Source organism: Tachyglossus aculeatus, chromosome 3, assembly GCF_015852505.1.
Source record: "Tachyglossus aculeatus isolate mTacAcu1 chromosome 3, mTacAcu1.pri, whole genome shotgun sequence".
Classification (NCBI taxonomy): Eukaryota; Metazoa; Chordata; class Mammalia; order Monotremata; family Tachyglossidae; genus Tachyglossus; species Tachyglossus aculeatus.
In genome coordinates this window covers 65,817,073-66,868,850 of record NC_052068.1, presented here as the reverse complement: position 1 = coordinate 66,868,850, position 1,051,778 = coordinate 65,817,073, and the positions used below count along the sequence as shown (strand labels likewise).

The 1,051,778-nt window shown below is 45.0% G+C and overlaps 10 protein-coding genes, 3 non-coding genes and 2 pseudogenes across 29 annotated transcripts; 11 read left to right on the top strand and 4 right to left on the bottom strand.

Moving 5' to 3' along the window:
• Positions 1-112,567: 112,567 nt before the first annotated feature.
• Positions 112,568-112,671, top strand: LOC119926407. Its single transcript, XR_005450285.1, has one exon. It is a non-coding gene; the product is annotated as a U6 spliceosomal RNA (small nuclear RNA).
• Positions 112,672-135,590: 22,919 nt separating this feature from the next.
• DNAJC9 (DnaJ heat shock protein family (Hsp40) member C9) lies at positions 135,591-143,575 on the top strand. The gene is made up of 5 exons (XM_038744230.1): positions 135,591-135,770; positions 138,125-138,265; positions 141,250-141,504; positions 142,612-142,698; positions 142,796-143,575. Exons 1-5 carry the CDS (start codon positions 135,591-135,593, stop codon positions 142,913-142,915), a joined length of 783 nt encoding a protein of 260 aa, XP_038600158.1. The 3' UTR covers positions 142,916-143,575.
• Positions 143,576-144,950: 1,375 nt separating this feature from the next.
• FAM149B1 (family with sequence similarity 149 member B1) lies at positions 144,951-188,927 on the bottom strand. Of its 4 annotated transcripts, none has more exons than XM_038744388.1 (15): positions 188,813-188,927; positions 180,396-180,500; positions 179,090-179,219; positions 176,184-176,326; positions 175,001-175,117; positions 173,007-173,177; positions 172,473-172,660; positions 166,043-166,176; positions 164,047-164,156; positions 160,273-160,497; positions 156,308-156,431; positions 153,783-153,908; positions 148,963-149,044; positions 146,990-147,124; positions 144,951-145,274 (listed from the first exon to the last, which is right to left on the bottom strand). In XM_038744388.1, exons 1-15 carry the CDS (start codon positions 188,857-188,859, stop codon positions 145,201-145,203), a joined length of 1,911 nt encoding a protein of 636 aa, XP_038600316.1. In that variant the 5' UTR covers positions 188,860-188,927; the 3' UTR covers positions 144,951-145,200. The 4 variants fall into 4 exon arrangements, with proteins under 4 accessions (XP_038600316.1, XP_038600317.1, XP_038600318.1 ...); XM_038744389.1 differs by having other exon boundaries at positions 160,273-160,389; XM_038744390.1 differs by lacking the exon at positions 153,783-153,908.
• Positions 188,928-189,139: 212 nt separating this feature from the next.
• On the top strand, positions 189,140-212,077 carry ECD (ecdysoneless cell cycle regulator). Its single transcript, XM_038744292.1, has 14 exons — positions 189,140-189,214; positions 192,764-192,994; positions 193,964-194,081; positions 197,535-197,622; positions 197,735-197,913; positions 199,324-199,516; positions 200,061-200,189; positions 201,973-202,098; positions 204,246-204,331; positions 207,626-207,732; positions 208,416-208,599; positions 209,062-209,129; positions 209,873-210,090; positions 211,101-212,077. The coding sequence occupies exons 2-14, from the start codon at positions 192,790-192,792 to the stop codon at positions 211,341-211,343; spliced, it is 1,944 nt and encodes a 647-aa protein (XP_038600220.1). The 5' UTR covers positions 189,140-189,214; positions 192,764-192,789; the 3' UTR covers positions 211,344-212,077.
• Positions 212,078-221,229: 9,152 nt separating this feature from the next.
• On the bottom strand, positions 221,230-255,169 carry NUDT13 (nudix hydrolase 13). 4 transcript variants are annotated; one of them, XM_038744081.1, is made up of 9 exons: positions 255,102-255,169; positions 243,030-243,133; positions 236,525-236,664; positions 231,845-231,964; positions 231,462-231,568; positions 229,374-229,499; positions 229,016-229,127; positions 226,516-226,670; positions 222,377-222,577 (listed from the first exon to the last, which is right to left on the bottom strand). In XM_038744081.1, exons 2-9 carry the CDS (start codon positions 243,122-243,124, stop codon positions 222,377-222,379), a joined length of 1,056 nt encoding a protein of 351 aa, XP_038600009.1. In that variant the 5' UTR covers positions 243,125-243,133; positions 255,102-255,169. The 4 variants fall into 4 exon arrangements, with proteins under 4 accessions (XP_038600010.1, XP_038600009.1, XP_038600008.1 ...); XM_038744080.1 differs by having other exon boundaries at positions 243,030-243,152; positions 255,102-255,140; XM_038744083.1 differs by having other exon boundaries at positions 236,525-236,586; positions 243,030-243,152; positions 255,102-255,140.
• A 3,634-nt stretch (positions 255,170-258,803) lies between these two features.
• On the top strand, positions 258,804-258,941 carry LOC119926299. Its single transcript, XR_005450186.1, has one exon. It is a non-coding gene; the product is annotated as a small nucleolar RNA SNORA7 (small nucleolar RNA).
• Positions 258,942-280,412: 21,471 nt separating this feature from the next.
• On the top strand, positions 280,413-354,264 carry P4HA1 (prolyl 4-hydroxylase subunit alpha 1). 4 transcript variants are annotated; one of them, XM_038743578.1, is made up of 15 exons: positions 280,413-280,509; positions 306,659-306,768; positions 307,827-307,923; positions 311,668-311,819; positions 319,497-319,634; positions 322,798-323,037; positions 326,747-326,952; positions 332,779-332,955; positions 335,651-335,721; positions 344,077-344,176; positions 345,933-345,986; positions 348,888-348,953; positions 350,893-350,961; positions 352,048-352,144; positions 352,677-354,264. In XM_038743578.1, exons 2-15 carry the CDS (start codon positions 306,663-306,665, stop codon positions 352,745-352,747), a joined length of 1,644 nt encoding a protein of 547 aa, XP_038599506.1. In that variant the 5' UTR covers positions 280,413-280,509; positions 306,659-306,662; the 3' UTR covers positions 352,748-354,264. The 4 variants fall into 4 exon arrangements, with proteins under 4 accessions (XP_038599506.1, XP_038599503.1, XP_038599505.1 ...); XM_038743575.1 differs by lacking the exon at positions 345,933-345,986 and adding an exon at positions 345,819-345,872 and having other exon boundaries at positions 280,416-280,509; XM_038743577.1 differs by lacking the exons at positions 335,651-335,721; positions 345,933-345,986 and adding exons at positions 334,467-334,537; positions 345,819-345,872 and having other exon boundaries at positions 280,416-280,509.
• Positions 354,265-364,148: 9,884 nt separating this feature from the next.
• PLA2G12B (phospholipase A2 group XIIB) lies at positions 364,149-428,243 on the top strand. The gene is made up of 7 exons (XM_038744358.1): positions 364,149-364,671; positions 392,323-392,411; positions 396,765-396,930; positions 400,698-401,643; positions 404,356-404,432; positions 417,718-417,823; positions 428,033-428,243. Exons 1-4 carry the CDS (start codon positions 364,374-364,376, stop codon positions 400,814-400,816), a joined length of 672 nt encoding a protein of 223 aa, XP_038600286.1. The 5' UTR covers positions 364,149-364,373; the 3' UTR covers positions 400,817-401,643; positions 404,356-404,432; positions 417,718-417,823; positions 428,033-428,243.
• On the bottom strand, positions 403,635-427,171 carry OIT3 (oncoprotein induced transcript 3). Its single transcript, XM_038744357.1, has 9 exons — positions 426,965-427,171; positions 421,526-421,900; positions 420,407-420,517; positions 417,978-418,100; positions 413,093-413,215; positions 409,705-409,865; positions 408,550-408,965; positions 404,806-404,905; positions 403,635-404,022 (listed from the first exon to the last, which is right to left on the bottom strand). The coding sequence occupies exons 1-9, from the start codon at positions 427,026-427,028 to the stop codon at positions 403,849-403,851; spliced, it is 1,647 nt and encodes a 548-aa protein (XP_038600285.1). The 5' UTR covers positions 427,029-427,171; the 3' UTR covers positions 403,635-403,848.
• A 4,321-nt stretch (positions 428,244-432,564) lies between the features above and the next one.
• Positions 432,565-644,372, bottom strand: MCU (mitochondrial calcium uniporter). The gene is made up of 9 exons (XM_038743404.1): positions 643,932-644,372; positions 643,787-643,849; positions 484,315-484,384; positions 462,936-463,106; positions 457,708-457,812; positions 449,786-449,946; positions 447,197-447,400; positions 439,168-439,284; positions 432,565-434,420 (listed from the first exon to the last, which is right to left on the bottom strand). The coding sequence occupies exons 1-9, from the start codon at positions 644,370-644,372 to the stop codon at positions 434,343-434,345; spliced, it is 1,410 nt and encodes a 469-aa protein (XP_038599332.1). The 3' UTR covers positions 432,565-434,342.
• On the top strand, positions 546,833-547,068 carry LOC119926118 (annotated as a pseudogene).
• Positions 644,373-675,027: 30,655 nt separating the features above from the next.
• On the top strand, positions 675,028-675,165 carry LOC119926015. Its single transcript, XR_005449934.1, has one exon. It is a non-coding gene; the product is annotated as a small nucleolar RNA SNORA7 (small nucleolar RNA).
• An 81,248-nt stretch (positions 675,166-756,413) lies between these two features.
• MICU1 (mitochondrial calcium uptake 1) lies at positions 756,414-1,007,165 on the top strand. Of its 6 annotated transcripts, none has more exons than XM_038743818.1 (14): positions 756,414-756,461; positions 808,658-808,819; positions 837,712-837,895; positions 848,513-848,675; positions 865,326-865,369; positions 872,177-872,188; positions 884,426-884,431; positions 886,603-886,714; positions 921,312-921,394; positions 928,746-928,943; positions 967,131-967,268; positions 976,920-977,028; positions 1,000,334-1,000,423; positions 1,006,058-1,007,165. In XM_038743818.1, exons 2-14 carry the CDS (start codon positions 808,659-808,661, stop codon positions 1,006,216-1,006,218), a joined length of 1,461 nt encoding a protein of 486 aa, XP_038599746.1. In that variant the 5' UTR covers positions 756,414-756,461; position 808,658; the 3' UTR covers positions 1,006,219-1,007,165. The 6 variants fall into 6 exon arrangements, with proteins under 6 accessions (XP_038599746.1, XP_038599744.1, XP_038599748.1 ...); XM_038743816.1 differs by having other exon boundaries at positions 886,600-886,714; XM_038743820.1 differs by lacking the exon at positions 872,177-872,188.
• A 12,860-nt stretch (positions 1,007,166-1,020,025) lies between these two features.
• On the top strand, positions 1,020,026-1,038,938 carry DNAJB12 (DnaJ heat shock protein family (Hsp40) member B12). Of its 3 annotated transcripts, none has more exons than XM_038744115.1 (9): positions 1,020,026-1,020,183; positions 1,030,118-1,030,295; positions 1,031,488-1,031,633; positions 1,033,854-1,034,039; positions 1,034,196-1,034,275; positions 1,035,939-1,036,048; positions 1,036,567-1,036,739; positions 1,037,507-1,037,604; positions 1,038,822-1,038,938. In XM_038744115.1, exons 1-9 carry the CDS (start codon positions 1,020,051-1,020,053, stop codon positions 1,038,849-1,038,851), a joined length of 1,134 nt encoding a protein of 377 aa, XP_038600043.1. In that variant the 5' UTR covers positions 1,020,026-1,020,050; the 3' UTR covers positions 1,038,852-1,038,938. The 3 variants fall into 3 exon arrangements, with proteins under 3 accessions (XP_038600043.1, XP_038600045.1, XP_038600044.1); XM_038744117.1 differs by having other exon boundaries at positions 1,037,507-1,037,653; XM_038744116.1 differs by having other exon boundaries at positions 1,037,507-1,037,658.
• Positions 1,023,033-1,023,151, top strand: LOC119926171 (annotated as a pseudogene).
• Positions 1,038,939-1,051,778: the final 12,840 nt, after the last annotated feature.

The following is a 1,051,778-nucleotide window of genomic DNA, read 5'->3' as shown; positions in this document are numbered from 1 at the left end:
CCACTGTTGGGTAGGGACCGTCTCTATATGTTGCCAACTTGTACTTCCCAAGCACTTAGTACAGTGCTCTGCACACAGTCAGCGCTCAATAAATACGATTGATTGATTGATTGATTGATGGAATGAATTGATTAATGAGACCAGTTTCCTGAGGCAACCCATCCTCTTCTCTCCCCCAGGTGGGGTCATCCCAAAGTGACATTTTGGACCGGCCCTCCAAATAACAAGAAGACCCAACCAAAAAACAAGTTCACGACACAAGAGGCCTGGGCATCTATCTGGCCAGCTCTAGGCGGGGCACGGGTTCGGCCTGCTGCGATACTCCCAGGGCTGAGTCAGCCCCCGGAGCAGGAGGAAGGAGGATAAGAGGATCCGATTTCCTTTCCCCTCCCTTTCCCCGGCTCCTTCACCCACATTCCAAGAGGACTGGACCTTGGGAATCCCAACACAAGTCCACCTCCTCCACCCTGCTGGGTGACGTTGGGTGGCAAAGTTCCTTCCCCTAAGCAGCAGCACTTAATATTTATTCATTCAGTCACTCATTCAATCCTATTTAGGACTCTGCTTCCAGACCTACAATTGTCCTGTGACTTATTTCTGAAATTTTACGTAGCTGGAGCTTTATGGCCCGGTTTCCTGAGAGAACCAAAAATGCCTGCTTTCATAGTTCCACATTTTCATTCATTCATTCATTCAATCGTATTTATTATAATAATAATAATGATGATGCCATTTATTAAGCACTGACTATGTGAGTGCTTACTGTGTGCAGGGCACTGTACTAAGCACTTGGGAAGTACAAGTCGGCAACATCTAGAGACGGTCCCTACCCAACAGCGGGCTCACAGGCTAGAAGGGGGAGACGGACAACAAAACAAAACATATTAACAAAATAAAATAAATAGAATAAATATGTACCAATAAAATAAATAAATAAATAGAGTAATAAATACGTACAAACATATATACATATATACAGGTGCTGTGGGGAGGGAAAGGAGGTAGCGACCCGCAATGTGGTAGGGCCCAGATAGAAGGGGGAGACGGACAACAGAACAGAACATATTAACAAAATAAAATAAATAGAATAAATATGTACAAATAAAATAAATAAATAAATAGACTAATAAATACATACAAGCATATATACATATATACAGGTGCTGTGGGGAGGGGAAGGAGGTAGCGACCCGCAATGTGGTAGGGCCCAGATACTGTTCAACCAAACCACCATTCTTAGGGCCCAGAATGAAAAGAAGGCAGTGCCTGGCAGTCGTGGCAGAAAATGCCCCAAATTCTAGTGTTTTTTTTTTCTTTTTATGGTATTTGTTAAGCACTTAGTATGTGCCAGGCTCCGTACTAAGCCCTGGGGTACGTAACAGCTAATCAGGTTGGATGCAGTCCACGTCCACATGGGGTTCACAGAATTAATCCCCATTGTACAGATGAGGTGAACAGGCACAGAGAAGTTAAGTCATTTGCCCAAGGCCACACAGTAGACAAATGGCTGAGCTGAGATCAGAACCCAGGTCCTCTGACTCCTAGGCCCACGGGCTTTCCACCAGGCCCTTCTGCTTCCCGTATGACCCCTTGCTTTCCAAGTATTCGGTCAATGATCTTAAGCTGTGCTTTTTAGGGGTAGAGGTGATGACTCAGCTGGAAATGTGTCCAAGACTGATGACTCAATATGTCCAAGACTGAACTCCTTATCGTCCCTCCCAAACCCTGCCCTCTCCTTGATTTTCATCATCATCATCATCATCAATCGCATTTATTGAGCGCTTACTATGTGCAGAGCACTGTACTAAGCGCTTGGGAAGTACAAATTGGTAACATATAGAGACAGTCCCTACCCAACAGTGGGCTCACAGTCTAAAAGGGGGAGACAGAGACCAAACATACTAACAAAATAAAATAAATAGAATAGATATGTACAAATAAATTAAATAAATAGAGTAAAAAAATATGTACAAACATATGTACATATATACAGGTGCTGTGGGGAAGGGAGGGAGGTAAGATGGGGGGATGGAGAGGGGGACGAGGGGGAGAGGAAGGAAGGGGCTCAGTCTGGGAAGGCCTCCTGGAGGAGGTGAGCTCTCAGCAGGGCCTTGAAGGGAGGAAGAGAGCTAGCTTGGCGGATGGGCACAGGGAGGGCATTCCAGGCCCGGGGGATGACGTGGGCCGGGGGTTTTTCCCATCCCTGTAGACGGCACTACCATCCTTCCCGTCTCACAAGCCCGCAACCTCAGTGTCATCCTCGACTCTGCTCTCTCGTTCACCCCTCACATCCAATCTGTCACCAAAACCTGCCGATCTCACCTCCACAACATCGTCAAGAACTGCCCTTTCCTCTCCATCCAAACCGCTACCCTGCTGGTTCAATCTCTCATCCTATCCCACCTGGATTACTGCATCAGCCTCCTCTCTGATCTCTCATCCTCCTGTCTCTCCCAGCTTCAGTCTATACTTCACGCTGCTGCCCGGATCATCTTTGTGCAGAAACGTTCTAGGCATGTTACTCCCCTCCTCAAAAATCTCCAGTGGCTACCAGTCAACCTACTCATCAAGCAAAAACTCCTCACCCTGGGCTTCAAGGCTGTGCATCCCCTCGCCCCCTCCTACCTCACCTCCCTTCTCTCCTTCTCCAGCCCAGCCCGCACCCTCCGCTCCTCTGCCGCTAATCTCCTCACAGTACCTCGTTCTCGCCTGTCCCGCCGTCGACCCCCGGCCCACGTCCTCCCCCTGGCCTGGAATGCCCTCCCTCCGCCCATCTGCCAAGCTCGCTCTCTTCCTCCCTTCAAAGCCCTACTGAGAGGTCACCTCCTCCAGGAGGCCTTCCCACACTGAGCCCCCTCCTTCCTCTCCCCCTCCTCTTCCTCCCCATCCCTCCCGCCCTACCTCCTTCCCTTCCCCACAGCACCTGTATATGTTTGTACAGATTTATTATTCTATTTATTTTACTTGTACAAATTTACTATTCTATTTATTTTGTTAATGATGTGCATCTAGCTTTATTTCTACTTATTCTGATGACTTGACAACTGTCCGCATTTTTTGTTTTGTTGTCTGTCTCCCCCTTCTAGACTGTGAGCCCATTGTTGGGTAGGGACCGTCCCTAGATGTTGCCAACTTGTACATCCCAAGCGCTTAGTACAGTGCTCTGCACACAGTAAGCGCTCAATAAATACGATTGAATAAATGAATGAAAATGTGGAACTATGAAAGCAGGCATTTTTTGTTCTCTCAGGAAACTGGGCCATAAAGCTCCAGCTACATGAAATTTCAGAAATAAGTCACAGGACAATTGTAGGTCTGGAAGCAGAGTCCTAAAGGCTCCTTGCTCCTGTCATGTGCCTAACCGTTATCAAACTTGCCCCCTTTTAATTTGGAAAGTATCCCTTTAAAATGAACTCTTTTGAGTTTCCAATAATTCTTCTAGCTCCGAGGGCAGGACTAGTGGGAAGAATGGAAATTGACAGTTAGCCTGCATGTTGTCTCTTGCCCTGGAAATTGCAACTCTTTCCCAACTTTTACCATTAGGTTTATGATGTCTCGTGTTGTTTCGTGGGGCTTCATGACAGCAACATAATTTAAAAGCTGGAAACTACTCGGGTTACAGAAAACATGTGTTTCAAGGTCTTGTAAATAGCTTGTATGTTCTTCAGAGTGCTTTTCACCTGGAGGAATGGGTGAATCACTGGGGGCACTTCACAGCACACCAGGTGGAACTGAGCTCAAGCCTCTAAAATAAACAACTGTACTGTTTGTATTAAGAAAAATTAAGATACTGTAATCAGTTTACTTGTTTGGTTTAGATAACTGTACAGTCTCTTAAATGTTAAAGATAAGTGAGAGAAGCCCAAAGTTTGCCCCTTCCCCTATGCTGCCTGCCTTCTTTCCTTGACCTTTCAATTGAAAGAAAAGGTGGGGGAAGTACATTAATTCAATTATCAAATTCCCTCTCTTCTATTGATTGGGGCCTCCTTTTTTAACTTGTGGGCCCTGGTTTTAAACATGCTACTGTGTAAAAAGGTCATTTATGAAAAAGGTTTGCTATACCCTTTAAAGTGATGTAGCATTAGTTCTCTATCTCTGTTCCCCCCAACCCCTGATACTTCTCCAATGAAAGAGAAAGGGCCGGGGACTCAAAATTAGTGTCTGAGCTGAGATGGAAGGAGCAGGGAAGGAAAATCAACAGCAAGAGAGCCGGTAGGAAGCTGCTAAGCTTTCAATTACTGGTACAGGATGTGGCCAAGTAGCGCTTATCATAGCAAGAAGTGCCATCCTTGCACTGACGTAGAAAGGAGCACATTTCACAGACAATTTGGTGCTCTAGAATTTCCTCAGTTCCCGGTAGACAGATTTAAAAGTGGATTTGGGTTCCTGTTCTGGTGCAGATATTTATTTCCACTAGGGCCCTAGAGAATGAGGATTTTCATTCTCAACACCTTAGCTGAGAAGCCAACAAGGAACTTGAAAGCAGATGTTTAAATAAACTCTGGAGTTCTGGGAAACACATCCAAACTCAATAAGCTAGGATAAAAATGAAAAGCCTTAGAGTCAATCATCTAGGAGCAGGTCTATACTAATGATCCCACAAAAAGACATGCAAAGGACTGAGTCACTTTGTAGAAGGAGTGAATTTCCACAGGTTTGCAAGTAGAATTGCACTGCCTGAAACCAAGGTTAAGTATCAGCCTACACCAGGGTGAGCCTACAGCAGGGTAATCCTCTTCTCAGAGGAGATTTCTATCAGGCTTATATCAATCAATCAATCAATCAATCGTATTTATTGAGCACTTACGGTGTGCACAGCACTGTACTAAGCGCTTGGGAAGTAGAAGTTGGCAACATATAGAGACAGTCCCTACCCAACAGTGGGCTCACAGTCTAAAAGGGGGAGACAGAGAACAAAACCAAACGTACTAACAAAATAAAATAAATAGAATAGATATGTACAGGTAAAATAAATAAATAAATAGAGTAATAAACATGTACAAACATATATACATATATACAGGTGCTGTGGGGAAGGGAAGGAGGTAAGATGGGGGGATGGAGAGGGGGACGAGGGGGAGAGGAAGGAAGGGGCTCAGTCTGGGAAGGCCTTCTGGAGGAGGTGAGCTCTCAGTAGGGCCTTGAAGGGAAAAATGGGGATTTTTCTACATTTTATAGAGCTGAGAGTTATTACTAGATTCTGCTGTGTGGGCTGTATGGTCTAGTACTGAGCATGTAACACAGTCCAGAGGGTGTGGAAATTGAAGTGACTCAACTGTGCCCTGATAAATTCCATGTGGATCAGAGCCGGCAGCCTCCGTGCCCTGAACTGTTTGGTTTCAGTGACTGAAGCATACCACCTGCCTGCACCCCAGTGTCAGATCCGGGACAAATCGCTTGTTGACAAGTGCTGCGTTATGGTCAGTCTTTAAAATATCCAACTGAAGGCTAACTGGGGCATTGTTGGAAAGAAAGGGCGGGAAAACAATCTTCCCAGGAAACGAAAGCGCTTGACTCTTGACTTTTGGCGGGAGGGTCTTTAAACGCTTAGTACAGCGCTCTGCACACAGTAAGTGCTCCATAAATACGATTGAATTGAATGAATGAATGAATGAGGGTCATTCTAGGTGGAGCCGTATGTCCCTTGCCTTGTTTAGAAACCGAGAAAGATTTCTGCTCTTTTCCCTTCTGATGCTGAGTGAATGAGGAGCCTCCTCAGAGCTGATTCCACTTGATTAAACTGATAGGAAGGTAGACCAGGTTAGGGGAAGTTGATCTATTTAGGGTTTTCCTAATGTAGCTCTGAGTTTGTGTGGTACCTTTCTATTTACGTTCCAAATTAAATCCTGTTGGTTTATCCTGCCTATTTGTGGAGGCAGCTCACTCGTCGTTAATCTTGATGATTCATGATTCATCTTGATGAATGGAACCGGGGAGGAATTTAATGATAATAATAATGATGGTATTTGTTAAGTGCTTACTATGTGCCAAGCACTGTTCTAATCAGTCAATCAATCATATTTATTGTGCACTTACTGTGTGCAGAGCACTGTACTAAGCGCTTGGGAAGTCCAAGTTGGCAACATATAGAGACAGTCCCTACCCAACAGTGGGCTCACAGTCTAAGAGGGGGAGGCAGAGAACAAAACCAAACATACTAACAAAATAAAATAAATAGATTAGATATGTACAAGTAAAATAAATAAATAAATAGATACAGGGTAATCAGGTTGCCCCATGTGGGGCTCACACTTTTAATCCCCATTTTACAAATGAGGTAACTGAGGCACACAACAGACAAGTGACGGAGCCGGGGCTAGAACTCATGTCCTCTGCCCCCCAAGCCCGTGCTCTTTCCACTAAGCCACACTGCTTCTATGCCCTCCTTTAATCCTAAGAAATATAGAATAGCTGGAATTGATGCTGATTTATGAGTGAAGCAGAAAAGCAACCCCAAATCCAGTCCGAATTCTGCCCTGGACTCTAACATGGTCACAATAGTAGTAGTAGTGGTGATGGCATTTATTAAGCGCTTACTATGTGCAAAGCACTATTCTAAGCAGTGAGGAGGTTACAAGGTGATCAGGTTGTCCCACGGGGGGCTCACTGTCTTCATCCCCATTTTACAGATGAGGTAACTGAGGCCCGGAGAAGTGAAGTGACTTCCCCAAGGTCACACAGCTGACAATTGGCAGAGCCGGGGTTTGAACCCATGACCTCTGACTCCAAAGCCCGGGCTCTTCCCACTGAGCCACGCTGCTTCTCAAGAATGGACAGAGGAAAAAGAAGAGGCAGTTGGGCAGCGTGGCTCAGTGGAAAGAGCCTGGGCTTTGGAGTCAGAGGTCATGGGTTCAAATCCCGCTCCACCGCCTGTCAGCTGTGTGACTTTGGGCAAGTCACTTAACTTCTCTGTGCCTCAGTTCCCACATCTGTAAAATGGGGATTGACTGTGAGCCCCTCGTGGGACAACCTGATCACCTTGTAACCTTCCCAGCGCTTAGAACAGTGCTTTGCACAGAGTAAGCGCTTAATAAATGCCAAAAAAAACCCATCTCCTCCACCAGCCTGCTTTTTGTGTACCTGCTGCTTCCGCTAGACTGCCCCCATCATCCCGACTGAAAGCAGAAAACTCGCGGGAACTCCGGGAGACTTTTCGGGTATAGGGATGGAAACCCTATTGTGGGACATCTACCAACTTATGCAAGGGCTGCAAATGGTATCTTTTATATGTGCATAAAGCTCATTGTGGGCAGGGAGTGTGACTGTTATTGTTGTAATGTTCTCTTCCAAGCGCTTAGGATAGTGCTCTGCACAATGTAAGCGCTCAATAAATATAATTGAATGAATGAATGAATGAAGGGACTGTCAATCACACCGAATATTCATCCACATACATGGTAAAAATTCAGCACTAATAGTATTATCTTTGAACATATAAGAAAAGCTATGAACGTGTTGTTCTCTTGGTGTTCACATTTACTAGATTCCTTAAAAAAATTATTTTAAATGGTAGAAACCAAAATATGGAGTTCTTTTCCTCCCTGTAAAACCCAGGAGGAGATCACTTTTCCTAAAGCATAAGTCAAAACCAGAAGATGAGTTGAACACCTGTTCCATAAGCACCATCAGTAAGAGTATTAGTGTTCTATCAGAATCTATCATAGTTATTATTATGCTTCATTATTGTATTTATGAGCTGACTATGTGTCAAGTACTGTTCTAAGGGTTGGGGTAGACATAAATTAATCAGGTTGGACATAGTCCCAGTCCCACTTGAAGTTCAAATTCTAAGTAGGAGGAAGAACAGGTATTTAATCCCCATTTTACAGTTGAGGAAACTGAGGCATAGAGTAGTTAAGTGACTTTCCCAGGGTCACACAGCAAGAAGGTGACAGAGTGGGATTAGAACCCATGTCCTCTGATTCCCAGGCCTGTGCTCTTTCCATTAGGCCGTGCTACTTCTTATAGTTAAAAATAGAACTATGCTTTATAGAGGATCGGTAGCTAAACCTTGTCTTCTCTAGAAATCCAATCTGCACCTTGAATTTTGCTAAATAGTAATTGCTGTCGAGGGTAAATTATGATGCCTAATAATCACTTCTCTCAGTAAAACCTGTCTTCTATCAGCAATTTAATGGTTTACAAACTCTGAGAGTAGTAAGATTTGGGGGTTCAAAGTTCAGTCTTAATAGGCCCACATTGGCAGCATGTGTTTGTGCTACAGTTTGGTTATGGTAAAGAAAGATAAACTGGGTTTTTATTAATTCCAGTATGCTGTGAAGTAATACCCTTTTGCTGGTTCATGAATGACTTTCACCAATAATAACCGTGATACTTGTTAAGCCCTGATTATGTGCCAAACACTGTATTACATGCTAGGCTAGATACAATATAAGCGGATTGGACACAGTCCCACAGTCTAGGCAGGAGAGAGAACAGGTATCGTATTCCCACTTTTTTTTACAGAAGAGAAAACTGAGGCACAGAGAAATTATGTGAATTGCCCAGAGCATCAGAGCTGGCAAGTAATGGAGCTGGGATTAGAACCCAGTTCTCCCAACTCCAAGGACAACGCTCTTTCCATTAGTCACACTGTTTCTCTTTCACATTTTACTTGGAAACTGGTGCTGGCTACCAGACGTAACCACGCGGCATAAAAATTAGACCAAGGACGTCTTTATTTACCCTAAATTTGTGATTGCCGATCTTTTATCAATCTTGAACCCCTTCGTAAATTCTAAATAGGTGTTCGTAAGCACTGAACGGCAATTAGGCTTCCCATTAAGGAGAAGTGAGATGCGGTGGGCCGAAAATGGGGTAAGATAACTTTGGTAGTTTTCCAGGCTCCTGAGTGATGGGGAAGCATGGTCCAATGGAGAGAGCGTGGGATGTGGAGTTAGGACACCTGAGGAGTCTTAATTCATTCATTCAATCATATTTATTGAGCGCTTACTCTGTGCAGAGCGCTGTACTAAGTGCTTGCACTGTAATCCCAGCTCTGCCACTGTAAGACATTGGGCAAGGCACTTAACCTCCCTGAGCCTCAGTTTCCTCATCTGTAAAGTGAAGATAAAAAAGTGAAGGCCTCCCTCCTAGGCTGTGAGAGACAGGAATTGTGTCTGATCTATCAATCAGTGGTATTGATTGAGTGCTTACTGTGTTCAGAGGCCTGTACTCTTGTGCTTGAGAGAATACAACTGACTTGGTAAATATGATACCTGCCCACAAGGATCTTACAATCTAGGGAGGCAGACATTAAAAAAAATTACAGATAGGGGAAGCGGCCCAATATAAGGATATCATCATCGTCATTAATTGTATTTATTGAGTGCTTACCGTGTGCAGAGCACTGTACTAAGCGCTTGGGAAGTACAAGTTGGCAACATATAGAGACAGTCCCTATACATAAGGGCTGGGGGGGTTGGAAGTGGGAGGAATAACAGCGTCTTTAAGGGGTAAAGTCTGAAATGCATAGCTGATGCCCTAGGGAGGGAGAATAGGTCGGGGAAAAGAGGTTAGTCAAGAAAGGCTTCTTTTAGACTGTGAGCCCACTGTTGGGTAGGGACTGTCTCTATATGTTGCCAATTTGTACTTCCCAAGCGCTTAGTACGGTGCTCTGCACATAGTAAGCACTCAATAAATACGATTGATGATGATGATGATGATGGAGGGTTGATTTTAGTAGGGTTTTGGGGTGGGAGTGAGTTGAGGTCTGTCAGATAGAAATGGGGAGAGAGTACCAAACCAGACAGAGGACATGAAGAAGGCATCGGGATCTGATTATATTGTTATCTGTTGGTCTATTTAGCACTATGAAGCAGCATGGCGTAGTGGATAGAGCACAGGCCTGGGAATCAGAAGGTCGAGGGTTCTAATCCCCAATCCGCCCCTTGTCTGCTGTGTGACCTTGGGCAAGTCACTTCACTTCTCTGGGCCTGCGTTGCCTCATCTGTAAAATGCGGATTGAGACTTTGCGCCCCAGCCCTTCTAGACTGTGAGCCCACCGCTGGGTAGGGACCGTCTCTATATGTTGCCAACTTGGACTTCCCAAGCGCTTAGTACAGTGCTCTGCACACAGTAAGCGCTCAATAAATACGATTGAATGAATGAATGAATGTGGAACAGGGACTGTGTCCAACCCAATCTGCTTGTAATAATAATGGCATTTGTTAAGCGCTTACTATGTGCCAAGCACTGTTCTAAGCACTGGGGGAGACACAAGGTAATCAGGTTGTCCCATGTGGGGCTCACATTCTTAATCCCCATTTTACAGATGAGGGAACTGAGGCACGAAGAAGTTAAGTGACTTGCCCAAGGTCACACAGCAGACACGTGGGGGAGCCGGGATTAGAACCCATGACCTCTGACTCCCAAGGCCGTGCTCTTTCCACTGAGCCACGCTGCTTCTCTGCTTCTCACTGTACCCACCCCAGTGCTTAGTACAGTGCCTGGCACATAGTAAGCACTTAACAAATACCATAATAATAATTATTATATGCCACGGTGATAATTATTATGCCTTAATGTGGTTCGATGGCTGAGTTTATATACCACAGAGGAAATATTCATTTATCTATCTGCTATATACCCTACTCAAGGGTTCAGTCCTTTAGAGAAGCAGCCTGGCTCAGTGGAAAGAGCCCGGGCTTTGGAGTCAGAGGTCATGGGTTCGAATCCTGGCTCCACCACGTCTGCTGTGTGACCTTGGGCAAGTCACTTCACTTCTCTGAGCCTCAGTTACCTCATCTGTAAAAATGGGGATTAAGACTGTGAGCCCCACGGGGGACAACTTGATCACATTGTATCCCCCCCAGCGCTTAGAACAGGGCTTTGCACATAGTAAGCGCTTAACAAATGCCATCATTATTATTATTAGTGTAGTTTCGGTCTCTTTTGCCTCTTCGGAACAAATCAAAATACAATATGAGGTAAAAAAAAAAGCCAAGACCAACGTAAGGGTTTTCTTTAGGGGCATGAGTTCCGAGGGATATTGGAGGGCCTGCGAAGTTATTTTTGTCATCACGAAGGTCTGGGGCTGGGCCAGAGAGGTCTCCGTCCTGGCCCGAGAGTGGAGGGAGGTTGTACATATCTATCCTATTTATTTTATTTTGTTGGTATGTTTGGTTTTGTTCTCTGTCTCCCCCTTTTAGACTGTGAGCCCACTGTTGGGTAGGGACTGTCTCTATGTGCTGCCAATTTGTACTTCCCAAGCGCTTAGTCCAGTGCTCTGCACATAGTAAGCGCTCAATAAATACGATTGATGATGATGATGATGATGAGGGAGACCAAGCGGTCTGCCCAGTTCACACATCCGCCTCCCGTGTCGGGCAGCCTGAGGATGCTCAGGGGGTTAAGGTGGGGTCCAGACCAGCTGCCTCGGCTGTGTAATGAACCCCACGGGGCCTCAGGATCCAGCCGCTGCACTATTTTCTGACCCAGAGCCCCCAGCCCCTACCCCAGCTCCTGCCCTCTTCCTCAGCGTGGCTCAGCGGAAAGAGCCCGGGCTTTGGAGTCAGAGGTCATGGGTTCAAATCCCGGCTCTGCCACTTGTCGGCTGCGTGGCTTTGGACGTCACTTCACTTCTCTGCGCCTCAGTTCCCTCATCTGGAAAATGGGGATTAAGACTGTGAGCCCCCTGTGGGACAACCTGATTACTTTGGATCCTCCCCAGCGCTTAGAACAGTGCTTCGCACATAGTAAGCGCTTAATAAATGCCATTATTATTATTACTGAGAGCTCACCTCCTCCAGGACGTCTTCCCAGACTGAGCCCCCTTTTTCCTCTCCTCCTCCCCATCCCCCCACCCCACCTCCTTCCCCTCCCCACAGCACCTGTATATATGTTTGTACAGATTTATTACTCTATTTATTTTACTTGTACTTATTTACTATTCCATTTATTTTGTTAATGATGTGTATCTAGCTTTATTTTTACTTATTCTGGTGACTTGACACCTGTCCACATGTTTTGTTTTGTTGTCTGTCTCCCCCTTCTAGACTGTGAGCCCGTTGTTGGGTAGGGACTGTCTCTATGTGCTGCCAACTTGTACTTCCCAAGCACTTAGTACAGTGCTCTGCACACAGTAAGCGCTCAATAAATACCATTGAATGAATGAATGAATGAATGAATGAATGAATGAATGCCCTGGAACAGAGACAGCAACTACCTCTGGCTCCCCTGCACCATCCTAGACCATCCAGCTCCTCAGTCACAGGCTGATGAAAGCAGCAGCAGTAGCATCTGAGGTGGCAGAGGAGAAGGAGTTCACACAATAGCAAGAGTACCTTCTTTCTTTCCTCTTCTCTCTTTTCCAGCGCTTAGAACAGTGCTTATCACATAGTAAGTGCTTAATAAATACCATCATCATTATTATTATTATTTCCCTTTCCTCACTTTCCCCTTTGTCACCACTCCCTTATCCTCTGCTTCCCTCAGCCTTTTCATTCATTCATTCAATCGTATTTATTGAGCGCTGACTGTGTGCAGAGCACTCGACTAAGCGCTTGGGAAGTACAAGTTGGCAACATATAGAGACGGTCCCTACCCAATAGTGGGCTCACAGTCTAGAAGGGGGAGACGGACAACAAAACAAATGGTCAAATCAAGTCGTCAGAACAAATAGCATTAAAGCTAAATACACATCATTGACAAAATAAATAGAATAGTAAATATGTACAAGTAAAATACATAGAGTAATAAATCTGTACAAACATATATACAGGTGCCGTGGGGAGGGGAAGGAGGTAGGGTGGGGGGGATGGGAAGGAGGAGAGGAAAAAGGGGTCTTCTCCTTACCCTCCATCTCTTTTCCCCATTCCTCCTCTTCTTTCCCTCTTTCTCTACTTCCATCTCCTCCACCCCTTTCCCCCTTCCTCTCCTCATTCTCCCTACCCTCATCTTCTTCCTGCCCCCCCCACCTTTTCCTCTTCCCCTCTTTTCCTTTTCCTCCCCATTTATCCTGCTCCCTTAAAGCCCCACCCCAGTACCCTGCCTACAGCACTCTGCCCCCAAGGGAAGAGCCAAACAAGTCAGAAAATTATTAATGGAAAATCAGTCCAGTAAAATTTTGGTAACAAATTTTTAAACGGGAGAACGGTGAAAATGAATGTCCTACCACCAACAGAACATTCATTCATTCATTCAATTCATTCTATCGTATTTATTGAGCATGTGCCCAATTTGGTCTAACAGTAGTGGTGATAGTTGGCATAAAACCATCCACACTCTCTCGTTTGATGCTCCTGTGCCCAATGGGCATATGCACTGTGAGATGGCTGCAGTCTATTATTTCTGTGACTCTTGGTTTCGGCCTTTTGGAGCCTAAATTTTGCTGCTCCTTTCAGATTTGTCATTGCTTATCTTCTCTGAAGCACCTTGCTACTCACCCCAGCCCCCCAACACTTATACAAGGATTCTGAAAATTTCTCCAATCTGTAATTTATTTCAATATCTGTCTCCCCATGCATATTGTAAGCTCCTTGAGGGCAGGGACCCGGTGTACCTATTTTATTGTATTGTACTCTCCCAAGAGCTTAGGACAGTGCTCACAGTATGCTCTCAATAAATACCAACCGATCAATCAATGGTATTTATTGAGTTCCTACTCTGTGCAGAGTACTGTACTAATTGCTTGGGAGAGTATAATGCAACCGTGTTGGTAGACACATTCCCTGCTCATTTAATTTAATGTAATGATGATGGTGCTTGTTAAGTGCTTACTCTGTTCCAGACACCTTTCTAAGCGCTGGGGTAGAAGTAAGTCAATCAGGTTGGACACAGTCCCTGTCCTACATGGGGCTCACAGTCTTAATTCCCATTTTATAGACGAGGTAACTGAGGCCCAGAGAACTGAAGTGACTTGCCCAAGGTCACATAGTAGACATGTGGCAGAGTTGAGATTAGAACCCAGGTCCTTCTTCGTCCCAGGCCCGGGCTCTACCCACCAAGCCACATGGGGGTAGAGCTCGGGTACATGTGGGTACTTGGGAAAGCGGCGTGGCTCAGTGGAAAGAGTCCGGGCTTTGGAGTCAGAGGTCATGGGTTCAAATCCCGGCTGAGCCACTTGTCAGCAGTGTGACTTTGGGCAAGTCTCTTCACTTCTCTGGGCCTCAGTGACCTTGTCTGTAAAATGGGGATTAAGACTGCGCGCCCCATGTGGGACAACCTGATCACCTCGTAAACTCCCCAGCGCTTAGAACGGTGCTTTGCACATAGTTAGCACTTAATAAATGCCATTATTATTTTTATTATTATTATGTACCCGAGGACTACCTTGACCCAGTTGTTCTGACCCCTTATCTTCTCTCCTGGGAAGTGGCTCAAGGATGGTTTTAACCATCCCACAAACTCTGGTCCAGGAGCAAAATTCCAGACATGTCTCTGTGGCCCATTATAACTGTAGTCCTTGTTAATAATAATAATAATAATGGTATTTGTTAAGCGCTTACTACGTGCAAAGCACTGTTCTAAGCGCTGGGGGGATACAAGGTGATCTGGTTGTCCCATGTGGGGCTCACAATCTTAATCCCCATTTTACAGATGAGGTAACTGAAGCACAGAGAAGTTAAGTGACTTGCCCAAAGTCACACAGCTGACAATTGGCGGAGCCGGGATTTGAACCCATGACCTCTGACTCCAAAGCCCGGGCTCTTTCCGCTGAGCCATGCTGCTTCTCTGTTAAGTGCTTACTATGTACCAGGCACTGCTCTAAGCGCTGAGACAGATACAAGTCAATCAGGTTGGACACAGTCCCTGTCCCACATGGGGCTCACACTCTTAATCTCCATTTTACAGATGAAGTAACTGAGGCCCAGAGAAGCGAAGTGACTTGCCCAAGGTCACACAGCGGACGTGCAGCCTAGAGAGGGAGGCAGATAATAATATAAATAAATAAGTGTACATAAGTGCTGTGAGGCTAATGGTGGGGTGAATATCAAGTACTTATAGGGAACAGATCCAAATGCATAGGAGAATACCACTGATTGATTGATTGATTGATTGTTTAACTCAAATTCCTTTTTCTGCAAGACTAAAATATTCTCCTCCTGTTCCTTCTAGGTGGAAATGAAGATAGCAGGCTGGTTTCATTACAGAAAACCTAAGAAATTTGTTTCAATAGGAATATTTTTGCAAATGAATTAAAGGTGCAATTGATTATTATAATAATATGCCATGAGGCAAAAGCATCCTTCATTAAATCTAACTCCTTTTAAATGATTTTAATCAAGCTGCTGCCTCACCCTACCTGAATTAGAAATTCAATTTGTTGATAATGTTATAAATCATTTTTAACCTAGGGGGAAGAATATGAGTTGGGGATTATTCTAGCCCAGGAATGGTCTCTTTTGAAAGAGGATTCCAAAAAGCTCCTGGAACAAATACTGGGATGTTTTCGGAAAGTGGTGATTCATGGGAATTCTTTTTTTTGGAAGCTCAAATCATTTAGGAATAATGTTATCCTAAGATTTCAAAGTCCCCAAACACTTCATTGTTTACAATCAACTGTACCCATCTCATTTACAATGTAGAAGCTGGAAGGAGCACTTTTAAATTAAAGTAGTTTAGAGATGGACTTTTATCGATCAGGACAGAAGTTAAAGTGACCTTCTACGAAGCCAAGCAAAATTACATTGCTAAAATAAGCACTTTTGAAAGCATTGTCGATGAACTGCAAATCTATAACAGCACTGTATTTTTTCCACATTCCAGCATAATTCAGTAGAAGTCCTTTCGCAGATGTTATGGGTCACCTTGTCTCAGATAGAGAAACTCTCCTTCCTTTCTCTGTTTCAGCAACACCTATTTGCTGAATAATTATCAGTATCCAAAATTCTTTAACACTAAACCATGCAAGAGAGTTTTAACAAAATTGATAAAATTCCTGATTTTAAATGACTTGGTACCTAATATCCTTTCTATTCTGAATTAAAAAAAAAACATAATTGCAAAGACAGTGCACATTAACTCTGGGCCATTTGGTAGTAACTCCGGAGATACCAGACCAGTTCAAATCCAATAGTTCAACTTCAGGTCTTCCTATCTGATTTCAATCTGTGTAGCCAAATGAATTCAATTTGGAGTTGAACCACGATATTTTTGACCAAGGATCTACTGAGTACAAACCACCTGCTTAATAGGAGGAAAACGATCTCAGGAGGTAGGATGCCTTCATGGACCAATCTTCAGCCGATCACTACCCTCCCATCCAAGGCCCGCCTCAAAACCCATTTTTGCATGCTGAACATCCCACCTTTGCAATGGTAATATCTGGAAAGGGAGTCAATCAATTAAACAATCAATCATATTTATTGAGTACTGACGGTACTAAGCACTTGAGAGAGTACAATATAATAGAGTTGGGAGACGTGTCCCCTTGCCCACAGTGGGTTTGCAGTCTAGGAGGGGGAGACAGACATCAATAGAAATAAATAAGTTACAGAAAAGTACACAGGTGCTATGGGGCTGAGGGAGGGGTCAGTAAAGGGGGCAAATCCAAGTGCAAGGGAGAAACAGAAGGGAGTGGGAGAAGGGGAGATGAGGCTTAGTTGGATAAGGCCTCTTGGAGGAGAAGTACTTTTATTAAGACTTTGAAGGCGGGGAGAGTGATGGTCTGTCAGATCAATCAATCAATCAATCAATCGTATTTATTGAGCGCTTACTGTGTGCAGAGCACTGGACTGAGCACTTGGGAAGTACAAGTTGGCAACATATAAAGACAGTCCCTACCCAACAGTGGGCTCACAGTCTAAAAGGGGGAGACAGAGAACAAAACCAAACATAGTAACGAAATAAAATAGAATAGATATGTACAAGTAAAATAAATAAATAGAGTAATAACATACAAGAGAGAATTCCAGGTCAAAGGTAGGGCAAGGGCGAGGGGTCAATGGCGAGATGAGATGACGGCGTTTGTTAAGCACTTCCTATGTGCCAAGCACTGTGCCAAGCACTGGGGTAAACACAAAATAATCACATCACAGTCACTATCCCACATGGGGCTCGCTGCCAAAGAGGGAGGGAGAGACAGATGGACCGAGTCTCATCAAACACACAAGTTTAACTACACCCTGGTTAGCAATCTCATTGTTTCAGTGAAAACTGAATGTAAAGTGCAAGAATATAACCTAGGTCCCCAAGATTCAAAAAAAGATCAAAACAAGATAAATATATTTTAAAGTGATAAAGACCACAATGATTACATGTTCAAATAGTAATGGAAATATGTACCAATAATAAAATACTTCGAATTTGATCATTTATGTCTGCATGTATAAATACTTAATTTTCAAGCTGCTACCTTTCACGTACTATTCAGCCAAAAGGCAATTTTTGCTAATACATTCGAGCTCCTTCCTGATCTTTGCTAAATAAATCTATACTAATTAATGGTAAGTTGAAATGGATTCTACTCATTCTATTCAAAGACTGAGAATGGAAAGAAGCTTTGCAAGGTAGGTTTAATGTTAAAACATTATTTCCAAGCGAGAGAAAGAACACTATAAGAGGAATCAGCATAACCAGTCATGCATTCATTCAATCGTATTTATTGAGCACTTACTGTGTGCAGAGCACTGTACTAAGCACTTGGGAAGTACAAATCAGCAATATATAGAGATGATCCCTACCCAACAACGGGCTCACAGTCTAGAAGGGGGAGACAGACAACAAAACAAAACAAGTAGACAGGTGTCAATACCATCAGAATAAATAGAATTGTAGCTATGTACACATCATTAATAAAATAAATGGAGTAATAAATATGTACAAATATACACAAGTGCTGTGGGGAGGGGAAGGGGGTAGGGCAGAAGGAGGGAGCGAGGTAATGGGGAGGGGAGGAGGAGGAGGAGAGGAAAAGGGGGTGCTTAGTCTGGGAAGGCCTCCTGGAGGAGGTGAGCTCTCAGTAGGGCTTTGAAGGGAGGAAAAGTGCTAGTTTGGTGGATGTGCAGAGGGAAGGCATTCCAGGCCCGGGGGATGACGTGGGCCAGGGGTCGATGGTGGGACAGGCAAGAACGAGGCACAGTGAGGAGGTTAGCGGCAGCTGAGGAGTGTAGTGTGTGGGCTGGGCTGGAGAAGGAGAGAAGGGAGGTGAGATAGGAGGGGGCGAGGGGATGGAGAGCTTTGAAGCCGAGAGTGAGGAGTTTTTGCTTGATTCAAAGGTTGATAGACAACCACTGGAAATTTTTGAGGAGGGGGAAGACATGCCCAGAGCACTTCTGCAGAAAGACAATCCGGGCAGCAGAGTGAAGTATAGAGTGAAGTGGGGAGAGACAGGAGGATGGGAGATCAGAGAGGAGGCTGATGCAGTAATCCAGTCGGGATAGGATGAGAAATTGATCCAGGAAGGTAGCGGTTTGGATGGAGAGGAAAGGGCAGGTCTTGGCGATGTTGTGGAGGTGAGACCGGCAGGTTTTGGTTACGCTCATTGGCTGAGCGGAGTCAAGGATGACACCAAGATTGCGGACTTGAGAGACAGGAAGGATGGTAGTGCCATCCACAGTGATGGGAAAGTCAGGGAGCAGACGGGGTTTGGGAGGGAAGATAAGGAGCTCAATCTTGGACATGTTGAGTTTTAAATGGCGGGCAGACATCCAGATGGAGATGTCCTGAAGGCAGGAGGAGATACGAGCCTGGAGGGAGGGAGAGAGAACAGGGGTGGAGATGTAGATTTGGGTATCATCAGCGTAGAGATGATAGTTGAAGCCATAGGAGCTTTCCAGAAACAGCATTTAAAGAGCATTTCAACAGTTAATGTCTAGTTCCCTATTCTCCCTCCAGCCCTCTATTTCATAAATTCACAGATTCTATTCTAGAGGGTCAGGACAAATGCAAAGTCTCTTGGGAGTTCATTACTGTGAGTTATTACAAAAAAAAAAAACCCTTTCTTTTGGAAGATGGATGTGTATTGAGAACTATTAGATTATTGCTATCTGGCTTATTTCACCTTGAATTCAATGCAGGGCAGGTCTCTCAGTGCGTCACACAAGTACATTTAACACCAAAATTGAACACTTTCCTGTAGGACATGAGAATGTTCTTTTAAGTCCCAGCTGGGATGCTGATGTATAAAGGTTCAGAGAAGGATGTGCTGCTCCTCTCTCCTCTCCTACCTTGGCAAGGAAAAAGTGAACTTCGTCTAACAGTTGTTCTGTCTCCTTTTCTGCTATAAATAATATTGAGTTTTCCTTGACTTCCCACAAATATTGGGAAATCAGCAGAATACTGCTGGATAAAGATCAAACATCACAATTCTCATAGTTTCCATTTCTGCTCTTGCTTAGCTCTTTTGCATACTTGCTTTCTTCACTCTCTGGATGCTGCGATGATTAGGGGGTCAGACTATTTTATTTAAGTCACACAAGAGCTCTTCATTCTTCAAACTTCATTTAAATTTGCATAAACCAAGAAGCCCAAAGTGTCTGCAGTATTTCTACCAGCTCAGGTGAAAATAGACTCCAACTTGACTTTCCTATATGGAATTCTATTTTGTTATTAACAAAAACATACTAGGTCTGTTGAGATCACTCATTTGCCAGGCTTTACATACTGTGAGTGGTTGGGAATCAAGCAAACAGTGGGGAATATATTCAGCTGTGCAAAAGAATTCATGCCTCAATCTCTAATAAACATCACTTGGAAAATTCCCCTAGTGTATCTCCTTCCTTCCCCAGAGGCCTTTTAAAATGTAATTTTGCGCAGACTTCATTTGGAAATTCAGTAATAAAGACTGTAATAGCTTTACTTTCAAAGATTGGCTGAAAAACTGAAGCAAATAGGTGAAATTGAAGTTTATAATATCCTTAGAAGAAGAAAGACAGGAATTCATAGTTGTGCAAATATCCTCTGAGGTGCAAAATATGGCAATAGGGAGAGGATCCCCAGACATGTAATAATAACATACAACCTTGATGAGGATCAGTCAAAAATCTCACCATGAGGGATATTTAAATTTCATAGCTTTAATATTTAACCACAGATTTTTACAATTTAACCATTCTTCTTATTTTATGAAGAAAAAGGGAATTGGCTGTTGGGCTGCTCTTTCATTTTTATCTCTTCCCTGAAAGTAGCAGAGATGTAGCATGGTTTTGAATATCGAGAGTAGTTTTGAGACCCATAAGGGCAGGTTACAATAAAAGTACCTGAACCACCTTCAACAGTCCAAATGATAATAACTGTGGTATTTGTTAAGTGGTCGCTATGTGTCAAGCACTGTACTAAGCACTTGGGTAGATTCCAGATAATCAGGTTGGATACAGATCCCACTACCACATGGGACTCACAGTCTATGTAGGAGGAAGAACAACACTTAGTACAGTACCTGGCACATAGTAAGCACTTAATAAATACCATTAAAAAAAAACAAGCATCGAATCCCCATTTGCAGAAGAAGGACCTGAGGAGTTAATTGAGTTGCCCGAAGTCACACAGCAGAGAAGTGGCAGAGCTGAGATTAGAACACAGGTCCTTTGACTCTCAGCCCATGCTCTCTAATATCAATAATAATAATGATGGCCTTTGTTAAGCACTTACTATGTGTGAAGCACTGTTCTAAGCGCCGGGGGGGATACAAGGTGATGAGGTTGTCCCACGTGGGGCTCAGAGTCTTAATCCCCATTTTACAGATGAGGTAACTGAGGCTCAGAGAAGTTAAGTGACTTGCCCAAGGTCACACAGCAGACATGTGGCGGAGCTGGGATTAGAACCCACAACCTTTGACTACCAGCCCATGCTCTTTCCACTAGGCCATGCTGCTTTCCTCACATATTTAACCTCTACTTTAGGGGATTTGATTTTCCTACTTTTGATTATTCTTTTAGCTCAGAACAAGAAAAAGGTTAAGGTGGGAAATAGGTATTCTGTGTTTGTTTTTATATTTCAGGGTAGTGGGTCAAAGTATGATGATGATGATGATGATGATGATGATGGTATTTGTTAAGCGCTTACTACATGCCAAGCACTGTTCTAAGCGCTGGGGAGGTTACAGGGTGATCAGGTTGTCCCACTGGGGGCTCACAGTCTTAATCCCCATTTTACAGATGAGGTAACTGAGGCATAGAGAAGTGAAGTGACTTGCCCAAGGTCACACAGCTGACAAGTAGCAAAGCTGGGATTAGAACCCATGACCTCTGACTCCCAAGCCCAGAATCTTTCCACTAAGCCACACTGCTTCTCATAGCCACTCTGCTTCTCTGCCTGGTAGACCCGTTAGCACAGGTGGATCTTCACGTTTACTTTAGTTCCCCCTTCCTTTTGATAAAAGGAAATGTTGTGATGATGATAATGATAATAATTATTATTATTATTATATTTATTAAGCACTTACTCTATGTCAACACTATTCTAAGGTAGGTAAAATTTAATCAGGTCAGACAGTCTCTGTCCCACATGGGGCTCACAGTCTAAAGGTATTTATCCCCATTTTACAGATGAGGAAACTGAGGCACAGAGAAGTTAAGGTCACACTACAGACCAGCGGCGGAGCCGGGGTTAGAACCCAAGTCCTCTGAACTCCCAGATCCAGGCTCTTTTCACTAGGCCACGCCTGCAGAATTCAAGATTTCGTGCTTTGTTCTGTCTACATTCAGACTGTAATTTGTCACCCTGGGAATCTTTGACATCAGTTGCATTAGTAATTGATACTGTTTAAAGTGTAGATGGTCATCTGTTTCCTGTGGGATTGGCTGTGGCTCACTTGCCTTGATCACCATGAAGGCCCCTTTCAAACATCCCCATTCTCCCCAGTTCCCAAAGCCTTTTTCTCTTCCCTCTCCCTCCCTCTCCTGCCGGGATTTCCCATTGCCTTTTCCTTCCCTAGGCGGCTGGAGCTGTCTCTAAATCTCCTGGGTTGAGACTGTCTGGCAGTGGTTTAGCCATTGTAGTAGAAAAGCCAAAAGAGAGTGGTTGGAAGAAAAGAAGGAGAAGACTTTGAGAGAAAATAGTGTGAACTTTCACCCCTCCACTCACCCCAAGCAATAGCTCTGTCTCCCCCTTTTAGACTGTGAGCCCACTGTTGGGTAGGGACTGTCTCTATATGTTGCCAACTTGTACTTCCCAAGCGCTTAGTACAGTGCTCTGCACACAGTAAGCGCTCAATAAATACGATTGATGATCTCTCCCAGGCTGCCAGGACCTTGGAGCTACTCTGAGATGACCCAGAGTGGCCAAGGTGTCACGGCAGAGAGAGGTGGGAACCAAGAAGATGTTCTGATGCCCCAGGAAGATCTGGAGGTAGGGCTAGAAATTAGCCACTCCAAAAATGAGGGTTTAATCTGCATATCGTCAGAGGGTTTAGTCTGCATAGGACGTAAAAATGGAATTGCCTCCTGAAAAATGTTCTTCAAAAGCCACCTGGCCCAGATCAACCCAGCCAAAGTCAATCCTTTATCTTCACTCATACAACTCCGGCTTGACAACTTCAGGACCTTCTATCGACCTTTTTTTCTTTTTTTAATGATAGTTGTTAAGTGCTTACTATATCCTTCTTTTCTTTTTTTAATGATAGTTGTTAAGTGCTTACTATATGCCAGGCACTTTACTAAGTGCTGGAATAGATTCAGTCTAATCAGGTTAGACACAGTCCAGGTCCAACATAGGGCCCAGAGTCTTATTCCCCATTTTTACAGATGAACGAACAGGTAACTGAGGCACAGAGAAGGTAAACGACTTGCCCAAGGTCATACAGCAGACAAGTGGTGGAGCTGGGATTAGGACCCAGGTCCTCTGACTCCAAAAGCCCATGCTTTTTCCACTAGGTCACGCTGCTTCTCAGTTCCCTCTTCCCTATCCACTTTCATCTCCTAATAATAATATTAATAATGGTATTTGCGGTAAGTGTCAAGCACTCTACTAAACACTAGGGTAGATACAAGGTCTTCAGGCCCCACAAGGGTCTCACAATCTAAACAGGAGGGAGAGCAGGTATTGAATCCCCACTTTTGCAGATGAGGGAACTGAGGCACAGAGAAGTTAAGTGACTTGCCCAGATCACACAGCAGACAGGATGCAGAGACAGGCTTAGTACCCAGGTCATCATCATCATCATCAATCGTATTTATTGAGCGCTTACTATGTGCAGAGCACTGTACTAAGCGCTTGGGAAGTACAAATTGGCAACATATAGAGACAGTCCCTACCCAACAGTGGGATCACAGTCTAAAAGGGGGAGACAGAGAACAAAACCAAACGTACTAACAAAATAAAATAAATAGAATAGATATGTACAAGTAAAATAAATAAATAAATAAATAGAGTAATAAATATGTACAAACATATATACATATATACACGTGCTGTGGGGAAGGGAAGGAGGTAAGATGGGGGGAATGGAGAGGTCCTCTTACTCCTAGTCTCATGCTCTTTCCACTGGGCCACGCTGCTTCTCTAAGTACTCTACAGCTCATGCTCTTCACTCTTCCCAAGAAAACCTCTTTCACGCTTGACTCTCTTAGACATTTCCCTCTGCTGAGGCCCATGCCCCTTAGCTTCAACAAACCATGTCCTTCCTCTCCTTCAAAGCACTCCAAAAAAGTTTCCAGGGAATCCCATTTCTTCCCCAGTCATTCCACACCCTCATCTACTTCAGCGCTCGTGCACACATCTGTTTACGTGTTGGTGATTAATTGACCCACTTGTGCTTATTATTTAAATCTATTCTTACATGTGAACAATATCCTATTAATTTGTGTGTTATCATCTTCCCCCGTAGACTGGTGATTCCTCAAAGGCAAGTGTCGTATATTTTATATTTTGGGTATGTCTTCCTTCTGCCCAGTTGAGTGCTTTGCACATAGGCACTCAACCAATACTGGTTGAAGCAACATAGCCTTACTGGATAAAGCCCAGGCCTGGGAGTTGGAAGGACTTGGTTCTAATCCTGGCTCCATCACTAGTCTCCTGTGTGACCCTGGGCGAGCCACTTAATTTCTCTTCAGCTACCTCACCTGTAAAATGGGTATTAATACTGTGAGTGCCATGTGGGACATGGACTGGGTTCAATTTGATTAGCTTCTATCACCCCATGCTTATAACAGTGCCTGTAACATAGGGCTTAAAAAATACCATGAAAATAAAAATACTCAATGACATCATCGTTGTTATCAGAATATTTTTTTAAGTACCTTAAAACCTTCATTCATTCATTCAGTTGTACTTATTGAGTGCTTACTGTGTGCAGAGCACTATATTAAGCACTTGGGAAGTACAAGTTGGCAATATATAGAGACAGTCCCTACCCAACACACGGGCTCAGGGTCTAGAAGGGGGAGAACTTGTAGGCAGAACTTTAAGCTAAACATTTGGGAAAGGCCTTTTAAAAATTTGGTTCTGCCCTCAAAGAGTTTACAATCTAGTATTATTGACAGTGATGTTGAGGATGATGGTGGAGATGTTGGTGAGCCTAATGAAAAAACAAGTTTCTGAAAATATCCATATACACGGAAGATCCATATCCGAGTGACCTTGGGCAAGTCATTTAACTTCTCTGGGCCTCAGTTCCCTCATCTGTAAAATGGGGATGAAAACTGTGAGCCCCATGTGGGATAACCTGATTACCTTGTATCTATCCCAGTGTTTAGAACAGTGCTTGGCACATAGTAAGCGCTTAACAAAACCAACATTATTATTATTATTATTATTTTATGCAGCTCAGTGGTGATTATTCTCTGCCTTTTGAACTCCACCTAAAATAATTAGATTAATGCATCTATCTCCAGGGTGGTCAATGAGTTTGGAGGGGGAAAATAGAGTTCTGGGTTGTTGGTTTCTTAGGTTCTGTTGAAAAGTACTGGATTAGCAGAACTGAAGCACCTAAAAATAGCTCTGAAAACTCCCGACATCAAGCCAGAGCCTACCAGTTGAATCACTGAACGCCCATCAAATGGAACAGTTTTCCCAGCCACCCCCAACCTGCTGGGGATTCAAACCAGTAGTCATGGAGATGAAGGAGGTCACGTCCTTCTAACCAATCGTTAAAATCTGAGACCTGTCTTTATGTCATCTTTTCGAGGATTATGGTTTGCCTCCAGATGCCTGACTGATTTAGTGACCCAGGGGAATCAAAGTGATGAGATCAGTTCTTAACATTTGACTCCGATTTTATATTCTCAAAATGGCCATGACTGCACGGGACAAATCTTATAGTGGTTGAAAAAAAAATCATAAAATCCCTATGCACCCTAATAGCTTAATAGGTTTAATGACATCCGGCTCATTAGCCATCTAATATTAAAGCCCCAGAATGTTCTTTCCCTCAGCTTTGCCAAACCACATCCCTCTTTTCCTTCAAAGCCCATCCTCTTGGGGCTTGCCATAACTATCTCATAGTCAGGTGGATTGTGGAGAAAGTAGCTGAGATGGCCTCTCTGTCCTCCATTCCCTTACTGGGTTTAATTTTACTTGTAGGGGCGGACTCAGCACTCAGAGCAATGCAGAGGGAAAATTGCAAATGGGATTTTTCACATTCTACTGATGGGGAAATCCTGGTATCCTGGAACTCAACCTTAGCAGACCTAAGACTAGAATTCAGGTCCTTTAGTAATCAGTTAATCAATTGTACTTATTGAGTGTTTACTCTTTGCAGAGTACTGTATTAACGGCTTGGGGCAGTAGTAGAGTTAGTAGACGTGGTCCTTGTCCTCAAGGATATTAAATCTAGTGAAGGAGACAGACACTATAATAAATTACAGGTAGGGGGAAATGACAGGGTTTATAGTTAAGTGCTATCTATCAGGAGTGTGCTATCGGAGGCAGTTATCCCCTTAAGGTGCTAAAGGTGCTGAAGGAGGGGGAACTCAAGTGCATAGGTGGTGTGGAAGTATTGAAAAGTCATTAGAGGGGGGAAGTAGAGAGGGAAGATGAGAGATTCATCAGGGAAGGCCTCCTGGAGAAGATCTATTTTAGAAGAGATTTGAAGAAGCCGTGAGTAGTGAACTGCTGGATGAAAAGGGGAAGGGAGTTCCAGCAGGAGGGAAAGTATGAGCAAGAGAAAGAAGTACAGTGAATAGGTTGTCTTCTGCGTTACAGTGGGAGGAGGGGGGTTAGGTAGGGGCAGAGAGATCTTTTCATTCATTCAACCAATTGTATTTACGGAGTACCTACTATTTGCAAAGCATTGCAGTAGGCATTTGGGAGAATAGATTGAAAGTAAAATGTAGTCCCTGCCATCAAGGAACTGACAATCTAATAGGTTCTACATCCTCACTATGTTCATTGGAAGGTGAGGTCAGGCCAAGGGAAGTTCATTCAGTCAACTGGTTCATTTGAACCAGGCCCCATGACCAATAGTAACCAGACCAATTCCCCCTCCCCTGCCCAACCTCAATTAATGGTGGCAAAGTCATGCTTTCTCTGCTTCACATGTGTCTGGGATACAGGGTCATCCTTAAATGCTGTGATATCAATCAATCAATCAATCAACAATACTTATTAGGTGCCTACTTCAATGTGCAGAGAACTGTACTAAGCATGGGAGAATAAAACAGAGACAATAGATGTGGTCTCTTCCCTCTACAATCAAATGGGCCGGGGGCAAATTGGAGGTGTGGGGCTGGCATTGTGAGTGGGAGGGAATTTAAGGAGTGAAGTGCCTTACCAGAACAAGGGGCCAGGCAGAAACAGCCGAATTACGGCCCCTTGCAATGCTAAGAGGCATTGCCTCTTTCCTTCTCCCTCCCCTGACCCAGCAAATGAGCCATTAGCTCCTGAGGCTGAGGTGGTCCTACACGCCGATTTCTCCTGGCTAGTTGTGCTCTGCCACTCGCTCATGGGGGGAGGAGAGAAACCCTCTACTGTATTGACTCCGGGTCAACTGCCTTCATTTGCTCAGCCCCAGGGATGGCCCTGCTGGGATATTTAAGTTCTAGTGATGCTGTCTACTTCTCAAGTTTTGTTTCTAGTTTTGCAAGTTCCAGAAACACTTGGGTCAGAGGAATCAGCTCATCTTCCATTCTCACCTCCCACTGGGTCCCGCATCCAGTGCTTAGAACAGTGCTCTGCACATAGTAAGCGCTTAACAATGCCATCATTATTATTATTATTATCCCCTCACCCCTCCTTCTTTTTACCATATTTGTTAAGTGCTTACTATGTACCAGGCACTCTACTCCCCTTCCAGTCCCTTTCCTCCAGCCCCTTCACCTCTAGGCCCCCATCGCTAGGGCAAGCAGAGCACGATCTTCCAAAATGGCATTAAAGAGTACTAATCTGGCTCTGAGGAACAAAAATGTGGATTTCTGAGGTGGCAGAAAATGCATTTAGGAAGTGCTCTGAGCGCTCTTGATTCAACATGTACATACAAATTAGTTTGGAAATCTAATTTGTGCCTTCAGGCACACTTTAAGATACTTTAAAATTGTAATGCCGAAGAGTTTGCATCAATATAAAAATATATTTCCAGCATAATGTCTTTACTGCCTCGGAACACTGTCTTCTGGCTCTTAATATAACCTCTAAAGAAACAATCGGATAAAGTAAAATACAATGCATAATGAGAAAAAATAGGATTAAATAAAGGAAAACTGTAATTCAGGTAGACCACAAACATGCTATCCAGGCATTTTAAGTCAAAACTCTTGGGGTGTATATGAGCTTCTCAACATACAAGTACATACGGCAACTACCCCTACAAGTAATATGGAATCTTCTGCCACACTCTCTGCTCCCAAATGAGCTTGTCCGACCTGAAACCAGAGCTCAGAGGAAAACAAGTATTCCAGAGAGAGGGGGATTCACTATGTCTGGCTGAGAAGGCAGAAGAGAGCTCCCAGGCGTCCTGAAGGTCAAGAAGAGGTTTTCCCTGAGGGACTGAGAAAGCTGACACTTAGAAAGAAAAAGCGGTCCAAAGACAAAGAGAGATGCAGATGGTCAGGGAGAGACAAGGAGTGAAAGCTGAGAGCGCATCTCCCAGTATACTTCTTGTGTGTTTCAGCTAACGGACACTGAAAATGAAATCCCCGTCCCTCTCCTGACAACTGAGGGGGTACAATTCCTTCAACTACTTTTGTTCCGTCCAAAATTGTCCCCAAACGGGGATCTGTGACTACACATCTTCCAAATGCACACCTTGTGTCACGGTTGTCACAGCAAAGGGCAGTGAGAGAGGGAGGGATAACTTCAACCATCAATCAATTAAAAGGATTTACTGTGTACTTAGTGTGTGCTCACAGTATGCAGGGTGCAATACTAGATGCTTGAAAGAATATAATGGAGTTAGTAGACAGGATTGCCGCCCTCAAGGAGTTTGCAACCTCGCAGGTTTGTTGGCTTTACGACTCTTGCCTCTGAATAAATTCTTAAGGATTTAAGAAATCTTTTCTGTCACAAAGCACTGTAATGAGATCCTAAATCTAAATTTTGAAAAATGGAGTTAGTCCTGCTCTTCTATTAGGGGTGTGGCTAAACGCTGATTTATCAAATACATGTATATACCTGTGCATATACATATACAAATACATACACAGAGAAGCAGTGTGGCTTAGTGGAAAGAGCCCGGGTTTGGGAGTCGGAGGTCGTGGGTTCTAATCCCAGCTCTGTCACGGCTGCTGTGTGACCTTGGGCAAGCCACTTAACTTCTCTGTGCCTCAGTTACCTCATCTGTAAAATGGGGATGAAGACTGTGAGCCCCATGTGGGACAACCTGATTACCTTGTATCTCCCCCAGTGCTTAGAACAGTGCTTGGCACATAGTAAGCACTTAACAAATATGATTGTTACCATTATTATTATTACTATTATTGTTATATTAACAAACCCAACACTGACTCTAGTCCCTCTTGCCTGGATAATTAAAAAAGAAGGAAAAAACTTTCATTTATTAGGGACTATGGTTCCCTATCGTGACAGGTTAAGCCAACATGTTCTAAAAATACATATCAAATGCTCAAGGATTTACTTTATTCCCTCTCAAAACTATAGCAGTCAACACTTCAGTGTTCTGAAGTCACCTCATAAACCAAGGTTGTTTTCCAGGTTAAAGAAAAGGGGAGATCTATTCCCAGATCCCTCATTAGACTGTAAGCTTGTTGTGGGCAAGGAATGAGTCTACCAGCTCTACACACAGTGACCGCTCAGTAAATATGATTAACTGATTGATTGCTTGATCAATTGATTGATTCCCTCTGGTGACATAAATTAAGCATACACTGTGGGGCAACTGTAATTCTTAAAGATAAAACGGTCCGTGAAATTGTACCATTTCATGAACAGCCATATAAGGGCATTACAAATTTTAGACAACAGGTCCATTTAAAAAAAAAACACGAAACTTTCCTCTTTTAATTCAGATCACTTGAACCAAGAAAACAGACTATAACTCCTGTTTTCATTTACAGAAATTGGAACAAACAGGATGACCCATCACATATAAAGAACAAAATGAAAATGTCTTTTCTCAATCATTAGGAGACTGAGAATTCTCTTGGGTAAAACAGTGCTGAGAGAGGTCCAGAATGAAGAACTGGAGCACACGGGTGAGACTGGGCCATCTTCCAGGTGTGCCCAGCAATTATGGGCGTTACCATGAACAAATTTATAGTGCAGAATTATCATTATTTTCGTTGTTTCATGTTGTTTATATTATTGCATTTACTGAATACTTCCTAACTACCGAGGGCTGTGCTTAAGTGTTGGGGTTGATGCAAAAAAAGAAAACAATAATTAAGAAACAGCTTCGAGTCCACAAGGAGCTCACAATCCCAATAGACTGTAAACTGATTGTGGGCCGGGAATGTGTCCGTTTATCGTTGTATTGTACTCTTCCAAGTGATTGGTATAGTGCTCTGCACACAGTAAGTGCTCAATAAATACGGTTGAATGAATGAATTAATCTGAGAGAGGGAGAACAGACACACAGAACAGTGCTTAGTACAGAACATTGCACCCATTGCATTCAGTAAATACCATAACTACTATTAAGAATAAACTATGTTATAATAAATTATAAACGGTAGGGCAAATTAGAGGTAAAACAGAACTGGGATTAGAACCTAGGTCCTCTGATTCCCAGGCTCATGCTCTTTGCAATAATAGGCCACACTGCTTCTATTCTAACAGTAGCCTAATGGTCAAACAGGTTTCACTCCCACATTGTCAAGAGGGATGAGGGAAACTGCTCTAGCCAACTGTCAGCAGTTCCACGTTGGAGACGGCAATGGAAACAATTTCCTCTACTGTGTGGAAAGAACAGTAATCAAGTAGGGCTTTCCTTCTGAATTTCATCAACGGGGAAACATCTCTATAATTGAGGATCTAAGGTAATTCTTTCAAGATATTAAGGAAAAAGAGAAGTTGGCACAATAGAGAAAATGAACAGTAGTAAATCATTGGCGTTGGGCGTAAGTAAGAAAGGCCGCGTGGAAAGAGCCAATAAGCAATTAATTATTCACCGTAATTTGTACTAGTCAGGCCCAATTGCAAGCCTGTGTCCAGTCTTTATCACTGCACATTAAAGGGGATGTGGAGAAACTAGAGTTGGGTCAGCGACAGGCATCAGCTCTCCATCCCCCTCATCTTACCTCCTTCCCTTCCCCACAGCACCTATATATATGTATATATGTTTGTACATATTTATTACTCTATTTATTTTACTTGTACATATCTATTCTATTTATTTTATTTTGTTAGCATGTTTGGTTTTGTTCTCTGACTCCCCCTTTTAGACTGTGAGCCCACTGTTGGGTAGGGACTGTTTCTATATGTTGCCAACTTGTACTTCCCAAGCGCTTAGTACAGTGCTCTGCACACAGTAAGTGCTCAATAAATATGATTGATTGATTGACTGATTGATGAAAGGGTTTTATGAGGAGAGGGAAGGTGAGGGGGTGTTTTAGTCTGAAGAAGAAGGGCTCTTTTCAGTGTGAGCTGTGTTTTGAGGGTGATCAGGGTTATGGAGTATCGCATTAAAGGGAATGGACTTAAAGTGTAAAAAAGACTGATGCTGGATATAAAGATGCTACGTCACTAGAAGCAGCTACTGAGAGATCATGTAGTCTTCGTCCCTAAAATCTGGGGCCTCACAGGAGGTGACCTAATGGTCTTGGCGCCTTCATCTTAAACTCACTGAGGGCAGGGAATGTGTCTACCAACTCTGTTGTATGTACTTTCCCATGTGTTTAGTATAGTGCTCTGCACACAGTAGACACTCAATAAATACCATTAATCATAATCCTGTTGTCTGACACTATGGCATATGAGCCCCACTCCTACAAGAATTTAGAGCAGACCATGGACAATCTTTAGGACCAGCTAATCGATAATATTTACTGGGACCCTACTGGGAGCAGGAGCATTCTACTAAACCCTTAGTAAAGTATCTTTATGGGTAGAGCATGGTGATGGTTATAGGATTCTTTCTCTAAGGGAGGTTTGGCTAAGCAGTGAAGTTCCGGAAGCCTGTTCTCTCCAAAACAGGGTTTAACAGACACTGTAAATTATCATCATCATCATCAATCGTATTTATTGAGCGCTTACTATGTGCAGAGCACTGTACTAAGCGCTTGGGAAGTACAAATTGGCAACATATAGAGACAGTCCCTACCCAACAGTGGGCTCACAGTCTAAAAGGGGGAGACAGAGAACAAAACCAAACATACTAACAAAATAAAATAAATAGAATAGCTATGTACAAGTAAAATAAATAAATAAATAAATAGAGTAATAAATATGTACAAACATATATACATATATACAGGTGCTGTGGGGAAGGGAAGGAGGTAAGATGGGAGGATGGAGAGGGGGACGAGGGGGAGAGGAAGGAAGGGGCTCAGTCTGGGAAGGCCTCCTGGAGGAGGTGAGCTCTCAGCAGGGCCTTGAAGGGAGGAACAGAGCTAGCTTGGAGGATGGGCAGAGGGAGGGCATTCCAGGCCCGGGGGAAGCAGCAAAATTACTGCTGATAATTTTGATTTCTGCACACAGCAAGCACTCAGTACCAAGCACTGATTGACTGATGATTGTATTTTATCTGTGTTTCATTATGGCATGAATTACAGTCTTACTCTTCTCTGGGTCTGTCCCCTCCAGTTAGATTATTGAGTTCCTTGTAGAATTTTCAAGTAGTTAACCCAATGCTTTTGAGAAGCAGTATGGCTTCGTGGAAAGGGCACGGGCTTGGGAATCAGAGGTTCTGATCCCGACTCCGCCACTTGTCATCTATGTGACTTTGGGCAAGTCACTTAACTTCTCTGTGCCTCAGTTACCTCATCTGTAAAATGGGGATTAAGACTGTGAGCCCCAAGTGGGACAACCTGATAACCTTGTATCCCCCTCCCAGCGCTTAGAGCAGTGCTTGGCACATAGTAAGCACTTAACAAATACCGTCATTATTATTATTACTCTGCTTATTGCATTTAATAAATCTTAGTAAAAATAATTGCTATTAAATCTTATTTAAAAAATAAAAGCAATTTAGAAAAGTAGCATGGTCTAGAGGCAAGAATACAGAAGCTGGGAGTCCAGAGACCTTGGTTCTAGTCCATGCTCCAAAATTTGCCTGCCATATGAACTTGTCTTAGTTTCCTCATCTGTAAAATAGTAATGAAACCTATTATTTCTATCCTTTAGACTGTGAAGCACTTAGTGCAGTGCTCTGCACACAGTAAGCATTCAATAAATACGATTGATTGAATGAATGAATGAATGAACCCCAGGTGGGACAAGGAATGTGTCTGATTTGATTATATTGTTTCTGCCCCTACATTTGGCTCAGTGCTCAGCACAGAGTAAACACTAAACAAATACCAGTATCATTATCATTATAGTCCTGTTGTTCTATGAGTCTTCCCCCAATCAGTTAGATTTTTGAGTACCTTATAGGATTTTCATGTAATTAGCCCAGTTTTTTGAACAATGCTTCGTATATTTGTAAACATATAATGAATATCAGTAAATGTCATTAATCGCTTGCATGGAGAGATGACTAGATGTTTGACCTCTTGAAGAGCTTTGTTTTTATGATTCTTGAATTCCATTCTTACATCTAAGGGAGGAGGTTCTCTAAACACGGTAAGCGCTCAGTAAAAGCTATTGAAGGGAAATGAAGGGCAACCAGAAGTAAAGATGGAAATCAACAGAGCAAAAACAGCATTGCTCCCTCACCGCTTTGGGCAACTCAAAATCCACATCCAGGGCTGGATTCATTCAGGTGCCAAGGAGCCACTGCCCAGGACCACCATCTCTAGAGCCACTATAGCTAGATTGGACAATCAGTCAATCAATCGCGCTTATTGAGCACTTACTGTTTGCAGAGAGCACTGTACTAAGATCTTGGGAGGGTAATAATAATAATTGTGGTATCTGTTAAGTGCTTACTGTTTGCCACGCACTGTACTAAGCGCAGGGGTAGATACAAGCAAATCGGGTTGGACATGGTCTCTGTCCCACATGGGGCTCACCAAGTCTTAATCCCCATTTTACAAATGAGGGAACTGAGGCACAGAGAAGTAAAGCGACTTCTGCACACAGTAAGCGCTCAATAAATACGACTGATGACTTGCTCAAGGCCTCAGAGCAGACAAGTGGCAGAGCTGGGATTAGAATCTATGACCTTCCAAGTCCCAGACCCGTGCTCTATCCACTCTGCCATGCTGCTTCTCCTATTTAAGAGAGTTGATAGATACATTCCCTGCCCAGAATGAGCTTACAGTCTAGAGGAGGAGACAGACATTAATCTAAATAAATTACAGTTATGTACATCAGTGCCATGGGGCTGAAGGTGGGGTGAATAAAGGGAGCAAATCCAAGTACAAGGGTGGCCCAGAAGGGATGGGAGAAGGGGAAATGAGGACCTAGCTGGGGAAGGCTTCACTGCTGCCAATTTGTTGCCAATTATGTTGCCAATTTGTACTTCCCAAGCACTTAGTACAGTGCTCTGCACATAGTAAGCGCTCAATAAATACGATTGATGATGATGCTGGAGTGAGCCAGTTTGGACTGGCTTTGGACCGTCATTCCCAGACCTTCTCTCACTGCTTCTGCTCCACTCTCCCTCCTGGCTCCGAGTGGCTCCTTGTCTTAAAGCAACTTTCAGTAGTGCCAGAAGGTGAAGAATCTCTGCCCACATCACTTCTCACAGCAGTTCTCCTCACCTCCCCTGCTCCCTTCAAGGAGTTCAGCCCCATAAAAAAGGCAGAGAAGCAACTAGGAAGGGTTGGTTAGGGGAAGGGGCTGAGCAATGCCGTAGCTTCTTTCAAGCAATCAACTGTATTTATTGAGCATCTACTGCGTGCAGAGCACTGTATTAAGTGCTTGGGTGAGAATATCGGAAGCACAGTGTGCAGTCCCGCCTTCAAGGGGTTTACGGTCTAATGGGGGGATATAGGAAGGCAGACTTTTTTAAAAAATAAAGGGAGCAGGAGGAAGAACAAGCAATTAAAAAAAGGTCTGATGATGGTATTTGTTAAGTGCTTATTCATTCATTCATTCAATCGCATTTATTGAGCGCTTACTGTGTGCAGAGCACTGTACTTAGCGCTTGGAAAGTACAAATCGGCAACATACAGAGATGGTCCCTAGGCAATAACGAGCTCCCAGTCTAGAAGGGGGAGACAGACAACAAAACAAAACAAGTAGACAGGTGTCGATACCATCAGAATAAATAGAATTATAGCTATATACACATCATTAAACACACATGCTTACTATGTGTGCAGCACTGTACTAAGTGCTTGGGTAGATACAAGTTAACCAGGTTGGACACAGTCCCCATTCCTCATGGAGCTCATAGTCTACATTGTAAGCTCCTGGTGGGAAGATGATTTGTCTGGTATATTGTTATAGTGTACCCTCCCAAGTGCTTAGTACAGTGTTCTGCACACAGTAAAGCACTCAATAAATACAACTGACTGACTCACTCACTGACTGACCAAGGGGCACGAGAACAGGCACTGACATTTTCACGCAACAAGGATGCATAGGTATCAGTATGAAATACCCAAATAAATAGATTGCACAACTGAATATATACCTATATGTAAGTGTTGAGGTTGGGTGTAAATACATAAGTACCAAATACAATTTCCCTCTAAGTTTCTAGCTTTATTGTAAAAAAAAAAAAAAAGATGAAAAATCCTGCTTTTTTCAAAGCCCTCTTGGAAGGCTTCCCTCCTCAACTGTCCCTACCTGGGATGTATTATTAGTCCAGTTATAGATTAAATAAATTCAAGACAGCTTTCCCAAACTATCCCGGGGTGAAACACATTCAGGATCAAAACGTTTTCACTTGAGCCCCTGTCCAGATAGAAGAGGTAGCACCGTCTTCCCAGAAGGGTGATTGTGTCATCCCAACCACCCATTGTATTTTCTCTATGGAACCCAGGGCAGTTCAATCAGTCCGTCAATCAGAAGTCTTTATTGCATGCTTACTTTGTGCAGAGCACTGTACTAAGCACTTAGGAGAGAACAACAGATGAGGTAGACAAGTTTAGAGCAGCTGGTCGACATGATGTTATTCACCTCCGTGAAACCTCCCTGAGAAGGGACAGAGGACAAGGCTGGCATTGCCTGTCAGCAGTGGAGTGGGATTTGAGATCCAAATGCTTCACCTCATTCCCTGATGCCCCATAGGAATATTCCATATCCCAGCCACACTGTCAGGGGAGTTGGGGCTGCCCAGAGCGGTGAGGGAGCCTGTATTTCTCTAAGCCACAGAAAGCGGCTGGATTTACAGGCAACAAACCTTAAGGAACTATCCCAGGGTGCGAAGTTGGCCCAAATCAATCAATCATTAAAAACATTTGGCTTAAACGTTATTAATCCAAGAAAAATATTTTCGATTCCTGAGGGCAGCCAGCTCAGAAAGAAAGAAAAAAAAAAGAAACCCAACCTGCAGAGAACGTGTTTACAGAGCAAGTCACATACCAACCGAGCAGATCTAACGGATCTAGGGGTTTCAGCCATGATCGTATTACCAATAGATTTAGACATTAGCACTTAAGGAGAAAAAAGAACACATTACACCGGACGAGAACTAAACAGACACAAGAATAGAGCAAGATGGAGCTCTTGGCCTCTTTCCATCCGCAGTGGTCCCTACAGGATACACTGTGTCTTCAGTTTGGAGCTATTAGTTTCCCACAGTCCATTATAATCCCCCTTACTGTTACCCAGCTACAATGCTCAGCTTTCAGGAACTAAGGACAGAGAGTGTACACAGTCAAGGGAAAGAGAAAGAGCATTTCAGAGAAACAGCTGCCATGTTCAACCATGAAATGTATACGTAGAGCGACAGCGGGGGTGGGCTGGTACGCTTCCCCCTCCCCAACCCGTACTTCAATAGGAACGGCGTGGATAGTAAGAGATTAGGGAATCTATGTTCCCAGATGTCCTTACTGGCTTCTTCATCATCATCAATCGTATTTATTGAGCGCTTACTATGTGCAGAGCACTGTACTAAGCGCTTGGGAAGTACAAATTGGCAACATATAGAGACAGTCCCTACCCAACAGTAGGCTTCTTGCTTTTCAATCCTTCTAAGACTTGGCTGGGAAATTGTTTTCTATAGTACAGGGCTCTACACAGTTAGCGCTTAATAATTATTACTAATAATAATGGCATTTATTAAGCACTTACTACGTGCAAAGCACTGTTCTAAGCGCTGGGGAGGTTACAAGGTGATCAGGTTGTCCCACCGGGGGGCTCACAGTCTTCATCCCCATTTGACAGATGAGGGAACTGAGGCCCAGAGATGTGAAGTGACCTGCCCAAAGTCACAGCTGACAACTGGCGGAGCTGGAATTTGAACCCGTGACCTCTGATCCAAAGCCCGTGCGCTTTCCACTGAGCCACGCTGCTTCGCTAGTATTTGCCCTGGTGCCACTGGCCTTAGCTAACGTGAGGTTGGAATGAGGTGCAAAGAAGGGGGAGGAAAGTCAGGGTCAGGCTGGCCTGCCCTGGGTCAGCGGGACTAAGTAAGTTTCGAGAAAGACCGCAAAGAGATCCAAGGCATTGCCCGACCCAGGAGGTTCACGATTTACCATGTGATGATCCTTTTCCCTCAGCTGAGTTCCTCAGCAGTCCCTCTCTGTCCTACTCTCTTGGCTAGACCCAGCACGTGCGCCCAGCTGTAATAAGCAACTCCAAACCTAACTACTGTAGTGCATCACCTCCAAAATATCATCACAACAATAATCATTAATTCATAACCACCCCGCCAGACACGGGAGAGACAGGCGCTCCTTTTAATTGCCTCAGAGCAGCAATGACGCAGCCAAAGAGGGGGAGGTGGGAGTGCCTTCAATCCATCCGAGGTCACCGTTGGACCAGGACTGGGGTGACTGGTTCCGCCCAGCTGAGTCAGGTGAGGAGTGTCACCTGGTGACAGTGACATATTTGGGCACCCGAGATTTCAAAACCAGTACAACCAGCATTGCAGTGTCTCCCTTGGGGGTAACCACGAGATGCCACTTCTCTCCTCGGACCCTCTAGTGAACATCAGGAAATGAGAAGGTAGACCGCAAGCTTGTGGTGGGCAGGGAATGTCTGTTTATTGCTGCATTGTGCTCTCCCAAACGCTTAGCTCAGTGCTCTGCACACAGTAAGTGCTCAGTAAATACGACTGAATGAATAAATGAATGAATGAGCGACTGACTATGACCCATCTCTAGCCTAGACTGTTGATTATTCACCAAACGATGAGCCCTAGACTAGGCATGTCAGTTCATTGAATGGTAAAGCGACCAAGGCAGGGTGACATCCAAGCGCTTAGTACAGTGCTCTGCACACAGTAAGCGCTCAATAAATACGATTGATTGATTGATTGACATCTAGACATGCTGAGCTCTCCTGAAGCTCTCAGGACAGGGTGGGGAAAGTTGGTCCTCACTGATGAATCTCCAGCCATCTAATTCATTCATTCAATCGTATTTATTGAGCGCTTACCGTGTGCAGAGCACTGTACTAAGCGCTTGGGAAGTACAAGTTGGCAACATAGAGAGACGGTCCCTACCCAACAGCGGGCTCACAGATCTAATCTGCCACTGAAGCTAGTGGGACAGTAGCAGCATGAAACTGACAGAAAGGAATCTTTACACAAGTCATTTATAGGTCATTTATAGGGAGAGTGGCCAGCTAAGGAACCCAATAAGATGCCAAAGTAGTTCTTCAAGATGTCACTCGCCAAACATATCCCGGAAACTTCATTCAACAGACCCTCTTCTAGGAGGCAATTTGACACAAGTTCCAGCCCAGAGTGTTGACCTAATGCGGGATTAAATAATTGGGGAGCAGTGAGGGAAAGTCAGATGTCTCCAACCCCTTGCGTCTCTCCTGACTGGTAGAATCCACTGTGTGACCTTCAGAAGTCATTTACCTTCTCTATGCCTCAGTTACCTCATCTATAAAATGGGGATAAAGACTGTCGGCCCCCAGGTGGGACTGTGTCCGACCTGATTAGATTGCATCTACCCCAGCGCTTACAACAGTGCTTGACACATAGTAAGGGCTTAACACATGGTACTATTATTATTATTGTGTTTTTCTTTCTGGGGAAGAGTTTTCCTCCCACAACAGAACATTGCCATGACAAAGAGACTTTCTTTACTCCTGCCCTTTAAAGGGGTGTCTCAAACTCAGCAGATGCACAAACCTTCAAGTGCAACAATGTAATACATAGAAAACTCATTTCATCTTTCTTAGATGGGAGCACTGTCTTTTTTAACGCAGTATGGGCAGCTTAATTTAAAAGCGATCTAATTGCAAATACCGATCCTCTACGACGTGCAGTGCACAAACAAGGAAGCTATTGCAGACTTTGACACACTGCCACTTCAGGACCCTCATAATAGTGTGCATGCACCTGTTCTGGGGGGACAGATGTTTCAGCAAGAGCACAGCCCTGCAGTTGTGTGTCTGCTCATGTAGCTGCGCATCAATCTGGCCCGCCTTTCCCTGCTATGTCTTAATTACAAAATCATCACACCACATGAAAAGCCCTGAACAACTTATTTGAAGGACAGACCTCCCACTGCCAAGTCAGCTGATCTTTTGTGCCCCCAAACGTGGCGTGTTCTGAGTCAACTAAATTGTCCTCCCCTGGCCGATCAGTCCATAAACTAAATGGACAGCTGCAGTGCAGAACAGACGTTTTAATAGCTGAGTGATTTAGGCGTGGAAAGCCGCCAAGGAACACATTGTTAAAGGAGGTAGCGTAAAATGAAAAATTAAGATTTTGGCACAAAACCCATCAGTAAAAATGAAGGGTCAGCACAGGACGTTACAGTAATCCAGGGTGGGTTTTCTTTTTTTAGGTTTTTGTTTTAAAACTAGATTGGATTTCGGGCAACCAGAACCACCAGGCTTCCAAGAAATGGGCCTGTTGCCCCGGAGATGGGGAGGAAGACACAGAGCGAAACCGAAAAGCTCCCGACAGTGGCCGTCCCAGCAAAGACCCACCATCAATTTGCTCCCTGTGCTTCCCAGTTGTTTCTGGGCATGATCTCCTATTAATAACCATGGTTGGGTTCTCCCACGAGGCTGCCTGTCCCTTGGGATCTAGACCCATGCCTCCGCCCATCCAGATGGTGACAGAAGGATGACTCATCGGGAAGCCGGGGAGTTGGATTCCTCTGGAAAATATCCTCCCCGTCACTATGGTTACAAATCACCGTGTTAGGATGCACCAGGGAGACGTCACTGAAGAGTCCGGGAGGGGCCTGGAGGAGAGGAGCCATCTCCATAACTTCAAGGTAACCCACAGGACCGCGGCCCTCTTCCTCGGGGTCAGAACCAGTCATGGCTCCTCTGGAGGATATTCCAAGGATGTTTTTAGGTGGGCGAAGGGAAAAACCAATCCAAGAGGCTCCCAGAGCAGGACAATCTGGGCGAAAAGCAGAGGGGAGGCAATATGGCCTAATGGGAAGCACATAGTCTAGGAGTCAAGATATCTAGTCCAAGATCTGCCACTGGTCTGCTGAGTAATGTTAGGCAAGCCGCACAGCATTTCTGAACCTCGGTCTCCTCACCTGTAAAAGAGGGGTACTAGCTAAACCAAGAATGAGAACACACTTGAAAAAAAAGTTATAAAAACTCAAGGTATGAGAAGAGTTTGGGAGTGGAGAAATATGCCATTCAAGAGCTTTGACTACTGCCCCGGCCATTGAACCTTCCATCATCATCATCAATCATATTTATTGAGCGCTTACTGTGTGCAGAGCACTGTACTAAGCGCTTGGGAAGTACAAGTTGGCAACATATAGAGACAGTCCCTACTCAACAGTGGGCTCACAGTCTAAAAGTCTTCCAGCTCCTGATGAGTTATCTCATTTTTTTTAACAGTCTTTGGTAAGTGCTTTCTGTGTGCCAGACGCTGTACTAAAGTGCTGGGGTAGATACGAAGTAATCAGGTTGAACACAGTCCATGTTCCACATGGGCCTCAGAGTCTTAATCCCCATTTTACAGATGAGGTGACTGAGGCACAGAAAAGTTAAGTAATGCTAATAATAATAATAATGACATTTATTAAGCACTTACTATGTGCAAAGCACTGTTCTAAGTGCTGGGGAGGTTACAAGATCACACAGCAGACAAGTGGCAGAGCTGAGATTAGAACCCAGGCCCTCTGACTTTCAGGTCCCTGCTCTCTCCACAAGGCCACACTGCTTCTCTTCGGACCGAATCTCATTTCCCAGAATTAGGATCACTCCAGCCAAGCGGAGACGGTATGTCACCCTCACAGAGTTTGATCATCATCATCATCATCAATCGCATTTATTGAGCGCTTACTGTGTGCAGAGCACTGGACTAAGCGCTTGGGAAGTACAAGTTGGCAACATACAGAGACGGTCCCTACCCAACAGTGGGCTCACAGTCTAAAAGGGGGAGACAGAGAACAAAACCAAACATACCAACAAAATAAAATAAATAGAATAGATATGTACAAGTAAAATAAATAGAGTAATAAATATGTACAAACATATATACATATTATATACATATACATCACTTCTCTGGGCCTCAGTTCCCTCATCTGTCAAATGGGGATGAAGACCAAGCGCTTAGTACAGTGCTCTGCACCCAGTAAGCGCTCAACAAATACGATTGAAATACGACTGAATGATGACTGGGAGCCCCCCCTGGGACAACCTGATCGCCTTGTATCCTCCCCAGCGCTTAGAACGGTGCGTTACACATAGTGAGCGCTTAATAAATGCCATCATTATTGCGTTGCACATAGTGAGCGCTTAATAAATGCCATCATCATTATTATTATTGCGTTGCACATAGTGAGTGCTTAATAAATGCCATAAAGGCCCTATTTTCCCACAAGACTTAGTTGTGTCCCTTCCTGCAGCCATAGATGGCATTAGGGGGTGAGAGAGAAAAGCTCTTCATTAAACCTCAGCCCTCCCAAGGTGGCAGAGGAAGAATGTGGCATTAGGCCTCGGATTTTAAGTGCCACAATCGATACATTCTACATCTGTCGGTTGCTGCTTCTGGCTAATATGAGCTATTATTATCCATCAAGCACAACACCGAGGCCCTACTCTTTAGGCACTTGGGAGTAAATCAGTCATCATTATCATCATCATCAATCAAATTTATTGAGCGCTTACTATGTGCAGAGCACTGTACTAAGCGCTTGGGAAGTACAAATTGGCAACATATAGAGACAGTCCCTACCCAACAGTGGGCTCACAGTCTAAAAGGGGGAGACAGAGAACAAAACCAAACATACTAACAAAATAAAATAAATAGAATAGATATGTACAAGTAAAATAAATAAATAATAATAATAATAATAATAATTAATAATAATAAAGAGTAATAAATATGTACAAACATATATACATATATACAGGGGCTGTGGGGAAGGGAAGGAGGTAAGATGGGGGGATGGAGAGGGGGATAAGGGGGAGAGGAAGGAAGGGGCTCAGCCTGGGAAGGCCTCCTGGAGGAGGTGAGCTCTCAGTAGGGCCTTGAAGGGAGGAAGAGAGCTAGCTTGGCAACAGGAGAGCATTCAGAAACAATGCTGCTTCATTCAGTTGCACACGGAGACGAAGCCCTTCGCTGAAACTAAAGCAGAGCGGACACCCCCAGGAATACCAAGTCACATATGATGTCCCACCTGGGAGAAGCCGCAACCCTTCTGCGTCGGTCGGCCTCTTCTACTTGACTCCACTGACTTGAAAGCACTCAGTCAGCTCTCCCCTTTTTACCTAATCTCCCTGGTCTCCCACTACAACCCAGCTTTCCCACTTTATCCCTCCAATACCAACCTCAATCTTGTCTTTCTCTCTCTCTACCCCTTGCTCGTGATCTCCTTCTAGCCTGGAAGCCCCGTCCCCTTCATATAATAATAATGATGGCATTGATTAAGCACTTACTATGGGCAAAGCACCGCTCTAAGCACTGGGGAGGTTACCACGGGGGTCTCACAATCAATCCCAATTTTACAGATGAGGTCACTGAGGCACAGAGAAGTTAAAGTGACTTGCCCCAAGTCACACAGTTGATAATTGGCGGAGATGGGATTTGAACCCCATCACCACTCTCCCCATATTCAAAGCCTTACTTAAATCACCTCTCTTCCGAGAAGCCCTCCCTGACTAACTCCTCATTTCCCCACCTATTGCTCTGTCTTCTGCATTGCTTATGCATTTGGGTCTCTACCCCTTAAACACTTCGTAGGGATTGTCTCTATCTGTTGCTGAATTGTACTTTCCAAGCGCTTAGTACAGTGCTCTGCACACAGTAAGCTCTCAATAAACACGATTGAATGATTGAATTCTCACCCCATAGCAGCCCCACAGCACTTATGTGCAAATCCTTATATTCTACCCTTTCCCCTGTCTATAATTTATTTTGTCTGTCTCCCTCTAGAATACAGGCTCCTTGTAGGCAGGGATCAATCAATCAATCAATCAATCGTATTTATTGAGCGCTTACTGTGTGCAGAGCACTGTACTAAGCGCTTGGGAAGTACAAGAGGGCAACATATAGAGACGGTCCCTACCCAACAGTGGGCTCACAGTCTAAAAGTGGGAGACAGAGAACAAAACCAAACATACTAACAAAATAAAATAAATAGAATAGATATGTACAAGTAAAATAAATAGAGTAATAAATATGTACAGACATATATACATATATACAGGTGCTGTGGGGAAGGGAAGGAGGTAAGATGGGGGGGATGGAGAGGCGGGCGAGGGGGAGAGGAAGGAAGGGGATTATATCTACCAACTCTCCCAAGCACTCAGTACAGTGCTCTGCACATGGTAAGTGCTCAGTATATGCAATTGATTGACAGATTCTCACACCTACCGGCAACACACACCCATTTGCCACAACACACCCTCCCTCCCCGAAAACCAACACATGTATTCACCCCTTCCTTAGTCCTCCTCTAACCAGGCCCCTAGAGTTCTGGTCTCCGGGATTTGGGGTGTGGGCCAGAAACTCAAGGAAAAACAAAGTACTTGTTAAGCACTTATTCTGTGTCAAGCATTCTTCTAAGCATTGGGTAGATGCAAGTTAATTAGGTTGGACACAGTCCCTGTCCCACGTGGGGTTCACAGTCTTTATCTTCATTTTGCACATGAGGTAATTGAGGCCCAGAGAAGTTTAGCGACTTGCTCAGGGTCACAAAGCAGATATATATGGCAGAATCCATGTCCTTCTGACTCCCAGGACTGTGCTCTACCCACTAAGTCACGCTGCTTAGTTGTGTATTCTATCCCTAGTTGCGTCACAACTTTGTGGTTCTTCATGGTTAGCTCATTGGATGAAGAATGCTGGAGGTGATGGTGGACTTGGAGACTTTGACAGTGGAAAAGATCTTTCAGTAGAAATGCTATTCATTCATTCAATCGTATTTATTGAGCACTTACTGTGTGCAGAGCACTGGACTACACGCTTGGGAAGTCCAAGTTGGCAGCATATAGAGACGGTCCCTACCCAACAGTGGATTCACAGTCTAGAAGCGGGGGACAGAGAACAAAACACATTAACAAAATAAAATAAATAGAATAAATATGTACAAGTAAAATAAATAAATAGAGTGATAAATAACAAATCTAAGTGCAAGGGTGACGCTTGCAAGATGGCTGTTGAGAGAAAAAGGGAGGGGGTAAGTGTTTTGAGAAGGTGCGAAGGAATGGAGTTAGATGCATAGGTGGAGGGGGTGGATTTTAAGAATGGTAATGATCAGTATAACTACAATCAATCAACCAATCAGTGGTATTTATTGAGTGCTTACTATGTGCAGAGCACTGTAGTAAGCGCTTGGGAGGGTACAATCAACAGAATTAGCAGACGTGTTCCCTGCTAATAATAATAATAATAATAATAATAATAATAATAATAATAATGGCATTTATTAAGCACTTCGTATGTGCAAAACACTGTTCTAAGCGCTGGGGAGGTTACAAGATAACCTCTTAATCTTAATGTCTTAATCCCTATTTTACAGATGAGGGAACTGAGGCCCAGAGAAGTGAAGTGGCTTGCCCGAAGTCACACAGCTGACAATTGGTGGAGTCGGGATTTGAACCCATGATCTTTGACTCCAAAGCCCGTGCTCTTTCCACTGAGCCACACTGCTTCTCTAACAAACTGCACTGCCAGATGAACTATTCAGATCACTCAGAAGGTCGTAGCGTTCTAATCCCAACTCTGCTACTTGACTGCTGTGTGACCTTAGACAAATCACTTAACTTTTCTGTGCCTCATTACCTCATCTGTAAAATGGGGATTAAGACTGTGAGCCCTATGTGGAAGAGGGACTGAATCCCACCTGATTAACTTATATCTGCCACAGCACTTAGCACGGTGCCTGAGCGCTTAAATACTACAAAAAACACACACATACATACTGTGTGCGGAGCACTAAACTGAGTCCTGAGCCCTGAAGGAGTGTCTGTTATGTGCAGAGCACTGAATTGAACTCTTATTGTGTACAGAGCACTGTACTGAGCATTTTCTGGGTGCCGAGCACTGAATTTAATATTTACTATGTGTAGAGCCCTGCTTTGGACACTTGAGTAATATGGAATAGGAGAAAAAGGCATGGCCTCAACCCATATTATCTAGGAGAAGCTACAGAAAAAGTAATTGGGTGTCTCTTCCCTCATCTATTATTTATGGCAGTCGGAGCCTGGTACGAGGAAATTATGTCTACTGGCTTTTGCATCAATGGCAGATTTTCCAAAAGACTGCAGTTTTTTGTATCTTCTGAGCCTCAATGGCATCTTTTCATCCATTCAATCGTATTTACTGAGCACTTACTGTGTGCAGAGCATTGCATCTGCCTCTTCGCTGCTGACCTCTCGGCCTCCTGTCTCCCTCCACTCCAAACGCATACCTCACTTGGATCATTCCTCGTCTCCCCGCTCCTCAAGAACCTCCAACGGCTGGCCGCCCGCTGCCGCATCACACATTCATTCGTTCAGTCGTATTTATTGAGCGCTTACTGTGTGCAGAGCACTATACTGAGCGCTTGGAAAGTACAATTCAGCAACAGAGACAGAAACTCCTTACTAACACCTTTAAAGCAGTCAATCAGCTTGCCCTTTACTACCTCGCCTCACTCATCTTTTATTACAGCCTAGCCCATGCACTCCATTTCTTAAGCACCAGCCCCGATCTCATCTACCTCACCGCCAACCCCTTTCCCACGTCCTCCCCCTAGCCTGGAACACCCGCCCGTTAATATTACAATATCATTAATAATACTTAATAATAGTAATCGTAAAACACCTACTATGTGCCAAGCACTGTTCCAAACACTGGGATAGCTACAACTTAATCAGGTCGAACACAGCCCCCGCCCTACATGAGGCTCACACTCTTAATCCCCCTTTTTTTGTAGATAAGGTAACTGAGACACAGAGACGCACACCACCACACTCTCTACCTTTAAACCATTGTTGAGGTCACATTTCCTCCAAGAGGCCTTTCCGGGTGAAGTCTTCTTTTCCCTGGCTCTCTCTCCCTTCTGCATTATCCACGCGCTTGGATTTGTGACCTTTGGACATTTGATATTTGCCCCACCACCACGGCACTTACATACATATCTGGAAATTATACATTATAAAGTACTTAGTCATATTAATGTCAGTCTCCTCCTCTAGAATGTAAACTCGCTGTGGGCGGGGAACATATCTGCTAATTCTGGTGTATTGTATTATCTCAGGTGCTTAGTGCAGTGCTCTCAATAAATGCCACCCATTGACTGGCTGAGCTTCTGTTAAATGGGAATGGCACCTGCCAGCCAATAACATTGATGTCCCTCTCTCAGTCCAGGGAAAAATTTCATTTGATAAAACACCGAAGAGTTTGGGGTTACCACCGGGCCCGATCACTACCTGAAACCCCAGCTTGAGAGTCTTGTGGCCAAGCCAGGACCCCCGTCAACTCAAGGCTGCTTGCAGCCGCACTGGGTGTCATCGGTTTCCCCAAGACCCAGCCCCGATGAGCAGTAAATAGAGCATGAGCCCTGGGAGTCAGAAAGTCATGAGTTCTAATCTACTTGGCTGCTGTGTGACCTTGGGTAAGTCACCTCGCTTCTCTGGGCCTCAGTTCCCTCATCTGTAAAATGGAGATTGAGACTGTGACCCCCACCTGGGACAGGGACTAACCCGATTTGCTTATATCCACCCAAGTGCTTAATACAGTGCTTGGCACATAGTAAGTGCTTAACAAATGCCGTAATTATCATTATTATTATTATTACTCCCAAAGACACTCCTCTTCACTCCTGCCCCCGAGGCTGTGATCTCTGAAAAGAGCACAGTCCATTGCTTTGCTCATATTATGCTCTTTGGAGTTTGGAGAGCAGGAACATTTGGTTGGACGGGGGGAGGTGGAAGATGGGAATTTCTCTTGCTTTATTGCCTGCTTCAAGACTTTTCAACCTATTTATTGAGCACTTATTGTGTGTAGAGCCCTATACTAAGCATTCGAGAGTGCAATGCAACAAGCAGACATTCTCTGCCCACAATGAGCTTAGAGTCTAGAGGGGGAAACACACTAACATAAGTTAGTTTCCTTGGGTGGCAGTGCTCCCAGTGCTTAGAACAGTGCTTTGCACATGGTAAGCGCTTAATAAATGCCATTATTATTATTATTATTAACACACCAGGCAGCGCTACTTTACCGGGAAACTGTTTGGTTTGAGAAGGGTGCATTGCTGACCTCTAAGCCCAGATAGCGTTGATCCATTCTATTTATTTTATTTTGTTAATATGTTTTGTTTTGTTGTCTGTCTCCCCCTTCTAGACTGTGAGCCCGCTATTGGGTAGGGACCGTCTCTATATGTTGCCAACTTGTACTTCCCAAGCGCTTAGTACAGTGCTCTGCACACAGTAAGTGCTCAATAAATGCGATTGACTGACTCAATGAATGAATGAATGATCATATAAATCCAGTCTATAGGCAAGTGAGGTGAGGGAGACTGCCTGCCCCATCTCTGGCAGTGGAGCATCAGCTGGTTTCAAAGAATCAATATCAAGGGTATTTACTGAGTGCTTATGGTATGCAGAATACTATACTTAGTGGTTGGGAAATGGTCCCAAATGCTTAGAACTGTGTGCTGGGCACATTCCCAACCGCTCAGCACAGTGCCCTGCACAGAGTAGCGCTCAGTAAGTACGACCTCAAGGCCCTACTGAGAGCTCACCTCCTCCAGGAGGCCTTCCCAGACTGAGCCCCTTCCCTCCTCTCCCCCCTCCATCCCCCCCATCTTACTTCCTTCCCTTCCCCACAGCACCTGTATATATGTATGTACATATTTATCACTGTATTTATTTATTTTACTTGTACATATCTATTCTATTTATTTTATTTTGTTAGTATGTTTGGTTTTGTTCTCTGTCTCCCCCTTCTAGACTGTGAGCCTGCTGTTGGGTAGGGACTGTCTCTATATGTTGCCAACTTGTACTTCCCAAGCGCTTAGTACAGTGCTCTGCACACAGTAAGCACTCAATAAATACGATTGATTGATTGATTAGGTGCCCAATAAATATGCCTAAGTGATTGAAACCATTTCATCTCTCAAAATATACCTGGCCCAGAATGTGTTTCCCCTTAACAGAGTTCAACTGGGACCACTGACCTCCTAACAAAGAGCTTAATTCCTCTCATCCCTTTCCCCTTCTTTCCATTTACTTCTCTCTGCTCCTTTCATAAGGTGCTGTTTCATCTGTCTTCAAATCACCTAGAAGTACAGCTAGGATCAGAATTCAATTCTAAGTTAAATTGACAGTGCTTTGGACTCTTTGGAGTGAGCTGGGATGAGAATGTTATGAATATCTGAGTGAATTCAAAGAAATATCACCCCAAAATGTTCCTGTTCCTCTCGTCCCTCCCGGGAAGGAAGGGATTCTGCTAATAAAATGAATGTGAGTCACTTTTTCCAATAGTTGTTTGGCACAGAACATTACTTTCTCAGTAAGGGGCTTGGAGATCTCCAAGTGAGAGAGGACTTGGAAATAACAATTTATTATGGTCAATATTATTATTGTTTATATTCTAGGGCCTCACTATCACCTATTGAATTGAGCTCCGTTCTAAGGATCAGAACTCTGGGTTTGTCACAGAACCCCATTCTTGACCAATATGGGGCCTAAAATGAGTCACTTCATCCCTGCCTTTGTCTTAATTCTTCTCAGTCTGAAAGTAGAGGTTATGCCCTGTTTCCTTCCTATCTCTGAGGACGCTTGAGAATAAATGAATCACAGTTTTAGAGTGTTTTTTTTTGGAACGCCTGAGAAATAATAACAACCCCGTTGATAATAATCGAGTCAAAAGCAGCGGCCTCACCAGAAAGAACTTCGTGAAAGTAACCACCTTCAGACATCAAAGAGCTGGGGTTGGGGAAGGAGAAGGATGAGCGGGAGGCGTTCCCTCATATTTGAGTTTAAGAAACTTCCTGCCAGAGCTTGCTAAGAAAATCTGATAGTTTGATAGCTTCTCAGCCTCAAAATTCAGTAAACGTATCCCGTGTGACATGCAAAGGGCTCCTGAAGAACTCTTCTTATTTCCCAGTTATTGTCCATTAGGCTTCGTGAGGAGATTCCCCTTCCCTATGGTTTCATAATTGTTTTAACATTTTCAGAGCTTAGCAAGACTGCCCCACCACAAGGCTCTTTTTTTTTGTAAGTTACTACCACTGTCACCTGTGAGAGATAGGGAAATAAGGACCGTGGTGGATACAGGATGACCATCGATAGCCTTTGTGAGTATTATTACCTGTATATATGTTTGTACATATTTACTACTCTATTTATTTTTTTATTTATTTTACTTGTACATATCTATTCTATTTTATTTTGTTAGTATGTTTGGTTTTGTTCTCCGTCTCCCCCTTTTAGACTGTGAGCCCACTGTTGGGTAGGGACTGTCTCTATATGTTGCCAACTTGTACTTCCCAAGAGCTTAGTACAGTGCTCTGCACACAGTAAGCACTCAATAAATATGATTGATTGATTGATTGATATTAGACACACATGGCATCACACGCACCATAGGGAATATGTCTACAAACTCTGTTGCAATGTACTCTTCCAAGCACTGTTAGTACAGAGCTCTGCAAACAGTAAGCACTCAATAGTTTGAAGCAGTACGGCCTAATGGAAAGAGCACAGGCCTGGGAGCCAGAGGACCTGGGTTCTAAACCCAGTTCTGCCACTTGTCGGCTGTGTGACCTTGGGCAAGTCACTTAACTTCTCTGTGCTTCCGTTCCCTCATACGCCAAAATGGATATTCAATATCCGTTCTCCCTCCTACTTAGACTGTAAGCTCCATGTTGGACCTTATTATCTTGCTTTTAGACTGTGAGCCCACTGTTGGGTAGGGACTGTCTCTATATGTTGCCAACTTGTACTTCCCAAGCGCTTAGTACAGTGCTCTGCACACAGGAAGCGCTCAATAAATAAATGCGATTGATGATCCCAGCACTTAGTGGAGGGTTAGCACATAGTAAGCACTTAACAAATGTCAGAGCTAGACTGTAAGCTCACCGTGGGTAGGAAATGTGTCTGTTTATTGTTATATTGTACTCTCCCAAGAGCTTAATACAGTGCTCTGCACAGAGTAAGTGCTCGATAAATTACAATTGAATGAATGAATGATTAATTATAATAATGATGATATTATCATTATTTGAGAACTGAAAGACAGCAAGAAGTCCAGCATGACCCTTAGGAAAGATGATGGTTTTTACTGACAGGGATGGAAAAGTTAGGAGGAGGAATATGTTTAGGAGAGAAGACGAGTAGTTCTGTTTTAGACATACTGAGTTTGAGGAGTTGGTAGGACCAGCCAGGTGGAAATGTCCCAGAGGCAAGAAAGTGGAGGGAATCTGTAGAACAGATTAGAAGTCAGAGCTAGAGAGGGAGATTTGGAACTTGTCCACTTAAGAGATGGTAACTGAATTTTAATGCCAATATGTCTTATAGCATTTTCTCACTACAAAATAACTCTCTGGCTTTACAACCAGTTTACCTTGGCTCAAGCATCTCATTATGTATTTTTCCCTTCTTGAAGCATTATCTCACTACAAAATAACTCTCTGGCTTTACAACCAGTTTACCTTGGTTCAAGCATCTCATTATGTATTTTTCCGTTCCCCTTCATCTTTTGATAATAATAATAATAATAATGATATTTGTTAAGCGCTTACTATGTGCAAAGCACAGTTCTAAGCGCAGAGGGGGAAACAAGGTGATCAGGTTGTCCCATGGGGGGCTCACAGTCTTAATCCCCATTTTACAGATGAGGGAACTGAGGCTCAGAGAAGTTAAGTGACTGGCCCAAGGTCACACAGCAGACATGTGGACTCTTCTGTCACAATTTGTGTTTTCAATTTTTGTTTTGGCTAGAAAATGATTTAGGGAATTTGGAAAACTCCTGACCAATACAAGCCTAGCTGGGCTCTCCATGCAACATTACCAAAAAAACAGCTCATGTATATAGACATAGTGTTAGAACAGGTGAGTGCTACAACATGCCATTAGGCCATGCTGCTTCACTACAATCAATCAATCAATCAATCGTATTTATTGAGTGCTTACTATGTGCAGAGCACTGTACTAAGCGCTTGGGAGGTACAAATTGGCAACACTACAACACTACAAGGTTTCACAAGAAGGCACCCTTCATGTTATAGGTGATCTGTGTATACTCTGGACTGCCTCGAATTATTTATCTATTTACTTATTTATTTATATTAATGTCTGGCTCCCCCTCTAGACTCTGAGCTCACTGTGGGCAGGGAATGTGTTTGATGTTATATTGTTCTCTCCCAAGGGCTTAGTAAAGTGCTTTGCACACAGCAAGTGCTCAATAAATACAATTGAGTAAAGGAATGAATGAATAGAAAGATTAGCCCTCTCAAACAGTTCTTTGTTTTTGGGCAATGAATGAAGCGAGATCTCTAGCTTATTAGTACAAGGTGCCTTTTGCTGAATAGGATAGGAGAGCAGTACTTTGAAAATTAATATGCACCCATAAAAGAACTAAATCATAGTATCATATTATTGGTACATATTTACATTGACATAATCATGATATTATGTATCAATTGTATTATGTATTCAATTGTAATTTACATAATCATGATATTTGTTAAGGACTTACTCTGTACCAAGCACTGTAGTAGATAGATAAGCAGGTCGGACATGGTCCCTTTTCCACATGTGGCTCGCAGTCTAAAGTGGGGGAAGAACGGGTTTCTCATCCCCATTTTACAGAGGAGGAAAGTGAGGCATAGAGAAGTTAAAACAGTTGCCCGAAGTCACATGGCGGGCAAGAGGCAGAGGAACCCAGGTCCCCTGATTTTCAGGTCCATGTTCTTTCCACTAGGTCATATTGCTTCCCATCACATAACTACACTTAGTGTGGAGTTTTTTATCACCATTTTTAGTCAGATGGTTTTGATTATTTTTTTACCTTGATAACTCATAAATGCACTTGAAATTTTTCCCTTGGGAAACTATACCTGGCATAGCACTTGTATGCATACACAGCACCCTATTTTCATGGAACCTGTCTGCTTGTTTTGTTTTGTTGTCTGTCTCCCACTTCTAGACCATGAGCCTGTTGTTGGGTAGGGACCGTCTCTATATGTTGCGATTTGTACTTCCCAAGTGCTTAGTACAGTGCTCTGCGCACAGTAAGCGCTCAATAAATACAATTGAATGAATGAATGAAATTGAGTGCTAAACAGGGTTGAATAACAATAAGAAGAATAGTATTTGTTAAGCGCTTACTATGTGCAAAGCACCGTTTGAAGTGCTGGGGAGGTTACAAGGTGATCAGGTTGTCCCACGGGGGGCTCACAGTTTTAATCCCCATTTTACAGATGAGGTAACTGAGGCACAGAGAAGTGACTTGCCCAAAGTCACACAGCCGATGGAGCCGGGATTTGAACCCATGACCTCTGACTCCAAAGCCTGTGCTCTTTCCACTGAGCCATGCTGCTTTTCCTTGAATCAGTACATCCCAGAAAAGAAAGGGAAAAGGGCACTTGGGAGACATAGGTGCCCAATCCCTGGGGATACTGGGGGCCATCACCCATAACTTTTGGAGGTGGACTTGTAGTTTTGGTCAACCAGGTCTCTGACAAAACTTGAAAATGTCCAGTTGGCGATGAAAAGATCCAAAATGATGCCTTCATTGCCTAATAGGTCTTTAAAGCTTGTCTTCTCTCAGTACGCTGTAGTCCTCTCCCTCCCTGCAGTCTCACATTTCCTCCTGCCTTCAAGACCTCTCTGTTTGGATGTCCTCCTGTCACCTCAAACTAAGTATATCTAAAACAGAACTTCTATTCTTCCCACCCAAACCCTGTCCTCCCCCTGATTTTTCCATCACCATCCTTCTGTCTCACAAGCCCATAACCTTGGCATTATCCTTGACTCCTCTCTCTCATTCAGTCCATTTATTCAAACCCATCACTAAATCTTGTCGGTTCCGCCTTCACAACACTGCTACAATTCACCTTTTTCGCTCCATCCAATCTGCTACCACATTAATCCAATCACTTATCCTATCCCACCTTGATTATTGTATTGGCCTCCTTGCCTCCTGCCTCTCCTCACTCCAGGCCATACTTGGATCACTTTTCTACAAAAATATTCAGGACATGCTTCCCTTCTCCTCAAGAAACTCCAGTGGTTGCCCATCCACTTCTGCATCAAACAGAAACTCCTCACCATTGGCTTTAAAGCACTCAATCACCTGGCCCCCGTCCTGCTCACCTCACTACTCTCCTACTACAACCCAGCTCACGCATTTCACTCCTCTAATGCTAACCTTCTCACTGTACTTTGATCTCACCTATCTCACTGCAGACCTCTTGCCCACATCCTGCCCTCTCTCCTCATATCCAACAAACGATAACTCTCCTCCATTTCAAAGCCTTATTTAAGGCACATCTCCTCCAAGAGGCCTTCCCCAACTAAGCACCCCTTTCCCCTTCTACTTCCTTCTGAGTTACCCTGACTGACTCCCTTTATTCATCTCCCTTCCCAGCCCCACAGCACTTATGTACCTATCTGTAATTTACTTATTTATATTAATGTCTATCTCCCCCTCTAGCCTGTAAGCTCGTTGTGGGCAGGGAATGTGTCTGTTTATCATTGTATTGTACTCCCCCAAGTACAGTGCTGTGCACATAGTAGGCACTCAGTAAATATAACTGACTGACTATTCATCCCCACTAAAATCCCTGCTCCACTTTCACTCTCGTGTACAAAACGAAAAGTCAGCACCTCTGATTAGAGAGATGAGGAAAGGTGAAGACCCTCTGAGGCGGACTTTGTGTGTGTGTTTTCACAGGCTTTGAATTTCTCTAACTGACTGCAAGGCTCCACAGAGGAACTTTATCAGACCTTGTCGCTTGGGATAAAATATCAGCTCCGACCCTGTCTTCACCCAGCACACTGGGGTTCTTTAATTGATCTTTTTATTATTTACCTCATCATTTTTCAGTTGTGAGGGTCCCACCATTCTCTTGTGGCCTAAAGAGTGCATGAAGTACAGGTTGGGCTTAGGATGCCAAAGGTCACTTGGCACATAGGGAAAAGAGGCTTTCTCTATTCCCTCTCCCCACCCTCTTTCTCTCTCTCTCATTAGCTCTTCCTTTTTCTCCCATTTCCTTATTGAATTGATTCAGATTGCTTCTAAACTATTCTGGATTGATATTCCTACATAAAACAAGAACCAGGAGGGGATGGCTTCGGTTGGGGGTGTGGAGGGAGAATTTAAAAGGCACCCAAAGGGAAACAGATCGCCATATCTATCCCTGTGTTAAGAATCACAAAAATACAACGAATCCTTCCCGAACAGCTTTTACAGGTTCTTTGTCCAGTTCTTCATTGAAGGAGACAGAAATGCAAAGCCTAGACCTGTCCGGCCCCAGCTGCAGTGCATGAAATGGACTCTCTGTTTGGGTTCGGGCTCTTCTAGGCAGGGCTCCAGATGGGACTGACTTTATATTCTTGAGCAGCTCCACACAGCCCCCAAAATAAATTTTTAAAAAAGGCCAAATGGTGAAGAATAATAAAGAGGAAAGGGAAGCAAGGAGGTAAGCACTACCAATCCATAAACAACCAAGTCAGAGACAGTGCAAAGAGGATTTATAAACTCAATTTCAGTCATTCGCCCAGTCATACATTCTTAAATGCTTCTTCAGGGAGATTGAAAGGAGAACAGTATCCTTGATGCTTAGAATTCCATTTGCCCAACTTTGAGTTGGGGGAGGACTTTTTCAGGGAGAGAGGAATGCTGAGAATACAAAGAGTGTTTTTAATTTTTTTTTAAGTATGTAATAAAGTCTGGACACATTTCCAGATACTAGTGATTTTACACTCTCAAACTTCTAAATCATTTTCAACAGAAAAAGAAACTCCCCCCTCCAACAATCAAATCATGAGTAGTTTTGTAATGAAGAATATTGAACCATAAAAAAAAAACCTGGGGATTTCTACATGGTTCATTTTTTCTGGCCCCAATCTGGTGACGGTTTGAGCCCCAAGGAAAATATACCTCCTCCCAAATTTAATGTCCTAAGGGGAAATAGACACATGTTCCATTAATACCCGAGGGTCAGGCTTATCGCGGAATAAAAAATAGAATTAAAAAGGAAAAAGAGGGGGCTCCTTTTCCAGTCAAAGAGTGGCAAATCCCCCGTCTTTGCCAGCTGGCTAAGCAGCACGGCAGCACCTAGGGAGACGAAGGAAATCCAGAGGCAGAGTCTCCCTCCAACATTTTGACAGCCACTCACACGTTTTCATAAAAGCAATTGAAACCATCTGGAAGGGGGCCTGCAAGAGCTAATGTAAGATTTAATGTACTTTCATATTTGGTTACATTTCCTCCGGACCCCATGGGGCTGATCTCGAGGATCGCTAATGACATTTTCTCTCGTACTTGACTTTACATCCTCTCCCGCTCCGACAGAGAATTCCCCAGGCTGATTTGCTTCTTTGTTCAAAGATTAGTAAAACCAGTGTACCAATGAGTCTCTCTTCTGAAAGCCACTGGCAGGCTACATCCTGAGATGACTGAGGGCGTTAGGATGAATTCACCGCGATGTACCTGCGCCTCTTGGATCATCATCATCAATCGTATTTATTGAGCGCTTACTATGTGCAGAGCACTGTACTGAGCGCTTGGGAAGTACAAATTGGCAACATATAGAGACAGTCCCTACCCAACAGATGGCTCACAGTCTAAAAGGGGACTCTTGGATGCAGTTGATATGTTGCTAGGCTGGACAGTCGGTAGGGATATGGCCGGTAGGCTGAAGCACAGCTGTCCATTCCTAACCAGCTATTGTTATTTGTAACAACAATAACGATAATTGTTAAATAATTACTATGCGCCAAACACTGTATGAAACAATGAGATGGATACAAGATAATCAGGTCAGTCCCAGACCCTGTCTCTTATGGGGCTCACAGTCTAAGTAGGAGGGAGAACAGGTATTGAATCTCCATTCTGCAGCTGAGGAAGCTGAGGCACAGAGAATTTAATAATAATGATGGCATTTGTTAAGCGCTTACTATGTGCTATTCTATTCTATTCTATTCTATTCTAAGCACTGGGGTAGATATAAGGTAAACAGGTTGTCCCACATGGGGCTCACAGTCTTAATCCCCATTTTCCAGATGAGGTAACTGAGGCACAGAGAAGTTAAGTGACCTGCACAAGGATGCACAGCAGACAAGTGGCAGCTTAGGGATTAGAACCCAGGTCCTCTGGCTTCCAGAGCTGTGGCCTTTTACACTAGGCCAAGCTGCTTCAGGCAAGCCCCTTTCCCCCAGATGGATCAGGGTTAAAAAACTATACCAAAGTCATTGGTGCTCCATAATGTTTCAGCCGGCCGGGACTCAGCTAACATTTCTCTCTGAGGTTGAATGGGTCCATCAGTAGTGTTAATTGAGTGCCAACTGTGTGTAGGGCACAAAGCCAACACTTGGGAGAGTACACTTGAATAGGAGACTGGGTTCCTGTTCCCCAGGAGCTTACAATCTAAAGGAGAAGACTGATAGACCCAAGTCATTCACCATCATCATCCCTATAACTGAGTGCCTATTGTGACTGCCCGAAAAACCAACCAGTGGGTTTGGGAGCAAATTAAACCAAAGTGGTCTCTGGAAAGCCAGATGACTCCACTTGGATTAACGGATTTTGGATACAAAAGCAGGGGGACTAATTCTCTGGAGATGACACGAATGCTAGGAAAAGTCCAGGGAAAACGTGGAAGAGGCAGACTGGCAGCTAGATGGATAGAAATCATAACAGCGATAATGGAAGAAGCATTAGAAAGGCTGCGGATGATGGCAGAGGACAGGACGTTCTGGAGAAAGTATTTCCATGGAGTCGTCACGAATAGGAAATTCATTCCTTCATTCAATCGTATTTATTGAGCACTTACTGTGTGCAGAGCACTGTACTAAGCGTTTGGGAAGTACAAGGTGGTATCATATAGAGATGATCCTTACCCAACAGTGAGCTCACAGTCTAGAAGGTGGAGACAGAGAACAAAACAAAACATATTAACAAAATAAAATAAATAGAATAAATATGTACAAATAAAATAGAGTAATAGATACGTACAAACATATATACATATATACAGGTGCTGTGGGGAGGGGAAGGAGGTAAGGTGGGGGGAGGGGGAGGGGGAGGAGGGGGAAGGAGGGAGGGGGCTCAGTCTGGGAAGGCCTCCTGGAGGAGGTTGGCACACTGCAAACGAGAAAGGAATGACTTCTCAAGCAGCAGCTTCAACAGGGTTCTGAGTCAAAAGGAAATAGTCTTCCAGACTGTAAGCCCGTTGTTGGATAGGGATTGTCTCTGTTGCTGAATTGTACTTTCCAAGCGCTGAGTAATAGTAATAATAATAATGATGATGACATTTATTAAGTGCTTACTATGTGCAAAGCACTGTTCTAAGCACTGGGGAGGTTACAAGGTCATCAGGTTGTCCCAAATAGGGTTCACAGTCTTCATCCCCATTTGACAGATGAGGTAACTGGAGCCCAGAGAAGTGAAGTGACTCGACGGCCCTTAATAATAAATTGTGCACAGAGCACTGTACCCAGCTCCGCCACTTGTCTGCTGCATGACCTTGGGCAAGCCACTTAACCTCTCTGGGCCTCTCTTACCTCATCTGTAAAATGGGGATTAAGACTGTCAGTCCCACGTGGGACAACCTGATTATGCTATATGTACCCCAGTGCTTAGAACAGTGCTTGGCACATAGCAAGCGTTTAACAAATGCCACAATTATTATCATTATTATTACTGGTTGCCTGTTGTGGGCAGAGCAGCATAGCGGATGCTTGGGGGTACATAAGAAAAGTAGAAGGTACAGTTCTTTTTTTGAGCAGCTTTATTTTCTCAGTGGTATATGTTACACTTTTAGACTGTGAGCCCACTGTTGGGTAGGGACTGTTTCTATATGTTGCCAACTTGTACTTCCCAAGTGCTTAGTACAGTGCTCTGCACACAGTAAGCACTCAATAAATACGATTGATTGATTGATTGATTGATTGATTAACCATTTTCTATGTGCCCGGCACTGTCCTAAGCTCTCGGTTAGATACAACCCTGTATATATGTGTATATGTTTGTACATATTTATTACTCTATTTATTTATTTTACTAGTACATATTTATTCTACTTATTTTATTTTGTTAATATGTTTTGTTTTGTTGCCTGTCTCCCCCTCCTAGACTGTGAGCCCGCTGTTGGGTAGGGACCGTCTCTATATGTTGCCAACTTGTACTTCCCGAGCGCTTAGTACAGTGCTCTGCACCCGGTAAGCGCTCAATAAATACGATTGAATGAAAGAATGAATACAAGATAACCAGGTTGGATACAGTCCCTATCCCACATAAGCCTCACAGTCTAAGTAGAAAGGAATAGAATTTAATTTCCATTTTAAGCACAACAGATAAGTGGCAGAGCGGGGACTAGAAACCAGATCCTCTAATCCCCAGACCCACGAATTTTCAGTCAGTCAGTCAATCATATTTATTGAGCGCTTACTATGTGCAGAGCACCGTACTAAGCGCTTGGGAGAGCACAGTGCAATGATAAACAGACACACTCCCTGCCCACAACGAGCTTAGAGTCTAGGCCACTAGGCCATGCTGCTTGTAATCTAATAGTGACCCATCGACTTCTGGCAGACAGCGCCATATATTTCATCTCAGAAGAAATGATGGCCAGGACGCAGGACCACCCATTACTTCAGATATTGTCAGAGAGCACTGTCCAGGCACAAGATGCATTCCTTCAGTTGGTGCTGATCATTCTTTGGTGTTGTGAATCAATCAATCAATCAATCGTATTTATTGAGCACTTACTATGTGCAGAGCACTGTACTAAGCGCTTGGGAAGTACAAATTGGCAACACGTAGAGACAGTCCCTACCCAACAGTGGGCTCACAGTCTAAAAGACCGTGAATGAATGAAACCAAATGAGGTGAATGAACCAAATGAGGTGGACATCATATGCGAACAGAGCTGCTGACCTCATGCAACCTTCTGAACGCCCTCCCCGCCGTGCCAAAACCAAAGAGTGGACAAGAGAGTACAGTTATGGAACTTCCACCATTTAACGATGACGAAGGTTTTGTTATTTGTACCAGCTCACCTCCTCCGGGAGGCCTTTCCAGACTGAGCCCCGCTTTTCCTCTGCTCCACCTCCCCTCCCCATCGCCCTTACTCCTTCTCTCTGCTCTACCCCCCCTCCCCGCCCCACAGCACTGGTGTATCTATATGTACGGACTTATTATTCTAGTTATTTATATTAATTCATTCAATCATATTTATTGAGCGCTTACTGTGTGCAGAGTACTGTACTAAGCGCTTTGGAAGTACAAGTCAGCAACATATAGAGACGGTCCCTACCCAATAACGGGCTCACAGTCTAGAAGGGAGAGACAGACAACAAAACAAAACATGTAGACGGGTGTCAAAACCATCAGAATAAATATAATGATAGCCATATGCACATCATTAGGAAAATAAATAGCACAGTAAATATATACAAGTAAATTAAATAGAGTAATAAATATATACAAATATATACAAGTGCTGTGGGGAGGGGAAGGAGGTAGGGCAGGGAGGGGAGCGATGGAGAGGAAAAAGAGTGCCTGACATATAGTAAATGCTCAACAAGTACAGCTATTATGATTATCATCATCATCATCATCAATCGTATTTATTGAGTGCTTGATGTGTATCTATCTATAATTCTATTTACTTATATTGATGCTATTGATGCCTATCTACTTAATGATAATAATAATAATAATGGTGGCATTTATTAAGCACTTACTATGTGCAAAGCACTGTTCTAAGAGCTGTGGAGATTACAAGGTGATCAGGTTGTCCCACAGCGGGGGCTCACAGTCTTAATCTCCATTTTACAGAGGAGGGAACTGAGGCACAGAAAAGTCAAGTGACTTGCCCAAAGTCACACAGCTGATAATTGGCGGAGTCGGGATTTGAACCCATAATAATAATAATGGCATTTATTAAGCGCTTATTATGTGCAAAGCACTGTTCTAAGCGCTGGGGGGGGCTACAAGGTGATCAGGTTGTCCCACGTGGGGCTCACAGTCTTAATCCCCATTTTACAGACGAGGTAACTGAGGCACAGAGAAGTTAAGTGACTTGCCCAAAGTCACACAGCTGACAATTGGTGGAGCCAGGATTTGAACCCATGAACCTCTGACTCCAAAGCCCGTGCTCTTTTCCACTGAGCCACGCTGCTTCTCTATTTGTTCTGTTTTGTTGCCTGTCTCCCCCTTCTAGACTGTGTGCCCATTGTTGGATAGGGATTGTCTCTCTCTGTTGCCGAATTGTTCTTTCCAAGCGCTTAGTACAGTGCTCTGCACACAGTAAGTGCTCAATAAATACGATTGAATGAATGGATGAATGAATGAATGAATGAAGAGCAAAGCTGTGAAAGGCTCTGTCCATTTGTACTGCTTGCCGACGTATGGAAGCGTGTTTCTAACAATACTTGATTTATCAGATGCAATTTTCATTGGCTTTCTTGTCATTTTGTTTCCCTCGTGAGGATTTATGGAAATTCATTAAACGGCTTCATTCGGATAGCAGATAAATCACAGGGTAGAAGATAGAACTGGGTGCATTAATAAAGTATTAATATTTCCTAATGAAGATCAAGCAGGGGGAAGGGCCAGTCGTTTTAAAGCCACAGATTAGAATCAGGGCCCCAAGCCACGGGTGACTCACCATTTTCTAGAATGTTTTAGGGAAACGACTTCTGGAAAGTGAGTTGGTGACCCCCAGAGGATAAGTATTTGTAGCATCAAGCAGCCACGCTTTGGGAAGTTTTGTGGAGGAAACTTTATCATCAATCGCATTTATTGAACGCTTACTGCGTGCAGAATGGACTGGGCTGAATAATTCCAGAAGCTATTTCAATGGCACCACCCTCCCTGACTATGCACTGGCCAGTTCATCTGTTAAGCGTTGACTCTGGATGGGTCAAAGCCTCGATGAACCATTGGTTTCACCCAGTAATGGTGTTGATCTTTGACTACTGGAAAGGAGGAAGTTGCTTGCCCCTCACCCAAGCCTGAATCAATCAATCGATCGTATTTATTGAGCGCTTACTGTGTGCGGAGCACTGTACTAAGCGCTTGGGAAGTACAAGTTGGCAACATATAGAGACGGTCCCTACTCAACAGTGAGCTCACAGTCTAGAATGATCTTGTTCCCCTCAGGAGATGCAAAAAAGATTGGGACCTGAGGAGGTTCAGATGTAAAATGCAGCAGGGTTCTACTCCCATCTATCAATCAATCAATCAATCGTATTTATTGAGCGCTTACTGTGTGCGGAGCACTGTACTAAGCGCTTGGGAAGTACAAGTTGGCAACATACAGAGACGGTCCCTACCCAACAGTGGGCTCACAGTCTAGAATGATCTTGTTCCCCTCAGGAGATGCAAAAAAGATTGGGACCTGAGGAGGTTCAGATGTAAAATGCAGCAGGGTTCTACTCCCATCTATCAATCAATCAATCAATCGTATTTATTGAGCGCTTACTGTGCGCAGAGCACTGTACTAAGCGCTTGGGAAGTACAAGTTGGCAACATATAGAGACAGTCCCTACCCAACAGTGGGCTCACAGTCTAAAAGGGGGAGACAGAGAACAAAACCAAACATACTAACAAAATAAAATAAATAGAATAGATATGTACAAGTAAAATAAATAAATAAATAGAGTAATAAATATGTACAAACATATATACATATATACAGGGGCTGTGGGGAAGGGAAGGAGGTAAGATGGGGGGATGGAGAGGGGGAGGAGGGGGAAAGGAAGGAAGGGGCTCAGTCTGGGAAGGCCTCCTGGAGGAGGTGAGCTCTCAGTAGGGCCTTGAAGGGAGGAAGAGAGCTAGCTTCTGCCCCTGCCCCTGTGTGACCTTCAGCAAGTCACTTACCTTCTCTGGGCCTCAGTTTTCCCCATCTGTAAAATGAGGGTCAATCATTTATTGAGCACTGGCTGCATAAAGAGCACTGCACTAAGTGCTTAGGAGAGTATCACACAACAACATAACAGAGTTTGTAGAGTTGAATCTCCCACTTGCTTACATTGTGAGCCCTGTGTCAAATTTGATCCTTTTATATCTACCCCAATGTTCAGTGCAGCGCTTGGCATATAGTAAGTGTTTGTCAGTCAGTCAATCATAGTTATTGAGCACTTCCTGTGGGCACAGCACTGTACTAAGCACTTGGGAGAGTATAATAATAATAATAATGTTGGTATTTGTTAAGCATTTACTATGTGCCAAGCACTGTTCTAAGCACTGGGGTAGATACAAGGTAATCAAATTGTCCCACATGGGGCTTACAGTCTTCAGCCCCATTTTACAGATGAGGGAACTGAGGCCCAGAGAAGTGAAGTGACTTGGCCAAGGTCACACAGCAGACATGTGGTGGAGCCGGAATTCGAACTCATGACCTCTGACTCCAAAGCCCGTGCTCTTTCCACTGAGCCACGATGCTTCCCTATATGATATAACAGACATCTATAATGAGCTTACAGTCTAGAGGGGGAAATAGACATTTATACAGATAAATAAAATTTCAGATATGTACAGAAGTGCTGTGAGACTAGGAGCAGGGATGAATAACTCCCCCATCATGATTATCACTATGATGATTATTATTAGAGCTTGGAGTAGATCAGTTGCCCAATGGCGACTGCTCAGTGTCGACTGCTCAGTGTCACTGCATGGGAAACTCAGATTGGAGTTTCCCATGCAACTCCATTGAACCCCACTGAAGCAGCGTGGCTCAGTGGAAAGAGCACGGCCTTTGGAGTCAGAGGTCATGAGTTCAAATCCAGGCTCTGCCATTGTCAGCTGTGTGACTTTGGGCAAGTCACTTAACTTCTCTGTGCCTCAGTTCCCTCATCTGTAAAATGGGGATTAAGACTGTGAGCCCCCCGTGGGACAACCTGATCACCTTGTAACCTCCCCAGTGCTTAAAACGGTGCTTTGCACATAGTAAGCACCTAATAAATGCCATTATTATTATTATTATTGGAGCCAGAACTTCACCAAGGTTTCTGAAACAGAAATCAAGCAGATCGGTTGCTGAGGATGCACTCTGAGCCCCCAGAGCCCCAAACAACTCAATATCAATCAATCCTTACCGGAATGTTTCAGCCCTTACGACGCATGCAGCCCTGTACCAAGTGCTGGGAAGAATTCGTGGAAGTCCATTCTGAGAGTCACTGGTCCACTGGGGGCTTCTAATCTAAAGGGGAGGGGCAGGGGAAGATACATCTATGAGGAAAGAGACAAAAGGGAAATACGAGCAAATCAATAATAACATATTTTGGTCTCCATATGTATTTTTCTTTTCTGCTCTCTCTTTTCTCCCTTGCATTTCTCTCCTAGTCTCCTCTCTTTTTTCTCTCTCCCTTATGAAGGTCTACATCATCCTTTTCTCTTGCTTCCCCCACCCTAGGAAGCTGCTCTCTTCTCAGCAACCTCAAGCAGATGGAGCCTTTGGTACTCGGATCTGCAGGGCCCTCGATTCTCTGCTCCTGGGGGTGCTTGGCCTTTATTTTATTTTGTTAGTATGTTTGGTTTTGTTCTCTGTCTCCCCCTTTTAGACTGTGAGCCCACTGTTGGGTAGGGACTGTCTCTATATGTTGCCAATTTGTACTTCCCAAGCGCTTAGTACAGTGCTCTGCACATAGTAAGCGCTCAATAAATACGATTTATGATGATGATGATGTCCTTACCTGCCAACCCACCTCTTGCCCTCCCCGAAATCCACACTCGGCAAACACACATACAATCAGTGTTTCTCTAGATAGCAGTATTATTATCCATTAAGTGTCTATTGTTTGCCTAACACTTTATTTAACAGTTGGTGGAATACAATTGGAATTAGAAGACATCATTCTTTCCCTCAGGGGTCAGAACAGGGGGGGGGCGAGGCACTGGTTAATTTAGGGTTAAGAATAAGGAGCAGAAATGTTTATGTACATGAATCAGTGCTTTTTGAGATGTACAGAAGTGCTGGCCGTAGTATGGAGTACACCAGTGCTCATCTAATGCAGAAGTGGTGAAGTAGTAATAATAATAATAATGGTATTTATTAAGCGCTTACTATGTGCAAAACACTGTTCTAAGCACTGGGGAGGTTACAAGGTGATCAGGTTGTCCCAAGGGGGGCTCATAGTCTTAATCCCCATTTTACAGATGAGATAATTGAGGTCCAGAGAATAATACTAATGATGGCTTTTGTTAAGCGCTTACTATGTGCAAAGCACTGTTCTAAGCGCTGGGGAGGATACAAGGTGATCAGGTTGTCCCACGTGGAGCTCACAGTCTTAATCCCCATTTTACAGATGAGGTAACTAAGGCACAGAGAAGTTAAATGACTTGCCCAAAGTCACACAGCTGACAATTGGCAGAGCCGGGATTTGAACCCATGACCTCTGACTCCAGAACCCGTGCTCTTTCCACTGAGCCACGCTGCTTCCCCTGTTGAAGGGGTGTAACCCGGTGGGGAAGGAAAATTAATTGGGGGAGATCTCTTGGAGGAGATGAGAGACAGTGAGTTTCTCTAGACTGTAAGCTTATTGTGGGCAGAGAACATATCTATCAACTCTGGGTTTTTTGTTCCCTCCCAAGCACTTAGTACAGTGCTCTGCCCAGTAAGCACTCAATAAATATGATTGATTGATTGATTCTCGCTGGAGTTTGTCTTCCTACAGGTTCCTCAGCATCAACAAACAGCACCATTTTCCCTATTGTTAAGAGTCAGGCCCCTTCTGGGTGAGCTAATAATAGTAGTAATAATAATAGCAATAATATTTGTTAAGCATTCATTCATTCAATTCATTCAAACATTTATTGAGTGCTTACTGTGTGCAGAGCCCTGTACTAAGTGCTTAGGAGAGTACAATACAACAGTAAGCAGACACATTCAATGCCCACAACAAGTTTACAGTCTGGACAGGGGGAGATAGACATCAATGCAAAGAAATAAAACTATAGTTATGTACATAAGTGCTGTGGGGCTGGGAAGTGGGAAGATCAAAGGGTTTTAGATGGCAGGCAGACATCCAGATGGAGATGTCCTGAAGGCAGGAGGAGACACGAGCCTGAAGGGAGGGAGAGAGAGCAGGGGCAGAGATGTAGATTTGGGTGTCATCAGCGTAGAGATGATAGTTGAAGCCATAGGAGTGAATGAGTTCACCAAGGGAGTGAGTGTAGATAGAGAATAGAAGGGGACCAAGAACTGACCCTTGAGGAATCCCTACAGTAAGGGGATGTGAGGGGGAGGAGGAGCCCACAAAGGAGACTGAGAATGAGAAAGGGAGCAAGTCAGAGCAACACAGAAGGGAGTGGGAGATGAGGAAAAGTGGGGTTTAGTTTTGGAAGGCCTCTTGGAGGAGATGGCCTTCAATAAGGCTTTGAAGCAGGAGAGAGTGGTTGTCTGTCGGATTAGAAGGAGGGAGGGGGGTCCAGGCTAGAGGCAGGACAAGGGCTAGGAGTCAGCGGCAAGACAGGTGAGATCAAGGCACAGTGAGAAGGTTAGCACTAGAGGAGTGAAGTGTGTGTGCTGGGTTGTAGGAGGAGAGAAGTGAGGTGGTAGGAGGCGGCAAGGTGATAGAGGGCTTTTAAGCCAATGGAAAGGAGGTTTTTTTGATGCAGAGGCGAACGGACAACCACTGGATTTTTTTGAGGAGTTGGGTGATGTGTCCAGAATGTTTTTGTGGAAAAATGATCCAGTCAGCAGAGTGGACTGGAGTGGGGAGAGACAGGAGGCGGGGAGGTTAGCAAGGAAGCTGATGCAGTAATCCAGGCAGGTTAGGATGAGCAATTGTATTAACGTGGTGGCCCAATTTGGATGGAGAGGAAAGGGTGGATTTTAACAATGTTGTGAAGGTGGAACCAACAGGAGTTAGTGATGGATTGAATATGTGAGTTGAATGAGAGAGAGGAGTCTGGGATAATGCCAAAGTTATGGGTTTAATAATAATAATAATAATAATGGCATTTATTAGGTGCTTACTATGTGCAAAGCACCGTTTTAAGCACTGGGGAGGTTACAAGGTGATCAGGTTATCCCACGGGGGGCTCACAGTCTTAATCCCCATTTTACAGATGAGGGAACTGAGGCACAGAGAAGTGAAGTGACTTGCCCAAAGTCACATAGCTGACAGTTGGCGGAGCCGGGATTTAAACCCATGGTCTCTGACTTCAAAGCCCGGGCTCCTTCCACTGGGCCACGCTGAAGGATGGTGGTGCTGCTCAAAGTGACAGGAAAGTCAGGAGGAGGACAGAGGTGGGAAGATAAGGATCGCTGTTTCGGACATGTTTAGTTTGAAGTGTTCATGGGACATCCAAGTAGAGATGTCTTGAAGACAGGAGGAGATACGAGACTGGAGAGAGGGAGAGAAATCAGGGCTGGAGATATAGATTTGGGTATCATAAGCATAGAGATGGCAGTTGAAGCCATGAGAGTGAATGAGGTATCCAAACTAGTGTGTATAGTTGGAGAATAGAAGGGGATCCAGAAATGAACCTTGAGGGAACCCCCACAGTTAGGGGGTGGGAGGCAGAGGAGGAGCCCTTGAAGGAGATTGAGAATGAACGACCAGAGAGATAGGCGGAGAACCAGGAGAGGATGGAGTCAGTGAAGCCAAGGTTGGAGAACGTTTCCAGGAGAAGGAGATAGTCCATAGTGTCGAAGGCAGCTTAGGATGGAGTAGAGGCCACTGGACTTGGCAAGAAGGAGATCACTGGGGACCTTTGAGAGGATGGTTTCTGTGGAGTGAATGGGACAGAAGCCAGATTGGAGGAGGTCAAGGAGAGAATTGGAGGAGAGGAATCTGAGACAGCAGGTGTAGATAACTCGCTCAAGGAGTTTGGAGAGGAGAGGAATGGTAGGAAGGAGATGAGACAACTGGAAGGAGCTCTGGGGTCAAGGGAGGGTTTTGTTAGGATAGGGGAAACATGGGCATGTTTGAAAGCAGTGGGGAAGAAGCCATTGGAGAGTGAACGGTTGAAGATGGTTTTTAGGGAGGGACGAAGGGAGGGGGCGAGAGTTTTGATAAGGTGCGAAGGAATGGGGTCAGATGCGCAGGTGGAGGGGGTGTCTTTGGAGAGGAGGCAGGAGATCTCCTCTAGAGATAGTGCTGGGAAGGATGGGAAAATTAAAGAGGGGGCTGGAAGGGGGGGACTGAGGAGGGACAGGGGTGATTTTAGGGAGCTTACACCTGAGGGTGTCAATTTTCTTTAAAAAGTGGATGTCCAGGTTATTCATTCATTCATTCATTCATTCAATCATATTTATTGAGCGCCTACTGTGTGCAGAGCACTGTACTAAGTGCTTGGGAAGTACAAGTTGGTAACATATAGAGATGGTCCCTACCCAATAGCGGGCTAACAGTCTAGAGGTTATTGGGGGGCAAGGGATGGGGGAGACGGGGCGGGCAGGGGACATGTTTGGAACACTGGCAAGGGCGCTGGGCATGGGTGTCGATGAGGGTAGAGAAATAGTTTTGCCGGGAAAAGGAGAAGGTGGAGCTGAAGCATGCAAGGATAAACTTGAAGCGTACAAAGTCGACCTGATATTTAGATTTCCACCAGCAGTACTCTGCAGCTTGAGCACAAGAGCCAAGGAGGCGAACTGTGGAGGACTAAGTGCCAAGTATTCTACTAAGCACTGGAGTGGATTCAAGATAATCAGGTAGGACACAATCACTGTCCCACATCGGGCTCATAAGCTAAGAGGAAGGGAGAACTGGTATTGAATCTCCGTTTGACAGATGAGGGAACTGAGGCACGGAGAACTTACATAAACAGGCCTTCCCAGCCTGAGCCCCCTCCTTCCTCTCCCCCTCCCCATCCCCCCGCCCTACCTCCTTCCCATCCCCTCAGCACCTGTATAGATGTTTGTACAGATTTATTACTCTATTTATTTTACTTGTATATATTTACTATTCTATTTATTTTATTTTGTTAATATGTTTTGTTTTGTTGTCTGTCTCCCCCTTCCAGACTGTGAGCCCGTTGTTGGGTAGGGACATTGTTGGGCAGGGATGTTGTTGGGTAGGGAAGTGCATGTTGCCAACTTGTACTTCCCAAGCGCTTAGTATAGTGCTCTGCACACAGTAAGCGCTCAATAAATATGACAATGATTGAATGATTGTGCTCAATAAATACGACTGAATGACTGAACTTGTCCAAGTTTCCAAGTTCCCGAGCAGGCAAGTGACATAGCCAGGATTAAAGCCCAGGTCCTCCGACTCCCAAGCCAGCAGTGTTTCAGCTCACGCACTTGGACCCAGAGGCAAAAGGATGATTTCAGGAAGCAGAGGAAAATGACAAGTTGAATTTCTCAGGGAAGCCTCAGGGCTCTCTTAACTCAGAAAAATGGCCCTCTGAGAAGGAAGTGCAGAGAAATGGAGAGAGGAGGCCCTCTAGCTACAGGCTGAGAATCCAGTGAACGGGAGACGTAACCTTGACAAAAATAACTCAGACAGAAGCAATTTTGCTGAACAGAAGGCCCTTCGAGGTAATATTCAGATGAAGGTTAAATCCGGCCGGCCCCTTGGCTGGATTCAGACTACGAGAAGCAGCGCGGCTCAGTGGAAAGAGCCTGGGCTCTGGAGTAAGAGGTCATGGGTTCAAATCCCGGCTCCGCCAGTTGTCAGCTGTGTGACTTTGGGCAAGTCACTTCGCTTCTCTGTGCCTCAGTTACCTCATCTGGAAAATGGGGATGAAGACTGTGAGTCCCGCATGGGACAACCTGATCACCTTGTATCCTCCCCAGCGCAGAGAACTGTGCTTTGCACATAGTAAGCGCTTAACAAATGCCATTATCATTATTTACTATTATGCCACGGCTTCAGGGATGGGGGCCGCTGAGATTATCGTCTACGTCTGTAAGCTCGTTGTGGGCAGGGAATGTGTTTGTTGATTGTTGTCCCAAGCGCTTTTTACAGGGTTTTGCACACAGTAAGCGATCAGTGACTATGGAGGAAGGTCTTAAAATACCTCTGGGCCTACAGCCTGAATCCTCCCTGCTATTCATTCATTCATTCATTCATTCATTCAATCGTATTTATTGAGCTATCCGCTCCCAGTTTTCTTGGGGAGATTTGGAAGGCAGAAGAAGGGAATGTCTTTGACTGTTCTTGTCGCATCTTCACACTTCCTTCTAGGAACTAATCAACTTCGAACTGCCTGCCTTGGAAGCAGCATGGCATAGTGGATAGAGCACAGGCCCGGGAGACAGAAGGTCGTGGGTTCTAATTCTGGCTCTGCCACATGTTGGCCGTGTGATCCTGGGCAAGTCACTTCACTTCTCTGTACCTCAGTTACCTCACCTGTAAAATGGGGATTGAGACTGTGAGCCCCAAGGGGGATGGGGACTGTGTCCAACCTGATTTACTTGTATCCACCCCAGTGCTTAGTACAGTGTCAGGCACAAAGTAAACACTTAAATACCACAGGTACTATTATTATTAAATATTGTTTTCATAGCTCGATCCATGCCATCTTGAACTTGCTGAAAGTTTGGCTACACAGCTTCCCTGACCTCACTTCCTGCTGGGTAAAGAAATGATTACTTCTGTGGCTTAGTGGAAAGAGTAATAATAATAATAATAAAGGCAGTTATTAAGCGCAAAGCACTGTTCTAAGCGCTGGAAAGGTTACAAGGTGATCAGGTTGTCCCACGGGGGGCTCACAGTCTTAACCCCCATTTTACAGATGAGATAGCTGAGGCACAGGGAAGTGAAGTGACTTGCCCAAAGTCACACAGCTGACAATTGGCAGAGCTGGGATTTGAACCCAGGACCTCTGACTCCAAAGCCCAGGCTCTTTCCACTTAGCCACGCTGCTTCTCAGCCTGGGAGTACAGACTTGGGAGTACTGAGTACAGGCTTGGGAGTCAGAGGACCTGGTTTCTAAACTCTAATCCACCCCTTTCCCTGCTGTGTTACGTTGGGCAAGTCACTTAACTTCTCTGTGCCTCAGTTTCCTCAGCAGTCAAACAGGGATTCAAAATGTGTTCTCCCTCTTAGAATGTGAGCCCCACGTGGGACAGGGACTGTGGCTGACCTGATTATCTTGTTTAATATAATGCTTGCCTCATAGTAAGTGCTTAACAAATACCACAGTTTATTGTTATTCACTGGGTGCCCCTTGATCCTGGTAGCGTGAAATCCGAGTGAACGATAATTCTGTGTTTGTCCTGTCTGCCCCCATCCCATTTATGATTTCTTAAGCTCCAATCTTGTCCCCTCTCAGTCTGCATCCCTCCAGACTGAAGAATCGCCCTCCTTCTAGACTGTGAGCCCGTTGTTGGGCAGGGACTGTTTCTATATGTTGCCGATTTGTACTTCCCAAGCGCTTAGCACAGTGCTCCGCACACAGTGAGCACTCAATAAATACGACTGAATGAATGAATGGACCATCCAGGTATATCTTGACCAGAAATCCCTAGAGATAAAAGAAAGAAAAGAAAATCCGTGCGGATATTCTCCGGCCCTCAATTTCTAACCTAACTAGCAGAGGATAAGTAAACTGGTAATGTCACCGGAAAGGGAATAAACTGAAAGAGAGGAGGAAGATCGCAACGCGGGATACTTCCCATGTAGATTTTTTCAGCATCTCAGGTGAGGCTGGACTATAGGGAAAGATCCTTGTTCCAGGGAGCAGATGGAGGAAATAGGCTGCTTTTAAGGTGACAAAAATGCACCAAGAGAAAGAGAGCATGTCTCTTCAGAGGGACAAGCTGATTGCCACTGTTTGGCCCTTGATGCTTTAATAGATGCACTGATTCAGCTGAGCTGGCTTAATAATAGACATAGTATTTGTTAAGCACTTACTATATGTCAGTCACTGTACTAAGAGCTGGGGCAGATACAAGGTCATCAGGTTGGACGCAGTCCCTGTCCTACATGGAGCTCACGGTCTTAATTCCCGTTCTAGACTGTGAGCCCACTGTTGGGTAGGGACCATCTCTATATGTTCCTAACTTGTACTTCCCAAGCGCTTAGTACAGTGCTCTTCACACAGTAAGCGCTCAATAAATACGATTGAATGAATGAATTTTACAGATGAGGTAACTGAAGCACAGAGAAGTTAAGTGACTTGCCCAAGGCATACAGCAGACAAGTGGCGGAGGCGAGATCAGAACCCAGATCCTTCTGATTCCCAGGCCCACGCTCTATCCACTAGGCCAGGCTGCTTTCCCAAAGACTGTAAGCTCCTTGTGGGTCGCAACTACCAATACTGTTGTATTGTACTGTCCCAAGCCCTTAATACTGTGCTCTGAACACAGTAAATGCTCACTACATACCAATGACCAATTGATTGATAGATGGTAAGTAAATTAAGCAAATGCCCTGCCTGATGGTGAGGGTTACAGGGAGCAGGCAGTCAATCGATCGTATTTATTGAGCACTCACTATGTGCACAGCACTTTACTAGGCTACTTGGGAGAGTACGATATAACACTATAACAGAGTTGGTAGACATGTTCCCTGCCCACAATGAGCCAGGCAGTGATGTGTAGCTATTGGGGAACATGTTGGAAGTGGTTGTGAATAGGGATCTTGGCTCCCAAGAAATGCCCTGGGTTTGGATGTTTACAAAACTTTAATGTGACACGGATGTCCTATGTGAGCACACCGGGTGTTAAAATGATACAGGAGGGGTTGGCAAATTTTCCTGGGCCTCAGGAAGGCGAGTTAAAGTCTCTGCTCTTCCTCTCCCGGTTCCTGCACCTGCTGATGGGGGGCTGTGTTTCAGACAATCTGTGATTAGGCTAAGGGTAAATGCTGGGCTTTAAGGGGGTGTAAATGACTCCATGAGTCAGCAGCTAGAAAGATTAGATGCTTAATGTCACACACATCCCTGCTGGCAGAAGCAGAGAGGATTTAAGGAGGTTCGGAGCTGGAGCTGGATCCTGTAACTTTTTATTTTAATGGCATTTGTTAAGCCCTCACTATGTGCCAGGCACAGTACTAAGTGCTGAGGTAGATAATAATAATAATAATGGCATTTATTAAGCACTTACTATGTGCAAAGCACTGTTCTAAGCACTGGAGAGGTTACAAAGTGATCAGGTTGTCCCACGAGGGGCTCACAGTCTTAATCCCCATTTTACAGATGAGGTAGCTGAGGCCCAGAGAAGTGAAGTGACTTGCCCAAAGTCACACAGCTGACAGGTGGTGGAGCCGGGCTTTGAACTCGTGACCTCTGACTCCAAAGTCCATGCTCACAAGCTAATCAGGTTGAATACATCCCTGTCCCGCTTGGGGATCACAGTCTTAATCCCCATTTTACGGATGAGGAAACTGAGGTACAGAGAAATTAAGGGACTTGCCCTAGGTCTCACAGCAAATCAGGATTAGAACCCAGGTCCTTCAGACTCCCAGGACCATGCTCTGTCCATCAGGACCAATTCAGGAATTGGTCAGGAATTCAGGAATTCAGGCTTTGCACACAGTAAGTGTTCAATAAATAAATAAATAAATAAACAAATAAATGAATAAATAAATAAATAAATTCAGGAAGGGAGGGAATATGTGCAAATCAGACAGCAGCTCCCAAGTGCACTCTGCTTGCAGTTGTGTCCTCGATCCTCTAGACTCCTACCTTGTTGTGGGCAGGGAATGTGTCTGTTTGTTGTTGTACTCTCCCCAGTGCTTAGTAATAATAATGATGTTGGCATTTATTAAGCACTTACTATGTGCAAAGCACTGTTCTAAGCGCTGGGGAAGTGACAAGGCGATCAGATTGTCCCACGGGGGGCTCACGGTCTTAATCCCCATTTGACAGCTGAGGTAACTGAGGCCCAGAGAAATTAAGTGACTTGCCCAAAGTCACACGGCTGACAATTGGCGGAGCAGGGATTTGAACCCATGACCTCTGACTCCAAAGCCCGGGCTCTTTTTCCACTGGGCCACGCTGCCTCCCACGGTGCTTTGCACTTGGTACTGTGAGCTTTGCACACAGTAAGTGTTCAATCAATCAATCAATCAATCGAATTTATTGATAATATTTATTTATTTATTTATATTTATTTTACTCGTACCTATCTATTCTATTTCATTTTGTTAGCATGTTTGGTTTTGTTCTCTGTCTCCCCCTTCTAGACCGCGAGCCCGCTGTTGGGTAGGGACCGTCTCTATACGTTACCAGCTTGTACTTCCCAAGCGCAGTGCTCTGCACACAGTAAGCGCTCAATAAATACGACTGATTGATTGATTGAAAAGTGGATCTTTGTTCTGAGGTAACACCCCCCAATCCAGACACAGGGCAAGCTCTCAGGGTGACCCATCTTCACCTCTTCTCTGTGCGCATCCCCACTTGGAGACACCGGTTGCTTAGTAACCGGAGATGTAGTGCCAACCGACTAGGTGATCAGCGGGGGAAGTGATGCGCCAGGGCTGCGATGGGCAAACTCTGCGGAGCTCTGAAATGTCGGGTGGGCAGACGTGGCTGGAAAAAGAGGCCGGGCGAACACTTGTGGAGAGAGAAAAGCAGCAAGGAGCACCTAACACTCAGATGGGCACTGTGGCTCTCCATGAACTTAGAGCATACATAGACTAGAATACATATCTATTCTATTTATTTGATTTTGTTAGTATGTTTGGTTTCCCTCCCTGTCTCCCCCTTTTAGACTGTGAGCCCACTGTTGGGTAGGGACCGTCTCTATACGTTGCCAACTTGGACTTCCCAAGCGCTTGGTACAGTGCTCAGCACACAGTAAGCGCTCAATAAATTCGATTGATTGATTGATTGATTGATTGAACACTTACCGTGTGCGAAGCTCACAGTACTAAGTGCAAAGCACCGTGGGAGGCAGCGTGGCCCAGTGGAAAAAGAGCCCGGGCTTTGGAGTCAGAGGTCATGGGTTCAAATCCCTGCTCCGCCAATTGTCAGCCGTGTGACTTCGGGCAAGTCACTTAATTTCTCTGGGCCTCAGTTACCTCAGCTGTCAAATGGGGATTAAGACTGTGAGCCCCCCGTGGGACAACCTGATCGCCTTGTCACTTCCCCAGCGCTTAGAACAGTGTTCTGCACATAGTAAGCGCTTAATAAATGCCATCATCATTATTATTACTAAGCAGTGGGGAGAGTACAACAACAAACAGACACATTCCCTGCCCACAACAAGGTAGGAGTCTAGAGGATCGAGGACACAACTGCAAGCAGAGTGCACTTGGGAGCTGCTGTCTGATTTGCACATATTCCCTCCCTTCCTGAATTTATTTATTTATTTATTTATTTATTTGTTGAACACTTACTGCGTGCAAAGCCTGAATTCCTGAATTCCTGACCAATTCCTGAATTGGCCCTGATGGACAGAGCATGGTCCTGGGAGTCTGAAGGACCTGGGTTCTAATCCTGCTTTGCTGTGAGACCTAGGGCAAGTCCCTTAATTTCTCTGTACCTCAGTTACCTCACCTGTAAAATGGGGATTAAGACTGTGATCCCCAAGTGGGACAGGGATGTATTCAACCTGATTAGCTTGTGAGCACGGGCTTTGGAGTCAGAGGTCACGAGCTCAAAGCCCGGCTCCGCCACCTGTCAGCTGTGTGACTTTGGGCAAGTCACTTCACTTCTCTGGGCCTCAGTTACCTCATCTGTAAAATGGGGATTAAGACTGTGAGCCCACTGTTGGGTAGGGACTGTCTCTATAGGTTGCCAACTTGGACTTCCCAAGCGCTTAGTACAGTGCTCTGCACACAGTAAGCGCTCAATAAATATGATTGATTGATGGATTGATTAGAGCGGAGACACCTGTATCCATTTCTGAATCAGGGAGAGGAGGACAATTCCCCCCGCCAAACAAATAAACCGTGCGGGTGTCAGGACCTTGAATGGGAACTGGAATGGTTAGCGTGCAAGCTTCTCAAGAGTCATGTCTTTTACTTCAGTTGCACACTCCCCAAATTCATTCATTCTTTCAATCGTATGTCTTGAGCGCTTACTGTGTGCAGAGCACTGGACTAATAATAATAATAATAATTGGCATTTGTTAAGCGCTTACTATGTGCAAAGCACTGTTCTAAAGCGCTGGGGAGGATACAGGGTAATCAGGTTGTCCCACGAGGGGCTCACAGTCTTAATCCCCATTTTACAGGTGAGGGAACTGAGGCCCAGAGAAGTGAAGTGACTTGCCCAAGATCACACAGCAGACATGTGGCGGAGTCGGGATTCGAACCCATGACCTCGGACTCCAAAGCCCGGGCTCTTTCCACTGAGCCACGCTGCTTCCACGCTACTAAGCACTTGGGAAGTCCAAGTTGGCAACATCTAGAGACGGTCCCTACCCAACAGCGGGCTCACGGTCTAGAAGGGGGAGACAGACAACGAAACAAAACATAGTAACAAAATAAAATAAATAGAATAAATACGTACAAGTAAAATAAATAAATAGAGTAATAAATATGTACCAACATATATACAGGTGCTGTGGGGAGGGGAAGGAGGGGGAAAAGCCAAATGCCAAATGCAGTGCTCTGCACAATGCTCTGTACACAACAGAGCCCCAGGGCATTGCTCTTTACATAGGAGGAACTCAGCACATAGTGCTGAGGATGATGCCAATGGAAGCTGACATTGCTTGGAATCCTCCCTCCTTCCCGCTGTGTGACCCTGGGCAAGTTGCTTCACTTCTCTGTGCCTCAGTTACCTCATCTGTAAAATGGGGCTTAAGACTGTGAGCCACCTGCGGGACAGGGACTGTGTCCAACCTGATCAGCTTGGATCTACCCCGGCACGTAGTACGGTGTCTGGCTCATGGTAAGCACTTCACAAAATCACAACGTGGCTCAGTGGAAAGAGCCCGGGCTTGGGAGTCAGAGGTCATGGGTTCTAATCCCGGCTCTGCCACATGTCTGCTGTGTGACTTTGGGCAAGTCATGTCACTTCTCTGAGCCTCAGTGACCTCATCTGTAAAATGGGGATTGAGACTGTGAGCCCCACGTGGGACAGCCTGGTCATCTTGATCATCTGATCATCTTTTTATATATAAATAATGGCATTTATTAAGCATTTACTATGTGCAAAGCACTGTTCTAAGTGCTGGGGAGGTTACAACGTGATCAGGTTGTCCCATGGGGGGCTCACAGTCTTCACCCCCATTTTACAGATGAGGTAACTGAGGCACAGAGAAGTGAAGTGATTTGCCCAAAGTCACACAGCCTGACAAGTGGCAGAGCTGGGATTTGAACCCTTGACCTCTGACTCCAAAGCCCGGGCTCTTTCCACTGGGCCACACTGCTTCTCTTAGATGATGATCTTGATGATCATCTGATCATCAGTGCTTAGAACAGTCCTCAGTGTTTAGAACAGTGCTTTGCACATAGTAAGCGCTTAACAAATGCCATTATTATTATTACATTAATATAGAAGCAGCGTGACTCAGTGGAAAGAGCCCGGGCTTTGGAGTCAGAGGTCAGGGGTTCGAATCCCGGCTCCGCCAATTGTCAGCTGTGTGACTTTGGGCAAGTCACTTCACTTCTCTGGGCCTCAGTTCCCTCATCTGGAAAATGGGGATTAAGATTGTGAGCTCTCCGTGGGACAACTTGATCACTTTGTAACCTCCCCAGCGCTTAGAACAGTGCTTGGCACATAGTAAGCGCTTAATAAATACCATCATTATTATACTGCTGAAGAGGCGGCTGATGAAAGCCGATGTCACTTGGAATCCTCCCACTTGGGGAGTGGGTTTCCTTACCTGGTTTAAGTCAGCGGATCAGGGGGAGCACGATTCCTTGTGGGCACAAAGCTGGCGCAGGAGAATTGAAGTAATTTAGGCTAGAGAGCCAAAGGTCTGGGAAAACCATGAAAAGCCTCAGTCTCCTGAGAAAACGGCAGTTCATTGACCCAAAGCAGTCCGATCACAAGGACTGGATCCAGGGCTGGAGAGCAGGGGACTTTGTTATCATCATCATCATCAATCGTATTTATTGAGTGCTTACTGTGTGCAGAGCACTGTCCTAAGCGCTTGGGAAGTGCAAATTGGCAACATATAGAGACAGTCCCTACCCAACAGTGGGCTCACAGTCTAAATGGGGGAGACAGAGAACAAAACCAAACATACTAACACAATAAAGTAAATAGAATAGATATGTACAAGTAAAATAAATAAATAAATAAATAGAGTAATAAATATGTACAAACATATATACAGGTGCTGTGGGGAAGGGAAGGAGGTAAGATGGGGGGGATGGAGAGGGAGACGAGGGGGAGAGGAATGAAGAGGCTCAATCTGGGAAGGCCTCCTGGAAGAGGTGAGCTCTCAGTAGGGCTTTGACGGGAGGAAGAGAGCTAGCTTGGCGGATGGGCAGAGGGAGGGCATTCCAGGCCCGGGGGAGGACGTGGGCCGGGGGTTGATGGCGGGACAGGCGAGAATGAGGTACGGTGAGGAGATTAGCGGTGGAGGAGCGGAGGGTGCGGGCTGGGCTGGAGAAGGAGAGAAGGGAGGGGAGGTAGGAGGGGGTGAGGTGATGGATGGACAGCCTTGAAGCCCAAGGTGAGGAGTTTCTGCCTGATGCGCAGATTGATTGGTAGCCACTGGAGATTTTTGAGGAGAACAAAGCCTCTTTGGTGGTAGGAAAAAACATCAAACCTTCACTGAGCTGAGATTCCCCCCAGGAAAGTAGCCACCAAGAATGGAAGAAAATTCTCCGTCTTTTCAGAAGGAAGCTCAGTCCACGGTAATCAGTGATGATTATCAAGAAGAGAAGCAGCATGAACTACAAGGAAAAGCATGGGCCTGGGAATCAGAAGACCTGGGTTCTAATCCCGGCTCCTCCACGTACCTGCTGTGTGACCCTGGGCAAATCACCTCTCTGGGCTTCAGTTCCCTCATCTGCTGAGAAATGGAAATTCAGTACCTGGTCTTTCTCCTACTTAGAATAATAATAATAATACTAATGGCATTTATTAAGCGCTTACTATGTACAAATCACTGTTCTAAGCGCTGGGGGGGTTACAAGGTGATCAGGTTGTCCCACGGTGGGCTCCCAGTCTTCATCCCCATTTTCCAGGTGAGGGAACTGAAGCCCAGAGAATAATAATAATGATGGCATTTGTTAAGCACTTACTATTTGCAAAGCACTGTTCTAAGCCCTGGGGGGTTACAAGGTGATCAGGTTGGCCCACGGGGGGTTCACAGTCTTAATCCCCCATTTTACAGATGAGGTAACTGAGGCCCAGAGAATAATAATAATGATGGCATTTGTTAAGCGCTTACTATGTGCAAGGCACTGTTCTAAGCCCTGGGGGGTTACAAGGTGATCAGGTTGGCCCACGGGGGGTTCACAGTCTTAATCCCCATTTTACAGATGAGGGAACTGAGGCCCAGAGAAGTGAAGTGACTTGCCCAAAGTCACACAGCTGACAATTGGCAGAGCTGGGATTTGAACCCCTGACCTCTGACTCCAAAGCCCGGGCTCTTTTCCCCTGAGCCACGCTGCTTCTCTAGAATGTGAGCCGGTCGTGAGATCTGCTTACGTTGTCTCTATATGGAACATCTTAGCGCTTAGTACAGTGCTCTGCACACAGTAAGCGCTCAATAAATACGATTGAATGAACGAATGAATGAATCTACCCCAAAACTTAGAACAGTTAGTGAAGCACAGTTAAAGAAGCACACACAGTTGCTTGACCACAGTTAGAGAAGCAGCATGGCTCAGTAGAAAGAGCCCGGGCTTGGGAGGCAGAGGTCGTGGGTTCTAATCCCGGCTCCGCCACCGGTCAGCTGTGTGACTTTGGGCAAGTCACTTCACTTCTCTGGGCCTCAGTTCCCTCATCTGTAAAATGGGGACTAAGACTGTGAGCCCCACGTGGGACAACCTGATTACCTCGTATCCCCCGCAGCGCTTAGAAGAGTGCTTCACCCATTGTAAACACTTAATCAATCAAGCATATTTATTGAGAGCTTACTGTGTGCAGAGCACTGTACTAAGCGCTTGGGAAGTACAAGTTGGCAACATATAGAGACAGTCCCTACCCAACTGTGGGCTCACAGTCTTAACAAATGGTAGTAGTAGTAGTAGTAGTAGTAGTAGTAGTAGTAGTAGTAGTAGTAGTAGTAGCTAACAAGAAGCAGTATGCGCTAATGGATAGAGCATGGACTTGGAAGTCAGAAGGACCTGGGGTCGAATCCCAGGTCTGCCACTGTCTGCTGTGTGACCTCGGGCAAGTCATTTAACTTCTCCGTGCCTCGGTTACCTCATCTGTAAAATGGGAGTTAAAACCGTGAGCCCCGTGTGGGACACGGACTGCGTCCACCTGATCAACTTGTATCCACAACACTTCATCATCATCATCAATCGTATTTATTGAGCGCTTACTGTGTGTAGAGCACTGTACTAAGCGCTTGGGAAGTACAAATTGGCAACATGTAGAGACAGTCCCTACCCAACAGTGGGCTCACAGTCTGAAAGAACTTAGAACAGTGCCTGGCCTATATAGTAAGTACTCAACAAATACCATAAAATAATAATAATGATTATTATTGTTGTTGTTGTTGTTCCTGCCTTTACCACAGGGCCGGTAGCCTTCCGGGCCGAAACCCGCAATAAAGTGGGAGGCAGCGTGGCCTAGTGGAAAGAGCCTACACCTGGAAGTCAGAGGATGTGGGTTCGAATTCCCGCTCCCCCACGTGTCTGCTATGTGGCCTTGGGCAAGTCACTTCACTTCCCTGGGCCTCAGTTTCCTCACCTGGAAAGTGGCCGTGAGCCCCATGCGGGGCAGGGACTGTGTCCGACCTGATTACCTGGTATCTACCCCCGCGTTTCGAACGGTGCTTGGCACATAGTGAAGCAGCATGGCTCAGTGGAAAGAGCCCGGGCTTTGGAGTCAGAGGTTATGGGTTCAAATCCCGGCTCTGCCACTTGTCAGCTGTGTGACTTCGGGTAAGTCACTTAACTTTTCTGTGCCTCATCTGTAAAATAGGGGTTAAGGCTGTGAGCCCCCCGTGGGACAACTGGATGATTTTGTAACCTTCCCAGTGCTTGGAACAGTGCTTTGCACATAGTAAGCACTTAACAAATACCATCAGCAGCACCCCTGTGGGTCGACCAACAAGTCACTGGGCTGAACTCAGCAGGCCCAGGCCCTGAACTCTGACAGCCTCTACGCCACAGAGTGCCAGGGCGCTCACCTCAACTTTGTTTTTGATTGGGTTTTTCAGTTTTCTCATTCTTCATCATCTTTGCCCATTTCTCTTTTTCGAGAGAGTCGAGGGAGGAGAGGAGGGACTGAACCCCCGTTCATTCAGCTTTAATTAGGGAGGTGGCATTGAGAGAAAGGGATAGGGTCCACTGTCTGGCAGGCCTAGAAGTGGAGATTGAACAGTAAACTGCCTTCTTCACTCTGGGCTCTGAACTTCCGAACTCTGAGGCTGCGAGCATCATCATCATCATCAATCGTATTTATTGAGCGCTTACTGTGTGCAGAGCACTGTACTAAGCGCTTGGGAAGTACAAATTGGCAACATATAGAGACAGTCCCTACCCAACAGAGGGCTCACAGTCTAAAAGGGGGAGACAAAACCAAACATACTACAAAATAAAATAGAATAGATATGTACAAGTAAAATAAATAAATAGAGTAATAAATATGTACAAACATATATACATATATACAGGTGCTGTGGGGAAGGGAAGGAGGTAAGATGGCGGGGATGGAGAGGGGGACGAGGGGGAGATGATCTGGGCTTGGGCCCTGCCCAAAAAGGAATCAAAGGGAAGTAGAGGGAGGGTCCAAAAAGCCCAACAAAATCTGCAAAATCCCAGTCCTCTACGCCAATAATTATAATAATAATAATAATAATAGTATTTGTTAAATCAATCAATCAATCAATCGTATTTATTGAGCGCTTACTGTGTGCAGAGCACTGTACTAAGCGCTTGGGAAGTACAAGTTGGCAACATACAGAGACAGTCCCTACCCAACAGTGGGCTCACAGTCTAAAAGGGGGAGACAGAGAACAAAACCAAACATACTAACAAAATAAAATAAATAGAATAGATATGTACAGAAGCACAGGTGACTGTTCACCATTGAACTAGCACTGGGGTAGATACATGATAATCAGGTCAGACACATTCCCCATGGAACTCAGAGTCTTAAGTTAGAGGAAGGACAGGTATTTAATCCCCATTTTACAAATGAGAAAACTGAAACATAAAGAAGTGAATTGCCCATGGTCCCCCAGTAAGCAGGTGGCAAAGCTGGAATTAGAACTCAAGCCCCCCGTCTCCCAGGCTGTGCTCTTTCCACTAAGCCATACCGCTTCTCACCCAACCCTGTACCTTCTCCCCATTCAAAGTTGGACTGGGGCCTGGGGTTGATTCTCCCGGTGAAACTTCCCCAGCCCAGCACCGTGGGGATGGCAGAGGTCGAACCTGTTGTCATTGAAAACGTCCCACTGGCCATTGGCAATGGGAAGGTGAGGCAGGGTGTGCCCGGCCATGAGTGGAGAGCTGAATACGGTCATATCCACATAATGCTATGCCAAATATTCCCCCTGGGATGGGGGAAGAGAGGCTGCGACCCAAGCACGTACCCTAAGGCAAGGTGCTATTTACAGCAACACACTGGCTCACAGGCAAAGCAGTGTCTTGGCCTCCAAAAAACAACTTTTTTCAATCGTATTTGTTAAGTGATTACTATGTGCCAGGCACCGTAATCTAAAAGTCTAAAAGGGGGAGACAAAACCAAACATACTACAAAATAAAATAGAATAGATATGTACAAGTAAAATAAATAAATAATAGAGTAATAAATATGTACAAACATATATACATCTATACAGGTGCTGTGGGGAAGGGAAGGAGGTAAGATGGGGGGGATGGAGCGGGGGTAGATACAATCGAATCAGGTTGGACACAGTCCCTATTCCTCATGAGGCTCACAGTCATTCATTCATTCAAATTGTATTTATTGAGCGCTTACTGTGTCCAGACAGTCTTAATCCCCATTTTACAAATAATAATAATAATAATAATAACAATAATGATGGCGTTTGTTAAGCACTTACTATGTGAAAAAGCACTGTTCTAAGCTCTGTGGGGGATACAAGGTGATCAGGTTGTCCCACGTGGGGCTCACAGTCTTCATCCCCATTTTACAGATGAGGGAACTGAGGCTCAGAGAAGTGAAGTGACTTGCCCAAGGTCACACAGCAGACACGTGGTGGAGCCGGGATTTGAACCCAGGACCTCTGACTCCAAAGCCTGGGCTCTTTCCAGTGAGCCACACTGCTTCTCTAAGATGAGGTCACTGAGGCGCAGAAAAGTTAAGTGACTTGCCCTAGGACACATAACAGACAAATGGCGGAGCCACCCTCAGAAAGAGCACAGAAAGTATAACATACACCTATTCTCTATCTCAGTCTTGTCTATCTCGCCTCTGACACCTCGCCCACATCCTTCCTCAGCTCTGAAACTCCCTCCCCTTCATATCCAACAAGAGACCGTCACTCTCCCCGTCTTCAAAGCCTTATAAAAATCATATCCCCCCCCAACAGGCCTTCCCCCTTCCTCCCTTCAAGGCCCTGCTGAGAGCTCACCTCCTCCAAGAGGCCTTCCCAGACTGAGCCCCTTCCTTCCTCTCCCCCTTGTCCCCCTCTCCATCCTCCCCTTCTTACCTCCTTCCTTTCCCCACAGCACCTGTATATATGTATATATGTTTGTACATATTTATTACTCTATTTTATTTGTACATATCTATTCTATTTATTTTATTTTGTTGGTATGTTTGGTTTTGTTCTCTGTCTCCCCCTTTTAGACTGTGAGCCCACTGTTGGGTAGGGACTGTCTCTATATGTTGCCAATTTGTGCTTCCCAACTGCTTAGTACAGTGCTCTGCACATAGTAAGTGCTCAATAAATACAATTGATTGATTGATTGATTCCCCGACTAAGCCATCATTTTCCTTATTCCCTCACCGTTCTCTTTACCTCTGCACTTGGCCCTGTACTCCTAAAGCACTTTGATCCTCACTTGAGTCCCACTCAGGTAAATATCCTTATACTCGAATATTTTGCCTCTCTGTCATTTATTATAATATCTGTCTCCCCCATAGGCCGTAAGCTCCTTTTGGGCGGGGAACGTGTTTAGCAACTCTGTTGTACTGCACTCTCCCAAGCACTTAGTACAAAGCACACAGTAAGTGCTCAGTAAATACAGCTGACTGACTTTTTACTTCCTTCAAGGCCCTACTGAGAGCTCACCTCCTCCAGGACGCCTTCCCAGACTGAGACCCTTCCTTCCTCTCCCCCTCGCCCCCCTCTCCATCTCCCTCATCTTACCTCCTTCCCTTCCCCACAGCACCTGCATATATGTATATATGTTTGTACATATTTATTACTCTAGTTATTTTACTTGTACATATCTATTCTATTTATTTTATTTTGTTAGTATGTTTGGTTTTGTTCTCTGTCTCCCCCTTTTAGACTGTGAGCCCACTGTTGGGTAGGGACTGTCTATATCTGTTGCCAACTTGTACTTCCCAAGCCCTTAGTACAGTGCTCTGCACACAGTAAGTGCTCAATAAATACAACTGATTGATTGATTGATTGATTGACTTTTCAAGACTGGTGTTGGCATTTTGATCTTTCAACCTCTCCTGAGATTCTCCAGCTCTTAGGGTAAGTGGCACAAACTTGAAACTGGCTCTACTACTTCCTTCCCTTATTCCTAAAGCCATATGCGGTGTATTATTAGAGGAGGGTAGTACGGCCTTGAGCATTTTATTCCCAGAGAGCTGCAGGCTCCCTGATCTCACCCACGCTTTCTCCATTTTCATACTTACTTTCCATAGTAAGCGCTTAATAAATGCTATTATTATTATTTTCAAAGCTCCCCAGTCCAGAGGCTTTTCACCTCATTCTGTTGTTCCCATCACACACCAGCTAAGCCACTGAATATATCCCCCACTGCTCAATACAGGCTCTCCTGGTGGACATAATACCCTAAATTGGTAGGAAGCTTTTGTTTTCCCAGGGCACTTAAACATCAGCGATCTCTTATTTCAACCTCTCGGCAATTTTGGGAGCTAGGGGGAAGCAAATAGTATTTTCCCTATCGCACAGATGAGGAAACTGAGGCCCAGAGAGGCGAAGCGACTAGTCCAAGGTCACCCAGTAGGCCAGTGGAAGAGTTGAGACTAAAATCCAAATCTCCCGCCTCCCAGATTCATGATTCTCCGTTAGACAGGAGTCTGGCGATATAAATGAGAAGAGCCCCTACTCCGGGGCAGGGGAAACCGATAATATTTTATGGAATCATAGCCTCCTTTTCCCCGAGTCCCTCAGATAAAGAATAATGATCTCTTTGCCATATGTGTTCTTCTTATTTGAAAACAGTACTACTGTCAGTGAGAGTCTAGCCGTCTTATATTGAGGAAAGGATCCTATCCTTTTCGACCCACTTCCTACCCCTCATTTTGCAATGTGGGCCTCAGGGCACAGGAGGAACGTGGATGATTCAGCTCCAACTATCCCCACTTTTTGGAAAACAAGTCAAAGAGAGGATTTACATTCTCCCTCTTCACCATTAGTGGCTGACCAGTGCTCACCCCAAATGCAAAGGGACCGGAAAGGCGCACTACTGCATTTGCATAATCAAACTAGAAATAATGAGGGCATTTGTTTAGCGCTTACTGTGTGCCAGGGACTGTTCTAAGCGCTGGGGTAGATACGAGGTAATCAGGTTGTCCCACGTGGGGCTCACAGCCTTAGTCCCCATTTTACAGATGAGGTAACTGAGGCCCAGAGAATGATGATGATGATGATGATGATGCTGCTGATGATGATGATGGCATCCCCCTTCTAGACTGTGAGCCCACTGTTGGGTAGGGACTGTCTCTATATGTTGCCAACTTGTAGTACAGTGCTCTGCACACAGTAAGCACTCAATAAATATGATTGATTGATTGATTAAGCGCTTACTATGTGCCAAGCACTGTTCTAAGCACTGGGGAGGATACAAGGTGATCAGATTGTCCCACGGGGGCCTCACGGTGTTCATCCCCGTTTTCCAGACGAGGTAACCGAGGCCCAGAGAAGTGAAGTGACTTGCCCAAAGCCACGCAGATGACAAGCGGCAGAGCCAGGATTAGAACCCATGACCTCTGACTCCCAAGACAAGGCTCTTTCCACTAAGCCACGCTGCTTCTCATAATCTTATCGTAACTAATAATCGCACATGGGCAAGGGATTCTCAGTGTGACACTCAGATCCGCCACCTGTCTTCCGTGTGACCTTGGGCGAGTCGCTTAACTTCTCTGTGCCTCAGTGCTCTCCTCTGCAAATGGGGATTCAAAGTCTGTTCTCCCTCCCATTTAGACTGTGAGCCCCATATGGGACCTGATGACCTTGTCTCTACCCCAGTGCTTAGTACAATCCTTGGCACATAATAAGTGATTAACAAAAGCCACAGTTATCATTATTATCCATGGATACAATCCCACCTCCAGCAGCTGCATCTTCAAACCAAAGGACACCTCTACTGACCCTGGGTGTAGATGTAGCTGGAAAAACCAGTGTAAAACTGATAACCCTTTCCATATTGTTGGCACGTAAAGACAGATCCTTGCTGAAGTGATGGGTTTGCCCCAAATAAGGCGTGACTTTGACTTGAGCACGTCTTTTGGTGCTCTAATTTCAACTTCTAATTCAACCCCTCTCCTATTTGTCGGCCGTCAGGCCGGCGTGTCTGTCCGTTTGCTACAGTGGTCTCCCAACACTAAACCAGTGCGCAGACCTGAGAGTCGTAGGACCTGGGATCTAATCTTGGATCTTCTGCTGTGTGACCTCGGGCAAAATGCTTAGCTTCTCTGTACCTCAGTCACCTCAACTGTAAGATGGGGATCCTCCCTCCAATTTAGACTGCGAGCCCCAGGTGGGACAGGGACTGTGCTCAACTTCATTATTTTGAATTTTCCTGGCACATAGTAAGCACTTAACAAATGCCATTAAGAAAAATTTCCACTGCTATGTAGAGTGCCTTGCATGCAGTAGGTGCTCAGTACACTGTTCTGTACAGAGTGTTCAGTCTAATGACCCACGTTCATAGTAATAATGGTGATAATAATAGTACCTTAGAGAAGCAGCGTGGCTCCGTGGAAAGAGCCCGGGCTTTGGAGTCAGAGGTCATGGGTTCAAATCCCGGCTCGGCCAATTGTCAGCTGTGTGATTTTGGGCCAGTCACTTCACTTCTCTGGGCCTCAGTTCCCTCATCTGTCAAATGGGGATGAAGACTGTGAGCCCCACATGGGACAACCTGATCACCTTGTAACCCCCCCCCCCAGCGCTTAGAACAGTGCTTTACACATAGCAAGCGCTTAATAAATGCCATCATTATTATTATTATTATTATTATTATTATTATTATTATTATTAAAGAGCCAGCAGACCTAGTGGATAAATAGAGCATGGGCCTGGGAGACAAAAGGATCTGGGTTCTAATCCCAGATCCACTATTTGTCTACTGTGTGACCATAGGCAAGTCACTTCACTTCTCTGTGCCTCAGTTACCTCAACTGTAAAATGGGGATTAAGACTGTGAATGGACTGTGTCCAACCTGATTAGCTTGTATCTACCCCAGTGCTTAGTACAGTGCCTGACACATAGTAAGCGCTTAACAAATACCACAAAAAGGAGCCTAGGGGCCCCCCTAAGCTGTCTAATGCTGGTGCTAGCTCTCTGCCTCTCTCTACTTACAGTCAGACAACTCTTGGGCAGCTCCCGCCTTCTTTCTAGTCATTTAGGGAAGATTTGGGACAGGGGACTTTCTTCTGTCCCTTCACCTCCGAAAGGGAGAGGGAATTCCCCTTCCCAAAATGAAGAAGATGGATCCATAGAGATGGCCTTTTGGGTTGGTCCGTGGATACGCAATCCACATTAAGGTCTTGAAGGGAGTCGGGAATGGAAAGAGGAATTAGGGGGGTGAAATGGTCTGTTGGTCAGGTTGGAGGTTTTTACTCAACTGTGTTTGCTTCCCCTGGTGAACATTAAAGCTGGAGGAGAAGAGCGAGGAGGCAGGAGAGGTATTGGGGGCAAAATGCGTGTCATCGGAGAAGCGGCACAAACACGTGGTATGGAATTGAAAGGGCACACGTAAGGCAAGGAGCCAGCTGTCCGGGAGCTTCTAGGCCCATGAAAATTTGGAGTGGGGAAAGCAAGAGTGAAGAAACTTCCCAGCATCTAGCAGAATGGAAAAGAATTCTGGGGCTGGAGCCTTTATGACCTAAAGAAGGGAAAACCCATGAGTCTCTGTTGGAGTGTATGGTGTCTGCCCGCCCCAAAGCGGAATTTCCCTGCTGTTGTTTCCTCCCATCACTTTCATTCATTCATTCTTTCAATTGTATTTATTGAGCACTTACTGTGTGCACAGCACTGTACTAAGCATTTGGGAAGTACAAGTCGGCAACATAGAGAGACGGTCCCTACCCAACAACGGGCTCACAGTCTAGAAGGGGGAGACAGACAACAAAACAAAACATGTGGACAGGTGTCAAGTCATCAGAATAAATAGAGGTAAAGCTAGAAGCACATCATTAACAAAATAAATATTCATTCATTCATTCATTCAATCGCATTTATTGAGCGCTTACTGTGTGCGGAGCACTGTACTAAGCGCTTGGTAAGTACAAGTTGGCAACATATAGAGACGGTCCCTACCCAACAGTGGGGAATAGTAAATATGTACAAGTAAAATAGAGTAATCATCATCATCATCAATTGTATTTATTGAGCACTTACTATGTGCAGAGCACTGTACTAAGCACTTGGGAAGTACAAATTGGCAACATATAGAGACAGTCCCTACCCAACAGTGGGCTCACAGTCTAAAGTAATAAAGTAATAGTAAAATAAATAGAGTAATAAATCTGTACAAAATTCCCCATCGAGATCCCTGTGAATTGCCATGAACAGCATCGAGGCTACTTTCCAGAGGTAAAAAGTCCCACCACCAGCAAAAGGAGCGAAGCCATTAGGCCTGTCCCTAAGTGGCTGGGAAGCAAACAAAACACATTCATACGCATGATTCATTAGCGGCGCTAATTCCATTAAAACTCTATTACCAATCATAAATTTCCCCATGCCGCAGCCTGCCTCGATAACTTACAATTAACCTACAGATCAGCAGTTTTAATCATTCCGTTTCGCGTCTCCTGTCCCTCTCATTAGCCGAAACGAAGGTGTTTTTTTTGTTGTTGTTGGAATGGTTAGGTTCAGACAGATATGGGGGTGGGGAGAAATGGGGGTGGCGGGGGCGCAGCGAGAAAAACTGGGTAGACTGGATGGAGTAGGGGGAGAGTTTTTCCGAACGGTAAAGCAGGCGCCGTCTGCCCTCTTCTGTCTAGATCCACGGCCACATTTCAACCCACTGCAGCACACTGAGTCACGGGAAGGCAGGAAGGGACGAGGCGAGGTAAGCAGCGGAGGCCGAGATGACCTTTTTAACAAAAAAAAAACCCCTGCATTTTACCAGCAGGCCCAGAGCGGCGAGGAAATGGCAGCTGGCATGTCCATCAATCAATCAATCAATCAATCGTATTTATTGAGCGCTTACTGTGTGCAGAGCACTGTACCAAGCACTTGGGAAGTGCAAGTTGGCAACATATAGAAAATGTCCTGCTCAGATCTTGCCAATGCTGAAAATCGCATTGTGGAACTGGAGCGGCGGCGGCTAAGGCAACCGCCTTGGAGCCAAATCATCATCATCATCGATCGCATTTATTGAGCGCTTACTGTGTGCAGGGCACTGTACTAAGCGCTTGGGAAGGACAAGTTGGCAACAGATAGAGACAGTCCCTACCCAGCAGTGGGCTCACAGTCTTAAAGGGGGAGACAGAGAACAAAACCAAACATACTAACAAAATAAAATAAATAGAACAAATATGTACAAGTAAAATAGAGTAATAAATATGTACAAACATATATACAGGTGCTGTGGGGAAGTGAAGTGACTCGCCCAAAGTCATACAGCTGACAATTGGAGGAGCCGGGATTTGAACCCGTGACCTCTGACTCCAAAGCCCGGGCTCTTTCCACTGAGCCACGCTGCTTCTCTAAGCGCTTGGGAAGTCCAAGTTGGCAACATCTAGAGATGGTACCTACCCAACAACGGGCTCACAGTCTAGAAGGGGGAGACAGACGACAAAACAAAACATGTGAACGGGTGTCAAGTCGTGAGAACAAATAGAATTAAAGCTAAATGCCCATTATTAATAAAATAAATAGAATAGTGAATATGTACAAGTAAAATAGAGGAATAAATCTGTACCAACATATAGACAGGTGCTGTGGGGAGGGGAAGGAGGTAGGGTGGGGAGGGGGATGGCATCCCCCCCAGGAGCCCCGACCCGCACCTGTCAGCGTCTGGAAACAATGCAGCTTGAACGTGTCCGTCTCCAGATACCGGAGCTGCCCTGCTCCGGGGACTGCTGGGAGCCAATGGCGAACACTAGCTTGCTGTGTGACCTTGGGAAAATCATTTAACCTCTCTGGGCCTCTTTAAAATGAGGGTAATTTTACCTGCCTCCCTTTGCCTCAAGGGGATCTTAAAAGAACAAAATGAGATAGAGCACGTGCTTTGGAGTCAGAGGTCATGGGTTCAGAATCCCGGCTCCGCCACATGTCTGCTGTGTGACCTTGGGCAAGTCACTTAACTTCTCTGAGCCTCAGTTACCTCATCTGTAAAATGGGGATTAAGACTGCGAGCCCCGCGTGGGGCAACCTGATCACCTTGTATTCCCCCCCCCAGCGCTGCCTCAAAGGGATCTTAAAAGAACAAAATGAGATAGAGCCCGGGCTTTGGAGTCAGAGGTCATGGGTTCGAATCCCGGCTCCGCCACATGTCTGCTGTGTGACCTCGGGCAAGTCACTTAACTTCTCTGAGCCTCAGTTACCTCATCTGTAAAATGGGGATGAAGACTGTGAGCCCCACGTGGGGCAACCTGATCACCTTGTATTCCCCCCAGCGCTTAGAACAGTGCTTTGCACATAGTAAGCGCTTAATACCATCATCATCATAAGAAATTTTCCCTTTGCAAATTTAAGGCTTCCTCTCAGTTCATTCAGTGGCATCCAGCGAGTGCTTCCTGTATGCAAAGCGCCGCATTAAGTGCTCAGGAGAAGCTCGTGGGGTTTCTAGACTGTGAGCCCACTGTTGGGTAGGGACCGTCTCTATATGTTGCCAACTTGTACTTCCCAAGCGCTTAGGACAGTGCTCTGCACACAGTAAGCGCTCAATAAATACGATTGATTGATTGATTGATTGGCCTGGGAGTCAGAAGGTCACGGTTTCTAATCCAAGCTCCACCACTTGTCTGTTGTGTGACCTTGGGCAAGTCACATCACTAATCGGTGCCTCAGGTTACTTCATCTGTAAACTGGGGATTGAGACTGTGAGCCCTACCTGGGATAGGGACTATGTCCAACCCAACTTGCTTGTATCCACCCCAGCACTTAATACAGTGCCTGGCAAATAGTAAGTGCTTAACAAATGCCATCATTATTTTTATTATTATTATGGCATTTAAGTGCTTACTATGTGTAAAGCACTGTTCTAAGCGCTGGGAGGGATACGAGGTGATCAGGTTGTCCCACGTGGGGCTCACCATCTTAATCCCCATTTTACAGATGAGGTCACTGAGGCTCAGAGAAGTGAAGTGACTTGCCCAAGGTCATACAGCAGACATGTGGCAGAGCCGGGATTCAAACCCATGACCTCTGACTCCCAAGCCTGGGCTCTGTCCACTGAGCCACCTGCTTCTCAATAATTATTACAATATAACAATAAACATACTCCCTACCCCTAATGAGCGTACAGTCTAGAGGGAGAGAAAGACATTAATGTAAATCAATCAATCAATAAATTCCAGATATATCCAGTGCTTAGAACAGTGCTTTGCACATAGTAAGAGCTTAATAAATGCCATCATCATTATTATTATTATTATACATATCTGAACGGTGGACTCCACCCAATCCTTCCAGACTCAGGTTAGAGTCTGCTGTTTGACCTTGGGCAAGTCACATCCCTTCTCAGTGCCTCAGGTTACTTCATCTGTAAACTGGGGATTGAGACTGTGAGCCCTACCTGGGATAGGGACTATGTCCAACCCAATTTGCTTGTATCAACCCCAGCACTTAATACAGTGCCTGGCAAATAGTAAGTAGTTAACAAATGCCATTATTATTATTATTATTAATTATTATTATTATGGCATTTGTTAAGCGCTTACTACGTGCAAAGCACTGTTCTTAGCGCTGGGGGGATACAAGGTGATCAGGTTGTCCCACGTGGGGCTCACCATCTTAATCCCCATTTTACAGATGAGGTCACCGAGGCTCAGAGAAGTGGACTTGACCAAGGTCATACAGCAGACATGTGGCAGAGCCGGGATTCGAACCCATGACCTCTGACTCCCAAGCCCGGGCTCTTTCCACTGAGCCACACTGCTTCTCAATTATTATTACAATATAACAATAAGCACATTCCCTATCCCCAATGAGCTTACAGTCTAGAGGGAGAGAAAGACATTAATGTAAATCCATCAATAAATAAATTCCAGATATATCCAGCACTCCAAGAACTTAATAAATGACATCATTATTATGATTATTATACCATCATCAATCATCAATTGTATTTATTGAGCGCTTACTGTGTGCAGAGCACTGTACTAAGTGCTTGGGAAGTACAAGTTGGCAACATATAGAGACAGTCCCTATCCAACAGTGGGCTCACAGTCTAAAAGGGGGAGACAGAGAACAAAACCAAACATACTAACAAAATTAAATAAATAGAATAGATATGTACAAGTAAAATAAATAAATAGAGTAACAAATATGTACAAACATCATCATCATCAATCGTATTTATTGAGCGCTTACTAAGCGCTTGGGAAGTACAAGTTGGCAACATATAGAGACAGTCCCTACCCAACAGTGGGCTCACAGTCTAAAAGGGGGAGACAGAGAACAAAACCAAACATAGTAACAAAATAAAATAAATAGAATAGATATGGACAAGTAAAAAAAATAAATAAATAAATAGAGTAATAAATATGTACAAACATATATACATATATACAGGCGCTGTGGGGACGGGAAGGAGGTAAGATGGGGGGATGGAGAGGGGGACGAGGGGGAGAGGAAGGAAGGGGATTATACATATCTGAACGGTGGACTCCACCCAATCGCTTAATAAATGCCATCATTATTATGATTATTATACATATCTGAACGGTGGACTCCACCCAATCCCTCCAGACTCAGGTTAGAGTTAGGATTAGGGTCCCTAGAGCCAGTATCTCTAATCGGCCCAGCCAGGGTCACCCAGCCATAACTCTGAAGCTACATTTATACAATACGAATCGTCCTCATGAGGTGTTTTTTTCTGTTCGAAAATCCCTTTCCAATTCAAAGAAGCTTTGCTTTTTCCCCTTGGCTTAGAGCCATGAAATGCCCTAAAATATAGGAGAATCTGGAGCCTTGAGGGAGTATTACAGCAGCCTGAGATGCCCTTGAGGATTAACTACTAATGTCATGCAGCTGAACAGAGGAAACCCGGAAGGATTTAGATCTCAGTAGGGCTGAGGGGCTGCTGTGATGCCAGGGTTTCGGCAACGCGGACGAAGCAAACCTAAAGAACAGAGGACGCAGCATTCAAGACCTTATGGCTTTTGGTTTGTTTCCACTGGAACCCAGGACTGGCCCCACAGCACTTCCGTACATATCTGTAATTTATTTACAGACTATAATGGCTGTAAAATCTGTAAAATGGGGATTGAGACTGTGAGCCCCACATGGGATGGGGACCGTATCCAACCCCATTTGCCTGTCTGTCCCCCCATCTATTAATGTCTGTCTCCCCATCTACCTTGCTGTGGGCAAGGAATGTGTTTATTGTTGTATTGCACTCTCCCAAGCACTAGTACTTGCACTAGTATTAGCACAGAGAAGCAGCGTGGCTCGATGGAAAGAGCCCGGGCTTTGGAGTCAGAGGTCATGGGTTCAAATCCCAGCTCTGCCAATTGTCAGCTGTGTGAATTTGGGCAAGTCACAACTTCTCTGGGACTCAGTTACCTCATCTGGAAAATGGGGATTAAGACTGTGAGCCCCCAGTGGGACAACCTGATCACCCTGTAACCTTGATTGTCAGCTGTGTGACTTTGGGCAAGTCACTTCACTTCTCTGGGCCTCAGTTACCTCATCTGGAAAATGGGGATTAAGACTGTGAGTCCCCAGTGGGACAGCCTGATCACCCTGTAACCTCCCCGGCGCTTAGAACAGTGCTTTGCACATAGTAAGCGCTTAATAAATGCCATCATTGTTATTATTAGTAGTACAAGGCTCCGCACACAGTAAATGCTCAATAAATATAATTCACTGACACTGTCTGGGGACACCTGTCTATATGTTTTGTATGGTTGCCTGTCTCCCCCTTCTAGACTGTGAGCCTGTTGTTGGGTAGGGGCCGTCTCTATATGTTGCCGACTTGTACTTCCCAAGCACTTAGTACAGTGCTCTGCACACAGTAAGCGCTCAATAAATACAAATGAATGAACTAATCAATCAACAGTATTTACAGAGCACTGCATTATGTGCTTGGAAGGGTTCAGTAGCAGAAGACGGCATTATCCTTGTCCGCAACCTAACAGGGGAGAGAATCAGAATAAATTACAGACAGCAGAAAGACTCAATCAACCCCTGGCATTTATTGAGAGCTTCCTAATCTTGGCTCTGCCGCTCGTCTGCTGTGTGACCTTGGGCAAGTCACTTACCTTCTCTGTGCCTCAGTTCCTTCATTTGTAAAATGAAGGAACTTTGTAAATTTGAAAAAGGGGTTTAAGACTGTGAGCTCAATTGCCTTGAACTACCCCAGCGCTTAGAACAGTGCCTGGCACATAGTAAGCACTTAAATACCGTCATTGTTATTTTTACTGTACTAAACTGTACTAAAACTCTTAGAAAGTACAATACAACAATACAACAATTGTACTAAAACTCTTAGGAAAGTACAACAGACTCGGTCAATGCAATCCCAGCCCACAAGGAGCTTAATGGAAAGAAGAATTGTAGGTGAGGAAGTGCTTAAATTGATAGAGTGTGTAAATTGATAGCCAAGGGGGGGGATGCTTAAGTGTGGAGGCTATGACCTGAGGGAGAAGGAGACCTGAAGGAGATGAGATTTCAGAAGGGGTGGGAAATGGGGAGAGCAGTGGCGCGGCCATTTTAAGATGGACACTTCCTTTCGAAAAAGCCATTTCCAGGTTAATCCGTGGGAGCCTCGCTCTTGAACACTCGGGTCTGGAAGAAGGAGGGCAGACTGGAGAACCGGGGCTGATAACACCACGGGGGCTACCAGTGAATAACACCGAGAGCAAGATGTATCGCGGTTCCGGGACCCATCCGTCAGCCTCTTGGCCACCCTGGGCCCTGTGGGATGGGCAGCGGCGCTGACAAACAGCAACCCAAGTTACCGAGTCGTGTGAGTTACCGACTCGTTATCAGGAACCGGCCCTTCGCCCCCAGCCAGTGCTCACCATCCCCTGATGGAGTTATCAACCGCCGGACTGACAAACAGCCCTGTCCCGTCGGTGGGTTGGCGGAGAGGGAGATGAAATTCCGGGCAAGGCTTCTCCCCTGACAGATCTGCATTTCACCTGAGACTGCCTTAGTCCCTCAGTCTCCACATCCTCATCTGTGTCCGGGTGATCTTAATCCTCAGCCGCTTGCTTCTCCCCTTGGGACTCTTCAAGTCAGCACTCAATCAATCAATTAATCAATGGTATTAATTGAGCGCTATGTGCAGAGCACTGTGCTAAGAGCTTGAGAGAGCACAATACAGCAGAATTATCAGACACTTTCCCTGACCATAAGGAGCCTAGAGTCTAGAGGGAGGGGGAGAGCAGATATAAATATGAGTAAATGTTATTTATAATATATAATAATAATGGCATCTGTTAAGCGCTTAAGTGCTGTGGGGCTGGGGGTGGAGAGAATATCAAATGTCCAAAGGTCATAGATCCAAGTGCATAGTCCCTCCCAAACCTTGCCCTCTCCCTGACTTTCCCATCTCTGTTGACGGCACTACCATCCTTCCCGTCTCACAAGCCCGCAACCTTGGTGTCATCCTCGACTCCGCTCTCTCATTCACCCCTCACATCCAAGCCGTCACCAAAACCTGCCGGTCTCAGCTCCGCAACATTGCCAAGATCCGCCCTTTCCTCTCCATCCCAACCGCTACCCTGCTCATTCAAGCTCTCATCCTATCCCGTCTGGACTACTGCACCAGCCTTCTCTCTGATCTCCCATCCTCGTGTCTCTCTCCACTTCAATCCATACTTCATGCTGCTGCCCGGATTATCTTTGTCCAGAAACGCTCTGGGCATATCACTCCCCTCCTCAAAAATCTCCAGTGGCTACCAATCAATCTGCGCATCAGGCAGAAACTCCTCACCCTGGGCTTCAAGGCTCTCCATCACCTCGCCCCCTCCTACCTCACCTCCCTTCTCTCCTTCTACTGCCCAGCCCGCACCCTCTGCTCCTCCGCTGCTAATCTCCTCACCATGCCTCGTTCTCGCCTGTCCCACCGTCAACCCCTGGTCCACGTCATCCCCTGGGCCTGGAATGCCCTCCCTCTGCCCATCCGCCAAGCTAGCTTTCTTCCTTCCTTCAAGGCCCTGCTGAGAGCTCACCTCCTCCAGGAGGCCTTCCCAGACTGAGCCCCTTCCTTCCTCTCCCCCTCGTCCCCCTCTCCACCCCCCCCATCTTACCTCCTTCCCTTCCCCACAGCACCTGTATATATGTATATATGTTTGTACATATTTATTACTCTATTTATTTATTATTTATTTTATTTGTACATATCTATTCTATTTATTTTATTTTGTTAGTATGTTTGGTTTTGTTCTCTGTCTCCCCCTTTTAGACTGTGAGCCCACTATTGGGTAGGGACTGTCTCTATATGTTGCCAATTTGTACTTCCCAAGCGCTTAGTACAGTGCTCTGCACATAGTAAGCGCTCAATAAATACGATTGATGATGATGATGATGATGATAGATGACGCAGAAGGGGAAGGGAGCCGGGGCAAAGGGGGCTTACTCGAGAAAGGCCTCTTGGTAGAGATGTGACCTTAATAATGGTTTGAAGATGGAGAGAGTGGTGGTCTGGCCCATAGAGAGTGGGAGGGAGTTCCGGGTTAGGGGGAGGATGTGGGAAAGGGATCAGCAGCAAGATAGATGAGATTGGCACACGGGTTGGAAGCTGGCACTAAAGGAGCAGAACACGCGGGCTGAGCTGTAATAGGAGATCAGTGAGGTAAAGTATGATGGGGCGAGCCAAGTAAGTGCTTTAAAGTCAATGGTGAGGAGTTTCTCTTTGATGTGGAAGTGGTCTATTTTATTTTGTTAATATGTTTTGTTTTGTTCTCTGTCTCTCCCCTTCTAGACTGTGAGCCCGCTGTTGGGTAGGGACCGTCTCTATATGTTGCCAACTTGGGCTTCCCAAGCGCTTAGTACAGTGCTCTGCACACAGTAAGCGCTCAATAAATACGATTGAATGAATGAATGAATGAATATGTTTGGACAGATTTATTTCTCTATTTTACTTGGACATATTTACTATTCTATTTATTTTATTTTGTTAATATGTATTGTTTTGTTGTCTGTCTCCCCCTTTTAGACTGTGAGCCCGCTGTTGGGTAGGGACCGTCTCTCTATGTTGCCCACTTGTGCTTCCCAAGCGCTTAGTACAGTGCTCTGCACACAGTAAGCGCTCAATAAATACGATTGAATGAATGAATGAATGATGGGCAGCCATTGGTGGTTCTTGAGGAGCCGGGAGATGTGCGGTGAATGGTTCCGAAGAAAAATGATCCTTGCAGCAGTGTAAAGTAGGGACTGGTGTCGGGAGAGACAGGAGGCCCGGAGATCAGTGAGGAGGCAGACGCAGTCATCAATCAATCAATCAATCAATCAATCGTACTTATTGAGCGCTTACTATGTGCAGAGCACTGTACTAAGCGCTTGGGAAGTACAAATTGGCAACACACAGAGACAGTCCCTACCCAACAGTGGGCTCACAGTCTAAAAGGGGGAGACAGAGAACAGAACCAAACATACCAACAAAATAAAATAAATAGGATAGAAATGTACAAGTAAAATAAATAAATAAATAAATAAATAGAGTAATAAATATGTACAACCATATATACATATATACAGGTGCTGTGGGGAAGGGAAGGAGGTAAGATGGGGGGGATGGAGAGGGGGGACGAGGGGGAGAGGAAGGAAGGGGTTCAGTCTGGGAAGGCCTCCTGGAGGAGGTGAGCTCTCAGCAGGGCCTTGAAGGGAGGAAGAGAGCTAGCTTGGCGGATGGGCAGAGGGAGGGCATTCCAGGCCCGGGGGATGACGTGGGCCGGGGGTCGATGGCGGGACAGGCGAGAACGAGGTACAGTGAGGTACATCAAGTCAGGGTGCGACAAGTGCTTGGATCAGCATGGTTTCCGTAGGGAGTGGTTTGAACTAGGGATAAAGTGATCGAAGACCAGCCCACAGGCATCAATAACAAGCCCTTCTGAAATCCCACCTCCTCCAGGTCTCCTTCTCCTTCACTACCTAGGGCATGAAAAAGCATGGTCCCTACCCTCACTGAGTTTACAATCTAATAGGGAAGGCAAATGGACACAGAGCCATATACACAACTGGTAAAAGGGTAAAAGCAAAGCTATGGATGATAAAAAAAGTTACACAATTACATAAATGGATGAATGAATAGATTCACATACACATGAATCTCCCTCAAACTTATTGCTTGATTCACAAAGTCAGTCCAACATAGGGAAGCAGCATGGCCTAGTGGGGAAAACACTAGTGGGTAGAGAAGCAGCGTGGCTCAGTGGAAAGAGCACGGGCTTTGGAGTCAGAGGTCATGGGTTCGAATTCCAGCTCCACCACGTGTCTGCTGTGTGACCTTGGGCACGTCACTTAACTTCTCTGTGCCTCTGTTACCTCATCTGTAAAATGGGGATTAAGACTGTGAGCCCCACGTGGGACAACCTGATCACCTTGTAACCTCCCCAGCGCTTAGAACAGTGCTTTGCACATAGTAAGTGCTTAATAAATGCCATCATTATTATTATTATAAAACACAGGTCCGGGAGCCAGAGGACCTGGGTTCTAATCCCAGCTCTGCCTCTTGTCTGCTGTGCAACCTTGGGCACTTCACAACTTCTCTGTGCCTCAGTTTTCTCAACTGCAAAATGGGGATTCAATACCTCTTCTCCCTAAACTGTGAGCTGCATATGGGATTAACTTGTATCTACCCTAGCACCTAGAACAGTGCTTGCCATATAGTAAGCGCTTAGCAAATACCATTTAAAAAATCATGTGGAGTTTATTTCTGAGTGAAGCTAGCCCAGCATAGAATGCAGACCGCTGCCTCCCAGATAATAATAATAACGTAATAATGTTGGTATGTGTTAAGCGCTTAATATGTGCCAACCACTGTTCTAAGCGCTGGGGGGTGGGGGGGCGGGGGATACAAGGTAATCAAGGATGTCCCACGTGGGGCTCACAGTCTTAATCCCCATTTTACAGAGGAGGGAACTGAGGTCCAGAGAAGTGAAGTACTTGCCCAAAGTCACACAGCTGACCCGTGGCGGAGCTGGGATTAGAACCCATGACCTCTGATTCCCAAGCCAGGGCTCTTTCCACTGAGCCACGCTGCTTCTCTGAAGCCTCCGTCAAAATCTAGGCCCAGGACTGACCACACGTGGTTCACTAAAATCCTCCTCAGAAATTCTGCCGAACTCCCTTGGGAAGCACAGCTTCGGGGAGGTGGCATGGCCTAGTGGATACAGCACGGGCCCGAGAGACAGAGGACCTGGGTTCTAATTCTGGCTCAGCCACACGCTGGCTATGTGACCTTGGGCAAGTCACTTAACTTCTCTGTGCTTCATTTTTCTTAACTGCAAATGGGGATTCAATATCTGTTCCCCTTCCTACTTAGACTATGAGCCCCTTAGATTGTCCCTAGCCCATGTGGGACAGGGGCTGTGTCCGACACTATTAGCTTTGTACCTACCCCAGCACTTAGAATAGTACTTAACACATAGTAAGCACTTAACAAATACCATTTAAAAAAGGCAACAGGTAACCCACCAGCTTTGGTCTAGGGGACCTCAGTCTCCTGTCTATAAAATGGGGAAAATAACAATCACAATCCACCTTCTCTGGATGGCCTGAGTAGAAAGATGAAAGAGGGGAATGCCTGAAGAAAGGACTCAATAGTCATACTAAAGCTAACAATGTGAATTTGGACAGCGCTTTAACTCTTCCACAGCTTTTATTTTTCTTAATGGCATTTAATAACAATGGTGGCATTTGTTAAGGGCTTACTATGAGCTAAGGCACTCTACTAAGCGCTACATGTTAAATGCTTCTTATGTGCCAGACACTCTACTAAGCCCTGGACTAGATACAAAATAATCAGGTTGGGCTCACAAAATTAAGCCCCATTTTACAGATGAGGTAACTGAGGCACAGAGAAGTTAATCACTTCCTCTTACCCTTATGAAAATCCCCCAGAGGGAGAGGCAAGCAGCTACTATTATCCTCATTGTGCAGAACAGGAAACTGAGTCCCAGAGAGTTTAAGTGACTTGCCCAAGGTCACCTAGCAGCCCGGTAAAAGTTGAGACTAGAACCCAGGTTTCTACTCAGCTCCTAGACCCATGTCTTTTCCACTATTTAACATCATCAATATTGAGTCCTGCTTGGGAAAAACATTACCTAGGGCATGAAAAAGCATGGTCCCTACCCTCACTGAGTTTACAATCTAGTAGGGAAGGCAAATGGACACAGAGTTGGTAAAACTGGTAAAAGAGTAAAAGCAAAGCTATGGGTGATTAAAAAAAAAGAAAGTTACACGATTACATAAATGGATGAATGAATGGATTCATATACACACGAATCCTAAGGGTGAACACTGCTGGGCTGGGGATGAAATGAATCAGGGAAGGCCTTCTGGAGGCCCACTGCCTCCCCTCTCAATCAATCAATGATATTTATTCAAAGCGTATTATATACAGAGAACTGTACCGAGTGTGTGGGAGAGTGCAATACACTGAGAGGGTTAACAGGTTCCCTGCCGAAAAGGAACTTACACTCTAGAGAGGGAGACACATAATAAAATAATTTACAGCTATATACGTAAGTGCTGTGGGGTGGAGGGTGAGGTGAATATCAAGTGCTTAAAGAATACAGATCCAAGTACACAGGCAATGTAGAAGAGAGAGGGAGTAGGAGTATTGAGAACTTAGTCAGGGAAGGCATCTTGGAAAAGATGTGATTTTAGGAAGACTTTGAAGGTGGGGAGAGTGGGGAGATATGAAGGGGGATATTAATATAATAATAATGGTATTTGTTGAGCGCTATGTGCCAGGTACTGTACTAAGCACTGGGATAGATACAAGTAAATTGGGTTGGCCACAGTCCCTGTTCAATGTGGGGCTCACAGTCTCAATCCTCAGTTTACAGATGAGGAAACTGAGGCACTGAGAAGTGAAGTGACTTGCCCAAGGTCACCCAGGAGACCGGGATTAGAACCAATGCCCATGCCCTAACCGCTATACCACGCCAGAGGAAGGACATGGGTTAGGGGTCATGGGTGAGATAGACGAGATTGAGGTTCAGAAAGTAGGCTGGAGTGAAGTGTGTGGGCTGGACTGTAGTAGGAAATCTCTCTTCTTTCTCCCTCATTTCCTTTGTCCCTGGATAATTCTCTAGTGTTGGACAGTTTTCAGCTTGGAGGCCTTTTAAAAAAAACAACAAACAGATCTCAGTCTCCTTTAACTGTGGCATTTCCTTTCTACCTTGCCTCAGATGAGGAGATGATGAAAGCGGAAATCAAGAGCCAAATCACCCAGCCCTCCTAGGATAGAAAAAAAAAAAGGAAAGCTCTCTTCTTTCTCCCTCATTTCCTTTGCCCCTGGATAATTCTCTAGTGTTGGATGGTTTTCAGCTTGGAGGCCTTTTAAAAAAAAAAACAAAAGAGATCCCAGTCTCCTTGAACTGTGGCATTTCCTCTCTACCTTGCCTCAGATGAGTAGATGATGAAAGCAGAAATCAAGAGCCAAATCACCCACCCTCCTAGGATAGAAAAAGAAAATTGTTGCCACTCTCAACCGCTGTGGCCCAGCACGAGGCCGGGCAGCTGAGCCGTATGGTCAGCGCGGCAACGGTGTACCTGGATTCCTGTCACGTGGCGTGGCTGGGATTGAAAAAGCAAGGCGGCATCATCATCATCATCAATCGTATTTATGGAGCGCTTACTATGTGCAGAGCACTGTACTAAGCGCTTGAGAAATAAAAATTGGCAACACATAGAGACAGTCCCTACCCAACAATGGGCTCACGGTATAAAAGGGATATGTACAAGTAAAATAAATAAATAAATAAATAGAGTAACAAATATGTACAAACATATATACATATATACAGGTATACACATATACAGGTAGACATGGATGTGGAGAGGGAGGGCATTTAGCTTTCATCCACAGGGGATAAAGAGAGAATGTATATTGATGCACCGTGAATCACCGGTTAAATATGACGTCCCATTAGGTTGTAAGGATGGAATAACAATTTGTATTGAACACAAACATTTTTCATAATTATGTTGCCTGCAAGGGTTATCACCTGCCCTAATTTGATCTGATTAAGGTAGAATGCAACTGTTCTCTAGGCAACGAATAATTACCACGGCTCCCGCTGCCACAGAACGAATACACGATTCCTCTCTGACCTGTCTCCCCCCAAAAGGTCATTGCAGCCGCTCGAGGGACCTCAATCTAGCAGGGTTGGGGGCTCTAAATCTATCCACGCTGTCCTGGAGAAAAGGAAGATAAAAGCAAGTAGCCTGGAGATGATGGTTGGTGCTCACCCGGTGAGCTGTAACTCACGCGAGGCCTGGCAGTGTTCAATATTTACGACGGCATTTGATGACAGCAGTGTCGCTTTATTGCATGTAAGGTTAACTAAGGCTCTGAAACTACAACAATCAAACCTCCACACTTGGCCTGTGTGCGTATGCATTCGTAAGAGGAGGGGAGGAAAGGAGGAAACCAGTGGGAGGAGGAGACAAAAAAAAAAGATTTGGGCAGCAGATCAAATAGCGGTAACTTAGCAAAGCACCTTTCTTCATCTTCCACCCTTCTGTCCCCACCACCGGCCTGAGTGAGCCCAGAAAAATGAAAGGATTGGGTAAGCAAATGGGACTGGATTTCATCTGATCTAACCATTTGGTCCCATATGTAGCTCCCAATCTGTTTAGGACATTCAAGTTCCTGGGTTTTACCCTGCGGGCCAACAGCGATGGTGGGGAGGCATTGTGGGCAGTTCCTGGAACAGATGGGCTGTTGGCAGAGACTTTACAGATATGTTCTTAAAAGGGAAAGACAGAAGGGAGGAACTAGGACAGTGTTTAACTCATTCCCTGTCAGTTTTGCTGAGGAAAGGAAATCAAAAGAATTCTCCCTCCTCCACTTCAATTCATCCCCATAGCCAATGGGTTCGTGTGTAGGTGTCGGTTTTTATTTTTATGGTATTTGTTAAGCGCTTACTATGTTCCAGGCACTCTACTAAATGCTGGGGTAGATACAAGCAAATTAGATTGGAAAAGTCCACGTCCCTCATGGGACACACAGTCTTAATCCCCATTTTCCAGATGAGGTAACTCAGGCACAGAGAAGTTAAGCCCGCTGTGGGCAGGGTTGTCTCTCTTTATTGCTGTATCGTACTTTCCAAGCACTTTGTAAGCGCTCTGCATACAGTAAGCGCCCAATAAATATGACTGAAGTGACTTGACCAAGGTCACACAGCAGACAAATGGCGGAGCCAGTAGTAGAGCCCAGATTCTTCTAATTCCCAGACCCACGCTTTATCCGCTAGACAACACTGCTTCTCTAGTTGTAGTTTGTCCTTGCTGTGTTCACTGTGGCACTGGAAATCTCTTGCGATCAGGACTTGTGTCTATCTTTTCCCAGGTCCCCTTCCTCTCTTAATAATAACAATAATAATAATAATAATGGCCTTTATTAAGCGCTTACTATGTGCCAAGCACTATTCTAAGCACTGGGGAGGTTACAAGGCGATCAAGTTGCCAATCAATCATATTTATTGAGAGCTTACTGTGTGCAAAGCACTGTACTAAGCGCTTGGGAAGTACAAGTTGGCAACATATAGAGACAGTCCGTACCCAACAGTGGGCTCACAGTCTAAAAGGGGGAGACAGAGAACAAAACCAAACATACTAACAAAATAAAATAAATAGAATAGATATGAACAAGTAAAATAAATAAATAGAGTAATAAATCTGTACAAACATATATACATATATACAGGTGCTGTGGGGAAGGGAAGGAGGTAAGATGGGGGGGATGGAGAGGGGGACGAGGGGGAGACGGGGGGGCTCCCAGTCTTCATCCCCGTTTTACAGATGAGGGAACTGAGGCACAGAGAAGTGAAGTGACTTGCCCAAAGTCACACAGCATCCCCTTCCCACCCTCCACACAGATAGTATAAGGCTGAGCCCCCTGAGGGAGCTTGTGTTGACAGTCTTCTTTCGGTGAGGAACTTGTTCATTTCCTTCTCAATATATTGAGAAGCAGCTTGGCCTCATCTGTAAAGTGGGGATGAAGACCATGAGCTCCAAAGAGGACAGGGACTACGTCCAACCTGATTAGCTTGTATCTGCTCCAGCACTTAGTACAGTGCCTGGCACATACTAAGCACTTAACGAGTGCCATAAAAAATGGTTAAGGTGCTGGGGACAGAGAGAGACAGGAGCAGGGATCATATGAGAGTCCATAGAGATTCAGTGACTGGCCTAGGGTCATCAAGGGAAGCAGTGGGGCCTAATAAAACGACCACTGGCCTGGAAGTCAAAGGACCTGGATTCTAATCGTGGCTCCACCACATATAAGCTTTATGACCTCGTGCAATTCACTTAAGTGCTCTGTGTCTCAGTTTCCTCATCTGTAAAAAGGGGATTCAATGCCAGTTCCCCCCTCCTGCTTAGATGTGAGGCCCATCTCACATGGGGCGGGGACTGAGTCTGACCTAATGTTCTTCTATCTGCCTCAGCGCTTACTACAAAGCTTGGCATCAACTAAGTGCTTAACTTCTGGATTATTTGTTATTATGGTGGTTGTGATTATTATCATTAGCTTCTGAGTGATCAGGTTGCTAACACAACAGAGTGGTTGATGGACGGTGTGATGTTTCCATCCCTGGAGATTGTCAGGAAAGAAAAGGCAGCCACCTGACTTGGATCAAATAATCTCTACAAGTCCCTGCTAGCTCAGGGGATTGCCCTTTGGTCAGCCCTCACCCAAGAACAGCTTTTTCAAACCTGGGCAAGACAGACAGACAGATACACACTCCCTCTCTCTCTCTCATGAAAATATCACCTACAGTGGAAATTCACCTAGAGAAGAAACAAGGCCTAGTGGAAAGAGCATGGTCCTGGGTGTCAGAAGGACCTGGGTTCTAATCCAGACTCCAGCACTTGTCTTCTGTGTGACCTTGGCAAGTCACTTCACTTCTCTGGGCCTCAGCCACCTCATCTGGAAAATGGGGATTAAGACGGCAAACTCCTTGTGTACAGGGAACGTGTCTACCAATTCTGTTGTGTCTCCCAAGCCCTTAGTATATCATCAATCGTATTTATTGAGCGCTTACTGTGTGCAGAGCAGTACTCTGCGACCAGTCAGCGCTCAATAAATACCATTGATTTTCCGGAGTACTCGGTGCTGTTTTGGCTTTTGTCTCTTTGTCTCTTGATCCATAAGAAACTTTGGTTCAAAAAGAGCCACTCCTTTCTTGATTGCAATACGTTATACGGGTCTAGCCTCGGAGGTCGATGCCCGTATTTCACCTGGGATGAAGTCCTGTTTGAGGTTGGTTTTACTTAATCCTGAAAACCGTCCTCTGTCCTCCATCCTTGAGGTTTCCCAATTTCACCGCACTATACAGTAGTCATTTGGGTATCCCTGCTGCTATCTGTTCACCTGGTCTCATGCAGAACAACTGTCTTGAGGTGAGCATTGCTTCGGTGATAGGAAATGGCAGGAAATCAATCAATCATATTTGCTGAGCACTATGTGCAGAGGACTGTACTAGGCACTTGGGAGAGTACAACAGAGTACTTTATTCTAGACTTTAAACTGTAAATTCTAGACTGTAATAATAATAATAATGTCAGTATTTGTTAAGCGCCGTGTGCCAAGCACTGTTCTAAGCGCTGGGGTAGATACAAGGTAATCAGGTTGTCCCAACTGTGTGGGCTCACAGTCTTAATCCCCATTTTACAGATGAGGTAACTGAGGCACAGAGAAGTGAAGTGACTTGCCCAAGGTCACACTGCTGACAAGTGGAGGAGCAGAGATTTGAACCCACGACCTCTGACTCCAAAATCTGTGCTCTTTCCACTAAGCCACGCTGACTGTAGATTCTCTTCTGTAAGCTCCGTGTGGGCAGGGAATGTGTCTGTTATAGTGTTCTCTCCCAAGCACTTAGCATAGTGGTCTGCACACCGTAAGCGCTCAATAAATACAATTGACTGGCTGAAGGAGAGGTATGCCTGGTATCTATTTTCAGCTCCGGAAGGATTTTAAGGCTGACTACCAGACTAAGCAGTAGAAGCCAGCCATGGCTGTTTGTAGAGCCCCGAGTTGCCAGGTTTAGGCTGAAATTATCCACAGATTATACTCAAGACAGAATTAACCACACTACTTTTTTAGTCCAGATATAGTTTAAGGAGAGAGAAATGGCTTACCACAGGCTAGTTGTTCTGGTTGGGTCTCCGGATTCAAGAGTCAAAGTCTACCTCTCCCTAGTCCTTGTTAGATTGTGAGCCCAGGGATTGTCTCTATTTGTTGCTAAATTGTACTTTCCAAGTGCTTAGTAAAATGTGCTGCCCACAGTAAGCGCTCAATAAATACGATTGAATGAACGAATAAGGAATGTGTCCAGCTCCCAACCTTCCGCAAAACTATCTCTCTTTCTCCCTTCAAAGCCCTACTGAGAGCTCACCTCCTCCAGGAGGCCTTCCCACACTGAGCCCCTTTTTTCCTCTCCTCCTCCCCTCCCCATCACCCCCCGGCCCTACCTCCTTCCCCTCCCCACAACACTTGTAAATATCTGTACATATTTATTACTCTATTTTACTTGTACATATTTACTACTCCATTTTATTAATGATGTGCATATAGCTATAATTCTATTTATTCTGACAGTTTTGACACCTGTCTCCATGTTTTGTTTTGTTGTCTGTCTCCCCCTTCTAGACTGTGAGCCCGCTGTTGGGGAGGGACCGTCTCTAGATGTTGCCGACTTGAACTTCCAAAGCACTTAGTCCAGTGCTCTGCACACAGTAGGTGCTCAATAAATACGATTGAATGAATGAATGAATGAATGAATGAATGGCAGACAGGTGGCAGAGCTAGGATTAGAACCCAAATCCTTCTGACTTCTAGGCCTGTGCTCTATTCACTAGGCCACGCTGCTTTTACATGAACTAAATTCTGAAGAACAAACGGCACTCCTGAGAACCACTACCCTGTGTGAAACCGGGGATCATTTTCCAGAAATGACTCCCAAACAGGCTTTCATTTCAGAGACTTCCCGATGCTTCTGTCTTTTAACTACCTGTCGCCATAGCACTATAACATAGCACCATGCAGCTTTAAAATATGAATTTAACCCACTCCACTCGGCAATAAAATGCAGTTTAGTCTTCGGGATAACGTAAGTCTTTGCTTCAGTGTCCTTGTCCAAACTCTAAGGCTCCTGGCCCCTGGCTGTTACATACTGTCTCTATATGTTGCCAACTTGTACTTCCCAAGCGCTTAGTACAGTGCTCTGCACACAGTAAGCGCTCAATAAATACGATTGATGATGATGATGATATCCCCTCTGCTGATGTTTAATTTGGGCCAAATGCTTAGCACTGATAAGGAAACAAAAGACTGGAGCACGGTGTTAATCAGGGGATTTTGGAAGGACCGTACAAAACTCAGGGGGCAGGCTTTGCCTTGTTAAATCAGAATTAGGCTTGGCTTTCGAGTACCCTACATTTAAAGCGTGACAAAAATAGCCTTTTATCACCTTCAGAAATAGCCAGGTATGTGAGAATGCAACTGGGTGCATATGCGGAATGCTCACCGCAGGAATCAATTTGTTAGGGGGCGGGGGAGATCTGCTGCTTTTTGGAAAAATAATCTCTAACAGTGTTATTTACAGCCACCAATGATGCTGTTTCGTAGCTCACCTCTTGCTGGGACTGAATTAGTAGAAGAAACAACGTAATCCAATGGAAAGAACGCCGGCCCTGGAGCCAGAAGACCTGGGTTCTAATCTCGGGTCTGCCACTTACTTGCTGTGAGACCCTGGGCAAGTCACTTATTTGTGCTTCCGTTTCCTCAACTGTAAAAATGTGGATTCAAAGCCCGTTCTCCCTCCTACCTAGTCTGTGTGCCCCATGTGGGGCAGGGACTGTGTCTTACCAGTTTAACTTGAATTGATCCCAGTGCTTGGAGCAGGGCTCAACACATATTAAATGCTGAACAAATACCATAATTAAGAAATGAGCCCAGCATCAATACCCTAGAGGGGCCTCCTCCTTTTAGACTGTGAGCCCACTGTTGGGTAGGGACTGTCTCTATATGTTGCCAATTTGTACCTCCCAAGCACTTAGTACAGTGCTCTGCACACAGTAAGCGCTCAATAAATACGATTGATGATGACGATGATGATAAGGGACCCTTTCTGCAGATGCCGAAGCATACTGCTGCACCCTGATCAGAAAAGCAGCGTGGTGCCTCAGTGGAAAGTGCACGGGTTTGGGAGTCAGAGGTCATGGGTTCTAATCCCGGCTCCGCCACTCGTCAGCTGTGTGACTTTGGGCAAGTCACTTCACTTCTCTGTGCCTGTTACCTCATCTGGAAAATGGGGATTAAGACTGTGAGCCCCATGTGGGACAACCTGATTACCTTGTAGCCCCTCCAGTGCTTAGAACAGTGCTTGGCACATAGTAAGCGCTTAACAAATGCCATCATTATTGTTATTAATAAAGGCCCTATCGCCCCCACATCCCGACACTATATACATATAGCTTGAGTCTTCATTCAGGGACTGTCTCTATATGTTGCCAACTTGTACTTCCCAAGCGCTTAGTACAGTGCTCTGCACACAGTAAGCGCTCAATAAATACGATTGATTGATTGATCCCCCAATGTAATTATCTCCCCCAACCCCCCAGCGTTTTTCTGTTGTGTTTGTCCACGTCAATATCATTAGCGGCAAGTCCTAAAACTGAACAGGTGTTCAGCAGAGCATTCAACACTGCAACCCTCACACGCAGGAGTGCTTAATGAACACTATGAAAATGGAGGGGAAGATAAAAGTACAGCAGAATAAACATATCAGGGGGTTGAAACATCCAGAGGTGATTTTGCCAAACATCATCATCACAACGATTGACTGAGCAGGCCTGGGGACACTCTATGGTCCAGGAGAAAATTCCATGAAAATTATCACAGACTCTGCCTTTAGCGATCTCACAATTTAACGGGAAATGACACCCACAATGAGAGAAATATCCTCCTCTCATAAACTATAAAAAAAAAAACCACCACAAGAGCTGAGCAATAACAAAATAAGAAAAGGAACAAAGTGTTCAGATTAACCATTAACAACCCCTCCAGGACTAACTGCAATTCAATGGGTAGTGACACACACAGTGAGAAATATCCACCTCTCGTAAACTATCGGAAAAAAAAACCCACCATAAGAGCAGGGCAAGAACAAAATAAATATGTACAATTTGTCCCTCTGCCCATCCGCCAAGCTAGCTCTCTTCCTCCCTTCAAGGCCCTGCTGAGAGCTCACCTCCTCCAGGAGGCCTTCCCAGACTGAGCCCCTTCCTTCCTCTCCCCCTCCTCCCCCTCTCCATCCCCCCAATCTTACCTCCTTCCCTTCCCCACAGCACCTGTATATATGTGTATATGTTTGTACATTTTTTTTTACTCTATTTATTTACTTATTTATTTTATTTGTGCATATCTATTCTATTTATTTTATTTTGTTAGTATGTTTGGTTTTGTTCTCCGTCTCCCCCTTTCAGACTGTGAGCCCACTGTTGGGTAGGGACTGTCTCTATATGTTGCCAATTTGTACTTCCCAAGCGCTTAGTACAGTGCTCTGCACATAGTAAGCGCTCAATAAATACGATTGATGATGAAAATAAGAAAGAGTTAACAGCTCCTCCAGGACTAACCAGAAGGTCAGAGGACTAACTTTAGAGCCACAAAGGGTTCCAGGTCTTCAGCATATTCTTCATTTCAGTGCCCCCTATAGCCGTGGGCCCACTGTTGGGGAGGGACTGTCTCTATATGTTGCCAACTTGTACTGCCCAAGCGCTTAGTACAGTGCTCTGCACACAGTAAGCGCTCAATAAATACGATTGATTGATTGATTGATTGTGGGACACCCTTTTTCTTTCCCAGGGAATGTAGACAAGGGTGGGGACAAGGCCTCACCCCCACAAACCCCAGGACAGCTGTTGGGGGGGAAGAACACGGCAGCCTCACGTTCCCAACAGTTTCAGGGATAAGCCCTGCTCTCCCTAAAAAGAGGGTGTCTTACCCTCACTGAATTCAGAGAGGTCCCAAGACTTTCCAAAGATCTTCTCGCCCCTCCTGGGCCAGGCAACAATCTATACCTTTATTTTGCCTTAATAATTAACCCATAAGTGACCAAGACCAAGGCCAAATGTCCAGCCATTTGAAATGACAGTGCAGCTTTTGACTTTCCCATGAACGGGATAGAGAATGTGGAAAAGATCTCCTCCCCAAAACTCTGGAGGCAGGCGAGAAGCCCCAAATCTCAACTACTGGCCTCAATTCTATTCATCATCATCATCATCATCATCATCAATCGTATTTATTGAGCGCTTACTGTGTGCAGAGCACTGTACTAAGTGCTTGGGAAGTACAAGTTGGCAACATATAGAGACAGTCCCTACCCCCTCTTCTAGTGGTCATATACTCGGGAACTTCAAAGCCAATTGAGTCTTTCAGTCTTCATTCTTTCACCTGTATGGTACAGGGGTTGGCCCAGGTATTTCACATTTCTATATCCGCCATCCGCTACTTTAAATTGGTGGACCACTTTCCTTACAAAGGTATTCACTGTTGGCCCAGGTATTTCACATTTCTATATCCGCCATCCGATACTTTGAATTGGTGGACCACTTTCCTTACAAAGGTATTCACTGTTGGCCCAGGTATTTCACATTTCTATATCCGCCATCCAATGCTTTAAATTGGTGGACCGCTTTCCTTACAGAGGTATTCACTGCTCTAGTTTAACTCACATTCTCCTTAGTGAACTGGAGAAATTGGTGTTCTACCCATTTTATAGCCGGGGAAACTGAGGCAGCCAGAGCCAAAGGTGAGACAGAGGCCAATTATTAAGTTCCTACTGTGTATCACAGTTCTTACTGTACATCTGTTGCCAAATTGTACCTTCCAAGTGCTTAGTACAGTGCTCTGCACACAGTAAGTGCTCAATAAATACGATGGAATGAATGAATGAATATCAAGCACTGGAGTAGGTACAAGATAATAAGGTTGGACACATATCCTGTCCCACATGGGGCTCACAATCTAAGTAGGAATGAGCAAGATTTAATCTGCTTTTTTCAGATGTCAGGCACAGAGAAGTTAAGTGACTTGCCTGAGGTCACCCAGCAGACTAGTGGGGAAACTGGGATTAGAACCCAGGTCCTCTGATTCTCAGGCCAATGTTCTTTCCACTAGGCCACACTGCTTATCCGGACTCCCCAGGTAAAATCCATTAAGCCTTACTGTCTATTCTAGGGGGCTGTTTGCTCCTCTCTCCATTTGTTCTCTCTTATAGCTGGGTAACCAGAAGTAAAATTAGTAAAACCAAATAAACACCACTTGTGCGGGATCAATTTCCCTACTAGGAGCCTGGGATTGATTCCCGTCTAAGGAAAAACATATTTGTGCTTGCAAACCCACAGTGTCAACAAGACAAAGCCCATTAAGTAGGTTGGCAAGGTATCGCCTTAGCTGCTAACTCAGGAAACTCAAAGCAAAACTGGGGGAGGCAGACATTCCTGGGATTTTCCTAAACCCCACAGAGAATTTGGGGTTTGGGAAAGTTGCCAGCCAGCCCTGGAAACAGATCTCCAGAGAAGTAGTGTGGCTTAGTGGAAAGAGCCCGGGCTTGGGAGTCGGAGGTCGTGGGTTCTAATCCCGGCTCGGCCAATTGTCAGCTGTGTGACTTCGGGCAAGTCACTTCACTTCTCTGAGCCTCAGTTACATCATCTGGAAAATGGGGATGAAGACTGTATCTACCCCAGTGCTTAGAACAGTGCTTGGCACACAATAAGCACTTAAATACCATAATTATTACTTTTTTTCTTTTGGATCCTGCCCCTGCGTCAACTTAGCAACACCCTATTTGGGGCAATTTTTCCATCATGACCAAATATGATTGACTGATATGACCATCAGAGATCTGACTGTAAAAGGGCTGAATAAGATGGTTTGAAAATAAATAAACATTTCCAAGAGGATGTCTAGGGTGTGCAGTAAGAGGAAGGCATGGTCTTTATTGAGTGGCACCTGGGTGCATATTAAGATACTTGAGGTTCTTAAAGACTGGGCCAGGATGCCATATCTAGTTCATTTTGAGCAATCTTCTTGAGGGCAAAGACCATAGCTATGCAAATATGAAGAGTAACACCTGGAATCTGAGCACAATTACTGAGAAAGCCGCTCTGAATCTTGGAATGTTGGATGTTATCACAGTTGGGTGGGGCTAAGGTTTGGAATCCCTGATGGATGATGCTGAGCTCTGACGGAAAACTAACCTTGCCTATTGCTTCCGTCAATCTCCTGGATTAACAAACCACACCCAGTTAATTAAATCCTGATTTGATTTGATTTCAAACCCTGAGGGCCACTTTGTCCCAACTGGCAGAGGATCCCAGTCAACAGCAGAGAATTCCCCTCCCTGGTTACTCAATCAATCAATCAATCAATCGTATTTATTGAGCGCTTACTGTGTGCAGAGCACTGTACTAAGCGCTTGGGAAGTACAAGTTGGCAACATATAGAGACAGTCCCTACCCAACAGTGGGCTCACAGTCTAAAAGGGGGAGACAGAGAACAAAACCAAACGTACTAACAAAATAAAATAAATAGAATAGATATGTACAAGTAAAATAAATAGAGTAATAAATATGTACAAACATATATACATATATACAGGTGCTGTGGGGAAGGGAAGGAGGTAGATGGGGGGGGATGGAGAGGGGGACGAGGGGGAGAGGAAGGAAGGGGCTCAGTCTGGGAATATACCCAAGCCCAAGGGGGATATTATGTAAACTGGGGGCAGAGCCTCTCATCTCACTAGTTTCCTTCCTTCTTCCAGACTTCTTCCAAGTTTTGATCCTGCCTAGGATGGACCCTTGTGCACGTATACTAAAAATGGAACGACACAGAGAAGATTGGCATGGCCCCTGAGCAAGGATGACGCGCAAATTTGGGAAGCGTTCCATTTTTTGGAAGGGTTCCACGTGGCTTAGTGGATAGAGCACGGGCCTGGGAATCAGAAGGACCTGGGTTCCAATCCTAGCTCCACTACTTGTCTGTTGTGTGAACTTGGGCAAGTCACTTCACTTCTCTGGGCCTAAATTCCCTCATCTGTAAAATGGGGATTAAGACTGTGAGCCCCACGTGGGACAGCCTGATGACCTTGTACCTACCCAGTGCTTAGAACAGTGCTTGGCACAGAGTAAGTGCTTAACAAGTACCATCATTATTATTACTTAGAATGGTGTTTGGCACATAGTAAGCACTTAACAAGTATCATTATTATTATGGACAGGCTGGAACTGATATGGCACCTCCTTGTCCATTTTATTTATTCTAGAGCCCAGCTTTCCCTCAGCATAACTCCTCCCACTGAGTTCCACGGGTTGGAAGCGATGTACTTCAGTCTCGTCTATCTCACCCTGATCTCTTGTCCACATGCTCGCTCTGACCTGGAATTCCTTCCCCCCTTCATATACCACAGACCACCATTCTCCCCTCATGGCCCTAGGAGGGGAATGAAACGGCTTGGAGCAAGTGGAAGGTCAGGAGTCTCCCCAGGGGCACACTTTGGGCTTGGTTTACTTAGTATTATAATAATAATGGCATTTATTAAGCGCTTACTATGTGCAAAGCACTGTTCTAAGCGCTGGGGAGGTTACAAGGTGATCAGGTTGTCCCAGGGGGGGCTCACAGTCTTAATCCCCATTTTACAGATGAGGTAACTGAGGCCTAGAGAAGTGAAGTGACTTACCCAAAGTCACACAGCTGACAATTGGCAGAGCGGGGATTTCAACCCATGACCTCTGACTCCAAAGCCCGTGCACTTTCCACTGAGCCACGATATCCAGTGATAGACTTTTATAAAATAGTTCATATAGTGTCAGTACGTTAAGCTGCGTATCGGCATAACACGTGATGTCATGCGTGTTCCTTGTCCGGTACCCACAAGGACCACCAGTAGCCTCCTTAATCTTGGAAAGCCATCTCCATGAAGGCTAGCCCCGCACTGTTCAATCAATCAATCAATGGCATTTATTGAGCACAAATTTACTGGGTGCAGAGCAGTGAACCAAGTGCTTGGGAGAATACAGTAGACACATTCCCTGCCCACAGTCTACAGGGAGAGACAGACATTAATAAAAATAAATAAATTATGGATATTTACGTAAGTGCTATGGGATTGAGGCGGGGTGAACATCAAGTACTTAAAGGGAACTGGGCCAAGCTCATAAGCAATGAACAAAGGAGAAGGAGTAGGGGAAATGAGGGCTTAGTTGGGAAAGGCCTCTTGGAGGAGGAGGGATTTTAATAAGGCTTTCAAGGTGGGGAGAATAGTGGTATTTTGGATGTGAAGGGGAAGGGCGATCCAGGTGAGAGGAAGCACGTGGAGAAGGGGTCAATGGTGAGATAGATGAGATTAAAGTACATTGAGTAAATTGGTGTTGGAGGAGCGAAGTGTGTGGACTGAGTTGTAGTAGGAGATTAGAGTGGTAAAATAGTGGGGAGAGAGCTGATTGAGAGCCTTAAAGCCTACGGCAAGGAGCTTCTGTTTGATTCAGAGGTTGATGGGCAACTTCTGGAGGAGTGGAGAGGTCTGAAGTTAATTTTTAAAAGAGTCCAATGAAGAAAAGCAGAGAGCCTGACTACCAAAAAGCCTTCTTCCAGGGAACCTATCTGATGAAACAGTTCAGACAATAATGAGGTCCAAAATGACATCAAAGTGAACAAACCATTGGAATATGCATTCAAGAGTTCAGACACCCCATCGCTCTCACCCTCCTTATTTCTCTTTTTCCAGAAGAACAATGCACTGCAGCATCATGAATTCTCTCCACAGGTGAAGGCCCTTCACAGGTCTAGGTCCTCGATTGCTTCTCACGCTGGGTAGGATCATGTATTTCCTTCCAGAGAGACAATCTGACGTTGCTTCATCCTCCACATAACCATAATGACAGGGGGAAGCCCGATCAGGGTGCTCATGATGATGATGGTCATGAGGATCAGGGCAACAATCTCCCATGCTTCCAGGACAAGCTCTGCCATGGCTTCTTCCCCTTCCTCCTTCACGCCTGGGTTTCCAGGGCAGACACACCTGGAAAACTCAAAGAGGAGAGGGCTGCCTGGTGTTAATCATCAGAGAAAATGATTCACCTTGAGCCTCAGAGTGAGAGCTAAGGACAGGCCCCAGGCCCCCTCATCCTCCATCCAGTTTCTAGAATTCATTAGTACCCACCCTATCAGGCCTAAAACCAGTTTCCTTCCTCTTACCCTCAAAACTCAGCTGCAAGACCTAGAAGTCTTATGCACCCATTTCCCCTTGAGATGAAGTGGGGACTCAGGGACTGATTTATGGGAGGTGTAAATAATAATAATAATAATAATAATGACGGTATTTGTTAAGCGTTTACTATGTGCCAAGCACTGTTCTAAGCGCTGGGATAGATACAAGGTAATCAGATTATCCCACGTGGGGCTCACAGTCTTCATCCCCATTTTACAGGTGAGGGAACTGAGGCCCAGAGAATTTAAGTGACTTGCCCAAGGTCACACAGCTAAGTGGCACAGCCGAGATTAGAACCCACGACCTCTCCTGGTTCTCCTCTTATCTCTCCAGCCATTCATTCTCAGTCTCCTTTGCGGGCTCCTCCTCCCTCTCCCATCCCCTTACTGTAGGGGTTCCTCAAGGGTCAGTTCTTGGTCCCTTTCTGTTCTTTACCTACACTCACTCCCTTGGTGAACTCATTTGCTCCCATGGCTTCAACTATCATCTCGACGTGGATGACACCCAAATCTACATCTCTGCCCTGCTCTCTCTTCCTCCCTTCAGGCTCGTGTCTCCTCCTGCCTTCAGGACATCTCCATCTGGATGTCTGCCCGCCATCTAAAACTCAATATGTCCAAGACTGAACTCCTTATCTTCCCTCCCAAACCCTGCCCTCTCCCTCACTTTCCCATCACTGTAGACGGCACTACCATCCTTCCCGTCTCACAAACCCGCAACCTTGGTGTCATCCTCGACTCCGCTCTCTCGTTCACCCCTCACATCCAATCCGTCACCAAAACCTGCCGGTCTCACCTCCGCAACATCACCAAGATCCGCCCTCTCCTCTCCATCCAAACCGCTACCCTGCTGGTTCAATCTCTCATCCTATCCCGACTGGATTACTGCATCAGCCTCCTCTCTGATCTCTTATCCTCCTGTCTCTCCCCATTTCAGTCTATACTTCACGCTGCTGCCCAGATCGTCTCTGTGCGGAAACGCTCTGGGCATGTTACTCCCCTCCTCGAAAATCTCCAGTGGCTACCAGTCAACCTACGCATCAAGAAAAAACTCCTCACTCTCGGCTTCAAGGCTGTCCATCCCCTCGCCCCCTCCTACCTCACTTCCCTTCTTTCCTTCTACAGCCCAGCCCGCACTCTCCGCTCTTCTGCCGCCGCTAACCTCCTCACTGTACCTCATTCTCACCTGTGCCACCGTCGACCCCCGGCCCACGTCCTCCCCCGGGCCTGGAATGCCCTCCCTCTGCCCATCCGCCAAGCTAGCTCTCTTCCTCCCTTCAAAGCCCTACTGAGAGCTCACTCCTCCAGGAGGCCTTCCCAGACTGAGCCCCCTCCTTCCTCTCCCCCTCCCCATCTCCCCCACCCTACTTCCTTCCCCTCCCCACAGCACTTGTATATATGTTTGTACAGATTTATTACTCTATTTATTTTACTTGTACATATTTACTATTCTATTTATTTTGTTAATGATGTGCATCTAGCTTTATTTCTATTTATTCTGATGACTTGACACCTGTCCACATGTTTTGTTTTGTTGTCTGTCTCCCCCCTTCTAGACTGTGAGCCCGTTGTTGGGTAGGGACCGTCTCTATATGTTGCCAACTTGTACTTCCCAAGCGCTTAGTACAGTGCTCTGCACACAGTAAGCGCTCAATAAATACGATTGAATGAATGAATGAATGACCTCTGGCTCCCCAGCTCGGTCTCTTTCCACTCAGCCACGCTTCAACCTGCCGCATATAATAATACTACTACTAATAATAATGTGAAGTGCTTATGTGCCAAGCACTGTTCTAAGTGCTGGGGTAGATATAAGTCCCTGTCCCCCATGGGGCTCACAGTCTTAATCCCCATTTTACAGAAGAGGTAACTGAGGCACAGAGAAGTGAAGTGACACAGTAAGCGCTCAGTAAATACGATTGAATGAATGAATGACTTGCCCAAAGTCACAAAGCAGACATGTGGCAGAGTCAGGATTAGAACCCATGTCCTCTGACTCGCAGGTCTGTGCTCTTTCCACTAGACCATGCTTTTATACAGCACGGGAGGTGTCGGTCACATTTAATAAATGAAGAGTCCCCTTGGAGATGCCCTGCCAGCCCAGTCCAAGATGGTTCTGACCTGCTTACTGCTAGAACCCAAAATAATAATAATTACGGTACTTGTTGAGCGCTTACTATGTGCCAAGCACTGTTCTAAGCACTGGGGTGGTAATCAGGTTGTCCCACGTGGGGTTCACAGTCTTAATCCCCATTTTACAGATGAGGCAACTGAGGCACAGAGAAGTTAAGTAGCTTGCCCCAGGTCACACAGTAGACGTGGCGGAACCGGGATTAGAACCCGCATCCTCTGACTCCCAAGCCCAGGCTCTTTCCACTAAGCCAAGCTGCTTCTGTGATAAGAAAAAGAAAGGGATCAGTACTTCAAGTAGAGGGGAATCCAGGCAGTGAAAACCACGTGCCCAGAGTTACTTAATCAATCAATCAATCGTATTTATTGAGCGCTTACTGGGTGCAGAGCACTGTACTAAGCGCTTGGGAAGTACAAGTTGGCAACATATAGAGACGGTCCCTACCCAACAGTGGGCTCACAGTCTAAAAGGGGGAGACAGGGAACAAAACCAAACATACTAACAAAATAAAATAAATAGAATAGATATGTACAAGTAAAATAAATAAATAAATAAATGAGCAATAAATATGTACAAACATATATACATATACTCTTGCAAGATGAATAATAACTGTGGTGCTTGTTAAGCACTTACTACATTCCAGGCTCTGTACTGAGCGCTGGGGAAGATGCAAGCAAATCAGGTTGGGCACAATCCTTGTCCCACCTGGGGCTCACCGTCTTAACCCCCGTTTTACAGATGAGGAAACTGAGGCCCAGAGAAGTACAGTGACTTGTCCAAGGTCACACAGCAGACACGTGGCAGAGCTGGGCCTGGAACCCGGGTCCCTCTGGCCCCGGCTCTATTCACTGGGCCATGCTGCTCCTCATGAAGAAAGACCACTGAGGGAGAGTAATGTGAAAGTGGGTGAGGAGAGCAGGCTGTTCATTCATTTCATTCATTCAATCGTATTTATTGAGCGCTTACTGTGTGCAGAGCACTGTACTAAGCGCTTGGGATGTACAAGTCAGCAACATATAGAGATGGTCCCTACTCAACAGCGGGCTCACAGTCTAGAAGGGGGAGACAGACAACAAAACAAAACATACTAACAAAATAAAATAAATCGAATAAATATGTACAAATAAAATAGAGTAATAAATACGTACAAACATATATACATATATACAGACAGATAATTGCTCTCCCCTGTTGACCACATGGGCCTGACAAGACACAAACAAATAGCAAATACTTAAAATCGGGTTCAGGCTTCTCCAAACTACTTTAGAATGGCGCTTTGCACATAGTAAGCGCTTCACAAAAGCCATTATTTATTTTCTTGATTTAACTGCAGCCTGACGGGTTACCTGCAGTCTTTTTTTTCTTTTCTTTCCACAGGGTGCTCATTCCTGGTGTTTAATGATCCCAGGTGCACCACTCCTGCTCACAAACATTTTGTGGCTTTCTGTTGTTTAGAAAGCACCAGGTGTTCCCCACGGAGCATCTGACCAGTTTGTCTCCCAGCCTGCTCTCCCCACTGCCAACAAAAACAATGCCGAATTCACAACCCTAACTCCTAGATCTGAAATCCTGCCCGCCCTAAGAGATGCCTTTAACCCATCCGAACCCCAGTCCGGTTGCAGGAGGCCAGGAGCATCTGAAACAATCAATCAATGGCATTTATTGAGCTATTATTTGATATTAATATAATTAATTATTGTTATTAATAGTATTTAACAGCTCTTATGTGCAGAGCACTGTACTAAGTGATTGGGAGAGAGTACGATACAGTAGAATTAGTAGTCACATTCACTGCCCATTGTGAGTTTACAGTCTGATTGTCATTTTTGCTATTCTCTTGGGAGCCAGTTTCCTGGGGAAAACTATCCCTAATCAATGGCATTTATTGAGCTATTATTTAATATTAATATAATTAATTATTATTATTAATACTATTTAACAGCTCTTATGTGCAGAGCACTGTACTAAGTGCTTGGGAGAGAGTGCGATACAGTAGAATTAGCAGTCACATTCACTGCCCATTGTGAGTTTACAGTCTAGGGGATTGTCATTATTGCTATTCTCTTGGGAGCCAGTTCCCTGGGGAAAACTATCCCTAATCAATGGCATTTCTTGAGCTATTATTTAATATTAATATAATTAATGATTGTTATTAATATTATTTAACAGCTCTTATGGGCAGAGCACTGTACTAAGTGCTTGGGAGAGAGTGCGATACAGTAGAATTAGCAGTCACATTCACTGCCCATTGTGAGTTTACAGTCTAGGGGATTGTCATTATTGCTATTCTCTTGGGAGCCAGTTCCCTGGGGAAAACTATCCCTAATCAATGGCATTTCTTGAGCTATTATTTAATATTAATATAATTAATGATTGTTATTAATATTATTTAACAGCTCATGTGCAGAGCACCGTACTAAGTGCTTGGGAGAGAGTACAATACAGTAGACTTAGCAGTCACATTCTCTGCCCATTGTGAGTTTATAGTCTAGGGGATTGTCATTATTACTATTCTCTTGGGGAAAACTATCCCTAATCAATGGCATTTATTGAGCTATTATTTAATATTAATATAATTAATGATTGTTAAGTGCTTGGGAGAGAGTACAATACAGTAGAATTAGCAGTCACATTCACTGCCCATTGTGAGTTTACAGTCAAGGGGATTGTCATTATTGCTATTCTCTTGGGAGCCAGTTCCCTGGGGAAAACTATCCCTAATCAATGGCATTTATTGAGCTATTATTTAATAGTAATATAATTAATGATTGTTATTAATAGTATTTAACAGCTCTTATGTGCAGAGCACTGTACTAAGTGCTTGGGAGAGAGTACAATACGGTAGAAGTAGCAGTCACATTCCTGCCCATTGTGAGTTTACAGTCTAGGGGATTGTCATTATTGCTATTCTCTTGGGGAAAACTATCCCTAATCAATGGCATTTATTGAGCTATTATTTAATATTAATATAATTAATGATTGTTAAGTGCTTGGGAGAGAGTACAATACAGTAGAATTAGCAGTCACATTCACTGCCCATTGTGAGTTTACAGTCAAGGGGATTGTCATTATTGCTATTCTCTTGGGAGCCAGTTCCCTGGGGAAAACTATCCCTAATCAATGGCATTTATTGAGCTATTATTTAATAGTAATATAATTAATGATTGTTATTAATATTATTTAACAGCTCGTGTGCAGAGCACTGTACTAAGTGCTTGGGAGAGAATACAAAACAGTAGAATTAGCAGTCACATTCTCGGCCCATTGTGAGTTTATAGTCTAGGGGATTGTCATTATTGCTATTCTGTTGGGAGCCAGTTCCCTGCGGAAAACTATCCCTAGGGGTTTCCAGTTGTTTCTGTTCAAACAATTAGTGATATTTATTGAGCCACTTACCCTGGGCAGCCCACAGTTTTAAGCCCTTGAGAAGCAGCGTGGCTTAGTGGAAAGAACATGGGCTTGGCAGTCAGAGGTTGTGGGTTCTAATTCTAGTCCTGCCGTTTGTCAGCTGTGTGATTTTGGGCAGTTTCCCTCCCTTGTTGGGGGGGTGGGGGTGTCTGGGTTATGCCTGCAGTTGTAAGGGAAGGTTTAAGTAATAAAAATTGTGATTATTACTTCTAATAATAATCATGGCATTTCATACAGTGCTAAGCGCTTAGTACAGTGTTCTGCACAAAGTAAGTGCTCAATAAATACGATTGAATGAATGAATGTTAGGCGCTTCCTATGGGCCTGGTGCTCTAATATGTATGTCACCTGTATATATGCTTATACATATTTATTACTCTATTTTACTTGTACATATTTATTCTATTTATTTTATTTTGTTAATATGTTTCGTAGTCCGTCTCCCCCTTCTAGACTGCGAGCCCGCTGTTGGGTAGGGACCGTCCCTAGATGTTGCCAACTTGGACTTCTCAAGCGCTTAGTACAGTGCTCTGCACACAGTAAGCGCTCAATAAATACGATTGAATGAATGAAGGAAGGAAGTCACTTCTCTGGGTCTCAGTTACCTCATCTGGAAAATGGGGATTAGGACTGTGAGCCCCACGTGGGACAACCTGATTACCTTGCATCCACCTCAGCACTTAGAACAGTGCTTGGCACATAGTAAGTGCTTAACAAATACCATTATTACTATTACAATAGAGTTCCTACAGCTGTTTGTGCCGGACTTCTAGCCCCACACCCTCCTGCTCTTCAGCTACCTACGCGCAAGGAAGAATAAACCTGAAATCAGGTTTTCCCAACCCATTAGAATCAATCAATCGTATTTATTGAGCGCTTACTGTGTGCAGAGCACCGTACTAAGCGCTTAGGAAGTACAAGTTGGCAACATATAGAGACAGTCCCTACCCAACAGTGGGCTCACAGTCTTAAAAGAGTGCTTTGCACATAGTAAGTGCTTAACAAATCCCTCATTATTAACAAATACCATCATTAGGTTTCTGCACTTGGGCCTGTGACTTGGGTAGCTGATATTCACCCCACCCTGAACTCCACAGCATTCACATGCATGGCCTAGTGGGCAGTGCTCTGCACACAGTAAGCGCTCAATAAATACGATTGAAAGAATAGAGCGCCGGCCTGTGAGTCAGAAGGACCTGGGTTCTAATCCCAGCTCCACCGCTTCTCTGCTGTGTGACCCTGGAGATGTTACTCAATTTCTCTGTGCCTCAGTTACTTCATCTGTAAAATGGGGATTAAGACTCTGAGCCCCATGTGGGACAGGGACAGGGTCCAACCTGATTAGTTTATATCAGTTTATATTAGTTTATACAGCACCTGTATATATGTATATATGTTTGTACATATTTATTACTCTATTTATTTATTTTACTTGTACCTATTCTATTTATTTTATTGTGTTAGTATGTTTGGTTTTGTTCTCTGTCTCATCATCATCATCATCATCATCAATTGTATTTATTGAGCGCTTACTATGTGCAGAGCACTGTACTAAGCGCTTGGGAAGTACAAATTGGCAACATATACAGTCCCTACCCAACAGTGGGCTCACAGTCTAAAAGGGGGAGACAGAGAACAAAACCAAACATACTAACAAAATAAAATAAATAGGATAGATATGTACAAGTAAAATAAATAAATACATATGAGCCCACTGTTGGGTAGGGACTGTCTATATGTTGCCAGCTTGTACTTCCCAAGAGCTTAGTACAGTGCTCTGCACACAGTAAGCGCTCAATAAATACGATTGATTGATTGATTGATTGATTTATATCTACCCCAGTTCTTAAAACAGTGCTTGACACATAGTAAGCACTCAACAGCGTGGCTCAGCACGGCCTTTGGAGTCAGAGTTCATGGGTTCAGATCCCGGCTCCGCCGAATGTCAGTTGTGTGACTTTGGGCAAGTCCCTTCACTTCTCTGGGCCTCAGTTACCTCATCTGTACAATGGGGATGAAGACTGTGAACTCCCTGTGGGACAACCTGATCACTTTGTAACCTCCCCAATGCTTAGAACAGTGCTTTGCACATAGTAAGGGCTTAATGAATACCATTATTATTATTAACAAATACCATCATCATCTGTAAATCATATATTATAAATTATTTATTTATATTAATGTCTGTCTCCCCCTTTAGATATAAGCTCATTATGTGCAGGGAATGTGTCTGTTTGTTGTTGTACTGCACTCTCCCGAGTGCTTAGTAAGCACTTAGTAATACAGTAAGCACTCAATAAATGTGATTCGCCCACTGTTGGGTAGGGACTGTCTCTATATGTTGCCAACTTGTACTTCCCAAGCGCTTAGTACAGTGCTCTGCACGCAGTAAGCGCTCAATAAATACAATTGATTGATTGATTGATTCAATGAATGAACTCTCTTTTATTGTTCTCCCTACAGTGCTCTGCCGGCACTGACTGATTGCACTAGGACATCTGGTCACCTAAGCCTCAACCTCACTGATTCAGAAAGCTGAAATCAATCAATCAATCATATTTATTGAGCGCTTACTGTGTGCAGAGCACTGTACTAAGCGCTTGGGAAGTACAAGACGGAAGTCAATAGTCAATCCACCGTATAAAAAAAGTCCTCTTAATAGCTGTGAGGAGATGATGAGATTGAGGTTACAGGTCAGGTCCATCATCATCATCAATCGTATTTACTGAGCGCTTACTATGTGCAGAGCACTGTACTAAGCGCTTGGGAAGTACAAATTGGCAACATATAGAGACAGTCCCTACCCAACAGTGGGCTCACAGTCTAAAAGGGGGAGACAGAGAACAAAACCAAACATACTAACAAAATAAAATAAATAGGATAGATATGTACAAGTAAAATAAATAGAGTAAGTGTTAGAGGAGTTTATGTCTGACTTTTAAAAGCCCAGGTTCTCTCATGCATCTGAATATATATTTATGGCAATGGATGGGGGTTTTAGAAACCAGAGTTCCTAGCAGGGATCTGACGTTGCATCCCAAAGCTTCCAGGACCCAAACACTGCTGAAAAGATCAATTCCCCACCTCTTCTTAATCTTGCAGATTAAATGGGATGATTTGAATAGCGGATAGAAGACGGGCCTGGGAGACGGAAAGACCCGTCTTCTAATCCCGGCTCCTCCCCTTGTCTGCTGGGTGACCTTGGACAATTCACTTAATTCTCGGGGCCTCAGTTACCTCATCTGTAAAATGGGGATTAAGACTGTGAGCCCCCCCGTGGGTCTTGGACTGTGTCCAACCTGATTAACTTGGACCTACCCCAGTGCTTAGTACAGTGCTTGGCGCACAGTAAGCGCTTAACAAATACTGTAAAAAAAAAATTAGCAATGCTCTGAGCAAAGTTAAAAGGGCAGAGGCAGCTGTTAGAGGAATCTTTGATATATACCTGTTAATAATGCTATCTTCTAAGCACTTGATACGTACCGAGCGATCGGTCGTGGTATTTGAGTGCTTACTGTGTGCAAAAAACTGTACTAAGCACCAGGATAAGTACAAAATAATCAGATCAAACACATCCCTGCCCTACACAGGGATCAGAACCTAAGAAGTAGGGAGGACAGATATTATAGTCCCCTCATATTTATTATGGTATTTGTTCGGCACTTATTGTGTTTCAACTTGTACTTCCCAAGCGCTTAGTACAGTGCTGTGCACACAGTAAGCGCTCAATAAATACGATTGATTGATTGATTGATTTCAAGCACTATTCTAAGCATTGGGGTAGATATAAGGTAATCAGGTTAGACGCAGACCCTGTCCCACATGGGGCTCCCAGTTTAAGTAGGGGGGAGAACAGGTATTGAATCCTCATTTCACAGTTGAGGAAACTGAGGCGCAAAGAAGCAAAGTGACTTGCCCAAGATCGCACCGCAGAAAACTGGCAGAGTTGGAATTAGAACCCAGGACCTCTTATTCCCAGGCTCATGCTCTGTCTTCTTGTCTTTTACATGATAAAACTAGCTCGACTGTGGGCAGGGAATGTGTCTGTTTAGTGCTGTATTGTATTCTCCCAAGTGCTTAGTCCAGTGCTCTGCATACAATAAGCACTCAAGAAATACCACTGACTAGAACACAGAGAGAGGGTAAGTGACTTTTCCATAGTCACACAGCAAGCCAATAATAATTATTAATTGATTATGGTACGTATTAAGTGCTACGTGCCAAACACTGTTTTAATCACTGGGGAAGATCCAAGTTAATCAGGTTGACATAATAGACCATGTCCCACATGGGGCTCACATTCTTCAGCCCCATTTTTTATAGATGAGGTAATCAGGGCTCAGAGAATTAAGTGACTTGCCCAAGGTCATACAGCAGACATGCGGTGGTGCCGGGATTAGAACCCAGGTCCTTCTGACTCCATGGACCATGCTCTATTCACTTAGCCAGGCTGCTTCTCCAGCAGCAGGGCTAGGATGAGAACCCAGGTCTTCTGATTCCCAGCCCCATGCTCTTCTCACTACCCCCACTCCCAATACATTTGGGCCTCATCATCATCAATCGTATTTATTGAGCGCTTACTGTGTGCAGAGCACTGTACTAAGCGCTTGGGAAGTCCAAGTTGGCAACATACAGAGACAGTCCCTACCCAACAGTGGTAGGGTAGTCTAAAAGAGTGCCTAAACCCCTGGTGCTCAGCAGTCAATTTAGGGCCACGCTGGGCAGCGGGCTAATATTGAAAGACATTTCTTCATGCCTAAAGTCAGGAAACACAGCTCTTCAAAACCGCAGAAACACAAGTAGAAGCAGCTCAAGAGATCTGGACTACTTTCTCCTTTATAAAAAAAAAAAAATCACCTCAAAATGGTGCCCAGAGGGGTAAATGACCTGACAGGATAAGTAAAGTCTGGTACTCCTGAATCAATCAATCAATCAATCATATTTATTGAGCGCTTACTGTGTGCAGAGCACTGTACTAAGCGCTTGGGAAGTCCAAGTTGGCAACATATAGAGACAGTCCCTACCCAACAGTGGGCTCACGGTCTAAAAGGGGGAGACAGAGAACAAAACCAAACATATTAACAAAATCAGATAAATAGAATAGATATGTGCAAGTAAAATAAATAGAGTAATCAATCCGTACAAACATATATACAGGTGCTGTGGGGAAGGGAAGCCCAACAACGGGCTCACAGGCTGGAAGGGGGAGACGGACAACAAAACAGAACATCAAGTCATCAGAATCACCTTGTAATCAATCAATCCATCAATCGTATTTATTGAGGGCTTACTGTGTGCAGAGCACTGTACTAAGCGCTTGGGAAGTACAAGTTGGCAATCAATCAATCAATCTCGTATTTATTGAGCGCTTACTGTGTGCAGAGCACTGTACTAAGTGCTTAGGAAGTACAAGTACTCCTGAAGAATGAGAGAATCCACTCCTCAACACCTGGCTCTAATATCCTTCAGTGAAGGATGTTTCTAAGAAGGCTGAAGAACAAAGATTCTGAGTCCGAAGTGTTTTTTCTAATGCCATTGGTTCATTCATTCAATCATATTTATTGAGCGCTTACTGTGTGCACTGTACTAAGCGCTTGGGAAGTACAAATTGGCAACATATAGAGACGGTCCCTACCCAACAATGGGCTCACAGTCTAGAATTGGTTAATTGCTTACTATGTTACAGACACTGTATTAAGTGTTGGGGTAGATACAAGCTAATCAGGTTGGACACAGTCCCTGTCCCAAAGGGGGCTCCCAGCCTTAATCCCCATTTCACAGCTGAGGTAACTGAGGCCCAGAGGAGTGAAGAGACTTGCCCAAGGTCACAGAGCAAGCAAGGGATTCACTATTTCTTAGCTAGTACCGAATGCACTGTTTTGTTCTATGCTAAGTTAGCATTAGTGACAAAGCTGCCTCTGTCGTAACAAATATATGTCTATACGTTTGTACATATTACTCTATTTTACTTGTACGTAGTTATTCTATTTATTTTATTTTGTTAATATGTTTTGTTATCTGTCTCCCCCTTCTAGACTGTGAGCCCGCTGTTGGGTAGGGACCGGCTCTAGATGTTGCCAACTTGTACTTCCCAAGCGCTTAGTCCAGTGCTCTGCACACAGTAAGCGCTCAATAAATACAATTGAATGAATGAATGAATGAAATACTAGACCTGTGAGATGGATAAGCGGAACTGGTTTTCAATCCAGGTTTGAACTCCAGGAAAGTCTGTGTATATATGTATATATGTTTGTACATATTTTTTTACTCTATTTATTTATTTATTTATTTTATTTGTACATATCTATTCTATTTATTTTATTTCGTTAGTATGTTTGGTTTTGTTCTCTGTCTCCCCCTTTTAGACTGTGAGCCCACTGTTGGGTAGGGACTGTCTCTATATGTTGCCAATTTGTACTTCCCAAGCGCTTAGTACAGTGCTCTGCACATAGTAAGCGCTCAATAAATACGATTGATGATGATGATGATGATGAAAGTCAGCCTCAAACACTCCAGGATGCCAACTACCAGCTGGGCAATAAAGCCCCAACTAAGCCAACAGTTTCAACTCCTTATGCCACCTCTCTCATTAACAGCTGGCATCAGTGGATGGGAAGGATCTGAGCTAGGAACGTGATGGAAATATATGGAAAGGTCCAGTTATCTCAGCTGAAACCAGGTGAGAAATATAGGGACCTTCACAAATAAAGGTTCACAGACAAACATTTTCAACTCCTTTCGGGAGAAGGTCCCTCTCTCTAGAAGCTATTCATCATTCAAGTGGAAAAAGGACCTGCAATGTAGAAAAATAATCCTTTTTAGTATTTACCCTAGAGATAACTTTGACATTCATCATACCTGAAAGTAGAAGCTTCAGGCCTCATGTCCTCAAGGAGTTTACCTGGGAGGAGTTTACATGCTATTCTATCACTTGTGAACCTTTTTACCCCCTTATTTTTGAAAAAATGGTGTTTGTTAACACTTACTATGTGCCAGACACTCTGCTAAGCACTGGAGTTGGGACAAGCTAATCAGGCTGGACACTGTCCATGTCCCACATGGAGCTAACAATCTTAATCCCCATTTTACAGATGAGGGAACTGAGGTACAGAGAGGCCCTTTTGCCTCTCTGTTCCTCCCTTCTCCATTTCCAGAAACTCAGACCATGGCTAGCAAAGCCGACTTTCAGCCTATTCCCCGCATTCTGACAGTCACTTGGGTCATGTCAAGGATGGGCTATCAGCTCCTAAAGAAAAAAAAAATCTGTCTTAAAACAAAATGTTCTGTGTAAGAGAAACAGCATCATGAGCCCGTACCTGGGAACCAAAAGGTCATGGGTTTGAATCCCAGCTCTGCCACTTGCGTGCTGTGTGATGTTGGGCAAGTCACTTAACTTCTCTGTGCTTCAGTTACCTCAGCTGTAAAATGGAGATTGAGACTGTGAACCCCATGTGGGACGGGGGCTGTGTCCAGCCTGCTCTGCTTGTATCCACCCTTTTCGCTTAGAACAGTGCGCGGCACATAGGAAGTGCTTAACAAACGCCGCAGTTATTATTATTACTGCTGTATGAGGAGGGATGGACTGTTGGATTCTGGAAGAAAGACAAAAGGAAAATTCAGTTTTATTTAAGGGGGAAGTCCCTGTGAGCTGAATGGAAAGGTACAGGATGTTTTTCCAGGGGACCTGAGTGACTACAATACTTAGGGGAAACCTCCCCTTAGAGGTATTCCAAATAGAGGTGGTGTTAGCCCTTCCTTAATTCCTAACCACAATTTTCAAATTAAAACCAGAAAGTGAGGCATTAACTCCTTTCTGTCCAGATTAATGAACAGTATTCCCTAGTTCCCTCTGAGGATCGAAGTCTGTGAAATCAAAGGCGTATCAGCGCCAGGAATAATTTTTTCTCTTTAATTCAATCAGCTATTCATTTGGTGCAAAATTGTCTTAATTGTCAAAGGAGCATTTAGATCGGGAACAGATACTGGACTAGAAAACGGGGGTTTGCAGGGTAAGATTCAAGTATTCTGCTACACCTGCTTGCAGACCTGGATAGAATATTGTATTAATTTTTTTTAGTAAGAAAGAAGGAGGTAAGTCTAGACCTGAGGTTTCGTTTGTGCACCAAAGAGCTTTTGAAGGACACAATCATAATACCATCACTTTGCCCTTCCCCATATTTCTAAAAAAACATTTCTCTTCTGCCTTCCAAAGCCTGACGAATACAACTGGCTTATAGCTAATCAACTTGAGGAAGTTGATTTCTCTGGAAGGTGAGAGTTCCTGATGCTGCAAATAAATGAACAGAATTCATTCGCAGCCGCCTAATCGGTTAGCTTGGGTCGGGTGAAATAAGGTAGAAATGATGTCAGCTCCCAAGTCGGATCAGTGGACTTATTCATGAAAAGTTCTCGAGTCTCTTGAATAAATGGTTCTGGAACTATCGTGGTTGTTATTTAGCTAGCAGACTTATTGAGCAGCTGGTGATTTGCAAAGTTGGTTCACACATTTTCACAGTATAAATTAATCACGGCAGCCTGAAGAGAGGGAGGGGAGGCAGGGCCTGGAAGGGATCGGTATCCTGATGATTTAAAAAGTCCCTTTTCAATCAATCAATTGTATTTATTAAGAGCTGAGCACTGTACTGTTTGGGAGAATACAATCCTCCAGCTTCTTAGTTCCTGGGAAGAATAAAATACAAAAGTATCCTGGGTTGGCAAAGTGCAGTTCTAAGATCATACATATTTTCTGCAAAGTGACCTATGTGCTTTACTGTCCACCCACCCTCAGATCAACACTATTTTGATTGATAATTTCGATCATCAGCTACTGAAATGTGCAGTGCATAGGAAAAGATGCCTTCCCATCTTTGTAAATGGATGCACCAGGCTAGGAAGGATAGTACCATTAAAACTGGTTTAAAAAAAATAAAGTTCAAGGAAGCAGGGTTGCAGGGAAAACCCACTTTTGCAGCAAGAAAGGCTTACCTCTTCCTGAATTAAATCATCCCACACCGCGGGTACCATTTGAAGAGGCCACAGTGTTCCTCCTCCTCTAGAACTTCAGGGTGTATTTAACACGGGAAAGTTGCAGTCTTTTCTTCTGATGAAATGTTTTTTTCTGGCTTCTAGGAAAAGGTTTGTGATTTTCTTGCACGTCAGTCAACTTAGAAGTTTCCCGGGGCCCAGACGTGGCTCGGCATTGAACTCTGGACCAAAGACTGATTCGGACAGGGGAAAGGGGGATAGTGTATGAGACAGTGAGGTCTGTAACACTTCCCATTTACTCAAGCCCGGACCACTTAAAGGGCCAGTGCTGAATGCTGGCAGGTAGCCCTCTGGAAAATTGCCCCATCTTCTTCAGCAACGCCCGGTTAAAACTCAGCATTCATTCAATCATATTTATTGAGCGCTTACTGTGCACAGAACACCGTATTGAGGAGAAGCAGCCAGGCTCAGTGGAAAGAGCCCGGGTTTGGGAGTCAGAGGTCATGGGTTCTAATCCCCCTCCAACACATGTCCGCTGTGTGACCTTGGGCAAGTCACTTAATTTCTCTGAGCCTCAGTTACCTCATCTGTAAAATGGGGATTAAGACTGGGAGCCCCACGTGGAACAACCTGATCTCCTTGTATCTCCCCCAAGTTCTTAGAACGGTGCCTTGCACATAGTAAGCGCTTAACAAATGCTACCATTATTATTATTACTAAGCACTTGGAAAGTACAATTCAGCAACAAATAGAGACAATCCCGACCCAACAACAGGCTCACAGTCTAGAAGGGGGGGAGACAGACAACGAAACAAAACAGGTAGATGGGCATCAATAGCAGCAATATAAATAGAATTATAGCTATATACTCATAAATAAATAGAATAATAAATAAGTACATATATACATAAGTGCTGTGGGGTGGGGAGGGGGGTAGAGCAGCGGCAAGATGACTGGAAAAGGCAAGGCTGTCCTTTCTCTGCAGCTCTTTTAGCAAGTAAATGGAAATCAATACCCCGTCTCTAAAATGAAAGCACAGAGACAGATACCCCTTTTAGACTGTGAGCCCACTGTTGGGTAGGGACTGTCTCTATATGTTGCCAATTTGTACTTTCCAAGCGCTTAGTACAGTGCTCTGCACATAGTAAGCGCTCAATAAATACGATTGATGATGATGATGATACAGACCCAAGCAACTGGCACTGCCAACCGAGCAGTTTCTGGTTATCTTTCCGGGAATCCCATTTTGCCTCAGCCACGAGCTGACTTCGATGGTGGTATCTATTAAGCACTTACTCTGTGCCAGGCACTGGAGAGAAGCAGTGTGGCTTCATGAAACATGAAAAGAGCCCGGGCTTGGGAGTCAAAGGTGATGGGTTCTAATCCCACCACTGCCGCTTGTCAGCTGTGTGACTTTGGGCAAGCCACTTAACTTCTCTTGGCCTCAGTTGCCTTATCTGTAAAATGGGGATTAAGACTGTGAGCCCCACGTGGGACAACCTGATAACCCCAGCGCTTAGAACATTGCGTGGCACATAATAAGCGCTTAACAAATACCGTCATTATTATTATTACAAAGCGCTGGGGTGGATAACAAACAAATCGGGTTGGACGCCATCCCTGTCCCACAGGGGGCTCATAGGCTTTATCCCCATTTTAAAGAGGAGGCAACTGAGGTGCAGTGAATTGAAAAGACTTGCCCAAGGAGCAAGTGGCAGAGATGGGATTAGACCCCAGGTTTTTCTGCCCCCTAGGCCATAGCGCTTCTCTTTCCGACGCCTTGCAAAGCAGCCTCACGTTTCTCCCTCACTCCACTCCACAGGCACTTTGGTCTGAGGGGAAATGGGGCAGGAGCCCAGGAGGGAAATCATCATCATCATCATCATCATCAATCGTATTTATTGAGCGCTTACTCTGTGCAGAGCACTGTACTAAGCACTTGGGAAGTACAAATTGGCAACATATACAGTCCCTACCCAACAGTGGGCTCACAGTCTAAAAGGGGGAGACAGAGAACAAAACCAAACATACTAACAAAATAAAATAAATAGAATAGATATGTACAAATAAAATAAATAGAGTAAAAAAATATGTACAAACATATATACATATATACAGGTGCTGTGGGGAAGGGAAGGAGGTTAGATGGGGGGGATGGAGAGGGGGACGAGGGGGAGAGGAAGGAAGGGGCTCAGTCTGGGAAGGCCTCCTGGAGGAGGTGAGCTCTCAGCAGGGCCTTGAAGGGAGGAAGAGAGCTACCTTGGCGGATGGGCAGAGGGAGGGGAAATGAAGCCAAGAAGATGGACGGGGGCAGTCGATTCGTGGAGGAGCTGAACCACCTCTGTAGTTTTACTCTTAAAAGCCAGCTGAACGCCAGTCGCAAGGAGAGAGCAAAATTTCCACAGAGTGGCCCAGTCCTTGGGTATCCTCCGGGTGGAGTTGAGGGGTTTTAGGGTCACAGGGAGAGAGGGGGGAGCGTTGAGTCACTGAGCTGAAACTACTGTCGCTGAGCCGAACCCTCTCAGAAGCTGGATGGAAGAGGCAAGGGATGCTCTCTCTAGCCTTTTTTTTCTGGAACTCAGAGAATCAATCAATCAATGGTATTTATTGAGCATCTGTTGTGTGCTGAGCACCGCACTGAGCACTCGGGAGAGCACAGTACTGTGAGCCCGTTGTTGGGTAGGGACCGTCTCTATACGTTGCCAACTTGTACTTCCCAAGCGCTTAGCACAGTGCTCTCCACATAGTAAGCACTCAGTAAATACGATTGAATGAATGGAGTTAGTAGACCACCATCATCATCATCATCATCATCAATCGTATTTATTGAGCGCTTACTATGTGCAGAGCACTGTACTAGGTGCTTGGGAAGTACAAGTTGGCAACACATAGAGACGGTCCCTACCCAACAGTGGGCTCACAGTCTAAAAGGGGGAGACGGAGAACAAAACCAAACATACCAACAAAATAAAATAAATAGGATAGATATGTACAAGTAAAGTAAATAAATAAATAAATAGAGTAATAAATATGTACAACCATATGTACAGGTGCTGTGGGGAAGGGAAGGAGGTAAGATGGGGGGGATGGAGAGGGGGACGAGGGGTCTTTCTACTCAGCCATGCTGCTTCTCATTGAATGAATGAAAGAATGAATGAATGAATGAATGAATGAATGAATGAGGCGGGTCAGCCTCCCCCGGCTTCTTGTTAAGGCTGCCGTAAAGCTTCCGATTTTATGGCTTCTCGTTGAATGAATGAATGAATGAATGAATGAATGAGGCGGGTATACCTTGCCCCGGCTTAAGGCTGCCATAAAGCTTCTGATGTACTTCCCAAGCGCTTAGTACAGTGCTCTGCACACAGTAAGTGCTCAATAAATACGATTGAATGAATGATTTTATGGATTCTCGTTGAATGAATGAATGAGGCGGGTCGGCCTCCACCGGCTTAATAAAAATAATAATAATGGCATTTATTAAGCGCTTACTATGTGCTGAGCACTGTTCTAACCCTGGAGGGGTTACAAGGGGATCAGGTTGTCCCACGTGGGGCTCACAGTCTTCATCCCCATTTTACAGATGAGGGAACTGAGGCCCGGAGAAGTGAAGTGACTGGCCCAAAGTCACACAGCTGACAAGTGGAGGAGCGGGATTTGAACCCATGACCTCTGACTCCAAAGCCCGGGCTCTTTAAGGCTACCGTAAAGCTTTTGATTTTACGGCTTCTCTTGGAGTGAATGAATGAATGAATGAATGAATGAATGAAGGGGGTCGGCCTCACCCCAGCTTCTTAAGGCTGCCGTAAAGCTTCCGATTTTACGGCTTCTCAATGAATGAATGAGTGAGTGAATAAATGAGGCGGGTCAGTCTCGCCCCGGCTTCTTGCTAAGGCTGCCGTAAAGCTTTCGATTTTACGGCTTCAAGAACGAATGAATGAATGATTGAGTGAATGATTGAATGAATGATTGAGTGAGTGAATGAATAAGGCGGGTCGGCCTCGCCCCGGCTTCTTCATTCATTCGTTCAGTCGTATTTATTGAGCGCTTACTGTGTGCAGAGCACTGGACTAAGCGCTTGGGAAGTACAAGTTGGCAACCTAAGTTGGCTTCTTGTTAAGGCTGCCGTAAAACTTTCGATTTTACGGCTTCTCGTTGAATGAATGGACGAATGGATGAATGAACAAATGGGGCGGGTGGGCCTCTTGTTAGGGCTGCCGTAAAGCTTTCGATTTTACGGCTTCTCATTTGAATGAATGAATGAATGAATGAATGAATGAATGAATGAATGGGGCGGGTGGGCCTCTTCTTAGGGCTGCCGTAAAGCTTTCGATTTTACGGCTTCTTATTTGAATGAATGAATCATCATCAATCGTATTTATTGATTGCTTACTGTGTGCAGAGCACTGTACTAAGCGCTTGGGAAGTACAAGTTGGCAACACATAGAGACAGTCCCTACCCAACAGCAGGCTCACAGTCTAGAAGGGGGAGACAGAGAACAAAACCAAACCTACTAACAAAATAAAATAAATAGAATAGATATGTACAAGTAAAATAAATAGAGTAATAAATATGTACAAACATATATACAGGTGCTGTGGGGAAGGGAAGGAGATAAGATGGGGGGATGGAGAGGGGGAATGAATGAATGGGGCGAGTGGGCGTCCTATTAGGGCTGCCGTAAAGCTTTCGATTTTACAGCTTCAAGAACGAATGAATGAATGATTGAGTGAATGATTGAATGAATGATTGAGTGAGTGAATGAATAAGGCAGGTCGGCCTCGCCCCGGCTTCTTCATTCATTCGTTCAATCGCATTTATTGAGCGCTTACTGTGTGCAGAGCACTGTACTAAGAGCTTGGGAAGTACAAGTTGGCAACCTAAGTTGGCTTCTTGTTAAGGCTGTCGTTGAATGAGTGGACGAATGGATGAATGAATGAATGGGGCGGGTGGGCCTCTTGTTAGGGCTGCCGTAAAGCTTTCGATTTTACGGCTTCTCATTTGAATGAATGAATGAATGAATGAATGAATGAATGGGGCGGGTGGGCCTCAGGGCTGCCGTAAAGCTTTCGATTTTACGGCTTCTCATTTGAATGAATGAATCATCATCAATCGTATTTATTGATTGCTTACTGTGTGCAGAGCACTGGACTAAGCGCTTGGGAAGTACAAGTTGGCAACATATAGAGACAGTCCCTACCCAACAGTGGGCTCACAGTCTAAAAGGGGGAGACAGAGAACAAAACCAAACATCCTAACAAAATAAGTAGAATAGGTATGTATAAGTAAAATAAATAAATAGAGTAATAAATATGTACAAACATATATACAGGTGCTGTGGGGAAGGGAAGGAGGTAAGATGGGGGGGATGGAGGGGGGGTATGAATAAATGAATGGGGCGGGTGGGCCTCTTGCTAGGGCTGCTGTAAAGCTTTCGATTTTACGGCTTCTCATTGAATGAATGGATGAATGAATGAATGGGGCGGGTGGGCCTCTTGTTAGGGCTGCCGTAAAGCTTTCGATTTTACGGCTTCTCATTGGGTGGATGAATGAATGGGGCGGGCGGGCCTCTTGTTAGGGCTGCCGTAAAGCTTTCGATTTTACGGCTTCTCGTTGGGTGGATGAATGAAGGAATGGGGCGGGCGGGCCTCTTGTTAGGGCTGCCGTAAAGCTTTCGATTTTACGGCTTCTCATTGAATGAATGGATGAATGAATGAATGGGGCGGGTGGGCCTCTGGTTAGGGCTGCCGTAAAGCTTTCGATTTTACGGCTTCTCAGTGGGTGGATGAATGAAGGAACGGGGCGGGTGGGCCTGTTGTTAGGGCTGCCGTAAAGCTTTCGATTTTACGGCTCCTCATTGGGTGGATGGATGAATGAATGGGGCGGGCGGGCTGCCGTAAAGCTTCCGATTTTAGGGTTGTCGAAAAGGTCGCTCCGCGGCTGCCGTAAAGCGCGGCGGTTGGGAGGCGCGCGCGCGCGGGAGAAAGAGAGCGGCGGAGCGAAGAGGGAGGGATCCCCTCAGCCGGCCGCCCGCGCGTCCGTCCGCCCGCCCTCCCTCCCTCCGTCCCTCCCGTCCGGCCATGGGCCTGCTGGGGCGGTGCGAGTCCGAGTTCGGCACGTCGGACCTGTACGGCGTGCTGGGCGTGCGGCGGGAGGCCTCGGACGCCGAGCTGAGGCGCGGCTACCGCAAGCTGGCCCTGCGCCTGCACCCCGACCGCGCAGGCGCCGACCGCCAGACGGACGCCACCCGACGTTTCCAGGTGAGTCCCGGGCCGTGCGTGCGTGCGTGCGCGCCCCCGACCGCCCGCGCGACTCCCCAAGGGGGGGACCGCCGGGGGCGCGCACAGCGCCACCTACAGGCCGCCGCCGCCGCCGCCGGCCCCTCACGCCCACCGGGCCCAACTTCTCGTAGTCGTTCATCCAGTCAGTCGTATTGATTATTAATAATAATAACAATAACGGCATTTATTAAGCGCTTACTATGTGCAAAGCACTGTTCTAAGCGCTGGGGAGGGTACAAGGGGATCAGGTTGTCCCGCGGGGGGCTCACAGTCTTCACCCCCGTTTTACAGATGAGGTAACTGAGGCCCAGAGAATAATTATAATAATAATAATGATGGCATTTGTTAAGCGCTTACTATGTGCAAAGCACTGTTTTAAGCGCTGGGGAGGTTACGAGGGGATCAGGTTGTCCCACGGGGGGCTCACAGTCTTCACTCCCATTTTACAGGTGAGGGAACTGAGGCCCAGAGAATAATAATAATGATAATAGTGCACATAGTAAGCGCTTAATAAGTGCCATTATTATTATTATTATTATAGAATTTATTCAGCGCTTACTATGTGCACTGTTCTAAGCACTGGGGAGGTTACAAGGGGATCAGGTTGGCCCACGGGGGGCTCACAGCCTTCATCCCCATTTACAGATGAGGTCACTGAGGCCCAGAGAATAAGAATAATAATAATAATGATAGAATTAAGCACTTACTATGTGCACTGTTCTAAGCGCTGGGGAGGTTACAAGGGGATCAGGTTGTCCCACGGGGGGCTCACAGTCTTCATTCCCATTTTACAGGTGAGGGAACTGAGGCACAGAGAATAATAATGATAGCATTTATTAAGCGCTTACTGTGTGCAAAGCACTGTTCTAAGCACTGGGGAGGTTACGAGGGGATCAGGCTGTCCCACGGCGGGCTCACAGTCTTCACCCCCATTTTACAGATGAGGGAACTGAGGCCCAGAGAATAAGAATAATAATAATAATAGCATTTATTAAGTGCTTACCATGTGCAAAGCACTGTTGTAAACGCTGGGGAGGTTACAAGGGGATCAGGTTGTCCCACGGGGGGCTCACAGTCTTCCCATTTTACAGATGATGTCACTGAGGCCCAGAGAATAATAATAATAATGATGGCATTTGTTAAGCGCTTACTATGGGCAAAGCACTGTTCTAAGCGCAGGGGAGGTTTCAAGGGGATCGGGTTGTCCCACGGGGGGCTCACAGTCTTCAGCCCCATTTTACAGAGGAGGGAACTGAGGCACAGAGAATAATAATAATAATGAGCGCTGGGGAGATTACAAGGTGATCAGGTTGTCCCACGGGGGACTCACAGTCTTCATCCCCATTTTACAGATGAGGGAACTGAGGCCCAGAGAATAACAGTGATAATGAGCGCTGGGGAGGTTACAAGGTGATCAGGTTGTCCCACGGGGGACTCAAAGTCTTCACCCCCATTTTACAGATGAGGGAACTGAGGCACCGAGAACAATAATAATCAGTCAGTCAGTCAGTCGTATTTATTGAGCGCTTACTGTGTGCAGAGCACTGTACTAAGCGCTTGGGAAGTACAAGTTGGCAACCTAGAGAGACAGTCCCTACCCAACAGTGGGCTCACAGTCTAGAAGGGGGAGACAGACAACAAAACCAAACATACTAACAAAATAAAATAAATAGATATGTACAAGTAAAATAAATAGAGTAATAAATATGTACAAACATATATACAGGTGCTGTGGGGAAGGGAAGGAGGTAAGATGGGGGGGATGAGAGGGGGACGAGGGGGAGAAGATGTGCCTTCACTGAGGATTTGAAGATGGGGAGGGATTTCCAGGCCAGAGGTAGGACACGGGTGAGCGGTCGGTGGAGAGATAGAGGAGATCGAGGCAAAGTGAGTAGGTTGGCATTTCAGGAGCAAGGGGTTGTAATAGGAAATCAGGGAGGTGAGGTAGGAGGGGCAAGGTGGTTGAGTGCTTAAATGCCGACGGTAAGGGTTTCTGTTTGATATGGAGGGTGATGGGCAGCCACTGGAGGTTCTTGAGGGCGAAACTTGGACTGGACAGTTTTGTAGAAAAACGATCCGGGTGGCAGAGTGAAGTACGGACTGGGTTAGGGAGAGACAGGAGGCAGAGAGGTCAGCAAGGAGGCTAATACAGGAATACAGGCGGGATACGATCAACAAAAATCTCAGCCGGAGTCAACCCAGCTTTCCCCAGGGCCCGCAGGAGCTCGGCCCCCCCAGCTCCCGGAATGGGTCCGGGAAGGTTGCCGGGGAGGAGATGCCTGGAGTGGTCGCACGAGCGAGCGGGCGGGCGGCCTGTGCTTTCCCCTCCCCAGCTCCTGGGCCAAGTGTACGCCGTCCTCAGCGACAAGGAGCAGCGAGCCGTGTACGACGAGCAGGGCACGGTGGATGAAGAGTCGGGGGTGCTGAGCCAGGACCGCGACTGGGCTGCGTACTGGAGGCTGCTCTTTAAGAAGGTGAGAGCGGTCAAAGGGGGCCGGGGCTTAGCCTTGCTTTCGGAGCCTGGCACGAAGCTGATCGGATACGGGAGGGCCTGGTCTCAGGAACAACGGCTTTGCTGTGGGATAGCCAGAATTGCACGTTACCTCTACCCTCACATCATCATCAATCGTATTTATTGAGCGCTTACTATGTGCAGAGCACTGTAGTAAGCGCTTGGGAGGTACAAGTTGGCAACATATAGTACAAACTGGCAACATAGGAAGGCAGGTAATTGAAGTGTGAGCAACTTGGTCCTCCACCCTCCCTAAAGACTTCCCCTACTGCCCAACTATCCGTAGTCGTCACGATGCCATATTTCCAGTTTACAAAGATTACGACTCTCATATACACAATTACCCTACTTGCTCCGTTCTCTACACCGCCAAAAGAAGCTCAGCATTATGGTGGGTGTTTTTTTTATCATCATCATCATCATCAATCGTATTCATTGAGCGCTTCCTATGTGCAGAGCACTGGACTAAGCGCTTGGGAAGTACAAATCGGCAACATATAGAGACAGTCCCTACCCAACGGTGGGCTCACAGTCTAAAAGTATTGTATTATGATATTGAATGGTATTGAAGTGCTTACTACATGCCGGGCACTGTACTAAGCACTGGTTATTGGTGTGTGGATGTGTGTGGGTGGGGAGAAGGACACAACCCACGGTCCCAGCCACGTTGTGCACACAAAAAAGCCGTCCCTTGAGGGGATGTTAGGTTTACTGTTTGCAGTACCCGGCACTGTTTTCTTTCCCCTGTGCGCGTCTCGGTCTTTGCAAAATCTTTACAGAAAAAGAGCCACGCTTCCCGATAGCAGTCCACCGCGCTGGTGTGTTCTTGGCAGTGGACTCCCAGTTTTCAGCTGCGACGCAGCCTTCTCCGAGCCTTTGGTTTCCTGGGTCCTTAAAGGGTTTCCAGCGGCTCTCCTTGCTCTGTTTCACCTCCTTACAGCAGGTGTTTGGGTAAATCGCGGTCCTTCGTTCTCCTCGTGTGCCCCACCCAGCCTGGCCGGGGTACGGCGAATTTAGTTTTGTAGCTAGGAGACTGACTCCATTGCAGGCCTACATTAACAGTGAGGTGGTCCTTGTAATCAATCAGTGATATTCACTGAGCACTTACTGTGTACTAAGTGCTTGGGGGATATAACGGAGTTGGTAAACGGGGTCCCTGCCCTCCAGGAGCCTACAGCCTAGCAGTAGGCCATTTGTGCAGTCCTTATCACAGGTAATCAGGACTGACTCCTCTTGGATGGACCGTTGCGACCGTCTCCCTGCCTCCAGCCTCTCCCCTCTAGACTGTAAGCTCATTTTGGGCAGGGAGTGCTTCTGTCTACTCCACTGTACTCTCCCAAGCACTGGTACAGTGCTCGGCACATAGTGAGCGCTCAATGAGGACATCACCGATGTCCTTCCCGGGTGGCTAGTTCAGCGCTGTGCACGTAGAGTCGTTCACTCCGTAAATATCGCTACTGGTAGTTGATGGTGCAGCAGTAGGGAATAATAATTATTATAATAATTATTATAACACTAATAATAATAATGTTGGTATTTGTTAAGCGCTTACTGTTCTATGCGCTGGGGGGAACACAAGGAGATAAGGTGGTCCCATGTGGGGCTCAGTCTTAATCCCCCTTTTGCAGATGAGGGAACTGAGGCCCAGAGATGATGATAATAATGTTGGCATTTGTTAAGCGCTTACTGTTCTATGTGCTGGGGGGAACACAAGGAGATGAGGTGGTCCCATGTGGGGCTCAGTCTTAATCCCCCTTTTGCAGATGAGGGAACTGAGGCCCAGAGATGATAATAATAATGTTGGCATTTGTTAAGCGCTTACTGTTCTATGCGCTGGGGGGAACACAAGGAGATGAGGTGGTCCCATGTGGGGCTCACAGTCTTAATCCCCATTTTACAGATGAGGGAACTGAGGCCCAGTGATGTGACTTGCCCAAGGTCACACAGCAGACATGTGGGGGAGGTGGGAGAGAATTAAGAGCTTTTATTGAGTGCCTGCTATAAGCAGAGCGTCGTTCTTGAAGAGCAGGGGCCTGGGTATCAGACAACCTGGGCTCTACCCTGGCTCTGCCACTTGTCTGCGGCGTGACCTTGGGCAGGTCATTCAACTTTTCTGGGCCTGAGTTGTAAAGTGGGGATAAAATACGTCTTCTCCCTCCCTCTTCAACTGTGTGTCCTGTATTGGATAGGGACTGTGCCTGACCTGCTTATATTGTTTCTACCCAACACTTAGCTTGGCACATAGTAAGCGCTCAACAAATACCACAGGTAACCTTGAAGGTAAAAGGCATGATCCAGCACGTATCTAAGGAGTAGATAGCGCTTAGTACAGTGCTCTGCACATAGTAAGCGCTCAATAAATACGATTGATGATGAGTACCCAATCCTCACCATAAAAAAATGTAGTCAGTGTAATGGCTCCTTTGCAACTTCGCCGTCGGCCACTTTTTGGAAGCGGCCGCAGTGTTTCATTCTAATAATAATAATGACGTTTATTAAGCGCTTACTATGTGCAAAGCACTGTTCTAAGCGCTGGGGAGGTTGCAAGGTGATCAGGCTGTCCCACGGGGGGCTCACAGTCTTCATCCCCATTTTACAGAGGAGGGAACTGAGGCCCAGAGAAGTGAAGTGACTCGCCCAAAGTCACACAGCTGACAGTTGGCGGAGCCGGGATTTGAACCCACGACCTCTGACTCCAAAGCTCGGGCTCCTTTCCGCTGAGCCACGCTGATTCTACTGACCGGGCAGCTTCCAACAGCGCCCGTCTGCCCCGAACGGGTAGTTGAGGGCTCTGAAGGGATTTATCCCTTTTCTCATTTATCCATTTATCCATTTTGTCATTCTGGGAGAGCAGAGTTCTCAAAGTATCAGTTTTTAGGCTAGCAAGATCGGACGCCTCTAAAACCATCCAATTTATGAACTTGGAGCTTTTGCTTTCTTCTTTAGATCACCGTAGAAGACATTGAGGCCTTTGAAGAGAAATACAAAGGATCTGAGGAAGAGCTGACTGACATTAAACAAGCCTACCTGGACTTCAAAGGGGATATGGATCAAATCATGGAGTCCGTGTTGTGTGTTCAGTACACAGATGAGCCCAGGATAAGGAAGATTATACAACAGGCTGTTGACTCGGGAGAAGTCCCACCTTTTAAGGCGTTCACCAAGGAGACAAAGCAAAAGACTCATGCAAGGAAAAGAAGGGTAGGCCGTTTTTAGGGCCGAGAAAACAACGCCCGCCAAACTCATTTTTCTTAGAATGCCATTTAATTTTAGCACTTGGGAAGAATTGGCTTTAATTGTACAAGCATATCACCATCATCAGTCGTATTTATTGAGCGCTTACTATGTGCAGAGCACTGTACTAAGCGCTTGGGAAGTACAAATTGGCAACATATAGAGACAGTCCCTACCCAACAGTGGGCTCACAATCTAAAAGCATATGTACTGTTGGCTGCTGAATGGATCTGTGCCTTTTTATCGTACCTTCACAATTGTTTTAACCAGGGTAACGCAGTCCAACTCGGAGCGTACTGCTTGCTCTGTTTAAAATTGTCATCTCTTGTGGCCTTTGCTCCCAGCTCCTCCGCTTGGTGGACTTCCCAAGCGCTTAGTACAGTGCTCTGCACACAGTAAGCGCTCCATAAATACGATTGAATGGATGAGTGAATTCAAGCATTGGACGTTTATCAAATGGAGGCCTGTTGCTCTCTAACTCCTGAAGATAAAAACAAAATAAAATGGGCCAAGATGGATCCGTCAGACGTAAGAAAGGACTTCTAGCGTATCACTTATTTAGGTCCTAAGTTAAGGGAAAACAAATAGAATATCTTTCTTGACTTCCGATCTAGAGTAGGGGGTGTGACTAGAAGTGTAGATTTAGAAAGGAGAGGGAGCGGTCGAAGTATAGGTTTAGAAAGGAGAGGGAGCGGTCCAAAGGGAACGTTTAACCAGCCTTGAGACCCGTTGCTTAACTTAACACTTTTTTAGGCGTCTCCAAAGCCAATACCCAAATCGTAGGCTGATCTTTGTAGGAGCGATGGCTTCAAGGGTGCCATTTTGCCCTCCCTGTCGCTCATTTTGGAACTGGGTATCTACCAGTACCCAAGTAGAGGGGAGGAGGCAAGGCAGCCGGGGACACAGGGAGGGGAAGTGGGTTGTTGCCCTGTGAGCTAGCGTTTTGATCCGTGGCAACGGCTAGCCCCAGTCCTCTTCACCAGTCTCCCCCCGCCCATCCAATTTTGAGGATGAGGACTAGGCCGGAAAACCATCCCTGCCGGTCACAAGTTTCACGGGCGTTTGTGTTTTCAGGCTCAGGCGGAGGCTAAAGAGGCGGAAAAATGCAGAGCGGAGTTGGGGCTCGGCGGCGAGGTAGATGACCTGAAAGCATTGATTCAGGTAAGCTCAGGGGGGGCTGGGAAGGAGTTATGCGGTCATCGCCGGTTCTTAGTTTCGTTCTTACGCGTTCATTTCGCATCTGATCCCCCTCCAACAGAGCAGACAGACCGATCGGAAGAGAGAGATGGATGATCTGCTGGCTCACATGGAAGCAAAATACTGCAGCTCTTCTAAAAAAGGAGGGAAGAAGACAACCTCCAAGACCGGAAAGAAATAACGAAACCCAGTGGCTGCTTTGGTCGGGCCTGAATGGCTATAGCGGAAATTAAAGGCCGTTGTAAACCCAGATTTGGACAGCATCTGCTTGAGACTTTCTGACCTGATTTTTATCCAGGCTGACTGATTATCCGGATACTTGCTCCACTCTGCCAGGCTGACTTGATTACCCAGATACTTGCTCTTCTCTGCACTTCTGTGGGTCTGTGTGGACTGCTTGAGTCTTTTCATTGAGTGAGGGGGTGACTTCAGTTCCGAGTATTTTTGGCAGAGGGTTCAGATGTGCTAAGATGGCGTTAGGGAACGACAGTTCTTCAGAAACTACGTAACTGCCTCCTAAAGGATGGCCTGGTTGCCTTTTTCGTTGTCATTTAACATACAACTCAGATTGCAACGTTTCGGGGCGGGAGGCCAGCTACGGGCACTTAATGTGGAAAGTAGACATAGACAGCCAAAAGATACCAACTCAGCTGCGTAACTCAGCTAATGAAGAGTTTTTGTTTTTCTGATGCTTCCTTGGCCTTTTTTATTCCCTGTCAGTGGGTGCCCCCTGTTCTTGAGCGTGGTTTTTGGAGCCTGCCCTTTTAGAGATAGGTGTTGACCTTCACATTTTGTAAGATACATTTATCTAATACTGATTAAAGTAATTCAATTTGCATGAGGGGCGTCTCTGCTGATCCTTAATTTAAAGCATCTCAATGCGAATAGGGATGTGGGGAGACATTCTCAGGCTAAGAAATGTTGATGAGGGGCAGGGACATTATGCAGGCATTAATTAGGAGGTGAAACTGTAACCCTAGGAACCGAAAGTATCAAATTGAGTCAGATCCTAAAAAGTTTTAAGGAAAAGCAAATCTTATTAAATCATTTCATCAGCTTACAGAAATGAGAGCAAAAACCTATCATCTACATGACCCTGTTACATTCAACCTCTGGTGTAGCACTTCACTACTAGCTTTTTGAAGACAAGTCCTGTCTGTTGCAATGCCCTAGGTTCCCTGCATAGTGTTACTCCCTGTCATATATTAAATTCTGATGGTCCGACTACAGTACAAAACCTTCTTTTCAAGGCCTTAATTTATGACCTAAACCCGATTGCATATATCTTACGTGGGTTAAGATCCTGGGGGTGGGAGGAAAGTCACATTCAGGAGCTTTTCATCAGCTGACTCTTCTGATCATCCGAACTGTCATGGAGGAAAAATTTCTCCAAGTGAATTTATTTTAAAAGTCAAGCAAACTCAATTCCCCGTGGTCCACTGTGCCACTTTTTCATTTGACAGGGTAGCATTAGAAAATTTAAATGACATACCCCTTCCCTCGCGACGTCCACTTGCGTGATGACAATGAGACCTGAAACTAATAAAGGCGTCAAACTTTATAGCAAATTAAATTGCATTATAAATTAAACAGTTCTTGGTAAGCTACATTTGTGACCACTGCAACTCCATTTATGTTCATCAATGCCATTAAAAACCCTTCTGGGTAGTAGGAAAAAAACTCCCACTCAAATCACTTATAACTTTACAATTTTAAGTTACAGGTTCAGCCCCTACAGCTAGAGGGGCTGATGTAGTTTTTCCACAAGAAAATAACTGATCCTTTAAGCGCTCAATGCTTCAAGGAAAACCTGGCAAAATGAGAGCCTCGTTTTACAGAGCCTAGCTGATGAAAGGATATTTTATATATAAAATAGAACCCTTTTTATTTAGAAGAAATAGAACTAGAAGAGCATTGCTTTTAAATGAGACTGGTTACTCGATACCAATGCTTTTGCTCTCCTCTGTTTTAAGGATGAATATTTCCTGAAGAGAGAGGTCTGGGAATGATACGCTAGATATTGCTAATTAAAATCCAGTTACTTCCCAGAAGCTTTGATGTATTTAACGGTTCCCTAGAGGCTGATAGCTTTTAGGCGACAAAGAAAAATCATTGCTGCTTTTAGTTCATCTCTCGCAATAATGGAAATACTGAGGTAACTGATAATTTTGTTTAAAGGCGAAAGTGAGCAGTGATTTTGAGATAACGGATATTGCTTCTCTGGGTCAAAAGTGGTTAAGCTTTATTGTCCAATAGAGCACGTTAAAGTCTGGAGGAAGACAACTGGAGGGGCTTAGAGAGTCTTTGGCAGATACTGTGTGTTCTTCGCGGTAAGTTGTAGAAAAGTAACTTTATAAAGATCGTTTCAGTCTTGTAAACAAGTTCAGCACCACCGTGATGACCCAGCACGTTCCTGAGGAATTAATCTGCTTAATCCAAGATGACAACAGATTCTTCCCGTTAATCCTAGAGGCCCTGCCGGGTTCGAGTGATTGATCCATCCTGGTTGTGAGATCTCACGGAACTATGTGATTGAAGACCTACGGAAAGGAAAATGACAGACCCCAATGTTGACTGTAATTGCAGAGCCTGAAATAAGTACCAAATGATACATTAGTGAAGACTGTGCAATATTTGAACTTGAGGTAACACTGATCATTAATAATAATAATAATGGCATTTCTTAAGCGCTTACTATGTGCAAAGCACTGTTCTAAGCGCAAGGGAGGTTACAAGGTGATCAGGTTGTCCCACGGGGGGGGCTCACAGTCTTCATCCCCATTTTACAGATGCGGGAACTGAGGCACGGAGAAGTGAAGTGACCTGCCCAAAGTCACAGAGGTGACAATTGGCGGAGTCGGGATTTGAACCCATGACCTCTGACTCCAAAGCCTGGGCTCGTTCCACTGAGCCACGCTGCTAATTGAGTTCCCTGTACAAACAAAACCAAATCACATGGGGAAGCGAGACCGTGGTCATATCTTTTAAAGGCTGCTGAATCAGTTAGTATTGGCCAACTACTTCAGACCTACTGCCAGGCTCACTAATCAAAAATAGAAAACCAGGGAGAGGTGGTTGTTTTTTTTTAAAATTTTCTTCTAAAATTACATTGGGTTCCAACCTGTAAATGCGTAACTGGTTTTCCAAGTCCTTATTTAGAATCAAGGTAGGCGTGCCTGGCCTCATCCAATTCCTGATGGTATTTTGGGGGGAGAGGGGGTGGTATCTGTTAAGCGCTTACTATGTGCCAGGCACTGTACTAAGCACTGGGGTAGATACAAGATAATTAGGTTGGGCATAGTCCATGTCCCACATGGGGGACACAGTCTTAATCGCCATTATACAGATGCAGTAAAAGGCACGGAGCCATTAAATGACTTGCCCAAGGTCACACGGCAGCCAAGTGGCAGACCTGGATTAGAACTCATGCTCTTTCCAATAGGCCTTGCTGCTCTCAACTATTTTGTGTATTATTCTGTTTCTGTGTTATCATGATTCTTGTTAAATGTTTACTATATACTAAGCACTGGGGTAATAATATTAATAATAATGGCATTTGTTAAGCGCTTACTATGTGCAAAGCACTGTTCTAAGCGCTGGCGGGGGATACAAGGTGATCAGGTTGTCCCACGTGGGGCTCACAGTCTTCATCCCCATTTTATAGAGGAGGTAACTGAGGCACAGAGAAGTGAAGTGACTTGCCCAAGGTCGCACAGCAGACATGCGGCGGAGCTGGGATTCGAACCCATGACCTCTGACTCCAAAGCCCATGCTCTTTCATACAAGATAATCAGGGGACTCACAGTCTAAACGGAACCTTAAATTACCGGTGCTGTTTAATGGCCACAACTCAATTCTAGGAATTAAGCCAGGAAAGAATTCTCACTTTTAACAGGCCACGGAACAGTAAACGTATTTCAGTTTGAGGAAACAAAATCTACTTTTGATGGGAGGAGAAATCTGGCCTACCAACCCATTTGTGGAAAAGCAGTTGGAGATCCTACTTGACTCCCGCCTGCTGCTGTTTTCCGAGTTGCTGTTCCTTGGGCAGCATCCACAGGCTGGATTTGTCAATAAACTCAGAAACTGACTTGGAAATAAGAGTTCCTGTGGGCGTATTTGCAGTTTAAACCCAGCTCCCGTCTCCCCTCACGCCCGTTATCTCACGAGCACTTGGGAGGAGGGATGCACGTTCCTTCCCCAGGCCCTCCGGACTTCATAATTGCTCACTCCCCCCTGCTCTCTGATGTCTTACCCAGGGAGTGCTGATCTTTTTTGTCTTCCTCAGCTTTTTCTGGAGAATGACCGCGGCTGTTGTGATGAAGAGAGCCAATGTATGAGGAACTAGGTACCCCTAAGCTGAGTCCTGCCATTCCGGCATTAATGGAATCTGGGAAGAACGCAAAAATACGGTTTAAACAAGATGGCCCAGTTAGTTGTAGTCTTGCTCTCCATATCTCTATCTGGTCCACTTACAAATCTTATCAAGCTTTATCAAAACTGACTGGATCTGTTTGGCAAACCCCAGTGCTCTGCTGTTATTTGCACATCTGGAATATTATGAAGCCTGTTTCTTTGCCTCCCTCCATTTAGAAAGGAGCCACCCCTAGTAAAAAGAATCAGAAGACATTGCTCCCTTCGTATCACTCAAATTTAAATTGTTGGAAAACAGAAAAAGCACCATAATATTCCTAGGCTGAGATTCAAATGCTGGGAATTGGCCACTTTATGTAATGTAAGAAAGCAGCAGACTTTCTGGCAGCAGCTCTTCTAAGTGCGATGTCGTTATGATCATCACACTTGGGAAAATCATTGCTATCTCCTAAATTTTTACCTCCAGGTGTGTCTATGCGCCCTTCCCTCCCCTCTGTGAATTTAACACCACAAAATCCGAATCACCCATCTTACATCCAAGTGTTCCCATCACCATTTAACGGCGTCCCTGCTCTTGGAGTCATTTTTGATGTTTCTCAGTTGCTTCCGTGTGCAATCCAGCCCCAACTCTTGCAAATCCTTCCTCAAATTTTCAAACACAATCATGGTACAGAGCTTTGAACCCATCGGGATCCCCTCACTTACCTACCTTCCCACTTCTGCTCTATCCCTGCTCGTCCTTCTCCCTATGCAACGTAGCTCATTGACCCCGGTTTCTGACCGTTTCTCCTCCAAATCGATGCACACACAGCATCATTCCCTCTTTTTGAATCCTCTCTCTGCCTCCTGGGTCTAAATACACTGTCTCTCCCCTCTTTCACAGCACTATTTAAACCTACCTCCTCGTTAGGACCTTCCCACACTAATCCCTTCTACCCCAACCCTGGCTTCAAGCACTTCATCTCTTTAGGGAATGGGTCCATTAATTCGGTTGTACACTCCCAAGGACTTAGCTCAATAAATACCACTGATTGATGGACTGATTTAGACTTAGGTAATGTCCATGGCACTTGATTCTCACTTATTTTGAAGTGTAAGTTTGTTGATTTGGGTCTCTGAAGGGCAGAGGGTTAAAAAACAACAACCCACAAGATGGTGATTTCTGTGATTTTATCACATATTGTTCCTAAATGATATCCCAAAGAGCTAAATGCTCATGCTGTCCAAAACATGAAAGAATAAAGTACATTAATTTCACTTTTCAGTTTTATGTGGTGCACAGTTCCAGTTTGCCTAATTCTTTGAGTACGTGTGTTAGCCTTTTCTCCCCACACATGCCAATAATAATAATAACTGCAGGTATTTAAGTGATTGCTAGCACTGAGGTAGTCATTAAAATCCCTTCCCTGACTAAACCCTCATTTCCTCTACTCCTTCCTTCTGCATCACCTGTAAACCTGGATTATTTTTTCAGACCTGCAGCATTTTTGTATATATCCATAATTTATTTATATTCATGTCTGTCTCCCCATCTAGACTATAAACCCATCGTGGGCAGGGAATGTGTCTACCAATTCTGTTACACTGTACTCTCCCCAGCGCTGAGTAGAGTGCTCTGCCCACAATAAGCACTCAATAAATATGATTGATTGGGATAGATGTAAGATAAAAAGCTCCTAGAGAACACAGATCATGTATTCTTTTATGTTCATCTCAATGCATAAAACAGTACTCTTCCCACTCTTCCCAAAGTGTGTACTACATAAATATTCTGGAATAATTATCTGGCCTACTGCCAAGATATAATGCCTTAATGGTATAATTATAATGGTATAATTAAATTTCTGGGCTTACCTGTCCCTGCAGCTCCTCTAGTAGCACGAGACTGGCAAGAATGATCCATAATTGTGCAAGATCGACGATATTGTGTATCCGGCTAAAGAGAAAGAATGGACAGCTTTCAAATATGACTTTCTCCTTAGGAAGAATTCCAGCTTAAGACTTAATCTTTTGGTTCCTCTAGCAAAGGTGTAGGAATCAGTGCATTTTTCATCTCCTTTCCCAAATTTCTAAAAAACGATCATTCGGAAAGATGATGTGGGCGGCACAGTGAAGTATGGGCTGGGGCGGGAAGAGGCTGGAGGCAGGGAGGGCAGCGAGGAGGCTGATGCAGTAGGCGAGACGGTCTATGCCAAGGTTGCCAGCTTATAAGACAGGGATGATAGTGCTGTTAATAAAAACAATAATATTCATTCATGTCAATCTATTGAGCGCTTACTTTGTTCAGAGCGCTGTGTACTACGTGCTTGGAAAGTACAATTCGGCAACAAATAGAGACAATCCCTACCCAATGGGCTCACAGTCTAGAAGCGGGGAGGCAGACAACCAAACGAAGCAAGTGGACAGGCATCAACTGCATCAGTGCAAATAAATAGGAATCTAGATATATTCACGTCATTAATAAAAGAGAGTAATATGTACAAATATACACAAGTGCTATGGGGCAGGGAGGGAGGGGAGGAGGAGGAAAGGAAAAGGGAGGACTCAGTCTGTGAAGGCCTCCTGGAGGAGGTGAGCGCTCACTAGGGCTTTGAAGGGAGAAAGAGAGCTAGTTTGGCGGATGTGTGGAGGGAGGGCATTCCAGGCCAGGGGGAGGACGTGGGCCGGGGGTCGATGGCGGGGCAGGCGAGAACGAGGCCCGGTGAGGAGGTGAGCGGTGGCAGAGGAGCGGAGGGCGCGGGCTGGGCTGGAGAAGGAGAGAAGAGAAGTGAGGTAGGAGGGGGCGAGGTGATGGACAGCCTTGAAGCCGAGAATGAGGACATTTTGCTTGATTCGAAGGTTGACACAACCGTTTTTTGAGGAGAGGGGTGACATGCCCAGAGCATTTCTGTAGTGTAGACTGAAGTGGGGAAAGACAGGAGGTTAATAATAATTGTATTTTACTTTTACAGTCAAGTTGGACACAGTCTCTGTCAAACATGGGGCTCATAATCTCAGGAAGGAGAACAGCCAGAGGATACTTCCTCCCTTCAAGGCCCTGCTGAGAGCTCACCTCCTCCAGGAGGCCTTCCCAGACTGAGCCCCTTCCTTCCTCTCCCCCTCGTCCCCCTCTCCATCCCCCACATCTTACCTCCTTCCCTTCCCCACAGCACCTGTATATATGTATATATGTTTGTACATATTTTTTACTCATTTATTTATTTATTTTATTTGTACATATCTATTCTATTTATTTTATTTTGTTAGTATGTTTGGTTTTGTTCTCTGTCTCCCCCTTTTAGACTGTGAGCCCACTGTTGGGTAGGGACTGCCTCTATATGTTGCCAATTTGTACTTCCCAAGCACTTAGTACAGTGCTCTGCACATAGTAAGCGCTCAATAAATACGATTGATGATGACGATGATGATACTTCAGCACAGGGAAGTGACCATGGTCTCACAGCAAGAAAGTAACAGATCTGGGAGCAGAACCCGGGTCCTCCAACTCCCAGGCCCAAACTCTTTCCATGAGGCAACTGTTCAAGGAGTACAATGCTCCGCACACAGAAAGCACTCAACGAATACTCTGAGCCCTCATTTCCTTTTCTTCCGCTGTTCCCAACAGTGACGAGACGGTCATGGAGAGCAGGGGGTTTGGCAGGGAAGATGAGGAGGTTCAGTTGTGGACATGTTGCGATGGAAGGGCTGGCAGGAAATTTAAGTAGAGATGTCACGAAAGCAGAAGGAAATGCACAGTTGCTGGGAAGCAGAGCTAAAAGTTGGATTCGGAAATCAAGGAGACCAGAAGGGGATCCAGAACTGAGCCTTGAGCAATCTCACGGCAGGGGGTGGGAGGTAGAGGAGGAACTGGCAAAAAAGGAAAAAAAGACTGAGGAGCGGCCAGAGAGAGGGGAGGAGAACCAGGAGAGGACATTGTCAGAGAAGTCAAAGTTCGTGTTTCCAGCCAAAAGGGTTGGGTCTCAAAGGTTGCTGAGATATCAAGGAGAATTCAGATGGAATCGACCTGGCAAGCAGAAGGTTGGTAGACACCTCGGAGAGAGAACTGGAGGCAGCAGGGGTAATCAATCAATGGAATCAATCAATGGAGCGCTCACCGTGTGCAGAGCACTGTACGAAACACTTGGGAGAGTACAACACAACGATGTAACAAACACATTCCCTGCCCACAACGAGCTTACAGTCTAGAGGGGGAGACAGACATTAACGTAAATCAATAAATTACATATATTCATTCATTCAATCGTATTGAGTGCTTACTGTGTGAGGAGCACTGTACTAAGCGTTTACTGTATATGAGTGTATATATGTATTTATTACTCTATTTATTTTACTTGTACATATCTATTCTATTTATCTTACTTTGTTAGTGTGTTTGGTTTTGTTCTCTGTCTCCCCCTTTTAGACTGTGAGCCCACTGTTGGGTAGGGACTGTCTCTATATGTTGCCAACTTGTACTTCCCAAGCGCTTAGTACAGTGCTCTGCACACAGTAAGCGCTCAATAAATACAATTGATTGATTGATTGATTGGTAAGTGTTGTGGGGCTGAAGAGGGGTGATTAAGAGGAGCAAGTCAGGGCTACATAGGAGGGAGTAGGAGAAAAGGAAATGAGGGCCTAGGGTATTTGTCGAGTGCTTTCTGTGTGCGGAGCATTATACTCCTTGAACAACTCTTTCAAGGAATTTGGACAGGAGCAGTAGGAAGGAGATGAGGCAATGGTATTTTTTAGGCTAGGAGACAAGTGGATGTGTTTGAAAACTGGGAGGAAGGAGCCACTGCAGAAGGAGCAGAGAAAAACAGTAGGCAGGGAATGAAGGAGGATGGGCACAAATGTTTTAATAAGGTACAAAAAGGTGGGGTTGGAGGCACGGGAAAAGGGTGAATATTTCCAAAGCGGGTGGAAAATCTCTTGAGAGAAGGCCGGAAAGGATGAGAGAGTCAAGGGGGAGGGGAGGGAAGGGCTGGGACTGGGAAGGAGACAAGGCCCAATGGGGCTTCAGTTTTGTCGATAAAGTAGGTGGCAAGGTCACCAAGGGCAGAAGAAACACAAGGCTAGACCATCAGAAATAGATGATCCAGGCAATGGGCATGGGAGTCAGTAAGGAAGAAGTAGTAGTACTGATGCGCAGAGGACAGAGCAGAGTTCTACCAAGTGAGGATAAGCTTGAGATGGACAAGATCGGACTGATGCCTGGATTTCCACCAACAGCGCTCCATGGTGTGTGCGAGAGCGCCAGGAATGGAGGACGTGTCCTATGGAGGTGATCCAGTACTATAGGATGTTCTCCGCCCCAACGTTTCACTGTAATTCATTAGGATAAAGACACCAACCACGGAAACATCCTGCCTCAGGTGATAGAAAGTAGGACCTTGGGAGTTGGCAGTCAAGAGCGTAGTGGCCAATACTCATTCTTTAGGAATACTACGCTGAGGTTCTACAGAGACATTACCTCAGAGTTCAGAAGTTCCTTCATTTGTTTTACACGATTCTAAACATAAACAGTAGAAAGGCTTATTTCTGTAAAGGACAAGTGATATTTCCCAGACTGAATTTCATTCCCAAGTTCTCTAAAAAAATTTCCTGGACGTCCAGTTTTATGGAAGAAGTGGATCTGAATCACAGTAAGAACATCCATTGGGAAGCAGCGTGGCTCAGTGGAAAGAGCCCAGGCTTTGGAGTCAGAGGTCAGGGGTTCAAATCCCGACTCTGCCAATTGTCAGCTGTGTGACTTTGGGCAAGTCACTTAACTTCTCGGGGCCTCAGTTACCTCATCTGTAAAATGGGGATTAAAACTGTGAGCCCCCCGTGGGCCAACCTGATCACCTTGTAACCTCCCCAGCGCTTAGAACAGTGCTTTGCACATAATAAGTGCTTAACAAATACCATCATCATCATCCAGTTTTATGGAATAAGTGAATTTGAATCACGGTAAAATAATGTCCAATCAAATCCTAGCGACCCCAAACTGCCCTCCCTGAAGGCCATCCAGTTACATTTTGTAGAAATTTCTAAACAAATATTTTTAACACTCACAGTGGGAACTCTAAGAAACAGAGAAATGACTTTCCTCCTCTTTCTTTCTCTTTTTATCGTGTTCAGAGGATATTAAGTCTAGCCCAGCAACATAAGTATTTCAAGCTTAAATACACCAAATGGAATATTGCTTTCAAAATGTTGGCTTCACACACCATAATATGCCTTATTCTGGCTAAAATTCACACCCTGGCCTACTCTTTAAAGGACCAAAAAAAACCCCAAGTGAGCAGAGTGTTTGCAACTCTGTTCACAAGTTGTTGAAACTTTCCACTGCTCGTGCTCAGGAACACAATTCTGAGATAACTGGGTTTTTGCAATGTCTGATTACTCAATATCTCCACAAGGTGTTTTATTACAATTTACTTTTTAAAGAGTTAAGTGAAGGGTATCTTCATCCCAGTCGGGCTAAATGAATCGCCCTTAACCCACGGAGACGGGACAGAGTCTGAAATCCAACTGCTGAGACCCGATCTTCCAAGACAGTTTCTCAAGTTTGCTTCTGCCCCATGACCTTCTTAATTAGAACCTCCTGAGTCTCCCGCAGCGAGAAATCTGTAGCTCTGCTCACGACTGCACTGGTTTCCTGCTCGGCTACCACCTTGGGTCCCCAAAACATAGGCTACATGTTCGTTCTTTACCAAAAATGACTGTGTAGTGCTGGGTCTGAAGAAAAAGTCGGTTAAGAGCAGTCTCTCCTGAGGGCTTTGGTCATCTGCCTCGTCTACCACCGCACTCCGAGCTCGGCTGGAGTAAGTCCGGGATTTCTGGGAAAAGGCAAGGGGTAAGGGGTCAATCCTATTTTGTCACGGACATTCATTTCTCTAGACTGTAAGCTCTTTGCGGGCAGGGAATATGTCTACAAACTCGGTTATACTGTACTCTCCCAAGTGCTTAGTGTAGTGTTCTGCATACAGTAACCGCTATATACCGCTGACTGATTGATTTGTTACCTATGAACTTGCTGATGAGTATAAGAAATCTTAACGAAAAGCAGATCCAAACTTGGTTTCCTTTACTCCAGGAAGTTTAGAGAACAACAATATTGCTGGGACTTTGATTTCAATAGGAATGCTTGACAGAATTTCCTATGCAGTGAGGATAAAACTGTTTTCACATGGGCATTAGCTAAGTCGGAGGTAATGAAAGAGCTAGATAAATTTAAAGAAGCCATGCCTGAGGGAGAAATTCCCACAGGAAGACTGAGATGGACCTTCAAAGTGAAGAAATTGGAAGGAAAAGATGCAGGAAGAAATGAGTAAAGGCATCCACGGCCAGATGGAAGGGAAAGAAATGGGTCACTAATTCCCAGGATTCCAAGTTAGGGAATTACTTCAATTCACTGGCCAAAGGCGGCACAGGGACAACCTACAGTCCAGTTAAAAAACTTTCACAAAATCTAGATGACTTAGCCACACTAGCAATGGCTGACGTGCTTTTTCATACTAGTCCTCCTTGTCATAACTCAAGATTCAAGGGTTCATTCATTCATTCATTCATTCATTCACTCAGTTGTATTTATTGAGCGCTTACTGGGTCCCTTCCCCACTGCACCTGTATATATGTATATATGTTTGTACATATTTGTTACTCATTTATTTATTTATTTATTTTACTTGTACATATCATCATCATCATCAATCGTATTTACTGAGCGCTTACTGTGTGCAGAGCACTGTACCAAGTGCTTGGGAAGTACAAGTTGGTAACATATAGAGACAGTCCCTACCCAGCAGTGGGCTCACAGTCTAAATATCTATTCTATTTATTTTATTTTGTTAGTATGTTTGGTTTTGTTCTCTGTCTCCCCCTTTTAGACTGTGAGCCCACTGTTGGGTAGGGACTGTCTCTATATTTTGCCAACTTGTACTTCCCAAGCGCTTAGTACAGTGCTCTGCACACAGTAAGCGCTCAATAAATACGACTGATGATGATGATGATGATGATGCAGAGCACTATACTAAGCGCTTGGGAAGTACAAATCGTCAACCTATAGAGATGGTCCCTACCCAACAACGGGCTCACACTCTAGAAAGGGGAGACAGACAACAGAAGAAAACAAGTAGACAGGCAAAAAACATTCCGCGCATTGGCCGGGAAATGAACCCGGGCTTCCCGTATGGCAGGTGAGAATTCTACCAGTTTGAAACCATCGGTTAAACTGAAAATTTTTGCTGTGAGAGGTATCCGAATCTATGTTCTCAGACAGGCCTGAGTACCCTCCTGATTGATAGAGGCTGCCTAGGGTACTGGCAGCTCTTCATTTCCCACTCTCAACCATCCTGCTTTCAGTTTGGATTCTGATGCCAGGAAGACCCCAGACAGAGCCCATCATCTCTGGCCCTAGACCTAACAGATTGGAAACCACCTCCCTCTGCTTGGAAGGGTCTCCTGTCTCCACGAATGGGGGCTCTCCACCGGACAGAAGGCATCCAAACAGAGCTGGGAATCGGGAAAAGTCAAAAATGCAATCTATCCGTCAAATGGATGGGATGAAGTTCACTCATGCATCCATTCAATCGTATTTATTGAGCGCTGACTGTGTGCAGAGCACTGGACTAAGCGCTTGGGAAGTACAAATCGGTAACGTATAGGGACGGTCCCTACCCAACAATGGGCTCACAGTCTAGAAGGGGGAGACAGACAACAAAACAAGTCGACGGGTGTCAATACCGTCAGAATAAATAGAAGTATAGCTATATGCGCATCATTAATAAAATACATAGAGTAATAAATATGTACAGATATACATAGAATTATAGCTATATGCGCATCATTAATAAAATACAGAGTAATAAATATGTACAGATATACATAGAATTATAGCTATATGCGCATCATTAATAAAATACATAGAGAAATATGTACAGATATACATAGAATTATAGCTATATGCGCATCATTAATAAAATACATAGAGTAATAAATATGTACAGATATACATAGAATTATAGCTATATGCGCATCATTAATAAAATACATAGAGTAATAAATATGTACAGATATACACAACTGCTGTGGGGAGGGGAAGTGATGTGCGGCTTCAGATTAGACTTCTCGGTACAATCCCCAGCTAAAATCAGGCAGATCGTCCACCGTAAACTTTACTCCATGTAGATTCAAGCACCTTGATATTGGCCGGACACGGTCATCGAGAAGTGCTTACCATCTGCCTCTGTGATCCCATGATACTCCAGTGTTCCACGTCAGCCGTGCCGATGGGTGGAAGCAGGTTGTTTCGACTAAGAGGCTTCGGAGAGGTGGCGGGAAGGGAGTCGGCGGCAGTTGGGCTGCAATTACCACCAACGCGCACCAGAATGGAAGGAAGAAAAGTTAAAACAAAATATTAGAAGACCAACCTCAACTAAAGTAACTTCAGCAACTTCTAAGAGTAACGTATTCGCACAGCTTGGCCTCACGGACAGAGCAAGGGCCTCAAAGTCAGTAGGATCTACGCTCTAATCCCTGCTCTCGCACCGTGGCTCAGTGGAAAGAGCCCGGGCTTGGGAGTCAGAGATCATGGGTTCTAATCCCGCCTCCACCACTTATCAGCCGTGTGAGCTTGTTTGGGCAAGTCACTTCACTCCTCTGTGTCTCAGTTCCCTCATCTGGAAAATGGAGATTAAGACTGTGAGCCCCCCGTGGGACAACCTAATCACCTTGTAATCTCCTCAGTGCTTAGAACAGTGCTTTGCACATAGTAAGCGCTTAACAAATATCATCATCATTATTATTATTATTCTCTGTGTCTCAGCTACCTCATCTGTAAAATGGAGATTAAGACTGAGAGCCCCACGTGGGACAACCTGATCACCTTGTATACCCCCCACCCCAGTGCTTAGAACAGTGCTTGGCACACAGTAAGCGCTTAACGAATGCCATTATTATTATTACTATTATTGTCTTCAGTGTCACCCTGGGAAAGTCACTTCACTTCTCTGTGCCTCAGTTACCTCATCTGTAAAATGGGGATTAGACCGTGAGCCCCAAGCAGGTCAGGAACTGTTCCAATCTGACAACTAATCCAGCGCTTAGTACAGTGCCTGGCACAAAGTAAGAACTTAACAAATACCATTTAAAAAACCCCAAATGTACTCAGAGTTGTACTTGAAGCTACTTCTGCTACCATCCAAGTTCATTCAATTGTATTTATTGAGCACTTACTGTGTGCAGAGCACTGTACTAAGCGCTTGGGAAGTACAAATCGGCAACATACAGAGACGGTCCCTACCCAACGATGGGCTCACAGTCTAGAAGGGGGAGACAAAGAAACAGAAGCAGATTTCCTACTCTGTATTTTTAAATGGAGTTATACTGGACAGTTTTCTTTTGAAAGTTGGTGCTGGGAAACTTTTACAACTTGGCTTCACTTCTCTTCTAATCCTGGACTGCTAATGTAACTTTACAGACAGCATTACTAGTAATCGACTAATTAGGAATTTATTAAATTTAGCTTTATCAATGGTATTTATTGAGCGCTCACTATATGGCGACCACTGTACTGAGTGCTTGGAAAACCAGGGCCCCACGCAACTCCTTCCCCTTCTTTCTGTCTGAGCAGGTATCTGATCTCCATTCTGCGAACGGGGCTGAGTTCGTTGGCTGGGTCCCCCTGCAGAACGAGGGCAAGAGACCCTGACTGAAACTCAGGTTCTCACTGTGTGACTTTGGGCAAGTCACTTCACTTCTCTGTGCCTCAGTGACCTCATCTGTAAAATGGGGATTAAGACTGTGAGCCCCCCGTGGGACAACCTGATCACCTTGCAACCTCCCCGGCACTTAAAACAGTGCTTTGCACATAGTAGGCGCTTAATAAATGCCATCATTATTATTATAGGCGCGGTGGGCATGAGGACCACCCAGAGGGTTTATCACTTGGTTGGTCACTTCCTTCTCCACCCAAACCATCCTACTGTGCTGACTTGGTATGTTCTGACATGTTCCGTACACTTAGCGTGACCATTCAAATGTGTTTCTGTGTTAGAGAAGCAGCGTGGCTCAGTGGAAAGAGCCCGGGCTTTGGAGTCAGAGGTCATGGGTTCAAATCTCGGCTCCGCCAATTGTCAGCTGTGTGACTTTGGGCCAGTCACTTAACTTCTCTGGGCCTCAGTTATCTCATGTGTAAAATGGGGATTAAGACTGTGAGAACCCCGTGGGACAACCTGATCACCTTGTAACCTCCCCAGTGCTTAAAACAGTGCAATGCACATAGTAACCGCTTAATAAATGCCATCATTATTATTATTATTTCTGGCTAGGTACAAATCATCATCTTTGCCACTTCCCACTTCTTGGTGGCCGTAGCCAGGGCACAGATTGGCTTTTTCCCTATCTCAGCGGGCCTTCTGGCCAATTTCTTTTTGGCACCAGCAACTGTTTTTCAGTATTGCCTCAGAATACCCCCATCCCTTAACACACGATTCTCCTGTTATCTTAGGGACCAGGTTCCCTTAGAAAGGGTCACCTGTAAGGGGTGTCTCAAAATTAATCCTTTCTCTCTCCCTCCCCACCTCCTTCAGCATATTCCAGTGCAAAACACAGGTTCCCTGCCCTCAAAGAGCTTCTTAACGGCATAATGCGGGAGACAAACAAAATAATTTACAGAGAAGAGGAAGAAGAGAAAGAAAAGATGGATGGGTGAATAAGTGCTAAGATAGTAGAGTCAGCAACTTGATTGCGTACAAAAGCACGTGATACGGGTGTGTAAGTGTTGAGGTGGTAGTTTGGGATGGTGCGATCTGGAGAAAGGAAAAATGAACTGGGAAAATCTTCCCAGAGGAAATAGAATCCAGGTAGCGAAGTGAAGGGTGAACTAGAGAAGAGAGAGTCTGGAGGCAGGGAGATTAGTGAGGGGACTCTTAGAGAAGTCTGGCCATAATTTGATGAATGCCTGGACCAGAGGGTTGCCATTCGGGTAAAGAGGAAGGATCAGACAGAAAATGTTGTGGAGGAAAAATGAACAGGATTAAACGACAAACTGAATGTGACACTTGAAAGAAAGACAGGAATTAAGGATAATATCAAGGGTTTCGGAGATAGGCCCAATGAACAGTTGTTCTCAGGTGGAATGGGAAAGATGAGTTCAGCTTTAGGCATATTTAGCTTAAGGTGCTGGTGGGGCATCCAGAGGAGGTAAGAGAAAATTTGGGTCTGCAGAGCAGGTGAGAGACTAGAGTTAGTGAGATAGATTGGGGAGTCATCCACATAGAGGTCGGAGTTAATGCCATGGGAGCAGATAAGCCCCCTCGACCAAGGTAACGAGTGTACGGTAGGAAGAGAGGGGTACCCAGAAAACAGCTTGAGGGATACCCCGTTAGGGGGTGAGAGACAGAAAAGAAAGCAGAGAAAGACACTGAGAGGCCAGAACAATCAGAGAATCAGCAGGATTGTGTTGGATAATGTTTCCAGGAGAAGGGAGTGTCAACAGTGTCAAAGAAGTCAGGGAGGACTAGAATAAAGAAACCATTTTAATAAATTTCTAGAAGGTGGGGGATTTCTATTATTAATCAATCAATCCATCGTATTTATTGAGCGCTTACTGTGTGCAGAGCACTGTACTAAGCGCTTGGGAAGTACAAATTGGCAACACATAGAGACAGTCCCTACCCAACAGTGGGCTCACAGTCTAAAAGGGGGAGACAGAGAACAAAACCAAACATACCAACAAAATAAAATAAATAGGATAGAAATGTACAAGTAAAATAAATAAATAGAGTAATAAATATGTGCAACCATATATACATATATACAGGTGCTGTGGGGAAGGGAAGGAGGTAAGATGGGGGGATGGAGCTGAGCTTGTGACCTACAGAAAAGAGCCAGGGACTGAGTTCTGGTCCTGGCTCTGCCTAACACGTGCCCCTGGACACGTCACAACTTCTCTGTGCCTCCGTTTCCTCGTCTGTAAAATGGGGATTAAATATCTGTTCTTTCTCCCTCGGACCGCGAGCTCCTGTGAGCCAGGGACTGCGTCCGTCTTTTCTCTACCCACACTCAGCACAGTGCTTGGCCCACAGTAAGCACCTAACAAACACCGCTGTATTATTGGCATCTTCTCTCCCTTTCCGAACATCAAACAACCCCCTGACCCCTAACTTCTACCCTCACCCAATTTACGATACGTAAACGTACAGTCGCGTTCCCCTGACGACATCATCCACGGGTCTCGGTGTCCCTGAGTGAGAATGGCTGACGCTGATCGGGTGCAGGGTGCGAGGCGGAGGGTTGCGCCTCCTGGCAGATTGCGCGCTGTAAAACGGAGAGGACGTACTGAACTCCGGGGGGCGGTTTGGCCAACTTGGCTTCGAAAGAACGGTGCTAGACCGAGGCCTGGCGGGGAGCCTGTCGTCCAGATCGCTAGCGGCAGAACAGAAACGAAACAGAATTCATACATCACGGCGTGTGAACGGAACTCCTCCGAGTTTCACAGGTTCTTAGATCCCTTTTAAAAGGCCTTCACCTATGACGGGGAAACTAAGCTCCAAGGGTAGATTCACCAAGGCTCGTAAACGAAGCAAACTGATTTTAGACCTGGCCGGAGTGTTGGCTGGTACCAGGAGAGACTGGCCGTCCTATCTCTGCATCCTTCTGGGCCTCCTCAATAGCTGGGACGATGATACACACCCTGTAGTGGCTTCATAAATACGTGCTGACTTACTCAGCCGGGCCTGGTGCATAGAGCACGGGCCCGGGGCCGAAAGGACCTGTACCGGTCATGTCACCTTGGGTGAGTCATTTAAATTCTCTTAATCCACATCTGGAAAATGCGGATTAAGACTGCGAGCCCCACGTGGGACAGGGACTGTATCCAACCCACTTTGCTTGTATCCCCTCCAGCGCTCAGGGCGGGTCTGGCACATAATTAGCCCTTAACACCTGAATTATTAAAATGATTATTATTATTTCAGAAGCCTGTTCAGCCTTCTTGTGGCCCAACGATTCCTGTGCCTCCCAACAGAGACAACCAGGGTGTAACGACTAGCCATCACGGCGAGGAATTCAGTGATAAATATTTGCCCTTTGCCCTTTGTGAACCCCGGCTCCGCCAACTGTCAGCTGTGTGACTTTGGGCAAGTCACTTAACTTCTCTGGGCCTCAGTTACCTCATCTGTAAAATGGGAATTGAGACTGTGAGCCCCACGTGGGACAACCTGATCACCTTGTAACCTCCCCAGCGCTTAGAACAGTGCTTTGCACATAGTAAGCGCTTAATAAATGCCATAAAAAAAAATAACTAAATTCAGGTAGCTTGGAGGTTAGGGCACTTCTGCGGGACCAGCAAGAGTTTTGTTTGGGGGGCGGGGGGATTCGAGGTGACGCTCTAATTTTCATCAACCTGATATCAAGGGGATAACAGCTGATTGTTATGGGATCACTACTGGGCAACACAGCCCAACGCAGGGACAAGGAATATCTAACGTGTTAAATATTAGAACACGCCAAGTCCAGATTTAATTGCTGCATATTACAAATTATATGTACTAGAACTGGGGTTTGCTTGTTAAATTGGTTCAGATGGTCTTTAATATCAAATCTCCCTTTTCCAGGGTTGACAACGCAAGTTCTGCATGTTGTCTCTGCTACAGCCTAGCTAATGGGCAAAAAGCAGTTGTATGTTATTTGGTATCAAACATATGTACAGATCTGGATGTCTAGATCTGCCCTTTGGATCCCCAAAGGGCTAGGGATTTCAAACAGCTTTTCCAGTGTGATTTTCAAATCGCTTCACTGTCTGAGCCTCCATTTCCCCATCTAAAAATGGAAGAAATAACTCCTTCCCCTCCGTCCATCTCTGGAACGGTATGAGGATAACCGAAGACAAATGGGTTTTGTCAGAAAGATACAATTTAATTTCAAGGTGGCCCAGTGAAAAGACCATGGGGCTGGGAGTCAGAGGGCCTGGGTTCTAATCCCGCCTTGGCCATGTACCTGAGTGTGACCTTGGGCAAGTCAACTTAACTGTTCTGTGTCTCAGTTCCCTCATCCGCAAAGAGCAAGGGCTTGGGGGTCAGAGGTGGTGGGTTCTAATCCCGGCTCCGCCACTTGTCCGCTGTGTGACCATGGGCACCTCATTCATTCGTTCAATCAGATTTATTGAGCTGTGTGCAGAGCACTGGACTAATCAATCAATCAATCGTATTTCTGAGCGCTTACTGTGTGCAGAGCACTGGACTAATCAATCAATCGTATTTATTGAGCGCTTACTGCGTGCACAGCACTGTACTAAGCGCTTGGGAAGTACAAGTTGGCAACATATAGAGACAGTCCCTACCCAACAGTGGGCTCACAGTCTAAAAGACTAAGTGCTTGGGAAGTACAAATCGGCAACAGATAGAGACAGTCCCTACCCAACAATGGGCTCACAGTTCAGAAGGGGGAGACAGACAACAAAACATGTAGACAGGTATCAAAGCTGTCAGAATAAATAGAATTATAGCTATATGCACATCGTTAATAAAAGCATAACAAATATGTACAAATAAAATAGAGTAATAAATATGTACAAATATGTACAAGTGCTGTGGGGAGGGGAAGGGGAAAGGGCAGAGGGAGGGAGGGGGTGACAGGGGAGGAGGAGGAGAGGAAGAAGGGGCGGCTCAGTCTAGGAAGGCCTCATGGAGGAGGTGAGCTCTCAGTAGGGCTTTGAAGAGGGGAAGAGAGCTATTTTGGCGGATGTTTGGAGGGAGGGCATTCCAGGCCAGAGGTAGGACGTGGGCCAGGGGTCGACGGCGGGAAAGGCAAGAACGAGGCCCAGTGAGGAGGTCAGCGGCAGCAGAGGAGCGGAGGGTGCGGGCTGGGCTGGAGAGGGAGAGAAGGGAGGTGAGGTAGGAGGGGGCGAGGGGATGGGCAGCCTGGAAGCCCAGGGTGAGGAGTTTTTGCTTGATTCGAAGGTTGATAGGCAACCACTGGAGATTTTTGAGGAGGGGAGTGACATGCCCAGAGCGTTTCTGTACAAAGGTAATCCGGGCAGCAGAGTGTAGTATAGACTGAAGTGGGGAGAGACAGGAGGATGGGAGATCAGAGAGGAGGCTGATGCAGTAATCCAGTTGGCATAGGATGAGAGATTGAACCAGCAAGGTAGCGGTCTGGATGGAGAGGAAAGGGCGGATCTTGGCGATGTTCTGGAGGTGAGACCGGCAGGTTTTGGTGACGGATTGGATGCGTGGGGTGAATGAGAGAGCGGAGCTGAGGATGACACCAAGCGTCACTTCCCTGAGCCTCAGTTCCCTCATCTGTAAAATGGGGATTGAGACTGTGAGCCCCACGTGGGACAACCCGATTACCTTGTATCTACTCCAATGCTTAGAATGGTGCTTGGCACATAGTAAGCGCTTAACAAATACCAGAATTATTATTATTATACTTAGTGAGCCCCATGTGGGATCTGATTATCTTTTATCTACCCCACGCTTAGTAAAGTGCTTGGCACATCGTAAGTGCTTAACAGATACCAAAATTATAATTATTGTTATAATTAGATACTCTTCTCATACAGGAGAAGGTTAATCAGACCATACTGAATGCTACTGACCCACAAGGGAAGCCATAAATGGAAGAGCAGGAGTACTCTGAACAAGAGCTTTGGCTGAATTTGATACGGTACCTGTACTGTTCTTAGATGGAGATTTAGCTGTTAAAAAAATATTCACTGCTTGCTTCTCAGTGATTGAGTTTCTTAGCACTGATGAAATAGTTTCTTTAAAGTCTTCTCCACAAAGAAGATGGAATATGTGTATAAAAAGTCTCCATAAAGAATACTTGAGAAATACAAGAAATCTAGAACCACAAAATATTGGATACAAGAGGTATTGAGCCATCACCCAAGATGCCTGAATTTTTTTCATTCTCTAAAGAACCCACTGAATTCCAGTCAATACAGATTTTTTAAAAAATGATTTTCCTTACAAGATTCTGTCCATTAGAGAGAGGTTTCTCGGATGTAATGGCATCCCGTGAATCAGCAAGCCATTCAGATTTTGCTGAGGACTTCCACTTGCTCCTTGACAGAGACCCATCTATAAGCCAAAACAAACCATTACAGAATCCTTCATTTAACTCCACCCCAGCTGGGAAGTGTCGCCCTTGACAAATATTAATTTAATAAAAGCCAAGGGCTTCCAAACTAGGAACAGTCTCATGAGTGGATCTCTTCTCTCAAGCAAGTAGCTAAGCGGGCACCGTGTTAAACTTCATCATGAAATAACTGGATTTCCTAATTTTATTTTAAAATTATGGCTCCAATGCTTCAACTGCGCAGCTAAGCGGCCCAAGAGAAAGTGTTGGGTTAATATGACCTACTTTCCGAGCAATATCTACATCTCTTCTGTGTGCACGGCAAAACTGGAAAAATCTCTGAAACTCAGATTGCTGGCCAAGAAGGGAAAGAACATCATCTACCAGAATGGCATTAAGCACATCTTTCGTTTCTCCAACTTGCATACTTGAAGTACTTTTCCCCTTATTCTTGGTTTGGCCGCCACATCTGGGTTATGAGCACTTACACAAACGCGACGGACGATGCAAGAACAACAGAGAGGATGATAGAAGAAAAGCAGGGAACAGAATGGTAAGACAGAGAAGAAGGTTCACGGAGAAGCAGGGAGGAAATTAAAAGTTAAAAACTGGTAGTTATCCCTGTTTGTGGTTTGTTCTTGTTCTCATCTTTTTAGGAACGTCTAATCTTAAAGCATGTGAAGAGCTGATGAGAAAATCATCCCCTGATATTAAAAATTCTCCTGACAGAATCTGGTTGATGGCTATCTTTTCTCACAGAGTGAAAAGCAGTTACTCACTGACTGAACTACTCTTTGATCCGATTTGCATCATTTGCTCCATTACACCTATAAATGAAGAGCGCCCACATTTCAATTAACAACTTAGGCACTAGAGGTGATTTGAAAACCAGAAATACAACTAATACTTGAACGCCGAAACATAAGCGAAAGAATAGCAATGACAGATGCCACCCGAGTGGCAGAAAAGCAGGGGGGGCCTAGTGGGAAGAGCAGAGGACTAGGAGTCAGAGAACCTGGGTCCTGCTCCCAGTTCCACCCTTGCCTGCTGTGTGACTTGGGGCAAGTCACGTAACTTCTCTGTGCCTCCAATCCTCTTCTGTAAAATGAGGAGTCGGTCACTACCTGTTCTCTCTCCCTCCCTCTTAGACTGTGAGCCCCACGCTGGATAGGGACTGTGTCTGATCTGATTGCACTGTATCTATCCCAGTGCTTAATATAGTGCTTGGCACATATAAGTGTTTAATAAATCCCACTATTAGAATTATTACTGTTATAATTATTACTCCACCAACACCTAATACAATGCTCTACAGTGGACACTTAACCAATCCTGCTGACTGATTAATGGGTACTATTTCCTAGCGGGGAAGCAGGATCTAACCCCATCTTACCTCCTTCCCTTCCCCACAGCACCTGTATATATGTTTGTACATATTTATTTATTTATTTTACTTGTACATATCTATTTATTTTATTTTGTTAGTATGTTTGGTTTTGTTCCCTGTCTCCCCCTTTTAGACTGTGAGCCCACTGCTGGGTAGGGACTGTCTCTATATGTTGCCAATTTGTACTTCCCAAGCGCTTAATACAGTGCTCTGCACGTAGTAAGCACTCAATAAATACGATTGATGATGATGATAAACTCACTGTGGGCAGGGAAGGTGTCTGTTTATTGTTATATTGTACAATCCCAGGTGTTTAGTACAGTGCTCTGCACACAGAGTCCCAAGCGCTTAGTACAGCGCTCGGCACACAAGAACAGCTTAATAAATACAGCTGACTGACTACTCCTGGCCTTCCCAAAGGACTTGCCTGGACTCCCTTAAAGGCGTATCCCCAAGTCTGAGGAGTTAGAGGATTGCCTGGGCCGCTCAATGTAGGCTTACCGGGTTTGAGGTGATGGAGAACACCTTCGACTGCGGCACTCGAGGTAACACCAGAGGCTGCGGCTCACAAGAAACACAAGGACTGCCGGTGTCAGACCTGGCTGTCTCTAGGGTCAGCACGTTGCTCTCGTCATCTGTGGAGGGGGACAAAACCCGCGTGGGGGAAACGCGTTAGTAGTCGCAGCTGCTTCAAAATGTCGTCTTCTCCCTAGCTTTTCAATGGATTCGCCGCACCCTGACTGATCGAAGAGGGAAATCGCACGCAGGCCGGAGCGGAAACGAAGCCCTGGACTTGTTGTTTCCTTACTTGGAAGGCTGAATAGACCTCCGCTCCACGAAATCATGCTTGGCCATGATTTGGGGATTAAAATGTAAATCACCACAGTCTTCTATCTTCTGACAACTCTGCTCCATACATACGGGCAATTTGTGAGGTAGACAGCCAGAGAGTTTTCCTTCCCACTGAAAGGAGATGCCACTGAAGGTGAAATTCACTTATTCATTCAATCGCAATCGCTTAGTACGGTGCTCTGCACACAGTAAGTGCTCAATAAATACGATTGATTGATTTATTGAACGCTTACGGTGCACTTATAGGTGACTGAGAAGCCCCATCTGGCCTCTGCACTGCACACACACAAGCACTGTCCCTTGCTCCGTTTCTGCCCTTGTTTGGAGCAGTTGATACTGTTTCCACTTGCCTCCTGGTCCCACATCCCCGTCGGAGCTTCAGCTTGAAAGGAGCTCCTCCTTTCTCGATTCCAGCGCACCACGCCGGCTGACCTATCGGCGGCAACTTGATTTCAGATTCCCAGCTGCGACGCAGCGTTGTCTGAGACTTTATTTTTTACTGTGGGCAGGTTTCCTCTGCCTCCTTGTTTCCTATTAGCCAGTTTCATCTTTCCACCCTGTAGCTGCTTGGATATGCTGTTGTTCTTCCATTCTCCTCACTTGTCCACCAAGTGCCGTGGCGTTATAAAGACTTCATTTTTTGCCCAACCCGTCTTTCCATCCATCCGTCCCCGCCGCTGGCCCCCATCAGCTCCCTTCCATCCAACCCCTCCCAACCCCTCGGTGGCGTCTCCTCCACCATCCCCCGCCTCACTGCCTCGGCTAAGCTCGGCCTGTGGAAGCCCTGATCCATCGTGGGAAATCTTCCCTTCAACCTCGACCTGTTCTTGCTGCAGTCACTGCTCCTCCCCACCATTACCGATACCTGACTCTCCCCAGGTGATACTGTCTTCCCTGCTGCTCTTTCCAGAGGGGGCTTCATCTGTTCCTACTCCCCAAGACTCAGTGGGTAAGGCTCCCTTCTTGCTCCCCTGCGCCACTTTGGCATCATTCCCCCTCCCTTCCTTTGAAGCCCACATCATCCACCTCTACCACAATAATAATAATGGCATTTGTTAAGCGCTTACTATGTGTAAGAAGAAGCGGCATAGCTCAGTGGAAAGAGCCCGGGCTTTGGAGTCAGAGGTCATGGGTCCAGATCCCGGCTCCGCCAGTTGTCAGCGGTGTGACTTTGGGCAGGTCACTTAACTTCTCTGCGCCTCAGTGACCTCATCTGTAAAATGGGGATGAAGACTGTGAGCCCCCTGTGGGACAACCTGATCACCCTGTGCCCTCCCCAGCGCTTAGAACAGTGCTTTGCACATAGTAAGCGCTTAATAAATGCCATTATTATCATTATTATGTGTAAAGCACTGTTCTAAGTGCTGGATCGACGCCAGATACTAGTCTCGGACATCTCCCGCCCCCCAGGTCCCTCCTCCTTCAACTTTCTGAACCACTTTGGTCGCTATTTCATATTCCTTCTCTCTTTCTCCATCCCAACACTGATCCTTAGAAGTTCAATATAATAATAATAATAATGGTATTTGTTAAGCGCTTACTATGTGCCAAGCACTGTTCTAAGCGCTGGGGGGGATATAAGGTAATCAGGTTGTCCCACGTGGGGCTCACAGTCTTCATCCCCATTTTATAGATGATGTCACTGAGGCTCAGAGAAGTTAAGCGACTTGCCCAAAGTCACACAGCCGACAATTTTCGAGGCCAGGATTAGAACCCATGACCTCTGACTCCCAAGCCTGCGCTCTTTCCACTGAGCCGTGTTGCTTCTCTTTAACTCCCAATATCCAAGTGGGAGTCCCCTACGACCCTTCCACAGACCGTTTCCTCTCACTTCTCAACTCCACTGGCTTTCTACTCCAACCCACTCACCAATTTGGACACACACTCAATCTCATCAACTCTAATCCTTGTACAATCTCTACTCTCATCAACTCTGAAATTCCTCTTTCTGACCGTAATCTCCTCACCTATTTTCTCTCCCACACACACAATTCCCTGCAAATCTGTTCTGCTTCCCAGAGACCCCATCCAGTTTTCTAGAGTTTTCCTACCTCATTTGGTCTCTATACCCAAACTACCTTCTCTTGAAGCACAAATCGACCCTCTCAACACCACCCGTCCTCTGAACTCGATTCTCTCACTCCTTCCCTTCCACCAACCTCGTACCACTGCCCTTGAGCGAATTATCTACACCTGCTGCCCTCATCTTTTCTCCTCCAATTCTCTCCTTGACCCCCTCCAATCTGCCTCCCGCCCCCTCCACTCTATGGAAACCGCCCTCTCTAAAATGACCAATGACCTCCTCTTGCCAAATCCAATGGCCTCTACTCCATCCTAATCCTCCTCAACTTCTCAGCTGCCTTCGACGCTGTGGACCACCCCTTTCTCCTGGAAACATCAGCTAACCTTGGCTTCACTATCCATGGTCCTCTCCCTCCTACCTCTCTGGCTGCTGCTTCTCAGTCTCCTTCAAGGCACCTCTTCTACCTCTCAACCTCTAACCGCAAGAGTCCCTCAAGGCTCCGTTCTAAATCACTTTCTAGTTTCCATCTACACCCAATCCCTCCCTCAGCTTCAACTACTATTCCCAAATCTACCTATCCAGCCCTGATCTTTCTCCTTCTTTGCAGTCTTGCAATTCCTCCCTTCCTTCAGGGCATCTCGACTTGGATGCCCCGCCAACACCTCAAACTTAACGTGTCCTAAACGAGTCCTCATCTTCCCACCCAAATCCTGTCCTCCCCATCGCTGTGGAGAACATCACCATCCTCCCTATCTCACAAGCTTCTAACCTTGGCATTATTCTCGACTCATCCCTCATTCGACCCACATAATTATTAATTATTATTATTGTTGTTGTTAGGGAGGGAGACAGATATTAATAGAAATAAATACATTACGGATATGTACATGAGTATTGTGGGGCTGGGAAGCGGTATGAATAAAGGGAGCAAGTCGGTGAAATGCAGAAGGGAGTGGGAGAAGAGGAAAGGAGGGCTTAGTCAGGGAAGGCCTCTTGCAGATGGAGATCAATAAGGCTTTGAAGTGGGGTTGAGATCAGTAGTAGAGGAGTGAAGTGTGTGCGCTGGGTGGTAGTAGGAAAGTAGAGGGGCAAGGCAGTAAGCGCTTAACAAATGCCAATTATTATTATTATTATTACTTTAAAGGCAATGGTGAGGAATTTTGGCAGAGCACACGAACCAAGGTTCTAGGGTAATCGACTAATTCTCTTCCAAACCTCTCACTGAGGAAAAGGGTCCCTCTGCTCTCTCATGGGGAGGAAGAGGAAGTGGTGTGCCTTCAACCTTGGCAAATGGAGGAGCTGGGAAATAGGAAAATTGTTTTATTTGCCAATCCTTCAAACACCTTCTACTGTGTGCGGTGGGGAGTGAAAAGATTCGAAAGTGCTAGAGGACAAGGAAAACAGAGTTTGAAGTGGGAGGTGCTATAAAATAAAGCCAGGCAATGGGTGCTAAATAAGAGGATAATTTAGGAGGATGTGAATCCAATACTACCTGGCTTTTTTTCTTAATACTATTACTAATAATAAAAAAGCCAGATAGTGTTGGATTCCATTCTCCTAAATAATAACAGTAACAATAATATTTGTTAAGCACTTCCTATGTGTCTAGCACGGTTCTAAGCACTAGGGTAAAACAAGCCTTTCAGGTTGGACACAGTCCCTGTCCCACATAGGGCTCACAGTCTTAATCCCCGTTTTATAGATGAGGTAACTAAGGCCCAGAGAAGTAAAGTGGCTTGACCAAGGTCACACAGCAGACTAGTGGCAGAGCCAGAACTAGAACCCAGGCCCTTCTGAAACACTTAAGAAAATCTTAAGACCGGGTTGACCGCTACCATCCAATGCCCGGGAAGCCAATCAATCAATCGTCTATATATCACTAGGAATGCCAGGCTAGACTGTGAGTCTGTTCATTCATTCACTCAATCGTATTTATTGAGCGCTTACTGTGTGCAGAGCACTGGACTAAGCGCTTGGGAAGTACAAGTCGGCAACAGATAGAGACGGTCCCTACCCAACAATGGGCTCACAGTCTAGAAGGGGGAGACAGACAACAAAACAAAACATGTAGATTGGTGTCAAAACTGTCAGAACAAACAGAATTATAGCTATATGCACACATGTTGTTGGGTAGGGACCACCTCTATATGTTGCCAATTTGTACTTTCCGAGTGCTTAGTACAGTGCTCTGCACACAGTAAGCGCTCAATAAATACGATTGAATGAATGAATGCCAGGGCAACGAGATGCAGTTTTGTAATGGATGGCTTCACTTGACTCAGTCACTCTGAAGAGGAGGCCTTCCCAGACTGAGCCCCCTCCTTCCTCTCCCCCTCTCCATCCCCTCCACCTTACCTCCTTCCCTTCCCCACAGCACCTGTATATATGTATATATGTTTGTACGTATTTATTACTCTATTTATTTATTTATCTTACTTGTACATATCTATTCTATTTATTTTATTTTGTTAAAATGTTTTGTTTTGTTCTCTGTCTCCCCCTTCTAGACTGTGAGCCCACAGTTGGGTAGGGACCGTCTCTATATGTCGCCAACTTGTACTTCGCAAGCGCTTAGTACAGTGTTCTGCACACAGTAAGCGCTCAATAAATATGATTGAATGAATGAATGCCAGGGCAATGAGACGCAGTTTTGTAATGGATGGCTTCACTTGACTCAGTCACGCTGAAGAGGAGGCCTTCCCAGACTGAGCCCCCTCCTTCCTCTCCCCCTCCTCCACCTCTCCTTCCCCACAGCACCTGTATATATGTATATATGTTTGTACGTATTTATTACTCTATTATTTATTTTACTTGTACATATCTATTCTATTTATTTTATTTTGTTAATATGTTTCGTTTTGTTCTCTGTCTCCCCCTTCTAGACTGTGAGCCCACAGTTGGGTAGGGACCGTCTCTATATGTCACCGACTTGTACTTCCCAAGCGCTTAGTACAGTGCTCTGCACACAGTAAGCGCTCAATAAATACAACTGATTGATTGATTGATTGAATGGCAAGTGTCGAAACTCTGTCCAAATCTCCCACTAACACCAGGGTTTTATATCCTAAAGCCCTTCTATTACGCCACACGACTTGTGTCTGCAAGTGGAGTCCTCTAGGATGTGACCTCTACAGTGTTTGTTTGCACTCGATCAATCAATCAGTGGTATTTATTGAGCGCTTACTGTGTGCAGAGCACACTAAACACTTGGGAGAGAACACTACAACTGAATTCAACAAACACAACTCCCAAGGTGACAAGAGTGAGAGCAGCAATAATAACTTCACGATCCATAAAATATCAGGATGAGAACATCAAATTCCCACTCAATATGTCCGATGGTAAAGGGAAAGCACAAAGATTATGTTTCCTAATGACTCATGAGAAGCAGCGTGGCTCAGTGGGAAGAGCCCGGGCTTTGGAGTCAGAGGTCACGGGTTCGAATCCCAGCTCCACCACAAGTCTGCTGTGTGACCTTGGGCAAGTCACTTCACTTCTCTGAGCCTCAGTTACCTCATCTGTAAAAATGGGGATTAAGACTGTGAGCCCCACGTGGGACAACTTGATCACATTGTATCCCCCCACCCAGCGCTTAGAACAGTGCTTTGAACATAGTAAGCGCTTAACAAATGCCATTATTATTACAATTATTATTATTATGAAGTATTACCAAAAGTTAAATACGCCCAGTTCTTGTAGAACGGAAAGGTTGCACTGAGGGAAACTTGGGGTGACACACTCCATCTATTCTGACACCACCTGCATGTACAAGCAATTTCTTGTTGTTGGAAGTTCCCAAATTTCCTTATCACATTTTCGCAAAAATCCATATTGAAAATGCACAATGGCAGAATTGAGGGTTAACTAAATAGATAGTAACACGCATAAAATGAATTGGGTGGAAACCCCCTAAAAAATCTAGCTCTACAAAGTGGTAGTCGCTAAGTTTAATAGGTTAAAGTTGAAAGGTCCCCCCTCCCCGGCCAGCCGAGGGTAATCAATTAGATTATAAGATTATTGTCCATTTTTCCATTAAACTTTCACTCTGATCCTCACCTGATGCCGATCCCTCCCAGTATTTGCGGATCAGCTCCTCCATTCGGTCAAGGACTTTGCTCCACACGTGGTCAAACACACAAGCCAGCACTGCCTCCTTCATGCAGTAGAACGGAGAAATGGGCGGGTAACCTGATTTCCGTCTCTCTGAAGACACTCTTAATTTCTTTTCATGCAGCACTTCTTCCCTATGAACGAGACAGAGGGAGGGAAGTGAGGAAAAGCAGAGGATGAGTGGGGAAGAGACTCGTGCTGCGTGTTCAACAAACTCATCTTTGCGTGAAGCCGCCTTTAAAAGTCCAAAGGGCTCAAAGCAGAGAACAGTCGTAGGGAGATGAGCCTCAATCAAAAACTTCATGTTATCGAAAAACTACTTTCTGAAGCTTAGGCTAACAAAAAAGATTTAACATCAAAACACAGAAATGGAGGTCAAGCTAATTAATTACGGTTGAGATTTGCGATCCGGAGTGAAAATTAGACATAAAAGACACCAACAGGGAAAGGGGGTAAAATCTTAAAATACAAAACATCTACATGTCTCTGCAGTCGAATGCTAAGTATTCCTCGATTATTCCTTCTGAGACGATCACGCTCTCTTCCTCTTCTTCGCTTTCGGTAGAATACAGACTCGGAGATTGAGGGATAGAAGTGGATTTATGGAGGTGAGAAACCGAGAGAGGTAACTTCTTGCCCCTTATTCCAAACCTAGGAAAGAGAAAAACGGCCTTTTTCAGAAACAGGAGGCAAGAGCGCAAAATTGAGAATACTGGGCCACTGCCTATCCAAATCTTTCTCCACTGGCACACTTAGGAGGCACCTTTAGTCTAGAATCCAAGAAAACACTCCCTTTAGGTACTCGCTTTCTTTGGCACCATGCCAAATTCATACCGAATATTAACAAAAATTCCTCACCATTGGCTTTAAAGTACTCAATCACCTTGCCCCTCCAACCTTACCTCACTACTCTCCTACCACAACCCAGCCCGCCGCACACTTCACTCGTCCGTGGCTCAGTGGAAAGAGCGCGTGCTTGGGAGTCAGAGGTCATGGGTTCTAATCCCAGCTCTGCCACTTGTCAGCTGTGTGATTTTGGGCAAGTCACTTCACTTCTCTGGGCCTCAGGTACCTCATCTGGAAAATGGGGATTAAGACTGTGGGCCCTATGTGGGACAACCTGATTACCTTGTATCTCCCCCAGTGCTTAGAACAGTGCTTGGCACACAGTAGGTGCTTAATAAATACCAAAATTATCATTATTATAAGTAATACTGATCTTCTCACCCCCACTTCAAAGCCTTATTGAGGGCAAATCTCTATCTCCAAGAGGCCTTCCCTGATTAAGCCCTCCTTTCCTCTTCTCCCACTCCCTTCTGCATTGCACCGACTTGCTCCCTTTATTCATCTCCCTTCCCAGCCCCACAGCACTTACACACACATCCGTAATTTATTTATTTCTGTAAATTATTTATTACTGAGAGCTCACCTCCTCCAGGAGGCCTTCCCAGACTGAGCCCCTTCCTTCCTCTCCCACTCGTCCCCTCTCCATCCCCATCTTACCTCCTTCCCTTCCCCACAGCACCTGTATATATGTATATATGTTTGTACATATTTATTACTCTATTTATTTTACTTGTACATATCTATTCTATTTTATTTTGTTAGTATGTTCGGTTTTGTTCTCTGTCTCCCCCTTTTAGACTGTGAGCCCACTGTTGGGTAGGGACTGTCTCTAGATGTTGCCAACATGTCCTTCCCAAGCGTTTAGTACAGTGCTCTGCACACAGTAAGCGCTCAATAAATACGATTGATGATGATGATGATGATTTCTATTAATATCTGTCTCCCTCTCTAACAACAATAATAATAATTAATAATTATGGCATTTGTTAAATGTTTACTATGTGCCAAGCACTGTTCTAAGCGCTGGGGTAGATACAAGGTAATCAGGTTGTCCCACGTGGGGCTCACGTTCTTAATCCCCATTTGACAGATGAGGTAACTGAGGCCCAGAGAAGTTTAGTGGCTTGCCCAAAGTCACACAGCAAACAAGTGGCAGAGCCAGGATTAGAACCCATGTCCTCTGGCTCCCAAGCCCGGGCTCTTTCCACTAAGCCACGCTTAGTGGAGTCACCGGGAAAGAGGCTGAGGAACACTCTTCTCCTTGGCTGATTCCTCAGTTTGGTACTGTCCAAAAGCTCATTGAGGGCAGGGAATGTGTCTGTTTAATTTTATATTGTACTCTCCCAAGCACTTAGTGCAGTGCTCTGTACATGGTAAGTGTGCAATAAATACAAATGAATGAATTCAACCAAGCTTGTACCTTGTTTCCTTCCTCCCAAAATAACAGCAAACACGACCTTATCATGACCTTATTGTCCTCTTATCACAGGGAACAATATGCCGGTGCATTTATATTATTATTCAAAATCATTTTCATTGTCTAACTTGAATTTCCCAAATGGCTGGCCCATGGGAAAGAGAAGCGAGACCGAGCTCTGGAGGTTCAAACAAGATGATCTAAAACTTACACAGTAGAATCTCTTTCTTGGGGAAAGTTGATCTCCTGGGAAGTTGAAGTAACAGAAGGGGATCCGGGATATAATCCATAACCTTCACACGGAGTGACTATCTGCTTGCCCAGAATCCTTCACATGAGAGAAGCAAAGTAATACGCTCAAAAGTCTTACAATCAAAAAAACCAACATTTGACAAGCAGGTTCACTACTGAAAGCTTTAAGACTAAATGTCAATATGCTACATAGAAGTCACAATCTAATACTAAGAGTGATCAAAAACGGGGAGAGCGGGGAAGAGAGTGCAGCAGATACTTTTCAACGCATATTTTTTTAAGCTTGGGTAGGTCAGCCAAAGGAGTCTTTAGTTTCTTCTTATCGTCAAAAATATGAAGTCAGGAGGACATAGAGAGGAGAGGGCTTTTCCAAATTTGGCTGCTTTAGAAAAGTGCTGCCTTTCTCTTATTAAAGCAGACTGTTGTTGGTCCTGAGCCAGTAGAAAGAGCTTTCTGGAAGTCAGAGAAAAAGCTCATAAAATGCGCACTCAAATTTACAAACACATTTCAGTTCCACACAGGTCCAAGTCCTGTCCCGGGATAAGCTAAGAACTGAAACCATCTTCTGTGTCTCGCTTCCAGAACATTCAGTCAGACTAAGCCACCTGGACCTTAAAATTTTTGTTTATGGGGAGAGGTGCCTAATTTGCCCAAAAGAGTCACCGGGAAAGAGGCTGAGGAACACTCTCCCCCCTTGGCTGACTTCTCAATTTGGTATTGTCCAAAAGAAGTTAATAAGTAAACAGTGACGAAAAAAACAACCCATGAGTTATGAAAACTGGAGACCAAGATATCTGAAAAAAGTAAAATCCCACATTTGGCAGTAGTTTTTAACAGAATGGAGGCCTTCCAATGACTGGGCCTGGATACTTCCAAGTAGAAGCCTTTGGGAACAGGCGATTTCCTGGGAAGCTGAAGGAACTGAAGGGAATCTGGGATATAATTCAGAACCGTCACACGGAGTGAGTATCAGCTTACCCAGAATCCTTCATTGAGAGAAGCAAAGTAATACAATCAAAACTATTACGATCAAAAACACCAAAATTCGACATGCATGTTCACTACTGAAACACCACCTTTGGGAAACACCCACTTATAATCATCCGATCATAAATTTATAAGCCTCTCCACCCCCTGGATACCTGAGATGAGGAAAGCTGGAGGTCCATTGTTGGCACTCTTCCTGGAGTCCCTTCGCATGCGTGCTTAGTTTCTGCTCGTACAAGAGCTCATCAATATCCCTGAACATCAACTGGACTCGTTCAGTGGCATTTCTATCCAGCTCCTAAGAAAGAAAATTATCCAGAAAACAAGAGTGGGAGGTTGGAGAACTCTGTTTAAAGGCCCCAGGTTTTGGAAAAAAACCATTTTAAAATCATGCAATGAATCTAAAATTCTGACATATTTCCTTCGGCGATAGTGCACGCCCAAATTCCTCAGACTGCCTCTCTTCTGGTGAGAAATAAGTAAAAATATTCACAATGCCTTAATCAGCTAAGATGCGTCTTCCAGCTGAAGACGATTCACTTGTAGAAAATAAGACTGTCGAACTTCAAAAATAACAATAGTGGAAAAAAACGATTCTAAACCTATCAGGTTTCCTAATGGGAGCCTTCTTTCAACCCTGACTGGATTCGTGAGTTCTACTGGAAATAGAAAACAACTTGATAATGGCCGCATTTCAGTTCTCTCTTCCGGAGCAAGCTTCGCGCTATTCAACAGTCAACTATTTATCTGGCTCCGGTGACAAGAGAGAAATGGAATTTATTAGTCTGAATCTCATTTGAAGAGGAGAGGGGAAACAGAGGAAATTCTGCCATTGCCTGGAGTTACCTCGGCCAAGTCCCTAAGCAACTGCAGCTTAATTTCCCTAACAATAAATCAAGAAAGAGTCTAATTGACCTGGTGACCTATAAAGACTGAGAAAGAAATACAGCACTCGAGATCTGCGGATTCACTTCAAACATCATCATCATCATCATCATCAATCGTATTTATTGAGCGCTTACTATGTGCAGAGCACTGTACTAAGCGCTTGAACATAACAAAGTAACCAAGCTATCCAGTCTCTGCCTTGCCGGGCCCCATCTCCCGCTGCTGCTTCTCTGCCCAGTGCAGTTTCAGCCAGTGTCCTTACTCCCACGCAATCTGGCACTGAAGGGATAGGGCCGAGTCTAACCATCATCAATCGTATTTATTGAGCGCTTACTGCGTGCAGAGCACTGGACTAAGCGCTTGGGAAGAACAAGTTGGCAACATATGGAGACGGTCCCTACCCAACAGTGGGTTCACAGTCTAAAAGGGGGAGACAGAGAACAAAACCAAACATACTAACCACCTTCACACTCTTTCCCAGCACTTAGTACAGTGCTCAACACTCAATGAGTGCTCATTAAAAAGTATTATTACTACTACTCCCAAGGGGCCAACTCTTCAACTCTTTTCAAGCCCGCCTATACCGAGGATTTCAGCTTCTCATGCTCCACCTCTCCTGCCTCCTCTGCTCCTTCCTCTTCTTCCCCATTGTGGGCAAGGTGCAGGTCTACCAAATCTATTATTTATCATTATTATTGGAGAAGTAGCATGACCTAGTGGATAGAGCACGGGCCTGGATGGCAGGAGGTCATGGGTTCTAATCCCGGCTCTGCCGCTTGTCTTACCTCTCATTTTATCCCGACTGGACTACTGCATCAGCCTCCTCTCTGATCTCCCCTCCGCCTGTCTCTCCCCACTTCAGTCTATACTTCACGTTGCTGCCGGGATCATCCTTGTGCAGAAACGCTCTGGGCCTGTTACTCCCCTCCTCAAAAATCTCTAGTGGCTGCCTGTCAACCTATGCATCAAGCAAAAACTCCTCACCCTGGGCTTCAAGGCTGTCCATCACCTCGCCCCCTTCTACCTCACCTCCCTTCTCTCCTTCTCCAGCCCAGCCCGCACCCTCCGCTCCTCTGCCGCTAACCTCCTCACTGTACCTCGTTCTCGCCTGTCCCGCCGTCGACCCCCGGCCCACATCCTCCCCATGGCCTGGAATGCCCTCCCTCTGCCCATCCGCCAAGCTAGCTCTCTTCCTCCCTTCAAAGCCCTACTGAGAGCTCACCTCCTCCAAGAGGCCTTCCCAGACTGAGCCCCCTTTTTCCTCTCCTCCTCGCCATCCCCCCGCCCTACCTACTTCCCCTCCCCACAGCACTTGTATATATATTTGTACAGACTTATTACTCTGTTTATTATATCTACTATTCTATTTATTTTGTTAATGATGTGCATATAGCTTTAATTCTATTTGTTCTGAGGACTTTGATACCTGTCTACACGTTTTGTTTTGTTGTCTGTCTCGCCCTTCTAGACCGTGACCCCACTGTTGGGTAGGGGCCGTCTCTATATGTTGCCAACTTGTACTTTCCAAGCGCTTAGCACAGTGCTCTGCACACAGTAAGCGCTCAATAAATACGACTGAATGAATGAATGACTGCTGTGTGACCTTAGGCAAGTCACTTAACTTCGCTGGGCCTCAGTTCCCTCATCTGTAAAATGGGGATTAAGACAGTGAGGCCTATGTGGGACGGGGACTGTGTCCAACCCGATTACCTTGCCTCTATTCCGGTGCATAGAACAGTGCATGGCATATAGTAAGTGCTTAACAAATACCTTAGTTATTATTATTGTCCTTTCCCAAGCACTTAATACAGTGCTCTGCACACAGTAAGCACTCAATAAATATAATTGATTGCACTGCCTTCTCTCTTCCCCTTGCTCCTACTCTGGCTTCTGCTCATCCCATGGCCCATCCCTCCCAAACAATCTTTGCCAGGAACTACCTTGGCACCAATCAGAGAACTCAGAGGTGGTGACCTGGATGCAGGTACATTCCTCTGTAAATATTCTAATCACGACTATGGCTACAGATTCCTTCTGTTTCAGGTAATTTGGGCATTTACAAGAAAATGGAAAGACGGATTTTGTTTTTAAGGTTCAGTTTGGTGAATCCTGCTTCCCGGTGGTAAACTGTAAACTTTAAATCACCCCGACAAATCGTCTCTGTTCGACTCACACCATATCCCCAGGAGAAGTCCGAGCTGCCTTCGGTGGAGATCCCCGTGCCCGTATGACTCTGAATGGCAGACCTCAAATTCCCAGCGTCGGCTGACGTAAAAGGCGATTCTTGCGTGATTTCAAACTCGCTAAACGAATAATTAGGATGGGGAGGGAGGAAACTTGATCAGATTTTCTCAGACGGAATTGTGTCCATGTTTCTACGAACTGTAGTCCACTTTTCTATTACGCACGATGGAAGTACCCACTCTGGATTACTACCAGACAGCAATATTCTGTCCCTCCAACCTTCTCACAATCTTTGACACCCACAATCTACCACGAGGGTCCCCTCTAGGCTTATCCACCCGGGGCTGCCTCTTCCTGGAGATGAGAATTCCCCCAGGACTGCCTCTCCCACAGCCCATATGAGGCCAAGCCTTATTTTTACTTACCGGATACTTCAAAGTATCTTTGCCATTTCTTCCTTCTTTTAGATCAGATCACTGAGAACTAAGATGTTTACTGAATGTAAGCAATGTGTATTGTACTCTCGTAATACTCTTTCTGCTACCCGGGAATCAAGAGACCCAGGTTCCAGTCCCAGCTTGGCCAATGGCCTGCTGTGTTCATTCAATCGTATTTATTGAGCGCTTACTGTGGGCAGAGCACTGTACTAAGCGCGGCAAGTCACAAACTCTTTTGGCCTCAGTTACCTCATCTGTTAGATGGGGAATATATATCTGCTCTCCCTACCTCTTTGATCAGAGAAGCAGCGTGGCTCAGTGGAAAGAGCACGGGCTTTGGAGTCAGAGGTCATGGGTTCGAATCCCAGCTCCACCACGTCTGCTGTGTGACCTTGGGCAAGTCACTTAACTTCTCTGAGCCTCAGTTACCTCATCTATAAAATGGGGACTGACTGTGAGCCCCACGTGGGACAACCTGATCATCTTGTATCCCCTCCAGCGCTTAGAACAGTGCTTTGCACATAGTAAGCGCTTAACAAATGCGCTCATTATTATTATTATTATCTGGAGTCCCACATGGGGCAGGGAAAGTGTCTGACCTGATTCCCTTGTATCTACCCAAAACACTTAACACCGTGCTTGGCCCACAGTAAGCGCTTAACAAACACCATTTTTATTTTCAAGGGTGAAGAGTGTAAATACGATAGCATTAGAAACTATTGGAAATTTGAGAATAACTTAATTTAGAGACAACGTCACAAGAACAAGGCACTTAAATAGGGCAGCACATAGAAAACTCAGAATTTTAATATCGACACAACCAAAGTAGAACCTTTACCATTAATTCTAAGCACAAACCTCTGATAACTTGAGTCTTTTCCATCGCTGTCACTGACAGGGGAAATTTCCTCCAGGTGATCTGGAAGAGGGTGACGTTCTAGAGCATTTTTGGTTAGTCCTTGCCTAGGGGAAATAAGACACGACACGTGGTTGGTGGAAATCACTCTGAACCGTTTTGAGTCTTCCCTGACTTAAATCCTCATTTCCTCACCCTACTCTCCACTCGGTGTCATCTATGCACTGGGTGTGCACCCAGAAAGCGCTTAAATACATATCCTTATTCTCTGCCATTTCCCCTATCTGTAATTTATTCTAATGTCTGTCTCCCCAGATAGACTGTAAGCTCCTTGGAGGCAGGTATTGTGTCTGACACCTCTATTGTACTTTACTCTCTTAGACTGTGAGCACCTTGAAAGACAGGGCCCGTGTGTAATTCCCACCTACATATTAACTCCCAAGAGTTTAGAACAATGCTCTACACACCGTAAGCACTTAAATACTTTTAGGATTACTATCTTTCCAATCAGTCAGTCGTATTTATTGATTGCTTACCAAGTGCAGACCACTGTACTTTAAACTCGGGAGAGTACAATGCAACAGAGTTGGTAGACACAATCCCTGCCCACGAGGAGCTCACAGTCTTAAATGAATTATGAGTATGCATGTAAATACTGTGGGATTGAGGATGGGGTGAATATCAAGTATCTAAATTGTACGGCTCCAAGTGCAGAGGTAATATAGAAAGGGTGGAGGGGAGGGATGTGTGATTTGAATGGGCCTTTGAAGGTAAGGGGAGTTACTGTCTGTGAGATATAATGCGAAAGGGAGCTCCAGGAAGGAAACGGGCAAGGGGACAGCAGGGAGATAAATGAGATGGGGGTACAGTGAGCATGTTCGTGTTATAGGAGCCGAGGGTGTGGACTGGGATGTTCTCATCTGCAAAATGGGGATTGAGACTGGAAGCCCCATGTGGGACAGGGACTGTGTATCCACTCCTGCGCTGAGTACAGTGCCTGGTGTATAGTAAGCCCTGGACGAATATTATTAATTCACAGCCGATGGCAAGGAGTTTCTATTTGATACCGAGCCATTGGAGATTCTTGAGGATGGAGGAGGCGTGGATGGAATGGGTTTTTGGAAAAATGTCCCGGGTAGCAGAGTGAAATGAAGACTGGAATGGAGAGCTAGGAGGCAGGGAGGTCAGCGTAGGGGCTAATGCAGTAACCAAGGCAGGATATAAGTGCTTGGATCGGGGTTACAACAGTTTGGATGGACAGGAAAGGGTAGATTTTGGCAATGTTGTGAAATGCTTAGCGCAGCGCTCCGCATACAGTAAGGGCTCAGTAAATACCACAGATTGATTGGTACCTATGGTACGGAGAAGCAGCGTGGCTCCGCGGAAAGAGCGCGGGCTTGGGAGTCAGAGGCTATGGGTTCGAATCCCGCCTCCCCTACATGTCTGCTGTGTGACCTTGGGCAAGTCACTTCACTTCTCTGTGCCTCAGTTCCCTCATCTGTAAAATGGGGATTAAGACTGTAAACCCCACATGGGACAACCTCATCTCCTTGTATTCCCCCCAGCGCTTAGAACAGTGCTTTGCACATAGTAAGCGCTTAACAAATACGAACATTATTATTACCTCCCTACAGCTTCCCAACAAATCGGATTCTTCACATTTTTAAAACCTGTTCCTCAAAGATACGGTCTATTTCGATCTGCACTGAAAACAGTACGGTTGAGGCTTGTCAGGTGCAGGTTGGGAGAAAGGGGCCTGCTGAGAGTGTGACAAATGAAAAGCCAAAAACAACAACCTGAGCTTTCCACGAGACTCAAGGACCAATTTCCCTAGAAAAAAACCCGCTCAGGGGCCATTTTTAGTGTCCAGGCTCATTGAGCGCTTACTGTGTACAGAGCACTGTACTAATCACTGGGAGAGTACAATAAGACAGAGCTGATAGACACGTTCCCTACCCACAAAAAATCTTATCAGTCTAGACTCACATGATTCATTCACTCATTCCTAATTATTGAGCACTTTGTACAGAGCATTGTACTAAGCACTAAGGACAGTACAATACAATTTATTCATTCATATTTATTAAGCAGTTACTGTGCACAGAGCACTGTACTAAGGGCTAGGAAGAGTGCAATACAGTTCATGCGTTCGTTTATATGTATTAAGTGCTTACTGCGTGCAGAGCACTGTACTAAGCGCTAGGGAGAGTGCAATACAATTCATGTGTTCGTTCATATGTATTAAGTGCTTACTGCGTGCAGAGCACTGTACTAAGCCCTAGGGAGAGTGCAATACAACAACTCATTCATTCGATAGTATGTATTCAGCGCTTACTGTGTGCCGAACACCGTACTGCTCAATAAATACGGCTGAATGAATGGTTGTGTTGCACTCTCTCTAGCGCTTAGTACAGTGCTCCGCACCCAGTAAGCAGCAGCATGACTTAGTGGAAAGAGCACGGGCTTGGGACCCAGAGGTCGTGGGTTCTAATCCCAACTCCGCTACTTGTCAGCTGTCTGACTTTGGGCATGTCACTTCTCTGGCCTCAGTTGTGTCACCTGTGAACTGGGGATGAAGACTGTGAGCCCCACGAAGGACAACCTGATTACCTTGCATCTACCCCAGCGTTCAGAATAGTGCTTGGCACATGATAAGCGCTTAACAAATACTATTATTATTATTATTATTATTAATAATAATAATATTATTACTAAGTGCCGAATAAATACAATTGGCTGAACGGCTGAATAAAGGGTAGTGGGGCAGGGGTGGGGTGTGGACAATGGGGCCAGGCCTTCCCAGAGTGAGCCCCCCTTTTCCTCTGCTCCTCCTCCCCTCTCTACTTCTGCCCTACCCCCTTCCCCTCCCCACAGCACCTGTGCATATTTGCACATATTTATTACTCTATTTTATTAATGATGCATACATATCTATAATTCTATTTATTATATTGATGCTATTGATGCCTGTCTACTTGTTTTGCTGTCTCTCTCCCCCTTCTAGACCGTGAGCCTGTTGTGGGCAGGGATGGCCTCTCTTTGGCCCTGAATTCACTCATTCATTCATTCAATCGTATTTACTGAGCGCTTACTGGGTGCAGAGCACTGTACTAAGCGCTTGGGAAGGACAAGTCGGAAACATATAGAGACGGTCCCTACCCAACAACGGGCTCACAGTCTAGAAGGGAGAGACGGACGACAAAACAAAACATGTGGACAGGTGTCAGGTCACCAGAATAAATAGAAATAAAGCTAGATGCACATCATTAACAAAATAAATAGAATAGTAAACACGTACAGGTAAAATAAATATTTTATATATATATACCTTATATATATGTTTGTATGCCTGTATATGTGTATATATGTGTATATATGTTTGTACAGACTTATTACTCTTTTTATTTATTTATTTTACTTGTCCGTATCTATTCTATTTATTTTCTTTTGTTAATATGTTTGGTTTTGTTCTCCGCCTCCCCCTTTTAGACTGTGAGCCCACTGTTGGGTAGGGACCGTCTCTATATGTTGCCAATTTGTACTTCCCAAGCGCTTAGTACAGTTCTCTGCACATAGTAAGCACTCAACAAATACGATTGATGATGATGATATATGTTATATACCTGTATATACCTTATATATATGTTTGTATACCTGTATATATGTATATATATATGTTTGTACAGATTTATTACTCTTTTTATTTATTTATTTTACTTGTCCATATCTATTCTATTCTATTTTCTTTTGTTAGTATGTTTTGTTGTCCGTCTCCCCCTTCTAGACTGTGAGCCCACTGTTGGGTAGGGACCGTCTCTATATGTTGCCAATTTGTACTTCCCAAGCGCTTAGTACAGTGCTCTGCACATAGTAAGCGCTCAATAAATACGATTGATGATGATGATGATAAATAGAGTAATAAATCTGTACAAACATCTATACAGGTGCTGTGGGGAGGGGGAAGGAGGTAGGGCGGGGGGGATAGGGAGGAGGAGAGGAGAAAGGGGGCTCCCAAGCACTTAGGACAGTGCTCCGCACACAGTAAGCGCTCAATAAATATGAGTGAGCCCGTTGTGGGCAGAGAGCGACTCTCTTTGGCGCTGAATTGTCCTCTCCCAAGCGCTTAGCCCAGTGCTCCGCACACAGTAAGCGCTCAATAAATGTGAATGAATGAATGAATGAGGCCGTTGTTGGGTCGGGACCGTCTCTATCTGTTGCCGATTTGTCCTTCCCAAGCGCTTAGTCCGGTGCTCCGCACACAGTAAGCGCTCAATAAATGTGAATGAATGAATGAATGAGGCCGTTGTTGAGTCGGGACCGTCTCTATCTGTTGCCGATTTGTCCTTCCCAAGCGCTTAGTCCGGTGCTCTGCACACAGTAAGCGCTCAATAAACACAATTGAATCATGGGTTCAAATCCCGGCTCCGCCCCCTGTCAGCAGGGTGACTTTGGGCAAGTCACTTCTCTTCTTAGAGAGGCAGCATGGCTCAGTGGAAAGAGTAACGGCTTGGGAGTCAGAGGTCGTGGGTTCTAATCCTGGTTCCGCCACTTGCCAGCTGTGTGACTTTGGGCAAGTCGCTTCACTTCTCTGGGCCTCAATTACCTCCTCTGTAAAATGGGATTAAGACTGTGAGCCCCAGGCGGGACAACCTGATTACCACGTAACCCCTCCAGGGTTAGAACAGTGCTCGGCACGTGGTAAGTGCTTAACAAATGTCATCGTTATTATTATTCTCTGGGCCTCAGTGACCTCATCTGTAAAATGGGGATGAAGACTGTGAGCCACATGTGATACAGCCTGACTACCTTGTATCTACCCCAGCGCTTAGAAGAGTGCTTGGTAATAATAATAATAATGGCATTTGTTAAGCACTTACTATGTGCAAAGCACTGCTCTAACCGCTGCGGGGGGATACAAGGTGATCAGGTTGTCCCACAGGGGGCTCACAGTCTCCATCCCCATTTTACAGATGAGGAAACTGAGGCTCAGAGAAGTGAAGTGAGTTGCCCAAGGTCACACAGCAGACATGCCTTCTAAACTGTGAGCCTGTTGTTGGGTAGGGACCGTCTCTGTATGCTGCCCACCTGTACTTCCCAAGCGTTTAGTCCAGTGCTCTGCACACAACGCTCAAAACCTACGACTGAATGAATGAATGAGCCGGGATTAGAACCCATGACCTCTGACTCCCAAGCCCAGGCTCTTGGTCCATGAGAAGCAGCGTGGCTCAGCGGAAAGAGCCCGGGCTTGGGAGTCAGAGGTCGTGGGTTCGAATCCCGGCTCCGCCACTTGTCTGCTGTGTGACCTTGGGCAAGTCACTTCACTTCTCTGTGCCTCAGTTCCCCCATCTGTAAAATGGAGATGAAGACTGTGAGCCCCACGTGGGGCGACCTGATTGCCTTGTATCTACCCCAACACTTAGAACAGTGCTTGGCACATAGTAAGTGCTTAACAAATACCATCATTATTACTATTATTGAATGAATGAATGAATGCAGAGAAGCAGTGTGGCTCAGTGGAAAGAGCCCGGGCTTTGGAGTCAGAGGTCATGGGTTCGAATCCCAGCTCCACCACTTGTCAGTTGTGTGACCTTGGGCAAGTCATTTCACTTCTCTGTGCTTCAGTGACCTCGTCTGTCAAATGGGGATGAAGGCTGTGAGCCTCACGTGGGACAACCTGATTGCCTTGTATCTACCCCAGCACTTAGAAAAGTGTTTGGCACATAGTAAGCGCTTAACAAATACCATCATTATTAATATCATTATTAACAATTTCCATCATTATTATTATTATTGAATGAATGACCACCTGTCTACATGTTTTGTCACCTGTCTACATGTTTTGTGTTGTTGTGTGTCTCCCCCTTCTAGACTGTGAGCCCGCTGTTGGGTAGGGACCGTCTCTATATATTGCCGACTTGGACTTCCCAAGCGCTTAGTCCAGTAGAAGCAGCGTGGCTCAGTGGAAAGAGCCTGGGTTTTGGAGTCAGAGGTCCTGGGTTCGAATCCCGGCTCCACCAATTGTAAGCTGTGCGACTTTGGGCGAGTCACTTCACTTCTCTGGGCCTCAGTGACCTCGTCTGTAAAAATGGGGATGAAGACTGTGAGTCCCCCGTGGGACAACCTGATCACCTTGTAACCTCCCCAGCGCTTAGCACCGTGCTTTGCACATAGTAAGCGATTAATAAATGCCATTATTATTATTATTATTGCTCTGCATGCAGTCAGCGCTCAATAAATCCGACTGTACTTGTACTTCCAACTTGGACTTGTACTATCCAACTTGGACTTCCCAAGCACTTAGTACAGTACTGTATAGTGCTCTGTTCCTCCCCCGCCTCAACCCACCGTCCTACCTCCTTCCCCTCCCCACAGCATCTGTATATATGTTTGTACATATTTATTACTCTATTTTACTTGTACATATTTACTATTCTATTTATTTTATTTTGTTAATATGTTTTGTTTTGTTGTCCGTCTCCCCCTTCTTGACCGTGAGCCCGCTGTTGGGTAGGGACCGTCTTTAGATGTTGCCAACTTGTACTTCCCAAGCGCTTAGTACAGTGCTCTGCCCACAGTAAGTGCTCAATAAATTCATTCATTCATTCAATCATATTTATTCATTCATTCATTCAATTGCATTTATTGAGCACTTACTGTGTGCAGAGCTAGAGACGGTCCCTACCCAACAGCGGGCTCACAGTCTAGAAGGGGGAGATAGACAACAAAACATATTAACAAAATAAAATAAATATAATAAATATGTACAAGTAAAATAAATAGAGTAATAAAACTGTACAAACATATATACACATATGCAGGTGCTGTGGGGAGGGGAAGGAGGTAAGGCAGGGGGATGGGGAGGGGGAAAGGAAGGGAGGGGGCTCAGTCTGGGAAGGCCTCCTGGAGGAGGTATTCAATAAATATGATTGAATGAATGAATTGAATGAATGACTGACTGCTTTGACTGACTCCTCTCCCCACGGCACCTGTATATATGTATATATGTTTGTTCACATTTATTACTCTATTTATTTATTTATTTTGCTTGTACATATCTATTCTATTTATTTTATTTTGTTAATACGTTTTGTTTTGTTCTCTGTTTCCCCCTTCTAGACTGTGAGCCCACTGTTGGGTAGGGACCATCTCTAGATGTTGCCAACTTGTACTTCCCAAGCGCTTAGTCCAGTGCTCTGCACACAGTAAGTGCTCAATAAATATGATTGAATGAGTGAATGAATGAATGAGGGGGCTCAGTCTGGGAAGGCCTCCTGGAGGAGGTATTCAATAAATACGATTGAATGAATGAATTGAATGAATGACTGACTGCTTTGACTGACTCCTCTCCCCACAGCACCTGTATATATGTTTGTACATATTTATTACTCCATTTATTTGTCCATATTTATTCTATTTATTTTGTTTTATTAATATGTTTTGTTGTCTGTCTCCCCCTTCTAGACTGTGAGCCCGCTGTTGGGTAGGGACCGTCTCTAGATGTTGCCAACTTGTCCTTCCCAAGCGCTTAGTCCAGTGTTCTGCACACAGTAAGTGCTCAATAAATACAATTGAATGAATGAATGAGGGGGCTCAGTCTGGGAAGGCCTCCTGGAGGAGGTGGTTCAATAAGTACGATTGAAGGAATGAATGGAATGACTGACTACTTTGACTGACTCCTCTCCCCACAGCAGCAGTATATATGCATATATGTTTGTACATATTTATTACTCTATTTTATTTGTACATATTTATTCTATTTATTTTATTTTGTTAACGTGTTTTGTTGTCTGTCTCCCCCTTCTAACCTGTGAGCCTGCTGTTGGGTAGGGACCGGCTCTAGATGTTGCCGACTTGTTCTTCCCAAGCTCTTGGTCCAGTGCTCTGCACACAGTAAGTGCTCAATAAATACGATTGAATGAATGAATGAATGAGGGGGCTCAGTCTGGGAAGGCCTCCTGGAGGAGGTATTCAATAAATACGATTGAATGAATGACTGCTTTGACTGACTCCTATCCCCACAGCACTGGTATATATGCATATATGTTTGTACATATTTATTACTCTATTTATTTATTTAATTTGTACGTATTTATTCTATTTATTTTATTATGTTAATGTGTTTTGTTGTCTGTCTCCCCCTTCTAACCTGTGAGCCCGCTGTTGGGTAGGGACCGGCTCTAGATGTTGCCCACTTGTCCTTCCCAAGCGCTTAGTCCGGTGTTCTGCACACAGTAAGTGCTCAATAAATACAACTGAATGAATGAATGAATGAATGAGGGGGCTCAGTCTGGGAAGGCCTCGTGGAGGAGGTGTTCAATAAATACGTCATTCAATGAGTGACTGAGTGACTGACTGAAGGAAGGCTGACTGACAGGATGACGGGCCATGTCGGGCCCCCGGTGGGCCAGGCCGGACTCACAGCTCCAGGCAAGGGGGGGCCGCCTTCCGGTTGTATCTGGGGACCATCTTCTTCTTCTTCTTCTTCTTCTTCTTTTTCTTCCTCCTCCTCCTCCTCCTCCCCGTCTCCTTGACTCCCAGCGCCGCCTATCCCCTCCGAAGGCCTTCCGGTTCCCCGCCGGAAGTGACGACACCCGGGGGCGCGCGAGCGGGGTGGGGACGGGCGCGTGCGCGGGGCCCGCCGCGGTGATGGAGGGCGTCGGTGGCGCATGCGCGGGGCCCGCCGTGGTGCTGGAGGGGGGTCGGTGGCGCATGCGCGGTGTGCGGTGAGGCGGCCGGCGTGGCGCGGCTTGGCGTGGCGGCGCGGAGGGTGTCGGGAGTTTGGCCCTCCTGAGGGGCGAGGCCGACCTGAGGGGCCCGGCAGGTCAGAACAGTGATAATAATAATAATAGCATTTATTAAGCTTTTACTATGTGCAAAGCACTGTTCTAAGCGCTGGGGAGGTTACAAGGTGATCAGGTGGGCCCACGGGGGGCCCAGTCTTCATCCCCATTTTACAGATGAGGTCACTGAGGCCCAGAGAAGCGAAGATGACTTGCCCAAAGTCACACAGCTGACAACTGGCGGAGCCGGGATTCGAACCCACGACCTCTGACCCCTTTTAGACTGTGAGCCCACTGTTGGGTAGGGACTGTCTCTGTATGTTGTCAACTTGTACTTCCCAAGCGCTTAGTACAGTGCTGCGCACACAGTAAGCGCTCACTAAATATGATTGATTGATTCCAAAGCCCGGGCTCTTTTCCACTGAGCCTCGCTGTATGTATGTTTGTACAGATTTATTATTCTATTTTAGTTGTACATATTTACTGTTTATTTTATTTTGTTAATATGATTTGTTTTGTTGTGTGTCTCCCCCTTCTAGACTGCGAGCCCGCTGTTGGGTAGGGACCGTCTCTTTATGTTGCCGACTTGTACTTCCCAAGCGCCTAGTACAGTGCTTTGTACACAGTAAGCGCTCAATAAATACGGTTGAATGAATGAATATGTTGCCGACTTGTACTTCCCAAGCGCCTAGTACAGTGCTCTGCACACAATGAACGCTCAATACGATTGAACGAATGAATGAAAGTGGCAGAGGCGGGATTTGAACTCATGACCTCTGACTCCAAAGCCCGGGCCCTTTTCCACTGAGCCACGCTGTATATATGTTTGTGCAGATTTATTACTGTATTTCAGTTGTACATATTTACTGTTTATTTTATTTTGTTAATATGTTTTGTTTTGTTGTGTGTCTCCCCCTTGTAGACTGTGAGCCCGCTGTTGGGTAGGGACCGTCTCTATATGTTGCCGACTTGTACTTCCCAAGCGCCTAGTATAGTGCTCTGTACACAGTAAGCGCTCAATAAATACGGTTGAATGAATGAATATGTTGCCGACTTGTACTCCCCAAGCGCCTAGCACAGTGCTCTGCACACAATAAACGCTCAATACGATTGAATGAATGAATGAAAGTGGCGGAGGTGGGATTTGAACCCATGACCTCTGACTCCAAAGCACGGGCTCTTTTCCATTGAGCCACGCTGTATATATGTGCAGATTTATTTCTCTATTTCAGTTGCACATATTTACTATTTATTTTATTTTGTTAATATGTTTTGTATTGTTGTGTGTCTCCCCCTTCTAGACTGTGAGACCGCTGTTGGGTAGGGACCGTCTCTGTGTTGCCGACTTGTACTTCCCAAGCGCCTAGTACAGTGCTCTGCACACAGTAAGCGCTCAATATGAATGAATGAAAGTGGCGGAGCCGGGATTTGAACCCATGACCTCTGACTCCAAAGCCCGGTCTCTTTCCACTGAGCCACGCTGCCTCCCAGTGATGCCATTTCATTCATTCAATTGTATTTAGCCCTTACTGCGTGCAGAGCACTGTACTAAGTGCTTGGGAAGTACAAGTTGGCAACATATAGAGACGGTCCCTACCCAACAGCAGGCTCAAAGTCTAGAATGCCATTTATTAAGCGCTTACTATGTGCAAAGCACTGTTCTAAGCGCTGGGGAGGTTACAAGATGATCAGGTTGTCCCATGGGGGGCCCATAGTCTTGTTGCCGCCTTGTAATAATAATAATAGCATTTATCAAGCGCTTACTATGTGCAAAGCACCGTCCTAAGCACTGAGGAGGTTACAGGGTGAACAGGTTGTCCCATGGGTGGGCTCACAGTCTTCACCCCCATTTGACAGGTGAGGTCACTGAGGCCCAGAGAAGTGAAGTGACTGGCCCAAAGTCCCACAGCTGACAGTTGGCGGAGCCGGGTTTTGAACCTGTGACCTCTGACTCCAAAGCCCGGGCTCCTTCCACTGAGCCACACTGCTCCAAGCTTCTTATTAAGCGCTTGCTATGGGCCAAGCACTGTTCTAAGCGCTGGCGGGGGGGGGGGGGGGGGGGTCATCAGCATGGCTCATTGGAAAGAGCCTGGGCTTGAGAGTCAGAGGTCATGGGTTCTAATCCCGGCACTGCCACTTGTCAGCTCTGTGGCTTGGGGCAAGTCACTTCTCAGGGCCTCAGTTCCCCCATCCATAAAATAGGGATAAAGACTGTGAGCCCCACGTGGGACAACCTGATCACCTCTTATCCCCGCCCCCCCCGAGTGCTTAGAACAGTGCTTCGCACATAGTAAGCACTTAACAAATGCCATCATTATGGTTATTATTATTATCAGGTTGTCCCATGTGGGGCTCACAGTCTTCATTCTCATTTTACAGATGAGGTAACTGAGGCCCAATAATCACTGGGGCTGAACCCAGGGTATAGGATGAACACGTGCTCTGGAATGGTTCCTTTAAAAAAAATCATTGTCATATTTATTGAGCGCTTACTGTGTGCAGAGCACTGTACTAAGCGCTTGGGAAGTACAAGTCGGCAACATATAAAGATGGTCCCTACCCAGCAACGGGCTCACAGTCTAGAAGGGGGAGACAGACAACAAAACAAAGCATGTAGACAGGTGGAGGTACCCATTTTAATGACTCCAGGATCAGTTTACATTTTTCATCCATTTACAGTTTGTATGTATGTATTTCATGTTTGAAAGATCTGGGGAATTATTGATTCTTCTGGGTTGGGACAGTGAGATATTTTTAATAAAAATAGAGCTTTTACCCTAATGAATTTTAGACCAAAGACATTCTTTGCCTTATGATGTTGGAATTCCCTCACTGTAAATAAAAGACAGAACTTCAGACCCAAGAACTTGGCTTAAGGAGTTGATTTAGTTTGTACATCTCCACTTACACTATCAGCCCTAAGAGTCAATTAATCAATCAATCGTATTTATTGAGCACTTACTGTGTGCAGAGCACTGTACTAAGCGCTTGGGAAGTACAAGTCATTGACCCCTGCATCAGTGAGGGCCCTAAAAGCCTCCCAGGACAATGTGAAGTACTCACAGTTATTTTGTTGTAGCTTAAAGATGGGGTGCCATTGCTTGGGGTATTTGAATATTGTTTAGTGAGTTGCTCTCAGGTCCCAGTATGCAGGTGCCAAAAAATTATTCTTGGATTTATTTTTGCAGCGAGATTCTTGAAAGTACGTAGCCACGTGGTCTAGTGGAAAGAGCCGGGCTTGGGAGTTAGGGGTTGTGGGTTCCAATCCTAGCCCTGCCACCTGTCTGCCTTCTGACAGTCACTTTATTTCTTTGTGCCTCAGTTGCCTCACCTGCAAAATGGGGATTAAAACTACAAGCCCCATGTGGGACAGGAACTGTGTCCAACCTAATTATCTTGTATCTACCCCAGTGCTTAGAACAGCGCTTGGTACATAATAGGCGCTTAACAAATATCACAGTTATTAGGTTTGGAAGGATGAGGGCTAGTAATCTCAGAACCATACTCAGAAAGGAGTGTAGAAAAATGTGATCAAAAACACTTGAGATGTACATTTTAGGGTTACTGGGTATTTGTGATTTATGTTACAGAAATTGTTAAAGCGCTTAAGATCAAGATGGAGGAAGCATTGAAGTTCGCAGCTGTGGAAGATGCAGTGCGGTATCAACTGTTTTTGATAAACTCTGAATCAGGTGACCAAGAAAAATGCACAGGCATTCTTCAGCAGTATATCGAGAAGATAATGACCCAGTTTGCCCCTATATTGGTCTCCTATATCTGGCAAAATCAACCTTTTAATCTCAAATGCCAACCAGGAAAAGGTAAGGCTATTACTTTTTTTTTTTTTACCCCCATATTGATTCATGTGTGATTTTCACACATCATTCTGAGAGCAGTGCTGGAGAAGAGCACATGACGTTTTCATTCTTCACAATAGATGGACAGGGTACAAACTAGCAAGCAGCCTTTTATGATGATCACATTTGTGAGCTTGCTTGCTTTATGTGCTGTTCATTTTCAGTGACACCTCAGTTCACGAAAAGAGGGATTTCACTAGCTAGAGCAAATAGCACCAGCTCCTGGCATATTTGCCAGAGGCAAGCCATTCTGACTGCATTGTCAGCTTCTGACTATATCCCAACATCGCTTCAGAATGGCAGCGACACTTCCTGAATCATCAGTCAATCAGTGGTATTTACTGAGCGCTGATTGTGTGCAGAATACTGTACTAAGTACGTCTTGGAGATGCATGTAAGCGGCCAGGCTCTTCTAATCCCTCCATAAATGGCAGACAGCAAAAGCAAGTGTATCTTGAGCTAAAACCGCAGGGACACAGATGTAGAAACAGCCTCACCACTGCACCATAATTCCAACTCCCATCCAAACATTGCAGATCTTTAGAGTAACCAATATCCAGAGTGGCCTGGTAGATAAGAGTAAATGCCTGGGAGTCAGAAGGACCTGGGTTCTAATCCCGATTGTGCTACTTGTCTCCTGTGAGACCTTGGAAAAGCCGCTTCACTTCTCCGTGCCTCAGTTACCTCATCTGTAAAATAGGGATTAAGATTGTGAGCCCATGTAGGAAAGGGACCGTGTCCAACCCAATTAGCCTGTATCCACCCCAGTGCTTAGTACAGTGCCTAGTACATAATAACCGCTTTACAAATACCATTATTACTGTTATTATTTGTTAGGACTGACACCATCTGTAAGTACAGGACAGTACGGTTGTGAACGAAGGTGAATTGATTTTACTGCTGATTAACTGCTGCTCTTCTCTTGACTTGCAGGTGATGTTCCTGCACATATTGCCGGTGTGACCAAGTTTGGAGATAACATTGAGGATGAGTGGTTTATCGTTTACCTCATACAGCAAATTACGAAACAGTTCCCCGAGTTAGTGGCAAGGTACTGGAGTTGAAATACTTTGAGCGCTTCACGTAGAGGCATTGAAGAAGTTCTTGCAAATGTGTTTTTAGCTGTCAAAAGTGTACTACTGTAGTCTGTTCCTATTGCAAATTTTATTCCAAAACCACTGCAAACATGCTCTTCGGATATTTTGCTTTTGCCTTAAAATATTGTACAACTTTAGATTTTCGGGATATCTGTTGAACTGATGCTTTCCAATATTCACTGGGAACAGAAGCCAACATGAGGACTGTTTCAGTTACTTCTTTAAAGATAGAAGTTGGGTTTCAGTATTGTTCCTAGTAGTTCCATTCTGGTAGGTCATGTCTGTTTTCCCATGCTTGTGGAGTTCCCAGTGATTGCAAAGAAAGGATCAATCAATCAATCATTTATTGAGCACTTACTGTGTGCAGAGCACTGTACTAAGCACTTGGGAAGTACAAGTTGGCAACATATAGAGACAGTCCCTACCCAACAGTGGGCTCACAGTCTGAAAGGATCAATCAATCAATCAATCAATCAATCAATCGTATTTATTGAGCACTTACTATGTGCAGAGCACTGTACTAAGCGCTTGGGAAGTACAGATTGGCATCACATAGAGACAGTCCCTACCCAACAGTGGGCTCACAGTCTAAAAGGGGGAGACAGAGAACAGAACCAAACATACCAACAAAATAAAATAAGTAGGATAGAAATGTACAAGTAAAATAAATAAATAAATAAATAGAGTGATAAATATGTACACCCATATATACATATATACAGGTGCTGTGGGGAAGGGAAGGAGGTAAGACGGGGGGATGGAGAGGGGGACGAGGGGGAGAGGAAAGAAGGGGCTCAGTCTGGGAAGGCCTCCTGGAGGAGGTGAGCTCTCAGCAGGGCCTTGAAGGGAGGAAGAGAGCTAGCTTGGCGGATGGGCAGAGGGAGGGCATTCCAGGCCCGGGGGAGAACGTGGGCCGGGGGTCGATGGCGGGACAGGCGAGAGCGAGGTACAGTGAGGAGATTAGTGGTGGAGGAGCGGAGGGTGCGGGCTGGGCAGTAGAAGGAGAGAAGGGAGGGGAGGTAGGAGGGGGCGAGGGGATGGATGGACAGCCTTGATGCCGAGGGTGAGGAGTTTCTGCCTGATGCGCAGATTGATCGGTAGCCATTGGAGGTTTTTGAGGAGGGGAGTAATATGTCCAGAGCGTTTCTGGACAAAGATAATCCGGGCAGCAGCATGAAGTATGGATTGAAGTGGAGAGAGACACGAGGATGGGAGATCAGAGAGAAGGCTGGTGCAGTAGTCCAGACGGGATAGGATGAGAGCTTGAATGAGCATGGTAGCGGTTTGGATGGAGAGGAAAGGGCGGATCTTGGCAATGTTGCGGAGCTGAGACCAGCAGGTTTTGGTGACAGCTTGGATGTGAGGGGTGAATGAGAGAGCGGAGTCGAGGATGACACCAAGGTTGCGGGCTTGTGAGATGGGAAGGATGTTTGTGCCGTCAACAGAGATGGGAAAGTCAGGGAGAGGACAAGGTTTGGGAGGGAAGACAAGGAGCTCAGTCTTCGACATGTTGAGCTTTAGGTGGCGGGCGGACATCCAGATGGAGATGTCCTGAAGGCAGGAGGAGATGCGAGCCTGGAGGGAGGGGGAGAGAGCAGGGGCAGAGATGTAGACCTGGGTGTCATCGGCGTAGAGATGATAGTTGAAGCCGTGGGAGCGAATGAGGTCACCAAGGGAGTGAGTGTATATTGAGAACAGAAGGGGACCAAGCACTGAACCTTGGGGAACCCCCACAGTAAGAGGATGGGAGTGGGAGGAGGAGCCTGCAAAAGAGACTGAGAAAGAACGACCGGAGAGGTAAGAGGAGAACCAGGAGAGGACGGAGTCTGTGAAGCCAAGGTCAGATAACGTGTTGAGGAGAAGGGGGTGGTCCACAGTGTCAAAGGCAGCTGAGAGGTCGAGGAGGATTAGGACAGAGTATGAGCCGTTGGATTTGGCAAGCAGGAGGTCATTGGTGACCTTTGAGAGCGCAGTTTCCGTGGAATGAAGGGGACGGAAGCCAGACTGGAGGGGGTCGAGGAGAGAGTTGTTGTTGAGGAATTCTAGGCAGCGCGTGTAGACAACTCGTTCAAGGAGTTTGGAAAGGAATGGTAGGAGGGATATGGGACGATAACTAGAAGGTGAGGTGGGGTCAAGAGAGGGTTTTTTTAGGATGGGAGAGACATGGGCATGTTTGAAGGCAGAGGGGAAGGAACCAGTGGAGAGTGAGCGGTTGAAGATGGAAGTTAAGGAGGGGAGAAGGGATGGAGCGAGAGATTTCATAAGATGAGAGGGAATGGGGTCAGAAGCACAGGTGGCCGGAGTAGCACTTGAGAGGAGGGAGGAGAGTTCCTCTGAGGATACCGCTGGGAAGGATGGGAGAGTAGCAGAGAGTGTTGAGAGCCGGGGGGGTTGGAGAAAGGGGGGAAGAGACTTTGGGGAGGCCGGACCTGATGGATTTAATTTTGTTAATGAAGTAGGAGGCCAGATCGTTGGGGGTGAGGGAAGGAGGAGGGGGAGGAACCAGGGGCCTGAGAAGGGAGTTGAATGTACGGAAGAGCTGGCGGGGGTGATGGGCATGGGATCAATAACTAGGTTCTATTTAAAATGTGTTCGTTCTTAAGACTTTCTGCCCCCCCCCCCAAAACCCTTAATTAGGCAAAAGTTCTTAAAACTGTCATTGTATTTTAAAAGCCTTTTCTTCTCTGAACTCTTTTCTTTAGGGATAGTTGGAATGAAAGGTAATTTTGATCAATTCTCTTCTAAAGTCAAGCGAGGGTAAAACCAGAAATGCCTGAAGGTATCTTAACGCCTATTTAGTTGAATTAGTATTTGCTGAGCACCTTCTCGAAGCAGCACACAATTCAAAGCATGTAGGTAGTTCAAAACAAAGTAGAAATGCCACATTTCCAGTCCAGGAGGAACTAACACCTTAATGAGGAAGACAGACAAAGAACACATTTACGGATGGAGTAGTCAGGATAGACCATTCATTCATTCATTCAGTCGTATTTATTGAGCGCTTAGTGTGTGCAGAGCACTGTACTAAGCGCTTGGAAAGTACAAGTTGGCAACATATAGAGACGGTCACAATTGAATGTGTGGTTGAAAAAAGTACATGCAAAAGTGCCAAGGATTGGTCTATAAGAGCTAGGACAGTTGTTATCTGGCCTTTAATTGTGTTTTTTAAAAAAACTATATCAGGAGGAACTTGAGGAGAAAGTGATGCTATGGCCCAGAGAGAACCAAAAAAATTAAAAATGTTCCATCCAGAATCATAGGTCAAAGGATCCTGGTTCAAAATTCTAACATTTCTGACATTTACAACTTCAAGACGTGCCAGCAAGGGAAGCTTTTCAATTGCTTCGTGTCCTCGAGCCTTAAGCCCTGATAAATCATGACGAAAACTAATACTGTTTTTGGATTAGGATTGACGATAATGATGGTGAATTTCTGCTAATAGAAGCAGCCGACTTTCTCCCCAAGTGGTTGAATCCTGAAAATAGCACCAACCGGGTAAGTAGCCCTGGGTTGGGAGAAGGCAGTAGAGGCCAAGAAGGGATGCAACGTAGTTTTGCATAGTTTGAGAGTATCCAGTCTAATGACACAACTCTCCCACTTTTATTAGGTGTTTCTTCACCGTGGGGAACTCTGCATCATTCCAATTCCACAGCACCCTGGAGAGGTATCCTGGCTACCTGCTACCAATCCCACAGTCACCCAAGCTCTGCAGCTGATCTCCACCCACTCGGAGAAAATCCTGGCGGGCAAATCTGTACAGGCAGCGGTAAACAAGCGCATCAGTGGGTGAGAGAAATTTGGATTCTGCTGTCTTTCGTGGTCACGGTAATAATTGTGGTATTGGTTAAGCACTAAGCACCTGGGGTAGATACAGAATAATCGCGTCAGTCACGGCTGTGTCAATTTGAAGCAGTCACTTCCGTTTTCTATTATAATAATAAGCACTTACTGTGCTCAGGGCTATACGGAGCCCTGGGAAATAATGCACGGGTGAGAATTAGAGAAATGGAGAAGCAGTGTGGCCTAGTGGATAGAGCATGGGCCTGGGAATCAAAGACTTGGGTTCTCATCCCAGGTATGCCACCTTGGGCAAGGCATTTAACTTCTCTGTGCCTCAGTTACCTCATCTGTTAAATGGGGAATAAGACTATTAACCCCCTTGTGGCACAGGGATTCTGTCACAAACATGATAAGCTCATATCTACCCCAGTGCTTAGAGCGGTGCCTGACATAGCAAGTGCCTAACAAATACCATTTAAAAAAATTTAAGCACAGTGGCTGTCCTTCAGGGGATTCACAATCTAAAAATAAAAGAGGGAAAACAGATCGATACATCAGGAGAGATGAAAACAAAGCACTAAGACAACATCAAGACCAAAAGAAAGATCCGTAGGGGGCTGTAGCAGGGGGAGCAGAAATTCCATCTCCTTGCAGCTCAGAGCCCATAATCATCTTGCCCGTTACTAGGTTGTTTGAGTTTTTCATACCTACCTTCCCTTTCTTGGCTTTTCTGGATATAGTAGGAGGCTACTCAAGGGTCCCGGGAGGGTGAATACAAAAGGCAATGCCATGTTTTAGTTTATCCGGGGGTGGCCATCCCCCGTTTCTCACAAGGAACATTGCTGCTTCCCATCCCTCTCACTCCGTTAAAGAAAAGGATGTGGGGTTTCCTATTAAAGTGAAAAACCTATCCAACAGTCATCAACCTCTCAGTCGGTGCCTAAGGAAGCACCTGCAGAAGGACCAGAGACCCTTCCTCTTTTCAGAAATTTGTGTAGACTAAATACAAGGTTAGCAATAACTGGTAGAGTTCTGCTGCACTCTGTGGGCACTTAGTAAATCTTGTAGATTACGGAGGCCGCTTTCCGGGTAATGGGTAACAGAGGCTGAGTGATTCCTGGGATTAATTGGAGCAGCTGGCCCCGAGACCCACTCTTACTGGAAGGAGACCCCTTGAAGTCCTGTATCCCTGCAGCCAGAATGTCTTGGAGCGTGCTCAGTACAATCAATCAGTCAGTGTTATTTTTATCCAGCCCAGTTTGAAGGTTTCTAGAAAATTGGCTCGTCTACCTTTCCGTTGCAGGGGGAGGAGGCCTGTCTCAGCAACATTCTTTCTCTTCCGACGGGCGTGGCTCTATCCTTATCTCTTTGCCCTTTTCGCTTTTGAAAACCTGCAAGCGTCTTTGTGTGCAATAGGTACCCCGAAAAAATCCAAGACTTCCTTCATCGAGCCCACTGCTACCTCCCGGCCGGCATCGTGGCCGTGCTGAAACAGCGTCCTAGGCTGCTAGCGGCTGCCGTGCAGGCCTTTTACCTGCGAGACCCGGTCGACTTACGAGCCTGCCGCACCTTCAAGACGTTCTTGCCAGAGACACGCGTAATGGCTTCGGTAAGATGCCGCTTCGATCGATCGGTTGCCATTTGCTCAGCAAGTAGGGTTTATTTTGCTTAATTAGAGACACCCGGGGAATAGCTGATTCACATTGTAGGCATCATCACGTTTCAGGGGTGAATCAAGAAACGACCTTTACATTTAAATTCCTCCTGGATTTATGTTCCCCCGTTGGAACATCCCTTTGCCCCTTCTCTTCCGCCTTTCCAGTTTCTTTCTAGAATATTTTCACGGATTTCCTGTTCACGTATTTCCCCATTTGAGTAATTCTGTCATTTCCCTGTTCACCATAAAATTCCTTTATCTCTTCCATTGGATTAAGCAGTTCTTCCCCAAGATGATCACATTGCTTGTCCGGTATGAAGCACTATATCGGAGAGAAGAATTTCACCCGAATAGATTAGTCTTAAGTCTCAAGCTTGGGTTTATATGTTGATGTTTTCAATTTGGGGAGGCTGTAAACCTTTTTTTAAAAGAAAAAAAAATGTAAATACTCCTGTAATTAAGTTGTGTGTGTGTTTTTTTTTCTCGTTACGTCCAGGTCACGTTCACTAAGTGTTTATATGCACAGTTGGTTCAACAAACGTTCATGCCAGATCGGCGTAGTGGATACGCTCTCCCTCCCCGCTCCCATCCCCAGTACCGAGCACATGAATTGGGCATGAAATTGGTAATGTTAAAGGATCTTTATCGCGTATCTTTCTTTTCTACCTTTACGGGGAAATCGCCCCCATTTCCCTTAATCCAATTATGTTTGACCTTGCCAAATGATAATCACCAACTTTAGTCTTCCAACATCTTTTTGCAGAGGAGTACGAGAGGGAGGCTGGCTATTTTCAGGTGGAAGAATCCCCTCTTATTTCCTTGTTTTTATTGTAGTCTCCCAAGCACCCGTTGCAGTATTCTGTACACTCAGTAGGCATTTGACTGGCTGCATGAATTCAGGAGTGAATACAATACCCTTTCCTATCCTTCTCTGCTTTCAGCATCCAGGTTGCTGTAGCATATACTAAGAAAGATACAATCTAAGCCTCGGTAACTTCAGTAATTCAAGGGAAAGTGCTCCACCCTAAATGATGTTTTAAAATTCCAGAACTCCTGGAAAAATTTTAAGACCGGATGGCTGGGTTCTAATCCTCCTATGTCTGTGCACAACTGATTTTGCTATTGTAGAGCTCCACTCTCATTCCTGTCTCTCTATTGTTTTTATTATTTGAGTGGAATAAGTGGAAACTTTGCTCTTCCCTAGTCAGCTCTAATTCTGCTGAACTTACCTTATTTACTTGCATAGCTCCCGCTAAATAATCTTCCCCTCACCTCCCCCAGCCTGTTTTTGAGGAAGTGAAACATTATTTTTGTACGCAGTGGTAGCAGAGCCCTGGGGTGGGAAAAGGAGAAAACCCTAACACCGCAGAGATAGGCTCACTCGTGGAAGGGAGTTTCTTTGGTGAGAAGCGCAAACTTGAGGATAGGAAGAGAAGAGGGAATCGGAGATCCTTTTGTATTCAGAACTTGGAAAAGAGCAATGGAAGTAAGAAAGCTGTCTCAAGTACCCCCTTACCTTTCTTTCTCTTCCCTCTCCCTTCCTTTTCTACTCCTTTTCTTACTTTTTTTTCTCCTGCTCTCTCTTTTGCTAGACTTAATTCTTATATGACTGGGTGTAAAAGCTTCTCCCCAGTCTTGGGCTTGTAAAAAAAAAAAAGGGACAATTATGCAGGTAAATCCAGTAACATGCCTAAGGTAAAAAAAAAATGTGTGGCCCTGTTAACATCCTGGTGGTTGCCCCTTTTCAAAATGAGAAAAATATTGCAAAATTAACAGAAATCCATGGAACATTCACAGCAGCTTGAAATACACTCCAGGTCTCTCCTAGGACCCGTGTCACTGTTTGTTTCTGCCTGTGTTTCCCTGGCTGTACCTGTTGTACAGTCACCTCAGAGGGTGTCAGCCACGGGCAGGGCTGCTTGTGCTATTTCATGATATTTTTAAGTCCACATCATCATCATCATCAATCGTATTTATTGAGCGCTTACTATGTGCAGAGCACTGATTGGCAACATATAGAGCCAGTCCCTACCCAACAGTGGGCTCACAGTCTAAAAGGGGGAGACAGAGAACAAAACCAAACATACTAACAAAATAAAATAAATAGAAGAGATATGTACAAGTAAAATAAATAAATAGAGTAATAAATATGTACATACATATATACAGGTGCTGTGGGGAAGGGAAGGAGGTAAGATGGGGGGATGGAGAGGGGGACGAGGGGGAGAGGAAGGAAGGGGCTCAGTCTGGGAAGGCCTCCTGGAGGAGGTGAGCTCTCAGCAGATTGACTGCACAACCCTGTGTCTGCACACAGTAAGCGCTCAATGTATACCTCCGATGGAGTTCCCGGAGCCCAGGCTGACAGTCTGCCGTCTCCCCTGTTTTTGATTCCCCCGTCTGTTCCTCAGGCTCACGGCTTTGAAATCTTGTGCTCCAAATGCGGCCCGTCGTCCTCTGGCTCCAGAAGGCCTTCGACAGGCACCCCGCTCTGGGCAGGCTTCCTTGACAGTCTCAAAAGGAATGATTATTTTAAGGTAGGAGACTGGAGGCTTTGACAGCCTTTAAGATGGAAACTAATCGCCTCGCTTTCATCCTGCCAACCGCGATGCGTTTGTGGCATTTTGTGAGGAGGTCAGCAAGGTCCCCCCCCCAGGCTCCCTGGCGAGCCCCTTTGCCACCTGTAGCCTTTCCATTCCTGGCACTCGCCAGTCGCAGGGTCTCTGCTGCCGATATTGCTGCCTCTCACAGAATGGGCGAGAGAGTCCTCCGCTGAAATAGCAAAGCTCTGGGGGTCAGGGAAGCGGTGTGGACTATTGCAAGCAAAGTGGCTTAATGGCAAGAGTCAGAGGACGTTGGTTCTAATCCCGGCTCCGCCACTTGTCTGCTTTGTGACCCTGGGCAAGTCACTTTACTAGAAGCAGCGTGGCTTAGTGGCAAGAGAGAGGACGTGGGTTCTAATCCCGGCTCCATCACATGTCTGCTGTGTGACCTTGGACAAGTCACTTAACTTCTCTGAGCCTCAGTTACCTCTTCTGTAAAATGGAGATGAAGACTGTGAGCCCCATGTGGGACAACCTGATCACCTTCTATCCCCCCCAGTGCTTAGAACAGTGCTTTGCACATAGTAAGCGCTTAACAAATGCCATCATTAATTAATTAATTATCAGCTGGGTGACTTTGGGCAACTCACTTCTCTGAGCCTCAGTTACCTCTTCTGTAAAATGGGGATGAAGACTGTGAGCCCCACGTGGGATAACCTGATCACCTTCTATCCCCCCCCCCAGTGCTTAGAACAGTGCTTTGCACATAGTAAGCGCTTAACAGATGCCATCATTAATTAATTAATTGTCAGCTGGGTGACTTTGGGCAACTCACTTAACTTCTCTGGGCCTCAGTTCCCTCATTTGTAAAATGGGGATGAAGTCTGTGAGCCCCACATGGGACAACCTGATTACCTTGTATCTCCCCCAGAGCTTAGAACAGTGCTTGGCACATAATAAGTGCTTAACAAATGCCATCATTAATTAATTATGAGCTGGGTGATTTTGGGCAACTCACTTAACTTCTCTGGGCCTCAGTTCACTCATTTGTAAAATGGGGATGAAGTCTGTGAGCCCCACATGGGACAACCTGATTACCTTGTATCTCCCCCAGTGCTTAGAACAGTGCTTGGCACATAGTAAGCGTTTAACAAATGCCATCATTATTATTATTATTATTCTCTGCACCTCAGTTACCTCATCTGGAAAATGGGGATGAAGACTGTGAGCCCCACGTGGGATAACCTGATTACCTTGTGTGTACCCCAGCGCTTGGAACAGTATTTGGCACATAGCAACGCTTAACAAATAGCATCTTTATTCATAAAATTATTAAGAAATTATTAATTCTATCATTATTAAATTATTAAGAGAGTGGATCTGTGAACAAGGAGACCTGAGTTCTAGCCCCAGCTCTGCGTGACGCCACACAAGTCCCTTAACGCCTCAGTACTGTAGTTTCTTTATTTGTAAAATGGGGGATAAAGGTCTCTTGTCTCCCCCTACCTAATAATAATAATGATAATAATAATAATAATAATGATGGCATTTGTTAAGCGCTTACTATGTGCAAAGCACTGTTCTAAGCGCTGGGGGATACAGGTTGATCAGGTTGTCCCGCGTGGGGCTCACAGTCATCCTCCCCATTTTACAGATGAGGTCACTGAGGCCCAGAGAGGTTAAGTGACTTGCCCAACATCACACAGCAGACATGTGGCGGAGCCGGGATTCGAACCCATGCCCTCTGACTCCAAAGCCCGGGCTCTTTCCACTGAGCCACGCTGCTTCTCTTAATGATGGTACTTGTTAGGAGCTTACTATGTGCCAAGCACTGAGGTAGATTCAAGTGTAATAAGGTTGAACACAGTCCCTGTCCCACTTAAACTCTCAATCCCCACTTTACAGATGAGATAACTGAGGCCCGGAGAAGTTAAAAGACTTGTCCAAGGTCACACAGCAGATGTGTGGCGGAGTCGGGATTAGAACCTAGGTCCTTCCGACACCCAGGCCCCATGCTCTGTCCGCTAGACCGCAGTGCTCTGCCTCGCGGGGATGTCGAGACAAAATGAAATTTTGGAAAAAGCTAAATCTCTCTCCGGATTCTTGGTGCGGTGATTAATTAATGGTCTGGTCTTTGAAAGGGGGAGATGGAAGGATCGGCTAAATACGTGGAAAGACTCTGTTTGGCGGAGAGCTATTTCCAGCAGTCTGTGAACAGGCCCGACAGGTAAGAGGGCCGCTGCCCATCGCCACTGGGTTGCTGCTTTTATTTGGATCAACTCATCTCGAAAACTTGGCGTCTCATAACTGGGGGGCTTACAGTATGTGGAGCATATCTCGTGTCCGGCACCGAGTACAGTGCTCTTTATTCAGTGGGTGTTCGAGGACTGATTGTGATGGATGATATTGTTGGACTTTACATTGGTAAAGCTGTCCACAGAACTGGACATTTGCAAGTACGGAGAGTAAAGAAGTGAAAAGTAAGGGAATCTCTGCAGGGAGGCGCTCCTCAAGTAGCTTGGTCCTCCAGCAGGTGGAAGAACCTAGATTTGCAGTTGAGCTTACTGGACCTAATTTTCTGGCCTGCGACATCTACAGGAACACCCCGTCGGAGTCGCAGAAGGAAAAGCAACTTGGTTGTGTTACCATCTTATTTCTCCCAAGACAGGAGGGTCATTGCCTCCTTGAGAAGCATTTATTTGTTTATTCATTCAGTCATATTTATTGAGCGCTTACTGTGTGCAAAGCACTGTACTAAGTGTTTGAGAGAATATATTAGAACAACAGACACATTCCCTGCCCACAAGGAGGGGGAGACAGACGTTACATAAATAAATAATAGATGTACAGATAGATACGTATGTGCTGTAGAGTTGGAAGGGAGGACGAAGGAATGGAGCAAGTCAGGGCGACACAGAAGGGAGTGGGAGAAGAAGAGAGGAGGGCTTAGTCAGGGAAGGCTTCTCGGAGGAGGTGTGCCTTCAATAAGGCTTTGAAGTGGGGGAGAGCAATTATCTGTCATGAGGAGGGAGGGCATTCCAGGCCAGAAGTAGGATGCGGGCAAGAGGTTGGCGGCGAGAAGCAGCGTGGCCTAGTGAAAAGATAGAGATAAATACGTGTGTGCTGGGGGGCTGGGGGTGGGGGGGCGTGTGAACAATGGGAGAGAGTCAGGGCAGTGCAGAAGGGAGTGGAAGAAGAGGAAAGGAGGGCTTAGGGAAGGCTTCTCGGAGGAGATGTGCCTTCAATACGGCTTCTGGGGGAAGAGTGTCCGATTTGAGGAGGGAGGGCCTTCCAGGCCAGAAGCAGGACGCGGGCGAGGGCTTGGCAGTGAGATAGAAGAGATCGAGGCACAGCGAGAAAGGTAGCATTAGAGGAGCAAAGTGTGCAGGCTGGGTTGTAGTAGGAGAGTGGTGAGGTGAGGGGGGAGGGGGGAAAGGGGATTGAAGGCTTTAAAGACGAAGGTGAGGAGTTTTTGTGTGATGCGGAGGTGGATGGGCAACCGCTGGAGTTTCTTGAGGAGTGGGGAAACATGTCCTGAGCGTTTCTGTAGAAAAATGACCCGGGCAGCAGAGTGAAGTACGGACTGGAGCGGGGAGAGACAGGAGGCTGGGAGGTCAGCATGGAGGCCGATACAGTAATCAAGGCAGGACAGGATGAGTGATTGTATTAACGTGGGAGCAGTTTGGATGAAGCAGAACGAGCGGAACTCATCTGGCTTCATTCTCTCTCAAACTGACTGTCAGAAGCACAGGGGAGACCACCTGCATCTAGGGTCCTGGATCTAAGGTCAGTTCAGTCAGTCGTATTTTTGAGCGCTTACTGTGTGCAGAGCACTGTACTAAGCTCTTGGGAGAGTACAGTATAACAGAGTTGGTAGACACGTTCCCTGCCCATAATAAGCTTGCAGTCTAAAGGGGGTGACAGACATTAATATAAATAAATAAATACACGTGTTCATAAGTGCCGTGGGGCTGGCAGGCGGGGCGCGGATGAATAAAGGGAACAGTTCAGGGCAACACAAAAGGGAGAAGAAGAAAGGAGGACTTAGGGAGGGCCTCTTGGAGGAGGTGTACCTTCAGTAAGGCTTTTAAAGTGGGGGAGAGTAATCGTCTATTCGTTTTGAAGAAGGAGGGCTTTCCAGGACAGAGCAGGACGCAGGGACAGTTCTAGTCAGATTAGCTGTATAGATCACTGCATTCTGACTCTGAAGGTGTTCTTCAGGACCATTTGAAGTCTTGCTTTATTAATCAGTCAATCAATCAATCATATTTATTGAACGCTTACTGTGTGCAGAGCACTGTACTAAGCGCTTGGGAAGTACAAGTCGGCAACACATAGAGACAGTCCCTACCCAACAACGGGCTCACAGTCTAGAAGGGGGAGTCAGACAACAAAACAAAACACGTGGACAGGTGTCAAGTCACCAGAATAAATAAAAATAAAGCTAGATACACATCATTAACAAAATAAATAGAATAGTAAATGTGTACAAGTAAAATAGAGTAATAAATCTGTCCAGACATATATACAGGTGCTGTGGGGAGGGGAAGGAGGTAGGGCGGGGGGGTTGGGGAGGAGGAGAGGAAAAAGGGGGCTCAGCCTGGGAATCCTGCTCTACTGAAAGTGCTACATCCAGCAAAATCACGCTAGTGTCTCATGAATCCAATCTCAAAACCTGCTTCCTGAAAAAGCATTCTTCTTGCAGCTTCTTCTTGTAACCATCTTAAGAGCCTCAATACAATGCTCTCCATGCAGTAAGCACTCAATAAATATGACTGAATTACTGAACGATTAACCATGTTACAGTATCTTCTTGGTAGTCAGATACTATTGTGACTTATCACATCAAAGAAAATTTTGGCTGTTCTGCCAAGGGGCTACCAACTGAACTTCAGTTTATCCAAAAACGTCTTTATATCAATTTTGCATTGATTTTAATTGCTTTCACCATTTTTTTTTTACAGTTTTTGAAGTGGAACAGCACTTAAGATGTACATACCCCTATCTATAATTCATTTTATAGACTGTATAATTCATTCTTGTAGACTGTGAGCCTGCTGTTGGGTAGGGACCATCTCTATATGTTGCCAACTTGTACTTCCCAAGCGCTTAGTATAGTGCTCTGCACACAGTAAGCACTCAATAAATACGATCGAATGAATGAATGAATTTTATATCTGCTTCCCCACTAGATTGTGGCTTAGTGGTTATATCTACTCCATCGCTTAGGACAATGCTTGGCAACTAGTAAGCGCTTAACAATAAACTTGTTATGGGCAGGTAATGTGTCTGTTAATTCTGTTCTCCCAAGTGCTTAGTACAGTGCTCTGCCCACAGTAAGTGCTACAATAAATGCCCCTGATTGATTGGCCCCCAGAAGTGTTGCTCATAACGTAGAGGGTGGTGTCCCCATAATCATATTTAAAGTAAAAAGGTGTGTGTGTGTGTGTGTGTGTGTGTGTGTGTTTCTGCCCACTTTCGAGTTGGAAAAGTCATTTGTCACTTTATTTCATTTTTGTAGCTCTGTGGCCCTTAGCCCGGGTGAAGAAATCTTGTCTTTACTGCAGACAGCGCCTTTAAATCTAGAAGAACTTAAAAGAGAAGAAACGTGTCTCCCTCCAGAAGATGGTCAGTGAATAAGGGTAGGGGGAGAGAGAGAATATTCAAATCTGGCAAGATTTCAGTGGGTTTCTCTGCTCTGCTCTCACATGATTTGTGAAAGGACTTGGGATGTTGATTGAATAAGCTGCAATTGCTTTTCAAACTAGTTTCGTTGAGCATTTCTGGATATTGTACTTCGTCTAGCGTATCTGTTTATTCTCTGCCAGGTGGACACGTTCTCATTAATGAAATCCCTTGAGAGGGCAGTGGTAATCTGGACACTTGAGGCTGGGGTGATGCACCGGGTGGCTCGCAGTATACCAATTGGCAGGATTGAAGGAGCTGCTGCTTTTTTTGCAGCTGCGGGGCTCTACACAACTTCTTAACACCCCTCCTCTCAGGCGCCAGATGCCATCCTGGATTCCTTGCCATTCTTCCCATCCCAGTGCCTCTGCTCTGGAGACATAGGCGTATTCAGCAGGGGTGTTGGTCAATTCGTGGATGAGAGGTCCGTGATGGGTTACCAAAGGGAAAGCTAGGGGTGATGAGAAGTCCCTCCCAACCCTTGTTTGTCCAGGCGGACAACCAACACACTGGTTCCTCTGAGTATTCTGCTGTCGGAGATCGAATGCCAGGATACCGGTCACGGTCTTCCATTTGCCAACCAGCCCCTGGAATTGTTTCGATAGCCGTGCTTTCTGATCTTTCAGATGACCGCTGGTTGGAGATCTCCCCAGAGACATTGGATCAGCTCCTACAGGAAGCAGCGGGTCCTAAAGGACCCCCACCCACTTCGAAAACAGAGGAGCAGAAATGTGATTTAAGCGAAGTCACCGAAAGCATGAAGGCGTTCATAGGCAAAGTCTCAACCCACGAAGGAGCAGAAATACCTCGGTTGGTGAACTCTGGCCGAAGCCGTGTGGAAATAAAAGAGAAGTTGGCGTTGTGGGGGTTACTCTCCTCAGGTGGCTACTGGTTAGGATGGCTGGGCCATGCAAGGGGAAGGAGCAGGGCGGAGAAGAAACTGGAATGGCAGGTGGGCCAGGGCCTGAGTGTCTTCAGAACAGGAGACAAGGGCCAGCAGAATTGGTCCCTGGGTGGCGGGGGAGGCGAAGGGGTGTAGCGAATGACACAAGACCACTAACTTGGGCAAATCACTTAAGTTCTCCGTCCCTCAGTTACCTCATCTCTAAAATGGGGATTAAGACTGTGAGCCCCACATGGGACATGGACTGTGTCCAACCTGATGAGCTTGTATCTACCCCATTGCTTAGTACAGGGCCTGGGACATATCATTAAAAAAAAACCCTACGATGAGGACTGAATATTAATTTTTTGTTTTCCTTAAACTTGCAGGAGACCTTCTGAAGATCAGGTGACCTTTGATGTGGAGTCCTTCACGAGGGCCCTAGAGAAATTTTTAGGTAGGCAGCAATGTGGAAATCTTCCATTTTCAGAAAAAAAGGCAACGGGGCCTGAAGGTAGAACATTAAAATGGGAATCGGGTAGCCTGGTTCTCTGCCTTATTATTGAGCCTAGAAGAATCGTCACCATCGTCATCAGTCTCCGGGCACCTACTTTGGGGGAGTTTCACAGAAATATTAAGTCAGTGTTTTTGTCTGTGTGTGTGTGAGAGAGAGAGAATGGGGGTGTGTGTGGGTGTGGTGAGGAGGTGCATTTGAAGGAAGCAGTTTGTCCCTTTGTCTATAAAGAAGAGGGTTAAAAAAACCTTCGATAAGTTCCATTCTGGAGCCTTCCCAGTTAACTGATAAAGGCATACAGGTACTGTGGTGACTGAGAGGGCAGCATGACTGGAAGGTTGGAGATTCATCTGAAAGTGACCAAGTTAATAGTTGCCCACATCATTTGATAATGTAGAGGCATATGTAGTAGAGGAGGTCCATATTTTTATCCCAGACTCCTTAGCCTGCCCCACCTGATCTCTTGCTCTTTGACTTAGAGCAGAATTACTTGGTGTTTTTTCCCCCCAAGTTAGTCATGGCTTTATGTGTCAGCATTTATTGTTATAAATAAATTGTCAAGCACTTTCTATGTGCCACCCACCGTCTGGACTAACTACAATATAAGTAGATCCAGGAGAAGGTTTAAAAAATGCTGTTACTTCCTATCGAACATGCCCTGACTCTTTGGTGTGTTTTGTTTCTAGGGCCAGGTCCCCAAGAACCGGATTCTGATGATCCGGATGAAGAGGATGAATTTGAGTCCTTGACAAGTGACGAAGACTTGGATCCTGAAACTCAGGGTCAGCGAGCAAAACAATCACCAGGAGAAACTCTGGACAGTCTCAGGTCATACATGGCAGAAATGGACCGGGAACTGGCATCCACCAACGTTGGAAAAAGCTTCATTACTCACAAGAAAACGGTATGTGTGTGTTCGTGTGGGTGTGTTTTTAATTTGCTTCCCCTGTCATTCAGATCAAGGAGAGGTGCTGATAGAGTCTCCAGGACAGGGAAGTTTCAAAAATTTATTTGGTCCACATTGGACTTTTTTTTTATGGTATTTGTAAAGCACTTCCTATGTGCCAGGGGCTGTACTAAGTGCTGGGGTAGTTGGGTTGGACACAGTCCATGACCCACCAGGGGCCCAGAGTCTTAATTCCCATTTTACAGATGAAGTAACTGAGGCACAGAGAAGTGCGGTGACTTGCCCAGGGCTACCCAGCAGACAAATGGCAGAGCGAGGATTAGAGCCCGGGTCCTTCTGACACATAGAACCCATGATCTATTCGTGCTGCTTCTCTTGACTTCCACTGGAAATACTATGCCAGAGCCAAGAAAATAACTGTTTCTACCTCACAAAATGTTTCTTTAAAATGATCGTCTCCACCTTAGTGGTTCAGCCACTGAGTGAACGTGACTTTCACAAGCTTCAGGAGACTCCAAACTCTGCAGGCATCCAACCCAGGCCTGCCTGCCTTTCAGCTTCCTCCAGAAGGAGGAAACTCGTTGGGTTTTTTTTGAGAGGTAAGCTTCCAGAGGGCAGAGTTGAACTGGTTTTTTTTTGGTTTTTTTTTTTTTTTCGTATTTATTGAGCGCTTACTATGTGCAGAGCACTGTACTAAGCGCTTGGGAAGTACAGATTGGCAACGTATAGAGACAGTCCAGTGCTCTGCACCCAGTAGGCTCTCTGTAAATATAATTGACCCGTTGACCGCTGCTTATAATGGAGTTCTCCAGTTTCAAAGCCCGGTTCACCAACTTTCGAGGGTGGCGGTTCCCCTCGGGATATGACCGAAAAAGTGGTTTCCCATTGCATTTCCAAGCCCAGATTGCTGCGGTGTGACCAGCAGGATCTCCGGGTAAATATTCCAGCGAGTATTTCATCCTCTGAATCTCCTGGGTTTTTTTTTCCCCTCTCTCCTCCAAACGTAGGGCAGCTCAGCGAGGGTGCCGCTAGCCCAAAACCCGGACGTCGATTCGGATGACAGCAGTTCCGGCGTGGAAGAGTCGGGGCTGACGGCCGTGGATGTAGACGTGAACCTGGTTTCCAACATCTTGGAATCCTACCATTCCCAAGCCGGGCTGGCGGGCCCCGCCTCAAACCTTTTACAGAGCATGGGAGTGCAGCTGCCTGATAATGCAGATCAGGGACCCTCTCAGATTAGCCAGTTCTGAGGATCTGGGCAAAAGCCAACTGGTGTTCAGTTTTCTCATCCTCTAGCCCACGTCTCGGTCTTACTGTGTGTAAATTCCACGTGCAAAATCGGTTTTTCTCTGGAAATTCTGGTGAGCGATCCCATCTCGGATTGCGGGAGGGCCCTCAGTTAGAAACCAGTGATCCTCCCTCTGGTCTCCCCACCGAGCAAAGGATGAACTGGAGTTAAGAAGAGTATGGAGGCAGCTGATTTTTAGATACACAGTCACTGGACTGGGATTCTTCTGACAAGAAGGAACAGGGCAGACTCCTGTTGACCTCTCTGATTCCTGCAGTGATTGGATCCCCATATTCAAGACATTCGGGGATATAAAGAAAGGTATCCGTCTGTTGCCCTGAAAGAATGTGGATGGGTTATTTTCTGGCTTCGGGAGCGTTTATTTTTTTTAGAAAGACTCGTTAATTTATTTGAGTCTTTGAAAGCCTGATTGGAATTTTTCTCGGTTTCTTCTTTGGACCTGGTTGCACAGAAAAATTTGGGTGTTTGCAAGAAGGGAAGCTGGTTTCATCACAGCAAATGAGCCCTTTTTTCAAAACCTAAATATTTCATAGCTAGCTGCTGTAGACTTCGTTTAAAAAGAAACCCTTTGAATCTGGTTTATACTCAATTTTATCTGGTTGGACACTACTAAAAAATTGCCTTTTTTTAGCATTTTGTACTTTGTCTGCTTTTGTCATTTTTATTTTACACCACCTTTGATCTAATTAAAACCAAGGCTAATGAAACCTTTCTGCAAAAGCTGAAGCGCAGAAGAAATTCCAAATTGGAAATAAATCTTCTGAGAAATGTAAAATTAATTTTAGAAGAGAAAATGCCTCCCATTTATATCCAGTTTTCAGGTGTTTTGTGTGTCTCCACCTGAACTTAAGAAATGGAAAGATCTCGCACGTTCCACTTTTCCTACTAGGCGTAGAGCTGTGATCTGGGAGGGGGATGGAAATCTTTTGTGTCAGAAAGGGGGCTTCGAGGTCCATTCACGAGGGTATAAAACCACCTGCTCCGGGCGTAATAATAATAAGTATTATTATTATTTGCCTGGATCAGCCCTGCCTGACACGCTTGCCTGATGTGTTCATGATGTTTGCACCCCAGGAGAACACCCGGCCCTGGGGTTTCCTCCGCTTCTCACCGGAAAGGCGGGCAGGACCCCCAAGGAGACGGAGGGCTGCTTAGGTTTGTCAGAGGGTGGGGAAGTTCCTGAGGAGGGGCTGCCCTTGGAGTTCAGATGGGCCAGCTTTTTTTTGCCGTGGGGTTGGGGGAGAGGTGTCTAAAGTTGCACGCAGGCATCCCTGAGTTTCAGAACCTAAGCCTGTCCAGGTGGGTGAACGCTCATCCCCGGAACATGACTGATACGTTCGTCCTGGACTTGAGTGAGACTCCAGAACGGGGAAAGCGAACACCACTTTCTGCAGTCCGTCTTCACTGCTGCAGCCCTGGAGGCACTCGAGGTATCCGGGACCCTGAGGGGAGTGTGGGGGTGAACATGTGGGGAACAGAGGGGAAGGTGAAGGGTTGGGGAGAGGGAGAGGATTGGAGGCTGTGTATTTGTGGGGGCAGCAGGGAAAGACAGTGAGGTCATTGAATCCCTCCGCATAGGCACTGCTTTGGAAGCCTGGAATGGGAAAGAGCCCCCAAACCACACGCCACACAGACCACCTTCCCGGGATCAGCCACGCCAGTAGCTCCGTCAAGTTTTGATGGGAGATTGGCGATTGTTCACGGATGCGAAGCCGGGAGAAGCAGCACGGCATAGTGGATAGAGCGCGGACCCGGGAATCAGGAAGACCTGGGTTCTGATCCCAGCTCCGCCACTTGTTCCCCTAGCCGCATGTCTGCCCTCTCCAGTCTGTGTGTATGTCTGTGTTTCCCCTTCCCTGGCCCTAGGTATAATTATGATAATAGTAATAATTATGGTATTTGTTAAGTGCTTATGTGTCAGGCACTTTGCTTAGCACTGGGGTAGTTACAGGCCGTGGCCCACATGGGACTCACGTTAGGCAAGAGGACAGGCATTGAATCCCCAATTTCCAGATGGGGAAACAGGCACTGAGAGGTTAAGTGATTTGCCCAAGGTCACACAGCAGACAGATGGCAGAGCCGGAGTGAGAACACGTCACTGACTCGGGAGTCCATGCTCTTTCCACGCTCTGTGTCCCATTTCCTCCAAGCCTCCCTACCCAGTTCCCACCCTGGGCAGAAATGAAGAGTTGGCCCTCTTTCTGGCTGCACTTGGCCTGAGCGGCAGCAGAGACCCTAACTCCTGTTGCCTAGGCAACAGCCAGGGACCACAATGGGTTGAATCTGTGCCCCACCCGCTCTCTCGCTCTCTGATCCCGTCCATCTCTCCTCCTCTGTCTCTTCCCCCTAACCCCCAGCCCAATCTCCCCAACAATTCCTGCTTTTGAGGTCCATCCCCTGTGGGTCTTACCCCTACCTGACCTGTGAGCCCACTTTTAGACTGTGAGCCCACTGTTGGGTAGGGACCGTCTCTATATGTTGCCAACTTGTACTTCCCAGGCGCTTAGTACAGTGCTCTGCACACAGTAAGCGCTCAATAAGTACAATTGATGATGATGATGATGATGAGTCCTCCATCTCCCCACTAGACCAGCCAGTGACTTGAGTCCCTTGAAGCTGGGATGCTGGGAGGGGACATCCCAGCCGGGGCCTCGGTTGGCCCCATTTTCCCTTCATAGGGAAGCTCAGCAATTCTCATTTGCAGTTCCATTCTTCCCTTGAAATCTGTTCCACTCCCTAGCTCTCCTAGGGCAACCATTATTCATCCAATCAGTCAATTAATGGTATTTATTGAGTGAATGTCTGCGGAGCACTGTACTAAGTGCTTGGGGAGAGCAGTGGTAATTCATTGTATTTATTAAGTGCTTAACTGTGTGCAGAGCACTGTACTAAGTGCTGGGGAAGATACAAGGTCAGCAGGTTGTCCCACGTGGGGCTCAGTCTTCATCCCCATTTTACAGATGAGGTAACTGAGGCCCAGAGAAGCGAAGTGACTTGCCCCAAGTCACACAGCCCATGAGTGGCGGAGCTGGGATTAGAACCCATGACCTCTGACTCCCAAGCCCGGGCTCTTTCCTCTAAACCTCGCTGGTAGATGTGGTAGTGCCCTCCAGGAATATATGCTGTAGCAGGGGAGATGAAATAATATAATAATTACAGTTAGGGGAAGTGGCAAAGTTACCTCATCTGTAAAGTGGGGATTAAGATTGTGAGCCCCACATGGGACAACCTGATCACCTTGTATCCTCCCCAGCGCTTAGAACAGTGCTTTGCACATAGTAAGCGCTTAACAAATACCAAAATTATTATTATTATTATTATTATTATTATTATTATTATTATTATTACAAAGATGTGTTCCTAAGTGTTGTGGGGCTGGGGGTTGGGTGAGGGGGGTACAGACCCAACTGAACAAGTTAACAAGAAGGTGAGGAAATGAGGGCTAAATCAGGGAAGGCCCCTTGGAGGAGATGGGATTTTAGTAGAGCCTTGAAGATGGGAAGTAGTCATAATAATTAGAATTGTAGTATTTGTTAAGCGTATGCTATGTGCCAGGCCCTGTACTAAGCGCTGAGGTAGATACAAGGTAATAGGGTTGGACGCAGGCCATGGGGCTCACTATCTTAATCCCCATTTACAGATGAGGTCCCTGAGGCACAGAGAATAATAATAATGATGGCATTTGTTAGGCGCTTACTATGTGCGAAGCACTGTTCTAAGTGCTGGGGGGATACAAGGTGATCAGGTTGTCCCACATGGGGCTCACAGTTTTAATCCCCATTTTACAGATGAGGTCACTGACGCACAGAGAATAATGATGGCCAACTTGTTGCCAACTTGTACATATGTTGCCAACTTGTACTTCCCAAGCGCTTAATACAGTGCTCTGCACACAGTAAGCGCTCAATAAATACGATTGATGATGATGATGATGATGGCATTTATTAAGCGCTTACTATGTGCAAAACACTGTTCTAACAAAGTGCCGGGGAGGCTACAAGGTGATCAGGTTGTCCTACGGGGGGCTCACAATCAATCCCCATTTTACAGATGAGGTAACTGAGGCACAGAGAAGTTGAGTGACTTGCCCCAAATCGCACAGCTGACAATTGGCGGGTCTGGGATTTGAACCCATGACCATTGGCGTCAAAGCCCACGCTCTTTCCACTGAGCCACAAGTGAAGTGACTTGCCCAAGGCCACACAACAGACGAGTGGCGGGGTCAGGATTAGAACCCAGGCCCGCGCTCTATCCACTAGGCCACGCTGCCCTGTTGGATATGAAGGGGGAGTTCCAGGCTAGAGGGAGGATGGGGGTAAAGGGTCAGCGGTGACACCGGTGACACTGGGGAACCGTGAACCAGTTGGGTGCTGGAGGGTCAAAATGTAGGGGTTGGGTTGCAGGAAGAAGTCAGTGAGAAGCAGTGTGGCTCAGTGGAAAGAGCCCGGGCTTGGGAGTCAGAGGTCATGGGTTCGAATCCCGGCTCCGCCACTTATCGGCTGTGTGACTTTGGGCAAGTCACTTCTCTGGGCCTCAGTTGCCTCATCTGGAAAATGGGGATTAAGACTGTGAGCCCCATGTGGGACAACCTGATCACCTTGTAGCCCCCCAGCGCTTAGAGCAGTGCTCTGCACATAGTAAGAGCTTAACAAATACCATTATTATTATTATTAAGGTGAAGGCAGATATCCACCCCAGCCCCAAGGTGTAGGCCCCCACCACTCCCTATGCTTAGAACGGCGCTTGGCCCGTAGTAAGCGCTTAACAAATACCATCGTTATTATTACAGGGAAAAGCCGGAATTCAGCGAGATGGCTACTCCCTTTGGCTGCCCTCGCCGTCTGCCGCGGAGTTAACGCGTGTCCTCCGGGAAACAAAAGGCGCCGAAGGGCGCCAGCCGTTTCTTCCTTCCGTTGCCTCTCCGCCGTAAGCCGGCTGTGGGCAGGGAACGGGCCCGTTGGCCGTTCTCGTCCTGTCCCGAGCCCTTAGCCCGTCGCTCTGCAAACGGCAAGCGCTCAGTAGATACAAGGGGCAGACCCCAGGCCGAGCCGGAGAAACCCTTGGCCGGGATTTCCGCAGGCCACCCCAGCCTTCTCCCCCACTCTCTATCTGTGCTTCCAGCCTGGTAGGTGGGTCTGTGTACACACCCCCACGGGACCACAGAGAGATACAAAGGATCGGGAGAGATTTACGCACATGGACCCTGAACTGTTTTCTTCTAGTGGCGGGATGTGAAGAAATCGAGGGACCTCTCTTTCCAGGGAGCATTTCCCATCCGCCCGCTTGTGTCAGCCAAGGTGAAGGCAAGCTGCCAACTTCTCGTCAAGGTCAGTCGAGCCCCGGACCAAATTCCCTCTAACCCCGGGATAGCCTGTCGCCGGCGGATCTCCTCGGAACCACGCAACGGGAGCTGGGACGGCCCGGGATTCTGTCGACACCGGGAGGCTCGGAGATGTGACTGTGATTCCCGGCGTCCATCCTGACGGCCCTCCTTTCCCTTCGTTCATTCGCTCATATTTATTGAGCGCTGACTGTGTGCGGAGCACTGTGCTAAGCGCTTGGGAAGTACAGGTTGGCAACGTAGAGAGACGGTCCCTACCCAACAACGGGCTCACAGTCTGGAAGGCCGTGCACACCTTCCGCATACCTGATTTCCTCTCTCGTAACCCAGTAGGGACCACTTGGCCTTAAATGTATCCAAACCCCCCTTGATCTGGTTGTTTCAATCTGCGCAACTTCCTTTGGGAATGGAATTCCATGTTCTCGCCAAGCATAAGGGGAAGGGGAGCAGCGCAAGCACGAGAAGCAGCGGAAAGAGCCCGGGCTTTGGAGTCAGAGGTCATGGGTTCAAACCCCGCTCCGCCACCTGTCTGCTGTGTGACCTTGGGCAAGTCACTTCTCTGAGCCTCAGTTCCCTCATCTGGAAAATGGGGATGAAGACTGGGAGCCCCCCGTGGGACAACCTGATCCCCTTGTATCCTCCCCAGCGCTTAGAACAGTGCTTTGCACATAGTAAGCGCTTAACAAATGCCATCATCATCATCAAGAGGAGTTTTAGCTAGGAACCAGTCGCCTTCAAGCTTCAGCAGGTGCCCCCCGTTCTGGTGATCTGGGATATGATAAAGAACAAACCCCCTATACACCCTGTCGAACTCTTTATTCTATTTATTTTATTTTGTTAATATGTTCGGTTTTGTTCTCTGTCTCCCCCTTCTAGACTGTGAGCCCACCGTTGGGTCGGGACTGTCTCTATCTGTTGCCAACTTGTCCTTCCCAAGCGCTTAGTACAGTGCTCTGCACACAGTAAGTGCTCAATAAATATGATTGATTTATAATTCTGTAAACTCCATTGATTGCGCTGCTCAGCCTGAGTTCATTCAACCGTATTTATTGAGCGCTTACTGTGTGCAGAGCACTATACTAAGCGCTTGATTCTTTCCAGGCTGCAGACCTAATCTGTTCACACTAGCCAAATGCAAAAACTTCTCCATTCCCGGATCACCTCGGTTGGCTTTCTTTATGCCATCTTTTTTTCTGTGATTTCTACCACCGCCACCAGAACTGCAGCCGGTATTCTAGGTGGGCAAACCGTGATTTTCGAGCGTCAAACTTTCTAGGTAATGCAGACAGTAAAGACCCTTGGAGAAATAAAGTAAGCGCTCAATAAATACGATTGATTTATAATTCTGTAAACTCCATTGATTGCGCTGCTCAGCCTGAGTTCATTCAACCGTATTTATTGAGCGCTTACTGTGTGCAGAGCACTATACTAAGCGCTTGATTCTTTCCAGGCTGCAGACCTAATCTGTTCACACTAGCCAAATGCAAAAACTTCTCCATTCCCGGATCACCTCGGTTGGCTTTCTTTATGCCATCTTTTTTTCTGTGATTTCTACCACCGCCACCAGAACTGCAGCCGGTATTCTAGGTGGGCAAACCGTGATTTTCGAGCGTCAAACTTTCTAGGTAATGCAGACAGTAAAGACCCTTGGAGAAATAAAGTAAGCGCTCAATAAATACGATTGATTTATAATTCTGTAAACTCCATTGATTGCGCTGCTCAGCCTGAGTTCATTCAACCGTATTTATTGAGCGCTTACTGTGTGCAGAGCACTGTACTAAGCGCTTGATTCTTTCCAGGCTGCAGACCTAATCTGTTCACACTAGCCAAATGCAAAAACTTCTCCATTCCCCGATCACCTTGGTTGGCTTTCTTTATGCCATCTTTTTTTCTGTGATTTCTACCACCACCACCAGAACTGCAGCCGGTATTCTAGGTGGGCAAACCATGATTTTCGAGCGTCAAACTTTCTAGGTAATGCAGACAGTAAAGACCCTTGGAGAAATAAAGTAAGCGCTCAATAAATACGATTGATTGATTTATAATTCTGTAAACTCCATTGATTGCGCTGCTCAGCCTGAGTTCATTCAACCGTAGTTATTGAGTGCTTACTGTGTGCAGAGCACTGGACTAAGCACTTAAATCTTTCCAGGCTACAGACCTCATCTGTTCACACTAGCCAAATGCAAAAACTTCTCCATCCCCGGATCACCTCGGTTGTCTTTCTTTGTGCCATCTTCTTTTCTGTGATTTCTACCACCACCACCAGAACTGCAGCCGGTATTCTAGGTGGGCAAACCGTGATTTTCGAGCGTCAACCTTTCTAGGTAATGCAGACAGTAAAGACCCTTGGAGAAATAAACAGGAAGAAGAGCAATGCTTCCGTCATCCCGATTTCCTCTTGTTCGGTCAGGAAGCTGTTCTTACAAGATCTCTGGGAAAGGTTTCCTCCTAAAATCTTTCCACTCTGTAGGTCCGATTCCCCTGTACAAGTTGCTTTCCACCGGGAACTGGTGGATTTTTTTCAGAGCTTGCGTTTTTACACCGGTGAGATCTACAGATCAGTCACCAACTATGAAATACAGGCAAACTGGGGAGTAGGTATTTTGCTACGAACGACGACTTAAAATGCTGTTTTTCCCTTCTCTCTGAAAACCCTAATCTGTATCTTTGTTCCCGGGGGGAAAAAAACCCGCTGACCTCACTCGGTCTTATCCAGGATCATCAGTAGGTCATAGCATTTTGCTGATTCTGCAAAATAGTGCATTACATTTACATAATCTTCTGTGCAGCGTCGTCAGCAGCACACCACAGCTCCCGAATGGCGGATTCTCCTATTCACCATGACTCTTTTAAGACTCCTAAAGTCTGCTGGGTTTAAAGAATCCCCCCTGTAGATGGTAAGGATATTATAGTGCCAGTTTTCAATTGTTTTGTCGAATCCTAATCCGTTACTATGAGGCTGAGTGAGACCGGGAAAGCTTTTCCCAGTTTTTGTTATGAAAGACGAGGGATCTTCAATTTTGACAGAACTGGCCATCGGTCACAGACTTTTCTTGCGTGAGCCCGTTGTTGGGTAGGGGCCGTCTCTATATGTTGCCAACTTGTACTTCCCAAGCGCTTAGTACAGTGCTCTGCACACAGTAAGCGCTCAATAAATACGATTGAATGAATGAATGAATCTGTTAAGCGCTAGGGTAGCTATAAGGTAATCAGGTTGGGCACCGTCCATGTCCCACATGGGGCTCAGACTCTTCGTCCCCATTTTACAGGTGAGGTACCTGAGGCACAGGGAATTTAAGTGACTTGCCTAAGGTCACCAAGCAGACAAGTGGCAGAGTCAAGATTAGAACTCAGGCCCTCTGACTCCCAAGCCGGTGGTCTTTCCACTAGGCCACGCGGTTTCCCCAGTTGGCGTTCGAGTATTTTCAACTCTGACGGGGAAACTTCCAGTTGTGGCCGAGCCCTGGGGTGACTGAAGCTGTGAGCCTAATTCCTAGAGCTGTGGAAATCATCAGAGAATCAGTCAATCAATCGATCGTATTTATTGACCGCTTACTGTGTGCAGAGCACTGTACTAAGCGCTTGGGAAGTACAAGAGAAGCAGCATGGCCTAGTAGATAGAGTCTTGGCCTCAGAGTCAGAAGGATCTGAGTTCTTAGCTCTGCCACATGTCTGCTGTATGAGTTTGGGCCTCAGTTCTCTCGTCTGGAAAATGGGGAGCCTGCAAGCCCCTTGTGGGACGGGGACTGTGTCCAACCCATTTTGACTGTATCTATCCCAGCGCTTAGCACAGTGCCTGGCACATAGGAAGCACTTAACAAATACCACAATTAGTAGTAGTAGTAGTAGGATTAATAATAATATTATCATCACCCCTGTACCCCCATGGAATCGGCACTTACGTTTAGCGTGTCAGAAGTCAAATGAGGTTCTTTTAATGTTGTGATACCCACTCTACATCTTGCGAGCTTCCAGGCCACAGGCACCATCCTTCTTTCCGGTGCTATTTTCAGCCCAAAGTGCCCCATGTCCCAGGACACGACGTTCAACTTTCTTTAATCAGAAAACTCTCTGTCCCCTTTCACACCTGAAAGTGAAGCCCGCCAGTCGTGGGCCCGCGGGGCGCCTGGCAGTTTTTCAGGATCCTTTTTCTAACCTCTCTCCCTTTCGGGACGAGCAGTGCGTTTTGAGCAGCCCACTTAACCTGGGATCAGGCATCCACCAGAGCGTGGACGGTGTCTGACCTGATTACCTTATAGCCACCCTAGTGCTTAACAAATACCATAAAAAACATCACAGTGCCTTTCTCTATGAAGCCTGTCCCTCACCAATCCCTCCACCCCTCAATTCTCTGCCCCTCAACTCAAAATGGCTCATCTGATACTAGGTGCACTTCTGGAGAGCGTGGCTCACCCGGAGATATTTTGTTCCTGGAACTCCCCGGCTTGGGGTGTCAGGAAAAACGAGGATGAACAGAGGTTTTTAACATGTCTGCTTTATTTTTTTCCCAAAATATCTCCCTTGGGCCCCAGAGCTGGGTACGTGAGAACGGAGGTGCTAAATTTTACCTGTCCCAAACTGCCTAAACGTCTCATTTGGTGTTTCGGGTGTCTGGTGATTTTTGCCTGCCTTGAGAGCCAAGTTTACGATGCCTCTTTCCCCGGGGAGTTAGAGCTGGGGAAAAAAACAAATTTGGGGGTTGCGCCCAGCGGGCCCCAGGAGAACCTCATTCGGTGGTTAAGATGAGATCTGGCCTGGCCTCTCTTGCTCTGAGGCCGTGGAGGGAGGTCAGGGGACACTTTGACTACAGAAGCCTCCCTGGCAAATTCCCAAGGGAAACACTTTCCTTATCCTTCCAAAGGAAGCGATTATCGAGACCTAGTGGAAAGCCGCATCAGGGAGCCAGGTTCCCGCCCCTGGTCTGCCACGGGCCTAATGAAGGCAACTTTCTCGACCTTTCTAGACCATAATTTCCTCGTTTATAAAATACGGCCACTAATCTCCGCCTCTCCTTACCCCCCAGGGATGCTCTGAGGATGAAACGAGGTAACTGATGTGAGAGTGCTTTGGAAAAAAAAAATCCACGTGCTGATCATAAGCTCCCTTTGGGCAAGGATCGTGTCTTCTTCTGTTGTACTTTCCCAAGCATTTAGCAAAGTCCTCCGCCCGCAGGAGCCGTACATTAATACTATTAACGGATCAGTGTGCAATTTAAAATACTGTTGGCGTGATTTGAATTTTAAGAATTTGTAAATTATAAACTCTGACGAGAACTGCCCCCAGACAGGTTTTACCGGACGTCGCACCTGAAGTAGACATTGAGGCTCCAGGTAAACTGACGTTCAGAGGGCCTGAAAGCCGAACGACGGTTTCAGGGTTTTGAAGGAAACCGGAACGGGATCGGGGGCTGGGGGAGTGGGATAAGTCAGGGGGAGAATGAGGGTAGCCCACGCTCTCCATCCCTCCTTGACTTTTGCTGGCTGAGGTCTCCGAGGAGGTGGGGAGGGTACGGGGGGCTCTGTTTTTCTTCCCTGCCACGCTGGATCGTTCTGGGGAGAGGTGGTGTCCCGGCCCTCTTCCTGCCCCTCTCTCCCCGCCAACCCAACCACCTTTCCAGTGATGCGGTTGACTTAAGCGGCAATGGAGGAGGTTTGCTGCTTCCGCACCCACTCACAAATCAGCCGGTGGGCGATAGCCGTTTTGGGGGGCACCCAGAGAGGGATGCTACCGCCTTGCTCCCTGGCGCCGGGGGGCTTCCTTCCCAGGGCCGCGGTCAGCTCTTCCCGACTGAACCAACGAGCCGCCTCAAGCTCGTGTGTGTTCACGTGTACCTGAAAGGAACAAGCGGACGGACCACCTGAGCCGCCGGGAGGAGAAGCGGCCCGAAAATCCAACGTGAGTTTATTCCGCGCGCCGATCCGTCCGGTACAGTCAGTCAAGACCACCGCGGTCGTTTATGGACGCGGTAAAAAAAATCTCTCGGTTAAAGGACAGGTTACCCGGAAGCACCACCACCTGGGCTGATGTCACAGTCAAATGAATCTCCAGTTCCCTGAAATATTTAACTTGTGCAGGTGGAGCCAGCTGGTCTCTTGACGTACTTTTGCCTCCTTATGTTTCTGCTGTTCCCGCCTGACCCACGGACTTATCTTCTCTGTAAATGCTTCTGGGATGTTATTGATTAGGAAGCCGGCGGTCACAATAAGCCTCTCTGCTGATTGACGGAGGTTATCAAACAACAGCCTGTTGACCGGGATTTACTGGCCGTTTAATCACGGCTTTACCCTAGCGCCTAAAAACAGCTTTTCCCAACAGACTCGGGGAAACGGCCCATCCGCGAGAAGCAGCGTGGCTTAGTGGAAAGAGCCCGGGCTTGGGAGTCCGAGGCGGGGGGTTCTAATCCCGCTTCTGCCACTTGTCAGCTGTGTGACTTGGGGCAAGTCACTTCACTTCTCTGGGCCTCAGGTCCCTCATCTGTGTAAAACGGGGATGATGTCTGCGAGCCCTATGTGGGACCCCCCTGATCGCCTCGTATCTACCCCGGCGCTTAGAAGGGTGCTTTGCACATAGTAAGCGCTTAACAAATTACAGTGCTCTGCACATAGTAAGCGCTCAATAAATACAATTGATTGATTGATTGATTAACAAATGCCATCATTATTATTATTATCATCACTGGAGCACCAACAGCCGGTGTGTTATAATCCTCAGCAACCTACCAGGGCCCTCCACACTTTGAAACTGTAGGCTCTTTGAGGGCAGGGAATGTGTCTGCTAACTGTTGTACCCTCCCAAGTGCTTATTACAGTGCTCTGCACATAGTAAGCGCTCAATAAATACAATTGATTGATCGATTGATTAACAAATGCCATCATTATTATTATTATCATCACCGGAGCACCAACAGCCGGTGTGTTATAATCCTCAGCAACCTACCAGGGCCCTCCAAACTTTGAAACTGTAGGCTCTTTGAGGGCAGGGAATGTGTCTGCTAACTGTTGTACCCTCCCAAGTGCTTATTACAGTGCTCTTGCACGTAGTAAGCATTCAGTAAATCCACTGACTGTCCGACTGTCACCTACCATCAACGATGTTTCCCCTCATCTTGCATTTACAATGATGCTGGGTGCCAATGAAGATTCTAAATCACCAACGTAACACTTTAGGCTCATTTGCTTGTATCCACCCCAGTGCTTGGCTCATAGTTCGCGCTTAACAAATACCGTCATTACTATCAAACGGCAAACCTTCTTCAGCCTTGTGTTAATTAGGTATCGTTATAACTTTCATTACTTTAATCGGGGAAAGGATAGGGAGAGACTCGCCTGTCCCTGCCACAACAGAACGGTCTCCGAAAGGTTTAGCAGGAAACAGCCAGTGAATCAAGAAAGCAGAGAGGCAAAGAAACCACACACGCAGGTAGGAATTTTAGAGTGCAAACAGCATCTGGAGGAAAGTTCTAATTGGGAAGTTAGCATCTTCCCTCCATTAATAATAATAATAATAATGGCATTTGTTAAGCACTTACTACGTGCCAAGCACTGTTCTAAGCACTGAGGGGGATACAAGGTGATCAGGTCATCCCACGGGGAGCTCACAGTCTTAATCCCCATTTTACAGATGAATTAGCTGAGGCACAGCGAAGTTAAGTGCCCAAAGTCCCACAGCTGACAAGTGGTGGAGCCAGGATTAGAACCCATGACCTTTAATCCAAATAGCCACAGGAGGATTTGGGAAGATCAAGTGTCATTCATCCCGGAGTCAGGGGCGGTGGGACTGTCCCAAATTCCCAACTGAGCCCAGAATAAATACCAGAACTCCTCTGAGTTTGGGGGAATAAGCCACATATATGTATATATGTTTGTACATATTTATTTATTTATTTTATTTGTACATATCTATTCTATTTATTTTATTTTGTTAGTATGTTTGGTTTTGTTCTCTGTCTCCCCCTTTTAGACTGTGAGCCCACTGTTGGGTAGGGACTGTCTCTATATGTTGCCAATTTGTACTTCCCAAGCGCTTAGTACAGTGCTCTGCACACAGTAAGCGCTCAATAAATACGATTGATGATGATGATAAGAGCTCAAGCCACAGGAGCCCTGGGTCCACCCAGCAATAGACATGTCTCCCCAGTTAGTTTCACTGGGGGCAGGGAATGTGACTGTTATAGTGTAATCATAATAAATTATGGTATTTGTTAAGCGCTTACTCTGTGCCAAGCACTGTTCTAAGCACTGGGGTAGATACAAGGTAATCAGCTTGTCAATCACCATCATCATCATCAATCGTATTTATTGAGCGCTTACTGTGTGCAGAGCACTGTACTAAGCGCTTGGGAAGCCCAAGTTGGCAACATAGAGAGACGGTCCCTACCCAACAGTCTAAAAGGGGGCTCAAGTGGGGCCAAGTCTTCATCCCCATTTTACAGACGAGGTAACCGAGGCCCAGAGAAGTGAAGTGGCCTGCCCAGGGTCACACAGGAGACAAGTGGAGGAGCCGGGATTAGAACCCCCGTCCTCTGACTCCCAAGCCTGTGCTCTTTCTTTGTTCATTTTGTGTGTTTCCTGGCCTTTAGATTGGAAGCTCCCCGAGAGCAGGCACCAGGTGTTGGTCTTCCTTTGCACCTCCCCCCAGCTGTGTCCCCCACTGGCTCCTCAATGAAAGCTGGGGCCAGAGGGACAGCCACCACAGCCAAGTGGGGGATCTATCAATCAATCAATCAATCAATCAATCGTATTTATTGAGCGCTTACTATGTGCAGAGCACTGGACTAAGCGCTTGGGAAGTACAAATTGGCAACACATAGAGACAGTCCCTACCCAACAACGGGCTCACAGTCTAAAAGGGGGAGACAGAGAACAGAACCAATCATACCAACAAAATAAGATAAATGGGATAGAAATGTACAAGTAAAATAAATAAATAAATAAATAGAGTAATAATAATAATAATAAATAATAATAAATAATAATAATAATAATAATAATAAATAATAATAAATAGAGATCTACGGCTCAGTCGGTCAATTGTACTTACTGAGCGCTCTGTGCACAGCTCTGTACTAAGAGCTTGAGAGAGAGAGAGTATGCGAAGCGGCATGAACAAACAGAAAACCGTGAAAGACCCCTACCTACAAACAGATCAAAAGGCAAGTAAAAGACAAATCAATGAACACACTATACTGAACAAACTTGGAAATGCGTATTACACAGGGAGGGTTGCGCACGTATTGAAGAGAATGGAAAATTAAGGCCAAGTGGGGTTAAGCTTGGTTAAGAGAAGCAGCGTGGCTCAGTGGAAAGAGCAAGGGCTTTGGAGTCAGAAGTCATGGGTTCAAATCATTCATTCATTCAGTCGTATTTATTGAGCGCTTACTGTGTGCAGAGCGCTGCTCTAAGCGCTTGGGAAGGACAGGTCGGCAACATACAGAGACGGTCCCTACCCAACAGTGGGCCCACAGTCTAGAAGAAATCATGACTGCCGCTTGTCAGCTGTGGGACTTTGGACAAGCCACTTAACCGCTCTGTGCCTCAGGTCCCTCATCTGGAAAATGGGGATGAAGACTGTGAGCCCCCGGTGGGACAACCTGATCACCTTGTAACCGCCCCAGCGCTCAGTGCACATAGTAAGCGCTTAATAAATGCCATCGTTTTATTATTATTATTATTATTATTATTATTATTATTATCATTATTATTATTGTTCAGCTGGGAGGGCTTCCGGGAAGAGGCGAGTCTGTTAGCCCCGTGGGAGCAGCAGCACTCACCTCCGTCTGGCCCGGATTTACGGTCACGTGACAGGCCATCATGAGGGAGCTGTTGGGGAAGGGCCAGTGCTGGGACGCTGAGTACCGCAGGCTCCGCACCTCCAAGCCCACTTCCTCGGCCACCTCCCGCCGGACCGTCTCCTCCAGCGTCTCCCCTAGAAAGGCCCCAGTTAGTCTGGAGGGGGCGGCCCCAAGCGCTTAGCACAGCGCTCCGCACACAGTAAGCGCTCAATGAATACGACCGAACGAATGCCGGGCGGAAAGGCGGGGCGCGCCACGATTACCGCAGACGGCGTCGGCTGCCAGACCAAGGCAGCGGTCGGGGTCGTTTCTGGGGGAGGCCTAACGGATAGGGCCTGGGCCTGAGAGTCGGAAGGACCTGGGTTCTAATCCTGCCTCCTCCGCTTGTCTGCTGGGTGACCTGGGGCAATTCGCTTCACTTCTCCGTGCCTCAGATCCCTCACCTGGAAAATGGGGATTAAGAACGTGAGCCCCACGTAGTCCGGGGACTGTGTCCAACCTGATTTGCTTGAATCTAGCCCGGTGCTTACTACAGTACCTGGCACACGGTAGGCGCTTAGCAAATACGATCATCCTCCTCCTCCTCCTCGTTTCTGCAGCACGTGGGAGGTCCAGCGGATGCCAGGTAGGAGGTACGTGATGAGGAGGCAGGGCCGCAGGTGGAAAGAGCATGGGGGGACCTGGATTCTGATCCCCGCTCTACCACTTACTTGCTGGACGACCCTAGCCAAGTCATCTATTAACTTCTCCGGGCCTCAGTTTCCTCATCTGTAAAATGGGGATTCGATACCTGTTCCCCCTTTTTCTTAGACTGTGAGCCCCCTTGGGGGCTACCCCAGCACTCGGTACAGAGCTCGGCACCTGCTAAGCGCTTAAAACATATCCCATTCATTGTGGATGTTTATATCACTTGCTGTTGCTAATTATCTTGGGGTGAAACTGCACTCACTTGCTCAGTAGGAGTCAAATAGTCAGTACGAGTCAATATAAGTGATCGCTCTGGTCTTTCTTTCAAGCCTTCCCACTGTGAGCCCGCTGTTGGGTAGGGACTGTCTCTCTATGTTGCCAACTTGTTCTTCCCAAGCGCTTAGTACAGTGCTCTGCACACAGTAAGCGCTCAATAAATACGATTGATTGATTGATTGATTCTACCACTAAGCATGGGGTGCGCCCTCATTCCAAAATAATAATAATGATGGTATTTATTAAGTGCTTACTACATGCCAAGCACTGTTCTAAGTGCTGGACATGAATGATAATAATAATAATCATTGTACTTAAGTGCTTACTATGTGCCAAGCACTGTTCTAAGTGCCGGACATGAATGATAATCAATCAATCAATCGTATTTATTGAGCGCTTACTGTGTGCAGAGCACTGTACTAAGCGCTTGGGAAGTACAAGTTGGCAACATCTAGAGACAGTCCCTACCCAACAGTGGGCTCACAGTCTAATAATAATAATCATTGTACTTAAGTGCTGACTATGTGCCAAGCACTGTTCTACACACGCTGGGGGAGATGCAAAGTAATCAGCTTGGCCACGGTCCCTGTCCCACAGTCTTAATCCCCATTTTACGGATCATCATCAATCGTATTTATTGAGCGCTTACTATGTGCAGAACACTATACTAAGCGCTTGGGAAGTACAAATTGGCAACATATAGAGACAGTCCCTACCCAACAGTGGGCTCCCAGTCTAAAAGAAAACAATAAAGACACCGTCGTAACGGAGCCGTTGAGAAGTTTAGTGACTTGCCCAAGGTCACCCAGCCGACGCGAGGCGGGATTAGAACCCAGGACCTCTGTCTCCCAGGCCCGTGTTCTTTCCACTGGGCCACACTGCTTCTTAATGATGACCATCAGGCCTAGGTGGAGGGTTTTCCATTTCAGCCGGGCTCGGCCACTGTTGCGCTTGGCTGTCCTGGGAAGAAGGGGCCTGCCGGCAAAGACCCATCATCATCATCATCAATCGTATTTATCGAGCGCTTACTATGTGCAGAGCACTGTACTAAGCGCTTGGGAAGTACAAATTGGCAACATATAGAGACAGTCCCTGTCCAACAGTGGGCTCACAGTCTAGAAGGGGGAGACAGAGAACAAAACCAAACATACTAACAAAATAAAATAAATAGAATAGATATGTACAAGTAAAATAAATAGAGTAATAAATACGTACAAACATATATACATATATACAGGTGCTGTGGGGAAGGGAAGGAGGTAAGATGGGGGGATGGAGAGGGGGACGAGGGGGAGAGGAAGGAAGGGGCTCAGTGTGGGAAGGCCTCCTGGAGGAGGTGAGCTCTCAGCAGGGCCTTGAAGGGAGGAAGAGAGCTAGCTTGGCGGATGGGCGGAGGGATTGGGGGCATTCCAGGCCCGGGGTGGATGGCGGGACAGGCGAGAACGACCCAGAAATGCCAACTCCAGCCCCTCCACCCCGGCCCAAACGTCGGGCGCCTGCACCCTGGACTCCTTACCCACGTCGCAGAATCCTGCCAGAGCGCTGTACAGCCCCTTCGGGAATGAGCTCTGGCGAACGAGCAGGCACCGGGCCCCGTCCGACACCAGCGTGATGACCACGGGAGACACCTGTGACGGCGAGAGCGCGGCAGGCCCCGTCCGAAGGTCAGCCACCCCCGGGGACGCCCCGACACGCTCAAGGAAGCCCCGGATCTCGGAGCCTTCCTCTCGGTCCGTCAGTCGAGCGCTTGGGAGAGTACAATGCAACAAAAGACACATTCCCTGCCCACAATGAGCTTACGGTCCGGAGGGGGAGAAGGCATTCATAGGAATAAGGGGTATGATAGCCCCTGCCCGCTCTTGCCCGATGTTCACCTGAGGGTAATAGATAATGCCGTTGGACGGGCACACCCTCTTGCTGCCGGCCACGTTCTTCTTGGTGGGCTGCCCGCTTCGGCTACAGAACTGATGGTTGTCGTGCCAGCGGAGGAGAGAAAAAGCCTGGGGCCAAAAGATAGTTTTAGTCTTCTAGGCGAAGGAGAATGCAGGGCTTGAGCCTAATCCTCCTGTCCCAACACCAATTTTTTTTTTGATAACTGTTAAATCCCGGCTCTGCCACTTTTTTTTTTGAATTGACATTTATTAAGCGCTTACTATGTGCAAAGCACTGTTCTAAGCGCTGGGGAGGTTACAAGGTGATCAGGTTGGCCCACGGGGGGCTCGCAGTCTTAATGCCCATTTTACAGATGAGGTAACTGAGGCCCAGAGAGGTGAAGGGACTTGCCCCAAGTCACCCGGCTGACAACTGGTGAAGCTGGGGTTTGAACCCACAACCCCTGACTCCAAAGCCCGGGCTCTTTCCACTGAGCCACGCTGCTTCTCACTTGTCTGCTGTATGGCCTCGGGCACGTCGCTTAACTTCCCCGTGCCTCGGTTAACTCACCTGTAAAACGGGGGTTTAAGACTGTGAGCCCCATGTGGGACGGGGATATCCAACCCAATTACCCTCCATCTACCCCAGCACTTAGTACAGCGCCTGGTACAGAGTAAGTGCGTAGCAAACACCATTAAAAGGATGCTTACTCTGTGCCAGGCACTGTGCTAAACGCTGATTACGGGGTTGGACGTATGGGGCTCCCGGTCTAACATCTGGCCGAGTTCATTCAACTCCCACAGAGTCTTGTGCCATTCCCCATTTGGACTGGGTTAGGGTGGACGGCACGGATTGTGGGGGGGTGAGGACCATGGGGTGGGTAGGGCCCCGTTTCCCACGTACAGCGACTTTCTGGAGGGCCGCTGGTAGACTGGAAGTTGTGACACCTCCAAGTGGGGAGAGGAGAGGCCCGGCATCTTCTCTATAATAATAATAATGGCATTTATTAAGCGCTTACTATGTGCAAAGCACTGTTCTAAGCGCTGGGGAGGTTACAAAGTGATCAGGTTGTCCCACGGGGGGCTCACAGTCTTCATTCCCATTTTCCAGATGAGGGAACTGAGGCCCGGAGAAGTGAAGCGACTTGCCCAAAGTCACACAGCTGACAACTGGCGGAGCCGGGATTTGAACCCATGACCTCTGACTCCAAAGCCCGGGCTCTTTCCCTTGAGCCACGCTGCTTCTCCGACTTCACTTCCTCACGGCCTCAGTTTCTTCATTTGTAAAATGGGGATTATGACTGTGAGCCCCACGTGGGACAGGGACTGTGCCCAACCTGATTACCTTGAATCTACCCCGGTGCTCACTACAGTGTGGGGCACATAGTAAGCGCTTAACAAATGCCTATTATTTATACCTTATCTGTAAAATGGGGATTAAGAAAGACTGTGAGCCCCATGTGGGACGGCCACTGTGTCCAACCTGATTAACCTGTGTCCACCCCAGTGCTTAGAACAGTCCGTGGCACACAGTAAGCGTTCACCAAGTACCGCGGTTATTATTTTTTTATATATTTATACTATTTAATAGTATATATTATTATACTATAGTATAATATATACAGTATATATAGTACTATTTATACTATATATAGTATAAATATATATTATTTATATATTTATAAATATTTATTAAATATTTATAATATTTATAAATATTTATAAGCAGCGTGGCTCATTGGAAAGAGCACGGGCTTTGGAGTCAGAGGTCATGGGTTCGAATCCCGGCTCCGCCACATGTCTGCTGTGTGACCTTGGGCAAGTCACTTAACTTCTCTGAGCCTCAGTTCCCCCATCCGTAAAATGGGGATCAATACTGTGAGCCCCACGTGGGACAACTTGATCACCTTGTATCCCCCCCAGCGCTTAGAACAGTGCTCTGCACATAGGAAGCGCTTAACAAATGCCATCATTATTATTATTATTATTATTATTACTATTTATATACAGTCCGAGAAATGGGCCGGTCACCTCCTGCCCTGATAAATACCATTAAAAAAAGAATAAACAAGGAAAGAAAGGAGGGTCTACCGTAGACAGCAAGGTGACATCCTTCTCTTCCAGCTGGAAGAGGGCCTTCCGCAGTTCGGTGAACGAGCCCTGGAGTTCCGCTTCAACCGCAGATCTCTCCAAAGAGCCTGGAAGGAGGAGTGGGAACGGGACAGAGCTTGACCCCCATCCTACTTCCCGCGATCCCCTCGGAGTCAGCGGGAGTACCGGTGTCCTGCCGCGCCCCCGGGAATCAGCATGGCGCGCCCACCCGTCCCTCCAGCCTCTTTTAGGCCGCCGCTCTCCTGAGACGGCGGAAGCCTCGGTCAGGCAGGAATCTGGGGAGGGGCCGCTCCTTCCCTCTGCACGGAAGACCGTCAGAGAATTCCCAAGGAACGGACAAGGACAAGGAAGCCCAAGGTTACCTTCGCTCCAACCCAGATCCAGCGCGAACTGGGCCTCCCGTCGGTCCGAGCAGCCAATCAGCACCGAGTCTTCGATCCTCTGGAGGTTTTGGGAAAACTTGCCCAGCAGTCTTTCCAGCTCTAGGGAACCACGGGAGGGAAAGGGAAGAGGTGGGTAGGGAACTCTAGGGGTGGAAGGGGAACGTATGGACTGATGACCGTTCGCACTTGTGCAAGCTCAATACGTTACCACAGGAACCTGTTCTAGTTCCAAGGGGTACTGTGCAGTGAGCCACGCCGTGGCTTAGCTTAGCGCTTAGTACAGTGCTCTGCACACAGTAAGCGCTCAATAAATACGATTGATGATGATGATGATGAAAGAGCACGGGCTTGGGAGTTAGAGGCCACGGGTTCAAATCCCTCAGCTGGGTGACTTTGGTCAAGTCACTTCACTTCTCTGTGCCTCAGTCCCCTCATTGGGAAAATGGGGATTAAAGTTGCGAGCCCTACATGGGACACCGTGATCACCTTGTATGCTCCCCAGCGCTTAGAACAGTGCTTTGCACACAGTAAGCGCTTAACAAACACCAAAATTATTATTATATTAGAGTATTTGTTAAGCGCTTACTATGTGCCAAGCACTGGGGTAGATACAAGGTAATCCGGTTGGACACGGTCCCCGACCTACATGGGGCTCGCAGCCTTAACCCCCGTTTTCCAGATCATCATCATCAATCGTATTTATTGAGCGCTTACTATGTGCAGAGCACTGTACTAAGCGCTTGGGAAGTACAAATTGGCAACACATAGAGACAGTCCCTACCCAACAGTGGGCTCACAGTCTAAATGAGGTACCTGAGGCCCAGAGAAGTGAAGTAACTTGTCCAGGGTCACACGGCAGAGCCAGGATTAGAACCCACAACTTCCTGACTCCGAGGCCTGTGCTCTATCCACTACGCCACGCTGCTTCTCCAAGAGAGGTAGCCGCCGACCCTCCCTTCTGACTGAGACTAAAGGGACAAAACGACCTAGGATGCGGGTGGCAGGATTACCGGGTATACGTGTATTTAATGGTTGCGGTATCTGTTAAGCACTTACTATTTGCCAAGCACCGTACTAAGCGCTGGGGTCGATGCAAAATCATCGGATCCCACATGGGGCTCACAGCTAAGTAGGAGGGAGAACAGGGTACTGAATCCCCGTTTGGCAGATGAGGAAACTGAGGCACAGAGAAATGAAGTGATTTGTCTACCATTCCAAACAGGCACGTTCCCTGCCTATAGGACAAGTGGCGGAGCCGGGATTAGACCCCTAGATCCTTTCGCTCCCAGGCCCGTGCTCTTTCTCTGTATTTCTGGAGCAGCTTTCCAAAAGAGTTTGGATCAACCTCTAGCAATATCATCTCCTGAAGCCTCCCACGTACCCCACTGTTGGGTCGGGACCGTCTCTAGATGTTGCCAACTTGTACTTCCCAAGCGCTTAGTCCAGCGCTCTGCACGCAGTGAGCGCTCAAGAAATACGACTGAATGAATGAATGAATCATCATCATCAATCGCATTTATTGAGCGCTTACTATGTGCAGAGCACTGTACTACGCGCGTGGGAAGTACAAATTATGAATGAATACCCGGAGGAACGACTCATTCATTCATTCACTCTCATTTATTCAGCGCTTACTGTGTGCAAAGCACTAGACTAACCATTGGGGAAGAGTACAGTATTACAACGGAGTGACACATTCCCGCCCACCACGAGCTCACGGTCTTGAGGGGGAGACGGACATTAATATAAATAAATAGATAAATAAATTAATGACAGATATAGCCATATGTGCTGTGGGGATGGGAGGGAGGATTCGTTCATTCATTCTATCGTATTTATTGAGCGCTTACTGCGTGCAGAGCACTGGACTAAGCGCTTGGGAAGTAGAAGTTGGCGACATATCGAGACGGTCCCTACCCAACAGCGGGTTCACAGTCTTAGAAGGGGGAGACAGAGAACAAAACAAAACATATTAACAAAATAAAATACATAGAATAAATAGGTACAAGTGAAATAGAGTAATAAATATGTACAAACATATACATATGTATATATGTATATAAGAGGGGGAGAGGAAGGAGGATGAATGAAGGAGCAAGTAGGAGCGGCGCAGAAGGGTGTGGGAGAAGAGGAGAGGAGGGCTCAGTCAGGAAGAGGAAGAGGAACGAAGGAAGACTCAAGGAATGGCAGCCGCAAATGGAAGAAGGAACAAGGTCTCCTGTCTCCCTACCTAGTCCTAAGCTATCGTATTTATTGAGCGCTTACTGTGTACAGAGCACTGTACTAAGCGCTTGGGAAGTAGAAGTTGGCGACATATCGAGACAGTCCCTACCCAACAGCGGGTTCACAGTCTTAGAAGGGGGAGACAGAGAACAAAACAAAACATATTAACAAAATAAAATACATAGAATAAATGGGTACAAGTGAAATAGAGTAATAAATATGTACAAACATATACATATGTATATATGTATATAAGAGGGGGAGAGGAAGGAGGATGAATGAAGGAGCAAGTAGGAGCGGCGCAGAAGGGTGTGGGAGAAGAGGAGAGGAGGGCTCAGTCAGGAAGAGGAAGAGGAACGAAGGAAGACTCAAGGAATGGCAGCCGCAAATGGAAGAAGGAACAAGGTCTCCTGTCTCCCTACCTAGTCCTAAGCTATCGTATTTATTGAGCGCTTATTGTGTGCAGAGCACTGTACTAAGCGCTTGGGAAGTCCAAGTTGGCAACATCTAGAGACGGTCCCTACCCAACAGTGGGCTCACAGTATATCCTCTAACCAATGAAACCATTCGAGACCGACCGTGGATCGAGAGCAGAGGGCACGAGAGCACCGCGGGGCCAAGGGAGGGCAGCTCACTCCCAAAGGCAAGCGCTTAGTACAGTGCTCTGCACACAGTAAGCGCTCAGTAAATACGATTGATGAAAGGCACAGGGGATCCAAACACTCCCGCACCCCTAAACTAATAATGACGGTGGCATTTGTTAAACGCTTACTATACGAGAAGCACTTAACTAAGCACTGGGGTGGATACAAGCAAATCGGGTTGGACACAGTCCCTGTACCACATGGGGCTCACAGTCTTAATCCCCACTGTACAGATGAGGAAACTGAGGCACGGAGAAGTGAAGTGACTAGCCCTGCTGAATCCCAGGGCAGGGTGCACAAACTCTTTCGCCTGATCCCCAAGGAGCCTCAAAGATTCCTTTCCACCAGCAGGCCTAGGCCGCTGTTGGGTAGGGACCGTCTCTATGTGTTGCCGACTTGTGCTTCCCAAGCGCTTAGTACAGTGCTCTGCACACAGTAAGTGCTCAATAAATATGATTGATTGATTGATTAATTTCTCTGACACTCTACCATTCCCAACAGACCCACCCAAGAGTCGGGGTTTTTTTCTAACTATGCTTGTCAAGCGCTTATTCTGTGCCAGTCACTGTATTAAGCAATGGGGTAATCAATCAATCGATGGTATTTATTGAATGCTTCTTATGTCTGGAGCACTGTACTAAGCGCTTGGGAGAATACTAGACAACAGAATTAGCGGACACGTTCCCTGCCTACAACGAGTTTACAGCCTAGAAGGTAGATACAAATTCATGTTACAAATCTCAACCAGGTGCCTTGACGGCTGAATCTATGTGTCATGATCATTAATATTTATCTGGGGCGTATCGCCTGATAATAATGATAGCATTTGTTAAGCGCTTCCTATGCGCAAAGCACTGTTCTAAGCGCTGGGGGGGGATACAAGGTGATCAGATTGTCCCGCATGGGGCTCACAGTTATCATCCCCATTTTACAGATGAGGTAACTGAGGCTCCGAGAAGTTAACTGACTTGCCCAAGGTCACACAGCAGACACGTGGTAGAGCCGGGGTTCGAACCCATGACCTGTGGCTCCAAAGCCCGGGCTCTTTCCACTGAGCCACGCTGATAAGTATCAGGAGAAGTGGGGTGGCCTAGTGGAAAGAGTATAAGTCTGGGAGTAGGAAGACCTGGGTTCTAATCCCGGCTCTACCACTTGTCCGCTGTGTGACTTTGGTCAAGTTACTCAATGGCTAGAGAAGCAGCGTGGCTCAACGGAAAGAGCCCGGGCTTTGGAGCCAGAGGTCATGGGTTCGGATCCCGGCTCCGCCGCACGCCTGCTGTGCGACCTTGGGCCAGTCACTTCACTTCTCTGAGCCTCAGTTACCTCATCTGTACAATGAAGGCTGTGAGCCCCACGTGGGACAACCTGATCACCTTGTATCCGCCCAGCACTTAGAACAGTGCTTTGCACATAGTAAGCGCTTAACAAATGCCATTATTATTATTATTATTATTATTACTTGTGCCTGAGTTTCCTCATCTCGAAAATGAGGCTCAAAACCCGTTCTCCCTCCCACTTCGATTGTGAGCCCCACGTGGGACAGGGACCATTTCTGACCTGATTACCTTACTTCTACCTTACCTTATTACCTTATTTCTTATTTCTATTTAGTATTGTGCATGGCCCAGATAGACCACAAATACCACAGTTCTTCTTCTTCTTGGGGATTCAGACGTAACCGCGCAGGCTCGGGATCTGGAGGCATCAAGAATCCCAGAATTCCGCTTTTAGGCAACTTGCCTGGCCCTTTTGGCGGTGGCGGGGAAGGAGAGGAGAAAGGGAACACACTTACCCGACACAGTGAACGTCGGAGGCACAAACCTATTCCCGGATTTCAGCAGCAAAGGAGTCAGGCTGTGAAAGAGGTAGAAGGTTCCTGAGTTCAGGGCTTGCCTACAAGCGTGGTCATCTTCTTTTAAGTCAAACAGGTACCTGTTGTTGAAACAGAAAGCCCATTGCGACGCTTCACTTGGGTTCTGGGCGAAGGGGAACAGCATCATCACTTTGGTTGGGTAATAATAATAATAATAACGGCAATTATTAAGCGCTTGCTACATGCAAAGCACTGTTCTAAGGCTGGGGAGGTTACAAGGCGATCAGGTTGTCCCTCGGGGGGCTCACAGTCTTAATCCCCATTTTACAGATGAGGCAGCTGAGGCCCAGAGAAGTTAAGTGGCTGCCCAAGGTCAAGCTGACAAGTGGCAGAGCCGGGATTCGAACCCATGACCTCTGACTCCCAAGCCTGTGCTCTTCTCACTGAGCCACGCTGCTTCTCTAATGACAACGGTGTTCGGTAAGCACTGCCCTAAGCACTGGGGCGGAGACAAGCTAATCAGATGGACCAATTACGGAGTGTTCTCTCCTCAAAAAGTACTAATGGCTGTCTGTCCACTGTTAGTCAAACAGAGACTCCTGACCATTGGCTTTAAGGCACTCGATCAGCTCTCCCCCTCCTACCGTACCACGCCGATTTCCCACTTAAATGCAGCCCCCACATGTCATTTCTCTAATCCTGATCTGCTTACTCTGCCTCAAGCTCCTCTCTCCATCAAGCTTTTGTTCACTCCCTTCCTCCTGGAATTCCCTCCCGCTTCCTATCCAAAAGACCACCACTCTCCCCGTCGTCGAAGTCCTACTAAAATCATACCTAGCGCTGAGAACAGTGCTTTGCACATAGTAAGTGCTTAACAAATGCCATCATCATCATTATTATTATTATTATATCTCTTCCCTGACTAACCTCTTATCTCCCAACCCATTTCCTCCCTTCTACACTTTGGTCTGTACCCCCTGAACATTTTGAAACTCACTCTGCCCCCGCAGTACTTATGTAGACATTCATATTTTCTGTTATTTCCCCTACTTGCAATTTATTTTAATGTGTCTTCCCCACTAGATTGTATATGTTTGTACATATTTATTACTCTTTATTTATTTTACTTGTACATATCTATTCTATTTATTTTATTTTGTTAGTATGTTTGGTTTTGTTCTCTGTCTCCCCCTTTTAGACTGTGAGCCCACTGTTGGGTAGGGACCGTCTCTATACGTTGCCAACTTGGACTTCCCAAGCGCTTAGTCCAGTGCTCTGCACACAGTAAGCGCTCAATAAATATGAATGATTGATTGATACAATGCTCTGCGCAGAGTAAGCGCTTAATAAATACCATAGGAAAAAAAAAGTGGCTTAGTACAATGCTCTGCACACAGTAAGCGCTCAATAAATACCATCGATGATGACAATCTATTTATTTTATTTTGTTAGTATGTTTGGTTTTGTTCTCTGTCTCCCCCTTTTAGACTGTGAGCCCGCTGTTGGGTAGGGCCCGTCTCTATATGTTGCCAACTTGGACTTCCCAAGTGCTTAGTACAGTGCTCTGCACACAGTGAGCGCTCAATACGACTGATTGATTGATTGATTGATTGACACAGTCCCTGTGTCCAACATGGGGCTCACGGTCAATAAGGGAGACCCAATCAAGCATATTTATTGAGCGCCCACTGTGCTCAATAACACATGCCATCATTAATATTATAATTATTATTATTCTCTGTGCCTGTGCCCTTGTGGGCAGAGAACTATACTGAGCGCTTCGGAGAGCACAATATAACGGGGCGGTAGACACGTCCTCTGCCTACAGGGAGCTTACAGTCTAGACCTAAATGATAAAACTTCAGATGGGAGCACTTTTCAGAGAAGGGTGACGGGTAGGTTCACCAGGGCACCACTCAGGGAGCCAACCTTGCAAGTCAAAGGCTCTCGTCCTTTCTTCAGCCAAGGAAAAATAAGTCCGTTTTCAGCCTCAACCCGTGCCTGAATTTGGGCCTGCGATCAGAGCTATGTTGCCGATTTGTACTTATGTTGCCAATCTGTACTTCCCAAGCGCTTAGTACAGTGCTCTGCACACAGTAAGCGCTCAATAAATACGATTGATGATGATGATGATGACTGTGTAGCGAGCCAAGGACCCGTCCTGTCTTATGCTGTCATTTCCGACGCACAGCGACTCCACGGACGCATCTCTCCCGGGACGCCCCACCTCCGCCCGCGATCGTTCTGGCAGCGTATCCAGAGTTTTCTATGGAAGTGGTTTATCGTCGCCTTCTTCTTAAACTTGAGTGTCCGCCTTCGACCCCCTCCCATGCCTCTGCTGCCCAGCACAGGTGAGTTTTGCCTCGTGGCAGGTTGCCTTCCGCTCGCTGGCCAGTCCCTTTCCTCTGTTGCCAACTTGTACTTCCCAAGCGCTTAGTACAGTGCTCTGCACATAGTAAGCGCTCAATAAATACGATTGATTGATTGCCCAAGCTAAACACGGAATGGTTAGGCCTCCGCTCGACTCTCCCTCCCGTAGCCGAGACTGGTAGAGGACTGGAAACCGTCCGGCGATCCCGAGAGGGGTAAGGATTTAGCAGCGGGCTAAAACTCACGTGAGAGAGTGGAGAGGATCGGGAGGGGGGGTCTCTTAAGTACCCACTTAGCCATCCACACGGGCAGACGTTCTAGGAGTTAGCATAAAGGAGCGAGGCTAGTCCCGTAAGAAGGGAATTTCCCGGGAAGCTGCTCTCCTTCCCGTATTCCTGTCCCTCTCTTCCTAAGCCAAGGAGGCCAGGCATTAAAGCCAACCGTAAGATCGGAACTTACGATTCACTGACCTGTAGGAAATCAATCAATCGTATTTATGGAGCGCTTACTGTGTGCAGAGCACCGTACTAAGCGCTTGGGAAGTACAAGTTGGCAACAGAGGAAAGGGACTGGCCAAACCCCGCCACTCGGATGGCCAGTGCAGCCCAGCGAAGCTGACGCGGCTACGCTTCGAGATCCTAAGGCCAAAGAGAAATGCGGCCAACGCCCCTTCGGGGAGCCTACCGGTGCGCTGGAACTGTTTGTTGCCCCAATCAATCAGTCGTATTTATTGAGCGCTTACTGTGTGCAGAGCACTGGACTAAGCGCGTGGGAAGTACAAATTGGCAACATCTAGAGACAGTCCCTACCCAACAGTGGGCTCACAGTCTAAAAGGGGGAGACAGAGAACAAAACCAAACATACTAACATAGAACGCGGGACTGAGAGTCAGAAGGTCATGGGTTCTAATTCCACCTCTGCCACTGGTCAGTTGTGTGTTCTTCAAGGCCCTACTGAGAGCTTGTCCTTCCCAAGCACTTAGTACAGTGCTCTGCCCACAGTAAGCGCTCAATAAATACGATTGATGGATGGAGAGCTCACCTCCTCCAGGAGGCCTTCCCAAACTGCCCTCTTTCCTCTCCCCCTCCCCATCCCCCCGCTTTACCTCCTTCCCCTCCCCACAGCACCTGTATAGATGTTTGTACAGATTTATTACTCTATTTATTGATTTATTTTATTTGTACATATTTATTCTATTTATTTTATTTTGTTAATATGTTTTGTTGTCCGTCTCCCCCTTCTAGACTGTGAGCCCGCTGTTGGGTAGGGACCGTCTCTAGATGTTGCCAACTTGGACTTCCCAAGCGCTTAGTACAGTGCTCTGCACACACAGTAAGCGCTCAATAAATACCACTGAAGGAATGAATGAATGAATGTCCTTGGACAAGTCACTTTACTTCTCTGGGCCTCAGGTACCTCCTCTGTAAAATGGGGATTGAGACTGTGAACCCCACGTTGGACAGGGACTGTGTCCAACCTGCCTTGCTTGTATCTAGCCCAGTGCTTAGTACAGTGCCTGGCACACAGTAGGTGCTTAACAAATACCATTATTATTATTATTATTCTCTGGGCCTCAGTTTTTTCATCTGTAAAATGGAGATTCAATGCTTGTTCTCCCTCCTACTCACACAATGAGCCCCATGTGGGACCTGATGATCTTGTGTCTACCCCAGTGTTTAGTACAGAGAAGTGCTGAGAAGCAGCCTGGCTGAGTGGCCAGAGCCCGGGCTTCGGAGTCAGAGGTCATGGGTTCGAATCCCAGCTCCCCCACGTGTCTGCTGTGTGACCTTGGGCAAGTCACTTCACTTCTCTGAGCCTCAGTTACCTCATCTGGAAAATGGGGACTAAGACTGGGAGCCCCACGTGGGACAACCTGATTACCTTATATCCCCCCAGCGCTTAGAACAGTGCTTGGCACATAGTAAGCGCTTAACAAATGCCATCATTATTATTATTATTTACAGTGCTTGACACAAAGTAAATGCTTAACAAATAGCACAATTATCATTTCTGTACTCTCCCAATCGCTTAGTAAGGTGCTTTGCACACATTAAGCGCTCAATAAATACCACTGATGATGCCGAATCAGTACTCGGCACAGAGTAAGCACCGAAAACCACAATTAGCCTGGCCTAGTGGCCAGAGCACAGGCTTGGAACTCAGAGGTTGTGGGTTCTAATCCCGGGTTCGCCACTTGTCTGCTGTGTGACCTTGGGCAAGCCACTTAACTTCTCTGGGCCTCAGTTACCTCATCTGCAAAATGGGGAGCGAGACTGTGAGCCCCACGGGGGACAATCTGATTACCTTGTATTCTCCCCAGGGCTTAGAACAGTGCTTTGCACATAGTAAGCGCTTAACAAATGCCATCATCACTATCATCTGTGCCTCAACTGCCTCATCTGTAAAATGGGGATCGAGACTGTGAGCCCCATGTGGGACAATCTGATTGCCCTGCATTTACCCTAGCGCTTAGAACAGTCTTGGCACATAGTAAGTGCTTAACAAATACTGTAATTATTATTATTGTGCTCTCCCAAGTGCTTAGTACAGTGCTCTGCACATATTAAGCATTCATCATCATCATCAATCGTATTTATTGAGCGCTTACTGTGTGCAGAGCACTGTACTAAGCGCTTGGGAAGTACAAGTTGGCAACATATAGAGACAGTCCCTACCCAACAGTGGGTTCACGGTCTAAAAGGGGGAGAATCATTCAGTGAATGAATGAATGAACGATGGCATTTGTTAAGCGCTTACTATGTGCAAAGCACCGTTCTAAGCGCTGGGGAGGTTACAAGGTGATCAGGTTGTCCCACGGGGGGCTCACAGCCTTCATCCCCATTTTCCAGATGAGGGAACCGAGGCTCAGAGAAGTGAAGTGACTTGCCCCAGGTCACACAGCAGACGTGTGGCGGAGCCGGCATTCGAACCCATGACCTCGGACTCCAAAGCCCGGGCTCTTTCCACTGAGCCAAGCTGCTTCTCTTCAATAAATACTTCAATAAATACCATCGATGATGACAATACAGTGCTTGGCACCTAACAAATACCACAGCTGTTATTCTCGTACTCTCTCAAGTGGCTTAGTACCGTAAAAATTTCACCCATAAAATGGGGATTAAAAACTGTGAGCCCTCCGTGGGACAACCTGATCATCTTACAACCTCCCCGGGCGCTTAGAACAGTGCTTTGCACATAGTAAGCGCTTAATAAATACCATAGGAAAAAAAGAAGTAGCCCCTTTAAGACTGTGAGCCCACCGTTGGGTAGGGACTGTCTCTATATGTTGCCAACTTGGACTTCCCAAGCGCTTAGTCCAGTGCTCTGCACACAGTAAGCGCTCAATAAATACGATTGATTGATTGATTAGTACAATGCTCTGCGCATAGTAAGCGCTTAATAAATACCATAGGGAAAAAAAAGTGGCTTAGTACAATGCTCTGAACACAGTAAGGGCTCAATAAATACTATCACTGATGACAGTCTATTTTATTTTGTTAGTATGTTTGGTTTTGTTGTCTGTCTCCCCCATTTAGACTGTGAGCCCACTGTTGGGTAGGGACTGTCTCTATATGTTGCCAACTTGGACTTCCCAAGCACTTAGTCCAGTGCTCTGCACACAGTAAGTGCTCAATAAATACGATTGATTGATTGATTAGTACAATGCTCTGCGCGTAGTAAGCGCTTAATAAATACCATAGGAAAAAAAAAGTGGCTTAGTGTGATAGTAAGCACTTAATAAAGACCATAGGGAAAAAAAGTGGCTTAGTACAATGCTCTGCACACAATAAGTGCTCAATAAATACTATCGATGATGACAATAGGTGCTTGCTATAATGAATACCACAATTATTATCCCCCCGGGCTGCCCGCCCCCGCTTCTGTTTGAGGTCACCCCCGGCATCATCATCAATCATATTTATTGAGCACTTACTATGTGTACTTCCCACCAAGCCACGTGCACTGTACTAAATCCGTCAATCAATCAGTCGTATTTATTGAGCGCTTACTGTGTGCAGAGCACTGTACTAAGCGCTTGGGAAGGACAAATTGGCAACATCCTGCCGGCACCCCAAGTTGAAAAGCCGGAAGCCCCGGCGGGGCGGAAGCTCACCGCATTTTGGAGACGTAGGTGGAGAGCGGCGGCCCGCTGGGCAGAGACCACGTCCTCCCGCACGCCGCCCTTGTCGCTCCGCGGATCAGAGCCATCCTCGGGACCTTCCGGGGGAGACGGGAGCTGGAATGGACGTCACAGCACGGAAAGGCAACGTTCCCACCGTCCGCCCGTCCCTTTGGCCAAGGCGTGGGGTCTCTAGTCCGGAAACTCCTCTTGGGCCTATCGACTCCGCTCTAGCGTACTCTCCCCAGCACTCAGTATGCGTTTGGCGTTTATGTTGCCAACTTGTACTTCCCAAGCGCTTAGTACAGCGCTCTGCACACCGTAAGCGCTCAATAAATACGACTGATTGATTGACGGATTTAGTACAGTGCACGTGGCTCGGTGGAAAGAGCCCGGGCTTTGGAGTCAGAGGTCATCGGTTCAAATCCCGGCTCCGCCACTTGTCAGCTGTGTGACTTTGGGCAAGTCACTTCACTGGGCCTCAGTTCCCTCATCTGGAAAATGGGGATTAAGACTGTGAGCCCCCCCCGTGGGACAACCTGATCACCTTGTAACCTCCCCAGCGCTTAGAACAGTGCTTTGCACATAGTAAGCGCTTAATAAATGCCATTATTATTATTATTATTATTATTACAGTGCTCTGCATGCAGTAAGCATGCGATAGATGCCACTGATTGATCTGAAATGTTCACTGAATGGTCATTGATCTGAAATGTTCACAGTTCTTTTAGACTGTGAGCCCACTGTTGGGTAGGGACTGTCTCTATATGTTGCAAATTTGTACTTCCCAAGCGCTCAGTACAGTGCTCTGCACACAGTAAGCGCTCAATAAATACGATTGATTGATTTAGTACTGTGCTCTGCACGCAGTAAGCTTGCAATAGATACCACTGATTGATCTGAAATGTTCACTGAATGGTCACTGATCTGAAATGTTCACAGTTCTTTTAGACTGTGAGCCCACTGTTGCGTAGGGACTGTCTCTCTATGTTGCCAACTTGTACTTCCCAAGCACTTAGTACAGTGCTCTGCACACAGTAAGCGCTCAATAAATACGATTGATTGATTCACGGGCTAGTGGGAAAAGCACCACACTGGGAATCTGGAGACCTGGCTTCTAATCTAATCCATTACTCTATTTATTTATTACTCTATTTATTTTACTTGTACATATCTATTCTATTTATTTTATTTTGTTAGTATGTTTGGTTTTGTTCTCTGTCTCCCCCTTTTAGACTGTGAGCCCACTGTTGGGTAGGGACCGTCTCCATATGTTGCCAACTTGGACTTCCCAAGCGCTTAGTACAGTGCTCTGCACACAGTAAGCGCTCAATAAATACAATTGATTGATTCACGGGCTAGTGGGAAAAGCACCACACTGGGAATCTGGAGACCTGGCTTCTAATCTAATCCATTACTCTATTTATTTATTACTCTATTTATTTTACTTGTACATATCTATTCTATTTATTTTATTTTGTTAGTATGTTTGGTTTTGTTCTCTGTCTCCCCCTTTTAGACTGTGAGCCCACTGTTGGGTAGGGACCGTCTCCATATGTTGCCAACTTGGACTTCCCAAGCGCTTAGTACAGTGCTCTGCACACAGTAAGCGCTCAATAAATACGATTGATTGATTCACGGGCTAGTGGGAAAAGCCCCACACTGGGAATCTGGAGACCTGGCTTCTAATCTAATCTATTACTCTATTTATTTATTACTCTATTTATTTATTATTACTCTATTTATTTATTTTACTTGTACATATCTATTCTATTTTATTTTGTTAGTATGCTTGGTTTTGTTCTCTGTCTCCCCCTTTTAGACTGTGAGCCCGCTGTTGGGTAGGGACCGTCTCTAGATGTTGCCAACTTGGACTTCCCAAGCGCTTAGTACACTGCTCTGCACATAGTAAGCGCTCAATAAATACGATTGATTGATTGATTGATGGATTGATTGATAATCCTTAATCTGCCACTTGCCTGCTGGGTGACCTGGGGCACGTCAACTAGATTCTCTGTGTCTCAGTTTCCTCATCTGTAAAATGGGGATGAAAGTCCTGCTTTCCCGCCGCCTTGGAATGCGAGCCCCAATAGAGCAGGGCCCTTGGAGTCAGGAAGATCTGAGTTCTCATCCTGGCTCTGTCACTTATCCGCTGTGTGACCCTGAGAAAGTCGTCCCATAGCTCCAGGCCTCAGTTTACCTCATCTCTAAAATGGGGGTTAATACTGTGAGCCCTATGTGAGATACGGACCGTGTCCAACCTGATTATTTTGTAGCTACCCCAGTGCTTATTACAGTAACTGGCACATAGTAAGTGCTTAACAAATACCTTTTAAAGAAATAAAAAGGGCCAGTGCGACAATCTGATAACCCCATACCTACCCCGCATAGGAAGTGCTCAACGGACACCGCAATTACGACGATTTTTTCCATTGCGGGAAGTTCCTGCGCTGACAAGTCCTAGCCCAGCATTATCATCAATCATATTTATCAAGCGCTTACTATGTGCAGAGCACTGGACTAAGCGCTTGGGAAGTACAAGTTGGCAACATATAGAGACAGTCCCTACCCAACAGTGGGCTCACAGTCTAAAAGACAGCACAAAGACTGTAAACTCTTGGAAGGCAAGGATCACAGGGAAGCAGCGTGGCTTAGTGGAAAGAGCCCGGCCTTGGGAGTCAGAGGTCATGAGTTCGAATCCTTACCCCGCCAAATATCAGCTGTGTGACTTTGGGCGAGTCACTTGACTTCTCTGCACCCCACTTCCCTCATCTGTAAAACGGGGGATTAAGTTTGTAAGTCCCACGTGGGACAACCTGATATCCTTGTATCTACCTACCCCAGTGCTTGGCACATAGTAAGTGCTTAATGAATACCGTCAGTTTTATTATTATATCTTGTCATTTCACTGCACCCTCCCAAGTGCCTAGTACATAGCTCTGCACTTAGGAAGTCCTTAACAAATACTATTGAATGAATGAAAAGAATGGGCAGACTTACACGCAAGTTCGGCTCTCCTGAAAGCTCCACAAAGTCACAGCACCTGTATATATGTATATATGTTTGTACATATTTATTACTCTATTTATTTATTTTACCTGTACATATCTATTCTATTTATTTTATTTTGTTAGTATGTTTGGTTTTGTTCTCTGTCTCCCCCTTTTAGACTGTGAGCCCACTGTTGGGTAGGGACTGTCTCTAGATGTTGCCAACTTGTACTTCCCAAGCGCTTAGTACAGTGCTCTGCACACAGTAAGTGCTCAATAAATACGACTGATGATGATGATGATCCATTGGGTCCTCGGGCCTCACCTCTGTATTCCCAAGGCCGCCAACATGCACTGAGAAAACCTGGCCGATTCTCTAAGCACTTACTATGTGTCAAGCACTATCCTGTATATATGTATATCCTGTATATATGTTTGTACATATTTATTACTCCTTTTATTCATTCATTTTACTTGTCCATATCTATTCTATTTATTTTATTTTGTTAGTATGTTTGGTTTTGTTCTCTGTCTCCCCCTTTTAGACTGTGAGCCCACTGTTGGGTAGGGACTGTCTCTAGATGTTGCCAATTTCTACTTCCCAAGCACTTAGTACAGTGCTCTGCACATAGTAAGCGCTCAATAAATACGATTGATGATGATGATGATCCATTGGGTCCTCGGGCCTCATCTCTGTATTCCAAGGCCGCCAACGTGCGCTGAGAAAACCTGGCCGATTCTCTCAGCACTTACTATGTGTCCAGCACTATCCTGTATATATGTATATCCTGTATATATGTTTGTACATATTTATTACTCTTTTTATTTATTTATTTTACTTGTCCATATCTGTTCTATTTATTTTATTTTGTTAGTATGTTTGGTTTTGTTCTCTGTCTCCCCCTTTTAGACTGTGAGCCCACTGTTGGGTCGGGGCTGTCTCTATAGGTTGCCAACTTGGACTTCCCAAGCGCTTAGTACAGTGCTCTGCACCTAGTAAGTGCTCAATAAATACGACTGATGATGATGATGATCCATTGGGTCCTCGGGCCTCATCTCTGTATTCCCAAGGCCGCCAACGTGCGCTGAGAAAACCTGGCCGATTCTCTAAGCACTTACTATGTGTCAAGCACTATCCTGTATATATGCATATCCTGTATATATGTTTGTACATATATATTACCCTTTTTATTTATTTATTATACTTGTACATATCTATTCTATTTATTTTATTTTGTTAGTATGGTTGGTTTCGTTCTCTGTCTCCCCCTTTTAGACTGTAAGCCCACTGTTGGGTCGGGGCTGTCTCTATAGGTTGCCAACTTGGACTTCCCAAGCGCTTAGTCCAGTGCTCTGCACACAGTAAGCGCTCAATAAATACGATTGATGATGATGATCCTACGCGACGGGCTGAGTACAAATCAGTTGGGTCGGACACAGTCCCCCGTCCCCCCCCGCGGGGCTCACGGTCTAATAAGGAGGGAGAACAGGTACTCAATGTCCATTTTTCTTACACAGAAAAGTTAAGTGACTGGTTCAAGGTCCTACAAGATGTTACGTGGTGGAGCCGGAGTTAGAACTCGAACTCCTGACTTCCAGCCCCAGGCTCTTTCTACTAGGCCACGCTGTTTCATTCCTTCCTTCATTCAATCAATCGTATTTATTGAGCGCTTACTGTGTACACAGCACTGTCCTAAGCGCTTGGGAAGTACAGTAATAATAATAATAATGGCATTTATTAAGTGCTTACTATGTGCACTGTTCCAAGGGCTGGGGAGAATACAAGAGAAGCAGCGTGGCTCAGTAGGAAAGAGCCCGGGCTTTGGAGGCAGAAGTCATGGGTTCAAATCCCCACTCCGCCAATTGTCAGCTGTGTGACTTTGGGCAAGTCACTTCACTTCTCTGGGCCTCAGTTACCTCATCTGTAAAATGGGGATTGAGACTGTGTGCCCCATGAGGGACAACCTGATAATCTTGTAGCCTCCCCAGTGCTTAGAACATCATCATCATCAATCGTATTTATTGAGCGCTTACTATGTGCAGAGCACTGTACTAAGTGCTTGGGAAGTACAAATTGGCAACATATAGAGACAGTCCCTAGCCAACAGTGGGCTCATAGTCTAAAAGGGGGAACAGTGCTTTGCACATAGTAAGCGCTTAATAAATGCCATTATTATTATTATTATTATTACAAGGAGCTCAGGTTGTCCCATGTGGGGCTCACAATCTTAATCCCCATTTTACAGATAAGGTAACTGAGGCATCATCATCATCAATCATATTTATTGAGCGCTTACTGTGTGCAGAGCACTGTACTAAGCGCTTGGGAAGTGCAAGTTGGCAACATATAGAGACAGTCCCTACCCAACAGTGGGCTCACAGTCTAAAAGAGGCAGAAGTTAAGTGACTTGCCTAAAGTCACACAGCTGACAAGTGGAGACAAGTCGACAACATATAGAGACAGTCCCTACCCAGAATGTTTCCCATTCTGTGGCCCATCTCGATTTTTGTTTGTTACGGCATTTAGTACTTTTTAACTTGGAAAGGGAGAGCGAGTTCTTACCATATTTTCACGACTCTCCCATTCAGGGGGCAAGGAGGAATTTCCCAACAGTTCCTCCCTGAGGAGGAAGAAGGTTTGGGGAAGGGAGAGCTTTTTGAGTTCTGTAAATCCTCCCTCTTTCATCCTCCCCTTACCCCTGTTCCTGGCTATGTTTGTGTGTGTTTTTTTTAACATAGCGGGGTAAAAAAAAGCTCAGTCCGGTATTAAGAATCTCAAGGAAATGACAAGAACAAATTAAGTGGGACTCTTGGAGTAAATAAAATAAATAAAATAAAATAAAATAGAGTAATAATTGTAGGCAACACTCTGAATCACCCTTAGAGACACAAAAGAGCAACAAATCAAATCTGTCTGCCTAATCTCTGTGGAATGCCCAAGGAGTAGGGTAGAGCCACTAAACGACACACCTTGGTTAAATACTTCATTTCTATGATTCACGCTAGTTCATTTCTTGCAGCAATTTCATGTCATCACAAAGCAGAATCTACACCAGCAGGTAAAAGGTGTGGTTTCCATTTCAGAAGCCCCAGGGCCTCCCAAGATAGAGATTTTTCTGCTTAGCAATTTGACACTAAATGAACATTGGCCTGGGCTGCGGACGTTTTAAGGCTAATGAGGTCTGAGTTAGTTATAACTTGAAGGAGCCGGGAAACCAGCAAAGCTGTCATTGTGACTTTGAAACTCAAAAGTCCCAGAAAAATATGATTTTTTTGAGCATTCTCATTCAATCGTATTCATTGAGCGCTTACTGTGTGCAGAGCACTGTACTAAGCGCTTGGGAAGTACAAATCGGCAACATACAGAGATGGTCACTACCCAATGACGGGCTCACAGTCTAGAAGGGGGAGACAGACAGCAAAACAAAACAGGTAGACAGGTGTCAATACCGTCAGACTAAATAGAATTATAGCTATATACACATCATTAATAAAATAGAGTAGTAAATACGTACAAATAAAATAGAGTAATAAATATGTGCAAATATAGACAAGCGCTGTGGGGAGGTGAAGAGGGTAGGGCAGAGGGGGAGGCGATGGGGAGGGGAGAGGAGAGGAAAAAGGCAGGGAAGCTTCTCAAACTTGGAAGAATGACTAAGAGAAAGCAATAAATTCCTCAAATTTATTTGCTGCTCCGTTTAGACTAGCTCTGTTTAGGAAAATAAATAGTACATCTATTTCACTTTCTATAACACAGCTGTCCAGACTAAACCTTCAGTGTCTGCCTTGCCACTGCGTAGCAGTAATAATTACTGAGCAGCCACTGGGTACAATGCATATCTGGGGTTGCTTTGAAGATAAAGGTGATGATCCCTATCCCACTCTATCGTTTCGAGATTTAATTGGGAAGAAGCAGAAGGGTTGTCTCTTTGCCGGTAGAAATCATTGCTTGCATAGTTTTCAGTGCTCTGTGCACAGTAAGCGCTCGATAAATACGATTGAATGAATCTCCTCCCTGGGATTCTAGATTTGAAGATAAAGGGTTCAGTGAAGTTGTCTGGCACAGTAAACCAGATTTTAGTGGAATTGGTAAACACTTCAGAATAATACTCCCATCGACCCGCTCAAACACTGCGTTATAAACAGGACTTGGGTTTTTGTTTGTTCTGGCAATCGCGGCCTGATGCGGTATTTTAGGCCTGACGGTTTACGGGAGTTGAAGGTTCGTCTGTTATCCAAAGAACTTCTAAATCCTGCCAACTCTCCCTACGCAACCTTTCCAAGATCCACCCCTTCCTTGCCTCCACCCTGTACGCTCCTGGTGGGTAGGGATCGTCTCTACCACCTCTATTGTACTCTCAATAAATCCCACTTGGAGATTGATTTCCACTCACCCTCCCGGTTTCAGCTCATTATATCACGGTAAGACTTCTATATCAGCCACCGTATAGCTATATCAGAGACAGAGAAGCAGCGTGGCTCAGTGGAAAGAGCCCGGGCTTTGGAGTCGGAGGTCACAGGTTTGAATCCCGACTCCGCCACATGTCTGCTGTGTGACCTTGGGCAAGGCACTTCACTTCTCTGAGCCTCAGTTCCCTCATCTGTAAAATGGGGATTCCCCCTTTTAGACTGTGAGCCCACTGTTGGGTAGGGACTGTCTCTATATGTTGCCAATTTGTGCTTCCCAAGTGCTTAGTACAGTGCTCTGCACATAGTAAGCGCTCAATAAATACGATTGATGATGATGATGATTAAGACTGTGAGCTCCACGTGGGACAACTTGATCACCTTGTATCCCCCCAGCGCTTAGAACAGTGCTCTGCACATAGTAAGCGCTTAATAAATGCCATTATTATTATTATTATTATTTTTATTTTTATTATCAGCCTCCTCAGACATCTCCCTTCCACCGGTCTCTCACCCCTCCAACCTCTACTTGCTTGTACAACCACTGCTTCACAGATCATCTTCTTAAAAGTGCTGCTTGGTACACATCTCTTTTCTCCTAAAAACCTCCAATAACGTCCCATTTCCCTCCACATCAAGCAACAATTCCCCCCAGCTGGCTTCCATTAAGCTCAACATAGGCAGGGAACTTGGCTACCAACTCTGCTGTAATTGTACTCGCCCAAGTGTACTCCAGTGCTCCGCACAGCGTAAGAGTTCAATAAATACCGCTGATTGATGGATTAACTGAAAGTTCTCCCCAACTCTCCCCATCCTACATATGGACTCCTTTTACCCCCGACTTCCCGGCTTAAACTCTCCATTTCTCCAAAGCTCCTCTTCTAATTGTACTTCACCAGTCCTATTCCCCCCAGTTCTGACCGACCACTGCTCTCCCCATCTTCAAAATCCTCCTGAAGACCCAGCTCCCACAGGGAACCTTCCTGAATAATTCACCACACCCTCACTGGGTCAACACAATAGCCATTAGCTATTTTATTTTATTTTATTTCCTATTTTATTTTATTTCCTATTTTATTTTATTTCCTATTTTATTTTATTTCCTATTTTATTCACTAGTATTTATTTATTTTACTTGTACATTTCTATCCTATTTATTTTATCTTGTTGGTATGTTTGGTTTTGTTCTCTGTCTCCCCCTTTTAGACTGTGAGCCCACTGTTGGGTAGGGACTGTCTCTATGTGTTGCCAATTTGTACTTCCCAAGCGCTTAGTACAGTGCTCTGCACATAGTAAGCGCTCAATAAATACGATTGATTGATTGATTGATTCCATTTTATTTCCTATCCTCAGTACATATGTACGGATCAATGAATGGTATTTATTGACTTCTGGTGCACAGCGTTGCTTGGGAGAGTACAATATAACAAGAGTTGCTACACGTGTTCCCTTAGTCGTATTTATTGAGCACTTACTGTGTGCACAGCACTGTTCTAAGCGCTTGGGAGAGTACAATACAACAATAGAGACACATTCCCTGCCCAGAATGAGCTTAAACAGTCTAGAGACTGTGTGTATGGTTATATATATTTACATTTTCAACATCTACTCAATTACTTATTTGGCTACTTTACCCTGATAGCCATACACTAACCATTTGCAGGTTTTTATTTTTCATCTGGCTTCGTCATGGGAGCTTGGAAATAGGTGTCTTGTTTGAGATGTATTCATCAAGACCTTAGTAGGAACTTAATAAATACCACTGATTGATTGGGGGGAAAAGAAGGCACCAATCCAATTTTCCATGTGCATTTGCAGGCCTCGTCTTTGGATTCCTCCATCTTAGCCTTTTTGGCAAATGCTTCCTTACGTTCACTGCCCAATCCCACCTTCAACAAACCACTCCACCTCAATTCAGCAGGACCATGACATGAGAAGCAACGACTGTATATGTGTATATATGTTTGTACATATTTATTACTCTATTTATTGATTTTACTTGTACATATCTATTCTATTTATTTTATTTTGTTAATATGTTTGGTTTTGTTCTCTGTCTCCCCCTTCTAGACTGTGAGCCCGCTGTTGGGTAGGGACTGTCTCTATATGTTGCCAACCTGTACTTCCCAAGCGCTTAGTACAGTGCTCTGCACACAGTAAGCGCTCAATAAATACGATTGATTGATTGATTGACAGGCTTTTGAGGAGCTGTGTGGGTAAACTTTATATTGGCCTTGACTTTGAAACGAAAGGCTTCTGCATCATATAGGAGGAGGGGGCATCATCATTACTGATATTTATTAAGCACCTTCAAGATGATGTGAGTTACCTTAGACATCTGAAAACCCCCTGGGGTTCGTTCATTCAATCAATTATTGAGCGCTTACTGTGTGCAGAGCACTGTTCTAAGCGCTTGGGAGAGTACAAGTTGGCAACATAGAGAGACAGTCCCTACCCAACAGTGGGCTCACAGTCTAAAAGGGGGAGACAGAGAACAAAACCAAACATACTAACAAAATAAAATAAATAGAATAGATATGTACAAGTAAAATAAATAAAGTAATAAATATGTACAAACATTTATACATATATACAGGTGCTGTGGGGAAGGGAAGGAGGTAAGATGGGGGGATGGAGAGGGGGGCGAGGGGGACAGGAAGGAAGGGGCTTCCCAAGCGCTTAGAACAGTGCTCCGCACCCGGACAGCGCTCGGTGAATACGATTGAATGAAGGACTGGATGAATCCCACCTCCACCGCTTGTCAGCTGTGTGACTTTGGGCAAGTCACTTGACTTCTCTGGGCCTCAGTTCCCTCATCTGTCAAATGGGGAGGAAGACTGTGAGCCCTGCATGGGACAACCTGATCACCTTGTATCCTCCCCAGCGCTTAGAACAGTGCTTTGCACATAGTAAGTGCTTAATAAATACCAAAATTATTATTATTATGAATAACTGACTCTTAGGCCCGGGCTTTATAGCCATCGAGAAGCGGTGTGGCTCAGTGGAAAGAGCGTGGGCTTTGGAGTCAGAGGTCATGGGTTCAAACCCCGCCTCCGCCAATTGTCAGCTGGGTGACTTTGGGCAAGTCACTTCACTTCTTGTATATATGTTTGTACATATTTATTACTCTATTTATTTATTCTACTTGTACATATCTATTCTACTTATTTTATTTTGTTAGTATGTTTGGTTTTGTTCTCTGTCTCCCCCTTCTAGACTGTGAGCCCGCTGTTGGGTAGGGACTGTCTCTAGATGTTGCCAACTTGGACTTCCCAAGCGCTTAGTACAGTGCTCTGCACACAGTAAGCGCTCAATAAATATGATTGATTGATTCTCTGGGCCTCGGTGACCTCATCTGTCAAACGGGGATGAAGACCGGGAGCCCCCAGTGGGACATCCTGATCGCCTTGTAACCTCCCCTGCGCTTAGAACAGTGCTTTGCACATAGTAAGCGCTTCATAAATACCAAAATTATTATTATTATGAATAACTGACTCCTAGGCCTGGGCTCTATAGCCATCGAGAAGCGGTGTGGCTCAGTGGAAAGAGCGTGGGCTTTGGAGTCAGAGGTCACGGGTTCAAACCCCACCTCCGCCAATTGTCAGCTGGGTGACTTTGGGCAAGTCACTTCACTTCTTGTATATATGTTTGTACATATTTATTACTCTATTTTACTTGTACATATCTATTCTACTTATTTTATTTTGTTAGTATGTTTTGTTTTGTTGTCTGTCTCCCCCTTATAGACTGTGAGCCCGCTGTTGGGTAGGGACCGTCTCTATATGTTGCCAACTTGTACTTCCCAAGCGCTTAGTACAGTGCTCTGCACACAGTCAGCGCTCAATAAATACGATTGATTGATTCTCTGGGCCTCGGTGACCTCATCTGTCAAACGGGGATGAAGACTGGGAGCCCCCAGTGGGACATCCTGATCGTCTTGTAACCTCCCCTGCACTTAGAACAGTGCTTTGCACATAGTAAGTGCTTCATAAATACCAAAAGTATTATTATTATGAATAACTGACTCCTAGGCCTGGGCTCTATAGCCATCGCGAAGCGGTGTGGCTCAGTGGAAAGAGCGTGGGCTTTGGAGGCAGAGGTCACGGGTTCAAACTGCGCCTCCGCCAATTGTCAGCTGGGTGACTTTGGGCAAGTCACTTCACTTCTTGTATATATGTTTCTGCATATTTATTACTCTATTTATTTATTTATTTTACTTGTACATATCTATCCTACTTATTTTATTTTGTTAGTATGTTTGGTTTTGTTCTCTGTCTCCCTTTTCCAGACTGTGAGCCCACTGTTGGGTAGGGACTGTCTCTATATGTTGCCAACTTGGACTTCCCAAGTGCTCAGTACAGTGCTCTGCACATCTCTATATGTTGCCAACTTGTACTTCCCAAGCGCTCAGTACAGAGCTCTGCACACAGTCAGCGCTCAATAAATACGATTGATTGATTCTCTGGGCCTCGGTGACCTCATCTGTCAAACGGGGATGAAGACTGGGAGCCCCCAGTGGGACATCCTGATCGCCTTGTAACCTCCCCAGCGCTTAGAACAGTGCTTTGCACATAGTAAGGGCTTAATAAATGCTATTATTATTATTATTATTGTTATCCCGGGAGGTCGGTCTGTCGGTCGGGGTGGAAGCCGGCTGGGTGGTACTCACGGTTGGCACGGGTGGCACCAGGGAAGCGGCTGCCACAGTCCCCCGGGGCCTCAGGCCTCAGAAGCCCAGGGCGGCCGCCGACTACATTTCCCAGGGGGCCGCGCGGGGACAACTACATTTCCCAGGGGGCCGCGCGAGGGCAACTGCCCTTCCCAGTGTACGGGGCCCGGCGCCAGGGAGTCTGGGAAATGTAGTCCGGCCCGCCCCCCCCCCCCCCCCCCCCCCCCAGGCTCGGGCCTGCTGCAGGCCTCCAATTAATAATAATAATGATGATGGGATTTGTTATGTTGCCAACTTGTACTTCCCAAGCGCTTAGTACAGTGCTCTGCACACAGTAAGCAATCAATAAATACGATTGATTGATTGATTAAGCGCTTACTATGTGCAAAGCACTGTTCTAAGCGCTGGGGAGGTTACGAGGTGATCAGGTTGTCCCACGGGGGGTTCACGGTTTTAATCCCCATTTTACAGATGAGGGAACTGAGGCCCAGAGAATCAATCAATCAGGTTGGATACTGTCCCTCTCCCACACAGGGCTCACTGTCTTCTCCCCATTTTACAGATGAGGTAACGGAGGCACAGAGAAGTGAGGTGACTTGCCCAAGGTCACACAGCAGGCATGTAGCAGAGCTGGGGTTATAACCCAGGTCCTTCTGATTCCCAGGCCAGGCCTTTACCCCTAAACCACGCGGTTTTTCCTATAGCAATGATGGTATTTGTTAAGCACTTACTAGGTGCCAAGCACTGTTCTAAGCACTGGGGTAGATGCAAGGTAATCAGGTTGTCCCACGTGGGCTCACAGTCTTCATCCCCATTTTACAGATGAGGGAACTGAGGCCCAGAGAAGTCAAGTGACTTGCCCAAAATCACACAGCCGACAAGTGGCGGAGCCGGGATTAGAACTCACGACCTCTGACTCTGCTCTTTCTACCACGTCACGCTGCTTCTCTTATTAAGTGCTTACTGTGTGCAGAGCACTGTACTAAGCGCTTGGGAAAGTACAATACAACAATAAAACAATCTCTGCCCAGAACGAGCTCACAGTCTAGAGGGGGGGAATCGGACATCAATATGAATAAACAGACATCAATATATATTTTTAAAATGACATATATATATATATATATATATATATATATATATATATATATATATATATATATATATATATATATAGGTGCTGTGGGGCAAGGGTGGCGGGGGAGAGCAAAGGGAGCACATAGAACAGTGCTTGGCACATAGTAAGTGCTTAACAAATACCATCATCATCATCATCAAAGGGAGTGAGTCTGGGTGACACAGAAGGGCATGGGAGATGCAGGCTCACAGAGAATAAAGGTCTAAGCGATACTGCTTCAACTAATAACGGTGATAGTATCATCATTGATCAATCAATCAATCAACCGTATTTTTTGAGCACTTACTGTGTGCAGAGCACTGTACTAAGTGTATGGGAAGTACAAGTTGGCAACATATAGAGACGGTCCCTACCCAACAGTGGGCTCACATATTGATGATGATAATGATGATGATGATATATTATTATATTGATGATGATATATTGATGATGATAATGAAGATGACATATTATTATATTGATGATGATAATGATGATGATATTATATTGATGATAATGATGATGATGATATAATATTATTATATTGATGATGATGATGATGATATTATTATCATCAATGCTGATACTATCAACGTTATTAGTTGAAGCAGTATCGCTTAGACCTTTATTCTCTGTGGGCCTGCATCTCCCACGCCCTTCTGCATTATTATTATTATCTTTATAACAAGATAATATTATTAGATTATTTTAATTATATTTATAGTTAAATACAATTAATTATAAAATATAATTCCAGCTCTACCAATAATAAAATTAATGATATAATAATTTACACTAATAATTTATGATAAATATAATTAATGTTTATAAATAGAAATAATATAATAAATTAATAGGTGATAATATAATAAAGTGTAAATTAATTATATTTATAATATAATTATATTTATAACAAGCAGCATGCTGTAGTGGACAGAGCACAGGCCTGCAAGTCATAAGGTCCTGGGTTCTAATGCCGGTTCCACCCCTTGCCTGTTGTGTGAACTGGGGCAAGTCACTTCACTAAGAACGCGGGCTTGGGAGTCAGAAGTCGTGGGATCTAATCCCGGCTCGGCCACTTAATAATGACGGTGTTTGCTAAGCACTTACTATGTTCAAAGCACCGTTGTAAGCGCTGGGGGGGATACAGGGTGGTCAGGTTGCCCCACGGGGGGCTCACGGTCTTAATCCCCATTTTCCAGATGAGGGAACTGAGGCCCAGAGAAGTGGACTTGACCAAAGTCACGCAGCTGACAAGTGGCAGAGCCGGGATTAGAGCCCATGACCTCTGACTCCCGAGCCCGGGCTCTTTCCTCTGAGCCACGCTGCTTCTCTGTCAGCCACTTGTCAGCTGTGTGACTTGGGCAAGTCACTTCACTCCTCTGGGCCTCAGTTACGTCATCTGTAAAATGGGGATTAAGACTGTGAGCCCCATATGGGTCAACCTGATTACCTTGTATCTCCCCCAGGACTTAGAACAGTGCTTGGCACATAGTAAGCGCTTAAAAAATACCATTATTATTATTATTATTCTCTGGGCCTCAATTACCTCATCTGTAAAATGGGGATTGAGACTGTGAGCCCTACGTGGGACAGGGACTGTGTCCAATCTGATTTGCTTCTAACCGCCCCCCCCCAGTGCTTAGTTCTATGCCTGGCACGTAGTAAACGCCTAACAGATACCATAATTATTGTTATTCTGTTTGTTAAGTTCTTACTATGTGTCAAGCTCTGTTCTAAATGCTGGGGTAGAAACAAGTTAATCAGTCAATAGTATTTACAGTCCAGTGCTCTGCATACAGTAAGCGCTCAATAAATACGATTGATGATTTACTGAGCGCTTATCGAGTGCAGAACACTCTGCTAAGCACTTGGGAGAGCACAACACAATAGACTGTGAGCCCACTGTTGGGTAGGGACTGTATATGTTGCCAACTTGTACTTCCCAAGTGCTTAGTACAGTGCTCTGCACACAGTAAGCGCTCAATAAATACGATTGATTGATTGATTGATTAAAGTTGGTAGACATGTTGTTCCCTGATCACCAGGAGTTTACAGTCTTGAGGAGGAGAATCAGGTCAGACATAATCCCTGTCCCACATGGGGCTCACAGTCTAATTAGGAAGAGGGACAGGGTTTGAAGCCCCATTTTAAAGACAGGGAAACTGAGGAATAGAGAAGTTAAGTGACTTGCCCGAGGTTACAGAGCTGGAATTAGAAGCCAGGCCCTCTGCCTTCCAGGACCAAGCTCTCTGTGCTTGGCCACCCCGCTTCTCTAAAGCACACGAGGTCTCGGGACAGTGCAGTGTGGACTTACCCCATCCAACGTGGGTTTGCCTCACCGTGTGGCTCTGGCGACAGGCTCTGGTGGTGACGTGAAGGGGAAAAATGGAAGGGCTCAGAGCCCTCCCAGAAAAGAAATTTCATTCCTTTCCCCAAATATCAGCACGGCGAGCCTTACTCTAATCAGGGTGCCGCCTGTGTATTTTTGCTCCTATTGCCCGACGACCTAGTGGCTTCTTTCGCCTGTGGCAACTTGGCCTGTAATTTTCCAATTTGTTTTAGTGTTTAGTACAATGTTTAGTCCCCTCTCAAGGTCTCACCTGGAAAGTTTCCAGTACTCTACCAGTCTCAGCTACGGGAGGGAGGGTCAGGCAGAGGCTTACCCATTTCGTTCCTAGCTTGGCCAGTGGCTAGCGAGCGGAAGGCAATCTGCTACAAGTCAAAACTCCCCCGTGCTGGGCAGCAGCGGCAGGGGAGGGCGTCGAGGGCGGAGGCTCAAGTTTACTGCTCGGAAGGAGGCAATGATAAACCGCTTCTCTATTTTTACCAAGAAAACTCTCTGGAGAACGATTGCAGATGGAGAGTGGGCAGTTCTGGGAGAGATGTGTCCATGGCATCACTATGGGTCGGAAACAACTCGACGGTATAAGACAAGACAGTTTTTAGTACATTACTTGACAGATACTGCTTAAAAAATATTATCATTATTATTATTTAGGAGAATTTGCTGGAGTGCATGACCACCTCTCTTCTACAACTCCCTCCTGTCTTCCCCGACTTCATCATCATTATCAGAAGCATTGGTAGAGCACCCCGGTGTGCTTAGATACTTGGGAATATACAATAGAAGTAAAGTGGTTTAGACTGTGAGCCCACTGTTGGGTAGGGACTGTCTCTATATGTTGCCAACTTGTACTTCCCAAGCGCTTAGTACAGTGCTCTGCACATAGTAAGCGCTCAATAAATATGATTGATGATGATGATGATGATATCCTTCCCCTGGCCTGGAATGCCCTCCCTCCACATATCCGCCAAGCTAGCTCTCTTCCTCCCTTCAAAGCCCTACTGAGAGCTCACCTCCTCCAAGAGGCCTTTCCAGACTGAGCCCCCTTTTTCCTCTCCTCCTCCCCATCCCCGCTGCCCTACCTCCTTCCTCTCCCCACAGCACTTGTATATATTTGTACAGATTTATTACTCTATTTTACTTGCACATATTTACTATTCTATTTTGTTAATGATGTGCATATAGCTTTGACACCTGTCTCCATGTTTTGTTTTGTTGTCTGTCTCCCCCTTCTAGACTTTGAGCCCGTTGTTGGGTAGGGACCGCCTCTATATCTTTCCCCAGCCCCTTTTCACACCCCCAGTCCCCTCTTTCCCCAGCCCCTTTTCACACCCCCAGTCCCCTCTTTCCCCAGCCCCTTTTCACACCCCCAGTCCCCTCTTTCCCCAGCCCCTTTTCACACCCCCAGCCCCCTCTTTCCCCAGCCCCTTTTCACACCCCCAGCCCCCTCTTTCCCCAGCCCCTTTTCACACCCCCAGCCCCCTCTTTCCCCAGCCCCTTTTCACACCCCCAGTCCCCTCTTTCCCCAGCCCCTTTTCACACCCCCAGTCCCCTCTTTCCCCAGCCCCTTTTCACACCCCCAGGCCCCTCTTTCCCCAGCCCCTTTTCACACCCCCAGGCCCCTCTTTCCCCAGCCCCTTTTCACACCCCCTGTCCCCAGTCCCCTCTTTCCCCAGCCCCTTTTCACACCCCCATTCCCCAGCCCCTTTTCACACCCCCATTCCCCTCTCCCCCAGCTCCTTTCCACACCCCTCTCTTCCCCTCTCCTCAGCCCCTTTTCACACCCCCATTCCCCTCTCCCCCAGCTCCTTTTCACACCCTCGTCTCCTCAGTTTTTTTTACACCCCATTATTCTTTCACACACCCCTTTCTCCTCTCCCAGACCTTCTTTACCCCCTTCCTCCCACCCCTTTTTCACACCCCCATTCTCCTCCCCTCATCCCTCTAGACTGTGAGCCCGTTGTTGGGTAGGGGCCGTCTCTATACGTGGTCAACTTGTCCTTCCCAAGCACTTAGTACAGTGCTCTGCACACAGTCAGCGCTCAATAAATACGATTGAATGAATGAATGAATACTGCCCCATTATTCGTTCACACACCCCTTTCTCCTCTCCCAGACCTTCTTTACCCCCTTCCTCCCACCCCTTTTTCACACCCCCATTCTCCTCCCCTCATCCCTCTAGCCTGGGAGCCCGTTGTTGGGTAGGGGCCGTCTCTATATGTCGTCGACTTGTCCTTCCCAAGCACTTAGTACAGTGCTCTGCACACAGTCAGCACTCAATAAATACGATTGAATTAATGTTGCCGACTTGTACTTCCCAAGCGCTTGGTACAGTGCTCTGCGCACAGTAAGCGCTCAATAAATACGATTGAATGAAGTAAGCACTCAATACATACAACTGATTGATCAAAGCAAAAGAGGCGCTCTCATGATGACCGTTGAGGACCCCCAAGCAGAGAACAGTGGGCAGTGCCCCCGAGGGCAGAGAACCTGGAGTACCCGACTCCAGTTATGCAGTCCGTTTCTCGGTGGACTGAATCGAAGCAAAAACGCGGATTGTCCAGCTCTCTTCATTAGCTAGCTATCGAAGCAGTGCGGGTTGGCGCTGATAAGAGAATAAGGTGGCCGTTTCATCAAGTGCGGATGTCAGCGTTGTTTCATTAGTCCCAGTGCTTAGAACAGTGCTTGGCACATAGTAAGCGCTTAACAAATGCCATCGTTATTATTATTATTTAAATAGCAAAAAAGGACACTGCTAGCAATCGACAGATCAATGGCACGCTTACTACTGAACACTTACTACGCGCAGAGCACTGTACTAAGTGCTTGGGAGCGTATAACACTCTAGAATGTGAGCTCGTTGTGGGCAGGGAGTGTCACCGTTTATTGTTGCGTTGTACTTTCCCAAGCGCTTAGTACACTGCTCTGCACAAAGTAAGCGCTCAATAAATATGATTGAATATAACAGAATTAGCAGACATGACCTCTGGCCATAACAGGTTTACGGTCCAGAGGTGTAGAATAGTAACTGTGGTATTTGTTAAGTGCTTACTAGTGCACTGTACTAAACCCTGAGGTGGATGCAAGCTAATCAGGTTGGACACACTCACAGTTTTAATCTTCATTTTACAGATGAGGGAACTGGGGCACAGAGAAGTGAGGCAATTTGCCCAGGGTTACATAGCAGATGATTGGCAGAGTCAGAATTAGAACCCAGGTCCTTCTAACTCCCAGGCCCAGGCTCTATCATCATCATCAATCGTATTTATTGAGCGCTTACTATGTGCAGAGCATTGTACTAAGCGCTTGGGAAGTACAAATTGGCAACATATAGAGACAGTCCCTACCCAACAGTGGGCTCACAGTCTAACTAGGCCATCCACTTTCTTCACTTCCTGGGGACCAGATCTAGAGGGCTGTCCCTAAACTACATTCAATCAATCAATCAATCAATCCATGGTATTTATTGAGCACTTACTGTGTGCAGAGCACTATACTACGTGCTTGGGAGTGCACATTCCTGCTCTAACCTTGCCACCAGGCTACTTTCAATGCCACTGAACCAAAGGCTTGGCAGCATCCATTCCATCCTTCAATTGCATTTACTGAGAGCTTACTGCCTGCAGATCACTGTACTAAGCACTTGGGAGAGTACAATACAACAATAAACAGACACATTCCCTTCCCACAAAGAGCTTACAGTCTAGAGAAGCAGACTTGGAGAAGCAGCGTGGCTCAGTGGAAAGAGCCCGGGCTTTGGAGTCAGAGGTCTTGGGTTCAAATCCCAGCTCTGCCAACTGTCAGCTGTGTGGCTTTGGGCAAGTCACTTTTAACTTCTCTGTGCCTCAGTTACCTCATCTGTAAAATGGGGATTAAAACTGTGAGCCCCCCGTGGGACAACCTGATCACCTTGTAATCTCCCCAGCGCTTAGAACAGTGCTTTGCACATGGTAAGCGCTTAACAAATACCATTATTATTATTATTATTATTATTATTATTATTATTATTAGAGGACCAATGTACAGGGGGAGGGAGGGCTGATCTCCAATTACCACCCAACCCCTATTCACTCTGCTCCTCTAATGCCAACCTATTCTCTGTACCTCGATCTTAATAATAATAATTATTGTATGTGTTAAGCTCTTACTACGGGACAAGCACTGTTCTAAGCGCTGGGGGAGATAGTCAGTCAGTCGTATTTATTGAGATACAAGGGTAATCAGGCTGGACACAGTCCCTGTCCCACATGGGGCTCACTTTCTTAATCCCCGTTTTACAGATGAGGTAGCTGAGGCCCAGAGAAGTGAAGTGACTTGCCCAAGGTCTCACGGCAGGCAACAGGCATAGCAAGGATTAGAATCCACATCCTCTGAGTCTCCAGCTCGTGCTCTTGCAACTAGGCCCTGCTACTTCCTGATCTTGCCTACTTTCACCAATTCCTTGCCCATGTTCTCCCCTGGCCTGGAAGTCCCTCCCCTCCTCATATCTGCCTCTTGCTTCCCCACCCCGAAGCAGCACGGTATAATTCTCGTAATCATGGCGGTGGAAATAATAATAATGGTATTTATTAGGCACTTACTATGTGCGAAGCACTGTTCTAAGCGCTGGGGGGATGCGAGGTGATCAGGTTGTCCCACGTGGGGCTCGCGGTTTTCATCCCCATTTTGCAGATGAGGGAACTGAGGCCCAGAGGAGTGAAGTGAGCCCACTGTTGGGTAGGGACCGTCTAGATGTTGCCAACTTGGAATTCCCAAGCGCTTAGTACAGCGCTCTGCACACAGTGAGCGCTCAATAAATACGATTGAATGAATGAATGAATGAGAGTACGGTGCAACCATAACTGTACAACTTGATACCCGTCCACATGTTTCGTTTTGTTGTCTGTCTCCCCCTTCTAGACTGTGAGCCCGCTGTTGGGTAGGGACCGTCTCTAGATGTTGCCAACTTGGACTTCCCAAGCGCTTAGGACAGTGCTCTGCACACAGTAAGCGCTCAATAAATACAATTGAATGAATGAATGAATGAATATCTGACACTCACCTCCTCCAGGAGGCCTTCCCAGACTGAGCCCCCCCTTTTCCTCTCCCCCCTCCATCCCCCGCCCTACCTCCTTCCCCTCCCCATAGCACCTGTATATATGCATGTACACATTTATTACTCTGTTTATTCTACTTGTACATATTTACTATTCTATTTATTTTGTCAATGATGTGCATCTAGCTTTACTTCTATTTATTCTGATGACTTGGCACCTGACCACATGTTTTGTTTTGTTGTCTGTCTCCCCCTTCTTGACTGTGAGCCCGCTGTTGGGTAGGGACCGTCTCTATACGTTCCCAACTCGTACTTCCCAAGCACTCAGTACAGTGCTCTGCACACAGTAAGCACTCAATAAATATGACTGAATGAATGAATGACAGTCCACTGTTCTCCCCACCTTCAAAACCCTCTTAAAATCACATCTCCTCCAAGAAGTCTTCCCAGATTAAGCCCTGTAGCTCCTTTATCCTCCCTCCCTCGTGCATTGACTATGCCCTTGCCTCTCAGGCACCTCGATACTCACCCTAGCTCCACCGTACTTATGTAAATATTCTTATGCTCTACTATTTGCCTTTCACTAATCTATTTTAATGTCCGCCTCTCCCTATAAGTGCCCTTTAGACTGTGAGCCCACTGTTAGGTAGGGACTGTCTCTATATGTTGCCAACTTGTACTTCCCAAGCGCTTAGTACAGTGCTCTGCACACAGTAAGCGCTCAATAAATATGATTGATTATAGGGGGGGGATCGCTTCTACCAACTCTGTTGCACTGCACTTTCCCAGGTGTTTATTACAGTGCTCTGCACAGGGTAAACAATCAAGAAATACCACTGATTGATTGACAGATTGGGGCTGCTTTGGTGGAACTAACTGCTCTAGGCCTGGGTTTTGGGGGCCCTAGCTGAGAGCTTGTGAAATTTTGCCCATCTGAAGCTCTTTGATCCCGTACGAAGAAAACCATCTACCTTCTGCAGATCCTTCCGTAGTCAACAAAAGATGGAAAATCGCCAACTCGGGAAATCCAGATATTTTCCTACGTTATGTGGTTTGGAGCTGGACGGTTTGACCTAAATCGTCTGAATTCTTTGATTCCAGAGTTGGATGAATTCCTCCCTGTCTTCAAAGAAATAAGAAGGTGATGTGGTTCGCTCCCGTCCAAAGATCCACCCATCTCGCTACCCCTATCCTCACGGCCGTGGATGGGGCAACCGAATAAGGAGAGGCAGTGTGGCCTAGGGGAGAGCGCATGGACAGGGACTGTCTCTATATGTTGCCAACTTGTACTTCCCAAGCGCTTAGTACAGTGCTCTGCACACGGTAAGCGCTCAATAAACACGATTGATGATGATGATGGACATGGGAGTCAGAAGGACCTGTGTTCTAATCCCAGTTCTGCCAGCTGGTTGCTGTATTGGGCACATCACTTCTCTGTGCCTCGGTTTCCTCGACTGTAAAATGGGGATACCCGTTCTCCCTCCTACTTAAACTGTGAGCCCCACGCGGGACAGGGACGCTGTCTGATCCAATTAACTTGTACCTACCGCAGCGTTTGGCGCAGTAAGCGCTTAACAAATATCATAAAAACGGAGCAGCGTCATCAGCTCCACCATCTCAATCTCTACTGCCCATCCAACTGGGAGAAGGGAAAGGGGGTGAGGGGACTATAAATTTGGGATTGACACCGGGATTACCCATTGTCTTTCCCAATACTGCTGGGCTGTCCTTATCAGGAAAAGCAGTGGCATGTGGAGGGGAGGAAGGTCAGGGGAAGGGAATTATTAATAATCATAATGATGGCATTTGTTAAGCGCTTACTATGCGCAGAGCACTGTTCTAAGCACTGGGGTAGATACAAGGTGAACAGGTTGTCCCACATGGGGCTCACAGTCTTAATCCCCATTTTACAGATGAGGTAACTGAGGCACAGAGAAGTTAACACAGCTGACAGTTGGCAGAGCCGGAATTTGAACCCATGACCCCTGACTCCAAAGCCTGGGCTCTTTCCACGGAGCCATGCTGCTTAATAATAAAATAATGGTATTGATATTATAATAATATTAATAAATAAATGGTATTTGTTAAGCACTTACTGGGTGCCAGGCACTGTAATAATGATGGCATTTGTTAAGCGCTTACTATGTGTAAGGCACCGTTCTAAGTGCTGGGGAGGTTACAAGGTGATCAGGTTGTCCCACGTGAGGCTCACAGTCTTAATCCCCATTTTACAGATGAGGTAACTGAGGCACAGAGAAGTTGTGACTTGCTTTAAGTCATAGAGCTGACAGTTGGCAGAGCCGGGATTTGAACCCATGACCCCTGACTCCAAAGCCTGGGCTCTTTCCACTGAGCCACGCTGCTTAATAATAATATAATGGTATTAATATTATAATAATATTAATATATTAATGGTATTTGTTAAGCTCTTACTGGGTGCCAGGCACTGTAATAATGATGGCATTTGTTAAGCGCTTACTATGTGCAAAGCACTGTTCTAAGCACTGGGGAGGTTACAAGGTGATCAGGTTGTCCCACGGGGGGGGCTCACCGTCTTCATCCCCATTTTACAGGTGAGGTAACCGAGGTCCAGAGAAGTGAAGCGACTCGCCCAAAGTCACACAGCTGACAGTTGGCAGGGCCGGAATTTGAACCCATGACCTCTGACTCCCAAGCCCACGCTCTTTCCACTGAGCCACGCTGCTTCTCTGTACTAAGCGCTGGAGGGTGGATACAAGCAAATCTTCATCCCTATTTTATAGATGAGGTAACTGAGGCTCAATCACTCAATCGCATTTATTGAGCGCTTACTGTGTGCAGAGCACCGTACTAAGCGCTTGGGAAGTGCAAGTCGGCAACACACAGAGACGGTCCCTACCCAACAGTGGGCTCACAGTCTAGAAGGGGGCTCAGAGAAGTGAAGTGACTTACCCAAGGCCACATAGCAGACAAGTGGCGGAGTCGGAATTAGAACCCATGACTTCCTGATTCCCAGGCTCGTGCTCTATCCCCCATGCCATGGAAATGCCCAAGCCTATCTTTGCAGGTAATTACGTTGGCCCGGGAGCCCCTCAAATCATCATCATCGTCATCAATTGTATTTATTGAGCGCTTACTATGGGCAGAGCACTGTACTAAGCACTTGGGACGTACAAGTCGGCAACATATAGAGACGGTCCCTACCCAACAGCGGGCTCACACCTCCTCCAGGAGGCCTTCCCAGACTGAGCCCCTTCCTTCCTCTCCCCCTCGTCCCCCCTCCATCCCCCCATCTTACCTCCTTCCCTTCCCCACAGCACCTGTATATATGTATATATGTTTGTACAGATTTATTACTCTATTTATTATTTTACTTGTACATATCTATTCTATTTATTTTATTTTGTTAGCATTTTTGGTTTTTTTCTCTGTCTCCCCCTTTTAGACTGTGAGCCCACTGTTGGGTAGGGACTGTCTCTATATGTTGCCAACTTGGACTTCCCAAGCGCTTAGTCCAGTGCTCTGCACACAGTAAGCGCTCAATAAATACGATTGATTGATTGATTGATTGATTGATAGAAGGGGGAGATAGGGATGGGGACCATCTCTATAAGTTGCCAACCCGTACCAGATGAGTAGCCAGGCCTGGCTACTGGTGAAACAAGGCGTGGAGTCCAATCTACTCCCGGTTCTGCAAAGACTGGGAGGTTATTGCGTACCTCTCCAGGAGCGGAGTACAATAGACGTTTCTTCCAAACATGGAGAGCCACATACCTGAGGTAAGGGGGCAAGGCAAGAGCCGCAATTCAACATTCATTCATTCAGTCGTATTTATTGAGCGCTTACTGTGTGCACAGCACTGTACTAAGCGCTTGGAAAGTACAAGGTACAAGGACAAGCACGAGAACACTGCTTTGCACATAGCAAGCACTTAATAAATGCCATTATTATTATTTGTTAAGTGCTTACTCTGTGCTAAGTAGTAGTTTATAATAATAATAATAATAATTGGCATTTGTTAAGTGCTTACTATGTGCAAAGCACTGTTCTAAGCACCGGGGAGGATACAGGGTGATCAGGTTGTCCCACGTGGGGCTCACAGCCTTCATCCCCATTTTACAGATGAGGGAACTGAGGCACAGAGAGGTTAAGTGACTTGCCCAAGATCACACAGCAGACATGTGGTGGAGTCGGGATTCGAACCCATGACCGCTGACTCCGAAGCCCGGGCTCTTTCCACTGAGCCACGCTGCTTCTCTGTAATATATATATAGTTTATAATATAAACTATAAATATATAGTTTATAGTTAAGTAGTTTATAAATGACAACAGGGAATTTATCAATCGATCAATCGTATTTACTGAGCGCTTACTGTGTGCAGAGCACTGTACTAAGCGCTTGGGAAGTACAAGTTGGCATAAGTACGACTTATGGCAGAGGGAGAAACAGTATGGCCTAGTGGATAGAGCCGGGCCTGGGAATCAGAAGGTCCTGGGTTCTAATCCCGGCTCTGCCACTTGTCTGCTGTGTGACTTTGGGCAAGTCACTGCATTGCTCTGTGCGTCAGTTACCTCCTCTGTAAAATGGGGATTAAGACTGTGAGCCCCATGTGGGACACGGACTGTGTCCAACCCGATTAGCTTGTAAACTCCCCAGCGCTTAGAACAGTGCTTTGCACATAGTAAGCGCTTAACAAATACCTTAAAAAAAGGCATCACTGGATCAGACAGTTTGGATGCATTTGTTAGAGAAGCAGCGTGGCTCAGTGGAAAGAGCCCGGGCTTTGGAGTCAGAGGTCATGGGTTCAAATCCCAGCTCCGCCATTTGTCAGCTGTGTGACTTTGGGCAAGTCACTTCACTTCTCTGGGCCTCAGTTACCTCATCTATAAAATGGGGATTAAGACTGTGAGCCCCCCATGGGCCATCCTGATTACCTTGTAACCTCCCCAGCGCTTAGAACAGTGCTTTGCACATAGTAAGCGCTTAACAAAATACCTTTAAAAAAAGGCATCACTGGATCAAACTGTTTGGATGCATTTGTTAGAGAAGCAGCGTGGCTCAGTGGAAAGAGCCCGGGCTTTGGAGTCAGAGGTCATGGGTTCAAATCCCAGCTCTGCCATTTGTCAGCTGTGTGACTTTGGGCAAGTCACTTCACTTCTCTGGGCCTCAGTTACCTCATCTATAAAATGGGGATTAAGACTGTGAGCCCCCCGTGGGCCATCCTGATTACCTTGTAACCTCCCCAGCGCTTAGAACAGTGCTTTGCACATAGTAAGCGCTTAACAAATACCTTTAAAAAAAGGCATCACTTTGGATGCATTTGTTAGAGAAGCAGCGTGGCTCAGTGGAAAGAGCACAGGCTTTGGAGTCAGAGGTCATGGGTTCAAATCCCAGCTCCGCCATATGTCAGCTGTGTGACTTTGGGCAAGTCACTTCACTTCTCTGTGCCTCAGTTACCTCATCTATAAAATGGGGATTAAGACTGTGAGCCCCCCGTGGGCCACCCTGATTACCTTGTAACCTCCCCAGCGCTTAGAGCAGTGCTTTGCACATAGTAAGCGCACAATAAATGCCATTATTATTATTATTATTATTATTTGTTTCTTGTTAATAGTCACAGCAGCATAAGGAATAGAGCTTGGGCCTGGGAGCCAGAAGGTCATGGGTTCTGATCCCGGCTCTGCGCCTCATCTGCTGTGTGACCTTGGGCAAGTCACTTCACTTCTCTGGGCCTCAGTAACGTCATCTGTAAAATGGGGATCGAGACTGTGAGCCCCACATGAGACAAGGACTGTGTCCAACCCAATTTGCCTGTAACCACCCCACAGCTTAGTACAGTACCTGGCACACAGTAAGTGCTTAATAAATACCACAGTTATTATTATTATTATTAAATTGTTATTAACAACTCTTGATTATTCGGGGATGGATGGTCCAGTTGGGAGATTGTGCTTCCCTTCTTCTATCTCTCTGATCCCTGCCTTTTGGGCATTTCACTGCACATTAACATTTGCAACAGGGGTGGAAGGATAAAGAGATGGAATTTTAAAGTCGGAAAGAGAATTTTAAAGTCGGGTTTTGTTACTTAGCAGCCACTCTGACAAATGCTACGGTGGGAGGCACGGAGGGATAACCATCTGGGAAGCAACATGGCCTGGTGGAGAGAGCAAGGGACTGGAAATCAGAAGGACCAAGGTCCTAATCCTGGCTCTGCTGCTTGCCAGGCTGTGTGACCTCGGGCAAATCACTTCACTTCTCTGTGCCAGGGATCGTGACCAACCTGATTAGCTTGTACCTACCCCAGCGCTTAGTACAGTGCCTGACACATCCTCATCATCAATCGTATTTATTGAGACACATAAGACACATAAGAGACACATAAGAAGCGCTTAACACAGACCATTAAAAAATAAAAAAGTTACGTCTTGAATGCCCAGACGACAGCTCTGTAATTTATTTATATTAATGTCTGTCTCCCCTCTCTCTACTCTGAAAGCTCATTGTGGACAGGGAATGTGTCTGTTTATTGTTGTATTGTACTCTCCCAAGCGCTTAGTACATAGTAGGTGCTCAATAAATACGACCGAATGAATGAATGCTCAAAATTCTTCCAAATCTATGATTCCATGACCTCGACTGAGAACCAGAGATATCCACCTCATCACCACCAACAGGATTTTATCCATCACCTTTCTACTCAAGTCCCTATGTTAGGGACTGTACAAAATGGAGAATCAATCAATCAATCGTATTTATTGAGCGCTTACTGTGTGCAGAGCACTGTACTAAGCGCTTGGGAAGTACAAGTTGGCAACACATAGAGACAGTCCCTACCCAACAGTGGGTTCACAGTCTAAAAGGGAGAGACAGAGAACAAAACCAAACATACTAACAAAATAAAATAAATAGAATAGATATGTACAAGTAAAATAAATAAATAAATAGAGTAATAAATATGTGCAAACATATATACGTAGAAGCAGCGTGGCTCTTTGGAAAGAGCCCGGGCTTTGGAGTCAGAGGTCAAGGGTTCAAACCCCGGATCCGCCAATTGTCAGCTGTGTGACTTTGGGCAAGTCACTTCACTTCTCTGTGCCTCAGTTACCTCATCTGCAAAATGGGGATTAAGACTGTGAGCCCCCCGTGATCACCTTGTAACCTCCCCAGCACTTAGAACAGTGCTTTGCACATAGTAAGTGCTTAATAAATGCCATTTTAAAAAAATGAACTAAACAGGCACATTCATTGTCCCCCTAGAACAGTGTTGACAGGAACAAGCAGAATAAAGGACAGACACATCTGCCATCTCTACGGTATTGTTCTTTTCCCAGCGTTCATTACAGTGCTTGGTACAGAGTGAGTGCTCAATAAATACCATCGATAGATCAGTACAGACAATTGAACGAAGAAAATGCTACTCTCATTCTGCGGGGGAGGCCAGTCGAAGCAAAGTTGTCGGTTAAGACACGGTGGGATCAAAAGAATTGACCATGTCTCATTCAGTGGGTCAGGAAATATTTCAACTCCCCAGTCAATTGCTCAGAGGATTCTGATTTTTAGGATGTGGGAGTATTAGTGATCTCAATTCTGTTCCTTATTACCAATCCTCTGAGCCCCAGCAAGAACTGAAGTGATGATTGGTAACTCGGTCAGAACTAAAGGTGGAAGTGGCAATACAACTGAATTTCTGGGACCTGAAGAAAAATGTTATTTTTTTCCCCAAAGAAGCTACCCATCTGTAAAAGCTTGGTGTAAGAATAATCTTCCAGCGCAGTCTTTGACTCTACAGTGGTTTAACTTTATCTGAGGTGTGGAAGTGGACCCCAGGTGAAAAGAAAAGCTTAACTCACGGCCAGAGGCAGTAAACTAGAGACAGACGGTAAAATCTAATACTCTCAATAAATAATGATGGCATTTATAAAGTGCTTACTGTATGCAAACCACTAAGTGCTGATAATGATTAAATACTTTTACAATTACAGGTCCACGAAACTTGGGGCTTCTTTGTTTCACTGCATTAAAACTGACATTTCTGAAGTCCTCTCTTGGCTGTTAAACGCTTTTGAAAAGTTCCCTCGGGTGGAGGAATGTGTGCTCTGACCAAGCTATGCAAGTCTTTTACGCTGCCAGAAAAAGTGCCGTTTGTTCACAGGAGGAGGCCGTTTCCTGAAAATGGCCTTGCTGGTTTCTAGAAGAGTGTTGCTTTCTTCCAGAAGTTCTTGAGAATATCCAATTATGAAATAATGGAGAGCATCGATTGGAGCAGAGTGGCCTAGTAGAAAGAACACAGTCCTGGTAGTCAGAGAACCCAGGTTCCAATCCTAGCTCTGCCAGTTGCGTGACCTTGGGCAAGTCACTTAACTTCTCTGCGCCTCAGTTTCCTCAACTGTAAAAAAAGGGATTCATTGTCTGCTCTACCCCCTTCTTAGACTGTGAGTCCCATGTGGGACAGGAACTGTGTCTCTCCTGATGAACTTGCATTTACCTTAGCTCTCGGGACGGTGTTTGACTCACAGTAAGTGCTTAACAAATGCAGTAATGGTGCAGGGTAGGGTACCACTTGAGCTCTTCAAGGGATTTTAAAAAGCAGAAGATGCTGACCTAAAATATTTCCTATTATCAGAACATGGAAGAGAGCTGGAGGGCTGGAGAGGAGGAGAGGTCAGTGAAGGAGTAGGAGCAATCACGTGGTCCTCTATCAATCAATCAATCGTATTTATTGAGCGCTTACTGTGTGCAGAGCACTGGACTAAGCGCTTGGGAAGTACAAGTTGGCAACATATAGAAACGGTCCCAACCCAACAGTGGGTTCACAGTCTAAAAGGGGGAGACAGAGAACAAAACCATACTAACAAAATAAAATAAATAGAATAGATATGTACAGGTGAAATAAATAAATAAATCTCCTGAAAAAATGGAGACGGCTTTCATTTCTAAGAGTTTCTCCACTCAATAAGTGAGGTTTAGGTGTGACAGAAGAAGCCCGTCCCTTCTTCTTTTTCTAAGTTATTTATTTATATTAGTGCCTGTCTTCCTTTCTAAACTGTAAGCTCACTGTGGAGGGACTGTGTCTACCAACCCCACAGTACTGAATTCTCCCAAGGTCACGGTAAGTACTCAGTAAATACCATTGGTAATGATTACGCCTCCTACTACTGCCTGTGGCGAACACTTTGGTGCAATTCTTGTATTTTTATTGGTCTCGTGATGGTTTTACTTATTAAGAGACAGCGGGATCACTTGGCAGGACCCTTGGTGTGTAAGCCACCAAGTTTTAAGAATGTAATATTCTCTCTGAAAGGCAATGCCCTACTCTATTTTCATGGGTACAGTGTGGGACAGCTACACACATGGGTGGCTATTCATTGTCTGCAGTATCATCAAAGGACAGCAAGGGAGATCTATGTGACCAGCCTTAGCCCTAATGAAATGACATTTCATTTGCAATGAATAGGGATGGGATAAATTTCCTCCACCCTATGAATAGGGTTTTGCCCTGCCTGCAAGAGAAGTCATCTTCGATAAAATTATCTCTGTTGGTATGTCTTGGGCTGCTGGATAGGGAACAGCTTCTTCTTGTTAACTCCAGGACTTTGGGTGCCCCTAGGAAGCTATATGCTGGAAATGCCACTTCCAGGGACAAGAATTTGACTTGTAAGTAGCACCTATTTTTGCGTTGGGATAATAAGAATAGTGTTTTTTGTTATACGCTTACTATTTGCCAAGCCCTGAGGCAGATACAAGATCATCAGGTCCCACATGGGGCTCACAGTCTAAGTAGGAGGAAGAACAGATACTGAATCGCCATTTTGCAAATGAGGAAACTGAGGCACAGATAATTATAATGACAGTAATCGTGGTATTTAAGCACTCACTCTGTGCCAGGCATCATCATCATCATCAATCGTATTTATTGAGTGCTTACTATGTGCAGAGCACTGTACTAAGCGCTTGGGAAGTACAAATTGGCAACATATACAGTCCCTACCCAACAGTGGGCTCACAGTCTAAAAGGGGGAGACAGAGAACAAAACCGAACATACTAACAAAATAAAATAAATAGTATAGGCACTATACTAAGAGCTGGGGTGGATACAAGCAAATCAGTTGGACACAGTCCCTGTCCCGCATGGGGCTCACGGTCTCAATCCCCATTTTACAGATGAGGCAACTGAGAAGTAAACTGACCCGCCCAAGGTCACACAGGAGACAAGTGGCAGAGCCGGGATTAGAATCCATGACCTTCTGATTCCCAGGCCCGTGCTCTATCCACTAAACCATGCTGCTTCTCACAGAGTGAAGTGATTTGCCCAAGGTCACACAGAAAGCAAGTGGTGGAGCCGTGATTACGCCTGATTCCCAGACCCGTTCTCTTTCCACCAGGCCATGCTGCTTCCCATGCTGAGGTAGGTTGTTCAGATCCAGGGAAGTGGAGGAAGGCTTAGCAAGGAGAGACTTCTAAATGCAGAAAGAATAACATGGGGAACTGCACTTTATTCTAATCAGAAGAAAGAACTGCATATAGGCATTAGGGAATTGGTTTATCTTAGATGGTAAAAGTTGCTTTCAAAGAAGACTAATTACAGCCCATTAGCAAATGAGATACAGCCCTCATTAATGATTTGCCTATGATAGGCCTTCATTTCTTCCTAATAAAAAGTTACTAGTGATAGATGAATAGGGTGATTTTTTTTTTAAAAGAGCCAACTTCTAAACTCAAAAAGACCTGCAATCCTATTTATTTATATTGATGCTACTGATGCCTGTTTACTTGTTTTGATGTGTCTCCCCGCTTCTAGACTGTGAGCCCGTTATGGGCAGGGATTGTGTCTCTTTGTTGCTGAATTGTACTTTCCAAGTGCTCTGCACACAGTAAGCGCTCAATAAATACGATTGAATGAATGAATGAAAAAGACTTGATTTTACTGTCAGGTGGATCCCATCTTCTATGTTCTTAATTACTTCCAATATGCCACATTGTGGGTACTTAAGACTGCGAGCCCCCATGTGGGACAGGGACTGTATCCAACCTGATTATCTTGTATCTACTCCAGCTCTTTGAACAGTGCTTGACAATGTAGTAAGCGCTTAACTATTATTATTATCACTCACTGGATGCTACTTTAAACGATTTGGGCAACAGAATTTTGAATGGCAAGGTGGTAAATCTGAGCTTTTTTATTTGCGATTCGGGCAGGCAATCCTGTGGTAGCAGAAAGGAGGAGGGAAGTAATAATGATAATAATAATTGCGGTATTTGTTAAGCGCTTACTTAAGCGCTGAGGTGGTTATAAGCAAATTGGGTTGGACTCAGTCCCTGTCCTACCTGGGGCTCACAGTCTCAATCCCCATTTTACAGGTGAGGTAATTGAGGCACAGAGGAGTGAGGTGACTTGCCTAAGGTCACACAGCAGACAAGTGGCAGAGCCGGGATTAGAACCTATGACCTTTTGAGTCCCAGGCCCATGCTCTATCTACTAGGCCATGCTGCTTCTAAGTACCCACCCTATTATCTGAAGGCAACCTAAGGACGGACAGCATGGGCATTGCCTTTGACAATCTGTAATACATCCAGAAGTCAGGGTTTCTAACGAATTCAAGGGTGCTGCAAGTCATCATCATTAAATACTACTAAATACCACTAAATACTGAATGCCTCCTCTGTGCAAAGCATCCTGGGGGATTACAAAGGAAAAATAAAGATAAGGTAGTAAAAGCTCACCTTCCTTTATCAGGATTTTTCCGGAGTGCAAAAATGAGTAGTTAACAACTGTCCCAAATAACAGACAACACAAATCAATCAATAATAATAATAATGATGGTACTTGTTAAGTGCTTACTATGTGCAAAGCACTGTTCTAAGCGCTGGGGAGGTTACAAGGTGATCAGGTTGTCCCACGGGGGGCTCACAGTTTAAATCCCCATTTTACAGATGAGGTAACTGAAGCACAGAGAAGTTAGGTGATTTGCCCAAAGTCACACAGCTGACAGTTGGCGGAGCCGGGATTTGAACCCATGACTTCTGACTCCAAAGCCCGGGCTCTTTCCACTGAGCCATGCTGCTTCTCATAATCAATCAATCAATAATAATGATGATGGTATTTGTTCAGCGCTTACTATGTGCCAAGCACCATTCTAAGCGCTGGAACCCATGATTACCTTGTATCTACCCCAGTGCTTAGTACAACGCTTGACACAATGCTTAACAAATACCATTATTATGATTATTATTACTGGGTGCAGAGCGCTGTACTAAGCAGTTGGAAGAGAAAAATGAAGACGATTGAATGAATGAACATTGTAGAAGCAGACTGTGAGCTTGCTGTGGGCAGGGAAGGTGTCTATTATTATATTGCACTCTCCCAAGTGCTTAGTACAGTGCTTTGCCCCCAGTAAGCACTCAATAAATACAATTAAATGAATGAGCAGTGTGGCCTTGTGGATATAACATGCGCCTGGGAGCCAGAAGGACCTGGGTTCTAATCTCAGCTCCACCACTTGTCTGCTGTGGGACCTTGGGCACATCACTTAACTTGCCTCAATTCCCTCATCTGTAAAATGGGGATTAAGAATGTGAGCCCCACGTGGGATCGGGACTGTGTCCAATCTGATTAACTTGTGTCTGCCCCAATGCTTAGTGTAGTGCCTGGCACATAATAAGGGCTTAACAATCAATCAATCGTATTTATTGAGCGCTTCCTGTGTGCAGAGCACTGTACTAAGCGCTTGGGAAGTACAAATTGGCAACATCTAGAGACAGTCCCTACCCAACAGTGGGCTCACAGTCTAAAAGGGGGAGACAGAGAACAAAACCAAACATACTAACAAAATAAAATAGAATAGATATGTACAGGTAAAATAAATAAACAGAGTAATAAATATGTACAAACATATATACATATATACAGGTGCTGTGGGGAAGGGAAGGAGGTAAGATAGTACTTAATGTACAGTTGTTCATACTGAAATTTTTACACTCATGATATTTTAGTTTGGGGCATCTTTTCTCTACAGTATATTTGGACAACTGTATTAAAGGAAATATGTATTAAATGTGACAGATTTGAAAGAGATGCTTGAGGTTATTCCTCCCTTCCACTTCTCTAGACAACTTAAGCCATATTATTATTATTACTTTAATAATAATAATATCTGCTAAGTGATCCCTCTGCCAAGTAGTGCCAAGCACCACTAAGTGCTGGGATAGATAATTAAGTTGGACTTGATCCCTGTTCCACATTGGGCTGGCTGACTAAAAAGGAAGGAGAAGTTTAACAAATACCTTAAACTTGTAGAGAGAAAGCCATAGAGCTGTGAGGAATTATTCCGGGGGTAATTGGGATTCCCAGGCCTGTGTCTGTTACTGTCACCTCCCACCAAGCTGGTTCCAGTCCAATGGTTCAACCTATGTTAGGTCAAGAGGATGCAGTGAACCTAGTCGAGAAGGGAGGACATTAGAGCGTGGCAGCAGCTCCTGCCCTCCTCCTGCTATTTCCTTGGGAAAGAATGATGGTGGAATCAGAAAGGACAGATGATAAGAATAACCGTGGTATCTGTTAAGTACTTACTATGTGCCAGGCACTGTATTCATTCATTCATTCAATCGTATTTATTGAGTGCTTACTGTGTGCTGAGCACTGTACTAAGCGCTTGGGCTACCCAACAAGGGTCTCACTGTCTAGAAGGGACTGTACTAAGAGTCTATACTAACCACTGGGGCCGATAAAAAATAATCAGATCAGACACAGTCCCTGCCGCACGTGGGGTTCCTAATCTAGAGGGAAGGGAGACCATGCACTGCATCTCCATTTTAGAAATGAAGCAATCGAGGCACAGAGAAGCGTCTTGCCCCAGCTCAACCCAGCGGGAGAGTGGCAGAGGCGGAATTAGAACTCAGGCCCCCTGCCTTCCAGTCCTGCTTTTTCCAGTAGGCACAAGCCTCTGTCCTGTGATTTCAAGATCAAGAACGTACGTGGAGGGATTGACTCCAGTGCTGGTGGCTTGCTTGGCATCCTTCACATTCTTCTGTCCCTGTGAGTCATGGTTCCCTTGGGGGCATATATAAGGAACTAGTCTGTAGGCAAGGATGTGGCATGTTGTGAAGTGCATGTGTTTGCCTGTGCCTATGTTAGCAAGCTAAAGGCAAAACCAGGACTAAATAATAATAGTAATAATAGTGGCACTTGTTAAGCACTTACTATGTGCCAAGCACTGTTCCAAGCACCGGTGTAGATACAAGTTAATCAAGTTGGACGCTCACATGGGGCTCAGACTCTTAATCCCCATTTTACAGATGAGGTAGTGGGCCCAGAGAAATAAAGTCACTTGCTCAAGGTTACACAGCAGACATGCAGTGGATCCAGGATTAGAACCCAGCTCCTTTTGACTCCCAGATCGGTGCTCTATCCACTAAATCAAGCCACGTTAGAAACCAGGTGTCCTAATTCCCAGAGGAGGACTCTTTCCCCTGGTCCAACCGCAGGGCTCCAGGAAGGATTAAAGAGCGAGGAGAAGAAGGGAGGTGGAAGAAGACAGGAAGAGTTTGAGGGAATGGCTCCGGAGCCAAACCTCAGCCCGGTCGGTGGGAAGGCCGGATTCTGGATGAGACGGTTTGCGGAAAGAGGTGCTGCGGGGTCCAGGCTGCCGTTCTCTGACCTGCGTACGGGAGCTAATAGTGGCATGATAATAATGGTATTTGTTAAGCACTTACTATGTGCCAGGCACTGTACTAAGAGCTGGGGTGGATACAAGCAAATCGGGTTAGACACAGCCCCTATCCTGCATGGGGCTCACAGTCTTAATCCCCATTTTACAGATAAGAAGTGAGGTGACTTGCCCAAGGCTGCACAGCAGACAAGAGGCGGAGCTGGGGTTAGAACCCATGACCTTCTGACTCTCGGGTCTGTGGCCATGCATGGCCCTGGAGCCAGAGAGAAGTAGCCCCGGGTCTGCCGATGGCTACTTCTTCCCCTCTGGAGTGAGGGGAAGGGAGAAATGGACAAGCCCACAGCCTACGGGAAGTGGGTAGAAGAGGAATGGGAAGGGAGGGTTGTAGTAGTAGTGGTGGTAATATTTTTTCAATTAATCCATTTACTGTATTTATTGAGAGTGCTTACCGTGTGCAGAGCACTGTACTAGGCACTTGGAAGAGTACGATGTAACAGTTGGTAAAGGTGTTCCTTGCCCACAGAGGGGGAAGCATTTATTACATGGGTACTGCTTGCAGAGCTCTGTCCTAAGCGCTGGGAGAGAACACAGTGTGGGAATTAGACACAGTCTTTGACCCTAGCGGGGGTCACAATCTATGAACGAGGGGGCCTCGCTTGGGATGGGACAATTTGGTCCTTTTAGACATCTTTCCTTGGATGTCCTCCTGTTACCTCAAGCTTTAACTTGTCCAAAACAGAACCCCTCATCTTCTCATCTAAACCCTGTCCTCCCCGCTCACTTTCCCATCCCTGTAAATGGCACCACCATCTTTCCCATCTCACAAGCCCGTAATCTTGGCGTTATCCTTGAATTCTCTCTCGTTCAACCCAAATAATCAATCCGTCAACTAAATCCTGCCGGTTCCACCTTGACAACATCACTAAAGTCCGCCCTTTCCTCTCCATCCAAACTGCTAACGCACGAGTCCAAGCACTTATCCTATCCCACCTTGATTACTGTATCGGCCTCCTTGCTGACTTCCCAGCCTCCTGTCTCTCCCCACTCCAGTCCATACTTCACTCTGCTGCCCGGATCATGTTTCCACAAAAAAGTTTAGGACATGTTTCCCCACTCCTCAAGAAACTCCGGCGGTTTCCCATCCACCTCCACATCAAACAAAAACTCCTCACCATTGGCTTCAAAGCATTCAACCACCTTGCCCCCTCCCACCTCGCCTCACTACTCCCCTACTACAACCCAGCCCGCACACTTTGTTCCTCTAATGCTAACCTTCTCACTGTATCTTGGTCTCATTTATCTTGCTGTCGACCTCTGGCCTGGAACACCCTCCCTCCTCATATCGGAGAGACAATTACTCTCCTCCCCTTCAAAGCCTTATTAAAGGCACATCTCCAAGAGGCCTTCCCTGAATAAGCCCTCCTTTCCTCTTCTCCCACTCCCTTCTGCATCACACTGACTTGCTCCCTTTATTCATCCCCCATCCCTGCCCTACAGCACTTCTGTCCATATTTGTAATTTATTTAAAATAATAATAATTGTGGCATTTGTTAAGCCCTTACTATGCGCCAGGCATTGTACTAAGTGCTGGAGTGGATGGTTTGGACACAATCTCTGTCCAATGTGGGGCTCTCCAATCCCCATTTTCCAGATGAGGTAACTGAGGCACAGAGAAGTGAAGTGATTTGCCCAAGGCTACACAACAGAGCCATGGCAGATCTGGGATTAGAACCCATGACCTTCTCACTCCCAGGCCCATGCTCTATCCACTACATCACACAGGTTCCCCACTATGCCAAATGTTTGACTCCCCCTCTAGACTGTAAACTCGTTGTGGGCGGGGAATGTGTCTGTTTATTATTCTGTCCTCTCCCGAGCGCTTAGTACAGTGTTCTGCACACAATAAGCTCTCAATAAATGCGACTGAGTGAATAAAGGAAATGGATTTCTACTAGACCTTTAAAGGAGGGGAAGGGCCTGATGTGGCGAAACGGAAGTACGGAGTATTTTGTTTTTCTAAGATTTGCATCCATTTGGGTTGTGAAACAGAAGCGGACTTGATAACCAGGTAGTGATTGTGTACTTGGAAGAGTGCGGGATCAGAGCAGGGAATGCAAAGAACTAAGGTTCCTAGAAGCTGGATTCGGAGTTTGTGGCTGACGGCTGCCATCCCGCTTCCTTAAATAGAGCAGTTTCTCTTCTAGGTCCAACCTTAGCCTGAGACCCCATGCCGACTCGTTCTTTGGGTGTGGATCTGGACGGTAAGGACTGCAACGTGGGGGCCTCTCTTTTTCACTGGGGGGGGGAGGAGGGGTGATGAGATGTGGTGACTTGGGAGGACAGGTCAGTGGCCAGATTTCCAGACTGAAAAACCAGATGCTCAATTTTCCAGGGGAGAGAAGGGGCTGATGATTCATCAGCAACCTCTTAACTCTCTCTCTCCTTTCCACCTCATGGCCATTCCCATCCCTCCTTCGTGTCCCCAGTGGGGATCCGGCCACACCTGATTTGTTCCACTTTCCACCTGGTCCCCACCGAAGTCACTAAGAACAAAAGAGGGAGAATGACCACAAATCTAAAAGTAGGGCTGAGGAGATGCTCCTTAGGAGGGAAGGAGAGGGCATGAGTACTTCCGGAAAGGGTCAGATCATTTTTAGGCATTTTTCGACAAACTATTAAAGCCACTACAGAGGAGGTGGCCAGGGAAGAGGAAAGGGGTAAAGAGAGGAGTGAAGAGGGTCGTAATAACAATAATTATAATCGTAATATTTGTTGAACACTGTATCGGTCAATCAATTGTATTTATTGAGCGCTTACTGTGTGCTCTGTACTAAGCGCTTGGGTGAGTACAATATAAAAAGAAACAGACACATTCCCTGCAAACGAGCTTACAGTCTAGAGGGGGAGACAGACTTTAATATAAATACATAAAATAAAGATAGGAACATGGGGTGTGGGGATGGGGGGGGGGATGAATAAAGGGAGCAAGTCAGGGCAACACAGAAAGGAGTTGAAGAAGAGGAAAAGTGGGCGCTTCGTCAGGGATGGCCTGCTGCAGGAGATGTGCCTTCAATAAGGCTTTGAAGGGAGGGAGGGAGAGTAACTGTCTATGTGCCAACCACTGGATCAACTACAGGAGTAGATACAAGATATTCGGATTGACACAGTCCCTGTCCCATATGTGACTCTTAGTCTAAGTGGGAGAGAGAACAGGGTTTTTTGGTCCTCATTGTACAGATGAAGAAACTGAGGCACAGAAAAAGTTAAGTGACTTACCCGAGGACACACTGCAGGCAAGCCATGACGCTGGGATCAGATCCCAAGTCCCCCACTACCTAAGCCCACTCTCTTTCTGTTAGGTAGGGAAATGGATAAGGGAAGAAAGAGAAGGAAGGGGAGAGGAGGTGGGGAAAAGTGGGGAGGAGTAACGGAGAGGAAGGCAGAGGCCGGGAGAGAAGTTGGGGAGAAAAGAAGGGGAGATGAAAGGAGGGGAAGGGTTGAGGGAAAGAAAAAGTTCATTCATTCATTCATTCAATCGTATTTATTGAGCACTGTGTGCAGAGTACTGTACTAAGCGCTTGGGAAGTACAAGTCGGCAACATATGGAGACGGTCCCTACCCAAGTTGAGGGAGGAAGGAAAGGGAAAGACTGGGGGAAAGAAAAGAAAGTTGAAGGAGGAAGGAAGGGGGAAAATTGAGGGAAAGGAAAGAAAGGTGAGGGAGGAAGGGAGGGGGAAAATGGAGGGAAAGGAAAGAAAGGTGAGGGCAGAAGGAAGGGGGAAAATTGAAGGAAAGAAAAGAAAGTTGAGGGAGGAAGGAAGGGGAAAGATTGAGGGAACGAAAAGAAGGTTGAGGGAAGAAGGAAGGGGAAAGAAAAGAGAGTTGAGGGAGGAAGGAAGGGGGAAAACTAAGGGAAAGAAAAGAAAGGTGAGGGGGAAGGAAGGGGGGAAATTGAGGGAAAGGAAAGAAAGGTGAGGGAGGAAGGAAGGGGGAAAGTTGAGGGAAAGGAAAGAAAGTTGAGGGAGGAAGGAAGGAGGAAAATTGAGGGAAAGGAAAGAAAGGTGAGGGAGGAAGGGAGGGGGAAAATTGAGGCAAAGGAAAGAAAGTTGAGGGAGGAAGGAAGGAGGAAAATTGAGGGAAAGGAAAGAAAGGTGAGGGAGGAAGGGAGGGGGAAAATTGAGGGAAAGGAAAGAAAGTTGAGGGAAGAAGGAAGGGGAAAGAAAGGAAAGTTGAGGGAGGAAGGAAGGGAAACACTGAGGGAAAGAAAAGAAAGTTGAGGGAGAAAGGAAGGGGGAAAATTGAGGGAAAGAAAAGAAAGTTGAGGGAGGAAGGAAGGGGAACACTGAGGGAAAGAAAAGAAAGTTGGGGGGGAGGAAGGGGGAAAATTGAGGGAAAGGAAAGAAAGTTGAGGGAAGAAGGAAGGGGAAAGAAAAGAAAGTTGAGGGAGGAAGGAAGGGGAACACTGAGGGAAAGAAAAGAAAGTTGAGAGGGGAAGGAAGGGGGAAAATTGAGGGAAAAAAAAGAAAGTTGGGGGAGAAAGGAAGGGGGAAAATTGAGGGACAGAAAAGAAAGTTGAGGAAGGGGAAAGATTGAGGGAAAGAAAGTTGAGGGAGGAAAGGGGGAAAAGAAAAGAAAGTTGAGGGAGGAAAGGAGGGGAAAGAATCTTAAGGGTAAGAGGCACGAATGGGGAGGGGAGGGGAGGGAGCAGCGGAGGTGGTGGGGAAAGGCGAAGGGGCAGGAAAGCGGGCGGCGGTGGCCTGAGGGGGGGCAGGCGAAGGCGGCCCAGGAGGCGGGGCGGCGCGCGCACACAGGCGCGCGCACGACGGGAAAGCCTCCGGCCCGCCTCGCCTCCCTCCCCTCGCTGGGAGGGGGGGGCGCATGCGCGGTGTCCCCGGGGCCTGCTCCCGTCGGGCGGGGTGGGAGGGGCCGAAAAGGGGCGGGGCGAGTCCGGAAGGCCACGCCCACCGCCCCCTCGGGCCTATAAAAGGCGGGCGGAGGCGGGCAGGCTCTCAGTGGGGTCGGCGCCGGCTGGGGGTGTGGTTGTGGGTGCGTGGCGTCAGCGAGCGAGCGAGCGGCGGCGGCGGCGGCAGCAGCAGCAGCGGTCCGCTTGTGCCCGTCACTCAGGTGAGGAGTTTGGGACTTCGGCCCCCTCGGAGTTTCCCTTCCCTCCCTCTCCCTCCTTCCCTTCCACCACCCCCGCCATGATGAGGGGCCGCCGCCCTGCCCAGCAGCGCCTCCAATAGTACTACGCGTGGCTCAGTGGAAACAGCCCGGGCTTTGGAGTCAGAAGTCATGGGTTCGAATCCCGCCCCCCGCCAACGGTCAGCTCTGTGACTTTGGGCAAGTCACTTCACTGCTCTGGACCTCAGTTTTCCCATCTGTAAAATGGGGACTAAAACTGTGAGCCCACCCCGTGGGGCAACTTGATACCGCCTCTGCCACTTAGCTGTGTGACTTTGGGCAAATCACTTCACTTCTCTGGGCCTCAGTTTTCCCATCTGTAAAATGGGGACTAAAACTCTGAGCCCCACCCCCTGTGGGGCAACCTGATCCCGCCTCTGCCACTTAGCTGTGTGACTTTGGGCAAATCACTTCGCTTCTCTGGGCCTCAGTTCCCTTATCTGCAAAATGGGGATGAAGACTGTGAGCCCCACGTGGGACAACCTGATCACCTTGTATAATAATGATGGCATTTATTAAGCACTTACTATGTGCAAAGCACTGTTCTAAGTGCTGGGGGGATACAAAGTGATCAGGTTGTCCCGCGTGGGGCTCACAGTCATCATCCCCATTTTACAGATGAGGTAACTGAGGCTCCGAGAAGTTAAGTGACTTGCCCAAGGTCACACAGCAGACATGTGGCGGAGTCGGGATTCGAACCCATGACCTCTGACTCCAAAGCCCGTGCTCTTTCCACTGAGCCACGCTGATCACCTTGTATCATCCCCAGCGCTTAGAACAGTGCTTTGAAATCAATCAATCAGTCGTATTTAGAACAGTGCTTTGCACATAGTAAGCGCTTAATAAATGCCATTATTATTATTATTATTTATTGAGCAATTGCTGTGTGCAAAGTACTGTACTAAGCACTTGCGAAGCGCAAGTTGACAATAGTACTATCTACTTTGCACATAGTAAGCGCTTAATAAATGCCATTATTATTATTATTATTTATTGAGCAATTGCTGTGTGCAAAGTACTGTACTAAGCACTTGCGAAGCACAAGTTGACAATAGTACTATGTACTTTGCACATAGTAAGCGCTTAATAAATGCCATTATTATTATTATTATTTATTGAGCAATTGCTGTGTGCAAAGTACTGTACTAAGCGCTTGGGAAGTACAAGTTGGCAATAATACTATGTACTTTGCACATAGTAAGCGCTTAAATACCAAAATTATTATTGTTATTGTAACCTCCCCAGCGCTTAGAACAGTGCTTTGCACATAGTAAGCGCTTAACAAATAGCTTCATTATTATTCCCGCTGTTGGGTAGGGACCGTCTCTATATGTTGCCAACTTGTACTTCCCAAGCGCTTAGTACAGTGCTCTGCACACAGTAAGCGCTCAACAAATACGATTGAATGAATTATAACGATGGAAGGAAGGGGGGAAACTGAGGGAAAGAAAAGAAAATTGAAGGAGGAAGGAAGGGAAAAGATTGAGGGAAAGAAAGTTAATAATGATGGGATTTGTTAAGCGCTTACTATGTGCCGAGCACTGTAGAGGGGCGTCTCTCACCTCCCGACCCCCCGGGACCCTCCTCTGCCTGCCGCCCTCAACTTTCATTCATTCAATCGTATTTATTGAGCGCTTACTGTGTGCAGAGCACTGGACTAAGCGCTTGGGAAGTACCCACCACCTCCACTGCTCCCTCCTTTCCTCTCCCTTCCCCTCCCCATTCGTACCGCTTACCCTTAAGGTAATTTTCCCTCCTTTCCGCCCTCAACTTGTACTTCCCAAGCGCTTAGTCCAGTGCTCAGCACACAGTAAGCGCTCAATAAATACGACTGAATGAATAAACTTTCTTTTCTTTGCCCCTCCTTTCCTCCCTCAACTTTCTTTTCTTTCCCTCAATCTTTCCCGTTCTTCCTCAGCTTTCTTTTCTTTCCCCTTTCCTCCCTCAACTTTCTTTCCCTCAATCCTTCCCCTTCCTTCCTCCCTCAATGTTCCCCCTTCCTCCCCCCTCAATTTTTTCTTTCCCTCAATTTTCCCCCTTCCTTCCCCCATTTTCTTTTCTTTCCCTCAATTTTCCCCCTTCCTTCCCCCCCTCAATTTTCTTTTCTTTCCCTCAATTTTCCCCCTTCCTCCCCCCCTTAATTTTCTTTTCTTTCCCTCAATTTTCCCCCTTCCTCCCCCCCTTAATTTTCTTTTCTTTCCCTCATTTTTCCCCCCTTCTTTCCTCCCAAGGCACCGCCCCCCCGCTGTGGGAAGATGAAGGGGCGTGTACTGGACGTGTACATTGGGTGTGAGGGGGGTGTACACGCCGGCCGGGTGGACGTGCACCCCTGCACTCAGGATGCGGAGGGACAGAGGGCGGGAGAAATGAAGATTTATTTCCCCCCACCCTGCCTCAGAAGACGTCGAATCTCGGCCCGTAAAAACGCCTTCTTAATAATAATAATAATAATAATAATAATAATGATAGTTGTAAAGCACTTACTATGTGCAAAGCACTGTTCCAAGCGCTGGGGGGATACAAGGTGATCAGGTTGTCCCACGTGTCCCATTTTACAGATGAGGGAACAGAGAAGTGAAGTGACTTACCCAAGATCACACAGCAAACATGTGGGGGAGCCGGGATTAGAACCCACGACCTCTGACTCCCAAACCCGGGCTCTTTCCACCGAGCCACTTGTCGCTCCTTCGCGTCCCCAACTTCACACGCCGAACTCATCTGTGCGCCCGCTGTTGGGTAGGGACTGTCCCTATGTGTTGCCGACTTGTACTTCCCAAGCGCTTAGTACAGTGCTCTGCACACAGTAAGCGCTCAATAAATACGATTGATCTGTTGATCCCGGCGAAGTCCGTCCCCCTTTAGAACGAAATCCCTCTCCCTTCCATTCAATCGCATTGATTGAGCGCTGGCCGTGTGCGTTCATTCAATCGATCGTATTGATCGAGCGCTGCCTGTGTGCAGAGCACTGGACTAAGCGCTTGGGAAAGTAAAGTAGAGAAGCAATGTGGCTCAGTGGAAAGAGCACGGGCTTTGGAGTCAGAGGTCATGGGTTCTAATACCGCTCCACCAGCTGTCAGCCGTGTGACTTTGGGTAAGTCACTTCTCTGGGCCTCAGTTCCCTCATCTGTAAAATGGGGATGAAGACTGTGAGGCCCCCCCCCGTGGGACAACCTGATCATCTTGTAACCTCCCCGGCGCTTAGAACAGTGCTTCGCACATAGTAAGTGTGTAATAAATGTCATTATTATTATTATTATTTTAATTATTATTATTACAAGTCGACACTGGATAGAGACGGTCCCTACCCAACAACGGGCTCACAGCCTAGAAGGGACTCTAGATTTATCTCCTTTATATCGTTTACAACAGTGCTTGGCACCTTGGAAGCGCTTAACAAATGTCATTATTATTATTATTATTATAACGCCCCGTTCAGAGCTTTGAAACTGGAGGCCATCCGCCGCCGCCGGTCCAACCCAAGTTTGGAAGAAGCCGGTCCTGCCTCTTCCCCCCCCCCCCCCCCCCTTCCTCCCGCTCCACCTTCTGGCTCTTTCCAGAAAGAAAAAAAAAAAGGTTATATTAGGTTTTTGTTACGCTGATTGGAAAGATTAAACGCCCCAGTTTTGGGTTCTTTAGGGTGTGAGTGAATATTTCATCAGTTAAATTCCTTCCTGGGGGTGACTGAACTTTTTTTTCCCCCCTATATACTGTGGCTCCAACGTTAGCGGAAAAGGCATGTACTTAAATATTAAGAAGTGAGAAAGTTCATCTCTTAAACCGCGGAAATGCGTCGCCAGCTCTGGAGAAGTACTTAAAATCTAGCTCAAATGCAACTCTTGCGAACTAGTAATTGGAGCAATGTGTAGCACTCAAGATTTTTTCTTTAAAAAAAAAAAAAGGCACTGTAAACTGATCCAATTAGTTGTCTTGGGACTACAAAAAGGGACTCTTGGGCTCTTTTGAAAGGTGAAAAGCCGGAGTGTCCGGTAGTCTCGGTTAAGTTTCTAGTATCTTCAAGAACTGTGGTTCTTGGAAATTCCTCTTGGAGCTTTGGAAGGATGAAATGTCTGTTACGTGACTGGGGGAGGGGAGAGACGTGGCAGCAGCATTCTTTCTCCAACCTTTTGCTCTCTTCGTATGATTCTGAAGAGAAACTTATTTCCCTCATATAAATCTGTTACATAAGCAGGAACGTGCCTCCTACACACTGGGGATGGAGAAATTAATATTTTAAGTTTTTTATATTGTACAATTTGGGCCAGATTTCTGGAGGTGAAAGAATATGCCAAACGTTTTGCTAAAATATTCCTTGGTCAGATTTTTTTATTTTCTCTTTTCAACATTGGTAATCAAAATGTGAAGCTCATTAACTTTGACCCAAGGCTACACAAAATCACGTTTCAAACTCGGTGTCGGTGACTTTTAAAGTGTCAGTGATATATTTCTCATTTTCTTTTTAATTTGTAGAGTTTAGCTTTTTGGATTGCTGGAGGCAAACGCTTTGTGATACCAGAAGCAGAAGGAAAAACCTACTTTCTAAGGTGTCTCACTGTCCTGCGATGTTGATTACCTCCAATTAGAAAGCCAAGACATTTGAGAATTATAGACACAGGGGAATTAGAGGAGGAAAATTGAAACTGGCAGATTTCTCTCTAGATTTTTGATATAAAAGATAAAATATTCAAGTAAGGAGGTCTCAGTCATTCATTCATTCATATTTATTGAGCGCTTACTGTGTGCAGAGCACTCTACTAAGCGCTTGGGAAGTACAACTCAGCAACATATAGACACGGTCCCTACCCAACAAAGGCTCACAGTCTAGGAGGGGGAGACAGACAACAAAATGAAACATGCAGACAGGTGTCAAAATCGTCAGAACAAATAGAATTATGGCTATATGCACATCATTAACAAAATAAATAATAGTAAATATGTACAAATAAAATAGAGTAATAAATCTGTACAAATATATATATATACACAAGTGCTGTGGGGAGGGGAAGGAGGTAGAGCGGAGGAGATGGGGAGGAGGAGAGGAGAAAGAGGGCTCAGTCTGGGAAAGTCTCCTGGAGGAGGTGAGCTCTCAGTAGGGCTTTGAAGGGAGGAAGAGAGCTAGCTTGGCGGATATGTGGAGGGAGGGCATTCCAGGCCAGGGGAAGGATATCATCATCATCATCATCAATCATATTTATTGAGCGCTTACTATGTGCAGAGCACTGTACTAAGTGCTTGGGAAGTACAAATTGGCAACAAATAGAGACAGTCCCTACCCGACAGTGGGCTCACAGTCTAAAAGGGGGAGACAGAGAACAAAACCAAACATACTAACAAAATAAAATAAATAGAATAGATATGTACAAATAAAATAAATAAATAAATAGAGTAAAAAATATGTACAAACATATATACATAGGATATGGGCCGGGGGTTGACGGTGGGACAGGTGAGAATGAGGCCCAGTGAGGAGGTTAGCGGCAGAGGAGCGGAGGGCGTGGGCTGGGCTGGAGAAGGAGAGAAGGGAGGTGAGGTAGGAGGGGGCGAGGTGATGGACAGCCTTGAAGCCGAGGGTGAGGAGTTTCTGCCTGATGCGCAGATTGATTGGTAGCCACTGGAGATTTTTGAGGAGGGGAGTAACATGCCCAGAGCGTTTCTGGACAAAGATGATCCAGGCAGCAGAGTATAAACTGAAGCCCCCTTCTAGACTGTGAGCCCGTTGTTGGTCAGGGACTGTCTCTATATGTTGCCAACTTGTACTTTCCAAGCACTTAGTCCAGTGCTCTGCACACAGTAAGTGCTCAATAAATACTGCTGAATGCAAGAATGAAGCGGAGAGAGACAGGAGACTGGGAGATCAGAGAGGAGGCTAATGCAGTAATTCAGTTGGGATAGGATGAGAGATTGAACCAGCAAGGTAGCGGTTTGGATGGAGAGGAAAGGGCGGATCTTGGCAATGTTGTGGAGGTGAGACTGGCAGGTTTTGGTGACAGAATGGATGTGTGGGATGAACAAGAGAGCAGAGTCGAGGATAACACCAAGTTTGCGGGCTTGTGAGACAAGAAGGATTGTGGTGCCGTCTACAGTGATGGGGAAAGTCAAGGAGAGGACAGTGTTTGGGAGGGAAAATAAGGAGTTCAGTTTTGGACAAACTGAATTTTAGATAGCAGGCAGACATCCAGATGGAGATGTCCTGAAGGCAGGAGGAGATATGAGCCTGAAGGGAGGGAGAGATTGGAACGTATTTCAATCAATCAATCAATCATATTTATTGAGCGCTTACTGTGTGCAGAGCACTGTACTAAGCGCTTGGGAAGTACAAGTTGGCAACATATAGAGACAGTCCTTACCCAACAGTGGGCTCACAGTCTAAAAGGGGGAGACAGAGAACAAAACCAAACATACAAAATAAAATAAATAGAATAGATATGTACAAGTAAAATAGAGTAATAAATATGTACAAACATATATACTTATATACAGGTGCTGGTGGGAAGGGAAGGAGGTAAGATGAGGGGGTTGGAGAGGGGGACAAGGGGGAGAGGAACCTGGTTGTGGGTATTCACACCCCTTACCATTTATCTTCATTTTTCTTTTTCATTGAGGAATGAGCAAAATCTAATAAGCAGACTAGTATCATCAGAAATAATGTGGAGTTAAATTCCAGTTATTCCAGCCTGAATTGGGAATTCACATGAAGGGGAGTGCTTTGCTTTACCCAATTCAGGATAATCCTCAAATAGAATAAAATAGTGTGATTTTTTTTTTTAAACTACCCTCATGGGCACAAATTTTGAATTGTCATACTCTTGAAGCTGAGCAGATGCCCTATTTCAGTACTATCTTGTGGACAGTTAGTCTGTCCAACACTTTCTGCCAAATGGACAATCCTCAAAGAAAAGTTTGGGGATTTCCCTACTAGACTTTTTTTTTGTAAAGGAGCAAAAGTAGGCTCACTACTGTCTGTGCTTAAAAGCAGATGTATGAGCAATTTCATCACAGGACAAGGCTGACACTTTCAGAGTCCACCTGCTTAATAGTAGTGTCTGAATTGTTAGCTAACCTAAAGGGTATTTTCTGCTAATGCCATAATAATCGTGGTATTTGGTGCTTACTCTGTACTAAGTGCTAGAGTAGATACAAGATAATCAGGATGGGCCCACTCCCTGTCCCATGTGGGACTCACATATTGAGGAGGGAGAACAGGTATTTAGTCTGTACTTTACCAATGGGGAAAATATGGCACAGAGAAGCAAAGTGAGTTACCCAATCAGACAGTAGGCCGGTGGTGGATACGGGATTAGGCCTTAAATCCCCTGATTTCCAGGCCTGGGCTCTTTTCACTTAGCTATACAGCTTCTCTGGCTGCTGTAGTTGTTACATTTCAGCTTGTCAGGATTGAAAAATGATAGACTAATCACCTGTAAAAAGTGTGGGGTGTGGTGGGTTTTTTTTGTGAGGGGGTGGGGACAGGGGCATACAAGGGTTATGGGGGGCATACAAGGGTTATGGTGAGCATACAGGCAGACTTGCAGGCCAGCCTTGACCTTACCATGGTGGTGGTCCTGCACTTTCCCCTGTGTGCACCCTTACACTAGCCTCTCTGGATTCTGCAAACTATTCTGAGGTGACTTGGAGCAACAGTAAGTGAAGGTGTGCAAAGCTTGGTGGAAAGAGCTTGGACCTCGGAGTCAGAGGCCCTGGGTTCTAATCCCATCTTCACCTCTTACTTGCTGGGTGACCTTGTGCAAATCACGTAACGTCTCTGTTCCCTCAGCAGCAAAGTAGGGATTCATACCTGTTTTCCCTTGTATTGGCCTGTGAGCCCTACTTGGGACCTGAGTATCTTGTATCTACCCCACTGCTTAGTACCGTGCTTGGTACATAGCAAGGGCTTAACAAATACTATATTATGATGATGATGATGATGATGATGATGAATTCATGTGGCCAGCTCTTGTTCAACACTGTCTTCTGAATGCAGGAACATGAATAACAGAATTGGATGTACGATAATAGAAATAATAGGAGCAGTGTGATTGTTGTACCCCTTTTAAAAAAACAGCCATCTCCGGGGTAAGACTGTCCCAGCTAACATCTTTAGCTTTTCCCTCTAGTAACCCATTATGAGTCATCCTGGACCTTTTTCAAGTCTCCGAACCTACTGATACTCTTGTACTAAAGAATTCTGTAGGCTTGCCATGCCACGCTTGCCATGCATTGCGTGAGAAGTGTTTTGTTTTGGAGTCTACCACCTTCAAGCTTTAGTGGGTACCCTAGTATTTGGATGTTATGGAATTGATATTCACTAAATCCCAGGTTCTTTTTCATATGTGGCAACAAGAATTGCAGGCATACACGCCCCTTGATTCAGCTGTGCTATGTTCCTCAAAAATGTAGGTGTGTCATGAACCGTTGGATCTTGGGGGTAGGTCGTCTCATAGACGTGTGTTACTGGGATTCATTCCAGAATTTCTGGAAAAATATGAAATTCCTGTCCATGGTATACTCGTTAACATGAAACATAAAGTACTTCTCTAAAATAATTCAAAGTAGAATATCAACAAAAGGAATTCCAATATGATTAGTCTATACAGGAGACTATAAAAACTTGCTCTGGTGTGGGCATTTTTCTTCTTAGTGAAATATTTGTCCAATGTACGTTAAACAGCCATCTTGTTTTCTTCATAAAGCTCCCTGTAGCCAGCTAAGCCCTTTGGAATATCTCTGCAACACCTATGAACTCCTGTTTATCAGGGTCATCTATTCTAATCACTTAAAACGAATCTTTTTTTTGAAAATGGATGCAAAGCTTTATAAGCCAAGTATCTTAGCGAGCTACATTGTAAGCTCTTTGAGGGCAGGAATCATGTCTACCAGCTCTGTTATACTCTACCAAGCACTTAGTACAGTGCTCTGCCCAGAGGAAGTGCTCAGTAAGTAACAATAATAATAATAATTATAGTATTTAAGTGCTTACTATGTGCCAAGCACTGTCCTAAGCACTGGGGTAGAGACAAGGTAATCAGGTTGTCCCCTGTGGACTAGTGGGGACTGTTTAATCCCCACTTTACAGACGAGGTAAAGGAGGCCCAGAGAAGTTAAGTGAATTGCCCATGGTCACACAGCAGACAAGTGGAGGAGTCCAGATAACCGGTGATGGAGCTGAGATTCTAGACTTCACAGCAGCAGCCATGGCAACCTCCTTCTCCTCTGCGTCCAGGGAGCAGGGGTAGTTCTGCTTCATTCCAAAGCAGCACAGAATCAGGGTGAGGTGGAAGGGACTGGAATTTTTAGACTCTTCCTTCCTGCAGTTCTGAGCTGCTTGGAGAAGCTGGCTTCCAGTTTTTGTGAGGGAGGCGGAATGGGGAGAGGAAGGGGTGGGGAGGGAATTGAATTTCCTGCAGCGATTGGCTGGAATGTCACGCAGGGCTTTTGCATCCTGGGTGACATCAACAATTAATGCATGATATGTTTCCGGATTTTACTTATTGCGGTCATTTGGAACAGTGTTAAATCTTCAGTGACAAAACTATGTCTCCTGTTAGCTTTGGCGTTCTTGTATGTTACTCTTCAAACTTTTTTGGTCCACCTAATCTGTTTGCAAGCGACCTGCCATTACTTAGAGACTTTCTCTCTAAAGATTATTCTTTTCTTCTGATGGCCTTTTACTTTGCTAGTTAGGTATTCAGGATATCTGTTGACCTGTTTGAGTGTTTTGTATGTATGCGTGCACGCATGGTCACGTGCTCTGTGGTACAGTTTTCCTGGGCCTTGAGCTACTACATTTAAGCATCCTTTGGTATCTCTCCCCCCGCCCCCCAATAGATTTCTTCTCTAAAATGCAATATTGTTTTGGTTTTATTCAGGCCATCTCTCCCATGTGGAAGAGTGTTAAATTTAATCACAGCTTTGTCACTAACTCATGGAATAGGGTTATTTTAAAAATAAAAGCCGAACAGCAGTAATGTTGCAAATTTTACATTTAGACATAAAATTCTCCTTACAACTTTTCCAGGAACCTTCTCTATCTTGGATGATTGATTGTCATTTTAATTACACCATCTGGTACCCGTTTTGGGTTTCCAGCCTTTTTGCCATGTTCTTATGCCTGCAGATCCATTGTCCTTGTGCAGCAGCACTGTATGCCTTTTGTTCTGATTGCTGGATCCTAGGGCTCATGGAGGAAGTAATGAACATTCTTATCAAGGAAGCTGGCAGCAAATCTAGTACAACATATTAGCTTCGCTAAAAATAGATTTACCTATTTATACAATGCATGTCTCCAAAAAAGGGCCACAGAACTGTCAGTTCCCAGTTCCAAGTGTGGTACAGAGGTGTAAAGTTAAAGTTCTTCAGGATGATGGTCTTGGAGACTGGAACTGGAGGATTGTGAACAACTGCTTGACAGGACCGGGGCAGCTGTGTAAAAAAAAAAAAACTGCCCTCTGGTTAAATCTTTTCCTGTCCTAGGAGTTATCTATTCTACTGCATCTCTCACATTCCCAACAACAGGCCAGTTCAGGTGCATGACTTTGGGGAAGGGGAAGTGTGGAAATCCCCCAATACATGAGACTTTGAGGGCTTATATATGTTCATTTAATGAACTTTACCGTTATTATAATAATAATAATACCAATTGTGGTATTTGGTGCTTACTATGTGCCAGACACCGAACTAAGCCCTGGGGTTGATACAAGTAAATCGGGTTGGACACAGGCCCTGTCCCATATGGGGCTCACAGTCTTAACCCTCATTTTACAGATGAGGTAACTGAAGTGCAGAGAAGTGAAATGACTTGCTAAAGGTCACACAGCAGACAAGTGGCGGAGCCAGAATTAGAACCCAGGTCCTACTGATTCCTGGGCCCAAGCTCTATTCATTAGGCCATGCTGCCTCTTATCTTCATTCCTTCTAAGCACAGTGGGAGAAAACTGCTGCATATGACTCTACTCTTCTTCCAGGCTCTCAGGACCATGCTAATTCAACTTTTTAGTGAGTGGTCTGTAAATAAGAGGGTCATTTGACTTATTGAAAGGATGAAACCAAAGATCATGGGTCTTTGACAACCTAGAGAAACTAGGTTTCTCCCAAGCATAGTGCTCTTGCACACAGTATGTGCTCAAAAATGCCACTGATTAAAATTATATGAATAATATTTATTCATATAAATCATGGCTCTGTCATGTTTCCACTGCAGAATAAGCCTCAGAAGAAAAAAAATATCAGTACTGATAATAATTTCCTTCAACCTTCCTGGTTCTCGGACCATGTCCCGCTTTGAACCCAGAGAAGTGAAATGCTGAGAATTGTAATGGAGCTGGAGAGGTGTTTGTTGCAAATCGGAAGTGGAAAGTTGAATTGCTGGGACAGTTTACTTCTGCTGCCTTTTAATAGCAAGAAGTCAATGAGTTGGCCATATGCTACAATATATTTTAGATAAAATGATCCAGAGATAATTGTCTGAGTTTTTAGTGGCTTAACTTGTTTTGGGAAGTAAACTGCCATAAGGGGATCATCACCTCTTGCGTATGAATTGTATGTAACATAGGGATATTTTAACCTTATCCAAATATGGTCACTTATGTTGTTCCTAAAGGATCTGTGTTTAGAGTATTAATTAGATTTGTGATTTCCACTTAAGCTTGAAGAAGCCTCTTTAGGAAAGGCAACTTCAAAAGGCATTTTTTGCTCTAAAATCTTTTAGATTTTTCTCCTCCCCTCAAGGGTGTAAGTGTACTGCTGAATGTCTTTACTGCTGCTTCTGTGTATCACCCAAGTGCCTAGCGCATAGTGCGCTGCTTCATACAGGCATTCAATATTACTGATTGTATTTATTTTTATATATACATATAAAATATGTACAATTTTCCTACTTTTAGCTTTTATGGCTCCTTGTTAGGATTTTACTATCACAGTTTCCTGACAAAGTAGGAACTAGCAAGAGACTTCTATGCTGGGTGATTTGCCCCCTAAACTGGCTAGTTTATCTCCATTGTTTTGTTGTTGAGCACAATTTAAAGATAAACTTATCTCCATTTGGCCTAGTCTTCCTAGAAATTATCTAACACATCAATTTGTTTTTGATTTCATTTACTCCGGTTACTGTAGGACAATCAATGGTATTTATTGTGCACTTTCTATGTGCAGAGCACTATACTAAGCGCAAGAGGAACACAATACAGAATTAGCAGAAAAAGTACAGTCTAGAAATGGAGATGGACATTAACATGAATAAATAAGTAGTGTGTGTATATATATATATAGAGAGAGAGAGAGAGAGAGAATATCAAATGTCCAAGGTTCATGGATCCAAGTGCATAAATAGGTGTGGTGTCTCTCTCTAAACTACTTTAGTTCCTATGTCTATCTGGCGTATGAGCATAGTTCTCTAATTGCTGTTCCCATGATCCTTTTTATGTACTATTATCTTCTGCGCCTACTTTCCTGTCAAAAGAACCAATGCTGCTATTGACCATGAGTGACACTTTCTGCTGAATCTTATATAATTGAGATTATCTCATTCCAAGAAACTTTGAAGATTTTTTTTTTTTTACTTGGACTTTTTTCCTTAAGATTTCAGGTAATGTTTTTTCCTTAGGGTTTCAGGTAATGTACTCCAACTTCACTTTTGTTTTACTACTTATCCTTTTACTACTTTGCATACTGGTTGAAGTGTTTATAATGTAGACTGCTTGCAATACTGAGCTTTTTCAGTGGTGACTAATAAAATCCATTTCTTCTCTACCACTTAGTGCTGGACTAACTTTGTAGTTCATTTAAAGATAAATTAAATTACAGGTGTGTTTTTTTTTTCTTTTCCTGTGTATCTACTGGTACTATTAACTGACTTATTCCCAAGGAGATGCATGATTGCAGGTTAGTCAGCCATATATATATAATCAATAAAGGCTTTATATCTATATATCTAATATATCCTAATAATCTTTGAGTATTTGAAGCAGAGCAGTGAACTAAGCACATGGGAGAATGCATAAAACTTAGACCTGATTCCTGCCCTCAAAGGAGGTTTTATTCTCATTATCATCATGGGTATATGAGCTCTTACTGTGTACAGAGCACTGTACTAAGTGCATGATAGTACAAGGGGACAGAGGTGGTGGACACAGTCCTTGCCCATTACCATCTAGACAAGCTCACTTTGGGCGGGGAATGTCTACCAATTTTTATATTGTACTCTCCCACACCCTTAGTATGGTCAGCACTCAAATGCCATTGATTCTAGTGGGGGAGAGACTTAAAAAAATTACAGATGGGTTGGTGGGGGCGACTAATAGAATAATATGCACAAACCAGGGGTTTTGGTACCCAAATTACTCAGGTGGTGGAAAGGCAGAAGCAATTGTTAAAGGGTATAAGGTGGGGAAATTAGTACTCTGGATGGCCTGCTGGAAGTTTGATCTCAAAAGGGCTGTGAAGATGATCTGTGGGATGTGAAGGGAAAATGAGTTCTGAGTATGAGCAAGGGGCTAGTGGCAGAGGGATCCCAATGCGACAGTGAGAGATGGAGTCTGTCCATCAGTGGATGAACTCTCTGAGAGACTGGGAATAGAGTGAGAAGGGCAGGGACCCCAGAACTGAGCCTTCGGGGACAACCACAGTTAGGGGGCTAAGAGGCACAGAAGGAGCCAGCAAGTGAACCTGAAGAGAGTTCATAAGGGAACCCTATTAGTAACATGTCAGTAAAAATGAGAACTGAAACTTTATCATGGAGGCAGTTGGGAGAGGAAATATTTTAGAGATGAGGAAGTTAAGGTACAGGGAAGTTGAGTGACTTGTCCTAGGTTACACATCCTTTAAGTCAGGGAGCTGTGACTAGAACCTGGGTGTCCTGACTCCCATTTCTCTGTGCTTTCCATCAGGCCACCCTGCCTCCCCGTTAACTGTAATAAAAATAGTAACGGATGAACTTAGGGGATATTGGGGTGGTCAAAAAAAAATGGAATTTGGAACTTTTAAATTTGAACTGGCCTTGGGCTTTTTACATGACTTCTCTTTTTTGGATGTCCCTTGTGATTTCTGGTGTAAAGAAAAAATGTGTAGGGTGTAGTTGGGGAAGAAAAGCATTACAAACTACTTGGCTCTGGTTTGGGAGAGAGAGAGAGAGAGAGATTCCCTCCTCCCTATCTTTCCTGCCAATATGAAAATCTGGAGTAATTGTCTAAGTTCTGTTGGCCTGCAGGAAGCTGTCAGGGAGATTCTGGGAAGAACACAGATGTCAGGGAAAGCCTCCAGTTGAGGATGGAAGGGTGTGGGGAATAAAAACTAACAGCTGGAGCCGTCTGAAAGAGTGTCTTTGGTGCAGTTGTGTTGGAAGAAGGAGAAATCTTGCAGCTTCATGCGCCAATCAAAATATGTAGTGCAGTAACCTAAAAGACACACTTGATGGTGGGTTGACACTTGACTAAATTTACTTTTTATTCCCCTTAAAGGATATGTCAAACTGTAAGATTGTTTTGGTCTTTTTCTTGGAAGACTCGAAAAAACTAGTATTATGAGGAACTGTTTACTAAATTCCCTGTTCTAATAATTCAGTGAAATATCTTGTACTAGTAATTCAATGAATCCTGATAACTCAAATTTGTAAATATTTACATTGTAGTAGAACTGCTTGTCTTGTGATCATGCCCAGATTTGATTGATCCTGCTGACCATGTAGGGAAGGGAAAGTCCAGCCCTACCTGGAACAAGAAATGAAGATTTATCTACACTAATATAACTTTTTACAGTTGCTTTCATCCAGACATACCTTGGAGAAAAGAAAATGCAATGTAATTTCTTAGGAAGAGTCCTTTCACACTGTTAAAAGAAACTAAAATCTTATCTCTTCTAAAAGGCCTCCCCTAACTAATGCTTCATTTCCTTGCCTTATTTGCCCTCTCATCTGTCACCCATGCAGTTAGATCTGTACCCCTTAAACACTTTTATAGTCGTCCCAGCTCCATAGCACTTATGTACATATCTTCCTACTCTGCCACTTCCTCTATACTTAATACATTTTAATGCCTGTCTCCCCCTCTAGACTGTAAATTCATTGCAGGCAGGAAACATGCTTAACAATTTTACTCAATTATACTCTACCAAGCACTAAGTAGTAATAATAATAATAATAGCATTTGTTAAGCACTTATTATGTGCAAAGTACTGTTCTAAGCACTGGGGACGATACAAGATGATCACGTTGTCCCACATGGGGCTCACAGTCTTAATCCCCATTTTACAGATTAATGCCTGCTGTTTGACCTTGGGCAAATCACTTAACGTCTCTGTGCCAGTTACCGCATCTGTAAAACGGGGATTAAATCCTCCTCCCTATAATTTAGACTGTGAGCCCCATGTGGGACAGGGACGGTGTCCAACCTAATAAACTTGTATCAACCCCAGCACTTTGAAAAGTGCTTGACACATAAGTGCTTAACAAAAAACAAAGTATTTCTAGAAGACTTTTCAAGATCCTGCATGTATGGCTTGAAGGTGCTGCTCTAGTTTGCCTCATAAGGAATAGAGCCAATCCAGAGGGAGCTGAATAATGGAAATTATATAGAGTTAAATAAAATTATAATTTAACGGGATGTTAGTCTCATAAGGCAACTCAAGAGGACTGAAGCTCTTTGTGGGCATGGCACTTCTTTAGCACCTAGTACAGTCCTTGCGGGGGCTCAGTAAATACTACTGCTGAAGCATAAATTTGGAAATGGACAAACTCACCTCTGGGAATACGTATCAATCTTGAGCGCTTACTGTGTGCAGAGCACTGTACTAAGTGCTTGGGAAAATACAATCCAGTAGAACTGGTAAACACCATCCCTGCCCACGTATCATCACAAATGAGCTTTTAATATTGAAGTACCAACTAGCTATAGGGAGGAACAAACACTCAAGTCCGATTTCACTTAAATTATTAACGCTGACTTGGAGATGACATTTCAGTGAATATTTGCCTTTACATTGAGTAACCTCAATTGCTTTTGGTGGTGTGGCCATGATCCAATCCATCACCAAAACCTGCCGGTGTCACTTTCATAACATTAGCAAGATCCGCCTTTTCTTCTCCATCCAAACTGCTGCCTTGTTAGTATAATCACTTATCCTGTCCCAGCTGGATTACTGCATCAGCCTCCTTTCTGATCTCCCAACTTCCTATCTCTCCTCACTTCAGTGTATACATCACTCCGCTGCCTGGATTATCTTTCTCCAGAAATGTTCTAGGCATGTCATCTCCCTCCTCGAAACCTACGAATCAAGCAAAAAGTCCTCACTATTGGCTTCAAAGCTCTCCATCACCTCACTTCTTCTTACCTGACCTCCCTTTTCTCCTTCTACAATCCAGTCCGCACACTCCGCTCCTCTCCTGCTCACCTCCTCACTATGCCTCGTTCTCACCTGTCCCGCCATCGACCCCTGGCCAATGTCCTCCCTCTGGCCTGGAATGCCCTCCCTCCTCACATCTGCCAAACTAGCACACTTCCTCCCTTCAAAGTCATACTGAAGGCTCACTTCCTCCAGGAGGCCTTCCCAGACTGAGCCCCCCTTTCCCTCTGCTCCTTCATTCCCCATCACCCCAACTCCTTCCTTCTGCTCTACCCCCCTGCCCCACATCACTTGTGTATATTTGTACATATTTATTATTCCATTTTATTGATGTGTAAATATCTATAATTCTATTTATTTACACTGATGCAATTGATGCCTGTCCTCTTGCTTTGTTTTGTTGTCTGTCTCCCCTCCCTTCTAGGCTGTGAGCCCGTTGGGTAGGGATTGTCCCTCTTTGTTGCCGAATTGTGCTTTCCAAGCACTTGGTACAGTGCTCTGCACAAAGTAAGTGCTCAGTAAATACTACTGAATGAATGGATAAGAAATTATTTTATTTTTTGGCATGTAAGGTATTATCTATGATTTATTTACAACTCATGCTAGGGAGTGGGGGGAAAAGGGTGGGCCAGTGGGGAGACTGGGGGAAGTGAGTATGGTTCTTATAAAAGGGGAAACCCCTTGAAGTAAACTGTACAAGACAGATGCTTCTGTTGTTTTGGGAAAAAATTGTGTGTTTTTTGCTATTTTCTGCACTCTGCAAGGAGAAGACCCGTGACTCTAAAACCTGGAAATTGTACTGTGTTTGTGACAGTGATAAATGTTTGCTGGAGTAGAACATTCTTTAGAGACTTACTTAAAATAAGGCCCTTCTGGATGTTTCGGCAGGCCAAAGTTGTAATGTTTTCTGTCCTTGTTTGGAGACAATTGAAACTCATCAATCACTTGTAATTCAATCCAGTTATTGGGGGGATAACCCCCAATAAAAATTAAGAAAAGCCAACTCTTTAGCTTATGCCCTGATGTGGGGAAAAATAACCTTTCCTGATTTTTTAAAATACAGTTTGTAGTGAATTATTTCAACCCCAGTGTGGAGAAAATTCTAGACTCTGCGTAGTCCAAGACTGAAAGCTTTGTTCTTTGGCAAGAGCCCAAGAGAGGAAGTTCAGGCATCTGCTACATTCTAGAAGCCTTCCCCAAAGAGCCACTATAAACCAGCAGATAGAGCAGCTTTTATTTCATTGCTCTGAGATTCTGGAAGTGTGTAAAATTCACCCTGGGGTGGAGACTAGAATGACTTCCAGAATATTAATTGAAGGTAGCTTGTTATGACTCGGAACTTGATTTGTTGTGCAACTTAACATTTTTAACTATCAAGCAGAAAGCTTTATTTTTGAGTGCACTTGGAGAGATCATCTTTTGCTAATTCATTCATTCAGTCGTATTTATTGAGCGCTTACTGTGTGCAGAGCACTGGACTAAGTGCTTGGGAAGTACAGGTTGGCAACATATAAAGACGGTCCGTACCCAAAAACGGGCTCACAGTCTAGAAAGGCGAGACAGACAACAAAAACAAAACATGTAGACAGGTGTCGAAGTCGTCAGAACAAATAGAATTAAAGCTATTTGCACATCATTAGGGAATGTGCTTATTTAATAGGGAATGTGCTTGTCGGCATTTTGTCTTTTGATCGGTTGCCGTTAAATTCCAACTCCTATCTAGTTGTACTAGTGAGGATCAAGAGCTGTAATGATCATGGGACACATTAGGGCCACGGCCGATGCGAAGGAAAGAGCAACCTTGGGTTAGTCGGTCTGTAGCATTTACTCAGCGCTTACTATGTGCAGAGAACTGTATTAAGCACTTGGACAAGTTCAATACAACAGAATTAGCAAACGCGAAGGGTTGGCCTTGAGGCAAAGATGCAGATTTCTGCCCCTTCTAATACTGAACTGCCACTGCAGAAATGGACCACAGCATGGTAAGAAATACCCAGGGGAGGAATACATGAAAGAAAATGGGTAAAAATACACTGTTTGCAGCAGCATGCTCTCTCCTTTCTTCTCCCTTGTCCCCCGACCAACTGAATTTGGAAGGGTCTTCAATGCACAAGTGTCCAAGCACAGCTTCGGACTTGACAAATCAGCCAGTGTGTTTACCTACAATGTCACACAATCTACTTAACTGGGATCCTAGCTTGGAATTTCTAATCATACCATTTGGTGGTTGACATTTTAATTTTGGCAAGACAGACTGTCGTACAATGATAAGTAACTGAGAGAATGAGAAAATCCCTAGCACCACTTCAGCAGCTGAAATTTATTAAAAAAAAAAACTATTGAATGAACACATTTAAGCCTCTTTTACATTCTGTAATTTAGATTTATGAAATGTTAGGGGTGCACCTAGTTAGGTAAATCCAAGAGAGGCACAACTAAGGCTTTTTTTTTCTGTAGCGGGCCTGGTATCCCTTTAATGGGGAGGGGAAAATGACGGGGGGGACAGTTTCAGAGACAGTCAACTGTCATAGCAGAAGAGAACATGTGGCCTAGAAAAAATAAGTGGAAGGAGGAAATCTTAGTTGTTGTGGCTTTACTGCCACCTTCAGCTATCGAGGGCACACTTTCTGCCAGATTCTAGGACTAAGAGGAAAGTCATACCTTCTCCCCGCCACCCCCCAACCTGCCTCTTAATTAATTAATATACTCATTAAGTGCTTGCTATATGCCAAGTACTGTTCTAAGAATAGGAGTAGACATAAGTTAATCCAGTTGGACTCAGTCCCTGTCATTCAATCATATTTACTGAGCGCTTTCTGTGTGCAGAGCACTGTACTAAGAGCTTGGAAAGTACCATTTGGCAACAAATAGAGGCAATCCCTACCCAACAATGGGCTCACAGTCTAGAACAGGCCCACATGGGCACTCAGTAGACTGTGAGGGAGGCTCTGCGCACAGTAAGAGCTCAATATATATGATTGAATGAATGAATTTAATCCCCATTTTACGGATGAGGTAACTGAGGCACAGAGAAGCTAAGTGACTTGCCCAAGGTCACACAACAGATGAATGGAGGAAGCAGAATTAGAACCTAGGTCCTCTGATTCAGTAGGTGACACTGCTTCTGCCCACTGTTGGGTAGGGACTGTCTCTATATGTTGCCAATTTGTACTTCCCAAGCGCTTAGTACATTGCTCTGCACATAGTAAGCGCTCAATAAATACAACTGATTGATTGATTGATCTTCATTGCCAATTTGTACTTCCCAAGCGCTTAGTACAGTGCTCTGCACATAGTAAGCGCTCAATAAATACAACTGATTGATTGATTGATCTTCATTGCCAATTTGTACTTCCCAAGCGCTTAGTACAGTGCTCTGCACATAGTAAGCGCTCAATAAATACAACTGATTGATTGATTGATCTTCAGCTAACGAGGGCGTGCTTCTGCCAGATTCTAGGGCTAACAGTGAAATAACCGTGTGGCTTAGCATGGGTCTGGGACTCAGAAGGACCTGGGTTCTAATCCCAGCTCCTCCACATGTCTGCTGTTTTTGATCTTGGGCAGGTCACTTAACTTCTGTGGGTCTTGGTTCCCTCATCTGTAAAATGGGGATAAAGAGTGTGAGCCCCACGTGGGACAGGGACTTTGTCCTACCTGAATAACTTGTAGTTACCCCAGTGCTTAAAACAGTGTTTGGCACATAGTGAGAGCTTAACAATTACCATAATAATATTAAAGACTCTTCCTATATTTTTTTGCTTGCTCTCTTGCCCTTCTATTGTGGTTCCTCATCATTGCCACCATTCCTATCACTGATGTGTTTCAGTTTCTCTGTCATCACCTGCCTTTCGGGCTTCCATTAATACGGTCTCCCCTAGCTCTCTGCAATCACTGTAGCCTGTCATTCACTTCCCCACACTCTGCCATCACCCTCATCGTTTGACAGGGCCACTATTAGTAAAATAATAATAATAATAATAATGGCATTTATTAAGTGCTTACTATGTGCAAAGCACTGTTCTAAGCGCTGGGGAGGTTACAAGGTGATCAGGTCCCACAGGGGGCTCACAGTGTTAATCCCCATTTTACAGATGAGGTAACTGAGGCACAGAGAAATTAAGTGACTTGTCGAAAGTCACACAGCTGACAATTGGCAGAGCTAGGATTCAAACCCATGACCTCTGACTCCAAAATAATAATAATTATAATAATGATGGCATTAAGCATGTACTATGTACAAAACACAGAGAAGCAGCGTGGCTCAGTGGAAAGAACACGGGCTTTGGAGTCAGAGGTCGTGGGTTCGAATCCTGGCTCCTCCACAAGTCTGCTGTGTGACCTTGGGCAAGTCACTTAACTTCTCTGAGCCTGTTACCTCATCTGTAAAAATGGGGATTAAGACTGTGAGCCCCACGTGGGACAACTTGATCACATTGTATCCCCCCCCAGCGCTTAGAACAATGCTTTGCACACAGTAAGCGCTTAACAAATGCCATCATTATTATTATTATTAAAGTACTGTTCTAAGTGCTGGGCACTGTTCTAAACCTGTGCTCTTTCCACTGAACTATGCTGCTTCTCACAACATACAACACAACGCACAACATACAACACAACAAATACACAACATTAGGCATTTTGAGCATATCAAACAGTGGTATTCATTGAGTGCTTACTATGTACAGAGCACTGCGCTAAGCACTTGGGAAAGTACAATGTAACAGAATTAGCAGACATGCTCCCTGCCCTTAGGAAGCATATGAAGTCTAGCAGCCAGTGATAGGTGCATCGTCAAGGCATTCTACGGCTACGTCTACTGGAGCAAGCTAATTTTAAGAGCCCTTTATCACCTAGCCCCTCCCTAATTAATAGTAATAATTATATTTGTAAAGCACTTACTATGTGCCAAGCACCGTTGTAAGTGCTGGGGAAGATCGCCCTATTTCCTTCCTCTCCAAACTCCTTGAGCGAGTCGTCTACACTTGCTATCTCAAATTCCCCTCCTCCAATTCTCTCCTGGACCCCTCCAATGTGGCTTCCATTACCTTCACTACACAGAAACTGCCCTCTCAAAGGTCACCAGTGACCTCCTTCTTGTCAATTCCAACAGCCTCTACTCCATCCCAATCTTCCTCAGCCTCTCAGCTGCCTTTGGCATTGTGGACCATCCCCTTCTGGAAATTTATCCAACCTTGGCTTCACTGACTCTGTCTTCTCTTGGTTCGCCTTATCTCTCTTGCTGTTCATTCTCAGTCTCCTTTGTGGGCTCCTCCTCTGCCTCCCACCCCGTAACTGGGGGGAGAGGTCCCTCAAGGTTCAGTTCTCAGTCCCCTCTTACTCTCCATTTACACTCACTCCCTTGGAGAACTCACTCACTCCCATGGCTTCAACTACCATCTCTCTGCAGGTGATAAATAATAAATAATAATAAATAATGATGGCATTTGTTAAGCGCTTACTATGTGCAAAGCACTGTTCTAAGCACTGGGGAGGATACAAGGTGAAAAGATTGTCCCACTTGGGGCTCACAGTCTTCATTTTACAGATGAGGGAACTGAGGCCCAGAGAAGTTAAGTGACTTGCCCAAGGTCACACAGCTGACATTTGGCGGAGCCGGGATTTGAACCCATGACCTCTGACTCCTAAGCCCGTGCTCTTTCTATTGAGCCAATCTACATCTCCTCCCCGATCTCTTTTTGTCTCTGTGTCTGTTTATCTCATCTCTTCTACTGCTACCCTCACTGTGCCTGAAGCTCAGCTGTCTTGCCCACAGCACTTATGTATATTTCTGTAATTTTATTTATTTGTATTATTGTCTGTCTCCCCCGCATTTGACTGTGAGCTCGTTGTGGTCAGGGAATGTCCCTGTTTATTATTGTTGTATTTTTCCTCGCACTCAGTACAGTGCTCTGCACACAGGAAGCACTTAATAAATATGATTGAATGAATACTGGTTAATCCAGTCAGACATAGCTTATGTTCCATATGAGAAGCAGCGTGGCTTAAGTGGAAAGAGCCCGGGCTTGGGAATCAGAGGTCATAGGTTCTAATCCCCACTCTGCCACTGATAATAATAATAATAATAACAATTATAGCATTTATTAAGCGCTTACTATGTGCAAAGCACTGTTCAGCTGTGTGGCTCTGGGCGAGTCACTTGACTTCTCTGTGCTTCAGTTACCTCATCTGGAAAATAGGGATTAAGACTGTGAGCCCCACGTGGGACAACCTGATTACCTTGTATCTATCCCAATACTTAGAACAGTGCTTAGCAAATAGTAAGCACTTAATAATTGCTATTATTATTGTTATTTGGGATTTTCAGTCGATGTAAGAAGAAGAACATGTATTTAATCCTCACTTTACATATGAGGAAACTGAAGCACAAAGAAGTTAAGTGACTTGCCCAAGTGGTAGAGCTGGAATTAGGGGAACTCGTAGAGGGACAACTTCTAGAAGGCAGGAATTGTCTATTAACCCTAATACACTTTCCCAAACACTTAATGTACACTTTGTACAAAGTAAGCACTTAAGTACAATGGGTTATCTGTAATACTGAAATATTTCCATTAATATGTCTGGATTTGTGGAAAGAGCATGGGCTTTGGAGTCAGAGGTCATGGGTTCAAATCCTAGCTCCGCCAATTGTCAGCTGTGTGACTTTGGACAAGTCACTTTACTTCTCTGGGCCTCAGTTACCTCATCTGTAAAACAGGGATTAAGACTGTGAGCCCCCCCATGGGACAACCTGATCACCTTGTAATCTCCCCAGCGCTTAGAACAGTGCTTTGCACATAGTAAGCGCTTAATAAATGCTATCATTATTATTATTATTTGTGCATAAACTATAAATATTACATAGCCAGGATTAAAATACTAATGGTGGTATTTCTTTTGTAGGTTTATGATGCCTTATAAAAACAAGACACCCATGGTGCTTTGGTGTATTTCATTTGTGGGATTTCTACTCCCACATTGTTTTGCCCACACAGACTTCTTCACGTCAATTGGTAAGGCATATTTATTACTATTTTCTTAAAGGCTTCCATTTTATAGTCCTATAAGATTTAATAAAAAAACTGTGACATTTTAAGTCCTGAAGTAGATGCAAGATAACTAGCTTTCCCTCTCTAACCCTTTTTTCTAAAGAAAAAATATTTGGCTCACCTGCTCTCCTCTCTTTTTCAAATTAAAGTTTATAATTTCTGAACTTTGAATGAAGTGTCCTCATAATTCTGTATCCACTTGAAACTTGTACTATGTAAATGTGATTGATCAAAATATATATGCTTAAAATGTAGAACTGGATGAGCTCTAAATCAGAATCTTTTTAGTTGAGAACCCTGCATGGGGCTTGCCCATTTTAGTTTTCTATAATTAGGGTAGGACCCACCAGGACGCGGAAACTAACAATAACAAAAAATATATATGATGCCTAATGCAGTCCCTTTAAAGTCACTTGCCCAAGCCTCAAAGTGAGCGTACCACAGTGTGTTCTGGTACATGAACCTCTTTCTAGAAACCCACCCCCCGGCACTTAACTCTCTTCTTAACATCAGCCATTATGGAGGATTTCTCATCCAGCGCCTCTGACTTGAGAACTGGAAGTTGAGTGTGGTGAGATGAATCGTTTCGGGGAGAGATTTGGCCCCTGCTGAAGAAAATTAGGCCCAGGACCAATGCAGGGATTGTTTTTCTTTGTTTTTTGTTAAACAAAATTCATTCTCATTCTTTTTCTCTCCCCCTTTTCTCTTCTCCCTCCTCCATTTCTCCCTCCTGCCCCTGACCCGAGCTGAAAAGACAATGTGCCAACATAACTTGAGCTTGCAAAATAGTGTTGTAGCTCGAGTGGAACTCCTGATCAGGAAGTCCTTGACATTTTTTTTTTTTTTTAATTTACCTACCAGGTGCTTCAAACTTCCTTCTCCACACCTTTTATTTTGCCAGTTAGCTTCTAAAAATGACTGCAACTCTTAATATGTGCCTCACACATTTACTTTGATATGTAAAATTCTTTGGGCATTGAAGGCTAGAGAGAGCTGTTAATTATTTATTACTTCTTTTTTAGGTCACATGACCGATCTGATTAACACAGAGAAAGACCTGGTGACTTCACTGAAGGACTATATTAAGGCGGAAGAGAGCAAGTTGGAACAAGTCAAAAAGTAAGCAGGGAGTTGGCAAATTAGCATTCAGTTGTAATTCCTGTCTGAGGCACAAGATACGTTCCTTAAGGCTAAACATACCTGAAGTATGTACTGTATTTTGTTTGGCTTGGAATACCATGTTGCAGCCTGCCAAAGGCGGGAGGACTGAGCCAAAAGGATAGGGAAATGCCTTCCTCCTAGTATATCAAGTATTCCTTTCGGAAACTAAAGTTGCCTCAATCCATTTATTGTTTAACTTTTGCAAATGGAGTTTCTAATACAAATTGAAATTGTACCAAACTCCTCAGTGGTATTTATGGAGCATTTTACTGTAGGCAGGGCAGAAGCTTACTCATTTCTAAATGTCTTAGATTTTATTTAAACGTTCATCATATAGCTCTCCTTCATATTTGAAGACAGCATCGGTAGTGACTCCAACTATGAGTGTATGCGTAATTACCTTATAGTAGCATTTTGCTAACATGTACGTGAAAGATGAGAGTTGTCTTACTGCTTCTGCTTAGATTTAAAGAGGAACTCTTCTGTCATTTCTGTAAACTATTGCTTTTTGTTATAGAAATAGAGGGATAGGTCCACACGCATTTTGGCTGGACAAATTGGCTATTGTATATTTCACAACAAATTATTTCCTAGGAAGTCTCCGATTCGATGCCCACTGGACACAATACATTGCATGAAGTGCTTGGGAAATGTTGTGGGGGGGAAAAAGCAGTTGGCAGCAAAGCTCTTATTTTCCCCTAATGTCTTAGAAGAGGTAGCTGAAAGGATTTCAGTTCCAGACCAAGTGAAGCAAGGTCAATGGGGAAGTCTGAAGTGTAGCAGGGTGACTTTTTTTTTTTGGGGGGGGGTGTGTGTGCGTGTGGTTTTGTTTTGAGATTCTCATCTCTCCTAAAACCTCACCATTCTTTTGGTCCCAGTAGTATGCAGCTTTGGTATCATCTTTGGTCCTTGTCCGTCTCATGAATTCAGTGTATCTCTCTAAATCTTGCTAGTATTACCACCACAGTATTTCCCAGATCACTCCACCCTCCCTTTTCACACTTTCTGATTTCTCAACTAGTTAACTGCATCAGTCTCTTTAGTTGACTGTCTGCCTCTGCTGCTTAGATCATCTTCCTAAAACATCTATCAGAACTAATAATAATAATGATTGTGGTATTTAAGTGCTTATTGGGTGCCAAGCACTGTACTAAGTGCTGGAATAGATAAAAGATAATCAGGTCCTACTTGGGGCTCACAGTTTAAGTAGGAGGGAGAACAGGTATTGAATCCCCATATTAGAAATGAAGAAATTGGGGCACAGAAGTTGTGACTTACCCAAGGTCATACAGCAGGGAAATGGCAGAACCAGGATTAGAACCCAAGTCCTCAGGTTCATTCTGTTTCCACTAGAGCACTCTGCTTGTCAACACATCACTCCCTAAACCTCCAATGGCTCCAAGACTCCCTACCATTTTTTAAAATAGTGTATGTTAAGCACTGTTCTAAACACTGGGGTAAATACAAGTTGATCAGGTCAGACAGTCCCTGTCCCACATGGGGTTCACAGTCTTAAGTAGGAGGGAGAAAAGAGAGAACCATAGCCTTAGATATCTAGTCTCTTCACCTGATACATCCCAGCCAACTGTACTGTGACTTGTTTATTTTCTGTACTCTTGCTATTAACAGTTGTATCTGCAATGTCATTAAGGGCTAGGGTCAAGTAGTGCTTTTATTGTACAATGCCTTTGGAAGAGTACATTGCCCACTGTTTACTCCATGTTTTATAATAATAATAGTAGTCTTGAGTGCTTACTATGTTCCAGGCAGTGTTCTAAGCACTGGGATAGATATAAGGTAAATCAGGTGGAGCACAGTCCCTGGGCCACTTAAGCCTCACAGTCTTAATCTCCATTTTACAGATGAGGAAATTGAGGCACAGAGAAGGGAAGTGACTTGCCCATGGTCACACAGCAGAAAAGTGGTGAAGGTGGAATTAGAACTCAGGACCTTCTGGCTCTCAGGCCCATGCTGTCTCCACTAGGCCATGCTGCTTCTCCTTTATCTAACTGGATGCAGCAAAATTCTAGGTGCTGAGGACTGAGAACACAAATTCATCCCAGTGTTTTATCTTTTTTTGCCTCTAAAAAAGCTTGGAAGAACAGTGAGGTGATTTGCCCATCATCTTCGTGGTTGAGGATATGCCTTCTGACATCACCGACTTTTCCCCTCTAATAATTCATGGACCTCTTGTCTGAATCAAAATCTTTATTGTGGTGATTTATTTATTTATTTTACTTGTACATATCTATTCTATTTATTTTATTTTGTTAGTATGTTTGGTTTTGTTCTCTGTCTCCCCCTTTTAGACTGTGAGCCCACTGTTGGGTAGGGACTGTCTCTATATGTTGCCAATTTGTACTTCCCAAGCGCTTAGTACAGTGCTCTGCACATAGTAAGCGCTCAATAAATACGATTGATGATGATAATGAGTTCTGTATATTTGCCATCTGTTGTGGAGTGTTCCCTCTATGGGTTTTGATTCATCAATCAGTATAATTTTTTTGAACACTTATTCTGTAATAAGTGCTTGGGAGAGTACATTAGAGCGAGTCAGTGGGATCCCTGCCATTAGGACCTTGCAATCTAGAGAGGGAGTCAAATACTAAAATTCATTACAGGTATGGGAAGCAACAGAGGTTAAAGATATCTATCTATAAAACTTTTGTAAATGGAGTTTCGATTACAAATTGAAACTGTATCAAACCCTTCAGTGGTATTTATGGAGCACTTTACCAATGGCAGGGCAAAAGCTTACTCATTCTAAATGTCTTAGATTTTATTTAAGCATTCATTGTGTAGCTTTCCTTCATTTTTGAAGACAGCATTGATATATATGCACGTACATATATGCGGGATGAGGGGAAGGAGTCTGTTGTGTTACCTCGGGCAGCAGCGTGGCTCAGTGGAAAGAGCACGGGCTTGGGAGTCAGAGGTCCTGGGTTCTAATCCTGGCTCCACCACTTGTCAGCTGTGTGACTTGGGGAAAGTTGCTTAACCTCCCTGTGCCTCAGTTACCTCATGTGTAAAATGGGAATTGAGACTGTGAGCCCCACGAGGGGCAACCTGATAACCTTGTGTCTACCTAGCACGCAGTGCTTAGCACATAGTAAGTGCTTAATAAGTACCATCATTATTAAATACCATTGATTTATTGATAGTGTGCAAACTGGGGTGTAGCAAACCCGTCAGTGGGCATCCCCCCTGTAGTGGTGTTGGATTTGTTAATTCCATGTTGGATTTTTCATCCGGTGTGGCTCTGTCTTGAAGAGTTCTAATCTTTTGTTTTGGCTTTCCGTATATAATAATAAAGATGGTATTTGTTAAGCGCTACTATGTGCCAAGCACTGTTCTAAGTACTGGGGTATGGCTCTGAGACCCAGGGAGAACCTGGATCATAGTTTCAGCACTGAAACTAGCCTCTACTGTGCGACTGTGGGCAAGTTGCCCAACCTCTCTATAAAATAGTAATATCTGTATCTTCCAACCTCACAGCAGGGTTGATGTGAAGGCAGAAATAGGTGATATATGAAAATACTTGGAAAACTAAAGTGCTATATACATGGCAAGTATGATCTACTGGATTATGGTGGCCTTTTAATCCCTTTCACTTAGAGGACACATTAGGGAATGTACTGTATTTAAAGCAGTTTAAAGTGCTAAATTTTCTAAATATGTGTTGTTTTTCTTCTCTGTCTATAGGTGGGCCGAGAAGTTAGACCTGCTAACTAGCACGGCTACTAAGGACCCAGAGGGATTCCTGGGGCACCCTGTGAATGCGTTCAAGCTAATGAAACGACTCAATACCGAGTGGGGGGAGCTGGAGAATCTGGTCCTTAAAGACATGTCGGACGGTAAGTGGGAGACTACTTTCTGAACAACGAAGATGAGATGTTACTATTTTCTAGTTGGTGCTTCCAAAGCACAAATCCAGCTGGAACTGTAAACAAAATATTGAGCAGGCATACTTTGAATGACCAGAATTATTTTTCTTTTAACTCTCGCGTCGCAATTGACTAGATAACATTAAGCTTCTCCGATGCTTATTTTCAGAAACCCAGTGACTTTTAATATTAATCAATCAATCAATCGTATTTATTGAGCACTTACTATGTGCAGAGCACTGTACTAAGTGCTTAGGAAGTACAAATTGGCAACATATAGAGACAGTCCCTACCCAACAGTGGGCTCACAGTCTAAAAGGGGCTCACAGTCTAATATCAGTGTCTCTGACGCTGACAGTGTTTTTGCATGTGACTGAATGTGATGATAAATAAACAAGTTAAGAACTCTGAAAGCTACAAAGTTGAAGTCCTGAGGGTGGCAAGTAAATAGTTTGAATTGGGCACCTGCTGTGGGGACGAGATCTGACTTGATCACGATGTTGAGGACAACTTTTCTCCAGGAGTTCCTCAGTTCCATTCTTATTTTGAAACAAAAACAGGATCTTTGGTAACATGGTCTTCTGATCCTGGCATGGAATTTATTTATCTATATTAATGTCTGTCTCCCCCTCTAGGCTCTAGGGAATGTTTGTTGTTGTACTGTACTCTCCCAAGCGCTTAGTACAGTGCTTTGCACACAGTAAGTGCTCAGTAAATATGACTGAATGCAGGACTCATACCTTTCGTGTGATGGCAACATTCCAATAATAATAATGATGGTATTTGTTAAGCGCTTACTATATGCCATGCACTGTTCTAAGCACAAGATAAAACTTTTAATTTTGTAAATAACTTCTAGCTGTTAAAAAACTCAAATGTTTACTATAAAATTAAGTACTAAAACAGAGTGGAGGTGGGAAGGAGAAAGAAAATCTGTGATTTATGAGTTAAACAGCTATGTAGTGGACTACGTGCATTAAAGAAATAGCAAAATACACGAACTAAGCTATTCCCAGAATAGTAACTCCTGTATTCTAAATTGATTAGTGTTGCAACTACACACTTTGCCTTTTAGGGAAAAAAATAGATTTTTGGTACAATTATCCCTGTTTCATTGCATCTTTTGCTGTCCTGATACATCGTCAAACTTGAGCAAACTGTGAACAGTGTTCTTTTATTGGGTGGTCAGTAATAGGCCTCTCACTTAGTAATGTTATTAAAAAAAAATGGAGATTTTCTTTTTAAAGAGTTTTTCATGGGAATTAGGGCCCAGGCAATGACCTTAAAGTGCTCTCACCCCATTCTCATTATAGAACAGTCAATCAATCAGTGGTATTTGAGTGCTTACTTGGTGCAAAGCATTGTACTAAGCAATTGGCAGAGTACAATATAACATTCCCTGCCTACAATGAGCTTTCAGTCTAGAAGCAGAGACATCCATTAATAGAAATAATGGATCTGTACATCAGTGCTAAGGGGTGAATACCAAGGGTACAGATCCCAAGTACGTAGATGACCCAGAAGGGAGAGGGAGTTGGGGAAACAGGGGTGGGGGCTTAATCGGGGAAGGCCTCTTAAAGGAGATGGACGCTTAATAAGTCTTTGAAGATGGGGAGAGTGGTGGTGTGGCATATATGGAGGGGAAGGGAGTTCCAGGCCAGGGGGAGGATATGGGAAAGGGGTTGGCGTACAGTGAGCCAGCTGGCGCTGGAGGAGTGAAGTGTACTGTAGGACATCTGTAAGGTAAGGGAGGGCGAGCTAAACAAATAGGGGGGCAACTGTAGAAATAGGTTTTCGTAAATGGATTCCCCCCCGTCCCATGCAGTAGTCTTCAGACTAGAAATTCTCGGTGAATTTTTTTTTTATGGCATTTATTAAGCGCTTACTATGTGCAGAGCACTGTTCTAAGCGCTGGGGAATTTACAAGGTGATCAGGTTGTCCCCCATGGGGTTCACAGTGTTAATCCCTATTTTACAGATGAGGTAACTGAGGCCCAGAGAAGTTAAGTGACTTGCCCAAAGTCACACAGCTGATGAGTGGTGGAGCCGGGATTTGAACTCATGACCTCTGACTCCAAAGCCCAGGCTCTTTCCACTGAGCCATGCTGCTTCTCTGTAGCCACACTGCTTCTCTGAATTAAATATGACAGTTAAGGTTGTTGCGTTCAAACCATGTAATCAATCAATCAATCAATCGTATTTATTGAGCGCTTACTATGTGCAGAGCACTGTACTAAGCGCTTGGGAAGTACAAATTGGCATCACATAGAGATGTAAAGTTTGTGTAATGAAGAACTAACCCTGAAATGCGATCCACGGCATTTTATTCTGCTCTAAACAAACTGAAAAGACATTAGTGCTATCAACCTAGCTACACTAATCATCATCATCAATCGTATTTATTGAGTGCTTACTTTGTGCAGAGCACTGTACAAAGTACAGTGGCTTGGGAAGTACAAATTGGCATCATATAGAGACAGTCCCTACCCAACAGTGGGCTCACAGTCTAAAAGGGGGAGACAGAGAACAAAACCAAACATACTAACAAAATAAAATAAATAGAATAGATATGTACAAGTAAAATAAATAGAGTAATAAATATGTACAAACATATGTACATATATACAGGTGCTGTGGGGAAGGGAAGGAGGTAAGATGGGGGGATGGAGAGGGGGAGATTGAGACAGCCGAAAGAGATGACCAGATCATTACAGTCTGTACAGGAGGGAAACTGATAAGAACCGTGGGGCTTTGCTCTAAAAAAACTGAACAGGTTAGGCCTGATGGCATAGTTTCTCTTTTATAGGATAAAGGAAAAGAAGCTATATGAAGCTTTTGGATTTTTTGTTTTTGTTTGTCTCCTACCCCTCTCCTACTCCCAGGTAATAAAGATATGAGGCTTGAGGAGTATTTTAAGGTACTGTCTGGGCAAGTAGGCGGAGATCAACTCACAAGTGTACCAACCCATCCAACTTTCAGTTAACAATTGTGACAGTGCATCAGAACATTAAAGGAGCATACAGTACTAACGTGTGGTAACTGGGAAGCAAGTGAAACAGATGCCCAGATGTAGTGGCTAAAGGGAGGCCGGAATAATAATAATTATGATATTTGTTAAGCACATACTGAAAGGCCTAGAGTGACCCATACTTCCACTCTGCTGCCTCTGGTTTCCAGTAATGACCCCTCCTCTTGGGTAAGCCCATTGTGGGCAGGGAACACACAGAGAAGCAGCGTGGCTTAGTGGAAAGAGCACAGGCTTGGGAGTCAGAGGTCGTGGGTTCTAATCCCAGCTCTGCCACTTGTCAGTTGTGTGATTTTGGGCAAGTAACTTAACTTCTCTGGGCCTCAGTTACCTCATCTGTAAAATGGGGATTAAGACTGTGAGCCCCACGTGGGACAACTTGACACATAGTAAGCGCTTAACAAACACTATTATTATTATTATTATTACCGACTCTGATAATTGTACCCTCCCAAGCTCTTATTACAGTGCTCTGCACTCAGTAGGAACTTAATAAATGTAAAAGTTTGATCCCCATGACCTTCTTTATTCTATATCTAAATCCTTTTCCTGTGGATGCCACAGAGAGGATGGATACAGAAGTTTCCCAGGCCTTGGCTGTTCCCCTCCCCTGGGCTGCCCCAGTTGAAGAAGCCATTCCTGCCGGGGCTTTCAAGTTCAGGGGTTCAGGCTGTGCATCGAAGAGTCAACCTCCTGACCACTGCTTTATCCAGGCTTGTTATATGAAAAAGGTCTCCTGAGGAATAAGGTAGACCTTCAACTGAAATATAAACAGAGATTCTCTTTTTAGGTATGGTGGCAGCAGTTTTATGTGGGGTTTTTTTGTTCCTTTACAGCATACAGTTTTCATTCCAGCTTCTTTAAAAAAAAAAATTCAGCAGGTTGTGGTAGACATTTTAATATCTTCCTGTCAGCTTCCCAAGGAAAATTTTCATGTCTGGAGTTGGGTGTTAATTAAAAGTAAAGGGATCCATTTCATTTTGAGATTTCTCAGCTGCCATTATCATGCGTTTTACAAAATGTTTGACCTTCTGGTGGGTGAAATAGGGCACTGATTTTTTTCATAGTTGTAACCAAAAACGCCTCTCTTCTACAATAATATTTAGTAAAGGGGAATGTGGATGATGATGATGGTGGCATTTATTAAGCGCTTACTATGTGCAAAGCACTGTTCTAAGCGCTGGGGAGGTTGCAAGGTGATCAGGTTGTCCCACGGGGGCTCACAGTCTTAATCCCCATTTTACAGATGAGGTAACTGAGGCACAGAGAAGTGAAGTGACTTGCCCAAAGTCACACAGCTGACAATTGGCAGAGGCAGGATTTGAACCCATGACCTCTGATTCCAAAGCCTGTGCTCCTTCCACTGAGCCATGCCGGTGTATGTTTATTACAAGTTCTTGTTACCTCTTTCCTAATATTTAATAAACATACTTACCTAGACTAAGCCCTCTGTGGGACAGGGACTGTGTCCAACCTGATTTAACTTGTACAGACCTCAAACGTAGTAAGCGCTTAACAGATACCATAGTAATAATGTATCACACTTTTTTTCCTCCTGCTGTCTTTATGCCCACTAGTTCAAGACTATACAAACAGTAGGAGCTCAGAACTACTTGAAAATGTTTGTATCAGGCAAATTAAATACTACTTTCCTATCAATTCTGTGCAGTCTCTAATATTCATCATCAGTGGTATTGAGTACTTACAATGTGCAGAGCACTGTATTAAGCGATTGGGAGAGTACAATAGGACAAAGTTGTCAGACACATTCCCTGCGCACAACAAGCCTACATTAATGACAAAAAGCTCCTTACCATTGGCTTTAAAGGTGACTCAATCACCTTGCCCCCTCCTACCTCACCTCACTACTCTCCTACAACCCAGCCCGCACACTTCACTCCTCTGATGCTAACCTTCTCACTGTGCCTCCATCTCACCATCCATTCCTCGCCCACATCCTGCCTCTGGCCTGGAACGCCCTCCCTCCTCAAATCTGACAATTATTCTCCCCCACTTCAAGCCCTTGTTGAAGGCACATCTCCTCCAAGAGGTCTTCCATGACTAAGCCCCTCCGCTTTCCTCTTCTCCCTCTCCCTTCTGCATTGCCCTGACTTGCTCCCTTTGTTCTCCCACCCTCCCCATTCCCACAGCACTTATGTACATATCTGTAACTTATAATTTATATTAATTTATAATATGTCTCTCCCCCCACCCCCAGACTGTAAGCTCAGTCTGTTTTATTGTTGTATTGTACTTTCCCAAGCACTAGCAGCAGTGTGGCTCAGTGTAAAGAGCACGGGCTTTGGAGTCTGAGGTCATGGGTTTGAATCCCGGCTCCGCCACATGCCTGCTGTGTGACCTTGGGCAAGTCACTTCACTTCTCTGAGCCTGTTACCTCATCTGTAACATCAGGACATCTCCATCTGGATGTCCGCCCGCCACCTAAAGCTCAACATGTCGAAGACTGAGCTCCTTGTCTTCCCTCCCAAACCTTGTCCTCTCCCTGACTTTCCCATCTCTGTTGACGGCACTACCCTCCTTCCCGTCTCACAAACCCGCAACCTTGGTGTCATCCTCGACTCCGCTCTCTCATTCACCCCTCACATCCAAGCCGTCACCAAAACCTGCCGGTCTCAGCTCCGCAACATTGCCAAGATCCGCCCTTTCCTCTCCATCCAAACCGCTACCCTGCTAATTCAAGCTCTCATCCTATCCCGTCTGGACTACTGCACTAGCCTTCTCTCTGATCTCCCATCCTCGTGTCTCTCTCCACTTCAATCCATACTTCATGCTGCTGCCCGGATTATCTTTGTCCAGAAACGCTCTGGACATATCACTCCCCTCCTCAAAAACCTCCAATGGCTACCGATCAATCTGCGCATCAAGCAGAAACTCCTCACCCTGGGCTTCAAGGCTGTCCATCCCCTCGCCCCCTCCTACCTCACCTCCCTTCTCTCCTTCTACTGCCCAGCCCGCACCCTCTGCTCCTCTGCCGCTAATCTCCTCACCGTACCTCGCTCTCGCCTGTCCCGCCATCGACCCCCGGCCCACGTCATCCCCCGGGCCTGGAATGCCCTCCCTCTGCCCATCCGCCAAGCTAGCTCTCTTCCTCCCTTCAAGGCCCTGCTGAGAGCTCACCTCCTCCAGGAGGCCTTCCCAGACTGAGCCCCTTCTTTCCTCTCCCCCTCGTCCCCCTCTCCATCCCCCCGTCTTACCTCCTTCCCTTCCCCACAGCACCTGTATATATGTATATATGGTTGTACATATTTATTACTCTATTTATTTATTTATTTATTTTACTTGTACATTTCTATCCTACTTATTTTATTTTGTTGGTATGTTTGGTTCTGTTCTCTGTCTCCCCCTTTTAGACTGTGAGCCCACTGTTGGGTAGGGACTGTCTCTATGTGATGCCAATTTGTACTTCCCAAGCGCTTAGTACAGTGCTCTGCACATAGTAAGCGCTCAATAAATACGATTGATTGATTGATCTGTAAAATGGGGATTAAGACTGTGAGCCCCATGTGGGACAACCTGATCACCTTGTATCCCCCCAGCGCTTAGAACAGTGCTTTGCATCATCATCAATCGTATTTATTGAACGCTTACTATGTGCAGAGCACTGTACTAAGCGCTTGGGAAGTACAAATTGGCAACATATAGAGACAGTCCCTACCCAACAGTGGGCTCACAGTCTAAAAGACTGCACATAGAAAGCGCTTAACAAATGCCATCATCATCATCATCATCATCATCATCACTAGTACACTACTTTGCACACAGTAAGTGCTCAAATACAATTGAATGAATGAATAATGATGATGAAAGGCTTTTTTCCCCCCCTCATAGGTGCACATAGCTCTTATTATCTGATAATTATTGGTACTAGATCTTGTTGACCTAAAGTTCATCATTAACCATCTTGTTCTTCACTTGCAGAAGTTTTTTTGTGGGGGCACAGGGGGTGTTTGGTGAGAGAGGGTTTGGTTTTTGTTGTGGTGTTCATGGTATTTATTAAGCGGTTACTGTGTCAACACTGTTCTAAGCCCTGGGGAAGATACAAGTTTTATTAAGTTGGACACAGATCCTCTCCCACATGGGACTTTCACTCTAGGAGGGAGTAGAATTGAGAATCCTATTTTAAAGGTGAGGAAACTGAGGTACAGAGAAGTTAAATGCCTTGCCCAAGATGACACGGCAAACAATTGGCAGAGACATGATTCAAACTCAGGTCCTCTGACTCCTAGGTCTGAACTGTTTCCACCAGGCCACGCAGCTTCCATGGGATAGTGCTAGCTTCTCTCTTAGCATCTCAGCTATCAATCCCTGTTAATTCTGGGCACAAGTAGTGTACAGCAGAAATAAATCCAAAACTTCTTGGGCTGTGTTAAATGTGCTTGTAGGTTTTCTTTTTTGTTTTTGATACGGAATCATTTTTTTCAACTCATTCACCTTAATTACCTATCAAACACTTCAGGAGACGAATGGAAACCAACTCCTCTTTTTTTAAAAAAAAAACAACAAACAAACCTTCTTTTCTCATGTAATGTTAGACATGGATATGTAAAAACTGCCTAGGGAATCAGACCTGACTACCTTCATGTTTTTTTTTTTCTTCCAAGGATTCATCTCCAACCTGACCATTCAGAGACAGTATTTCCCAAATGATGAAGATCAGACTGGGGCAGCCAAAGCGTTGCTCCGACTCCAGGACACTTACAATTTGGATACAGATACCATCTCAAAGGGTAATCTTCCAGGTAAAATGAGTTTATGCTTACTCAAAACATCTGACACCTAGCTAATCTGCCCTGTCCATTAATATGAGAGTTGTGAAAAGCAGTGTTGTAGTAGTGCTGAGGGCAAGAGAGCCTCTTACTTTGAACATGGACTTTAACAAACTGTTAGCGTATAGCTAAACGGCCAAATCATTTCTGCAGTAGCGGGGGAGAATAAAAATTTACTGATACCCATTCGTAGTTTTTCAGCTCCAGAAAATCCACTGATAGTTTTACATACAGAGCACATTATCAGGAAGTTCTTTCATACTATAGTGAGAAACATGAGGCGGATATTCATAATTATACTTTTCAAGGGTTTGGCATTGTTCCGGACATCCTGCTTTTTGCTGCTGTTTGTCATGAGTGGCTGCCACCTGATCCTGTGATATGGAGTCTCAGCTTTTGCCACCCATGATGTCTACATTGCCACCTTGAAATGATTAAAATATGCAAACTTAACACATTCAAATTTCAGGGTTTTTTTTGATAACTATTGTTTCTTGTTCTAACTAGCCTTTAGTTCCTAGCAAACCATTTAAACAACTGCAGAGGTTATGCAGGTTAGCATCTAGAATAGATATTCAAACTACTCACCAATCTTAATCTTATGACATGGTTCAGGAATTCTTTGAATCCACTGATGAAAAGTAGAACGTCCTTCATTCTAGCAATATTAATATTTATTGAACACTCAGTGCATTGTAGTAGATGCTTAAGAAGTACTGAATTAAGAACTGACACATTTTCTGCCAGCAAAACCTTACACTGTAATGGAGTCGACAAACATAAACATTTTTACAACTAGAGGGTTCAAAGTAAATGAGTGCTGCAGGTGTAAAAAATTAATAAATGCTAGAGTTGGTAGTGGAGTTATGACTCAGGCTGCTGGGAGATTAATTGGGGAAGGCTTGTTGGAGGATGTGAGATTTTTAGGAGAAGTTTTGAATTATAGGGAGAGCCGTGGCCTGTCTGATGTGGGGAATGAAAGGAATTCCAAGCTGGGGAAATGACCTGTGCAAGGGGATGGAGGTGGGAGAGTTGAGGGGGAGGTACAGCTAGAAGGTTGGCTTGAGAGGAATGAAGACAAGAAGTTGGGGAATAACAGGTAAAGAGAACAGATAGATAAGGTGGGACCAGACAGTGGAGATCCTTGAAGCCAATTGTGAGGTATTTAAGTTTGATGCAGAGTCACAGGGAAGCATGATTTTCTCCATTGGTCAATGTTATTTATTGAGCACTTACTGAGTACAAGGCACTTCAGTAAGCACTTGGGAGAGTACAATACATTAGAGTTGGTAGACCTAATTCTGCCTTCAAGGAGCTTACAGTCCGGAGGAAACAGACATTAAAATAAATTACAGATAGGGGAAATGGCAGAATAAAAGTTTAGCCAGATCCGTACACATGAGCAAGATCTCATTAGGGACTCAACCTAGCAATCTCTCTTGCACTTTCGTGTTTATCTGTCTGGCTTTTTCTAGAACAAAGGGTTTTGCGTTCTTTACTTCCATGATAGAAGGACTGTGGGTGAGGCTTGCCCAGCAGAGTGGCAGGGGACGTCATCCTTCAGCCCAGATGCTGGGGATTGGGTCTGGCCAATGTCGTTCTAGACCCTTCACTGCTTTTTTTGACTTTGAACAAATTTAATATTTTCTCTTTCTAAACTAACAACTCCATTTCTTTCCCTAATCCATATTGGCAATTGAAAACTTTAAAATTGGTAACTGTCATACACCAAAATTTTTGAATGCTTCACTGCAAGATTAAGGGGTTCAGAAAAATTGAATGTGAATAGACTGTGAGTAATGATCATGATGGTAGTAAGTTAAGTTCTTGCTACTTTCTGCAACTAATGAGCCATCTATCACATTTCTAAATAACATCCTGGTGTATGCAAAGGGAATATTAAAACTGCTTTCTCCTTAGAATTTGAGCCCTCTGAGGGACAGGGGCCATGTCTAAAATTGCCACCTGTTAATTCTCTCCCAGTGCTTAGTACAGTGCTACATGCCGTGCTTAATAAATACTATTGCCACTTCCTTAAAAAGGAGTAGTCTGTTGGACCTGTTAGATTTTTGGTTCATGTAGGACTATTTCTTTGTGCACTCCAAAAGCCTATTAGAAAGTGGAGCTTTACACTGGTCAGTTAATGTTCAGAAAGCTTCAGTGTTGGCAAAACTATTTCTGAGCTCTCCATGCTTCCTTTCTGCTAGCTTATGTAACTGAAATTAATTTCTAGCCTTTATTACATGTGATCTTTTTTTCCTTTTTTAGTCTCCTACCACTGAATGGGGATACTGGTAGAGCATAAAAATTAGATTTTCATATATTTTGATCAAATCCTAGCTTGGTTGAATTACGAACTTGTAGTACATGATCTTCTCCCCAGTTCCGAAAACCAAATTTTTGAGATGGTATTCACGTGATCTTAAAGAGGCTCCAAACTTTTCTTTCCAGCCCCCTCTGCAATACTGCGAGGCAGCTAAGGCTCCTAGGCAGATATCAGTCGAATATCACCTGATGGAAAATTCAGGGTACTCATTTTGCATTCTTATTTTTGGAAGCTTACTTTCTCCTTGCTCAGTCTCTTTCTTTGAATTTCAGCCTTAGCAGATGTCACATTCTGATATGAGCTTAATTGTCATAGTTTTTATGTTGTGACCAATTTTGCCTCTTCTCTTTTTCAGCGATCCTTATGCACAGCATCTGTCTTTAAGTACTGTGGTTTGGTGGCAGGAAAGTTATCCTATAATTTAGTGTGTAGAGCTCTCATTTTGAGAAGGACATCAATCAGGGCCTTCTTTTTGGAAAGTTATTTTAGGAACTAGCAGACACGTAAATGCTAGTTACATTTGTTTGCTTCCTCACTGTTGTATTAAGATGGATGTGAATAACAGATCTAACAGTTTGGATTAGAAATCTAACTTTGTGGCTCAAATTTGAATTCACAAATTTATTTTACACTGTGACGTTTCCTGCCTGTGACCAAAAAAGGGTGAAAATAATAGATTCCAGTTCAGGGGCATTTGTGACAAAAGGGCCTACCCAACAACTTGGCATCTTAAAAGGAATATATATAATAGAAAAATGTCCAGTTCACATCATTGAATTGTCCTGAACACATCTTGTTTTGTTTCTCTAGGTGTAGTCCACAAGTCTTTTCTAACAGCCGAAGACTGCTTTGAGTTGGGCAAGATAGCTTATACTGAAGCAGATTATTACCATACGGAACTGTGGATGGAGCAAGCTCTAAGGCAGCTGGATGACGGAGAGGCGTCGACCGTCGACAAAGTCTCTATTCTAGATTATCTGAGCTATGCTGTGTACCAACAAGGGGATGTGGACAAAGCATTAATGCTCACCAAGAGGCTTCTTGAACTGGGTAAGCTACAGATGCCTAAGGCTGTAATTTAAATTTTTTTAAAAAAAGGAACTGCTTAGTTCATGTTGAGCCAGAAGAACCTCTCCGTCTCTCTTTTCTTTGGGGAGAATATCAAAAGATCACATGGTCTTCTGACAGAGCTGAATTTCATTGCTGTATTTAAGGTTTTTGGAGCACCTATACCCTGTATTTCTTTTTTTCAAGAATTTTAGAATGCTTGGCTCTTTTGCAAAAGTGAAAAATGATCCCAATTTGAAACTTGTCAGTCTTCTTATATTCCTTGGAAATTGAAAATCTACTTGGGGGGCTCCCCCTCTCCTCCCACCCTCTAGCTGTGGGAGTCCCTAAGGCTCAGTTTTGGGTCCCCTTTTATTCTCCATCTACACCTGCTCTCATGGCTTCAGCTATCATCTCTATGTGGATGATTCCTTGATCTTTCTCTGTCTGTGCAGTCACGGATTTCCTCCTGCCTTCAGGACATTTCTACTTGGGTAGCCTGCCGATCCCTCAATTTAACGTGTCCAAAACCGCGCTCTTCATATTCCCAATCAAACCCTGTCCTCCCCCTGACTTTCCCATCCCGGTGGACAGCACCACCATCCTCCCTGTCTCACAAGCCCGTAACCTTGGCATTATCCTTCACTCACCTCGCGTTCAACGTACATTTTAATTCTACCACCAAATCCTGTTTTCACCTTCACAGCATCACTAACATCTGTCTTTTCCCGTCCATCCAAACTACCATATTGATTCACGCACTTATCCTAGCCCGCCTTGACTACTACATCAGCCTCCTAGCTGACTTATCTGCCCCCTGTCTCTCCCCACTCCTGTCTATACTTCACTCTGCTGCCAGGATCATTTTGACTCCCAGGCTCGTATCTCCTCCTGCCTTCAGGACATCTCCATCTGGATGTCTGCCCGCCATCTAAAACCCAATATGTCCAAGACTGAACTCCTTGTCTTCCCTCCCAAACCCTGCCCTCTCCCTGACTTTTCCATCACTGTTGACAGCACTACCATCCTTCCCGTCTCACAAGCCCGCAACCTTGGTGTCATCCTCGACTCCGCTCTCTCGTTCACCGCTCACATCCAATCCGTCACCAAAACCTGCCTGTCTCACCTCCGCAACATCGCCAAGATCCGCCCTTTCCTCTCCATCCAAACTGCTACTCTGCTCGTTCAATCTCTCATCCTATCCCAACTGGATTACTGCATCAGCCTCCTCTCTGATTTCCCATCCTCTTGTCTCTCCCCACTTCAATCCATACTTCACGCTGCTGCCCGGATCATCTTTGTGCAGAAACACTCTGGGCGTGTTACTCCCCTCCTCAAAAATCTCCAGTGGCTGCCTGTCAACCTACGAATCAAGCAAAAACTCCTCACCCTGGGCTTCAAGGCTGTCCATCCCCTCGCCCCCTCCTACCTCACCTCCCTTCTCTCCTTCTCCAGGCCAGCCGCTCCTCTCCCTCCGCTCCTCCGCCGCTAATCTCCTCACCGTGCCTCATTCTCGCCTATCCCGCCATTGACCCCCGACCCACGTTATCCCCCTGGCCTGGAATGCCCTCCCTCCGCACATCCACCAAGCTAGCTCTCTTTCTCCCTTCAAAGCCCTACTGAGAGCTCACCTCCTCCAGGAGGCCTTCCCAGACTGAGCTCCCTCCTTCCTCTCCCCCTCCTCCCCCTCCCCCTCCCCACCCGCCACCTTACCTCCTTCCCCTCCCTGCAGCACCTATCTATATGTATATATGTTTGTACGCATTTATTACTCTATTTTACTTGTCCGTATTTATTCTATTTCTTTTATTTTTTTAATATGTTTTGTTTTGTTGTCTGTCTCCCCCTTCTAGACTGTGAGCCCGCTGTTGGGTAGGGACCGTCTCTATATGTTGCCAACTTGTACTTCCCAAGCGCTTAGTACAGTGCTCTGCACACAGTAAGTGCTCAATAAATACGATTGAATGAATGAAAGAAAAATCCAGTCCTTGTTTCTCCGTCCACCTCTGCATCAAATTGGAATTCCTTACCATTGGCTTTAAAGCACTCAATCACCTTGTTCCCTCCTTCCTTACCTTGCTGACTTCATATTACACAACCAGCACACAGTTCACTCTTCAAAACACCAACCTTCTCAGTACAACTCAGTTTCCTCCTTTTCACTATCGATCCCTTTCCCACATCCTGCCTCTGGCCTGCAACTCCCTCCCCCTTCTTATGCGACAGACCATCACTCTCCCCACCTTCAAAGCTTTATTAAAAACACATCTCCAAAAGGCCTTCCCCAACTAAGCCCTCAGTTCCTCTTTTCCTTTCTGTGTCAACCCCAAACACTTACGTACATATCGGTAATCTATTTATATTAATATCTGTCTCCCCCTCTAGACTTGTGAGTAGGGATCATGTCTACTAACTGTTATATTGTACTCTCCCAAGTGCTAACTACAGTGTCCTAAACACTGTAAGTGCTCAAATACAACTGATAGAACAATATTTCTCTTGGGGGAGATGGTCATTATGATCCTTATTAATAGTGTCAGGAAAGGAAGACCCAATTGGCTCCCAAATTTTAGATACCAAGTCGATATTTGTATTTTTAAAGGTAAAATTAAGTTAATACCTCAAATCTTATTTTAAGTTGCAGCCCCTTATCTGTTCATACGGCACAGTGAAAAATTGATCTGTAACCCTGGCACTAATAATCTTACTGGACCTTGTATTTTCTGAGGTGCCTGTCTGGTGGAGATCCACAAATCTGTGCCATGTCAATTTTGCTCAACAGTATTTATTTCCATTGTGGTAGAATACTGTGGACAAAATGTTCTCTACCTTTAAGTCTAATGGGGAATTGAATAATAGCATTAATTGAACAACAGAAGCATAACATACAAAAGGTGACAACTCCAGCAACAGAACCAATTCAGAGAAGCCTAACAGCTGAAGGGTACTAAGTGATAGATTTATTTATTTTTAGGTGGGGTAGGGGGGTGGGTTGTATAATCCCACTTGGTTCTGAGACCTGAGCAAATGAGGAATTCTAGTAGGCTTGAAGGTTGAGGGATATGGTTTGCCCATAGCCTTCAGTTAATGTAATGACAATTTTCACCGAAGGTCAACTCAACCTCTGTGAGCAGGTTTCTGCAAAGAAAACAGTACTGTTTTGATAATCTGATTCCATTTTCCCAAATCATAAAGGACATTTAAATTCATGTCCTTTGGGTTGTGTAGAGCAAAATTTGCCAACAAACAACAACCATGCAGGTGAATTGTTAAAGAGGAGGACGTTTCTCCATTTGTGAAAGAGTAAACAATTCCCATCTCTTGTTGCTAGGGGGATCTAGTTGAAGCTACACTCTTAATTCCTTTCATGTGGAATATTGAGATGTGACATCTTCTCGAGCTACTGGCAGTAGTCCCAGTTCTCTATCTTAATCTGTCTGTGGTAGTTGTTTTGGAGCTCTCTTCCCTATGCTGTTCCTCTTTGAAGCCTTAAAAACCATCTCCTTCAGCAGTTACAACCAAGATGCCTCTTGTAACTTTCAATTCTTAACATCCACATCTAACAATATCCTGTAGACTCCTGAGTAAGATCTCAAAACAGAAGCAATAATTGCTACCTTTAAGTGAATGGTTCTATTTATATTGCCACATTATGATCCCTGAGCAGCTTTAGATTAGCTTGTGGCTTTTTTCTTCTCTTTCCTCCCAATAGACGCTGAGCATCAGAGAGCCAATGGTAACCTGAAGTATTTTGAGTATATAATGGCTAAAGAAAAAGATGCCAATAAATCCACCCCGCAAACTTCAAATGACCAGCCCGAGCAAGAAACCACTCCTAAGAAAAAGGGGCGGGCCAAGGATTACCTGCCAGAAAGGCGGAAATATGAAATGCTGTGCCGAGGGGAAGGTATCAAAATGGTAAAGTGGAATGGCTAATTTAAATTTCTTTATAAATGCATCCCTACTTTAAATGCCATTTTTGGGGAAGTGGTGGGTGGCCTAGGACCTACTGGTGCCTTTGAAGGAAAATGAGGATTTCATTCAATCGTATTTATTGAGCACTTACTATGTGCAGAGCACTGTTGAATCTGCTTGGCAGCTGTTCAGGTTGTGAAGGTGCTCTGCCATGTTGGGGAGACTGGAGCTGTTCATTCCTGAATACTCTGGAGGAGACTTTTCAAATGGATGGCAAATGGCCTTTATTGAACCAGGTTTTCAGATTTGGTATTGAACAGGAACCACCAGTACTAAAATTTTCAAACTAAAGTGGACTGGGGGTTCCTTGTATTAGGTTAGTTTGGACCAAATGTCAGTAAGTAGCAACTTGTAAGGCCTATTTGGCTTACTAATTTTACAGAACAAAATGCTTTTGGGAGAAGGAATCTGTCTCAGTTTGTAAATCTTGACTCTTTTGGCTTCTGCCTCTGGAAACGAGGACACTGAAGAGCTTGCTCTGCAGTGAGTTTTAATTTTTTTAATTTTGAAATTCTACCCAAGGTTCAAATAGCTGGGAAAATTCTGCTTTTTCATATTTTTGAAAGCTCTAATGCAGTTATCTAAACTTGAAATATTCCAGGTGATGCTTAAAATACACAATCTTTGTTGATGGTTTCTCTGTTCATTTTGGCTAGTCTGTTGGGTTAGATATTAGTTCTAGCTCTATTATTTCCAGATCCAAACAAAACAAAATGCAGACTCCCACCTAAGGAGTCTGGCCTGAGCATTCTTTCTCTAAGCTTCATTACTTGGCTTAATGGCATATCCACCATATTTGCAAATTAACTACCACAGAACTTCAAATGTCTCAAGAACTACAGTTGTTATGCTGATTGGTGCTCTCAGGAAATATGCCCACTAAGCAAAGTAGCTTCTGCAGAATGTCTTGTGGTTCTCAAACAAGCTCTGCCCCTCCCCTCGTCACCATTACAAGATTATTATTAGTAGTATTTTTTATCACAAGGGCATGTGTAGTAGAAATAAATTTTCCTTTGGGTTTAGAATGGAATACACTTCTGAAAGTACACTCACCCAGCCACCCCACCTGTGTTCTGGAAATCTCATGATGATGATGATAATAATAATAATAATTGTTAAGCGCTTACTATGTGCCAAGCACTGTTCTAAGCACTGGAGGAGATGCTAGGTAGTCAGGGGGGTCCCACCTGGGGCTCATAGACTTCATCCCCATTTTACATATGAGGTAACTGAGGCACAGAGAAGTGATGTGGCTCAGTGGAAAGAGCACGGGCTTGGGAGTCAGAGGTCATGGGTTCAAATCCCAGCTCCGCAGCTTGTCAGCCGTATGACTTTAGGCAAGTCACTTAACTTCTCTGTGCCTTAGTTACTTCATATGTAAAATAGGGATTAAGATTGTGAGCCCCACATGGGACAACCTGATCACCTTGTATCCTCCCCAGCACTTAGAACGGTGCTTTGCACAAAGTAAGTGCTTATCAAATACCAAAATTAATAAATTAAGTGACTTGCCCAAAGTCACACAGCTGACAAGTGGCGGAGCAGGGATTAGAACCCACGACCTCTGACTCTCAAGCCCATGCTCTTGCCACTAAACCACGTTGCTTCTGTATGTATCTGAAGACAATAATAATAATAATGGCATTTACTGTGTGCAAAGCCCTGTTCTAAGCACTGATATTATGTGGCTCCCACAGTCAGGAAGTTTGACTCTTCCTATAGTAGGTGAAAGGTGATGATTTTGGGGCATGGAAGTGCTGTTAGCATTTGAAAAGGAAAACTTTTAAGTCAGGGTTGTGTTTTTTCCCCTGTTTTTAGTTTTGTTTTTTTGTTTTTTCCCCAGACCTATCACTCTTCAATCCTCTAATTCCTATTAATGAAAAAAAAATCTGTTTTGGAGAATTAAGTGTATCCATGTCCTTTACCCATATAATAAGATAAGACTCTTGTCTTCCCCCATGCCCCTCAGCAGAATCAGATTTGTGTTCAAGCACACCTGACCAGGAGGGTTTAGATCTAGAGGTTTGGCCTCTGGAACAGAAATGAAGTGGGGAATACTTTTACTTGGCATGGAATACATTTATTTCAGCATGTGTGAGTTAATGTGGTTAAAGGGAAACTGGCAATCATCCTATCTTCAATTATATGCCAGGTCTGCAGGCCAGCTCCCCTCTGGCTAAAGCAGTGCCAATAGTTGATCAAAAGAGGTATTTCATGTTTGGATCCCCTGAATATCCTTGGTTCTTATATGACCTTTAAAAAAAAGTACCTTCTTCCTTATATTTTTGAAGTTTCTGTTGTATTTTCAGAGCCATTCTTTCTTTAGCCTGTTGTTATATCATTTCACTATGAGAAGAGTCTGGATTGTTGCTCCACCCCACCTCGCCCACTCACCAACTTGGTCACACCCTCGACCTCATCATCTCCTACCACTGCACTGTGTCCACCCTCACCAACTCTGAAATCCCTCTCTCTGATCATAACCTTCTCACCTGCCTCCTCACTCTCACTCCTCTCCCCTGTAAATCTATATTACTCCCTCAGAGAGCTCCGCTCTCTCTACCCCATCCACCTTTCTGAGCGCCTCACACCCCACCTCGCCTCCCTTTCCTCTCTACCCAATCTTGATGATCAGATTACTGCTCTCAACTCTACCCTCTCTACTCAGCTCGACTCCCTCGCTCCCCTTTCCCTTCGCCACTCTCGTACCACTAACCCACAGCCCTGGATCACTGCCACTGTCCGCCTCCTTCGCTCTTATGCTCGAGCTGCTGAACGCTGCTGGTGGAAGTCTAAACACCATGCCAACCTCGTTCACTTCAAGTTTATCCTTTCCTGCCTTAACTCTGCCCTCTCCTCTGCCAAACAAAACTATTTCTCCTCCCTTATTGACACCCTTGCCCATCATCCCCGTCAGCTCTTCCGTACATTTAACAACCTTCTCAGGCCCCCTGTTCCTCCCACTCCTCCTTCCCTCACCCCCAACGATCTGGCCTCCTACTTCATTAATAAAATTAAATCCATCATGTCTGAGCTCCCCAAAGTCACTCCCCCAACTTCTCCAACCCCCCGGCTCTCAACCCTCTCCCCTACTCTCCCATCCTTCCCAGCAGTATCCTCCATCCATCTCCTCCATCCTCTCAAGTGCTACTCCGGCCACCTGTGCTTCTGACCCCATTCCCTCTCATCTTATGAAATCTCTCGCTCTGTCCCTCCTCCTCTCCTTAACTTCCATCTTCAACTGCTCACTCTCCACTGGTTCCTTCCCCTCTGCCTTCAAACATGCCCACATCTCTCCCATCCTAAAAAAAACCCTCTCTTGACCCCACCTCACTTTCTAGTTATCGCCCTATCTCCCTCCTACTATTCCTTTCCAAACTCCTTGAATGAGTCGTCTACACGCACTGCCTTGAATTCCTTAACACCAACTCTCTCCTTGACCCCCTCCAATCTGGCTTCTGTCCCCTACATTCCACGGAAACTGCCCTCTCAAAGGTCACCAATGACCTCCTTCTTGCCAAATCCAACGGCTCCTACTCTATCCTAATCCTCCTCGACCTCTCAGCTGCCTTCGACACTGTGGACCACCCCCTTCTCCTCAACACGCTATCCAACCTTGGCTTCGCAGACTCTGTCCTCTCCTGGTTCTTCTCTTATCTCTCCGGCTGTTCAATCTCAGTCTCTTTTGCAGGCTCCTCCTCCCCCTCCCATCCCCTGACTGTAGGGGTTCCTCAAGGGTCAGTTCTTGGTCCCCTTCTGTTCTCTACACTCACTCCCTTGGTGAACTCATTCACTCCCACGGCTTCAGCTATCATCTCTACGCTGATGACACCCAAATCTACATCTCTGCCCCTGCTCTCTCTCCCTCCCTTCAGGCTCAGGTCTCCTCCTGCCTTCAAGACCTCTCCATCTGGATGTCTGCCCGCCACCTAAAACTCAACATGTCCAAGACTGAACTCCTTGTCTTCCCTCCCAAACCCTGCCCTCTCCCTGACTTTCCCATCACTGTTGATGGCACTACCATCCTTCCCATCTCACAAGCCCGCAATCTTGGTGTCATCCTCAACTCACTCCTCTCTCTCGTTCACCCCTCACATCCAATCCGTCACCAAAACCTGCCTGTCTCACCTCCACAACATCGCTAAGATCCACCCTTTCCTCTCCATCCAAACTGCTACCCTGCTGGTTCAATCTCTCATCCTGTCCCCACTGGATTACTGCATCAGCCTACTCTCCCATCTCCAATCCTCCTGTCTCTCCCCACTTCAATCTATACTTCACGCCGCTGCCCGGATCGTCTTTGTGCAGAAACGCTCTGGGCATGTTACTCCCCTCCTCAAAAATCTCCAGTGGCTACCAATCAACCTACACATCAGGCAAAAACTCTTCACCTTCGTCTTCAAGGCTGTCCATCACCTCGCCCCCTCCTATCTCACCTCCCTTCTTTTCTTATACAGCCCAGCCCGCACCCTCCGCTCCTCTGCCGCTAACCTCCTCACTGTGCCTCGTTCTTGCCTGTCCCGCTGTTGACCCCCGGCCCACGACCTCCCCCTGGCCTGGAATGCCCTCCTTCCGCACATCTGCCAAGCTAGCTCTCTTTCTACCTTCAACGCCCTACTGAGAGCTCACCTCCTCCAGGAGGCCTTCCCAGACTGAGCCACCTCCTTCCTCTCCCCCTCCTCCCCTTCCCCATCCCCCTGCCTTACTTCCTTCCCCTCCCCACAGCACCTGTATATATGTATATATGTTTGTACATATTTATTACTCTATTTTACTTGTGCATATTTATTCTATTTATTTTATTTTGTTAATTTGTTTTGTTGTCTGTCTCCCCCTATTAGACTGTGAGCCCACTGTTGGGTAGGGACCGTCTCTATATGTTGCCATCTTGTACTTCCCAAGCACTTGGTACAGTACTCTGTGCACAGTAAGCGCTCAATAAATTCGATTGAATGAATGGGGAGAGTTTGGATTGGTAACGGTAATTTTTCTCTCTCAAACTTTCCAGACTTCAGGATCTTACTTGTAGTTATTTGGTTAATTATTTGTTGGACTGTGAAGCTTGTAGACATACCTGGGAATTCTTGTGCTAGTTGGATGAAGGTAAAGTAAGCTCTCAGTTTATTTCAGATATTTAATGTCTGAATTTGCTTTGGTAAAGCAGTTTGCAGAGGAAGAGGGAGAACAGGAGTACCATCTTGAAGACCAAGTTTGTTGAATATGAAGAAAAGCTATTGTGCTTTTTGCTTGTCAGTTTTTGAGACCTACTCTTAGAATACAAAGAGGATCAAATTTTAGTTAGGTGTGTCTAAAGTCCTCCAACTTTTTTTTTTTTAATGGTATCTGTTAAGCACTTACTATGTGCCAAGCACTGTACTAAGTGCTGGGGTAGATACAAGATATTCAGGTGGTATACAGTCCCTGTCCCACTTGTGGCTCATAGTCTAGGAGGGAGTGGGATTTAATCCCCATTTTTCAGATGAGGAAACTGAGGCACAGAAGTGAAATGACTTGCCCAAGGTCACACAGAGGACAAGTAGTGGATTAGAACCCAGATCCTATGACCAGCAGGCCCATGCTCTTTCCATTAGGCCATGCTGCTTCTCAACTCTAAGACAAAGATTATACTGTTTTCCTGATGTGCTGAACATTGACTCTGGGTACGCCCAGAAAAAGGGATAACTCATCATTATGGAGGAAGCCCCTTGTTTTGACTTACTCTTACCTACTCATTGAATTTTTTCCCCCTTTTTCCTACTTTATTTTCAGACTCCGAGGAGACAGAAGAGACTCTTTTGCCGCTATCATGATGGAAACCGAAATCCCAAATTTATTCTGGCTCCTGCCAAACAAGAGGATGAGTGGGACAAACCTCGCATTGTTCGTTACCATGAAATAATTTCTGATGCAGAAATAGAAACGGTCAAAGATCTAGCAAAGCCGAGGGTAAAGAATGTTCATTTATTCTTAAAAATCTTAAAGATTGTGCCATGTTTACATGAGCTTATGTTATTGTATCTCTTGGGAAATGTCATAATTTATTCAGTAGCTTTTCCTCTGTATGATCATCAGTAATGAACTGACTGCCAATATTGCCTATTCTTAAGAACTTTGGATATTGGATGGCCTATAAAGAACAACAATATTGGCAGATGACCCAACTATGTCACTGGCTTTTATTTTGGTCTCTTATTTCCCAGGGAGTTGCCAGCATTTGGTGACCTATATTATAATTGGGTCTCATCTGTATCATTGTGGAAAGCAGAGCTGGTACTTTCAGAGATCTTGCTAATGGGTTCTGGAATCTTGAAAGGCAGTAATTGCAGCAAAGCTGAAATTTCATCTTACTTCCTCTGTTCCTGGGAAGTGGACAGTAAGGTGGTATCAGTGACAGCATGATACATTTTGGCCCCAATGTCTTTATTTCACTTTTTGCTTTTCATTTCACGGATCTTAATCTTATAATCACACACTGAACCCACAAAACTGTGACTGGGATTATTGAAGTGAAAGATCAACTGGATATGTGCCTGTTTGGCCAATTCACTTCTTTTGGTCTCAGTGGTAGTATTTTGTCATCTGAATGTCAATTGAAAGGGGGGAGAGAAGAGAGATTTTTAAATTAAAAGTGTGAATGGCCTGAAGCCTTACCTCAGAATTAAACAGGTTAGTGCTCTGGGGTTTCCATTAGAGAAGCAGTGTGAAAAGAGTGGTCTAAAATGATGTAATGACTCCAGCACTTAATCTTTGTGCTCTGAAGTTGAAACTATATCACTTATAGCTTTCTTCAGAGCTATTCTGCAGCCCAGTAGCTATTTTTGTCAGTTGCTGACTCTGCTTTCCTATTAAAGAATTGCTGGGTTAGATAAAGGTACATTTCAGTTTCCAAAGGCATTCAGGGTATTGACTATAAAGCTCTGCACAGAGGAAGTATTTATTTCATAAATAGTATTTGTGATCAGCTGGGGTTAAAATATGTTGAGGCTGATGCAGGGTAATTTAACTTGCATCCTGCTGTGATGGTCCTACAGGAGACCTTTAGTCTGTGCTTTCCCTGCTCCCAGGCATTTCTAAACCTGGGCTTCGGTATCAGAACGCTTAGCTTGAGTCTCACTTTTTCCAAGCAGTTTCTTGTTTTGGATTCCAAGATCAGGCTTCCTGTTCAATATCCTCAAATAGCCACTTTTTGTTGCAGAAACCAGGCTCCCCATACATTGAGTGCTCCCTCTCCATATAAGGAAGTGTTTGGAGAAACTCATTTATCCCAAAAGATTTCAGATTCCCTCATCCGGAAGGAAAACATTTCTCAGCACTCAAAGGTGGAAATGTGGATTTCCTGTCCCCCACGTCTACACCCCCCCCGCCAACCCACTCACACTCTAGGATTCTGACTGGTCGGATGAATGTGATGCAATTTTTATTTTGTAATGCAAATATTTTGATGGTTGGCTCCACAGCTGAGGCGAGCCACCATTTCAAACCCAATAACAGGAGTCTTGGAGACGGCACATTACAGAATTAGCAAAAGGTAAGAGATGTACACACCGCATATACTGCCCTGTAATGAGTATTTTGTACATTCCACAGGTATTTTGCTCATTCAGGGGGAAAAAGGACATCGTAAAGACAGTTTTAGAGTTTGTGGTCTCCAGCTCAAGTTGCTGTCACTTGAATATGCACAGATAACTTAAGCTATCTCTGTGTTTCACAGGTTTTTCCCCATTAACTGGAAGTTCTGTTTTTTCCTTTTTTAATCTCATCTAAATTCAGAGTACCACCAAAAAAAAACATTTTTTCAATTCTTTTAACACAAAAACTCACAGAAAATGCCCTGATGCCTGCCTGCTTTTTTTTCCATTCTCCACCCTGATGCTTGCCAAAGAAAAGGCCTGGATAAATCTGGCAGCCTCAGTTGTTTATGTAGGTCTGTCACATTCATCAGTGCTGCAGTGGATTCATATTCTCCTGCCTGACTTATTGTATCGGCCTGCAGAAGCATTTGTTTCATCAGTCATGTCAAATAGCATTGTCCCAGATAATCTGTATTCCTCCTGTGTGAGTTTGTATTTAAAAAAAAAAAAAAAGAATCTGCTGACTCAAACATGGATCCAAAAGAAAATGCTTTTAAATTCCATCTCACAAGTGCTGTAGCTTGCGAACTCAAGTGCCCTTTTCTTCTTCTCTAGCAAGGCTTGAAAAGGGCTTTACTCAGATTGCACCTCTTTAAATTTTTTTTTTTTTTAAATCTGTTGAACTACCAGTCTAATTCTGTTTCTCTTTGTGGAAAATCAAAGTATCCATCCCACCACAGAACCAATCCAAAAAGGAAAGGAACATTGAACTTCCCAGCCTGAGGACATTCCTGTGAAACCCAGTGCTAGAAATCCTTTACAAAAAGCTTTCAAGTGACTTTCTTTTAAAAAGTGAAAGGACAATCAATCAGCAACCAAATCTGTCCACCCAATTCTCCTTGATTTGGAAGTGGCTGCCACCTTTCTAAATACCGAATTGAGAGCGTTGCATATCATCCAGACCAATCGGAACCCTTTCAATCACCTGTGGCTTGGCAAAAAAAAAAAAAAAAAAAAAAAAATCAGTTGCCTGCTACCAGAGTAAGCCCTTGTCCTTTCTCTTTTTGTAGCTGAGCCGGGCTACAGTACATGACCCTGAGACTGGAAAACTGACCACAGCGCAGTACAGAGTCTCAAAGAGGTAAGGGGGGGAAACAGTCCACCTGCACTTAGGAAGTCTCTTGCTTCTCCTGCCTGGTTTGGCTCTTTAAATTTACTCGTACCCTTCTCGTAAACTGGGGGGGGCAAAATGAGGGAAATTAATATCGTTCTCTCCTTGGCTGAAATGATGCCCTAAAGTATAATAGAGTCCTAACCAAGAATGTTGCTGCTTGCTAAAGCGATTCAACAGGGCCGGCTTCTTGCTCATGCAGAATAGGTGCATCTGGAAGATCGTCTAGAAGATGATATTCCTTCTACCAAACCCAGTTTTCCAGTTGACTAAAGTTAGGTGAAGGATGAGATTTCTCCGACTATCACAGTGGGGGGTGGGTTTGAAGCTTTTTATTAGGAAACTCTTCTTTCTGCTTCAGTTGATTTCTTTTTTTCCCTCTACTTCTACTTGTCTATCTACAACCTAACCTCTTTGCACCTCTCTCGAATGGAGAGTGGATAAGAAAATGAAAGCATCAATCCCAGTCCCAGGGGGTTAGCATGGCTCTCTGCCTGTTCAGTCTTCCCCATCCCCAATTTGGCAGCAGCAGTCCCTTCCCCACCCAGCTTCTGCCCCTGTGTAGCTGAGATGCTTTAATTTGAACGTACTCTGAATTTATAAATACCCTTTCATAAAATGCCCTTCTACCCAGGGAAGCCTAACATCTAGCAGTTGAAACAGAGAAGCCGTATGGCCTAGTGGATAGAGCACGGGCCTGTGAGAGGACCTGAGTTCTAATCCCACCTCTGCCACTTAGCTGATGTGTAACCATGGGCGAGTCACTTAACTTCTCTAGGCCTCAGTTCCCTCATCTGTAAAATCTGAAGATCATTCCTTTATTCAATCGTATTTATTAAGCACTTACTATGTGCAGAGCACTATACTTAGCGTTTCGGAAAGTACATTACAGCAATAAAGAGTGGCAATCCCTGCCCACAATGAGCTCACAGTCAAGATCAGTAAGAGTGATCTCTGGTAGAATAAGAGGAACCAGGGTTAGAGAGGTGGGTTCATCCCTCCTGCTCCCTAGAAAACAGAGGGAAGTACCAGACTTTCATAGCAGAAGGGGCCTCAGTCCCGGGGAAGAGGAGGAACCCGAACATATTTGAGACTGAACACCATGTCCTTCATCTGAAAGTGAGTGGGTAGTCACTGCACTTCCAACAGTGGAAAAACAGCCAATTTAACTAAAGGGAGCTCTTTATAACACTTCTGCAATATATAGGTCCAGCAGTGTTTGTGAAAGCTGACTGCAAAAGCATAATCTAGCATTCCTTTGCTTTTATTGGCTGTTAGCCACACACCCGTGACGTATTAACATAGTTTTCTTTGTAGGAGTACTTTCTCCATCAGCAGAATACATTTTTTTTCTTAAAAAGCACTCACTGATGGTTTGGATTTATCATAACATACTTTTAACTTTTGGGCAATATGAGAGAAAATGCCATTAAATGTGTTAGAGACTAGAAATTCCGCAGTAACTAATTTTAGAAAGTATGTGTGGCTCTAAAAATGTATATTTCTGAATTGAAGCTTTTGTGTAACACAGATTTTAATAGGTCCTAAATCCTGGAATGCTTTTATACTCCAGGCCCTCTGGCAGTATCCTTTCATAACCAGAATATCATAAAATAAGGAAATTCAGGCTCCCTGACAAAAGTTTGACTTTATAAGTTAAATCTGGAGATTGTTGTTTTGAGCATGCTAATACCATCACGGTGATCTCGTAGAGAGATTCAGGAGCCCGTACTAAATCCACAGAGTTGCCAGACTAAAAATTAGAATGAACTGGGTGTTATTTTTTTAATGGAATTTTTTCCAAAGCTACATGCAACAGGCTTTTTGAGGAAATAGTCTTCTGTCAGGGTTCTCTGACTTCGTAGCTAGTGATTTCAAATAAATCATGGCTAGAAAAACAACTTCATTTTTCCCCCCATTTTAAATGGCCTGTGTTTCTGTTGCAAGCACTTTTTATTAAATAGAACTGTATTTCCAAATGAAAACATTCCTGGATTTATGAGGAGATTGTAATGTATGTTATGTAGTGTGTGGCAGAAAAAAAGCAGCTAGCCAGCCACATCAAGAGACATATGAGCTTTTTTTGCTAGAAGTAGTCCCCGAATAAATTCAGCCAGTCTTGGCAAAATTGTGTGACTGCTCCATGCTCCTGAATCAAAAGATTTCAAAAACACAATGTTTGCTGTTTAGGAATTCTGGCAGCCTTTTAATCTTAACTTTTAAAAATGCTGCTCTCTTGCAAGGGCCTACTTGTATAAGGTGCATGATATTCAAAAAAGAAGATGCCTTAATTTGAAAAAACAAATTTTATAAATCTAGATTTTTTTTTTCTACAGTCTTAGTAACTCAGTTCGTTCTTCCTGAAACTTCATAGCATGAGCTTATAGAATAGCATATGCAGTATGGAGAAACTCTCTTTTCCAAAACTGTTTATAACAACTTCAGGTCTTAGCACTGCTCACTTAAATAAATAAGAATACTATTGTCTCCAAGTTTCCAGGAAGATAAAACTTGGGACAATATTTGACAGACCTACACTGGGAGGGAAGATTTATGTTCTCTGATGCTGGTGGGAATTGGATCTTTTTGCCCTGAGAAATGTGTATTTTTTTTTAAGATTTTTAAGGTTTTTTTTAAAGATTTTTTAAGATTAAGACTTTCCTTTTAAGAGTCTTCCATCACATTTGTTTCATTTAAAATGGATATATGTATTTGCCTGTACCAAGTCAAGAAGATTTCTTAGATATTTTTGAATCCTTTCCTAATAGGACAGAAAGTTTTTCTTTATTTGAGTTTACCTATGCATTTCTGATCATTTAAGATCATCTGTGCCCAATTCTAGAATTGACAACCTAAATGATATTGTGACATATATTTTTAAATTTTATTTTTTTGTAAAGATGAGGCTAGGGAAAGATTAAATACAACAATTGTGATATTGATGGAGACTCCTGTCAAAGGGTGGGTGAGCCTTGGTTCTAATACTTCATCTGTAGTATAGAAGTAGAGAGATTTTGTTGGCTAGAAGCACTTTAATCACTGTTAGGATGATAATACATCGGAATAGATTAGCTAGCGAAATTGTAGGGGAGGCATTGTCATCCTTAGAGATCTTTAATAAAAATAGGCAACCCTTTCCCCACCATTTGCTTGGATAGTTTGGAGATTCACTTTCCTGCAGGTGAGGGGGACTGGACTAGATAACTTCTCAAGGTCCCTTGCAGCTTTCTGTATTTACAGTAGGAAAATGGGGTTCTATTATCTGAAAGATGACAGCATCTAGGAACAACATAAATGTTTCCTTGACTTTAATGATGAGACAATTTTACAAACTAAAAGAAGTATCTTTGGTCTAACTGGATAATTTTGGTAGTGTGCAACTCTGACAGCCTTTCAAATTCGAGCCACGTCCACTTCCCACATTCTGCTTTACTACCGTTGCATTTTCTGTGCTACCCAGCAAGCCGTGCACTTACCGCTGTTGAGTTTGCGTCTTTCTCCTCCCAGTTTTTGTATATATGAGACTGGGTTTCTGTATGTCCTCTGAAGCTGTTTGCAAGCTCGGCTTTCGTGTCTCCTTGTGATAACACCGTGCATTGCTCCCACTTGCTCTTGCCTCCATTTCTTTGACTCTTCCCAGATCAGAAGACAGGCTCAGCATTATTTTAATGTAGATTCTCTACGGCGTCCTGATCAATACACTTGATTAGTGACCCTGCCCAGTGGATTTGTTTGCCTGCATTTACAAAAAAAAAAAAAAGACCCAGCTTGTAGCATTCTCCTCAATTATCCACAGAGATAACCTGGGCAGTGGAAAGTCACAAAGCATTCAGAAACCACCCGTTAGTTCACCTCTCTAACACGTAACCAAATCTTGCCTCTGCCCTCTTTTGAATGTGACAAAGCAATAAAATGACCAAAAGGGAAAAGCAAGAGTAACCAGGATTCTAGGTCATTCTTAGACTGGGTAATTAGCTTTTGAGTAATCAAGAATTGCCTGTTGATCCACTCTAACCACTATTCAGGTAGTAATAGCTCTAAAGAAGCAGCGCGGCTCAGTGGAAAGAGCTCGGGCTTGGGAGTCAGAGGTCATGGGTTCGAATCCCGGCTCCGCCACTTGTCAGGTGTGTCACTTCACTTCTCTGGGCCTCAGTTACCTCATCTGTAAATGGGGATTAACACTGTGAGCCCCACATGGGCCAACCTGATGACCTTGATCTCCCCCAGCGCGTAGAACAGTGCTGAGAAGCAGCGTGGCTTAGTGGCAAGAGCACGGGCTTGGGAGTCAGAGGTTGTGGGTTCTAATCCTGGCTCCGCCACTTGTCAGCTGTGTGACTTTGGGCAAGTCACTTCATTTCTCTGTGCCTCAGTTCTCATCTGTAAAATGGGGATTGAGACTGTGAGCCCCACATGGGACAACCTGATAATCTTGTATCTACCCCAGCGTTTAGAACAGTGCTTGGCACATAGTAAGAACTTACAAATACCATTATCATCATTATTATTATTATTAAAGAACAACTCAGGTATTGGTTATTTGCATTTTCCTCTTCCCTGGCCCTTTGATGAAACCAAAACATCATTTGGGTTTTAACTAAAATTCTATCGGCATAATGGGAAAACAAAATGATACACGGATCTGTCGGTTCAGTGCCTTCCTTTGTAGTAAGTAGTTTCCTAAATTAATGGGTAGCAAATGCAGCTGTGCAATAAAGGACAGTCTGTACATGCACACAGTGTAAAAGGGAAAGGGACTGTTGTCATGCATCCATCTTGTCAGCCATACTTCCATGCAACCTTTATTTAAAAAAAAAAAGCCTCACTGTTCATATCTTCTTCAAACCCAAACTGCTTTTTTAAAAAATTAATGCAGCAAGGTGTCTGTTGGTAATTTATCTCTAATGGGTGGCATCAGGAGTTTATAGCCAATAGATGTCCAACATTCAAGGGACTGGGGAGAACCAGTTTGAGGGCGCAGAAGTGGGAGCTAAGGAGAGTCAGCCACAGAAAACTGGAGGCATACGGATTGCAATTCTGTAACTTGTTAGTTTCCAAGGATCTGGAAACTAGACCGGGAGCCCACTGTTGGGTAGGGACCGTCTCTATACGTTGCCAACTTGTACTTCCCAAGTGCTTAGTACAGTGCTCTGCACACAGTAAGCGCTCAATAAATACGATTGAGTGAATGGAAACTCCCTACTTTTCCTGCCATCCCTCATTTTCAATTTTCTTAGGTTGACTCGCACCAGCTCTCCCACAGTAGCACTCCCTCACTGCTGTCATCCCCCACCCTCCCCTCTTCCCATACAGGGCCCCATGGCTCATAAAATGAAAGGAGGTAATTGTCCCAACAGCTCATAGTGTCTCACCAACTCCTGCCTTATGCGTGATTGTCTTCCAACGTTGGTTACAGAGTTGTTGTTCACCGCAGGAGATTCTGGCCCTCGTGCACTCCTAGTTTTTAATGTGCTTTGAATTCTTCAGAAACACTCATCACCATTTTTGTCTTCCTTAGTTATATTTCTAAAGAATCTCAAGCAAAGCGAGAATACTCTTTTTGACCTGACTACAGATTTCATGTTGTTTTACTTTGTTATGCAAAACATGGAAATCGTGGTTTTCAGCTGGTAAATAGGAGACGTTCTTTTTTTCAAATATAGAGCCTTATGGCTCGTGAATCCAAAACTTGATTCTGTATGGAAAATCTGTAGCTTTAGTAAGAGACTTTTGCATCCCATTTATAGCATAAACTCCTATTTAATCTACAAATTTTGTGAGGTAAATGTTTTTTAATTTGTCACACTAACCACATTTTGACCATTGTGATTCTCTATTGAGTTGTGGAATTGGATGCCTTCATGTCAGATGGAATTAATTCCAGAATCACGAGGGATGATGGGAAAAATTGACTTTCAATTTGACCTACTCCACAGGTACAGAGGCTGACGGATGAAGCTTCTTTCCATTTTGAAAGAGAACACATTCTGCATTGATGAGGCATTATTTCTCTAATCTTTTTTGTTACGGTCAGGAATTCTCATTTCCTCTGTCCTCCAACCCCAGAGAAGCTCCTTTGGCTTTGTGAGCACATTTGGCTCCTAAAAACGACTCTAAGTACAGAATAGATAAATACTTTTATCTAGGCTTTTCAATGAGCAGTTTCTCATTGTGGGGGGGAAAAAGTAGTGTGGCCTAGTGGAAAGAGAGTCTGGGAGTCAGAGGACCTGGGTTCTGCTCTGCTACTTGTTTGCTGTGTGACCTTGGGCAAGTCATTTAACTTCTCTGTGCCTGTTACCTCATTTCTAAAATGGGGAGTAAGACTGTGAACCCCATGTAGGATGTCGACTGTGTCCAACTTGATTAGCTTGTATCTCTCCCAGAGCTTAGTACAGTGCTTTAATAAATCCCATTAAAAAAAAAAATTCTGCAAAGAGCTCAGTTCTGTCATGATCACTATAAAAATTTGCTTTGGTCAGAGTCTATTAGGTGGAAGAAAACTAGTTCAGTCTGTGAAGTTGCCTCTGTATGAAGTTCTTCAGGCTGTCATGGTGGTCCTTTAAAACATAGATTGGTAGTTAGCATTACTAAAACTAATAGGTATTCTAGACTGTGAGCCTGTTCTTGGGTAGAGACCATCTCTATATGTTGCCGACTTGTACTTCCCAAGCGCTTAGTACAGTGCTCTGCACACAGTACGCGCTCAATAAATACGACTGAATGAATGAAAGGTGATACTAATTCCCTTATTTGTAAAACAGGGATTGAGGTTGCATCCACCCCTATTTGCTTATATCTACCCCAGTGGTAGATATAGTACAGTGTATATAGCTTATACAGTGCATACGCTTAGTACAGTTACTGGAGCATAATAGACACTTAACAAATACCATAATTATTATAATTATTAATACAGTCTAGTAAGCTGAATTACCTCGCTGCAATTCCAGACTTTGTAGTAAGTGTTCTGCTGGAACCGGAGTAGTCTGGCTGGAAAGTCAGGCGTACAGTTCCATTATACAACATGGCTCAGTGGGAAGAGCCCAGGCTTGGGAGTCAGTGGTCGTGGATTCTAATCCTGGCTCTGCAAGTTGTCAGCTGTGTGACTTTAGACAAGTCACTTAACTTCTCAATGCCTGTTACCTCATCTGTAAAATGGGGATTAAAACTGTGAGCCCCGCATGGAACAACCCGATAACCCTGTATCTATCGCAGCGCTTAGAACAGTGCCTGGCCCATAGTAAGTGTTTAACAAATACCATCACTATTATTATTATCCCTTAGCACTTAGTATAGTGCTCTGCACACCTTAAGTCCTCAGTAAATACCACTGATCCCTCAAAATATGACTGAGAAATGTCTTCAGGGAAGCAGGGCATTGAGCACGCAATCCCCTTTGCTCAAATGCAGCTATCCTAATTATCCCAGAACAATGCATAATTAGGCTTGGCTGACGCACCATTCAGTTCATTAATGGTATTGAGCATTTACTATGTGCAAAGCATTCATTCATTCATTCAGTCGTATTTATTGAGCGCTTATTGTGTGCAGAGCACTGTACTAAGTGCTTGGGAAGTACAAGTTGGCAACACATAGAGGCGGTCCCTACCCAACAGTGGGCTCACAGTCTAGAAGGGGGAGACAGAGAACAAAACAACATATTAACAAAATAAAATAAATAGAATATGTACAAGTAAAATAAATAAATAAATAGAGTAATAAATACATGCAAACATATATACAGGTGCTGTAGGGAAGGGAAGGAGGTAAGGCGGGGGTGGGGGTGGGATCATATTAAGCCCCTGGGGAGGCTACAGTGGAGTTAGTAGACATGTTCCCTGCCCACAATGATCTTACAGTCTAGAGGGGGTGACACTCCCCCTACAATTAAAATACTTGACACCCTTCCTCTGGGGAGTACCATGTGTTTGATCACTTCACAATGAAAATGCCCATTATTTACAATTAGCTTGGAGTTTTTTTTAACTATAACTTTATCTGAAGACATATAGCACTTAATACGGAAGCAGCATGGCTCAATGGAAAGAGCACAGGCTTGGGAGTCACAGGTTGTGGGTTCTAATCCCGACTCCGCCACATAGCTGTGTGACTTTGGGCAAGTCACTTAACTTCTCTGTGCCTGTTACCTCATCTGGAAAATGGGATTAAGACTGTGAGCCCCATGTGGGACAACCTGATTCCCTTGTATTTACCCCAGTGTTTAGAACAGTGCTTGGCACATAGTAAGCACTTAACAAATACCATCACAAAAACATTGTTCAATAAATACGATTGACTGATTCAAAAACCCTTTCTTTTTTGTTTTAGTGCCTGGCTGTCTGGATATGAAGACCCTGTAGTGTCACGGATTAATATGCGAATTCAAGACCTTACAGGACTCGATGTTTCCACAGCAGAGGAACTGCAGGTAGGGTGCTTGTTTTTTTAAAAACATAATACAATAGCCTATGCTGGCTTCCCTGCCCCACACATTCCCCCTTTTCTGCCCCATCTAAAACCCCAAGAGTGGTCCAGGAACAGATTTCTTGAATATGTGCTTCGAACCCACAATTTTGCTAATACTTCCTTGCCGATCCCATTCTTTATTGCTCAGAGTTTTTGGCCCAGAGAAGATGGCCACTGTCTTGTCATTCCGGTAAAGTGACTGTGGCTTCTGGAGCACATATTCCCCACCTTGCTGTTGTCTCTGCAATTCAATCAGTGGTATTTATTGAGTTCATACTATGTGCAGAGCACTGTACTAAGTGCTTGGGAAAGTACAGTGTAAGAGATGCATGGAACTCCTTCTGCCCCAGGGGAGTACTTACGGAGCTTGGGTGAAAGAGAACAAGGTACTTGCACTGTCAGCCTGAAGGATTAAAAACTAGGTGGCGGGGGTGGGGGGATGGGGGGGGCGGGGAACAGTGGAATTGGATGGCTCCCCAGAGAAGTGTCATCCTTCCTCTGTTTGGCAGAAAGTCCACTGGAGAATTGCTTCCTTGTCCTATGGACTAATCCAATTCTGAGGAAAGAGCCAGGGCTTCTCAATTGACTGGAGCTGAGGGTACTCAAACTAGTTTACCCCATTTTCTTCTTTCTTCTCCCTCTTTCCCTCTCCCTCTTTCCCTCTCTCTCTCCCTCTTTCCCTCTCTCTCTCTCCCTCTTTCCCTCTCTCTCTCTCTCTCTTTCCCTCTCTCTCTCTCCCTCTTTCCCTCTTTCCCCCTCTCTCTCCCCCTCTTTCTCTCTTTCCCCCTCTCTCTCCCCCTCTTTCTCTCTCTCTCTCCCTCTTTCCCTCTCTCTCTCTCTCCCCCTCTTTCCCTCTCTCTCTCCCCCTCTTTCCCTCTCTCTCCCCCTCTTTCCCTCTCTCTCTCTCCCCCCTCCCCCTCTCTCCTCCTCTCTCCCCCTCTCTCCCCCTCTCTCCCTCTCTCTCTCTTTCCCTCTCTCTCTCTCTCCCCCTCTTTCCCTTTCCCCCTCTCTCTCCCCCTCTTTCTCTCTCTTTCTCTCTCTCTCTCTCTCTCTCCCTCTTTCCCTCTCTCTCTCCCTCTCCCCCTCTTTCCCCCTCTCTCTCTCTCCCCCTCTTTCCCTCTCTCTCTCTCCCCCTCTCTCCCCCTCTCTCCCTCTCTCTCCCTCTCTCTCCCTCTCTCTCCCTCTCTCCCCCTCTCTCCCCCTCCCTCTTTCCCTCTCTCTCTCTCTCCATACATACACACACACACACACACACACACACACACACACACCACCCCCCCGGCCAACTTTTCCTTCTATAGGTTTAGGCAAAGGAACTGTGTAAAAATGGGTTGGAAGTTACCAGTACTTTGACAAAACTCCAGTCTTTATAAAATTCCTGAGGAATAAGTTTTATTTTGAGAATAACCTCTACATTCTTAAACTGTGTACTTAAGTCCTGAGGAGAGGCATGACTTCTTCTTTGTTCTTTGTTTTCTGGCTGAAAGTGCAAATTACCGTATAGAAGTACCATGTGTACATAAGCATCCTCCAGTTTCCCACCACTCTTTCCCCAAAGGACATTGATTGCTTTATTAGAAACTTTGCTTTTCATTTCACTGTAGGTAGCCAACTATGGCGTAGGAGGCCAGTACGAGCCTCACTTTGATTTTGGAAGGGTAAGTCCAACTACTTTCATCTATCTTGTTCTTCACGTGCGCTATGTTTATCTTTTTCAGGTGGCAAATTATGGAGTGGGAGGCCAGTATGAACCCCACTTTGACTTTGCACGGGCAAGTAAAAGATGGAGGGGTAAAAGACACCCACTGCAGCTTAGGGGCAGCACAGTTCCTGCCACTTTTCTTTGGATTTCAGTTTTACTGTCCATCAGCTCTTTTAAATCCTGTGAATGAAGCATGCTCACTAAACCACCAGCTGAACAGACAGCTAAACCGGGTGGCGTTTTTTACTGATTCAAATTAGGCAGGTGGTCTGTTTTCTTGGCTGTGAAAGTGGTGCTGAAAATTCTGTTTGGTCGAAGTGATTAACTCTGAATTTGAAATCGAAGTAGAAAATCATACAAAAGCAATGCTGGAAAAGGCAGCCCCTGTTTGCTTCCCAGTTTGCCTGGGGATTATTGTGCTTGATTTAAACCACTTGAATAACCTGCTCTATCTTTCCACGTTAGTGTGGAGTTACAAAATGCTATTATTGAGAAACAGAACTCTTGAATTCAGATGGTGGTTTAATGGGCTTTTGAATGTGTACATTAACACTAGGTATACCTTAATATTGTCCTGTGATTCAAAGTCACTGGGGGAATAATAGAATCCTTTATCAAAGTGCATGAAATCTTTTGAAAAATTATGGTGCGCACTTTCAGGGAGAATCACAACACTTTTTTTGCATATGTATGAGACAGTTACATAAATTTTTGTGAAATCTAAAGTTGGTACACAAAATACTGTGATTGTGTCTGTGTGTGTGTGTGTATATGTATGCACGCGTGCAGGAGAGAGAACCACACCCCTGATCTTGGACAAATGAAAACAATTAGATTCATCTGTCTAGTAGTGACTTGGAGTGTGTGGTTTTCTTTGAAGTCCCAGGGATAAAAATGGTTATGGTTCCTTCAAGAAGACATTCTTTGATCATTGGCATCTGGGACTAGCAAATGAGAGACAGGAGGAAATCATAATGAGGAAATAATTCCTCGTTTATGAAAACGACTCCTAATTAGTCTTGCGCCTCTAGTCTTCAAATTCCAAAATTGGACTAAAACTACTGTATAACTGATTTATTTCTCTTAGCTGGAGCTAAAATCTGACAAATTACACAGATCCCAAGGAATGATGGGTATTTTCTCTGAGAGCATCCTGCCCATAAGATATTTCAAGAAATTTGCATAGACATATTACTCAGTAATCGGAAATAATTAAGACTTTTTAAGGGTGTTGTCACCTCCTTCCCTTCCCCACAGAACCTGTATATATGTATATATGGTTGTACATATTTATTACTCTATTTATTTATTTATTTATTTTACTTGTACATTTCTATCCTATTTATTTTATTTTGTTGGTATGTTTGGTTCTGTTCTCTGTCTCCCCCTTTTAGACTGTGAGCCCACTGTTGGGTAGGGACTGTCTCTATGTGTTGCCAATTTGTACTTCCCAAGCGCTTAGTACAGTACTCTGACATAGTAAGCGCTCAATAAATACGATTGATTGATTGTACAAAGTCTGTAATACCTAAAGGCAGGGCTCCCACCAATGCCAACTCAGTGACTACCCAGTTCTTCTCTCTGCAGCATCAATTAATAGCATTTGAGTGCCTACTACATGCAGAGCACTGTGCTAAACCCTTAGGAAAGTTTTAGAGAGTAGACATGATCTCCTGCTAGACTGCAAACTCTTTGAAGGCAGGCGGGGAGACAGACACTAGAATTAGAAAGGAAGAAGACAGGAGGAAAGGAGGTAGATGTATGTATATAAGTTCTTTTGGATGCTTTGGGAACACAGTTGCTTTGGTGGTGTGGAAGGGCTTAAATAGCACTTTTGGAGATATAAGGAGTGCTTAGAAATGAATCAGGGAAGACCCCAGGAGGAGATGCAGACATCTGTGGTCTGTCAGATTTGAAGCGATTGGGATGTAAGCAAGAGGTTGGGGGCAGGAAATGACAAGAATAGGGCCACAGTGAGTAGCTTCTGCTTCCAAAAAAAGCAAAGGATCTGAGGGCATGTGGAACTCTAACCAATTTAAACTCTGACATGGGTGAAACTACACTGTCTCCAAATTTAGCCTGTCTTGAATTTCCCAGACAGAATTAAAATGTTTGCTGGCCACACTGGTGGATCATCCTAAATCCTTGAAATCTCTAGAAGGATTTGAAATGGAACAGGCCTAGACCTGGCTGCAGAAGTGTAGTTTGGGTCCATTTATTCAGTCATATTTATTGAGTGCTTACTTTGTGCAGAGCACTGTACTAAGGGCTTGAAAGAGCACTATATAATAATAAGCAGACACTTTCCTTACCCACAACGAACTTAGTCTAGAGGGGTTCATTTCTGTCTCCCTAACGACAATTCAAAACAACTTCGAGTGAATGTCTCTCCTGAGGGAGGGTCATTTCTCCTTTGTTTTAAAAGAGATTGTCCTCTGGGCGTTAATCAGTGGTACTTGAGTGCCTACTATATGCAGAACATTGTACTAAGCCTTGGGGAAAGTACAATACAACAGAGTTGGTAGATATGTCCAGCTTACATAAGGGGACAAATGCGGGGGAAAATTTTGCCCAATGCTCACTTAATAATGTTGAGCAAAACTTGGCTAGGATGCATACTAGCCAATGAATTTCTGAGAGCAGGGTCTCCTGTTTTCAGAAGCTTCTCCGGTTCAGGAACTTGTGTTATAACTCCTGTTTAGCTCGCCCAGACCGAAGTAACCTATTCTACCCCTACGCTGAGTAAAACCACGCTTGAATTTTTTTCCCTCTTGCAGCCACGTTTTTATTTGTGTGTGGGGAGAAAATGTATATGACCTATTTCCTCCCTAATCCGCAAACGAAACTTGATCTTTGGCATGGGTTTCAGTCTGCTGTAGACACACTGCTGCCATTTGTGAATGGATTGTTGGGATCCTAAAGGTTTTCATCTTTTGAATTTGTTTTTTATTGCGTTTTGTTTTTCCTACAGAAAGATGAACCAGATGCTTTTAAAGAACTGGGGACAGGCAATAGAATCGCTACGTGGCTGTTCTATGTAAGTTAAGCTGTGGTGTTCGATCTGTATCTGGACACGCCGTTTAATTTAGGAAACCAGGTCCGGCTATTTTATAGTCTTCACCAGATTTCCTTATTTCCTGATAACCTGGAGCTGTATTTGTGTAGAACTCAGCAACCCAGATAAACTCTCTCCTGCCCCCAACTCAAAAAAAAAAGTTAGCCCCATAGATTTGAAACTACTATGGTGCATCACACCAAGTGAGCACTCAATAAATGCTTTTATTTGGTATTAGTCAATCCTTTCATTAAAACTTGGAAACACAGAGTCATAAAAAGGTTCTTTAAAGATGATGGCTGTCCTGCTTTCTATTTCTACCCATTCCTCCTCTCCAATCACTGCAGTACTTTTTCTGCTTAATTACCTCTGCTGACAATCATTTTCCTCAAAAAAAAAAATTCTATCATCTCCCCTCTCCTCAAGAACCTCCAGTGGTTGCCCATCCACCTTCACATCAAACTAACTCCTTACCATCAGCTTGAAAGCTCTCCCCTTCTACCTTGCCTCACTGATATACTGCAACCCAGCCTGAACATTTCGCTCTTTAAATGTCTACCTGCTCATTGTACTCAGCGTATTCACTGTACCTCGATCGTGATTATCTCACCGCCACCCCCTTGCCTGTGTCCACCCTCTGGTCTGGAACTCTCTCCTTCATATCTGACAGCTAACCACTCTCTCCATCTTCAAAGGCTTTTTAAAAAGGCATCTCCAAAAAGCCTTCTCTGACTGAAGCCCTCACTTCCCCTACTTCCTCTCCCCTTTTTGTTGTTTATGCACGTGAATCTGTCCCCTTTAAGCACTCGATTTTCACCCCACCCTCTTCCCCACAGCACTTACGTACATATCCGCAATTTTAATGCCGTTTCCTAAGCTAGACTGTAAGCTCCTTGTGGGTAGGAAACATGTCTTCCAACTCTGTATCAGTCTCCCAAGCACTTATTGTAGTGCTCTGCAGAGTTGTAACCAAAACGATCTCTTCTGCTTCAGTAGTACTTAGTTTAAAAAAAAATCCCCTTTATTACAAGTTCTTGTCACACTTTTCCTAGTAGTTAATAAGCTTGCTTACTTAAACAGTGAGCCCAATGTGGGACAGGGACTGTCTGACCTCCACAGAGGTCTGAAAATGGGGATTAAGACTGTGAGCCCCACGTGGGACAACCTAATTACTTTGTATCTACCTCAGCGTTTAGAACAGTGCTTAGCACATAGTAAATGCTTAACATACATTGTTATTTGTTATAATTTGTATAATTATTATTAATTATTAGTCTATCAACCTTAGTGCTTACAACAGTGCTGGACGTGTAGATAGTGCTTAACTACTGAACCCCTTCTTTCCTCACGCCCTCGTCCCCCTCTCCATCCCCCCATCTTACCTCCTTCCCTTCCCCACAGCACCTGTATATATGTATATATGTTTGTACATATTTTACTCTATTATTTATTTATTTTACTTGTACATATCTATTCTGTTTATTTTGTTAGTATGTTTGGTTTTGTTCTCTGTCTCCCCCTTTTAGACTGTGAGCCCACTATTGGGTAGGGACTGTCTCTATAAGTTGCCAACTTGTACTTCCCAAGCGCTTAGTACAGTGCTCTGCACACAGTAAGCGCTCAATAAATACGACTGATGATGATGATAGTAAGTGTGCAATAAATACCATTGACTTGAATTAACCTATTTTGGATGGGTAAATTTCCTCTAAGAGCATCTTTTTCTTTCAAGAAATTCAAAGAATTTCACCCAAATCATCTCACTTATCCTCATATTGTCCCCTCTATTTCCTACTCCCGCAAATGGACATAATGACTAGCATGTTTAAGCATAGTAAGCGCTTAATAAATGCCATAAAAAACCAAAACTTCATGTTTCTTTATTTAGACCATTCTTATGTTAATATTCTCTCTTTTACAGATGAGTGATGTGTCAGCAGGGGGAGCTACTGTATTTCCTGAAGTAGGAGCTAGTGTGTGGCCTAAAAAGGTAAATTTGGCTTAGATTTCTGTATTTGGGGATGAGAAATGTCTAGCATTCAAAACCTTTTCATCAAGAGAACTGAGTTAACTAAAGAGATGGACTGTCTCTTTAAGGAGTGTATACGATTTTCAGTATTTGGGGATGAGAAATGTCTAGCATCCAAAACCTTTTCATCAAGAGAACTGAGTTAACTGAAGAGATGGACTGTCTCTTTTTAAGGAATGTATATGATTTTCAGTAACCAGTTGTTCTGCGTGTAATACATACATATCTATTCTATTTATTTTATTTTGTTAGTATGTTTGGTTTTGTTCTCTGTCTCCCCCTTTTAGACTGTGAGCCCACTGTTGGGTAGGGACTGTCTCTATCATCATCATCATCATCATCATCATCAATCGTATTTATTGAGCGCTTACTATGTGCAGAGCACTGTACTAAGCGCTTGGGAAGTACAAATTGGCAACATATAGAGACAGTCCCTACCCAGCAGTGGGCTCACAGTCTAAAAGGGGGAGACAGTTGCCAATTTGTACTTCCCAAGCGCTTAGCACAGTGCTCTGCACATAGTAAGCGCTCAATAAATACGATTGATGATGATGATGGCCCTGGTAACCACAGTATCTAGGGGTGAAGATTTGCTTATTCATTCAGTCGTATTTATTGAGCACTTACTGTGTGCAAAGCACTGTACTAAGCGCTTGGGAGAGTACAGTGCAACATCAGACACATTCCCCGCCCACAGAGAACTCACTTACGACCAGTTATAAAGTGAATAGATGCCAGAGAAACTGGCGGCTCTTTGGTAAAGGGCCTACCTCAATTTTGTTGCCACCCTTTCTTAAACGGGCTAATTCCAAATCAAGTACAAAAGGAACACAGTCGTAGTTGGTGCTGAAAGGGAAAAACCTTGAAAGTAAGCCAGTTGCAGGCTTCCAAGGATTAAAATACAAATTTTAATATAAGATAAAATACAAGTAAAATGCAAATATAAAGATAAAAATACAGATAAAATGCAAGTATAACATTTGATACTTATATACAAGTGTGTATGCTCAGATTATTTGGTAATAAGGCTTTTGTTGCATTTCACAGGGAACGGCTGTATTCTGGTACAATCTATTTGCAAGTGGAGAAGGAGATTATAGCACAAGGCATGCAGCCTGTCCAGTGTTAGTTGGAAACAAATGGGGTAAATATCTCCCACATTCTTCTCTTTCCACCCCCTACCAAACTCCCCCAAAGATGCAATACTTATAATTCTGCCACCACTTTGACTAGGTGTACTGTAATAAATTGTGAAGGGATGTGATTGGAATTGGGCTATAAATAGATGTGGGGATTTTGTAAAGTGCAAACTGAGGGATTGAGGAGGACAGAAGTGTTGTGTGGCTCTCGATTTTTGTTCACTTTAGATTTGGCTGAATTTTTGCAAGCAGAACTTCAGAATTGCAGGATCCACCACTTCCAGTCAAACAAATAGCCAAATCACCCAGGGCAGGTGATTCCCTATATGCCCTCTTTTAGAGAGATCCCTGTGAACAGCTGGATTTTTCTCTTCTTTCAATTTAACACATTTCTTCTTGTCCAGGCGTGGATAGTTCGTGCCTTTAAAGTTTTGGCCACCCTGTTTTTAATAGGTTTTTCACCCTTAAAAGTAATTGAAAGAGGAATTCAAACCACTGTCATTAGGAAAAGACTAACTCTGGACTTTTCTCTCTTAGTATCCAACAAGTGGATCCATGAGCGTGGGCAGGAATTCCGAAGACCGTGCACTTTATCAGAGTTGGAATGATACAGGCCAACTTCCGAATCCCATACTCTTCACCCCATACTCAAATCTGTGTACCCACTTTCCAAATTTAGTTTCCTACCGTTTACAATTGACTAACACTCCACTATGGATTCAGTCTCAAACTACATCCAGTGTTTCAACTGTGGACCTGCATCGTATGCGCGTGTGTGTGTATGTGGGGGGGCGGGGTGTGTGTGTGTGTCTTGGCTTTTTAAAATAACACTACAAATCAATGCATAACGAATAAATTGAAAAACTGTTGATCTATGGGCTTCAAAAGATGGGAGGACAAAAGGAAGAATTAGACCTAAGAGGGATGATCTTGTGATTCTTACGTGTTATCTTGATTCAGCACGAAAGCCGCTGTGAATCGAAGTGGTGTATTACTGCATTTCAGTCTGGCTGGGGGATTAATCATGAACGGAATATGAGCAGACTGCTCGAGAGGAGTATCATGTTAACTCAATCCTAAATTCCTCCATCCCCTTAACTCCTGGGTGCATGAGTTCTTTCTAGGAAAACTGCTCACCATCATGGTACAGGATGTTACCTTTGTACCGTATATTTCTTCAAAAATACTGAGACTTCACCAGATTCCCTCCTGGGATGTACCTTATACACTGCACTTGGACCTAAATCTTGTTATGTAGAAACACTTGTAATGAGGACTGGGGTCCTGTGCCCTAAAATCTTGACTTGCCTCCCCATGACCCCAGATCCCATCACATTAAGTTGCTTTCCCACTAATTCTTTGGGAAAATGTTGCCCATTTGAAAAATTGCTGCGTTTCTTACATCAGGGCTAATGCCCGCTTATTATTCCTGCCACAGCTGGGTGGTATCATTTAGTTTCTTTGAAGAAATAGTGTTGTGCCTTAGGAGACTGGAAAAATAAGTACCACAAGACCTTCAGTAGTGAGATAATTGGTGAACAATCGATGAACAATTTTTATTCTTGAGAGGCTCAATAAGTTTGCCTTTTCAACTCTGAAATGTGTTTTGTGACAATGGCCTATTTATAATCTTAAATCCTTTTTTAAAATATGTTTGTGTGTGTCTGTTTTATTTTTGGATACTTTTAACACTGAATGACTTCCATAGCAGTGCCTAGGCACAAACCAACTTATGTTGTAAATCCTAAAAGTCTGATTTTTGTCTTTTCACAACTTGCCTTAGAAGGAAACTAATCCAATTGGATTTTGAAAATTGTTACTCATACTGAAGTAAGTGAAATGAACTCAAGTTTCCCAGAAACTTGAATGCAGTTCTTAGGCATCCAAACACTGCAGTTTTTGCAAACATTATTACAGGCATGGAACCTAAGTATCTTACATTAACAGTGTTTAAACCTAGTAAGGGAGGAACAGGATTCTGAGGTAGTTTATGTTTTAAATTGGGGTTTAACCGTTCTTTGACAATATCCTAAATTTTGAGGGGGCTTAATCTAGTAAAATTAACCCCTCATGCTCTTTTCCCCTTTTTTTCTTTCTCCTCCCCTCTTCTCCTATCTCCCCCACCCCCCGCCCAAAAAAAGATAGGTGCTGGAACTATACTTTGTTTTTAAGCCAGATTGTTCTGCTCATTTAACAGTTTTGGAATGTCATCTTAACATCACCGAAATTTTTGTTTTTAATTAAATATTCAAGTGAGAATTTGATTAACTGTTCAGTGATTTTTTTTTTTTCTTTTCCTTTATCTCTTCCAGACTGGGCTCTATCTCCCACTAATCTCAGCCACCCTTAAAGAAACGTTTCCCTTATCCCACGTCTTTAAAGGATATAAAATTAGTACTACTTGTAATGAGTCCAGTACAATTCACATAGGTCGCTGTAATGAAAAATTCACTCTTTAGGTAAGGTAATCTGGTAATAGTGTATATTTCAAAAATCCAGAAACAAAATGCGGTGAAGCAAAGATGAGAATCAAGTAGTATTATTTCAGTAAACAAGGTAGCAACAGATCTGCAGGAGCAAGCCAAATTTCTCATAACTTTTCAACCCTCTCCCAAGAAGGATTTGGAAAATATATCCCAAAACGTTTGAATCGCCCACAACTAAGAAATTCAGTTCTACAAGAATCTCTTATAAAAAGTCTTGAAGCCAAAGACCCGTTGTTTTTGCAGTTACAAAGTTCCTCACGGCTAAACCTAAAGTCTTGGTTCAATTTTCATTCCATCCCACCCTCATCCTTTCCTTAAGCACACTTCAAAGGCAGCTCTTCTGCTGCAAGAGAGAAGGGGTGGGGCTACCCTCTTTTCCAGGCTATAGAGGTTTGCACAATTTACTGCTCTTGGAGAGGGAGGAAGAGTTCCCTTTTCAAAAAGCAAATAATACCATCTGTGAAGCACTATACTAAGGACTGGGGTTGAATATATTTTCACATGCATTCAGATGTGTCTGCTTTTATAAAAGGCTCACAATTTTTGTGTGTGGGGGCCGGGGGGTTGTGGGGGGAGATTGGGAGGGGGGCAGCAGATGGATTGGCAGACACACAGGGAAGGGAGGAGAGTGAGAAAACTGGCTAAAAGAGTCCAATAATAATAATGGTATTTATTAAGCACGTACTATGTGCTAAGCACTGAGGTAGATACCGGGTAACCAGGTTGTCCCCACATGGGGCTCACAGTCTTAATACCTGTTTTACAGATGAGGGAACTGGGGCACAGAGAAGTTAAGTGACTTGCCCAAGGTCACACAGCAAACAAGTGGAAGAGGCAGGATTAGAACCCATGATCTCTGACTCCCCAAGCCCGTGTTCTTTGACTAAGCCACTGATAATCAAAATGCAGCCGAGCCTGGCGGGGCTGGGGGGGACTCCTCCCCGATTTTCAGCATGGAAGAGGAAAGACTTGTGCCTGTCTTGTTCTGTAGGGAAAAGGGACTTGGTTTCCACCATGGTGGACTGCCCCAGTTGCTGTGTTGAGTCCTGGTGCCTGGTAGTTCACACTTTATAAATCTCACCTCAGGGCAACACCATGAGTGTGTGGGTGCTTTTATTTGGGCTACAGCAGAGAACCATCTCCTAATAGCATAGGGTAGTGGCTAGAGCCTAAACCTGGGTGTCAGAGATCATGGGTTCTAATCCTGACTCTACTATTTGTCTGCTGTGTGACCTTGAACAAGTCACTTGACTTCTCTGGACCTCAGTTCCCTCAGCTGTCAAATGAGGAGTGAGACTGGGAGTCCCACGTGGGATAGGGACTCTATCCAACCCAGTTTGCTTGTATTCACCCCAGCACTTAGTACAAGGCCTGGCCCAGAGTAAGCATTTAACAATCAATCAATCAATCGTATTTATTGAGCGCTTACTGTGTGCAGAGCACTGTACTAAGCGCTTGGGAAGTACAAGTTGGCAACATATAGAGACAGTCCCTACCCAACAGAGGGCTCACAGTCTAAAAGGGGGAGACAGAGAACAAAACCAAACATACTAACAAAATAAAATAAATAGAATAGATATGTACAAGTAAAATAAATTGAGTAATAAATATGTACAAACATATATACATATATACAGGTGCTGTGGGGAAGGGAAGGAGGAAGATGCGGGGGACGAGGGGGAGAGGAAGGAAGGGGCTCAGTCTGGGAAGGCCTCCTGAAGGAGGTGAGCTCTCAGTAGGGCTTAACAAATACCACAATTATTATAATTTTAAGGGGAAAATATTTGGCCTTTTGGAAAGCTTAGCAATATTTTGCTCTCAATGAAATGGAAGAAAGGGAAACAGTTTTGGCCTTTTCATCCAAAATGCCACGACACTTCAGCACTCAAAAAAGGTTTCCCACTAAAAAGAGGATTTGTGTCCAACCTGATTATTTTGTATCTACCCCAGGGAGTAGTATAGTGCGAGACACATGTCAGCATGTAACATACTACAATGTTTTTTAGAGCATCAGTGGAATAGCAAGCATTAGAAATATCTAATAAGTGATTTAACATTGAGTCAAAGGTAGTATCAGAAACATGAGAGAAAATCCTATTACCACTGAGAAATCAGCAGGCTTTATGCAATTCTATTAAGTTAAATGTAGGATAAATGTGAGGGCCTTATGAGGCCTTGGGTTAAAAATACACTTGCAAATTAAGCCATTTCAAGAGAAGTTAGATGTGCTGAAAAAGACCCTCTTTGAACACTGCAGGACAGAAAATGGAAACCTTGGTAGCAGGGCAACATTGAACACTGCCCTTTTTGTTTATTTTAAATGGTATTAAAATGGTATTTTAAATGGTATGGCAGGCACCGTACCAAGCCCTGGAGTGGATATATAAGCTAATCAGGTTGGACACAGTCCATGTCACAGCACCAATCAAGGTCACAACAACCAATCATTTATTGAGCATTTACTGTGCACGGAGCACTATACTAACCACTTTAACAGCAGACAATTGACAGTCTGGATTAGAACCCAGGTCCTCTGACCCCCAGGCCCATCCTTTAGGCCTCACTGTTTACCATGCTGCCCTTGTCTGTGTGGAGCAAATATTGCTTACAGGAATCTTTTTCTGAGGAAAATCCCTTTTGTGGGCCAAGACCTTATGAGGAATCCTAAAGTGCCACGGTAGAAATCTACCCTCTAGGCAGGGAAGACTAATCTTTTTGGAGCCACTTGCTGTATTCCTGTCTGAGCCCCACCAGCGTGTCTACCCGCTCACTACATTTCAGACTTGACCTCAAAGACCTTTTTTGACTTCAAAAAACTTACCAACACCACTTCATTCCTACTTGGTTTTTCAACCTTTCCATGATGAATTACGATAAAAAAAAACTGATCCAATCTTTCTTAAGCATTTGGTCAGTGTGTTGAAAAATTTGAATCTGATCAAATGACTTCAATTGGCATTAGCGTGGCTGAGTGGAAAGAGCAGGGGCTTGGAAGTCAGAGGTCACGGGTTCTAATTCTGACTCTGCCACTTAGCTGTGTGACTTTAGGCAAGTCGCTTAACTTCTCTGTGCTTCAGTTCCCTCCTCTGTAAAATGGGGATGAAGACTGTGAGCCCCATGGGGGACAACCTGATTACCTTTTATCTACCCCAGCGCTTAGAACAGTGCTTGGCACAGAGCACTTAACAAATACCATCATTATTATTAGTTTTCCGAAAAAAGGCACTTCCTCCCTTGTGCTTGTAACTCCCAAATGGCAGCTCCAAAGCTGATGCTCAAGAGGAAACTGAAATGTTCGTCAGATGAGAAGAAATTTGACAAGCAAGAAAGGGGTGGGTGAATGTTTTTTCAATTAGAGTACCTCCCAAATCACATTTACTCTGAGCCACATGATCATAACTCATGTTTCACATTAATTTGGGAGCCCCATTCACCCTAACTGAAGAGAATCAATTGTTTGTGCTTCCAGATCCAGCTGGATCAAATCAGTCCTCCAGCCCAGGTGCCTCATCATCCGATGTGTTTTGCAGAAACACTGCATTTACCAAAGAGGGTTCTGTGCCACCGTCTCCAAAGACTTACAGATCAAGAGCTCGGTGCCCGAATTAATGTGAAATATGAATGATGATCATTTGCCTCAGAGTAAATGTGATTTGGGTGGTAAATGTACTGTTAATTGAAATAAAATTCTAACACTAAAATGGGTTTTCAGACGAAAGGCACTGGCATCGGTGAAAGTCCTTCACATTATGCAGTTTTGTAATCTGTGCCCTTTGAGGCTTTCTGAATTCACTGCAAAATGCTGTTCCATTAAGTTTCAAATTGTGTTCCCGATCCATTTGAAATTGGGAGGCATGGGCAGGCAGGTTCTGAGCTTGCTTGTTTCACAGTCACTGAATCCCCTGGGCAAGCAGAAAGATCCATTCTCAGGTTGGCTTTTGAGGACAAATAATAAATCCCATCTGGGGAGCTAGAAAGAAAAGGTGGGAGACCATGTGACTGGAGAAATCCTCTTATTTTTCCATTTTTTTCTGTCTGTTCTCCCACAACATGCTTATGGATTTAAGGTCAAAAACATTTAAAAGAGACTGGGATTTAACGAAATAGAATGGCACTGTGCTGGCCGAATTTTGAGTTTTGTGTATCTGGGGAGAGGGATGAACGTGCCTGAGATCCCTCTAGAGCCAGATAAAATGCCTTTTAATGGGATCTGGAGTCTTTTTGGCATTTTATTTTCTCATCAAATGGCAGCCATTAGCTCTTAAAGTTTCCCTCGAACAGGTTTGCAGTTTCAGCCTCAGAGTTTCCCTTTGGCTTTGACGTTTCACGTGTTTCCTGACTGCAGACTGATGAAGCGGCCGCTGTTTTGATTTCCAGTCAGAGGCAGCTGTGCCCTCTCACCAGAAGAACCTGGCACCCAAAGGTGCCAGCTGTAGATTTTTAGGAACCCAACGCCAAGGGGTTGGGTGTAATGGCTGGGATTGGCTCCACTAGGCCAAGCCTCCTGCCAAAACAATTTCAACTTTTAGTTTGGGAAGGGCAGAAGTCACAGGGCCTCGTGTTCATAGGGGTTATGGTGGCTTGTTTCTACCCCTGCATATATTACGCGCTTACTACGTGCCAGCACTGTACTAAGCACTGGGGTAGACACAAATGAATCAGGCCCTGTCCCACCCCGCCCTTGGGGCCGCATTTAATGTCCACCTGAGCCCGGGCTCGTCCCCCTCTCCATCCCCCCCATCTTACCTCCTTCCCTTCCCCACAGCACCTGTATATATGTTTGTACATATTTATTACTCTATTTTACTTGTACATATCTATTCTATTTATTTTATTTTGTTAGTATGTTTGGTTTTGTTCTCTGTCTCCCCCTTTTAGACTGTGAGCCCACTGTTGGGTAGGGACTGTCTCTCTATGTTGCCAATTTGTACTTCCCAAGCGCTTAGTACAGCGCTCTGCACATAGTAAGCGCTCAATAAATACGATTGATGATGATGATGATGATGGGGAGGGGGTGGTCACCTGAAAGGCGGGGCCGGGTTTGAGGACCGGCGAGAGCAAGAGACCGGAATCAGAAAGGCCGAGCCATGCCAAATTTATTCTAGGTGAAGAACAGAAGTTCCCCTTGGCCCATAATAATGATAATAATGGCATTTATTAAGCGCTTACTATGTGCAAAGCACTGTTCTAAGCGCTGGAGGGATTACAAGGTGATCAGGTTGTCCCACGGGGGGCTCACAGTCTTAATCCCCATTTTACAGATGAGGTAACTGAGGCCCAGAGAAGTTAAGTGACTTGCCCAAAGTCACACAGCTAATTGGCAGAGCTGGGATTTGAACCCATGACCTCTGACTCCAAAACCCGAGCTCTTCCCACTGAGCCACGCTGCTTCTCTATGTTTGGGTAGGGATTGTCTCTATCTGTTGCTGAATTGGCCTTTCCAAGTGCTTTGTACAGTGGTCTGCACACAGTAAACGCTCAATAAGTACGATGGGATGAATGATACACTTGGGTGTTACCCACAGGTGGTGAAGCAGCAAGGTCCCGTGGCCGAATGCTTCCCACGAGGGAGGAATTCACTCACTCGGCACCTGGAGAAGCGCTTAGCTGGAGAAGCAGCGTGGCTCAGGGGCAAGAGCCTGACCTTGGGAGTCAGGGGTCGTGGGTTCTAATCCTGCCTCTGCCACTTGTCAGCTGTGTGACTTTGGGTAAGTCATTTCACTTCTCTGTGCCTCAGTACCTCATCTGTAAAATGGGGATGAAGCCTCTCGGCCTCACGTAGGACAATGTGATTCCCTTGTATCTACCCCAGCGCTTAGAACAGTTCTTGGTACATAATAAGGGCTTAACAAATACCACCATTATTATTATTATATCTACCCTAGCGCTTAGAATGGTGCTTGGCACATAGTAAATGCTTAACAAATACCATTATTATTATTATTGTTATAATACTTACCCCAGTGCTTAGAACAGTGCTTGGCACATAGTAAGCTCTTAGCAAATACTATATTTTTCCAGCGCTTTGACCATTGCTTGGCACATAGTAAGTGCTTAACAAATTCCATTATTATTATTATTAATACCTACCCCATTCATTCATTCATTTGATCGTATTTATTGAGCACTGTGTGCAGAGCACTGTACTAAGCGCTTGGGAAGTACAACAGTGCTTGGCACATAGTAAGCACTTACCAAATTCCATTATTATTATTAATACCTACCCCAGTGCTTGGCACATAGTAAGTGCTTAAATTCCATTATTATTATTAATACCTATCCCAGTGCTTAGAACAGTGCTTGGTACACAGTAAGCACTTACCAAAGACCATATTTTTCCAATTCTTAGAACAGTGCTTGGCACATAGTAAGCACTTAACAAATTCCATTATTATGATTATTATTAATACCTACCCCAGTGCTTGGCACATAGTAAGCGCTTAACAAATTCCATTATGATTATCAATATTAATACCTACCCCAGTGCTTGGCACACAGTAAGCACTTTACCAAATATCATATTTTTTCAATTCTTAGAACAGTGCTTGGCACCTAGTCAGCACTTAAATACCATTATTATTATTACTATTATTATTATACCTACCCCAGTGTTTAGAACAGTGCTTGGCACACAGTAAGCACTTACCAAATATCATATTTTTCCAATTCTTAGAACAGTGCTTGGCACATAGTAAGCACTTACCAAATACCATATTTTTCCAATTCTTAGAACAGTGCTTGGCACCTAGTCAGCACTTAAATACCATTATTATTATCATTACTATTATTATTATTATTATACCTACCCCAGTGCTTAGAACAGTGCTTGGCACATAGTAAGCACTTAAATACCATTATTATTATCATTACTATTATTATTATTATTATACCTACCCCAGTGCTTAGAACAGTGCTTGGCACATAGTAAGCACTTACCAAGCATCATATTTTTCCAATTCTTAGAACAGTGCTTGGCACATAGTAAGCACTTACCAAATACCATATTTTTCCAATTCTTAGAACAGTGCTTGGCACATAGTAAGCACTTAAATACCATTATTATGATTACTATTATTATTATTATACCTACCCCAGTGCTTAGAACAGTGCTTGGCGCACAGTAAGCACTTACCAAGCATCATATTTTTCCAATTCTTAGAACAGTGCTTGGCACATAGTAAGCACTTACCAAATACCATATGTTTCCAATTCTTAGAACAGTGCTTGGCACATAGTAAGCACTTAAATACCATTATTATGATTACTATTATTATTATAATACCTACCCCAGTGCTCAGAACAGTGCTTGGCACACAGTAAGCACTTACCAAGCATCATATTTTTCCAATTCTTAGAACAGTGCTTGGCACATAGTAAGCACTTACCAAACGTCATATTTTTCCAATTCTTAGAACAGTGCTTGGCACCTAGTCAGCACTTAAATACCATTATTATGATTACTGTTATTATGATTATACCTACCCCAGCGGTTAGAACAGTGGGCCCATTGTTGGGTGGGGACCGTCTCTCTCTGTAGTTCCCAAGCGCATAGTACAGTGCTCTGCACATAGTAAGCGCTCAATAAATACGATTGATGGTGATGACTGAATGACCGGCGGGGCTGGGAGTATCGATGGGGTATCGATCCCCGGGGCTTCCGGGCCGTGGGGATTTCCGGGGCGGGCTTGGCCAAGGTCCGCCGGGCCCCGGCGCCCTGGGAGCTCGCCCGGGCCGACACCGGACGGCGCTGGGACCTGGGAACCGGGCGGGGACCCCTGCTCTGACGGACAGAGGGACAGAGGGACGGAGGGAGCCCAACCGCCATCCCTGGGACGCTGAGATGGAGGGAACCCCCAGGCCGTAGGAGCCCTCACAGGGACGGAGGCTAGGCAGGAGGAGGGAGCCCACAGAGGGAGGAGGCCCACAGGCTGAGGGAGGCTAAGGGGGAGAGGGCCTACAGGCTGAGAGAGGAGTCTAAGGGGAAGGGAGCCCACAGAGGGAGGAGGCCCCCAGGCTGAGGGAGGCCAAGGGCAAGGGAGCCCCCAGGCTCAGGGAGTCTAAGGGGGGGAGGACCCCCAGGGTGAGGAAGTCTAAAGGGAAGGGAGCCCCCAGGCTGAGGGAGTCTAAGGGGAAGGGAGCCCCCAGGCTGAGGGAGGCTAAGGGGGAGAGGGCCCCCAGGCTGAGGGAGCCCCCAGGCTGAGGGAGCCCACAGAGGGAGGAGGCCCCCAGGCTGAGGGAGTCTAAGGGGGAGAGAGGGAGGAGGCCCCCAGGCTGAGGGAGTCTAAGGGGAAGGGAGCCCCCAGGCTGAGGAGCCCACAGAGGGAGAAGGCCCACAGTTTGAGGGAGTCTAAGGGGAAGGGAGCCCCCAGGCTGAGGGAGCCTAACGGGGAGAGGGCCCCCAGGCTGAGGGAGCCCACAGAGGGAGGAGGCCCCCAGGCTGAGGGAGTCTAAGGGGGAGAGAGGGAGGAGGCCCCCAGGCTGAGGGAGTCTAAGGGGAAGGGAGCCCCCAGGCTGAGGAGCCCACAGAGGGAGAAGGCCCACAGTTTGAGGGAGTCTAAGGGGAAGGGAGCCCCCAGGCTGAGGGAGCCTAACGGGGAGAGGGCCCCCAGGCTGAGGGAGCCCACAGAGGGAGGAGGCCCCCAGGCTGAGGGAGTCTAAGAGGGAGAGGGTCCCCAGGCTGAGGGAGTCCACAGAGGGAGGAGGCCCCCAGGCTAAGGGCTCAGGGCCCCCAGGCTGAGGGAGCCCCCAGAGGGAGGAGGCCCCCAGGCTAAGGGCTCAGGGCCCCCAGGCTGAGGGAGCCCACAGAGGGAGGAGGCCCACAGGCTGAGGGAGTGTAAGGGGGAGAGAGGGAGGAGGCCCACAGGCTTAGGGAGTCTAAGGGGGAGAGAGGGAGGAGGCCCCCAGGCTGAGGGATTCTAAGGGGGAGAGGGCCCCCAGGCTGAGGGAGCCCACAGAGGGAGGAGGCCCCCAGGCTGAGGGAGTGTAAGGGGGAGAGAGGGAGGAGGCCCCCAGGCTGAGGGAGTCTAAGGGGGAGAGAGGGAGGAGGCCCCCAGGCTGAGGGAGTCTAAGGGGGAGAGAGGGAGGAGGCCCCCAGGCTGAGGGAGTCTAAGGGGGAGAGAGGGAGGAGGCCCCCAGGCTGAGGGAGTCTAAGGGGGAGAGGGCCCCCAGGCTGAGGGAGCCCACAGAGGGAGGAGGCCCCCAGGCCGAGGGAGTCTAAGGGGGAGAGGGCCCCCAGGCTGAGGGAGTCTAAGGGGGAGAGAGGGAGGAGGCCCCCAGGCTGAGGGAGTCTAAGGGGGAGAGAGCCCCCAGGCTGAGGGAATCTAAGAGGGTGGGAGCCCCCAGGCTGAGGGAGCCCCCAGGCTGAGGGAGTCTAAGGGGGAGGGAGCCCCCAGGCTGAGGAGGCCCACAGCTTGAGGGAGTCTCAGGGGAAGGGAGCCCACAGAGGCAGGGAGTCTAAGGGGGAAGGAGCCCACAGACGGAAGGAGTCGAAGGGGGCCCAGAGACTGAGGGAGCTCACAGAGGGAGGAGGCCCACAGGCTGAGGGAGCCCACAGACGGAGGGAGTCTAAGGGGAAGGGAGCCCACAGAGGGAGGGAGCCAGCCCCCAGGCTGAGGGAGTGTAAGTGGAGAGAGGGCCCACAGGCTGAGGACACCCCCAGTCGGAGGGGCTGCAGCCCCCGCTGCCCCGTCCCTGCCCCTGCTGCCCCTCTGCCCCGGGTTGGAACGGGGCGATTAGACGGGTGGCAAGGATGAGGCTGCCGTGCGGGCTGCTGGCCCTGGCACTGCTCCTGGTGCTGCTGAACCAGGGACAGTGCGGCACCTCGAGCGGCGCGGACACGACCCAGGACCAGGACCAGGACCAGGCGAAGGGTGAGGCCCAGGCGGAGGGTGAGGCCCAGGCCCAAGCAGCCCCGACCGAGGAATCCTACGCTGACTGGGGCCTGCGAGGCCTCCGCGGCGGCTTCGACTACCTCAATGGCTACTTCGACTCGTTCCTGGAGCTGCTGGGCGGGAAGGACGGCATCTGCCAGTACCGATGCCGACACGGTGAGCCCCGCAGGGGTCATGGGGGGTCAGGACCCCGGCCTCCCGCTCAGGGTGCTGCCGGGGCCGGTGGTTCGGCCCCACGGGAACCTCATGCCCCTGGCAGCTCTTGCCAGCCCCTGCAGCGGGGAGGGCACGGCACCTATAATAATAATGGTCTTAATGATGGTATTTGTTACATGCTTCCTATGTGCCAAGAACTGTTCTAAGCGCAGGGGTGGATACGAGGTAATCATGTTGTCCCACCTGGGGCTCACAGTCTTAATCCCCATTTTACGGATGAAGTAACGGGGGCCCAGAGAAGTGAAGTGGCTTGCCCGAGGTCACACAGCAGACAAGTGACAGAGCCGAGAGTAGAACCCATGTCCTCTGATTCCCAAGCCCGTGCTCTTCCATGCTGCTTTAAATGCTTACTATGTGCCAAGCACTGTTCTAAGCGCTGGGGTAGATACAAGATAAATAGCTTGTCCCACGTGGCGCTCCCAGTCTCAATCTCCATTTTACAGATGCGGTAACTGAGGCCCAGAGAAGTGAAGTGATTTGTCTGCTGTTTGGCCTTGGGCAAGTGCAGAGGCGGGATTAGAACCCACATCCTATGGCTCCCAAGCCCGTGCTCCTGCCACTTGGTCGTGCTGTCTATACCATTCCTTGCCGGGGTCGGGACCCGCCGTTCTCGCTGTCTGGTCTTTTCCGCGGCTTCACATGTGACCCAAGAAGGAGAAATCAGAGGAGTTTGGGAGTCCTCAGGTTTGACTTTTTTTGGCCCCCTTAAGTGGCCTGATGCCTGCTTACCAGCTGGGTTTCCCACTTTTTTAATGGTAACCCTAATTAAGGATAGGTTTATTATGTACCAGGCACTGTACTGAGCGCACGGGGCAGATACAAGTTAATCATGTGGAACATGGGCTCCCAGTCTTAATCCCAATTTTACAGATGTGGTAACTGAGGCATAGATGCTGTTTCCTGGCATCTTTCCTGGAGGGCATCCTTTTTCATTGCCAAGTCGGTGGAGACAATCTCAACCACCAGCGCTTTTTGTTCCATCTTAACTAACCCCTTCCCCTAATGCAATCCCAGAATCAAACTTCCAAAATATTTGTTTCATAATGACGAAAAAAAAATTCCTGCAATCGAAAACTTTGAGGTGGCAGCACCGAAGAATAGTATCTCTCAAAAAGGGAAAAGAAATAAACATTCCCTGTACTTTGAAGTTTTTTTCCTTTCGGGCCTGGCCACCAGCAGATCCCCGAACCCTGTGGGGAGCCTCTGCTACTTAATCGTGGCCCTTAGGGATATTGCTGCTATGAGCTTTATTTTTTCTGTCTAGAGCATCTCCCTCTCAACTTTCGGTTCTCCATTTTAGTGTTCTGAAACTTCACAAACTCCCAAATCCAAGTGCCATTCTTGTCGATCCCACCTGTGTATAGCATATTCATTCAATCGTATTCATTCATTCATTCATTCAATCGTATTTATTGAGCGCTTACTGTGTGCAGAGCACTGTACTAAGCGCTTGGGAAGTACAAGTCAGTAACATATAGAGACGGTCCCTACCCAACAACGGGCTCACAGTCTAGAAGGGGGGGAGACGGACAACAAAACAAGTAGACAGGTGTGCGCTTAGAACACTGCTTTGCACATAGTAAGCGCTTAACAAATGCCATCATTATTATCAGAATAACTAGAATTATAGCTATATACACATCATTAATAAAATAAAATGGAGTAATAAATATGTACAAATATACACAAGTGCTGTGGGGAGGGGAAGGGGGTAGGGTAGAGGGAAGGGGGCGATGGGGAGGGAGGAGGAGGAGAGGAAAAAAGAGGGGACTTGGTCTGGGAAGGCCTCTTGGAGGAGGTGAGCTCTCAGTAGGGCTTTGAAGGGAGGAAGAGAGCTAGCTTGGCGGATGTGCGGAGGGAGGGCATTCCAGGCCAGGGGGAGGACGTGGGCAGGGGTCGACGGCGGGACAGGCGAGAACGAGGTACAGTGAGGAGGTTAGCGGCGCACAGGAGCGGAGGGTGCGGGCTGGGCTGGAGAAGGAGAGAAGGGAGGTGAGGTAGGAAGGGATGAGGTGATGGACAGCCTTGAAACATATGCCGTGTTTTCCTGGGTTCTCAGTCCTAAACCCAGCCTAAATAGCCCCGAGAATCACTTTAGGAGCGCCTGGGCTCCCTGTTAGCTCTGCTGAGTCCTAAAGTCCTCTAGTTCATCTTTAAACACAAATTCCGTATTTGGGAATCTATGCCTAATGCCACCATCCCTTGTCCCACACCCAGAGGACTCCTCGAAGTCAAGGGGATGGAAGTAGCTTACCATCACCTCCATGGGGCTCACATTCCTCTAGTCCTTTCCCCTGCTCAAGGACAGGAGCCTGGCCCCCCTCCTGCCCTCCACACCCCAGAACCCAGGCCTTCAGGGTCTCCTAACCCCTACCTGGGATCATCTTTGAATCTTCCCTGTGCCCCAGCCTTCCCTGTGTCCTCCTCTCCCAGGAACACAGCTTCAACCTTCCACCTCCAAAGTGCCTGAGGGTCTCCTTCCTCTCCAATTCATTCAATCGTATTGAGCGCTTACTGCGTGCAGAGCACTGTACTAAGCGCTTGGGAAGTAGAAGTTGGCAACATATAGAGACGGTCCCTACCCAACAGCGGGTTCACAGTCTAGAAGGGGGAGATAGACAACAAAACAAAACATATTAACAAAATAAAATACATAGAATAAATATGTACAAGTGAAATGAACAGAGTAATAAATACATACAAACATATATACAGGTCCAATTACCTGACCCCCTCTCCCACCATGCTCTTTGTAATCTTTCCCTCTGATTGACTCGGTTACAAGTTAATGTTATGTAAGGCATTCATTAAACTTACTGAATCTCCTGCATTCCTCTTCTCCTTCCCTAGTATGAGGCGTAGTTGCCGTGACTGCCACAGAACCCATTGAGGAAGGCCACAGGCAGAGGAGATTCAGTTCTAGCCCTAATATTAATAATGTTGGTATTTGTTAAGCGCTTACTATGTGCCAGGGCAGTCTAATCGCTAGGGTAGATATAAGGGAATGAGGTTGTCCCACGTGGGGCTCACAGTCTTCATCCCCATTTGACAGATGAGGGAACTGAGGCCCAGAGAATAATAATAATAATAATAATGGCATTTATTAAGCGCTTACGATGTGCAAAGCACCGTTCTAAGCGCTGGGGAGGTTACAAGGTGATCAGGTTGTCCTGTGGAGCTCACAGTCTTAATCCCCATTTTACAGATGAGGGAACTGAGGCACAGAGAAGTTAAGTGACTTGCCCAAGGTCACATAGCTGACAAGTGGCGGAGCCGGGATTAGAACCCATGATCCCAAGCCTGGGATCTTTCCACTAAGTCACGCTGCTTCCCAGGGACAGGGGCCCTGTCCCGGCCCCTTGTTGCCCCTCTGCTCTGGAGTTCAGGCCAGTTGGCTGAGGTCATCATCATCATCATCAATCGTATTTATTGAGCGCTTACTGTGTGCAGAGCACTGTACTAAGCGCTTGGGAAGTACAAGTTGGTAACATATGGTCATGGGCGACAGGCGAAATGTCCCCACTTGGCATCGGAATGAGGCTGGCAGCCGGGGCCTTGCCCCTGTGCCTGGATCTGGGGGAGTGCGCACCCCCAAACGTTGGCGATGGGGGAACAAGGGAAGTGGAGGAACCCTAAGTCTACTGGGGCCCGGGGAGCTACTTCACCTCCTTCCCGGAACTGCTTGAGGGGAAAGGATGGCATCTGTGGGTGGGGGGAGGCCAGGGGTTGGGGTGGGCTGCCTGTAGTGGTCTTTCCCTGTCTCTTGTGGGTCCTGGAGGCCTCTTGCCAATCCCAGAGCTCTCTAGCATTGGTCCCCGAGAAATGCTAGCAGCCTCCCTGGCTCTCCATCGCCAGTTGCCGATCCCATCCTCGTCATCATTTGTAATAATAATAATGATGGCATTTATTAAGCGCTTACTACATGCAAAGCACTATTCTAAGCGCTGGGGAGGTTACAAGGTGATCAGGTTGTCCCACGTGGGGCTCACAGTCTTAATCCCCATTTTACTGATGAGGTAACTGAGGCACAGAGAAGTTAAGTGACTTGCCCAAAGTCACACAGCCGACAACTGGCGGAGCCAGGGTTTAAACCCGTGACTTCTGACTCCAAAGCCCGTGCTCTTTCCCACTGAGCCACGCTGCTTCTCTGATTTATGTCACCCATGGTGTGACGATGGGTTTGAGGATCAGCATGGCGAGAGGGAAAGACTGAAGTCAGGCTGAGCCATGCAGTATTCATTCTACAGGCCAAATTGAACTTCCCTTTCGGGAGAAATATGTTTATTTTTAGTTATTCACACACAATGAATTGAACTTCCCTCTCGGGAAGAATACCCTTATGCCTTACTCGCGTGTGGCGAGGCACCTAGCTCCCAACCGCAAACACTTCCCACTCGGGATTCACTTATACGTACCTCGCACGTGGAGATGCATCTAGCTCCTGCCCGCCAGTGCTTCCCAACCTGGAGGAATTCACTTATGCGTTACACCCACATGGCCAAGCGCCCAGCTTCATTCATTCATTCAATCGTATTTATTGAGCGCTTACTGTGTGCAGAGCACTGTACTAAGCGCTTAGCACTGAACTAAGCTTCCAGCCCCACAAGCACTCGATGGGACACTCATCTGTCCCGTGGCTCCTCACTTGGTGCAATCAGAGGCAACACGCAGCCGGCTGCTGCACATCTCGATCTGCTGCTTACAACGTTAGAGGCGACAAGTATTTATCACCTGTCCTTCCTGTCTGTTTGGGCTTCCAGTTTCTGCCTGTCCAATCTTTGTCCCCCACCACCACACCCCCCACTTCTCCATACCGTACTTGGCATATGGGCGAGGGACCCCTTCTTTTGAATTCCTGGCCTGGGGTGTCCAGAAGCTTTGGCTGCGGGGGCAGTGAGTTCTTCTCGTCATCCTCGTCATGACGAGATAGGATAGGTTGGGCAGCCACGAGATAGCGTTTTGACCCTGATATAGTGGGTGCCCTGTTTCATCTTGGAACAGGGGTCCACAGATGGAGGAAGCCCAGGCAGAGGGGGACTACGGGCAGAGGAGCCGCAGTGATCCCTGTTCCGGCCCCCGCGGACCAGACAGGCCGTGGGCGACGGGCAAGGGCTCCCGACCCGGCATTGGGATGAGGCTGTTGGCCTGGTTGCTGCTCCTGTGGTTGAGCCTGGGGGAGTGTGGCACCTCGAGCGGCCACGGCAGAGGCGGACAAGGCCGAGGAGACGGTGGTAGAGAACTGCTACATGGACTGGGGCCTCAGAGGCCTCTGGAGCGGCTTCGAGTCCTTCAGTGGCTACTTTCAACTGGTTCCTGGAGCTGCTGGGCGGGAAGGACCGTGTCTTCCAGTATCGGTGCCAATACGGTGAGCCCCGCAGGGGTAAGGGTGGGGCGGGAAGGTGGTCATCACCATGGCCCCCCCCAGTCAGGGCACCACTGGGCATGGGGAACGGCCTGGTCCGGCTGGGACCCCATGCCCCTGACAGCCCCTGCAGCTGGGAGGGCCACGGCGTCTATAGCATTCCCTGGGCCATTCTCACTGTCTGGGCGTTTCAGTGGCTTCTGATGTGGTCGGAGAATGGGGAAGTCGGGGTAGCCAGAGAGCCTTCAGGTTCAACTTTCTTGGCACCCTTAGGTGGCCTGACTCCTGTTTACCAGCTGTGATGTCCATTTTTTAAATAATGGCATTTGTTAATACTATGTGCCAGGCACTATACTAAGTGCTGGGAGTAAATGCAAGTCAGTCGGGTTGGACACAGTCTGTGGCCCACATGGGGCTCATTGTCTTAATCAAATCCCGGCTCTGCCACTTGTCAGCTGTGTGACTTTGGGCAAGTCACTTAGCTTCCCTGGGCCTCAGTTCCCTCATCTGTAAAATGGGGATGAAGACTGTGAGCCCCCCGTGGGACAACCTGATTACCTTGTATATACCCCAGCGCTTAGAACAGTGCTTGGCACATAGTAAGCGCTTAACACATTCCAACATTATTATTATTAATCCCCATTTTACAGATGAGGGAACTGGGACACAGATGCCACTTCCTGCAGTATTTCCTAGAATGCGTCCTTTTTCATTGCTAAATCGGCAAGGGCTATCTCGCCCTTTTTCTTCCATTCTGACTAAACCCCTTCCCCTAGTGTGATCCCAAAATCAGACTTCTCAAATATTTGTTTCACAATTGTGGAAAAAAAAAATTCCTGCAGTCAAAAACTTTGGTGTTGCAGCACCAAAAACTATCTTTCAAAAAAGGAAAAGAAATAGACCTTCTCTTGCAGTTTCCCCCCCTCCTCGGGGAGCCTCTTCCACCCCCTTGGGATAATGCTGCTAGGAGCTTGATTTTTTCCTTCTAGAGCAACTCCGTCTCACCTTTCGGTTTTCCATTTTATTCATTCATTCAGTCGTATTTATTGAGTGCTGACTGTATGCAGAGCACTGTACTAAGCGCTTGGGAAGTACAAGTTGGCAACATATAGAGACGGTCCGTACCTAACAGCGGGCTCACAGTCTAGAAGCCGGGGGGTGCGGAGCACCTTATTATGTGTAGAGCACCTTACTACGCATTTGGGACAGTACAACACAACATAATTAGCAGACTCGCTCCCTGCTCATAGTGAGAATGAGACAGAGTAAAGAAAGCTATCAGGAACTTGGGAGAGCCATTAGCGGTGAAGTCAAAATTTGGGCCAAAATGCTCTTCTTAAAAGTGTGGGCTCGGAGATCTCTGGCTTAAAAATTGCTCTCGTTTCCCAAATCCAAATGACACGAGCTGTACACTGTGAAGATCCTGCACATATTGAAAGTCAGTTGGTGCTGTTAATTCTATTCAGATTTTCTAAGCCGGAGCTCAGCTGTTTTTAAAACCAGTTTTTAAATTAGATTAGAAATACAGCTATCTAAACCGGCTAGCCAATAACAAATCTTATATGCCCTCCAGTGGCACATGCTCACACGCAATATGAGGTTCTTGGCAAGATTCATCCAAATTAACCCTAGTGACATCAGTATTATCATCGTACTATGAAATGCCTCCCTGTGACCTCCTTATAAAAATGTAGGGAAATGGAGAGTGGGCAGAAAAGCCTCCAGACAGCAAAACAAACTCTGCTAACAATCATGGAACGTAAACCTTGAATGGAAAAGGGGGCTGCAGTTGCCTCCATCTGAGGGAAGAGAGAGGTAGGAGGAGGTGGGGCTTGTGGACTTTAGTGTTGTGAAACTTCACGAACCCCCAAATCCAAGTGACATGCGGGTTGATCCTGACGATCCCACCTCAGATCATATGTGATGTTTTCCTGGGATTCTCGGTCCTAAATCCAACCAAGCCTAACTAGCCCTGGGAGTCACTTTAGTAGCTCCTGGCCCCCGTTAGCTCTGCTGAGTCCTAAAGTCCTCTAAGCACCACTTCCAGATTTGGGAATCTCTGCCTAATGCCACCATTCCTTGTCCCAAGGCCAAGGGACTGCTTGAAGACAAGGGGATCCTCTAGGAACTAGCTTACCGTCCCCTTCCTGGGCCTCACATTCCTCTAGTCCCTTCCCCTGCTCCAGGACAGGAGCCTGACTTCCCCAGAGCCCTCTCTTTGGGCCCCCGACATTCAGAGCCTCCTAACCCCAATCTGGGATCATCGCTGATCCCTCCCTGTGCCCTAGATCCTTCCCAGTCTCTCCTGTGTCCTCCTCTCCCAGGAGCACAGCTTCATCCTCTCACCCTGTTCTTCGCCTGACATTCCCATCACTGTAGACAGCAGCACCACCACCCTACCTGTCTCACGATCCCATAATCTTGGCGTTATCCTTGACTCCTCACTTTCATTCAACCCACATATTCAATCCATTACTAAATCCTGTCGGTTCCTCCTTCACAACATTGCTAAAAGCTTCCCTTTTCTTCTCCGTCCGAACAGCTAACACATTAGTCCAAGCACTTATCTTATCCCACCTTGATTACTGTACCAGCCTCCTTGCTGACCTCCCTGCCTTCTGTTTCTCCCCACTCCGGTCCATAGTTCACTCTGCTGCCTGGATTCATTTTTCTATAAAAGTGTTCAGGCCATGTTTCCCCACTTCTCCAGTGGTTGCCCATCCGCCTCTGCATCAAATAGAAACAACTTACCATTGGTTTTAAAGCACTCAATCACCCTGCCCCATGCTACCTCACCTCACTGCTCTCCAACTACAACCCAGCCTGCACGCTTTGCTCCTCTAACGCTAACCTTCTCACGGTACCTCGATCTCGTCTCTCTCGCTTCTCACCTCTTGCCCACATCCTGCTTCTGGCCTGGAACGCCGTCCTCTTCATATACGGCAGACAGTGACTCTCCCCACCTTCGAAGACTTTTGAAGACACATCTCCTCCAAGAGGCCTTCCCCAACTAAGCCCTTATTTCCTCTTCTCCCACTTTTTCCTCTGTCGCCCTGACTTGCTCCCTTTATTCATCCCCCCTCCCACACCCACAGCACTTACTTACATATCTTTAATTTTATATTAATGTCTGTCTCCCCTTCTAGACTGTAAGCTCGCTGTGGGCAGGGAACGTGTCAGTTTTATTGTGATGTCGTATTCTCCCAGGTGCTTAGTACAGTGCTCTGCACACAGTAAGTGCTCAATAAATAGTACAGTGCTCTGCACACAGTAAGTGCTTAATAAATACGATCGAATGAATGAAATACCATTGGTTGACTGCCGGGCCTCCTTCCTCTCCAGTTACCTGGAGAGGTAATTTGGGAGACAACTACATGGAAATGATAGCTGAAGCCATGGGACTAGATGAGCTCCCAAAGGAAATACCTGGACTGAGAAGATGAGGGAACATTCAGTAAGTTCATTACGGGCAGGGGCTTCCCCCCGATGCCTCCCCTCCGTGTTCTTTGTAATCTTTCCCTCTGATTGGCTCGGCTACAACTTAACGTTGTGTAAGGCATTAATTAAACTTACTGAATCTTCTGAGCTCCTCTTTCCCTTTTAAGTGTAAAGACTAGTTGCAGTGACCGCCCCAGAACCCATTGAGGAAGCCCACAGGCGAAAGAGAGTCGGCACAAGCCCTCTCCCGGTCCCTTGTTGCCCCACTCCTCTGGGGTTAGACCAGCCAGCTGAGGCCATGAGCAACAGGACAAGTGTCCTCAAGTGGCATCGAAATGAGGCTGGTGGCCTGGGCCCTGCCCCTGTTCCTGGGTCTGGGGGGAGTGTGTGGCCCCAAACGTTGGTGATGGGGGAAGGAGGGAAGTGGAAGAAACCTACGTCGACTGGAGCCTGTGGAGCCTCCGTGCCAGCTTCGAGTCTACCAACGGCTACTTCAGCTCCTTCCCGGAACTTCTGGAGGGGAGAAGGACGGCATCGGAGGGGGGCACCTCAGGGATTGGGGTGGGCTGCCGGGTGGCTCAGCCCCCTTGGCTGGACATTCTGGGGCTCAGCCCACTGTTGGGTAGGGACTGTCTCTATATGTTGCCAACTTGTACTTCCCAAGTGCTTAGTACAGTGCTGTGCACACAGTAAGCGCTCAATAAATACGATTGATGATGATGATGATGATGATGCTGCTAACACAGAAAGCACCTGTTGGTCCTGCCAATCCCTGCAGCCACTGGGGCGATGGCTTATGTCTTTGCCCTGACAGTGGGGTTAGGCCCTGTGAGGTGTGGGGCCTAAAATGGGCCATAATCCCAGGCCAACTCCCCTGGAGGGGTTTGTGGCCATTTCGGGCACTTGACTGCCTTGCCCGAGGCCCACCCTGCTTGGCACTTGGTTCTGGTTATTAATAGTAATAATGATGATGATGATGGAATTTGTTAAGCGCTTCCTTTGTGCAAAGCACTGTTCTAAGCGCTGGGGAAGAAACAAGGTGATCTGGTTGTCCCACGTGGGGCTCACAGTCTTAATACCCATTTTACAGATGAGGTAACTAACTAAAGCACAGAGAAGCTAAGTGACTTGCCCAAAGTCACACAGCTGATAAGCGGCGGAGCTGGGATTCGAACCCATGACCTCTGACTCCCAAACCCGTGCTCTTTCCACTGAGCCATGCTGCTTCTCTATCACAGCTGCTCCTTTCCTCATTCCCACTCATCCCAGACCCCTGATCCCACCCCAACAACATTCCCAAGTTCAACCTGCCCCATATTCCTTCTGACCCAAGGCCTATTGTCCTCATTGGTCCAGGCCCCAGGTCTAGGATTTGCAGGGACCACTCCTTGCTGGGAGGGACTGGAGGCATAGAAACAGTCATTCATTCAGTCGTATTTATTGAGTGCTTATTGTGTGCAGAGCACTGTACTAAATGCTTGGAAAGTACAATACAGCAATAAAGAGAGACAATCCCTGTCCACAACAGGATTACAGTCTGGGGGGCGAGACAGACATTGAAACAAGTATACAGGCATCGATATAAATAAATAGAATTATAGATATATACATATATACCTAAGCAGTTTGGCCTAGTGGAAAGAGCATAGGGCTGGGTGTCTGGGGACCTTGCTTCTTGCCCCTGCTCCACCACTTGACTGCTCTGTGGCTTTGGATAAGTCACTTGACTGCTCTGTGCCTTAGTTTCCTCATCTATACAATGGGGATTAAATACTTGTTCTCCCTCCTCTTCAGACTGTGAGCCTCATTTGGGATAGGAACTGTTTCTGATTTGATTGTCTACCCTAGTGCTTGGCACATTCCTTGGCACATAGTAAACACTTAACAAACACCACTTCTCTGTGCCTCAGTTGCCTCCTCTGTAAAATGGGGGTTAAAGCTGTAAGCCCCCCGTGGGACAACCTGATCACCTTGTAACCTCCCCAGCGCTTAGAACAGTGCTTTGCACATAGTAAGCGCTTAACAAATACCATCATCACCACTATTACTATCAGATGGAGGTTATTAGAGGTGGAGGTGAAGGGACCAGGAAATACAGTATGGCCCAGGGGATAGAGCGTGGGCTTGGAAGTCCAAAGGACCTGGGTTCTAATCCCAGCACCTCCCCTTGTCTGCTGTGTAAAATTGGGCAAGTCACTTCAGTTCTCTGAGCCTCAGTTTCCTCATCTGTAAAATGGGGATTAAGAGTTTGAGCCCCATGTAGGGCATGGGCCGTTACCTTGTATCAACCCCAGAGATTTTGACAGTGCCTGGCACAGAGTAAGCAGTTAACAATTGCCATAAAAAGGAGCAAATGTAAAAGCACGATTGATCACCATCTCAATCGAGTTCAATCACTGTTGGGGAATCTCATCCCGATTCTCTTGGATTAATCCCTGCTTAGACAACTCACCCTGCCCTTCGGGAGATCCCCTCCCCTCTCCCACCACCTCTTCTATGCAGCTGGGAAACTGCCGGAATTTTCCAGGCAGGGGGTGGATAAGGACACTGTTACCTTCACCCCTGCCCCAGCAAAACAGAGCAGTAAAAGGCACTCATTGCAATCTGAGCAACCTTCAGAGTTTCACAGATCCCCAACTAGGCAGGTCTGAGATCAGCAGGAAGCGGGGACTGAGTAAAGATAACAGACAGATAACAGGAAAGCAAACAAATCTCCTGCTCTGTATTCAAGTACTTTGAGTTTGGAGGGAATTGGGCAGCAGTGGACCTGAGAAACACATGAGGGAAAGGGTGTTTTTAAGGCCATTTATCTCTGGAGCCAGGCAGTCTCTAGGGCCTCAGGGCTGTGCCCTGTGAGTTTCTGTCATCCTTTAAGGTCACAGTGGGAAGCAGCAGGCCTATTAAATATAGCTTTGTGTTGCCCTCTCCCCTGCCGCCTCTTTCCTCTCTGCCACCCCATCCTTCTGGAAATCAATCGTCCATTTCCTTCCAATGTACTGTGCTTTGTCGGTCTTTGTGCAGGTTTCTGAGGTACAATCTCCTCTCCCTCTCCTTCAAATTGACCTATTTACAGAATCCTGACAGCCACAGAGCCCTAATCAGGAACCGGCTGTGTGTGGAAGAAATGGAGACACCCCCCTTCCCCTTCCCTTTAGCAGTTGTGAGTACCACCGTCAGTATTAACAGGAAAACTAATGATTGACCTTTGCTCTGAGGTCACGAATTCCCAGAGTCTCTTGACCGAGTTTAGTGTTGCTCCTGAGCCTTGGAAGACCACAAGATTTTGGGTTCTCCCTCACTCCCTGCTTTACATTCTTTGGGTCATGTCTGGTCTATGCCCGGGAGGAGTCAGGAGGTGGGGGTTGTGCTGTCTAGTTAAAATTTGTCTCCTTTCCTCCCAAAATTGGAGGGGGCTGAGGGCAGAGGATCTTAAGTTTTTCATCAGAGACACAGGCCATCCCACCCAGGGCCAGAGTGCAGCCACTGCAGCCTTGGCAGAAGCAGCGGCTGTAGGTGAAAGCCCCCCTTTTCCTCAGCTCCCCCTCCCCTCCGTGTCACCCCAACTCATTCCCTTTGCTCCCCCCCCCCACAGAACTTGTGTATATATGTGTACATATCTATAATTCTATTTATATTGATGCCTGTTTACTTGTTTTGATGGCTGTCTCCACCATTCTAGACCGTAAGCCCAGTGTGGGCAGGGATTGTCTCTATTGCTGAATTGTACTTTCCAAGTGCTTAGTCCAGTGCGCTGCACACAGTAAGCGCTCACTAAATACGATTGAATGAGTAAATGAATAATAATAATAATTATGGTACTTGCTAAACACTTACTCTGTGCCGAGCAACGCTTTAAACCTTGGGGTAGATACAAGTTAATCAGGTTGGACACGGTTCCTGTCCCACATGGGGCTCACAGTCTTCACCCTTATTTTACAGATGGGGTAACTGAGGCCGAGAGAAATTAGGAGACTTCCCCAAGGCCACCCAGCAGACATTTGGCAGAGCCAGGATTCCCAGGCCCATATTCTTCCCACTAAGCCATGCTACCTCGGGCGATAGCCTGTTGTGAGTTGGGATAAGTCAGTGGGAGCAGTTGACTTCACTGGATTCCTTCTCTAGTACTCCCTCCCCTTCACTGAGAGAAGCAGCTTGGCATAGTGGATAGAGTTTTGGCCTAGGAGTCAGAAGGTCATGAGTTCTATTCCCGGCTCTGCCACTTGTCTGCTGTGTGACCTTGGACGGGTCACTTCACTTCTCAGTGAGCCCCATCTGTAAAATGGGGATGGAGTCTGTGAGCCCCATGTGGGACAGGGACTGTGTCCATCCCCAATTCGCTTGTATCCACCCCAGTGCTTAGTACAGTGCCTGGCACAGAGTAAGTGCTTAACAGGTACCACAGTCATTATTATAATAATATTCTGCTATCATATTCATTCATTCAATCGTATTTATTGAGCACTGACTGTGTGCAGAGCACTGTACTAAGTGCTTGGGAAGTACAAGTCGGCAACAGAGACGGTCCCTACCCAACAACGGGCTCACAGTCTAGAAGGGGCTCATTCATTCATTCATTCAAGCATATTTATTGAGCGCTTACTGTGTGCAGAGCACTGTACTAAGCGCTTGGGAAGTACAAGTTGGTAACATGTAGAGACGGTCCCTACCCAACAACGGGCTCACAGTCTAGAAGGGGGAGACAGACAGCAAAACAAAACATGTAGACAGGTGTCAAGTCATCAGAATAAATAGAAATAAAGCTAGATGCACATCATTAGCAAAAGAAATGGAATGGTAAATATGTACAAGTAAAATAGAGTAATAAATTTGTACAGACATATAAACAGGTGCTGTGGGGAGGGGAAGGAGGTAGGGCTGGGGGTGAGGGGTGGGGAGGGGCAGAGGAAGGAGGGGGCTCAGTCTGGGAAGGCCTCCTGGAGGAGGTGAGCTCTCAGTAGGGCTTTGAAGGGAGGAAGAGAGCTAGCTTGGCGGATGTGCAGAGGGAGGGCATTCCAGGCCACGGGGAGGATGTGGGCGGGGGTCGATGGTGGGACAGGCGAGAACGAGGTACAGTGAGGAGGTTAGCAGCGGCAGAGGAGCGGAGGGTGCGGGCTGGGCTGGAGAGGGAGAGAAGGGAGGTGAGATTGGAGGGGGCGAGGGGATGGACAGCCTTGAAGCCAAGAGTGAGGAGTTTTTGCTTGATGGCTCACAGTCTAGAAGATATTATATTATTATTCTGCTTGCCACCTTATCCCCTTTTGGCTCCACCCCTATCTTTAGCCTAGTCCAAATTCTCCTCCCAGCCCCATCTGGCAAACTAGGTCAGTCATCAGCCGCTCAGTCCCCCGTGGGAGCATTGAGGCGGAGCCGTTAGGTCAGGGTGACAGAGTATCAAGTAGAGTGGCAGCCTCTCCGTTGCTCCCAACCGCGGGGCCGGGGCTCCGGGGGCAGAGGGCTCAGAGGTCCCAGACCAGGTTACAGCGGAAGACTGGCCTTGCTCGTTTCTCTGGGACCCGAGAACAGAGTAGAAAGAGGAGAGGGGACATTAGCTATCCGGGTCTTTCATCCCGGTGAGCGGGGGCGAAGTCAGGAATGGCCAAGCGGAGCGATGGACTCATCAACAGCCCCCGATGCCCTCCCTACATCGGCCCCGCCGAGCAGGCCAAGACCCCAACGCTGCTGCCTCCCGTTCCTGACTTATTTCCCTGCCCAAGTAAGCGGTGTTTTAAAGCAGCAAAGAAGCCAGGATTTTTTTCTCCCAGAAGATCACAGTAGCACTTCAACAGGCTCCAGCAGCATCTGAGAGAGCAAGGCTTTTTGTACTGGGAATCTCCTCAGGTTTCAGACCAGTCCTTCCCACATCCCCCATGTTATAACGTTCCTCCGACCTGTGTCAGTCCCCAGTCACCATCCCAGACAAGGTCCACCTTACTCCAGCTAGGTGAGGGAGCTCATTGGTTTCCCCGGTGTCAGGGCAGGGATTTTCTTCCCAAAGCTATGAATTTTGAATACAAACGTGCAAAATGCCTCTTGTGCTTTAAAAGTGTATTTCAGGATCAGTTTCTCATTTTGATCATAATTAGTCACCTCAGAAAGTTGAAAAGAGGAGGATTTCTGGAACTAAGAGACTGGATTTGAGATCCAGTCTCTTCACTGGCAATCTGATAAATTAGTGGATTCATTTAAAAAGGATAATATATATCAAGCTCTTTTTATGGCATTAACTTTTGTGAGACATTTGCAATGGTCAAATTTCCCAAGACGACAGAGTTAGATGAGGATGGGGAATTAGGAATAAATCCCAATTCCCTGAAATATATTTCCTTCAAGTAGACTTGGAAATGTGACTCAGTTTTCCTTTTTTTGTTGCAGAACTAGGTTGTAAATTTGTGCGTTAATTTAAAAAAATTTTTATCCTCAACTGATTCTTGCTTAGAGTTCCGTAAATTGTCTACTTTTTTCCCTTATTCAGCATTGCATATTTGTGAAAAGCATTCTCACGGTGCTCGTATCTATTTGCCTTTCTTTAATTCATTTTTTAGAATGTAGAAGTCCAAAGCCAGTGCAGGTAGTCTCAGTAATTGAGTTTTATTTCAGGCTCATCAAAGAGGTGTGGTTGGGCTATGAATCTGCACAAGTGGCCATTATAGAGTCAATGCCTCAACCCTCAAGTCATCTGGTAAAGGAGGAATTTGAGGGTTTTGTTATTTTTTAATAGTATTTGTTAAGTGCTTACTATGTGTCAAGCACTGTTCTAAGTGCTGGGGTAGATACAAGTTAATCAGGTTGGACACAGTCCATGTCCCATATGGGGTTCATAGTCTAAGGAGGAGGGAGGAGTATGAATAGGAGGGCTGTGTTTCCAAGCACCTAATTCTCTGCACTGCACACAGTACAGAGTATAATTCTGTTTATTTACATTGATGCTATTGATGCCTGTCTACCTGTTTTGTTTTGTTGTCTCCCCCCTTCTAGACTGTGAACCTGTTGTGGGGTAGGGATTGTCTATATTTGTTGCCGGATTGTACTTTCCAAGCGCTTAGTATAGTGCCTGCACACAGTAAATACTGCTCAATAAATACGATTGAATGAATGAATGAATGAGTAAAGTGGGCAGTGATTTGGGGGGCCAGATTTAAGGGGCCTCCCTTCCTTTGCTCCAAAAGCATCAGAGCAGCCTGGTTGTAGGACCTTCCTGGGAGCAGTCATTTTGATCCCAGGCTTCTCTCTTCCTCGCCAAACCAAGCCCTGATGAGAGTCCATACTGGGTTGCTCAGTCTCATCTCTCGAGCTTACACCGTGTTTCACTGAGCCTCGGGCCAGCTGACGTAGATTCTCATTCTCCTCCATTGCCCCCTTTGCCCAGTTGAAATTCAAAAAGCCCATGCTTTAAAATTACCCTTTACAGGGTTCCCAAGGTCGTTGTGATTCAATGGCAACTTTGCTAATTCAATTTGCTAATTCTCCCTCATTTTCTCGAGCCTCAAACAGCTTCTACCGTTTGCCCCAGCAGCTAAAGCCCGTTTAAACAAAATAAAGCTGGTGCCTTAAATAAAGAACACTAGACATTGGGGTATGATTAAGTTAGTATGAAGTTGTTCTCTAAATGCATCTTATCAATCAGTTGTATTTGTTGAGCTCATCCTGTGTGCAGAGCACTGTACTAAACTCTTGAGAAGTACAAAATGAGAGTTGATAGACACATCCCCTACCCACAATGGGCTAAAAGGAGAGACAGACAATATAAATAAATTCAATTAGATCTGGGGACATTTCTGAAAGAACGCTCTAAATCTCTACTTCATGGGAAACTGAAGAATTTGGCGGAAAACACAAACTTTTCAATACTACCATTTTAGGTTTCCTATATGTTGGGGGCTTGTGTAAAATTTGGGATGAATTTGCAGTGGTGCCCCTCAGGATATAGACTTGGGGTGCTTGGGAAAGAAAACTGTAAAAATGTACATGTATTATTTGAAAAAACCAGACCTAAAAAATTAACTTTTCCCCCAGAACACCAGACACCAGTGCTCTGGAGACACAAATAGAAGAAAGGTTACAGTCACAATCGTGTCTTAAAGAAAAACAAGGGCTTCTTGGTTAGCTACAGCTGGGATCAGCAGGGTAAGAACTTGTTAGTTGAGGAAAGAACCGGGAAGATGCATTTTATTTTTGTCCGTTATTATCCGCTTACTGTCTGTTACTCCTGGCTATGAGATTCAGTGTCAAGCAGCATCATTGTCACTTCATCAGCATCAGTGGTATTTATTGAGGACTTACTTGTGCAAGACACTGTACTAAGCGCTTGGAAGACTTTAATACTATTGACTATTGAGAGTACAATCCAACAGAAGTAGTAGACATATTCCCTTCCCACAGAGAGCTTCCAGTCTAGAGGTGAGCTTAAATGGGGAACAAACGAAGACTCAGAGGATACCTGGTTTGTCTCGTGTTGGAGATGATGTTACTGTGAGGTGGGGATTCCGGTGTGGTTCAACCAGGTGATAGTATATTCATGTGTGCAGAGCACTGTACTAAACACTTGGAAAATACAATTTGGCAACAGATAGAGACAGTCCCTACCCAACAGTGGGCTCACAGTCTAGAAGGGGAAGGCGGACAACAAAACAAAACAAGTGGACAGGCATCAATAGAGCACTTACTTCCCTTCCCCACAGCACCTGTATATATGTATATATGTTTGTACATATTTATTACTCTATTTATTTATTTATTTATTTTACTTGTACATATCTATTCTATTTATTTTATTTTGTTAGTATGTTTGGTTTTGTTCTCTGTCTCCCCCTTTTAGACTGTGAGCCCACTGTTGGGTAGGGACTGTCTCTATATGTTGCCAATTTGTACTTCCCAAGCGCTTAGTACAGTGCTGTGCACATAGTAAGCGCTCAATAAATACGATTGATGATGATGATCAATAGCATCAGAATAAATAGAATTATAGATGTATACACATCATTAATAAAGTAGAATAATAAATTTGTACAAATATACACAAGTGCTGTGGGGCGGGGAAGGGGGTAGGGCAGAAGGAGGGACTAGGGGTGATGGGGTGGGGAGGAGGAGCAGTCTGGAAAGGCTTCCTGGAGGAGTATATATGTTGTCCTCACCCCACAGTGTGGCTACCTCCGACCCAGGGACCTGGTGGTTAGCTTATGTTCTAGCTCATTAGGCCTGATGGTTGTCTCAGGGCAGGTACTCACTGTACTGCTGTCTTGCTGTCCCAGGGATAATTAGCATAGGGGATGGAGAATGGGTGGAGAAGGACTCATTTATTTGTTCAGTCGTATTTATTGAGCACTTACTCTGTGCAAAGGAATGTACTAAGTGCTCGGAAGAGCACGATATAACATGAAATACACATTCCCTGCCCTCAGTGAGTTCATAGTCTAGAGGGGGAGACAGACATTAATATAAATAAATAAATTACAGATATATATGTGTGTGCTGTGGGGAAGGGAGGGAGGATGAATGAAAGAGCAAGTAGGAGTGGCGCAGAAAGGAGTGGGAGAAGAGGAGAGGAGGGCTCAGTCAGAGAAGGCTTCCTGGAGGATGAAAGTTACAACCGGCGCTGCCTCAACCCTGTTGTTTCGAGCCCCTTGCTAGGCAGGTTGGGGAAAGGAAGTGTCAGCCAGCACTCAGTACAGTGCCTGATGCAGATCTATTCTATTTATTCTATTTTGTTAGTATGTTTGGTTTTGTTCTCTGTCTCCCCCTTTTAGACTGTGAGCCCACTGTTGGGTAGGGACTGTCTCTATATGTTGCCAACTTGTACTTACCAAGCGCTTAGTACAGTGCTGTGCACACAGCACTTAATAAATACGATTGATTGATTGATTAATAAGCACTTAACAAATAGCATAATAATGATAATGAAGTATGTGCAGGTTGTTGTTAAGGATGATGATGGAGTCTCCCTTCAGAACGGTGGATGAGACCTCTGGGCCAAGAACCACGGTGAAGGAAATATAGCGCTAGTGGTTTGTGTGGTGTAACTCATGCTGTCTTAATCAATCAATCAATCGTATTTATTGAGCGCTTACTGTGTGCAGAGCACTCTACTAAGCGCTTGGGAAGTACAAGTTGGCAACATATAGAGACAGTCCCTACGCAACAGTGGGCTCACAGTCTGCGAGTCACGGTCCACTGGCACACAGCATCCAACTAGCAAATGGATGGGGAGGGGGGTGTTTGCAAGGAAGGGTGAGGTGAGCTGTAGAGACATCCCAGTGATTATTTTATTTTTTAAATTTTGTTTAGCTTTTATTATCATTATTAATAATACATTTGTTAAGCGCTTACTATGGGCCAAGCACTGTTCTAAGTGCTCGGGTAGATGCAGGTTAAGTAGGTTGGACACAGTCCTTGTCAGTGGGGGCTCACAGTCTGTTCTGTGCAGGATAGCTCCGAAAGAGCTCAATAATAATAATAATAATAATGGCATTTATTAAGTGCTTACTATGTGCAAAGCACTGTTCTAAGCGCTGGGGAAGTTACAAGGTGATCAGGTTGTCCCACGGCGGGCTCACAGTTTCAATCCCCATTTTCCAGATGAGGGAACTGAGGCCCAGAGAAGTGAAGCGACTTGCCCAAAGTCACACAGCTGACAGTTTGGCGGAGCCGGGATTTGAACCCCTGACCTCTGACTCCAAATCCCGGGCTCTTTCCACTGAGCCAAGTGAATTTAGTGTCCCGTTGTTGGGTAGGGACTGTATCTGTTGCCAAATTGTACTTTCCAAGTGCTTAGTACAGTGCTCTGCAAACAGTAAGCGCTCAATAAATACGATTGAAGGAAAGAATGAATGAATGATGTCTCCAGGAGGTGCTCAGGAGCTTCCAGCATTTAAATTAAATGACAGGGACCAAGGGGTAGACAAGCTTTGGACTCCTGGGTGGCTCATCCCTGGAGGGGTCAGAAGGGAGGCCTTCCCAGACTGAGCCCTCTCCATCTCCCCCTCCTCCCCCTCCCCATCCCCCCAGCCTTACCTCCTTCCCCTCCCCACAGCACCTGTATATATGTTTGTACGGATTTATTGCTCTATTTGTTTATTTTATTTGTACATATTTATTTATTCTATTTTATTTTGTTAATATGTTTTGTTTTGTTGTCTGTCTCCCCCTTCTAGACTGTGAGCCCACTGTTGGGTAGGGACCGTCTCTATATGTTGCCAAGTTGTACTTCCCAAGCGCTTAGTACAGTGCTCTGCACACAGTAAGTGCTCAATAAATACGATTGAATGAACGAATGAATGAATGAATGAATGAAGGGACCCTGCTTGGTTGGGGAGCTGGCAATCCAAAGAGGATTCTATCCATGTCAGCTCCCTCTAGACTGTAAACTTATTATGGGCAGGGAACATGTCTGCTAATTCCGCTGCATTGTACTGTCCCAAGCGCTTAGTATAGTGCTCTGCACATAGTAAGTGCTCAGTAATAATAATGATGGTATCTGTTAAGTGCTTTCTATGTGCAGAGCACTGTTCTAAGCGCTGGGGAGGATACAAGATGATCAGGTTGTCCCACGTGGGGCTCAGTCCATCCCCATTTTACAGATGAGGGAACTGAGGCACAGAGAAGTGAAGTGACTTCCCTAAGGTCACACAGCTGACAATTGGCAGAGCTGGGATTTGAACGCATGACCTCTGACTCCCAAACCCGTGCTCTTTCCACTGAGCCATGCTGCTTCTCTAAATGCCACTGATTGATAAACTCCACCCCAGAAATCAAGTTGAGAGTCAAAGGTGTAGAGATGGATGAGGCTAGGGGATTTCCAGGTTATGGAATTGCCAAGGGAGGTCCTGAATGGGTGGGGTGATTCTCTCGGTACTCGGGCACACTATGAACCAGAAACACACAAGCTGGGCTCTGAAATTTACAGATCTGAAAGGCGGTGCCCTCCTGTGAATTAATCGATAAGTTGGGAGGCCTGAGGGTAAAGGGAAAACTTGGGTAGACCGACGATTTTGGATGAAGAAGAGGTGAGGGTGGAAAGGGAACTCCGAGAGGCAGAAGTCCGTAATAGTCGGGCTGACTTTGTTGTCGGGAGCTCTGGGTGGACAGGTTAAAATTGGGCTAAACAAACACATTCCGGACCTAGAGCATTGTGAGGCCATCAAAGAAATGCTCCTAACACTGCTTGCCCAGCTGCACAGATTGTTGAGAATTAAGTCATGGTGTCAGAGGATGCTTGGGAAAAGAGGATTAGAGTAGAGGCCAGTTGGAGGAAAAATTTCTGGTGGGCCTGAGTTTGAATCCCACGAAGTTCAAGAATTAGACCCAGATTTAGCGTTACTGAAGGGAAAGAGGAAGCTTAAGTGTTTGCACTCAGTCGGGGTCAGCTAGGAGAGATGATAGGGTCTTGACTTCCTTAACTGTACTAAGCGCTAGGGCAGTACAAGTTGGCAACATATAGATGGTCCCTACCCAACAGCGGGCTCACAGTCTAGACCAACTTGGACTTACAAGTTGGCAACATATAGAGACGGTCCCTACCCAACAGCAGGCTCGCAGTCTTACTCTATTTATTTATTTTACTTGTACATATCTACTCTATTTTATTTTGTTAATATGTTTGGTTTTGTTCTCTGTCTCCTCCTTCTAGACTGTGAGCCCACTGTTGGGTAGGGACTATCTCTATATGTTGCCAACTTGTACTTCCCAAGCACTTAGTACAGTGCTCTGCACACAGTAAGCGCTCAGTAAATACGATTGATTGATTGATTAAAAAGGCAAACAGCAAAGTCAGCAGGATTGGATATTCCTCAGGATACTTACATACTTGTTACCCATTCCATCAGACAGCTATCAGTGGCCAAACAGCTGCTATTTGGTTAATTTGGATTCTGTCCACGGAGTCCTGGGATCTGGATTCATGGTGGGTAGAGCAGATGAGGATAGCACTAGAAGGAGACAATCCGACAGACCAAACCAGCGTTCTCCATGGTCCAATCCTGGTTGGTACCATGCCAGCCAGGGGAGTGGCCAGCAATAAGCGCTTAGTACAATGCTCTGCACACAGTAAGCGCTCAATACATATGATTGAATGAATGAATGAATTAGGACTAGAGTAATTGTTGTTATTATTATTATTATTATGTGCCGTCGAGTCATTTCCGATTCACAGCGACTCCACGGATACACTTTCTCCAAATCGCCCTGTCCTCTGCCACAATCCGCAACCAGGGTAGTAATATTTTAACAAATAGTAGTATTTGTTAAGCACTTGCTATGTGCCAGGCACCGTACTAAGCCCTGGGGTGGATACAAGCAAATGGAGTTGGACACAGTCCCTGTCCCATGTAGGGCTCACAGTCTCAAACCCCATTTTACAGATGAGGGAACTGAGGCCCAGAGAAGCAAAGTGACTTGCCCAAGGTCACACAGCAGACAAGTGGCAGAACCGGGATCAGAACCCATGACTTTCTGACTCCCAGCCCTATGCTCTATCCACTATGCCATGCTGCTTCTCAGGGTAGCCAAGGGTGTGATTTGGGAGTCATTTCCCCCAACTCTCCCTCCCCATCCCCCCCGCCTTACCTCCTTCCCCTTCCCACGGCACCTGTATATATGTATATATGTTTGTACGTATTTATTACTCTATGTTATTTGTACATATTTATTTAATTTATTTTATTTTGTTAATATGTTTTGTTTTGTTCTCTGTCTCCCCCTTCTAGACTGTGAGCCCACTGTTGGGTAGGGACCGTCTCTATATGTTGCCAACTTGTACTTCCCAAGCGCTTAGTACAGTGCTCTGCACACAGTAAGCGCTCAATAAATACGATTGAATGAATGAACAGAGAGATTCAGCTGCCAACTCAGGGAGCAAAATCTCATGAAGGCTGCACTCGATTAAACCTTGAGTAGTGTGTGCTCTCCTACTAGGTTTTACCATTCTTGAGAGTCTCATGACCTGGATTTAGGGCAGAAAGTCTGTGTGGTTCTGTGGACCAGCCCAAGTAGCCATGTGGCTCAGTGGAAAGAGCACGGGCTTTGGAGTCAGAGGTCATGGGTTCAAATCCCGGCTCTGCCAACTGCCAGCTGTGTGACTTTGGGCCAGTCACTTCACTTCTCTGTGCCTCAGTTACCCCATCTGTAAAATGGAGATTAAAACTGTGAGCCCCCCGTGGGACAACCTGATCACCTAGTAACCTCCCCAGTGCTTAGAACAGTGCTTTGCACATAGTAAGCGCTTAACAAATACCATTATTATTATAACAAGAAATGTAAAAGGTGAAAATATGTATTATGGGGGGATTTGAACAGCAAGGGAAGAGGAGAGGCCTTAAGGGAGAGAGAGAAAGAGAAGAATCATCCTTTTTCTTTCACCCATTAGGAAGAGTCAGAAAGAAAGGGATTAGAGTAGAGCAGTTAAAGTTAACAGGAGCCAGTGGAATTGGTAAAGATTTTTTCCTCATCTGTTCTGTCCCCTGGGGGTATTGAGAAACAATGAGACATATAATCACTAATTATTTACAATTAGTGGGAGCAGGAGTGGGGAAAAAAAAGACAACTGATAATAGCAGGAAGAAGGAAGGATGTATAAATGAATAAATAAAGTATGTGAGTCGATATATCTATAAAGCAGAAGGAAACTGCACATATATGAGTACTAAGTGAATCGTTGGGCTGCTGTGACTGGACTGGTAGGTTTAATCATATAATACCTCCTCTCTGGAGGAGGTGGGAAGCTTGTTGTCTGAGGAGAGGCCCATCCACAAATGGTTAACTTCTTTGAATTGATTACCCTACAGTGAACTTTGATGGTTTGGAATTCAGCACGGTGTTTTGACTTTCGTTTAGTATTGGCAAGGAGTGTCTTTTCAATTGCATGTCCGGAAAGCAAAGGTTAATCAGGAACTAGGACTCTTGTGACAAATCTGGAATTAAGGGTGGAGAGCGAATAAACTGGGCTGCAAATTTATGACTTCAATAAGATGCAGAATTGGCAACTTTTCAAAAGAAGAGCTCAGTCATTTTGCTAAACACCAATGAGGTGAGGAGGTTTACTAAATTGGGAAGATGGAAAAGGAACTGTTTACTCACTAACCAAATGGGGTGGAGTAACTTCGATAGTAAGGAATGACTTCAAGCCCTGGTTGATTTATTTCCACTGTAATGGGTATTTATGCTGTAAGTGGGAGGGGCTGTAGAGTTTCTCTTCTACTTTATGCTCTGACACAATAGAGTGGATGGGAAATGGAAGCTTGTCTATAGATCTAGTGCTGGTTTGGTAAATAGAGGTTTTTTCCTGATAAAGCAATTAAAGGCTGTTTGGCTAAAGGGGAGTGAGTGGAGGGGAAGGAAGGCCTTTGGGTGTCCCAGTGGGGGACATCTGCAATGCAGGTGTTCAGTCGGAACACTTTCTATTCCACTGTCAGGGGAAAAACAACATGCCTTTTGGGATTTCCGGGATTTGCAATCTCCATGGTTATTAGAGTCTGGTTCAGTCAATGTTGCTACAGCTGAATGCCTTGGCAGAGGTTGGGTGGGAATGTAATAGTGATCAACCTGACTGGACTGTGGGTTACTGGGGCAAATGGGGAATTGTTGTTATTAAGGCCTGACAATATGCAAGGCACTGGGGTAATTACATTAAAAGCAGTTCAGATATGGGTCTTTGGCCCACAAAAGGCTTGTAATCTAAGAGGTGGACAGACACATCACATCATTCGGTGGTATTATTTAGTGGTATTTACCGAGTGCTGACTGTATGCAGAGCACTACACTGAGTGCTTGGGAGCGTACAAAAGAGTCGGTAGATCGAGAATATCAGGCAAAGACAATAGATTGCATGTGCTGTGGTGTGAAATGAATGATAGAAGGGAAAATAGAGGAAGAGTTGGCAATTCATTCACTCATTCATTCAATCGTATTTATTGAGCGCTTACTGTGTGCAGAGCACTGTACTAAGCGCTTGGGAAGTACAAGTGGGCAACACATAGAGATAGTTTGTACCCAACAGTGGGCTCACAGTCTAGAACGTCTACAATTAACAGCACGGCCTAGTGGCAAGAGCCCCGGCTTGAGAGGCAGAGGTTGTGGGTTCTAATCCCAGCTCCGCCACTTGTCAGCAGTGTGACCTTGGGCAAGTCACTTCACTACTCTGTGCCACAGTTACCTCATCTGTAAAATGGGGATGGAGGCCATGAGCCCCACGTGGGACAACCTGATGACCTTATATCTCCCCCCAGTGCTTAAAACAGTGCTTGGTACATAGTGCTTAACAAATACCATTATTATTATTATTGGTTGGGACGAGGAATGGATTCTGGAGGTGAGAATTGGAGGGCCAACCCATTTGTCCCTCCCAGGATTGAGGTGGCTTTCAAGAAGGGTCTATTTAGTGAGGGTTGGCGCATGAGCTGTGGGGGTGTTGGATTTGGGGGTACATTGGAAAATCTGCCAAATGGGGCAGCAGAAGGATGAAGGCTCATTTGATAAGGCCCCATTCAGAGGGTCAATGGAACAGTCCCCCTGAGTGGGGTTTGCATCTGTAATGTCACTCTTCACGGTAAGAAGGAATCATTTTGATTGGCATCTGGAGCTTTGAGGAGCAACTGGTGGATAGAAAGGGAAACCCAGCTAAATGTGGCTGCTACTCCTGATGGGACTTTTGGAACCGGGCCTGTTTGGCTAATGCACCCGCCTGGCAGTGTTCTGGTCTGGGTGAGGCAGTGCAGAGTTATACTTTCATTGAATTGAAAACGAGGCTGCCGACAGTGATGTTAAGAGACAAGGATCTGATAAGGTGCTTCTTCAAACGGATGTTTACTTTGAGCCCTGGAAATTCTGCTTTTGACCAATTTCTGGCTCGACCCTTTGAACAGGACGCTTTCTTTACCCAGGGCAAGTGTTTCCTTTGAAAATATCATTTTGGCCTCTTTCTACTGGGAGCATATCAAATGGTCAGCACCCACCAGGGAGAGCAGCCTCAGAGCTCTGGAGTCCAAACAAACCCACGGAAGGGTCTCAAAGCTTACCCTGAAACCCTAATGGTCAACACTTCTGCCTGGCAACAACTTTTGTTGTCTGTCTCCCCCTTCTAGACTGTGAGCCTGTTGTTGGGTAGGGACCGTCTCTATATGTTGCCAACTTGTAGTTCCCAAGCGCTTAGTACAGTGCTCTGCACACAGTAAGTGCTCAATAAATACGATTGAATGAATGAACAGGCTGCCCTTCAGCTTTTTGACTTACTCCATTCCCTTTTCCAGCAAAGCCCTCCCACTATTTCACAGAGACCTGTTATTTTGTTATATTGACCTCTCCCAAGCACTTAGTACAGTGCTGTGCACACAGTAAGCGCTCAATAACTACGACTGGCTGACCTACCAACTGAATCAGGGTTGACTGAGTCCAGGATGCTGGAGGGCAAGCGGGTTCACAGAGCTACTGTCATATCCAAGCAGCTACTGTTATTCATACAGATGACTGTACCGATGAGGAGGCAGACCCAAGGGGGTACACAGTGCAGCTTAGCTTCCCCGATTTTGGAGCTCTGCTAATGCCTTTCCTGCGATCAAAAGAAATGGGTCCCCAAACTCCTTTCGTTTGGTTGCAGATAAACCTGGTATCAATTTGAAATGAGGTTGAAAATAAGGAATTTGGTAACCTTTTCTTTAGCCTTTGAAACCGCCCTGCAGTTTGCTTCCTTCCTTCATTCATTCATTCAGTCGTATTTATTGAGCACTTACTGTGTGCAGAGCACTGCACTAAGTGCTTGGGAAGTACAACTTGGCAACATATAGACCATTCATTCATTCAATCGTATTTATTGAGCACTTACTGTGTGCAGAGCACTGTACTAAGCACTTGGGAAGTACAACTTGGCAACATATAGAGAGATGGTCCCTACCCAACAATGGGCTCACAGTCTAGAAGGGGGAGACAGACAACAAAACAAAACATGTGGTCATGTGTCAAGTCATCAGAATAAATAGAAGTAAAGCTAGATGCACACCATTGACAAAATAGAATAGTAAACATATACAAGTAAAATAAAAAGAGTAATAAATCTGTACAAACATATATACAAGTGCTGTGGGGAGGGGAAGGAAGTAGGGCAGGGGGATGGGGAGGAGTAGAGGAAAAAGGGGGCTCAGTCTGGGAAGGCTTCCTGGAGGAGGTGAGCTCTCAGTAGGGCTTTGAAGGGAGGAAGAGAGCTAGCTTGGCGGATGTGCGGAAGGAGGGCATTCCAGGCCAGGGGGAGGACGTGGGCTGCGGGTCGACGGCAGAACAGGTGAGAACGAGGCCCGGTGAGGAGGTTAGCGGCGGCAGAGGATCGGAGGGTGCGGGCTGGGCTGGAGTAGGAGAGAAGGGAGGTGAGGTAGGAGGGGGCGAGGTGATGGACAGCCTTGAAGCCGAGAATGAGGAGTTTTTGCTTGATATAGACCCATTCATTGGTCTCTTGAGAAGCAGCATGGTTTAGTGGAAAGAGCACAGGCTTGGGAGTCAGAGGTCATGAGTTCTAATCCCGGCCCAACCACTTGTCGGCTGCATGACTGGGCAAGTCACTTAACTTCTCTGTGCTTCAGTTCCTCATCTGTAAAATGGGGATTAAGGCTGTGAGCCCCACGAAGGACAACCTGACTACCTTGTATCTACTGCAGCACTTAGAACAGTACTTGGCATATAGTAAGCACTTAGCAAATACCATTATTATTATTTTCAATTTTGTCTGGAGCTAAATACCATCTCTGCCTGACAGATATCAGATGATTCTGGTTTGTTCAATTCTTCATACAGTTTCCTTCCTTTCTTCCTCTCACCAGGGAAGGCACCAATGCCCAGACCTGGCTACAAGCCGCAGGAACCCAACGGTTGCAGTTCCTACTTCTTGGGTCTCAAGGTACCAGAAAGTGTACGTACCACTAACATCTCCTATCTGGGGTGATTTACTAAATGGGAAAGTTAATCGAATCCTCAGCCTCAACAGAACAGTAATAATCTGTGAAAGGGGAGGGAACCAATCTTCAACTGCTCACTCCCCACTGATTCCTTCCCCTCTGCCTTCAAACATGCCCACGTCTCCCCATCCTAAAAAAACCCTCTTTTGACCCCACCTCCCCTTCTACTTATCGCCCTATCTCCTGCCTACCATTCCTTTCCAAACTCCTTGAACGAGTCATCTACACCTGCTGCCTCGAATTCGTCAATGCCAACTCTCTCCTCGACCCCCTCCACCCTCCAATCTGGCTTCCGTCCCCTACACTCCACTGAAACTGCCCTCTCAAAGTTCACCAATGGCCTCCTTCTTGCCAAATCCAACGGCTCCTACTCTGTCCTAATCCTCCTTGACCTCTCAGCTGCCTTTGACACTGTTGACTACCCCCTTCTCCTCAATACGCTATCCGACCTTGGCTTCACAGACTGTGTCCTCTCCTGGTTCTCCTCTTATCTTTCCAGCCATTCATTCTCAGTCTCCTTTGTGGGCTCCTCCTCCCCCTCCCATCCCCTTACTGTAGGGGTTCCTCAAGGGTCAGTTCCTTTTCCCCTTCTGTTCTCTATCTACACTCACTGCCTTGGTGAACTCATTCGCTCCCACGGCTTCAACTATCATCTCTACATTGATGACACCCAAATCTACATCTCTGCCCTTGCTCTCTCTCCCTCCCTTCAGGCTCGCATCTCCTCCTGCCTTCAGCACATCTCCATCTGGATGTCTGCCCGCCATCTAAAACTCAGTGTGTCCAAGACTGAACTCCTTATCTTCCCTCCCAAACCCTGCCCTCTTCCTGACTTTCCCGTCACTGTAGACGGCACTACCATCCTTCCCATCTCACAAGCCCGCAATCTTGTTGCCATCCTTGACTCCGCTCTCTCGTTCACCCCTCACATCCAATCCATGACCAAAACCTGCTGGTCTCACCTCCGCAACATCGCCAAGATCCACCTTTCCTCTCCATCCAAACTGCTACCTTGCTTGTTCAATCTCTCATCCTATCCCGACTGGATTACTGCATCAGCCTCGACCCATACTTCACGCCGCTGCCCGGATTATCTTTGTCCAGAAACGCTCTGGGCATATTACTCCCCTCCTCAAAAATCTCCAGTGGCTACCAATCAATCTGCGCATCAGGCAGAAACTCCTCACCCTGGGCTTCAAGGCTGTCCATCACCTCGCCCCCTCCTACCTCACCTCCCTTCTCTCCTTCTACTGCCCAGCCCGCACCCTCCGCTGCTCCACCGCTAATCTCCTCACTGTACCTCGCTCTCGCCTGTCCCGCCATCAACCCCCGGCCCATGTCATCCCCCGGGCCTGGAATGCCCTCCCTCTGCCCATCCGCCAAGCTAGCTCTCTTCCTCCCTTCAAGGCCCTGCTGAGAGCTCACCTCCTCCAGGAGGCCTTCCCAGACTGAGCCCCTTCCTTCCTCTCCCCCTCGTCCCCCTCTCCATCCCCCCATCTTACCTCCTTCCCTTCCCCACAGCACCTGTATATATGTATATACGGTTGTACATAGTTATTACTCTATTTATTTATTTATTTTACTTGTACATTTCTATCCTATTTATTTTATTTTGTTGGTATGTTTGGTTCTGTTCTCTGTCTCCCCCTTTTAGACTGTGAGCCCACTGTTGCATAGGGACTGTCTCTATGTGTTGCCAATTTGTACTTCCCAAGCGCTTAGTACAGTGCTCTGCACATAGTAAGCGCTCAATAAATACGATTGATTGATTGATTGATTGATCAGCCCCCTCTCCGATCTCCCATCCTCCTGTGTCTCCCCACTTCAGTCTATACTTCACGCTGCTGCCCGGATCATCTTTGTACAGAAACGCTCTGGGCATGTTACTCCCCTCCTCAAAAATCTCCAGTGGCTACCGATCAATCTGCGCATCAAGCAAAAACTCCTCACTCTCGGCTTCAAGGCTGTCCATCACCTCGCCCCCTCCTACCTCACCTCCCTTCTTTCCTTCTACAGCCCAGCCCGCGCCCTCCACTCCTCTGCCACCGCTAACCTCCTCTCTGTGCCTTGTTCTCGCCTGTCCCACCGTCGACCCCCGGCCCACGTCCTCCCCCAGGCCTGGAATGCCCTCCCTCCGCACATCTCCGCACTTTTCTCTTCCTCCCATCAAAATGCTACTGAGAGCTCATCTCCTCCAGGAGGCCTTCCCAGACTGAGTCCCCTTTTTCCTCTCCCCCTCCCCATCCCCCCCCACCCTACCTCCTTCCCCTCCCCACAGCACCTGTATATATGTTTGTACAGATTTATTACTCGATTTTACTTGTATATATTTACTATTATCTTTATTTTGTTAATGATGTGCATCTAGCTTTACTTCTATTTATTCTGATGACCTGACACCTGTCTACTTGTTTTGTTTTGTTGTCTGTCTCCCTCTTCTAGACTGTGAGCCCGTTGTTGGGTAGGGACTGTCGCTATATGTTGCCAACTTGTACTTCCCAAGCGCTTAGTACAGTGCTCTGCACACAGTAAGTGCTCAATAAATATGATTGAATGAGTGAATGAAATAATCAATAGGATTTTTTGAGTGTCCATTGAGCGCAGAGCACTTGCACCAAGTACTTGGGAGAGTACAGCAGAAATTTGTGTGCCTGAACCCTGCCCTCAAGATGTTTATGATCCCAGGGGGCTGGGGTAGGGGTGGGAAAAGACAGACACTTAAATTAATTGCAGGTAGGAGGAAGTAGTGGAGTATGTAAAATAAGTGCTTATATGCAGGTAGGAGGAAGTAGTAGAGTATGTAAGATAGGTGCTTATAATAATAATAATAACTGTAGTATTTGTTAAGCACTCACTAAGCGCTGGGGTGGATACAAGCAAATTAGGTTAGATACAGTCCTGGTCCCATGTGGGGCTCACAGTCTCAATCCCCATTTCACAGATGAGGTAACTGAAGCCCAGAGAAGTGAAGGGACTTGCCCAAGGTCACACACCAGACATGTGGCAGAGCTGGGATTAGAACCCATGACCTGACTCCCAGGCTCCACTATGCCATGCTGCTTCTTGTGATTTAGGGGTTGTGGCAGGAAAAGACTGAAGTGGGATAAGCTGTGGGAAAATTAGAGATTAAGTGAGGGAAGCAGCCCTGATGAGATTTGATTTCAGAAGGGCTTTAAAGAGGGGGATAACTGAAGTCTGGCTGATGCAAAGAGAGTACCCATTTGAGGGGTTTGGACAGAAACAGGGCAATAACTGGATGGATCATTTTCAAAGAGGATGATGGGAGGGACTTTCTGCTTTTCTTTGGGAGTAGCCGCCTTTGAGAGCTCTGGGCCCTTGGCCAGAGGGTGAAAGTTCAATGCTTGTACAGCGCAAATAATATTCAGTTCAAGGGCTGGGGGCACCGCGGCCCTCTTTAAACCTTAGTGAAGCCCTATCCCGCCTTCAGCCATCTGCCTTGGGCAAATGGGATGAACTTAAAACTCTGGAATCATGACCCACATGGGGGCTGACTATCAAGCCAAACGCTTTCGGCCTCCCTCAGAGAGACTGGCTGCCCTGGGGAGCGTGGAGCTCCCCGGTCTTTGGTCCCCAACCTAGGAACAGTGAGCCCCTGGACCGAAAGAGAGATACGGCTCTCAATATGGGAGAGCTAATAGTTTTATCAGAGGAGGTCCCGGAGATGTGCTGTCACAAAGCTGTATATTCCAATCGTTTCCTGTCCATCCCAGTTTGAAGAGCATTTGGGAAACTTTATCCCTGCTGACTTGATTGCTGCTGCATTGACCCCATACGGTGTCAGTTTATAAACAGTGACAAGGAGGAATGTAGGTTTGGCAGGACCATTTTGCAAGGCAGAAGTAAGAACCTTGCCTGGATGTGCCATTCTTTAACCAGCACTATGGTATCCATCTGAGCCCTTGGCTTACCCACCAGAACCAGGCAGCCCTAAATCCTCCCCCGTCCTCCCTCCATGGGTAGAGGTCTTTCCACAAGCTTCAGGCTGTTCTGCGGCACCTACAGTTCGATTCTGCCCACTTTGCAAATGGGGAAACCAAAGAGCAGGAAGGCTTGGACAGGGATACAAAGCGAGTCAATAACAGCATCATAGTCAGAGCCCAGGATGCCCCGAGTCCTTACCTGATCTTGCCTGTGTGTTGGTCCTAAGCAACCAGTGGCTCACAGAACTGGTTGGCTGACAGTGGGCCTAGGGGCTGCTGACAAGGAGATTGGAGGGATCCACTGGAGTTCTTGTAGCTGGCTGAGGCCGCAGTCTGAATCTGACAATTTTTTTCCTTTCTTTCCAGCTGGGCCTGGGGATCCCAGCCATGACCAAGTGCTGCAACCAGCTGGACCTCTGCTACGACATCTGCGGGGCGAACAAATACCGCTGCGATGCCAAGTTTCGCTGGTGCCTTCATTCCATCTGCTCCGACCTCAAGCGCAGCCTGGGATTCGTCTCCAAGGTGGAGGGTGAGTGGGGCGTATCTCCTTGGTTTCATTGTGGACAGCATTGATTGCACCCTGTGTGCAGAGGCTATTCTGAGCCCCTGGGGAATGGACATTCTAAGGGAAAAACACCATCCCTGTTCTTAATAATAATAACTGTGGTATTTGTTAAGCGCTTACTTTGGGCCACATGCTGTACCAAGTAGGTACAGACAAGATAATCGGGTCTGACACAATCCCTCTCTCACATGGGGCTCACAGTCAAAGTAGGAGGGAGAACAGGTATTGATGACTTTTCCAAGATCACAAAGCAAGCAAGTGGCAGAATCAGGATAAGAGCTTAGGTTCTCTGATTCCATCTTTTGTTCTTTCCTTTAGGCCATACTGCTTCCCACATAAGCTCACATGTGGGGCTGGAGGTGGAGTGATAATCAAAATGCTTAAAGGACGCAGACCTAAGTGCATAGGCAACACAGAAGGGAGGGGAAATGGGGTGGGGAAATGAGAGGTTAGTCAGGGAAGGCTTCTTGGAGAAGATGTGATTTTAGTAAGTCTAAGAAAAATGATCTGGGCAGCAGAGTGAAGTATGACCAGATGCAGGGAGGTCAGTAAGGAGGCTGATGCAGTAGTTGAGGTGGGATGCGGTAAGTACTTGGATGAGTGTGGTAGCAGTTTGGATGGAGAAGAAGAGATGGTTTGAAGGTAGAACTGAGAGGATTTGGCGAAAGGCTGAATATGTGGGTGGGACGAGCTTTGAGGGACTCCCCGTTAGTGAATCAATCAATTGTATTTATTTATGGGAGTGGGAGTGAATGGAGTGAATGGGAGTGAATGGGAGGAAGAGAAAGATGCAGTGAAAGAGACTGAGAAGGAGCGGCCAGAGAGATAGGAGGAGAAACAGGAGAGGACATTGTCAGTGGAACCAAGGTTAGAGTTCCCAGGAGAAGGGGATAGTCCACAATGTCTAGGGGAGCTGAGCGGTCTAGGAGGACTAAGATGTAGAGACCTTTGGATTTGGTGTGAAGGAGATCATTGGTGACCTTTGAGAGGGCGATTTTTGTGGAGAGAAAGGGGCAGAAGCCAAATTTCAGAGTGTCAAGGAGAGGTAGTGAATGTAAAAAACTCACTAGAGGAGTTTGGAAAGGAATGGTAGGAGGGAGATGGGGTGATAACTGGACGGTACTGTGGGGTCAAGGGAAGGTGTGTTTTTTTTTTTAGGATAGGGGATACATGGGCCTGTTGGAAAGCAGTGGGAAAGGACCTATTGGAGACTGAGTGGTTGAAGGTGAGTCAGGGAGGGAGCAAATTATTTTAAGATGTGAAGGGATGGAGGTAGAATTTGAGAGAAGCCAGAGAGCTCTCCTCTTGAGTTCCTGCTGGAAAGGTAGGAGAGTTGAAGAGGAGGCAGGAGGAGGGGGGGACCGGAGAGGGGCAAGGAAGATTTTGGGGAGATCATATCTGATAGTTTCAGTTTTATCGATGAAATAGATAAAAGCTGGCAAGGTCATTAGGGGCAAGAATTTGGGGAAGGTGGAGGGATAGAGGGTTTAAGGAGGGAGTTCCAGGGAGGTAGAAAGGCAGAAGCAATGGATTGGAGGTGGAAGCCCAAGCCCCTTTCTTAGGAAAGGTTAAAGGAGTCCACCTCATTCTCTTTCAGGACACGGGGGCTAGAAAGTTGGGCAGGCTCAGGGCAAGTGAAGATGTAGTAACTCCATTAGTTACTCCAGAGAAGCAGTGGGGCCTTTCATCCAATTGTATTTACTGAGCACTTACTGTGTGCAGAGCACTGTACTAAGCGCTTGAAAAGTACAATTCAGCAATAGAGACAACAGTCTTACAGTCTAAAAAATATTTAAGTGCTTACTATGTGCCAAGCACTGTTCTAGCACTGGGGGTAGATACAAGGTAATCAGCTTGTCCCATGTGGGGCTCACAGGGAAGTGAAGTGACTAGCCCAAGGTCACTCAGCAGAGAAATGTTGAAGGTGGTATTAGAACCCACATCCTCTGACTCCCAAGCTTGTGTTTGTGCTGCTGAGCCACGCTGCTTCTCATAATGGAAAGAGCATGGACCTGGGAATCTGAGGATCTGGGTTCTAATCCTGGCTCCACCACTCATTGCTGTGTGACCTTGGGCTAGTCCCTTCATTTCTCTGTGCCTCTGTTTCCTTATCTATAAAAAATGGCGATTAAATCCTACTCCTTCCTACCTAGAGCCCCCTGTGGGACAAGGACTGTGTCTGATCTGATGATCTTGTATCTACCCCAGTGCTTGGCACATAGTAGGCACTTAACAAGTATCATTATTATTATTATTATTATATGTTGTAGGCAGGGAAACTTTTCTCATGTTTTATTTTCTGAAAGAGTTGGTAGAGTTCATTGCACCAAATGGGTGCTTAATAAATAGTGTTACTGTTACCCTTTGGATTGTACAGGGTCTGCCACTGTTCCTGTTGGAAGGAACTATATACTTAAATCATCTTAGGTGGTTTTTGAGGACCCTCAGAGGAGCGTCCGCCACATCTTCTTTAGAGCCCACTCCAGTGTTGAGCAATTTCCACTGTCAGGAGAGTCTCCCTTCCTGCTAGCCTTATGTTGAAACTTGTGTCCATGTCCTCCCGTAACAGTTGGCAGTGCAGATTGCCAATATGAAGACAGTAAACGCTCCATAGCTATTCCCTGTATTAGCATAAGCTTGGAAACCTCTCAATGGGCTTTGGGAAATAATTTCTTAACCCCATAATTACTAGAGCAGCTTATCTGTGTCAGTGAAGCCCAACCTTGAGACAGAGATCACGGGATCGTGTCAAGCCCACTGAGAAAACAGGTGTTTAGAGAGAGGTGTCTGGGTCTGTGGTTAGGCAACATCCTTCCAAGTGAGTGGGAGATGAAAATCAGACTCGTACCCACATCTGATCTGGTCTATAAGTTTCGGCTGTTGGTTGCAGAGGTTTGTCTCTGGCTTAGAGTTGGCCGAAGGTATTTTCAAATCCAAGCCACTAGCTTTTTTGCTGCCCATTCCACTGGAGACTGGGAGAGGGCAAAATGGAATGGGAGGACTCTTGTCCAAAACTGTTCCCTCTCAAATGCTGGACTGCGCCAGAGATTGAGCCAGCAGCAGGGACAGGTAGGGTTAGGCTTAGTGGAAAGAGCACGGACTTGGGAGTGAGAGGTCATGGGTTCAAATGCCGGCTCCGCCACTTGTCAGCTGGGTGACTTTAGGCAAGTCACTTAACTTCTCTGTGCCTCAGTTATCTCACCTGTAAAATGGGGATTAAAACTGTGAGCCCCATGTGGGACAACCTGATAACCGTATATCTCCTCCAGCACTTAGAACAGTGCTTGGCTTGTAGTAAGCGCTTACCAAGCACCATCATTGTTATTATTTGACATTTCTCAAAATGTGGTTTCTCAAAATGTGGGTGATACTACTGACCATGTGATCTGGGGCTTCTAGTATCAGAGATCCAAATTCCCCTTGGGAAATAAGCCTAGCTGCCACTGGGATTGTTTGGGTGGCCCTGTACCAACTCGACCAACTCGACTGTACATATTTATTACTCTATTTATTTTACTTGTACATATCTATCCTATTTTATTTTGTTAGTATGTTTGGTTTTGTTCTCTGTCTCCCCCTTTTAGACTGTGAGCCCACTGTTGGGTAGGGACTGTCTCTATGTGTTGCCAATTTGTACTTCCCAAGCGCTTAGTACAGTGCTCTGCACATAGTAAGTGCTCAATAAATACGATTGATGATGATGACTTCCCCTGTCCCCTGTTTTCCCACAGCCTGCGAGTCACTAGCAGACACCGTCTACAACACTGTGTGGACCTTGGGCTGCCGGCCCTTCATGAACAGCCAGCGGGCGGCCTGCATTTGCGCTGAAGAGGAGAAGGAGGAATTGTGAGGAAGGACCAAACTCCCTCTCACCCCCTGGCCTTGGACACACATTCACGTTCCGCATGCGTCTCTTGCCCTGAGTGGACAGTATGACCAAGAAACTCTTTTCAGCTGCATCAGTTCCTCAAGCTGGAGCAGCTCTGCTGCCTACTATGTAGTAGGAGGGGAGCCTGCATTCGGGGCAGCTGAGGAGCGTGTCCCTGCATTGGTGGAGGACAGATGATTGGGTGTGGGCTGGTGGGGCAGGCTGTGCCCTCCTTCAGGACTGGTCTCTGCCCTCTGAGGACCATCTGCCGGGAACCGCATCCATGGCAGGCAGGCGCACAGAGCGGCAGAGAGGAACAACAGCGGCAGGAAATGCGCGGCCCAGAGCTCGGGGATCCTCGGAGGGAGCTTTGAGGCAGTGCCTGTGCTAAGTTGTCTGGGATCAAGGGCTTGCTACAAGTCCGTTTCACTTGCTTTCAGGAAAACTCTTCTCCCTTTGTTCCTTGGGGCACACAATAAACCAGACTCTGCAAAAACTTGGAAAAAGATTGCTCCCTTGGGTCTCTGCCCCTCAGAAAGAGGAATGAAGCAGCCTGGCCAATTTCCCCGCTAATCATTTTCTCCTCCTCTTTGCAGCACAGGTGAAATGTTGATGGCACCTCATTACAGTGAGAACTAGCAATGCTAATTCTACAGCTTGGGGCAAACGACCTCAGACAGCTATCCTGGGAAGGGGTACTTTAAGGCTGTTATCGCAGATGAATCGGGACAGATTCTGGAATATTTATGCTGAAATCTGATACCACAGTTTGAACTGCTAGAAGCCTCCACAGACAAACAGAAATACAGGTGAGTGAATGTTTCAAAGCCCTCAGGTACGGGAGAGGTTATTAATAATAAAAATTATTATTATCATGCTATTTGCTAAGCGCTTACTATGTGCCAAGCACTATTCTGAGCACTGGGGCAGATACAAGGTAATTAGGTTGTCCCATGTGGGGCTCACAGACTTGATTGTCATTTTACAGATGAGGTAATTGAGGCACAGAGAAGTTATGTGGCTTGCCCAAGGCCACACAGCAGGTTGTGGGCAGGGAATTAAGTCCACCAACTCTGCCCTATTATGCTCTCCCAAGCACTTAGTTTAGTGCTCTGCACATAGTAAGTATTCAATAAATACAACTAATAGAAAGATTTCCATAGTACTTGATCTGAAATGTCTCCTGTTCGGTCATGTCAATAGGAGCTGCTGTTTGAAGTGTATTGGTTCTTATCAATAAAATAGCTATATCTAAAAGCATTAAAAATGCCATTACTCAATAGGAGATTGAGTAGTAGTTGTAGTAGTAATAGTATTTAGCGCTTACCTTGTGCAAAGCACTGTATTAAGCCTTGTAAAACAGTATGCAGGTGGGAGTTACACATGGACCCCATCTCTAGAGGGGCTCACAATCTATAATATTAGTATTTCCAGAAACTTTTAGAACATTCACTGCATTTTAAAGAACTTGAACTGTTCAGAATTCCAGGGCTTTTTCTTTTCTATAGTTAATGTTGCCAGTGTTGTTCGTCTAATTAGGGTTTTAAAGAATCACTGTTTGCCCTCAGATACCTGTTTCTCCTTCACCATTCTCTTCCTATCTGATGCCAGGGCAATAGGCCAGGAGAGGGCTCCTGGCCCCCTCCAGCAGGGATTGCTGGTGTCAGGAAGGTTGAGAGCCCGGCAAACTGCAGCTAGTTTTAGGCAGATTGATGATGAAATGGGAGTTAACACACAGAAATCAAGATTGGCACAGGTCAAGCAGGAATCAGCAGGAAGGCCAGGCTCAGAAGAGAACCTCAGTGGTCTGACCCAGAAAGCAGACATGGAGCTTTCTAGTGCTCTAATGTAGGCGGGAGCAGTGTGGCCTAGTGGAAAGAGCACGGGTTTGGGAATCAGTACACCCGGAGTCTAATCCCGGCTTTGCCACTTACCTGCAGAGACGGTGGCCCAGTCACTTAACGTCTGTGGGCCTCTGTTTCCTTATCTGTAAAATGGTGATTCAAAACCCGTTCTCCCTTCTGCTTAGACTGGGAGCCTCATGTGGGACGGGGACTGTGTCTGACCTGATTACCCTATATCTACCTTAGTGCTTAGTAAAATGTTTGGCACCCAGTAAGTGCTTAACAAATACCACACATTATTCAGTCAGGGGTATTTGGTGTTTGGCACATAGTAAGCGCTTAGCAACAAAAACCATCATTATTATTTGAGTGCTTACTGTGTGCAGAGTACTGTACTAAGTGCTTGGGAGAGTACAATATAGCATTTATATATATATAAATATATATATATATATATATATATATATATACATATATATGTATATATACATACAGTGTAAACAAGAGGGGAGAGGAATGCAGAGACAAGTCGGGGCAAGTGTTGGGGTCACCAGGCTTATCTCTCCGCTCTGTGACAGACTGTGGGCCAGGGGCCCAGTTCCCAGGACAGGGACCTTCTTTGCTGAAGCTCCCTGTGGAGAAAGGGTCTGCAGGGCATCGGGTATGCCCTACTTTGCATTACCCAGTGCCAGCATTGGCTCAAATGGCTCCCCAGCCGTTCTTTGGACCATGTCCCAGGCAGAATGAGCATGGATCTCCTTCCCAGCGCCTTGGACATTAACTCCTGAGAGTTTCTCACCCATCCCGAGACCCTAAGCATCATGCTAATTAGTGTGGATAAGAAATGCTCCGACTATCCGACTAAAGTCAGTCTCATCGGAGCACACAATGGAGAATGAATTTGTAGACCTTGCTCTGCCACTTTTTTCAATGCTAGCTCAGCTCAGGATCTGGGGTGAAGATGATTTTATTGGCTTTTTTCAGAAACAACAGTCGAGGGCCCTGCTCGGGGCATACCAGTCTGTAGTGGGGCTCTGCCCAGGGTGGATCAGGAGGAGGAGCCAACATTTTCTGCAGGAAGTCGGGCCCCCATGTGAGCTTTTTTCCCGATCCCTTCCCATTTGTCCCTAGAGGCTGAATCTCTACGTCAGGGTCGGGCTGGGGAGCACCTCAGTCCTCCATGTCAATGATGATGGGGCCGCCGGTCAGGATTCGGTTCTGCAGGTGCGTGCCCTCTTCCTCGTCCATTGCTTCTCGGCGGATCCGCCGGTGGCAGCCCTGGGCACAGCGGGAGCGTTCATCCAGCGTTCCGCAGACGAGGACCCGGCAGTGCAGAAACACCTCCTGCAGAGGAGTTAGGATGAGGAGCCATCAGCTACCAATTAACAGTGAAGGATTGCTAGGGGCTTTATATGTGAGAAGGCTGAACCTATCATCTGCTTCATGTTGGTACAAAACAGGCTAATTTTCAATTTCCACGTAGGTAAACCAAGGCACAGGATGCCACATGGTTTACCCTAGGTCACCAAAGTCTGTAGTAGAGCTGGAAAGGGGCCTCAATAGGCTGAGAATTGACTTTCACTTATGGCATTAGGAAGTGGGGGTTTTCTCCAGAGAGTAGTTGGGCCTTTGCCAGGTGGACCCTGACTTCGGTTGTGCTGTTTGCATTTTTTCCAGAATGTGAGGGGGCCTTGCTTCTCCCTAGTGATGTCACCCAGGATGGTGCCAATCCCTGGAAGTCTTGCCCTTGGAAGGTCAGTATTACAGGAATTTGCTGACTGAAACTTCAACTTCATGATGGCCCTGATTTAACATCAGCCAACCAAACAAGAGCCACTCTCCCCAACCCCACAGCAGGTCTCTTTTCAGGAAAGTGGAACTAGTGGAAGGAACATAAGCCCGAGAGTCAGAGGACCTGGGTTCTGATCCCGGCTCCACCACATGTCTGCTGTGTGACCTTGGGCAAGTCACTTCATCTGTAAAATGGGGATTAAGACCTTGAGCCCTATGTGGGACAGCGCCTGTGTCCAATCCTGTATCTACCCCCTTGCTTAGTATAGTGCCTGGCCTATAGTATGTGTTTAACAGATACCATTAAGAAAAACTCCCATTTTGTGTTGTGCTCACCTTATTGTCTTTGCCCACAAACTTGAAGACAGGGACTTGGAAGTGCTTGGCCAGGTGATCCCGTGAAGTATATTGCTTTACCGAGTCATCCGAGACGCAGCTGAAGGAAAAACAGTGCAGAGTTTAAGACTAAATCACTTTCCCAGAAATGGAAAGACAGCCCAACCCAACATATTTGGTGCAGGAAAAGGAGAGAAATGGCAGGGGAGGAGTTTGGATCCTCCTCCAATTCTTCAGGACTGAAGGAAAATCTAAGCATGGGGCTGGTGTTTCCAGACCCAGACCTCACTTAGTGCAGCTCACCTGCTCCACTCTCACTGTAGGCAGGGGGATTTGATTCATGAGGGACAAACTTGGTTTCCCCTACATGTGCATAAATTTATTATAGTAAGAATTGCATCGGTAACAGGGGAGTTAAAGAAGTCTGGGTGATGAGGTAGAGGCTGAATTCTCACCCTGGGTCACCTTGCTAATTTTGTCCCCAGTTATCCCACTTTTTCCTTAGAGAATTCTGGGTGGCATTAGGGGGGCATAGCTGTATCTCCTCCTTGTCTTCTCCCACTCGACTCTACACTGTGTTCTAATACTTTACCTTCTCTAAAACCTTATTAGCCCTTAATGCTGTTCTGAGACCTTAAAGCCAGGCCTCAAGCCTCATCCATCTCATCCACATAATAATAATAGTAATAATAATTGTGGTATTTTATTAAGTGCTTACTATGTGCGAAGCACTGTTCTAAGCACTAGGAGAGATAATAATAATAATAATTGGCATTTATTAAGCGCTTACTATGTGCAAAGCACTGTTCTAAACGGTTGGACACAGTCCATGTCCCTCACAATTTTGATCCCCATTTTACAGATGAGGTAACAGGCTCAGAGAAGTTAAGTGCCTTGCCCAAAGTCACAGAGCAGACATGTTGGAGAGCTGGAATTAGAACCTATGACCTCTTTCTCCCAGGCCCATGCTCTTTCCACTAGGCCACGCTGATTATTAACTTGTACCTACCCCAGCACTTAGAAAAGTGTTAGAAAAATACCATAAAAAAAAGACTCAGCATTGGAGGAGAAAAATTTAATTGCATGTCTACACTTCCCTCTGCAGAGGTGCCACATCTGGACCTTTCCCCTTTGAGGCTGATGATCACAATCCTGTCTTTCCTAACGTGATTCTCCTCCTTGGACTGAGCTCAGGTTCCTTTTAATGAGCATGCTAGGGCTGCCACATTTGGGAAGCAGTGGAAATCAGAGCTAATAGCCTGTGCTTCTGACAGGGGCGGGGGGGGGGGGGCCTCACAGGCCTTTAGGCTGTTTTGAACTTCTTTGGATATGAGAAAAACCTAAGCTCTTCCATTTCACAAAATAAGACCAAAGTCTAGAATTGAAGGGATTTCAGAAAGCTAACAGTTTTCATGGTTTGTGCTATTGTTTATCTTTCAGCATTTCTCTGGGGTTTGATAATGATCATAAGTCAGTTTTATAGCAGTTTACATTCTGGCCCACACCAATAATCATATAGTAGTACTTGATAATAATAATAATAATGATGGCATTTATTAAGCACTTACTTTGTGCAAAGCACTGTTCTAAGCCCTGGGGAGGCTACAAGGTGATCAGATTGTCCCACGGGGGGCTCACAGTCAATCCCTATTTTACAGATGAGGTAACTGAGGCACAGAGAAGTTGCCCAAAGTCACCCAGCTGACAATTGGCGGAGCGGGGATTTGAACCCATGACCACTGACTCCAAAGCCCATGCTCTTTCCACTGAGCCATGCTGCTTCTCTATGTTGTGGCAGTGCTTTAGATCACTGTATTTTAATTACTTCTTGGAATGCAAGCATCATCCCTGCCCTTTTTTTAGATGGAGAAGCTTCAGCACAGAAAAACTAAATGATTTGTTAAAGTTCAGGGCAAATTATCTGGGCATCTGGTCCCCAAATTCCTGTAAATTTGAATTATTTGGCTATTGCAGGCCAAAATCCCCTCCTGTCTCAAAGTTTCTGAAACTAGAGGTGTCATTTTTAGGGGGCTTAATTTAACAGGGGAAACCAAGTCATTATTGACAGAATGGAACCCCAGATTTCCGTGTTCGGGCTAGATTATGCTGGGAGTCATTAAAATTCAATTCCTCAGGTGCCCTTTTGCATTAGTCCAAAATGCTTCTGAGATTCAGAATTCTGGTGCTGTCGAGGAACTCTTCACTAGCCTTCAAAGTGACTTATTTACTCTAATTACTTTCCCCAGTGCTGGTACACTCTTCTCCGTGCCTCATTTATTTCTTTCAAATGTATTTGTGCAAAATTTAAATTTGAGACTTAACTTTCCCTTAGTACGCAGAGGATCGCAATGACAAGGAAAGCCACCTCTCTCTTTCCATTAAAAAAAAAATCTTCCTGATGATTTCAAGCTCTCCAGCTACCCAGCATGCCATAAATTCTTGAGAGGCCTAGCAAAGCAGCGCGGGACACAGAGTCTGAAACCAGCTGCTCCCCAGTGGAACAAATGTAAGGGTGAGCGAGGCCAGAAGGCTAGAGGACTTTAGTTTCAGTCTCCACCCTTGAGACCTTGAAACTTTAAGGTTGGGCTGTGGCAGCAGGCCACCCGGAAGGGGCTTTTTCAGGTCACCTGGCAGGAGGCCCTCATTAACAGGATAAGAATTCTCTCCTGACAGAAGTGAAACACGGCCTTGGGTACCTGCTTGCTTTTTTTTTCACTGAGGCTTCTTCCCCTTTTAGAGAACGAGAGGACTCCATTCCCAGGGTCTAATCCACAGGAAGGGAAGCACGGCCCAGTGGAAAGAGCACGGACCCGGAAGACCAGGTCCTGGATTCTAATCTCAGCTCTGACGCTTGTCTGCTGTGTGATCACATCTGTAGTTCACACATCTGTAAAAATGGGGATTAAGACGTGAGCCCCGTGTGCGATGTGGACTGTGTCCAACCTGGTTAGTTTATACCTACCCCAGGGCTAAGTACAGTGCCGGGCACATAGTAAGCGCTTAACAAGTACCATTAAAAAAAAGGAGCTAGCAAGGCTTTTGTGGCTGCTACTGAGAACCAAAATATGGCTATTTTTTCCATTCTTCTCTCCCTCTACTGAGGCTATCCCCTCTCCTCTTCCCCTGGCCAGTGTGCAGCCTCTCATGTTAGAGGGCATTTTGCCCACCTTTTGCCAGGGCAGGCTGGATACGGGCTGGCACTGATCTAGCCACTTTCACCTGTGGCGGCTCCTCCTCCACCCCCATCAAGCCACAGGGGCTGGTGGCAATTTTCTGACACACGCTGACCCTGAGACCAGCCACGGGTCACTGGATTCATGGCCGGCTTAAAGCCGAGAAGGAGCCGTTTTAAGGAGAAGTGTCTATACGTAACAGAGTTTGTCCTCCTAGCTCTTGAATGTTTACCAGCCTGAAATCGCTCACCAAGCACGGTAAATGGCCCGTGGACCAAAATAATTGCTCCTGATTTTGCTAGAAGTCGGGACGGCATTAACAGATAAAGTGGTTATTGAGAGGGTACCAGGACCAAGACTGTGGATTTCCTGGCCCGGAATAGATACCAACACCAGGCTTTGTGTTTAGTGCTGGTGGCCCGAAGACGCTTCGATCTCTTGGGGGTGCCCTGTGGTTGCCCCCCAAAAGAACAGCTTATTAAATAGCATGCCTCCTAATCGATGCCAGAAGGCGGCATTTGAGTCTGTTTACATGCCGAGGTGGGGAGATGCCCAACTGAGAGACACTTACCCGTCCTGGATGAGGTAATACTTGAGGATCTCGTCGATCTTGGCCGTGGGGGTGGCAAAGCAGCTCTCCACCAACGTCTCCAGCCCACTGACGTGCACCAGCGGCTCGATGCCGAAGTAGAGGGAGTCCCGGAGCTTGAGGGTGGGCAAGGTCTCCCTGTAGGGCTCGTCGAACTCCTTGTCCTTGAAGATCTCCAGGGTGAAAGGGAAGGTCCCCCGGCTGCGGCCTACGATTTCTAGCGGGGTGTTGCGAAGGTTGGGAACGTATCCCTCGGAGATGGTGTAGAGGCGGGGGAATTCACAGGTGATTGGGATCAGCAGCTTACTGGTTCGGATGATGATGTCCCCGTTGCTGCCAGGCGTCTGCTTGGGCAGCCCGGTCACCAGATTGCTCGCGATGATCTTATCGTTCACCACCTGGAAAGGAAGACAGACAGCCATGACTTTGCTGCCCCATCCTGAAAGCTCGCAAGGCTCTGGTGTTTCAGAGCACCACCGCGGCCTGAGTGTGGTTTCTCTTCTCGGCATGTGAGTCCCACACACTAGCCCTGAAGTTTCTGACCGTTACTTATCCTGATGGCTAACCGGCCATAAATCACGGGCAGCCAACAAAATTTTGGGAGGCCGGGACGGAGCCTGTGATCCTGACCAAATGCCAACGGGGCTTTTACATGGATCCTGGTGGGCTCGGACTCAACTGCCGAGAAGCCCTAACCCGATCCTCCTCCCAACCCAAAAGAGCTAACTTCCCACTACAGCTCCGACACAAACAGTTGGGTCTTAAAATGAATGTCTGGCCTGCCTCAGGAAATTGACACTACAGGACTAGATAGCAGTTCTGAGGCATGACAACCTCTTGCCAAACAGAAGTTGGCCCCATAACCTCCAGTTAGTTTTGGCTTCACTACATCAAGTTCGCTGTGGGCAGGAAATGTGTCTGTTGTTATACTGTCCTCTCCCAAGTGCTTAGTACAGTGCTTTGCACAAAGTAAGTGCTCAATAAATACAATTGAATAATGAATAAAGGTTCCTGGGGCATAAATAAGGGAGACTGGGGCTATTCCTCATGCAGGTTAAGCCCAGTCTCTGACGCCCACCACCCGAATGAAATGGCTCCAGTAGTTCCCTGAAATCCCCTTGGCCCGGAGGAACCTACGTCAACCACGGTGCCGCACGACTTAAGCGTGAAGTAGATGTTCACGTGAGTGCCGTTAGACGTGCCCTTGCAGGAGGAGTTGGTCAGGAAGAGCTCCAGCCCCCCGACCAGGTCCTTGGGGATGTTCACTTCAATGGCGTTGGATCTGCACAGCACAGGGACTGCGGAGAAGAACCGTCAGTGTCAGTCATGGCCAGAAACTCGTGTGTGAGAGAGGGCTTGGGAAGAGCTACAGAGAAAATGGCCCCATCCCCAGAGAGCCTAATGCTGATACGTTTCTGCCCGTGGATTTTTAGGGAAACCTAAAATGGACCGTAGATATGGAAATTACTAGGCCTACTCTGCCACCACAGTGGCCATGTTAACTCCTTCCACATTTCCGGAGGCTCAGAGGCAAACGGTGCAGGATTCAAATGAATCCCAGCCTTCTTTTCCTGGGCCTCTTCAGGGGTTCCTGGTGAATGGCTTAGTGGATAGAGCATGGGCTTGGGAGTCAGAAGGACCCGGGTTCTAGTCCCAGCTCTGCCACATGTCTGCTGTGTGACCTTGGGCAAGTCACTTCGCTTCTCTTGGCCTCAGTTACCTCATCTGTGAAATGGAGATTAAGAGCGTGAGCCCGTTAGGGGACAGGGACTGCATTCCAACCTGATTAACTTGTATCTACCCAGCACTTAATAATAATAATGGCATTTGTTAAGCGCTTACTATGTGCAGAGCACTGTTCTAAGTGCTGGGGGAGGGGGGTTACAAGGTGATCAAGTTGTCCCACGTGGGGCTCACAGTCTTAATCCCCATTTTACAGATGAGGTAACTGAGGCTCAGAGAAGTGACTTGCCCAAGGTCACACAGCAGACATGTGGGGGAGTCGGGATTCAAACCCGGGATTTGAACCCATGACCTCTGACTCCAAAGCCCGTGCTCTTTCCACTGAGCCACACTGCTCCTCTAGCCACACTGCTCCTCTTGGTACAGTGCTTGGCACATAGTAAGTGCTTAAATTCCATAATTATTATTATTCATTATTATTATTATTATTGTTAGTAAAAGCCACCATTAATGCCCATCAGTCTCTGTAGTCTATAAGCTCCTTGGGGGCAAGGAATGTGTCAACCAACTCTGGTATTGTACTCTCCCAAGCGCTTAGTATACAGTGCTCTGCACATAGCACAAATACTTCTAAGCACACTCAGCGCTTAGAACAGTGCTTTGCACTTAGTAAGTGCTTAATAAATGCCATTATCATTATTATTATTACTAAATACCATTTATCAATGACTGCCATGTCTGCACTCCAAGCTGGTCCAGAGCAGAAGTTCATTTTACATAATAAAGAAACGTTTTTTGCTTAGGTCTCCTACAGAAAGCCGCAGCAAACACAATCCTGGGGACTCAAACACCTAAGGATGAATATTTGCCATAAAACTAATTAATTGGTAATGCAGAAGAGTGTTGCTCTCACCCAGGCATAAACTGCCTGGGGCAGTGGCACTGGCTTGGCTCTGTTAATTATTGCCCCATAAAACCGACTAGAGGAAATAAAAACAGTGTTGGTGCAGTCAGGGAACAGTTCCAAATTGTCCCCACTGTCCTTGGTAAATGGCGAGCTCTGTCTATAAATTCTACTTTAATTTAATGCAAATAGATTGTTTTTCCTTTAAGCTCTGTTGTTCCTTTTCAAGACACTGCAATTGAACACATAATTGGAACACTCATCACGCTTTCAGAGCACGATCTATAAGAAAACCGAATGGTAAATGTGTGGGTACAGAAACCCGAAATCGGGCTGTGGGAAACTCATTTCTCAAAGGTGTTGCCCAAAGAGGGCTGGCATTGCTGTTGCTCCCTATGCGACACTAAACAGAAAAGAATTGGGTCCCCTACACTGCTATTTCCTCCACAGTTCCCTGCTGGAGAATAAGGAAAACTTTCCCTGAACGCAGCATGGTCTGGCGAAGTGGCCATTCAATAGTAATAATTATAATGATGATGATGATAAAAAATTGCATCAGTTTAATACTTGCTATGTGCCAAGGACTGAATTAAATATGGGACTAGATACAAAATAAGCAGATTGGACATAGTCCCTGTCTCACACAGGGCTCAAAGTCTAAGAAAGAGGGAGAACAGATATTTTAACCCAATTTACGGATGCGGAAAAAGGCCCAGGGATGTTATGTCAATTGCACCAGGTCACATGGAGGAGCAGTGTGGTCCAGTGGATAGAGAATGGGCCCAGGGAGTCAGAAGGAATCCCAGATCGGCCACACATCTGCTGGGTGACCCTGGGCAAGTCACTTCACTTCTCTGGGCTTCAGTCCCCTCATCTGTAAAATGGGGATTAAAACTGAGTTCCACGTGGGACATTGGACTGTGTCCAACCTAATTAGTTTATACCTACCCCAGGGCTTAGTACAGTGCCTGGCACATAGTAAGCACTTAAATACCACAATAAAAAAAAATCACACAGCAGGGAAGGGGTAGAGCTGGGTTAGAACCCAGGTCTCTTGAATCCCAGGCCCATGCTTTTTTCATTAGACCACACTGTAGCCTAATAATAATAATAATAATGGTGGTATTGGTTAAACGCTTACTATGTGCCAAGCACTGTTCTAAGCACCGGGGTAGATACAAGGTAATCAGGTTGTCCCACACGGGGCTCACAGTCTCAATCCCCATTTTTTACAGATGAGGTAACTGAGGCCCAGAGAAGTAAAGTGACTTGCCCAAGGCCACACAGCAGACAAGTGGCGGAGCCGGGATTAGAACCCACGTCCTCTGACTCCCAAGCCCGTGCTCGTTCCACTGAGCCGTGCTGCTTCTCTAATGGAAAGAGTTTTGAAGTAGAAATTGGGAGATATGTGGTTTAACTGGTTAGTCCTTGGGCAAGCCCTTGAACCCTCTAGGCTTCAGTCTCCCATTTATTATTATTATTATTAGTAGTAGTAATAGTAATAATAGTAGTAGTAGTAGTAGTAGTAGTAGTAGTAGCAGTAATAATAATCGGGTAGTAGCAGTAATAATAATAATCAGGTATTTGTTAAGCACTTTCAGTGTGTTAAGCATCAGGGTGGATACAAGATAATCAGGTCCCATGGGCCGCACAGTATAAGTAGAAGGGAGAGCAGCTATTGAATCCCCATTTTGCAGATGAGGGAGCTGAGGCACAGAGAAGTTAAAGTGACTTACCCAAGGTCACACAGCAGATACGTGATGGAACCAGGATTAAACCCAGGTCATTTGATTCCCAGGCCCATGATCTTTCTAATAGGCCACACTGCTAAAGTGAGGAATACCCATTTCCCCTAAAGAGCTCAAAGGCATAGAGGAGGGCCCAGACTGGGGAAAGGGGCTCAGCAAATTGTAGAAGGCCTCCATCCCCAGCTCCTACCTTGGCAAGTGTGGTTGTCTTCGGACAGGACCAGCCCTCTGGGACATTCGCACCAGTAACTTTCCTTGGCGCTAAGGCAGGTGTGACTGCAGCCACCGTTGTTGTTGTGACACCCCTCAATATCTGCAAAAACAGCGGAGAAACAAGATGAACTAATCGGTGTGAATTTATTAGCATCGTGAAACCCTTACTGGGTCCACAGCATGGTACTAGGCCTTTGAAGCATAAAATAAACATTAAAATCATATCAAAGAGTATGGAAGGGTTGAAAGACAGTTACTAAAAAGCAAAAATGAGCAAAATGGATAGATGGAATAATTCAATATACACATGAGTGTTAAGGATGGATGATCGGCTATGACCAGAAAAGAGGGGGATTCGTCCTCTAGACCGTACGCTAGTTGTGGGCAGGGAACGTGTCCACCAACTCCGTTATATTGTGCTCGCCCCCCAGCACTTGCAGTGATCTGCACAGTTAACGCTCAATAAATACAATCTATCAATTCATTGACTTGAAGAGGAGGTTTTTCAGGAGGGTTTTGAACGTGGGGTGAAATATGGTCTGGTAGATTTATAGAGGAGAGAGTTCCAGGAAGGGAGAAGGTTGTGAGCAACAGGTCAGAGACAGGAGGGTTGAGAGAGGCACGGTTAGATTGCTAAATTGGAAGGAGTGAGGAATGTCTGCTGGGCCATGGGACAGGAGAGGGGAAAGGTAAAGGGGGAGAGAGCTGGTGGAAAACATTGAAGTCAGTTGTCAGAAGTTTGATGCAGAGGAAAATGGAAAGTCACAGGAGGTTTTCGAGGAGCAGAAACATGATCGTAGGAAAATAGTCCGGGGAACGGAGTGTAGGATAGGCTGAAGAGGGTGAGGAAAGAGGCAGGGAGACAATTAAGGAGGCTAATGCTGTAATCCGGCAAGGAGATTGATAAGCACTTGGATGGTGGCCACAAAGCAGGAGAGGATGGGGAGGATCGGTGAGATATCATGGAGGAAAACCAGCAAGATTTAGAGATGGTCCTGAAGGCACAAAATTGTATAGTGCTTTTGGATCGATTTGGAAAACGTCCACAAAGAATTGAAAGCGGAAGCTCTGAGAACAGCGCATAGTAAGCGCTCAATAAATTCCTCTGATGATGATGATTTCCCAAAGAGAGCATGTAGAGCCGGAGTAGACGCTCCAACAGAGCCTTGTGGGACACCTGATGTTAAAAGGTGAAGGGGTGAAAGAAGAACCAGAAAAAGAGGCAGACACAGCAGACAGAGCCGTAGGAAGGGAAGCAGTGTGGCTTAGTGGATAGACCACAGGCCTGGGAGTCAGAAGGACCCGGGTTCTAATCCTGGCTCTGCCACTTGTCTGCTGTGAGACCTTGGGCAAGTCACTTAGCTTTTCTGGGCCTCGGGTACCTCATCTGAAAAGTGGGGATTAAGACTGTGAGCCCTAAGTGGGGTAGGAACTGTGTCTAACCTGATCAGCTTGTATCTACCCAAGTGCTTAGTATAGTGTCCGGCACATATTAAGTACTTAACAAATGCCATTTGAAAAAAAAAGGGAACAGGAGTATAGTTGGTGAAATGAAGGGTGACAGCATTTTTAGACAAAGAGGGATTAACAGTGTCAAAAGTCACTGAGGGCAAGGAGGAGAGGTCCCTTGAAAACCTCAATGGAGCACAGTTTCTTTAGAATGAAGGGGATGAAAATCATATTGCCAAGGGTCAAGAAGAGGTGGTGAAGAGAAAGTTGTTCTTTGAAGAAATAGCAGTAGTAGTTGGGCCTAAGCACCATTCACAAGGTTGCAGACGCTGCCATTACTAGACCAGACCAATGGTCAGCCTCCTCACTGATTGGGAGAAGCAGCGTGGCTCAGTGGAAAGAGCACAGGCTTTGGAGTCAGAGATCATGGGTTTGAATCCCAGCTCCGCCAATTGTCAGCTGTGTGACTTTGGGCAAGTCACTTAACTTCTCTGGGCCTCAGTGACGTCATCTGTAAAATGGGGATTAAGACGGTGAGCCCCACGTGGGACAACCTGATCACCTTGTAACCTCCCCAGCGCTTTGAACAGTGCTTGGCACATAGTAAGTGCTTAATAAATTCCATCTTTATTTATTATTATTATCACCCTCCCTCTAGTCTCTCCCTTCTCCAATTCATACTTCACTCGGTTGCCCGGATCATTTTTCTAAAACAAACTGCATGCATCTCCCCAGTCTTCAAAAACCGTTAGTGGTTTTCCATGCTTCTCTATATCAAGCAGAACCTCTGGACCATTGGCTATGAAGCACTCCATCAACTCTTTCCTTCCTACTTATCGCTCCCTCCTAATTATATTTCATCATCAGTGGTATTTAGTGAGCACTTAATGTGTGCAGGGCATTGTAGTAAGCACTAGGGAGAGTATAATACAACAGAGTTGGTAGAAACGGTCCCTGTCCACAACGAGCTTGTAGTCTAGAGGGGGAGACAGACACAGTGCAAATACATAATTTATAACATCACTTATAGCTATGCACATAAGTGCTGTGGGATTGAGGGTGGGGTAAATATCAAATTCCCAAAGTTCACAGATCCAAATGCCTAGGCTCAGAAGGGAGAGGGAGCCGGAGGAAAGAGGAATATTTATGGATAAATAGCTTCCAATCTTTGTTCCTTTCAAGCTAATGACTGTTCATGGTGAAGATGATGTTGGAGAAGGAAAAATTACTCATAGTTTTCAGGATTCGAACCTGTGAGGAGATACCCCAGTGGATTTCTAGTCCATCGCCTTAACCACTCGGCCAGGCTAACCCACTCACTGAGCCTCGCTGTCAGGGTCTCCCTCCGTTGCCCTCTTGCTCATCCTGTTCTCCCTGACCTGGAACTTCTCTCCTTTCATATCCAACGGACAGTAGTTCTCTCCATCTTCAAGAGGCTCTGGAAATCACATTTCCTCTAGGAGGGATTAATCTCTAGTCTCTCCTCTTTTTATCTCCCAACTTCATTTCAGCTCTTCCGCACCACCTAAGCACTTAAATTCTCATAATCCCTGCAGCACTTCGGTACATATCTTTTACACGCATATTACTATCCCTCTCTGCAGTGCATTCCTTGTCTCCCTCGCCAGACTGTATATTCCCTGAGGACAGGGGCCACGTATTTCAACTCCATTGCACTCTCCAAGCACTTAATATGTGCTCTGCACTTAGTTGACACAGAAAATACTATTGCTTGATTGATTCATTGATTCTACTTTTCTGGCTCCGACTGTGTAATGGGAACAGTGTGATGGTGGCCCCCTTTACTAGCCATCTGAAACGATTGGGAGCCCCACCTCACTTCTCGACTTTTCTGCTAGTAATCCATTATGAGTCTGTTGTACTTAGAGCTAAGAAAAGAATCCTAGTTGGGTGGTTGGCTTGTTGAAATATGACGTATTTCAGAAAATCCTTCTGACAAACTCCCCCCCATCCCCACCCCACACGATGGTATTTCTTAGCCTACAGTGTGTTCTGGGAAAACAAATGGGGAGTCTGGAGAAGTTTTGTGAGAAATGCAACAGGCTCCTTTCATTTCCATCCTATCCCACCCCACCCATGTTCTCTGAAGGTTTGCTTGGCAGCAGATTTGAAAGGATCAGTCATCCCTCCTGTCAGGGCCTGAATGCAATTAGGCAAAATTGAGCACTTGCCCATGAACAAATCATGCTCGTAGTCAAAGGATCAATGATCTGCCTCCCTCTTGGAATCACAGGGACCTGATTATATACCAGATAATCAGGTTCTACACAGTCCATATCCCACATGGGGCTCGCAGTCTTAATCCTTATTTTACAGATGAAGTATTTGAGGAACAGAAGTTAAGTGACTCGCCCAAGGTCACACAAAAGACAAATGGTGGAAATGGGTTTAGAACCCAGGTCTTCTGATTCCCAGACCCTTTTTTCACCATTTGCCTCTCTGTCAAATATGCAAAAATGATTGCACATAATAAAGACTTCAGAGAAATCCTGGACACTCTACCCATTTTTAAATAGAGTTTCTAATTATTTTACTCCTGTTTCCAGGCGCTGTAGTTTAAAGTGCTCCTTAATATGTTTTTTAATGCATACTTGGTTAATTCAGAGCTTAACGGTTTCAAGTATTCCTTGCACCACTCATTAAATTGACCTCTTTTTTATGTTTATGGCAGTTTTTTTTATGATTGACTACGCTGGGTAGAAGCTTGTTTTTAAAAGGCCTAATAGCAAGTGCTCATGGTTAGCACATTTCTGTGCAATTCAAGTATGAAATTTGGTTGGGTAAAAGTGATTATTACTAGTGGTCGATGCGGATATCAAAGTTAGTGTATTAATGGGCTTACTTCTCTTTTTGGGCTTCCATCCATTTGGCAATTACTGCTTTCTTGTGGTAGTTTTGTTATTGCTTTTGTAGATAAAATGCACGAATTATTTTTGCCTTTTAAAAAAAGTCACTTGTGCAGGGAGTTTCATGGATTAAAAACTTCTGAGGTGTGGAAACCTCATGTCACCATAAGACTGTTGCTTATATTATGGATTTTGGCATTTCCTTTGTGATACGGGACACAGTGACCTGCTGCTGGCCACTCCCTGAGGAATTAGGCTTCTAACATTTCTCACTTTTCCTTTCCAGACAACTCTGTCCCTTTCACGTTCACGTGGAGGATTCCCTATGTGGCTTTTCCCTCCATTTCTTTTGAATCTTGGCTGCAGAGGCAATCCCAAATGCAGCCTTCCAGGTGAGTACATTCAGTGAAGACCTTCCTGGCCTGAAGGTCCTTAAAGGAACAAAGAGAAAGCTGCTGCTGCTTTGTTTTTTGGATAGTCTTTGTTCCAGAAGTTGCTCTCCAGGGGCCTGGCTTTAGATTTTCATCCCTTCTGTCCCAGACTCACCTTCACAAGTTTTGCCATCTTTTCCCAGCACACGTCCAATGCCACACTCACAGCGGAAAGAATTCTTCAGGTTAACACAGATCTCACTGCAGCCTCCATTGTTACGTTCACACTCATTTTCATCTGCAGAGCACAAGAGAGAAGATTAGCACATCACCATCACACTAGCTCTATAAAGGGGGTAGAATTATTCTTCCCACTAATAACACTATTTCCACTACTAGTGTTGATAATGATAATAACAGTGTCATTTATTAAGCACTCTGTGCCAAGCACTGTGCATACAGAATAGTCAGATGGGACATAGTCCCTGTCAATCAATCAATCAATCATATTTATTGAGCGCTTACTGTGTGCAAAGCACTGTACTAAGCACTTGGGAAGTACAAGTTGGCAACATATAGAGACAGTCCCTACCCAACAGTGGGCTCACAGTCTAGAAGGAGGAGACAGAGAACAAAACCGAACATATTAACAAAATAAAATAAATAGAATAGATATGTACAAGTAAAATAAATAGAGTAATAAATATGTACAAACATATATACAGGTGCTGTGGGGAAGGGAAGGAGGTAAGATGGGGCTCACATGTCCCACATGGGGCTCACGATCTAAAGGGAGGGAGAACAGGAATTTTATCCCCACTTTGCAAATCGGGAAACTGGGGCCCAGAGGGGTTAATTGACTAGCCCAATGTCACACAGCAGGCAAGTGGCAGAATCAGGATTAGAACCCAATCCCAGTCCCATATGCTTTTCACTAGGCCATGTTGCCCTGTGTAAAGTTACACAAACACAAAGAGTTCTCCTAGGATAGGGGAGATGTGAGCGTGTTTTGAGGCCGAGGTGAAGAAACCATCAGAGAGTGAGTGGTTGAACATGGCAGCCAGGAAGGGAAGCAGCGTGGACGGTGAGAAGAGATGAGGTCAGAGATGGAGGTAAGAAGGGTAGAACATGAAAGCAGGTGGGAGATCTCTTGAGAGATAGTAGTGAGGATGAGAGAATGGGAGAGGATTGCGGGGAGAAGGGGGCGATTTAGGGGAGTTGCGCCCGATGGTTTAGATTTTGCCAGTAAAGTAGTTGGCATGGCCATCTGGGGCAAGAGAGGGGAAGCTGGGGATACTGGGACACTGGAGAGTTAAAGGTTTAGAGTAGTTGGTGAGGGCAAGGGGCTTTGGAGCTGATGAGAGGAGAAGCGGCTGAGTAGAAGAGAGGGCATGGTGATAGCAAGGAAAGGGGAATTTGAAGTGGCCAAATTCGGTCTGGTGTCTTGATTTCTGCCATCGGCACTAGTGCTGTGAGCAAAGGAGTGAAACAGCCGTGGCCTAGTGGATGCAGAACCGGCCTGGGAGTCAAAAGGACCTGGGTTCTAATCCCCGCTCTGCCACTTGTCTGCTCTGTGACTTTGGGCAAGTCACTTCACTTCTCTGGGCCTCATCTATAAAATTCATTCAGTCAGTCATTCAATCGTATTTATTGTGCAGAACACTGTACTAAGTAAGCACTTGGGAGAGTACAATACAACAATAAACAGTCACATTCCCTGACCACAATGAGCAAGGAGCTTACAGTGAAATGGGGATTAAGACCATAAGCCCCATGTGGGGCAGGGACTATGTCCTACCCCATTTGCTTGTATCTACCCCAGTGCTGGTACAGTGCCTGACATGTAGTTAAGTCCTTAACAAGAGCCCGGGCTTTGGAGTCAGAGGTCATGGGTTCAAATCCCAGCTCTGCCACTTGTCAGCTGTGTGACTTTGGGCAACTCACTTAACTTCTTTGTGCCTCAGTGATCTCATCTGTAAAATGGGGATTTAGACTGTGAGCCCCCCGTGGGACAACCTGGTCACCTTGTAACCTCCCTAGTGCTTAGAACAGTGCTTGGCACATACTAAGCACTTGATAGATGCCATTAAAAAAAAACAACAAATACCATAAAAAGACACCCCTTCCCCCACCCTTACTCAGTCTTTCTGTAAAAATAACCTTACTCCAATTCTAAACAAGGCAGGAACCCACCCAGCAGGCACTATGGCAGCATGGCATAGTGGACAGAGCACAGGCCTGGCGGTCAGAAGGTCATGGGTTCTAATCCTGGCTCTGCCACTTGTGTGCTGTGTAACTCTGGGTGAGTCACTTCACTTCTCTGTGCCTCAGTGACCTCATCTGTAAAATGGGGATCGAGACTGTGAGCCCCACATGGGACGGGGACTGTGTCCAACCTGATTTGCTTGTATCCATCCTAGTGCTTATTACAGTGCCTGGAACACAGTAAGTGCTTAACAAATACCGTAATTATTATCAATAATATTATTATAATAACACTCAAAGCTTTGTTTCCAAGGGGCTGGGGCCCTCCCCACTCCAATTTCAGGTTGGTCCCGTAGTCCGCGGTAGCCCATCAACCCCATCTCCCTGGGGGGCTCTTACCGAGACAGGTCTGCCGGTCGGGGCCCAGCATGGTGCCCGCAGAACACATGCACTCTCCAGTGTCTAAGCAGCTGCCGTGGCAGTCCACCACATCACAGATGTCGTAGAAATCTGTAGGAAGCCAAATCGCCACCTTTTTTGGAAAGGTGTGGAGACTCCCTCCAAGGCAGGGTGAGTTTCGCCACCACAGTCTTCTCCGCACCTGAGAGAGCTGCCGCCCCTTGCCCCTTCCCAAGATTACCTTGCCCTGGCTCAGGGCTCCCCTAATTCCGGGGAGGGAGTGGGGATCTTCTCCCCGACAACTTCCTGAGTCAAACTCATTATAAATTTGGTCTCCAGGCTGTATTTAGTGCAGTTTTCCTGGGGGGTTGGGGAGGGGGGAGACGGAAAGACGGGCAACAACAGCTCAAGGAAGAACAAAGCAAACCAATGATCCTCTTTTCCACCTGCTTTCCAGAGGACCAGGGTCTGGCAAGGCTGTTGCCTGGTCAAGACCCCAGATCAATCAATCAATCTGTGTATTTATTGAGCACTTACTATGTGCAGAGCATCATCATCATCAAGCGTATTTATTGAGCGCTTACTATGTGCAGAGCACTGTAGTAAGCACTTGGGAGAGTACACTGCAACAGAATCAGCAGAAGCGTTCTCTGCCCATAACGAGCTTAGTCGGCCAAGTGTTCTGGCAGTTGGCCCATAATTCAAAAAATCAAACCGGCTCTCACGCACGGACACATACATTTCATCAGCAACGTTAAAAATGAAGTTCAATTGCCAAAAACATAAACTGGCCGGACATCCGTTTTCGATAGAACCAGCTCTATTGTATTGTACTTTCTTGAGTACTTACTTTCTTAAGTACTTTCTTAGCTAAAGAGCTAAGTGCTCGGCACACAGTAAGCGCTCAATAAATACCATTCGTTGAACTCTGTTGGGGAATTAGAAAAACATTTTTCCGACCAGCGGAACTGCCTGGATAGGATGTGACCGAGAGGCAGTGTCAGTCAAGGCACACAAGATGTAATGGGTGTTTTTCTTAAAATGGGGTTCGCCAAGAATGTAAGACCCGTGTTCCGGGAGCCCCAGCGGGAGAGGAAAGGGAGAAGAAACGTTACTCACGGCCACAGTAGACGTGAAAGCAGACGCTGGGCTTTGCCAGACGGTAGACGTAGTAGCCCCCGGGGCAAGCCTTGACTTCCACTGTGGTGTTCCAGAGGCAGCAGTGGTCGTTGAAGCTGGCGCAGGCCTGGCGCCGCACGATGCCGTCCGCCTCTCGGGGGTGGCTGCCGTTGAGCCAGACGGGCGCGTGGGTGCCGCAGTGGTTCTCCGGGATGCAGAACGTGGGCATGGCATCGCCTGCCATGCCCGTGAAGCGGTACCACTCCCCGTCCACGTGGTTGTCGCACGCCGGCGGGGCCCGAGACTCATTCAGCTGGTAGTCCGTGTTTCTCCACGGCTCGTTCAGGCTAATGTAGGCAGAGCAGGGGTCCAGGGCTGGGCCAGGCGAGAACAGAGGCACGGTGATTTACCGTCCCACCCCCGTGGGGATGACCGCCACGCTTGGCATTCTGAGAGTCTGGTTGGCGGGGCTTCTTTAGAAATGACAGGGGAGATCAGCCCGTTCTATCGCTGTACACTTACTCAAACTGACTTGGAGACAAATGGGAAACGGCTTTTTCAAAAGTTGACTTTGAGCCCACGATGGGAACTTGACCTCAGCATCAAACTACACCCACGCCCTCGGGGAACTCATTTGCTCCCAGGGCTTCAAGTACCATCTCTATATGTGTGACTGCCCCCCCACCCCAATCTACCTCTCCTTCTCTGCAGTCTCACAATTCCTCCTACATTTAGGATATCTCTACTTGGATGTCCTGCCGAAATCTCAGACAGCAATCTTGAGGCCTTGCACATCATCTAATAATGATGGTATTTGTTAAGCGCTTACTATGTGCCAAGCACTGTTCTAAGCACTGGGGTCGATACAAGATAATCAGGTTGTCCCACATGGGGCTCACAGTCTTAATCCCCATTTTACAGAGGAGGTATCTGAGGCCCAGAGAAGTTAAGCGACTTGCCCAAAGTCACGCAGCTGACAAGTGATGGAGCTGGGATTAGAACCCATGACCTCTGACTCCCAAGCCCGGGCTCTTTCCACTAAGCCATGCTACTCCCCATCGCTAGGCACTTAGGGAATCGTATGCCCTCTCCCTGCTCCTCTCAACCCTCCAGAGCACTTAAATGCAGATCCTTATACTCTATCGCTTCCCCTTATCATTAATTAACTTAGTATCTGTATTCCCTGCTAGGCTGTAGGCTCCATGAGGACAGGGATCATGTCTACAAATTCTAATGTACTCTGCCAAGTGCTTAGTATGTGCTCTGTAAAAGAATCTGTTTAGTAAACAGGAGATCCTGGGTTTGAATCCCAGTGAGGCCTTTTCCTTCCCAAACCATCCAAGATTTCATCTAGATTAGAAGCTCATTGTGGGCAGGGAACGTGTCTATCAACTCTGTTGTACTGTACTCTCCCAAGCTTAATACAGTGCTCTGCACTTAGTAAGTGCTCAATAAATACGATCGCTTGACTGCTTTACATATGCAGAGCACTGTACTAAGTATTTGGGAGAGTGCGATGCAACAGAATTAGAAAATTTGTGCCCTGCCCATAGTGAGCTTACAGTCTAGATGGGGAGACAGGCAAACCCCAGGTGAGTTACAGTTTCTGGGTAGGAGGCCTTGCACCCCTCTCTGAGTGGACAAGCATCCCAAGTTAGCATAGCTATTCTCTCGATGACCGGAGAGAAACACTTCATTTTCTTTCTTGGCTCCTCACAGGATTCATGAATATCTGCCCTCTCAGCATCAACCTCCCTTCACTCTCAGCCCCTGCATCAGAGGCCAGCATAGCTGGAACACGTATGCCTCAATATCCTCGTTCCCTTCTCTGCGTATTTTCTTTGGTTTGCTCTACTATCCCTTCTCATTTTTTTAAATGCTATTTTTCATGTGCTTTCAACGCGCGAAATGCTGAGCTAAGGCTCTGGTAGAGATGAGGTAATCAGATCGGACGCAATCCCTGTTGCACCCGAGGCTCACTATCTAGAAGGTGGGGAGAGCAGGGATCTTATCCCCATTTCTAGGATGAGGAAACTGACGCTCAGAGAGGTCAAGTGGCTTGCTGGGGTCACACGGCAGGCCAGTGGCAGGGTTGGGATTAGAACCTTGATTCCCAGTCCCCGGCGCTTTCCACCAAACCAGGCCGCTTCCAATGGAACTGAGGAGTTAAACTGAGGCGGGTCACTGCCCACTCCTCACCGGCCCTGAGAACAAGTCATCCCATGACAGTCTGAATCACCCTGACCCTGGAACGGCGACTCACTATTCTCCACAAAAGAGAGCAGATGGAGCATTCGAAAGCACATATGGGAGGGAGGCAGAGTGGTTTAGTGGAAAGACTCATTTCCTGACCTTTTTTTTTCTGCCTGATCCTCAAATTCTCTCCAGAGGCTCAAGAGGAGCTGAAGGAAAAGAGGGAGGGGAAATCGGAGGAAAAAAAAAGAAGACGGAGAGAGGAAATGGAGGTGAATAAGGGGGGAGACAAAGGGAGAGAAGGGGAGATATTTCCAGTCACAACTGCTCTGTGGTAGTGGCCAGCACCATGGTAGTCCTCAATTCGCGTCAAGTGAAATCTATCAATCAATAATAATAATAATGTTGGCATTTGTTAAGCGCTTACTATGTGCAAAGCACTGTTCTAAGCACTGGGGGGTGTGTGTACAAAGTGATCAGGTTGTCCCTCGTGGGGCTCTCAGTCCCCACTTTACAGATGAGGTCACTGAGGCTCAGAGAAGTTGCGACTTGTCCAAGGTCACACAGCAGATATGTGGCGGAGCTGGGATTCGAACCCATGACCTCTGACTCCAAAGCCCGGGCTCTTTCCACTGAGCCACGCTGTGAGAACTTCATATTTGCAGAGCACTGTACTAAGCGCTTGGGACAGAGTTGGTAAGCATACTCCCTGCCCACAACGAGCTTACAGTCTAGGGTGAAGGTAACTTTGTACAGTCACTCCAAATGGTGCTGCTGTTCTTCAGTGGGCCAGGTTCCTGCCGAAGCAGCGTTCTTGGGCCCTCAAGGGTCCAAGAGTATTCTGTGTTTCTGTCCTCTACTATTTTCAACCCGTTTTGGGCCAGGAAGTAGGTCTCAATTTGTTTTTTATGTTACTTCCCCACTGCTTCAGTCTACTGCGAGGCTTAATAAATGGCAGCATCAGTAATAAGCACTTGATATTTACCCCAGTCTCAGCCCCATAGCACTTTTAGCCATGTATATATATATATATTATAAATATATAATTTATATATATTAAAATCCGTCTCCCCCTCTAGACTGAAAGCTTGCTGTGGGCAGGGAAACTGTCTACCAACTCAGTTATATTATACTCTCCCAAGCGTTTAGTACAGTCCTCTCCACAAAGTAAGTACTCAGCAAGCACTTGAGAAGCAGTGTGGCCTGGTGGAAAGAGCCCGGGCTTGGGAGTCAGAGGTCATGGGTTCAAATGCCGGCTCCGCCACTTGTCAGCTGACTCTGGGCAAGTCGCTTAACTTCTCTGTGCCTCAATTACCTCATCTGTAAAATGGGGATTAAGACTGTGAGCCCCATGCGGGACAGGGTCTGTGTCCAACCTGATTATCTCATATCTACCCCAGTGCCTAGCACATAGTAAGTGCTTAACAAATACCACAATTATTATTACTGTTGCTATTATTAATAATAATAATTAATATCATTAATTGTGATTGACGGACTGAGGGGGAAGACCCCCAGGAGCCGAGACTGGAGCCAGACTTCCTCAGCTGGGCCATTTCCCCAGCCCAGGAACGTGCATACTCTCTGCCAGGGCCAGCGTAGCCAGCGGCCTTCAGCAGCATAATAGTAATAATAACTGTGGTATTTGTTAAGCACTTACTATGTGCCAGGCACTGTACTAAGCACTGGGGTGGACACAGGTCAATCGGGTCGGACACAGTCCCTGTCGTCATCATCATCATCATCATCAATCGTATTTATTGAGCGCTTACTATGTGCAGAGCACTGTACTAAGCGCTTGGGAAGTACAAATTGGCAACATATAGAGACAGTCCTTACCCAACAGTGGGCTCACAGTCTAAAAGGGGGAGACAGAGAACAAAACCAAACGTACTAACAAAATAAAATAAGTAGAATAGATATGTACAAATAAAATAAATAAATAAATAGAGTAATAAATATGTACAAACATATATACATATATACAGGTGCTGTGGGGAAGGGAAGGAGGTAAGATGGGGGGACGGAGAGGGGGAAGAGGGGGAGAGGAAGGAAGGGGCTCAGTCTGGGAAGGCCTCCTGGAGGAGGTGAGCTCTCAGCAGGGCCTTGAAAGGAGGAAGAGAGCTAGCTTGGGGGCTGGGCAGAGGGAGGGCATTCCAGGCCCGGGGGATGACGTGGGCCGGGGGTCGATGGCGGGACAGGCGAGAGCGAGGTATGATGAGGAGGTTAGTGGCGGAGGAGCGGAGGGTGCGGGCTGGGCAGTAGAAGGAGAGAAGGGAGGTGAGGTAGGAGGGGGCGCACCTAGGGCTCACAGTCTCAATCCCCAGTTTACAGATGAAGCCCAGAGAAGTGAAGTGACTTACCCAAGGTCACACAGCAGACACCCAGTGGCAGATCCAGGATTAGAACCCCTGACCGCCTGATTCCCAAGCCCGTGTTTTATCCATTCTGCCCTGCTGCTCGCTCAGCAGCAGCAGGGCTTCCCAAGAGGGGCATCTCTGGGAAGGTCAAGGAAGCCCAGGTGGCCCAGCCTCCAGGGCAGCGTTCCACCTCCTGCTCACTGGGAAAGCTAAGGCTTTTCTCTACCACCTTCCCTCAGAAATCGCCCAGAAAAACCAGACTCACCCCGATGGCTGAATTCCGAATGATCGAATGTCCACGTCGCAGCCCAAACCCCCAACTCTCCCCCAAATCTCCCCTACCCCCAGCCTTTAATGATGGCATTTATTAAGCACTTACTATCTGCACAGCACTGGTCTAAGCGCTGGGGAGGTAACAAGGTGATCAGGTTGTCCCACCGGGCTCACAGTCTTAATCCCCATTTTACAGATGAGGAAACCGAGGCCCAGAGAAGTGAAGCGACTTGCCCAAAGTCACACAGCTGACAATTGGCGGAGCCGGGATTTGAACCCACGACCTCTGACTCCAAAGCCCGGGCTCTTTCCACTGAGCCAGGCTTTAGAAGATGTGTCTTGGGCCCTGGCCTGAGCCCCTGTTAAAAGCAGAAGTCAGTGCAGGGTTTCTCCCGCCTCTTCCACCTTGAGATTCAAACCGATGCTGGGTTTGCCCAGAAGCAAGCCACTGGGCGTTTGGGCTTGCGGAAATCAAGGGGAAGGTATTTCTGGGTAAACCGAGTCCCCTGAAGGACTACGCTCCCAGGAAACACTCTACAGCTCAAATTCCCGGTCCCTGGACCCGGTTTTTGCCATCCCAGACGAGAGAAGAAGCACTGGGCACAGTACTCACCTACGGGCAGTATCGGCCGGGTCCTGGAGAAGAGGCAGAGGGTGAAAAGCAGGAACCGGGGCATCGTACCTGACCAGCCAGAAGAAACAGACCAGAAAATTCCTCCAGCTGAATTTTTCCCTTCCTCTGTCCCAGCACTCTCTCGCCGGGGACTTTTTCTGACCCCAGGCTCTTTTAAGGAGCGGTTTTATCAATGGTGCTAGGGGATTTTATCAGAGGAAGAGGATGAAGGATTAAGCTGGACACTGCTCCGACCGTGACCCCAGTGCAGAAACACTGCCCTGGTCTGTCAACAGGGTTATTTTTACTGGTGATTTTCTTTAAAAAAAAAAAAAAAATCCCTCCTTCTATTGTTTTCTTTACTGAGTTCCCCTGCAGCGACACCGCTAGCGTGTTAACCCGACTGAGACGCTGAGCCAGGCGACACAGCGTGGCTTAGCGGAAAGAGCGCGGTCTTGGGAGTCGGAGGTCACGGGTTCGAATCCCAGCTCCGCCACTTATCAGCTGTGTGGTTTTGGGCAAGTCACTTGATTTCTCTGTGTCTCAGTGACCTCATCCGTAAAATGGGGATTAAGTCTGTGAGCGCCACACGGGACAACCTGATTACCTTGTATCTACCCCAGCGCTCAGAACAGTGCTTGGCACACAGTAGGCGCTTAACGAATACCATCATTATTATTATTATTGTCACGCAGTCATCACACTGTTAGATTCCTGAACGATTGCAGGACTCCTTGATTTGATTAGAGCCCGGGCCTGGAGACAGAGGACCTGGGTTCTAATCCGGACTCTGCCACATGACAGCTGTGTGACTTTGGGCCAGTCACTTAACTTCTCTGTGCCTTAATTACCTCATCTGCAAAATATGGATTAAGGTTGTGAGCCCCAGTAATTACCTCATCTGCAAAATGGGGTTTAAGGTTGTGAACCCCATGAGGGACATGGACTGGGTCCAACCTGATTAGCTTGTATCTACCCCAGCGTTTAGTACAGCACCTGGCACATACTAAGCGCTTAAAAAGTACCATAATAATAATAATAATTATTGTCTACCTTTGGGAAGTGCAGGTAACAATGCCGTGATGGACCTAAGTTGCTGATAGCGAAGAAGATCTTGGATAGAGTGGGGAACATCCCTCCTGCAGACAGAGACATTACTGTGGCGTTCTTCAAACTCTGAAAGGAGCTTCTGGTTCACAAGCTTTGGATCTCTCAGGTCTGGCGGAAACTGGCAGGTAAGTAGCACAATTCTACCTTGTAACTCCACAGTATTTTCCAGTCAAGGAACCATAAGGCTCGAAGAGATATAATCCTAACAAAATCACAGTGCAGTAGAGATTAGTATTCACCTAAAGAGATGAAGGTAAAAAGGAATTCAAAGGGATTTTCCCAAAAGGACAAATCAGTGGCACAGTTGGGACCAGGGTAAGGTTCCTGGTCCCTAGTCCCTTATTATTCCACTAGACTACACGGAGGATCACTTTTTCCGGATAAAAGGAAGAGTGTTCAGCACGTCACCACTAACAATGCAACCTAACGAGGCTGGGGGAGCGGGGGGAGTGCCTGGTACCTTTTCACTTCCTCACTAGGGCACGGCTCCTGGTACAGACCAATAACCCCGCCAAGAGAGTGGATGGAGAGATGGGGCGACCAGCGAGAAGTCGATTGCTTTGTGCGGTGGCGAGGGAGAATGTGTTAACGTGCCTCACTTGGGACAGAGACTTCGTCCCACTTGATAAGCTCCTATCTGTCCCCGCACTTAGAACAGTGTTTGACACATAGTAAGTGCTTAACAAATACCATTAAACAAAACAAATACCAACCCCAAAATTGAACACATTGACCTAACAATATGGGTTGCCCACACTGCAGTGAGCCTGGAAGTTCACTTCCCATGTATATTATCATGGGAGATGGGGCTTTTTTTTTTTTTGGCTTTATCCCTACCCTGTTACTTTATAGTTCACTGTGCTAAGAACAAATACACGTCAGTCAAACCGACACAGCTCAGCAGGGCACAGACCTCAGGGTCCTAACAGAATAAATATTTGGGTTCAGGTTTTTTAACCAGATGACCCCCCCGACCCCCGCCACACCCGCCCACGGCTTCCTCCGCTCCGAGATGCGATCGCACCAACAGGCGATTTGGGGGTACCGATAAACTACCCTCTTCGCAGCGGTTGTGTGGCTAAGTCTTGGGGTTCTTAACTGGAAGCGGAGTAAGGACGGTCATTTCCTGTTGCAGAGGCGTCCTCCCGCTGAGAGCGTGGGTTGAGCCTGCAGGATCTCTGGGCAGTGAGGTAGAGGATGTGTGCTCCAGATAAGCCCGGATCTGCTGCCAAGATTGATCGCTGCGGGAGTCAAGGACTTCTAGGCAGATAGCCCTTGTTTCGGTAAACAAGTTTCCTCAGGATGACGGACCTCAAGCACAATGCACACCCACTTCAAGAGGGCACCTAGGAGAGGAAGAGGAGCGTTAACAGCCGGAGACAGTAGGGCACGGAGCACTGTTAAAAGACATCATGCAGTGGACAGAGCACGGGCCTTGAGTTAGAAGGTCAAGGGTTCTAATCCTTGCTCCGCCACTTGCTTGCTGTGTGGCCCTGGGCCAGTCACTTCATTCATTCATTCATTCAATTGTATTTATTGAGTGCTTACTGTGTGCAGAGCACTGTACTAAGCGCTTGGGAAGTCCAAGTCGACAACATCTAGAGACGGTCCCTACCCAACGGCGGGATCCCAGTCTAGAAGGGGGAGACAGACAACAAAACAAAACATATTAACAAAATAAAATAAATAGAATAAATACGTACAAATAAAATGAATAGAGTAATAAATACATACAAACATATACATATATACAGGTATTCATTCAATCGTATTTATTGAGCACTTACTGTGTGCAGAGCACTGGACTAAGCACTTGGGAAGTCCAAGTTGGCAACATCTAGAGACGGTCCCTACCCAACAGCGGGCTCACGGTCTAGAAGGGGGAGACAGACAACAAAACAAAACATATTAACAAAATAAAATAAATAGAATAAATACATACAAATAAAATGAATAGAGTGATAAATACATACAAACATATATATATATACAGGTATTCATTCAATCGTATTTATTGAGCGCTTACTGTGTGCAGAGCACTGGACTAAGCGCTTGGGAAGTCCAAGTTGGCAACTTAGAGAGACGGTCCCTACCCAACAGCGGGCTCACAGTTAGTGTGGGTGCATGGTGGCATCTTCCCCACGACTTCACTTCTTCGGGCCTCCGTTACCTCATCTGCAAAATAGAGATTGAGACCGTGAGCCCCACATGGGACAGGGACTGTATCCAACCCGATTTACTTGTATCCACCCCAGTGCTCAGGACAGTACCGGACACGTAGTAAGCGCTTAACAAATACCATACTTATATCTGTTCATTTGGGGTCGTTCTGGGGGGAGGATGCCCCGTGGACCGGGAGGCAGCCCCAATCCATGCCCGGCTTCCAGTTGCAGGCAGGGAACATGTCTGTTTACTGTTGTATTGTACTCTCCCAAGCACTTAGTAAAGTGCTCTGCACACAAGAAGCGCTCAGCAAATACCACTGACTGATTGGCTGGTTGCCCGCCACTACCGCCTAGAAACGTAACCACCTTTCCAGGAAAACACACAAACTCTCATATATGTTGCCAACTTGTACTTCCCAAGCGCTAAGTACAGTGCTCTGCACACAGTAAGCACTCAATAAATACGATTGATGATGATGATGATGATGGCTGCCTAATCCGTCTAGGCGGCTGGGCCAGAAACTACGAGGCCGGCTTCTGTGTGCAGAAGGGACCTTCATCTGAAGAACCGTTTACAGCGTGCTTCTGAAGAACAGATTCCCCAGAGTTGGTTTTTGGTAGATAGTTGCTCTCATTTCTCTTAAATGAAAGCTCCCAGCGGTTCGGAGAGGCGTTCGAGACAGGAAAAATATCACAGTGGGAAATGAAGGCAAATTCAGCATTCCCCTGTGCTGCCAGATCGTCTCGCTAGATCCTGAACAGAAAATAAAAGTTTCTGGTCACCTGCCACAGGCACATGAGCCAGTAAACTGATGCCTTAAACCTTAAGGCTCACATGCTGAAGGCCGTAGAAAATAAATACAGGGAGGGAACAGAATCCGGGCTGGGGGGCTGACTCAAGTTAACGGGTGACAGGCGGCCAGAGGCCCTGGCCTCCAAATTGCAAGTTGAAAATAAATGGAGTGGCTGCAGCAGCAGCAAATTCCCCCTCCCCAAGAGCTCTCCAGGGTGAGCAAACTGGATAATAGCTAGCGCCGTTCTGCTGCCTCTAAGGAATGATGCTCAAGGTAGGGCAAAACCAGAATGCTGTGCGCCGTTGGCCCAGAATCCCTTAACAGCATATTACATTTGACAGCCAGTGAGCGAGAGCCCAGATCTAGCTTTCAAGGATGCCGGCTTTGATGGAGTTTAGACTGTGAATCCGTATGGGACGGGGACTCCGTCCGACCCGATTAGGCTCCGCCAATTGTCAGCTGTGACTCTGGGCAAGTCACTTCTCTGTGCCTCAGTTACCTCATCTGTAAAATGGGGATTAAGACTGTGAGCCCCACGTGGGACAAACTGATCACCTTGTATCCCCCCAGTGCTTAGAACAGTGATTTGCACATACTAAGCGCTTAACAAATACCATCATCATTATTATTATTATTATCTACCTTAATACGGTGCTCGGCACCCAGTAAGTGCTTAACAAAGACCACACATTATTCAATCGTATTTATTGAGCGCTTACTGTGTGCAGAGCTCTGTACTAAGTGCTTGGGAGAGTACAATATGACATACTTATGTCTGTGTGACTCTAGGCAAGTCACTTCACTTCTCTGTGCCTCAGTTACTTCATCTGTAAAATGCGGATTGGAACTGAGAGCCCCACCTGGGACAGGGACGGTGTCCAACCTGATTTGCTTGTATCCACCCCAGCGCTCAGTACAGTGCCTGGGACATAGTAAGCGCTTAATACCATAATTATTATGCACGTGCTAGGATCTTAAAGGGTATAAGGGCCTTACCTGATGGTGTTCTTGGCAACCTCCCTCAGGCCCCGGGCGAAAACGTGAAGCTGCCAACGCGCTAGGGTATCCGGGACAGGGCCCCCATCTGGATTCTATTTTCGGCACCGTGCTGTCCCTTCGTCACAAGCCGCGACCGCTCTGCGCTTAGTACAGTGCTCTGCACACAGTAAGCGCTCAATAAATACGATTGATGATGACCACTAGGATGCAGCCGGGGCGGACGAGATATCGGTGAAGTTCAACTGTGCCTCGATTTTCACGTTGAGGAGCGGCTCTCAAGACAGGTTTTCAAAGCAAACACTCCCCACGGGAGAGCGACCCATCCCTGACCCCATAGGGGGAAAACATTTCTTTAAGCAGATGAAGACGCCGACGGTTCAAAAACTGAATAGGTATTTATTGTTCCAGAAGGTACATTGCTCTTTTATACATATTTCATAAATGATACAGGATTTTACACGTGTTCAGTATTCCGCCATTTTGCTAAGGACTTTACTCCCCCCTCCCCGCCCCCCTCCCCCCAGCCCCTCACCTCACATGCGCACGCTAAGGATTTGCTTCCCACACTGTGCTATTTCCCCTTAAAAACCCTGCCCACAATCAGGATAAAACGTTTTAAAAATAATCCACACAATTAAAAAAAGGAAGACCAAACGGAAGGGGAGGGGTGAGGGGGTGAGGGGGGAGGTGTGTGAAAGGGAGACACATGCATCCGTCCATTCCATCATGCCACTGGGTGAGGAGGAGGAGGAGGGGTGGTGGTAGCAGAGGCAACAGCAATCTTGGCCAGGTTTCAGCATCTGCAAGGCACCTGGTGACCGTCCGGGTCACGTCCTTCTCTCAGGTTTGCGTTTCACACACGACACCCCAAAGGAGAATGGGGGAAAAAAAAAAAGCCACTCGCCAGAGTGAGGAGAAGCCAACTGTGCAATGGAAGAAAGCCACTGAGCTGTGCGCTAAGCCCTTCTCCTCCCCTCCGTCCAGTCCTCCCAGCAGTGACAAACAGGATAGGGAGAGACACTGATGCCTCTGACTTTCTGAACGAGGATGTCACATGGGGCGCGGGGCAGAAGAACATTTCGGAGGCGAGAGGGAGGGACTGATCCGTTCTTTCAACGACCCTGAAGAAACACCCGGTAAGAAGAGCTGGTGGAAGGCAGAAGTGAGAACGAGGCGCATCCTCCCGTCTAGCCTGGAGTCGGCCTCCTGGGCTCCCAGGGAGGGGCGCGGGCTAGCAGACCAAAGCGGGTGTCTGTCGACGGAGTCTCCGGACCGGGCGGGGGCACCGAGGGCAGCCTCGCGGGGAGTCACGCGCAAGCCGATGAACAGCGGTGGAATCATTCTGATTCTGAAACTGCTTGATTAGACAAATCATGATTCTGAGTCCACCTCCTAAACCTACGCCTTAAGCCTAAACCTTCCTGACTTGGGGCACGGAAATGGGACGTGGGTGGGGTGGGGTGGGGGGGGGCTGGGAAAGGGGAAGCAGGAGTAGAGACATCTCCCTATCTTGAAAAGATCGATTCGTAAAAAAACTCATGCAGCGTCGCCACTGATTCCTAGATGCAGACCCAGGCACTGGGATTTGTCAAAGTTTAAGAAGGTATAAAGGAACCGTCTTACGTGTTAATTATCAATCAGAAGTGGATTCCGTGTCTGATTCAGGTAGAATGGCTTCATGTACCGAGTGGCAGCAGCCGGGGGCCGTCAGTGAAATGGAGGCGGTGGAGGGGTCGGGGGGGGGGTCCTATGGGACAGAAATTCCTGTCCTCTGGAGACATGCCCGCTTGCAGGAATTTTACACGGACCAGATCGGCAATGGGCAAATGATCTTGGCTCAGATTCTGCTCCCCCAGCCCAGACCTGGGTGGTTTGCTTCGTGGGGAGACCCTAGTTACCGGTCTGTCAAAAAATAAGTTAAATGAAAAAACAGTCTGAGTTGAGTGGGACGCCGGTGGGTTACTGAGCCGCAGACCCTGCGGAGACACCAGGGCAAGCACCCCCAGCCCGCCTCGGTCCTTCAGAAACATCTCCCCCAACCCTCAGCCGTCCGTCGTTTTCTGCCAGAAACCAAGATGTTGGACTAAGACAGTATTCTGCGAGCCCTTTGAAACTTCCATTCCACAATGCCTGATCGTCAGATTTTAGCGTTCTTTGTCCTAAGATCCTTTTTGTTTTTTTCGTTTCTCAATTAAAGGTAAAAACCCTCCACCCTCACACCTCCCAGCGGCCACCTGTAATGCTTTAATTCAAAAGGCAAGAGTTATAAACAGGTGCTGCGTCTGGCGGGGGCTCGGAGGTTCTTGCTGATCAGTCTTTATCGCCGATACGCCGGAGGGGCAGGTGTACCTGCAGTGGGTCTCTCAGCCTCTTTAGATCCAATTCTGTCTAAAATAGAAACAGTAAGGGTGAGAATCAGGGCCTAGGCAACCACACTTTTTCCAGGAAAGGAGCCACCTTCACCCAAAGGGATCCTATTCTCCCCCGCCAGTGGACGAGAGAGAAAGGCGGGCGTGGGTGGATGATGATGATGATGGTATTTGTTAAGCACTTACTAGTGCCAAGCACTGTTCTAAGCACTGGGATAGATACAAGGTAATCAGGTTGTCCCATGTGGGGCTCACAGTCTTCATCCCCATTTTTTTACAGATGAGGTAACTGAGGCCCAGAGAAGTGAAGTGACTTGCCCAAAGTCACACAGCTGAGAAGTGGCGGCACAGGGATTAGAACCCATGACCTCTGACTCCCAAGCCCGGGCTCTTGCCACTAAGCCACGCTGCTTCCCTGGGTGCCCACCCAAGGGGCGACGGTCCCCTCGGCTTTTGGCCTCGCGCATTCCGGCTCCCTGACGAGACCCGAGCTGACAAGCCCCAGAAGGGTGGCTTTCTGGACTGTTCACTCTTTGAAGCCTGTCTCCTCTCAGGTCCCACCTCCTATAAAGTCACTGCCCCTCTTTCACACCCACACTCCAAATGAAAGGTTAGCATCGATGAGGGCGAGCCAACTGGCAGTTATTCTTATCAGGGGGTGGGACGGAGGGTCATCACCCCCTCCTGCCATACCGGGACACTCCCCCCTTCCCCTCCCCACCCTCCCCGTAGCTAAAATGGTTCGAGCCAACCTTAACATCTCTAGAATCTGCCCTTTCCTCTCCATCCAATCTGCTACCACACTGATCTAAGCACTTCTCCTCTCCTACCTTGACTGTAGCATCAGCTTCCATAGTGACTTCCCTGCCCCACGTCTCTCTCCTCTCCAGTCGGCTCCACGCCAACTGCCTCCATCATTTTTCCAAAAACCCCATTCAATCCCTGGCTCTTTGTTCCTCCAAAACCTCTGACAGTTGCCTATTCACCTCTACATCAAACCCAAAACCCCTCATCATACGCTTCAAGGCACCCATTCACCCACTCCTACCTTCTCCCCCTTTTAGACTGTGAGCCCACTATTGGGTAGGGACTGTCTCTATATGTTGCCAACTTGTATTTCCCAAGCGCTTAGTACAGTGCTCTGCACACAGTAAGCGCTCAATACGATTGATTGATTGATCTCAACCTATCTCCTTCTACAGCCCAACCCGCTCACTTCGTTCCTCTGACTCCTACTTACTCTCTGTACCTCAATCTCATCTGTCTTGCCCCCAACGTCCTGTCTCTGGCCTGGAACTCCTTCCCTCTTCACATATGACAGATCACCACTCTTCCTATCTTCAGGGCCTTCCTAAAATCACACCTCCAAGATGTGATCAATCAATCGATCATATTTATTAAGCTCCTACTGTATGCAGAACACTATACTAAGTGCTTGGGAGCGTACAACAGAGTTGGCAAACATATTCCTTGCCCACGATGAATTTAAGAGTCTAGGGGGGAGACAGACAGTATAAATAATTTTTATAGTACACAGTTCACAGATATGTACTTAATAAGGGCTTTGGGGCTGAGGGAGGGGTGAATACCAAATGCCCAAAGGCCATATATCCAAGATGCAGAGATGACACAGAAGGAAGAGGGAACCAGGGAAAAGTGGGCTTAACTAGGGAAGCCCTCTTGGAGGATATGTGACCTTAATAATGCTTTGAAGGTGGGGAAAGTGGTCGTCTGGCATGCATGGAAAGGGAGGAAGTTCAAGGCTACAGAGAAGACTTGGGAAAAGGGTCGGTGGCGAGTTAGATGAGACTGGGGCACAGTGAGCAAGCCGGTGCTAGATGATGATGATGATGATGGTATTTGTTAAGCGCTTACTATGTGCCAAGCACTGCTCTAAGAGCCGAGCCAACTTTGCGGGCTGGACTGTAATAAGAGATCAGTGAGGTAAGGTAGGAGAGGGGGGCGTGCTGACTGACTGCTTTAAAGTCGATTTCCCCTACTCACCCTCCCCTTTGAATCACCTGTGCATTTTGGATCTGTCCCTTTAAGCACTTCATATTCATCCCCAGCCCACGGGACTTTTTAATGGTATTTGTTAATAATAATAATAATGATGGCATTTGTTAAGCGCTTACTATGTGCAAACCACTGTTCTAACCGCTGGGGAGGATACAAGGTGATCAGGTTCCCCCACGGGGGGCTCACCGTCTTAATCCCCATTTTACAGATGAGGGAACTGAGGCACAGAGAAGTTAAGTGACTTGCCCAAGGTCACAGCTGACAATTGGCGGAGCCGGGATTTGAACCCATGACCTCTGACTCCCAAGCCCGTGCTCTTTCAATTGAGCCACGCTGCTTCTCTAGTAAGTCAAGCACTTACTATGTGCCGGGCACTGTACAAAAGCACTGGGGTTGATGCAAGCTCATCAGGGTGGACACAGTCCCTGTCCCACACGGGGCTCTCAGTCTTAATTCCCGTTTTACAGCTGAGTTGACTGAAGCACAGAGAAGTGAAGCGACTTGCTCGAGTTCCCACAGCAGACAAATGGTGAAACTGGGATTAGAACCCAGGTCCTTCTGACTCCCAAGCCTGTGCTCTATCCACTAGGCCACACTGCTTCTCATGCACATATGTACGTACCCTTATATTCTGCCTTCCTCATTCTGTAATGTATTTTAGTGTCTGTCTCTCTTTCTGGTCTGTCCACTGTACTTTCCCAAAGCTTAATACAGTGCTCTGCCTGCAGTGAGCACAAATTAAGTAGCACTGAGTGATTGATAGTTTGCCTAAAAATAAACACTCGTTGGGCCCAGCACTCTTTAGTAACTGGTGACAATCCGGCGATGGTCAGATATGCCAAAATGAGCAGGGCTTTCCCCTAATTCAATTTTGTTCCTGTCACCCAAAAGAGCCAAGATGGGACCCATTAGGGTTCTGCTTTTGGCCAAGGGTGGGCAGGAGAGAATCTCTCAGCTGTGGTAATGACGGTGGCTGCTGCTTGCTGCTGCTGCTGGGGGAAGAGGGGAGGAAGGGAAGAGAAAAGAAAGGAGGAGGAAGAATAGGAGGAAGAGGAAAGGGAGGAGGAGGAGGGATAGGATGAGAGGATGAGGAAAGGGAGGAAGAGGAGGGATAGGATGAGAGCCGAAGGTGTTGTGCTCCTCCCTCCTATTCTCCAGGGCCTGCAAACCATCGTATCTGCAGAGGAAGCAGCTCTCCCAGCTGTTGACGTGGGGCTCGGGGACAGTGGGAAACACGGCTCCTTGGCTACACCCAAAACAGCCATCGCAGGGCGGGGGGTGGTGGTGTGGTGTAGCTGCTGGACAGTGACTCGGCCCGGCAGAACAGCCGGAGTCAGGAGGGGATGGGGAGCTTCTAGACAGGAAGCTCGTTGTGGGCTGGGAATGGTCTACCAATTCTGTCGTACTGAACTCTTCCAAGTGCTTAGGACGGGGCTCTGCACAAAGCAAGCACTCAAGAAATACCGTGGATTAATAATAATAATAATAATGATGATGATGACATTTATTAAGCGCTTACTATGTGCCAAGCACTGTTCTACAAGGTGATCAGGTTGTCCCACGGGGGGGGCTCACAGTCTTAATCCCCATTTTACAAATGAGGGAGCTGAGGCCCAGAGAAGTGAAATGACTTGCTGACAAGTGGCGGAGGTGGGATTTGAACCCATGACCTCTGACTCCAAAGCCCGGGCTCTTTCCACTGATCCCATGGATTGATTCAGAGGTGGTGGAGGAGGAGGAGGAAGCAAGGCCCCTCCCCGGTGTCCCTGCCTCTCTCTCCTCTTTGCATTGTCCCCTCTCTCCTATCTCCATCCGCCCCACCCCATCCCCAGTACAGTGACCAGAAGCCTGCAGCCCTCAAGCAGGGCTCACCACACACAGCTCACCCTGCTCCCTCTGGGGCCTTGGGGCTCAGAGCATTCAGATTCAGGGGTTCGTGGCACTCAGAGAACACAGCTGGGCGGGGGTACAGAAAGGTCGGGGTTCATGGGAAGGTCAGGAAGCGCTCCTGCCACTCCTAAAAGACGAGCACAAACCCGCTCCTCTCGGGGCCCGGCTGGTGCCCAACGAGGCTGCCCGGCTTCGGAGGGCATTTAGCTCACCCTCTGACACGGACCCAGAAAAATCAATCACGCACCTCCAAAAATAACGGCGCTCACGGCCCTGTGATGCTTACTTCCTGCTTGCGTCTGACAGCGCAATAACAGTTTTTACTTGAAGCAGGAAGGAAGGAAAGAGAATTGGGATGGGATCACTGACTCTGAAGGAGCAGCCTTTCCCCAGAGCCCTTGACAACAGCTTTTTCTGAAGTGCTAATATTGCAACAGCATCTAGTGGTAATAAGCCCCGTCTCCTGCTAAGACTATTTACATCATCATCATCATCATCATCAATCGTATTTATTGAGCGCTTACTGTGTGCAGAGCACTGTACTAAGCGCTTGGGAAGTACAAATTGGCAACATATACACTGCCTATGTGCTTCTACACATATACACATATATATACATATATACATATACATATGTCTATACATATACACTACACTGTATAACATTTACACTGCATGTTCTCTCTTTCCCAAAGGGCCCTTGAGTGATAACGGTCACTCCGACCACCGGACGGAATCCTTTATGGGGAAGAGGAGAGAGAACGACGAAAACCCGAGAAGCTCTCTGCTTTGAATTCATCCGGGAATTGTGGTTACACAGCCCGACCGAGGGTCGGAGTTGCAAAGCTTTCCATTACCTGAGCAATCGCATCCTTGAGTTGATTATATTTCTCTAGGTCAAAACGTGTCTTTTTGGCTCCTTTATGGAAAAATAACAGGTATTGTCGGTCTCTGGCCTCTGGGTAGATATACTCCTGAAGAGAGAAGAAAGGGCAGTGAATGGACCAATCGGCTCTGCGGCGTGAAAGTGCGGACGACGGGGGAACAAGGCTGGCCGTGATGCTCCCTCTCCGTGGGTGAGGACGGGAGGAGAGCGGACGGGTGGAGGTGGGATATGGAAAGGGGAGATCCTCAGCATCCACAGTGCTTTGCACATAGTAAGCACTTAATAAATGCCATCATTATTATTATTATTATTATCATCCCTGGTGCAGAAGCAGCGTGATCTAGTGGACAGAGCCCAGACCTGGGATTCAGAAGGAGCATTTAGTACAGCGCTCTGCACACTCAATAAACACGATTGACTGAACGAATGAATGTGGGTTCTAATCCTAGCTTTGCCACTTGTCTCTTGTGTGACCTTGGGCAAGTCAATTCACTTCTCAGGGCCTCGGCTACCTCATCTGTAAAATGGGGATTAAGACTGGGAGCCCCAAGTGGGACATGGACTGTGTCCAAACTGATTAGTTTGTATCTACTCCAGCGTTTAGTGTTGTGCCTGGCACATAGTAAGCGCTTCACAAATACCATAAAAAATAAATAAATAAAAGGAAGCCTCTGTGAAACCACTCTGTCGGTCGATGCCCAGTTGAACAGCGTAATTGAACAGCGTGCCTTGGACCTGCAGTCCTCCCCCGCTCCCCACCCTTTTCCTCAGCTCCTCTTCCCCATCCCGACTCACTCCCTTTGCTCCCCCGCCCCACAGCACTTGTGTATACATGTACATATCTATAATTCTATTCATTTATATTAATGCCTGTTTACTTGTTTTGATGGGCATATATCTATAATTCTATTGATTTACATTGATGCTGTTGATGCCCGTTCACTTGTTTTGATGTCTGTCTCCCCCCTTCTAGACTGTAAGCCCATTGTGGGCAGGGATTGTCTCTACTGCTGAGTTGTACTTTCCATGCGCTTAATACAGTGCTCTGCACACAGTAAGCGCTCAATAAATACGACTGAATGAACAAACAGTGAGGGCCGCACTGCCTTTTTCAACCAATGTGCAAACACCGGCCAAATGAACCTGTCGGCCCCAGCTCCTGTCGCTCTGAGAGAAAACGGACTCGGCTTCGTGGGCACACGGCAGTGACATGTACGGACTTTCTGGGTCGGTGACCACGTCGGCTCCCAAATGCCGAGAATGACCTGCTGCTCTGGGCCTACTCACGGTATCCGGTGCCTCTTCCCGGTTCCACGGCTTTGGCCTTCCCCGGAGGACAGAACCCAAGATGATAATAATAATAATTGGGGCATTTTTTAAGAGCTTACTATGTGCATTTGTTAAGAGCTTACTATGTGCCAGACACTTTACTAAGCACCAGGGTAGATACAAGCTGATCAGGTTGGCCACAGTTCCTGTCCCACACGGGGCTCACAGTCTTGATTCCCCATTTTCCAGATGAGGTAACCGAGGCACAGAGAAATGAACCGACTTGCCCAGAGTCACACAGCAGACAAGTGGCGGAGCCAGGATTAGAATCCAGGTCCTTCTGATTCCCAGGCCCATGCTCTATCCATTAGGCCACTCTGCTTCTCCGATGTGAGATCCGCTCATATTGGTCTACCGGTGTCCACCCCTACCTCACTTGAGTCCAGCAGTTTTAGTGAATATCAGGGTCCTGCCTGTCTGAACTCTAAATTTTTGAAAGAAGACTTGCCAGCAAAGGTGCCGAGCCCCTGAGGACGAGAGGGACAAAGCCATAAGCTTCACCTCCAGAGTTTTCTGGGCAGGGTGGGCAGCTGGAGCCACCAGCCTGAGGGGCTCCTACTTGTTCGCAGAGGGAGACCAAAGGACCTTCTTGCCCCTGCCTCCCAAGTCCCACAGGGGAACCATCCATCCGCCCACCTCATCCCCGCCTGGGCTGCCCAGGCAGGCCAAGAGTCCGTGCGGGGGGATCTCCGAGGCCGGGCCGGCGGGGCTCTGGGGCTACAGGGAGGGTTCAGAGCCTCGGGGTCGGAGCTCCAGGGTTACAGCCAAGGCCCCGCAGCCTTCAACAGGTGCCACTCCCCCAAGCCCAGACCACGGGCCCTGGGAACCTCCGGCGTACGACCAATCCCGCCAGGTGGGTGGGTGGCCAGGGGATCATTTGCCCTCTCGGCACTCTAGAGTCTGGCGAGGGTGTGAAAAACCACAGTGGGGACGTTGGTACCGCAATCTTCCTCTATCTTGCCTCCTTCTCACCCCCCTTCTTCCTTCCCTCCCCCATCCTCTAGCTTACTTCTTTCTCCTTAACTGGCTTCCCTCTTCCTCCTCCCATAGACAACACACCCCTGCCCTCAGAATGAAAGCTCATTTTCCCGTGAGCCACTACGGAATACATAATAATAATAATGATGGCATTTGTTAAGCGCTTACTATGTGCAAAGCACTGTTCTAAGCGCTACATGAGGTCCTCGCAAGCTGGTTCTACTTCTGAGCACCCCCTGGAAGGGGGATCAGGTACGAATGGTACTTTTAGACCGTGAGCCCACTGTTGGGTAGGGACTGTCTCTATATGTTGCCAACTTGTACTTCCCAAGTGCTTAGTACAGTGCTCTGCACACAGTAAGCGCTCAATAAATATGATTGATTGATTGATTGGGCTGGCTCCTTCAGGCCCCAGCGGGTGTGAGCAATGCACCGGTCCTTTGGAGACAACGCTCAATCCCTCCGTCCCCTCCCTCTCCCCTGGGACTACCCACGTGAAAACCAACAGATGCCACTGGGCTAAATCAGACGGAACCCATCCCGAGCCTGGCTCCAACCCGGCTGGGATTGGTACTGGTCCCTCCTGGCTGGGCAGGCCGGGGGCTCTAACCCAAGCTCATTTAGGCAGGGCCCTGTGGCCCCTGGGAAGATTCTGAGAAGCAGCGTAGCTCAGTGGAAAAAAGCAAGGGCTTGGGTTCAAATCCTGGCTCCGCCACTTGTCAACTCTGTGACTTTGGGTAAGTCCCTTCACTTCTCTGTGTCACTTAACTGAGCCCACTGTTGGGCAGGGACTGTCTCTATATGTTGCCAACTTGTACTTCCCAAGCGCTTAGTCCAGTGCTCTGCACACAGTAAGCGCTCAATAAATACAATTGATTGATTGATTGATTGATTAACTTCTCTGTGCCTCAGTTCCCTCATCTGTAAAACGGCCATCAAGACTGCGAGCCCTCAGTGGGACAACCTGATCACCTTGTAACCTCCTCCGCGCTTAGAACAGTGCTTTGCGCACAGTGAGCGCTTAACGAATGCCATCATCATTATCATTATTATTATTATTATTATTCTCCGGGCCTCAGTTCCCTCATCTGGAAAATGGGGATGAAGACGGTGAGCCCTGCGTGGGACAGCCTGATCACCTTGTAACCTCCCCAGCGCTTAGAAGAGTGCTTTGCACATAGTAAGTGCTTAATAAATGTCATTATTATTATTAATTATTATTATTATTATTATTATTATTTTATTTCCAACCTGTTTTTCAGCCATTGACCAGAGGCAGGTGGGCAATGCTATTTTATAATGCCCCACATGATGGCGGCACAGACTCCCAAGTCTCCAGAGAGACGCTGGTGGTTGCAGCGGCCGGAGGCCAGAGCCCAAGGAAACCCAGGGAAAAGTCTCCAAATAATCAATCAATCAACGGTATTTACTGAGCTCTTACTGTACGCAGAGCACTGTACGAAGCATTGGGCAGAGGACAGGACAACACAGGTGGAAGGCACGGTCCCGGCCTACAGCTAGCTAAAGGAGCTCAAGAGAGTTCTCGAGGTGAGTGAGGTTCACGCGGCTGGACAGTGGATCCTCTCTGATCGCCCATCCTCCTGTCTCTCCCCACTTCAGTCTATATTTCACGCTGCTGCCTGGGTCATCTGTGTGCAGAAACGCTCGGGGCATGTTACTTTCATTCATTCATTCAATCGTATTTATTGAGCGCATACTGTGTGCAGAGCACTGGACTAAGAGCTTGGGAAGTACAAGTTGGCAACATACAGAGACGGTCCCTACCCAACAGTGGGCATTATTTCCCTACTCAAAAATCTCCAGTGGCTACCAGTCAACCTACGCATCAAGTGAAAACTCCTCCCTCTCGGCTTCAAGGCTCTGCATCACCTCACCCCCTCCTACCTCACCTCCCTTCTCTCCTCCTCCAGCCCAGCCCGCACCCTCCGCTCCTCCACCGCTAGTCTCCTCACTGTGCCTCGTTCTCGCCTGTCCCACCATCGACCCCCGGCCCACGTCATCCCCCGGGCCTGGAATGCCCTGCTCCCTCTGCCCATCCGCCAAGCTAGCTCTCTTCCTCCCTTCAAAGCCCTGCTGAGAGCTCACCTCCTCCAAGAGGCCTTCCCAGACTGAGCCCCCATTTCCTCTCCCCCTCCCCACCCACCCCTGCCTTACCTCCTTCCCCTCCCCACAGCACCTGTATATATGTTGGTGCAGGTTTATTACTCTATTTTACTTGTACAGATTTACTATTCTATTTATTTTCATTCATTCATTCAATCGTATTAATTGAGCGCTTACTGTGTGCAGAGCACTGGACTAAGCGCTTGGGAAGGACAAGTTGGCAACATATAGAGACGGTCCCTATCCAACAGCAGGCTCACAGTCTAGAAGGGGGAGACAGAGAACAAAACAAAACATATTAACAAAATAAAATAGAATAAATATGTACAAATAAAATAGAGTTACAAATACGTACAAATATATATACAGGTGCTGTGGGGAGGGGAAGGAGGAAAGGTGGGGGGGAGGGGGAGGAGAGGGAGAGGAAGGAGGCGGGCTCAGTCTGGGCAGGCCTCCTGGAGGAGGTGAGCTCTCAGAATGATGTGCATTTAGCTTTAATTCTATTTATTCTGACGACTTGACACCTGTCCACATGTATTGTTTTGTTGTCTGTCCCCCCTTCTAGACTGTGAGCCCGTTGTTGGGCAGGGACCATGTCTATATGTAGCCAACTTGTACTTCCAAGTGCTTAGTCCAGTGCTCTGCACAGAGTAAGTGCTCCACAAATACAATTGAATGAATGAATGAATGAATGGAAAGACAGAGCTCCAGTGCAAATATCTGTTCCGTGGATGAGGCAGGGAAGAGGATAGGGTGAAGGCTGGACTCCTAGATGGTTGGGAATCAGTGGAAAGAGCACAGGCCTTGGAGTCAGAGGACCTGGGTTCTAATCCCGGCTCTGTCCCGGGCCTGCTGTGTGACTGTGGGCAAGTTGCTTCACGTCTGTGTGCCTCAGTTCCCTCATCTGCAAAATAGGGATTCATACCTGTTCTCCTTCCTAGGTAGACTGTGAATCCCATGTGGGGCCTGATTACCCTGTAGCTGCCCCAGCACTTAGAACAGTGCTTGGCACATAGTAAAGCGCTTAGTAAATAACTCGAGGCTTTGGGACCCCCTGGGGACCCTCTCCGCATCTGAGCCTGTGGAGGGCCCAACCACTCTTGGCTTTGTTCTGTGCCAGGAACGGGTGCCCTGGAGCAGCAGGGTGCCACGGACAAGCAGAACAGAGAAGCAGCGCGGCTTAGTGGAAATCAATCAATCGTATTTATTGAGCGCTTACTGTGTGCAGAGCACTGTACTCAGCGCTTGGGAAGTACAAGGTGGCAACACATAGAGACGGTCCCTATCCAACAGTGGGCTCACAGTCTAGAAGCCGGGCTAGCCCGGGAAAGAGCCCGGGCTTGAGAGTCAGAGGTCATGGGTTCGAATCCCGGCTCCACCAGTTGTCATCTGTGTGACCTTGGGCAAGCCGCTTAATCAATCAATCAATCAATCGTATTTATTGAGCGCTTACTGTGTGCAGAGCACTGGACTAAGCGCTTGGGAAGTACAAGTTGGCAACATATAGAGACAGTCCCTACCCAACAGTGGGCTCACAGTCTAAAAGGACTAAAATACCTAGTCTAAAATACCACTTAACCTCTCTGTGCCTCAGTTACCTCATCTGGAAAATGGGGATTAAGACTGTGAGCGCAACGTGGGACAACCTGATCACCTTGTATTCCCCCCCAGCGCTTAGAACAGTGCTTTGCAAATAGTAAGCACTTAACAAATACCATCATCATCATCATTATTATTATTATTAATAATAGCATAGTGGATAGAACACAAGCCTGGGAGTCTGAAGGTCATGGGTTCTAATCCCGGCTCCGCCACTTATCTTCTGGGTGACCTTGGGCAAATCGCTCAACTTCTCTAGGCCTCATTTACCTCATCTGTAAAATGGGGAGTGAGACTATGAGCCCCACATGGGGCAGAGACTGTGTACAATCCAATTTTCTTGTATCCACCCCAGCGCTTAGTACAGTGCTTGGCGCATAGTAAGCGCTTAACAAATACCATAATCATTATTATAAATATGGAGCCCTGCCACTGCAGTGAACAGGGCAGGGCAGGGGCCCATGCACGGACAGAGTCTGATGGAGTCCAGAGTCCAGCAGCCTCGGAGTCAAAAGGACTTGGGTCCTAATCCACTTGTCTGCTGGGTGACCTTGGGCAAGTCACTTCACTTCCTCTGTGCCTCAGTTACCTCATCTGGAAAATGAGAATTAAGACGGTGAGCCCAATGGGGCCCAGGGACTGTGTCCAACCTGATTAGCCTGTATCTACCCCAGAGCCTAGTACAGTGCTTGGCACACAGTAAGCGCTTAACGAATACCACAAATATTATTATTACAGAATATTGTAGGCGGTAAGCTCCTTCCGGGCAGGGAACATGAGAAGCAGCGTGGCTCTGTGGAAAGAGCCCGGGCTTTGGAGTCAGAGGTCATGGGTTCAAATCCCGGCTCCGCCAACTGTCAGCTGTGTGACTTTGGGCAAGTCACTTCTCTGTGCCTCAGTCCCCTCATCTGTAAAATGGGGATTAAGACCGTGAGCTCTCCGTGGGTCAACCTGATTACCTTGTAACCTCCCCAGTGCTTAGAACAGTGCTTTGCACACAGTAAGTGCTTAACAAATACCATCATTGTTATTATTATTATTATTATTATTGTTATTATTATTGTTGTTATTATTACTATTATTATTATTACTGGCTCTACTATATTGTTCTTTCCCAAATGCTTAGTACAGTGCTCTGAACTCAGGAAGCACTCCATAGTACCACTGATTAACTGAGAGTCTCCCAGGCACTCAGTTCAGTATTCCGCACAAAGCAGGCACTCAACTCACATTACCTTGGGTGACGCTCAACTGCCATCATCATCATCATCATCATCAATCGTATTTATTGAGCGCTTACTGTGTGCAGAGCACTGTACTAAGCGCTTGGGAAGTACAAGTTGGCAACCTATAGAGACAGTCCCTACCCAACAGTGGGCTCACAGTCTAAAAGGGGGAGACAGAGAACAAAACCAAACGTACTAACAAAATAAAATAAATAGAATAGATATGTACAAGTAAAATAAATAGAGTAACAAATATGTACAAACATATATACATATATACAGGTGCTGTGGGGAAGGGAAGGAGGTAAGATGGTAGTCTTGGGCACGATGATGGGGGCACAAAGCACTTGACGGGACTCCACTTTCAGCCCCACTATTCCAAAAGTTGCATAAGAGTGAGTCCAGGCAGTATTTGATAAACAGGGCTTACCGGATTTGGGCCCAGATTCTGCCACTAGCTAGCTTAAGCACACGGTCCAGGGCTGAGTTTCCAAGTGGGACAGGCAGCCACTTCAAAGGGCATTTATTGTCCAGGCCCAGCTTTCCCGGGGGTGGCTACTGCCGGCCTCAGAAACGGGTCCTGCTCGGAGGGCCGGAGACCAAGTCTTCTATTCCAGGATCCCACAGGGAGGCCAGACAGGCCAGCGAGGCATCATCATCATCATCAATCGTATTTACTGAGCGCTTACTATGTGCAGAGCACCGTACTAAGCGCTTGGGAAGTACAAATTGGAGGCATCTTACCTGACGCGTCATTACGAAGTAAGCGTACATCGCCATGGCGCTTCCGTAGGTGATGAAGTAGGTGACGGGCTCCATGATGTCCCAAGAGTACTCCCACCAGGTGAGCCGGGCCAGGATGCCAAACTGGGTGGCCATGTAGGCCAGCCCGCCCCAGAGCACCAAGGTCGTCCTCTTCTCGGCTTTCCTGCTGATCTCCAGCCGCACCTAAGGTCGGAGAGTCCAGCGACGCGTTCCTTTAGCGTAAAAGCTACAGCCGACCCATTTCATCCCCTTGAGCTCTGGGTGGGACGTGCCAGGGGAACTTGGGGTTTGGGTCAGGGATGTGGGGACACGCCCAGCTCCTTCGTGAACAGCTTTTCACCCAGATGATGAGGGGGGAAATCTCTCTGCTTTGAGGTTGGGTAGGATGAGCACATTTTATTCAAACTAAATAGGGCTGCTGGAACATGCACACTCCCACTGCAAGGCCTAACCCAAAAAGCAGTTGCGGGTTCACTCATTCATTTATTCAATCATTTTTATTGAGCGCTTATGGTGGGCAGAGTATTGTTCTAAGCGCTTGGGGGAGCACAATATAACATTGAACAGAGAGATTCCCTGCACATAACAAGCTTACACAAAGGACTAACTGCAACCAGCCTCACTAACTGCAACCAGCCTCTTTCCACCTCTACTACAAGGGATGGAGCCACATCACTCTTAAGGTCAAAGTTGGAACAGATGCTGAACTTGTCTTAAGTGACCTTGGCCCCGCTCCCCATCCAAAGTCATCACCTAAGTAAAAGTGAGAAATGGTATGCATATCCATGTGGGACTCCCCGGACAGAGCCTACTGTCTCCGTACTTCCAAACTGTACAACCCGCATGACGACCTCATTGACTCCACCACTACCTCCCGATTCAAAAAAGATTAGCTCCGGCACTCTTACCTGGTCTCCCACCTCCTTCTTATTTTTAAAAGGTATTTATTAAATACCTTTTAATAAATACCCAGACTGAGCCCCTTCCTTCCTCTCCCCCTCGTCCCCCCTCCATCCCCCCCTTCTTACCTCCTTCCCTTCCCCACAGCACCTGTATATATGCATATATGTTTGTACATATTTATTACTCTATTTATTTATTTTACTTGTACATATCTATTCTATTTATTTTATTTTGTTAGTATGTTTGGTTTTGTTCTCTGTCTCCCCCTTTTAGACTGTGAGCCCACTGCTGGGTAGGGACTGGCTCTATATGTTGCCAACTTGGACTTCCCAAGCGCTTAGTCCAGTGCTCTGCACACCGTAAGCGCTCAATAAATACGATTGATTGATTGATTGATTGATTGAATGCCAGGCACTGTTCTAAGTGCTGGAGTAGATACAAGTTAACCACACTGGGCACAGTCCATGCACCACATGGTGCTCACAGTCTTAATCCTCATTTTGAAGATGAGGGAACTGAGGCCCAGAGAAGGGAAGTGACTTGCCCAAGGTCACACAGCAGACAAGGGGTTAGAACCCAGGTCCTTCTGATTCCCAGGCCGGTGGCACTATGCACTGTGCCACCCTGCTTCTGAGCACCTTTTCTTCTTGGAGCTGTGGTATACTGAGCCAGCCCAGATAGCCAGCCGCAGGAAGGAGGAATTCAGGTATTAATTACAGGGGCTGCAGACTGCACATGCTCAGAGGCAGAGAAGCAGCGTGGCCTAGTGGATAGAGCACGGGCCTTGGAGTCAGAAGGACCTGGGTTCTAATCCCAACTCTGCCACATGTCTGCTGTGTGATCTTGGGCAAGTCACTTCACTTCTCTAGGCCTTAATTACCTCATCTGTAAAATGGGGATTAAGAGAATGTGAGCACCATAATAATAATGATAGTAATGGTATTTGTTAAGTGCTTACTACTGGATACACACAAATTGAGTTGGACACAGTCCCTGTCCTATATAATAATAATAATAATAATGCCATTTGTTAAGCACTTACTATGTGCAAAGCACAGCTCTAAGCACTGAAGGGGGATACAAGGTGATCAGGTGGTCCCACGTGGTGCTCACAGTCTCAATCCCCATGTTATAGATGAGGTAACTGAGGCACAGAGAAGTGACTTGCCCAAGGTCACCCAGCAGACAAATGGCAGAGCCGGGATTGGAACTCATGACCTTCAGACTCCCAGGACCATGCTCTATCCACCCATGGGGGATAGGGACTGGGTCCAACCTGGTTAATTTGTATCTACCCCAGTGCTTAGAACAGTGCTTGTTGTAAGCACTTAACAAGTAACATGATTATTAGATAATAATAATATTAATGGTATTTGTTAAGTGCTTACTATGTGCAAAGCACTGTTCTAAGCACTGGGGAGCTTACAAGGTGATCAGGTTGTCCCACGGGGGTTGGGGGGCTCACAGTTTTAATCCCCATTTTCCAGATGAGGTAACAGGCACAGAGAAGTGAAGTGACTTGCCCAAAATCACACAGCTGACATTTGGCGGAGCCGGGATTGGAACCCATGACCTCTGACTCCAAAGCCCATGGTCTTTCCACTGAGCCACGCTGCTTCTCCTGGCTTAGATCAGACGGGCGCTCCCGCAGCCTTGGCCTCTCACCTTTTCCAGGGGAGCCAACTGTTCCTTGAGCTCCTCGAGCCGCTCCAACAGCTCCTTCTCCTTGCTCAGCTGGTGCTGATCGATGCAGAGTGTGGTGTACAGCTGCTGGACCAGGGTCTTCACGTCATTCAGCGAGGCTGCGCTTTCGTGGCTTAGGAGCTCTGGGCGGAAGAGAGGAGAATGGCTGAGCGGGCCTGAACCCGAGGGAGAACCGATGGTTCGGGCATCGCAACGGCGGCCCATCAATCAATCAATCGTGTTTATTGAGCGCTTACTATGTGCACTGTACTAAGCGCTTGGGAAGTACAAATTGGCAACGTATAGAGACAGTCCCTACCCAACAGTGGGCTCACAGTCTAAAAGGGGGAGACAGACCCCCTTTGCGTTGAGCCGAAACTAACTGGTGACGGCCCGCTGCAAAGCACTCTCCCTGCTCTTCCTGCTTGCTCTGCTCCCACTCCAACCCAGTCTGTAAATTTCGCTCTTCTAATACCAAGCTACTCACGGTGCCTCGCTCTCTCCAGTGGCCTCTTGCCGGTGCCTTTCCCAGCCGGGAACTCCCTCCCTCATCACATCCGGCAGATCCCTCTCCTCCCTCTTCACAGCCCTACTACAATCTCACCTCCTCCAGGAAGCCTTCCCAGGCTAAGCACTCCTCTCCTCTCTAATTTCCCTTCTCATAACCTGACCTATGCATTTGGGTCTTCATTCCCTAAACACTAGGTGGTCACTCCACACACTCCGCTCCCTCACGATATTTATGGCATATCTTTAAACTGGGGTTGGTCACCCTTACCTGTAATTTATTTTAGTTTCTGTTTCCCCAGTTAAACTGAGAACTCCTTGAATGGGGAATCATGTCCGCCAACTCCATCGTCTTCTCCCCAATGTCTCCAACTCCTGCTCTCACCCCACCGTACACACTTCTTGTTTCTTACACTCAGCATTTGTAATTTCCCCACAATGTGGTTGCTTTTTCCTTTCTCCTCTTCTCTGTCTGAAGGCAGCTTCACTGGAAGCAAAGTTGCAACAGGAGCAACTTCAGTGAAGTACCGTGGCTCAGGGGAGAGAGGACAGGCCTGGAACTCAGAGGACCTGCATTCTAATCCCAGCTCTGCCATTTGGCTGCTGTGTGACCTTGGACAAGTCACTTAACTTCTCTGTGCCTCAGTTCCTCATTGGTAAAATGGGGATTCAATACCTGTTCCGCTCCCACTTGAGACTGAGAACATCACTGATTACCTTGTATCTAAATCAGCTGTATTTCATGAGCGTTTATTGTGCGCAAAGCAATGTACTACGTGCTTGGTAAAGTACAACAGCACAATATAATAGGACTTTCCCTGCATTCCTTGGCCACTAGCTTACAGTTTAGAGGGGTAGAAAGAGATTAATATGAATAAGTTGTGGCTATATACATAAGTGTACATTTGTACTATGTGCTCTGCACATAGTAAGTGCACTCAATAAAACTATTGATTGATTGCTTGCTTGATAAATGCTGTGGGGCTGAGGGAGGGGTGAATAAATCAGGACAATACAGAAGGCAGTGGGACAAGAGGAAATGAGGGCTGAGTCCGGGGAGGCCTTTTGGAAGGGCATGTGCCTTCAGTAAGGTTTTGAAGGGGGGAGAGTAATTGTCTGTCAGATACGAAGAGGGCATTCCATGCCAGAGGCAGATTGTACGTGAGAAGTCAGTGGTGGGATAGATGAGATCGAGGGACAGCTGACAGAGAAGCAAAATGTGTGGCCTAGGTTATAGTAGGAGAGCAATAAGGAGAGGTAGGAGGGGGCCCGGTATCTGCTCACTGCTTGAAGTGGTCGTTACATAGTAGGTGCTTAACAAATACATTATTATTATTATTTCATAATCAATGGTATTTACTGAGCACTTATTGTGCACAGAGCACTGTACTAAGCCCCTGGGAAAGTACAGAGAGTACAACAGAGCTGGAAGACACATGATTCCAGCCCACAAGGAGCTTACGGCCTATAGGGAGAGACAGACATGAAAATAAGTTAGACAGGGGAAATGGGAGAGAATAAGGATATACATAAGTACCAAATTTTAAAAGTTGGCCCAGCTTCTGAAGCACAGACAAAGAGCCCCATCCTGGAGACACCAGAGAAATCTCCCTGCTCAGGAGATGAATCTCTGTTTCCCCCATAGACCGAAAGCTCCTTGGGGGCAGGGAAAGTGCCTACCGACTCTGCTGAACTGTACCTTCCTAAGCACTTCGTACATTGCTTTGCACACAGTAAGCATTCAATAAATACCATTGGTTGATCGATTAACTTGATTTTGGCCTGGGCTTACCAGCGGTCCAGCCAGTCAATCAGTCAATCATATTTCTTGGGCACTTACGGTGTGCAGGGCACCATACTAAGCACTTGAGAGAATACAATATAACATTGTAACAGATGCATTCCTTTCTCACAATGAGCTTACAGCGTAAAGAGAGCTGGGACATGCGGACATTTCAAGCCCTCAGAGGAGTGTTGGTTTTCAAGGTCCTGCCCCTCATCCAATAAAAGTGGCATCTCTGCTATTCTTCCAATTCTCAATGGCCTTTCTTATACTCTTAATGTTCCCAGTAGCCAGGAGCATTGAAGACAAGTGTCCATGAACACTCTAATGCTCGAAACAACAAGAAGATCAAACCCTGCTATCTAGCGTCTTTTGGTTCACGCTGGGCTTCCAGTAACCCAAAGATTCTGTCAGAGGTACGTAAAGCTAGAAATCAGCCAGACGTAAATCTCTTTCGGCTTTAAACCTCGGTTATCTCAAAGTGACATCTCAGCCTCCCTCAGGTGGTTCACGCAGCCGGAACAAAACCTCCTGAATCGCGGGCCCTCCATGGGACAGGGACTGCATCTAATTCCCATGTGTGCATTCTTTCCCAGTGCACAGTAAAGCACTCTGCGCACAGTAAGCGCTTAATCAATACCTTTCCTACTGATACTACTGCTTCTGGAAAACAGCCAGCCTCGCCCAGATGGGAAAGAAGCTGCTGCCAGAATCAAAAGTGAGTTTGAAGTGATCTTCAAGGACCTCCTAGTTTGGAATAATAATCCAATTCATCTGAAAAATATGGGGAAACTAGCAAATGACAAGGCCGAGCCTCTTTGGGTAGATGTCTCAAAAGGCAGGAGAAGTTGGGGCTGCCGAAATCATCAGAAATCACCCCAGGGACAAAAGGTGCTAGAACACACTCACCCGCGGCCAACAACCAAAGTTGCCATGGCTCCTCCTCGGAGAACATTAGCTCCTGAGCAGAACCTCCAAATACCCTCTGTTTGGCTGTCCCCACTTTTCATAAGATGATGTTGCCAACTTGTACTTCCCAAGCGCTTAGTACAGTGCTCTGCACACAGTAAACGCTCAATAAATACGATTGATGATGGTGATGATGATTTTGAAGCATTTCAGAGAATCCTAAGCCACCAAATGGCCACCACTCCCTGCATCAAGCAGAAACACCTTGACCCCTGGATTTCAAACACCCCATCAGCTCCCTGCCTCCTACTTAGCCACTCTCCTCTCCCACTACGTTCCAGCTCACACTCTTCCTTCCTCAAGCCAACCTACTTATTAGGCCTCGTTCTCATTCCTCCTGATGCTGGCCTCTTGCTCACATCCTCCCTGCTGCCTGTAACGCTCTCCCCTTTCCAATCTGTCAGACCAAATCTATTCACATGTTCAAAGCCAATCTTCAATCACATCCCGACTAGAAGACGTTCCCCAGTTGATTCTGGGCTTATGTCTCCGCTACTGTCTCATCAACATTTCCATATCATTTAAGCACTTGGGCAGGGAATGTGTCTGATACACTGTTACTCTCCCAAGCGTTTAATACAGTGCTCTGCACACAGTAAGTGCTCAATAAATACGAATGACTGATTCACAACCTTCCTTAGAACATAGGTACATACCTCTCACACCCTATTAGTTAAGTGATATGGAAATACTTGGTAATAGGGGCTTGGGAGACGGAAGGATTGGGGTTCAAATCTTGGCTCCACCTCTTGTCTTCTCGGTGACCCTGGGCAAATCACTTCACTTCTCTGTGCCTCAGTTACCTGTTACCTAACCTGTAACCTAACCTGTAAAATGGGAATTAAGAATGTGAGGACCACGGGGCCCACGGGCTGTGCCCAACCTAATTACCTTGTATCTACCCTAGTGCTCAGTGCAGTGTCTTTTGCACAGTAAGTGCTTAATGAATACTGTTAAAAAAAAGCAAAAAAAAAGGCACAAACTCTTCTATTTATCCCCATTTTCCTTCTTCCTCCAGTCTGTAATTTCTTTTCGTTTAATAATAATAATGATAGTAATGGCATTTGTTAAGTGCTTACTATGTGTGAAGCACTGTTCTAAGCGCTGGGGGGGACACAAGGTAATCAGGTTGTCCCACATGGGGCTCACAGTCTTAATCCCCATTTTACAGATGAGGTAACTGGGGCCCAGAGAAGTTAAGTGACACACAGCTGACAAGTGGAGGAGCCGGGATTAGAACCCATCACCTCTGACTCCCAAACCCGTGCTCTTTCCACTGAACCATGCTGCTTCTCTCTTTTCCATCTTCACAACTAGACTGTGAACTCCATAAGGGTATGGATCATATCTACTAATTCTGTCGTGCTCTCTCAAACAGTACCATGCTGTGCACAGAGGAGTTCCAATAAACGCTTGACTGTTTCTCCTTAACACTAAATGATGTGTGGGTACCCCTACCTCAGAATGTTTGCCCTCTCATACTCTCTACCTTTGGAAATCAGTCTTGGCATTTGCTGCGCTAATGACGGGAAGAGAGTATCAATTTCGGAAAACCACGTAGCTGGAGTTTTAATAAAGCTAATGGTTTCAGAACTTAACGGGAAAACGGTTGCCAAGACCCAGTGAACAGTTTCAGAGTGATGGATCCGAGGGAAACTCAGGGTAGAGATGTCTGATTTCAGAGTTTCCTGATGAGACAGCACTTAGAGCCCTGGCTGGCTCATGAGAGCGGCTTTTGTCCTGACAGCACATTGTCCTGAAGGTGTGTTCCCACGTCCATAAACCTGACCTTATTTGGCCCTGAAAGTGAGGAGCAGCCAGGGGGAAATGAAGGAAAGAAGAGGAAAAGAAAAGCTTCGGTTTACTTAAAAGCTCCCACTCTGGCTGATTTGACTATGCTTCCTTTCACAAATGGCAGTTATGTTTCATTTTCCTAGCTAGACTTTGTTTCTATTAGGCCACCACTCTTTGAGCCAGAGACAGCGTGTAGCTTGGAGGGCAAATCTGCTGCTAGAGCAGCTGATCCCAACTCCAGCTCCCGAACAGGCAATACAGATTTTGGGACAGTGGTCTTGCAAGGTGACTTTCGGTTATCTTGCTGTGCATAATGCCAGGGGTTCAACTAGACTACGGTAAGAGCTTGCCCCCAAAACATGAGAGGCTGAGTTGGAGGTAGGGTGCAGCTGGGGAAATTCGGGCGTAGAAAATAGCAAATCTAAATGTCCAGAGTGCCCGAGCCGAGACTACACCCTGGTGCTACAGAATGCCGAGCCCCAAATTCTTGGCCCCGAACTACGCTCCCTCCGCCGGACTTGGGCCAGGAAAATGAATCCCCTCTGTCAGGGATGAGCATTGCTCTCCTGGCAGCACATCCAGCAGGCCCCCCATTCCCCCTATAACGGAGAAAACGAGGAGGGGCCCGCAGGACAGAAATGAGCCAGTGCCACAGGCGAATGCAAAAAGAGAAGTCCGGCAACTGCGGCCTGCAGCTTCTGTTCAGCCTGGGGACGAAGAGGTTTCCACAGGAAAGCAGGAGTGGGAGGATAAAAAAAAAAGGCATCACCTGGCAGAATTCCCTAAGTGATTCCAGCCCACCTGTATTTGCATTCCATCTTCATGGGACAACTCAGGGAAAAACCATCTCAATGTTTTGAACAGAGGGGCAAGCTGACAAACACAAAGCGCCTTTATGCTTCTTGCATCTTTCAGGAATTTGCATGCACCAAACCTAGGCATTCTACTTTTACCCTCTTCCCAGAGGGAGTAATAAAAAACTGGAAGCCTGTACCCTTCCCTCCCTACTAGTTTTTTAATGCTGTTTGTTAAGTGCTTACTATGTTCCCGGCACTGTACCAAGCGCTAGCAGGATAATTGGGCTAGGCACAGTCCCTGTCCGACATGGGGCTCACAGTCTAAGTTAGAGGAAAGAGGATCTAACCCCTATTTTACCGATGGAGTTACTGGGGCACAGAAAAGTTAAGTCACCTGCCTCAGGTCCCACAGCAGACGAATGTGGAGCTAGGATTATTAGAACCCAAGTCTTCTGACCCAGGTCTGTGGTTTTTCCAGTAGGCAACACTGCCTTCTCAGTCTAGTTGGCGTCTCTTCCTTACCCAGTCTACTGTGCTGCGGTGAAGCAGGCAGGCTGGCCATCATTCCTTCCTTCATTCATTCAATTGTATTTATTGAGTGCTTACTGTGTGCAGAGCACTGTACTAAGCGCTTGAGACGTACAAGTCAGCAACATATAGAGATGGTCCCTACCCAACAACGGGCTCACAGTCTAGAAGGGGGAGACAGACAACAAAACATTCTAGACTGTGAGCCCGTTGTTGGGTAGGGACCGTCTCTATATGTTGCCGACTTGTACTTCCCAAGCGCTTAATACAGTGCTCTGCACACAGTAGGCACTCAATAAATGGTAGACAGGTGTCAAAATCATTAGAACAAATACGATTATAGCTATACCAGCTCCCCAGCACTCTCAGATCCTGGAAGAGTTTTGCCCTGACCTCCAGCAGTGACATGTTCCTGTCCTCACCAAGAACCAGCAACTGGAGAAGGGACTGAGCTCAAACTCAGAACTGGTTGGGTGGTAATTCATTTTATTCACTCGTTTGGGATAGTTAAAGGTTAATGAGAAGCAGCATGACGTAATGGATAGAGCACTAGCCTGTGTGCCAGAAGGGCCTGGGTTCTAATCCCAGCTCCTCCACTCCACTCCTTCATTTCTCTGTGCCTCAGTTACCTCAAATGGAAAATGGGGACTGTGAGCCTCATGTGAGACACAGACCGTGGCCAACTTGATTATCCTGTATGTACCCCACTGCTTAGAAAAGTGACGGGCAAATAGTAAGCACTTAACAAATGCCATCAAAAAAACAAAAAAGACTACAACCTGTGACTTGGGCTTCTGAAAGAGATGGGGTCCAGCGAAAAAATGTCTCCTCTGGTTTCCTAATGGTGAGGGAGACTTTTGATCTGAAATTACACCCTATTAATCACTCTTTTATTTTACTGTCACTCTAGTAATCATCGTCATCAATCGTATTTATTGAGCGCTTACTGTGTGCAGAGCACTGTACTAAGCGCTTGGGAAGTACAAGTTGGCAACATATAGAGACAGTCCCTACCCAACAGTGGGCTCACAGTCTAATATTTACCAGCTGTCATACATCAGTCCACAAACCATAATTTTGTGTTATACCCATCAAACTAGATGAAGGCAAAGCTGGTTTTAAAACTGTTCTTAATCTGTGGGACTGTTTTTGTTCCCTTCTCATTTCTCATGTTGCCATTACATTTCCACCCGAGCTGTAACTCTTCCTTCTCTTACCTGTGCCTAATTCCACGTAGAAAAGGTTGTGGCGAAGTGTGCAACATATTGTTTGCAGGCTTCCTTGCACAAAGTCAGACAAAAGCTAGTTTGTTAGCCACTATCCCCTCTTCCAATGGGGTCCTTCGTAATGAAGGAGAATTTTTATTCACTGACAACTTGATGGAAGATTTTTTTTTCCACAAAAGGTGATTTACAGCCATTCCCAAATTAATGGGGTTAAATAGGAAATATCTTCAAACTATTTTTTTAAATCCTTAGGTGACTTCTTAAACGTATCCTCCTCCCACCCAGCCACTGGATGCTTACCTCTCTTTGGCGGTCGGACTTGGTAGGATAAATCATTAATGACCAGCTTGAAGTCATCAAGGAGCAGGAGGTCAATCCCTGTGGATGAGGCTACTCGGGCACCATCTGAGGGAAATTCAGATAAAATAAAGGGGAGGATCTGAGATCATTTCTCAAGCTTGGTAGTAGTAGCGATACTACTCTAGACAGTACGCTCCCCTCTAGACTGGAAGCTCACTGAGGGCAGGGAATGTGCCTACCAATTCTGATATACCGTACTCTCCCAAATACTTAGCACTTGGTCTCTGCACAGCAAATGCTCAATAAGTACCATTGATTATTGATGGTAAGGAGGCCTTCCCAGACTGAGCCCCCTCCTTCCTCTCCCCCTCTCCATCCCCCCTGCCTTACCTCCTTCCCTTCCCCACAGCACCTGTATATATGTATAGATGTTTGTACATATTTATTACTCTATTTTACTTGTACATATTTATTCTATTTTATTCTGTTAATATGTTTTGTTTTGTTCTCTGTCTCCCCCTTCTAGACTGTGAGCCCACTGTTGGGTAGGGACTGTCTCTATGTGTTGCCAAATTGTACTACCCAAGTGCTTAGTACAGTGCTCTGCACACAGTAAGCGCTCAATAAATACGATTGAATGAATGAATGAATGAATGAATAGTAAGATTTACTAAGCTCTTACTGTGTAAGACCACTGTACTAAATGCTGGGAGAGAATAAACGGTAGAGAGAGAATTGGACACGGCACTTATCCCTCAGGGGGTTCACAATCTAAAGGTGAGGGAAGGAAGGAAGGAGAGAAGGCAGGGGGAGGGCGGTCATGAATCCCTGAGGGTGCTGAGGAACTATGAAGTTATTGAGATTGGCCCCTATCATGTTCCCCTTCCCTCAGGGAGCCTTAGAGTGACAAGTCCCCCTAGGTTTAATAGCCTCCCAGGCAATTCCAAGTATAATCCATCCCCCCCAACACACACACACACACACACACACACTTTTGTCTGCACAACACATCACAGAGCCTAGGCTGAGTTTAAGATTGTATGGAGAAGGGATTTGGGAGTGGAGGAAGAATGGGAGGTGAGAAAGGGGAAGGAAGAAGAGAGGAGAGAGAGGGAGAGAAAGGTCATGGGGCGGAAAAATGGAGAATTGCTAGCCTACAACAATCATGTCAAAATGTCAAGGAAAGGTGGCTCTTGAAATTTTAGAGACAGCCCGAGCACCGGGTCTTTTCCACAGATTTCCTTTTTTTAAAAAAATAGTATTTGTTAAACATTTACTATGTGCCAGGCACTAAGTGCTGGAGTAGATACAAGCTAATCAGGTTGGACACAGTCCATGTCCCACACGGGGCTCAAAAGCTTAATCCTCATTGTACAGATGAGGTAACAGAGGCCCCAAGACTTGCCCAAGATCGCACCGCATACAAGTGGCAAGGTTGGGATTAGAACCCAGGCCCTCTGGCTCTCAGGTCTGTGCTCTAACCACTAGGCAACACTTTCTACCTCTGAGCTTTGACAGCTTGTCTAGAAATCAGCTGGCTATAAATCACCTCATCTCTTGATTTGATTCCCAGGCTGTCCTTCCAAGGTGCCAGCAGTAATTTCCTTTTAAGAACAAGTAGTGCCTTTAATCAAAATACCTTAAAAGCCTTTCTGTGCACGCAACGTATGCCCGAAATTCAGCTCGGGGCAACCGTGGAAATATGAATGGATTTGACCAAGGTCGGCGGAAAGAAACCACTACTCTTTCCTTTGCGGTTTCTGATCGTATGATCCAACTCCATTCCCTCTCCTGAGCACATGCTGGGCCCCAGGTGGCTTTAAAGCCCAGCCGATCCATTAATCAGTGGTATTTATTGAGCGGTTACTGTGCGCAGAGCACTGCATTGAGCACTTGAGAAATTATAATATAATACAATTAGTAGACACACTCTTCTAGACTGTAAGCTCGTTGTGGGCAGGGAACTTGTCTACCGACTTTACTACATTCATTCATTCATTATTCGTATTTATTGAGCGCTTACTGTATGCAGAGCACTGTACTAAGCACTTGGAAAGTACAATTAGGCAACAGAGACAATCCCTACCCAACAACAGGCTCACAGTTGTACTCTCCTAAGTGCTCAGTAGAGTCGTCTGCATAAAGTAAGCACTCAATAAGTACCATTGATTGGTTGAGAGGGGACAGATATCGAAATAAATTACGGGTAGGGGAAATTGTGGGAAACAGCCTGGTCTAGTGGATGCAGCACAGTCCTGGGAGGCAGAGAAGCAGCGTGGCTCAATGGAAAGAGCACGGACTTTGGAGTCAGAGGTCATGGGTTCAAATCCCCGCTCCACCACCTGTCAGCTGTGTGACTCTGGGCAAGGCACCTAACTTCTCTGGGCCTCAGTTACCTCATCTGTAAAATGGGGATTAAGACTGCGAGCCCCCTTGGGCCAACCTGATCACCTTGTAACCTCCCCAGCGCTTAGAACAGTGCCTTGCACATGGTAAGCGCTTAATAAATGCCATTATTATTATTATAAAAGGACCTGCATTCTAATCCCAGCTCCTTCACCTGTCTACTGTATGACCCTGGGCAAGTCACTTCACTTCTCTGTGCCTCAGTAACCTCACCTGTAAAATGGGAATTAAGACCACGAGCCCTATGTGGGAAGGGACTGTGAAAACCCGATTATTTTGTATCTTCCCCAGTAATTAGTACAATACCTGGCACATAGTGAGTGCTTAACAAGTACCACAATTATCATTGTTGTTATTAATGGAGTACAAGAACTTTTCCTTAACTGCTGTGGGACTGGGGTGGGGATCAAAGTGCTTAAGCCCAGCGAAACACTATCTGCAGACCTTGAAGTTTCTCATCCCGAGCTTCCTAAATCCCACTTGGATGCTGGCAGGTGGAGAATGGAAGCTTTTGGCCCTTCAGAGCCCCGTCTCTTGCTTTACCTTCTGTAGGGCAAAAGTGTGGATATATAATCATTCTTAATGCCTCCGGCCAGAGACAGCAAGATGAGCAGAGCTGCCCTATTCATTCACTCAATTGTATTTATTGAGCGCTTACTGTGTGCAGAGCACTGTACTAAGCGCTTGGGAGCCCTACTCGTCTTAGTGCTGGATTTGTAGAGGTGGGGGCTGTGTTCAGCATAAAACTCAAGTGGTCTGGACGACTAATGACAGTGACCTTGGCTTCACTGTTTCCAACTCCAGGGTTGGGGCACACTTGCTCTACACCATAATAGCGTAAGAATCAATCAATCGTATTTATTGAGCGCTTACCGTGTGCACAGCACTGTACTAAGCGCTTGGGAAGTACAAGCTGGCAACATCTAGAGACGGTCCCTACCCAACAGTGGGCTCACAGTCTAGAAGGGGGAGACAGAGAACAAAAGCAAACATACTAACAAAATAGAATAGAAGAGAATAGAATAGAAAATAGAATAGATAGGATAAAATAGAATAGATAGGTAAGAAGACATTCCCACTGCCATTTTCATCTTGTTTTGAGAAGCCGAGTGGCTTAGTGGATAGAGCTTGGTCCTGGGAGGCAGAAGGACCTGGGTTCTAATGCCGGCTCTACTGCTAGTCTGCTGTGTGACCATGACAGAGTCACTTCAATTCTCGGTGCCTCAATTCCCTCATCTGTAAAATAGGGATTAAGACAGTAAGTCCCATGCGGGACAGGGACTGTGCCCAACCTGATTTGCTTGTACCCACCCCAGTGCTTAGAATAGTGCATTACTCATAGTATGTGTTTCACCGATATCGTCGTTATTATTATTGCTAATAATAATCATAATTACAGAGGAAGCACCCAGCCACAGTAGCCAATTCTGGAGGCAGGATCGTGTGTGAATTTGAAAAGTCACTAAAAAATCTGGCCGGGGGTGGTGGTGAGATGACACCTTAATTAATGCCCCTGGAAAAATGCACTTTAGGTGGGGAAGCAGCATGGCATAGTGGATCATCATCATCAATCGTATTTATTGAGCGCTTACTGTGTGCAGAGCACTGTACTAAGCGCTTGGGAAGCACAAGTTGGCAACATATAGAGACAGTCCCTACCCAACAGTGGGCTGATATGCCAGTTATGCTGCCAACTTGTACTTCCCAAGCTCTTAGTAGAGTGCCCTGCACACAGTAAGCGCTCAATAAATACGATTGAATGAATGACAGAGCACGGGTCTAGGAGTCAGAAGGTCATGGGTTCTAATCCCGGCCCACCCCTTGTTTCCTTGTTATGTGGCCTTGGGCAAATCACTTCACTTCTCGGTGCCTCAGTTACCTCATCTGTAAAATGGGAATTAAGACTGTGAGCCCCATAGGTGACAGGGACTGTGTCCAACCCAATTTGCTCAGGTCTGTGCCAGCGTTTAGTACAGGACCGTCTCTATATGTTTCAAACTTGTACTTCCCAAGCGCTTAGTACAGTGCTCTGCACACAGTAAGCACTCAATAAATACGACTGAATGAATGAATGAATGCCTGGCACAAAGTAAGCGCTTAATAAATGCCATAATCATTATTTATTATTTATCTTGATCATCATCATCATCAATCGTATTTATTGAGCACTTACTGTGTGCAGAGCACTGTACTAAGCACTTGGGAAGTACAAGTTGGCAACATATAGAGACAGTCCCTACCCAACAGTGACGGGCACCTGGAGCCCGCCGGGCAATCCCAGGCAATTGAACAATCACTTTCTTCGATCATCATCATCATCATCAATCGTATTTATTGAGCGCTTACTATGTGCAGAGCACTGTACTAAGCACTTGGGAAGTACAAATTGGCAACATATAGAGACAGTCCCTACCCAACAGTGGGCTCACAGTCTAAAAGTCTAAATTGACATCTCATTCGATGTCAATGAGCCAGAGCTCCAGATCTCCAAGAACGCCCACACTCCCAAACTAATAATAATAATTAGGGTATTGGTTAAGCGCTTACTTTTGCCAGGCACTGTCCTAAGCACTGGGGTGGGTATATGCAAATTGGGTTGGAAACAGTCCCTGTCCCACGTGGGGCTCACAGTCTCAACCCCCCATTTTGCAGATGAGGGAAACTGAGGCCCAGAGAAGCGAAGTGACTTGCCTGAGGTCACACAGCAAGTTCAACCGAATGAGAAGCTTGGTGCCGCTCGTCTTAAGCGACCGAGGAACTCCGGAGGAAGGAAGGAGGGGCCCAGAGAAACGTGCGTTCAGTTGGGCGGGGGCGGAGCGTACCTTGAGAGTAGATGGCCACCCGGTCGATCCCCCGGTCTTCCTCCTGAAGCTGCCGGAGAAATACGCCCACGGAGTCTGAGATAGGTTTGAGGGTAAACTGGCAGCGCTCACGCCGGGAGGGCAGCCTCACCGAGATCACAGGTAACCCGTTTTGGTACACGACCGTCACATCTGAAGGAGAGGAAGAAACCACCTCGGTGACTCCGGCCAACCTGGTGGGAGGTTCGACACCTTCTCTGTCTGCTTCTGCCTCTCAGTTTACGCTGTGAGCCCACTGCCGGGTAGGGACCGTCTCTGTATGTTGCCAACTTGGACTTCCCAAGCGCTTAGTCCAGTGCTCTGCACACGGTAAGCGCTCAATAAATACAATTGATTGATTGGTTGATTATCGCCACCCTTCGGCAGTGAGCACCCTGCCAAGGAGTCCGGAGGCAACGTGGCTTAGTGGAAAGAGCCTGGGCTTGGGAGTCAGAGGTCATGGGTTCTAATCCCAGCTCTGCCACTTGTCAGCTGGGTGGCTTTAGGCAAGTCACAACTTCTCTGTGCCTCAGTTCCCCCATCTGTCAAATGGGGATGAAGACTGTGAGCCCCAACTAGGACAACCTGATTACCTTGTATCTACCCCTTTACTATTCTATTTATTTTGTTAATCAGTCAATCAATCGTATTTATTAAGCTCTTACTGTGTGCAGAGCACTGTACTAAGCACTTGGGAAGTACAAGTTGGCAACATTAGAGACAGTCCCTACCCAACAGTGGGCCCATATGTGCATGTAGCTATAATTCTATTTGTTCTGACTATTTTGACACCTGTCTACATGTTTTGTTTTGTTGTCTGTCTCCCCCTTCTACACTTTGAGCCCGTTGTTGGGTAGGGACTGTCTCTATATGTTGCCGACCTGTACTTCTCAAGTGCTTCTACGGTGCTCTGCACACAGTAAGTGCTCAATAAATATGACTGATGAATGAATGAATACCCCAGTGTTTAGAACAGTGCTTGGCACATACTAAGTGCTTAATGTTATTATTAATAATAATAATAAAAAATAATGATGGCATTTATGAAGCGCTTACTATGTGCAAAGCACTGTTCTAAGCGCTGAGGAGGCTACAAGGTGATCAGGTTGTCCCACTGGGGGCTCACAGTCTTAATCCCCATTTTACAGATGAGGGAACTGAGGCCCAGAGAAGTGAAGTGACTTGCCCAAAGTCACCCAGCTGACAATTGGTGGAGCCGGGATTTGAACCCATGACCTCTGACTCCAAAGCCCACGCTCTTTCCACTGAGCCACGCTGCTTCTCTAATTATTATTAGTAAAGTCACCTCAACGTGGGTAGAAAAATAAATACCCTCCCTGCTCTCATAATTTCCCAAAAAAAAACCCATCTGGAGCCAGCCCTGTGGGGGATGTGACCACATAATGATAATGAAGATAATAAAGAATAAGAGCATTTGTTAAGCATTTTAGACTGTGAGCCCACTGTTGGGTAGGGACTGTTTCTATATGCTGCCAATTTGTACTTCCCGAGTGCTTAGTACAGTGCTCTGCACACAGTAAGCGCTCAATAAATACGACTGATTGATTGATTAAGTGCACAATATGTGCCGAGCACCATACTTAGCACTAGGGTAGATACAAGATACTGAGGTTGAATATAGTCCCTGTCCTACACGGGGCTCACCGGCTAAGTAGAAGGGAATATCTCCACTTAACAGGGGAGTAACTGAGAGCCAGAGAAGTTAAGACACTTTCCCAGGGTCACACAGCAGACAAGAGGCGGAGCCGGGATCTGAAGCCATGAGGGCAGTGACCGTTCATTCCGATATTGTGCTGCGGGAGGCCTCCCGAGGTCCCCTCCCCTCTGCGCGATGCAGACACTCCCCAGTACCGACCTCTGGCTAGCACATGGACGCTTGTCAATCAATCAATCAATCAATCGTATTTATTGAGTGCTTACTATGTGCAGAGCACTGTACTAAGCGCTTGGGAAGTACAAGTTGGCAACATATAGAGACAGTCCCTACCCAACAGTGGGCTTTGTCGAAGGTGTTCCCTCCTCGGGGACTGAGGACGGGCCATGATACAGTGGAATACCCCCTTTTTTTATGGTATTTGTTAAGCGCTTTCTATGTGCCAAATACCGTTCTAAGCCCTTCCACCTCCTCCGGCGCATCCTCCCCCTGGACTGGGAATTGACGGGGTCCACAATCTGGGCACCTTCAATCGGAAAAGGACGACCTAGGGAGACATCAGAAACCGGAAAAGACTTCCCCAAATCCCCGAGTATCACATTTTCACGAGGATTAGGATTAAGGGCTACCGGGAAATTTGCAGGTGATTAGAGGAGCAGCTCTCTGTCAGGTCTGAGGACAGATCGCTTCTATGCTGCTCACGTACAGGCTCATATCCCCCTTTTAGACTGTGAGCCCACTGTTGGGTAGGGACTGTCTCTATATGTTGCCAATTTGTACTTCCCAAGCGCTTAGTACAGTACTCTGCACATAGCAAGCGCTCAATAAATACGATTGATGATGATGATATCCATGTGGGAAGCAGCGTGACATAGTGGAAAGAGCCCGGGCTCTTTCCGACTAGAGTCAGAAAAGTCAGTTTCAGACTAAAGTCAGACTAGACTAGAGTCAGACTTTCAGACTAGAGTCAGTATGACCCGTGAGTCAGAGGTCACGGGTTCTAATCCCAGTTCCGCCACTTGTGGGCTGTGTGTCCTTGGGCAAATCACTTAACTCCTCTGGGCCTCAGTTCCCTCATCTGTAAAATGGGGATTAAGACTGTGAACCCCACATGGGACAACCTACCTTGTATCTGCCCCAGCGCTTACAACAGTGCTTGACACACAGTAAGCGCTTAACAAATACCATCATTATTATATCCAGGGAGAAAAGCACCACTAGTTTTCTACCAACCAACAGGGTCTAGTGGAAACAGTACCGTCCCAAGAGACACAGGACGTGGGTTCTAATCCCAGCTCGGCCATTTGTCCGCCGTATGACCTTGGGGAAGTCACTTAACTTCTCTCTGCTTCAGTTTCCTCATCTGTAAAACAGGGTTTCAATACCTGTTCTCCATCCTACTTAGACTGTGAGCCCCAGGTGGGACAGAGACTCTGATCTGCTTGTAGTGTAGCTACCGCAGGCCTTAGAACATAGTGTAAACATGCACTTTACAAACACCACCCTTATTCTTTTTCTTACGCTATCATCACCATCACTGCCTCTATTTAGGAAGAAATATCAGTATCATAATAATAATGGCATTTGTTAAGCGCTTACTATGTGCAAAGCACTGTTCTAAGCACTGGGGGGGATAAAATGTGATCAGGTTGTCCCACGTGGGGCTCAACAGTCAATCCCCATTTTACAGATGAGGTAACTGAGGCTCAGAGAAGTGAAGTGACTTGCCCAAGGTCACACAGCAGACATGTGGCGGAGCCGGGATTCGAACCCATGACCTCTGACTCCAAAGCCCGGGCTCTTTCCACTGAGCCATGCTGCTTCTCTAGCATTGACTAGGCCCGTTGGGAAGATGCATAAGACGTTAAAAGCGCAATACCTGCCTTTGAGTAACTCACACTCTACTGAGGGAGACAGTGAACATGAATTCAAAAATATATTCTGGTTATAAGTATGGAGGCTAGACATAAATAATAGACACAGTCAACCAATGGTATGTATTAAGCACTTACTGAGTGCAGAGCACTGTACTAAGTGCTTAGAACTATACTGAGTGAATACAAGTACAAGTGACTAAATAGTGAAAAGAGCAAATTCAAGAGAAGCAGCATGGCACAGTGGAAAGAGCATGGGCTTTGGAGTCAGAGGTCGTGGGTTCAAATCCCGGCTCCGCTAATTGTCAGCTGTGTGACTTTGGGCAAGTCACTTAACTTCTCTGTGCCTTAATTGCCTCATCTGTCAAATGGGGATTAAGACTGTACGCCTCCCATGGGACAACCTGATCACCCTGTAACCTCCCCAGTGCTAAGAACAGTGTTTTGCACATAGTAAGCACTTAATAAATGCCATTATTATTACTATTATAAGCGTGAAAAGGTGGTAATTGGAAAGTGTGACTGGTAAAGTTGGATTAATCAGGGAAAGCCTCCTGGAGGTGAAGGTGGCTTTTCAAACCAACTTTGAATAATAATAATAATAATAATAATAATAATGGCATTTATTAAGCGCTTACTATGTGCAAAGCACGGTTCTAAGTGCTGGGGATGTTACAAGGTGATCAGGTAGTCCCACGGGGGGCTCACAGTCTTAATCCCCATTTTACAGATGAGGGAACTAAGGCACAGAGAAGTTAAGTGACTTGCCCAAAGTCACACAGCTGACAATTGGCGGAGCCGGGATTTGAACCCATGACCTCTGACTCCAAAGCCCGGGCTCTTTCCACTGAGCCACGCTGCTTCTCGCTGCTTCACGCTGCTTTGAAGGAGGAGAGGGGCGAGAGGTGGGTTGGAGGAGGAACAGTCAAGAGCGAAATGCAATTAGAAGGTCTGTGTCCAAAGAGTCAAGAACTCTAGGCTGTAAGCTCGTTGTGGTCAAGGAATGTGTCTGTTCATTCTCATATTGTATTATCCCGAGCGTTTAGTACAGTGCCTTGCACACAGTAAGCGCTCAATAAATAAGACTGAATGAATGAGGATGAGCTGAGGTATTGTGGAAGGAGGAGCGGATATATAAGAGAGAAGCAGGAGAGGCAGAGCCGTGAAGCCAGCAGTCGGGAGCTTTGATTTTCAATGAGCAATGGGGAGTCACGGCAGGTTTCTGAGGTGTGCGCTCCGCATGGTGTTACACAAAAACACTATCATCTACTGGATCAATCAATCAACCAATCAATCGTATTTATTGAGCACTTACTGTGTGCAGAGCACTGTACTAAGCGCTTGGGAAGTACAAGTTGGCAACATATAGAGACAGTCCCTACCCAACAGTGGGCTCACAGTCTAAAAGGGGGAGACAGAGAACAAAACCAAACATGCTAACAAAATAAAATAAATAGAATAGATATGTACAAGTAAAATAAATAAATAAATAGAGTATTATACAGGTGCTGTGGGGAAGGGAAGGAGGTAAGATGGGGGGGAAGACTGTGAGTGCCCCTGTGGGACAACCTGATCACCTTGTAACCTCCACAGCACTTAAAACAGTGCTTTGCACGTAGTAAGCGCTTAATAAATGCCATCATTATTATTATTATTATTATCTACCTCCAAATAATAATAATTACAGGATTTATTAAAAGCTTACCATGTGACAAGCACAGTCCCTGTCCCACCTGGAGCCTAGTCTGAGGAGGAGGTAGAATGGGTATTGAATCCCCATTTTACAGATGGGGAAACTGAAGCACAAAGAAGGGAAGTGACTTGCTCGGGATCACACGGCAGTCAAGTGGCAGAGCTGGGATCAGAACAGAGATCTTCGGACTCTCCGGCCTGTGCTCTTTCCACCAGACCGTGCCGCTTCCCAAACAAGGAGCAGACGCATCAAACAGAAACCCCTTCCCGTCGGCTTTTAAGTCACTCAGTCAGCTCTCCCTGGCCTCCCTTACCTCGCTAAACTCCTCTAACCCAGCCTGCGCTTCTTTGATTCATTCATTCAATCGTATTTATTGAGCGCTTACTGTGTGCAGAGCACTGGACTAAGCACTGGATATCAGAACACTGTTTGAAATACTAGCCAGAGGGCTGGAAGCCAGGAGGGGAGGCTGTTACATCAGAGGACAGACGAGAGTGGATAACGAGGGTGGGTTTGGTTAGGGTGGAGAGGAAAGGATGAGGTCCTTTCCGTTTTTTTTAAAGGGAATTTGTTACGTGCTTACTGCGTGTCAACAATGTTCTAAGCACTGGAACAGATACGAGTGAATTAGGTTGGACACAGTCATGGTTGAAGTAGGAGGGAGAACAGGAGACCTGCGGCACAGAGAAGTGAAACAGCTTGCCCAAGGTCACTCAACAAGCATTTGGCAGAGCTGGGATTAGAACCCAGGTCCTCTAACTCCCAGGCCCTTGATCTTTCCACAAGGCCATGACGTTGAGAAAGCAGCGTGGCTCAGCGGAAAGAGCCCGGGCTTTGGAGTAAGAGATCATGGGTTCAAATCCTGGCTCCGCCACTTGTCAGCTACGTGATTTTGGGCAAGTCACAACTTCTCTGTGCCTCAGTTCCCTCATCTGTAAAAAGGGAATTGAGACTGTGAGCCCCCGTGGGACAGGCTCATCACCTTGTGACCTCCCCAGCGCTTAGAACGGTGCTTTGCATATAGCAAGCGCTTAATAAATGCTATCATTATTATTATTATTGCAGAGGAAGACCCTGCAGGACTGGAAGACAGACGGTACAGGAGGTGAGAGGGAAGAAGGGACTCAAAGTTGACAGCTGGAAGGACAGGGGAAGGTTGGGGTGTTGTCAACAGGAGTGAGAGAGTTAGGAGGAGGACTGGGTTTAAGATGGTCACTTGGCAGTCTTGCAGCACTAGGTCACAATCAATCAATCAAGGGGATGTATTATTAATAATAATAATAATAATGGCATTTATTAAGCGCTTACTATGTGCAAAGCACTGTTCTAAGCGCTGGGGGGATACAATGCGATCAAGTTGTCCCACATGGGGCTCACAGTCTTAATCCCCATTTTTACAGATGAGGTAACTGAGGCTCCGAGCAGTTAAGTGACTTGCCCAAGGTCACACAGCAGACTGGTGGTGGGGCCGGGATTCGAACCCATGACTCCGACTCCAAAGCCCGGGCTCTTTCCACTGAGCCACGCTGCTTCTCATTTATTGAGTGCTTACTGCGTGCAGAGCACTGTAGTAAGCACTTGGGAGAACACAACAGAGTTGGTAGACACGTTCTCTGCCCATACGGAGCTTAACAATGGCATTTATTAACAATGGCATTTATTAAGCGCTTACTATGTGCAAAGTAAGCGCTACAGGCAATGTTTCAGCCACACTGATGCTGTGAGAAAATTGATATAGAGCTACCTGTGCTGAGGTTGCCTCATGGCAATGCAGTGCAAATGTCCTGAATTGACAGGCTAATAATAAGAATTGTGGTACTTGCTACGTGTCTACAGTTTGCCAGGCGCTGTACTGAGCGCTGGGGTGGATACACGCAAATCAGGTTGACACAGTCCCTGTCCAAACACGGGGCTCCCAGTCTCAATCTCCGTTTTACAGATGAAGGAACTGAGGCACAGAGAAGTCAATTGACTCGCCCAAGGTCACACAGCAGACGAGTGGCGGGGCCAGGATTAGCAGCCCTGACTGCCTTATAGGGGTCTGGACCGCTCTTCTAGACTGTAAGCTGGGTACGGTGTCTGTTATACTGTACTCTCCCAAGTGCTTAGTACAGAGTTCTGCACACAGTAAGCACTCAATAAATACCACTGACAGACTGACCGACTCTTTGATCAAGATTTGAGATGGAAGCAGAGATTCCAGACGCAAGTGCTCAGGAGACTTGAGAGCATCGCAGTTTCTGCGGGTGCCGGGACCCCGATAATAATTTTCATCAGGTTCTCTTTCATCAGCTAAGAACTGAAAAAGCCTGCATGATGTATAGAAAACTTGGCAGTGTTCTTTCATGCTCTGAACGTCTATAACACATCAAAAGAACCCTACAGACACTGTGTTCTTTACAAAAAGTCTAGTTCCTCTTTTTTGAGGAGGAAGGGGAATTACATTCTAATAAAATACGTAACACCCGCTATATCTTCAAAGGCCAAGCCAACCCCAAAATATTTTAGAACGATGCCTGGCAACGTGTGGCGGGGCCCCGGGTCAGCCAATGATCAACGGCATTTGCCGCATGCCTCCTGCGGGACGAGCAATCTATCAATCAGTCAGTGGCATTTATTGAGCACTCACTATGTGCAGAACACTGTACTAAGTGCTTGGGGGAAGCAGCGTGGCTCAGTGGAAAGAGCCCGGGCTTTGGAGTCAGAGGTCACGGGTTCGAATCCCGGCTCCTCCACATGTCTGCTGTGTGACCCTGGGCAAGTCACCTCACTTCTCTGAGCCTCAGTTCCCTCATCTGTAAAATGGGGATTAAGACTGTGAGCCCCACCTGGGGCAACCTGATCACCTTGTATCCCCCTGCAGTGCTTAGAACAGTGCTTTGCACATAGTAAGCGCTTAACAAATGCCATTATTATTATTATTATTACAATATAACAGAGATGGTAGACATTCCCTGCTCACAATTATTATTATTATGGCATTTGTTAAGCGCTTATTATGTGCCAAACACTGTTCTAAGAGCTGGGCTAGATACAAAGTCATTAGGTTGTCCCAGGTGGGGCTCACAGTCAATCCCCATTTTACAGATGAGGTAACTGTCTCTATATGTTGCCAACTTGTACTTCCCAAGCGCTTAGTACAGTACATCATCATACGATTGATGATGATGATGAAGTGGCTTGCCCAAAGTCACACAGCAGACAAGTGGCGGAGCCGGGATTAGAACTCACATCCCCTGACTCCGAAGCCCACGATCTTTATACTAAGCCACACTGCTTCCAGTCATTAATATAAAGAAATTATGGATAAGTATAGAAGTGCTGTGAGGCTGGGGGAGAATGAATAAAAGGAGCAAATCAGGGTGATGCAGAAAGGAGTGGGAGCGGAGGAAATGAGGGCTTAGACAGGGAAGGTCGCTCAGGGAGCACTGAATTAAGTACGGGAAGTACTAGGCCTAGTGGAGAGCATGGGCCTGGGAGCAGAGGACCTGAGTTCGAATCTTGGCTCTGCCACTTGTCTGCTGCGTGACCTTGGGCAAGTTTCTTCACTTCTCTGGGCATCAGTTACCTCATTTGCAAAATGGGGATTATGATTGTGAACCCTATGTGTGTCTAACCCAATGATCTTGCATCTTCCCCAGAATTAGCACACACATTTCCTGCCCAAGGAGGGAGATAGATGGAGAATAAAAAGGGACCCAGAACTGAGGCTTGAGGGACTCCTACAGTTAGAGGGTGGGAGGCAAAGGAGGCACCTCAGAGGGAGTCAGCTCCCACATCACCAATCATATTTGCTGAGTGCTTACTACATGCAGAGCACTGTATTAATCAATCAATCAATCGTATTTATTGAGCTTTTACTGTGTGCAGAGCACTGTACTAAGCACTTGGGAAGTACAAGTTGGCAACATATAGAGACAGTCCCTACCCAACAGTGGGCTTGAGAGGGTACAATACAACAGAAGTAACAGATACGTTCCCTGCCCATCATAAGTTTACAGTCTAGAGGGAGAGATCAGACTGTCTTGGACTTGTCTGTCTCCAGAGCCTATTGATGATAATAATAATAATAATAACAGTAGTAATAATAATAATAATAATGGTATTTGTTAAGCACTTACTATGTGCCAGGTTCTGTACAAAGCGCTGGGGTGGTTAGAAGCAAATCGGGTTGGACACAGTCCCGGTCCCACGTGGGGCTCACAGTCTCCGTCCCTATTTTCCAGATGAGGTAACTGAGGCACAGTGAAGTGACTTGCCCAAGATCACATAGCTGACAAGTGGCAGAGCCGGGATTAGAACCCATGACCTTCAGATTCCCAGGCTCAGGCTCTATCCTATCCACTATGCCTAGTGGGGGGGTGGTGTGTGTGTGTGTGTGTGTGTGTGTGTGTGTGTGTGTGTGTGTGTGTGTGTGTGTGTGTGTGTGTGTGTGTGTGTGTGTGTGTGTGTGTGTGTGTGTGTGTGTGCGCATACACACACGCGTGTAGGTGGAGCAGCATGGCCCACTGGAGAAGAGCACGGGCTTTGGAGTCAGAGGTCATGGGTTCGAATCCTGGCTCCGCCACATGTTTGCTGTGTGACCTTGGGCAAGTCACTTAACTTCTCTGAGCCTCAGTTACCTCATCTGTAAAATGGGGATTGAGACTGTGAGCCCCATGTGGGACAACGTGATCACCTTGTATCCACCCCCAGCGCTTAGAACAGTGCTCTGCACATAGTAAGCGCTTAACAAATGCTATCATTATTATTATTTATTATTATTATTATTATTATTATTATCCTCACTCCAAAGGCAATGAGAACCAAGGCTATGTTCTCTGGATCTATCCCAGCGGCTCTCAAACTGGCAACCTCCCACCCTGAGCTGCGTAGTTGAGGAAAAAAATCTGCAGCCAAAGGGATCTAAGGAAGAAGTGGCAGAACCGGGTCCCGTGATCCATCAGCTCCATGGCTTTTAGGCTTTTTCAAAACTTTGGCTTCATGAGTCAGAACTTCGACTTGGTAGTAATTAGCCAGGATAGACTTGAGGCCAGGCAGGGAGGGCCCGGCTTTAACCCAATCTGACTCACTCCTTCCTCGGGCAGCAGGAATATGTTGCTTTGAGGTAGAAGGGGGAAATATGTAAGCAGAAGCCACCCACTTTTACACTGTTCTTCTCTCTCTTTCGCTCTTCAAAGTATCATCCACCCCTGAGTTATAATATATTGCTCTATATTAATGTCTGTCTCCCCCTCTAGATTGTAAAGTCGTTGTGGGCAGGGAACGCGTCTGTTTATTGCTGTATTGTACTCTCCCAAGCGCTCAGTACAGTGTTCTGCACACGGCAAGCAGTGTGGCTCAGTGGGAAGAGCCCAGACTTGGGAGTCAGGGGTCACGGGTTCTAATCCCAGCTCTGCCACTTGTCAGCTGTGTGACTTTGGGCAAGTCACTTAACTTCTCTGAGCCTCAGTTACCTCATCTGTAAAATGAGGACTAAGACTGTGAGCCCCTTGTGGGACAACCTGATCACTTTGCATCTCCCCAGCGCTTAGAACAGTGCTTGGAACGTAGTAAACTAATAATAATAATAATAATAATAATAATCCCAGCTCCGCCACTTAGCTGTGTGACTTTGGGCAAGTCGCTTCACTTCTCTGGGCCTCTGTTACCTCATCTGTAAAATGGGAATGAAGACTGTGCGCCCCACGTGGGACAACCTGATTACTTTGTATCTACCCCAGCGCTTAGAACAGTGTTTGGCACATAGTAAGCACTTAACAAATACCATCATCAGCAGCAGCAGTAAGCGCTCAATAAATGCGACTGACTATATGCAGCTACGTCCAACCAGCCCCTCTCCATCTGCAGCACTGGTGCTCCTTTAAATCCCACACATACAACAGCCTGTAGCCACATATGCCCCACGTGCATTTCCCCAATGCCCCACAGACAAGTCACACAGGTGATTCTTTGTTTCCTTCGTCAAAAAGTGCTGCCTGCTCACCTGTCCCACCTCTGTTTGCGCTCACCGACCCTGCACTCCCTACATCAGGGGGAAGGCCCTAAGGCGGGAGCAAATGCTGAGGGCTCAGGACGAGCCTCCCATGGGTCCTGCAGGCCCCCAGATCTTCACCCAGAGGACTGAAATGTACATGAAATGTACATGATGATGATGAAGATGATGAAAGAGCACTGCCCCAGGAGTCTGAGGACCCAGGTTCTAATCTTGGCTTTGCCACTTGACTGCTGTGTGACCTTGGGTATGTAATTTCACTTCTCTGGGCCTCATCAGTAAAATGGGGATTAAGACTGTGTGCCGTTCATATTAATATCTTTCTTATTAATTGTCTCCCCCTGTAGACTGTAAACTCGTTATGGGCAGGTTTTTTTAAGTGCTTAGTACAGTGCTTTGCACACAGTAAGCGCTCAATAAATACAATTGATGATTCCTTAAGAGTGACTTCTTCACTCCTCTCCCACTGCACTCCAGCTCACGGGCTTCGCTCCTCTCAAGCCAATTTACACACTGTGCCAAGTTCTTGTCTCTCTCACTGCCAACCTCTTGTCCACACCCTCCCCTCTGCCGGAACTCCCTCCCTTTCTAACCACTGCTCTCCCTCATCTTCAGGACTTTTCTGCAATCACACCTCCTCCACGAAGCCTTCTTTGATTCCCCTCTCATCTCTCCTCATTCTATTCCCTACCCCTCCCTCAGCACGCCTGTGTCACCTAAACATTTGGGTATTCACTCCTCCTTTATAATAATAATGATGGCATTTATTAATAATAATGATGGCATTTATTAAGCGCTTACTACGTGCAAAGCACTGTCCTTTATCCCCTCCCAGAATCACTTAAGTACATACTTTAAAACGGAGATGTTTCACTATGTCCAACCTGATTTGCTTATACCTACCCCGGTGCTTAGTATAGTGCCCGGCACACAGGAAGCCCTTAACAATTATTATTATTTCACCGTATCTGAAATTTATTTTAGGGTCTGCCTCTCTCACTACACTGCAAACTCCTCGAGGCCAGTGATCATGTCTACTAATTTTATTGTACAATCCAAAGCACAAAATATTCTTGATAACCAAATTATCCCCTCAAACTAACCACATTTCCGGGTCGTTAAGCCTTGACAACAGCACTGTGGATGAGTCAAATCTTCTGGTCCCATTCCCCACTTAAAATAATATTTTAATCAATCAACAGTTTCTTTGGAGGGCCTACTGTGTGTAGAACATGTACAAAACAAGAGAAGCAGCATGGCCCAGTGGAAAGAGCACAGGGCTGGGAGTCGGAAGTCAGGATTCTAATCTCGGCTCCATCACTTCTCTGCTCTGTGACCTTGGGCAAGTCACTTAACTTCTGCATGGCTCAGTTCCCTCATCTGTCAAATGGGGATTTTGACTGTGAACCCCACATGGGTCATTGTGTCCAACCTGATTAAATTGTATCTAGACCAGTGCTTAGGACAGTGCCCGGCACATAGTAAGGGTTTAACAAATGCCACTAAAACAAACAAACAAAAAAGCAGAAGAATGCTATGAAAACTTCCCTGCCCTCAAAAAGTTTACAGTCTAACGAATCCAGGTCCAGTCAGCAAGGGGGCAACAAGCAGGGTAAGTCATTTCTCTATGTTTTTTATTTTTGTTTTAGAGAAGCAGCATGGCTAGCACGGGCTTGGGAGTCAGAGGATGTGGGTTCTAATCCCACCTCCGCCCCTTGTCTGCTGTGTGACCTTGGGCAAGTCACTTAACTTCTCTGTGCCTCAGTTACCTCATCTGGAAAATGGGGATTAAAAGTGTGAGCCCCACATGGGACAACCTGATCACCTTGTAATCTTCCCAGTGCTTACAACAGTGCTTTGCACATAGTAAGCACTTAATAAATGCCATAATTATTATTATTATTATTATAGAGAAATAGCGTGGCTCAGTGGAAAGAGCCTGGGCTTTGGAGTCAGAGGTCATGGGTTCAAATCCCAACTCTGCCACTTGTCAGCTGTGTGACTTTGGGCAAGTCACAACTTCTCTGTGCCTCAGTTCCCTCATCTGTAAAATGGGAAGTAAGACTGTGAGCCCCACGTGGGACAACCTGATCACCTTGTAACCTCCCCAGCGCTTAGAACAGTGCTTTGCCCATAGTAAGCACTTAATAAATGCCATTATTATTATTATTGTATGTTAAAGTGCCTGCACACAGCACATATATGAATTTTGGTTCACTGTCAATCAATCAGTTGTACTTATTGAGCACTTACTATGTGCAGCTCACTGTACTAAGCACTTGGGAGAGTACCACATGACAATACAACAGGTACACTCCCTGACCACAGTGAACTTGCAGTCTAGAGGGAGAGAAAGCCATTAATATAAATAAATACATTCCAAATATCTACATAAGGGCTGGGGGGCTGGAAGTGGTGAATAAAGGGAGTTAGTCAGGGTGATGCAGAAGGGAGTGGGAGAAAAGGAAGAGGGCTTAGTCAGGGAAGGCCTCTTGGAGGAGATGTGCCTTCAGTAAGGCACATAATAATAACAATAATAATAATAATAATAATGATAGCATTTATTAAGTGCTTACTATGTGCAAAGCACTGTTCTAAGTGCTGCGGAGGTTACAAGGTGATCAGGTTGTCCCACAGGGGGCTCAAAGTCTTCATCCCCATTTTACAGATGAGGCAACTGAGGCCCAGAGAAGTTAAACGACTTGCCCAAAGTCACACAGCTGACAATTGGTGGAGCCAGGATTTGAACCCATGACCTCTGACTCCAAAGCCTGGGCTCTTTCCACGGAGCCACACTGCTGCTCATCTTTCCCTTCCCACCTCTTTCCCTTCCCACTCGTTTATGATTTAAAAACAACACCTGTTTCTTGTACCCCTTCAAATTGCCAATACTTTGTACATCAGTAGAGACTCTCATTTCACACTAGATCCAGGCAACAGGAGAGCCGGAAGCTGAGTAATCCATATCTCTTTTATGGGATTACCTCCTGGTTCGAGCCAGAAATCCTAGCTTCCTGCCTAGTGCAATGGAGAATGTGGGCTTTTAGCTTTCATCCCACTCCTTCACTATCTACAAGTGCCAATTTCCTATGGTGCTCATCATTCATTCATTCATTCACTCAATCGTATTTATTGAGCGCTTACTGTGTGCAGAGCACTGTACTAAGCGCTTGGGAAGTACAAGTTGGCAACATATAGAGACAGTCCCCACCCAACAGCGGGCTCACAGTCTAGAAGGGGGAGACAGACAACAAAACAAAATATGTGGACAGGTGTCAAGTCATCAGCATCAATGAGAATAGTCAATCATCCAAAAATCAATCAATCAATCGTATTTATTGAGCACTTACTGTGTGCAGAGCACTGTACTAAGCGCTTGGGAAGTACAAGTTGGCAACATATAGAGACAGTCCCTACCCAACAGTGGGCTCCCAGTCTAAAAGAGGCCTCCCTTAGAGCGAAGCCCACAAGAGCTGGGCAGATGTGGGGTTGAAACCCTCCCCCTGGGTGAAGCTGAATGGCCTGATGACAGGTGACTCATGTACTAAGCGCTTAGTACAGTGCTCTGCACACAGTAAGCGCTCAATAAATACGATTGAATGAATGAATGAGAGAGGAGCTAGATGAGCTCTGGAGAAATTTTTCTTCATAGAGAAGCAGTGCGGCCTAGTGGAAAGAGCACAGGCCTGGGAGCGGCAAGGACCTGGGTTCCAATCACCCCAGCTCTGCCTCGTGTCTGCTGTGTGACCCTGGGCAAGTCACTTCACTTCTCTGTGCCTCAGTTTCTTCATCTGGAAAATGTGGATTAAGACTGTGAGCTCCACGTGGGACAAACTGATTACCTTGTATCTCGCCCGGCGCTTAGAGCAGTGCGTGGCGTATAGGAAGTGCTTTACAAGTACTATAATTAAATTAGTTAAATTAGTGAGGTAAGGTAGGAGGGGGTGAGTGGTTTCAGTGCTTTAAAGCCAATGGAAAGGTGTTTCTTTTCACACGGCAGTGGACAGGCAACCATTGGAGGCTGTTGAGGAGTGGGGAGACATGGACTGTCTCTATATGTTGCCAACTTGTACTTCCCAAGCGCTTAGTACAGTGCTCTGCACAAAGTAAGCGCTCAATAAATATGATTGATTGATTGATTAAAGCCATTGGAAAGGTGCTTTTTTTCAGGCGGCAGTGGATAGGCAACCATTGGAGGCTGTTGAGGAGTGGGGAGACATGGACTGTCTCTATATGTTGCCAACTTGTACTTCCCAAGCGCTTAGTACAGTGCTCTGCACACAGTAAGCGCTCAATAAATACGATTGAGTGAATGAATGAATGGCCTGAATGTTTGTTTAGAAAAATGATCTGTGCAGCAGAGTGAAGTACGGACTGGAGTGGGGTGTGAGACAGGAGGCAGGGATTAACCCTTGTCTACATATGCCCTGTCCTAATGCTTCTGCTATTTTCTAGCTTTGCTCTGTCTAGTTGTGTGGAAGCCAACCACCCATTATTTTGTTGCTGATGTTATTCTTTGTTTTATTTTTGCCCCAAATTGGAAAAGGCTCTTCTGATCTTTACTAAGCCACTCTGAGGACTATACTGAGAGACGGATTAAAGAATGTGTGTGGTGTTTGCTGCTGGAGAGGTCTCAGGAGTCTGCTCTGTGATCCCACACTGCATCCGTTTTCCCTACTAGTCACTGCGCAATGGGACCCAGTGGATGGCGTGGTGCAAACCATCACCATTATTGCAAATACTGAGAAGCTGCGTAGTCTCATGAAAAGAGCACGGCCTTGGGAGTCAGGGGACCTCAGTTCCCTCATCTGTAAAAAGGGGGATTAAAACTCTGGGCCCCATGTACATGGATTGTATCCAACCTGATTACCTTGCATCTACCCCAGCCTGACATATAATAAGTGCTTAACAAGTACCATTAAATACAAACAAAAAAAACTGAAATGCATGTCCTGCTGAGCTTACTTTTCCCTTCTTAACTAATGGTGTTATAATGACAATGGTATTTGTTAAGTACTTGACTATGTGCCAAGCATTGTACTAAGATACTAGATAATCAGCTCAGACACAATGGTCTGACATTATCCCAAAATGACAAGGAGCCAGACATGCTGAATTCTTACAGAATTTTCTTAGACATGGTGGGCAAGAGATTCTTTCTCAGCAATTCTCATTATAAAAGATGCAATTTCACCATCACTAGCTACATCTTTGGACCGAAGGGCGGCTCTGCTATAATCCAATCTAACCATTCTACTTTTAAAATATGCAACAAAACCTACTTAGTTCGGTGGAATAAAGTAATATTTCACTGTTTCTGAATTTGTGAATAGCAACTTGTGGAAATTCTTGGTTGGATATTTTCAAGCTTTTAAAGGTGCCCACATCAGCTGCATCATCCAACAGACGACCCTTGAACGAGTCATCTACTGCACTGCCTCGAATTCCTCAACGCCAACTCTCTCCTCGACCCCCTCCAATCTGGCTTCCGTCCCCTACATTCCACCAAAACTGGACAGGACTCTCAAAGGTCATCAATGACCTCCTGCTTGCCAAATCCAACGGCTCCTACTCTAATCTAATCCTCCTCGACCTCTCAGCTGCCTTCAACACTGTGGACCACCCCCTTCTCCTCAACACGCTATCCAACCTTGGCTTCACAGACTCTGTCCTCTCGTGGTTCTCCTCTTATCTCTCCGGCCGTTCATTCTCAGTCTCTTTCGCGGGCTCCTCCTCCCCCTCCCATCCCCTGACTGTAGGGGTTCCTCAAGGGTCAGTTCTTGGTCCCCTTCTGTTCTCTATCTACACTCACTCCCCTGGTGAACTCGTTCGCTCCCACGGCTTCAACTATCATCTCTACGCTGATGACACCCAAATCTACATCTCTGCCCCTGCTCTCTCTCCCTCCCTTCAGGCTCGGGTTTCCTCCTGCCTTCAAGATATCTCCATCTGGATGTCTGCCCATCATCTAAAACTCAATATGTCCAAGACTGAACTCCTTATCTTCCCTCCCAAACCCTGCTCTCTCCCTGACTTTCCCGTCACTGTAGACCGCACTACCCTCCTTCCCATCTCACAAGCCCGCAACCTTGGTGTCATCCTCAACTGTGCTCTCTTGTTCACACCTCACATCCAATCCGTCACCAAAACCTGCTGGTCTCACCTCCGCAACATCGCCAAGATCCGCCCTTTCCTCTCCATACAAACTGCTACCCTGCTGGTTCAATCTCTCATTCTATCCCAACTGGATTACTGCATTAGCCTCCTCTCTGATTTCCCATCCTCCTGTCTCTCCCCACTTCAATCTATACTTCACACTGCTGCCCGGATCATCTTTGTACAGAAACAGTCTGGGCATGTTACTCGCCTCCTCAAAAATCTCCAGTGGCTACCAGTCAACCTACGCATCAGGCAAAAACTCTTCACTATCGGCTTCAAGGCTGTCCATCACCTCACCCCATCCTATCTCACCTCCCTTCTTTCCCTCTACAGCCCAGCCCGCACCCTCCGCTCCTCTGCCACCGCTAACCTCCTCACTGGGCCTCGTTCTCGCCTGTCCCGCCATCAACCCCCGGCCCACGTCCTCCCCCTGGCCTGGAATGCCCTCCCTCCGCACATCCACCAAGCTAGCTCTCTTCCTCCCTTCAAAGCCTTACTGAGAGCTCACCTCTTCCAGGAGGCCTTCCCACACTGAGACCCCTCCTTCCTCTCCCCCCCCATCCCCCCGCCTTACCTCCTTCCCCTTCCCACAGCACCTACATATATGCTTGTACATTTTATTATGCTATTTATTTTACTTGTACATACTTACTATTTTATTTATTTTATTTTGTTAATATGTTTTGTTTTGCTGTCTGTCTCCCCCTTCTAGACTGTGAGCCCGCTGTTGGGTAGGGACCATCTCTATATGTTGCTAACTTGTACTTCCCAAGCACTTAGTATAGTGCTCTGCACACAGTAAGCGCTCAATAAATACGATTGAATGAATGACTGAATCCAATATTGATTTTGAGATGAAAGTTGCAGTAACTATTTTTGTGGTTGTCTTCCCCGCCCTTAAGGGTAAAGCTTTCCCATCTTGAGTTTAATGGAAATAGTGTCACCGAATCAAAGAGACACCTGAAATCTTGGGCAGAAGAGCCCATTGGCCTGATCTGTGGCGTTTTCTATGCTTCTCAGTGCTGCCATAAGGGATTACTGGGATCTAAGTATCATCCCTACAGCCTGAAAATGTTTCTGGGTTTACTAGGGGGAATCGGAATACAGAATCAAGGCTAGGTCCTGGGAGGTGATTCGGAGACAAATGAAAGACGGAAGAGAGGGCGCTTGGGAGGAAAACATCCGGTAAACAACCGAAAAGGGATTTAAAATGAAGTCAGATGTTAAAAGAGGTGCCTGGCAGAGAAGATCTGGGAATGGGAAGCCAGATGGATGACCCCAAATGACTGGAGAGCAATTCCTTACTTCTCTTTGGCAGGCCAGGAATCCCAAGGGTTGACTCAGAGCTGGGAACTTCTGAGTGTAGTAAACCTTATTTAATTAATAAAAGAGCCTATCCAGACACTGGACGGAATTAGAATACTGGATTCTTCACCAGCATAGAGTATGGATAGGATAGTGAATAAGTGGCATCAGCCCTCCAGTGTACTGGGGATTCCCAGAAGATACAATATTGGATCACTGAAGACTAATCTCCAGAAATAATATCACATTTGAGAGTTATTTTTACATGCCCTATTTACATATGTAAAGAAGCTCCTACATTTTGCTAGCCTGCTGTGTCTTCCTACACAAGCAGCACTTCAGACTGCAAGTGATTCTGGTGGCAGAAACTAATTGAACAGCCACGATCGGGGTGCTTTCAGTTTCCACTCTGTAGAACACAAATCTACAGAGCTGTTTTTCCAGGCCCAGATTCCACCGGGTCAAGAAGGTTAGTATTATTATTATTATTATTGTATGTGTTAAGCGCTTGTGCAAAGCACTGTTCTAAGCACTGGGGTTGACACAAGGTAATCAGGTAGAGCATACAGTCTTAATCCCCGTTTTACAGATGAGGCAACTGAGGCACAGAGAAGTTAAGTGACATGCCCAAAGTCACACAGCTGATAAGTGGTGGAGCCGGGATTAGAACCCATGACCTCTGACTCCCAAGCCTGGGCTCTTTCCACTAGGCCAGACTGCTTCTCTAAGTACTGGTTAGTACAGTGCTTTGAACACATTAAACGTTCAGTAAATACAAGTGAGTGAAAGAAGTGCTTAAATGAAAGAAGACTTCATTTAGCAGCTAACTGGGGCAGCATTTTCTCCATCCTTCATTTCACTCCCAACTGATTTCCCTTTGCCCATTTCGCCCCTCAAGCTCACTGAACACGGCTGTCGTCGGACTGGTGATCTTGACTGTGGGCACAAGGCGTTATGGATGTTGCTGAATCGGTGGGGAAGTTGCTCCCTCTTGCTTTCTGATACGGACCCAGGGATGCTTTTGAAAGAAAGTCCTCTTTTGTAGGTCACCTGAAAAATCGGGCTGAAGTACAAACCATTCCCACAGACTACCATTTTCAGGGGGGACCACAGAGAGGACCTTTTGAGTAAAATTTGGGTTGAAGCTAGATGCACAAGCCTTGATGAAAACACTTGGGGATATTTATGAAAGAAAGCCCTGCCCCGTTACATTTGATACCTGAAAAAATAAACTTATTTTCACAAAAGACTATAAGCCTCGCCCTGTTATGTTTGATATCTGAAAAAATTAACTTATTTTCACCAAAGGCTATAAGCGTACCACCCAGACTTTAGGGGTACAAGTGAATTTTCCTAGCCAAATAGGAGGTTGTTTAGGCTCAACATCATCACTGGAGAGAGGCCAGAGGCTTAGTGTTTTCTGAGACTTGGAAGACATAAACATCTGGTCCAACCCGATTTGCTTGTATCTACCCAGTGCTTAGTACAGTGCCAGGCACATTGTGAGCACTCAACAAATACCACAATTATTAATTATTATTACTATCTAGAAAATGTGCCCTTCTTTCCAGGCAGAGGTTTTGGGAAGCACGTGCTCTATCTGGGTCAGGGATATCCTTGAAATTTAAACATGCCAACTCTGATTTGTTTTCTTATCCAGCTGGTTGCCCCTCCCTCAGGAGGTATCTGCCAAGGGTAAACTCCCTGAACTGGAAACTCCCTTCTACCTGCTTGACATCAATCATCACCCAACCACGAAGGCCAACCTCATGTCTTTAACCTTGATGGCTTATCTGGGAATCTGCTCTCTTCCTTCCATTCATTTCTTGACCCCCTTATGTTTACAGCCTCTAAACTGAAAGCTCATTGTGGGCGGGGAGTTTGTCTGTTTTATCGGTCTATTGTCTTCTCCCAAGCGCTTAGTACAGTGTTCTGCACACAGTAAGAGCTCAATAAATACGATTAACTAACTGACCAGAGTCGTCTTTTCATTCAGACTGTTTGCAACCAATGTGCTGAGCCCTCGGGGGTCCTCTGGTCTCAGATCAACTTGCTTAAACCTAGCCAATTCTACCAGAGTAGATGCGGCATACTAGGATTGGAGAAGCAAGTTCATAATATGGGTTCCAGTGGAAGAAATTCATTCATTCATTCATTCATTCAATCGCATTTATTGGGCTTTTACTGTGTGCAGAGCACTGTACTAAGCGCTTGGGAAGTACAAGTTGGCAACATATAGAGACGGTCCCTACCCAACAGTGGGCTCACTTGTTAAGCGCTTACTATGTGCAAAGCAATCAATCAATTGTATTTATTGAGCGCTTACTGTGTGCAGAGCACTGTACTAAGCGCTTGGGAAGTACAAGTTGGCAACATATAGAGACAGTCCCTACCCAACAGTGGGGTCAAAGCACTGCTCTAAGCACTGGGGAGGTTACAAGGTGATCAGGTTGTCCCACGGGGGGCTCACAGTTTTAATTCCCATTTTACAGATGAGGGAACTAAAGCACAGAAATGTTAAGTGACTTGCTCAGAGTCACACAGCTAGAAATGAAATGCTTTGGCCAACGGAGCTTTGGTTCTGGTAGATGTCAGAATAAAACGGGATGGCAAAGGGGAAGAGGTTGGGAATGAAGCCAGGTGGACTGGCCAATACTCACCATCAGAGGGCAAAACAGTACTGCAATAGACAACTCTCAGTTTCGGCCAGGAAGAGAGCCTCTGGTGCACCTAGAAACAGCCAAACAAGAAGGATTATTAGCTCAATCATGGAGAGATTAATGTTTCTTTCCTATGCTATTTTTAATGGCATTTGTTAAGCGCTTACTAAGTGCCAGGCACCGTTCTAAGAACTGGGGGTAGATAACAACTCATGAGATTGGACACAGACTATGTCCCACATGGGGCTCATAGTCTTAATCCCCAAATTACAGATTACATATTACAGACTATAAATCACACAGCAGACAAGTGGCAGAGCTGGGATTAGAACCCAGATCCTTTTGAATCCCAGGCCCGTGCTCTATCCACTAGGCCATGCTGCTTCTCAGCTATTTGATCTTATATGCCTCCTCCTTCCCAATGCTTAGCTTTTTGCCTTGCCCTGATCTGCTGGATGTGTAAACTGTCAACCAATGGGAAATGGGATATTCTGAAACCATACTGGACTCTTGCTGCTCAAACTGCTAACACTTCCCATTTCAGTTATCATTATTATTATCATATTTGTTAAGTACTTGTTATTTGTCAAGCACTGTTCTAAGTGCCGGCGTAGATACAAGTTAATTAGATGGGACACAGTCCCTGTCCCACACAGGACTCACAGTCTAAGTACGGAGGGAGGGGAGAACAGATATTGAACTCCCATTTTACAGTTAAGGAAATAGAGGCACAGAGAAGTGAAGTGACTTGCCCAGGGTCATGTAGCAAGAAATTGGCAGAGCTGGGAATAGAATCCAACTCCGATTCCCAAGCCCATGCTACTTCTCAATAAGAATATGCGTTAATAAGAATAAGAGGAAAAGAAGTGAGGAGAGAAGGAGTTCACACGACAGAGAACAAGAAGAGGGCCCCCAGGGGCAACATGTTTGGCTCAGGGTCTAGAACTGCCTTTCACACTCAGCCCAAGGTTAAATCTTTCCAATCAATGAATTAGGACACAGGTTTATAGGTGTGCACAGCCAAATCAAGCTCCATTACGACACCGTTTTGGTTGATGACACGCTCTCAACACCCAAGGCTAATATGTATTGCAACACGTTAGTTTGAGATAGGAGTTCAACCAACTAAAGAATCCGGTCTAAAAGAATGCAATCCAGTTTCAAAAGTCATGGCGAGCTTCACCACCTGAAATTACTCCCAATGAATGACATCTCAGGAATGTCCTAATGATGACTGCCCCAATCCTCATATAAGTCAAACCTAATGATACACTGAAATTGGCCAGTACTATTCTCTTTCCAAGGGGCTTTTGTAGCTATTGAAACACAATAAATACTACCCTGATCTTCACAACACTCCTGGCTGTCACTGAGAGGTGGGTATTACTATTTTATTTTACAAATGATAAAACTGAGGCCAAGAGAGGGCATTAGTGATCCACTCAAGACCACATTCATTTATTCAATCGTATTTATTGAGCGCTTACTGTGTGCACAGCACTGTACTAAGCGCTTGGGAAGTACAAGTTGGCAACATATAGAAATGGTCCCTACCCAACAACAGGCTCACAGTCTAGAAGGGGGAGATAGACAACAAAACAAAGCATGTGGACAGGAGTCATCAGAATAAATAGAAATAAAGCTAGATGCACATCATTAAGAAAAGATATAGAATAGTAAATATGTATAAGTAAAATAAATAGAGTAATAAATCTGTACAAACATATATACAGGTGCTATGGGAAGGGGAAGGAAGTAGGGCGGGGGGGATGGGGAGGAGGAGAGGAAAAAGGGGACTCAGTCTGGGAAGGAAGGAGGTGAGCTCTCAGTAGGGCTCTGAAGGGAGGAAGAGAGCTAGGTTGGCGGGTGTGCAGAGGGAGGACATTCCAGGCCAGGGGGAGGATGTGGACCGTGGGTTGACGGCGGAACAGGCGAGAACGAGGTACAGTGAGGAGGTTAGCGGCAGAGGAGCGGAGGGTGTGGGCTGGGCTGGAGAAGGAGAGAAGGGCGGTGAGGTAGGAGGGGGCCAGGGGATGGAGAGCACTGAAGCCGAGAGTGAGGAGTTTTTGATTGATGCATAGGTTGACTGGTAGCCACTGGAGATTCTTGAGGAGGGGAGTAACATGCCCAGAGTGTTTCTGCACAAAGATGATCCGGGCAGCAGCATGAAGTATAGACTGAAGTGGTGAGAGACAGGAGGATGGGAGATCAGAGAGGAGGCTGATGCAGTAACCCAGTCGGGATAGGATGAGAGATTGAACCAGCAAGGTAGCAGTTTGGATGGAGAGGAAAGGGTGGATCTTGGCGATATTGTGGAGGTGAGACCAGCAGGTTTTGGTGACGGATTGGATGTGAGGGCTGAACGAGAGAGCGGAGTCACAGATGACACCAAGATTGCGGGCTTGTGAGACGGGAAGGATGGTAGTCTACAGTCTACAGTGACAGAAAGTCAGGGAGAGGGCAAGGTTTGGGAGGGAAGATAAGGAGTTCAGTCTTGGACATACTGAGTTGATATTGGACATATTGATCACATGGTGGATCAGTGCCACAGCTGGGAAGAAAACTCAGGTCTCTGGACTCTTTCCATGAGTCCGTGCTTCATTTCTACCAATGTAGCTCTCCATCTGTGATGGAAATTGGATCACATCATCAGTGTACTCAAGAAACTGAAAAAGAAGAAAAAGAGACCAAAATAATTTGAAGCTGGGCTTTCTTCACTGTGGAAAGGTTTAGCACCAACAGGGAAGACTCTGATCAGGACCAAAGGATACGACAAAGAAAGTCAAATAGGTGAGTTGGTTTGCTCTTCTCTAAGAGCACTAGTTAGGCCTGTGACTTCATCTCCACTAGAAACTGCACGAATAGCTACTCATTCTGCATTGACAATGAAATACATCCAACTGAATGAGGGCTTCTGCTCCATAAGGCCTAACTACGTAGCGCTGACTCGGAGAAGGAAAAGAGGTTCATTTACCCTCAGTTTTAATACAAATCTAGAGCAAATGAAAAATGCTTTACTAATTTAGAAATGACCCGATTGTCTCTTTATTTCCCCAAGCCTAAAGGTTCAGATCTAACAAAAAAATCAAAATCAAAGCGAAAGATATTACAATAGGGTATTTCATAGCCTCTATGGAAATGAGTTTTTTCAGTCCAATCATAGTTTACATGCTTCCCAATTATAAATTATGCAAAGTTTCTCCATCACCTCCCTCCATTTCGAAAGCACAAACTCAGCACTACTGTTTTGTCAGCATCCTAAGAAAAAATGTCAACATACCCGTGGCATCATGAAAAATTCACAGCCAATTAGCTTTCAACTAGAGTCAACCATATTTCTTGAGTGAAATAAAATACTGGGACAAATGTATAAGCACAGACATAGTAACTGTATCCACAGGAAACATCTGATGTGAATGTGATGACTATGATGATGATGGAATCTATTAAGTGCTTACTATGTGTCAAGCACTATTCTAAGCACTGGGGTATATTCAGGTTAATCAGGTTGGACAAAGTCCCGGTCCACTATGGGGCTCACAGTCTTAATCCCTATTTTACTGATGAGGTAACTGAGACACAAAAACTTAAGTGACCTGCCTTGGGTCACACAGCAGACAAGTGGCAGAGCTAGGATTAGAACCCAGGTCTCCCTAACTCTCAGGCCCATGCTCTCTCCTCTGGGCCAGCTGTAGTAGTCATCATGGGTATAAATGCTGCAAATAACTCATTATCAGTCTCTCCCCACTTCCCGGTCAGGATTCTGGTAAACCCTGTCAGAACCCAATTCCTAGAGTCTAATGTTATCACGTCATCCTATAGCTGTCCTTTGGGCTAGAAGATGGTGCTACTAACAGGGAGATTTTTATCAGTGCACTGATAGACTGTAAGCTCCTTGTGGGCAGGGATTGCATCTGCCAACTCTGTGGAAGTGTACCTTCCCAAGCGCTTCAAACACTGCTCTGCAGACAGTAAACACCATTGATTGACTGAGCACTGGTGTGATTGATATGACCGATGTGTGACCAACAATCCCTGCCCCACAGCACCATTTCCATTTCTCCTTCATGATCGTCCTGAAGCTCCTCCCCCCCGAGATAGCCTCCTCATTTCTGTTTTTAGACTGTGAGCCCACTGTTGGTTAGGGACTGTCTCTATATGTTGCCACCTTGTACTTCCCAAGCGCTTAGTACAGTGATCTGCACACAGCAAGCGCTCAATAAATACGATTGATTGATTGATTGCTACAAACCAGTCTGGTTCATCTTCTGCCCGCTGGTGGTTAGGCATTGTCTCTGTTGCTGAATTGTACTTTCCAAGTGCTTAGTATAGTGCTCTGCACACAGTAAGCACTCAATAAATACAATTGAATGAATGAATAGCAATGGCTGATGATCTAGCAGAAGCTAAAATAAGCAAAGTGATCCCAAACGTGCAGCTACACATGATCTTCTCTCTCAGATGGCTACCTGTAGGCCAACCGCTTCATCCAGTGGAAGTTGTGAGTCACTTTCCCCCAGGATGGGAAAATACAATCTTTCTGGTCCCTAAGAGTTTTCACAAGAAACACTTCATTCAGCAGGTCTCTCTTGGAATAGATCTCGTGGTTGGCTACAGGTGGGAAGGGCCAGGATCATCATCATCATCATCATCATCATCATCAACCATATTTATTGAGCGCTTACTATGTGCAGAGCACTGTACTAAGCGCTTGGGAAATACAAATTGGCAACATACAGAGACAGTCCCTACCCAGCAGTGGGCTCACAGTCTAAAAGGGGGGAGACAGAGAACAAAACCGAACATACTAACAAAATAAAATAAATAGAATAGCTATGTACAAGTAAAATAAATAGAGTAATAAATCTGTACAAACATATATACATATATACAGGTGCTGTGGGGAAGGGAAGGAGGTAAGAAGGGGGGATCAGCTTGTAACCTCCCCAGCGCTTAGAACAGTGCTTTGCACATAGTAAGCGCTTAATAAATGCCATTATTATTATTATTGTTATTATTATTATTATTATTATTATGAAGACGGCGATGAGGGCAGGGGCCTCCTCCTCCTCCTCCATGACTACAAGCCTGTAAGAACCAGGTTCAGTTGTAAAAGTTTGTGCCCCCTCGCCCCCCTTCCCACCTCATGGGGCCTATATCATAACCTCTGCGGGGCCGGCTCCAGACAGCTTATCGTTGGTTTCCATTTCACATCCCGATCCGGTCTTCTGGTGCCTGAGCCGAGTCCTGCCAAGAATCTCTAGAAGCTCTCTCCCAATCCTTTCTCTGGGCTTCCCCCAAGCTCAGTTCTACTGTTCAATCTCTGGTAATATCAGGACATTCTCAAATTGCTTCCCATGTCTGTTTCCTTTCACGGCCGACGCATATTTCCTCACTATTCCTTACTGCTTTAATATATGTGACAAACTGCTAGGACCTTGCCAGCCCCATTTTCCCAGAGTAGTAATATTAATTGAGCGGTTGCTTTTCTTCTCAAATTCACTAACAAACAGGGGAACAGTTTGGGTTTCTAAAGCATTCTGAAGTATTTACCCAGACGGTAAATGCCCATTATATATATTTAATATCTACTTTATCTTTTTGGCAATTATAGTCTTGTGCCATGCTGCAAAGATGCCTAGGGCAAATAACAATCTCTCTGTGCCTCAGTTTCCTCATCTGTAAAATGGGGATTAAACAACTCTTAGATCGTTAGCTTCTTGTGATATCTGATCTAATCCCAGCTCTTGCCTGCTGGATGACCTTGGGCAAGTCGCTGAATTTCTCTGAGCCTCAGTTTCCTCATCTGTAAAATGGAAATTCAATGTTTTGACTCCCTTCTTCTTCTGCAGTGTGACCTTGGGCAAATCACTTCACTTCTCTGGGCCTCAGTTACTTCATCTGTAAAATGGGGATTAAGACTGTGAACCCCACGTGGGACAACCTGACTACATTGTATCTGCCCCAGTGCTTAGAACAGTGCTTAGCACATAGCAAGCGCTTAACAAACACCATAATTAGTATTATTATTAGACTCTGAGCCCCATTTGGGACTGGGACTGTGCCTGAACTGATTAACTTGTATCTACCCCAGCACTTAGCACAGTGTTTGACACACAGTAAACGCTTAATCAAAACCATAATTAATTAGAAGAAGTGAATGAAAACACAGTCAACCAGGAAATGCACTGTCTGGGAAACCTCAACCATATTATTTGCATTCTTTCCAAGCTGAATAGTGGCAAAGTGCACCAAATCTCTCCTGAGTCACTGGGACAAGTTAGGTGCTTGTGATGGTAAGACAAATGTGATTTATTTATTTTTTTAAATTTGGTCTGTCATTAAGGTGGTCCTGGAGAAATTCAGCTTCTGATTAGCTCTGAAGCAGCACGTCAAGAACCTCCAGTGCTTGCCCCCCCCCCCGCCCTTACCATCAGCTTTGAAGCACTCAAACACCTTGCCCCCTCCTACCTCGCTATCCTACTACAATCCAGCCTATATACTTCGCTCCTCTAATGCCAACCTACTCACTATACCTCGAACTCGCCTATCTTGCCACTGACCACTCATCCACGTCCTGCCTCTGGACTTGAACACCCTTCCTCTTCATATCTGACAGACAATTACCCTAACAAATACCATTATTATTATTATTATTGTTATTCCCTGCTTCAAAGGCTTACTGAAGACACATCTCCTCCAAGAGGCCTTCCCTAAGCCCCATTTTTCCACTTCTTTCACAGAAGAAGTGCGGATGTGCGGAAAGGATTCTGTGTCACCTTTCTGTGTCATCCTTTCAGTGGAAAGGATTCTGTGTCACCCTTGACTTGCTCCCTCTATTCATCCCCCAACCCAGCCTCACAACACTTACGTGCATATCCTTAATTTACTTATATTAATGTCTGTCTCTCTCTAAACTCACTGGGGGCAGGGAACGTATCTGTTACGCTGTACTCTCCCAAGCACTTACTACAGTGCTCTACACCAAGTACTCAAAAAATACGACTGATTGATTGGAAAGAGGACAGACCTGGAGTGAAGGACCTGGGTTCTAATCCCAGCTCCACCACTTGTCTGCTGTGTGACTTTGGGCAAGTCTCAGTTCACTCATCCGCAAATGGGGACTCAATCTCTGCTCTCCCTCCTTCTTAGACTGTGAGCCTCATGTAAGACCTGATTTTCTTGTACCTACCCCAGCTCTCAACATAGCGTTTGGCACAGAGTAAGCACTTAAATACCACAATAATAATAATAGTAATTATACTTCAGTCATATAAGGCACACACACAAACTGAAGCAATGCCTTCTCGGTCTGATAAAATCCACCAAATGGTTTCCTGACTTTGGGCTCCACTTTGAGCCCTGTATGTGTGCCAGCCAAGTTCACAAGTCTTGGAAACACGGGCTGGGCACAGGCCAGGTTCAGGCTCAAGTCCCTCGTGCGCTCTCTTGAACACCAAGCCTCAACAACCCAGAGAAAATTGTGTGCGTACAGTGCCGCGCTCTTGGAAGTAGCGGGGTCTAGGCGTTAGCCTAGGTTCAGAACCAGAACCATGAGCCCATGTTCTGTTGGGCCGGGCCAGGCCAGACCTCACATTTCCAACCTGGGCATTTCAACCGCCACGACCTCCTCTAGGAGGGTCAGGGATTCAGAAGCAGTGTGGCTTCGAGTCAGAGGTCATGGGTTCTAATCCCGGCTCCGCCACTTGTCAGCTGTGTGACTTTGGGCAAGTCACTTCACTTCCCTGTGCCTCAGTTACCTCATCTGTAAAATGGGGATTAAGACTGTGAGCCTCATGTGGGACAACCAGATTATCTTGTATCTTGAGAACAGTGCTTGGCACATAGTAAGCGCTTAACAAGTACCATAATTATTATTCTCTGTGCCTCAGTTTCCTCAACTGTAAAATGGGAATTCAAGTCCTGCTCTCCCTCCTACTTAAACTGTGAGCCCCTCAGTGCTTGAAATATAGTAAGCGCTTAACGAATACCATTATTATTATTATTATTATTATAAGGATCTGGGTACTAATCCTGCCTCTGTCACTGGTCTGCTGTGTGACTTTGGGTAAGTCACTTCACTTTTCTGGGCCTTAATTACTTCATCTGTAAAATGGGGATTAAGACAGTGAACCCCATGTGGGACAGGGATTGTGTCTGACCTAACTGGTTTGATGAAGCAGCGTGGCTCAGTGGAAAGAGCCTGGGCTTTGGAGTCAGAGGTCATGGGTTTGAGTCCCGGCTCTGCCATATCTCTGCTGTGTGACCTTGGGCAAGTCACTTAACTTCTCAGAGCCTCAGTTACCTCATCTGTAAAATGGGGATGATGACTGTAAGCCCCACGTGGGACAACCTGATCACCTTGTATCCCCCCCAGCGCTTAGAACAGTGCTTTGCACATAGTAAGCACTTAACAAATGCCATCATCATCATTTACCCCAGTGCTTAGTACAGTGCCTGGCACAAAGTGCTTAACAAATACCATTTTAAAAAATTAAAAAAGGTTCATTTAGAGACAGGTCACTTGGCTACACACTCAGGGCTTGCTCAAATGTCCCTTCCCTCAGATACCTGACCCGTTCAGGTTTTAGAAGGAAGCACCATCTCATTTATTCACACTTCATTCCTGGGTGACAGGGAGTGGTAAATTGGCCGTGGGCGGCTGCTATTAATATTCCCTGGAACTGCTTTTGCTCACAGCCCACAGGTTACAGGCAGAGCCTAGAAGGAGCGAGGATCCGTTCTACCTCTTGAAAAAACTAAAAGCAATTGAAGAATGAACAGTCCTTGTCAGTAAAGCTCCCTGTTAATTTACACTGAAAGAAAATACATGTTTAGATACCTCATATAGTGTGTGTGTGTGTCTCACACACACCCACAGATATGAAAATTTCTATATATTCCTTGCTAAACTTTCCTTTCTTTCTTGTCCCTTCCCACCCCCATTTTAGGGAGAAGAGAAAGGAAAAGCGAGGTGGCTGTTGTGGCAGCATTAAAAACTGCTGACTCCAAACAGCAACCACAAACTCCCCCTTCCCCTAGGGATTTCCCACTGTCCTTTGTTTTCCACTAGGACATGACCCTAACCGCAGTGTGTTAGAGTCAGCATACAAATTCGATCCAGGTTACCATTTCCTTGTTCTCTAGCCAAGGTCAAACTAAAGAGCCTAAATCCTAGCACTGCCCACGCAGAAAGGATCAAATGTTTGCTCCCTCCTAATTTCCAAGGGTTTTAATCTCTAGCTCTTCTCCAACTGTGTTAGCCAGGAAACTAGTTTCTCCTCCTCCTCCTCCCCAAATGCCAGAAACATGTCTTTTGAACATAGGAGAGAGGGGGAAACAGCAGCTGTCGAAACCATCACTCTCCACTTCCCCAGGCAACCTATTCATATTTCCATAGGAAAGGCAGCTGGCCAGATCAGGGAATTCCTTTCCCAATTGTTCAAATCAGGGAAAGGAAATATCCCAGCTGAATTTCTGATTAGTTTCCTTCTCCAGTTCAAAGTGGTCAGTAAATTTAATCTTTCGGCTAAGTCAGTCAAGTCAGTCGATCGTATTTATTTATTGAGTGCTTACTTTGTGCAGAGAACTGTACTAAGCACGTGGGAGAATATTGGTAATTGCTGGCATCTCAGGTGAGTGAAACTCTAGATGCAATAGTGAAAACATGTTTACGCTAGCAACCCAAGAATAATTAAACCACAATTCAATTTACATGTTCTGTCTTTGGAGGAAGAAACACACCACACAAATCTTAGATATTCTCCCCATTGTGAGTTGGGGGGTGGGGGGAGCAAGGGTGTTGAATTAAAGCCGAGTAAAAAGAATCCAGGTTCCCCATCCCCTCCTCTGTCCTTCCCAAGCTAGTTGAGGGTGCTTTATTTAAATTATTTATCCGCCAGATAACACATTTTGCAAAATTTCCCCAGGATGCAAGTTCAGAAGACAAGACCAGTAAAATATATGAAATGCTCTAACAGCTTAAACTAATGAAGAAAACAAATAGCAGCCCTTACTGCCCTCCTAGTGAGAAGATCAAATAGCACCATATACTGTGGGCTGGTAAATAAAAATGGAAAATTCCTCAAATTAGTGAACCACAGCCTGCCAACTTCTCACCTGTCCTTGGGAACACAGGGAGTACTTTTTGGCTCACATTCAAGTCCCATTCCAATGCAGAAGAAATTAGAGGAATCAGTCCGGACCTGGGAGTAAGAAGGCCTGGGTCTTAATCCCTTAATCTTCTAGACTGTGAGCCCACTGTTGGGTAGGGACTGTCTCTACATGTTGCCATCTTGTACTTCCCAAGCGCTTAGTACAGTGCTCTGCACACAGTAAGCGCTCAATAAATACGATTGATTGATTAATCCCTCCTCTGCCCTTGCTGTATGACCTTGAGTAAGCCACAACTGCTCTGTGACACAGGGTCCTCATTGTAAAACAGGGATTTCATACCTGTTCTCCCGGCTACTTAAGAATGTGAGCCTCCATGTGGGATTGGGAGACTATCTTTTATCTACCCCAGTGCTTAGTACAGTGCTTGGAATGTGGTGAGTGCTTAAATATCACAAATATTATTACTGATATTATCATTAAACAGTTGACCCACTTTCCAACAAAGAGAACAGGGCCCTGTCTAAATGACTCCATTCCATTTAAACTATGCCCTGACACATAATAATAATAATAATAGCATTTATTAAGCACTTACTATGTGCAAAGCACTGTTCTAAGTGCTGGGGAGGTTACAAGGTGATCAGATTGTCTCAGTGGGCTCACAGTCTTAACCCCCATTTTACAGATGAGGGAACTGAGGCACAGAGAAGTGAAATGACTTGCCCAAAGTCACACAGCTGACAATTGGCGGAGCCAGGATTTGAACCCGTAACCTCTGATTCCAAAGCCCGGGCTCTTTCCACTGAGCCATGCTGCTTCTCTAGATCACTTTGCTTCCACCCTGGATCTCAAACCAGGCCCCCTCTCCCCCATCAGCCACAGAGGCCATGCCACATTAAAAGCCCAAGCTGATCTCTTCCTCTCTTCAAAGCCCTACTGAGAGCTCACCTTCTCCAGGAGGCCTTCCCAGACTGAGCCCCCTTTTTCCTCTCCTCCTCCCCATCACCCCTCCAGCCCTACCTCCCCCCCCCCCACAGCACTTGTATATATTTGTACATATTACTCTATTTATTTTACTTGTACATATTAACTACTCTATTTTATTAATGATGTTTATATGGCTATAATTACATTTATTCTGATGGTTTTGACACCTGTCTACATGTTTTGTTTTGTCGTCTGTCTCCCTCTTCTAGACTGTGAGCCCGTTGTTGGGTAGGGACCATCTCTATATGTTTTTTTTTGTTTGTTTGTTTTGATGGCATTTATTAAGCGCTTACTATGTGCAAAGCACTGTTCTTAGTGCTGGCTTGTTGCCAACTTGTACTTCCCAAGCGCTCTGCACACAGTAAGTGCTCAATAAATACGATTGAATGAATGAATGAATGGTCTCTGCGGAAAGCTGATTTTTTTCCAAGTCAAATAAGTATCCCCAAGCCTGTAGTACAACGCATGTGATGGCAACTTCACCACCCCCCCCCAAAACCGTACAAATCTAAGACGCCAAGAAATGGTTATATGTCTTTACTTGTACCACATTTTTCAGGCATCTCATAAGAGAGACAAAGTTGTTTTGCAGTAATAATTCCAAGTCTACACCACAAAGGCATATGGTTGCAGCTTTGCCTTAAAATGGATGCTGATGCCCCTTAATCCCTTGAGACCTATTTGAGGGTTGCCGCCGTTACCAAATAAATTTAAGGTCTAGGACTCTTTGCATGTGCATAAAAGGCATAGTTGAGCCAGGGGAAGGAGGAGGAAGAGTATTTATTAAGCACCTGCTGTACGTACAGCACTGCACTAAGCGCTGGGAGAGAATCCACAGATGGGAATTAGACAGTCTCTGCAGCTTGGGGGGCTCACGATTTAAAAGGGAGGGGAGAGAGGTGGTCATGGTGGAGGAGGAGCAGATTACAGCAGACAAGTGGCAGGGAAGGGATTAGAATTCGGGTCCTTTTGACTTTGAGGCCTGTGTTCTATCCACTAGGCCACGCTGCTTCATTGATGGATAGAAAATGGGAGCAGAAAAAAAGACAATCTGTTTAGAAACCTCTGCTTCTGGTGGCTAGATCCTAGCACCCACGTGTACTCTAGGAACTAGAACAACAAGGCGGGTAAGGAGCAAGTTGCAGGAATTCGGGGAAAAATTGTTAGTGCGCTCCAGACTGTGATTTCACAGGTGGACCTGGTCCCCACAGTCCACGTTTCCTTTGAATGAAACACAACACTAACACCAATCTGTGATGATATAACCTAGATCAGTCGGATATTACATTTTCAAGAAAGGACTCAACTTACCCCTTTCTGGACCTGCCCCTTTCATTCATTCAATTCATTCAATCGTATTTATTGCGTGCTTACTATGTGCAGAGCACTGTATCAAGTGCTTGGGAAGTACAAGTCGGCAACATATAGAGACAGTCCCTACCCAACAACGGGCTCACAGTCTAGAAGGGGGAGACAGACAACAAAACAAAACAAGTAGACAGGTGTCACAATCGTCAGAACAAATAGAACCAAAGCTATACGCACAGAACCAACCCTATGCTTTCTAGAATTCCACTCATTTCTTCCTGAGTACACTCAGTTCTGTCGGAACATGGCTTTTCACTATGCCTTCTGGTTAGCACACGGCAGCCGGAATCAGGCCCATCTGTCTGGACAGAGGGTGAGGCAGGGTCAGAAGAAACAGCTTCGTGTGTGAGCGCACAGAAGTCTGGTGGATATCGCAACACTAACTCTCCTTAATGCAGGACTCCGCGAGAACAAACCCCCCTCCTTTTTCCAGAACTAGGAGTGCTTCTCGAATACAGAGAAGACTGACGAGAAGCAGTGTGGCCTAATGGATAGAACTCAGGCCCGGGAGTCAGAAGGACCTGAGTTCTAATTCCAGCTCTGCCCCGTGTCTGCTGTGTGACCCTGGGCAAGTCACTTCACTTCTCTGGGCCTCAGTTACCTCATCTGTACGATGGGGATTAAGACTGTGAGCCCCATGTGAGACAGGAACTGCATCCACACTAATTAACTTGTAACTAACCCAGCATTTAGCACAGTGCCTGGCACCTAGTAACCACACAACAAATGCTATTATAAAAAATGCACTAATCAATCAATCAATCGTATTTATTGAGCGCTTACTGTGTGCAGAGCACTGTACTAAGCGCTTGGGAAGTACAAGTTGGCACCATATAGAGACAGTCCCTACCCAACAGTGGGCTCACAGTCTAGAAGGCGGGAGACAGAGAACAAAACCAAACATATTAACAAAATAAAATAAATAGAATAGACATGTACAAGTAAAATAAATAAATAATCTTATTGTACCATAAGATTAACAGATATCGTCCCTGCCTTCGAGCAGTTTACAATCTAATAGGGGAAGGGAGGCAGACAGACACAAATTTTATCTCTTTAGTGGGAGTAGAAGGAAAAATACCGAACAAGCTCGTAGTAGCCACCAGCTGACAAAAACAAATGAATGAACAGATGAAATAAAGTGACTGATAGGCATGTAAGTGCTAAGGGTGGCTGATGATCAGGGAAGGTGGGGAGAGTTTTAGAGGTTGTGGCTTTTAATATGGGGAGAGTCATGGTCTGGCAGATTCAAAGCAGGAGGGAGTATGAGGGAAGAGGAAGGATACGAGCAGTAAGTCAAGGATGAGATGCTAAGATACTGAGATACTGATTCTGAGACCTTAAGCTTCCAAAGAGCTTAGCTCAGAAGGAGCAAAAGATGCAAACTGGAGTGTCATGGGCAAAGAGAGCTGGAAGGTAAGAAGGAGCCAGCTGGAGAAGAACCTGGAATCTAATAGGCACCGGAGTTTTTGTTGCTTGCAGACAGAAGGAGGGTAGCCACTGGAGATTTGCAAGTACCAAATAATGAGAATGATGGAACATATCTTCAGTTAGGTACTTTAGGAACATTAATTGTTCATCCCATGATTATCGCCCTGTTCAACAGATAATCAGGTGCTATGGAAGAGAAAGCTTTCTGTGAATATAAATGATTGTGATAAATCAAAAACGGATGTTCAAAATTCATTCTGTCAATGGGCCAGGGCCTTAAGCTTCCCATCCAACCGGGCTGCGGAGTCAAACTCCTGGGGAATCCCAGCCACGCTCCCACGGGGCCATCCAGGGCCTTTGCTCTGTATCTAGAGGGTGGCAGGAGTCACAAACCGCTGCAGGCTGGCCTCTTCAAATTTTAGATTTGAATTTTAAACACCTCACCCTGGGCTTCAAGGCTCTCCATCCCCTCGCCCCCTCCTACCTCACCTCCCTTCTCTCCTTCTACTGCCCAGCCCGCACCCTCCGCTCCTCCACCACTAATCTCCTCACTGTACCTCGCTCTCGCCTGTCCCGCCATCGACCCCCGGCCCACGTCATCCCCCGGGCCTGGAATGCCCTCCCTCTGCCCATCCGCCAAGCTAGCTCTCTTCCTCCCTTCAAGGCCCTGCTGAGAGCTCACCTCCTCCAGGAGGCCTTCCCAGACTGAGCCCCTTCTTTCCTCTCCCCTCATCCCCCTCTCCATCCCCCCGTCTTACCTCCTTCCCTTCCCCACAGCACCTGTATATATGTATATATGGTTGTACATATTTATTACTCTATTTATTTATTTATTTATTTATTTTACTTGTACATTTCTATCCTTCTTATTTTATTTTGTTGGTATGTTTGGTTCTGTTCTCTGTCTCCCCCTTTTAGACTGTGAGCCCACTGTTGGGTAGGGACTGTCTCTATGTGATGCCAATTTGTACTTCCCAAGCGCTTAGTACAGTGCTCTGCACATAGTAAGCGCTCAATAAATACGATTGATTGATTTAGATCATTGTGATGGCTTTGGTTGTGACTGGACTCTGGATGAGAAGCAACGTGACTTAGTGAAAGATCCCGGGCCTGGGAGTGGAAGGACCTGGGTTCTAATCCCGGCTCTGCCAACTGCCTGCTGTGGGACCTTGAGCATCTCACTTCACTTCTCTGTGATTCAGCTTCCTCAACTGAAAATGGAGATTAAATATTAGTTCTCCTCCCTATTTAGACTTGAGCCCCATGTGAGACAGGGACTATGTCCCACCTGATTAACTTGTCACTACCACAGCACTTAGAACAGTGCTTGACATCTAGTAAGCACTTAACAAATATCATGCTAAACAAAATGAATAAGATATTGCCTAGCCCCAGCGTCTTGAGATCTCTATCAGTCCTTTTTAACACTAGACCTGTTGGTGCTAAAATGTCGGCCTTATCTTTCATGCTGTTTTTGTGTCTCTCCATTTTTTCTCTTGTCCCCATCTTATTCTTATATTGTTTGCCGCTCTTGAGGGCCAGGGACTGTCTCTACTTCTCTTCTGGGTATTTTAATAACAATAATCGTGGTACTTGTTAAGCGCTTACTATTTGTGGGGTACCGAACTAAGTGCTGAGGTAGACACAAGCATACTGGGTTGGACACAGTCCCTGTCTCCCACGTGGCTCACAGTATAAATCCCCATTCTACAGATGAGGCAACTGAGGCACAAGAGAAGTTAAATGACTTAACGAAGGTTACACGGCAATCGAGTGGTGGAGCTGGGTGGAGCCAGCCCCTTTCCCTCTTGGACTTCGGTGCACTGAGCCAGGTCACTTAGCTGGCTTTTATGATATGTGTTTTCACTTTCTCATCTTCCCCTGTTGGACTGTAAACTGCTCAAAGGCAGAGACTGCATCACAGATTCCTTTTAACCTCCCAGCACTATGGCAGTCCTCGTCACACACGAAGCACGCACTCAGTCCTTTAAACTGGCAAGACTAAAATAATAATAATGATAATTAAGGTATTTGTTAAGCACTTACTATGTGCCAGGCACTGTACTAAGGGCTGGGGTGGATACAAGCAAATCGTGTTGGACATAGTCCCTGTCTTGAAGAAGGCTCATGATCTTCATCCCCCTTTTACAGATGAGGTAACAGGCACAGAGAAGTGAAGTGACTTGCTCAGGGCCAAACAGCAGACAAGTGACGGGGCCGGGATTTGGAGCCCATGACCTTCTGACTCCCAGGACCATGCTCTATCCATTATGCCACACTGCTCCTCTAAAAGCAAAGTGATTTGGGTGCACTAATAGAGCAGAAGAGAATTTTAGTCCTTTGTCGAGAGAGAGCTTTGTTTCAGCATAAGTTTGCAAACCACAGTGGCCGTCTTTGGCACATCTGTACAAGAAACCTCACCAAATGCAGGAACCCACAGTCCCTACTCCCTCAACTCTGTGCACTAAGCTTGCTTTTTGAGAGCCCTGGGCTCTACAAGTATCATAAGGAAAACGGTGCAAGATCCAAGCTCCCAGAGTGAACCATTCTTTCAGTGGCTCCAGGATTCAGGGAAGACATTACAACGTCATCATCTTTGGGGAAGACGGGAGGGAACAAGTTCCATTTAATCTCCATGTTGCCTTTAAGGAGTCAATGGAATCTTTTCTTTTGGAAAAGAAAGGAGAATGTGGTGACTTGGGAAACACATGCTTTCAAATTTTCTTATTCCCAAGTGATCATTTTCCATTTCCTAAAGTTCCAAACATCTTCAAAATGGCTTCCAAGTCAGAATGCTATGGTATTCCAACGGGAAGAACAAACACCACAAAACTGTCAGGGATGTTAAAGTTGGAAGAACCCTTACCTTCCCTCCACACTCTCACTGAGAGAAGGAAACTAGGTTACAATATTACACTTACTTGGACAGAGTCCACTAGTACTAAGGAAATTTTCAAACACTTGCTGTGTGCCAGGCACTATACTAAGGTTGGGTTACATACAAACTAATCAGCTGGGACACAGCTCAAGTCCCATTACTTGGTTCACTAGGTTCACAGTATTAAACCCCATTTTACAGCTGAGTTAACTGAGACACAGAGAAGCAAAGTGACTTGCCTAAGGTCAGAAGCAGACAGATGGTTGAGCCAGCATTCTGGACCTCTCACTCCCAGGCCCATGCTCTTTCCTCCAGTAGGACCCCCATGGGTGGGGGGCAAGGGAGGCGTGGGGATGGGGGCTTCCTTACACTCCTTTCCCCACTTTCCCCCACCCAGGGCTCACAGTCTAGGAGGGAAAGAAAGCAGATTTCTTCCTATTTCATTGGTGGGAAGACTGTGATCCCTATGTGGGACAGGGACTGTGTCCAACCTTGTCCACTCTGGCATCCACCCCCTGCCTTAGAACAGTGCTTGACACATAGTAAGTGCTTAACAAATACCATTATTATTATTACTATTGTTTCCACTAGGTCATGCTGCTTCTCACTTCCTTCTTCACCGTTTCAGTCTCTCTTCCTACCGCACAGCTGAAGACGGAAGGTACTTGTTGTCTGTTTGAATCCCAGGCTATCTGATTTAAAACGGAGGAGCTTTTACTCTGATGTAGCGGCATGTGATAGAGTGGATCCCTGGGGGACCTGACATAGAGAACCAAGAGTGACTAGCTATTCTCACTTGGTAATTTTCCATATCACCAAAATGGCATCTTCAATGAATATTTTCTTTGTGAGATCTTAACTGGCTGAGATCCAGCCAGTCAGACAGGCTACAGAAGGTTGGTAGTAAATTTTTAGTATGATAATGAGTGGAACTAATCCGTTAAAAAGGAAGTTTGAACCTGACATCATCCTAAGAGTTACTGTCAGTTACCTAAATATTTAAAGCAGCCAGCTGGGAGCAAAAGGACTCCAGTGGCTGGAAATGATCACTGCTCGAACCTCAGTGTAATGCCTGTACAAATCAGAGCAGAGTTTTATTTTCGCTCCCCCAAGTTCTGCCTGCCTTCTCCTCCCTTGGGTATTTCTGACCTGTGAGGTGGGAGATGGCTAGGGCAAGAGATTCCAGCCAGGGTGGATTTTTCTTCAGCAGCAGGAAAAAGTCAAGCCATAAAATCAGTAGTGAGAAAAAAAAATGCTTCCATGAAAGTTTGACCAGGACCAGCTGGGATTTGGAGCTGGTGCAGAAGATAGATCCTGCCCAAACCACCATTTCATTTGAAGTTGCGTGACCTATTGGAAAGAGCATAGCTCGGAGAATCACAGGACCAGAATTCTAATCCCAGCTCTGCCATTCATTCATTCATTCATTCAATCGTATTTATTGAGCACTTACTGTGCGCAGAGCACTGTACTAAGCACTTGGGAAGTACAAATCGGCAACAAATAGAGACGGTGCCTACACCACAACAGGCTCACAGTCTAGAAGGTGATCAGCTTGTCCCACGCGAGGCTCACAGTCAATCCCCATTTTCACAGATGAGGTAACTGAGGTGTAGAGAAGTCGAGTGACTTGCCCAAAGTCACACAGCTGACGAGGCAGAGCCGGGATTAGAACCCATGACCTCTGACTCCCAAGCCTGAGCTCTTTCTACTAAGCCACTCTGATTCTCTATAATCCATATAACCATAACCCACTAAAACATAACCCATGTCTTGTGCACATGCATACTTTTCAGATCTTTTATTCTAAGGCTATGATGCTGTAACTTTACTGAAAAGGTCTTATTTTAACCTCACTTTGATTAGTCATTGTTAACTTCCACTTCTGTTGCTTGGTTAAAACAATCACGGTTTGAGAGTTGAAGAACAGTACCGTCTCCCAGAAGCCAACAGTTACACAATTCAATTAAACTAGTTGGTTTAGTTAGGAGTTGAAACGGCCATGCATGGGTTGAAAATCCAGGCCACAGCAATGGCCCAGCTTGATCCTATTCCTACATCTGCCCAGTCACAACACAATGGCAGCAACAAACTAAAGTTGATTATTCTATGTGGGGAACTCACTTGCCTACTGAGTGTCTCAGTTTCCTGATCTGAAAAATGGGGATTAAATACCTGTTCTTCCTTCCTCTTAGACTGTGAGCATCATATGGGACAGGAGCCGGGTCTGAGATGATTGTACTGTATCTACCCCAACACTTAGGATAGTGTTTGCCTTAGAGTAAGCACTTAACAAATACCACAATCATTATTATTGCTATTATTATCAACAGGAATCTCTGGCAAGTTGGCATCATTATGTGGGGCAGAAAACATGCTGGAAGCAGCGTGGCTCAATGGGAAGAGCACGGGCTTGTGAGTCAGAGGTTGTGGGTTCAAATGCCGCCTCTACCACTTGCCAGCTGCGTGACTTTGGGCAAGTCACTTGACTTCTCTGTGCCTCAGTTACCTCATCTGTAAAATGGGGATTAAGACTGTGAGCCCCACGTGGGACAATGTGATCACCTTGTATCCTCCCCAGTGCTTAGGACAGTGCTTTGCACATAGTAAGCGCTTAACAAATATCAACACTATTATTATTACGCACCTAATAGGATACTGACTTGATTGCTTCCTTAGTTCTCTATTTACTCAGAACCCCTACCTAAGGCTACTCTAAACTCTCGCTGACCTCCAACCCCTAGCTAAAGTGTGCTCTTTCATCAGTCAATCAATCGTATTTATTCATCATCATCATCAATCGTATTTATGGAGCGCTTACTGTGTGCAGAGCACTGTACTAAGCGCTTGGGAAGTACAAATTGGCAACATATAGAGACAGTCCCTGCCCAACAGTGGGCTCACAGTCTAAAAGGGGGAGACAGAGAACCAAACCAAACATAATAACAAAATAAAATAAATAGAATAGATATGTACAAGTAAAATAGAGTAATAAATATGTACAAACATGTATACATATATACAAACCGTATATACATTTATTGAGCGCTTACTGTGTGCAGAGCACTGTACTAAGCGCTTTCATATGCACTTCAGGTCTAGCTAGATTAGACCCCTTGTCCTCCTGGCTCCCAAGCCTATGCTCCATCTACAAGGCCGGGGGACAGTGTCCTTAGGCCCGTTGAAGCCTCTCACGGAGGCAGACTCCCCCTAGGCTGGAGGCTTTATGACCCTAGGTGCTCTGAGATCACCACAGAGGCAGACTCCTCCTAGGCTGGGGGACGTTGCCCAGAGGTCCACTGAGGCTGCTCACGGCGGCAGACTCCCCGTAGACTGGGGTACGGTACCCCTCGGTGCACTGAGGCCACTCACGGCTGCAGACACCCCCTAGGCTGAAAAGAGGCTATTTTCAGGCCCAAGGTAGGTCACAGTTTGAGCGGCCTTTAGGCATCACGCTCGACTCGGCACTTTCAGACTTCATAACATACAAGCAATCCATCAAGCAATCTTATTTACTGACCGCTTACTGTGTGCCGAGCACTGTACTAAGTACTTGGGAGAGTACAATATAACAATATAAAAGACATATTCCCCGCCCCGACAGACACATTCCCTGCCCGCAGTGAGCTTGGAGTCTAGAGGGGGACATAGACATTAATATAAATAATAATAATGGCATTTATTAAGTGCTTACTATGTGCAAAGCACTGTTCTAAGCGCTGGGGGGATACAAGGTGATCAGGTTGTCCCACACTCTTAATCCCCATTTTACAGATGAGGCAACGGAGGCACAGAGAAGTGAAGTGACTTTACCAAGGTCACACAGCAGACAAGTGGCGGAGCTGGGATGAGAACCCGTCGCCTCTGACTCCCAAGCCCGTGCTCTTTCCAATCAATCAATCAATTGTATTTATTGAGCGCTTACTGTGTGCAGAGCACTGGACTAAGCACTTGGGAAGTACAAGTTGGCCACATATAGAGACAGTCCCTACCCAACAGTGGGCTCACAGTCTAAAAGGGGGAGACAGAGAACAAAACCAAACACACTAACAAAATAAAATAAATAGAATAGCTATGTACAAGTAAAATAAATAAATAGAGTAATAAAAATGTACAAACATATATACATATATACAGGTGCTGTGGGGAAGGGAAGGAGGTAAAATGGGGGGGATGGAGAGGGGGGCGAGGGGGAGAGGAAGGAAGGGGCTCAGTCTGGGAAGGCCTCCTGGAGGAGGTGAGCTCTCAGTAGGGCCTTGAAGGGAGGGAGCCACGCATAAATGCTGTGGGGCTGAGGCAGGTGGGGTGAGTAAAGGGGGCAAATCAGGGTGTCGCAGAAGGGAGTGGGAGAAGTGGAAAGGAGGGCTTAGTAAGGGGAGGCCTCTTGAAGGACACATGCCTCCAATAAGGCTTTGAAGGTGGGGAGAGCAACTGTCTGCCGGTTATGAAGAGGAAGGGTGTCCCAAGCCAGAGGCAGGACATGGGTGAGAGGTCAGCGGTGAGCTACAGAAAGATTCTGACCGACAGAAGCATATGGGGAGAAACGACCGGCACTGAAATAGCCAGTCTGTAGGACAAGCGATGCCAATAGTCAACCTTTTCCCTACAGCCCGGGCCATCCCTCCCAACCATGGAAACGCTAGTCGGTTGATAAAGGGCTCACAAATCAGGGCCAGGGCCTAGGCCCCCGATGACACAGTCTACCGTGTTTGAAGTTTGGACAGGATTTCTCTCCAAAGAGAGGCTGCACTTTGAAAAGGCAGTCTGGGCTCAGAGACAATCTGACCATCAATCTTCTGGCCCGCTTATCTTCTCTACATTATGCATGATTTAATGGATCAGCCGAAAGCATCTGGAATCTGAGCCAGACTGCATCCAAGTGTGAATATATATAAAATATAAATATATATAAAGCATTTTCCCCCACTACTAAAAGGTCCTGGCATCAACCAATGGTATTTCTTGAGCGCTTACTATGTGCAGAACACTATACTAAGCTCTTGGGAGAGTACAAGACAACGGAATGAGCAAACACTTTCCTTGCCCCAAACCATCTTACAGTCTAGAGGGGGAGAGAACGATTAAACTCTGGGCCTGCCCATAGCTGAGCAATGGATGATGGACAGGGAAGGGACTTATCGCTCAAGTTGGTCCCCAAGATCAGAGCCTGTGATGATAATACTAATTAATAATAAGAACTGTGGTATTTGTTAAATTTGTTAAATTTGATAGATTTGCTAAATCGTATCTGTTAAATATGATTGATTGATTAAGCGATTACTACATGCCAGGCACTGTACAAAGCTCTGGGGTGGATACAAGCAAATTGGGTTGGACATAGTCCCGGTGCTGCATGAGGCTCACAGTCATAATCCCCACTGTACAGATGAGATAACTGAGGCTCAGAGAACAATAATAATAATAATAATAATAATAATGGCATTTATTAAGCACTTACTATGTGCAGAGCACTGTTCTAAGTGCTGGGGAGGTTACAAGGTGATCGGGTTGTCCCACAGGGGGCTCACAGTCTTCATCCCCATTTTACTGATGAGGGAACTGAGGCCCAGAGAAGTGAAGTGACTTGTCCAAAGTCACACAGCTGGCAAGTGGCAGAGCCGGGATTTGAACCTGAGAAGTGAAGTGGCTTGCCCAAGGCCACTCAGCAGAGAAGTGATGGAGCCAAGATTAGAACTCATGACCTTCTGACTCCAAGCCCCGTGCTCCACCTTCTATGCCACGCTGCAACAGCTGTTTGGTACTGGGGGGTGGGAGGGTTTCTTCGACGAGCCTCCTTGTCTACTTGATCTTTTTCTCACCTGGGGGTTTGCTCACCTGCCCTCTGTCCTGGCCCCCACTTTCAAGCCTCTACCTATGCGTTCATCAAAAGCCCCGTTAACAGAATGGCACTGGTGCAAACAGTCTTCGACGAAAGAAGCTCCAGGGAAACTCTCTCCCGCTGGATTGATTTGTACCTACCCCAGTGCTTACAACCATGCTTGACATATAGTAAGTGCTTAACAAATACTGTAAAATTAAAAAACAACAACAACAAAGCATCACTAAGCCCTCAACAGCCCTTCAATAGAGAAGCAGTGCTGACTAATGGATACAGCATGAGCCCGGGAGTCAGAAGGTGCTAATTCCAGCTCTGCCACTTCTCTGCTGTGTGACCTTGGCTAAGTCACTTCACTTCTCTGAGCCTCAGCTAGCTCATCTTTTAAATGGGGATTAAGGTCATGAGACCCATTGGGCCAGGGAACATAGCCATCTTTATAATAATAATACTAACAATGGTATTTGATAAGCTTTTACTATGTGCCAGGCACCACACTAAATGCTGGGGTAGATAGTGCTTTAACAAATACCGGTTAAAAAACCCCCAGCAGTTCTCACACCACAGACTTCTTCGGAATGTGAAGTAAATGTCACCATCCAGACCAGCCGGGAGATTCCCCTTGGATCCAGCCAGACTGCAAGGAGCCCAAACTTAACAAAATTTAACAATGTTTAACTTTCTCTCAGGTACCCACTGAGCAAGTCCAGCCAGCTCTGTGGTTGTCATTTCTCTCCTTCCACGTGATACAGAACCCTGAAAACAAGCATCTCTCCATCCATACAAGTGATATTTATTCAGCATTTACTCCATGGCAAGTGCCGTACTAAGCACTAGGTTAGACAGGCATGTATCTACCAATTATATTGTGCTGTACTTTCCCAGGCACTTAATACAGTACTCTACACACAGTAGGCGCTCAATGAAGGCCACTGTAAATGAGATAATCAGATTAGACATAAGCCCTGTCCCACATGGGCCTCACAGTCAAAGATTTAGGGCAAACAAATGTTTTCCCCATTTTACGATCAAGAGACTGAGGCACAGAGGCATCTACCAACTCTATTGCACTGCACTTTCCCAAGCGCTTGGTACAGTACTCTGCACACAGTAAGTTCTCAATAAATACCACTGATTAATTGACTGAAGAGACTTGCCCAATAATAATAATAATAATAATGATGGCATTTATTAAGCGCTTACTATGTGCAAAGCACTGTTCTAAGCGCCGGGGGGATACAAGGTCATGAGGTTGCCCCACGTGGGGCTCACAGTCTTCATCCCCATTTTACAGATGAGGGAATTGAGGCCCAGAGAAGTGAAGTGACTTGCCCAAAGTCACACAGCTGACAAGTGGCGGAGCCGGGATTTGAACCCATGACCTCTGACTCCAAAGCCCGGGCTCTTTTCCACTGAGCCACACTGCTTTTCAGCTGTAAAATGGGGATTTGATATTTGTTTTCCCTCCTGTAAGCCCCATGTGGGACAGGGACCGTGTCTGACCTAACAATAATAATGATGGCATTTGTTAAGGTCTTACTATGGGTCGAGCATTGTTCTAAGCGCTGGGGTAGATACAAACTAATCAGGTTGGACACAGCCCATGTCCCATGGGGGGCTTACAGTCTTAACCCCCATTTTACAGATGAGGTAACTGAGGCACAGAAAAGTTAAGTGACATGTCCAAGGTCCCACAGATGACAAGTGGCAGAGCTGGTCTTACAACTTAAGTCCTCATTTAATATCTACCTCGGTGTTTAGAACAGCGCTTGACACATAGTAGGCACAGCTGTTTAAAACCAGCTCTTGTCTGAAAAAGAAAAGGTGCCCTGAAGATGTCAGTAACTGTCTTCAACACTAATAATAATAATAATGATGGTATTTGTTAAGCGCCTACTATGTGCAAAGCACTGTTCTAAGCACTGGGGGACACAGGGTGATTAGGTTGTCCCACGTAGGGCTCACAATCTTAATCCCCACTTTACAGATGAGGTAACTGAGGCACAGAGAAGTTAAGTGACATGCCCAAAGTCACACAGCCGATGAGTGGAGGAGCCGGGATTAGAACCCATGACCTCTGACTCCCAAGCCCGGGCTCTTTCCACTGAGCTACGCTGCTTCTTCGCTAGCACCTCAATCACAATCTTCTTACACAGTCTGTGTATAAATGCCAAGTGGTGGCTAAGCATGTGTCACTGGTCATCTCTTCCAGCTAACATCCACACAGCTCAAGGGCAAGAATGGTCAGTACACTGGCAATTCATTTTAAAGCTTCGTATTCCAGTCAAAATAGTGAAGACTTGGAGCACTTCTGAGAACCTTTCCAGCTACTGGTTTAGACACTACCCTACATTGACTGCCTTGATTCAATAATAATAATAATAATGGTATTTATTAAGTGCTAACTATGTGCAAAGCACTGTTCTAAACACTGGGGAGGCTACAAGGTGATCAGGTTGTCACACGGGGGCTTACAGTCTTAACCCCCATTTTACAGATGAGGCAGCTGAGGCCCAGAGAAGTTAAGTGACTTGTCCAAAGTCACACAGCTGACAATTAGTGGAGCCAGGATTTGAACCCATGACCACTAACTCCAAAGCCCGTGCTCTTTCCACTGAGCCACGCTGCTTCTCTAAGTTACTTTGGTACTTGAGATCTCTCAATTACACTAACCAGATTTCAACACAGGTTTCCTTTAACTCTGCCAGTTGACCGGAGACTGTGTGCTCATTGTGGGTAGGGAATATGTCTACTACATTGTTAAACTGTACTCTCCCAAGTGCTTAGTACAGTGTTCTGCACACAGTAAGTACTCAATGAATGACTGGTTAATTGATTGAGCGTAACTGAGAGAGCAAGGGGAAAACGAAACCAGTCAACTCCCAAATGTCATCACAGAGCTCAATATGTGCTGGGTTTAGGGTGTCATATGTAACCACCCCTATAAAGAAAACTGCGGCAAAATTCAGCAGCTGGCAGATTTGAATCCCCAATTTTGAAAACACATCAATCCCCAGCGCCGTATCAATGACAACCAGGTGGCTCTGGTGCAGGTAGAGCCCACAAAGATCCACTACTCAGCTCCTGCAGGTGTCTATCATCATCATCATCATCAATCGTATTTATTGAGTGCTTACTATGTGCAGAGCACTGTACTAAGCGCTTGGGAAGTACAAATTGGCAACATATAGAGTCAGTCCCTACCCAACAGTGGGCTCACAGTCTAAAAGGGGGGACAGAGAACAAAACCAAACATACTAACAAAATAAAATAAATAGAATAGATATGTACAAGTAAAATAAATAGAGTAATAAATATGTACAAACATATATACATATATACAGGTGCTGTGGGGAAGGGAAGGAGGTAAGATGGGGGGGATAGAGAGGGGGACGAGGGGGAGAGGAAGGAAGGGGCTCAGTCTGGGAAGGCCTCCTGGAGGAGGTGAGCTCTCAGCAGGGCCTTGAAGGGAGGAAGAGAGCGAGCTTGGTGGATGGGCAGAGGGAGGGCATTCCAGGCCCGGGGGAGGACGTGGGCCGGGGGTCGATGGCGGGACAGGCGAGAACGAGGCACGGTGAGGAGATTAGTGGCGGAGGAGCGGAGGGTACGGGCTGGGCTGGAGAAGGAGAGAAGGGAGGTGAGGTAGGAGGGGGAGAGGTGACTACGACTACAATCCCCTCAACTGCACTGCTCTCTTCACCCCTGAAAGAATGACCCAATATTAGCTGATGCGATCCAATTTGAAGACCAACAGATTCAACTTGAAACTTCCTGAACAATTCACCTGGGGCCTGGTCCAAAGACGGCTGGGTTCATCTTAGTGCTAGCCCAAGGTGGCCTCACAACCCCAGGCCCACGGAGTCAATGGGTAGTAAGGTTGCCATTGATGAACCTGGGAATACGGGACATTGAAATGCATGACACCGGCCAAGCAGGGTGGCCCGATGATGCTATTTTGAGGAAGTACACTGAGCTCATTCGAACCTAGGGTGTTCCTCCAAGAGGATCTCTGACCTCCTCCAGAAACTACATGTCCCCTTCCAGGGTCCCATTGTCCTGGGCTGGGCCCTGAAAATAGAAATGCCAGACTCAACAAAAGGGTCAGGTAAAAAAAAAAATCTGTGAGAAGCAGCGTGGCCTAATGGAAAAAGCACCAGCATAGGAGTCAGGAGACCTGGGTTCTAATCCCCGCTCTGCCACTTGTCTGCTGGGTGCCCTTGGGCAAGTACAAGTACAGGCTTCTCACAGGTACAGCTTGGGTCCACAGAACCGGTAGTCTACCAAAAATAGTAATAATTGTGGTATTTTTTAAGTGCTTACTATAGGCCAAACACTGTTCTAGCACTGGGATAGAGACAAGATAATCAGGTCCCACATGGGGCTCACAGGCTCAGTAGGAGGGAGACCAGGCATTGAATCAATTTTGCCCATGAGGGAACGGAGGCACAGAGAAGTGAAGTGACTTGCCCATAGTCACACAGCAGGTAAGTCTTGGAGCCGGGATTAAAGCCTAGGTCCTCCGACTCCCAGGCCGATGCTCTTTCCAATAGGCCATACTGCTTCCCCACACTACTGTGTTTTTCCAAGCTCTTAATACAGTGCTCTGCACACAGTTGGTGCTTAATAAATACCACTGATTGACTGAAGACTGAATCAGTGTACTGCCCTGGCATAAAGTAGTCATCTGAAGGGTACAATTTTGACTTCTAGGACCCATTTTCACTTTTCACACTTACTCCATCACTACATAGCCCATGATTTTGGGTTGGCATCAGGGAATGGTGTTTCTTCTCTCCAAACAGGAATGACTGAGGAAAGAAGGGGGCACACTGAATTTGCACCAATTTCATTCCTTGTTCTGGCTCACAACCACACTGAAAAGAAATTACTCACTGTATACATCATGAAAGCAGCCCCAGAATTTTTATTTTTTGGCACAGACACAGAATATTAAAATGCTTTGGTACTTAGCTAAAATATTATTATTAAAGTCATTTAATATAAAAGTTCCTTAAACTTTGTCTTAATGTGAGTGTTTACACTACCACTAATAAATAATTGAAGTTTATATAACAGCGTTTTCCCATTTAGTTGAGTCAATTTATGTTGGAGTGTATTAAAGGGATTGGGGCGGGGGAGATAAACTCAGCCTGTCAGAGTTGCATACCTCACCACCCAATCAACTAATTTGACATGGCTGGCTGTGGGAAGTTACATTCACCTTATAACTAAAGGAATAAACACAGAGGTACTTGTTTTTAAATGGTATTTTTTTACATGCTTACTAGGTGCCAGGGACTGTACAAAGTGCTGGGGTACATACAAGCTAGGGGTTCACAGTTTTAATCCCCTTTTTGTTACAGATGCGGCAACTGAAACAAAGAGAAGATAAGTGATCTGTCCATGGTCACAAAGGAGACAAGAAGCAGAGCCAGGATTAGAACCCAGGTCTCTTACTCCCAGGTCTGAGTTCTGTCCACTATTCATTCATTCAATCATATTTATTGAACACTTACTACTACTACTACTAATAATAATAATGGTATTTGTTAAGTGCTTACTAAGTGCAAAGCACTGTTCTAAGTGCCGGGGGGATACAAGGTGATCAGGTTGTCCCACGTGGGGCTCACAATGTTAATCCCCATTTTACAGATGAGTTAACTGAGGCACAGAGAAGTTAAGTGACTTACCCAAAGTCACACAGCCGATAAATGGCGGAGCCGGGATTAGAACCTATGACCTCTGACTCCCAAGCCTGTGCTCTTTCACTGAGCCACACTACTGTGTGCAGAGCACTGTACTAAGCGCTTGGAAAGTACAACAGGTCACTCTGCTTCTTCCCACTTTATCACTGTACTCTCCCAAGATTTTAGTACAGTTCTGTGCACACAGTAAGCTCTCAATAAATACCACTGACTGATCATTGAAAATATTCAGAAACTGTTCTTGATCTTGCATAGGTACTAGACTTATGTTGAAGGAGGTGCTTCACTAGGGACCTGTTCTTCATAACTACTCCACGCAAATGTGGAGGAGCCATCATCATCATCATCAATCGTATTTATTGAGTGCTTACTGTGTGCAGAGCACTGTACTAAGCGCTTGGGAAGTACAAGTCGGCAACATCTAGAGACAGTCCCTACCCAACAGTGGGCTCACAGTCTAAAAGGCCAGAAAGTCATTTTTTTTTTTTTAGTGTTGAGAATTTATATTTATCCATTCAACTGCTTTGTGCATGGAGAGTTTCCAGAAAAGAAAATGGCAGCAAATATGTAAAAGCTGCAAGCAAAGCCCTAAAGCATAATAAAGCATTCTGACTTTCAGCTCTAACCGATAAATTCGCATTAGGGGATGTTTCTGTGGAGCAGCTTGCCCAAACGAAACACCAGGCTAAATTTAAGCTTTCCCTGTAAATGTTTGCTAACTCCTCCCCATATTTCTCTCCCTCATGGTAGCTTTGCAGCCCACTGTGGTGTGCTTAGTCAATCTCAAACAGGAAAAGAGTAGGTAGGGACTGTGAGCCCACTGTTGGGTAGGGACTGTCTCTATATGTTGCCAATTTGTACTTCCCAAGCGCTTAGTACAGTGCTCTGCACACAGTAAGTGCTCAATAAATACGATTGATGATGATGATGATGACTTCGAAGGCCAATGTGTGAAGAAAAAGCCAGCTGGGCAATAGAAGTTTCCAGAGTAGTATTTGCTAGAAAGCAGGATGGCAATTGCTGTTTGTGCTCTGACACACCAGCAGATTCCTAAACCCCCATATGTTCTCAGAAAGGTTGGTTGACTTCTCCCACCCATGAGCCCCCCAAATCGAGCACCTGAAATGTATCCTCAGTAATTAACCCCATCCTGGCTCAGTGGAAAGAGCGCGGGCTTGGGAGTCAGAGGTAATGGATTCTAACCGCGGTTCTGCCACTTGTCTGCTGTGTGACCCTGGGCAAGTCACTTTGCTTCTCTGTGCCTCAGTTACCTCATCTGTAAAATGGGGATTAAGACTGCGGGCCCCTGGTGGGAAAACCTGCTCACCTTGTATCCCCCCAGTGCTTAGAACAGTGCTTTGCACATACTAAGTGCTTAAAAAATACCAACATTATCATCTGTTAGAAAAAACCCCGAAATCAATCACTCAATGGTATTTCATGAGTGCTTACTGTGCTCAGAGCACTGTACAAGCACTTGGGAGAGTACACTGCAACAGAACTGATAGACACATTCCCTGCCCACAGTGATCTTACAGTCTAGAGGGAAAGGTAGGAAAGATCATTTTGACCTTTCTAGTGGATCTATTAGGAGCTGAAAAATTACTTTCACTGAGTTTACTTTGGGAAGACTGTTGACTAAGCTCAGGTGAAGAGACCTATAGCACAATTACTGAGGAGATATAAATATTTCAGAATCACTCGGCTGTAAGTGCTGTATATATGTATATATGTTTGTACATATTTGTTACTCTTTTTATTTATTTATTTTACTTGTACATATCTATTCTATTTATTTTATTTTGTTAGTATGTTTGGTTTTGTTCTCTGTCTCCCCCTTTTAGACTGTGAGCCCACTGTTGGGTAGGGACTGTCTCTATATGTTGCCAACTTGTACTTCCCAAGCACTTAGTACAGTGCTCTGCACACAGTAAGCGCTCAATAAATACAATTGATGATGATGATGATGACTCTGGAAGATCGTCAGCTACATTTTCTTAGGGTTCTTGTTTGATAGGGAAAAATGGGGCTAATGGGCATTACATAATAATAATAATAATAATAATAATGATAGTATTTGTTAAGTGCTTACTATGTATGAAGCACTGTTCTCAGCTCTGGGGGGAGGGGGATACAAGGTGATCAGATTGTCCCATGTGGGGCTCACAGTCTTAATCCCCATTTTACAGATGAGGTAACTGAGGCACTGAGAAGTTAGGTGACTTGCCCAAAGTCACACAGCTGACAAGTGGCAGAGCTGGGATTAGAACCCAAGACCTCTGACTCCCAAGCCTGTGCTCTTTTCACTGGGCCATGACATCAACCCCAAATAAAACTGAGGGGGCCTTGGAGATCAATCCATCAATGGAATTTATTAAGCACTACTGTGTGTAGGGCACTATACAATACTAATTATGATATTTGTTAAGGCGTGCCAAGCACTGTTCTAAGTGCTGGGGTTGATACAAGGTAAGCAGGTTGCTCCACATGGGACTCACAGTCTTAATCCCCATTTTACAGATGAGGTAACTGAGGCCCAGAGAAGTTGTGGCTTGCCCAAGGTCACACAGCAAACAAGTGGCAGAGCCAGCAATAGAATCCCCGGCCTCTGACTCCCAAATCCATGCTCTTTCCCTAAGCCACGCTGCTTCTCTAAACACTTGGGAGAAAACAATACATCCAAGTTGGTAGACATGTTCCCTGCCCATAAGAGGTTATCCATCTAGGGGGGAAGACAGACATTAAATAAATTAAGGATATTTATGAAAGTGATGTGAGAGGCGGAGGGCGGGGTGAATACCAAGTGAGACGCTCAAGCACAGGAACAGTATGAAGTGCAGCACTGAAAAGAATGTACTTGGGCCAACAGGAAACATTAGAGAGAGAGGGAGAGAGAGAGAGAGAGAGAGAGAGAGAGAGAGAGAGAGAGAGAGAGGGAGAGAGAGAGAGAGAGGGAGAGAGAGAGGGAGTGTGTGTGTGTGTGTTCATGCTTGCGTGTTTGTGCATGTGTGTACGCATGCCTGCACTGTGGGGTAAAGGGAAGGGGCATGGTACCTGTGGTCAGGCTGACTTGATGGGACTGTGGATGGGGACTAAGGAGATGTGTGGAAAGACACCTATACAAATACCAAAACATTTTTTTTATGGTATTTGTTAAGCACTTACTACGTGCCAGGCACTGTACTGAGTGCTGGGGTAGATATAAACTAATCAGGTTGGACACAGTTCATGTCCTACATGGGGCTCCCAGGCTTCATCCCCATTTTACAGATAAGGGAACTGAAGTCCAGAGTAGAGTGACTCACCCGAGGTCACACAGCAATCAATCAATCAATCGTATTTATTGAGCGCTTACTGTGTGCAGAGCACTGCACTAAGCGCTTGGGAAGTACAAGTTGGCAACATATAGAGACAGTCCCTACCCAACAGTGGGCTCACAGTCTAAAAGGGGGAGACAGAGAACAAAACCAAACATGCTAACAAAATAAAATAAATGGAATACATATGTACAGGTAAAATAAATAGAGTAATAAATATGTACAAACATATATACATATATACAGGTGCTGTGGGGAAGGGAAGGAGGTAAGATGGGGGGATGGGGAGGGGGACGAGGGGGAGAGGAAGGGTGGGGCTCAGTCTGGGAAGGCCTCCTGGAGGAGGTGAGCTCTCAGTAGGGCCACAGCGGACATGTGGCGGAGCCAAGATTAGAAGCCAGGTCTTTCTGGCTTCCAGGCCCGTGCTCTACCCACTAGACCACACTGCTTCTTCCAACAGATCAGGAAAGATTGTATTTTACATCAATCCTGAGCCTGTGGAAGTCCAGTAAAGGGCGCGATGCACTGGAAGAGGAGGTGCCTGGCCTGTGCACACTGTTCACACAGTTCCCCAGTTCTTCAATTCTTACAGTAGAGAAGCAGCGTGGCTCAGTGGAAAGAGCCCGGGCTTGGGAGTCAGAGGTCATGGGTTCTAATCCCGGCTCTGCCACTTGTCAGCTGTGTGACTTTGGGCAAGTCACTTAACTTCTCTGGGCCTCAGTTCCCTCATCTGGAAAATGGGGATTAAGACTGTGAGCCCCATGGGGGACAACCTTGATGACCTTGTATCTACCCCAGCGCTTAGAACAGTGCTTTGCACATAGTAAGCGCTTAACAAATACTATTATTATTATTATTATTCCTCCTCAGGATTACCACATGAAGTTTTAGGCTCTCTGTGGCTGACAGGGCTAGGCCACAAGGTTCAAGAAACACAGCATATTGAGAGCTGGGATTTTGGATCCAGCCCACAAATAGGGATAGATGGTCGCCTCTAGTCTGTAAACTCACCCTCTAGTATGTAAACTCGTTGTAGGCACGGAATGTGTCTGTTTATTGTTATACTGTACTCTCCCAAGCGCTCAGTACAGTGCTTTGCACACAGTAAGCACTCAATAAATATGACTGAACGAATGACCTTGGAAGCAGCATGGCCTAGTGGAAAGAGGCCAGGCCTGAAGTCAGAGGACTTGGATTCTAATCCCAGTTCTGCCACTTTGTCTGCTGTGTGACCTTGGGTGAGTCACTTCACTTCTCTGTACCTCAGTTACTTATTCTGCTGTATGAGGATTAAAGCTGCAAGTCTCATATAGGACAGAAACTATGTCTAACCCGAATAGCTTATATTTACCCTACAGCTTAAGTGCTTAGTACAGTGCTAAATGCTTAGTACAGTGCTCTGCACACAGTAAGCACTCAATAAATACAATTGAATGAATGACAGTGCCTGGCATATAGAAAAGACTTAACAAATACCCATTTTTCCCTCTTTTTTGAAACAAAGATAGCTTTGTCAAGGGCAGAGGCAGTGACCCTTTGGTTTGGGTTTGGATAGTACAGCACAACAATCATCTTTAGGGCAAGGTGGGAAGGAGGAGGAATGAGGCATCCTGGACCCATGGTCCCTCTAAACTGTAAGCTGGTTGTAGGCAGGGAACGTATCTAATAATAACCTTGGTATTTGTTAAGTGCTTACTATGTGTGAGGCACTGTACTAAGCGCTGGGGTGGATACAAGCAAATCAGGTTGGACACAGTCCCTGTCCCACGTGGGGCTCACAGTCTCAATCCCCATTTCACAGATGACATGACTGAGGCCCACAGAAGTGAAATGACTTCCCCAAGGTCACACAGCAGACAAGTGGCAGAGCCAGGATTAATGTATCAACTCTGTTGCACTGTACTCTCCCAATTGCATGGTACAGTGCTCTGCAGATAGTAAGTGCTCAATAAATACCACTGACAAATCAACTGATCTTCCCCTCTAGACTGTAAGCCAGTTACGGGCAGGGAACGTGCCCACTAATTCCGTTGTACTGTACTCTCTCAAGGACTCAGTACAGTGCTCTGCACCTAGAAGGCTGAAAGTCCAAGGGGAAGGAAACAAACGAAGAAAGCCACAGAGAGGTCAAGTCCATGGTGACACAGCATACAGGTGGACCAGCCATGACTAAAACCCACGTCTCCTCTTGACTTTCGGCCCCACATTCTTTCCAAGCTGGTTCATCAACTTGCTTCCAACATAATTCCACCACGCCATTACCAAAAAAGTTAGTCGATGGAAGGGTCTAGGTGAGGTAGGAGAAATAAATTAGTCTCGGCGGTAAATCTGGTCCCATCTCAGGTGCCTGTACGGACAATTATGAAAAATTTGCTCCGAGAACTTGAGAGAAAAACAGAACTCCCCCTTACCTCTGTTACGTCTCCTTTGGTCTGAAGAGAATTTGGACCACCAGGATCAAGTCAGTGACTGGTTTATAAATCCAATCCAAGAAGCTATACAGGCTTGGCAACTCCTGAAACTAAGCTCCTTCTAGACCGGAAGCTCCTTGTGGGCAGGGACTGTATCAATCCCTGCTCTCCCGCCTACTGTGAGCTCCCTATGGGACCTGATCATCTTGCATCTCCCCAAGTGCTTAGTCCAGTGCTAGGCACACAGTAAACGCTTCATAAATACCACAATTATTATTCTGATTATCTACCAAGGCAGGAAACAGATCTACCAACTCTGTTGCATTGTTCTCTCTCAGCGCTCTGCACCAGGTAAGCACTCAGTAAATACCACTGATTCCGTGATCTGATGGCTCTGCAACTTTCTAAGTGTCCAGTGAAAAGACTTTTTCCTACTAAGCTCCTAGGCCATCAATGATGGAGATCACAATTAAGCAGCTGCAAAGTCTCCCCTCTCAATTCCCCACCCTCTGTAAAAAGACAATATCACTAGGTGATAAATCCTCTGAACCATAAACTCATTGTGGGGATGGAACGTGTCTACTGACTCTGTTATACTGTACTCTACTAAGAACTTGGTAGAGTACAGTGCTCTGAACAATGTAAGCACTCAGTAAATACCATTGATTGACTGAATGACTGAGGTGCCTGTATATATGTATATATGTTTGTACATATTTATTACTCTATTTATTTATTTATTTTACTTGTACATATCTATTCTATTTATTTTATTTTGGTTTTGGTTTTGTTCTCTGTCTCCCCCTTTTAGACTGTGAGCCCACTGTTGGGTAGGGACTGTCTCTATATGTTGCCAATTTGTACTTCCCAAGCGCTTAGTACAGTGCTCTGCACACAGTAAGCGCTCAATAAATACGATTGATGATGATGATGATGATGTAGTTCTTTGGAGGGAAAGGAGCCCCGGAAATCCTCGGAAGGGGGGTCGATTTCCTGGAGCCATTCCTACAGATTGAAGCTTCTATCATACAATAATAATAATAATAATAATGGCATTTAAGCACTTACTATGTGCAAAGCACTGTTCTAAGCGCTGTGGGGGGATGCAAGGTGATCAGGTTGTCCCATGTGAGGCTCAAAGTCTTAATCCTCATTTTACAGACGAGTTAACTGGCACAAAGAAGCTAAGTGACTGGCCCAAGGTCACACAGCTGACAACTGGCGGAGCCGGAATTTGAACCCATGACCTCTGACTCCCAAGCCCGTGCTCTTTCCACTGAGCCACGCTGCTTCTCTATCATACCCAGGAAGTCCCCGGCTAGCCAAACGTCTCTCATCCTAGACAGGCCCCTGGATGCCTCACTGGGCTTCTTGGCCTTACTGACTGGCCCGCAGACAAATCTGCAATCTACCCATTCCAAATCTGCCCTCAGAGGTCATTACTTGGCCAAGTTGCACCCAATGATTCATGAAGTTTCACTCGCTGTGGGGATTTTATATTGGACTAAAAGCCATTCTGGCAGCAACCCTGATAGCAGTGTGATTAACATGAGAACCCAGAGTACCAATAAGGCCCAGCAACTGAAATTGCCTGGAGGCACTAAGAGAATTGCTTCCACGATTCAAAAATAAAGCATTTTAGAGTTACAACAGAAAACAGTTACACAGAAAACAGAGAGGTGGCTGTTGGATGACCAACCCCTTATCAATGCTTTCTTTTCCTGGAATGAAATGAACAAACAAAAAAGAATCCAGGAGCAGCTTAATCTCTCCCTTTAATATTAAATCATCCGAGTGTCATTCGCAACCCGCAGCTGACACTAAGATAAATGTCGGCTTGTCTCTTCTACATAAAACACAGAAATAATGGCTCAATGCTGCTCATGACCAAACCGGCCCATACCAGTCTGCGTGTGAAGGTGTGTGTGTTTGTGTGTGTGTCTGGGTGAGTGTCAAGTGGAAATGCTATTGTCCAGGTCTCTCTCTCTGAAGGCTAGAGATGGTACCCAAGCCCTCTTTCCTTTTTAATAATAATAATAATAATAATAATAATAATAATAATAATAATAGCATTTATTAAGCGCTTACTATGTGCCAAGAATTTTTCTCCCACTCCCTTCTGCGTTGCCCTTTATTCAGCGTGGCTCAGTGGAAAGAGCCCGGGCTTGGGAATCAGAGGTCATGTGTTCTAATCCCGTCTCCACCACGTCTGCTGTGTGACCTTGGGCAAATCACTTAACTTCTCTGAGCCTCAGTTACCCCATCTGTAAAATGGGGATTAAGACTGTGAGCCCCATGTGGGACAGCCTGATCACCTTGTATCCCCCCCAGTGCTTAGAACAGTTCTTTGCACATAGTAAATGCTTAACAAATGCCATCATTATTATTATTCATCCCCCCTCCCAGCCCCAATGCACTTATGTATACACTTGTAATTTTATTTATTTATATTAACGTCTGACTCCCCCTCAACTGTAAGCTCGTTGTGGGCAAGGAATATGTCTGAAATATTGTGCTCTCTGAAGCATTTAGTATAGTGCTCTGCACACATTAAGGACTATATAAATATGACTGAATGACTGACTGGGAGAGCTGGATACAAGAGAAGCACGTACACACTACGTGCCCAATCAATCAATGGTACTTACTGAGCACTTAGTCTGTGCAGAGCACTGTATTAAGCACTTGGGAGAGTCCAACAAAACAGAGTTGGTAGACACATTCCCTGCCCACAAGGAGTTTCCAGTCTACAGGGCTTGTAAGCCCTGCTGCCCTCATGGCCCAGAGGCCCTGACTGCTGTTGGTCCGCAGCATGGAAGAGAAACCCGCAGCTCCAAACAATAATAATAATAATGGTACTTGTTAAGCACTTGCTATATGCCACACACTGTCCTAAGCGCTGGGGTAGATAGAAGTTAATCAGGTTGGACACAATCCCTGTTCCATATGAGGCTCACCCTCTTACCCCATTTTACAGATGAGGTAACTGAGGCACAGAGAAGTGAAGCCACAGTCACAGAGTAGACATGTGGCGGAGTTAAGATTAGAACCCAGGTCCTTCTGACTCCCGGGCCAAGCTCAATCCACTAAGTCACACTGAAATGCCCTAGAGGATGTGCCAGCACTATCGTGCTGTCTCCTTTTACCCAGAGAAGCAGCATGGCTCAGTGGAAAAAGCATGGGCTTTGGAGTCAGAGGTCATGGGTTCAAATCCCGGCTCCACCACTTGTCAACTGTGTGACTTTGGGCAAGTCACAACTTCTCTGGGCCTCAGTTCCCTCATCTGTAAAATGGGGATGAAGACTGTGAGCCCCACGTGGGACAACCTGATCACCTTGTAAATTCCCCAGCTCTTAGAACAGTGCTCTGCACATAGTAAGCACTTAATAAATGCCATTATTATTATTAGTAGTAGTAGTAGTAGTGGGATGATTTGCTCGCCTACTACTGCCGCTCCACCCTGTTTCCCACAGGATTGGGACGTAGGTGGCAGGATCCAGGAGTCTCCATGGCTGCGGGGACCCCAGTGCCAAAAGGGCAGAATTGACAGGACAAGGAAAGTCCCTGTCTCTTTTCATGTGGCGTTTCCCTCCCTCTCCTTCCAATCCTGTCTCCGTCTTTTCCCCTCAGATCTGTGTAAAACCGATGCTGACGAAGGGAACAAAGTTATGTCAGAAGAAGCAGGGAATGTGTCTGTCAACTCTGTTGTATTGTACTCTCCCAAGTGTTTAGGACAGTGCTGTCAGTCAGTCAGTCAATTATATTTATTGAGCACTTACTGTGTGCAGAGCGCTGTCCTAAGAATTTGGGAGAGTACAACATACACTTTGCACCCAGTAAGCACTCAATGAATACCACTGTTGGTGATGATCATGACGATGAAGAAGAGAGAGGGGAACTTACTGATGTAAACACGTTAATTTCCTGGCACTGCTGTTGTTCAAGAAACAAGCAAAAACCTTCCATCAGTTCCAATCCCTGGCTAATTTCTCACCTGACCGGTCACACAGACAATATTTCCTTCCCATCAATCAATGAAAATTAATGAGTGCTTCTGTGTGAGGAGCATGAAATAAGTGCTTGGGAAAGTAGAACGCAATAGAGTTGGTAGACGTGATCCCTGACCACAAGAAGTTTACAGTCTACAAAGAGAGAACAGCATTAAAATAAATTACAGATAAGGGGAAAAGTATAAGGATATGTATATAAGCACTATGGTCCTTATATATATAAGATGATATATATGTGTGTGTGTGTATATATATACATATACACACACACACACACACACACATATACAGTGGGAGATATATATATATATATATATATATATACCATCATCAGCAGTGGTACTTTTTGTGCATCCAAACACCATGGAGATTACCAGAACGCACACATTCTTTGCCCTCAAGTCACTTACAGCCTAATGGAAACACTTTTAGAGTAATATTCAAAATATAATAATAATAATAATAGCTCCAGGTGCCCATCTAAGTCACTTACAAGTCACTCAAGTCACTTACAGCCTAATGGAAACACTTTAAGAGTAATATTCAAAATATAATAATAATAATAATAGCTTCAGGTGTCCATCTAAGTGATCAAGATAAATAATAAACAACAATGACAGCATTTGTTAAGCACTTACTATGTGCCAAGCCCTGTTCTAAGTGCTGGGGTGGACACAAGCAAATTGGGTTGGACAAAGTCCCTGTCCCACATGGGACTCACAGTCTTAATCCCCATTTTACAGATGAGGTAATTGAGAGTCAGAAGAGTTAAGTGACTAGTCCAAGGTTACACAGCAGACACATGGCAGAGCCAGAATTGGAACTCAGATCCTTCTGATTCCCAGGCCTGTGCTCCATCCACCAGGCCATGCTGCTTCTCTGACTGAATGTGTACCAACCTTCCTATTGACTGAGGCTATAAGGAAAACAATAAAATACCAGATATTCCCCATTCTCAACAGCTGACAGTCCATCCCTCAGTGTTTTCTCTCCAGCCCAGCAAATAGGAAATGCATTGCTCTTTTTACTGAAAAAATGAATCCTGGATCAGAACCTAGAAGTTCCATCCGATAGAAGTTCTGCTTTTCACCAAGACATTTGTGCAGAAAAGGTTTCCTGGCTAACATGGCCCATACTTCTACCGGCTTTTCTTATTCTGAAGCAGCAGCAGTAGTCCCCAGAGTTGGGCCTATAAATAAATAAGCGGCAGGGAATCCCTGGAACACTCAAGGCTGCAGGATTTCATCTAGCAGAAAAGATCAATTTAATAGGAGGCATACCATTCCACCCAGTGCCTATTACGCCTCCGTTTCTATCACTGCCGAGTAATGGAATTAAAGAAAGCCCACTGGAAAACTGCCACTTTTCTTTTTTATATTACGAATTTCATGGAAGGGGCATCTGGGTATGATTCACTGTGGGTTTCATTCTTTAGTTGTGCAGTTCGGACCTCTGGGTAGTATTACACACATGATTTCCAATAGTAATTTTACAAAAGGAAACAAATTATCAAGGCCCCCAAAATAATAAGATCTGTATTGAGTGTGAAACCATTCATAGCCCAAACCACCACACCACCTCTTCATTCTGATTCTGACTAGAATTCCATATTCTACAGAATCCCTGGGGAAAGTAACTAATAGTAGTAGTATTTACTGAACCCTCACTGGGTGAAACATACTGTACTAAGCTCTTGAGAAGGACAAAACAAGCAGGAGACACATTCCCTGCCTACAAGAATTTTGCATTCTGGGCAGATGGAGAGACAGACATAAAAGCGTTTACAGAGTAATCAAAATAAATACATAATGAAAAGTACAATTGAACATTAATTATATATTATATATATACATATATTTGCTGAGGATAAATATAGGATGGTACCTATATGATGGGAAGGAGCATGGCTTAGTGGGTAGAGCACGGGCCTGGAGTCAGAAGATCATGGGTTTTAATCCGGACTCTGCCACTTGTCTGCTGTGTGACCTCGGGCAAGTCACTCATTCATTCATTCAATTGTATTTATTGAGCGCTTACTGTGTGCAGAGCACTGTTCTGGGCCTCAGTTCCCTCATCTGTAAAATGAGGACTGAGACTGTGACCCCCTCCATGTGGGACAGGGTCTGTGTCCAACCTGATTTGCTTGTATCCACCTCAGCGCTTAGCATAGTACCTGGCACAGAGTAAGTGCTTAACAAATACCATAATTATTATTGTTGTTATTATTATTACCTAAAAGCTAGAGATGGATTGACATGACTTGGAATGCTGGGAATTGATTAAGGAAGGTATGTTGGAGTTGGGGAGATCTCAGGAGAGCTTTGAATATGGGAGAGGCTGTGGACTGACAGATTTGGCGAACAGAAGATGGCAGTTGCCAAGCCAGGGGGACAGCGTGAGGGGACTGAGGCAGGAGAAGAGAGAGAGAGACAGACAGAGAGAGAGCGAGATATATATATATATATATATATATATATATATATATATACACACACACACACACACACGCAGGTAGAGGATGGGCCAGGGAGAAGAGAAGACAGCAGGTTGGAGAGCAGCGGGAGACGAGAGCAGATATGTTGCATGCGGGTGAGATGGTGAGGAACTTGGAAGTCAATCTGGAGGAGGTTCTGCTTGATGGGAAAGGACATGGAGGACCGTGGAAGTTTCTGAGGTCGGGTCCTGTTTTCAACAGTTGCTTGGGGTTTGGCAACATGCGCACTCTGTGGAACGGGAACAGCCTAAACACACCAGAAACTGGAGGGATGACTTCCCTTATCTCAGTGGATGAACTTGTTCTCTCTCATCGTCTTGGGATTCTTTCTTCCTCTGGGCAGCTCCTCACCAGATACTACTTCTGTAAACCAGTCCCAAGTGAACAGGCCCAGCCTGCTCCATCCTTTATCATCAACCACCAAGAAAATCATGAAACGCCATGAAGAATGGTCATTACCATACATTTTGTGACTGTTCTTATGCATTTTTACATATTCAGTTCTACTAAACTTCAATTCTGTGATATACATAAAGTCCATCTCCCCTTCTAGACTGTAATAATAATGTTGATGGCATTTGTTAAGTGCTTATTATGTGCCACACACTGTTCTAAGCGCTGGCGTAGATACAAGGTAATCAGGTTGTCCCACTTGAAGCTCACAGCCTTAATCCCCATTCCCCAGGGAACTGAGGCATAGAGAAGTTAAGTGACTTGACCAAAATCACACAGCTGATAAGTGGCAGAGCGGGGATTAGAACACACGACCTATGTAAACTCACTGTGGGCAGCGAATGTGTCTGTTACATTGTCATATTGAACACTCCCAAGTGCTCAGTACAGTGCTCTGCACACAGTACGCCAATAAATATGACTGACATCCAATGAGTGTGATAAATGAAATAACTGTTCTACATTGTTCAGTCTTATTCCAAGATTTTGTGCCACCAATTTAACTGGAAATGGGAAATGCAAAACAACTTTGTGCAGTAAGCACAAAGAAGCCTTTACTCTGCTTCACAAGCTAAAACTTTTCCCACTCTTTTGGATGTCATCCTGTGAGTAAATGCAGTCATTTAATGGTGCTGTGTTACGGCATGAAGCTTTTACACTAATGCCTCCTAAGATGCATGTGACCTGCAGCAAAACTTATTTTATGAAGCACTTTATTCTACAGAAACAAACAGCTCTTCAGCATGTCAAGAGTCTGAGGCAAGAAAGCATATCCCTACATTAGGGAATGGTGAGAAGGGAGAGGAGATTTTTGTTTTCTCCCTGCCAACTTGCTGTCCTGAGCCCCTTAGCCCTGGCTGGCCTCCAAGACTAACATTACTGAAAAATGTTAGTCCCTGCCGCTTTCTCCCAGTAGGTCTTCCAGCCAAGCTTGGGCAGAAAAATCAAAAGTTCCAGGACTAATTTTAGGAGGAAAAAACCCAACCTCCCCGCCCCCCAAAATGTGTCATTTCAAAGAGGCTCATTTCAAAGACAAAAAGGCCATGACTTTTCATTTCCCACTGTCGCCCGATACGAGAATAGTGGACACAATCTTCATCCTTCATTTCTGATTCTTGGGCTGGATTTCTCATTACCCGGGGCCTTAAGGTTTTAATAACAGTTTCCTTATTTTATTTTTCTACAGAAGGAGGGCTAATGTGACCCAGGGGCTGCCAAGAAGCAGTGAGCTCAGCTAAAAAGACTTCCCCCGCCTTTCTCCGCTGGGGGAGGGTTCAACCTGGATGATCGATCACCAAGTGCCCTAATAGTAGCAGATGTGATGTTTAATTAAGCCAACTCCAACTACTCCCATCTTGTCCAACGCAGGATCTAGAAAGTCAGCCATTGTGTCAACTAGTCACAGGGCTCTAGGGCTAGGTAAAAAACCCAGCATCATTATTTCATTCATTTGGAAACAATTTTAATCTCTTTGCTGATGATGACTACACTCTGCAACAAGTGGTGGCACCTATCACCATCACCAGTATTTATTGAGCACCTCAGGGCTGAGGTGAGTGACTTTGTGACCCAGTTTGCAGCTGCCCACATGAGAGTGGACTTCAGAATGACCAGATCAATATTCAACCCAGAATTTCCCTTCTATGGGATGGTTTGATTGCACGTCCTTCCTCTCAGGAGCAACATCAAAGAAATGTTCCACGCTACACACTGCTGTATGGATCAAAACCCTTCGCTGGTTCCTGGGAACACTCTGCATAAAGCCAAAATGCTCCACTAGCTCACCCAGGACCTTAAGTATCTTCTCTCTCACTTGCTACTCCTAAATCTTCATTTCTCCCAAGCAACTCCTAGTCAAACTCGCTCGACTCTCCCACCCTCATGGAATCCCCTCCCTTCCCAAATCTGAACAGCCCATAGCTTTCCTCATTTGCAGAGCTCTCCCAAAAGCCCACCTCTTCCAGCAAATCTTCCCCAATTAATTCCCAGCATCCCATGTCACATTAACCCCTTGGCCATCATTGAAGTTCTTTCTAAACCTCCTCGGCACTCAGGTTTATTTATACATGCAATCACTTTGATTATCCTGTTTATAAATACTTTTATGACGGTCTCCCCCCATTAGGGTGTAAGCTCCTCGATGCTTATTTTGTTCTTCCCGAGCACTGACACCTGTCCACATGTCTTGTTTTGTTGTCTGTCTTCCCCTTCTAGCCTGTGAGCCCATTTTTGGGAAGGGACCGCCTCTATATGTTGCCAACTTGTACTTCCCAAGTGCTTAGTACAGTGCTCAGCACACAGTAAGCGCTCAATAAATACGACAATGAAAGAATGAATGAATTTGGTACAGTGCCCTGACCCACTGGGTGAGTCAATAAATACTGCTGCTACTACGACAATCAATAAACTGATGGTAGAGTACGCTTGGGAGAGTACAACACAATGAAGTTGGTGTACTAAGAAAAGTTGCTCTCCTGCTTCCACCCTACAGATTAACCTAGAAACCAGGAAATTAAATTCAAGCAATCTGAGCAACAGATGGAAATGTATCACTTTCCTGGTCAAATTCACTAAGGGCAAAATAAGGGGAATGGAAAAATAGCCTCCCAAACTAGCCACAAATGACACATCTGCTTTTCCAATGTCCTGCCCCCAAAACGTTCTGGTTGGAGAAATGATGATTCCAGCTTTAATTACCACTTTTCATGGCTTTCTTTAATGGGATTTGGGATTTCACACTGCACAGGCTTGGTGACAAGCGCTTTCTCAGAATTGCTACTTCGCAAAGAAACAGCAGCAAGCCAAAAAATGTTTTACCAGCTAATTCACGTGGCTTCCTAGTCACAGGCTTTAAAGGCCTTCCTAAAACCGCCCTTTCCCCCTCTAATAGTCCCTTTCTCTCCCTACACCCTGTTGCTTCATTCTCTCCTGCGCTTCCATCATCACAAATGCCTGGTGGGAACTTCCTCTGTAGAACAAGATCTTCCTAGAGGGACAGGGATTGGGCCTTCTTTTTTAACTCCTGACCAAATCTGGCACCATTCTCCCTGTCTGGTTGAACAGAGACATTGAAGCTGGAAGTGCCCTGACAGGAATATATGGATGGCCATGGGGCAGGAAGAAAGAAAAATATAGTCAGTGACAGACAGCCCAAGCGTACACTGTTAAAGTCACCTGAAGGCTGAGAGTGAAATGCCAAAAGGCCCAGTCTTGTCTCCTGCATAAAAGCCCTCCTTAAAATAAACCTCAAGTGTGTCTGTGTTTGGGCAAAGGCCAAATTGCAAGGAAAATCCCTGACACGTATTGAAATACATGATATATTCATTCCAGTGGACTGAACTTTTAGTGATATAAATGATCCCAAACAAAGAACAGTTACTACGTGGGAAGGAAGATGACATTTGCTGTCATCCATTAATAAGTGAAAGAGTATGACCACCTCTGATTGGGTTTCATTTGGTAATCTGTGGATGTATTTTGGGATTTCCACAACGTCTTCTACGGGATAACGGAAACCCTGGGATCAGCAAGGCGGAGAACATCCATTCGGCGTCGGTCTGGCTCATCAACCACCTACTCAAAACAAAACTATTCTTGAGCAATAGAGGCACATAAAATAGGAAGCGGGAAGGGGAGTGGAAGGGGGTCATTGCACAGATGACTACAAACAACCTGCATGTCTTGTATCAACAGAGCTGAGCAGAGCTGCAATTTACAGAAAGTACATCTTTCAAAAGGGTCTCCTTACTCAGGACTATAATTACATACTCACATTAGCGAATAATATCTGATTATTATTATTGTTATTTACTAAGCGTTTATATGTACCCTGTACAGTATCAAGAAAAACAGAGCTCTGGCTTCCTACCCTTGGATTCTCTTCTCCTATAATTCAGAGGCATGGTTCTTCCCAAACCCTGCGTGCTATAACTTGCATTGTACTATTCACTGTTAGTGATGCCCAGTCTAAAGCATTAACCATTTCTCCCTAAACCATGACCCAAATCAGGTCATGTTGTTGAATGAATATTGTCTAATTCCCTAACTGTTTTCTAGTCAAAGTATGTAATGAAAACATGCACTGTGTCACAACTGAGTTTACCCCGCAATGTGGCTACAAGTATGGCTTATGGGGACGTCTTCAGTGTAGGGGAAAGAAACAAAGGTTCCAACAAATCAAAGCTTTTTCAGTCATGTTCTTTTTTTTATGATATTTTGTTAAGTGCTTACTATGTGCCAGATACTATACTAAGTGCCGGGAAATAAACAAACTGATCATGTTGGACACAATCCATGTCCCACATGAGGCTCAGTCTTAATCCCCATTTTACAGGAAACTGAGGCTCAAAAGTGAAGTGACTTGCCCACGGTCACACAGCAGATAGTCGAGGTAGGATTAGAAACCAGGTCCGTGCTCTATCTACTCGGCCACACTGCTTCTTGTGTGATCAAACCTCTTAGAGGGGGAGATGTGGGGGTCCACTGCAAATAGGCCAGGATTTGGGCAGGGGGGCGAGAATCAGTCCTGGGTTTCCCCTCTAGACAGTATGCTCTTTGTGGACAGGGAACATGTCTACCAAGAGTTTAGTCCAGTGCTCTGCACACTGTAAGTGTTCAATAAATATCAATGATTGATTGATTGATTGTTCAGGTGGGAGGGGGTTAAGAATCAGAACTACTGACTAATGTTGGGGTTTCCCTCCTGAAGCGCATCTCCCCTGGCCAGGGGAAATAAAGCAGTGAGCTGCTGGTTTTCAGGACCTGTTTGGTTTCGTAGTGGCTGACTCACTCAGAGAAAGCAGCTCTGCCTCGTAACCGTGAAGGGGCATCCCCCTCACCCCCCAAAAAAAAACCCAACAAACTCAACACCATCCTCTAGTTCACTGATCTGCTCTCTTTGAGGGACTGGTACATCCCATACGTATGACAACCCACTGCAGGAGAATTTGGAAGATAACTTTGACCTTTCGCAATTACACCGTTTTTATCAATCGACCAATGATATTTATTGAGTGCTTTACTGTGGGCAGTGTACTGTGCAAAGTATTTGGCAGAGTACAACACAACAGAGTTGGTCGACATGTTCCCTGGCCACAGGGAGCTTACAGACTAGAGGAGGAGATGTAATAATATAAAGAAATTATGGATATGTGCATAAGTGTTCGTGGGGCTGAGGAAGGGGTGAATAAAGGGTGCAAATCCAAGTGTGAGGGCGACGCACAAGGGCTTGGGAGAGGAGGAAATGAGGGCTTAGTTGTAGCTGCACAAGTACAGTAGGCAAAGTTTGGGGATTTTCCCTATAGTGTAATGAGAGAGGAAGAGGAAGAAATTTGCGTGTGAGAGTGCATGCACACACTCACACACAGTATTTCACTACCTGAAACTCCCCAGAATAGACTAATTTGATTTTCTTACTCTGTCACTATGACAGTCTCAGAGTGTTTTGATGTTCCAGACGTACCTCTTCTGCAACCTTTTTTTTTAACAATACGAAATCATCAGTTCCCTGCTCGCTCTGTGCTCTCTAGCAGGTTGTACAGCAGAGAAAATGGATATTCAGTCAACACACCCAAGGGATAACCTTGCTGCAGGGACCCCAAGGTCAGAGAAGCGAGGGCAGGTTGCATTCTCAGAGCTGTCTGTGGCTGCTGTTCCCAGCTTTGCTCAATGCGAGATGCATGGGGAAAGATGGGGAAAAATTCCTGCCATGCCGTGAAATTGCCTCTGCATGCTAATTGGGGAAAGGTAGAAGGGGGCGAGGAAGGAAGATGAAATGCTCTGCTGTAAGGGATCCTGGCTCCCCTGACAACAGCAGGATTCTACCTGCAATGATTTTCTGTCAAATAATGCTACCCGATGGACCCCCAAAAGAGACCTGAATTATTTATTTCCATTTAAAAAAATCAACTTACACAGTCTCATTCAAACGTTATGAAGAGGATCAGCAACTCTGTTGTATTGTCCTCTCTCAAGTGCTTAGTACAGTGCTCTAGATACAGTAAGCGCTCAATAAATACCATTGAATGCTTAATTGATTACCCCTAGCTAGCCTGCAGCCCCACCGCAAAGCAAGAGCAAAACAGGATGGCCTTGCCAGTATTTAACCTAAATATTAAAAATTTGCCACAAGTCACGTTTCCCCCTCTCAGGGTCGCACCTGGAGAGTTCATTTATTCATTCATTCATATTTATTGAGCGCTTACTGTGTGCAGAGCGCTGTACTAAGTGCTTGGGAAATACAAGTCAGCAATCTACAGAGACGGTCCCTACACGACAACAGGCTCACAGCCTAGAAGGGGGAGACAGACAACAACACAAAACATGTAAGAGTTTCCAGTACTCTACCAGTCTCGACTACGAGAGGGAGAGTCGAGCAGAGGCCTGTCCATTCCATTCCTAGCTTGGGCAGTGGCTAGTGAGTGGAAGGCGATCTGCTACAAGTCAAAACTCCCCTGTGCTGGGCAGCAGCAGCATGGGAGTCGAAGGCGGAGACTCAAGTTTACAGTGCGGAAGGAGGCAATGGTAAACCACTTCCTTATTTTTTTTTTTTACCAAGAATACTCCATGGATCCACTACCAGAACGACTGCTGATGGAGGCGGGGTGTTCTGGGAGAGATGCGTCCATGGCGTCGCTATGGGTCGGAGACAACTTGACAGCATGAGGCAAGATGAGACAAGCCATGTTTGCTCTCTGCCTTTAGACTGTAAGCTCTCTGTGGACTTATTGTTGTGCTGTACTCTTTCAAACACTAAGTACAGTGCCCTGCACACAGCGAGTGCTCAATAAATGAGTGATTACCTCATATTTCAGACTGAAATAGTACCACGAAACACAGGAGGCCTGAGCACTGACACCCACCAGCGATTCATTCAATTGTATACATTGAGCGCTTACTGTGAGCAGAGCACAGTACTAAGCACTTAAGAAGTACAAACCAGGGACGAGTCCTTCCATCAGCAGAAACTCTTTAGGGCACTCAATCCGTTTATCCCCTCAACCAATGGCATTTATTATTATTATTATTATTATTATTATTATGGTATTTGTTAAGTGCTTACTGTGCACCAAGCACTGGGGTAAATACAAGATAATCAGATTGTCACACGTGGGGCTCACAGTCTTAATCCCCATTTTACAAGATGAGGTAACTGGGGCACAGAGAAGTGAAGTGGTTAGCCCAAGGTCACACATCAGACAAGTGGCGGAGCCAGGATTAGAACCCACGTCCTCGGACTCCCAAGCCCGTGCTCTTTTCACTAAGCCAATCTAGCATTTATTGAACGCTGACTGTGTGCAGGGCACTGTACTTAGCGTTAGTGAAAGTTCAATGCAAGAGTTGATAAATGTGATCCCTGCCCACACTTAGAGAAGCAGCATGGTACAGTGGCTAGAGCATGGGACTGAGAGTCAGAAGGTTATGGGTTCTAATCCCCGCTCTGCCACCTGTTTGCTGTGTGACCCTGGGCAAGTCACTTCACTTCTCTGTGCCTCGGTGACCTCATCTGTAAAATGGGGATTAAGACTGTGAGCCCCGCACAGGGACTGTGTCCAAACTGTTTGCTTATATCGTCCCTAGTGCTTATTACAGTGCCTGGCACATAGTAAGCACCTAACAAATACCGTAATTATTATTACTGCAGTCTACAGGGGAAGACAGACATTAAAATAGATTACGGAGAAGAGAAATAGAGCATAAGAGAATATTTACATAAATACTGTGGGGCTGGAGTGCACATCAAACTGAATGCCTACCTAATCCGTTTCCCATCCACATGGGAATTTACATCCCACAGCTGAAGAAACACAATTAGCATTATGTCTTGCACTCAGACTGTGGGTTCCTTTCTGCTGGACCATAAAATCCAATTTGAAAATACTCTCCAATTAGAGCCAACACTGAGCATATGCATACAGTCATTTCATTCAAATAAATTAGATCATGTATTCAGGATAGCTATTGATTGAGCCTAAACTGCATGCTACAGAAACACTTTCTACATCAAAATGATTGAGTTACCGCTTCCTTTTCATGGCTAGGGAGGCTGGGGGGAATCCCAGCCTCCACTCAATTCCTGCATGTCACTCAGGACGGCTTTGGGAACAAAAGGAACCGGGAGAAAGAAACCAGTCCCCCGGAAACATTTAATGAGTTCCGCTCATTTTGCGTTCAATACGCAAGAAGTGCTTAATAATGAAGCAGTTTTGCCTAATGGAAAGAGCAAAGGCCTTGAAGTCAGGGGACCTGAGTTCTATTCCCAGCTCTGCAACTTGCCTATATGACCATGGGCATGTCTCCCTTGACTTCTCTGTGCCTCAATTTCCTCATCTGAAGAATGGGGATTCAATAGATGTTCTCCCTCTTAGTCTGTGAGCCCCATGTAGGACAAGGGGCTCTGCCTGGCCTAACTGACCTGAATCTACCACAGGCCATAAAACAGTATTTGACATATCAATCAATCGTATTTATTGAGTGCTTACTGTGTGCAGAGCACTGTACTAAGCGCTTGGGAAGTACAAGTTGGCAACATATAGAGACAGTCCCTACCCAACAGTGGGCTCACAGTCTAAAAGCATAGTAAGCGCTTAACAAATGATTAAAAAAAAATAAATCCCATTTATTGATTGATCAACTCCCTAGGACACACCTACCGAATGAACGCCTGCTGCTTAAGAATTGACGGTGGAAGAGCCAATGGGGCCTGATTCATTCATTCATTCATTCATTCGTATTTATTGAGCGCTTACTGTGTGCAGAGCACTGTACTAAGCACTTGGGAAGTACAAATCAGCAACATAGAGAGACGGTCCCTACCCAACAATGGGCTTACAGTCTAGAAGGGGGGATACACTGATGGATACACTGTTGCACTGCTTTCCTAAATGTCTGTTTACAGCTGAATTGTACTTTCCCAAGCGCTTAGTACAGTACTCTGCACAGGAAGGGATCAATAAACACAACTGAAAGAAATGAATGAACCCCTCGAGGAAAGTCTGAGGCTGAGCCTCAGAGAAGCAGGGGGTGGCTATAGATGCCTTAATTTGAAGAAGGGAACAACCTGCTGAGTTCTGCCAATCGATCAATCAATCGGTCACATTTATTGAGTGCTTACGGTGCGCTGAGCACTGTACTAGGCGCTTGGGAGAGTACACTGTAACAGAGTTGGCAGACACACTCCCAGCCCAAAATGAGCTTATCGATCTAGAGGGAGAGACAGACACCGGTATAAAAAATAAGTTACAGATATGGCCGAATCCTGAGGGACGGGTGAATAAAGGGTGCAAACCCAACTCTCTTCCTCCCTTCAAAGCCCTACTGAGAGCTCACCTCCTCCTGGAGGCCTTCCCAGACTGAGCCCCCCTTTTCCTCTCCTCCTCCCCATCCCCCTGCCCTACCTCCTTCCTCTCCCCAATGTACCTGTATATATGTTTGTACAGATTTATTACTCTATTTTCCTTGCACATATTTACTATTCTATTTGGTTAGTGATGTGCATCTAGCTTTACTCCTATTTATTCTGATAACTTGACACCTGTCCACATGTTTTGTTTTGTTGTCCATCTCCCCCTTCTAGACTGTGAGCCCGTTGTTGGGTAGGGACCATCTCTACATGTTGCCAACTTGTACTTTCCAAGCGCTTAGTGCAGTGCTCTGCACACAGTAAGCGCTCAATAAATACAACAATGAATGAATGAATGAACTGCGAGATAAGGGGCACCTACTAAGAGCCATGGGGAGAAGCTCAGGCTCTCCCAAAGAGTTGAAGAGAGAAGCCTTCCTGCCAGAGATGCCTGCAGCCATCTAAGGCACTGTCTGTCTGCTTTCCTGTATTCTGGGTTACCTCTAGACTGTAAGCTCATTGTGAGCAGGGACTGTGTCTGTTTATTCTTGTATTGTACTCTCCCAAGTGCTTAGTACAGTTCTTTGCACACAGTAAGTGCTCAATAAATACAACTGAATGAATCGCTTAGTCCAGCACTCAGCATTCAGTAGGTCCTCGATAAATACCCTCTATTAGGGGATCATTTTCATTACCCATACCACGACCTTCCCTGTAGCTTTGGGACACAGTTCCTGGATACTCGCTCTAGGCGGAAGGCCAAAGGTGGTGCCAGAGAAAGGATCCATGAGAGTAGTTCAAACTTTCAGGACAAAATCTGAATGTATAAAAATGTGGCAAAGGAGGAGCACCTGAAGGTGACCTGGCATTAAAGCTGGGCTTTCCTTGGAACAAACCCCTCTACGCTGCAACATGCCACGTAGCAGAGGGGATCACTAACTAAAGAACCTAGGATCACGGATCAATCAATCAATCAGATTTATTGAGTGCTTACTGTGTGCTTGGAGGAGTACAATATAACAGAGTTGGTACACACATTCCCTGCCCACAGTGAGCTTAAAGTCTAAAAGGGGAGACAGAGAGTAATATAAATAAAAATACGGATATGGACATAAGTGCTGTGGGACTGAGGGAGGGCTGAACAAGGGGAGCAAATCAGGTGACGCAGATGGGAATGGGAGAACAAGAAATGAGATTTGCCTTCGATAAGGTTTTGAAGGTGGGCAGAGTGACTGTCTGTTGGATGTGAGGAGGACGATGTTCCAGGTCAGATGCAGGATGTGGGCGAGAGGGTCAGCGGCAAGACAGAACAGATCGAGGTACAGTGATTAGGATGGCACCGGAGGAGCGAAGTGTGCAGGCTGGGTTGTAATAACAGAGCAATGAGGTGAGGTAGGAAGGGGCAAAGTGATCAAGTGTTTTAAAGCCAATGGTGAGCAGCTTCTGTTTAATGTGGCGGTGGATGGGCAACCACTGCAGATCACTTCCTCCTCATTAGCTAGATTAAATCAGGGATTAGCCAGAGAGGAATAACTGAGGTATCCAGAATTCAGAAGGCTTTTCAGTCATTAAGACTGTGAGGCCTATGTGGGACAGTGACTGTGCCCAACTCAATTACCTCGCATCTACCCCAGCGCTTAGTACAGTGCCTGACACATAGCAAGCGCTTAATACCATCACCATCATTACTCTTATTATTATTATTAAGAGCAGAATTCAAAGGGACCCAGCACCCTCGATCTCCCTCAATAAAAAGGTACCATCCTAGTCTCCTGAGCTCACTGAACTCAGCAGTCAGATATATCAGGGGTTTAAGAGATAAGGCTCCCCTCCATGCCACATAACACGAGCATAATTGCCAGAGTCCCGGTTTTCTCCTGGGGCTCCACTGCAGGAGTTACTGTTGTCTGTCTACCCCTCTAAGCAGTAAGCTCATTATGGGCAGGGAACGTGTCTACCAGCTGCGACACACTCCAATCTCCCAGCACTCAGTATAGTGCTCTGCACACAGAAGGCGCTCACTAAATATAAATGATCGACTTATCAGGAAATGGGATGCTGGCTATTCTGGGTGGGAAGGTCATGTCCTTTCATGTGCACCCAATATTAACCACAGGCCTTTCAGTAAAACGACATACGATGAGTCATCACAAATAGCTGACTCAGAAGGAAATGAAAAGCTCTTGTGTGAAAATGGAAGTGTGAATGAGAACGTGAGCAAGTGTAACTGGCAAAAAGCACCAACACATGCTCTCTGTAGGTTCTAGGATCCAAAAGAAACAGGATGAAACCATTATTCTTATTCTTCCTGGTACACAGTACATTCAATGTATTTTTGCCTACACTACAGCAAACTCACCATCTAAAACCTGGCTGCTAAGAGCTCACCTTAGCAATCCAATACCTCAATAGAGACAAATTGATCTAAGAGCCTCAGGAGTATGTGTTTGGAAGCAAGTGGATTCGTGTATTGTACTGAAACTGGAGCTTGTACTCCTCAAAGTAGAATAAATAGCTGAGAAAAATCTGAAAGTCAACAATCGGCACTTGTTATGGTTGGTGAATCAAGTAATTCTTCACAGCTACAGCTAAGCTCCACCACTGCTGTTTACTATGCACACACCTTTTCACACCTTGTCATGCCCCATTAACAACAGCAATTAGGAGAACAAGCCCCATACATATTACTTCTTATCTTACCTTATTCCTTCTATGTTAAGAAGCAATACACAAGTAGAACACTTTTAGCCTCTTGAAACACTGAGTCTGTCTATAAGAGACAAATGAACTCTGCCATCTTGAAAATTACACACCCATAGACCACTGAATTTGACTCAAAGCTCATTCACTGGCAATATTCTCCTCTGCAGGCAAGTCAGTCAGTTAACTGTATTTACTAGCCCTTATGGGGTGCAGAGCACTGTATTAAGCACTTGGGAGAGTACAATATAACAATGAACAGACACATTTCCTGCCTGCAACAAGCTTACCAACTTAGCTGAAATTTCAGTTCTCTAACAGTTTTCTCATAGACTTCTCCCTATCACCGGGAAACCTATTAGCTATTTTGTTCCCTATCCCAACAGGTCGTTTACGATATAACGCAGCCACTGACTCCAAATCACCCAAATCCTGAATCAGCCAGGTAATATGGTAATATTTTACAGCATCATATGGTCTGTTCCTTTTTTTAAAAATGGCATTTGTTAAGCGCTCTACTCTGTGCCAGACACTGTTCTAAGGGCTGGGGTAGATTACAAACTGATCAGATTGGATGCCATCCACTTGCCACATGGGGCTCTGAGTTTTAATCCCCATTTTACAGCTGGGGGAATTGAGGCACAGAAAAGTGAAGTGACTTGCCCAAGGTCATCCAGCAGACAAGTGGCAGAGTCAGGATTAGAACCCATGCTCAAACCACTAGGTCATGCTGCTTCTCCTGTCAATCCTCTGTTTAAATCCCAATCGCCAAAATGAATTTGGGCAAATCTACAATCACTGCTGGGAGTTTAGAGGGATGCCTGCTGTGTTTCCACAGTATGTAGAATGTCTGTTTGTCTCCCTCTCTAGGCTACAAACTCGTTGTTGGCAGGGAATGTGTCTACCAACTCTGTTGTGCTATACTCTCCCAAGCCCTTAGTACAATGCTCTGCAAACAGTAAGTGTTCAATAAATGCCATAGATCGACTGATTTGATGTGTGTATTCACATTGCCTATTCCTGGCTTTTCCTACATGAACTGCACAGTGAACTGAGATCGGCCGAGGACGAAGATTGCCAGGAGTGAAGAGATGGTCAAGGGGGGAAAACTAAAGGCCCTGTATGGGTCATCCATTGTCATGTCATTAGAGGTCACGGAGGAAACCATCACTATTCCTTTTAGGATCCTTTGTTGCCATTGTCAGAAATTGAATACTGGAGCACGTGGACCATAGGTCTGACCTGAGATGGCATCTTTTCTACCCAATATGAACAGAGGAAATTAACAGTTAAAGCCAACTGGTCCTATCAAGTGCACGCTGAGGACAACAGGCTCTTTGTGCTATGTGGAAATTATCTCACATAAAACAGTAGACAGTTACTAGATGAACTGCATTCATATGCGAAAGAAGCTTCAACCTTAGAGTTGAGAAGCTTCAAGCTTAGAGAAGCAGCATGGCTCAGTGGAAAGAGCACAGGCTTTGGAGTCAGAGATCATGGGTTCACATCTCAGCTCTGCCAACTGTCAGCCGTGTGACTCTGGGCAAGTCACTTAACTTCTCTGGGCCTCAGTTACCTCATCTGTAAAATGGGGATTAAGACTGTGAGCCCCACGTGGGACAACCTGATCACCTTGTAACCTCTCCAGCGCTTAGAACAGTGCTTTGCACATAGCAAGCGCCTAATAAATGTCATTACTATTATTATTATTCAACTTTGAGCCAAGGGTGCCTCCCCTGCTTGACAAGAATCCCTTCTTCAGTCATTCAATTGTATTTATTGAGCGCATATTGTGTGCAGAGCACTGTACTAAGCCCTCCCTAGCTGCTGAATGGTGCTCTCTGCTAATGTAGATTTTAGCTGAACCTGCTCAGATCAATCGATGGTATTTGAGACCTTATTATGTGCAGAGCACTGTACTAAGTGCTTGGAAGAGTACAATACAACAATTAGCTGATAGGTTCCCTGCCCACAATGTGCTTACAGCCTAAAGCACATGGGGAAAAAAGATGTGCTAAATGACCTGACAGTTTAGGATGCTTTGGTGATTCTTTAAAGCTCGAGAGACCCTATATGATGAGTGAGAGAGGTAGAGACAGAGAGAGAAAGAGATATGAAATCCCTTAATACAACTGATTGACAATCAGCTGTGGAAGAGGAATGGAGCTCATACCTAGTCTTTTGGTGTAGTGCGTTTGAGTTTTCAGTCCCCTTTTGTATGACAGGAGTGAAATCATCATCATCATCAAATTACATGCTGTCAGAGTCAATAGGAAGGGAGAAAATATGCAAGGGAAGAATTGCTCCAGAGCCAGGATGAGGATTTCTCTCTTTTGAGCCCTAAAAGGCAAAGACTGATTTTGAAATTGCTTTGAAAGGATTTGTACTTAAGCACTTTGCACTCAGGTCCCTTAATTCCTTCCCTCCTCCTTCCTCTTGTCTCACCAAGTGCTAAAAGAAGAAGTGGAACCTAGGACAAAAAAGGGCTAGGAGAAAAAGCAAAAAGCCAGAGTTTGCCTTTCTGTCTTTTCCCTGCCTGTGTACCTGCCTTTTCCCAAATTCTCTGTTCCTCTTTTAACTGCCTGTTTGCCTCAGCTACTGAGGTCTTAAGCCAAGCCTCCACCTGTCTCCAACTCCCTCTTTTAATGGGGTGTTGCATAGACAGGAAAGGAGCTACCCTCAGAAGTGTGGGGAGAGGTAAATGTGGGGATATTTTCTTTCCATTTTGAACTATCAGATTTTAGAGTGGTTGTCTAGAGGGTCATGAACATCAACATAGATGCGGTATTTTTAGACCATGAAACAGTGCTGTCTAGTGGAAAGAGCCCATGCCGGGGCATCAGAGGATTTGCACCCTAATCCTGGCTCCACTGTTTGCCGACTGTGTGACTTTGAAAAAGTCACTTAACTTCTCTGTGCCCTCAATTTTGTCATCCACAAAATGGGAATTGAATACCTGTTTGCCCTCCCTCTTAGGCTGTGAGCACTACATGGGATAGGGACTGGGTCTGACCTGATGATCTTGGATCCACCCAGCGCGTACTACATCACACAGTAAGTGCTTAAACCAAGGCCACAATTATCATTATTATTATTGTTGTTATCATTATAAGATATTTCCAAGAGTTTGAGACTTTCTAGCTGTCTGTTTACTGGATCCTAATTCAACCCTGAGTTCAGTTTGGACCACCTAATTGGATACAGTACGGGCCTAGGAATCAGAAGGACCTGGGTTCTAATCCCTGCACAACCACTTGTCTGCTATGGGACCATGGGCAAGTCACTTTACTTCTCTATGACTCAGTTACCTCTTGGGGATTAAGTCAGTCAATCAATTGTACTTATTGAGCACTTACTGTGCACGGAGCACTATACTAAGTGCTTCTAGATTGTGAGCCCACTGTTGGGTAGGGACCATCTCTATATGTTGCCAACTTGTACTTCCCAAGCACTTAGTACAGTGCTCTGCACACAGTAAGTGCTCAATAAATGACTGACTGAATGAATGAATGAAAGTGCTTGGGAGAGTACAATATAACAGACACACTCCCTGTCCACAATGAGTTTACAGTCTAGAGGGGGAGACAGACATTAATATAAATAAAATTACAGATATGGACGTAAGTGTGGGGATTAAGACTGTGAGCCCTATTTGGAACATGGACTACGTCCAACCTGATTAGCTTACATCTACCCAAGCACTTAGTACAGTGCCTGGCACACAGTGAGCACTTAACAAATACCATGAAATGAAATAAAGCAAACAAACAACAACAACAAAAATTAGACAGGGAGGGCTTTGTGACAATCACAGTCAATGTCAAGCTAACATAGCAGGTCTAAACCAAGAGAATCAATTGATCCCTGGAAGCCCTCAGACTCCTCAGGCAATCATAATCAGAGGCAGAGACCAACCCTCTGCTTCCAGGAGGGCCAGAGGGCCTGGAGACTTGGGGGTTCCGTGGCTGTGGGCCATCAGGTTTGCAGATGATCTTAAACTGAGCAGGTAGCAGAAAAATAATTACTTTATCGGGGTCACAGGAAATTTTAATACAGTGTTCCGAAGTGTTACCAACCCCTCTCTCAGTCCACTGGGGTAGAAATAAGATAATCAGGTTGGACACAGTCCCTGTCCCAAATGGAGCTCACAGGCTTAATCCCTATTTTATGCATGAAGTAATGGAGGCATAGCCAAATTAAGTGACTTGCCTAAGGTCAAACAGTAGATTAGCTGAAGAGCCTGCATTAGAATTCACAACCTGACAACTGGGCCCCTGGTCTTTCCACAGGGCCAGACTGCTTCCCATTTGTCTGTTATGTTACCTCAGGCTAGTCATTTAACTTGTTTGGGTCTCAATTACCTCATCAGGAAAATGGGGATTTAAATCCTCCAACCTCTGACAAATTGTGAGCCCTGGGTGGGACAAGGACTGAGTCCAACCAGATTGTCTTGTATCTACCCTACTCCTTAGAACAGTGCTGGACACAAAGTGCTTAAATACCATAAAAAAATAGTGAAAGTAGCAATAGTATTTATTAAATGTTTACTGTGTGCAGGGCACTTCACTTGGTGGGAAAGGATATGTATGAAAGGTCTTTACGAAAAAAAATGCTAACTAGTCATCCATATCCATGGAGAACCAACCCGGAAGAAACAAGCAGAGTTGCACAGGCGAGAGTTTAGTTGAACCTAAGGAAGATTTAGAATACAAACCACTAAAACAAGTTATTGTGGGAGGTTGTGGAACCCCCACCCAGGAGATCTTGAAGAAGAAGATTGGTGATACTCCCTCCTAAATGGCTTGACCCTTCACTATATTTATCTGTTTGCTTATTATTTATTTCCACTCAAATTATTTTACCTACTGAACATTTGGCACCTTTGATCCTTTCTGCATTAGACTTTAAGCTCCTTGAGTGCAGGGATCTTCCCTTTTGCTTCTTCTGTTTGGTCCTCAGGCTCCTAATCTGGCCTTCTGCCCAGTGAGTGCCAGGTTAGTCAATCAATTAATTAATGGTACTTATCGAGCACCTAGTGCAGTCCTCTGCACACAACAAGCCCCGGGGTATTCATGATGTTTCATTTGCCTTAAAGCTGAGGGCTGGTCTAAAGGGGAAGTGGTGTGGCAGAGCAGCGAGCCCCCTTCTAGGAGATGGAGGACTCTGGTTCGAGTCCAGGCTGTGTTGCTAATCTGCCGCAGGACCATGTGCACATCGCTTAACTTCTCTGTACTTCAATTCCCTCATCTACAAAATGGGAATAATACCGCCTGCCACTACTACCTTCCTCCCAGGGCTGGTGTGAGGGCAAAAATGAGCTAACTAAAATAACAGCTGTCTAAAAATCCAAGGTATCATGACCTCTCAGGGATCCTTCCACTCTAGAATATCTAATCCTCGAATTGTTGAATCTCAGGAATTGTCCCCCATCATGCAACAAGTGGGTCAAAGAATTTTAAATGCAGGCATAGAGATGACTCCTCTGGCTGCCACTACAACAATCTGATTGTGCAACTGAATGAAAATGCATAAAATTCTAAATTGGGTTGCCTTATAGTTCAATAGGACATTGAGGTTGGTCAGTCAGTAAGAGATTGGTTTAGGATTTGTACAGAACATGTATCCTGGGTGCAAGCTGCAAGGCCTCGGTGTTTTTTTCTTAGAAAATGGAAGTCTAAGATATCTCAAAATAAGGAAAGCAAAGCTACTTTCCTGGAACGTAAAGAGAACAGATTCCTGCAGAACGTCTGGGAGATTATAGCACAATGTCACCAGTTCTTGGTTTACTAAAACTGAAAATCTTCTAATTCTCTGAGGCGACACATCTCTGCCCACTACTTTGCAGTAATTTACAGCCTTCCATTTTGGAAGACTCCAATCACTTGAGACTTAATTATATTCTCCAACTACAGGACAGCATATTTACTATGATACAGTGAAGTTTTGACTAATTAAAATTAAACTGAATTGACAAAATGCGAGGGAAGTATATTTTGCAAAGCTTAGCTAGATCCGTTGACAGCTCGTGAATTCCCAAAACATGTCAATCTTCAGTTAGATATGGCTCTACTGGAAAAAGACTGCTTATATCTGAAGAAAATGGTGGGAATTAAGGGCAGAGAGAGGAAACACACTCTTCCAGCTGCAAGAGTCGAGTGTAAATTATGGGAGAGAGTTTGGTTGGACTCAAGAAGGAACTTCTCCACGGAAAAGGTTACCAAATCCCAGGTACTGTGGGGAGTTGAACAGTCTCTGTCCTGGAAATGCTTAGGGGTCGAAAAGGAAGCTGCCTGGGGAGGGGGCACAGATGGAGGACACACTAAAAAAGAGTAATATGGCAGTCGTAGAAGCTGTGACTAAATTTTCAGACATGGTGAGAACAAGGCTGCTGCTAATGTGAAAAGCTACACAAACATCTATTCTTAAAATTAAATTCCACTGGATGTAAACAAAATAATGTTATTCTCTGGTTATCAATAAGAGATTTTGGCCCTTGACTAGACGTCTCCATTCTTATACTTTTCTCCTTCAGTTCAAAGAGAAGTAGCATGGCCTAGTGGAGCATGGGCTTGGGTTCTAAAACTGGCTCCAACCCTTGTCTGCTGCGTGACTTAGGGCAAGTCACTTCACTTCTCTATGCCTCTGTTCCCTCATCTGGAAAATGGGGATTAAGTCTTTGAGCCCCATGTGAAACATGGACTGTGTCCAACCTAAATTAGTATCTATCCCAGCGCTTAGTATGGTATCTGGCACACAGCAAGTGCTTAGCAAATACCATAAAAAAAGGACAAGTTTTCTATAGATCTAAAACATAGTATTGCCCTTAGAAAGTGACAGAATACTGCAGTGGGCCTTTTGATCCACTTAGATCTGTCTCAAAGGCAGGTGATCTGTAACTTTACTAAAATTTGGAATCAGAGTTGAACACCCTACTTCACACTTGAATTTGGAGGAATAAAACAATTTTACAAGCCTCTGATAAGACATCAGAATTGATGTTCATTTTGTTTGACAAGGATTCATTTTGGTTTCCGCTATCGAGACTTCAGAGTGGGTCCTTCATTCATTCATTCAATCGTATTTATTGAGTGCTTACTGTGTGCACAGCACTGTACTAAGCGCTTGGGAAGTACAAGTTGGCAACATATAGAAACGGTCCCTACCCAACAACGGGCTCACAGTCTAGAAGGGGGAGACAGACAACAAAACAAAACATGTGGACAGGTGTAAAGTCATCAGAATAAATAGAAATAAAGTCAGATGCACATCATTAACAAAATAAATAGAATAGTAAATATGTACAAGTAAAATAAATAGAGTGATAAATCTGTACAAATATATATACAGGTGCTGTGGGGAGGGGAAGGAGGTAGGGCAGGGGGGATGGGGAGGAGGAGAGGAAAAAGGGGGCTTAGTCTGGGAAGCCCTCCTGGAGGAGATGAGCTCTCAGTAGAGCTTTGAAGGGAGGAAGAGAGCTAGCTTGGCAGATGGGCAGAGGGAGGGCATTCCAGGCCAGGGGGAGGACGTGGGCCAGGGGTCGACGTCAGGACAGGCAAGAACGAGGTACAGTGTTACAGGTTCGGTGTTAGCAGACGAATGGTTTTTTAGTGTCCCTTCACCAGAATCATATCTCCTTTACTATGTATAGGCAAATTCTTAAAGCAGACACCTATAATAAGCAGACAATAATCCTTTTGACTTTTACGGAAAAAGGACGGGTTTGTGGGAAAGAAAGGGCTTGACGGACCAGTACGGGATACATGGCTCTTTTTATTTTCCTCAGGAGATATTTACTAAGCTCCTACCGCTTGCTTGGCTTTTTGAGTATATTCTGTTACTTCAGGACCACCTGGGAATCCTGTGGTCATTGGCTTTGGCCCTTTTAGAAAAGCCCCTAATTCAGGTATTAGTTCATAACCTAATAAATGTGTTGTCAGTTCTATCAATAACATGAGGCTTGCATTCCTGAAGAACACTGTGCCAAAGAAAACTCAGGTTATAGTATTCCTTCTGTCCAAAACTGGGTGCCTGTGAAAATTATTTTTTCCACCACTATATCACTCAGAGGTTCCTGGTGAGAAAAAGGATGCCTAATTCCTCAACTGTGTTCAATCCATAGCATGTAGGGAAGACCTGCAATCTGGCAAAACTGATGGTGTATCAATTCTACTAGTCTGGAACTAGTCTAGCCTCCTGGGGCTCCTTTTCCTATTGGGCGGTGTGGAGGAGGTGACGAAAACTAATTTGGGATATTCCCGTGGCTGGTCGAACTCACTTCACTTGAGTGAATTAAAATCTTGCCAAACGAGTGTCGTCCTTGGAAAAAGAGAGTAGGCTCTTCCGTGGGAAATAGCGACTGTGATCAAAATTAAGAATAATACTAGTATTTACAGGTTTTCTGTGGGCTGAGCAATGTACTAAGACACTAGTGGAGCTTAGGGTCTGAAGAGCAGGGACAACAGCCAGTCTATAAGCAGTGCAGCCTAGTAGTTAGAGTCCGGGCCTGGGAGTTAGAAGGTCTTGGGTTCTAATCCCGGCTCCGCCACTTATCTGCCGTGTGACCCTGGCCAAGTCACTTCACTTCTCTGGCCCTCAGTTATCTCATCGGTAAAGTGGGGATTGAGACCGTGAGCCCCACATGGGACAGGGACTGTGTCCAACTTGATTGGCTTGTATCCCCCCCACAACCCGCAGCGCTTAGTACAATGCCTGGCACATAGTAAGCGCTTAACAAATACCGTCATGTACTCTAGTGGCCTCTGAAACGTCAATCGTGTTATTTCTAGAATACCACAGAAGTGCTAGCCTATATTTATATAAAATCACAGCAGGATCACACAATATAGTTCCTGAGGACCTACCCCATTTTTTTCCCAACATGTGGATGGCAGTTTGGTTCTGGAATGCATGGCAGCGGAGGGGCACCCCTCAGCGTGGCTCAGTGGAAAGAGCCTGGCCTTTGGCGTCAGAGGTCATGGGTTCAAATCCCAGATCCGCCAATTATCAGCTGGGTGACTTTGGGCAAGTCATTTCTCTGGGCCTCAGTTACCTCACCTGTAAAATGGGAATTAAGACCGTGAGCCCCCCGTGGGACAACCGGATCACGTTGTAACCTCCCCAGCACTTAGAACAGTGCTTTGCACATAGTAAGCACTTAATAAATGCCATTATTATTATTATTCTCCACATTTTCACCCCTCCCCACCTTCCGGTAGGGTTCTGGTGGTGATTGCTAGACAGCTACAGACTAGCTCGTGGTGGGCAGGGACTGTGTCTGTTTTTGTACTCTCCCAAGCTCTTAGTACAATGCGCTACATACCTGTATATATGTTTGTACGTATTTATTACTCTATTTTATTTGTACATATTTATTCTAATTATTTTATTTTGTTAACATGTTTTATTTTGTTCTCTGTCTCCCCCTTCTAGACTGTGAGCCCACTGTTGGGTAGGGACCATTACTAGATGTTGCCAACTTATACTTCCCAAGCACTTAGTACAGTGCTCTGCACACAGTAAGCACTCAATAAATACGATTGAATGAATGAACAAGTGTAAGAGATGGGAAGTCACGAGGAGGAGCTTTTAAGTGTTCTCTTCTGAGTCTGAAGCTGCCTAACAGTGCTGCTTTTTTACAACTGCTGCTCACCACTGAGGATCATTCCTTCTCAGAGAAGGTGGGATGAGGAAAACTGCAAACTGAGTGGTTTCTGTTTAATATGTGTCCCTCTGCGCTGAAAACTCATCGTGGGCAGGGAACGTGTCTACCAACTCCGTTTTGCTCTACTCTCCCAAGCACAGTAAGTGGTAAAACAGCACTGATTTATTGATTGATTCAGGACACTTCTACTTGGACGTCCCACCAATACCTCAAACTTAACATGTCGAAAACTCAACTCTTTATCTTCCCACCAAACCCTGTCCTTCCCTTGACTTTCCCGTCAATGACAACACCACAACCATCCCTGTCTCACAAGCCTGTTCGTAACCTTGGCATTATCCTCGACTCATCTCTCTCAGTCAACCCACATATTCAATGTCACCAGTTCCTGTCATTTCTACACCGCTAACATCCACCCTTTCTTCTCCATCCAAACTGCTACTAAGATGATCCAAGCACTTATATTCATTCATTCATTCATTCAATTGTATTTATTGAGCGCTTACTGTGTGCAGAGCACTGTATTAAGCACGTAGAAAGTACAATTCGGCAACAAATAGACACAATCCCTACCTAACAACAGGCTCACAGTCTAGAAAGGGTGAGACAGGCAACAAAACAAACCAAGTAGATAGGCATTAGTAGCAACAATATAAACAGAATTATAGACATCATTAATAAAATAAGTAGAATAATAAATATGTACACATATGCACAAGTGCTATGGGGCAGGGAGGAGGAGCAGAGGAAAAGGGGGGCTCAATCTGGGATATAGTCCTTGTCCCACATGGGGTTCACAGTCTAAATTGGAGGGAGGGGGATTTAATCCACAATTTACAGATGATAAATATAAGCACAAAGACACAGCTCTGACAATTGTCAGCTGTGTGACTTTGGGAAAGTCACTTCACTTCTCTGTGCCTCAGTTACCTCTTCTGTAAAATGAGGATTAAGACTGTGAGCCCCCCATGGGTCAACCTGATCACCTTGTAACCTTTTCAGTGCTTAGAACAGTGCTTTGCACATAGTAAGCACTTAATAAATGCCATTATTATTATTATTATTATATTACTGATAAGGTAACAGGTGAAGAGAAGTGATACTTCTTTGTGCCTCAATTCCCTTATATATAAAATAGGGATAAAGAGCGCAAGCCCCATGTGGAACAAGGACTGTGCCCAAGCTGACTAGCTTGTCTCCACCCCAGTGCTTAGTACAGTGCCTAGTACATAGTAAGGGTTTAACAAATGCCACTATATTGAAAATTATCTTAAGTCTACTTCAGTTAACCACTGAATAATTTTGTTGGATTCATAAATTGCCTCAAGTTCACTGAATATTTACAAATACTGACAGAAACTTCAGCTTTTTCAAATTAACCTTTTCTGCATTTGTGGGGAGGTCACAAGTTTTAATTTTTAAAAAGGACTCAGGAATAACTCTATTAAATCGGGTAAAATTCAAACTTTCTGCTAAATCCCCAGTCATGGCTGTGTGGCTCCAAAAGAGTTTAAAAGGCTTCTTACTGGTGATGCACTAATACTTAGCACTTGGTCTCAAAAATGATGTAGCCCAATCACATGGAATCCTAAACCAATTACAATTAGTGTTCATTATTCCAACATCATGAAGGGCAAGGGTATACGCTTGTTCCAATTAAGAAACACCTACAGGCATCTTGGAATTCTACATCAATTTCTAATCCAGAAATTAATAAATCATACTAACTTAACCTGCTTTTCAAATGTAATTTATCTGCCCAATACCGTTTGTGCAAGGCAGGAAGCTGTTTAATATTATCATCCTAATTTTAAAGACAGGCAAAGAAATTGGCTGCAAATTCTGAGATTGAGTAAAATTACTCATGCCAGAAAACTCTCTTCAAAAGTATTGGCTTCCAACCAGCGTGCTGCCGTGAGTCAGATGCCTCTGATGCCTCCAGAATTCAGAGGGTCTGCCATCCTCGACTTCAGTGATATCATCACATGTAAATGTGCAACCACTCTATGATCTTGTAAATACCTCCATTCACCTTATCCTGTGACTAGGGACCAGTCCCAAAAGGAGGCAAACAAATTTATTCCACGAACATGGGCTACCGGAGCAGGGACCATGGAATCAGAGGACCTGGGCTCTAATTCCAGCTCTGCAAGGTACCTGCTGTGTGACCTTGGGCAAGTCACTTGGCTTCTCTATGCCTCAATTTCCTCATCTATAAAATGAGGATGCATTCCCTGCTCTTCCTCTTACTTAGACTGCCCCATGTGGGACTTGATTATCTGGTATCTACCCCAGCACTTTGTACAGTGCTTAATACCACAATTACTATTATTATTATTCTTATTCCTATTCTTCTTATCCGGTATATATATTCGGAGAAGCAGCATGGCTCAGTGGAAACAGCCCGGGCTCTGGAGTCAGAGGTCATGGGTTCAAATCCCAGCTCCGCCAACTGTCAGCTGTGTGACTTTGGGCAAGTCACTTAACTTCTCTGGGCCTCAGTTCCCTCATCTGGAAAATGGGGATTAAGACTGTGAGCCCTCCGTGGGACGACATGATCACCTTGTAACCTCCCCAGCGCATAGAACAGTGCTTTGCACATAGTAAGCGCTTAATAAATGCCATTATTATATGTATATATGTCCTGTATATATGTATATATGTTTGTACATATTTATTACTCTATTTATTTATTTATTTTACTTGTACATATCTATTCTATTTTATTTTGTTAATGTTTGGTTTTGATCTCTGTCTCCCCCCTTCTAGACTGTGAGCCCACTGTTGGGTAGGGACTGTCTCTATATGTTGCCAACTTGTACTTCCCAAGCACTTAGTACAGTGCTCTGCATACAGTAAGCGTTCAATAATACGATTGATTGATTGATTCATTATTATTATTGTTATTATTCCCTTCAGCCTTATGATGCTACAATTTTAGGAATGGCCTTGGGGCCTACACATGCTCCATCATGTTGCCTCTAGCCTTAACATAAATCACGTAAAGGACTTTTTCACCCATTAAAACTATGCTGTGAACACCCATCACCCCACCTGAACAGCCCGCTGGGGTGGGTGTATAATCTTCTCATGGGTTGGGTGTTCCCCAAGAAAGGTTGGAAAGCCCCATCCTGAAGGGAACACTGAAGAAAAATTAATTCCTCTTGACCAAAGTCTTTAAAGCCCCATAATTGAGTTGTACATTGATGGACTCAGGAAGTATCTGAAAAGCTGGGTTTGACCTGATTAACTGGGTCAGACTGAGTCCTGCCTGATTAACTTGTATCTAGATGCATAACAAGCACTTAGATGCCATAATTATTAATTATTAAGCTAATACTTATGTTTAGGAATGGAAGTGGAGTGATGTGCCAGAATGCAATTATTTATTAAGGCCAAGGTCTTGGCTAATTTCATTCAAAGAAGTCCAGTTGCGGTGGGAGAAAGGGTCACTGGCCACAATGTGAGATCACTTTGACTGCCATCAGTCCTTGTTGAATCTATGGTGACAGGGGAAGGAAATCTTTTTTTTCCTCATTATTTACCTCAATAATATCCTCTAGCAGAGTTCCATAGGTTAGTTATGTTAATAATCACCGAGGAAACAGGTCATATCCTGGGGAACAAGGCTTTGCTGGGTGGAGTTGCCCTAAAATGGAAGGGACGGTCAATATGTTGCTCTGTCCCAGTCATTTCCCCCTCAGGAAATACTCTGCAATACTCCCACTTTCGTTTTTTACAATGCATATGGATATTTTGTTTGTTGTTTAGGGGAAATTCCATTCTAATTCAGATTTCTAATTAATTGGATGCCCAAAAGCTAACTAGATTGTATCTTCTGTCAGCAATTCATTCATTTTAGAGCCATCAGGATATTGGGTTCGGAATGGATAATTCTACATCAAACTCAGTACCTTTCAGTATAAGTTGATATTTGATATAAATATTTGTTTCATATTCCTACTCACCAAATTATTTTGATACTCAGTCTTCCAATCATCCAAAGTCCCCAAACACTGAAAACAATATCGCAGTAGTCAAACTTATGAAACACATCTCCTCTTGAAATTCTTCCAGGATTCACCCTGACTTGTGTCACTCCATTTACTCCACCAAATCCCACTTTGTTTATGCATATTTGTAACAGATGTGTCTCTAGCTTTTTGTATTTTGTATTCTATGCCTCTGTCACTTGACCGTTGCTCTTACTTTGAAGGCAATGTCTACTTGTGGGCAGGGAATGTATACCAACTCTGCTGTACTGTACTTTCCCAAGTGCTTAGTACAGTGCTCTGAACACAGCAAGCACTAAATAAATATGACTGATTGATTTTACGTTTTGTATTTGTTCTTGGTCTACCCCTCCCATTAGACTGTAAGGTCTTTTAGTACCATAATGTGTTCTTCCTGTTTTAACTTTCCGCAGCATCTATCAAGATGCAGTTGGAAGACTGCGTTACAAATGATGGCATAGGGTTTCGGAAAAGACATTATGAGGGCTTCTATTATCCTGAAGACTTTCGGTCTCTTCTACAGTACTCATCTTTTCTGCAGATATTTCTTTTTACTATCAAAACAATGCACCTTCTGAGGAAATAAAATCAAAACGCTGTGATTCCTATTTCGAAAAAGACACTTTGTTCTGCCAATCATATGTTATCACAAAAATGATCCTGTTTCTGATCGAACAAAATAGTTTCATTAACACGTACGTCTCATCTTTGGTGTCACAAGTGCCCAATAATTTTATGCTAAACCCTTGAACAACGTGATGAAAGCCTTTAGTAAACACACAGCTGCAATTTTGCTTTGATGTTCCTCTGAGAGAATGGAAACCAATAGTTAATCGGCAGCATTTATCATCTAAGCTATGTGGCTGAATATATCAGAGCACTCTATGCAATTCTGCAATGCTAAGATGCTTAATAAAAATGAAAAAGTCACTATGAGCTCCCGGTGTCATTTACTATTTGCATTTAGCATTCACATGGATTGTAAAAAAAAAAAAATCACACTGTAAAACATTTATGGCCTTAATCTTCACAGCATCCCTGAAAAGACAGTGCCTTCAATCAACCCTTAATGTAAGCAGTACATACATGCAAGATGATTTCAAAAAATTGATGAATGTCTTGTATTGATATGTTTGAGAATTTTTTAAAAGAATAGTTTACACAGAGGGCAATATACTTACCATTGGCTTTTCAAATTAGTATTTCTACTTTAATAAGGCCTGTTTCACAGCAACTCTCTGAAACCCTCAGTCAAGTTCTATCTCTCTGCCCTATTAACTTTGGAAAAGACCACAATGTCAAAATTAATTAAAAGATCACTGAAGCTTTCAAAATCAGGAAAATCTACTGTATTTACTCAGACACTTGCTCCACTTCTGTATAACATTTGTAACCATAAAGCAAGGTTGCGGGGGGGGCTATTACATGGGATCATATAAGAATTGAGTTTAGCAATAAAGGGAGCAGAAGGAAAAAAAAGGAAGAAAGGAAAAGAAAGGTAAGAAGCCACTTGAAAAGCTATCTCTCACTTCCATTACACACACTTGCTGCATTCAGTAAGCATTCGATGAATTAGTCTCCCACTCACCCCCCATTCTTCTCCATTTCTAACCCAGGAGGATGCCTATTTTGATAAAGTCGCTCAAGTCACTCCTCATTCCTTGGCAGGAGCCAAGGGATGATCCACGATCCTGTTCTTCTTCCAATCCCGGGGTGCAGCGGTTCAAAGGAGAACCTCCCCTGTTCTGCAAGGTGTTGGGTACCATCAGTATCCCCACCTGGCATCACTATCACTGTTCACAATTACAAGTTATGACAAAGAATCTGACATTTCCTCCTCAAAAATCAGAATGAGGAAATAATGTGGTGGAGGCAACGAGGCGAGTAAATAACAGGCATGAATGAGAATTGTGATGTCTGACTGCCTGGAAAACCATTTCTACGGTTTCTCCCACTGGCTTATCACTACCAAAATTTCCCAACTAGCTGAATGCAGGCTCATGCACAATTTTAATTGGATTTTTATTTCCAGTAATTGATATGCCCTTCTTGTGCTTACGGAATATAAATTGGCTCCGGGGTCTCTGGGAAAGTATTTTTCAGATATAAATATTAAACACTTCACACATCGCTAAAACTAAGCTTCCCAGTGACTGAATTGTCAATGCAGAGAAATCTCAGTGGGCTGCTTGGAAGAAAGGGCTTGCACTTTGCCCAACAGTCTGTTTCCAAGGTTTATCAGAACACTCATTTCTTTTATGGTATGTGTTAAGTGCTTACTACGTGGCAAGCACTCTTCTAAGCACTGGGGTAGATATAAATTAACCAGGTGGGACACAGTCCCTGACCCATATGAGGTTCCCAGTCTTAGTAGGAGGGAGATCAGATCTTTCATCCCCATTTTACAGATGAGTCAACTAAGGCACAAAGTGACTTCCGCATGGTCACACAACAGACAATTGGAGGAGCAGGGATTAGAACTCAGGTTCTCTGACTCTCAGACTCTAATTCTTTGCACTAGATCATTCTATTTTCTTTTGAGGGAGGAAAAAAAAAACCAACAACAGGAAAAGGATCTTCCTTTGGTAAGCCCTGCAGAACCCCAAAGCTCCACACTGACTCTTTCCTCCTTTTTCTTTTTGCAGAATAGAGAACAGGAGAACACAGTGACACCAGTGCAAGACCTCTTTTCCTAACCTTTCCTTTAATATTTGCTGAAGCCAGGCTGGCTGGAAAGTGAAAAACATCATGCTGTCCGCAGCAGGACTCTAAGCCTCACTTTTTTCCATTTTTTTCTACAGTAAGTTTTCTGCAACCAAGGCACCTCAAATTAAAATGATAAATCATTTCAGGATAAAATGAAAGCCATAAATAAGGCCAGTAAACAAAGCAAGCAATTTAAAATGTGTACCAAACAAAATTAAGGTGTAAAGAGTAGAATTTGTCTTGTTGCATGTTTGCAGTCATATTTATTTGCTATAGAAAAAGACTTGCTAGGTAATGTCTTGTTGCATGTTTGCTGCCATAGTGATTTGCTGTAGAAAAAGACTTACCAGGTAGTCGAAACAACACCTTGGGTCTGATAGGATTACGTGGAGGGAACCCCAAAGGTGAGGGCCTTTGTTCTTCTTTGGTCTTTATGCTTGTCAAATATCAGCAGCTGATTCCACTCCCAGTCTCCCAGCCTTGCCAGTGCTTACCAACATTTTTGCATACTTAATTTTTTTCACCTTGTATACTCCAACAGGCTAACTGCCTTAGCATCTCAACCAATGGTATTTATGAGCCCACCTCTAGACTGTGAGCCCACTGTTGGGTAGGGACTGTCTCTATATGTTGCCAACTTGTACTTCCCAAGCGCTTAGTACAGTGCTCTGCACACAAGTGCTCAATAAATACGATTGATTGATTGATTTATAGAGCACTGTACTTAGCATCTGGGAGAGTACAATGCAATGGAGTTAGCAGACATATTCCCAACCCATCTTCATTGCTTTCGAAGTCAGAACCAGAAGGAAATGCAGTACAACAGAACTAACTGGGGCAAGACTTGCCGAAATACCCATTATTTCCAAGCACTGGCAAAATCAGGCTCAGCTAGCTCAATCAGGCAAGCTCTCTATTTTGTCTGGACAGCCACCCTAATTTTCAATCATCAGAACTAGCCTCGATTCAGATAAATGGCCAATTTAGATAATGGCTCACCTGTAACAGAAGTTTACTGAAGGTGTGCAGCACTTCAATCAGTTTAATCACTGGGCTAAAGAGTAGGAAAGAGCCCAAATCTCAGTTTCTAATAAGATTAGCTTTTTTTGCCCTTTCCCAATATCCCACTGACCAGAAGTTGCATTTGCTGTTCAAAGCTGAAGATGCAACTGCTACAAATGTAAAATATAAACGTAAAAATGTGGTAAGCTGAATTTTATTAATCAGGGAAGTGAAATAAAGAAAACACCTTTTGGAAACTGCAACTTATTTCTTCTCAAACGGAGGGAAACAATGCTGTTTCTTCCAAGCACTTATAGCTCCATTTTGCTTCTTAAACCAGTGATGCATCCACTTGCTTTCAGTCCTCATAAAGCTGCTCATGATCCTAAAAACTGCCTATCAATGGATGGAGAACTGCACATCAAAGGCGCCCAATGGGTATCGTGATGACCCAGGCTGGTACAGAATCGAAAGGGTGGTAAGGCAAGTTTTGCGAAAGGCTCAAACGGATTTACTGCTAAGATGTTGATCCTGGTCTCCCTGGACATTTAGTTGGATCTCCCCAGGATCTAGGGAACTGAATAATGTCACCATAGGAATCTCTCCCTCCCTTTTTTTAAATGGCATTGTTAAGCGCTTACTATGTGCAAGGCACTGTACTAAGCACTGGGAGAGATACAAGCTAATCAGGTTGGACACAGTCCATGTTCCACTTGGGACTGTCTTAATCTGCATTTTGCAGATGGGGTAACTGAGGTACAGAGAAGCGAAGTGACTTGCCAAAGGTTACCCAGCAGATAAGTGGCAGAGCTGATATTAGGACCTGACTCTCAGGCCTGTGCTCTAGGCAATGCTGCTTCCCAAATGATGACCCAAACGAAAATTTTAACAAAAAACTCTAGCCTGCAAAATCCTTGTGGGCAGGGAATGTGTTTACCAAGTCTATCGTATTGTTCTCGCCCAAGCGCTGGGTATAGTGTTCTGCAAACAGTAGGTGTTCAATAAATATGACTGATTGATTTTAGTTGCCCTGCAAACATCCTGACTGCAACTGCTTCCAGTCTGACGACTATCCCTGAAAGCAAGGGGTTTCACGTGCTCTTGGAAAGTCAGATCATCCAAACGGGCAACTAGACAGTCATTTCAGCTTCAAGGATTTCCCAAAGAGGTGGAATTTGTCAACAAATGTAAGTGGCAGGTGGAAACTTCCATGGGCAATAAGAAGCTAAAAGTCTGATCCCAGCTGGGCGTGAGTGGGTGATCCACAAAAAACCACATCCCCCCAAATGGACTTGTCCTTGGTGAGGCCTTAAAGCATCCCGATTTGGGAGTCTTCCTGAAATTTCAGAGCCTGCCCGGCCTCCCTTTCAGTCATTCATTCATTCAATCGCATTTATTGAGCACTTATTATGTGCAGAGCACTGTACTAAGCGCATGGGAAGTACAAGGTGGCAACATATAGAGACGGTCCTACCCAACAACGGGCTCACAGTCTAGAAGGGGGAGACAGACAACAAAACAAAACATGTGGACAGGTGTCAAGTCATCAGAATAAACAGAATTAATCCTGACCCTAGGAACAAGCCCAGTATAAGGCAGTAAAGAGACCTGCGTCATGGAACTGAAAGCTTCTCTTGGCAGAGCTTCAACAAATTCCGACGGCCACTGAGACCAAGGTTGCACTCGTGTAAATCAAGATGTTCGGATTTTCGTGGAGAAAAACCCGAGGGCTGGGTGATCCACTGGAGGTATGACTCTGAATAGCAGAATAGAGCAGCTGAGCAATACCTTTAAGGGTGAGGTCTAACCCTAGGAAGTGTCTATCAATGCACAGATGTGCTACTTATATTAAGGAATTTGGTAAATGTATTTTTATGGTATTGTTAAGCATTTACTATGCACCAGGCACTGTACTAAGCACTAGTAATAATAATAATGGCATTTATTAAGCGCTAACTATGTGCAAAGCACTGTTCTAAGCACTGGGGAGGTTAAAAGGTGATCAGGTTGTCCTGCAGGGGGCTCACAGTCTTAATCCCCATTTTACAGGTGAGGGAACTGAGGCCCAGAGAAGTTAAGTTTAAGTGACTTGCCCAAAGTCACACAGCTAACAATTGGCAGAGCCGGGGTTTGAACTCATGACCTCTGACTCCAAAGCCCGTGCTCTTTCCACTGAGCCAAGCTGCTTCTCTAGAGTAGATACAAGCTGTTTCCAAAAGGGTGGAAACAGTCCCTGTCCCACACGGGACTCGCAGTGTCGCAGTTAATAATAGTAATAATATTACTGTGAATCTTAATTATTACGGAGTGTCTCCTTCCCAAAGCACTGCTTCACATATAGAGCACAAAACAGCCTCAAAAAAACAACAGTTTCAACTTAGTTTAGAAAAAAAATCAGGTTATCGAACCTTTCCACTTTTGACTTTATCATTTAAACTCATCCCATAGAGGGCTGATTCTCTCTCCCGGGAGAGGACATGAGTTTGGTGATCCCCCTGGGCTGGAGACCAATGGGAAAACTGGAGAAAAACCACCCTGAATGAATGAATGCTTTTGTTCACGATAGATCCAAGCACCTGCTGCATGATAAACAGAAAGGGGGCACATGCAAGCCAGAAGGGCAAAATCATTGATTTCAAAGTACAGTGAAGCCCAGGCTCGAACACTGTGATAACTGCAATGGTTACTAGGAGATCCCTGCAGCAGATAAGACCAGACCTCCTCTCGGGTAGCAGTAGGGAGAGTTTGCTCCCTCTGAGTAATGGCTTGGCAAAAATTGGGATAATGAGAGGTACAAATTAACCCTCTTTACAGACACATAATTTAGAAGGGAGGGTTCATCAGGCACTGGGTTTTACAGCCACACACAGGCATAGGGAAAGGATCTCATCATGAATAGCATCATCTTCAGTAATAAGAACAAAGATATCTAATCACCTGTTCACACTACGAGTGGAGAGAAATAAAAAAAAATCTGTTTCTATATTTGCATTTGTCAGACTACCATTTATACCTTTCTACTGGCTAATTTAGATGATTGTGGTGTTTGTTGAGTGCTTACTATACGCCAAGCACTTTACTACTCACTGGAGTAGATATAAGATAGTCCGGTCGGACATGGTCCTTGTCCAGCATGGGACTCACAGTCTAAGTACGAGGGAGAACTGGTATTGCATTTCCATTTTACAGATGAGGAAACTAAGACAAAGAGCAGTTAAGTGACTTGTCCAAGATCACAAAGCAGGCAAATACGTTTTAATTTATATGTGTGTGTGTCTGAATGTGTGTATACACACATTTGCGTATGTGTATCTGATGGCTCTCCCACATGAGTAATTTCACTGATTTTATATAGCAGTTTAGCACCCATCTGGTAATAGTAAGTGTTAAAAAGGAGAGGGAGGAATTATTTTAAGCTATTGGTGATGCTCAAAAAATTGTTTTCCCCAAAAGTGGCATTCCAAAAAAAGGTTGAGATGTCCTGCTAAATTTCATTTTCACTTCCAAAAACCAGATTTGGAGATGTATTTCAGTATTCCAGGTGTCAGGAAATAAGATATAGCCCACCACTATTTCACACACTTTCCAGCTGAAAGGTATCTTACACATACTGTCTTTTCCTTAAGCACATGCACATGCAGACAGCTGGCTCAGATAAAAATAAAGAACATTTGGGGAGATAGGACATCAAATCCAATATGTGCAGGGTTCAGCCAGGGGTGAAAGTAAAATTGCTTTCTTACTGGAATGGCCAGGCTTTTAAAATCATTGTCATTGGTGGCAAGTCGGTGCTGTGTGTGCAGGGGTAATAATAATAGTTAGGATATTTGTTAAGTGCTTAATATGTGCCAAGCACTATCCGAAGTATTGGGGTAGATATAAGGTAATCAGGTTGTCCCATGTGGAGCTCACCATCTTAAACCCCATTTTCCAGCTGAAGTAACAGGCACAGAGAAGTTAAGTAGCTTGCCCAAGGTTACACAGCAGACAAGTGGTGGAGCCGGGATTACTTTACTGCCAACTTGTACTTCCCAAGCGCTTAGTACAGTGCTCTGCACACAGTAAGCGCTCAATAAATACGATTGATTGATTAGAACCCATGTCTTCTGACTCCCAAACCTGTGTTCTTTCCACTAAGCCATGCTGCTCCTCTGAGGTGGTGGTGGGAGGGGTGTGTGTGACTGGGTGTGTGTGTGTGTGTGAGTCAACTGTATTTATTGAGTGCTTACTGTGGGCAGAGCACTGTACTAAGCACTTGGGAAAGTACAACACATAACAACAACAACAATATAACAGACACAAGTGTGTTTTTCCAGCTCCCCTTGTAGCTCAGGGAGGACTAAGGAAGCTCCAGCAGTCTCTGGGTTCGATGCTGTGCTCAACGGGATGAACAACTGAGAGGAGAGAACTCATCCCCCTGCCTCCGGCCTGCAGCTGCCCCTGCCAGGCTGGAGCCCGCCCGGAGCCGTGCCAGGCTGGCTATGGGAGCAGATGGCACTGCTGGGGGCTGTCAGATGCCCTGGAGCTCAGGCGGAGGCCGGCACCACGTGCCCTCTACCCTCAGCCCGGACAGGGACAATCCAGCCCCCGCACCACTAAGGAGCTCACTGTCTACAACCCTCAGTCACATATGTCCGCTTGCCTCCTGAGCGAAGGGGGAGAGAGGCTGAAGGGAAAAAAAAATAGAAATAATTTATAGCAGAACATCCACACAAGCATTTACTGTTTTATCAGTGCAGCCTTCCAGAAGTTGTGAGGTACCTTCACCTTGGAAAGTACCTCACAACACTTAGTTTATGCCCAGTAAGCATTTATTCCCTGACACAGAAGTGCTGGTTTCCTGTTCCAAGAACTCTGGACAGGCGGCATTGCTATATCCAAATTGCATCACCACATTCAAAACGGAAAAATCGCCAGGCCGGTTTTGAATAGGGGATCCTGAATTCCGAAATTCAGAGTTTGATGTTGGCTGGAAGCAGTGTGGACTAGTAGAAAGAGCACGATGCTGGGAGTCAGAAGACCTGCATCCTAATTCCAACTCCACCATCTGTCTGCTGTGTGACCTTGGGCAAATCACTTCACTCCTCTGGACTTCAATAACCTCATTTATAAAATGGGGATTAAATCCTACGCCCTCCAAATTAACTATGAGCCCAAGTGGGACAGTGACTGTGTCCAACCTGACCGACTTGTATCTACTACAGCACTTAGTTCAGCACCCGGCACAGAGTTTTTACCAAATACCATTTAAATAAAAAAGGTCTTCAAAAAGCAAAGCCGTACTTTCGGCCTTTACACTAATTTAATGCGGTGGCTATTTAAGCCAGATAAATCTACTACTGATGAAACCCACACATTGAGCACTAGTGACAGTGAGGATTTCTGCCCCATATTGGTGCTGGTGGGAGGGTAGAGATGTTAACATGTCTCTGTGGCCTTATCATAACATGTCTCTGTGGCCTTATCACAGTGTAAATAGCCAGAAAGCTCAGGGTTGGGACTCTTTTTGTTAAGGTAATAAGCTCTGGGGTAGCTAATCAGGATGGACAGGATCCCTTGTCCCACACTTGGGGCCACAGTCTTAATCCCCATTTTACAGATGAGGTAACTGAGGCACAGAGAAGTGAAGTGACTTGACCAAAGTCACACAGCAGTCAAGTGGCAGAGCCAGTATTAGAACCCAGGTCCTCCTGATTCCCAGGCCTGTGCTCTATCCATCAGAGAAGCAGCGTGGCTCAGTGGAAAGAGCACGGGCTTTGGAGTCAGAGGTCATGGGTTCGAATCCCGACTCCGCCACATGTCTGCTGTGTGACCTTGGGCAAGTCCCTTAATTTCTCTGAGCCTCAGTTACCTCATCTGTAAAATGGGGATTAAGACTGTGAGCCCCACGTGGGACAACTTGATCACCTTGTATCCCCCCCAGCGCTTAGAACAGTGCTCTGCACATAGTAAGCGCTTAACAAATGCCATCATTATCATTAGGCCACGTTGCTTCTCCTCTCTTTGCCTAGAGGGGCTCACAGGTTAAGTCTGCACTCTCTCGGGGAGGGGGCCAGTAGTTGAGGCCTGGGGCTCAGCCAGGATGCTTCCAAAAGCCTTCCCAGCTAAGAAACCATCGGATCTGGATGAGGGGAGTGAGGCTGGAGTCCAGCCCAGACAGATGGGGGAGACAGAAGCTTAAGTTCTTATTATATGTCATGCACTCTTCTAAGCGCGGGGGTAGATACAAGACGGCCATGCCAGATACAGTCCCTGTAACCCATGGGGCTCAGAGTCTTAGAAGGAAGGAGAACAGGTACTGAGTCCCCATTGTGCAGTTGAAGAAACTGAGGCACAAAGAGGTGACTTGCCAAAGGTCATACAGCAGAGCTTTATCCCCTGTTTCTTGTTCCCTTGCACATTTCTGATGATTCCTCTCAAATTTGGTGAAAAGAAAATTGGGGCTCCGGGATAAAGGCAAAACTCCATTAAGTAACACTCATTCTTAAGACTCTCCTCTGTCTCATCTTTGGCTTTGATTTGAGCTCTCATAAAGTCTAGGAATCAAAGAAAACAAGTTCATAGTTCTGCCTTACTTATGTTTCTCTCTTCTTAACAATACACAATACTAATCCTCTTCCTATAGTGTTAAGCATTCATTCATTCAATTATTGAGCACTTACTGCATGTACAGCACTGTATTAGCATTTGGGAGAGTACAATACTGCAATAAAAGGCAGTCCCATTTTGGCCTGTGAAGCAGGAAAAGTGGCAACACCTATTTCTCCCTCTATACTGTAAGCAAGGAACATCTCTACCGATTCTGTTATATTATACTCTCCCAAGCACTTAGTACAGTGCTCTGAACACAGTAAGCGCTCGATAAATGCCACTGATTGATTCATGGCACATTTCTGCCTGGGCAGCCAATCTCTAACCCTTATATAGTTTTCTATACCCACCCTCAGTACTTTATCCTTATCCATATCTCTCTACTCAATTAATTGGATTACAGTTTGTAAATACTTTTACACCTGTCTCCTTAACTAGAGTGTAACTTCTTTGTGGGTAGGGAATGTCTCACTTGCTTTGGACTTACCAAGCACTTAGTGTGGTACCTAGTGGGTCCTCAATAAATGCTAATGCTACTACTACTATTATTATTTAGGGTTATCTGCTTATTCTGATAGGGCAGGTAGAAAAAAGGGGGCCCTACTAACTTTATAAATGGAAGGGACTGTATTTTCAGATATTTGTATGTGGAAGGAATCTTAGCAGCGGCACTACCAGACTGAAAAATTGTCCCACCCCAATTCTGGGGGGAGGAAATAAGATTGCTTTTGTACCCCATTAATGTAAATAGCGAGAGTCGCATGGGCCATGGGAGGAGGAGCAGCAGAAGGGTGAAGATGCAATAACACAGTGCAAAGGAAATTGAGTAGGCAGCATTTAGGAGAGTGCAAGACAAGTGAGAGACAGAAGTCTCCAGTTCCCTCTTTACCTTCCTCTTCCTAGTCTCCTCCTTTCTTCATTTATTCTTCTCTTTTTTCCACCTCCTCCCCTCACTGCTAGGTTTAACTCTTATATGACTGCACATCAGCCCCACAATATTACCAGAGTTATGCAAGAAAGTGGGGCAAAATAGGTAAATATAACACTTTTGAATGCACGTATATTTGGGTGGGTGTGTGCATGTGCATGCACACCCGTGTGCCTAACCACATAAAGCTGTGAGAACTATTTTGGATCAGCAGTAAACACTTGCACATCTTGTTGACCCTTAAATACCCCCAACTCTCCATTATTCCAGTTTGTGGAGTGTCCTAGTCCCTGTGCCCCCATCCCCCTCCACTGCCCCTCTTTGGGCCATTTCACTGCTCATCAGTATCAGGAGGACCACACAAAGAAAGTAAAGAGATTTCACGTGAAAGTTGCTCCTTAGAAACGACTCTGATCCAAGGTCCTAGGGGTGGAAGTTGAAGCTACTGAATGAAAAGGTTCGATGATAAATTGTTGACAGTCATAGGGGTAACACTGAGATAGTCAATCAATGAATGGAAGATTATGGTCATAGCAATTGCCCCTAAAATCATTCACCAAGCTTTCCCTAGCCCTAATCCCAAACACTAGCCCTGACCTTAACCCAGCATGTAACAAGATCTTTCTTAGATTGATTTTTGATGACAGGTGAGTTTGTTTTTTAATCGCTAGTGAAATGGACTTGCTGATGACCCTTTACTTGTTTGATTTTTCATCTTTTTCTGCTCCCATTTTTAGTCATCTGTACATTTCCACTATTCGCATCCTTTTTTTTTTTTTACCACAAATGCTCTAGAATTGGGATTAAATGCTTTCAGATTCCCCAGAATGCCTGAGAAACAAATTAGTCCATTTGTAAAGTGGATTTTCAGTCAGCCTGACTAAAAATGGTAAGATAAGTTTTGATGCTTCCTAAAAAGCTATGATCCCCATTATCCATACTCTTTACTCCCAAAATGTCTAAAAATACGGACTGAAGATTAAAGAGTTATGTTTAACATCTGGCAGTGAGTTTTAAGGAAGAGGAGAAGTTTTCCATTCAGAGGTTAGTAAAGAACCTTTAAGCTCTGACACAGATGAAGGACAGAGACAAACAGGGCACCTGAAATATTCTGAAGTAACATAAGGCAGTTGATCAATGGGGAAGGTTCTTGGGCAGAGAAGGGGAAGGAAGCTCCCAGCAGGAAAGCCTGGACAAAACTGAAGGAAGTAAAAAGTGGGGAAGATGGTGAAAGCCAGCCAGAAGGAAGGGACTCCTCAAGGAGATGTGGTAGATAGCCTGTCTTCTCTATTGCAATTACACCTATTATTTTTGAGGTCTCAAGATCCACCCTTTCTTACCTGCTTGGCCAAAGTACTTGGCGTTTCGGGATGGGACTACATAAGGATGTTGTGCTGGACAACTGAAAAAGACTATTGCCCCACAGACACGAGTTTAACAGAGACAAAAATTCTCTTTGACCCTCCTTCCCCAAAACGGCTGAGATAAAAACATTAAAGTCACACCTTCTTGAAAAAGCAAAGAATAGTTACTGAAATCTAAACAGTTCCAAGCAAAGAGGCAAACCCCCTTGTGATTTTGCACCAATTACCATGAATCTGAAATATCAGAGTTAGGAACAATGAAGGCTATACAAATTTCTCATCCTGTACTTCAGTCCTTCCTACACATGGATTTTTCTGACATCAATAATAACAGTAGGAGGCATAAAACTTGGAATTTCAAACAGATGCTGGGGAAATAAAAAAAGACAACACACTGTATATTCATTTACCTGGAGGCACTTTATAAAGAAATATCAGTCAGGCTCTCGTTACCCCTCAACAGAACACAAGTGAGCAACAGAGGTGGGAGTAAAAGACAAACTACTGGTATTTACTGAGTGCTTACTGTTTGGAGAATACTGTACTAAGTGGTTAGGAGAGTACAATACATCAGTTTTGGGGCAGTTTTTTATGGAATTTGTTAACTGCTTACTATATGTCAAACACTGTTCTAAGCGCTGGGACAGATTACAACTGAATTAGGCTGGACACAGTCCCTATCCCAAATGGGGCTCATGGCCTAAAAAGGAGGGAGAATAAGAGAAATGAATCACAGGCAAGTTAAGTGACTTGTCCAAGGTCACACAATCGATCCTATTTATTGGGCACTGTGTGCAGAGCACTTTACTAAGTGTTTGGGAGAATACAATATAACACACTCCCTGTCCACAACAAACAGAAAGGGAAGAAGGGAAGAAACATGTTTTGTTTTGTTGTCTGTCTCCTCCTTCTAGACTGCGAGCCCGTTGTTGGGTAGGGACAATCTCTATATGTAGCCAACTTGTACTTCCCAAGTGCTTAGTACAGTGCTCTGCACACAGTAAGCGCTCAATAAATACAATTGAATGAATGAATGAATGAATGAAAGGAAAGACATTAGTATAAATAAATAATTACAGATTCATATGGTGACTCGATGGCACTTTGATAATAATAGCATAAGTGCTGTGGGGCTGGGAGCGGGATGAATAAAGTGAGCAAGTCAGGATGGGGGAGAAGAGAGTGGGAGAAAAGGAAAAGCAAGCTTAGTTGGGGAACTCCTCTTGAAGGAGACGTGCTTTCACTATGCTTTGAAGGGGGGAGAGATTAACTGTCCATCAGATTTGAGCAGGCAATTGGCAGAGTCTTCTGATTCCCAGGCCCATGCCTTTCCACTAGGCCACTGCTTCTCCAGAGTTGGTAGACATGTTCCCTGCCCACAAGGAGCTTAAAGTCTAGAGGGAGGAACTTCTCTGACCATGTGGAGCCACAATCTGGCACCAAGAGAGTCACCAGAGCTGAGAAGCAGAGCTTAAAGTGGAGTCCTACCTAATTAGACACCTTTAGACACCTGGAGGGGCAGAGTGACCAGCTCAAGCAGTACAGACTAACTGTGTCTCCAAATCTTTCACACAAGCATGGTTGTTTCAACTGGCTCTGGGACTAAGCTGGTCCACACGTGTGTAATCGCACATGTGTAACAACCCCATAAATGTGTGCAAGTGCTCCCCAGAAGACAGGCCTCTCGGGGGTTCTTGCCCACTTTCACTGCAGCCCAGGGCAGGTCAGGATGAGACACTGTGGCCCCTAGAGAGATCCAGAGATTTCTCAGAAATTAAGCTCTCAGAAAGCTCAGAGAGAGCTAAAAGCCAGGAAGGCCTGAGTGGGGACTCAGAGCAATTAAGAACAGGGGAAGGAAAAGAAGTACTGAGCAACTGAGGAAGTTGAGGGGGTTGGGGAAGATCAAATGCCACAGTAATTATTATTATTATTATCATCATCAACTGGAACAGGTGAACAAAAATGCCAATGCTTCTAAGTACACTGGGGAGAATATGGGGGGCCTCAGAGCATGAGGTGTCTGCTGTGTGACCCTCGGCAGGTCACTTCACTTCTCTGTGCCTCAGTGACCTCTACTGTAAAATGGGGATTAAGATTGTGAGCCCCATGTGGGGCATGGACTGTGTCCAACCTCATTACCTTGTATCTACCCAGAGCTTAGAACAGTGTCTGGCACATAATAAGCACTTAACAAATACCATTAAAAACAAACAAAAAAACTAACAATAGCTTGACAGGGACAAGTTGTTCCCCACACTCTCGGATTCCTCCATCCCGCCATGAAAAGCATCATGGTAACCGCAAAGATTTCCTTCTCCCGCCTCCACCAAGGGTCCCAACTCGCTCCAGGAACGCTCCCGCACCCCTCCATCTCTCCCAAGACTTCCAGCCTATTTTGAGAATCTCTTTCCGTCGTTTCTGGATGATTCATCCCTTCTGATGTGTCTGTCTCTAATCCCTTCTCCCACCTCAATCGTGTTTATTGAGTGCTTACTGCATGCAGAACACTGTGCTAAGAGCTTGGGAGAGTACAACAGAAGAGAGTTGGTTGACACGTTCCCTGCCCACAATGAGCTTACAGTCTAGAAAACCAGAACTAGTCTACTATGTCACAAACTCCAGATTGTGAGCCTCCCGAGGGACAGGGACCTTGCCTAATTCCCACTTGTGCTTTCTCAGTACAGTACACCTTCATACAGTAAGTGCTTAATAAATACTATTACTACTACTACTAGGGACAGAAAAAAGATTGGGGGAGGTGTATGGGCTGTGGGGAAAAGCCAAGAGCTTAAATACTTCATGAAGAGGAGAAGCAATGTGGACTAATGGAAAGAGCACGGGACTGGGTGTCTGAAGACCTGGATTCTAATCCCAGCTCTACCATTCATTCAGTCATTCAATCATATTTATTGAGCGCTTACTGTGTGCAGAGCACTGTATTAAGCACTTGGGAAGTACAAGTTGGCAACATATAGAGACGGTCCCTACCCAACAACGGGCTCACAGTCTGTGTGACACTGGGCGTCACTTCACTTTCTGTGCCTCAGTTCCCTCAACTGCAAAACGGGGATGAAATACCTGGTCTCCTTCCTATTTAGACGGTGAGCCCCATATGGGATGTGGACTGGATCCAACCTGATTAACCTGTATCTACCCCAGTCCTCAGAAGGACACATATTGAGCACTTCCCCAGTCACAAGAAATAAAAGAGTGTGAAGGTTTCAGCCGGTACAATGAATCCCTAACTCATTGGGAAGGATGGCTATTCCTATTATGCTTGAACTGTTTCAGGCCTGGAATTAGACACCAATCATAAGAAGCCCCAAGGTGATCCGAGGTCTGGAAACCTACATGGTAACCACATTATCTAGTGCTTCAACAGGCCCCAGAGAGGACAAACAGCACCACTGTCCTAGTGGATAGAGAAGCAGTGTGGATAGTGGGTAGACCATGGGCGTGGGAGTCAGAAGGACCCGGGTTTGCCACTTGACCGCTCTGTGGCTTTAGGTAAGTCACTTCACTTTTCCGTGCCTGAGTTACCTTATCTGTAAAATGGGAATTAAGTCTGTGGGAGTTCCATGTGGGACACGAACTGTATCCAACCTGAATAGCTTGTATCATCCGCAGTGTTCAGTATCATGCCTAGCTCATATTAAGTGCTTAACAAATACCATACCATAAAATACCATTTTTTAATTTTTTTTTTAAAAAAGGGCCCAGTTCTTCTGGCTCTCATAGGGCAATGCAGCCTGGGGAGGTGATATTTATGCTAACCCTGCCCCTTGGGGGAGCAAGTCAATGATTTGCATTTACAAGTAATGAAAGTATATTTGGATCTTAGTTATGGCATCAGCCTCCTCTCTGATCTACCATCCTCCTGTCTCTCCCCACTTCCGTCTATACTTTACTCTACTGCCCGGATTATCTTTGTGCAGAAACGCTCTGGGCATGTTACTCTCCTCCTCAAAAATCTCCAGTGGCTGCCTGTCAACCTACGCACCAGGCAAAAACTCCTCACCCTGGGCTTCAAGGCTGTCCATCCCCTCGCCCCCTCCTACCTCACCTTCCTTCTCTCCTTCTCCAGCCAAGCCCGCACCCTCCGCTCCTCCACCACTAATCTCCTCACTGTACCTCATTCTCGCCTGTCCCACCGTCGACCCCCGGCCCACGTCCTTCCCCAGGCCTGGAATGCCCTCCCTCCACACATCCGCCAAGCTAGCTCTTCCTCCCTTCAAAGCCCTACTGAGAGCTCACCTCCTCCAGGAGGCCTTCCCAGACTGAGCCCCCTTTTTCTTCTCCTCCTCCCTATCCCCCACCGCCCTACCTCCTTCCCCTCCCCACAGCACTTGTATATATTTGTACAGATTTATTACTTTATTTATTTTACTTGTACACATTTACTATTCTATTAATTTTGTTAATGATGTGCATATAGCCTTAATTCTATTTCTTCTGACGATTTCAACACCCGTCTCCATGTTTTGTTTCATTGTCTGTCTCCCCCTTCTAGCCTGTGAGCTCGTTGTTGGGTAGGGATTGTCTCTGTATGTTGCCAACTTGTACTTCCTAAGCGCTTAGTCCAGTGCTCTGCACACAGTAAGCACTTAATAAATACGACTGAATGAATGAAAATATCTACGGTCCACTGATGGAATGATGAACAATGGTTAAATCATTAGGGCCTGAGCAAATCAATCAATCAATGAATCGTATTTATTGAGCGCTTACTGTGTGCAGAGCACTGTACTAAGCACTTGGGAAGTACAAGTTGGCAACATATAGAGACAGTCCCTACCCAACAGTGGGCTTACAGTCTAGAAGACTGTCAAATCAATCAATCAATATTTACTGATCGCTTACTGTGTGCAGAGCACTGTATTGAGAGCTTGGGAAAGTACAACAGAGTAAATAGACATGATCGCTGACATGATGCGGTAGGGAGGGAAAATACCGTGGCGAGGTGAAAGATTAATCAGGGAAGCCTTCCTGGAAGAGATGTAATTTTAGAAGGTTTTGAAGAAGGGGTGGGTGACAGTCCATCAGATGTGAGGCACGGAGGGAGATCCAGGCAGGAAGGTGAGGGAAAGGGGTCAATGCCAAAATAGACGTGACTGATGCCCAGGAAGTAGGTAGACTTTAGAAGAGCATAGTGTGTGGACTGGATGGTAGTGAAAGATGGCTGATGGAGTGCCTTGAAGCTGACGGTGAGGAGTGAGTTTGTTGCAGAGGTGACTGAGCCACCATTGGGAGGTTTTGAGGAGGGGGGAGATGAGCACAGAATGATGTAAATGACTTGTAAAACAAGATAACGAGGGTGGCAGTGGGGCATATGAACAGCTGTTTCAGAACACTAAACTCTGGCAAAACAAGAGCTGTGTGGAACTTATGAGCCATCTTTCAGGTTCCCAAGTGCCTAGTACAGTGCTCTGCACACAGTAAGTGCTCAATAAATACGATCGAATGAATAAGAATACAGATGCAGGATGGCCTACAGGAAAGAGCCTGGGCCTGGGGGTCGGAGAACCTGGGTTCAGATCCCAGTTCCACCACTTGCCTGCTGGAAATTTGGGAAGGACATAACTTCTCTGCCCCTCAGCATCCCTTGTAAAATGCAGATTCAATACCTATTCTCCCTCCTCAGGCTGAGCCCCATAAACTTGTATCTACCTCAGTGTTTAGTACAAAGTAAGCATGTGAATTCCACAATTACTACCATTATTAGGTGCCAGCAGGTGAATACAGGAAGCCATAGCTTATATTTATGGACAGCAAGTTCTCTTATAACATGGAGGGGCTGTGTATCTGAAGAACCTTGTGTTATGGGGAACTCGCATTACAGTAATCATTGACTGAATGGGGATTAACGAATTAGGGAGTCCAAAGACACAAGCACAGCTGATATATTCAATACAAATTTTTATGTATTATGGCACCTCCACCACTAACAGAATGCTTTGCACCCATGCCACTCAGTGTTGTTATTCTATGATACATACTATTAAGTTGCCAAAACACAAAGCAACCCAAAGAACTGTATAGTACAGTAAAACAGATGTAGACTAGAAAGTAGTAGCAGCATCATGCCTTAGCTAAACAACCCTAAGCTGCCTTCCCCGACAAAGCCCTTATCTCCTCTTCCCTCACTCCCTTCACTTCCAATCATTCATTCAGTTCATTCAATCGTATTTATTGAGCACTTACTGTGTGCAGAGCACTGTACTAAGTGCTTGGGAAGTACAAGTTTGCAACCTATAGAGACGGTCCCTACCCAACAGCGGGCTCACAGTCACAGTGTACAGCTCGTGTCATTTGGATTTGGGAAATAAGAGCAATTTTTAAACCAGAGATCTCCCAGCTCACACTTTGAAGATGAGCACTTTGGCCCAAATTTTGACTTCACCTCCAATAACTCTCCCAAGTTCCTAATAGCTTTCTTTACTCTGTCTCATTCTCGCTATGAACAGAGATCTTACACTTGGATTTGCAGCGTGGCTTAGTGGGAAAAGCATGGGTTTGGGAGTCAGAGGTCGTGGGTTCTAATCCCCGCTCCACCACTTGTCAGCTGTGTGACTTTGGGCAAGTGACTTAACTTCTCTGTGCTTCAGTTACCTCATCTGGAAAATGGGGATTAAGACTGTGAGCCCCACGAGGGACAACCTGATTACCTTCGATCTACCCCAGTGCTTGTCAGCTATGTGACTTTGGGCATGTCACTTAACTTCTCTGTGCCTCAGTTACCTCAGCTGGAAAATGGGGATTAAGATTGGGAGCCCCATGTGGGACAACCTGATTACCTTGTATCTACCCCAGTGCTCAGAACAGTGCTTGGCACATTGTAAGAACTTAAATACCATCATCATCACCCTTTTTTTACCCTACCCTCAAACTCACAGCACTTATGTACCACTCCATAATTTATTTATTTATATTAATGTCTATCTAGCCTTCTAGATTGAACACTCCTTGTTGGCAGGGAATGTGTCTACCAACTCTGTTGTGTTGTATTCTCCCAAGTGCCTAGAGCAGAGCACTGAACAACATAAGCGCTCAATAAATACCAAACCTTGACCCATGCAGTGTGCACAACTGGCTCCTTCCCACATTCCATCTGTTTCTATCATGTAGCAAATACGTTCTCCAGTTCTATCAATCAGTGGTATGTATTAAGTGCTTCCTACATGCAGAGCACTGTATTAAGATCTTGGGAAAATATAATACAACAGAGTTAGCAGATACGTTCCCTGCCCACAATGAGTTTACAGTCTACTGAGAGCTCACCTCCTCCAGGAGGCCTTCCCAGACTGAGCCCCTTCCTTCCTCTCCCCCTCGTCCCCCCTCCATCCCCCTCATCTTACCTCCTTCCCTTCCCCACAGCACCTGTATATATGTATATATGTTTGTACATATTACTCTATTTATTTATTTTACTTGTACATATTTATTCTATTTATTTTATTTTGTTAGTATGTTTGGTTTTGTTCTCTGTCTCCCCCCTTTTAGACTGTGAGCCCACTGTTGGGTAGGGACTGTCTCTATATGTTGCCAACTTGTACTTCCCAAGCGCTTAGTACAGTGCTCTGCACACAGTAAGCGCTCAATAAATACAATTGATTGATTGATACCATCAATTTATACCCACATTATAACATGAAAACATGGGTTATGGAGACCTGGGCACGCTACCTACTCGCAGGATTTTCAGCAAGTTTTCTTTTGAAAAATTCAGTGAGCACAGTACTTGGAAGTTAACCACCCAAACCCAGAAGATACTATGCCAGCCACCCTCATTTGTTTTTTTCCCCACTGTGCTTCAAAACCGGATCCCTGTCTTATTCAGAAGTGCATTCAGTTCACCTCAAAAGAAAATCAATCAATGGTATTTATTGAGAGCTTATTATTCATTCATTCATTCAATCGTATTTATTGAGCGCTTACTGTGTGCAGAGCACTGTACTAAGTGCTTGGGAAGTACAACTTGGCAACGTTAGAGACGGTCCCTACCCAACAATGGGCTCACAGTCTAGAAAGGGGCGGGGGGATGCGGAGCACCTTATTATGTGCAGAGCACCTTACTACGCGTTTGGGACAGTACAACACAACATAATTAGCAGACTCGCTCCCTGCTCATAGTGAGAATGAGACAGGGTAAAGAAAGTTATTAGAAACTTGAGAGAGCTATTGGCGGTGAAGTCAAAATTTGGGCCAAAATGCTCTTCTTCAAAGTGTGGGCTGGGAGATCTCTGGTTTAAAAATTGCTCTTGTTTCCCAAATCCAAATGACACGAGCTGTACACTGTGAAGATTCTGCACATATTGAAAGTCAGTTGGTGCTGCTAATTCTATTCAGATTTTCTAAGCTGGAGCTCAGCTGTTTTTAAAACCAGTTTTTAAATTAGATTAGAAATACAGCTATCTAAACGGGCTAGCCGATAACAAATCTTATATGCCCTCCAATGGCACATGCTCACACGCAGTATGAGGTTCATGGCAAGATTCATCCAAATTAACCCCAGTGACATCAGTATTATCACTGTACTATGAAATGCCTCCCTGTGACCTCCTTATAAAAATGTAGGGAAATGGAGAGTGGGCAGAAAAGCCACCAGACAGCAAAACAAACTCTGCTAACAATCATGGAACGTAAACCTTGAATGGAAAAGGTGGCTGCAGCTGCCTCCATCTGAGGGAAGGGAGCAGTAGGAGGAGGTGGGGCTTGCGGACACATGCAAGGGAAAGAACTTGGGGACAAAGCAAGGGCCTGGGGGCCAGAGGACCTAGGTTCTAATCCTGACTGCCACTAAGACCTGAAGCAAGTAGCTCAACTTCTTTGTGCCTCCGTTTCCTCACCTTGTAAAATAGGAATTCAATACCTGCTCCCTCTTCTACTGAGACTGTGAACCAAGTGTGGGATAGTGACTGTGCCTGACCTCATTAAACTGTATTGACCTGATTAAACTGTATTTACCTCAGCACTTAGAATGGTGCTTGACAGGGTAAGTACATAACAAATACCATTTTAAAAAAAAGGACTTGCATGCCCTTAGGGTTTTCTGCACAAAGAAATTTCATAAGCAGGTTTGGCAGAGGGCCTGTTACTCCACTGACAATGCCGATTTTCAGTGAGAAGAAGCATGGCCTAATGGATAGAGCATGGGCCCCTGGTCAGAAGGACCTGGGGTCTAATTCCGGCACTGCCACTTGCCTGCTGTGTGACCCTGGGCAAGTCATTTCACTTCTCTGTGCCTCAGTTACCTCATCTGTCAAATGGGGGTTAAGACTGTGATCCCTATGAGGGACAGGGACTGGGTCCAACCTGATTAACTTGTATTTACCTCAGGGCTTAGTACAGTGTCTGGCTTTACCCCAGTGCTTAGAACAGTGCTTGACACATAGTAAGTGCTTAACAAATACCATTATTATTATTACTATTATTAAATGCCATTTTTTAAAATTGTGTCAACTGCAGCTCTGGAAGAAAAGTCTTCTAAACCACTGGCCTTGCTGCCCCAAATCTCACCCCAAAAGAGTGACTCTGATTGATCAGCCAGATGGGGATCCCACACTTCATTTATTCACTTATTCACTCATATTTATCATGCACTCGTAAGGGGCTCACAGTCTAAGTAGGAGGGAGAACAAGTGTTGAATCCCCATTTTGCAGAAGAGGGAACTGAGACACAGAAGAGATAAGGGTCTTGCCCTTGGAGTACCGTGGCCAGATCTGTTTCAAGTTCGGCAGAAAATAGGCCAGTGGTACTTTTCTGGCCTCAGCCCATCATTAACAAGGAATTACCACTATTGCCCAAGGTGGGTAATGAAGTCACCCATCCGAAATCAGAAACAACGGCTTCTCGTGATCTCAGATATTAAGCCTCTGAGCTAAGACAGAGCAATGAAGGAGAGAGCACACCCGTTAAGTAGCTATTACTTAATGTTGCATAACACTCAGCATACTGATGACCTGCTCAAAATAACTCGAAAGAAACAAAAAAAGTTACACTTATCCTAGGCATAGGGGAAGGAAAGGGGGAGGGCCAATGTAATTTGAAAATAGCTGGAACCATGGAAAGACCAATTCCCATTCGTCCCTTTTCACGCATCAGCTCAATAATTGTACTACATAAGCAGAAGCAGTGTGGCTTAGTGGAAAGAGTCAGAAGTCGTGGGTTCTAATACCAACTCTGCCACTTATCAGTTGTGAGACTTTGGGCAAGTCACTTAAATTCTCCGTGCCTCAGTCACCTCATCTGTAAAATGGGGATTAAGATGGGGAGCCCCACATGGGACAACCTGATTATCTTGTATCTACCCCACCGCTTAGAAGACTGCTTGGTATATAGTAAGCGCTTAACAAATACCATCATTATTATTATATTATTACGTGAGGACCCCTGTTTTCTTGAAAGGATGCTGGCTGCCTTTGTTTATGCCCCAGGAGCCTTTGTATAGGCCCTGTGGGACTGTAAACTCACTGTGGGCAGGGGATGTGCTTGTTTATTGCTATACTGTACTCTCCCGGGCGGTTAGTACAGTGCTCTGCACGCTCAATAAATATCAACTATGTTCATTGCCTGTGGGGAAACTGAACACGGCATCCTGATGGTCTGTCTGCCTTGAACCTCTGATAGGGAAGGGGCTGTGTCAGTGGGATAAGGGAGGGCACAGTGAAGGTCTGAGTGAGACGCCCCGCTCCCACCCCCTGCTCCCCCAGCACGATAGGGCCCAGCACCTCCAAGCAAGGAGCAGGCTCGCCGGAGGGAAGGGACACCCTTCCCTTCGTACACCCTTCCCAGCGCTTAGTACAGTGCTCTGCACACAGTAAGCGCTCAATAAATACGATTGATTGACACCCAGAAATTGCTTCCTCCTATCGTCCTTCCTTTGGTCATCACATCTCTGGCAGCCCAGAGTGATGGAAGCAGAAAGGCACAGTGGATAGAACACAGGCCTGGGAATCAGAAGGTCATGGGTTCTAATCCCAGCTCTCCTCCTGGTCTGCTGTGTGGATTGGGCATATCACTTCACTTCTCTGTGCCTCAGTTACCTCACCTGTAAAACGGGGATTAAGACTGTGAGCCCCATGCAGGACAGGGACTGTTTCCAACCTGATTTACTTATATCCACCCCAGTACATAGTAAACACACACTTAACAAATACCATTATTATTGTTATTATTATTATATCCACCCCAGCACATAGTATACACTTAACAAATGCCATTATTATTGTTATTATTATCATGGCCTATCCCGAAGGGCTGATTCACGAGTTAAGTCCACAATCAATCGTTTGAATTAAATATTTTTGTTTATTAAATATTCAAATATCAACCAAAAAAACTTGAGGTTTGCCAACTTTTCTGATAAACAAGAAAAAAAAGCTTTACTAAAGAAACTGTTTTGACACAGTACTTGTCAGCTACCAACAGGAACAGGAAAAATGTACGTCAATCAAGCACGAATACTGTCCTACTCTAAAACCAACAGTTTCATTAATTCCTAAGTTACTATACAATAAACACTACTGATTATCCTAGCACTTCACAGAAAATTGAAAGTAAAGCAAAAATTTTGAGAAAATGAACTAGTCCCAAAAAGATGGTGTGACAGGAGAGTAAACAATCTGCCTTTCCCCTATTTGTAATTTAAGTTAATGTCTGTCTTCCCTGCTAGACAGAAGGCTTTTTGTGGGCAGGGAAGAGATCCATCAAATCTATTGCATTGTACTTCTCCCAAACACCTAGTACAATGCTCTGCACATAGTAAGTATTCATGTACTTCCCAAGTGCTTAGTACAGTGCACACAGTAAGCGCTCAAGAAATATGACTGAATGAATGAATATAGACTATTGATTGGCAGATATCTGTGGTCATATGATAATAATAATGATGGTATTTGTTAAGTGCTTAGTAGGTGGCAAGCACTGTTCTAAGCGCTGGGTTAGGTATAAAATAATCAGGTTGGAAACAGTCTCTGTCCCCTATGGGGCTCACGATCTTAAACCCCCATTTTACAGATGAGGCGACAGAAGCACAGAGAATTGAAGTGACTTGCCCAAGGTCACAGAGCAGACAAGTGGCAGAGTCAGGATTAGAACCCAGGTCCTTCTGAATTCCGGGTCCATGCTCTAGCCACTAGGCCATGGAAAGAGCAGGGCTTGGGAGTCAGAGGACCTGGGTGCTTGGCACACAGTAAGCTCTTAAATATCACAATTTATCACAATTATCACAATAAACAATTACTCTAAGTGAACCAAACCAAATTAATCAATCAATGGTATTCATTGAGCACTTACTATGTGAACAGCACTGTACTAAGTGCCCGGAAGAGTACAATACAACAGAATTAGCAGACATGTTCCCTGCCCATAAGAAACTTACAAAGCGCTTCTCCTTTTAGGGCTAGCAGAAGAGTCAGCCCCTCACTGGAAAGAGGAAGGTCAGAATGAGAGTTTTTCAATAGTTCCAACTAAAGAATACAATGGAAGGAAGCTGTTACATATGTTTAGCAAGAGGAGAAATAATAACTGTGGTATCCGTTAAGTGCTCACTATGTGCCAAGCACTGTACTAAACACTGGGACAGATATAAGATCAGCAGATTGGGCATAGTCCCTGATTCTCATGAGGCTCACAGTCTACAGGGGAGGGAACAACCCAAGTAGGAAGGAAATACAGACAAGGGAAAAGGAATTCATAACAAGATAGGGATTTAAAGTTTTAGTTTATCAGATAGAGAAAAACTGACTTCAATCATTGCTTCAGGAAGGTAAGGGGGAAAATAATAAGAAACTCACAAGTCTCATGAGGCATAAAAAGGCCCCTTTCTGTAAAAGAACATGCACAGTAACTGGTTTTAAAGAAACAAAGATGGATTATTCATTCAATCGTATTTATTGCGCGCTTACTGTGTGCAGAGCACTGTACCAAGCACTTGCACTGTACTATTACAATTAATGCTCCATCATAGTTGAGCAGAAAAACAAATTTATATCGAATGCTACTTGACCTGGTTTTACAAGAAAAAGTGACTTTAAAAAACTACATCAAATCTCTTCTTACTTGAATCAATACTAGAGTACGTTTTATAATAAATTAGTATGGAGGCCGGATAGAGCGGCTTTTATACGCTCCAACTCCTTTTCCCTTTAACGGTAAGCCTTGCGGCCGCCTGGCAATAAAGCGGCCAATGCCCACATCTAAATCACCTCTGAGATACAATGCTTTTCACAGTCGGGAAGAGAACTGACGCTCTAGCAGCATGTCTGGGAACAGCTGTCAATCTAGCAGAATTCTGGGCTAGATATATGATTCCTCTTACCTACCATGGAATGTCTAATCTACTCTTCAGACATATCAGAAATATTATCACCCTAACTGATAAATAATGTACTGTAAAGCAGCATCCAAAACTGGCTAAACATCAAGGTTCGAGACAACCAGGATCATCATTATCATCATCATCAATGGTATTTATTGAGTGTTCACTATGTGCAAAGCACTGTATTAAGCTCTAAGAGTTGATACCTGCATAAAGCTTCAGGGCAACACTAAAGGAGCTCTTGCTAAGCAAGAAGGCCCGTTTAGCTCTACCGATGTAAGCAACCAATGTGATAGAGGCATCCAGTAAGGAGTCACTAAGAACAGAAATCTTCAGAAGGCAAGAACACACCAGGACTTTGTTAATGGTATTTGTTAGGCGCTTACTATGTGTCAAGCACTGTTCTAAATGCTGGGGTAGGTACTAGGTAATCAGGTCGGACAGAGTCCCTGTCCTACATGGGGCTTACAGATATTACATCCCTGTTTTACAGCTGAGGACACTGAGGCACACGGTAGTCAAGTGGAAGAGCTAAAATTAGAACCCAGGTCCTCGGACTCCCAGGCCCAGAATCTTTCCACTAGGGCATCCTGAGTCCCTGGTTTGATGAGAATGACTCTGAGATCAAAGAAAGCCTTGCAGCAAAGCAAGCAGTGCGTCATCAATACCTTGTAGCCCCTGCCCATCCTAGAAAAGATGTTCACTGATGCCTACAATGCATCACTTGCATGACAAGTGGGGAGATGCCAAGGCTGAAGCAATCTAAGGCTATGCCAACCAAAACCAAACCCAGGACTTTTATGTATCCTTAAAGAGCACTCAGTTTTTGGGCACAGGGCACCCAGGTGTTTTATCATCAGTTTTAAAGCACTCAATCAGCTTGCCCCCTCCTACCTCACCTCGCTACTCTCTTAGGACATCCCAAATAGCACAATTCTCTCCTCCAATGCCAACCTTCTCGCTCTACTTCTATTTCATCTACCTTGCCACCAACTTCTCGCCTACATCCTGCCCCTGGCCTGGAACGCCCTCCCTCTTCACATCTGACAGATGAAGACTCTCCCCCACTTCAAAGACTTACTGAAGGTACATCTCCTCCAAGAGGCCTACCCTAAGCCCTCCTTCCCTCTTCTCCCACTCCCTTCTGTGTTGCCCTGACTTGCTCACTGTATTCACCCCCGCTCCCAGCCTCACTGCCCTTAAGCACAAATATTTTATTTTATTTATATATATTATTATACATTATATACAATTATATTATATATTATATTATATTAATATATAATTGTTATTATATAATTATTATATATTATTATATATTAATGTCTGTCTCCCCCTCTAGACTGTAAGCTCACTGTGGGCAGTGAATGTGTCCGTTGTATTGTTAATTTGTACTCTCCCCAGCGCTTACTACAGAGATCTGCACACAGTAAGCCCTCAATAAATATGACCAACTGTCTGACTAACCCAGCTAAACACTCACCCCAGTAGAACTGACAGAGAAAGAGAATCAAAGTAAACTGACTTAAAGCCTGTTTATTTTTTTTAAAGTTTTGGCTTCTCTTACTGCTGTAGCTACTGTACAGGAATCTGCTGGATTCCAATGGACAGTCTCAACCATGAGTTGTCCAAACAGGAAGGCGCTGCTCCTAATAAACCAAGAATAAACATTCTAATCTCCCCTTGGAAGAAAATCACCCTTAAAATACCAGATTCCCTTTAACTCAAGCATTGAGTACATCAAGGCAAAAATTCCAGCGTGGTCTAGTGGAAAGAGCTCGGGCTTTGGAGTCAGAGGACCTGGGTTCTAGTCCTGGTTCTGTAACTTGTGCGCTGTATGATCTTGGGCAAGTTGCTTCACTTCTCTGTGACTCGGTTCCCTCAACTGTAAGATAGGGAGTCAATGCCTATTCTCCCTCCTAATTAGACTTTTAGCCCCATGTGGGGTAGGGACTGTGTCCAACCTGAATGATATGTATCCGTCCCAGCACTTAGAACAGTGCTAGACACATAATAAGTGCTTAACAAATACTGTAAGGGAAAAAAACAAATTGCATGCTATCAAAAAGATTATTTTCAACAGCAGAAAAAGGGTGACAAGAGGGATACAAATGGAAACTTAGGCTACTCATCTGCATTAAATACTAATAAGTTAATGGTATTTACTGAGCATTTATTGAGTGCAGAGCACTTACTACACATTTGAAAGAGTACAAGACAACAACCTGGGTAGACATTATCTGCCCATGAGGAGAGCATTTACTGCTATATTGTACTCTCCCAAGTCCTTGGTATAGTGCTTTGCACACCATAAGTGCTCAATAAATACAACTGAGTGAATGAATGAAAGGAACTTACAATCTAGAGAGGGAGGCAGACAAATAAATAAATTTTGGATGTGTATATAAGTGTTGTGGGGCTGAGAGAGGGGTGAATATCACAGTGCTTATAGGGTACAGATCCAAGTGCACAGACAACAGAGGGAGTAGGAGAAAAGTGGACTTAATTGGGGAAGGCTTCCTGAGGAGATGTGACTTAAATAAGGGTTTGAAGGTGGGGAGAGCAATGGTCTGTCGTATATGAAGGTGGAGGGACTTTCAAGCCAGAGGGAGGACATGGGCAACAGGTCAGCGGCAAGATAGATGAGGTGGAAGTACAATGAGAAAGTTGGAGTTAGAAGAGCAAAGTGTGTGGGCAGGATTATAGTAGGAAACAAGAAGTAAATTAGGAGGAGACAAGCTAATTGAGTGCTCTAAACCTGATGGTATGGGGTTTCTGTTTGATGGGAGGGTGGATAGGCAACCACTGGAGGCTCTTGAGGAGACGGAGGTGTGGAATGGATTTTTTTTAGAAAAACGATTTGGGCAGCAGAGTGAAGTAGGGAATAGGGAGTAGGGAGAGACAGGAGGTCAGTAAGGAGGCTGATAGACTAGTCAAGGTGAGGTAAGAGTAACTGGATCAACACAGTGTCAGTTTAGATGGAGAGGAAAGTTTTTGAAGGTAGAACCGACAGGATTTGCTTTCAGATTGAATATATGGGCTGAATGAGAGAGATGAGTCAAAAGTAATGCCGAGATAACCACTTGTAAGACAGGGAGGATAATGGTGTTGTCTATGTGGTGGGAAAGACAGGGTTTGGATAGGAAGATTAGGAGTTCTGTTTTGGACATATCCTGAAGGCAGGAGGAAATGTAAACTACACTGAAGGATGGAGGTCAGGGCTGGAGAGGTAGAATTGGAAACCATCTGTGTAGAGATGGTAGTTGAACTGGTGGGAGCGAATGAGTTCTTCAAGGGAGTGGGTTTAGATGGAGAAGAGATGGGGACCCAGAACTACCACAGTCAGAAGGGGGGAGGCAGAGGAGGAGCCCCTGAAAGACCCTGAGAAGCAGTGACCAGACAGCAGCACCAGGAGAGGACAGTGTCAGTGAATCCGAGGTTGAATAACATTTCGAGGAGAAAGGGTTGGGTGGGGGGAGTCCACAGGCCTAGAAAGAAGCGCCTCCTGTATATGTTATTAGTCTCTCCCATAGATAGGGGGTCCGTTTCTGCCCCTGAACGGGCCAAGCCAGTTTATATCAATCAATCATATTTACTGAATGCTTACTACATGCAGCATGGCTCAGTGGAAAGAGCACGGGCTCTGGAGTCGGATGTCATGGGTTCAAATACCGTTACGCCAATTGTCAGCTGTGTGACTTTGGGCAAGTCACTTAACTTCTCTGTGCCTCAGTTACCTCATCTGTAAAATGGGGATTAAGACTGTGAGCCCCCTGTGGGACAACCTGATCACCTTGTAACCTCCCCAGCGCTTAGAACAGTGCTTTGCACAGAGTAAGCGCTTAATAAATGCCAATATTATTATTATTATTACTAAGCTCTTGGGAGAGTACAACACAACAATATAACAAACAAGTTCCCTGCCCACAATAAATTTCCAGTCTAGAGGGGAGATGGCTTCAGATACCTCCGCCTTACCTGGAAAATAAAGCATGAGTACCTATTTTATTTTTTTAATGGTATTTGTTAAGCGCTTCCTACATGCCAGGCACTGTTCTAGTACTGGGGTAGATAAAAGCTAAATGGTTAGTGGCTCTAATAACATCTCCCAGACTAAGCCCCCCACTTTCCTCAGCTCCCCCTCCCTTCTGCATCACCTCGACTTGCTCCCTTTGCCCTTCTCCCCCTCTCCCCAGCACTTATGTATATATGTATATATCTATAATTCTATTTATATTGATGTCTGTTTACTTGTTTTGATGTCTGTCTCCCCCTTCTAGACTGTAAGCCTAGTGTGGGCAGGGATTGTCTCTCTTCATTGCTGAATTATACTTTCCAAGCACTTAGTACAGTGCTCTTCACACAATAAGCTCTCAATAAATACGACCGACTGACTTAATGAACACAGTCCATGTCCCACATGAGGATCATGATCTTAATCCCTACTTTACAGATGAGGTAACTGAGGCAGAAAGAAGTGAAGTGACTTGTCCAAGGTCACCCAGCCGTCAAGTGGCGGAGCCGGGACTAGAACCCAGGTCCTTCTAACTCCCAGGCCTGTGCTATATCCACTAGGACAGGCTGCTTCTCACCCAGTACCTATTCCACACTTACTAGTGCAGAGCATTGCACTAAGCGCCAGGAAAGAATATACAGATCTGCATTAGACACGGTCCCTGTCTCTCAGGGGGCTCACAATCTAAAAGGAGAAGTGGGGAGAAGGGACTGGAAACAGACACATCAGGAACAAGAAACAATAAAGCATAACACGGCCAAATACACAAAATAAAAACAAAATCAGTAGGGTGCTGTGGCTAGACGAGCACAATGAGCTATAGGGCAGGAGGGAGGTATTCCATTATTTATCAGGACACTCATTCTGGGCTCTAAATTAGATATTGAGGGGAATCATGAAAGAAGACTGACAGTGGTAATTTACACACTAAGAGGAAAGAGGACAAGAAATAAAATGACATATAATTGGAAAACTAAAGTATAAATGCCAGGGGCGAACAATTTAATCAATCAACAATATCTACCGAGAGCTTACTGTGCACAGAGCACTGGGCTGTTATTTTCTTAATGGTATTTGTAAGCACTTATATGTACCAGGCACCATACTAACCACTGGAGTTGATACAAGCTGATCAGATTGGACACAGTCCGTGTCTCACACGGAGCTCATAGTCTTAATCCCTATTTTACCGATGAGGTAACTGAGGCCCAGAGAAGTCAAATGACTTTCCCTTGAGGGACTGTACTCTCTCTCCAAGTCCAGTGCTCTGCACACAGTAAGCACGCAATAAATATCACAGATTGATTGAAAGTACAATAGGGTAAGTAGACATGATCACTACCCTCAAAGAGTTTGCAATCTTACACAGGAGATTTCCAGAGAAATGAAGGCTATGCTGGAGTTGATGGGTTGACCAGGGTGTAGATGGGGTGAATGAAGGGGAGACTAAGGAAAGAAGAGTTTTTAACAGCACTTTGATGGAAGGAAGGAGGAGGAGAAATGAAGAGAGATTGCGGATGACGTTCCAAGAAGCAGGAATGAACAATGCGTGCAATAGCTTGGAGAATAATGAACAAACTTTTCTTGACCCCAAGAGACTTTACAAGAGTCTTCAGCTGAAGGGCTTTAATTGACATGAGCATCACTAGGGAGCCCTACGGTCTTTTAAAAGACCAAATCAACAACGTGAGAAAGATGATTCCTACTGTTCTATTAGGATAAGGTGGAGTGAGGAGAAGCTCATCTTTGGAGAACCTCTAAACTGTAAATTCATTGTGGGCAGGGGATATGTCTGTTTATTGTTGTATAATACTATCCCAAGTGCGTAGTACAGTGCTCTGCAAACAGTAAGGGCTCAATAAATACGGCTGAATAAAAGAATGAATGAAAGGAAACTTGTTTTTCCCCAAGAGTAGGGACCACTTTTGATGGCAGACACTGGGAAACTTCCTGCCTGCGATCATGACTTTCAGAGGAGGGGAGCAAAACTGTCAGGGAGGCCAGTGGCTTTTATTCTTGTGCCCTATTACCCTGGGACCCCTCGCTAATGCTCCATCGCCCTTTAGACCCCACCCCAATAATACCCAACTGGATAATCCTGGGGAGGCACAGGAAAGTGTTGGCAGCCTGCAGTTTCAGTACTCGAGGGGGAAATATTCCTGGAAAGTCTTCCCCTTGGGAGATTCCTCCCCTCACCCCTCAACTCCCCACCCTAATACACACAACCCCTTACTCCAGTAAGGTCGCTCACGACTGTCCTGGGCAGGAAAATTCAGGTTGGCAAAAGGCTTGGGCTAATTGTCCTGGTCACCTCCGCACAACCTCCAGCCCCGGTTAGAACCGAGAAAAAGCCTGACCACAAATTCTCTTCCATTATTATTATTTTTTAGGGTATTGTTTAATGGCATTTGTTAAGCACTTGCTCTGTGCCAGGCACTGTTCTAAGCGCTGGGGTAGATACAGGCTAATCAGGTTGGATACAGTCTGTGTCCCACGAGGGGCACACAATCTTAATCCCCGTTTTACAGATGAAGTAACAGGCACGGAGATGTGGAGAGACTTATCCAAGGTCACACAGCAGACAAAGGTAGAGCCAGGATTAGAACTCAGGTTCTTCTGACTCACAGACTGTGCTCTATCCACTAAGCCACGCTGCTTCTCATTATTATTATTATTATTGCTATTACTACCGTTGCTGCTGTTATTATTATTATTGTACTTGTTAAGTGCCTGTGTCAAGCCCTGTTCTAAGACCTGGGGCAGATAAAAGTTCACCAGGTCAGACACAGTAATGATGATGATGATGATGGCATTTGCTAAGCACTTACTATGTGCAAAGCACTGTTCTAAGCGCTTGGGGGGGATACAAGGTGATCAGGTTGTCCCACGAAGGGCTCACAGTCTTCATCCCCATTTTGCAGATGAGGTCACTGAGGCTCAGAGAAGTTAAGTGACTTGCCCAAGGTCACACAGCAGACATGTACCTGACCCAAATTGGACTCCTGGTCCGAGTAGGAGGAGAACAAGTATTGGGCCCCCATTTTACAGGTTAGGAAACGAGGCACAGACAAGTTAAGCGACTTGCCCAAGATACCACCGCAGGCAACTGGCAGAGGTGGGATGAGAAACTGGGCCCTTTGATTCCCAGGCCCAGATGCTTTCCACTAGGCCATCCCCGACCAAAGCTCTTGTTTTAAAGGTGTGGTATTTTGAGTGAACCACCAGTCAGACAATTAAATCTTCCATTTATAACAAAGGAACAGTAACAGAGGGGGAAAATCTGTTCACTCACCGCTTTGTTTGGCACTTATTTACCCAGGCTGCCTAGCAACAATTCTCCAAGAGATCTCGAAGAAGCGGAGAATGGTCCTGGCCCTTCCCAGTATGCCCAGAGGGGCCAAGCCCAGCAGCTGGGAATGCGGCAACAAGGCAGCCCAGAGGAAATAAAGATACCCGTGTTCAAGGAAGTATTTTCCTCAGAGAATGCAGCAAGTTTTCCTCCAAATGTCCTTTTATGACTAGAGCTTTTAAGCAGGACAGCAGTTCATCAGTTCACCCAAAGCACCCTGCAGGGCTGGGTAAAATGATTCATAGAAACCAGAGACCATTTTTGGTCATCTCATCCACGCCCAACGGCCCCAAATGGACTCAATAAACGCACTGTAAAGAACAGTCTTTCAGCAAATCAAAACAAACTTTCCGCACTCAATTGTGTCTCTGTTCGGAAGATACTAGAGGGGTTACAGGCAGAGGTGATACAAATGAATCCTTCAACAGCTGTAAGTTCAGAAGTGGCATCCATCAACAGGCATATTCTGTAGCCAAACTGTACCCGTGGGGTTCTTGGGGGCGGGGGGGGGTTGCTGTTCATTCACTTTGAAACTCTGTTACAAGAACAAAGCCACCATCATCATCATCATCATGTACTTCCCAAGCACTTAGTACAGTGCTCTGCACACAGTAAGCACTCAATAAATACGACTGAATGAATGAATGAATGAACAAAGTCAGCTTCTGCGCTGAGTTAACAAGGCTAGGCATCACACCTCAGAGGAAGAATAGGGAGACGATGCAATTTCTAATACCCTACCAACACATTTCAGGAAATGCCCGGATTTTTGATTCTTTCCTTTTTTCAACCTATCTTTGCATTTGATGCTGAGCTGAAGCAAACATTCTTACTACCTGAGGTTTGTTCTGCTCTCTTTAAAATAAGCCAGCCACACAATAGTTTATAAACAAGGATCATACGACACTGTGGAACTTTCCCACCTCAAATGTTAACCATGAAGCTTGAAATTCATAGTTCTAACTCACCAGACCAGCTGGTAACTATTGAGTGTAACTAAAGCCCAAATTCCTAATGAAGGAGTGTCAAACATGACACAAGACCAATCTTATGCACATAAGCCTTTAGGATGTGGCTTGAGGATGGTTGTTTGATTTGAGGGAAGGAGCACGAGCCCGGGCTTTGGAGTCAGAGGTCATGGGTTCTAATCCCAGCTCCGCCGCTTGTCAGCTGTGTGACTTTGGGCAAGTCACTTAACTTCTCTGTGCCTCAGTGACTTCATCTGTAAAATGGGGATTAAGACTGTGAGCCCCATGTGGGACAACCTGATCACCTTGTATCCCCCCAGCTCTTAGAACAGTACTTTGCACATAGTAAGTGCTTAACAAACACCATCATTATTACATCAGCAGCAATGTACTAAGCCCGTAATTTCTCGCATGTCCTTCCCTGTTCCCACTGCAGCACTTGGTTATTATATCTATATAATAAAGTATCCTTATAATCTACGATTTCCTATCTATAATTTTACTGTCCGCTTCCCCCACTAAATTATAAGATCATTAAGGGCAGGAATGTTACTATTTCTACTGTGCTCCCCCAATCATTTAATGCAAATCTCTGCCCACAGGAGGATCTTAATAATATTGATAAATTGATGACTGCTCACTGTATACTTTATTCATAACACTAACAATAAATAGCAATAGTAGCATTTGTTAGTAAGCACTGTACTAAGCACGGGGATAGACAGAAGATAATCAGGTCAGACACAACTCCCGTCCCAGGGCTCACAATCTAAATAGGAAGGAGAACAGCTATTGAATCCCCATTTTACAGATGAGGAAACTGAGGCACAAAGAAGTTAACTGACTTGCCCAAGGTCACACAAGAGAAAGGGGCAGAGCTAGGATAAGAACCCAGGCTTATGAATTCCAGACCTGTCCTCTTTCCACTAGACAATGTAGCTTTTAGGTGTTTTCCTAGATATTACTCCCTGCTGAACACAGAATGCACATGAATTCCAGAGAGTCAACTCATACCGTGGCAGAAAAAAAACATCAAGAGGACTTGAGGAAGGCAATTGGATGTGCCTACACAAACATTTTCTGAGCCAAAGACCGCACCTACTGCTGGCAGACATGTGTTTCTGCAAATAAACACACCTCGTGAGAAGGGTTTTTAACAATTTAAAACCTCTATTGATTTGTTAAATTGACATGTATTGAACTTAAAAAAATGAATCCAACAAAGAATACCATTCCATAAATCATAGTGCACCGGGTGCTTCGCTTTCATAGATTATTTCCTTCTTCCCTTTGTGATAGGGCTAGGGGAAGGAGGAAGTAGGAAGTGGGTTTTCTGTGGGGAAGATTCCCAGAAGAAAGGCACTAATCAACTATTCCAATGTGATAGTAAAAAATAAGATGTGATAAGATGTGCTTCTCTCACCTAACCCAAAGGTTTATGGGATTCTGAGAATGGATGGAAATGAAGTTTTGGGGTCTGTGTGAGCAGTATTGAAAGGGACTTTCAAACCAATGGCTGACAAAAGCAGTCTGAAGATTAGCGTGAAATATAACTCAGGATTACTTGGGAGGATGTGGAATCTCTACCCCTGAAGACATTGGAAAAGGGCCAGACACCCAATTTTCCAGAATGGTTTAGCTGGTCATGAGCCTGCAGGCAGTATCTGGAGAAAACTGATCTTCTCGAGGCCCTTTAAGTCCTAGGGTGCCATATCGCAAATTACTTGCATTTCGAATTATTTCAAATGATCAAACTAGCAGTTCAATGTACGTTGAGCCTGACAGGTCTGCATTACAATGAATTCACTGGCCTATGACTTGTTCCCTTTATTCATCCCCCCCTCCCAGCCCCAAAGCACTTATCTACATATCTGCAATTGATTTATTTATATTAATGTCCCTCTCCCCCTCTAGACTGAAAGGTCATTGTACTGTTGTATAGTTTATTGTTATATTGTACTCTCCCTAAGCGCTTAGTATAGTGCTGTGCTCACAGTAAGTGCTCAATAAATAAAATTGGCTGACTTTGTATTGTGGAAGAGCCGTGCTGGGTCACGGTCACGTTGTGTCACATGAGATGGCGTTCTGGTTCCCAAGTATTTAGTACAGTGCTCTGCCCCACAGTAAGCGCTCTATAAATACAACTGAATGAATTGTCATTTCCTGGATGAGGAGAGGCTCAATATATCCACCCAGAGATGCACAGTCTGATCATCTTTCTAGAAACTCCTGGGATGGCTGCAATTGGGCCGGAAGGATTTGAGGGAATTATAATGAGTAATCTGTGGGTAAGTGGGTGTGCCCTAATGCACATCTTTCTTCAGCTCATATCCGTCCATTAGATCCCAGACTGGCATCCGGAAGCCATGAGTAATGAATGCCATGCTGTTGGGGGATCAACTGGGAGAAAAGGGGGTGAGGGAGGGGAGGCACCTCTCCTCACTAATCTCCTACTACAACCCAGCCAGCACACTTCACTCCTCTAGAGAAGCAGCGTGGCTCAGTGGAAGGAGCACGGGCTTTGGAGTCAGAGGTCATGGGTTCGAATCCCAGCTCCACCACATGTCTGTTGTGTGACCTTGGGCAAGTCACTTAACTTCTCAGAGCCTCAGTTACCTCATCTGTAAAAAATGGGGATGATGACTGTGAGCCCCACGTGGGACAACCTGATCACCTTGTATCCCCCCCAGCACTTAGAACAGTGCTTTGCACATAGTAAGCGCTTAACAAATGCCATCATTATTATTATTATTATTAATGCTTACCATTTCACTATGCCTCGATCTCGTCGCCGACCTCTCATCCACGTTCTGCCTCTGGCCTGGAATGCCCTCCCTCCTCAAATCCGATAGACAATTACTCTCCCCACCTTCAAAGCTTTATTGAGAGCACAAGTCCTCCAAAAGGCCTTCGCTAAGCCCCTCTTTCCTCTTCTCCCACGCCCTTCTACGTCACCCTGACTTGCTTCCATTGTTGTATGGTACCCTCCTAATAGTAATAATAATAGTAATTGCGGTATTTACTAAGCACCTACAATGTACCAGGCACTCTATTAAGCGCTGGAGAGGATACAAGCAAATCGGGTTGGACACAGTCCCTGTCCCAAATGGGGCTCACGGTCTCAATCCCCATTTTACAGGTGATGGAACTGAAGCTCAGAGAAGTGAAGTTACTTGCTCTAAGTCACACAGCAGACAAATGGCAGAGCCGGGATTAAAACCCATGAGCTTCTGACTCTTAGGCCCGTGCTCTAGCCACTATGCCATGCTGCTCCCAAGCACTGAGTACAGTGCTCTGTACAGTGTACAGAGCGTTCAATAAATATGACTGAATGAACTGCTGCTTCTCCCACAGCTCCATGCCCCATGCTCCTTTTGCTACTTGCCTTGGCACTGGCCCACCCAACTCCACTCCTCCATGGCACCCCTGTTTGTTGTCCCCCTTCTAGACTGTGAGCCCGTTGTTGGGTAGGGACCGTCTCTATCTGTTGCCAACTTGTACTTCCCAAGCGCTTAGTACAGTGCTCTGCACACAGTAAGCGCTCAATAAATACAACTGAATGAATGAATGAATGGAGCACAGGGGCTGATGGATGAGAGCACTGCTGGCCACTCAACAGCAGCTTTGTAGGTAGCACTAGAAGTTATGCTGAACCCCAAAGCTGCAAGGACAACTGCAGGTCCCGGCACATGTGCCAGAGACTGGTATAATAATGATGACATTTATAAAGCGTTTACTATGTGCAAAGCACTGTTTTAAGCACTGGGGAGGTTACATGGTGATCAGCCTGTCCCACAGGGAGCCTACAGTCTCAATCCCCACTTTACAGATGTGGTACAGAGAAGTTAAGTGACTTGCCCAAAGTCACACAGCTGACAATTGGCAGGCTGACTGGACTGGCACATCACCCTCTGCCACAACGACTATCTTTGTTTGCCCCTATGTATAAGCTCATTCCAGAGTTATTCATTCATTCACTCAATCGTATTTATTGAGCGCTTCCTGTGTGCAGAGCACTGGACTACGCGCTTGGAAAGTACAAGTCGGCAACATATAGAGACGGTCCCCACCCAACAGCGGGCTCACAGTCTAGAAGGGGGAGACAGACAACAAAACGAAACTTGTAGACAGGTGTCAAAATCGTCAGAACAAATAGAATTAAAGCTATATGCACATCATTAGCAAAATAAATAGAATAGTAAATATGTACAAGTAAAATAAATAGAGTAATAAATCTGTACAAATATATGCAGGTGCTGTGGGGAGGGGAAGGAGGTAGGGCAGGGGGATGGGGAAGAGGAAAGGAAAAAGGGGGCGCAGTCTGGGAAGGCCTCCTGGAGGAGGTGAGCTCTCAGTAGGGCTTTGAAGGGAGGAAAAGAGCTAGTTTGGCGGATGTGCGGAGGGAGTTATGGAATGATTCGAATCATAGGGTAGATACAATCTACTTAGGTTGAATACAGTCCCTGCCCCGCACGGGGCTTGCAGTCTTAATTCCCATTTTACAGATGAGGGAACTGAGGCCCAGAGAAGTGAAGTGACTTGACCAAAGTCCCACAGCAGACAAGTGGTGGAGCCAGTATTAGAACCCAGGTCCTGTTGATTCTCAGGCCCATGCTCTAGCCACTAGGCCACGCTGCTTCTAATCTTCATTCCCCAAATGATCCGAGGGGTCAGAGAAGAACCGTTCCTCTCTCTGGGGCTCATTAGAGTCCTTCCTTCTGACGTCTGGACAGGTGGAGCCATACAAGGAAACAGAAGGTTTCCTCCCACTCTTCACAGAGCGATACAGCCTGTAATGCTTTCTGTCACAGTAAGCACTCAATAAATACGATTGATTGATTGATTGTCTTTGCCAGCTGAAGAGAAAATGCATCTCCATGCTGTTCTCTCTCTAAATGACCTAAACCATCATTTGTCAGGCCCTGAAAGGCAATATCTCATGGGGTGTAAAACACAGACATGACACTCTTTTCCCTACACCCTTAAACCACTCATTTCTACAATGCAGTTCAGGAAGGAGAGACAAAGAAGCATTCCTGCCTTCAGCCCCCTCCCTAATGGAATTACTCCTCTTTCCACCGCGTATCCATTTCTAGAAATATGTGTGTGGATCCAACTTTGGCCTCGCATCTGTTTCTATTCTCCACATACTGCTAAAATGACCCTATCAGAGGAGTCCCTGGAGCAGACAATTTGTGAGGAATGAAGCAGATCTCCCTTTGGTTTTCCAAATCCACCTTGACCCAGGCATCCTTGACTTGATAAACTGTCTTGGTGATGTGGCTGGACCCAGGCCAGAATGGGGGTCTGCCTATAGGGAGCAAATCTGAGCGTCGGACAGTCCCGGGCCAAAGGGACTAAAGGTCGCCAGTTCAAAATTCACTTCTTCGCAGGCTCCATTATGCCCCTGCTTCCTCCCCCAGCACACTTCCTTCTCGGGCTCTGTTCGGGTGGTGTTTGGCTTGAAAAGGCCACATGTGGTGGCCAGGTGGGTTCTGCCATATCAACTGCACAGGTTACTCTTGGGGGCTGTGGGCATATGATGAGGGTTTGGGGCCCTGGGCAGGAGCCCAGCTTGCCTGGACTTTAATCTGGCCCTGTCCTCGGTATTCACCGAGCATGACAATAAAAAGGACAGACACCGTGTTTCAGGCTCAGGCTACTGTTAAAAAAAAAAAAAAAAATCCTCTTTGGCCCTGAATTTTAATAGCTTTGCTCTGAGGGAGACATACAAATAGTATCCCTACCCACCCCCATTAACCTTCCGTTAATCCCACAGAAAGATGACTGCAATCTGTAACTTAGCCATACACCTGGAGAGTTCGAGGGCACTTTCATCTTCTCTCTTACTACAACCCAATCTGCATGCTTCGCTTTTCTAATGCTAACCGTCTCACTGTACCTCAATCCCATCTATCTCGCGGCCGGACCACTCGCCCACGTCCTGTGTCTGGCCTGGAACACCCTCCCCCTCCTCATTTCTGACAGGCAATTATTCTCTGCCCCCTCCAAAGCCTTATTGAAGGTACATCTCCTTCAGGAGGCCTTCTCTGACTAATAAGCCCTCCTTTCTGCATCTCCCACTCCCTTCTGCATCACCCTGACCTGCTCCCTTTATTCATCTCCCCGTCCCAGCCCCATAGCATTTATGTACATACATATCTGCAATTTACTTACATTAATGTCTGTCTCCCTCTCTAGACTGTAAGCTCACTGAGGGGGGAATGAGTCTGTAATGTTATGTTGTACTCTTCCAAACACTTAGTACAGTGCTCTGTACACAGTAAGCACTCAATAATACAACAGACTGGCTCTAGTTCATAAATCTGGTTTCCAATTTAAATTAATCTGTCACAGAAATAGATGTGCAAGCACAGACTACCCGAAAGCACAAAATTGGAAAGAACTAAATGAAATTTCAATGCCCTTTCTTCCACTACACTCCACCCCTTTTTGCTGGCTTAGCAAGCTCCTGGCAACCTCCCAGCTTTGTATGCTATGAGACTCCAAGGTCACCAAAGCTCCTGTTAGGTTACTGGTGCTCTGTGGACCGTCACAGCTCACTTGTGTATTAACTGAAATCAATACAACTCAGGGACTCGAAGAAGAGGAGTGCCACATACAGTTTCACTACATCCCTGAATAAATCAGAAACTGCAAATTCCTGTGCTTATATGATTTTCATTTTAAAGGAGGAGTTATTTTGCTGAGAGAAACTCAGAGGGCCTGCATGATTTCTTAAGAAACTTGATCAATAGGGCTGGGACTTGACTTACTCGGGTGAAAGTGTGTGGTAAAACTGGTTGTCATGCTGCCCTTCCCATAGGTACCACAGCACTGGTTCTCAACGAGCGTTCACAAATATTCTTTAAGATGTTATTGACCGTGTCTAACGGCTCTTCCTCTGACAACTAACATTAATGTTCTATATTTACCAGCCAAACAAGAGCTGAGCAAAGTGTACATGGCAACCAACTAAGCGCTTAGAATACAACAGAATCAGTAAACAAGATTGCTGTTCTCTAGGGTTTTATAGCTGAGCAATTTTCCTCCAAGTTATTTAGTCTGAAATGTACTTTCCAAGCACTTAATACAGTGCTCTGCACACAGTAAATGCTCAATAAATATGAATGAATGAATGGTCAGTGCAGATGTGCTGATAAGAAGCAGTGTGGCCTAGGGGAAAGAGCATAAACCTGGGAGCCGGAGAACCTGGAGTCTAATCCCATTCAGCCACTTGCCTGCTGTGCAACCTTGGACAAGTCACTTAACTTCTCTGGGCCTCATTCTCCTGAACTGTAAAATGGGGACGAAATAACTACTCTCCCTCCTAAATTAGACTGTGAGCCCTATGTCTGACCTGATTGCTTCTACTTGAATCTACCTCAGCATTCAGAACAGTGCTTGACATATACTAAGTGCTTAACCCCATAACTGTAATTATTACTGTTATGATTATGCAAGGAGAAACTATATGGAAATAATTTGTAAGTAATGTTTAGAACTAGGGGAATATCCCATTTCAGAATCAAAATCCATCCCTATGTTGGCCTTTCTCTAAATCAGTGAAAAAAGCTTTGAATCATATATGACAAATACGTTTACCAATCAATCAACGGCATTCATTCATTCATTCAATCGTATTTATTGAGCGCTTACTGTGTGCAGAGCACTGTACTAAGCGCTTGGGAAGTACAAGTTGGCAACATATAGAGATGGTCCCTACCCAACAGTGGGCTCACAGTCTAGAAGGGGGAGACAGAGAACAAAACATATTAACAAAATAAAATAAATAGAATAAACATGTCCAAATAAAATAGAGTAATAAATACGTACAAACTTATACATGTATACAGGTGTTGTGGGGAGGGGAAGGAGGTAAGGCGGGGGGATGGGGAGGGGGAGGAGGGGGAGAGGCTCAGTCTGGGAAGGCCTCCTGGAGGAGGTGAGCTCTCAGTAGGGCCTTGAAAGGAGGAAGAGAGCTAGCTTGGCGGATGTGCGGAGGGAGGGCATTCCAGGCCAGGGGGATGACGTGGGCTGGGGGTCGACGGCAGGACAGGCGAGAACGAGGCACGGTGAGGAGATTAGCGGCAGAGGAGCGGAGGGTGCGGGCTGGGCTGGAGAAGGAGAGAAGGGAGGTGAGGTAGGAGGGGGCAAAGTAATGGACAGCCTGGAAGCCCAGGGTGAGGAGTTTTTGCCTGATGCGTAGGTTGATTGGTAGCCACTGGAGATTTTTGAGGAGGGGGGTAACATGCCCAGAGCGTTTCTGGACAAACACAATCCGGGCAGCGGCGTGAAGTATGGATTGAAGTGGGGATTTAGGAGTGAGTGCTTACTGTGTGCAGAGCACTGGACTAAGCACTTGGAACAGTACAACAGAGTTGATAGGAATGTTTGTTGCCCACCAGCTTATAGTTGCATATACGGCATAAATGATGGATCACTCTCTCCACCTTCAGAGCCTTACTAAAAATCACATCTCCTTCGCTAAGCCCTCATTTCCCTGTCTTTACCCCACCCCCAACCCCCCAATGCATCACCTTGGATTTGTACCCTTTAAGCACTTCACACTCATCCCAACCTTGGCCAGAAAGCATTTACCATACATGTCCGTAGAATATTTTAATGTCTGTCTCCCCCTCTAGATTATAAACTCCTTGAGGGAAGAGAACGTGTCTACAACTTCTGTTGTATCATACCCTCCCAAAGCACTTAGTGGCATGCTCTGTACACATAAGCACTCAGTAAATACCACTGATTAATCAACTGATTCAACACCAATTACCCTCTGAAATCTTTGTGCTAATACACTGGTGAAACTGGTTGTTTGAAGAAGATTTTGTTCGAAGGATTAATTTAAATTCGTCCAATGAGCACGGGATGGACAACTAGCCAGGGAAATAGAGATCTTGTCACTTCTAACAAGTGACTTTCAAAGTCATGAGAAGCAGCGTGGCTCAGTGGAAGGAGCACAGGCTTGGGAGTCAGAGGTCATAGGTTCTAATCCCGACTCCTCCGCTTGTCAGCTGTGTGACTTTGGGCAAGTCATGTAAGTTTCAAGGCAGAAACTCCTCACCCTGGGCTTCGGGGCTCTCCGTCGCCTCGCCCCCTCCTACCTCACCTCCCTTCTCTCCTTCTCCAGCCCACCCCGCACCCTCCGCTCCTCTGCCGCTGATCTCCTCACCGTTAGGCCTCGTTCTCACCTGTCCCGCCATCGACAGGTGAATCGACATCGCCTGGAATGCCCTCCCTCTGCCCATCTGCCAAGCTGGCTCTCTTCCTCCCTTCAAGGCCCTCCTGAGAGCTCACCTCCTCCAGGAGGCCTTCCCACACTGAGCCCCTTCCTTCCTCTCCCCCTCGTCCCCCTCTCCACCCCCCCCATCTTACCTCCTTCCCTTCCCCACAGCACCCGTATATATGTATATATGTTTGTACATATTTGTTACTCTATTTATTTTACTTGTACATATCTATTCTATTTATTTTATTTGTTAGTATGTTTGGTTTTGTTCTCTGTCTCCCCCTTTTAGACTGTGAGCCCACTGTTGGGTAGGGACTGTCTCTATATGTTGCCAACTTGTACTTCCCAAGCGCTTAGTACAGTGCTCTGCACACAGTAAGCGCTCAATAAATACGATTGATGATGATGATGATGATGTAACTTCTCTGGGCCTCAGTTACCTTATCTGTAAATGGGGATTAAGACTGTGAACCCCATGTGGGAAAACCTGATCACCTTGTATCCCCCCCAGCGCTTAGAACAGTGTTTTGCACATAGTAAGTGTTTAACAAATGCCATTATTATCATTATTATTATTATTATTATTATTCTAAGAATCCACAGAACAGGAATACTGCTAAACCTTATCCTTCACAAATAGAAAAAAGCTAGCGATTACACCAAATATCTGTTTTATGCTAAATGAGAACCACAACTAATTCAAAACTGCATTTTTACTTGACCTTAGCCTCTGAAGAAAAATCTCTCAAGCAACATAATGCAGGTTACTTTGGATATTTTACTGTAATTGCTGACACCTACCACTATCCTTTTTGTAATTATAGCTTGATTCATTTCCTAGTGCTGCTGAATGTAAACCAAACTAGTTTTACAACTGCCATTCAACTAGGCTGTAAAATATTCCTGGTTACCTCAGGTGCAAACGGCTGTAAACTAAAATTAGTAACCACCTTCTCAACTGCCAAAGAGGTGGAGATGCCTTTCCACAGATGTTTACGTATATCCTTCCAGAAACATCTTTGGTATCACCCAAGTGATAAACAACCTCAGCCCTTTTGTTTAAATGACTACAGGTCAGTGGTCTTAAACTTTCACTTTCTCTCTCTCCCTCCCCAGAAGTACTGGGCTTTTCTGTTTTAACCTTTCCCAAGGCATGAAAACCATTGCTGTTGCTCTACATTCCTTCAAGCATATGTTTAAAAAGTTAGCAAAATCAACGTCTGAATTAGAAGCCAAGTTTTTTGTCTCATTTGCCTTGGTACCTATCGGCAGGGGTTAAAAGAACAAAAACAAAAGATTGTCAATCAAGAGAAGTTTGATATTATGACTTTATCAATCAATCAGTCAATCAATCGTATTTACTGAGCGCTTACTGTGTGCAGAGCACTGTACTAAGCGCTTGGGAAGTACAAGTTGGCAACATATAGAGACAGTCCCTACCCAACAGTGGGCTCACAGTCTAAAAGGGGGAGACAGACAACAAAACCAAACATACTAACAAAATAAAATAAATAGAATAGATATGTACAAGTAAAATAAATAAATAAATAAATAAATAAATGGAGTAATAAATATGTACAAACATATATACATATATACAGGTGCTGTGGGGAAGGGAAGGAGGTAGGATGGGGGGGATGGAGAGCCATACGTGAAGATGCAAGTTTATAAAGGGGGTGGTTAATGGCTCCTGGACAATCCGCTACAACTGAGCATTTTAGGACTCTGGAAGACTGTAAATTCATTGTGGGAAAGGAATGTGTCTGTTTATTGTTATTTTGTACTCTCCCAAGTGCTCAGGACAGTGCTCTGCACACAGTAAGTGCTCAATAAATACAACTGAATGAATGAATGAATAGTTCCAGCTTGAAGGCAGGATAGCCTAACTCTGATCTGGCAGCCCAGATTACCAGCATCAACCCTGACAGATCACCTTTTTTCTAGAATCAATGTACTTCTACATCCTCCACCTTCAATTAATAATATTTACTGAGCAGCTACACTGTACAGAGCACTCTACTGAGCACTTGGGAGAAAAGAATTAGTTGAGACAATCCCTGCCCAAAAGGAGATTACAATCTAATGGGAAAGAGAGGGGCACTAAATTAAATTACTGATAGGTGGAAGAACAAAGAACAAAGGGAGCTATATAATGAGTATATATGGTTTATAATCTAGCATACAAGCTAGATTGTAAACTCCTTGGTGGCCGGGATCATATCTACTATCAAATTCTCCCAATCACTTAGTCCACTGCTCTGCACAGAGTTAAGCACTCAATGAATGAATGGATAAAAACTACTGATTGATGAGAAACAGTGTGGCCTAATGGAAGGAGCTGGAGCCTGGGCCTCAGAAGACTTGGGTCCTAATATGCTTGTGTGACCTCAGACAAGTCACTTCATTCATTCAATCATATTTATTGAGCGCTTCCTGTGTGCAGAGCACTGTACTAAGTGCTTGGAAAGTACAATTCAGCAACAAATACAGACAATCCCCACCAAACAACAGGCTCACAGTCTAGAAGCGGGGAGACGGACATCATTAACTTCTTTGGGGCTCCATATCCTCATCTGTAAAAATGGGTGTTCAATACTAGTTCTCCCTCCACGTGAGCCTCTTGTGGACAGGAACTGTGCCCGACCTGATCATCTTGTACAGATCCCCATACTTGGTACAGTGCTCAGCCCATTGGAAGCACTTAAAGACCATAATTAATGAATTATGAGGTAATATCTTCCTTTGCTATTGCTCACTAATTTTGATTAGGAAGCTGCTCAAGTGTACCACAGCACTACTGGGAATTTTCGATTCCATCTAGATTTCATAATAATTTCTGTTTCACCAAGGAGCACCTTGACCCAGTCCGGTGACCCATATGTGGCGGCCAAACTCGAACCCAAGAAGGTGACGACAGAGTCTCCCTTTGGGCACAACAAATTCATTCATTCAATCGTACTTATTGAGCGCTTACTGTGTGCAGAGCACTGTACTAAGCACTTGGGAAGTACCACAATGGGCTCACAGTCTAGAAGTCCTGCTCCTCAAACTTCAGAACTGAGAACCTGGGCGGGGGAATTCATTATCGTACCGACAGGGAGCACGTCAACCAACTCTGATATACTGTACTCTCCCAAGCGTTTAATACAGTGCTCCACACACAGCAAGCGCTCAAAACAAACCCTTGATTGACTGATGGTCATTTGCAAGATGTCACTCACACTCTCTCGTCCCCATCACTGGGGTCCCCCCGACCCTGGGCCACGGACTGTAACGAGAGAGCGAGCAGACCAGGGGGGCGGCATGATATGAAGTCGATCTGTGCGGTGGAAGACACCTCCGTGGAGCTATGGAAAGGGCTGAAGAGGAAACCTAAACTGCAACAGGCTTCCATCATCATCATCATCATCATCAATCGTATTTATTGAGCGCTTACTATGTGCAGAGCACTGTACTAAGCACTTGGGAAGTACAAATTGGCAACATATACAGTCCCTACCCAACAGTGGGCTCACAGTCTAAAAGGGGGAGACACTTCCACTTCCCCGACCTCCAAATCTCGGCCCTGAAAAGCCAGGCTCCCAGAGATAAAGCAGTTTAACCCGTTGGGTTCCCATCCCGACTCCGCCATTTGTCGGCTGTGTGACCTTGGGCAAGCCACTTCACTTCTCTGGGCTTCAGTTACCTCATCGGTAAAATGGGGATGAAGACTGTGAGCCCCATGTGGGCCTGGACTGTGTCCAACCTCATTAGCTTATACCTATCCCAGCACACAGTACAGTGCCTGACACATAGTACATTCATAACAAACACCACCAAAAAACACTGCCTCTAAGAAACTGAAAAGTAAGCAAATGCTACAGAGAATTGGCATTTTCAGACATTTCTGTTGGCAGGGTTAATTTCTGTAGAGCCATGGTTCCTAAGCAAAATAATAACCACTATAGGGTATATTGATGAGGGCTGGCTGGTCGCCAAGAGTCCCAATCTGGCAACTGCTTTACTACTTATTGATAACTCAAAGACACACACGTTCCAATTAATCTAAACTAAATTAACTACAGAGTACGAAAATGGATAATAAAACCTTTCCATTTTATGGTATTTGTTAAGCACTTACTCTGTGCCAAGCACTGTACTAAGCCCTGGGGTAGATACAAGCTAATCAGGTTGGACACAGTCTTAATCCCCATTTTACAGATGAGGTAACAGCCACAGAGAAATGAAGTGACTTGCCCAAGGTCACACAGCAACAGACAAGTGGCTGAGCCGGGATCAGAACCCAGGTCCTTTTGATTGCCAGGCCCATGCAATATCCACTAGGCCATGCTGCTTCTAAAACATTCTCAAACTATTAGTTCTAACCAAGCAGAACACTAAATTAAATCCACTAGGCCATGCTGCTTCTAAAACCTTCCCAAACTATTAGTTCTAACCAAGCAGAACACTAAATTAAAAAGGTCCCCCAGGATCCCTCTGAAAAGTAGACACAATCCCTCACACATCAGAAATTTTTTTAAAAATCACTGCTCTGCATCTGGATTCAAGTCCAAAAATTGTTCCTAAAGTACAAAGGATCCCTGAAATCTACGGTGTTCGGATACTGCAACAACATTAATGCAACTCGCTGCTTAAGTTCTAAAAAAATATATTTTCCACTAATTAGCTAAAGTTTGAATTTTTAATTAAAATTAAGGTGCCACACTGAACTTCTGTGGATACACAACACTGACAGTTCTCTTTCTAGCTTATTGGAATGAGGGAATCCCTTGATCTTGCAATGCCTGTTTATTCATAAATTAATTCTAGCTCTAGTCGCTCTGGACCTGTAGTTGGAGAACTTTGTTAAGCACACACGCTCTGTCGCAATGCAGCTCCAAATCACATTAAAGCAGAGTGGACATGATTACGGTACGTGTCAGATACAGAAGAAATGCATCTGAACACCATTAAGGCATCTGTCTATATTTTAAAGGTCTTTTTTATGATATTTGTTAAGCACTTACTATGTGTCAGGTCCTTGTACTAAGGCACGTGGTAGATACAAGATAATCAGTTTGGACAAAGTCACTGTGCCAAGTGGGGCTCATAGTCTAAATCCCTATTTTACAGGCGAGATAACTGAGGCACAGGGAAGCAAAGTAACTTGCCCAAGCTCACACAGCAGACAAGTGGTGGAGTCAGGATTAGAACCCAGGTCCTCAGACTGCCAAGCCCGTGCTCTTTCCACTAAGCCACACCGCTTATTGTATAACAATTTTTGATACCATCACACCAGGACGCCGGTAACTACTGAAGAATTTGGCTGTCCACAGAAATTTTATCAACATCAATCAATGGTATTCAATGAGCAATTACTGTGCACAAAGCAGTGTACTAAGCGCTTGGGAGAGTACGGTTAGTAGATGCATTCCCTGCCCACAAGGAGCTTACATCCTAAGACTGCTCCCAAATAACACGGCCAACTGCACCACAACAGGAAGGGCTCTTCCTCATGCCCGATGAGGCGAATCTTGAACTGGATCCAATCTTATTCAACCTACCCTGTGTAGCCAAGTACATGGATGAAACAGAGAATCCGATGTCAGACCACAATTCCAATTGCCTGGGAAAAATCAAGCCACTCGATACCATCAAAAAATCTTCGAATAGCTCACCTAAGCGGCGAGCATGCTCGGAATGAAGGTCATTTGTCTGGTTTTAAGCCAGTTAGTCTGGTCTTCAGCTCCACCTCAGTACCGCTACGGAAGGCTTTAGGGCTAGAATGATTGTGCTAAATGCCCAGACTCATTTCCATTCAGCTCCTACCACCCCAAAGCCGTGTCTTAGAAGTAGTGCCCAGATCCAGAGAGACCTGGCTAAGTACAATACAACAGTAAACACACATGTACCCTGCCCACAATGAGCTTACAGTCTAGAGGGGGAGACAGACATTAATAGAAATAAATTACACATATGAACATAAGTGGGGTGGGGGGGGGGGGGGTAACCTGGTCTCAGATGGAGCCAAACGGTGCATCTGACATCATTACGTGATGCCGGGAGCAGGTGTCCCACAGGTGACTTCACGGGCATCCGTGTGCCCGGAATCCGTGGAGGCCATCGATGGCGATGTTAGTTCTGAAGCACGTAAACACTAAAGACCTGGAGATGATGGTGAACTACTTCTCAGAATCAAGACCTGGTATGCCTGGTATTTCCCTAAGATTGTGGTTGTGGATACTGAAAATAATTTATACCCTCTTTTTGAACAGAATATTCAAACGAAGTTAATAATTTATGAATAAGTAGCATAGATCTAGTTACAGCTTTGTAACTAATTATGCCTGGTCTAATCTGGTCTGCTTCACACTTCCAGAGAATGAATAATGGAAGTTCAATCCCTGTAGAAACTTGAATGCACATTTTTCCTTTGAAGAATGTTTTTGTGCTCATTTTTTTATGGTATTTGTTAAATACTTACTATGTGCATGGTAAGGCATACAAAGCATAGTTGGAAAAAGGTCAGGTAATAACTATAATAATAATGAATGATTATGGTATTTATTAAGCATTAATTATGTGCCAGGTACGCAGTAAGCACTTAATGAATACCATAATTATTCAGTACTATCATTATTACTAAGCACTGGGGTGGATACAAGTAAATTGGGTTGGACCCAATCCTGTTCCACATGGGGCTCACAGCCTCAATCCCCACTTTACAGATGAGGTAACTGAGGCATAGAGAAGTGAAGTGACTTGCCCAAAGTACATAGCAAACAAGCGGGGGTAAGGGGGATGCGGGGTTAGAACCCACGACCTTCTCACTCCCAGGCTTTATCTTCTAAACCACGTTGCTTACCCGCCTGAACCTGGCAAACCCTACACACAACCAAGGATCAACGTCAGTGACATTTGAAATCTGAAACTCAAATTTCTGACCTTCATACTATATTGGTCAGCGATCAAGGGTAGGCAACAGGGTAGAAAACCAAATTGGGACAGTTGGGGTGTTCTTTGGTTGGTTGATTCAGAAGTCCAAGACTGAAGCTATAGACTGTTAGCTCCTTGTGGACAGGATACGCGTCAACCAACTCTGTTATAGTATACTCTCCCAAGCGTTTAGCACAGTGCTCTGCTCACAGTAAGTGCTCAATAAATATGATGGATTGGTTGATAAGTACAGTGCCTGGCACGTAGTAAGCATTAAACAAATACCGTAAAAAAATGAGCACAAAGACAATCTTCAAAGGAAAAATGTGCATTCAAGTTTCTACAGGGATTGAACTTCCATTATTCATTCTCTAAAAGTGTGAAGCAGACCAGATTAGACCAGGCATAGTCAGTTACAAATCTGTAACTAGATCTATGCTACTTATTCATAAATTATTAACTTCATTTGAATATTCTGTTCAAAAAGAGGGCATAAATTATTTTCAGTATCCACATTCACAACCATCTTAGGGAAATACCAGGCATACTTGCTTCAACTAGTGATTAGATTAAGCAGTCCTGCCTCCCACACTTCAGCTGCAAGATGCCCAAACTGAAAGTCCTCGTGCTCCTAAAAAGGGTGAAGACACCCAAGACCAACCTGAAGAAACAGGAAATTATTCCTATCTTTCTCCCGGAAAGACTCGTCACTCACTTCTGCCTCTGCCACCCTCTCTTGTCATCCATGCCGTCTTGGAATGTGTCCGTTTATTGTTGTAGTGTACTCTCCCACGCACACAGTAGGCGCTCAATAAATACAAATGAATGGATGACCTGGGTTCTACTCCCAGCTGGAGCACTTGTCTGCTGTGCGATGTGGAGCAGGTCACTTCATATCTCTGGACCTCAGTTTCCGCGATTGTAAAACTGGGATTAAATCCTACTCCTTCCTACCTAGGCTGCAGAAGAGGGACGGTCTCCAACATAATATCCTTGAATCTACCCCAGCGCTTAGGAGAGTGCATGGCACAAAGTACTTAATAGATATTATAATAACGGTAATAATAATGGTAATACAATTAAAATAGTACAGGAGCAGTGTGATCTAGTAGATAGAGCATGAACCTGGGAGTCAGAAGGACTTGGGTTCTAATCCCGGCTGTGCTGCGTGGCCCTGGGTAAATCACTTAACCTCTCAAGTCTCTTAATCTCTCTACGCCTCAGTTACCACATCTGTAAAATGGGGATAAAGACTGTGAGCCCCATATGGGACATGGATTGTGTCCAACCTGATTAGCTTGTATCTGTCCCAGCACTTATTAAAGCTCCTGGCACATAGTAGGTACTTAACAAATACCTTTAAAAAAATAAAAATAAAAAAGAGAGGATGGAACAAGGCAGAGGAGGAGAAGGGAAAGACAAGAACAGAACACGGCTCTTCCCACCTTCAAAGCCTCACTAAAACCACAACTCCTTCCAGAGGCCTTCCCCGACTAAGCCCTCATTTCTCCTACTCACCGCCCTTCTGCACTGCCTATGTACTCGGATAATAATAATGTTGGCATTTGTTAAGCGCTTACTATGTGCCAAGCACTGTTCTAAGTGCTGGGGGGATACAAGGTAATCAAGCCTGTCCCAAATGGAGCTCACAGTCTTAATCCCCATTTTACAGATGACGGAACTGAGGCATAGAGAAGTTAAGTGACTTGCCCAAAGTCACAGAGCTGACAAGTGGCGGAGCCGGGATTAGAACCCATGACCTCTGACTCCCAAGCCCGGGCTCTTGCCATTGAGCTTGGAACTGTACATATCTGTAATTTATTTAAATATCTGCCCCCTGTGTAGCCTGCAAACTCCTTATGGGCAGAGAACATGTCTACCAAGTCTGCTGTATTGTACCCTCCCTCATGTTTAGTACAGTGCTCTGCACACAGTAAGCGCTCAATAACTATGATTGATTGGAGAGAGGAGAAGACAGTGGGCTGAAAGGGGAAAGAAAGGCAAAGAGGAGGGTGGAGAGGGGAGATAAAAGGCACTATTACCCTTCCTCCTTTCCTGGTTCATCCTCCTCTGCCCGTGCTTCTCAAGTCTTCAAGGGCTTTGGGACTGGGTTCTCTCTCAAGCAATCAATCAAATCAACGGATTGAGCACTTACTGTGTGCCGAGCGCTGTACTAAGCACTTGGGAGAGTACAATGTAACAGTTAATAAACATTTTTCCTGCCAACAACGAGCTTTAAGTGTTTATTGTTATATTGGATTCTCCCAAGCGCTTAGTACCGTGCTTTGCATATAGTAAGCATTCAGTAAATATGATTGAATGACTAAATGACTGAATGAAGGGCCTCAGAACTGGATGTGGACCGAATGTCCGTCTGGCTGAGAAATTCACTGGGGACAAGGTGGGGGTGGAGCTTTGTGGCAGAAAAACCCCAGAGTTGAATGGTCTTTGGGCTGCTTTCCGGCTGCTTCCAATGTACCAACAGACACAGAACCAGAGTTACTGCAAAGTGGCTGAGAGAGAGAGAGAGACCACCCACTCCAATGGGGCACATGCCACCGCAGAGTCCGGAGTCACCGCCACCACCTTGAAAGAATAGCTCAGCTCACCCTGCAACAGCTCACGACCATTTTTTTGTAACGGCATTTATTAAGCGCTTACTATATATCAGATACTGTTCTAAGCACTAGGATAGATACAAAGTAATCAGGTTGGGCACAGTCCATGTCCTACATGGGGCTCATAGTCGTAATCCCCATTTTACAGAGGAGGTAACTGAGGCACAAAGAAGTTAACTGACTTGCCCAAAGCCACGCAGCAGACAAGCAGAGGAGCCGGGACTAGAATCTAAGTTTTCTACTCTGTCCACTGGCTTCCCGAGAGTAATCCTGTGCCCCAGAAGGCTGCAGGCCAAACTGCCAACTGGTCAAGATAAGGAAGAGAGATAAAGAAATTGCCATGAAAAAATCATCGGTGCAATTTTCCTCCTATACTCCATGCCACTGACGTCAAAATTTCTTCGCCCTGAAGAGTCCCAGTTCTGATTCGAGATGAAGGATAGTTGGTTTACCGATCCACCAAGGAAGCAATCATGTGAGTTTAAAAAAGTGTATAAAAGGATATTTTCACTTTGTGGGTCAGGCATTATCACTCATTAGAGAGGAAATATGGATGATTAATGACTCATCCACAGTATAGTTGGCTAGAAGAATATGCTTAACTTTCAAGAACTAGTCTTCAGGGTACAAGAATACATCCCAACACTTCTCAGGACATCAAGTTACCCACCAGAATACTTAGCCAAACAATTGCACCCACAGCACTTATTATTAGTGAGGTGAGTCTCGTTCTTTCGGAGCTTACTAAGGCAGAATACATGTGAACTTGAAAATGGACTGAATCCAAAGTGACACACCCTAAGCAAAGAATACTTCTCTGATAAGTAGCAAAGGATTTTAAGAGAGTGAACATTGGCTCCTTAGGTTTGAACTGGGCAGAACTACCTGAATGAATCAGCAGTCCCTCAAAACACCTTTATACCTCACTCCACTCCTTCTGATCAGCCCCCAACTTATGGAAACTTTGACTGAGTGTAGGGGTTTAGTGATTATAGTCTTCCTGCTTCATTTGTTTTACTCTTCTTTCCCCCTCATTTGCTTAAATGAGAAACTCTTCTACCTCATCTATCAGTGACCAGATCAAGAACAGTAAACATTAACACGTTCAACCTCCTATGCAGATACTCTGATGTTTACTGTCTGGCTAACATGAACTAGTAGTAATAGTATTTATTAAGCGCTTACCGGGAGCAGAGCATTACTAAGCTCCAGGAAAAAGTAGACAGGAGGGGAATCAGGCATAGATCCTGTCCTCAAAGGACTCACGATCAATAAACTAATTCAGATTGGTACTAAACAAAACTCCATGTTTAGAAATAACCTGAAATTCTCCTGAAGCTAAATCAACAGAATGATGTTTTCTTCTCTGTCAAGAATGAGTAACCCACCAATATTTGATTTGCTGATCAGACTTAGTCTTTTGAAGCCACAGTGCTATCTGGGAACTAAATAGGTGGGAAGCAGCATGGTCTACAAAAAGAACACAAGCTTGGGAATCAGAGGACCTGGATTCTAAACCCGGCTCTGCCAACTGCTTGCTGTGTGACCCTGAGAAAGTCATTAAACTTCTCTGCTGCTCAGTTTCCTCAACTGTAAAATGGAGATCAAAAACCTCCTAGACTGTGAGCCCCATGTGGGACAGGGACTGCGTCCAACCTAATTAACTTGCACCTATCCCAGTACTTAGTACATTTTTTGACACACAGTAAGCGCTCAAATACCATAAAAAAAATTCTTCCTGCCTACAGGTGACCAAGTATCCCAAAAGAGATTACCACCATGCTCCAAAACACTCAATTCATTCATTCATTCAATCGCACTTATTGAGCGCTTACTGTGTGGAGAGCACTGGACTAAGCGCTTGGAAAGTACAAGTCGGCCACAGAGACAGAGGGTCCCTACCCAAAAACGGGTTCACAGTTTAGAAGGGGGAGACAGACAACAAAACAAAACTTGTACACAGGTGTCAAAATCGTCAGAACAAATAGAATTAAAGCTTTATGCACATCATTAGCAAAAGAAATAGAATAGTAAACATGTACAAGTAAAATAGAGTAATAAATCTGTACAAATATATACAAGTGCTGTGGGGAGGGGAAGGAGGTAGGGTGGGGGGATGGGGAGGAGGAAAGGAAAAAGGGGGCTCAGTCTGGGAAGGCCTCCTGGAGGAGGTGAGCTCTCAGTAGGGCTTTGAAGGGAGGAAAAGAGCTAGCTTGGCGGATGTGTGGAGGGAGTTACGGAATGATTCAAACCATATGGGGTAGATACAATCTAATCAGGTTGAACACAGGCCCTGTCCCACATGGGGCTCGCAGTCTTAATCCCCATTTTACAGATGAGGTAAAACCTGTGGGTCATATAAGCATCAATGACCCAGTGTGGGGACCTTTCTTTTTTTTTCGCATTAATCAAGAGGAAATCAATCACCTCATGCTATTAGGTTCGAAATTTTTAAAAAAAGAAAAATGTTTTAATGTGATCCACTTTGAAAGATTTTGACTCAATTGCCACAGAGGTCAAAGCATTATTCATTTAGAGATAAATGAGCACTGAAGCTGGCATTTCTTTAACATGGGAAACTCCTCAATGTCATGATCCTTTGAACAGATAATGATAATTTGTTAAATAGTTACTATACTCCAAGCACTGAACTAAGATACAAGATAATCAGGTCAGATACAGCTCCTGTCCCGCCTGGGGCTCACATTCTAAGTAGGAGGGAGAACAGGTACTGAACTCTCATTTTATAAATGAGAAAAGTTGAGTTCCAGAGAAGTTAAGTGACTTGCCGGAGGTCACACATCGGGTAAGGATTAGAATTCGGGTCTTTGGGCTAACAAGCCTGTGCTAGGCCAGACTGCTTACCCAGTAGTTAAGGGACATTATTAAGTAGAGTGGACTAGTGGAAAGAGCGTGGGCCCAGGAGTCAGAGGATCTGAGTTCTAATCCTAGCTCTGCTGTGCAACCTTGGGCAAGTTGCTTAACTTCCCTATGCCTTGGTTTCCTCATGTGTAAAACGGGGATTAAATCCTACACCCTCTATTTAGTCTGTGAGCTCCATATGGGACAGGGACTGTGTCCAACCTGAATATCTTGAATCCAACTCAGAGCTTAATAAAGTGCTTGGCACACAGTAATCGCTTAACACCATTATTATTATTATTAAAGCTCCGCACTAAATGGAAATCAGTCTGCTTCATGTCAATTTACTGTAGGTACTTCCAAATAGATAAAAACTACTGTGAAAGGAATGGTTCATTGAATGTCTTTATTATTTAAAAAAAGCTGGCGCAACTTACGATTTGCTCTGTCGGAGACAAACAATAACCACTCAAACCAGGAAAGGAAAACACAGATTATTTCCCTTTCTCTGTGGATGACCGCTTGAGACAATGAGAGTCTGCTGTTTTCTGCTCAGAAAGGCATCATAGAAAATCTTTTTCCAAAGGCAAATTCCTAAATCTAAACGTCACAGTGGTTGCGATAGTTGCTTTCTAATTAACACTAGAAGTAGACAGAGTTGGAACCAGTTCTTAAGTGAACTGACCATCCACTTGAAGATCCTTTGTTTCAGGATATGTGAAGTTGCCTAGCAGCTCTTTCTTGGCTACGAACTTCAAGTGCTCACTAACACTCTCACAGCGACAAAAAAATAAATAAAAGCTTCCCATCTGTCCCAGCAACCAGCCTTCAGAGGGGACCAAGTCCAAGTCCAAAGGGCAGTCACAGCTCCAGCAGATGCTGAGCAGCTGGTAGCCAATCAGATATCCTTTATTGGTGCTATGGGTAAGGACTTTATCCTAACAGTTGATATGGCCTTCTGTTACATCATGACTTCACCTTAAAAATCAATTATGGAGTTCTTGTATTTCTAGTCAAAAGTCCAGTGACGGTAAAATAAAACAGCAAGTAGCAGGATGCCATATTAAAAACCAAAAATTTCTACCTTAATAATGGCAGAAGGGCTTGCTCATCAACTGACTTGCACTAGACGTTTTCTAACTCTTTTCTAGGATTAGTTAACAAAAGGCATTTAAAGTCTATGTTTACTAGTCAGTTAACATCAAAGTCTTGGGACCCAAAGGCACAAAGAAGGTTTGCTAAATTTGAAGGCTGGGCTTCAAGTCTCCCCACTCACTGCCTATCTGTTCTCTTTCCCCACTGCACACCAGTTTGCCCAGTTCACTCCTTCTTTCTCCTGACTCCAAGCATAACAGAGGGAGTGATGGTTAATTTCCACAGACAAAATTTTGCAAGACCACCCGTGAAAACAAATGTCAATTTTTAGCAACCTTATCCATAAATCCTGCAGCCCAGTAGCTCTGTTCTGTTAGCCAGTCTGATGCCAACCTCTTCCTGCCTCTCCCAAGCCGGGCCTAGAGCCAGGATCAGGTTGGTGAATGCCCAGGTGCCCGCGGAGCCGCACCTCTGCTCCTGGCAGCTGGTCTTAGGCCCGGGGTTGGGCCCAACCTTATCTCATATCAGCTCTGGCTCCAAGACCAATATAGGGAATTCTCTGGGGCAGGGCTGGAAGCTCCGTCCAAACCTGACTCTCAAGCCCACCATCAAGAAGATAAGAAGCAGAGCGGCCTAGAAGATAGAGCACGGGCCTGAGAGTCTGAAGGACCTGGGTTCTAATTCCCTCTCCACCACTTCTCTGCTGTGTGACCTTGGCCAAGTCACTTCACTGCACCTCAGTTACCTCATCTGTAAAATGGGGATTAAAACTGTGAGCCCTATGTGGGACAGGGACTGTGTCCAACCTGATTAGCTTGTATCTGCTGCAGTGCTTGGTACAGTGTCTGACATATAGTAAGCGCTTAACGAATACCATTAAAAAAAACAAACTTCACAGTTGGGGGCAACGATCTCTGACCAAATGTCTCTTTCTGGACCTCACACCAGGCCAGACTCAGTGTTCACTTGAGGGTTAATCTCGATGCAGACAGCTCCATATTGGACACCAAATCCACTCAGAGCCATGGCCTGCTTTGGATAGGGAGACTCGAGAAAGGGCCAATGAATCAAGCAACAGTGTTTTTAAAAACCAGTTCCTCTGAGTTATTTTGCAAAGTGAGCAAAAACCAGGCCAACAGCAGAAAGGAACTGATTTCACTTGCACCAACTCCAAACTCTGGCATCGCTGCTGTTACTGACCAGTGATTCACTGAGTGGTTGGTTGGACTGGAATCCTGCCGGTAAGGGGAAAGGTGATGAGACACCTAAAGGAATAAATATACATTCAGAAAAAGTAGGTACTGATTCATTCAGTCGTATTTATTGAGCGCTTACTGTGTGCAGAGGAAATCCCAGCTCCGCTACTTGTCTGCTCTCTGGGCCTCAGGTACCTCATCTGTAAAATGGGGATTAAGATTCTTAGTCTCCCCTCCTCTAGACTGTAACCTCACTGTGGGCAGGGAATGTGTCTGCTTATTATTGTACTTTCCCAAGCGCTTAGTATAGTGTTCTGCATACAATAAGCGCTCAGTAAATATGACTGAATGAATGGGTCCCATGTAGGACAGGGACTGTGTCCAACCTGATTGGATTGTATCTACCCCAGTGCTTAACACAGTGCCTGGCACTTGACAAACACCATCAGAAAAAAAAAAACAACCCACTTGAAAAGACCCGATAAAATGTGCTTCCAGCACTAAGTCCTATTGGGACTGGAATTTGAACATTTGTCTTTTCGGTTTGACTGTCAGTAGCCAGTTGCTCGAAAGAACCTGAAGACATCTGAGTACTCCCAAAAGAAAGTGACAGGTGGAAACCCCAGAAAAAGAGCTGGCTAGAGGAAAGTAAGAAATCTGACAGCCATTAATATTTTTCCAAATAAGGAAGCTACCACAATCCTTCCCAGCTAAGGCTGATGTAAAACAGGATGTGAAGCAACAACACGTAATAATAATAATGATGGTATTTACTGCATGCCAGGAACTGTGCTAATCACTGGGATAATGACCTCAGACACAGCCCCTGTCCCACACGAGGTTTACAACTTCACACAGGAGGAGAGAGGTCATTTATTTTCTTTTTACAGATGGGGAAACTGAGGCCCCGGGAAGTTCAATGACTTGCCCCCCCCCCACCCCCCGCCAGGGTCCCACAGCTGACAAATGGTGGTGCTGGGCCTAGAAACCCAAGCCTTCTGACTCCCAGCCTGGTGCTCTTTCCACTAGGACACGCCACCTCCCTCAGAACAGTGAACAATCTAAAGTTAGCCACAGTATTTTCATGTTGGAAAAATAAATCACTCCAATGCAGTGCTTTCACATTTATCAAAAGGAGACAGGGAACCCTACGACCAGATAAGATGGAAAGAGGTTTCTAAACCTGCATCCACAACCTCTCTCTCAGCCTTATCCCATCCCCATCCTTCACCACTCCACGTTTCGGGGCAAATTACTTAAGAGATAACAATCTACAATAATCCTTAAACCTCCCAGAAAAAGTTTTATTAGTCTCTAAACCAAGTTTCTCTTGACCACTTATTATCCCCTCATTCATGCCCTCTTGCCATTCTTATTCTCTTAACTAAGGTGGAGGGCAGCACGTAGAAATCAAGTTTTATACTTTTTGAGGTTTCTGAATATAAAGAAGTTAAGAAATTCAAGTAATAATGATAATAACAGTGGTATTTGGTAAGTACTTACTATGTGCCAGGCACTGTCCTAAGTGTTAGAGTGGACACAGGTAAATCGGGTTGGACCCAGTCGCTGTCCCACATGGGGCTCACAGTTCTCAATCCCCATTTTACAGGTGAGGTAACTGAGGCCCAGAGAAGTCAAGTGACTTACCCAAGGTCACACAACAGACAAGTGGCAGAGCCAGGATTAGAACCCATGACCTTCTGACCCCCAGACCCGTGCTCTATCCACTATGCCATGTTGCTCCTCTCCAGACTTGCCTTGCACCAGACAACCCATCCTCCCTCCAACCCTCAATTTCAAGAAAGGCTTTTTACCTTTTAATAATAATAGCATTTGTTTAGTGCTTAGTATGTGCAAAGCACTGTTCTAAGTGCTGGGGAGGATACAAGGTGATCAGGTTGTCCCATGTGGAGCTCACAGCCTTAATCCCCATTTTACAGATGAGGTAACCGAGGCACAGAGAAGTGAAGTGACTTGCCCAAAGTCACACAGCTGACAAGTGGCAGAGCCGGGATTAGAACCCATGACCTCTGACTCCCAAGCCCGGGCTCTTTCCACTGAGCCATGCTGCTTACCTGTTGTTCAGAACCCTCGGTGTTTCACATTGCCCAGTTCCCAATTACTGTAATTTAATTAAAATCAGTGGACTCATCTGGTTTGCTTTTTCAGCCAGACCACATCTTCGGGTGTTTATCTAACACTCACTTCCAAATTCTGGCCAGGGTTCATTTTTCTTTAGGCTATAGATCCTGGCAAACGGCCTTGCTTCTAATCCCCTACTATTTCAGCATTTCTAGATGATGTTTCATTTGGAGGGACAGTTGAATGGGACCAAGTAGACCTGCTGCATATATTCTTTCATACCGTTTCAGCACAGGCACAGTATATCTGGAAATGGCCAGACTGCTGCAGTCTAAAGTGTCGGTACTTGGGTCTTTCAATACGCAACATTACGCACTGCTCATTTATGTGAAAATATATGAAGACCCTCTTTGCTTCTCTGAAACACAGATTTCCTGTACCATTATGAAAAAATACAGTCAGGGCCATTTTGATTCTCTTTTTTATGGTATTTGTTAAGTGCTTACTATGTGCCAAAATAGTTCTAAGTGCTGTGGTAGATAAAAGTGAATTAGGTTGGACACGGTTCCTTCTCCACATGGGGCTCACAGTCTAAGTAAGAGGGAGAACAGGAGAACTGAGGCACAGAGAAGTTAAGTGACTTACTCAACGTCACCCAGCAAGCAGTTGGCAGAGCCGGGATTAAAACCCAAGTTCTCTCTAAGGCCCAACCTCTTACCATTAGGCCATGCTTCTTTTCAGCATGTTGGAGACTTTGAAGAACACCTCTTTTAGAAAGAAAGAAGGGGCGGGGGTGTGCATGTGTGTGTGTGTGTGTGTGTGTGTGTGTGTGTGTGTGTGTCTCCCCCTCTTCTAGACTGTGAGCCCATTGCTGGGTAGGGACCGTATCTATATGTTGCCGACTTGTACTTCCCAAGCGCTTAGTACAGTGCTCTGCACAGAGTAAGCACTCAATAAATATGACTGAATGAATGAATATGTGTGTGTGTGTGTGTGTGTGTGTGTGTGTGTGTGTGTGTTTGGGGGAGGTGATGGGTGTTCCTCCCTCCCTTAGGGGAATTTGGGAGGCTCCTTCCTTAGAAGTGGGTTTGGGAGACTCTTCTTTTAGCTCCCACCAAGGTCTGAAAGGATCTCTCACCGTCTTCCAGCACACCTCCCATTTGCTTGCAGTTTCCAGCAATTCCATAAAATGGCCACCACCTTAAACGTTTTTCAGACAACAGTCAGGAAGCAGGAACCACAGGAGGGGACTGGGAGGGTAGAAAATCCTCCTCTCTCCCAACAGGCTTCTTCTGCCCTTAAAACCACGATCTTCCCCAAATGCCCTTTCCTACCCAGTTCCAGTGACCAGAAATCTGGTCAACTTGAGTGGGGCAGAGGCCAGAAGTGGGCAGGGCCATAGGGAAGGGTTGAGAAGGAGAAAAGAATGAGAGGGGAGGAAAAAGGAAAAATAGATCTCATCTTATGCACACCCCCACACCCAGCTGGGATACACACACATCTCAAAGGACCATCATTTTTCCTTTTGGTCTGGAGAACAGTAACATGTCATTGATGGATTGGTGTCATGACCAATTAAGGAAGACAGTGAGCAGACCCTGACATTATGGTCCTGCCCTGCCAAGATCAGGGTATCAGATCAACTTCTTCAGGCTCCTTCTCTCCCTTTGGGATCCCCAAACCTACAAGAGCCACCTTCTACTCCAAATGTCCTTGGTCCTCACATTCACTCATTCAATCGTATTTATTGAGCACTTACTGTGTGCAAAGCACTGCACTAAGCACTTGAGAGAGTACACATTGCTGCCCACAACGAGTTCACAGCTCAGAGGCCTGTCAGCATCAAGATCAGGGGGAGAGGGCGTGTATTTCCACTGGTTATGACCAAATATTATTCAAAGATATTCACCTGACTCATTCCTCTGGGTACCTCTTTCCTTTGCTTGATAAACTTTATGCCTAATTTGGGGAAGATTATTCCTCTCTCCCAGGGAAAACAAACAACAGTATAGATGAGGAGATGCTCAAATACTGTGGGTGATGATGTGTTTTTAAAGAGTAGGAAGATATGCCAGATATGCAGATCCTTTACAGACAATTAAGAAAAGGAGATACACCCTCAATTTTTTTTTGTCTGAACCTTAAGGAATAGAGAAATTCCTGAGGTGCTCACATGAAGCTTTTGCTGAAGCAATTCAATCCCTTCCGTGCTCTTTGTATCCTTACAGATGCTGCTACACATTCTGAACAAGATATGTTCAGCAGGGATAGGAAACATTTCTCCTTCCCTGGCCCTCTCCCCCTAACAGGAAGCCGAAAAGGTTTTCCCAAGAATATGATGAAGGAGAACATTCCACACTAAAAAAGGAGATTGACTTTTCTAAAGCAAAAGGCACATTCCCCCGTTTCCTTTCTTCTACACCAAGTAAAAGTTAAGGTTATTATGGTTTTATTCTTCCTTCCTCTTCCCAAAGAAATAAAAACACAGGCAGCAGGGAACATATCTCCTAACTCTCTTTCCCAAGTCCTTAATACATCATCTGCACATAGTAAGCACTCAGTTATTACCACTCACTCACTGATAATAAGATGCTTCCTCAGTCTGATGTGCAACAGTAACAATTAAAAAAAAATACTCAAGATTGAAAAATGTAACAATTGAACTTCCCCACTGTGAACTGTAAGCTCACTGTGGGCAGGGAACATGTCTACCTACTCCATTCTATTGGACTCTTCCAAGCGCTTAGTGCAGGGCTCTCCATAGAGTAAGTGCTCAATAAATACCATTCATTGAGTGACTTTTGAAGTAATAATAAGAATTATGGTATTTGTTAAGTGCTTACTCTGTGCCAGCACTGTATTAAGCACTGGCGTGGACATAAGCAAATCGGGTTGGACACCGTCCCTGTCCCACACGGGGTTCACAGTCTTCATCCCCATTTTACAGATGAGGTAACAGAGGAACAGAGAAGTGAAGAGGCTTGCCCAAGGCCACACAGCAGACAAGTGGCGGAGCTGATTCCCAGGACCGTGATCTATCCACAACTCCATGTTCTTTCTTCCTGGGGGAGCACTCTTTAGCAGATCCTTTCTAACTCTTTTTTCCTCCCATTCATGCCAGCTATCTTATAATACTGGCTCTGACATGACAGTCAAATTTTAACTACGGGACTTCAGCCAAACTCTGCTTTTACTCTTAACCAGGAACTCACATCCTAAAGCACATAATCTATTCACTGCTCTTTATTTTTTTTTCTGCCCTGTAAAAGCTCAAGCTATCATCAAGAAAAATTAGTATATATTTAAAGCTCTTCCACCTCTAAAGCCCTTAGCTTCATTTCATAGTCTAATTTCACCATGAATTAAACACCAACACAGAAGGAAATGTTAAAATGATGGGATAAGCACCGAATAAGATTCCAATTTCCGCTGCTGCCCAGGGGCTTGGTGTAAGAGAAGCAGCGTGGCCTGGTAGATAGAGCACGGGCCCGGCTGTCTGAAAGACCTGGGTTCCAATCCCAGTTCCACCACTTGTCTGCTGGGTGACCTTGAGCAAGTCACTTATCTTCCCTGTGCCTCAGTTTCCTCAGCTACAAAATGAGGATTAAGACTCTGAACCCCATGTGGGACAAGGACTGCGTACAACCTGTATCTACACCAGAGTTTAGAACACTGCATAACACATAGTAAGCGCTTAACAAGGACCATCATTATTACTACTATTATACTATTAATTCCATCAATCAATGGTATTAATTGAACACTTACTGTGTGCAGGACACTGTACTAAGTGCTTGGGAGAATACGACACAACACCATAGCTAACATGTTCCCTGCCCAGAACGAGTTTACAGTCTATAGGATAACAACGTCAAGTTGTAGTAATACCAAGCTGGATAACCAATCCAATAAATAACATTTATTGACTTCTTACTCTGCGCACAGCACTGAACTAAGATCTTTCATTCATTCATTCAATCGTATTTATTGAGCGCTTACTATGTGCAGAGCACTGTACTAAGCGCTTGAGGGACTATAACAGTCGGTAGGTGTGATTCCCTCTAGGCTGAAAATCTGTTGTGGGCAGGGAAAATGTCTTCCAACTCTGTTACACTGTACTCTCCTAAGCCCTTAGTACTGTACTCTGCACACAATAAGCGCTCAATAAATACCTTTAATTAATTGACTGATCCCTGACCTCAAGGATTTTACAATCAAGCTGGGGAGACAGACACTAAAATAAATTAATTAGGGGAAACCAACCGTTTTTAGGATAGGTATAGATGGGGGTTTTAAGGGAAAAGGGGTAGGGTAAGTTCCAAAGCGCTTAGAAGGTGGGGATTCAAGTGCATAAGTGACACAAGTGCTGAAGTGAAACTAGGGTGGGGAGGTGAAAGATTACTGGGATAAGATGTCTATCTCGCATTTTGCTGAATTGCTCAAGAAAACCATCAAGAACCTATTAGTTTTTCTGTTGCTGCTGTTAAAGCAGTCAGAATCCATAACATACTCTGTTACTGTACAAAATCAGGTATAGGCCAAAATTTTCCAAGAGTCTGGATATTAATCTAAGAATAAACAGAATCTTTGGGAGGCAGCTGGCAGATACAGCACCCGAAGGAATACAGTGGACTAGATGGAGATGGAAATTAAACGGAACGTCTCCAAGACTCTCCTCCCCATCTCCTCTGCACAACGAATACTCTAAAATTCCTCAACAGGGGAATGGACTGAGTTTGCAGCTCTAAATTCACTAGCTTCATCCTCTTCCACCGGCTTCATCTTCTCTTTTGCAGGAAGCCTAAGTCAATCTTTTGGAAACTCAGTACTCATTAGCACTCTGAGCTCTCCTACTGAGTACTTCCTGGGCACAGGGCACTGTACTAAGTGCTTAGGAGACAAAAGAATTGGTAGACATGTTTCCCGTTATTAATACCACACTGTTTGCAAACTGCTTTACGATTACTGGCTGTTCCTTTACCTCTAATGGCATTTGTTAAGCATGTGCCAGGCACTATACTAAGCACCGGGGTAGATACTCGTTAACCAGATTGGACACAGTCCATGTCCCACATGGGGCTCACAGTCTTCATCCCCCCTTTTTACAGATGAAGTAACTGAGGCAACGGAGACGCTAAGTGACTTAGCACAGCAGTCAAGTGGCACAACTGGGCTTAGAACCCAGGTCCTTCTGTCACCCAGGCCCATGCTCTATAATAATAAGAGTACTAATTAAGCGCTTACTATGTGCCAAGCACTGTTCTAAGAGCTGGAAGCACTGTTCTAAGCTCTATCCACTAGGCTATGCTGCTTCTCTGATTCCTTGATTCAGAAGAAAGCCCTTTTTTAAATGGCATTTAAGTGCTTATTATGTGCCAGTCACTGTACTAAACGCTGGGGTAGATACAAGATAATCAGGATGGACACAGTTCCTGTCCCACACAGGGTATACAGTCTTAATCCCCGTTTTTCAGATGGGATACCGAGAAGTGAAGTGACTTGTCCAAGATGACAAAGCACACAAGTGGCGGAGCTGGGATTAAAACCCAGGTCCTCCAATTCCCAGGCCCATGCTTCTTCCCCTAGGCCATGCTGCTTCTCTTCTGCATGTCTCTGACTCCGATCAGCGGAGCATCTAGGTTCATACAGTAATAGCATAATGATCTATATTTAAAGAGTTTTTTGCAGAAGTTAAAGACTATTCTTTCTGATTTACACAATGAATTTTGGTCCAGGGAAGGGGAGGAAAGATAAGTGACTTGCTTCACATCCCATATTAGTAATGGGCCCACCAGATGTTCAGAGGACATTGGAACCACAACTTTTTTTTCTTTTTTATGAAAGGCACATTGACGCACATTAGCATTCAAACAGCAATAGCATGAAGTTGGGTTCACATCAAATGATTCCAGGCAGTCTACCAATTACTTACAACTTCTCATCTCCCTCCATTAGAAGATGGATGTTTACCTAGATGCTGCAGAATAATCCCTTTCTTTCAAGAGATAGCAACGCCAGCCCTGCACTCCAGCAAAATTTCCAATTAGGATGCAAAAGGCTAAAGCCATGAAAGAAACGAAAGTCTACCTTTGAACCAGAAACACTCAAGAGTGGGAAATGTGCCTTTTCATACTTTTTCTAAATAAAGTCACCAGTGAGCTGGGCAACCAATGGAGCACTGAAGCAGCAGTTCAAGGAAATCTCTTTAAGCAATGTCTTTTTAGCCACTCATTTAAATGGCGGTGAAAGAATCACTGGAATCTGCAAAATCTGAGGTCTAATGTAGGGGAAAAGCTGCACTAAGGAGGAAAAAAGTCTCCTCTCCAATTCAAGAGAATTCTGCTGGGTCACACTATCTCCCTGCTTTTCAAACACTGGTGGTCACTGTATTAGAGGTAGGAGTTGTAATAATAACAGGAGAAACAGCATAGTGTGGTGGATAGAGCCCAGGCCTGGGAGTGAGAAGATCGATCATGGGTTCTAATCCCGGCTCTGCCACTTTTCTGCTCAGTGACCATGGGCAAGTCACTTCACTATGCCTCAGTTACCTCAACTGCAAAATGAGGATTAAGACTGTGAGCTCCATGTGGGACAGGAACTGTGTCCAACCTGATTATTTTATATCTACCCCAGCGCTTGGAACAGTGTCTTGTACATAGTAAGTGCTTAACAAATACTACATTATTATTATTTCTACTAATACTACTAATTACTAAGATGATAATAATGGTAATAATTTGTTCATCCCTGTCGACCCTGTCAGTTTTTTTCTTCTACTCCAAAAGGGTGAGGGTAACTGTCAGTTTCCTTGTTTGTGTTTAATGATCAATCAATGGCATTCAAGTGCTAACTGTGCGCAAAACGCTTTACTAAGCACTTTGGAGAGTACACTAGAACAGAATAGGCAGGCACGTTCCCTGCCCATAACAAGCTTACAGTCTAGAGATGGTTGTCTCTCTTTAATGTAAACCGCTCTGAACTCCCAGGCCTGTGACCTGTCCACTAGATCATCCTGCCTTAGTTCAAGACCAGAATCACTGCGGGAGGGAAGGGGGGGCCCAGGGGTGACCAGGAGTCGGGTTCCTTTCAATAGTCCTTAGAACAGTGCCCAGCGCTAAGAACAGTGCTCTGCACATAGTAAGCGCTTAACAAACGCCATCATTAGTCCAGCACCAAGAGAACTGGTCCCACCCTTCTGCCCTCCCTCTGGAAACCCCTGCTACTTGGGGCTAGGCCCTGAATCGGCCTGAAAGTCTGTGGACAGACAGGGCAAGATTCATCAAACATGCAATCTGTGGTACTTATTAAGCTCTTACTGTGTACAGAGCACGGTCCTAAGCACATGGGACAGTATAGTCCAACAGAGCTGGTAGACACGATCCCTGCCCACGAGGAGCTTAGAGTCTAGCGGCTTGAGAATCCCGTACATATCCACTGTCTTTTAGACTGGGAGCCCACTGTTGCGTAGGGACTGTCTCTATATGTTGCCAACTTGTACTTCCCAAGCGCTTAGTACAGTGTTCTGCACACAGCAAGTGCTCAATAAATACGATTGATTGATCCACAGATCCTTGCTGGCCACCCCACTGGAGTTCAGGGCTGCCTGTGTCCACCCTGGGCTGGGCACCGTGAGCCGACGCCAGAGTTGAAAACTATTAATCTGGCTCATAATTTGAAAGACCAAAAAATTATGAGATATTCCAATTAATATGATGTATTAAATGGTTGAGATCAGCTTCAGCCAAAAAAGCAGAATCATCAGAAATAAATGTGGCTTTTTATGGTATTTGTTAAATGTTTACTACGTGCTGGGCATTCTACTATGCGCTGGGTGTAACATGGCCTAGAACATTCCCAGCTCAGGGCTGGGAATCAGAAGGACCTAGAGTCTAATCCCGCCTCCACCATTTGTCTGCCGTGTGACCTTGGGGCAAGTCACTTAATTTCTCTATGCCTCAGTTACCTCATGTGTAAAACGGGGATTAAGACTGTGAGCCCTATGCGTTCAACCTGATTAGCTCGTATCTACCCCAGTGCTGAGAACAGTGCTTGACCCACAGTAAGCGCTTAACAAATATCATTATTATGCAAGCTACTCAGGTTGCTAATCTTGGGAAATTTCTCAAGCACCGGCGTTCCTAATCTGAATCCTGCAAAATTTCTAACCCTGCAGAGTGTGGGTGAATGACAACTCTCCTTGTCCAAACCCAACAACCACCAGCTGTGTTGGACGTGACATTGTCTACCTTGGCTCCCTGAAATCACCTCCTTGAAATTATGCACTACCATGAAAGCTAAGTTAACTCTGGAGAGGGACTGTGTCTGTTAATTGTTATACTGTACTCTCCCAAGGGCTTAGTACGTGTTCAAAAAATACGACAATGGATAAAAGATGCTGATGTCAGGTTCTGAAAAGGGAAGCCCTTGTAAAAGCTCGCAGTAGGTGTCCGTGACCACTCTGTTGACATCCATGAATCGCCAAAGCACTTACCAGTTTAAGCAAACACTATCTGAGTGATTCATTTCTCCTCCACCCTACCAATAGGCGTCAAGAGCCCTCACCCCTGCCTCTCTCGAGTTCTTCCAGGCGCTCATCATTGCTCTTCCAAACTCGATGACATGCTTGAGAGTTAATACCCAGTGAGCTAAGTATACAAAACTCTGCTCGGTTCCTGGCAGATATGAATCCACTGATATATCGGGCTTTAAGATATTTGTTTACTATACCTACTCAAGTTTTACTCATGCTCAAACTATTGGGAAAAGAAAAAAAAAATCCAGGTCAACTCTTCCCTCCCACATTTCTTCATCTCACCAGTGTGCCATCGGTCTCGTTTCTGTTTTCTTCCCCAGTCTCCTTCTCCATCACCTATTGAAAGACAGCCCCACTTTTCCTAATCTTCCACTCCCTTCTGCGTCGCCCCGACTTGCTCCCTTTGCTCTCCCCCAACCCCACCAGACCCACAGCACTTATGTACTTATCTATAATTTTATTTATTTGTATTGATGTCTGTCCCCCACCCCCACCCCTGTCTCTAGACTTTAAGCTTGTTGTGGGCAGGGAATGTCACCGTTTATTGTTCTATTGTACTTTCCCAAGTGCTAGTACAGTGCTCTGAACACAGTAAGAGCTCCATAAATACTACTGAATGAATGAATGAACAGTATTTAAGCACCTTCTCTGCACAGAGTCCAGTCCTCGACCCTGGGAAGAATTACAAAAGATTTTAGGCTCCTGCCCTGGCGTAGCTCAAAAATCCAATGGGAAGGAAGGAACCCACACGAAAAACCCAAGATACAATTACACAAACCCACAAGTGCCCAGGGCATAAAACTTTGAGCAAATTACAGAGACGAATGGAGCCTGGCATAGAGGATACAACACAGGCCTGGAAGTCAGAAGGTCATGGGTTCTAATTCTGGCATCTGCCACTTGTCAGCTGTGTGGCCTTGGGCAGATCACTTCACTTCTCTGTGCCTCAGTTACCTCATCTGTAAAATGGGGATTGAGACTGGGAGCCCCACGCGGGACACGGACTGTGTCCAAACCCATTTGCTTGTATCCACCCCAGCAGTTAGTACAGTGCCTGACACATAGTAAACACTGAATACCATATTATTATTATTATTATTATTATTATTATTATTATTAAAAGACCTGTATTCGCTCTTTAACAATAGTATTTACTGAGCGCACCACACTGTAACCATAATAATAATAATGGTATTTGTTAAGCGCTTACTATGTGCAACACACTGTTCTAAGTGCTGAGGGGGATACAAGGTGATCAGGTTGTCCCACATGGGGCTCATAGTCTTAATCCCCATTTTACAGATGAGGGAACTGAGGCACAGAGAAGTTAAGTGACTTGTCCAGAGTCACACAGCTGACAATTGGCGGAGCCAGGATTTGAACCCATGACCTCTGACTCCAAAGTCCGTGCTCTTTCCACTGAGCCATGCTGCTTGGGAGAGTACAATATAACAATAAGCAGTAGGGAATGGATTGGAAATACTGGAGAGAATGGCCAAATCCAGTTTCGAGTCACCTTCCTGATGCAGAACAAAGCTCCCTTTCTTCAGAACTACCTTCATAACAGTGAACAGTAGCAGAAAAGCGGAGCAGTACCCGTCCACATTTTCTCCCTTTTGCGTCGCCTGCATTTGGATATGTGACCTTTGGGCATTTGATATTCATCCCACCCTGAACCTCTCAGCACTTATGGACATAACTTGAAATTATATATTACCAATTATTTATTTATATTAATGTCTGTCTCCCCCTCTAGACTCGTTGTGGGCAGGGAACATTTAGTCTGCCAACTCTGTTGCATTATACTCTCCCAAGCACTTACTACAGTGTTCTGCACAGAGTATGGGCTCAATAAATGCCACTGAGTGAATGAATGAAAACATGGAACCCTCAGGAATTTTCCAATTGGAAATACGAGCCTATAGGCATCCCCACAGGATAAAACTGCAAATAGGGAAGGGAGAAAAATGGTCTGAAATTAAAAAATGAATACATTGCCCTTAGTTGCTCCGTATAGAAATAAGAGGATGGAAAAAAACCAAGACTTAGAGAAAGGCCTCTTTATGGCATTGTGAACATCAGTATTCATAATGTCAATCTACACTGTAGCCCAAGAGATCTGTCATGAAGCTGCTACCTAGACTTACTGATTTTTTGCATGTCTGATGTGGTTTTTTTTATTTTAAATTTTTTAATTAAAAGACCAGGCCCCATCCTAAATAATTGATGAGTTAATGAATCACTCTGATCTTTGCAGAAAACAGAATTCTTAATGCTAACTTTCACATGTGGGAAGTCTCTCATTATTAGAGACACTGAGTAAACAGGTTTGAATTTTTTTTCCCCCACAGTTCATATTTGTTTCAGGTTCACTTTTTAAAAACAATTGCAGGGAACTGGTCTTTAATTTAAAAGGCTAGAGGCAAGATTGAAACTCTTCTAACTGTGCTGCATAATCAGGTTCTGGCTATCAGAAAGCTTGGATGTAGTTAGGTAGACTGTAAGCTCCTTGTGGGCAGAGAATATGTCTACCACCTCTGTTATACTGTACTCTCCCAATCAATCGATCAGGGGTATTTATTGAGCGCTTACTATGTGCAGAGCACTGTCCTAAGCACTTGGGAAAGTACACTATAGCAGAATTAGCAGACATGCTTCCTGCCCATAACGAGATTCCAGCCTAACCACTTTGTACGGTGCTCTGTACACAATTAGTGCTCAATAAATACGACTGATTGTTATATCTAGCTACAACATTCATCGGAAAAGCGTAAGGAATCACAATGGTGATACAACTCCACTCAATTGTTCTATAACACACGGCTTATGTTTTTGACCAACACTGCAATAAGGAAAGCTTGCACTGGAGTACACAGATGTGGGACATCCTGATTACCTTGTATCTACCCCAGTGCTTAGAACAGTGCTTGGCACAAAATAAGCACTTAAATACCATTATTATTATTATTATTATTATTATTATTATTATTGTGTGCCCTGAGCAGCACTGCACATGTGCACACAACTATTTCATCATCATAATAATAATAATAGTACTTGCTAAGCACTTACTATGTGGCAAGCACTAAGTGTTAGAGTAGATACAAGTTAGGTTGGACACAGTTCCTGTCCCACATGGGGCTCACACTGTGAATCCCCATTTTACAGATTAGGGAACTGAGGCCTGGAGAAGAGAGGTGACTTGCCCAAGGTCACACAGCAGACTTGTGGCAGGGCTGGGATTAAAACCCACGACCTTCTGACTCCTATGCCTGAACTCTATCCACTAAGCCATGCTGTTTCTCCACTATTGCACTGCATTGTGTTCTGTCAAAAGGGCGTTCTTTAAATCCCTGGCAGTGGTCTATCAGAAACACATAATGAAAACACACATTATGGAAGAACAAAGCGTACCGACATATGTACTCTAACAATTCCACCTACCACAGCAAGCACTGCATTTGCTTCAAGAACCCAGACTTAAGTGCCAAGGACTAAGTATGAATCAGGCACCCCAAAGGTCAAAATGATAAGATGAGTCCTAGGGGGTTGCTCTGGTATCATAGAATGCAATATTGGCCTTGGGCAAAGGAAAAGGAACTGAAACCTGATCCAACTTTCGCTGAGGAGATGGCAATTAAAGAAATTAATATCTGCAAGCCCACACATACACACACATACACACATCTTAGCCTGAAGCCTCTAGCAGACTTGTGGGTTTCAGACTAAGCAGGGTTGTAACAGCTCCTGAAAAATATCAACCCATTTAAAGAAACATATAAATGCTCTCATCAATTTCGGTTTATTGCAAGCCCATAACCTGTGAAGTTTCCTCTTATAGGACATAAAAAACAAGGCGGAAGTCCATGCTAGGAATAATTACAGGAAGGCAGCGTGGCTTAGTGGAAAGAGCACGGGCTTTGGAGTCAGAGGTCATGGGTTCAAATCCCAGCTCCGCCAACTGTCAGCTGTGTGGCTTTGGGCAAGTCACTTCACTTCTCTGTGCCTTAGTTCCCTCATCTGTAAAATGGGGATTAAGATTGTGAGCCCCACATGGGACAACCTAATCACCTTGTATCCCCCCAGAGCTTAGAACAGTGCTTTGCACATAGTAAGTGCTTAACAAATGCCATCATTATTAGTATTATTATTATTATCCTGGGTTCCAAAGCACCATGATACATAAAATCCAGGGATGGGTCACGCATTACTGTTTGCAGGAGGCGGGGGTCTACAGAACCTTACGTCCGATCGCTGCAGAAACCAATTCCCTCGCCGTCTCCCTCCTTCCCTCGGCCAGCTGCCTTCTCACTCTTCCCTGTTCTGAGCAGGTTTTCAGCCCCACCAACCCTTTCACCTCGCTGCTCTGTCTCCCCAGATGCCCTGGTGTTTTTAACTAGTAGGGTGCTGTGACTCACCTTGGGTCGCATGGGCTTCACCTCATCATTGTCTCTTAAAAGATGTGGGGGCCACAGCCATCACAACAATAATAATAATAATAATAATAATAATGGCATGTATTAAGCGCTTACTATGTGCAAAGCACTGTTCTAAGCGCTGGAGAGGTTACAAGGTGATCAGGTTGTCCCTCATGGGGCTCACAGTCTTAATCCCCATTTTACAGATGAGGGAACTGAGGCTCAGAGAAGTGAAGTGATGTGCCCAAGGTCACACAGCTGACAACTGGCAGAGCCGGGATTTGAACCCATGATCTCTGACTCCAAAGCCCGGACTCTTTCCACCGAGCCACGCTGCTTCTCTCCATAAGCCACGAGAGCCCACACCACAGCTGCTTAAAGTCACAGTTCGGGGAGGGTGGGTAGGAAAGGAAACACTGCTGTCCTTTCAGCCAAGGAAATGATAATAATGATAATGTTGGTATTTGTTAAGCGCTTACTATGTGCCAAGCACTGCTCTAAGCACTGGGGGGATACCTTAAGGGCCCCCCCACGCATGGCTGGATTAAGCCCACTTCACCGCCATCCCACGTCAGGTACCTAGACTGTCCTCTCCCAACAGGATGGGGTCCCACGGGGCATTACGCCCTAATTCCTTCCCCCTCCCTCTGCCCCACAGCACTTACGTACATATCTGTAATTTATTTATGTATCCATTTATTTATATTATTATTAATAATAATAATGATGATAATGGTATTGGTTAAGCGCTTGCTGTGTGCCAAGCACAGTTCTAAGCACTGGGGTAGGTACAAGGTAATCAGGTTGTCCCACATGGGGCTCACAGTCTTAATTCCCATTTTACAGATGAGGTAACAAGCACAGAGAACTTAAGTGGCTTGCCCAGGGTCACACAGCAGACAAGTGGCGGAGCCGGGATCAGAACCCACGCCCTCTGAATCCCAAGCCCGTGCTCTTTCCACTAAGCCACGCTGCTGCTCATGTTATATTAATGTCTCTCTCCCCCTCTAACGTGTAAGCTCACAGTGGGCAGGGAATATGTCTGTTGTTCTAGTCAACTCTCCCAAGCGCTTAGTACAGTGCTTTGCACACAGTAAGCACTCAATAAATACGACAATGAATTGAATGAATGTATTTCCACTTAATGTCCCACATCTCTTTCCCAAACCCGGGTGGGGGAATGGAGACAGACACAGATTGGGGCAGCCCCTCGCCTCTCCTTGCCGGGACCGAGTGGGACGATGCAACTGAGCTAGCCATATGGGCAGCAATAGCTACCGCTAGGAACAAAATTGAAAAAAATAATAGTAATACTGAAGTTTGGACGGGGAGAGTTATAGGAGGATGGATCCAGGTTTGGGGTGCAGGGGGGTAGCAGCCTTCTTTTATCTCTCTCCCCTGTTCCCAGGAGCCAAACATACAGTATTATTCTTATTTACCTGTAGGACCCAGCCATCATGTCAGGACTGGTCCCATCAATCAATCAATCTATCGTCATCATCATCAATCGTATTTATTGAGCGCTTACTATGTGCAGAGCACTGTACTAAGCGCTTGGGAAGTACAAACTGGCAACATATAGAGACAGTCCCTACCCAACATTGGACTCACAGTCTAAAAGGGGGAGACAGAGAACAAAACCAAACATACTAACAAAATAAAATAAATAGAATAGATATGTACAAGTAAAATAAAAAAAAAAATAAAGTAATCCCATGACAAAACCTAGCAAATTGGATCCGAGCCTATGGGAAAATACGCCCCACAATACTGCCATTTACAAGAAATCCACGTTTCGGAAAGACACACCGCACCAGTAATAAGTCAGAGTGCTGAGCACATGCCACTAGCTGAACGAGTGCAGAGCACTGTACAAAGCACTTGACAGATACAATGCCTGCCCTCGGGGCACTTAGAGTCCAGTACGGGTAAAAGGCCCTAAAATAATAGACAGATGGAAGATCATAGACTGTAAGCCTGTTGTAGACAGGGAATGTGTCTGTCATATTATTGTGATGTACTCTCCCAAGCGCTTAGTACAGTGCTCTGCACACAGTAAGCACTCAATAAATACAGTTGATTAAGGTAAAGTGGATATGGACATGAGTTCTTGTTTCAGCATGAGGAGAAGCAGGGTGGCTTAGTGGACAGAGCACGGGCTTAGGAGTCAGAAGGTCGTGGGTTCTAATCCCGGCTCCGCCACGTCTGCTGTGTGACCCTGGGCATGTCACTCCACTTCTCTGGGCCTTAGTTACGTCAATTGCGAAATGGGGATTATGAGTGTGAGCCCTATGTGGGGTGGGGACTGTGTCCAACCTGACTACCTTGTATCCACCCCAGTGCTTAGAACAGTGCTTGGCACACAGTACGCGCTTAACAAGAACCATAATTATTAATTAGCATTAGGCATATAAGCTAAGTACATATATGCCTTGGCTGGCTGTGAGTGCGCTAGTGGCTATAGAAGGAGCGGGGCCTAGTGGAAAGAACACAGGATTGGGAGTCAGGAGGCCTGGGTTCTAATCACGGCTCCACTACTTGCCTTGGGTAAGTCATTTAAACTTCTCTGTACCTCAATTTCCACAGCTGTAAAATGGGCATTCAACACCTTTTCACTGTACTTCAATCTCGTCTATTCCACTGCTGACCTCTCGCCCATGTCCTGCTTCTGGCCCGGAAAGTCCTCCCTCCTCATATCTGACAAACTTGTTGTGGGCATGGAATGTGTCTATTATATGACTATATTGCGGTCTCCCAAGCTCTTAGTACAGTGCGCTGCCTAAATTAAGCGCTCAAGAAATAAGGTTGACTGACTCCCTCTTCTGCCTCCTAAGCCTCGAGTGGTAAAAGGACTGTCTGATCTGATGGTATTGAATCGCCCCCAATGTTTGTCACTAAGCAAATGTCACAGTTATTATCATTAGGGTGCAGAAATGTTGAGGTGGCAATTGGATGATAAAACCCAGGGTGATTAGCCGCTAATCAGGAAAGGTTTCTTTGAGGAAACATAATCGAGGAAGGGCTCTGAAGATGGGGAGATTTGTTCAATTTGAAATGGGAGAGAGTTCCAGATGTGGGTGGAAAGAGTGAGCAAGTGGTTCATAGTGCGAGAAATGAAAACGAGGCACAGTGAGCAGGTTGGCTTGAGAAGAATAAAGAGTTCAAGATGGGGTGTGGTGGGAGAAGAGAACAGATAGGAGAGAGATAGTTTATTTAGTGCCTTAAAGGCAATGGTCAGGGGATTCTACTAAATGCCGCAAGGAGTTGGTAGCAATAATAATGATGATAATAATGACATTTATTAAGCGCTTACTAAGCGCAAAGCACTGTTCTAAGCACTAGGGAGGTTATAAGGTGAACAGGTTGTCCCACGGGGGGCTCACAGTTTTAATCCCCATTTTTACAGATGCGGTAACCAGAGAAGTTAAGTGACTTGCCCAAAGTCACAGAGCTTACAGTTGGCAGGGCTGGGATTTGAACCCATGACCTCTGACTCCAAAGCCCGGGCTCTTTCCACTGAGCCACGCTGCTTCTCCACTGGAAGTCTTTAAGGAGAAGAGACGTGTGCAGAATGTCACTTTAGAAAAATGATCTGGGCAGCGTCAAGGATGGGATGGAGATCAGCAAGGAGGCTGATGCAGCGATCAAGGCGGGATATGACGTGAGTTTGGACGGAGGGGAAGGGATGGATTCTGGAAATCCTGTGGAGGGAGGGAAAACCAACAGCATTTGGCAACTGATTGAATCTGAAAGCCAGAAAGGAGTCAAGGAGCATGCCAAGGTTGAGGCCTTCAGCAACAGGAGGATAGCTATACTGTGAATTATAGGAGGCCTTCCCAGACTGAGCCCCTTCCTTCCTCTCCCCCTCGTCCCCCTCTCCATCCCCCCCATCTTACCTCCTTCCCTTCCCCACAGCACCTGTATATATGTATATATGTTTGTACATACTTTTTTTACTCTATTTATTTATTTATTTTATTTGTACATATCTATTCTATTTATTTTATTTTGTTAGTATGTTTGGTTTTGTTCTCTGTCTCCCCCTTTTAGACTGTGAGCCCACTGTTGGGTAGCGACTGTCTCTATATGTTGCCAATTTGTACTTCCCAAGCGCTTAGTACAGTGCTCTGCACATAGTAAGCGCTCAATAAATACGATTGATGATGATGATGATATGGTACTGTAGAAAGCGCGACAAATGTGCAGAAAACAAATGCGCAACAAATGTGCAGAAAAATCTTTGACATAATCAAACCACCAACTGTCTTTATTGAGCACTTACCCATAAAAGGGTCCAAACTATGGTTTGGAAAATCAGCGTGGCCTAGTGGAAAGAGCACGGGCCTCGGAGTCAGAGGATTTGAGTTCTAATTCCAGCTCCACCACTCGTCTGTTGTGTGACCTCAGGCAAGTCACTTCACTGTGCCTCAGTTTTCTCATCTGCAAAACAGGGATTCCACCCTTGTTCTCCCTCCTCTTTAAGACTGTGAGTCCCACGTGGGACCTGATGATCTTGCATCTACCCCAGTGTTTGGCCCATTGTAGAGTGCTTAATAGATACCACGATTATTATGGTGCTGGGAATGAGGGACACCAGTGACAAGAAACGCCACGGCTCCCTGCCTTCCTAGTACGGTGGGAGCCGAGCCATTGGCTTCACCCTTGAACTTTTGGGGCAGAGCAGGCAGCCTCAGCTCCCCTGAAGTGGAGCAGAGATGCTGATTGCCCATCCTAGTGCTAGATAGCCCGCTGTCAGCGGTGCTCATTCTTTGACCCAGAAGAGATTCCGCTCATCCCCACACTAGCCAGGAAACCTGACAGGATACCAAAGGAAATCCCAAAGTGCCTGCTCTCCCCTGGGTGGCAGAGCCTCTGGGAAGGAGAAAGAAGTTCCTCTTGCCTTTCCTGGAATCCCAGGGAAAGGCCAGTGACTTCTCTCCGCCTTGCCAGCTCTGGGGCCTTTTAAGCTCCCATTATAATAATAATAATAATGGCATTTATTAAACGCTTACTATCATCATCATCATCAATCGTATTTATTGAGCGCTTACTGTGTGCAGAGCACTGGACTAAGCGCTTGGGAAGTACAAATTGGCAACATATAGAGACAGTCCCTACCCAACAGTGGGCTCACAGTCTAAAAGGGGGAGACAAAACCAAACATACTAACAAAATAAAATAAATAGAATAGATATGTGCAAGCAAAATAAATAATAGAGTAATAAATATGTACAAACATATATGCATATATACAGGTGCTGTGGGAAGGGAAGAAGGTAAGATGGGGGGGATGGAGAGGGGGATGAGGGGGAGAGGAAGGAAGGGGCTCAGTCTGGGAAGGCCTCCTGGAGGAGGTGAGCTCTCAGTAGGGCCTTGAAGGGAGGAAGAGAGCTAGCTTGGAGGATGGGCAGAGGGAAGGCATTCCAGGCCCGGGGGATGACGTGGGCGGGGGGTCGATGGCGGGACAGGCGAGAGCGAGGTACGGTGAGGTACTACTTGCAAAGCACTGTTCTAAGTGTTGGGGAGGTTACAAGGTGATCAGGTTGTCCCACGGGGGGCTCACAGTCTTCATCCCCATTTTACAGATGAGATAACTGAGGCACAGAGAAGTTAAGTGACTTGCCCAAGGTCACTTAACTCGTCAGCTGCGTAACAAGTGGCGGAGCCGGGATTTGAACCCATGACCTCTGACTCCAAAGCCTGTGCTCTTTCCAGTGAGCCACGCTGCTTCTCCTGGAGCCTAGTGGGGGTGGGGGGTGGGGGAAAGGAGGGAATTCTTTCCTGGAAATCAGGCTGCCTGGTGCCACCACCTCTAAGCTCCACTCCAAATCTGTCCTGGCCCTCAAGATGAAATGTTACCACCTATGCTGGGAATTTGGAGCTGCCATAGATGTCACCTCTAACTTCTGGCTAAGAATAACAATAATATTATTTGTTATGCGCTTACTATGTGCCAGGCACTGTTGAGTTGGACACAGTCCCTGTCCCAAACGGCGTTCGCAATCTTAATGCCCACTTCACAGATGAGGGAACTGAGGCACAGAAATGGGAAGTGACTTGCTCAGAGTCACCCAGCAGAGAAGTGGCGGAGCTGGGATTAGAACCCAAGTCCTTCTGACACCCAGGCCCGTGCTTTCCCCACTGGGCCACGCTAGTTTCAACAGTGACGTATGCCAATCATATTATCAAATGCCAAAACAATTAAATATTAGGCCCCGAAGCCTAATTTCTGTCTATCGATCAATCAGTTGTATTTATTGGCCGTTAAATGTGGCTCAGTGGAAAGAGCCCAGGCTTTGGAGTCAGAGGTCATGGGTTCAAATCCCAGCTCCGCCGATTGTCAGCTGTGTGACTTTGGGCAAGTCACTTCACTTCTCTGTGCTTTAGTTCCCTCATCTGTAAAATGAGGATTAAGACTGTGAGCCCCACATGGGACAACCTGATCACTTTGTATCCCCGCAGTGCTTAGAACAGTGCTTTGCACATAGTAAGTGCTTAACAAATACCATCATTATTATTATTATTATTCCCCTTTTAGACTGTGAGCCCACTGTTGGGTAGGGACTGTCTCTATATGTTGCCAACTTGTACTTCCCAAGTGCTTAGTACGGTGCTCTGCACACAGTAAGCGCTCAATAAATACGATTGATGATGATGATGATTGAGCACTTACCACAAGCAGAGCACTGTACTATGCACTTGAGAGAGCACGATAGAACAAAATTGGCAGAAACGTCCCCTGCCCGTAACGAGCTCGCAGTCCAGAGGGGGAGACGGTTATTACTATGAATAAATGATTCAGAAATGAACCTTGGGGTCCAGACCCCCAAGGACAAAGGAGAGCATCAAGAGATTGGTCCTTGCTGAACCACAGTGGAACAGTTACCAGTAGAGAAAAGTCACACTACAGGGAGACACCATAGGGATGCCCCGACGAGTCAAGCCCAGCCCACAGATTCCCAAACCCGTGGAATCAAGTGGGACAAATGCCAACCCCTCACGGGTGCCCCTCTAGTAATAACAATACTAATTACGGTGTTTGTTAAGCACAACGATGATAATGGTATTTGTTAAGCGCTCACTATGTGCAAAGCACTGTTCTAAGCGCTGGGGAGGTTACAAGGTGATCAGGTTGTCCCACGGGGGGCTCACAGCCTTAACCCCCATTTTACAGATGAGGTAACTGAGGCACACAGAAGTTAAGTGACTTGCCCGAAGTCACACAGCTGACAATTTTGACACCTGTCTACATGTTTTGTTTTGTTGCCTGTCTCCCCCTTCTAAACAGTGAGCCTGTTGTTGGGTAGGGAACGTCACTATATGTTACCGACTTGTACTTCCCAAGCGCTTAGTACAGTGCTTTGCACACAGTAAGCGCTCAATAAATATGAATGAATGAATGAATGAAAGTGGCCGAGCCGGAATTTGAACCCATAACCCCTGACTCCAAAGCCCGGGCTCTTTCCACTGAGCCACGCTGCTTCACTATGTGCCAAGCACCGTTCTAAACGCTGGAGTAGATACCAGGTAATAAGGTCGGACAAAGTCCCTGCCCCGGATGGGGCTCACAACCTTAATTCATTCATTCAATCGTATTTATTGAGCGCTTACTGTGTGCAGAGCACTGTACTAAGCGCTTGGAAAGTACAATTGGGCAACAGATAGAGACAATCCCAACCCAACAACGGGCTCACAGTCTAGAACGGGGAGACAGACAACAAAACAAAATGAGTAGACAGGCATCAGTAGCAGATGGGGACGCTGAGGCCACGAGTTTCTTAACTCACCTCTGTTAATGCCCACTTTCCAGATGAGGAAACTGAGGCCCAGAGAAGTGAAGTGACTCGCCCAAGGTAGCACAGCAGACACGCGGTGGAGCGGGGATTCGAACCCACATCCTCCGACTTCCAGGACTAGGCTCTTTCCACTAGGCCACGCTGCCTCCCCCTTTACACGGTCTTTTAGACTGTGAGCCCACTGTTGGGTAGGGACTGCCTCTATATGTTGCCAACTTGTACTTCCCAAGCGCTTAGTATAGTGCTCTGCAAACAGTAAGCGCTCAATAAATATGATTGATTGATTGATTATTGCGGGTTTCGGCCTGGAAGGCTACCGGCCCTGGGTGGAAGTACCACTTAAGGACACAAGTGCCCCAGCCTCCATGCTATCTGTGGCCTGAAATTGCCAAGATCTGTGATCCCAGGAGCCTGGAGACCAATCCCACCCCGCCACGACACATGTCAGCCTTGGAGCTAGTTCCTCCTGACCAGTTTGGGGCTTGGGCCCCGGGCCGGGCGCGGTCGGGGCTCCCTCAGTTTCCACCCCAGCCGGCGGGCCACCGCAGAGCTCTCAAGTAAAACCCTGAGAGTGGCCGTTGACTGCTGAGAAGTGATAACGGCAGGCAGGCAGACCACACGTTCCTGCAGGAACCGCGGACGGGGTGGCTCACGTGAGCGGAGATGCCATGACAGGAGAAGGAGTTCATCTGCCAGCATCATCATCAATCGTATTTATTGAGCGCTTACTGTGTGCAGAGCACTGTACTAAGCGCTTGGGAAGTACAAGCGCTTGGGAAGCCAGCAGTGACCGGTCTTGTTTAAAATGGTTACAGCCACTATCCAAACTCCCCCCGCAGTGTGGAACGGACTCCCCTGGCCCAGGCTTTGCTCTCACAAAAAAAGACAGTGACGCACGTCATCCTCGGGTTACAAAGACAATACTCCGAGAATTCTTCAGGATATATGCTCTTTACTGACCTTGCCATTCGAAGTATAGACATTCTCAGCTCAAAGGGGGATAGTTTAGTATTTTAACTTGCTTTTTAAAAAACTTTCCTCTGGAAGCCAAACCTATTTACCAAAATAATTTCCTTTAATTCATGCAAATTTATTCTGCGGATGCTATAACTGGACAATATTTAGTGTTGGAATAAAAAAAACCTATTCCTCTACGCATGCTGTACACCAACGCAAAAATAATTTACTCTTGCTCAACCCTGCCAGCTTCATTTACAAATTAAACCAGCTTTTTATCCTATCACTAAAATTGGCCTCATCTCACCGATTTTGGAAAAAGAGAACTGAAAAATTAGTACACGAAGCCCTTCAAAGGGCTGGGTCTGGTTTATGACTGGACTCTCTTTCGAGGAAGGCAGGGATATTCACCAGGAAGAGATACACCGGCAAACGCTAATGATGTGGGAAAATCCATAGCATTCTCTGAGATTCCCACTCACAACCCAATCCCGCCTGGAGAACTGATGGAGTCAGAGCCCCTATTCCGGTTTCCACGGAGCTCCAGTCCGATACCGAGTGCCACCTGGTGCAAGCTCGGAATGACTGCTCAGGAACGGTCCAACTCACAGCTCTTGCGACCTCATCGTACTGATTAAACTGTTTAAAACGACGCAAAAAAAAAAAAACCACACATAAAAGATACCTCCGAAAAGCCTCTCCTCAAACCAACTGGCTGCATGACACTGTTTCAGGTACTAAGAAAGAACTAATCCAACTATGGATTAAGAGCATCACTCCAAAGCTTCCACTTAGAATTATGAAGTTATTTATAAAGCTTGTGTTAAAATTTGACAGAGCGAATTAAGAACTGAATGTGAACAGGGAACTATTCTTTAAAAACGTTACCGGAAGAGGGTTTTGAGTTTCAATTAATGAAGTTTATTTTTAAGGACTTGCCCCCTTGATTTCTCCCTCAAATTAAAGCTACGGGGGGGTGGGGGGGGGAGACTCCTAGGAAAATCAAACACAAATAGCTAGATTTCTAAGAGTATGTCGCTGTGATAGTTGTAGTCTGATCTAAATATGGTACGTTGGGTGGTGGGTCCATCCCCGCACCAAGAATAGACGCTACAGGGGAGGAAGAATAGGGTCATGGGTGGGGTCTTGTGAGCACAGAATGCAGAAACTGGTTATGGTTTGGGCAGGGTGAGAAGCCAAAAAGAAAAAAAGAAAAAAATCCCTCCTGTCATCCCTCTTCTCTTGCACACTGCATTTTCAAAACTGATCTAATGAGATCGGAGAGATCAAATGGGATTAGAGAGAGCGATCCAAAAATCTGCAAAGATGTGAGAAAGGAAATGAAACGTTGGGGGAAAATCTCTGAAATATCACACATTCTTTCCCAGGTGGTCAGCTGTCCCTCCCACCTGTCATTTCCCCTCAAGTCACTCTCCCCGGAGAGCAGGATTCCCTCTTGATAGCACAGAACAGTATTTTGAAGCCTGGATGATTTCCTACTAGTCTCATCAGCAGGTCTCTAAGAAAAGAGAAATCTCAAAATGTGGCAGCACGGTGTTACAAAAATCATTATTTAATCACTAGAGAATAAAATGAAGCCCCAAGTATCATTTTATCTATTTCACACAACCACACACCACCAAAAAAAAACAACAATCCCATCCAGGTGTTCTTGAAACCCACGCTTCTACCTTTCAGACTGGCACCTAATTTTAACTTATTTTCAGATACACTTCAGCACATCATTTCAGTTTCCTCATAACCGGCTAAGAAGAAAGAGGGTCTCGACTGCCTTGAAGCACTTCCAGCACAGAGGCACTTTCACATCCACGGAACAAAAGCGACGCTAAACGAAAAAGCACCTCGAATGCGACACATTCCTAAAAACACATTGTCCACCTGGTGAATTCATTGTATCGTGTTTGCACAACCTACTTCCACCAGCTAGAGCCTCTGGGCCAAGAAAAAAAAAAAGGGAGGCTCTTTTACGGAGCCTTTTAAGCAACGACTTGGAGTGGGGAGAAATGAGTGTCCAAGCTCGGCACCGATCCTACGTCGGGAGAGTCTCCGGGGAGACGCGTCTTGGGAATCAAGTGGAGGCCACGACAGAACCTAAATCTCAGGTGAGCTGCCAAAAGGACCGGTAAAAGAACTTTGGCAGAGCCTTTCCCCTGGTAATAATAATAATAATAATGGCATTTATTAAGCACTTATTATGTGCAAAGCACTGTTCTAAGCGCTGGGGAGGTTACAAGGTGGTCAGGTTGTTCCACGGGGGGCTCACAGTCTTAATCCCCATTTTACAGATGAGGTAACTGAGGCACAGAGAAGTAAAGTGACTTGCCCAAAGTCACACAGCTGACAGTTGGCAGAGCCGGGATTTGAACCCATGAACTGTGACTCCAAAGCCCGTGCTCTTTCCACTGAGCCACGCTGCTTCTCTGTACTTTCCAAGCGCTTAGTACAGTGCTCTACACACTGTAAGTGCTCAAAAAATACCACTAAATGAATGAATTACACCAAATGTGAGGAGAGTCAGGTGCTCAGCAAGGGCGAGGGGTGGTTTGCAATTCCCAGCAGCCTTTTAGACTGTGAGCCCACTGTTGGGTAGGGACCGTCTCCATATGTTGCCAACTTGTACTTCCCAAGCGCTTAGTACAGTGCTCTGCACACAGTAAGCGCTCAATAAATATGATTGATTGATTGATTTAACCATATCATGCTCCCCGCTGACCGCCGTCAATCTTAACGTCTGCTCTCTGGCCATTTCCCGCGAAGTTTCCCCATTCCTGGCTTCCCAGGCCTCACTTGAGTGCTCGCGGCAGACCCCACTGCAGGTTGATGTATTTGCTGAGAGCCCCAAGTGTTAGTTTCTCTTTAATGATAATAATAATGATGATGGCATTTTAGACTGTGAGCCCACTGTTGGGTAGGGACTGTCTCTATATATGTTGCCAACTTGTATTTCCCAAGTGCTTAGTACAGTGCTCTGCACACAGTAAGCGCTCAATAAATACGATTGACGATGATGATGATGGCATTTGTTAAGCGCTTACTACGTGCAGAGCACTGTTCTAAGCGCTGGGGGGGAATACAAGGCAATCAAGTTGTCCCACGTGGGGCTCACAAGCAGCGTGGCTCAGTGGAAAGAATCCGGGCTTTGGAGTCAGAGGTCAAGGGCTCGAATCCCGGCTCCGCCAATTGTCAGCTGTGTGACTTTGGGCAAGTCACTTCACTTCTCCGGGCCTCAGTTCCCTCATCTGTAAAATGGGGACTAAGACTGTGAACCCCCCCGAGGGACAACCTGATCACGCTGTAACCTCCCCAGCGCTTAGAACTGTGCCTTACACATAGTAAGCGCTGAATCAATGCCATTATTATAGAGAAGCAGCGTGGCTCACCGGAAAGAGCCCGGGCTTTGGAGTCAGAGGTCATGGGTTCGAATCCCGACTCCGCCACATGTCAGCTGCGTGACCTTGGGCAAGTCACTTAACCTCTCTGAGCCTCAGTTACCTTATCTGCCCTGAATCTCCTATTAGTATACAACAACTTGGGAGCGCGAGGGAAGAGGGCCTGCTGACTTAAGCTCGGAGCTTCGCCGCCAGGCCATTCTCACACTCCGTCTTTCCAACAGCTTGAGCCGGAGGGACCACCCTGCGGTGAAATTCCCTGATGCCAATGCCCGGTGAGGATGGCGGTCGTGATGGACGGGGGCAAAGCGGGGTCGGGGGGGGGACTCCCTACCAGAAACAAAAACGTCTCAGCATCCCTGGGAGAGACCGATTCCTTCCGCCTTGCGGGCTAAAGATATCGGTCAATTAATCGATCGATCAGTGGTAATTACGGAACGCTTACTCTGTGCGGGGCACCGCTCTAAAGTTCTTGGGAGAATCTCCATCCTTCATCAAGCTCGCTGCACGCGAAGGACTGAAGCGGCCTGGCCTGGTGGCAAGAGCCCCGGCTTGGGAGTCAAGAGGTGGTGGGTTCTAATCCCGGCTCCGCCACTTGTCTGCTGTGTGACCTTGGGGAAGTCACTTCACTTCTCTGTTCCCTCATCTGTAAAATGGGGAGGAAGACTGGGAGCCCCAGGTGGGGCAACCCGATTTACCTCGTATCTCCCCCAGCGCTTAGAACGGTGCTTGGCACATAGGCGTTTAACAAATACCATCGTTATTATTATTACTGCATCTCCCCCAGCGCTTACAGCAGCGCGTGGCACATAGTAAGTGCTTAAAACACATACCATCACTATTATTAATCTCCGGGCCGGAGTCCCCTCCTGTGTAAAATGGGGATGGAGACAGTGATCCCCATGCGAGACAGGGGTTGGCTCCATCCTGATTACCTTGTATCTCCCCCAGTGCTCAGAGCAGCACGTGGCACATAGTAAGTGCTTAATAAATACCATCATTTTATTGCTATTATCACTGTATCTCCCCCAGCACTTAGAGCAGTGCATGGCACTTAGTAATAATAATGGCATTTATTAAGCGCTTACTACGTGCAAAGCACCGTTCTAAGCGCTGGGGAGGTTACAAGGCGATCAGGTTGTCCCACGGAGGGCTCACACTTTTAATCCCCATTTCCCAGATGAGGTAACTGAGGCCCAGAGAAGTGAAGTGACTTGCCCAAACTCACACAGCTGACAAGTGGCGGAGCCGGGATTTGAACCCATGACCTCTGACTCCAAAGCCCGGGCTCTTTCCATTGAGCCATGCTGCTTCTCACAGTAAGTGCTTAACACATACCATCATCACCATCATTATTATTATTATTACTACTGTATCTCCCCCAGCGCTTAGAGCAGAGCGTGGCAAATAGTAAGCACTTAAATACCATCATTACTATCACTGTTATTATTGTTATTATATCTCCCCCAGTGCTTACAGCAGTGCGTAGGAGCCATGCTGCTTCTCAAAGTAAGTGCTTAACACATATCATCATTATCATTATTATTACTATTACTACTGAATCTCCCCCAGCGCTTAGAGCAGAGCGTGGCACATAGTAAGTGCTTAACACATACTGTCATTATTATTATTATTACTACTGTATCTCCCCCAGTGCTTATAGCAGACTGTAACACAGAGTAAGTGCTTAACAAATACCACCATTATTATTATAACTGCATCTCCCCCAGCGCTTAGAGCTGGCACATAGTAAGTGCTTAACATATACCATCATCATCATTATTATTATTATTATTATTATCACTGTATCTCCCCCAGCGCTTAGAGCGGAATGTGGCACATAGTAAGTGCTTAACACATACCATCATCCTCATTATTATTTTATTATTATTACTGTATCTTCCCCAGCGCTTAGAGCAGAGCGTGGCACATAGTAAGTGCTTAACAAATACCATCATTATTATTATTATTGTATCTCCCCCAGTGCTTAGAGCGGCGCGTGGCACATACTAAGCGCTTAACACATACCATCGTTATTATTATTATAATTGTATCTCCCCCAGGGCTTAGAGCAGAGCGTGGCACATAGTAAGTGCTTAACACACACCATCATCATCATTATTGTTACTATTATCAGTATTACTGTATCTCCCCCAGCGCTTAGAGCAGAGCGTGGCACATAGTAAGTGCTTAACAAATACCATCATTATTATTATTATTGTATCTCCCCCAGCGCTTAGAGCGGCGCGTGGCACATACTAAGCGCTTAACACATACCATCGTTATTATTATTATAATTGTATCTCCCCCAGGGCTTAGAGCAGAGCGTGGCACATAGTAAGTGCTTAACACACACCATCATCATCATTATTGTTACTATTATCAGTATTACTGTATCTCCCCCAGCGCTTAGAGCAGAGCGTGTCCCACAGTAAGCGCTTAACACATACCATCGTTATTATTATTATAATTGTGTCTCCCCCAGCGCTTAGAGCAGCGCGTGTCCCACAGTAAGCGCTTAACACACACCATCGTTATTATTATTATAATTGTGTCTCCCCCAGCGCTTAGAGCAGAGCGTGTCCCACAGTAAGCGCTTAACACACACCATCATCATCATTATTGTTACTATTATTAGTATTACTGTATCTCCCCTTAGAGCAGTCTTTTAGTCTGTGAGCCCACTCTTTTAGACCGTGAGCCCACTGTTGGGTAGGGACCGTCTCTATGTGTTGCCAATTTGTACTTCCCAAGCGCTTAGTCCAGTGCTCTGCACATAGTCAGCGCTCAATAAATACGATTGATTGATTGATTAGAGCAGAGCGTGGCCCACAGTCAGCGCTTAACACATCCCATCGTTATAACTGTGTATCCCGCAGCGCTTAGAGCAGAGCGTGTCCCACAGTAAGCGCTTAACACACACCATCATCATCATTATTGTTACTATTATTAGTATTACTGTATCTCCCCTTAGAGCAGAGCGTGTCCCACAGTAAGCGCTTAACACACACCATCGTTATTATTATTATAATTGTATCTCCCCCAGGGCTTAGAGCAGAGCGTGGCCCACAGTAAGCGCTTAACACATACCATCATCATCATTACTGTTACTATTATTAGTATTGCTGTATCTCCCCTTAGAGCAGAGCGTGTCCCACAGTAAGCGCTTAACACACACCATCGTTATTATTATTATAATTGTGTCTCCCCCAGCGCTGAGAGCAGAGCGTGGCACATAGTAAGCGCTTAACACATACCATCATTATTGTTACTATTATTAGTATTACTGTATCTCCCCTTAGAGCAGAGCGTGTCCCACAGTAAGCGCTTAACACACACCATCATCATCATTGTTACTATAATTAGTATTACTGTATCTCCCCTTAGAGCAGAGCGTGTCCCACAGTAAGCGCTTAACACACACCATCGTTATTATTATTATAATTGTGTCTCCCCCAGCGCTGAGAGCACAGCGTGGCACATAGTAAGCGCTTAACACATACCATCATTATTGTTACTATTATTAGTATTACTGTATCTCCCCTTAGAGCAGAGCGTGTCCCACAGTAAGCGCTTAACACATACCATCGCTATTATTATTATAATTGCGTCTCCCCCAGCGCTTAGAGCACAGCGTGGCCCATAGTAAGCGCTTAACACATACCATCATCATCATTACTGTTATTATTATTAGCATTACTGTATCTCCCCCAGCGCTTAGAGCAGAGCGTGTCCCACAGTAAGCGCTTACCACATACCATCGTTACTATTATTATAATTGTGTCCCCCCCAGCGCTTAGAGCAGAGCGTGTCCCACAGTAAGCGCTTAACACACACCATCGTTACTATTATTATAATTGTGTCTCCCCCAGCGCTTAGAGCAGAGCGTGTCCCACAGTAAGCGCTTAACACACACCATCATTATTATTATTATAATTGTGTCTCCCCCAGCGCTTAGAGCAGAGCGTGTCCCACAGTAAGCGCTTAACACACACCATCGTTATTATTATTATAATTGTGTCTCCCCCAGCGCTGAGAGCAGAGCGTGGCACATAGTAAGCGCTTAACACATACCATCATTATTGTTACTATTATTAGTATTACTGTATCTCCCCTTAGAGCAGAGCGTGTCCCACAGTAAGCGCTTAACACATACCATCGCTATTACTATTATAATTGCGTCTCCCCCAGCGCTTAGAGCACAGCGTGGCCCATAGTAAGCGCTTAACACATACCATCATCATCATTACTGTTATTATTATTAGCATTACTGTATCTCCCCCAGCGCTTAGAGCAGAGCGTGTCCCACAGTAAGCGCTTACCACATACCATCGTTACTATTATTATAATTGTGTCCCCCCCAGCGCTTAGAGCAGAGCGTGTCCCACAGTAAGCGCTTAACACACACCATCGTTACTATTATTATAATTGTGTCTCCCCCAGCGCTTAGAGCAGAGCGTGTCCCACAGTAAGCGCTTAACACACACCATCGTTATTATTATTATAATTGTGTCTCCCCCAGCGCTTAGAGCAGAGCGTGGCACATAGTAAGCGCTTAACACATCCCATCATCATCATTATTGTTACTATTATCAGTATTACTGTATCTCCCCCAGCGCTTAGAGCAGAGCGTGTCCCACAGTAAGCGCTTAACACACACCATCGTTACTATTATTATAATTGTGTCCCCCCCAGTGCTTAGAGCAGAGCATGGCACATAGTAAGCGCTTAACACATACCATCATCATCATTATTGTTCCTATTATTAGTATTACTGTATCTCCCCTTAGAGCAGAGCGTGTCCCACAGTAAGCGCTCAACACACACCATCGTTATTATTATTATAATTGTGTCTCCCCCAGCACTTAGAGCAGAGCGTGGCACATAGTAAGTGCTTAACACATCCCATCATCATCATTATTGTTACTATTATTAGTATTACTGTATCGCCCCTTAGAGCAGAGCGTGGCCCACAGTAAGCGCTTAACACACACCATCGTTATTATTATTATAATTGCGTCTCCCCCAGCGCTTAGAGCAGAGCGTGGCACACAGTAAGCGCTTAACACATACTATCATCATCATTACTGTTATTATTATTAGCATTACTGTATCTCCCCCAGCGCTTAGAGCAGAGCGTGTCCCACAGTAAGCGCTTAACACACACCATCATTACTATTATTATAATTGTGTCCCCCCCAGCGCTTAGAGCAGAGCGTGCCACACAGTAAGCGCTTAACACATACCATCGTTATTATTATTATAATTGTGTCCCCCCCAGGGCTTAGAGCAGAGCGTGTCCCACAGTAAGCGCTTAACACACACCATCGTTATTATTATTATAATTGCGTCTCCCCCAGCGCTTAGAGCAGAGCATGGCACATAGTAAGCGCTTATCACATACCATCATCATCATTGTTACTATTATCAGTATTACTGTATCTCCCCCAGCGCTTAGAGCAGAGCGTGTCCCACAGTAAGCGCTTAACACACACCATCGTTATTATTATTATAATTGCGTCTCCCCCAGCGCTTAGAGCAGAGCATGGCACATAGTAAGCGCTTATCACATACCATCATCATCATTGTTACTATTATCAGTATTACTGTATCTCCCCCAGCGCTTAGAGCAGAGCGTGTCCCACAGTAAGCGCTTAACACACACCATCGTTATTATTATTATAATTGTGTCTCCCCCAGCGCTGAGAGCAGAGCGTGGCACATAGTAAGCGCTTAACACATACCATCGTTATTATTATTATTATAATTGTGTCTCCCCCAGCGCTTAGAGCAGAGCGTCTCCCCCAGCGCTTAGAGCAGAGCGTGTCCCACAGTAAGCGCTTAACACACACCATTGTTATTATTATTATAATTGTGTCTCCCCCAGTGCTTAGAGCAGAGCGTGTCCCACAGTAAGCGCTTAACACACACCATCGTTATTATTATTATAATTGTGTCTCCCCCAGCGCTTAGAGCAGAGCGTGGCACACAGTAAGCGCTTAACACATCCCATCATCATCATTATTGTTACTATTATTAGTATTACTGTATCGCCCCTTAGAGCAGAGCGTGGCCCACAGTAAGCGCTTAACACACACCATCGTTATTATTATTATAATTGCGTCTCCCCCAGCGCTTAGAGCAGAGCGTGGCACACAGTAAGCGCTTAACACACACCATCATCATCATTACTGTTACTATTATCAGTATTACTGTATCTCCCCTTAGAGCAGAGCGTGGCACATAGTAAGCGCTTAACACACACCATCGTTATTATTATTATAATTGCATCTCCCCCAGCGCTTAGAGCAGAGCGTGGCACATAGTAAGCGCTTAACACATACCATCATCATCATTATTGTTACTATTATTAGTATTACTGTATCTCCCCTTAGGGCAGAGCGTGTCCCACAGTAAGCGCTTACCACATACCATCGTTACTATTATTATAATTGTGTCCCCCCCAGCGCTTAGAGCAGAGCGTGGCACATAGTAAGCGCTTAACACACACCATCGTTACTATTATTATAATTGTGTCTCCCCCAGCGCTTAGAGCAGAGCGTGGCACATAGTAAGCGCTTAACACAGACCATCATCATCATTACTGTCACTATTATTAGTATTACTGTATCTCCCCTTAGAGCAGAGCGTGTCCCACAGTAAGCGCTTAACACATCCCATCATCATCATTATTGTTACTATTATCAGCATTACCGTATCTCCCCTTAGAGCAGAGCGTGGCCCATAGTAAGCGCTTAACGCAGACCATCATCATCATTACTGTTATTATTATTACTATTACTGTATCTCCCGCAGCGCTTAGAGCAGAGCGTGTCCCCCCGTAATCAATCAATCAATCGTATTTATTGAGCGCTGACTCTGCGCAGAGCACTGGACTAAGCGCTCGGGAAGTCCCAATTGGCATCCCATAGAGACAGTCCCTCCCCAACAGCGGGCTCACGGCCTAAAAGGGGGAGACAGAGAACAGAACCAAACACACCACCAAAATAAAATAGGTAGGATAGAAATGTACAAGAAAAAGAAATAAATAGAGTAATAAATATGTACAACCCTATATAGAGGTAAGCGCTCTTCTTATTCTCACGGTAGGTGCCCCAGCGGTGTCCCCCGCGCCACCACTCCCAATCATCAGGGGGACGAAGCCCCGCTGTTCCCCGGGCACAAAGTTGGATTTTAATATATTTTTTGGTCCCCCCCGCTCGGTAGCGGGCGGGAGGAGGGCCTGGGGGCGGGGGCCGCGGACCCGCTGCTGCTGCTGCTGCTGCTGCTGCTGCAGCCGGGGCTCGGGGGCCGCGGTCCTTCTCCTCCCGGTGCTCCGTCCGTCCCTCCCTCCCTCCGCCCGCCCCTCCGGCTCCTGGTTCCTCACCGTCCTCCTCGGGGTTCGGGCGCGGCCCCCGGCCAGCGGCGGGAAGGTGCCGGTGCGGGCGGACAGCAGCAGCGGCAGCAGCAGCGGCGAGCAGCGGCCCGGCCCCGCCGCCATGCCTCCCTCCCCTCCGCCCGCTCCGCCCGACCGATCCCCGCCGCTCCGCCCGCCCGGAGGGAGGGAGGGAGGGAGGGACGGGGCCCGCCCGTCCGTCCCCCCGGCGCCCACCCGGGGGGGCGTGGCCGGACCCCCGCCGGGGCCAATCGGACGGCGTGGGCGTGGCCGCCCGCCCGCCGGGGCCAATCGGACGGCGGGGGCGTGGCCGCCCGCCCGCCGAGACCAATCGGAAGGCGGGAGGGGGCGTGGCCCGCCAGTCGCGGGAACCAATCGTGAGGCGGGGGCGTGGCCCGAAGGTCGCCGGAGCCAATCGTGAGGCGGGGGCGTGGCCCGCCGGAGCCAATAGGAAGCCGGGGGGCGTGGTCCGGGGCCCGTCAATCAGACGCCGGGTCTCCTCCGGCGGGGCCGGGCGAGCGCGGCGAGCTCGGGCCTCGACCCGCTCTCCGATGCTCTCGCCGCTCCCTCCCTCCATCATCCAGTCAGTCAGGCAGTCATTCAGTCGTCCATCCATCTATCCAGTCATTAATTCATTCATCCAGTCAATCATTCATTCATCCAGTCATTCATTCATCACTCCACTCACTCATTCAGTCATCCATCCATCTGTCCAATCATTAATTCATTCATCCAGTCATTTATTCATTCAGTCAGTCATTCATTCATCCAGTCATTCACTCATCACTCCATTCATTCATTCAGTCATCCATCCATCTGTCCAATCATTAATTCATTCATCCAGTCATTTATTCATTCAGTCAGTCATTCATTCATCCAGTCATTCACTCATCACTCCATTCATTCATTCAGTCATCCATCCATCTGTCCAATCATTAATTCATTCATCCAGTCATTTATTCATTCAGTCAATCATTCATTCATCCAGTCATTCATTCATCACTCCACTCATTCATTCAGTCATCCATCCATATGTCCAGTCATTAATTCATTCATCCAGTCATTTATTCATTCAGTCAGTCAATCATTCATTCATCCAGTCATCCATTCATCACTCCACTCATTCATTCAGTCATCCATCCATCTGTCCAGTCATTAATTCATTCATCCAGTCATTTATTCATTCAGTCAGTCAATCATTCATTCATCCAGTCATTCATTCATCACTCCATTCATTCATCCAGTTATTTATTCATTCATCAGTCCATCCATCCATCCAGTCATTCATTCATTCATCGCCTTGTACTTCCCAAGTGCTTAGTACAGTGCTCTGCACACAGTAAGCACTCAATACATACAACTGAATGAATGAATCCATCCGGGACCCCTTGGTTGGGTAGGGGCCATCTCTATATGTTGCCAACTTGTACTTCCAAAGCGCTGACTGCAGTGCTCCGCACACAGTAAGCGTTCAATAAATACAATTGAATGAAAGAATGAATTCATCCATCTAGTCATTCATTCATTCATCCATCCATCCAGTCCGTCCTTCCTTTTCCTTCCTTCCTTCCTTCCTTCCTTCCTTCCTTCCTTCCTCCATCCATCCATTCATTCATTGATTCAGTCATTCATTCAGTCATTCATTCATCCGGTCATTCATTCATTCATCCATCTATCCATCCAGTCATTCATTCAGTCATCCATCCATTCATGGATTCATTCATTCATTGATTCATTGATTGATTCATTCATTCATCTATCCATCCAGTCATTCATTCATTCATTCATTCATTCATTGATGCAGTCATTCATATTCATCCATCCAGTCATTCATTCATTCATTGATTCAGTCATTCATTCCTTCATCCTTCCAGTCATTCATTCATTCATTCAGTCATTCATTCACTGATTCAGTCATTCAGTCAGTCATTCCTTCATCCTTCCAGTCATTCATTCATTCATTCAGTCATTCATCCATTCATTGATTCATTCATTCATTCATTCATTCATCTATCCATCCAGTCATTAATTCATTCATTGTTTCAGTCATTCATTCCTTCATCCATCCATCCATTCATTCAGTCATTCAGTCATTCAGTCATTCATTCCTTCATCCTTCCAGCCAGTCATTCATTCATTCATTCATTCAGTCAGTCAGTCAGTCATTCATTCATCCATCCATCCATCCATCCATCCATTGGGTAGGGACAATCTCTATATGTTGCTGACTTGTATTTCCCAAGCACTTAGTCCAGTGCTCTGCACACAGTAAGCACTTGATAAATACGATTGAATGAATGAATCAATCAATTAATCAATCAATCATTCAATCTTATTTACTAAGTGCTTACTGTGTGCAGAGCACTGTACTAAGCGCTTGGGAAGTACAAGTTGGCAACATCCAGTCATTCATTCATTCATTCAGTCACTCAGTCAGTCATTGATTCAGTCATGCATTCATCCATCCAGTCATTCATTCATTCATCCATCCATCCATACATCCAGTCATTCATTCAGTCAGTCAGTCAGTCAGTCAGTCAGTCAGTCATTGAATCATGCATTCATTCATCCAGTCATTCATTCATTCATTCATTCATTCATCCAGTCATTCATTCATTCAACCATCCATCCATCCATCCATCCATCCATCCATCCATCTATCCATCCATCCATCCATCCATCCATCCATCCATCCATCCATCTATCCATCTATCCATCCATCCATTGGGTAGGGACCATCTCTTTATGTTGCCGACTTGTACTTCCCAAGTGCTTAGTCCAGTGCTCTGCACACAGTAAGCGCTTGATAAATGGATTGAATGAATCCATCCATTCATTCATTCATTCAACTGTATTTATCGAGCACTTACTGTCTGCAGAGCACTGGACTAAGCGCTTGGAAAGTACAATTTGGTTTCTAGCCTGTGAGCCCGTGGTTGGGCAAGTACCTAGTACACTGCTCTGCACATGGTCAGTGCTCAATAAATACAATTGAATGAATGAATGATAGAAACAATCCCTACCCAACAACAGGCTCACAGTCTAGAGAAGGGAGACAGACAACAAAACAAAACTAGTAGACAAGGCATCAATAGCATCAAAATAGATAAGTAGAATTAGATATATACACATCATTATTCATTCTTTCATTCAATTGTATGGATTCATTCATTCCTTCAATCGTATTCATTGAGCACTTACTGGGTGCAGGGCACTGTACTAAGCCCTTGGGAAGTACAAGTTGGCAACATATAGAGATGGTCCCTGTACAACAACGGGCTCACAGTCTAGCGCTTCCCGTGTGCAGAGCACTGTACTAAGTGCTTGGAAAGTACAATTTGGCACCAATCAATCAATCAATCAATCGTATTTATTGAGCGCTTACTGTGTGCAGAGTACTGTACTAAGTGCTTGGGAAGTACAATTTGGCACCAATCAATCAGTCAATCAATCAATTGTATTTATTGAGCGCTTACTGTGTGCAGAGCACTGTACTAAGTGCTTGGGAAGTACAAGCTGACAACATATAGCGACAGTCCCTACCCAACAGTGGGCTCACAGTCTAGAAGGGGGATACAGAGAACAAAACCAAACATACTAACAAAATAAAATAAATAGAATAGATAGGTACAAGTAAAATAAATAAATAAATAAATAAATAGAGTAATAAATATGTACAAACATATATACACATATACAGGTGCTGTGGGGAAGGGAAGGAGGTAAGATGGGGGGGATGGAGAGCGGGACAAGGGGGAGAGGAAGGAAGGGGCTCAGTCTGGGAAGGCCTCCTGGAGGAGATGAGCTCTCAGTAGGGCTTTGAAGGGAGGAAGAGAGCTAGCTTGGCGGATGGGCAGAGGGAGGGCATTCCAGGCCCGGGGGAGGACGTGAGCTGGGGGTCGATGGCAGGACAGGCGAGAATGAGGCACGGTGAGGAGATTAGTGGCAGAGGAGCGGAGGGTGCGGGCTGGGCTGGAGAAGGAGAGAAGGGAGGTGAGGTAGGAGGGGGCGTGGGGATGGACAGCCTTGAAGCCCAGGGTGAGGAGTTTCTGCCTGATGAGCAGATTGATTGGTAGCCACTGGAGATTTTTGAGGAGGGGAGTAACATGCCCAGAGCGTTTCAGGACAAAGACAATCCGGGCAGCGGCGTGAAGTATGGATTGAAGTGGAGAGAGACACGAGGATGGGAGATCAGAGAGAAGGCTGATGCAGTAGTCCAGACGGGATAGGATGAGAGCTTGAACGAGCAGGGTAGCAGTTTGGATGGAGAGGAAAGGGCGGATCTTGGCAATGTTGCGGAGCTGAGACCGGCAGGTTTTGGTGACGGCTTGGATGTGAGGGGTGAATGAGAGAGCGGAGTCGCGGATGATACCAAGGTTGTGGGCTTGTGAGACGGGAAGGAAGGTAGTGCCGTCCACAGTGATGGGAAAGTCAGGGAGAGGGCAGGGTTTGGGAGGGAAGACAAGGAGTTCAGTCGTGAACATGTTAAGTTTTAGGTGGCGGGCAGACATCCAGATGGAGATGTCCTGAAGGCAGGAGGAGATGCGAGCCTGGAGAGAGGGGGAGAGAGCAGGGGCAGAGACGTAGATCTGGGTGTCATCAGCGTAGAGATGATAGTTGAAGCCGTGGGAGCGAATGAGGTCACCAAGGGAGTGAGTGTAGATCGAGAACAGAAGGGGACCAAGCACTGATTCTTGGGGGACCCCCACAGTAGGGGGATGGGAGGGGAAGGAGGAGCCTGCAAAAGAGACTGAGAATGAACCACTGGAGAGATAAGAGGAGAACCAGGAGAGGAGAAGTCAAGTCTGTGAAGCCAAGGTCGGATAGCGTGTTGAGGAGAAGGGGGTGGTCCAAAGTGTCAAAGGCAGCTGAGAGGTCAAAGAGGATTAGGATAGAGTAGGAGCCGTTGGATTTGGCAAGCAAGAGGTCATTGGTGACCTTTGAGAGGTCAGTTTCCATGGAATGTAGGGGACGGAAGCCAGACTGGAGGGGGTCGAGTAGAGAGTTGGTGTTGAGGAATTCGAGGCAGCGCGTGTAGACAACTCGTTCAAGGAGTTTGGAAAGGAATGGTAGGAGGGATATGGGGCGATAACTAGAAGGTGAGGTGGGGTCAAGAGAGGGTTTTTTTAGGATGGGAGAGACATGGGCATGTTTGAAGGCAGAGGGAAAGGAACCAGTGGAGAGTGAGTGGTTGAAGATGGAAGTTAAGGAGGGGAGAAGGGATGGAGCGAGAGATTTCATGAGATCATGAGATGGCACCAGATAGAGACAGTCCTTACCCAACAACAGGCCCGCAGTCTAGAAGCAGCCAGGCCTAGTGGCAAGAGCACAGGCTTGGGAGCCAGAGGTTGTGGGATCTAATCCCGCTCCATCCCTTGTCTGCTGGGTGACCTTGGGCAAGTCACTTCACTTCTCTGTGCCTCAGTTACCTCATCTGTAAAATGGAAATTGAGACTGTAAGCCCCACGTGGGACAACCTGATTACCTTGTATCTACCCCAGTGCTTAGAACAGTGCTTGGCACATAGTGAGAGTTTAATAAATGCCATTATTATTGTTATTAGAAAGGGGAGACAGACAACAAAACCAAACAAGTAGACAGGCATCAGTAGCTACATTATCTTCAGTGAAAGGTGGAGTTGGGCCTTGGGGAAGACTTTGTGCCCACCTCTGCAATGGGTGCAAGGGTCGAGGGGAAAACGTGCCCCCCACCTAAAACTAATTCTACTTTGCCAGGCAGACGGTAACCCTTAAAGAAATCGGTTGTTACGATCATCGCTATTACTACTCTTAAATTGAATGGAAAACGCCTTGAAATGTTTTCTTTAACATCAATAATAATCATAATGATGGTATTTGTTAAGCGCTTACTGTGTGCCAAGCACTGTTCTAAGCGCTGGGGTAGATAGAAGATAATCATGTTGTCCCTCGTGGGGTTTACAGTCTTAATCCCCATTTTACAGATGAGGTAACTGAGGCACAGAGAAGTGAAGTGATTTGCCCAAGGTCACACAGCAGACAGGTGGTGAAGCTGAGATTAGAACCCACGACATCTGACTCCCAAGCCCAGGCTCTTTCCACTGAGCCACACTGCTTCTCAATAGTGGGAACATACTAATTTTACTTTGCAAAGCAGATGGTAATCCTTAAAGAAATTGGTTGTTATTATTATCACTCCTAAATTGAATGGAAAATGCCTTGAAATGTATTCTTTAACGTCAATAGTGGGAACATACTAATTCTACTTTGCAAGGCGGACGGTAATCCTTAAAGGAATCAGTTATTATTATTATTACTCCAGCTCTTAGAACAGTGCTTGGCACATAGTAAGCACTTAACAAATACCATCATTATCCTAAATTGAATGGAAAATACCGTAAAATGTATTCTTTAAGATCAATAGTTGTAACAAACTAATTCTACTTTGCGAGGTGGATGGTAATCCTTAAAGAAATTGGTTGTTATTATTATTATTATTATTACTACTCCTAAATTGAATGGAAAATTCCATGAAACGTATTCTTTTACATCAATAGTGGTAAACATACTCTGACGGGAAAAGTGTCTGATCCACTGGAGCCGGGATGTAGAAATAGTGAAGCTATAAAAGCATCTTGAGAGAACCTGCCCATCGTCTTTTATCATTTGGGCGTTTTATTCATCACCTTGGATCGTTATGTCACAAACTCTCCAGGGGATGTATCCCTTCTGGATGGTTTTTTTTTTTCAGGATAGTTAGTTTAGTAATAACTAACTAACTAAACTAACTAGTAACTAGTAATAACTAAACAAAACTAGTAGGTCTGACACTAAAATATGAAATATGAGAAGCAGCATGGCATAGTGGGGGTCATGGGTTCTAATCCTGTCTCTGCTACATGTCTGCTCTGTGGACTTGGGCAAGTCACTGCACTTCTCTGGTCCTCAGTTGCCTCATCTGTAAAATGGGAATTGAGACTGTGAGCCCTACATGGGGCAGGGACTGTGTCCAATCTGATTTGCTTGTCTCCACCCCAGCGCTTGGTACAGTACCTAGCACATGGTAAGTGCTGAACAAATACCACAATTATTATTATTATTATTATTATAAAATACACACCACCCTACTCCAAACACAAATCCTACACAAATAATAATAGTAGTGGTATTTAAGTGCTTACTGTGTGTACTAAATCCTGGGGTAGGTACTAGCGAATCCAGCTGACGCAGTCCCTGTCCCGTATCAGGCTCCCAGTCTTAATACTCGTTTTACACAGTAACTGAGATGGAGAGAAGTGAAGTGACTTGCCCAAGGTCACCCAGCAGACCAGTGACAGAGCCGGGATTGGAACCCAGGTCCTTCTGACTCTCAGACTTGTGCTCTATTTACTAGGCCATGCTGCAACCTTGGTTGTGTGTCATCTAGTCACTGAAAAAACACGAGGATGGGGTCAGCAGCCCCTTTTGTCATCTGAGCTTCTGAATCCCAACAAGAAAATCGTATCTCTGAAATTTACCTGCTTAGTCCAAGAAGCCAAGAGAAAACAGCACCAGATCCTGTAAACACAGCAACACAATAAAAGGCAGTCATGCTGAATAATAATAACAATGGCATTTATTAAGTTCTTACTATGTGCAAAACACTGTTTTAAGTGCTGGGGAAGTTACAAGGTGATCAGTCTAAGGGGGCTCACAGTCTTAATCCCCATTTTACAGATGAGGTCACTGAGGCCCAGAGAAGTGAAGTGACTTGCCCAAAGTCACACAGCTGACAAGTGGCGGAACCGGGATTTGAACCCATGATCTCCGACTCCAAAGCCCGGGCTCTTTCCATTGAGCCACGCTGCTTCTCTAGGTGTTGAATCAAATGCCTGAAGCCTGATGTGGTCTGGTCAACGGGTTCAGCATTGGCCTTTTCAGCCACATCTGCACTCATAGTAAACTTCACCATCGGGGATGTCATACAGTAAAGAGTTAGCCTCTAGTTCAAATAATAATAATAATGGCATTTGTTAAGCGCTTACTATGTGCAAAGCACTGTTCTAAGCACTGAGCACTGTTCAAAGAGGATGGTGACACTGTATCCATGAGTTGTATCCTCTTGCACACTTGTACACTTTTTCCACGGCACTTTTCCTCGTACCTTGCCATTTGGGTGAGTTTTGCTCCAACCCTAACGATTGAGAGGGGAAAGGAATATTCTCTATAACCAAATATATACTAAGATACTAAAGAAATATCACCTAATAGGATTATCTGGGTTACATTGCACATATTGGTCATGTGTTTACAACTTTTATGGTATAGCTAAAGTAATAAATAGGGTGTGATATGTAACCCTAGTTAATTTCTTATTCTTACTTTTCCCCGTAAAGGCTCACAAGGAAAACACAAAGGTTTTGTTTTCTGAATTTTTTGAGAAGGGAATTTCCTTGTCAATAGGTTACTGTGGTACTAATCGGGGGGAAAAAGGAACATAGATCTGAAGGTTGGAAATGGCCCCAGAACAGTTGCATTAAGTGATGAAATTGTTTAAAAAAATTCCTAGACAAGCAACTTTAAAATGTAAAACTACTTCCCATTAAACACAGTTTATGGGGACACTGAGAGACCCACAGTAGCTTCTTCACAAAAAATTAGTATCAAAGGGAAAGGGGCTAAAGAGCAAACCTCTAAATTGGGAGTAGAAACGTGGAGCCGGAATGCTTTTTAAAGTCAGCTGGGGTTTACCAACATTTGGAGGCTGTCCCGAGCTCAGCTCCGTCCTTGCCCCTTTCAATGAGACAGTATTATTGAAGAATCCGGAGGCAGTGTGTCTGGGGAAATGAGCAGGTGTCCCAGCTCTGACACTAGCCTTCTGAGTGACCTTGGACAAATCACTCACAATTTCCGGGCCTCATTTTCTCATTCCTAACATGGGGATAAGAGAGACTGCCTCTTCCTACTTCTCAGAGATGCTGTGAGGAATAAAATGAGGTCACTGATGTGAAAGCCCTTTGGAAAATGAAAAGTTCAAGGTATCATTCCTTCTCTCCCCTGTTTCCCACCCCATTTCACAACCACAGTTGGGCCAGGAGAGCAACAGTGCGGGGAACCTTTTGTATATGCAAAAACGTCCTGGGTCTAATATTCTTCGGGTCATGAGTGAAATAAATAATTTGGCCGTGAAGTAACAGGATTGGATATTCTTTTTATTCTTTTCTGAGTCAGAATAGTGAGATGGTTGACTTTTTGAAGGGAGGGTCCAAGGTGCTTATTGCAAAACACTGGAACTCGAGATGGCAAGAATGCAACCCCACTCAACAGCTGCCCCAGTCATCTGTGAGCTTGGAAATATGACACGTTCCTCGGGCAGCTTCATTTCAGATTCTATAATTATCCCAACTATATTTTATGGATTCAGCCTGTCTGATGGCTCTTTCCTCATCTACAACTACTCACCCACAGAGGGCTGCAGTAATTGTATTTCTCTGGGCTCTATCCAACGCCAGTTTTGAATCTGCAGCAGGGTGCTCAATCTCTACTTCACAACAGTGTGTGTGTGTGTGTGTGTGTGTGTGTGTTTCTACTGTTACCTTTCCCCTTAGTGCTCCAGGTGGAAAACATGTGGTAGTCTCCTATATCTCCAAGGCGAGAAACAAGCGGTTCACCCACAATCATATTTATTCTGACGATTTTGACACCTGTCTACATGTTTTGTTTTGCTGTCTGTCTCCCCCTTCTAGACTGTGAGCCCGTTGTTGGGTAGGGACCATCTCTATATGTTGCCAACTTGTACTTCCCAAGTGCTTAGTACAGTGCTCTGCACACAGTAAGCGCTCAATAAATATGATTGAATGAGTGACCGAATGAATGAATTTGACCCTTTGAGTTTGCTAAAGGGGCCTGCGAACTAGAAAAACAGAAAGAACCTGAAACTAGTGAGAGTCACGGTATGCTTAATAATAACGATGATGGCATATAGTAAGCGCTTACTATGTGCAAAGCACTGTTCTAAGCACTGGGGAGGTTACAAGGTGATCAAGTTGTCCCACGGAGGGCTCACAGTCTCAATCCCCATTTTCCAGATGAGGTAACTGAGGCACAGAGAAGTGAAGTGACTTGCCCAAAGTCACACAGCTGACAACTGGCGGAGCCGGGATTTGAACGCATGACCTCTGACTCCAAAGCCCCGGCTCTTTCCACTGAGCCATGCTGCTTCTGGCTCCTCACCTAACCATGCTAAGGAACAAAGGTTCTCTTCATACTTAAATCCCCAAGTAGCCAGAATCACACCTGATGCCCTGAAAAATGCAGTCCCCCAAGTGCCCCCAAGTCCAAAATCCAGAGGACGAGGCCACAGAGAGCAATATGGTCTCCAGAGACCATTTTGTAGTAGAAAACTCCAGTTTAGGTTCAAAGCAAGCCTAATACCGAAACAGAGACCTAACATCAAGGGAAGTAGTGTGGCCTAGCACAGGCCTGGGGTTCAGAAGACCTGGGTGTTAATCCCAGCTCTGCCACTTGTCTGCTGGGTGACCTTGGGCAAGTCTCTAAATTTCTCTGTGCTACAGTTTCCTCAATTATAAAATGGGGATTAAGAGTGTGAGCCCATGTGAGCCCCAGGGACTGGGTTCAGGGTGGCCTAGTGGAAAAAGCATGGGCTTGAAAGCCAAAGGTCATAGGTTCTAATCCCGGCTCTGCCACTTGTCTGCTGGGTGACCTTGGGCAAATCACTTCACTTCCCTTGCCTCAGTTACCTCAACTGTAAAGCAGGGATTAAACTGTGAGCCCCACGTGAGACAATCTGATAATCTTGTATGTACCCCAGTGCTTAGAACAGTGCTTGGCACACAGTAAGTGCTTAACAAATACCATTATTATTATTATATATTTTTAATGTATAACAAAAGTCTTCCTCTGGTGTAAGCTTATCCTTTAGACTGTAAGCTCATTGTGGGCAGGAAACATGTCTACCAACTCTGTTATATTGTACTATCCCAAGCCCTTAGTACACTGCTCTGCACACAGTATGCGCTCAGTAAATACCATTGATTGATCTCAGAACATGAATTAATATCCAGAATTTAACAAACAATTCCAAATGCTCCATACAGATTTGGCAAGTCCATCTTTCTAAATCCTACCCCTCCACCATATAGTGAATCCCCAAATCATCCTTCATTAATCATTGGTATTTACTGAGTGCTTACTATGTGCTAAGCACCGTAGTAAGCACTTGGGAGAGTACAGTGTTACAGAGTCAGTATACACATTCCCTGCCCACAATGAGCTTGTTAACACAGAATACGGAAATACTGGGGAACAGATCCTGGAATTCAGGTGTCTTGAGCAAGGTCACGCAGCCAATTTGTGACAGCTGGAATTAAAATCGAACAGTTTTTGACTCCAGGGTTTTTGCTTGGACGTCAGATCACAGTGCCGTCTCTAGACGGGTAAGGGCATAAGGGAAGACATCACTTAGTGCCCTGATTTCTCGAGGCGTACCCAGCAATGGCAATTCAAACAGAAACTCATTTAGAAGACTGTCAGACTCCAGAATCAGGTTTACAGGAAAGGCAATAAGTGTCTCCCTGCTGAGCACCTGAAGTTACTGTGTGAGTGTACGTGGCTTTATTGTCAATTCAACCAAAGCAGAAGGGGAAAAGCAACGAGTTCTCACCAACAGATTAGTTTAACCAACTCTGTCACGTTGAAGTCCTCTGGACTTGCACCAACATTATTCTCCTCTGAATAAGCTGGACCCAAGATTATATAATGTCTGCAGATATTGTGGTGGGGCTCTGCTGGTTTTCTTATTAGATCAATGCTTGGGAGTGAGAAGAGGGGAACTTACAGAAGTGAACTCACCATCACTGAAACCTAGCTCCCCTCAGGTGATGTTGTCTCCCCTGCTGCTCTGTGCAGAGGGAGTCTCATCTTCTCCCATTCCCCAAGACTCACTGGGAAAGGTGTGCTTCCTTCTCAATCAATCAATCAATCATATTTATTGAGCACTTACTGTGTGCAGAGCACTGTACTAAGCGCTTGGGAAGTACAAGTTGGCAACATATAGAGACAGTCCCTACCCTAACACTGTTTTCACACCATTCCACCTCCTCCATCCCTCTATTTCCCTTCCTTTGAAGCCCAGATCATCCGCCTCTACCACCCACTTCAATTATTAGATACGGTCATCTACTAGTTCCAAGACCCCCCTCCAACATTTTGAACCATTTTGATCCCTTTCTCTCATTCCTTCTCTCTTTCTCCATCCCATCAGGGATCCTTGGGGACATCCGTCAATCAATCAATTATATTTATTATGCTCTTACTCTGTGCAGTGCACCGTAATAAGCACTTTGAGAGAGTCAGTGTAACAGATTTGGTAGACAAGTTCCCTGCTCACAGTAAGCTGACAGTCTAGAGGGGGATACAGACATTGCTACAAATAAATAAATTATGGATATTTACAAAAGTGCTGTGGGGCTGAGGGAGGGATGAATAAAGGGGGCAAATCCAAGTGCAAAAGTGATTCAAAAGGGAGTAGGAGAAGTAGAAATGAGGGCTTAGTCAGGGAAGACCTCTTGGGTGTGCTTTCAGCAAGGCTTTGAAGGAGGGGAAAGCAGTCATCTGTCAGATATAACGATAATTGTGGTATTGGTTAAATGTTTACTGTGTGCCAAGCTCTGTACTAAGCACCGGGATGGATACAAGGAAATCAGGTTGGACACAGTCCCTGTCCCACATTTAGCTCACCGTTTTAATCCCCATTTTACGGATGAGGTAACTGAGGCCCACAGAAGTGAAGTGACTTGCCCAAGGCCACCCAGAAGACAAGTAGGAGGTCTGGGATTAGAATCCATGACTTTCTGATTCCCAGGGCTGTGCCCTCCCAAACCCTGCCCCCTCCTTGACTTTCCCGTCACTGTAGACGACACTACCACCCTTCCCGTCTCACAAGCCCGCAACCTTGGTGTCATCCTCGACTCCACTCTCTCATTCACCCCACACAATCCAATCTGTTACCAAAACCTGCCGGTCTCACTTCCACAACATCGCCAAGACCCACTCTTTCCTCTCCATTCAAACCGCTACCTTGCCAGTTCAATCTCTCATCCTATCCTGACTGGATTACTGCATCAGCCTCCTCTCTGATCTCCCATCCTCCTGTCTCTCCCCACTTCAGTCCATACTTCACTCTGCTGCCTGGATCATCTTTGTGCAGAAACGTTCTGGGCATGTTACTCTCCTCAAAAATCTCCAGTGGCTGCCTGTCAACTTATGAATCAAGCAAAAACTCCTCCCTCTCGGCTTCAAGGCTCTCCATCCCCTCACCCCCTCCTACCTCACCTCCCTTCTCTCCTTCTCCAGGCCAGCCCGCACCCTCCGCTCCTCTGCTGCCACTAACCTCCTCACTGTACCTCATTCTCACCTGTCCTGCTGTTGACCCCCAGCCCACATCCTTCCCCTGGCCTGGAATGCCCTCCCTCCACACATTTGCCAAGCTAGCTCTCTTCCTCCCTTCAAAGCCCTACTGAGAACTCACTTCCTCCAGGAGGCCTTCCCAGACTGAGCCCCCTTTTTCCTCTCCTCCTCCCCATCCCCCCTCTGTCCTACCTCCTTCACCTCCCCACAGCACTTCTATATATATTTGTACAGATTTATTGCTCTATTTATTTTACTTGTACATAGTAACTATTCTATTTATTTTGTTAATGATATGCCTATAGCTATAATTCTATTTATTCTGACGATTTTGACACCTGTCTACGTTTTGTTTTGTTGTCTGTGTCCCCCTTCTAGGCTGAGAGCCTGTTGTTGGGTAGGGACCATCTCTATATATTACATGTTCCCAAGTGCTTAGTACAGTGCTCTGCACACAGTAAGCACTCAATAAATATAATTGAATGAATGAATGAATTAATTAATTAATGCTTTATCAACTACCCCATGCTGTTTCTCTGTAAAGAGGGAGAGCATTCCAGGCCAGAGGCAGGATGTGGGTGAGAGATCGGAGGTGAGATAGACAAGATTGAAGTATGATGAGTAGGTTGGCATTAGAGGAGTAAAATGTGCGGTCTGGGAGAGTAGCGAGGTAAGGTAGGAGGGGGCAAGGTGACTGAGTGCTTTAAAGTCTATGGTAAGGAGTTTCTGTTTGATGCCGAGGTAGATGGAGAACCACTGGAGGTTCTTGAAGAGCGGGAAAACATGCAATCGACAGCTTTGTAGAAAAATGATCCAAGTGGATATTTCGGATGACTGCCTGCTTTCTCTCACTCCTCTATTCCACTGACCTCCTGCTCCACCCCACCTCATCCACTCACCAACTTGGACACACACTCGATCTCATCACCTTTAGTCACTGTACAGTCTCTACCTCACCAACTCTAAATTTCCCTTATCTCACCTCAACCTCCTCACCTGCCTTCTGTCCCACACACCCACTCTCCGCAGATCTGTCCCGTTGCCCCAAAGAGACCTCTAATCTTTTGACTCCCTCCAAATTTCTAAAGTCATCCTGCCCTATTTGGTCTCCATATTCTGGGCCTCTGTTACCTCATCTGTAAAATGGGGATTAAGACTGTGAGCCGTATGAACAGTGCTCGGCACATAGTAAGCGCTTAACAAATACTATCATTATTATTATTATGCGGAACAGAGACTACATCTAACCCGATTTGCTTGTATCTACCCTCAGTGCTTAATACAGTGCCTGGCACATAGTAAGGGCTTATCTACCCCCAGTGCTTAATACAGTGTCTGGCACATAGTAAGGGCTTAACAAATACCATAATTATTATGACTACTATTACCCAAACTACCTTCTCCCAGTGCACAAATTGATGCCTTCAACACTACCCTCTCCACTAAACTCAATTCCACCATTCTCCTGCCCCTCCACCAGTCTCATACCACAAACCCAAGCTCTGGATCACCTCCAGAGTTCCCTTCCTCCACTCTTTTGCATGAGGTGGGTAGTGCTGCTAGTGGAAATCCAGATGTTGGAATGGATAATAATAATAATGGCATTTGTTAAGTGCTTACTATGTGCAAAGCACTGTTCTGAGTCCTGGGGAGGTTACAAGGTGATCAGGTTGTCCCAAGGGGGGCTCACAGTCTTAATCCCCATTTTAAAGATGAGGGAACTGAGGCATAAAGAAGTTAAGTTACTTGCCCAAAGTCACACAGCTGACAATTGGCAGAGCTGGGATTCAAACCCATGACCTCTGACTCCAAAGCCCATGCTCTTTCCACTGAGCCACACTGCTTCTCTAACAGCGGATGACCTCATCCATCCCAAACTCATCATTTCCTGCACTCTGCACTCACCTCCACCTAGCAACAGTATTTCTTCATCCTTACTGACTCCCATGCCCTTGGCCCTCACCAGTTGTTTTGGATGTTTAACTCCCTCTGCAAAGGCCCTATCCCCCCACCACCTCCATCTCTTGCCCCTAATGATCTGACCATGATCTTCACTGAGAAAATTGAAACCATCAGGAGTGATCTCCCTAAAATCTCCCCTGTTCCTCTCTAGTCCCTTCCAACTCTGTCCCTTTCTCAATTTTCCCATCTTTCTCAACAGTATCTCGAGAGGAGCTCTCCTACCTCCTCTCAAAATCTATCCCATCTACCCATGCTTCTGAACCCATCACTTCCCATCTTATTAAAACCCCTGACCTATCCCTTCTTCCCTCCCTGACCACCGTTTTCAAATGGTCACTTACAAATGGCTTTTTCCCCACAGCTTTCAAATATGTTCATTGCCCCATCTTAAAAATGCCCTCCCTTGACCCCATGGATCCCTCTAGTTACATTCTAGTTCTCTCTTACCATTTCTCTCCAAACTTCTTGAGCAAGTTGCCTACACCTGTTGTCTCCACTTCCTCTCCAGTATAGAAGCAGCAAGGCTTAGTGGATAGAGCATGGGCCTCGGAGTCAGAAAAACTGAACTCCTTGTCTTCCCTCCCAAACCCTGCCCTCTCCCTGATTTTCCCATCACTGTTGACGGCACTACCATCCTTCCCGTCTCACAAGCCCGCAACCTTGGTGTCATCCTCGACTCTGCTCTCTCGTTCACCCCTCACATCCAAGCCGTCACCAAAACCTGCCGGTCTCACCTCCGAACATTGCCAAGATCCGCCCTTTCCTCTCCATCCAAACCGCTACCCTGCTCGTTCAAGCTCTCATCCTATCCCGTCTGGACTACTGCATCAGCCTCCTCTCCGATCTCCCATCCTCGTGTCTCTCCCCACTTCAATCCATACTTCATGCCGCTGCCCGGATTGTCTTTGTCCAGAAACGCTCTGGGCATGTTACTCCCCTCCTCAAAAATCTCCAGTGGTTACCAATCAACCTATGCATCAGGCAAAAACTCCTCACCCTCAGCTTCAAGGCTGTCCATCACCTCGCCCCCTCCTACCTCACCTCCCTTCTCTCCTTCTACAGCCCAGCCCACACCCTCCGCTCCTCTGCCGCTAATCTCCTCACTGTGCCTCGTTCTCACCTGTCCTGCCGTCGAACCCCAGCCCACGTCATCCCTCTGGCCTGGAATGCCCTCCCTCCACACATCCGCCAAGCTAGCTCTCTTCCTCCCTTCAAGGCCCTGCTGAGAGCTCACCTCCTCCAGGAGGCCTTCCCAGATTGAGCCCCCTCCTTCCTCCTCCTTCCACCCCCTCCCCATCCCCTCTACCTCACCTCCTTCCCCTCCCCACAGCACCTATATATGTGTGTATATGTTTGTACGTATTTGTTACTCTATTTTATTTGTACATATTTATTCTATTTATTTTGTTAGTATGTTTTGTTTTGCTCTCTGTCTCCCCCTTCTAGACTGTGAGCCCACTGTTGGGTAGGGACCGTCTCCATATGTTGCCAACTTGTACTTCCCAAGTGCTTAGTACAGTGCTCTGCACGCAGTAAGCGCTCAATAAATATGATTGAATGAATGAATGAATGAAAGGACCTGGGTTCTAATCCTGACTCCGCCACTCATCTACAGGGTGACCTTGGGCAAGTCATTTAACTTTTCTGTGCCTCAGTTCCCTCATCAGTAAAATAGGGACTAAGACTGTGAACCCTGTGTGGGACATGGACTGTGTCCAACCTCATTACCTCATATCTACTATAGTGCTTAAAACAGCTCCTGGAACATATTAAGCATTTAACAAATACGATTAAAAAAAAATTCCTCCTTGACCCCTTCCAATCTGGCTTCTACTCCCTTCACACCATGGAAACTGTCTTCCTTAAGATCACTAATGACCTTCGTCTTGCCAAATCCAGTGGCCTCCACTCCATCCTCATCCTCCTCGACCTCTCCACTGCCTTTGACACTGTGAACCACCCCCTTCTCCTGGAAATACTATCTAACCTTGACTTCATTGACACTGACCTCTCCCGGTTCTCTTCCTATCTCTCTGGCCGCTCATTCTCAGTCTTGCACAGGCTCCCCGCCTCCTTCCACCCCTAACTCAGAGAGTCCTTCAAGGCTTAGTTCTGGGTTTCCTTCTATTCTTCTTCTACCCCCACTCACTTGGGAACTCACTCACTCCCATGGCTTCAACTACCACCTCTATTCAGATGATTCCCAAATCTACATTTCCAGCCCTGACCTAGCTCCTTCTCTGCAGTCTCGCATTTTCTCCTGCCCTCAGGACATCCCTACCTAGATGTCCCGCCGACACCTCAAACAGTAAAATGTCCAAAACAGAAATCCCAAGCCACCCAAGCCCTATATCCCCATCCTCTCCACTAAGCTCCCCATCTCACAAGCCCATAACCTTGGCATTGTCCTCAACTCATTGCATTCATTCAACTCACATATTCAATGCCACCAAATCCTGTCAGTTCTACTTGCAGAGCCTTGCTAAAATCTGCCCTGATCCAAGTGCTTATTATACCCCTCATTGACTATTGCATCAGCCTTCTCTCTGACCTCCCTGCATCTTGTCTCTCCTCACTCCAGTTCTTATTTCACTCTGCTGCCCAAATCATTTTTTCAAAAGGACCATTCAGTTCACACCTCCCCTCTCCTCAAAACCCTTTAAGGGCTGCCCATTCACCTCTGCATCAAATAGGAAATCCTTATCATCGCCTTTAAGGCACTCAATCAGCTCGATCCCTCCTAGCTTACATTTTCTGATTTCCTACTACATCCCAGTCCGCACACTTAGCTCCTGCATCGTGAATATACTTAATGTACTTCAATGTCTTCTATCTTGCCCAGGCCCCTTGCCCGTGTCCTCTCTCTGCCTTGGAATTCTCTCCCCCTTCATATTCAACAGACAAGCACTCTCCCCACCTTCAAGACTATAATAATCACATCTCTTCCAAGAGGCCTTCCCCAGTTTCCCCTACTCCCTCGCCCTTCTGTGTCACCCTTGCACTTGGATCTGTGCCCTTTCAGCACTTAGTAGTCACAATACCCTCAGTACACAGTACATAGGCACAAATCCGTACTTCATTTTAATGTCTGATTCTTCCCCATCTAGACTGTAAGCTTGTTGTGGGCAGGGAGTGTGTCTACCGACCAAGTCATATTGTACTCTCCCAAGCAACTAGTACAATGCTTTGCACACTGTAGGTGCTCAATAAATGGATCTCCTACTTACCAGTTCAGTTCTCTTTCAGATTTTACCAAGAGACAATCTGGACGATCCTTGGAAGGACAAAATCCCCTTAAATTAAATGTTTCAGGAGGCTCAGAACAATGAGCCCTCTTCTGAAATAGAACATGCCTCTAGAGACACTACCTCATCCTTGACCTAGAAACTGGCTACTCCAGGAATGGTGGATGTCCTGGGCATTTGGTCATTCGGGACATTGTCCTCTTAGAACTTCACAAGGAAAAAGACAATGATTTTACGGTTACCACTGCATGTTCTGTCAACATCCCCTGTCCCCAGTTGGCCACACCTCTGGGCTCCTTCCTCCATAGCTTCTGTTACAATGGGGCAGCTATCAAGGAGAAGATAATGATAATAATTGTGGTTTTGTTATGTGCTTACTATGTGACAGTAAGCCCTGGGGTAGATACAAAGTAATCAGGTCCCACATGGGGCTCACAGTCTAAGTAGGAGGGAGGGGAGGTATTGAATCCCCATTTTGCAGGTGAGAGAACTGAGGCAAAGAGAACTGAAGTGACTTGCCCAAGGTCACCCAGAAGGTATATGGCAGAGCCAGGATTAGAATCCAGGACCTCTGACTCCCAGGGCCGGGCTCTTTTCAGTGGGCCATGCTGCTTCCCAGAAGATAGGATGAGCGGCACATTCCTAAGCAATCCTGAAATTTTCCAGGAAGGGCACAGCATGGCTGTCAGTTGCCAACCCCCGTGGTCTGGAATGAACCACATGAGCAGTCTGGACGAGGCCCTGTGTCCAAGAAAGTCAACGAAACAACTCGTCACATGAGATTCAGCCAACCTCCTTCCCTGACAAATCCCCCCTTCCCTGATCATACCACCCCATCAGCCATCCTTAGCACTTGCACCTGTTTTCTTAGTCTGTTCTCTTGTTCATTTATCCTTTCAATTACTGAATACTTTTATGGTTACCACTTGTATTTGTTTTTACTCTTTTTCCCATTAGATGCCTGCCTCCTCCATTAGATTGTCAATCTCTCCAGAGCAGAAACCATAGCTTTTTATTTCTGTTGCATATTCCTAGATGTCTAGTATAATATAATGCTCTACTCGTAGCATGAACTCAGTTAATGCACTGTTCTCAGTAGGGGTACGGTACAGTCCTCTGAAACAGCAGACACTCCATAAATACTGATGATGTGATGATGATGATGGTGATGGTGGTGATAATGATGATGGAGGAGTGTGCAACTTGAAAATTTCAGGTTTGAAAATACTAACAACCAAATTCCGACTTGACATAGATTTCTGAAGCAGCAATTAGGAAGAATCCCTGGAATAAATGTTTTAGAACTGTATTTCCCTTCCACTAATGATAGATAACTGTGATCCTATCACTTTAGATTTTCATATTTCCAAAGCATTTGTTAACCCACAACCTAGTTTCATGAGATGAGTTGAGATTTTCATCCACTTTCATCCAATTATCAGTTCTTCCTCTTACATAGATTGTGAGCCCCAGGTGGGACAGGGACTGTGTCTGACCAGATTATCTCGTACCTTACCCAACAGTGCTTAATAAATCCCACTTTCTACAGAATAGGAAACTGGGTTTTTATAGGGACGAAGAGCTTTCCATCATCTATCATCTTCAATAGTATTCGTTGAGCGGCTATGGTGGGCAGAGCCCTGTACTAATAGCTTGGGAGAGCACAATACAGTTTGATAGACATGATGGCTTATCTCCCAGAGTTTACTGTCTTTCTTAAACCATATGATGAAGATGAGGGAATTTCTGATCAAGGATGAGGAACAAGTCTCAGTCCTGAGACTTATTTTAATGTCTACCTCCCTTTGTAGGCTGCAAGCTCCTTGTGGGCATGAAATGTATCAATCAATCAATCAATCATATTAATTGAGCATTTACTATGTGCACAGCACTGTACTAAATGCTTGGGAAAAGTACAACAGAATTAGCAGACATATCGAGTTCAAAGTATAATAATAATAATAATAAAAGTATTTGTTAAGTGCTTACTGCATGCTAAGCACTGTTCTAAGCACTAGAGTAGATACAAGGTAATTAAATTGTCCCACGCGGGGCTCACATTGTCAATCCCCATTTTACAGATGAGGTAACTGAGGCACGGAGAAGCTAAGTGGCTTGCCCAAGGTCACACAGCAGACACAGCAGATTAGAACCCATGACCTCTGACTCCCAAGCCTGGGCTCTTGCCACTAGGCCATGCTGCTTCTCTAGGGAGAGAGACAGATATTAACATGAATAAATGAGTAATTTATAATATAGAATTTAAAGATATGTACATAAGTGCTGTGTGGCTGGGGCTGGGGCGAATATCAAATGTCCAAAGCTCACAGATTAAAGTTCATAGACAACAGAGGAGAGAGAGGGAGCCGGGGAAAAGACGGTTTAATAGAGGAAGGCCTCCTGGAGGAGATGTGGCCTTAATAAGAATGTGAGCAGAAGGACCTGGTTTCTAATCCCATCTCCTCCAGTTGCCAGTTGTGTGACCTTGGGCAAGTCACTTAGCTTCTCCGTGCCTGTTACCTCATCTGTAAAATGGGGATTGACTGTGAAGCCCATGTGGGACATGGACTGTGTCCAACTGACATGTATCTACCCCAGCGCTTGGTACAGTGCCTTGCACATATCGCTTAGCAAATAGCATTATCATCGTCATCATCATCATAATGCTTTGAAGGTAGAGAGAGTGGTAGTCCGGTGTATATGGATGGGGAGAGAGCTCCAGGCTAAGGGAAGGATGTGGAAAAGGGGTTGGAGGTGAGATAGATGAGATTGGGGCATAGTGAGTAAACTGACGCTAGAGTAGGAGTGGAATCTGTGGGCTGGGCTGTAGTAGGAGATTAGTGAGGTGAGGTAGGATGGGGCAAGCTGATTGACTGCCTTAAGGCCGATGATAAGGAGTTTCTATCCACCAACTCTGATGGGTTGTAATAATAATAATAATAATAATAATGGTATTTGTTAAGCACTTTCTATGTGCCAAGCACTGCTCTAAGCTCTGGGGTAGATACAAGGTAATGAAGTTGTCCCACGTGGGACTCACAGTCTTAATCCCCATTTTACGGAAGAGGTAACTGAGACGCAGAGAAGTTAAGCGGCTTGCCCAAGGTCACACAGCAGGCAAGTGGCAGAGCTGGGAATAGAACCCAGGTCCTCTGACTCCCAAGCCAGGCTCTTCCTAAGCAACTCGTTCAAGGTTTTGCACACAGTGAATACCATTGATTGATTCAGGACCAAGAGCTTGGGTGGAAAAAGTGATTATCGTGAGAGTGGTTGGCCCAGCGATGCTTACACTCCCTTGTCTCTGCCAGTCAGGTTCCGCAGGGGCACGGAAAGCGGTGAGCAAATAGGTAGGCAGAGGGGCGGCGCATTGCAAAGTAGACATGACGTGTTTTTATGTACAGAATCAAATTACAGCTGAAGTAACCATAGCATAACGTCAACACTCTACTGTAGCAGGCGGTTGCCTTGGTAGCGACTGCCATCTTTGACGCCTGCATTAATCAGCTATATTTCAGGATTCCTGCTGGACCTGTCCACCTTGCCCAGCACCTTAGGAGTTTCCTTGGTCAGAAAGTTCTGCCGCTTACGTCAAAGCTCCCAGAGGCCATTGCCCCACCGGCAGAGCTGGGGTGAGAACCTGTGTCTCCAAATCAACCAATCGGCGGTACTTACTGAGCCCCTGCTGTGTGCAGAGCACTGAACTAAGCACTTGGGAGAGTAACAATAATAATAATTATGGTATTTGTTAAGGGCTTACCATGTGCCAGGCACTGTTCTAAACTCTGGGGTGGATACAAGCAAATCGGGTTGGACACAGACCCTGTCCCTTGGGGGGCTCACAGTCTCAATCCCCATTTTACAGATTAGGGAACTGAGGCACAGAGAAGTGAAATAATAATAATAATAATAATAATGGCATTTATTAAGCACTTACTATGTGCAAAGCACTGTTCTAAGCACTGGGGAGGTTACAAGGTGATCAGGTTGTCCCATGAGGGGCTCACAGTCTTCATCCCTGTTTTACAGATGAGGGAACTGAGGCCTAGAGAAGTTAAGTGACTTGCCCAGAGTCACACAGCTGACAACTGGCGGAGCCGGAATTTGAACCCATGACCTCTGACTCCAAAGCCCGTGCTCTTTTCCACTGAGCCACGCTGCTTTGAAATGACTTGCTCAACATCACACAGAAATGACTTGCTCAACATCATCATCATCAATCGTATTTATTGAGTGCTTACTGTGTGCAGAGCACTGTACTAAGCACTTGGGAAGTACAGGTTGGCAACATATAGAGACAGTCCCTACCCAACAGTGGGCTCACAGTCTAAAAGGGGGAGACAGAGAACAAAACCAAACATACTAACAAAATAAAATAAATAGAATAGATATGTACAAGTAAAATAAATAAATAAATAAATAGAGTAATAAATATGTACAAACATATCACACAGAAAACAGAGTACATACAACCAAGTTGGTAACCACGGATATGAGAGAGGACTTGTATTAGAGATGTTTCCAAATCTGTGTGCTTTCCACTGGATCAAAAACAGTCTTGGATAAAGTTTTTCCGTGGCAGGATTCAAATGTAGTTTTAGATTTTCTGTGTTGGGCTCTTACCCTTTTATGCCCCAAGGTGGAATTTCGTTTTCCACCAACAGTCCTTTTGGGAGGGTGATGGTTACTCTGCAGCCTTAAGAGAGGTCACCAGGACTTGTCTCTCTACCCCATATTGACCTTTGAGCCTTTGGTTTATCTTGGTTACTATCTTGCTTTTCATGTGTAAGTGGGCTATCTAGCAGAGGGCACTGAGAAAAGACCCCTTAATAAGGTCACAGGAGGAGCAACAGGGCCTAGGGGATAAAGAAAGCACTGGTCTGGGAGCCAGAGGAACTGGCTGGGCCTCAGTTTCCTCATCTGTAATGGGATTCAATACCTGTTCTCCCTCCCCCATTGACTGCAGCCCCCCCCCCCCCCCCCCCATGTAGGACAGAGACTGTCTGACCTGATTATCTTGTATCTACTCCAGTGTGTAGCACTGTGCTTGGCACATAGTAAATGCCTCAAGAAGCAGCGTGGCCTTGTGGATTAAGCACTGGCCTGGGAGCCAGAGGACCTGAGTTCTAATCCTGGCTCTGACATCTGACTGCTGTGGGACCTTGGGCAAATCACTTCGCGGTGCGTCCGTTTCCTCAACTGCAAAATGGGGATTTCATAATTGTTCTCCCTCATACTTAGACTGTGAGTCCTATGTGGGACAGGAATTATATTCAGCCTGATAAACTTGTATCTCCCAGATCATTTAGGGCTTGACACAATAGTAAACACTTAACAAATACCATTTACATTGAGAGAAAAAAAGAGTGATGGTTCCTAAACTGACTTCCTGAAATGACTGAGAAGAACACAGGACAAAGAACATCAGAAATATTCATTCATTCTTCATTCAATCGCATTTATTGAGCACTTACTGTGTGCAGAGCACTGTACTAAGCGCTTGGGAAGTACAAGTTGGCAACATATAGAGACAGTCCCTATCAATCAATCAATCGTATTTATTGAGCACTTACTGTGTGCAGAGCACTGTACTAAGCACTTGGGAAGTACAAGTTGACAACATGTAGAGACGGTCCCTACCCAACAACGGGCTCACAGTCTAGAAGGGGGAGACAGACAACAAAACAAAACATGTGAACAGGTGTCAAGTCATCAGAATAAATAGAAGTAAAGCTAGATGCACATCATTAAGAAAAGAACAGTGCTTTGCACATAGTAAGCTCTTAATAAATGCCATCATTATTTATTTATTTATCATTAACAAAATAAAATAAATAGAATAGTAAATATATACAAGTAAAATAAATAGAGTAATAAATCCGTACAAACATATATACAGGTGCTGTGGGGAGGGGAAGGAGGTAGGGCGGGGGGGAGATGGGGAAGGGGAGAGGAAAGAGGGGGCTTAGTCTGGGAAGGCCTCCTGGAGGAGGTGAGCTCACAGTAGGGCTTTGAAAGGAGGAAGAGAGCTAGCTTGGCAGATGTGCGGAGGGAGGGCATTATATACCAGAAAAAGCCTTACAGAACTCTAATCTTCAACCTTCTGAAAAATCACAACCCCCCCCCCCGCCCGTTCATTAGCAGCAGTATTACACTGAAGTCATGTAATAGCAATGAAATAAATAATCATGATATTTAAGTGCTTCCTATGTGCTGATCACTGTGCTAAGCACTAAGGTAGATTTAAGACAATCAGATAGGACACGGGCCTTCTCCCACACAGGGCTCACAGTCTAAGAGGTGAGGAGAACAAGTATTTTATCCACATTTACCAAGTGAGGAAACCGAGGCCCAGCCAGTCGAGCGTAAGTGACTTGCTCAAGGTTTTAGAGCAGGCAAGTGGCAGAGCCAGGACTACAGCCCAGATCTCCTGGCTCCTCGGCCTGTTAACAGCCTAAAACAGTGTTCGGCACATAGTAAGCGCTTAACAAATACCATCATTACTATTATTCTTTCCTCTACTTCCTGCTGCCTCACTAAACTAAGGAAAATGCTTTAGTTCTTCCATTTAGGCAGGTCATCGTAGAAATGTTTCTAGAGGCAGCATGGCCTAGTGGATAGGGCATGGGCTTGGGAATCAGAAGGTTCTGGGTTCTAATCCCCGCTCCACCACTTGTCTGCTGTGTGACCTTTGGGGAAGTCATGTCACTTCTATGCCTCAGTCACTTCATCTAGAAAATGGGGATTAAGACTGCGAGTCCCATGTGGGACAAGGACTATATCCAACCTAATTAGCAGGTTGGCTAATCGCTGAGAAGCAGTGTGGCTCAGTGGAAAGAGTACAGGCTTTGGAGTCAGAGGTCATGGGTTCAAATCCCGGCTCCGCCAATTGTCAGCTGTGTGACTTTGGGCGAGTCACTTAATTTCTCTATGCCTCGGTTACCTCAACTGTAAAATGGGGATTAAGACTGTGAGTCCCCTGAGGGACAACCTGATCACCTCGTACCCTCTCCAGCGCTTAGAACAGTCATTTGCACATAGTAAGTGCTTAATAAATGCCATTATTATTATTGTTATTATTATTAGCTTGCATCTACCCTGTGCTTAATACAGTGTCTGGCAACAAATTTGATAAAAAAATTAAAACTGTTTCATTCACTAAATTAATCAATCACTCTATGGGTTTATCCTGTCGTTGGGTAGGGACTGTCTCTATATGTTGCCGACTTGTACTTCCCAAGCGCTTAGTACAGTGCTCTGCACAGTAAGCACTCAATAAATATGATTGATTGAGTGAATGAAAGAATATTGAGCAACGTTAAGCAACGCACTAATCTCCTGGAGAAGTACAACAGTAGAAAAGGCATTCTAGGTACTGTTTCTAACCTGATTATCTTGTTTCTACCCTGGCACTGAGCACAGTGCTTTGAACAAAGTAATACTTAAATAATGGTTTGGGTTTTTTTTAGTTCTCTACTCTCCAAGGGCTTAGAATTTAATTGGGGACATTAATAAAATAAAATGAATTAAAAAAATCAATGAGTTTAATTAATGTAAAATCTTTGTCATGCCCCATCTTTTACACTGAAAACCTTCTTTGCATGGGCAGGGTTTGACTTTTGGGTAGCACCTAGTGCATTGATGATCTTCAACAAATCATCATTTTCATCAGAAATCATGATTAAGGGCCCCACAAAGTGCTAAGCACAGATGTAAAGTGATTACCATCTTTCCTAGGGCATAAATAAACTGAAAGTAATTCCTCTGCTGTTCCTGTGTATTAAAGGCTTCCACCCCAGGCTGAGACAGGAGAGGTCTGACAGTCATCTAGGTATTTAGCAAAGACCTCTGCCTCGCTCAAAAAGGGGTAAATGTTTGTTGAATGAAAAGGGCTTAGTCCTATTGACCATCCAGATGACAATTAATGGAAGTAAAACTCTCCTTCCTTCCCTCACCATCCCCATTTATAAAGAGGCCCTTTGCTATTCCTCACCTCATCACTCCGTATTTATTGAGCAGCAAATATCCAGACTAATTAGGAAAAAAAAAATCCATTTCATTCCATTCTAGGATCTGGGCCATTTCCTCTGCCAGGAGCTGGGTGCTTTTAATAAATGCTTGCAAAGGAAATTGCAGGCTTCAGAGCTGTGTATGCTGGGCACTGCACAACGCCAACAACAAACAAAGCCTGGTCCCAAGAAATAGAGGGAGCACGGTTATGCATCTGACAGCCCTCAGAACTATTAATCAAACAACCAATTGCATTTACTGAGCACTGACTGTGCACAGAGCACTGTGCTAGGTGCTTGGAAGAGTACAATATCACAATATAACACAGTTGGTAGATATGTTCCCTGCTGAAAACAAGCTTACATGCTAGAGAAGCTTATATTCTAGAGAGAGCGATCAATTCTACCTTTTAAGTACTTACTGTGTTCCAAGAACTGTGCTGAGCGTTTGAAGAGGACTGCATTTTCCACTCCTTTTACAAGGATGATCTACAGTTTTTCTTTTTAGCCATCAGCCTCTCCCTCCTTCCCTCCCTGAAGGGGACCAGGAGTTTGGCATTTAATGGGATGCTCCTGAATCCAGGTTTCCTGCCTTGCCACTGAGAAGACAGCCAGTGAAGCAGGACTAAAGTTTTACCCTAAGTTCAGGTAGGGAGAGTGACCGGACAATGGAAACCTCTAAACTGTAAACTCGTTGTGGGCAGGGAATATGTCTGTTACATTGCTGCATTGAACTCTTCCAAACACTTAGTACAGTGCTCTGCAGTAAGCACTCAATAAATATGATTGACTGACCGATTGACAGTTGGACCCTGCCCACAGCAGCAGCAGGTCAATGGAAAAGAGAGATATTAAATGCTGCCCACTCTTCCCGGTTATCACTAGTTGTGGTTCTGGGTTTAGATGTGTTGATGAGAGACTGAATGTTTGGGTTTTTTAATGATATTTATGTGCTTACTATGTGCCAGGCACTGTACTAAGCGCTGGGGTAGATACAAGCTAATCAGGTTTGATACAGTCTATGTCCTACATGAGGCTCATAATCTTAATCCCCATTTTACAAACTCATGCCTAAAATGGCCTGTCACCCCAATCTCAACCCACTGCTTTTTGTCCATCCAGGCTAAATGGTGACAAAAACCTCTAATCCCAGCTCCACTCCTTGTCTGCTGTGTGACCTTGGGCAAATCACTGCATTCTCAGATTCCCTCATTTGTCAAAAGGGATATGACTGTGAGCTCCATGTGGGATCTGGACTCTGTCCAACCTGATTATTTTTAAATCTACTTCACTGCTTAGTGCAGTGCCTGGACACACAGTAAGTCCTAACAAATGCCATTTATTTATTATTACTTAGACTGTGAGCTCCCTGTGGGACAGCGATCATACTCAGCCTGATGAACTTGGATCTACCCCAGCGATTAGAACAGTGCTTGACACATGGTAAGCACTTAACAATCACATTTAAGAAAAGAGCACAGTAAAAGACACTGTCCTTACCTTCAAATAGGTTAAAATCTAATGAAGGAGTTCACAAGGACCACCAAGACGCCTCACTTAACATTAAACAGGATACTGAAATGAAATCGGTTCATGAGCATTGAAGCAGTGCTCACCTGGGAACACATTAGGTTGGCTATATATGCGAGAATGACAGAAACTAGAATAGCGTAGCAGCTGCTGTGTGGTCAGCTGAAACAAGGCAAGAAAAGGCAGGGGAGAATAGAGGAAGTGTTTTAAGGATCTAATGAGGTTCAGCTTCAGGCCATGTCGCAACTCAGTTGAGTGAATATTGGGAAAGACAACTGCGAAAGACCGATGAGTCTGGTGCGCTGCGTCAAGAAAGAAGTGACTCTTTCTGAAGGAAAGCTTTGAGAAGATCTTAAAATGGGCGAAACCAAAAATGACATCAGGATCTGTATGGCATAGTGGATAGAGCGGGGGCCTGGGAGACAGAAGGCAATGGGTTGTAATTCCAGTTTCACCACTTGTCTGCTGTGTGACCTTCGGTAAGTCATTTCCCTTCCCTGTGCCTCAGTTACCTCTTCTGTAAAATGGGGATTGAGAGTGTGAGTCCCATGAGGAACAGGAACTGTGTCCAACCCCATTTGCTTGTACCCACCCCAGTGCTTAGTACAGTGTCTGACACATAGTGCTTAACAAATACCGCAATTATTAGCATTATTATTATCACTTACCTTCTCTGTGCCTCAATTACCTCATCTGTAAAATAAGGATTAAATCCTCCTCCCTGTAACTTAGTCTCTGAGCCCTATGTAGGAGAGGGACTATGTCCCACCTGATAAACTTGAATCTACCCCAGTGCCTAGAACAGTGCTTGACACATAGTAAATGCTTAACAAGTATCATGAAAAATAAAACAAAGCAGCAACAACATAATCAGGACTGTTGGTCTGCATAAATCTTTCAGCCCCAACCCATTCAAAGGTATTCAATCAATCGCAAGTATTAACTAAGCACCTAGTGTGTGCAGACCACTGTAGTAATCACTTGGGAAGTGGGAGCCGTGAAGCAGTGTGGCTCAGTGGAAAGAGCACAGGCTTGGGAGTCAGAGGTCGCGGGTTCTAATCCCGGCTCCGCCACTTGTCATCTGTGTGACTTTGGGCAAGTCACTTCACTTCTCTGTACCTCTGTTGCCTCATCTGTAAAATGGGGATTAAGACTGTGAGCCCCCCCGTGGGACAACATGATTACCTTGTATCACCCCCAGCACTTAGAACAGTGAATGGCACATAGTAAAGAGCTTAACAAATGCCATTATTATTATTATTGGGAGAGTACCACAGAATTAAAAGACCTACCTGCAGCCCCCAAGAAGCTGACACCCCCACCCCACTCCAGGAGGGTTACAGACACAGAATAATTTACAGAAAGGAGGGAAAAAGAGAATGGAAAGTATATATGTGGATGCTTAAGTGCTTCAATCAATCATTCAGTGGTATTTATTGAGCACTTACTGTGTGCAGAGCACTGTAGTAAGGGCTTGGGAGAGTACAATAAAACAGAGTTGTTAGACACAATGATCTTATGGTCTAGAGGAAGAGCAGAGTATGTAGGTCGATATGTAGGTATGTATCCCCAGACTGAGCCCCCTCCTTCCTCTCCCCCTCCTCTCCCTCCCCACAGCACCTGTATATATGTATATATGTTTGTACATATTTATTATTCTATCTATTTATTTATTTATTTATTTTACTTGTACATATTTATTCTATTTATTTTATTTTGTTAATATGTTTTGTTTTGTTGTCTGTCTCCCCCTTCTAGACTGTGAGCCCGCTGTTGGGTAGGGACCGTCTCTGTGTGTTGCCACCTTGTCCTTCCCAAGTGCTTAGTACAGTGCTCTGCACACAGTAGGCGCTCAATAAATACGATTGAAAGAATGAATGAATGAATCTGAATTACCGTGAGGACGCAACTGCTGAAGTCGTACACGAGTGCTGAAGTGGCAGTTGGGTGGGTAGAGTTATAGTGTTTAAGTGCTTACTATGTGCCAAGCACTGTAGTAGACACAGGATAATCAGGTTGGACACGGTCTCTAACCCACATGGGGATCGTGTTCAAGGGAGAAGGGAAAATAGCTAGTTAATCTCTATTTTACAGATGAGGAAACAGACCCAGAGAAATTAAGGTCACACAGCAGGCAAGTGGCAGAACAGAGTTTAAAATCTAGGGTTTGGGTTTTTTTATGGTGTTCGTTAACCATTTACTATGTGTCAAACACTGTTCTAAACTCTGGGGTAGATACAAGTTAAATTAGACCCAATCTCTGGCCTGTATGGGATTCACAGTCTAAGCAGGAGGGAGAACAAGTATCTCCATTTACAATTGAGGAAACTGAGGCACAGAAAAGTGAAGTCATTCATTCATTCAATCATATTTATTGAGCGCTTACTGTGTGCAGAGCACTGTACTAAGTGCTTGGGAAGGACAAGTTGGCAACATATAGAGACGGTCCCTACGCAACAACGGGCGCACAGTTAGAAGGGGGAGACAGACAACAAAACAAAACATGTGGACCTTTGTCAAGTCGTCAGAGCAACTAGAATGAAAACTAAATGCACATCATTAACAAAATAAATAGAATAGTAAATATGTACAAGTAAAATAAATAGAGTAATAAATCTGTGCAAACATATATACAGGTGCTGTGGGGAGGGGAAGGAGGGAGGGTGTGGGGAATGGAGAGGAGGAGAGGAGAGGAGAGTCATTAGCCCAAGGTCATGCAGCAAGAAATTGGCAGAGCTGGAATTATCCACTATGCCTGATCTCTGGCTCGCTCTAAAATGCTCTTTCCACTAGCCCAACTTGCCTCTGTGCTGTGAACTGGGGATAAAAACAATGAACTGGAAATGCCTCCTGTGGGAAAGAGGATTTCAGTAGGACATTGAGGATGGGAGTTGCTGTGATCTGGGGCATTTGAAGGAAGAAGGAGGGATGAACAAAGGAGGAGGGAAGGAAGAATGAACAAAGAGTTCTGAAATGGGGTTTGGTGTGAGCAGTGTCCCCCTTCCGTAGATTCATCTTTAAATTCATCTTTAAAGGAAAATTATGATAATAATGTGAATTTGTGTGTTGATGCCTTTGGGACTATGTTTGTATTCTTTGCCCTACCCCTCTCAGGATTGCCTCTGGAGAGTTTCCAGGACTCTGTCAGTCTCAGCTACGGGAGGGAGAGTCAAGCAGAGGTTTACCTATTCCATTCCTAGATCAGACGGTGGCTAGTGAGTGGAAGGCAATCTGCTACAAGTCAAAACTCACTGGTGCTGGGCAGCAGAGGCATGGGAGAGAGTCGAGGGCTGAATCTCAAGTCTACTGCGCGGAAGTAAAACCACTTGCATATTTTTTTACCAAGAAAACTCTATGGATCCACTACCAGAACAATTGCAGTTGGAGGTGGGGCGTTCTGGGGAAGTTGTGTTCGTGGGGTCGCTATGGGTGGGAGTTGACTCGACAACATCAGACAAGACTTTGCCCTATATTTTCATCTCTGGCCGCTCACTTTCCCTCTTTCCCTGTCTCCTCTGCCTTTCCCTCTGCCCACTCTCAGCCCATTTCTTTGAGTTTGTGTCTCTCTGTCTCAACTGAATCTCTTTATCTGAATTTTTTTAATAGTATCTGTTAAGCACTTACTAGGTGCCAGGAACTATACTAAGTGCTGGAGTAGATACAAGTTAATCAGGTTGGATACAGTCCATGTCCCATATGGACTGGGAGTGTGGCTCAGTGGAAATAGCCCGGGCTTTGGAGTCAGAGGTCATGGGTTCAAATCCCAGGTCTGTCAATTGTCAGCTGTGTGACTTTGGGCAAGTCACTTAACTTCTCTGTGCTTCAGTTACCTCAACTGTAAAATGGGGATTAATACTGTGAGCCCCGTGTGGGACAACCTGATCACCTTGTAACCTCCCCAGTGCTTAGAACAGTGCTTGGCACATAGTAAGCACTTAATAAGTGTCATTATTATTATTGTTGTTATTATATCAGGTTCACAATCTTAAATCCCTGTTTTACAGACTAGGTAACTGAAAAGTTAGTCAATCATATTTATTAAGCACTTTACTATGTGCAGAGCATTGTACTAAGTGCTTGGGAGAATACATTGCAACAATAAACACACGCATTCCCTGCCCACAAGGAGCCTACAGTCTAGAGGGGGAGATGGACATGAAGAGAAATAAATTACAAATATGTAAGTAAATGCTGTGGGGCTGGGAGGGGGGATGAATAAAGAGAGCAAGATGACTTTGCCAAGGTCACAAAGCAGATGTGACAGAGCTAGAATTAGAGGCCAAGTCCCCTGACTCCCCTGTGCTCTTTTCACTAGGCCACAGTGCTTCTCTAGTGGTTCTTTGCGTCAGTCTGTCTCCATTTGTCTTCCCCATCCCACCTTTATTCTCCTCCATATTCTTGGATCACTGCCCTCCCCCAACACATCATCCCTAGAGGCTGCACTCTCCCCCAATCACGAGAAACCCAGAAACTCCATCTCCCTTCCTCTCACATCCCACTTTGAGTTCCAGAAATTATGACCACTTTTCTTGTACCTCAGTAACATAGGCTTCCCTCCCTGCATACAGAGCAGGCTACTGGGACGGGTGATGCTGCCAGCAGCCCAAAGTTGCCCATTTGAAGGCTTGCTGTTTCCTGAACATCCTTCCCTGCTCCCAACCCCTCCAAACTCCCCCAGAAGAAAGTGATACATTCACTTGAGCCCTGAGGGAAATCTCCCTGCCTTCCTCCTCCATCCCATTATGATAGGAGTTTAATGGCCCTGGACAAGCCAGGCAGGTTTTTTTGTTTTGTTTTTAAATGGATATTTCCTAAGCACTTACTATGTGCCATTCTAAGTGCTGGGGTAGATACAAGTTAATCAGGTTGGATTTAGTCCCTGTCCCACATGGGGCTCAGTCTTAATCCCTTTTTCACAGATAAAGTGACTGAGGCAAAGAGGAAGAAAAGTGACTCACCCAAGGTCACACAGTAGACAAGTGGCGGAGCAGGGAGTAGAACCCAGGTCCTTTTGACTCCCGGCTCATGCTCTATCCACTAGGCCATGCTGCTTGTCAGGGCTCAGCCTGAGGAGAGGTGGGTGGGGTTTGAAGGAATAAAACTACTTACTGCAGTTTTTCTGCTCTGTTTAAACTGCAATGTTGGGCTCTGAATCATTGGCTGCTGGGCTTGATCTGGGGAGGGGGAAGTTTAAGGAGAGGAACCGCTACAGAGGCAAGGACTTCAACTCTTTATTACATGGGGCCAATGCGTAATAATCTGGCTTTGAGAGGCTCAAGGAGTCTTTCTGCTGGATTCAGTTTTAATTTGGTTGTAAGGATTGCTCTATGGAATGAAAATTGAACCCAAGACTCGAAGAGGTGAATTCAGGGTACTGAGTGGAGGACAATATTTCTTTCTTTAAGGCTAGGTTTTTAACCCCATGATCAAGATGGCATCATCTGTAAACACTGGCTGGGGATAGGACCCTAGGTGTTGAACAATAAGGGGTTGCCAAATGTGTGAAAGGAACTTGTTTTGATGTCTGTCTCCCGCCTTCTAGACTCTAAGCCCATTGTGAGCAGGGATTGTCTCTATTGAGGAATTGTACTTTCCAAGCACTTAGTACAGTACTTTGCACACAGTAAGCACTCAATAAATTTAACAATGAATGAATGAATTTTATTTATTGAGTATTTACTGTGTGCAGAGCACCGTACCAAGTGCTTGGGAGAGTACACTTAAGAGAGTTGGTAGACTCGCCCACAATGAGTTTACAGTCTAGATCACGGAGACAGACATAAATATAAATAAATAAATTACAGAATACGATTGAATGAATATTCATTCATTCTTTCATTCAATCGTATTTATTGAGTGCTTACTGTGTGCAGAGCACTGTACTAAGCACTTGGGAAGTACAAGTCAGCAACATATAAAGACGGTCCCTACCCAACAACGGGCTCACAGTCTAGAAGGGGGAGACAGACAACAAAACAAAACATGTAGACTGGTGTCAAGTCATCAGAGCACAAAGAATTAAAGCTAAATGCACATCATTAACAAAATAAATAGAATCGTAAATATGTACAAGTAAAATAGAGTGATAAATCTGTACAAACATACATACAGGTGCTGCGGGGAGGGGGAAGGAGGTGGAGGGGATGGGAAGGAGGAGAGGAAAAAGGGGCTCAGTCTGGGAAGGCCTCTTGGAAGAGGTGAGCTCTCAGTAGGGCTTTGAAGGGAGGAAGGAAGGAAGGAAGGAAGGGAGGAAGGGAGGAAGATGCATATAAGGGCTGTGGTGCCGAGGGAGAGGTGAATAATGGGTGCGAATCTAAGTGCAAAATTTACAAGGAAAAATATCAGCATAATCAACAACAGTAGCAGCAAGTGCTTTTTCTTCGATGACATTTGTTAAGTAATTATTATGTGCCAGGCACTATAGTAAGCACTGGGGTAGATACAAGTTAATCAGGATGGACACAGTCCATGTCCCCCAAAGGGCTCCCAGCTTTAAGCCCATTTTACAGATGGGAAGTTTTACATTTTACAGACCTAGGGAAGTTAAGTGACTTGCCCAAGGTTACTCAGCAGACAAGTGATGGATCCAGGATTAGAACCCAGGTCCTCTGATTCCCAGGCCCGTGGTCTTTCCAGCAGACAGGACAGCTTCTCTAAGCAAAGAAAGCAGCTACAGCAAAACGTGGATGTAAATATCTTCTATGTACAGTAATACAACTAATTGTAAGCACAGTGCTAAATGCTGAGGTCGATACAAAATAATAAGGTCAAAAATCCTTAGTTTGATAGGATCGAGTGTATCTCTACACCTTGGCATCTCTCAGGGGAATACTGCCAAAGACTAAGGAGGTGGGCTCTAAGTGGCGCTTAACCAATCTAGCGTGAGAGGCCTGAATAAACACACCTCATATCTCCTGTCCCGGTGCCAACCTGAGCACTATGGTCCCCTTGATTTATATCCCAGGGAGGAAGGCCCCTGATAATGAATAACTGCTTCCAGGTGCAGAACAACCCAACCCCAGGAACGTTGTCCTTATCTCACAGAGCAAGGACAAATGCAAAAGTCCGGACTGTGGGGAAAGTGCCAAAGTTGGTCAGGATGATAACTTCCCAAGGCGATAACGCGGGCCTATAGCCACCGTCCCCCTACTGTTGTGCATCATCAATCGTATTTACTGAGCGCTTACTATGTGCAGAGCACTGTACTAAGCACTTGGGAAGTACAAATTGGCAACATATAAACCAGCACAGCTTAGAAAACCATGTGAAGTCATGCAAACCATCCTCTGTGGTTCTCCCGGCTCCTTGGAATCTCCCTGCGCTGGTCGGGGTGTGAGCATTGTTCCCCTATTAAATCTACTTATTAAACATAACCTTTGTATCATCGGTACCTTTACGAACCGTGTATCTTGGCCCTGAGAGCACCCTGCTCCTGGTAATGTACGTTCGTTAAACTAATCTGCTTGACTCACTGCAGGTTTTCAAAGGCCTCTTTTTTCTTACAATTAGGAGGTCCTTCAAGTGCTGGTGATACTTTTATGCTTTGCTACAAGTAGCCTTTTATTCTGAGACATAGTCATTGAACAAATTCCCCAGCTAATTTACACTATCCCAGTCATATCATCATACCTTCGACCCCTCCAAACACTTCTATGTGTACATCCGGATATACGTCGCATACCCCATTTATATAGTCATGCACTTATTTTTCCATATTCCTGCCGTGACCAGTTGTATCCATAATTTTCCTCCTGCTCCCATTGTGGTCCCATCCTTTATGATTGCCTGTCACTCCATTAGATAAAATTTCTGCAAGCAAGGATTTAATCTCCTACTTTTATTGTATATGTCCTCGGTTAGTTCCTTGAGGGATCTTATCTACCAACCCTTGTATCATACTCTCCCAAGTGCTTAGTATAATGGTCTCCACACAGAAAACACTCAATAAATACCGCCGACTGATTGATTCATGTTCCTAAGTGCCTAGAGCAGAATTCCATAGGCATGCAATAAATTATACTAACTGAAGAGTTCTCATGAGCTGAGAGAGTGAGAACTCTCTCATGACTCTCCCTTCTAGACTGTGAGCCCGTTGTTGGGTAGGGACCATCTGTATATGTTGCCAACTTGTACTTCCCAAGCACTTAGTACAGTGCTCTGCACACAGTAAGCGCTCAATAAATACAATTGAATGAATGAGCTGTGAAATTCCAGTTTATCTGGAGCAGCCAGACTGCTGGAGCCAGCCCTGTCTGGTGCCCCCAAGAGTGTCCATTTTCTCTTCTTGCAGCTTGGCATTGAATAATAATTATGGTACTTGTTAAGCACTTACTATGTACCAAGCAGTGTTCTAGCATCTTACCTCCTTCCCTTCCCCACAGCACCTGTATATATGTATATATGTTTGTACATATTTATTACTCTATTTATTTATTCATTTATTTTACTTGTACATATCTATTCTATTTATTTTATTTTGTTAGTATGTTTGGTTTTGTTCTCCGTCTTCCCATTTTAGACTGTGAGCCCACTGTTGGGTAGGGACTGTCTCTATATGTTGCCAACTTGTACTTCCCAAGAGCTTAGTACAGTGCTCTGCACACAGTAAGCGTTCAATAAATATGATTGATTGATTGATTGACTGATTCTAAATTAACCAGGTTGTACACAGTCCTTGTCCCACATGGGGCTCATGCTCTTAGTCCCCATTCGACAGATAAGGTAACTGAGGCCCAGAAAAATTAAGTGACTTAGCCAAGGTCACACAGCAGATGTGTGGAGAGGGGATTAGAACCCAGATCCTCTGACTCCCAAGCCCAGGCTCTACCCACTATGGCACACTGCTTCTCATCTATCCCCATAAACACACAGCTCAATAACTGAGTGTACTTTTGTTCACAGGCATACTAAGGGCATTATTAAGTTAATTATTACTGTTGACAGGTTGATAATTTTTATTTCTCTGATTAAATGGGCATTTACATATTCTAACAATGTGGGTGCTAAATATTCTAACTCATTATTTCTTTGGCCTTGTCCTCACATGCTTTTAGAATAATGGCAATGGCATTTAAGTGCTTACTATGTGCTAAGCATAGTGCTAAAACATTAGGGTAGCTACAGGATATTCAGGTCAGACACAGACCCCATCCCACATGGGGCTCACAGTCAAGTGGGGAGGAAGAACAGGTACTTAACCCCCGTTTTACAGATGAGGAAACTGAGGCAAAGAGAAGTTAAGTGACTTGCCCAAGGTCACACCACAGGCAGATCAGGGATTAGAACACAGACTAGAAGCCGCATGGCCTAATGGATGAAGCACAGGTTTGGGAGCCAGAGGATCTGGGTTCTAATTCCCGCTCCGCTTCTTCCCTGCTGTGTGACCTTGGGCAAATCACTTAACTTCTTTGCGACTCAATCAGTCAATCAATCAATCGTATTTATTGAGCGCTTACTGTGTGCAGAGCACTGTACTAAGCGCTTGGGAAGTACAAGTTGGCAACATATAGAGACGGTCCCTACCCAACAGTGGGCTCACAGTCTAGAAGGGGGAGACAGAGAACAAAACCAAACATATTAACAAAATAAAATAAATAGAATAGATATGTACAAGTAAAATAAATAAATAAATAAATAAATAAAGTCAGTTTCCTCAACAATAAAATGGGGATTCAATATCTGTTCTCCTGCCTATTTAGACTGTAAGCCCCAAGTAGCACAGAGACTGTATTTGGCCTGGTAAACTTATATCTACCCCAGTGTGTGACGCATATTAAGCACTTAACAAATACTATAAAAAAGGTATCCTGACTTCCAGGCTTCTGCTCTTTCCACTAGGCCATGTATATATTTAAATGTCAGTCTCTCCTACTAGATTGTAAGATCCTTCAGAGCAGGAATTGTATCTTCCAGTTCTTTTATTTAAGAGCTTTATATCGTACTCTGCACATACTAGGTACTCCATAAAATCGATACAGTACGATGGTATCTGTGTCTTTGCTTTTCTCTCAAAACTCGGTCTCTTAAGTGACAGGGAATGAGAAAATCCCTGTTAGGATGGAAAATTTGAGGGAACTCAGGAATTTGCCCCAACTCAACAAAGCTCTTAGGAAGAGGGGAGGAAACCCTTATCATTCCCAATTCTCCCTAGAAGCTCATCTCTGCTCCTGCCCCTTTCTGGACCTTCTTCATTTTTCCTGCTTTTAATTAGTGACATTCTGGTTGAGCACTTTCATTTTCCTGGCAATGCTGTTTTCCATAACTCAGCCCATATCCATTCCAAGAGTGACTTGTATTGTGTAAAGTGAAAATGATAATGATAATAATAATGGCATTTATTAAGCGCTTACTATGTGCAAAGCACTGTTCTAAGTGCTGGGGAGGATACAAGGTAATCAGGTTGTCCCACGGGGGGCTTACAGTCTTAACCCCATTTTTACAGATGAGGTAACTGAGGCCCAGAGAAGTGAAGTGACTTGCACAAAGTCATACAGCTGATAATTGGTGGAGTCGGAATTTGAACCCATGACCTCTGACTCCAAAGCCCATGCTCTTTCCACTGAGCCACGCTGCTTCTCTAAGAAGCAGCACAGCCTAATGGATAGAGCACCGGCTTGGGAGTCAGAAGGACCTGGTTCTAATCCCAGCTCTGCCACTTGTCTGTTGTGTGACTGCGGGCAAGTCTCTTACCTTCTCAGTGCCTCAGTTCCCTCAACTGTAAAATAGGCATTAAGACTGTGAGCCCCATGTAGGACGGGGACTGTGTCCAATCCGATTTGCTTGTTTTCACTCCAGTGCTTAGTACAGTGCCTGGCACATAGTAAGAACTTAACAAATACCACAGTTATTATAATAACACATTTAGGGCTTGGGTGTACTGTACATAGTCTCATGGGTTTGGTCTGTCTGCCAACTCTCTTGTATTGGACTCTCCCAAGCACTTAGTACAGTGCTCTAAACATAGTAAACACTCAAATACTGTTGCTTTATTGGCTGAAGTTTGTAAGCCTGGAGTTCTCCCACACTTAGGGCTCTAGGGTCCCCAGAAGTGACCACTGTGTCTGTGGTGACCTCTCCCCTCCCCTCCCACCATTTCTAGGATGTAATCCATCTCTCCGTTCCCCCTGGAGCCGAATGGCTGGAAATCCCCATTCAATATCTAGTCAAGGGGGTCCCTGTCTGGAGCAGTGGGGAATCCAAGACCTGTTCCCTCCCACCTATGAAGTCCTATTCTTAATATTGCTATTTTTGGACTCTGTTATTCTTACTCCGTGTGTCTGTCCTTTACCTTCCTTTGTAGAATGTGACACCTCTCTGCGGGCAATCAGTCAGTGGCATTTACTGAATGCTTACTAAGCACTGGAAAAGTATAATGTAATATAATTGGTAGAGAAACACTATGGTCTGGTGAATAAAGTATGGGCCTGGGAGTTAGAAAGACCTGGGTTCTAATCCCGGCTGCCCCACTTGTCTGCTGTGTGACTTGGGGCAAGTCACTTTACTTCTCTGGGTCTCAGTTCCCCCATCTGTAAAATGGGGATTAAGACCGTGAGCTCTATCATCATCATCATCATCAATCGTATTTATTGAGTGCTTACTGTGTGCAAAGCACTGTACTAAGCGCTTGGGAAGTACAAATTGGCAACATATAGAGACAGTCCCTACCCAACAGTGGGCTCACAGTCTAAAAGGGGGAGACAGAGAACAAAACCAAACATACTAACAAAATAAAATAAATAGAATAGATATGTACAAGTAAAATAAATAAATAGAGTAATAAATATGTACAAACATATATACATATATACAGGATATACATATACATATATTCATTTGTATATACATTTGTATATATATATACATATATCAGGATAGGGATTGTGTTCAACCTGATTAACTTGTATCTACCCCAGTTCTTAGTACAGTGCCAGGCACAGTAAGCACTTAACAAACACTATTAAAAAAAAAGACACCATCCCTGCTCCCAGGGGGCTCATTCATTCATTTATTCAATTATATTTATTGAGTGCTTACTGTGTACAAAGCACTGTACTAAGCACTTGGGAAGTACAAATCGGCAACATATAGAGACGGTCCCTACTCAACATGGGCTCACAGTTTAGAAGAGTAGAAGGCTCAACGTCTACAGGGCAGACATTGTCTGAATTAATTTCTTTGTATCCTCAGCACTCAGTACAGCACAACTCACACTCTAAGCACTTAATGTGTCATTACTACCACTATTGGATTATTACTTTTCTCTTTTCTCCTGAACATCCTAACATTTCCCTTGGGCAAAATGTTTCTTCCTCCCAAGCTGGAAATTCACAAGTCTAAGCGAGTTCCCTTTGAAGGGAATATAGGGGCTCTGTATTTAAGATTATTTGGGGTTTTTTTTGTGGGGGTGACTTAAAAATGAATACTGAGTAGCTTCCTTTCCCATCTTCCCCACCCTAAGCTAAAGGAAATAGAAGCTAATTAGACTTTACAACATACTCTTAGCCATCCCCAAAGCCTGCTCTTAGGGCCTGACAGTTCCTGAGGAACAGATTCTAAGGGGAGAGGAACCAGAAATGTGCCTAGCAATGCTAAAGCATCTATGTATGATTTAGGGACAGCAAACCTTCCTTAGAAGCCAAAATCCACATCTCATTCCAAGCTGCAGGGGTCAATCATTTGAGCATTTTGGTGTTTCTCTTACTCTTCCAACAAACCTTTCTCTGGATTTCTCCTGGGAACAGATCCCTGCTACCAAAACTTCAGGAGGAGATCCAGTGACAGGGTCATCCATAGCCCTCTGGCATTTTGGACTAATTGCCTGGATTTACATAAGTTTGGGCCCAAGGTAACTTCCTCCCACTCTGAGATGTTTCAGGCTGAAATGCCTCCCAATGAGATCATGGTGACTGGGAGAGAGAAATTCTGCTTGCACCTAGAAATTTCTAGTGTCTAAAGAGGATGGATATTTTTCAGCATTTGGAACTGAGATAGGTCAAGACCGGAAGAACTAATACTGACCACTTTTTGCTTCCAGGACTTCAGTGAAATGTCCATTTTCCTGTTTCAGGAGTAGCTGGCCCCATCGTCGGCTATTATCCAGGTCTGGGCCTGTGAGTCTTAACACTCATCTGAAAGGATGTTCTGACTTTTCTGCTTCTCCATGGCAGGGCTTCATAATTCCTGCCCAGAGCAATTCCCTCCCCACACCCTGGTTCTTCAATCTCTGCCAGCCAGACAGGGCAGACTCAATAGCCGTCCAAGCAAGGTTTCTCTTAAATCTTGGATGGACAACTGGCCCTGCTTTTGGCAGATTGCCCAGTGCCAGCCACTCAGAACCCCTCAAAAAGTAAACAGGGTAGTCAATAGGCCGCCTCACATCACCTGGCCCTCACCCCTGGCATATAAAAGGAGGCAGCCAACAGGTGCTTTCATCATAGTATTTGCTTTCTTTTATCCCTGCCTTTCATTCTAGTTCAGAACAATTAGGACTTCTTCATGGCAGAGAAGAATATCAGGATCGCGGTTGCTCCATAATTTATGTGGCCGTTTGTAATTAGAAAAGCCCTGGAGTTAGTATTGTTTCAGTTGCTCATTAGTTATTTTGTTCAAGCCACTAAGAGGCCCGACAAACAGAGCCATGCCACTGAACAATAAATGGCCCAGTTCAGCTTGCTCTGTATTATTTCTTAGAAATCGGCATTTCTGTAAGTCCCGGCCACCAGTTAAGATGCAAGCTGAAAGTGCTGGCCCTGCTATGTGAGTTGGATTCCCTCACGGGTGCTTATATTCAGTTTGTTTTAGAAAGGCACACCAACAGTCCCAGCCTCAGAAGCAGAGATTACCAAAGTTGGTTTACAGGGAGTGGCTGTGTATGCACAGGGTTCTTCCCTGAAAGGCATTTAATTAAAAAATGCCATGGCTTAGTCAGCCTGGGTCCTTGCCAAGAGATTTGGCCCAAGCTTTGGAGAAATCAGCACTATAACTCCGCTTTTTGGTGCCTGAGGCTTTTTAGGTGGGACGGTCTCGAAGTTTCCGGATCGGTCCGCCTTCCGCTTTATGAGGAAAAGGAAAGCAATGGCAGGCTGAAATGCAGCCCCCTGATCCTGAGAAGCAGCATGGCCTAGTGGTAAAAGCACAGGGTTGGGGGTCAGAGGAAGTGGGTTCTAATCCTGCTCTGCCACTTGTTTGCTGCGCAACCTTGAGCAAGTCACTCAACTTCTCTGGGCCTCAGTTAACTCATCTGTAAAATGGGGATTAAGACTGTGAGTCACTTGTGGGACAGGGACTATGTCCAACCTGATCATCTTGTATTTACCCCAGTGCTTGGAAGAGTGCTTGGCACATAGTAAGTGCTTAACAAATGCCACAATTATTGTTCCTGAATAATAATAATAATGGCATTTATTAAGCGCTTACTACATGCAAAGCACTGTTCTAAGCGCTGGGGAGGTTACAAGGTGATCAGGTTGTCCCACGGGGGGCTCAGAGTTTTAATCCCCATTTTCCAGATGAGGGAACTGAAGCACAGAGAAGTTAAGTGACTTGCCCAAAGCCACACAGCTGGCTGTTGGTGGAGCTGGGATTTGAACCCATGACCTCTGGTTCCAAAGCCCTAGCTCTTTCCACTGAGCCACACTGCTTCCCCTCCTTCCAGTGGACATAGCTGCCCTAGCCCTGAATGGCTGGATTTCAGGAGACATACTGTGCTCTAGTGGACCAAGCCTGGGTTCTAATCCTGGCTCCACCATTTGTCTGCCCTGTGACCTTGGGAAAGTCACCTCTCTGGGACTCAGTTACCTCATCTGTAAAATGGGGATTAAGATTGTGAGCCCAATGTGGAACATGGCTGTGTCCAATACCCCGGCAGTTAGTAAAGTGCCTGGTACATAGTAGGTGCTTAACAAATACCATTAAAAAAAAATTGGGGGAGGTGGGCAGTCACCCTGGACTCCCAGGCCAAAATTTGGGAACTTCTGTGCTTGGGAATTCCACTGTTGCCCAGGGTCAGGTAACAGGAGCTCACTGCTTCTGGGGCTGGAACAGAGGAACTATGCCTTGAATGTAGCCCAAATGGAGGAGAAAGTTCCCAAGTTCCCCATCAGTCAGGAGGAAATTACTGCTTCATGAAGGAATTGAAGTAGGAGTCTCGACTCGGGTGAATTTGCCAGAGAAGTAGTGCCTCCTTGTCTTTTCCTAGCCCGGCTCTCTCCATTTCTGTAATAATAATAATGATGGCATTTGTTAAGCGCTTCCTATGTGCAAAGAACTGTTCTAAGTGCTGGGGAGGATACAAGGTGATCAGGGTGTCTCACGTGGGGCTCACAGTCTTCATCCCCATTTTCCAGATGAGGTAACTGAGGCCCAGAGAAGTGAAGTGACTGCCCAAAGTCACACAGCTGACAAGTGGTGGGGTCAGGATTTGAACGCATGACCACAACATACTGTAGGTTTCCTGGCCCCTATTTGGTGCCCTGGGTTAGCTCCTTGTCTTACCAGCCTTCCTGTGCCCCAGCCCCCATTCTTGATCTAGGAGCTGGATCCAGGAAAATGTTGGAAGTAGGGGGCTCCCCTCATCATCATCATCATCATCAATCATATTTATTGAGCGCTTACTGTGTGCAGAGCACTGTACTAAGCGCTTGGGAAGTACAAGTTGGCAACATATAGAGACAGTCCCTACCCAACAGTGGGCTCACAGTCTAAAAGGAGGAGACAGAGAACAAAACCAAACATACTAACAAAATAAAATCAATAGAATAGATAGGTACAAGTAAAATAAATAAATAGAGTAATAAATATGTACAAGCATATATACATCCCCTCATTCCCACACATACATTGCTGCTGCTGTCACCTACACTCCAGCAAGAATGTTGTCTCCCAACATTTAGCACAGTGCTCTTCATAGAGTAAGCTCGTAATCAAAACTAATCCAATTACCCTGTATCTGCACCAGTGCTTAGTACTGTGTCTGGCACATAGTAAGCGCTTAATGAATACACGATAACAATTATTGCTGTTATTATTAGAATGAGTCTCAGTGGCACCTCTCCCTAGGAGATGCGGCTGCCACCATCCTGTGGCTCAGTGGAAAGAGCCCGGGCTTTGGAGTCAGAGGTCATGGGTTTAAATCCCGGCTCCGTCAACTGTCAGCTGTGTGACTTTGGGCAAGTCACTTCACTTCTCTGTGCCTCAGTTACCTCTTCTGGAAAATGGGGATTAAGAGTGTGAGCCCCACGTGGGACAACCTGATCACCTTGTATCTATCCCAGCGCTTAGAACAGTGCTTTGCACATAGTAAGCACTTAATAAATGCCATTATTACCCAGCGCTTAGAACAGTGCTTTGCACATAGTGTGTAACAAATACCATCATTATTATTATTATTATTTAGCTAGAAAATCTTGAGAGGTGTGGAAATATTTTGGGGGTTCAATGGACCGGTCTGTCACCCTGCAAACAAGCTGTTGAGCTTGAAAGGGTATTTCCGATACCCAGCCTCTTCCCTTGATAGTGATTCCCCTCTGGCTAGCATGTTTCTCTGTACGCAAGCGATTCCAGCCCTCATTTTTATTGTGAACAATGATCATGGATGATTCTGTCCAAGCTGATTAGCTTGGATCTTCCCCAGAGCCTAATATAGTGCCTGACACATAGTCAACGTTTAACAATTGCCAAAATTACTATCTTTATTATTATTCCTTGTGGTCTAGTAGAAGGAGCACCAGACAGAGACTGGAGACCAGGGTTCTAGTTCTAGTTATTATTATTAATTATTATTATTGTTATTGTTATTAGAATGAGGGTAAACAGGGAAGAGAAAGTTGACCTAATTATCTTGCATCTACCCCAATACTTAGTACAGACTTTGGCTGCACTGCACTACATCACCATTACTATTTATTTTATTTTTTAATGGGATTTGTTAAGCACTAAATATGTGGCCAGCACTGTTCTGTGCACTCGGGTAGATACAAATCAATCAGATAGGACACAGTTCCTGTCCCACATGGGGCTCACAGTCTAAGTAGGAGGGAATAGCAGTAGAGGAAGCCGAGGAGTAGAGAAGTGAAGTGTCTTGCCTAAGGTCACAGAGCAGACAAGTGGTGGAGCCGGGATCAGAACCCAGGTCCTCTGACTCCCGGGCCTGTGTTCTTTCCAAATATTATTTTCATTATCATTATATACTATTATGTACCATTATTTATTAATAATAATGGCATTTGTTAAGCGCTTACTATGTGCAAAGCACTGTTCTAAGTGCTGGGGGGGGATACAAGGTGATCAAGTTGTCCCATGTTGGGCTCACAGTCTTAATCCCCATTTTACAGATGAGGTCACTGAGGCCCAGAGAAGTTAGGTGACTTGCCCAAAGTCACACAGCCGACCAGTGGCGGAGCCGGGATTAGAACCCATGACCTCTGGCTCCCAAGCCCGTGCTGCTTCCACTGAGCCATGCTGCTTCTCTGTAAGTAATACGGTAATATTCTATTACTGTATAATAATATAGTATACACATCATATATTATGTGATGTGTATACTATATTATTTATTATATATCATTATATATTGTCATATGTATGTTACCCTTTCAAGTGCTTTGCCCATAGTAAGTGTTGAACAAATACCACAATTATTACAGCTACTAGGTGATTTTAGTCCCCCTTTTAGACTGTGAGCCCACTGTTGGGTAGGGACTGTCTCTATATGTTGCCAACTTGTACTTCCCAAGTGCTTAGTACAGTGCTCTGCACACAGTAAGTGCTCAATAAATATGATTGATTGATTTATTGATTGATTTTAGGCAGCAGCAAGATGGCCATCAGAGGGTGGGGTTGGAGAGCACAGTGTGAAAGTCAAGGGCTGTAGCATCCATTCCTAATTACAGAGCAACTGTGGCTTCCAGTCCTAGCTCCTGAATAGTCACCAGGGCAGGGATCAGACTCCATGGAGTTTGCCCCAAACAGATAGTTCACCTCTGTTCTTTCTCTCTGACTTTGTCCATTTCTCTCATTCTCTTTCTCCCCCTCTTCCTTTTTCTCCCCCCTCTCTCTCACCCACCAGACTTCACACCCTGTCTGCCCTGTGTCAGGTCCCAGCTAGGGCTCTTTTTGTTTCCTAAGGTGGTTCCCTGTTTGTTGAATAGTCCCCGAGCACCCCGTACGTTCCTTTCTTTTTGTATTAATGTCTGTCTCCTCCCACCCCCACCCCCACCCCCACAAGCTCCTTATGGGCAGGGAATGTGTCTGTTTATTGTTGTATTTTACTCTCCTAAGCACTTAGTACAGTGTTTTGCACACAGTAAGTGCTCTGTAAATATAACTGAATGAATGAATAAGCTCCTGCATTCAATTCCAATAGTCTTCACCCAAGACAGAAATCCAGGGGCCTTTCTCGTTAGGGCCCGTGCTGCTACCTGCTCGTAGCAGAACCTCCGGGTTGGGCCATCTGGTCCTTAATGGCTGGCTCCCCTCACCCACAGGAAGCTGCTTTCTGAAGCTCTAGGCCTTCAGTTACCCGAGGGGTTGGCAGTGGGTGTGCATTGTGGTGAAGGAAACTTACTGACATTCCTGTCTTTAGTGATAAAGGACAGTCACTTCCCCAAATTCATTCATTTATCCTGTCTCTCTCTCTCTCTCTCTCTCTCTCACACACACACACACACACTCTCACACACTCCCTGCCCCTCGTTTTAGGAAATAGATTTATTTAAAGTAATGCACACCCACTCCCTTGGAGAATTCATTCACTCTCATAGCTTCAATTGACATCTCCACCTGAATGATTTCCAAATTTATCTCTCTAGCCCTGACCTCTCTCCTTCTCTGCAGTCTCACATTTTCACCTACCTTCAGGACAGTCTTACTTAGATGTTCAGCCAACTCCTCAAACTTTTGGACATGACATTCAAAATAGAACTCATCTTCCCAACCAAATCCTGTTCTCCCCCAAATTTGCCCATCCCCATGGACAACACCACCTGTCTCACATCATCCCTGTCTCACAGGCCCAAAACATTGCCATCATCCTTGACTCATCGCTCTTATTCAGCCTGCATAGTCAATCTGTCACCATGTCCTGTTGGTTCTACCTTCACAACATCTCTAGAATTTACCCTTTCCTCCCCAAACTGCTACCATGCTGATCCAAACACTTTAAACTTCTTTCCCACCTTTTTATTCATTCATTAATTCCAGGAGAAGCAGTTTAGTGGCAAGAACCTGGGCTTGGGAGTCAGAGTTCGTGGGTTCTAATCCCAGCTCTGCCACTTGTCTGCTTTGTGGCCTTGGGCAAGCCACTTAACTTCTCTGGGCCTCAGTTACCTTATCTGTAAAATGGGGATTAAGACTGTGAGCCCCACATGGGACAACCTGATTACTTTGTATCTACCCCAGTGCTTAGAACAGTGCTTGGCACATAGTAAGTGCTTAACAAATACCATGATTATTATTATTTATTGAGTGCTTCCTATGAACAAAGCACTGTACTAAGTGTTCAGGAGAGTGCAATATAACAATAAACAGATGCATTTCCTGTGCATCTAGACTGTAACAATGAGCTTACAGTCTAGAGGGGGAAACAGTAATTAAAAACGAACACATGACGACTAGTGTATCAGCCTCCTCAGTGACATTTCTGCCTCCTGTCTGTCCCCACTCCAGTCCATACTTCCCTCTGTTGTCCAGATCATTTTTCTAAAAAAAAAAAACATTCAGTCCCCTTGCCCACACCCTCTCTCTGGCCTGGAACTTTCTCTCTCTTCATATGTGACACTCCACTATTCTCCCCACCTTCAGGGCCCTCCTAAAATCTTAATTTCCTCCAAGAGACCTTCCCTGACTAAGCCCTCATTTCCTCTATTTATTCTCCCTTCTGTATCACTTATGCACTTGGATCTTTACTTAATAACTTACTATTCACCCCTAACTCAGCAGCACAGAACTTACGAACACATATATAATAATAATAATGAGAGCATTTATAAAGCGCTTACTATGTGCAAAGCACTGATCCCTATTCTCTCCCATTTCCCCTATCTGTAATTTAAAGTCAGTCTCCCCTTTTAGACCGTTAAGCTCCTTATGGGCAGAGATCATGGCTACCAACTCTATAGAATTGAACTCTCCCTAACGCTTAGAACAGTAAGTGCTCAATAAATTCCATTGATTGATTGATTGAACATTGCTTAAGGCGTGTGTGCAGAAAAACTCCACTGTATCCATTGACTCTACCATCTGAGTTTTTGTAAGTTAGGTCTATAAGACCTTCTTGCATTCCCTTTTTCATATGTAAATGTAGATGTTGAACGTTATAATCCAATATAAAAAATATTCTGAAAGGGAAAGTGGAACAAGACTTTCCAGGAATGAGAAGTTGACATCCCACTTTACATACCTAATGGTTGCATTTCAGACCTTATAGGTAGCGCCAAAGAAAGTGTTTGGCTCTGGAATCTGGGTGAGGAATTTTTTTGTTGTTGATAATGAGAGAAGTCAATAGGAGCACAGCTTGACCCTCATAATAATTGTGGTTTTTGTTAAGAGCTTACTAGGTGCTAATCACTGTACTAAACGCTGGAGTAGATTCAAGATAATAAAGTCAGACAGTTCTCACCATCTAAGTGGGAGGGAGAACAAGAATTAATAATAATAATAATAGTATTTGTTAAGCACTTACTGTGTGCCAAGCACTGTTCTAAGCACCAGGGTAGATATAAGGTAATCAGGTTGTCCCACATGGGGCTAACAGTCTTAATCCCCATTTTACAGATGAGGTAACTGAGGCAAAGAGAAGTTATGTGGTTTGCCCAAGGTCACACAGCAGACAAGTGGTGGAGCTGGAATTAGAACCCTCGACCTCTCACTCCCAAGCCCATGCTCTTTCCAGTAAACCACGCTGCTTCTCAGCGTGAGGAATTGGGAAATGGGGAATTGAATTTTACTGGGGAGGAAACTGAAGCACAAAGAACTTAAATAACTTGCCCAAGATCACTGGGCCGGCAAGTGACAGAGTTGGGAGGAGAACCCACTTACTTCCAGGCCCATGCTCTTCCCTCTAGGCCATGCTGTCTTATTTCCATTGAATACATTTTGCTGGGCAACCAGTAATAAAATTCTCATTCTGCAGGAAACTAAGAAGTGATAACTCAGGAGACACCTGAGGTGGTAGAAAGGGCATGGCCATTTGCACTATGATCCTATTAAAGAATGATTTATCTAGTCGCACCCAAGAGTTTCCCAGAGGAAGTTTGAACTCTGGACTCCCTGTTAATCTCAACTGCCACAGAGTGAAGTGGGGCAAATGAATCGCAGCTTGGAGAATTCATTTTAGAGAGTTGGGTATTTAATTTTAGTTGTCTGAACTGTTCATGATTTGAACTGTTTTTTGAGATTCCTTATCCCTCAACATCCCTAACTTTCCCTCTAGTAGCACTCCAGGGCCCTCTCATTCAAGAATCATCCAAATTCCTCTTACATTCACTGATTCACTACTTAGTGTGCTGGAGTCTCCCTCCATTTTCCATGGCAAACTCTTTAAAGGCAGGGACAAATCTGCTAGTTGTCCCTGAATTTTCCCCAGCACCTCATCAGATCGGGACACACCTCAATCAACTCGGCAAATATTTGTGATGATGATGATGTAGTTCACTGAATTAATCAGTGGTATTTATTAAGCACTTCCCTATGCAGAGGGCCAGAGGAAGACTATGATGACAAACCATTTCACCAGCCTCAGATCAATGAGCAAACTTACCAAGCAATTAGCAAAGCAGGTCAGAAGATGAATAGTCAAGAGGATGTTGTTTGTCTGTTCCAGCTTGTTCCTGAAATAATAACCAAAGAAAGAAATAGCAATTTATATTACTTATGGGGAGAAAACAAAGCATGCCACAGAGTTAATGTAACTCACGTATCAACTCATAGCTCTGTCTTTAGGAAGTGATCTAGCTCCGATTGGCTTCTCCCTATGGGATAAGGCAATACATAATGGAATGGAAAATGATTTGGGAGAGGGATCTGGGAAAGAAACCACTAAGCCTCTGGACAGAGACAGAAGCAGCATTGCCTAGTGGAAAGAGCACAGTCCTGGGAACCAGAGGACCTGGATTCTAATCCTGACTCTGCCCCTTGTCTGCTGTTTGACCTCGAGCAAGTCACTTCACTTCCTCTGTGCCTCAGTTACCTCAACTGTCAAATGGGGATTGAAACCTATTCTCCCTCCTACTTAGACTTGAAGGCCCACGTGGGCCAGGGACTGTATCCAACCTGTTTAACTTGTGTCTACTCCAGTGCTTAGAACAGTGCTTGCCACATAGTAAGCACTTAACAGATGTAATAATAATGATAATAATGATAACAATCATTTAAAAACTGTCAGTTTACCAACAAGCAAAATAGGCATGAATAATATAATGAATAAATGGTCAATGAATATTTATCAAGTGCTTACTCTGCGCACTGCACTGTACTAAACTCTGGGGAGGGTGAAATAGATTTAATAGACCTGATCATCTGCCCCCAAGGAGTTTATAACCTAGCAGGGGAGACAGACACTAAAATAATCTACAAGTAGTGGGAAGTAGCAGAGTTTAAAGATACGAACACAAGTGCTACAGAATGAGCTGGGGGGAGCAGGGAGGGGAAGTTTAGCTTAGAGAAGCCACATTAGAGAAGTATAGCATAGAGAAGCAGCATGGCCTAATGAAAAGAGTGGAAGAGAGAGAGCAGAAAGAGAATCCTTAGAGTCAGAGGGTTTGGGTTCTAATCCCGGCTCCACCACTTGTCTGCTGCATGACCTTGGTTAAATCACTTAACTTCCCTGGGCCTCAGTTCCCTCCTCTGTAAACTGGAGATTAAGATGGTGAGACCTATGTGGGACAGGGACTGTGTCCAACCTTATTATCTTGCATCTACCCCAGAGTTTAGTACAGTGCCTAGCACACAGAAAGCACTTAACAGATACCATTAAAGAATGTGTTTGGAAGTGCATAAGGGGCCATAAGGGAAAAATAGGGTGATGAAGGCTTAAATAATGATAAATACCCACCTATCTCCTAGGCAAATTGGGTAAACAAGCTACAGTTTGAAAAGTTGCTTAGAATGCTTCCACATATCATAATAATTATAATAACATTTGCTAATTTACTATGTGCTGTGCACTATACTTAGAGTGGGGTAAATATAATGAAAGTCGATTATGTCTACTGATTGGGTTCATAGTCAAAGACAGAGAATGAACAGGTATTTAATCCCCTTTCTATTGATGAATCAGCCCAGGCACAGAGAAGTTAAGTGACTGGGCCAAGGCCACACAGCAAGCAAGTGGTGGAGCTGGATTACAACCCAGGACTACTGACTCCCAGTCCTACATGTTATCTAGTAGGCCAAGCTAAGTTTCATATGACATCCAAGTGCCAAGCCTTCCCCTTCGAGTTTATTTGGCCCATGGTGGCGTGATAGATACGATAGCTCTGTTTCTTGACGTTCCCTGGAAAGACAGAATCAGCAACCCATCTTCCACTGGGTAAATTCCCTCCGTAATCTAATGGATCAAAGAGAATACAGATGTCTGAAATTTGTCCCAAGTTAAGCCCTAAATAAAAGCTTTTAGATCTTCTTTCTCAACTCCCAATGATGGAGTTTCAGTTTTGCAGCCCGCCTGACCCCACAAATCCAGACTAACAGGTTCTTTCAGTAAAGCAGGTCCAGCTCTTTGAAACAAATCCAGTCGAGTTGCTGTAGTGTCAGAGAGCTAAAGTTAGACCCCACATCCACTTAAGGGGATCCATTTGCCCTCTGCCTACCTGCTATTCTCTCTAGCATGTAAATTACTGAGAAGATTTAGGCTGACACCAAAATCCCAGTCTCTTCAGAAGTAAACCTGAGCACCAGGACTGTTAGAGACTTGTTCATTTTCACATTCTCAGTGTAGCTGTAAGCTTGCTGTGGGCAGAGAACGTGTCTGCCAATTCCATTATATGTTACTCTCCAAAGCATTCATTCATTCATTCAATCGTATTTATTGAGCGCTTGATGTGTGCAGAGCACTGTACTAAGCGCTTGGAAAGTACAAATCGGCCACGTATAGAGACGGTCCCTACCCAACCACTGGCTCACAGTCTAGAAGGGGGAGATAGACAACAAAATAAACAAGTATAGTACAGTGCTCTGCGCATAGTAAGCACACAGTAAATACCATTGATGATGATGTCAGTCAGTCAATGGACTAAGAATGAGTCTAAATTGATCGGGTCCATAAAGCCCATAAATATATTTAAATTTCTGTAAATACAGGCAGCTGCATCACTGTGATGGTATGGGGGAAACCGGGGGGTGTTATTTATTATTCTATTTTATTTGTACATATTTATTATATTTATTTTAGTAATGATGTGTATATAGCTATAATTCTATTTATTCTGATGGTATTGACACCTATCTACTTGTTTTGTTTTCTGTCTCCCCCTTCCAGACTGTGAGCCTGTTGTTGGGTAGGGACCATATGTTGCCGATTTGTACTTCCCAAGCACTTAGTACAGTGCTCTGCACACAGTAAGCGCTCAATAAATACAATTGAATGAATGAATGAATGAATGCTATCATCATTCCTGCTTCCTCATTTAAATCATTGAATCACAGTATTCATTAAATTTTTAATGGTATTTGTTAAGCACTTAATATATGTCAGGAACTGTAGTAAGCTCTGCTGTAGATACAAGATAATCAGGTTGGCCACTCTAGACTGTGAGCTTATTGTGAGCAGGGAATGTGAATGTTTATTGTTAGGTGGTACTCCCTCAAGCACTTACTACAGTGCTCTGAACACAGTAAGCGCTCAAAAGATATGACTGACTGGCACTGTCTCCGTCCCACATAGGCCTCATGGTCTTAATCCCCATTTTACAGCTGAAATAACTGAGGCACAAGAAGTTAAGTGACTTACCCAAGGTCACACAACGGACAAGTGGCAGAGCTTGGATTAGAAGCCAGGTCCTCTGACTCCCAGGACTGTGCTCTTCCCAGTAGGCCATGCTGCTTCTCGAGTGGTTCCTGTATGCAGAGCACTGTACTGAGTACACGGGAGAGTACAGTAACAGTTGTCCGGAGTTAGAGCTCCTTCTGATCCCTGGATAAGAAACGGTCGCTGCTCTGTACAAGTGACAGAGAACAAGGCACCTTTGGGGGTGGGAAGCTCTTGGGAAATGCCCTGGTCAGGTGGAAACTCGGTGGGCATGGTGGAGGGGGCATCTCTCAGCTACCCAGCTGGAAGGGGGTAGGGACAAATGGTCCAAAATCCATTGGCTCCCCCAGCCTACTGAGAAACAGGTGGGTCCTGCACAACTGGCAGCATGACTCAGTGGAAAGAGCCCGGGCTTGGGAGCCAGAGGTCATGGGCTCTAATCCTGACTCCGCCAATTGTCAGCTGTGTGACTTTGGGCAAGTCGCTTCACTTCTCCGGGCCTCAGTTACCTCAGCTGTGAAATGGGGATTAAGACTGTGAGCCCCCCGTGGGACAACCTGATCACCTTGTATACCCCCAGAGCTTAGAACAGTGCTTTGCACATAGTAAGCGCTTAACAAATGCCATCATCATCATCCCTGCAGTTCCACTCGCTCAACTGTGAGCTTCCCTGCATGGAAATATACCCTTCACAAGAGGCTAACAAATCAGTGGCATATCAATCGACTGTGTAATGTTGGTATATGTCAAGCACTTACTATGTGCTGAGCACTCATTCTCAGCAGTTGGCGACCCCGTTGGGGTGTACTAAATGACACCCCTCTTTTGGCTCTGGCCTCCTCCCAAGCCATGGCATCCACACTCCCACGGGTGGCTCTCTGAGGGCATCATTGAACTAATTCTGCTTTTCCTCCTCACTCAGGCAGACCTGGACTACCTTATTATGATGCCCAGGTGGGATCCAAGCTGTTTCCTTTTTTTATACATTTATCTTCGCTCCAGTCTTTTTTAAAAAATGGTATTTGTTAAGTGCTTACCTGCGCCAGGCAGTATACTTAGTGCTGGGGTAGATAAAAGCTAATCAGGTTGGATAGCGTTCCTGTCCCACATAGGGCTCAAAGGCTTAATCCCCATTTTACAGATGAAGTGACTGAGGGATAGAGAAGTTAAATGATTTGCCCAGTTCACACAGCAGACGAGCAGTGGAGCTGAAATTAGAATACAGGTTGTTCTGATTCCTAGGCCCATGTTCTATCCACTAAGGCCATACTTGCTTTCCTCCCTTAGCCTTGATCTTCGATTATCATTTGATTATCACTTGGATTTGAACCCTTAATTTCACCCCTCCCTCAGCCCCACAACTCTTGTGTACACATCCACCGTAATTTCATTGTTCTCCACCTAGACTAGTAAGCTTATTGTGGGCAAGGAATATGAAAAGCAGCATGGCTCAGTGGAAGGAGCCCGGGCTTTGGAGTCAGAGGTCATGGGCTAAAATCCAGACTCTGCTAATTGTCAGCTGTGTGACTTTGGGCAAGTCACTTAACTTCTCTGAGCTTCAGTTACCTCATCTGTAAAATGGGGATTTAGACTGTGAGCCCCATGTGGGACAACCTGATCACCTTGTATCTTCTCCAGTGCTTAGAACCGTGCTTTACACATAGTAAGCGCTTAACAAATGCCATTATTATTATTATTATTATTATATTGTACTCTTCCAAGTGCTTAGTACAGTGTTCTGCACATAGCAAGCACTCAGTAATACTATTGATTGACTGATTGATAATCCAGAGACCGCTGAACCGGAGATTGATTTGGGCATTAGAGGTGGAAAATCTGGGGAGTTAAAATAGTCACACATTTCAGATCTTTTAACATCTGGACTAAATGTTTGGTGAGGCGTCTGTCACATTGAGAACTCAGTATGGCCTAGTGGATAAAGCATGATAAAGGCTTTGGAGTCAGTGGTCATGGGTTCAAATCCCGGCTCTGCCAATTGTCAGCTGTGTGACTTTGGGCAAGTCACTTAACTTCTCTGGGCCTCAGTTACCTCATCTGTAAAATGGGGATTGACTGTGAGCCCCTTGTGGGACAAACTGATCACCTTGTAACCCCCCACCCCCCCCGTGCTTAGAACAGTGCTTTGCACATAGTAAGAGCTTAATAAATGCCATCATTGTCATTATCATCATCATGAGCCTGGACATGAGAGGACCTGGGTTCTAATCCCAGCTCCCCCATTTGCCTGCTGCGTGACCTTGGGCAAGTCATTTAACTTCTCTGCGCCTTCATTTCCTTGACTGTAAAATAAGACTTCAGTAGCTGTTTTTCTTCCTACTTAGACTGTAAGATCCATGCGGGGCAGGAACTATATCCTGCCCGATTAACTCGTACCTAACCCAGCTCTTAGAACAGTGGTTGACACATGGTACACTCTTCACAAATACCATCAAAAACTGTTGGCAGTGCAACATTGAATGTAAAATCAGCAAAAGAAATTTCTCCTGACAGAACATGCTTTTCCTCAAGGCAACTTCTCTCTTGAGCTGGCTGAAGTGGGAGTTGTGCCAAAGTAACTGAGGGCAGGCTTTGGCTTCGCTACCTACATGTGTGCAGGGTGTATGATTGAATTTGCTCCTAAGGAGTTAAACCTCTGAGTTTTTCCATCTACTTTAAATTCAAGGAGAGATGATGTTTCAGTAGAAATTGCCTTTCAGCCACGGTTCTCCCCGAAGGAAGTTGAATGCACAGACCAACCTAACGTAACATGAATGAAACATTATCATCATCATCAGTGCTATTTATTGAGTGATAAGCAGAGCACTGTACTAAGTGCTTGGGAGAGTATAACAGGATTGGTAGACAGTCATATAGAGCAGGAGGCCAAAAGCAAGAATTCAAGATGTTGAACTAACTGAGGAGGCGCAGGGCAGGTTTTTCTCTAGACTATAAGCTCATTATGGGCAGGGAATATGTCTGCTAATTCTGCTGTACTTTACTCTCCCAAGAGCTTACTACAGTGCTCTGCACATAGTAAATGCTCAAATACATCGATTGATTGATTAATTCATCCTTCTCCACTCTTACCCTCCCGACTGACGGCTAGTCCGGAAACCTCAAAACAGTCCCTAGATTCATTCATTCATTCAATTGTATTTATTGAGCACTTACTGTGTGCAGAGCACTGTACTAAGCGCTTGGGAAGTACAAGTTGGCAACATATAGAGATGGTCCCTACCCAACAACGGGCTCACAGTCTAGATGCCAGGCAGGCAAGCAGTAGGGTGAGCCTAAGGTAGTCAGAGCTTCTGGGCTACAAGTTGCTAATTTTTCAGGCTCCTGCCACATCATCATAATAATAGTAATAATAATAATGACAAAAATGATACTTGTTAATAATAATAACAATAATGCTGGCATTTATTAAGCGCTTACTATGTGCAAAGCACTGTTCTAAGCACCGGGGAGGTTACAAGATGATCAGGTTGTCCCACAGGGGGCTCACAGTCTTAATCCCCATTTGACAGATGAGGTAACTGAGGCCCAGAGAAGTTAAGTGGCTTGCCCAAAGTCACACAGCTGACAATTGGCGGGGCTGGGGTTTGAACCCATGACCTCTGACTCCAAAGCCCGGGCTCTTTCCACTGAGCCACGCAAGTGTTAAGCACTTACTATGTGCCAAACACTACTATGTGCTGGGGTAGATACAAGATAATCAGTCCCCACATGGAGCTAGTATTCTAAGGCAGCGGGAGCACAGGTATTGACTCTCCACTTAGCAGATGAGGGAACTGAGGCACAGACAAGTTAAATGACTTGCCCAAGGTCACAGAGCAGGCATGTGATGGAGCCAGGCTGCAGGCCCATGCTCTTTCCTCTGGCCACACTGCTTCTCCAAGGTGGCAATCCCTCAGACCTACTGCCTTGCTGTACAAGATGCCCCCAGCTTGGGCAGGATGAGTCTTGCTGAATCCATCAATCAATCAATCAATCATATTTATTGAGCGCTTACTGTGTGCAGAGCACTGCACTTGGGAAGTACAAGTTGGCAACATAACTGAACTGAACTGAACCCAAGTGTGCTAGTTCTCAAGCCCCTCTTTGTTGGAAGAAACCTGTCACTTCCTCTTTCCAGAAATTATTCATATTACTATCTGTCTTCCCTTCTAGGCTGTAAGATCACTGTGGGCAGAGAACATGCCTACCCACTATGTTACCCTGTTTTATTGTACTCTCCCAAGCACTTAGTACAGTGCTCTGCACATAGTAAGCACTCAAGAAATGGAATCGATTGATTAACTGGACTGAAAATGTCAATGCTCTTGCTATTAAGGAACAAGCAAGATCCCGTAACTTTCTCTTCATTCTTTTCAATCGTCTTGCATTTCATCTTCTTCAACCCCCCAGAGAGCTCTAATGATCCTAAACCACTCTCTCACTAACTTCAGCACATTCTCCTCGAGGACTAAGAATGCAAAGATTTTCACTTTCTCAACTTAGGAATTTTCATCACATGGTCTGCTTATCTTCTTAAGTAGAAGCAGAGAAGCAGCATGGCTCAGTGAGCCCACTGTTGGGTAGGGACTGTCTCTATATGTTGCCAACTTGTACTTCCCAAGCGCTTAGTACAGTGCTCTGCACACAGTAAGCACTCAATAAATACGATTGATTGATTGATTGATTGAAAAGAGCACAGGCTTGGGAGTCAGAGGTTCTAATCCCAGCTCCACCGCGTGTCTGTTGTGTGACCTCAGGCAAGTCACTTAACTTCTCTGAGCCTCAGTTACCTCACTTGTAAAATGGGGATGAAGACTGTGGCCCCATGTGGGACAATCTGATCCCCTTTTATCCCCCCCAGTGCTTAGAACAGTGCTTGAACATAGTAAGCACTTAACAAATGCCATCATCATTATTATTATTGTATCTTCTCTCTATTATCTTTAGATAATAGAGAGAATAATCTCTATTATCTATTATTTTTAGACTGTGAGCCCACTGTTGGGTAGGGACTGTCTCTATATCTTGTCAACTTGTACATCCCAAGCGCTTAGTACAGTGCTCTGCACACAGTAAGTGCTCAATAAATACAACTGATGATGATGATCTTCTCTCTATTGAGGAACATGTGGCCTAGTGGAAAGAGCATGGTCCTGGGAGTCAGAGGATCTGGATTCTAAATCCAGCTGTGCTGATTGCTTGCTGTGTGACCTCGGGCAAGTCACTTAACTTCTCTGTGCCTCAGTTTCCTCAACTGTAAAGTAGGGATTCAATACCTGTTCTCCCTCCTACTTCAGACTGTGAGCCCCACGTGAGACAGGGACTATGTCCAACCTAAAGAACAGTGTTTGACACATAGTAAGCTATCAACAAGTACCACAAAACAAAGAAAGATTAAGCAGTGCAGCCTAGTGGAAAGACCATCAGCCTGGGAGTCAGAGGACCTGAGTTCTAATCCTGCTCCACCACTTTTTTGTGTGTGTGGTATTTTCAAAGCAGTTACTATGTGCCAGGAATTGTACTAAGCACTGGGTGGATGGAAGCTAATCACACTGGACACAGTCCATGTCCCACATGAGGCTCACAGTCTTAATCCCAGGAGAGGTAACTGAGGGATCGAGATGTGACTTGCCCAGGGTCACACAGCAGGTAAATGGAGGAGCCAGAATAAGAGTCCAGGTTCTTTGACTCCCAAGCCCCTGCTCTATCTACTAGGCAAGGCTGCTTCTCACTTGTTTGTTGTGTGACCTTGGGCTAGTCACTTCACTTCTCTGGGCCTCAGTTACTTCATCTGTAAAATGAAGTTGAAGACCGTGAGCCCCAGGTGGGACAAGGACTATGTCCAAGCTGATTAGCTTGAATCTACCCCAGCGCTTAATATAGTGCCTGGCATATAGTACGCGCTTAACAAATACCATTAAAAAAATCACATTGTGAGCTCCTGGAAGGCAGCAGGCACATCTTATAATACTTTTGGGACTTGTCCCCCAAGAACCTGATACAGTGATACTGTCAGTCAATTCTGGTGATTATGATCGTGATGACAAGGCAGTTGAGGAAAAGCTTGCCCCACTAATTCTCAATGATCAGAGATATCCTAAAACAATTCTTCAGGATGTTGAGGTGAGTCCTGAGAAAATTGGGTATATCTTCTGGATGCTACGATTTAGTGAAAACAGGACATTATAGTGGATACCAGTTTGCATCCTTAATTATTGCTGGCAGGAGGGCAGCAGTAACTACTTCCAGAAGGAAAGACTGGTACTTGGTATGCAAGCCCAGAGCACGTCTTTATGTCTTAATTTGGTAATCATTTCACAATGATTTCTCATGCTGCGCCTAAATCCCTAATGCACATCATTCTTTGCATCCAAACACCTAACTTTGCAGTTCCTCATGGCTCCCCTGACTGGTTGAATAGAGATTTAAGTTCCTCGACATAAACTGACCCTGGATGCCGACCAGAAAGGCAACAGAATAAATACGAGAGAAAGAGACAGGGTTGCCCTGACAACATTGCTTCTCTGCAGATGAGACGTTAAACAGTCCATCCTTTGGCAGCTGACTTAGCTCTGAGAATAGCAAGGAAGTTGCAAATGTCAGTCTCTAAAACTTCCTTCTGCCATATTGGTGTCAGGGCCCCTTCCATCAGAGGAGACTGAGTTTTCTGTCTGGGACTTTGTTGCTCCGAGTTTTAACTCGATAATCAGGACATTTCAACCTTTATGGAAACTGAACCCTTGCAGTCTCCCTTGATATACTGCCCCTGAATACGCGCGCGTGCGCACACACACACACACACACACACACACAGAGAGAGAGAGAGAGAGAGAGAGAGAGAGAGAGAGAGAGAGAGAGAGAGAGAAAGAGTCCCTTACCCATCCGTCTTAGGGAACTGAGGGAATAGAACAGCAGCCATCAGAGGAGATGATAACAATGATAACAATAATAATAATGAGAATGATAAAAACAATAATAGTAATTATATCTGTTAAGCACTTAGCATACCTTCCCAGACTGAGCCCCTTCCTTCCTCTCCCCCTCATCCCCCTCTCCATCCCCCTCATCTTACCTCCTTCCCTTCCCCACAGCACCTGTATATATGTATATATGCTTGTACATATTTATTCCTTTATTTATTTTACTTGTACATATCTATTCTATTTATTTTATTTTGTTAGTATGTTTGGTTTTGTTCTCTGTCTCCCCCTTTTAGACTGTGAGCCCACTGTTGGGTAGGGACTGTCTCTATATGTTGCCAACTTGTACTTCCCAAGTGCTTAGTACAGTGCTCTGCACACAGTAAGCACTCAGTAAATATGATTGATTGATTGATTGATTGATTATATCTGTCAAGCACTATACTAAGCACTGAGGCAGATACAAAATAATAATTAGGTAGGACACAGTCTTTGTCCCACAGGGGGCTCAGTGTCTAAGTGGGAGGGAGGAAGAGGAATGAGAAAGAGAAATTGTTCCTGCTGCTTTAACAATAATAATAACAATTATGGTATTTGTGCCACACACTGTACTAGGCGCTGGAGTGGATACAAGGAAATTGGGTTGGACACAGTCCCTGTCCCAAATGGGGCTCACAGTCTCAATCCCTACTTTACAGACGAGGGAGCTTAGGTCCAGATAAGTGAAGTGACTTGCCCAAGGTCACACAGTAGACAAGTGGCAGAGCCGGGATTAGAACCCATGACCTTCTGACTCCGAGGCCTGTGTTCTATCCATGGTACCATGCTGGTTGTTGGTGGATTCCTGCTGCTGCTGCCATTGTCAGCTTCTAATTGCCCGTGCCTCTGGATCTGTGGAATTATTTCTTGCAGGGCTCTTTAGAAGAAGCACGGCCAATAGAGCTTGGGCCTGGGTGTCAGAAAAGCCTATATTCTAATCCTGGCTCCGCCATTTGTCTGCTGTGTGACCTTGGGCAAATCACTTCACTTTTTCTTTGCCTCTGTTACCTCATCTGTAAAATAGGGATTAAGACTGTAAGCTCCATGTGGCGCATGGACCTGACTGGTTTGTTTCTACCCCAGTGCTTAGTGAAGTGCCTGGCACATAATAAGTGCTTAACAGATACCATAAAAAGGCTCCCATCAGTGGTGTGAATCGAGGGAGCCAGTAGTAGTAGTAGCAGCCACACCAGGACATTTCCCTTCCCACCCTCTTTAGCTGGTAGTGTCAACTACTTGCTGGGCTCCTAGGAGATCATGCCTCTGCAGGAAGCCCAGCCACTCTTACTGTCCAAAGATGCACAGATAGACAAAGAGATAAACTATAACACCAAACAGGCCAACATCACATCAAATAAAATCTCCTTGCCATTGACTTTAAAGCACTCTACCACCTCTTCCCCTCCTACCTCACCTCACTTCTCTCCTTCTACAGCCCAGCCCTCACACTTTGCTTCTCTAATGCTAGCGTTCTCACTCTGCCTCGATTTCATTTATCTTGCTGCTGACTCCTAGCCCACATCCTGCCTCTGGCCTGGAATGCCCACCCCCCCCGCGCAAATCCAACAGGCGAGTACTCGGCCCTCCTTCAAAGCTTTGTTCATTCATTCCTTTAATCATATTTATTGAGTGCTTACTGTGTGCAGAGCACTGTACGAAGCACTTGGGAAGTACAAGTCAGCAATATATAGAGACGGTCCCTACCCAACAATGGGCTCACAGTCTAGAAGGGGGAGACAGACAGCAAAACAAAACAGGTAGACAGGTATCAAAATCGTCAAAATAAATAGAATTATAGCTATAGGCATATCATTAACAAAATAAATAGAATAGTAAATATGTCAAAGTAAAATAAATAGAGTAATAACTCTGTACAAATATATAAAGTGTTGTGGGGAGGGGAAGGTGGTAGGGCGGAGATGAGGGATGGGGAGGAGGAGAGGAAAAGGGGGGCTCAGTCTGGGAAGGCCTTCTGGAGGAGGTGAGCTCTCAGTAGGGCTTTGAAGGGAGGAAGAGAGCTAGCCTGGCGGATGTGCAGAGGGAGGGCATTCCAGGCCGGGGGGGACGTGGGCTGGGACAGGCGAGAATGAGGCCCAGTGAGGAGGTTAGCAGCAGCAAAGGAGCAGAGGGCTGGGCTGAAGAAGGAGAGAAGGGAGGTGAGGTAGGAGGGGGCAAGGTGATGGAGAGCCTTGAAGCTGAGAGTGAGGAGTTTTTGCTTGATTCATAGGTTGACAGGCAACCACTGGAGATTTTTGAGGAGGGGAGTGACATGCCCAGGGAATTTCTGTACAGAAATGATCTGGGCAGCAGAGTGAAGTATGGACTGAAGTGGGGAGAGATAGGAGGATGGGAAATCAGAGAGGAGGCTGATGCAGTAGTCCAGTCGAGATAGGATGAGAGATAGAACTGGCAAGTTAGCAGTTTGGATGGAAAGGAAAGGGCGGATCTTGGCGATGTTCTGGAGGTGAGTCCGGCAGGTTTTGGTGACGCATTGGATGTGAGGGGTGAACGAGAGAGCGGAGTCGAGGATGACACCAAGGTTGCGGGCTTAGTGAGACGGAAAGGATGGTAGTGACGTCTACAGTGATGGGAAAGTCAGGGAGAGGACAGGGTTTGGGAGGGAAGATAAGGAGTTCAGTCTTGGACAATATTGAGTTTTAGATGGCAGGCAGACATCCAGATGGAGATGTCCTGAAGGGAGGAGGAGATATGAGCCTAGAGGGAAGGAGAGAGAGCAGGGGCAGAAATGTAGATTTGGTTGTCATCAGCATAGAGATGATAGTTGAAGCCGTGGGAGAGAATGAGTTCATCAAGGGAGTGAGTGTAGATAGAGAACAGCAGGGGACCAAGAAGTGACCCTTGAGGATATGTTAAGGGGTTTACCGTCTCACAGCAGATCAGAGTCAGAGCTGGGACTGGAACATAAGTCAAACAATCCTATTAATTGAGGGCTTACTGTGTGCACTGAACTAAGCACTTGAGAGAGAACAATATTAAGAGTTGGTAGACATTTTCCCTCCCCACAACAAGCTTACAGTCTCTCCTAACCCCTACTTCAAAACTCTCTCCCTTAGGTCATACTGTCCCCAGAAGAGGTAGAAGAAAATAAAAGACCAAATTTATAATTAATAATAAAAATAATAACTATGGTATTTGTCAAGCACTTACTATATGTCAAGCACTGCACTAAGCACAGGGGTAGATGCGGGATAATCAGGTCCCATATGGGTCTTACAGTCTAAATAGGAGGGAGAACAGGTATTGAATCTCTATTTTTCGGATAAGGGAACAGAGGCCCAGAGAAGTCAAGTAATTTGCCCAAGGTCACACAGCAGACAAGTAGCAGAACCAGGATTAGAAACCAGGGCATCGAACTGCCAGGCCTGTGCTCTTTTCAGTAGGCCACACTGCTTCTCTAGTGGATTAGGAGGTGGGAGCTATAGACTCATCTCTTCTACCAATATTCGGTGTCAGTTTGAATTCACGAGGCCCATTGAAGGAGAAAATGAGGCACATTAGAGATTAAATGATTTATGCTGCATCATACTGTGAGTCAGCAGTGCATCTCCCTGTCTTTCCCGTCACTGCATATGGCACTACCATAATTCCTGTCTCACAAGCCCGCAACCTTGGTGTCATCCTCGACTCCACTCTCTCGTTCACCCCAGACATCCAATCCGTCTCCAAAACCTGCCGGTCTCACCTCTGCAACATTCCCAAGATCCACACTTTCCTCTCCATCCAAACCACTACCTTCCTGGTTCAATCTCTCATCCTATCCCAACTGGATTATTGCATCAGCTTCCTCTCTTATTTTCCATCCTCCTGCCTCTCCCCAATTCAGTCTATAGTTCATGCTGCTGCCCAGATCAACTTTGTGCAGAAACGCTCTGGACATGCTACTCCCCTCCTCAAAAATCTCCAGTGGCTGCCTGTCAACCTACGAATCAAGCAAAAACTCTTCACTCTCGGCTTCAAGGCTGTCCATCGCCTCGGCCCCTCCTACCTCACCTCCCTTCTCTCCTTCTCCAGCCCACCCCGCACCCTACACTCCTCTACCACAAACCTCCTCACTGTACCTCGTCCTCGCCCGTCCCGCCATCGACCCCTGACCCACACCCTCCCCCTGGCCTGGAATGCCCTCCCTCCACACATCTGCCAAGCTAGCTCTCTTCCTCCCTTCAAAGCCCTACTGAGAGCTCACCTCCTCCTGGAGGCCTTCCCAGACTGAGCCCCCTTTTTCCTCTCCTCCTCCCCATCCCCCCACTCTGCCCTACCTCCTTCCCCTCCCCACAGCACCTGTATATATATTTGTACAGATTTATTACTCTATTTTATTTGTACATATTTACTATTTATTTTGTTAATGATTGCATAAAGTTTTAATTTTATTTGTTCTGACGATTTTGACACTCGTCTACATGTGAGACTTTGAGCCCGTTGTTGGGTAGGGACTGTCTATATGTGTTGCTGACTTGTACTTCCCAAGCGCTTGGTACAGTGCTCTGCACACAGTATGTGCTCAATAAATATGATTGAATGAATTAATGAATGATTGAAATCTGAAAAAAGAACCCGAGAATCCTGACTAAGGAGTGGAACGACTTCTTTGTAATAGGGAACCTAATTACACTCCTTAAGGGAGAGGTTGTTTTGAAAATTGGAACCAAGTTTGTGAAACTTTAAAGTATCTTTACCACAGTAACCAAGAGAAACAAACCCCCAGGGCCCTATGTGGGACAGGATTGTGTCCTTTCTGATTATCTTGTATCATCATCATCATCAATCGTATTTATTGAGCGCTTACTATGTGCAGAGCACTGTACTAAGCGCTTGGGAAGTACAAATTGGCAACATATAGAGACAGTCCCTACCCAACAGTGGGCTCACAGTCTAAAAGGGGAGACAGAGAACAAAACCAAACATACTAACAAAATAAAATAAACAGGATAGATAAGTACAAGTAAAATAAATAAATAAATAGAGTAAAAAATATGTACAACCATATATACATATATACAGGTGCTGTGGGGAAGGGAAGGAGGTAAGATGGGGGGATGGAGAGGGGGACGAGGGGGAGAGGAAGGAAGGGGCTCAGTCTGGGAAGGACTCCTGGAGGAGGTGAGCTCTCAGGAGGGCCTTGAAGGGAGGAAGAGAGCTAGCTTGGCGGATGGGCAGAAGGAGCAGGGCATTCCAGGCCCGGGGGAGGACGTGGGCCGAGGGTCGATGGCGGGACAGGCGAGAGCGAGGTACAGTGAGGAGATTAGCGGTGGAGGAGCGGAGGGTGCGGGCTGGGCAGTAGAAGGAGAGAAGGGAGGTGAGGTAGGAGGGGGCGAGGTGATGGACAGCCTGGAAGCCCAGGGTGAGGAGTTTCTGCCTGATGTGCAGATTGATTGGTAGCCACTGGAGAATTTTGAGGAGGGGAGTGATATGCCCAGAGCGTTTCTGGACAAAGATAATCTGGGCAGCAGCATGAAGTATGGATTGAAGTGGAGAGAGACATGAAGATGGGAGATCAGAGAGACGGCTGGTGCAGTATCTTCGCCAGAGTTCAGTACAGTGCTTGGCATATACTAGGCAACTATTATCAGGGCAGACTCAGTATTTGAGGGTTAATCCAACAGTAATTTCCTCCTTGTCACAGTCAGGAGTGCCCCTTTCCCACCCGCAAAGAGAACCCTGCCTGTCCATTTGACTTTTTCTCCTTTTTTTGAGCATTTTCTTGGCTTGTATCAACCCTGCTCACATTGTACTCCGGTGCTCACAAAAAAATAAATACTAAAAGACCATGTTTTAAAAACTCATGTGCCATGGGTAGATCAACATCATCAGCAGCAGCAGTACTGACTGAGTTCTTACTGTTTGCATTTACTTCTCCCACTCCCTTCTGCATCACCCTGAGTTGCTCCCTTTAGAGAAGCAGCATGGCTTAGTTGCAAGAGCCCAGGCTTTGGAGTCAGAGGTCATGGGTTCAAATCCAGCACTTGTCAGCTGTGTGACTTGGGGCAAGTCACTTCACTACTCTGGACCTCAGTTCCCTCATCTGTCAAATGGGGATAAAGACTGTGAGCCCCACATGGGACAACCTTGATTACCTTGTCTTCCCCCCCACAACGCTTAGAACAGTGCTTGGCACATAGTAAGTGCTTAACAAATACCAACATTATTGTTATTATCATTATTAATTTCCTCTCCCAGCCCCACAGCACTTATTTACATATAAGTACGTAGCTGTAATGTAATTCGCTATTTATACTAATGTCTGTCTCCCCCTCTAAACTAAAAGCTTGTCGCAGGCAGGGAATGTGTCTGTTTATTGCTATATGTTACTTTCCCAAATGCTTAGTAGAGTGCTTTGCACATAGTAAGTGCTCAAAAAATATGATTGAATCATTGAAGGATGTAGAGCACTGAACTGAGCACCTACTAGTACTAATAGTATTTTTAGTATTTACTAAGAACTTATACACTTACTTGTACAGAACACCATACTAAGTGCTTGGGAAAAAACCCCCAAAACATACAAGTACAATTTAGACATAGTTGCTGGTCCTTCAGATGGGTCACCTTCTAAGAATAAGGTGGAGAAGAGTTTGGTGACAAACACAAGAGGAAATAGGAAATAATATAAATACAAAAGCATCATAAAAGACAAAGTTCAGAGTCCAACAAATCTGGGATTCATAGGAGTCTCAGGGTGCAGCCACCTAAGTGCTACCACCCTAGGTCATCCGAAGTCCAGTCCCAGCACTGTATTGGATGCCTACACTGTGCTAGAAGTCTATGGCACACTGAACTAGGGACTGCAGTAACATATTAAGGAAGGTCTTCTAGACTGCAAGCCCATTGTTGGGTAGGGATTGTCTCTATTTGTTGCTGAATTATACTTTCCAAGCGCTTAGGACAGTGCTCTGCACACAGAAGCACTCAATAAATACAACTGAATGAATAAAGTGAAATGCAGTTCCTGGCCTTAAGGAGCTTAAAATTTAATGGAAGAGACAAACAGAAACTAATTGACAAATATACAACCAGAAGAGGAATAAAGCATAGATATGACTGTATCTATGCATCTATAGAATTATGCTCATTGTGGGCAGGGAACATGTTGGCTAATTCATTCATTCATTCAATCGTATTTCATCATCATCATCATCAATCGTATTTATTGAGTGCTTACTATGTGCAGAGCACTGCACTAAGCGCTTGGGAAGTCCAAGTTGGCAACATATAGAGACAGTCCCTACCCAACAGTGGGCTCACAGTCTAAAAGGGGAAGACAGAGAACAAAACCAAACATACTAACAAAATAAAATAGAATAGATATGTACAAGTAAAATAAAATAAAATAAAATTGTTGAGCACTTACTGTGTGCAGAGCACTGTATTAAGCACTTGGGAAGCACAATTCGGCAACATATAGAAACAGTCCCTACCCAACAACTGGCTATTCTGCTGTACTGCACTCTCCCATGCGCTTGGTACAGTGCTCTGCACATAGTAAGCTCTCAATAAATACCATTGATTAATATGAATAATAAAAAGCAAATATTTAGATAATAAATCAATGGGGTTTATTGAGAGCTCACTGGGTGGAGAGTACTGTACTAAATTCTTGTGAGAGTACAAAACATGAGAGTTGGTAGATCTATTCCCTACCCACAATGAACTTGCAGTCTAGAAGGGGAGATTGAGATTAATATGAATAAATAATTTTTAGATATGTATGTAAGTGCCACGGGGCTGAGGGCCCATTGTTGGATAGGGACCATCTCTGTATGTTGTCAACTTGTACTTCTCAAGTGCTTAGTACGGTGCGCTGCACACAGTAAATGCTCAATAAATACGATTGAATGAATACCAAATGCTCAAAGGGTATAGATGCAAGTATTTAGATAATAATAATAATAATTATAATAATGGAATTTGTTAAGCACTTACTATGTGCAAAGCACTGTTCTAAGTGCTGGGGAGGGGCATACAAGGTGATCAGATCATCCCATATGGGGCTCACACTTTTCATCCCCATTTTACAGATGAGGGAACTGAGGCTCAGAGAAGTAAAGTAACTTGCCCAAGGTCACACAGCTGACAAGTGGCAGAGCCGGGATTAGAACCCATGACCTCTGACTCCCAAGCCCGGGCTCTTTCCACTGAGCCACGCTGTTTCTCCACCAACTTATGACTAAAGCACTGTATCCACTTGGCCAAGGCTGAAAAGTAATATTCATTCATTCATTTATTCATTCATTCAACCGTACATATTAAATGCTTACTGTGTGCAGAGCATTGTACTAAGTGCTTGGGAAACTACAATACAACAATAAACAGACACATCCCCTGTCCACAACGAGCTCACAGTCTAGAGGAGGGGAGACAGACATCAGTACAAATAAACAGACATCAATATGATAAATACAGTTACAGATATATATGTGGGGAGCCCACAGTAAACTGCCTTACTAGTGGTTATCTGTGATCCTGTGAAAAACAAGGAATAGAGTGGCGAAGGCCTTGATGGGCTCTACTTGAGACAGGTGATTGCTGGCCTGAGGGAAGCATGGTATTCGTGCCTTGTTCTACCCAATAATGGGCCTGGACTAATCAATGGCTGCCACATCTAAGGCAGATAAAAAGCGGTCACTTTGAATCCTGAGAAAGCACCTGGGAGAAGCAAACATTCACGGGAAGAAGCCAGAGAGAAGAAGCTAGAAGGAAGCATGCTGAGAGCAGCAGCAGGAGAGCAACACTCTAAAACAGTAGAAGGCAGCAGCGCTTGGAAGCAGCAAGAAGCATCGACAGAATGGGGTCCCTTGTCCAGCAGACTGGTATTGGACTCTTGGTGGAGCTTATGTGTGTATATGTCTCCCGTGCATGTTGGTAAAACTAAATAAGAAACTTTCCCCAACAAGCATGGTGGTCAGCGATTTGACTCAACTATGTGACACTGAGGCACCCCAGTCCAGGAAGGTCCTCAATGGTACAAGCCAGTGGGGGCTTGTGAAAATATACATAAGTTGTGTGGGCTGGCCTGGAGGAAGAGCAAAGGGAGCAAGTCAGGGAAATGCAGAAGGGAGTGGGAGGTGAGGAAAAATGGGGCTTAGTCTGGGAAGGAGATGTGCCTTCAATAAGGCTTTGAAGGGAGGAGTGTAATTGTCTGGTGGATCCAAGGAGGGAGGGCATTCCAGACCAGAGGCAGGACATGGGCTGGAAGTTGGCAGTGAGACAAGCGAGATAGAAGCACAGCGAGAAGGTGAGAAATAGAGGAGCCAAGTGTGTGGGCTGGGTTCTAGAAGGAGAGAAGAGAGGTGAGGTAGGAGGGGGCGAGGTGATGGAGTGCTCTAAAACCAACGGTGAGGAGTTTTTGTTGGATATGGAGGTGGATATGCAATTACTGGAGATTTGAGGAGGGTGGGGGATGACATGTCCTGAATATTTCTGTAGAAAGAAGATCCGGGCGGCGGAATGGAGTATGGACTGGAGTGGGGAAAGGCAGGAAGTTGGGAGGTCAGCAAGGAGACTGATTCAGTAGTCTAGGCACTATAGGATGAGTGATTGCATTAACACGGATGTAGTTTGGATGGAGAAGAAAGGGTGGGTTTTAGCAATGTTGTGAAGGTAGGACTGACAGGATTTGGTGAGGGACTGAATATGTGGGTTGAATGAGAGAGAGGAGTAAAGGGTAACACCAAGGTTATGGGCTCACAAGATGGGAAGGATGGTGGTGCCGTCTACAGTGACAGAAAAGTAGGAGAGGACAGGGTTTGAGTGGGAAGATAAGGAGCTCTGTTTTGGATGTGTTAAGTTTTAGGTGATGAGAGCTCCAAGTAGATATGTCTTGAAAGCAGGAGATGTGAGCCTGGAGAGAGATCAAGGGAAAAGATGTAGATTTGGGTATCATCTGCACAAAGATGATAGTTGAAGCTGTGGGAGCAGATGAGTTCTCCGAGGGAATGAGTGTAGATGGAGAATAGAAGGGAATAAAGAACTGAACCTTTCGGCACCCCCACAATTAGGGGGTGGGAGGCAGAAGAGGGGCCTGCGAAGGAGACTGAGAATGAATGGCCAGAGAGAAAAGAGGAGAAGCAGGAGAGGGCAGAGTCACTGAAGCCAGGGTTGGATAATGTTTCCAGGAGAAGGAGGTGGTCCACAGTGTCAGAGGCAGCTGAGAGGTGGAGGAGGATTAGGATGGAGTAGAAGCCATTGGATTTGGCAAGAAGGAGATACCAGTGAGAGATGTGGGGTATGTTGATAGAATGCTTTGAGCTCTACAGCTGTTTTATTGGTAAAGTGCTTCCTTCCCAGAGCGGTTTAAATGAGCCCCATTAAAATTCTTTTCCAGTTTCGGGTGACAAATGGTATTGTTTTTTAGAATGAGTTCTAATACTTGTTAGTGGTAATTGGGCTCACCACTTTGCCCACTACAGGGAGAAGCAATTCACTGATCGTTCAAGGCTTTCATTTCAAGACAATGTAAGATCGTGTTTTATTAGTGTCTTACAGAACATTGAGCCTCATTTGGTTTCCAATTAGGTAGAAATTGTGCATTTTTAAAAGGTCTCCAGCACAGACCTTCCATGTTTTGCTATTAATTACAAAGAGAACATTCAGTACGGAAATTCTGGGGTGATAACCCAGACATACTCTCCCATGCAGAGAATGGTGATCTGCTCACAGTAGATGCTCAATAAGTAAAATTGATTGATATTGGGCAGACTAGGAATGAGAATGGTGAGGGATTATAGGGAAGGATTGTTTGTATGAAAGCAGTGTGGCCTAATACAAACAGCATTGGCCTGGGGTCAGGGGGCTTGGGTTCTAATCCATATTTTGCCACTTGTCTGCTGAGTGTTCTGGGCAAGTCATTTAACTTCTCTGTGCCTCAGTTCCCTCATCTTCAAAATGGGGATGCAATACCTGTTCTCCCTCCCCCTTTAGACTGTGAGCCCCATGTGGGACCTGGTTATCTTGTATCTACCCCAGATTTAATACAGTGTTTAGCACATAGTAAGCGCTTAACAAAAACCACAATTATTGTATTTATTCATTCATTCAATCGTATTTATTGAGCACTTACTGTGTGCAGAGCACTGTACTAAGTGCTTGGGAAGTACAAGTTGGCAACATATAGAGACGGTCCCTACCCAACAATGGGCTCACAGTCTAGAAGGGGGAGACAGACAACAAAACAAAACATGTGGACAGGTGTCAAGTCGTCAGAACAAATAGAAATAAGGCTAGATTCACATCATTAACAAAATAAATAGAATAGTAAATATGTACAAGCAAAATAAATAGAGTAATAAATCTGTACAAGCATACATACAGGTGCTGTGGGGAGGGGAAGGAGGTAGGGCGGGGGGATGGGGAGGAGGAGAGGAAAGAGGGGGATCAGTCTGGGAAGGCCTCTCGGAGGAGGTGAGCTCTCAGCAGAATTCAGATTTATGAAATCCGAATATAAACCATCCTAGAATGAGTGATCTTGGAGGGAGGACAAATCTCTGGATAATAGGAGACTCCATTTTTTGTGTCTTACGATAGCCACAGCCACTTTCTTAGTACCGCCTCTACTGTGGTCAGAGGGCCACTGACTACCCCTCTCGCAGGGTTGACACGGTGGCTTTGACCCTACAACTTTGGGCCTGGAGAAGCAGCCCTAGCTAGCCTGACCACCCCCTTGGCAGCTGGATGAGAGCAAGAAATGAAGCTAAGATGGCTGTTCTTGCACTAAAACTTTGTCCCTGACTGCTGTTGTTTGAGAGACACCCCAACAAATTTGTCTTGACTCCCTCTCCCTTCTATGTCGACTATGCACTTGAATCTGTACCTTTTGGGCAGTTGGGATTCACCCCACCCTCAGCCCGGTGGCACTTTTGTGCATATCCGTAATGTATTTATATTAATGTTATATTAGTGTTATATTAATATTAATAGAGAAGCAGTGTGGCTCAGTGGAAAGAACCCTGGATTTGGAGTCAGAGGTCATGGGTTCAAATCCTGCCTCCGCCACTTATCAGCTGTGTGACTTTGTGCAAGTCAATTATCATCATCATCAATCATATTTATTGAGCGCTTACTGTGTGCAGAACACTGTACTAAGCGCTTGGGAAGTACAAATTGGCAGCATATAGAGACAGTCCCTACCCAACAGTGGGCTCACAGTCTAAAACTTCTTCTAAAACTTAACTTCTAAACTTAACTTCTGAAAACTTAACTTCTCTGGGCCTCAGTTCCCTCATCTGTAAAATGGGAATGAAGACTTTGAGCCCCACGTGGGACAACCTGATCATCTTGCAACCTCCCCAGGGCTTAGAACAGTGCTTTGCACATAGTCAGCGCTTAACAAATGCCATTATTATTATTATTATTAATGTCTGTCTCCCCCTCTAAACTGTAAGTTCCCTGTGGGCAGGGAACATGTCTATCAACTCTGTTGTTGCATTGCACTCTCCCAAGTGCTTAGTACAATATTCTGTACACAGTAAGTGCTTAATAAATATGATTGATTACCATAGCAAAAGCCAGGGTCAAGATGGGTGGATTTCCCCCTTGGTGGCTTGTTTGGCTCCAGGAACCCATCCAGTCCACCCCTTACGCCCCCCCACAACCTCCAAAACACTGGCCCATCCTCCTTCCCTGTGCTAAGGAAAGCTCAGTTTGGACTTCACTCATCATCCTGCCCTCCTTTTCCAAAGAAGGGAGAGCTGAGCTCAGACGATCGGTTCTGCCCCCAAAATAAAAGACCTTCCTGATAGTTGGCTGCTGTTTCTGACCGGAAAACCACCCAGGGCAGGGGTTGGCACCTAATGGCTCCCAAACCTTATCCAGCTATTTTTGGAGCCAAACATGGCTCTGGAACAAGCTAAGGGGGTGCTCCCAGTGAACACTTTATGATAATAATAATTGTAGTAAGTTTGGTATTTGTGCCAAGCCCTATATACTAAATGCTTCTATTATACTACACAAGATAATCAGACTCCACATGGAACTCATAATCTAGGTAGGAGGGAGAAGAAGTATTCAATCCCTATTTTTCATTTGATTTTCATTTTCATTTTTCATTGTACATATTTATTCTATTTATTTTATTTTGTTAATATGTTTTGTTTTGTTGTCTGTCTCCCCCTTCTAGACTGTGAGCCTGCTGTTGGGTAGGGACCGAGGACAGTCTCTATATGCTGCCAACTTGTACTTCCCAAGTGCTTAGTTTAGTGCTCTGCACACAGTAAGCGCTCAATAAATATGATTGAATGAATGAATGAATGCTTCTATTATACTACACAAGACAGTCAGACTCCACATGGAACTCATAGTCTAAGTAGGAGGGAGAAGAAGTATTCAATCCCCATTTTTCATTTGATTTTCTCTTTCATTTTTTATTGTACATATTTATTCTGTTTATTTTATTTTGTTAATATGTTTTGTTTGTTGTCTGTCTCCCCCTTCTAGACTGTGAGTCTGCTGTTGCATAGGGACCATCTCTATATGTTGCCAACTTGTACTTCCCAAGCACTTAGTACAGTGCTTTGCACACAGTAAGCGCTCAATAAATACGATTGAATGAATGAATGAATGAATGCTTCTATTATACTACACAAGATAATCAGACTCCACATGGAACTCATAGTCTAAGTAGGAGGGAGAAGAAATATTCAGTCCCCATTTTTCATTTGATTTTCATTTTCATTTTTCATTTTTCATTGTACATATTTATTCTATCTATTTTATTTTGTTAATATGTTTTGTTTTGTTGTCTGTCTCCCCCTTCTAGACTGTGAGTCCGCTGTTGGTGGGGACCATCTCTATATGTTGCCAACTTGTACTCCCCAAACGCTTAGTACAGTGTTCTGCACACAGTAAGCACTCAATAAATATGATTGAATGAATGAATGAATTTGAGGGAACAGATACAGAAAACTTATTTGTTCAAGGTCAAAAAGCAGACAAGTGGAAGAGCCAGGATTAAAACTCAGGTCATTCATTCATTCATTCATTCAATCGTATTTATTGAGCACTTACTGTCCTTTCAGTCGTATTTGTTGAGCGCTTACTGTGTGCAGAGCACTGTACTAAGTGCTTGGGAAGTCCAAGTTGGCAACAGATAGAGATGGTCCCTACCCAACAACGGGCTCGCAGTCTAGAAGGGGGAGACAGACAACAAATATTACTAATATAATATTGTTATTGTCCTTTCAATCGTATTTATTGAGCACTTAACTGCATGCAGAGCACTGTACTAAGCACTGGGGAAGTCCAAGTTGTGCAGAGCAGTGCTTGGAAAGTACAATTTGGCAACAAATAGACAATCCCTACCCAACAACAGGCTCACAGTCTAGAAGGGGGAGAGACAGACAACAAAACAAGTAGACGGGCATCAATAGCATCAATTTAAATAAATAGGATTATAGATACATACACATCATCAATAAAATAGAATAATATGTACATACACTCAAGTGCTGTGGGGAGGGAGGGGGGGGTAGAGCAGAGGGAGGGATTCGGAGTGAAGAGGGGGAGCAGAGGAAAAGGGGGGCTCAGTCTGGGAAGGCCTCCTGGGGGAGGTTACCTTTCAGCAGGGCTTTGAAGGGGAGAAGTGTACTAGTTTGGCGGTTGGGAGAAGGGAGGGCATTCCAGGCCAGAGGTAGGACGAGGGCCAGGGGTTGAAGGCGGGACAGGCGAGAATAAGGCCCAGTGAGAAGGTTAGCACCAGAGGAACGGAGTGTGCGGGCTGGGCTGCTGAAGGAGAGAAGGGAGGTGAGGTAAGAAGGGGCAAGGGGATGGACAGCTTTGAAGCCAAGAGTGAGGAGTTTTTGCTCATAGTGAGGTCCCGTGACTCCCAAACCCAGGCTCTTTCCGCTAGTCCGTGCTGCTTCCGCAACACGCAGTCCTGCTACTGTGCAGCCAAGGCGGATAGTGTCAGGACGCTGAGCCCCAGAGAGTCAACTGCTGCCAGGAAAGGGGCTGGGGGAATTGTGAGGGGGAGGCAGGGATAGTTAAAAACAGACTGCCCCCTTGCCATGTCTGTCAGCAACACTTCAATAAAACCTAAAGAACGAGCTCACCTCATCATCATCATCATCATCATCATCAATCGTATTTATTGAGCGCTTACTGTGTGCAGAGCACTGTACTAAGCGCTTGGGAAGTACAAATTGGCAACATATAGAGACGGTCCCTACCCAACAGTGGGCTCACAGTCTAAAAAGGGGAGACAGAGAACAAAACCAAACATACTAACAAAATAAAATGAATAGAATAGATATGTACAAGTAAAATAAATAAATAAATAAATAGAGTAATAAATATGTACAAACATATATACATATATACAGGATATACATGGACCTCCTCCAGGAGGCCTTCCCAGACTGAGCCCCCTTTTTCCTCTCCTCATCCCCCCCCACCACCTTCCCCTCCCCACAGCACTTGTATATATTTGTACAGATTTATGTCTTTATTTATTTTACTTGTACATATTTGCTACTCTATTTTGTTAATGATGTGCATATAGCTATAATTCTATTTAGAATTATAAAGAGCTCAGGCTTGACAGTCAGAGGTCAGGGGTTCTAATCCCGCCTCCACCACATGTCTGCTGTGTGACCTTGGGCAAGTCACTTAACTTCTCTGAGCCTCCGTTACCTCATCTGTAAATGGGGATTAAGACTGTGAGCCCCACGGGGGACATCCTGATCACCTTGTATCCCCCCCCCAGTGCTTAGAACAGTGCTTCGCACATAGTAAGCGCTTAACAAATACCACCATTATTATTATTATTATTTATTCTGATGGGATTGACACCCGTCTCCATATTTTTTGGCTCCCCTTCTAGCCTGTGAGCCCGTTGTTGGGTAGGAACCATCTCTATATGTTGCCAACTTGTACTTCCCAAGCGCTTAGTACAGTGCCCTGCACACAACAAGCACTCAATAAATATGATTGAATGAATATGAAACAAATGCCAAATGTTTTTCAAAGATTTCTTAATTTGGGGGAATTGTGGGAGAGGTTTTTAGGGGAAGTTGGGGAAGTGGCCAATAGCGAGAAGCAGCGTGGCTCAGTGGAAAGAGCCCGGGCTTTGGAGTCAGAAGTCAAGGGTTCAAATCCCAGCTGTGTGACTTTGGGCAAGTCACTTAACTTCTCTGTGCCTCAGTTCCCTCATCTGTAAAATGGGGATTAAGATGGTGAGCCTCCCGCGGAACAACCTGATCACCTTGTAACCTCCCCAGCACTTAGGACAGTGCTTTGCACATAGTAAGTGCTTAATAAGTGCCATCATTATTATAACAGAAAACGCAAGTTGGTTGCAGCATAAGTGGCGGGGGGAGATGGGTGGAGTGGAGATTCGGGGCACGTGCAGTGGCTCTTGATAAGATTTCTGGTAAGGGCACCATGTTGAATGTATGTGTCAAACACTGCTCTAAACTCTGGGGTAGACACAAATTAATTAGGTCAGACACAGTTCCTGTCCCACATGAGACTTACAGTCTTACAGAAGAACAGGGATTTAATCCCTGAGGCACAGAAAAGTTAAGTAACTGGCCCAAGGTAACACAGCAAGCAACTGGTAGAGCCAGGATTAGAACCCAGGTCTTTCTAACTCCCCGGAGGCACCCTGCTGCCCCCACCATGTTCCACTCCCTCCAGGTCAATCATTAATCTGCACAGAAACTTAACATATCGATTAATAATTATAATTTTGGTGTTTGTTAGGTGCTTACTATATGCCAGGCAGTGTACTAAGCACTGGGGTAGCCAAGTAAATTGAGTTGGACCCAGTTCGTGTCCCACATGGGGCTCACAATCTCAATCCTCATTTTACAGATGAGGTAGCTGAGGCACAGAGAAGTGAAGTGGCTTGCCCAAGGTCACACAGGAGACAAATGGCAGAGCAAGGATTAGAACCCATGACCTTCTGACTCAAAGGCCTGAGCTCTATCCACTATGCCACACAGCTTCTCCTTTACTTTGGTATCCTCTTTGAAACATACCTAATTCCTACTGCACTTTCCAAATGCATCTATATAGTTGAGAGCAAAATTATGACATGTTTCAGAGAGGCTCCTGTTAGCAAATCTGAATTTAAATTGAGAATTTAAGGACTTTAAATTCCATCCTTAGTTCAGGAGAATTATCACACCTCTGGGCAAGAGTTTTATGAGAGGAGACTGGTATGTCTATGCTTTGCAAGAGAAATGTGAAGGTTAATAAATTACAATGAAACCATGTTTTTTAGGTACACTTAAAAAATAAATACTCTGAAATCTTGGTGTTTTATTTTTCAGAATGTAATTAGAAAGGTACAAGCTTGAAATAATTCAAAATGAACATTATATGAAAGAATATGTAGAAATGAGTATCATGAAAATGCAATTTCACTGTATTTGCATAGAATTTTATATGTTGGGGAGTGATTTTAGAGGAGAACTTGCTATCAATCCATAGCAACACAGAAAATGCTTTCTAAATGACATTTAAAGTCTACTCAAGGGCTTTAATGGGTAAAAAAAACTCAACCATTAACTTTTTTCAAGCATATGACAGTGGTTTTTAAGTGCTTATTATGTGCCCTGTACTAAGCACTCTACTATGCACTGGAGTAGATGCAAGATAATTGGGTTAGACACAGTCCCTGTCCCTCATGGGGCTCACAGCTGAGGAAGCATATACTATATTTTTAAAAAAACATCTGTTATTGAACCATTATGGGAAAACAATTGAAACTGTTCTTAGGTTTCTCAAATTTCCAATCTTGGAGAAAGCCCACATCCGCTGTGAAAGCTCAAATCTCATTTATATGAAAATGTGTAGTGAAATACTTATGAAATATTTACCTGCTCCTGCACAGTTTTCATTATATCCTTGTGCCAGTTCACTTTTATTATAGAAATAACCCAAATCATTGAAATCCACTTCTTCACTTATTGAGTGATTAGAGGTCTGCTTATCATTTTTGGAATGATGAAACAAAGATATGTAGTATTTTTCTGGTAAAAAAAGAAGACTACCTACACTGGATTAGCTGTCCTCAGCAAAAATATAATAATAATGATGATGATAAGCACTTACAGTGTAACAACCACTGTACTAAGCACTGGGTTACATACAAGATAATCAGACTGCACATGGTTTTCACAGTCTAGGTATTCATTCATTCATTCAATCGTATTTAGTCATTCATTCATTCAATCGTATTTACTGAGTGCTTACTGTATGCAGAGCACTGTACTAAGCACTTGGGAAGTACAAGTTGGCAACATATAGAGACGGTCCCTAACCAACAACGGGTTCACAGGCTAGAAAGGAGAGACAGACAACAAAACAAAACATGTGGACAGGTGTCCAGTCGTCAGAATAAATAGAAATAAAGCTAGATGCACATCATTAACAAAACAGAATAGTAAGTGTGTACAAGTAAAATAGAGTAATAAATCTGTACAAACATATATACAGGTGCTGTAGGGAGGGGAAGGAGGTAGGGCGGAGGGGATGGGGAGGAGGAGAGGAGAAAAGGGGGCTCAGTGTGGGAAGGCCTCCTGGAGGAGGTGAGCTCTCAGTAGGGCTTTGAAGGGAGGAAGAGAGCTAGTTTGGCGGATGTGCGGAGGGAGGGCATTCCAGGCCCAGGGGATGACGTGGGCCGGGGGTCAACAGCGGGACAGGCGAGAACGAGGTACAGTGAGGAGGTTAGCGGCGCACAGGAGCGGAGGGTGTGGGCTGGGCTGGAGAAGGAGAGAAGGGAGGTGAGGTAGGAGGGGGCGAGGTGATGGACAGCCTTGAAGCCGAGAGTGAAGAGTTTTTGCTTAATGCGTAGGTTGACTGGCAGCCACTGGAGATTTTTGAGGAGGGGAGTAACATGCCCATAACGTTTCTGCACAAAGATGATCTGGGCAGAAGAGTGAAATATAGACTGAAGTGGGGAGAGACAGGAAGATGGGAGATCAGAGAGGAGGCTGATGCAGTAATCCAGGCTGGATAGGATGAGAGATTGAACCAGCAAGGTAGCGGTTTGGATGGAGAGGAAAGGGTGGATCTTGGCGATGTTGCGGAGGTGAGACCGGCAGATTTTGGTGACAGATTGGATGTGAGGGGTGAACGAGAGAGCGGAGTTGAGGATGACACCAAGGTTGCAGGCTTGTGAGACGGGAAGGATGGTAGTGCCTTCTACAGAGACGGGAAAGTCAGGGAGAAGGCAGGGTTTGGGAGGGAAGATAAGGAATTCAGTCTTGGACATATTGAGTTTTAAATGGCAGGCAGACATCCAGATGGAGATGTCCTGAAGGCAGGAGGAGACATGAGCCTGAAGGGAGAGAGAGAGAGAGCAGGGGCAGAGATGTAGATTTGGGTGTCATCGGCTTAGAGATGATAGTAGAAGCTGTGGGAGCGAATGAGTTCACCAAGGGAGTAAGTGTAGATAGAGAACAGAAGGGGACCAAGAAGTGACCCTTGAGGAACCCCTACAGTCAGGGGATGGGAGGGGGAGGAGGAGCCCGCAAAGGAGACTGAGAATGAACGGCCGGAGAGATAAGAGGAAAACCAGGAGAGGACGGAGTCTGTGAAGCCAGGGTTGGATAGCATGTTGAGGAGAAGGGGGTGGTCCACTGTGTCGAAGGCAGCTGAGAGGTCGAGGAGGATTAGGATAGAGTAGGAGCCGTTGGATTTGGCAAGAAGGAGTTCACTGGTGACCTTTGAGAGGGCAGTTTCGGTGGGGTGGAGGGGACGGAAGCCAGATTGGAGGGGGTCAAGGAGAGAGTTGCCGTTGAGGAATCACGTATTACTCTATTTATTTTACTTGTACATATTTACTATTCTATTTATTTTGTTAATGATGTGCATCTAGTTTTAATTCTATTTGTTCTGACAATTTTGACACCTGTCTACATGTTTTGTTTTGTTGCCTGTCTCCCCCTTCTAGACTGTGAGCCTGTCGTTGGGTAGGGACCGTTTTTACATGTTGCTGACTTGTACTTCCCAGGAGCTTAGTACAGTGCTCTGCACACGGTGAGTACTCAATAAATACGATTGAATGAATGAAATCACTGCTGCTTGCTGTGGCTCTGGCAACCTGCCTCAGACAGTTGCCAATGGTGCCTGCTGTGCTCACTGCTGATGCTCCGGATGCTGCTGCTATCACCTCCCCCTCATTCTGCTGCTTCTACTTTGGGCTGCCTCTGACTCTCCTCGGGGAATAGAGCTCAAAACAGGACCTTCACTTGCCCCTCGAGGCTTCTGGAGGAAAATGAGGTGGAGCCGAGTGATGCAACGCATGTTTTTCTGCCAAAGGTGGGACGCGTGGTTACAGATCCAAGTGCTTAGGTATGAAGAAGGGAGAGGGACAAAGGGAAAAAATGGCCAAATTGGGGAAGGCCTCTTGTGGTCCGGCATATATGGAGGGGGAGGTAATTCCAGGCCAGAGGAAGGACACGGGTAAGGACTCAGCAACAAGATAGACAAGATTGAGGTACAGTGAGTACGTTGGCATTGAAGGAGCAAAGTGAGTGGACTTGCATCTTATCAATAGATCAGTCTTCTAGACTGTGAGCCCACTGTTGGGTAGGGACCGTCTCTATATGTTGCCAACTTGTACTTCCCAAGCGCTTAGTACAGTGCTCTGCACACAGTAAGTGCTCAATAAATATGATTGATTGATTTATTGAGTGTTTATTGTGCACTGATCAGTGACGACATTTATACTTTTGACTACTATGGTGATTTGATTGCTTTGTGGGTGGCTGCCCCAGGGAAACACTGTCCTAAATGTCTGCTGGGGACACCTGTCTTATTTATTTTGACCCTGGGACAAAACCTTTGGGCTAAATTAAACATGGGAAGGCAGACTCATTTTGACCCATTTTCTTTCTCTCGCCTGGTCTTCGGAAGGGCCACTCAAACAGAAAGATACAAAAATGAAGGTCATCCCACTTTCTCGCTTCCTTCAGGTGACATCAGTTCTACAGTGGGATAGCAGCTACTCCAAGCAACTGTGGGTACCCTGAGAGCCTGTCATCTCCACCCCTCCTTGCAATTACCAGTTGTCTTAATGCCTGTAAATACCAAGCAGTGAATTAGCACAAAGAACAAACTCCATCCCCTAAAGAGCTTGGAGTTAATGAGCTATGAGCTGTTTGACAATAAAGACCCCTTTAGATTTCCTTTAATCAAAGAGGACCTGTTTCATTAAGTTGATTTTCTTTACAAAATCTTCAGTTTCGTGTTCCAATGGCCCTTATAAACTGGGCCACTTGGCACATAACTGAAGGGAGTTATATACTTCCTCTTCAGCCAAAGTCCTACCTGATTTAGATGGATCATTTCTGAGGATACCTGGTATGAGTCAACTCTTCTGAGTAAAACCCTTCATTCTAATCCTACAGGATCACTAAAAAGCTCCTCTTCCTCCCTCTCAGTTCATAAATCCAACTTGCCTTCAACTCCTCCATTTTTCACAGTTCTTCCTTTTGACCTATTGAACCTGGTTTAGAAACTGAAAACACAACCTGGAAACTGGACACAAGACCTTGGTTAAGATTTTATTGTGTACTAGTGGAGTAGGATTCTGGTAGCCAGGAACCCTGAGTCCTCCTCCCAGGTCTTCCACTGGCCTTCTGTGCTCATTAATTAATTAATTAATTCAATCATATTTTTATTGAGCACTTACTGTATGCAAAGTATTGTATTAAGAGCTTGGGAGAGTATAACAATGAACAGACACATTCCCTGCCCACAAGTTGTGTGACTTCAAGCGGATTATTCACAGTTCTGGGTCTCATTTTCCTCAACTGTAAAATGGGAATGATGATGCCTTCCTCTCCTTTCCTCACAGAGATGTTGAAATGAACTAAGAAATGTCAAAATACTTTGAAAAAATATAAATGCTTTACAAATAGGAAGAGCAGTCATTAATAAATAGTTACAAATGCCACAATAATTAATACAACAGCAACAATAACCATAAAACCCGTCTTTCTAGAATGCATTGTCAGTTTATGTCTTGGGTAGAATGCTACTATGGAATTAGGAAGCACTCTGAGGGATTATAAACTCTTTGAGGGTAGGGACTTTGACTATCAAATGTATTGCATTCTCCCAAGTGCTCAGTATATTGCTCTGCAAAGAGTAAGCGCTCATTGATTGATTAATAGAGTCTTCACAAGTCATTGTCTTGAGAAAATAAGATGCACTGTCAGAAAAAAGTGTTTGGCAAATATGCAGGGTCTTGGTCAAAGAGTAACTACTGAAGTATGAGTAATCTGAAGGTGAGATTCTTGAAGAATACAATTTATAACCCCATAAGGCAATAGGAAAAATGTACCCCAAGATACAGCCATTTATGGTTCAGCAACATTTTCAAGGATCATAATTCCCCTGCACTGTGAGGTATACCTGTTTGACAAGGGAGAAGAAGGCCGATTTCTGAGTACGGGGGAATAGAAAAACTCCTAAAAACAGTAGGGTGGGGGGGAATAATGGAGGGATGGGGAGTTATTGGGAGTGATTTACAGCCTAATTTCTATTCAGGCTAATTTCTATTTAGGGCTTGTTCATCATGGTGGTACTGGGACTAGAATAGAACCTAGCAAACTGCAAGGGAGTCCTTGGGAAAATGCATCCCACAATACATCTAGATTTTTGAGGAACACATTATGGTTGTATCATGGGGACCTGCTCGATTGGTATTTGGAACTTATTTCAGTCATGTTGTCAGGGGCTTTTATAGAGCTAGCAAGTGGATCTTAAATAATCTTTCTGCTCCTCTGGAGTACACTGAGTATAGACTGGACCTTAGTTCTATTACTATTTTTATTCCTTATTCAATATAAATTAGCCAAGTGGTCCCATCAGTCTCTTAAAGCATTTGCTTCTGAGGCTAAATGAGTACCTCATTGGAATCTTTTTCTGCTATTTGATGCTGAATAATGTTTGTAAATGGCCCTGCTGAATGGCTCTAGAAGATGGAGGTATTTTCTTTAATAGGCCCAGGGCTCACGGCCACATATGATTTTGGACACCACAGTGGTCTTTTAGAACTTCAACTCAGTATGCAGTTTGATGCCCTGTTGCCCCTAGACATTGTTTTGCATGCTGTGTTCATTCATTTATTCATTCAATCATATTTATTGAGCCCTTACTGTGTGCAGAGCACTGTACTAAGTGCTTGGGAGTGTGTGAAACAACATTAAACTGACACATTCCCTGCTCAAAACAAGCTAACAGTCTAGAGAGGGGGAGACATACACCAATACAAATAAATAAATTATGGTTATGTATATAAGTGCTGTGGGGCTGAGGGGGGAAGAACAAAGGGAGCAAGTCAGGGCAATGCAGAAGGGAGTGTGAGTGTGAGAAGAGGAAAGTTGGGGGTTAATCTGGGAAGGCATCCAGAGGAGATGTGCCTTCTATCCAACCTTGGCTTCACAGACCCCATCCTCTCCTGGTTCTCCTCTTATCTCTCCAGCCGTTCATTCTCAGTCTCCTTTGCGGGCTCCTCCTCCCCCTCCCATCCCTTTACTGTAGGGATTCCTCAAGGGTCAGTTCTTGGTCCCCTTCTCATCTCTATCTACACTCACTCCCTTGGTGAACTCATTCTCTCCCACGGCTTCAACTATCATCTCTATGCTGATGATACCCAAATCTACATCTCCACCCCTGTTCTCTCTCTCCCCCACCCACCAGGCTCGTATCTCCTCCTGCCTTCAGGACATCTCCATCTGGATGTCAGCCCGCCATCTAAAACTCAATATGTCCAAGACAACTCCTTATCTTCCCTCCCAAACCCCGTCCTCTTCCTGACTTTCCCGTTACTGTAGACGTCACTATCATCCTTCCTGTCTCACAAGCCTGCAACCTTGGTGTCATCCTTGACTCCACTCTCTCGTTCACCCCACACAACCAATTCATCACCAAAACCTACCAGTCTCACCTCCACAACATCGCCAAGATCCACCCTTTCCTCTCCTTCCAAACCACTACCTTGCGGTTCAATCTCTCATCCTATCCTGACTGGATTACTGCATCAGCCTCCTCTCTGATCTCCCGTCCTCCCACCTCTCCCTGCTTCAGTCTATACTTCATTCTGCTGCCCGGATCATCTTTGTACAGAAACTCTCTGGGCATGTCACTTCCCTCCTCAAAAATCTCCAGTGGCTGCCAGTCAACCTACGCATCAAGCAAAAACTCCTCACTCTCGGCTTCAAGGCTGTCCATCCCCTCGCCCCTTCCTACCTCACCTCCCTTCTCTCCTTCTGCAGCCCACCCCGCACCCTCCGCTCCTCTGCCGCTAATCTCCTCCTGTGCTTCATTCTCGCCTGTCCCGCCGTCGACCCCCGGCCCACGTCCTTCCCGTGGCCTGGAATGCCCTCCCTCCACACATCCACCAAGCTAGCTCTCTTCCTCCCTTCAAAGCCCTACTGAGAGCTCACCTCCTCCAGGAGGCCTTCCCAAACTGAGCCTCCTTTTTTCTTTCCTCCTCCCCATCCCCCCGGCCCTACCTCCTTCCCCTCCCCACGGCACTTATATATATTTGTACAGATTTATTTCTCTATTTATTTTACTTGTACATATTTACTATTCTCTTTATTTTGTTAATGATATGCATAGAGCTATAATTCTATTTGTTCTGACGATTTTGACACCTGCCTACATGTTTTATTTTGTTGTCTGTCTCGCCCTTCTAGACTGTGAGCCCGTTGTTGGGTAGGGACCGTCTCTATATGTTGCTGACTTGTCCTTCCCAAGCGCTTAGTACAGTGCTCTGCACACAGTAAGTGCTCAATAAATATGAATGAATGAATATCTGTGCAACAGTTTCCTCATCTGTTAATGGGGATAAAATAGCCTGCTCCCCCATTCCTTTAGAATATGAACCTCATGTGGGACACCCTGAGTTTGATCTGATCATCCCACACCTATCCAAATCCTTAGCCCCGTGCTTTGGCATTGAATAAGTGCTTAATAATTATTATAACAAATTTAAAGGGTGAGTTAGGCAAGAGGAGGGATGCCCTAGAGGAAGCCTGTCATTTTAATATAAATGTTAATGCTAATTTGGAGGTTAATTAGGGGTGCCCTCGTGGTCTTGGCTGCTTGCCAAAGCAGTTTTTGAGGTCGCTAGTCTCAGGGGCGCCTGCCAAAATCATGTCACCCCCCCACCCAGTTTTGAGATGGGTTGCCTACAGACCTGGAAACGTGCCTTATGAACCTCACTTACAAAGAAGCAGCAGGTACTGGAGAAATCAGGAACTGGGAGTGAGGTATGAAAGATATTAAGATACTTGAGGTAGGAATTACTTAAAATTGCCACATCTCTAAAGCACGTTAAACACTACCTGTACCCTAAAGCCACCATACTTTGAAGATGAAGCGCATATTCCAGTGCCACTTTAACCCCATTGTTCTTGATGACAAATCAGCCAGCAGGAACAGCCATAAATCGATCCATCAGAATTTTTTTTGTTATTCTTTTTTTGTTTTGTTGTTTGTTTTTTGGTTAAGCACTTACTAAGTGCCAGGCTCTGTACTAAGCTCTGGGATAGATAAAAGTTAATTTGGTTGGATGCAGTCTGTGCCTTTTGTGGGGCTCACAGTCTTAATCCCCATTTTACAGATGAGACAACTGAGGCACCTAGATGTTAAGTGACTTGCCCAAAGTTGCACAGCAGACAAGGGGTGGAGCCGGGTTTAGAACGCATTTCCTCTGATTCTCAGGCCTGTGCTCTATCCATTAGGCCACTGCTGCTTCACAGACCAGAGGATATGAGAAGGTATCAACTTCTTCGTACATCACTAGTTCACGTAAGTGCTTAGTAATAATAATAATAATAATAATAATGATGATGGCATTTATTAAGCGCTTACTATGTGCAAAGCACTGTTCTAAGTGCTGGGGAGGTTACAAGGTGATCAGGTTGTCCCACGGGGGGCTCACAGTCTTAATCCCCATTTTACAGATGAGATAACTGAGGCACAGAGAAGTTAAGTGACTTGCCCAAAGTCACACAGCTGACAATTGGCGGAGCTGGGATTTAAACTCATGACCTCTTCTAGACGGTGAGCCCACTGTTGGGTAGGGACTGTCTCTATGTTGCCAACTTGTACTTCCCAAGCGCTTAGTACAGTGCTCTGCACACAGTAAGCACTCAATAAATACAATTGATTGATTGTATGACCTCAGTGCTTTGCACACAGTAAGCACTCAATAAATATGATTGAATGAACGAATGAATTAGCCCTAGAGTCAGACAACCTGGGTCTTAATCTGGGCACTACCATCTACCTGCTGTGTGATCTTGGGCAAGTCACTTAACTCCTCTGTGTCTCCGCTTCCCTATCAATCAATCAATCAATCAGTCAATCATATTTATTGAGCACTTACTGTGTGCAGAGCACTGGACTAAGCGCTTGGGAAGTACAAGTTGGCAACATATATAGTCCCTACCCAACAGTGGGCTCACAGTCTATAAGGGGGAGACAGAGAACAAAACCAAACATACTAACAAAATAAAATAAATAGAATAGATATGTACAAGTAAAATAAATAAATAGAGTAAGAAATATGTACAAACATATGTACATATATACAGGTGCTGTGGGGAAAGGAAGGAGGTAAGATGCGGGGATGGAGAGGGGGACGAGGGGGAGAGGAAGGAAGGGGCTCAGTCTGGGAAGGCCTCCTGGAGGAGGTGGGCTATCAGTAAAATAAGAATCCAATGCCTGTTTTCCCTCCTACTTAGACTGTGAGCCCCAAGTAGGCAGGAACTGTATCTACCCCAGCACTCAGTACAACGCTTGGCACTTAGCTACTGCTTAACCAATATCACAGTTATTATTATGCAAAAGTCGGCCAGCTAAGGTCATTGGGAGAACAGCGTGTATCAGTAGAAAGAGCACGGGCTTTGGAGTCAGAGATCATGGGTTCAAATCCTGACTCCTCCAATTGTCAGCTGAGTGACTTTGGGCAAGTCACTTAACTTCTCTGTGCCTGTTACCTCATCTGTAAAATGGAGATTAAGACTGTGAGCCCCCTGTGGGACAACTTGATCAGCTTTTAACCTCCCCAGTGCTTAGAACAGTGCTTTGCACATAGTAAGCACTTAATAAATGCCATCATTATTATTACTGGGATAATACCCTTGCCTGAGGTATGTAAGAAATCAGCCTCTTAGATGTTTTATGAAAGAAAGACCCTCATATCTGTCCCACCTTTTCCTCACTCCCCTAGCTGCCCTTGGCTGTGTTTAAGTGCTATTTTGAAAGGAATTTTTCAATGGACTCTGCAAAGTGTCAATGTTAGGCACTGAGCTAACTTTAGAGAGGAGTTCGCCCTGTGCAGGCAGAGCTGCTTATCTTGGAGCCATGTACTTGCAAATATTAAACATTCGAGAGGCATGCAGAGGATTTGCTCCAAATTCCTGAGTTCTCCCCTAAGACAACAATATGCCACTCTCAACCATCCTGAGAAAGAATGACAAATGGAAAGCAATTAACCAGTCTTCAAGGGCAAGTGTGCCAACTGGGTTAACTAGCAAGAGGGGGGAAACTAAATTTACTTCTTTCTGGCAAAGTTACCAACCTTGGGACGGGGAAGAAATTGCCCTAATTTCAACTCAGGGCATGTAAGTCCTTTTAAATAATAATAATAATGATAATAATAGTGATGGCATTTGTTAAGTGCTTACTATGTGCCAAGCACTGTTCTAAGTGCTGGGGGGGATACAAGGTAATGAGGTTGTCCCACATGGGGCTCACAGTCTTAATCCCCATTTTAATAATAATAATAATGATGATGGTATTTGTTAAGTGCTTACTACGTGACAAGCACTGTTCTAAGTGCTGAGCACATTTTACAGATGAGGTAACTGTGGCCCAGAGAAGTTAAGTGACCTGCCCAAAGTCACACAGCAGACAAGTGGAGGAGCCAGGATTAGAACCCATGACCTGCGACTCCCAAGCCTGTGCTCTTTCCACTGAGCCATGCTGTTTCTCACAATAATAATTATGGTTCTTGTTAAGCACTTACCATGTGCCAAACATTATTCTAAGCACTGGGGTAGATGCAAGTCATTCAGGTTGGGCACAGTCTCTGTCCAACATGGGGCTCACACTCTTAATCCCCATTTTACAGATGAGGAAACTGAGGCCCGGAGAAGTTAAGTGACCTGCCCAAGGTCACACAGCAGACATGTGGCAGAACCAGGACTAGAACCCAGGTCCTTCTGACACCCAGGCCCTTGCTCTATCCGCTAAGCCATGCTGCTTCTCATTCTTCATTTTTAATTTCTTTTCATTCTGGCCATCAAATTTGAGACATGTCATTTGCATTGTGGTGTTACACCTTCATGGTAAGCGATGGGTTGTGGTGGGTTGTTCTCTGATTCCTCTATGTTACATCAAAAATTAATAATTTCAATCAATCAATCAATCAATCAATTGTATTTATTGAGCGCTTACTGTGTGCAGAGCACTGTAGTAATTGATAGGAGATGTTCCCCAGGGTACAGCCTCAAAGGGTCACGATGTCTGAGAGCTGTTTCTGGGCAATATCCTGAAACAAATTTTGGAGATAAGGATTGCATAAGGAGGAAAATTGCACATTGGATAATTTATGAAAGCCAATAAACAAATTTAATGAAATAGAGAACTAACCAAATTCATTTTAAAGACATCGTGTTCAGAAGTTATAAAACAAGATTTTTTTTTTACAGCAAAATGCTGGTTACCTGAGACCTTTGGCTTTTTCCTTTAGCTGCAATATAATGTGAATTACTCTGGATATACTCTGCTGTTATTACTTTCACATGAAGAGGACAGGTAGTGAATACAGCTAAGGAACTCCAAGTTGCGCTTAAAAGAAATGTTGCACTTTCTGATGTTTAGGAAAATTGATGGAAATTGCTGAGTCCCTTGATATTTCCCAGGCTTGTAATGCCTGGGTTTAAAACCAATGGGGAAGAGATTGCGGGGAGCCTATGAAGCAGATTATTTCAATTTCTGAATGTGACAAGTACCTCTCCATGGTCGATGTTCTGCAAGGGCCTGTCTACAAGTTAGTTTTCTCTGGGAATTCTAATTCGGTAATTTATCTACATTAATGTAGCAATCACCTGGCAGTAGAGCAGTGCTCCTATACAGTAGCCAGAGATAGTGTAGACCAGAAGATTGGGGAATTTATGAGTGATTAAGATGAGAGAGGTTATCAATTCTGATCCCAGCTCTTTTGCTGAAACAATCAATCAATGGCATTTATTGAGCGCTTACTCTGTGTAGAACACTGTACTAAGCACTTGGGAAAGTACAAATACAGTAGAATTGAGAAGCAGCGTGGCTTAGTGGAGAGAGCACAGGTTTGGGAGTCAGAGGATGTGGGTTCTAATCCAGGCTTGAGTTCTAATCCAGGCTTGAGTTCTAATCCAGGCTTGAGTTCTAATCCAGACTCTGCCAATTGTCTGCTGTGTGACTTTGGGCAAGCCACTTAACTTCTCTGGGACTCAGTTACCTCATCTATAAAATAGGGATTAAGACTGTGAGCCCCATGTGAGACAATCCGATTACCTTGTAGATACCCCAGAACTTACAACAGTGCTTGGCACATAGTAAGGGCTTGATGAATACCATAATTATCATTATTATTATTTCCCACAAGAATCAGGACCTCCTTAGACTGTGAGCCCCCTATGGGGCAGGGACTGTGTCCAACCTAATTAATTTGGATCTACCCCAGTGCTTAGAACAGTTCTTGATACATAGTAAATGCTTAATAAAGACAATAATAATAACAATGACAATAATGATGATTAAAACAATAATAATTATTATTATCATTCAGGGGCCTACCATCTACAGGGAGAGACTGACATAAAAATAGATAAGAGATGTGGGAAATAGTAAGATATAGGACTATTTACAAAAATATTGTGGGGCTCGGTTGAATATCAAAGTGCTTAATAAGGGATACACAGCTAAATTCATAGTTGACACAGAGAGGAGGGAGGACAATAATAACGGTATTTTTTAAGTGCTTACTATGTGCCAAGCACTGTTTTAAACACTAGGGTGGGTAATTAGTTTGGACATAGTCCCTGTTTCATATCAATCAATCAATCGTATTTATTGAGCGCTTACTGTGTGCAGAGCACTGTACTAAGCGCTTGTACTAAGCCCATATGGGGCTCACTGTCTAGATAGGAGGGAATCTCCATTATCCAGATGAGCAAACTGAGGCATAGAGAAGTAAAGTGACTAGATAAGCAGCGTGGCTCAGTGGAAAGATCCCAGGCTTTGGAGTCAGAGGTCATGGGTTCAAATTCCGGCTCTGCCAATTGTCAACTGTGTGACCTTGGGCAAGTTACTTAACTTCTCTGTGCCTCGGTTCCCTCATCTGTAAAATGGGGATTAAGACTGTGAGCCCCCCGTGGGACAACCTGATCACCTTGTAACCTGAGCAGTGCTTAGCACATAGTAAGCATTTAATAAATGCCATTATTATTATTATTATTTTAGACTGTGAGCCCACTGTTGGGTAGGGACTGTATATGTTGCCAACTTGTACTTCCCAAGTGCTTAGTCCAGTGCTCTGCACACAGTAAGCGCTTAATAAATACGATTGATTGATTGATTGATTATTATTATTGCCCAAGGTCACACAGCAGACACGTGGCAGAGCTGGGATCAGATTCCAGGTCCTCTGAGTCTGATGCTCTCTCCGCTAGGCCACTTGTCAATAGAGGATAGAACAGGGGAAATGAAGGTTTTAACCTGGGAAGGCCCCTTGAAGGAGATGCGATTTTAGGAGAGCTTCAAAGGTGGGGAAGAGGGGTCGACTGTGGGTGAAAGGGGAGGGAGCTCTAGGCTTGAGGGAGAATGTGAGCAAGGGGATGGTAGCAGGGCAGACAAGATCAAGGTACAGAGAAGAGGTTGGTGGAAGAGGAGCTGAGCATGCAAGCTGGGTTGGAGTAGGAGATGAGACAGTAAGGTTAGGTAGGAGGAAGAGAGCTGATTGACTGCCTTGAAGCCTGTGGTAAGGAGTTTCTCCTTAATGTGGAAGTGGATAGGCAGCCATCATGATGCAGGTGCATTCCTGAGAATCTTCCTTAGAAAGCAGCATTTTGCCTTGCTTCTAATGTTAAGCACCAGTCTGCTGGCCAAGCAAACACCTCAGAGCAACGGGTGTCCATTAAAGCCTCATCTCCTTGAACCTGATTCCTACTTTCTCTTCCTGAAAGGTTGGAGGGAATGGCCTCCTCTGTTAAAAGGATGGATCTATTGACCTTCAGCCCTGTCTTCTTTTCTTTTTTTTAATGGCTTTTATTAAGCGCTTACTATGTGCAAAGCACTGTTCTAAGTGCTGGGGAGGTTACAAGGTGATCAGGTTGTTCCATGGGGGGCTCACAGTCTTAACCCCCACTTTACAGATGAGGGAACTGAGGCACAGAGGAGTTAAATGATTTGCCCAAAGTCACACAGCTGACAATTGGTGGAGCTGGGATTTGAACCCATGACCTCTGACTCCAAAGCCCATGCTCTTTCCACTGAGCCAAGCTGCTTCTCGGCTGCCCTCCACCCACCATGGTTCAAATCTCCTTTCCTAACAAACAACCTGCAGGTCTCTTAGGCCTCTGTGGCATCCAGGGGTCCTCCAATTCTGCAGTTAAATAAGCCACTGTAGTGGGAAATATGAAACGTGAAAAGGGTATGTTTGATTATCTTTTTATGGCTTAATAGCCTTTCACTCACCAAGTCTGGGAGCCTTTCTTTATTTCAATAGGATAGTAAGATAAATAAGTGAACTGTGGTATGGCTTTTGTAGAAGAAGCCCTCTCACTAAAAATATCCTTATGGTTAGGAGTGGATGATAATAATAATAATAATAATAATAATAATAATAATAATAATAATGGCATTTGTTAAGTACTTACTATGTGCAAAGCACTGTTCTAAGTGCTGGGGGGGGGGGATATAAGGTGGGGATACAAGGTGGTCAGGTTGTCCCACATGGGGCTCACAGTCTTAATCCCCATTTTACAGATGAGGGAACTGAGGCACAGAGAAGTTAAGTGACCTGCCCAAAGTCACACAACTGACAAGTGGTGGAGATAGGATTAGAACCCACGACCTCTGACTCCCAAGCCTGGGATTTTCCCACTGAGTCATGCTGAGTGGATCACCTCACACCCCTGAATATCCCCTCTAAAGCTTCTGTCTTCAATAAGCTACTAAGAGGAATGGTGTGTCACTTGCCCTCAAGATAGTAAGTCCCTTGAAGGCAGGGTCCATGTCTACTTAATTGTAAACTCCCTTGCTGTTAGTACAGTGCTTCGCACATGGTAAACATTCAATAAATACTGCTATTGAGTGAGTAAGATGCTGATGTTGATGGGTGAAACTGCATCCATAAGTGAGTTTTTGAGAGAGAATCCTTTGAAAACTCTGTCCATGAAAGTAACACTTGGATACCCTTTCTGGTCCTTTGCTTTTCAGACATCATTGATTAAAAGAGAGAAGGGATGACCTATACTGAACTACTCATCCATGAATTTGTCAAAAACCCCTCTGGAATCAGCTGATATTTTTGACTTCCAGTGGGGACAAATTCCATAAGCACACCTGGTGGTTATGATTATTAATAGTAATAATAATAATAATCGTGGTATTTGTGTAAGGCACTGTACTTAACGCTGGGGTGGACACAAATCATCCCTGTCCCACATGGGGCTCACAGTCCCAATCCCCATTTTCCAAATGAGATAACTGAGGCCCAGAGAAGTGAAGTGACTTGCCCAAGGTCACACAGCAGACACGCGGCAGAGTCGGAGCTAGAACCCATGATCTTCTGACTTCTAGGACCATGCTCTATCCACTATTCCATGCTGCTTCCTTTTTTTGGTTTCAGTCTATCACCTTCAAGGTTTAGTGGGATTTCCTCCTCTTTCTGGTGATGTGGGATTTGGTGAATAAGAATCTCCTCCTCAATAATCAATCAAAAGTGTACTTACAGAATACTTATTATGTGCAGGAAAGTGGGATGACCTGCAGAAGCAACACGGCCTAATTCATTCATTCATTCATTCATTCATTCATTCAATCGTATTTATTGAGCGCTTACTGTGTGCAGAGCACTGTATTAAGCGCTTGAGAAGTACAAGTTGGCAAAATATAGAGATGGTCCCTACCCCACAGTGGGCTCACAGTCTAGAAGGGGGAGATAGAGAACAAAACAAAACATATTAACAAAATAAAATAAATAGAATAAATATGTACAAATAAAATAAATAAATAGAATAATAAATACGTACAAACATATATACATATATACAGGTGCTGTGGGGAGGGGAAGGAGGTAAGATGGGGGGATGGTGAGGGGGAGGAGAGGGAGAGGGAGGGAGAGATCATTCAACTGCATTTATTGAGCGCTTACTATATGCAGAGCACTGTTCTAAGCATTTGGGAAAGTACAGTAAAACAGTAGAGACAGACACTCCCTGCCTACAACAAGCTCACAGTCTAGAGGGATGTGCTCACGGTCTAGCCATTGTCTTATGGTACAGTTTCCCAAATGCCTAGTACAGTGTTCTGCTCCAGGAGGCACTCAATAAATAGCTCTGATGATAATAATAATAATAAAGGTATTTGCTAAGCTCTTACTATGTACCAAGCACTGTTCTAAGCACTGGGAAAGATACAAGGTAATCAAGTGGCCCCTCCCACTTGGGGCTCACAGTCTTAGTCCCCATTTTCCAGATGAGGTACCTGAGGCACAGAGAAGTTAAGTGACTTGCCCTAAATCACACAGCTGACAAGTAGAGGAGCAGGATTAGAACCCATGACCTTGAGAAGCAGTGCAGCTTAATGGATAGAGCACAGGCCTGGGGGTCAGAAGGATCTGGGTTCTAATTTCAGCTCTGCCACTTGTCTTCTATGTGACCTTGGGCAAATCAATTCACTTCTCTGGGCTTCCCTCACGTGTGAAATGGGGATTAAGAATGTGAGCCCCATATGGGACAGGGGCTGTATCCACCCCAGTGTTTAGTACAGTGCCTGGCTCATAGTAAGTGCTTAACGAATACCACAATTATTATTATTATTACCTGAACAGAGAGGGTGGGGATTAATTGGGGAATGCTTTAGGAGTCGGTGTGGTTTTAGGAATGCTCTGAATGTGGCAAGGGACAGACCTGGCAGATTTGAGGCCAATCTTCTATCCGTGCTCCTTCCCCGGAAAAGGAAAATAAAATAAATAAAAATGAAGTTAATCTACTTGGTTATTCCACTGACACCTCAAAATTAACATGCCCAAAACCGAACTTCTCATCTTCCCACTCAAACACTGTCTCCTTGACTTTCCTATCACCACAAACACCACCATTCTTTGTGTCTCACAAGCCTGTGACCTCGGCGTTATCCTAGACTTAACTCCCTCATTCCACTCCCATATTCAACGTCAGGAAATCCTGTAGGTTCTGCCTTCACAACATATCTACAGTCTGCCCTTTCCTCTCTTTCCAAACTGCTACCACACTGAGCCAAGCACTTAACATATCCGGCCTCGACTACATCAGCCGCCTTGTTGACCTCCCCGCCTCCTGTCTCTCCCATCTCCAGTCCATATTTCACTCTACCGAATAGATCATTTTTCCGAAAAAACGTTTGGGCCGTATCGCCCCATTCCTACAACACCTCTAATATTTACCCATCCACTTCGGCATCAAACAGAAATTCATCAGCTTTAAAGCAATCATCTCTCTCCCTCTTACTTTACCTCACTCATCTCTAACTACAAATCAATCCATACACTTCGCTCCTCTAAAGCTAACCTACTCTCTGTACCTAGACCTCATCAATTCCTCCACCGACTCCTTGCCCCCATCTTCCCTGGGGCCTGGAACTCCCTCCTCCTTCAAATCTGGCCATCTGCCACCTCCCCTTCTTGAAAATCCTTCTAAAATCACATCTCCTCCAAGAGGCCTTCGCTGACTAAGCCCTCCCTCCCTCTGCCCATCCTCCCTTTTGCATCAGTGATACACTTGGCCGTAGACCCCTTAAGGACTGTGATACTCTCCCCAGCCTCACAGCACTTATGTGCATATGATAATGATGATGTTGATGAAGACTGTGGTATTTATTATTATTATTTGTAAAGCACTTACTATGTGCCAAGCACTATTCCAAGTACTGGGGTAGATACAAGATAATTGGGTTGGACATAGTGCCCGTCCCACGTGGGGCTCACAGTCTTAATCCCCATTTTACAGATAAGGGAACCGTGGCACAGAGAAGTTAAGAAAATTGCTCAAGGTCACACGGCTGACACGTGGCAAAGCCGGGATTAGAACCCACGTCCTCTGACTCTCAAACCCGTGCTCTTTCCACTGGGCCACGCTGCTTCCTATCTGTAATTTATTTTAATGTCTTTCTCTCCCTGTATACTAAAAGTGCCTTGTGGACAGAGATTTTATCTACCAACATAATAATAATAACAATAATGGTATTTTTTAAGTGTTTACTATGTGTCAAGCACTGTTCTAAGTGCTGGGGTAGGTACAAGGTAATCCATTCTTTCTTTCATTCAATCATCATCATCATCATCAATCGTATTTATTGAGTGCTTACTGTGTGCAGAGCACTGTATTAAGCACTTGGGAAGTACAAGTTGGCAACATATAGAGATGGTCCCTACCCAACAACGGGCTCAGGTTGTCCCACATGGGGCTCTCAGTCTTAATCCCCGTTTCACAGATGAGGTAACTGAGGCACAGAGTTGCCCAAAGCCACACAGAGAAGTTAAGTGATTTGCCCAAAGCCACACAGCTGCTAAGTGGCGGAGCCAGAATTAGAACCCATGACCTCTGGTTTCCAAGCCCGTTCGGTTTCCACTAAGCCACGCTGCTTCTCTATTATATATTGTTATTATATTATATTATTATACAGTGCTTTCCGAAGCACTTGGTAGTCAGTCAGTCAATTGTGTTTATTGAACACTTACCATGCAGAGCACTGTACTAAGAGCTTGGGAGAGTATAATAAAACAATAAGCAGACAAATTCCAGTGCTCTGCATATAGTAAGCCCTCAATAAATGCCTTTGATTGATTGATATCTCTTAAGATGTCAGTCCTTACAGTGCAGGAATCATACCATCCGTCTGGATTTATGATGCCTGAATGTGGTCTAATATGATCAACGTTTCTAGCTGATGATGTTGTAGGTCCAGACAATCAGTTTAAGGAAAATTTTCCCCGGATACCCCACTACAGTTCATATCCGGCTCCATTTTTATCCATCCCTTAAAACTCTCCCTAGGTTAACACAGTTTTGTCTATTTTAAGGTTTATTTTTTCACAGCCTCTTCTTGGCTCTTCAGAAATGCTCATCTCTGGCATGAGGTGTCCACAGAGAGCATTTGGCAGCTTTTCCTCCTTTCACCTTTACATGGCACCGGGGAGGTGTTTGGGAAGGTTTATTCCGTCTCCTCCTGAATCCAATTTTCAGACTGAGAGAACGGTGAGGTGTGTGTGTGTGTGTGTGTGTGTGTATGTGTGTGTGTGTATGTAGGGTGCCAAGAAGAGGAAGTTTCATCAAATTGGAGGTGAAGCTTCATCTGGAAGTCTTGTGGTTCAGACTGAGGAATTCTTTGCATAAACATCCCTGTCTACTTTGAGGGTATACTTAAAAAGGATGTCTATATATTGTTTTTTTAAGTAAAAACAGACCCTGAAAGTGTTGTGGTTGGGGCAGGTATGGATAGATATCCCCACTGTTGCACTGTTGAGCCATGTACACAGATATCCTTTGTGCTCAAGGACGAAGATGCCACTGATCATGGAATTCAAATAAGGGTATATGTAAAACATAAGTTATACCAAATCAAAGACTTCTTTTGTTGAGTTGTCATGTTGTTGTTAGCAGCGCCTGTCCCTGCTTTTGCATTTCTCTTCGAGTCTCCTTCTCCTTACAGAGCTTCTTCTCATGAAGAGCAATTGTGGCCCAGATTACAGGGAAATGGGCATTATCTAAACTGTAAATTATCTGTCCCCCTCTCAGGGTCTCACCTGGAGAGTTTCCAGTACTCTACCAGTCTCAACTACAGGAGGGAGAGTCAAGCAGAGGCATAGCCATTCCATTCCTAGCTTGGCCAGTGGCTAGGGAGTGTCTTTGTCTTCTAGTCTCCTTCTCCTTACAGAGCTTCTTCTCATAAAGAGCAATTGTAGCCCAGATTACAGGGGAAATGGGCATTATCTGAACTGTAAGTTATCTGTCCCCCTCTCAGGGTCACACCTGGAGAGTTTCCAGTACTCTACCAGTCTCAACTACAGGAGGGAGAGTCAAGCAGAAGCATAGCTATTCCATTCCTAGCTTGGCCAGTGGCTAGAGAGCGTCTTTGTCTTCTAGTCTTCTTCTCCTTACAGAGCTTCTTCTCATAAAGAGCAATTGTGGCCCAGATTACAGGGAAAATGGGCATTATCTAAACTGTAAGTTATCTATCCCCCTCTCAGGTTCACACCTGCAGAGTTTCCAGTACTCTACCAGTCTTAACTACAGGAGGGAGAGTCAAGCAGAGGCATAGCCATTCCATTCCTAGCTTGGCCAGTGGCTAGGGAGTGTCTTTGTCTTCTAGTCTCCTTCTCCTTACAGAGCTTCTTCTCATAAAGAGCAATTGTGGCCCAGATTACAGGGGAAATGGGCATTATCTGAATTGTAAGTTATCTGTCCACCTCTCAGGGTCACACCTGGAGAGTTTTCAGTACTCTACTAGTCTCAACTACAGGAGGGAGAGTCAAGCAGAGGCATAGCCATTCCATTCCTAGCTTGGCCAGTGGCTAGGGAGTGTCTTTGTCTTCTAGTCTCCTTCTCCTTACAGAGCTTCTTCTCATAAAGAGCAATTGTGGCCTAGATTACAGGGGAAATGGGTATTATCTGAACTGTAAATTATCTGTCCCCCTCTCAGGGTCACACCTGCGGAGTTTCCAGTACTCTACCAGTCTCAACTACAGGAAGGAGAGTCAAGCAGAGGCATAGCCATTCCATTCCTAGCTTGGCCAGTGGCTAGGGAGTGTCTTTGTCTTCTAGTCTCCTTCTCCTTACAGAGCTTCTTCTCATTAAGAGCAATTGTGGCCCAGATTACAAGGGAAATGGGCATTATCCAAACTGTAAATTATCTGTCCCCCTCTCAGGGTCACACCTGGAGAGTTTCCAGTACTCTACCAGTCTCAACTACAGGAGGGAGAGTCAAGCAGAGGCATAGCCATTCCATTCCTAGCTTGGCCAGTGGCTAGGGAGTGTCTTTGTCTTCTAGTCTCCTTCTTCTTACAGAGCTTCTCATAAAGAGCAATTGTGGCCCAGATTACAGGGGAAATGGGCATTATCTGAACTGTAAGATATCTGTCCCCCTCTCAGGGTCACACCTGGAGAGTTTCCAGTACTCTACCAGTCTCAACTACAGGAGGGAGAGTCAAGCAGAGGCAGAGCCACTGTTGGGTAGGGACTGTCTCTATGTGTTGCCAATTTGTATTTCCCAAGCGCTTAGTACAGTGCTCTGCACATAGTAAGTGCTCAATAAATACGATTGATGATGATGATGATGATAGCCATTCCATCCCTAGCTTGGCCAGTGGCTAGGGAGTGGAAGGCAATCTGCTACAAGTCAAAACTCACCTGTGCTGGGCAGCAGCAGCATAGGAGAGACTCGAGGGCAGAGACTCGTTTATGTCAAGGAAGGAGGTAATGGTACACCACTTTAGTATTTTTATCAAGAAAACTCTCTAGATACACTACCAGAACAATTGCAGATGGAAGTGGGTCGTTCTGGGAGATATGTGTCCATGGCGTCGCTATGGGTCGGACATGACTCGACAGCATAAGACAACAACAACAACAAGCTATCTTTGGGCGGGGAATGTGTCTACCAACTCTGTTGTATTTCCCCAACTACCTAGTTCAAAAAACCCAAACAAACAAAAACCAAAATAATACAAAACAAAAAGCCAGTAAGTACTCAATAAGTATCATTGCTTGATTCATTGATCATCTGGGGCTGCGTTTCACTGTATTCATAAAAATAGGTTCCTCTGCCCTTGTTTTGATTTCCTGATTTAAGCTCATTGTACAGCACTCTTTGTCAGTCAGTCAATCATATTTATTGAGCACTTACTGTGTGCTTACTGAACAAAGCGCTTGGGAAAGCGCTATATATGTTGCCAACTTGTACTTCCCAAGCGCTTAGTACAGTGCTCTGCACACAGTAAGCGCTCAATAAATACGATTGAATGAATGAATGAATGAATGAAAGTACAATATAATATGACAGACTCATTCCCTGGCCACAACAAGCTTGCAGTTCACTCCTCTGTCACTCCTTCTAACATGTCCCACTCAGCAAAACTATATTGAGATGTGCATAGCTTGAAAGCTAGCAGTCTAATTTCATTCATTTAATCGTACTTACTGAGTGCTTACTGTGTGCAGAGCGCTGTACTAAGCACTTGGAAAGTACAATTATGTAATAGATAAAGACAATCCCTACCCCACCATGGGCTCACAGTCTAAAAAGAGGAGACAGACAACAAAACAATAACATCAATTACATCAAAATAGATAAATAGAATTATAGATATATACACATTGATAAAATAAATAGAATAATAAATATGTACAAATATACACAAGTGCTGTGGGGCAGAGAAGGGGGTACAGCAGAGGGAGGGAGTAGGGGCAATGGGGAGGAGAGGAGCAGAGGAAAAGGGGGGGCTCAGTCTGGGAAGGATTCCTGGAGGAGGTGAGCTCTCAGTAGGGCTTTGAAGGGGGGAAGAGAACTAGTTTGGCAGATGTGAGGAGGGAGGGCATTCCAGGCCAGGGGGAGGATGTGGGCTGGGGGTCGACGGCGGGACAGGCGAGAACGAGGTAAAGTGAGGAGGCTCACCTCCTCCAGGAGGCCTTCCCAGACTGAGCCCCCTCCTTCCTCTCCCGCTCCTTCCCCTCCCCACCCCCCCGCCTTACCTCCTTCCCCTCCCCACAGCACCTGTATATATGTATATATGTTTGTGCGTATTTATTACTCTATTTATTTATTTATTTTATTTGTACATATTTATCCTATTTATTTTATTTTGTTAATATGTTTTGTTTTGTTCTGTGTCCCCCCTTCTAGACTGTGAGCCCACTGTTGGTTAGGGACCGGCTCTATATGTTGCCAACTTGTACTTCCCAAGTGCTTAGTACAGTGCTCTGCGCACAATAAGCGCTCAATAAATACAATTGAATGAATGAATGAATGAATGAATGAGGTTAGCAGCAGAGGATTGGAGGGTGCGTGTTGGGCTGAGCTCCCACCTCCAGAATGACCTTGTGGGGGTCCACGTCCTCCTGAAAATCGGCTAATTTCATTCTAAGATTTAGCTGTTTATCATCCTGATCTCACCTTTTGATAGTGAGTGGCCCCTAAATTATGCAGATGGAACTAATAATAATACTAATAATGGCGATATTTTTTAAGTGCATACTATGTGTCGAGCACTGTTCCAAGTGCTGAGCACTGTTCTATCTGCTCCAGGAGATAGGCTTAGAGCCCGTGTGACATTCAGGTCTCAGCACCGTAGAGAAGGATGGGCAGCACTACAGCTCTATAGGCCTTAAGTTTGGTCAACAACTTTCCTAGTCCTGGCTGATGCGTTAGCTTGATTTTCTTCAGACTTAGTGTCAGACTTACTAATGCCTGGCTAGTTCACTGAAGCAGTTTACCATCATTTGCCTTTCTTCCTGGGTGAGGATCTCTAGAGTGCAGTCTTCCGCTTATAGCATTTCTCTAAGATTTTGGAAGGCGGTCAAAGTCTGTTGATTGTAGGAGTTTTCCGGAGGAGCGGGATTCAGTCCAGTATCTGCTGCCAGGTTTCTTATTGCATCTTCCCAAAACTCCTCACTCTCGGCTTCGAAGCTCTCCATCGCCTCGCCCCTTCCTACCTCACCTCCCTTCTCTCCTTCTCCAGCTCCTCCGCTGCTAATCTCCTCACCGGGCCTCGTTCTCTCCTGTCCCGCCATCAACCCCTGGCCCACGTCCTACCTCTGGCCCGGAGGTCTTCATGCTGTTCCTCGCACTTTTCCTGTATCTGACATGTCACAAAGATCATGGATGATGTTACCTGCTGTGGTCTAACTCATACTGGAATTCCAAGAGCATTCAGCTGCCAATATTCTTCAGTAGCCAACTTGGACTAAGACCTTGCCACCAATAGAGAGAAATGAGATACCTCGATAATTGCTGCAATCTAATCTTTTCGAAGATAGCGGTAATGGTGGCATCTTTTGGATCCTATGGCATCTTTTCAGTGTTCCACATTTCGAGGAAAAGTTGAATAAGTCTTTAAGCGGTGTGTCCCCATCATGCTTGTAGATCTATCGAACAATCGTATTTATTGAGCACTTGCTGTGCGCAAAGGACTGTACGAAGAAGTTGGGAGAGTACAAAACTACAGAGTTGGTATACCCGCTCCCTGCCCCTAATAAGCTTACAGTCTAGAGGGAGAGACGGGCATTACTATAAATAAATTACAGCTAATAATAAATCAATTATGGATATAATAATAATAATGGCATTTATTAAGTGCTTACTATGTGCAAAGCACTGTTCTAAGCGTTGGGCTGAATTATGGATATATAGATTACAGAAAATATGGCATCATGCCCAGGAATTTTGCTATTTTTCATGGCTGTGTCATTTCCTCAGCAGTTGAGACAAGTGCCGTGTCTTTGCAGGTTAGACTTTTTTAGGTTTTGCAGGGTCTCCTCTTCAGTAATAGCAGGTGAGTTGAGGAAGCTATTGAAATGAAGTTACCATCTATTCAGTAGTCTCTCTTTATCTGTGATGAGGCCAAAGTGCTGTGATATATACATCATGAACATATAGATCCCCACAATGATTTAATGACCAGTTATTAGTAGTAGTAGTAATAATAATAATAATGGTATCTATTGATAACTTATGTGCAGAGTGCTCTATTAAGTGCTTGGGAGAGTATAATATAGCAGAATTAGGTGACATGTTCCCTGCCCGTAATGATAATAATAATAATGATGGCATTTATTAAGTGCTTACTATGTGCGAAGCCCTGTTCTAAGCACCGGAAGGTTACAAGGTGATCAGGTTGTCCCACAGGGGGCTCACAGTCTTAATCCCCATTTTACAGATGAGGTAACTGAGGCACGGAGAAGTTCAGTGACTTGCCCAAAGTCACCCAGCTGACAATTGGTGGAGTCAGAATTTGAACCCATGACCTCTGACTCCAAAGCCAGTGCTCTTTCCACTGAGTCACACTGCTTCTCTATGTGTACCAGCTCTTGGTGTCATGGTGATCTGCATAATCAATCCATTAAGCAATCAATCGAGCAATGGTATTTATTTCTGGATCTCCTCCCCTTTCCCACCGTCTATCACACATTCCCTTTAACTTTATTTGTAGGTTGCAACATAGATTTTCCGAAAGCATAAACCTTGTCTGAGTGCTGAGGTGCTACAAGTTGGTGATGGTGCATAATTGATTTGCGGCAAATATGCTTTTGAAATCTCTGAATCACTTGTACTGAATTAATCTTGGTGACTTCACCTGGCCATACCCATTATCTTGACAGTTGTCTGGTAGGGAGGGTCAACCAATCAATACCATTAAAAAAACCATATTTATTGAATACAATCCCTTCAGACTGTAAGGTTAGTACAGTGTCTGGCACACAGTAAGTGCTTAACAAATGCCATAATTATTCCCAGACTGATCCCCCCCGTTTTCCTCTCTTCCTCCTCCCCTCCCTCTGCCCTACCCCCTTCCCTGCCCCACAGCACTTGTGTGTATTTGTACATTTTTATTACTCTATTTAATGATGTATATATACTATACATACAGTATATATGTATATATAGCTATATAGATAGCTATAATTCTATTTATTCTAATGGATTGACACCTGTCTACTTTATTTTTGTTTTTGTTTTGTTGTCTGTCACCCCCTTCTAGACTGTGAGCCCGTTTTTGGGTAGAGACCGTCTCTGTTGCCGATTTGTACTTCCCAAGTGCTTAGTACAGTGCTGTGCATACAGTAAGCGCTCAATAAATACAATTGAATGAATGAATGAAAGTCCACTGTGGGCAGGAAATGTGTTTACTGTTGTAGTGTACTCTCCTAAGTGCTTGGTACAGTGCTTTGCACCCAGTAAGTGCTCAGTAAATATGATTGAATAAACAAATGGATGCTTACTGTGTGCAGAACACTGAACTAAGGACTTTGGAGAATAAGTGCAATATAACAGAGCCATAAAACCTGCAGAGAAGCAGCATGATCTAGTTGAAAGAGTACGGGCCTGGGAATCAGAGGACCTGAGTTCTAATCCCTGCTCCACCACTTATCTGTTTCATAACCATGGGCAAGTCACTTAACTCCTCCGTGACTCAGTTCTCTCACCTGCAAAATGGGGATTTAATACCTGTTCTTCCTCTAATTAGACTGCGAGGCCCATGATCAATTACTGTTATTATTAATAATGATGGTATCTGTTGATCACTTACTATATGCAGAGTACTGCACGAAGAGCTTGGGAGAGTATAATATAGCAGAATTAGGTGATATATTTCCTGCCCATAATGATGATGTGGAGAAGTTCTTGGTGTCATGGTGATCTGAATAATAAATCTATAAATCAATCAACAGATCAATGGCATTTACTTCTGGATCTCTTCCCCTTTCCCACCATCTGTCACATGTGCCACGTCTGTACATAATTATTACTCTATTTATTTATTTATTTTACTTGTACATATCTATTCTATTTATTTTATTTTGTTAGTTTGTTTGGTTTTGTTCTCTGTCTCCCCCTTTTAGACTGTGAGCCCACTGTTGGGCAGGGACTGTCTCTATATGTTGCCAATTTGTACTTCCCAAGCGCTTAGTACAGTGCTCTGCACACAGTAAGTGCTCAATAAATACGATTGATGATGATGATGATGTGCTCTTTAACTTTATTTGTAGGTTGCCACATAGATTTCTATAAGACATGTTAGAAGGACAGAGGAATGAAATGTAAGTTTGTTGTGGACAGGGAATGATGATGATGATGATGATAGTATGTTAAGCACTTACTATGTGCCACACACTGTCCTAAACGCTGAGGGAGATATTGTCCCATGTGAGGCTCACAGTTTTAATCCCCATTTTGCAGATGAGGTAACTGAGGCACAGAGAAGTTAAGTGACTTGCCCAAAGTCACACAGCTGACAAGTGGCGGTGCCTGGATTAGAACCCATGACCTCTGACTCTCAAGCCCGTGCTCTTTCCACTAAGCCACGCTGCTTCTCTAATAATGAATCTGATTATCTTGTATCTACCCCAGGTTTAGTACAACGAATGACAACTAGTAAGGACTTGATAATAACAATATTTGTTAAATGCTTACTATGTGCCAAGCACTACAAATATAGTAATTGTTATCATTATTACTTTTGGAGAAATGCCCATTCATTGCTTATATTAGAGTTTTCTGTTTCAACAGCTCCTTGAGACGTCTTTGGCTTTTCAGGGGCTTAAATGTTTAGCTGTCTTGTCAGTTTGGAGGTTACTTTTTCAGTCGATCGTATTTACTGAGTGCTTACTGTGTGCAGAGCACTGTGCTAAGCACACTGGTGCTACAGTTACTGTGAACTTGCAGAGTATTTGACGGTAGTCTATCTAGGACTCTGCTTCGGGCACGGCTGCTGTGACCGATACATCTTTTGGACTGTGAGCCCACTGTTGGGTAGGGACCGTCTCTATATGTTGCCAACTTGTACTTCCCAAGCACTTAGTACAGTGCTCTGCACACAGTAAGCGCTCAATAAATACGATTGATTGATTGATCTTTGAGGTCTCTCAACCATGCTGTAGTTGATGAGGTGACACTGTTTAGATTATGGATCTAACTGGGATGTCTGCTTAGCGTAATTGGCAGGTTGGCTCAGCAAAGCAGGTTGTTGCTGCTGGGTTTGCCAATAATAATAATGATGACATTTGTTAAGCGCTTACTATGTGCAAAGCACTGTTCTAAGCGCTGGGGGAGATACAAGGTGATCAGGTTGTCCCACGTGGGGCTCACAGTCTTCATCCCCATTTGACAGATGAGGGAACTGAGGCTCAGAGAAGGTAAGTGACTTGTCCAAGGTCACACAGCAGACACGTGGCAGAGCCGGTGTTCGAACCCATGACCTCTGGCTCCAAATAATAATAATAATGATGGCATTTGTTAAGCGCTTACTATGTGCAAAGCACTGTTCTAAGCGCTGGGGAGGTTACAAGGTGATCAGGTTGTCCCACCGGGGGGGCTCACAGTTTTAATCCCCATTTTACAGATGAGGGAACTGCGGTACAGAGAAGTCAAGTGACTTACCCAAAGTCACACAGCTGATAGTTGGCGGAGCTAGGATTTGAACCCATGACCTCGGACTCCAAAGCCCGGGCTCTTTCCACTGAGCCAAGCTGCTTCTCTTAAACCATATGTTGTTCTCCCATATGAGGACATCACTGCCAACTCTAAGTAATACGATTCTCACAGAAAGGGTGTGTCAGAGGGAATACTGCCAGGGGGAGGTAAAAAATGACAAGGGGCTCAGCCTCGAAATTGAAATGAGTAACAAAAGCCTGCACAGTTTTTATTCTTTTTGCTCTATGTCTTGTATTTCTACGATTTTTCTCCACTCTGCTATTTTGAAGAGCAGTAGCAATACATTTTGAAAATCGTTAATGGACAGTTCATGTTGCTGTACTGATGCAAAATAGCCACGATTCCCTAACAATAATGTTTATTCATGTCTTTTGGAAAAAAAAAAGATTTGGCTTCCCGATGCTATTTGAAGAGCAGTAGCAATACATTTTGAAAATAGTTAATGGACAGTTCATGTTTCTGTATTGATGCGAAATAGCCACGATTCCATAACAATAATGTTTATTCGTGTCTTTTGGAAAAAAAAAAGATTTGGCTTCACGATGCTGTCCAACTACATTGGGGTTTGCAGATGCCTCCTGGCAAGAAAGGCTTGTGTTCATTCATTCATTCATTCCCTCATTCATTCAGTATTTACTGAGTGCTTGCTGGGTGCAGAGCACTGTACTAAGCGCTTGGGAGAGTACATCATAACAACTAACAAGTTCCCTGCCAAAACGAGTTTACAGTCTGAACCTAGGAGGAGCAACTCCACACTCCAACAGTAGTCTGATTGCCCTTCGCCTCCTTCCTCTGGCCTCCTCATTCATTCCTTCAATGATATTTATTGAGCGCTTACTCTGTGCAGAGCACTGTACTAAGCGCTTGGGAAGGACAAGTCGGCAACATCTTTATTTATTTTACTTGTACCTATCTATTCTATTTTATTTTGTTAGTATGTTTGATTTTGTTCTCTGCCTCCCCCCTTCTAGACTGTGAGCCCACTGTTGGGTAGGGACTGTCACTATATGTTGCCAGTTTGTACTTCCCAAGCGCTTGGTACAGTGCTCTGCACACAGTAAGCGCTCAATAAATACGACTGATTGATTGATTGATTGATTGATATAGAGACGGTCCCTACCCAAAAATGGGCTCACAGTCTAGAAGGGGGAGACAGACAACAAAACAAGTAGACAGGTGTCAAAACCATCAGAATAAATAGAATTATAGCTAGGTACATCATTAATAAAACAGAGTAGTAAATATGCACAAGTAAAATATATAGAGTAATAAATATATACTAGTGCTGTGGGGAAGGGAAGGGGGCAGGGCGGTGGGAGGGAGGGGTGCGATGGGGGAGGAGAATGATAATAATAATGATGGCATTTGTTAAGAAAAAGGAGAAGAAAAAGGGGGCTCAGTGTGGGAAGGCCTCCTGGAGGAGGTGAGCTCTCAGTAGGGCTTTGAAGGGAGGAAGAGAGCTAGCTTGGTGGAATGCCCTCCCTCTGCCCATCCGCCAAGCTAGCTCTCTTCCTCCCTTCACGGCCCTGCTGGGAGTTCACCTCCTCCAGGAGGCCTTCCCAGACTGAGCCCCTTCCTTCCTCTCCCCCTCGTCCCCCTCTCCATCCCCCCCATCTTACCTCCTTCCCTTCCCCACAGCACCTGTATATATGTATAAATGTTTGTACATATTTATTACCCTATTTATTTATTTACTTATTTTACTTGTTCATATCTATTCTATTTATTTTATTGTGTTAGTATGTTTGTTTTTGTTCTCTGTCTCCCCCTTTTAGACTGTGAGCCCACTGTTGGGTAGGGACCGTCTCTGTGTGCTGCCAATTTGTACTTCCCAAGCTCTTAGTACCGTGCTCTGCACATAGTAAGCGCTCAATAAATACGATTGATGATGATGATGTGCAGAGGGAGGGCATTCCTGGCCAGGGGGAGGACGTGGGCCGGGGGTCGATGGCGGGACAGGTGAGAATGAGGCCCAGTGAGGAGGTTAGCGGCGGCAGAGGAGCGGAGGGTGCGGGCTGGGCTGGAGAAGGAGAGAAGGGAGGTGAGGTAGGAGAGGGCGACGTGATGGACAGCTTCCACCCCACAGCCACCCACAAAGCTACTACCTGATCACCTTGTATCTACCCCAGTGCTTAGTAAAGTCCCTAGCACATAGTAAGCGCTTGTTTTGATATCTGTCTCCCCGGGCCCCAGAGTGTAAACCCATTACGGGCAGGGATTGTCTCTATTGCTGTACTTTCATTCATTCATTCAATCACAATTATAGAGCGCTTACTGTGTGCAGAGCGCTGGACTGAGCGCTTGGGAAGTCCAAGTTGGCAACATCTAGAGACGGTCCCTACCCAACAGCGGGCTCACAGTCTAGAAGGGGGAGATCGAGAACAAAACCTATTAACAAAATAAAATAAATAGAATAAATATGTACAAATAAAATAGAGTAATAAATACGTACAAACATATATACATATATACAGGTGCTGTGGGGAGGGGAAGGAGGTAAGGGCGGGATGGGGAGGGGGAGGAGGGGGAGAGGAAAGAGGGGGCTCAGTCTGTACTGTATGTTCCAAATGCTTAGTACAGTGCTCTGCACACAATAGAGAAGCAGCGTGGCGCAGTGGAAAGAGCCCGGGCTTTGGAGTCAGAGGTCCTGGGTTCAAATCCCATCTCTGACAATTGTCAGCTGGGTGACTTTGGGCAAGTCACTTCACTTCTCTGGGCCTCAGTGACCTCATCTGGAAAATGGGGATTAAGACTGCGAACCCCACGTGGGACAACCTGATCACCTTGTAACCGCCCCAGCGCTTAGAACAGTGCTTTGCACATAGTAAGCGGTTAGCAAATACCATTATTTTTATTCATTCACTCATTCAATCGTATTGGTTGAGCGCCAACTGTGTGTGGAGCACTGTCCTAAGTGCTTGGAAGTCCAATTCGGCCCCAAATAGAGACGGTCCCTGCCCAACAACGGGCTCACAGGCTAAAAGGGCTTCCCCCTTTTAGACTGTGAGCCCACTGTTGGGTAGGGACTGTCTCTATATGTTGCCAATTTGTACTTCCCAAGCGCTTAGTACAGTGCTCTGCACATAGTAAGCGCTCAATAAATACGATTGATGATGATGATGATAGAAGGGCAGAGGCGGACAACATAAAAAGTAGAATAATTGAATGAATGACCAAAGCAGAGAAGCAGCGTGGCTCAGTGGAAATAGCACGGGCTTTGGAGGCAGAGGTCATGGGTTCAAATCCCGTCTCTGGCAATTGTCAGCTGTGTGACTTTGGGCAAGTCGCTTCACTTCTCTGGGCCTCAGTTCCCTCATCTGGAAAATGGGGATCCCTGTGGGACAACCTCCCTCCTCATTCCCCCCGCCCTATCTCCTTCCCCTCCCCACAGCACTTGTATATATATTTGTACAGATTTATGACTCGATTTATTTTACTTGTGTATATTTACTATTGTATTTTGTTAATGATGTGCTTATAGCTATAATTCTATTTGTTCTGACAATTTTGACACCTGTCCGCATGTTTTGTTTTGTTGTCTGTCTCCCCCTTCTAGACTGTGAGCCTGTTGTTGGGTAAGGACCGTCTCTATCTGTTGCCGACTTGTCCTTCCCAAGCGCTTAGTCCAGTGCTCTGCACACAGTAAGCGCTCAATAAATACGATTGAATGAATGAATATAGAGACTGTGAGCCCATTGTTGGGTAGGGACCGTCTCTGTTGCCGACTTGTCCTTCCCAAGCGCTTAGTACAGTGCTCTGCACACAGTAAGGGCTCAATAATAATAATAATAATGATGGCATTTATTAAGCACTTACTATGTGCCAAGCACTGTTCTAAGCGCTGGGGAGGTTACAAGGTGATCAGGTTGTCCCACGGGGGGCTCACAGTCTTCATCCCCATTGTCCAGATGAGGTAACTGAGGCACAGAGAAGTTCAGTGACTTGCCCAAAGTCACAAAGCTGACAATTGACAGAGGCAGGATTTGAACCCATGACCTCTGACTCCAAAGACCGGGCTCTTTCCACGGAGCCACGCTGATTGAATGAATGATCAACCTGATCACTTTGTAACCTAGACAGTTCTTCTAGACTGTGATCCCGCTGTTGGGTAGGGACCGTCTCTCTGTGTTGCCAACTTGTACTTCCCAAGCGCTTAGTACAGTGCTCTGCACACAGTAAATGCTCAATAAATACGATTGAATGAATGAATGAATGAATGAACCTCCCCAGCAGTTAGAGCAGTGCTTTGCACACACATAGCAAAGGCCCTCCGTGGGATAACCTGATCACCTTGTAACCTCCCCAGCGCTTAGAACAGTGCTTTGCACATAGTAAGCGCTTAACAAATACCATCATCATTATTATTATCAATACGACTGTACTTCCCAAGTGCTTAGTACAGTGCTCTGCACACAGTAAGTGCTCAATAAATACGATTAAATGAATGAATCAATGAACCTCCCCAGCGCTTAGAACAGTGCTTTGCACATAGTAAGCGCCCCCCGTGGGCCCACCTGATCACCTTGCATCCTCCCCAGCGCTTAGAACAGTGCACATAGTAAGTGCTTAATAAACGCCATCATTATAATTATTATTATTATTCTCTGTGCCTCAGTTCCCTCATCTGTAAAATGGGGATGAAGACTGTGAGCCTCCCGTGGGCCAACCTGATCACCTTGTAACCTCCCCAGCACTTAGAACAGTGCTTTGCACATAGTAAGCGCTTAATAAATGCCATTATTATTATTATTATTCCCTGTGCCTCAGTTCCCTCATCTGTAAAATGGGGATGAAGACTGTGAGCCCCCCGTGGGCCAACCTGATCACCTTGTAATCTCCCCAGCGCTTAGAACAGTGCTTTGCACATAGTAAGCGCTTAATAAATGAGCCCACGGGTAGGGACCGTCTCTATATGTTACCTGATGATGGCATTTATTAAGCGCTTACTATGTGCAAAGCACTGTTCTAAGCACTGGGGAGTCTACAAGGTGATCAGGTTGTCCCACGGCGGGGCCCAAAGTCTTCATCCCCATTTTACAGATGAGGGAACTGCGGCACAGAGAAGTGAAGCGACTTGCCCAAAGTCACACAGCTAAGTGGCGCATTCATCATCAATCGATTATCAATCGTATTTATTGAGTGCTTACTATGTGCAGAGCACTGTACTAAGCGCTTGGGAAGTACAAATTGGCAACATATAGAGACAGTCCCTACGCAACAGAGGGCTCACAGTCTAGAAGGGGGAGAGATTTGAAAGGGATTTGAACCCATGACCTCTGACTCCAAAGCCCGGGCTCTTTCTGCTGAGCCACGCTGTACTTCCCAAGCGCTTAGTACAGTGCTCTGCACACAGTAAGCGCTCAATGAATACAATTGAGTGAATGAATAAATGCTATTATTATTATTATTATTATTATTATTATAAAAAAAGGAGGTCTGGCAGGTTGAAGGTGAGGGAAAGGGGAAGCCGGGCTGGGGACGAGGTGAGCGAGCCCCTGCCTTACCTCCTTCCCCTCTCCACAGCACCTGTATATATGGATATATGTTTGTACGGATTTATTACTCCGTAATTAATAATAATTAATATTATTATTATTCATTTTACTTGTACATATTTATTCTATTTATTTTATTAATATGTTCTGTTTTGTTGTCTGTCACGCCCTTCTAGACCGTGAGCCCGCTGTTGGGTAGGGACCGGCTCTAGATGTTGCCAACTTGTATAATAATAATAATAATAATAATAATAATAATAATGTTGGCATTTGTTAAGCGCTTACTATGTGCCAAGCACTGTTCTAAGCGCTGGGGAGATACAAGGTGATCAGGTTGTCCCACCTGGGGCTCCCAGTCTTCATCCCCACTTTCCAGATGAGGGAACTGAGGCTCAGAGAAGTGAAGTGAGTTCCCCAATGTCGCCCAGCAGACAGGTGGCGGAGCAGGATTCGAACCCATGACCTCCGACTCCAAAGCCCGGGCTCTTTCCACTGAGCCACGCAGAAAGACAGATACAGAGTGACCCGGTCATTTATTTTGTGAATATGTTGGGTTTTGTTGTCCGTCTCCCCCTTCTAGACTGTGAGCCTTCCCAGACTGAGCCCCTTCCTTCCTCTCCCCCTCGGCCCCCTCTCCATCCCCCCATCTTACCTCCTTCCCTTCCCCACAGCACCTGTATATATGTATATATGGTTGTACATAGTTATTACTCTGTTTATTTATTTATTTATTTTACTTGTACATTTCTATCCTATTTATTTTATTTTGTTGGTATGTTTGGTTCTGTTCTCTGTCTCCCCCTTTTAGACTGTGAGCCCACTGTTGGGTAGGGACCGTCTCTATGTGTTGCCAATTTGTACCTCCCAAGCGCTTAGTACAGTGCTGTGCACATAGTAAGCGCTCAATAAATACGATTGATTGATTGATTGAGCCCGCTGTTGGGTAGGGACCGTCTCCATGTGTTGCCAACTTGGACTTCCCAAGCGCTCAGTACAGTGCTGTGCACACAGTAAGCACTCAACAAATACGGTTGAATAAATGAATGAATGAACAAATGCCACCATCATTCTTCCTATTCATTCATTCTCCCCCTCGCCCCCGTCTCCATCCCCCCCATCTCACCTCCTTCCCTTCCCCACAGCACCTGTATATGTTTGTACATATTTATTACTCTATTTATTTATTTATTTTACTTGTACCTATCTATCCTATTTATTTTATTTTGTTAGTATGTTTGGTTTTGTTCTCTGTCTCCCCCTTTTAGAACTGTGAGCCCACTGTTGGGTAGGGACTGTCTCTAGATGTTGCCCATTTGTACTTCCCAAGCGCTTAGTACAGTGCTCTGCACATAGTAAGCGCTCAATAAATACGATTGATGATGATGATGATTCAGTCAACAAGCGCTTAGTACAGTGCCCTACACACACATTCAATACCATTGAGTGAATGACCGCCCGCCCCCGTCCCAGCGGCCCCCGCGGCCCGGGGCGTCACGTGACGGCCAGCCACGCCGGCGTCCGGGCCCGTCTATCCGCGCGCGCCCCCGCGCTCTATGGTGTGCGTCTGCGGGGTGGGGCTTGTCTATCCGCGCGGGAGGGCGGGAGCTCGATGGTGCGGGGGCTGCCGGAGCCGGCCGTCTGTCTGTCTATCCTGCCGTCCGTCCGGCCGGCCAGGGGAGCGGACCCGGGTGAGGACCCCAGGAAGGGTGGGGGGGGCGGGGGGCCGAAGCGCCCCCCAGCGGCGGGGCCGGGGGTGGCACTCGGGAACCGCTTCCTAATCAATCAATCAATCAATCGTATTGATTGAGCGCTTACTGCGTGCAGAGCACTGGACTAAGCGCTTGGGAAGGACAAGTTGGCAACATAGAGAGACGGTCCCTACCCAACAGCGGGCTTACGGTCTAGAAGGGGGAGACAGAGAACAAAACCAAACATGCTAACAAAGTAAAATAAATAGAATAGATATGTACAAGTAAAATAAATAAATAAATAGAGTAATAAATATGTACAAACATATATACATATATGCAGGTGCTGTGGGGAAGGGAAGGAGGTAAGATGGGAGGGGTGGAGAGGAAGGAAAGGGCTCAGGCTGGGAAGGCCTCCTGGAGGAGGTGAGCTCTCAGTAGGGCCTTGATGCATTCCTAATCAGTCATTCATTCGTTCCTTCCTTCATTCATTCAATCGTATTTATTGAGCGCTGACTGTGTGCAGAGCACTGGACTAAGCTCATTCATTCAGTCATTCATTCAATCAATCAATCAATCAATCAATCGTATTTATTGAGCGCTTACTATGTGCAGAGCACTGTACTAAGCGCTTGGGAAGTACAAATTGGCATCACATAGAGACAGTCCCTACCCAACAGTGGGCTCACAGTCTAAAAGGGGGAGACAGAGAACAGAACCAAACATACCAACAAAATAAAATAAGTAGGATAGAAATGTACAATGTATTCATTCATTCAATCGTATTTATTGAGCGCTGACTGTGTGCAGAGCACTGGACTAAGCTCATTCATTCAATCATTCATTCAATCGTATGTATTCATTCATTCATTCAGTCGTATTTATTGAGCGCTGACTGTGTGCAGAGCACTGGACTAAGCTTATTCATTCAGTCAATCGTATGTATTCATTCATTCATTCATTCACTCGCATGTATTCATTCATTCATTCGATTGTATTTATTGAGCGCTGACTGTGTGCAGAGCACTGGACTAAGCTCATTTATTCAGTCGTATTCATTCATTCATTCGTATTTATTGAGCGCTGTGTGCAGAGCACTGGACTAAGCTCATTTATTCAGTTGTATTCATTCATTCATTCAATCGTATTTATTGAGCGCTGACTGTGTGCAGAGCACAGGATTAAGCTCATTCATTTAGTCATTCATTCAGTCGTGTTTATTCATTCATTCATTCGATCGTATCTTCTACACTGTGAGTCCACTGTTGGGTAGGGACCGTCGCTATATGTTGCCAACTTGTCCTTCCCAAGTGCTTAGTACAGTGCTCAGCACACAGTAAGCGCTCAATAAATGCGATTGATGATGATGATGATGATGGGGAAGGGGGTAGGGCAGAAGGGGGTGATGGGGAGGGGAGGAGGAGCAGAGGAAAAGGAAGGCTCAGCCTGGGAAGGCCTCCTAGAGGAGGCGAGCTCTCAGTAGGGCTTTCAAGGGGGGAAGAGAGCTACCTTGGCAGATAATAATAATAATAATGGCATTTATTAAGTGCTTACTATGTGCAAAGCACTGTTCTAAACATTGAAGCACTGGGAGCGGGCGGATCATCATAATGGTATTGGTTAGGCGCTTACTATGTGCCAGGCACTCTACTAAGCCTTGGGGTGGATACGAGCAAATCGAGCTGGAGGCCGTCCCTGTCCCACACGGGGCTCACTGTCTCCATCCCCATTTTACAGACGGGATTACTGAGACACAGAGAAATGAAGTGACTTGGCCAAGGCCACACAGCAGACCAGTGCCTAGAACCCATGACCTTCTAACGCCCAGGCTCCAACCACTACCCCGTGTGGCTTCTCTATGACAAAAAGAGGCTGGGCTCGGGAGTCAGAGGTCGTGGGTTCTAGTCCCGCCCTGCCACTTGTCAGCTGTGTGATTTAGGGCAAGTCACTTCACTTCTCTGTGCCTCAGTTACCTCATCTGGAAAACGGGGACTAAGACTGTGAGCCCCAAGTGGGAGGGACCACTTGATAACCTTGTATCTTTCCCAGAGCTTAGAACAGTGGCACGCAGTAAGCACTTAACAAATACCATTATTATTATTATCATCAGAGCTGTTTATTGAGTGCCTCCTGGTGCAGAGCAGTGCTTTGCACATAGTAAGCGCTTAACAAATGCCAACATTATTTATTTATTTATTACTAAGCGTTTGGGAAACTATACCATAAGAGAATGGCTAGATCGTGAGCACATGCCTCTAGACTGTGAGCTTGTTGTGGGCAGGGGTTGTCTGTCTCTACTGCTTCATTGTACTTTCCCAAGTGCTTAGTACAGTGCTCTGCATATAGTAAGCACTCAATAAATACAGTTGAATGATCTCCCCCTTCCTCTCCCCCTCATCCCCCTCCCCATCCCCCCCTCCTTACCTCCTTCCCCTCCCCACAGCACCTGTATATATGTTTGTACGTATTTCTCTATTTATTTATTTTATTTGTACATATTTATTCTATTTTATTTTGTTAATTTGTTTTGTTCTCTGTCTCCCCCTTCTAGACTGTGAGCCCACTGTTGGGTAGGGACCGTCTCTAGATGTTGCCAACTTGGACTTCCCAAGCGCTTAGTCCAGTGCTCTGCCCACAGTAAGCGCTCAATAAATACGATTGAATGAATTGAATTAATGCATCTCCCCCTCCGTACTCCCCCGGACTGCCATTCCAAAGCTCCCCCTTATCCCCACACCCCCGACCTGGGTTATGTCCGGGGGGGAAAACTGTTTTGGGAAGATGAAGAAAGGGAAAACCAGCTGCAACAAGCTAATCCTGGAGATAAGCTCTGGTCTTGTGCCTCCCCCTCTAAAAACAAAATTCCGAGGGGCAGCTGTCATCCGACTGGCTCTCCCAAAAGCACACAACGAGGCAGCATTTGGAGGAAAGGCCATAAAGTTAAAACCTGCACTTTAGTTGTTAAAGTGCTCCCTTTTTTGAGACCACCCCCACCGCCCAGGGCAGGGATTGTGTCTGTTTATTGTAATACTGTACTTTCCCAAGCGCTTAGTACAGTGCTCTGCACGCAGTAACTGCTCAAGAAATATAACCGACTTCACACATTGTAGGTTAAAGCTGCCCCCCACACCTGTCAATTTATTTTCCGTAAATGTGGACATTTATTCTGTTATGTTGTACTCCCCCAAGCACTTAGTACAGCACTCTGCACACAGCAGGTGCTCAATAAATATGATTGATGGACTTATGTCACAATTTTTAACTGCAGGGTAATCTCACCCTCCCTTTAACTTTTTCTGTATTTTTCCGTACGTTACTAAAATTGCCGTCTCATTTGCCTAGGTCTGCCTCCACTTGAGATCCAAGCCACTTCACCAATTTTTAATTATCTGGAATTTTTAATAATAATAATTATGGTATTAAGCGCTTCCTGTGTGCCAAGCAGTGTTCTAAGCAGTAGGGTAGGTACAATCAGCTTGTCCCACTTGGGGCTCACAGTCTTAATTCCGCCGTTTGTCAGCTGTGTGACTTTGGGCAAGTCACTTAACTTCTCTGTGCTTCAGTTACCTCATCTGTAAAATGGGGATTAAGACTGTGAGGCCCTCGTGGGACGACCTGATCACCTTGTAACTTCCCCAGTGCTTAGAACAGTGCTTTGCACATAGTAAGCGCTTAATAAATGCCATTATTATTATTATTATTATTATTATTATTATTATTATTTTATGGTTGAGGTAACTGAGGCACAGAGAAGTTTAAGTGGCTTGCCCGAGGTCACACAGCAAAGTGGTGGGTCAGAATTAGAATCCAAGTCCTCCGACTCTCAAGCCCAGGCTCTTCAGACTAAGCCACGCTACTTCTCCTATATTTATATTCTCCCCACCATTCTTTCTGTCGTTTTTAAGGTATATAAATGAGCGTTGACCGAACTCTGGTTGTGGTCTTGTCTCTGGAATAGTACATTTCTATGTGCTTGAGAAAGTAGACGGTGGAGTCCATTTCTAGCAAAAGGATTTAACTGAAGAAGACGCCTTTGTTTTCTTGTGGTATGACCAAAATAGGCCCCGTCTCTGTGTTGATGGTAAAAATGAGAGTGATGGGGTTTGGTCATTACCCAAAGGAAAGAACTCCTTATTCCAAATTTGGGTTCCTAACAACTTCTTTATAAATGTTTTTTTTTAATTCTGTAATTTAGGATCTAGAAGCCTTCAAAAGCTAAAATATGGCAAATAACTCACCATTTTGTCAGCTGACAAAGCCCAGCAAGTCCTAAACACACTGGAGAATCAGAGCGTTGGACTGAATTTAAAGAGATGATAATGGTGCAGCCCCTTGCCTTCTGGTAGGCTAGCCAACAAAATGATCAAGGACAGGTGTCTGGTTATCTGGTTATCTGGTTTTACTTCTACATATCTATTCTATTTATTTTATTTTGTTAGTACGTTTGGTTTTGTTCTATGTCTCCCCCTTTTAGACTGTGAGCCCACTGTTGGGTAGGGACTGTCTCTATATGTTGCCAACTTGTATTTCCCAAGCACTTAGTACAGTGCTCTGCACACAGTAAGCACTCAATAAATACGATTGATTGATTGATTGACAGGCCTTGTTCATTAGCCTGTTCTTGAGATATGAAAATACTTTTATTTTGGTGAATGTAAGCCTCTCGTGTGCAATAAGGATAAAAATGTATAATTATAAATTAGTGACCTGCACGGTAGAGCTAAAAGAAGACTGTAAGTTCGTTATGGGCAGGGAAGGTGTCCACTAATTGTGTTGAATTGTATTCATCCATTCACTCAATCCTATTTATTGAGCACTTACTGTGTGCAGAGCACTGTACTAAGCGCTTGGGAAGTACAAGTTGGCAACATATAGAGATGGTCCTTACCCATCAACGGGCTCAAGCGCCGAATACAGTGCTCTGCACGTAGTAAGCGTTCAATACATACCGTTGATTGATTCACAACTTGGCTTATATCAATAAACTGGAAAATACTGATACTTCTCGAGGGTCGTTTTCTGCAGTGGGGGAATGGTGGTAATATAAGGGGTATTCCTCAAGAGTCAGTGCTGTTGAATTTGTTCACCTGTGACATTAAACTCGGGAAGTCATTGGGTCTGGTACCTTTTGAAGATTGAATAGAATTCAAAGTGACAGTACCAATTTAGAGAAGTGGACAGGAGTAGGCAGAAGAACATTTTTATGCTTGTCTCCCCCATTACGGGGCACTGGGGCACTTTGGAATGCCATACTTCTCAAATGCCTAGTACAGTGGACTGCTTCAAATGGATGCTCAATAAACGTAGCCAAGTGGATAAAGTCCAGGATTGAGGGTCAGAAAACCTGGGTCCTAATACCAGCTCAGCCCTTGCCTGATGTATGATCTTGGGGAGGTCACTTAATTTTTCTGTGCCTCAGTTTCCTCTTTGTTAAATGAGGATTAAATAGCTGTTCTCTCCCACGTCATTAATAACGATAATGATACTGGTATTAAATGCTTACTATGTGCCAAGCGCTGTACTAAGCAATAGGGTAGTTACAAGATAATCCGGTTGGACATGGTTTAAGTGGGAGAATAGGTATTGAATCCCCATTTTATAGATGAGAAAACTGAGGCAAAGAGAAGTTAAGTGACTTGCCCAGGGACACACAGTAGCTGAGAGGTTGAACTGGGATTAGAGTCTGAATTCCGTGCCCATTGCTCTTTGCACTGGGAAATACTTTAGGCTGTGAGTGCCGTGAATCAGATCTGATGATCCTGTTCATCAGTTAGTAAGTCATATTTATTGAGCCCTTACCATGTGCAGAGCACTGCATTAAGTGCTTGGGAGAGCACTTAGAACAGTGCTTTGCACATAGTAAGCGCTTAATAAATGCCATTGTTATTATTATTACATTCCCTGCCCACAATGAGCTGTACATCATTATCAGTGGTATTTATTGAGCACTTTACCAAGCACTTGGGAGAGTACAATACAGCAATTTTGGTAGACATGTTCCCTGCCCACAATGAGGTTATGTACCTCATGCTTAGCACAATGTTTGGCACACAGTAAGTTCTTAAGAAATGCCATTGATTGATTGTGATGAATTTAAGGAATACTTTTCTAACAGTTATTAAACATTGGAGTGGATTTCCAAAGAAAGTTATAGGATCTCCTTTGTACATTTTAGTGTTTGTCTCCCCCATTTGATTGAAATGTTCAGGGCAGGAATCATGTGACTAGTGACTCTCTTGTGCTCTCTCCAGCACTTGGTATAATTCCTCAAATACCAATGACTGACTGAATTAGGAGGTCCTTATACCATTCCAAACAGATGAGTATTCATCCTATTTTTGAGAATGATTTGAGATGGAGAGACTCTGACTGACCATTGTCCTTCTAGCCCAGAGGGGGAATTATTATGATATTTGTTAAGCGCTTATTTTGTGTCAAGCAGTCTTCTAATTGCCGGACTAAACACAAGTTAATTAGATTGGACACAGTCCCTGTCCCACATGGGGCTTGCTCATGGGCTGAATAGGAGGTAGAACAGGCAATGAATCCCTTTTTCAGCACTTAGAACAGTGCTTTGCACATAGTAAGTGCTTAATAAATGCCATCGTTATTATTTTCACAAAGGAGGAAACTGAGGCACAAAGAAATGAAGTGACTTGCCCAAGTTCACACACCAGGCAACTGGTAGAGCTGGGATTAGAACCCACGTCCTGAGACGCCCATGCCCTTTCCACTGGGCTAGGCCATTGCAAATTCCAGCCAAATTTGCAAAACAAATTAAAGCATCTAAATGTATGTAGCCCCAAGGCACTCAGTATTTAATTACGGAGAACATAATTTGGTTTGCAAGTTACAGTATTGCCCAATACTACAGAAAGCTGATTATTCAAACAGAGGCAAGTTGGGATGGTCCAAATTTTTTTTCTCGTTCACACTATAGAAGCTGGCAAGCACCTGTTTGAGATAGTTTAATCAAAGACAACTATGTGGTTAATTAATTTATCCAAGGTCCCATTAGATTAATAAATGCATTCTATGTTCTTAAAGTCGGGTTTTTAGATGCAGACTGCCACTTTGGGGAGGGCTTTCTAAAAACAGTAATCATCGTAATCATCATGGATATTGTGCATCTACCATGTTCAGAATATGGATATGATAGAAATAAAAGACAGTCACTGTCACAGGAGTTTACAGTCTAATGGGAGAGTCAGTGAATCATATTTAGGAACAGAAGTTAAAGACATAGCTACAAATGCTCAACTCAAATATGGACAGTTAAATAAGATGGGCATATTAATGGGTATTGAGTGGTTTTGGGGATGACATGCCCAGGGATGGCGGATTAATCAGGAAATGCCTCCTGGAAGAGATGACTTTTTAGGAGGTCCTGAAAGATGGGGAAGGGTGTGATTTCTTTTGGAATAAAAGTACCCATAAAGCTTTCATTTTATGCTATCTGCCCAGTGTAACACTGTGAAATCATTTCACCTTCTTGTCCTATGCTCTCAGTGACGGCTCTCAGGAGCCATCATAGTGCCTGGGTGTCCTATGAAGAATAAAAGTGTACTTTCAATTTTATTTAAGTCCAGTAGTTAAGAGGTTGTGTTTGATCTGGAGAGAAATAGGAAGCAATTGGAGATTTTTGAGCAGGGGAGTGATGCACACTAAACAGCATTGTTGGAAGATGAACTGGGCATCAGAATGCAGGACAGGACAAAGAGGAGAAAGCCTGAAGCCAGGGAGACCAGGTGAGCCAACTGGGATGTGACAAGCGTTTGAACTTTTGGAGTGACCATAAGTGTGGAGAGGAAAGAGTGAGTATTTGTGACGGGAAAATCCAGCAAGATTTAAAGACAGTCTGGCTATGGGAGGTGAAAGGAGGCAAATTTGATCTTAAGGTTGCATTATCTTTGTGGCCACGAGATCAGGGGCAAGAGATGTTTGGGTGGGAATCAGAGGATTTCTGTTTTGGATGTGTTAAATGTGAGATGACGGTGAGACATCCACTAGAGATGTCCTGATGGGAGGAGGAAATATTAGACTGTAGAGAAGGAGAGAGATCAGAGCTGGAGGTGTAGATTTGGGAATTATCCACATAGAGACAGTAGTTGAAGCCATGAGAAAGCCTGAAGCCAGGGAGACCATCATCATCATCATCATCAATCGTATTTATTGAGCACTTACTATGTGCAGAGCACTGTACTAAGCGCTTGGGAAGTACAAATTGGCAACATATAGAGACAGTCCCTACCCAACAGTGGGCTCACAGTCTAAAAGGGGAAGAATGAATTTGCAAAGGGAGTGGGTGTAGATGGAGAATAGAAGGGGACCCAGAACTGAGTTTTGAGGGACTCCCACAGCTAGAGGGTGGGAGGCAGAGGAGGAGCCCTTGAAAGAGACTGGGAATGAGCAGCCAGCGAGATAGGAGGAGCACCAGGAAAGGACAGTGTCAGGGAAGCCAAGGTTGGATAATATTTCCAGGAAGGTTGACCGTTTCAAAGGCAGATGAGAGGTTGAGGAGGATTAGGATGGATTAGAGGCCGATGGATTTGGCCAAAAAGGAGATCATTGGTGACCATTGAGAAGGCAGTTTCTGTAGCGTGAAGGGGGCGGAAGTCAGATTGGAGGGGGTCAAGGAGAGAATTGAAGAGGAAGTGGAGGCAGCAGGTATAGAAAACTCCCTCCAAGAGTTTGGAGGAGAATGGTAGGAGGGAGATGGCGCAATAACTGGAGGGTGTCAGGGGGACAAGGGGATATATAAGCATGATACATGGGGAGAAGCAGTGTGGCTCAGTGGAAAAAGCCTGGGCTTTGGAGTCAGAAGTCATGGGTTCAAGTCCTGGCTCCACCATATGTCTGCTTTGTGACTTTGGGCAAATCACTTAACTTCTCTGTGCCTCAGTTACCTCATCTGGAAAATGGGGATTAAGACTGTGAGCCCCCTGTGGGACAACCTGATCACCTTGTAACCTCTCCAGTGCTTAGAACAGTGCTTTGCACATAGTAAGCACTTAATAAATGCCATTATTATTATTATTATTATTAGGAGCATTTTTAAAGCAGTAGAGAAGTCATCGGAGAGTGAACAGTTGAAGATGGTGGTCAGGAAGGGAGGAAGGAAGAGAGCAAGCGTTTCAGTAAGGTGTGAAGGGATGGAGTCGGAATCGAGGGGGAGGGGGTAGATTTTGAGATGAAGCCGGAGATCTCTTGAGATACTCCTGGAAGAAATAGGAGAGTCAAAGAAGGGGCAAGAGGAGGAAGGGATTGAAGAGTAGCAGGTGAGATTTTAAGGAGATCCCTCCCGGTAGTATCAATTTTCTCAATAAAGTAGGTGGCGAGGTCATTATTGGCACAAAATGTGGGGGCGGGAGGACAGGGGATTTGAGGAGGAAGGAAGTTAATTGTCCAAAACAACTGGGGAGGGCAGTGGGTGTGGGATCCAACAAGGGTGGAGAAATAATGGTGCCGGGCGGAGGGGAAGGTGGAGTAAAAGCAGGTAAGAATTCATTGATTCAGTCATATTTATGGAGTGCTTACTGTGTGCAGAGCACTGTACTGAGCGCTTGGGAAGTACAAGTCGGCAACATCCAGGGACGGTCCCTACCCAACAACGGGCTCACAGTCTAGAAGGGGAAGACAGACAACAAAACAAGACATGGAGACAGGTGAAAACATGTAGACAGGTGAAAGAATGGATTTGAGATGAACTAGGTCAGCCTGATATCTGGATTTCCACCAGCAGTGCTCTGCAACTTGCACACAGGAGCAAAGGAAGCAGACTTTGGGGGTGATCCAGAACTGTGGGTTATTGGTACGACACCTGTGAAGAGATAGGAGAGTGAGTTGAGAAGAGCGGGTCATATTGAGGGTGTCAATTCGGGCATCAAGGGAAGGAAGTTTGGGTCTGGGGACTAAATACTCCATACTTTGACTTTTTTTAAATGGTAATTTTAAGTGCTTACTATGTGCCAGGCATCGTAATAAGCAGTGCGGTAGATACAAGCTAGTTAGGTTGGACAAAGTCCCTGTCCCATATGGGGCTCACAGTCTAAATCTCCATTTTACAGGTAACTGAGGCATAGCGAATAATAACAATAATAATAATTTTGGTATTTGTTAAGTGATTACTATGTGCCAAGCACCGTTCTAAGCGCTGGGGGAGATAATAATAATGATGGCATTTGCTAAGCGCTTACTATGTGCAAAGCTGTGTTCTAAGAGCTGGGTAATCAGATTGTCCCACATGGGGCTCACAGTCTTAATCCCCATTTTCCAGATGAGGTAACTGAGGCCCAGAGAAGTTAAATGACTTGCCCAAAGTTACACAGCAGATAAGTGGCGGAGTTGGGATTAGAACCCATGACCTCCGACTCCCAAGCCCGTGCTCTTTCCACTGAGCCACGCTGTTTCTACTGCCCAAGGTCACACAGCAAATAAGTAGCAGCACTTAGAATCAACCTGGCACATAGTAAGCACTTAACAAATACCATAAAAAAAAATTAGAATCCAGATCCTTGTTACTTCCAGTGGAAAAATCACAGGCCTGAGAGACAGAGGTCATGGGTTCTAATCTTGACTCTGCCACATTCAGTTCATTCAATTGTATTTATTGAGCGCTTACTGTGTGCAGAGAGCACTGAACTAAGCGCTTGGAAAGTACAATTCAACGATAAAGACAGACAATCCCTGCCCACAGCGGGCTTGCGGTCTACAGAGAGACAGACAGACATTTTTCCATCTCAGGGAGAAAAGTCCTGCAAGAAGCAAGTAAGGACTAAGATGAGGAAGGATAGAAACCAGGGGAATTATATGTGGGATGAGAAGAACGGTTAAATTAGGCGACACAATAAGGAAATTTTACTGATTGGAATCTTAAAAAATGTTTTATAGTGGAATAAAGAATTTTGAAGGGAGAGGGAGCAAGGCCACCTTCCCATCATTATTGTTATATTGATGCCAATAGGAATTGTAGTTCATAAATAACAAAGTATTTGATTAAAAAAATGTAACCCAGGCACATGATTGCCATCAAACCCTAAATGGAAAAAAGGTCACACGTCTGCTGTGTGATCTTGGGTAAGTCACTTAACTTTTCTGTGCCTCAGTTATCTCATCTGCAAAATAGGGATCAGGATTGTGAGCCCCAAGAGGGACATGGACTGTGTCCAACTTTTTATCTACCCCATTGCTTAGAACTGTGCTTGGCACATAGTAAGTGCTTAACAAATTCCACAATTATTTCTAATTATTATTAGGCCACGCTGCTTAAGAAAATCAGTGCAAGTCAAAGCATCAGAGGGTTTTTTCGGGGAGCAGGAGAGATATGTGGGGAGGAGATCACAGTTGTGCCACCAGGGATGCAGGGTAACCCAATGGTGTTGTACATTGTCCATCTGATCGTAGAAATATTTTCTTGGGTGACATTCCACACCCATTCCCATTTACTCCAGAGCCTTGTTTTCCCTTTTTGCGTCCCACTGAACATGGGGATGTGCAGATCCTGGCTGCTGGGGGCTTAGAGTAAGGAAACTGGACACATCTGTCTCCCCCTCTAAACGGTAAGCTTGCTTTGGGCAGGGAATGTGTCTAATAATTCTGTTGTATCGTGCTCTCCCGGGCGCTTAGTACAGTATTCTGCACATAGTAATGGCTCAGTCAATACAATCAGTGAGTGATAAAGGGGTAACATGCTGTATCAGTACTGCCCAGGGGTCAGATGAGCTGAAATTTATACTGTCCTATATAAAATGAGGCAAATAGCCACTAAACCTGCTACAGTGTATTCTCTGAAGTCTAGGTACTACTTTTGTTTGTGGACTCGTCCAATGCAGGGCCTGTCTTCACTTAAGAGGCTGCCTCTGGTATCGGGATCATCGAGAAGCTTTTTCTCAAGTAGAAGCTCAGTGTTCTTGCCTTCTGCCATTCTTTTAGTTTAAACGTTACGGAACTGAACCCGTATATAGAAACCTCCTTTTATCCGTGGCTTGGAAGATAGGACACCCTTTCCTTTCTGGGAGTGGGTTCCTTTCACAGAGACCACGACACAGCTTGTTGATCTCGATAATGGAGATCATAGTGGGAGACTAGCTTCGACTTTTTGCAGTTTTCTTATTACCTGACTTGTGATTTGCCCACGGTCACACAGCAAACAAGTAGCAGTACTGAGAATCAACCATTGCTTCAGATATTTCTGTCTGTCGGGGAGACCAAGCAGGGGTTCGCAGGATAATTTAGTTCATATTTTTCTGTCTACCAACTCAGGTTGTACTTTCTCAAGCGTTTAGTACAGTACTTTGCCCACAGTAAACACTCAATAGATTGGTATATGGGTAGCCTCTTTAATATAAAAAGCCCATGGATTTCTGCTGGCTCAGAATTGTGTTATTTTGCAGCAACTGATTGCTCCCAAGTACTGTATCTGAAGTTAAACAATTAAATTTCTCATTAATCCAAATACCGGCTCTCTTTTCTGAAATGTTGAAATGTCCATAGCATGAAACTTTTTATTAATTATGAGAAATGTTAGATGTTGGGGAAATGAAATGTCACTGAAAACTGTATTTGGCCATGCTTTTTAGAAAAGATCTAGTAAAATGAATTGATTGATTGCTGATACTCATGAAACACACTGAATAGGTCCTTTCAAATTCTAAACACCTTCTCAGCCCCCTAATCTTGTGATCAAAGGTAGTTTTAATGATAATCCGAAAAATAAAATCTTAGTATAATCTTTGAAATGTTTTTCTTCACAGCTCAGCACAAAGCATGCTAATAACATTATTTCCCTCCAAAGTGATTTTAATATATGAATTGAAGTTTTTCAGCCCTTTTTCTGGTATTTTGGCATACTGTTCTCAACTATGTAATTATTTCAGAGGTTTCGTATGAATAAAAGGTAGAAATATAAACCCATATATGGCTCTACGGAGCAAGATTAGAAAAGCTAAACTTAGGTAGGAGATGTAGGTAGCGTGAGAAATAAGAGAAACCAAAGGAAATTATTCTAATTGGGCGAAAGATGGTTGAACCATTTTTAGGAAGCAACGTGACTTAGTAAAAAGAGCCTCGGCCTGGGAATCTGAGGACCTGGGCTCTGATCCCAGCTCCACTACTTACCTGTTGTGTGGCTTTGAGCGAGTCACACACTTAACTTCTCTGTGCCTCAGTTCCCTCATCTGCAAAATGGAGATTCATTGCCTAGTTTCCTTTCTACTTACACTGTGGCCCCATGTGGGACCTGGTTATTTAGTATCTACCCCAGTGCTTAGTACACTGCTTGGCATGCAATATTGCAATTTTCAAATGCCTTAGAGTTGTTTCTGAAACGTAGCAACTTTATGGACGTGTTTTTTCCAGAACGTTCCATCTTCTGCCATAATCCATAACCTCGCTAATGGTTCTTCCATTATTGTTGTGATAGTTTCGGTCCATCTAGCTGCTCGCCAGTTTCTTTCCCATTTTCCTTGGACTTTTCCTAGCATTAGTGTCTCCCCCAGGGAATTGGCCCTCCTGATGATATGTCCAAATTATGCTAATCTGAGTCCTTTGGCCTTCTGAAGACCACATTGGCGTAAATTGCTCCAAAACCCATTTGTTTGTTTTTCGGGCAGTCCATGGTATTCACAAAAGCTTTCTCCAACACCACATTTCAAAGGAATTGAGACTTTTTCTATCCTGTTTTTTTCACTGTCCAGCTTTCAGATTCATACAGTGTCACTGGAAACACCATAGAGTTGGCAATTTGCTTTTCATGGCAATTTTTACATCAGCATTTTTCATTATTTTTTTCCAGACTTTTCTTAGCAAATCTTCTAACATTAATCTTTGGCGTATTTCTTGACTACTAGTTCCTTTGTTATTGATTAGTGATCCCAGGAGAGGAAAAACTGTCAACTATTTCAATCTTCTTTCCATCCACAGTAAATGTGTTAAAACATCCGGTTGTCATGATCTTTTGTTTTCTTGATATTCAGAGGCAAGCCCATCTTTTTGCTTTGCTCCCTGACTTTTCATAATAAGCCCTTCAAATCTTCATTTTTTGCTAGTAAGGTTGTGTCATCAACATGACAAAGGATGTTTACATTCTTTCGTCCCGTATTTACTCCCCGTTCATCTTCATCCGACACAGCTTCTCTCTTATATTTGGCATAAAGGATGAACAGGAAAGGCGATAGGATACGTCCTTGTCTTACACCCTTGCTAATGGTAAACCAATCAGTCTGTCCATACAATAAGCTCTTAACAAATGCCACAATTATTATTATTCCAAACATATATGCTGCTTGTGCTACAGAAAGGAAGGGCGAGCTGATAGAGAAGACTGGGAGGGCAGAGGCTCCTAGGGTTTTTTCCCCACTTCTGTCTTCGGGGGAAAAAAAAATCAACTGTGACAATTTGACCAAAGGAAGTTACTCCTGGGGCAGAAGATTGGAAAGCCAAGGTAGAATTGGGAAAGAAAGAGTAACTAAACGAACTGGATGAATTCGGATTTGTGCAGTTTGCCATTCAACTTGAAGGACAGGAAGGCAGTTGAGGTGCTATTGTGGATTCCTTAGTGGGGGTTGTCCATACTGGAGGACCTAAATCCTGGACCCTGCCCCCTGTAACATGCGTGGAAGCAAGAGTCTGGAGCCCCACTCATTAGAAGGCTGGAGGTTCCTCGGCAGGGAATGTGTCTACCAACTCTGTTGTGCTCTACTCTCCCAAGCACTTAGTACAGTCCTCTGCCCACAGTGAACTCTCAATAAATACCATTGATTGATTGATGCATCTAGAACTGGAGATTCACCTTTTCACATGAATAAAAGGGGAAATTTAAACCCATATATGGTTCTTTGGGGGCAAGATTAGAAAAGCTAAACTTAGGAAGGGGGTGTAAATAGCATGAGAAATTTTGCTAAGGGTTCTTCCATTATCGTTGTGATAGTTGGTCCCCACCGAGGGGACCAGGATGAGGAGGTTGGTGCTGTCTCCTCCCTGCCCCTCCTCGGGGTAGAAAGCAGAGGGCCACTGGGAGGGAGGGAGGACCAGTGGGGGGAAAGTGTAAGTGAGCCAGATCTATTTAGAGTGAGCCATGTGGGGAAGGAGGAAGCAGTTATAGGAATTCATTCAATTCAGTAATATTTATTGAGCATATACTGTGTGCAGAGCACTGTACTAAGCTCTTGGGAGAGTACAATACAACAATAAACAGAATTCCTCCTCCTCCTCTTCCCCAGGAACAGCAGAGGCCCATGGAAGCAGGCAGTGGGTGGAAACAAGTGGTTTTAGGGGTTTGGATAGGAAAGGTAGCAGGGAGTTGGGTCGATAGTTGAGTGGTGCAGTGTTATGGAGAGAGGTCTTTTTTAGGATAAGGAACGTGTGGGTGTGTTTGAAAGCAGAAACCCTCAGAGTGGGTGGTTGGAGATGGCAGTCAGGGAGAGAAGAAGGGTGGGTGCAAGTGTTTTTCTATAAGGTGTGAAGGGATTGGGACTGGATGCGTGGATAGAATTTTCTGAAAGGAACTTTCTAGTAGAATATTTTAACATTAGAACATTGAAAAATCTGTAGTGATGTATTTGGCCAAAATCTACAAGGGAAAAACTTTATTATGAGGCCTCAGTCCATCAGTGGTATTAATTGAGCACTTAGTTTGTGTAGAGCACTATACTAAGTGTTTGGGAGAGTACAGTGCAACAGAGTTGGTTAGACACGCTTCCTGCCCACAAGGAGTTTAGATAATAATAATGATAATGATGATGATGGTATTTGTTAAGCACTTACTGTGTGCGAAACACTGTTCTAATACTAACACTATCCATTACTCCATGAAGGTATGATGAATCATTTTTGAAGCATTTGTTCTACTTCAGAAACCTCTGCTTGATCAACAGATAACGTTTGGGGCTTTTCCAGCTTCCAGACATGGTGCCCATCTTATCATCCTTGATCCCAGGACCACTTAAGAGTTGAAGCAAGCTGTCGATGAGGTGACTTCAAACCTTGCTGAGCCAGGGAATTACTTTGAGGGGGTCTTTCAGGCCATTCAGAAGGCACATGTGATAAAGGAAACTTAAAGGGAAAAAAAAAAGCCCCGATTATAAGATTTCAGGCAATCGTATTTATTTATATAAGGGCTTACTATATGCTGGGCACTGTACTAAGCGCTGGAGTAGATGCAAGGGAATCAGGTTGACCACAGTCCTTGTCCCACATGTTTAAATGAGTCTCTGAGTCTTAATCCCCATTTTACAGATGAGATTTAATTTACTGTGTGCAGTGCATAGTACTAAGTGCTTGGGAGAGTACAATAGAATAATGATAACAATAATAACGATGGTATTTGTTAAGTGCTTACTATGTAGTGCTTGGGGTAGATACAAGGTAATCAGGTTGTCCCTCGTGGGGCTCACAGTCTTAATCTCCATTTTACAGATGAGGTAACTGAGGCACAGAGAAGTTAAGTGACTTGCCCAGGGTCACACAGCAGACAAGTGGCCAAGCCAGGATTAGAACCCATGACCTCTGAATCCCAAGCCTGTGCTCCAGGCACTGAGCCACACTGTTTCTCACAGTGTGAGCAGTGTTGGTAGACACATTCCCTGTTCACAGGCAACCTAATGCATTTTAGTTCTCTTCGGTGTAATTGCAGCAGAAAGTATTTGTAACTAACTGTTGTTATCAGTTGGGCAACATTCATTCAGTTGTATTTATTGAGTGCTTAATGTGTGCAGAGCACTGTATTAAGTGCATAATGGTGGATCTCATGAAAGGTGTTAAGAAATATTTGGATTTTGAAACAGGTTTTTTTTTTTTAGCAGACATTGTGTCCCCACAAGCTGAGGTAAGCCATCAAGTGCAGTGATGACTGAGGACTGCTGTGGAAAAAGCTTTTAATTCACTTTAAACCTGAAGTTAATCTGGAGACTTGGGTTTTTGAAGGGGAATATGGGAAAACTATAGTGAGACAGCTGTTCATAAAGTCATTTTGAATAGGAAGGCACTAAAATCCCTCTGTGTTCTCATTAAGACAGCCTACAGAGCCGCAGTTTAGGAACTTATTTCTCTTTAGATAGTGCCCATAGTGCTTAATGGTCTACTGCCCTAATAAGTAATCTGACAGAAGGGACAGATAAGGAGCCATGTGATAAAATAGACCAGCAGTTTCCATGAAATGTTAAAGCAGCTTCATTTTATCGAGTCCCTAGTCATATATCACACTGACTGTTACTTTCAATTAAAGCTTGTCTTTTGAAAAATCGGTCCTGTGGAAGCATAGGGTGCAAAAGGAAGCGCTTAGTACAGTGCTCTGCACACAGTAAGCATTCAATAAATATGATTGAATGAATGAATGAAAAGGAAGAGTAAACGGCTCTGTTCTGATTGCTGCTGGATTCTGTCTTTTACAGGCTCTCATTTGAGGATGTTTTTACCTCAGCTGGTCAAATGTAAGCCCCTTGTGGGCAGAGATCATCTATACCTACTCCCAAGCACTTAGTATAGTACCCTGCACCCAGTAAGTGCTGAATACGTATCATTAATTGATTATTATGTTTCAAACCCTTAGTGTTGTGTAACAGGGGGCCCAGCTGTTACCTCATTTGAGGATCCAGGTGTGATACAGATACGAACACACAGAATCAATATCATGAATAGATCACGTGTCTGTTTATTGTTATATGGTAGTCTCCCAAGCGCTTAGGTGCGTTGATTTGCACACAGTAAGTGCTTAATAAATACGATTGAATTAGATTAAGGGATAGATACCCGAACGATGCCTCTTTCTGCCCCCGAGGGCCCTGGGGAACGTAAGGGGACACTGGTTTACATCTCAACAGTGTAGCATCTCTGCAGTCAATCCAGTTGGAGACCTTACTTCCTTCAGCCATCATTTGCCTCCTATCAGCTTCCTTCTCGCTGTCCACCATATACTCCCGGGTGGACGATGTCCAAGTAGATGCGTGTCCTTTGGCAGGCAGTTGGTCCACGAATGATGCATCGTCCCGTACCGAGGCGTAATCTCTATCCAGTGGGGCCGTTGGTTTCGTTGGGCCTTGTGTGTGTTGTGGCTAGGCACTCGGATCTGTGCCCTCGGGGCATCAGAGAAGCGGCATGGCCGAGTGGATAAAGCACAGAGCTGGGAGCCAAAAAGTCATGGGTTCTAATCCCGGCACTGCCACTTGTCTGCTGTGTGACCTAGTGCAAGTCGCTTCACTTCTTTGGGCCTCAGTTACCTCATCTGGAAAATGGGGATTAAGACTGTGAGCCCCACGTGGGACAACCTGATCACTTTGTATCCCCCCAAGCTCTTAGAACAGTGCTTTGCACATAGTAAGCGCTTAACAAATGCCAACATTATTATTATTATTATTATCTGGAAAATGGGGATTGAGCCTGTGAGCCCCACACGGAACAGGGACTGTGTCCAATCCAGTTGGTTTGTATCCACCCCAGTGCTTAGCATGGTGCCTGGCACTGAGTCAGCGCTTTACAAAGAACACAGTTATTATTATTATTACTATTATTATTGTATATTCCCCCTTCTATCAGCCCCACAACACTCAAGTACATATCTATAAATTATGTATTATAAATTATTTATTTTAATTTATCTCTAGGCTGTAAGCGTGTTGTCGGCTGGAACGTGTTTACCAACTGTTTTGTTGTAGTAATAATAATTGTGGTATTCGTTAAGCAATTACTACAGGTCAAGCACTGTTCTAAGTGCTGGGGTAGATACAAGTTAATGAGGTTGGACTCAGTTTAAGTAGGAGGGGCATCAGGTATTGAATCCCCATTTTCCAGATGAGGTAACTGGGGCACAGAGAAGTGTCTTGCTCAGGGTCACACAGCAGACCAGTGGCAGAGCCGGGATAAGAACCCAAGTCCTCCGGCTCCCAGGCACGTGCTCTCTCCACTAGACCACTGTATTATACCAAGCATTCACTAAATACCATTGATTGTTGTACACGCAGAGGACGTCCTTACGAGCTCTGCTCCTTCCTTTGGGTTGCCCATCCTCCTGTGATGGACCTAGGGAGTAGAGCTGATACATTCCCTATGTGTCCCTCTTTGAATACAGATATCTTCTGGGCTATCACTGTATTGTTTAACCCTTTAATGTATAATAGGCCTGGGAGTCAGGAATCAGAAGGACTTGAGCTCTAAACCTGGCTCGGCCATTTGTCTGCTGTGTGACCTTGGGCAAGTCACTTAACTTCTCTGCGCCTCAGTTCCCTCAACTGTAAAATGGGGATTAAGATTGTGAGCCCTATGTGGGACAGGAACTATGTGCAACCTGATTACCTTGTATCTACCCCAGCGCTTACAACAGTGCCTGGCACGTAGCATGCAACAAAAAAAAACCCCACCCAAAAAGCCCTTTGGGTCCAAGCACTGGCCCATTATTTTGATGGGCCACAAGAAGCAGCGTGGCTCAATGGAAAGAGCCCGGGCTTTGAAGTCAGAGGTCATGGGTTCAAATCCCGGCTCTGCCACTTGTCAGCTGTGTGACTCGGGGCAAGTCACTTCACTTCTCTGGGCCTCAGTTACTTCATCTGTAAAATGGGGATGAAGACAGTGAGCCCCCCGTGGGACAACCTGATCACCTTGTAACCTTCCCAGCGCTTAGAATAGTGCTTTGCACATAGTAAGCGTGTAATAAATGCCATTATTATTATTATTATTATCATTATTATTTGATAAGTAATTCTGAAATGGGACTTATTTGTGATGCTTTTCTTTAGGGAAGCTCACCTCACAGTGAGGCCAATTCCCTCATTGACTTACATTATTTTCTGGAAGCAGTTTAAGTACTTTGGGAAGCTTAGTGTTTTCAGACCACAAGATAAGTTTACTGTATATACTGCGTGTGAAATAGAAGCACATTAAAGTGTTAGGGCTCACCAGAAACATTGTCTCCAGCTCCTCACAAAAGCAAGGTAGAATACATCACTATCTAATTCAAAATTATTCTTTTAGAGAAATTGAAGTTAGGAGGGTGCAGAGAAGTTGTGAGTGGCTCAAGGAGCAGTGTAACTTATTGGAAAGAGCTCGGGCCCGGGAGTCCGAAGGACCTGGGTTCTAAATCCAGCTCTGCCACTTATTTGCTGTGTGACCTTGGGCAAGTTACATAACTTCTCCGTGCTCAGTTCCCTCATCTGAAAATGGGGATTGAGACAGTGAGCCCCATGTGGGATAAGGAGTGTGTTCACCATAATTAATGTTTATCTACCTCAGTGCTTAGAGCAGTGCCTGGCATATAATAATAATTATGGTATTTGTTAAGTGCATAATTGTGGTATTTGTTAAGCGCTTACTATGTGCCAGACACTGTACTAAACACTGGGTAGAAAGAAGCAAATCAGGTTGAACACAATCCCTGTCCCACAGGGGACTCACAGTCTCAATCCCCATTTTACGGATGAGGGAACTGAGGCCCAGAGAAGTGAAGTGACTTGCCCAAGGTCACATAGCAGACAAGTGGTAGAGCTGGAATTAGAACCCATGACCTTCCCAGGCCAGTTCTCTACCCACAACGACATGCTGCTTTCATAATAAATCGCTTAACAAATACCATGGAAATAAAACAAGTCAGCTCAGGGCAAGGAGGAAGAGGACTGAAATCGCTTTATTCCCAATTCAATTTTTCAGTTAGCAAAATATTGAAAATAATAGGAATTTGGGGGTTCAGAAAAATTTCTGTTTCCCAGCAAAGAAAAAATAAACTTGCCTTTTCAAGTAAACCAACATGAAGTCAAATTAATAAGGCACCATTGTAAGGTGCCAATTTAATAAGGTCTCAGAAGTCTATTGGTTCATATATTGACATTCAGTGAATGTTTCTTGAATAATTTAAAAATTGGATATTTCTCTACAGATTTCTTTAGTGCTTAATAGTAAAACTTGAGGACTTTTTCCCCCTTAAAATTCAGTAGCTTAAAAAAAGCAATGGCTCATTCATTTTAGGGAGCTAAGACAATTTTGAACAAATTTTATATAGCACAAGAAAGCTGCACAGACGACTTCATTATTTTTGGATATTGTCACATTTGCAACCTACACATCACGTGTACATGTTGCCTGCTATTGTTACATTAGCTTACAATGATTTTGGTAGGCTAATTACAGAGTATTTACTGATGTAAGAATCAATAATTGAAAATTATTTGACATGGGAGGCATTGTCTTAATAAAAATAATTATAAATGAATACAGCTTTTCTGATTTTGAAGTGGTAAAGCTAGATTAAAAAGCAGAAATTTGGGATACTGTATTCAGATAAACAGCAGGAAAATTTTGAACCCTTCTTTATCCGGTCACTGAGGAGCAGTGTGGCTTAGTGGAAATAGCATGGTCTTGGGAGTTAGAGGCCCTGGGTTCTAATCCCAGCTCTGCCATTTGCCCATGTGACCTTGGGCAAGACACTGTACTTCTCTGGGCCTGTGTCCCCATCTGTAAAATGGGGATTCAGTGCTTGTTCTCCCTCGTACTAGACCGTGAGTCCTGTGTGGGTTCCTCCCATTTCCTCACCTTTTCTGTCTTTCTTCCCCCTTTTCCCCTCTCTTCCCCCCCCCCTTTTTCCCATCTTTCTTTTTCTCATCTCTCTTTCTCCATCTCTCTTTCCCCTGACTCTTTCCCCTATCTCTCTCCCCATCCCCCTCTCTCCCCATCCCCCTCTCTCCCCGTCCCCCCCTCCCCGTCCCCCCTCTCCCCGTCCCCCTCTCTCCCCATCCCCCTCTCTCCCCGTCCCCCTCTGTCCCCGTCCCCCTCTCTCCCCCGTCACCCTCTCTCTCCCCCGTCACCCTCTCTCTCCCCCATCACTCTCTCTCCCCTGTCACTCTCTCTCTCCCCAGTCTCTCTCTCTCTCCCCAGTCTCTCTCTCCCCCTTCACTCTCTCCCGCCCCGCCATTCTCTCTCTCCCCTCTCTCTCTCTCTTCCCCGTCACTCTCTCTCCCCCCACTACTCTCTCCCCACCACTCTCTCTCCCCATCCCTCTCTCTCCCCACCACTCTCTCCCCATCACTCTCTCCCCCCATCACTCTCTCCCCCCATCACTCTCTCCCCCATCACTCTCTCCCCCCATCACTCTCTCTCCCCATCACTCTCTCTCCCCATCACTCTCTCTCCCCATCACTCTCTCTCCCCACCACTCTCTCTCCCCACCACTCTCTCTCCCCATCACTCTCTCTCCCCATCACTCACTCTCCCCATCTCTCTCCCCATCTCTCGCTCCATCTCTCTCATTCCCCCATTTCTTCCCCCTTCTCTCTCTGTCTCTCTCCCCATCACTCTCTCCTCATCTCTCTTCCCTTCTCTCCCCCCATCGCTCTCCGCTGTCTATCTCCGCTGTCTCCATCGTCTCTCTCCCCGTCTCTCTCTCCCCTTCTCTCTCTCCCTGTCCCTCTCTCCCTGTCTCTCTGTCCCCGTCTCTCTCTCCCCATCTCCCTCTCCCCATCTCTTTCCCTCTCTCCATCTCTTTCTCTCCATCTCTCTCTTCCTGTCTCTCGCTCCCTGTCTCTCCCCATCTCTCTCCCCATCTCTCTCCCCATCTCTCTCCCCATCTCTCTCCCCATCTCTCTCCCCATCTTTTTCCCTCCCCATCTTTCTCCCTCCCCATCTCTCTCCCTCCCCATCTCTCTCTTCTCCATCTCTCTCCCCCCTCTTCCCCCTCCCTCTCATCCCCCTCCCTTTCTTTTTCCCCCCCCACTCTTCCCTTTCTCTCTTCCCCCTCCTCTCCCTCTCTCTCTCCCATCCCTCTATCTCTCTTCTACCTCCCTCTCTTTCTTCCCCCTCCCTCTTGCTCCCTTCGTTCTTCCTCTCTCCCCTTCTTGACCTCTTCACCACCCTCTCTTTTCCTCCCTTTCTTTTTCTCTCCCTGCCTCCCACTCTTCCTCACGGCCTCTTTGCCGTGACTGACCTCTCAGTCTAATTCCTGATTTTATTTTGTTGGTTATTGTGTGTGTATGGTTCTGTTGTGATTGAGTCTCTCATCTTGTTTTCCTCCTCAGGCTGAGTTTACACTTACCTCCTGTTCTGACAATTGTAAACAAGTGTTAAACAAGTTGTAAGATGTCAGTTAAAGGAAAAGAAAGAAAAGGTAAAGAGATATGAAACAAAATTAGTGATTAGTCAGTTTATATTAAATGCAAGGGAGATACAATAGACATGAGATATGATACCTGACCTCAAAAGGGTGAAAATCTTGTTCATCTTGCCCCCTCCTACCTCACCTCACTACGCTCTGACTACATCCCAGCCCACCCACTTCGTTTCTCTAATGCCAACCTTCTCACTGTACCTCGATTTCATCTATCTTGCCACCAGCCCCTTGCCCACTTCCTGCCTCTGGCCTGGAATGCCCTCCCTCTTCATATCCAAAAGACAATTATTCTCCCCCTGCTTCAAAGCCACATCACTTCCAAGAGGCCTTCCCTGATTAAGCCGTCTTTTCCTTTTCTCCACCACCCTTCTGCATCACCTTGACTTGCTCCCTTTATTCATCCTCCCTCCCAGTCCCACATTACTTATGTGCATATCTGTAATTCATTTATATTAATGCCTGTCTCCCTCTTTAGACTATAAGCTCATTGTGGGCAGGGAATGTGCTTATTCTATTGTATTGTACTCTCCCAAGGATTTAATACAGTGCTCTGAACACAGTAAGCGCTCCAATAAATGCAATTGACTGACTGACTACAGGGCTGTGAGAAAAGGAGAATTATTTTGTATTTTGAGGAATCAGATTTTAGGGAGCTGTCTCAAACCGGAGTTTTCTTGGTTTTATAGAAATATAGTATTTTTCTTCCTTTAAATGCTTATTGCTCTTCTCTATGCCCTCTCTAGGTTTTGCCTATTGTTTTCAAAGTATTGTGAACGTAACAAGATCCAATGTTTTTGGGTTTGATTAAGGCAAAATACAACAGAAGTATTACTTCTGGCTATGGCTATCAGATTCTTAATAATACATTTCAAGATCATCCTGAATTTTCTTCTAATTGTTGCATTTCTGACTCGTAGTCATTTTGTGACTTAATAAGATGCCCTTTTCTCCATAGAAACTACATTTTCTTTAATTTGCTTCACGCAACCCATTCTGGCATAGTTTCAGGCTGTAGAGTAGTTAAAGCAAGAAATGAAATGCCTGACTTTCTGCCTGTGCCGTGTCAGATCCCATAAAACATTAAGCATCGGTCGTTCAGCAGTCCCTGCTTTCTTGAAATTTGCAATCTGAGAAATTAGAAGTAATGGACACCCCTCTTGCTTTGTTTTTGAAAGTCAGAGAAAGGATGACTGAATGTCATTTCCCCGTAGAATAGGCTGCTTATAGAACATTGATTTTGATTGAAGGTTGGGAGATAGGTGAAATGGGAAATGTCAGGCAAATGAGATGACTCGTAAGAAGGAATAGAAGAAAGGAACAAAAGGACTTGAGAGTGAATTTACTTGCCTTAAAATAAAGGCAGGGAGAAGAGTTAGGGGTGAGGAGAGGCATTTGAAGACTCCAGGTTATTTAACTTGCATTTGCATTAAACAAGATGTCAGAATGGAAATCAGTCAGTCACATTTGTAGAGCACTTACTGTGTGCAGAACACTATACTAAGGGAGAGTACAATATAACAGAATTATATTACAGGTTAAAGGGGACTAAACATTAATATAAATAGAATAAATTACAGCTATATCTATAAGTGCTATGGGGCTGAGGGAGGGGTGAATAATGGGTGCAAATCCTAATGCAAGGGATGATGCAGAAGGGAAAAAAGAGGAAATGAGGGCTTAGTCAGGGAAAGCCTCTTGGAGGAGATGTGCTTTTAGTAAGGCTTTGGAAAGTGGGGAGAGTGATTATCTGTCAGTTATTCATTCATTCATTAAATTGTATTTATTGAGTGCTTACTGTGTGCAGAACACTGTACTAAGCGCTTGGGAACTACAAGTTGGCAACATATAGAGACGATCCCTACCCGACAACAGGCTTATAGTCTAGAAGGGGGAGACAGGCAACAAAACAAAACATGTAGACACCTGTCAAGTGTCAAGTCATCAGAACAAATAGAATTAAAGCTAAATGCACATCATTAACAAAATAAATAGAATAGTAAATGTGTACAAGTAAAATCTGTACTAACATGTATACAGGTGCTGTGGGGAGGGGAAGGAGGTAGGGCGGGGGGGATGGGAAGGAGGAGAGGAAAAACTCCTCACCGTCGGCTTCAAGGCTGTCCATCACCTCGCTCCCTCCTACCTCACCTCCTTTCTCTCCTTCTACAGCCCAGCCCACACCCTCCGCTCCTCTGCCGCAAATCTCCTCACCGTGCCTCATTCTCGCCTGTCCCCCCATCGACCCCCGGCCCATGTCATCCCCCTGGCCTGGAATGCCCTCCCTCTGCACATCTGCCAAGCTAGCTCTCTTCCTCCCTTCAAAGCCCTACTGAGAGCTCACCTCCTCCAGGAGACCGTCCCAGACTGAGCCCCCTCCTTCCTGTCCCCCTCCTCCCCCTCCCCATCCCCCCGCCCTACCTCCTTCCCCTCCCCTCACCACCTGTATATATGTATATATGTTTATACGTATTTATTACTCTATATATTTTATTTGTACATATTTATTCTATTCATTTTATTTTGTTAATATGTTTTGTTTTGTTGTCTGTCTCCCCCTTCTAGACTGTGAGCCCACTGTTGGGTAGGGACCGTCTCTATATGTTGCCAACTTGTACTTCCCAAGCACTTAGTACAGCACTCTGCACACAGTAAGTGCTCAATAAATACGATTGAATGAAAAAGGGAGCTCAGTCTGGGAAGGCCTCTTGGAGGAGGTGAGCTCTCAGTAGGGCTTTGAAGGGAGGAAGAGAGCTAGCTTGGCGGATGTTGGGAGGGAGGGCATTCCAGGCCAGGGGGATGATGTGGGCCGGGGGTCGATGGCGGGACAGGCGAGAACGAGGTACGGTGAGGAGGTTAGCGGCAGCAGAGGAGTGGAGGGTGCAGGCTGGGCTGGAGAAGGAGAGGAGGGAGGTGAGGTAGGAAGGATCGAGGTAATGGAGAGCCTTGAAGCATGAAGAAGGAGGAAGTTTCAGGCCAGAGGCAGGATGTGGGCAAGGGGTCACTGGTGAGATGGATGAGATCGAGTTGCAGTGAGTAGGTTGGCATTAGAGGAACGAAGTGCACCTGCTGCATCGTAATAGGAAATCAGGGAGGTAAGGTAGAGGGAACAAGGGGAAAAACATTTTCCCACTATGAACACAGATAAAGGAGCTTTAGAAATCCCTAAATTTCAAGTTTTGATATATCTTCTGATTGGGGAACATTTTTGTAGACATTCAATCCAAAAGTTAAGATGGTCATTTACAAATATACAGAATCTGTAAATCATTGTCACTAAAATGACTATCGTTCTGGCATCTGAAATACTTTGAATGATTATCCACTGTAGTGATTCTAAGTAGAAAAGAGATATTTATTTTGACGTGAATATAGTGCTCAGACAGACTTGTCAGTGCTCCTAGCAAACCCTGTAATTTTTTGTAAAGAAAACTGCAAGCAAGGAGTCCTAAATCTTTATTCCTGACCTTGAATTGCCATGAAACTTCACAGTTGTACTGTGTCCTTAAGTCCCGTTTCTGAAAATTTACACTACTGTCAGGCTTTAATTTTTTGCATCATTCATTCATTGTATTTATTGAGCGTTACTGTGTGCAGAGCACTGTACTAAGTGCTTGGGGGAGTACAACACGACAGTATAACAGACACATTTCCTGTCCACATTGTAATTCTATGGCCTGTTTTGTTGCTAGAATAATCAACAGTGGTTCATCCAGGCTCGCCCTTCTTTATATGTTTAAGCGGAGACCATCCAAAATCATTAACTTATCCCTCTTCATCGCTCACTTTCCCCATAGTAAACCTTATCAATGGTTATCAATCAGTAGTGTTTCTTGAGCAGTTAATCTGAGTAGAGTGCATAGAGCTTGTGAGATCCCTGCCTCCCAGGAGCTCACAATCTATAAGGGAGACAGGCATTAAAATATATTACAGGTAGGGAAATCAATCAGTCAGTGGTATTTATTGAGTTCTTACCATGTGCAGAACTCTGTAGTAAGTGCTTGGGAAAGAACAGGTCAGTAGACTTGAGAGAAATGATTCCTGCTCAAAAGACTCTTAGAGTCTACAGCGGGAGAGAGACAAGTGATTGAGTTGAAAGATAAATGCTCCTGGGTGGGGGAGGAGAGAATACCAAAGTAATAAAAACTCCTCTTGAGCCTATTACTATTATTGACCTGTTCAGTTTCCCATGGTAACAAATTCCATTCTTTTGCCACTGCTTTGTGAAGAAATGTTTCTTTTTTTTTTTTGAACCTACCACCTTCAAACTTCAACAAGGTCTCTCCAACCCTGGTATTTGCGAATAACAGTTTTTTGTGTGTTTACTGTATTCGTGCCTGTTTTTCCTGAATAACAGTTTATTGTGTTTGCCTTATTCTTGATAATTTTTCCTTTTAAGGCAGCTCTATCTTCCGCTGTGTTCATATGCATCAAGGATATTGGTAATTAGAAATTTCTGCATACACTTTGGAAGTTTCCAACGAATAAATAGCCATCCTTTCCTGTCCTCGTAGAAGCAGGGGAAAGCCTGCTGAGGGGATCTCCGGGAGGAGTCACCATAGGGTAGAGGAAAGAACCAGCTGAAGAATTGATTGATTGGAAGAGCCTACAGTCTTTCACCAGCCCTCCGGTCTCTTTCACCTCACTTCCCCAGCTGCTCGTTTCTCCCAGCTTCTTGTGTTCATCTATCAATCAATCATATTTATTGAGCACTAACTCTGTGCAGAACCCTGTAGTAAGTGATGAGAAAGTACAAAATAAGAGTGGGAAGATAAGTTCACTGCCCACAAGGAGCTTAGAGTTGAATGGGGGATACAGGCATAAATATAAGTAATTGAATTACGGGTAGGTACATCAGTGCTAAGGGGCTGAGGGTGGGCTGAATAAAGGGTGCAAATCCAAGTGCAAGAGTCACCTAGAAGGGAGTGGGAGAAGAGGAAAGGAGGGTTTAGTCAGTGAAGACCTCTGGGAGGTGGTGTGCTTTGAAAGTGGGGAGAGTGATCATCTATTAGATATGAAGAGAGAGTGTGTACCAAGCCAGAGAAAGAAATGAGAGAGGTAAAGAAGGAGGGGCAAAGCCTGTGGTCAGAAGTTTCTGTTTGATGTGGAGGTGGATGGGCAACTACTGGAGGTCCTTGAGGAGTGGGGAACCATGGACTGGCTAAGTCTGCTCCAAGGGTCACTGACCCATCCAGTCAGCACCTCCCGGCCCCCAGCCCCTTCCTCGAGCCCCCATGTTGGTCTGTGATCAGAGCAGAGCTGGGACTGCAGTCTGGGAAAGCTGGGCCTGTGTTCTCTCTGGCCTTTTCCTCACCCATAACTCCACCCCACCTCAGCCCCCGAGCCCCAGTGAAGGTGTCCCTGGTCCCTTGCTGCTGTGCTGGTTCAGGGCAGATTGGATGTAGAAGTCAGTGGTGGGCGAGAGGTGCATGACTTGCGTGACTTTTACCTGGGCCTGGCTGTGTGTGTGTGTGTTTGTGTGTGCATGCCTGTGAGCAGTGAGAGGGTGAGGGCTATGCACACTGTGTGCTTGTGTGTGCAGGATGAGAGGCTCAAGGGGTTGGGCAGGTGTTTTGTGGGTGGGAAGATAAAATTGAGTTCTGTTTTGGACATGTTAAATTGGAGGTGTGGGTGGGACCTCCAACTAGAGCTGTCCTGAGGCAGAAGGAAATGCTAGACTGCAGAGGAAGAGGGAGACCAGGACTGGAGATGTAGATTTGGGAATGACTGTATTGAGATGGTAGTTGAAGCCATGGAGCAAATGAGTTCTCTAGCAGAGTGGGTGTAGATAGAGAATAGAAGGGGACACAGAACTGAGCCTTGTGGGAGGCAGAGGAGAAGTCCAGGAAAGAGAATGAGAATGAGTAGCCAGAGACATAGGAGAACCTGAGAAGATAGTGTCAGTGAAGCCAAGGTTGGCTACTATTTCCAGGAGAAGGGGGTGGTTGATAGTGTCAGAGACAACTAAGAGATTGAGGAGGATTAGGATGGAGTAGAGGTCACTGGATTTAGAGGTTTAGGCTGGAGTAGAAGTCATTGGATTTAGCAAGAAGGAGATCATTGATGACCTTTGAGAGGACAGTTTCTGTGGAGTGAAGGGGGCGGAAGCCGGATTGGAGAGGGTCGAGGAGAATCGGAGTAGAGGAAGTAGAAACAGCAGGTGTAGACAATTCACTCAAATAATTTAGAGAGGAAATGGTAGGATGGAAAAGGGGCCATAACTGAAGGGATCCGTGGGATAGGGGAGACATGAACATGTTTAAAAAGTGGTGGTAGAAAAGGCCATTGGAGAGTGAACAGTTGAAGATGCTCATGGAGGGAAGAAGGGAATCACAGTCTTCTAGACTGTGAGCCCACTGTTGGGTAGGGACCGTCTCTATATGTTGCTAACGTGTACTTCCCAAGCACTTAGTACAATGCTCTGCACACAGTAAGCACTCAATAAATACAATGGAACGAAGGGAGGGTGCAAGCACTTCGATAAGGTGTGAAGGAATGGGGTCAGAGGTGGAGGGGGAGTGGATTTTGAGAGGAGGCAAGCGTTCTCCTCTAGAGATACTGTTCCATCTCCCTTCCCCTCTTCCCCCTCCCCATTCCTGCTGCCCGTTCTCTTTGATGGGGACCTTGGACTAGAAATAGTTTCATCGACATGTTGGCGTGATAGCTCAGGAACACAAGGGCATCTCATTTAGCCCAATAACTGTCTTGTTTTTGCAGTCCCCATGAAATTAAGGAGTCGTGGATAATTCACTCCATGTTCACATCCCCAGTAGTTTGAGTATGCTTGATCAATTTCCAGAGAACTTCCAGCGATCAAAGATCTCTTTAGTTACTTTCAACCTTTTGTTTGTATCCTCAATACCTTCTAGCTTTTTCTGGCAATCAATACTTAAGGACTATTCATTCAATCGTATTTATTGAGCGCTTACTGTGTGCAGAGCACTGTACTAAGCACTTAGCACTGTACTAAGAACTATGATATCCTTGAATGAAAGACAATCTGTTTGGAGAGGGTATTGCTGTTCTGGTAGTATAACGATTGATTTAGAGCCTCAGCAGCTGCAAACACAAGACTGGAGAAACAATTCCTAGTAATTTTCTGTCCAAACTTCCCCTTTGAAATGTGTCTGATATTTTTTTTCATAAGTATATTCAATGTTCACCACCTTTGGAAAAAATAAAATCTAAACTACTTCCCCACCCAATATTTAGCAGCCAGAGTTTGATGATGATAATAATAATTATAGGAATAATAATCCTAATAATTGTGGTAGTTAAGCTCTTACTATGTGCCAGGCACTGTATTAAGTGCTGAAGTAGATACAAGATAATCAAGTCAGACACTGTCCTTATCAACCAATCGTATTTATTGAGCGCTTACTGTGTGCAGAGCACTGTACTAAGCGCTTGGGAAGTACAAGTTGGCAACATATAGAGACAGTCCGTACCCGCTATGGGGCTGACAGTGTAAGGGAAAGGGAGACTAGGCATTTAATCTGTATTTTACAGAGGGGGAATCTGAGGCAATGATTTGCCCTCCAAGAGGCCAGTGGCAGAACTGGGATTAAGAATCCTGGTCGTCTGACTCCCAATTCTTGTGCATTTTCCATTAGCCCTCCAAAGAGTAACCTGGCATTTGACCACTTGACCTGTTATTCTTTTCCTTTCTCCAGAGAACATGGGGAGTAGCAGCAGGCTGTTTTCTGACTAGCTGTGCTGCCTACTCATTTGCCAGTTTCCAAAAGTTTCTTCCTTCTCACTCTGCCAACAAGCCTGACATCCCAGGAACTGGCTTGCAATGCCAGATACTTTACATCTTTATCATCTGGATGATGGAATTATCTTTCCAGAAAAAACATTGGGCTTCCCGTATTCCATAATCTGTAGAATCTGCAACAATGGAAATTTAAAACTATGTGTATTAATCGCCCTGAAAAAACAGAGATACATTTCCCTCCTCTGCCTAGAATTGTCCTTCATGAATAGATGTCCTGGAGGTTCTAGACTGTAAGCTTGTTGTGGGCAAGGAACGTGTCTGCCAACTCTGTTGTACTAAGTGTACTACTCTTCTAAGTGCTTAGGTACAGTAGTCTACATCATCATCATCAATCATATTTATTGAGCACTTACTATGTGCAGAGCACTGTACTAAGCGCTTGGGAAGTACAAATTGGCAACATATAGAGACAGTCCCTACCCAACAGTGGGCTCACAGTCTAAAAGTCTACACACAGCAAACATTTAATAAATACAATTGGTGGCTTGATTATCTAATTCTCATTAGATAATGAAGTAGATAGCCCTTCTGGGGTTATGCGAGGGCTTGGAGCTGCAGAAACTTCGGGTTGAATGGAGAGAGACCTAGACTACTTGTCCAGTGGTTCTGAACTCTTCTCCAGCTTGCCTTCCTATTTCTATTTTTCTCTCCTCTCACCCCCATCTCCCCACTACCAGGGTTCAGTATTTTCATTTGCCGTCTATCTGGCATCGTCTACAGATGATATTGCATTGTTGATATCTGACCCCTTACATTTTTTGCTTCTCTCTTGTTCTTTTCAGAGATATAAAGCCTAGGATTACAACATTTGGAAGTTGAGAGCTATAAGGGAAATGTATCTACCAACTCTGTTATACCATACTCTCCCAAGTGCTTAATACAGTGCTCGGCCCACTGTATGTGCTCAATAAATGTGATGGATCGATTAAGTTTATAAATAAAATCCAACAAGGCTTTTGTCATATTTTCCTCCTGGAAGACAGCAAAGGACCCCTAGGTAATTGTCAGTAAGCAATTAAATTGAAACCCCAAAAAAATAGTACTTGGTGTGTTGTTTAATCAATGCAATTGATTTTTATAGGATAGAAGTAGTCAAACATTGCAGTTGGTTTTAGAGAGTGAGTGATTTTTATTTTGCGTAAATATTAGGAAGAGCAAAGATAATCTGGCATCAAGGGATCAAGTGGCGTGCAGTCAGATTTCCAGTCATCTTGGGTGACGGACTATCGGAGTAGATTTCTCAAGGCAAATCAAAGTTCCATGACCTTTTCCTCATGTGAGTAATGTTGCTCTAGTTGACATTTTCTGCTAGACTGAACTGGCCATTGTGGTTCTCGAGAGGACTGTGATTGAATTTAGGTCTGCCAGTCCTTTTTAGGCCGAACAGCATATGGTTTATTATTTCTTGTTTCTTCCTATTCAAGTCAACTTCTTCTTCCCAGTTACCTTCCATGTATGTATTATGCTTGGGCCTGCTTTGATTCCCTTTTCTGTGCCTTCCTAAATGGAAACATATTTTTGTGCCTTTATTCACCATGTTTCACTTTGTGAATTAAAGCTAGTATGAAGTGTATGCAGACCAGTTTTGGGTGGTTTTTTTTTCAATCAAACATTGCTGGGACCTGTATTGAGGTACATAGCTTGTCCTTTTAAACTTTAAACATCCTCCAGACTGTAAGCTCATTGTGGGCAGGGAATGTGTCTACCAACTCTTGTTATATTTTTATATTGTACTTGTCCGAACGCTTTTATTTTGTTAATATGTTTGGTTTTGTTCTCTGTCTCCCCCTTCTAGACCGTGAGCCCACTGTTGGGTAGGGACTGTCTCTATATGTCGCCAACTTGTACTTCCCAAGCGCTTAGTACAGTGCTCTGCACACAGTAAGCGCTCAATAAATATGATTGATTGATTGATTAGTACAGTGCTCAGCACACAGTTAGTGCTCAGTAAATGCCATTGAATGATACTTGGAGTTTCTTTTGCCTTTTTTTTTTTGGTATTTAATGTTTCACTATCAACCTCAAAGGTGTATGGTCTAAGTTAAGTGGAGAATGGTGAGGGAAAGCACTTAGAGTTCAGACTAACCTCAGCTTAACCTTAATAATTAATAATAATTAGTGGTATTTGTTAAGTCCTTGCAATGGGCCAAGCATTGTACTAAGTGCTGGAGTAGATTCAAGATAATCAGGTCCCATATGGGGCCCCCAGTCTAAGTAGGAGGGAAAATAGGTATTCAATCCCCATTTTTCAGATGAGGGAACCGAGGCCCAGAAATGCTAAGTGACTGGCCAAGGTCACACAAGGAAGAGCTGGGATTAGAACACAGGGCCTCTGACTCCCAAGCTCTTTCCACTAGACTACACTTCCGTGACACACCCTCTCCCTGCCCCTCATATTTATTGAGTGCCTACTGTGTGCAGAGCACTGTACTAAGAGCTTGGAAAAGTATAATATAACAGAGTTGGCAGATGCATTCTCTGCCCACAATGAGCTTACAGTCTAGTATCAAGTGACTTGCCCAAGGTCACAGAGCAGGCAAGTGGTAGAGCCAGAACTAGAACCCTCTAGAGGGTAAGTTCCTTGTGGGCAGGGATCAGGTCTACCAAAGCTGTTATATTGTGCTCTCCTAAGTGCTTAGTACAGTGCTCTGCATGCAGTAAGCACTCAATAAATTTGATTGATTAACCCCGATTCTCCTGACTCCCAATCCCAGGCTCTTTCCACTAGGATGTACTAGGATGTACTGCCTCTCCAGTGAAGCAACCATACTTCATGAAAAGATAAAATGCATTGCAAAGTATTTCATTTCCCTGTCTGAAAAATGGCCTGAAAACTTTTCAGACACAATAAAGCTCATCTTGCATCTAACTTTGGAGAGCCATGAAAACAAAGCTGTGGAACAGATGGCTCCTAAGATGAGTTTGTGAGAGTTTAGAATACATAATGTTGATGTAATTAGGAAACTTTATTTTGAATTAGGAGGAAAATTTTTATTTTTATTCTATCGTACCTTAGCTTATCCTAAAAACAAAGTAAAATAAAAGAAATTCACTGCATGCAAGCATCTTTGCTTTATTCATTCACTCATTGTCGTATTTATTGAGCGCTTACTGTGTGCAGAGCACATAGTACGGTATAACCATAAACAGACACATTGCTTGCTCACAACGAGCTTGCAGTCTAGAGAGGGAGGCAGACATTAATATAAATAAATCAATTACAGATATTTACATAAATGTTGTGGGGCTGGGAAAGGGGATGACAAAAGGGAGCAAGCAGGATGACGCAGAAGGGAGTTGAAGAAAAGGAAAAGAGGGCTTAGTCAGGGAAGACCTCCCGGAGATGTGCTTTCAGTAAGGCTTGGAAAGGAGGGAGAATAATTGTCGGATTTGAGGAGGGAGGATGTTCCAGGCCAGAGGGAGAACGTGGGTGAGGGGTCGCTGGTGAGATAGATGAGATCAAGGTACAGGGAGAAGGTTAGCATTAGAGGTATGAAGTGTGCGGGCTGGGTTATTAAGTAGCAAGGTGAGGTTTATAAAACCTGCCTTTGATCTGAGGGTCTCAATAACCTATGTGAAATAGTAGTATGTTTTTCACCTTGCAGAGTTCCAAAGAGTCTCTGTGAATTGTTCAAGATTATGTAACGAGTCAAGCGGGTAAGAGGAGAATCCAGGTATCTTGATTTCCAAACTAAACCTCCACATCCAGTATAACTAATAAAGAACATTATCGTTCTACCTATAGTACAGCCTACACTTAATCTTTTCTCATTATTAAAAAATAAATTCAAAGTGATTGGGTTCACACTGATTGTGAGCCCCCAGCGGGATGGGATCTGTGTCTAATTCCCAGTGGTATACTATTTCCCAGTGCTTAGCACAGTGCTGTGTAAAGCTGGCTCAGTGGAAAGAGCACGGGCTTGGGAGTCAAAGGTCATGGGTTCTAATCCAGGCTCCGCTACTTGTCAGCTGTGTGACTTTGGGCAAGTCACTTCGCTTCTCCGGGCCTCAGTTACCTCATCTGTAAAATGGGGATTAAGATTGTGAGCCCCATGTGGGACAACCTGATCACCTTGTATCCCCCAAGCGCTTAGAACAGTACTTTGCACATAGTAAGTGCTTAACAAAGACCATTATTATTATTATTATTAATATTATTGCTGAAAAGAGGTTTTTGTTTCCCCCTTTTTTGGTTTGTGGGTTTGGGTTCTGTTACTGGCTGGATAGTTTGTTCAGATGTGGTGGAGGGAGTAAACTGTGCAGTTTGCTTTGCGCTCCCTCTAATCCCGACTCCTTGCTTGACACTTCATTGCTTCACATATGGTCTCTGTCCCTTTACAAGTAGGGGAGGAGCAAATGATAATTTCTCTGTCCAACAACCCCTGTTTGGTTTGGATGAACATTTGATCTTACGTGAATTCAGTTTTCTGTATACAGTCCCTTTAAAAGATAAAAGCCACACTGAGATTGTGGGAAGCTTGATAGTGGAATATAGTACAGTAGAGGGATAGCAGTAGGAAGTATCATTCAAATAAGCGGTATTTCTGGATGGCTTACTGTGTGCAGAGCATTGTACTGAGCTTTTGGTACAGTGGTAATAGAATCTAGTAAAGTAGTATGAAAATAATGAATATTAAAAAAAAATAATTGAAGGGAGTTAAATCAGCTTTTTTTAAAAAACACAACCCAACATTATGAAACCTCATTGTAGAAATAGGAAGACTGAGTAATAATAATAATTGTAGTATTTTTTAAGCACTTATTATGTGCCATGTACCATACTAAGTGCTGAGGTGGATACAAACAAATCAGGTTGGACATAGTCCCTGTCCCACATGGGGCTCACAAGTCTTAATCCCCATTTTACAGATGAGGTAAATGAGGCACAGAGAAGTTAAGTGACTTCCCTAAGGTCACACAGCAGACAAGTGGCGGAGCTGGGATTTGAACCCCTGATCTTCTGACTCCTAGGCCTGTGTGCTATCCACTAAGCCATGCTGCTCCTCTACCAAACATGCAGTCAGTCCTCGGATTTAGAACACAGTTCATCATCATAATCATCAATCGTATTTATTGAGTGCTTACTGTGTGCAGAGCACTGTACTAAGCGCTTGGGAATTACAAGTTGGCAACATATAGAGACAGTCCCTACCCAACAGTGGGCTCACAGTCTAAAAGGGGGAGACAGAGAACAAAACCAAACATACTAACAAAATAAAATAAATAGAATAGATATGTACAGTAAAATAAATAAATAAATAGAGTAACAAATATGTACAAACATATATACATATAAACAGGTGCTGTGGGGAAGGGAAGGAGGTAAGATGGGGGGATGGAGAGGGGGACGAGGGGGAGAGGAAGGAAGGGGCTCAGTCTGGGAAGGCCTCCTGGAGGAGGTGAGCTCTCAGTAGGACTTTGAAGGGAAGTAGGGCCTTGAAGGGAATACAAGGCCTTGAAGGCCTTGAAGGGAATCAACACAGTTGATTCCGGATAGTTGTCTGAAATCAAAATGTTACATGAAAAGAAATGGCTCATAGGAATAATTTTTTAAATGGAAAATTGGTTCCTGAATTCCGTCTCTGTGAGCCTCCGCCCTATGAGGTGGATTGCCACAATTGAGTCCCCACCTTTGGCATCTGACCTTGTCCTAAATGGTATAGAATTCAGACCAGATTCCCATCATCTTTTCTGGAAAATTTTTTATGGCTTTTGCTGGCTCTCTTTTTAATAACAGGTTTAGGATGGGAAAAGTTATTTTATTTGAAAGTTCTCTTAGTTTCCCAGTATTTGTGCATTTAAAAAGAATTGTAGCCAAGTACAACTGATTAACTCTTGGAAATGTGTTTAGAGAAATATTGTATTCCATCCAGTAATTTACTTTTGGAGATAAATCTCTTCTACTGCTGGGACTTTGTGCGAATGTGTCAATAAAATGTGCTTTCCTTCTTGCAGCTGGACCCTTGCTGTTAATTAGCTGATAGATTTATCTTTCTCAAGAGGGAATTTGCGCTGTTGAGGCTTTCCTATTTCCCTCAGGTCTGGGTTTGAACACCACTGGCTTGACTCTAATTTCAAGGCCAGAATATCTCTGTTTCTCGCATTAGTAATTTGCAGCGGCCCTCAATTTAGTTTTACAAATGGGGATGCCAATTTGAGGCAGGGGTAACTTTTTGCCTGATAAGTGTTGACTGTCTTAAGCGTACACAGTAATTTCACCAGAGCAGGGAATGTGTGGGGAACAAGTTTGAAGTCATCTGTGAGATCTGAAGGGGAGTGGGCTGAGACTGGCATGTTTTGGGCTAACAGAGGCCCAACCTTCAACTGGTTTAATCTTCTGATTTAACTGTTGATATAAGGGTATGTTCATTAAGTGGTGGGTCTATCTTGTTCCCTTAGCTAGATTCTTAAATCTTTTAGAGTTACTTATGAGTCCACTAATGTTACCTGGAGTGTTTCCCTCTTTTATTGCCTGGCCTTACCTCCAGACCTCCTAACACGGACTTCTCATGGGCATCCTATCCTCATGATAAATCTCTTGGTTCCCTCCATCATTCTTCTTTCATTCATTCATTCATTCACTCATTTGATCACATTTATTGAGCGCTTACTGTCTGCAGAGCACTGTACTAAGCGCTTGGGAAGTACAAATCAGCTACCTATAGAAACGGTCCCCACCCAACAACGGGCTCACAGTCTAGAATAATAATAATAAATGGTATTTGTTAAGCGCTTACCTTGTGTCAAGCACTGTTCTAAGCGCTGGGGTAGATACAAGGTAATCAGGTTGTCCCACATGAGTCTCACAGTCTTAATCCCCATTTTAGAGATGAGGAAACCAAGCAACAGAGAAGTGAAGTGACTTGTCCAAGGTCACACAGCAGACAAGTGGCGGAGCTGGGATTAGAACCCACGACCTCTAGCTCCTAAGCCCATGCACTTTCCATTAAGAAACGCTGCTTCTACTTCATTGGCCTCTGGTGTCTTGCTCCAATTCATGATCCAGAGCCCCCAGCAATATTATCTGATTCCGAGGACCCTTACCTCCTGATTCTTGCCATTTGTCTGTTTCAAAGTCTTTGATTAACTAGGGAGCTGCCTTTCAAGAGGCTGGTCCCTGGGTTCCAGAATTGTTTAAAAATACACTGCGGATCCGAGGTGAAAGGTAGCGGAAGCTGCTTAGAGAAGCAGCATGGCTCAGTGGAAAGAGCACGGGCTTGGGAGTCAGAGGTCATGGGTTCAAATTCCGGCTCTGCCTCATGTCAGCTGTGTGACTTTGGGCAAGTCCCTTCACTTCTCTGGGCCTCAGTTCCCTCATCTGGAAAATGGGGATTAAGTCTGTGAGCCCCACGTGGGACAACTTGATTACCTTGTATCTACCCCAGCGCTTAGAACAGTGCTTTGCACATAGTAAGCGCTTAATAAATGCCATCATTATTATTATTATTATTACTAATTCTCTTCTCCCCCACGTGTCTGCTGTGTGACCTTGGACAAGTCAACTTCTCTGAGCCTCAATTACCTCATCCGTAAAATGGGGATTAAGACTGTGAGCCCCATGTGGGACAACCTGATCACTTCATATCCTCTCCAGTGCTTAGAACAGTGCTTTGCACGTAGTAAGCGCTTAACAAATGCCATTATTATTATTATTAAGGTTTCCAGAGGTGTCCAGAAAGCAGTTTCAGTCAAACAAGTCCCAGAACAGTCGTTTCGGTACGAATTATTTCTTAGCGGGAACACTTTTTAGAGCAGTGCTCAGCACGTAGAACAGTGCTTTGCACATAGTAAGCGCTTAACAAATACCATGATTATTATTATTATTTTTCCGTTGGGCACCGAGGTGTGTGCGGCTGGTACGTCTTTCCCAGTTGTTGGTTCTGGAGGTGGTTGTGTGGGTAGTTCTAGACCAGAGGGCCTATGATGGCGTAGGGGCAGGGCTTCAGGCTAAAGGGAGCCTGCAAAAATAAAAATTGCGGGAGGGGCTCTGCAGCCCTTCCCTAAACTGGGCCTGTGTAAGCAGCAGGGTGCTTCCTCCTGCCAGACAAAAGAGCTGGAACAGTGGGAATGGTGAGTCAGATACCCATCATTCCCATCCTCCCCGCCACCCCCGCACCGAAGACCTCTAGGTCCCCATCCCCTGTGGATCCGTACCAGGCATATTCTATTTTTAAACTATTCAGTTTAAAGGTGGAAAAATGTTTTCACTTTGTTAAAATTCCATTTTCAAAAGTTAGCCTTAGAGACTTCAGTTGATCATTAGGGATTTAACAAAACATGTCCCTTCAGTAGCTCTGAGCAGATTTTTTTTTTTTCCGGACTAGCGGTCGGCATATTTTTCCACTTCTTGAAATCAGACCAACTGTAATACCCAAGTTGTTGATCATCATCATCATCAATCGTATTTATTGAGCGCTTACTATGTGCAGAGCACTGTACTAAGTGCTTGGGAAGTACAAATTGGCAACATATAGAGACAGTCCCTACCCAACAGTGGGCTCACAGTCTGAAAGGGGCTCACAGTCTAAAAGATCATATGTGAAAAGCAGTTAATGTTCGGAGCATCGTTATTAAATTGGACAAAAAATTTAGGTTTTCTTGCAATTCTTTGATCACCATTTTCTGAATGAATGAACGATGCCAGTTCCTGAATAGGTAAATAATCAGGGACCAGATCTTTGGGCCACCAGAAAGTTTAATCTGGCCCACAAGTTGGATCCAGCCTGGCTCTAAGAGAAATGCTTCTCCCTGCGGTGGCACTTAGTTGGCCAGCCAGTTCAGTCAATCATATTAATTGAGCTCTTATTGTTGGCAGAGCACTGTATTAAATGGTTGGGGGAGTACGGTATAACAATAGACACATTCCCTGCCCGCAATGAGCTAACAGTCTAGTTATGTTTAGTAGCCTTCTGGCACATTGTGACTCCAAGATCAGAGACAGGCCATGGCTTCAATCAATCAATCAATCGTATTTATTGAGTGCTTACTGTGTGCAGAGCACTGTACTAAGTGCTTGGGAAGTACAAGTTGGCAACATACAGAGACAGTCCCTACCCAACAGTGGGCTCACAGTCTAAAAGGGGGAGACAGAGAACAAAACCAAACATACTAACAAAATAAAATGAATAGAATAGGTATGTACAAGTAAAATAAATAAATAGAGTAATAAATATGTACAAACGTATATACATATATACAGGGTTTATCCACAGCTGACGTCAAGCCTGTTAGAAGCTGCCAAGGGTGGAAGTGGCTGTATCTCTGGACTGTAAGTTTCCTTTCATTCATGCACGCATTGTCGTATTTGTTGAGCTCTTACTGTGTGCAGAGCACTGTACGAAGTGCTTGGGAAGTACATTTCAGCAATAGAGACAATCCCTGCCCGTACTGGGTGTATAGTCTAGAAGGTGCGGGGGGGCCCTATCCTCCACTCCATGAGGTAACCGTGATTAGAGAAACTTCCTTTCTAGGAGAAGCACCATGGCCTAGTGGAAAAGAGCACTGGCCTGGGAGTTAGAGGACCTTTAAAAAAAAATTGCTATTTGTTAAGCATTTCTATATACCAGGCAATGAAGCGTTGGAGTAGATAACAAGATAATCAGGTTGGACACAGTCCCTGTCCCACTTAGTGCTCACCATCTTGATTCTCACTTTACAGATGAGGTAGGTAACTGAGGCACAGAGAAGTTAAATGTCTTGCTCAAGATCACACAGCAGACAAGTGGCAGAGCCAACATTGGAAGCCAGGTCCTCTGACTCCCTGGGTTTTGGGTTTTAATTGCGGCTTTGCCACTTGTCTGCCCACACTGGGCTTACAGTCTAGAAGGGGGGAGACCAACATCAAAACATCAGCACTTGGAACAATGCTTTGCACGTTGAAAGTGCTTAACAAATGCCATTAAAAAAAACCCACGTGAACAGGCATCAATATAAATAAGTAGAATTATAGATATATATACATCAAAACAAGTAAACAGGCATCAATATAAATAAATAGAATTATAGATATATATACATCAAAATAAGTAAACAGGCATCAATATAAATAAATAGAATTATAGATATGTACACATCAAAATAAGTAAACAGGCATCAATATAAATAAATAGAATTATAGATATATACACATCAAAACAAGTAAACAAGCATCAATATAAATAAATAGGATTATAGATAGATACACATCAAAATTAGTAAACAGGCATCAATATAAATAAATAGAATTATAGATATATACACATCAAAACAAGTAAACAAGCAACAATAAATAAATGGAATTATAGATATATACATGCATACATAAGTGCTGTTGGGGTGGCGAGGGGGGAAGACCAAAGGGAGTGAGTCAAAGTGACGTGGGAGGGGGAGCTGAGGAAAATGGGGGCTTAGTCTGGGAAGGCCTCTTGGAGGAGGTGAGCCTTCAGTAGTACTTTGAAGGGGGGAAGAGTAATTCCTTGGTGGATGGGAGGAGGGAGGGTATTCTAGGCCAGAGGTAGGATGTGGGCCCAGGGGTCGACGGCGGGTCTAGGCAAGATGGAGGCACAGTGAGAAGGTTAGCCCAGTGGAGCGGAGTGTGCGGGCTGGGATGTAGAAGGGGAGAGGGAGGTGAGGTAAGGTGATGATGATGATGGCATTTGTTAAGCACTTACTATGTGCAAAGCACTGTTCTAAGCGCTGGGGGGGATACAAGGTGATCAGGTTGTCCCACGTGGGGCTCGCAGTCTTAATCCCCATTTTCCAGATGAGGTAACTGAGGCACAGAGAAGTTAAGTGACTTGCTCAAGATCACACAGCAGACATGTGGCAGAGCCGGGATTTGAACCCATGATCTCTGACTCCAAAGCCCGGGCTCTTTCCACTGAGCCACGCTGCTTCAGGAAGGGGCAAGGGGATGGAGTGCATTGAGACCAATAGTGAGGAGTTTTTGTTTGAGACTGGGGATTGAGACTGTGAGCCCCACATGAGATAGGGACTGTGTCCAACCCGATTTGCTTGTATCTGCCCCAGCGCTTAGTACAGTGCCTGGCACATAGTGCTTAACAAATACCACAATTAGTATTACTGTATTCTGTATTTAGCATCAAGTTCGCTATAGCTCCCTAAAATGACCCTCACTAAATGTTGCTGCTACTACTAGTTGCAACAAGTAATTAAAACCTAGTTAAAGGCATAGTGAGCCATTTTTGTGGCTAGAAAGCAGTGTGGCGTAATGGAAAGAGCCCAGGTCTGGGTGTCAGAGGACCTGGATTCCACTCCCAGTGCTGCCAATTTTCTTCAGTGTGACATTGGGCAAGTCACTTAACTTCTCTGTGTCTCATTTTCCTCAACTGTGAAGGGAGAATTCAATAATTCAGTTTTTCCTCCTCCTTCGTCTGTGAACCCCAGGTGGGAAAAGGCCCTGTGTCCACTTGATTAACTTATACCTACCCCACTCTTAGAACAATAGTTGTCACATAGTAAGTGCCTTACAAATACCCTAATAAATAAATGAATAAAATAAATTTGTGCTTAATGTATAACACAGCGGTACCACCTGAAACTAGGACCCATTTAGCAGTATACCAGAAGGCAATAACATAATTTTGTTGACCAGATGAAAGATTATGGTTTTGTTTAATCAATCAGTGGTATTTATTGTGAGCTTACTATGGGCAGAGCACTATACTAAACACTCGGGACAGTACAGTACAACAGAGTTAGACATGTCCCCTGGCTGCAACAAGCTTCATGATATCACTTGGATGAGTTGTCGACTGTAAGGTTTCTGTGGAATGAGCGTGCTTTGAGAGTTGTCATTTTGTGATGATGGAAAATATTCATCACTTCAGGGTTATCTTTAAAGACTTTACTCCTACACTTGACTTTTATTCTCTGCTGGGGGGGAAAATGTACACTGAGCACAGGCTTGGTAGGCTTGGTAGGCTTTCCTCATTTATTCTGACAGCAGTGTCACTTTGACCTATGAAAGAACAGTTTTTCTAGGCATGGGCATCAATCTGCTAAAGCACACTGGAAATATGCCTGCTCCTTCTGTACAAAACTTGCTGTCTGATCTAAATTTGTAAATTCTGCAAGTAGGTCACTGTAATTGACCGTAGCTGGTTGGACTTCGATCACCTGTGTTATTGCTTTGATGGACAGTATCTTATTTGCTGTTGAGACGGTCATGCAGGAAATGATTCCATTGGCTTATCCAATTTCTCCAGGAATTTGTATTTGGGGGATGAAGGTAGTGTGGTTCCTAAACTAGCAAAGCTTCATAAAAGATGAAAGGAAATATACTAAACCTGTTTCAAAAATAATGTTAATGCCTGGGATTTTTGTAGCATATCTCTTAAAGAGCCCTCTTTCCTATATTATCTGATTCCTTTGAACCACACATACAGTAATGGCTGGAATTTTTCCATTCCCATTTTACAGTTGGGGAAACTGAGATGGCTTTGTTATAGGGTACATTTCCAGGTGTTTAGAAGCAGCGTGACTCAGTGGAAAGAGCACTGGCTTGGGAGTCAGAGGTCATGGGATTTAAACCCGGCTCCACCACTTACTGGCAGTGTGACTTTGGGCAAGTCACTTAACTTCTCTGTGCCTATTATCTCACTTGTAAAATGGGGATTTAGATTGTCAGCCCCACGTGGGACAACCTGATCACCTTCTATCCCCCCAGCACTTAGAACAGTGCCTTGCACATAGTAAGTGCCTAACAAATACCATCATTATTATTATTATTACTCTGCATACAAGTAAGCACTCAGTAAATACCATTAGTTGATTAATTGATCAAGATTTAATATAACATAACCCTGCAGAGCTGGGACAAGCATCTACAGCTTTTTATTCCCAGACCAACAATTTATCCATGGTCTTATTATTTAGTGTCAGGCGACCTTCAGAATCATCCAGGTTTATTTTTCCTTCTATAGTTTCCCATTGCGGTATTGTATTTGCTAAGGTACTTATCTAATCCTCAATGAGCTGTGTTATTTAGGAAAAAAATAGAAATCACAAAGGGTAAAAATAATGTAGTGGATCTGAATTGGATACTTGTAGAAGTTCTGTAAATATCGTTTCCTAATACTGAGTTTGAACATTGTATGCGTTTTTACTCAGAAGCCTCAAATACAGCATTAGGAGGGTGTCCAGTTGCTTGACCTATTTTTTCCTCTGTGGGCCTTTGCAGCTGCCTTATTTAGAAAGCGCATGGGCTTTGGAGTCAGAGGTCATAGGTTCAAATCTTGATTCTGCCAATTGTCAGCTGTGTGACTTTGGGCAGGTCACTTAACTTCTCGCTGCCTCAGTTCCCTCATCTGTAGAATGAGGATTAAAACTGTGAGCCCCCTGTGGGACAACCTGATCACCTTGTAACCTTGTAGAAAAGTTCTTTGCACATAGTAAGTGCTTAATAAATGCCATCATTATTATTATTATTTTTGAGAGGACAGGATTTCATCTAGCATTCATCCCAGTGCTTAGCACATTGCACTTAAGGAATGCCGTAATCATTATTATACATCATTTGTATTGAAGGAACCATAAAAAATCACTTACTGAAATAGCCCAGGGATGGCGGAGCCTCATGAACTGATGATTTGCAAATCAAAAGTGTAATCTGGCCAAAAGCTGCCGATTAAAAAATTCCACTAACTGGCCCAATAAGGAGGCATTTCATGTGGATAAGAAGTTATGGTGACTGGTGGAGAGCAGGTGAGGAGCGAGGGTCAGCTGGAGGGTAGCCAGCCAAATCAAATAAATTATTAAATGTACAAGTGAAAATATCCTATAGACTGTAAACTCCTAATGGACAGGGATCACGTCCACTTCGTCTTTTGTATTATACTTTCCCAAGCCCATAGTTCAGTACTCTGCACACAGTAAGTGCTCAATAAATAGCATTGATTGATACACACATGCACACACAAATGCTGAGTGGGTATAAATCAATCAGTTATATTTATTGAGCACTTACTATGTGCAGAGCACTGAATAAAATATTATTGTACTTTCCCAAGTCCATAGTTCAGTACTCTGCACACAGGTAAGTGCTCAATAAGTAGCATTGAGTGATACACACACGTATACACACATTTATTCATTCAACCTTATTAAGCACTTATGTGTGCAAAGCACTGTACTAAGCGCTTGGAGAGGTACAGTACAGCAATAAAGAGTGACAATCCCTGCCCATAACGAGCTCACAGTAGAGGGGGGAAGAGACAGACATCGATACAAATAAACAAACATGAATATAAATAAATAAAATTACAGATATATACATAAGAACTGTGGGGCGGGAAGAGGGGGGAAGAGCAAAGGGAGCAAGTCAAGGTGATGCAGAAGAGAGAGGGAGTTGAGGGAAAGTGGGGCTTAGTCTGGGAAGGCCTCTTGGAGGAGATGTGCCTTCAGTAAGGCTATGAAGCACATTCTGAGGGTAGGTATAAATCAATCAGTCGTATTCATTGAGTGCTCACTATGCAATCAATCGTATTTATTGAGCACTTACTGTGTGCAGAGCACTGTACTAAGTGCTTGGGAAGTTCAAGTTGGCAACATATAGAGACAGTCCCTACCCAACAGTGGGCTCACAGTCTAGAAGGGGAAGACAGAACACTGTATAAATAAAATCACATTGCACTTTCCCAAGTCCATAATTCAGTACTCTGCACACAGAGTGCTAAATAAATAGCATCAATATATGTGCACACACACACACATACACACACACTCACACTCATGTACTAAGGGTGGGTATAAATAAAATCATAGGTAGTAGAATTTACTGAGTTTCAATGGCTTAGGATGTTGGGAAGTTAATCGGGAAAGGCTTATTGGAGGAAGTGAAATTTTGGAAGGCTTTTGAAGTTGGGGAGAACTGTGGTCTGTTGGATATGGGGAATGAGGGAGTTCTCAGCTGGAGGAACAGATTGAGTGAGGGACTGGAGGCAGGGGAGTCAAGAGTGAGGTAGAGCTAGAAGGTTGGCTTGGGAGAATCATCATCATCATCATCAATCGTATTTATTGAGCGCTTACTATGTGCAGAGCACTGTACTAAGCGCTTGGGAAGTACAAATTGGCAACATCTAGAGACAGTCCCTACCCAACAGTGGGCTCACAGTCTAAAAGGGGGAGACAGAGAACAAAACCAAACATACTAACAAAATAAAATAAATAGAACAGATATGTACAAATAAAATAGAGTAAAAAATATGTACAAACATATATACATATATACAGGTGCTGTGGGGAAGGGAAGGAGGTAAGATGGGGGGGATGGAGAGGGGGACGAATCAGAGAGGGTATTGGGAAATAGTAAGTGAAGACAGCAGATAGGTAAGTGGGGAGAGTTGATGGAGACCCCTGAAGTCAATTGTGACAAGCCAATAGGGCGATTTGAGGAGCGTCGTTGGCCAAGATGATGATCCATGCAGCAGCAGATAGTGTATGCTGGAGAGGGGAGAGGTTAGAAACAGGGAAACCGATGCCACAATAAAAACAAAGCTTATGCCAGGGCAGCGGAAGTTTGGGTGGAGAAGAAGGGGTGGCTTCCAAAGATACTGTGTAAGAAGAGCCAGCAGGATTTGGCAGTGAAGTGAATATGACCTTTGAAAAAGAGTGAGGAGTTGAGGATGACACTGGGGTTTTGGACTTCAGGGACCAGGAAGATGGCAGTGTGCCCAACTGACTGGAGTTTGGACTGTGACTGTCATGTTGAGTTTGATGTGCTGGCTGGGCAACAAAGTGGAGAGGTCCTGGAGGCAAGAGAAGGTGTGTGGGATTGTAGATCAGATGATTGTTCGGTAGCTAGATTTGCGTGTCAGCCTGGTAGAGATGGTGGCCAAAGCCTTGTGAGGGAATGAGCTCCTAAGAGAGTTAGTTTAGTGCCTAGAGGTTTGAGCAAAACCCCTTGTACTTTCTCGTCCTTATCACGGGGACCGTGGGGGCCGCAGGAGAGTAGTTGGACTGGGGTGTGAAATCCATGAAATAATTTTACGTATTAAGCCCATTTGTTGCCAAAGAGATCACAGAATAGTGCCTAGCTACAGTACAGATGCACAAGTTTTACTATACTAGCCAAGCATCCATTTTTTTCTTGAGCCAGCCATGCTGTAGAACAGTGCTTTGCACATAGTAAACGCTTAACAAATACCATCGTTATTATTATTATTATGAAGTGATAGAGTAACTGTAGCTGTTTATTTTTCCTGCTGAATTTTATAATTTATTTGTTAAGATAGCCTGGGTGTTGGTAAGTCTGAGTCATAGCCTGGTGTACTGAATAGAGCATGGGCCTGGGAGTTGGAAGGTCTTGGGTTCTAATCCTGGCTCTGCCACTTGTCTCCAGTGTGACCTTGGGCAAGTCACTTTACTTCTCTGGGCCTCAGTTACCTCATCTGTAAAATGGGGATTGAGACTGCACACCAAGCAGCGTGGCTCAGGGAAAAGAGCACGGGCTTTGGAGTCAGATGTCATAGGTTCAAATCCCGGCTCTGCCAATTGCCAGCTGTGTCTTTGGGCAAGTCACTTAACTTCTCTGTGCCTCAGTTCCCTCATCTGTAAAATGGGGATTAAGACTGTGAGCCCCATGTGGGATGACCTGATCACCATGTCACCTCCCCAGTGCTTAGAACAGTGCTTTGCACATAGTAAGTGCTTAATAAATGCTATTATTATTATTATTATTATTATTTTTAAATAGAGCAGGGACTGTATCCAACCTGATTTGCTTGTATCCGCCCTAGTGCTTAACACCATGCCTGGGACATAATAAGTGCTTAAATGCTATTAATAATAATAATAATAATATTTTAATATATGCAATCTAACCAAGTATAGGCATCCCCTGTGATAGTAGCAATATGTTCTTTCCAAATGGGGCCATATTGGGAGGTGTGTTTTCCCGTACACTTGTGTTATAAATTAGGATCTGTTCCAAAACCTCTGGTAAAATCAGTCAATCGGTGGTATTTATTGAGCGCTTTATTATGTGCTGAGCACTCTTGGGAGAGAACAATACAACAGAATTAGTAGACGTGTCCCCTGCCCAGAATGAGCTTACAGTCTATCTGAAATTCCTTTAGGTGCTATATAGTGTTTACATGAAGTCTCGTTAAACTGCTGTTTAATCCACATTAAAGTTATTCAAGCACCATAACATAAACTCATTAAGGCGTTGACGTGTGATGATGAGTCTTTGCAGGAGACTGTAGAAGCCACAGATTGTGCTGTGGTAATGCTTTTCAGCTTCTCTCCTGTCCCGCCGTCGACCCCCGGCCCACGTCCTCCCCCTGGCCTGGAATGCCCTCCCTCCACACATCCGCCAAACAAGCTCTCTTCCTCCCTTCAAAGCCCTACGGAGAGCTCACCTCCTCCAGGAGGCCTTCCCAGACTGAGTCCCCTCCTACCTCTCCCCCTCCCCATCCCCACCGCTCTACCTCCTTCCCCTCCCCACAGCACCTGTATATATGTTTGTGCAGATTCATTACTCTATTTTACTTGTACATATTTACTATTCTATTTATTATGGTAATGATGTGCATCTAGCTTTACTTCTGTTTATTCTGATGACTTGACACCTGTCCACATGTTTTGTTTTGTTGTCTGTCTCCCCCTTCTAGACTGTGAGCCCGTTGTTGGGTAGGGACTGTCTCTATACGTTACCGACTTATACTTCCCAAGCGCTTAGTACAGTGCTCTGCACACAGTAAGCGCTCAATAAATGTGATTGAATGAATGAATGAATGAACTTCAGGGAGGAGTAAGTGACAAATACAGTTCTAGGAAATAAAAGGTGCTTGTCATATTTAGGTGAGCCCCAAGAGGGACAGAGACTGTGTTTAATTCACCTCTGTGTATTTTCCCCCTGAGTTTAGTTCAGTGCTCTGCACAAATTAAGCACTCATTAAATACTATTACCACCATTACTACTACTACTACTACTACTACTACTACGACTACTACGACTACTAGTACTACTACTAAAACTACTAGCAATAACGTTCTTGTCTTCCTAAAGTACCTCGTAGCAAGCTAACTTATTCCTAACTCTCTTCATGCCTTTGAATTCCTCTATCAGGGTCTTCAAGCATTTTTATAAACTGACCCGCTTTATTTAAAATTGATCCAAGACTTCTTAATCCCCAAATTTGAGGTGGTCTCTCCACTGGGTTGTTGAGATGTCCAACAGTAATGGCTGAATCCCTGAGTAGTGTATATTGTGGGGTGACTTTTCAGCTGTTTAGTGCAGGACCTTGAGAAAGAAATTCTTCCCTGTCAATTCTAGTAAAGCCAAGTCAGATGGTGTGGGGGAAGAATGGAAACATAAGACATGGGGCTTTTTGATATGTTGGCAGAGAACATATTTGAGAAGGTATGCCTTATGCCATATACAGGAAGTTAAGTTGGATTTAAAACAGAATGGAATGAAGGGTGACTTCCTGTTTCTTCAAGGGAAGAGGCTGCAGGCATTTTGCAAGTTCCTTATGGAACAAACCAACCTAGAATAGTTGCTGAACGGAAATGCCACGGTTGACTTGTACGCCACCCGTGAATGCTCATATACCCTATTTATTACTCATCCTCTAGATGAAGCTAGTTGTGGGCAGGGAGCGTATTTGCAAAATCTGTTACATTGGACTCTCCCAAGGGCTTAGTACAGTGTTCTGCACACAGTAACCACTCACTAAATATGACTGATTAGCTGGTGCATGATAGCAGGAATAGCCGGCTGTACATACACGGCGGGGGAACTCTTTCCAATTCATAATCTATTCAATGCCAAATGCAAATCATAATATACTGTTCACTTTTCATCCTTCTACACTAAATATGACTTTCAGTGTAACTGGAGGCAAGGGTGAGATTTCTGTTGTTTTCAGTGAACCTCCTAAATTTGTACATGTATCAATCATATTTATTGAGTGTTTTCTGCGTGCAAAGCACTGTACTAATAAGCACTTGGGAGAGTACAATATAACAATATTTTAACAGTCAATGTCACTGGGGTGATGGTTACTCCACACTACCTCGCTTATTCATTGGCCTTCTGTAGGAACTCTTGACTTTGTCCTATGTCTGCCCCAATGGTGGTAGTGAGGGATAGGGCTAAGGACTGACAAATGCAAAGTAGTTCAATCAGTGGTATTTATTGAACATTTATTGGGTGCAGAACACTGTACTGAGGCACTTGGGAGAGCACAATACCAAAGAATTAGCAGGCACTACCTTTATTGGTTCATCTCCTATACACTACCTTTATTGGTTCATCTCCTCTTTTCTATAACTGTTGAAGCAACGTTGCTGTATAAATACTTGAAGTGGCCCTCTCTAATGTGTCTGCTGGTCTAATGTGTTTACTGATATTTTCAAGGGACTGCAGATCCAGGTCTTTTCTACTGCCCAGGGTTTATCCTGTAGGTACTTAGTCAGGTTGGTGTTGACATGAATTATGTCAGCGTTTACCAAGTGGCTACATTCTGATTTTCATCAAAACAGAGACTCTTGGAAGTCACCAAGTAGAGTACAGCCATTCCAGGGGATGTTCCAAAGAGAGAAGGGAATGCCGCTGCCAAAATTAAATATAAATTACCTCAATGTTAAAGTAACTGTATAGTTTTGGAGGCAGAGAGTAAATCATTATTTTGGTAGCATTGTCAGCCCCCTTGATATTTGTTTTGTGGTTGTGCTTAAAGCCCTCTATCAAAAGCTTCCTTTTGAAATCTTTTGGTTCACTTATCTGTGCCTCAGTTTCCTCATCTGCAAAATGGGGGTTAAGATTGTGAATCCCATGTGGGACAGGGACTGGGTCCAACCCGATTTGCTTGTATCCACCCAAGCTCCTAGAACAAATTCCACAGATATTATTATTGTTTTAAAAGCTGCATTAGCAAGAAGAATGTAAGTTCTTTTTAATGTGTGTGTCAGGGACAAAGAGCAAATAAGTGGCTGAGCAGGGAATAGATAGTAACTTTTGAGTGGTGACAGCCAAGTACAAATAGCACACTAGGGAAGTCGGGAGCTTCCTTCCAGGATTCCGAATTGTTCGTGCAACCTTGGAATTTCAAAACGGATTGACCTGAAGATACAGATGAAAAATGTTTGATTAATTTGTGTCAGAATGACCATGACTATCATGGCAGCACAAAACATGATAATGTGGGATGGAAGCTCAGGCATCTCTTTTAGTCTCTTTTAGTGCCTTTGAGGCTATGTCAACTGTTAGGAAAAGGAGCATCTCATGTAACTTGGCAGACCGTCTCCTGGCTAATTGTAGAACAGTAACAACAAAATTGAAAGCAGTGATGACTTTGCATTGCTCTGCAATCAGTGGTATTTAAAGAGTGCTTACTTTGCCAGAGCACTGTATTAAGCACCTGGGAGAATACAGATTAACAGAGTTGGTAGATGCAATCTCTGCCCACAAGCAGCGATGCAGAAAGGATGTTGTTGCAGAAAGACCTTAGGGGGAGTAAAAAGTGTGGGCAGTGAGGGGTAATAATGATAATAATGATGACATTTATTAAGCGTTTACTATGTGCAAAGCACTGTTCTAAGCACTGGGGAGGTGATCAGGTTGTCCCACGGGGGGCTCACAGTCTTAATCTCCATTTTACAGATGAGGTAACTGAGGCCCAGAGAAGTGAAGCGACTTGCCCAAAGTCATACACTGACAGTTGGTGGAGCCGGGATTTGAACCCATGACATCTGACTCCAAAGCCCGTGCTCTTTCCACTGAGCCATGCTGCTTCTATAAGTAGCGGTAGTGGTGTAGATTTGGCAGGGCTCCCAGAAACCTGGAGGGGGACTGAGTAAAAATGGAAAGAAACTCCTTTTTAAAAATATTTAAGTGCTCACTGTGTGTTGAGCAGTGTTCTGAGTGCTGCGGTAGATAAAAGTTAATCAGGTTGGACACAGTCCCTGTCCCACATGGGGCTCACAGTCTAAGTAGGAGGGAGAACAGGATTTTGAATCCCCATTTTACAGTTGAGGAAACTGAGTTGCAGAGAAGTGAAGTGATTTGCCCAAGGTCACACAGCAAGCAACTGGCAGAGCCGGGATTAGAATCCAGGTCCTCTGACACCTACATCTGTGCTCTTTCTTCTTGGTCACGCTGCTTCTCATGGGCTCCTAGCATTCAATTCAGTGTAGTTGGACTTTATCCAGTCAATCGGTGAGTCAGATTTATTGAGCACTTACTATGTGCGGAGGGCTGTACTAAGCTCTTGGGAGAGTATAATATAACAATAAATGGGCACATTCCCTGTCCATAATGAGTCCAGAGTAAATTATACAATTCAACCCATCTTGCCCCCATTAGAGAGGAGTAACTTTTCTTCTTTTTGTTCACAGGATGTTTCGCCTTCGTTTCCTCCCTGCTGTGGCAGGGTTGGCCGTAGTCTCACGACGGTATCACGGAGCAGCCAGGCCTACCCAGAGCAGGCGTCGATTGATGGCGGTGGCTTTCCTGGGAGCCTCCGCGGTCACGGCGAGTAGCGGTCTTCTGTGGAAGAGGTAGGCAGAGGCACCTGAACAGCTTGCTGCCCCTCCTGTGTCTTCCGGCCAGAGCCTGGGCTTGAGAGTCAGAGGTCATGGGTTCTAATTCCGACACCGCCACTTGTCAGCTGTGTGACTTTGTGTAAGTCAGTTCAGTTCTCTAGGCCTCAGTTACCTCATCCGTAAAGTGGGGATTAAGACTGTGAGCCCCATGTGGGACAATCTGATACCCTTGTAGCTAACCCAGTGCTTAGAACAGTGCCCGGCATATAGTAAGCACTTAACAAATACCATCGTTATTATTATCGTTATTATTCTCTTTCCTTTGTTCCTTTTCCCTTTCCCATAACCCTTGAAAAGGATCATGTCAGGGTCCAACTGAGGGTCAAAATTTCTTGCCAAAATAATTTGGCAATCCCGACTTTGTCTATGAAATATGATGTTACACAGGATCTCAAAGTCATGCCAAACTAATAAACAAGTTGAGAGGGTATGCCCTGGAAAGAATTTCAGACTCCAGGGATGAACCTCTTCTCAGAGACATTGACAGTATGAGAGAAGCAAACAATCAGTTGTATTTGTTGAGGGATTGCTTTGTGCAGAGCACTGAACCAAGTGCTTGGGAGAGAACAACATGACAGAACAACATAACGTACGGATTAAAAAATTGATGGAGGAAAGGAATCAATTTTATTTCATTGAGTGCTTACCTTGTGCAGAGCACCGTACAATTGCCAGCTTCGTGACTTTGGGCAAGTCACTTAACTTCTCTTTGCCTCAGTTCCCTCATCTGTAAAATGGGAACGAAGACTGTGAGCCCCCCGTGGGACAACCTGATCACCTTGTAACCTCCCCAGCGCTGAGAACAGTGCTTTGCACATAGTAAGCGCTTAATAAATGCCATTATTATTATATACAGAATTGGTAGCAAGTTCCCTGCCCACAATGAGTTTACAGTCTAGACGGGGAGACAGACATTAGTATAAATGAGTAAATTATGGTTATTTACATTGTATAAATACAAGTGAAAGGGCGGTGCAGAAGAGAATGGGAGAGGAGGAAATAAAGGCTTAGTTGGGCAAAGGGTTTTGGAGGAAATGTGCCTTAAAAAAGGCTTTGAAGGTGGGAAGAGTGATTGTCTTTCAGGTATGGAGAGGGAGGTTTTCCAGGCCAGAAGTAGGATGCGGGCGAGAGGTGGGGTGGCATGGTAGATGAGATTGAGGTATAGTGGCTTTGGAGGAGTGAAGTGTGCGGGCTGGATTGAAGTAGGAAAGCAATTTGGAAAGGTAGGAGGGGGCACCGTGATTGGATGTTTTAAAGTGTATGATAAGGAGTGTCTCTTTGATGCAGTGGTGGATGGGCAACCACTGGGGATTCCTGAGGAGTGGGGAAACATGGACTGAGTATTCTTTTAGAAAAGTGATCTGGACAGCAGAGTGAAGTACAGACTGGCGTGGGGAGAGACAGGCAGTAGGGAGGTCAACTATTGAGACTGATGCAGTAATCAAGGTGGGGTAGAGTAAGTGCCGGGATTACCATGTACAAGTTTGGACGGAAAGGGCAGGGTGTATTTTCGCGATGTTGTGACGGTTGAACTGACAAGATTTAGTGATAGATTGAATAGATGGGTTGAATGAGAGAGATGCCTCGAGGATTCATTTATTCATTCATTCAATCATATTTATTGAGCGCTTACTGTGTGTAGAGCACTGTACTAAGCACTTGGGAAGTACAGGTTGGCAACATATAGAGACGGTCCCTACCCAACAGTGGGCTCACGGTCTATAACATCAAGGTTATGGGCTTGTGAGACAGGAAGGATGGTGGTGCTGCCTACAGTGACAGAAAAGTCAGCTGGGGACAGGGTTTGAGTGGGAAGGTAAGAAGTTTGCTTTTGGAAATTTTAAGTTTGAGATGTTGGGGGGAATACCCAAGTAGAGATGTCCTGAAAGGAGGAAATGCGATACTGCCGAGGAGAGAGATCAGGGGTGGAAATATAGACTTGGGAATCATCCACATAGAGATGGTAGTTGAAGTCGTGGGAGTGAATGAGTTCTCCAAGGGAGTGGGTGAAATGAGTTGTTGCACTGTCGTAGAACATGATCCGAATTTTTCAGGGAGAGCAAATTCTTGAAGCGTTTCATATTTTTATATTGGTGCTGTTGTCCCCCGTTTACTTGTTTTGTTTTGTTGTATGTCTCCCCCCCTCTAGACTGTGAGCCCATCATTGGGTAGGAATTTTCTCTATTTGTTGCCAAAATGTACTTTCCAAGTGCTTAGTATAGTGCTTTGAACACAGTCAGCGCTCAATAAATACAATTGAATGAATGAATGAATGAATCTAAGCTTTCTCCACGTAATAGACCGGAAGACAGTGACAGTGTTACTTGGTCGTTCTCCCATTTGTGCTTATGGTTTGCCAACCCTCTTAATAATAATAATAATGATAATAATAATAATAATAATAATAATAATAATAATAGTGATAGTATTTGTTAAGAGCTTATTATGTGCCAGGCACTATACTAAGTGCTGGGGGGGCTATAAGCAAATTGGATTGGAAACTGTCCCTATCCCATATGGTGCTCACTATCTTAATCCCCATTTTACAGATGAGGTAACCACGGCACAGAGAAGTGAAGTGACTTGGCCTAAGTCACCCAGCAAACACATGGTGGAGTCAGGATTAGAACACATGTCCTTCTTACTTCCAGGCCCGTGCCCTATCCATTAGGCAACACTGCTTCTCTGAGACCTCTTGGTCGTTCATTCATTCATTCAATCGTATTTATTGAGTGCTTACTGTGTGCAGAGCACTGTACTAAGCACTTGGGAAGTACAAGTCGGCAACATATAGAGACGGTCCCTGCCCGACAGCGGGCTCACAGTCTAGAAGGGGGAGACAGACAACAAAATAGGAAGGGTTTCTGTGTGGTCTCAGAAAGGGAACACACATGACCCCAGGAGTGATATTGGGAATACTTGGGCCAGATAGTTTTGAAAGAGTGTGTGACCCAGGGAACATAGTTCAGTAGATGTTTGGGCTCAGTGCTGAGGTGGCCTTTGGAAGCTTTCAGCTCTGCTTGGCTCAATGTGAAAAATGTTTCCAGACCAGTGCCTGGCACAAGAAAAAGCACAAGCTGCCACTTTCCCTTCAACAGGGCTCAATATGAAACCATTCCATGCTTTAGAAATACGAATGTTGAGGGTTTTGTGGATGTCCAATTAATTTAATGGAAAAGCAGTGGGAAGCCTTCTGGCCTGCTCTCTGAGATTAAGCATCCAGTGCAGATATGATTCCAGAGGTAATGGCATTTCTTATTTCTGCACCACATATGAACACATTACCTCTCTTTTGGTAGGTATTTCCATCTCAGTGGACACACTTAGGCCTTATGCTTTGGCTTTTATGTTGGTAGGTGCAGTGATGAGACTTCTTATTGTTACCAGACAGTATTTTCTGCTCATTAACCATAGAAGTTGGTCTGATTTAAACGTTAAGATTTTCCTGGCACTATTTTCATTCCTTTATGAATGAACTATTCCTTCATTCCTTCCTTTTCATTCCTATTTTCATTCTTTTAGACTGTGAGCCCACTGCTGGGTAGAGACTGTCTCTATATGTTGCCAACTTGTACTTCCCAAGCGCTTAGTACAGTGCTCTGCACACAGCAAGTGCTCAATAAATACGATTGATGTATTCCTTTCTGATATATCACTTTTCCTTGGCAAACCTCTGTTGATTTCAAAGGCCTATGTACAAAAAGATACAGATACAAAGGTATTTCCATCTCAGTGGACACACTTAGGCCTTATGCTTTGGCTTTTATGTTGGTAGGTGCAGTGATGAGGCTTCTTATTGTTACCAGACAGTATTTTCTGCTCATTAACCATAGAAGTTGGTCTGATTTAAATGTTAAGATTTTCCTGGCACTATTTTCATTCCTTTATGAATGAACTATTCCTTCATTCCTTCCTTCTCATTCCTATTTTCATTCTTCTAGACTGTGAGCCCACTGTTGAGTAGGGACTGTCTCTATATGTTGCCAACTTGTACTTCCCAAGCGCTTAGTACAGTGCTCTGCACACAGTAAGCGCTCAATAAATATGATTGATTGATTCCTTTCTGATATATCACTTTTCCTTGGCAAACCTCTGTTGATTTCAAAGGCCTATATACAAAAAGCCTCGGCTACTTTATAATCACATACATTTTCATTGCTCCCTTTGCCTTGGAGTGTCCTACAGGGGTTGTCTGTGTGGCTTCATTGGCTATTTATAATCATCTGCATTTTTATTGCTCCCTTTGCCTTGGATTGTTCTTTAGCATCTGTCTGTATGGACTTGAGTGCTAGCATTCCTGGATTTGAAATGCCCCAACCCCTCTGTTGATAACAGTTAGTCCAGGATTTTTTTTATATGAAAATGGGGTGAGTTGGAAAGAGTACAGGCCTGGAAGTGAGAGGACCTGGATTCTAATCCTGGCCTGATGAATGATCCTGGACAAGTCACTTAACTTCTCTGTGCCTCAGTTTCCTCAGCTGTAAAATGAGGATTCATATAATGATGGTATTTGTTAAGCGCTGTGTGCCAAGCACTGTTCTAAATGCTGGGGTAGATACAAGGTAATCAGGTCGTTCCATGTGGAGCTCACAGTCTTAATCCCCGTTTTACAGATAGGAAACTGAGGCATAGAGCATTTAAGTGACTTGCCCAAGGTCACACAGCAGACAAGTGGTTGAGCCAGGATTAGAGCCCATGACCTCTGACTCCCAAGCCCGCGCTCTTTCTACTAAGCCACGTTGCTTCCTGCTTCAATATCGATTCTCCTTCCTACTTAGATGCAGCAGCAGAGAAGTATTGTGGCTCGGTGGAAAGAGCACAGGCTTGGGAGTCAGACGTCATGGGTTCTAATCCTGACTCCGCCACATGTCTGCTGTGTGACCTTAGGCAAGTCACTTAACTTCTCTGAGCCTCAGTTCCCTCATCTGTAAAATGGGGATTAAGACTGTGAGCCCCATGTGGGACAACCTGATCACCTTGTATCCCTCCCAGTGCTTAGAACTTTGTGCTTTGCACATAGTAAGTGCTTAACAAATGCCATCATTATTGTTATTATTATTATTATTATTATTAGACTGTGAGCCCAATGTGGGAGAGGGACTGTGTCTGACCTGATTAACTTCAGCAATGCTTGGTGCATAGTAAGCGCTTAATAAATACCATAGTAATTTTTATTGTAAGCTTGATGTGGAGAGGGAACGTGTCTACCAACTCTGATGTACTCTTCTGAGTGCTTAGTACTGTGTGCTGCCCACAGTAAATGCTCAGTAAATACCATTGATAGTTGTCCTTCGTACTCAAAAGGGTCACCCTCAATGATGAAATTCACCTATTGACGCGTGTGGGGTTGAAAAAGTCTCTGCTGTATCAGTTCTACCACACTGGGCCCTCACAAAGACCGTCCTTTCTGTGCACTGCCAGGTTTGTTTGAGGCACTGGTCCTGTTTTCACTTTTCCCTTTTTGTCTCATATTCATTCTGAAGTTTTCGCTTGGAAAAAAGCCTCTCCTCTGTATATTACAATGCACTGCATTGATCTGGCTGTAGCACCTGGCTCCCAGTTTTCAGCTGAAGGGCAGCATTTTAAAACTAAGAACACATTGAAGACAGTCAAGTTTCTTATATAATCAGGGGCAAGTCCTCCTTGCTAGAGGGATGTTCAATTGAATATTTGCAAGAAGTCTGGCACTTTGAATGTAAATAGCTAATGAGGCTTGTCACCCTATCCAACCATGTGAATACATTAGCAATTTCATTTGTTCTAAGGGGAAAACGCCACCTGAATTTCCACCTTGATTTTTGATAAGCAAGTCTCTCTTGTGACCTCTGAACAACACCTGAATAAGAGTACTCTTGCTTGGCTTCAGCAGACCCATTTTGCTATTGCTATGGCACCTGTCTACAGGTTGTGACATCTGTCTACGTGTTTTGTTTTGTTGTCTGTCTCCCCCTTCTAGACTGTGAACCCGTTATTGGGTAGGGACCGTCTATATGTTGCCTATTTGTACTTCCCAAGTGCTTAGTACAGTGCTCTGCACACAGTAAGTGCTCAATAAATATGATTAAATGAATGAATGAATGAATATGGGAAGAAGTGTAAGAAAGCCTGAGTCTTGGGGGTGGCACATACTCACTATCCATTCTTGGACAGGTAAGGGGAAAAGGAGGAAGTTGAACATGGCTCTTGATGGGTCACTGTGTTTGTCACAGATCAGATTTCCTAACAAATGCTTAAACAATTTCTTGATGTCTCCACAAATAATAATAATAATAATGATGGCATTTATTAAGCACTTACTATTTGCAAAGCACTGTTCTAAGCCCTGGGGAGGCTACAGAGTGACCAGGTTGTCCCACGGAGGGCTCTCAGTCAATCCCTATTTTACAGATGAGGTAACTGTAGCCCGGAGAAGTTAAGTGACTTGCCCAAAGTCACACCGCTGACAGTTGGCGGAGCCGGGATTTGAACCCATGACCACTGACTCCAAAGACCATACTCTTTTCACTGAGCCACGCTTCTTCTCAAAGACAGCAGTCTCAAAGCAGCTATCCCTGGCATCGATTCAGAGTTGTCCACTTGTTACAGCACTGGCCCAGAGAAGGCAGAGGGGTGGACAGAGGTTGAAAGGGTTCAGGTTAGGCTTTCCCCAAGTTGCTGTAGTGGGGGCAAACCTTAAGTAGCCATCCCCTCATGGATTTGGAGTAGCCAGCTTGTCACAGGTCCTACGCTGGTGAAGGATGGAGGCCAGAAGGAAGGAAGTTCACAAGAGGAATGGGGCAAGGAGGTCTGTGCTAAGCTCACCCTGTACCCAGAGAGGAATGAGGAGGACAGTTAAGTGGGCTGGGTAGTGTCCAGTCTAGGCTCTCCCTGCCCAGGAAAGGAATGGGGCAAGGAGGCCTGTACCCAGGGAGCAAGTGGGAGAGCAGTTAGGTGGGTTGGTAGGGTCTAGTCTAGGCTCTCCCTGCCTAGGAAAGGAATGGGGGCAAAGAAGTCTGTGCTAGGCTTGTCCTGTACCCAGAGAGGAATGGGGAGAGCAGTTAGGTTGGGTAGTGTCCATTCTAAGCTCTCCCCACCCAGGAAAGGAATGGAGAAAGAAGCATGGGCTTGAGATTCAAAGAATGCGGGTTCTAATTCTGGCTTTGCCTCTTGTCTCCTGTGTGACCTTGGACAAGCCACTTAACTTCTGTGTGTCTCAGTTACCTCATCTGTAAAATGGAGATTGACTATGAACCCCATGTGGGACAGGGACTATGTCCAATTGTATTACCTTGTATCTACCCTAGCATTTAGAATAGTGCTTGGTACACAGTAAGTGCTTAACAAATACCATCATTATTAATTGTGATTATCATTATTAGGCTCACCCTGTCCTTGGGAAGGAAGGGGGAGAAGAATTAGGTGGGTTTGGTTGGGTCCAGTCTAGACTCTCCCTCTGTCTCTCCATAGTGACAGCAGATGTGAAGCAGCCGTTCTCCAAGATAATATCTTGTTACGACCCTTATCTTGGGGAAGGTGGAGGGATGGTCAGGAGGGTCGGTGGGGGTCCAGATTCCCCCCCCGCCCCGGAAAGTGAGGGAAGGTACATGGGCAGGGCTGAGGGGTCCTAGCTGGGCTCCGTGCGGGTCTCCATAGTGACAGCAGACCTGAAGCAGCTATCGCTCATGCCGATTTGGAGCTCTTTGCTTGTCACAGTCCTCACCCTTTCAGGCATGGGATCCAGGGCCTTGTCCCCAGTTGATTGTCAGAGCTCTCTGCAGCTGCCTTTCTTCTGCAGCTTTTCAGCAATCCCTTCCCAGCCTGCAGGTAAATCCCCTGTATTTTATGAGGGGGTCAAGTGGGCCAGCTATAAGACCCTCCTCCTGAACTCTCTCTTCCTCAAGTACCAAGTCACCACCACCTGCCTGCTCCCAGTATTGGGACACAGATAGTCCTGGTGGGGTCCCTGCTACTTGGATCATCCAGGGGTTATCATGTCAAAGCCACGGCGTTGGCCTCCGGGGGGCTGGTGCGAATCACTCCTGCAGCCCCCAAAATAAGAGCATCACAGTCTGCTAGTGGTTTTTTTTTTTAATTTAAAAATTGGATCCATCAGTCAGGCCAATGACTTCTTCCACACTGTGTTCATGAAAATATTACCCCTTGGGGCACACAGAACAGTGCCAACACTTAAAACAGTGCTTTGCACATAGTAAGCACTTAGCAAATGCCATTATTATTATTACTACCATTTATGTTCCAGAGTGTCTGGTCTCATTTCTATTTCTCCCTCTGTGTCATGATCTTTTCAAACCATTCATTCAAGAGAGTTGCTCTCTTTCTAAATCACGTATACTAAAACTGATCTCTTTTCTGCTGCTGCCTCCCAGCTGGCTATGGCTGTGCCACACTGTCTGAGGTTTGACTTTAGTGTGTCTTCAAAGTGTTTCTTCAGCCCCATTAGGCACAGCTAATTTGGTATCCTGCTGCTGTTTATTCTCCTCACAAGCCCAGCTTGCTCAGTGAAGGTATGATACAATGAGCGTTACATCAGTGCTGGTAGGTCGATTGCATTCCGGGACTTTATTGTTTGTGACCCTGACTTACCACTGAATGTTAAGAATGGAATGTAATTATCAGTCACCATATTTATTGAATATTGAGCACTGTACTAATTGCATGAGAGAGTACAATATACTGTAAGCCTAATGTGGGCAGGGATTTTCTCTCTTTATTGCTGAATTGTACTTTCCAAGCGCTTAGTATAGTGCTCTGCAAACAGTAAGTACTAAGTAAATAAGATTGAATGACTATGTATTGTACATATGAAATATATACATATATTATGTATATGTATAAACATATACATATAATTATACACACTATATATCCTATATTGTAAATATATTTATTGTGTGTATGTATACATGCAAATATACACACACACACACACACATATACATACACACTATAGGTACACACACACACTAATTGTATATATTATATATATAGTCCTTGGTGGAACTACTCTGGAAGTCAGTTGTCATTCATTCATTAATTCATTCAGTCGTATTTACCTAGCGCTTACTGTGTGCAGAGCACTGTACTAAATGATTGGGAAGTACAAATTGGCAACATATAGAAACAGTCCGTACCCAACAACGGGCTCACAGTCTAGAAGGGGGAGACAGACAACAAAGCAGAACAAGTAGACAGGTGTCAAAACCGTCAGAATAAATAGAATTATAGCTATATGCATGGCTATGTATATGTCCCCTGTGGTAGGTCACATTTCCCAGCCATTTAGAATGTGGGCATTACTACAGTTTCTCCTAGAGACATTGACTTGTTAAGAAGCTAGCTGCCACATTGGCACCACACAGCCTACTCAATTTAGTTTTCTCTTTTCTGGTCTAGCTCTGCATCATTGAACAATATGCTTCTTGAGTAGAAAAGTTCAGGGTCAGAACTCCCTCAAAACATTGAAGAAATGCCTTTGGATTTTAAAGCTCCCCCTGTTATCAGCCTCTTTAAGAAGAAATGTTACTAAGCTGATTGCAGCAACTAATTCATTCAGTTGTATTTATTGAGCACTTACTGTGAGCAAAGCACTTTACTAAGCCCTTGAATGGGTTACCTTTATTCTGCATTTTTTTGCTAATATCCTAGCCAGCGTCCTACTTGACCAACTACTGAATAACACTACTTGTGATTTGTTCCCAGAATCTCACTGCAACTTTAGACTTTAACGAGGCTCAGTGGATATGATATTTGATGCATTTTGGGTACAAGAGAAATTCAGGGCACATCAAGATCTATACATTCATTCATTCATTCAATCGTATTCTTTGAGCGCTTACTGTGTGCAGAGCACTGTACTAAGCTCTTGGGATGTACAAGTCGGCAACATATAGTGACAGTCCCTACCCAACAACGGGCTCACAGTCTAGAAGGGGGAGACGGACAACAAAACAAAACATGTAGACTGGTGTCAAAATACAGTGTTCATGAGCCCTTCAAAAAAACATTCAGCACCATCAGCAGTTATTAGGCTTGGGATCTAATAACTACTGAAAATTTAGGTCGGCTTAAAAGTTTAACAGAATTCTAAGGTTGTCGTGTCTTATGCTGTCGAGCCATCTCCAACCCATAGCAACACCTTGGACAAATCTCTCCCAGAGCACCCCACCTCCATCTGCAATCCTTCTGGTAGTGTATCCATAGAGTTTTCTTGGTAAAAATACAGACGTGTTTTACCCTTGCCTCCTTCCTTGCAGTAAACTTGAGTCTCTGCCCTCGACTCTCCCATGCCGCCGTTGCCCAGCACAGGGGAGTCTTGACTTGTAGCAGATTGCCTAACACTCGCTAGTCACTGCCCAAGCTAGGAATGGAACAGGTATGCCTCGGCTTGACTCTTCCTCCCGCAGTCGAGTCTGGTAGAGTACTGGAAACTCTCCAGGTGCGACCCTGTGAGGGTTATTCCAAGACTACTCCGCAATAATACTTCTGAAGGGGAAGGTCTTGAGCCTTTCTCTCTTATCAATGGAGTAAAGCGACAAAGTGCAGTAGATTGAGTCTTGTTCACTTTATTCACTTCAGCCAAGCTCAAGGATACATCATGAAATCTGGGAAATGGGTTCAGAATGTGATTCTGACCCTCTGGGAAGTTTTTTTAAATTCAACTGGTTAAGACCATCATTTAAAGTAGTACTTACACAAGAGCTAATGCGTGCTGATGTCTGTGCTGCTGTAGCACACACGAGACCTGCAAATGATTATTCATTCATTCATTCAGTTGTATTTATTAAGTGCTTACTGTGTGCAGAGCACTGTACTAAGTGCTAGGGAAAGTACAATATAGCAATAAAGAGTGACGATCCCTGCCCACAGTGAGCGCACAGTCTAGAGCCGGGGTGACAGGCATCAATATAAATAAGTACAATGACAGATATATACATAAGTACTGTGGTGGAGGGACCAGGGGAAGAGCAAAGGGAGCAAGTCAGGGCGACGCAGAAGGGAGTGGGAGATGAGGAAAAGTGGGGCTTAGTCTGGGAAGGCCTCTTGGAGGAGTTGTGCCTTCAGTAAGGCTTTGAAGGAGGGGAGAGTAATCATCTGGCGGATTTGAGGAGGGAGGGCGTTCCAGGCCAGAGGCAGGCCATGGGCCAGGGGTCGGCGGCGAGACAGGCAAGATTGCGGCACAGTGAGAATGGACCGCTTTTCAGAAACAAAGCACTAAAGACTGGCAGTTGGCCTGAAGAAGATGAAGATTATATTCGATCTGCACCTGGCAGATCTTTCACTTATCCAGGGTTCTCCATTGGGAATACAAACACATAATATAGAGCTCATTTGACAATAAGTACTCAGTACTGTTGATGACTAATCAGTTGGTCAGTCCATACTATTTATCGTACTCATCTTGTACGGACATAATTGAGCAGTTTTCAATACTATTTAAAGATATTGTTTGTATGTAATTGGGAAATGAGGCTTCCAATTATGTATTTTCAACATATTTACAGTGTAAGCCTCCACTTATCAATGGACTGTGGCAGAAAGGCCTGGGTTTGTGGGCTGAAGGGTGTCTCAAGTTCTCCCCTCAAAGCCTGGTTGACCGGTGCTGGGCATCCTGAAAGGACAATCCCACTCACAAGCATTATATAAAGAAAGTTGATTTTGTGATGCTGCTGTGCAAGTCTACTAGCTTTCAGAAAGCAGTTGACCTTTTTCTTTTTTTCCATGGTATTTGTTAAATGCTTACCCAGTGCCAGGCACTGTACTGAGTGCTGGGCAGATACAAACTAATTGGGTGGGACACAACCCGTGTCCCACATGAGGCTCATAGTGTAAATCACCATTTTGCAGATGAGGTAAAGGAGGCACAGAGAAGTTAAGTGACTTGCCCAAGCTCACACAGCAGATAAGAGGCAAAGCCAGGATTAAAACCCTGGTCCTTCTGATGCCCAGGCCCATGTTCTATTGACTGAGGTACACCACCCTCTCCTTTATAGGATGCTTTAATTTTATGGCAGAATAAACCATTTCAAAGCCCTTCTGTACATCCCTTTCTGTGACACAGTTGGCTTGTCCAATGCCAGCATGCTCCAGGGACTTAGTCTGATCCCGAACGGTCCGTGTGTTTTTTTTTTTTCCCCTAAGATGAAGACATATACACCATTTGATGCTATGTGACACTAATAGTGAGAGTGTAGTTTGGAGTATTCTCATTTACCTTGAGTGGTCAATTCTTGAAACAGTGACAGTTTATCAACTAGCTAAATGGGAATAGCTTTTTAGTGGTCATTGTCAGCAGACTGTCAGCTGCAGACTCCATTTTCATAAAGCACTGGCAGTGTGTGCTTCTTCTTATTAAAACTGAGCACATAATAATAATTATAATGATGGCATTTGTTAAGTGCTTACTATGTGCAAAGCACTGTTCTAAGCGCTGGGGGGATATAACATGATCAGGTTGCCCCATGTGGGGCTCACAGTCAATCCCCATTTACAGATGAGGTAACTGAAGCTCAGAGAAGTTAAGTGACTTGCCCAAGGTCACACAGCAGACATGTGGCTGGCATAAACCAACATTCTGGTATTGAAGTGTTTGTAATAGTATTTATTAAACCCTTACTATGGGCTGAGCACTGTATTGCTGGGAATGCATAGGTGGGAATTAGGCACAGTCCCATCCCTTGGAGGACTCACAGTCTAAAAATAAAAAGAGGGAGTGGGGATTGGTGACAGATACATAAGGAGAAATGAAGAATATACCAAGGCAAAAACAGAGCTCATTTGGGCCCCAGCTAGAGGAGCAGAATTTCAGGCTCCTCGTGACTCAGAGTCCACAGAATGACTGCTGTAGCAGCAGCTGCCAATCTTCTCACGGTTTTTTTGGAGACAGCACCAGGCTGCAGCTGCTTTTCTCTGTCTCTCTGGGATGGTACAGGGCCGATTTGAAGGGCGCTCCTCAGTGACATGGAAAAAAACTGGGGCGGGATCCCGGAGAGGCAGCATCTGGTAAAGGAGGATGCCGAGGGCTTTGAGAACCCTGGCGGCGGGGCAGCATGTTTCATGTGACCGTCTGGTCGAGAGATTGGGGTTGCAATCGGCAGTGTTTTTTTAATAATAGTAATAATGATAATGGTATTTGTTCAGTGCTTACTGTGTGCCAAGCACTGTTGTAAGTGCTGGGGGAGATACAACGTTATCAGGCTGTCCCACATGGGGCTCACAGTCTTAATCCCCATTGTACAGATGAGGTAACCGAGGCACAGAGAAGTTAAGTGATTTGCCCAACGTCACACAGCTGACATGCGGCGGAGGCGGGATTGGAACCCATGACCTCTGACTCCCAAGCCCGGGCTCTTTCCACTAAGCCACACTGCTTCTAAGTCCCCATGGCTAGCAGGGAACGGGGCATGCTGGAAGCAGAGCCCTGGGAACTGCGATGACGGAGGCAGCAATGTGTTAAGTTCCTCCAAAAGAACCCGAGGAAGCTGCTTGATGCTGAGGATTTGTTTTATTTTTTGGAAAATGTTGAATAGGTTGTTTCTGACAAGAAATTTGTAAGTTCTCAATAAATAATAATAATGATGGCATTTATTAAGCGCTTACTATGTGCAAAGCACTGTTCTAAGTGCTGGGGAGGTTACAAGGTGATCAGGTTGTCCCATGGAGGACTCGCAGTCTTAATCCCCATTTTACAGATGAGGTAACTGAGGCACAGAGAAGTTAAGTGACTTGCCCAAAGTCACACAGCTGACAAGTGGCGGAGCCGGGATTTGAACCCGTGACTTTTGACTCCAAAGCCCGGGCTCTTTTCACTGAGCCATGCTGGTTCTCTACGATTGATTGATTGATATGGTACAAATTTAGGCCAATCGGAACCCTAACACTTAGCTCAGTGGAAAGAGGACTATGCTGGGAATTAGGAAATCTGGGTTCTAGTCCTGGTTCTGCCTGAATAACAACAACTCATAACTTGTATTTTTTGAGCACTTTCTGTGTGAAGAGTACTGTATTAAATGCTTAGAAGACTACGATACAACACTTTTCTAATGTATTTAAGTGCTTACTGTGTGTCAAACACTTCCAAGCACTGGGGTAAGTACCAATCAATTAGTTGGACACAGTCCCTGTCCTACATGGGGCTCACATTCAGAGTAGGAGGGAGAACAGGTGTTGAATCTCCATTTTACAGTTGAGGAAACTGAGGCACAGAGAAGTGGAGTGACTTGTCCAAGGTCACACAGCAAGCAACTGGCAGAGCCAGTATTAGAACCCAGGTTCGTTGACTCCAAGGCCCATAATGATTAATAATTATAATTATAGTATTTGTTAAGCTCTTACTAAGTAGTAGTAATGGCATTTATTAAGTGCTTACTATGTGCAAAGCACTGTTCTAAGCGCTGGGGAGGTTACAAGGTGATCAGGTTGTCCCACATGGGGCTCACAGTCTCAATCCCCATTTTACAGATGAGGTAACTGAAGCACAGAGAAGTGAAGCAACTTGCCCAGAGTCACACAGAGAAATACTGTCTAAAGATGCTAGTCTAGTTGGTAAGAAAGGTATTGCCTGAAAGTGAGGTACTGCTAGTATTATTAAGTAGATAATGCAATTATAAATGTCCAAGCGGTTAAAAGTTAAATTACTGTTTTTGAATTATAGTTCAAGTTAAGCCACAATGAAAACAAAGCATAACTAAAATCAAGTAGCAAATTAGAAAGGAGGTATCTCCAGGTTATCACTTTTAGACATAGAACTAACCAGGAGTGCCAGGGTTCTAAGCGCCGGGGTGGATACAAGCAAATCGGGCTGGACACAGTCCCTGTCCCACACAGGGCTCCCAGTCTTAATCCCCATTTTACAGTTGAGGTAATTGAGACACAGAGAAGTTAAATGGCTTGCCCAAGGTCACACAGCAGAACAGTGGTGGAGCTGGGATTAGAACCCACATCCTCTGACTCCCAAGCCTGTGCTCTTTCCAATAAGTCACACATTCCCTGCTCATGTGGTGATAGATGTTCCCAGCCCAGACTGAGCTTAGAGTGTAGAGGGGGAGACGGACATTAATGCACATAAAGAATTTATAATATAAATTTATTTTAGTGACTGCCTCCCTGGTAGATTGTAAGCTCCTTCAGAGCAGGGTGTATACTACTATTATGCTTTCCCAAGTGCTTAGAATAATGCTCTGCACACAGTAAGCACTTAAATAGTATTGATTGAGGTCTTGCTCACTCTTAAATTGGATAATCAGACTCCTAATAATTGGTAAAATACTGTGCTTTGGAAAAAGGGTAACTGATAGGCCCCCTCTCTAGACTATAAGCTTGTTGTGGGCACGGAATGGATCTGTTATATTGTACTCTCCCAGTCGTGTGCTCTGCACACATTAAGTGTTTAATAAATGTGATTGACCAACTGACTGACTGATTGGTGCCTTTGCATCCACTAAACTAAAACTATAACCATTCTGGTTTAAGCCTTTTTGGGTTTTTTTTTCACAACATTAGTAAGCCTTGAAAATAAATGGAACAGTTTTTCAGTGACTAATGCCATAAAGGAATAACCACCAATCTTAGACAAGGATGTAAGGGGAAAAAAAGAACCAAGAGAATCAGAGGAAGTCATTGAAGGACCCACAGGGGAGATTGCCCGTGTCATAGTCTCCAGATACATCAAGATGAATTTTTCTTTAGGAATCATAATATTGTAGCTGTAAAGCATGCTAGAATTTTTTATGAATATTGAGAAGAAAACAGAGCCATAAGGGGAATATCTTGGGGATTTTCTGAAATTTTACAACATAAAGTCTTATGTTCAAAACCGGCAGAATTTATTTAAAAAAAAAAACATATATAATGAAACCAGGGTTGGAGTAAATGTGAAAAATAGGCAACACGGTCTTGAAGAGGAAACACTAATGGGCTAATAAGAAGGAGAAACCAGCCAATGGTGATGATGATGATAGTATTTGTGTATTTGTTGAGCACTTACTATTTGCCAAGCACTGTTCTAAGTGCTGGGGTAGAGATACAGGGTCATCAGGTTGTCTCACGTGGGGCTCATATTCCCTGTCAACAGGGAGCTTGCAGTTTAGAGCAGGAGGCAGATCAAAATTAATGACAAATGTGTATGTAAGTTCTGGGGTGTTGTCCAGATACAGCCATTAGGTTGTGATGTCCATTTTTCAAGGAGGTGGCTCTAAATACACAATACATCTTGGGTTTTTACTTGTTTGGATGCTTATCAGTCCTGTCATTAAAGTAGAAAAGTAACTTACTGTGATAAATTATTCATGAAAGGTAGCACACCTGTTTACAAAGTTCATCTAATTGGAAAATAACCTGAAAAGCAAGTCAAGATGCCCCAGTTTAGCTTTTTAAAATTTTGGAGTAAAATGACCTGTATATTTCTGTCTAGTTTGTGAAGCGGTTTTTTGCTGTGGAATTAAAATTTAGTTGCTTAGAAATGGTATCGTGGCGTGTCATTTATCTGTTAATGGAGAAATCTACTGCAAAGAGTACATGCTGTTACAGTTTTATAGTGACATCTTTAACCATAGGAAAGAATTTTCCTTTACCCTCTTCATCTCCCTTGGAGAAAATATTATGCTAAGAGTATGGAATCACTTTCTTGGATTAGGCACTTGGTCCTTCTGAGTATCTTGCCCCCACGAGTAATAGTAAACCCGCTGTAGGCTGTCCTCAGACTTACATCACAATCGGTTCCTGAAAAAATGTGTCGCAAGTCAGGACCAGTTTTCTCGTGGGAATAGTGTTGCAAATGGGCAGATGGTTTCTGAAACAATTAACTCGAATTGTGTACTCAATCACTTATGGATGAGGAATACAGCCACATTAATGCATCTTTATTGAATCAGGGCGGTTCCACATTTGACCAGTTCACTGGTCATGAAATGAAAATGAATGTGTCAGACCTTCCCGGTGACTCCATTGACAGTCGAGCAATTCCCCCTCTTCCTTTCTCACACTGCTCCTACCACTCTCTTGAAACTTTTCCCAGACTTCCCCCAGCCCCACAGTGGCTTTTAAAATTGTTTCCTCGTTTCTCTGTGGCTCTTGCACACCAGGCAATTTCTATAAAAATAGTACATTCAGCCTTGGTTCACAAACTGATGGCCTATTATAACGCTGTTCCAATGAGAAAATTGGTTCTGACTTACATTTTGATTTAATGTGTATTTTTCCGGAAGTGACCTGCTCAAGCGCTCTCAACTGATCTAGTGAAGATCGTATTAAGCAAAAAAAGTTAGATGAAGTATTGTTTCCAATAGGAAATAATATAATAATAATAATAATAATAATGTTGGTATTTGTTAAGCACTGTTCTAAGCACTGGGGGGATACAAGGTAATCAGGTTGTCCCATGTGGGGCTCACAGTCTTAATCCTCATTTTACAGATGAGGGTACTGAGGCCCAGAGAAGTTAAGTGACTTGCCCAAAGTCACACAGCTGACAAGTGGCGGAGGTGGGATTAGAACCCACGACCTCTGACTCCCAAGCCCTGTGCTCTTTCCACTAAGCCATGCTGCTTCTTGAAGCAGAATATGAAGTTCATGCATGAAGTGTCCCCAAGTTTCAAAAAGTTGACAAAATAAAATGAATATATTTTAAAAGTGATAGAAATGATAAAAGTGATACGAATAGTTACCTTATCAAATAGAAACGTGAATGCATACCAATAATGAAAGATTTCAAATTAATGCTATGGTGTACAAATGAAAATACAGAACTTAGTTTTCAAATACTATCACTTCCTATTGAGTAGAAATTCATCATGTGCTAATAGCTCTGCTATTATCTTTGCTAAATAGATGCTATTATCTATGCCAAATTGAAGTGGGCTTTAATCACCAAAACTCTTTGGATTGAAACCGTTTTTTAGCCACCTTCCTCACTAAACTTGATGTGGTTTTGAAAAATGAACTACACATTTAAATAAGGACGGTATTTGTTCCTTCTCTGTGCCTCAATTTCTTTATCTGTAAAATGGGGATTAAATTCCTTTTCTCCCTCCTCAGACGGCAAGCCCCATGTGGGACAGGGACTGTTTCTCATCTTGTGAACCATAGTGCTTATACAGTGCTTGGCTCCATTCAGTCATTACTGTTTATTCATTCAGTCATATCTATTGAGTGGTAATTGTGTGCAGAGCCCTTAACTCAGTGCTTGGGAGAGTACAATAAGAGAGTAAGAGAGTAAGAGAAGCAGCGTGGCTCAGTGGAAAAGAGCACGGGCTTTGGAGTCAGAGGTCCTGAGTTCAAGTCCTGGCTCCGCCAGTTGTCAGCTGTGTGACTTTGGGCAAGTCACTTCACCTCTCTGGGCCTCAGTTACCTCATCTGTCAAATGGGGATTAAGACTGTGAGCCCCCCGTGGGACAACCTGATCACCTTGTAACCTCTCCAACGCTTAGAACAGTGCTTTGCACATAGTAAGCACTTAATAAATGCCATTATTATTATTATTATTATTACAATACAACAATAAGCGGGCACATTCCCTGCCAAGCTCACAGTATAGAGGGAGGGAGGGGAGGCAGGCGTCAATTCAAATAAATTACTGATATGTATGTAAGTGCTCTGGGGCTGGGAAGGGGGAAGAGCAAAGGGAGCAAGTCAGGGTTTCGCAGAAGGGAGTGGGAGACGAGGAAAGACAGGGGCTTAGTCTGGTAAGGCCTTTTGGAGGAGATGTGCCTTCAATAAGGCTTTGAAGCGGGGGAAGTAATTGTCAGATTTAAGGAGGGAGGGCATTCCGGGCCAGAGGCAGGATGTGGGCTAGGGGCCAACTCTGAGATCGAGGCGCAGTGAGAAGGTTAGCACTGGAGGAGTGAAGTGTGTGGGCTGGGCTGTAGAAGGAGAAAAGATAGGTGAGGTAAGAAGAGGCAAGGTGGTGGAGTGCTTTAAAGCCAATGGTGAGGAGTTTTTGTTTCATGTGGAGGTGGATGGGAAACCACTGGAGTTTTTTGAGGAGGAGGGTGACATGCCCTGAATGTTTTTGTAGAAAAATGATATGGGCAGCAGAGTGAAGTATGGATTGGAGTGGGGAGAGACAGGAGGGAGAGAGGTCAGCAAGGAGGTTGATGCAGCAATCCAGGTGGGATAGGATGAATGATTGTTTAAACTGGTAGCAATTTGGATGGAGAGGAAAGAGTGAATTTTAGCTATGTTCTGAAGGTGGGACTGAAAGGATTTAGTGATGGATTGAATATGTGGGTTGAATGAGAGAGGAGTCAAGGATAATGCCAAGGTTATGGGCTTGTGAGACAGAAAGGATGGTGGTGCCATCTACAGGGATGAGATGAAGTCAAGGGGAGGACAGGGTTTGGGTGGGAAGATAAGGAGTTCTGTTTCGGATGTGTTAAGTTTGAGGTAACGGGAGGACATCCAAGTAGAGATGTCTTGAAGGCAGGAGGTGATGCGAGACTGGAGAGAGGGGAAGAGATCAGGGCTGGAGGGGTAGATTTGGGTATCATCTGCCTGGAAGTCATAGTTGAAGTCATGGGAGCAAATGAGTTCTCCATTCAAGGGAGCGGTGTAGATGGAAAATAGAAGGGGACCCAGAACTGAATCTTGAGTAACCCCCACCATTAGGGGGTGGGAGGCAGAAGAGGAGCCCGTGAAGGAGACTGAGAATTCGCGGCCAGAGTGATGAGGAGAACCAGGAGAGGACAGAGTCAGTGAAGCCAAGGTTGGATAACGTTTTCAGGAGAAGGGGGTGGTCCACAGTGTTGAAGGCAGCCGAGAGGTAGAGGAAGATTAGGATGGATTATAGGCTGTTGGATTTGGCAAGAAGGAGATCGTTGGGGACCTTTGAGAGGGCGGTTTTTGTGGAGTGAAGGGGATGGAAGCTTGTGCTAAGCACATGGGAGAATACAACAGAGCTAGCAGACATGTCCCTTGCCCACAGTGAGTTTACAGTGTAGGGGTGTAGAGGGACATTAATATAAATTAATAATTTATAATGTATGCTTAATAAATACCATTGTTCTTATTATTCCTCTTTTCTAGGGAGATAGTATTTCCAGAATAGGTGTTTGTGTAAGGTTGGAGTAAGTGAATCAGGTATCATCTTGCAATGAGAAGTCCCTATATCTGATTTGTAAATGTGGGTGGCTTTCCAAATCCACACAGTATTCCTAACTACCAGTTTGGTTATGGCCAGAATGATACAGAACACCTTTTCCTTTGTATATGGTGGATCTCGCTCTCAGTAGAAAATAATTGTGACCCCAACCCACCCAGAGCTCTATTCTCCTCTTTCTTGGCTTCTTTAAACCTCTCAGGAGCTTTCCTTTTGGACAATGTTTGGCGATAGAAGGTGAGAAAGAACCACGAGTGCACTGCCTGTTTCAGTGTGTCCTCTCATTTTGGGATAAAAGTGTTATGAAGGCAAGAGTTGTCAATTGAGAGCATTGAAGGAATGTTCCAGGCTACAGAGCTCCGTTGGGCAAATCATATGAGGAGAAAGGTTGGCAGTAGACTACCCAAGTAATAAGTATGGTACTTGTTAAGTGCAATACTATGTTGTAATAGTAATTAATCTAATCCAACAGTAATCTTATCTAAACACTGTTCTAAGCACTGGGGTAGATACAAGTTAATCAGGTTGGACACAGTCTCTGGCCCCCAAGGGGCTCACACTCTTAATCCTCATATGACAGATGAGGCAACTGAGGCAGAGAGAAGTGAAGGGACTCACCCAAGGTCACACAACAGACAAGTGGCAGGGTTGGGATTAGAGTTCTCTATCCACCAAACCACGCTGAGGCAGCGTGCACACATACCGGCCTCCAGTGCCCCCACTCCCCTCTAGACTGCAAGCTTGTTGTGGGCAGGGGATGTTTCTATTTATTGTTATATTGTACTCTCCCAGTAGCTAACTTTGCATAGAGTAAGTGCTCAATAAATACGATTGAATGAATACACACACACACACACAAAAAAAAAAAATCAAGAAGGCCAACTAAATACTTTAAAGATACAGTGAAACCCATCCTCGGACAATTTGAAATATCAGTGGATCACTAGAAGCCCACTGCAGAAGACAAACTACCTTGCTAAGAAGAAACTTGAAGTGTAATTGGTTTGCTCAAGCCAAATCCTCTTGAAGTTCTGGATACCAGGAGGCCAGCCCGAAAACGGTTTCTATGTGTGCCAAATCTTTCAGCTCATCAGTGATGTATTAAGTGCAAACAATGTGTCTGGGTGCATTAGTTTTGCATTGGTTTTTGCAGCCAAACTTGCACACATTGATAGCTTCTTAATAGTTGTTGTATTTATTAGCCATATGATGCAGTGAACTGAAAAGTAGCATGGTATAGTGGATCAAGCACGGGCTTGGGAGTCAGAAGGACATGAGTTCTAATGCCGGCTCTGTCACTTGTTTGCTGTGTGACTGTGGGCAAGTCACATCACTTCTCAGTGCTTCAGTTACCTCATCTACAAAATGGGGATTGAGACTGTGAGCCCCATGTGGGACAGGGACTGTGTCCAAACTGATTTGCTTGTATCCACCCCAGAGTTTAGCCTAGTGTCTGACACATGGTAATCTCTTAACAAATACCATAATTATTATTATGATCTTTATTATAATTACTAAGGGATTAGGAAGTACAAAACAAAGAAGTGACATGTTTCTGCTCACAAGAAGCTTACATTCTGACAGTGCACAGGCAGCAGCTGTCAGAAGTGTCATCTCTGATGATGGACATGTTTATTTAGACCCACCTAATTTGGAGGACATAATGAATATGTTGATGGGGCCAGGCACTTCATGCATTGATAATAGCTAAAATTTGTTGAGAAATGCCTGCTACCTACAGATTTCTTGCCATGCTTAGTGGGCAAGGATTTCTGTCAGTTAAGTAAACAGCGCTAGCTTGGATTGGGGATTTGGACCTTCTGCACCATCAGAAGCAGCGTGGCTCAGTGGAAAGAGCCCAGGCTTTGGAGTCAGAGGTCATGGTTCAAATCCCAGTTCCACCAAGTGTCAGCTGTGTGACTTTAGGCAAGTCACTTAACTTCTCTGTGCCTCAGTTACCTCACCTGCAAAATGGGGATTAAGACTGTGAGCCCCCAGTGGGACACCCTGATCACCTTGTAACTTCCCCAGTGCTTAGAACAGTGATTTGCACATAGTAAGCGTTTACTAAATCCCATTATTATTATTGTTATGTGAATGAACAACCAAGAAACACCAATGCAAGAACAAATGCTGCATTTATTTTTTAAAGTTCGGAGTTGAATCCCTAGTTTAAATGTTCAAAAGTGTAATTGTACCTGGCGTTTTTTAATGGTATTTAAGTGCTTACCATGTGCCAGGCACTATACAAAGCTTTGGGGTAGATACAAGCTAATCAGGTCCCACATGAGACTTTTAGCCACTATGGTAAGGTGCTGAGTGGCTCAGTAAACCTAGCTACCAAACCTACTGATTTGATGATACATTGGTTCTAAGGAAACCTTAAAACATATATGTAATAGAAACTCAAGTTCTTACTGTGCTTTTTCTCCTGAGAGAGTAAATTGGCAGTCTTTGACACTGAACATATAGAATAATCTCTTCTTTAATATAGGGTTGGTGTTCTACAAAATGCTTTCTTTCTTGAGATCAGTGGAGCTTGGATGATTTATTTAGTCTTGTTAACAGGTGACTCTCACTGCCGAATTTTTTACTCTGAGGTTAATGGAGATTGTCATCACTACCAATCAACTCTAAAATTGGTGTTGTCCGAGCAATTTTATTTTGAGATTTCTGCTTTATTTTAATATGAAGCAACATGGACTAGTGGATAGAGCACCTGCCTGGGAGTAAGAAGGACCTGGGTTCTAATCCTGGCTCTGTCACTTGTGTGCTGTGTGACCTTGGGCAAATCACTTAAAAGTCTCTGTGCCTTAGGTGCCTCATCTGTACCATGGGGATTAAGGCTGTGAGCCCTATGTGGGACAGGGGCAGAATGCATTCTGATTACCTTGTATCTACCCCAGTGCTTAGTGCAATGCCTGGCACATAGTAAGGACATAACAAATACCATGAAAAAAAGGATTGTGGCAGAGCTCACAACGAGGTGTTGTTTTTTCTAATCGACTTGTGTGAGCCCCATCTTTCTTGCTCCCGTTCCTGTGCAAAGTCCTTCCTTGTGCCTCTACTTCCTCTCCTTCATTGCTCTGCTTGACCCTGGCAAAGTGAATTTCACACTTGGTGTCCAATGACTTCCTTCTGGATAAATTGAAGAAGCTCTACTCTGCAGAAGTGCCAGCTTTTCATTATCAATGTGGGTGAGAAAAGGGGGCAGGGATTTGGGGATAATGGAGGGCTGGGAAGGAGGAGGCTTCAAAGAGCAGACCACTGTCTTTACGGGAGGTGCAGGGGGGAGGTCTTTTGAGCCCTGATGGGAAACTCTTAGGTCTTGTTAGAGACCTCAGATGAGCAAGACTTCATTGTTCCTAATGCTGTGTTGCCAATTAGTATTAAATATGGCATAAGAAAGTTTATTGTGTGCAGGGAATGTGTCAACCAGTGCTGTTATAGTGTACTCTCCTAAGTGCTTAGTACCGTGCTCTATACACAGTATGTGATCAATAAATTTGGTTAAAATGGCATTACTGGATCAGATCATGGTCTATCTTCTCCAGTATTCTTTATCTGAGAGTGACAGCAAGGGTGCTGTGGGGAAGTGTGATGGCTACCCAACTCAACATTCATCCTAACATTTCATTCATTCATTCAATCGTATTTATTGAGCGCTTACTGTGTGCAGAGCACTATGAGTAGTCCATCTAACAACCCTAATGGATGACATTGCTCAAGATGTTGGATGTGACATCAGTGGTAGAGTGAGGACTCACAGCTTCTAAGAAGGCAGGATGGGGTCTTCTTTTGACTGGTTCCCCTAGCTCTTTTCTGTTCTAAAACCATATACTGCACTAATGCTTCTTGCCAACCATCACATACATTGCTTCATGTATATTTAAATCTCTTCTATAAAATGGGATCTTATATTTATTTTAACCTCATCTCTGTGTTTGGAAAATAAATAGATCTGTTTTCATTTTCTTCATCAGCACAATAATAATAATTATATTATTGGTTAAGCACTTTACTATGTGCTAAGCACTGGTAGATACAATAATACAATAATAGAGTATAGAAATAATACAATAATAGAGTCTGGAAATATTTACATGTGTTGTAAGGCTGGTATGAGTATTGAAGTGGCTAAGGCATACTCAGTCAAGTTCAAAGCATAGTGCTTGACATAAAGTAAGTGCTTAATAAATACCACTAGGATCAATATATTAATCACAATAGTAATATACTATTATATTACTCTTATAATAATAAGAAGAACAGTGTGGTAATTTGCCCTTCCTTGGCTCATTTGTAATGATTAAAGCCACATCATATAATATCCATAATTTCTCCTTCAGCATTGTCTGGTATCACTATGAGCATGAAAATTATGTGTAGAGGATCCCTTATCCTAGACGCAGAATAATCATTAGGTTAGATTTCAATGTTTATTATGGTGGAAAAACTTTCTTTACCAAACTACAGTCCTGTGTCGACTCAGATGGCATTCAATATAAATTTAGATACGAGACATTTTCAAGCAAAGAAGCAATAAGTTAGATGTATATTATTAATTTAACAAATAACCATGATGAAAATAGTTGCATCTTTTGAAGGACACTGTAATTTATTATTATAATTTGAGTCGCTTGTTATTCTCACCAGCCCGGGAAGCTTATTTAAATACACTGCGATTATTCCACTACTGAAAACGCTTCCACAAACGTTCCAAAACATACTTAGTACTTTCCCAGAAGGACTGCAGAATGACTTTGAATTTATTCGTGCTCATCAATCAGTCTCAGAGCTGCCTGCTTGCAGCATCTGAGAGGGAGTGGGTTGTTTTAGTGTTGTATTTTGTTGGTTTGCTGTGGTGTCAGTCCGGCTCATTTACTAGTTTATGGGTAGAAATTCAAGGAGGGCTGTGTATTGTTGGGGGAAAGGTTGGGATAAATGACCATATATTTTGAATATAACCCTATCAGGGTTGCACCTGGAGAGTTTCCAGTACTCTGGCAGTCTCAACTACAGGAGGGAGAGTCAAGCAGAGGCATACCAGTTCCATTCCTAGCTTGGCCAGTGGCTAGCAAGTGGGAGGCAGTTTGCTGTGCTGGGCAGTAGAAGCAGGGTAGGGAGCAGAGAGCAGAGACTCAAGGTTACTATGTGGAAGGAGGCAGTGGTAAACCACTTCCACATTTTTACCAAGAAAACACTACCAGAACAATTGCAGATGGAGGTGGGGCATTCTGGGAGAGCTGTGTCTATGGTGTCGCTATGGGTTGGAGACTTCTAGACAGCATAAAGACAAATTTTGAATATATGTGTCTATGGTGTTACTATGGGTTGGAGACTTCTAGACAACATAAGACAAATTTTGAATACATTCATTATTTTTAGGATATTTAAAAACATCAAGATTTTTCATTTTTCTCTAATGCATCCCGTTGGGGCATGAAACTCCCTACAACTGCCTTTGACATGTGTGACATGTCGAGATATTTGACAGTCCGTCAGTCAGTCAGTCATGTTAATTGAGCTGTTATATTGTACTCCCCCAAGTGCTTAGTACAGTGCTCTGCACATAGTAAGCACTCAATAAATACGATTGAATAAACAGACACATTCCCTGCCCACAATAAACTTACCATCTAGAGGGAGTTTACAGTCTAGAGGGTCCCAATACCATACTTAATATGTGATAGCATGCTAAAGCCCATGTCCATGTGAATATTCAGTACACAGTGCTTTTAAACACCTCATTTATTCAGCACATCCTTTAAACTAAAATAAAATTTTGACTTTTTCCCTCGTTAGGAGAGCTTGAGATTTTGTATCATAAAACTGGGTTGAGATGAAAAGACTATTCCCCTGCCTACAAACTAAGTTCTGAACTTAATGGTAAACACTTTTGTTTTCTACTTCCACCATCCTTCATCTTTGAGATTAATGAGGCTGATGGGAGGAAAATAAGGAAGAAATATGATCCAGTCCATTACCCGAATTGAAAGGAAACCTGAGCCGAGATCAAGTGGTTGCTTTTGAATAGAGCATTAGGGAAGCTGAGGTTAATGTCTTGTTTTCTCTCCTTGTTTTTTTATGTAATCTTGTTTGTTTTTCAGGAGCTTTTTCTAAGACAGGGAAGTTTTAGAGAAATCATCAAACCATTTGTTTTTCTGTTCTCAGAAATTCATTGCTGGCATCTTAGGCTGAAATAGGGCAGTCCAGCTAAGCTGTTCCTGCTGCCCGTCTCTCCAAGGAGATGGAAACGTCAGGGACCTCTCTTAATAATAATAATAATGATAATGACATTTTTTAAGCGCTTACTATGTGCAAAGCACTGTTCTAAGCGTTGGGGAGGTTACAGGGTGATCAGGTTGTCCCACGGGGGACTCATAGTCTTAATCCCCATTTTACAGATGCGGTAACTGGTGCACAATTAAGAACTCTTAATTCTCTTAATTCTCTTAAGTTCTCTTAATTAAGAACTTTCTTAGGTTCTTCAAGGCAACCTCCAATGTGATGTTTTCCTGGTCGGCAGAACCCAGACGAGGACTGCTTTTGGGAGGGATTGATTGCTAGCACTCACAAGCACTTCTGACTCCAACTGAAAACCTTTGATTGGGCTCAGTCCTGACTTGCCCCACTCCCTCCTGCATCCTCCCTTACCCCCACCAATTGAATTTGAGCCCAACTTGGTCCTGATCAAGACAGGATGAGGGCTCTGGCCTCACTTGTTGGGGGTATTGTCATAGTTATGCATTTAATAATAGCAATAATAATAATGGTATTTGTTAAGCACTTAACTATGTGCCAGACATTGTACTAAGCACTGGGGTGGATACAAGCAGATTGTGTTAGACAATTGTGTTAGTCCCTTTCCCACCTGGGCCCCACAGTCTCAATCCCCCTTTTACAGATGAGGTAACTGAGGCCCAGAGAAGTGAAGTGACTTGCCCAAGGTCACCCCTTGCTTCTTCACTCCTCAAGAGCCTCCATTCGTTGCCCATCCACATCCACAAAAAACAAACTCCTTTCATAGGCTTTAAAGCACTCAATCACCTCACCGTTTCCTACTTTACCTGGCTGCTCTCCTGCTCCAACCCAGTCCACACGCTTCGCTCCTCTAATGCCAGCCTTCTCACTATATCTCGATAGAGGACTGTTCATTTATTCATTCAATCATATTTATTGAGCGCTTACTGTGTGGAGAGCACTGTACTAAGTGCTTGGGAATTACAAGTTGGCAACATGTAGAGATGGTCCCTACCCAACAACAGGTTCACAGTCTAGAAGGGGGAGACAGACAACGAAACAAAACATAGTAACAAAATAAAATAGAATAGTAAATATGTACAAGTAAAATAAATAGAGTAATAAATCTGTACAAACATATATACAGGTGCTGTGGGGAGGGGAAGGAGGTAGGGCGGGGGGATGGGGAGGGGGAGAGGGAAAAGGGGGCTCCGTCTGGGAAGGCCTCCTAGAGGAGGTGAGCTCTCAGTAGGGCTTTGAAGGGAGGGAGAGAGCTAGCTTGGCGGATGTGCGGACGGAGGGCATTCCAGGCCAGGGGAAGGACGTCGGCTGGGGGTCGACGGCGGGCCAGGTGAGAATGAGGCACAGTGAGGAGATTAGCGGCAGCGGAGTGGAGGGTGACTATCTCACTGCTGACCTCTCACCCATGTCCTGCCTCTGGCTGGAATGCCTTTCCTCTTTATATCTTACAGACAGTTGCTGTCCCCACCTTTAAAGCCTCATTGAAGGCACATCTACAAGAGGCCTTCCCTAAGTCCTCATTTCCTCTTCTCCCATTCCCTTCACATTTGCTCCCTATATTCACCCCTCCCTCAGCCCCACAGCACTTAGACACATATCCATAGTTTATTTATATTAATGTCTCTCTCCCCCATTAAAATGTAAGCTCATCGTGGGTAAGGAATATATGTACCAAATCTGTTGTATTGTTATACTGTATTCTTCCAAATTGCTTTGTACCGTGCTCTGCTCTGCTTTATTAGAGTGTAAGCACTCTAATAAATATGATTGATTGATTTTGTGTCTGTGGGTTCATGCTGTGGTTTCTCTGGCCTGCAGTCACCTTAACAGAGGATTGCTGAGGCTTTGCAGGATTTCAAACCAAGCCAGGACACAACCAAAATTTCTTCTTAGTTGGTCCAACCTGATCCACGGGTGGGGGAGTTTGGAGTTGCCCTGAGCTCCTGGTATTGAAATGACCTAGAAAACAGAAGAAGTCCATCATGTTGGTGGCTAGAGTTTACTGACTCCTCTCAGGATGGCACCTTGAGAGTTTCCAGTACTCTCCCAGTCTCAGTTATGGGAAGGAGAGTCTAACATAGCCATACTCATTTCATTCCCAGCATGGGCAGTGTCTGGAAAGTGGGAAGCAATCTGCCGTAAGTCAGACCTCATCTATGCTGGGCAACAGCAGCATGGGAGAGAGTCGAGGGTGGAGACTCAGGTTTACTGCGCAGAAGGAGGCAGTGGTAAACCACTTCTGTATTTTTACCAAGAAAACTCTATGGATACTCTACCAGAACAACTGCAAATAGAAGTGAGGCGTTTTGGGAGAGATGTGTCCATGGAGTTGCTATGGGTCGGAGACGACTCGACAGCATAAGAAAAGACAGGAGGTTACTGGCATAAGATGAATTTGAATTGCTGCTGCTGTTTCCAGGGTAGTCACTTGGTTAATGCAATAGATCTTACTGATTGCTTAATTAATGCTGGCTTCCCTTCTTGCACATTCCAGGGCCTATGCAGAATCTGCACCGTCAGTCAAACAGAACCTAAAGGCTGAACCTGGTGACAAAGACAAGAATAAGGATGAAGAGGATTCAGATGACAATGAAGGAAAGGCTGGTGACTCTAGCTGTGTAGAAGCTCAGCCAGAAGGGAAGAAAAAGAAACAGCGATGTGGATTCAGGGACCGCAAGGTATAAAACATCTGTCAAGTGCTGGTTTTCAATGCAGGTGTTATGGTGGTATTTTAAGTATGGTGCATAGCAGGACTGCCCATTTAACAGCCTTTCAGGTACTCCATTTTTTTCCTGAGGTCACGTATGGTTCTTTTCCAAACACAGTTATCCTTTCACCTTACCCAAGGTGCTGAAGGCCTGCAACTTTGGATTAAAACAGTAAGAGAAGCAGCATGGCCTAGTGGATGGAGTACAGGCTGGGGAATCAAAAGGACCTGGGTTCTAGTCCCAGCTCCGCCACCTGTCTGCTGTGTGACCTTGGGCAAGGCACTTAACTTCTATGTGCCTCAGTTACCTCATCTGTAAAATGGGGATTAAGACTGTGAGTCCCATGTTGGACAGGGAATGTGTCAAACCTGATTAATTTGAAGCTATCTCAGAGTTTAGTACAGTGCCTGGCACATAGTATGTGCTTAACAAAATACCATAAAAAATAATCATAAAGGGAAGCCTATTTTTTCCTTCCTTGCGACCTTTCTCCCCGCCACTAAAGTTCGCCTGTTTAGTTTCCCTGGATTTAAGCAATTTAAAATGATATGGTCTAATACCTTTTGTTTCTGTATAGAGAAGATTTACAATACCCAGTTGTAACTGGGAATGAAAGAGCAATACACAAGTGTTGTTCTTATTTACCTCATATCCTTGGCATCTGATAACTATGAGGAAAGCTCAAGCAAGAAACTTTTCCATTAGGTTAGACCATCACTAACTCCTGCTGCTCTTACAGCGTCAACATCTTTAATGGGAGAAATGTTCCAGACTTCACCATTAACTGGTGGTCCTTTGATTTGGCCAATTTTGATATGTGAGATGGCAGAGGGAATAGCATGATGATATATTGTTCTTGCAGTTCATTTCTCACAATCAGTTTCCTATTTTTAAACCCACATTCGGGAGGCTATACCTCTTCACTTGCTAGAGAGCTACCTAATTTAATAAGGTCAGTTATTTAATATAAATAACTACTGTGCTTGGAGACATTTAGTCCTCTGTCTGGATCATATCATCGATCAATCATTTATTGACTGCTTACAGTGTGCAGTGCACTGTACAAAGCAATTGGGAGAATACGTTATAACAAGGTTTATACAAATGTTCCCTGTCCGCAACAAGCTTACAGTCTAGAGGGAGGAACAGGCATTCATAAATGTAAATAAATTATGGATATGAACTTAAGTGCAGTGGGACTGAGGGAGAAGTGAATAGAAGGTGCAAATCCAACATGGTGAGTTTAATTGAACTTATTATTGAAAAATGCTTATTATTTATCGTGTATTAATAGATTTCAAAGTTTTTCTCATAAGTTTTTAAGCCGATTTAAATCAGAAATTCACCATCATGTGGGTACAGCCAAATACAATTACTGCTGTACTGTGGTTTGTTCTTGTCATCGGTTCTATGAAAATTGGGTGTTAAATGAAAGAGGGCTAAATGAAGTATAGTTTCACACAGGATATAATGTAAAGTACATTAATATGCTCCCAACACCCAAAAAGTTGATAAAATCCCATAAATATAGTGACATGATCAAATAGCAGTATAAATACATAGCAATAATGGATTTTTAATTAGATTTTTTAATGTATATATGTAGCCATAATACTTAATTTTCTTTCACATCCTAGTCAGCATAGGGCATCTTGTATTAAAAATCTGCCACTTCCTATGCTAGTAATAATACTAATGATAATAATAGTATTTGTTAAGCATTTACTGTGTATCAAGCGTTGTTCTTAGTGCTGGGGCAGATACAAGCTAATCAGGGTGGACACAGTCCCTGTCTCACATTAAGCTCACAGTCTTAATCCCCATTTTTACAGATGAGGTAACTGAGGCCCAGAGAAGTTAAGTGTGTTGCCCAAGATAACACAGCAGATAAGTGGTGGAGCTGAGATTAGAACCCAGGCCCATGCTCTATACACTAGGCCATGCTTCTTGTGACAGAATCCCAATGAAGTGTGCTGAGGGAACTCCTAGGAGGGTCACTCGGGGCTGCTCATGGAACATGGAATTCTAACAATAAAATCCTTAGACATCTGTGCTAAATAGATGTCTTTACCTATGCTAAATTGGAATGGGCTTTAGTAGCGGCATCATCTCCAGATGAAGCCCTGCTGTTGGTCTCATGGAAAAGGCACTGCTCTGGGAATCAGGAGACCTGATTTCTAGTCCCAGTTCTGCCTGGAGTTGGGCAGTGCGGGCAAAGATCACACCTGCACTTTAGTGTGCTGCATCCTTGCCCACCTTCCTGCTCGTGGCTCTCTTTGCCCCAGTGGGAACACCACTGGCAGTGATGAGAGGGTGTAAGTCATGTGGAACAAGAGGTGATGATGAGAGAAGCAGAGTGGCTTAGTGGAAAGAGAACGGGCCTGGGAGTAAGAGGATCTGGATTCTAATCCTGCTTCTGCCATTTGTCTCTATGTAACCTTGGTCAAGTCTCTTCACTTCTCTGTGTCTGCTACTCATCTTAAAATGAGGATTAAGACTGTGAACCCCATGTGTGACGTGGACTGTGTCCAATCTGATTATCTTGTATCTACCCCAGCACTTTCTATGTGCCAAGCATTGTACTAAGTGCTTAGCAAATATCATTTTTTTTAAAAGCCACGAGCACTATAGCCAATTCCTCTACCCAGGTTCTCAGTCCTAAAGGCTCAGAATTAGTGACTCTATTATCATCTTCTCAAGGTGATTGTAATGGGATGGCTGGAGTTGCCTTGAGCACATTGCTAGATTGTGAGGTCGTTGTGGGCCGTAATGTTTCTGTTGTTATATTGTACTCTCCCAGACGCTTAGAACAGTGCTTTGCACACAGTAAGCGCTCAGTAAATATGATGGAATGAATGAATGAATTACTAGTGAAAGACAAAAACCCTCATGAGAGAGACGGAGCCACGCTGTTCCCCTGATAGTCACCTCACCTTCTTGGGAAAGTATTGCAATTTCCACCATGCAGATAGGATAGAGGCTACCCTGAGCCAACCAGATCTAAGCAGCATGGCTAAGTGGAAAGAGCATGGGCTTTGGAATCAGAGGTCATGGGTTCAAGTCCCGGCTCCGCCAGTTGTCAGCTGTGTGACTTTGGGCAAGTCACGCAACTTCTCTGTGCCTCAGTTACCTCATCTGTAAAATGGGGATTAAGACTGTGACAACCTGATCACCTTGTAACCTCCCCAGCATTTAGAACAGTGCTTTGCACATAGTAAGCACTTAATAAATGCTATTATTATTATTATCTCTGCATTCCCTGTGGCTCCAGAAGTCAAGCATTTGGTTGAGAATATAAGCATAGTACAAATCCATGCCTTCAACACTTTTGGAAATCACATGGACTCCTTGGAGCTTCAAGTACTCATCCTATCCTGGATATGAAGAAATACTATTCAATAAACCTTGATTGAGACCAGTATTCTTGAAATGGAGAAAGAGATCTGTTCTTGAGCTACTTACTTTTTGGGAATAAGGCATGCCAATGTTAAGTTGGAGACCTCTCAGATCACAAACTTATGGTATTTGTTAAGCACTTCTCTCTGCCAAGCACTGTTTTAAGCACTGGGATAAATGTAGGGTTATTGGGTTAGTCATAGTCTCTGTCTGACATGGGGCTCACAATCTAGATAGGAGGGAGTAGGAGTCAGTTCCCATTTTACAGATGAGGAAACTGAAGCACAGAGAAGTGAAGTGATTTGCCCCAAATCACAAAGCATGCAAGAGACAGCGAAGCAGCGTGGCTTAGTGGAAAGAGCCCGGGCTTGGGAGTCAGAGATCATGGGTTCGAATTCCGGCTCTGCCACTTGTGAACTGTGTGAATTTGGGCAAGTCACTTAACTTCTCGGTGCCTCAGTTACCTCATCTGTAAAATGGGGATTAAGACTGTGAGCCCTACGTGGGACAACCTGATCACCTTGTATCCTCCCCAGTGCTTAGAACAGTGCTTTGCACATAGTAAGCACTTAATAAATACCATTATTATTATTATTATTATTGTTATCATTATTATTTTAGACTCCAGGTCCTCTGACTCATGGGCCTCTGCTTTTCCCATTAGGCCGCGCTGCTTTTCTACGTACCAAATGAGTCTAATATTTAGATCTAAGAAAATAGCCAGAGCTTTAAATTAGACATTTTATGGGTTTAATGTCCTTACATTTGATGCAGTAGATATGATTTTATGAGAACCTTTCTTCTGAAGGCCCCAAGTATCAGCAAAGAATTCTCAAGGAGATACTTGGTATAGCTGTGCAGGGCACAGCTGTTGGGCAGAAGAATATTTTTGAAGGCTGTTTTGTCCTTTGAAGATGACATTTTGTTTTTCCTTATGACACAGCTTTCCAGACTCATCTAGTCTTGACTTATTGAGATCTGAAATAAGGAGGCCAATGATCTGAAGCTAAACTGGCAGGCTCCTTTCATTCTGTGGTGTTAATTTGTGCAATGGAAACATAGGCCAGTCACACTTGCAGAGATGGCAGATCGAGAAGCAGCGTGGCTCAGTGGAAAAGAACGCGGGCTTTGGAGTCAGAGGTCATGGGTTCAAATTCCGGCTCTGCCAATTATCATCTGTGTGACTTTGGGCAAGTCACTTGACTTCTCTGTGCCTCCGTTCCCTCAACTGTAAAATGGGGATTAAGACTGTGAGCCCCACATGGGACAACCTGATCACCTTGTAACCTCCCCAGCGCTTAGAACAGTGCTTTGCACATAGTAAGCACTTAATAAATGCCAGCATTATTATTATTATCATAAAATAAGAAAAGTCGTGTTAGAAAAGCCAAACAAAATTCTGGGGAGAAAAAAAACAAAGTTCTCATTTCCTGGCCAAATTTCTTTTATTGGTGCAGAGAAAGCATCTGAGCAACCATCGTTTGCAGGGCTCTGATCACTTATCCCAGGAGGCTTAGTGCTTCACTGTATAGGGAACTGACTGCAGAAGAACTTTATCTTAACCCTTGAATTTCCCCTCAGTGCTTGTTAAGACATAGAGGAGTTTATAATCTAATACAGGAAGCCAAACACACTTTATTGGCAAATGTGCAATGTTGAAAATAATGTAAAAATAGCAAATCAAATGAACAAATTGGTTTTGTTTAAATAATTTGATCCCACGTTAATATGAAGTCAGAGGCGCAGATTTTACTAAGGGAGAAAAGGAAATAGTGATTAGTAAAAGCATAATGAAAGGAAACTACTGTTCACAAACAAGAAGTTTGAATGGTATGGTAAATTCATCAATTTTGTCTTGTCTTATGCTGTCGAGTTGTCTCCGACCTGCAGCGACACCGTGGACATATCTCTCCCAGAACGCCCCACCTCCATCAGCAATTGTTCTGCTTATTGGAGCCGTAGAGTTTTCTTGGTAAAAAATATGGAAGTATTTTATCCTTGCCACCTTCCGTGCAGTAAACTTGAGTCTCTGCTCTTGACTCTCTCCTGTGCCGATGCTGCCCAGCTCAGGGGAGGCTTGACTTGTAGCATATTGCCTTCCACTCACTAGCCGAGCTAGGAATGGAATGGACAGGCCTCGGCTTGACTCTCCCTCCCTTAGTCGAGATTGGTAGAGTACTGGAAACTCTCCAGGTGCGACCTTGAGAGGGTGTCATCAATTTTACCGGAGTTGTATTTGTGAATCGCATCGAATGTTTTACTCAAATCAGTGTGGGAGCAGTAATTGGGTTCGGCCAGTTGCATTATACCTCATATCAACATGCTCTGTGAACCATATACATAAAATAAATCATTTCCAGGGAGAGAAAACCTGAAGGGATTTGACTGATAAATGTCAGTCAGTTTCTTGGCACCACTGCAATAACAGTCAGGAATTACAGATTATTGCAGATTCCTGCAGATGAGTTTTGAATTATTCTATCAGATTGTTGTGAGGTTTGCACAATCACAATAGCACTAATAACAATTATGGTATTTTTAAGCGCTATGTGCAAATGACTGTACTAAATGAAGGGGTAGATACAAGATAATCAGGTTGGACACAGTCTAAGGGGAAGGGAGAACAGGTACTTAATCTCCAGATGGATGAGGAAACAGATTTAGAGAATTTAGGGGATTTACCTTTCTCTGTGGTCTGTGCACTTGGATCTGTGACCTTTGGGCATCTGATGTCTGCCCCACCCTCAACCCCACAATACTTACGTACAGCTCTTTAAATTATATATTCTAAATTATCTATTTATATTAATATCTGTCTCCCTCTCTAGATTGTAAACTTATTGTTTGCGGGGAAGGTGTCTGCCACCTCTGTTATATTGTACTCTCCCAAGTGCTTAGTATAATTCTCTGCACTCAATAAAAACCATTGATGATGATGATGATGGTGATTTACTCAGGGTCACAGAACAGGCAAGTGGCAGAGCCGGGGTTAAAACTTAAGTCCTCTGATTTCCACGTCCATGTGGCTTTGGTTTCCATTAGGTCAAAATGCTTCCTTTGTTCCCATCCATTCAGTGCTTACCTGAAATGCAGATAACTTTTCCTGTAAGGGGCCAGAGATTGCACTCTTAACCGTTCCCAGATATCTCATTTTCTACCCTGCTGGGACCCAAGGGTATGGATGTGAATATGAATGGTCTGATTGAAGCCATCTCCATTATTACCATGGTTTCCTCTGGGTGATTGTAGTCTGATAGGGAAGTGATGGCCATTGCTGGTTGAGAGATGTTCATGGAATCTATTCTTAATCATAGCAATACTGATAGCTGATGAGCAAGCTTCTACAGCGATTTGGTAGCTTTATTTTTGCCACAATTCAGCTCAAGAAGGCTAAAAATGTTAGGATGAGATTATGCAGACGGGATCATTTTGCCATGCGACTACTTCTTCACATGCAACTTCTGAGACCAGTGTATCCCCCAAGGTTGCTGTTTGGGGGTGCTAGTGCCTGACCCTGTCTTTTTTATTATTATTATGGTATTTGTTAAGTGCTTACTAGGTGCCAGGTACTGTTCTAAGAGCTGGGTTGGATACAAGCAAATCGGGTTGGACCCAATCCATGTCCCACGTGGGGCTCACAGTCTCAATCCCCATTTTACAGATGAGATAACTGAGGCCCAAAGAAGTAAAGTTCATTCATTCATTCATTCAGTCGTATTTATTGAGCGCTTACTGTGTGCAGAGCACTGTACTAAGTGCTTGGGAAGTACAAGTTGGCAACGTATAGAGACGGTCCCTACCCAACAGTGGGCTCACAGTCTAGAAGGGGGAGACAGACAACAAAACAAAACATATTAATAAAATAAAATAATTAGAATAGTAAATATGTACAATTAAAATAGAGTAATAAATCTGTACATACATATATTCAGATGCTGTGGGGAGGGGAAGGGGAGGAGGGGGAGAGGAAGGAGGAGGCTCAGTCTGGGAAGGCCTCCTGGAGGAGGTGAGCTCTCAGTAGGGCTTTGGAGGGAGGAAGAGAGTTAGCTTGGCGGATGTGTGGAGGGAGGGCATTTCAGGCCAGGGGGAGGACGTGGGCCGGGGGTTGACAGCAGGACAGGCGAGAACGAGGCACAGTGAGGAGGTTAGCGGCAAAGGAGCGAAGGGTGTGGGCTGGGCTGTAGAAGGAAAGAAGGGAGGTGAGGTAGGAGAGGACGAGGTGATGGACAGCCTTGAAGCCGAGAGTGAGGAGTTTTTATCTGATGCGTAGGTTGATTGGTAGCCACTGGAGATTTTTGAGTAGGGGAATAACATGCCCAGAGCGCTTCTGCACAGAGAAACAAAGTGACGTGCCTAAGGTCACACAGCATATAAATGGCAGAGCCGGGATTGAAACCCATAACCTTCTGATTCCTAGGCCCATGCTCTATCCAGTAGGCCATGCTGCTTCTCCAGGTGCTGTCTTAATAATGGCATTTATTAAGTGCTTACTATGTGCGAAGCACTGTTCTAAGTGCTGTCTTGTCACCATCACCCCATTGTAGCCTTTCTGAGGGGTACTACCCTAAAGCACCCCAGATTAGTGGTAAGGCGAGAGGGTGGGACAAGACCAGGAGTTGAAAAATTACAACACCATCTTCCAGTTAGGTAATGAGATTAATGCCAGTGCTTCTGTGGTGGGTCCAATGTTGTAGCTTGAAAATTAGCCCCTCTACATGACAAAACTCTCCCCAATGCTGCTTGAGCTTTTAACGTGACATTTGTCCCTTACGACTTCAGAACAGAAATTGGGGAATAGAAAATGCCTCAGGAAAATTGCCTTCACCTGTGTCCTGGGCCCAAGTGGGCTCGAATATTGTCAGTAGCGTCATCACTGATTTCAGAGACATTGCCAAAGGGAGCTGAGGATTTGGACATCTAGAGAGAAGGGCCAAGTCTTCAGTATGTTTGCCATGTACTACTACCTTTGATGGATCAGCTTTTGAAATCAGTAATCAACTTTCTTTGAAAGTTAGTCTCAGGGAGATTTCAGTCATGCACAGTTGCAAATTAACCAACCTTTTTCCCAAAGCACATCTGGTAGTAGAATTGAGACTGTCACCAAACAGCTGGTGCTGGTGGAACAAAACACATCCTTCTGGCACATACCATCACTTTTATTGACAGTAGAGTTCATAGGAAATAGTAAACGGTTAATGAAATATCTTTTAAAATCTGTCTGACATGACAGGTGTCAACTAGCATCAACAATTATCTGGTTTAAGTTCATTAAATAAATTCTGTACAGTGGGCCTATTGTAGCCACCCTGAGAAAGCTAGGTCTCTCAGCCTCAATAATATAAATGTGGAAAATACATGAAGAAATAGTGTTTTTGTGTACAAAAATTCTTGAAAATTGCTCAAGGGCTTGGTTAGGGTGCATATATTCTGCAGTGCTCAAAGATACCAATTGATGGGAAGTCTTCATTAGACTTATGAAGACTTTGCCCAAATTAGTGCAACTCGTGGCTCAGCTGCTACTGAAATATTTTCCCAAGTCCTCACCATCTCTCCTCCAGGTAATCACAAGAAAATAAACTGTTAATTTGTTGTTAAGTTACAAGTGTTAAGAACCTGACCTATTAATAATAATAATTTGTTAGGCATTTCTTATGTGCCAAGCACTTTGTGCCAAACATGGGGGTAAATACAAGATAATCAAGTCCCACAAGGGGCTCATATTCTAAGTAGGAGGAAGAACAGGTATTGAACCTCCATTTTGCAGGTGAGGGAACCGAGGCACAGAGAAATTGAATAACTAGCCCAAGGTCACAGCAGGTAAATGGTGGAGCGGGTTTAGAACACAGGTCCTCGGACTCCAGATTATGCTCTTTCCATGGTGTTCCAGATCGGTTGCTCCAGATGTATGTGATTAACTGAGTGTCTCTGGTATCTGGTACTCATTTCAGAACTTTGTTTTTCAGCTATTACTTTTACTGGAACTTGAAGTATAATTTTATGTTAATAGCCATAGTAAAATTCCAGATTTGGCTCAATCCCAATTGCCAAAGCCTTAAAACCAAAAGCCTTTCTTCTTACTTCCCTAGACACATTGATGAGACATTAAAAGCTGATTTCTAACTCACAGTTTTGGGACTTTTTTTTTACCAAGTTTTAAAGTCACAATATACACAACTTTAAATCCTCTTCCTCAGTCTTTAACATAGTTTAGCTTTTCTGCCTGTTACCACCTGTCAGGAAAGGCTTGTATTAGGTAAACATCCAAACAAACAGTGCACCATCAGTTTTATAAGCCTCTACTGTACTGATGACTTGCAAAAGATTTTGAAGATTTTCATTCATTCATTCAATTGTATTTATTGAGCACTTACTGTGTGCAGAGCACTGTACTTAACGCTTAGCAAAATCTCAAGATTTTGAGAAGCAGCATGGGCTGGTAAGTAGAACACAGGCCCAGGAGTCAGAAAGACCTGAGTTCTAATCCTGTCTCCAAAACTTGTCTGCTATATGATCTTGGGCAAGTCACTTAACTTCTCTCTGCCTCAGTAGCCTCATCTGTAAAATGGCGATTAAGACTGTGAGTTCCACATATAGGCCATGGACTGAGTTAAACGTAATTAGATTGTATCTACTCCAGGGTTTAGAACGGTGCCTGGCACATAGTAAGCATTTAACAAATGCCATTAAAAAAGCCCCAAAACTGGGAACTCTTAGCACAGGAGTTACATGAATACTAGCTCACCAGTTTTATGAGTGCATTTTTGCTTTTTGGTAAATTAAGTAGCATTAACAGCCTCAATTTTTCGGTTCTTTTGAAAAGCCCAAGTGTGAAATTCATAAAGCAGTTGCAATAAATTAGGTAAGAAAACTCCAAGAGCTACTTGAGAGAATGAGAAGCAGTGTGGCTCAGTGGAAAGAGCATGGGCTTTGGAGTCAGAGGACATGGGTTCAAGTCCCGGCTCCACCAATTGTCAGCTGTGTGACTTTGGGCAAGTCACCTAACTTCTCTGTGCCTCAATTACATCATCTGTAAAATGGGGATTAAGACTGTGAGGCCCCTGTGGGACAACCTGATCACCTTGTAATCTCCCCAGTGCTTAGAACAGTGCTTTGCACATAGTAAGTGCTTAATAAATGCCAACATTATTATTATTATTGGGCGGTGTAACAATTCTTCAACTTCATTTTCAGGTAATGGAGTACGAGAACCGGATTCGTGCTTATTCTACTCCAGACAAAATCTTCCGTTACTTTGCTACTCTGAAAGTAATTAATGAGCACGGTGAATCAGAAGTGTTTATGACCCCGCAAGATTTTGTGAGATCTATAACTCCCAATGAAAAGCAACCGGAACGTAAGTTATTGGTCACCCTAGTTCAAATTAGCTGGTGTGCTGTTACAAAAAACATTTTTCTCAATATTCAACATATATAATAATCTTATATAACTCCTTCCACAAAGGACTTAAAAGGGCGTTGCACACATTTTAGCGAGTTAGTCTCACCACACCTCAGAAAAATAGGGACATTGACGGTAATAGTAATGGTATTTATTGACTGTGTATAAAGTGCAATGTATTATACTAAACAAATGGGAAAGTACAACAAGAGCACAAGACATAAGCAGTGCCCACAAGGAGGTCACATTCCAATGGAAGAGCTGATATATAAATATGTACAAAGAGTGGAACCCAAATAAATAACCAGTTGTTCAATTGAAAACACATATGAAGCAGCGTGGCTCAGTGGAAAGATCCCGGGCTTGGGAGTCAGAGAACGTTGGTTCTAATCCCGCCTCCACCACTTGTCTGCTGTGTGACCTTGGGCAACTCACTTAACTTCTCTGTGCCTCAGTTACCTCATCTGTAAAACGGGGATTAAGACTGCGAGCACCCCGTGGGACAAACTGATTTACCTTGTATCTACCCCAGCACTTAGAACAGTGCTTGGCACAGAGTAAGCACTTAACAAATACCATCATTATTATTATTCCCAGTGCTTAGAACAGTGCTTCGCACATAATAAGCGCTTAACAAATATCATTATTATTATTATTATTTATTAATCCATGGTATTTATTAGTGCTTACTGTGTGCAGAGCACTGTTCTAAGCACTTGGGAAAGTACAGGTGCTTGGGAGAGTACAGTACAAAAGAGTTGGTAGCCTTGATCCCAGCCCGTGAGGAACTTCCAGTCTAGAGGGGGAGAGAGAAATTAAAATAAATTACAGATGGGGTGAGTATAACATTTTATTATGTAAATTTTGGGGTTCACACCCAAGAGCGTAGGTGATCCAAGGTCGAGGGAATGAGGGGTTGGTTAGGGAAGACCTCTTGGAGGGGATATGATTTTAGCAGGGCTTTGAAGGCAGGGAGAGCAGGGATCAGTTAGATAAGAAGGGGAAGAAGTTCCTGGCTAGTGACAGGATGTGGGCAAGAGTTTGACAGGGAAACAAATTTCATCGAGGCACAGCGAGCAGGTTGACGCTAGAGAAGCAAATTGTGCAGATTTGGTTGTAGTAGGAGATCAGCAAAGTAAGACAGGACAGGAAGGGTTGATGGGGTGTCTTAAAGCCAGAGATGAGGAATTTCTGTTTGATGCAGAGATGGATGGACAACTAATGGAGATTTTTAATAAGTGGGGAGTAGTGGACTGCCAAATACTTGCTGTGTGATTTTGGGTAAGTCATTTAACTTCTTGGTGCCGCAGTTCTCCCGTTCTTCCTCCTTAGATTGTGAGCCCCATGAAGGACATGGATTGTATCCAACCTAATTAGCTTTGTATGTGGACCAGAGAAGGGAGAGACAGGAGGCAGGGAGGTCATTGAGGAGGGTGATGCAGTTGTCTAGTCTATTCCTTTGATTTTAGGTAAAAGCAAAATTATCCCAGGCAGTTGAGAAGCTCTCCTTATTAACCCTTGTTACCTTTGCTGCTCCACTGTATTGTTGAGAAAAATCCATAGGAAATTCTCCTGTATATCCAAACTATCCTTTGCCTGCAGTTTAATCCTGCTCCCTCTGTATGTTCACAGGAGAAATGAAGACTGTCTTTCTTCCACTCCCTGCATAATAAATCCATCACAAACTTAAAGACCTTAAGGGCAATCTGGGCACATAGAGGTTCACTGACAGCATCAGTGGATTCATTCATTCAGTCGTGTTTATTGAGCACATACTGTGTGCAGAGCACTGTACTAAGCACTTGGGAAGTACAAGTTGGCAACATATAGAGACAGTCCCTACCCAACAGTGGGCTCACAGTCTAGAAGGAGGAAACAGACAACAAAACAAAACATATTAACAAAATAAAATAAATAGAATATAGTAAATATGTACAAGTAAAATGGAGTAATAAATATGTACAAACATATATACAGGTGCTGTGGGGAGGGGAAGGAGGTAAGGCGGGGGGATGGGGAGGGGGAGGAGGGGGAGAGGAAGGAGAGGGCTCAGTGTGGGAAGGCCTCCTGGAGGAGGTGAGCTCTCAGTAGGGCTTTGAAGGGAGGAAGAGAGCTAGCTTGGTGGATGTGCAGAGGGAGGGCTTTCCAGGCTAGGGGGAGGAAGTGGGCCGGGGGTCGGCGGCAGGACAGGCGAGAATGAGGCACAGTGAGGAGGTTAGCGGCAGAGGAGTGGAGGGTGTGGGCTGGGCTGTAGAAGGCAAGAAGGGAGGTGAGGTAGGAGGGGGCAAGGTGATGGACAGCCTTGAAGCTGAGAGTGAGGAGTTTTTGCCTGATGCATAGGTCTATTGGTAGCTACTGGAGATTTTTGAGGAGGGGAGTAGTAACATTTCCAGAGCGTTTCTGCACAGAGATGATCCAGGTAGCCGCGTGAAGTATAGATTGAAGTGGGGAGAGACAGGAGGATGGGAGATCAGAGAGGAGGCTGATGCAGTAATCCAGTCACGATAGGATGAGAGATTGAACCAGCAGGGTAGCAGTTTGGATGGAGAGGAAAGGGCGGATCTTGGCGATGTTGCAGAGGTGAGACCGTCAGGTTTTGGTGACGGATTGGATGTGAGGGGTGAATGAGAGAGCAGAGTCAAGGATGACACCAAGGTTGCGGGCTTGTGAGACGGGAAGGATGGTAGTGCCGTCAACAGTGGTGGGAAAGTCAGGGAGCGGGCAGGGTTTGGGATTGAAGATAAGGAGTTCAGTCTTGGACATACTGAGTTTTAGATGGTGAGCAGACATCCAGATGGCGATGTCTTGAAGGCAGGAGGAGGCACGAGCCTGAAGGGAGGGAGAGAGAGCAGGGGCAGAGATATTTAATAAACATATAGTTGATGTATTATAATATATGGTATAAATATACTGAATATTATATATTTGTATAATAAATATATTATTTATATGGGTAGGTGTGGGGGGAGAGAAGGAACTTGATTCTTAAATTTCAAGTTTTCTTAAAATCCTTTGACTATATTTGAGTTTTTAGGGGGAAATGGGGCTATTTGAACCCCCATCCCTCCCCATACAATCCTGTCCAGGAATTGGAGAAGCAGCGTGGCTTAGTGAATAGAGAATGGGCCTACGAGTTAGAAGGTTATGGGTTCTAATCTTGGCTGTGCCATATGTCTGCTGAGTGTCCTTGGGCAAGTCACTTCACTCTTCTGGGCCTCAGTTACCTCATCTGTAGGATGGGAATTAAGATTGTGAACCCCATGTGGGACAGGGACTGTGTCCAACATGACTAACTTGAATCTACCTGAGTGCTTAGAACAGTGCTTTACACATAGTAAGCACTTAACAAGCACCATAATAATAATAATAATGATTACTAATTCAATAGAAAAAGAAGCCAACCAGATGAAAAATATTTTGAAATTGTCCAGGATAATCATACTAGCAGGCATATGTAATATATGTAATATTCTGCCTTGGTTCAGTATCACTAATCCTCATGATTTTCATAGCTTTTGTGTACCATTCCAGTGACTTTTTAAACCCTTCAGCAAAAAAAGGATTTGGAAGGATTTCCCTGATGTTATTGGAAATTAAGACTTAGCATGGACTGTCTGCAGAGAAGCAGTATAATTTTAATTTAACATTTAACAAGGGCCAAATATGTATGCTGCATGATGCTCTTGGAAAAGGACACAGAAAATAAAAGATGAGACCATATCGCTCTGACGTTGGGCATCAGCTCAAAAAGCTTTAAGCAAGACCAGAGATAAGGCTCAGGGCTCATATGGGATCCAAGGGTTTTTCACATACCCTTAAAGCAGAAACCTTCCTATATTTGCATTTCTTGGAGGACAGCAAGGCCAAGTCCCCTTCAGTGGTTTTTCTATCCCAAAACTCCCGTTTTGAGCAGTTATCCTTTTCAGACGCTAAATACTGTGGAAGACTGAAGGGGCTTGGGGTAAAGTGGTTGAGGAAAGGCACCTAGGAAGAGATTCTCTTGGGGCCATTTTCAGTTTGGCCCCATTCATCAGCATCCAGATCACTTGAAGAGTTAATTATGGTATTTATCAAGTGCTAATGACCTGGCCACTTTATTGATAAAATAGGAACCATGAGGCATGATCTCCCTATAAAATCTCTTATGCTCCTCTCCAGTCTCTCCCTTCTCTCATCCCCTCTTCTACTCTTCCATCTTTCCCAACAGTATCTTGAGGAGATCTGCTTCCTCTCAAAATCTAACCCCTCCACCCTTGCCTCTGATCCCATCCCTTCGCACCTTATCAAAACACTTGCTCCCTCTTTTCTTTCCTCCTTGACCACTATCTTCAACCATTCTCTTGTTAATGGCTTCTTCCCTACTGCTTTCAAACTACGCTTATGTATTCCATATCTTAAAAAATCTATCCCTTGACCTCTGCAGTAATCACCCCATCTCCCTCCTACCAGTCCTCTTCAAACTCCTTGAGAGAGTTTTCAATTCCTGCTGACTCCAATTCTTTCCTTAATTCCCTCCAATTTTGTTTTTGCTCCACTCTCTCCATGGAAACTGCTCTCTCTAAGGGCACCGGTGACCTTATTCTTGCCGAGTCTGACAATTCCTATTCCATTCTAATTCTCCTCAAATTCTCAGCTGCGCTGGACATTTTTGATTACACCCTTCTCCTTTAAACTTTATCCATCTTTGGTTTCACTGACACTGTCCTCTCCTGCTTCTCCTCCCATCTGTCTCACTGCTGCTTCTCAGTTTCTATCACAGGCTCCTCCCCTGTCTTCCATTTTCTGTGAGAGGCCCTCAAGGTGCAGTTCTGGGTTCCCTTCTATTCTCCATCTACACCCACTCCCTTGGAAAACTGACTCACTACCACAACTTCAACTACCATCCCTGTGCAGATGACTTACTTCTAAATCTACCTCTCCAGCCCTGACCTCTCTCCATCTCAGCAGTCTCACATTTCTTCATGCCTTCAGTACATCTCTACCTGGATGTCCCACTGACATCTCAAAACTAAACGTGTCCAAAACAGAACTCCTCATCTTCCAACCCTAACACAGTCCTTCCCATGGCTTTCCCATCACAGTAGACAACACAACTAACCTCCCTGTCTCACAAGCCCATAACCTTGCCGTTATCTCCCACTCATCTTTCTCACCATCCATCACCAAATCCTGTTGGTTCTACCTTTACAACATTGCTACAATTTACCCTTTCCTCTCCATCCAAACTACAACTACTACACTGATCCAGGCATTTAGCCCTGTCCACTGCATCGGCCTTCTCGCCGACCTCCCTAACTCCTGTTTCTCCCCATCTAGTTCATAGTTCACTCTGCTGCCTGGATCATTTTTCTTAAAAAACTGTGGCGACCTCATCTCCCTACTCATGAACCTCCTGTGGTTGCCCATCCACCTTCGCACCAAACAGAAACCTCTTACCATCGGCCTTAAAGCATTTAATCAACTTGCTGATCAACCCAGTCTGCACATTTCACTCCTTTGTACCTCTGTCTCATCTGTCTTGTTGATGACCCCTTCTCCGCATTCTCCCTCTTGCCTGAAGCTCCCTCTCTTCATATCTGACAGACCACCACTCTCCTCATTTTCAAAGCCTTATTAAAACCACATTTCCTCCAAGAGGCCTTCCCCAATTAAGCCCTCTTTTTCCCTACTCCCTGTCCCTTCTACATCACATATGCATGTGGATCTGTACCCTTTAAGCATCTGATAGTTACCCCAACCTCAGCCCCACAGTACGGAAGTCCGTATCTGTAATTCATTTATGTTAATGTCTGTTTCTTCTAGATTATAAACTCCTGGTGGGCAGGGAACATGTCCATCAACTTTGTTGCATTGTGCTCTCCTAAGCACTTAGAGCAGTGCTCAGCACACAGTAAGAGCTCAGTAAAACCATTGCTTGATTGATTAATTGCTAAGCCTGGAATAGATATAGGATGACCAGATTTGATATAAAACCTGTCAAAAGAAGAGAGGAGATTGGGAAGTACAGCAACGGTTTATTGCTTTTGGAGGCTTCAAGACCTTATTTAGGGTCTGCAGTGTCTACTGCAAGGGACAAAATCCCTAGCTTTCAATCCAGTATTTTGATATCTTACTACCAATTTTACTAGAATGCTCGACTGCTTTTTTTAGTGGAAGTAAATCAAGCAGCATAAAACAAAGTTGCACTTGCTGATAATAAAAATTTGGCTAGACACAGTGAACTTACCTCAGAGCATAGCGATGCAGCTACAGGGGGACTTTTCACTCAACTTGCTGGCATGTCCTCTCAAGGCAATAGCATGCCTGCATTGAAGCTGAACATCTGTGAAAAGGAATATGTGTAACCAACTCCATTTTTGTTAGTGGACTGCCATTCCTTTTTTAGGTGGCGTAAAGGTTCTTAAGCTTTTTTCTTGCTCCACTCATGAAGCAGCTCTGGGAACTTTGCTGTTGGATAGTATGAGGCAAATATTAATAGTTACTTATACTGTATTTTGGATTGTTCTTTGGTATTATCAGTGTACTGTTTAAGCCTCTTTCCTAAGCTTTAGATCTCTCAAGAGTGCTTTGCTTGTGAATGGAAGAAAAGCTCCATTTTAGAGCATTATAAAACCTGTATAAAAAGTAAAAGAAAGCAGTGGGTTTATAGTGCGGTCCTGAGGATACTTAGGACCACATTCTTTGCAATTGCGTAGTTTATTTTGGAAGTCATTGTCAGGATTTCTTTCTTCCCTCTGAATAGGTGACTTTAGAAATTCTTCTTGAATGCTCTTCTTTCATCTCTTTTGGAGAATAGGTGCTCTAGCCAGTTATTTGTGGCACAGCAAGAAAATGGTCCTAGTGATAACACGCTCTGTACTTTATATTCCTGCAACTACTCAGCCATAGCCCATCTGCTGGTTGTTTGCTTTATGGACCAGAGCAGCATATGGTTAGCAGACGTGTGCTCATGGGAGTGTTAATTCCCTGCTGCCCTCTAAGTTACCTGCTAACCACTGCTTCAGAAGAATTTTTATTTTAACATTTTTTGGTTTGGGTTTCTGTTGAAATAGCTCACCATGAGGTATGCTGCTGAGACAGATATTTGTGTAATCTAGCCAATGTGGGAACTGCTTTGATCTCTTTTGACAGTTCTCGGAAATGAATGCTGCGTTTATTCTCTCGGTCTGATGCTTAGCAGGTGTGGTGATATGATTACTGCTTTCTTTCTTTGAAAGGAAGTGTGCATTAGTTAATAAGAAGTGAACATTGCTTGTATGTTATATAGCTCATTTTTGACTTGAAGAATCACCAGTGTTTCATATGATACTGATATTTGGATGACACCTCTTGGATGGTAGAGTGATTTGTATCTTTTTTTATGGTGTTTAAGTGTTTACTATGAACCAGGCACTGTATTGAGAGCTGGGGCAGATGCAAGATAATCCGGTTGGACACAGTCCATGTCCCACGTGGGGTTCACAGCTAAAGTCCCCTTTTTACATGTGAGCTGAGGCACAGAGAAGTTAAGTGACTTGCCCAAGGTCACACAGCAGACAAATGGTGGAGCCAGGATTAGAACCCGGATCCTCTGACCCTGAGGCCCACGTTCTTTCTATAATAGTAATAATTATCTTTCTATAATAGTAATAATGATAGCATTTATTAAGTGCTAACTATGTGCAAAGCACTGTTCTAAGCGCTGGGGAGGTTACAAGGTGATCAGGTTGTCCCACGGGGGGCTCACAGTCTTCATCCCCATTTTACAGATGAGGTAACTGAGGCCCAGAGAAGTGAAGTGACTTGCCTAAAGTAACACGGCTGACAATTGGCGGAGCTGGGATTTGAACCTATGACCTCTGACTCCAAAGCCCATGCTCTTTCCACTGAGCCACGCTGCTTCTCTACTCGCTGTTTCTACTAGGTCACACTGCTATCCGAAGTCATTGGGGCAAATCCCCATCCTTTATGTAAACCCTTGACATAATAATAATAATGATGGTATTTGTTAACTGCTTACTATGTGCCAAGTACTGTTCTAAGCGCTGGGTTAGATCTTCCCTCCCAAACCCTGTCCTCTCCCTGACTTTCCCTCACTGTGGATGGCACTACCATCCTTCCCGTCTCACAAGCCCGCAACCTTGGTGTCATCCTTGACTCCACTCTCTCATTCACCCCACACATCCAATCCATCACCAAAACATGCTGGTCTCATCTCCACAACATTGCCAAGATCCTTTCCTCTCCATCCAAACTGTTACCTTGCTGGCTCAACCTCTCATCCTGTCCCGACTGGATTACTGTATCAGCCTCCTTTCTGATCTCCCATCCTCCTATTTCTCCCCACTTCAGTCTATACTTCACTCTGCTGCCTGGATAATCTTTGTACAGAAATGCTCTGGGCATGTCATGTTTTTGAGGGGCCTCAAAAATCTCCAGTGGTTGCCTATCAACCTTCGAATCAAGCAAAAACTCCTCACTTTTGGCTTCAAGGCTCTCCATCACTTTGCCCCCTCGTACCTCACCTCCCTTCTCTCCTTCTACAGCCCAGCTTGAACCCTCTGCTCCTCTGCTGCTGCTACCCTTCTCACTGTGCCTCATTCTTGCCTGTCCCACCGTCGACCCCTGGCCCACGTCCTTCCCCTGGGCTGGAATGCCCTCCCTCCACACATCCACCAAGCTAGCTCTCTTCTTCCCTTCAAAGCCCTACAGAGGCCTAACCTCCTCCAGGAGGCCTTCCCAGACTGAGCCCCCCCTTTTTCCTTTCCTCCTCCCCTCCCCATTGCCCCCCTCCCTCCCTCTTCCCTATCCCCTTCCCCACAGCGCTTGTATATATTTGTACATATTTATTACTCTATTTCATTAATGATGCGTATATAGCTATAATTCTATTTATTCTGATGGTATTGACACCTGTCTACTTGTTTTGTTTTGTTGTCTGTCTCCCCTTTGTAGACTGTGAGTCCGTTGTTGGGTAGGGACCGTCTCTATATGTTGCCGATTTGTACTTCCCAAGCGCTTACTACAGTGCAGCACACAATAAGCGCTCAATAAATACAATCGAATGAATGAATGAAAGGTAATCAGGTTGTCCCACGTGGGGCTCACAGTCTTAATCCCCAATTTACAGATGAGGGAACAGGGGCACCGAGAGGTGATTTGCCCAAGGTCATACAGCAGAGAAGTGGCGGAGCTGGGATTAGAAGGTGGCTAGGCAAGGTAGACTGCAATATTCGGCCTCACGCAAGGAGCTAGGCAGTCATAGACAAGCTTTTATTTCCTGGCCTGAGGAAAAAGAACGTGGGTCATGAGCGGAATTCCCTGCCATTCCCAAAGTACTGATCCTTGAGCTGCCACTACTTCAGGTGGAATCCAAGAGCCATTGGTTCCCAAAGCTCCGTCTGGGGAAGAGGTGGTTTAAGAAGTAGAACTATGGTAACAGCAGATAGCTCTACCCTTTAAACATGCCCTCCCTTCCCACAAAGTGTGGGCTGTGAACTGAGACTAATAATAATTGTAATAACTGAGGCATCGTATGAAATGGTGTTTCATATCAAGCCCTGGGTTGAAAGAATCCGGGAGCACCCGTCCGTCTTTGTTAGCGTCTGCTTCATCATGTCCAGCTCTCCCAATGACTGTGAGCCCGCTGTTGGGTAGGGACCGTCTCTATATGGTGCCAACTTGTACTTCCCAAGCGCTTAGAACAGTGCTTTGCACATAGTAAGTGCTACATATTTACTATTCTATTTATTTTATTTTGTTAATATGTTTTGTTTTGTTGTCTGTCTCCCCCTTCTAGACTGTGAGCCCGCTGTTGGGTAGGGACCGTCTCTATATGGTGCCAACTTGTACTTCCCAAGTGCGTAGTACAATGCTCTGCACACAGTAAGCGCTCAATAAATATGATTGAATGAATGAATGACTGGGGTATATTCCAGGTAATCAAATCAGTCCCTGTTCCACCAGGAGCTCAAAATAGGAGGGAAAACAGGTGTAGTATCCCCATTTAAGAGGTGGAGAAACGGAGGCATAGTGAAGTTAAGTGACTTGCCCAAGGTCAGACAGCAGACAAATGGCAGAGCTGTGATGATTAGAACCCAGGTCCTCTGACTCCCCAGCTCCTGCTGTTTCCACTGGGCCCAGTATTGCCTTCAGGCTCACTGGGACTGCAGTGCAGCATGGTTTAGTGGATAAGAGCACGGGCGTGGGAGTCGGAAGGACCTGGGTTCAGATCCCGGCTTTGCCACAAGTCTGCTGTGTGACCTTGGGCAAATCACTTAACTTCTCTATGTCTGTTACCTTATCTGCAAAATAGGGATTAAGACTCTGAGCCCCATGTGGGGCAGGGACTGTGTCCAACCTGATTTGTTTTTATCCACCCCACCCCTTAGAACAGTGCCTGGCACATAGTAAGCACATAACAAATGCCCCAATTATTATTATTATTATTACTGGGCTCCAGAAGCAAAAGTATTACCCACAACACTCAAGTTCTTTTACCTTACATTTGGTTTGCACCAAGGTGGAATTGGGCCAAAAATGAAATTCCTTTAAAATACTTCATATCTCTTACAGACAGGTCATTGTGTGATCTTAAACAAATTTCTTCACTTCCAGTTTTCTGGGTTTTGGTTTCTGCACAGACAAAGTGGAGATAATATTTGCTGCTTGTGGATCTCAGAAATGGCAGAGAGTACAGGGCTAAGAGTGAGATTGACACCTGTCTACTTTGTTTTGTTGTCTGTCTCCCCTTTCTAGACTGTGAGCCCATTGTTGGGTAGGGACTGTCTCTATCTGTTGCTGAATTGCACTTTCCAAGCATTTAGTCCAGTTCTCAGCACACAGTAAGCGCTCAATAAATACAATTGAATGAATGAATGAAAGATCTGGATTTGCATCCCAACTCTGCCACTTTCCTTCAACGTGGCTTTAGGCAAATTACTTAATCTCTCTGTGCCTCAATCAGTCAATCAATCAATCGTATTTATTGAGCACTTACTGTGTGCAGAGCACTGTACTAAGCGCTTGGGAAGTACAAGTTGGCAGCATATGGAGACAGTCCCTACCCAACAGTGGGCTCACAGTCTAGAAGGGGGAGACAGAGAACAAAACCAAACATATTAACAAAATAAAATAAATAGAATAGATATGTACAAGTAAAATAATTTTCCTCATTTGTAAAATGGGGAAAAGATAGACTGAGGGACAGGACCTGTGTCAGATATCATAACCTGTGTCTACCCGAGCACTTAGCACATAATAGCTTAATAAGTGCTATTATCGTTATTACTACTATCATAATGAAACATCACAAATGGTTTCTGAACTTCTTAAAAAGCTATTTCATAGCAGTATGAAAGTTTCATATTAAAAGTCTTACAAATTAATAGCTTTCCATATATTGTCATTCTTTTGGCACTTGTAAAAATATTCACAGGTGATGATTTTAAGTAAATTCCAGATATCTCTAGGTTTTGGGGAATTGGGACATTTGTGAAATTTCTCTAATCATGGCATTTTAAAAACAATTTTCAGCTTTTATATTTGAATTTCTGCTGCTAAGCCTAGCTTCTCTGTATCTTTTTTCTTCAGTGATTAAAAAGTAATAAAAATAAAACTGAAATCAGTTTGATTTTTCTATAAATTCCCAGAAACTCTCCAGATAGGTACAACCCATGGGGATTCCAATAGCCTTTCTAATCACCATGCTACTACTACTATTTCATACTTTAAATAAGACAATTGCTTATGACAGAATAAAGAGAATTGCCAAGTGGGGGTGAGTTTCTGTGACCACTCTTGAGGTGCAACTAGCACAAGTATAACAGGTGATTTAGAAATGGAAATGGACAATTCTGAAATCCTTTAGAGGAAATCTGTTTTAACAGTGCAGTAGATGTTTCTGTAAATACTCACATTTTCCTTCCCCCTCTGTTTATTCTATTTCTAGCCAGAGACAGGTTAATTTCCCTATTTTACCCCAGCCCAAAGTTTTGAGATTTATGCCTTTATAACATGTATTGCTAGGAGCCCTAAATGGGTAGTTGTAATGAATTGCACAGAACTGTTGACTTCTTAAAGGAAACATAAATGTCCAAACTTGGTAAGCATGAACACAGGAAGAGCTCTGTGGCTTTATTTGGTGATAGTGAAATTTGAAAACCCCAGTGGCTTAGAGGAAAGGGCATGGAATTAGGAGACCTGAGCTGTAATCCCATCTTTCCATTGCCCTGCTCTGTGACCTTGGGCATGTCACCCAACTGATCAATTTCCTCATGGGTAAAACAGGAATGAGATACCTGCTCTCCCTAATTCTTAGATTGTGAGTTGCGTGTGGACAGAGACTGTGTCTGACCTGGTTATCTGTATCCACTCCTCCAGTGCTTAGTGCTTGACACATACTGAGTGCTTATCTTTATTGTTATTATTGTTCATAATAGTAATTGAAGCTCATTATGGGCAGGAAACTTGTGTACTGAGTCTGTTTTATTGTACTCTCCCAAGCGCTTAGTTCAGTGCTCTGCACACAGTAAGTGCTCAATAAATTTGATTGAAGTATTGGTTAAGCACTTACTCTGTGTCAAGCACTCTACTAAGTGCTGGGCTAGGTATAAGATAATCAGGTCAGGCCCAGTCCCTGTCTCATATGGGACTCAAATTCTGTGGGGGAGGGAAAACTGGTATTTCATCCCCATTTTGCAGGTGAGGAAACTGAGTCCCAGAGTAGAGTAACTACGTGACTTTCCCAAGGTCACAGCAGGCAAGTGGTAGAGCTAGAATTAGAACTCAGGTCATGTAACTCCAGGCCCATGCTCTTCCCAACAGGCCCTGCAACTTCTCATACTGAGTGGTTATTAAATAGCACAGGGCATTTTAAAAAAAGACATTGCTGCAACTCTGACCAAATTTCAGTTGTATTGGGAGAACTCGTCTATTTTTACTGTTTGGGTGTTTGTTTATTTTATGGTACATGTTAAGCGCTTGCTATGTGTAAAACACTTTTCTAAGCACTGGGGTAGGTACAAGTTAATTAGGTTGGACACAGTCCTGTTGCACATGGAGGCACATGGTTTTAAGTAGGAGGGAGAACGGGTATTGAATCCTCATTTGATTAATTTCCACAGTTGAGGAAACTGAGGGACAGAGAAGTTAAGTGACTTGCCGAAGGTCACACAGCAAGCAATTGGCAGACCTGGGTTTAGAGAAGCAGCGTGGCTCAGTGGAAAGAGCACGGGCTTTGGAGTCAGAGGTCACGGGTTCAAATTCCGCTCCACCACATGTTTGCTGTGTGACCTTGGGCAAGTCACTTCTCTTCTCTGAGCCTCAGTTACCTCATCTGTAAAATGGGGATTAAGACTGTGAGCCCCACATGGCACAACCTCATCACCTTGTATCCCCCCCAGCGCTTAGAACAGCGCTTTACACATAGTAAGCGCTTAACAAATGCCATCATTATTATTATTATTATTTAGAACCCAGGTCCTCTGACTCTCAAGTCCATGCTCTTTCCATTAGGCCATGCTCCTTCTGGTGCCTCTGGGTGGTTCCTGATGTCTTCCTGGTCAACTCATTGATCTTAGTACTAGATTTGCTTGGAGCCAGTTGGCTTTATTTGCAAAAGCAGGTGATCTTAAATAGGTGTTTGGGTTCCTGAACGGAGCATAATTTATCTACCCAAAAAAATCAGAAGTAATTTATGTGGCTTGCCTACTCAGTTTTGCAAATGCTTCCCTCTTTGCCCTATTCTTATTGTGCAATTTAAATATTGGATCGATAAGTTTTTCTAAATGTTCCAGTCAGTTTTTTGAGAAGTTTAAGTTTTTGTGAGTTTTGCTTTTAAATAGCTTTTTTAAACTTTGTCTGGTGTAAATCAGAGCAATCTCTGTAAGAGCCAAAATCTGTAATAGCTACTACTAAGCATTTTATTGAGCCCCAACAGTATGGGTGGTAAAGGAGCAGTCAAATGCTTGTTTTGACTTAGGGAGATGAATACTTAATTCAATAAGGAATGCAGATATATGGGAACATTGGTACTTTACTCTCTCCCCCCTTCATTTTTGACAGATCCCCATTCTCCCCACCTTTAATGCCTTATTAAAATCACATCTCTTCCAAAAGTGTTTCCCCAGTTAATCCATCTTTTCCCCTACTCCCTCTTCTTCTGCACCACCTGTGCACTTGGCTCTGAACCCTTTGAGCTCTTGGCATTCACCCCACACTCAACCTCACAGCACATGCAATTTATTTTATTGTCTTTCTCCCCATCGAGTGTGTGAACTCCCTCTAGGCAGGGAACATGTCTATCAACTCTATTGTATTGTACTCATCCAGGCGCTTAGTACAGCGTTCTGCACACAGTAAACACTCAATACATACTGTGATTAATATTTGAGGTAGAGTTCAGGTGTGAAGAGCACATCTGGTTTCTAAAACTATTCCTTTAAAAGTCACTACAAACTCCTGCTGCATTAGAGAAGCAAAACGGTCTAGTAGGAAGAGCATGGGCCTGGGAATTAGAGGACCTAGATTCTCATTTCAGCTCTGCCAGTTGCCTCCTGTGTGACACTGAGCAAGTCCCTTAACTTCTCTGTGCTTGTTTTCCCTTCTGTGAAATGGGGATGAAATGCCTGTTCTCTCTTAGACCTTTAGCCCCATGTGGGACAAGGACTGCGTCCAACATGATTAACTTGTATTTACCGTAACACTTAGAACAGTGCTTGACACATATGAAACGTTTAACAAATACTATTATTATTATCATTATGGTGCGACTCTGCCTTTAATTGATAAGCACGCTTACAGATTGTTCCCTGAGTAGTAGATTTTACAAGCAGAATTTCCAGGAGGCCTTCCCAGACTGAGCCCCATTTTTCCTCTCCTCCTCCCCATCCCCACCCCACCCTACCTCCTTCCCCTCCCCACAGCAGCTGTATATATGTTTGTACAGATTTATTACTCTATTTTACTTGTACATATTTCCTGTTCTATTTATTTTGTTAATGATGTGCATCTAGCTTTACTTCTATTTATTCTGATGACTTGACACCTGTCCACATGTTTTGTTTTGTTGTCTGTCTCCCCCTTCTAGACTGTGAGCCCGTTGTTGGGTAGGGACCGTCCCTATATGTTGCCAACTTGTACTTCCCAAGCGCTTAGTACAGTGCTCTGTACACAGTAAGCGCTCAATAAATACGATTTCATGAATGAATAAATGTTACAGGTACTTACAGTAGCCAGAAAGCTCACTGTGGGCAAGAGAATGTGGCTGCCAACTCTGTTGCATTGTAGTCTCACAAGCATTTAGTACAGTGCTCTGCACACAGTAAGCGCTCAATAAACGCCATTGATGATGATGAAAGTTGTTAAGTTCTCCAGGCTATCTTTCCCACTAAACTAGAAGCCCCATATGGTAAGGGGTTAATTACTAATTATGTTTTATTCTACCCAGCACTTAGGATAGTGCTCTACACAGTAGGGGATTGATTGATTGGGAGAGAGGTGTCAAGTGCTTTTAAGAGTGTGTTGAAATGGTGTCAGAGGCCCGGGTAGATTTAGAAAGCAGGTGAATCCCTGTCTTGAGAAACAGATGAGAATGAGGAGAAAAAGACAACAGGACAGTGGACTAGTGAGGAAAAGATGGAGCCACTTTTAGAGGTTTCTGCCTGATGAGTCCTATTTTACCAGCAAAATAGCTGGTAATATTTTTCTAGCAGGTTACAGTGGCACTTCAGGCAAGTTTTGAAAAAATACTTGGGTGTACCCAAATTTTCAACAGGTCTCCAGATCGCCCTATGTGGTACATGGACACTGTCCGACCTGATTATCTTGTAACTAGCCCAGTGCTTAGTATAGTGCCTGGCACATAGTAAATGCTTAACAAATACATTTTTAAAAAATTTGGTCCTTACCCCCCTAAACATTGCCCCTTCACACTTTCTCCCAAAACCACAAATTTGCCTCTTCCTGTTCCTGTTCCCACCTTCTGTACAGTAGAACAATACCCTACAATACCCATCTTCCCGTCTACTTAGACTGTGAGTCCCATGTGGGACCCAAATTGTGTCGAACCTGATTAACTTTTACCTACCCTAGTACCTAGAACAGTGCTTGACACATAGTAAGTGCTTAACAAATGCCATCATTATTATTCTTATTACTACTATTACTGTCATATCTCTTGGTTAGGAAAACGCTAGCTTCTGCATGTGGAAAATGTATTCAGGTTCCCCACAGATACCTATCATATAAACTGAACAGTAGTGTAGAGAGAAGGTGGAGTTCATTAAAAATTTTAGGCCTGCTTCCTGATATTCTTTAAACTTAGACTGAATATTTTGTTTTGGTCTGCATCACATGAGTGCAGGCTGTTTGAATAACTGAGCAGTATGGGTTGCATAAACTGGTGTTTCTCCACTTAATGCACTTGTGGGCAGAGAATGTATCTGTTTAACATAACATTGTACTCTCCCAAGTACTTAGTACAATGCTTTGCACACAGTAAATGCTCAGTAAATGTGGTTGAATGAATGAATAATGAAAGTTCGTGAATGTCTTCATTGCCGTAAGCTAGGACATATGAATATGTGAATTGTATTCAGAGACTGAATTTGTCTCCCCTCTTCCACAGACTTGGGACTGGATCAGTACATAGTGAAGCGCTTCGATGGAAAGGTGAGAGAATTATAACTTTGGGGTGCATGTACCATTGTTGGTTTGGAAAACTCCCTAATTGTATTTTCATTAAAACTTCATGGAAAAGAAAGTGACATCAGATGAATATCTTGCACGTAAAATATAAAAAGTCTATGATTTTTTTAGCACAAGAATCCAAAATGGCTATCCATGCAAGAAGACTTGAGAGGAATAGTGCCTCAATGTTAGTAATATCAAAATATGCTTGAAGTGATCAGGAAACGCAGTAGACATATCTGAGTGAGCATAAGAAATGTGTGATTTTTTGGCTCATATTGGGGGATCATTTAATATTTTCATCCGTGCTAACCCAGAAGTCCAGATATGAGCTGGCTACGCTATGACAATACTTGCCATGAAAATGCTCCGTCTCTCCTTTAAAGTAATACCACTAAATAAGACGTTGCAAAAGCCTGTTTCAAATGTACGAGAGTTCTGATCACCATCAATCCACCGTCAAAAATCTCTTCAATTCATTTTTGCAAATTTAAAGTTAAGCCTCACCCTGGCCCATCTGTTCTTAAAGCTTTTGTTGATGTTAACACAGAGGGGAAAAGAAGAGGACAAGAGGGGCAAGGAAGTGAAGAAAAAAGGCAGTTGCAGGGAGGCAGGGATGCTTGACGCATAGTAAGTGCTTAATAAATGCCATTAAGAATAAGATAGGATGAGATAGAGTTGGGAGCAGAATACAGAGAGGAGAGAGCAAGAAAAAGCAACATTTGACAGGGATGCAGAGTGGTGGGGGTGGGGTTAAAAATGGGCTAGAAGGTTAGAAGGTTGAGTTGGTGGAATTAAGGATTGACCCCAAACTCAAATGAAGATAGACTGGAGAAGAAACAGCCAAGGAGGAGAGAGCTGGTTCAGCGGCAGCCAGTTCACATCAAGGAGATGGGAAAAATTCTTTAGAGTTGCTCATGTCTCTTTGTTTTGAAGTGCTTGATGACTCTATTACTCAGTACTTGGGTACCTGTACTTTCTTGAGATCCTAGAGAAACCTCATTTTTTCCAGATTCCTGTTTCCTGTACTAGTGCCGTTTAAAACACTGTTCCAAACACGGGCTCCACATGCAGAGAGAATGTTCAGTTTTTGAACGTGAAAGATTTAAGGTGGCTTTTGTAGACAGAAGTTTAGTTCAAGCATTAAGATTTTGCAAATATATCTTCAAGTATGGTCTTAATTGCCACTTGAGAAGCGCAGGAGCTTTCATCTTAAAACTCATGTCTTTAGACCTAATAACGAAGAGCTCAACATTTTCTATACATTTAATCAACTTAAGAATTTTCCTTTAGCACTGCAAGAAGACCGTCACCTGACAATTTTGTTGTTATGGAAACTGGTTAGCATAAATTAAGTAAGAAAAAATTTCCATTACACCTATGGATCTTCACTCATTTCTGTTTTCCTTTAATCATTAAAGGTGCTTTAAAAATGACTTTCTATATCGCTTAACAGTTGTTTCCAGGAGCATGGATTCCAAGACCATTGGTTGGAGAAAATTAATTTTTTTCAGCAGAAAATACATGGCCTGTAATAGGCTATCTGAAAAATTAATTTGAAAAATACATTTGGAGCCCTTTTGGAGGAATGAGCTTTAGGGTCCGTTTAATTAAAAAAAAATACACTATTTTGTATGAAGATGATGAAAGCTTTGGGGGTTGTCTACTCTCCTTTCCAATCAGTGTAATAATGTCATGCTAGTCAACCAAAATTCCAACAGGACACTCTCAATTGTCCCAGCTCCACCACTTGTCTGCTGTGTGACCCGGGGCAAGTCACTTAACTTCTCTGTGTCTGTTACCTCATCTGTAAAAAGGGGATTACGACTGTAAACCCCAAGTGGGACATGGAATGTGTCCAACCTGATTAACATGGATCTACCCCGACACTTATTGCAGTGCCTGGCACATAATAAAGGTTAAACTAATACCATTTTAAAAAGTGTCAAAAGGGTATATAGAGAAATTGGGAGCAGTGGTGCAGATAATACAAAATACTGGATAATTTATCCAGTCTATCACCTGAAGTATTATTGTGGCCAGAAACTGAATGTCAGCCATGTAGTGCTATTTTTCAAATGGTCAGCATGATTCCAAGATACTTTAACGTGAAGATAAAGTTGTATCGGCAAGTCAGAAAGTGGTCCACCCATTTTACTGTTTACTAGTCAGACATGTAGTAAAGTTTTCGGTCCAGCTATTGCCACCGAATATTGAAAAGGATGGAACGAAACTGGGGAGGATCCAGAGGAGAGCAACAAAAATGATTTTGAAGATGGAAAATCGCTCCTCAGAGGAGAGATGAAAAGAATTCGTGGTTTGTATTTAAATAAGAGAAACTCAGGTTGTCATATTTTGAATAGCAGTTTTTTGATCCAGAGAATTTTAAAAACCTTATCCTCGCCACCTACCCTCACAGCCAAGCATTTCATTGTCTCCCATTTGTGCAAGGTGACATGCAAAGTAGAGCACAGTTCTTGCCATATCACAGCTTCTTAATATGATCAACCACATTGGTACAAACATATGAAAGAATATAACACCACAATTTGTGATCTAAAGGAAACACTTAAATCCATCTGCTAGTGGAACCAGCTTGGGACTTTTGCCTTGGGAGTGCTAGCACAAAATATGAGGTTTGGGTTTTTAATTAAATCAGTGTCTTGTAGATTAAAATCTTTCTTTTAATGCTTATGTGCTATTTTTTGTTCTCCTTATCCGTTCAGGCTTGCAAATATGATTCTCATAGTTGCAAGGAAATGGAAAATTTTGACTTAAGGGCATCTAACTCAATTTTTCTATAAACTAAAGCCATAACTGTTTTCATAGCTGTTCTCATCCTTTGGGGTAGATACATTTTGGGATAAACTGCTAAGGGAGTCGATGCTAAAATGAGTTCTGATCCTTGTAGTTTTCAGGTGGTTTTCTTTCATTGAATCATTTGACATATTTTCCTGGAAGAGGAGTATGTGCTGTTGTTGGTATTGTCAGGTTCTGTGAGGGGTTTTTTTAGTATATCTTAAGTGCTAATTTAATTTTCCTTCCCTCCAGCATCTTTCATTCTTCCATCTCTTCACCATCTTTTGGGTTTTAAATAAATTGTGGGAAATCCATTTGATTATGCAACCACCTTCTCTTCAACTCTTTCAAAACTCTGTTTTCTTAAAATAAGCAATCCAGCCCCTATCTGCAAGTTCTGTGTAAATGATGATGATGGCATTTGAAGGGCCAGAAATTGAGTTGCATGCCTTTGGAATGGTAGTTTAGCTCTTTTATGACCACTGTTCTTTGTGCTCATTCTTCCAGAAAAGGTCTATTTTGAGAGACTAACTTGCTAACAACATTAAACCTGTTGTATACCTGTGATTTTTTTAAGATGAAATATGTTGCTTACTAGACACTTCTGAAATATTTTCCCTATAGATTGACTGTCTTTGTATTATAAAGGTACAACCTATTGGATTATTGGTTATGTGAGTTGCATTTTAAAGACAATTCTCTTAGGATTCCATTGTAATTTCTACTAATGTTAGTATGGTTGGTGTCATGTTCTTGAAAGGAGAGAATTGTTTCTTTGGTTCAGTGTTTCAGCCTCTGCATGTGAAATGAAAATGAGGAAGAGTTCATTTTTGTGTTGGGAAGTCAAACATGTAGTTAAAATTCAGAAGGGGAAAATGTTTATTATTTATAACCCTAAAGATAAAAACAACAGAAATTGAGACGGTTAATAATGTTTAAAAATTGAAGCGTTGAATGATTAACTTTAAAACTGAAGGCAAGTTTTGTTCTTTTTGATAATCTATAGTGGTTGTAAAGATGTGGTCGAAATGTTGCCAAGGGTGAATTTTAAAATAAGCTTTTGTTTAAGTATGTGGATAAAATCCATTTCAGCAAAATGTCTGTCAATCCAGTAAGTGCTGGCTCGATCAGCCCCCAAAAGAAGTTTAATTCCTTGCTCAGGAGTAATTGATTTCCAGTGCAGGCTTTCGGGGTTTCAAATACAATACTGTATTGACTGAAAAATCACTTTTAGAATGAACATTCAGGAATTAATTTTGAGTGACAGGTATGGAGAACGAGCTAAATCCCAACTTTCACATATAGTATTTTTAGTCACTGCTGGTTCTCCTCCTTCTGAAAAGTGACTTCCATTACTTTAGGATGTAGTTGCTCTTTGGGGTCTCTTAGTGGCCCTGCTTCCAGGGGCTGCTTTATCTAAAGGCTCGTTGGAATTCTCACCCAGCTCTCCCACCTGGGAGGAGCAGACTGCTCTCTCCATAGAACAAATGCCTGCCCTCCTCCAGACTTCATAGCCGCTTCCTTCCCCTTCTCATGCTTTCCTCACCCCGCTGTCCCTGCCGAAGAAGAAAAATAGCTTAGCATACCAGGAAGGAAGGAGGCAGGCAGAGTTATGAGTACATGCACCCTATGGAAAGCAGTCAAATTTGATCCTCGGTGTTTTCCTGACTTCTAAAACCCATTCTGAGCCTTAAATTGATTCTGTCAGTCAGGCATTATTTTTTGCTTTCTGTCCCAAGGAAGGCCTGCTGCTGGAATAAGGCCACCTCCATCTCTCCTGAGGATGATAGGGACAGTCACTGTTCTACTACCACTACAGAAGTCAAGAAATTCCTAAACTACAGCCACAATGATGAGTTAGTCATCATATGTTACTTCTTCTTAGGAAATTGAATTTTCCAGGCCAGAATTTTTCTCCAAACATTTTTTAATGGGGAGTTTCATATAGAATTATTTTTCAAATTTGTCATGAGATCTATGACTGAAAAATACTTAATTATTTGAGTACCAATATAATGTGTGTTTCAGCTATTGCTTACATAGTTCATTATTTGAAAAACAATTTCACAATTGTCATTTTTCTACATAGACTAGAAGAAATCTAACTTATTTGATTAAAGGACTTGAAACTTCTCAGTTGATATTAAAGTGAGGACTATTACATGTCTGTTTATTAAAGCATACAGAATTGATTTTAATAAGAAACAAAATGAATGTTTTTTTTCCTCCATTTCACTTTTACTCGTAGGTTCTCTCATTTTTCTGCCCCTTATCCTTTCTCACCAATAACCAGCAATCTCCAATTTTTGCACCTGTGAGCCTCTAGTCTTTGATTTGCCCCCAGAAATTGTGAAAGTTCAAGTCCCAATGTGTCCCCACATTAGCAATGGCATGTTTCTCGGACAGTTCATTTTTAGAAGTTATATCTGGGATAATTGACATTGAGAGCTGACTAACGAATGTCCAATAAAATGTAAGTAAAACTAATTGGTTATGAAGAACTGCAGTTCTGCCATTCTTTCCTTGAGGTATTAGAAAGCTAGCTTGATAATAGAATGTATTCAAAAGAGCAAAAAGGGATTGAGTGGATGCAGAAAAATAGCTAGTACACTTTCGGGCCTGATTATTTTCCTATTTTCCAGAAGCAAAGTGGCCTACTAAAGAAAACACGGGCCTGGGAATCAGAGGATCTGGGTTCTAATCCTGACTCTGCTATGTGACCTTGGGCAAGTCACCAGACTTCACTGTGCCTAAATTACCTCATCTGTAAAATGGGGATTAAGTCCTCCTCCCTTCTACCTAGACATGAGCTCCATCTGGGTTGGGACTGTGTCCAACCTCATTTTGAATATGTGCTCTGCTTAGTCCAGTGCCTGGGACATAGTAAGCGCTTCACAAGTACTGCAAAAAATAAACAAAAAACAAGTCACTTGCCTTTGTTCTTTCTCAGAGTGACCTTCTTTTGGTGCCTTTTACATAAAGAGCAATTGGCTGAGGTTAATTGGGTAGCCCATTAACTAACCAATGAACTCTAATTTTGTTTGACATCTGAGCTACTGTGTCTTTTGGAGATTCATCTCACCTCTATACTTTGAAGCCTTTTTGCAGTAATATCTGTCACATAAATCCAGTGAGTCTAAGGAATTCCTGTACTCATTCTCAGCCATTTACACACCACTAACCTTAAGTTGTGGAGAAAGGTAAGTGAAAAATCATGCTTTCCACATTTCAGTTGAAAACCTCATATTCAGTGACAATGGAAGAAATTCCTTTTGGGAAAGGTTAGTAAGTGTGAAATATTATTAAAACATTTTCTGATATCTGGAGATGTTTTCAAGTAAATCACACTTGCATTAATATGCACCCAACTGCTCCACCAGTCGTCATGTATCATCTAAGACAACTAGTATGGGTTAATTAGGACTTTGTGACATTTAGGCATTATAAATGGATTGTCCTGTGTATATAGTATATAGTCCCATACGAGAGAAAGTTGTGATTATATTTAAATATGTATAAGTAAACATAAATATAAAACAGCTGATTTTTGCCAGACTGAAAAATTTCATTTTCATTGACATGAAAGCCCTTGTTGAAGCATCCATGTTAAGGTGAGGTATATATGTATTTATATTCGTTTCTCTTCTTAAATTCCCTTATGAATTTTCAGGTATTTACTTTATGCAGAAATAAGCGTGCTGCTAGTGTTTCTTTTCTTTTTTTTTTTTGATTTACTAATTGGATTTCCTTTTCATTGTGCTTGGCAGATATTTCAGATGTTACCAGTCTCTGTGACTCTGTCTTGTTTCTTATTCCCAAGTGTCTGGTGATTGTCCTAGGTGTTAATTGGTTCTATTCTGTGTTGTAATGTTTCATGATGCATTTATATATATTTGGTTTTAAATTTTCTTTGTTCTATTTTCATATAATCAAACATTCCCCATTTCCCCCCCTGCCCCCCTTCTTTTTAACCTTCTTCTCTCTCATCAGGATTTCTGGCAGGTACTGACTTGACAGCATGTGCTTTTTAAATTAGCCCATTTTCCAAATCCATAGTTGTGCTTTGGGGGAATAAAAATGACAGTGCATGCTAATTTCCTTCCCCCACTCTCTTAAATTGATTCAAGTCATAATGACACCTTTTTGCAAGTTGTCTAATTTTATCTTGAATATAAAGAAAACTAGAATTTAAAATGAGACCTTGAGAATACAGTAATTATGGTCATCTTAAAGGGGGCTTTACATCTCAGGCCGTATTTCTATGGAGAAGAAGATCTTGCTATGTTCTTTAGTTTTCTAGAAGTGATATTCTGTTCATCAGGTCTTTTGATCTATCTTTCAGTTTGCTTAGAAAGTGTTTCATGTATAGAGGGAGACAATTGCATGGTAGTTTCCTCTGCAACCTGTCCAGAGTGTGATCTTGGGCAAGTCTCTTCTCTGTGCCTGTTACCTCATTTGAAAATGGGGATGAAATACTTGTTCTCCCTACCCCTCACACTGTGAGCCTCTTGTGGGACAGGGACAGTCTTTGATCTGATTATCTTCTACTTACCCCAGGGCTTAGTACAGTGCTTTGGATTTAGTAAGCACTTAAAAATACACTATTATCATTGTCATTATTATTATTTAGGATTTTGATGGAATTTTCACCTTGGTGTCATGTTCATGACAGAAACAGGAAAAGACGGTAACTTGGAGGCCAAAGGAAATGCATTGAAGAAGCATTATTTAACTTTAATTAACAGACAGAAACTTGTACCCTGGTAAACTAGTGAGCAGATGGAAAAAACAATGACAATGGACCGTCTATTCAGGTGGCAGGATTTCAAGAAAAATCCTTATTTACTGAGGAGAGTAAATAAGAGAGCTTATTTTTAAGAGGGCTAGGCTGCTATTAACGTTCATTCTTTTATACTGTCAGTTCTTCCATAATGTGTGTTTTCATTCAGTGTTTGGGATAGGACAACTATTAGGGAATTCTGAAAGGTCTGTCCCACTCTGATCATCTGCTTGGTTACAATGCGATGTGTTGTTGGAAGAAACAGTTTTGTGTATGCAGGCAGAATCAGTCAGCACAAGAATACCACTGCACTAGTTTTCTGTCATGCTAAGTTCTTCAGGAACCCAGCCCCCAAGTTTGAGAAGAACTGGCCATTTATAATATTCTTCTATTTCACCTATTTGTGATATTGGTCAAAGATTGTAGGAGCACACCTTAATATTTTTGAATGTATTCGAGCCCATTGTTGGGTAGGGACCGATTTGTACTTCCCAAGCGCTTAGTACAGTGCTCTGCACACAGTAATCGCTCAATAAATACGATTGAATGAATGAATATATAGAAGCAGCATGGCATGGGCTTAGGAGTCAGAGGACATGGGTTCTAATCCCAGCTCTGCCACTTGTCTGCTTTGTGAACTTGGGCAAGTCACTTCACTTCTCTGTGCCTCAGTTACCTCATCTGGAAAATGGGGGTTAAGACTCTGAGCCCCATGTGGGACAAGGATCTTTTCCAACCTGATTCCATTGTATCTACCCCAGCATTTAAGAACAGTCCCTAACACATAGTAAGCGCTAAACAAATACCGTGATAATAATAATATATATACCAAACAAAAATCTTTAGTCTTAAGAAGAACAATAATTTTGGTTGCACTTCTGCTCAGTTTTTTTCCAATTTCTGTCCTCCCAGAAGCATAGCTCAATTTGGCTGTTGCACTGCTGTAATTACGGTTTCAGATCAAGATTATCTGCAGAGAATAGACACTGCCATCCTTGAACTTGCCATTAGGGTGTTCATTTCAGTGGGTATCAGATAAAATAAAAGGAGAAATCTTATTGGGGGTGTCAAATAGCCGCTTAAACACATACATTCCTATTCCAGATATTCTTTGAAATTCACTCAACTTATCAAGGCCCTAAAGGTAAAAGTGTATGAAGGGAGATAAAACTCGTCTGTAATCTCTGTGGCTGGCTAACTGATGAATCTACTATTTCAAGCAGTCGGTCATGTTTATTGAGTACTTACTGTGTGCAGAGCCCTGTATGAAGCGCTAGGGAAAATGTTACCTGCTGGCCCTTTCTAAGTGGTTACACATATGGGGGTTTCCCCACTCAAAAACTCAAAGTCAGGACCCATTCAATGTCCTGGCTCGGTTCAGAGAACCCCTTAACTAGTGCAGCAATGGCTATTGCAGCTGTTCTTGGTAGTGTCACCACTGATCTTAAGGCTAAGTAGGTCTGCCTTGGCGCAATAATGGAAATTTTCAAAGTAGCTAGAGACGTCATCGTGTATTCTGGAATCCCATTTTTGCCCAGAAAAGACAGCTTTAGCACGACTGGGTGGCTCTGGCCGCCCTCTGCTTTCCACTACCCACTGCTTCCTGCCTCTGGTGGTACTGCTAACGGCTGCTGACCTGGACAGAAACGTTGGTCCTTTGTGTTGATAGTGGAGAATGGAAGAGGGGGAGGAGGAAGGAGTAATGGTGGTAAGTGCCCCTCCTCCTAGTTCCAGTCTTTTTGATACTTCCACTCATCTCCTTGTGCCTTTGCTGTCCTTCCCCCCCAACCCCATCATTTCTCCTTGCTTTCTTCCCCTCACCCCCTTTAGGCCAGATTCTCTTTTGAAACTCACACTCTGAAAGTTTTGAAGATCCAAAGAGCCTCCTGTAGTTGTCAGAATATTTTTAATCTTATGTAATTCCTGAGAGAATCCCTCCTGCTTTCAGCCTCAGGTAATTACCTTTGCATTATGGAATAACAACCAGCCATCACAGGGGATAGATTAGATTTGTTTTAGTCTTCGTCTTCTGTTGGTTTTGTTAAATGTCAAATCCCTCCTAGCTCATGTTGAAATCATACTTATTCAGTAGGGGCTCTAACCCAACTGTATTCTTAAGGATCTCTTGCCAAATTGCTTAGTGTCTTTGAACACTCTTCCTCTGGGAAAGGAAGTGGGGGAACAGTTCTGTTATGTAACCTCTACTAATGTAAATCTTGTTGGAACTCAAGCCTGCATCTCGATAACCCTCAACAGGTTTTAATGAACTCCTGGGCCCCTGGATTAGATGAGGCCTTTCTTGTTTGCTTTTATTGCAAGGATTTCTCCCTTGCATGCCCAGTTCCTGCTGCCTGTGGAAAGTCTGGGGTTGCCGGCTGTTTTTCCACCTCATTATATAGAATGTCAACCTTGCATTTCAGGTGCAGCTTGTGAATGGTAATGGATATTCATTGTAATGCTAGGAGAAATGTTTCTCTTAATGCCTCTTTCCAGTCTCAGAGTATCACCACTAGCGAATACTATGACTTGTTTTCCTGCAAATTCTGATTGGTTTGAAATTAATAATCAAAAATTTTCTTGCAATAATTTCCAGAATATGTACTCCAAAGTAAGGCAGATGTACTGTCTAAACACCAAATAGTAGGACCATTTTAAACATCTGATTTTAACATCTAATGCTTCTAAATTTTCTATCATCAGTAGTGTAGTTTATCAGTGTTGAAATCCAGGTTTCCATGCCCATGCTTTATGAGTGTTAACATTTTCATGAAATTTATAATTCACCATGTCACCAGAGAGTTCAAAAATAATTTCTGTTCTCTGATATTTTGGTAAAATCAAGTTAAGGAGTTTTAATATAAAAAATGTTGGTCAAACTAAAGTAAATAGGGCCCAAATGTTTTTAAAAATCCATTTTTAATTTTGTGTATGGATTTTCACATCCATTTAAAAAAAGGCTCATATAGATTTATACAGATCCGCTAACATACATTCATTCCCCCCAAAATGTGAGTTTTGCAATATAAAATCCACACTTGAGGGATACATCTTTTGGTTCAAACACAAGACCTTAAAAACCCTCCCAATTGTGCTTTACTTGTGACTACATGCATTTGGGTTACAATGCCTATCAAATTACTAAAGGCATATTTAAAAAAATAATTTTCATAATGTGATTCATTAAAAGGAAACCAAACCACCAGATCAATCCTTTCTTTTCAAAGATAAAGTAATTTAATTGAAACAAATACAAAGAAAGCATCGAAGAATGTTGAGAGTAAGATTTGAAAGACTAAGCAACTATAGCGGACGTTTAATTTGGTGAACCATGGTTTGTTTTAGGAATGTTCAAACCCACTTTTTCAAGCCCATTTTTAGAGAATACTATACTGGTGGTGCCCTGTGTGTGACAGTCTCCTCTGAGTTTAACCAATAGTTTATAAAAACGCAGTATTAGACCATTAGAGATCCATGCATTACTTGTGCAGGGATTGTGATTAGAGCATTTGAACAACCAGTGGTTTTTTAAAACACCAGTAGATAGAGTTAATTTTTCAATTTGACAGTTCAAATATCTGACAGTCCTCAGGTTTATACCACAGTTGGTTCCTTAATTCTGCATTTTAAGTCAAAACCACATTGCCGACTGCTGAGGGTGATTTTTTTTTTAACAAGCGGTATAAATAAAAATTGCTGACTTTCGAGCTTTCTCACTGATGTAATTTTTGATCATATAAGATGGTAATTGGGCATCAGTTGTGGCATCTATTTGGCCCCTGACTGGGAGATGTCGAGCGCTCTGTGAGCAGAGCTCTGCAGAGTAACCCAGCCCAAATGTTGGAGGAAGGTGCACTGGCGGTAACTAGAAATTGTCTGGAAATTCCACTCCTCCCCTCCTATTATTCCAACCTACCTTCTCCTGCCATAGACCTCTCAAGTGGCAGCATTTTGCCCCCTCTCATGAGCAACTAGCCTAGGGACAGGAAGATGGGGGAGAGAGGGCACAATAGGAAAAATGAGGGGAAAGAGAAAGGAAAGAACATAGGGAAGAGGAAATAAAGAAGGAAAGCAGCCTGGCCTAGTGGAAAGAGCATGGGCCTGGGAGTAAGAGGACCTGTGTTCTAATCCCAGCTCTGCCACATGTGTGCTGTGTGACCTTGGACAACTCACAACTTCTCTGTGCCTCAGTTCCCTCACAGTATAGAGAGGCTTAAGACTGTGAGCTTCATGTGGGACATGGACTGTGTCCAACCTGATTAGCTTGTATCAACCTCAGCGCTTAGTAGAGTGGTTGGCACTTAGTAAGAGCTCAATAAATATCACTCAAATTGAAGGGAGAATGAAGAGAAAGAGGAAAAGGCAGAAGGAAAGAGAAGGGAGAAAGAGGGGAGAAAGGTGGAGAGGAGACAAGGGAGAAAGGGAAGGGGAGCGAGGAGAACATTCATTTCTCTTCTCCTGGCCCCTGAACCCAGACTTCCTCCTCACCCCCACCCCAATTCGGCAGCCAAGCAGGTCCACAGGCCTGAGTGTACTGTTTGAAAAACAGGACAAGGCCTGGAGGGTCCACAGCCCTGCAAGGGAAGAGAGGGTCCATCCAACTTGGGGTCCCACTGGAGCTCATGGGGAACCAGGCACCCTACCTGTCCCAGACCCAGCTGCTGAAGCAGATGATTTGCTCCCTCACTTGTTCCATGGCTGGTGCTCCTGGCACATACCAAATGCTTAACAAGTACCATTAAAAAAAAATGAGAAATCCCTGTCAAAAGGCATGCCCCCATTCCAACTTTATTTTGAAAGAAGGTTTTCGTTTTTTTGTTATATCGTTTCTCTTTTCAGAACAGAAGAAAGAGCAGCTTTGCACCTCAAATTGGCTTTCACAACACACCCAGAAACCGTTTCTGCAGTTTATGGGTCTCACAAGGCAAAGGATTGGGTTCCTATTTGTAATTAACTGACAAGGGTACTGCAGGCTTTTGTAAGCCTAGAAATATGAAAGTACAGAATTGTAACCACAGGTTTTAGAAAATCAGTTGCAAACTTTGAAAATGTACAGGAAGGGTCTGAGTTAAATTTCCAAACCTTTCAGATTTCAAACCACCACTCTAAGTGATGTTTTTCCTATTGCTCCTTGTTGGATCAGATGGAATCACCTGAACTACAGAAACTTCTGTAACTACAGTCTTAGTTTGAGTTTTCATTACAACAGGGTGACATAGCCTGGGAACCCAAGATTTGTGTCTGCCACTGTCTTGAACTTTAACTTGGGAAAATCAATTAACCTTCCTTAGTCTCGGGTTTTATTTGTAAAATGGGAATAATTCCACTTAAGGGTGCCAGGAGATTGAATTAGATTACATTTATAAGGCATCATTCATCTCCTTTGTTATTGATGTTAAATATATAACAGCTGCTATGAATCGTGAATTTACCGTAATTTATTTCTAGAATCAAGATCTTTGTCAGTATTAAAGCTGTTTGTGCGTGTCCATTGGGGGGCAAAGTTGGAGGGAGCGTTTGTGTATGTGTATAAAATGATGTTTGTAGCCATTTCGTGCACAACCACCTAGTTAAAAAAACAAAAAAAGTTTGATCATATTCTTTCAGAGAAATTCACAGATCTGAAGGTGGTCGGAGTTGGGACTGAAAAGAGAATTGCTTTTATGTAGGATGACATTTGCAAGATCTTAAGTATTCACCTTCCAGAGTTTGCTGCACCATATTTTTTGCTTTTGTTTTTTCCATTAAAAGTGTAGCAAAAGATTAAATGGCAGGGGGAAAAGGAAGAAATCTGTGGGAACAAAATTCTCGAGATACTTAAAATCAAGAACCTTTTTCTGAGTATTGAGGAACCCCACCTGTTGGATTTGTGCAGCCTTTTCTACCTGGAAAAGTAGTGATGGCTTAAGATCAAAGACTTTCTGGAATATTTGCATATTTTTGTGCATCAAACAAGCTCTGAAGCACAAGCATTAATTGCATGGATTAAATGACTGCCTGACTGTTTCCTACCCTAGGTTTCCACCCATCAATTTGCAGTATGTCAAAGTTGCTTCCTATTGAAAGAGGCATATTAAATGTGTTTCATTTCAGTTGTTTTTAAAATGTAAACTAAATGTTGCTTCAAGGAGAAGGGATTTTTAAAAGGCATAAAGTAACTTCGGTCTAACTGCCAATATTAAAATTCACAGGTGGCTTTGACTACACAAGGATGACATTATAAATTAATTTGCAAAGCTGTATCCTTTATTAGTTTAGCTTTATGGTCTTTGCCAAAATACCGTGTAGGTTAAGAGCTCAGGCAGCCAAAGTGCTGCTCTGTATCTACTTGCCCCTTGAAGTCCTGGAAGGGACAGTACAGAGCTCTTTACTCAGAAATAGAAGTTCATATTAGGGCAGAAAAAGTCAAAGGGTTCTACTCTGGTTGGTATTCATCTGAAAAATACAAATGGCCTTTTCCAAATGAATCCAGAATCAGTCAGTCTTATTTATTGAGTACTTGCTATGTGCAGAGCATTGTACTAACCGCTTAGGAGAGCACAGTACAACAGAATTAGCAGACAAGTTCCAGCCCATACCACTCCATTCTGAGTAAATAGTATTTAAGGCATAATCATGATCCTGCTGCTTATGTAACATAGTCTCTTACTTCCTGTTTTTTGCCAAGAGAGGACTAGGGTGACCAGTGACAATACTCAGGGAAACTGGACTCCAAAATTCACATGAAATTTCACATTATGCCAGGGCAGAGCACTTGGTGAAGATGTCTTGTGGACTCCGATTTTGTGAAAGTCTTTCCGTTCCCAGTTTAAGGTATCCAGACTTAGGTTTTCCAGGGTATGGTGATCTCCCTCTCCCCTCTCTATACCTCACCATTCCCCCACCACCACACACGCACACACAAACACATTCCAGAGCCTTTGTGTCCTCTTCCCATGTACATGTGATTTTGGGACACCATGGAATTTGGCAGATGGAGGCTCAGCCCTGAAAAATAGGTTAGCCAGACAAAAATGCATCTGCTTCCATATCCATACTGATGGGACAGTTGAAAACCAGGCCAATATTGTAACAGTAATAATAATGTTGGTATTTGTTAAGCGCTTACTATGTGCAAAGCACTGTTCTAACAGTAGATGAATGTCCAATGAGAACTCTGGCTTCAGTTCATTCATTCAGTCGTATTTATTGAGTGCTTACTTTTTTTCAGAGCACTGTACTAAGCGCTTGGGAAGTACAAGTCGGCAGCAGAGATGGTCCCTACCCAGCAACAGGTTCACAGTCTAGAAGGGGGAGACAGACAACAAAACAAAACATGTAGACAGGTGTTTCAGTATGCTTTCTGCACTCAAGTTCAATAGCAGGGACATAATGGGGAAGCATAATTTATTCTTCTCTTTAGGTAAAGCCAACCTGTGTAATAAAATTGAAATAAATAAAGCCTGCATCTAGTTCATTTCAATAGATCCTGGAATAATAAAAATGTTAATTTTTCTATACTCTTCATACTTTACTTTTTTATTCCATTCACAGTCCTTATCCTGCCAAACTTAAAGACCATCTTGTTTGGCGTTCTGAAATTAATGTTTCTGTGCAGTGAAATGAGAGACTTAATGCACTTTCTCTTTGAAAATGCTGTTTAGATTTCAGAATATTTTCGCCGTCTTAGTTGGAAAACTATTTTACTGTATATACAAAGTCTCACTTACATCCCAGCATAAATTGGTGTGATTTTTTTCTTTGATGTATCAGAATAGCTTTTATTTGTCTTGAGAGTGATTATTTCTCTTTACCAAGTCACTGTTCTAAATATGGAACTTTTTATAGTATTTTAATCATTTTTAAAAGTAAATGTAAATGTCCTTTAATCAACCTAGTGAAGTCAGAGCCAGTTTGGAAAACTGTTCTTCATTAGTCTGCTGAAGAGTCTGAACCTCTTCGTAAAGTCCACCACCCCCCAACTCCTTCCCAATTAGTATTCCAAACCACTCAAATGGGCTTTACTTGGAACAGAAAAAAAATGAATTGACATTTAAGCTTGGGCTAAATTTAATTGAGAATGAGCCAAGCATTTGTGTGGAAGCTTATCTGAATTTTTGCTGGCATTCTAAATACGAAATGTAATGTAATTTGGAAGTTGAAGTTCTAAGTGTAATTTGTCATAGAGGTTATAATGATTGGCTTATTTTCTTTAACGTGGAGTGTAGAATATTTCCATCTAATCATTCATTCTTTACTTGTTGAATCATTTCTTTTTGGTTTTTATTTTGCCGTTATTTCCCTCATTAAACCAAAAACTGTAAAGAATATAGTATATGTTGAAATAGTAAATATTTTAGGGTTGATCAGGTGGTAGTGGCATTAGTTAAAAGCTAAGGAAACCTTACAGATAAGAGAAGGGTTTGAATAAAGAGAAAATTATTTATTGATTTTCTGCCTTTGACATCCAATTCATTTCTCAGTATTTGAAATTCCAAAACTATTTATTTTGCACTCCCTGAGATAATTTAGTGTTATGCCGAATCTGTGCCATAATAGTTATCTTGTACAACCCTTGACTTCAAAAACTGATTAAATGATTTCATTTGTGCGGAGGGAGAATAACGGTTATCCCTCACACCTCCAATTTAAACTCATCTTTTTCAAAAGCCCATTTTATACATTATCAGACTCTGAGAGTTATGTTTTTATTAATTTCCCTATGTCATAGTTAGTTGATCTGACAAAGCAATCTGTGACAAATCAAGTCCAGATAAGTAACCCAGAATCCAAAAGAGGCTGGAAGAAATATGTTTTTCAATCCTGTCAGGGCTGTTAGAACTGGTTTCGAGCTGTGAAAGGACTGAAAATGAATTTGATGGTGTCAACACACCTTTTAAATTAAGGGTGTCATTACCCAGCTTAATCCACCTTGTGACTACCCTGACTTTCTGATATCTGAAAAAGTATTTATGAACTTTTGCGGTGACACGAGGAGGAGGCTTGAGGCTAATTATCCATGATTTCTTTCTTCAGATATACAGGAATCACAAAATTATTTTCAGATCAGCTCAATAAGTCTTTGGTGGTCCTACTATCCAAAATTAAGTAGTTGTGTGTGTGTTTTTTTATTTAGAAAAGAGGAATTAGAATAAGTAAGCCAAATAAATGGCCAGATGACCACTTCAGAGTACTTGCTAAAATCTCAGAAGTTAGGGAAAATAATTTTCTGGTCCCTAAGCAGGAAATTCTATCTAGGTGGAAGTCAGAGCCTCATAATTTGTCATTTAGTTCTCAGTCTTTAAGGTACAGTATTTAAAGTTGCATCCTTTACTAAGAACCCAACACAACCAGAGCATATTCTCTTTTGGGAGAAATGATTTATTTGTGGATTAAAACATAGATATATCAAATAGAATCATCCAAATTTAAAGCCATAATGATTGGTTTTCACCAGTTGATGTAAACCTTCCCATTCATGTTGTGAAAATCAACCATTCTAGCTTAGTAATGGATTAAAATTTCCTATTTCAGAGATTTTTTATAAAGAAATGAGGAGAAATGACACTGTACTTCCTGCTGCTGACCAGATAGTTTTTCTAAAAAAATGTTCAATCCATGTTTCCCCAGTGATTGCCCAGCCACCTGTGCATCAAACAGAAACTCCTTACCATTGGCTTTTAAAGGACTTAATCACTTTTCCTCATCTTAACTTACACCTCTCTGATTTCTTCTTACAACCCAGCCCACTTGCTTGGCTCCTCTAATGCCAACTTACTCACTGTACCTCGATCTCTTCTGTATCACAGCTCACCCTTTGCCCACATTTTGCCTCTGGCCTGGTACTCCCTCCTCCATCACTTCTGACAGACCATCACTCCACCTTCAAAAGCCTTATTAAAATCACATCTCCTCCACTAACCCCTCATTTCCTCCACTCTCTCTCCTTTCTGTGACACCCTTGCACTTGGACTCGTACCCTTTAAGCACTTGTTATGCACTCTACCCTTAGCCCCACAGCACTTATATGGCTGTAATTAATTATATTGTCTCTCTCCCTCACTGGACTGTAAGCTCCTTATGGGCAGGGAACATATCTGTCAACTCTGTTGTGTTTTGCTCTCCCAAGTACATAGCACAGTGCTCTACAGAGCAAGCACTTAGAATTTATTTATTTATCATTTATACTAATTATGATTAATTTTGAGAGATCTGAAATTCAGCACCTGAAATTTGTCGTCTTAAATGTCAGTAATCATATGCTTCATTAGGTTTCATGAATAGGAAAGCAGAAGGCGCTTATAATTAATAAATGAAAATAAAAGATAGAGAGAGGTCACTCTTCCTGGCCAAAGCAGTATGGAGTAATTGCTCAGAAATTAGGGTTACTAGCAGTTAAATAATGTAATGTTTTACTTAGAGCAAAATGAACATGGTGGGGTCAGGGGGTGGTTATGGAAAACTCAAGAAATAGTAAATTGAGGATATAAGATTTTTCATCATCAAGAGATGGTAGAAACAAGCCTTCCACTTTGCTTTTGTCATCAGATTCTTGGGCAAAATTAAGATGTCACTAGGTTGTTCAGGGGACAGGGAGTGTAAAAGTCTGAAGTAGCTATAGTAGGCAATAGTTTTTCCTGTGAGGGTTTCTACTAACTTGCCTGAAAATTGTTATTGTGACATTATTAGGCAGGGCTCTCTCTTCTTTCTCCCATTTCACTCAACCTCTAAGATTTTGTCTGCATATAAAAAAAAAGGATAGTTCTTGCCCTCATCATTCCCGAGGTGATGTCAGAGGTATGCTCGGATTCTGAATACTGTAGATAAATAGTAATTAAATTATTGTGTTTTTGTCTTTAATGAACATTTCCTTCAGTGCCTGATGGGTGCTTGCTTAAATTACTTTCTCCCAGTATATCAGTTTGTTTTTTCTGACTGTTTAACAATATGAAAGTGTTTAAATAGTTTTATCCAATTATACTATCTTGAAAAACCAAAGTCAGATACATCCCAAAGATCCTTCATAGCTTGGGACCCCATTCTATTCCCTTGTTTTTCTGAATCTCTCCTGTTGATTTTCCTGAAAGAAGTGAGTCAAATGAAGCTTAGCTTAATTAGGATTTTCAGGGGAGTGCTTCCCCCTTCCAAGTTGACAGGTGAAATTGTTGTTGTCAATTAAAAATAATTAATTTCCAGGCCACTTTAAGGTAAGATACATCTCCCCATGATGAATCAATTGAGAGCACCTGCCCTTGGCGGACTTCCCTGATTAAGAATCTTTCTGATTTGCAGGGATTCTAAGCAGTGTTTAATGTCAGAATGGCTTAATAATGAAAACCTGCTATGCTGAAACTGCTCCAAATCTGCCTTCCCTTTCGCAAGCATAACTGAGCCCGGTGATGTTTTAGTGCTTTGTGTGTTTTATTCTCATTGGTTAACTACTGTTCTTTCTTTTCTCCCGTATATGATGGGATGTCCACTAGACAGAGGTAACCCATTGGGACAGCTTTTTGGCTGGCCTTGATGCAGTGGTGTGGATTAGTTTTATTTCTGGATACTGTTTCTAAATTATGGCTTGTATTAAGCTGTGCTTCTGTGCTTGCATGATTTCACTTAAATTGCACTTCGTTTTTAACATTGTTAGTTTTCTATCCCTATTGATGATGTTTTTGAATGTCTTCAAGTGACCGGGAGCTTAAGAAGTTCAGCATTCAGTCTAACTCTGGAATGGATCCTTTTCAGTATTAGAAGGGCATCAAATGGTTTTCATCTTGGCAAAGAAGTCAGAAAGCTATTGCACAGGAATATGTTTAAATTCTTCAACAAAGTTAGTCATTAGCAAAAAGCAGGAAGGTTTTGAAGTATTGAGTATTCTCTTCAGACATTCCTTTTTACAGGCATATGTTGAGACCATGTTTTAAAATCATTGAAATAAACTAAGTTCCATCAATCAGTCGTCTCTATCAAACACTTACTGTGTGCGGGGCACTGTACTTAAGCGCTTGATAAAGAAAAGCAATCAAGATTAAAGGCAACACTCCTCAAGTGCCATGTGAATTGCCCCCATCAATCATTAATTCATTCAATTGTATTTATTGAGTGCTTACTGTGTGCAGAGCACTGGACTAAGCGCTTGGGAAGTCCAAGTCGGCAACATAGAGAGACGGTCCCTACCCAACAACGGGCTCACAGTCTAGAAGGGGGAGACGGACGACAAAACAAAACACATTAACAAAATAAAAGAAATAGAATAAATATGTACAAATAAAATAGAGTAATAAATACATCCAAACATATATACAGGTGCTGTGGGGAGGGGAAGGAGGCAAGGCAGGGGGATGGGGAGGGGGAGTAGGGGGAGAGGAAGAAGGGAGCTCAGTGTGGGAAGGCCTCCTGGAGGAGGTGAGCTCTCAGTAGGGCTTTGAAGGGAGGAAGAGAGCTAGCTTGGCGGATGTGCGGAGGGAGGGCATTCCGGGCCAGGGGGATGACGTGGGCCGGGGGTCGATGGCGGGATGGGCAAGAACAAGGCACAGTGAGGGATCAAGTGATCAGTTAATGGTATCTACCGAGTGCTTATCGGGGTAGAAAACTGTACTGAGATCTGGGAACAGTTCAGTAGAGGTAGTAGAGACCATCCTGGCCCTCGAGCCGGGAAGCAGCTTAGCCTAGTGGACAGAGCTCACGCCTTTGAGTCAGAAGGACCTGGGTTCTAGTCCCGACTCCGCCACTTGTCTGCGGGGTGACCTTGGGTGAGTCCCCACCCTCAAGGAGCTGATGACTTGTATTTCCCAAGCGCTTAGTACAGTGCTCTGCACACAGTAAGCACTCAACAAATACGACTGAATGAATGAATGAGAACAGGTTGCTCAGTGGAAAGAGCCTGGGCTTTGGAGTCAGAGATCACGGGTTCAAATTCCGGCTCCGCCAACTGTCAGCCATGTGACTTTGGGCAAGTCACTTCACTTCTCTGAGCCTCAGTTCCCTCATCTGTCAAATGGGGATTAAGACTGTGAGCCCCCCGTGGGACAACCTGATCACCTTGTAACCTCCCCAGCGCTTAGAAAAGTGCTTTGCACATAGTAAGCACTTAATAAATGCCATCATAATAATTTGCCGTTTCCCTTCCAAATGCCCAATAACTTTCATATTGATATCACCTACAAAACAGACTTTCCTCTGGACATTTTATGTGAAATATGAAAACACATATAACCCAGGAATTTGTTTTTCTGTGCCTATGCCAGGTTTGGAAATAGCCACTCAACTATTCACCTATTTTTATTAAATATGGACACCTGATGAGTAAAAACTGCGTATCTCATTCATTGTACTAGTAGGTACTATGTGTGAGGGTGGGCTGTTAAAAGAAACATTCTGTGGTCAAAATACTGATCTCTGCCAAATGATATGTTTAAAATAATTTTCCAATTATTCTTTAGTCTGCACTGAAACTGGAAAGGGGTGTTCTCAAAACTGTCATTTGATGGCCTAAAAGCCTGAAAAGGATCCATTGACTTAGAAAAATACTGAAGGAAGGGAGTGCTTATGAGAAACAGTTTTAGAGAAACAGCATATGAATAATGTATTTTTATCTACTGTTTAGGATCTAATTCATTTATGTTCTCTTTCTATTTTGGGGGCTTGCCATGTTTAATAGAAGATATCGCAGGAACGAGAGAAGTTTGCTGATGAAGGCAGCATATTTTACACACTCGGAGAATGTGGACTCATCTCTTTTTCCGACTATATTTTCCTCACTACCGTCCTTTCCAGTAAGTATGAAACTGGTTCTGGAAATTTGATCATTCCTGTTCAAAGAAGAAAATTGGGTCAGAACTGGTTTATATCATATCAATCAATCAGTGGTATTTATTCAGTGCTTACTTTATGAAGAACACTGTTCTAAATGATTGGGAGAATATGAGAGAATTAGCAGGCACATCTCTGCCCATAATGAGCATATAGTCTAGAGAATGAGCTTACTGGCTAGAGTTGCATGTCTCTCTTATTAAAAATGAATCAGTCCTGAAGTTCCAAGTTAAATACTTATAATTCCCCAAGATTTGTGGTTTAAAAAGAACTCTTATTTTATTGTTGCAACTTAATGATACCATGGCCTTCTTCAAATAAGAGATTACCTACACGGAATTGACTCTTTAAGAACTATCATGAATAAAAGCAAAAAATGAATGCTCTCGACTCTGCCCTTCTGGTGGCATTATTTGTACAGGATATTAGAGGCTGTCCCAGGGGAGCTGAAAAATGCATTTAGAAGCAGGCTTGATGTCAACAACTGAAGCAGACTTCCCAGACTTTTTCGTTCTGGGGCGTACAATCAGTCAATCATATTTATTGGGTGCCTACTGTGTCCAGAGCACTGGACTAAGTGCTTGGGAGAGTACAACAAAACAGTTGGTAGACATGCCCCCTGCTTGAAGTCTAGAGGAGGAGGCAATCACTTATATAAATAAATTATGGAGGTACCCATAAGTGTCATGAAACGGAGGGTGTGGTGAATGAAGAGTGCAAATCCAAGTGCAAGGGCAACAAAGAAGGGAGTGAGTGAAGAGGAAATGAGGGTGTAGTCGGGGAAGACTTCTCAGAGGAGTGGGCTTTTAATAAGGCTTTGAAGGTGGTTAGAGTGATCGTCTGTCAGACATGAAGGGAGACGGAGTTGCCAGCCAGAATCTAGGCAAGGGGTTGGCGGCGAGATAGATGAGATTGAGGTACAGTGCCTAGGTTGCCATTAGACGAGCAAAGTGAGTGGGCTGGGTAGTAGGAGGAAATCACAGAGGTGTAATGTAGGAGGGGGCAGGGTGATTGAGTACTTTAAAGCCAATGGTAAGGAATTTCTCTTTGATGCGAAGGGAGATGGGTAGCCAGTGGAGATTTTTGAGGAGTGGTAAGACGTATGCCAAAAGGCATTTTAGGACGTTGATCCATGTAGAATTCTTACACTTCATCCAAGGAGATTTCAGCAAACTAAGGCTGACTCTGTCTTCACAGTTTATATCCCAGTTAAGGACAACTTTTGCAGCTGTTGGTATCGCTTGTGCCCAGATGGTACTAGGGGGTGTGGAGAATGTATCTTTTCCAACAGAACATTTTCCAGCATGTCTGATAACTCAGAAATTGTTACCCATAGTTTATGTTCTTCCTCATTCACAAATCCTGTTGATTTACATACTTTCAACTCATTTTTGCCATTCTGATAACGTGAAATTTCAAAACGAGCCAAGCCAGCAGAAGCAAAGCGAATAGTAAGTACTAATTCCTGTATCTCAGAATATGAGCATCTGTTAGGGAAAAGCTTGAAAGGAAAATCAGCCCAATTTCATTCTAGGCAAGGTAAAAACAAAACCTAAATGACTTTCCTGGTGACAGTTTTTAATTTATTGAACTAACGTAAAACTAGCAAGTTCAGAAATATTCTTGGAATCTCAGGGTTAGTTAACACTAGTGATATCCAACTAATTAACCAATTAACATTAAGGGAATGTCATACAGGTGCTTCGATGCAAGGGTAGAATCACATTCAGGGTGAGGTTTCTCAGGAAGAAAATTTTTGCTTTGAGATTGCACTCTCCTTTATTATGGTATTTGTTAGGTGCTTACTATGTGTCAAACACTGTTCTAAGCCCTGGGATAGGCACCATTCAATTATGTCAGACACAGTCACCATTCCGCACGTGGCTCACAGTCTAAGTAGGAAGGAGAACAGGTATTGAATCCCCATTTTCCAGTTGCGGAAACAGAGGCATAGAGAACTCAAGTGACTTACCCAAGGTCACACAGCAAGCAGAGCCAGAATTAGAATGAAGTTATTATGACTCCAAGGCCTGGGCTCGTAACACTGGGCCATGCTGCTTCTCCTGTGGGCTGCCATTTGCTCTAGGAGCCCGTCCAGTTTCTGGGTGCCGCCTGGAGGTGCTGGCGGTTCTGTACAAACTCCCTATAATAATAATAATCATAATAATAGTGATAGCATTTATTAAGCACTTACTATGTGCAAAGCACTGTTCTAAGCACTGGCGAGGTTACAGAGTGATCAGGTTGTCCCATGGGGGCTCAAAGTCTTAATCCCCATTTGACAGATGAGGGAACTGAGGCCCAGAGAAGTTAAGTGACTTGCGCAAAGTCACACAGCTGGCAGTTGGCGGAGCCAGGATTTGAACCCATGACCTCTGACTCCAAAGCCCGGGCTCTTTCCACTGAGCCATGCTGCTTCCCTATCTCATTGCCAGCCTGCCCGGGGGGTGGGTAATACCGTGGGGCCATGCAAAGTGCCAGTGAAGAGACAAGGCCTCCTCCAGGAGGCCTTCCCACACTGAGCCCCTTCCTTCCTCTCCCCCTCGTCCCCCTCTCCATCCCCCCATCTTACCTCCTTCCCTTCCCCACAGCACCTGTATATATGTATATATGTTTGTACATATTTATTATTCTATTTATTTTACTTGTACATATCTATTCTATTTATTTTATTTTGTTAGTATGTTTGGTTTTGTTCTCTGTCACCCCCTTTTAGACTGTGAGCCCACTGTTGGGTAGGGACTGTCTCTGTATGTTGCCGATTTGTACTTCCCAAGCGCTTAGTACAGTGCTCTGCACATAGTAAGCGCTCAATAAATGCGATTGATGATGAGAGGAAAGGCCTGAAATGCTGTCTGTCGCTCCTCCAGGCAAAAGCACTTAACGGCTTTCATTCATTCATTCAATTGTATCTATTGAGCACTTACTATGTGCAAAGCACTGTATTAAGCACTTGGGAGAGTACAGTGTAACAACAAACAGACATATTCCTGCCCACAACAAGCTCAGTCTAGAGGGCCTGAAGGCTGGTTATGGTATATGAAGCTTCAAAAATGTTGGGCCTGTCTGTCAGCAGTTTCTACCAATATTAGGTCGGGTCCCAAACTTTTGTATGGGAAGACACTACAAAAACAATTGTTGGCCAACATAACATCATCTTTAAACTGCTTCTCATTTTAAAATGGATTTAGTGATTAAGAACTGTCAACCACGTTGGCAAAAAATGACCACTGAATGTTCTGTGTGTCTGCAGTGATGGATAGAACTATAGGTTTTCTGATGAACGTAAGCTCAGCATTAAATAAAAGCTGTCATGTGGGGTGTTTGTACATAAATCATGAATCTATAGCTGCTAAATAATATCATGTAGGCTAATAAAGGAAATGAACTGGTACTAAGGACATCAAAAGATGATGGAAAAATGAAGCTATAGGAAAATGTCTTTAAAATCTAGGTTATAGTGACCAAATTATTTGGGCGATGGTCTGTACTGATATACCAGCAAAATTGAGGACCATTGGATGATAATCAGCATAGGTTCCCTTGCCCAGGGTCTGTAGAGAAAATGAGACAGCAGGCTTACAATAAATTGAATATCCTATTTCTGTTCATAGGTTGGTTTTTGACAAAATCTGTGTTTGCAAGGGAAAACAGATGTAGTTGCTATAGACAGGAGTGTGATGTCTCCTGGCCCCAGAATGATTGGAACAAAGAGAAATGACTTTGGCAAATGTGTGTGGAACTTGTGTAAATACTGTCAGCAAAATAAAATGTTTGTAGACCTGGTGATTTGTGAATGCCCTTTTCCTAGAGGCTTAACTAACTTTCATTCATTCAGTTGTATTTACTAAGCACTTATATAGAGCACTGTCCTAAGCACTTGGGAAGGTACAGTACAACAATGAAGAGTGACAGTCCCTGCCCACAACAAGCTCACAGTCTAAAACAGGCATTTTCTGCCAGTCCAGTCAAAATCGTCCATCTTCGTACTCCTTCCCATTGTAGAAAGAGAATAGGATGAAAACATGGTTTGGTTTATGATTGTTTTCCAGGTGGACAGGTCTCCCAAGCCTTCAACTATAGTTGTGAAGCGTAAGACTAATACAACAAAGAAGGTGAAAAAATATTTTATTTGTTGCCAAGTACATTAGCTGCCTGAGGTTCCAAAGATTATTCATTTGCCTTTTAGAAATCAAATAACCTGTTTGCAGAAACTGTAGGAAATTCTCTGGTGCTGGTTTTTTGGTTTATGGTTGTTGAGTTTTTTTGTTGTTTTTGGTTTTTGACATGCAGTTTCCCTGTTTAGTCCAGTCAGTTCTTGAAGTTCATTCAGTAGTCTTTTGAAAAATAGAGGTTTCTTTTAGAGGCCTTCCTGATTAACTCCTCTTTTCCTCTGCTCCCTCTCCCTTCTGCGTCGTCTACGTAGTTGGATCCGTGACTTTTGGGCATTTGATATTCACCCCACCACCCACCCCACACCACTTACGTACTTATCTTTAAGTTATATATTATGAATTATTCACATTAACATCTGTTTCCCCCCTCTAGACTGTAGCTCGTTATGAGCAAGGAATATGTCTGCCAATTCTGTACTCCCAAGTCCTGAGTACAGTGCTCTACAAATGCCATTGATTGATTTATTGACTCAGGAGACATTGCAAGCAAATAATAATAATAATAATAATAATAATAATGGCATTAATTAAGCACTTACTATGTGCAAAGCACTGTTCTAAACGCTGGGGAGGTTACAAGGTGATCAGGTTGTCCCACGGGGGGCTCACAGTCTTAATTCCCATTTTACAGGTGAGGGAACTGAGGCCCAGAGAAGTTGTGACTTGCCCAGAGTCACACAGCTGACAAGTGGCAGAGCAGGGATTTGAACCCATGACCTCTGACTCCAAAGCCCATGCTCTTTCCACTGAGCCACGCTGCTTCTCTAATAATAGTGATGGTATTTGTTAAGCGCTTACTATGTGCTAAGTGCTGGGGTAGATACAAGGTTATCAGGTTGTCCCACATGGGGCTCACAGTCTTAATCCCCATTTTACAGATGAGCTAACTGAGGCACAGGGAAGTTAAGTGACTTGCCCAAAGTCACATAGCTAAGTGGTAGAGCCAGGATTCGAACCCACGACCTCTGACTCCCAAGCCCGGGCTCTTCCCACTAAGCCACGCCGTGCTCTAAAAAAAAATGGGTCTACCACTTTTTTCTTGTATTGTACTCTCCCAGGTGCTTAGTGCAGTGCCCTGCACTGCAGTAAGCACTCAATTGATGATAATAATAATAATGGTAGAAAATGTAATAAAAGCAGTCTTTTAAAATGCATCAAGAATTCATAGGCAGTACTAAATGCAATTACAGCCAGATGGTTTGATGGATGCTACACAATTAGGGTTCCTCCACCTGCTCACCATAGTTAAATGATTTAAATATTTGCATATTCAACCCGGTGAAATTTCAGGACAGAAAATGGGAGGAAAATTAGTTCATCCATATTTAATGCATTTTAGCTCCTAAAAAGGGTTCATCAATAAATAGGTGTATTTGCTGAGAACTTACTGTGTGTAGAACACTGCACTAAGCATTTAGGAGAGTACAATAGAGTAAGTAGACATAATCTTAGTGTTCAAGAAGCATACAATCTAGTAGATTAAATATGACAATTTGTACTTCCCAAGCGCTTAGTACAGTGCTCTGCACATAGTAAGCTCTCAATAAATACGATTGATGATGATGATGATGATGACAAGAAATTCTTATGAATAGGCAGAAACCCTCAGATGTGAGGATTTGGGAGTAGTAAGAGGGGTGGTAAACTTTAGAAAAGCTTTAGTAAGCTTTATTTATGGAGGAAGTAAAACAGGGGAAAATAAATCACTTCAGGATTTTATGAATAAATGTTAATGTAGTTTCCATATTTTAAATACATGACAGGTATCTCAAATTAGGGGAAGCAGCATGGCTAAGTGGAAAGATCACGGGCTTTGGAGTCTGAGGTCATGGGTTCAAATCCCAGCTCTGCCACTTGTCAGCTGTGTGACTTTGGGCAAGTCACTTAACTTCTCTGGGCCTCAGTCCCCTCCTCTGTAAAGTGGGGATGAAGACTGAGCCCCCCGAGGGACAACCTGATTACCTTATATCCACCCCAGCGCTTAGAACAGTGCTTGGCACATAGTAAGCGCTTAACAAATACCATCATTATCCAGCGCTTAGAACAGTGCTGTGCACATAGTAAGCGCTTAACAAATGCCATCATTATTATATACAGTAAAAGGCCTTTCTGAATGTATAAGATTTTTGTGGGGGCTTTTCCTGGTACCTTCTTGTCTGTCTTGCTTGCTGATCTTTTCTTTTAAAACAAACTCTCACCTGTCCCTTGAATTTCTTCTGCCATTCTCCCATTGCTCCTTCCCCGTTTGTCTAAATTGCTCTCCCCTAACTCCACTACTTTCTCCTGCCTCTGTCACTCAGTGCTGAAAATTAAAGTAAAAAAATAATTAGAACCGATTGCCGCAGTCTCCACCACCCCACTGCCCTCCTTCCTGTCCTAGAGGTGAGCAGGAGTTCAGGTTGGAGTGAGGAGAGTGGTAGGGGTGATGGCTGCCGGGAAAAACGTTAAGCAGCAGGGAGGTGACCAATCAACCACTGAAGAAGATTCCTGGACCTTGGGGTGGAGTCAAATGGGATCGATGGGATGCAGCTGCTGTCATCAAAGAGATGTCCCGCAGCAGGAATTGCGGACAGGGAAGGCTAGCACAGCCCCTCACTACCATCCCGACTGGGACTTTGTATTCAGTAAATAATAATTATGGTAGCTGTTAAGCACTTGCTATGTGCCAAGCGCTGTTGCACACAGTCCTTGTCCCGCATGGGGCTCACACTCTTAATCCCCATTTTACAGATGAGGTAACTGAGGTACAGAGAAGTTAAGTAATGTGCCCGAGGTCACACAGCATACATATGATGGAGCCGGGATTAGAACTCAGGTCTTTCTGACCCTCAGGCCCGTGGTCTATCCACTAAGCCACGCTGCTTCTCCAGTCAGTTGTAATCAATCAGGCGATCGTATTTATTGAGTGCTTACTGTATGCTGAGCACTGTACTGAGTGCCTGGGAGAGTACAGAGAAGCAGCGTGGCTCAGTGGAAAATGCATGGGCTTTGGAGTCAGAGGTCATGGGTTCAAATCCCAGCTCTGCCAATTGTCAGCTGTGTGACTTTGGGCAAGCCATTTCACTTCTCTGTGCCTCAGTTAACTCATCTGTAAAATGGGGAAGAAGACTGTGAGCCCCCCGTGGGACAACCTGATCACCTTGTAACCTCCCCAGCGCTTAGAACAGTGCTTTGCACATAGTAAGCACTTAATAAATGCCATTATTATTATTATTATTATTACAATGAGCCCACTGTTGGGTAGGGACCGTCTCTATATGTTTCCAACTTGTACTTCCCAAGCGCTTAGTATAGTGCTCTGTACACAGTAAGTGCTCAATAAATACGATTGATACAGTGTAAAAGAGTAGGTAGACACATTCCCTGACCACAACAAGCATACAGTCTGTTCTAACCTACCAGCCTCAAAATAGGCAATAGATGACCCACTGCAAGTTTCCTCAGGGAGCACTGTGGCTTAGTGGAAAGAGCACGGGCTTGGGAGTCAGAGGTAGTGGGTTCTAATTCTGACTCTGCCACTTGCTGGCTGGGGGACTTTGGGCAGGTCACTTAACTTCTCTGTGCCTCAGTTCCTCATCTGTAAATGGGGATTAAGACTTTGAGCCCCACGTGGGACAATATGATAACCTTGCATCTATCCCGGCGCTTAAAACAGTGCTCGGTACATAGTAAGCACTTAACAAATACCATCATTATTATTATTATTATCTTGCCACCCGGGTGACCCGTGCGGCAGCTGCTTTCTCTTCAACAGCGGCCCAGTTGATGCCTTCAAGATTATGTTTCCAACCTTGCTGGAAAGCCATGAGAACTGAGAATTGGATTGGTAACTGTAGTCCACAGAAGCGCCCTGGAAGGTAGAGCTACGGCATGGTGGTGGTAACAGGAAATCAATCCCACACCTTCTTCACTGTTCTGCACCGCATGTGCTAGATTATCATCATCATCAATCGTATTTATTGAGCGCTTACTATGTGCAGAGCACTGTACTAAGCACTTGGGAAGTACAAATTGGCAACATATAGAGACAGTCCCTACCCAACAGTGGGCTCAAATTGATTGGAACGAAAAGGTATCCAGAAAGCCTAGTACAACTATAGGGTGAGGGGCTAGTTTTGCCAAAAAGTTTAGTATTTCTCACTGTCAGAGAATCCAAGGGATTCCTAGGGAATTCAGGGGTTTTGGTCATTTGGACAAAGGACTTCCTAGTAACAGAGCTGTCAAACTTTGGAGGAAGGCTGCTAACATGAAGATCTTTGTGTTTCTAGTGGTTTTTTTGAAGGTCAGCCAGGAATTGAGGGTGAGTTGTGAGCAAAAGGTAGGTTCTGTGTGTTGTCATCTTGGTGATCAGTCAGTTAATCAACTGTATTTACTGAGCACTTACAGCTGCCCGCTTGGTCAGATCTGAAATTATACACCATTTATTGAAATGTAAAATTAGTCAAGGTTTTTGAAGAATATAATAATAATAATAATGGCATTTACTAAACACTTACTATGTGCAAAGCACTGTTCTAAGCATTGGGGAGGTTACAAGATGATCAGGTTGTCCCACGGGGGGCTCACAATCCCCATTCTACAGATGAGGTAACTGAGGCCCAGAGAAGTTAAGTTGACTTGCCCAAAGTCACACAGCTGACAGTTGGTGGAGCCGGGATTTGAACCCATGTTCTCTGACTCCAAAGCCTGTGCTCTCTCCACTGAGCCACGCTGCTTCTCTGAATATCTTCTTTGCCCCCGATATTGAAAGGGAAGGAAGGAATAGCAGCAAAAATGAGCTTTCCTTTCGGCTAAGTTACCGCTAGATGAATTCACCACTCAGTTTTTACAGGGGGGATTGTGTTTTCAGTAGTAGTATCTAAAAGCCTTGCTCTGCTTCATAATTCTTACCAATAGCATAACCCAACACACAACTCTGGGGCATGTAAGAATGAAACCATGTTCCATTTCAGTTATTCCAACATGGGAAATCCTTTCAGCTCAGCTGGCCTGCTACCATTCCATCTCCTGTAGTTTCGTAGCCTTAGGAGAGTATTCCAAAAGCACAACTAGCCCTGTTTCCAGTTTCCATGGTTAGCAAACATCTTAAAATGCACCTTGTATTGCTGAGGTTTGGTGCAGTTCCTTTGTTTTTACATCTGTGAGGATTTTTAAAGGGAAATAGAGGGAACAAGGTCTGGCCTACAACTCTGTGCAATAAGAACTTCAAAGTTACAGTAAGGTAGCAGTTCTGTTCATAGTTTTCTTAGTGCGAGACTCTGTATAACACCAAGAGGCATTCAGAGCTGGATGTTTGAAGAAGTGAAAGGTGTGTGGCGCGCACAGTTACACAATGATCTTCTTTGTACAGCTCTTGCCTGTAGAGGTGAAAATTTCCTATTTTGTTTTATGTGTTTTATGTGTCAGCTTTCCCTGACTCAGCCCTCCTCTCTTCTTCTCCCACTCCCTTCTGTGCCACTTTTACTTGCTCCTTCATTCATCTTCCCTCCCATCCTCACAGCACTTATAACAATAATAATAATAATAATGGCATTTATTAAGCGCTTACTATGTGCAAAGCACAGTTCTAAGCGCTGGGGAGGTTACAAGGTGATCAGGTTGTCCCTCGGGGGGCTCACAGTCTTCATCCCCATTTTACAGATGAGGTTACTGAGGCCCAGAGAAGTTAAGTGACTTGCCCAAAGTCACATGGCTGATAGTTGGCAGAGCCAGGATTTGAACCCATGACCTCTGACTCCAAAACCCGGGCTCTTTCCACTGAGCCACACTGCTACTCTAACATATGTACATGTCTGGAATTTATCTATTTATTTATATTAATGTCTGTCTCCCCCTCTAGACTGTGAGCTCGTTGTGGGCAGGAATGTGTCGGTTGTTATAGTGTACTCTCCCAAGCACGTAGTACAGTGTTTTGCCCTTAGTAAGGGCTTAATAAATATGATTGAATGAATTTGCCAGTTTTTCTCCATTTACTATAGCAGAAGGAAATGGAGCAATGTAATAGTAATGTACTGGAGATACTCATTATCTTATACTTCCTTGTAAGAGGGTGATACAGTCTCCTATCCTTCAAGCTTTACTTCATTTTCTAATCCAGGACGCCTTCCCAGACTGAGCCCCCTTTTTCCTCTCCTCCTCCCCATCCCCCCGCCCTACCTCCTTCCCCTCCCCACAGCACCTGAATATATATTTGTACAGATTTATTACTCTTTATTTTACTTGTACATATTTACTATTCTATTTATTTCGTTGATGATGTGCATATAGCTTTAATTCTCTCTGTTCTGATTATTTTGACAACTGTCTACATTTTTTGTTTTGTTGTCTTTCTCCCCCTTCTAGACTGGGAGCCCGTTGTTGGTTAGGGACCATCTCTATATGTTGCCTATTTGTACTTCCCAAGCGCGTAGTATAGTGCTCTGCACACAGTAAGCGCTCAATAAATACAACTGAATGAATGAAATAATGACCTTGACTTGCACAACCCCTATAATCAACGTTGCATTTCCCCACATGGTATAATGTATCCTTCAATCACAGATTCTAATACCTGCTACACCCACCCCTTGGAATTTCTGTGTATTTTCCTAGCAATAAAGAAATGGACTGTAGCATTCCTCTAAAATAAAAATACGGACACCTAGCATTCACTCAATTCAGTCATAGTTATTGAGTACTTACTGTGTTCAAAGCACTCTACTAAGCACTTGCAGTTTAGTTAAATACACCTGCACATCACAGAATTGAACACAACTACATAAACCAGGTTTTTTTGTTGCTTTTTAATGGTATTTTTTAAGTGCCTCAAATCTGGCAGGCACTGTACTAAGTGCCGGGGTAGGTACAAGCTAATGAGGTGGGAGGTATTCCCTGTCCCACATGGGGCGCACAGTCTCAATCCCCATTTTCCAGAGGAGCTAACTGAGGCACCGAAAAGTTGTCATGCCAGTGGTCACACAGCAGACAGGTGGCAGAGCTGGGGTTAGAACCCAGGTCCTTCGGACTCCGAGGCCTGGGTTGTATCCACTGGGCCGTGCTATTTCTCCTAATATATGGATTCTCCTGGGAGATCAGGCACTGTCTGAATCTGCATTAGCTCTTCTAGACCCAGTAATATACAATGTGGTACCCTAAGGGTCTGGACATGCCCACGTCTCCCCATCCTAAAAAAAAACCCTCTCTTGACCCCACTGCCCCTTCTTGTTATTGCCCTATCTCCTCTTCCTACCCTTCCTTTCCAGACTTCTAGAACGAGTAGTCTACACATGCTGCCTCTAATTCTTTAACTCCAACTCTCTCCTAGAGCCCCTCCAATCTGGCTTCCGTCCCCCACACGCCACCGAAACCGCCCTCTCAAAAGTCACCAATGACCTCCTTCTTGCCAAATCCAACGGCTCCTACTCTATCCTAATCCTCCTCGACCTCTCAGCTGCCTTTGACACGGTGGACCACCCCCTTCTCCTCAACACGCTATCCAACCTTGGCTTCACAGACTCCATCCTCTCCTGGTTCTCCTCTTATCTCTCCGGCCGTTCATTCTCAGTCTCCTTTGCGGGCTCCTCATCCCCCTTCCATCGCCTTACTGTAGGGGTTCCTCAAGGGTTAGTTCTTGGTTCCTTCTGTTCTCCATCTATATTCACTTCCTTGGTGAACTCATTCGCTCCCACGGCTTCAACTATCATATCTACGCTGATGATACCCAAATCTACATCTCTGCCCCTGTTCTCTCTCCTTCCCTCCCTCCAGGCTCGTGTCTCCTCCTGCCTTCAGGACATCTCCATCTGGATGTCTGCCCGCCATCTAAAACTCAGCATGTCCAAGACTGAACTCCTTATCTTCCTTCCCAAACCCTGTCCTCTCCCTGACTTTCCTGTCACTGTAGACGGCACTACCATCCTTCCCATCTCATAAGCCCGCGACCTTGGTGTCATTCTCGACTCCGCTCTCTCATTCACCCCACACATCCAGTCCATCACCAAAACCTGCCGGTCTCACCTCCACAACATCGCCAAGATCCGCCCTTTCCTCTCCATCCAAACTGCTACCCTGCTGGTTCAATCTCTCATCCTATCCCGACTGGATTACTGCATCAGCCTCCTCTCTGATCTCCCGTCCTCCTGTCTCTCCCCACTTCAGTCTATACTTCACTCTGCTGCCCGGATTATCTCTGTACAAAAACGCTCTGGGCATGTTACTCCCCTCCTCAAAAATCTCCAGTGGTTGCCTATCAACCTTTGAATCAAGCAAAAATTCCTCACTCTCGGCTTCAAGGCTCTCCATCACCTCGCCCCCTCCTACCTCACGTCCCTCCTCTCCGTCTACAGCCCAGCCTGCACACTCTGCTCTGCCGCTAACCTCCTCACTGTGCCTTGTTCTCACCTGTCCAGCCATCGACCCCCAGCCCAGGTCCTACTTCTGGCCTGGAATGCCCTCCCTCCACACATCCGCCAAACTAGCTCTCTTCCTCCCTTCAAAGCCCTACTGAGAGCTCACCTTCTCCAGGAGGCTTTCCCAGACTGAGCCCCCCGCTTTTCCTCTCCTCCTCATCCTTCCCTCCCCATCCCCACTCCTTCTGCCCTTCCCCCTTCCGCTCCCCACAGCACTTGTGTATATTTGTACATATTTATTACTCTATTAATGATGTGTTTATAGCTATAATTCTATTTATTCTGTCTACTTGTTTTGTCGTCTGTCTCCCCCTTCTAGACTGTGAGCCCGTTATTGGGTAGGGACCATCTCTATATGTTGCCGGTTTGTATTTCCCAAGCGCTTAGTACAGTGCTTTGCACACAGTAAACGCTTAATAAATATGATTGAATAAATGAATGAATGAAATGCCCTACCATGTGGGAAAAATCGATTTCCATACATAGGAAGGTGATTTGAAAATTTTGATGATCGGGAGCCTTCTTGCAAATCCCTTAAGATAACAGAGTTACTTTTCAAACCAAGATAAATTAGTCTGGTTGTCCAAATGGTTTGGATACTCAGAGATGTAGATGAGCTGGACAGAACTCTGATACCCTATATATTTCACCTTTACCCTTGTGGTAATCAGTCATATGAACATGGTGAGGTCACCCTTCAATTTTATTTAGCCAACATTTTCACCCACGTGAGGATGGAGAAAAGTTCTTGTACCCAATCCCTGTTGGTTTCCATATATTTTCGCACTTTGCTGACTGAACGCAACAGCCTAAATAACTTCTAAAGCACTGCCCCTGTGGGGGTCCCTTAAAGCCTATATTTTTACAAGCTTGGTATAGTGGAAAGAGCATGGGCCTGGGAGTTGGTTGGTTGTGGGTTCTAATCCCAATTCTGCCATTTGTCTGCTGTGTGACCTTAGGCAAGTCACTTCACTTCTCTGTGCCTCAGTTGCCTCATCTGGAAAATGAGGATTAAGACTGTGACCCCCCTGTGGGACAGGGACTGTGTCCATCCTGATTAGCTTGTATCTATCCCAGCACTTAGTACAGTGCCTTGTACATAGTAAGTGCTTAACAAATACCACAATTGTTGTTATTATCATTATCATCGTTATCATAAAGAAGTGTCATGTAATTTTGAATGATGAATTGTGATTGAGCTATTTTCTTCTTGAACCTTCTTTAACCTACATCTTGGTTAATTTTTTTAAAAGACTAGAAATTATTCCACTCACCCTTCTTAAAAATGGCCATGCTAATATTGGCACATCTGCAACCTAGTCTAACTTTAAAGACATTGGAAGATGAGATATTATAGCATCTTGACTGGTTCCGTTTTAGAATTGGTTATGTGACTCTTTTTCCCAGTGATTGAGAGAAAGGGATTTTGTGATTATACTTCTCTTTCCAACATCATTTGTTGCAGCGAAATCATTCTTAACTACCGATTAGTTGTTGTTTCTCTACTTTCTCTGGAGACTGATCTTTTCAGCATCAACTCTTCCTTGATAGTGTTTCCTGATGAGTCATTCAGTTTACCAGACAGACTTGCCTTTTGCTCCTATCATTTAGAGTGACATCCGTAATTCCAAAGAGAGTCTCCAGGACAACCTGTGGCTGAGTCCTACAGATTATATAGACTTCATAACCCCCAAATCCCTTTCCTTTTCTCATTCTCCTGTGCTGCAGGGGAACTAATCTGCACTAATCTGCTAGAGTGTGAGCCTCACAAGGCTCGAGAAGCAACATGGCGTAGTGGATGCCATTTTTAAAGGAAACATCTAATTTTCTAGAGCTAAGAGCAAGAATGGCATTGCAGAAATGAAACAGGAACAGTGAAGGAGCACAGTTTTCAGAAAAATGCAGAGAACCAGTGCAACTTAATGGAATACAGTTAGCTTCACAGAAAAATGATGGGGGGGGGAGGGAGGGTGGCTGGGGGGAAGTCAGAAGGTCATGGTTCTAATACCCACTCTACCACTTGTCTGCTGTGTGACCTTGGGCAAGTCACTTGACTTCTCTGTGCCTCAGTTACCTCATCTGTAAAATGAGGATCAAGGCTGTGAGCCCCACTTGGGACAGGTACTGTGTCCAAGCCGATTTGCTTGTATCTACCCCAGCGCTTAGTACAGTGCCTGGCACACAGAAAGTGCTTAACAAATGCCATTATTATTATTATTATTATTAATAAGGGTCAGGGACTGCATCCAACTTGGTGATCTTGTATCTACCCCAATGCTTAGAACAGTGCTTAACACTCGGTAAGTGCTTAACAAATAGCACAACAGGTGCATTGCTTGGCTTGCATCTGAGCATTGGGAGTCTTCAGCTAGACTATTATGATTCTTGCTGGTGCTTTCTTTGTGGAAGTGATTTGTCCCTTGGTTCCTTAATGTGTTGTGTAATCAGTCATCATGACATCCTGCTCTCATTTGCATTGCCAAGTAGCTTTATTTTTCAGGACAGTATTGTAAGGTAAATTTTTGAATCATGGCATTTACCTCAAATTAGGCTTTCTGCATGTGTTGGGTACGTGAAACACACAATGTGTATGTGTTTTCTTTTTCTCGTTTTATATTCAGTTTCATGGAGAACTCAATCTCTCATGGATTCAGTTCCGCCATTCCGCTCTGTGTAGATGACTCCCAAATGTAAATTTCCAGCTCTGATATCTCACCTTCCCTTCCGTCAAAAATTTACTTAGGTGTCCATTTGTATGTTCTGCTACCCCCTCAACCTTATCGTGTGGAAAACAAAACTACTCATCTTCCTTCCCTCCAACTTGTCCACAACACCAGTATTCCCCCTTTGGCCTACACTCATGACATTGGCGTCATCTTGGATTCCTTACTCAGGTAATCCAGCACTTGGGAAGTTACAAGTTGAATGGCTCTGCCATATGTCTGCTGTGTGACCTTGGGCAAGTTACAACTTCTCTGGGCCTCAGTTTCCTCATCTGTAAAATGGGGATTAAGAGTGTGAGCCCCATGTGGGACAGGGACTGTGTCCAACCTGATTAATTTGTATCTATCCCAGTGCTTAGAACAGTGCTTGGCACATAGTAAGTACTTAACAAGTATTATTATTATTATTTCAGTCCCCCTCTGGACTGTGAGCTCATTGCGGGCAGAGAATGTGTCTGATATTATATTGTACTCTCCCAAGTGCTTAGTTCAATGCTTTGCAAACAGTAAATGCTCAATAAATATGAGTGAATGAATGAAAGGTGTTCATTTTCAGCACCCCTGAAACACTCCCACTATAAATCAGATCTTCATTTCTTCCCTTTTCTCTTCCATCTGTGGTTTTCTTATTGTTCTCAAGCTTTTTCGCTCTTGGAATTGGGACTTCTTATTCAGTTTATTTTGTGTATGTATGCCAAGTTTTTCCCTTTAAAATCTAAACATTTTAAGGCCAAAGTCATGCATTACCTTGCAGTTTTCCACAACTTTTGATACTTGGCTCTACATCAAATGGGTGCTCAATAAATGCTTTTGAGGCTGACTAGGGTGAGGGTAACAACAGCTTTCAACAGGCTTAGATTTTAATAAAAAAGTAGTGGTAATATTTGTTAAGCGCTTACTGTGTGCTAAGCACTGTACTAAATGCTAGTGTAGACACAGACTAAGGAGGCAGAACAGGTATTGAATCCCATTTTACAGATAAGAACTGAAGCACAGAGAAGTTAAATGATTTGCTGTCACACAGCCAGGTGGAGCCAGAATTAGAACCCAGATCATCCTACTCCCCGGCCCGTTCACTCTCCACTAGGCCACACTGCTTCCCAAAATATATACTTAAGAAATATTTTTCTCATAAAATATAACAGGGGACATTTTGTTCAATGTCCTAATTTTCTACCATTCCCCAAAACGTTTCATTTATTTTATTTATTTCTTCAAATAAGGAGGAAAGACAAACAAAATGCTTGAAAGGCAAGAGAGTGGAAAAATAAAAACAGAGGGCACAGGCAGCAGGGGTAGGGAAAGGCAGGGAGAAGTGAACAGAAGACCTCGGTCTGAGTGAGAAGGAAATAGGAAGAATTGGGTGGCAGATTAGAGGGCCTTGAACATAAATTTGAGTCTGACATGTAAGTTTAGGGGTTTGTAAAAGGTATTATCTGTAATTTAATTTTTCCGTTCCTCAAGTCTCTTCCCGGGAATGATCTGGGAATGGATTGAGTGGCAGTTGTTTTCAAAAACCTGGGACTTTTAGGGGGATCTTAGTTGTTCTCAATTACAGCAATGTTCGTCCACTGTCTGGAATCACCTAAAGTGCTGATGGGATTGCAGTGCCATCATTGATGCCCTAAGCTAACTTTTATTTCAACTGGAATTCAAATTGAAAAGCGAGGTGATTTAAGTTTCCTCCACTAAATAAAAATGCCTCCTAATTGATTCATTTTTATTGCCGAAGGAACAGGATGCCTGGAATGCCCTCCCTCCGCACATCCGCCAAGCTAGCTCTCTTCCTCCCTTCAAGGCCCTACTGAGAGCTCACCTCCTCCAGGAGGCCTTCCCAGACTGAGCCTCCTCCTTCCTCCCCCCTTCCTCCCCCTCCCCCCGCCTTACCTCCTTTCCCTCGCCACAGCACCTGTATATATGTATATATGTTTGTACGAATTTATTACTCTGTTTATTTATGTATTTATTTTATTTGTGCATATTTATTCTATTGATTTTATTTTGTTAATATGTTTTCTTCTCTGTCTCCCCTTTCTAGACCGTGAGCCCACTGTTGGGTAGGGACCGTCTCTATATGTTGCCAACTTGTACTTCCCAAGCGCTTAGTGCAGTGCTCTGCACACAGTAAGCGCTCAATAAATACGATTGAATGAATGAATGAATAAATGATCAAGATAAATTTTTCTTTGTCCTGGAGAGCATGCTCAAGCTGTTAGGCCAGAATTCTCATATGAGGTAGGTTTAGGTTTGCGGCTACATTCCCATACCCGTAATAGGCCTCCTTATTAGTTTCAACTCGCTCAAATGTTTTGAGTAGGGAATATGTGGTCATGGAAGAAGATGAGAATGCTTTCTAAAGGATGAAGCAGGAGCCTTTTGAATCTTAAAATCTCCCTTCAGAGCATTAGGTAAGCACAGTACAAATAGAATTTTTGTACAACTCTTGAGAGCCTGGTTAGGGGTTTTTTTGTGAGCCTACGATTTTCAATCATTTTATCAATTCAAAAAAAACCCAGAAATGGGTCTGTAGTCTAGCATGGAACATTATGAGTGAAAATAGTTCTCTCTATTTGCTCTCAAGCCATCCACTCAAACTTTCACATTTCATCCCAGGAAAGATCAGCACTGTGCTTTCCCTTTCCCCTTGTGGAGGGGCAGGCTGGATTCAGAGAACTAATAGAAAAACAACAAAGGAAAATTCTAGTCAAGTTAAGGGGGAAGGGCAGAGAGGGGAGTTTGGAGGCAGTTGGCTCAGAGATTTTCTCTACCCCTTTTAAAATAGCTGTTTCATTCATTCATTCAATCATATTTATTGAGTGCTTACTGTGTGCACAGCACTGTACTAAGCACTTGGGAAGTATAAATCGGCAATATATAGAGATGGTCTCTACCCAACAATGGGCTCACAGTCTAGAAGGGGGAAACAGACAACAAAACAAAACAAGTAGACAGGTGTCAATACCAGCAGAATAAGTAGAGTTATAGCTATATACACATCATCAATAAAATAAATAGAGTAATAAGTATGTACAACTACACACAAATGCTCTGGGGCGGGGAAGGAGATAGGGCAGAGAGAGGGAGTGGGGGTGATGGGGAGAGGAGGAGGAGCAGAGGAAAAGTGGGGGCTCAGTCTGGGTCTCATCTTTTATTTGATGTGGATTTTAGACCTTTACTCTTTGCACTTTGGTAGGTGCTCTATCAAATGGAATTTAAAATATTAGTGTGGTAGGGCTATGTGAGTCCCAGAATAGAAAAATAAACCAGAGGGGAGAAGAAAGAAGTAGATATTTCCCCAAATCAGTACAGTGATTCATTCCTTTTGGTTGCCCATAGAATTTTTGTCCTATAGAATGCATTACTTTAATGCAGTACACTGGGGAGTTTTTGAATAATAATCTTGGTACTTGTTAAGTGCTTACTATGTGCAAAGCACTGTTCTAAGCACTGGGAAGGATGGAAGGTGATCATGATGTCCCATGTGGGGCTCACAATTTTAATCCGCATTTCACAGATGAGGTAACTGAGGCACAGAGAAGTTAAGTGACTTGCCCAAAGTCACACAGCTGACAAGCGGCGGAGGCGGGATTTGAACCCATGACCTCTGACTCCCAAGCCCTTGCTCTTTCCACTGAGCCACGCTGCTTCTCTAGACTCACTATCTGAAAGCACAATTGCCCTCTCCAGTTAGAGAACTTAACCTGAAAACCTGGGTTATTTTTTTCTATAACTTTTAAAATAGCATTAGGTTAATTTAAATATTAGAGTTTTCTTCCAGTTATGTTTTCTTGCTGCTTGAATTTATGGTAATAAAAGCCCATTTCTCAACTTGGCTTCGTTGACTGCATTCCAACAGAAATTTTGAAGAGGGGACGTGGTAGTTTCTGGTGTCTTCTGAGATCCCAGTTCTCTACCTGTTACCCAGGTACCTAAGAGGATAAAGATCGTGCTATATTTGGTTATAGAGAAACAGCCCTAGAATGTGAGCAAGCATTAGGGGACAGAGGGAAACATTTATCTGACTTCCCCCCCCCCCCCCCCCCCAAAAAAAAGAAACCAAAAGAAGCCAATAAGTGTAATTACTTCTTTTATCACCTGTAACTACATTCCAGCCTTCCCCACTGGGGAAATTGTTCCACCCCACACAGCCCTAGATCTTTGGGCAGAAAATTAATGAAAGAAACTGCTTACAGTTTCACATTTTTAAGGATAGGAAAACTGTGAATGATGGTGGGGTACAGAAGTAGCTAATACCCCGCGTTTTGGCTCTCCTTCACTCCCAAACTACTCCCAACCTCCTGACTGGCTTCAGGTTTCAGGGGCCCTTGACTCGCTGTAGTCTCAGTTTACTGCCACTCATAATCTTTAACACTGAATTCAGGGTTTACCGTGGAGTTGAAATTCTAACTTCCAGATGAAATACTAGTTCAACCTAGTAAATACCCAAAAGTACATGTATGTACTTTTCAATGAAGAGTCAGTGAGGCAACGTGAGAGAGAGGTTAACGTAGGCCAAATATATCAAGGCATAGTATCAGTGCATGGATATGTGTCTACCATTTTAAATCTTGATAGGTTCTCCTCCCACAGTCCTGTCCTCTACAGTGTAATGGAGCATTGCACGTATAAAAAATGTGAGTGGATGACTGACGGCAGGATTATTCCCAGGAATTATTATTATTATTGGATTAGTGTCAACCAGAGAGGATCTATCAGTTAGTGCTCTGTTCAACAATTGCTGTTCCAATGTTTAGGCCATTGATGAAAACATTAGAGAGAGCGTGTTCATTAAGTAAGCAGATGACATCAGCCTGTTGTTGGGTAAGGACCGTCTCTATATGTTGCCGACTTGTACTTCCCAAGCGCTTAGTACTGTGCTCTGCACCCAGTAAGCGCTCAACAAATACGATTGAATGAATGAATGAAATTCAGTTACCAATCAGTCAGTAAGTCAATCAATCAACAGTATGTACTGAGTGCTTGCTCGCTGTGTGAGAGCAATGTACTAAGCGCATCAGAGGATATACTGGATTTAGTATACATCCCTGCCCTCAAGGAATTTACAATCCAGCAGGGGTGACAGACACAAAAGTACAGATAGGAAGAAGTATTAGACTGTTCATGCAAGTATGTAGGCTTTAAGTATTAGCATGGCATAGTGGATAGAGCACGGTCCTGAGAGTCAGAAGGTCATGGGTTCTAATCCCAGCTCCGCAATTTGTCTGCCGTGTGACCTTGGGCAAATCACTTAACTTCCCTGGGCCTCAGTTGCCTCATCCATATAATGGGGATTAAGACTGTCAGCCCCATGTTGGACAGGGACTGTGTCCAACCCGATTACCTTGAATCTGCCCAGTGCTTAGAACAGTGCTTGACACATAGTAAGCACTTAACAAATACCATCATTATTATTATGATTAGTATGTGCTACGGTTGAGCTGAAGGGCTGAAATGGTGTTTGGGGCATGTAAGGTGGGGGTGGTGGAGATAATTGGGGGAAGGCTTACTGGAGGGAGGGGATGTGATTTCTGAAGGGCTTTGTAGGTGGGGAGAACTGTGGTCTGCCTATCACGAGTGGGGAGGGTATAATAATAATAATGATGGCATTTATTAAGCGCTTACTGTGTGCAAAGCACTGTTCTAAGCCATGGGGCGGTTACAAGGTTATCAGGTTCTCCCACTTGGGGCTCACAGTCTTTATCCCCATTTTACAGATGAGGTAACTGAGACCGAGAGAAGTTAAGTGACTTGCCCAATTGGCAGAGCTGGGATTTGAACCCATGATCTTTGACTCCAGAGCCCGAGCTCTTTCCACTGAGCCACACTGCTTCTCGGGGGTTCTGGAATGACGCCCAGGGCTAAGTCCCTGGGCAGTGGAATTACTGTATGGGCCATTTGCAACCCAGAGTTCCCCACCATCAAAGTGTTTTAGGATGCACGGCTCCCCTAAGAGGCCTTCACCAACTAGGCCCTCATTTCCTCTTCACCCACTCTCAATCCCTGCATTGGATTTTCTGCCTTTATTCACCCCTCCCTCAGGTCCACAGCATTTATGAACACATCCCTAATTTATTTGTTTATATTGATGTCTGTCTCCCCTTCACATCTCCTCCAAGAGGCCTTCCCTGATTCAGCCAGCTCCCTTCTGCATCGCCCTGACTTGCCCTCTTAATTCATGCCCTCTCCCAGCCCCACAGCACTTATGTATATACCTGTAATTTATTTACTTATGTGAGTGTCTGTTTCCCCTTCTAGACTGTAAGCTTGCTGTGCCCAAGGAATGTATCTGTTACGTTGTTGTATTGTAGTCTCCCAAGTGCTTAGTACAGGGCTCTGCAAACAGTGTGCTCAGTAAATAGGATTGACTGACTGACTGACTTCTAGACTGTAAACTTGCTGTAGGCAGGGAACGTGTCTACAAACTCTGTTATACTTTCCCAAGTGGTTAGTACAGTGCTGTGCACATAGTAAGTGCTCAATAACTATGATTGATTGCCCGAGAGTTCAGAGCTACTGTTTGTTCAGGGTTAGGACATTGGCTGGGAAAGAAGGCCAGAGACATTTTTTTAAACCTCTGAATGGTTGGGAAATGAAGTTTTCTCCTTATTTCCAAGGCGTTTTAAAATGATTTACCATTTTATGACATCTCTTATGACCTCGCCTCCTCTTATTTGTCCTACTACCAATACATTGAGTCTTTAAGAGAATCCACTGTCTATCGGCTCTCTAATCTGGTAGTTCAAAACACAAATAGCTAATAGGAAATTGGAAAGTCAGCTGTTGAGAGTGATAGGTGTGTAGGATGGGTATTAAAACTGGACCTGGGATTTAGTGTCTCTTCAGTCAGCTAATGGTGTCCTGGAGCACAGAAGTATTATTCAGAAAGTTATTTCATTAATTCACTTTCTACTTTGGGCATATTGAAAAACTCACCGGTAAGAAACTAAAATCTGCTGTGATTGAAAAAAGACATTACAATACTTTCTAGTCTTGAATTTAAATTATAGTACAAGAGCTGGAAGAACATAATACCATTCTAATAAAGCTCATATTGATTTCTCATTTCTTTTCTAGCCTAGGGTCCTCCTCACCTCTTGAGAATCCTTGGCAATTTTTCCACTCTGAGTCTTGAATTTCAGGAGCAGACCTTGGCTGGAGGACAGGGTCCGGTGCCACAGCTTTCCCAATGTCCCACTTGAGGTCGGGTGGCCAGGATTAGCAGGGGTTGTTGTTTGTCCTCTGTCTCTGGGACGAGCACAGATGAGCCAGTGAAGTGAAAGATCAGGACAAAGGTGAATGTGGAGTTTCTGTCCTGCAGCAGAGCGTGTAACAGTGAAATCCCTGTGCTTGTCCATGGGTACATTTATATTTATCTAGAAACCATTTGTGTGTTTACTTTGGGCCCTCGGGAAAAAAATGGACTCTCATTCTTGACCTTATAAAGGGGCCCACTTCCTAACTTGATGTTCATTAAGAATTTTTATAGCATTTCATTCTTCTCAAACATTTTATTCGATTTAGTGCTAGCTTGGCTTTTACGCCACAATTACTGCAAGGTACCGAAGTGGCTGCTGTGATCTTGACAAGCAGCGTGGCTCAGTGGAAAGAGTACAGGCTTTGGAGTCAGAGATCCTGGGTTCAAATCCCGACTCTGCCGATTGTCAGCTGTGTGACTTCGGGCAAGTCAGTCACTTAACTTCTCTGTGCCTCAGTTCCCTCATCTGTAAAATGGGGATTAAGACTGTGAGCCTCACGTGGGACAACCTGATCACCTTGTATGCCCCCAGCGCTTAGAACAGTGCTTTGCACATAGTAAGCGCTTAACAAATACCATTATTATTATTATCTTAACCTCTACTGAGATAGCCAGATTATCATGGAACACGAGTGAAATTTACCCTAGCAAGGATGAAATCAGACATCAAGGAGTACGAGTGTAAGAAAATGAAACATAACCAGAGTCACCCAAAGAATAGTGGTTTGAGGACTGTAGTTGTTGAATTAATAATTCCTCCTCACCAGTGGGTATCAGGGCCATTTAAACTCACCAGAATAGAGTTATTTCTCTGAGTGCCTTGGAGGATTTGGAGCTACAGTGCAGCTATTGTAGCCCCAGGGAAAAACGGAGGGTTGCCTCCTTTCTTCTCTAATGGCACAGTTGAGGCATTCCAACCCCAAGCAACTTGCTGGGGACCTACTAGCCCCCTTCTAGTCCCCCAGGATAAATCTGCTTTGGGATGGGGACTCAGAACAGTTTCTCCTTTCCTGAAGTGTGGAGAGTCTCCTTTACTAGGCTGCCAGGTTTTATCTCTCTACCTCATTCCTTCCATGGAAATCCAGCAAACTCCTTGTATTCATTTTCTTTTACAGTATTTGTTAAGCGCTTACTAGGTGTCAGACACTGTTCTAAGCACTGGAGAAGGTACAAGGTAATTAGGTCAGACTCAGTTCCTGTCCCAGATGGAGCCCACTGGCTAAATAGGAGGGAGAACAGGTATTAGGACGTGGTTTCTAATCCCAGTTCTGCTGCTTGTCTGCTGGGTGACCATGGGCATGTCATTTCACTTCACTGTGCCTCAGTTACCTCATCTGTGCAATGGGGAGTGAGACTGTGACCTGCACATGGGACAGGGACTATGTCCAACCTGATTTACTTATATCCACCCTGACACTTAGTAAAGTCCCTGGCACTTAGTAAGTGCTTAACAAATACCACAGTTATTATTATTATTATTACTATTATTATTATTAAATCCTCATTTTATAGTTGAGAAAACTGCGGCACAGAGAAGTGATGTGACTTTCCCAAGGTCACGCAGCAAGCAATTGGCAGAGCGGGGAATAGAACCCAGGTCCTTCTGACTCCCAGAACTGAGCTCTCTCCACTAGGCCAAGCTGCTTCTCAGCTCCGTATGTGCAGGGATTGGGTTTACCAACTCAGTTTTATTATACTCTTCCAGGCTCTTAGTACAGTGTTCTGCACACAGTAAGCCCTTAATAAATGCCTTTGATTAGTTGATTGATACAGGCCTGTTGGCTGGGCCTGTAGCTTTTCTCCCATGGGTTTGAAAATTTCTAGCAGCAGGGACCTCCTTGTGGCCATTTCAGCCACAGACTCGATGAGGACAGACAAATCAGTCTTATTTCAGTCGGACAATCCGTCGGATTTCTGGTCCGTGGTATCCAGACTTAAAAGGGCTTTATTCAGTATCCATCTGGTACTCAGAACATAATCTTGTAAACCTGGTTTTTGGTCAGTTCATTCGTGCATGTTGAACTTCTTCACCTACACGATGCTGTTTCTCATGCACTCTTACAACCACATTGTCAGATCCAGAGTGATTAGTTACGCAGCAAATTCTTAGTCACATTTGACCAAAGCTCTAGGGACAAATGATATCCAAAAGGAGGCTTGATAGGTGACTAAGTACTGACTTCTGAAGTGAAAAACCAAGGCTTTTCTTATGACAGGGAAATGGCCCACTACATCAGAAGCAGGCTGTCTTTTTACTGTAGCCGTATCTAAAAGTTACTCGGTTGACATACCTTACATTCATGGAATCTTTCTTCCTGGATGCTCCTTCTGATCAGGAGACATAGTTTGGCCAATGTGCACTCCAGTCTCTCTTCAAAGAAATCTCACTCACACTTTCTGTGGGAATTGAGATGTGAAATTTACCATTTTATTGACAAACTGATGTTTTTTATCCCCTCCTTGGGAAATGACATTCTCCTAAATCTTTGTAATCCAAAGGTTTATGGGCAAATCAGATCAACCAAATCCTGTCCACAGACCTATTATACTCTCCCAAGTGCTTAGTATAGTGCTCTGCAGGTAGAAAGTGCTCAGTAAATGCCATTGATGATAATGACACAATGCTCTACATACAGTCAGCACTCAATAAGTACAATTGATTTTTTTTCATAGTTTCTCAGTCAGTCAGTGGTAATTATCGAGCACTTTCTGTGTGCAGAGAACAGTATTATGTGGTTAGGAAAATACAATACAGTAGAGTTAGTAGATATTTGATTTTCGATACTATACACAACCCCTGAATTAATTTCTTGCTAACTCCAATTCCCACTGACAGCAGAAACAGGAAAAAGCAAAGTTGTCTTACAGTGGGATCTCTTGGGCCATGACTTACTTGTGCAATCCCTCAGGTGTCTCTCAAAATCTTTTGTCTCAGAGCCCTCTAACACATCCTTTGAGGGTCATGTATTTCCAGCAAGCTGACATGACTTGAGTCCTTTAGCAGTTTAACATTATAAATAGCCCAAGCTAATGATACCTTGAGTTTATGTAACATTTTTCTTGAAATAGAAACCAGTTCTAGAATGGGGCATCTGGAGTGTGTGCATCATAGTTAAAAAGGATCCCTCCATCCAAAGATGAGAAAAGCCCTTCCCCTAGTGACCTATGGTTTTCCCCTTTTATTTCATGGGACACCACAGAGATCATAAGAACTGGTGGTAAACAGGTATCCCCAGGTAGACAAGTTGTCTCCAGGTTCCTCCCCTCTTCTTAATTTCATTCAGTTCCACTTGGGCTGGCATCCTGAGAAAGTTCCGCCTCCCCATATAGAAAAGTGCAAGAGCTGAAAATACCTTTTGTTTGTTATGTCCTTTATGCTTACAGAAGAGAGGAACTGTTGTTGGGTAGGGAGTTGATCTGTTGCCGAGTTGTACTTTCCAAGTGCTTAGTACAATGCTCTGCACACAGTTAGCACTCAATAAATACAATTGAATGAATGAATAAATGAATGAACTGGAAGCACATAAAGTGAATGAAACCCTCCTTTCATTTCTGACAGTCCACCACTCTCCCCACCTTCAAAACCCTCCTGAAACCACATTTCCTTCAAGAGGCCTTCCCAGTGCCCTTATTTCCACTACCTGTCCTCCTTTCTGCATCGCTTATGCACTTGGCTGTACACTCCTTAACTACTTCATGGCATAGTAAATAGAGCATAGGCCTGGGAATCAGAAGGTAGTGAGTTCTAATCCCAGTTCTGCTCCTTGTCTGCTGTGTAACCTTGAGCAAGTCACTTCGCTTCTCAGTTACCTCATCTGGAAAATGGGGATTGAGACTTCGAGCCCCACGTGGAGCAGGGACTGTGTCCAACTTGTACCTATCCAACCACTTAGTTCAGTGCCTGGCACGTAGTGGATAGAGCACAGGCCTGGGAATCAGAAGGTAGTGAGTTCTAATCCCAGTTCTGCCCCTTGTCTGCTGTGTGACCTTGAGCAAGTCACTTCACTTCTCAGTTACCTAATCTGGAAAATGGGGATTGAGACTTCGAGCCCCACGTGGAGCAGGGACTGTGTCCAACTTGTACCTATCCCACCACTTAGTTCAGTGCCTGGCACATTGTAAGTGCTTAACAAATACCATAATCATTATTATATACTCAGCCCAGCCATGCAGAATTTAGGGTCAATCCTCATAGTCTTCAATTTTTCCTACTGTAATTTATTTTAATGTCAGTCTGCCCCTGCAGATTGAGGCTTTTTTTTTAAAGTGCTATTTGTTAAGCTCTTACTATGTACCAGGCACTTTATTAAGCACTGGGGTAGGTGCAAGTTAATAATAATAATAATGATGGCATTTATTAAGCACTTATTATGTGCAAAGCACTGTTCTAAGCTCTGGGGAGGTTACAAGGTGATCAGGTTGTCCCACAGGGGGCTCACAGTCTTAATCCCCATTTTACAGATGAGGGAACTGAGGCCCAGAGAAGTTATATTACTTGCCCAAAGTCACACAGCTGACAATTGGCGGAGCCGGGGTTTGAACCCATGACCTCTGACTCCAAAGCCCGTGCTTTTTCCACTGAGCCATGCTTCTTCTCTTCAAGTTCATCAGGGTAGACACAGTCCATGTCGCACAGTCTTAAATCTCCATTTTACAGATGAGGTAACTGAGACACAGACAAGGTAGGTGACTTACCCAAGGTCTCTCAGCAGATAAATGGCAGAGCCAAGATTATAACCCAAGTTATAATCCCAAGTAGGGATCATATCTACCGACTCTATTGAATCATACTTTCCCAAGTGCTTAGTTCAGTGCTCTGCACACCATTAAGTGCTCAATAAATATTATTGATGGATTGATTGACATCCAAGAGGTTCCCAGTAAATCAGGGGCGTAGATGGGGACATGCTTCAGATCTCTTAACTTTTAATCTAGACCTCTTGGATGTCAACTGAGATGTGAGAGTAAGCCCAAGTAGCCAAAGACCCTCTAAACAGTCTCCAGTGCTTATTATGCTACCCAAATGAAGGCGTCAATTATGTTTACCTTTTAACAAATATCAGGACAGGACTGAATGTTCTTAGAAGCCCCAAAAGGTAAGTCAGACTGAATTTACAGGGCCAGCAAAAAAACTTATCTGAAAATGTCCTTGATATAATGGAATCTTCTAAGATTCACCTACTTTCTTTTTGACCTCCCCATTAATTTTTGAAAAATTGCCCTGCCCTGGGCAGTGGTATTTTTTGCTTGATTTACCGTTGATTGATATTTTGAAAACACTAACCTAAGGAATTGATTGATTGAAAAGGCTGCTTTGGGTTTTTTAATGGTAGTTGTTCAGTGCGTACTGTGTGCCAGGCATTATATTAAGCACTGGGATAGATACAAGCCCCGTGTCCCACATGGAGCTCACAGTCTTAATCCCTGTTTTTCAGAAGAGGTAACTGAGGCACAGAGAAGTGAAGTGACTTACCCAAGGTCATACAGCAGACAGGTGGCAGAGCCAGGATTAGACCCAGGTCCTTCAGACTCCCAAACCCGTGCTCTGTCCACTAAGCGATGTGATCTAGTTACCAATTACTGCAGTGTCCTCTAGTATCCCTTACCATCTGTTACGAGTTCTGCAGTGTTGATGGGAGCCAAAAGGTTGGCTTTGGCTTTTTTAATTGGCTTTGATGCCAATTAAGTACTAGTAGAGTGTAGCTCTTTTCCATGGAGAGAAGTTGAAGGAAGAAGGTGTCATATCCTACTGTGTGTTCGGAATTGGTCAAACATGTGACCGGACAGGAGGAATAAGATGTGCTCCTGCACTTTTCCTGAGGGAATGGGAGTTAATAATCACACTCCTAGCATCCCCCAACCCAGTGCCCTGGTGATGTTACATGAGGCGTCATTCATCCCCAGAAGCCCCTCCTTTGGAAACTCCCAAGGTCGAGCATTTGCCTGGTCCTTCAAGCAGTGTTATTTATTTAGCACTTACTATGTGCAGAGCAGTGTACTAAGCACGTGGGAGAGTATAGTACAACAGAGCAACAGATACAATCCCTTCCCCGTGACGAGTTTGCAGAGTAGAAGGGGAGACAGACATTAATTCAAATAAATAATTTATAACATAGTTTAAAGGTATGTTCATGAGTGCTGTGGGGTTCAAGGTGGGGTGAATATCAAAAGCCCAAAGGTCACAGATCCTAGTGCATAGATGATGCAGAAGGGAGAGGGAGCCAGGGAAAAGGGGGTTTAATCAGGGAAGGCTGTTTGGATACTACAGATGCTAAATATTCAAGGGAATGCCATCTCTGCTCTCTAGGAGGAGATATTGCCTCTCTTGAAGATGGATTGGGTGTCAAGTACTGATTGCTTATTTAGGGTTTCCCTGAATCTCCATGGATACTGTGGAAAATGAATCTGAGAACAATAGAATTATGTCTCTAAAGCCTACATATCTGTGGGAGAAGGAAATGGCAGCACTGTATTTCCAGTTTTTTCCCAGGTAGAATATCTTTTTACTGAAAGCTCCTGAAAGCTCGCTTCCAGGAGGCCTTCCCAGATTGAGCCCCCTTTTCCTCTACTCCTCCTCCTCTCCCCATCACTCCTACTCCCTTCCTCCTACTCCCTCCCTCTGCTCTACCCCTCTCCCTATCCCACCTCACTTCTGTATATATGCACATGTTTATTATTCAATTTATTTTATTAGTGATGTGTATATATCTATAATTCCATATATTTATATTGATGCTGTCTCCCCACTTCTAGACTGTGAGCCCGTTGTTGGGTAGGGATTTTCTCTTTCGGTTGTCGAATTGTACTTTCCAAGCGCTTAGTACAGTGCTCTACATACAGTAAGTGTTCAATAAGTATTATTAAATGAATGAATGAATGAATATCTTTTTACTAATAGAAAAAGCCTTGTTTTGTTTTAAATGGAATATTTTGCTGCTAGGTTCGCAGATGAAAATTGAGTGAGAAGAAATGTCCCATTGCTTCGAATGTGGCCACCCCACAAGCTCATTTGTGGCCGATAAGCAAAGCAGCCCGAGCCTTCGCATTGCGGCTGCCCTGACTTTCCCGGCTGTGGGACTGGAGCACGGTAGCTCAACCCTCAGAGCCGTCAGTCCATGACGCTTTAATGAGTGTGACAGTTCAGCCGCACAGATCGCAAACACTTGGCGTGTGAAGCAGTTAGAGCACGGACCGAATGAAGATGAGGAAAGAAGTCTCTCTGGACAGTAGATGAGTTGAATTCAGATTGGTGCCACAAATCTGCAACTATTTAGTGAAAGAACTGGTTAAAGTGAATTGAGGCTAAATATTGGAAACGATAAAAGAAACGAGCTGAAGTTGTAAGCATGGGCTGTGTTATAAGGAACAGCTTGCTGTTTTATCTTTTTCCTATTTGTATTGTACTCTCCCAAGTGCTTAGTACAGTGCCCTGCAAATAAGTGTTCAATAAATACTATCGATTGATGGATAACTGTGACATAGGTCAAGACATAGGTTGGAAACAGAAGGCGTTCCTGTTGCTCATCATTGTCAATCACATTTATTGAGTATTTACTGTGTATAGAGCACTGTACTAAGTGCTTGGGAAAGTACAATATAACAGACACATTCCCTGCCTACAACAAACTTACAGTCTAGAGGGTAGAAGGCTAGGAACTGGAGCTTTGTAAGACCAATTTGAACTCCCCTCTACTCAAAGCTATTAAGCGAGAAAAGCAACTGATGCAGTCAGTACCAGAAATAATTAAGTAGGAGATGACTGATGATATCATTACAGGAAGTTTCTTGCATGGAATAGGTTATATACTATGGTTCTCTAAATGCAGGCGAGCCCTGTGCAATTTTCCTAAGTTAGAGCTAACCAAATCAGTCCCAAGAAGGAGCGGGCTAAAGAAAATCCGTGGAGTCCCTAGTTTCTAAAAATCCATCAATCAGTGGTATTTATTATTAATAATAATGGTATTTGTTAAGCGCTTACTATGTGCCAAGCACCATTCTAAGTGCTGGGTTAGGTAAGAGGTGAACAGGTTGTCCTACGTGGGGCTCACTGTCTTAGTCCCCATTTTACAGATGAGGTAACTGAGGCACAGAGAAGTCACACAGCTGACAGGTGGCAGAGCTGGGATTTGAACCCATGACCTCTGACTTCCAAGCCTGTGCTCTTTCCACTAAGCCATGCGTATTGAGTGCTTACTATGTGCAGAGCACTGTACTAAGCATTTGGGAGAGTTCAACACAATCCCGTTGTTGGGTAAGGACCGTCTCTATATGTTGCCAATTTCTACTTCCCAAGCGCTCAGTACAGTGCTCTGCACACAGTAAGTGCTCAATAAATACGATTGAATGAATGAACGAATGAAAAGTCACTCCCGTAACGAGCTTACAGTGTATAGGAAGTGAAGTGAAACATGCTGGGCTTCCTCCTTTTGGGGTATGACCAATATACCAGCTAGGTTTTTACACCTTACCCAAATTTTGGCGTGGAAAATCAACTCTCCGGAGAACACGGATTCTAGAGTAAATGTGAATAGAATCCGAAGCCTCTGCAGAGATGAGTTTTACTGCAGAATATTGCCAGCTAACATCAGTCCTCCCTGTTCTGCCACAAAGCTGCGGCAATAAGTTGTCGACCTAAGAAAATAGTTGACTCTATCAGTAGAGTTCTGCCTTGGCCACAAATCCGAGGCCTCGTTTGGATTGGATTTTAGACTGTGAGCCCACTGTTGGGTAGGGACTGTCTCTATATGTCGCCAACTTGTACTTCCCAAGCGCTTAGTACAGTGCTCTGCACACAGTAAGCGCTCAATAAATACGATTGATGATGATGATTGACCTACTCAGTCCTGGCCCGGCTGAACCCTTGCTTTACTGAGCCTGTGCAGGGATTTCCCCCAACCCCAAAAGTGCTCTTTACATTGTTTTGCAGTAGCGCTGTTGAATTCTTGCTGCTTATTTCTTCTAGCACTTTGAGTTTGGAGTTGCACGCTGCTTTTGCTGCAGCTAGACCCTGAGCAGCGTACATTTGCTCCGTATGTTGGGCAGATGTGGATGGTACAGTGCTCTGCACTCAATAAGCGCTCAATAAATACGATTGAATGAATGAATGAATGAATCCACCGCACAGCCTCCAGGAGCCAACGTGCCCAGCTGCTGTGTGTTGAAAGACTGCATCTTGGTAATCAAGTCCAGAACCGAACATCATCATCACGTGGCTCGGTGGAAAGAGCACAGGCTTGGGAGTCAGAGGTCATGGGTTCTAATCCCTGCTCTGCCACTTATCAGCTGTGTGACTTTGGGCAAGTCACTTAACTTCTCTGTGCCTCAGTTCCCTCATCTGTAAAAGGGGGATTAAGACTGTGAGCCCCACGTGGGGCAACCTGATTACCTTGGATCTATCTCAGTGCTTAGAACAGTGCTTGGCACATAGTAAGCGCTTAACAAATACCATCATTATTATTATTATTATGGGTAGAGCACAGTACTGAGTGCTTGGGAGAATTAGGGAAGCAGAGTGGCCTAGTGAATAGAGCACGAGCCCAGGATTCAAAAGGTCCCGGGTTTTAATCCTGGCTCTGCCACTTGTCTGCTATGTGACCTTGGGCGAGTCACTTAACTTGCCTGTGCCTCAGTTAACTCACCTGTAAAATGAGGATTAAGACTGTGAGTCGCATGTGGGGCAAGGATTGTTTCCAACCTGATTTACTTCTCTTCACCCCAGCGCTTAGTACAATGCCTGACACATATTAAAGTGCTTAACAAATACTACAGTTATTACCATACATCGAAGTTAGTAGGCACATTCCCTGCCCACAACGATCGTACAGCCTACAGGTTAGTAACCCCAAAGATAGTCACTAATGCACAGAAAAAACACATGGCAAGAGCTTAATCTGCCACTTATATTGGCAGTACTGCTATACCTTAGCACTTCAGTGAGTTCCATGAATAGAGAGTGGTAAGTGAAAGAGCAACTAAGTTAAGTGTAGTTAACCCCTCCTTCCTCTCCCCCCTCCCCCACTGTGATTAAAAAGCACAGTGAATGTAGTTACATGATGATCGAGTTGTGTTATATGTACTAATAATGAAAGATTTGAATTGGATTTTTAATGTGTGCGAAAGAGTCTCCCAAAGAGGATGGATGAACCTCATTCCCGAGATTACAGGACCGAGAACCTGCACAGAGGAATTGGTTTTGGTGCTAGTGACTTACGCAGTGTCCTTCACAGTCTTTCTTTCCCTCCTGTCGTATTCCCACCGGGGCATGGAGTAACACAAGTGAATAGGCAGGCAAGAGTGCAGCATACGGCAAAGACCCTGGGAAGATTTTTATTTATTTATTTATTTTTTACATTGAAAATCCATTTAAGAGTGAGCCGTACACAGCATAGTGCCAGAGCTTGATCATCAATCAATCAATCAATCGTATTTATTGAGCGCTTACTGTGTGCAGAGCACTGTACTAAGCGCTTGGGAAGTACAAGTTGGCAACATATAGAGACAATCCCTACCCAACGGTGGGCTCACAGTCTAAAAGGGGGAGACAGAGAACAAAACCAAACATACTAACAAAATAAAATAAATAGAATAGATATGTACAAGTAAAATAAATAAATAGAGTAATAAATATGTCCAATATGTCTTAGCACGATGACCCAGCAGGCACTTGCTTTGGTAGCTGACGCACATTTTGCTACCCAGATACAGTGCTCTGCACACAGTAAGCACTCAATAAATACCATATATGTGTTTATGTGCGTGTGTGTGTGTGTGTGTGTGTGTGTGTGTGTGTGTAATAATGATGGTATTTGTTAAGCGCTTACTATGTGCCAAGCACTGTTCTAAGCGCTGGGGTAGATACAAGGTGATCAGGTTGTCCCATGTGGGGCTCACAGTCTTAATTCCCATTTTACAGATGAGGTAACTGAGGCATAGAGCAGTGGAGTGACTTGCCCAAAGTCTCACAGCAGACAAGCGGCAGAGCCTGGATTAGAACCCATGGCCTCTGACTCCCAAGCCCGTGCTCTTGTCACTAGGCCACGCTGCTTCTCAATGTGTATGTATACACATTTGTATGTGTATATATGTATACATATTTGTGTATGTATATATGTATACATATATGAGTAAGGTCTTCCCCAGTCAACGGTGAGATGTGTTAAGCACTTTTGAATTCTGTAAGCTCATCCTCTGGGCTGTAAGCCTGCCGTGTAGCTTGTTGTGGGCAGGGAATGTGTCTTTATTGTTGTATCACTCTCTCCCAAGTGCTTAATACAGTGCTCTGCCCACAGTAAGTGCTAAATAGGGGAGAGAGAGAGAGAGAGTGTGTGCGTGCGTGCATACATACGTACGTACGTACACGCAGCCACTATTCTTCGGTATTCCTGCTGGGCTATTTCATTTCACAGAATGCTTCACTACTGATTGAACATAACTGGCAAAAGTCAGGCTTCCCAATTCCCAGAGCAGCGCTCAACAGCAGGGCTTCTTTTAGAGGTGTACTTATATTAATACAGTATTCTATTTTCAGTGTGTTTCCTTTCACACTCTAGCAAAAAGGCCGTCCAACAGAAGTCTGTCATCAGTTATGCTAAATAGACCTCTCATCCTCGATGCTTAGGTTGAAATGGACTCTTCTCCCTATATTTGAATCAGAATATTTTGAAGGGAACTGTTTAAGCCATGGTAAACTTTGCATTGTTATTTGAAGTGAGAGAGCAAAGTTTGTAATATCGGTGTTAAAATCCAATGATTCTGTCAAAAAAAGAGCACTAAAAGGAAGGCATCGCAACAAAGGAGGCCTCTTCTGAAGTGCCTGATCCCAGGGGAGTGTTAAATATAAGGTAATAACAAGGTCTACTCTTGTTTTAAAAGGGGATTACAGAAAAGTGATGGTGCTAGTCCTATAGGGGGGAATTTAATACCCAAACCAAATTTCTAAGCCATTTCTGCTGTTCCGTTTCTAAAGTGAGTGAATGGAGCCGTTGGTCATTGTCTTCTAATGATATTTTCTTTACATACAGCTCCTCAGAGAAATTTTGAAATTGCCTTCAAGATGTTTGACCTGAATGGAGATGGAGAAGTGGATATGGAGGAATTCGAACAGGTAAGTTTCCTAGAAAGTCTTATAATGTATTTTACATCTATTGTGTACCCAAAAGTCTTTGCTTATGTGAGCAGTGTGGGCTAGTGGATAAAAAACCCAGTGCTTAGAACAGTGCTTGGCACATAGTAAGCGCCTAACAAATACCATCATTATTATTATTATAAAACACAGGCCTGTGAGTTAGAAGGACCTGGGTTCTAATCCCAGCTCCATCACGTCTCTGCGGTGTGACCCTGGGCAAGTCACTTCACTTCTCTGTGCCTCAGTTCTCCCATGTAAAATGGGAATTAAGACTGTGAGCCCTATGTGGGACGGGGACTACGTCCAACCCGATTATCTTGAATCTACCCCAGCGCTCAGAATAGTGCCTGGCACATAGTAAGCGCTTAACAAATATCACAGTTATTATTATTATTGTTATTATTACAATATGTAGTTCATTCATCAGGTAAAAAGAGGAGCATACTTATATCACCAAATTGAAGTTTTCCAAGGTGTACAGTTATAATAGTATAACTAGGAAGGGAATGTTCTAGAGTGAGACAATACTGGGAGAGCAAGCAGAAATCAAGTCCAGAGCATGAGAGACAAACTTATACTTAGATTTTGTCAATAAGCAACTTTGTTGTTTAATAAAATCATGCAGTGACCAGATTGATTCTCAGTGAAGATATACAGCATGGTATCAGGAATGAAATAAAAAGGGAAATAACTGGTGAGTAAAAATAATACCTATATAATTTGAAGCCACTAAAAGCTCAAAAGACTTTAAAATGATCTGTGAATGCTTTCCTTGATGGGAAATGTTTTATAAAGAAGTTTGACTTGTTCTGGAGACCAAGTGACCTAAATCTAAAAACAGATTCTCAGATTAGAACTGGGGAAGAAACTATTTACTGAATTTAATAACTTTAATCTATCACAGCCTGAAAAGAGTAATTCTAACTGATGATCCAAATATTTTAGAACCAGGTTATGCAATTGTCCCACTGACTTGTACTCTAAATTCCTTGTTTCCACTTAACATCTTTCCGAGCCACTCTAATAACTCGGGAAGGGTGTGGGCTGAGATATTCCCATGACAAGAAAAATTTCCATCTCCCTGGTGGCATATCTGGATTCAGGAAGCTGCTTCCATCAGACCACTACCTTAACCATCATCATTTTGAGCACATTTGCTTTTTATAATTGCTTTTCTGGATCCTAATTATTTGTGCCTTTTGTCTGCGGAAACGTATTTGTATCATTATTTCCGTATTAAGCACGGAATTATTTCCGTATTATTATTATACAATTATTTCCGTATTCCGCCAAGCAGTAGGGTAAATGCAAGGTAAATTGCGGACTGTTTGGTTCTGAGGGCTTCCAGCTACTGCACTGCCCAATACAACCCCTCTCTCCATTAGATTAGACCTCAACGATGATTAAATAATAATAACAATAATTATGGTATTTGTTAAGCGCTTACTGTGTGCAAGACACTGTTCTAAGCGCTGGGGTGCATGCAAGCAAATTGGGGTGGACACAGTCCCTATCCCATCCCAGTTTAATGTTGACCTGGGGAGCCCCACGGCAGAGGAATATTTCCCAACAGCCTCCATATGGAAAGGAGAGACAGGCAATTGCTACTGAGTGGCCCAAAGTTTCTCCATGTGTGTGTGGGCCGCTGCTTAAAGTGGAAAATAACCTTAACTGCTTGGGACTATGAGAAATGTCTACCTGCTAAACGATAGGAAACCTCCAGAGTTGTAAAACTGATTAAAGAGGCGATGCTTTCCCAGGAAGGCAAGGTAAACAGTTTGTCGGAATGTCAAGAGATTGGAAAGTAAAAGGGCAAAATTCAGGGTAAACGATCTAAAATAAGTTAAGTATTTGTCCCCAGCAGTCCTAATTGGTTCTCCGTGATTCTGTCTTCTGTAATCTAGTAGATTTTTTTTCTAATATATTTCCAAAGTAACAAGTGAAAGTAGATTCCAAAACATAATCAAACACAAATATTGAATGCGTTGCACTATAAAGCATACCTCATTTATGCACGTTAATGATTTAATACACAAAATCAGTGTTCATTGACCCAATTTGTTGTCTTTTTAGAACCCAACATATTACTTCACCGTAGTTAATGAAGTGGAATATTCTAGAAACTGGAACTGGATTTAGAATCAGGACACCTAGATTTTGTATTCGGCTTTGCCACTGAACTGCTAAGATTTGCAAAGTCATATTTCTGCTCTCTGCTTGTTTGTCCAATTATGAGATGGGGGAAACTAAAGGATGGCCATCCTGAACTCACAGAGGTGTTGTGATGGAAAGATTCATTCATTCATTCAGTGGTATTTACTGAGTACAAGGCACTTACTAAGCACTTGGAAAGTACAGTTCAGCAATAAAAAGAGACCATCCCTGCCCACAGCAGGATTACAGTCTAGAAGCAGGGAAACAGGTATCAAAACAAGTAAACAGGCCTCGATAGCATCAATGTAAATAAATAGAATTATAGCTATATACACATCAAAACAAGTAAACAAGCATTAATATAAATAAATATAATTATAGATTTGTTGATGAGTAACGGAGGGGGAGCAGAGGAAAGGGGGGCTTAGTTCGGGAAGGTCTCTTGGAGGAGGGACTGACCATTTGTGTGGACTGGGGGTGAAAATGGGGTATTTTACTGTGTATTTCTTAATGGAGTCTAATGGTTCACTTTTAATAATGGAAGTTAAAAGGCAGGTGTCCCAAAAGAATTGTTTCTAAAATGTGTCAAACACTGAAGGAAAGTGATCACATGGACAATAAAAGAATTCTGAAAAACATATTAGAGCTCTTTCTCAATCTTTCGCTTTAGGAAAAGTAGGAGAAGTACTTTCTTTAATGTTCCGTCAAAAAAAAAGAATTCATGCCAAGCAAATCACTTTTACAAATAAAGAAAAGTCTTTTTGGGCCTTGACCTGTGCCCATTGGGTTGCCATAATTTCCTTCCTCAAAGTACTCCCTTGTTCTGTTTAGAATCACATGTTCACATTTGTCTGATAGGCTGACAGTACCATTCAATCATATTTATTGAGTGCTTACTGTGTGCAGAGCACTGTACTAAGCGCTTGGGAAGTACAAGTTGGCAACATATAGAGATGGTCCCTACCCAACAGTGAGTGGGCTCACAGTCTAGAAGGGGGAGACAGAGAACAAAACAAAACATATTAATGAAATAAAATAAATAGAATAAATATGTACAAATAAACAGACTATTTCTGCAGGGGCAGTCCAGTGACCAGAGAAGAAAGGAGTTGCATTATTTCTGGTCTTGAAATAGCCAACTTCTCTAGCTGATTGATTTTTTTTTATGGTGTTTAAGTGCTCACTGCGTGCCAGGCACTGTACTAAGCACTTGTACAGTCAGGTTAGACACAGTCCATAACCCATGTAGGGTTCACAGTCATAATCCCCACTTTACAGATGAGGTAACTGAAGCACAGAAAAGTAGTGACTTGCCCAAAGTCACACAGAAGTCAAGTGGCGGAGCCGGGATTAGAACCCAGATGCTCTAACTCCCAGGCCTATGTTTTTCCCCTAGGCCACACTGATTCCAGAATAAATGTGGGCCTTTAGGTTTACCTGACATTTCAGCCTAAGTCCTAGATGATCCATTTTCAGAAATGTGGATTGAAGACATAATTCAGTTGCTATGAGTTACAGCCCTTTTTTGGTAAAACTTTTGCATAACCAGAGCAGAACATCCTGTTCTTATTAGGTTGATCATGAACTTGGGCATCACACTTTTAAAAAAAAGATGCCGAATTCCAAATGTAGTTGAGGTGTGCATACTAAACTGTGGGAGCTAAAAAAACAAAAAAGTAACTAAGTCCCTAAACTCAGATTCATTCATTCATTCAGTCTTATTTAACAATGACATTTATTAAGCGCTTACTATGTGCAATCAATCAATAAATCAATCAATCGTATTTATTGAGCGCTTGCTGTGTGCAGAGCACTGTACTAAGCGCTTGGGAAGTACAAGTTGGCAACATATAGAGACAGTCCCAGTGGGCTCACAGTCTAAAAGGGGGAGACAGAGAACAAAACCAAACATACTAACAAAATAAAATAAATAGAATAGATATGTAAAAGTAAAATAAATAGAGTAATAAAAAGTAAAATAAATAATAGAGTAATAAAAAGTAAAATAGAGTAATAAAAAGTAAAACAAATAGAGTAATAAAAAGTAAAATAAATAAATAGAGTAATAAAAGTGTTCTAAGCGCAGGGGAGGTTACAAGGTGATCAAGTTGTCCCATGTGGGGCTCACAGTCTTCATCCCCATTTTACAGATGAGGGAACTGAGGCTCAGAGAAGTTAAGTGACTTGCCCAAAGTCACACAGCTGACAAGGGGTGGAGTCGGGATTTGAACCCATGACCTCTGACTCCAAAGCCCATTATTGAGCGCTTACTGCATGCAGAGCACTGTACTAAGCGCTTGGGGAAGTACAGTACAGCAATGAAGAGAGACAGTCCCTGCCCACAATGAGCTCACAGTCTAGAGTCTACAGATATATACATAAGTGCTGTGGGGCGGGGAGATGGGGGAAGAGCAAAGGGAGCGAGTCATGGTGATTTGAGGAAAAGAGGGACTTAGTCTGGGAAGGCCTCTTGCGCCTTCAGTAGGGCCTTGAAGCGAGGGGAGAGTAATCGTCTGGTGGATTTGAGGATGTAGGGTGTTTTAGGCCAGAGGTAGGAGGTGAGCTAGGGATCCGTGGCGAGGCAGGTGAGATCGAGGCATGCTGAGAAGGTTAGCACCAGAGGAGCGAAGTATGTGGGCTGGGTTGTAGAAGGAGAAAAGAGAGGTGAGGTAAGAAGGGGCAAGGTGATGGAGAGCTTTGAAGCCAATAGTCAGGCATTTTTGTTTGATACACAGGTGGATAGGCAATCACTGGAGATTTTTGAGGAGGAGGACATGCCCTGAACGTTTATGCAGAAAGATAATCTGGGCAGCAGAGTGGTATGGACGAGTGGAGAGGCAGGCGATTGGGATGTCAGAAAGGAGGCTGATGCAGCAATCCAGGCGAGCTAGGATGAGCAGTTGTATTAATGTGGGAGTGGTTTGGATGGAGAGGAAAGAGCAGGTCTTAGCGATGTTGTGAAGGTGAGACCAACAGGATTTGTTGCCAGATTCAGATCAGTATGGGTATTTTGGGATTTAAGAGCTTCAACTCACTGAAAGCCTGTTTCATGAAGATTCATCCAAGTGGGTAACAGACTCTAAAACAAGTGGGTGGGTGGGAACCTTTGGTAATTGAAGAATCCCAGCGTTGGGCGCGTAATCAAAAATAAAATTCACAGCAGCAAAGTGTAAATTTTGTTCATTTCACTTGTAAAAATCTTTTTAGGCAAATTAGGTAACAGTTTTACATTTAAACTAGAAAAATGAAATCTGTGGGTTGTGTTTTTCTCATTTTGTTCATTTAGACACTGTTAGCCCAAGTTTGGGTGTAGTTCCTTGTTATGACATTTTACAGTCTTTCACAATTGTTCGGAATTACTTTGTTTCGTGTCTGGAAATGAGGAGAAAGACCTTGTGGTTTGGAGGAAACGTTTCCCACCTGGGAACTGGTTGACAGTCCAAGATCTTTTTTTAAAATATCTCACATTTAAGTGACTATCCACATATATGACTTTAAATGCACCTCTGGACTCCAGTGGCTCACCACACTACTTGGAGAAACCAGTGTGCTTGCCTACTAAGGATCAGGGAGATTTCAAACATATTATCGATTCATCAGCATAAGCCATTGAGTCACCACAGGAGGCTTGTTAAATTTTTGGAAAATCTTTCAAGATAATACATTTCATCTTTTAGGGGACGATTATTGTCCACTGGGTCTGCCGTTCCCCTCAGAAAAAGATTTTCAAAGTTAGGAGGAAACACTGATTTCAGAAAATCCAAAAATTTCCCTAGGGCAGACATGTCAAACTCATCTCCAGGAAGGACCACATTATGAGTTATGCAATCATATATTGAGCACACTTTTTAAAATTAGAAAATTCCTGCTGCATTATTTGGGAAATTATTAACATAATGCCATATTGAATAGAATGAATGGAAATTTTGTGGCTGGGACTATAATTTTTTTGCAGATGCAGTATTAACTGATGAGGCTTTTATGCAGGATAAGAACAGTAATCTAAGAACAAAGGGGTGAAAAAAGGAAGGAGAAGGAGAGAGCTTCCAGGGGTTGAAAGAAGGGACAAAGATGGTGGGGAAAGAGAGACAGATAAAGCAGGAATAGACTGATCAAGAAACATGGTAGAAGGTGAAAAGGGAAAGAGAGAGTTAGTCAGGGAGGCATATTCTCTCTCACACTGTTGTTCCCTCTGTCTTGTAAATGTTGTTTTTTGGGGGTTGTTTTTCGCTTATTTTAATGGTATTTGTTAAGAACGTATTGTGTGCCAGCTACTGTACTAAGCGCTGGGATAGATACAAGCCAATCGTATTGGACGCAGTCTGGGTCCCACGTGGGGCTCACAGTCTTAAACCCCATTTTCCAGATGAGGTACTGAGGCACAGAGAAGTTAAGTGACTTGCCCAAGATCACAAAGCAGACAAGTGGCACTGTCAGAATTAGAACCTTGGCCGTCCTGATTCCCAGGCCTGTGCTCTATCCATTAGGCCACACTACTTCTCTTGTGATAAGGACACGGCGGCCAGAGAGATGCATTGAGAGCATCTTTCCCTCTCTATTTGCCTAAACTACCCACGCTGCTTGCTCTGGGCTGCAGCAGCTGTTGCTGCCACCATTCTCCTCGATTTTTCAGCCTGTGGGCTGCCTGGAGAGCTGAGCCCTAGCAGTTTTGCACATCATTGGTAGCAGCAGAGGCCCACAGGAAGAAAGACTAGATTCTTAGAATGTGAGCCCTATGTGGGACAGAGACCACGTCCGACCCGATTGTCTTGTACCTATCCCCGTGCTTAGTGCAGTTCTTAGCACATAGTAGATGCTTAACAAATAAAATTATTATCATAATAATAAGAAGAGGGGTGCCTCAGCTGCATCTTCCTCTGGCTCCTCTGCGCTGTGACCCATTGTCCCGTGAGCCACACAAGCTTGGCAAGTCACTTCACTGCTCTGTGCCTCAGCTACCCCGTCCGTAAAATGGGGATTGAGACTGTGAGCCCCAAGAGGAACAGGGACTTTGTCCAGCTCGATTTGCTTGTATCCACCCCAGCCCTCAGTACAGTGCCTGGAGGCAAACAGGAAACACTTAAGAAATACGATTATCATTATTATCTTGTTTCTGGAATGGTGTCATCGTTAATTTCACTGTATAATTTTTGGATGATTTTGTCTCCCCTTCTAGGTTCAGAGCATCATTCGTTCCCAAACCAGCATGGGGATGCGTCACAGAGACCGTTCCACCACTGGTAACACCCTCAAATCTGGCTTGTGTTCAGCTCTGACAACTTACTTTTTTGGAGCCGATCTCAAAGGGAAGCTGACAATCAAAAACTTCTTGGAGTTTCAGCGCAAACTGCAGCATGACGTTCTGAAGTTAGAGGTGAGTATTTGTTGGGCCAATTGAGGATATTCCATTCGTACACTATTCCCTGAGTTTAAAGCAACATGAGTGGAATTGGAATTAAGTCTGTGGACTGGCATTGGCCTCTTTCTGCTTCAGGGAGCCAGTTGATTTAAACCTATTCAGTGATCTATCACTCTATATGTTGCCGATTCGTACTTCCCAAGCACTTGGTACAGTGCTGTGCACACAGTATGCACCCAATAAATGCAATTGAATGAATGAATGAATTCAGGCGCAAGTAAGAAATAACTCATAGTGGAAAAAAGTGCAAAACATCAAATATGCCTTTTCCAAATCTCATGGGAGCAAGAAACCAGGATGTATGTAATCACAGTTGTCTTGCATAGGCTAGCCAGTTTGATGAATTTGGAGATGGGAACAAATCTCACTTTGCCCCTGATCCAAATTTCTTGCCTGGAAACCAGCAAAAAAACAGGAGATAAATCTTCAGAATATACTACAGAAGAAAAAAAAATAGTTGAATATGCAGAGTCTCAAAATGAAGGAAGGACCTTCTCCAGTTAGCCTGGGTTTCTTGCTGGGCTTTAGATTTCACTGAATTCAGTACATTTTTAAGAGAAAAGACATTTCTTTCTTTTTTTTTTTGAACTTCACCCATGATTTAACCACCCGTCTTCAAGTGCATTTGAATCTTACTTTGTTGTCTCTGTGGTGGAATTCCCTTCAAACTATGATCATGGGGGCTTTCATTGTTTTTGTTCCGTTTCTCTAAACAATTTATATTGCCTTACCTAAGCAATTTGACAAGAATGCTGTTTGTGTATAGAACTTCACTGAAGGGATGCAAGAATCATTACATTTGCCTTAACTCCCATCTGTCCTAGAAACCTGCCACTTACTCTGAACTTATTGAAGACCATATATAGGTATTGATTAGAAAAGGGTGATTCTTGCATAGGAATTCATTCAGTCGTATTTATTGAGTACTTATTATGTGCAGAGCACTGTACTAAGTGCTTAATAGCAGAATGAAGATGAGAAATTTCCTTAACTGGGCCTGAGCAGTAGCTTACCCAGGCTAGCATTCTGTTTTTATCATTGGTATCAGAACACCTGGGTGAGCTATGAATTGGTTGCCCTCTTCGATACCCATCCTTGACTTCCCCCTCATCTGCTATGCTCCCTTCTGTAGCCATAATCCATTATATCACTCATCTGTGAGCTAGACTAAAGCCTTCCTGGACCTGTTAATAGTTTTCACCTGGACAACTTCCTGCGGGAATAAGTTCTGTGTGTTTACCATCCACCAGGTAAAGAAGTGTTTCCATTCTTGACTTTATGCAAATCTAGTTCTTTGACTTATTGACTTTAATCTTCAACAGCTAATGTTTAGTGAATAAGTACAGTTGCATTAGGGACCAAAAAAGCAGAAATACTGGTAGTTTACATTCCTGTAGGGAAAAACAAAATGTTCAAGAGAAAAGGAATTAGATGTTCTCATGTGAGAAGTGGTGTGGCCTAGTAGAAGGAGTTCTGGGGATCAGAGGTCTTCTGGGTGACCTTGGCCAAGTCACTTAACTTCTTTGTGCCTCAGTTACCTCTTCTGTAAAATTGAGTTTGAGACTGTGAGCCCTATGTGGGACAGGCTGTGACCGACACATTTGTCTTTCTTCTATCCCAGTGCTTAAGTGCTTAACAAATACCAAAAAAACGTTATTTTCATGTTCATGTTCATTTTCAAGGAGCCATGCATCATTTCAGATTAATGAGGCAATGCTGACTTGTCTGATAATAAGTCCTAAATGGATTCCAGTTATTCTTGTATTAGACTTATGGAAAAAAAAGTATTCGTTAAGGGTTTACTATGTGTCAAGCACGGGGGTAGTTAATCAGATCTGACACAGTCTGACCTGAAAAAATCCTTTGCAAAGCTCCCCTTTGTATAATATGTAGGTCATGACCCACGTCCATTTATGATTGATTAGCCTTGAGACATCAACAGCTCTTAAAATCCCCACAAAAGAGGAAAATTAGAATATTCAGTATAACCCGTGTGCATATGAGCTGGGAATGGTTACCTTCCAGTCTTGACTCGGGCTCTCTGGAGGATCCACTGAATTACTTTGCTAAGAGGTTCAAATAAGAAGGTCTCTGATTCATTCAATCGTATTTATTGAGTGCTTACTGTGTGCAGAGCATTGTACTAAGCGCTTGGGAAGTACAAGTTGGCAACATATAGAGACGGTTCCTACCCAACAATGGGCTCACAGTCTAGGAGGGGGAGACAGACAACAAAACAAAACATGTGGACAGGTGTCAACTCCGAGACCCAGGCTCAATCCTCATAACACCAGAGCCTTTGAATGAACTTATCCTCACTGGTTTTGGTGTCATTTAGCAAAAAGAAAAAGGTTCCTTGTCCTGCAGGGCGACACCTCTTCCCATGTTGGGGGATTAGAAGTGATTCCATGACCACTTCCCCTTCAAAAATGTTTCCCTTATGAGATCTTTAAGCACTTATCTTGCCTTGAGTTGAAACTGTTGGAGACCCTCTGGATAAAAGGAATCAAAAAGAACATATATTTTTCTATTGTTTTTCAGAATTTTGAAACACAGCCAGGAGTAAAATGTAGGTGTAGGTGTTAATAGCTACTGATTTGTCTCCTGAGTGTTAGATTCTTGCATATGGCAATTTATTTTCTATTCCCCAGATAGCCCATGTAAAAGATTGAACCATCTTTGCACCTATATTGTTATCATTTAGGATCATAGGTGAGGGAACTAATTTTTTTAAGGTAGACTAAGATAAAATGACCTTCATTTTGGTGAAGCTGTGACACACAGGTATAAAATCCAGACTTCTTGACTCCCTCCAGCTCCTTCCTTGCTCAGGTTGAAGTGGAGAAGGGAGAAAGCTCTTCTGGGCTTGGCAAATAAGGTATTACTAATTTTCCCCATAAAGGTAATCTGTTTGGTGAATATGGAAATTTAGAGGCCAGATTGCTTGATTCTTGAAGAATTTCTTTGTTACAGTTTCAGCTTTTTACCTCCTAGGAATGCTAGGAAAAAAGTGAACTTAAGTGAAGCAGATTCAAAGTCAATTGCCAGCTATTTTTAAAAGATAATCTGAAATAAAGGCTAGGAGGTATTTTTGAGTGGGGTCCCTAAATCATCCATTCCAGGTCAATCAATCATTTTGATTGAGCACTTACTACGTGCAGAGCACTATACTAGGCACTTCGGAGAGTACAACGTAACAGAATTGGTAGACACATTCCCTGCCTACAAAGAGTTTAGAGTCAGAGGATCTTAATCTGGTCAGTAGATGCGTTTGGTTCTAGAAAGCTGGAGAGAAGGGTGTCAAAGTGGGAAGATGGGAAGTTGTTAGTGATTCTTTAGAAGAATATAATTCATTTTAATCTCCTTCTGATAAATTGAGTAAATAAAAAACTGTTTAAGAAATGCATCATAGGCTGGAGGGAGTAAGAAGCATAGTAATAGTATTTATTGAGGACTCACTGATGCAGTGCACCGTACTAAGCGCAAAACCCAGAAGTGACACATTCCCTGCTCACAAGTACTTACATTCTAATAGAGAGACAGACGTGAAAATAATAATACTTGTAATATTTGTTAAACACTAAGTGTGCCCCATGCACTATATACTATGTTTTGGCGTAGATATACAATATAAGCAGTTAAGACACAGCCCCTCTTCCCCATGGGGCTCATAGTCTAAGCAGGAAGGAGAACAGAGGATCTGGGTTCTAATCCCACGCTGTCAATTGCTTGCTGTGTGACTTTGGGCAAGAAGGTAAGTCACCTTCTCTGTGTCTCAGTTCCCTCAGCTGTAAAATGAGGATTTAATACCTGTTCCCCGTATGTCCAAACCTTGGGTCTACCCTAGTATTTAGAACAGTGCTTGACACTCAGTAAGTGCTTAACAAATGCAATCATCATCTTCATAATAACAGTATCATTGGTATTTATCAAATGCTTACTATGTGCAGAGCACTGTCTTAAATGTTTGCAAGAGTGCAGTACAGCAGAGTTGGCAGACACATCCCCTGCCCACAATGAGCTTATAGTCTATTGGAGGGAAATAAACATTAATAGAAATAAACAGGTATCTTATCCCCATTTTTACAATGGAAATTAGCACAGAGAAGTTAAGTGACTTGCCCAGGGTCACACAACAGGCAAGTAGTAGAGCTGGGATTAAAATATAGGTCTCCTCACTTCCAGACCTATGTTCTTTCCACTAGGATTCCTTGCCTCTCTGCTATTTACAAATAGAACAGTCATGATAGGTAACATATATAACCTATATATAAAAATACTCGACAGGTATAAGTGCATAAGTGGTAGAGATTGCCGGTGAGTTGTGTGATTTTGGGGGCTGGGAACTAATGTAGGAAAGCCTGTTGGAGGAGATGGGATTTTAAGAAGAAATTAAATGTCGGAAGTGCTGTGTTGCCTTTTGGATTAAGGGAAGGGAGAGAGGAAATTCAAGGCTGGGGGAACAACATGACTGAGGAGATGAAAGCAGGAGAGTGAAAAATGAAGACCAGTTAGAAAGTTAGCTTGAAAGGAGAAAACTTGTTGGTGGTGTAGGAAGGGAATTAGCAATTTCTGGAGCATGCAGAGAGAACTGACTGGCTAATAAAGGAAAAGTGAAACTGCAGAGTGGTCCGATGCGGGGATGAGAAACAATATTGGATTGAGGCTCGGCAATAAAATTATACCCTTTTTTAGACTTTGAGAACCATGCATTTTATGCATTTTTCACAGTAGACTAATAGGATAGAATTCAGAGGAGGGCAGCAAAATGGGAAAAAGCCTCCTCATTTTGCAAGCCTGCACGAGGAAAAATGAAAGTAAATAGACATTCTCAGTGGGAAAAGAAAACAAAGGGGAAACATAACTCTCTGCAAATATGTAATTTCCAGCAATAAACCACCACAAGCTGATTGTTCTCAGTGTAAGAGAGTAGAACAAGAAGTAATACAGTTTAAGCCACACTGGGGGAGGTTAAGTTAAATATCAAGGAAAACCTTTTGAACTATGACAACAGCTTCACCCTTGGATGCCCCAAAGGAGTTATTGGAAAGATCTTCTCTGGAAACATTGAAGGTGAGACTAAGCACACATTTATCAGACTTGATTTAGGAATAATTAAATCAGTCCTGCCCTTACAAATGAGGCAGCAGATTAGGTGGCGAACGTCAACTTTCTTCTTTGTCCAATTTAATAATAACTTTGGTATTTGTTAAGCACTCATTTCACAAGTTGGAAATATTATCCAGCAAAATCAGTCAGCACCCAGAAATGATTATTTGTAGACCTTTTCCATTGTGCATTGCTTTTGCTGTTGTTCCTTCCTCTCATGAACCAAACACCCCTAATTCCTTTCTTCTACCACGTTAACAAGAAATATTCTTTTCTACTTTTACCTGACTGAAATATAAGGGCTTCATCAATTTTCCTTGTAGAAGAAAGTCATCTCCAAAGAAAATGGTTTTTCACAAACTCAGTTCCCCCCCCCTCCTTGTTTTTCCCCAGTCGTTTTTCCTTAACTAGTCTCCAGAAGCAGCATGGAATAATGAAACAAGACCGGGCCTAGAAGTCAGGTTCTAAGTCTGGCTCTGCCGCTCACCTTCCGGTTTCTGTAAAATAAGGATTCAGATCCTGTTCATTCATTCATTAAATCGTATTTATTGAGTGCTTACTGTGTGCAGAGCACTGTACTAAGTGCTTGGGGAGTACAAGTCGGCAACATATAGAGACAGTCCCTACCCAGCAACGGGCTCACAGTCTAGAAGGGGGAGACAGACAACAAAACAAAGCATGTGAACAGGTGTCAAGTTGTCAGAATAAATAGAAATAAAGCTAGATGCACATCATTAATAAAATAGAATAGTAAATGTGTACAAGTAAAATAAATAGAGTAATTAATCTGTACAAACATATAGACAGGTGCTGTAGGGAGGGGAAGGAGGTAAGGCGGGGGGGGATGGGGAGGAGGAGAGGAAAAAGGGGGCTCAGTCTGGGAAGGCCTCCTTTAGGAGGTGAGTTCTCAGTAGGGCTTTGAAGGGAGGAAGAGAGCTAGCTTTGCGGTTGTGTGGAGGGAGGGCATTCCAGGCCAGGGGAAGGATGTGGGCTGGGGGTTGACAGTGGGACAGGTGAGAACGAGGCACAGTGAGGAGGTTAACAGCAGAGGAGCGGAGGGTGCCGGCTGGGCTGGAGAAGGAGAGAAGGGAGGAGAAGAAGGAGGGGGTGAAGTGATGGAGAGCCTTGAAGCCGAGAGTGAGGATTTTTTGCTTGATTCATAGGTTGACAGGCAGCTACTGGAGATTTTTGAGGAGGGGAGTAACATGCCCAGAGCGTTTCTGCACAAAGATGATCCAGGCAGCAGAGTGAAGTATAGACTGAAGTGGGGAGAGACAGGAGGATGGGAGATCAGAGAGGAGGCTGATGCAGTAATCCAGTCGGGATAGGATGAGAGATTGAACCAGCAAGGTAGCAGTTTAGATGGAGAGGAAAGGGCAGATCTTGGCGATGTTGCAGAGGTGAGACCGGCAGGTTTTGGTGATGGACTGGATGTGTGGGGTAAACAAGAGAGCGGAGGCGAGGATGACACCAAGGTTGCGGGCTTGTAAGACAGGAAGGATGGTAATGCCGTCTACAGTGACAGGAAAGTCAGGGAGAGGACAGGGTTTGGGAGGGAAGATAAGGAGTTCAATCTTGGACATATTGAGATTTAGATGGCAGGCAGACATCCAGATGGAGATGTCCTGAAGGCAGGAGGAGATACAAGCCTGGAAGGAGGGAGAGAGAGCAGAGGCAGAGATGTAGATTTGGGTGTCATCAGCGTAGAAATGATAGTTGAAGCTGTGGGACCGAATGAGTTCACCAAGGGAGTGAGTGTAGATAGCGAACAGAAGGGGACCAACAACTGACCCTTGAGGAACTCCTACAGTAAGGGGATGGGAGTTGGGGGAGGAGCCCGCAAAGGAGACTGAGAATGAACAGCCGGAGAGATAAGAGGAGAACCAGGAGAGGACGGAGTCTGTGAAGCCAAGGTTGGATAGCGTGTTGAGGAGAAGGGGGTGGTCCACAGTGTCGAAGGCAGCTGAGAGGTCGAGGAGGATTAAGATAGAGTAGGAGCCGTTGGATTTGGCAAGAAGCCATTGGAGTCTCTCTCCTACAGGTGGTGAGCCCCACGTGGCATAGGGACTGTGTCCGACCTGATTATCTTGCATCTATCACAGTGTTGAGTACAGTGCTTGGCATGTAATAAGTGCTTAACAAATACAACAATGATTAGGATTATCATTATCATTACAGAGAAGTGAGATGCAACAAGATGAGGAGTTTTGCCCAATGATGGAAATCCACCATTAGTCAATCAGTTGCATCATGGTCAAGTAGAAAGAGCATGGGTGTGGGAGTTGGGGGCCTGGGTTCTAATCTCAGCTCTGCCACGTGTCTATTCTGTGACCCTGGCAAAGTCACCTAACTTCTCTGTGCCTGAGTTACCTCATCTGTGAAATGGGGATTAAGACTGTGAGCCCAGTGTGGGACAGGGACTGTGTCCAACCTGATTATTTTGTATCTATCCAAGTGCTTAATTATCACCCCTAGCAAATAATAAACGCTTAACAAATACCATTAAAAAAAATCAAGCCTCCAGACTCCCAGTTTAGTAGTGAATCCAGAGAGTGGTTCTGCATTTCTTCCATAAGTGATGCTAGTAAAAGAATGTGTGGGTTTGAGATTCAACACTTTACTTCTGCCTCTCTTTGCCTGCAATGTGAAGCAGAGAGTTTACAATAGCTGAGGATGAGGTTTCTAACAGTTGACAAGATTTTTTGACAGTCCATGAGGTCTTCAGCCCTGAATGTGGGTTCTCCGTTTGAAATCACCTTAGAAAATGCAGCCCAGGGACATATTTTTCTCCTTGTTTTCCACAGAAGAGCTTTTGTCTTCATGCACCTTGTTGATAGTTGCCCACCATGCGATGAGCTGTTCTCCTTTTCTACGGCACGGATTATGTGTAAAGGAATGAACCTGAAAATCAGATAATGGTTTAAAATCTCCTAATCTGTCCATGGGGGTCTAGATGGATGTTCTCCTTTTCTAGGGCACAGATTACATGTGTAAAGGAATGAACCTGAAAATCAGATAATGGTTTAAAATCTCCTAATCTGTCCACGGGGGCCTAGATGGACGAAAGTTGAAAAGGCCTAAGTGATGCTCTGGGGGGAAGAAAAGAATTGATTTAATGGCATTCTAGCCTTCCTTCTTAATCTTACTTAATTTCCTTGGCGATATGAACTTTAACCACTGCCGTGTAGTTCTGTAGCTTTAACAATACCTTCAGTATTTCAGTATCTTCCAAAGTCTGAAAGGGAAACAGCCTTTATTTCTTATGATCTTATTGACTGGATATTGATAAACAATTTTCTAGAGTAAAAAGTATAAAAATAATTACCAATGATTGCTGATAATGCTTGAGGAAGTATTTCCAGTATTTCAGTGCAGAGGACTTTCTTCCATCTCTAATGACAAAGCAGCAAAAAAAGCCAGAAATCAAGGATGTTGTTAAAAGGTGCAAATCAAACTAGTGACTGCAAATTGGGTGTCTTGTTACCTCGAGTTGAGGCATGTCATGGAACTCCCAGTACAGAGTTTTGCTGCCAGAGCCATCATTGCCAAGATCACCTTCATTAATGTGTAATTTGGGCATAAAATTAGTTCTTTCTGAAAATGATATTATCATCACTAATAGACCAAGAGATGACAAAGAGCAGACCGTTCATTTTAGCAGCCTTTCGTTTATGTTAAAATAAAGTTCCCATCTCCAGGAAGAAGTGATACTGTCATGGTATTTTCAAGTCAATTTAGGTTTTGTTTCTTACACAGTCTCCTCTTGAGTAGATTAAGATTTCTGAGTTTCTCATTTTCACTGGGAAATCAAAGCCTCAAAATCCAGTGCTAGAGGAAGCTGATTCTTGAGCTAACATGAATCTGCTCTCCAGGATTCAGCTTGTTCTGGAAAAGGTGCTGCAGTACTGAACATCAACTACTAAATGAACTTTCTTCCTGCCTAAATATTTTTGTATGGTATTTGTTAAGCGCTTTACTATGTTTCAAATACTATGCTTAAGTGCTGGGGTAAATACAAGTGAATTAGGCTGGACATAATCCTTGTCCCATCATCATCATCATCCAATCGTATTAAGCGCTTACTATGTGCAGAGCACTGTACTAAGCGCTTGGGAAGTACAAATTGGTAACATATAGAGACAGTCCCTACCCAACAGTGGGCTCACAGCCTAAATAGGAAGGAGAACAGGAGAACTGAGGCTCAGAGAAGTTGTGATTTGCCCAAGGTCACACAGCAAGCATTTGACACAGCTGGGATTAGAATCCAGGCCCTCTGACTCTCAGGGCCATGCTTTTTCCACTAAATCAGGCTGCTTCTCTACTTGAGCCAAAAGAAGGATTTTGAAGGATGGAAGCTCCTTTACTTCTGCAACGGAGTATTGCTGTTACAGAACTTGTCATGAACTCACTCGATATTTCTGCTTATCTCTTGGGAAGGCAGTCTTGTCTTAAGCCATTGAGTCGTCTCTGACCCATAGCAACTCCATGGACACATCTCTCCCAGAGCACCCCACTCTCTATCTGCAATTGTTCTGGTAATTTAGCCATAGAGTTTTCTTGGTAGAAATGTGGAAGGGGTTTACCATTGCTTTCTTCCGCACAGTAAACTTGAGTCTCCACCCTCGACTCTCTCCCATGCTGCTGCTGCCCAGCACAGGTGAGTTTTCACTTGTAGCAGATTGCCTTCCACTCACTAGCCACTGCCCAATCTAGGAATGGACTGGATATGCTGCTGCTTAACTCTCCCTCCTGTAACCAAGACTAGTAGTGTACTGGAGACACTCCAGGTGCAATCCTGAGAGTGATTGGGAAGACAAAGTGAAGCTAAATTCATAAATTGTGAACCTCTCAAGAAACAACATTTTTGCATGATTCCTACTTGTATACCCTTACCTAGTGCTTAATACAGCACTCTGCACACAGTAAGCACTTAACAAATACCATTACCATGATTACTAAATTGTAAAATGAGATTAAACACCTTTAGATAATAGGGAGGGGAAGTTGTGATTTTTTGTTTCATTTGAGGAATTTGTTATTTCAAGGAATAGGAATTTAAGATCTTACCTTGAAGAGACCCTGCGATTCAGCCCATAGGCTCTGGAGTTTTGCCTTAGTAGTAGAATCAATCAATCAATCAATCGTATTTATTGAGCGCTTACTGTGTGCAGAGCACTGTACTAAGCTCTTGGGAAGTACAAGTTGGCAACATATAGAGACAGTCCCTACCCAACAGTGAGCTCACAGTCTAGAAATAGTAAGCGCTTAATAGAAGTATGTACTAGGTGCCTTCTTGGTGTCAGTCACTGTACTAAGCACTTAGGAAGCACAGAATAAAGAAATGGCACGTTCCTCTGGACTGTAAGCTCGCTGTAAGCAGGGAATGTATTTACCAACTCTGTTATACTCGCCCAAGTGCTTAATATAATGCTCTGCACACAGTAAGTGCACAATAAATAAAATTGATTTAATGATTCTTTGCCCACAATGTGTAAGCTCAATGATCATATCTTTAACTTATTTCTTTCTTTTCTTTCTTAATGATATGTTAAGCACTTACTATGTGCCAGACACTGCACTAAGTCCTGGGGTAGATAGAAGGTTGGACACGGTCTCTGTCCCACATGAAGCTAACAGTGTTAATAACTGGCATTGAGGGCAGAATCTTATGCTTGTGTTTCTACGATTTAAGTGAGCGACAGCCACCAAGAGATTGAAGGCAATTGCAACCACAAACGCAAGATGAAACTCCTCTTGACAGGACATCTGACTGGCCCAGTTTTAGTCTGAGCTCCAAAAGTGACACAGTGATTTGCATGTATTTTCTGATGGGTGACTTGGTAGTTTTCTTCCATCATAATCTCAGAAATATGCTGATTGTGCTCTATCCTCTGCCACAATCACAGGTATAAAATTCATCTCCAGCAGAGAACAGTACTTGCCAGCTGTGTCCCCCACCTGTCTTTCATTCATTCATTCAATCAATCATATCTATTGAGTTCTTTCTATGTGCAAAGCACTGTACTAAGCGCTTGGAAGAGTACAATATAACAATACACAGACACAGTTCCTGCCCACAATGAGCTTACAGTCTAGAGGAGGAGACAGACATTGATATACATAAATAAATAACAGATATGGGGGGCATAGGTGTTGTGGTGCTAGGAGCAGGGTTGAATAAAGGGAGCAAGGCAGGATGACGCAAAAGGGAGTGGAAGAAGAGGGAAGAATGGCTTAGTCAAGGAAGGCCTCTTAGAGGTGATGTACAATCAGTAAGTCTTTGAGGAGAGGAGAGTAATTGTCAGATATGAGGATGGAGGGCATTCCAGGCCACAGGCAAGACGTGAACAAGATTTCGGTGGCAAGATAGACGAGGTCTATCGTCTATTCTAGACTGTGAGCCCGCTGTTGGGTAAGGACCGTCTCTATATGTTGCCTTGTACTTCCCAAGCGCTTAGTACAGTGCTCTGCACACAGTAAGTGCTCAATAAATATGATTGAATGAATGAATGAATGAGGTCGAGGTACAATGAAAAGGATAGCATTAGAAGGTTAGCATTGTCTGCTGTGTGACCATGGACAAGTCACTTAACTTCTCTGTACCTCAGTATCCTCACCTGCAAAATGGGGATTCAATACCTGTTCTCCCTCCTACTTAGACTATGACCCCATTTGGGACAGGGACTGTGTCCAGCCTGATTAATTTGTATCTTTCCCAGTGCTTAGACCAGTGCTTGACACATAGTAAGCACTTAACAAATTCCATTTAAAAAACAAAACAAAAACCAAGTATCTCCTCCCTTGAAGCTTTTGGAGTATTGGAGACAGCTTCCTGAGTATGTTTCCTGGTCCCTTTCATGTTGAATGCTGTGTTCCATTGCTTCCATTACTGGCAGAAGCCTACTGCGTATTATAAAAATGCTTTTTTGCAGTCAAGACTGATTGGTGTGTTTCCCTCCACCCGTTGTACTTACATCCTTTGGAAATACATATGTTCAGAATACTTTGAATTGGGTGTCTGTCACAAGAACGTTTCATAGTCCACTTTAGCTTGTTCTGTTTTGACATAGCTGTAATAGTAAAATATAAACATTCGCCTGTGGATTTTACCCAAAAGCTATCCAGTGTTCCGCTTTCTGCTCATTTATCCTGGCATTCAAGGCAACTTGAAGAGACTATTGCTTAGGACAATCTCTTGGGATTTATTACAGAACAGAAATCACCTGTTGTGTTCTACTACCGTCCCTCAGGTTATTTCAAATTGCAGAAGTCCAGATCAAGTTTCTCTCCTTCTCTTCTCCCCTCCTATCACTATCCGCAGAGGAGGTAGAAACAAATTCTGCTGCCTTTCAGGGACATCCTACTTGCCTGTCCTCCATCAATTTCAAAAAGAATCGGAGACCTTCAGAAAACTCCTTTCATTGAAAGTGTAATCAAATGAGTGGAGCAGACCTCTGTTTTACAGACGAAGGGGTTTCCTAAATTAGAGCCAAAATGGTTTTGAGAGAGTTACTATCAGGGTTGTTTAAGAATCACAGTTGGGCTGTTGTTTTCTCATAAGGTTTCCTTCTTTAAGGACAGCCTCATCTCTAAGATGTGGGTTCTTAACCATTAGAGTACCATGACATCAGATCTCCCAGGGTAGCAGAAACTCCAAGGCTCTTTGGGGGCTGCCTGATAGCCAGAGAAGACCCCCCTTCCCAAAAAGCCACCATGGGCACCCAGAACCACCCATCTGCAGGAGGAGATGCAGAGTCATTAGAAGCATATCTCACGTGCAAGAAACCATCATGCTATCCTGAGTTCCCCAGCTCAAAAGGGCTACCCATTGACTGAAGCTGTTTGGTAGGGGTAGTAATAATAATAATAATAATAACAATAATAATAATAATAATAATAGCATTTATTAAGCTCTTACTATGTGCAAAGCACTGTTCTAAGTGCTGGGGAGGTTACAAGGAGATCAGGGTGTCCCATGGGGGGCTCACAGTCTTAATCCCCATTTTACAGATGAAGGAACTGAGGCACAGAGAAGTTAAGTGACTTGCCCAAAGTCACACAGCTGACAATTGGCAGAGCGGGGATTCAAACCCATGAGCCCTGACTCCAAAGCCTGTGCCCTTTCCAGTGAGCCACGCTGCTTCTCTAAACATATATCCATATACTTATTTTGGGTTTTAACTTGTTTAGCTATTTATCTTTAAGATATCTTTCTATTACAACATTATGATTATGGAAACCATAGCATGGAATTTCCCAGTATTTGACATTTGTCAAAGTTGATGTTTGTCAACTGTGACGTTAATGTAGTTCACTTAATTTCCCCTAGTTAGATGATAAATCTATTGAGGCCATTTATGACTGGGCATTGATGAGCTCCCCAAGGTCATTTTAGATTTCATTCCACTTAGAGATAAGGACCCAGAAGCTCATTGGAACATGATGAATTTCCAAATGACAACATAGGGAACTACCAAAAGGCTGGGTTTTCTGGGTACTGCCCACTTTATCCTCCACAATAGTTCATGCTCCTACTTTACAGAATGCATAGGCTCTCAGCTGCCACCAATTTCACCTTTCCTGGAGTCTGTAGGGCAGGCACAATGTGTTGGCTCATTCAGCTACGCATTAGATACCTGGGATGCTTTATTATTCCTGTGTTTTGGGGTCCTTATTATTAGACTGACAGCATTGCTCGATTTTACTTTTTCTTTGCATCTCTGATTCAGCAGTTTCCTGAAGAAATGGAAATATTTAGCTCTATGCGTTAGTATCTGCCAAGTCCAACTGACGTGAATGTGGGTGTTGATAAAAAGATTTTCTTTTAGTTTCTTTTTGCCCAGATGAACAGCAGAGGCCAAACAATTTGATTAATTCTGTCCCCAAACCTGAGTGATTCGCTTCAGTGTCACCCAGAACACTCACGTGGAACTGGTCTCTGGCACTCAGCTTTGCTACTGCAGATCTCATGACTACATCATCCTCTCTCGATAATTTTCTAGTGGGAGCTGCCTCCTGTCTGACTCTGACAACCAGAAGGCAGAATTCACGTTTGAGTGAGGAAAGAGAGGGAGCCCTTGACCCCGCTTCTTCTGTCACCACACAACCTTCGAGGCTCAGATAAAGTGTTAGTTTGGGGTCAGGGCCTACTGTTGGAACAGCCTGCACAGATGGCAACAATTGCAGCAGATGATGCCACCATTTAGTTGGAAACCCAGTTTCTGGAAGAAGTAAATACGCTACTGGTCCCTTTCTATCTTTTCAGAAAGGTTTGTCCTGAATCCAGACTCTCCCAGTGATTGCCGGCCTCTCTGAGGTGGACAGTTAGTCCCCCTCATTTATTCACACAGTAAGTGCTCAATAAGTATGATCGCATGAATGAGTATGTGTAATTGTAGCTTACAAAATGGAGTATTTGTAATTGAAAGTTTAGATTGTTCTAATTAAGTGCCATCTTTGAAAGAGCCCGAGCTTGAATGGGACGGTTCTAATTTACTTGTTGAAATTGAGGACCACCTCTCTAAGTGTCTGGAAAGTGAAAATCTTGTTTATTATAATTTACTTGGTGACTTTTAAAGGACTCAGTGCTGAGAGGATTAACATTTCTTGCTGTAGGTAATTAGTTGGCAAAGCAACAGCAGCGAGCCTGCACCCACTCTCTAGTTGACCTCTCTCTGGTGGGCAGGCACCTGGTTTCTTTCTGTTGCCACTAAAGTTGTTGATGACTCACCACCTTTTCCATATCGTTGACTCCTTATTCCCCTTAGGGACATATCTTCCTCCACCAGAATCTATTTTTTCCCTTTTAAAAATCACAGAGAGAAAAATGCTCTTACTGTCCTGCTCTTAGATGATTAATCTGTTCCTCCTGCACACTGACAACCAGTTTATTCCTTCTTTCCGGTCACCATTGCAGCCTTTTCCATCCACGCTGCAAATGTAGAGCGAGGCAGCTGCTTCCTGAGCCCAGCTGGAATTGTCTCCCCTCTTCACCTTTTCTTGTTCCTGGCCTCTTGGTCCCTAATTTTCCTCTGAAGTTTCTTTCTCACTCCTAATTTCTTTTTGGCCTGGAAACCACCTTTACGTCGGTGGCTATCACAGAATAGGCTTGAGAATCACTAAGGAGTATAGAAAATAATTTTCTTTTCACTTTCTAAACCAATTAAAGTCTTTGAGAAAATGTTGCTGTACAGTAAGAACTCATTGGCATCTTAGGTTCCATCTTTGCAGTTTCCAGATTCATTCATTCATATTTTTTGAGCACTTACTGTGTGCAGACACTGTACTTAGCGCTTGGAAAAGTACAGTATAATAATAGCCATACATTTGTCATTGGACAACCAGTCTTAATGCTTGGGTATTACTGCCCATGGCCATGGTAGCAGTAGTAGAATTTATTCATTCATTCAACCATATTTATTGAGCGCTTACTGTGTGCAGAGCAACTGTATTTATTGAGCACTAAGCTCTTGGGAGAGTACAACAAACAGACACACTCCCTGCCCACAATGAGCTTACAGTGTAGAGGTGGGGAGGCAGACATTAATATAAATAAATAAATTGTAGATATGTGCATAAGTGCTGTGGGGCTGGGAGCCGGGGAAGAACAAAGAGAGAGAGTCAGGACTATGATGAAGAGAGTGGGAAAAGTTATTAAGCCCTTATTGTTCGCTCCAGTCCAGCACACTCCAGCCCTGGGAAACAGCGAGAAGCAGCATGGCTCAGTGGAAAGAGCACGGGCTTTGGAGTCAGAGGTCATGGGTTCAAATCCCGGCTCCGCCAACTGTCAGCTGTGTGACTTTGGGCAACTCACTTAACTTCTTTGGGCCTCAGTTACCTCATCTGTAAAATGGGGATTAAAACTGTGAGCCCCCCGTGGAACACCCTGTTCACCTTGTAACCTCCCCAGTGCTTAGAACAGTGCTTTGCACATAGTAAGCCCTTAACAAATACCATCTTTATTATTATTATCTCTGTGGGCAGGGGGGGAGTGCAGCGGCTGCTTTTCTCTTTAAAGCTGGGGTAGGGGAAGGCAGGGAGGGATGGAGACTCCTTGGTGACTCGGGGAAACAGCTTGGCTTGCTGCCCTGTGGAGGGGACACCAAAGGCGTGCTACAACTGCTTTCCTCTTTCTGGTAAGGGTAGGGGAAGGCAGGATGGGCTAGAGTCGCCTCGGTGACATAGAGGAGAGTCAGTGCCCATTCCCTGGGAAACGGCTTGGCTGGCTTTCCGGCGGGGGGACACCCAAGCCACACTGCAGCGGCTTAACTCTTTCCCGCTGGGGTGATGGAAGGAAAGACAGGATGAAGTCACCTCAGTGGCATGGAGGAGAGCTGGCGCTGGCTCCGGGGGAGGCAGCAGGGTGCCCCAAGGTTGCCCCAGTGGTTTTCTGCCACCTCCCCATAACTCTTAGATTTGGAACCACCAAGAAGCGTGGAAGACATTCAAGGTTCAGCTAGCCAGTCCTGCCCACTAAGTGACTTCTGAGTTGTGAAGGGAAATACCAAATGTACCATAAGTGTGAGTCTCCGGATTTGCAGGCCACACCCCTACACAGATCGCTCTCGAGGTTATAAACCAGTATTTGTTTCGTCAAAAGGGTCAGCAGAAGCAATAGTAGTGATAGCATTTATTGAACTCAGCTTGGCTTAGTGGAAAGAGCACAGGCTTGGGAGTCAGAAATCATGGGTTTGAATCCTGACTCCGCCTCTTGTCAGCTGTATGACTTCGGACAAGTCACTTAACTCCCCTGGGCCTCAGTTCCCTCATCTGGAACATGGGGATTAAGACTGTGAGCCCCACATAGGACAATCTTTTAACCTTGTATCTACCCCAGTGCTTAGAACAGTGCTCAGCACATAGTAAGCATTTTACAAATCCCATCATCGTTATTATTGTTAACTCATTCCCTCTAGATGCAATGCCCTGTACTTTACATTTGGGCAGTTACAAAACAAAGAAGGAACAACATTCCCTGTCCCCAGGGAACTTGTTGGAGGAAGTGGAATTTCAAGAAGGCTTTGAATATGGGCAGGGCTGAAGTCTATCAGATTTGGGGCAGGAGGGAGTTCCAAGCTAATGGAGCATAGGGGAGGAGACAGGAGAGTAGAGAGTAGTTGTTAGCTAGGGAGGAGCAAATAAAGTGAACTGAGAGAAGTTCCCGGTGATGCTCAGGTAGGTAAGGTGGGGTGAGTCAGTGGAGAGTGTGGAAACTGATTGAGGGGAGATTTTGCTCGATGAGGGGGAGACAGGAAGCTCGTGGAGACATGTAGGACAAGTGACATGTCAAGAAGATGATCCGAGCAGCAGAATCAAGAATAGATTGGAGCAGATTAACGAGGAAACTAATATAGTAGTCTAGCCCCTGTAAAACCAGAGTTTATAATACCTAGTAGCTGTTTGGATTGAGAGGAAGTAGGGGATCTAGGAGATGTTTGATAGGAAGAACTGGCAGGATTTGGCAGCAGATTGAATGTGAGAGCAAAGGGCAGGAAGGATGTCATCAAGGATGGCAGAGAGGTTGCAGGCTTCCAGGACTAAGAGAGTTAAGAGGAGAGCACTTAGGAAAGAAGATGAGTAGTTATTTTTTAGACATGTTAGATTTGAAGTGCTGGTACCACTTCCAAGTGGAGATGACCTAGAAGCAGGAAGAGATGCGCAGTTGCAGGTTAGAGGTACAGAGGTAAACCAGGGAGTCATCCACATATAAGGCCCACAAGGCATTTCTCTGTGCCTCAGTTCCCTCATTGGTAAAATGGGGATTAAGACTGTGAGCCACATGTGGGACATGGATTGTGTCCAACTTGATTGCCTAGTGTCTACCCCAGGGCTTAATACAGGGTCTGGCACCTAGTAAGCGCTTGACAAATGATATAAAAGGAGGATCAAAGTGTTCAGATAATGCAGAGGTGCCAGGGTTTCAGTAGCCGAGGAGTTGAGAGTTTAGTCAGGGAAGGTCTCCTGAAGGAAAGAAATAATTTTAGAAGGGTTTCGAAGATGGGGAGAGTGGTCTGCCAGATGTGAAGGGAAAGGGAGTTTGAGGCAGAAGGGAAGGAGTGAGGAAGAGGTAAATGGCAAGAGAAGCAGCATGGCCTGGTGGAAAGAGTGCATTCCTGGAAGTCGAGGATATGGAGTCTGATCTCAGCTTGCCATTTGTCTGCTGGGCAAGTCACTTAATTTCCCTGTTCCTGTTTCCTCATCTGTAAAATGTGGATTCAATCCTACTCCCTCCTACTTAGACTGTGAGCCCTATGTGGGTCACGGATTGTGTCCAACCTGATTATCGTCCATACATCCCAGTGCTTAGTACAGTGCTTGGCACATAGTACGTGCTTAACAAGTATTTTGAGAGAGAGAGAGAAGAGTGAAGCACAGTGAGCAGGTTGGCTTGAGATGGGTGAAATTGCAAACTAAGAGATAGAGGGAGAGGAGCGAGGATCAGTAAAGGAGAAGGAGCTAATTGAGTACCTTAAAAGTGGTAAGAAATTGTGGCGAGGAATGGGAATCCACTGGAGGATTTTGAGGCAAAAGACGATTCAGGCAGCAGAGTGAAGTATGGACTGCAGAGGGGAGAAACTGGGGGCAGGAAGGATCTGTGGAAAGGCTCAGAGTATTGAAGTATTCAAATTGGAATATGACAAATGGTTGTGGCAGTTTGGATGGAGAGAAAAGGGCAGATCCTGGAGACGTTGTGAAGAAAGAACCAATAGCTTTTGTTGACTGAATATGAAGATTGAAAGTGGAGATGAGAAACAGAAGTATGGGGATGAGAAAGATAGAAGGAGCCAGTGAACCTAACTGAGAAGGAGCAGTCAAAGAGATCAGAGGAGGAATAATACTGCTTTAGAGGGTCTACCCTGTTCTTTATTTTTCACTGATGTTGTCTGATGCTTTTTGAATGCCGACAGGTCACAAGGGCCATGGAAAAAGTCCGAAGCCAAGTCAGTGGAGTCACACAACCTTGGCCGTGTCAACGTGACTGAACTAAACATAAAAGAGAGAAGCCAAGGCCAGGCAAGGGATAACCAGTAACTATCAATATGAGAGAGGAATAAAGCCCAGAATGTGGTTCTGACTTTTCATGTAGAAAGGATGGAATCAATTTTAGAGAGCAGTTATTCAAAATCTAGGAATTAAGATATCTAATAATAATAATGGCATTTATTAAGCGCTTACTATGTGCAAAGCACTGTTCTAAGCACTGGGGAGGTTACAAGGTGATCAGGTTGTCCCACGGGGGACTAACAGTCTTCATCCCCATTTTACAGATGAGGTAACTGAGGCCCAGAGAAGTGAAATGACTTGCCGAAAGTCACATAGCTGACAGTTGGAGCCAGGATTTGAACCCATGACCTCTGACTCCAAAGCCCATGCTCTTTCCACTGAACCACGCTGCTATCTCTCTTGGGGATCGCTGCTATGTCAGATAAAAGATGCACTGAGGTGCATGTTTTAACCATCAACTTCAGCTCATGGCCTAGTGGCTAGAGCACTGGCCTGGCAGTCTAAAGGACCTAGGTTCTAATCCCGCTCTAATCCCAGCTCTACCACTTGTCTGCTGAGTGACCTTGGGCAAGTCACTTCACTTCTCTGTGACTCAGTCCCCTTATCTCTAAAAATGGGGATTAAGACTGTGATCCCCATGTGGGACATGGATTGTCGCCAATCTGATTAGCTTGTATCTACTGGAGTTTAGTACAGAGCCTGCCTCACATTAAGATCTAAACAAATGCCATTTAAAAAAATCCTTTTCTGGAAGTTAGTAAGAATAAATTGTTGGACCAAACGAAACAGTTCTAAAACAAGTTTTACAACCCAGGTTTACGTTGCTCCCCAAAATGTTCTGGTTTCAACGGACAGAGGGCAATATGATGATAGATTCTGTAATAGTTTTTTAGATAGATTTTTAAATAGATTTTTAAAATACACTAATAGATAGATTTTTCTTAATTGGGCCCCAACTGATTTATTTTGGCATGCTTTCCAACCTAAATCATCCTCCTACAAATGATAAACCAATGCACCTAATAATTAATCCTTTTTAGTTGGTGATCTTTCTCATAGAAATAGAGTCCTGACATTTTATCTTTATTTGTGGGACCATTAATTTTACTTTGTTTCGAGACTCATTTGTAACAAAGCATGTTACCTTGCTAAACTAAAAATTAGTTGATTATATAGCTTTATTGTGTGTCCGTCGTACCCACCTTATGAGAAGCAGCATGATGTAGTGGATAGAGCACGGGCTTGGGCGTCATGAGGTCATGGGTTCTAATCCCAGCTCCACCCCTTGTCTTCTGTGTGACCTTGGGTAAGTCACCTCACATCTCTGTGCCTCAGTTACCTCATCTGAAATTGGGATTTGAGACAATGAGCCCCCCGTGGGACAAGGAATGTGTCCAACCCAATTTGCTTATATCCACCCCAGCTCTTAGAACAGGGCCTGGCACATAGTGAGCACTTAACAGATAGTGTTAATATTATTATTATTATTACCTTGTTTCCCAGGTTATATTTTGCATTCCTGGCTGATCAGGTTATATATGCATAATTACCTTTGGCACTCGAAGAAGATGGTGCTGGTGGTGAAATTCATCTATGGGAACCTGTGTGACCGAAAAGGGCTTTGTGGGAATCCACGGTCTCAACTGCAGCGTGCGCACAAAAAGACTGGCCCTTGTTGAGTTGTCATATATGAAGTTAGCTGCACCTGCTGTTGTCCTCGCTTCTGCCTCTTTGTTTCTTGATCTCTTTGAAGCTTCTGCCCAAAAAGGGCCCTTCATTTCCTGATTGCACTACACCATGCTGGTTTGCCCATTCATTCATTCATTCAATCGTATTTATTGAGCGCTTACTGTGAGCAAAGCACTGTACTAAGCGCTTGGGAAGTACAAGTTGGCAACATATAGAGACAGTCCCTACGCACCCTCACAGTCATTGCCCATGACAGTCAAGTCCCAGTTTTCAGGTGGGATGCAATGTTGCCTGACGCTTTGTTATGCTATATCCTTAAAATGTTTCCACATTCTATTATCCTTTTAGTTTCCCAGATTTTCTCACCCTACAGCTCCTGTGTGTTGTTGTGCATTCCAGGACTTTTTTGTTGTGTTATCCTAACTCATTAATAATAGTAATTGTGGTATTTGTTAAGTGCTTACTATGTGCCAGGCACTGTACTAAGTGCTGGGATGGATAGGAGCTAATCGGTGTAGACACAGCTCCTGACCTACATGGGGCTCACAATCTCCATCCCCATTTCACAGATGAGGTGACTGAGGTCCCGAGAAGTTGTGACTTGCCCAAGGCCACGCAGCAGACAAGTGGCGCAGCTGGGATTAGAACCCATGATCTTCTGACTTCTGCTCTATCTACTCTACTATGCTGCTTCCCTAACTGGCCATTTTATATTGAGTACAGCCAGTAAGTGACACTAAAAGAACTGCCCAAGGAGTCAAATGTGATGTTTGTTTGGGGCCCAGGCTTCACAGCTGTTGAGAAGATTGGCCAGCACTATTGCTCTGTAAGCCTTTAATTTGGCCTTGAAGCAGCAGGGGCTAGGGGAACAAGTGGAACTGCTACTGCACTACTGCAAGCACTTATCCTATACCTCTGTGATTATCTTATCAGCCTCCTCGCTGACCTCCCTGCCTCCTGTCTGTCCCCACTCCCGTCCATACTCCATTCTGCTGCCTCAGTCGTTGTCCTTCAAAAATGTTCAGACCGTTTCCCCACTCCTCAAGAAACTGCACTGGTTGCCCATCCACCGCCGCATCAAACAAAAACCGCTCACCATTGGCTTTAAAACACTTAATCACCTTGCCCCCTCCTTCCTCACCTTGCTACTCTTACTGCAATCCAGTATGCACACTTCATTCCTCAAATGCTAACCTTCTCACTGTACTTCGATCACGTCTGTCTCACTCTCGGCCTCTCGCCCACATCCTACCTCTGTCCTGGAATGCCCTCCCTCCTCGTATCAGACAGATAATTGCTCTACCCCACTTCAAAGCCTTATTGAAGGCACATCTCCTCCAAGAAGCCTTCCCTGATTAAGCCCTGCCCTCCTCTTCTCCCAATCCCTTCTGCGCTGCTCTTACTTGGTGGAGGTAGGGGGGTTATGGTATTTGTTAAATGCTCATACCATGTGCCAGGCACTGTAATGCACACTGGTGTAGATATAATAATAATAATAATGGTACTTGTTAAGCACTTACTGTGTGCTAAGCACTGGGGTAGATACAAGTTAATGAAGTATGGTCTTAAGAGGGGAGACACTGGAGGCAGGGAGGACTGTGAGAAGGTTGATGCAATAGTCCAGTTGGGAAAAGAAGAAAGCATAGGTTGGATTCATTGAGTGCCTAATATATGCACTCAGTGAGTATATATGAGCAGCAGCGTGGCTTAGTGGAAGGAGCATGAGCTTGGGAGTCAGAGGTCATGGGTTCTAATCCCAGCTCCACCACTTGTCAGCTGTGTGACTTTGGACAAGTCAACTTTTCTGTGCCTCAGTTACCTCATCTGTAAAATGGGAATTACCTTGTATCTACCCCAACACTTAGAACAGTGCTTGGCATATATTCATTCAATTCAATCGTATTTATTGAGCGCTTACTGTATGCAGAGCACTGTACTAAGCACTTGGGAAATACAAGTTGTCAACATATAGAGACGGTCCCTACCCAACAGTGGGCTCACAGTCAAGAAGTAAGTGCTTAACAAATACCATTATTATTAATACAAAAGTGCAACAGAAGAGACAGCATCAAGTGTCATCTCACCTTTCTCTTCCTTCTCCCACCCTTTCCTCCTCCTCCTATTTTGTTTCTTCTCCTGCTCCCCAATTTCTAAACTTAATTCTCATATGCCCCTATGTAGTATTTCCCCACCCTTGTTTTCATGTTGCAAAAAGTAGGTAAAATGGGGCAATTGGTTCATTTAATCGTATTTATTGAGCGCTTACTGTGTGCAGAGCATTGTACTAAGCACTTGAGAGAGTACAGTACAAGAATAAACAGACACGTTCCCTGCCCACAGCAAGCTTACAATCTAGAGGGTGGGGGAGATAGACATCAATATAAATAAATAACATATTTGTACACAAGTGCTGTGGGGCTGGGAGGGGGGAAAAACGAAGGGAGTAAGTCAGGGTGAAGCAAAAGGGAGTGGAAGAAGAGGAATGTGGGGTGGAGGAGATGTGCTATCAATAAAGCTTTGAAGGGCAGAGGGGTGAGTAATTGTCTGTAGGATTTGAGGAAGAAGGGAGCTCCAGGCCAGAGGGGTCTGCAGCGATATCGATATCGAGGCACACTGAGAAGGTTAGCATTAGAGGAGCGAACTGCATGGGCTGGGTTATAGTGGGAGAGTAACAAGGTTAGGTTAGGAGGGGGCAAGGTGGTGGAGTGCTGTAAAGCCACTGGTAAGGAGTTTTTGTTTGATATGGTAGTGGATGGGCAACCACTGGAGTTTTTTGAGGAGTGGCGTGACATGTCCTGAACATTTTTTAGAAAAATGATCAGGGCAGCAGAGTGAAGATGGACTGGAGTGGGAAGAGGAGGAGGCCTGTAGGTCAGCAAGGAGGCAATTATACAGGAAAATATGAGATGTATATGTGTGGACAACTCTAAACTTAATTATTGGCATGATAAAAATAAACTTTAAATGACATTTTAAAACATACTCTTCTATGTCAACATTTACAGGTCTGGGATCTGAACTAGAAAAAGTGCCGTCTAAAGTACTTGGTTTTCAATTGAGTCCACTAATGCGTTAGCAATCTATAAATTATAATAATAATAATAATAATGATGGCATTTGTTAAGCGCTTACTATGTGCAAAGCACTGTTCTAAGCGCTGGTCAAAATTATACTTTTAAGAACCATTTAAATATTTTATTTATCAGTTATTGAAGTTTAAAGTTGCTTAAATGTTAACATCCCATGGCATCATAATACTAGTAATTATTAGTAGTGTTGACTAATGAGAAGGTAGTTCGGACATGTGAGCAGCTTTTGCATAGCCGCAAAGAGGTAAGTTCAGAAGGTGGGAAAAGGAATTTAACTCCCTACTTAAAGATCCTTGAAATTCCCTATTTGGTTTTCTGATGCTGTTAGCACTCCAGTACCCTTCCACAATTAAATTTGGCTTAGTTTCCTAAGTTTCAGGCCTGAGAAAAACTTAGTGAAAGGAAAACGCCCTTGATCTCTGAATAAGAGCCTATCTTTTAAATCTCAGAGGAAGATAGCTTTTCTTGTGTGGGATTAATTAGTACAAAGAAGAAGGGGGTGAAAGGGACACAGAAAGCAAAAATCTTCAAGACTCCATCCTGATGAGACTGTCCCCTAAGGGAAAATAGATGTGACAATTTGAAAGTGATGTCACCCACTCATTTTATAAGACATTGGGCAACATTAACTTTTCTGATCAATTTGAATAGTAAATGGAAATTCAGTTCTCCAGAGTTTGCGCCTGCCAGTATTAGCTCAGTTATCACTTTGAGAAAATAAACTCCTAAATGCCATGCATCTTAATGCTAACACAGCAGCATTCTTATTCCTGGATTATGGTTTGATCATCTGGGAAGTCCACGTGACAGTTCTGTTTTGCTTTCCATTCTTCAAGACATTTTTCCTTTTCATAAGAATGTCCCATATTTCTGTTGGTGTTAAAATCATAGAATTAAGGAGTGTTTAATTAGTGAGAGCAAGTGCTGTAGCTACCAACTAGGGAATGCCAGCAGCTTCAGAAATTAGCATGAGTTGTTCCCTTCTGGAGCAATAGTTGATTTTTATCTGGTATAAAAATTATATTTATTTATATTTTAATGGGAACTATGTGAGTGACAGCATAGCTTATTCTTACATTTAAATGAAGATAGATGTTAAAGGACATCATGTGTGTGGGAACAGTTAATGGCCCATCATTCTGCAGAATTTTAAAACTGGTATGATGGAATGCTTTATATTTTATTATAATTTATACATTACTGCTTTGGAGTTTTTATGAAATGAATTTTAATACTCTAGCTAGCCCCCAATTTAGTGGAATTTGTGACTGTTGTAGATGAGTGCTTAATACAGTGCTCTGCACACAGTAAGTGCTCAATAAATACGATTGAATGAATGAGTGCAATTTTAGAAATCTAAAATTTTATCAGGATTCTTCCGGTGTCCTCCAGATATATACCTCACCGTACACTAAGGAGACGGGAGTCTTTCTTTAACCATTTCTTCCCTCTCCAGTCTGAAGAACTAAAGTAATTGCATTATAGTAATAACTGTCCTAACTCATGTAGGTCGACTGCTGAGATTCTGAGGAGGTCAACGTGTATATAATGAGATTCTTGCCCATTTTTCCTCTTTTTCCCGTTTTTCATATGACCAAGGGAGTATGTAACTATATTAAGGTCAGTGAGAGTCAGTTCTCACTTATAAGACTCAACTTATATTGCTCTTTCCATCCTAACTCCCATTTATAATATTATAAATTATTTATATTAATATCTGTCTCCCTCTCTTGACTCTAAGCTTGTCATGGGCAGGAAACATGTCTTCTGACTCCATTGTATTGTACTCCCCCAAGCACTTAATGCAGTGTCCTGCACATAGTAAACTCTCAATAACTACGTTTGATTGATTGATTTGGTTTCATTTGGGCCAAAGCCCTTGTGCTTCACTATATTTGAGGGCATCTTTTACAGATGCAATAATCTGCTTCATTTAATTCTCAGACTAGCAATTAGGTCAATTTAAAGATGCTTTTTTAAACAGAGTGGCACTGCTTTTTTTTTTCAATGGTATTTGTTAAGTGCTTACTATGTGCCAGGCACTTTACTAAGTGCTGGGTAGATGCAAGCTAATCAGGTTGGACACAGTCTATGTCCCACATGGGGCTCACAGTCTTAATCCCCATTGTACAGATGAGGTAACCGAGGCACACAGAAATTGAAGTGACTTGCCCCAGGTCACAAAGGAGACAAGTGGCAGAGCTGTTATTAGAGCCCAGGTCCTACTGATTCCCTGTCCCATGCTGTATCCACTAGGGCACATGGCTTCCTTAACACTGCCCTTATTCTGAAGCATTCATTTTTTTATGGTTAAAAGAATTGGGAATTAACTTTCTAATGCTATGTTAGTACCAAAGGTACCAAACCACGGCCATGTGTCGATAATTGGTTAGGGAAGGTTGGTTGAAGGAGGTGAAATTTTAGCAGGGTTTTGAAGGTGGGGTGGGCTGAGATTTAACTGATTTTGGGGAGAGGGTGGCCGAGGCCAGGGAGAAAGCATAATCAAGGAGTCAGAGGCAGGTGAGAAGAGAGCGGGGAAAATTAGATGGCACAGTTGAGGAGAGTGAAAAGAATGAGCTAGGAAATAGTGGGTGAGGAGAGCCAATTTATAGAAAGGAGAGAGGTGGTGGAGAGCCTTTAAAATTAATGAAAAAGAGTTTAGTTGAATGCAGGGGAAGGTGGGCAACCATTGGAGAGTTTGAGGAGGGGAAGATAGCAGTCAAGTCTGAAGTTGAGAGAAAAAAATGTGTATACTGCAGATTGGTAGTTGATGCATGAAATTTGGGAGACGTAAGCAATTAATTTGGGTTCTCCTGACGAGCCTGCCTATTGGTTTAATCCTTCAAAAGAGTCCTTCTGAAGATAGGATGAGACCCTGTCTTCCATTTCAGGACCAGTCCAGAACCTTCAACTCAATGGATGTCGTGTTGTTTCCCCCTTGGCCAAATGACTACTTCATCTCTTAGCAGCACCGTTAGAGTCAGTAGTTTATAAAGCACTTTGAGATCCAGAATTATGATGGCTTCAGCCCAGAAACTCTGTAGAAAGGATGTACCACCCAGAGCTTGGGGGCTGCTTCCACAGACTGTTTTTCTTTCCTTTATGTCCAAATGAACAGCGTGCGTGTTAGCCTGATCATATGCTGAGCAAAGTTGCAATGAATTCCTGACACTTGGTGGTTTAAGACCGGCCTAATATGGTTCTGCCCTGGGAGGTAAAATGGGGATTAAGACTGGGAGCCCCCCGTGGGACAACCTGTTCATCTTGTAACCTCCCCAGCACTTACAACAGTGCTTTGCACATAGTAAGCACTTAATAAATGCTATCATTATTATTATTATATCAGTGCGGAAGATCTTCGTGGTGTTCACGGATCACGAGACCTCTATCCTAGATGGCTGGGATTCTCTGGGGTCCCTTGCCAGTTATAAAGTAGAGATTTCACATTTAATGTGTGTGGTGTGCATTCATCACACGCAAGGAGTTTAGAGTGGAGAACTTAGGCTGCAGTCATATTTCTTTTTGAAAGGTATAGCAGGCAATTGTTCTGGGACTTCTGGTAAAAGCGGTGACAGCATAGTTAGGATTTGGAAGGCCAAGTAATGTCATACTGAAAGACAAAGATGTATTTGGCCAAGTTATTTGGGATTATGCACTGCTCTGAGTGGTGTAGTTGAGTGATTAGAAAAGGCTAATCTTTATGATCATTTTGAAGCTGTGGTGTTTTGTTCGGGGGATGCAATTCTTTGATGACAAAGTGTCTTGAAAGAGAGGTACATCATAGTGAAAAAGAGGAGAATGAAACACCACTTTATTTTTGTCTGTCTCCTTCTCAAGGGTGTTGTCATCCTTTTGTTACTGATCTGATTTTTTTCCTTAGCCTTTCTTCATCCTCCAGTGTTCTGCCTCTGTATAGAAAACATGTTACTTCTGTGCATTTTTACTTAACTTTGCTTCTCTCCTAAATTGTTCTAACTGTAGATGTGAGGCTTATCTGTGCAACCTGAAGATTCATTTTCAAACAATAATATTTATTAACTGCTTGCTTTATGTGAAACACTGTTCTAAGGGTTGACACGGTTCCTGGCTCACAGTCTTAAGAGGGGAAAGGACCAACACCCAGGAAAAAAAATGGTGGACTAAATTCAACAATAATGAAAGTAATAATGGTGGTATTTGTTATTATTATTAATAATAGTAATAATATTTGTTAAGTGCTTACTATATACCAAGAACCTTTCTTAGTGCTGAGGTAGATACAAGTTAATCAAGTTGGACACAGTCCCTGTCCCATATGGGGCTCACAGTCTCAGTCCCCATTTTTTGCAGATGAGGTAACCGAGGCACAGAGAAGTTAAGTGACTTGCCCAAAGTCACATAGCAGACATGTAGGGGAGCCAGGATTAGAACCCAGGTCCATGTGATTCTCAGGCCTGTGCTCTATCCATTAAGCCATGCTGCTGTTAAACGCTTACTGTGAGCCAAGCACTGGACTAAGTGTTAAGGTAAGTACAAGGTAATTTAGGTTGGACACAGGCCCTATTTCTGTTGAACTCACAGTAGGAGGGAGAACAAATATCGAATCCTTGATAATAATAATAATAATGGTATTTGTTAAGGACTTACTATATACCAAGCACTGTTCTAAGCGCTGGGAAAGATACAAGGTTATCAAGTGGTCCCTCCCACTTGGGGTTCACAGTCTTAGTCTCCATTTTCCAGATGAGGTAACTGAGGCACAGAGAAGTGAAGTGACTTGCCCTAAATCACACAGCTGACAAGTGGCGGAGCGGGATTAGAACCCACGACCTCTGACTCCCGAGCCCAGGCTCTTTTTGTCATAGAGAAGCCACATGGGGTAGTGGTTGGAGCATGGGCGTTAGAAGGTCATGGGTTCTAGGCACCGGTCGGCTGTGTGGCCTTGGCCAAGTCACTTCATTTCTCGGTGTCTCAGTAATCCCATCTGTAAAATGGGGATGGAGACAGTGAGCCCTATGTGGGACAGGGACGGCGTTCAGCTCGATTTGCTCGTATCCACCCCAGCGCTTAGTAGAGTGCCTGGCACATAGTAAGCGCCTAACCAACACCATTATGATGATCCACCCCCTCCCTCCTCACATCTGCCAAGCTAGCTCTCTTCCCCTCTTCAAAGCCCTACTGAGAGCTCACCTCCTCTAAGAGGCCTTCCCAGGCTGAGCCCCCCTTTTCCTCTACTCCTCCTCCCCTCCCCATCACCCCCCTCTGCCCTACTCCCTTCCCTGCCCAACAGCACTTGTGGATGATGACGATGATGGCATTTGTTAAGCACTTACTATGTGCAAAGCACTGTTCTAAGCACTGGGGAGGATACAGCATGATCAGATTGTCCCACATGGGGCTTCCAGTCTTCGTCCCCATTTTGCAGATGAGGGAACAGAGGCACAGAGAAGTTAAGTGACTTGCCCAAAGTCACTGATAATGAGGAAACTGAGTCACTGATAAATGACTTGCCTAAGGTAATCCAGCAGGCAGGTAGCAGAGTTGGCATTAGAACCCAGGTCCTCTGGCTCCCATGCCCGTGATCTTTCCACTAGGCCACACTGCTTCCCATAATTCAGAAGTAGCATTGTATTGTACTTTCCCAAGTACAATACAAGTACACAGGAAGCGCTCGATAAATACCGCTGATTGATTGATTGATCGATTGAAGTAGCAGTAAAATAATAGTTCCCTCTTGCAAGAAGTACAGTTGGAGGTGGGGGAGAGATAAAGTGGGGAGTGTGAGCCTATGCTGATGGCCTTTCTCCCCCCGTATTCGGCCGCCTACGGGGCGTGGAATATGGGATGGCTCTCACCCAAGCGCTTCAAGGAGCAGAGGGGTTGAGGAAGAGAAGATCCAATGTCCCCTTCCAACTATGACGAGAGCAGTGAGACATTGCTGTGTACGTACGGAGTGTCCGTGCCCAAGAAATGGCCTCCGCTGAGCTGTGAAACTAGACATTCCTCTGGAAGCGAAGCTTGGGTCCCCTTACCGTGCTTTTCAGGCCTGGGGCAGACTAGGATGTCACGGTCCTGGGGCTCCTCAGTTGTACTTTGTTCACCTTTGTTCACTTTGTTCACTGCAGGGGTAGAGGGTCACATGAACTGCTCACCTTGAAACATGAGGCCACCACTGAGGATGCCTTTGGACTTTTTCAGTGAAGAGCTTGAGGGCCAGGGACGGGGTCTAATTCCCACGTGTGTACTCTTTCCCAGTGTTTAGAACAGTACTCTGTACATCATCAATCGTCAATCGTATTTATTAAGCACTTACTCTGTGCAGAGCACTGTACTAAGCGCTTGGGAAGTACAAATTGGCAACATATAGAGACAGTCCCTGCCCAACAGTGGGCTCACAGTCTAAAAGGGGGAGACAAAATCAAACATACTAACAAAATAAAATAAATAGAATAGATATGTATAAGTAAAATAAATAAATAAATAAATAAATAGAGTAATAAATATGTACAAACATATATACATATATACAGGTAATGGCCAGAGATCATTATGGGCAGAGACGTGCCCGCTAATTCTCTCGCTAATTTAGAACAGTGTTCTTCATATAGTAAGCACTGAATAAATACCATTGATTGATTGATATGATATAAACCAGTTCTGACCCAATTTTCTTCTTTGAACAGGAATGATCACAGTAAGTGCCTAATAAGCTGCACACAAGACGCAGTGTGGTCTAGTGGAAAGAGCACAGGCCTGGGAGTCTTAATCCCAGCACTGCCACTAGTCCGCTGCGTGTGACCCTGGGCAAGCTGTTTCACTTCTCTGGGCCTCAGTTTCCTCATCTGTAAAAGGGGGATTAAATCCTACTCCCTCTTACTTAGACTGACCCCCCTGTGAGAACACAGGAACCGTGTCCAAGCTGAGTATCTTGTATCCACACCAGTGCATAGCACAGTGCATGACGCATAGTAAGCTCTGAACAAATACCAATAGAAACTACTGTTAGTACTACTATGTGAGGATCTATTGTGGGGGCAAGGGGAGAGATATGAAATAAGCTCTTGGCTGATCCCGGGAGTTTAATTCTTTCATCTAACGATACTATCAGTCAACACTTGGTCCAGTCCTTGGCTCATAGTAAGCGCTTAGCCACGTGGTTTAGTGGATAGAGCTAGGCCTGAGAGATAAGAAATAAGCTCTTGACTGATCCCAGGAGTTTAATTCTTTCATCTAACAATACTATCAGTCAACACTTAGTCCAGTCCTTGGCTCATAGTAAGCGCTTAGCCATGTGGCTCAGTGGATAGAGCTAGGCCTGGGAGTAAGAAGGGCCTGTGTTCTAATTCTGGCTCCCCCACCTGTATGCTGTGTGACCTTAGGCAAGTCACTCAACTTCTCTGTGCCTCAGTGACCTCATCTGTATTGATTGAGCACTTGGGAGAGTACAGTACAACAGAGGTGGTAGACAGGTCCCCTGCCCACAACGAGATTAGAGACGAGAGAAGAATTTTAGCACTATGGAGCATTGCTAAAGACCAACCAGGCATGCCCCTGCCCCCAGTATCGAGGGTGGAGACAGGGAATATACAACATGCAAGTAAACAGAAACCGCAGGCAACCGAGGAACATCAATCAATCATATTTATTGAGTGATTATTGTGTGCAGAGCACTGGACTAAACGCTTGGGAGAATACAGTGCAACAGAGTTGGTAGACGCATTCCCTGCCTACAGCAAGCTCACAGTTGAGAGGGGAGACAGACTTTAAATGAATGAAGTTTGATATGTACATCAGTTCTGTGGGGCTGAGAGAGGGGTAAATGCAGAGAGTAAATCAGAATGATGCACGAGGGAGTGGGAAAAGAAGAAATGAAGGATTAGTCAGGGAAAACCTCTTGGAGGAAATATGCCTTGAATAAGGCTTTGAGGAGGGAAAGACTAATTGTCTGTCAGATGTGAAGAGGGAGGACATTCCAGGCCAGAGGCAGGACGTGGGCAAGTGGTGGGCGGGAGATTGATGAAATCAAGGTACAGCGAGCAGGTTGGCATTAGAAAGTGAAGGGGGCCCGCTGGGTTGTAACATGAGGAGCGTAAGTGAAAGCTTCAGGCTACATAATTTAGAAATGTGACTAAAAGCTGGATAGTAGCCAGAAGGATTTCCAAAACCGTCGTCCTGCCCTGTCAGCCAAAACTGGACCGAGGAAGCCTACTCCGTTCCACTGCCCAAAGAGGTGGGACTTGTAAATGTAGGAAAAAGAAGCCTACTCCGTTCCACCTGGGCACATCTTCAGTCTCTGACCAAACAGCCACAATCATTAGCAAGCCTCAGTTAATGAAAAATGTTGATTAACTGAGAGTCAGGTCTGTTCCCGAGCTTCTTTGAGCCCCATGTGGAACATGGACTCTGTCCAACTCGATGAGCTTGTATCTACCCCAGCGCTTAATACAGTGCTTGGCACATAGTAAATACTTAAATATGGTAAAAAAAAAAAAAAAAGATTGAATTACTGTTCAGGTGGGGGCCAATAAGCCTACACCCCTTTTTCAATATAAATGTACACACTGTATCAGTGGTGCTGACCATTTCAATTGGAGGTTTTCTGTGCTTCATTAAAATTATTATGGTAATAATAATAATGGCATTTATTAAGCGCTTACTATGTGCAAAGCACTGTTCTAAGCGCTGGGGAGGTTACAAGGTGATCAGGTTGTCCCACGGGGGGCTCACAGTCTTAATCCTCATTTTACAGATGAGGTAACTGAGGCACAGAGAAGTGAAGTGACTTTCCCAAAGTCACACAGCTGACAAGTGGTGGTATTTGTTAAGCGCTTACTATGTGCCAGGCACTGTACTAAGCACTGGGGTGGATACAAGCAAATCGGGTTGAAAATAATCCTTGTCCTATGTGGGGCTCACAGTCTCAATCCCCATTTCACAGAGGAAGTAACTGAGGTCCAAAGAAGCAAATTGACTTGTCCAAGTTCACACAGCAGACAAGTGGCAGAACTAGGATTAGAACTCATGACCTCCTGATTCCCAGGCCCATGCTGTATCCACTACGCCATACTGCTTCTAAATCGCTTGAGAGAGAGAATAGATCAATCAGTCAATCAATCGTATTTATTGAGCGCTTACTGTGTGCAGAGCACTGTACTATCCTGGATTGTGCTGGTGGGCTTGCAGCCTAAGGGGAGTTAATCAGAGAAGACTTCCTGGAGGAGGTAGACCTCGAGCACTAGATAATAGGTACAGTCTGTTCTCCTAGGCAGTGGTTACAATCTTGATGAATTTTGTGTTTTGGAAAATTTATTTTATAGCCACTTTGACGAACACTACACCCATGCGCACAACTATTTCTTTTTGGGGAAGCAGCATGGTGTAGTGGATAGAGCACCAGCTTGGGACTCAGAAGGTCATGGGTTCTAGTCCCAGCTCTGCCACTTGTCTACTGTGTGACCTTTGGTAAGTCATTTCACTTCTCTGGACCTCAGTTACCTCATCACCATCATCATCATCATCAATTGTATTTATTGAGCGCTTAATATGTGCAGAGCACTGTACTAAGCACTTGGGAAGTACAAATTGGCAACATATAGAGACAGTCCCTACCCAACAGTGGGCTCACAGTCTAAGAGTCTACCTCATCTGTAAAATGAGGATTGAAGCTGTGAGTCCAATGAGGGACAGGGACTCTGTCCAACCCGATTTGCTGGTACCCACCCCAGTGCTTAGTACAGTGCCAGGCACATAGTGAGTGCTTAACAAATACCATTATTATGATGTTGCATTCTATCCAGATAGATGGATTTTTATTTATTTTATTATTTTATTTTGTTAGTATGTTTGGTTTTGTTCTCTGTCTCCCCCTTTTAGACTGTGAGCCCACTGTTGGACAGGGACTGTCTCTATATGTTGCCAGTTTGTACTTCCCAAGCGCTTAGTACAGTGCTCTGCACATAGAAAGCGCTCAATAAATACGATTGATGATGATGATGATGATGGATACTGTTGGAAGGTATTACCTAATTCCTAAACAGCTTTCTATCCCAAACATAGGATGAAATGTGTTTTGGGAGAACACACTGTTTCCAGATCACTCGAGATTTTATTCACATAGTTTTCATCTTAGCAATAATATAGGGATCATTTTTCTAACAGTAGTCAAAATGAGAAGCAGTGTGGCCTAATGGAAAGAGCACAAACCTGGGAGTCAGAGAACCTGGGTTTCAATTCCAGCTCTGCCACTTGTCCGCTGTGTGACATCGGGCAAGTCACTTAACTTCTCTACGCCTCAGTTACCTCATCTGTAAAATGGGGATTAAGACTATGAGCCCAACGTGGGACAGGGACTAAGTCCAACGTGATTATCTTGGATCTACCCCAGTGCTTAGAACAGTGCGTGACATCAGTAAGCGCTTAACAAATACCATAAAAAAAAATCCCTCATCTTTCTTTGGTATCTTTCATCTCCTCAATGATGTGGATCTCACTCTTGCAGCTCTGAATCAACACCACCAGAAGTCCAGTGGAAATCTCTTTAATTGCCACTCCTCAGACCGAAGGCATGGAATATGAACAGAGAGCCCTGGTGCCGTAGGAAATTGGCCTGATGCAATTCAGCCTCTGTACAGTTGATTTTGAAAGTGAAAGGTTTTTGCCCACCAAACATAACTACCGTTGCGGGGAGATCAGACTTGCTCAGAAAATCACAAAGAGTGAATAACGTTCAAAAGGATGAATTTTACAGAAGGACATGTTGCTTGTAGAGTTGACAACTTGGAGAGCCCATTTCAGGTGTACTTTAAAAAGAAAACTTGAGTCTTCAAGCAAGCATATTTATTGAACGCTTACTGTGTGCAGAACACTATTCTACGCACTTGGGAAAGGACAGTTTAACAGAGTTGGTAGATATGTTCCCTGGCCACAACGAACTTAACAGTCTAGAGGAAGTCATTCATTCATTCAGTTGTATTTATTGAGTACTTACTGCGTGCAGAGCACTGTACTAATCGCTTGGAAAGTGCAATTTGGCAACAAATTGAGACAATCCCTACCCAACAACAGGCTCACAGTCCAAAAGGGAGAGACAGACAACAAAACAAAACAAGTAGACACGCATCACTAGCATGGAACAAAGTTTCAGAGAGCTGCAGCAATCTGCTAATTTACTGAAACTGCTGAATTGTAGCTTTGAGTCAGCTGTTGGGGAAACCAGCCTGGTTTTAGAACTACAGCTGATGGGGAGTTTTATGTTTCCACAGAGCCCGGAATTGCAGACTTTTCACATAGCTCATAAACCTCTGGCAAAAACATGTCTCTGCTTTTCCTGATATCCCTGAAGAATGAACTTTTCATTCTGTTTCAGTCAGCAGTAGAACTGAAATAAGACAAGGCTTGGGACCATTTATTCAAATGGGAGTTTCTAAAGCTTCCAAGCTCTTGGTTTATATAGAGATTAGGCGGCATTTCATTTCTTTGGAACTGATCAAAACCACCCTCGGCAGTATTTATTGGATTTATACATAATAATAATAATGACATTTATTAAGCACTTACTATGTGCAAGGCACTAAGCGCTGGGGAGTTTACAAGGTGATCAGGTCATCCCACGGGGGGCTCACAGTCTTAATCCTCATTTTCCAGATGAGGTCACTGAGACACAGAGAAGTTAATTGACTTGCCCAAAGTCACACAGCTGACAATTGGTGGAGCCGGGATTTGAACCCATGACCTCTGACTCCAAAGCCCGGGCTCTTTCCACTGAGCCACCCTGCTTCTCGTGGCCCAGAACATGTACTTGTGCAGAGAGAACAGGACAAGGGCCCTGCCTTTGAGGTGCTGCCTATCTAATGGGGAAGGGAAGGAAACACAAAAGTAGAAACTTCAGTTATTTCACATAAATACATGCATCAGGACTATTAACTGGAGTGGATAATTTGACTGAAGCAGTAGGAAGTTAATTAGGGAAGGCTTAATCCAGGAGGCGAAGTTTTATTAGGGCTTAGTAGGAGGGAGACAAGTGGGCTAATCACTGGTATTTATTGAGCGCTTACTGTGTGCACAGCATGGTGCTAAGAGCTTGGGAGAGTACAATATAATGAAGGAAGGAGGGCATCCCAAGTGGAGAGAATAGTCTATGGGATGGCTCAAAGGCATCTGCCAAGCTTTTAGTATGGTGCTCTGCACCGAGTACTCAAATACCATTGATTCATTCATTCATTCATTCATTCATTCATTGATATTTATTGAGCACTTACTGTGTTCAAAGCACTGTACTAAGCGCTTGGGAAGTACAAGTCGGCAACATATAGAGACGGTCCCTACCCAACAACGGGCTCACAGTCTAGAAGGGGGAGACAGACAACAAAATAAAACATGTAGACAAGTGTCAAAATAGTCAGAACAAATAGAATTAAAGCTATAGACAAGTGTCAAAATAGTCAGAAATAGAATTAAAGCTATATGCACATCATTAACAAAATAAATAGTAAATATGCACAAATAAAATAAATAGAGTAATAAATCTGTACAAATATATATAAAGGTACTGGGAGGGGAAGGAGGTAGGGTGGGGGGATGGGGAAGAGGAGAGGAAAAAGGGAAGTCTGGGAAAGCCTCTTGGAGGAGGTGAGCTCTCAGTAGGGCTTTGAAAGGAGGAAGAGAACTAGCTTGGTGGATGTGCGGAGGGAGGGCATTCCAGGCCAGGGGAAGGACGTGGGCCGGGGGTCGATGGCAGGACAGACGAGAACAAGGCCTAGTGAGGAGGTTAGCGGCAGCAGAGGGTGCGGGCTGGGCTGGAGAAGGAGAGAAGGGAGGTGAGGTGATGGACAGCCTTGAAGCTGAGGATGGAGAGGAAAGGGCAGATTTTAACAATGCTGTGAAGGTAAAACTGGCAGGATTTGGTGACATTGAATATGTGGGTGGAATGAGAGAGAGGAGTTGAGGACAACACCAAAGTTATAGGCTTGTGAGATGGGGGGATAGTGGTATTGTCTACAGGGATGGGAAAGACATGGGGAGAATAGGGTTTGGGTGGGAAGATGAGATGATCAGTTTTGGACATGTTCAGTTGAGGTGTCGGCAGATCATCCAAGTAGAGATGTCCTGAATGTAGGAGGAAATGTGAGATTGCAGGGAAGGAGAGAGGTTGGGGCTGGAGATGTAGATTTGGGAATCGTCTGCATAAAGATGATAGTTGAAACCATGCGAGTGAATGATTTCTCTAAGGGAATGGGTGTAGATGGAGAATAGAAGGAGACTTAGAACTGAGCTTTGAGGGGACCCCCACTTTCAGAGAGTGGAAGGCAGAGAAGGAGCCTGCAAAGGAGAGAAAGAGGGGAAGAGAACCTGTGTGACTTTGGGCAAGTCACTTCACTTCTCTGGGCCTCAGTTCCCTCATCTGTCAAATGGGGATGAAGACTGTAAGCCCCCCATGGGACAACCTGATCCCCAGCGCTTAGAACAGTGCTTTGCACATAGTAAGCACTTAATAAATGCCATTATTATTATTATTATTATTATTAAGAGAGGACAGTATCAGTGAAGCCAAGGTTGGATATGGTTTCAAGGAGAAAGGGGTGGTCTATAGGTCGATGACAGCCGAGTGGTCTAGGAGGATTAGGATAATAATAATAATAATAATAATGGCATTTGTTAAGTGCTTACTATGTGCAAAGCACTGTTCTATGCACTGGGGAGGTTACAAGGTGATTAGGCTGTCCCATGGCGGGCTCACAGTCTTAATCCCCATTTTACAGATGAGGTAACTGAGGCCCAGAGAAGTTAAGTGACTTGCCCAAAGTCACGCAGCTGACAATTGTCGGAGCTGGGATTTGAACCCATGACCTCTAACTCCAAAGCCTGGGCTCTTTCCACTGAGCCACCCTGCTTCTCTGCATTGAGCATTGCGCTGTCAGATTTGGTGAGTAGAAGGTCACTGTTTACCTTAGAGAGGGCTATTTCTGCCAAGTGAAAGGGCAGAAGCCAGACTGGAGGGGATCTAGGAGAGAATCGGAGGAAAGGAAGCGGAGACGGCATTCAACAAGTTTGGAGAGAAATGGTAGGCGGGAGGTGGCTTAGCAAATCCCATTTTTAGAAATGAAAAGAAGATGGATATGACACCCTGACGTAGACCCTCCCACAGGATGCATTTCTTCTTCCAATGTTATCACCCTGAGCATACCCACCCCACCCTTGTTCTCTTTCTTTTTCAAAGCAAAATCAGCCTGTCCACCTCACTGCCCGTGTCTTCTCTTGTGTCTCTCTTCCCCAGTTTGAACGCCAAGACCCCGTGAACGGCCGGATCACCGAGCGGCAGTTCGGCGGCATGCTGTTGGCGTACAGTGGTGTGCAGTCCAAGAAACTGACACTCCTGCAGAAGCAGCTCAAGAAGCACTTCAAGGATGGAGAAGTGAGTGGCTTTGAAAATGCTTGGTGTGGTCCCCTGGAGCAGAAATCAAAATGTTTGGAGCCAAGGGAAACTGAATAGAACATTTTCTGATTTATTCAACCTTTGAGAAAGGAGGATTGCCAAGGTAAAATATGAATCGCAGGGGAAGTTGGTCTCCAAAGAGCAAAATATCTTCTGAAAGATCCTACTGCAAGTTAATGAATGCCTCCCTCCTAAGAGCCCATATTATTTTTATCTCTGGTTCTGAAACTAGAGAAGCAATGTGGCCTAGTGGAAGGAGCCTGGGGCTGGGAGATGGGAGACCTGGGTTCTAATTTCAGCTCTACCACTTATGTGCTGTGTGACCTTGCGCAAGTAGTTTAACTTATCTTGGCCTCAGTTCCCTCATCTGCAAAATGAGGATTCGTTACCTGTTCTCTCTCCTCTTAAGACTGCGCGCCCCATGTAGGACAGGGATTCTGTCCAACCTGATGAGTTTGTACCTACCACAGAGCTTAGAAAAGTAAAAACACTTAACAAATGCCACAATAAATAAAGGATTCAGCCCTGAAATGGGCTTGCGACCCCAAGATGAGATCTGGTAGAAGTTGGATTTGCCATGGGGTGAGGAGAAAGTATCAGGCTGCCCTGTGCCTCTAAGCTGCTCACACCATAGGGAATGTCACTGCCTCCAAAGGATAAATGCTTCATTAAGAGGAAGTACAGAAGGAAAGCTGATAGTAAAATTATCTGTACCCTCAATGTCTACAGTCACGCTTTATAGCTGTTATTTTAAATGTCTGTTATAGAAAAAGAACGTCAAAATGAGTGGGTGTCCTTATCACAAAACTATCGAAAACCTTTCCTAAGAACTCTTTTACCAAATAGAAGCTGTTTTAATTTGACCTTGAATTAGTTGTCCATTATGATGTGTTAAATGTATGATTATTTATAAATTTATGATCCGAAAAGGAATTGGTGATGGAGGCTTGTAAATGGGAAGAGTGATTCAGCTTTACTAGGAGTTACAGACCTTGAAACAAACCTTGGAAGTGAACGGACATTTTTTATATGATGACGAGAATCTGGGGGGGGCAGGGGAGGGGGGTTAAATTACTTCTGGCCTAGAATTTCAAATCTGATTTGGTGGAGAGATTGAGATGGATTGTTCTCTCATTATGATTAAGTAGTTTGTGAGCAGAGTCATTAGTGTTTGGCACATAGTAAGTGCTTAATAAATGCCATCATTATTATTATTATTATTGTAAAATGAAAGCTAATGAAAGGCCTCTGCTCCTGAGGCTAGCACCCCATCTCTTTAGCAGCCCATCTCACTCATTTAAGGGGAATTACCACCTGCTTTCTAATTGCTTTAATTCTATTTTGGGAATCTTGCATGTTAACCAGAAAAAGTACTTTTCATTTGGTTAATGTGTAGCAGCATTTATGTGTGAAGCTCAGTAGCACCATATTAAACCAGACAGGCACAGTAAATTAAAAAGGAAAGAAAAAACTAGAAAGAAGGCAGCAGTATTTTTAAGCATAGTATTGCATGGCAATATACAACTCTTTTTCTTCCCAACAACTTTAAAAGGACTTTAATCACATTTTTACAAATGACAGGATGGGTAAATAAGCTCAGGCAGGCTAACAGTGGAATTGGGTTCAGAATCTAAATTTTCTGACTTGCCAGTTCTTCCCACTAAAAGAGTGATTTTGGACTCTAGACTGTGAGCTCACTGTGGGCAGGGAATGTGTCTGTTATTGTATTCATTCATTCAGTTGTGTTTATTGAGCGCTTACTGTGTGCAGAGCACTGTACTAAGCGCTTGGAAAGTACAGTTCGGCAACAGATAGGGACAGTTCTTTCCCAACACCGGGCTCACAGTCTAGAAGGGGGAGACAGACAACAAAACAAAGCAAGTAGACAGGTGTCAATACCATCAAAATAGATAAATAGAATTATAGATATATACACATCATTAAAATAGAGTAATAAATACATACAAATGTATACAAGTGCTGTGGGGAGGAGAAAGGGGTAGGGTAGAGGGAGGGAGTGGGGGTAATGGTAATGGTGGGGGGAGGAGGAGCAGAAGAAAAAAGGGGGGCTCAGTCTAGGAAGGCCTCCTGGTGGAGGTGAGCTCTCAGTAGGGCTTTAAATGGAGAAAGAGAGCTAGTTTACTCTCCCAAATGCTTAGTACAGTGCTTTGCACTCAATAAGCGATCAATAAATACATTTGAATGAATGATTGTCATGAGAGCATAAAAATAATAAAAAATATCAGGCTGCATCAACCAAGCAGTGGAGTATACCGTCTCTGAAATTACCACCAAAAGACGTTTGTAAGGAGGGCTAGGTTGCCTTCTATACAATCAACCAATCAATCGTATTTATTGAGCGCTTACTGTGTGCAGAGCACTGTACTAAGCGCTTGGGAAGTACAAGTTGGCAGCGTATAGAGACAGTCCCTACCCAACAGTGGGCTCACAGTCTAAAAGGATGGATACAACCATCCCCATCAATCGTATTTATTGAGTGCTTATTGCGCTCAGAGCACTATACTGAGGGCTTGGGAGGGTACAGTAGTACAGAGTTGTTAGACACATTCCCTGCCCGCAAGAAGCTTGCAGTCTAGAGGAACATGCCATTTCTTTATTCTGTGCTTCCTAAGATTAGCACCAGTCCAAGTAAAGGCACCATGAGTTTGGATTGAGTCCAGTCCCTTCCTGGGTTTCAGGTCATTGTTCTAGGAGCTCAAGGTCAAGCATCTTCCAAAGGTCAAACCATATCTCCTTGAGGGACCCTAAGCAGTACTATTCAAATTAAACTCAGGGAGTTGTGACAGAAATGAACCAATCTAGGGAGGACGAGCTAGGTTGGGAGGTCATCCTCTGGACTGTAAACTCGCCGTGGGCAGGGGAGGTATCTGCCAAATCTGTTTGTATCGTACTTTCCTAAGCACTTAGTACAGTGCTCTGCTGTAAGTGCCTAAGACGCGGTTCACAGTGATAGCAAATGTACATGCACATGATAACGGTTTGTAAAAGTTCCAATGATGCAAGGCACGCGAAGGCGATGTTTAATAAGTAGATTTATCAGGGAAGCATACACCCCAATCAATCAATCAATCATATTTATTGAGCGCTTACTGTGTGCAGAGCACTGTACTAAGCGCTTGGGAAGTACAAGCTGGCAACATATAGAGACAGTCCCTACCCAACAGTGGGCTCACAGTCTAGAAGGGGGAGACAGAGAACAAAACCAAACATGCTAACAAAATAAAATAAATAGAAGAGATAGGTACAAGTAAAATAAATAAATAAATAGAGTAATAAATAAATAAATAGAGTAATAAATCACTGCAGGGAGACGCCAACACAGCCGCCCGAAAGGACTGCAGAGAGAACAACAGACCCATGTTAGTATTGGTCATAGTGTCGTCTCAACGGACCAAGTTTAGGGGCCCAGTTAAACAAGAATCAGTACAGTAAATATGATCCACCTCAGCCTGAGAGGGAAATAGTTGGAAAGCAAAGGAAAGGATCAGCCAACATACTAGTGTATAGAGCACATACACAAATATCGGTAATAGTAATAATTATGGTACTTGTTAAGTGCTTACTATGTGCCAAACACTATTCTAAGCGCGTGGGTAGATAAAAGTTAATCAGGTTGACACAGTCCCTGTCATTCACTCATTCAATCGTGATTATTAAGCATTTTTTTTTTAATGGCATTTATTAAGCGCTTACCAGAGAAACAGTGTGGCTCAGTGGAAAAAGCACGGGCTTTGGAGTCAGAGGTCATGGGTTCAAATCCCGGCTCCGCCACTTGTCAGCTGTGTGACTTTGGGCAAGTCACTTAACTTCTCTGTGCCTCTGTTACCTCATCTGTAAAATGGGAATTAAGACTGTGAGCCCCACCATGGGACAACCTGATCACCTTGTAACCTCCCCAGCGCTTAGAACAGTGCTTTTGCACATAGTAAGCACTTAATAAATGCCATTATCATTATTACTATGTGCAAAGCACTGTTCTTTCGGCATATACTCTTCCCAACCTAAATGCCCTAAGCAATAAACAACTTAGAACATTTTGGAAATGATCTCCAGCATTCCACAATTTAGGGAAAATTGAGTAATTGGAGGAAGCAGTGTAGCCTAGTGGAAAGAGCACTGGGAGCCAGAGGACTTGGATTCTAATCCCAACTCTGCCAGTTGTCTGTTCTGTGGTCTTGGGCAAGTCATTGTGCTCAGAGCACTGTACTGATTGGGAAAGTACAATATAACAATAAACAGTGACAATCCCTGCCCCCAACGAGCTCACAGTCTAGAGCGAGGGAGACAGACATTCGTACAAATAAATGCAATTACAGATTTGTAAACACTCACATGGGGCTGACACTTTGAATCCCCATTTTACAGATGAGGTAACTGAGGTCCAGCGAAGTGACTTGCTCGTGGTCACACAGCAGTCAAGTGGCGGAGCTGGGATTTTTAGAACCCAGGTCCTTCCAACTCCCAGGCCCGTGCTCTATCCACTGAGCCATGCTGCTCAAGTCGGATATTGGTACAGGGGAAGGAGGGGTCTAGCGCACTTCAGACGTACCCTTTGTTGTCTCCAGAGCTGCCTTCCTCATGGGATCAGGGATCTCTGAGACCAGTCACCGGAGATACTCAGTGGGGGCGCCACATACATTCTACACCTCCTCGCTTTCACTCTTCCATAACTGGCGCCAACATCTGCACTCAATAAATGCTCGATAAATACGATAGATCAATTGACTACAGTGAGTGGACAACAGTTCCGCTTCTGATTTTGGTTCCAGTCAATCATTCAAGCATTCTCAGTCAATCAATAGTATTTGTTGAACACTTACAGTGTGCAGAGCACTATACTAAGTGCTTGGGAGAGTACAGTACAACACAGTTGGTAGACATGTTCCCTGCTCACAAGGGCCTTACAGACTAAAGGGGGAGAGTGATATTCTAGACTGTGAGCCCACTGTTGGGTAGGGACCGTCTCTATATGTTGCCGACTTGGACTTCCCAAGCGCTTAGTACAGTGCTCTGCACACAGTAAGCGCTCAATAAATATGATTGATTGATATTAAAATATGTACACAAGTGCCGTGGGGCTAAATATCAAGTGCTTAAAGGTGAAGATGGGGTGAATAGCAAGTGCGAAAAGGGCATAAATCCAAGTGTAGAAGAGAGGGCGATGTAGATGGGGAAATTCAGGCTTAGTTGGGGAAGGCTTCTTGGAGGAGATGTGATTTTAATTAGGCTTTGAAGGAGGGGGATTGTGACCACTTAGTATGGCACTCTGCACACAGTAGACAATCGTAAATATCACTGATTGATGTAGGCGGAGGGACTCACGGGGCTTGATGTAGAGAAAAATAGTTCAGCTACCATTTTCATCTGATTTATGATGATTATTCCTAACAAGCAGACTCACAGCCACTCCAGACTCCTAACAGGGACTTTGGAGGGAAAATTCAGAGTCTGGACAGTTGTAAGGCACCCATTTCAAGAAATGGTGTAATTTCCCCAGCCGTTGGAAAGAAGCCCAAGGTTAGGATGGCCATTTTATTGACAACAGTGCTAATAAGAAATATGAAGGTGGGCAGAGAAGGGGAACATCTGGTTGGAGGTGGCAAGTTTTCTTTTCATTGAGCCACAGATAGGGCTTTGGACAGCTTGGTTGATTCCTGGCAGATGGCAGTTCAACAACTAATTAGTGGATTAAGCAGCACAATGACTAATCATAAAAGTCAAGGCAGAAGAGTCATTGCATCCCGTCTATTTGCACATGCCCTGCCTGCCCGCATTGAATATCTTACCTCACAATTCACCTGAGGTCTGACTGATTCTTCAGTTTCCCCTCTTCTCACCCTCTTCACAAAGTTTCCAAGATTCTACTCTAGCCAATAATTACCAGATAATTACCATACGTTTGCTGGCTTACAGCCATTAAAATATTAGTCATTAAATGAAGTCATTAAACTATTAGAATCTCATTATATGGCAGAAAAGCTTTATTTTTAAAAATAAGAATCATTTCCTCCAGCGTAGCTACAGATTTGTCATAGAAATTTCCCTGCAATATTTTATTTTCTTGGTCTTGAGGATCTAACCATTTTTTTTGTCCCTGGACTGCAAGCTGACTGTGGGCAGGGAGAATGCCTACCAACTCTGTCGTATTATCATCATCATCATCATCAATTGTATTTATTGAGCGCTTACTATGTGCAGAGCACTGTACTAAGCGCTTGGGAAGTACAAATTGGCAACATATAGAGACAGTCCCTACCCAACAGTGGGCTCACAGTCTAAAAGGGCTCACAGTCTAAAAGTATTATACTCTCCAAGCTCTTACTACAGTGCTTTGCAGGCAGTAAGCACTCAATAAATATGATGGACTGATTGTCAGTCAGGCAGTTGTATTTATTGAGTGCTTACGGTGTGCAGAGCACCGTCGTAAGCGCTGGGGAGTGTACAATATAACAGACACACTCCCTGCCCGCTGTGAGCTTACAGTCTAGAGAGGGAGGGATTCCCTGGGAGTCCATCTGCCCATCTGCTCTGTCTTTGTGGCTTGGTTTTGAGTAGTCGCAGAAATGTCTGTCACACTGCCAAAGGATCAGTGGGCAACTGTTTGTCCTCAGGTTCCAGAGAGGAATTGGTCCTTTATCGGTTTAGTCAGCCTCTCCGCAGTTATCCCAGTATCCTTCTCTCTGCTGAAAGCAGTAAGTTTACATATTCATAGAAAGTAAAATTTTAGTTAAGTCTTCATTTCACAGTTGACTGCTTTCCTTTTTGCAGTCAAGCTCTATCTTCATCCTGACAGGCCCCAGCTCTGATTCAGCTAAATTGCTAAAGAGCAGGGTTTTATAAATTATCAACTTTTCTTTAAGGAGCCCCAAGTGGAGTCCGTGTATTCTATCGTAAGAGAGGTAAAATCTTACAAATTGTGATGTATTTCATCTCTGGATTCAACAATTCAGCAGAGATGTAATTTCCACAGTTTCTTGTGTTCAAATCATTTTTTCGGCATATACCGCCCCCCACTTTAATCCCCTAAACAATAAGCAACTTAGAACATTTTGGAAATGATCTCCAGCATTGCACAATTTATGGAAAATTGGGTAATTGGAGGAAGCAGCGTTGCCTAGTGGAAAGAGCACTGGGAGCCAGAGGACTTGGATTCTAATCCGAACTCTGCCAATTGTCTGTTTTGTGGCCCTGGGCAAGTCATTTAACATCTCTGTGCCTCAGTTACCTCATCTATAAATGGGGATTAAATCCTGCTCTCTCCTACTTAGACTGGGAGCCCCTGTCCAACCTGATTATCTTGTGTATACCCTAACACTTAGTACAGTGCTTTCGATATAGTACGTGCATAACTATGTATGCACTTTTATATGTGTGTGTATATACACATTATGCACTTATGTACATTTGGTATAGTAATTTAAGTAAAGTGTAAGTATAGTACAAGAGTATAAGAGAAGCAGCATGGCTCAGTGGAAAGAGCCCAGGCTTTGGAGTCAGAGGTCATGGGTTCAAATCCCAGCTCTGCCAATTGTCAGCTGTGTGACTTTGAGCAAGTCACTTAACTTCTCTGGGCCTCAGTTCCCTCATCTGTAAAATGGGAATTAAGACTGTGAGCCCCAAGTGGGACAACCTGATCACCTTGTATCCTCCCCAGCGCTTAGAACAGTGCTTTGCACATAATAGGTGCTTAACAAATGCCATTATTATTATTATAGTATAAGTTAAATAAAGTGGGTTAAGCAGAGGATATGCTTAGTAGGTACCATTTTTTAAAGAAAGTAAAGCTAAGTGCTCCAAGTTTTAAATCAGATTGCTTTTTTAGGATTTCTCTATCTTTTCTCAAATACTTATCATCATCAATCGTATTTATTGAGCGCTTACTATGTGCAGAGCACTGTACTAAGCACTTGGGAAGTACAAATTGACAACATATAGAGACAGTCCCTACCCAACAGTGGGCTCACAGCCTAAAAGGGGGAGACAGAGAACAAAACCAAACATACTAACAAAATAAAATACATACTAACAAAATAAAATATGCCATCTAATCTCAGAGCACCCCATTGCATCAGGGTGTGAAGCTTTATAACCAATTTGGAAGTCTAAAGGCTGTGGTGGTGTTCTACCTACTATGTGGCTCTGGGACCTGGTAGATACCATGGAGAAGATATCCAGTTACTTCAGAAATTCCACCAGTATCATGTATGACCCATAATCGCCAGTGTCGATGGGTAAATCCACACCCACACTGATGGATGATCTCACCGTCTGTAGTTTTATTTTCTACCCAAGGGATGGATAGAAGTGTGTATACAGTCACACAGAGTATCCAGGGGGAATAAAGAGAACAAAAGATGAAAGCAGAAATATCGGTCTCTGTCCATTTTCTAGGACCTGAGTGCCTCCCTCTTCCCTTGTTTCAAAAGGACTTTTCAACAAGACTCTCGGGCTTTCCTTCTAGACTTGTCAGACTGTGTCCTGGAACCAATCAATCAGTTTACCTCTTTGTATTGATGGAAAATGGAGAGATTAGAGACCACTTCTCTTTCCCCCCCTTCTAGTTATTTCTGCTTGTATATTCATCATCTCCTGCTTTGAGTCTTCCACCAAAAACAGAGTTAAAGCTATCTCGAGAGTTTGACCGGAACCTTTCATTCATTCAGTCGTATATATTGAGTGCTTACTGTGTGTAGAGCAATCAATCAATCAATCAATCGTATTTATAGAGCGCTTACTATGTGCAGAGCACTGTACCAAGCGCTTGGGAAGTACAAGTTGGCAACATATAGAGACAGTCCCTACCCAACAGTGGGCTCACAGTCTAGAAGGGGGAGACAGAGAACAAAACCATACTAACAAAATAAAATAAATAGAATAGATATGTACAAGTAAAATAAATAAATAAAAAATAGAGTAATAAATATGTACAAACATAGAGCACTGTACTAAGCGCTTGGGAAGTACAAGTCAGCAACATATAGAGACGGTCCCTACCCAACAGTGGGCTCACAGCCTAGAAGGGGGAGACAGACAACAAAACAAAACATGTGGACAGGTGTCAAGTCGTCAGAACAAATAGATGAGATTTCCTCATGTGAACTTCATTGGACAGGAGTTAATGTTCATATTACTCAGCTGTGACATACAGTGGTTCTTTGAGCTTGAAATTCCAAGCAGCTTTTCTGAATGCATAAGTGAGCTGTATCTACTACAAAAACAGCTCCTCAGTGCATTTTTATTTGAATTCTTTAATTTAGGTCCACCTTATCTCTGGAGGGTGTTTGGGATTATGAAAATCAAGTTCTTCTAAATTAGAGTCACTGCTGGTCTTATTGCCGATCATTTGGAAAGCAGAGGGGAAAAGAATATTTTCAATTGGGATATTTGACTGTCACCATATATGTATATGTTAAATGCTGATATGAAGCTGTTAATTGGCTTGCCTTTCGCTCTTAGAACAAGTGCAGCTTTTTGTTCATTGCTATATGCACTTGATACCTGTACCAAGCGTAGATGTACTTCTTCGCTTTTATAGCCAAAAGACCTTGGTTGTTCCTCTGCTCTTTTTTTATTTTTAAGAAAAGAAGCTTTCTCCTTTGTTTCTTTCAGGGGCTGACATTTGAAGAGGTGGAAAACTTCTTTACTTTTCTGAAGAACATAAATGATGTGGACACTGCACTGAGCTTTTACCATATGGCTGGAGCTTCTCTGGATAAAGGTAATGCTGATAGCCAGTCATCGACGCTTTCTGGAATATTTTTCAATCCTCCGTAATCCAAGATGTCAACAATGATAATGGCCATATGCTTGTGAAGCCTTGTTAATGATCAGCTTTCCTGTCCCTCACTGGGTACACTCATAGTTGACTGATTCAGAGAGTAATCATATTTTGCAGTTGCTATTTGCAACTTGCCTCTGTCAGAATGCATGATTCTTTTTAAAATGAGCCAAACCAAGTCGAATTATTGTCCTTACTAGCATCGGTCCGCTGCCGCCTAACATGGCTCAGTGGAAAGAGCCCGGGCTTTGGAGTCAGAGGTCATGGGTTCAAATCCCGGCTCCGCCAATTGTCAGCTGTGTGACTTTGGGCAAGCCACCTAATCAATCAATCAGTCGTATTTATTGAGCGCTTACTGTGTGTAGAGCACACTTAACTTCTCTGGGCCTCAGTCCCCTCATCTGTAAAATGGGGATTAAGACTGTGAGCCCCCGGTGGGACAACCTGATCACCTTGTAACCACCCCAGCGCTTAGAACAGTGCTTCGCACATAGTAAGCACTTAATAAATGCCATCATTATTATTATTATTAATGGCTACTGCCCTGTCAATTCACATAATAATAATCATAATCAAATCATAACGGTATTTGTTAAGTGCTTACTATGTGCCAAGTACTGTACTAAGCTCTGGGGTAGAGACAGAAGAATCAAGGTCTTCAAAGAGCTCACAGTCGAAATAAGAGGGAGAGTGGATATTGACTCTCCGTTTTGCAGATGAGGGAACTGAGGCACAGAGCAAGCTATGATTCCTTCATCCTCCTTACATGCCCTGCCTAGAGAACTGCGGTGTATCACGAGCAATGAAAAACAGCATGGCCAAGTGGAAAGAGTACAGGCCTCGGGAGTCAGAGAACGACTCTGCCACTTGTCTGCTGTGTAGCCTTGGGCAAGTCACTTCACTGCTCTGTGCCTCAGTTTCCCTCTTCTGCAAAATAGAGATTTAATACCTATTCTCCCTCCTATTAGACTGTGAGCCCCGTGTGAGCCCACTGTTGGGTAGGGACTGTCTCTATATGTTGCGAACTTGTACTTCCCAAGCGCTTAGTACAGTGCTCTGCACACAGTAAGCGCTTAATAAATACGATTGATGATGATGCTGATGTGGGACTTGATTTCATCTTGTATTTACCTCAGCTCGTAGTGCAGTACTTGGCATGTAATAAGTGCTTAACAAATACCATGATTAATGATATTTATTTTATTTTGTTAGTATGTTTGGTTTTGTTCTCTGTCTCCCCCTTTTAGACTGTGAGCCCACTGTTGGGTAGGGACTGTCTCTATATGTTGCCAATTTGTACTTCCCAAGCGCTTAGTACAGTGCTCTGCACATAGTAAGTGCTCAATAAATACGATTGATGATGATGATGATGATGATAATAATAATAATAATAATGATGGTATTTGTTAAGAGCTTACTATGTGCAAAGCACTGTTCTAAGCGCTGGGGAGGCTATGAAGTGATCACGTTGTCCCCTGGGGGGCTCACAGTTTTAATCCCCATTTTACAGATGAGGTAACTGAGGCCCAGAGAAGTTAAGTGACTTGCCGAGAGTCACGCAGCTGACAGTTGGAAGAGCCGGGATTTGAACCCATGACCTCTGACTCCAAAGCCCGTGCTCTTTCCAATGAGCCACGCTGCTTCTCTATTATTCTCTATTACGCTGTTTCTCTATTATTATTATGCACTAATTCAATTGTATTTATTAAGCACTTACTGTGTGCAGAGTGCTGTACTAGGCACTTGGGAAAGTACAGCGCAACAATAAACAGTGACATTCCCTGCCCACAACAAGCTCACAGTCTAGAGGGGGGAGACAAATATCAATACAAATAAATAAAATTACAGATATATACATGTGTTGCCAATTTGTACTTCCCAAGCGCTTAGTACAGTGCTCTGCACATAGTAAGTGCTCAATAAATACGATTGATTGATTGATTGATTGATTGAAGTGTTGTGGGGCTGGGAAGGGGGGAGAGGAAAGGGAGCAAGTCAGGGCAACGCAGAAGGGAGTGGGAGATGAGGAAAAACAAGGGAAGGCCTTTTGGAGGAGATGTGCCTTCTATAAGGCTTTGAATGGGGGAAGAGTAATTGTTATTACTAATTCCCATTTGCGTATTTTTTTCCCATCTCTTAGTACAGTGTTGGTCACACAGTAAACACTATTACTGCCACTACTTTTTTTTGCTAGGCCCTTATTGTTTGGGATTCTATCTTGCCACTTAAAATAATGTTAAGTACTCAAGAAGCCAAGGATTTAAATCAGATTTCCACAAGCTTGTACACTCCTTATGCTCTAAAGGTCAAAGCATAGTCTGTAGCTTGTTTTGGTTGTTGGTCTGAAAGACTCACCCGCTTTCATAATCTAGTTTTCTGTTTTGTCTGTTAATTAACATGGAAGGACTTCCTGTGAGTGAGAATTTTAAGTTCCAGAGTCGGTCAGCAAGGGAAGTTGCAGCCTCCTTCTCCCTCGAAGGGCTTTAATAAAACAAATTATTCATCATCATCATCATCATCAATCGTATTTATTGAGCGCTTACTGCATGCAGAGCACTGTACTAAGCGCTTGGGAAGTACAAGTTGGCAACATATAGAGACAGTCCCTACCCAACAGTGGGGCCACAGTCTAAAAGTCTTTAGGGTGGTTTAGATATGATCTTGCAGTGGGATACACTCAGTGACTTCTTAGGGCTCCCCTAAGATACTAAGGAAATTTTCAGTTTCCTGCTTATCACTCTCCGGATGCTTCTTTGGAGAAGGAAATTTAAAAAGAAACCCATTCCTAAAAATATTTCTACGTAAGACACCTAAGACCTGGGAGCTCAACCCTTTGAGAAGCAGCATGGTCTAATCAATCAATCAATCAATCAATAGTATTTATTGAGCGCTTACTATGTGCAGAGCACTGTACTAAGCGCTTGGGAAGTACAAATTGGCAACACATAGAGACAGTCCCTACCCAACAGTGGGCTCACAGTCTAAAAGGGGTGACAGAGAACAAAACCAAACATACCAACAAAATAAAATAAATAGGATAGAAATGTACAAGTAAAATAAATAAATAAATAAATAAATAGAGTAATAAATATGTGTTTATAAATGTGTATAAATATGTGTTTATAAATGTGTATAAATGTATGTGTATATGTGTATAAATATGGAAAGAGCGTAGGCTTGGGAGTCAGAAGACCTGGGTTCTGATTCAAGTTCTGTCATTTGCCTGTTGTGTGACCCTGGTCAGGTCACTTCTCTGTGCCTCAGGTACCTCAACTGTAAAATAGGGGTTCAATACCTGTTCTCCCTCCTACTTAGACTGTGAGCCCCACGTGGAACAAGAACTGCGGCTGACCTGATTAGCTTGTACCTACCAGTGCCCTTAATACAGTGTTTGGCACCTAGGAAGCGCTTAACAAATGCCATAATTATTAGCCCTGGGCTAGCTACCATCTCCAGAGAGTTTTTTGAGTAACCGATTCCATGCAGTTAAAATGGTAACATCTTTTGAATGTAAAAAGGTTTTTACCTAGAGTCTGACTGCCTCCATCCATCACAGGTGCCAGAGCATTTTACATTTAGATCACACAGTAGTTTATTAATTCAGAGTCTGCTTCCAAGCCATAAAGCAATGTGAATTATATCCCCCCTCTATAACAGTAGCCGAACTGTCTTAATCCTTGGGCGGCTTCCAAGGACCAACAAAATAAAACACCGTAAAATCTACGGTGGAAAAATTATATAGCTCATCTGGCTGGCATCATTTGACATTAAAATGTCAGTTTTTAAATGGTGCACACGAAGATAGTTGCTAAATACAAAGTTAGTCTTGTAGGACCGGTGAGTTGCATTTTCTGAGTATCTGTTAAATTGAGAGGAAAAGTTGCTAATTTCCGGAGAGCAGTTACTGTCTGCTGTCCTGATTTTTTTTCTTAATCGAATGAGAAAATCTTTCCTATAAATAAAAAAGACCTTGAAAAGTGCTTATCTTAGGTTCACTGAAAAGAAAAGTCTTGTCAGAAACGTAACATGAAGATGATTTATTTTTCTTCTAGTCCAAAAATTTCACACAAAATAGGCTCTAAAACTGTCTACTAGTGCCACAGACTCAGTATCAACCTGATGGGTTTGGATCCATTACCGAAGTGAGTTTGAAGGGTAAAGAAAACTTGCTACTCTCCATTCATTCATTCATTCAATCGTATTTATTGAGCGCTTACTGTGTGCAGAGCACTGTACTAAGCGCTTACTCTAATACCACCCACTGGCAGACCCTGAAGTAGACGCCCCACAAGGTGCTGAGCTCCCTGCAGGTTGAAGCTCCCAGCCTATGGACATAACAGCGGTTGAGAATCCAGTTGGGCGAAACAGAAAATAAAAATTCAATACTCTAGTCTTTGCACCCGAAGTGAAATGCCCCTTCGATTGTGAGCCCCGGGTGGGACAGGGACTGTGTCCAACCTGTTTATCTTGTATCTAATAATAATAATAATAATATGGTATTTGTTAATACCATACCATCTGCTTACCATGTGCCAGGCACTGTACCACGTGCTGGGGTAGATACAAGCAAATCGGGTTGGACATGGACCCTGTCCCACGTGGGGCTCTCAGTTTCAATCCCCATTTTACAGATTAGGTAACTGAGGCACAGAGAAGTAAAGTGACTCACCCAAGGTCACACAGCAGACAAATGGAGGAGGCAGGATTAGAACCCCAGGCCCGTGCTCTATATAGTGCACCATGCTGCTTCTCTTAAGCAGCATCTACTCCAGTGCTTAGTACAGTGCTTGCCACATAGTAAACACTTAAATACTATCATTATACACCTAGGTATAAGAGGTTAAGAAGTTCTAAAAGGTCTGGATGGGTATTTGGAGCATTCCGTAATGGTATAATTATTCATTTTTAATCTCCCAGCAGCACAAGCTGCATTTCTTGCAAAGCTTCAAAGCTAAACTTGAGGAATAAAGTTCATTCATTCATTCATTCAATCGTATTTATTGAGCGCTTACTGTGTGCAGAGCACTGTACTAAGCGCTTGGGAAGTACAAGTCGGCAACATATAGAGATGGTCCCCACCCAACAACGGGCTCACAGTCTAGAAGGGGGAGACAGACAACAAAACAAAACATGTACACAGGTGTCAAAATCGTCAGAATAAATAGAATTATAGCTATGTGCACATCATTAACAAAATAAATAGAATAGTAAATATGTACAAGTAAAATAAATAGAGTAATAAATCTGTACAAATATATACAAGTGCTGCGGGGAGGGGAAGGAGGTAGGGCGAAGGGGATGAGGAGGAGGAGAGGAAAAGGGGTCACACAGCAGACAATCAATCAATCGTATTTATTGAGCGCTTACTGTGTGCAGAGCACTGTACTAAGCGCTTGGGAAGTACAAGTTGGCAACATATAGAGACAGTCCCTACCCAACAGTGGGCTCACAGTCTAAAAGAGTGGGCTCACAGTCTAAAAGTGAGCCAAGTTGATGTGCTCACAGCAAGTCACAGAAGGATTTCCACCTGAGAGGTGCAGTAGTTAGCTCAATGACTCTCTCAGAAGAGCTCTTTAAACACACATTATTTTTTTTAATTGCATTAATTATTTTTAAAATAAGAAAATGGCTGCTGTGACCTTTTCAGAATCCAACTAAAATAGGTAAATGGCAATTGGAAGCAGTTTCCAGGGCCAGAAACCTAGTCCCATGCCTGGTGAGGTCAGGGCCCTAAGCTTACTTCTCTTGAACCACTCTGATTCTTGGTTTTTCTTTCGGGTGGACTTCCCAACCCAGACGGGTTGAACCTGGGATTGGGAAGTGCCTCTTCGGTTTGAAAATATTATTATTATGATGACATTATTGTCATTATTATTAATTTGTTGAGCACTTACTGTGTGTCAAGCAGCATTCTAAGCCCTAAGGTAGATAGAGATTAATCGGGTTCATTCATTCATTCAGTCGTATTTATTGAGCGCTTACTGTGTGCAGAGCACTGTATGATGTAGTCCCTGTCCCACATGGGGCTCACAGTCCTAAGCAGGAGGGAGAATGGGTATTTAACCCCCATTTATAGTTGAGGAAACTGAGGCACAGAGAGGCTGTGACTTGACCGAGGTCACACAGCAAGCAGTTGGCGGAGTAAGGTTAAGAACCCAGGTCCTTTGACCCCTTGACCTGTGCTGTTTCCACTAGGCCATGCTGCTTCTCTTGGCTTTTCATTGAAACAAATGCACCACTGCACAATATAATAACTTATAGGAATGATAGATCAACATCTAGGCCAAGTCATAGAACATGGTAACACTAGCCTTTCTGAAGTCACATCTCTTCTAGATTAATTTCTAACCTCCTCACTTTATATCCCCCAAATTCCATGTCAGCACTTTTGCACCACCTAAGCAATTAAATATCATGTAGCACATCCTCTTTTCTGACATTTTCTTAGCGTCCATCTCCCCTGCTTGATCCTTAGGTCCTTGAGAGATGGAATCAGCTCTCCTCATTCATTCATTCATTCAATCATATTTATTGAGCACTTGCTGTGTGCAGAGCACTGTACTAGCCTGGGCTTTAGAGTCAGAGGTCATGGGTTCAAATCCCGGCTCCACCACTTATCAGCTGTGTGACTGTGGGCAAGTCACTTAACTTCTCTGGGCCTCAGTTACCTCATCTGTAAAATGGGGATGAAGACTGTGAGCCCCCCGTGGGACAACCTGATCACCTGGTTAACCTCCCCAGCGCTTAGAACAGTGCTTGGCACATAGTAAGCGCTTAATAAATGCCATCATTATTATTATTACTAAGTGCTTGGGAAGTACAAATCGGCAACATAGGGAGATGGTCGCTACCCAACAACAGGCTCACAGTCTGGAAGCGGGGAGACGGACAAAAGAAAATGAAACAAGTAGACAGGTGTCAATGCCATCAGAATAGATAGAATTATAGCTATATACACATCATTAATAAAATTAATATAGTAAATATGTACAAGTAAAATAGAGTAATAAATATGTACAAATATGTACAATATAAACAATGTACAAGTGCTGTGGGGAGGGGAAGGGGGCCGGCAGGGGGGCGATGGGGAGGGGAGCAGGAGAGGAAAAAAGGGAGGCTCAATCAGGGAAGGCCTTCTGGAGGAGGTGAGCTCTCAGTAGGGCTTTGAAAGGAGGAAGAGAGCTAGTTTGGCGGATGTGTGGAGGGAGGGCATTCCGGGCCAGGGGAAGGACGTGGGCCGGGGGTCGACGATGGGACAGGCGAGAACGAGGCAAAGTGAGGAGGTTAGCGGCGGCCGAGGAGCGGAGGGTGCGGGCTGGGCTGTAGAAGGAGAGAAGGGAGGTGAGGTAGGAGGGGAACGAAGTTATGGAAAGCCTTCAGTGATATTCTCCCAAGTGCTTAGAACAGCGTCTCTATGCACAGTAGGGGCTCAATGAATTTCACTGATTGATAATAATAATAATAATAATAATAATGACATTTATTAAGCCCTTACTATGTGCAAAGCACTGTTCCAAGCTCTGGGGCTTAGAAAAGCTCTTTTAGACTGTGAGCCCACTGTTGGGTAGGGACTGTCTCTATATGTTGCCAACTTGTACTTCCCTAGCGCTTAGTACAGTGCTCTGCACACAGTAAGCACTCAATAAATGCGATTGATGATGATGATGATGATGATGGGGAGGTTACAAAGTTGGTGTCCCAAGTGGGGCTCACAGTCTTAATCCCCATTTTACAGATGAGGTAACTGAGGCCCAGAGAAGTGAAGTGACCTGCCCAAAGTCACACAGCTGACAGTTGGCGGAGCCGGGATTTGAACCCATGACCTCTGGCTCCAAAGCCCGTGCTCCTTCCACTGAGCCACGCTGCGTCTTTGAAGACGGGAAATGCAGGCTGGTGACTGCAAAGTGTTGCATTTGATAAGTGTTCCTATTGCAGATAAATCCGGTTACTGAAAAATGTTGTTTCTGGCTGAAAAGACCGGTATATAACCAGTAGTTCCTTCCACCCCTGGTTTCAGATAATGACTGTCCCTAGGGTTATAGTAATAACTGCTCTTTGAGAGGCCTGCCGTCAAGCGCTTAGTACAGTGCTCTGCACACAGTAAGCGCTCAATAAATAAATGCGATTGATTTGCAGCCCTGCCTGTTTATTCTTTCGAGGGCCCGGTACCCCTTATTTTTACACAGACTGGATCTAACTCTCGCATGTGTAGAGAAGCAACACGGCGTAGTGAGAAGCAGCATGGCAGAGTGGATAGAGCACGGGGCTGGGAGTCAGGTTGTGGGTTCTAATCCCGGCTCCACCACTTGTCTACTGTGTGACCTTAGGCAAGTCACTTTACTTCTCTGTGCCTCAGTTACCTCCTCTGTAAAATGGGGATTGAGACTGTGAGCCCCACCGGAGACGGGGACTATGTCCAACCTAATTTGCTTGTATCCACCCCATTGCTTAGTACATAAAAAGCGCTTAACAACTACCTGTATATATGTATATAGGTTTGTACGTATTTATTACTCTATTTTATTTGTACATATTTATTCTATTTATTTTATTTTGTTAATATGTTTTGTTTTGTTCTCTGTCTCCCCCTTCTAGACTGTGAGCCCGCTTTTGGGTAGGGACCGTCTCTAGATGTTGCCGACGTGTACTTCCCAAGTACAAGAAGAAGCAGCGTGGCTCAGTGGAAAGAGCACAGGCTTTGGAGTCAGAGGTCATGGGTTCAAATCCCGGCTCCACCACTTGTCAGCTGTGTGCCTTTGGGCAAGTCACTTAACTTCTCTGCGCCTCAGTTACCTCATCTGTAAAATGGAGATTAAGACTGTGAGCATATCCCCCCCCCCCCCCCCCGTGGGACAACCTGATCACCTTGTAACGTTCTCAGCGCTTAGAACAGTGCTTTGCACATAGTAAGCACTTAATAAATGCTATCCAAAAAAAGTGCTTAGTACAGTGCTGTGCACACAGTAAGCGCTCAATAAATACGATTGAATGAATGAATGAATGAACTACCACAATTATTGTTATTATTATCGTTTTTCCAGTTCATAGTACAGTCCCCTGCACACAGTAAGTGCTTAATAAATACTATAACTACTACTACTACAAATTGAGCGAGGCTACTTCTGTAACCTGAGAGCTGTTTTCCTTGAGTTAGTTTTACTGTTCATTTTGTGGGGAACCAAGCCATGTTTAGGACTTTTTTTTAATCTTAGTAGGCAGGTGACTACCTTCCTAAAAAAGCTCTTGTAACAGTAATAATTATGGCATTCATTATGCATTTGCTATATACTGAGCACTGTACTAAGCTCTGGGGTATATCCAAGATAATCAGGTTGGACACAGTCTAAGTATCATCAGTTAAGCGCTCAATCATCATTTATTCTATCCTGACCTCCTGGGGGTTTGTACTTTCATTCAATCGTATTTATTAAGCGCTTACTGTGTGCAGAGCACTGTACTAAGCGCTTGGGAAGTACAAGTTGGCAACAGATGGAGACGGTCCCTACCCAACAGTGGGCTCACAGTCTAGAAGGGGGAGACAGAGAATAAAACATAGTAACAAAATAAAATAAATAGAATAAATACGTCCAAATAAAATAAATAGAGTAATAAATACGTACAAACATATATTCATTCATTCAATCGTATTTATTGAGCGCTTACTGTGTGCAGAGCACTGTACTATGCGCTTGGGAAGTACAAGTTGGCAACACATAGAGATGGTTCCTACCCAACAGTGGGCTCACAGTCTAGAAGGGGGAGACAGAGAACAAAACAAAACATAGTAACAAAATAAAATAAATAGAATAAATATGTCCAAATAAAATAGAGTAATAAATGCGTACAAACATATATTCATTCATTCATTCATTCAATCGTATTTATTGAGCACTTACTGTGTGCAGAGCACCGTTCTAAGCGCTTGGGAAGTACAAGTTGGCAACAGATAGAGACGGTCCCTACCCAACAGTGGGCTCACAGTCTAGAAGGGGGAGACAGAGAACAAAACAAAACATAGTAACAAAATAAAATAAATAGAATAAATATGTCCAAATAAAATAGAGTAATAAATATGTACAAACATATATTCATTCATTCATTCCATTGTATTTATTGAGCGCTTACTGTGTGCAGAGCACCGTTCTAAGCGCTTGGGAAGTACAATTTGGCAACATATAGAGACGGTCCCTACCCAACAGTGGGCTCACAGTCTAGAAGGGGGAGACAGAGAACAAAACAAAACATAGTAACAAAATAAAATAAATAGAATAAATATGTCCAAATAAAATAAATAGAGTAATAAATACGTACAAACATATATTCATTCATTCAATCGTATTTATTGAGCGCTTACTGTGTGCAGAGCACTGTACTAAGCGCTTGGGAAGTACAAGTTGGCAACAGATAGAGACGGTCCCTACCCAACAGCGGGCTCACAGTCTAGAAGGGGGAGACAGAGAATAAAACATAGTAACAAAATAAAATAAATAGAATAAATACATCCAAATAAAATAAATAGAGTAATAAATACGTACAAACATATATTCATTCATTCAATCGTATTTATTGAGCGCTTACTGTGTGCAGAGCACTGTACTATGCGCTTGGGAAGTACAAGTTGGCGACATATAGAGATGGTTCCTACCCAACAGTGGGCTCACAGTCTAGAAGGGGGAGACAGAGAACAAAACAAAACATAGTAACAAAATAAAATAAATAGAATAAATATGTCCAAATAAAATAGAGTAATAAATGCGTACAAACATATATTCATTCATTCATTCATTCAATCGTATTTATTGAGCACTTACTGTGTGCAGAGCACCGTTCTAAGCGCTTGGGAAGTACAAGTTGGCAACAGATAGAGACGGTCCCTACCCAACAGTGGGCTCACAGTCTAGAAGGGGGAGACAGAGAACAAAACAAAACATAGTAACAAAATAAAATAAATAGAATAAATATGTCCAAATAAAATAGAGTAATAAATACATACAAACATATACTCATTCATTCATTCATTCAATTGTATTTATTGAGCGCTTACTGTGTGCAGAGCACTGTACTAAGCGCTTGGGAAGTACAAGTTGGCAACATATAGAGACGGTCCCTACCCAACAGTGGGTTCACACTCTAGAAGGGGGAGACAGACAACAAAACAAAACATAGTAACAAAATAAAATAAATAGAATAAATATGTCCAAATAAGAATAATAAATACGTACAAACATATATTCATTCATTCATTCAATCGTATTTATTGAGCACTTACTATGTGCAGAGCACTGGACTAAGCGCTTGGGAAGTACAAGTTGGCAACATATAGAGACGGTCCCTACCCAACAGTGGGCTCACACTCTAGAAGGGGGAGACAGACAACAAAACAAAACATAGTAACAAAATAAAATAAATAGAATAAATATGTCCAAATAAAATAGAGTAATAAATACGTACAAACATATTCATTCATTCATTCATTCACTCGTATTTATTGAGCGCTTGCTGTGTGCAGAGCACAGTACTAAGCGATTGGGAAGTACAAGTTGGCAACATAGAGAGACGGTCCCTACCCAACAGTGGGCTCGCAGTCTTTGTCGCCTGCACATTTCGACACGTCCATGGGCTCTGAAGGGGGGACATCTTCCGCTTTGCTCAGGCCCGAGGTTCTTTGTTCAATCATACTTCTACTGCTAAACTCTTGGCAGCCAGAACCAGTGCTGCATCTTCCTTTATAGTGGGTATAAAATGAAAGACCCAACCAGCCAAAGGCCCTCTAAGCCATTTAAAGAAGGCAGCTGAAAAAAGTAATGGAAAATTGAACGTAACTCTTGCTGCTCTGACTTTCTCAGACGGGAAGCCAGAAGCTTTAGAATTTACAGCTTTGGGGAGAGAAATAAAAGCTGGAGATCTTATGCATAGTTGGATAAGGCTATGTTTTCGGCTGGCAAATACAAAGGTGGATAATAAACGACAAATCCAGAACCCCTATTCTCTTACTCTTCTATTTTCAGCTTCTATTGCATCTCACCCTCATTCTTAATGAACAGGAAAATGGATGACATGCTGTCAAAACCCATTCTATTGCGAGAGTTTTTCTTAAAACTCTTTGTTATTTATAATCGATGTCCATCCCTCCCCTCTAGACTGTAAGCTCCTCGTGGCCAGGGAAGGTGTCTACCAATTAACTCTGTTGTATTGCGCTCTCCAAAGTGCTTAGCACAGTGCTCTGTGCCCAGTAACCACTCAGTAATGCCACTGGCTGATTAAAATTTGAGCCAAACCGCCCAGTTGGAGCAGGGTTTTGAACCTTGGGTTTCTGAGTTGGTGATTGTTAATTTTGGTGGTAAGTGGATTTTCTGTTTTCTAAAATGTGGGGTGAGCAGCACCGAATAATGACTATATAAATAATAATTCAATAATTATTCACATGCCGTCACCTGTTTAGGTACATAGCAGGTACACTGACTACCACCCACCCTCTGGGAAGCTACACCCAGACGTCCTGGAGAAGCAGCGTGGCTAAATGGCAAGAGCACAGGTTTCGGAGTCAGAGGACGTGGGTTCTAATCCCGGCCCCACCACTTCTCTGCTGTGTGACCTTGGGCAAACTGCTTAACTTCTCTGTGCCTCAGTCATCTCATCTGTAAAATGAGGATTGAGGCTGTGAGCCCCATGTGGAACTACCTGATTACCTTATATCTACCCCCGTGCTTAGAACAGTGCTTGGCAAATGGTAAGCGCTTAAGAAATGTCATAATAATAATAATATTATGATTATGTATTATAATTATATATTATTATTATTATTATCCTGGCCTTTTTTCTGAGGTCCCACAATGCCATGAAAAACCTCCTCTAGTTGCTGCTCCCCAAACTCAGTGGTAAATCAATCAATGGATGTTATTTATTGCTTGCTTACTATGTGCAGAGCACTGCAGGGTAAACTGTAACAGAATTGGTAGACATATTCACGGCTCACAAGGGGCTTGGGGACTAGAGGCAGCGTGGCTCAGTGGAAAGAGCGCAGGCTTGGGAGTCAGAGGTCATGGGTTCTAATCCCAGCTCAGCCACTTATCAGCTGTGTGACTTTGGGCAAGTCACTTAACTTCTCCATGCCTCAGTTACCTCATCTGGAAAATGGGAATTAAATACTATGAGCCCCATGTGGGACAACCTGATTACCTTGTATCTCCCCCAGTGCTTCGAACAGTGCTTGGCATATAGTAAGCGCTTAACAAATACCAAAATTTATTGTTTTTATTTTAGAGGCAGGGACAGATAGGGGTCATTCCTGAGACTCACTCTAACAGATAAAAACTGATGGATAGAGGAAGAGGAGGAGGAGGTACCCCACAGGCTATTTTGTGTCACATTCAGCTAACGTTAGATTGATAGCTCCCAAGGAGGGAAAAAAGAATCTGGCTAAACTCTGATAGTTGAAACCTCATTACTGGAGAAGCAGCGTGGCTCAGTGGAAAGAGCCCGGGCTTTGGAGTCAGAGGTCAGGGGTTCAAATCCCAGCTCTACCAGTTGTCAGCTGTGTGACTTTGGGCAAGTCATTTAACTTCTCTGGGCCTGTTACTTCATCTGTAAAATGGGGATTAAGACTGTGAGTCCCCCGTGGGACAACCTGATCACTTTGTAACCTCCCCAGCACTTAGAATAGTGCTTTGCACATAGCGCTTAATAAATGCCATCATTATTATTATTATTATTATCCTTTCCTCTAGCTGTAAAATATAAAAGCATCCTCCTTTAGGGTGGCTTTCTCTCCGTTCAGCACTCGACTCTAGTCCCTCTGAGCTGTAAGCTCGTTATGGGCAGGGAAAGTTTCTGCTAATTCTGCTATACTCTCCCAGGTGCTCTCCCTCTAGACTGTAAGCTCGCTGTGGGCAGGGAATGTGTCTGCTTGTTGTTATATTGTACTCTCCCAAGCGTTTATAAAAATGCTCTGGCCACAGTAAGCGCTCAATAAATACGATTGAATGAAGTGCTTAGAACAGTGCTATGCACATAGTAAATGCCTAATAATACCTCTGATGGATTAAAAATTGAGCAAAGCTGCCCAGCTGGGGAGGGGTTTTGAAGTTGGTTTCCGAATTAGTACCACTGATTGATTGATTCTCTAATTCTGATAGCCTTTGGTCAATCAATCCATGGTATTTATTGAGTGCTTACTATGAACAGAGCACTGTACTAAGCACTCGGGAGAGTACAATGCTTGATATTCATTTGGTTCATATTTCATTAACTACCGCACGACTAACAGTTAAGCCTGTACTCTTTCCACCAGCCTCACCCCGTCACTTTGCAGCTGAGAACTTAAACAACCAGCCCAGGATCTCAAAGCAAAGAGTGTGCTGAAAAGAGGCAGTCCAACCGCCAGCATCTTTGTTGGAGAAAAATGTGGGTGGAAATAGGGAGACTCATGGGGGAAAAATTCAACCAAGATGACAAGTCTGAGGTGGCAACAAGGTTGATAAATTCCAGAGAGGAAAGAGAGTTGTGAGTTAGTGTATTTTTATGAAATTTGACATCTGTTTTAGACTCCAACTCATTCCAGTGGCATCTTTATTGACCGGTTTATTCAAATGCCTCATTTGGAAAAGTGACAATATTGTGATTGGTCTTGCAGATCTTTGGCACCATCATCTTCATCAGTGGTATCTATTGAGCATTTGCTATGAGCAGAGCACTGTACTAAGTGATTGGGAGACTGCGATACAACAGAATTGTTAGACATGTTCCCTGCCCACCACAAGCTTAAAGTCCAGAGGAATAAAAAGCACTCTCCCTCTTTTTTCCCCTTTCTTCCTCTCTTCCCCACTCCACCCCACCCCATGTAATAGTTGAAACCTTTTGAAAATCTGCTTTTGTGCTTCGAATTGCATTGGAGGTAAATGTCATCGTGCAGTCATTCAATTAATGCAAAATGTACTGATTTTTTTTTAAAAAATGCAGTGCTTCATGATACACGTTAGAAATCATATTTGCTTTAAGGAGTAGTTCTTTTCAGAGACTCGTTTTAGCTCCCAAATTTAAACTCACATAGAAACCCTGAAGATTGATTCCTTTGAATTACTCCTCCCAAATGTGTTGTGATTTAGTAAATTCCCCAAGGAGGGAAGAGAATAGCTGCACACTGGGATTCATAATTGCTATTCAAGGAGAAAAAAAAAAGAAACTGCCAGATCTTTCTTATAAATAGAAAGATGCTGAAGAAAATGGGCAAATCTGTGACCTGCTGTGGGACTGAGGAGTTGAAGAAGAGCTAAAAGACGTGGTAAGACTTTGGAACAAATCGAAAGGATTGTGTACCATTCGCCTGGGCTCCACCCGACTCTACTCAGTCCCACTGTCTCCCACCGCACCTCATTCCCCCATATTCCAGTCAAGCAAATTCCTCTGTGGAAGCCTTCAGTTGTTCCCTGCCACTAGCTAAGGATTCCGACCATTGGATTCAAACTCTCCACCTGCCACCCTCACCCCACTTGGTTCCTAGCTGACTTCTCCTACTATCTGCTCTACGTTCTGTCGAAGCCAACCTCCTTACCATCTCCTGCCCTTCTCCTACCATCTTCTCTCACCCACCACCCAAAGCAGGAGTTTATGTCATCCCCCTGTTTGGGATGTCCACCCCACTCTACTTCATAAACCCATCCTTCCTCTCTAAAGCCCTATTCAAAGCCCTCCTCCTATATAGAACCCTTCCTAACTCCCTGGTTTCCTGGTCCACCCTGTGAATTTAACTACACATCCCAGTGGATAGATGTATTTCTTGTTTCATGTTCAGCTCCCCTCATTGTTGAGTGCATTTCAGCAGGGAGTGCTCAGTATAAACGGCCCTGTACTAAATCGCTCCTTGAACCGAAAGAGTTAATCCTCTTGCCGAGGCTGCTAATTTGCTCCTGATTTAGATGCTGGGAGAATTAGTCACGTTCTGTTAAAATGAGGATTAGACATTCAGAATGCCTAAACTTTGAAAGTTGAGCCAATTTTTAAATGAACTGTGATTGTAGAGTCAATCGTAAATTGGTTTTGAAATTTGAAATTTTATTCCCCCCACACACACACTCCATTTTCAGCCCTGCATATGTGGCTGAGAACCTGTAGTCTGAACATTACCCAGAAGTGTCACTATTGATCTGACTCCCAAGATGAGAAGTTCTCATCTTACAAAGATAGTTTACTAGAAAATGATAAGCAATCGATCCATTTTAGTCAGTGGTATATATTGAGTGCTTATTGTGTGTAGAGCAATATACTGTTTTTTATTTCGTTCTGGTTTTTTATGGTAGTTGTTAAGCCTTTACTATGTGCCAGACCCTGTATTAAATGCTGGGATAGATAGAAGGTAATCAGATTGGACACAGACCTAGTCCCACAAGGGGCTCACAGTATTGAGCCCCATTTTACAGATGAGGTTACTGAGGCACAGAAAAGTGAAGTGACTTACCCTCGGTCACACAGCAGACAAGTGGCAGAGCCAGGATTAGAACACAGGTCCTTCAGACTCGAGGCCTGTGCTCTATCCACTAGAGCACACTTCTTCTCATTACTAAGTTATTGGGCTGAAGTGGAAAAATATCATAAACATTCATTCAATCATTTACTGAGCGCTTACTGTGTGCAGAGCACCGTACTAACTGCTTGGGAAGTACAAGTCGGCAACATTAACAGTGCAGTAGCAATCCAGACAGTTACAATGGAAGCTTTTTTTTTTTAATAGGATTTGTTAAGCACTTACCATGTGCCAGACACTATTCTAAGCACTGGGGTCAGTACAAGGTAATCAGATATATGGGGCGCAGTATTGAATCCCCATTTTACACATGAGGTAACCGAGGCATTAAGAAGTGAAGTCACCCAGCAGACAAGTTGGTGGAGTTGGGATTAGAACTCAGATCCTTTTGACTCCCAGGCTCTTGCTTTATCCACTAGACCATGCTTCACCCGGTAATTCACCTTTTTTGACATTTTCTCACCAGAAAGAGGCAGAAGGGCCCAAACTGGGCCAGCTGAGGGATAACTGCCAAAGAAACAAATTTGCAGCAGAGGCAATTCTAGGGAAATATATCTGCTTCTATCCTCTGCTTTACAACATAGGGGAGAGACAAAGAGAAGAGAGAGAGAGGGAGACATCTGCTCCCTGTTGACCTCTAAACCGTGAATGCTCAGGTGAGGTGATTACTTTCCCAGAGCAAAGAGAAGTCAGTCCCGAAACACCCTTTCGGCAATGTTAGGCTCAAACACTGATGCTGTCCTTCCCCACATTGACATGCAGCTGGAGTTGATGTTTACTTCTCCTTGGCAGAAGTCTTCCCATTTTTCCGGGTCAACGAGTGCCGCAGGAACTCTTAGGATCCAGAGTACATTATCCAAAGAAAACAAACTGAGGAAACAGTTGGGGATGTGCGGCTTCCCAGCTCGAGTCGAAGTCTTTCATTTCTACTAGCTGGTGGGCTTGATGGATGGTTTCGTAGAGCACAGCCCCTGGTTCAGAAATCTCAGGAACCTGGCGGAGTGACTCTGGGGCATTGTACTGACTGGGTTACCAGGCCACCAACTGGCAATCTGAAGACTTCATCCCAGATTCTCCAGAAATGAGGGGGACCAAATGGTGGCAGCTTCTGAAACCCAAAACCAGAACATTATCATCAAGTTGGGTTCTCTCCCTCCATCTGGCTTGTCTTGGGGCGGCCCCAGATATCTTTAAAGAGGACTATCATCCTCTGCTCTGCCCTTGCACAAGTAGTTTAAAGAGGGAAAGACTTTGGGCATGCTCTCTATCCCGGCTTTGTATTGACATCCCTCAGGCTGGTCCTGTTAAGAGAGTTAGAGAAACCCACATTGCTCCCAAGCAGTAGCATTGCCTGGGGGAGCTTGGGGATCCGTTGTTAGCGATCGATCCCCCAAGCCCCCTGAAGCAGGGCCAAGAACAAGGAGGCGGATGGGCACCACCGCTGTCCTTTCATTAAGATCCGTCCAGTCATTGACGTCTGAAGTTGACGTGAATGAGAGGCCGGCTGTCATGTTCTTGACGCGTGACTAAAAGCCACCGTCATCCCATTTCCCGGGTCCCGCTGGCACAGCGGCTCAACAGCTGTCAAGCGTTCGCGTTTTCGGATCCGTGATTCATGCCGAGGAGGCTGCGCTAAGGTGTACGGACGTTGAAGGGCTCACGAATGGTGGATATGAGGTGGCAGTGAGCTGTCTGGGGGGTTTTTTTCCCCCTAAAATCTTGAAAACTTGGATGCGTCGTGGTGACTTGGCGGGGCTTGATCTACTGTGCACTTGGAGGCTGCCTTGGGGTGCGCTCCCCCACAGTGAGGCAGAGGGGAAACTAGGGGAGAAGTGGGAGGGGGTTAGGCACCCAGGGAGGCTGTCCTGCTGTTCGCCCAAGCGGGACCTGACTCATACTCCCTGAACTCCATGTAAACAGCCTTCCTACCGGAATGACTCACGAGCCCTTGGAATGGTTTCCTCAGCCAACTTCGAGGCCCCTGATTGATATGGGGAGAAAACGAGGTTCGGAGGGTCTGGGGGATTTTTTTCAACTGACTTTGTTCCCTTGGAGCTGTTAGGTCATTAACTACAAAAGAGGCTGAATCCAGGCAGAAGCAATTAATCAATCAGTTGTATTTATTGAGTACTTACTGTGTGCAGAGCACTGTACTAAGCATTTGGGAGAGTACAATACATTAGTCAGTAGACACATTCCGTGCCCACAGGGAGCTTACAGTCTAGAGGGGGAGACAGACATTAATATAAAAAATAATGAAGAAACAGTAGTGTTGCCTAGTGGATAGAGCATGGGCCTGAGAGTCAAACGACTTGGGTTCTAATCCCAGCTCTGTCACTTGTCTGTTGGGTGACCGTGGGAAAGTCACTAAACTTCTCTGTGCCAGTTACCTTCTATGCAAAATGGAGATGAAGATTTTGAGCCCCATGTGGGACATGGACTATGTCCAACCTGGCTAGCTTGTATCTGCCCCTGCACTTAGTACAGTGCCTGGCACATAGTAAGTGCTTGACAAATACCATTTGGTATTTGTCCTCTCCGATCTCCCATCCTCTTGTCTCTCCCCATTTCAATTCACGCCGCTGCCCAGATTGTCTTTGTCCAGAAACGCTCTGGGCATGTTACTCCCCTCCTCAAAAATCTCCAGTGGCTACCAATCAATCTGCGCGTCAGGCAGAAACTCCTCACCCTGGGCTTCAAGGCTGTCCATCACCTCGCCCCCTCCTACCTCACCTCCCTTCTCTCCTCCTACAGCCCAGCCCGCACCCTCCACTCCTCTGCCGCTAATCTCCTCACCGTGCCTCGTTCTCACCTGTCCCACCGTCGACCCCCGGCCCATGTCATCTCCCTGGCCTGGAATGCCCTCCCTCCCCACATCCACCAAGCTAGCTCTCTTCCTCCCTTCAAGACCCTCCTGAAAGCTCACCTCCTCCAGGAGGCCTTCCCAGACTGAGCCCCCTCCTTCCTCTCCCCCTCCTTCCCCTCTCCATCCCTCCCGCCTTACCTCCTTCCCTTCCCCACAGCACCTGTATATATGTTTGTACATATTTATTACTCTATTTATCTTCCTTGTACATATCTATTCTATTTATTTTATTTTGTTAATATGTTTGGTTTTGTTGTCCGTCTCCCCCTTCTAGACTGTGAGCCCACTGTTGGGTAGGGGCCGTCTCTACATGTTGCCAACTTGTACTTCCCAAGTGCTTAGTACAGTGCTCTGCACACAGTAAGCACTCAATAAATATGATTGATTGATTGATTGATTGATTTAGAAAACAAACATACCAAAAAAACCCAAAATCCACTTGTCAGCCTTCATGCTCACTTGAGATTTCTGAGGTGGCAGTAGTACAAATCTCCTCCTCTTAGGGCCTTTCTTCCTGTCCCCGGTAAATGTCCAGTGATTGCTATCCACCTCCGTATCAAACACAAACTCCATACCATTGGCTTTAAAGTACTCCATCACTTTGCCCCCACCTATCTCACTTCAGTCTCGCCTGTCTTGCCACCAACCTCTGGCCCATGACCTGCCTCTGGCCTGGAACGCCCTCCCACCTCAAATCCGACAGACAGTTACTCTCCCCCTCTTCAAGGCACATCTCCTCCAGAGGCCTTCCCAGACTAAGATCAACTTTTCCTCATCTCCCACATCCTTTTGCGTTGCCCTGACTTGCTCCCTCTGCCCTCCCCGGCACTAGCCCCACAGCACTTATGTATACATCTGTAATTGTATTTATTTGTACTGATGTCTGTCTCCCCACCTCTGGACTGTGAGTTCATTGTGGGCAGGGAGTGTCACTATTGTTGCATTGTACTTTCCCCAAGCGCTTAATACAGTGTTCTGCACACGGTAATCGCTTAGTAAATATGATTGAATGAATGAATGAATGAACGAATGGGAGTGGATGGTAACAGATGTCCCCATTTTCTCAAGGAGAAACAATCTCAAAGAGGGAGAATGTACTTAGCCCAGGGTCTCACAACAAAACAGTAGTGAAATCAGTAGGCTCCAGATGCACTCACCTTCCAGATCCTCCATCTTTTTGGTATTTGGGCCATTCACAGCATGTCTCGTCAGAGGAAAGCTCAGTCAGCTGCTCTGAAGGGCACAGAATTCCTCCCCGGTTTCAATGCCCCCTTCTCTCGGCTTTCCTTCTGAAAGAACAAAAGGCAACCCGCTGATGATGATTTAATCCTGCAGATTTCACTGTGACCCCAACAACTTCAATTAAGCATCCTTGTTGTTTCAGATTAATCCACAATAGGATGGGTTTGTTTGGGGTTTTTTCCTTAAAGTAGCATGTTTGTAGAACCCCATTTTTGCAACAGAAAATGCCCTCCTTTCCCTGCCCTGTTCTTCCTGGATCTGGGGCAGTCAGTATCTTCCCACAGTAGCTGGTGCCCGAGAGCCTGATACTGAACTGTCAGACAACCTGAAATACTTTGGAACCTCTCCCAGCCTTCCCATTTGGGACCATCTCTGGTCTCTGCTTCCCAACAGGGAGAAAGAAGGGACTGGAAAGGTGCAGAAGGACATTCAACACATCCTGTTTTCTTAATCACCATCAGCTATTGAGCCAGTTGGTCCCTAGCCACTGCCCAGCCATCTCGTGTATTTGATATCTGTAATTTATTTATTCATATTAATGTCTGTCTCCCTCTCTGGACTGTACTCGTTGTGGGCGGGGAACTTGACTGTTCATTATGGTATCGTACTCTCCCAAGTGCTTAGTACAGTGCTTTGCACACAGTAAGTGCTCAGTAAATGATTGAATGAATGAATGAGAGGAATTGTTTGTGGCCACAGGATCCATCTACTAGCCAGAAGGGGATGGATCATGGTGTCTTTGGTATGGTGTCTTTGGGACTTGAGTTGGGAAGGAGGGAGGGCAGGGAATCTTGGAGACCCTGCTGGGGTGGCGGAGAGATGGAGGCCTCCAAGAGTCAGCTTTTATTGGCCCATTCAGCCCCTGCAGTGATGCCTGTCACACCAGCAAGTGTGAATCACAAGGAGACACCCCCCAACCCCATCTACACACACACGCGCGCACACACACACACACACACACACACACACACACACACACACACATGTGCGCACGCATGCACGAGATTCGTTGGTACCCTGTCTTTGGTGACAAGGAGGAGGTTCAGGAATTTGGGTGACTTTTATTTCACTCCAACCGATGGATAGAACCCCAGTAATAATAATGATGGGTGATATTTATTAAGCACATACTATGTGCCAAGCCCTGGGATAGATAGAAGATAATCAAGTCGGGTGCAGCCCCATCCCACGCGGGGCTCACAATGTAGACGTAGCCTAGCCGGTCATTCAGGACCAATTTAGGACACTTCCGTACAAAGGGAGGTAGCAAAATCCATGTTTTTGAAGAGTTGGTCTGATGGGGCAGGGGAGAGAGACTGGACAAGCCCATAAAGAGATCTAAAGCATAAAAGGAAAGAGACAGATAAAAACCACAAAAATACAAACAGTTTCTCTGTATCTGAGGATGGAATGCCTGGAACTGAGTGGGGCTAATCTGGGAAAGCATCATGGAGGAGGTAGCTTGGACTAGGGAAAGGACCTAAATTGAAGAAACTCGGGGAAACCCGGTTCACCAGGGTCTCTCTGTATCAATCAGTGATATTTATTGAGTGCTTACAGTGTGCAGAGTATTGTAATAAGTGCTTGGGAGAGTTCAGTACACTAGAGTCAGTAGGCACATTCCCTGCCCACAAGGAGCTTAGAGTCTAGAGCCTACTGCCTCTATGTATCCCTTTGTGGCTTGGGCCTGAGAGATCACTCAAATAGTCAATCAATGGTATTTATTGAGCATTACTGTGAGCAGAGCACTGTTTTAAGTACATCGCTAGCAGATGATGTATATCGTGCATGATGAAATTTAACAGTCAGTTTGATTTCTTCTGATGGCCCCTCCTCCCTGCCCCAATCAATCAATCATATTTATTGAGCGCTTTCTATGTGCAGAGCACTGCACTAAGCGCTTGGGAGAGTACAATGCAACAGAATTAGCTGACACTTTCTCTGCCCATAACGAGCTTACTATTTGGATGAAAAGCTCAGCAATTCACCTATTTTGCCAGCTAAGGGTGGATTAGCATAGTTCCTGGCACAAAGTAAGCACTTAATACCATCATTATGATTATTATTATTAGATTTGGGGGGTCTCCTAAAGAGGCTTCAGCGGGTAAGAGCCCTGATGCACTACCTCTTTTGAATAAGTACAGGCAGGAAACAGGGCTGGGAAATTTGCCCTCTACTGATCTGAACTCCAAGCCTGGGTTGGGCACTTACTATGTGCCGGCCACTGTACTAAGCGCTAGGGTGGATACAAGCCAAGTGGGTTGGTCGCAGTCCCACATAGTACTCACACTCTCAATCTCCATTTTGCAGATGAGATCACTGAGGCCCAGAGAAGTGAAGTGCCTCGCCCGAGGTCACACAGCTGGCAAGTGGCAGAGCCGGGATTAGAACCCATGACGTTCTGATTCCCAGGCCCATGCCCGATCCACCACGCCAACCTTCTTCTCTTATTGGGGATGTTAGCCTTTAAAAAAAACCTGACTTTTCTGGTTAGACCTCTGAGGCAGTGTTCAAAGCAGGCAAAAGAGGAATAGCAAGTCTCAATGCAAAAACTTCTGGGCATCAGGAATCAGGCTGACAAGGTGCTGTTTCAATTTTTCTTCCTTATCCTCTTTCAGCGACAATGCAGCAAGTGGCCCGGACCGTGGCCAAGGTAGAACTGTCGGACCACGTGTGTGATGTGGTGTTTGCCCTCTTCGACTGTGATGGTGAGTAGCTGGACTGGGCTTTGTGAGAACCTCGGTTTCGCAGCTCCCACATAACACTGAGAATGTGATCTGTATGGCCTAAATGAGACTGGCGTTGTTTGAAAAATCATCCATCCTGCCCAGTGGCCACCATACTTTCCCCAACACTGCCAAGATCAATCAGTCAATGGTAATTATTGAGCACTTACTGTGTGCAGAGCATTGGACTAAGCACTTGGAAGTTACAGAGTTAGTAGACACGTTCCCTGCCCAGTCTAGAGGAGTACAGTCTTACCCTCAATAGGATGGTGCATTTAGTCAGCATTGGTAGCCTGAAGAAAGATGTTTCTCCAAAGTAACAATTAAACTTATCTATTCCCGGCTCCATCACTTGTCTGCCAGGTGAACTTGGGCAAGTGTCTTAACTCTCGGTGCCTCAGTTCCCTTATCTGTAAAATAGGGATAAGCCTCATGTGGGAAAGGGGCTACGTCCAACCTGGTTAGCTTGTAGAACAGTCCCTGGCACACAGTAAGCCCTGAACAAATACCATAAAAGAAAAAAGAAGAAAATTTGTCTGCAGCCCCTATTTTCTTGCAGACCCGGGCATGTAGGCCCAGGATAATTTATTGCCACAGTAATTGAGATGAAAGAGGAAATATGAACCAGGTTTGCTGCTTGAATTTGGAGCCCTGAGAATTTTCAGTTGACAGGCAGAAAGTTAGTTTAGAACAGACCAATCTTCCTTTGCCTCCGAGATCCATTTGGATGGTCTGACACGCATGGATTCCGATTTCCCCTTCAATCAATTCATTCATTCATTCATTCAATCCTATTTATTGAGCGCTTACTGTGTGCAGAGCACTATACTAAGCGTTTGGGAAGTATAAGTTGGCAACACGTAGAGACGGTCCCTACCTGACAGTGGGCTCACAGTCTAGAAGGGGGAGACAGAGAACAAAACAAAACATATTAACAAAAAATAAATAGAATAAACATGTACAAATAAAATAGAGTAATAAATACATACAAACATATATACAGGAATATACATATATGGTGTTTACTGAGCACTTCCTATGTTAAGAGCACTATTTTAAGCATTTTTATTTATTCTGGTGACTTGACACCTGTCCACATGTTTTGTTTCGTTGTCTGTCTCCCCCTTCTAGACTGTGAGCCCGTTGTTGGGTAGGGACCGTCTCTATATGTTGCCGACTTGTACTTCCCAAGCGCTTAGTACAGTGCTGTGCACACAGTAAGTGCTCAATAAATGCGATTGAATGAATGAACGAATACAGTACAAGAGAATAAGCAGGTACGTTCCCTGCCCATAATGATCTTACAGTCTAGAGGTGAGCTTACATTCTAGTGATGAGCTAATAGTCTAGTGATAAGCATAGTCTAGAGGGGAGTTTACAGTCCAGAGGTGATCGTACAGTCTAAAGTCTAAAAATTACAGTCTGGAGGTGGGCTTACAGTCTAAAGACACACTTATAGTCTAGAGGGCTTCTGCTAAATAGCCCTGCCGAGCCGAATCGGGCCTTCTACCGCTGAGCTCCTCGGTGCCACCCGTTAATGAGGTTTCAGCTCCAGGGGTCTGTGCCTCGGCCGCAGCGTTCTCTATTACACAGTGGTGTTGTCCATTTGGTCCCCACACTGATCTGCCCAGGGTTGCCGGGGGCCCACAGTCAGTATCGAGCGCTCATCGTTCTCCATTAAAGCGTTATTGATGTCACCCTCGATGCTTCCGAGGGCTCTCTCACCACCGTGGCCGAGTTTCCTTTCGAGCTGCGAAGGGATGGTGTGGCGTTCATTTTCTGGCAGCCACGGGCCTGTTATTTCTGGAGAAAATCAAGATCAATCTCATCACCCTAGCAACACTGACAGGGAGAGAAAATTAGCAGTTAGGGCTTAGAAGTCATGGTGGACTTCCAACAGTTTTGGTTCCTTGCAGCTTATTGCTTCTGTGGTCCAGAGGGGCGAAAGTGGGGTTAAGGAAGTATTTGGGCCGGAGGGGGTTTTAATTCATTCATTCAATTGTATTTATTGAGCGCTTACTGTGTGCAGAGCACTGTACTAAGCGCTTGGGAAGTACAAGTTGGTAACATAGAGAGACGGTCCCTACCCAACAGTGGGCTCCACATGGGGCAGATGAGGTGAATGAGGCCCAGAGAAGCGAAGTGACTTTCCCAAAGTCACACAGCATTCATTCATTAATTCAATCATATTTATTGAGCGCTTACTATGTGCAGAGCACCGCACTAAGCGCTTGGGAAGTACAAACCGGCAACATATAGAGAGTTTTAAAGGCCTGCTGAGTGCCACAGTAATCTGTAAGCATGCTAACAATGGGCTTCATCAGTGCAGTGATGATGTTCTGTAAATTTTTGTTCTAACGGGACTTAGAGGTGTGTTGGAGAGAATTAGCAGAGGAGACAGGGTTATTTAATGGGAAAAGCATGGAGCCCACGTCCTCCCCCTGGCCTGGAATGCCCTCCCTCCGCACATCCGCCAAGCTAGCTCTCTTCCTCCCTTCAAAGCCCTACTGAGAGCTCACCTCCTCCAGGAGGCCTTCCCACACTGAGCCCCCTCCTTCCTCTCCCTCCCCATCCCCCCCGCCTTACCTCCTTCCCCTCCCCACAGCACCTGTATATATGTTTGTACAGATTTATCACTCTATGTATTTTACTTGTATATATTTACTATTCTATTTATTCTATTTTGTTAATATGTTTTGTCTTGTCTTGTCTGTCTCCCCCTTCTAGACTGTGAGCCCCCACGGGTAGGTGCCGTCTCTATATGTTGCCAACTTGTACTTCCCAAGCGCTTAGTACAGTGCTCTGCACACAGTAAGCGCTCAATAAATACGATTGAATGAATGAACTGGGAGGCAGAAGATTTAGGCTTTTTTTCCAGTTCGGCTTGCTTGCTGCTTGCTTGGCCTGTCCCTTCTACCTGGAACTCCCTTCCCCCTCACATCCTATAGACCACTGCTCTCCCTATCTTCAGTGCCCTTCTGAAATCACACCTCCTCCAGGAAGCTTTCCCCAAGTAATTTTTCATCTTCCTACCCAATTAATAAAAATAATAATAATAATGAAGTATTAGTTAAGCGCTTACTCTGTGCCGAGCACCGTGTGAAGCACTGGAGAGTTATAAACCAATCAGATTGGACAAAGTCTCTGTCCCATATGGGCCTCACAGTCTAACTAGGAGGGAAAACAGGTATTAAATCCCAATTTTTTCAGACGAAACTGAGATGCAGAGAAGTTAAGTGACTTGCCCATCGTCACACAATAGGCAAGTGACAGAGTCAAGATTAGAACCCAGGTTCTTTGACTCCAGGCCCATGCTATCTCCAGTAGGCCACACTGCTTCTCTAATTTCCTTCCCTCCTGTCACTTCAGCACTTCCCCATTGCCCAAAAACCTGAATACTCACTGTCCTTTCTCTTCCTACTTCAAAGCACATACAGACATACTCGATTTTAATTTGTTTTCCTGTCTCCCTCCGTGTCAGATTGTCAGATCCCTGAGAACAGGGATGAAGTCTAATATCTTTATTGTACTTATCTCAAGTGGTTAGAACAGGATCTGCACAATAACTGTGCTCAATAACTGACTGATTGTTTCCTCATCTGTAAAACGGCATTTAATACCTGTCCTTCCCCCCTCTTAGAATAAGACAGGACTGTGTCCGATCTTATCTTAGATCTACCCCAGCGCTTAGCAAAGTGGCACATAGTCGGTGCTCAGTAAATACCACCATTATCATTTCCATTAGACTTGTTAGCTCCATGTGGGTAGAGAATGTGTCGCTCACTTGTTCATATTTCCCAAGCGCTGCATCCAGAGGGTGCTGAATAAATGCTTTTAATACTTCTGAAATTGTGGCCTCTGGGGTGAGTCCTGCTCTCTCCCAAGCGAGGCATTTTTGACTGACAAGAGCAACTCCCTCCCTGTAAAATTTCCCTCTGGGGCTGTTGGAGCAGACCAGAAAAATGACGGTGGTGACCATCACGAAATAAGCAGAAAGCAGACTTCCAGGGTGGGGCTGATGATACAAGTGTCCGCGTAGGGCAACCGAACGATTCGGAAACAACCGCTCCTCAGGAGGGCCGATCAGAGTCATGGTTTTGTTCAGACTATTAACCTGAGATAACCTCAATCCCCAAGGTGGACGTATGAAGCTCGGTAACCTTGAAAGGCAGCCAGTCTAGCAGCCAGGAACAACGGTACAGTCTCCGCGGGCAGGCTGGTTGGCACCTGATTAACATATAGCTACCCCAGGGCTTTAGAACAGTGCTTGGCATATAGTAAGCACTTAAAAATACCCTAATTATTACAATTATTATTATCAGGTCACCACCAGGAGGTCACTTGGTGGGATAAGTAAGACATGATCTGTAGAACTGCTAGAAAGTAAGATGGAAGCTCCAGTTATCCCATTGCACACCGGGCAGCTGCAGAACCATGGCTCCTCTATCCATCAAGTAATCGTTATTTGTTGAGCGCTTACTGTGTGCAGAGCACTGTACTGAGCACTTGGGAGAGTGCAACGTAACACAGTTGGTAGCCACGTCCCCTGCCCGCGTCCATATTTTTGGAGGAGGAACGAATGAAGCAGGTAGCAGCCCTTTCAGTTAAACAGAAGGTAATTTGGGCATTTTCGATCAGCAGGAGGGGAACCACCAAATCAAAGGGATAGAAGTCATTTCTACTCCTGAATCAGAGTTAAAAGTGTGAAGCCTTCTTAGTTTTTTTTTTTAGTATCGGTATTTTTATTACATTTATTATGCGCATAAAGGCAAAGCTTTGTCCTAAGTGCTGGAGAGAATGATAGGAAATTCAATTATCAATCAATCAATGGTATTTATTTAGCATTTACTATGTGAAGAGAAAATATGAACTGTAAAAAATATATCCATGAAAAAGTACGTGGAGGGCGTAATCGCCCAACTTCTTCCTGCTCCAGGAAGTGAATCCCATCACAAACTGCCTCAGTCAATCAGTCAAACAATGGTATTCATTGAGCACTTGCTGCGTGCAGAGTGTCGTACTAAGCACGGCGTTAGTAGACATGTTCCCTGCCCTCCAGGAGTTTTCAGTCCAGTGGTGGAAGAGAAGCAGCATGGCTCAGGGGAAAGAGCCCAAGCTCTGGGACTCAGAGGTTGTGAGTTCTAATCCCGGCTCCGCCACTTATCAGCTGTGTGACTTTGGGCAAGTCACTTAACTTCTCTGGGCCTCAGTTACCTCAACTGTAAAATGGGGATTAATACTGGGAGCCCCACATGGGACAACCTGATCACCTTGTATCTACCCCAGCACCTAGAACAGTGCTTGGCACATAGTAAGCGCTTAACAAATATCAACATTACTATTACCCAACTTTCCTAATGTTTTAAAAGGTGATCGGGACTTGGTGGGAGGCTGGTCCAGGCAGCAGACTACTCCAACACCCCTCGGTTCTTTAGAGCCCCAAAGTCCCAAAGGCTTGGAGTTCCCAGAAGTGGGGTTAGGACACAAAGGAAGGTCAGCACCCGTGAATCACTTCTGGGCCCTAAATCAGTCAACACTGCTGTTTAACTCCCTCAGGCTGGGGCTCTTCCTACCCTTTTCAGCCTTCGGTCCATGGGTGTCTGTGTTTCCTCGTAGGGAACGGGGAGCTGAGCAACAAGGAGTTCGTGTCCATCATGAAGCAGCGGCTGATGAGAGGCCTGGAGAAGCCCAAGGACATGGGTTTCACCCGGCTCATGCGGGCCATGTGGAAGTGCGCTCAGGACACCGCCTGGGACTTCGCTGTGCCCAGGCCGTAAGGGGACATGGTAGACGGCTCTGCCCACCCTCCTCCCCCTTCCACAGGCCCTCGAAGTGGCAGCCTGCCGAGGATCTACAGATGGACCCCCCGATGGGCCTCAAGCCTGTGGCCACCAGAAAAATTGATACCTTCCCTGCCACCGCCTCCCAAGAGGGAGGGACACTACCGCTCCCTCCTCTCCCTTTTCCCTCAGGCCCAGCACTCAGCTGAAATGGCTCTCACCTCCCTCTGGTTTCTAACTCTTTTCCACCTCTAGGAAAAGCTGACCCAAAGTAATTAGGGGTCCGTAGGGTAGCCGCTTTCTGCGTCCCATCCCTGGATATGTGCAAAATCAAGATCTGCCGGGGGGTGAGGGTCAGATTGGGCTCCAGAATGAAGGGAGGAAGGCACGAACATTTCATAAAAAGGGTGGGGGTTGGTAGCCCAACTCAGGTTGGCTTTTTTGGCCAGGTGCTGTCAGCTTCCTTGTGAAAACTAACCCATCGCCCGCCGCCTTCACTTCATCTTGTGTTTTTAAGAGAGCTTTGTTCGAAGACTCTGGCAGGCCGGAGTGAGTCGGTGATTTGGGCTACCCTGGTTTTGGTTGGGCCTGCCAAACTAAGGATGTGTTTTGTGGGGATATTAGAATAGCTAACAGGAGACCTGCATGCACATGCAGGGGGATGTTTAGGTCCAAGCCCAGCTTTCCCAAGAATTAAGCCCATCGGGTTCATATTTTTTTTTTTAAACCACCTTCCTTTCCTCCTGCACTTTGCCTAGTTGAATCCTCCATGCCGCTTGACTTAATAAGCAGCTCTGAACGAGGTGTCTTTTGCGGGCACGTTTCAGATCGGAGTCCCCCCCTCTGGGTTGCTTTCCCATTCAGAGGCCTGGGCTTGAATCGGTGTGACGGAGCTCACGAACATTTGTAAAATATCGTCTTAATTATACTGGTTTGCAACAAAATCCCGCCGGGTCTCCTGTCACCTTTGTAACTGCAAATCTTATATCTGTTAGACTGTAGGGAATCAGCAGTCTTTTGCAGGCGGAGAGCCTCACACTAATGAGAGGTGTAGAGGAAACTTAGGAGTTTAGGCACATTATTCTCTCTTTCAGTCTCTCAGCGTAGGAGGACTGACAAAGGGTCAGAAATAGGCTGCGGAAGGAGCCTCTAATTCAGTGGTTTTTAATTAAGAGCTGTGGAAACTCCTTGGGATTGCTTTAACTTCTGTGGAACCCCAGTTGACCACCTAGTGTTTTTGGGAAACACTTAAAGATATTCATATTCCAGTGAGTGGGTTTTGCTTACTCATCAACAATGGAAGAACAATATTACCTAAATGATAATAATTGTGGCATTTTTTAAACACTTACTACGTGCCGTGCGTGGTACTAAGCACTGGGGTATATAAAAGAGAGGGAGGCAGACAACAAAACAAAACAAGAGAAGCTGCGTGGCTCAGTGGAAAGAGCACGGGCTTTGGAGTCAGAGGTTGTGGGTTCTAATTCTGACTCCGCCGCTTGCCTGCTGTGTGACTTTGGGCAAGTCATTTAACTTCTCTGTGCCTCAGTTACCTCATCTGGAAAATGGGGATTAATCAATCGTATTTATTGAGCGCTTACTGTGTGCAGAGCACTGTACTAAGCGCTTGGGAAGTAAAAGTTGGCAACATCTAGAGACGGTCCCTACCCAACAGTGGGCTCACAGTCTAGAAGGGGGAGACAGAGAACAAAACAAAACATATTAACAAAATAAAATAAATAGAATAGATGTGTACAAGTAAAATAAATAAATAGAGTAATAAATCCGTACAAACATATATACATATATACAGGTGCTGTGGGGAAGGGAAGGAGGTAAGGCGGGGGGGGGTGGAGAGGAAGGAGGGAAGACTGTGGATTCAGACTGTGAGTGCCCTGTGGGACAACCTGATCACCTTGTAACCTCCCCAGCGCTTAGAACAGTGCTTTGCACATAGTAAGCACTTAATAAATGCCATTATTATTATTATTAAGAGAATCAGGTCCCACACGGGGCTCACGGTCTAAATAGGAGGGACAATAGGTATTGACTCCCCATTTTGCAGATGAGGGAACCTAGGCACAAAGAAGTGAAGCAACTTGCCCAAGGTCACACACAACAAACCAGTGTCAAAGCCAGGATTAGAACCCAGGTCCCGTCCTCTTTCCACTAGGCCACGCTGCTTCTCCCCAGTAACCCAGAGGTATGTTGGGGATTCAAAAAGGACACTTTCCCCTGAACCTTTTCTGAAAATCACCATTCTGGAATCTTCTGGAACAGGTACCTAGTTTCCCCAAAGCCTTTCCAATCGCCTGAGCTCTCCCCCCAGAGTGCCCCGCCTCTCCTGCCCACTGTTGTTTTATTCCTTAATAAATAAAGGGATAAACATGATTGAGTGAATGAATCCCTACCTAAAATTGGGGGCTTCACTTTCATCTTTCATCTAGGTCACACTAGAGAAGCAGCGTGGCTCAGTGGAAAGAGCCCGGGCTTTGGAGTCACAGGTTATGGGTTCAAATCCCGGCTCCACCAATTGTCAGCTGTGTGACTTTGGGCAAGTCACTTCACTTCTCTGGGCCTCAGTTACCTCTGGAAAACGGGGATTAAGACTGTGAGCCCCCCATGGGACAACTTGATCACCTTGTAACCTCCCAGCGCTTAGAACAGTGCTTGGCACATAGTTAAGCGCTTGCTATGTGCCAGGCACTATACTTAACACTGGGGTAGATGCAAGCTAATCAGGTTAGACACAGTCCATGTCCCAAATGGGGCTCACAGTCTTAATCCCCATTTTGCAGAGTAGGAAACCAAGGCCCAGAGAAGTTAAGTGCCTTGCCCAAGGTCACACAGCAGACAAGTGGGGGAGTCAGGATTAGAACGCAGATCCTTCTCTTTCCCAGGCCTGTGCTCTGTCCACTAGGCCACACTGCATCTCAGATGAATGAGTTACAGCTTCCTCGGCCTGTGAACCCAGAGAGGCTTGGCGGGGATGACCTCCTAAAACAAATTTCCCTTCCCGTGATCCTCACAGAGTGCCACCTTCGTCCCAGAGGCGGGTAATGGTGAGGATGAGCATGGTTCATTCATTCATTCATTCAATCGTATTTATTGAGCGCTTACTGTGTGCAGAGCACTGGACTAAGCGCTTGGGAAGTACAAGTTGACAACATATAGAGACGTCCCTACCCAACAGCGGGCTCACAGTCTAGAAGGGGGAGACGGACAACAAAACAAATTAACAAAATAAAATAAATAGAAGGAATATGTACAAGTAAAATACAGTAATAAATTCATTCATTCAATCGTATTTATTGAGCGCTTCCTGTGTGCATGGTGTAGTGGGATAGAGCGCAGGCCTGGGAATCAGCAGGTCATGGCTTCTAATCCCGGCTCTGCCACTTGTCTGTTGTATGGCCTTGGGCCAAGTCACTTCACTTTTCTGTGCCTCAGTTCCCTCATCTGTAAAATGGGGATGAAGACTGTGAGCCCCGTGTGGGACAGGGACTGTGTCCAACCTGATTACCTTGTCTCTACTCCAGTGCTCGGAATAGTGCTTGGCACAGAGTAAGCACTTAACATAATTGTAATGATGATGATCATCAGGGCCGTGATGGCCTCTTCCACCTCCTGACACTTGGAGGCTGAGCACACGCACAAGGAATGGATTTCAGCGATGGTGATGTGCGCCGTGGCCCTCACCCTCCTCCCTGGCAGTGGCATCATCATCATCAATCGTATTTATTGAGCGCTTACTATGTGCAGAGCACTGTACTAAGCGCTTGGGAAGTACAAATTGGCAACACATAGAGACAGTCCCTACCCAACAGTGGGCTCACAGTCTAAAAGGGGGAGACAGAGAACAAAACCAAACGTACTAACAAAATAAAATAAATAGGATAGATATGTACAAGTAAAATAAATAAATAAATAGATAAAATAAATAAATAAATAGGAATAGTGGCATTCCTGCTGGTGCCCAGAGGGTGATGAGTAAGTAGGCGGGCCGGCTGCCACCCACAAAGGTTGTTTGCGTGCAGGCCAAAGTGAACTCCAGGACTGCGTCGATGCTCTGCCACCTTGCCGGAACCCAGCAGACAGTTGCCTTGGTAGCCGCTGAGGTCTTTGCCTGCTGTGCTGATTTTCTAATTCATTTTCCACTAAATTTCCACTAATTTTCAGGACGCCTGCTTGGCCGTGTCCCCCTCTCAGAAAGCCCCAGGCGGTTCTTCATTCCTTCGTTCAATCATATTTTGTTTTTTATCCGTCTCCCCCTTCTAGACCGTGAGCCTGTTGTGGGCTAGACAAGTGGCAGAGCCGGGATCAGAAGCCATGACCTTCTGATTCATTCATTCTCTATATGTTGCCAACTTGTACTTCCCAAGGGCTTAGTACAGTGCTCTGCACACAGTAAGCGCTCAATAAATACGATTGGATGAATGAATTAAGCACTTAACAAGTGCAGAGCACTGTACTAAGCGCTTGGGAGAGTGCAATACAACAATAAGCAGTGCCATTCCCTGCCCAGCGTGAGCTCACAGTTGTTCAGTCAGAAACCTTTGCCACTGATGGCGGAGCCCCAACAGGTATTTTTTCCTTGCGGATCCAGAAGTAAAACCCAGGTCTCCTGATTCTCCTGCCGTGCCCTTTCTTCGGGTTGTTTGTTGTATGGTACTTATTAAGCGCTTACTATGCGTCTAAGTACTGGGCTAGGTTCGAGTCCATGTTGCCAATGTGCCAATATGTTGCCAATTTGTACTTCCCAAGTGCGTAGTACAGTGCTCTGCACATAGTAAGCGCTCAATAAGTACGATTGATGATGATGATGATGATGACGAGTCAATTAGGTCGGACACAGTCCCTGTCCCACATCATCATCATCATAATCGTATTTATTGAGCGCTTACTATGTGCGGAGCACTGTACTAAGCGCTTGGGAAGTACAAATTGGCAACATATAGAGACAGTCCCTACCCAACAGTGGGCTCACATGGGGCTCACAGTGGTAAGAGGGAGAACAGGTATTGAATCCCCATTTTCAGTTGAGGAAGCTGAAATATAGGGAACTTAAGTGACTTACCCAAGGTCACACAGCAAGCAATTGACAAAGCCAGGATTAGAACCCAGGTCCTCTGATTCCCAGGCCCATGTTTTTTCCAGCAGGCCATGCTGCTTCTCAATAAATACGACTGATTGATTGATTGACCTGCTGGGTGACCTTGGACAAGTCACTGGAGTGGGCTGAGCCTGTTTCCTCACCCGTAAAATGAGGGGAAGAAAGATTATGAGCCCCGGGTGCGACATGGTTGGGGTCTGATCAATCAATCAGTCAATCAGTCGTATTTATTGAGCACTTACTGTGTGCAGAGCACTGGACTAAGCGCTTGGGAAGTACAAGTTGGCAACATATAGAGACGGTCCCTACCCAACAGCGGGCTCACAGTCTAAAAGATTAATAATAATAATAATGGTATTTGTTAAGCGCTTACTATGTGCAAAGCACTGTTTTAAGTGCTAGGGGGATACAAGGTGATCAGGTTGTCCCACGTGGGGCTCACAGTCTGGAAGATTAATAATAATAATAATGATGGTATTTGTTAAGCGCTTACTATGTGCAAAGCACTGTTCTAAGTGCTAGGGGGATACAAGGTGATCAGGTTGTCCCACAAGAGGCTCACAGTCTTCATCCCCATTTTCCAGATGAGGGAACTGAGGCCCAGAGAAGTAAGTGACTTGCCCAAAGTCACACAGCTGACAATTGGCAGAGCTGGGATTTGAACCCGTGACCTCTGACTCCAAATGAATGGGATCCAGCCGGCTCAGCCTGTAGCTGGTCCAATAGCTAAGCTCCCACGATTGATTGATATGTTTGTACGTATTTATTACTCTATTTTGCTTGTCCATACTTATTCAATTTATTTTATTCTGTTCATATGTTTTGTTTTTTTCTCTGTCTCCCACTTCTAGACTGTGAGCCCGCTGTTGGGTAGGGACCATCTCTATATGTTGCCACCTTGTACTTCCCAGGCGCTTAGTACAGTGCTGTGCACACAGTAAGCGCTCAATAAATACGATTGATTGATTGATTGGCACTGGATGTTGGATAGGAAAAAGGATAATCTGGAGACACTTCTACTCAAATTCTCCAGAAACTCCACCGGCCTGTGGGTCCCACCCCCGGTGAAACAACCAAGGAAACAGAGAAGCAGTGTGGTGTAGTAGGAAGAGCACAGGCCTGCGAACCAGAGGTCCTGGGTTCTAATCCCGACTCTGGCAGGCACTTGTCTGCTGGGTGAACTTGAGCAAGTTTCTTCACTTCTCTGTGCCTCAGTTACTTCATCTGTAAAATGAGGATTAAGACTGGGAGCCCTATGTGGGACGTGGACTGTAGCCAACATTAGTTTGTATCTACCCCGGCACTTAGTATAATAATAATGGCATTTTTTAAGTGCTTTACTATGTGCAAAGCACTAGTGTCTGGTGGACTGTAAAATGAGGATTAAGACTGGGAGCCCTATGTGGGACATGGACTGTTGCCAACATTAGTTTGTATCTACCCCAGCACTTAGTATAATAATAATGGCATTTTTTAAGTGCTTTACTATGGGCAAAGCACTAGTGTCTGGTGGACTGTACATTCACTAGTTTGTTAGTATGTTTGGTTTTGTTCTCCGTCTCCCCCTTCTAGACTGTGAGCCCACTGTTGGGTAGGGACTGTCTCTATATGTTGCCAACTTGGACTTCCCAAGCGCTTAGTACAGTGCTCTGCACACAGTAAGCACTCAACAAATATGATTGATTGATTGATTTGTATATACCCCAGCACTTAGTATAGTGTCTGGCACATAGTAAGCACTGTGTTATTATAATTCTCTGCTGATCTGTTGACACTCCTCTCTAAAGTCCTGGTGGCAGATGAAACATGGCCCCCTCTTAGACCAAGCTTTGAGCTGCCCTCTCCCTTCCTCCTCCCTGGCAGGGTGTGATGTCTTATATAATGATGGCATTTGTTAAGCGCTTACTATGTGCGAAGCACTGTTCTAAGTGTTGGGGGGGGATACAAGGTGATCGGGTTGTCCCACGGCGGGGCTCACAGTCTTAATCCCCATTTTCCAGATGAGGGAACTGAGGCCCAGAGAAGTGAAGTGACTTGCCCCAAGTCACCCAGCTGACAAGTGGCAGAGCTGGGATTCGAACCCATGACCTCTGGCTCCCAAGCCCGGGCTCTTTCCACTGAGCCACGCTGCTTCTTTCCCTCCACCCAAACCGCCTCAGGCCTCTGGGCCAATGCAGTCAGGCAGAGGTGGCTGAGACCAGACTAGAAAAGGAAGCAAGCGCCTAAGAGCTCTATGTGCAAGAAATTCAGGGGCCGCAACTCTGGCTACAATGGTTTTCAGAAGCCCTTTAAATGCAGTTGAAAAGGCTTAGTGTTTTGAGCTCCTAGAATCAATCAATCAATTGTAGTTATTGAGCGCTTACTGTGTGCTGAGCACTGGACTAAGCGCTTGGGAAGTACAAGTTGGCAACACATAGAGACGGTCCCTACCCAACAGTGGGCTCACAGTCTAGAAGGAGGAGACAGAGAACAAAACAAAACATAACAAAATAAAATAAATAGAATAGATATGTACAAGTAAAATAAATAGAGTAATAAATCCGTACAAACATATATACATATATACAGGTGCTGTGGGGAAGGGAAGGAGGTAAGATGGGGGGGATGGAGGGGGGAGGAGGGGGAGAGGAAGGAGGGGGCTCAGTCTGGGGAGGCCTCCAGGCTCGCATCTCCTCCTGCCTTCAGGACATCTCCATCTGGATGTCTGCCCGCCACCTCAAACTCAACATGTCCAAGACTGAACTCCCTGTCTTCCCTCCCAAACCCTGCCCTCTCCCTGACTTTCCCATCTCTGTTGACACACTACCATCCTTCCCGTCTCACATGCCCGCAACCTTGGTGTCATCCTCAATTCTGCTCTCTCGTTCACCCCTCACATCCAAGCCGTCACCAAAACCTGCCAGTCTCAGCTCCGCAACATTGCCAAGATCCGCCCTTTCCTCTCCATCCCAACCGCTACCCTGCTCATTCAAGCTCTCATCCTATCCCGTCTGGACTACTGCACCAGCCTTCTCTCTGATCTCCCATCCTCGTGTCTCTCCCCACTTCAATCCATACTTCACGCCGCTGCCCGGATTGTCTTTGTCCAGAAACGCTCTGGGCATGTCACTCCCCTCCTCAAAAACCTCCAGTGGCTACCAATCAATCTGCGCATCAGGCAGAAACTCCTCACCCTGGGCTTCAAGGCTGTCCATCACCCGCCCCCTCCTACCTCCCCTCCCTTCTGTCCTTCTCCAGCCCAGCCCGCACCCTCCGCTCCTCCGCCGCTAATCTCCTCACCGTACCTCGCTCTCGCCTGTCCCACCATCGACCCCCGGCCCACGTCATCCCCTGGGCCTGGAATGCCCCCAATCCCTCTGCCCATCCGCCAAGCTAGCTCTCTTCCTCCCTTCAAGGCCCTGCTGAGAGCTCACCTCCTCCAGGAGGCCTTCCCAGACTGAGCCCCTTCCTTCCTCTCCCCCTCGTCCCCCTCCTCATCCCCCCCATCTTACCTCCTTCCCTTCCCCACAACACCTGTATATATGTATATGTTTGTACATATTTATTACTCTATTTATTTTACTTGTACATATCTATTCTATTTATTTTATTTTGTTAGTATGTTTGGTTTTGTTCTCTGTCTCCCCCTTTTAGACTGTGAGCCCACTGTTGGGTGGGACTGTCTCTATATGTTGCCAACTTGTACTTCCCAAGTGCTTAGTACAGTGCTCTGCACACAGTAAGCGCTCAATAAATACGATTGATTGATTGATTGAGGTGAGCTCTCAGTAGGGCTTTGAAGGGAGGAAGAGAGCTAGCTTGGCAGATGTCGGGAGGGAGGGCATTCCAGGCCAGGGGAAGGACGTGGGCCGGGGGTCGACAGCGGGACAGGCGAGAAGGAGGCCCGGTGAGGAGGTTAGCGGCGGCAGAGGAGCGGAGGGTGCGGGCTGGGCTGAAGAAGGACAGAAGGGAGGGGAGGTAGGAGGGGGCCAGGGGATGGACAGCCTGGAAGCCCAGGGTGAGGAGTTTTTGCTTGATGCAGAGGTTGACTGGCAGCCACTGGAGATTTTTGAGGAGGGGAGTAACATGCCCAGAGCATTTCTGGACAAAGACAATCCGGGCAGCGGCGTGAAGTATGGATTGAAGTGGGGAGAGACACGAGGATGGGAGATCAGAGAGAAGGCTGGTGCAGTAGTCCAGACGGTATAGGATAAGAGCTTGAACGAGCTTGAACTAGAAGAGGCCCAAGCGCTTAGTACAGTGCTCTGCACACAGTAAGTGCTCAATAAATACTATTGAATGAATGAATGAGTATATATATGTTTGTACATATTTAGTACTCTATCTTGCACATATTTATTATATTTATTTTATTTTGTTGATATGGTTTGTTTTGTTGTCTGTCTCCCCCTTCTAGACTGTGAGCCCGCTGTTGGATAGGGACCATCTCTATATGTTGCCAACTTGGACTTCCCAAGCACTTAGTACAGTGCTCTGCACACAGTAAGTGCTCAATAAATACGATTGAATGAATGAATGTATATATGTTTGTACATATTTATTACTCTATTTTACTTGTACATATTTATTCTATTTGTTTTATTTTGTTAATTTGTTTTGTTTTGTTGTCTGTCTCCCCCTTCTGGACTGTGAGCCCGCTGTTGGGTAGGGACCGTCTCTAAATGTTGCCAACTTGTCCTTCCCAAGCGCTTAGTACAGTGCTCTGCACACAGTAAGCGCTCAATCAATACGATTGAATGAATGAATGAAAGAGGAGGGGCAGAGGAAACACAAAGCAGCTTCAGTAGAAGCAGCGTGCCTTAGTGGACAGAGCCCGAGCTCGGGAGTCAGAGGTCGTGGGTTCTAATTCCAGCTCAGCCACTTGTCTGCTGTGTGACCTTGGGCAAGTCACTTCACTTCTCTGTGCCTCAGTGACCTCATCTGTAAAATGGGGATGAAGACCGTGAGCCCCATGTGAGACAACCTGATTACCTTGTATCTACCCCAGCGCTTAGAACAGTACTTGACACAAAGTAAGCCCTTAAGTAAACAAATAAACAAACAAACAAACAAACAAATAAATAAATATAAATAAATAAACAAATAAATAATCTGATCTAGAAAGCCTGTGGCAGTCAGGCGGTCAGTGGCAGAGCCGGAAATAGAAACTGGGTCTCTTGACCCCCAGTCCCAGGCTCTTTTTATTCAGGCCACACTGCTACTCCTTGTTTTGTTCTAGGGTGCTGGGAAAGGGAGTTTTGTTTGTTTGTTTTGTTTGTTTTTTCCATGGTATTTATTACGCGCTTACTCTGTGCCAGGCACTGTAATAAACGCAGGGGCAGACCCAAGATAATCAGGTTGGACACGGTCCGTGTCCCTCGTGGGGCTACTGGTCTTAACCCCCGTTTTACAGATGAGGGAACTGAGACACCGAGAATAACAATAATAATTGTAGAATAATTGTAACTAAGCGCTGAAATAGCTGCCTGTTTACTTGGTTTGATGCCTGTCTCCCCCCTTCTAGACTGTGAGCCCACTGTAGGCAGGGATTGTCTCTATTTGTTGCTGAATTGTACTTCCCAAGCGCTTAGGACAGCGCTCTGCACACAGTAAGCGCTCAATACATTTTTTTATGGTATTTGTTTAGCACTTACTATGCGCAAAGCACTGTTCTAAGCGCTGGGGAGGTTACAAGGTGATCAGGTTGTCCCATGGGGGGGGGGGGGTGCTCACAGTTTTAATCCCCATTTTACAGATGAGGGAACTGAGGCCCAGAGAAGTGAAGTGGCTGGCCCAAAGTCACACAGCTGACAGTTGGCAGAGCAGGGATTTCTAGACTGTGAGCCCACTGTTGGGTAGGGACCGTCTCTATATGTTGCCAACTTGGACTTCCCAAGCGCTTAGTCCAGTGCTCTGCACACAGTAAGTGCTCAATAAATACGATTGATTGATTGTACCCTCCCCAGCGCTTAGAACGGTGCTTTGCAAATAGTTAGCGCTTAATGAATGTCATTATTATTATTGTCATTAATCATTATATCATTATATATTTATTGTTGTATTAATTATTATTGTATTAGGTATGTTAATCACGATTATAATGATATTATATTAATTATTATAATATGATAACATTAATTATTATGATTATGTTATGCTATTGTAGCAATCATATTTTATTAATATATTAATAATGATGATGATCCCCCATACGTCTCCTCTTGACAGATAGTAATATTATTAATAATTTATATAATTACAGTATTAATAGCATCGTTATTAATGGTAATATTATTGATAATATTAATTATTATTAATAGTAATGATGCCATCACAATAATATCAATTATCATTATTAATAGTAATGATCATCATCATCCCCCCACAGGCTTCCTCTTGACCTGCTTCCCCGAGCAGCGTGGCCCAGTGGAAAGAGCCCGGGCTTTGGAGTTGGAGGTCACGGGTTCGAATCTCACCTCCGCCACATGTCTGCTGGGTGACCTTGGGCAAGTCACTTCACTTCTCTGCTTCCCCAGTTCCCTCACCTACAACTTGATCAGCCTGTACCCCCCCAGCGCTTAGAACAGTGCTCTGCACATAGTAAGCACTTAACAAAATGCCAACATTATTATTATTATTATTATTATTATTATTATTATCTGTGAAACGGAGATGAAGACCGTGAGCCCCATGGGGGACAACTAGATCAATCAATCAATCAATCAATCGTATTTATTGAGCGCTTACTGAGTGCAGAGCACTGTACTAAGCGCTTGGGAAGTACAAGTTGGCAACATATAGAGATAGTCCCTACCCAACATTGGGCTCACAGTCAAAAAGGGGGAGACAGAGGACACAAAACCAAACATATTAACAAAATAAAATAAATAGAATAGATATGTACAAGTAAAATAAACACATAAACAAACAAACAAATAAATAAATAAATAATACAAGTAAAATAAATACATAAATAAACAAATAAATAAATAAATAATCTGATCTGATTACTCTGTCCCCATCCCAGGGTTCAGGAGTAGTAAGTGCCATCATTAAAAAAAACCAAAAACAATGCCACCCTCAGCCCAGAAATATTGGCAGCTTCAAGAGGGGTTTGGGTGAAAGCTCACCTCAATCAATCAATCAATCAATCGTATTTATTGAGCGCTTACGGTGTGCAGAGCACCGTACTAAGCGCTTGGGAAGGACAAGTTGGCAACATCTAGAGACAGTCCCTACCCAACAACGGGCTCACAGTCTAGAAGGGGGAGACAGACAACAAAACCAAACATATTAACAAAATAAAATCAATCAATCAACCGTATTTATTGAGCGCTTCCTGTGTGCAGAGCACTGGACTAAGCGCTTGGGAAGTCCAAGTTGGCAACACATAGAGAGGCGGTCCCTACCCAACAGTGGGCTCGCAGTCTAGAAATAGAATAGATATGGACAAGTGAAATAAATGGAGTAATGACTATGTACAAACATAAATACATATATACAGGTATATATCACAGTGCTTTGCACATAGTAAGCACTTAATAAATGCCATTATTATTATTATCAATCATTATTATAAACTTGATCACCTTGCACTCCCCCCTAGCGGTTAGAACGGTGCATTGCACGTACGTAGTGAGCGCTTAACAAACGCTCTCATTCTCATTTTAATCCCTCGCTCGCCGGCTTCCCAGAAGGGGGCGCTCCTCTTCGGGGCAATACGGTAGGCTCCCCTCGGGGGGCTGTCGTGACGTCATCTCCGCGCGCCGCCCCCCTCCCCCTTGCCCCGCTTCCGCCACGGCAGGCTCCTCGCCGAGGGGGGAGGCGCGCTGCCGTGACGTCATCGCCGCGCGCCGCCCGTGCTTCCCCTCCGTCTATCATTCAATCGTATTTATTGAGCCCTTCCTGAGTGCAGAGCGCTGTACTAAGCGCTTGGGAAGTACAAGTTGGCAACACCTAGAGATGGTCAATCAATCGTATTTATTGAGCGCTTACTGTGCAGAGCGCTGTGCTAAGCGCTTGGGAAGTTACAAGTTGGCAACATATAGAGACGGTCCCTACCCAGCAGTGGGCTCACAGTCTAGGAGGAGGGGAAGGAGAAGGAGACAGAGAAGAAGAGGGAGGAGGAGGAGGAGAAGTGGAAGGAGAAAGAGAAACAAGGAGGATGAGAAGGAAGAGTAGGAGGGGAAGAACAAGACGACGGAGGAGAGGAGGAAGAGAAGAAGATGGAGGGAGGAGGAGGAGGGAGAGGAAAAAGGAGGGGAAGAGGAGGAGTAGAAGGAGAAAGGAGGATGAGAAGGGAGGAAAAGAAGAGGAAGGAGAAAAGGATGAGAAGAAGAAGGAAGAAAAAGGAGGAGGAGGAGAAAGACGGATGAGCATCCCCCCGCTTCCGACACGGTAGGCTCCTCGTCGGGGCTGTCGTGACGTCACCTCCGCGCGCCGCCCCTGCTTCCCCTCCGTCCGCCCCCTCCCCCTTGCCCCGCTTCCGCCACGGTAGGCCCCTCGCGCGCGCGCGGGGGGGGGGGGCTATCGTGACGTCATCTCCGCGCGCCCCCCTCTTCCGCCACGGTAGGCTCCTCGCGCGGGGGGGCTATCGTGACGTCATCTCCGCGCGCCCCCCTCGCTTCCGCCACGGTAGGCTCCTCGCGCGCACGGGGGGGGGGGTGGTTTGGCTGCCGTGACGTCACCTCCGCGCGCCGCCCGGCTTCCCCCGTCGGTCGGCCCTACCGCTTCCGCCATGGAATCGAACAAGGATGAGGCGGAGCGGTGCCTCGCCATCGCCGTCAGCGCCCTCCGGGCCCGGCAGCCCGAGCGGGCGCTCCGCTTCCTGCAGAAGGCCCAGCGCCTCTACCCCACCAACAGGGCGCGCGGTGAGTGCGGGGAAATGGCGGGCGGGCGAAGCCGTTGTGGACATTGGGGGCCGGGCGCGGGGGGGGGGGGGGGAGGAGAGAGGGGGTCCCGTTGGCGCCTGCGCAGTGGGGGGGGCCGCGGGGCACGCCGGGAGTTGTAGTCCCCCGCCTCACGCCCGCTCGACCCCCGGATTCATTCATTCAGTCGTATTTATTGAGCGCCCACCGTGTGCAGAGCACTGGACTGAGCGCTTGGGAAGGACATTCATTCATTCATTCATTCAGTCGTATTTATTGAGCGCCCACCGTGTGCAGAGCACTGGACTGAGCGCTTGGGAAGGACATTCATTCATTCATTCAGTCGTATTTATTGAGCGCCCACCGTGTGCAGAGCACTGGACTGAGCACTTGAAAAGGACAAGTTGGCAACATAGACGGTCATTCATTCATTCAGTCGTATTGAGCGCCCACTGTGTGCAGAGCACTGGACTAAGCGCTTGGGAAGTCTAAGTTGGCAACATAGACGGCCATTCATTCACTCAGTCGTATTTATTGAGCGCTGACTGTGTGCAGAGCACTGGACTGAGCGCTTGGGAAGTACAAGTTGGCAACATAGACGGTCATTCATTCATTCAGTCATATTGAGCGCTGACTGTGTGCAAGCACTCAATAAGTACGAATGAATGAATGCAGAGCCCTGGACTGAGCGTTTGGGAAGGACAAGTTGGCAACATAGCCATTCATTCACTCAATCGTATTTATTGAGCGCCCACTGTGTGCAGAGCACTGGACTGAGCGCTTGGGAAGGACAAGTTGGCAACATGGAGAGATGGTCATTCATTCATTCAGTCGTATTTATTGAGCACTGACTGTGTGCAGAGCACTGGACTGAGCGCTTGGGAAGGACAAGTTGGCAACATAGAGAGACGGTCATTTATTCATTCAATCGTATTTATTGAGCGCTGACTGTGTGCAGAGCACTGGACTGAGCGCTTGGGAAGGACAAGTTGGCAACATAGAGAGACGGTCATTCATTCATTCAATCGTATTTATTGAGCACCCACTGTGTGCAGAGCACTGGACTGAGCGCTTGGGAAGGACAAGTTGGCAACATGGAGAGATGGTCATTCATTCATTCAGTCGTATTTATTGAGCACTGACTGTGCAGAGCACTGGACTGAGCGCTTGGGAAGGACAAGTTGGCAACATGGAGAGACGGTCATTCATTCGTTCAATCGTATTTATTGAGCGCTGACTGTGTGCAGAGCACTGGACTGAGCGCTTGGGAAGGACAAGTTGGCAACATAGAGAGACGGTCATTCATTCATTCAATCGTATTTATTGAGCGCTGACTGTGTGCAGAGCACTGAACTGAGCGCTTGGGAAGTACAAGTTGGCAATATCTAGAGACGGCCCGTACCCAGTGGCGGGCTCACAGTCTAGAAGGGGGAGATAGATGACAAAACAAAACAAATTAACAAAATAAAATAAATAGAATAAATATGTACAAATAAAATAAATAAATAAATAAATAGAGCAATAAATACATACAAACAAATATGTATATATACAGGATTCATTCATTCAGTCGTATTCATTGAGTGCCAACTATGTGCAGAGCACTGGACTGAGCGCTTGGGAAGGACAAGTTGGCAACGTAGAGAGACGGTCATTCATTCATTCAATCGTATTTATTGAGCGCTGACTGTGTGCAGAGCACTGGACTAAGTGCTTGGGAAGGACAAGTTGGCAACAGAGAGAGATGGTCATTCATTCAGTTGTATTGATTACTTACTGTGTGCAGAGCACTGGACTAAGCGCTTGGGAAGGACAAGTTGGCAACAGAGAGAGATGGTCATTCATTCATTCAGTCATATTTATTGAGCACTTACTGTGTGCAGAGCACTGGACGAAGCACTTGGGAAGTCCAATTTGGCAACATAGAGAGATGGTCCCTACCCAATGGCGGGCTCACAGTCTAGAAGGGGGAGTCAGACGACAAAACAAAACGTATTAACAAAATAAAATAAATAGAATAAATATGTACAAGTAAAATAAATAGAGTAATGCATATGTACAAACATATATACATATATATAGGTGCTGTGGGGAGGGGAAGGAGGTAAGGTGGTGGGGATGGAGCCCGCTGTTGGGTAGGGACCGTCTCTGTATATTGCCAACTTGTACTCCCCAGGCGCTTAGTTCAGTGCTGTGCACACAGTAAGTGCTCAATAAATACTATTGAATGAATGAATGAATGAATGGGGAGGAGGACGAGGGGGAGAGGAAGGAGGGGGCTCAGTCTGGGAAGGCCTCCTGGAGGAGGTGCACTCTCAGTAGGGCTTTGAAGGGAGGAAGAGAGATAGAAGAGAGCTCCCGTGAGCAGCTTGGCCTATATGTATATATGTTTGTACATATTGATTGCTCTATTTATTTATTTTACTTGTACCTATCTATTCTATTTATTTTATTTGTTAATTTGTTTTGTTCTCTGTCTCCCCCTTCTAGACTGTGAGCCCGCTGTTGGGTAGGGACCGTCTCTATATGTTGCCGACTTGCACTTCCCAAGCGGTTAGTCCAGTGCTCTGTGCACAGTAAGCGCTCAATAAATGCGATTGAATGAATGAGTGAATGAAATCCTGGCTCCACCACTTATCAGCTGTGTGACTTTGGGCAAGTCACTTCACTTCTCTGGGCCTCAGTTCCCTCCCCTGTCAAATGGGGATGAAGACTGTGAGCCCACCCCCACCCCCCGTGGGACAACCTGATCACCTTGTTAACCTCCCCAGCTCTTAGAACAGTGCTTTGCACATAGTAAGTGCTTAATAAATTCTATTATTATTATTACTGTTATTAATAAGGGATATTATGTCTACGGCCGTACCACCCTGAACGTGCCCGATCTTGTCTGATCTCAGAAGCTAAGCAGGGTCGTGCCTGGTTAGTCCTTGGATGGGAGACCGATTGGGAATACCGGGTGCTGTAGGTTTCCCAGACTGAGGCCCCTCCTTTCATTCATTCATTCAATCGTATTTATTGAGCGCTTACTGTGTGCAGAGCACTGGACTAAGCGCTTGGGAAGTACAAGTTGGCAACATAGAGAGACGGTCCCTACCCAACAGTGGGCTTCCTCTCCCCTTCCTCCCCCTCCCCCCCACCTTACCTCCTTCCCCTCCCCACCACACCTATATATATATATATATATATGTATATATGTTTGTACATATTACTCTATTTTACTTGTACATAGTTATTCTATTTATTTTATTTTGTTAATATGTTTTGTTCTCTGTCTCCCCCTTCTAGACTGTGAGCCCGCTGTTGGTTAGGGACCGTCTCTAGATGTTGCCAACTTGTACTTCCCAAGCGCTTAGTACACTGCTCTGCACACAGTAAGCGCTTAGTAAATACAATTGATTGAATGAATTATTCTATTTATTTTGCTTGTACATATTCTATTTTATTTTGTTAATGTGTTTTGTTGTCTGTCTGCCCCTTCTAGAGTGTGAGCCCGCTGTTGGGTAGGGACCGTCTCTAGATGTTGCCAACTTGGACTTCCCAAGTGCTTAGTACAGTGCTCTGCACACTGTAAGCGCTCAGTAAATACAAAGTCACCCAGCTGACAAGTGGCGGAGCCAGGATTAGAACCCATAACCTCTGACTCCCAAGCCCGGGCTCTTTCTTCGGCGCTTACTACGTGCTAAGTGCCCGGGGGAGACAAGGTGATCAGGTTGTCCCACAGGGGGCTCGCAGTCTTCGTCCCCATTTGACAGGTGAGGGAACTGAGGCCCAGTGATGTGACTTGCCCAAAATCACCCAGCTGACAAGTGGCGGAGCTGGGATTAGAACCCACGACCTCTGACTCCCAAGCCCGGGCTCTTTCCTCCGAGCCGTGCCCTCTTGAACAACCAGAAGCCTCTGCTCCCCTGCCTGCCCTAAATAACACTAATAAGGATGGCATCTGTTCAGTGCTTACTATGTGCTAAGCGCCGGGGGGAGACAAGGTGATCAGGTTGTCCCACCGGGGGCTCACAGTCTTCATCCCCATTTGACAGGTGAGGGAACTGAGGCCCAGTGAAGAGACTTGCCCAGAGTCACACTGCTGACAAGTGGTGGAGCCGGGATTAGAACCCATGACCTTTGATTCCCAAGCCCGGGCTCTTTCCTCCGAGCCGCGCCCTCTTGAACAACCAGAAGCCTCTGCACCCCTTCCTGCCCTAAATGACACTAATAAGGATGGCATCTGTTCAGCTATTACTCTGTGCTAAGCGCTGCGGGGAGACAAGGTCATCAGGTTGTCCCATTTGACAGGTGAGGGAACTGAGGCCCAGTGAAGTGACTTGCCCAAAGTCACACAGCTGACAAGTGGCGGAGCTGGGATTAGAACCCATGACCTCTGACCCCCAAGCCCGGGCTCTTTCCTCCGGGCCGCGCCCTCTTGAACAAGTTTACCCAGTAGCCTCCGTTCCCCTGCCAGCCCAAAATAACACTAATAAGGATGGCATCTGTTCAGCGCTTACTATGTGCTAAGCGCTGGGGGGGGGGGAGACAAGGTGATCAGGTTGTCCCACATGGAGCTCACAGTCTTCATCCCCATTTGACAAGTGAGGGAACTGAGGCCCAGTGAAGTGACTTGCCCAAAGTCACCCAGCTGACAAGTGGCGGAGCCGGGATTAGAACCCATGACCTCTGAGCTGTGCCCTCTTGAACAACTGTACCCAGAAGCCTTCATTCCCAAACCTGCCCTAAATAATACTAATAAGGATGGCATTTATTAAGCGCTCACTATGTGCCAAGCACTGTTCTAAGCGCTGGGGGGGATACAGGGTGATCAGATTGTCCCACAGGGGGCTCACAGTCTTCATCCCCATTTGGCAGGTGAGGGAACTGAGGCCCAGTGGAGTGACTTGCCCAAAGTCACCCAGCTGACAAGTGGCGGAGTCGGAATTAGAACCCACGACCTCTGCCTCCCAAGCCCGGGCTCTTTCCTCCAAGCCGCGCCCTCTTGAACAAGTTTACCCCGAAGCCTTCGCTCCCCTGCCTTCCCTAAATAATACTAACGAGGATGGCATTTGTTAAGCGCTTACTATGTGCGAAGCACCGTTCTAAGCGCTGAGGTGGACGCAAGGTGATCAGGTTGTCCCACGTGGGGCTCACAGTCATCATCCCCATTTTACAGGTGGGGTCACTGAGGCGCAGAGAAGTGAAGTGACTTGCCCAAAGCCACCCAGCTGACAAGGGGCCGAGCCGGGATGAGAACCCACGACCCCCGATTCCTAAGCCCGGGCTCTTTCCACTGAGCCACAATGGTGTCGGTCATAGCTTCAAAGCTGCCCTCGGCGTTAGCGGTGGACGTGACGGCCCCAGATCATCATCAGTCGTATTTATTGAGCGCTTACCGTGTGCAGAGCGCTGTACTAAGCGCTTGGGAAGGACAAATCGGCAACATGTAGAGACGGTCCCTACCCAACAGCGGGCTCACGGTCTAAAAGAGAAGGGAAGGGTCTGTCTCCTCATCCACTGGACGTCGTAGCCGGGCCTTCGAGTCAGGGAAAGCCAAAGAGCAGCGGTAAAGTCCAGTTATTGCCCGACCCACACCCCGGAATATTGCCGCACGGGAAGCTCTGCTAAAGTTGAGAAGAACCCCAGTGTCCCTGGACTTTTCCCCCCCTTTAGGCCCTGTTCTGGTTGATGTTTAGCCCACTGTGTCAGCGGCCTACCAGGGCAGCGCTGGTGCAATGGGCATCATCATCATCATCAATCGTATTGAGCGCTTACTATGTGCAGAGCACTGGACTAAGCGCTTGGGAAGTACAAATTGGCAACATAGGGCATCTGGGGCTGGTGGGAATCTAGCCTAGGCTGAGCCAGAGGCACGGATGTAACCTCATCCCCGGCCAGAAAAACCTAGCCGAGTCCAGTGAGGCCTGACCGCTTCTAGCTGGGGACGTTCCTGCGCTACATAAGGTCGTGCCTCTCCCTCCCACTCTCTCTCTCTCTCTTGCTCTCTGCCTTTCAGAAGTGAGGGGTCTCGTCTTCATTATTATTATTATTATTATTATTATTCTTGTATCTACCCCAGCGCTTAGAACAGTGCTCTGCACAGAGTAAGCACTTAACAAATGCCATCATTATTATTATTGTTGTATCCTCCCCAGCGCTTAGAACAGCGCTCTGCACATAGTAAGCGCTTAACAAATGCCATCATTATCATTATTATTATTGTTGTATCCTCCCCAGCGCTTAGAACAGCGCTCTGCACAGAGTAAGCACTTAACAAATGCCATCATTATTATTATTGTTGTATCCTCCCCAGCGCTTAGAACAGCGCTCTGCACATAGTAAGCGCTTAACAAATGCCATCATTATCATTATTATTATTGTTGTATCCTCCCCAGCGCTTAGAACAGCGCTCTGCACATAGTAAGCGCTTAACAAATGCCATCATTATTATTATTATTGTTGTTGTATCCTCCCCAGCGCTTAAAACAGCGCTCTGCACATAGTAAAAGCTTAACAGATGCCATCATTATTATTATTATTGTTGTATCCTCCCCAACACTTAGAACAGCGCTCTGCACATAGTAAGCGCTTAACAAATGCCATTATTATTATTATTATTATTATTGTTGTATCCTCCCCAGTGCTTAGAACAGCGCTCTGCACATAGTAAGCGCTTAACAAATGCCATCATTATCATTATTATTGTTGTTGTATCTTCCCCAGCGCTTAGAACAGCGCTGTGCACATAGTAAGCGCTTAACAAATGCCATCATTATCATTATTATTATTGTTGTATCCTCCCCAGCACTTAGAACAGCGCTCTACACATAGTAAGCGCTTAACAAATGCCATCGTTATCATTATTATTGGTGTTGTATCCTCCCCAGCGCTTAGAACAGCGCTCTGCACATAGTAAACACTTAACAAATGCCATCATTATTATTATTATTATTATTATATGTTGCCAACTTGTACTTCCCAAGCGCTTAGTCCAGTGCTCTGCACACAGTAAGCGCTCAATAAATACGATTGAATGAATGAGTGAATGAATGTGGGCAGGAGAAGTCTGTCTATTATTATGTTGTACGCTCCCAAGCACTTAGTGCTCTGCCCACAGTAAGCACTTAAGTCCGATCGAATGAACACGAATGAACACGAGACTCCGTTAGACGTGGCATGTTAAAGGAGATCCTACTTAAACCGGGCTCACATATAATCCATTTCAGACGGCAAGGAGGCTGAGCTCCATCCTAACCACCCGTCATCATCATCAATCGTATTTATTGAGCGTTTACTGCGTGCAGAGCACTGCACTAAGCGCTTGGGAAGTCCAAGTTGGCAACATCTAGAGACAGTCCCTACCCAACAGTGGGCTCACAGTCTAAAAGGGGGAGACAGAGAACGAAACCGAACATACTAACAAAATAAAATAAATAGAATAGATATGGACAAATAAAATAAATACATAAATAGAGTAATTAATCTGTACAAACATATATACAGGTGCTGTGGGGAAGGGAAGGAGGTAAGATGGGGGGTGGGGATGGAGAGGTTGCTGTGCCACCCAAAACACCTGGGTTCTCCCAAGATCTCAGCCTGCTCCTCCCATTGAATGTTGAACAGCGGCCTAGGGAGACAGTCCGGGGTTGAGAGGTGGGGGCCTGGGGTAGACACACTGATGATAACTTGCCGTTTCTTCCTTAAAATGTTTGTGTGATCTCTCCCTCCACCCCTTGAGCCCCACCTGGCAGCCGACAACTCGTGTTCTCGTCATGTCCCGGGAGTCAGTCAAATCAGCAGGCCGCCCCCCTTCCCTCCACGATCAGCCTCCTCCTTTGTGCTAAACTTTCACCAGTCGCCGCGGTGGTTCAGAGCCCGGGAATCCACTTTCCCCCCCTGCAGAGCCTCAGTCTGGGCCAGAGGGAAACCAAATTCCGGAGCTCCGGGAGGTCAGGTACACGTCGGATGAGCTGAGGACGAATTCAGCTCTACGCTCGTTCCCGATGCTTTAGATGAAGTCCGGCTCCATCTCCTTGAGACGGGTGTCATCCCATTTTACAGGCCTATAAGTGGGTCCGGTGAGAGGTTAAATGATTTGCCTGAAGGAACTCCGGGAGCTAGGCAGGGTTCATGGCTCCCCTGATCCAGGACTTGTTCCACCGCTGTCTCATCACGTTTAATAATAATAATAATAATGATAGCGTTTATTGAGCGCTTACTATGTGCAAACCACTGTTCTAAGCACTTGGGAGGTTACAAGGTGATCAGGTTGTCCCACGGGGGGCTCACAGTCTTAATCCCCATTTTATAGATGAGGTAACAGGCACAGAGAAGTTAAGTGACCTTCCCGAAGTCACACAGCTGGCAAGTGGCGGAGCCGGGATTTGAACCCATGACCTATTTTATTTTGTTAGTATGTGTGGTTTTGTTCTCTGTCTCCCCCTTTCAGACCGTGAGCCCACTGTTGGGTAGGGACTGTCTCTATATGTTGCCAATTTGTACTTCCCAAGCGCTTAGTACAATGCTCTGCACATAGTAAGCACTCAATAAATATGATTGATGATGATGATGATGACCTCTGACTCCAAAGCCCGGGCTCTTTCCACTAAGCTATGCTGCTTGCTTCTCCCCCTTTTAGACTGTGAGCCCACTGTTGGGTAGGGACCGTCTCTATATGTTCCCAACTTGTACTTCCCAAGCGCTTAGTACAGTGCCCTGCACACAATAAACGCTCAATAAATACGATTGATTGATTGATTGATTCCTCCTCTGAGAAGCCAGAGAAAGCATGGTCACTGTTGGTCTCGTGCTGATGCTGTGACTCTGCCGCCTTTCCCCTCTCCCACTTTCCTCCCGCTTTCCCTCATCCCACTCCCCAACGCGGCTTGGAAAGAAGTGAAAAATTCAGGCTCATGGAATGGCCTGGAATGCCCTCCCTCTGCCCCTCTGCCAAGCTAGCTCTCTTCCTCCCTTCAAGGCCCTGCTGAGAGCTCACCTCCTCCAGGAGGCCTTCCCAGACTGAGCCCCTTCCTTCCTCTCCCCCTCGTCCCCCTCTCCATCCCCCCCATCTTACCTCCTTCCCTTCCCCACAGCACCTGTATATATATGTATATATGGTTGCACGTATTTATTACTCTATTTATTTATTTATTTATTTATTTTACTTGTACATTTCTATCCTATTTATTTTATTTTGTTGGTATGTTTGGTTCTGTTCTCTGTCTCCCCCTTTTAGACTGTGAGCCCACTGTTGGGTAGGGACTGTCTCTATGTGATGCCAATTTGTACTTCCCAAGCGCTTAGTACAGTGCTCTGCACATAGTAAGCGCTCAATAAATACGATTGATTGATTGATTGATAGTACCTCACCGTACCTCGTTTTCGCCTGTCCCGCCATCGACCCCCGGCCCATGTCATCCCCCGAGCCTGGAATGCCCTCCCTTTGCCCATCCGCCAAGCTAGCTCTCTTCCTCCCTTCAAGGCCCTGCTGAGAGCTCACCTCCTCCAGGAGGCCTTCCCAGACTGAGCCCCTTCCTTCCTCTCCCCCTCGTCCCCCTCTCCATCCCCCCATCTTACCTCCTTCCCTTCCCCACAGCATATATGTTTGTACATATTTATTACTCTATGTATTTATTTATTTATTTTACTTGTACATATCTATTCTATTTATTTTATTTTGTTAGTATGTTTGGTTTTGTTCTCTGTCTCCCCCTTTTAGACTGTGAGCCCACTGTTGGGTAGGGACCATCTCTATGTGTTGCCAATTTGTACTTCCCAAGCGCTTAGTACAGTGCTCTGCACATAGTAAGCGCTCAATAAATACGACTGATGATGATGATGATGATGATTGACCAAGAGTGGCCGGGTCCCGCGGGCGGAGAACTGGAGCCTCCAGGGATGGCAGCTTAACCCACTTCCTCTCTCCCTCTCCCTCTCTCCCCCCGCCCCCCAGAGCTGATAGACTCCCTCACACAGAATGAACAGTCCTCCAACAGTCAGGCCCAGGCCAAGGACGCGACCAACCCTCACCACAGGAAAGGAGGCCCGGGAGAATCCACGTCCACCAACGGCGAGGCGGGAGGGGAGAGCACCAAGGGCTACACGCAGGACCAGGTGGAGGCGGTGAAAAGGTAGGCATAGGTCTCTGGTTTCAGGGGCTCCAGCAGGGATGTGAGGGTCCGACGAAGTGCCCCCGTCCGCACCCCGGTATCCCCCCTGCCTTTCCCTTTGCACCGTCTCCCTCACGGGGCAGACTTCAGGAGACCTGCTTAGACCCTCTAGGCTGAGGGTGATGGCAAACTCCTAGATAAAAGTCAACTTCCCAGTTGGATTTTTCACTCTCCTCCCAAATCCCGAAGGCCCGAAAAACCTCCCCGGGCCACAGAGAGGGTCCAAACCGGAGCTGCTCCCCCACCGGCCCTCTCCCCTCCTGACAAGATCCTGCCGAGGTGCCGCTGCTCGGGGTGACGGCGACATCCGAGCCCCAGGAACGCCGGCTCTCAGTTTCATTTCTTCATTAAAGACCCTTCTTGCCCGTCACCGTATTTTTTTCAAGCCCTGGTCCTGAGAGGAGCTGAAACACTGGCTCTTTCTAGTCAAAGGAATCTACATGACTCAGCCCCAAGCTTCATTTAGCTCTGGAATAATAGCGATTGTGTTTGCTGAGCATTTTCCTCTGCGCCGGGGTAGATACAGTACAATCAGATCAGACACGGTGCTGGTCCCACGTGGGGCTCACAGTCTGACGGGGAGGGAGAGCGGGTATTGAACCCCCATTTTACAGATGAGGAAACTGAGGCCCAGAGAAATGAAGTGACTCGCCCGTGGTCCAACAGCAGGCAAGTGGCGGAGCTGGAATTAGAGCCCAGGCCCTCCGATTCCCAGGTCCACGGTTGTTCCCACCAGGCCACGCTGCTTCCGGGCCTGGGGTTTCTTTGGAGCTGTTCGAACCTAGGGACCGTCTCTATATGTTGCCAATTTGTACTTCCCGAGCGCTTAGTACAGTGCTCTGCACATAGTAAGCGCTCAGTAAGTACGATTGACGATGACCTGCCCCAGCTCCCCAGTGTTAGCTCCAAGCCAAAGCCTCCCGCCGGCTCGGCTAGCAGCCTCACCCCCAGGTTCCTCAGTGGGGCCCGGGACCCTCCCTCGTCTGGAGAGACTGTGGTGGGCAGGCGGGTCTCCCGGCCGGCTCCTATGCCTGCGAGGGGGTTCGCTGCTCTTAGGAAGGGGCCGGGGGGTGCTCTGCCCTCAAGCCGTGGCGATGGGCCAGGGGACCCTCCCCCGTCTCTCGGCCTCTGAGCCGGCCCCCTCCATCCCCAGGGTCAAGCACTGCAAAGATTACTACGAGATTCTGGGCGTGACCCGCGAGGCCTCCGACGAGGACCTGAAGAAGGCCTATCGCAAGCTGGCCCTCAAGTTTCACCCGGACAAGAACCGCGCCCCCGGGGCCACGGAGGCATTCAAAGGTGAGGACCCCCACCCCACACACACACACATCCACCCTGGACTCCGCCATGCCCCTTGGGCTGGGCAGGGAGGGACCCCCCCCGGGGGCGGCTGAATCGGTGAGGGGCCGGGGGCCCGGTCTCGTGAGAGCCAGCTGGCCGGCCACCGGACGTGTCCCGCCAGGAGGGGTGGGCGCCGGCCCTGGCGGACCTGGAGAGAGAAAGTCCGGGCTTTTTGCCAACTTCTGCATCCTCCGAGGCCTCGTCTTGGCAGGTTCCATCTCCTTCTGCCCGCTTCCCCGACCGGGCGGCTCGAAACCCAGCTGCCGCCTTTTGAGGCCGGGGTGAAACCGAGAGCTTCTGGGAGGGAGAAGAGACCCCCACAGCGTTGCTGAGTTCTACCTCCCTGTCCTGCATTCAGCCATGTTAGCACCGGGACCCAGATGGGGTAAAAAATCTGTAGCCTCTGGGCCGGGTGACTCACGATTATGGGCTTGCGTTCTGAGAAACAGGAGGAAAAAATCTCTCTCTCTCTTTCTCTCTCCTCCCCCACATCATCCCCACCCCTCCACCCACCCAACTCGGGGTAGACAGGAAGCCCCTGGTCCCTGCCCATTAGGCTCACAGGCCAGAGCCCAGGGATTTTCTCGCTCGCCTCATCTCTCCCGAGTCCAAGGGTCTCCTGGAGCAAGCACCCTGACCCTCCCCCTGCCCACCCCCCGTGGCTGCCAGGGACCTGCTCAGTTCAGTGATGGGGACTGCGCCTTTCGAGCTGCCTTCGCGTGAGCCTGCCTAGCTCAACCCGGGCCCAGCGTGATCCGCTGTAATCTGCAGGAATCCCATGAGCCGGCCGGAGGCTGAGGCTGGCCTGAGTTAGGGTTCCCACCCAGAAGCTTAGGCAAGGAGAGCCTGGCTGGGTGCCAGGGGGTTGGTTATCTCACCCCACCACTAATGCCGGGGACTGGGGCCTTCCCCAGAGCTTCCGATAAGGTCGGCTTCCCAGCGCCCAGCTGCGGTGTTCCAGAGAGGACCAGGGAGCGTTTATTCATTCAGTCGTATTTACTGAGCGCTCACTGTGTGCAGAGCGCTGTGCTAAGCGCTTGGGAGAGTACATGTAGGGGCCGGGACCCCTCAGCTTAATCATTTTCTCATCCAAATGTCCTTGCTGAAACTCAGCATCCCTCTCCCCGGGGGCCTAGCCAAGGGCTGGGTTTGGCCCCGAGTTCTCACCAGCCTCCCAGAGCGACCCTGGCCTTTGGTTTGACTTGCCATTCCTGGAAAACCTGAAACCTGGGCAGGGAGCACAGGAGCTGGGGATATGGGAGTAATGGGACAAAGAAATTCTATTCTACCCTTAGCACGGTTTGCAGCTGTTGGTAGCCCAGGTGAGCCGCCGCCGCTCTTTTGAGAGGCCTAGGCGATGGGTGAAGGGGGTTTTCGGTGGCGTTTCATGGTTTACAGATGGGGAAACTGAGGCAGCAGTTTCCCCCAGCCAGATGGCAGTGGCAGCACCAGGAGGAGAATCCAGTCTCCCACTTTCTCCACCTCCCTGTCTCAGCTACTTCCTGGTGTGATTACTTGTAGACTTGTTCCACATGGCCTCACCCTGAAAGCTCCCCCCCTCTTCCTCTAGGGAGGAGACCAGGGGCTCAGAGTCAGGACTTGGGTAGAGCATCCAAAAGTCCCTTGGGCTGGATTTCTAAATGATTTGCTGCAATGTGGGTACACACAGTGTGTATGCTTTCTCTCTCTCTCTCTCTCGTTCTCTGTCTCTCTCTCTCTCTCTGTCTCTCTTCTTGTGCCATCCTCCCTGTTTGATGACCACATAGACTTCTTGACGCTAATGAGTCGGTCTCTCATTAATGCCTCCGACCTTGGAATCCGCTCTATCATTCGATGGTATTTCTCGAGTGCTTGTGGTGTGCAGAGCCCTCTGCTAAGCACGTGGGAGAGGACAGTACGGTGTCACTCCCCCTTCCTCCCCTACTACAAGCAACAGAGCACCAGCCTTCAGAGAGGATGAGGACTCCGCTCCCCCGGCTTCTTTCTCCACAGCGCTGTGCCTGCTGGAGACACCGTCCCCCTGCCCCCTCCCCCGGGCCTCAGCCCGAAGCCATGTTAGGGTGACTGGCCCCTTCGCCGAACCCGTGCCCGTCCCTCCAGGGGGGCTGCTGGAGACGCAGGAACGGGCCTCTCCCGCCATCAGCTCTGACCGCCCCCCGCCCCGTGTGCCCTCTGCAGCCATCGGCACGGCATACGGCGTCCTAAGCAACCCCGAGAAGAGGAAGCAGTACGACCAGTTTGGCGACGAGAAGAACCAGGCCGCTCGCCAGGGGCACAGCCACGGGGACTTCCACCGCAGCTTTGAAGCGGACATCTCCCCCGAAGATCTCTTCAACATGTTCTTCGGCAGCGGTTTCCCTTCCAGTAAGTAACGGGGAGCGCGTGGGCTCGCACTCCTCTCCCTCTCGCTCTCGCTCGGCACGGGGACCGCTCCCCTCAGGCTCCGTCCTGCTTTGGGGAAGAGGTGGGATGGTTGGTCGCCCCGGTCCCTGAACGGCCTCTCCCTCCCGCCGCCCCCAGGCAACGTCCACGTCTACAGCAACGGCCGAATGCGCTACGCCTACCACCAAAGGCATGACCGGCAAGAGAACCAGGGTGACGTGAGTGAGGGCCGGCCCCGCAGGGGTCGGGGGGCGCGTGCGTGCGGGACGGGCAGAAGAAGGCCGCCTCAAGGCCCTGGAGCACTCCCCTAAAAAGAAAAATAATAATTCTGGTATCTGTTAAGCGCTTACTGGGTGCCAGGCACTGTACTAAGCGCTGGGGTGGATACAGACATATCAGGTTGGGCGCAGTCCCTGTCCCCCCGTGGGGCTCCCAGTCTTAATCTGAGTCCGAGAAGCGGCACGGTGTAGTGAACAGAGCACAGTCCTGGGAGGCTGAAGGTCGTGGGTTCTAATCCCGCCTCCACTACTTGTCTGCCGTGTGACTTGGGCAAGTCCTTTCACTTCTCTGTGCCTCCGTTGCCTCATCTGGAAAATGGGGATTGAGACTGTGAGCCCCTCGTGGGACAGGGACTGTATGCCACCCGATTTGCTTGTATCCACCCCAGTGCTTAGTAGAGAAGCAGCGTGGCTCAGTGGAAAGAGCCCGGGGCTTTGAAGTCCAAGGTCATGGGTTCGAATGCTGGCTCCACCACATGTCAGCTGTGTGACCTTGGGCGAGTCACTCAACTTCCCTGAGCCTCAGTTCCCTCGTCTGTAAAATGGGAATTAAGACTGCGAGCCCCACGTGGGACTACCTGATCAACTTGTATCCCCCCAGCGCTTAGAACTGCTTTGCACATAGTAAGCGCTTAATAAATGCCATCATTATCATTATTATTATTACAGTGCCTGGCACATAGTAAGCACCCAACAAATATTATTATTATAGGGACTTGGTCCAACCTGGTGTGCTTGTATCCACCCCAGCGCTTAGCACAGTGCCTGGCGCATAAGAAACGCTAAACAAATACCACAGTTATTATTATTGTTGTTGTTGTTAATCCCCATTTTACAAATGAGGCAGCTGGAACACAGAAGTCAAGCGACTTGCCTGCACAAGAGGGCAGGATCAGGGCGGGCGTGGCTGCCTGCATCATTCCCAATCCGTCTGGGATGATGGCAGGCGCCAGGCCAGGCCGCTCCCATGGGGCGAGAACGGAGGCGCCCGGGTGGGTTTCTTTTCCCCCACCCCGGGCGGCTCCAGTGCCCAGCTCAGCGGGCTTCTTGCCAGCCCTGACGTTGTCCCCAGCAACACTAAAGGGAGTCATTCATTCATTCATTCATTCATTCAATAGTATTTATTGAGCGCTTCCTGTGTGCAGAGCACTGTACTAAGCGCTTGGGAAGTGCAAGTCGGCAACATAGAGAGACGGTCCCCACCCAACAGCGGGCTCACAGTCTAGAAGAGGGAGACAGACAACAAAACAAAACGTATTATCAAAATGAAATAAATAGAATAAATATGTACAAGTAAAATAGAGTAATAAATATGTACATACATATATACAGGGGCTAGGGGAAGGAGGTGAGGGGGAGAGGAAGGAGGGGTCTCAGTGTGGGAAGGCCTCCTGGAGGAGGTGAGCTCTCAGTAGGGCTCTGAAGGGAGGAAGAGAGCTAGCTTGGCGGATGGGCGGAGGGAGGGCATTCCAGGCCAGGGGCAGGACGTGGGCCGGGGGTCGACGGCGGGACAGGCGCCCCTGGCCTCGGAGCCAGAGAGGATCCCGGGAAGCCCGCCCACAGCCCTCCTGCCCTGGCATGACTGCCTGTCTCTCCTCCCCAGGGCGGCCTGGGGCTGTTCGTCCAGCTGATGCCCATCCTCATCCTGATCATCGTGTCCGCCCTCAGCCAGATGATGGTCTCCAGCCCACCCTACAGCCTGAGCCAAAGGCCGTCAGTACCACCGGCGTGCCCGCCACCACCCTGGGCCTGGGGGTGGGGGGCAGGCATGGGCATCTGTAATTTCCTTAGGAAGAGGGCAGAACATAGGTGATTTCCCCCCTACCCCCGCCACCCTGGTGCTGTGGGCAAGGTCCTTGCACCCTAACGGGCTTTAGCCAGGAACCTTAGCGAGTCCTGTGTGCCATCAGGGGGCTTTGGGTCATTTTCTCTCCCCGCTGACGTACAGCCTCACGGGAGGGAGGCCTCCCTGCCCATGAGGATCCTCAAGGACCCAGGGAGATGGGATTTATTCCCAAATGTCCCCACGGGGGAGAGCAGGGACATCCCTTCCAATTGGGCACGGGCGTGGCGGCTCCCGCCCCACCCATGAGACGGTTTCCAGACGCACGGGGTCCCGTTCCCCCGATCCCCTCGATCCGCAGCAGCTCCCTGGGCCGGCATCTCCCGTGTCTGGGGAAGAAGGCTGGGGTCTGGGCTCACGGCCCGGGGGGTCTCTGTCTCCGGGGCAGGTCCGTGGGGCACGTCCACCGGCGGGTGACGGACCACCTGAAGGTGGTGTATTACGTGGCGGGCTCCTTCGCCGAGGAATTCACGGGCTCCAACCTGAAGACGGTAGAGCGGAACGTGGAGGACGACTACGTGGCCAACCTCCGCAATAACTGCTGGAAAGAGAAGCAACAGAGTGAGAGGGGGCCCCGGGGTCAGAGGCGGGCCCTCGCAGAGACCCCAGGCCACCTGGGGGTGTGCCCAGAGTCCCTATATCCGAACAGTTTCCCCTCTGCCCCCCCCCCAAACCCCAACCATCCAGCTTCAAGCTCCCAGGAGCCTAGGAGGCAGAGCCAGAAATCCGAGCTGGTCCGGCACCCGGTCTCGGAGTCGACTCTGAGGGGTCAGAAACCACTCGGAGGCTACTTTCTCCTGCTCCGTTTCTTATCTCTTCCCCTGCGGGCCTGGGGTCTTTGCGGTCCCTGAGGTGGGAGGAGAGTGTTTGTACCACCTGTCCAGAAGCGCACAATATCGGGCCGCCTCCCTCAGTCCACATCTCCTGCTCTGGCCCCCAATCAATCAATCCATCAGTTGTATTTTTGGAACACTCAGTGTTTGCAGAGCACTGCACTAAGTGCTCTGAAGAGTGCAGTACATCAGAGACGGTAGACACATTCCCTGCCCACTTACAGTCTAGAGCAGGCCACCTTTCCCCATCTTCCCGGGACTCCCCCCACCCTCAAGCAACGGCGCCCAATCACCATCTTGCCGGCCTCTCGGCAACCTTCCTCAGACCTCATTCCCTAGGGGATGACCATGCTTTCCCCCATTCCCCTCCCACTCGTCACCCTCTATCCCCTGCCTTGAAGAATCTCCTCCTTGGGATGTGGGGCCAGTGGGGACTGGCGGGCCCCCACCCCGTGGGCCCGGACCAGGTTGTAACTCCCTGCTTCCCCTTTGCAGAGGAAGGCTTGCTGTACCGGGCCCGCTACTTTGGCGACACAGACCTGTATCACAAGGCACAGAGGATGGGCACTCCAAGCTGCAGCAGATTGTCAGAGGTGCAGGCCTCCCTGCATGGATAGTCCCCGCCGGCTCGCTCCTGCAGAGGTCAAGTACGAGCCGGTGCTCACCTCGTCCTGTGGGCCCGCCCGCCCACCCATCCATCCACCTTTCCCTCTGCCTCCGTTGCACACCCCCGAAGCTAGGTTCCCCCCCTCAACCCCTGGGCCATTAGCTTGGACTCCGGGCCTGGCCCGCTACCAGTGGGGCGGTGGGAAGGGGCCGGGCGACATGGAGCCGGCCCAACTGGCACTGAATTGAGCGGAGCGCCCTGCCTGGGGTCCAACAGGCCGGTGCCCGCAGTTCCCGGCGCCAGAGCTCCAGACTGAGCAGGGCCCTGGCAGAACCAGGCCACCCTCTGGTTTAGAGGGAAGGGGCGGGTGCTACGGATCCCGGCGCTCACCCCCGAGGCCCACCTTGGGGAGCATCAGGGAGACCGCTCAGCGGTCTCCGATGGCACCAGTCCCTTTTCCCCTCCGCGAGGGCCCCAGAGCTGGGTGGGCTAAATGGCCCAGAGGCTGAGATAGTCCCTGGCCGGCAGCCAGGCTGGCCCTTGCGTGAACAAAGCCGTCCTCTTCCTTGGCCTTTCCTACCCAAAGCCCAATCTCCCGGGAAGCTGAGTGGGACAAAGCCCACCCCAGGGGGGTCTCAGGAAGGGCAGGCAGCACAGAGTAATCTTGCAGGCCGAGAGACAGACCTGACAAGGGCTGGAAGGGCTCTCCCTCGCCCTCCCTTCCAGCCCTCCCCCACCCCAGAGAGTACCAAACCTCTCTTCATTTCTGGGGGAGTTCGAGGAGATTTAAATACCCCCTGTGCCCAGCGGCTTGGGGCTGCACAGTTTGAGTCCCACGTAGGCATCTGGCTGCGCAGTCCCACCTCTTACTGCGGAGGCTGGGGTGGGCAGAAGAGGTCAGAGCCGGCTTGAGAGCCTCCTTGCACCATCAGAGCCCCCAAACTGCTTTAGGCTTGTGGCGGGCCCGTTTTGTTTCCGTGCAATCCGCAGGGAGAAACAGAGAGGCGAGGAGGGCCCCGGCGGTGCCGGGATGGGACGGGAAACAAGACAGGTCCCGAGAACGTCGGATCCGGCCCCAGCGATGCCAGGATTGTGCCCACCTGCCCTGCAGGCAGGGCAGGGCCCACCCCTGGAGCGGGCCGTGGGAGGGGGCCCGAGGGGCTCTACATTTCATGCTAATGCTGCTCCTGCTTTTGTTCTTAGACCATGAAACACCTGGAGACTCTCTGGTGACATGCACTGAGCCGAGGTGACGGACTGTTTATTTTAAGAGGAAAAAACAAAACAAAAAAACCTTACATTAAAGTGGATTTGGAGGAAGAGCAATGCACAACTGCCCTCCCGTCGCCTCCCCCGCCCCCACCCGAGGCGCAGGAAGCGCTCAGGATGGAAACCTTGCTTTGGGGCTACCCCTTCCTCCCACCTCTCCCGGCAGAGGCTCTCCCAGGACTCAGCAACCACCTCCCCAAAGACAGACGGCGACCTTCCCCTCCCCCCCTCTCTCTTCCTGGAAACCAACGCAGAGACCCTGGGCGGGAAGGGGGGTATCCAGAGTGGGGAAGGAAAAAGAAAAACTCGTTCGAATCTAATTTATAGCTGTAAATACGTTGAACTTTTAAACTATGCAGGGATGGGGATCCGTTCTTTGGACGGTGCCTGCCCCATTCTGGAGAGCGAGGCCCGTTCGGGGCGAAGTCCGAGGGGCGGCCCCAGGCTCTGCCCGGATTGGCCTCATCCGGAGACGAGAGGATTTCGAGTTTTCTCTCTGGAGGAAGGGTTGAGGGCCCAGATTCAGATTTGGGGTTTGGGCAACGGGGCGAAGGCGCGTGGGGCCACCTGGCTCTCTAACTCGGGAGGAGGGAGAGCAGGGGCACGAGTCGGGCGGCCAACTCCTGCCAGCCCTGACGCGGCTTCTTCCTTCTTGTGCCTAGCAGTATTTGACGGGGGCTGGGGCGGCCAAGCCTACTCTGTTTTTGCCTTAAAAGCCAGAGGCAGCTGCAGGGCCGTAGGCGGGGCTCCCCACCCCACAGCCCATCCCCTCTCCAGCTGCCCGCCTAGCTCTGACCCCTCTGTGGGGGCCGCTCTCCGGGACCCTCCTCAGCTCTGTCGGCACGGCCGGGGTCCCCAGCTGGGAGGAAACTGAGCCACCCTCGTCCTCTTCCTCCTCCCCTCGCTCCGAGGTGGGTTTTTCCTCATAACGCACAGCTCACCCTCCCTTCTCCATTCAGAAAGATGGCCTCTCCCACCCTGCCAACCACCGCTCCCCTAAAACCCACCGCGCCGGCTCGTGGGCACGGACGAGGCCGGCAGCCCACGTCCCAGGCGGAGCACTTTAACTTCTGCAGAGAAGGTGGGTCTCCTCGACCAGATGCAACTGGCTCCCCATCCCGCCACCCCCCCAGGCTTTGAATTCGGAAGCTGCCCGAATCCAAATGCCTGCCCCTTCGTTTCCAAAGGAGATTCTTCCCCAAACCAGGCTTCCACCGGGCCTTCCGAGATGAGCCGCGTCACCCCCAGGGCTGGATCTCCCCTTGGGCAGGGACTTCCAGCCCTCGGCTCGCCGCGGCCTCGCTCATCCCACGGGGCTGGAAGCCGTCCCCGGCTGCGGTTTGGGAGTTTGGGGAGTTTTTAAACAGCAACCTTTTAACCGGGAAATGCAAACTGGAACCCTGAGGTGGGGCCCCAGCCCGAGGGACCGGTGTACTAAGCGAAGCCCCACGCCTCCCCTCCTTGCCCCCCAGGCCCCCGACTTCTCCATTAGGCGTCCTTGGCGTGAGCTACGTGCAATAAAGCGGAGATCCTAAATGAGACCCACAGAAGCCGTATTTCTTTGAATCAGAATTCATTACGACATGGGGCATCCCAGGGTCTAACTTAGAGATATATGAGCCGCTGGCCGTTCAGCCATTTATCGAGGGCCTACCGTGTGCAGAGCGGAGAGGACGATATAACGATCAGATACTTTCCCTGCCTGCAGTGAGCTTGCAGTCTAGAAAGGGTGCGCGATGATGGTGATGGCATTTTTTTTAAGCACCTGCTGTGGCAAAGAGGAGTGGGGACCAGAGGGGAAATGAGGAGCTGGGTGCAGGTGGCAGACGGAGCTAAGAGCTTCTGGGCGTGAACGGTTCGTCGCTTTCTCACCCTCACGAGGTAGCCGCCGTTACATCCTGGCCTCACCAACTTCCCTCCCAGCAGAGTCCGTGTGGCTGTTCGCTTGAGGCTAAACTGCTTCTCAATGTGGGTCAGTCATATTGAGCACTTCCTGGGTGCAGAGCACTGTACTAAGCACCTGGGAGAGTATGACTCGGTACAGATCTGTAATTTATATTACTGTCTAGCCTGTAAGCTCATTGTGGGCGGGGAGTGTGTCTTTATTGTTGTAATGTACTCTCCCTAGCACGTAGTACAGTTGATCATCAATTGTATTTATTGAGCGCTTACTGTGTGCAGAGCACTGTACTAAGCGCTTAGCACTGTATCTGCACACAGGGTGTTGCTCAAGAAATATGACTATCGTTCCCTGCCCACAAAAGGTTTACCGTCTAAGGGGTATAGAGACATTAATATAAATAAGTAAATTACCAGTAGCTGATTTATGGGGAAGCAGCGTGGCCTAGTGGGTAGGGTCCTAGGGAGAAGAATTGCTTGGGTTCTTATTCGCCTCCGCCACTTGTCTGCTGTGGGAACTTGGGCAAGTCTTTTCCCACTGTTGGGTAGGGACTGTCTCTATGTGTTGCCAATTTGTACTTCCCAAGCGCTTAGTACAGTGCTCTGCACATAGTAAGCGCTCAATAAATACGATTGATTGATAGTTTCCCTCTTCTGTAAAATGGGAATTAAGAGTGTGAGCCCTATGTGGGACAGGGACGGTGTCCAAACTGACTTATATCTACCCCACTGTGCCTGGCACATAGTAAACGCTTAGCAAATACAGTTAAAAAAAATGTACATGTGTGCTGAGGGAGGGGGGGAATAAAGGGTGTAAATCCAAGTAGGTCACGCCGGTCTCTCTGATCTCGATTGCCCAGTTTGTGACGCTGGGGCGTTGCGCTGGAGATTACGAAGCAACGGCTGCGTCTGCAAGCAGCAAGGCATCTTTTTGAGGGGGTTTTTCTTCTTTTTGAGGGGGTTTTTCTCCCCCGAAATCCCACTTCTGGCTTGAATCTACCAGGCAGCGGATCCAAAGCTTGGTGCCAGAGGCCTCGCGGGCCACCGCCGGGCAAGCCCTCTGCCCTCTTTCCTTGGCCCCCTTCGCCCCGCTGCCACCCCAGGGAAGTTGGCAACCCCCAGGGCCCAAGGCCGCCCCTCCGGAAGGCCCCCAATCCATATCCGCACGTTCCGAGGCAGCCGGTTTGAGTCAGCCCCGAGTTCCTAAAACCGAGTTTACTCTGCCAAAAGCTTTCGGGTTGGCACGAACACACTGAGAAGCTGAAAGCCTGGCCCTCCATCCCGTTGGAGGGGCAGCCTGGCTCAGTGGAAAGAACCCGGGCTTGGGGGTCAACTGGTCATGGGTTCTAATCCCGGCCCCACCACTTGTCAGCTGTGTGACTTTGGGCAAGTCGCTTCACTTCTCTGGGCCTCAGTGACCTCATCTGTAAAATGGATATTGGGACTGTGAGCCCCACGTGGGACAACCTGATCACCTTGAATTACCTTGTATTACCATGAAGCAGCGTGGCTTAGTGGGAAGGGCACGGGCTTGGGACTCAGGGGTCTTGGGTTCTAATGCCGCCTCTGCCACTTGTCTGCTGTGTGACCTTGAGCAAGCCACTTGACTTCTCTGTGCCTGTTACCTCATCTGTAAAATGGGGATTAAAACTGTGAGCCCCCCGTGGGACAATCTAATTACCTTGTATCTCCCCCAGCGCTTAGAACAGTGCCCGGCACATAGTGAGCATTTAACAAATACCATCGTTATTATTATTGTTTCTACCCCAGTGCTTAGAACAGTGCCTGGCACCTAGCGCTTAACAAATAGCATATTATTATTATTATTATTCTATCTCACCCAGCACTTAGAACAGTGCCTGGCACATAGTAAGTGCTTAACAAATACCATCATTATTATTCTTATTCTATCTCATCCAGCGCTTAGAACAGTGCCTGGCACATAGTAAGTGCTTAACAAATACCATCATTATTATTATTATTCTATCTCACCCAGCGCTTAGAACAGTGCCTGGAACATAGTAAGTGCTTAACAAATACCATCATGCTGAGAAGCAGCATGGCTCAGTGGAAAGAGCCCGGGCTTTGGAGTCAAATCAATCAATCAATCAATCGTATTTATTGGGCGCTTACTGTGTGCAGAGCACTGTACTAAGCGCTTGGGAAGTACAAGTTGGCAACATATAGAGACGGTCCCTACCCAACTGTGGGCTCACAGTCTAGAAAATGGGTTCGAATCCCGGCTCCGCCACATGTCTGCTGTGTGACCTTGGGCAAGTCACTTCTCTGAGCCTCAGTTACCTCATCTGTAAAATGGGCATTAAGACTGAGCCCCACGTGGGACAACCTGATCACCTTGTATCCCCCCAGCGCTTCGAACGGTGCTTTGCACATAGTAAGCACTTAACGAAGGCCATTATTATTATTATTATTATCATTGTCGTTATTGTATCTCTCCCAGCGCTTAGAACAGTGTCTGGCACATAGTAAGTGCTTAACAAATATCATCATCAACATCATTATTATTATTATCATTGTCGGTATTGTATCTCTCCCAGCGCTTAGAACAGTGCCTGGCACATAGTAAGTGCTTAACAAATATCATCATCATTATTATTATTATCATTGTCGTTATTGTATCTCTCCCAGCGCTTAGAACAGTGCCTGGCACATAGTAAGTGCTTAACAAATATCATCATCATCATTATTATTATTATCATTGTCGTTATTGTATCTCTCCCAGCGCTTAGAACAGTGCCTGGCACTTGGTAAGTGCTTAACAAATATCATCATCATCATCATTATTATTATTATCATTGTCGTTATTGTATCTCTCCCAGCGCTTAGAACAGTGCCTGGCACTTGGTAAGTGCTTAACAAATATCATCATCATCATCATCATTATTATTATTATCATTGTCGTTATTGTATCTCTCCCAGCGCTTAGAACAGTGCCTGGCACATAGTAAGTGCTTAACAAATATCATCATCATCATCATTATTATTATTATCATTGTCGTTATTGTATCTCTCCCAGCGCTTAGAGCAGTGCCTGGCACATAGTAAGTGCTTAACAAATATCATCATCATCATCATCATCATTATTATTATTATCATTGTCGTTATTGTATCTCTCCCAGCGCTTAGAACAGTGCCTGGCACATAGTAAGTGCTTAACAAATATCATCATCATCATTATTATTATTATCATTGTTGTTATTGTATCTCTCCCAGCGCTTAGAACAGTGCCTGGCACTTGGTAAGTACTTAACAAATATCATCATCATTATTATTATTATTATCATTGTGGTTATTGTATCTCTCCCAGCGCTTAGAACAGTGCCTGGCACATAGTAAGTGCTTAACAAATATCATCATCATCATTATTATTATTATCATTGTCGTTATTGTATCTCTCCCAGCGCTTAGAACAGTGCCTGGCACTTGGTAAGTACTTAACAAATATCATCATCATCATCATCATCATTATTATTATTATCATTGTGGTTATTGTATCTCTCCCAGCGCTTAGAACAGTGCCTGGCACATAGTAAGTGCTTAACAAATATCATCATCATCATCATTATTATTATTATCATTGTCAGTATTGTATCTCTCCCAGCGCTTAGAACAGTGCCTGGCACATAGTAAGTGCTTAACAAATATCATCATCATCATTATTGTTATTATCATTGTGGTTATTGTATCTCTCCCAGCGCTTAGAACAGTGCCTGGCACATAGTAAGTGCTTAACAAATATCATTATTATTATTATTATCATTATTATTATCATTATTATTATTATTATTGTTATTATTATTATTATATCATCCTGTGCTCCTCAGGGCCCGCCTCGAGGGACGGGGATGTTATTTTGGTTGCAGATGCTTTCGCCGGAGCCCCGCTGGTCACCTGTGCCCCCGCCGGCCCAGAGTCAAGGGGACTTTCGCCGAGCCCGTGGCAACCAGAGGCAACATGGCTCAGTGGAAAGAGCCCGGGCTTGGGAGTCGGAGGCCGTGGGTTCAAATCCCGGTTCTGCCGCTTGTCAGCTGGGTGACTTTGGGCAAGTCACTTCACTTCTTTGGGCCTCAGTCCCCTCATCTGTAAAATGGGGATTAAGACGGTGAGCCCCCCGCCCCCCCGTGGGACAACCTGATTACCTTGTATCTACCCCAGCGTTTAGAGCAGTGCTTGGCACATAGTAAGCGCTTAACAAATGCCATTAATATTATTATTCTCTGGGCCTCAGTTCCTTCATCTGTAAAATGGGGATTAGGACTGTGAGCCCCATGTGGGGACAACTTGAGCACCTTGAATCCCCCCCTAGCGCTTAGAACAGTGCTTGGCACATAGTAAGTGCTTAACAAATGCCATCCTTATTATTATTATTGTTCTCTGGGCCTCAGTTCCCTCCTCTGTAAAGTGGGGATGAAGACTGTGAGCCCCCCATGGGATAATCTGATGACCTTGAAACCCTCCCCCTGCCAGCACTTAGAACAGTGCTTGGCACATAGTAAGCGCTTAACAAATGCCATCCTTATTATTATTATTCTCTGGGCCTCAGTGACCTCTGTAAAGTGGGGATGAAGACTGTGGGCCCCCCGTGGGACAATCTGATGACCTTGAAACCCCCCTCCCCCAGCGCTTAGAACAGTGCTTGGCACATAGCACTTAACAAATTCCATTCTTATTATTATTCTCTGGGCCTCAGTGACCTCCTCTGTAAAATGGGGATGAGGACTGTGAGCCCCACGTGAGGACAACCTGATCGCTTTGAATCCCCGCCCAGTGCTTAGAACAGTGGTTGGCACATAGTAAGCGCTTAACAAATGCCATCGTTATTATTATTGTTCTCTGGGCCTCAGTGACCTCATCTGTAAAATGGGGATGAAGACTGTGAGCCCTCCGTGGGACAACCTGATCACCTTGAACCCCCCCCCCCCAGCCCCCCGCCAGCACTTAGAGCAGTGCTTGGCACATAGTAAGCGCTTAACAAATGCCATCATTATTATTATTATTCTCTGGGCCTCAGTGACCTCATCTGTAAAGCGCTTAGTACAGTGCTGTGCACACAGTAAGCGGTCAATAAATACGATTGAAAGAACGATTGAATGAATGAATGTAAAATGGGGATGAGGACTGTGAGCCCCACGTGGGGACAGCCTGATCACCTTGAATCCCCCCCCCCCCCCCCCCAGCGCTTAGAACAGTGGTTGGCACATAGTAAGCGCTTAACAAATGCCATCATTACTATTATTGTTCCCTGGGCCTCAGTGACGTCACGTGTAAAATGGGGGTGAAGACAGTGAGCTCCGCCCCCCCCCCCCCCCGCACCATGGGGACCAGCCGATGGCCGTGTAACGTCCCCAGCGCTTCGAACAGTGGTTGGCGCATAGTAAGCGCTTAACAAATGCCATCCTTATTATTATTGTTATCTGGGCCTCAGTGACCTCATCTGTAAAATGGGGATGAGGGCTGTGAGCCCCCTGTGGGGACCAGCCGATGACTGTGTAAGGTCCCCAGCGCTTAGAACAGTAGTTGGAACATAGCGCTTAGAACAGTAGTTGGCACATAGCGCTGAACAAATGCACGGCTCAGTGGAAGGAGCCCAGGCTTTGGAGTCAGAGGTCATGGGTTCAAATCCTGGCTCCTCCAATTGTCAGCTGTGTGACTTTGGGCAAGTCACTTCACTTCTCTGTGCCTCAGTGACCTCATCTGTAAAATGGGGATTGAGACCGTGAGCCCTCCATGGGACAACCTGATCACCTTGTAACCTCCCCAGTGCTTTGCACATAGTAAGCGCTTAACAAATGCCATCATTACTATTATTACTGTTTTCTGGGCCTCATTGACGTCACGTGTAAAATGGGGGTGAAGACAGTGAGCCCCCCCCCAGGTGGGGACCAGCCGATGGCCGTGTAGCATCCCCAGCGCTTAGTACAGTGGTTGGCACATAGTAAGCGCTTAACAAATGCCATTATTACTATTATTACTGTTCTCTGGTCCTCAGTGACCTCATCTGTAAAATGGGGATGAGGACTGTGAGCCCCCTGTGGGGACCAGCTGATGACTGTGTAACGTCCCCAGTGCTTAGAAATAGTGCTTGGCACATAGTAAGCACTTAACAAATGCCATCCTTGTCATTATTATTATTATTATTGTTGTCTGGGCCTCAGTGACCTCATCTGTAAAATGGGGATGAGGACTGTGAGCCCCACGTGGGGACCAGCTGATGGCCGTGTAATACCTCCAGCACTTAGAACAGTGGTTGGCACATAATGCTTAACAAATGCCATCCTTATTATTATTATTATTGTCTGGGCCTCAGTGACCTCATCTGTAAAATGGGGATGAGGACTGTGAGCCCCCCATGGGGACCAGCTGATGACCGTGTAGCATCCCCAGCGCTTAGAACAGTAGCTGGCACATAGTGCTTAACAAATGCCATCCTTATTATTATTATTATTGTCTGGGCCTCAGTGACCTCATCTGTAAAATGGGGATGAGGACTGTGAGCCCCACGTGGGGACCAGCTGATGGCCGTGTAATACCTCTAGCGCTTAGAACAGTGGTTGGCGCATAGTAAGCGCTTAACAAATGCCATCCTTATCATTATTATTATTATTATTATTATTATTGTCTGGGCCTCAGTGACCTCATCTGTAAAATGGGGATGAGGACTGTGAGCCCCCGGTGGGGACCAGCTGATGGCCGTGTAATGCCCCCAGCGCTTAGAACAGTGGTTGGCGCATAGTAAGCGCTTAACAAATGCCATCCTTATTATTATTATTTTTGTCTGGGCCTCAGTGACCTCATCTGTAAAATGGGGATGAGGACTGTGAGCCCCCCGTGGTGACCAGCTGATGACTGTGTAATGTCCCCAGCGCTTAGAACAGTGGTTGGTGCATAGTAAGCGCTTAACAAATGCCATCCATATCATTATTATTATTGTCTGGGCCTCAGTGACCTCATCTGTAAAATGGGAATGAGGACTGTGAGCCCCCATGTGGGGACCAGCCGATGACCATGTAACATCCCCAGCGCTTAGAACAGTGATCAGCACGTAGTGCTTAACAAATGCCATCCTTATTATTATTGTTCTCCGGACCTCAGTGACCTCATCTGTAAAATGGGGATGAGGACTGTGAGCCCCCCGTGGGGACCAGCTGATGACCGTGTAACGTCCCCAGCGCTTAGAACAGTGGATGGCGCATAGTAAGCACTTAACAAATGCCATCTTTATCATTATTATTATTATTATTGTCTGGGCCTCAGTGACCTCCTCTGTAAAATGGGGATGAGGACTGTGAGCCCCCCGGTGGGGACCAGCTGATGGCCGTGTAACGCCCCCAGCGCTTAGCACAGTGGTTGGCACATAGTAAGCGCTTAACAGGCCGGACTGGGCAAGCGGGGCGCGAGGCGGGCGGGGCCCGTCCCCGGCCCCGCCCCCCGGCCCCCGCCGGCCAATCAGAGCCCGCAGCGGCGGTGGGGCCACCAGCCGGCGCGCTCCCATTGGCTGTTGACACCCCCCCACCCCCCCCGCATGCGCGCGGCGGGGGCCCCCGGGGGGACAGGGAGGGGGCGGGGCCTCGGGCGGCGGCTAGTCCAGCCGTCAGGCAGCCGCCTGCATTCATTCAGTCGTTCGTTCATTCATTCATTCAGTCGTATTTATTGAGCGCTTACTGTGTGCAGAGCACTGCGCTGAGCGCTTGGGAAGGACAAGCCGGCAACATCATTCATTCATTCATTCAATCAATCAATCGTATTTATTGAGCGCTGACTGTGTGCAGAGCACTGCGCTAAGCGCTTGGGAAGGACAAGCCGGCAACATCATTCATTCATTCATTCAATCGTATTTATTGAGCGCTGACTGTGTGCAGAGCACTGCGCTGAGCGCTTGGGAAGGACAAGCCGGCAACATCATTCATTCATTCATTCAATCAATCAATTTATTGAGCGCTGACTGTGTGCAGAGCACTGCGCTAAGCGCTTGGGAAGGACAAACCGGCAACATCATTCATTCAGTCATTCAATCGTATTCATTGAGCGCTGACTGTGTGCAGAGCACTGCGCTAAGCGCTTGGGAAGGACAAGCCGGCAACATCATTCATTCATTCATTCAATCGTATTCATTGAGCGCTGACTGTGTGCAGAGCACTGCGCTAAGCGCTTGGGAAGGACAAGCCGGCAACATCATTCATTCATTCATTCAATCAATCAATTTATTGAGCGCTGACTGTGTGCAGCGCACTGTACTAAGCGCTTGGGAAGGACAAGCCGGCAACCTCATTCATTCATTCATTCAATCGTATTGAGCGCTGACTGTGTGCAGAACACTGCGCTAAGCGCTTGGGAAGGACAAGCCGGCAACATCGTTCATTCATTCATTCAATCGTATTGAGCGCTGACTGTGTGCAGAGCACTGCGCTAAGCGCTTGGGAAGGACAAGCCGGCAACATCGTTCATTCATTCATTCAATCGTATTGAGCGCTGACTGTGTGCAGAGCACTGCGCTAAGCGCTTGGGAAGGACAAGCCGGCAACCTCGTTCATTCATTCAATCGTATTTATTGAGCGCGTACTGTGTGCAGTGCACTGTACTAAGCGCTTGGGAAGGACAAGCCGGCAACATCATTCATTCAATCGTATTTATTGAGCGCTTACTGTGTGCACAGCACTGTGCTAAGCGCTTGGGAAGGACAAGCACCTGTATATATGTTTGTGCATATGTATTACTCAATTTATTTATTTTACTTGTACATTTCTATCCTATTTATTTTATTTTGTTGGTATGTTTGGTTTTGTTCTCTGTCTCCCCCTTTTAGACTGTGAGCCCACTGTTGGGTAGGGACTGTCTCTATATGTTGCCAATTCGTACTTCCCAAGAGCTTAGTATTGTGCTCTGCACATAGTAAGCGCTCAATAAATACGATTGATGATGATGATGACAAGCCAGCAACATCATTCATTCATTCATTCAATCGTATTGAGCACTGACTGTGTGCAGAGCACTGCGCAAAGGAAGGACAAGCCGGCAACATCATTCATTCATTCAATCGTATTTATTGAGTGCTTACTGTGTGCGCTAAGCGCTTGGGAAGGACAAGCCGGCAACATCATTCATTCATTCATTCATTCAATCGTATTTATTGAGCGCTTACTGTGTGCGCTAAGCACTTGGGAAGGACAAGCCGGCAACATCATTCATTCATTCATTCACTCAATCGTATTTATTGAGCGCTTACTGTGTGCACTAAGCGCTTGGGAAGGACAAGCCGGCAACATCATTCATTCAATCATATTTATTGAGCGCTTACTGTGTGCAGAGCACTGTACTGAGCGCTTGGGAAGTACAAGTTGGCAACATTATAGAGACAGTCCCTACCCAACATTGGGTTCACAGTCTAGAAGGGGGAGACAGAGAACAAAACAAAACATATTAACAAAATAAATAGAATAAATATGTACAAATAGAGTACTAAATACGTACAAACATACATACATATATACAGGTGACGACGCAGGGCAACGCAGGGCAACGCAGAAGAGGGTGGGGGATGAGAAAACCGGAGCGCTTACTGTGTGCAGAGCGCTGTACTAAGTGCTTGGGAAGGACAATTCACTTCAATTGTATTTACTGAGTGCTTACTGTGGGCAGAGCACTGCACTAAGCGCTTGGGAAGGACAAGCCAGCAACATCATTCATTCATTCAATCGTATTTATTGAGCACTTACTGGGTGCAGAGCACTGTACTAAGCGCTTGGGAAGGACAAACCGGCAACATCATTCATTCATTCATCATCATCATCAATCGTATTTATTGAGCGTTTACTATGTGCAGAGCACTGGACTAAGCGCTTGGGAAGGACAATTCACTTCAATCCAATTCAATCGTATTTATTGAGCGCTTACTGTGTGCGGAGCACTGGACTAAGCGCTTGGGAAGGACAAGTCGGCAACATCTAGAGACGGTCCCTACCCAACAGCGGGCTCACAGGCTAGAAGGGGGAGACATAAAGAAACAAAACATATTAACAGAATGGAATAAATATGTACAAGTAAAATAATTAGAGTAATCAATATGTACAAACATATATTCCCGTCCGAGACCGTTTAAACAGGGGTGAGTCGGAGAGGATGCCCCGACTGAGCCCGCTCCTTCCTCTCCCCCTCCTCCCCCTCGCCTTACCTCCTTCCCCTCCCCACAGCACCTGTATATATGGATATATGTTTGTACATACTTATTACTCTATTCATTTTACTTGTACATATTTACTCTATTTTATTTGCCTTATATGTTGTATTTTGTTGTCTGTCTCCCCCTTCTTGACTGTGAGCCCGCTGTTAGGTAGGGACCGTCTCTATATGTTGCTAACTTGTATTTCCCAAGTGCTTAGTACAGTGCTCTGCACACAGTAAGCACTCAAATACGATTGAATGAATGAATGTGTGTATATATATATATATATATATATATATATATATATATATATATATGCAGGTGCTGTGAAAGGGGGAAGGAGGTAAGGCAGGAGGGATGGGGAGGGGGAAGAGGGGGAGAGGAAGGAGGGGGCTCAGTCTGGGAAGGCCTCCTGGAATTGACTGAGCGCTGACTGACTGTGTGCAGAGCACTGGGCTAACCGCTTGGAAGAGGACCAGTCCACAATAGAAAGACAATTCCTTCATTCAATCACACTGATTGAGCGCAGACTGACTGTGCAGAGCACTGGACTAGCCACTTGGGAGAGGACCAGTCAGCAATACAGACCATTCATTCAATCATTCAACCGTATTGATTGAGCACGGACTGACTGTGTGCAGAGCACTGGGCTAACCGCTTGGGAAAGGACAATTCAGCAATACAGACAAATCGTTCATTCAATCGCATTGATTGAGCGCGGACTGACTGTGTGCAGAGCACTGGGCTAACTGCTTGGGAGAGGACCAGTCCGCAACAGAGAGACAATTCCTTCATTCAATCATTCAACCGTA

What these genes read in the sequence shown, in the direction of transcription:
- DNAJC9 (XM_038744230.1), top strand. Translation starts at nt 135,591, where the DNA reads ATGGGCCTGCTGGGGCGGTGCGAGTCCGAGTTCGGCACGTCGGACCTG. An exon ending in ACGCCACCCGACGTTTCCAG is followed by an intron (nt 135,771 to 138,124) that starts GTGAGTCCCGGG and finishes TCCCCTCCCCAG; the next exon opens with CTCCTGGGCCAAGTGTACGC. An exon ending in CTCATGCAAGGAAAAGAAGG is followed by an intron (nt 141,505 to 142,611) that starts GTAGGCCGTTTT and finishes TTGTGTTTTCAG; the next exon opens with GCTCAGGCGGAGGCTAAAGA.
- FAM149B1 (XM_038744388.1), bottom strand. Translation starts at nt 188,859, where the DNA reads ATGGTCCCCAGATACAACCGGAAGGCGGCCCCCCCTTGCCTGGAGCT. An exon ending in GCCCCCCCTTGCCTGGAGCT is followed by an intron (nt 180,501 to 188,812) that starts GTGAGTCCGGCC and finishes TATTTCCCCTAG; the next exon opens with GCAAGGACTAACCAAAAATG. An exon ending in AAAGACTCAAGTTATCAGAG is followed by an intron (nt 179,220 to 180,395) that starts GTTTGTGCTTAG and finishes TTATTCGTTTAG; the next exon opens with CGAGTTTGAAATCACGCAAG.
- ECD (XM_038744292.1), top strand. Translation starts at nt 192,790, where the DNA reads ATGGAGGAAGCATTGAAGTTCGCAGCTGTGGAAGATGCAGTGCGGTAT. An exon ending in CAAATGCCAACCAGGAAAAG is followed by an intron (nt 192,995 to 193,963) that starts GTAAGGCTATTA and finishes CTTGACTTGCAG; the next exon opens with GTGATGTTCCTGCACATATT. An exon ending in GAAGGAGCAGAAATACCTCG is followed by an intron (nt 208,600 to 209,061) that starts GTTGGTGAACTC and finishes TTAAACTTGCAG; the next exon opens with GAGACCTTCTGAAGATCAGG.
- NUDT13 (XM_038744081.1), bottom strand. Translation starts at nt 243,124, where the DNA reads ATGGCTCTGATCCGCGGAGCGACAAGGGCGGCGTGCGGGAGGACGTGG. An exon ending in ACCTACGTCTCCAAAATGCG is followed by an intron (nt 236,665 to 243,029) that starts GTGAGCTTCCGC and finishes TTTCAACAACAG; the next exon opens with GTACCTGTTTGACTTAAAAG. An exon ending in GGATCTGGGTTGGAGCGAAG is followed by an intron (nt 231,569 to 231,844) that starts GTAACCTTGGGC and finishes TCCTCCTTCCAG; the next exon opens with GCTCTTTGGAGAGATCTGCG.
- P4HA1 (XM_038743578.1), top strand. Translation starts at nt 306,663, where the DNA reads ATGATGCCTTATAAAAACAAGACACCCATGGTGCTTTGGTGTATTTCA. An exon ending in AAGATCTAGCAAAGCCGAGG is followed by an intron (nt 332,956 to 335,650) that starts GTAAAGAATGTT and finishes CTCTTTTTGTAG; the next exon opens with CTGAGCCGGGCTACAGTACA. An exon ending in CTAGTGTGTGGCCTAAAAAG is followed by an intron (nt 350,962 to 352,047) that starts GTAAATTTGGCT and finishes TGCATTTCACAG; the next exon opens with GGAACGGCTGTATTCTGGTA.
- PLA2G12B (XM_038744358.1), top strand. Translation starts at nt 364,374, where the DNA reads ATGAGGCTGCCGTGCGGGCTGCTGGCCCTGGCACTGCTCCTGGTGCTG. An exon ending in CCAGTACCGATGCCGACACG is followed by an intron (nt 364,672 to 392,322) that starts GTGAGCCCCGCA and finishes TCCTCTCACCAG; the next exon opens with GGAAGGCACCAATGCCCAGA. An exon ending in GTCTCAAGGTACCAGAAAGT is followed by an intron (nt 392,412 to 396,764) that starts GTACGTACCACT and finishes CTTTCTTTCCAG; the next exon opens with CTGGGCCTGGGGATCCCAGC.
- OIT3 (XM_038744357.1), bottom strand. Translation starts at nt 427,028, where the DNA reads ATGCCCCGGTTCCTGCTTTTCACCCTCTGCCTCTTCTCCAGGACCCGG. An exon ending in CGACCGGCAGACCTGTCTCG is followed by an intron (nt 418,101 to 420,406) that starts GTAAGAGCCCCC and finishes TGTGCTCTGCAG; the next exon opens with ATGAAAATGAGTGTGAACGT. An exon ending in CGTGCGGCACCGTGGTTGAC is followed by an intron (nt 408,966 to 409,704) that starts GTAGGTTCCTCC and finishes CTTCCTTTCCAG; the next exon opens with GTGGTGAACGATAAGATCAT.
- MCU (XM_038743404.1), bottom strand. Translation starts at nt 644,372, where the DNA reads ATGGAGGGAGGGAGCGGCGAGAGCATCGGAGAGCGGGTCGAGGCCCGA. An exon ending in CCCGAACCCCGAGGAGGACG is followed by an intron (nt 484,385 to 643,786) that starts GTGAGGAACCAG and finishes GGCTGTTTCTAG; the next exon opens with GTGCACCAGAGGCTCTCTTC. An exon ending in AGTTGGCTCCCCTGGAAAAG is followed by an intron (nt 447,401 to 449,785) that starts GTGAGAGGCCAA and finishes CTCCGACCTTAG; the next exon opens with GTGCGGCTGGAGATCAGCAG.
- MICU1 (XM_038743816.1), top strand. Translation starts at nt 808,659, where the DNA reads ATGTTTCGCCTTCGTTTCCTCCCTGCTGTGGCAGGGTTGGCCGTAGTC. An exon ending in AGCGGTCTTCTGTGGAAGAG is followed by an intron (nt 808,820 to 837,711) that starts GTAGGCAGAGGC and finishes TGCACATTCCAG; the next exon opens with GGCCTATGCAGAATCTGCAC. An exon ending in ATGACGTTCTGAAGTTAGAG is followed by an intron (nt 928,944 to 967,130) that starts GTGAGTATTTGT and finishes TCTCTTCCCCAG; the next exon opens with TTTGAACGCCAAGACCCCGT.
- DNAJB12 (XM_038744115.1), top strand. Translation starts at nt 1,020,051, where the DNA reads ATGGAATCGAACAAGGATGAGGCGGAGCGGTGCCTCGCCATCGCCGTC. An exon ending in CTGGAAAGAGAAGCAACAGA is followed by an intron (nt 1,036,740 to 1,037,506) that starts GTGAGAGGGGGC and finishes TCCCCTTTGCAG; the next exon opens with AGGAAGGCTTGCTGTACCGG. An exon ending in GCTGCAGCAGATTGTCAGAG is followed by an intron (nt 1,037,605 to 1,038,821) that starts GTGCAGGCCTCC and finishes TTTTGTTCTTAG; the next exon opens with ACCATGAAACACCTGGAGAC.